This window comes from Lepidochelys olivacea (genome assembly GCF_965140295.1).
Source record: "Lepidochelys olivacea isolate rLepOli2 genome assembly, chromosome: 5".
Classification (NCBI taxonomy): domain Eukaryota; kingdom Metazoa; phylum Chordata; order Testudines; family Cheloniidae; genus Lepidochelys; species Lepidochelys olivacea.
In genome coordinates, this window is record NC_140415.1 from 60583082 (window position 1) to 61695186 (window position 1112105).

General features: G+C 40.5%; 4 protein-coding genes across 20 annotated transcripts in view; 1 reads left to right on the plus strand and 3 right to left on the minus strand.

Moving 5' to 3' along the window:
- Nucleotides 1–81965, minus strand: part of ARB2A (ARB2 cotranscriptional regulator A) — a 386066-nt gene extending 304101 nt beyond the window's left edge. For 4 of the 5 annotated variants that reach the window (XM_084629685.1, XM_084629683.1, XM_084629687.1 and 1 more), the window contains exons 1-6: nt 81841–81965; nt 52270–52393; nt 48080–48181; nt 44020–44120; nt 22309–22374; nt 4341–4532 (exon numbers count right to left, since the gene is read on the minus strand). In XM_084629685.1, the coding sequence (XP_084485811.1) occupies nt 4341–4532; nt 22309–22374; nt 44020–44120; nt 48080–48181; nt 52270–52375 (567 nt within the window). In that variant the 5' untranslated portion in view covers nt 52376–52393; nt 81841–81965. Of the gene's footprint in view, nt 1–4340; nt 4533–22308; nt 22375–44019; nt 44121–48079; nt 48182–52269; nt 52394–70148; nt 70202–81840 lie in introns of all 5 variants that reach the window. The other variant, XM_084629684.1, reaches the window with a different exon arrangement.
- An 18997-nt stretch (nt 81966–100962) lies between these two features.
- On the minus strand, nt 100963–518893 carry KIAA0825. 12 transcript variants are annotated; one of them, XM_084628503.1, is made up of 22 exons: nt 518806–518843; nt 508988–509053; nt 480587–480666; nt 435939–436078; nt 407962–408130; nt 404705–405380; nt 364150–364320; nt 350752–350846; nt 348792–349019; nt 347527–347792; nt 345601–345751; nt 339494–339684; nt 335463–335645; nt 318885–318998; nt 310089–310228; nt 306324–306512; nt 303094–303327; nt 301064–301472; nt 295116–295275; nt 286870–287025; nt 280281–280375; nt 100963–103418 (listed from the first exon to the last, which is right to left on the minus strand). In XM_084628503.1, the coding sequence occupies exons 4-22, from the start codon at nt 436067–436069 to the stop codon at nt 103295–103297; spliced, it is 3882 nt and encodes a 1293-aa protein (XP_084484629.1). In that variant the 5' UTR covers nt 436070–436078; nt 480587–480666; nt 508988–509053; nt 518806–518843; the 3' UTR covers nt 100963–103294. The 12 variants fall into 12 exon arrangements, with proteins under 12 accessions (XP_084484629.1, XP_084484634.1, XP_084484624.1 ...); XM_084628508.1 differs by lacking the exon at nt 508988–509053 and having other exon boundaries at nt 436057–436078; nt 518806–518893; XM_084628498.1 differs by lacking the exon at nt 508988–509053 and having other exon boundaries at nt 518806–518893.
- An 87-nt stretch (nt 518894–518980) lies between these two features.
- Nucleotides 518981–595771, plus strand: SLF1 (SMC5-SMC6 complex localization factor 1). Of its 2 annotated transcripts, XM_084628514.1 has the most exons (19): nt 518981–519115; nt 519918–520031; nt 520230–520305; nt 532637–532880; nt 537152–537314; nt 543103–543237; nt 544937–544990; nt 546084–546242; nt 547431–547597; nt 550874–551011; nt 551785–551950; nt 565398–565545; nt 575770–575915; nt 582308–582471; nt 583075–583208; nt 585220–585312; nt 585729–585911; nt 587466–587483; nt 589164–595771. In XM_084628514.1, exons 2-19 carry the CDS (start codon nt 519918–519920, stop codon nt 589664–589666), a joined length of 2805 nt encoding a protein of 934 aa, XP_084484640.1. In that variant the 5' UTR covers nt 518981–519115; the 3' UTR covers nt 589667–595771. The 2 variants fall into 2 exon arrangements, with proteins under 2 accessions (XP_084484640.1, XP_084484641.1); XM_084628515.1 differs by lacking the exon at nt 587466–587483 and having other exon boundaries at nt 519045–519169.
- Nucleotides 595772–606739: 10968 nt separating this feature from the next.
- MCTP1 (multiple C2 and transmembrane domain containing 1) lies at nt 606740–1055732 on the minus strand (the record flags this gene model as incomplete). Its single annotated transcript, XM_084628516.1, has 21 exons — nt 606740–609929; nt 611030–611127; nt 620858–620967; nt 625204–625313; nt 675035–675088; nt 685478–685597; nt 746220–746339; nt 748395–748469; nt 748826–748927; nt 749257–749359; nt 751394–751496; nt 764433–764526; nt 769511–769697; nt 795482–795612; nt 810234–810404; nt 817440–817478; nt 828558–828666; nt 829712–829791; nt 833068–833210; nt 871271–871385; nt 1055130–1055732. 21 exons carry the CDS (start codon nt 1055730–1055732, stop codon nt 609858–609860), a joined length of 2739 nt encoding a protein of 912 aa, XP_084484642.1. The 3' UTR covers nt 606740–609857.
- Nucleotides 1055733–1112105: the final 56373 nt, after the last annotated feature.

Genomic DNA, 1112105 nt, shown 5'->3' on the forward strand with positions numbered 1-1112105 from the left:
GCTCTTTTATCCCCAGAGCAAATGAGTCAGTGGTATGATGAGTACTCCAAGTTTTTGTTCAATGTCCAGACTTTGGCAGGCTGAGCTCTCTTTCCCCATGGAGCAAACTTCCTATTCTATTAAACCAACTTTAATTTCTCCTTGCCACCCACTCTGTAGACCTTAGGCACCTTAAAGTGCTTATCTGACCAGCATAGAAGGACCACGTCTCCACGAAGCAACAATCAATTTCAGCTTCCTCCCATACTTTTTCAGATATCTTTGTAGCATCATTTGACAGTATCACCATCTGCATGGCTGATATATCCCCTAACTCAGTGTTCAGGGGCGCATTGATCAGCGTTCAAGTCATACTCCCAGTCAGCACCCAGCCCGAGCCGGGGAAGCTGAAGATCCAACCAGCGAACCAAATTCTGTGATTAATCCTGGTCACATGCCACCTGAGGCATATTGCGCATAGACTGAGACTCAATGTTCAGACTGCCTGCCATGCAACTTAATCAATAACCTTTACTGCCAACACTGTGCTACCTTCTCTCTGATATGTATTTGTACGTGTGTCCTTAAGTCACTACCATATGAATTATCTTAACTGCTATGAAAACTCATAAAGCTTATCTCCTGGATCTCTGACCTAGCTACAGTGAGAAAGTAAGAAATGCTGTAGAGTCCTGAAATATAGCTGTACCCATGACACTACAATGGTGTTAGGATGCCATCTGGGCTAAAAAAATAATTACCCATCACCTACTAGCCCAAGGAATAAGCCTAATTACTTAGGTGAAAGATATTGGTGTTGCCTATGCCTCCCAAGATTATGCCCCTCAATTTGAATGAACAACACAGCTGTGGACTGTTTATTCTGTACTGTAATGGTAACACATTGTCAATCAACTTTCCACTTAATGGATTTACTGTAATCTTAACTAAGTCCCTCTTGCTTTTGCTTAAACTTTTTTCTATCCTCAGTGTACTCCACAAGGCCAACTCACTTTTGCTTTCCTAACGTCGATCTTGGGTGTATTTTTCCTATGCTGTCTTTAAAACCTCTATTTTTTTTCTCCTTCTCCCACCATCTACACACTTTTTCCTCTGTTTCCCCACAGTTAGTTCTCTAGCTCATCACCTGTATTTTCTGTTTTCCTCTTCCATATCTCCCTCCAAAATGTTTTTTTTCCGATACCACTCTTCTCGGTTCTAATTAATCTTCCTCTCTCATATAGATGGGGCTTGGAAATTTTCCCTGACACCTCATATCCAAAGGATTAAACCTATTAACCAAAGACTGAAAAAAATAGAGGCAACACTCAGATGAGAAGAAAACCACCTCCCTGTCTGCTGGGATTCCTATCAGAGTGTTCTCCCAAGGCTCTGGTTGAGGTTTCCATCTTCTGTGTCAGTCCCCAGCCATTATGGGCTTGATATGGCCTTCCCTTCACCCCCTTTACCCCAGTCTGCTGGAATGGAGAAGGCACGTCTTTACCTGTTTCCTCCATCTTGTGCCAGAGCCTCCTGTTGTGTTCCCTCAGCTTTCTGGCTGTGAAGTCAGCATTTCTATTTACTCAGCGCCTCCCCCAGCCTCTGTGTTTGAGTCCTCCTCTCCTCTACTGTTCCTCAGAGCTTTCTCAAATACAGTGAAACTTATCTGATCCTAGCATGTTGTCCACAGGGTGCTGAATAGCAAAACCAAAAACTGACGTCTCTGTTCGGTTTTCACTTAAACTGGAATTGGGACATCTGTAAGGAGCAGCAGAGATTGAGGTTGAGGTAGAGAGGCCAGCATGAGTTTATGCTCCGCTAACATTTAAAATATCATTTTCACAAGCACAAGGCCTGGAAATTTTTATTATTTTAAAAGGAAAACCTAGGTTCTGCAGAAGCTGTTGGAAGTCATCCACACTAGTTTCCTACTCCCCATAAATGAGTGGAATTTTCAAGCCTTGGATACTATTATCCTCAGTAGATTCATTTAGTATGTTGATGTGAAAGATACTAAGCTTCAGAGAATACATATCTCCTTCTAAAGCACTGTAAATTTCCCCTATAAAGGAAACATTTTCTGCATGTTTCATTAAAGATGAGACCTCTCCTTTGTTGGAAGAGTTAACAGAATACCAAGGCCAAAACAACAGCCTCGAGTGGAAACGTAGCATCTGAAGCAATCACTATCAAAAGTTTCATTTGGGCCTTTTAATCTGAAAAGCAGTTACTATCATTTTCTGGGAGTTGGAAGTACTTAAATCAGACACCATCTTGGCCCTCAAATTACTGAAGACCCAGTTCAGCAAATGGTGTGTTCTCTAATTTATATAGTTTTTAACAGAAACAAGCCTTGACTGGATGCACCATACTAACTGGTTTTAGGTGAATTTTATAGGCTTTATGGTACCTAATTTCAACATGCTTTCTTAGGGCTGAGGTGGAATATCTTTGTATTGTGTTGACAGGAGCAATGTTTTTCATAATATACAATCCACCTGAACTGGATCATCATATCAGACTAAGGAAATTCCCAAACATTGTTCTTTTTTATCATATATTTTGTTCCACAGATTTCAAAATGGAGGTCTTGTGCCTAAAAATGCATGGTTGGCTGTACTGGGAAAGTTGATTAGAGAATCCGAGCATTCAGCAGACCTGATATGATCATATGACTATCTGTGTATTATTTTTCCTGGGGCACAACCTGAATGATTCCAAATACCTTCAGAGGAGCTGGATTTGAGAGGAGCTGGACTGGTGTAAAAGTTCTGGCCTAACTGGATGTGCCCCGTCCTCATTAAAAAGATTAAAGTATGCTAATATATCAAAAGATAATGCAATCTATTCGAATATTTTATATCAAGCAGTTTTATTTAAAAGGTATTTTATCTAAATATATGTTACCAACTTTTTCAGTAAAAGCAAATGTGTACATGCTATATTCTTTTTATGTTAGTAGCTATTACTATCACAGGTAAGAGGACTATACATTTAAAACTAAATAAAGAAAGAAAGATGACAAACTAAAAGCATAAAGCAATAGGTGTGTATCTTTAAATTCCTCTGTCCTTACATTGGCTATAAATATTATTTCATTAATTAAAATATTTTGCTCATTGCACTGTTTTGTGTTTTTCTTGAAAAACAGATAAAGAAAAAATGTTACATTTTCAACAGAATTCTCAACTCTTAGATCAAAACCTATTAAAAAGTTAGCTCCTTGACTGAAATAAACTTTTAGTTTGTGCTGAAAGAAGGGATGTACCAATACCACATTGTCAGAATCCTCCTTTTTATTTTTATTTCACGAAGTGCAACACTTCAGCAGTAAACTGGGCAACACAGAACAAAATTAATTGCAACTGATATACTACAAATGTTTTCCACAAGCCTATCTAACTGCTCTTGGTTTAATTACATCCAACATTTTTGCCACTACATCCCTTTACATTACCAAAAAATAAAAAAAAAAGAAAGAAAATTCACTCAATAAATAAATAAATAAAAAGTTTGGCCCACTGCAAAAATTACAGATGTAATTAGCAAAGCAGTAATAACCAAACGGGGATGAACAAGATAGACATTAATTTGCTGATGAGCAATAATACTACATTTAACTTAATGTAGAAATAACAGAAAAAAGTTGGGACCCTTATACATGATTTTCAGATGTTTATTGCAGAAAGTTTTAATTCAGCTAACAAAGTGCAAGTGAGAATTTTAACTTAGAAATGTTCCAAATATTGCACAAATTGCATACTGTTTTCCCATGCGTTACTACATGTATCCATACCATTTTGTGTGCCTGGGGTAGGGAAAGTCAATTAACATACTCCCCACAAAATGTAAATGTTTTATATTTTCAGGTATGAATGTGTGAAGCAGAACAAATCACTAGTCAGAGCTGTTGTCAGAATAAGACTTGTTTGATTGAAGAGAGAGGGGCACCTTCCCCTCAAAAAAACACACTTAGTAGAAGCTTAAGAAAGCTTGCTGTGGTTTATTTAAAATGATCACATTATCACGAGGTTTACAATAGACATTTGAATGAACACATAAATCTGATGAAATGTAAAAGAAATCCTAACTAATTTCTGGGTTGCTTTCTTTTATATTTCTTTTTCTTCCTTTAAGGGTTTTGTCACTCTAGCTGCCATATTAAACTACATTGCCACCACAAAAGTCTTACGCAAAACTAACACACAAGTTTCTGTCTTGTAGTGAAAGAATTAGACAAAAGTTTTGAAAATAAGGCAACAAAACATTCCAATACTGAATAAAATGAATTTATGGGAACACATTTAATATAACTTAACAAAAATGTCAGATTATTGACAGTTGTTCATACACACACTTACCTCAATAGCTCTCTTAATATACGGAATCTGTGTGCCACTGTCCAGATCTTCATTTATAATAAGTCTTCTAGCCCATTGACCTGCCCTGACAACACCACTACCATGAATTAAAACCATCAGTTTATCTGGATTTGTCAATGCATCCTCACTCATAAAGATAAAACTCTTTGGCTCACTCTCAGTAGCATCTACCTGAAATTTAAAAAAAAATAAATTTTACAATAAAAATACATTCTGGTGCATTAACAAACATATTAAGAAAACCTAACAGCTGCAATTATAAAGTAGCATTGGAATTTATACACGACATTACTACTATTTATTTGCATTATGTTGGCACCTAAAAGCCACAATGTGTTTGATGCTGTACAAAGGATAAAGACAAAACCTGCCCTAAAGACCTTGCGATCTAATTTGAAAAACAAAAAAGTACATTACAACTAAGAACACTTATACTGCTTCAGATAGAAGTAGGAAGTATGATTAAGCTTTAAAGTATGAAAGGTACAAAGAGTAAAACACACAGAATTTAGAAGTTCACATAAATTTACTGACAGAAAATAAAGCCCACAAAAGGTCTACCTGGGAGAAAAAAGAAAAAAAAAGTAATTTGTCACATCTTATTTGCCAGAAGCAGCAATAATAGATCATATAGAAAATATATAAAAGTGAAAAAGTCCTAGCATTCCATTTCAGTCCCCACAACATAAATAGCCAATAATCCAAATATGAAACAGCAGCATATATTTAGTCCATTATAAACCGTAAGAGAACAGGTATCTACACATAAAACACAAAAAATACAGGAATCCAATTTTGGACTAAAGAGTGGCTTTGAGTGAGGGCATTGTTGTGCTGCCTCAGGAACAGCCTGAGAAGTAGATTGTGATTCAAGGAGCCACAATCTGACATCCAATGTCCCCCTTTCTCTGGAGGCTGGGGAAGCAAACTGCACCAGTTATGTACCTGGTGCAAACTACTGAAGCACCAGCACAACTATGCTGACCTGAATGTTGAGGGGGCAGAGCCACAGGTCCCACCTATTGCTTGTTCCCTTCTGCCCACAATAATAAGCAGCAGGAGAGGAGTGAATTGAGTGAGCTACTCTCCCTCAACATGTGTAACTGATGCAGGCTTGTAAGGGGGGTGCCTTGCATCACCTTGCTTCCCTGTGTGACTGTGCAAGTCAGAACCATATGTTTGGGGGCAGGATACAGCAAATCAATGACTGTTGAAGAAACAGGGACCTCTGCTTCTCTAGAACAAAAATACGAAAGCTTCTGAACAATTAAGATACAGCTAGAAGTTTTGTATCGTCAGTTTGTCTTCTGTGCATGTGCCTTCTTTCATCCTTTCAAAATTCAAAGGGCATGATATTACAAAAACGTTTCTTAGTAAAAGTAGTCTTTACTCATACAAGCAGTCTTACTGAAGTTAATAAGATGGCCTGTGTACGTAAGGACCACTCAACTGAGTAAAGCTCAGAGTCACAACCAATTACAGCTCAAATAAATTGGTTAGTCTCTAAGGTGCCATAAGTACTCCTTTTCTTTTAGCTCCTACTTTGATACAAAACCTTACTCCTGTTGTGTTTCATACATTCTGCCTCCAAACAGCATACAATTTTGGGAAAAATGGAGCCGCAGTCCCCCCACTTTAAAATAGGGAATATACTTCCCTTCTTTGACTAGTCTAGTTAAACAATAGGAGACAATCCCTACTCAAAAGAGCTTGAAATATGTATGTACAGTACATAGCACAATGAGGTTCTAATCTTTGCTGGAGCATCTAGGCACTACCATCACAAAAACTGACAGTATTAACAACAATAACAATATAAACAAAGACTGCAGCCATGTTGGGAGTGGGAGAAGCAAAACTTTAGCTCTCAAATGATATCTAGTAAGGTGAACTTGAGTTTTGCAAACAATTTGAACATTTAAGAAAATAGAAATAGCCACAATTAAGATGAAAATGTAAACTGAAAAAAAGGATAATTTACTGTACACTTTAATACACTGCACTAATCACATGCACTAGAAGGCATAATATTAACTAGTACACACTTTTTAAATAGGTTAATGCTGAACAGAAGCGGGGGGGGGGGAACCTTATTCCCTTTGTCAACTTAATTACATTTGGAAACTTTTCTTCAAACCAATGTGCCTTCAAACAGCAATAATTCATTAAATGCTTTCACTAAGGAATGCACATAAAGGTCATTTTTGTGCACAACCTCACTTTATTGACAAATCAGCCTCCAATACCATTTAGTTCTAGTCAGAGTGAGACAACAAAGCAATTTGTATCTATTAACAATTCGCAGTTTTAGATGTGCTCATGAACTTTCAACTATGATCTTAACTCTGCTCTTTCCTTTAAACAAATTAAATAAACTCAGCAAAACTAAAAAAGTTTAGTTTAAAAATTAGAGTCAGTTCAGTAACTCCTCAGTTAAAGCTGTAGTTATATTCCTGAAAAATGTGACTTTAAGCAAAACGATGTTAAGCGAATCCAATTTCCCTATAAGAATTAATGTAAATGGGGGGGTTAGGTTCCAGGGAAATTTTTTTTGCCAGACAAAAAGCATTATATACATTTTAAACACTTTTAAACAAGCAATTTAATACAGGTATTAAACATGCTGGCAGCCCCCCATCAGCTCCCCTAGGCGACCCACCCCACCCAGCGGACCCTGCAGATCAGTGCCTTCCTCCTGCTCCCCCCGGCTGGGGGGAGGAGCGAGGATGCGGCACACAGCTTCCCCACTCCCTCCCTTGCCTCCTGAATGCCGCAAACTAGCTGATTGCCGTGGGCAGGAGACAGGAGAGAGGAGAGGCTTCCCCCCAGCGCCGTGTCCTTGCTCCTCCCCCGAGCATCCTGAATGCCGCAAGACAGCCGATTGCCATGCATGGGCAAGGGAGCAGGGTGAAGGCGCTGATCTGCGGGGTCCACTGGCATGTGGCAGGTGCTGGGGGATGGTGGGACATAGGGGAACTGATAGGGGGGCTGCCAGCATGTTTAATACCTGTATTAAACTGCTTGTTTAAAATTGTTTAAGACTTATATAATAATAAATATACACTTTTTCACCAGCAACAGAACAACACTTTGCACACATTTCATCAATAAATGGGGTTAAAGAGATTAAACTATTGAATAAACAGAGACAGTGCCGTATCAAAATATGCATAAAATCCTACCTATATCTAAACCTGGCAGCTATACATCATACTGCCTTGCATGACACACAAGTTCAATTTCAAGTCTTTGGATAGCCCCAGCATTGTGAGAACCTGGTATTTTTCCTGAATAATAAAACAAACCCTAAAAGGAAACGATGAGGCCACTAAAATTGCTTATTAAGAAACATTCCGAAAATCATAGATCTAGAAGCCCACAGAGAAAGAGGAATGGGTGGAATCACTTACGTGTTTGACTAGTGAGTGGAAACAACTGTTACTGGATGTGAAAGAGACACACTTGAACATCAGTGAGGGGGTACAGGTTTGCTAACTTCTAAAAACATCTGCAATGTGATCAAGGAGTCTGAACACATGGTTCTATATAAAGCTGCCTAGTCCATTTTATTTTTCAGTCCTCACAATATTGAACCACTAGGTTGTTGTTTTTCATTCTAACCAGGAAAATGTGAAAGCTACCAATGCTCATAACTCCACCCCCCTTCTTGCAGACAAGGTAATAAGCTACCAAAAAAGCAGCTTTCATAGATAGATGCAGTGAGGAGCAGGTAGCTGCCTGCTCAAAGGGTAGACCCTTCAACTTTGTTAGCACCACATTTAAGTCCCAGAGAGGAACAGGATGTATGACATTAAGATGTAACCTTTAGGAATCTGAGCCCTGGTCTACACTATAAGTTTGGGTCGAATTTAGCAGCGTTAGATCAATTTAACCCTGCACGCATCCACATGACAAAGCCACTTACTTCTACTTAAAGGGCTCTTAAAATCGATTTCTGAACTCCTCCCGCGACGAGGAGATTAGCACTGAAATCGACCTTGCCACGTTGAATTTGAGGTAGTGTGGTCGCAATTTGACGGTATTGGCCTCTGGGAGCTATCCCAGAGTGCTCCCTTGTGACCACTCTGGACAGCGCTCTCAACTCAGATGCACTGGCCAGGTAGACAGGAAAAGGCCTGCGAACTTTTGAATCTCATTTCCTGTTTGGCCAGCGTGGCAAGCTGCAGGTGAGTGCAGATCTCATCAGCAGAGGTGACCATGATGGAGTCCCAGAATTGCAAAAGAGCTCCGGCTTGGACTGAATGGGAGGTACTGGATCTGATCGCTGTATGGGGAGACGAATCCATGCTATCAGAACTCCGTTCCAAAAGATGAAATGCCCAAACATTTGAAAAAATCTCCAAGGGCATGAAGGACAGAGGCTATAACAGGGACCTGCAACAGTGCCGCGTGAAACTTAAGGAGCTCAGGCAAGCCTACCAAAAAACCAGAGGCAAACGGCCGCTCGGGGTCAGAGCCCCAGACATGCCGCTTCTATGATGAGCTGCGTGCCATTCTAGGGGGTGCAGCTACCACTACCCCACCCCTGTGCTTTGACTCCATCAATGGATTATCACGCAACAGGGACGTGCATTTTGGGGATGAGGAAGATGATGATGAGGAGGAGAAACTGTTTTCCCCGAGAGCCAGGAGCTGTTTCTCACCCTGGACCTGGAGCCAGTACCCCCCGAGCCTAACCAAGGCAGGTTCCCGGACACACCAGGTGGAGAAGGCACCTCTGGTGAATGTACGTTTGTAAATATAATACATGGTTTAAAAGCAAGCGTGTTTAATGATTAATTTGCAGCCAGTACAGCTACTGGAAAAGTCTGTTAACGTGTCTGGGGATGGAGCGGAAATCCTCCAGGGACATCTCCATAAAGCTCTCCTGGATGTACTCCCAAAGCCTTTGCAAAAGGTTTCTAGGGAGGGCAGCCTTATTCCATCCTCCATAGTAGGACACTTTAGAATGCCAGGCCAGTAGCACGTAGTCTGGAGTCATTGCATAACAAAGCATGGCAGCATATGGTCCCAGTGTTTGCTGGCATTCAAGCAACATCCGTTCTTTATCTCTCTGTGTTATCCTCAGGAGAGCGATATCATTCATGGTCACCTGGTTGCAATAGGGTAATTTTATTAAGGGGACATTCAGAGGTGGTCGTTCCTGCTGGGCTGTTTGCCTGTGGCTGAACAGAAATCTTCCCTGCTGTTAGCCATGCGGTGGGGGGAGAGGTGAAGTGATCATCACAGAGAATTGTGGGGGGTTAATTGGGTTTGTGCTGCACATTAACCCGAAAACCTCAGCCCCTCCTTTTAAATTGCCAACCCATTTTAAATGGCCAACCCAACGGCTGTTTGGTATAGGAAATGAGGGCGCTGCTGTTTGAAACCATTCCCACACGTTATGAAGGTTAAAGAAGCCAAAAAACTGTGGCTTACCATGGCTGCCTGCAAGCCGAATTCTGCTGCCCGCCAGCCCTACGTGTGTGATCTCTCACACCAAACCAGCAGACCCTCAATATAAGAGGCAAAATGCGACCTTGTACCGAATGCACATGTGCTATGTAATGTTAACAGCAAGGTTCACCCTGAAAGAGTCTACCCATTGTTCTCCAAAATGTGTCTTTTTAACTACTACTCTCCCCTTTTTTTCCTCCCGCTGCTGCAAATGTTTCTACGCTCCCCCTATCATCTCTGTCCCAGAGGCTAGCGAAGATTAGAAGGCAAAATAAAAAGCACTCGTGATGAAACGTTCTCTGAGCTCATGCAGTCCTCCCACACTGAAAAAGCCCAGCAGAATGCATGCAGGCAGACAATGTTAGAATCCAGGAAAGCACAATATGAACACGAGGATAGGTGGCGGGATGAAGATAATAAGTGACGGGTTGAAGATGATAGCTGGCATCAGCTTGCTGACAGAAGGCAGGAGTCAACTGGAGGATCAAACTGATATGCTCCGGCATATGGCTGAGGTGCAGGAAAGGCAGCATGAGCACAGACCCCCGCTACAGCCCTTGTGTAACCAACTGCCCTCCTCCCCAAGTTTCATAGCCTCCTCACCCCGAAGCCCAAGAATGCGGTGGGGGGCCTCCAGGCACCCAACAGTCCACCCCAGAGGACTGCCCAAGCAACAGAAAGCTAGCATTCAATAAACTTTAAAATGCAGTGTGGCCTTGTCCTTCCCTCCTCCCCCACACCTCACGGGCTACCTTGGCAGTTATCCCCCTATTTGTATGACAAATTATTAAAGAATGCATGAATTTGAAGCAACAATGATTTTATTGCCTCTGCAAGCAGTGATCGAAGGAGGGAGTAGAGGGTGGGTTAGCTTATAGGGAAGTAGAATGAACAAAGGGGCAGGGGTTTTCATCAAGGAGAAACAGAACTTTCACACCGTATCCTGGCCAATCATGAAACTGGTTTTCAAAGCTTCTCTGATGCACACCATGCTCTCTTGTACTCTTCTAACCGCCCTGGTGTCTGGCTGCACATAATCAGGGGCCAGGCGATTTGCCTCAACCTCCCACCCCACCATAAACATCTCCCCCTTACTCTCACAGATATTGTGGAGCGCACAGCAAGCAGTAATAACAATGGGAATATTGGTTTCGCTGAGGTCTAACCAAGTCAGTAAACTGTGCCAGCATGCTTTTAAACGTCCAAATGCACATTCTACCACCATTCTGCACTTGCTCAGCCAGTAGTTGAACAGCTCCTGACTACTGTCCAGGCTACCTGTGTACGGCTTCATGGGTCATGACATTAAGGAGTAGGCTGGGTCCCCAAGGATAACTATAGGCATTTCAACATCCCCAACGGTTATTTTCTGGTCTGGGAAGAAAGTCCCTTGCTGCAGCTGTTCAAACAGACCAGAGTTCCTGAAGATGCAAGCGTCATGTACCTTTCCCGGCCATCCCACGTTGATGTTGGAGAAACATCCCGTGATCCACTGAAAAGTACCCCTTTCGGTTTATGTACTCGCCGCCTTGGTGCTCCTGTCCCAAGATAGGGATATGCCTTCCATCTATCGACCCACCACAGTTAGGAATCCCATCGCAGCAAAGCCATCCACTATGACCTGCACATTTCCCAGAGTCACTACCCTTGGTAGCAGCAGCTCAGTGATTGCGTTGGCTACTTGCATCACAGCAGCCCCCACAGTAGATTTGCCCACTCCAAATTGATTCCCGACTGACCCGTAGCTGTCTGGCATTGCAAGCTTCCAGAGTGCTATCACCACTCGCTTGTGAACTGTGAGGGCTGCTCTCATCTTGGTATTCTGGTGCTTCAGGGCAGGGGACAGCAAGTCACAAAGTTCCATGAAAGTGCCCTTACGCATGCGAAAGTTCCGCAGCCATTGGGAATCGTCCCAGACCTGCAACACTATGAGGTCCCAACAGTCTGCGCAGAATCGGCGTTCCACAGCATGAACCTGCCCCATTACCACCATGATGTCCACACTGCCAGGGCCCGTACTTTGAGAGGAGTCTGTGTCCATGTCCTCATCACTCTCCTCACCGTGCTGCCGTCGCCTCCTCGCCTGCTTTTGCAGGTTCTGGTTCTGCATGTGCTGCTGGATAATGCGCGTGGTGTTTAGAACAGTCATAACTGCTGCAGTTATCTGAGCAGGCTCCATGCTTGCCATGGTATGGCATCTGCAGGAGAGCAGAGTGACAGCAGAAGTGGCGGGTGGATGACGATGCTGACAGCAATATGGTGCCCGCACGGAAAAAGGCACAAAACGATTGTCAGACGTTGCTTTCAAGGAGGGGGGAGCAAGGGATAAGCTGGCAGCAGACGGTGCAGTATGACTGCTAGCTGTCATCATCTCCTGGGTCCTCGCGGTGCTGTTGGCTGGGAGAGCAGCCTGAGGCAGAATGGCCCCCCTCAAGGATTGAACTCATAACCCTGGGTTTAGCAGGCCAATGCTCAAACCACTGAGCTATCCCTCTGCCAATATTTCAGGCAGGACTGAAACTCCATTAGACAAAACTTAAAGAAGAGCATGACCTGAGTCACTCCCATTTATGCCCAGGCGTCCTTTACAGACAGACCTCACCAAGATCTACCAGGAGCACCCTGTCTGCCCAGGCGCCCCGACAGACCTCACCAAGGCCAGCCAAGAGCACCCAGGAGACAACAAGGACAGCTACCAGTCGTAATGCACCATCTGCTGCCACAAGGCAATGAGCTGCTGCTGTGTAGCAATGCAGTCCCGCGTCTGCCAGCACCCAGGAGACGTACGGTGATGGTGAGCTGAGTGGGCTCCTTGCTTGCTGTGGTATGGCGTCTGCATGAGTAACCCAGGAAAAAAGGTGCAAAACGATTGTCTGTCGTTGCTTTCACGGGGGGCGGGGGGGGAGGTCTGACGACCTGTACCCAGAACCACCTGCGACAATGCTTTTTGCCCCATTAGGCATTGGGATATCAACCCAGAATTCCAATGGGCGGTGGAGACTGCAGGAACTGTGGGATAGGTACCCAATGTGCAACACTCAGGAAGTCGATGCTAGCCTTGGTACTGTGGACGCACTCTACCAACTTAATGGTCTTAAGTGGGGACACACAATCGACTATATAAAACAGATTTCTAAAAAATCTACTTCTATAAATTCGACCTAATTTCATAGTGTAGACATAGCCTGAGTGACAGAGAACTAGAAAATACAGAGCAGCCTGCAATTAAAAGGTGAAAAACAAATAGCTTCCATGTGAACTCTGACTGAACTAATCAGTAGTCCTTGTTGTTTCAGGTAGAACAATTTTAACAAGCCAGAACATGCTGGATAGAGGCATGACTGGCAAAACACTCTTCTGCTTTGACTATGAACAGAAATGTTTCCATTGTAAGCAGCCATCTCCTAGATATTTCTGCTATTCAGGAAGATGTTTAGCACATTTCCTGAACACTACCTCCTGAGGCATTAACCAAGGAGCATCCAGGCTGTCAGATGGGAAGCAGCCAAGTTGGGATGTAGCAGGCAACCATGGTCTTAGGAGATCAAGTCAAGTTCTGAAGGAAGTGTCAAAGGAGCCCTGGAAGTTAGACTCAGCAGACTAATTGGGGGGGCGGATAGCTCAGTGGTTTGAGTATTGGCCTGCTAAACCCAGGGTTGAGCCATACCAGTGTTATGAGGATTATGCAAGCATGAGCTTGCTTGAACTTGAGCAACACCTGGGAAGGAGTGGAGTGGGAGGGAAGGCATACAACAGTTTGTCTTTCCAAGAGAGCAGGAAAGCATCCAGAGGTCTTGCGCTGGAACAAAATTGGCATTTCTGTTGAGAGGAGTGGCAAACAGGTCTATGTGATGGATCCCCCAGGTCTGAAGCATGAATCTGACAAAATCCATTGTGAGAGACCACCATGATCTCAACTGAATGATCTGCTCAGTTGATCCCCCAAGCTGTTCTGAGCCCCAGGAAGATGGGAGATTTTGAGACCTATTGCACTTGTGATGCAAAACTCCCAAAGATGTATTGTCTATTGACAGAGATGACCTGATCTGGCTGCTCCCTGCCTATTCGCACAGAACATCACTCCAGTCTTGTCCATGAAGATGAAGATTCTGTCCCTATATACGAGGGAGAAATACTTAACAGATCAAATGAACAGCCCACAACTCCCACACATTTATGTGGAGATTGAACTCTTCTTGGGCCCACAGACCTTGAGTTTGTTAGTTTCTTGGTGATCTCCCCAGCCAACAGAAGAAGCATGAGGCATTGCTTCAATGAGAGTCAGTATGAGTAAGGCAGGGGCAAAGGGAACTCCCACACATACATTGGCTGAGTCCATCCATCAGTCCAAGGGGTTATCACTCCTGCAGCATGTCCAATTGTTGAAGAGCCAAAGATTACACTGACCTTAACCAGCCCTACAATTTCCTGAGACAAATTCTGGCATGCTGAACCACCAACATGCAGGAGCCCATGTGCCCCAACAGCCTGAGGCAATTTTTCACTGTTGTAATCAATGGGCTTTGAGATCTATGGAAATGCTTAATATTGTCTGGAATCTGGCTTAAGGTAGGAGCACCACAGCTACAGTAGAATTCAGAACCATTTCTGTAACTTATATTCTTTGGAGAAAATATTAGCTTGTCCTCACTTATGAACAGACCCAAAACACTGCAGAGGGATCATATTCTGAAGAGGCTGACTTCTACTAGGAGCTTGGATCAACCTCATACCAGCCATCCATCCAAGTAAGGAAATACTTACAACCCTGCTTTCCTTAGGAATGCAGCCACCATGCATTTTGTAAATATTTTTTCAGAAGCAGACAGGGCAAAGGGTAGGGCTGTAAACTGAAAATGGGGTCACTGACTAGAAATTTTAGGCATCTCTTGTTGCTTTGATGGAGAGAGACAAGAAAATACTCATCCTTCAAGTGGATGGCCACATACCAATTGCTGGGATCCAGAGAAAGAATGATGGAGGCCAGGGTAATTGCATGAAACTTTCTTTTCTTTACATATTTGTTCAGATTTTGCAGGTCTAAAATGGGTCTGAGACTTCCTTTTGTTTTTGGAATTAGGAATTAACGTGAATAGAACCCCTTCCCTTAGAGAAGAAAGGCAACCTCTCCTATAGCTGTCAAATGGATAAAGAGACTGGACCTCCTGAAGGAGGACAGCCTTGTAAGAAGGGTCCCTGAAAAAGGATGGGGCACAGTGGGGAAGGGGAAGGAGGAATGGAAATAAACTGCAGGGACTATCCCTGTTCCACAGTACTTAGGATTCTCGACTTGTGATAATAGGGGACCAAGAAGATAGAAAGTGGGAAAATCTGTTGGAAAAATAGGGAAAGGAGAAATTGGAACAACTGGATCTGGCACTCTGTACTTGACAAGGCAGGCAAACAGACTGCTTGGGATTGTCTGACTGTCTAGAGAAACCAGCTGAAGAAGAAAAGTGAGGAAGAGATGGTCTTCTCCTATGATTTTCCTTCATTTCCTAGACTGGTCAGGCTGTCTTAGTGGAAAAAAGGTCTGCAGAGACAGAGTAGAATTGCTTCCTTTTTAGGGAAAGGAGTGTAAATTCCCAACTATTTCAAAGCGGGCCTTCAATCTTTGAGACTGTGGAACATCTCATCTGTCTTCTGGGAGAACAGCATGAGACCCTCAAAGGGAAGATTCTGGATCATCTGCTAGACCTCTTGCAGTAGACCCGAAGACTGAAGCCACGAATATCTGTGCACACACATTGTAGATGCCATGGCTCTAGCTGAATCTGCCCTGTCAAAGGACATTTGTAGAAAGGTGAGAGCCACCAACTTGCTCTAACAGAGCCTGGAATTCCTGTCTGGCCTCCTCTGACAACTTTTCTGAGAACTTCAGCATATTATCTCAAAAGGAGAAGTTATATCTTGTCAGTAATGCTTGTTAGTTACCAGTGCACAATTGTAGACCTGATGTAGAATACATTTTCACCAGTTTAATTTATTTGCATCCTTGTTGTTTGAGGTGAAAACAGATGACCCTGATATGCTTTTTCATTTACGGCCAAAACAACCAAAGAACCTTGCAAGGTATGGGTATAAAAATGTTTGTAGCCTTGAGAAGGCATATGGTACCTTTTCTTGGTTCTTTTGGATGTCAGAGGAAGGAAGGGCGGTGTTTGCCACAAAAATTTTGTAGGCTCTACATGGCCTCATTGATAGGGAGAACCACTCTAAAAGGCCCTGCTGAACCCAGCATTTCCATGAGTCTCGACAAGAACTCTCCTGGTTCATCTCAGCAGGGATATCAAGATGGGTAGCTACTCTCTTTAAAAGGTGTGGGTAAGCCTTGTAGTCATCTTGGACTGGTGAGATATCCTGAGAAGCTGCAGTTTCATCTGGTAAGGATGAGGACAAATGCAAAGGAGGCTAAGGCTGATCCTAATGCAGCATACAGAGTGGATCTTGCAGGCTTTGCTCAGTATCAATGACAACTATCCTAAGGAAGTCCAGGAGGATAACATGTTGCCTAGTAGGAGACTGAAAAGGTTGAGGAGTTGGAGAGGATCTGCATGAGGGACACATGCCCCATTGGTTCCAAAAGGGTCATTGGTACAGCACAGTACCCCAGCCATGAGTACTCCAAGGTTCCATTTCTCTGAAATGTCTCTGTAGTTCCAGTGGGTAGCAGCAATAAAACTCTCACAGTGAAGGAGTAAGAGAGTGATGTCATCTGTCTTCGGAGTGAAGGACAAAAAAGCCTACCCACACTCCAAGGAGGACCAGAAGTCAGATGATCATGGTGGTGCGGTACAAGGAGATGACAAGGTCCAGGGATGGCATTCTGGAGATGTCAGTACCAGGGATACCCAGGGTAGGTTTACCCTCGACTGCACCTGTGGAGAAAATGCCAGAGGCCCTGATGTTTTATCTTCACACAGTCCTGAGTGCTGATCAGAAGCCTGAATTAAGTCCGTAACCAGGGCCTGAAGATGCGCCAGTACCGGGTGAGCTGTCTCCTATACCATCAGCACCAAAAGGCAAAGTCTTGTGCTCCTGCACATCCCACTGGCAGAACCAGTACCGAGAGACTTTCCTGTTGCTGATGTTGCTGTACAGCAATAGTCAGTACCATGGCAAGGGTCAGTCTCAGCCAGTGCTGAGGTCCATGACCCCTAGTGAAAAGAGGCCAGTACCAGAGAGCATCCCATGCCAGAGGACACTGTCCCCTGTCCTCCGAAGTGCTTATTGGTGGACGGCACCAGGGACCATGACCATCTAGCAGAACTAAGTCTCAGCTCCTTGGACAAATTTAACCTCTTGTGCTTATTCCTTGGCACCAGAGGTCCTGCCTCAGCAACAGTATCCAGTTGTGTACTCTGTACTGATGCCAAAACACTCAGTGCACACTCCAAGTGGGAAGGCTCACAAGGCAAATGCAGGGCAGCCTCCATAATATGGCACAGTCTCACCTGCCTTTCTTCATCCAGTGCTTAGTTTCTGCAAATTTGTCAGTGGTCCTTAACGTGACCTTTGCTGAGGCACTTTAGGCAGGTGGAAGAAGGCATACATTTTTTGCAGCTGGCACAAGGTTTAAATCCCAGAGACTGAGGTATACACCTATACCAGATGTCAGCACTCCGTAACAAGAGGGAACTAACACTCCATGAAAATAGTGAAGAAAACCAACAAATGAAGCATATACTAACCTAAGTAACTAATTATGCTAACAAACAGCATCAACTATTTACAGAAGAAAAAACAAAATCTCTGTAAGGGAAGAAAACTTGAAGCAGCAAGCTGACATGCTCCAATTATCCATCACAGGCAGTAGTAAGGAACTGAGAGTGTCTGGGGCCACTCCACCCTTTTTATCACACAGCAGCATAAGGCAGCAGAAGGTGCACGCAGAGCCTCAAAGGGTAACGCTAAAGGAAAAAAAAGTCTCCAACTCTGGTGCACTAGTCGCGCACACACACACACCCCTGAAGTGGAATGGACATGTGTAATCACTTGAAGAGGAAATGTTTTTTTGTTTTGCTTTCTGCTATTGATTCTACATCTGAATACAATACTGCTGCTGAAGATGTAATACAAAAATGTAAAGAATGAGTAACAGACAAAACTGTTATTTGACAACAAAAATAAAGATGAGAGAACTTCAAGTGCAGCCACCCTGAACTTCCAACACACGGATTTTCTACACACTATTGAAATCCTACTGAGAAAAAAAAAGTAACACAGTCCTAAAGTATGTTAGAGAAGTTTAAACATTCTTCCACAAACACCATCAGCCCTCCTAAGGTACTAGTACCCATGCAACATCCCCCATTCCCTTAGCTATATCATTCTCTCAGCTATATGGCCTATAGGAAAGACCCTACAGGGAGGAACCCCACCCAGAGACCGAACCCAACATAGGAGCTACAGAAAGCTGTTCAAGCAGGGACTGAAAGACAGTGATCATGCTAATCTCTGCTTTCTGCAGTTTTCACTCGGCTGATAGCTGTTGCTCTAAACCAGAGGTGGGCAAACTACAGCCCGCGGGACCCTCCTGCCTGGCCCCTGAGCTCCTGGCCTGGGAGGCTAGTCCCCACCCCTCCCCTGACATTCCCCCTCCCCCGCAGCCTCAGCGCACCATACCGCCGGCACAACGCTCTGGGCGGCCGGGCAGCGCCATTGCAGAGCCGCAGCCTGAGCCGGTGCTCTGGGCTGCGCAGCTGTAGCGCCACCAGCCACCGGTGCTCCTGGCAGCACGGTGAGGGAGCAGGGAGGTTGGATAGAGGGCAGGGGAGTTTTGGGGTGTGGTCAGAGGTTGGGGCGGTCAGACAGCAGGGAACAGGAGGGTTGGATGGGGCAGGGGTCGCGGGGGGGGGAGGGGGACAGACAGAGGTGAGGGGTCCAGGGGTGGTAGATAGGGCAGGAGTCCTGTGGGGGGCCTCAGGGAGCGAGAAGCTGGGGGGGTTACATAGGAGGCGGGGGCCAGGCCACGCCTGGCTGTTTGGGGAGAGACAGCCTCCCCTAACTGGCCCTCCATACAATTTTGGAAACCCGATGTGGCCCTCAGGCCAAAAAGTTTGCCCCGCCCCCGCTTTAAACCCTCCCATGCCCCCTCTCGTGATTTCCAACCCTACTCCCATCTTTTGTCTTCCCATCTAGCTCATCTACTGACATAATCCCTTTGAAATAATTTAAATGACAAAGAAAAAGCAGAACTAAAACGATGGTTTTCAGACATTGCATTGTTCACTCAGTTTGTATGTTATATCTTTTCCCCCTACCCTTTGTCTGCCTTCTCTGGTTAGCTACTGTATGCTCTTCAGGGCAGGGACTGTCTTATTGTGTGTTTATACTCGGTCTAGCACAATGGGCCCCATTCTTGGTTGGCCCACAGATGTTAACCATAAATAATAAGCAAATACATACATACAGTTAGAAATACCTCCCCCCCCCCCCCCCGCAAAAGACTTGATTTTCAAAAAGTCAGGTATACAAAAATGAATGTGTGTAATTGTACTACTTATTTGCACATACAACTATTGTCATCACATATTTGCTAAACTGGCTTTTTGAAAATAAGGTAGAGAATGCATTCCATATAACATATAGGATGTACAACATAGACATAGCTGTCTAAGGTGTGGCTGGAAACTTAACTTTTCTTCATGTCTTGACTTTTTATTAAGTTAGCAGAGCAGCCTTAGAATTGCACTAATACAGTTTTTCACTATACACTTGTATTTTACATATTTTAAAAATAATGTTAAAAGAATGTTATTTAGCTTGAAAAATCAAGTAATCAAAAGTTAAGCAACATCAGATCTATGATTGCCAGTGTAACTTTAACTCTGCCCTCTTGTGTGTCCAGCCTGTTCACTAAACGAGGCAGAAGTCCTATAGAAAAATTGCATGTTCTCCTGTAATTGTAGATTTTATCATAACGCAGACACTTGAGGGAACTGAATTGAGATTCCACAGGCAATTGTAAATTTGGAGTTTCCTAATTTTGGAGACCTTGACTTTGTAAAGTAAATATAATATTCTTTGTATGTAAGTTATTTATGTGCAATTTCTTAGGGTGGTTTGTTTTTTTTAATTAAAAAAGAAAAAGGAAAAAAAACTAACTCTAATATGGGCCATACTGTCAACCCACCGTCGTGTATTATCAGGACTTGAACCGTGAACATTCAGCTTCTAGCGGACTGCTCCTTCTAGAGGTCCAGAACTAACAACATAATCTGGCATTAAAAAATGTTATAATGTCGTGTCTGATACATAAGTTTGGAAAGAAAGGTTATATTTGTGCTGGTTTTGGCCTAGTTTGCTTGACATGAGTGTAATGTTGCCTTAATGACCTTGTTATTCAGTAAGTTTGTTTATAACTGCTGCAAAGGACAAAGAGGATATCTTGACCACTGTGCTTAAGTTGAAGGACAAGAGACACACAAAATGTGCTGCCAGTACACAATTAAGGAAAAGGCAAGTAAAAAAAAATAACCACCACAGGAAAGTCCCCAAAAGCTCCTATGCAGAACAAAGGGTCGACGTGACCTGGTCAATTATGTCTGGTTAGTGCATAATCAGTGGTAATAAACTAATTAGCAAAGAGAAAAACAATTTGAAGATGGCATAGATAGCAAAAGTCATGCCAATTGAAGCCTACGCATACGTATTGTATGAGTTGCACAAGGCATATAATACTTAATGGTGATTGGAAGAGAACAAATAAATATGTAATTTGGACATATAAAATTACGTAAAGTGTAAGGGGCAGTTGGAGCACTGTAAGAGCAATCCACGATGACAGGGATACACTCCAGAAGATAACTGGTCACTTTCTTTTTCTGTATTTCTGTCATTTCTTACTATAATAGTAATTGTAATTGCAAGGCATGCTTTTGGTTCAATAATGGTCATGGGGTGAGCCCTGCCCAGTCTGGCTCTCTCTCCCCTCCTTCCCCAGTACTGAAGGAGCTCCTGCTCCATGTGTTGCCCCCACAGGATGGACTGGCTGCTGGTGCCACATGCTGAGACTGGGGATGGTTGCGGGAAGTCTGGCCACTCTCTCAACCCTCCCCGCTTCCTTGTCTGGGAGTTGGGGAGACTACTAGAGTCAGATTCTCCAAGAGTAAGTGGGGTATATATAGAACACCAGTGCTGGGCCAGAAGGTGGTTGTGGGGAGTCTAGCGCACCTCCCTCTCTCTGCCTGGAAGTAGGGGGAGCACCTATTCAATGTGGTGCCCCGAGGTGGGCATGAGTAAAGGGACTATTTGTTCCAAGTGCTGCATCTGGGATCTGCATGGTGCGGGGAGCCCAGTCCAGCTCTCTCCCCAACTCTGACAGTTGTGTGGTGCTCCCAGTAAAGCGTCTTCTGCTCCTGCTGCTGTGTCAGCAGCAAGTCCTAGCCTTTGAATGTTCAGTGATTTTGGCAGGCTACCAACAATTTCCTGAAGCAGTAAGTGAGAGAAGGTAATGGTAATTTTTAACAAATATTTTATATTTCACCCAAATCTAAAGGGAGTCTCATGGGACAAAGAGAGTCACTTCTGTAGTCCAAAAGGATTCCCCATACCGAATATCAAGGGCCTGCTGCAAACAATGGGAATGTATGAAAACTTCTCAAAGCAAAGATCACAAGAACCCTTTATAATGGAAGATGTTAGGGTCACTACTCTATTCCCCTATAATGTGAAAATACATTGTGGTAGGGAGTGTATGTACAGCTATACATCTTTTAATTTGTGGATGGCTGCATTACTCCCAAAAGGTGATTAAACACTTATGTATTGCATACACACATTACTAAAAAAGCTATTATACGAGGGTCTTTAAATGAGTTTTAAAACATTTTATTGGGACTATTTTTTTCCATTCCTCTGCCTGTAAAGTCATAGACTCATAGGCTTTTAAGGCCAGAAAGGACCATCATGATGATCTAGTCTGATCTCCCGCACAAGCTACAGAACCTCACCCACCCACTCCTATAATAGGCCCATAATCTCTGGCTGAGTTACCTACATCCTCAAATCTTGATTTGAAAGCTTCAGGTTACAGAGAATAGACCATTGTTTCCCTGCCTTTAGTTCTCCGAGTCCAACTGCACAGGTCTCAGGGGAACCATAAACATTTTTCAAAATGGTGTAGTTTTGGGTTTGTTTGTTTGTTTTTTAAACCAAAAGTATCACAACTTTAAATTTCTGGTACCTCAGATCCTACCAGAACTAGAAATGTGTAGTAGATCCCAATGAAATATACTCACACCCAAACAAATTAGATATATTACAAAAACAGACAGATATTTTTCTACATATTTCTTTGTGTATGAATGAGCATGCTGCATGTGTATAGAGTGGTCAAGTCAACACCTTGACTGGGCCCTCAGCACAGTTTGTCATATCTGTATCTGACATCTAGATTCCAAACTCCTCAGGGGAGAGACTGTCTCTTTATTCATGCATTTTGTAGCGCCAAAAAATCATCATCATCTTTGAAAAATATTCAACTTACTGGGAGAGTTACTTTTTTCAAGTGGCATTCCTTTTCCAGTAGTTCATAGACATATTTAGTAATGATCTGCAAAAAAGAAAACAGAAGTTAAAGCACTTGTGGAAATTGTTCACCCATTCATAAAAGCCTTAACAAAAGTGGTCTAGTGAAACTGCTTCTCTTTTAAACAGAGCGTTTATCTGCTCTCTGTGTTCTTCCCTAAACAACTAATTACAGAATATACATCTTCATGAAAATGGGTCCTCCCTTCCCCTCAGAATGTGCTACTTTTCAGTACAAAGAAATCCTAACTATACCTGTGACTCTACCACCTGCTGCTGTGTGAATAATTATGTAGCTCAAAACTAAGGATTATGACCAATTAATATATACTCAGGGGTACAAGAAAGGCTCTCTTTTGCAAAGAAATACTTAAAAAGAATTTTTCCATGAGTTGGGTTCCTGAAACCCTCTCCCCTGCAGGTTCAGTTCATGAGATACATGGAGAGGAAATCCTTTAGTCATCCTGAGCACAAGTCGCCTTGCCATTTCTATTCACTGAGCAGGGGAGGGACAGGTCAAAGGTGTTCTAAATAGAGGAAGAGAACTGAACCACACTCCAGCATGGGAGGTGAGGGTGTGTGTGGGTCTGCATTCTCGAAGTAGAAATAAAGCTGAAATTTTAGGCCTGAAACAAAGGGAATAATTTCAAATATCTACCGCCCCCCGCAAAAAAATCCACCTAGTCACCCTAAATATTAAGAGTCTCTTCCTTGCTACCCCAAATTTAACAAAACATGTTCTACCTTCAAAAGCTTGCCTAATATCTAGGGAAAACTATTTTTCACCTTCATATAATAGGGAAATGGAGAACTTTCTATTATCAGTTTTTGAGTTAAATTTGGGGACAAACTAAAATGCTTTTGTACATATGGGACTGTAAAAATGGTTCTGAAATAAGTGCATGTATTTCATTGGCTAAAGAATCAGAGAAAAATGGCAAATTAAAAAGTGTATGGGGGGGAAGGTTCTCAATAGGCTCAAATGGGGCTCACCTCCCCCTTTAAGACTCAGGGAACTACACTTAAATTCTGCAGTTAAAATAAAGGATAAATCCCAAAACATTAACCTAAGAATATCTGGGTGCAAACCCACCTGGTGTTCCTTAGTCCAACCCCTCAAGGCCACAATTACAGCCATCCTAATCCAAAGCATATTAAAACACAACAGAAACATAGTTGTAACAAAGTTCCCAAGTGATGGCATCTTAACAACACACAATGAACTGAGCAGGCAGGAGCCAGGGCATAATAAATTTCCATTTTAATTTTCCAAATGCGCAATTACCAAATAAAGTTTTACTAAAGTCTGAAAGTTTTCATTACATACATGTGAGCAGATGTAGCACACAAACATTTAAAACGAATGTCAATGAATTAAATGTATTGATGAAAGCTAATTAAAAAAAAAACAAAAATGCCATAAAAAAGTCTTTACTAGGATTACATGGATTTTTTGCTACCCTGCTCAAATATATTTATTGATAGAAAAACACTCAAAAAGCTTTACGGTTTTAAAGAAAATCAGTCTCACTAAACATTACCATCTACAGGGAAACTGCATTTGGAGAGGGAACTTAGCTTTAAGCAAGGAGTTGATTTAAGACATGTTTATCCCTAAAGCAGTATGTTAAGAACATGCATACAGTGTAATTTTACCTCCAGGGCCAACCTGTTTATGGTTCACTGAAATCAACTTCAGTATTATGCCAACAGTAAAGCATTTAAGTTCCTACAGTCTCAGGTGCTGATGGCGTACAGACGTTAAAATGAATATAATGATGATATGACCTCAAACATAGGGATTTTATTTTTCACACTAAATCCTGTATCAACCTCCAATGGCTATAAGAACTAAATAATGTATCAAAAAAGCTCAAAGGACATTTTAAAAAACTGCTGTGAAGAAAAGAAAACATATATATGAGATAATATATGGAAAAAAATCTTTTTTCTTTGGCTATTAGTTTTTGTCTATTCTTGTTTGTCCGTCTTATCTGTTTAGACCATCAGCGCTTCAGGGGAGGAACTCTCTCTTATTATGTGTTTCTGGAGAGCCCAGCACAATGAGGCTCTGATTGTGATTGGGGTCTTTAGGACTTTTGTAATATAACAACACAAATCCTAAAAAGACAGGAACGTTAACATAAACCAACTGTATAGATAACAAAAAACATTTAAAGGAATGTATATGTTTAACCAGAAAAAACAGTAATCAAATATATCATGGGCAAGACTATCTGATGAAAGACCAGAAGGGAGGGTAGTACTCTGATCCTTGGTCTGCTCAGCACTGGGCAGGTGTCCCAACATGGATGAGAGCCGACTAATGTCTACTCTAAACTGTGCCAGCTTCCAACAGGCCCTCGGGATCATTTTAGCAACTAGAGATCACTGATAAGCAGTGACACCCCCCTCATGCTACCACAGGGGGTAGGAAGGGTAGAGGATACTTTAGGAGATGCTAGGCAACCTAATAATTCCCTAATAATTATTTAGGAGGAATATTACAATGAGCAGATTTGCTGGCTTTGCAGGTTTTTTGTCAGGAAATCAGCATACACTCCATATTCAGTGGAGAATATGGCTGAAAGTACCTATAATGCTGCTGATCTAACATTATACAGTAGCTGGAACTTTAACTTGGCATTTTTTGACTTCTTGTAATTTCAGGTAGCATGTAATTGTGCAACATAAAATTGACGAGATTTAAAAAAATTTAATTATTTTATTCTTTTCTTCCTTGAAGGTAAAAAGATGAAAAAAAGTCTGTGATTAATAATGTTAGATTTTAAATAGTCTCAATTAGACTTTAAAGGTCACAACTCCTTGTACCAGGAAAGACAAGACACCTGGGATGTGGTTAACTAGGCCACAACTTTGTTAAGGAACACATCAGGGAATTATCCAACAATAACTTATCCAGTGCAGATCATCCATCCTTTGTAATCATCCCACCTGGTGGAGGGCTATCAACCCCCCACGCCATTAACTGTTCCAGGACCACTGCAGAGACGCTGCCATCGTCCGCTCATCTGAGGGTTAAGGCGGGGAGGAGATTGTCTTCCCATTGCATTAGACATGAGCAATACCAACCCTATTTCCCACTTTCCTTCAGTAAAGGCCTTCTAATCCACTTCCATTTCTGGTTTATCAAGGAACTGAACCCCCCTCTTAAACAATTAACTGCACTGGGCACCTGCCAAATTACAAAAAAAAGTGAATGGTTAAACCTTTATATTAAAAGATGTTAAGAATGCAAAGTAGCATACCACTCAAAAGACAGGAATTCCAGAATTAAGAAAGCCCCATTTATGAGACCTTAATTCAGACTCGTGTAAATATATTAATGACATGATCATATACTATTTATGGTATATTACCCCTACTCATTAGGATGGACAGTGAGTGAGACAGACATTCTCTTGTGGATAAGGTGCTAGACTGGGACTCCAAAAAGCTGAATTCTATTCCTGATTTTGCCAGATTTCCTATGTAATGCTGAGCCAGGTATAATGTTTCATAGGCATAAGAGGGCCAGATTAAGGCAGCATGGGGAAATGTAACAAATTTTGGCATACACTAATTGCCGAGATCTTGATTTTGCATCCATAATGTTCTTTTAAGACAGTTACATGGATGTGTTTTCTAAAAGAGTGTTTTCAATTAATTTAAAACATTAAAAAGCTTCTATTAAAAGCATGTTTCATGAAAACTTTTCAGCCCATCGTACTGGAACCAAGTGAACAAAAGATAAATATCTGAACATGGCCAAATCGCACCTGGAGCTGCAGCTAGCAAGAGATGTCAAGAGTAACAAGAAGGGTTTCTTCAGGTATGTTGGCAACAAGAAGAAAGCCAAGGAAAGTGTGGGCCCCTTACTGAATGAGGGAGGCAACCTAGTGACAGAGGATGTGGAAAAAGCTAATGTACTCAATGCTTTTTTTGCCTCTGTCTTCACGAACAAGGTCAGCTCCCAGACTGCTGCGCTGGGCATCACAGCATGGAGAGTAGATGGCCAGCCCTCTGTGGAGAAAGAGGTGGTTAGGGACTATTTAGAAAAGCTGGACATGCACAAGTCCATGGGACCGGACGAGCTGCATCCAAGAATGCTAAAGGAATTGGTGGCTGTGATTGCAGATCCATTGGCCATTATCTTTGAAAACTCGTGGAGAACGGGGGAAGTCCCAGATGACTGGAAAAAGGCTAATGTAGTGCCAATCTTTAAAAAAGGAAGGAGGATCCTGGGAACTACAGGCCAGTCAGCCTCACCTCAGTCCCTGGAAAAATCATGGAGCAGATCCTCAAAGAATCAATCCTGAAGCACTTACATGAGAGGAAAGTGATCAGGAACAGTCAGCATGGATTCACCAAGGGAAGGTCATGCCTGACTAATCTAATCGCCTTCTATGATGAGATTACTGGTTCTGTGGATGAAGGGAAAGCAGTGGATGTATTGTTTCTTCACTTTAGCAAAGCTTTTGACACGGTCTCCCACAGTATTGTCAGCAAGTTAAAGTAGTATGGGCTGGATGAATGCACTATAAGGTGGGTAGAAAGTTGGCTAGATTGTCGGGCTCAACGGGTAGTGATCAATGGCTCCATGTCTAGTTGACAGCCGGTGTCAAGTGGAGTGCCCCAGGAGTCGGTCCTGGGGCCGGTTTTGTTCAATATCTTCATAAGTGATCTGGAGGATGGTGTGGATTGCACTCTCAGCTAATTTGCGGATGATACTAAACTAGGAGGAGTGGTAGATACGCTGGAGGGTAGGGATAGGATACAGAGGGACCTAGACAAATTGGAGAATTGGGCCAAAAGAAATCTGATGAGGTTCAATAAGGATAAGTGCAGGGTCCTGCACTTAGGACGGAAGAACCCAATGCACCGCTACAGACTAGGGACCGAATGGCTAGGCAGCAGTTCTGCGGAAAAGGACCTAGGGGTGACAGTGGATGATAAGCTGGATATGAGTCAACAGTGTGCCCTTTTTGCCAAGAAGGCCAATGGCATTTTGGGATGTATAAGTAGGGGCATAGCGAGCAGATCGAGGGACGTGATCGTCCCCCTCTATTCGACATTGGTGAGGCCTCATCTGGAGTACTGTGTCCAGTTTTGGGCCCCACACTACAAGAAGGATGTGGATAAATTGGAGAGAGTCCAGCGAAGGGCAACAAAAATGATTGGGGTCTGGAACACATGACTTATGAGGAGAGGCTGAAGGAACTGGGATTGTTTAGCCTGCAGAAGAGAAGAATGAGGGGGGATTTGATAGCTGCTTTCAACTACCTGAGAGGTGGTTCCAGAGAGGATGGTTCTAGACTATTCTCAGTGGTAGAAGAGGACAGGACAAGGAGTAATGGTCTCAAGTTGCAGTGGGGGAGGTTTAGGTTGGATATTAGGAAAAACTTTTTCACTAGGAGGGCGGTGAAACACTGGAATGCGTTACCTAGGGAGGTGGTAGAATCTCCTTCCTTAGAAGTTTTTAAGGTCAGGCTTGACAAAGCCCTGGCTGGGATGATTTAAATGGGGATTGGTCCTGCTTTGAGCAGGGGGTTGGACTAGATGACCTCCTGAGGTCCCTTCCAACCCTGATATTCTATGATTCTATGACTAAGGGCCAAATCAGAGAGGTATTTAAGCTTATGAGTAGTCCCACTGAAGTCAACAGAACTATTAACATGTTTAGACATGTCCTTAAGTATTGGAGCCACAATGTAAATTAGGAGAGCAGAAAAATACAAATTAGACTCCACAATATAGTGAAGGTACACTAAGGTTTGAAGAGCATTAAATAATAAAACAATCTGAAAAAAAATGGCAGCCAAAAGTGTGCCCACAAAGTAGAAAGAGCGCTCTGAAAATGGCTCATCTTAAAATAAAAACCCCCGAAATCCTAATTTTTTAAATAATTAAAGTAAATGAATTATCACATACCCAAAGAAAAATTTAACTGATCTGCTGGTGAACTCTTCCATAATACAGATGAGCAAGATACATCACACCTGAATGATTTGTTTTAGAACACCTACATGCTACTCCAGAGAAGCTGTTACAGTATATATACCATGTCAAAAATCCATGCCATGCAATGAAGAGCACTGAGCCTTAATAGCACATCCCCTTGCATTCTTTGACTTACATCCAGTACATTCTGAATTCTGTTCTCAGGTATATTCCCATTTTCAAAACCAACCTCAGCAAGTCTACCCACCAGAAAGTCCAAAAGTCCAGTGCATACGAAAGAAAAAAAATAGGCAAAAAGTAAATACATAAATTAAAAGGCCTGCCCAGCCTTGGGAACACGCCAATGTTTTGTTAAAGAAAATCCACTGCTAAAAATATAAAACATAGGTACTATATGGGGCTAAATGAGGGAAGTGGAAACAGGATACAGAGCCTTTCACCTCTATACCATTTGTTCAAACAATGGGCACAGGTCAGCATCGGAAATCATTACCAATTGATGACTATTCATAGGTCTACATGAAATAAGTTGGCCTTTGTCATGTTCCTTGTGGAAAAGTGTTTACATTACAAAAATAATCCATCATCACTCCATGTCAAGGATGAGGAGTATTGGCTGTTATACGCATTCAGTGGACAGAAGACTTCTGTTTCCAAGGATGTGTAAGGTTATGTTTGGGACTGAAAGGGACCTTGTCAGAACATTAGTTTTATTTTTAAATCAAGCATTCAAAATACATATTTGCAGGGTGGAGAACTCAGTCCGTCAGTCATAATTTTCCTTTAAATAATTTTATTCATGACCAGACTCTAGAGCAGTGGTGGGAAACCTGTGGTCCGTCAGGGTAATCCACTGGCAGGCCACGAGACAGTGTTTACATTGACCATCCGCAGGCATGGTAGCCTGCAGCTCCCAGTGGCCCGGTTCACCATACCCGGCCAATGGGAGTTGTGGGGAGCAGTGCGGGGTGCAGAGACATGATGGCCACCATGTCGTATGGCTCCCATTGGCCAGGAACGGCAAACCGCAGCCACTGGGAGCTGCGGGTGGCCATGCCTGCAGACGGTCAATGTAAACATGGTCTCGCAGCCTGCCAGAGGATTACCCTGATGGGCCGCAGGTTGCCCACCACTGCTCTAACGAGTTGGGCAAATAATAGATACATAAGATTAGAAAGAAAACCTAGCAAATCATTCATACCTATGGTATTTTCCAGATTGTTATTCTTACTTTACTTCTCTACATTTCCATATATAACTTGGGTAACAATACTTTACTTCTGCTAGGTTTGGCAGAAATTGATTTTTGTTTTTGTATATTTGACAAACAACATCAATATTTATTTTTAGGCTTTTTTTTTCAAATTCTATCAATTAAAATTTTCAGTTTGCAAAATTATGGGGGGAGTCATTAAATAAATACTTAATTACAATATATGTTGATATTAAAAAGTTAAAGATTTATAACTGTTAAAACAAAATTGTCAGCATCATATGACAAAATATACAACGCAAATATCCAAAAATCAAACTAATAAATTCTCAAGAAGCATTTTTCTTATTTTGCCTATCTGTACATTTCAATTATTATGGATAGAAATGTATTTATATCAGTTTGTATGTGTCTGGTGAAATCAACGTTTATCAACATTTAGCGATAAAAAATTAATCCTTCCAAGCCTACTTATGGCTCATAAACTGTAATGCAAATTTAATCTCCTAAACAAACATGCAGTGTTTAAAAAAAGGAGGGAAATTACAATTAAAATAAATGCTCAAGAAAGTACTGTTCAAAATATTGAATTGAATATTTCTATCTTTAAAATAATTAATTCAAACATGATTTACTATGCTTTGAGTTGAACTAGATGAAAATTTAAGATTTTTTTTCTGTTAGAGAAAGCATTCAAACTATTAAACTTGAATGATCAAATACACATTCTCATACTGTGAGACCATCACATAATAAAAAAATACTTGTACCTGCCCAACAATATTGTCTTGGCTGATAATTCCACATATATATGAAATCATTACCATTTACCTATAAGTGGACTTTTCTGATAGTAGCATATTCTGCTAGCTGACTCTGTACATGCACAGAAAGAGAATAGTTTTCACTCTCTCCAGGCTTCTCAAATGTTTCCAACTGTCAGTTCTGCCTTGACTTAGTAACTTATAGCTCTAGAGTAATTTAACTCTTAAGTAAATGGATCATTAATGGATCTATGAAGGACACTATTTTCGGGAATTCAAGTTCAACCTCAGGTTTAACTTTCACAACTACAGAGAATTCAAGGCAGAATACGCAGGTTAGGTGTTTTATCTCTAAAGTTTGAAAATAAACAAGTATAAAACCCACTAACAGAAAAACCCATCCAAGTTATGGATTTATTGTTTAACAAGATGTGCGTCCTAACTGAGGATAAGCACTTAAAATAAATAACTGAACAAACAGCTTTTTTAACATATAGAAATCAGCCCACAAATTTTCAATTTGCAGTATTAGGTCAACAACGTTCAGTGAAAAATGCACAATGAATTCCAACTGACTGCCCTGAGGCAAATCTCAAGTGGTAGGATTGACTCAGGGCTTGCTACTGTTGCTGCCATAGCTTTGGTTGAATGAGCTTTATTTTGACCCTTAAGTGACAAACCTGCCAATAAGTAACAATGAAAGATGCAAAGGAACATTCTGACATACTGCTCTTGGACACAGGCTTACCTCAGCACTGATGACAAAAAACAACACAACAAAAAAACCTAAAAGCTGAATGGTCTTTCTAAAGGCTCTGTTCACTGCAAGTTAAAAAAAAAATCAATAGCGTTTTTAAAATCCACAAAAGACCTCACTTGGATTATAGTGTGGCTGGACAATTCATTCGGATGGAATTGACATTACCTCTAAGGGATTTCTTGCTTTTTCTATTGAAAGTAATTCAATTCAAACAACTCATAGATGTGATATTCTAGATTCTGAGTTGACTGATCACAAATAGGATCTCAAGATCTTTTGAGAGAAATTTAAAAAACAAAACAGGGATTTGTAAGGAGTGCAGCATATGCTGTTAATGTGATTTGATCTGATATTTGTTCCATGGTCTTTGCTGACACCTGTTGGCTTAATTTTTGTTTGTGTTTTAAAATCATCTCCTCTTTTAGAGCTTGTTTTCACTACTTGTATAAGTTGACCTAAGTTACGCTACTCCAGTTACTTGAATAACATAGCTGGAGTCGACATAGCTTAGGTCGACTTACCCCGGTGTCTTCACTGAGCTGTGTCAACGGGAGATGCTCTCCTGTCGGCTTACCTTACTCTTCTTGGGGAGCTGGAGGACTCCTGAACTCAGGACACAGAACACGCCCTTTAGCCCCGTCCTCACTACACACTGTCATGGGTGTGAGGCCATGCCACCACCCGAGGCACACTCATATCCACACCCCTCAGGTCTACTAAAAATTCTTTCCCCAGACATGTCTTGAAACCTATGTTTCTGGGGTTTAGATATGGATGGCAAGTGGGTTCTGGCACAACCATATGCGTGGACCCACATCCAGAAACAAGGTAGGTGTAGCTTAAGAATATGTTGCACAAGTCTCTTTTTCCTAGTCTATACAAAGGTGAAAGTCTTGGACTACAATCTTTATCTTACTTTTACTGCACTTCGTATTTTCTTTGTTTTTCATCCTCTAAATCAGTGGTTCTCAAAGCCGGTCCGCCGCTTGTTCAGGGAAAGCCCCGGTGCACTGGACCGGATTGTTTACCTGCCACATCTGCAGGTTCGGCCGATCGCGGCTCTGACTGGCTGCGGTTCGCTGCACCAGGCAATGGGGGCTGCGGGAAGGGCGGCCAGCGCGGCTCTGACTGGCTGCGGTTCGCTGCACCAGGCAATGGGGGCTGCGGGAAGGGCGGCCAGCATGTCCCTTGGCCCATGCCCTTCCCGCAGCCCCCATTGCCTGGTGCAGCGAACCGCAGCCAGTCAGAGCCGCGATCGGCCGAACCTGCAGACATGGCAGGTAAACAAACCGGTCCAGTGCACCGGGGCTTTCCCTAAACAAGCGGTGGACCGGCTTTGAGAACCACTGCTCTAAACTGTTGCAACCAGAACTACACATAGCATTCAAAATGTTGTCATATCAAGGCTATGTAGTGCACCAGCATTACATATTATTAATCTCATATATGCATTCAGGTCAGCATCAACAAGCCCAGCATTTTCTTTGTTGACCTGTGAATTGATATTTAATTTTCTACCATTACAGCTACTTTTTTTTTTAAAATAGATTTGCTTCTACCAGATAGAGAAAAATATAAAATTGGGAGACAGCTAAGTACGCTACACATATATTAATATTAAATCTTATCTCCGTGTAGGAAGCCCACTCTAGTAACTTTTTAGAGTCATTCTGCAGTTTAGGTCAGTTCTCCCACGTGGTTGCTATGTAATTGGTGGCATTCGCCAATTGTGTTATGCTAAAATATTAAATACTATATTTTGGGTCCAAGAACTAATGTAAGTGGTACCCACTTAGAGGTTTTATACTAACCTTTTAGTTCTGTTCTCTGTTTCAGGAACAACATCCAGTCTTAGGTTTTTCTCTAACAACCATCATCATAGTATCAAACCACTGATCTATCCAGTATTCATTTACTCAGTTTCTGGACTTAAACCATCCGCCTTCCAATAACCCAAAGCCGTTGCAAAACAAAACCCATTGCAAAATTCCCTCCCTCAACCTATCCAATCAAACCCAGAGGCAAGATGAGGTCACAGGAGCTGGGAATGACAGGCTCAACATCTCCATTCTAAAAATGACAACAATGACAGAAGCTGTCTGGATAGACCGGGTCCCAGTGGGGGGGGGGGTAGGGGAGGCCTTCCTTCAGCAAGTGGGGGCTGGAATTAGGGGCTAATGTGAAAAGACATTACTGGCAAGAACTCCAGTTGGAAGGAGACTCCTTGAACTCAGCACTCTCACCTTTTCACATTCAAAATTTGCCCTCTTTGCTTTAGCCAGCAGTATTACAGTGGTGATATATAGGTCAATGACTGGGACACGAAGGGCATGTCTAGACAAGGAAAATACCAACTTTATAAATGTGTCTAGCTAACACATTTTAAGAAACTTCTTCCAACACTAGTGTAGAGAAGGTTTAACACTTTAAAAAACCTACAAGGTCTTTGTGACCAACCTTAGATTCCCTTGGTGTTGACTATGACCAGCTAACAAGTTTCTAGAAGTGTCAAACTTTGTCTCAGAAAGAAAAATATGTCACTGTTCTGGAATAAAAGAGTGAAGTGACTAGCCATATGTGCTGCTGTAAACCACAGTAGAAACTGAAGGGACTCCAAATTGAAATTCAGTCAATTTTCAAAAATAGAAGCTTAAAAGAAATATTAGGAATTATACCTTCCCTGAGTTTCTGTGCCAACTTTTCTGTTTTTACTATGACATTTACTTATTTTTAAAAATGTTTTCATTTCTTTGTTGATGTAAGACAGACCCACAATCAAACGTTACACCACTAACATAAAAGGTACCCTACCTACCAGACCTCCAGGTTGCTATGAGGAAAGCAAAAGTTCCCAAACCTCCCCATGGCTGATTCAGTGATGAGGGGAAAAATTCTTTCCCCAAAAGATTATTACAACACTCTTATTACCAACAGCATATCCAGAAACCCAGTTCTAACACTAAACTAAAAAGGAGAGGAGGGAACATTGGTGGAAACAACAACAACAACAGATCATATAGTAGCTTAAATGGATTTGCAGGAGCAATTGGCTTCTACAGCACTTTAACAACCAGCTGTGACGTCGGACTCCATATGCTTTATGCAAAAGGTCTCTTGTAAGGTATCATTACAAAGTTTATAATCTACTGAGTGTGTTCATCCTATTTGCATGTATTATTTCTACGTCTGAATTTAGGAGAATAAGATATAAACTTGTATTACTGATGTAAACATATTAAGTGGAAGCCATTAAGGGTGCTTCAGAATCAATGAACTATAAATGGCTCTGTTTACTTGCAAACCTTCCTGTGTATGTGTGGGCCAGTCCAGGAAGAATGGAGGCTGGGGTCTCACAGGATATGTGACCATGTCACTATACTGGAATCCATCTTAAATCTCATACTCTTCCATTTAGAAGGAGGGGTGGGGACTCAGAGACGCAAAAGATTCCCGCTTTGTACCAAAGCTATAAAAGGGGGTGGGGAACAGGACAAAGGCAACCAGTCATGAGAAAGCCCCTGCATACCACCTGAGATGTCTGCTGGAACTAACAAGGACTGTACCAGGGGAAAGGATTGGGCCCAGAAAGCGTCTAGTCTGTGACAGAAGCTTATTGGAACATCTCTAAGGGTGAGATATTTACCTGTAATCAGTTTCTTAATGTGTTAGGCTTAGACTTGAGTGTTTTTTGCTTTATTTTGCTTGGTGTCTTACTTTGTTCTGTCTGTTATTACTTGAAACCACTTAAATCCTACTTTTTATACTTAATAAAATCACTTTTGTTTATTAATTAACCCAGAGTAAGTGATTAATGCCTGGGGAGCAACAGCTGTGCATATCTCTCTATCAGTGTTATAGAGGGCGGACAATTTACGAGTTTACCCTGTATAAGCTTTATACAGAGTAAAACGGATTTATTTTGGGTTTGGATCCCATTGGGAACTGGGTGCTGGAGCGGTAACTTGCTAAGCTGTTTTTGTTTAAGGTCTGCAGCTTTGGGTGCGTGGCCCAGACTCTGAGCTGCAGCAGGCTAGCGTGCGTGGCTCAACAAGGCAGGGTTCTGGAGTCCCAAGCTGGCAAGGAAAACGGGCTCAGAGGTCATTTCAGCACTCCAGGCAACAGTCCCAAGGAGATCTCTGTGACCGAACCCGCCACACCAGCCAATCAGTCACCGCACAAGAGGAGAGGCACTCCCCTGCCCTCACCCCACACACACAGCTCACACAGATGAGGGGCACACAGCAAGGGAGGTGCTGCAGAAAAGTCCAAGGGATGTGTTTCCCCTAGCCAGCCCAGACTAAGCCCACCACTGCTGAAATGGCAGAGACAGAGAAATGGGAGGAAGCTGAAATTAGTGGTTTGAACTGCTTGAATTTCCTGAGCAGGAAGAGGTTAAAACATGGGGGAGTACAAAAATTAAGCTTCTGTCCCATTTTACAGCAGCCAGAGAACTCATTTTCTCAGGGCACATCTGCCCTTAAAATGCTGCATCAACGCAACTGCACCGATCCAGCTGCATGCTGCAGTGCTTTAATGAAGACATTCTATGCCAACAGTAGAGAGCTCTCCTGTCGGTGTAGTTAATCCACCTCCCCACGAGATGGTAGCTGTGTCGGCGGGAGATCTCCTGCTGACATAGCCCTGTCTACATGGTGCCAGGGGTGGGGGTGTTGGATCATATTAAAGAAGTTCTGTATTAAAATCACAAATGAGTTTGATTCCCCATAGTTTAAATTCCAGTGTATTACTAATTAAGAGGTCTCTTGGTTTTTGGTACTGTCTCTCTCCCTCTATGTGTGAAACTTGCAAGCTGCTAATTGTGTTAGTACATTCTAAGACAGAGTCTGTTCTCAAAGCAATTCTTTGTAACAACAACTACTCACACAGAGAGAGACTCAATGCAATACTCTGTAACAATAGAAACAGCACCCAGAGACTCCCCGCCCTTTTGTTCTATTCATCTTGCTTTGTTACCAATTGTGATTAAAATAGAAACAGAGGATATCTATGGATGGATGCTTGCTGTGGATAATAACTGAATGATCAGGGAGGTGCCAGTCTAAGAATCCAGTGTCCATCGGCTGAAGAAGGCGTCAAGTGGAAATAACCAGAGAACCCCCAGAGGGCAGACTGGAATCCACCCAACAGCCTCAAGAATGGGAGAACCAAAGAACAAGATAACATCTGGCAGCACAGAGCCGTCAGGAATGTGACATCTGCTGATTGATTCAGCAACAGCATGATGAAGCAATTCCCAGAGACTGACATAGGAAGAAATTCCCATAAAAATGGACTCTGGAAAGTAAGAACTTTGGGGTCTGATTCTGCAAACCAACTTCCAGGAGCACCAGATGTGCATCTGACGAGGCCCTGTTCCCTCCTCATGTCCAGGCCACCTGGCCAGTGGCTTGGCATGAGCAACTCTAAGGTTGGTAACCATGATAACAACCTTGCAGAACGTGTGTGTGTGTGTGTGTGTGTGTGTGAGAGAGAATAAATATGAGATTGAATAGAATGTTACAACTATAACTTAACTGCTTACTATGATTCTTTCTGTATTCACAATAAATGTGGTATTTCGTATTTTGCCTTTTCCCCTTTAATAAGATCCTGCTGGTTTTTATTTTATTGGTATAACAGGGGGAGAAGTAGGTCAGTATAACTACTCAGAGGTAGTAGAGGTCACTCAGAGGTGTAGACTTTTCACATCCCTGAACAATGTAGTTGTACTGATATAGGTCTGTAATAAAGACCAGACCTCAGCTTTTCTCCCTTCGAAAACTGCTGGAAGTTTTAAATCAGACCAGAGATAAAGATATAATCAAGACTTCCATAAACTGTGGCTGAACCTAAATACTGTTACAAAGGCCCTCGTTAGAAAGGCAGACTGGACATTCTATGGCAGCATCAGTTAACTAAATTAAATGTAAAAATCAATAATGTTATCAGCAGTTTCCACTGAATTTATCAAAATAAATAACACATTTTATTTTACCATGTGCCTGAGAAGTTCATACTGACAATGTGTAACTGCACTGCAGAAGTTGTCAGAGGAAAGCTGGAGGTTTTGGCAACTAGGTTAAAACAAGCTAAAGCTTTTGGCTTCTAGACAGGTAAGTTTGGAGTTTTGGCAAGCAGGAAGCAATTGATGCTTTTGGCCCAAGGGAAGAGAGGCTTTTCTACTTTCCCTCCCACTTATGGATGGGCAGTAAGGGAACTTAAAAAATCCTTTGGGTGGAGGTAGGAGGGCTTGAACTTTGTTTTCGACCTAACCAACCTGTGACAGTGTCCACCTCCTCCAGTTCCCCATATCCAACAACAGCAAGTACATTAACTGGGTATTTCTGCTTCAGTGACAGCACTGAAGTAGCTGATGTTTACATTTAATTGTCACTGAGTTTGTGTGTTAACACCCCACTGATATGAATGGAGCAGTTCCCACTTCTGAAAACTGCATCAGGCAGATTGCTGATTCAGGAACACAACAGTACAATGATTTACTTTTGGAAGATTATCTGCACAACAAAAAGGAATAGAATGGTCTCTCTTTTTAAATGAAAAGTTAAGATTCTGATGCATAATTCTAAATCAAGGAATGAATTCTACTGTAAATTCCTCAGCCGTGAACAAATTGTGAAATGCACAGGAATATGATCCACTGTACAAAGCAAGTTCCAGGTTCTTGATAATAAACTATAAACTCTGCTACTTAAACTCACCACCATTAACATTAAACAGTAAATTAGATTGCTAAAACAGAAAGGCAATCCTCCAGTGGGCAGATCAGCATATAGAACAACATGCCTGAACGAAGGAAGAGCTAATATCAAGATCCCCATAGGAAAGACTCTGCACAGCTGGTAGATCTTGTATAAAACAAAATTCCTATTCTGTTGTATCTGGAACATCAAAGGTTACTGTAAATCTCAAGATATTCCCAGAAAACTGAAAAAAGAAGTCTGCAGCTAAAGGTACTGCATTGGTTAATTTTATTGATTCTAGGAACCAGGAGAAAATCTAGTAAAGGAATTAAAAATGTAAACAACATTTCACTAATTTTCCCTGAGTTCTGCAACTCAACAAAGGAGGAGAATAATAAATATAAATGGATTTTAAAATATTTTATTGATGAAGGGGTTCTCCACATCTATCCTGTTTCTAGAAAACTCCAGGTAAAGTAATATGACATTTTTCTGCAGTGGGAGGTGTCCTCTACACAAAAACTTCTGATGATTCTTGATGGAAAAAGGAAACTAAACACACACACACAATCAAATGGAATCATTGAAATGGAACCATCTAGTGAAGATGAAATCAGTATGCTTTCACCACCACACTATGTTGATTTGTGTTCCGTTTAAGAACTGCTCTTTTAAAATTTTTCTACTTTCCATCTATCTAATAGAAAAGCAGCTTTTGTTCACCTTTTCTCCCACAAATAGTGGACAGACTTTATATCCTCACTTCTTTTTTCTCCTCTGTATTCACTGATGTTTCTGGTATTAGATGTTCTATTCATTGTAAGGCAATGTGAACAATGAATATGGCAAATAAAACTTTGCTGTGCAATTAATATCTGCTTTTTTATTAGAAGCAATAAAAAGCCGAGGTAAAACTATATTTAGATAGAAGTTATTTCAAAAGAGAAAAACCTAAAAAGAAAAAAAACTATGAAAGAAATTACATGGTACTCAAATCTATCATGACCATGCTATTAAACAGTTGAAGATTTCACACTTGATTTTTATCCTCAAGTCTTCCAACTGCATGAAAATGGTATGTGCAAAAGTCTGCTAAGTGCTGACATACTCAATGTCAGCCTAGGATGCAAGACTTAGGATGGCGAGAGTGGAACTGATTCTGATTGAGATAAAGTTTCTGAAGGTTTTATTTTAAGAAACTCATGACTAACCCATTGAAACACCCCCCCACACACACACACTCCTCCCCCCCGTTTTTTAACTGTAACTAACATTCTTCAAATCACAGCAACTTGCCAGTAGTTATATAAACAACCATCTGCCTTACTGTATCTTTTCTGTTTTTCACTGTTTTTCAATTTTAAAATGTAAAAACACATTTATCAACAATGTAACATACTCCCATCTGGGTTTTATGAGACTCTCATCACTTCTTTCAAGAAACGTGCTAACAATAATTATGAAACTCTCTCTGAACCCTGTGTACTGTCATGTCACTATGATGAACCTTCCGCCAATTGCTGCCTACAGACTAGAAGAATTCACTGATGCACGTCTGACATAATCTCTTCAAGTAAAAGTCTTTCCAAACATCAGATTTTCAGAAGTGGATTTAACATATGCAAATGAATACTGCACCCAGCTAAGACTTAAATTTAAACATAAATGCATCTTTTCTTTAGTGGTCTTCATTCTTTGAATAGCTATTAGACCAAAAATGACTAATTGTCTCTCCACCTTTTTTACTCACCAAAAAACAAAATTCATGGTAAACAAACTATTAAAAGTTAAACACCTGCTGATTATTTAGAGGGTTTTTCCCCCCTCTGCACCTCTCACTCCCTATCTATTATTAAAGCCATTTGTTTGAAAACAAGCCTTTTTATTTCAGGGGCAGAAAAGAGGGAGAAAAAAGGAATCCAATTGCAAAGAAATATATTATTGGGCTGGTGCAGGGAATAGAGCCTATAGTTAAGGTTGCCCTCCACTTTCCATTATAACACTCCATTTTCAGTTACTTATAATTTTGCCAAACTTTAGCCATTTGGGATGAAATTAGCCATGTTACGTGTCTGCCTTAGAATGAATTTACATTTCAACTAAAACAGTTCAGTCATATCTGAGAATGGAAAAAACACATTGTTGTGCACATGTTAAAAAAATTCAGAAAACTGTCTCATTGAGAAACTCTAGCACCACCATGTCTTTTGGCCGGGACTTGAAATTTGGCAAGGGATTGCTTTTGTGCCAGGGATGTGCTTTTACTGTCCCTGTGAAAATTCACCCAAATTTAGGTAAGTTTTGAGCCTCTGGGGGAAAAAAAAAAAATGTAGTTCAACATATACTAATTAGAGACTTGTTGGAGCTTGGCAACTTAATTCTTTGCACAGAACAATCTCCATCCCCTCACAAATTCTGCCAACTGACTTGCACATGCTCCATCCATAGAGCATGCTCATCCTGGGGCTCCAGGGGCTGAATAGGATTTTTCCTACAATAGTTTATTTGCTGAAAATCCATTTTTCAGTCCTACAAAACCAATCACGATTTTGACACAAACTCAGAGAGCAGAGTTCCCTCCCCCCCAGGACTGAGATTCCATTCACAAAATGGCCTGAGGAAGAGGAGGTGGGAATGGTGCCGGTTCCACTGCCCCCTCCTTATAACTGTCAGCCCAGTGGTTAGGGCACTCACCTGGAATGTGGGAGATGTGGTTTCAATTCCCCCATCTGCCGGATGTGCAGAAGGGATTTGAATATAGGTCTTCCACATAGCCAGAGAGTGTCCTAGCCACTGGGTTATGGGATATACTGAGGGGCTCACTCCAGAATCTTTCTTGTTGAAGCTGTTCCAAATTTTATAAATAAAACAGTCAGTGAAGTAGAGACTTCAACTTGGGTCTCCCCATCCTACGTGAGTGCATTAACTTCCAGGTTATATGCCATTCACATGCTCTTTCCCTAGACCAATGTCTATTCATAGTAATTTATGATGACAATGAACTGCCACTATGAAAGAAAATGAATAGTAATTGGGCCAGGGAAAAGAATGTGAATGATTCTGGCATTTCCTAAATTTTAAGTGCTTGACTTTGCAACCAATAGTGTTATTTTTAACAGATTTTTTTTAAATAACTTTTATTTAAGCATGTATAATCAGTGTGGTTGGCATTTTCTTGCAGTTCATGACTGATTGAAGAGCTCATGGCCCTCAGCTTTGCCTCATATCCTTAAGCCAACACAACTAAATAGAAACACAGTAGAAGCAGCAGCAGGTCTACTAGAATGCAAAATTAAAATCAAGACACAATTTAAAAGATATGGGATTGAATCATATGATTATGTAATACAAGGATGATTTTAACACTTCAAAGGATTGATTATGTTTTTCACTCAAGGCTATGCTATGCATAAGTGATGAACATTCTTCCATATCATGATGAAAAATTCTACATTCTTTGTAGATCCATGGCATATTCTTGACATATTAACTAAATTCAGAAAAATATTCCACCACTCTTGATTTACTTAATGCTGCTATCTCAGTAAAGGGAGGTGTTCCCACCATTTAAAAAAAAAAACACACCACAACAAACTAGGCACATAGGTGACAAAGGCATGGAAGCATCATTTTACCATGCTGAACAGTGCATATTTAGTTTGTTGTAATAAGGGCTACCTAGTCAGACTGCATCTGAAATGTTTAATGATAACAAATACATAACTGTAGTTGGAAAAGAATTTCTACTGCCCACATGCAGATTTTATTTGGAAGCTGATCCAGCAGCTTATTTACCCGAGTAAGGGTTGCTGGACTGGGCCACAAATGCCTTCAGGTGCACATGCAACCTATCATCAGAATTTGGTTAATTTAAGCTTCTGTCCTTCCAAATGCAAACTGCTTAATGCTCCCTTCCTCATTACAGGTCCTCAACCATTTGTCTACACTTTCATTTATACTACGTAAACAGCTCCATTCTCTTAGTAGTTCAAATAAATGATGCTCGTCTTTGCAACTATGGAGAAAATTAGTAGCAGGTAAAAGCTTATTTTTAATGCTGCTGAGACAAAGCTGTTCTTTAACTTAAAAGAGATCTGGAGAAAAAAATCCTATTTTAATTATGATTAATCATACTCATAATTCTAAATATTTGCATTTGCAAAAATATTAACCCTGTACCTGCACACTAAAGGTTCTAACAACTCTATAATAAATTGAACCTAAACTCTGCACATGACCCCTGACTTCTGTGGTGAGACAAAACTTTCTGTGGTAAGTGTAACAAAACTTTTAATACATATTATTTAGGTAATCTCATAGAAATGTTCTGATTTAGGTTTTCTATAATTTATATTTCTCTGCCATATAAATTATGTGTTTTTTCTTGCACGATGGTGCACTATTTATGTTTTATGTTACATAAAACAAATACTATGTATATTTTAGGTGCACGTGTGTGTGTGTGTATACATCTCCTTTTTAACTCCTGTATCCTCTTCCCCTTCCTCTCCATTCCTCAGTTTCTATAGGAAGGGCATCCTTCCTTTCTGCACAGTCCCTAGACTTGTCCCAACTGCTACACTAAGCAAGCTCTACTTTGACTGTATTTAGCTCCTCAGATCACACGCCATTCATTCTACCAGGGCTCAGTTAGAGGAAGTGGAGTATTGTCTATGCTATCCAATCAATCAGGTACAGGAGCAAACAATCACTTTTGTGACTTGTGCTCTCTACCCTTTGCTTGAGCCCATTTAGTCAATGTCTACAGAATTTCTCATAATATACAAAAATCCTGTTAGAACTAGAAAACACCCCATGATTATATGTATGTTCAGTCTTAATAAATGTACCCTTGGCATCATTACAAGCAGCAGAGAATTTTTAAAAAACTGATAAATTTAAGTACATTTCTCATTATGCAGTCACAGAAACCTGTTCAAGATAATTTATACTATTTATCTTGGCACAGTCGGTTTTGGGCTGTTGTGTTTAATATTTTAACGTGGTTACACTTGAACAGAAAGGAAATTTCAAAAAGACAAAATGTTTTCTAAACATGTTCACAATCAAATACATCCCTCGGAAATCTGAGTTAAGTTTACAGAAAGAGGAAATGGAGAGCAAAGCATTTCAAAAAATGGGCCTGATCCCACAGCCAGGCAAAACAGCCAATGAATGAGGAGCAGAGGCAAAGGATGATCACAGTTTTTTTTGTTGATAGTGCCATGGTCCCTCCCAAGAATGGACAACAAAAGACAGTCTCTGAGAAAACAGCACCAATTTGTGCATCAAAGAATTCCTCTTCAGGGAAAGCCACTGACTACAGCTGGACCAACATACTGACAGGTCACTGTGCTCAAACTGGTCTCTGCTATTGGGCAGAAACAATCGGGGCAGAGCAGTACAGACCCAGACATGCATGTTCTTACAGCCCCTGTGGCCAGAAGTATCCTTTCATGTCAACTCAATGCTACAGCTTCCCATGCTACAGCTTCCCATGCATAAGTAGCACGACACACAAACTGGAAGGCCACTTTCTCGCACAACTGAAAGAGGTATTAGACAGAGCAAATTCATCACATCTCTAAAGAATACTTCAGTAAGCAAAAGGAAAGAAAACAACATTGAAGCATCCTATTCCAAACTAACAAATCCTAACAAAGTAAAAGATGTGAAAAAACCATTTGCCAAAACAAAAATGGTCAAATCCAAACATTTATTTTAGCAAGCCTGATCGCTCTTTCCACCAGCTGAAGACAACAAGAGAAATCAGCAGATTCAGCTAGCACATCTCTTCCATATGGAAAATGGAGTCACAGAAGTTTAGTACCTGTGCTCTGGCTGGTGGAGAGGAAACTTCGAGAAATTATGTATCTTTTAAAAAATGCTATCATACAATATGAAAAATACTCTTTTCTGTTTGTTTGCAGTGTTATTGTAGCTGTGTTGGTCCCAGATATTAGAGACACAAGGTGGCTGACATATCTTTTATTGGGCCAACTTTCACCCACCTTGTCTCTTTTCTGTTTGTACGGTCCAAACTATATTCTACTTTAAACACAAAAGAGGGTCCAAGGATGTAGGCCAGGACTTAAACTGCAACATTATAAATTATACAGTAAATAATTTAAATTATTGTTAGAGCATTAAAATGCAGAACATTTTTTTTAAAAACAATTGGTAATTAAAATAATTTCATTTCTATCTATATTTTAGTACACAGAGGAAAACTACAGCACACAGTGTACACACACACACACACAGCATATACCTCTCCAAGAGCTTCGTAGCGCTTTTGGTTCCATCTATGCAAATCTTCACGGTAGTTAAAAACAAATGGCTCCCCAGTTTTTATATGCCTTAATTGCCCCTCTATAAAAGAAACAATAATATTAGCTTTAAATATACATTTTAATAGTTTTAAAAGCAGAGGTAACAATTCACAATGGAAAGCAAAAGACAATGTTCATCTGAAAGCAGAACCACTTTCATTCATATACCACATTATTCTTTCTCCCTCCCTTATTACAATGTAGGGCACTTAAACCAAATGGACCGCAGCAAGACCACCATCACATTCACTTCTAGCTCACATTCACCTCTGAATCAAGTGGAGCATAAAAGGTGACATACTGAGCTTCAGGCCCAAATTTCAGCCTGACAACTTGTTATACAACTAATATTTGAATCCCTAAAAGTATGCAGCAAAATGAAGAATTAGCAGCTGAATAGCAAACAATCTGATTTGTACCAACCAACCAGGTAACTATATACCAACTATTACTCATTTGTACTCAATTAAATTGCACGTGTAAAAAAATGTGAGTGGCACATTGCAATGCAAAAAGGAAAAGAGTTTTTGAAAATTAAGCTCTTAATCGCCAAAACATAGTTTCAGTTACAAGTCAAATGCTTCAGCACCCCAATGCAATCAAGAGGGGGACCTTAGTTCAGGACACGCCTTGGGACTCTTGCACCTTGAGCTAATAGAAGAAAAATGATGTAGCACGTCCAAGTAGTATGTGCACACCACAGCAATTTTTTTTGTAGAGCAACATTACAGTCTCTTAGCTTCATAGCTGAAGTAGCACATTCAGCTACAGATGAAGGAAGGGATTAGATGGAGATGACTGAGGAATAAAATGGCAGCCCACAAAGAAGTAGACTGGGGTAGGGAGAAGTATATCAGATATTTTACCAGTTATATTTCAACTTATTAGCCAAAACAAAAAACATAAAATTTTATGGCCACAAAGTTGCATTTAACAAGAGAAGTGATTAAAAGCAACAATATTTAAGCATATTATCGTAAAATGTTGAAATATCTGAATGACAGAAGCATGGTTTATTAGCAGAATTTTTCCTCCTCTGCAACATGAAGACAAAGACATTAACTCAGCTGATATCTCCTTGTGAATTCTAAGCTTTGATAAAGAATTCTGTGCGTGAAAATGTTATTTAAAAGGAGTAAGATTAGTTTTGAAAACTCCTGAAGCTGCAAACAAAACATATGAGAGCTTTCTGTTGTCTTCAGTGTACCTGCCTATAAACCTGCTCATTTAATAATAGAAGAGGTTTGACTCTCTCAGACCTGCCATTACCTCAGTTTCAGTATATTTTCCGATTACTAACCTCCAGGGAAATGTTCCTTCCCAAGTTCATATCCAATATCTCAGGTCCCAATATCCCACTCTTCATGGAATCACCATACTCTAAGACTTCTACATATTTTAAATTTCTAGGCTCAGTTGTTCCTTCTTAGCTAGTTACTACTCAGTATAGCTTGTTTTAAAGCAGGTTACTGATGAAGTTCCTCTCTCCCTAAGGAATCATAGCAAATATCTAGTAAGAACTGTAGTTTATTTTCAAATATTCCTAAAATGTTTGGAAACTCCCATCTTCTCAAATTCTACAAAGCAGAAAATAAAACAACTTACTTACTTCTTCATAAATAGAAACATACAGATTATGACATAAAAATTATAAATATCAGAGCAAAACATATCCCTCTCTGGCAATACCTTAACCAGAAGCATATGCTGTAGTGTTTGTTACTCCCTAAGGAAGTCACTCAGGCTATTACATTAGTGAAGGAACTTTTAATAATATAATTCTAAATCATCCCTCCCCACTCAGATTTCAGCCCCTCTCCTTTTAGAAACCACATGTGCACCATTAACTCTGAAGTCAGTAGAGCAGACAGACAATAGTAGAGGCTGTACGTATCTTAAAAAAAAAAACTGAAAAGTGACAGTGTTAACCCCTCCCATCAAAGAAAGAGCATCACTTTCATGACACTTTTAGTCTCTAAGTACCTTCCTTTGAAAGCCATCAGGATATTAAAAAGCTAAGTGTTGCATAAATTACTATCATTTAAAGGAAAGCTTTCCCCCCCACCCCTTTAAAAGTGGAAGGTGTAAAATCGACAGCATTAGAAACTAAAGTTCTCTATTCACAGAACAGGCACTGCATGGCAATAGGAGTGTAAACTTCCCAGTCTGCCCTACTACAGGTTTCAAACAATTTTGTAGGGACCCCTTCTGGGAATCTGATATTTCTTTAGCCTCCATTTCTCATCTGAGATTGATAATATGGGTACCAACTGTGATGATGGATTTTATAATGTAGATATTAGACAATTATAAAAGCCACCAACTTATTTAACATACATCACCAAACAGATGGTGGTAACTTGTGGTCTCTACTAACGTAGCCTAGATTCACACTTGTGACCTATAGTAAAAGACAGCGTCCCATTATTAATTCAGAGATTTATCCTGTTATCCCAGAGCATTCCCTTCTGAAGAACTATATTCCCATCAGCAGACATGGAATTTTCAAGTTTAACTCAAATGCATAAATTGCTATCTAAATTATTAATAATAATAGTTTTCTCCATCAACGAGTAAATTGAGTCTAAGTAAAATATTACTAGTGGCAAGGAAACTGATTTAATTTTAAACGTTAAAAATAAATACCTTTAGAAATAATTTTTAGAATTTTTACATCAAATATTTCATATTGAAAGAAAGGAAGTTGGAACAATCTACATAGGTATATCATGTACAAATCTAAATGATGGAACAACGTGTTGGACCAAGAAGTGTTTGACAAATCTACAAAATTTAAAATTACTTAGCTAGATTTCCAAAAGCATTATTGTGATGCTGGTAGGCCAGATGCCACCTCTTGCCCAATCTGCAGGCATTAGCTAAGAACTGACAACATCATAGCCAGAAACCAGATCAGGTCACCTGTATGTTGGTTTTGCTCAAAATAGGTATTAGTCTTATAAGACTGTATTTAGCCTATGAAATTCTTGTATGTTGCTGCATGCATTAATCTCACTTATAATATCTATATCCCATGTTATCAGGTAATATTTAAATGTATGGTCTGTAAATGTAGAAATGTTTGCTCTGAAATGGTAAACCCGGACAGTCAGGAGAGAAACATTACCAAGTGTGAAATACTAGTTTGCCACAGGAGGTGTTATCTCCTGCTCAACAGAATAAGGCCCATAGATACCAGAACCACCATTGTGGAAATTACTTTGTTTATTGCTCCCCCCACACCCATGAAGAGAGGACGTGCATGTGAACTTGTCCCATCATCTTGAGCTCTGGGGGAAAGAAATAAAAATCCCTGAACTCTGAATGGCCAGAGATTCTAAACTGAAGCCAAAGATCCCCGGGGTTGGCTCCTGAGTCTCCCCGAAAGATACTTTGATCAAACAACTATGTCACTCTTAGGATTTAGATAGTAACTCACTTGTGTGTATTTGTTTGCTTGCTTTAACCTGTAAATAACTGTGTGTCATTTCTTTTTCCTAGTTAATAAAATGTCACATAGTTTATTACAGGATTGGCTACACGTTGTGGCTTTGGTGCAAGATCTAGGGTACCAACTGATCTGGGATAAATGACTGGAAACAACCTGAATGTGGTGTGTTTTTTGGTGTAAGTGACTATTTATCACTAAGTCCAGTTTGTCTGAGTCCAGTTAGACTCTGTCTATCTGTGATTCCATGGTAAGACTGTTATAGTGATCGAGGAATTCATATTTGTTACTGTCTTGGTAAAATCTAATTATAGGACACACCACCAGTTTGAGGTGTTCGCCCTGTTTTTGACAGTCCGCTCCGAGGTAGGCACTCATGGTCATGAGCCACTCCAAACAGTGTAACAGTTATATTTAAGGATAAAATTATATTTTTTAACAAAAAACTATGAAATTCTAGCAAGGTTTTACAAGGTATAATCCATTTTCTAACAATCTATTAATATTATACAATTTCTAAGTAGAATCTCCACAAAGCACATTCTACTTACTTTCATTAAAGGCATACTCAAATCCTTCAAGAGTATCGGGAAACTCAAGTGGTGGCTCATCTTTTTTCATCAGTTCATCCAAGTCTATTCTGGACAATAAATCTAAAAAGGAAAACACAGCATAATATGCCTGGTTTATTTTAACAAGCATATCTGACAAAAATGTTTTATTTAATGCTTTGTTAGGATGGGTATAATTAACTATGTCTAGTCCTCTCTTTCTGAGAGATCCCACTCAGTAACGGTGGACAATTTTTTATCCACTCCCAAAGGACATCTTGTGGGGTTCCACAAGGTTCAATGCCTGTCTACCTAGATTGTAGTATCTGAGGTTTATCTTCACTACCGGGGTAAGTCAACTTAAGTTACACTACTCCAGCTACATGAATAACCAAGGTATCTTCACTGCACTGCATCAATGGGAGACGCTTGCCAGTTGACTTACCTTACTCTTCTCAGGGAGCTGGAGTACCAGAGAGCGCTCTGTCACCGATTTAGAGGGTCTTCACTAGACCTGCTAAATTGACACCTGCTGCATCATTTGCAACAGCGTCGATCTCCCTGGTAGTGAAAAAGAGCCCTGAGTAACTGTAAGACCACTAGAGAAGACTGGGAGATGTTTTGGGTAACAGCATGCCAACAACTCATCTCTATCTCTCTTCTATCCCAGATCTGGGTAATGCAGACTCAAGGGAGTTTATTTTAGCTCAGCTGAGGTGGAAGATTATATTGGTTAGTGAAGTAAAGTGTCTGAAAAATTTGGCATGAGTTCTTTCTGCTTCTTATACTGCGGAAAGGTTGGAGAGGAAGTAGAAGAGGTCCTTTGTCAAAAAAGGATGCTTTTAGTTTTGTTTTTTAAAAATCCTTCTCTGCTTTTACAGCACCAGGTTGCAGCAGTGTCCAAGAGAGCCAACTGTAGTTGGCTCGGAAGTAGGGCTGTCAAGCGATGAAAGAAATTAATCAGGATTAATCACACAATGAAAAAAAATTAATCACAATCACATGATTAACTGTGCTGTTAAATAATAGAATTTTTTTATATATTTTCTACATTTTCAAATATATTGATTTCAATTACAACTCAGAATACGACGTGTACAGTGCTCACTTTATATTTATTACAAATATTTGCACTGAAAAAAAACAAAATAGTATTTTTCAATTCACCTAATACAAGTACGATAGTGCAATCTCTTTATCCTGAAAGTTGAACTTACAAATGAAGAATTACGTACAAAAAATAACTGCATTCAAAAATAAAACAATATAAAACTTTAGAGCCTACACAGCCACTCAGTCCTACTTTAGCCAATCACTCAGACAAACAAGTTTGGTTACAATTGGCAGGAGATAATGCTGGCCACTTCCCAGCTCACCTGAAAGTGAGAAAAGACATTTGCATGACACTGTTGTAGCCAGCGTTGTAATATATTTACGTGTCAGATGCGCTAAAGATTCATATGTCCCTTCAGGCTTCAACCACCATTCCAAAGAACATGCATCCATGCTGATGGTGGGTTCTGCTCGATAATGATCCAAAGCTCAGTGGACTAACACATGTTCATTTTCATCATCTGAGTCAGATGCCACCAGCAGAGGGTTGATTTTCTTTTTAGGTGGTTCGGGTTCTATAGTTTCCATATCTGAGTGTTGCTCTTTTAAGACTTCTGAAACCATGCTTCACACCTCGTCCCTCTGAGATTTTGGACAACACTTTACTCTTAACCCTAGAGTTGAGTGCTGTAGCTATTTTTAGAAATCTCACATTGGTACCTTCTTTGAATTTTGTCAAATCTGCTATGAAAGTGTTCTTAAAAAAAGGATGTGCTGGATCATCGTCCGAGACTGCTGTAACATGAAATATATGGCAGAACGCAGGTAAAACAGAGCAGGAGACATAATTCTCTTCCTAAGGAGTTCAGTCACAAATTTAATTAACTTTTTTTTTTTAAAAAAAAACGAGCATCATCAGCATAGAAGCATGTCCTCTGGAATGGTGGCCAAAGCATGAAGGGGCATACGAATGTTTAAAATATCTGGCATGTAACTACCTTGCAACCTGGCTATAAAAGTGTCATGCAAATGCCTGTTCTCATGGACATTGTAAAAAGAAGCAGGCAGCACTATCTCCCACAATGTAAGCAAACTTGTTTGTCTTAGCGATTGGCTGAACAATAAGTAGGACTGAGTGGACTTGTAGGCTCTAAAGTTTTACATTGTTTTGTTTTTGAGGCAGTTATGTAACAAAAAAATCGACATTTGTAAGTTACAGTTTCACAATAAAGAGATTGCTCTACAGTACTTGTATGGTGTGAACTGAAAAATACTATTTATTTTGTTTATCATTTTTACAGTGCAAATATTTGTAATAAAATAATACTAAGTGAGCACTGTACACTTTGCATTCTGTGTTATAACAGAAATCAAGGTATTCAAAAATGTAGAAAAACATCCAAAAATATTTAAGTTCAATTGGTATTCTATTGTTTAACAGTGCGATAAATTGTGATTCATTTTTTTAATCGCGATTAAATTTTTTTTGAGTTAATCGTACTAGTTAACTTCCTACTAGGAAGTTGTGTCCATTTCTCTCAGAATTGATCTCCATGACAGTTCTCACACTTCTGTAATTTGCTCTACTTGGAGCTACCCTCCAAGTAGCCTACACAGATATTTCAGTAAGTGCAGAAAAGCACAGCACAGTTCTTAACAGTGTGGGCCACATGGAGCACATTACATTGTTCCATATTCAGGACTAGCTTCTTATTGGTGGCAAGTGCAACTCACAGTAGTAATCTACAAAACCCCACTTAGCCTGGGTTCTTGCTACCTAGATGATTACTCTCTTCCTAGATACCCTTGACATAGCTAAGATTAGCTGAGGTACTACTGTTAACTGTCCTTAGATGACAGCTTTTGGGAGCTCTGGTTAATCATTGTAGGCAGAGGACCTTGACTCTGGAACCATGTTGGTTCACTAGAGATTAAGTTTGATGACCAGCAGGAGATAGTCTAAGACTGAATATCTATTCACTAAACCATGCGAAGTATACAACTTTCTAACACTGATAACTTCATTATTTGGAATATTCCAAGACACATTTCTTTAATTAAGATTAAGTCAATGATAAGTTTGAAGACAAGCTTTAGTTTTCTGATTGGAGAAAATAATTACCTGTACATTTTTTAACTGTCAAAAATACTATCATCTCTGATAAATGACAAGATGGAATTTCACCAAACCTTTCCCCAAAAATGCACCTTTATACTGAGCAACAGCAAGAGAACTTAGTTATACTGAAAGATCTCAAAAGCTCAAGCTTATAACAGAAGTGTCTACTCTAGAATAATCATTTCATAAAAGGTAAATTTCTGCCAATGCATTTGTAGACATCCAATTTTAATATTGGTGTTTCAAAATGTACTTTTGTTTCCTTTGTAGAGGAGAATTTAGATAATAATGGTATAATGCAAGCACTTGCAATGTGAGATTACCCCCAGTGCAACAGAAATTATGTCAAATCTCCAGAAATCCATCCTTTTTGTCAAATGAGTTGTGGGACTAAACTACCCTAGATACCGCCAGACTTGAAAAATACTATCTAGAAGAGGACTACAGTTAATTAGCCCTGAACAAAAAGTATTTTATCCATTAAACCATTTAGATCCTATTCCTACTTCTATTTATTTTGTTGAAATACACACGAGTCTATAATTGTACAGCTGGTTCACTTGGATCAGTGCCTTATAAATATATTTCATAACACTGTGTACTGAAAGAGGTTTTTAATACTGTAAATAGCTATTCAGCAATAAAACATCAGTAGCATAAAGTTGACATAATATTCCTCCCCAATGGCTCCTGAAAAATAAGAACACTACATTACATGAATTGTCTTCTTGAAGGATAATTTCTGCAAACAAACTTATAAACAGGTTATTTCACTACTGACCACGAAGTTCAGTTTTCTTGTGCCTTCCTCTGAAACAACTGATACTGGACACTGTTAGAGACAGGATATTGGACCACCAGTCTAATCCATTTTGGTAAGTCGCAGGATCCTAAACCACAGCTACAACAAAGGAATCCTATTTCTATTTCCCTTTCCTTAATTTTAAATAAATGTCTCTGAAATAATTTATATCTATACATACATATAAATATAAAAAGAAACCAAAGAAGTTTATACCTTTTAGTGCAGTAGTTTTTTCTTTTTCATCTGGGCCTCCCTGCTGGAGTTGTGCCATTTTTATCCAAATTGTCAACAAAATTAAAGTGATGAAGGAAAAGGACATCAATCTTCAGAGGATGAGCTAAAAATCAATAATCAAAGTTAGGAACTAGCCAGTTCATTGATTTCTGCTTAACTAGATATCATGTTATTATGCATACCATTCAAATATAAACTGGTAAATTTATAAATATATAAATGACTTCAAAAATAAAAGTTTTCTGCTGGAAAGAAATTTAACACATTTGATATACTATTCAAAAGATAAAGTCAAAGTTGACTTTTAGCCTTGCCTTGAGATATCACCAATGCCATTATTAATCCACCAACAGAAACAGCATACTTAAAAATTTAACTACCTCATAAAAAATTAAGAAAAATAGTGTGGTGCCTATATAAGCCCCCTTGCGATGATTGGTGAAGAATTCCATTTCATAGTGGTAATGGTAAAGATTAGTTCATTAGAATCTAACTGATGTTCCGTTATAGCTATTCCAGTAGGAGGTTAGAAGTGTGAACCTGTTGCTCTTCCAAATTACATATGGTTTGTAATTGTTGGAGATCAATGTAAGAAATGGAAGATATAAACTAAAAGCATAAATGACAAACAGCAACCCCCAATCCAATTAGATTATTCCCACATTAAAACTGCAGTTACCATTTATTGTCCTTACTATACCTACATAGGATTAAGTTTTGCTACATTTACATACAGTGACTAGAGTTACATTACAGCAATCTAGTTTAAGACACAGCAACACTCAGAAAAATTAATCCAAATTAACTAAAAGTGTGAATTTAAAGTGGATTAGTTAAACCGCATTAAGCCCCGATGTAGATGCTCTTATAATTTAAATGGCCTGACTTCAGTGAATTCCAATGTGAACTAAGATAAACCAAATTAAGGCCATTTTAATTTGGAATAGACGTGTTCACATAGGAGTTTAATGTGGTTTAACTAATCCACTTGAATTCACACCCTTAGTTAAATCAGATTAATTTTTCTGAGTATCCCCATGAAGATTTAGAAAGCTGCTTAGTACATCACTCATCACAATGTAGTTGTAACCTAAGCAGTGACAACACAAACTGCTGTTACTCTTGGAACGGTCTATTGCTCTTACTCATTCTATTACATTTTTACCTCCAAGTTGTTTTCCTTGTTGTGGCACAGCTGGTATATCTAAATCAAGAATATTATAAATTCCCAATTTAGTTTTTCTAATAAAAACTCAGAATTATAAGTCTCCATGACCAAAGGTAAACACTATTAAAAAATGCAGCCAACAAGTAGTTCAATATATTTGATACATATTAGAACATAAGAATGGCCATACTGGGTCAGACCAAAAGGTCCATCTAGCCTAGTATCCTGTCTTCTGACAGTGGCCAATGCCAGGTGCCCCAGAGGAAATGAATAGAAGCAAGTGATCCAGCCCCTGTCATCCATTCCCAGCTTCTGGCAAACAGAGACTAGGAACACCATCCCTATTCATCCGGGCTAATAGCCGTTGACAGACCTATCCTCCATGAACTTATCTACGTCTTTTTTGAACCCTATTATAGTCTTGGCCTTTACAACATACTTCGGCCAGGAATTCCACAGGTTGACTGGGCGTTGTGTGAAAAAATACATTAATATGTGCACTTGACATGGTTTATTTGACATTAATTTTCTGATGGGAGTTAGGTTACAGAGAATAAAGTGGCAGAAGGTTTTTACTGATGTGAATTGGACATGTTTCATAGCTCTTGATAACCACAACTGTTTAAATAAGGATTTACAAGAAATGGTTAGAACTTAAAGTATATTCAAAACATCTCTTTCTGCAATTTTGTTCTGAGAACTACACAAATCAATCATCATAACTTCTTGCTTTCTACAATCCAGAGCATCCACTATGTATTAATAAAACTATAACCAACATGTCATGTGTAATCTTTATCAAGTCACCATTCCAAAACAAAGAACACAGGAATATTTCTTGTATGCCCTGTTTACACAGTATCAGGAATTTATAAAGAATAAGTGTACAGTCACACGTATTCCTAGATTTATTTAGCATGAGAGATCATTAGCAGCAAAAGATAATTGTATTTTTCCATTTTCAGCCGAGGACCTCAAACACTCGACTCTGACCTTTTTCCGTCCACATGAATGTGACATTAGGAAGAATACCAACATAGCAACTCAGCTTGATTTTTTTTAAATAAAGGACTGTGGGAGCATTGAACCCCTCCCTCCCTTCCCCTCTCCCCTTAAGCTTTTTGGATTCTTGGTTACAAATTTCCATCGCCATCCATTTGATTTATCCTTCTCCACAATACATCTTATCATGGCTGTGTTTGCATGAACCACATTTTTGTAGCAATTTGGAACAGTTTCCAATATAGGTTTGCTAATCTTCCCTCCAAAAACTAATGGGATCAAGCCTAATACAGTCCTGACTCCCTCAGACTTACATCTATAAGCAGGAACCCCAAGATAATTTCCTTTCAGTTTTGGTAGGTCACTGTGAAACTAACTAGTTAACAGGGATATTTAATAAGCAAACCAATGTTGGAAGGTTAAGAGGGTTAATTTTATTTAAATAGCATAAAAGCTGCCATATGTTCTGTTTTAGCAGATTTAGAGTACTATGGATAACATGCACTCATGGTCTTAGAGAAAAAAATAGTATCTAGGTAACATGTTTTGTTATATCTTCTGGTTTAAAGGGAAAAAATCACATGCAACAATTTCAAAGGCCGTTGTTTGTCAGCTAAAGAGTACATAAATTATAAAAACTGATATTAGGTCCAGTAATTCATTAAGCAAGTATGACCTGTGGGAGAACATTCTTATGTGTCAGAACAAAGAAAACTGCACAAACTCTACTACAGTGCAATGGGGGCACACACTTCCAGTGCCTCTAAACTTAAGGCTCCCCAAATTCACCTCATCTTTTATCCAGGACCCCAACTCAGATTCTGGACTTCTCCAATTCTGACACATTTCAACATGATTAATCTAAACAAGACTAACAAAATCTGCATGTTCAAGCAAACTTACATTTTTACTAGATAAAAATAATGCTGCACTCATAACAGAAGCTTAAATAATAATAAAACTAAGTAGAGAAATTTTTAAATTTCCTGGAACATATCTTACCCAACCAAGATAATGTAAAGGAGGAAATGTCTAAATCAACAATCAGAAATATCGGGCCTCATTGTTTTTCCAATGCTTGCAAAGAGACTACCAAGTGAGTTCATGGAATATAAATTCCTGTCATTCATTAATATGTGCATTTGTATGTGCAAAGCAATGGTGACACCACACTCTATGTAAATACCATTACGGCATTTGGAAAAAATCATTTTAATTAACATCTAAGAAATGTTAGAAACCAGAACACCTGATCAATGTGACAACACATTTCAAAGAAACAACATTAGACACTGCAGCTTGTGATGCCTAGTACTTTGTTCTCCCAGACCACACTTAAAACAACAATTTGTAACCATATTTTGACAAGTTAGTTTACACAATTACAGGTTGTGGACAAGTCCCTGAACAATTGTTACTAGTCAGAAAACAAATAAAATTTGTCATCTTTGAACATGGAGTGAATTTTTTAAATTTAAAAATAAGTCAGGTAAACCAATGTAAAACCAACACTAGGGTAATGCCATAAGCAAAAGTTAGGTGAAAGACAGAACTCTGGGTACTTTGCTCCTACAGGTTCAGACTGGGTTCATCTACTAGGTGATGAGCCTACCACTAAGGAAAGAATAGAAAACCCAGGTGATTACCTGCCAACCTAGAAGCACAAGAGAACTCTGCTTTGAATTCTGCTTTCAAAAAATTGTATATATAAATAAAATTTACCAATTCTTTTTGACAAAAGTTAAAAAAAAATGTAACAGCAACCACTGGAGGGAGGACTTGGTGTTAGAATGAGAATAAAACAAGCACACAGTATTTTATGTATTGTTTTGGCTGAAAACAGCATTTTGTTGAATACTTCATTGATATTTGTTTAAATGACAAATGCGGGAAATTAGAAGAGAGGGTTAGATTTCCTTTCTTTGAAAAGCAGATGTTGATTCAACTAGAATTTGTTGGTGCACAAATGAATAGTGGGGAAATTATAAAGCTGTCTGAATGGTTACTTATAGGAAAATGCAGGAATTGCAGTCTATTCTAGGTTTGAGTTTCAAGTCCCACTGATATCTAATAAGGCTGGACCATTCTTTAACTAGTTGGTTCCTTGAAGTATAAATTCACAAATTTCACTTTTTTTTTTGCATTAAATATTGAGTTAGATTTGAAACAAATCTGTTCTTACATAGATACATCGCTTAGATCTTCCTTTCTACAAATGCTTTACATGACCATTTTTGTCATGAAATGTAATAAGCACACCTCTGAAAAAACAACAAACAACTATTCCACCTGCAAAAATATTTAAAAATAAGGTAGCTATTTTACAAGCAGACTCGTATTTATACCTACATTGCTTTTCCATGCAGAACCAAAAAATATTCCCCCCAAAGGATCCAATGTGTACTCTACATCTCTTCATCCCCAATGCCTAGCAATATAGAATATAATTCAGCATGAAATATATTTTGGTTTCATTGCTGCTAATAAATGTTTTACTAGTTTATCCAATATAGAGAACTAAGAGGACAATGTTTTCACCAGACTTCCATTAATACACCAGCAGAACTGGGGGTGGGGGGCCGGGTTCCACAAAGAAATAGCTATTCGGATACAAAAATACAGATTTTGTAGAGAATATGCCTACATATTTAACGTTCACATTCATGGAGTGGCACTTGAAATTTGGGTCATAGGGCTTGCAGAGATGTACAGTAGTGCTAGATTTCAAACTAAACCAGACACCCCATTGTTTGACTCCAACTACAAGTAAATAAACGTTTTCATTCTAGTTTCAATTATTCTTGCCTGTATAAATTTAGTTAAAGTGGCTATTACAAAGTTTAGCAAGTAGCATATGATTTTGGTCTGCATTATACAGCAACTGAAATGAAGTAAATTCACTAATATTGTGTGAATATTCCTAATATAATTAATTACAGCCTTTTCAATTTTCTACAAGTGAAACATTTAAAAAGTCAAGTATTTTGAAACAGTATGATTCTATCCAATTTATCTGTACATACAAATTCAACATAACTCAGCAGAATTCCTCAAACACATAGCTTCATTAGAATGCAGCATAAGTACAGACCTGCTCTTTGCAAACTCACACACTGAATGAACTGTAGGAGACAACATATAGCAGGGCTGGCCAAATTTACTGACCTTCTGAGCTGCATACAAAAATCTTCAGAAGTTTGAGAGATGACGCATACCTGCCAGGGCTTGGGGCTTCAGTTGCACAGGACGCACCTGCGTGGCTCGCAGCTTCAGCCGTGCAGGAGGCACCTGCCAGGGCTCGGCCTTCCTTTTCCCCTCTCCTCCCCCCCATTCTTACTGTTTGTTTTAACAATTTGTTGGTTTTAAGAAGACTTTCTGGACACTGTACACCACTGGTTATAGACTCCCGAAGGGAAGAACCGCAGGTGCCTGTGCTACAGTGGGACCTGCAGGTTAAGAATGGTAGATACACAGGAAACTGTAGCCCAAGTCCCAGTCTAAGAGTGGGAGAGCTGCAAAATACCACGATAGGTAAAGGCATGAAGTTTAATTCCCAAGAGGATACACTCAGAGAGCCCAGAAAGAGGACACAGTGCAGCTAGCCTAGTAACTGACATATCTGCTCTCTCAAGACCATCACCAGATCACCCTTGAATTCTGAGGCATGCAAAGAACAGGATCCACTATAAAGTCTCCTATAGACAACACCTCACAGTTCAATCATACTGAAGCCGCACTTAGATATGACGATGATATGGAAATGTCTAAGACAGATATCAGAGTTTTGCTGCACTACAAAACATTATGCAATTTAAGTGATTTGTATTATTTAAATTATCCCAAACCAGGACTTATTTCAAACTTTGCCTTTCATATTTGTACATATTATATTTTTATTGCAAAATATGCAGCCTTTGGCCTATCAGAAGCTGCATCCAAAATACATTACCATAGGAGGTGAAAACAAAAACCCACAAAACAGTATGGTAAGGTAGAAACTTCATGATTATGGATGGAAAGAAAGATATTTGTGAGCTGTGCCAGTGTAGCCATAGTCTCAGAGAGACTGGGAGTCCATGGTTCAGTTTCTTATGTTGAAGAGAGGGGGCTGCCCAAGAAATCCATTTTGCTTTAGGCTTTGGCCTACTCACCGATGGAATATGCCTAATAAAAACAGTTAAAATTTTTCCAGGTTGAGAGCAGAGATTAAAAGAGACAGGCAAAAGATTAACTGTTTTCAGTGAGCATGCTCAAGTTAGATGCTAAGGCAAACGACGAGGTGGTGACTGCGTTTCTAGACAAAAACCTAGGTTTCTGCACTATGAGCTGTAGCTCACGAAAGCTTATGCTCTAATAAATTGGTTAGTCTCTAAGGTGCCACAAGTCCTCCTTTTCTTTTTGCACTAACAAAGGGATTGCTGCCTTAGAAGGTAACTTCTGCAGTAAAGAGCATGATCATAAGGAACAGTAATTTAAGGAGAAAGGCAAGCAATTTACTGTGTTATGATACTATAATATAGAGATTAGCCCTAAAAAGTTATGCAATCAAAATAGGGATAATTTGGGGTTCTATGGTTCTACCGATATCTACATATTTATTCTGCATCCATTACTGTAGCAGCTGGCTTCCTAAATCTACACATAATGATCATAAAAATAAATTTTACTCCGAATCTGTTTGTAAATTAGTATAAGAAAAATGTTGATAGGATGTGCGAAAAGTAGAGAAATATGATCTGTACTGGTACTTTGTGCAATGTAATACGAGATTAGTCAAAGGTGTGTATAATGTATTATGGTCAACACAAATTTCAGCATTTAGCAAACAGATTTCAATAAAATCTGTACGATATTGCAAGATTGGTACATAAGAAAATTTCTCTTATGTAAACAAGAATATGTATTTAAAAATTAAAAAAGAAAGCAACTTTGAGTACTATAAGACCGTTAGTGTCCACAGAGGTCAATTCTAATCCAAAAATCAACTCGGTCATCAATACCAAGAAAAACTAAATCACAACCAGAAATATGACAAGAATTTGAAGTACAAGCAACAGTGCATTCCAGCAGCTTAACATTCCTTTGTGCCCATCAACAGTTCTCAATTGAAAGAGAAAGCAATCGATAAGGAGGATTGAAAATTATCGAAGCAGAGTTCCTCTGTCCTTCTAGCCAACTGAGATCCTTTGTGCTTTGAGGAGGAGAGGAGACAAAACTTTGGACACACTAGATTTTCACACTTCTATTGCTCCTAGTACTTATTCTGTGGCAAAGAAGTTGAGAAGACTGTAGAAGGAGGGGGAAAGGACAGAGAAAGTAGATTTACAGAAGAAGAAAAAAAACATGCTGTCAAGGTTCCTCCCCCACTCTGAACTCTAGGGTACAGATGTGGGGACCTGCATGAAAATCTCCTAAGCTTACTTTTACCAGTTTAGGTTAAAACTTCCCCAAGGTACAAATTAATTTTATCCTTTGTCCTTGGAATATCCACTGCCACCACCAAACTCTAACTGGGTTTACTGGGAAACGTAGTTTGGACACGTCTTTCCCTCCAAAATCCTCCCAACCCTTGCACCCCTCTTCCTGGGAAAGGTTTGGTAAAAATCCTCACCAATTTGCATAGGTGACCACAGACCCAAACCCTTGGATCTGAGAACAATGAAAAAGCATTCAGTTTTCTTACAAGAAGACTTTTAATAGAAATAGAAGTAAATAGAAGTAAAGGAATCACCCCTATAAAATCAGGATGGTAGATACCTTACAGGGTAATTAGATTCAAAACATAGAGAATCCCTCTAGACAAAATCTTAAGTTACAAAAAAGAGACAGACAGAAATAGTCATTCTATTCAGCACAATTCTTTTCTCAGCCATTTAAAGAAATCATAATCTAACACATACCTAGCTAGATTACTTACTAAGACTCCATTCCTGGTCTATCCCCGGCAAAAGCAGCATACCGACAGACACAGACCCTTTGTTTCTCTTCCTCCTCCCAGCTTTTGAAAGTATCTTGTCTCCTCATTGGTCATTTTGGTCAGGTGCCAGCGAGGTTACCTTTAGCTTCTTAACTGTTTACAGGTGAGAGGATTTTTCCTCTGGCCAGGAGGGATTTTAAAGGGGTTTACCCTTCCCTTTACATTTAGGGCACATGCCCAAGGAATGCTTCCCATATCTACACTGCTATGTTTAACAGCATAGTGTCCCACTGCCTCCCAGCTTCCGGAGCCTTCCCCCATGACAGTGAAAGACAGGAAGGCAGTGAGTAAAGGCTTTCCCCTGCCAGAGCCTGCCCCCGCCCCCCCGCCGGCCACCACAATAAAAGGTTCCAGCAGTGAAAAGCTGCTGCCTTTCCCCTGCTGTCTTCCCCCTGCTGGAGCTTTTCAGTGCCACATGTAGCACACTGCAGCAAATGTGGACACAGCCTGCTTTTTACTGCAGCCTTTAGCTACTCACATGCTACATGTAGTGTAGACAAGATCTTAGGAATATGTAGGTTTGGTGATGGGAGGGTTGGGGAGAAGGAATTCCTATAATGCCTCTCACCCCCACATTGATGGGAGCAGATAAGTGTAAGGACCTAATAAATCTGCCACTTGACCTCAGTCATATCTCTCATTTCAAATGAAGAACAAGGAGTCCAGTGGCACCTTAAATACTAACATTTATTTGGGCATAAGCTTTCGTGGGTAAAAAAACCACTTCTTCAGATGCAACTGATACAGACTAACGTGGCTACCCCCTGATTCTTTCAAAATGAGAGGCACTCTAACTTTTCCTGCAACTTCACAACTTGCATCTCACAGGTGGTCCATGCTTGTAATGCAATCAGGATCCCTTCCTGCCTACAGAAAGGAATATTGCTGCTCAAGAACCTGATCCAAAGCCCAAACTCAATATAATGACCCCCACACCCTATTGATTCAATGATCTATAGATGAGACTCTATAGTTGCACAAGGTGCAAAGGGATACTGCAAGGTAAAGGATTGCTCAAACTGCCTCTTGAAAAGGGACTGGATGAGATTGGCTTCTCAGACAAAGATAAGGGAAAGTATCAGAGGGCCAAATAGATCAGGCAGTATGGAAGCTTAACCCAACAAAGCCTCAAAACTTTTTTAATGTCTGCACATCACTAGTTATCACTTTACTCTTATCCCTTTAATTAACAACATATGACAGAGTGAAATAACCAGAAAAAGGTTAAGGGCTACCCTTGTGATATGATTCAGCAGGGGACTGTATGTCCTCCTTCCAATACTGAGCCAGGGCAAGGGAACGGTCTCTGGGGACTGAAGCATGCTTTCGTTAATGGAATTATTGTTTTTGTTAGCTCCTGAGGTTTGTGTCTGACCAATAAATTATGTACCGAGGCAAGGACCCGAGACCAAACTCAGATGTGGCACTGATTCTTTTCTGGGCTGGTGAGACAACCAATCAACTTACACACTGAAACACGATTTTAATGAAACCCATGCTTCTTGGTCACAACCCAGTAAAAATATATTCTAAACTACACAAGTACAATTGTACTATACACAAAAAGGATGGCTCTGAAACTTTCCAGACTACTGTACACTTTTCAGGAGTCTGATTTGTCTTGCGTACCCCCAAGTTTCCCCTCAATTATAATCTACTTGCTTACAAAATCAGACCTAAAAATACAAAAAAGTGTCACAGCACATTACTACTGAAAAATTGCCTACTTTCTCATATTTACCATATAATTATAAAATAAATCAACTGGAATATAAATATTGTACATACATTTCAGTGTGTAGTATATAGAGCAGTATAAACAAGTCATTGTCTGTCTGAAATTTTAGTTTGTACTGATTTTGCTTGTGCTTTTTATGTAGCCTGTTATAAAACTACGTAAATATCTCGAGTTGATGTACCCCCTGGAAGACCTCTGTGTACCCTGAGGAGTGCACATACTCCTGACTGAAAACCACTGCACTAAACTGTAGATTAATATAAATGCATGTCATAAAAAAAGCTAAAAATGTCATTTTTATTTTAGACCTTCTAGAGAGAAGTTGCATCTCAAAATGCTGAAACTATTGTTGCCAAAAGATTGACTTGGTGATTGTGCTATAATTATTTTAATAGACATTAGTTATGGCACAAGTGAGTTGTGAAGGTATGGTTGCTAACCCTCCAGAATTGGCCTGCAGTCTCCCAGAATTGGCATCCATCTCCTAGTGACTATTGAAAGCAATCCGAGATATTTTAATATGCTATCTTAAGAAAATGACATTACATCATGTCGGGGGGGGGGGGGGAGGAGAAGAGAGGGGGGGAATCTCCCAGAATAGCTTCAGTCAGAGTTGGCAACCCTATGGAAAGGTGATCTTAAATGAGAGTTCATAAAATCTTTATATCATACTAAGCCCTCTATGAGATCCTTGTTACAGAAACTATATTTACTGAAAAAAGAAAAGGAGGACTTGTGGCACCTTAAAGTGAGCTGTAGCTCACAAAAGCTTATGCTCAAATAAATGTGTTAGTTTCTAAGGTGCCACAAGTCCTCCTTTTCTTTTTGCGGATACAGACTAACACGGCTGCTACTCTGAAACCTATCTTTATTGAGACTACTTTTTGTATTCCTGCATTTGGAAAACCAGGTACTTTAGTTGCTATAAACCCCATTGTACAGGCCGCAGAATGAGAGAGAAATTAAAATGGAAATGGAAAACACCTGAAAAAGTGACCTATAGTAAAGTGATTTTTCTATACGTAAGTGTCCCAAGCTTTAAAGCTCAGTATCTCAGAATTTTGTAGGGTTCAGTTTAGGAACTAGAAATTCCTCCTTTTGGATGGCATAAGGGTCCCGTTTCTGACTCTGCAGGTCAAAATATACACTGAATATTGTCTCAATCTGCTGTAAGTTTGAGGTGAGAACTCTACACCTTGGGAGAAAGCAACAAACATTTTCTATAGTAACTTTTTTTTTTTTTTTTTTAAATGTACTTGAAGCTGCTCAGAAGTTTAGGAGTCGTCCTGGATGGGTGAATTAGTGGGCAGTCAGTAAGCAAAAAGGTCAAAGGTGCAAAATAAATGAATCTATTATGGGATTCTGAAATTTATCACATCAAACACACAACACTTTTATACTGGTCACTTACTCTCAAGGTAGCATTATGAGACCAAGGTTCATAATAAGAGATGTGAAGTGCACAGAAGCATCAACAGTCAGTAGATAACCAGGAAGTAAAACTCATGCTCTCTGAGCTCGCAGTTTAATGCGCCTACAGGGCATCGCGGAAGGGAATCTCTCTCCCTCTCTCTAGGATTTTGCTTCCCTGGGACAACAAACAGAGCTTTTCATGTCATCATAAGATTTCCCACAGTCAGGACCAAAACCACCCCAAGAGAGTGAGAGAGTTAGCAACTGCCAGTAGAACCAATAATATCCAATCTTCATCTTAAGCATAGTGAATCTCCCACAAACTGATAGAAGCACTGTGTATATAGCAAACAAATTTTTAATAAGCATACCTTCTCGCTATATATCTGATAAGCACGGTCATATAAAGTGTGGTTCCTTCCCCACTTCCAGCCTCCTTCTCCTTGTCCAGGCCCAATCCCACTTTCCCTCCCCAGTTCCAGTCCAACCTGACCTTTCCACCCCTCAATCGGGCTTTTGTCCCCAGTGCATTCAAATCAGACAGCTTCCTCCTCCACACTGTCTCCATGGCAGCAGAGGGCATCATTGAGAGCGCATGAGACTGGCTTCCTGCTCTCAGTTCCAGTGTCTGGTCCCCACCTTGCCCCAGAGCAGTTGTCCTTGTCCTAGCAGCCATTACTAGGAAAGTCGAGCTTCAACCCTTAACTCTGGGCTGGAGGAGGCATACTCAGTTTCTCTGAGATAACGCATGTACAGTCTAGTCAGAACTAGGAGCTGCAAGAGGCTTGCGCATGCTCAGCAAGGACAGAATCTTTGGAGCTTTGAAATCCCTATTGATCATATGTGAACTGTGATTTTTCAAAGACTAATAAATTGGCCAAATTTAGGTAGTTTTTCTCAGGGATGGCAAAAGACACATGCCTAACACAAACACCACTGTCTTGAGGAATTTCAAGTCCACACTTTGGAACTGGGGCGTGCTAGAGCTTTTATATGTATGTTGCTAGAATTTAACATTGACAAAATATTTTTCCCTAACCTTATTCTCAGAAAGAGTTGAACTATTTTTACTGAAATTAAAAATAAAAATAATAATAATCACCATGAGGCAGAAACCTAGTATGGAAAATTTCAGCCTAAACATTTCATGTTTAGCAACTGAAAATAGGATCTTATAATAGGAAGTATCAGATGAGCTTAACATGTAGTTCTACCAGTTCCGCCTAGAATATGTACACACACTTTATTCTGTAAATAGTTTTTTAAACCAATTTTTTTTGAAGTTTAAGTTATTTCTTACTATCCAAAAATCTGTTCTCCAACCGATGCATGACATCCTTGAGAGATGGGAGAGAAGAGATAAATGGTATAAAACTCCTGTTACTAGGAATATGAGGGATTCATGATTCAAAGAACAAAACAGTCCCCCATTGTACGTGTAGCACACATTCCTGGATTTTTATATGCACTTTGTTTTTATAAAGTAAAGATATCAGGAAGACAGTATAATGATACCCATCCTTCACATGAAAAGATTTATCTGTACTACATACATATTTCCAGATAGTTCTATTCATTACAAATCAGAGAGAGGACGGTTTTATGATTAAAGCACTGGACTGGGTATCTGAGTTCAATTCTTTTTTTTGTTGTAATATCACAACTTTCATGTCTGTAACCGCGTGACCAGAGAGACTGAAGTGTTCTCCGACTGGTTTATGAATGTTATAATTCTTGACATCTGATTTGTGTCCATTTATTCTTTTACATAGAGACTGTCCAGTTTGACCAATGTACACGGCCACACTATCAGAGGCTCGTTCACCTGCACATCCACCAATGTGATATATGCCATCATGTGCCAGCAATGCCCCTCTGCCATGTACATTGGTCAAACTGGACAGTCTCTACATAAAAGAATAAATGGACACAAATCAGATGTCAAGAATTATAACATTCATAAACCAGTCGGAGAACACTTGAATCTCTCTGGTCACGCGATTACAGACATGAAAGTTGTGATATTACGACAAAAAACCTTCAAATCCAGACTCCAGTGAGAAACTGTTGAATTGGAATTCATTTGCAAATTTGATACAATTAACTTAGGCTTGAATAGAGACTGGGAGTGGCTAAGTCATTATGCAAGGTAACCTATTTCCCCTTGTTTTTTTCCTACCCTCTCTCCCCCCAGACGTTCTTGTTAAACCCTGGATTTGTGCTGGAAATGGCCCAACTTGATTATCGTACACATTGTAAGGAGAGTGATCACTTTAGATAAGCTATTAGCAGCAGGAGAGTGGGGTGGGAGTAGGTATTTTTTCATGCTGTGTGTGTATATAAAAAGATCTTCTACACTTTCCACAGTATGCATCCAATGAAGTGAGCTGTAGCTCGCGAAAGCTTATGCTCAAATAAATTGGTTAGTCTCTAAGGTGCCACAAGTACTCCTTTTCTTTTTGCGAATACAGACTAACACGGCTGTCACTCTGAAACCTGTTTTTAAACAAACTAACAAACAAAGATGAGAAATAACAGACCTCAACCCTTTTGTCCCTCTGCAAATTTGTATACACAGAGTCAATCCCTTACCTCTCTCTAAAAGTGCAAAGTTTCAAAAAGTTCAATGAACAGAAGATTGTTGGGGGCAGAACAGATCTGAACGAGGAGAAGAAGTCTGGAGATAAATGTGAGAAGGGAGGGACAGGCAGTAGAAACAAAAGTCAAACTGTATGAGCAGCATATTCCAGAAGTCTTGAGGTCTTTCTGAGTGCAGCCTTCATTGATCTGAGATCTATCATATCATTCTCTCACTAGAAGGGAAAAACTATAATGGCAGCAGGCCGTAAGAGAGACCCAGTGTGGGAATATTTTAATGAAATTTCTCTACCTGTGGGTAAGACAGGCATGCGTGCAAAATGCAAACAGTGCAACGAAGAAATGCAAGGCCTGGTTGCCCAAATGAAACAACATCATGAGAAGTGTTCCTTCTCAGGAGGAAGCTGCGTTGAAGATGATGAAAGGAACATGTCTGAACATGCAGAATCTTCAGGCTGGTAACTTTTTTATTTCATGCTTCTTTCTTAAGGACTGCCTGTCTTCCTTCTGGACTATTCTTGAATTCTCATGTTTGAGCAAAAAATATAGCTGTTGCTGTATGGTACTATCATTTTAGATGCAGTTGTGATAAAAAATAAATAGCTGAAATAGGCAGATCTTTTTACAATTTCACCTTTAAAGTAGTATTGAGTGTCAGTGAATACAAACTAAATACTAAATGAGCAGTAATGAGTAAATGAGTAATTAAATAACTGTATGGACTTATTTTGTTTAGGAGACTCCATCCTCAACATACAGGATTCTGAAGACTATCCACCTTCAAGATCACCATTTTCTATAGTTTCAGAGCTATCTGCCAATGATAGTGTTTCAGTCATATCCTATATGTCACATAGCCACAGTATATCACCAGCAGCAAAAGGGAAAAAAAAAGTATCGCCATCATCCAGTAACAACCATAGATAAGTTTGTGATAAGAACTAGCAGATTACAAAAATTGCCTAGTTTTTGTTTATGCAACAAACTCTCCTTTCCGTATGACTGAGAACCCACACTTCATTAACATAGTTCAGTCATTAAGACCAGGACACAGTCCACCCAACAGAGCAGATAAAGTATATGAAAGAGAAATTGGAAAGTGTGCGAAAGGTGTAGAGGGTGAAATTGTTAACCTGAGTTTTGATGGGTGTAGCAATATCCATACTGATCCTGTTGTATGTTCTTGTGTGACAACAGAAGAAGGGAATGTCTTCCTCACAGAAACAATGGATACATCAGGAAATGCACACACAGCAGAATATTTACAAGTAGCAGCAGTAAAAGCTATAACAAACCATGGGAAAAAAAAATTCAAATGTTAGTACACAGCTTGGTCACAGACAATGCTGCAAATGTATCCAAGATGAGAAGAAGTTATTTGAAGAGATTTCCAAGCTAACAGCATCACGGCTGCAGTGCTCATTTGATGCACCTCCTAGCCAAAGACTTCAGTGTTCTAGAAATAAAGGCTAATGTTGTTGAAATTGCAAAATACTTCCATAACAACCACTTTGCAGCTGCTCTGAAAAAAGTGGGAGGAACCAAGCTAATTCTCCCACAAGAGGTGTGATGGAACTCAGTAGGGGACTGTTTTTAGCACTATATCAAGAACTGGCCTAATCTGATGACAGTTTGTGACAAAATTGTGAAAATATAGATGGCACTGTCACAGCCAAAGTTCTCAACATTGGCTTAAGAGAAATGTTGAAACACATGCTGGGTACTCCAAGGCTACAGAAATAGGCTTTAAACAAAATGCAGGGAAATAGCTGTTTTATTGCTGATGCTGTTGAAATTTTGACGGTACCGAGCGAGATTTTAAAAAGAGAAATATGCAATGACAGAGTTAAATTACAAGCATTAAAAAAAACAAATGGGACAAGCATTATCTCCAGATCATTTTCTTGCAAATGTTCTCAATACTTGGTACCAGGGTCAAACCTTAACTGCTGAAGAAGAGGAGTTGCCTATGACATGGACATCTATCATCCCTCCATAATGCCAACTATAATAAACTTCAGAGCTAAGGGTGAACCATTCAAGAAATATATGCTTGCTGATGATGTTTTAAAGAACATCACACCAGTGAACTGGTGGAAGTCACTTAAGCACTTGGATTCAGAGACTGTTAAAGTGATAATGTCACTTAACAGCAGTAGCTTCTTCTGACGGTGTAGAAAGAATATTCTCTTCCTTTGGACTAATTCATTCTAAATTGAGAAATCGTTCGGGACCTGCAAAAGCAGGAAAGCTTGTTTTTCTTTTCCAGATTATGAACAAACCAGAAAATGAAGGTGAAGATGACTGAGGTAGCTGCAGAAGTCAATATTTTAAGTTTCTCATGTTGACCTGGCTGACGTAGTCCATATAATTTTTGGTTTTTTAAATATTTCATTTAATTATTTTAAACAATTTTAAGAAAAACAAACCTGCTCTTAAAAAACTTGAATGTTTAAATTCAAAAATTCATATGCTTGTTTTGTTAAAATATTATATGTTTGCTGCTGAAGAAAAAAATCCAGAATACCTAATGTTGTTGTTTTAGTTAAAACAAACAAATTTAAATGTCTGTCTGGTGATGTTCTCCTCCTAATACAGCCTGGCAAGAAAATCCAGCAGCCGTGTTAGTCTATATTCGCAAAAAAAAAAAAAAAAAAAACGAGTACTAATGGCACCTTAGCGACTAACCAAATTATTTGAGAATAAGCTTTCATGAGCTACAGCTCACTTCATCGGATGCTGTAGCTCACGAAAGCTTATGCTCAAATAAATTGGTTCGTCTCTAAGGTGCCACTAGTACTCCTTTTCTTTTTACTCTGTGCTAAAACATTCTGCTGTAAGTTACCTCATCTTCCACACCCACTTTTTCCCCCTCTTCATAGACAGGTCTTATGATTCAGACAATGTAAAATCTTTGAGGCAGGGACTGTCATTTAGTATATGTTTGCACAGTGCCCAGCAAAATAGGACCGTGACTTGGTTGATGCCTCTGAGCACTACTGAATCAAATATTTACTGATATTTAACAATACTACTAGCACAAAACTATAACCTCTTTCCAGTAGTGGTTTTTTAAAACCTGTTTCACATTGACCAACACCAGGTGATTCAGAGGAAGGTACACAAAACCCCAAAATAGGCAGATGCAATATAATCTGAACCCCACATTAGGTCTCCTTCTAATCCCTTACAGTTGGGAGACTGGTTTAAACCCTGAAGCATGAGGTTTAACATATCTTCCAAAATTTATGTAAGCAACAGTTTTAAAAACTCTGATTATCATCATCTACATAAAAGTTCAATCCTTTTTGAATTTTGCTAAGCTTTTGGCCTCAACAATATTGTGTGGCAATAAGTCCCACAGTTTCATTATGCATTTTGAAAGGGGGGTTGCGGGGGACCTCTTTTCAGTTTTGAATTTACCCCATTTATTTTTAATGTCCCTTTGTTCTTGCATTGAAACAATTCCTAATCTACCTTCTCCATATCATTCGTTATATTTTTATTATGACCCACCTCAAATTTGTCTTCTTTATAAGATAAACAATTGCAATCTTTTAAATCTCTCTTCATAGGTGAGTTTTTGCTTGCCCCAATCATTCTCTTCACTCTCGCCTGAACACCCTCTAATTTTACAATATCCTTTCTGAGATAGGATGACCAGCACTGCACACATGAACTCCAGATTAGGCAGTAGTCCTTAGAATAAATTCAAACAAGTATAGGACTGAGTCATTATCTGCTGAAAGCTGGTCAGTGGACATAAAATGACTCATTGGTCTCAATTATGTCCTGGAGGATAGCTGGTCACAACACAAAAATCAGAATCAAAACTGGCACCTTTGCTGGCAAACTTACCAGAAAAGTCAAGGAATAAATAGAGATTGAACTATCCTTTCACCCCTCAAGAAGGTTGTGTCATATTTGAACAGTGTAGAGAAGCTTGCACTGCCAATACGTACCTATTATGTGACAGGATATTTCGTTTCCATAGCTGTCAATCTGGCACCTTTCACTTTAAAATATATTAAGAAAAAATAATTAAATCTACATTCTAATAGTTACTAGATTAGCAAAAGTTTTTCATATTAGAAGTTAGTGAAAAAAGGGAACAATTTGAATACAAAATAACCACTTCTAATCCTTTTTTTTAAATGTACTTCTGGAATTCTGCTCTATTTAAATCAATGAAAGTGACTCACAGATTAAGTAAATACAATTTAAGGTTACATTAGTTTACACAGAAAGAAGTGTGTTTTTTCCATGGGACAAAGTACATTTCATAGGGCAACACATTTCAAAATCAAGTACTTTAATGGCTAGTATCAAACAACAACATGTCCCAGTATATGATTTAAAAAAAAGACACACACAGACACACACACTCCAAACTAGCAAAAAATCAGCACCTATTATATTCCCATTCACTTCTTGGTTTGTTGGTGCTTTACACTGAATAATAAGGATCAATGGATAACTTTTTAAAAGCTCTTCAGCAGCAATCACTAACAACTCATCACCCCAATACTCTACTTTGAATTTGGGGAATATTCTGTGAGGAGCCAGTCCAGGGAGTAAAGATCCTAGCCTTCATGGGATTGGCACAAGATACCTAAGAGAATGACTGTCTCTCTCTGACAATTTATTTTGATTTGTACAAAACAGAACAAGGTTCTTCAAACCAAGGTCTAGAAGCCCTTGACAAATATTTAAAATGCAACCCTTAACACAGAACCAGAAATTTTGCCTCAAGCTTAACAGTAGAAAGTAACCAAGAAAATAAGCACACTTAGTACCCATCTACCCTTGTGAGTTTTCTGTCTCCCCAAAGGTCTAAGAAAACAGATTTAGGGCTTGGCTACATTTGCAAGTTACAGTGCAATAAAGGAGCCCCAGGCGCCCTAGCTCACTCCCCGTCCACACTGACAAGGCACGTAGAGTGCTCTGTCTCCGTGGCTACAGCACTGCTGGTACTCCACCTAGGCGAGTGGAAGACTGCTGCGCCACCGCTGGAATGCTGCAGCGCCAGTGTGGACACCCTGGTCTGTTATTGCGCTGCGATCAGCCTCCAGAAGTATCCCACAATACCTGTTCTAGCCACTCTGGTCATTACTTTGAACTCTACTGCCCTGCACTCAGGTGACCAACCGTCAGACCCACCCTTTAAATTCTCCAGGAATTTTGAAAATCCCCTTCCTGTTTGCCCAGCCAGGCTTGGAGTGCTCTCAGTAAATCTTTCCAGGTGACCATGCCTCCACACACCAGGCGATCCCCAGTATGGAGCAATGGTGAGGTGCTGGACCTCATCAGTGTTTGGGGGGAGGAAGTTGTCCAGACCCAGCTGCACTCCAGCCATAGGAATTATGATATCTTTGGGCAGATATCAAGGGCCATGCTGGAAAGGCCATGACCGGGACGCACTGAAGTGCAGGGTTAAAGTGAAGGAGCTGCGGAATACCTACTGCAAAGCCCAAGAGGCAAACAGCCGCTCCGTTTTTACAAAGATCTGGACATGATACTTGGGGGCAACCCCACCTCCACTTCGAGTACCACCATGGACACTTCAGAGCCCAGTTCAACAAGGTAGGAGGAGCCGCAAAGCGGGTGCGGTGGTGCTCCAGCAGAGGAAGACACCCCGGAATCCCTAGATGCATGCAGCCAGGAGCTGTTATCAAGCCAGGAGGAAGCTAGCCAGTCGTGGCGGCCAGTGCTTGGGGAAGGACAAACACCAGAGGAGGTTCCTGGTAAGCGGCTTTTATTTTGGGAAGGAAGTTATTTGGTGCAGGCTCTTGGGGCGCGGAGGGTTAGGGCCGAATGCATGCCTAGATGTGGAATAGGGCGTTGACATGCTCTCTCATCACAGTAATCGGCCTCAGTGATCTCTTCAAAGGTCTCAGCCAGAACTTGGGCAATGCGCTTGTGCAGGTTTTTTCGGGAGAGCCACTCTTCTCCTCATCCCAGTAAGGCTGAATTGTCCGCGGCACTGTGTAACTTTTTGCGGGGTCTTCAAGGAGTACAATGAGCATTTCAACTTCCCTTACTGTGATTTTCTGGTCTGGGAAAAAAGTCCCGGTTTTGCAGCTTTCTTTTTTGTAACTTAAGGGTTTGCCTAGAGGGATTCTCTATGTTTTGAATCTGATTATCCTGTAAGGTATTTACCATCCTGATTTTACGGAGGTGATTCTTTTACTTCAATTAAAATTCTTCTTTTAAGAACCTGATTGTTTTTTCATTGTTCTTAAGATCCAAGGGTTTGGGTCTCTGTTCACCTATGCAAATTGGTGAGGATTTTTATCAAGCCTTCCCCAGGAAAGGGGGTGTAGGGTTTGGGGAGGATTTTTTGGGGGGAAGACGTTTCCAAGTGGGCTCTTTCCCTGTTATAACTGTTAGACGCTTGGTGGTGGCAGCAATAAAGTCCAAGGGCAAAAGGTAAAATAGTTTGTACCTTGGGGAATTTTTAACCTAAGCTGGTAAAAATAAGCTTAGGGGGTTTTCATGCACATCTGTACCCTAGAGTTCAGAGTGGGGAAGGAACCTTGACAATAGCCATCCTGAAGCGCAGCATGCATTGCGCAGCACTCCAGATAGGACATATGCAAATCTGTGATTGTACCCCTACCCCACCCCGTTGCCCTTTGTGTTTTCCAAGCAGTTGTGTTGTGTTGTGTTTCTTTTCAATAAATTGATTTTTTGGCTTTGAAAACATTTATTATTGCATAATGTAAAAGAAACCTTAGCCAGGAAAGCAACAGATGCTGCAAGTCAGCGTATCATACATAGCAAACACAGATTCCTACTGGACTTCGCTCCCATGCAGGGCACCACACTAGACATTACTGTTGGCTTTCAGCCTCAAATTGCTCCCTCAAGGCATCCCTAATCCTTGCAGCCCCACGCTGGGCCCCTCTAATAGCCCTGCTCTCTGGTTGTTCAAATTCAGTCTCCAGGTGTTGAACCTCTGAGTTTCATGCCTGAGTGAATCTTTCACCCTTCCCTTCACAAATGTTATGGAGAGTACAGCACGCAGATATAACCGTGGGGATGCTGTTATTGGCCAAGTCCAGCTTCCCATACAGAGAGTGCCAGCGACCCTTTAAACGGCCAAAAGTACACTCCACAGTCATTCTGCACCGGCTCAGCCTGTTGTTGAACTGCTCCTTGCTGCTGTCAAGGCTCCCTGTGTATGGTTTCATGAGCCACGCATCAAAGGCTAAGCGGGGTCTTCAAGGAGTACAATGAGCATTTCAACTTCCCTTACTGTGATTTTCTGGTCTGGGAAAAAAGTCCCGGTTTGCAGCTTCCTGAATAGGCCAGGGTTAAGAAAGATGCGTGCGTCATGCACCTTTCCGGGCCAGCCTACGTTAATGTCAATGAAACGCCCACGGTGATCCACAAGCGCCTGGAGAACCATAGAGAAATAGCCCTTCCGATTAACATACTGGGAGGCTAGGTGGGCTGGTGCCAGAATTGGAATATGTGTCCCATCTATCGCCCCTCCACAGTTAGGGAAACCCATTTGTGCGAAGCCAGCCACAATGTCATGCACATTATCCGAAGTCATGGTTCTTCTGAGCAGGATGCAATTAATGGCCCTGCAAACTTGCATCAATACAATTCAGACAGTCGACTTCCCCACTCTGATCAGTAGCTGTCTGGAGTTGCCAGCTTCCAGATTATTGCAGTAGTCACCCGCTTCTCCACTGTCAAGGTAGCTCTCAATCTCGTGTCCTTGCGCTGCAGGGTGGGGGTGAGCTCCTCACATAGTCCCATGAAGTGGCTTTTCTCATCCGAAAGTTCTGCAGCCACGCCTCATCATCCCAGACTTGCATGACGATGTGATTCCCACCACTCAGTGCTTGTTTCCCAAGCCCAAAAGTGGCGTTCCACAGTGGTGAGCATGTCTGTGAAAGCCACAAGCAAACTCATGTTGTTTGCGTTACTCGAGTTGATATAATCGGAGTCCTGACTGTCACTTTGGATCTTAAGGAATCCTTCGACTGCCAAACGTGATGCGCTGGCGAGACTCGTCAGCACATTCCTCAGCAGTTCGGGCTCCATCCCCGCAGACCAAAAGGGAAGAAGTGTGCAGTAAAAAAACCATTGAAAGATGGGGCCAAATGTGAACAGAAGCAAAGGGAATGCTGGGATGCGAACCGATGCATCACAGGGAGTTGGGACAGGACCCCGAATGCCCCGCACTCCCCACCCCCTTCCCACAAGCCACAGCACCAGAATAGGAAGAGGTGCTCTGTGGGATAGCTGCCCACAATGCACCGCTCCCAATGCCACTGCAAGTGCCCAAACATGGCCACACCAGTGCACTTGCAGTTGTCAGTGTGGACAAACTGCAGTGCTTTCCCTACTGTGCTCTACGAAGGTGAGTTTAACTCACAGCGCTCTACATCTGCAAGTGTAGCCATGCCCTTAAAGATCACCTTAAAGGGCTATTTTCAGGAGGGAGAACATTCCAAAGTCATGGAGACTGACAGAATGCTGACAATACTCTCTCCCTTTTAAACCAAGAGGGCTCCAGCATAAGCACCTCTGTTAGTCACATCTGCAACAGTATGGCATAGAGAGACACTCCCCCAAGTAGGTACTAATTAACACCAAGTACAGGAATGGGAGGGATGGGAAAGAATTCAGTAGCTGTTAGGAGAAAGGGGACCAGGTTCTGCCAAAGCTCCTGTCATCTACTCTCTGTTCATCTCAGCTGCTCTAAGAAATCTAGTCCACAGATTCAGGAGGAGAGAGCCCAAGAGCAAGTATCCTGGCTCCTGCCAAGGCCCCATGTTTCCTGCACTCAACAAGATGGATCAGTCATTTCAAATCCACAACTTGATAGTGTTTCTCTGTGCATACGTAAAAGGTGAAAAACTGACACAACATTTGTATTTCACAATTTTCAGAGATTTTAGGCTTTTCATGACAAGTCTATTTTGTGTTTTAAATTCTACCATTGAGGACCCATGGCAAAAACCCCATTAATTTTAAGTGATATCAATGAAAACTTTACTCCCTCCTAATATATAAGTTACACCATTTATTTAATTTGAATTCCAAATAATTAGGTTCATTTAGAAATTAAAAAGAAGAATAGCCAAGAGGGCAGACTCAAAGAAGTAGCGTTTAAGATTTTAATTTTTTAATTTGTTCACATCTCTCCATGTGTATTTTGCAGTTCTGAAAGAATGACAGATAAAAGTGCTTGGATCCTAATAATTATACATTTACATGGACAGATGTCTGTACTTGTTTCTTTTTCCAATATTCTGGGCCCTACATAGTCTCTTAGCTCCTAAAAAGCTTAACAAATAAAAAACAGCGACTGTCCATAAAGCCAAAATAAAATCATCTCAACAAATGATAAATTACGTCCATCAATGGAAGACTACACAGAAGCAAAGGTAGTGAAATACAAGGGGAGAGACAGGAAAACCAAAAAATTCACACAACAAATTCAGTAAAAGTAGTCATTGAATAAAATAACCAAAGCGAACAATAAAAAGCTGTTCAAAAGCAGACCATTGAAGGTCATTTCTTTAGCTACGAAGCTACCTTTTTGAAAAGAGAAACAAGGAGCTAAACAACTAGTCTAGAGATCATAGTAAAGGGCTCAGCAAGGAGCCTATGAATTTCAAATCTGCTAGACATTCAGCAGTGAAAAGCATACTCTGGTAAATAAAAAATTAAAGACACTACACTTCCCTGAAAATAGGTTTTGTTCCAAAAATATTAAAACCAATAGTAAAAAAAATGGTAAGAAGAACAACGTTCACAAGTACTTTGCCTTGGAAGAACAATGAAGTTGCTGTCTAAAAATCAAAAGCGAAAAGAAACCAACATGTAATCATCAAACCTCCAACAACTAAGTACAAGCGAACATTATCCTCAACCTTAGCTAACTGCTACATAAAGGCAACTTGTGGAAAAAAATATAATCAGAGTAGCAAGTGCAATGCCACATCCATTAATTACTTGTGATGTCACGTTCATGTATTAATGGATCCGAGATTAACATATTTATATCCAGGAATGACTACGGCAACCGAGAAGGCAGTCTGAAGAAAGAAGGGCAGCGATTAAACTACAGGTACTAGAATATTAGGGCTAGTCTACAGTGGCAACGCTAAAGCTCTTTAAAAAAAAACAAAAAAATAAAACACCTCCACAAGAGGTGCGGCCGCCAGCGCTAGTGCTCTGTCTACACCGGCACTTTACAGCCCTGAAACTTGCTGCACTCAAGGGGGTGTTTTTTCACACCCCTGAGCCAGAAAGTTGCAGCTCTGTAAACTGATAATGTAGACAAGCCCTCAGAGACTAACAGATTTAATTGGGCATAAGCTTTCATGGGTAAAAAACCCCATTTTTTCAGCTGCATGGAGTGAAAATTAAGGATGTAGGCATAAATATACTGACATATGAAGAGAAGGAAGTTACCTTACAAGTTGAGAACCAGTGTTGACAAGGCCATTTCAGTCAGGTTGGATGTGGTCCACTCCCAATAATCCCAAGAGTAGATGACAGGAGCTTTGGCTGAACCTAGTCCCCTTTCTCCTAACAGCTACTGAATTCCACTCCCAATAATTGATGGGGAGAAGTCAATACCAAGAGAGGGAAAATTGCTTTTGTAGTGAGCCAGCCACTCCTAGTCTCTATTCAAGTCCAAATTAATGGTGTTAAATTTGCAAATGAATTGTAGCTCTGCAGACACATCACACGATCCGTTGTCTACAGCCAAGCCCTAAAATACAATCGCATTTGTTCCAATCCCTCAAACAGAGACGAACATACACAAGATCTCTATCAAGCATTCTTAAAATTACAATACCCACCTGGGGAGTGAGGAAACAGATTGACAGGTACCCAGAAGTCACCTACTACAGGACAGGCCCAACAAGGAAAATAACAGAACACCACTAGCCATCACGTACAGCCCTCAGCTAAAACCTCTCCAGCACATCAGCAATGTACAACCTATCCTGGAAAACAATCCCTCACTCTCACAGACCTTGCAAGGCAGGCCAGTCCTCGCTTACAGACAGCCCCCCAACCTGAAGCAAATACTCACATGTAACTACACACCATATCACAGAAACACTAACCCAGGAATCAATCTCTGTAACAAACCGTGTTGCCTACTCTGCCCCCGTATCTACTCTAGCAACACCATTATAGGACCCAACCACATCAGCCACACCATCAGGGGCTCATTCACATGCACATCTACTAATGTAATATATGCCATCATGTGCCAGCAATGGTCCTCTGCCATGTACGTTGGCCAAACCAGACAGTTTCTTCGGAAAAGAATAAATAGACACAAATCAGACATCAGGAATGGTAACATAAAAAGCCAGTAGGAGAACACTTCCATCTCCCTGGACATTCAACAACAGATTTAGAAGTAACCATCCAACAACAAAAGCTTCAAAAACAGACTGCAAAGAGAAACTGCAAGAGCTACAATTCATTTGCAAATGTAACACCATTAATTTGGACTTGATTAGGAACTGGGAGTGGCAGGCTCACTACAAAAGCAATTTTCCCTCTCTTGGTACTGATACCAGCTCCTCAATTTTTGGGAGTGGACCACATCCACCCTGACTGAATTGGCCTTGTCAACACTGGTTCTCCACTTGTAAGGTAACTCCCTTCTTTTCATGTGTCAGTATATTTATGCCTGCATCTGTAATTTTCACTCCATGCATCTGAAGAAGTGGGTTTTTTTACCCACACGAAAGCTTATGCCCAAATAAATCTGTTAGTCTTTAAGATGCCACCAGTCTCCTCATTGTTTTTTGTGGATACAGACTAACATGGCTACCCCTCTGATACTTGGCAGAATATTAGAGAAAGTTTCCAGTAGTTAAAAGTAGAGTAAGGGAGTACTTTACCTACCTACATACTGTACTGCCAAAGCATCTATTACATGGTCATTTAAATTACCACACAAAAAATTAAGTAGCATAGTCTTAAGAGAAATGGCATTAAAACAGTAGTTAAAAAATACAGAAGGGGCTATATAGTATAACAGAAACTCCTCCTCAATCTTTACTACAGCATTACTACCCTCAGTGGAATCACAGCATCCATGTAAGTTGACGGTTTTGTTCATTATGTTCAGTCGTTATCCCTTTTCCAGAAACAGCAATGTAATATTTCTTTTGTTGGGAATTTAATAATAATCAAGGCTGACAGAATGACTTCGACAGAGATAAACTAAGGGCAGTGACCTGTAAGCTTCCCTATACTGATTCATCAACATACTGCTAACCTGAACTGGAGGGACCACCTCTAATGTGAAAAGGCAGATTGTTTTCAACATCCATTCAGTCAGTGGCTTCTCTGCTGAGACTGCCACCTTCAGTAGTTTTTCATGTGAGGCCATGTCAACTAGGAACTGGATTAGGTTGAAATTACTAGTCCATTTCAGATAGGCCAAAAAGATATCACAGTAAATTTTTGACTAGTCGAAGTGACCAGCAACCTAGAAAAGGATCAAGTCTTGCAAAACTGTATTTCCCAATAGCCAATTCTTGGTTAAGAGGGCCCCAGCAGCCATTTAGTGAAGCTGACATTATCCTTTAACTTTTCTGCAGATGGAGTGATCAGTTGTATCACCACTCCCGGTGTGGAACAGCTATGTGTTGCAGTATCAAAGCCATGCCTATCAGCATCAATTTGATACCTCTGTGGCTCCTGTACACACCTTACCAATAACAGAACAGCAGTCAGAACAACATCAGGCCACCGTATCATTGGCTGGGCTAGTTTAAACCAAAAGTATTGGTGTTATAGCTTCCGCATTGCTGTTGGCACCCCCAGCACAATTTCACAGTGCTCCTGCAATCCCTTTGTCAACCAGTGCACAATGTCAGGTGTCTCCTGTGCTTGTTTGATTACTTTCTTGTTTTGAGTTACCTCAGCTTGTGTGATTTTATGCCTATGAACTTTCTATTTTATAACAATACAACTGCCAAGTAATTTTACAAAATAAAAAATAACATGTACAATGAGAAATGTTACTTCATACTCTATATTTTGAGAAAAATAATGTATCATCTTTCAAGATAGGGCTAGCTAATTCTAAAAATCCCTGCTTCAGGGACCTGGGCTGAAAACTGCATAATGCACAATGCAGATATTGCAACAGTAATGGAACATTTGTGTAGACATTTTGAAATAAGATGGTTAGTGTGGTCTGAAAAAAGGTACAAGTGCAACCCTCTAGTACTGCAAGACTTTGGAGAGATACACTTAGTACCTCTTTCTGAAGTTAAAGAAAAAACTCAGAATTATTTATTTATTCCATCAATGTATAAAAGCATGTATTTACAAAACAAACTACAATACAAACCTACAATACTATAGGGGATGGAGTGAAGAAAGTAACATTCGCCATTAAAAACCTCTGCATGTGGAAGAGGTGTTGCCATTATTACTCCTTTGGGGGACAGGGAACAATAACCCCGAATACTGACAAGTATTACTCTGAAGGGAAAAAAGGACAATAGCTATTATTACTCACTGGGGGGGAAGGAGTAGCACTGGAGGAAGGCATAGGCCAATATTTACTGGTAGGGGGCAAAAGGGATGGGCAATCATTCAGAAATTATTATTACTGTCATCAGGGAGAGTAAAGAAGCAGCATCGACCCTATGATTCATATTACTCAATGGGGAGGAAGAAGAGAAGACAATAATCAGTATTACTCTCAAGGAGAGGCACTGCAATTGTGACTCGCTTGTGTTCTCTCCCTTCAAAGAGAGAGAGAGAGAGAGATGGGGAGACCCTGGCCATTGTGAGTCTCGCTTGCTGAGGGTGTAGGGGGGCAGAAAGAAGGGAAGAGAGGCTCTGACACTCTGCTTTCAGTTCTGTGGGTAAAAAAGGGAGTTAAGCTACAATTACTGCTCCATAGGTGGAGGGGAGGATCTGCACATCATCTCTACCCATGACTGGGGACTGACTTTTTTGACTCTGTCCAGATGGGAAAGAGCAGAGATGTCCAGTAATGTCTAACAACAGACCCCATGATAATAACCAACAGGTTCCACAGAATCAAAGACACTTTAAAAAAAAAAGTCTCTAGCCCTTATGGTTGTGAAGAAAATCTTCCAAATATGAACTAAGGATAAATCAATTGAAAACTGAAGCTGTGTCATCTTTCTGAGTCTGCAAACACACTAAACAGCTCCGTAAGTTGATAATTGTCTCCACTCACCTCAAATGAGTGTTAACTCTTAAGGCCTGGTCTACACATAGTTTTTGTACAGGTATGTCAGTTATGGTATGACAATACAGTTAAACCGGTACAACCCTTCAAGTGGATGCAGCTATAATGGTATAAATGTAACTTACACCAGTATAACTCATTATCCTTACTGTACAGGAACAAATATACCAGTACAGAGCACATTTACACTGGTATAACGATAACCATGCTGGGGAAAAAGAGTGGCTTTCAATACTCTGGTATAGTTAAAGCAATACAACTTTTGTTTGCAGACAAAGCCTAAGTCTAATAATAACACTTTGAGAACATCATTTTCCAAACTTTAACCACACAACTGTTTGATTTATATGGGCAATTATTGAAATTAGCATATAAGCGAGAGCAGAAAGAACCTGGGCTGTAGAACAACTTGTCATCAATTTTTCCTCACAGAGTGAAATTGCTTTAATACCTTGCTACCTGAACAAAAGGCTCAATCTTGCAAATGTTTAAGAATGTGAGGAGTTCCCCACAAACTAACAGTATTGCTCACGTGCTTAAGTATCTGCAGTGTCAGGCCCCTATGTATAGCTACCACATAAGCAGCATATTCTATCCTTAATCTCTGTACAAACTTGGATCATAAACTCTTCAGGGTAGGACCAACGAGGAGTCTGGTGGCACCTTAAAGACTAACAGATTTATTTGGGCATCAGCTTTCGTGGGTAAAAAAACTACTTCTTCAGAGCAGGGACTATTACATGTTTGTTACATGTTCGTGCAGTAACTAACACAACAGGTCCCTGGGCACTACCACAATGCAAGTAAGAAAAAATAAGCCTCCCACCAGCATCAGGGGAAGTCTGAGGGACACATACAACCCAAGAACCATATCATTCCAGGCGCCTGGGCCCTCTCCAGGGAATAAGTTTGACACTTAGACATTCGACTTCTCTGGGAAAGCTCTGGCTACTGTGACTTCCCCTATGGGGCTCGGGAAGCCTCCAGGGCGAGGGGCGGTGTGTAGGGAGGGAGATGGGAATTCGGAGCAGGGGGCTCTCTCTGGTGCGTACGGGGGAGGCTCTGGCCAATGTGACAATCTTGGAGAGGGAGCCGGGCTGGCTCTGTTGGGAGATGAAAGGAGACGACCCCCCCCCCCAGCGTGACACTATCAGCCGGGGGCGCCGGGTGCAGAGCGGCGGAGGGAACTGGAGCCCGACTCCCCAGGGCAGGCTACGCCAAGGCTCTCTCTGGTGAGGGGCGGCCCTGGCCACTGAACAATCTGGCACCGGGCTCGGCGCACCGGGTGCCCCGCGCGGGGGAGTCGCTGTCACTGACCGGGGGGCGGAGGGGGGGACTGTCGATCTGTGGTTCCAGCAGCAGCGCCGGGACGCGGCAGGAGCACATTCCCCTCGACCCCACGACGGAGCGCCACGTACCTGGTTCCCCTTGTCCCGGAAGGGCCGGGCCGGGCGGGGCGAGGCACCGTTACTGGGAGACGCGCCACCGCTCCCGTGTGTTTCCCCTCCGCGATTCACGGCGCCGCTGCCAATTTCGAGTTCCACTTCCGGGGTCGGTGGATATGACGTCATCGCGCACCGACGCATCAAGGAACCCGGAAGTGCAGCTTGTCGCCCCTGACGCTTCTGAGCCGCTGCCGCGGCCGTGGTCGGGGAGAGGCGGGGCTTCGTTAGGGACGCTGGGAGGGGTGGGGCCCCGTTTGCACGCGGCGGGTGAGGGGTGGGGCCGCCTGGTAGCAGCTCAGTCCGTTTGCGGCCACAGCTCTTGGCTCCTCCGCGCGAGAAGGTGCCATTGTAGGGGCCTGATCCAGGCAACCTAACGGAATCCCCAGAATCTCAATGAAACTGTTGCAGGGGCCAGTGAAACCAGAGGTTCAGCCTAAGTGTGCTGGGCGGGCGCAGGCGTGGTCGCCCCAGAGCCTGGCCCCTGAGGGGAATCAGAAAAGGAGGACTTGTGGCACGTTAGAGACTAACAAATTTATTTGAGCATAAGCCTTCGTGAGCTACACCCCACTTCATCAGATGCCTTCAGTGGAAAATACAGTGGGGAGATTTATATAGACACAGAACAGGAAACAATGGGTGTTACCATACACACTGTAAGGAGAGTGATCACTTAAGATGAGCTGATATTAGACTGCTAATATCTCTGAAGAGCACATCCTCACTGAGCATGCATAAGCCTCTCACATCTCCTAGTGTTGACCAGATTGCACATGCACCATCCCCACTGAGCAGCTGAGCATGCTTCCTGCAGCACAGGGCTAAAGGGGCAAAACTGGCTTTCCACTGTGACAGCTGCTCCAGGGAAAGGTGGATTGGGACACGGAAACTGAGTGCACTAGGGAGCTTTTTCCTGTGCATTAACAGAGTCTGCACCAACCAATATGCAAAACATTAGTGCACTTTAGAAATTACACTCCAGTAGTGTGCATTGCTACTATGTGTAGACAAGCCCTAAGACTAGCTCAGCTCGAGTGGTCTTAGCACACTGGGAATCCGAGAGTGAATGGTCTGCTGGCTGCTACCAGTATTCTAAACAACCGATGATTATACCTGGTTGGGAAAGGTTAGACAATTTCCATAATGCCTTTAACTCATGCTGTTATGCCTATGAGTTACTACTAACTTAGTTCTCTGTCCGGTTACTACAGAACAGCAGGTGGGCTTACCATGCGTATTGTAATGCCCAATCACAGTATGGTAAATTCTGATTATAATTTCCATGTGAAGTTTGTGTAGCCTGGCTTTTGACAGTTCAAAATCAACCATTTACCATTACTTTCTCTTCTAGGTGTGTGCATCTTCTGTAAGCCAAGGGTGAACGTACTGGGGAAAAAAGAGCAGTATAACTGCAGAATGCAAACATTATTCTACAGTTCCTATGGTTTCCCCATTATCTCTGTTTAGACTGTAGTGGGTTTCTATGGAAATGCTTTGGCATACTAGATTTTAGTTTGTTTTTATTGATTTTGTTTATACTGATCTCCCATTTTACAATCTGATTGTCAAAGCATCAAACAGTATGAAGAAGCTGAAATGTAAAGCAAGGTAGGTTCTACAATTAGTCAGGGTATTTGGTATGATAGAAGGCTCCTCTTTTTCTTTTCTTTTTTCCTTTTTTTTTTTTTTTAAGACTTCCCCCTTTACAATTAAAACTTTATCTCCTCCAGCTGACTCACAGGAGGTGGGCAACATGACCTTAGCAAGTAGGATGGCTATTAAAATCAAACAAGATTACTCTCACAAGCTGTAGTTAAATCCTCCAATCCTTCAGCAGTGGTAGAACACTATAATCCTTCCTTCAGAGGTATGTGCATTTGTGCTTTAGTGTGAGATCATCCTACGTACTAAGCACCCTCAGTTCCCAAACAAGATAATTGGCTGTTGAGAGCACCTCACATAGTGGTTAGGACTTTGCAGCAGCAGGCCCTTAGTCTCTAAGTATACCAATATCAAGCACTTTAAATTTAGTTTATTTTATATGGGCCTGATATTTATTTGCACCACAGTGCAAAGGGGCTTGAAAATGAGGGTAAGGAAATTGAACAGTTTAACAAACTTTTTGGACTCTTTGCACTTCTAGGGAAGTGCAAAGGGGCCTTACTCCAAACAAGAATCAGACCCATGAATTTATTAGATTTCTACACTGTGCCCTATCATATATCTCAGGTGATGAGTTGAGGAAGAATACACATTCCATTCCGTCAGATAAATTCAGGAACTGTTAACTCAGGTATTCCAGTGTCCTTGGTGTTCTGTGGACTATCATTTGCCACTGTTTTGCTTCCTCTTTGTTTTCCCTCAACAGCCTCCTTTCTTTTAGCTCCGTACAGTCAGGCAAGCTAACATCAAACAGGTCAATTGAGGTGGTGGTGCATATATTTATATAAAATACAGAAATCCTTATTCTCCACACCACAGAACAGGTGTAACTAATCTTAAAATGAAGTTTGACAAGTTTATGAATGGGAATATATGAGGGGGTTGCCTGCAATAGCAGGGAACTCCACTTGATGAGACCATTTCTAGTCCAGAGAGTAGTCTGTTTCCCCTTGCTGCCATCTCACGTGTCTCCACACAGACCAGGACACACCCACAGTGAATTGAGAGACTAGTTCAATTTCCTTTCAAGTCTCTCTCTGCTGAGAATGCCAGAATGGATGTTAATTAGTGCTATTTGTTGCAGTTGTATTTGTTACATGGAAATGATACTAGCACTAGAGTGAGACCACCAACTGATTTCATTAATAGCTCATTTGCAGAATAATGACTTTTGGTCACTACAGACTTATGTCAGAATCATCCTAGTAATGTAAAAGTGAAGTTTCATATCCACTATCAATCCTATGACCTATTTCGAGACCCACTTTTTAGATTTTTCTAAGCACAAAAAATATTTGAAACTAAGAAGTCTTGTTTTGCTTAAACAGTACTGTGGATTTCACACTGGGTCAGACCAAAGGTCCATTTAGCCCAGTATCCTGTCTTCTGACAGTGGCCAATGCCAGGTGCCCTAGAGGAAATGAACAGAATAGGCAATCAAGTGATCCATTCCCTGTTGCTCATTCCCAGCTTCTGGCAAACAGAGGCTAGTGACATCATCCCTGCCCAGCCTGGCCAATACACACTGATGGACCAATCATCCATGAATTTATCTAGTTCTTTTTTTTAACCCTTTTATAGTCTTGGCCTTCACAGCATCCTCTGGCAAAGAGTTCCACAGGTTGACTGTATGTTATGTGAAGAAATAAAAAAGTTTATTAACTACAAAAGGTAAATTTTAAGTGATTATAAGGGATAGCAAGCAGATCAAAACAGATTACTGAGCAAATAAAACACGCAAACTAAGTTTATTGCTCTAAATTAACTGGTTAATAGTAGCAAATTCTCATCCTCAATGTTGCTTTATGCAGGTTGCAGAGTTTTTTGAATGTAAACTGCACTGCTTGAAGCTTAAATCTCCAGGTATTCCTTTCACAGGTTAGACCTTTCACGCCTGGGCTCAGCCCCTGCCCCCTGTCCCCAGCTTAGTTCCTTTGTTTCTTCAGGTGCTTTCAGCAGTCTTCCTTCTTGGGCAGGGAGGCAGTGGACAAGAACCTAGAGTGACTCACTCCCCAGCCTTAAATAATTGATACATTGTCCATATTCCTAACTTCAGATACAGAAATGATACATGCATACAAACAGGATAATCACATTCAGTAAATCATAACCTTTCCAATGATACCTCATGACCCATGTTGCATAAAACATATCTTAGTTATGCCATATTCATATCATAACAATATTTCTATGAAGAATATGGAGCATAATGTCACAGTAACAAAATAAGTGAGCCATCATGATGTCTGTCCAAAGTTCATCAAATTGGGGTCTTGCCAAGTGCCAAAAAGAGCAAATTCCAAAGGCAAAAGCCTTTAACCATGAATGCCTTGCTGCCCAGGCTGAAGAAATACTATGTCTCCTCCCATCTTTGTCTACCTCATCTACATAGATTGTAAACTGTTTGGGGCAGGGACTCTCTCTTTTGTATGTTTTTATACAATGGCTAACACAATGGGAACCACGTTACAGTTAGGATCACTAGACACTAATACCACCACCAGTAATAATGATTTACCTCCTTTTTACTTTATTAATATTGAAAGTTTAGAAAGGTTTCAGAGTAACAGCCGGGTTAGTCTGTATTCGCAAAAAGAAAAGGAGTACTTGTGGCACCTTAGAGACTAACCACTTTATTTGAGCATAAGCTTTTGTGAGCTACAGCTCACTTCATCGGATGCATACTGTGGAAAGTGTAGAAGATCTTTTTATACACATAAAGCATGAAAAAATGGGTGTTTACCACTACAAAAGGTTTTCTCTCCCCCCACCCCACTCTCCTGCTGGTAATAGCTTATCTAAAGTGATTACTCCCCTTACAATGTGTATGATAATCAAGTTGGGCCATTTCCAGCACATTTCCAGTTGTGGCATATTACTTAATTGATATGTGTGTAAATAGATGGCTGAAAATTGGGAATATAGAGATGGAGAGGTTACTCACCTTCTGCATTAACTGGACATGGAATATGGCGTCTTGAGTACGACACCTTAAGTACAAATTTTGGATTGCCTGTAGTGACACATTCTCTCCGGTGGAATACCATAAATGGTGGAGATCTGCCATTAAGGCCCCAAATTCTTTCACCCTTCAGCTGAAGTGATTGCCACCAGGAAGGCTGTCTTTACTGATAAATCTAATAAAGAACACATAACTAGTGGCTCAAAGGGGTGTTTCATAAGGCAATTAAGTACTAGGTTCAAGTCTCAGTGCTCTGATCTGTGGGGAGATATTTGATAAATCTCTTAGGAATCTTGCTGTAGTTGGGTAAGCGAAGATTGGAAAAAAAAACCCTTATAGACATGTGAAAAGCCATTATAGCTGCTAAGTGAACCCTAACAGAATTCATAGAAACACTCAATGTTTTCAATTCCAATGGGTAATCCAATACTGTGGGAAGAGGAGAGTGAGTCAGTGAAATTTCATGACTGTTACACCAAAGATAATAATAATTCCATTTCTGGAGGTAAGTATTTCTTGTAGTCTTTTCTACTGTTTAATAAAATGTGTTGTACTTCTGATGAACAAGATCTCTCTATTCCTGAGAACTCTTCAGGGACCACATCTGGAGCCTCAGAACCTGCAGGTTGAAGTGAAGTGTTCAACTGGTATCCTGGGTCATTAGACAAGGACTGATCAGAAACCTCCAAGAAGGGCAAGAGATGAGTCTGATCAAATAGGGATACAAGGAATATGTCTCCTATGGATTGAGGATCAAGACTCCTTCTGGAGCAATACCTGATGCATTTTGCATTGATTGCTGCAGCAAACAGCTGTGGCAAACGTTGACCTCCTGGAACGTTCAGGCTAAGAATATCTTGGGGAGGACTCTGGAGTTCAGTTCCCATTCATAATTTAGGAAGAAATGTCTGCTGAGGTCTGCCAGGGTGGTCAGAATACTTGGGAGGTAAGAAGCTGAGATGACTTTGTGATTGGATATGCACCAACCAGGGTTTTGTCACTTCATCACAGAGAGATGCGGAATATGCATATCCCTGACAGTTGATATAATACCTGCATGCCACACAGTTTGTTATCTTTACTGACTTCAGTTTGATTAGCAGTAGAAAGCATAGGGAAGCATTTTTGACAGCTCTCCATTCCAAAAGATACCTTGCACCCCACCCCAGCCCAAAGTGAAGCATCTGATGTTATCACTATAACAGGGGGAATCTGCAAGAATGGAACACCAGTGCAGGTTTCAATCGGGTCCTTCCACCAGTTGAGTGATTGTAGAACCTACTAGGGAACAGATAGTAATCTACCTAGACTGTGTGTGTTTGGTTTGTAAAATGTTGAAAGCCATCCTCGTAGACCTTAGACGTGTGATCTGGCATGCTAAACTGGCAAGCTGATGTGTCCCAGTAGTTGAAAACAGTCTCTTAGTGTTACTTGTGGACTGCCCTGAATTTTTGAGATAAGATTCTCTAGTGCAAGAAATCTGCTGTCACTGCATCCAGGGAAGCTTCAATGAAATTTAGATGCTGTAGTGGAGTCAAAACAGATTTTGAGGTTGATTTGAGGCCCAGGCTGTGAAAAAGGGAATGTGATCTTTAGTGATGTCAATATTTCCAGATATGATCTGCCCCGATCAACTAATCATCAAATTCCAGGAAAACTATTATACCCAAACAGCATAGGTGAGTGGCAGCTACTGCCAGAATCTTTGAAAATACTGTATCCTCAGTGCTGAAGATAGGCCAAAAGGGAGCACCCTGTATTGGTAGCGCTCATTGTTTATTAGAAAATATGAAATCTCCTGTGAAGGGTGAACAATGACATGAAAATATGAGTCTTGTTGTTCAAGAGTTTTGAACCAATCTCCAGCTTCTAATGAAGAAATTATTGCTGCAAGGGTCACCATCCTGAATTTTTGTTTGTTTAGAGACTTGAGGTTTAAAATTAGCCTCCACCCTCCATTCTTTTTGAGAAATAGGAACTACTTTGAATAGAATCCCCTTCCCCTGTGTTTCACTGGAACTGGTTCTATTGCTCCTAAACATAGGAGAGAGGCCACCTCTTGCTCAAGCAATTGATCATGAGAGGGGTCCCTGCAGAGGGATGGGGAGAGGGAATGAGAAGGAGGTATAGATTTGAAATGAATAGTGTAACTAGATGTTATTGCTTCCAAAACCCATTTATCTGATGTTATATGCTCCCATGCAGCCTGAAAATGGGAGAGGCAGCATCCAAAATGAGGGAGAAGGAGTAAGATTTTGCAGCTATAAGACCCTGTTGATTGTATTGTTAAGACTTTCAACCAAGCTATCAAAACTCTCAGAGGACATGGATGGCTGAGAAATGTAGCTGTAGCAGAAGGAGGTTTCTTTTGAGTATCTTAGTCTCTTGGCGGGGATTCAGAGGATCTAGACTCTCTGATATGTTGAATATGGGGCTTTGTGCCATCTGAGACCTACTAAATCTCTATTTATTTACAAGAGTGTAAATCCCTAGGGGTCACAGCATGACTCAAGTCCTTTAAGGTGTGGATGCAGAAAAAGAGAAAAAGGAGGATCTGGAGGTAGATGTCAGTCAATTTAAGGATAGAGTGAAAGGAAACCCTAACCCTTACCCTAATAACGCGAGAGTTGTATGTGATGCTGTTTTCACCTTGCTTTTAGTTTTTAAATGGAATGCTGAAGAGACCTTTTGAAATCTCTAATGGGGTTCGGAGGAGGACTGCCCATGGGGCCGTCTGTCCCTCTTGGGCTCACGCCATGCGAACTTATTGATTTTGCAACAAGGTCAGATGCAAAGCAGTGCTAAGGAGATTGCTGCCTCAAATAAGGGACAGGTTGCAGCTGCATTTCGGTGCTGAGGAGACTGCTGCCTCACATAAGGAAAAGGTTGTGATAAATCCGGATGTAAGGAATTAATGTTATGGTTAAACGAGATGCATCCATGTATGGGGGAATGAATAAGACTGAGTGAATGAGTGAGGAGTGAATGCCGCTGACCAGGTCTAAAGACTTAAGCTGACTCCAGCCGCTCCCGGGACTACCCCATGCAGGAGTTCTGAAAGCAAGGGGAGTCAGCCAAACCTTCTGACCCAGCGGAAGATTTCCCTTGCCAAGTCTGCTGACCAGGTCTGGGACTCAAACTGCTGAATGGTGGAACCCCATGGCACAGTAGACCCTTTCCCCGGAGTGCGAGAGAGCAAAAGTCTTCCCTTACTTATTCGCTGACCAGGTCTGGGACTTTAGCTGACTTCAGCCATGCCAGGACTACCCCATGTGGGAGTTCTAAAAGCAAGGGGAGTCAGCCAAAACTCATGGCCTAGTGAGCTTTCCCTGAGTGCCTGAAAAATGGGTAGTGATCAGTATAAGAATATTTCCTCACCACCAAAAGGCACCCCTGCATACTACATGTACGTGCATTATGCTCCTAGCAGTTGTAAATATCTAAATAACTGGGATTTTTACACGCGTGATAATCCATCTAAACAGTTTCCGCTAGAAGGTACCTTCGATTTAGATAAGATCATACATCTCAGAGGAGCTCTTGAATCACCAAAAATCCCTGACATACAGTAGGAACAATTTGTCTACTGGTGGGAGGAAGCCACAAAGAGACTCCATGAATCTCGAGTGCAGAGTCTAAAGGACTCCCAGGAAAAGTTAAAAACCCAAGTGCAGGATTTAAAAACTAAATGCAAGGCATCTGGATGTCCCCCCTACCCAAACTACCTCATCAACCCCCTCAGCTCCTTTATATCCCCAATTAGTAAAGACTGAGAGCGAGGAGGAGACAGCCAAGGACATTGTGGATTTTTTCAACAGTGCTTCTTAGCGGGCTGTGCCTCTGGCAGGACACAAGCAGCGGCCACCACCGTCTTTCCCCCAGCACCTCGGGGCCACACAGACTGTGCCTTCTGAGGGCTTCCAAACAGTAGCACCATCATCACCACCACACGTATCAGCTACACAGGCCGTTCATTCCGGAGAGGAACCTCCCCCTCCGCCGTCCCACCCACATCAGCAGCCGAGGGCTGTTCCTGATCTATCCAACATCTCGCTGAGCTCTGATACTTGCAGCCCAGTCTCCAAACAGGCTAGGAGCTGACAAGATCAGTCAGTAGTGATCCAGGCCCCCTTAAGGCAATTACCTTGTGAAAGAGATCACTTGGTTACAGTACATGTCCCCTGGACACCAGGAGACCTTAGAAATTTAGTTAAGGAATTTCCTAATATTAGAGAGGAACCTGAAAAATTTAGAGAGGAACTCCAGACAGTGATTCAGTGTTACAATCCATCATGAGCAGACATTAACCAACTCTTGCGAGTAGTTCTACCATCCGAAGTTCAACAACAGCTATTTGCTCAGGCTCAATGGCCCAATGCTGACCCCAGAATTGGAGATGCCCTGGCTCAGGCTAGGAATAGCCTCATGATTGCCATTCCGGAAATTTGCCCTAGGAAAATAGATTGGACAAAGATCCACAACTGTAAACAGAACAAAGGCGAGTCCCCCGCCAATTATTTAGATAAACTGACAAAAGTGTTTGAACAATATTCGGGGATTGCCCAGCCAGTTAACAATGCCAGAGAGGCAGTGGGGGCTGCTTTTGTTCAAGGACTGTTGCCAAAGGCTCAACAGCAGTTAAAGTTGATCTGCCTCGGCTGGCAAACTAAGCCCCTTTTTGAATTGGTGACAGTTGCCAACCATTGTATAGCTTGCATAGAGAAGAAGAAAGATAGTTCTGAAACAAAACGACTGGCCTCGCAGTTGCAGACTTATCAAGATAGAGGCCGTGGGGTAACGTGGGGTGGGAGAGGATGAAGTTGAGGAATAGAGAGAGGCCCCCCGCACCCTGACTTGACAGGGAACAATATGTTTCATGTTACCATTACAACCAACCAAAACTTATAAGGTCAATCTCATTAATCTGGAAACAGAAATACAATGTCTAATGAAAATAGAGATTTAACAATATTAGTTGTGCTATAAGCACAGAAGGGGGGAATGTGGAAGCAGAAAAAGAGAAAAAGGAGGATCTGGGGTTAGATGTCTTAGTCAATTTAAGGATAGAGTGAAAGGAAACCCTAACCCTTACCCTAATAACGCGAGAGTTGTAAGAGATGCTGTTTTCTCCTTGCTTTTAGTTTTTAAAGATGGAATGCTGACTTAAGCAGAAATCTTGAGATAAGCATCTGGAGGGAATTTGCATAAACAAAGGATAACTGTTAGCTATTGATGTATGTAACAGGAAAGTATAAATACTTGTCTTACACTGCTTATAGGGGGAAGTTCTGCCTAAGGTCAAGGGATCCCCTGTCCGACCGCAGTCTTTCCTGGCAATTTTTCATAATAAACTGTCTCTGAATTGTTGCTAACAAACGCAGAGTGAGGACTTGTTTTCTTCCACAAAGGTGTGGAGAGATTCATCCATCGAGTCCACAAAGAGCTTGTGACCACCAAAGGGAGGTCTTGGACAGTATTCTGAGCATTTCCTGGAAAGCCTAACAGCTGCATCCAAGACGCTCTTCTCATGTTCAGTACTGTGAAAATAGACCATGCTGCATTATCTGCCGCATCCAAGGAGGCCTGGAGTGATCCCTTTGCCAAGAGCTGACCACCCTTGTATAATGGACTGAAGCTGGTCCTGATGTTCTTCTGGCAGATGCTCAATAAAAGAATTGAATTTGTTATAGTTTTAATTGTCATATTTGACCATGAGTGTCTGATGGTTTGCTATTTTGGACTGAACAACGAAAAAGATTGAGCCTTTTCTGGGTCCTTACTGTACAGGTAGACATTGAGCTATGTTGTCTGCTTTGTTCATTAATCGCCTCCCCTACTAGGAAATTTGGAGCTGGGTGAGAAAATAGGAATTCCAGTTCCCTAGCTGGAACATAATACTTTTTATCCACCCTCTTGCAGGTAGGCAGTGAGGTAGCTGGAGTTTGCCAAACTACCTTAGTGGGCTCCATAACAGCTTCATTGACCAGAGTGGCAATCTTCATAGAGGTCAAAGTGTGTAAAATATCTAGGAATTTATGGTGGGACTCGTGAACCTCCTCTAAGGAAACCTGCTATGATTACAACAAGGAAGCTAATCTGAACCCTCTCCAATTTATTAACAATTGTAGACACCAAAACTAGACACAGTATTCCCATAGCGGTCACTAACATAAGAGGTAATATAATCTCCCTACTCCTACTTGAGAGTCCCTTGTTTATACATCTAAGGATTGTATTAGCCCTCTTCACTCCAGCATTGTACTGGGAGTTCATGTTTGGCTGATTGCCCACCATGACCTGCTGCCCCGACCCACCTATTGAGTCTTTTTCCAGAGTCACTGGGTACATCTACACTGCAAAATCAAAGAGAACAAACCCTCCACCCAAAACAAAAAATGAAAAAAAACCCAACCACCCTGCGGCAACCAACTGACTTGGACTTGCAGGGCTCATGCTATAGGGCTAAAAATAGCAATGTAAACATTCCTGCTTGGGCTGGATCCTGGGCTCTGAGACCTTCCCTGGGTTTCAGAGACCAGGCTCCAGCCCAAGCAGGAATGTTTACATTGCTATTTTTAGCCCTGTAGCATAAGCCCAAGTCAGTTGACCAGAGCTCTGAGACTTGCTGCAGTGGGTTTATTTTGTTTTTCTGTTGGGTTTTTTTTTTCAGTGTAGACATACTCACTGCTTCCCAGGATAGAGTACCCCACCCTGTTAGTATGGCCTACATTCTTTGTTCTTAGACATATGACTTTACCTTTAGCTATATTAAAACACACATTGCTTGCACCAATTTTCCAACTAATCCAGATCGCTCTGTATCAGTGACCTGTCCTCTTCATTATTTACCACTTTCCCAATCTTTATATCATCCACAGACTTCATCAGTGATGATTTTATGTCTTCTTCCGGTGACTGATAAAAATGTTAAATGGTATACAGCTATAGGCGGGTGTGGCCCTCCCACACTGTAAGTCTAAGAGGGAGGCCATGTCCCTTTGTTGTCAGGCCCCGGGAACATTTTTCATATTTGTTCCTAATATACTTTAAAATGGCTTTTTAGTGTCCCATCTCTGTTAGCCATGGGGTTTGTCTTGTGTCATTTTGCTTCCCTTATCAATTTTGTACAATTCCTAGCTTCCAATTTGTATTCATTACTATCAACTTTAAAGAAGAACTCAAAGCAATTGTCAAATTTGAGGAAGATCTAACCATTCAATGAGTACTGTCCATCCTGAGCACTGATTGAAGCAGGTGTCTTGCAGAAAAAAAAGGAAAGCATGTAATTAAAAGTGGTATCATAACTCATACACATCAGGGGCGGAGAGTGAATAAAAATTGCATATATATATATATATGGTAGTATTTGTATTATGATGGCACTTAGGAACACCACTCATGGATCAGAAGCCCATTGGGCCAAGGACTACATAAATACTTATGATCTTCCCCCGGTACTCCTGCTGCTCTAGGCACAGAGTAATATATGCAGTCTGACACACTGGCACAATGTCATATCACTGGGCCGCCAGCTGAGGCAGGAGCAGATGCAGGCTGGAGCAGGGGCTGGCTAGCATGGAAACAGACACAGCTACTGCAAGAGGACAGGCAGTCTGTTAGAACTACTAGGCAATAGTATTATTCCTACCCAGGTGGTGACATTGAGCAGACTGGAGAGACCGCTTCTCTTATGAGCCTATATACCTTCCTTGGGATCACCTGGTGGGTCCTTGCCTGAGGATTGGCTGAACTGTGGTTGTATGGTGTGGGGCCTATCACAAGATTTGCAGGTAATTGCGTATGATGTCTCATCACACTCTCTCGTTTAGGGAAGACTCATCAGACTTAAGCAGGTTCAGAGGTAACTCAGGGATGACTCATCACACACAAAAACAATGAGGAGTCCAATGGCACCTTAAAGACTAACAGATTTATTTGGGCATAAGCTTTTGTGGGTAAAAAACCCACTTCTTCAGATGCATGGAGTTAAAATTACAGATATAGGCATAAATATATATTGGCACATGAAGAGAGGGGAGTTACCTTACAAGTGGAGAACCAAAGTAGAAGGCCAATTCAGTCGGGGTGGCTGTGGTCCACTCCCTATAATTGATGAGGAGGTGTCAATACCAAGAAAGGGAAAATTGCTTTTGTAGTGAGCCTGCCACTCCCAGTCCCTATTCAAGCCCAAACTGATGGTGCTAGGTTTTCAAAGAGAAACTGCAGAACTACAATTCATTTGCAGTCTGTTTTTGAAGTTTTTTTTGTTACTTTTAAATCTGTTATTGAGTGTCCAGGGAAATTGAAGTGTTCTCCTACTGGCTTTTGTATGTTACCATTCCCGATGTCTGATTTGTGTCCATTTATTCTTTTCCGTAGAGACTGTCCAGTTTGACCAATGTACATGGCAGAGGGGCATTGCTGGCACATGTTGGCATATATCACATTAGTAGATGCGCATGTGAATGAGCCCCTGATGGTGTTGCTGATGTGGCTGGGCCCTCTGATGGTGTCACTAGAATAGATTTGGGGATAGAGAAGGCGACGGGGTTTGTTTCAGGGATTGATTCCTGGGATAGTGTTTCTGTGGTGTGGTGTGTAGTTGCTGGTGAGTATTTGCTTCAGGTTGGGGGGCTGTCTGTAAGCAAGGATTGGCCTGCCTCCCAAGGCCTGTAAGAGTGGGGGATCATTTTCCAGGATAGATTGTAGATCATTGATGATGTGCTGGAGAGGTTTTAGCTGGGGGCTGTATGTGATGGCCAGTGATGTTCTGTTATTTTCCTTGTTGGGCCTGTCCTGTAGTAGGTGACTTCTGGGTACCTGTCAATCTGTTTCCTCACTCCCCAGGTGGGTATTGTAATTTTAAGAATGCTTGATAGAGATCTTATAGGTGTTTGTCTCTGTCTGAGAGATTGGAGCAAATGCGGTTGTATCTTAGGGCTTGGCTGTAGACAATGGATTGTGTGATGTGTCCTGGATGGAAGCTAGAGGCATGTAGGGAAGTATAGTGGTCAGTAGGTTTCCGGTATAGGGTGGTGTTTATGTGACCATCACTTATTTGCACTGTAGTGTCCAGAAAATGGATCTCTTGTGTGGACTAGTCCAGGCTGAGATTGATGGTGGGTTGGAAATTGTTGAAATCCAGGTGGAATTCTTCAACAGCCTCCTTCCCGTGGGTCCACATGATGAAGATGTCATCAATGTAGCATAAGTAGAGGAGGGGTGCTACGGAACGAGAGCTGAGGAAACGTTGTTCTAAATCAACCATAAAAATGTTGGCATACTGTGGGGCCATACGGGTACCCATAGCAGTGCCACTGCCTTGAAGGTATAAGTTGTCCCCAAATCTGAAATGGTTGTGGGTGAGGACAAAGTCACAAAGCTCAGTCACCAGGTGTGCCATGGCCTCATCAGGGATACTGTTCCTGACAGCTTGTAGTCCATCTTTGTAGTCCTTGCACCCGTTCCCAGGGGGCATAGGGATGGATATAAGGGGGCATAGGGATGGATATAAGGGGGCTCACAGTGCTACTGTACTGGCTGGAGCACAATCTAGCCCCATGTTCTTTATGTCTTCTTTACAATACAACCTTACTTTTACCATCAGGTTACTTTTTTCATCTGAAAGTTAATGGGTCTCTTCCCCAGTATTTCTACTATATCCTTGAAAGTAGGATCAGTGTCTTTCAGTAACATAAGTGAGCACATTTTGAGGAGTTCCATAAAAGAGTTTCTATCAGTTTATAATTAGCATGTTTTACTGAAGATAAGCTGTAATGGTATTTTGTTAAGGCCTCCTAGCGGAGAAGAGAATGGAATGTTTCCTCAAGAGGAAACTAATTAAAAGAAACCAGGTCCCATTCCTGGCTTGGGACTGCTGGGAGGGTGGAGAGATGGATTAAAGAACATCCACTTGCAACCAAAAATAGTTCTAGAACCAATAGCTTTGTTGCCTATGGTGCCTACAAAATGTCCTCTGTTGGAATAAGAGATGATCTATGGGAGGCTTTTTGAAAAATAGCAGTTGTTAAAAGACAGGTATATATCTTCCTTAACCTCTGATTTTTTCAAAACTCCATCTGTTTTAAATGTCGTGAGCTTTATTATTCCAGAGATTTTAGCACATTTCCCCTGTTTATTATTTGCATTCCAATAGCACTCAGATGCTCTAATCAGGATAGGGGCCCTACTGAACTAGGTCCATACAAACAGATAGTAAGAAAGAGTTCCTGCCATGAAGGTTACAGTCCAATTTAATGCAACATGAGTAGAGCTGTTTGAAACTCTTTCTGTTCTATACGAAATTCTGACAATTCAAAGAAGTTTGCATTCGGAATCAAAATAAAAACTAGAAATTTCAAAATTTCCCACAGAATGGAAATTCAGAACATTTTTAATTTCAGAAACATTTAAATATTTGCATTCAATTTTTCTGAAACAAAATGGAGGTGCCAGCTGCCCTGACTCTGGGCTCCCAGGGAATCCTCTGGAGTTGGGGGCAGTCTACTGATTTCCTGCAGTGGAGTAAGGAACACAAGCCAGGGTTCTCAGGGCTTCCCAGGCCCCTGTTGTGAAGCAGGGAGCCTAGCTTTGGAGAGTCCCTTTCTCCAGCTGGGGATCCCAGGGTTTCCAGGGTCCCAGTCTGGATCCAGGACCCTTGGAATTCTTGCAATCCCCAACTCTGAAGTAGTCTGTATGGCAGAGCTGACCCAGAACCACAGATCCTGGAGCCCAGACTCCTCCAGCCGACAGGAAACCAGGCTGGTTTCTGTTGTAACCCTACCCAAGCAGTCTGGGGCAGGTTTCTAATGGAACCTTGCCTGTGTTTCGATGGAGGTTTGTCAAAACCAAAATATTTCCAGGAAACATTTTGATGAATCATCATTTTCTGATAAATGTTTTATTGGAAAATTTCCAGCCAGCTTTAAACAAGAATGTTACAAACAAACTAAAGGAAAGGAGAAGAGACGATGAAGGTAACAGTGACAGAAATATGTGGTTACCTCTAGCCAGGTGCACCATTCGCTGGCTTTGAGTAATTCAACATTTTTGTTTAACGTTTTAAAATATAACAAACAGAAAATGTTAATGAGATCAGACTACCCTACTGGTCACCAGGTATTTAAGGCCTTGATTCTGCAAGGTACTTATGAATGTGTATAACCTGAAGACCAATGAGAATACACACATGCTTAATTTACACACATGCTTAAGTACCATCCTGAATTGGAGTTTAAATGAGTTTCTTGAAACCAGAAGAGCAGAACTTTTTAAAATACTAACGTATATTGTTACATAGATCATGCATACACTTTCCTTTTAAATTTCAATAGCTTTCATATTTCATGCAAGTAAAAATTATAATGGTTCAGACACAATGTGGCAAAACACATTGGGGTTTTCTTTTTCTTTTCATGACAATTAATGCTAAATTAAAATAAAAAGGTGCCTATACCCTTCCCAAGGACTAAAATAAACACATCTTATGGAAAATAAGGGGCAAGTCCTTGGATGTCACTGTGGGGCAGAAAGTACAGCTCAGGGTCTGTGTGCAAAAGTGGCTTAAAACTCACCTTTGCTTTCTTCTAATCCTGCTGATGCGTCAGGCAGGGGACTGGCCCTGTACATTATCAGCACTCCTGAGAGATGCATTGACATATCCCAGGCAACAAATGTTCCAAGGAGGTGAAAACACAGTTCAGAGTTCTTGGACTTCAAGAATGTCATGGATCCTTTCCCCTACTACACCAGCAGGAGAGAGAGTGAGAGAGAGGAGTGGTGTGAAAGCCCCTATAGCCCTGTCTTGATATGTACAAAGGGTGTGTTTTTCAATTATGTTAATTCAAATATGACAGAAAGCCTTCTTAGTGTTCACTAAGATGCAGGGTAATATATTTACAGCCATATCAGCTGGCTATGTTGTAGACTAGACTTCCTGTACTACACTCAAAGACAGCTTCAAATTAGTTAGCCTGCTTCTTAATGAGCGGTAAGAGGACTTTCCTATCATGTTAAGGTAACTCAGATGAGTTAGCCCATCAAGACAGGGCTATGTTAGTTGTACCCAACTGTCAAGGTTCCTTCCCCACTCTGAACTCTAGGGTACAGATGTGGGGACCTGCATGAAAACCCCTTAAGCTTATTTTTACCAGCTTAGGTTAAAACTTCCAAGGTACAAACTATTTTACCTTTTGCCCTTGGACTTTATTGCTGACACCACCAAGCATCTAACAAATATATAACAGAGAAAGAGCCCACTTGGAAACGTCTTCCCCCCCCCAAATCCTCCCCAAACCCTTCACCCCCTTTCTTGGGGAAGGGTTGATAAAAATCCTCACCAATTTGCATACGTGAACACAGACACAGACCCAAACCCTTGGATCTTAAGAACAATGAAGAAGCAATCATGTTCTTAAAAGAAGAATTTTAATTGAAGAAAAAATAAAAAGAATCACCTCTGTAAAATCAGGATGGTAAATACCTTACAGTGTAACCAGATTCAAAACATAGAGAATCCCTCTAGGCAAAACCTTAAGTTACAAAAAGACACAAAAACAGGAATCTACATTCCATTCAGCACTGCTTATTTTATCAGCCATTTAAACAAAACAGAATCTAACACATATCTAGCTAGATTACTTACTAAGTTCTAAGACTCCATTCCTTTTCTGTTCCTGGCAAAACAACACACAGACAGAGATACCTTTTGTTTCTCCCCTGCTCCAGCTTTGAAAGGATCTTGTCTCCTCATTGGTCATTTTGGTCAAGTGCCAGCGAGGTTATCCTAGCTTCTTAACCCTTTACAGGTGAAAGGGTTTTTCCTCTGGCCAGGAGGGATTTTTAAAGGTGTTTACCCTTCCCTTTATATTGAGCAGTCAGAGGACTTTCCTATCATGTTAAGGTAACTCTGATGAGTTAGCCCATCAAGACAGGGCTATGTTAGTTGTACCCAACAGAAGCCCCTTTGTCATAGGATCATCATGTCAGCGTGCACCCTCATACTGTGGCATGGTCCTCCAGGTGCCCCACCCTCATTTTTCCCTTCTCAGGTTCCTCAAGAGTACTTCTCCAACATTCTCTTAGGCTAATAACACCCAGGGGTAATTGATTAATATGGACAGCGCAAATCCTCAAATAAAGTTCAATAACATAATTTAAAAGGTTCAAGCTCCATTTCCTTCTGTGACTCCAGGGTCTTCATCAGTCTCAGTCATCCTTCAGACTGGTGGGCTCTCGGGCTTACCCCAAAGTTCCCTTCTAGAGTTGAAAAGCGCAAACAAAACAACAGTGCAAACAATATCCACCCACCCTGGGCTTAATCATAGTCTCACGTCCCTCCCACGTTTTTTCCAAGCTCCATGCCCCATGTACAGCACAGTGGCACTCCCCTGGGTCTTCCTCTTTTTCCAGAGTTTCCTCCTCCCACCATCCAGGCTTCTCCCTGTCTCCCTAGTCCCAGTGAGCCCGTGCAGAGCACTCTGCTCTCAGCAGCCTCTCTTTCAGGCAGCTAGAGCCCCATATTTGAGTGCTTTCTGTTATTTTCTCTCTTTCCCCCACACTCCTCACTAACTCTCATACTCGACTCATCCAATCTCCCTTCCTCTAGGGCCCAGGGTCAGCTGACCAGACACAGGTGCACTAGCCTCTTTACTCTTAGAGGACCAGTGCCACCTGTGACATCCTTACACTTGGTCTTTCCAGGAAAATTTGCATGGCTATGGGGTCAGATTACACCAGTGAAGCACCACCGGAGTGAATCTGGCCCTTAAACTCCTATATCTTTTACAATTATATCTTCCTTTTCTTGTGAATTCACTCTGCTAAAATCTCTATATTTCACCTCCTAGCCTTTCTCAACTAAGAATGAGTGTAAATATGTGAAAGCCAGTCTTGGATCAACAAGCATATGAGAAGAGCTAATATATAAATTAAGGGAGCAAATAGTTATAAGAGTATGAATATGTCACTTTTAAAAATGAAAGTAATTTCTGGAGATAACTGAACTTTAAATATAGTGTACAGACACTATTTTATGGGAGGAAGTTAAGGAAAGCAGGGTCCTGTTATACAAATATTCTTAATTTTAGATGGAGGTGAAACAGATGTAAAAATAAGCAGCCTCTTTTAAGTATTACTTCTTGCTCTCCTTCAAAATAAATAAATAAAATAAACAGTCTTTCTGACAAATCAATGGTATTCCATTTAGCAATCATAATTTTAAACTCCATTGCTCTTATTCAGACTTAATTCCACTCAAAAACAAACACAGAATGTTGCAAAAGTGTCTGCTCAGTACAAGTTATTTCCCCCATTACATCTTGAGAGCCAGTGAGAAGGAACACTTCATATGGACTATACCTGCATTCCTCACTAATGGTTTAGGGGAAACTTCAGCTTCAAATATGAATTAGTTTATACTCTTAGGTTTATGAAGACAGAGTAGATTTGCACAAGAAAAACATCTGAGTAAGATATTGTGAACATTTTCAGACTTTATTCAGAGTGCTGATTCCATCTCTTTAGCTTTACTTTGTAAAGATTAAAAATATATATATCCCTACTATGGAAGATGTAACTATCCCAGAGTTTTCCACTGGGTTGCTATTGAGTGAACTTTTGAAGGGAGGTATTGAGAATGGTATTTCTTAAGGCTTGCCCACACATTTATTTTGGATTAAGGGAGGGTGTCAATTTAAAGCATTATACCTATTCCAGAGTAACTCCCCAAGTGGAGTGCCTTTTTCCAGTTTACCTTAATCTACTTCCAAAGTTTTTCAGAAAAAGTCACTCTTATTCTGGAATAAGAGCATCACATGGGGTGCTATTGTGGATTAGCTATTTCAGTCAACTTCTCTGTGTAGACAAGCCCTTATTTTGTATGACTATACAATAACAAATTAATTAGCTATTCTACACAGTAAAATAACAGTTGACAGAATAGGACAGACTAATCCAAGTATGCTGATTGACCTCCAACCACTTGACATATTATTAATATGGCTAGGAGCATGTATGCCTCATTTGTCAGCATATTGCATCTACCATTTTAGGGAATCTCGCTATCCATGTTTCAAGCTTTAAAAGCTTAGTTGTGGTTTTAAAAGCGAAATCCAAAGCAGGGAGAAATTGTTTTTACCCTCCAGCACTTCTTTATGATGTATACTGACTGTCTCAAAGTGAAAAAAGGCTGCTTTTTCATTTCTATTTTTAACACTTTAGAAATATCAATGCCTCATTTCCCTCTTTGCTGGTGGACCCAGGCAAGATCTTTGGAAGACTATGAGATGCAGATATCATCTGAAATGGTCTAATGTCTGGTCTACATTAGAAATATGACCAGTCAGGGGAGATTGGATTAGATTAGAGTCTCATGCAGCATCACTATTTAGGTCTTAACGTGATCTTACCAAGGTCCTTTGGAAAAGAGAGGTCACACTGGTCCATCTTTCCATTTGTTTATATCATTGTAAATCAGGAGTAATTCTGTTCAACTCAATGGAGTTACACCAATAAAAAACTCCTCTGAGAGGAGATTCAGACCCATTGTGTGCTGATTGTAAGAACCAGCTCCTCCTGCCTAGGAAATGGAGCAGGGAGAGCTACAGCTCAGCTCACAGCCCTACTAAGCTCTTGTCAGTGTTCTCCAGCAAAGTAAGGGAAACGAGAACTCCATGCTTCCAAAGCAAAAAAGTAAGTATAAAAAAGTCTGGCTTTTTTTTACAATAGAGCAATGTTCATGAGCCCTTCCTTGCAGCCAACAACAGGGACATCTAAAAAGCTTTTAAAAACTGGTTTTCTTGAAGGAGATTTCAGATGAAAATACAAATTTTGACTATGACTGATATGAATATCAGATAACACAGCTGTAAAGGGTTTATCATTGAAAATGGACTTAACTATACTTACATTAGAAAGAAACAGTGGATGGAAAAATAGATTTTTCATTTCTCAGTTCACTGTTAAGATGGTTCTTGGAGCATTGTCTGCACTTGAACTGTTTTGTTTTCAATAAAAGCATGCATTTTAAAGCCTTTTAAACTTTAAAGCTGTTGTGAACAATGTGCTTTTAAGTCTGAGCCCCATGGCATGGTGGATGAGGAGATGTTCTACCTCAGTGGGAGTGGTATGCCTGAGGCAGCCACAATTTCTCCGAGGAAGCACCCACTAAAGCAGCCTCTGCTACAGTCACTCACAAGGGCGTATCCGCTGCACTCCACAAAGAAAGGTGGATGCTGAGGTGAGAGGTCAGGTCCATGGCACAGTCTTGGGAATCTTCCCCTTCTTTGGGGAGCCTGTCACCACTAACCTGAGCAGTCCTTCATAAGGGTGCATTTGGATGGAACTAGGGAAGAGGCTTCCTGAGCTCTGATCTCTAACCTCTGGCACACCCACATAGGGTTAGATACACTTGGATGCCCACAGGACATCTGTAATATACTGGCAAACTTAGGCTGGAAAATGTCCAAAGTAGTAGTATGTATAATGCTGTGGTTTTATGCTTTAAAAACAGTTCCTCATTTGGCCTTCAGCTTCTTGTTTCTGCTGCACCAAGGTATGTCCTACCGTGTAACACAGCATTTTCACATTATTCTTGGCTACCACACACACATAACAGTTGCTGTTTTAAGGGGGTGACTAGGCAATAATAGAGCAACATCCTTTAGTTTCTAACTGCTACTCGTCCAGATACAAGTTCCCCTGCTTTCTAGCCATTGAATGTATGCATAAGAGGGATTTTTTTCAGTTATCACTAAACAATTATTGTAATAATGTTTAATTCAGCAGAAAGTGCTACACAAACGCTTTTCAAGGTGACAGTTCTTCTTTATCTTCTGAGGCAAGAGGGGTCTGTATGAAATAAACTTTTTTTAGGTGTTCCACCATAGCTTTTTCGTCCTCTTCCAGAGCTCCCTCTTCTTTCATCTCCCATCTAAAAGAAAATATACTTTTGTTAGTTCCCCTGTATTTTTCAAATCAGTCATTAAACAAATTGATAAAAAAATTCAAAATAGACACCATCTGTTTATTGCCAAATGTATTGTGTTAACTGAAATTTCTGAACCACACTAGATATGAACAGAAAAAAAAATCACACCCTATGCAAGCCTTCTGGCATTTAAACTGCCAAATCTCTGACAAGCTTCCTCCTATGTCTATGCCCCAGCATTTTCCCTTTCAGTTTTGTATCACACCTTAATAGCAAATTGACCAGAAGCAGTGCAAAACTGACAGAGAGAGGTGGAGCAGCTAGCATGTGTTTTTGAGATGGAGGTTGGCAAATACTTCCCAGAGTTAATTACTTTAAAGTGAAAATCAGAAAGCACAGGATTCTCTATTCATGAACAGTGTGGCAGGTCATCATACTGTTAAAGGGTACAAATGAATTTAAAGAGCTTCCTTACAAAATGGCTTAGTTTTCTGAAAATGTCACATACACTGTCACCTCTAGAAGTGACACAAGCATCTTCCCTTTCTCTCATATGGATACCCACTCTAACCTACGATTAGCTACCCCTATTAAAATTAATCGCAAAAGTGTCATTGACTACAAAAGGGATTGGGATTGGATCCTAAGTGAACAACAGAGCACCCTAGATAGAAAATATATGTTTTAATTACAAGTATGGTCTCTTTTTACTGCATTCTCTGTGTATGTATGTTTTCACTATCAGTGATACATAGGCTTATTTTAAGAAATATTCTTCATATTTTATAATATTACCTTTCATATCATTATTAGGAACATCTGCAGGGAATGACTGTGCAGATAGTTATTTTTATTTAGCACCATTCATATTTCAACATCAGTTATTGTAAGACACAAGGAAGGACATTCAAACATATTTATTAGTTTATTAAGCAGAATTGAATTTGCTGATGATGGGGCAAAGTTTTACTAAAGTTCCACAAACCACTCCACAGAAACAGGGTTTTCTTTATACAATAACAGTGTAAGCACCATTTTACTCTCACTTCTAAAGAACAGCAATAAACATCTCCATTGTCAAGATCAAGAGTATTTGATCATTTCTAAAGACCTATTGAAAACCTTTCCAATAAATGTCATGACTATAACATTCATCTGCACTGGGAACCCCTCTTCCTCCAAAAATCTCCTGAAGGTCTACCTGTTCCACTAACATTATAGCATTACATCTCATTCTGAGCCTGATTCTGTTCTCATGTACACCAATTTTATACTGAATCCCACTGACATGAGGGTAGTTATTCCTGCTTTACGCTGATGTATGTAAGAATGGAATAAGGCCCTCTGTCTTGGGTCTATACTTTGTTGTAAACAAGTTTGGCTTTTAGAATATGTTGTTTGGACCAGGGACTCTCTTTAGTCTATTTTACTGTAGTGCCACATCCATTTGCAATGCCATATAAGTGATGATAGATTCAATTCCTAAATGTTTCTGGTATGATATCAGTAGCAAAATGGTGACCTCTCCAAGCACCCTCTTCCCCGCCCCCGCATTACTACTGAGGTGAATACAGGAAATTCAAACTTCTCCTTTTCAGTTTCTGTCTGATTGGCTGCAGTAATATAATGACTTAGCACTTACCAATACTTTTCATCCACAAACTATTATTTATTTTTATTATGACAGCACCTAGGAGCCCCCAATCATGGATCATGTGCTAGGGCACTGTACAAACAAATAACATTGTGACAAGATGGCTAATGTTCACATGGTGGGTCCTGCACTTTTCTTAGTCTGTGTGTGTAGAGGGGGAGGGTGCTACGATGCCACCCCTTACCCCTGCTCTTGGGCACTGAGGACCCTGGTAGCGGCCCGGGAGGTGACAGAGGAGGGAAGCAGGGGAGGGTTTGCTCCTCACTCTGAGTCCCAGCCACTCTCAACCCCTGGGGGTTTCCCTCATCCCCCTTAGGTGGGGTTACCCTCGGTCCTTAGATGCTGCGGGGAGGGAGTCTCCCTTACTTCAGTTCTCTGGTCATCACAACACACATTCCAATTCCAGTCCCAGTCCTCCTCTGACTGCCTGAAGCACGGGGTTTTATTAGGTTCCTGACAGGGCCTTAATTGACAACTGGTGCTCCAATTAACCTGCAGCAACCCTCCCTAGTCTACAGGGAACCACGCCTTAATTAGCCTTGAGCTTATATATTTCCCCTCTAACACTCTACCACTGCTCCCTGGCCCTCCTGTATCACAATATATTGACAGTCCCTGCACCAAAGAGCCTATAATGTAATCTCTAAACACTTGACAAAGGTGGGTAAATAATACGATCACCACTTTTTACACATGGGAAAACTGAGGTAGAGAGAATTTCAGTGCTGAAGGTCATGCAGAGAATCAAGGTCAGTACCAAGAAGAGAACTCAGACTTCCTAACTGCTAATAAATACTGTCTACACCGAGCCACTCTGTCCTCGGTAAAAAGATGGAATATTTATCTGAAAGTCCCACTGACTTCAGTGAGAGTTTCACGTGCATATATGAGGGCAGACTGATACAAAATGATAGCAGTATATTGATATGCATTGTGAAGATGTATCTTTACTGCCAGAGGGGATTAGAAATTTCGTTTTTTAAATAAAAATGTAAGGTCTAGCAAACATAGCAAAATCTAGAGAAACCGTGCAGGAGATCTTAGATCTCAGGATCTCATGGACAGCAGGAGTAGATGATCCTCAAACCCAGGGATCGGCAACCTTTGGCCTGCAGCCCGCCAGGGTAAGCCCCCTGACAGGCCGGGCCAGTTTGTTTACCTACCGCGTCTGCAGGTTCGGCCGATCACAGCTGCTACTGGCCGCGGTTCACCACTCCAGACCAATGGGAGCTGCGGGAAGCGGTGCGGGCCGAGGGATATGCTGGCTGCCACTTTCCACAGCCCCCTTTGGCCTGGAACGGCGAACCACAGGCAGTGAGAACTGCGATTGGCCAAACCTACAGACGTGGCTTAAACAAACCAGGTCGGCCCGCCAGGGGGCTTACGCTGGTGGGCCGCATGCCAAAGGTTGCCGATCCCTGCTCAAAGCAAATATCCTGATATCATGCAAAGTCATTAGTAAAAATGGGTAAACAATATGAATAACTGTTTCAAAACAAAGTTTTTCAAAGTGTTTCCTGAAGCATTAGTGGTTAAGACTTCCATAATTTGTAATCCAATACAACCAAATTTAACATATACCTTACAGAATTCTGTATAAAGAAGACAACCATTGCCAAATTATCCTTACCCTCGAAGGAAGGATAGTCTTGTGGCTAAGGTACATGATGGAGACGCAGGAGAGCTAGATAATATTCCCAGTATTACCACAGTCTCATTATGTAATCTTGATAAACCTTTTAATCGCTGTGTGCCTCCTTTTCCTCACCTATATAATAATATATTTCATCAGAAGGAGTTGTGATGTTTCATTCATTATTTATAAGATGCTGAAATACTGCTGTGATGAGGTCTATAGAAATGCCAATAAATAAAATATACGTTCTATTGATTACCACCACATACAAAGGCAAAACAAATTACAAAAACTATAAAATGCAGAAAAATTACCTTTGCATTTTACAGATTGTGATATGTTTTATTTATCAGTGTCAAAACAGATTCCAGCTGTTAATAAAACCATTAATTGATTCTTGATTAAGCAGGATATTGACTAATTTAACTGCCAAGGAAATAAGGCTAACTCTGTCTAAGAAAAAGCAAAACATAAAAAGCTGTCTGGTGTTTGTTCTTTTTTGCATATGTATGCAACCCACACACCTCCTGGGTGTGGTGTTCTGCCCATCTAGTGGCACTGAGAACAGTTAGAGAGAGAGAGAAAGAGATTGAGTCTGATCTACAGCCTCAGCTAATAGTCAATTAGCTTTTCGCTTATACAGTAGAGACTCGTGCACTAAGCTCCAGTCTGTCAGTGTTATATGCTTTATTGCAATTTAATACTTTATAAATACTCAGCAAAATTAGTATTGTATAAATAATGTTATAAGCTGGATGAAACCTTATTATTAATTGAGTTAAAACCTCATTCAAACTGATGTATGAACGCATCCTTCATTTAAGACAGCTAAGAGATAGTTAAGGTTCTCAACCTGTGGTCCATGGACCACTGGGGGTCCAACAGACTATCATAGAATCATAGAATATCAGGGTTGGAAGGGACCTCACGAGGTCATCTAGTCCAACCCCCTGCTCAAAGCAGGACCAATCCCCAACTAAATCATCCCAGCCAGCGTTTTGTCAAGCCTGACCTTAAAAACCTCTAAGGAAGGAGATTCCACCACCTCCCTAGGTAACCCATTCCAGTGCTTCACCATCCTCCTTGTGAAAAAGTTTTTCCTAATATCCAACCTAAACCTTCTCCACTGCAACTTGAGACCATTACTCCTAGTTCTGTCATCTGGTACCACTGAGAACAGTCTAGCTCCATCCTCTTTGGATCCCCCTTTCAGGTAGTTGAAAGTTGGATAGTATCAAATCCCACCTCATTCTTCTCTTCTGCAGACTAACAATCCCAGTTCCTTCAGCCTCTCCTCGTAAGTCATGTGTTCCAGTCCCCTAATCATTTTTGTTGCCCTCCGCTGGACTCTTTCCAATTTTTCCACATCCTTCTTGTAGTGTGGGGCCCAAAACTGGACACAATACTCCAGATGAGGCCTCACCAATGTCAAATAGAGGGGAACAATCACGTCCCTCGATCTGCTGGCAATGCCCCTACTTATACAGCCCAAAATGTCATTAGCCTTCTTGGCAACAGAGCAAACTGGTGGCTCACTGTTGACTCATAGTATTTGTTTTATTCCTAATTTGTAATTAGTGTTGCAACTTTTCAACCTGAGCAGCTAGTCAAACTTCAGAGACCTGTGAGGTTCCAATTGGAAGTAGAAATTGATAGAGTCTAGTATTTTCTTTGATGTAATTTTATTATATACAAGGAATACATTGTATGCCTAAAGTTTGGCCTGATTTTCAGCACTGCTGAGCACCTGCAGCTCCCATTAACTTTAATTATCAATTGTTTAGGTGCCTAAATGTGGATTTAGGAACCTCACTTTAGACATCAAATTTTGAAAATCTTGCCCATAATTCTGAAAGTCAGTTTGGGCCAAATCCTGAAAGGTGAGTAATACCCCTTTCTTCTTGAGTAAACGAACTCTGCTATGGCTTGATTAATTTTGATGATGGTCTAGCTAATGCAAATAGGGGGGGTTCGAAGCGTCGCTTCAGCTGCTCCATGACTGCAACCTATGAGCTGTGGAGGAAGATGAAAATCAATGGGAACCAATGACAGTCAGTGGGACTTAGGCTCCTAGGTGCCTAAATCAATTTTGAAAATGAGATTTAGATTCTTAAATCAGTTAGACAATGCCTAAATATCTTTAAAAATCTGGGTCAAAGCTCTTGGGAGCAGGTTTTGTATAGTGTCTTGAACAATAGTCTAAGTAACTCTGTCAAATTCAGTTAAGTTATACTGATGTAAAACCTATGTAAGCAAGAGGAGATTCAGGCTCCTGATACTTATCATTTGGAGGCAAGGGACATTTATCCATAGATAGAATGAACCAGTGTCTTTAAACCCTTTCCAATGTAACTGGGGTTGGAGGTAGTTCTTTTCTGAGATCTCTCAGTAACATATTTGTAGCTAGTATCACAACATTGCACAAATTTGTATAATAATTTAGCCTCGGCATAGGATCAAAGAGTCCCAAGAGAAATAGTTTTTATAATAAAGACAAGTCCAGGTAGGTAATCCATATTATAATTTCTTTGATCACAGGACAAATGGTCATGGCAACTCTAAATGAGAACAAGACCACTAGCACTAAAAGCATTATTACTAATGTAATAATAATAATAATAATATTAGTAATTAGTAATTATTACGAATATAATAATAGCCACATCTCAGAGGCTAGAGTAGTTTGTGTTGCTTATGTTTTACTAAAGATTTTGGGTCAGACTGTGGATCTGGATCTCAGTTACACTAGTGTAAATCTGAAATAATTTGATTTAAAGGGAGTTATTCTCATCAGTGCAAGTAAAATCAGAATTTAGCCCTCTGTGCTTAGATCAAACAGGTTAAATACAAGCTTCCCCTCCCTCCTGCAAATACTATAAAAACACTTTATATTATGTTGGGGGCTGGGCAATTACACCACTCCATTGAAACTCCTGGGTGGGGGAGCCACTTTCCATTCAAGCTACAAGAGGGCACAATGAAATGTTCCTTTGTTTAATAATAGCTGAAACAATGGAAAACTACTGCCCAATGACTTGACTGCATGTAAGTCTGGGCAGTGGCTGAGCCATGCGGTTTCTCAAGGGTCTGATAAACACAAGGGACTGATCTGGTTGCAGCTGTGTATCTGTGTGGGTGGGAAAGAAGCAGCAGAAATATCAGAGAAGGAAAGAAGCCATGATGGCTGGAAAAACACCAGTATCACCCCAAGAAAAACTAAGGCCATGTCTACATTTACAAGCATCCAACAGCACAGCTGTACCCACATAGCTGCATCACTGTAAAATCACTTGTGTAGCTGCAATATGCTGATGGAAGAGAGCTCCCTGTTGACATAATAAAATCAGCTCAACCAGTGGACGTAGCTATTTTGGCGGGAGAATGTCTCCCACTGACATAGTGCTGTGCACACAAGGGCTTATGCCGGCAAAACTTGCTGGCTCAGTGGGGTATTTTTTCACACCTCTGAGTGACAAAAGTTTTGCCAACATAAGTGGTAGTGTAGACATGGCTTAAGAGAGAACATTCTGGGTAAAGTGCTGGCTGGAAAAAGGCTTGGAATTCTGAGCAAATAACTTTCTCCTGTTGTTTGATTCCAGTGGTATTCAGGGAAACAGGATGTGGTTACATTTTTTGTAAATAATCAGGATCACAACAAAGAAATACTTGACTCCATCATCATTTTCTCCTCCTAACAGAAACAACTCACAACCCCCTAAAAACTGGCTAAGTGCTCAGATCAAAAAGGTGTTTTAATACTTTAAAAGTTATTTCAGGTCATAACCCATTTTTGCATTTATTCATAATCTGTTGGTCACCAGCGTGCATTTATCTTTTAATCACTGGGCATTCCTCTCTGTGACAGATCACTGAAAGGAACAACCAATATAACCATCAAGAAGATTAGGAGGCTTAATGTTTGTCTGAAACCATGGTGGTTGATATTCACACAATCAATGCCCCAGAAGGACAGAAGACTCTGGATATGGTTTAATCAGGCTGAAACTTTATTATTAGATATCTGGGACTAACAGGTAGATAACAGTGTAGAGTGCAGGTAACTCCATGATTATTTCAATATCTACCCAGGGGCTTCTGTCAGTCCTTACTTTTTCCACCAAGATTCCAGCCAACCCACTGCTGGGACCTTATCATCCCCCCCTTGAATGAGGGCTAAGGTGGGCTATAAGGGAGCGGGGAAGCTGGCTCACTGCTATGCCAGTCATAGGCACCCAGAGCCCCCGCTGTTCTGCTCCTTTACCAAACACCTCCTTTAAGTCCTTTACCAAGCCATTTATCTGGTCACTGTATCCCCTGCCTACAGAATACCTGCACTGGACATCTGCCCCACATACTGAGTTGCGACATCATAGCTTAACTCCCTTCCCTACTCACCCTAACAAAGCCCTCCGGATCCGGCTGTGAGGAAGGCGAAACCCCACCCCCACCCCTACTTGGCCAATCTGGTGAGGGAAAAGAAAGGAGCAGGTAGCATGATGCCCACAGCAGGTCCTAATCAAACCTGGTATTTTGTCACTTCCAAGGGTGGGTGCTTCTCTGCCCAGCCTGGGGAAAAGGAGGCTTCTCCCACCGGGCATGCCCTTTATCAACTCCCTGCCCTTCCGTTCCCTGCGGGATGAGTCAGCATCACCATGCTAACCTGCTTTGCTTTTGTAGCAGCGTCTGTGCCTCTCTCTTCCCCCTACCCTTAAAGGAGAGGCACACAGGCCACATCCGGCCTGCGGGACTGTCCTGCCCGGCCCCTGAGCTCTTGGCCGGGGAGGCTTGCCCCCAGCCCCTCCCCTGCTGTTCCCCCGCAGCCTCACCGCGCCATGCTGCTGGTGTAGTGTATTAAGCTGCTCTGCGTAGGAATGTGCTACACTGGTAGCAGTTACAGAGAGTAATTTACTGCAGTACACTGGCGGAACGCTCTGGGTGGTGCGGCTGTAATGTAACAGCCACCGGTGCTCTGTGCTGCGTGGTAAGGGGGTAGGGGGGTTCGATAGAGGGCAGGGGAGTTTGGGGTGGTGGTCAGGGGGCAGGGGTGTGGATGGGGTCTGGGCTGTCAGAGGGCGGGGAATGGAGGGGGTTGAATGGGGGAAGGAGTCTGGAGGGGGGAGTCAGGAAGGAAGCGGGGTTGGATGGGGCAGCGGGGAGCAGTCAGGGGACAGGGAGCGGGGGGTGGTGGTGGATGGGGCAGGGGTCCTGGGGGTCCCCGGTGCAGTCAGGGGACAGGGAGCACCCCCTGGTGGTGGATGGGGCAGCGGTCCTGGGGGGGCCATCAGGGAACAGGGGGTTGGATGGGGCAGGAGTCCCAGGGGAGTATCAGGGGGTGAGAAGCAAGAGGCGGGGCGGATAGGGGGCGGGGGCACAGCCTCCCCTAACCGGCCCTCCATACAATTTCCGAAACCCGATGTGGCCCTCAGGCCAAAAAGTTTGCTCGCCCCTGCTTTAAAGCAATATATCCCTTCCCCCAGCAAGCCAGACAAAGGTTGCCCCCGCTTAAATTGCAGTTTGGTCAAATCTCACACAGCACACAGTTCCTCAATTACTCAAGTAAGAAACACTTTACCAAAAGCAATGAAATATACTCTCAATAGACCTATATAAGGTGCATGTCCATGACCAAAGTTTTGCAATAATTAACATGTTATTATCCCATATAGATATGACTCTACTGCCACATTTCAGCACAATGAAGTATTAATATTAGCTACTGTGAATGACTATTATGATTGCCTGCTTCATCCTCAGATTTATGATATGATTATAACATCTGACTGGATAAGAAGTCTGTGCAGTTACTTGAGCAAGCTACCCAGATAAATGCTCTTAAACAGGGTGGCTGTCTTTTTCTTCTTCCCCTAATGCATCAAGGAGCCTCTTCAAACCCAGGAAGAAGTAGTGCAATCATTAACTTGAATTTATGGCCCTTAGAATCATTCTGAAACACCACTCAACTTGTCTGATTGATTCATTTTAATTAATATGATTTGTTATATATTTTTAAGTAGAAGAGTTGTCTGCTCAGAAAGAATGCAACTAAAAATGCTACCAGAAAACATTTAAAATAGTTCTGCGTGAGGCACAACACAAATGGAAGTATTGCAGTCTATGCCAACAGAAGCGTAACTTACCCAAAACAATAGATCAGGGGATTCTCTCTATAGGTATTGTCTTCGTACTTGTCAGTGCATTTCACTGAAGAATTTGTAAAGTCTTTAAACCAGTTCAAAGAAGTTAAAAATATCCTGTTTTCCATTCATTATGTGGTTAAATTTGCCATTACCTGACAGTGTTTATTAAATGAGTGTGAAAGACACCAGGTCTCTCTTTCACTTTCTCAAATAGTTGCATTAGTGTAAGCTCAAAGTGTTATTACAAAAACCCTAATGGACAACAGAAGTCAAGGCAAGAATCTATGTTTGTTTTTCCAAAAAGGATGAAAAAAATGCCTCTGTGTTCAAATGGAGGGAAGGATTCAACATTTTCAACTCCAGAATTGTCCAAAATAGAACATGTTTTTACTAGCATATCACAAATGCATGACAATTGTTTTGGCACTAATAGCTGGCACAAATTCAACCATGCAGTAGCCAGTTCAACTAATGTGAATGTGAATGAAATTACCATCATGAATTACTTTCAAAATACTGGCTCCATCAGCTGAACAGCCAACGTGCAACCTCTGTTATTTCAAATTAATAGCAATGTGGCTTTTAGAGAAGACTTTCAAATATATATTTGGCACATATTTTATTTTGGGTTGCCTTAGAATTTTGTAAGATTAAATTAAACCAACAGTCCAAAAGGTACTAGAGGTGTCTGAACCAATTTATGATACAATTATCCAATATTTTGTTTGCAGCTTACATTACCATAATAAGATGAGGGTTAATGTTCTGTAAGTGTAGTAAAGCCATTTTTATAGTCATTCTGTAATTTTTTAAAAAAATAATTAAATTTAAAGGAAAATATTATGAAGTACCAATGTTTTTTAAGGTTTATGACCAGACTTGGAAGAACAAATTGAGCAAAATGTCAAGCTCACTTGAGTCTAGCGGCTTTAAAATGGAACCAAATCCTTTGAAAAGTTCAATTAATATAAGTTTTTAAAAAAGATAAAGTGACAAAATGAGATGATTAATCAATGCCTATGCCACCAGAAAACCATCTAGGAGACTGCTATGATCACAGCTATGTACATAGGTTACTGCAGAAACCTCAGCGCACGATAAACAGAGATGGCAGCAAGGAGAAAAGTATCAAGTTTAGGACTGAAAATAAGCATAGAGGTCTGCCTGCAAAGATCTCCCTTGCAGGACTGGGGCCTTAGTGAATAAAATATATTCATTATACAGTATTCTAAATAATTTCCTGTTTTAAAATCTTTTCACATTAGCTTTGTGTAACATTAAAAGGTATAACTCCTGAGTGGCCTGTCCCTACTTAGGATTTTTCAAAAGCACTTGTGATTAACTTTAAGAAATGATAATTTAGTCTTACAGATCGGAAGACTTTGCACGGAACATATATTTTGTAAAAATATATTCATTGCTATAAAATATGTTTATGGCAAAGTAAAATTTTAAAATTAGAGATGATACTGATGTAAACTTACATGTCTACATTGCCCTGCAGTTCAAACTAAGGGAATAGTTTGGACTACATTAGTGCAAACTCAAGACCTGTAAGTTCACACCAGCAGCATCTACATGGGGGAACTACAGTGCAGCTCTTTAATGTGAATGGCTATTCACACACCCCATAGTCTGAACAGGGGGGCAGTGTCCACATGCCCTTAGATGACACATTACTGGGTGCACTTGAACAAAATAAAATATCTAACATTTCCTTCACATGCACTTCTCCTGTATGTTGGATATATAGTTAATGTAGTATAATCCTATCCACGTATTTTTCTGCTGAATACAACACAATGCTTCAGTGGCCAAATCAAATAATCATTGAACTCAGTGGGAGTCTTACCATCTGTGGCCTACCCAGATCGTCACCCAAGACACAGGGTGGGGAGTGGAGTGCAGGCTCCATGGACTGCTGTTTCCCCACATAGGCAAGTGAGCAGAGAGGGACTGTGATGGGGAATACTTATCCCACACTGGTTTAGCAGGGGTTAATCACACTCTGGAGGCCAAAAGGCCACACCCCCTCATTCCTGCTGGGCCGTGCTTCAGCTGGAACCAGGATATAAAAGGGAGCAACTTAGCTCAGTTTGGGTTGACTGCTGAAGGGAACAGAAGTGAGTTGCTGGCTCTTGGAGATGGACTGCCAGTGCTCCAGGATGCAGAGGCCAGCTGGGCTGCAGCTCCAACCAACCCCCCAATACCACAGATGGAGAAGAGACCACAGAACCCCTGAAACTACCAGCCATGGAAGAACGGATAGGAAGTAGCCCAGGAGGACTAAGCATTGATCTGGTTGAGGTAGCGAGCTTGACTCAGCATGTTTTGTAAGGATCTCTGCTGAGCTGGTGGTGGATACTGCTGCTGGAGACAGGGCCTTGGGCTTGGATCCAGTGGAGTAGGGAAGGCTTGGATACTCTGGCCACTGCCCACTCCTGGTGGATGGCCCACTGCACTCTGGCCACTAGACTGCACTACCCTGCCACAAAGGGTGGTCCCATTGACTCTGGTCACTAAGCCATGGACTCTCACCAAAGGGCTGCTGCACTGATCCCAACCATTAGGCAACACTGTTGGGAGCCAGGACTACTGTGGTGGCTGGGAAGTCTAGGCCATTTGGGCCATCCCAGTTCTACTTCAATTCCCATACAACCTGACCCCCGCTTGATGGTGGGGAGCTACCCCGCAACAGGGACAAAAACTTTTTCCAGACACTTAATGATTTGGCTAGTGGCTAATGGTCCTAATCTGAGTCACAGTTCCTTCCCAGGTTTCCTAGGGCAGTTCTCCAGGGTACTGACCCTTATGCAGGATAAATATCAATATTTCAACTTTATGTATACCTATACATGGCTAACACTCATAATATTTTCTCTCTCTCTGTTATACTGAATTATAAAAGCTAAAGGGACAGTAAATTGTTTTGCAATGACCCCAAAATAAATGTTTTACAATGTATTTTTAAAGTCCATGCATGGCAATTTAGTGTGCATACATTTAATACATGATGACATATTTGCTCTGTTGACTTTTGGTTGCAATATTGCGATGAAGAGATGTAAATTGCACCTATACTCCTATGCAGACACTTGAAACTATAATATGAACGATGTATTCTATTTAAGTGTTTGTTACAGATAACAAGGAAACATTTGCAATTAATACCAGAGTTGTAGCATATTATATCAAAATTCTCATAAACACATTCATAGTCAGATAAAATTGACTAAAGGTTAAAATAACACAGGTTTTACCTATCACAGATTTACATTCTTTATGTTAGAATGTATTAAGGAGATAATTTAAAGATAGATTATTTCATTAGTTAATTTGGGAACAGTTTCTGATTTTTGTTTTGTTGATGATTTTATACTCTTGGTCAAAATAAAGATAGATTAAAGGAAATATAAAATTATTTAAAGCAAATGTCATTTATGACAGAGTAAGAATGTATAGAATTGGCGTAAAATACAAGACAATACTCTTTAATCCAAATGCCTATAGAGCTATTAAACTCTAAAAGACAGAAGCCTTGATATCTTCCAAAGATTATAAAGAACAATATTAAAAAACAAAACTGACAAAGTCCTATGAAGATCTGCTTTCATGTAAGTATTTTATAGCTGTGGTTCTTGACTACTGTACCCCTTTCAGAAGTCTGATTTGTCTTGCATACCCAGGGGTGCTGGAACTTGGGGTAATGCTGCACCCCCTGGCTAGAAGTAGTTATAACAAACACCAAATCCATGGTTTCCATCACCAGTACCCCATTATAAAAATGTTCCAGCACCCGTGTGCATACCCCAAGTTTCACCTCACTTAAAAACTACTTGCTTACAAAATCAGACATAAAAATACAAAAGTGTCACAGCACACTATTACTGAAATGCTTACTTTCTCATTTTGTCAGTATGAAATGTTAGTTTGTACTGACTTCACTAGTGCTTTTTATGTAGTCTCTTGTAAAACTAGGCAAATATCTAGATGAGTTGATGTACCCCCGCCCTGGTTGAGAACCACTGTTTTATAGGATTTCAAATACTGCTATATATTTCCAATTTTGTGCACTTTGTTATAGAAACATTTTCACAGTGATGTATTAGATAAGGCCGTTTAGGCCTTTATGTAAATTGGTAAATTTTTGGATTTCCATTTTCTGAGGATGACCCTTTCTTATTCTCTCAAATTGCTGTAGAACAGTTTGCACCACTACTTAGTACTTTTAATTCATTCAATAAGCCTAACTCATATAATCTTGAGGGCAGGCTGTATATTGGTGTGTGCCACTTTTGATCAGTTTTTCTGTTTAGAATTTGGTATAATCTATGACAACAAAATGTAGGATAAAGATGTTGTTGTCTGTATTATCTGTCACACATTATTAAGCCAGCCCTTACACAGGAATCTAGTAATGGCATCTTATTGTGAAAGTACACTAAAGAATTAAATGGAAGTACAGTTGTTGCCACTGAAAATTTAACTTTTGCTTGGTTTCCAAGCAAGTACCGTAGGTATTTTACATTGTAAGTAGAGGGAAAATCTGGTCTCTCAGACCCCATTGTGTGGTAACCATTGGCAAATGATAACATTTTAATTGTACATCTGTACTTTGGACAGTATGGAATACATATTTCCAGTCCTCTACTTAGCTATTTTATCATTATTACTATTTGTCAAACAATATGCTTGATATTGGGCGAACAAAGTAGAAGACACAATTCTAAATCTAATCTCACCTAAACTCATCTAATCTAAATCATGCACAGACAGTGCCATTCAGACATCATAACACTGGATAAATATTAAAACTCCAAGCAGAGCAAGCTTTTAAGCTTATCTATTTTTAATTTGGTGAGTTATCACTGGAACGGTGTACAGAAGCACTATAGTTTTAAGAGGGATTTGGATGAAAACAGCAAGCACAAGCCAGTTCCAGCTAAGCCTAATGTAAGAAGCAAAGAAGACAAAGGGAGTGGGGAAGGATATGAAAGAGGTGTTTTGAATTCAACTTAAATTCCCATTAATCTTTGATTATATGTTTCAGGAAATGTGCTATGCAATTGAGCCACATGGTTTATGCTAATATGTCTTTAGTTCTAATTTTCTTAATTCAGTTGTTTTGCCATAATTTTCTAGTGTTTGTCTGAATGGTGCACTTTAATAATTGATAAATGGAATATGACAGTGGTAGGAGATAAACAACAAAAATATGCAATTTTTTGGCCATAAACTAAATCCATCACTGTAAAGATGTTTATAGAAGACTATATTTTTCATATGGGAGTGCTGAAGTTAAGGAGGTATTCCAGACAGGAAGTATGGATGAACTGGTTAGATCATATTTTATCAGTGCTTCTAATCATGGTAATACAAACTCTGAAGAGTTGAAGATTAACTTCTTTCTCAGATGAGTAGGCAGATGTTTGTGTTGTAGGAATATAAAAAGAGCCTCCACCCCCAAAAGATACCAAATCTGTCCCTGTGCTGGCACATAATTATGATAAAGGAGTTTTATTAGCCATTTGAAAAGTGAAGGTGGCACTTGTGAAGATGGGACTAGTGTTCTTTTAAAATAATCTGTACATTTTAATCATGGAAAATGGCAAATGAAGCCATTTCTCAATGTCTTTTTTCCCCAACTGATTCAAAATGAAGTTAAAATGAAGCAAAATTATGTTTTGCCAACCTCGGATCTTTGGGATTGATCCTGCAAACTCTCCACAGGCTTGTGTGGAACTCCCATTGAATTCAGTGAAAATTTCCTCAAGTTTGCAGGAACCATCCCATTATCCATAAATATTTGATATCCTTCTGTATCTGAAATAGAAATTGTGTGGAATCTGGTCTTTTTGATATGTCTAGTTTGAGACTTCTCTAAGTTAAAACAATATCTTTTGTATGTTAATTAATTAAAGAGCCATGGGGCTGAGGAAACAAGATCCTTATGCTGCATGAGCATATCATCCACATCCACATTTGAACTTATGCTCTTTCTCAACAACAGTAATGCCTTCTGTCATAACACCATCTCTCATAGTCCATCTTCATTAAAGAAAAAAAGAGAAGGCATCTTCTTCTTGTCCCCTTCTCAGATGGAATGTAGAAGAAATATTAAACTGTCCACAGGACAGTTTTACAGACATTTCATCTAGAATAAAAATAGCAGCCTAAATCTAATTTTATGAAACACTGCCAATATAGCCATTCATCCCTGTCAATGGTATTCTCTGCAACTAACTGCAATGTGTTCGTAGGGAAATCAGTGTGATGAGATGCCATTTTTCTATGTATTACCAGCTAATGAAGCATTTTTGGTGCATTATCTACTCCTTTTATAAAACCTATTTATGAATATGAGAATGGGTTTAGTATCTTCCAGTCACTTAATCAACAATGTTGTCAATGATTTGCACAGTATATTTAACTGTGAGCTGGGGAAAATCTCAACAGTCAGTGTCCAGTTTGTCATTTTTTTAGCAAAGTAATTCGAGTCCTACATATATCTCAAAGCATCACTCATGCCTCAGACAGTTCTGAAATAGTGTAGGGAATAGTAGGTTAGGAAAGGTATTTGCAAGTCTGCTGGAAAGCCATCTCAACCCAGTGCTTTATCTGATTTAAGTCTTCAATAGCTCTTTCAGTTTTCATATGGGAAAATGTTTTAGCCATGTGACCATTCTGCTCTAATGACAGTGAATTAAAGGAGATGTCTCCAATAGTTTGATCAAATTGTATTTGGTCAAAAGAATTTTCCAAAGCCTGGGAGAAATGTTTAAACTTCTTATTAAAATCTATAGGTTCATTTATAATACATTCTTCTTTCTTGAAAACTGTTTGTTTTTAATTCTTTTTGCCTGTAATTTTACTGCTTTAACTCTTTTTAATATTTCTCTTTAATCCTGTTGAGCATAAACACACTGTCCTGAAAGAAACAGAGTGGGAAAGCAGTCACATAACATACCAGTTGCACTATTCTTAGACCATTCCTGTGAGTCTGTGTCAAATGTATATGGGAGCTTTGGGTAGTGAGGGCTTTGCACCGGAATCTGATCTTTTGGGATGACACCTTAATGTCTCTCTCATATCTGGTTGTGTCTTAAGTATTCTTGTGGCAAAACAAAACTGTCCATCTATGGTGGACAAATTAGATAGACAAATCATAACTGCAACTTGCACCCAGTTGAGCTAAGAATGATCACTAACCTGCATCATGTAAAAGGCATCTCTTGGATATAGCTTTCCCACAATAAATTCTCTCTCACTCACACAGTGTCTACCCCCAAAGTCTTAACAAAATTAAACTAAATGTAAATCACTCAGTTCTTCCTAGAGGGTGAGAAGGAAAGGAGGAGGAGAGAGGCATTATTATTATTGTTTATATTTTTAAATCTTTGGAAAGATGCTACAGAGATGGATGCTACAATAAGCAGAACAAACGAGGAAGAGAGCTAAAACCACTGAAGGGCTTCCCCATCTCTGAAAAACAAACCAAAAGAAGATAGATCAGCATAAAGAAATCAGCAACAGAACACAGGCAACTTTTTAGGAAGTGTCACTAACAGACATAATGAAGCTTTGAGGCAGGGGCTGAACCTGTCGCAGCTGTAGAGTCAGAAGTTTAGAAAGATGTTTTAAAAGGAAATAGTAACTTCAGAGGAGTGTGAACAAAATTAGACTTTTTTTTTTTTAGGCCAAGAACATACCTTAAGAGAGTTGACAAGCAGACGGGGAGACAAACAGCGGAAGCTTCTATGAGCAGCTTCCAATCCCATCTGCAGAGAGAAAAGAACTCACAAAAGGCAGTAGATAGCCATAACTGTGAGCTACAATGAATCCAACCTTGTCACACACCAAAGCATGAGAAACCTAGTGGGACTCTAAAACAGGTACAATAATATCCTTGGGTCTTTTCCTCACCTTTCTTCTCTCTAACAAAGTACATAAAAGGATTCTAAGGATTAAATAGTTCAGTTGGCTCTCTTAAATGATTTAAATAAGCCCATTTCTTAAGTGCATAGTTTTGAAACACAAGCATTCCAAAGCATGAGGCATACTAATCCATCTTTGCCACATTTGTCTCACTACCTTATTACATGAACCAAATTCAGAGGCTACACACCTCTCTCTCAGCATCTGGCAGCATGTTACACCATTATCTAGATTTTAACCAGTTTTCCAGACACTCACTTCTGAATCTGGCCTTACATCTTCAACTATATCTAGGAAATTAATTTTTCATATAATAAAGAGCCTAGAATAGGAGTAATGGGATGAAATTAAGAACAAAAATTTAAGCCAATTACTTGCAGTAGAGGCTATGGAGTACTTCTGCTGTCTTTTTGTGTGTGTGTTTTGGGTGAAGTGTGGGGATTCTGTCCCATGCAGAGTATCCCTGCACAAAGCTTTTTCACTCAAGATTAGCATAGGGGACAGGATTTGGAGAGTCTGCAGAGTCTTTCCCATGAATTGAAATTAGAGGAGGATGGGAGGTGTTTAAATTTACAGGAACAACGAAGAGTCCGGTGGCACCTTAAAGACTAACAGATTTATTTGGGCATAAGCTTTTGTGGCTAAAAAACCATCCGAAGAAGTGGGTTTTTTACCTATGAAAGCTTATGCCCAAATAAATCTGTTAGTCTTTAAGGTGCCACCGGACTCCTCGTTGTTTTAGCCCTGGTCTACACTAGGACTTTAGGTCGAATTTAGCAACGTTAAATCGATTTAAACCTGCACCCGTCCACACAGTGAAGCCCTTTATTTCGACTTAAAGGGCTCTTAAAATCGATTTCCTTACTCCACCCCTGACAAGTGGATTAGCGCTTAAATCGACGTTCCCAGCTCGAATTTGGGGTACTGTGGACACAATTCGATGGTATTGGCCTCCGGGAGCTATCCCAGAGTGCTCCATTCTGACCGCTCTGGACAGCACTCTCAACTCAGATGCACTGGCCAGGTAGACAGGAAAAGAACCGCAAACTTTTGAATCTCATTTCCTGTTTGGCCAGCGTGGCAAGCTGCAGGTGACCATGATGGAGTCCCAGAATCGCAATAGAGCTCCAGCATGGACCGAACGGGAGGTACGGGATCTGATCGCTGTTTGGGGAGAGGAATCCGTGCTATCAGAACTCCGTTCCAGTTTTCGAAATGCCAAAACCTTTGTCAAAATCTCCCAGGGCATGAAGGACAGAGGCCATAACAGGGACCCGAAGCAGTGCCGCGTGAAACTGAAGGAGCTGAGGCAAGCCTACCAGAAAACCAGAGAGGCGAACAGCCGCTCTGGGTCAGAGCCCCAAACATGCCGCTTCTATGATGAGCTGCATGCCATTTTAGGGGGTTCAGCCACCACTACCCCAGCCGTGTTGTTTGACTCCTTCAATGGAGATGGAGGCAATACGGAAGCAGGTTTTGGGGACGAAGAAGATGATGATGAGGAGGAGGTTGTAGATAGCTCACAGCAAGCAAGCGGAGAAACCGGTTTTCCCGACAGCCAGGAACTGTTTCTCACCCTAGACCTGGAGCCAGTACCCCCCGAACCCACCCAAGGCTGCCTCCTGGACCCAGCAGGCGGAGAAGGGACCTCTGGTGAGTGTACCTTTTAAAATGCTATACATGGTTTAAAAGCAAGCATGTGAAAGGATTACTTTGCCCTGGCATTTGCGGTTCTCCTAGATGTAGTCCTAAAGCCTTTGCAAAAGGTTTCTGGGGAGGGCAGCCTTATTTCGTCCTTCATGGTAGGACACTTTATCACTCCAGGCCAGTAACACATACTCGGGAATCACTGTAGAACAAAGCATTGCAGTGTATGTTTGCTGGCATTCAACCAAAATCCGTTCTTTATCTCTCTGTGTTATCCTCAGGAGAGTGAGATATAATTCATGGTCACCTGGTTGAAATAGAGTGCTTTTCTTCAGGGACACTCAGTATAGCCCATTCCTGCTGTGCTGTTTGCCTGTGGCTGAACAGAAATGTTCGCCGCTGTTAGCCACAGGGAGGGGGGAAGGTTGAGGGGGTAGTCACGCGGTGGGAGGAGGCAAAATGCGACCTTGTAACGAAAGCACATGTGCTATGTATGTAATGTTAACAGCAAGGTTTACCCTGAAAGAGTGTAGCGACTGTTTTATAAAATGTGTCTTTTTAAATACCGCTGTCCCTTTTTTTTTCTCCACCAGCTGCATGTGTTTCAATGATCACAGGATCTTCTCCTTCCCAGAGGCTAGTGAAGCTTAGAAAGAAAAAAAAACGCACTCGCGATGAAATGTTCTCCGAGCTCATGCTGTCCTCCCACACTGACAGAGCACAGACAAATGCGTGGAGGCAAATAATGTCAGAGTGCAGGAAAGCACAAAATGACCGGGAGGAGAGGTGGCGGGCTGAAGAGAGTAAGTGGCGGGCTGAAGAGAGTAAGTGGCGGGCTGAAGACAGGGCTGAAGCTCAAATGTGGCGGCAGCGTGATGAGAGGAGGCAGGATTCAATGCTGAGGCTGCTGCAGGACCAAACCAGAATGCTCCAGTGTATGGTTGAGCTGCAGCAAAGGCAGCTGGAGCACAGACTGCCACTGCTGCCCCTCTGTAACCAACCGCCCTCCTCCCCAAGTTCCATAGCCTCCACACCCAGACGCCCAAGAACGCGGTGGGGGGGCCTCCGGCCAACCAGCCACTCCACCACAGAGGATTGCCCAAAAAAAAGAAGGCTGTCATTCAATAAATTTTAAAGTTGTAAACTTTTAAAGTGCTGTGCGGCATTTTCCTTCCCTCCTCCACCACCCCTCCTGGGATACCTTGGTAGTCATCTCCCTATTTGTGTGATGAATGAATAACGAATGCATGACTGTGAAGCAGCAATGACTTTATTGCCTCTGCAAGCGGTGATTAAAGGGAGGAGGGGAGGGTGGTTAGCTTACAGGGAAGTAGAGTGAACCAAGGGGCGGGGGGTTTCATCAAGGAGAAACAAACAGAACTTTCACAGCGTAGCCTGGCCAGTCATGAAACTGGTTTTCAAAGCTTCTCTGATGCGTACCGCGCCCTCCTGTGCTCTTCTAACCGCCCTGGTGTCTGGCTGCGCGTAACCAGCAGCTAGGCGATTTGCCTCAGCCTCCCACCCCGCCATAAACGTCTCCCCCTTACTCTCACAGATATTGTGGAGCACACAGCAAGCAGTAATAACAGTGGGAATATTGGTTTCGCTGAGGTCTAAGCGAGTCAGTAAACTGCGCCAGCGCGCCTTTAAACGTCCAAATGCACATTCTACCACCATTCTGCACTTGCTCAGCCTGTAGTTGAACAGCTCCTGACCACTGTCCAGGCTGCCTGTGTACGGCTTCATGAGCCATGGCATTAAGGGGTAGGCTGGGTCCCCAAGGATACATATAGGCATTTCAACATCCCCAACAGTTATTTTCTGGTCTGGGAATAAAGTCCCTTCCTGCAGCTTTTGAAACAGACCAGAGTTCCTGAAGATGCGAGCGTCATGCACCTTTCCCGGCCATCCCACGTTGATGTTGGTGAAACGTCCCTTGTGATCCACCAGTGCTTGCAGCACTATCGAAAAATACCCCTTGCGGTTTATGTACTCGGCGGCTTGGTGCTCCGGTGCCAAGATAGGGATATGGGTTCCGTCTATAGCCCCACCACAGTTAGGGAATCCCATTGCAGCAAAGCCATCCACTATGACCTGCACATTTCCCAGGGTCACTACCCTTGATATCAGCAGATCTTTGATTGCGTGAGCTACTTGCATCACAGCAGCCCCCACAGTAGATTTGCCCACTCCAAATTGATTCCCAACTGACCGGTAGCTGTCTGGCGTTGCAAGCTTCCACAGGGCTATCGCCACTCGCTTCTCAACTGTGAGGGCTGCTCTCATCCTGGTATTCATGCGCTTCAGGGCAGGGGAAAGCAAGTCACAAAGTTCCATGAAAGTGCCCTTACGCATGCGAAAGTTTCGCAGCCACTGGGAATCGTCCCAGACCTGCAACACTATGCGGTCCCACCAGTCTGTGCTTGTTTCCCGAGCCCAGAATCGGCGTTCCACAGCATGAACCTGCCCCATTAGCACCATGATGCATGCATTGGCAGGGCCCATGCTTTCAGAGAAATCTGTGTCCATGTCCTGATCACTCACGGGACCGCGCTGACGTCGCCTCCTCGCCCGGTATCGCGTTGCCATGTTCTGGTGCTGCATATACTGCTGGATAATGCGTGTGGTGGTTGATGTGCTCCTAATTGCCAAAATGAGCTCAGCGGCCTCCATGCTTGCCTTGGTATGGCGTCCGCACAGAAAAAAGGCGCGGAACGATTGTCTGCCGTTGCTCTGACGGAGGGAGGGGCGACTGACGACACGGCTTACAGGGTTGGCTTCAGGGAGCTAAAATCAACAAAGGGTGTGCCTGTACATCAAGGAGTATTTCAGGCAGGACTGCACGGAGGGTTCCAATAAGAAATGGTGCACCAAAGTTATCGTTGTTATTGGAACAAGGAGGTTAGCCTGGCCTCTGATTGATACATGGCTAGATTAACCTCGCTGCGCCTTCTCTGTGACTGACTGCAGTGTGATCTAGACAGGGGAGGAGGAAAATGAGTACAAAACAAATCTGGTCTATTTCTTGTTCTGACCCACTCCATCTATCCTTTACATCTTTGGCTGGCAGCAGACGGTGCAGAAGGACTGCATGCCATCCACATCTCATGGCTGCTTGGCAGAAGATGGTACAGTACGACTGCTAGCCATCTTCATCTCTTGCCTGCCTGGCATAAGATGGTACAATACAACTGCTAGCAATCCTCATCTCTTGCCTGCCTGGCAGAAGATGGTACAGTACGACTGCTAGCAGTCCGTATCGCCTGCCCGCTCACCATAAGACGGTTCAATAGGACTGCAGGACTAAAGAGAATGACCTGGTCAAGTCACTCCAAATTTAGTCCCTGCGCCCATGTCTGCCCAGGCGCTCCCAGCCGACGTGGCCAGGAGCACCTCGGACACGACGAGGACGACTACCAGTCGTATTGCACCGTCTGCTGCCAGAAGGCAATGGGTTGCTGCTACTGTGCAGCAAAGCCGTACCGCGTCTGCCAGCACCCAGGAGACATAGGGTGACGGTTACCTGAGCGGGCTCCATGCTTGCCGTGGTATGGCGTCTGCACAGGTAACTCAGGAAAAAAGGCGCGAAATGATTGTCTGCCCTTGCTTTCACGGGGGGAGGGAGGGTGGGAACGGGGTCCTGACGATATGTACCCAGAACCACCCGCGACAATGTTTTAACCCCATCAGGCATTGGGATATCAACCCAGAATTCCAATGGGCAGCGGAGACTGCGGGAACTGTGGGATAGCTACCCACAGTGCAACGCTCCGGAAGTCGACGCTTGCCTCGGTACTGTGGAAGCGCTCCGCCGAGTTAATGCACTTAATGCACTTAGAGCATTTTCTGTGGGGACACACACACTCGAATATATAAAACCGATTTCAAAAAAACCGACTTCTATAAATTCGACCTAATTTCGTAGTGTAGACATACCCTCAGTGGATACAGCCTAACATGGCTATCCCTCAGATACATTTAAAGGGAGGTTGGAAAATGGCTAAACTGGCAACACTCTTGGGGTGGGGGGGAGGGGACTCAGCTGTAACCAAAAATCTGAAACAAAGGGAGAAAATGGAACTAGTATGTCAGTAATTATTTTTGTAATCTGAGCTGAAGGGATGATTTAATCATTGGTGTTTAGACTCTTTAAAGCTTTTTTCTAGGTTCACTATGGATTCTTATCAAAATTTCTGGCTTAGCTGAAGTTTAATATTTTGTTGCTTGTACTGATGATCTTTGGGACTATAATTTACTAATTGCTGGGTTTTGATTCAGGCTCCAATGTTCATCTCCTTAGGGACTGGTCAGAGTAGCTGAGCCAGTGCAGGACATTGGAAGGGAGTTGGTTCAGGCCAGCTGTCAGTTAATACTGTCTAATGGCAAAGTGGAGAGGAGGAATTGTAGCTCAAAGGTGAGTCCGAGTCACAATGCCATCCAGGATTAATCCTAGGGTGGTACAGTATATGCAACATCCTTTCTTCCGGGCTGTTTTTAAAGTAACAATGTAGCCATATGCAAGAAGAGATTTCAATCTAAAACTCTTTAAAATTTCTAATATTAGTTAGAAATCAGCCCTTTACTTATTTCATACTTACATCTACAACCAAACCAGGCCCTATTTGAATTGCAAAACACTCTTCAGAATTTGCACAGAATTTAAAAGAGAAACAGTAAAAATCTAACAAAATTATGTGTTGAAGTGAATACTGTTGTTGTTTTTATAATATTGCTAATATAGTGTTTGGTAACAATCTTCAGGATTTTGTTTTATCTCCATGCAAGGTGGAAGTAATTAAATCATGTCAATTAATCATACTGTATTGTAAGTTTTTTTTAATTATGATTTTCATTATGGCAATTCTTGCAGTAATTAGGAGTCTGCTAAACCCCACAACTCAGACTGAGTCAATGAGGTTTTCATGAAACCAGCAGGTTCAGCTTACCCAAATTTGCACTTACAAGATTCACTTGGAATTTTGAGTTCTCACAAATCCTGAAGCACCAAATAAATCTAGAGACACATATATGAAAGTTAACTTTCTTCTCCCACACAAGCCTTCAATCTCACTACTAATTCCCTAATTTATTTTGGGACATCTGAAGTCCCAGAATACATTCTTTGGATTTCTTACCATAGTGATCCTGATCCTCCACTAGTGCACAGTGAATCATGTGGGATAAATGCCACCTGAACAGGGATTCTTTATTACAGAGCAGTACATTCTAGGATGAATTAGATCCCAGGACAACAAAAAGGACTTTTCTAAAAGTACATGTGAAGGAACACGGAACCTTTCAAGTCTTTCTGCTACTGACTGAAACATCAGAAGTTGTTGACTAACAAATCCTTTCCCTCAAGATGGCAATTTAAGATAAAAGGGTTTGTCACTGGACCCTCTATGGGGTTGTTCAGGAATTAGGGAATTGAGGAAAGGTCCCAGTCCCAATCTTCTCTGAAATTCACTCATCTGAATTGAAAGACAGCTACTGTGGATATCAAATTTTTTCACAATGGTAGTGATCAGGCTTAGTTATTTTAGCAGAAGAAAGATGAATGCTTACCAACTACCGGAACGCCCCCTCCTGCAACCCAAACCCCTCATCCCCCAGCCCCAACCCCCAGCCACAGTCCTTACCCCCTCCCTGCCACCCCAAGCCCCTGCCCCAACCTGGAGCCCTCTCCTGCACCCAGAACCCTTCATTTCTGGCTCCACCCAGAGCCCACGCCCCCAGCTGGAGTCCTAACCCCCCCTCCTTACACCCCAACCCCCTGCCCCAGCCGGGTGAAAGTGAGTGAGGATGGGGGAGAGCAAGCAATGGAGGGGGAGGGGGGATGGAGCAAGAGGGGTGGGACCTCAGAGAAGGGCAGGACAGGGGTGTTTGGTTTTGTGAAATTAGAAAGTTGGCAACCCTGTTTATTAAAAGGTGGTTATCAATACCATTAAGGATGGAAAAATTAAATTATAAAATAGATTCTAATAAAATGTCAGCAAAGTCACATTTTAAAAATAAGAGTGTTCTTAAGTTATTTCTTTGGCTAAGACTTGTCAGTGTTCCTCATCTCAGACATGCAGAAGTAGGAATGCTTCTAAAATGTTAGGGAAGTATTCTTTGGCTTAATACTTTATTTCTTATTTAGATAGTGATCTCTGTTTTATATTGGTGGATCCTGAACACATAGTATTCCTATTTTCCTTTTTATTTTAATTGTTTATATTGCTAGAGTGCCCAGTAGCCTCAGTCAGGATCTAGGCCCATTCTGCAACTCGTAAGCTTGCCAGGTATCTGGTTTTCAACTGAAACACCTGGTGAAAAAGGGACTGTGGCGGCTCTGGTCAGCACCACTGACCATGCCATTAAAAGTCTGGCAGGGCTGGCAGACTCCGTACCTGGCTCCACATGGCCCACGGAAGTAGGGACATGTCCCTCTGTCTCTGAGGCACAGGGGCGATTGGGGGCTCCACGTGCTGCCCCCGCCCCATGCGCCAGCTCCAATTGTCCGGTAACCTCAGCCAATGGGGTCTGCGGGGGGTGGAGCCTGCATGTGGAGGCCTCGCACACCACACAGAGCCACCTGGCTGCCCTTATCTCTAGGAGCCGAGGGATATGTCACCACTTTCAGGGAGCCCCGAGGTAAACACCATCCAGAGGCTGTACCCCAACTCCCTGCCCCAGCCTGGAGCCCCCTCCACACCCAAACTCCCTCCTGGAGCCCGCACCCCCCTCCCACAGCCCAACCCCCTGCCCCAACCCTAGGTCCCTCCTGCACACAAGCTCCCTCCCGGAGCACACACCCTGCCCCAGCCCAGAGTCCCCTCCCACACCCAGAATCCCACATTTCTAGCCCCACCACAGAACCCACACCCACAGCCTATACTCCCCCTCCTACACTCCAACCCCCAGCCTGGGGGGATCCAGTGGACATAGCGTACTTAGATTTCCAGAAAGCCTTTGACAAGGTCCCTCACCAAAGACTCTTACATAAATTAAGTTGTCATGTGATAAGAGGGAAGATCCTTTCATGGATTGAGAACTGGTTAAAAGACAGAGAACAAAGGGTAGGAATAAATGGTAAATTTTCAGACTGGAGAAGGGTAACTAGTGGTGGTCCCCAAGGGTCAGTCCTAGGACCAATCCTATTCAACTTATTCATAAATGATCTGGAGAAAGGGGTAAACAGTGAGGTGGCAAAGTTTGCAGACGATACTAAACTGCTCAAGATAGTTAAGACCAAAGCAGACTGTGAAGAACTTCAAAAAGATATCACAAAACTAAGTGATTAGGCAACAAAATGGTAAATGAAATTTAATGTGGATAAATGTAAAGTAATGCACATTGGAAAAAATAACCCCAACTATTCATACAATATGATGGGGGAAAATTTAGCTACAACTAATCAGGAGAAAGATCTTGGAGTCATCGTGGATAGTTCTCTGAAGATGTCTATGCAGTGTGCAGCAGCAGTCAAAAAAGCACACGGGATGTTAGGAATCATTAAAAAAGGGATAGAGAATAAGATTGAGAATATTTTATCTTATATAAATCCATGGTACACCCACATCTTGAATATTGCGTACAGATGTGGTCCCCTCATCTCAAAAAAGATATACTGGCATTAGAAAAGGTTCAGAAAAGGGCAACTAAAATGATTAAGGGTTTGGAATGGGTCCCATCTGAGCAGAGTTTAAAGAGGCTAGGACTTTTCAGCTTGGAAAAGAGGAGACTAAGGGGGGATATGATAGAGGCATATAAAATCATGAGTGGTGTGGAGAAAGTGAATAAGGAAAAGTTATTTACTTGTTCCCATAATATAAGAACTAGGGGCACCAAATGAAATTAATGGGTAGCAGGTTTAAAACAAATTAAAGGAATTTCTTCTTCACTCAGCGCACAGTCAACCTGTGGTACTCCTTGGCTGAGGAGGTTGTGAAGGCTAGGACTATAACAGGGTTTAAAAGAGAACTGGATAAATTCATGGAGGTTTAGTCCATTAATGGCTATTAGCCCAGATGGATAAGGAATGGTGTCCCTAGCCTCTGTTTGTCAGAGGGTGGAGATGGATGGCAGGAGAGAGATCACTTGATCATTACCTGTTAGGTTCACTCCCTCTGGGGCACTTGGCATTGGCCACCGTTGGCAGACAGGATACTGGGCTGGATGGACCTTTGGTCGACCCAGTATGGCCTTATGTTCTCAGCCTTGAGCCTCCTCACACACTCTGAAACCCTTGGCCCTGGCCCCACCCCAGAGCCCACACCCCAACCATCTGCCCCAGCCCAGAGCCCACTCCCACACCTTGAACCCCTCATTTCTGGCCCCACTCTAGAGCCTCCACCCCCAGCCAGAGCTCTCACTCCCTCCTGTACCCCCAACCCCGTGCTCCAGCCTGGTCAAAATAGTGAGTGAAAGTGGGGGAGAGCAAGTGACAGGACCTCAGAAAAGGGGCAGGATGACACAGGGCCTCAGAGAGGGGGCAGGAGTGGGCAAGGGTGTTTGGTTTTGTGCCATTAGAAAGTTGGCAACCCTATCTGCAAGGCACAGAACAAACACACATAAAGACATGTTCCCTGCCTCTAAGATCTTAGACTCTAAGGTCCCCAATTCAGCAAAGCATTAAGCATGTGCTTAACTTTGAGCAAATGCTGTAGACTTAAGCCTGCACTGAAAATACTTTGCTGAATTGGGGCCCAAAGGTGTGATCCTCTTCCTTTGTTTTTGTTTTTTTGTTTTTTTAATACCCTTCCTGAAAAATACTGACAGGTGTAAAGTTACTCACATGACTAGTAGTCCTAATGAAGTCAACTAGACTACTTATTGGCTTGATCATGCAAACACTTACATATGTAAGTTGGCAGTTTTCAATGGAGGACTGGAACCTAATATAGCAAAGCTGAGTCAAACTCTTGGAGTTAAATATTTAAAATATCTTATTTTTCTATAATTGAAAAACATAAATTAATAATCCTACTAACTGAGTTTAACTGTTTGGTCAATAAGAGTTAATCTTCGAGGAAATCTAGAGACACAACTTCACTATACAATCACAGTGTCCATTGCAGTAAACAGGTTTTACCTGCATAGAGATTTATTTCAGGATAGGGCCTAATATTGGAAAATGCCAACACTGAAGATATATTTTACTCTTCACATCTTATACCATCTTCAATTTAACAAGGGTGATACAGAATAACTATTGAAAACCCAAAGTAAATACTTTTAGAAAAGGCTTAAGTCTTCCAATTTGGTTACTGTGGCACATATGTACATTTCATAAATACAAACACAAATTATATTTGCTGAGAAATTACATTTAATAATTTGACAGCCTCCTGGTTTAACAGAATAAAAAATTCATACTTTGTCAACAATGAAATGCACTTCCTACATTTGAACAGAACAGGAAAAGTCTGTAAGTACTCATTACAATACCATAATGAAGATGAACGATTAAATATTTTGGATACAAATATTATAGGGAAGTGATACCAATCCCATTATTTAGGTAGCCATAACATTCCATTATAAAAATTACCCTGTTTTTAAGAGCTCTAAAACCTCCATGATTTGCAGTATGGCCTGTGGATGGTCATGGGGTCAGCTATCTTTGGTTGACCCCATGAATATAGATTCAGATTTGTTCAAATTATGAGCTGTTGAAAATTACTATATCCTATCTGTGTTTTGCTCAGTATAGCTTTTTTCTCACTTGCGGAAGAAAACCTTGACTGGAAAGCCTTAGGACTGGATATGCACTACTGCAGCATCTTGCTTCAGCATATCACACAGAATTGCTTCAGATGGGACACAACTAAAATTAGTATGTGATCATGTAATTAAAGAGTGTCCTAATACCAATGCACAAGGAGACAGACTTAAAATTGCTCAGACAAACTTAATTCTGGTATTTCTTAACTTTTGAGTGCTTGATTTTGCAGCTTTAATAACAATCTTTTCACTCTTTTTTAAAGTAACTATACAGATAGTACTATGAAGGTACATAATGTTTTACGGAAATGCTGGCAAATCCATAACACGATGTCACAACACAGTACTCAGCCAGCACTATAAATTCCAAACTATGAGATTTAATACCTTGTACAAATAAAATTGCCATTTTTGTATTAAAAAGGCAACTGTCTATATGCCAGTATAATCCAATCACCAGTGAGTTAAATACCATTCTAATCCCAATATACAAAATCATATACATTGTCAGGATGGTTCAGAGAATTGGTAATAAAATAGAGGGTTTTTTAATCATAATAAAAAATCCCTTATATTCAAAACCCCACGTTGTCTGCAGGAAGCTTGAACTACATTATGAACCAGACCAGTGTTTTCCACAGCACTACAATTCAGCCAACTGGAAAGTCTGTCACAGCTTCAAAAAAATTACAAAATTGTTTTTTTATTGAATTAAATATGAAAATAAACAAAACAATTACAGTATCCACTCTGTTATTTAATTTGATATTATATTCAATTTATTTTATACTAACCCTAAATATGTAGTTTTCAGTGAGCTGAAGAAAATTGTACTGAAAATACAAAAATATAGTGTAGAAGTTGACAGAGGAAAGCTAAAGGCTTTCACCACTAGGTCACTAGTTTAATTTCATCTCAGGCTGACAGTGATCAAAGTCATCTGGTGGCCATTCATTGACACTGTTGCTGAGTCTTGTGATATTTGGTGTTTTTCTTAAATCTCCAGTTCTTTGAGTCCAGTGATTATGTGAGAATCTTTCATTTTTAAAAAAAATAAGTAATTTTCTAGCACTAGCGGTTGTGGCGAAGGTTTGAAATTAAGTCTCAGAAAACAAATATAAAGAACCAAAAATATTTTTGAAATCTTATGATACTTTTGGGCCTGACTTATGATTTTTGAATACTCTTCAGTACTTTCCATTTGTCCATTTGAAATGAATGGATGGTCTTAGTCCAATAGTTTGCATCACAACAAACACTCCTGGCATAGGTGCTGGAACTAGGAGTGCTAGGGTGGCTGCCGCACACCCTGCCTTAAAGTAGTGATAACAACCCAAATAAAGGTTTCAAAGTAGCAGCCGTGTTAGTCTGTATTCGCAAAAAGAAAAGGAGTACTTGTGGCACCTTAGAGACTAACCAATTTATTTGAACATAAGCTTTAGTGAGCTACAGCTCACTTCATTGGATGCATAAAGTGGAAAATGCAGTGAGGATGTTTTATGCACACAGGTCATGAAAAAATGGGTGTTTATCACTTCAAAAGGTTTTCTCTCCCCCCACCCCACTCTCCTGCTGGTAATAGCTTATCTAAAGTGATCACTCTCTTTACAATGTGTATGATAATCACTATCCCCGATAATGTCACGGCAAAGCTGGTGGCTGAACTTTGTGACTTTGTCCTCATTCATAACTATTTCACATTTGAGGACAATGTATACCTTCAAATCAGTGGCACTGCTATGGGTACTCGCATGGCCCCACAGTATGCCAACATTTTTTATGGCTGACTTAGAACAACGCTTCCTCAGCTCTCGTCCCCTAATGCCTCTACTCGCGCTATATTGATGACATCTTCATCGTCCGGACCCATGGAAAAGAAGCCCTTGAGGAATTCCACCATGATTTCAACAATTTCCATTCCACCATCAACCTCAGCCTGGACCAGTCCACACAAGAGATCCACTTCCTGGACACTACGGTGCTAATAAGCGATGGTCACATAAACACCACCCTATACCTGAAACCTACTGACCGCTATTCCTACCTACATGCCTCCAGCTTTCATCCTGACCACACCACACGGTCCATTGTCTACAGCCAAGCTCTATGATACAACCACATTTGCTCCAACCCCTCAGCCAGAGACAAACACTTACAAGATCTCTATCAAGCGTTCTTACAACTACAGTACTCACCTGCTGAAGTGAAGAAACAGAGTGACAGAGCCAGAAGAGTACCCAGAAGTCACCTACTACAGGACAGGCCTAACAAAGAAAATAACAGAACACCACTAGCCGTCACCTTCAGCCCCCAACTAAAACCTCTGCAACGCATTATCAAGGATCTACAACCTATCCTGAAGGACGACCCATCACTCTCACAAATCTTGGGAGACAGGCCTGTCCTTGCCTACAGACAGCCCCCCAACCTGAAGCAAATACTCACCAGCAACTACATACCACACAACAGAACCACTAACCCAGGAACCTATCCTTGTAACAAAGCCCGTTGCCAACTGTGCCCACATATCTATTCAGGGGACACCATCACAGGGCCTAATAACATCAGCCACACTATCAGAGGCTCGTTCACCTGCACATCCACCAATGTGATATATGCCATCATGTGCCAGCAATGCCCCTCTGCCATGTACATTGGTCAAACTAGACAGTCTCTACGTAAAAGAATAAATGGACACAAATCAGATGTCAAGAATTATAACATTCATAAACTAGTCAAAGAACACTTCAAACTCTCTGGTCACGCGATTACAGACATGAAAGTTGCGATATTACAATAGAAAAACTTCAAAACCAGACTCCAGAGAGAGACTGCTGAATTGGAATTCATTTGCAAATTGGATACAATTAACTTAGCCACTCCCAGTCTCTATTGAAGCCTATTTCCCCTTTCAGAGTAACAGCTGTGTTAGTCTGTATTCGCAAAGAGAAAAGGAGGACTTGTGGCACCTTAGAGACTAACCAATTTACCGTATGCATCCGATGAAGTGAGCTGTAGCTCACGAAAGCTCATGCTCAAATAAAGTGGTTAGTCTCTAAGGTGCCACAAGTCCTCCTTTTCTTTTAACCCAAATAAATGGTTTCTGCCTTCGGTTTCACCCCCACTATAAAAACTGTTCTAGCACTACTGGCTCCCAGTGGCAGTCCACATACAGGCAAAACATTAATTGGTTATAGATTTATGACTGCATTATAATTGTAACTGTGCACTGGCCCTTAAGTATATGAATAGTCTGTGGCCCTTTTAGGGAAGGAGCATGCTCTGAGATGTAACCCCATAGGAGTTGTGAACAAAAGGGATCACGTCACCGTGCCAAGATCATATAAACAGTTGGCTTTCATAGCGGTCACATTTTGTTAAGCTCATTATGCATTAAGCTGATTTGCACATTTTGGGGGGTTGGGGGACTGTTGGAGTAGATGCATGGGTAAGTGTCAGAGGGAGTCAAGGGTGTATAGATGGGTGGGTCTGGGCAGTGCAAGATGTTCAAGGGTAGGTGGTTTGGAGAGACCTCAAAGGTGTCTGGGGCTCTGGGTAGATGGGTGGGTGCTGGATAAAGTTTGGATTCTGAAGTCTGGGGGTGCTGGATATTTGGAGATAGCTGGTAACTGGACTGAAGTGTTTGGGGGAAGCTGAAGGCTGTCTGGGGGATCCTAGTGGCTGAACAGCTGTCTGGGTGGGTAAACTGGGGGGCTTTCTGGAAGGGATGTCTGTGTGTAAACTGGGGATTGGGTGTGGAGGAGAAGCTAGGGATTGAAAGACTTTCTTGCAGGGGGTCTTGTCTGGGGGTGCGGAAGAAAACTTGAAGATGTGACCCAAGTATAATATAAAGGCTCAAAAAGCAGCTGGCAATTAAAAAACTCTTCTTTTTTTGTTTGTTTGTTTTTAAGTTGATTTTGGAACACTTGGGGGTTGGCATTACTGCATCCACCAGAGGGGAAAACTGTATCACCCCCCTGGAAAGACATGAGGGTTACAGTTATCATACTATGATTTATGATTATTAAAATTTTATTTTGGTGTGTATGGCATGAGCTCAAAAGGTAGTACCTCTGCATAATAGACAGCTGCACCCACAAAGGATGGCTGACTTGAATTTGTCCTGGAGACTCACTCAGCTCTCACTAGTGTTTCTAAGTAGCTAGATGTACCAGTACCACAGTACTCCTCCAGTACCACAGGCATGCTAAACCTAGTGAAACCTTTTTGGAGCCAGCAAAACAACTTCCATACAATGTCAGAAACAGTGCTGCACCAAGCTGGTCGATAGTTCACAGCAGTGTTGCAGATGGATTATCGTACACTGGTCAATTGCAAAGCCAAGGAGTCATGGTTAAATATTTGGTGAATATTGGACTGTAATGGGGTGGTCACCCGCTCCTGCCCTGAAGGGCTTGAAATCAGCCCTGGGAGAGGGCTGAGGCTGTGAGAGGGCAGCTGCTAGGGACAGCAGCAAGCCTTGGCTGATTGGGGAAACCGCAACACCTGTGGACACACCCCAAGCAGGGCCCAGCTGGCCTTTATAAGAGGTATAGGTAGTGTATTGCAAGATAAGAGAACTAAATGGGACATATGAGTTGAAGATGCTCACTGTGAAAGACCAGCATGGGCAAATAATTGAGGATGAACAAGCAATGAAAAGAATATTTTGAAGAATAGGACACAGTACATGGAATGGTCCCAGAGAAGCTCCACAGCTTAAACAAGGGAGAGCAGATGCCAGAATTCTTAGAAGTAGTAAGCAGAAGTAGTAAAGCTATCAATAGGCAGTTTGAAAAAGAAATAGGCCTGGGGAGTGATAACATAATCTCAGAGCTGCAGCAGGAAGGCAAGAAACACACAGAAAAGGTGATGCACAAACTCAATGAGATTTACAAACCAGAGCAAGTGCTGAGAGAATGTGGGGTGGTGATGATGATGATAATAATAAAGATCTATTTAAAAAAAAAAAAAAAAAAAAGGAGAGAAGAGCGAGTGCAAGAACTACAGCTAAGTGTTCTGGTAAAAGCATTCGCCAAGATGTTACAGAGCAGAATGAAGGAGTACATTGAAGCAATGCTTACAGAGGAACAGCCAGATTTAGACCTGGATGAAGTACAATAGATCAGCTATTTGTGATGCCTAGAGGCCCCAGACAAGATTAGGACTCCATCGTGCTAGGTCAGGGGTTGGCAAACTACAGCCTGTGGGCCGGATCTGGCCCCTCAGGGCTTTGGATCCGGCTAATGGGATTGCCACCCCTGTGGCACCGTGCCACTCCTGGAAGTGGCTGGCACCAAGGCCGTGCAGCCCCTGCAGGAAAGGGGCAGAGGGCTCCTCACGCTGCCTTCACCTGTGGGTTTGACACCCGAAGCTCCCATTGGCTGTGGTTCCCCATTCCTGCCCAATGGGAGCTTCGGGGGAGGTACCCACAGGCGAGGGCAGCATGCGGAGCCCTCTGTCTGCTAGGGTGACCAGATATCCTGATTTTATAGGGACAGTCCCGATTTTGGGGTCTTTTTCTTATATAGACTCCTATTACCCCTCCGCCCCCAACCCCCATCCTGATTTTTTTACATTTGCTGTCTGGTCACCCTACTGTCCGCCCCCTCCCCTAAGGGCCGCAGGGACGTGGTGCTGGCTGCTTTTGGGAGCAGTGCGGGGCCATGGCAGGCAGGGAGCCTTCCTTAGCAGTGCAGCGCTGCTGCCACCCCAGAGCCTCTCCAGCTAAGCGGTGCTAGGCCGGAGCCCATACCCCGTACCCCCACCCCCTGCCGCACCCCTCCTCCCTCCCCTGAGCCCCCTCCTGCACCCCCACCCCTTGCCCTGAGCCACCTGCTGCACCCTGCACCCCTCCTTCACCCCAACCCCCTGCCCTGAGTCCCCTCCCACGCTCCAAGCCTCTGCCCCCTTGTATGCCCCTGCCACAATGAGACTGCAGAACTCGGACAACCTCTTTATAGAGAGTTCCAATTCCTGCTAACAGAGCGGCTCAGCAGAAGACTGCCACTTGCCTTGCAAACCAAACCCCTTACTGCACATAGAAAGCTCATGATGCTGACATACCCACTGGCTGCTGCTTCCAGGTGCTGTAGTTAGGTAGTGTGCACTCATACTTTCCATTGGCCTGCTGGCTGCTACACGCTCCACCTCTAAACTAAGAGAAATTAGCCTGTTGGAGCTGTAAAATGAGCTGTTTACACATGCTTCACAGTAAAATGCTCAAAGACCAAATAATAGAGCTGAAGGATTGTACAGAATTAGCCTCAGCACCATACAGCAATCAGGAATAATAGGGATAGGAACTAAACACACAATAGTTTTATGAAACTAGTTTACAAAAAATTGAAGATTTTTAAATACTAGTTAAGCTTCACTCATGTCCAGTTGCTACTGAACATGACTCAGACTGTCCTTGTTCTGCTTCTGGACAGGCCTTCACTTTCCAGTGCTGCAAATTCGGTATATTTTCATGAGCCAAATTCTGCTCTAACTTGCACCCTGAGCAACTTCCCTTGGTTCAGCAGAGTTGCACTGGATCTAAGTGAGTTGAATTTGGGCCCAAGAGTACTAGATTCACTTTAAAATATAAACAAAATTGAAACAGATTTAAATTCAAAAGATGATTTGTTGTTAGAGAAATCTCCCCAGACTCTACACGGACTCACATGGCTAAGCTATTTAAAATTATGACTCTGTAATTAAAAATCTGTTGGCATGGAGAGTGAGCCACTAAAGGGTGCAGAAAGTTGACACAATAAGACGGCGCTTTAGTGTATTATCTGACACAGGGAATTCCTTTGGCCTGCCTATGCATACATCTTCAATACTCTCTCAGTTCAGACAGTAATACTTTCCGTTTTTGGGACCCTTTTCTTCAGACTGAGCATGGACCTCATCGAAATCCCAATGAAATTAATGAAAGACCCCCATTAACTTCATTAGACTTTAGATGTGGGGCCCCATAGGAAACATCCACTGACTTCCGCAGGAGTCAATCATATCATCCAATAGGAAATATTTTCTTGTTTACTCAGCCCTAAATTCAAATTCAAGTGAAAAGATTATTTTCCTAATTAAACTATTTGAAGAGCTCAACAGCTAGAATCAATTTTTGCAAATTAGACACCCAAAGATGTGTTGTGCTGTTTTATTTTCCTGTCTTTCAGTTGTAGTGTAAATGTGCCCCCTTCAAAAAAGCATAGAAAATAATCTGTGTCTATGTCATTCTATCAAAAATTATGGTTACTGTACTGAAATCTACCAGTAACGACAAAGAATGACTCAAGTGCTTTTTTTCTGCCTTAGTTCAGCACTACACCCTTAATAGTAAATCCACTGAAGCTGTGCATCAACACACTGACTTTTAATAGCCTATTGCTAAAATAGAGGAGAAATGAATTCCTATTTTAAGGGCAGAGACGGAGATAGAATATGCCAAAAAAGGAGAGAACAGAATAAATTGGTTGGCTTGTGCTTTTATATACAAAAACTAAGAATTCCACAAGCCCTGAAGCTTAACAGCTGCTGCTTATTTTATTTTCAAAACATAGTGACTGGTTGTATAACCATGTCAGACTCCCCCAGAGGATTACAGAGGCCAGCCTGAACATGGAACAACCAATTGATACTGAGATATCATCTCAAAGAAGAATAAAATAATCTAGTAGATAAAAATCTACATAACCCAACAAATCAACCACAGACAAGGGAACAGGTGAATAAACAAATGCTGGCAAGGAGATAAAAATACATAAACAGCATCTGTATGTCCACAGTGTGCTCTCACTGTTAACAGTTCAATGTCTCTTTCACTGGAGGACTATAGTCCTTTACAAACAGCTGGGCTCTTAGAGAAACAAATTTAAAAAGTTTTTTGTGTGTGTGACTGAAAATCAGGTTAAACTACCCACATAACCCAGTTCAATACTTACAAATACCCCAGAATATATATAACAAGATGCTACCCAAGTCCAACCAATATTTAAATCTGGAAATTAATGTTAATACAGTTTTAAACTGAACCAAGTGAATGTTCAGAACAGATCCTCTAACAAAACAAATCAAAACCATCATACCCTAATGAACCTGTCATCAAACTACTATGAGTTTGATTAACTGTGTAAATCCCGTGGTCTGAAACTAGAGAGTAAGGAGCTCTCTACTCCCATTTGTTGGAGAGCAAGCAGAAGTATGACTTCCGAATAAGCTTCATTTGAATGTATTTTCTACCCAGAATTCCTCCAGTGACTCACTGATAGTCCCTCCTACTCAGCCACTAAATTTAACTGAAATCACTACAGCCAGGTTAGGTCATGGAACTTCAAGACCAGGCAGCACTTCCCAAGAGATTGGAGACAAGGCTGCCCAAGTGCACCTCAGGACTTTGGGACTATGCTACCTATTGACTCCAAACTGTGAGTGGGGTTTAGTGGATGAGGAAGGAGAAACTGATATGGTACAGGTACATTTTTGGATGTTCATACCAGCAGGTGGGGAATTGAATTAATGGGTTATTGGCAAAGTTACAGAGGTAGAGTGTTTTATTTATCATTTGTATAAATATATTGTTGAAGCATTTTCCCAAGTTAATACTGTGTTCTCTTTTTCCCTTAACGTTTTATTTGTTTCATACACGGACTCAAGGCTGTGAGTGTGGAAGTATTAAGGACATCCTAAGAAGGTATTTAGCGATCCCAGAAATTCTGGGTCATAGCTGAAGATGGTGTTTCTTAGTATTAAGAGAGACCCCATAGCAACTTGAACCAGGCCCTTGTTGCTGTCAACAACACCTGGCAGAAGGGTTAAATGTATCAAAGAAATTAGAAGGTCTAAAGATCTAATAGCAAATTGTCAACTAGCCATATTTGGGGCCAAAAAAATACATTCATGTTGGAGGGAAAAACTGTTTACTCAAACAAGCCAATCAATCAATGAGTCTTTGCCTGAGCTGGATATGGGCTAGGGTTGATTCCAGAGGGAAAATACCATCTAGTCCATACCTAGGGTTTCCCTTTCCTCAGGAGGAACTGGACTGTTTCACTCACAAACAGTTCTTTTGAAGAAAACAAAAAGCAGTAAATAGGTCATCCCTAACTTCTTCTTCTTCCACAAAGAGTCCTGATCACTCTGTCCTAAGTATCATGTGATCAAACAATCTGTGGACTGAGCTCTCCCTTTCCCAGGAAAGATCGTTATCGCACTGGCTGGCTGTAGGTCATAAACCTGTGGGAGCCAGTTCCTTTCAGACTTAAAAGAGCAATCCTTCCTCTACCAAGGCAGCCAGCTATCATAAGACTGTTCTCTGCCCTTTTATGTTCTATTCCATTCTAATTGTTAGCTGTATCTAAAGGGTCATCTCTCTCCAGGCTTCATAATTCTGATATGTTTGGGTCAGGACTCTTTAATTCTCTGCCACCAACACAGCTGTTATTTCCCTGCCTGCCATCTTCCACATGTGTTTTGTACACCCGATCATAATCCTCTAGTCCATCTCTTTGCTAATGTAGGATTACTCCTTTCCATGTATTTCCTAAAGCTTTATCCAGTCTAGTTTTAAATATCTCCAGGGATGGGACTTCTGCTGTTATCTTGGGAAGAAATTCCCCACATTCTTATAGCCCTCATAAGGTCAGGAATTCTTCTCTTGTTATTTAGTCTAAAATTTTCTCTCTCTAACTTTATCCTGTTCTTTCTGGTTCTATCCCCTTGGATTGCAGCATGCTAAATAATTCCTCTTTCTCCTTGGTTTTCATACCATTCAAATTATTTGTACACAGTATCACGTCCCTACTCATTGCTTATTGGAGCTGTACATATTTAATTTTTATTTTTTTTCTTATAAATGTATCTGCTCTTTAAATCATCTTGCTCTTTTCAAGATGCCCTCCACTTTGTATATATCTACTTGCTAATGAGGTGCCCAGAATAGACTGAAGAATTTTTATATCTTAAAAGAACATCTTTTTTTAAGGCTACTGCAAATGAAATGTGGCCTACATAGTGCTACCATCAAAAATGTATCATAATTAACGTGCCACTTCTGAACTCCATTATAGAAAACTAATACCTGCCTAACCCCTCCTTCACTACCATCAGTATTGTTACCCCTTTTGGCCCAAGTTGTTAGCCAATATTCAGGGGTTTTTTAATTGTTTCTGTTAGGAGGAAAAACTGATGATGGAATCAGGTATTTCTTTGATGAAATTTTGTTTATTTATTTACATAAAGTCCTGTTGCCCTGAACACAGTAGCAGTCAAACAGCAGTGGGCAGTTCCAAGCTTTTTTCCAGCCAGTAATCTACTCTTCCCTGTATTTTCTTCTTAAGGTCACATTACAAAGAGGAGCTTCCTTGCTCCCTTCTGTGTGTGTGTTTCCCTTGCTCTCATGCACATACCTCACATACCTCCTTCAAACAATACCCAGTTCTCTTGCATTTGCATTCAGACTCCAGAGAAACCCCTCAGACTGCCTGATTCAACACCCATTCCAGCTTCTGCATGTGGGCTGTGTTTTGGGTGTTGGCTCCTATTGTTTCAGCTATATATTCTGAAATGGAACATAATTGCTTTTTACATTTATCCTGAGTGAAGAGCAGCTGTTATGCCCACTGGCTTCAATGAACTTTCACTCAACCCCCAGCATGGCTAAAATACTCTTGCATATAATATTGCTAACTGTTCAGAAAAAAAACCCTTAAATTCTGCCCCATGCCAATTCCTTAGTAATCACTTGGGTAATTTGCACTCAGGCTGAAGACTGTCTATGCAAATTTGTTACATCACAACCCAGTGGAATAAACCCTTGGCCACCCAAAACTTTAGCCCAAATATTGTGTTCTCTCATGAATGCTACTATTTTTTTTTTTAGGAGATCCATTTAAACCAGAGGTGGGCAAACTATGGCCCACAGGCCACATCCGACCCACGGGACCCTCCTGCCCAGCCCCTGAGCTCCTGGCCCGGGAGGCTAGTCCCCGGCCCCTCCCCCGCTGTTCTCCCTCTCCTGCAGCCTCAGCTCACTGCACTGCCGGCAAAATGCTCTGGGCAGCTGGGCAGCACAGTTGCAGAGCCATGGCCTGACCCGGTGCTCTGGGCAGTGCCGCCAGCCACCGGTGCTTCAGACAGCGCAGTAAGGGGGCAGGAGGGGTTGGATAGAGGGCAGGGGATCAGGGGTGTGGTCAGGGGGTGAGGGCAGTCAGAGAACAGGGGGGTTGAATGGGGCAGGGGTCCCAGGGAGGTGCAGTCAGGAATGGGGGGGAGGGGTTGGATGGGATGGCAGGGGGCAGTCAGGGGTGGGGAGTCCAGGGGTGGTGGATGGGCAGGAGTCCCGGGGGGGCCATCAGGGGACAGGGAACAGGGGGTGTTGGATAGGGCAGGAGTCCTGAGGGAGCAGTCAGGGGGCAAGAAGTAAGTGTGTGTGTGTGTGTGTGTGGAGGGTCAGTTAAGAGGCAGGGGCCAGGCCACACCTGGCTATTTGGGGAGACACATCCTCCCCTAACCGGCCCTCCATACAATTTTGGAAACCTGATGTGGCCATCAGTCCAAAAAGTTTGCCCGCCCCTGACTTAAACAATATTTGTTAATTCCTACTGTATTCTTTCTCTGATTTTATTTTCCAGAAGCTGAAGATTAATCACAGAATATGGATAGCAGAATCCAGGCTAATCCTCAAGAAAATCTGTCAAAGGACTACTGCTTTTCATAGCACATCTCTGCAGATGCAATGAAGAAATCACCTTTCTTGCTCTGATATCCATTTATACACCAACAAGGAGATGCCCTTGAATTCAATGTTGTTCTTAAGGATCAAAGATAGCAACTCTCTCAACAATATTTCTTTTGTACAGAGAATTTGTGGATATAGAGAATTTTTGATTCAGGGCAAAACATGTTACTTATCCTTGGTCATATACACCACAAGCAATCATCTGTAACCAAGGGAGGTTGTGGAATCGTGGTCTGTCATGAGTGCTGGCCCTTGAGGGCGTCAGGCATCCAGCATACCAAGCTCCACTAAAGAGATCCACTTTGTGGATAATTAATTCCCTAACTAGCTGGGCAGCAGTTAATTAGGTAAGGAGCACCTGGATATAATAAAAGCTTGAGAGCTCAGTCAAAAAAAGCCCCGGAGCAGAGGATGCTGCTGGTGAGAGACTCCTCAGGGCAGCAAGTAGTAAACTACTCCCAGTACTAGCTCCACAAAGAGCAGGCCCTGAGAAAAAGTGCTCCCAGATGGGATTGGAGCAGCCCAGGAGAACCTCATGGGGAACTACTAGGGATTGGTTCAAACAAAGAGTGATGCACTGTCAGCAATGAGAGCCTGCTTTCTTTTCCATAAAATTACTATATTTGGTGGTTAAATGGCTCTCTAATTCATGGTTTGTGGAATCTTGCTCCCCTTTTTTCCAATCTTTGTTTATTTGTGTTGATGTCCTTCGCCGCCTTCTTTCTGGAATCAGAAGGATTTGCTGGCTTAAAAAAGAAAAAGTATTTGAAGTTGGAAGAAGGGTCTTGAATTTTATTTGGAAGCAGCATTTTGCTTCACATTTTATGTCTGCTTTAACCTCTTACTGTGGTACCCACAGGCCACTGGGATCAGAGCTCATGAGGCGCTACTAGGGATTTGTTCAAGAAAAGAGTGATGCACTGTCAGGGGAAGACTGCCACCCATCCAAATGCCCAGCAGAGGCCCATCTCCAGGCAAGGAATCCAGCCTGAGAGTGCTCTGGGGCTAGTGGGAGAAACACAAGACTGATTAACCAAGGGGTGGAGAGTTTCTGGTGGAGTACCTGACTGAAGATTTGTTTGTTTTGGTGTTGCCCTTCTCAGCTAGATAAGTGAGACCGTCTGAAGAGGGCACTCTTTAACAGTAGAAAGGACTGCTTGGACTTGTTTATATGGGGGTCACTGCCATACCATTATACTATCGCTGGAGGTTTTTAAGAACCGGTTAGACAACACGTGTCAAAAATGGTCTAGGCTTACTTCATCCTGCTATAGTGCAGGGGGATGGACTAGATGGCCTCTTGAGGTCCCTTTCAACCCTACATTTCTGTGATTTTAAGTAATCTGAATTCTCTCAAATACTACACAGTTGGATTACTCTGGATTGCTTCATTCCATTAGCAGTTCTTTCAACTGATTGCTGTGATGAGTTTGATGTTCTTTCCGAAATAGCCTCTCTGATCTTTTCAATTGTCAGAGCTGTAGGCTAACGATGAACTGTTATCTACTAGTTGTGTAGTTGTGTGTGTTTTGGTCTCTGATGAAGATGTGTATATAGTGTTGTTGCAGCCATGTTGGTCCCAGGATATTAGAGAGACAAGGTATTTGAGGCAATATCTCTTATTGGACCAACAGATGTTGGTCCAATAAAATATATTCTCCCACTCTTCTCTCCGATGAAGGTCTTTCTGGTTACTTACAGCCAATAGACAGGGTTCACAGCCACAGCTATCTTAGTTACTTAAGGCTCATAGAGTAACTGATACTATTATTGGTAGGAATTATCAGCATCTCAGTAAGGAGAAGGTGTCTTCTATCCTTGAACATAAAGAAGTCTATTCTCTCTTCAAAAAGCTGTCTTTTGACACTGGTGTGCTTGCCAATTACTACCCTGTTTGAAACCTTCAAATTTTAGGTGATGTCTGTTCAATACAGGTGCCTACGGACACTAAAATACACTATCCTGGTATAACAGAGTAGCTTGCCTCTTAAGGCCTTGGGCCAGCCAACTCTAGTTACTCAGCAGGCACTCCTTAACAGGAATAAGTTGTTGCTGCTAGAAGGAGCAGCCAGCAGCTGCAGAGGGGTGGGGATGCCCAGGGAAAGAGACCAGAGTGAAGCTGGAGGGAGAGACTTCAGCAGAGGCCTGCTAAGAGAGGGAATGGCTGCTGGGAGTGAGTAGACTTCACCAGATAACCTTGAGGAAATTAGGGGAAATTGAGGAAGACTGTAGAGATTGTTTGGAATGAATAAGCACTAGGCAGAAAAGGCATGGAAGGCCCACTGGGAAGACTAAGAGCATGTACTTGATATGGACTTTATTTTGTGAATTTTTTCACTATTGTAATAAATCTAGCCCCAAGAAGGGGTGTTGCTTGACAGTTTTAGAATAGATGCTGATTAGTGGCCTGTAGTAAAAACAAATGTTGTACACTCAATGTTTTTAACAGCCCTCAGATTTAAGGTAGCTTCTTTCATTTCTCCATGTAACATTGCACTCCATATGTTTTTGGAAATATGCTTGTGAGTATGAATATGATGTAACTGGAATATGTTTTAGCCAAAAAGTCTCTTGTAAGGTATCATTACAAAGCTTATAATCTGAGTGTGTTCATCCTATTTGTATGCATGTATCATTCTTGTATCTGAAGCTAGAAATATGAAGTATAACTCTGAGGTCCTATTGTAATTATGCAAAGTGTGGGCCACTAATGATGGTTTAGAATCTTGATGGCTCCCATTGACTAGGACAATTAGTTGTAAATGGCTCTGTTTACCTGCAAACCTTCCTGGGTATGTGCTGGCCATCCCTGGAAGAATGGAGGCTGGGGTCTCACAGGACATGTGAACATGTCACCTGATACTGGAATCCATCTTAAACCTGGTGCTTTTCCATTTAGAAGGAGGGGTGGAGACCCAGAGACACACAAAAAATTCCCGCCTTGTGCCAAAGCTATAGAAGGGGGTGGAACAGAACAAACTGGGCGGCCAGTCATGAGAACACCCCTAGTTTCCACCTAAGATGTCTGCTGGAACTAACAAGGACTGTACCAGGGAAAAGGATTGGGCCCAGACTACGAAGGAGTCTAGTCTGAAAGAAGCTTACTGGATCATCTCTGAGGGTAAGATTTCTGTTTTACCTATAAACAGTTTATTAATGTATTAAGCTTAGACTTGTGTGTTTTTTGCTTTATTTTGCTTGGTGACTTACTTTGTTCTGTCTTAGGGTGACCAGATGTCCTAATTTTATAGGGAAAGTCCCAATATTGGGGGCTTTGTCTTATATAGGTGCCTATTACCCCTCTCCCCCCCTGTCCCAATTTTTCACCCTTGCTATCTGGTGACCCTATTCTGTCTGTTATTACTTGAAACCACTTAAATCCTACTTTTTATACTTAACAAAATCACTTTTGTTAATTAACCCAGAGTAAGTGATTAATACCTGGTGGAGCAAACAGCTGTGCATATCTCTCTATTAGTTATAGGGGGCAGACAATTTACAAATTTACCCTGTATAAGCATCCCATTGGGAACTGGGTGCTGGAGATAGGTGACCTGCTGAGCAGTTTTTGGTTAAAGTCTGCAGTTTTGGGGACTGGACCAGACCTGGGTCTGTGTTGCTGCAGGCTAGAGTGACTGGCTCAACAAGGCAGGGTTCTGGAAGTCCCAAGCCGTCAGGGGAAAATGGGCTCGAAACACACTTGATAAACTACTCACATTTAAATAACATGGCCAATATTTTCAAAAATGGTGCTAAATTTAAGCTCACATCTATATTTAGTACCCCTTTTTGAAAATTTTGGCCTGAGTTGTAGAGATGTCTGAGTGTACTGTATTACTTCTACCGTCTACGTGTGCATTAAGGAGTTGATAATGGTGATGTTGCTAATGTGTTAACTTGCATCAGAAACCCCTCCCCTCTATGACGTTACTTTTAACCTCTTTTGAACTGTAGTTTGTCTTTTATCTTTGTGAAAGATGTAAGATGTTATTAGAGTCTTGGTGAACTCAAGCAGGATATCTACCATAGGTCTATAGGTCTATTTCCATCTGCATAGTGCTATTGGGTAATGATTTCACTGCACACATCATAAGTTCCATTAATTTCAAAGTCACATACTAGTCAGTTGATATAATACTAAGATTTTCAGTTTTCCTGCACATAAAGATGTGATGCATGGAAGGTCCCAAGATTTTGGACTTTGCCGTGTTGTTAGCAAGTGCAGTGTGTGTGCAACTGAAAAGCTGGAAATCATCTGTATCCATTGGAATTTCTTATTATTTTTACAGGGCTTAAAAGCATGCTAGTCACTTTCCAGAACAAACAAAGACCTACTCCCTGCCATAAAAATCTTACCATCTAATATAGACATGATGTGGTGAATCTGACTAACAAACAGCAGGAAGGGGATGGGAAAAAGAAAGGACATGCATTACAACAACATTGTGCAAGTCATGCAAACTTTGGTGAAAGGTTTGTTGGTGCTATCATTTTAACTTATAGCTAATGACTCACTTAATGTGGGAACTGGAGACTTTTTTGGATGACTTGCATAGTTCATTTTTGACTGTGCCATTCATGAATAATTGGGCCATACCAAACTCATGCTGATTAAAATTTTTATACCACTCTACGCTATCATCTACCTATAATTCTACCATGTGTGTATCCTCTGTCCGACAGAGTGATTCAGGTAGACTCTGCTGTAACTGTCAAAATGCTTGCCAAGTAGTGCCATCTGTAGTTGTCTGTGAAACACGTACTTGGCCCCAAGAACTGGACTGGAATCACAAACACATTTCATACAGGACACACATGTAATAATGTCTTGACTGACTGAAATAGATTTGGACTGGTGCCAAAGCTGAAAGTTTTCATATTCCTTTACAAACTATGCGGCTCCCAGTTCTGCACTTTTTTTCTAATTTGTAAAAATAAAAACAAAGAACACAAAGCTGCTGGAAAAAGAAACCATGAGTGAGTAGCTGCAGATAATAAATGGATGGATTTTTATTTTTTTAATGAAAATTTCTAATGTACAACAAGTCTTTCCACATTTTTCTCAAATCAAACAATCCTCTCTTGGCCTGTTTGTGGATCATCATGTGAACTTAATTCTAGTATAAAATACTGACAGAAGAAGATATTGAAACAACTTTAACTTCTCATGCCTTTTTAATAAGGAATGATAGATTTAGAAATAAAAAGCCCTAGGATCATAAAACTGGCACTTGAAATTTCAACATCAGCTCAAGACTTAACTGCTTCTGAAGTATCCACACCTCTGGTTGAAACCATTCCCAGAAGAGAGAAAGGGGAATGTGTAAAAATATTCTTTATATATCATCTTATAGCATATTTTAAACTATGCCACAGATACTTCAAAGGCAGAGTAAAATGCTTGTTTCAGCCTACATTAAAAGTTTTAGGAGCCTAGGCACCACTGATGGGTCATGCTCAAAAGGATTGGAGGTTTGGTTCATCTTTATCTTACGCTTCTCCAAATCTTAACTAACCCTATTAATGTCTCATCTATTGCATTTGCTTTACATGACAATCCATCATCAATCTTTCAATATCCCCCAACCATTTCCAAAAACTTGCTGACTGGCATACCAGTATCTGGGATCCAAGCACACCACCAGTCCCAGAATAGCCCCACGTTCTCATGCCAGAAACCTCTCTGATCTGCATGGAAGATGAACTGCAGGAATTCACAGTATTGGTGCCTCATTTTGAATCTTCTACCACACTCTTTGAAGCACTTTAAATTCCAATGTAATGAAATGTAAGAGGCCCTGAGATCCAGATATCATGGAAGAAGTTGCTCAGGAGAGATTTGTAGGAGAACTGGGGTAATGGCCTCATGTTACAGCTTAGTGAATGCATTTTATGTAAAACGGGCAGTGTAGAAAAAATGTGGAGGTTTGTGTAACACACTGATAACTGGTTGTACAAGGTTGTCCGTCCCTGAAAAGCAGAGAGAGAATGGTGGTGGATGTAGAAAGAGATAAAAAGGGGATAAGTAGGGAAGGACGGGATTGTGACAAGCTCTAGCGGTCAGGGCAAGAAGAATATTTCCCAAGCGCATGCACAGAAGGGCAGCCTTTTTTGATTAATCAATCTAACCTGAGTAGGAAAAACATGCTACCACTGCTGAAATTATTGTTAAGAGCTTGTAGGTATTACAAACAGAGGTCCTATGAGTACAGTCCCTGCAGGACTGGGCTCACCATGTTCTTGCTCATTCTGCTTAAAATAGCCTGTTCTTCAGATTCATTAAAGTATGTGTAGAAAAATAATTTATAATCTGAAGCAAGTAGGGCAAACCCCACATATCACAATTTAGATGTAAAAAGAACAGGAGGACTTGTGGCACCTTAGAGACTAACCAATTTATTTGAGCATAGTAGCTCACGAAAGCTTATGCTCAAATAAATTTGTTAGTCTCTAAGGTGCCACAAGTCCTCCTGTTCTTTTTGCGGATACAGACTAACACAGCTGCTACTCTGAAACATGTCAATTTTAGATGTAGGCCTTTTGCTAAAGAGTTGATTTCACAAAGTCAGAGAACATGGAAGAATGTCACACTCTGCCAATGCTGTCCTGCTTGGCTTCAAACCAAGTTTCATCAGGAAACAAACTACCACACAGGGTATCATAAGTTACATTTTGCTTGGGGATTATGTGTAAAGTTCATATGTGTCTGTGCCCAAGAAAATTACCAGGACTTCCAAATATTGTAATAGTCACTAGGAGTGAAGAGAATGAGTTTGTCTAAAATAGGAACTAATCCAAAATTTCACTTAAAATATTGTACCAAAATAAAGTAGTTTGGGTTTTTTTTGAGATTTAATAAAGTATTATGAACTATTTTTCATTTTTGCTTGCTTCTGTGCTTCCTTGTTTGTTGACCATGTTATTAGAAATTAAACCAACAAACAGAAATACTGGAAATCTTACCAGAATATTCTCACAAGAGCTCATGCCTGATTTCTAGACCAAAGAAGTTCTGCTTAACATCCAGTCTTTTTGTATGAATCTCATATTGTTACACCCATTACCAACCAGGAATTGTGTTCTGAAGATAGTGGCACATACCTCCACAATATACATGCATATTTATGCTTGCTAGCACACTTCCTTTGTGGACTCATTTTATATTGTGAGTTTAAAATGTTATGAAAGTGCAAGAGTAGAATCCTACCAATGAACATAGGTATGATGATCAAGTCACCTTTAATTAACATGTATAAAATGCATTAATTTAAAATCTCCAAAATAAAAGATACTTGCTTGCACTATGCATAGCATAACATTCACAGAAATTCTTCATAGGAATCCTTTTCCCTTTCAGCATCATGAAATCCAAAGAAGCAATCCCACATGCATGTCCTTAGTTGAAATCTTTACTATTCTCCTCAAAATTAATTTGCCATTGGTGGAACAATGCTTTCTCATCATTTTAAGAGTCCTTATAGTTCACAACCATCAAGACAATTTAGCAACTAAAATGAGAGACTAAAGGATTTCCATTTATTTATATACTATATAATATCAAAAACATTTTAGTGTTTTCATTCACCTAAATATGCCTAAGCATCATGCACATTGCCTACATTTTTTGTCTGAAAAATAGAAATGTACACAATAATAGAGTAACCCATTCTCCAGCCATTTTTCTGAGGTTTAGAAATTGTCATGTTCAAAAATTGTCATAAGGGCAGACATCCAAATTGGTTTGAAAATGCCATAAAATTAATTTGCTGTTTAAAGATGGTTTTTAAAGGCATTTAAGTTCTCATTTTCATTCCTCTTTTCTTTTTATTTTAAAAATACCCATCTCTGATGCACAAAGTTTTGTAATTTAGTTCTAATTCTATTGAACCAATGGTAAATTTACTATCTAGGTTGAAATTCTAATCCAGAGTGTGACTTTATCCAACTCTGAGCCTTGCTTGATTCAGATAGTAAAGAATGATGGAAATGCTAAGGTATCATGCTTTGCCAGCTATCTATCTTTATGCCGGAATATTAATCATATTTGAAAATTAACTGTTTACTAATGGTTTCTAAACTGTTCATAGACACTATACTGATTCTGGAGTCTGACTAAAAAGAACACATTAGCAATATTGCTTAACCCAGGGGTTCTCAAACTTCATTGCATCCCGACCCCCTTCTGACAACAAAAATTACTACATGACCCAAGGAGGGGGACCAAAGCCTGGGCCTGTAACCTGAGCCCCGCCACCCAGGGCTGAAGCCCTCTGGCTTCGACTTTGGCCTGAGCAGAGGGGCTCGGGCTTCAGCTTTGGCCCTGGGACTGGTACTCAGGCTTCGGCTCCAGGCCGCAGCAAATCTAAGCCAGCGCTGGTGACTCCATTAAAACAGGGTCATGACCCACTTTTAAGACCCACAGTTTAAGAACTGCTGGTTTAACCCATACTTTGGGGGCACAACGGATATAATCTGTTGCAGGCATAGACTGCTGGATAAATGTTTTCACCCATAATATTGTCGTCCTCCTTCCTATCAAGCTAAGCACTGCTCATGGAAGAAAAAGAGTTGCAATCAGCTTTATGCTGGCCCTCCGCACATGGGTGAATATCATACCCAGAAAATAAATTCTATGTTGTTACTCCAATAGCACTGCTAATGAGAAGTGCAGCTGTGGTGGAGGGACTCATGCTTTTTTTATTGTTTTTTGTTTTAAGATAAGTTTAGAAAACTTCCCAGACTATACCTCTAAAACTCAAATGTATATTCTTAAAATAAGGCTGGCCAGGATGGTATGCAGAAAAGTTAAGTGTAGTTGAAGAGGACAGATTTGTTTATCTTTCAGATATCATTGCTGGGTTATCCCTCTAAAAGTGTGGCTGCTGGCTAGCAATGAAAAGCTGGAAAATGTGTACTAGGGATGCAGAAACTAATGTATACCACTACTCATCGATCAATTTGATAATCTACAACACGTGGGTAATTTGAGATCACACAGGTTGGGGGTGAGAAGACTCCACTGTTCATAAAAAAGAGCCTATTCTCTGCCCCCCCCCTTAAATGCTATTTCTGTAAACTTACTTCTCAAGTTTGCTGAGAATCTTTTTCTTTCTGTTGTGGCAGTGAAGCAGATTGCTGATAACACAATACCTAGTGCAATGTACCCTATGCAGTAATTTTTCAGGTAATTTCCTCAGACACAAAAGGCCCAACCCACATTTTTTTTGTACAATGCTAGTCTGTAATTTACTTCTGGATAACAAATTAACAATTTAGTCTCTTCGCTAACAAAAACAAAATAATTTTCCTATTTTTGATTGATTTAACTGTACTGTTACAATTTTATCCAATACTACTAATATCATGCATATTTAATTTTATTTCAGAGATAAAACATTTTCTGGAAGGAGGGGGAGGGTAGGCTGACACAAATGAAACAATTCTTCATGTTAAAAATAACCTACATGAAAACACAGTTGCGAGAAAGGTAAATTATAAAGTATGCATTTATCCAATCATTTTAAATACCATAATTACACAGACTGCTCATCAAAAGACTTTTAAGACTCATTAAAATTATAAAACATTTCTAATTAAATCCATATTTAAATGAAGTTTCTATAACTAATCTACGTGGTACTTTAAATCAAACAAAAAAAGTTCTGTGAAAAATCCAATTAATGGAAGTTTCTGTAAGAATTAAAGCCTAATTATGGAGCAGTGGCAGATACTCCATACTTAAGGTTGAAGCTAGCTCTCCATTACCAGCTTTATTTCCAGCACAAATGTCTCTATAAAGAAGCCAATCTTACTGAGATTTTACATACCAAATCATATCGAAGGGTACAGTTTTTCTGGAAAGGATAGCAAAACTTAGACAAGGAGTCAAAGTTATGGGTTGAGATTTTCAAAGCTACTGAAGGCATTTGGTTGCCCATTTCTCATTAATTTTAAAAGGAGTCTGGGTGCCCAAATAGTGTAGGTGGCTTTGAAAATCTCTACTATAGTTCTTCTGAGAATGTACATTAAAAATTATGTAATGCTTTTTGTGACTCAACATACCTCTAGACAGGCCTAGAAACGCCAAATTTTTTTGGAGGTACTGCTGAGGAGAAGTGCTTTTAGTATTGTGAGGAAAAGAGAAGGCTAGACACAGATAGAGGTTTTTTTAAAGTCTACAAAAGGCAATGTTCATAATATAAGATTTTGCTATGTAATGGGCTTTTAATTTCAGTGGGACTATTTGTGGGGGAAGGTATTGCTAAACGTGAGTAAAGGTAGCAGAACTGGGTATTAAACAAAGATTGAAGTAACAAATTAAGACTGAATTTGGAAGCAAAATTCTGTGCCATTCATGGACTACTGAGTCCACTGCAACAAGCTTGCTTCACCTTTACTCCCTTGAACAGGGACAGCTAGAAAGAGGACTCAGCCTCACTGCTATGTGAGATAGGGACTGAGGTTATTTCTGGTACGTCTAGTTTCATGTGTATTTCTACCATCATCCCTTAAACCTGACCACCTCTACCTTGGGTTTCAAGTCCAGAATTACATCCTCTTGGTCTCACTTTATATTTATAGAAGCTATGTTCTAGGGTCTGCGTGGGCAATATGGGCTGATCAGCCTTGGTGTCAACACTGATTAGAAGACCTTTTGCCATGACCAGGAAACATCCTGAACCCTAACCTAATGTAGCTAAGCACTTCTTTGTAGCTGCTTATGATGTCTCAAATATAGCAGCGTTGCTGAAGTGACTATGAGAATGACTGCTGGCAATAGTTCTGGGTTACCTCAGAAACAAAACATGTAAATGATCTGCCTTTTGAAAGGCAGAACTTGATAGTGAAACAGCATCAAGAAAAAAGAAAAACTGCACAGTGGCACAAATTTACACCAAGTAACTGCACAACTTTTCACTGACTATTATAGACAATTAGAGTACAATCAAAATGGGGGGGGAAACAGCTGACAAAAAACAGAGGAAAGAAGTTACATGGGTTCTGACTACATGATCTGAGCAAGGGAAAGAAGTGAGTGGCAGGACAGGGCTTCAATTCCTTATAACACCTTCAGTCGAGCTTTCTGTACAATAATGGAGCTAGTATATGTCCCACCTCCCAACCACCAAAGTTTTTTGAGAGGGTACTGGCAAAAGGAACACCCACATGCACCTAAGACTATGGATCTGATCTGTGTAGGCAACATAAAACCATTAGTTTAAAAATATCAATTTCAGCTGCTTATAATTTTTCCCCTTCCAGACATGCATAATATTAGGCAATATTCCCTGGGAATATCTAGAGGGCTTGTCTACACTTACCGGGGCATCGGTAGTTGATTTAGCATGTCTAGTGAAGACCCACTAAATCGACAGCAGATTGCTCTCCCGTCAACTGCTTACTCCACCTGAATGAGAAGTGCAAAGGGAGTAGACGGGAGAGCGTCTCCTGTTGACATAGCGTAGTGTGGACCCTGTGGTAAGTAGATCTAAGCTATGTCAATTTGAGTTATGCTATTCATGTAGCTGAAGTTGTGCAACTTAGCTCGATCTTCCCTGTAGTGTAGACAAGGCCTCAGTCATCCATTTTATGCCAGCGCCCCTTTTCTTTCTCCCCTTCAACTATCACATTAATGACCATTATCAGTTCTTAACAAATTGAAAACAATTACTTTAGCATGCTTTATTAAGCAAGCCATGATTAATACGTTAATTGGGCCATTCTTCCCAGCTTGACTTCCAAACCCACGACAGTGAAACGTTATTTAGATAAAGAATATGAAATTACTTATAAAAAAGATAAGTAGACTTAAAAATTGGCCATGCTGGACCTATTTACCAAGGTCTTATACGTAAAATCAAGTTCTGTACAATCTGAAACTTTCAAGCTTATCTTATTTGGAGATATTCATTGGATGAAATTTTGGTGTGGTGCCATCCATGGTTTCTCACGTCTGGAATAAAAAAAGGCCAATATTGCAGAGATTATAGCTTCTAAGGAGGTTGGCAAATGGTTCTTAGGCAAGGTGAAGACTACATCCTCTCCTGGAGATGAATAAATCTCCATATTGTTGAGATTTGAAAACACCAAGGAAGGGAGCTTTCTGATGTCTCTTCTACATCACTTAAATGTGCTGCTGCACCACTAAGACAGCTTTCAGATACTTATTCTTTAAAATATATCTGGCATGTAAATGAGCTGCAAATAGTTGCATAACTATGGACAGGAAAATGATTTTATTATCTATAATTGATACTTGAGTGAAAATACAGTATAAAAGAAATATTACATTTTTAAACAAATTATTATTGGGCTATTTTACATTCAGGGATTTCCAAACACAAAAGAATTCAGCAGCAAAAATGGTACTGTAGTCATGAAAACCTACTCAGATACTTGCTGTATTGCCTGCTATGATTTATTATATACACATTATATGTACAGGATTTTTCACTTAAAATGCAAGACCAAAGCTAGCATACTACACAATGTAGGAAGCTGTAATTTAGGAGAGACTACAACAGGGAAAGAGAAAGAGAATCTGTTCTGAGCATGTTTAGCCCCTATCTCCACTCATTAAGAGTGATATACTGAGCCTCATTCTGGAGCCAAAGCTATAGGGCTCATCAAAGCATGTGCAGATCCAGGGTTCTTAGCAGTAGTCAATGCTGTGAAAAGCTCCCTACTGCACCTCTGTTGAGACAGGATAAAGAAAGAGATATTGAGCAGAGGCAGTAATATCCCAGCAGGGGACTCCCTTGAGATGCCTTCCCCAACCCCCAAATTACATTGCCACAGTGAGTAGGGGGAGCTTTTTTGGACTACTCTACCATGGATGATGGTGTCCCAGAATGAAGACTTTCTCCCTATTCCTGCTGATGGTGGTGTGCAACAAAGGCTTCCCCTACAGATGACCATGCTTCAGTGGATGGGCAGTGGAGTGGAGAAGGGATATTGCTTTCTCAGAACTTTCCTCCAATGTCCCAGCACATTAAAAGGAGGGGGGTGTCTTTCTTTCAGCTTTCCCAAACCTTGATGGTGCTTATGCTCCAACAGGAGAGAGAGAGCTTTCCCTGGCCTTACACTACAGGGGTGACCATGGATGTAGTTTACAGTTGCGGGAGGTATTCCCCCGCAAACTGCAAGCCTCTGGCAGGCGTGGCATTTGCTCCCCCCACACAGCCCCATTAGCCTGACTAGAGCTGCCCCCCAAATATAGAAGTCAATGGGGGTGACCCACTCTAGTGGGTCAGCCAAGGCCCAAAAATGTGCTTTGATCGGTCTTGTTAAAATAAGCTCAGGTTTTCCAATATGGACAGAAACTGGTTTCCCAACTAAATCAAAATAAAGTTCAACTTGTGCTATCAAGGAAGCCATACTGAATACGGTTTCTGTTGAGTGCATTTTCCCTGAAGTTATTCTTTCATCCCCACTCAGAGTGTGAATTTAGCCCCTAAATATTCCCCATTTCCTTTTCTTCTCCCTTTCTTCCCACCATTCCCTTCCTGGATGGTATATGGACAAACTGACAATATGCCGGATAAGTCTCTCCACAGCTTTGTATGTGTGTTTGCACACAATGACAAGAGTTTATGTGTCACAGTTCAGGGTAACTGCAGCTGTTTTTCCTCTCTGTGGTCCAACAGGGGCACCCATTCTAGACTCCTGGGTTCTCAGCCATCACCTCTTTTGGGGCAGAGACCCATGTCTCTCTTCTTTCTGACCAGGGCATTTACAAGCTGCATAGTCCTCTGACTATACTGTAACATCCCCAGCAAAAGAAGGCTAGAAAGCTTGCTTTGCTTCTCTTCTCTGACATGGTAGACAGTATAATTGTCAACAGTTATAAGTTACCAGAATTCTTTCTAAGTAACCATTTTTATTATTAAGGTGAAAGCATTATAGAGAAAACATATTAAAAACAATAAAAGACTCTACATGCATGCTAATAAGATCACTAGAGATCACCTCCTCACTCCAACAAGGGCTTTGGTTGATGATTAGACCTTCACACCTCACAAAGAGGTTTTTCCTGTGGTCATAAGTTCATCACAGCTTCTGCTCAGAACAAGCCATCCAAGTCTTGTTGGGACCTCTGCGGGTAAAAGATCTTCCAAGACCTCCCAAAGGATTTGGGCCCTTTTGTCCAGAAGTCCTGTCTATTTGCTGGATCATAGAAGTCCCTGAGTCAGTTTTTACTCAGGAAATTTACCCCAAAACGCTTTCTTTGTCTGTTGATCCCTGGTAGGGTTGCCAACTGTCTAATCACACAAACCCAAACACCCTTGTTCCACATCCTACCCCACTCCTTCCCTGAGGCCCTGCCCTGCTCACTCCATTCCCCCTCCCCCCGTTGCTTACTTTCCCCCACCCTCACTCACTTTCACTGGGCTGGGGAAGGGGTTTGGGATGTGGGAGGGGGTGTGGGCTCTGGGCTGGGGGTAAGAGGTTCGGAGCGTGGAAGGGAGCTCCGGGCTGAGCCTGGCGCAGGGGGTTGGGATACAGGAGGGGCTGCAGGGTGCAAAGTCTGGGAGGGAGTTTGGGTGCTGGAGGGGGCTCAGGGCTGGGGTGTAGGAAGGGGTGCGGGCTCTGGGAGGGAGTTTGGGTGAAGGAGGAGGTTCCGGGCTGGGGTTGGGGTTCCACAGAGGATGCAGGATGTAAGCTTCGGCCAGGAGGCGCTTACCTCAGGCAGCTCCAAGTCGGTGATACAGCAGGGCTAAGGTAGGCTCCCTGCCTGCCTTGGCCCCACGCCGGTCTCAGAAGTGGCTGGCACATCCTTGCAGCCCCTAGGCCAATGGGTGCTGCGGAGTCAGCACTTAGGATGGGGGCAACACACGGAGCTGCCGGGGCCCTCCCACCCAGGGTCTGCAGGGACATGCCAGCCAGGAGCGGTGTGGGGCCCGGGCAGGAAAGGAGCCTGCCTTAGCCCAGCTGCGCCGCCAGACTTTCAGAGCCTAAAATCTCCTGGTTTGGCGTCAGTAGCCTCCGGGAGATAGCGCATGATTCCGGGAAACTCCCGGCAAAACCAAGAGGGTTGGCAACCCTAGACTCTTGGAGAATTCAGTTTGAACCAGTGTATGCAAGCCTCTCTCCAGGTGATGGTAGTCCTCAGGTGTTACAACCTGAATGAATTTTCCTAACCACCCCCAATTGTTCTTAGTTCCTAGAGGGCTCTGGTCCCCCTTCCAATTGGAGATATATGCAATACCTCAATGGTATATAAAAATTTGCATTTTTTTAAAATGTATTCCTAAAATACTTAACTTTAGTTCAACAAGATTTGTCCAGATATTGCAGGATATTGTTACATCTGTCACAGTTTACACACAAGAGTTATCACTGTACAGTATCTCAAAGAAACAAAATGTTAGCTGCAGTTTTAGCGATGAACACTTGTAGTAGACTTCATAAATTCTTCTGTACACAGAAATAACTAGACCTTCTTGAACCCTCCTAGTGATTAATTAGAAAGCCTGTCTTACAGATTTTTCTCTCAGGTGTAGTAACCTTGTAGACCTTCCCATTAAGAACTAATAAATAAATGCTTGGTTAAGCACAAAGGGGTTGATAGGCAGTGAAAAAGAGTGATGATCTTGGTTTTTATGCAAGATGTTTTTACCTTGTCATTTTACCTTAGAGGACAAAATAATCCCAAACAAAAATAAAGTTTTGAAATGCCAAGTATAATGAATTATTTAGAAAGATTCAATCATTATTTTTCCAATATGAATATAATACCTGAAGGAAAACAGTGCACAAAAGATATAGACTTGCAACCAGGCTGCAGTACTTTCATAATATGCTTCTACTAGATGTGCTTTAAAAAAAAAATCAAGGAAAAACATACCTACTAAAATAGATATTAAACAGAATGCATGAACCACCAGTACTTGTGTCATAATATGTCTGCACATGGAAAGATAATCCTATAACACATTTAACCTCTTAAAACATTGTACTTTTCAACTGTTTCCACAATGCAGGAGATGTCCCTTTAATGGAAATTTGACAGTCTTAAAAAATATAATGAAATGATTGCCTATTCTCACAGATTACTTGGGATATTAAATGTAATAAACATGCCTCTGTATTGTATGCATTATGATAATAACCTATGTTGGCTGCTAACTCTTCTCTTCTCTTTTTTTACATAAATCTTGTGAAGAAATATAACAAACAAGGAACTTTCAAGATCAGCTGAAACAGCATGATACTCTTAGCACTTTCAACCTCTAATACAAGTTTTCTTAAAGTACAATAATCATTTTAAAAAGACTGGGGAGAAATAAATCCATGATTCATAAACCTTATACAGATATGCGTATTCACTAATCTAAGAATTAAATAGCTAAGCTAGTTTAAATCATATGATTTTCATATTAATAGATATAAGATTCCTAGACTCAATTCTCTTATGAGACAACAAGAATATTGATTTGTTAGATGATACCGTGCAAACATTTTTTTAGTATAGCACACTCCAACTTTAATTTCACCATATTATGCATAGGCTTTAATTATACAAGCACAAATGATTTTTCCCAGGTTGGGGGCCATCAGAGTTTTAACCCAGTACCTTCAGCTCTACAGCACAGAACTCTTCCACTTGAGTAAAAGAAACAACCTGTAGCAGAAGGAGGCTTTTATATTCTGTGGAGAACAGCCCTTACAGGGGAACATGACACACATGTGGGAATGTGTGACAGGGCTGTGAGATGAAAAACACATGCCATGGCTGTGTAAAGTTAATACCTGTTTTGCCAGTCATCAGAAAGCCAGTGACTCAATGTAATAAAAACACTGTGATTATACTGTCACAGCTCTTATTCCAAATACACTGTATATTTAATGGCTTTAGAAACTTTGATACATTTTGGAGTTGTTATATGCATCGAAGACTTTAAAAAGAAAAAAGACAGATTCTCCGCTTTACCAAGGTGAGTGATGATTGGTGTGTGTACGTGTGCGCAGGGAGGTGAACGGGAATGGGAAGGAGGAATGCTGCCAAGGAGTCAATTTAGGCTCCCTAATTCTCCAGGTACTCTAACTCACGCAAGCTAGGAAAGAGCCCTAAAGTACAATACATCTGCTGAGCATAACAAATCTGGTTGTATCTCTTTGGCAAGAGGCCAGAGTACAAAAGAGAATCTGGCCCTAAATATAGACAACAGTTTTCTCTTAGAAGAAAATCACACATATAAAGAAAATGCCTATTAAACAGTGAGGTCCAAACCTCAGTATGCCTGTGAAATCTCTTCTACAAAAAAGTAGAGTTCAGCCAAAAAGCTGGGCAAGTTTGTAATATTCTGCAAAATAAAATAACTGTCGGTATTCTGAAACAGCATGAGATGTCAGATGCTAAGCACATCACTGGAAAAATAAATTTAAATAAGATGAAGTGTGCTGTGCAGCGGTAAGAAGCACATAAATTTAATTTGACCTGTCAGCTGATAGTTGAAGGGGGTGTGCCCAAGTTTAAATAAATCTTCATGCTGCTTTTACTAATTAACATTTGTAAAAATCTTAGGGTATTTTCAGCAGAGGTAATTCTTCACTTTGCCAGTTTAAAGTTCATCATTTTTCTTCCAAGACCCTTACTGAACCTGGAATTGTGTGATAGTAATTAAATTCTTGAATTTATGACAAAATTGCCACATTTTAACCCTTCTTGTGTTTCCTAATTTTGAATTCTGCATTTTGACAGCTCAACCGTGTTGATTAATGCCTTCTAGGAACCCCTATATGGTTTGCCTGTTAGCGATCTAATTTTGTGCAGGAATGCTTGGGCTGGTATGTTGAACTGATTCACCACCCAGGTGGCTACATTTGGACTAAATGAGCTGTGAAGGGTTTCATCTCTGCCCATCACAATCTTCCTTCATGGAGCCCCACAGTATGCAGCCACTGCTCCGACATGATTTGTCGCAACCCATCAATAGAAAATAAATGATTGCCATTCTCACTTGTCAATGGGCTTGTCTTCACTTCAGCTGACCTAATGATTGGAAGCTCAAAGGGAACATTTCCAGTCTTTGTGGAGCATGATTATGACTGAGCACACTACTCCCTTATGCATCTTGGCCAGTAAAAACATGTAGGGAAAGCAAATTAATTGGATGTTTTGCGCCAATGATTAGAGCATTATACATGAATACTATAGAAGCTTATATTAGGCAGTCAAGACTGGTTCATTCCTGACATTTATTTGCTTAGTGTAACATTATTAGTAACTGCTTCATTCAAGGTTACAGCATTTATTTCTGCAGAAGGAAACAATTATAATATAAAGATGCAAAAATGCAAGTAACAAAATGACCTTGATATGATCAGAAATCTTTTTATGATGAAGGTAAATTAAAAGTAAAAGAGATCTCAATTGGCTTTAGAGTCATACCTTTGTCAGATATTTTAACAAGTATTTTCTTTGATTACCAGAGATAGAGATTTGCAGAATATATAAATGTTAAATTCAGTAGACAAAGAATAAGAAAAATCAATAAGAAGTTGTAGCTGACATCTTTGAACTAACAGCAGAAAAATGCAATAGCTTTTCAGGCCACAGAAAAGAAAATGAGACAGAGAAACAGATGTGGCATGGTGTTAATTCAGATTAAATAACTACATTTTGAGATACAGTAGATTACAGGGAAACTGTATTAAAATAGGTTTCAGAGTAGCAGCCGTGTTAGTCTGTATCCGCAAAAAGAAAAGGAGTACTTGTGGCACCTTAGAGACTACCAAATTTATTTGAGCATAAGTTTTCGTGAGCTACAGCTCACTTCATCGGATGCATGCAGTGGAAAATACATTGCGGAGATTTTATGTCCTGTGACAAAGTTCCTACTCTACCTTGGTGGGTCTTGCGCTTATTGGCGGATTTGCTCACCTTGGAGCTTCACGGCAGCCCTCAGCTTGGCCGTTTTTCTGAACCCACAGTCCAGGTCGACTCCTCCTGTGTCTGACCAGGAGTTGGGGGGATTTGGGGGAACCCGGGCCCGCCCTCTACTACGGGTTCCAGCGCAGGGCCCTGTGGAATGCAGCTATCTAGAGTGCCTCCTGGAACAGCTGTGTGACAGCTACAACTCCCGGGGCTACTTCCCATGGCCTCCTCCCAACACCTTCTTTATCCTCACCATAGGACCTTCCTCCTGGTGTCTGATAATGCTTGTACACCTCAGTCCTCCAACAGTCTGCGTTCTCACTCTCAGCTCCTCTTGCTCCCAGCTCCTCACACACACACCACAAACTGAAGTGAGCTCCTTTTTAAAACCCAGGTGCCCTGATTAGCCTGCCTTAATTGATTCTAGCAGCTTCTTGATTGGCTGCAGGTGTTCTAATCAGCCTGTCTTAATTGTCTCCAGAAGGTTCCTGATTGTTCTGGAACCTTCCTTGTTACCTTACCCAGGGAAAAGGGACCTACTGAGCCTGGGGCTAATATATCTGCCTTCTATTACTCTCCTATAGATACATGCATCTCACCTCCTTTCTGCAGGGGTAATTTTCCTTGTGTATCTTAAACTAATAACATTACTCTCCTATAGCAATCTGGTCCGACCCTGTCACAATACACAGAAAACATGAAACAATGGGTGTTACCATACACACTGTAACAAGAGTGATCAGGTAAGGTGAGCTATTACAGCAGGAGAGCGGAGGTGGGGGTGGAGGAACTTTTGTAGTGATAATCAAGGTGGGCCATTTCCAGCAGTTGACAAGAACATGTGAGGAACAGTAGGTGGGGGGGGGATAGTTTTACTTTGTGTAATGACCCATCCACTTCCAGTCTCTATTCAAGCCTAAGTTAATTGTATCCAGTTTGCAAATTAATTCCAATTCAACAGTCTCTCGTTGGAGTCTGTTTTTGAAGTTTTTTTGTTGGAGGATGGCAACTTTTAGGTCTGTAATCGAGTGACCAAAGAGATTGAAGTGTTCTCCAACTGGTTTTTGAATGTTATAATTCTTGACGTCTGATTTGTGTCCATTTATTCTTTTAGGTAGAGACTGTCCAGTTTGACCAATGTACATGACAGAGGGGCATTGCTGGCACATGATGGCATATATCACTTTGATAGATGTGCAGGTGAATGAACCTCTGATAGTATGGCTGATGTGATTAGGCCCTATGATGGTGTCCCCTAAATAGACATGTGGACACAGTTGACAACAGGCTTTGTTGCAAGGATAGGTTCCTGGGTTAGTGGTTCTGTTGTGTGGTGTGTGGTTGCTGGTGAGTATTTGCTACAGGTTGGGGGGCTGTCTGTAAGCAAGGACTGCCCTGTCTCCCAAGATCTGTGAGAGTGATGGGTCGTCCTTCAGAATAGGTTGTAGATCCTTGATGATGCGTTGGAGAGGTTTTAGTTGGGGGCTGAACGTGATGGCTAGTGGCATTCTGTTATTTTCTGTGTTGGGCCTGTCCTCTAGTAGGTGACTTCTGGGTACTCTTCTGGCTCTGTCAATCTGTTTCTTCACTTCAGCAGGTGGGTATTGTAGTTGTAAGAATGCTTGATAGAGATCTTGTAAGTGTTTGTCTCTGGCTGAGGGGTTGGAGCAAATGCGGTTGTATTGTAGAGCTTGGCTGTAGACAATAGATCGTGTGGTGTGGTCTGGATGAAAGCTGGAGGCATGTAGGTAGGAATAGCGGTCAGTAGGATTCCGGTATAGGGTGGTGTTTATGTGACCATCGCTTATTAGCACCGTAGTGTCCAGGAAGTGGGTCTGTTGTGTGGACTGGTCCATGCTGAGGTTGATGGTGGGATGGAAATTGTTGAAATCATGGTGGAATTCCTCAAGGGCTTCTTTTCCATGGGTCCAGATGATGAAGATGTCATCAATGTAGCGCAAGTAGAGTAGGGGTATTAGGGGACGAGAGCTGAGGAAACGTTGTTCTAAGTCAGCCATAAAAATGTTGGCATACTGTGGGGCCATGCGGGTACCCATAGCATTGCCACTGATTTGAAGGTATACATTGTCCCCAAATGTGAAATAGTTATGGGTGAGGACAAAGTCACAAATTTCAGCCAGCAGGTTTGCTGTGACATTATCGGGGATACTGTTCCTGATGGCTTGTAGTCCATCTTTGTGTGGCATGTTGGTGTAGAGGGCTTCTACATCCATAGTGGCTAGGATGGTGTGTGGATTGGAGGCTCTTTCCTTGATAGCTCTGTCTGGATTACATTGGCAAAAGGCTCTTGCAATTAGAATACGTGTTTTATTTGCTGTGGATAAATGGCAAATTGTCAACGTGTGCCAAGCATCTTTTAACAGTGTTAAAACAACAGGATGTATAAAGAGATTTTATTAAAATATTAGTTTTATATGTTCAAATATGGCCAACTAAAACACACTTTAAAAATATCAGAATATTCAAAACCTGCATTTACATACACAAATTAGGCTACCGCAATAAGGGTGCCAAGTTTTGCAAACTGGGCCCTGAGAATTCAAAGAAGGAAATCATCTGTGTAAATGACGTATTTGAACAATTTCTGACATTTCTCTCACAAAATACTGTATTCTTTAAAAAAAAAAAGCAGCAATGCTGCCAAATCTTGGCATTTTATCGTGTACCTCATGATATACGATGTTTTAGTTAAATGATCAGCCCCTGAAGTCATGTGATTATGTTAGTGTCTCAGATTTTATTTTTTTAAAAGGTTTCTAGCCCTTATGGTTGAAGAAAACTTTGAAAATGTGAACCCTAATGACTCAGAAACCAGAAGACAAATAAAAAAAAAAAACCCAAACTTATTTTTCTTAAAATCTCATGGGTTTTTTCAAGCAATTCTTATTATTTTGAGGGACAGAGCCATGATTTTTTAGCAACTGGCAATACTGACATTGCAAACATCTATAATATATAAGGCAGCAATATATCAGGCCCGATCCTATAAATGACTCTGTGCAGGTGCAGGGATGCGCCTACACAGGTCAATTGCAGAATTGGTGCCTTATGCTGGATTAGAAATGCTTTTAGCAGAGACAGACAGATTACATGGGTAGACATTTAAATACTGAAAAATGATCACATTAACTTGTAATTCATGGATGTTGAAAATATAGAGGGGATACAGTGGAAAAAAGGGATCAGAGGAAGATTGTGAAGTAAATGTTAAATTAAAAAGCATTTTGAATCCTCTTCTGTTTTCCAAGCACTTTTTTGACACTATGTCCAAAATATCCCTTATCCTGACACCTGGCTGCAATACTGTTTACCCATGGCTGACTCATTCTAAAAGTTTTTTCAGTTTATCTTTTCAGAAATGAAAAAAAAAATAAATCTAACAAAAGTGCCACATAAACAAAATATCTACTGTGCAGACTGTGAATATGCCATTTAATTCCAATTGTTATTGAAGATCTTTTATATCACAACCAGAAATTCATCACCAACTAATCAAAATAACTGAATTCTCTAATAGCCACCAACATGTGAATACATAAATATTAAATTATGTACACCCACTTCTTTATATTAAATATAAAATACTATATAGTATAATACTATGTTATACATAATATCACACACACAAACTAGGTTAAAACATTATTAAGGTTGCAAAGTCAAGCACTCAAAAGTTAGGAAATGTCAGAATTACGGTTGCCGGGTTCAACCTTAATTTGATCCCCTTATGATACAGTCTTTAATAATATGATCACATTTTTTTCCACAAGAATCTGCCTCAATCAGTGCACCGAATGAATGGTGTCAGTTAATGAGCTGCTATTCAGTATTTCATTTTCTTCTTGTTGTTCAATGTGTGGTCCCATTCCTTATTTATTGCTCACTATTTAAAAGCCTGTTCTGAAGATAGAATTATTCATTTCCTCATGGGCTTTCAGATGGTGTTCATCACTATAGTATCTAAGTGCTTCACAAACATTAATGAATTTATTTGCAAACACCGCTGTGAGAGGACTCATAGAATCATTGAAATGTAAGGCTGGAAAGGACTGCAAAGATGTAATTTAGTCCATCCCCCTACACTGAGGCAGGAATAAATAAATCTAGACCATCCCTGACAGGTGTTTGTCTAACCTGTTCTGAAAAAGCTCCAATGATGAGGATTCCACAACTTCCCTAGGTTACCTGTTCTAGTGCTTAACTATCCTTATAGACAAAGTTTTTCCTAAGGTCAGCTTAAATCTATCTTGCTGCTGCAAACTAAGCCAATTCCTTTTTATTGTTCACGCATGGACATGGAGAAAAGTGATCACCATCCCCTTTGTAACAACCTTTTACATATTTGAAGACTGATATCATGTCTTTCTCCCTCCCACCGCCTCTTTTCCCCAAGCTTCTCTTCTCATAAACATGTCCCTGTTCTTTAAACTTTCCTCATAGGTCATGTTCTCTAAAACTCTATCATTTTTGTTGTTCTCCTCTGGACTTCCTCTAATTTCTTTCTTAAAGTGTGTTGCCCAAAACTGGACACAGTTCTCCAGCTGAATCCCAGATGGGTAACTGAGGGAGACAGATATTAAGGTCAACAGTGTCCACTAATTTCAGGAGTCCAATTTAAGACATCAAGGACCTGATTTTTCAGAGAACGTAGCATTAAATAGCACTTTATTTGTTCAAACAACAGCTCCCATTGACTTGAGCTGTAGATCTGAGTGCTCAGCATTTCTGCAAATCAGACCCCTGGGTCTCAAGTCAGGCAACCACACAATTAGTGGCCACCTGTGAAATGTTTGGTTTAAGTAATTCGATTAGTGTCACTTGGGAATTCTGTGGCAGAGGCAGGGATAGAATCCAGTTCTTCATGCATTCAACTGCCTTAACTATGAGACCACCCTTTCCCTTCCTGCAGTCTCCTGTGTCATTCGCTACACACCTTCCAGCTTCTGTAACAAGTGAGGCAAAGATGCTACAGGCAACAGCCTCCTTCACTATACAACCCTGATTCACAGCCCAGCACAACTCCATTCTGTGCACTGAATGAAGGAGAAGAAAAAAGTACTTGTTCATGTAATTAAAGACTATCATACAGCTGTAACACATCTGGTCCAGTCCCCTCTCTCGACAATCATCAGTCTGAGCTCCATGTGCTTGTAAGCTCCTCCCCTACAGCAAATCCAAGTTTGATCTCACTCCTTCTGTGAATCCTGGGTTTGATAAGTGTCCTTAGGGTAGGCAGCCCTTCCTGCCTTCACTTTCCTAAGATTGCTTTTCTTGCATGTGATAGTGGCCTGGTCCCTTTGCTCAGAGATACATCACCTTTCTAAAAGAAGTCTCTGTACCCTTTTTTGCCCATGTGTTTCAGCTAGGGGAATTCCAGGTTCCAGCCCCACACCCTCCCTCAACAGAGTTGTATAGTCATTCAAAGTCAGTGGCCTACCAGTAGAAAACCCATTGCTTCTATGAGGGAGATTAATTCAATGTTGATGGCTGTCTCATTGTTAGCCCTCTGAGATGTTCCACATCACAGCAGGACAGTGGTTAGCACAGGCTGACCATGTCAAGATAAAGCTCGTTCTCAACACAATCTGGATGTCTTAATCCAAGATGGAGGGTACAATACCTCCATCTTGGATCAGTTGGTTTAAACCTCATTGGGTGGAATGGGTGGAACAACGGGGATAAATGTGAGAAAGAGTTAAGCTACTGTGTGGAATCAGGTAGCTGAAAAAATAGCAGCCTCCACCCAAAACACAGGCACCTTTCACCACACAAAATAAAGGCACACGTGGGCAGGTTTTCCCTAGGTATTGTTTTGTGAAGGTTTGGGTGTCTGGGACAGAGAGGCAGCAAGACCAGAAAAGCAGAGATAGCTTGGCCCTGAAAAAAGTCTAAGACATTTTAGGCTCAGTGCTGTCTAGAAAGGGGCTTGGAGCTGTGAACAAAGAAACTTGCTCCTGCTGTTTGATTCCTGCTATCTTCAGGCAAACAGGACTTAGTACATTCTTTGTAAATAAAACAGGACTGAATCAAAGAAACACTTGACTGCACCCTATGTTTCTCCTACTAATGGGAACAATCCATAGGATCCCAAATGAAGGGGGAAAACAAACTATTGTGCATAGATCATCTTCTTTTTATTAAACAGGTGCAGTGGAATTTCAGTCACTGCTAATCATATTTAAATATTCCATTTTCCCATTCACGTTTTATAAAGACATATTAGCAATTAAATTAATTTTGAAATGAATTAGTTTCTCTTTCACAATTTTTAAAATTTTATTTCTAAAGAAAAAGAGTAAACAGATTCATTTTGGAAACGTTAAAGGCCTAGGATGATCTTTTGTTTACACTTTTGACCTAGAGACTGATTCTTGTCTTGTCCATTTTAGTTTCATTTTATATCCTTGTAATTCCTTTGAATACAGTGGGGTTACTCTTGATTTGTAGGGTTAAATGAGAATTATGTCCCTAAAGTGTCCAGATAACATGTCTACATGATAATATTTGTATATGCCACTTAATAAGGAAAGTTAGTTTGTTGATCATGGCAAGTTGAGTAAACTGAACATGACTTGCCCCTATACCTATTCAGTTGAAGAGTTGCTAGAGAAGGAAATTCATAATTGTCAGCAAGTGAAATTCAATTGCCTAAATTTTCAAAAGTGACTGCTGAATTTAGATGCTCAAATTGTAGCAACTTGATTGTCAGAGGAGAATTGCTCAGCTCTTTCTGAAAACCAAAAGTGTCTTGGAAGTGTCTGAAATTGGACACCTAAAAACTGAGACAATCAAAATCCCTAGTTACGTTTGAAAATGACACGAATTTCATCACAACCTGCAAGGACAGTGTGCAACAGATGATGGGAGAGAAATCCACCACTGTACTAATATAACATATAATTGACTTACTAATGCAATTAATGTCAGATGTTATGCTCATAAGAAGACAGGAGTTGTTATATTAAATCAGATATCTGAACTGTCTAATTTTGGTATCTTGCCTTCAGCAGTAGCTTGCTTGCTTCATAGGAAGGTAGCAAATAAAAATTCAAACAACCATTAATGCAACTAGGGTACAATTTTCAAAAGTACCTAAGGAGAATACAGTGTGCAATTCTGGTGTCCCATGTTTAAGAAAGATTAAATCAAACTGAAACAGCTGCAGAGAAAGGCTACTAGGATGATCTGAGGAATGGAAAACCTACCTTACGACACCAGACTCAAAGAGCTTGACTTTTTTAGCCTAACCAAAAGAAAGTTGAAGGGAGATATGATTGCTCTCTATAAATACATCAGATGGATGAATACCAGGGAGGTAGAGGAGTTATTTAAGTTAAGTGCCAATGTGAACACAAGAACAAATGGATATAAACAACAAGTTTATCAACAACTTTAGGCTCAAAATTAGGCAAAGGTTTCTAACCATCAGAGGAGTGAAGTTCTGGAACAGCCTTCCAAGGGAAGCATTCGGGGGCTGGGGGGGGGGAACCTAACTGGCTTCAAGACTGAGCTTGATATATTGATGGAGGGGATGGTATAACGGGACTGCCTATGATGCCATGTAGCAAAAAGCCCCAATGGCCAGAGACAGGACATTAGATGGGGAGGGCTCTGAGTTTCTACAGAGAATTCTTTCCCAGGTATCTGCTTGCTGGGTCTTGCCCACATGCTCAGATTGTAGCTGGTTGACACATTTGGGGTCAGGAAGGAATTCCCCCATGTCAGATTGGCAGAGACCATGGAAGGTTTTCACCTTCCTCTGCAGCATGGGGCATGGGTCACTTGCATGTTTAAACTAGTGTCAACAGTGAGTTGTCTGTAACTTGACGTCTTTAAAAGTACTTCAGTAACTCAGCCAGAGGTTGGGGTCTATTTCAGGAGTGGGTGGGTGAGGTTCTGTGGCCTGAAATGTGTAGGAGGTCAGACTACATGATCAAAATGGTCCCTTCTGACCTTAAAGTTTACGAGTCTATGAGACTTATGTACCTAAATCCCATTTTCAAAAGGACCATATTAAACCCTGGGTATAGGGCTCCAGGCAGAAGAAATCTGCCTGCAGGGGGCATCCACAGAAGTGGATCATACCTATGATGTATCAGATCTATCCAAAGCTCGCATTGCTGACACACATTTGGCAGTCTTATCACGCCTATCTGCAATTTAGGTATAATCATTACACAAGAGAGTGAGAGAGGTTAGGGTATTCCATCCCTCACCACCTCCCAATTAAACCCCCTTTGACGTAGGCCATAGGTTCTGGTCTAACTTTGTATAATGATTGACGTTAATATTTCTGTGCTGTTCACCACCCCTGTACTGATCAAAGTCTCATACACCAGTCCTAGTGACATGCAACTATTAATCCCTTTTATAATACAATAACAGAGGCTGCTCAAGGTCAGTTTAGGCAGGGCTGGGAATAGAATTCAGGTATCTAATATGACAGATCCAAGGCTCATAAATTCATCACACTGCTTTTAAAAATAAATATGCCAAAGCTATATTCTTTCCTATGCTGCCTGTAACTGCTGTTTTAAGCTGAGACTCACTATCCCACTGCTCTCCCTGAAACAGTTGTGTAACTGACTGGCAAAGTGTATGTAATGTCCTCCCCTAGGATACTTGACTTTGCCAATCAATGGTTTTTAACATTTTTTTTTTTAATTTATACTGGTGGCCTACAGCGGTGTAAGGCCTATATTGCTTTATATTGGTGGCCTACAGCGGTGAAATGTTCTGTAGCTTTGTGTGCGTGTGTATATGGGGCAGCTATATATATATATACACACACACACTCCCTCTCTAAAGTCAGCAATTTCAACAGGAAATGGATGTTTGCTGCCCCCTATATGAGATGGATTGGTGGGTCTCGGTTTTAGCTGCCCCATTGTAAAATCACCACTATGTGGATGGTGCTGGCTGGGGAGGAATTACAGTCAGAGACACACTCCACTTGTGAGGTTCTGAGCACACATTAAAGCTGTTCTCCCTTGTTGTAAACCTCAAGGAAGGGCCATGGTATACCTTCTCTCAGTGCTCCCAAAGCACATATGGTCCTGCTGACTTGAGGAGCTGCAATTCGGTAAAGGGAGTACAGTGAAAGTGAGTCCAACAGTGCTCAGCCTCAAACTGCAGGAATAAGCAAGCATTTGCTGTTTGTGGGCTCATAGATCTATGCATACCCACTGGCCCAGCTACCTTCCTGCAGAAAAAAACAGCATGAAGTTCTGCTCTGCAGCGCATGACAATGGTGGAGTACTTCTGTATGGCCGCTCTGTAGCATACTCTCCATGCAGTGCAAATGCAATAGTTCTGCTGCATTTGGGGCCTTAAAGAGGATTTGCATTTGGCCCTATATACACAGCATTCACTTTACTCAACACTAAAATTCATCTGCTTATAGAATGGTACACAGACGCCATACAATAGCACACTGTAACTAGTTGGAATTGAAGAAGAAATTTAGCTAGGTAACATGAAATTACATAATCTGGAATTAGATCAGAACACCGGTGTTATTATGGCTCTACTCTTGCAAAAAGTGCCATGGAACCTTTAATGAGTATAAGTGTTCAGGGGAACTTTGATTTTGTATCTGGACTTCCAGCACTGCAATACACCCTAACACAATATTGGGGCACTACTATGGTGCTGACTGCCTGTTACTACATTTTGTTATAGGTGAGAGGGCACTGCCAGCAGGGTGCTTTCTGCGAGGGCATTTGACTCTGGAACATTCTTCCCTCGTTGATCAAACAGAGCCTGGGTTTGTTAACCTTCTAGTTTTGCTGCAAAGCTCACCTTCCTCTTATTTCACTTTTCTTTTAGCATTCAAGGAAGGAATGAGATGAGAGTAAAATGGGTTATTTATTATCATCAGGTAATTACATTTTGGGGCTGAACTGTGTTATGCTTGTGGAGGCACTGGGAAATGATTATCTCATTTTAATGTTTTGATTTTTAAAAAATTACTGTCTCTGTGAATTTTAAGTTTTGTAATGTGCTCTCCGAATTTGGGTCAGTCGCTTCTAGAATTTAAAACAAAAAAAATCTAAAAAAGAAAGGAAAACCAAACTACCAATATTGCTTCCTGCAGTACACATCGTGATGTTTTCAAAAAACCATGCATCCTTGAGAAATAATATGTAACCTCAGAATTTCGGCTATATTATAATTTTTCAGGGTGGGATTTTCAAAGGAGACTAGGGAGTTAAGCATCCAAATCCCTTTGAAATTCAAAAAGATGTGGGCACTTGACTTCCTTAAGCTCCTTTGAAAATTCCAGATAACAGTATTACTGATCTGTGTATTGTAGTATTGTGTGTGTGTGTGTGAGCGCGCAAACACGCACACACACAATAAAACACATTAATCTTTAAAATAACATTAGGTTTAGGCAAACACTTAAATCAGCATTTGCACAATGTGAAATGGTGCCCTTAGTCTTCTCAGTAGTTGTTCTGAACAAGGGCTCAGCTACTAAGAGAGGAGTTAATGACAATTCTCTTTTAAAGAATAAAACTGCCTTTGTTAATTATTAGACTGAAGATTTGTAATTCAGCAACATAGGCCCACTAATAATTCAGCCTAGAAGAAATTTGCATGCTTTAAATTGGAGACATTTTAAAACACCATAGTTAAATCCTGATTCAAAGAAAAGTTCTTTTTTGGATTAATTTCAGCTTCTACCAGGTGGCATTATTTTTCCAATAGTCTCTTACTCTACACTTCGCATTTGAAACAGCTTATGTCCAACCTATAATTATTTTCTTCTAATTAGAGTAATTCATAGTTAATTATTCAAAATGATTCCCCTTCAAAATCAAACCCATTTCTTGCCATGACACTTTTTAAATGTAATATACAAATAAAATATTCCCAGAATGCAAATTTTTGTAACAAGAGAATGCATACTTTCCTTTCTTAAAAAGCATTAAAATCTTTCTATAGCAATAAAGGTTCTGGTAAAAGCTACATTACAGGCAAAATTCTCTGCTGTTGAAAAATGGTGTAAGAGAGAGTTTGGCCCCATGTTTAGCCAGAAAAGGTAAGCTGAACAGATTTCTTTGTTTATGAAAATAGGTAAGATGGCTTGATATAGAATACATTAAAACACAGAGACAGTAACGTAATATAAAATTAGAGACAGCCCAAAACGTTTTAACCTGACTAGACCAAGCTGAGTGAGATATGGAGCCTGAAATAAGCTGGTCCAACTTCCATGGACGTATCTGGGCCAAATCCAGAAATGATGTAAACAGTGGTGTAAACTAGTCAGAAAACAGCTGTAATTGTCAACATAGTGTAATTTGCACTGATGCAATGTGTGTACATAATGGCAAAGGATATGTAAATATAATTTACATGCCAAGGGATGGTATGAAAAATAATTATCTAGAGGGCTCAACCAGGCCATCTCCATCTTACTTTGTTATAGGGCATTATCTCAGCTCCTGGGGCTAAATTTAAACCTTATAAGTGTATAATAATCACTGGCTTCCAAAGAGTCACACTCACTTTTGCCAGGAGCTGAATTTGGTCCTTGAAACAGTGCATATTGCACATTTTTACTGACTCATTTAATACAAATTAGTGCAAGTTACTGTCTTGCCTCTTTCGCTCAAAAAGTAACTTACGCCACCAAGGCTGAATTCAACCCAAATAGTGAAAAAAGAGCAATAGTATAAACTAAGCAAGCAGTTTAACCTGTAAGAATACATTGTATTTTCTGCTAGATCATTTTTGACTGTTTACTGACAAACTTTGGGTATTATATGACAGCAGTTACATGATTCAAGAGCAGGTCACAATACTGAAGTGTTCCTCATACTGGGTCCGTATGCCTTTTAATATAACCTGGTTTATGTTTCATTTCACCTCTGCCTTACACACTGTAAGTTAGATTAAAGACAAAAAAATAGAGCTTCCGATCTCAGTTATATGTATGAAAAACCAGAATAACATGTAACATGAGTAGAACTCTAGAGTTACTTCATTAGCATCAATGGAAAACAGAGAGTAAAATCTGCAGTGTAATATAGTTTTCTAAATCGATTCCTATTTTTTATTTTCCTTCTAAAAGTTCAATGCCATGTAACACCTGATAGTATTAACTGACCTACCTTGATAGCTCCATCCTTTGGGCACTGAAATTAGAAATGGCCTTGAACAGCTATGTTTTGATTTTGTCAGCTTCAAATCAGTGTCGTGTTCAAAAATCATGCGTCACGCTCACCAAGAATCATGGGATTGGCTTTAAAATCATGAGATTCTGTACAAATAATAGACTTGGTGTTCTGTTTATTTGCTTTTTTAGCCTTTAAGATGCACCAGGGTCACATTTTGAAGCTTTCTCCACAGCCATGAGGGCTAGAAACTTACTTTTTCTTTAATAATAAAGGCTGAAGTCATCACATATCTACTCGACTCCAGGAGCTGGGGCTTAAAGGAAAGCAATAATTATGATGAGACTCATGACAAAATTATGAGAGTTGGAAACTCTGTTGCAAAGAGAAAACAAATATCTCACAGAGGAGCTTGCAGCAAACCATAGCACAGCATTGTCAAAATTAATGTAGGCCCACGCAGAAAAACAGACAATATCACTGTCAAAATTTAGGATCATGTAGTAAGCCAGCCCCAGCGTTGCCAAAGTGCATCTAGGAATATACAATGAATCAGGATAATAAAATAGTCCTCAGCACTGCCAAGATCAGTGATATGCTAAGAAGCACAGTCAAGATCTTTACACAACAAGTTGAAGAAAAACTATTTCATAATGTTTTTGCTACGACAGTCTGTTTTTCTTGTGTTTTCCTCTACTTTCTGAGCACACATAACATTTATTAAGGGCCTGTTTACAGTTGAAATGCTACAGCTTCGCTGCTATAGCATTTCAGTGAAGACACTACCTATATTCCCTCCCATCGGCGTAGGTAATCCATTTCTTGGAGAGGCAGTAATAAAAGCCTGGTCTACACTAGAAAATTAGGTCAGTTTAACTACGTTGGTCGGGGTGTGGAAAATCAACACCCCTGAGCGGTGTTGTTAAGCCAATTCAAGTCCCATCTAGATAGCTACGTCGATGGAGGAATGCTTCCATTGACCTAGATACTGCCTATCAGGGAGGTAGATTACCTACGCCAACAGGAGAATCCCTCCCAAGGGGGCAGGTAGTGTTAGTGGAGCAGCTGTGCCCCTGTAGCATTTTAAGTGTAGACAAGCCCTAGGTTGATGGAAGAATTCTTCCATCAACCTAGCGCTGTCCACACTGGGGGTTACACTGTATTCTTCATACCCTGAATGATGTTGTTAAGCCGACTTAATCTTCTAGTGTAGACAAGGCCTAAGACACATACAAGTGGAGCACACTGGAAACCAGAATCCAGCATTAGTAAAGATGCTGGTGTAATGCCGACAGACCCTGGTCAGTGGGAGGGATTGAACCTGGGACCTCTGGAGCTTAGTGCATGAGCCTCTACCACATGAGCTAAAAGCCAACTGGCTGTTAGCTAAGGCTGTAGAGCAGTCTCATTTTATCTCTCTCTCTAAGTGTTCTTGGTGCTACTGGATGGGACAGAACACCACACCCAGAAAGTGTGTGGGTTATACTTGCTTGCTTTGTTGGAGCAAGTTTCCTACATATTCCGATGGCAGAAATCCACATTATAGCATCCAGGAAACTGGCCACATTATAGCAACACTGTTTGAAATAGATTTTCTTCAACGTGATGTTGTAAAGATCCGGAGTGTGCTTATTGCCCCATTCCAGAAGCTGTGTAATTCAAATCACAGCAGAAGAAACAATAGCTTTTCAGCAGCTAGTATGGGAGCACTAGCACGAGTAATATTTTAAGCTTCCACACAATTCTAGAAGCACACACACAAGCCAGAGTTTATATGTACAAATCCAAACTTAGAAGCACGGCTCCACAAGTGATGCACAGAAATTTATGCCTTTAGAAGTCTGGCCCTAATTGTAAACTCTACAAAATGCCAATAAATCTGATAGTCACTTAATTTTATTGGAAGCTTTATAATACCTAGCCTATATCGCCAAGACAGACATGGTTTAAAACTTTGTAAAATTCTCTCATCTAATTATCTTCTACCTATCCCTGTGAGCTGCAGAGCCCCACTGCCTTCCTCAGGCTATTGTCTGAATTATAAGAGGATCAGGGAACAGAAACAATGCTGTATGACCTCTCAAAACAAAACAACAAATTTCCTAGAATTTCAAATATCAGCAATGGAATACTCACATAAATAGGGTTGCCAAACTTTCAATTTCTTAAACCCGGAAACTACAGCACCCCCCTACCCTGCTCCCCCAATCCCCAGGAGTCACCTGCCACCTGCAGAGCTAGGCTGGGAGCTGAATTGGAGCCTGTCTACGAGATGCAGGTATGAGTCAGCCCTGACTGAGAAGGGGCTGGCGAGGGTTAATGACCTGGCACCCGCAGTCCCCACACCCTGGGCTAGGTGGTGGTATTTGCAGGCAGTGATCGTGGGGAGGGGGAAGGAGGGAAGAGAGGTGTTGTCAGTCTGTCTGCCTGATCAAATGGGAACAGGCTGGGGAAATGCCTTCTCTCCCCACACTGTGTCATAGCCCTGGGAGTGGCTTCCCACGAAGATGGGGTGTTTCTGCAGCGGGTGGGGAATGTGTGCAGAGCCGGGGAACAGAGAGGAGGATGGAAAATATGACATGATCCAAACACAATCCCACAGCATGGATTGGCACCTACCTGCCTCACAGCCATGCTGTCCCCAGCTCTCTGCAAGTGCCTCGCTGCAGTCACACAAGCTGTGGTGGGCGCTGACTGGGCCCCCCGTTCTGGTGCCCCTGCGGGCAGTAACCAGACATTTGGTGTCTGGTCAGTACTTCTGACTGGACATTGTACAGGTCCCCTTTTGACTGAAATTTCAGGTAAAAACCCAGACACCTGGCAACCCTACATATAAACCGTCTACAGTTGCTCCATGAAGTGAAACAATAAATAAATAAATTAAATAAAATACATGACTTGCAAAACACTGATTAAATTCAAATAACGAATAACACTGAGAAAATTATCTGCTCAAATAATGTCCACCCCCACCCACGCACACACTAATTTCACTGAGTACTTTATTTGCAGTGAATTACTCATCTCTAAGGTTATGATTATTCCATTGACCTCTGTGACATTTTTTGCCCTCGGGTTGGAACTCCCAGCCAGTGTCCCTCTCTCTTCCTCCCCGCAGCTCCCAACCCCCATACTGGTGGGGGTACCCTGCAGCTCTCCAGCCAGGGGCGCCGGGGAATCCCCACAGTTGCCCAGTTGTGGCAGGCAACTAGCAGATCCTGCAGCTGCCCAACCGTGGTGGGTGGACTCCTTGCAACTGCCCTGCCGCACCTAAGAACCCCCCCGAAGCTGCCCAGACAGTGGGAACTCCCCGCAGCTCCTAGCCCTGGCGGGCGGCAGGGGACCCCCATGAGCACCCAGCTCCGCAGGCAGGAGGACCCTGCAGCTCCCACACCCCACAGCAGTGGGGGACCCAGGAGCCCCAGCAGCAGTGGGTGCTGAACCCACCTCCCCATTTTGTCAGGGATATTTTTAGTGAAAGTCAGGGACAAGTCCCAGGCTTCCATTAATATTTTTTTTATTGCCTGTGATCTGTCCATGACTTTTTCTAAAAATATCCGTGACAAAAACTTTGCCTTACTCATCTCTACATATTAATTCTTCCTTTCTTTCGATTGATCATTTGGCTACTTCCACCCATATCTTGCCACTGAACAAATTAAATTGCAAGGGTATGGAGGATTCTTCTATTTGGCTCTCCCAGGTTTTGGAAAAGTCTGCTTGTTTGTTGGGTTGGGGTTTTTTTGTTTTTTTTTGGTGACCAAGAGAGCATGTTTGTATTGAATTTTTTTGTACAAGTAAACTGCAGTTATTTAAATGGCTGGGTGGACATATCCAGAATTCAGAAAAATGAAATTCTAATTTCAGAGGACATAGCTGAATTTCAGATAATCAGGGTTTGGTTAATCAGAATTTACCTCTATTAGACTTTGGTGGGGAAGCTTTTGGCAAATGGTTGGCTGAGCAAATAGGCCTCGCACTATAATTTAATCTCTTCTTGTAGCTTGTTACACAGCTAAGCATCCTATACCATGAACACCTCACGTCTGGTTTCCACTGTTTTTGTTCTAGGGTTGGCAGCTGCACTGAGTGCATGTCTCAGTTGGTCATAGATGGAGCAGTGGTGTCTGTGTCCTTATCCATTAATGGCCTTGTAGATTTAGGCAAAAGCCTTGAATTGGCACTGGAAGTCAAATGGGAGCCAATGGAGGGTGCAAAATTCTGCAGTGATGAATCCAAACTGGCTGTCCCACTAGGGAGATGGACTGCCGCTTTTGAAGCACCTGAAGTCTTTCATGCTTCCCTCTTCTGTTTTAGTTACAGTTTACCAGTCTGGATGTGACAGAATATCTGGATCACTGTGGCTATCAAATACTCTTTTTTTGCTTAATACAACACAGATAATAAACCCAAGTTAGCAAGTAGAAGATTCTGAGGGAAATAAAGAACTCCATATAAACATGAACAAAATGGTCCTTCACTTCTCACTGGATAGTTCTTATCTTTGTTAAACTGTTAAAAATCCATTGTGGTCATCGAAACATTAATTCAACTTCCTTACTCTTTCACATGTTAACATCAGTGAAGAATGCTGTATACATTTTCTGCAGACTTTATTATATTACTGAAAATAGGTTTTTTCTAAGCTTGTTGGTTAACTCATTCTGATCTTAGTGAGCACCACTTAGTGAGCACATTTTTGTTTTGTGTTAACAAACCTTTGTTCTGAATTACTTAATACTGATCATTTCATTTCTTCTGCTTTAATTAACCTGCATATTCCAGTCTATGATTCCATTTGGGGGCTGTGGGAGAGGAGGGAATCACCATCATTAATCAAATGTTTAGATTATGTTCTGAGATAATTGGACTTGCTCCTTTAAAAAGAAATTACTACACAACTAAAAAATCATTAGCAGTTTGTAAAACATATAAAAAGAGAATAAGTAATGTATTCTCTAATTTGAACCTTTAGGCTACCAATATATTTGGTCACAAAAGCTGCCTGCACTTCAGAGCACAGTAGCTAGAATGTTTTGCTCTTTGTCTGGCTATACCAAAACAAGGACAAGAGACACTTGACATGGATTTAATCAGATCGCAACTTTATTATTACTAGATGTCTGGGACTATCTGGTGGATAAAACTGTACAGTGCAGGTAACTCCATGTTCATTCAATATCTACGTGGAGAGCTTCCGCCAGGCCTGGTCTTTTTCCATCCAGGTCCCCCAGAAAACTAGTAACCAGACATTTGGTGTCTGGTCAGTACTTCTGACTGGACATTGTACAGGTCCTCTTTTGACTGAAATTTCAGGTAAAAACCCATTGCGAGTCCCATATTGCTGGGACCTTACCATTTCCCTCCTCCCCCCAAATGAGGGTTAAGGTGAGCTATAAAGAAGCGGGGTTGGCTCCTTGCCGGGTCAGTCATAGGAGCCCCAAATCCCTTCACCCAGTGCTGCTCTTTTAACAAGCACCTACTTTTAAAGTCCTTTACACAGCCATTTATCTGGTCTCTGCATCCCTTCCCTATGGAGTACCTGCACTGGACAGCCACCCCCCACTTACATAATGAGTTGTGACATCATAGCCTACTCCTTTCCCTACTCATCATAACATAGCTCCCCCCACCACTGTGGAGAAGGCAAAAGAAAAAAATAACCCGCTCCACCTAAGCCAATCTGGTGGTGAGGGAAAAATTATTTCCCAACCCCCTAGAAAGGAGCGACTAGCATGATGCCCACAGCAGGTCCAGACCAAACCTGGTATTTTGCCATCTCCAAGGGGAGGAATGGTGGGTGCTTCTCTGGGAAAAGAGGCTTCTCCTGCCAGGCTTCCCCTTTTTCAACTCCCCAGCCCTTCAAGTCCCTGGGGATGAGTCAGTGTCGCCACACTGACCCACTCCCCGTTTTACAGCAGCCTCTGAGCATCTCTCCCTCCCTCCCCCACAACCTGTAAAGTGCTATTTCCTCTCCCCCCGCAAGCCAGACCATGCTCCCCTCTCCCCTTCTTAAAGGTGCAGTCATTTATAACAAAAAATATATTGAACAGTTGTTCATTTCAAGCAGAAAATGCATATTTGATAGAATTCCTGTACTGTTCATTGCTGTTTTAACCCAGCGGTAACAGATTAGACAGTCAATTTGTCTGCCTACATTTTCTCTGTAAGTAACCCTTAATGTTTAGGTGGATCTATAGCCACCACTATTAAATAAAGTTTATAGTTAACAAAATAATTAAAGTACCAACAGACTAGATAGTAAATGACTTACTTCTTTAATCATTAAGAAATATTATGCTTCTGTTGTTCTTGAGGTTTGCACTTATACATATTAGTGAAGTATCCGATTACCTACACAGTACTATGCTTTTCATAGTCCCAAATCTCAATTTTCTATTGATTTATTCTCTTTGTACATATATGTTATAGTATTTAGTATTTTGGTTTGGAGAAAAACGAAAGGAAGCAGGAAAGATCTACTTATATACAAGAATAATATTAATGTAGACAACTGCTACATTCCCTAAAACCACTGAATCAATAAAGTGTATGTCTTAAGAAAAAGGAAATTGCTTAAATTGTCCTTTTATATTTACAATTATTTAATTACTTTACTTTGCCACAAATAAAGGTCATTAAAATCATCATGAAGCTTAATTTAAATTTCCAAACTAACCTGCAAGTTGTACAATCTTTAACTATATTCCATTTAACACATTTAATAGATGTAAAAGCTCACAAGTGATGATATAAAGGATAATTTACGCTTGCAATGCATTTTTGTCCAATTAATAGATTGCCTGTGTGTTGCATATTTTGCATGACAAAAGAGCAGAATATTAAACTGCCATTCATAATGAAAATGCACTTTGCAAATTAAAAGTGCCGAAACAGAAATTTTTCACCCTGTTTAGGAAATAAACAGTCCTTAACCAATTAAACTGCATTGTAATAATTCTATGATTTATTGCAAGTTGTTTAACTTTCAAAACTCGGCTAACCCATATTAAGGTCACAATCCATCATGTCTTGCTTGGAAAGCTAGCAAATAATGGCTGTTGTATTAGCTGCTTTTGATGATAGTATGAAAGAAGTATTAGCACTTGTCAACAAAACTGCTTACAACATAACATTAGCATGCATGGGCTGCTGTACCTATTTATTATTCTGGCAGCTTCACACATATTGTTACAAGCTTATAAAACATTTTGTCGGGTGGAAACCGAATGTACACTGTTTGGTTTTCTGATAGACTGGCAGCATAAATGTCTGGGCTGACTTAGTTTAGTTTAAGTGTAAATAGAGACACAAATTCTTCAACCTGTTCTCTTATTGATACTGAAAAGTGCTGAATTATTCAGCATCCAACTCTTCTGTTTGTGTCTATCACAGTTATCAATTACCCATCAGTCTTCCTGTCAAAACAGAATGGATTAATCTGGCTGAAAACAAGACAAATAAATGGATACTATAACAGGGGTGCAGGGTTGCCAAACTGTCAAAGGGAAATCCAGGCAATGACATTTGCCGTGAAGAGTGGGATATCTGGCTTAAGTGAACAAATTATTCCCCTTTAGGAGCCAAGAATGCACTTAGCTTACCATAAGTAAATTAATCTGCCTACTTTGCCTACTAATGCATTATCAACAGTGATAATAGTCACTGAAAATTTTTTGTTGTATTGCTGAAATGTGTTCATGCTCTAATGCTTTTTGTGTAAAAAAATGACTGTTTTAAATAAAATATGTGTATACATACATAATATTATTTTATATTAATAAATTAAAAGAGAAATAGTTGATGAATGAATGAACCCCATTTTAATACAGTCACTTGTGACAGGCTTGGGCCATTTTATAGATCTCAGCTGATGAGCTATCAAGTAACTCCTTGAACAGATGGCTAGTGGAATCCATCCAACTTGTGTAAGGTTTTTGCCCCTAACATTTAACTCAGAAATCTCACTTGGCAACCTCTTTCAGACCATCCATTACTGTTCAAAAAGTTCACATATTCATGCCATTTCATTTGGCCTCTTGAGATAAGAAGCTAGTAATCTGACTCTTAATTTGACATAGATATCAGTGGCACTGATTGAGTCATGTCTTGGGTTCCTATCAGAAATTTTTTACAAGAATTTTATCAGAGATTACTCTATTCTAGACCTGTTTTAAGTAATCAACATTCATGCCTACGGCCCTGAGATCATGACAAGGTCAAAAGCCAATAGACCTTGCAAACCAACAGTTTGGCTTTAGTCAAAAGTTTTCTCTTGGTTATTATTATTATTCAGCAAAGTCAGTGCTATTGTACTATATATATTTCACATATTTCATTGGAAACTCAGCTACTGAACTATTTACAGTCACGGATTGCAGATAAACAGAATTTTTTTTAAGTATCACCTTCTAAATGAAAATATGCTACACAAAGAAATTCCAAGTAAATATAAGTTTACCTTATGTAATAAACAGAAACATCATGCTTTTCATCACTATTAAGCACAGATAAGTCTACCATTTCAGCACAGAAATTTTTAGTATATTTCACAGAAAAGATGCGGAGTTAAAAAGCAATGAGTCATGGAAAATCACCAAATTATGTAGATTATGCTACACCAACATACACAAGAGAATAGTGAGGCTACTGAAGAGAGAGTTCACCCCATACTCACTCCACAGGGGTGGCTTCTGTCCCCTGGGGCTGGGGCTGGCTTCCCACTCTGAGCATTGTTACCTGGTGCACAGGGTTGTAACACCACTCAGGTTTGGTGGGCCTGATGATGGGCCAAACCTGAGTTGCAACCCCGTGTATCAGATTGTAACACATTTGATTTGAGGGCCTAACGCTATGTTTTTACAGCTGTTTCCAAGATTTCAGTGACCAAAGGCACAAAATCATAGCCCTAAGCACAAACAAAACACAGTGGGCTTGCATAACCACTTGAAATCAGGCACCACGATTTATTAAGATGCTTTTAACTGTCAACAGTGGAGTCTACTAGTTAAAAAAGTTATTCAAACTGTATGATTCAGCTCTGCAAGATGTCTGATTAATTTTTCTACCTTTAACAACTCTCACACTGTCCTGTCAGGCTTAATAAAGTCTGCACATAAGCTGCCAAAACTTCCTGTTCTCTTTTCTTAAATATGCTCCACATAATCAGTAAAAGCATCATAAAAACTTGGCCAAATCCCTGATGTAACTCTGTTGCCTGTTTCTAAGTAGACCAGTGTAGGGATGGTCCCCAGAAATATTTCAAATTTAGTTCCTATAAGAGAGACCTCACCAAGCTGGTTTTCAAGTAACTGGTTGGCTTAGCAAAAGCCTATTTATAGGTTATAGGGACTAACAGGAGCCACAGCTGTTACAGAAGTTACCAAATTACCAAGTGGAAGAAGTGGGGACTTTCAGATAAAAGATTTTAAAATCTAATGTCATCCACCAAAAACTGTAGTGGAAGTACATCTGCAATGAATGCAATTCCTCCTCCACTTTAGATGTGTCTGTGCATTCATTTTTTTGAGTCAATAAAGGATTCTTTGAATTTATTCCAAGATCAGAGTATTTGTTTGTTTAGCAGTTATTAACTTTGATCACTGCAGTGATCTGAATGAACGCTTGAAATGCTACCCATTTTTCCTTTCCCTTTCCATATTCAGTTCAGGAAGAAAACACAAATGTTTTGCTATTTCCCTTCCCGCCTCTGTCTGTTTGGGAAGCTGGGAGGAGAAAAATTCTAGCATCATCAATCTGTCAAATTAGCAATCAAGATTTTCCTTTATTTTTTAGTCTCCAAACTAAACACTTTCCAACTTTGATTTACTTTTTTCCAAAGCAAATTTCTGATGTAGATATGATGACTCATCTGCTATTTTAATACTTGATCAAAACAAAGAACCCTATCTCTGGAAAGCTATCCGGAACTGCGCATTACATAGTAAAACAATAGGATCTGCTTTGATTTTTATGCTGTGGTTCAGAACCATGAGAATAATCATCTGCAATCAAACATAGCTAATTTAGTATCTTTACACTAGTATAGTCCAACCTAAGACTGTCAGACTTTCTAACCAGCTATCACAAATTCACATTATTTTGATATTTTAGTCATCATGTGCAAAGATATTGAGTGGTCTTTGCATTGTTTACCATAATGTTGCAAAGTTATCTTTGAAAGACGAATCAAAACAGAAAATTGAGGCAATCACCAAGTTCTATGCTGATGTGGCTGTGAGAGGTATACCGCAAGAAATACATTTGAACTAATTTGATAAAAAATTGCCAAGCAATCTATTGTTTTATCTTTAATGACTACTAAGTCAGTATAATTTGTCACAAATGCACCCATTATGTTACTGTATTCATTTTTAGACAAGTGTCTTTTTACTGCATCAAGTCCTCCAACACAACTACCTTAACAATATTTACACAAGGTTGTTGTTAAGTTTAACTAATCTTTGTCAAATCCTTTCAGTTCCTGGATTGAAAGGTGTAACGGTATATAAGTATTAATATTATTATAAACCTACCAGCCTGACAAAGTGTTGAATCTGGTCTCAACTTCCCAGAAAAATTGGTGGCTCTTGGTATTAACCTTTATGTTTGTATATTGTGGAACCAGTCTCATTTACAGGCTACCCATTGAGAAGAGTTAATGGATCTACTAGTTAGATGTGTGAAAATATTTATATAACTGCAAGGCTAGGAAATGTTTATAAAGTAGTTCTTATTGTACATGCTGTTACTTTCAAATTAATAGTACAATTTCTCATTTAGACATATATACTTGGTTAATTTAATATTGAAATTGCACAATTAAGTATTGACAATCATGAAATGCCAATGTTAAGGTTGAATAGGCACCCTTCATTCTAACAAAGTCACTTACTATTTAGCAGTTAATTTTTTTCTAGCGCTTTAGATAGGTCCACACAAGGGAATCTCTTTCTTCCTCATCTTGTAAATCTGCAAGAGAACATTCTTCCTCCAAGGACTGTTACAGGCTCCAGTATTGTGGAGTTACTATATTATGCTTCAACAAAGTTCTCCCCTTCCGTAGAGTTCCTTAAGTGAATAATGGCCAAACAATAAGTTCTTACTTTGTCTATAGGAGCCCTTCATCAGGCCTTTTGTTTCTTGTAAGGACACCTTCTATGGAGCACTTGCTTCAGTCCCTACATACCTTTGAGCCCAAACTAGACCTTTTTACAGTTTGTATGGTCTGCAGAATCTGAGGAAAGGCTCTGCATCTTTCAAAGTCTGCTATAACTTCCTCAGATCCTTTGTACCTTACCAGCAATAAAAGCAAGACCATAATGAAGAAAAGCACACTGACAATCACATTTACACTGGAATAAGCCCTGAAAGTTTCATTCATTGAAGTAAAATAAGTAAGTTTATATTTACAAAAATGAAATGAGTCACCAGTTTTGCTCTGAGACACAAATAGTTTTTGAGAGAAAATGGTGGATAAATACTTCTGTCTCTCTCCATCCAGCAAAAATCTATGTTAAAGGACACTCCCTCCCCTACATGTTTTATCTCTCTCTCTTTTTTATTACTATCTTCTTCTTTGACAATAATGTGAACTATATGAGGTCAGAGATGCAAAACCCTGGCAGCATGCCTGAATTAAACTAATTTTCAAGGGCTACATTCAGTACTCAGGACTTTCACTTTTAATTCTTTATTGTCAGATTTTCACTGGCTAGGGGGAGAGACAAATATCAATCTTTACAGCTAGCACCAATATCTCTTGATTCTCTAAACTGACTGCTAGTGTACACAGACCCAATGTTTCACCTGATGCATTCTTTATGAGTGACTTAGAGGTTTACCTCTAGACCACATTTGCATGTACTCAGTGCTACAAGATTTGGTTGGTTTTTGTTGACTCTGTAGTGATCAGCATCCCGGATACACAAACACATTTAGTAACCAGTCTCACAATTACCTCAAAAAGTTCACAAACGCATAGCAACTGAGAAAACTTTCATTGAAATTAATAGCAATTACATATGGCATTAGCCTGTCATAACTGTAAAACACTATAACTAATCAGCATCTAATGCATGAGTAGAGTGGGTCAGTAATTTCCGAATAAAATAAAATAAATGTAGTTTTTGGCCAATTCAGATTTTCCATAGGAAAATTTCTATTTTGACAACATTTGGGAAAATTAAAATGAAATATTTCTATTCAGGTCATGCTGACTTGAATTTAAATATTTCAGTTTGCCAAAACAAATTGAAAGGTTTCATTTCAGGTCAGTTTGACAATAATCTGTGTTCCCTGAGCTGCTGCAGTACCTCACAAGAGTTATGATTCGGATGCTTAATGCCCCCATTCTGTTCAATGGACCTGACTACCTGGCTGGACTACATCTCCAATGATATACTGTGGCTCTCCCTCTGGTTGACCCACCACACTGCATGATGGGATTACCATGACCATGATGCACCATGGAGAATGTAGTCCAGTCTGGGAGTCCAGCCTATAAGGGACAATGGGGCATGAGACGCCAAAACTACAATGTCCATAAATCACTCACTGTGGCAGCTCAGCCAGTTACAGTATGATGGCAAACTGAGCCAAAAAAACATTTTGACATTTCTGAATTATTTTTTTTTTTTTTACAAAACTGTCTGTTCCGTGAAAAATTTTGCTAGTTCCAGTTTCCTGTCTAGAAACTCATACAGATCCCCACTGGAATCTGTTCAGTTGATTCTAGCCCTGGAACCACCTGAGACCTGAAACCTTAAAATCATTATATTTTTATGAAAGCAAAGGATATTCTACATAAATATTATAGATTTTTACAGTTCCCATGTAGCCCACATAGTTGGACTCCAAGTTTACCTGTGGAGTTAATATAAACATCAGACCTAATACATTATTTCAAATTCTCTAAAATGCTACTAAAATGTATTTGTCTAAATTTATAAGGTTATAGTTTACTAGTACAAAGCCTTATGTGGGAAAAGGGTGGTAGTAGGGGTAGGAAGGACATTGGATGAATTAGATGGTGGTGGGGACACTGGTCAGGAAAGATAGGCAGTATGCAGAGTTTTTCTAAGGTCTATAGGAATGTTAGAAATTAGATCTTTTCAAAAGTGCACAGGAGTTGAGTTGAGTTTTCCTGCAGATCATAGGATGCCCACAGGAGAGAAACTAGATCCTTCAGAGGGAGGTGCATGAAACCCAGCTTTAGGCTGTTGTGGGATAACCTGCACCTTCTTTCCATGAAAGTCTCATTCTAACCCTTGATAGATAGAGATTGGCTTAAACCCTGGTGCATGAGGTTTGATATCCCTCTAAGATCTTATCTAGTGTTGTCATAAAAATAAAGGGAAGGGTAACCACCTTTCTGTATACAGTGCTATAAAATCCCTCCTGGCCAGAGGCAAAACCCTTTCACCTGTAAAGGGTTAAGAAGCTAAGATAACCTCGCTGGCACCTGACCAAAATGACCAATGAGGAGACAAGATACTTTCAAATCGGGGCGGCACGGGGGACAAAGGGTCTGACTGTCTGGGTGATGCTTTTGCTGGGAACAGATCAGGAATGCAGCTTTACAGCTCCTGTTAAGTTAGTAAGTAATCTAGCTAGAAATGCGTTAGATTTCCTTTTGTTTAATGTCTGGTAAAATACGCTGAGCTGAATGGAATGTATATTCCTGTTTTTGTGTCTTTCTGTAACTTAAGGTTTTGCCTAGAGGGATTCTCTATGTTTTGTATCTGTAAGGTATTTACCATCCTGATTTTACAGAGGTGATTCTCTTACCTTTTCTTTAATTAAAATTCTTCTTTTAAGAACCTGATTGATTTTTCATTGTTCTTAAGATCCAAGGGTTTGGGTCTGTGTTCAAATTGGTGAGGATTTTTATCAAGCCTTCCCCAGGAAAGGGGGTGTAGGGCTTGGGGGGATATTTTGGGGGAAGACATCTCCAAGTGGGCTCTTTCCCTGTTCTTTGTTTCACACGCTTGGTGGTGGCAGCATAGGGTTCAAGGACAAGGCAAAGTTTGTACCTTGGGGAAGTTTTCAACCTAAGCTGGTAAGAATAAGTTTAGGGGGTCTTTCATGCAGGTCCCCACATCTGTACCCTAGAGTTCAGAGTGGGGAAGGAACCTTGACAAGTGTTAACTTAGAAATTTGTGTCAATGAACTTCGATCTAATGGGCTTTGTCTAAAAATCTATTTATTTTTATCAGTTTTGAATTTGCCAGCTTTCAGTTTTATTGCTAGGGCAAACGGAAGCTCCCAATTTACCTTCTCTATATTATTCATTAGTTTATGTATATTCATCATGTCCCCTTTTATTTGTCTTCTTTCTAAGGTGCAATATTAATCGTTTCAATCTCTCTTAATATAATTTTTTCCATGCCCCTAATCATTCTCATCACCTTTTTCTGAGCCCCCTCTTTAACTCTGTAATATGCTTTTGAGATGGGGTGACCAGTACTGCAAAAAATATTCCAGATGATGGGGAACCACTGCTTTATGTAATGGCATTATAATATTACTTGTACTATTCTCCATCCCATTCTTTATGCATCCTAAAAATGTTTTTGTCTTTGAGCAGAAGTCTTCAATTAGCTGTGCACGATAATCCCCAAGTCCTTTCCCTAAATTATTAATTTAAACCCAGTAAAGTGTATGAGTAGTTCATATTTTTCTCTCAAGTATTCTGCATTTATCAACACTGTATTTCATCCTGCATTGACTTTCCCATTCACCTATCTTGGTTAGGTCCCTTGACGTTCTTCACAGTCTTTTCTGGAGTTGAGTAACATAAAAAGGTTAGATTCACATACACACCCACCCACACATCACCAGACCATTAAAATGTCATTTTAAAATGATTATAGTCAACACACTAATCAACAGATTTATTTGAAAATTTCAGAAAATAATTCTGAACTCAAGAAATGCTGTTAGTTTGGTGAGGATACACTATAAATACTATTCACAGTTAAGAAAGAGGTCTAATCCCTGTTTTAGATGCAAATTTCAATGTGGCCTTAACTACGGAGTCACTATGCTCAAGGGAGCGTGCATGCACGCGCACGCTCAGACACAGTGTGCAGTGACACCATTACAGTCTTCCAAATACGGGAACTGATCCTGCTCCGACCCTAAATGAGAAGGAACGTATCATTGTCAGTGAAGACCACCATCCAGAATCATGAGGATGACTGAACAAATTCTAAATTACAATTAAAACAATGATGCTTTGGTTTTCCTGTTCCCTAAATCCCTCCCTCAACCCATATTCTTTACCTAATATAGGATATCAAAGCCAGAAACTTCAATCAACTGAGATTAACAAAGTGAGCTATGTGTTTAGAAATTAGAATATATTTCAAAAGCAACAGGCTTTAGCCCTCAGCCTTTTTAATCAGTTGTACACTGGCATTAGATAGCTTTAAAAACTTTAATTTAAAATAACGAGCAAGCACATAGTAATACAGGCAGCAAATATCTTGCAAAAGTACAATTCAAAGATATAATATCATAATATTCCCCACTGGACTAGAATGAACAATACTGTAGAGTCTGATTCATCTCAGTTTTTTCTCTTTAACAGTTATAATGTATAATTGTTAAAACCAATGATGAAAGTTTTATTAGAGAACAGAACGTAGAGTAGTAATCTTCTATAACTGTGCTCTATAACATTATGCACATTAGCTTTAACTAATTAAATAATACAAAATCAAAGTAAACATATAATGACTCAAAAACCAAGAAACCTGCTCTCTCATTACCACTACAAAGATGGTTTTGTTTAATTGTGAATTAATTTGCAGCACATGTTTATATATATATATATAAATAATCACTCTCCATTTTGAAAGTTAGTAAGAATAAAATCATTTAAAATATTTTGCTTTCAGTCCTTTCACACTGTTACATTCTGAGAGCTTCATAACTGAATGTCTTTTTTGTATTCTAACTTTGTGTTCATGACTTCAGATGTCCATGTTACAGCTAGGAATGAACAAAACAAATGATAAGCATTTACTTAGTAAATCTAGCTACAGAATGAGATATGCAATGCAAGCTAAAGAGGAGAGCATTTGCAATTTAAAATATAATTCATCATAATGAAAATGTAAAGCAGTAGTTCTGTTTTATTTGGCATGGCAGGTTAGGAATCCCTGTGAAGCTACATTGAAGCAAAGAGTAGATTAATAATTTAATTTGGTTCAGAACTGTGCAAGTGGGGCAATACAAGCTTTTATTCTGTAACCAGCTGCTGACCCTAATACGGATCAACCAATTAGACATCTCTATTTAATTGTTGGGTGACCCATCTAAAACTCACTAGGAATTTTCATTATAAACAACACTCAACGGCCTAAAAGAATCCTAGTTATCCCCCTGGTGGAGATAGTCGGTTTGATAGAAGCACACAAAGGAGTTCAGCAAACGGAAAAACTGCAAGATCATTTTAGGCTGTGTTCTGTAAAAGAACATCTTAATATAATGAGCCTTTTTTCGATCTCCCTTGGCAGAGCATCAGCCCTCTCAGATAACCCCACACAAAGCAAATACCATTCGTCTGAAGTTACATTTGCTCCTTGTTATCACAACTTATGCCACTTAATTCATTATTCAACGAATTCACTTTCTTGTTTATTAGATGCAAGGTAGCCGCACATCCCTAAAGGCCATGTATGCAAAAGACTGCTTGTAATCCTGTCACTTCAAACCTCTCTAGGCTTTTACATTGCTTCAGGAATTAGGAAGAAAGAAGCAAACAATTTAGATTTATTCATGCTGATATTAAATCTGTATATGATAAAGGAAATAAGAGAAATGTTACAAACCAAACTTAAAATCCATTCGTATCCATTAGTGGAGTATGTTACTCCCTGTATTTGTGAAAGTTAGCACATTCATTTCTGTTCTGTAACAAATACACTTGACTATATCTTTTTTTTTAAAAGATCCGATAAAAAGAATTTTGTTTCTCATAATGGTTGCTTCCACTGAAAGATATCTCAATCCTTCTCAAGTGCATTTGATATATTCAGTCTACCATCAGTAGCAGAACAATCTGCTCAGGTACTGAAAGCTTGTACGGAGCAAATTTCAGATTTGAAATCTATGGCATTTGAATGATAATTCTGCAACTTTTCTAAAAGCTTTGGCATATATTGAATCTAAAAACATACTGCTGCTGATTTTGAAAACCTTAATTTATCCTGTGTACTATACTATTTTTCTATCTTTATGAACAGACTATATTAAACATTTGGAATAGTATGAAACAATATAAGTATCTCAACTCTACACATTATGTGATAATCATAGAGATGTTTCATGTTTTATTCTGTAACCTTATGCTGTTAGGATCATTAAAATGCAAATGGATTACTGAATTAAACACAGTTCCAGTATACTCTTAGCACAATTAATATTGTATAAAATTATCTGCATAATTATACACAGTATGTTACATAAAACACTGTAAAAAGCTATCAAGCAGAGACTGCGTGCAAAAATGGCAAGCACTGTACTGTCTCCTATAGAATTATAATTGCTGGTTTATTAGTAGTACTTTTCTTGACTGCAAATAGACTTTTATATTTAATGCTTTACTTATTAGAATGGTAAATAACTCCTTGCTTATTTTTCTTAATGGTAGTATATATATATATATTTCTTAGTTATAGCATCACACAGCTTTATTCACAAAAGTTAGTATCAATATTTCCTTGTTATTAACTTAAAATATAAATGAACAATTAGTGATTCAATGTTATTTAATCAACAAAAGCCACAAAAAGAACAGTGAAAAGCTCCAAAGCAAAGGCAGTTATACTAAAGGACAATAGACTGAACACTTCCAGATATTAAGAGCGTTTTAAAGACAGCCGTTTTATGGCTTAAGTTGTTACTAATAAAATAGTTGCATAGAAACTATTTTAAACTGTTCTAAAGGTGGCTTAAAGAAAACCCTTGCTTTAGAAACATACATTAGAAACATTATATGTATTATAGTAATTGTGCCATTTTACATTGCACACTCACTATGAATATTATGATGAATGAACTGATTTACCTAAATAATTAACCTTTGTATTGTAAATACATTCAGATAGCTGATGAATGTCTGCTATTCAGTTTAAGAAAAAGCTATTAGAAAAAGCTGACATTAAATATAATACAAAAATCCACTGTTTTCTGCCACTCAGAAATTAATATCACCAATCAGGCAGTGCAGGGCTATAGTAAACCTACATTCAATTGTCTGAATTTTTTGAAAATAATGAAGAAATTAATAGTGAATACTAATGAAATAAATAACTTTCTGTTGATATCTGAGTTTCATAACTTTATTATTTATTTTACAACTCTTGAATTTTTGCACGTGGGAGATTTTAAAAGTCACCCAGTGATTTTTATAGTGCAACCGTATGCTAGATAAAGATATTTAAGCTGTCAGTATAAACTGCTTCTGTTTTCATTTTGCATTTAATTTCAGTGCCAGACTCAAGGCATAAATTTTTCATCACCTGCAATGCTATGAATAAAAGATTAAAAAAAGAACTGAGAAGAAATTCTAACACATGCGGTGCATGCAGCACATTGTGCAGACACAGTGTGCATAACTAGATGTTTAATTTCCATCATTCTTTCTACGTCAGGAATGCTATTATTTAGGTTAATACATCATGCAGCTAATTTCCAGTATTTCAACTGCGCAGCATTCAAGTTTACCTAGTATCCATTCAACCCTCTTGAAATCTGTAGTAGAGACACATACTGAAAGAGCCACATAATATTCTGTTAGCATAAAATAGAGGCTGTCTCTTGCCATTGCATTGTACTATTAAAATATTTCAACAACACATATTCTTCTTTTATTTCATGAACTAGCAGATGAAATAAGCTCCTCCAAAGTTCAAGCAACTAAGAATTACTAAAAAATTTCAAGCTAATTTCAATTCCTCATTAAGACTCACTTCATGTTTTAAGCCGAAGGATGTGACCAAATCCCAAGAGGTGAAGTTATGAGCTCACTCTTAAGGCATTTTTTATTTAGCACTTTAGCATCTTCAGTTTTACTTTATTAACACTCAGAGGGCCATGGATGAAATTCTCTTACTTCTCTGCAACAGTCCCAGCTGCAGCAGGAAATGTGCTCTGGCATACACCTTTTTCAGCAGTAATGGCTAGCCTTTTATTTATCAGAAAATAGTTGAGATTCACAGTTTGACTTTCACATGGCAACAAACTCCCAACTACACTGGAAAATTCAGTCCAGTCAAGGATAACAATATTTATATATTGATTTTTGCGTATTTGGAAATAAACTCATATCTTTATACTACAGTAGTTCATAATTAGGGATTTTGTACATCTAACCAAACTGATGACACTGTATGAGATTGTATTTTATATAACAATCTTTTAGTCTGAAACAATAGAAAATAACTTATAACAATAATAGGTGATGTTTTGGCATCAAGTAGTGTTGGCAGACAAGAACACAGCATTATGGCACTACTCAGGACTCCAGCCTTTGTATGGATGATGGCTGTAGGAACATGAATTACGGCTCAGAGGATTGGTAATGGGACATGAAGATTTTACCTCAAGGTCACTTATTTGAATCTGTTTGAAACTGGTGAAACATAATTTGAGAGCTTTCTGGTGAACTTTGTGAAATGAGTTGTTGGTCTTATGGCATTTTCTAAAGCACAGGCTTTAATAAACACTAACTGGCACCTTTGTTGACAGCCCCAGCACATGAACAAAGGATAGAATGGATATGAATATTAAACTATCCTCTCACCCCTGGGGTGGTACAACTAGGGTAGGGCTGAAGCATATTGGTGGGGCTATGTGGGGAAAGTTGCACAGCTGGTGACCATGATGTACTTTTTCTTTAAACGTAGAACTTTAGCTGTTTCATGCTGTCAATCTGGCACCACTCACAAACAGTGTTGTTATTTATTGTCTGGCTATACTGAAAGAAGGAAAGGAGACATTTGATATGCGTTTAATCAGGCCTCAACTTTATTATTAGATATTTGGGACTACCCAGCAGATAAAAGTGTACAGTGCAGGTAACCCCACAGTCACTCCATAATTACCTGGTGGGCTTCTGCCAGCTCCCCCTTTTCCCATCCAGGTCCCTGCCAGCCAATCCACTACTGGGACCTTACCATCTACTCCCCCTCATAAGAGGGTTATGGTGGGCTATAAGAAAGGGGGTTGGCTCCCCACCATACCAATCATAGGAGTCCCCATCCCCTACTCCCATTCTGTTCCTTTACCAAACACCTCCTCGATGTGTTGATGACAGTAATGTGATCATTAAAAATTTATTTAACACTTTATGGCATCAATCCTACAAGGTGCTGGGCACTTTAGCCTTGATCCAGCAAAGCACTTAACATGTTTAACTTTAACCAAAAGTTTAAGTGTGTTGCAGTGTCAGGGCCAGAATACTCAGCACCATGCAGAATTGAGCCTTCTGCCAATGAAATCTTGCCTTCTCTGACTTAACCTTTGCGTGCTACAAGATGTACAGTTATGGTGCAATCCATCAGAAGCTATTTTTATGGCTTTACAGATGTGTATTGGTAATCATGGCACAAAAACTATTACATAAAGTCACATACACACAAATAGTAGAATACAAAACTGTGAGAATTCATCTATAAATGTACTCCCTGAGGAGTGCAGCATTCAAGGAGTTAAATTAAAAGTTACTAATGGAAGCCAGTATAAGAAAATGGGAAGATGTACATGATATATTATAGAAAATAATAACATCTCTTTTTCTGTATCCACTATTTTAAATCAATACCAGTTTCAAAATACACAGACAACTGCAAGGGCAGCATATTTTTTCCATATCATGTCCTTGGGGAAATATAATTTTAACATGTTCTCAGGATAATTGGCTCTATCCTGAATCCACAAAAAAGTTTGTAATTCAAGAGGCTGGGCGACAGGTATTGGTGAAGAACTGTAAAAGGTTTACGATGGTGGTGGTAGTACAGGTGGGGGTTATGAACAAAACTGAAACCATTGGACCCAAGCTGCCTTTGTTTCTTATAATTTATCCATTAACTTAATTTTCTCCAAAAGGAAAGAGTGTGGCATGATTTTACAGTTGTATCTATGGATGAAGTCACCATAGTAATACTATACATGCATTTGACCACTTGCAAGTTGAACCCCTGGCCAATAGAGTTGTTGAAGAAATATGTTCCAATCCTGTAAGGTATAGTAGTGGTGGCATCCTGCTGAACTGATTGGATGGTATCCACAGTCAGTGATGGGAGACCAGACTGTGACTGCAACTGTTTTGAAAGTTCTATTTTATTTTATGGAATGCACAAGGAGTTTGTTATTATAGGTGGTCATTCTTCCAATCTGGAATACAGGTGTTATAGGTGCTAGTAACCAATTATGCTTTTCTACTACATGCTATTGTTTCCAGGCATGTGATGGACTATTATAGAATTTCACCTATTGCTGTTAAACGAGTTACACAAAAGTTTATTTTATCATGGCAGTTGTCCTTCGGGGAGTAATTTGCAGTTTCATTACATGCCTAACTCACATTCGGTCATGGAGATATGAAAATTTGCTAAAGCTAAATTACGAGAAACCAGAACTTTTGGCGATGGCATCTTATGAATGGCAATTCATCCTTTGCAGTTCCTTTTTGATAGGAACACTATGCAGCTGCCTATTGGAGTAATCTTTGTTTTCAAACTCACTATACTTTATCACTTTATATCATGAACATCTAATTTTATCATCTCCCATAGTACAGCCATGAACAATCCAGTTGTAGCAAGACTACAATTAATAGTCACACCTTTGTTACATCTTGACTAGATCACTGTAATGCATTATTCAGAGGCCTTCACTCTATACCCATTACATGGTGCTATTCTATGAGTTAAATTCCATGGTATAATACTACAGCAAGAGTATTCAAATTCATAAGCAAATTCATGTGCGATCCACACAATCATATTACACCAGCGATATTTCCCTGTTGCCTTCCAGGGAAATGTTGTTGACATTTCAGGTTGATTTCAGAATTCTTCTCATTTACAATTTGGCACTTGTGGCCTTCCCCGCCCAGCTACAGTGGATTATAGAAAATTTCATATACTTCTAGCCACTCATTTGTGAACTAGCTCTGTAGGTTCTCATTAAAGTTCCTAGGCTAAAAAGGATGGATTTAGAAGCTAGATTATTTTCTCATTGTGTATCAAGAGTCAGGAACTCTTTGGCTGAAGAGATCAGAAGCATAGAAAACCAGGTGTTCTGAAATGAAGTCTAAAGACTTGTGTGTTCAGTGCCCATACATTTTCAGTGGTTTTAACTTAACCTTAGTTTAAACTGCAATCTTTTAGGGCCCCTAACAACAATAATAATTAATAATTTTATTTACAAAGTTGTCTGGGTGCTGAGTAGTACTTGAAGAACACTACTCAACTACATGCTAGAATACATTATAATATATAGATACTACTAATTTATTTAAATGAAAAACACAAAAGTGCAACAGAAAGTGTTAGGAAGTTGATAAAAATCACTTTTCAGTGTTGCATGTATGCTTGCATACCTACAACTCAAAGATTTTCTTTCTTTCATAATACACTATAATATGGTTACAAGTGCATTGAAATTCATCTTGTTAGAATGGTAGTAATATATCCCACCAGGACTTCTGTTCCTAGTAGCAATTTAAAATAATTATTGTGAGACTTGATGCTAGACATCAGGTTTGCAATAGAATTACAATGAGGGAAGTGTATTAGAGACAAAACATTGCTGGAAGAAAACTTCATAATGGCGCAATTTGGAACTAAGCCTCAATTTTACAGTAATAGATTCTCTTTATGATGGCACAAAGGAGTAAATGCACTTAGCAAATTTAAATCTATTATTAGTCATACTTTGTGGATTGCAGTGCAGGAAGGAGAAAAGAAATTAGCTTTTTAAGTATGTTTCTTATATAAAACAGGTTCTACTAAGAAGAGCATTATACAAAAAAAATCTTCTTGTTACAGTTCAGAAATACAGTAAGTCTTCATAGCTGTAGGGAGTTATACAGGTTCAAAAATCTTTCTAAAATAGTTTTGTATGTATTCATTTTCTAATTAGAAGTTTCTCAAATCAGGATCCTCTACATCATCAAAACACTTTTGATTCTAGAAATACATCCAGCAAGAAAGACAGTTAATTTGGTACTCATCTATGCTGCTTACTATAATCAGAGTCCTTGAATGGAGAGATATTTGTAGTTCATGTTAGTACTATACTGGTTTTAACTATATTACAGTTATAGTGAAGTGAAATCTGCAGATTTAAGTCTATGTGGTCTGGTTCATATATTTAAAAGCAGTCAAGGGTTTTCCTCAAGTTCTTTTTTAAAGGGAAAACAATAGAAAGGATCCCAACACCGATTTTAGCAAGGTTTTATACAGCACTAGAAAATGATAAAAACCTGCCTTGTGCAAGTTAAGTGAAAAAACTATTTTTTAACCTACATTACATTTTTACTCCCAACTCCAAAAAGAACATACACATTTGCTGCATTTTTTATTTTGTGAATCACATTATTGAATAAAAACTGATGTGTAAATATCATTAAAATGACTGGAATGGTTCTTTTGATGTCATTGTATCTCTTGAGTAAATACAAATCTTGTCACACATTTCAGATATCAACAAAAAACTCAGGTGAGCCACATAAAGATATGATACAGGCATCGATCAAAACAGCCACATTAGAAAGATAGTAGCCATTAATTAGAAGCAATTTGTACTCTATATTAAGGCTGATACATTGACATATAGAAGTTCTGCAATAGGACTGGGAACCAAGCTATCCTTTCTTTCTATGCTTTCTTTAATTTTATCATTTAAATGGCCAAACCTTTTTTAAAGTAATATATGGGTAGGTACCTGTGTTAGCCTTAGCTACCTCAGTTTCACCCTTGCTCAATTGCTACTGTACTCTGAAAAGACACTCAGACACTCTCTTTTGTCTGACTATGCTGGAAAAAGGACAGGAGACACTGAATATGGTTTAATTACACCACAACTTTATCCTTAAATGTCTGAGAGTACCTGGCACATAAAACTGTACAGTGCAGGTACTATCTATCCGGGAGCTTCCATCAGCCCTCCCCCTTACCCAACCTTGTCCCCAGCTAACCTGCTGCTGGGACCTCATCCCCATAAATGAGAGTTAAGGGGGGGGATCTATAAAGGAGAATGGGTTGGCCCCCTGCTGTACCAGTCATAGGAGCCCCAAACACTGCATTACTGCTTCGATAAAGAATACCTCCTTTAAATCCTCGACCAATCCATTTTATCTGATCATTGCATCCCTTCCTTACCTAGTACCTGCACTGGACATCCGCCCCATGTTTACACAGTGAATTGCAACATCACAGCCTAACTCCCATTTCTCGTTTGCCCCAACTAAGCACCGACAAACCCACTGTGGGGAAGGCAAAACCCCACCATTTTGCCTTGGCCAATCTGGCGGTGAGGGAAAAATTCCTTCCCAGCCCCTTGAGAAAGGAGCGGATAGCACAATGCCCTCAATGGATCCTGACAATACCCAGTATTCCACCACTTCTGTGGGTAGGAGGATGGGTGCTGCTCCATCTGGTCCAGGTAAAAGAGGGTTTTTCCTGCACCAGCATGGACTTATATAGTCCCTCCCGCTTCTCTTCTGGTCATGGGTGGAGGAGGGGACGATAGGTCTGTGTCCACCCCTGGTGTGCAGCTGCAGCAGTAAGTTGCTCCCTGGCTCTCAAGCCCTTAAAGGGGCACACACATCTTCCAACAAGCTGTACAATGGCTCCTACCACTTAATGTGCAATGAGGTCATTTTTTATACAAAATGGGGATAGACACTGCATTGTCAGTAGCTTACTGCAACCACTGCCTCCTCACTAGCTTTCCCAATAATGCCATATAAAAACTGAACAAAAGGGAGACAATAATGTAGAACTATGTGGAGCCCACGAGAAAACCAGAAAACCTTAGAAGGCAGAAAAACAATTACTCAAAACTACCTTCTACTTGCAAAAAGATAAAGTGACAGCAAGGAACTTAATGTGCTCTCACTTGGATGCACAAATGAGTCAATGTCACCTCATGAAAGTTGATGATATAGTTATGTCATCAGCTTGGACATCTAATCTTTACACATCAGCAAGAGGAGATCATTGACCAGCATCATTAGTGCCATCTCTAATGTTGCCAACTCTCACACTTTTATCTCAAGATTTGTAATATTTGGTGTTTTTCTTAAAGCCCTGTTTGAATCAAGAGGTTGCAAGAGAATCTCAGCTTTCAGTTAGAAAGAGAATGGTTCCAGCCCTCATGGTTGTAGAGCAAACCATGAAAACCTGATCTGAGTGCAACGTAAAAGACTCAGAAACTAGAAAACAAACAGAAAGTAAAATGTATTTTTCTGTAAATGTCATGATTTTAAGCTAATCTCATGATTCTGTGGGACTTGACTCATGATTTTTGAACACTTGGAATTGGCAATACTGCTTCTCGGAGCCATAACCATGTTTGAAGCCAGATTGCAAGGTCAAGGATATTTGAGGCTTCTAGATATTTGGACAGTTTTTTTTCTACAACCTTCTCCTTCTTAGCCAGAATATCAATGCCAAGTGATTATTTCTTGAGTAAAGGTTACAAAACTGCTCAGCACTGTGTTCCTTAAAGAAAGCCTTGACAGTCTCTTAAACACTGAGAAACAGTTGGAAACAGAAACACTCCTACCTCTGACCTAAAATGGTGAGATGGTATCTGTCAGATAAAATTAGCTGAGAAAGATACTTAGGGCTCAGTCCACTAAAGACCTTAAGTGACAACAAAAAATGGCTATATGTTGCCTTTAAACAACATGTATTATTCTCATTGACACCAATCAGAGTGTTGTCATGGACAAAGGGAAGACTATGGACCCAAGATCTTTAATTCATTCCACACACTAATAGGCAGCTAACAAAGAGCAGCATTGCTCAGCGGCTGCCAGTAACAGATCAGTCACTTATATAGCCCAGTATACTATGAATTAGGATAATCCTACTGACATATTACAAAGACATGCATCATGGTTATAAGGTCAGAGTATAAGAAGGTTGGTGGTCTAGCAATAGCCATGAAATGATTTAAGATCCAGCCCAAAACACCCAGCTCTGACCACAGCAGGCATGTGATGTTCTAATCTAAAGTCAGACTGCAGTCAAGGATTACACCCATACTGAGTGTGACACTGACTTCCTAGAGCATCGCGTCAAAGACCAGCATTTGTCTACAACTCCAATTCTCTTAATATTTTCAGCATAATTTCAGTTTTTCAAGAGTTTAATCTCATGCTATTTCTTGACATCCAATCATTGATTTCAATAATACTTTAAGTGCTGTATATCTCCTTTTGAGTTGAGAGACATAAAGAAATATATGGCCAAGTGTCATATTAAATGCAGTGGTACCACAAAACCATACCTCTCCAAGGTCTCTCTGAAGACAGTATATTCACACTGAAAAACATGTGAACCACACAGAACCTTGGTGTAGAGCACAAGTGATGCCAGTTCAGGACAAAGAGAATTTTTCCACCATACATCAACTAAGACCACCAACTAACTACATTTCCTGCTATACTCATGCTAGTGCAGGGGTGGGGCAAACTTTTTGGCCCAAAGGCCACATCTGGCCTACAATAGAAATTGTATGGCAAGCCATGAATGCTCAAAAAATTGGGGTTGGGGTGTGGGAGGAGGTGAGGACTCTGGTTGGGGGTGCAGGCTCTGGGGTTCAGGGTGTAGGAGTTCAGGGTGTAGGAGGGGGTGCCAGGCAGGGGCAGGGGGTGAGGTGCAGAGGGGGGTGAGGGCTCCAGCTGGGCGTGCAGGCTCTGGGGTGAGGCTGGGGATGAGGAGTTTGGGGTGTAGGAGGGTGCTCCAGGCTTGGATGGAGAGCAGGAGAGGGATCAGAGCTGGGGCAGGGGGTTGAGGTGCTGGAAGGGTTGCAGGCTCCGGCTGGGGGTACGGGCTCTGGGGTGGGGCTGGGGATGAAGGGTTTTGGGTGCAGGAGGATGCTCTGGGCTTGGACTGAGGGGTTTGGAGGGTGGGGGAGGATCAGTGCTGGGGCAGGGGGTTGGGATGTGGGAGGGTGAGGGCTCCGCCTGGAGGTGCAGGCTCTGGGGTGGGGCTGGGGGGTGCAGGAGAGTGCTCCGGGCTGGGATTGAGGGATTTGGAGGGTGGGAGGGGGATCAGGGCTGGGGCAGGGGTTTGGGGTGCGGCGGGAGGCTCAGGGGTGCAGGCTCTGGGCAGCGTTTACCTCAAGCAGTTCCCGGAAGCAGCGGCATGTCTCTTCTCTAGCTCCTATGTGGAGGCGCGGCCATGGTTCCTGGCTAATGGAAGCTGCGGGGGTGGCACTTGGGCCGGGGGTAGTATGCAGAGCAGAGCCCCCTGGCTGTCCCGTCGCATAGGAGCAGGGCCATGCCACTGCTTCCAGGAGCCACGTTGGGCAGCCCCGGACACTGATCTCCAGCTGGAGTGCCAGAGCGGGGCTAGCCCCAGACCCCACTCCCCAGCAGGAGCTTGAGGGCCAGATTAAAACAGCTGGCAGGCAGAATCCAGCCCATAGGCCATAGTTTGCCCATCCCTGTGCTAGTATCTAGGTAGTTCAACAGATTCGGATGGCATGCTGTGTCAAAAACTGTAGATTTATCAAATACCATCAACCAAGATAATCCTGTTCTATCCAGTGTGGCTTGGGGGTGGGGAGCTAGATCCTCATTCCTATGAAGATTTCCAGGTACGGAAAATGTCATTAAAATTATGCTTATTACTGTATATTATCTTCTATGGATTCACCAAAGACAGTTCAATTAGACCATTTTTGGATGATTAAAAATATAGGGATTCATTTGATATTTAGCAAATAAATTATACAAAGAATGTATTTTGAAATAATAAACATTACTTCAAACAAAATACAGTATGTGACAACAGAGAGTAAGAGCAAAATCTAATCTAAATATTTACCTGAATGGAAAACAGAGCACATAAAAATACATATAAACAAATGGTGGTAATATAAAAGTTTGGATCACGATCAGGGACATAGTTGGGAGAAATTTCGGAGTACTCCCACTAGAGTTACCTATGTACAATACTTGCTACAGGGAAAACTATACCCTATTAGTTTCTCAAGTTATGAAATAAAATAACATGATACAAAATAAAAGGAAAAATACATATTGTAGCAACTATCTTCAGGACAGATGTAAATGTGTTTGAAAGTATGTTACTCTAAAGCCGCTATCACATAACCTGAATAATATGGCAGAGAGAAGTTGCCAACAACGGAAACAATCACTTGACAGAAAAGTATATGAAGACAGGACCATCTCTCTAGAAAACCATCCTATATAAATTCAGGATTACCAATATAATTATATACCTTCTGAAAGCCTCCTTAAGCCTTCTGAAAGTCTCCTTACACGTTTCTGAGAGTTTATTATCCTGATAGCATACAAATTTGGATAATCCTACAGCTCTTCATATGTATGTTTATCATTCCATGAAAAGGGTGCTTTCTTGTGACCATCTTGTCTGGCTATGCCAAAAGAAGAACAGGAGACATTTGACATAGGTTTAATCAGGCTGCAACTTTATTACTAGATGTCTGGGACTACCTGACAGATAACAGTGTTCAGTGCAGGTAAGTTCACGTTCATTCTGTAATTACTCACGGGGGCTTCCACCAGCTCCCCATTTTTCCCTCCAGGTCCCTCCAACAAATCCATTGCCAGGACCTTACCATCCACCTCCCCCTTGTAGGAAAGTTAAGGTGGGCAATAAGAATGGAGGTTTGGCTTCCTGCTGTACCAATCATAGGAGTCCCCAACCGCCCCCTGTTTGTTCCTTTAACGAACACTTCTTTTTAACTCCTTTTCTATGCCATTTATCCAGTCACTGTATGCCTTTCCTATGGAGTACCTGCACTGCACATCCACCACAAGGAAGCGCCAGCAATTACAGACATCTCCTTATGCCATCTTTTATACCAGTTAAAAACATGATAGCACCTAATTTGGACAGGTGAACCCCATGCTCCCGAAACAACTCTGCTGCCCCATATATTATGCCAGGATGTGAAATTATTGTCTCTCCTATGGTCCCAAGGAATTTGGCCACCTCCCTGTTCACATACCTTCTTGCCTTGTCCATCATGGCTCCCCGCCAGACCCTGCACTGAAGCATGTCTGACCAAAATAATGTTAACTTCTGGAAAAAGTTCAAGGATCAGCCCCCAGTCCCTCCTTGCTCTGAGCATTAGTTCCACCCCTTCAAGCATTACCAAATCATTTTCCCCAAGTTGCACCCCAATTATATCTGGTGGCCACTGACAGGCCTGCACAGCATATGGCAGCAGTATGAGTTGATTCCATAACATGCCCCTCTTCGCATGCCAACTGGGTACTGCTTCACCATCAAAACCCAGCTGCAAACCCTCGGGCAACCTGGACATGTGTCTGTGCACCCCAAAAACAATACTGTGCCTACAGATCCACATCACCATCTGCATGGCCAACATCTGTAATGAGATTACAACAAATTAATGCTGCCCTGATTCTGAATGAGTGGGACAAATTCATGGGCTGGCCACCCCCAACCTCATCAGCCCCGTCTCAACATGGTAACAAATTGATATGCTGTGAGGGGACTCCCATCACCGTACATAAAAAGGGGGCCTTCCCCCCTCGGCCATATCACCCTGTAGGCCTTCAAAGCCTGAACGGGGCAGACTCCAGGCTCATCATCTTCCCAGAGGATAACAGATTCATCCGGGCCAACTTGATCCGTCTTTGATCTTCACAAGTATAATATCACTGAATGCTCATGCCATTATACATCACACAGTTCCAGAGCCCTTCCCATAGAGTCCCTAATGGACTCAGGTACGAGCTCACTGATCCTAAAAGCACCAAAAAATGCTATTAAGAATGCTGTCCTGAAAAAGGCCACCTCCTGTCCACTATGACATAGTGGCGCCAAGGATCTGCATGAGATCCTTGAGCATGTAAGTTGTGATGGGATGACAGGGATCTACCCTGGGGCCACCGGTATGCAACCACCCAGCCAAAAACCTTTGAACTAAAAAAACACTGCAAGGATCAGGATAACCATTTAGCCTACTGACAAATGTAATGGCAGAAAGGCGATTTGAAACTGTGGAGGACGCCAGTTGATGGGCTGCCAACGCTTAAAGGTGCAGGGCGGTCATTCTCAGGACTTGACCATCAACAATGGGGAAAGCAAAAGGTACAAGTTAGAGTTAGTAAAAAAGAGGATGAAGCATATGTATGTTGGTCTAGAAATTTCCAACATCAGTTCAATGACAGCACAAATTTCTGTTCCATAATTAAATAATCTTGGTGCAGGTCCCAATTATTGGAAGCAGAGAACCCCACAGAACGATTTCTGCTGCAAATGTCAGAGATATTAGACTCTATCTGACACAGAAAAGGGGATATAATACACTCTGATTATCAATTTCTAATTTGACTAAGAACAGATTTATCATGTTATCATCCTTTCCCAATTTGCAATGTAAAAATGTATCTCCTACAGTATTATGAACAAGGGTTTAACAGAGAACAAGAGTCTTTTTTAGCATAAGTAATGCTCACATATTATATGTGAAACCTGAATGTATCTAAACAACACAAATTAGTTTGGCTTTCTGGTGAAATAGAGTTTACTTTAGTTTATGAAGCTCCATATCTAGGACCTTCAGGATCTACTAGTCTGATGTGACCTGAGCCTAGATTTAGAACTCCTCAGGCCTGCCTGGAGTCTATAAATATGTCATTATATTTATCATGCTCATAATACCAATGGCACCTATTTATATCTTCTCTACTTTTACACACAGTTTAAAAATACATGTTACCTGTTACTTTGGTCAGATAAGAGAAAAATGTAATCTCCCCTTTCTCTCATTATTAAGATAAAATTTCTTGCATTTAAATGGTGGGCTTTGTAAATGCATTTTTGCTACTTTTCCATCACGCATCAACCTCAATGCTAAACTGCTGCTGACAATGGTTTTCTTTGAGAGGATATAAATTACTGTGTAATTACAACTTCTGCATCTCCTTTAAATAGACTTGCAACATGCTTCTTTCAGTAAATTAAATTCAAAGAGTATTTAAAACATCACATTAAACACTATATTTACCTGAAAACCTTGTCTGTTTATATAGTCTTTTTTCTTTTCAACTCCAGAAAAAGAACACCTTGCACCCTTCAGGTGGCTCCAAGAGGCACATCAATAGCATCATTTACACAGCATGAATCACGTGCAGTGATACTCAACTTGGCATCTGCCATGCTTTCAGCCTTTCTGTTTAAAACAAAGTGCAGCTTTTCCCACATAGCATCCTGATTAAACAAATTAACTATGGCGCTGACTGCAAATGTACACACTAGAGTGCAGGAAATGAACAGATACAATGGCCAAGTCTGTATTTAATTTTAATTAAATTTCATTCTGTAGCTCAATTAATCCACATCTCCAAATGTCAGCAGGACTTAGGCAAATGGAATGACATCTGCTGCACTGCACACTGACTATAAAATGTTCACTACATGCTACAGCTCTGGAAGTGTACCAGGAAAAATGAAATAACTTTATTAAGTGCACAGCAATGTATAGAATTTTAACTGCAAGCCTAATAAAAGTAACATAAACAATGAAAGAAAATTAGACTGAGGATACTTTCTCTCACCAATCTCATTAATATTGGTGCCTAGGTGAAGGGAAATAGGTAGGTTGGTAAGTAAACAATGAGCCATGTTATTTTCAAAGAGCTAGTGAGATTTTTAAAAAGTCATCTTCCCTAAGATTTCTTTGGAAGGTGCACTGCTATTATATATAGTTGCATGTAAATTATTCAGGAATTTCATGATGACTTATGAGGAGAGGCTGAGGGAGCTGGGATTGTTTAGCCTGCAGAAGAGAAGAATGAGGGGGGATTTGATAGCTGCTTTCAACAACCTGAAAGGGGGTTCCAAAGAGGATGGCTCTAGACTGTTCTCAATGGTAGCAGATGACAGAACGAGGAGTAATGGTCTCAAGTTGCAGTGGGGGAGGTTTAGATTGGATATTAGGAAAAACTTTTTCACTAAGAGGGTGGTGAAACACTGGAATGCGTTACCTAGGGAGGTGGTAGAATCTCCTTCCTTAGAGGTTTTTAAGGTCAGGCTTGACAAAGCCCTGGCTGGGATGATTTAACTGGGAATTGGTCCTGCTTCAAGCAGGGGGTTGGACTAGATGACCTTCTGGGGTCCCTTCCAACCCTGATATTCTATGATTCTATGATTCAGGAGATTAACATCCAGTATCATTGTCATTAATTATAACTACTTATTATTTGCATTGTAGTACTATCCAAAGGCTCCAGTAAAGTTCAGGACCCCATTATGCTACATGCTACACAAATGCACGTGAAGGTGGGACTCCTTCCCCAAAAAGCTTACTGTATATGACAAGTGTGTGTGAGAATTAGTATGAGGTAAATGGAAAAGAACAAAAGGTGATAGTTAGTCTGTATAACCATGTGAACTTATGTACACACTCGATGGCTCTGAATCATATAATCATGCTGTGCTTTGTGTTATGTTTTCATTTTTGTTGTTGTTCAGGTTTCTTTTGTTTGTTTTTTATGCCTTTGACCTAGCCATCTAGCCATCATTAGTTGGTTGATTTTTATTGAGCATGACAAAAAATGTAAACACTAAGGAGGGAGATAAGGGAGTGTAGAGGACCTCCAAGCTAGCTTGGAGAGGTGTTTCTATGCATAGACAGTGGCATGGATGAAAGTTGGGTAATAGTTGGATAAACAGAAAAATACAGATACAAACATTTCTATCCTGACTAATGGAGATTATTTAGAATCCAAAACCAAGGCCACTACAAAAATGTAATAACACTTGTACAAATCTATAAGAATATAAAGGTTCTTTTTGTGGAAAGATCTGGAGAATATGCACAAAAATGTCTGTAGTTTCCAAATATTGTTATTTAACAGTTCCTTTCTACAGTTATAAAATATGATATTCTGTGTGATGATAGTTGCTCTACAACTAAGATCTCAGTCCTGCAAACACTGCAAATCCATTATTCAACTGGATACTCCAGTGTGTAAAATTATTGACATGTGTAAGTGTTTGCAAGACGGGGGCCTTGTCTCATTCTTTTAATAACTGTAGGCTTGTTTAAGTTGGTTCATGTGTGACTCAATTAATGATGAAGGTGAAATGAAATGCTCTTAAATCAGCCAAAACCTAAATTTTAGGTTCTGTGTTTCTCCTACAACAGTTAATATTATCACTAGCACTTACTGAAGTGCAGAGAGTCACATATTATGCAATTTCTGTACTACTTTATGTGGTAGAGCCATTATCAATTGTTTCAAGGGAAACACAAGGAAGCAACCTTAACTCTGCCCCTTTAAGTATATGAATTACGATAAAGTCATATCACTGGGGAAGTCTATGGCTGAGCCAGAAATAACACCCAGTTTTCCTGGTTACAGTGTAGTGCCTTAACCACAAGAGAATATCCTTACTCTTCTTACAACCCTCTGCCTCATTCGCTGTCCACCCTGTGTACTGAATGAAGCAGGAGTCATGTAGAACAAATATTATGTGATCATATAATACTGGATCATAGTGCATACATAAAAAAGATCCAAATTAAGGTTGCACAGACAACCTTATTTCTGGCATTTCCTAATTTTTGAATACTTGATTTGCAAAATTAGCATTCTTTAAATGTAGTTGTATATGTAATTTTCTAAAGATGTTAAAAAAGAAAACTAACCCCTCCCCCCACACAGAAATTCCATCATGGGGAGCCATATTCACCCCCTAAATCAGCAGGATATGAAACCACAGATTCACAGTACAAACCTATTCACTTGAGCCTACAGAATAACTAACAGATTTTTACTCCTCTGTGTTACACGTCATAGGAATGGACACAGGAGTGTTTTACACAACTATTTGCTAGATAGTGGTGACATGTTGGGAATCAGATTCCTGGATAATATTGATGACTCTGGACAGGGTGTGGTTACAAACAGCATAGCCAAACACATAGATTTTGCATATCAATTTTGAAAGAAAATGGCTAAATGGATGACCCTTGGTCTCCTCCTGGTTCACAGTCTAGCACTCCTTCCCACAGACCAGAGGAGTGGCTGTTACTGCTGCATCCTAAATGGACTTCATGCTGTGTGGGGCCTAGAGCATGCACAATGCAGATGGAAAGTGATTGGAGCCAGAGAACATAATCAGATGCAAACAGAATGTTTGGAGATTTTAGCAAAAGTCTTTAAAAAGCTCTACTGAGCATGTGACAAATGGTGATTTTTAAAGGATTTATAATAATCCAAATAGGGTAGCTTTTCATGAGTCAAATACTCGACAATTCTCTGATTCCAGAATTATTCCCTCTGCTGAATTTCAAGTTTCTGCTCTAAAGCATGGAGGCAGTAAACTCATCAAAGAAATGATTGTGAAAAAGCTAACATTAGCAAAACTACCTATTTTCCTCCAACTTTGTTTTCAGAAATTTCAGAACCGTTTTAGCTGAAACAAAACAAAACAAACTAAAAGTCTGAAGCAAATATGGAAAATTCCAGTCTAAATGATTGAAGTTTGAGAAAGTTATAAGCAACAGAAAAGAGTGGCTTATAATGGAAAGCATTAATCACCCTTAACTACAGACATCACTATCAGATTCACTCATAGTAATAATAAATGTTGCTTGTTTTGAGGCAGATCTCTTTATTGAACTACAGATATTTAAAAAAAAACATATAAAATATGAGCTATGGGACACAAGTTTAACTAAAAAGAACAAGGAGTCTGGTGGCACCTTAAAGATCACCAGACTCCTTGTTGTTTTTGTGGATACAGGGTACCCCTCCAAAGGTTAAGTAAGATAAGCATACACTTAGGGCACCATTAATTGGTATTTAATAAGTTAAGAATAAGTGTTCCATGCTTTCAGCCATGCCATGGCTGTAAATTACCAGCACAAAGTGGTTGTAAACCTGACAGAACTCACCCCTGGCCCTGAGGATCCCCTCTGCACAGAGAGATGTTCTGGTGGCATAGAGATGCCATCATGGCTCCTACACTATCACCATCTCTAAGCTTCCAGCATAAGGGGTGAAGTCAGAAAAAACAGGGGCATGGTCAGGGCATCCTTATGTCTTGGCAATCCCTGGTGATTTGAACAGCCCTTCAGGCAGCCAGTATGAAGTAGAGCTCTCTACACTGGCTTCTCATAGAATTTCAAATCAAGTGCAAGGTCTCTGTCCTCATCTTCAAAGTGCTCCATAGCCTGGTCAAAATCAGGGACAACGACTGTGGTGACAACTCCATTCCTCTGGCACAATGGAACTCTCAACAATAAGAGTAAAGCTCAACAGTGCTGAAGACAGAACCTTCTGTGTGAACGGTCTGAGACTGAGGAATGAAGTTTCCCAGAAACTAAGGATCATCACAAACCTCACCACTTTCTGCTCAAAGTGAAAGACACATTTTTTTGACATTGCCTTCTCTAATATAAACAAGTATATTTATAAGAAATAAAGAAATAAAACAAACCCCTACCAAAACAAGATACACACACTTCTCCCTCTGGGGAGAGGATGAGAGAACAAACAACATGGGACACTTGTGTAGTCATACTGCTCAAAGCTCTATTGGAAGGTGCTCAGCAACTACAGTAACTATATAAAAACATATATAGAATAGAATAGAATCCCTGAGGCTGTTGTATCTTATACTCAGAACTGGACCAGCAGCCAGCCAGACTTAAAAACAAGCAGACGTAAAGGTTTCTTAAAGATAGCTTTGCCCTCCCACTCCCTCTTGAGATGCACCAAGAAGAACTCAGATGCGGTCCAGGATCGGGCCTCAGTATCCTTATTTTCAAATGACTTCTCACTGTGGTTGGGTGTATACTTCAATAAAACTAACCTGAGATTTATTTTGTATGTCTTGAAAGGATTTGGCCAAATCTATACTTTTTGCATGTCTTCCCTGGGTGTGTGAATTTTGTACTCAGGAAAGGTTCTGTACTGACAGTCCTAAAGACTGAAGGTTTCTATTTATCCACACAACAGGCACAACATAGGCAGCAGCAGTGTAAATTTCCCCACACTGTCCCAGTAATATGCCTTAATATTAGTTTTATGAGACAATGCCTATGGGTAAGGGATCATCAGGACTGGCTCTAGGCACTAGCAAAGGAAGCACATGCTTGGGGCAGCACGTTTCCAGGGGCGGTGTTCCAGCCAGCCTTTTTTTTTTTTTTTTTTTTGGAAAAATCCACCAATGTATGGGAAAAAAAAAATACATGAAGATCAAAAAAATCTCCGCTAGCGCGATAGGAGCATAACGTGAAAAATATTGTGTCACGTCGTGACATAGTCACTCATAATGTGAACATGCATAAATGTGTAAACTTTAACGGTGATTGATTAATTAAATCCGGAATCACGATTACTTGTGTGTACTGTGCCGCCCTATCGGCGCCATTCACGCCAGTTTCCTATAGGGCTAAAATGCTGGGACAAAAATGAAAATGACTTTTTTGGTGCTACCTACCAGCAACAAAGAGAGAAATGGCAAAAAGAATTAGAAAAACTATCTCATACTTCAAATAAGTATTTTTAAAAAGTCAACAATCAAGGAGAAAACTCTAAGCAATGCACTGAAAGTGATTATTCATCAACTGATGAAAACCAGTCGAACCAAAGATTATCTTTATCAACTGATAAAGATGAACAACAATCCGACCAAAGATTATCTTCGCTAACTGATAAAGATTGATGTTTCTATGGTATTTTGGATGTAGCTATAACTTCCATTGAAGAAAGGTTTTATCAGTTGCATGGTCATTGTGAAACTTTTGAATTTTATACGATATTGGAAATATTAAAAATAAGTTTTCCAAAGAAGACCTCATGAAGCACTGCCAAGACCTACATTTAGCGCTCAGTACTGATAATGCTGCTGACATTGACGGAGTAGAATTGTATGATGAATTAATAGCTTTATCTGAACTAATAAGTCCTAAAACTTCTCCTCTAAAAGTATTAGAATTTATAGCAAGAAATGATTTTTTCACTCAAACACTGCTATAGCATTACACATTCTTTTAACATTACCAGTATCAGTGGCTTCTGGTGAGCGCAGTTTATCAAAACTGAAATTACTAAAAAATTATTTGAGGTCCACCATGTCTCAAAATCATTTGTCAGGACTAGCATTAATTTCAATTGAAAGTACCATTGCAAAAAATTTAGATTTCACTGAATTATTAAAAGACTACACAAGTATAAAAACCAGAAAAATTCAGTTCATATGAATTCTTTTAACTTATGAGAAGCTGGGTGCACCGGAAGACGCTAACGTTTTTCATTACAGTGTATAGTTGAACCCAAATTGTTTGTAATTGTGATTTTGTAAAAATTAAATGAGTACACTAGTAGGAAATTGTTTTATTTCACTAACTACAAATTCTCTGTTTTCCTTTTTTTAAATTTTAAACAGTCAAAACAAAACAAAACACAAAAAACATTGCAAAGTGCAAATGTGTAAAAGCTAAAAACAAGGGGGGGGGAGCCAAAATTTTTTTTGCTTGAGGTGGCAAAAAACCTAGAGCTGGCCCTGGAGATCATTTACATCTCCAGGTCCATTCAGTCCCTAAACTCCCTGCTGAGACTGCCAGCAAGGTTGCTAAGTAATGGTGTACACCTGATGTGGATTTCAGATATGTCCTGAGGGCTTCTCTCTCCTTTGCTTTTGTAAGAAACAGCAAGCCAGAACATTTACTGAACACTCTGCATGATATTGAACACCATAGGAGCAGCCATCAGCATGTAGAAAACAGGAACTAGCTGATTTCATATTAAAAAGTGCAAGAGCTGCCTTCGCAAAATCTATTCACGCTAGTACTTCCAATGCTTCTCCTTTTGATGTCCAAAAAGCTGTTGCACCATATTCCCTGCTGTTGGTGCCACCGTAAAATTTCAGGTAATGAGGTAAGCGGGTTCTTTACATGCCAAGATGAGGAAAATTAATTTTAATGCTAAAAAATGAGAGTACTGGTGCAGACGGTCACTAAATACTACCAGCTGCTCTATGGTACTGGAATCTGCCTGTTAAAGAAAAAACAAGTAAGGAGCAAGTTCTTGTAGTCCATTACTACCTTGGGATAAAGAAAAGTCGTACAGAAGAACTCAAACATAAATGAAAAGAAAGATTTTTGTTATGATCACTACAATAAATATGACTGCAAGGGAAAAAAAGATGTAAGAAGGCATCCCTTGAAGGAAAGCATGTACATTTCTAATGCATTGGTGAAACTGTTCATCTTTGTGACAATATACAGCACTAACCAGGTCAGTGTCTGAATAAGTTATCTAACACGCACTGTATATTTCAATCTTATAAGTTAAAGCTGATAAGGGAAGATTTAATTTGCATAACAACATTTTTATTTGCCCTAGTTTGTTTAGTCATTAATTAATTCTTGCTTATTTGTGACAATGTTGCTGTCTTCAAAGAGGAGTTGAATATGGACCCATTGCTGTACTGCTTTTTTGTTGTTGTGGTGTTTGCTTGTTTTATACTAACTCATTCTCTAAGATGACAATCAAAAGGGGAAATACAGTAACTAGCTATCAGTGACCTGTGTATAGGAGAGTAAGAAGTTCACTTTATACTTAAAATTTTGTGGACATTTCTAAGACAGAGGTTCCCAAACATTTCTTACTGCGTACCCTCTTCCAGATCCACCTGTGTACTCTACCCTTCTCGTCACTGATACTTTGTGTGTTCCTCTTAACACTACCTGTCTTTAGCCATCTGTCCATATCTCACTGTTACGTACAGATACAGCGTGATGTATGCAATCAAAAACAATCCCCTAAGTTCTGAGCTCAGTTAGACTGGAGAGTTGCTAGGCAATTGAACCCATGCTGCACAGTGATTGGAGGTGAGGGCTCAGCAGCATCTCTGTGTATCTAGAGTTGGCAGGGGTCCAGTTTTCAACTGGAATGCCCAGTCGAAAAGGGACCCTGGCGGCTCTGGTCAGCACCACTATTAAAAGTTCGTTCGGCAGCACAGCAGGGCTAAGACACGCTCCCTGCCTGCCCTGGCTCTGCACAGATCCCAGAAGCAGCCACCATGTCCCTGCGGCCCTTAGGTGCAGGGGTGGCCAGGGAAGCTCTGGCTCTGCAGCTCTCATTGGCCAGGAACCATCTTCCCCCAAAATACGTCCCCAAGCCCTACACACCCCCTTTCCTGGGGAAGCTTGAGAATAATATCTTAACCAATTTGTTAGAAAATCATCAAAGACCCAAACTCCTGGATCTTGGAACAATGGAAAAATCAGTCAGGTTCTTAAAAGAAGGATTTTATTTAAAAAAAAGAAAGGTAAAAATCATCTCTGTAAAATCAGGATGGAAAATACTTTACAGGGTATTCAGATTCAAAACACAGAGGATCCCCCTCTGGGCAAAACCTTAAAGTTACAGAAGACAGGAATAAACCTCCCTCTTAACACAGGAAAATTCACATAAAACAAAAGATAAACTAATCCGCCTTGCCTGGTTTACCTATACTGGTTGCAATATTGGAGACTTGGATTAGGATGGGTTGGAGAAGATGGATTTCTGTCTGGCCTCTCTCTGTCCCAAGAGAGAACAACCCTGTAAACAAAGAGCACAAACAAAAACCTTCCCCCGCCCCCAAGATTTGAAAGTATCTTGTCCCCTTATTGGTTCTTTGGGTCAGGTGCCAGCCAGGTTAGCTGAGCTTCTTAACCCTTTACAGTTAACAGGATGTTGCCTCTGGCCAGGAGGGATTTTATAGCACTGTATACAGAAAGGTGGTTACCCTTCCCTTTATATTTATGACAGGGGTAGACTTATATAACACTTCAGACATTTTTTAAATCCCTGACTACAAATTAAAATGACATTTTAAAGATACACTGGCTCCCTTTTCTTCTCTAAGTTAAATAAGTAAAGTACTGCCCTAATTTGATGACTTTCATATTTGTAGCCTACATGCATAATACTGGATGAAAGTGGGCCTGTGGTCCATTTCTGGAAGATGGAGGTCTCTGATGCACACTGTGAAGCTGAATAGAGAAGGAATAGTAGGATTTTCATTCTGCATATAGAGGATGACAGGGATAAATTGGGTTTTCTGTCTAATAGTGGAATAGTTTTGTTTCTGGATTGTATATAAAGAATAAGATGTGATATGTTTTGGTCTCTTTACCATACAGGGAAGTTAAGATGTGAAGAAGGGGCATTCAGTCACTCATCTTCAGTCACTGTATTGGATTTAAGAGACAAGATGTTGGTGTGTCTGGCTAACGGTGAGTTGGAATTGATAACTACAGATGGCTTGTGGTTTTGTCTGTGAGTCATATGTGGTGGATGATGGTTTGACACCTATACTGAAAATACAAATTTTATAGGTGCTGTAGGTATAGAAAGGTTTATGGTCTATAGGATGAGTCAGGGTGGGGAGTTATGAAGGCAAGAACTCATGAATCCATACTGCTCCCTTTTGCTTCTGTGAACGCTAATGTGTAATAGTTATGTTGTTTTAGGAATGGATTTAAAACAATAAAATAAACAAGAGCATCTAAAGTTCTCTATTTCAAAAACATAAATTATACTCCTTTTGCATCAAATAATATTTTTGAGGATCTCAGACACAAATACCACAAATATATTTTTGGGATGTCAGAACACCAGTAGATCCTTATCTGAGCATGAATAATGCTTGGAGCTGAGCCCAAACACAAATCTTTGTTTTACTGAGCTCCACGTGGTGCAACTACAGAGAGATTTTGGCGATTACATTCCAAGTTCTATTGACCACCTTCCATTAGCAATCCACAACAGTGTAATTTTCAGGGTTTAAAGTTTAATGTAACTAAGGAGATTACTGAGGACAAGATTCTGGGTACTAAGACTGTAGTGATTTACCCTTTTGTGTCCTGATTCAGAAAAGTATCCCTATTTAAACAGCACTTAAGCATGTCCTTAAGCCCCATTTTCAAAGTTAAAATTAAAATTAAGCACATTTAAGTGCTTTCATTTGTCTGATGCCAGCATTGGAGAATGAACATTAGGGTTCCAGGGGCTTATTCACTCTCATTTGTTGTCCTTCCTTGATAGTTATTCCTTATATACTACTGGTACTTTTTCAGCAATAAAGACCTGTCTAAGGGTATTTTAAACACAGCATTGTTTTATTAATGAACTTAGTAAAAAAACTTGTTTCTTTTGGGGCTATGGCTTAACATTATTTCTAGCTCTACCACATTATTATTTTTATTCATAGAGTGGACTCCTTTGCTTCTAGCTACTAGAACTCTCTTATGATTTGAAAAATACTGCAGTCCTTAAAAAACTGCAGAAGAACTGTGATACATACAGAGCATCATGTTACTACTAAAGCTTTAAAATAAAACAACAAAACTAAATATCTCTTTACAACTTCCCCACTAAATTTTTTGTGACATTGTGAGATATATATTGAAAGCAAGGTTTTTATAAAATATCTCAAAGCACATGTGAAGCATTACCATATAAGAAATAACCTCACTACAGAAGGACTTGCATAAATATCTTGGTTATATATTTTACCAATTTCCACCCATACTCATTGGAATTACTAAAATTAATGTTTGGGAACTGGCTAAAAGTGAATAGTCACTCTTATTTAGATGAAGGATCTAAAAAGATATATATAAGCTCATATCCCTTATCATGTTTTATTTCAATATTATTATAAATTATTATTGGTATTATGGTACATCCAGGATTCCATACGATGGCTTATTGCTAGGCATTATACAAACATACAAGAAGACAGTCCCATCCTTGAAGAATTTGCAATCTAATTTAAAACTAAATGCAACAAAAGGGTGCAATTGGAGGGATGGAGGGAAACAGGATAAACGAGAGAAAGGAACATGTGGTTTAACGTATACAACTTAGGGTTACAAGTCATCTACATTTTGTATGTTTCAAGAACAAGAGAAATAAAAGAGAAAGATCAGTTACAGGCAATCGACCTAGCCCCAACAAACACAACACACATAGATTTAACTCTGATTAAATTTCCTCTTTTTTCCAAATATTTTGGCCACATTTTTTGATACAGGTAAGGGCTTTAGGATTTGAATTTCTGCATTATGTTCTAAATCAATGAGCTGTGACAGGCAATAGCACCACTACCTATCTGCCTGCCGCTGACTGTTAAACTAGTGCCACTCTTCAGTGTGAAACTCATGAAGAGCATCACAGACTGATGTGCAGATAGGGACAAAGAACAATTTTCAGCTTCAAACTACAAACTAGGTCTGCATTTTTTCCAACAGATTTTCAATACAAAATATATCTGTTTGAACCAAAAGTGGAATTGGTTAGAACATACCATACACAGAATGATTCATAATGCTCACAATAGATCAAGCCATGTGTATTTCTCATTCTGACTGCATGAATCACCAACTCTTTGGATCCCAGTACTGCTTCATACAAATAGATCCATGAAAAGGCAAGAAAAACAGAAGTGAAAACTAATGTAGTATTAATGTTTTAAACATTTGTTTTATCTTCAGTTCATAGCAACTCAGCATAGACCAACAATTATTCTACAAACCAACTGTCACAAAAAAAGGGCTCAACCATAACTTAGAAAATGCAATGGAAAAACTCTGTAGGTCAGAAATGGTGGCCTATGATATGCAGAGGCCTATGATAGGCATAGGATCACCTAGCGGGCTGTTCACCAAAGGGCTCTAAACATATATACACACAAAATTCATGAGACACAGGACAACAGGTCCTGTTAAAGGTGTGAAGGGAGCTGGACAGAGTGTAGCATGCTTTACATCACATAGGACTCTACAAAATCTAAACTTAGCCCTGTTAAGCAGACATTTAAAAAGAATGAACATTTTGTCAAGGATATATGATTGTAATGAAATAAATATTGATAATATTTATATATAAAGATTTTATTAGCATAAGTCTGGAACTACAACATTACTCACAAGTGCAAAGCCATGAGTGAATTACTTGGGTTATTTCTAAATGAGTGCTATGAAATCCATACTCTGCCACCCCAAGATCACTTTGTTTATGTCACATTTTAGAGAAAAGTTGATTCAGAAATTTGTTTTAAAATGCTCGTACTTTTGTTGTTGTTTTTATATACCTCTGACTCCTTAGACAGCCCATGAGAAATTATCTTCCTTGACTAGTGGCACATGGAAGCTTCTCAAAGGTCTTCAATTCTGCAGTCTCAGAGGCTAATTGCTATCCCTAGACAGAAATATCATTTCCATTTGCCCACCAAAGACAAAATGCTTATTTAGTACCTGATCCTGAATTCATTCCTGCTTGCCTGTTGAGGGCAGATCCCGCACACATTGGACTCTCATTGAGTCCAATGGGATAGATGCATTCATAACATTTACAGTATTGGGTATCAGGTGCTCCATACTATCCCTCTTCCCCAAGCATAGTCTCACTTTGCTTAGGAGAATGGATTTGTGAAAAGAATGTCAGGCTTCTAATGTAGTAAAACAGCAGAATCATTTTAAGAAGATAAAGCTGAAATGCACCATACTCTTTGTTGGATAATAAAGTTAACTCTATTCGAAGATATGGACAATGCAAGCCTTTTAAGCCATAAATTGTCTTTACTTCTTGGATACTTATGAGCTATGAAAAATGAGCTATACAAAAGTAATAAGAGGGTCCATGTACAATTTTGTTTTGAAGAAAATAATGTGAAATTAATTATCATAATATTACTATTTACAGTTAATATAGCTGTACCAAAAACACAAAGATGGATTCGCTGTCCAGAACTCATAACGTAAAATAATAAGGAGAATACTACAACACAATGTAAAGGTAAGGGACAGATGAGGAGAGTACAATATGATTACCTGGTCACTCTGGAATGTAGTAGCTTGATAGGTACCATACATGTATTTCCTTCATTTTATTAATGCTATCATTTATTTTTCAAATTTAAAACTGCTACTGGCACAGATCTAGCATCTGCAGACCCCAAATCCAACTGTAACACAAAGAATTGTGATGTTTTCCATATAGAGGAAAATGTAATATGAATTATGCAAATAACCCATTGTATTTGTTCTAAGAGTTGCCTTTCGGATCTCTCTGTGGCCCCGATTCTGAAGTTGGCTCTGCCCAGGCAGGCCCTTGTGCTTATTAGAGTTCTGTGGAGATCTACCAGACTACATGGCTGTCCATGTGAATCTGGTTGCAGAATCAGAGCCTATCATGTTACAGTAATATGGTTCACAGGGAGTCAAATTTAATTCCTCCCCTCTCTACTGAATAACTGTTCCTTAATGAAAGAGGGAAAATGATAATCAAATCTGTTCTTAAATCTAACATAAACACTATGGGCTACATCTGTACAAGAAGCACAAAGCTTTATAAAATGAGAGTTAAACTCCTATGCACACACAATAAAACAAAGAAACATTTTGTATGCACAAGAAAAACAATTCTAAAGTAGTTTATAGTATGAAAATGACCACCTGACCTTATCTAAACTTATTTCTATAAGAAGTCTTACAAATAGCCCCTCAGAAAAATTCAGTTCACCCAGGAGACAGTCTCTTTGGAAATTCTCCGAATAAACATCCCTTTAATCTGTACGGAAAGAGACGATTACTTGAAGACTATATCCTTGGATCAATATGCCCCCAATTTTCTCACACTCTCATCACCATGTCAGAGAACCACTGCAGCTACCCACTCTTCTATTGTGGCTTCCCAGAATTTGGGAAGCATTCAAAATATCACTCACCTGCATCAACCAGTGGGGGAACTTCATGGGGCCAGTGGTGAAAGTGGGACAGTACCAGCAGTAAGGGAGGGAGACCCTCACCAAGGGACAACAGATAGTTTCACCTCCTCAGAGTCTCTGGTACCCACTGGCCAGCTGGGGGATAGGGGTGCTGATTGGCCAGCATTCCCCAGCTCCCAGTGTGGGGGCCACGTGGAGCCACTTTCAGCTCTGTTCCAGCCTTGTAACCCCTGCACTAGACCCAATTACACGCCTAGTACAGGAAAGTATGGGTGATGGATAGGTAGCTCCCCTGTGTTAAAGTGTAATAAAAACTGCAGCCAGCAGCATAATTCCATGCAGGTGGCAATCCTCATTTTGCTGCTGTGTCCACATCGAAAGGTCTGCAGCATGCATCCCTCAGTTGCCTTGAAGATGCCATGTGGCATCCCCAAGTTCTAATGTACCTAGCAAAGCACTTGGTGGAACTCTTATCAGAGCTACCAAAGGCTTTAATTAATAAATTTAATGAGCATAAATTTAACTATTCTACATTGTTTATGTGCCAAACATATTACTCTATAACAAAAACTTCAACATGGAATGAATGAAGTTTAACTTCCTTAAAAGTATATGTTTATGCCAACTTAAAATAAAATATGAAAAATTATGGCCTGATCCTGCAAACACTTATACATGAGAATATTTGCAGGGTTAGGCTCTTAGAATCCAATAATTGAAACAAAATAAACAAACAAAACCTCTAAATTTTGTTTAACTGAATGTAGTTTCTATTGAAAAAAATCCAGGAACATTAATCAGAAGAAATTAATTTACAAACACTCCAAAGGAGGCAATTAAATTTTCAAGTGTCTGCACAATTATTATAATTCCAACCTATGAAGATAAACTCTACAATTAAATGAATAAATATACATGAAAAAAAATGGTATCAAAGCACTCATTGTAAGATTAATCAACTCGATACTTTTTAAAGAAAATTCTGTTTTGTTATAATAATTTTAGAATTCCATAACAATATGTGGATGCATGTTTACGCAACAATGCATAAAAAACTAGCTCTGTAGATTTTTGAAAAAATAACTAAGTAAAATTAAGTCACTTTGCCTTTGTTATTAATGGCATCTTGAAATTTATAACTTTGAAAATTATATTTTACAAAACCCTTTGAAAGTGTAAGGTATAAAAGGTGATTACTCATTTATACCTTATTAGATGCTTCCCTTTTTCCTATAACACTATTCATCTGGCCTATACTTCATACTCGAGTCATGCAGATTGGAGTTGACTCTCAATTACGCCAAGTCTTTCTCCAAAAATGACAGTCCAAATACAGTAGAGATAAAATACATCAAGGTTTAAAATAGGTCTGTTCAGCCCCAGTGCTGCTTCATCATGAAATGATATAATTCACTGATGCCTCTGCCTAGCCTAACATATGTTCTATTCACAGCCCGCGTCACTCTTCATTTGTAATTATTTCCTTTTTTTTTTTTTTACCCATCTTGTAATACTTTGCTTGGTTGAAGACAAATACTGAGAGGCAAAAAGAATATTATCATATGATGACCTGTTCCACGGTGTTAAATCCCTGTCAAGGTTTGATTTTAACATGGGGTATTGATGACAGTACATCAATTCAGGCATCATGTCCTGAATTAGACTATATTAATTATCACTTGAGTGCAGTATGCATGAAAGTGCTGTTTCATTGACTAAAAAGATTTGACTGAATATAAATCTATTTCTTATCTGGTTGCTTATGGATAAAGACATTTTTGTCTTTGCCTTGCATTGTTCTTTTTAAAATATGATATTTATAAGATTGTCTGAATAAATCGTCTCACTCAACAACAGATCTGGGTATTTTTAAACAAAGAAAATTATATAGGCTGTCTACTGTTGGCAACTGTTTAACAATGTATCGGAGTTAATAGTTTAGTCAAATACTACATAACACAATGTAAATAAATAACTAAATTGAGTGTATAAACTCCTTACAAAAATTATTTAAATTGAAATGGAATATGAAAAATGTAACTTTTAATATTACATGAAGGAGAATACAAGCAACACAATTTGTTTTTTCATTAATTAAAAGTGAATTTCAATGTACAAGGAACTGCAGTATTGATTTTAATTTATTAAAAAGAAAATGGCACTATAATAAGAGTTTAGGATTCTTCAATGAAGTTTAAGTTACCCAAAAACTACTATTCTACAGGTACTTATTTTTCATAGTAAGGACTCTATTAGCCAGAAGCTGAATAACTGAAAAGAGGCAAGACTCTGGATATTCAAGACTAAGTGTTATCAGAAGTAGTTAACATAGCACATTAAAATACACTTACCCGTGAAAAGGGGAATTTACTTCACTCTTTATGTAACTGAAAATAATTTTTTAAATCTGTCACTTTCACTGATTCTCAGGGCCATTGCAAGTTATTAAATTCTTACTGCATGTAAGAGATACCCCATCCAAAGAGTAGATTTTGCTGGCCAAAAGAATTGTCCCAGCCATAAATCTTTTATGTCTGTTTACAAAAAAGAAGCACTCAACACAAATTTAACAAGAGTTGACAAGAGCTAACTAGATTACAATGATATTATGTAAGATTTTATTTAATAAAATGCTCCCAATATACATTAATTGTCCTTATTCAATATAATTTATTATTATTTTGATGCCTTGAAACGGAAACTGCTAAATGGGCTGAAAGACTGCATTGTTTTGCAGAAGCTTCTTCACCTCTATCCACACATACTGTAATTCCCTCAAATGAATCTTCCATTTGTTTGCTTGCCTGGGTTGAGACATCCAGGGCCACTCACCCAGGCCCCAGCCTTGCAAGTGAATGTGGGTGACCTGGTGCACTCCACCACGTGCGCACAGCAAGCTTTGCCTGTCAACTTCATCTTCCTTAGAGCACTGCTGTGCTGAACTGTCATATAAAACACCACCTCCAGCCATGTGCAGGATATCATCTTAGTGCTTAATTTTCATATGGTGCTGACTGTTTAATAATCTTCCTTTTATGGACTTTTGTTGTGGATCTTCTTGCACACCCTACACCACCAACAGCAACTGCTCTTCCTGTCCTCAAAAGGACCATCCAAACTCCTCCATCAGGCCACAGAAGCAGTTCCAGGCTCCCCTTGTCTACTCATCTCTTCTCTAATGCTTCAGGACTAGTTCCTTCCTCCCCATAGCCCTCTCTGTTAAGCCCACAAGAATGGCTCCTCCTGGCTTTCTTGCCCCATCTCCTCATCATCATCCATGGGTTTCAGTGGTCCATACCTCCACAAGTGCCTTTCACAAATGTGGTTGCTGCTTGGAGAGTATGTCTGTGTGGGAAGACTTGAAGTGAGAGTCAAAGGCACTTAACATAACTTAAAAATAACTGAAGCTAGAAACATCAAACCTAGCTTCTTTAAAGATTCTCAGTGAAGAAGGAAAAAAAAACCCCAAACAATATAAGTTTGGAGAAAACTGGCTTGGTATTTTTCAAGATACTGTGTCTTTATTTAAATATTATTTAAATATCTGCATAGATGTCAGAACAATTTCTACTTTTGTTGTTGTTGTTTGGAATGTCCTAAAATTATTTAGAATTTTAGAATGCTGAATACTTACTGAAACTCTTCAATTTTGAAACACCAAAGAAAGTTTTGTGTTGTAAGCAATTAAGGAGTTGGTTTTCAGAGATATTGAACATCCACAGTTCTTGTTAAACTTCACTTGAAATGTTGTTGAAAAATCAGGCCTGACTTAAGCAACCTTTAGGCAGTTCAGCTCTTAAGGCCTTAGTGCTAAGGGCCTCTCCGCTCTTAAAGCTGCATTAAGCACTGATCTGTCTTAATGTGGTTGAGTGCCTTAAACTCTAAGTGCACCCTTCAAGCCATTTTAAGGGTATAGAATTAAAAGCAGCCTTAGGACTGATCTGCCTTTGAAGGAGATGGGGAGAATGGGATGCTGAAGAGCACTAACAACACAAAGGTGATGACAGGTTGGACACAGTGTGGGAAGGGAGTGTGTGTGGAATGGGAAGAGAGAGTAAGCAGTTAAATGAAAGAAGGGAGAAGAAACAAGAGTCAGGGTTGGCTGTCACTAGAGAGGGGTGTGATGAAATGGCAAATGAAATGGCAGAAGAATAAAATTATACTGCGCCGTCCTGTCCCCTTTTGATGCCTCTCTGTGAAAAACTGATTGCCGTTTGTTGATGGACTTGTAATAAAAGAGGTAAATCAAGGAGTCATTGCCTTTCCCCTCTTCCTCCCACTCCTTAATTAGTCTGCATACCAAATTCATTTTGATTAAAATGCCTTAAGATTCTTAAAACTTTTATTCACTAAAAGCCAACTGTTTGAGCCTTACATTTTGATGCTATCTACATAAAAATGTGAACTGAATGAATGATATCGCTCATTCAAATGAGAAGAGAATTGGATGTACTGTACATATAACCAGTTTGATAGATAACAGAACATTGTATAGGTTATATAATTACAGTAAGAAAATGAATGAAAGCAAATTGGATGAATGAGTCACCTCCAGTGTTGAAAACCCACACCCAGCAATGAGATGCTTGTAACTCTTGAAAACAAACCAGGACTAAAAAAAATAGGTAAAACATAATTATACCAGTTCTATAATTGAATAAAATCTTACAAAATATACACTTCATATACAGTTTTTATATATCACTTAAAATAATAAAAACATTATTTTGCATATGATTTTCTTTTAAAAATATTTTCTGGATAAAACTCTGATGAGATGTGTCAGCTCTCTAAAACATAATCACAGGAAAATTGTCAGTAAAGCTATATGCAAATCTGAATGTTCCAATGACAAAAATAAACCACTATAGCTTTGATCTTGTGGTTATCGTGATGTAACCTAGAAACTCTTGATCTGTGTGTAATGCCTTATAACTTATAGTTACCTGTGCAGAAATCATTCTGTCTCTTGTACACACTCACTGTATTTATACTTGTCTTTAGTAGGTATAATAAAAATCTCACTGTTAGCTGGTAAAAAGTGAGCCATATTTCATGCCTATAGTCACAAGGCTTTATTTCATACCTCCTAGAATGTACAATGGCAATGACATGTGGAATTTTTAAAATATAAAAAAATATGAAAAACCACAACCAGCTTTTATAACCTTTTATCCAATAGGATTCCAGTACATAAAACGAACTGGTCAACAGTATAATGATCAGGCAAACCACTTCTGATGTCACAATCCTCCCTACAACAGTGAACAGTCTTGAAATAAACTAAGTATAAAAAACTGAAATCATATTTGTCCTGTGACAGGATCTCTCTGATAAACAATTACACAACAAAATGTAGATTTTTAAAAATGTTATAATTTCAAAAAAAGTTCTCCTGTAAAATTTTTATTCAACGTTAGATTACAAACAACATTAGCAAAAAGAAAAGGAGTACTTGTGGTACTGAATTTAGCCATATGGAGTGGAAATCTATATTAGTCTCTAAGGTGCCACAAGTACTCCTTTTCTTTTTGTGAATACAGACTAACACAGCTGCTACTCTGAAACAACATTAGCTTTGTTTTGATGGTTATCCGGTTACTTCCACAGAAAGCATTACTGTATACAGATGCAGGATACTACAAAGTTAAATGTGGACGATAAGTCTATATAGACATCAAAAGATTCTAATATCATAGTAACCACAAAAGCAAAATTTTACATTTTAAAACATTCTTCTATTGTTTTTTAGCTATTAAAAGAAATATGACTGCAAAAAATCATAATTTAAATATTACTAAGGCTAAATGTTCCCCTGAGAGGATTATCTAAAGTTGTGAAGTTACCTAAGCCCACTCAAGCAAACAATACGTCCCATAATATTTAGCATTTGTTACCACTAGGAGGAGACTGCTTATGTTCCTCCAAATAGAAATATGTGTCTGTAGCATCCAAGTGAGAAGGAAATATTCCATGAGCACTTATGAAGTTAAACTCTAAAACTCTTTCTTGGGCATCATAATTGCAACTTCTCAGGACTACAAACATAACTGCCAAAAATTCTACATCAGTTATAGTATAGCATTGTGGCAGCTGAGAAAAATATTACATACTACTAGGTTCCACAAAAGGCCATATCTCTACCACTGAACAAAGTGATAAAAGAAAATCAAACATTGTAGAGAAACCTACAGAAATGGCATGTGTTGAAAATGAACACACTGAGTATTGTATTGCTTGTTGATGCATCCAGTTGAGTTTTCAGATTATATAAATCTGCATACATTTGAATAAATCTACATTTATTTGAATGACTATTTGAAAATTTCAATTTTCCCTCTATGCAACTATCAAAGAGATGCTCCCACGGGGATTTTCACAGGAACCCAACATAGTTTCATGCCCAGTTCTCATTAAATTTCAATGGAATATGGCCATCTAACTCCCTTATGAGCTTGAAAATTCCACTTTTTGCCCCCTAGACCTTGTACAATCTTGGATCTGACTTCCTCCTTCTAGGAAAAGAAGTAAATGCAAGTCAGGAATGACTGGAACATTATGGTATATATGGCAGTTGGGGTCCTCTTGGAGGGAAGGCAAGAAGAAAAAGAAGAGAGGTTCTTTCAATAATTAAAGCTTGGAAAAGAGTTCAGGTTTTTGGCAGAAGATAGGGATGGGGCAGGGGAGTGGGGGAAGCATGGTCTGGTCCCAAAGCCCTTATGGTCTATGGCTTTTGAAACAAATGATATAAAATACAGAGAAAGGTGGTGTGCAAACAACAAAGTCCCAGTTTTTCAATGAGCTTGCAATTTGTGGGCCTGAAAAACCTCACATTTCCACTTATAAATTGGAATATAGTTACTGGATTTGAACACTCATTAAATGTGTATGCACCTCTATGCAAACAAAAAAATTAAAGCCCTGGTGAAAACATAGACCTGTATATTAAATAAAAGCATTTTAATAAGGGCATTAACACACAGAAATTATGAAGCAAAAGGAAGGGAAAACATGGTTTAAGATAAGAACTAAAAAGAACCACTACACAAAATTGTGAAACTAGGTTTGGGGGAAAGCATATTGTGATTTTCCTTCTAAGGATCTCATCTTGGGCCCATTAGAGTTAATGAGCCTTACAAAGTAGGCTCAGTGGGAGAAAAATCAGATCCTAAATATATAAGATATCTAAACTCTCATTTCTATCCAAGCTTGCATTAGAGAAGGTTTAAACTCAAAATCTAAAAACACCTGAAATTTGGAGACATATGTAATCTCGCTCAAGGTCCAAATGTCATAGTTTGGGTCCATCATTTGTTTGCATGTGAATGTGAAAAGTTTACAAGCAAAACAATGGGAATCCAGCCTGGCAGATGCTGTGTGTCTAGTCAACCATCTGTTTAGGGGTCAGGAAGGTTTTTTTTTCTCCCATAGGGTGAACTGGCAGAGGCCTACGGACTTTCTTCACCTTCCTTGCAATGGATTAAGTAGGAATGTGATTGGTACCTAATTGAAGAACTTGGCTGAGTTGTTAATTCACTATAATTTGTGGCAAAATACAAAATGTGTAAGTATTTTGGAGGATATATGTATGGGATGCTTTTACAGTATTTAACTCTATTGGCAAATTTCCTGCATCATGCCAAGACTGTAGCTATTTAAGATTTTTGGTTTCTGTTGAGGCTGCTTGAACACTTGATCATGGTAAAAAATCTAGTAAAGACGATTTCTTCAAACTGTGTGCATCCCGCGCATGTCTCCTCCAAAATATTGTACACATTTTGTATTTTGCCACAAGTTACAGTGAATTAACAACTCAGCCAAGTTCTTCAGTTAAGTTGGGGTGGGCAAACTTTTTGGCCTAAGGGCCGCATCGGGTTTCCGAAATTGTATGGAGGGTTGGTTAGGGGAGGCTATGCCTCCCCAAACAGCCAGGTGTGGCATGGCCTCCGCCTCCTAACCCCTGCTTCTCACCCCTGATGGCCCCCCGGGGACCCCTGCCAAATCCACTCCCCCACTCTCTGTCCCCTGACCGTCCCTGCACCTCCCACCCCTAACTGTCCCTGCTGCCCCATCCAAACTCCCCTCTCCTTCCTGACTGCCCCCCCCCGGACCCCTGCCCCATCCAACCACCCCTTTTCCCTGTCCCCTGACCACCCCCAGATCCCCCACCCCTGACTGCTTCCCGCTGCCTCATCCAATCCCTCCTCTCCTTCCTGACTGCCCCCTGGGGACCCTGCCCCAATTCAACCCCCCAGTTCCCCGCCCTCTAACTGCCCCGACCCCTATCCACCCCCCATCCCCTGACCACCCCCTGAACTCCCCTGCCCTCTATCCAACCTCCCCTGCTCCCTGCCCCCTTACCGCGCTGCCTGGATCACTGGTGGCTGGCGGCGCTACAGCTGCGCTGCCCAGCTGGAGCCAGCCAAGCACTGCGCAGCACAGAGCACTGGATCAGGCTGGGCTCTGCAACCCCGCTGCCCAGAGCATTGCACTGGTGGCACAGTGAGCTGAGGCTGTGGGGGAGGGGGACAGCAGGGGAGGGACCAGGAGCGAGCCTCCCGGGCCAGGAGCTCAGGGGCCGGGCAGGAGGGTCCCGCTGGCTGGATGTGGCCTGCGGGCCATAGTTTGCCCACCTCTGAGTTAGGTACTAATCACATTCCTACTTAATCACAATCCCAGGTAAATAAAGATGGGTAAATGGGTGTCTGTTTCTGCCACTGCTGATAAGATGGATATAGACTCAGGACTAAACAAACTGGAGTAAGCAATTTAATAAATCTGGGACCCACAGCACAAAAGGTTGGATAGTATTAATTTCTTTGCCTTAATTACTGAAAAAAAGATAATTCTTGTAAAACTACAGGGTGGATTTGTAGCATTGTAGATATAGAAGAACATCCTTTCTGGATATGATGTATTTGCATCTGTAAAACACAGTGGAAATATGAATGAATATAAAGCCAGGATTAGGAATTCTGCAAATTTGAGAGCCAACTAAATCTGGGGATTCATAGTTTTTTACCACATGGTTAACCAAAGTATTCATTCTCTGTGTTACATGGAATCTTACTCTTCTTAAAATCATCTGTAAGATCCTCTGAATCTATTTTTTCCTGAATAAAATGTGTTATTTCACTGTTCCACAACAAACTTTTGTATTTATCTGAGTAAAAGTAGAATTCACTGGTTCTGAGATCAATATATGCAGTGATTATATTCCAGCTCTTTTAAAAAGAAGATGCAGCTTTGCACTAAACAATGATTAAGAACACTGGGACTGAGAAGAGCTGCAATCTATTATATATATCCAACAAAGCCTTCCCTTGGAATACGGTAGTAAATCCTTCTTGGTTTGGATCCCTGAGGAGTCTTCTATATTTGCAATGAGCAAATAATCTGACTTCCAGGACTTCTCAAAGCAGAAAAGAATGAGACTGCAACAGAAATGGTGCAGAGTGTGCCAATTTATGAGTGATCAAGAAGAATTTATACTCCTGGGGACTGTTGAAGGGTGTGCCTGCCTTGTAGCTCCTCCTGCTGGCTGAGCAAAGTCCCTCAGCTTCTTCTTGTGGGGCGGGCTCAGAAATAAACCACTCACCTCCAGAGTCTTACACAATATTGCCCTTCTTCTGGAGTTCAGTTTATACAGCTGTCCTCAAAGAAGTCCCCTTTAGGGTCAGGGGTCTGAACAACCCTTCCGTCTTGGGGCTGAGAGGATTTTAGACCTGGCCCTTATATTCTGCCCTTAGTTCAAAGGGGCCATACCAGGGGCCCCAGGACTAACTCTGATCTCACACTGATGTAATTCAGGATGAACTCTGATGAATCAATGAAGTTACATAAGTATAAAACTATTGTAAGCAAGATCAGAATTAAGTGGTTTTATTACTTGCTGGAATATAAATTAAAAGACAAAGATTTAGGATTGTCTTACCTCGTCAATTTTTATTTGTAATATTTAAATAATTCCTATTAATGCTTTGAACAATAATGGACCAAAAGAGCAGCTATACTGCTTGCCTCTCTCAAAGTGTCTCAAATCTGTTGTGTCTAGTCTAAGTGCTCCCTAACACATTATCATCATTTGTGTTAAAAGTTTCAATCAAAATCACATTTTTCCTCCAGCCAGGAAAGAAGCATAGTCCATAGAGCTGTTACATCTGTATCTGCCGTGATATAGGTAAGGGTAACCTTATTTAACATACTGAGCCAAAGTCAAGCCTTGTGGAGAGGGAGGAAGCAGTAGATGTGGTATATCTTGGCTTTAGATACTATTTTGCATTACCTCATAAACGAACTAGGGGAATACAGCCTAGATGGAGCTACTATAAGATGCATAACTGGCTGGAAAACTGTTCCCAGAGAGTAGTTATTAGTGGTTCACAGTCAAGCTGGAAGGGCATATCAAGTGGGGTCCCACAGGGAGCAGTTCTGGGTCCAGTTCTGTTCATTATCTGCATCAATGATTTACATAAATGGCATAGGGACTACACTTATAAAGTTTGCAGATGATACCAAGCTGGAAGGGGTTGCAAGTGCTTTGGAGAATAGGATTAAAATTCAAAATGATCTCGACAAACTTGAAAAATGGTCTGAAGTAAATAGAAATTCAATAAGGACAAATGCAAAGTCCTCCACTCAGGAAAGAACAATCAGTTGCACACATACAAAATGGGAAATGACTGCCAAGGAAGGAGTACTACAGAAAGTGATCTGGGGGTCATAGTGAATCACAAGCTAAATATGAGTGAACAGTGTAATGCCCTTGCAAAAAAACACTGTTGCAGATGACACTAAACTAGGAGGAGTGGTAGATACGCTAGAGGGTAGGGATAGGATACAGAGGGACCTAGACAAATTAGAGGATTGGGTCAAAAGAAATCTGATGAGGTTCAACAAGGACAGTGCAGAGTCCTGCACTTAGGATGGAAGAATCCCATGCACCGCTACAGACTAGGGACCGCGTGGCTAGGCAGCAGTTCTGCAGAAAAGGACCTAGGGGTTACAGTGGACGAGAAGCTGGATATGAGTCAACAGTGTGCCCTTGTTGCCAAGAAGGCTAACGGCATTTGGGGCTGTATAAGTAGGAGCATTGCCAGCAGATTGAGGGACGTGATCGTTCCCCTCTATTCAGCATTGGTGAGGCCTCATCTGGAGTACTGTATCCAGTTTTGGGCCCCACACTACAAGAAGGATGTGGAAAAATTGGAAAGAGTCCAGCCGAGGGCAACAAAAATGATTAGGGGGCTGGAGCACATGACTTATGAAGAAAGGCTGAGGAAACTGGGATTATTTAGTCTGCAGAAGAAAAGAATGAGGGGGAATTTGATAGCTGCTTTCAACTACCTGAAAGGGGGTTCCAAAGAGGATGGAGCTAGACTGTTCTCAGTGGTACCAGATGACAGAACAAGGAGTAATGGTCTCAAGTTGCAGTGGAGAAGGTTTAGGTTGGATATTAGGAAAAAAATTTTCACTAGGAGGGTGGTGAAGCACAGGAATGTGTTACCTAGGGAGGTGGTAGAATCTCCTTCCTTCGAGGTTTTTAAGGTCAGGCTTGATAAAGCCCTGTCTGGGATGATTTAGTTGGGGATTGGTTCTGCTTTGAGCAGGTGGTTGGACTAGATAACCTCCTGAGGTCCTTCCAACCTTCTATGATTCTAAAACATCATTCTGGGATGTACTAGCAGAAGTGTTATAAAGAAGACACAAAAAGTAATTCTTCTGCTCTATTCCACGCTGAATAGGCCTCAACTGGAGTATTGTGTCTAGTTTGGGGTGCCACATTTCAGGAAAGATGTGGACAAAATGGAGAAAGTCCAGAGATAAGTAACAAAAATGACTGAAGGTCTAGAAAAACCTGACCAACGAAGAAAGATAGAAAAAACTGGGTTTGTTAGTCTGGAGAAGATGGAGGAGGGTGAGTGTGGGGGGCATGATAACAGTTTTCAAGTACATAAAGGTTTGTTATAGGGAGGAGGGAGAAAAACTGTTCTTCTTAACCGCTGAGGACAGCACAAGAAGTAATCGGCTTAAATTGCAGCAAGGGCAGTTTAGGTTGGATGTTAGGAAAAACTTCCTGTCAGGGTGGTTAAGCACTGGAATAAATTGCCTAGGGAGGTTCTGGAATCTCCATCATTGGAGATTTTTAAGAGCAGGTCAGACAAACACCTGCCTAGTATGGTCTATACAACAGTACTGCCTTGTGTTCAGGGGAATGGACTAGAAGGCCTCTTGAGGTTCCTTCCAGGTCTACAATACTATGATTCTATTCAACTGAGTTTCATCAATTTATACCAGCAGATAAAGTGGTGAATAATATTTAGATGAACTTTTGCTTTTGAGGCAAATGGGAGCTGATGTATCTTCCTCACTCAAATGCCATAAGCAATGAATCCTTAACACAACCTTTTCGGACATTGAGAGGGACTCACACATTGGCACTTATGTTCCATTAAGCCATTAACTTTTCAACAAGACAGGTGATGGTTGTGAAACACTCCAGCCTGGAAGATTTCACCACTCATATTGACAAGGCTAAAGGTGGAAAAGCTCAAAAACTCATTCCCTCACTCACCTCCCTAGGACTTCTAGTCCAATCCACACAGCCAGTCATCCCCTGGACTTAATCCTCCCACTCGCAGTCAACAAGAAAGACCAACAATCCTGATTCAACCACAAAGACTGATAGACTCCCACTAATTCCAAGGCCTGCCAATAGACAACAGCACTCCATGCACAGGATGAGGAGTAGAGGACCTGTTGAACCACTGTCATTTTACACTAGCCTCAACCATCAACATGCTGGCCCTCAAAAGGCCAACTTTTCCCCATCACCCACGTACATTTCCTTGGTTTTTTGAAGCCCTATGCCAGAAGAAGACGATGTGGTGGAAATTCGAGCACCATTGGTGGAAAGCAAAGGCTGATACATACGTGATCTAACATGAATTCCTCAAAGCGTATGCCGAGGCCATATTAGAGACCAAGAGAATTTTACTATCAGCCACTTCTGAAGCTGTCAAATCCCACCTGAAGTAGCTATACAGGGTGTTTATCCACTTAATTAATCCTGCGTACGTATAGCCTGCCTCAGAGCTGAGCACCACGTGCTGAGAAGAACGATCATCCTACTTCACTGGAAAGGTCAATCACATTCAGGAAGGCTTCTCAAACAGCAGTTCCACCTACACCCACCAATCAACAGCACACTTGCATTCCCAGAGTTCAGTACATTCACTCATCAAACATTTTCAAACACCCTAAAGGATTCTTGACCCAAAACTTGTGAATCTGACCTGCAACAGAGCCAGTCTTCTGGCAATCCAATAAGTACAGCTGGCCCTGATAGAAGCTGTCTATCAGGAATCAGGAGTCAGCAGGCTGATACTTATGCTCAGTAGTAGCAGTCCAGTGGGGCTGCTCAATGCATTTCTAGCCTCCAGCTGCATTTGGTCCTCTTCCTGCCTCCACTGTCTCTAGCCTTGCTCCTGTTCCTGGCTCCTAGCCCCAGCCTACACCTGCTCCAGCTCCTGGATGAGATCAGCACATACATGAAGAACAGCTGGCTGAAACTAAACATGAGCAAGACAGAAGTGATGGTCGTTGGCTAGATTGTCGGGCTCAATGGGTAGTGATCAATGGCTCCATGTCTAGCTGGCAGCCGGTATCAAGTGGAGTGCCCCAAGGGTCGGTCCTCAGGATGGTTTTGTTCAATATCTTCTTAAATGATCTGGAGGATGGCGTGATTGCACTCTCAGCAAGTTTGCAAATGACACTAAACTGGGAGGAGAGGTAGATACGCTGGAGGGGAGGGATAGGATACAGAGGGACCTAGACAAATTAGAGGATTGGGCCAAAAGAACTCTGATGAGGTTCAACAAGGACAAGTGCAGAGTCCTGCACTTAGGATGGAAGAATCCCATGCACCGCTACAGACTAGGGACCGAATGGCTCGGCAGCAGTTCTGCAGAAAAGGACCTAGGGGTTACAGTGGACGAGAAGCTGGATATGAGTCAACAGTGTGCCTTTGTTGCCAAGAAGGCCAATGACATTTTGGGATGTATACGTAGGGGCATTGCCAGCAGATTGAGGGACGTGATCGTTCCCCTCTATTCGACATTGGTGAGGCCTCATCTGGAGTATTGTGTCCAGTTTTGGGCCCCACACTACAAGAAGGATGTGGAAAAATTGGAAAGAGTCCAGCCGAGGGCAACAAAAATGATTAGGGGACTGGAACACATGACTTATGAGGAGAGGCTGAGGGAACTGGGATTGTTTAGTCTGCAGAAGAGAAGAATGAGGGGGGGATTTGATAGTTGCTTTCAACTACCTGAAAGGGGGGTTCCAAAGAGGATGGAGCTAGATTGTTCTCAGTGGTACCAGATGACAGAACAAGGAGTAATGGTCTCAAGTTGCAGTGGGGGAGGTTTATGTTGGATATGAGGAAAAACTTTTTCACTAGGAGGGTGGTGAAACACTGGAATACGTTACCTAGGGAGGTGGTGGAATCTTCTTCCTTAGAAGTTTTTAAGGTCAGGCTTGACAAAGCCCTGGCGGGGATGATTTAGTTGGGGATTGTCCTGCTTTGAGCAGGGGGTTGGACTAGATGACCTCCTGAGGTCCCTTCCAACCCTGATATTCTATGATTCTATGAAAGCATTTTGAAGCATTCACAGCTATGGCACAGTCTCCTTTGTTTGAAGGCTCACACCCACAATTGGTCAGTTCAGTCCATAGCTTAGGAATTCGCTTGGATGACTTGCTGTCACATAGCAGCATATGCATCTAATGCTTTCTATCACTGGCTGGATCTAAGACAACATCCCATCCTGGCAGATGATTACCTGGCCTCAGTTTTCCACGGCTTCAGCACCTCTTGGCTAGATTACAGCAATGCAATTTACCTGGACGTGAAGCCTTGAGCACTTAAGAAACTTCAACTAGTAAAGAACTCTGCAGTGCAACTCTTGCATCACAGGTTACTGCAAGCACATCAAACCTCTCTTCCACTCTCTACACTGGCTTCCTACAGAATTTCAAATGGAGTTAAAGGTCTCAGTACTTATCTTCAAGGCAGTCCATGAATTGAGCCCAGGATATCTAAAAGTCTGTCTAAAAATCTGGGAAGACGACAATGGCAACTACAGTCCTCTGGCACACGATACTCTCTTTTTCCACTGAATGCATCAGATGAAGTGAGCTATAGCTCACGAAAGCTTATGCTCAAATAAATTTGTTAGTCTCTAAGGTGCCACAAATACTCCTTTTCTTTCTATAATAAGAGTAAAGCTCATGTGTTCTGGGGACAGAACTTTCTCCGGGGCTGGTCCAAGACTGTGGAATGAACTCCCTCAGGAACTAAGGACTATCACCAACCTCACCACCTTCCGCTCCAAGTGGAAGATACATTTCTTTGACCTAACTTTAATATTAAACAGATAGTAATATGTATATTTAAAAACAAAACAAAGACTCTACCAAAAGAAGATATTCCACTGCACACACATCTCCCCCGGGGAAGCAGATGACAGAACAAACAATATATGACAGATGTGAGTGAAGTTGGCTACTGGAAGGTGTTCAGATATGGCGATGACCATAGTACAAGAACCATATATATTTTAAGTATTTATTTCTAAATAAAAACCTACATTACACTGGAAATAAGGTTGAGTGTTCACATCAGTGATGTAAGAGTTAGAAACATTACAGAAATGTTGTAATTATCTAAAACAACTATTACAAACTCAAGAAATTCAGAGTTAAGATGTCAAGGCATGGAAATGTACCCCAAAACTTTGACTCTACCAGGCAGTGGTGTCATTGGGGAAGGAGGGAGAAATTTTAAAAAAAAATCAGTTCCTTGTAAATCAGACCACAAACACTAAAATGCTTTAATCATAATTGTATGATTATTCTTTAGTGTCACTACAGGACAGAGTTAAGGTTGCTTTGGAGCAACCTTACTTCAGCATGTTTGGATTTCTTTTTTTAGTTTAACCTTAATTCTAAATTTTCTGGGTTTGTAATTCTTGTTTTGGGGATAATTACACCAGTCTTGTAAGGATTTTCTATTCGAAGTTACTGATACATACTCATCCTTACCACAATCTTAATACAAATTTTACATGTAATATACTGTATTCTTCATATATAATAAACAGGTTGAATCCCTTCAAAACCCAGCTCAACCTTAACTAAGAAGCATGACCAGTGCATATATAATTTCAGTAAAGTTATTGATTTAATACCTTACCTCTTTTGCTACAATCCATTTAATTAATTGATGTAAATTACTTCTCCTAACAGCCCTCTGATTATGTTGGATAGCAGTGTCCCTGCTTTGGTATTAATACAGAATACATGTGTGCACTTGTGTGTGTGCATACACACTGTTCAAACTAACCTGCTTTGTGGGGTTTGCCTTTATTTTTAACTTAAACAACAACAAAGCATAAAAAGTAAACTTTCTACTGTTCCAGTCTGCATCTATACTCCAACATTTATACTTCTGCGTTAGAATGAACCTTGTCACTGAGGAAATCTCTCTCTGAAATTGTTGGCAACTGCCACTGGAAATGGCTTGAATATTTGTCAAGCATCCTGTATTTTAGTATAAGGGGAGGATTCAGGCTGACAGAACCTCAAGTGTTTGATGCTGTTGATGGCTTTGCATCTTAAGGATGACATATACCCTAAAAGAGACACTTCCATCCTTTTTTATCCTGCAAATTTTCATTTTCTTTAATTGTTACATTAAGCAAGAATTGATAAAATGGAGGCTTGCTCCTCTAGCCTCTGCGCACAAACAACTCCCATTGAAAGGTTCGACAATAAGGCCTCAAATCATATTAGTAAGGAGTACAAATTATAAGACTTTTTATGACAGGTTTCAGAGTAACAGCCGTGTTAGTCTGTATTCGCAAAAAGAAAAGGAGTACTTGTGGCACCTTAGAAACTAACCAATTTATTTGAGCATAAGCTTTCGTGAGCTACAGCATCCGATGAAGTGAGCTGTAGCTCACGAAAGCTTATGCTCAAATAAATTGGTTAGTCTCTAAGGTGCCACAAGTACTCCTTTTCTTTTTGCGAAGACTTTTTATGGTGCTTTCCTACTTTTTCAACAAACTACATAGCTAAATTGGTTTACATATTTTTGAATGTTCTGGGTATACGTCTTATCCCTCCACTTAAAATATATGGAGACTTTGAGCCTTAAGAGGATAATGCATCCAGATAATATTAAAAGTTATTTTTACTAATTATGCATATCTTTTTTATCCTGTGAGAGAGGATAAAGTTTGACTGTATGATCTGAATGCAATTAGCTCGCATAGCAGATTTATGTGTATTACAGTATTTTTTTTAGCATGACTGTGATCTTGATGGATACATAATTGTTAATAAAATTAAAGTTTTTTTTTAAATGTGTATTTTGGGTTTACTACAACTTGACCATTCTCACATACCTTTGGAAATATAATGTAACTTCATCTCTAAAATAAATTATTCTTTGCTGTTTATTTCTTAAAGGCAAAGAAAAACAATCCATTCTCACTGGGGTTAATACGCTTTCATTAATTCCTTGAAAGATGGAAGTGAAATCTGAATGTTCTCACTGGGCCAATGGTTGACTCTGGTGGGGAAACTGAAGTCTGGGCTGCTTTGACTGACAGGTCTGAAACCTTCCAGTCTCCTGTTGGCTTGCTCATCCCTGTCTCAGGAGTATTACAAATTGCCTTGGTTATGGGGAGTGGGGCATGAGTGCATTTCTGATTCTCAGACAGTGACAAACTCTCCTCTCCATATGGCCTCTCTTTGATGTTCTTCTTGGTTGAGGGTTAGCGGCAAATGCATCTTTTATAATTAATCATAATTTGATCATAGTAGCATCAATAGGCCCCAATCAGGTCTCACTGCACTAAGTGCTGTGTATACATGATGCTAAATCTATTTTGTTGGCACAACCATAATGTAAGTATTCTGTAACAGCACATAGCTGTAAGTGAACACCACATGTGTGCTTAGGAAGAAGTTCTACCTCACTGAACACTGGTTGAATTTCATAGCATGTTTGTCTTTCTGTTTTTTGTGTATTGTATATAAATATAAAGCACTTCTCATCTGAGCTTAGTTTTGTGTAAAGAAAGAGCTGATCTGGACATTCTAGTATGTGGGCCAAATCCTATTTGCATGAGGATTAGTGAGGTACCAAATATGGAATGTCGTAAAGTAGAATGGAATATGACCAAGTTTATTGCTGGATGATAGATGGGGCAATGTTTTTTCTTAGTTAGTTCAAATTGTTCGATTAGGCCCCCATCCAGCAATGAGGACTGTGCAGGTATAGATATCTGCCCATACAGATCCCATTCACTTTGGTGGAACTCCATAGAGGCATATGGGTAATTTTGCGATCAGGGTCTAAATATTATCATCACATAAACCATAGCCCTCATGGTGGCAGTACTGTTAAGAACAACACAACTTTAATAACAAAACACTATTTGTGTTTGATAGGGAACATATTCTGATATAAAAACAATTCAGTTTCAAGCTTCCAATGGATAATTATCAATGAGTTTTTAAAACCTTAGAAAGTATGAAAAATAATGTAACAGAATCCCTTAAAGTATACTTTACAAATGGAATAATTAATATGACTGTACTTTGTAAATACACATTAGAAGACAATAGGTAACTGAGAGAAACCCTTATGGTATCTGTACTAATAATCACAAGTTGTAATTGTGCTTTGAGCTATGCATTTGTAATTATGGTCTTGGGGCATCATGGTCTAGACTCTAGAGCACTGGCATCCAACCTTTTCAGAAAGAGGGTCAAACATATTATTTAGAAAGGTCATGAGGCCACAATCAATAATCTGGGGAATATTCCCTGGCCTACTCTGCACCATTTTGCCTCCCAAGCAGAACCACCTGCAATTCCCCTGCTGAGGATTCTCCTAGCATGGAGGAATCACCAGAAAATGTAAGACCAGTGTATTCACTTTTTACACCTTCTTCCCCACAGCCTCTGGTGCATGTGGAAAGCATATATGTCGAGTGGTACAATGAGGGTGGAGGAAAGTCTGGATGGTGGGTGCTGAATCCTGGTTAACTACTGCAACTAGGAAGTCCATAGGGTACTGCTCCAACCTGTGTTGGTTCAGAGAAACTGGGAGAGTTTACTGTATATTAATTTAGAGTGTAAGATCTATTTAGATTGTAAACTGTTTGGGAAAGAGACCATCTTTTTCATTGGGACTCCTAGGCTCTGCCACAATACAAACAAATAATTGGTTGTTCAGTCTCAATTTCTCCTCTTTTTCCCCCCTCTCCTGAATTGCCAAGGTAAAGATTGAAAACCTCTGTCCTAATATTTTCATTTTTCAATTCTCTCATGATTTTAGATGAGCTCATCCTAAGACCATGCCATACAGGCTTTCCCAAGATCTTACTGCTCTGGTCTTGATTATGCAAAGTTCTCCTGGTTAATGAAGTGCAAAACTCACAGGTCATTTACCATAAACAATTAAAAGTCAGTATTACTATACAGTTTTAGACCATAAGAATAATATCAAGAGACAATGGAGTAAATTGCTGAGCAAACCATTTAAATATGCATAAATATCATATCTAATATACCCTTATACCCTAATCATCACTACAGCTGAACACCTCTATACTTCATATGCTATAGAATAAAATTTAGCTGATTTCTTCATAAAGAAAGCAATGTATCATAAGATAGAAATACACAATGCTGCTGAAACTCTCCACAAGAAATGCAATAGACAACCAAAGTCTCTATTTTGATTCCAAAAAGCTTCATGTTATTTGTACCAGTCATTTGAGAATCAGACTGCAGTTAGATTTTTACAAACGGCTTTCCCCATACTGTATTATGGTTAGCTAAATATGGAATTTGCATAGCCCTAAATATGGACTTGAGTTTTTGCTAAAAATATTATAGAAAGCCACCTTGTGTATATTAAAATATACAATGGCTGCATTTTCTGCAAAAATGTAAAAAACTTGTAAGTAGCAAGGGTGACCTCCAGTGTGCAATAGGTTTATGCCACTGCATCTTAAATGTAGTATCTTCTGATTTGTTGTCCCACTATAAATTAAGAGCACGTCACTAGATCAAGTATAAACTTAGTTTCTTGTATAAATAGGACTAACAATGACATTTACCTTTCACTTTTCATTGTGATTTTCAGGTAGAAGCATTTACAGCCTGAAAGTATTATACTGAACAGTAAAAGAAAAGGGAATTGTATAAACAGTAAAAGTGAGAAAAATGTGTTTTTTTGCAAATGTTCAAATGCAGATTATGGTGATCTGAATTTTTTTTGTGAAGACAAGTAAAATAAAACATAACATTTATAATATTCTAAAAATGAGGAGGTTTTTAAAGAAATGCAGCAAACATTGCACATTGTGCACAATATTTGAAATTACGCAACTGCTCTCTATGGAAGGATTTAACTATTAGACTATAATACATTTACATAACACTCTATGTGAACTTGAAAAAGAATTCAGGGAGCCAAAATAGTCATGTATTTCACTAATACTAAAGAGTTTTACCTATGAAAATATAATAGCTTACTGTAACATGTAATATAATCCATATTAGTCTCTTATTCTGAATAGTAGCTCAGTACAAAAAAACTAAAGTCTATCATTCCAAAAGGTAAATTCATTATGCAGACCTCTCCATTTCAGAAAGATGAGTCAACTGGATATCTTTGAATGAAACTTCAGACAATCAGATTTCTTTTAATGAAATCATAATAAATACCATCATAATAAATTCAAATAGTAAGAACATTTTCTTGCAAATTCCTTTTTCATTGCCTTCATTAGTACACAACTTACCTTTTGGTAGTTCATTTTGAATTTTTTTATAATACTTTGGAACTTAAAAAAACTTTTTTTTAAAAAAAAGTTCACTGCAAACACACAAAAGATCTACTTATGGGTGCCTACTGGTACTACTGCCTGTAAATGTAAATTTTTTCAGGGTCTATTAGTGTTTTCATTATACATCCCTACTTCCAGAAGGTTATAATGTGAACATTAAAATTTTGCTTCTGTTTGATTTTTGGCTTACTGTACAAGATATCAGGTTAAAATAATTTTTTAAAATAAATCCAGTAACAGTCAGTTGCCACATTTTTAAGCTATACCAGCAGAAGAAAAAGAAGAGTGCTTATAGTTTTTTATGGATCGATAATTTAAAAACAGCTTATTGTTTTAAAAAGCCCAAATGTTTCGTACTTGTAATCCTAATGTAGAAAGTGACCACCAATATGGGCCAAATCAATCTGCCTTACTCACTCAAGCACTCATAACAAAGACAATGAACCCATTTTCATGACTAAGGTTAGAGGGATTTGGCCTTGTGGTAGGTAGGCTTTGAAATATAAGATATAATTCTCTTTCTTTGGACTTATATATTCTAAGTTGCTTATTTATCTTGTCAAGTATTTGTGCACTGCTTACTAAGGACTGCATAATTAGATGTTGTTATGTAATACCTCTGGAACTGTTATGGTTTATTGTGTGTTGATAGTTTTGAAAGGAGGATCTTTGGAAACATCTCAAACTATACCTTAATGATGATTCAGCATAGTGTGTCAATATGCAGTTCCAGTCATGCTGGAAGAAAGACAAGATGCAATGGATGTGGTTTACAGGGCAGCAACTTTATTCACTTACCACATTCTGGGAATACTCGGCAATAAATCATACAATGCAGCTTGTCATTCTTTCCTAAATTGTTTCCACCTATTTGGGAAGGCTGCTATCTGCCCAGGGCCGGCCCACAACATTTTGGCACCTCAGGTGGGGAGCTCAAATGATGCCCTTATGTCCCCTCGCTTGGGCCAAAACTTTGAAAAGTCTCAATTCTGCCCTCTTCCTGTTCTACTCCTCTCATGATACTGCTCTGTTACCTACCCCAATAAAGGAGAAATAACAACTTAAAATGCCTTGTTCAAAAATTTTAAGTAACACTTAACTTTCAAATGCCTGAACAGCAAATGTCACTTTTCTTGTCTGCATAGTAAACACTGGTATTTTTATCTGTTTGAATAATCAAAGTGGTGCTTTCCGTACCTTCTTGGTTGCAAAGATTTAAACTGCTTCCTGCTGAAGGTCTACAGTCTGGGCCAACTCATGCTCTACTGAGATGGTTACAAGGCCGACCAGCCTCTCCTGTGTCATTGTGGAGCGTAGCTGTGTTTTTATTAACTTCAGCTTGGAGAAGCTGTATTCTCCACTGGCAACTGTTACAGGAAGTGTTAGAAATATGTGCTGAGCAACAAAAGTATTTGGAAAGAGCGTGGTCATCTTATTTGTGCACATATATTCCAGAACAGCCTTTGGAGTTGATCCTGCTGAAATGTATCTTGAAAGGGCTTTCAGTTCATCACCTAAATCACTCGCATCAATATCGCGCACGTCATCATGTGTCAACACTGTCTCTAGTGCCCTGCATTGCTGGTGTAGGTCTTCTTCAGGTATAGTGAGGAGTTTTGGAATATCATACAACATCCCAAATATACTGCTGTGTTCCTTGAGCTGCATGAAACGTTCTTCAACTGACCGTATTGCACAATCTAGCACCTGGTTAAAGAATTCAACTTTGAATTGTTGTTTGGGGTCTCTTATGGGATTATTCCATGCTTCGTAATCAAAATGTCTTCTTCAGTGACTCTTGTATTCTTGAATGGGTGGGAAAATAGCTTCAGTGTGAAGTTCCTCTGCCAAATTCTGTGCACTCTTCAGAACATTTTGAAATCGCTCATCTGACCGATAAGACTGTAGGTATGACTTTGCTTTGTCCAGTCGTTTCATTGCTCCAGATATATCAAGGGTCAACACCTTGGAGTCTCTTGCTTACAACATTTATTTCAAACAGTATGTCATGCCACAACACTAAGACACACAAAAATGTGAAGTTATGTATGTTTCTGGTGATTCCATTTCCCTCAGCCACTGTTGTCCCATGAACAGTTCCTGTCATAGCATTATCCTTCATAATGGCAACTATGGCATCATCTATCTTCCCAATTTGGTGTTTGATAGACTTTATCGCCTCCTCTCGACTTTCCCATTGTGTGGCACTCAGTGGTTTCAGTGTCAGAGAAGATATTTTCAGATGTTGCTTCAAAATTTGCCATCGATGAGTTGATGCAGAGAAAAATACATAGATGCTCACCGTTAACATTTGTGTTTATGTATCTCAGGAGAACTCCTTCCTGCTTAGATAGAAAAGCTTCCTTTGCTTTCTTTCTTTTTCTGAATGCTGCCCCAGAGGAGTGTTTTGTTCTTTCACTCATGACTGCTGTTCTGTGCCAGCTATAGTGGCTCTCAACACTCAGTTGAAGGGGACAAATAAGCAGGCTGGTAACAGGGCCTGAGTGAGGGAAGATATAGTGTCTTAAGGACCTAACTGGCTCCTACTATGTCAGTTGACTGCCTATTCTTCTCAAGTGGGTTCAGGGAAGCAGCAGGGAAGCAGCAGGAAACAGAAAGCTCCCTGAGAAGCTGGTATTAATCAGTCCAGGCTCCTGGGGGAGCTAGAGAGGTACATAAGAGGCTCCTCCTCCTCTCTCTCCCTGCAGCTCCTGCTGCTTTCTGTTATTCCCTCTCACCTTTTCTCCTGCCTGCCTGTTATGTCTCTTGTGCCCTCCTTCCTCCAGCACAGCACTCCACCATCTCTGTACATCTAGAGCAGAGAGAATACATATGCACCAGCAGCAGACACAATTTTCTACACTCTGGGTCCTAGTGGTGCCCCCCCTCCCACCAGGTCTGGCATCTGAGGCAGCCAACTCAGCTCACCTCACAGTAAGGCCAGCCCTGTATCTGCCCTCCCCCTTCCCAGTCTGGTCCCAGCCCACTGCTGGGATCCCAGTGCCTTCCCCCATATAAGAATTAAAGGGATCTGGAGAAAGGGGTGAGATGGGGAGTCTCCCTGCACTAAACTCCCATGGCTCCATTCAGGCAGGTTTCCCCTTCCGATCCTCCTTCTTTCATAACCCAATGCAAAGTAGAAGAAATCCCTTTTTCTCTTGGTCCACTGGACAAAGACCCACCACATGCAGTTACAGTGAGCACATCTTTTAAAGATAGGTGAATTTTGTCAGCAACCTACAATATTAGATTACATTATTATATTAGGTTTCAGAGTAACAGCCGTGTTAGTCTGTATTCGCAAAAAGAAAAGGAGTACTTGTGGCACCTTAGAGACTAACCAATTTATTAGAGCATAAGCTTTCGTGAGCTACAGCTCACTTCCTCAGATGCATATCGTGGAAACTGCAGCAGGCTTTATATATACACAGAGAATATGAAACAATACCTCCTCCTACCCCACTGTCCTGCTGGTAATAGCTTATCTAAAGTGATCATCAGGTGGGCCATTTCCAGCACAAATCCAGGTTTTCTCACCCTCCACCCCCCCACACAAATTCACTCTCCTGCTGGTGATAGCCCATCCAAAGTGACAACTCTTTACACAATGTGCATGACAATCAAGTTGGGCTATTTCCTGCACAAATCCAGGTTTTCTCACATCCCCCCACCCCCATACACACACAAACTCACTCTCCTTCCGGATAATAGCTCATCCAAACTGACCACTCTTCAAGTTTAAATCCAAGTTAAACCAGAACATCTGGGGGGGGGGGGTAGGAAAAAACAAGAGGAAACAGGCTACCTTGCATAATGACTTAGCCACTCCCAGTCTCTATTTAAGCCTAAATTAATAGTATCCAATTTGCAAATGAATTCCAATTCAGCAGTTTCTCGCTGGAGTCTGGATTTGAAGTTTTGTATTGTTTCATATTCTCTGTGTATATATAAAGCCTGCTGCAGTTTCCACGATATGCATCTGAGGAAGTGAGCTGTAGCTCACGAAAGCTTATGCTCTAATAAATTGGTTAGTCTCTAAGGTGCCACAAGTACTCCTTTTCTTATTATTATATTAAACATCAGATTTTTTGTTTTGTTTTGAAAATGTGATTTTGTTTGAGCACAGCTTAAAATAAAGTTTTAAAACTACCAACATATATTAACTTTGTCTCCAAATAGTGGGCTGCATTACCTAAAAGTATGAAAAAGTCTTAGATTTTCATCTCCTCGTATATTTGCATAGCCCTTTATGCAATTAGGCCTCAATCTTGATAGGGGGCCTCGGAGAACTGTGGTAATTTATATTTTAAATAATAATAATAGTAAGCATAAGTAATAGATTATATTAAGGACAACATTTCAGCATTAAACTTGAATGTCTTTGATTGTGTGTGAATAATACAAAATCAGACTTTTTCAATCCCTTAACATAGTAGATGTTTTTGTCTGTCTATTTCTCTGGAATTACTTCACTTCAAATAAACTATAAATCAGAGACTTAAGTCTAAGTAAAATTGACTTTATGAATTCAGGATGCATTTTTTGCCTGTTTCCATAATTTGATCTCATGTGACCAAACTGATATGAGACCCAGTCCTTCTCACTCAGACACAACTCCTGTTGAACTCACGGGGTCAAAAGCAGCAATCAAGATCAAGGCCCAATTCAACTCAATAGGAATTGTAACAGAATAATGGGTGCAGGATTAGAATCATTGCACTGAATTATATATCCTACATTTCTTATTTCTCCTTAATTGATGATACATATATATATATATACACACACACACACAAGATATAAAGGCAAATGAAAATTATGAGTGTGCTCAGATACCAAATTAAAGCATGAATGAAAGTATATCCTGTCAACCAACTGAAATTAGCATAAATATCTTACTTACATGTTGTTTTAATTGTACATCATATGGATTAGTTACGTAAAAATGGATATAGTGTTCTTTTTGTTTATCAATTTGTCAAGTGTCAGTTTTTCAGCAGTGTCAGACATTCCTAGATTTTTGAGTGAGGAGGGATTTTTTGTGTTGTTTTGTTTTTCTGTGTTCTTCTAAGGCAGTGTTTTGGCAAAGTCTGCAAGTTTCCTAAATTAAGATTTTTTTTTCTCTTCTATGTATCTGGAGACCATTTTAATTCACTCACCAGCTAAATTCTCAAAGGTACTGGTGTATATGGCAACACAGGAGCCAATATCCCAGCTATCAGTTTTCATACAGCCAGACTGGACCTTTACATTACCACTGCCCCACATTTATTGTTCCTTCATTGTAACTGTCAGCATTTCCTGACAGGACATTATGGAGCACATGGCTGCAAAGTCGGTATCAATCAGTCCACGATCATGCAGATATAAGTAGCAGACTATTGATAATGGACCTTAAATCAGATCATCATGGCTTAGGCATAAAATTCTTAAAAGGCAGTAACCCTGTGGGATCTCCATGTTGCTTGCACCTGTTACAAAGCACACAAGCTAAGCTTCTACTACCAGTCAACTACAACTTTCTAGGACAGCAAAAAATTAATCAATTTTTTAAAAAACACCATTGCACTATGTACTATATTCTGAAAGCAGAGGTAGCAATTAATACAACTTTTCACTATACCTCCTTTAAACTACATGTAGTAGAAATATTACACAATACCTGCCATTACACTAATGTTCTTTTTTCCCCATTGATAACAGCAGTTTTGTTGTGCTTTGAAAATGTCTTACTTCAAAAGCACTTCAACTTGATATGGCCATTTAATAAGAAAAGTGAGAGAATGTGTGTAGTTTAGAGGAGCTCTTCACCAAACTGAAAGCACCATGTTAAAAACAAAAGGATCTAATTTGTCCCAGACATAAATAATAAAACAAAACAAGAGTTGCATGCAAATTTAGTAACATAAAATTTAAGGTTATAAACAGAATGGAGCCTGGCTTCTTGTTTAGTATTCCTTAGTTATCACCATAATTGCTGCATGTCTGTCATCACTAGGAAAAGAAAAAAGTGTCTCTCTCTCAGCTGCTCCCCTGCTTGTTTTGTTCACTGTATTCTTGTAAAGTGGGAGAAAATAAGTGTCATTTAATGAATAGTGCTATTCTTTGTCTGACAGCTTCATATCTGTTAGGTGTAGGAGGCCTAGTACTTTCCTTTTCTGATAATGTTTTTGACAGTGTGCTAAATTCCTCCCCCAAAAGGCCGGCGTATATATTCTGCTAAAAGGGGCTTCATCTATCCTGAATGAGTGCCCTCTTTTAACCCCCTTCAGCTTCTGTTCTTACATTAATTGAGCTGATCAGATTGAGCATATGAATTTGTCTTTGATGTATTCGTATGTTTAGTTGACGCTGCTCGCGCGCTCATTGGCAGCGGACAGAGCTCTCAGACAAATAGGACTGTTGCCATGGTAACAAGCAATAGCTAGGGATCTCTTGAAAAATATTTTTATTTCAAAATTCAAACTGGAAAATTCTCACTGGATATGGTTCTCGGTACTAAACGTGTCATGTCTAATGATGAATGCAATTAGGAATCCCACCAGTGTTTTAAATAATAAATTAGGATAATTTTCTAGGCCTGGCATGATGACATACAAATAGTAAAAAGGAATCTTCTCTTTTTTCTCCATGACAAAAGGCTTATTAATGACTTTTGTTCTTAGGATTTCAAAATTAATAGAACGGTAGACTAATGATACAGCCTTCTTTATGTGCTGAAAACCAGAGGCCTAGAGATAAACTTTTTTAAAAAATACTTCCAGCTGCTCTGATATTTGGTTATTCCATACAAAAGCAGGTGAAGAAATCCTTCTACAAATGTTGAAAGCTACAGCAGTTGGTAAATCTCAGAGGATAAAAAATGCCCATAGCCATTTTTAATTACTGAGCATGAAAAAAGGATGGATGTTGAACATAAGTTTTGTAGGCCCCTACAACCTTAGAATGCCAGAATTTTAATTCTTAAGATCTCATTTGAAACACAAAGAAACAATGAAAAGAAAAAGACCTAACTGTAGAAAAGGACTGATGATTAAACTATGATGATTAGTAATTAAAATACATATTTTGTATTATTCTAGCTGCTATTATTTCCCCTAGAAATTAGCTTCCTAACTTCAGCTCTTAAGATACTGCCTGTCAATGTACAGTAATAGAGTTTCAGGGTTCTGCCTCAACATGTAATTATACTACAATGAAACTCATTGATATTATCATCTTCTATGCTACTTCCAATTAGACTTGTTCAGTCTTCAAGGGTCAATCCCCTATGTCTTAGTATTGAGTTAAATGTTAAAACTCACAACGTCCAGGATTTGATGTCATTTACAAGAGAAGTGAGGTTATATAATAGTGATTCCATTTAAATCTATTTGGTATATCTGTGAATTTGATAAGGTGTACATGGTCTTACTAAAGTCGATAAGTCATAATCATTCAGAACTGAGGTCATGGTGAAAAGAAACTGAAAGAAATACCAGTGAGAACATCTGCTGCTCTGGTAAGTGTGCAAGTCTTAAGTATGGATTCCTTACTCTCAAGGTGCTAGAAGGGCAAAAAAGTAACTATATAAAACATTATATAAGTAGAAGAAAAATTAGTTCCAATCTTCCATCTTTTGTTTGTCTTAGAAGAAAAGCGTTTTACACATTACAGTGATATGTAAACTAAAGAGAGGATTTGCAAAATAATTTATAATGTAATTACCAACATGCTGTAGACATAAGTTTCTGCAAGGTAATCCAACATCATGTTATACCCACTGAAGTCAATGGGGGTTTTGTCATTGACTTTAATAAAGCCACGATTTGAACCCCAAATGTTTATTCCATTAAACCAAATGAAAGCATAACCCCAGGGTCATCTGGTGAGTAGATTTAAGAGTCCTTTGCTCTACAGGTTAGTTGTCTGCCCCAGTGACAGATTAGCAAAGTTGTAGATTTGACTGCTGACATGATAAAGAAATAGCAATTCTTAAGACACGAGAGACAGGGTTAATAGGAACCTATTTTATGATTTTATAAAGGGACAGAATTATTGTTTATAATTCAACATCGTTTTAGTTAAGTATGTATCAAAATGTTTGTTCTTTCACAATTCCTATTGTTCTTTCAACCATGGTTCATTTTCTCTTTTTTATTTCTATATAGTTATACATAGTCCCTCAGTAGTATTAAACTCCAGACATTTTATATTTTAATCTCTTTCACTTACATGGCAGAGACTGCTTTTATCTGCACAAACACAAGTATTATACAAAACACGAGGCTGGGGAAAGTAGAATTTAACATGGCACCTTTCGAAACCATCAAGTGTTATAGAGTTATTCAGTAAGACAACCCATTGTTGTGGTAAATGTAAACATTAATAGCAATACCAGGGGAAAGGTGAAAACCTAACTTATTTCATCTTCACAAAATTGCATTGTATAGCCATTTGACTGGACAGTGATCAGAGGTCATCACAGTTCTTAAAAATCTGTTTTTGAAAATCAGATTCATTTCTCTAGTCACAGGCATAGACAGTACCAGACACTAAAGTAACTTCATCGGTACATAAAAGAAAGGTAAATTTAGGGCCTGAAAATACTCTCATGGCATATTAAACTTTGTCTGGCCTGATAGGAGAAGGGAGTTGCCCCTTTAAGGCCCCCTGCATAGGAGGGTACCGGATTCCTGGAAGAGGCAGAAAGCAGTTCAGCTGGACCAGGAAAGCATGAGGACTTGCCCTCTGCCACACAAGTGATCGGAAGAGCAGGGGTTATTTATGCACTGGGTTGTACTGGCAAAGCCCTCTTTATGTCCTGTGCAAGTGTTCCATAGGAAATGGATACAGTAATCAGATAAAACAGATTGGTAAAGGACTTAAAGGAGGCACTCTTTAAAAGAGTGGAGAAAGGGGGTTCAGGGCTCCCACAACTGGTGTGGCAAGGAGTCAACCCCTTGACTTTTATAGCCCCCCTTAGTCCTCATATGAGGGGGAGAAGGGCAGGATCCCAGCAGGAGGTTGGCTGGGACCTGAAAGGGAAAGGGGAAAGGCTGATGAAGACTCTGAGTATATGGAAATGATTATGGAATTACTTGCACTGTATAATTTTATCTGCCAGGTACTCCCAGATATTTAAGACTAAAGTTGTGGCCTAATCAAAACCACATCTCAGGGCTTCCTGTCCTCCTTCCAGCATAGCCAGACAATGAACATGAGGTCATATTTCAGGAACAAGAAAAGTACATGCTGGCTCTTTTTGTAAATCTTTATCATAAATTCCTCCTTTCACACTGTATCCTTGAATATCCTACTTCTCCAGAGCTTAATCTGAGAGTTTCAACAGGGGAAGACCTGGCAGCAGCTAAAGGGCCCTCAAAAACTACATCATGCTCAAAATTAACAATATCTAACAGTTCATCATTCTTAAAATATTTTAAGGGGATAGAATTTAGATAATTGATTCTGTATCAGTAGAAATCAATGTATATCTAAAGGGACATGTGAACACTTTATTAATTCATATTATTTTAACTTTTTTTTTAGAAAAAAGAATGTGAATTTTTAAAATTTAGTAAATACTGAATAAAATATTTAAATCATGTTATAGATCTGAGGAAAATAAGCATTTATAGAGTTAAACTTAGGATATTATGAAAGAAAATATAAACCATTCTATAGTCAGTGTGTGTCAGAGAGATAACTTGATCTTAGATTTTGGACAAATAAAATAAGATTGTTAATGTTATTTCAATATAATTTTTCAGTTTAGATATACAGATAGTGGAAAATTATATTATGCCTACTGATTGACAATTCTGGTTTCCTGAGTGACTGTGTAATTAAGGTGGTTTGGATTTTGTTTTGAATCTATTCCATCTTAAAACTTTCAAACCAAAGTTCATCCCTACTAAAAATAGGACAAGACATTACTATAGTATGAACTCTGAACTGTTGCATCCTGAAATGCAGCTCTATAATTAAGAGAGACAAGTATTGTGATTTGCCAATTGATTTTGAAAAGATTGAAACGTGGAAGATTTTGTGACTGTTGCCTTGTACGAGATCTTGTACTATAGCAATACAGCTGTCTTCTTATTGCCCATATCCACAAGATCATACGGTACCTGATCCAAAGCCCATTGAACTTAGACCCATGGTAGCAGGATGTGTTCGCAATAGAATAAAATATATTGTCTCTAATAAAATAAATCCCATTCAATATTCAATAATCAAGACAGATGGAATGACTTTGTCTTCTAAGGTATGATCAATGGAAAAATTAAATCCATACCTGAATTAATTCCACCTAAACAACCTTTGAAAATTCAAATACCAAGAAGATAATGAAAAAAAACACAGCATACAGACCAGAGAATTTCAAGAGTTATCATCCCCATATAATCTACAAAAAACAGCCTTACAAATATTAATATAGTGGAATGGCAGTTTCTAAAGACTTACTGTCTGATAAAAATTTCAAAAAATTTTTTTTTTATTTTTTTCCCCGTTTTGGGACTGGGACATTGTTGACCAACATTGACCCAGCAACTTAGATTACACAACAACTGAGGAAGAAGGCAGTCAACAGGGGTAAAAAAAAAAAAAATTCTTACAATTTCCAAATATTTTCCATGTACTACACAATAGACTCAGTATTATCATGTCTCCGCACTTTAATATTTTAAGGATGAAACCCACTCCTGTGCATACATCAGTCCCACTTAAAGCCCTAAAATAAAACTGAAAGCCCCCAGTCAGCAAAGCTCATTAGCACTTGCTTAACTGTAAACACATGCTTATGTCCCATTGAAGTCAAATGCTGAAGGCCCCAGTAAACCAAAGCAGCTAACTTGACTTCAATGGGACTTACCTGCTTTGCTGAATCAGGGCCTAACTGATGCATAGGCTTTACACTAGCCCCTTGCACAGGAATGAATTTCACTCTTTATCACTATTATTTACGTTCTATTTATTTTATATTGCAAAAATAGCATAAACTTAAATTTAACAATTTTGTGTCCGATTAGAAAATGCACTAATAAAACATCTGTATAACAATTTTTCAATGTGCTGTATATGAAATATTATATAAGTAATGTAGAAATGACTCAAATCTTTATTATCATGAAGTATTTAAAACCAGTGTAAATTTTCTATTTGGTAGACTATTCAACAATCTTTGTAGTCTATACTATACTATATTACAGCTGTAACAATAAAATGACTGAAACTATAATTCTCTTAATATTTAAATAATATATTAAAATTTAATTTTCAGCACCTGGAAGAATTTGTTTGTGTGCCAGCAAATGAGGTAGCTGGGCCTGGAGCTCCTATACATATGGGACTCAAAAACAACCTATCACAAATAATTACTAAAGCTAGAGCAGCTGTACTCAACACACTAGTCATTTGAAAACCATGTCAAAGTTGCATGAATTTTTTCCATTTTCAAAGGTGTCTGCATGTAAATTCTGTAGTATTTATCTTTTTGTTTTTCCATATGATTTTAAAATTATTTATTTTTACTGATAATAATTGTAATGGGCCCATTAACAATTTTAGCATTCTAAACATTTCAAGAGAGATTAAACACATCTATTTTTATGATAGATTATAAAAATATGGAATTATTCTGAAAATACATATATTTGTTGAATCCATTAACAAGATTATTTTTACAGGGTTGTTGTGTGTGTTTGTTTTTTTAATAAGCACATAAGCAGGGACTATAACTTGTAAGTTATACATTACAGATATATCATACATGCACAGTGCTACTATGTACCTCAATGATACCATATACTATTTTTTAACAAAATACGTCACCCAGTTCATGTACAAAAGAAAGATTATTCTAATAGGTTTTCATCTATTTTATGTTAGTAGTTTTCAAATGGAAAGTGAATATTTCTTTTAAAAGCATTTTCCAAATTATGTGCTTTCAGACACACTTTGTTTTTTCAAGTGTCAGCTCCTTTCAAGAAGTTGCTTTCTAGAAACCATTACCAACTTTATGATCGTTTGTGAAGAGTTGACGATGTGCCATCTTTCTCTTATCTTACCTCTTTTCAGAATTTTGGTTAGAATATATTTAGAAGAGTATAGTCCATTGTGAGCACATTATTTTTCACCATTTTTGTGGGATTCACATTTGTTTGCTGAGAACCAGCTAATATGAAAATAAAACTGAAATCTATATTTAAAAAAAAATAAAGCAAGGAGGATAAACCACATTCTCGTACATAAAAAATAAAAAGGCCTATAATGAAAAATATATATTTTATACTGGTGTACACAAAAAGCAAACTTTTGTGGAAATGTACGTGCATTTATATGCTATTACCTTCAATCATTTTAATGCAAGTCATTCATACCACCACCATGCTAACAAGGCCTCCAATTTACTAAACAATGAATATTGAAAACACGTTGAAAAGGTACAAATGACTGTCCAAAGAATGACACTGAAAAATATGAAGTAACAGCTCTACCTCAAGATAAGCCTCACAATTAAAGAGTTTTAATGAAGAGAGCCTTCAAAGGCTAAATCAGGAGGCATTGATTAGATTGCCTCTAACTTTGTGTTTTGACACCTTCGTCTTTCGTGGCATTATATTGTCTCTGTGCATCTTACAAAGGAAGCATTTTACTAAGCCCACACATGAACAGGAGACAGCAGTGCTTATAAAAGAGACTGTCAAGGGTGTGAGCCAAAATGGGTCTCATTTGGATTTCAAGTGAAGAAAACTCCTAATGCATTTCATTACAATGTATGCGAACCTCTGAAAAGAAGGATGGATTGGGATTCTCATCCCTATTAATTTATTGAAATGGATTCAGTTTTTTCTTGTATATCAGGAGAGACCATGTGTTTCAAGCAAGGTAACAATATTATAGTCCCAAATAACCAAATATGCTATGATGCAGTATGCCATTCTGTGAGATTAAGAGGATGCAATTTTCTTGATAACTGGGATTTGAGTTTAAAAATAAATCCTACAATAGCTTGGCAACAAATAAATATTCTTTGTTACTATCAGTTTTAAAGATATGATCAAAGAGCTATGCAACACAGGGACTGATTCAATCTTTGTTACCACAGCAGGCTTTTTACTATTTGAAATTACGTTCCCCCCAACCCCCCCAACTACTGTCATTCATATACTGCTTGTTATTTCATTGAGGAATTGTGTATATGATGTACTTAGGATAACACCAGTAAAAGTTATATTTTATGAAAAGATAGCAGAAAGGGAAGGAAATAAAGTAAGAACATTTCAAACACTGTAATATATTACAGATTTACTTAACTCCAACAGGATGCCACAGTTACTAAATCACCAATTATGTTATTCACAGTAGAAAAAAGTTTATATAAATACTTATATTTGCCTTTCCCCCCTATAATATTGATAATAAAACTTACAATATGCTGTTCAAAAATCTGTAAAATCCAACATAACAAAAAGGCACGATACAAATCCCTTATTTATGCTAAATAATGTTACAAATATACAGTATTAAAAATATAAGACATATGCTCTCATTGTTTTTAACACCATTAACATTTAGAAATGATTGATCATGCTATACCAATAACATTCAGTGAGTTCAAATCTCATCTATTTTTTATGTAAATCTTACAACCTGCTAGTTAAATTAAAGGTTAAATATACATAAAGTCTTAGAACAAATTTCAGAGAAGGTGTTCCATAGGTAAATAGTTCATATGTACAGTACACAAACACACAGAAACATAGTACTACATATATACACATAGCTCCACTTATGAAAGCTGAAAATTAAAAATATACCAAGCCTTTGCCTATAAGGTTAATGAATATAATACATAGAATATTAAGTAACTATGTATTGCCTATTTAGTTAACTGTAATTATGTCATACACGATAAAAGAAATGCCAATGAAATAACAGTTAGAAACAAATGTAGTGCTTCCTTCCATGCTTCAGCTGTCAAGCATTTTATTTCAAATTGGAGAATAGTACAGGCTCTAGTTAATTTAATGTAACCTATTTATGTGGGTGTGTATACATGTATATAATTTACTTGCATATGTACAGAATGGGTGAGAGTGAGCACATATATTTTATACATATGCATACAGTACATGTATATACATATGCATACAGTACAACTCCAATTATCTTAAATGTTTGGAGACATCAACATTTGGATAAACGAAGTTGTGCATAATGGGGGAATTAATGGGTAAGGATTCATGCCTGGAGGTATAACCTAGATTTGACATGAGGAATTTTGGATTAAAGGGGTTTATATAAACAAGTTTTAATAGTATATAGATATATAGGGTTATATATTATTCACCCAAAACAAATACAAATAACAGCAAATCACAAATATTTTTAATTTCCAATTTTTTAATGATAAAGTTTGCAAATTTCCATGTTCAGTACATAAGAGCACACAAATTGATTTTATATTTTTTATTTTTGAAGAATCATAATTGAATTAGAATGATGCATGTTCCATATTTTATCTTGACAGCTCCTGTATACTCAAGCAGAGCCCATTAAACACAAACATACAGCAGGTTACTTGTTGAATAATGTATTTCAAGTACTTAAAATTACTAGGGATTTGACTAAGATCTGCACATGAATACATATTTTGGACTTAATTTTTGGTATTGGCATTTCTTCAGCTGAATATACTTTGAATTCTACAATAAATTCAGTTAACATTAGGCTTTTTCAGGACATCACAAAGGTAATAACACTGCCTTTACAATATAAACTTTATGACATTCTGAATAAAACTGACAAGTGTAAAATTTGATCCATAAACTAAGTGATATACTTATGTTAATTCACCTTTTAAAAGATATTATGTGTTGCTCCGTTTTTTTGACAGGGCTCCCATTCATACTGTAGACATGTTGAAAAACAGTATATTTTCTCTCAATAAGGAAAATCACTTTATCCACTATCATTCTCATTCTGTCTCAATAAAAAATCAATCATCAAATGCTTGTTTCCAAGTTCTACTTGTTAAACTGCCAATTTATGCATACTGTTCAACTCAGTTGAAATTCATTCAACAGTACTTCTCTCATTTACACACACACGCGCGTGCACTTTGGGGAGGGAATAGGGAAAACAAAACTTTTTATGTGCATAATTCAACATTTAATTCAACAACTGGAGGTTTGTGATCAGATGAAGTTCAGAACCATCATTTTTAAAGGAAAAGCAAAACACATTTTTATGCAGTTTCCAAGTACTAACGTTCTGACTGATCCCACTGACTAAGGCAATTTCATCGGTTGTCTAAGTGGTAGTAATGTCAATGTCAGATATGTGGTTATCTTTTCATCTTGGACTATTCTCGAATGTAAAAATCAAATGTTTGAAGGACATTTCGCTGACCTGTTATGGCCTCTGCAACTCTCTAACACAATACTAGTATTCCTTATATAAGTGCCATATTTTGGATAAAAAACATTTAATCAATGATGGCTTTGCGACATCTGGCGGTGCCTATGATATATAAAAATTAGTTTTGTTTTTTTACAAACCTATCAGTACTTGAAATTCCAGTCCAAAAGGCTTTGATACCCCCTAGCGGGGGCACAAAAGCAATCTGGTCTGTAAAAATACAACGTGGACTACCATGAATCCATACACTGCAAAAGGTCACAAATCCTGAGATGTAGTGACATCATGACAATAAGACACTTTCTAGGCAGAAGCTGACTCATTTTGAATATAAAAAGAACCCTGATCAAATGCTCCCACACATTTAAAACTGGAGAGAAAAGGAAGTATGCAAAGCACTCAATGCAGATGCTTAACTCTGGAATTGAAGCATACGTTCAGTTTTTACAATTAAAGGACACTACCGAGATGCTCAACAAGTCTATTCCAAATTATCTAAAAGCCCCATTTTTATGTTACTAGTAGATGCTGAGCAAATGTTAATAAGGAAAAAGAAAGTAGCTGATTCACAGGGTGTATACTTCTATGCACTCACCAGCTCTTTTTTAAATGATTAATTCTGCTGTCCTGGAGCTTGTCCTACATGCTGCAGTCTTATTATTTATGATTTTAGTAAACCATGGAACTTGAACAATATTTTATGCAGATGGAAAATGGTCTGTATCTTTGCCTTTTTGTTCCTTTTCTAGAGTCATTTCACAATCCAGAAGGAAAAACTCATTTCCATCCTTTCATAACATTAGCCACAGGGATATTTGGTGTTGACATTGAGGAAACCATGACTTTGCTAATTCTTATCCTACCAGGAGAAAATAGCATGCAGTATAAAGTTGGTTTTCCATTTATTCTATAAAATTCTGAAGAAGTAGATGACATAAGGGCAATAAGTTCAAACCTAAAATGGACTCTTGCTGATTTAATGTTTTCACACTGCTTTTTAAATTTTCAATACAATATTTACTTTGGATGAAAACAAAGCAATTTAGAAAATGTTCCCCTGTGGATGAAATATCATTTTTTGATTCTGGCTGTAATGTTCAATGTTCAGCACTTTATATCTTTATTATTCAGAAACTGATAATATATAGTTCCTGGAATGGCTGTTTGTCTTTCTGTATTGCAACAGGACTGAAGTAGATGTAACAAATTCAAGAACAATTTTAGTAACTCAGAACTGAAACAATTTGACAAAATCCACAAATACCATATCAAAATTGCCACTGAAAATAATAACATCTAATATATGTTCATTTTAAAACATAATATTTATGAGTTTTAAAACAAGCTTCCAGAAGCTCAAGTCTGAGAATGATTATGATAGTGGTAAAAGGTTGCTTAGTATTTTGATAGGTTGAAGATCTTAGCAAGTTATGTTTCATACCTTTAAAATCTGATAATATAAAAAACATTTTAATGTACTAAGTACTGCACAGTATATACTAAAAAGACATTCTAAACTACAGACGCCAGTGAAGTTTCATACCATGATGATAACTCCTAAGTCAATTAGTCAGCAATAAATTTTGCATTCTCAGAAAAAAACTTGCATTATCATAATTCTTATAAGGATTTCTTCTCAGGCCCTAATCCTGTAAACACTATGTGCATGTTTAACATTACATATCCAAAACATTCCATTGAAGTCAATGGGACTACTCATATACATTACATTAAATATGTGAGCAAGCATCTGCAGGATCAGGGGCTTAGTCTGAAGTAAAAAAATTAATCACTCAGTATTAATTGTACTAGTATACAAAATTTCTGCATGCCATAGCAGGTAACAGTATACAAGGAGAGTACCAAATTAGAGAAAATTCAACAGTGAAATCAAGACATAATAGAAGTAATGTCAAAAAAGCTTCTAGAGAAGGGATGGACTCCACCTTAATGAAAGTGAACAAGATGATGGCACATAAAATTAATAAGGTTTCTGGGAGTGTTTAAAGCTTATGCTGGGGGAAAAGATAGGTGCTAAAGAGCACGCAAATCGGACAGAGACGGCTGTTAAAAATGTCTGTAGTAGAAAGATATCTTTGTATCCTTTAAAGCATAGGACACAAAATACAACTAAAATGGACCAGTGACAGGTAAAGATCAGAGAGGAAATTTCTGTGAAATCAGCAATGTGGGATTAGGGAGTTAAATAAAAACAAGCACCTAGTCAAAAACAAAAAAAAAATCAATGTCCATATAGGAATGTGAAAAGCTTAAAAGCCTAAAGAGATTAACTAGAGTGACTAGTAATGGTAAAGGACCTTGATATATAAGGCATTACAGAAACACAATGGAATGACAACAGTTGAATGGATACTGTAACACTTGGCCATAAACTATACAGGCAGGACAAGTTATGCCAAAGAGATGTAGTCCTATATTTAACAGATTTCATGGAATCCAGTGAGATAAAAATTCTCAGTGGAGAGGATCACACAGTTGATTCTGTATGGATACACATTCCATGCTGTAAGAACACAAATATGCTAGTAGGGCTAAACTACTGGCCTTCAGATCAAGAAGATGATTTTAATTGCACAAGTGAGATCAGAGAGACAGAAAAGTTTAACAAAATGATAATTAGGGAGGATTTCATGGCACAATGGGAAAAAGTTTAAAGAAGCAGTTTCTCAACACCGTAAATTACTGCTTCTTGAAACAGTTAATTTTAGAGAACACAAGAGGAGAGGCTAATACAGTGGTTCCCAAACTTGATTCGTGGGTCGTTCAGGGTAAGCCCCTGGCAGGCCACGAGACACTTTGTTTCCCTGAGCGTCTGCAGGTACAGCCGCTCGCAGCTCCCATTGGCCGGAAATGGCAAACTGCGCCCTCTGGGAGCTGTAAGAGGCCATACCTGCTCTAGGTAAACAAAGCATCTCACTGCCCGCCGGGGGCTTACCCTGAACGAGCCATGAACCAAGTCTGGGAACTACTGGGATAATATCAACTCACACTTAAGTAGGAGTTGGTTTAAGAAATAATATTAGCTGAGACGCTAAGTAACAGGGACCACAATATATTTTGGATAGATTCATCGACTCATAGACTTTAAGGGCAGAAGGGACCATCATGATCAATTAGTCTGACCTCCTGCACATTTCAGGCCACAGAACTTCACCCACCCATTTCTGTAATAGGCCCATAACCTACTGAGTTAATGAAGAAAGAAAAGGAGTACTTGTGGCACCTTAGAGAAAATTGTTTAGTCTCTAAGGTGCCACAAGTACTCCTTTTCTTTTTACGAATACAGACTAACATGGCTGTTACTCTGAAACCTGAGTTAATGAAGTCCTCAAATCTTGATTTAAAGACTTAAAGTTACAGAGAATCCATGACTTACTCTAGTTGAAACCAGCAAGTGATCCATTTTCCACGCTGCAGAGGAAGGCGAAAACCCTCAGGCTCTCCCAAACCAAAAATTGGTGATCAGTTACACTATGAGAACATGGGCAAGACCTATCAGCCAGACACTTGGGAAAGAATTCTCTAATAGCAGTTGTGGGTGGGCCATTGCAGGCAATCTCATCATACCATCTCCTCCATAAATTTATCAAGCTCAATCTTGAAATAAGTTAGATTTTTTTATCCCCACTCCTCCCTTTGGAAGGCTATTCCAGAAATACACTCTTCTGATGGTTAGAAATCTTAATCTAATTTCAAACCTACATTTATTGATGACCAGTCCCGTCCCTTCCATACTTCTGTCTGCGTGACTGCATCTCCTGTCTGGGCCGGAGGACAGGGCTGGAGGGCAGGGCTTGGGGTGGTACAGCTGTGCCAGAGGAGCTGCCGGCACAGGGCACTGGCTCCTGGGAGCGGTGGTCCCACATTCTGCTCCTTTGGCCACCACAGTTCCCAGGAGAGCTCTGCGGTTCAGCAGATACAGATTTCTATCCGCGGATATAAATTTGTATCTGCGCAGGGCTCTACTCAACAGTGCCTTGTACAATGGTAACAATAATCTTTACTGGAAATACCTTGCCTGATGCATCCTAGGATTGCATTAGCTTTTTCACAACCACAACCATTTGTAGTTTATAGTTACGACCCTACCAAAATCATGGTCCACTTTGGTCAATTTCATGGAAAAAGGATTTTAAAAATTGCAAGTTTCTTTATTTCAGCTATTTAAATCTGAAATTTCGCAGTGTTATAATTGTAGGGATCTTGACCCAAGAAGGAGTTGTGGGGTAGTCGCATGGTTATTGTGGGGTGGGGGTTGCGGTACTGCTATCCTTACTTCTGCACTGCTGCTGGTGGTGACTATGTCCTCAGAGCTGGGCAGATAGTGGCAACTGGCTGGAAGCCAGCTCTGAAGGTAGAGCCGCTACCAGGATCAGCACAGAGGTAGGATGGCATGGTGTGGTATTGCCACCCTTACTTCTGCACTGCTGCCTGCAGAGCTGAGCCCTCAGTCAGCAGCCACTACTCTCCAGCCATCCAGCTCTGAAGGCAGCGCAGAAGTAAGGGTGGCAATACTGCAACCCTCCCTAAAATAACCTGGCAACAAAATTCTTGTTGTTAATCCCTAAGTGCATGATCCAGTTTTCCAGACTGTACAAATCTTCTTGTATGATATTCTGGTTCTCCACCATATTGGCAATACCTCCCAACTTTTTGTCATTCACAAACTTTATTACCACACTCCCACTTCTTGTGCCACGGTTAATAGTGAAAATGTTAAATAAGACTGGTCCCAAGATGGATCCTTGAGGAATTCTACGAGTAACCTCCCTCTAACCTGGCAACTCACATTTCAGCATGATGTGTTGTAGTCTCCTTACACATCTTTCAATTCTCATATTAATTCTCATCTTCTCCAATTTAACTAATTATTTCCCATGTGGAACTGTATTAAATGCTTTACTGAAATCCAGGTAGATTAGTTCAACTTCATTTCTTATAAAATCAATTATCTTTTATCAGAAAGCGATCGGACTGGTCTGGCACAATCTACCTTTTGTAAAACCATGTTGTATTTTATCGCAATTACCATTTATTTCTGTGTCTTTAACTATTCTCTCCCTCAAAATTTGTTCTAAGGACTTGCAAACAATTGAGATCAAACAAACAGGACTGTAGTTTCCCAGATCACTCTTTCCCCCCTTTCTTAAAGATACTATATTTGCAATTCTTCAGTCATAGGGCACAATGAGTTTACGGATTCATTAAAAATCCTTCCTATAGGGCTTGCAATTTCATGCGCCACTTCCTTGAATATTCTTGGATGGAGATTATCTGGGCCCTCTGATTTGGTCGCAGTAAGCTGTTTAAGTTGGGCTTCCACCTTGGATGTGGTAATTTCTTCTTGTGTATCCTTGTTGCCATTAGCCACCCTGCCACTGCCCCCAAGCTCCACATTATCCTTATTAAAAACATTCAACATTCTATGGAAGGAAAAGTACCAAAAACTAGCACAGTGACATTAAAACTAAGACAAGGAGATTTCAGTAAAATGAGGCAGTTGGTCAAAAAGTCCCTCAAGTCAAAAATAAGAAAAATAAAATGATCAGAATTGGCATGAATGCTATTTAAGGAAACAATAACAAAGTCTCAAAAGAAATGCACAAAGTTTAAAAAAGGGGGGGGCTGGGATACCAGGCAGTTAAGAAATAAACAATTATGGCTAAATGACAAGAGTCAGGACTTTATTTGAGCCAAAAAGAGATCACTGAAAATTTGAAAATCTAACCCTATATCTAAAACCATGAGAAGGAAGGAAGGTTGTGGAAAAATATGTGGATCTGCTGGATCATGAGGGTTAAAAGAGAGCAGCTTGCAGAAAATAAGCCATTGCTGAGAAGCTATGTAATTTCTTTGCTTTAGTCATCACCACATTGGACCATGGGGAGATATCTACCCTGGACCTGTTCTTTTCTGGTACAGGGAAGGAAAACCAGAATGAATAGAGACATGAAAGAAACTCTCATTTGAAAAGAGATTGAAAAGATTGGGATTGTTTACATTAGAAAGGAGACGAATGAGAGGGGACACAATAAAAGTATACAAAATAATAAAGAGAACAGAGATGAAAGATAGCTTCCTTTCTTCCTGTCTTGTAATAAAAGAACAAGGGGACATTAAATGAAATTTAAAGGCGGCAAATTAAAATATGATAAAAGGAAATACTTTTACACACAGTTCTCAATTAGACTGGAGTTCACTACCACAGACTGATAATAGTTAATGCTTAAAAAAATAACAGAGAGAGTTTTGGACAGGATACTAAACCTTAAGTTTCAGGGTGTAAGCAAATCTCTGACAATTGTGGTTTAGCACTAGACTTTAATGAGGAGGGTGGGGGTTATTCCATATCTTCTGCTAAGGGATTTCTTGCAACTTCATCTGAAGCATCTGGTCCTGGCCATTGTTATAGATGGGATATTCGGAGCTTGGACTGGATCTCAACTCTGATCCAGTATGGCAATTCCTATATTTTCTATGGAAAAGTCTGACTGAATCTCTCTCTCCAGAAGAAGGAAATATAGGACTATAATGTACCCTCTATTACGCTGCACAATTCTCATGAATATCAATGGAAGAGTTGCAATTGTGGATTTCAAGGGCAAGTATCTAAAACTAAATATCTCACCCAACAATGCTTATTACAAGTATTACAGCAGTCATTCTAGCTGTACCACTTTTAACTGCTTAGGAGCAGAGCTCTCAGATGTATAGGCCAACCACTTAATGATGATAGTAAGCTAGTTAGTTCCTGATGTCTCCAACAACTCTTCTATTTGCCAGATGACTTTGAGTCAAATCTCTTAAAAGGACAGAAGTAGCAGAGTTAATTTATGCTCTTATCTAGATATGTTTCCAGATAGCTATAAGAAAGAATCCTGTTCCACCAACATATCGCTCCCTGGATGGTTTGGTAGGGTATTGTTTGTCCTCCATCATAGACTGAGATGCCCTTAAGTGCCCTCATCACAGGCTTTGTTTTCACAGGTCACCCTGGTTTATGGATTATTGGTTCCAAAAAATGCAAGAAGGAAAATTGCTAGAGTGCCAGTGGCAAAATCTCATTCTGAGACTGATTGGTTATAGCATAAAGTTTTATTAAACTCTTATGTTGTAGCTGTGCGGAATGCAAAAAAAAGTTATCTTCCTCTACCATAGCATTCAGAAAATCTTGGACAGCAGACTTGTTTTGGGTGGTAAATAGTCCACTAAATCCAGATGGTCTCAGCTTTGTAGCTGAGTTGGGTCCCTCCCATTGTGAAGAAATTGCTTGTTGTTTTATGAACAAGATTGATAAGATTAAGGATGGGCTGTCTGCTTACCTCTAGGGTCTTGAACCTCATCTTCTCTGCTAGATTTTCAGCCACTGAGGTAATCGAGGTGTTGTCAGAAGTTCATCTCACAACCTGCGCTTTGTAACCATGATCTTTCTGGCTGCTGTAGCCAGTGGTGAAACACAGGATACTTTGCCTGTGGAGATTGTTGACGCCTCTCAGAGAGGATAGGCTGCCTATTGCTTTGAAGGACATAGTGTAGGCTTTGCTCAGGAAGTCATTATTTGACACTGACCATATAGCTAATTATCAACCAGCATCACATCTTCCCTTCTTGGGCAAGATTGTGGAGAAAGTTGTAATGAGACAACTCTAAAAGTTGCCTTTGATTTCCCTGACTGTTATGAATCTGGGTAGAGATGCCTTTGATTTCCCTGACTGTAATGAATCTGGGTATAGATCTGGCTTTAGCACAGATGATGTGGGTCAATGATCCCCTCCTGATGAAGATCATGTGTCCATACAGGTATATTATTAGCTCTATCAGCTATGTTCGAGACCATTGATCAGAAGTGTTATTGACTTGTCTGTGGATCTTGGTGGAAGTGCTATATCTTAAAACCATTCTGCTGGTGCAGAATGCAGCACCTCAGTTACTGAGCAGGGCATCTCTCTGTGAGCACATGACACATGCTCCAGGATCTGCACTGGCTCTCTATTGGACTTTAAGGTATTGGTAAAATGGAGATCATAATACTTCCCTGCATCAGGGGGTGTTGTGAGGATAAATACATTAAAGATTTTGAGATTATGGTAATGGGAGTCTCAAGCGCAACTGTGACTGCCACCTGCTACAACGACTATCTATTTATTAGTTTTAATGAGGCCATTAAGTCTTTTTCACATCAGACTGTCATGTCTTCCTTAGGATGTACCCAATATCTTAGGTTAATATTTTTGCATTATCTAGGTATAATTTGTTAAGGCTGGAGTTTTAACTCTGTTTACTTTACTTTACTGGGTATTAGTTAATCACTGAAGTAGTACATTTATGGCAGACTACACAGGGATTTACACATGAGTCCTATTAACATACATGGCAGCTGAGTGGTTAAATCCTCATGTGAAACTCTAAAAATTTACCTCCCAATGTATTTGACTGTGTTTTTGTGGTTTAATATTTTATTTTTTATTAGTCAAAGAAACAAGAAGAAAATGCATATTATGAAAATATACAAAGTTTGGTATGATATTCCACAATGTCCTTCTAACTTCCTATATGGTCTATCTTGTGAATATGTAAGATACATGCCTGGTGTATATATTTTCAAATGTTTATTTACCTAAAGTGTTGTAATATGTCCTTCAAAATAATATACTCCTTTATTATATTAATCCCAGAGTTTTATTTTTAAAACCACAAAAGCATCTAAAAATTATTTTACCTGATACACTTTTTGGAGACCAAGGAGTGTGTGGTATAAACACATATTTAGGGATACTGAATACTGTACTGTATTTTGGATGTTTGTGCATAACTTGCATTAGCCTTAAGGGTGCTAATGAGGGATGAGGGATAATAGGAATTATGTTTTGAGGGAAGAACAAAGCCCTGGGAGAAATTTTTAAAAAATATTATTTATTTGACGGACAGTAATACCTCCTTAAGAACCACAAAGCCCTATTGGGTAAATCTCCATCTAGATTGCTACCTTTCTTCAACGGCTCTTCTGTGGATCTTAGACACATTTCTCTCTCTCTCTCTCTCTGAGGTAAATTGTTTAATAGTATGAAAAATTAGACAGACAGATCCCCTTATTTTCAATAACAATTGTGTATATTGGTTTTACAATCTACCTGTTCCAGTCTGGGGTAAACTTTTATGGCCAAATTACAAACTCTTGTAAATATGGACTCATAACAATATACTTTCAGGGGAGGATTACTAAAAAAATACCACAACAATCTCTGAACAGCTCACACAGATCACTTAAGTGCAATCATTCATAAAAGCCAGAGAAGTTTTGCAAGAAAGAAAACCTTTAAAATCTTATTTATTAGGTCACTTTCCAATGTTACTGATCCTGATCAGATTTAATGGCCTATTTAAACACAGCATTCTTAAATATCCTTAAGTCTCCAACCAACAAGCACATGACTTTTTTAGGCTTCTCTAAGCAACATTATGCAGGCTGACCTTGACATTAAAATTAAATAACCAACATCTCTCTGCTGCCAGTTTGATGTATAATCTCAAGGTACGTTCTTATACTTCAACAGGTGCTGAAGCTCAGTCACTATATAAAAGCTACATTAAAATAACTTTGCTCTCAAATGATTATGGTTAGCACAGCAAAATCATATATTTTTAATATTCACAGTTCACTGTTGTTAAATCTTATCTGCTGTTAATGTAGCTGTGAAGCTCATAGCCTAGGAACTGGAAGATGCCAAAAAAAAACCCAGTTCCTCTGAATGATTAGGTTACTAAAACTATTTATGTGTTCCTGTTTATAATGAAAGATAATACATTATTACTCCACATTATGTGGAAAAATTCATGGTAGCTCCAATTAACTGATTTTAAATCACTCTAGGAAGCAGGTGGGCCTGTACTCTCCTTACTTGTAGTGCCAAATGTAAACATTAAAATGCGTCTGGATGGAGTTGAATTGTATTGAACTGCAGGGAAAAAAAAAAAGCTGTTCCAAGAAATTCTGTCTTCTAGTCTATTTGCAATTGCAGAATAGAAAATACAGGATAAAGTCTAACATGTGCAGATTAAGTATACTAAGAGCATAGTCCTCAGGTCTTTATTCAGGGAAAATTCCACTGAATTGGGCCCTACATGTGAAGTAATGACTAACTTGAAAAAGGAAGCCACATGGCAACTGAGTTTGTCCCTCTTTTTTTCTGTTATTTTTTGGAACACTATTAACAGTAATTCAGTTTGTCAGAATCCTTCCTCTTCTCCCATTATGAGAAAGATTCCAGACAATCAATCAGAGTCAGAACACAAACCATCAAGAAGGAAGCAAAAACTAATGAAAGACAGAATCAGATTCCACACATTCCATGCCAAGTTTTAAAGCTTTCAACTCCCAAAACAATTGGGAAACTTCATAATACAATTGTAGGTTCAGGGATGCAGAATGGCAGATGAAGATGGACTCTGAAAAACTGATTTACTGGTGACTAATTTTCCCTTGTGGTCTGACCCACTTCCCTCCATCCTGTGGAAGATTCCAGACAAACTGCAGATGTAGAATGTAGACCCACAAAAGCAGGTAGACTTATTGAAGAGATGGCTTCAAAAAAATTTGGAGCTAAATTTGCCTTGGTTATCTATACCCACCTAGTATAGGGTAATGAAAGTGTAAGACAAGGTTCCACTAGCCCACTTGGAGAGATGAAAATAAGCCATGTGTGAAGTTCCCCTTCATTGGCAGGGATGGAGTCTTACCTATCTGTTTGTAAGTATGAGAATGTTTTACAGACTTGGGAGCACAGAAGACTGGTCCTATTAAGGGTTAAAGATTGGAGCCCAAAGTCTATCAGACCCACCAGAAGGCTGAAACAGCTGAAACCTGAACTCAGAGAATTTCAAGCCATTGTTGAATGTGATTTTTTTAAAAAATGTTTTGCAGGGACAAGTTAGTAGAAAAGTCCATCCAGATCTTCATTGATACCAATCATCTGGTTCTCCACACAAATGCAAATTCCCTTAGTTCACTTCCAAACTCTACCACATACCTCACATGTGATCCTGTGAGACTCTCCAAATCTTCTGGGGAATAAAGACATATTGCTCAGCTCAGAGACTCACCAAACAAATCCACCCAACATTCTCACTGCAAAAACTCCATGCTAAGAATGGCCAGCAACCCCGCCATTACATTTCAAGATGTTCTGGCTAGGAAGCTAGTACAGATATAAGTTCTCTGTCAATGAAATGATTTTATATCTTCCTTGCAGGATCAGAACCTTATGATCATATTCTCCCTGACAAGCTGCCAATGAAAAAGGAAGCCCAAATGTAAGTGTGACAAGGGAGTGTGTTCTTTCTGAGGATGGGCAGCAGGCAGTTGGCAGGCACTGAAAGGGCATTTGAGAGGGAGTTAAGGGGACCACAGATGTCTCCACAGTACTCCAGTAATAGAAAGCAAATGGACAATTTAACAGTACCTTAAGATGCACCAGGGAACTTTTAATTTGTACCAGCAGGGTCTACATGAACCAGGTAGTGCGCAACACATTAGTGTTCTTTAGAAATCTCACCCCTGAAGTACACATTGCTGCTCTGTGTAGGCAAGCCCTACAAGAAGATCACTGTGGCAGTCAAGGAGAGAGTGAAAGAGAAAAGGATATGAAAGAAAACCTGAACATCTAACTCAGGGAAGCAGAAAAGGGAGAGTTTTGCCTCTCTAACTATACTTATATAGTTAAAGTGGCAACACTTCCAATGCCACTAAATGTAGCCTCAGTTACCCCAGTATAAAAATGTTTATACCAGTAGAACATATTCTGGTTCAGGAAGGAATAAGCTATACTGGTCTAAGTCACCTTACACTGGTACAACTGTGTCCACACTAGGCATTTGCTGGTATAACAATTTCAGTAAAAAAAACAACCCCAACCCAATATCACTAACTGAAGTGGTTACACTGGTAAAACTTTTAAGTGAGGACCAGGCCTGTAAAATGTATGGAACTGTTGTGGTGGTTGGGATAGAACACGGCAAAGAACAGCCCTTGTTATGGATCGATATAAAGGCACATGCAACAGACTGGCTTGATTTCTGCATCTAGGGGTCACAGCTCTTGGTCACTGGGGCACTGAGGCCTTTTTTATGCTGAAATTCTAAAAACCTAGTATGAAAATTTCTTACACAACTGCCATTTTATCTACTATAATAAATTTCACGTTGGTTGTCTTTAAATTTCTTACCTTAAGACTAGCAAATACATGAAATGCTATTTTTAAGGAATGAAGAGACAATAAAACCATACGAAACAACAAGTGGTGTAATGTTTAAAACAGCTATTTATAAAAGAGGGAGTAATGAAAGAGAAAATTTATTTTTAAGCAGTGTCACTATTTAACATTTTGAAAGATTTCTTTTGTACTGGGAGAAACAATAAGAAAGTCTTTGATTTTTATGTACCACTTACAGAGGTTTGACTGTATATCATACAAATGCTTTAAATTTTATCCAAATCTACAGTTAAATTACTAATGTAATTTTTACTCATGTAATTTTTATCCAAAACTACAGTTAAATTACTCATGTAATGAATTCAGGAGAAATCATACCTTTTTATTGTTAATTTAATTAACACGTTTGTGGTAAGAGTTTGGCTGTATTTAAATGCAGTTCTCAAAGTCTTCACTACTACAATTAAAGGGATCATTTCCATATTATCCTAGAGGGTAGTTTTTTGAGGGATTTATAATTTCTGAATTAAAGCAATAACAAAAGTAATAACCAAAATATGGGCAAAAATGGCTATCAAACTTATTTCAAGGTATACTTCTCTGTGATCCCAATGGCAAAATATATTAATAAAATATATCGCTATTAACATAAAAATAAATCAATTGCATGCTCTTTCTGAAAAAGTGATATGATGTGACAGCTGTATATCCCTTAAAAATCATTGTCAATAGGACACAGTTGCATTGGGGTGAGTAATATAAGGGTGCTAGAGCTGGAGTGGAACATAGCCTCACAAACAAGTATATTCAAATTTCTGATTTAGGAGCTTTGTAAAGTCACAGTAGATAACACTGATGATATGATAGATTGCTAACTATTATACTAAGCAGTACATCAGTAAATACAGCAACATTACTTCCCCATCTTGTATGTATAGTTAGATTAGTACAGTGGGGCTGATTCACCATTGTGTTACTCCAATTTTACACCAATATTTCTCTATTGATTTAAATTGAGTTATAGTGTCAGAGATTGGTGATTCAGGCCCAGTAGGTGGGGAATTTGGGAAATAAATTAAATGATTTCTGGATGCTGAAGTTCAAAACTCAAGGATATGGAGGAAAGAGGGAGATCATACCTTTCTATGCAAAGAAATCCTACTTCCTGCAGAAAACAGGGATGAGGGGAGGGAGGCTCAACCCACTGCTGGGGCACTGCCTTCCCTTACCTTGGAGTATAAAGAGACCTTTTTGCTGGCTTGGAAATCCATATGGGGAAGGGCATGAGAATTAGGGAGACTGAGGAAAAAGTGGGTGGAGTGGTATGAAGCAGATGTACATCCTCTTTCTTAGGCGTCTCTCCCAGAGCCCAATTAAATTTACGGAAAGAAGATAATTCAGCCCAAGGAGGGGTTGCAAAAGGCCAGAGCTACTGGAGAGGCATAAGGCCTAGCCTTCCACTTATCCCAAAAGATCAAACCACACCCCCTAATGGTATGATGTAGGAAAATCTCAGAGTTTTCCTTCCTCTGAGCTACATCTGACAGGTTTTAGGAGAGGGTGAACCAGCCCCATATTTGGTCAAATAAGTAATCTCAGTTTATTGGTCTAATCTTAGATCCTGGTCCTCTCAATCTAATTTTATGGCATTCTGTTCACGCTGCAGCACTGCAACAAACCTGGAAGCCTCCTCTCCAGAGCAATTCAGTACCAGAACAGCAAGAGTTATGAAAGTTAGAAAAAAGGTATATTTCCCTTACTGTTTACATGAGAGAAAACTCTGCACTTCTGTTTTCACTCTAATCAGTATTTTCACTCTCATTTTATATATACTAAAAATTAAATAAATATAAGGTTAAGTAAACAAATAAATATAAGGTTAAAAAATGTATACAACTAACAACTAACTATCTAGGTTTCAGAGTAACAACCGTGTTAGTCTGTATTCGCAAAAAGAAAAGGAGTACTTGTGGCACCTTAGAGACTAACCAATTTATTTGAGCATGAGCTTTCGTGAGCTACAGCTCACTTCATCGGATGCATATTGTGGAAACTGCAGAAGACATTATATACACAGAGACCATGAAACAATACCTCCTCCCACCCCACTCTCCTGCTGGTAATAGCTTATCTAAAGTGATCATCAAATTGGGCCATTTCCAGCACAAATCCAGGTTTTCTCACCCTCCGCCCCCCCCCCCCACAAACTCACTCTCCTGCTGGTAATAGCCCATCCAAAGTGACCACTCTCTTTAAAATGTGTATGATAATCAAGGTGGGCCATTCCCAGCACAAATCCAGGTTTTCTCACCCCCCCACCTCCCTCCAAAAACCACACACACAAACTCACTCTCCTGCTGGTAATAGCTTATCCAAAGTGACCACTCTCCTCACAATGTGTATGAAAATCAAGGTGGGCCATTTCCAGCACAAATACAGGTTTTCTCACCTCCCCCACCCTTTTTTTTTCTCAAAAGAACACACACACACAAAAACTCACTCTCCAGCAGGAAAAAAAAAGGGGGGGGGGGTGGAGGGGGTGAGAAAACCTGGATTTGTGCTGGAAATGGCCCACCTTGATTTTCATACACATTGTGAGGAGAGTGGTCACTTTGGATAAGCTATTACCAGCAGGAGAGTGAGTTTGTGTGTGTGGTTTTTGGAGGGGGGTGGGGTGGGGGGTGAGAAAACCTGGATTTGTGCTGGAAATGGCCCACCTTGATTATCATACACATTTTAAAGAGAGTGGTCACTTTGGATGGGCTATTACCAGCAGGAGAGTGAGTTTGTGGGGGAGGGGCGGAGGGTGAGAAAACCTGGATTTGTGCTGGAAATGGCCCAATTTGATGATCACTTTAGATAAGCTATTACCAGCAGGAGAGTGGGGTGGGAGGAGGTATTGTTTCATGGTCTCTGTGTATATAATGTCTTCTGCAGTTTCCACAGTATGCATCCGATGAAGTGAGCTGTAGCTCACGAAAGCTCATGCTCAAATAAATTGGTTAGTCTCTAAGGTGCCACAAGTACTCCTTTTCTTTTAACTAACTATCTAGTTGTTATTGCAATAACTACTGAGGAAAGTCCAAAAGGAAAACCATTTTAAATATCCTTTTTGCTTTCTATAACTGCTATTCTTTAGAAATCATGAATGCAACATACATTCATTATAAATAGCACTACAAGATTGTGTTTTTGAGCTAAAACTGAAAGAAAAAGTTCAAGAATGTTTGTAGATGTATCTAGTTTGACAGTTTAGTGTGCTGGATGTGACTTTCACAGTCTGTTAGCAGATTGTAGGAAAGCCATCACACCTGTGACTTGCTCATTGATTAATGAGTCTTTCAAGTCATTGCTACCATCTGAAGAAGGGCCATGGCCTTTCCAAACTTCACTGGTTTATTCGTCTTCAACTGCAGTCCTACCAAGGTATCTTCCATCAAGAAAATCATACCTGGTTAAAGCTAATGAAAACCTCAATATGTCATTTTCTAGACAAGTCAAAAAGCATGTAAAACTAGACAAAAGATGTATTCAAGCAACATGAATGCAGTTTTGTCATAACCTGTCAGTCTAGAGACTAACATTAAAAAAGCTTTCCACAATGACATTTTTCATGGTGGCAATTCTGAATTCTCTCTTTACTATACAATACAGGACACACAACAGTTTCCTGCCCTATGCACAGACCAAGTTTGTTGTTTGATCCAGAAAGGAATTTGGCTTAGTCAAATTGGCGTTTTTGAGAACTTGCTGGTAATAGTGTGGGTTATCCATGGCAGGTTCAAAGGCCACCCAAATCAGTAGATCACAGCACCTGTTGACACAGTCTACCAACATGGGAATGGCATCCTTCTGTCCCTCAATCCTGCAGCATCTTACTTTCAAGTGTACAATGGTCTCAATCTTAGCCCCACTTAGCCCCAGTGTTAAATGATATGCCTATATGGAAATGATCATGTAAACTTTTCACTTAGTGAAATAGATCATGTAAGCTTTGCCACAGTAAGAAAGGTGAAAGATAGTTTTTTAGCTAAAGCACTGGACTGGAGTCAGAAGATCTAAGTTCTATTCTTGGCTCTGCCACAGACTCTCTCTTCAACTCTGGAAACAGCGCTTCAAGCTCTCTATGTCTCAAATTCTCTATTAATCTAGGATAATACTACTTCCCTTGCTACCTCTCAGGGGTGTTGAAAGTCTTAACTCATTAAAGTTTGAAAAAGAGTTTTGAGATCTTTGGGTGGAACATGCTATTAGTGCAATGAATTATTATGTATTATTAATTGCACATTGCTAAAACCCCTAAAAGCTCAAGAGGCAGAAGGAAGGAACAGTTTGGTGGGCAAGACTAAACTTCTAACTTGCTACTATGCCTGCCTCAGCTCTTTCTCCTTTCCCTCACAGACGCAGAATCATAAACCCCACAGTGCAGGTGGGTGGATAAGCAGCGGGTGGTAGTTGGAACAAGGACACAGTCAGTACCCTGCCTGCATTAGCACAAGCGCAGAGCTCTAATACATCCAACTCTACATCCAGGGAGTAGGGAAAATAGAATTTGCATTTTCAGCAACAAGAAAGATAAATGTGACCCTTTTCACTACAGAAGCAACATTGAGTAACAGGAGGGCCAGAGTTGAAAGAAAAGAGGATTATTGGTAGAGGAAAGACTGCATCTGTTAATAAGGAGATGAGACAACCCTCCAGGATTGACCTGGACTCTCCCAGAATTGGCACTGATCTCTTGGTGACTATTGAAAGCAATCCGGGAGATCTTAAGAGGATATTTTAAGAAAAAGACATTACGTCATGTTGCAGGAGGCCGGGGAGGGTGGGGGGGAATCTTCCAGAATAGCTTCAGTCAGAGTTGGCAACCCTAGACAGCCAAGTACTAGATGCAGGGTGTATTATGTAGTGGCATGAGGTGCTGAGTACAAAATTGAGTCAAAAGGCATATCAAGCAATCTCAACGTGGTTTCAATATGGAAAAAAGCAGGCCCTGCCATGAAGAAATGATAAGGGTAGCTATGCAAATTGTCAAGGAAACAGATGAGATGTAAAGCCTTACAATAGATACATAAATACATACATAATTAATATCAATACTAGTAATTCAAACTGATCTAGCATTTTTTCATTCAAAGATGTCAAAGCACCCAATTTATAAATGGGAAAAGTGAGGCAGAGTGAGCCAATGACAGAAGAAAGGACTCAACTCCTAGGCCTATACTCTAGCCACTAGACAAGGCAGTCTCCCCCTTCATGCTCTTCTTAAAGTAAGGTAGGTACAGCCAATACCTTTTTTTTTATTTTCCCATGAGCAGGTTTTATGCACTAGTGCTAGATGCAAATCAGAAAAAAAGCTTAATTCCAGGCGCTCTTCCTTTGATAGTAACAGTTACAATAGAACATATCCCAAGTATGCAAAGGCCCCATCATAAAAGACTTTTGACATTCTTCTTTCTAACAGAGTTGGACCAATATTAGAAGGTTAGATATGGGAAATCGTATTAGCTATAGCCAATCAGGGTCTGATAGCTTCCTCTTTTTCCAGTCTTCTTAAGGGGAAAATTGTTTTACATACCAATGAAGGGTTCTGCATGTCCTGCAATAATCAGAAAAATGCATGAACATTTACACAGAAGTAGAGCAGAGTTATGGACTGAGTTGTGCCATAACTGTGGGCCTGTTACAGGGCTACAGATGATGGTACTAGTAGGGCACAAGCTTGTGACTTAGTTCCATTTCCATGAATATTCAACATGACAGTCTTAGGCACATGTAGAATTGATGAACTGAGTGGGCATGGGGTAAATCTCAGCTAAATGAGAGAGTTTTTAAGAAGAGATGCTGGGCATCAGACAGTATAACACATATACATTTAGAGCACGGTCAGCCATATCCACAACCATAATGGGCTTTCATATAAAGACCATTCACCAAGAGATTACCAGATATTTCATCCATATGTTATAGCCCAGGTCAAGAAACTTTATTACTGACAATTCATGCTGTTTAACTATTTAGTTCCACTCATATTGCTCTATGAAGGAGCTCACTGAGAAGTAGATAAATCTACTCCATTGGGCAAATAAGTTAGCAGGGCTCACAACTGACTGGACACACTGTGATTCATACGGCAAAGGAGCAAGAACACACAGTGATAATAGATAACACTGTTAGCTGGCAAATGGCATTTTGCCTATTTTGTCATCAAAATTGTTCATCTAAGGAAAAAGATCCAATATTTCTCAACCAAATAGGATTAATTAAAAAGGTTAAAATGGGGAATAGATAGAAATCTGCTTTTTTTCCTAGTGAGTACCAGATCTGTTTCCCAGGGTGTAGTTCTGAGAGCTCTAGTGTGGTGGACAAGTCCTGCATCATATTAGGGGATTAGGAATTTCTGTGGTTCTCAGGGGAAAACATGCACTACAATGTACAATTGTTCAGGCATATTGTATCTGTGTTGTAAATATGTGGAGATGGACATTCTCAACCTGCATTTCAAGTTCTTCTCAACAAATTTCCTTTTATACAGGAAAGGACTATTGGGATGCAATTAAGTAGTGATTGCTCACTATGCCAGGTAGATCTTATTTAGTTAAGGGAATTATATATCGTAAACTATGAATCTTGTACGGTGTTGGAGTCCTGAAGACTTGACACAAGCTATTTGATATCAGGGCTCACCCATTCACAGATGCATGGTGGAATGCCACAGAAAAGTCCAATTACTGGGGCCAAGGGATCCCAGTGATCAAGATGTAGGGATTCAGATAACTGCAGGACAAAGCGCTTATTCCATAACTGTTTTGCACATGGTTAATAATTTTCTAGCTAGCTGCCTTTTACATCCTCTATGTCTTCTTTGTGGTATGCCAGCTGCAACTGGAATTTTTTTTTGAGGGGGAGTACTATGTTCGGTGTTATACAGTAGGGCGCATTAGAGGACCACAATGGTCCTTTCTGGCCTTGGAATCTATGAACTCCTTCTCCACTAGAGTTTCTTCTACAAAACCAAACTGTCAGGGACATGCCACTTTTTTTCCTGAGCTTGACATCTGTCACTTTTTCAGATTCAAACATCTTTAGAGACATATCACATCTTGATGTGGACAAAAAAGTGCATTTAACAGCACAGCTCACCTCGCTGACCCACCTTTCAATTTCAGTACTAAATGAATATTTCAGCATGTTGGTAAATTGGATTTTAAAAGAGCATTTTCTGGATATATAGATGATCATCAACACAATAAACATTATTAATGAAAACATTTTCCACAAATAGTTCACCATATGGGTACCATTCACAACAGATGGTATCTGTGTATCCACTAGAATCTATGCAATTTTGCTCTGTAATAATTCAAAATTCTCGACTAGAAAAAACAATGATTTTATTCGAGTTACAGTGGACTTTAATAAATAGTTAAACATTTAATCAGATCACCTAACTCTTGATTGGGAAATAAATACTGCAACTTTTTCCAGCATCAGCTAGTATAAACAGAATAGGCATGTGGACAGTCCTTACCAAACCCAATCAAAATGTTTTCCCACTGGCCAAAGCCCTTAGGCTCTACTGTAGACTATCTCAGATTAGAATGCTCTCCCTGACCCCAGCATAGCAGTACACTATCTGGTATAGGCCCTAGGTACCCATAGGACAGTGTCACTGTGTGATAAGCCACTGACATGTCTTATTAGGTAACATTCAATCTTGATTTGGCTATGGCTCATTCTGGTATCCTAACTGGACCAGAGTTTGTGCAGGTTTTGCAGCAGATACCACTGCAACTATATTATTTGCCACAGGATATAATGAGCCCCTTTGACTTACTACGTAAACACACACACACGCACCTCTGCTCTACTTTCAAGAAGCCTACCAAGCAGTTGAAGATACCTATATAGAGAGGTCTGAACTCACATATGAGAGGTGGAACTGAGCACGGTGAAACATCCAATGTCCTCCTGTGACAGTTACTTCCCGTCATGAGTCCTGCTTTTCTCATGACCATCTTGTTTTGTTAAGCATGGTCAGGTTGTTGACTCCCCTCCAAATTCATCTGAGTAGCACGATAGATCATACTAACATGAGACCTTCTGTGGTTGCTGCCTGCTGGCTAGCTACTGGTCAAACAAAATCTGAATGGAGATTACTTTTTATGAGTGCTTTAAAAAAGCAAATCCTTTCAATGGGGCCATGTTCTCAAGTACATAAAAGGTGGTTACAGGGAGGAGGGAGAAAAAATGTTCTTCTTAACCACTGAGGATAGGACAAGAAGCAATGGGCTTAAATTGCATCAAGGGCAGTTTTGGTTGGACATTAGGAAAACTTCCTGTCAGAGTGGTTTAGCACTGGAATAAATTGCCTAGGGAGGTTGTGGAATCTCCATCATTGGAGATTTTTAAGAGCAGGTTGGACAAATACCTGTCAGGGATGGTCTAGATAATACATAGTCCTGGAATTAGCGTAGGGGACTGGACTAGATGACCTCTTGAGGTCCCTTCCAGTCCAACAATTCTATATCACTATGTGTGCAAATGTACAGGATATACAGGCAAGTGTTCAAAAAGACAGTGGATTTATACATTATAAATCAACATACCTAATCGCTTAGCAATATAGCAGTAGATATTTTTGCTGTATGAAATTTGTAATTGTTCACAAGTTGAGAAATATATCAATATTAAATTATGATTAAAGGCTGTAGTTCTTCTAGTTTGAATATATATTTTGTGTAGTAAAGCCAGGGGATTCACTTTTGGAAAAGCAAACCTCTAAGAGCATATAAAAAAGTGTTGCATATTTATGTCATGTGAAAGGCAAAAAAAAAAAAAGGCAGTGGACATGTAGGATTTTTCTTATGCATGTGAAAATCATAGACATGTATTATAAATTAGTTTAATATTGTAAATCATTAATGAGAATACTTATTCAAACATAACACTTCAAATGTAACTGAAAACCATATTTTACCTCCCATTTCAACTACTCTCACAGCTAGAACTATGTAAAAATATACACATTGCATCTGAAATCAGCCATGGAAAGAACTGCTGTTTAACCACCTTTCCCCCCTATTGTTAAGAAAACTAGGTCAAAGTTTCTGGAAGGTCTGATCTGTTAATGGGTTAAACACAGATCTCTGCCCTTCTTACTTTAGTAGGTTGGTCTCTATGACCTTTTACATTATATGACCTTGAGTTAATGTAAAGCACTAACCAAGATATTTCTTTTAAACATTTTCTAAATATACTTTTATTTCAGGATTTACAGGACTAGGAGAGGCAGGATTCAAACACATAGGTGGAGCCAGCACTGAGTAGTTTGCGAAGATTCATGCCCCTTTTATACTGGAAGCCTTTTACCCTCCTCTAACTGCCAAATAATTAATGTGCCTACTACTTGCAGGCTCAGGGACAAAACTTGTCCCAATCTCACTCAGTCAGTAACTAGGTTGGGGAGGCATTTCCCTGGTAAATGAGTCCCATAAGCACTTTTTGCTTAGTTTTTCTACTGTAGGAGAATCAGCAGAGCGTACTTAGTAAACATAGTGTCAAATAGACAGCATTTAAGCTTAAAAAGGGAACTAGAACTAGACACACTGTGGACAGCTTGATGAAAACATGTATCCTCATTGTACAGCAGCAGCCAATAAGGGGAGAAAGATGTTAGAACATGTTAAATAAACTGATAGAAAATAATGCTGAAAATATTATAGGGGCTGTTTTATAAATTGATGGTATGGCCTCATTTTAAATAATGTGCTCAGTTTTGTTCACCTCATCTCGATAAGGATACAACAAAAACTGAATGAATCCAAAGAAGGACAATTAATGGAGAGACTTCCAAAATAGGAGAAACGATCAAGATTATGACAATTCAATTTAAAAAGGAGACAAACAATAGATGACATGACAGAGGTATATAAAATAATAGGTAGTGTAGAGAAGGTAAACCAGGTACTCCTCTTTATACTCATCACACAAATTACAAGTCAACAGGGGAGTTGTTGTGGCCTGAGAGAGCAGCTTCCATCTGTACGTCACACCAACCCTTCTCCACTGCCTTTGGCTCATGCTGATGACATCAGCAAACAGGGCAGTATAAGAGCCAGCCTCAGAGCTTAAGTTCCTGTTGTGGGTTGGAGTCATACCTTTTGTTTATAGACACACTGAGTAATTTGTATTTGTTTTAGAAAGAAAATACAAATTCCTTCATTTTAACTGAGGGCAGTTGTAAGCAGTAAGTAGGGAATGACATAGTGTGCATTCTTTGCTATTATAACATCTTTGTCAATTAATTTTGGTTTAACTAAAAAATTAATGTTTTGAAAATATTGGATCAAAGTGAGGGTCTCTAAATCAGTTCAGCTTCCTTTATATCAAAATCCTGTTATTTGTCTGCTGGGTCTCTTGAACCCAGTCTGTACCAATATACACATTTCCGCCCAATGGGTGGTACTTCTTTGGAGTTGCTTACCTGTGCCAGGATTTGCATTAATTGTCTCCCACTGATTTTAGTTCCCTGTGGAAGCTCAGTAACTCTCCCTGATGGAATGAGTATACTATCCCTAGCTCACAAATATACATATAACATTTATAGATGCACACGTTTATGAACAATCCCTTTGCCCATAGCATCTGGCACATCTCAATAAAATAATCTTTTCAAGTTTCAGAGCTTTCACATCCATCAACTACCAACATGTAACAAATCAATATGTTGCAGACAACAATTACTGAACAAATCACAGTTTCTGCAGAGCCTGGTCTAGAACTCTGGTCCCCTCACCTCCAAAAGTCACGGATGACCATCATTTCAGCTAAAGAATATCTCACTGGATGTCAGTAGTAGCAGGACCCTTTATCCTGTCCATAGGCTAGTAAATAAAGGGTAACTTCACACATACAAAATTAGTACATTACAGGAGAAACCCTATACATATTAGGAAGGAGCATTCATTGCTCCAAAGATATCAGCTTCCTTTCATACAAATAGAGGTCATAGGCACCTTAGAAATACCTTAAATATATAAGTAAGATGATTTACCATGCATACTTAAATTTGTCCTATACCAAGGACAAAATTACTATTTTTGTTATATCTGATATGGTAAGACACAAATACAGCATACAAATACTACCTGCAAAGGACGTACAGTATTTTACATGCATACCTATCAACAGTCTGTGAGCTGTAAGAATATCATTTGTTTTGCATTAAATATCCTTGCTGTTCATTAAGCACTGCAATTTTAAAAGACAAAAATGTCATTTTAAAGAGGAACTGTTAGTATCGTTAAGTAAAATTTGTGTTGCATTATTTTTAAACAATTTAAATTAATGTTTCTGTGCTATAGCTATTGTTTGCCATGACATCACTGAATTTAGGCCTTCATCGCTTATTTTAACAAGCATTCCCCCTGAGTTCTGTGCTACACAGCTGAAATTTATATGAGTATTATGGATTTGGAAAAGCAAAAATTTGCTCTTATTACTGTGTAAAGTACTGCTTGTGGACAAAGGCAAACAAATTCTGGAATCTTAATCACAAAAAACACAAGCTTTTACCTCTTGAGATAAAAATTATAAATTGTAAATTATACATTTATCACTAGACTTTCTCATCGCATTCCAAATACAGAAAAACTATCCTTTCAAACAATTGACATTTTAAAATTCTGTAGTTTAAAAATATATTTCCCAATTATTTTACAATTGGTGTCAAAATTAACTTTAATGTATAGTCCATTATAAAGTAAGACCAAAAATTGGAAAGTACAGACATTCTATATAAGAATCATATTACCTGTGTGCCAGCAGTGCCCTGAAGGTCATCTGATTCAGTCCCAAATAACTTGGCAGCAAGATTGACCAATCCCAGTTCCATTCAGTAATGGCTGACTGTTGAGGTATGGGAAGAAGCTATTGTTAGTTATTAATCAGAGTTAACATGATCAGTAAATTAAAGCTCCAGCTGTGATAGACTAACTAAGAAGGAGGGGGGTCTAGAACAAGGACTTAGACAGATGACATCAATCATGTCCATAGAAGAAGGTTTTTATTCCAATAAGACAGCAATTAATTTATAAATCCATTTGGGGATGTAGCCATTATTTATAAAAAGATAAATCAATTTTTTGAGTCGTTATTCTTCCAACTGTTAATGGCATTTTGCCCAGTCACTTTCTCTGAGAGCTTGACTCTATTTGAAAAGCAAAATAATTGGCAACTTTTTATGTATTGTAGCAATTTACATTTTCTACTGTCAGCAAAAAGTTTATCAAGAGAAAGAACTTGGTGTAGCTGGAATTCATGCTGTATCTTAATTAGTGCAAGATATTTTACTTGTCTATTGTTGTGTAAGGCAACACCAGATGGTTATTATAAATACCTATAAATATAAACATTATGAACTCAGGTAAATACCCTGTTGCTTATTTAATTAATAAAATCTACCCTACAATAACTGTATGCAGACAAATGATGTCATACAAGAATATCATGCTTACAAAGCAATACTTGTAGCTGTATAACATTAACATTATAAACTATAGTTCAGCCAATAAGGAATAGTGACCATAATACAATTAAGTTCAATATACTTGCGGGAGGGATCGCTCCCAAAATTAGTATGGTGAAAGTAAATTTGGCTAGGAGTTCAAAAAAAAAAAAAAAGATGAGGAAGCCAGTCAAAAATGGGGAAATTAAAATCCTTATGACTCTGAATGTAGGCTACTTTCCCATACAATAATAAATAGTAACAGGAATTATGTAAACCCCTAAACAGAAAAAGAAGAGGGAAGGTAAATACCCATATATATGTATATTAATATATATGGCTAAATGGCAAGGTTCAAGAGATTATTTAAGCCAAACAAGTCTCCTGTAGAAAATGGAAATCCAGCCCAAATGAAGCCAATAGGAAGTAATGTAACATAAACTGAAGCAAGGAGAGTTTCCAACAAGATTTTCAGGGTTCCCTAGTCCCGCAGAACCTCTGGTGCTACTGGAGACAGTTGAATATACTCCAGGGTTCTCTTCAACCTAGATGCTTTAGTTCCCTCACTGTCTCTCCGCTTTTCTTTTACCCCCCTCCATCCTTCCTTCATGCACTCACACACAATAAAAGTCAGGGAGAGGGAAGGATAGAGAAAGGAAGAGCGGGAGAGAGGGGCAGGGAAAGTAAAAGAGAATAAGTGAGTAAATGGGGAAGAAAGTGGATGGTGGAAGTGAATGTCTGATTAAGAATGAATGAGGAGGAAAAAGTCTATCAAGAATGAGATGAGAGATGGAAGGAGTTAATGAAGAGGGAGGAAAGAGAGTTAAAGAGGGAGGGGATGGAAACAGGAAAGACAGTGCTCCAATGTTCTAACTGTAAACTCAAGTAGTCATTCATTCTACACACAGAATAAGAAAAAGAACATCGAAGATAAGTGAAATTAGAAGGGCTAAAAAGAGGGGATTTGACGAGCAAACAGAAAGAAAAAAAAACCAACCAAGAAACTTTGTAAATGTAATAGAAGGAGGAAGCCTGGGAGAGAACTGGTCAGTCTGGTTGTAAAGTAAAGGAGTAGTGAAGGAAGGTAAAATCACCTGAGATAAGCTAAATGATTTCTTTGAAGCAGCCTTCACAACAGATCCATTGAGGAGCTGCATGACCTGAGCCTTACTCTTATTAGGTAGCAAAAAAGAGGCACTGTTAGAGATTGAGATGTCAGGACAAAGTGATAAAATTCAGAGTAACAAGTTGCTACAACTAGATGGTAAACATCAGGAGTTCTGAAGAAATGTAAAAATAAAGTGGATGAATTGTGAACAGTAATTATGTGCTCTCTCTCAAATTAGCTACTAAACCAAAGGGCTGGAAGATAACAAATCCACATAATATTTAATTAAATTGCAATGGTTGATCCTGGGGTGTACAGAGCAGCGAACTTTATTTCAGGACCAGGTAAACTGGCTGAAATTATAATTAAAAAGAATTATTAAGCCTCTTGATGAACATGATATGATGGGGACAATGTAGCACGGCTTCAGAAAAGGAAAATCATGCTTTCTAATCTACCATAATTCTTTGCATATGTCAACAAGATAGCAAATAAGAGACAACCTGTTGATTTAGTTTATTAGTTCTTGTTATGGACTTTTTTGAAGGCAGTTTAAAAGACCATTAAACAGGCTTTGAAAAAATCCATAACAAGAACTTATATTAAGGAAACCAAGTAGTCGTGGGGTGAGAAGAAAAGTATTGTCTTGTATTAGAAACTGGCTATAACACAGAAAACAAAGAGTAAAAACAAACGATAAAATTTCATAATGGCAAAAAGATAACAGGGCGTGGCTCCAAAGTCTGCCCTAAACCACTGTTGTTCAGTGATGTGGTAAAATAGGTGAATAGAGAGTGAGTGGCAAAGCTTACAAATGACACAAAATCAGTTGGGTTACTCAAGACTAGAGAAGCTGCCAGGAAAAACCCAAGGTGGCAGATGAAATTCAGTGTTGACAAATGTAAAGTAATGCACATTGTAAGGAATAATTTGAACTATTCATACATATTTCTGTGTTCTATTTTAACTGTAGCCCCGAAGGAAAAAGACCTGGCAGTCATTGTGGGCGGCTCAATGTAGTCCTCTGCTCAATGTAGAAACAGAAGGGGTACAGAAATCGATGTTGAAAATGTTAAGAGGTTAAAAAAAAAAAACCAACAAGAATTGTACATGAAGGGAGACTGAAAAGTTTGGAACTGCTTTGTTTAGAGAAAACAAAAAAAAGAGGGGACATGACATAGGTATATAAAATAATGAATGGTAAAAATAGGGCCCCTACGTGTTTTGTGATTCCACAGCCATAGAACCTGCTGCAAAATCTATCCTTTTTTGAAGATGCTGCAGAATTCAGCATTTTTGCATGAGAATCCCATATTGTTGCAGGCAGGTACCAGACATTTTGTTTTCTGTCTCCTTGCCCTATCATTTCCACCCTGCAGCTACCTCTTGCTTTCTAGAGAGAATTAATTGGGGAACGGAGGCTTATGGGGCTGGAGTGTGGAGTCCATTCACCTGAAGAACACAGTGAAAATATTAATTGACACATTTTTCATTTATATTTATTTTTAATATGGGCCCTAGTCAAAAGTACTGATAGAAAACAAATTTGTCAATAAATATTTTTGTAAAGGATTATTTTCTATGATATTTTTCCCCCATTATATTCCTTAGGTAGCCTAGCTTCATGGATATTGGCTATCTTGTTGTTCAAGAGACCTGTCTCCAAACCTCTCTCTGCTGAGTGCCAGGAAGTGGGAGCCTGTAACCAGCTTAAGAGGCTTATCCCTGGCAACACTCTCCAGGCAGGCCAGCATACTCTTCTGGTTCACCCACTTCCTGGCTTATTTAGGCTAATCCAAACCCAGTGGTAATGGGCTGTGTGGGAGGGAAGGGATTGTTAATGAAGAGGATTTTACGGGAACAGAGTAAGTTAACAGTGCTGCAGAATTCAGCTGCTCTTGTTCCTGAATTTAGTGCCACTGTGCCATGGAATACACAGAATCCTGAATAAACACAAAGTTGGCACTCCTATTTATGCTCTCATAATAGAAGAACTAAGGCACAGTCTTTGGAATTGAAAGGCAACCAGTATAAAACTGATAGAAGGAAATACTCTTACACAATGCATAATTGGCTCACTGACAAAAAGATATTGTGAAGGCCAGAGGCTTAGTGGGATTCAAACAAGGATTCATCATTTATGTGGGTAATGAAAACATATATATACTTAAATTATATATGGTAAAAATAAAGAAACAGATCAGAGATTTTATAAACTCTCATGCTTCAGGAGAGAGGACAACCACTGACTGATGGGGATAAGAAGAAATTTAGGCAGAATAATTGTCCATTATGAGTTTTCTTGTACTGTCCTCTGAAGAATCTAGTAGTAGCTACTGGCAGAGACCAGATAATGGACTAGACTGACCATCGGTCTATTCCAGTATGGCAGTTCCTATATTCATATGTTAAAAGTATATTTTTAAGGAAATAAAATAAGGTAACTTCTTTAATAGTAAAATTAATTTCAGGAAGCAAGTTGATTTACTGACTAATAGGTTTGACACATGATACTTTAAGGTCTATAGTCCATTAATTATTTTTATTTAAATGCTTGGACAGTTTTCCAAGTTCTGAAAAACAGATTTTATGCTAAAATTTCTGGAATCCAACACAATCCAATATGAACTATCTCTTGTCACCTGCTGATTAATGGAGCACTGCAACTCTGTCATATAGCAAAAGAATTCTGCCCTGAGTTGTCAGTATTTGAAGGTCTTATTCTACTCACTATTAATGAATGTAGGCAAGAACTATAACAGGCATGATAAAAATATTATCTGCGTTCCATATTTGGACACTATTTAATTTTTTTCCCAGTTGTCTAAGACAAGTAATTCCTCCCTTGAGTCCTCTTCATTTAGGATATTTACAAAGGGACTTGTGGAACAAGAAAGAGCAACACAGGCTTAAAACTAGTTCAACAGGGGTCAAGAGTCTCAAATTAGTATTCATCTCCATCATTCACACCATTAACACTTTCATTGAAATACATCACATGGATTAAATATCTATTAACAATATTTAGAAAATGGCATATACAGTGAAACTTGTCTTTAGCCATCACTAAAGAGAGCAGAGGTGATATCTTTACCGAAATACCAAACAAATTTGTACTGAAAAAAGATAAAGGGTTGTCTAGAGGAAGAAGTTTTTAGTGCGTACTTCAGTGTAACAGTTTAAAAGATCAGCATTTATATTACCATTTGAAATTGTGGGGGTGCCTAAAGGGATTAAGAAGATTGGCAAAGTCTCTGAATAAATTTTTCAAAAGTGCCTACGTGATCTAGGCACATAAATCCCATTTTAAAAGTGACTTTTGAGATTTGTACCCTAAGTGCCGTTCTCAGACTTAGGGAGTTTTGATGATTTTACCTTAGATCTAATTTAAAAAAAACAAAAAACAAAAAAAACCTGCTGACCTGGCAAGGTACTAGTTTCTGGAATTGGATACCTTAACATTTTACCTGATTAGCCTAATATGAACATCGGAAATACATACTTTTCTCTTTTTTTTCTATTTAATCTGTATCTATCTATATATTTCCAATGCAACCATTACTATAGTGTCTCGTATTTTTGACAATGGCTGTCATCAGGTACTGTATTTTATGGATGTTTTTTCATCATTTCTCCCAAATATGCACTTCAAGCTTTGTCACTGTCTTCAACAGAGAGACCCAGTCCATTGCATCAAGATAATGAAAAATCATCCATAAAAATGTGCTTCCTGTGTTCATACTGAAGTAATGTAGTTATAGGTAAAAGAATACAAATTCCTCAAGTACATGAGATCCACACCACAGCAACAATACAGATAAAAGAACGGGGGGAGGGGGGCGGAAATGTGTCAATGACAACCCCCTTGCATAATACAAATGGGTTAGAATTGTCAGCACTTTAGAGGCAGCAAGCACCCAAGCAATTTTATGAAGGTTGTGCCTATGCCAATTAGTTCATTATCATGATTTCAACACCTACCATCACTGTCATCATAGTTTCATAGAGTTTAAGGCCAGAAGTGACCATTAGATCATCTAGTCTGACCTCCCGTATATCACAGGCTACTAAATTTCACCCAGTTACCCCTGTATTAAGGACAATAACTTGTGTTTGGCTGAAGAAAATTTTTCAGAAAGATATTCAGTCTTGATCTGAAGCCTTCAAGAAATGGAGAATCCACCACTTCCTGGGATAGCTTGTTTCAACAGTTGATCACCCCCATTGTTAAAAATGTTTGCCTTTTTTTTCCATTTTGAATTTGTCTGGCTTCATCTTCCAGCCATAGGTTGTTGTTAGGCCTTCCTCCACTAGATTAAACAGCCCTTTAGTATCTGTTATTCTCTCCTTGTAAAGTTACGTGTATGCTGTAATCAAGTCAACTCTTGATCTTCTTTTTGAATAGGTAAACAGATTGAAAGGCATTTTTTCCACCCTTCAAATAATTTTTGTCTTTCTTTTTTGCACCCTTTCCAATTTTTCAACATCCTTTTAAAAATGTGAACACCAGAACTGCACACACTATTCCAGTGTCGATTTCAGCAATGCCACATCCGGAAGTAAAATAATCTCCCTAACCCTATTCACTATTCCGTTGTTTATACAGACAAGGATCACATTAGCTCTTTTTGCCACAGCGTTACAGTTGAGAAATCATGTTGAAAATTATTTTCAGAGTCACTGCTTTCCAGGACTGCCTCATTGTGTAGGTATGACCTGCATTCCTTATATCAGAATATGTGATATTTTCATTGATAGGACTTGAAAATTTCAAAAACTTTCACTTACCTGATCAAACACATTTGCACAATATTGGCGGTGCACCTGGAAAGGATTGAAAACAGGCTGCTCTTGTGCGCTCCTCAGTGTCAAATGTGAATGTTCAATGGGCATTACATCCTCTTCAGAAGAATTCCCACAAGACAGCAGCTCTTTCAAATATTCCTTTTAAGAAGAAATACAAGTTAATGAGTACCACCTATCCTTGATAGCAATAGTCTGGTTAAATTCCACATATAAATTTAGCTAGTCTCTTTGCCCAGCCAGATTATTATCAGATCTCTCCTTCCTCTCCGCACTTTCTTCTTCCTGCCCCACTGGGCTCCAGCCAGGCCCAGAGCATCTGACAGCAGCATTGCATGTAAATGAGGATTTAGTACAGGAAAAAGGAACTCCAGAGGGTAGGAGTATGGACCCCAAACAAAAAGAGTAATAATACTGATGGGAGGAATAGTCAGGTAGATGATACGAATAGTGAAAGGATTATATTTAATCTGTCTAGGAAATATTCTGAAGTCAGATGAGATATTTGTACACTAATGCAAGAAGCCTGGGCAACAAAATACTGGAACTAGTATTACTGGTGCAGGATGCAAAACCAAATGGTATAAAGATAACAGAAATATGGTAGAATTGCAGTTGTGACCGGAATAGAGGTATTGATGAATATGTGCTTCTCAAGAGAGAAAAAAATAAAGGTAAATGTGGTGGGGTACCACTGTACACCAATGATGTGGTACAGTAAGGAAATCAGAAGCATTGTACCTCAATGATGTGGCAGACACAAGAAATAAGAAGTGATAACATTAGCATGGATAAAACAGAATCAGTTTGTCTCAAAATCACTTTGGGGAAAGATTGTATAAGAGATTCTATTAAGGTAGTGTTAGGGGTCTGCTCTAGATCCCTCCCCCCCAGGGTGGAATCTGGAAATGGACAGAGATCTCTTTAATGTTATGAGAGAGATAAATACTAACAAAAATTGTGTCGTTATGGAAGACTAACTTCCTAGATATAGACTGGAGAACAAATATTACTAATAATGGTATGACCCAGTTATTCCTGGATGCCAGCAGACACGTCTTCAAATAGTAATGAACCAATAAGAGGTGATGCTTTTTTAGATTTGGCTTGGATAAGTAACGAAGACATTATAGACATTCTATTTGTAAAAATAACTTTGAATTCAATGATCAAGAGTTGATTCTATTGAAATTAAATGGAAGGATAGTCAAAAAAACTGGTTGGTAACTAAAGTGTTTAATTTCAAAAGGGCAAATGTTGAGAAATTAAGGGAACCACTTTGTGAAGTAAACTAGACTGATGATCTCAAGGCCTTAAACATGCAGGAGGCTTGAAATTTATTTAAGTTAAAGGTGCAGAAACTATCTGGAATTTGCATCCGAAGCATGTACGGATGGACTCCGGCATTTACTAAATGAATAACCACTTCAAAAAGGATATTAGGAATAAGCAAAATCCTAAAAAGAAAGGGACTGATCAGCAAAGAAAGCTATACCTTGGAGGTCAGAAAGTGTAGGGATAAAATAAGAATTGCCAAAAGTCAAGCTGAGTTATACCTTGCAACAGAAATTAAAACAAATAGTAAAAAACTCTTTAGCCATATAAATAAAAAGAAGTGGGCAGCCACTATGCAGTGAGGATGGGTGAGAAATTAAGGATAATCTAGTTATAATATGGATAATAAGACTGCAAAACTAAATGAATACTTTGCCTCAGTTTTCAATAAGGATGCTAATGTTGAACATGGGGGAAAAGGCAAGATGGTTAATGGGAATGAGTATATAGAAATTACCACATTCAAGATGGAAGCAAAACTCAAAAATAATTTAATGTACTCAGATTGGGAGGGGTAGCAGGGGAGCGGATAAACTGCATCCCAGAATACTGAAAGAACTGTCACATAAAATTGCAATTCTGATACCAAAGATTTTCATTTTTTCTGTTAAACTGGAGGTGGTATGGTATGACTGGAGAATAGAAAATATAGTACCTATATTTAAGAAAGAAGGAAAAAATAAGCCAGTCAACTATGCACCTGCTAGTCTGACCTCAATAGTATGCAAGGTTTTAGAACACATTTTAAAGAAAAGAATAACTAAAGACATGAAGGAAAATGGGATAAAATGCAACATATGTTTGCCAGCAGTAGATCATGCCAGTCTAAGCTGATATCCTTCTTTGTAAGATAACTAATGTTTTAAGACCAGCTAAATATGGTACATCTAATCTATCTGGACTTCAGTAAAGCATTTGATATGGTATCACACAGGAAATCATTAGTCAAACTGGAGAAGCTGGGGATTAGTACAGGAATTGTAAGGAACTAGTTAATGGGGAAGCAACTATAGGTTGTGCTAAAAGGAAAACTATTGGTCAGGAGGGAGGTTACTAGTGGAGTTCCTCATGGATCGATTTTCAGGCAAATCTTATTTTTACTTAATGACCTTGACACAAAAGGTAGGAGAGTCCTAATGAAATGTTCTGATGAAACAATGTTGGGAGGCATCATCAATACAGAGGAGGATCGAATATTCTACTAGAAGAATTGGATGACCTTGAGGACTGGAATAATACAAATGGGATGAAATTTAATAGTCCAAAGTGAAAGATTGTGTACTTACAGACTATAAGACTTTTTTGCTATAAACTGTGGACTCATCAGTTGGAAATGACAGAGGAGGGAAAAGACCTGGGTATATTAGTGAAAATATCAATTTGTGATACAGGTTAGAACATTTGGAGACTCAAACTGGCTTTATAGCCTGGCAATTAGGTGTTGTGTGGCATGCAAATTTCATAACTATTCAAAGCTGTAAAAAATCCTGCCTCCTCTTTCTTCATTTCCCTCTTTCCAACAATCAGTGCAGTCACAGAACCAGTCCCTACTTCCCTCATTAGTTTACAACAGTTAGACTTACATATATTAATGTGTTAAAGTTAATAGTGCTTGTTTTTGACAATTTTTAAATCAATTCTTGTTAGTCCAAACTGTGGGGGACTTTTGTTGCCTGGCATAATGGGTGAAGTCAAGAAGACAGGCATCAAAAAATACACCTCTTGCTCTAATAAGATGTTAATCTTGGAAGAGTGTGTGTATAAACTCTTGGAGAGCAGTAGTGGAGTCATTACCAATGAAAGAACAGTTTCTCGTAAGTAACTTTCTTTTCTTCACCACCCAAATGTGAAGAATATCTGGATATTGATTTTGTAGACAGTGTCTGTCCATGGAATTGATGTAAACATTGATGACTATTCTATTTACATACATAAGGACACACTGCACTTCCATCTGGTCAATGAGTAAACTCTATACACATTTCTATTGAACCTGTTTAGTTCCAGATATAGGAATGGGCTTCTTCAAGAAGCAAGGAAACTTTTACATTGTGACCCAGATTCTCAAGTACACTTTACCTCTGCTCAACACCGCTGAGTGAGGGGAAAGGGGATGCACAGGCAACTCTTTAATTCATTTTGCAAGTTCCCTACCCCCAGGTTGGCTATGGGCCAATTTAAGCCCCATCACAAATTGGAGCAGTCTGAAGGCTGTTCTAATGCACTTCTTATGCCTGAGCTGTTGGGAAGTGTTGTTACACTGGCTCTATGCCAGCCAGAGATTCTCCCATGCTCAGGGAATCCTTAGTTGAAACCTTCTGGCCCTTTTGGGTATTTCCACACTGCATCTTGGAGCAAGCCTCCCAGATCAGGTCCACAGACTTGCGTTTGTGGGGCTCGTGCTAGCATGCTAAAAACAGCTGTGTAAATGTTGCTTTGACATTGCCCATCACACTTGAGTCCCTGAGCTCCAGCCACAATTCTACAAAGCTATTTTTACAGCAGAAACTCAAGTCTGTGAACCGAGACTGGAAGGCTCCTGTCCAGATGCAGTGAAGACATACCCTTTGTGTCATCAGAGCAAAGCATACAGGCTTCAGTGGGGGCTAGAATCTGTCACATTGACTTTAGAATAGCCTAAAATTCTGTTTCCCATGGAAATGAGTTACTTGGCATAGATGAAAAGAATGGTCTTTGACATTATTGGGAAATCATTATGAGGGAAGGACATCTCAGATTGTTTCCTGCAAGATTAAGGATTCTCTTTTGGGGACAAAGGATGCTAATACTTTTTGAAGTCTCTAAATACGATACAATCGGAAGTGAAAACTGGTATTAACTTGGAACTTTTGGCTCCAGTAAATCACCCATTTATTCCCAACTTCCAAAATGTTTTTTACTTATTACCTGATGTCATAAAATGACCAAGATACGGTGAAAGGCTATGACCATTATTTATGGGTTATTTGTATAAATTTAACTAGGCCTTTTGCATATGTTATACAATACCCTCAAGTAAGCAGTATTACAATCAGAGCTTTCAACTGTGGGATCCCTTGATTTCTCAATGGAGGGCACTCAACTTTGGAACTTGCTTTCCCTGTGGTGAGCATCAGAACATGATGTAAGACCTATCTTTTTACAAAGGCATTTTCTTGTGTTGGGAAGAATGGTGGAGATATATTTTGAGGTAGAAACTTCATCAACAATGGTAAATTTGTTATTTTAAGTATTGTTTTATTACTGCATTTCAGCTAAGAGACCAGGAAATAAGCATGTTTCATAAATGTAAAAATAAATACAAATAAAACTAAATTTGCAAGTACATAATGTATGTTCTCTCCAACTGTGACTGGGTGTGAAACAATAATGTGAACAGAACATTCTTGACTCATATGCAGTGTTGTTGTAGCAGTGTCGATTGCAGGATATTAGTGAGACAAGGTGGGTGAGGTAATATCTTGTATTGGAGTAACTTCTGCTAGTGTGAGAGACAAATTTTTGAGCCTACACAGAGCTCTTCTTCTTAAGAGCTCTGTGTAAGTTTGAAAGCTTGTCTCTCTCTCACCAACAGAAGTTGGTCCAATACAAGATATTACCTCACCCACCTTGTCTCTCTATTGTTGACTCAGTCTATGAGAGGCTGTCTTCTTTGGAAGCCACCAGATGACAATTTCTATTTATTTATTTATATTATTTTGTTGAATACATAACTTCAGTACCATAGCTCCACAAAACCTATTATAAATTTCCATAACTTTGTGGTGCTGATTTCACAAAGTAAAGCTACTAAAAATCACCATCCCATTTTCTCCATTCTTTGGAATGACAGGTTTCAGAGTAGCAGCCGTGTTAGTCTGTATTCACAAAAAGAAAAGGAGTACTTGTGGCACCTTAGAGACTAACCAATTTATTTGAGCATAAGCTTTTGTGAGCTATAGCTCACTTCATCGGATGCATCACGAAAGCTTATGCTCAAATAAATTGGTTTTCTCTAAGGTGCCACAAGTACTTCTATTCTTTGGAATGATTACTCTGAGCAGCCACTTACTGATTTGTCATGTAAGCTTTTGTTCACATCACAAATTTTAAACTAGTTATGGAAAATAGTGTTTAAAAGTGCTTAACGTGATTTTGTGCCAAAAACTATACATTTTTAGTGGTTTCACAGCCATGTTGAAGAAATCTGTTTGAGCCTTGCCAGGGTCTTGAGTATGGCCCCATTGAAAATGTTTTCACTTAAAGATGTCATATAGATGTACTCTTCACTTTCTTGTTTAAACTGTTGAGTAGTGTTGAGAGATGCTACTAAACAGATACTGTGTTCTACTCCAAATAAGGCAAAATTTCAGTGATTTCTGTATATATGCGTACTTTTATATAGACATACATCATAGCTAAGATTTACAAAAACAGATGCACATAGTTGGGCTCCAAAGTCCACACTTAGGCAACTAAACAACTGACTTGATTTTCTGAAGTGATGAGTGACCAATTGCTCCGATTGACATAACATGGACTTAAGTGCCTAATTATGGATTTAGGAGCCTGACGTTAGGCAGTCAATTTTGAAAATCGTGGCTGTCATAAATATAAAGGAAAGGGTAAACCCCTTTGAAATCCCTCCTGGCCAGAGGAAAAATCCTCTCACCTGTAAAGGGTTAAGAAGCTAAAGATAACCTCGCTGGCACCTGACCAAAATGACCAATGAGGAGACAGGATACTTTCAAAAGCTGGGAGGAGGGAGAGAAACAAAGGGTCTCGGTCTGTCTATATGCTGCTTTTGTCAGGGATAGACGAGGAATGGAGTCTTAGAACTTTTAGTAAGTAATCTAGCTAGGTATGTGTTAGATTATGATTTCTTTAAATGGCTGAGAAAAGAATTGTGCTGAATAGAATAACTATTTCTGTCTGTGTATCCTTTTTGTAACTTAAGGTTTTGCCTAGAGGGGTTCTCTATGTTTTGAATCTAATTACCCTGTAAGATATCTACCATCCTGATTTTACAGGGGGGATTTCTTTATTTCTATTTACTTCTATTTTTATTAAAAGTCTTCTTGTAAGAAAACTGAATGCTTTTTCATTGTTCTCAGATCCAAGGGTTTGGGTCTGTGGTCACCTATGCAAATTGGTGAGGCTTTTTATCCAACATTTCCCAGGAAAGGGGGGGGTTCAAGTGTTGGGAGGATTGTTCATTGTTCTTAAGATCCAAGGGTCTGGGTCTGTAGTCACCTAGGCAAATTGGTGAGGCTTTTTACCAAACCTTGTCCAGAAAGTGGGGTACAAGGTTTTGGGAAGTATTTTGTGGGGAAAGACGTGTCCAAACAGCTCTTCCCCAGTAACCAGTATTTGTTTGGTGGTGGTAGCGGCCAATCCAAGGACAAAGGGTAGAATATTTTGTACCTTGGGGAAGTTTTGACCTAAGCTGGTAAAGAGAAGCTTAGGAGGTTTTTCATGCAGGTCCCCACATCTGTACCCTAGCGTTCAGAGTGGGGGAGGAACCTTGACAGTGGCCTATCCCTAAATTTGCAGTATCATGCATTCTGTTATATGCACTTGGTTATACTTTAACTACAAATATATATAAGTAATGCTTTTTAAAAAATTACATAAATTCAGGTATGTACATCTGTAGTATCACTAGGGTTGCCAGCCCTCCTGGTTTTGCCAGAAGTCTCCCGGCATCAGGCTCTATATCCTGGAGTCTACTGAAACCAAACCAGGAGATTTTAGTTGCTAAAAGTCCGGCGGCACAGCAAGGCTAAGGCAGGCTCCCTGCCTTCCCTAGTTCTGCACAGCTTCTGGAAGCAGCTGGCATGTCATTGTGGCCCCTGGGAGGAGCAGGGGGTCTCCGTGCGTTGCTCCTGCCCTGAGCGCCGACTCTGCAGCTCCCATTGGCTGGGAACTGCGGCCAATAGGAGCTGTGGGTCAGTGCCTGCAGGCAAGGATAGCACACAAAGAACCCCTGGCCCCTCCGCCTAGGAGCTGCTGCCAGAGGGATGTGCTGGTCGCTTTCGGGAGCCACCCGAAGTAAGCTCCGCCTGGCCGGAAACCACCCCACACCTCCCACACCCAAACTCCCTGCCAGATCCCGTACCCTTTCCCACACCCAAACTCCCTCCCAGAGGCCACATCCTCTCCTGCACACAATCTCCCTCCTGGAGCCTGCACCCCGCACCTCCTCCTGCATCCAAACCCCCTGCCCCAACCTGGTGAAAGTGAGTGAGGCTGAGGGAGAGCGAGCGATGGAGGGAGGGGGGATGGCAGGGTCTTCTTTTTGGGAACTTGAAAAATGGTAACCCGAAATATCAGAAATGATGAGAGACTCCTTTCTTGTCTAGATTCCATGGGATGCAATAAACAATTGAATTTGTTTCCAAATGGTTAGCATAGATGCTCTTCTATTAATATAAAAAGTGATTTAACTACACAGAGTTATACAGATTTATCAGTCTTTTATCTGAATGAATTTACTTCACCCCAACAGCTGTAGGGTATGTTTGTTGTTTTGTTTTTTTTAAAATCAGCAGAATTGACTTACAATGTTTAATTCTACTTCCTGTAGGAGTCAGATTTTCAATAGCATGATGATTTTCTTACTATGTTCTAACTCCTAAAATAGATCTGTGGTCTACACAATATAAATCTGAAGCAAGTTTATGAGCCATGCTATTGTTAAAGTACCTAAATAAAATCTATATTGTTTCCTGTAAAGTAATCTTTACTATACAAATGCAGAAAAGCCTGAACTGAATAGGTTCTATTACAATGCAATATTGAGTTTGGTATTGACTTTAAGAAGCATTATCACCTCCTTGACTAACCCTTAGCTGCCAGCAGACGCTGCCTCAGGCCAGTACACACCTAATTGCTCGGTAAAAAGGCCGTTTCCCTACCTCATTGAGCCGGATGATGTGATAAATTTGCCTCAGGTACTCGCTGCCACCTGGTTTGTGGCAGATATCCAGGACCATCATGTTTATTTTCTGCTCAGTCAATTCAAATGCAATACCTCCCTTCTCTAACCCTGCACCTTCTTCTACTGAAATAAAGGCACTAAAATAAGGAAAGCATACAAATATTACTATTGTAAAGTAATAAACATTGTTAAACCACAATATCTTAATACAAAGTGTTAATGTAAGTCCATATATAATATAATTTGTAAAGATTTGGGTTGCACACAAAATGTTGCTGTTTAGATACATCTCTGAAGTTTTTATAAAATTATAATAAAAACACTATGTTAAGCAGTTGAAAGACTATTAAAACTATAAGCATTTTTGTTGCCTCTATATTCTTATCTATAAAGTATTTTCGCATTAGTGCAATTGTTGAAATTGCTGTAATCAGAAGGATGAAAACATAAAACTTTTTAAAGAACATGTAAGAATTCTTTTTCTATTTTCTCTTAGCATTAAAAAAGTATTTTTGCTACTAAAAACAGCATTAGCATTCAATCTTTTGCACATTTTTCTTTGCCTGTGATTGATTATATTAAAGAATAATTAAATGTCAGACAGATAGCCATTACACTGAGTATAAGTTAGAAAATTAGGCTGTTTTCCACTGGTTATTCATAGGAAGCCTTTTGCCACTTGTTGGCTTTATCTATTTATTTTTAACCTAGTACTTTCCTCCTGTTCTTCTCTGCCATATGATCCCCAAAACTACTAACTATGATTATTTGACTACTTTCCCTCTTACTTTCCCTCTGTAAGAAACATAAACTAATAATTATGTGCTCACTAGGTATCTAGTGAGAAACTGTTGAAATGCATCTTTATCAACTGTAAGAACCATCTATCTCAGAAGACCTTAAATACTGGGGTTTGCAGCACAAATATAACTTGACAAGCAGCTATCACAGTGATGGACACATTAGACCTTTACTGACCACATCATGCTTGCTACATTCATTATTGTATTCGTACTAAGATCCACAACATAAGCATTCTGTTTTCAAATTTTATTCAGACTCATAAACAATGTTGTGGTGCATATAGCTATAAACTGCAGTTTACTGTTGAAAATATGCCATGATTACAAAATAAGTTCTGCTGAAAGTTGCTGTTGACCTGAAGGCTCACTTAAATGCTACACAGCTGCTGGACATTAATGCTGATATTGCTTCCACGTTCAGCTTCAGAACTTCTTACAGAGTAAATAGTTTGAAAATATAAACTATAATTTTGTTCTTTGCTGAATAGAAGTAAATGATACTATGTTATCATGGCATATTTTATAGAAAAGCTTAAAAAGAAATTGATCTTTAGAATTAAAGCATATTTTACAGCTGGTCTTTTGATGCTGTGTATAGACACAAACTGAACTTCTTGTCAAGCTTCTTAGAGGTTGACATTGAAAAAGTTGAGGCCCTCTGACAAAGGAGCGTATCAGTGTCAGCACCCAAATTGTATCCTTTCCTGTCCATCACTGTGCAGGTGAAGCAGATGATTGGATTCAGTCAGTGCTATGATTAATGAGTTCCTCTCTGGATTTGGGACTGCCTATCAATCATGTCATTAGGGAGAATGTGCCCTGAAAGAGGCAGACCTCAGCCAAGGAATAACTGCATTCATCTTAATCTGTATATGCACCCAGTCAGCCAAGTCAGGGTCACCATGATGAAAAACAATAATCTTCAACTCGACAAATTACTTTGCAAAGACAGACATTTCTTTACTTTTGGGGCTGTTCTCCAGAATGCAACTTGACTGTTTACAGCTCGGGTGTTAGTACAAAGTGAATGTTGTTTTAATGAATAGTAATGATTTCAGGCAATATACAAGACAGGTAATGCATACATTTTTCCACTTTTTCCACTGTAGTTTTTTTTTTTAATTCCATAAAAGCAAAGTTAAATGTATGTTCAACAACTGAAAAAATAACTAATTTTGCATACAATCAAAACAATAATCTTATTTAACATAAAAAACACTGTATGCTTTTGCTTACAAAAATATTATGCACTTCTGGTACATGTCCTGTGTGGTTCAGGTACACAGAAACTAGAGATATGGTGTGGGTGTGTGTATGTTATAATTGTAGATAGGTAGATAGATGTTATAATTGTGAACATATATATAGATGTACCCAGTGGTGAGCTGGAGCCGGTTCGCGCGAACCGGTTGTTAAATTTTGAAGCACTTTTAGAACCGGTTGTTAACCCGCTTCCCTGCAGGGGGTGCTGAGGCTTTGATGGGCTCTGGCCGAGAAGTGATGTAATTCCTCCTCCGGCTGATGGGGGCGCTGCGCTACGGGAGCCATGTGTACTGCCGCCTGGCCCTGGGCATGAGCCCTGTTGCGGCTGCTGCTCCCCTGGCTCTGGGGCTCCGCTGCTGCCTTGTGGGTTCCCAGCTGCTCTGCTGGGCCTGGGCTGCGTCCTGCTGCTCTCCCCGTGAGTACCCACCACCCTGCCGCACGCCCTTCCCTGCCTCCAGCCACCCCCGCACCCCCTGCCTGCAGCCAGCCCCCGTCTCCAGCCACCCCCTGCCTGCAGCCAGCCCCTGCCGCACCCCCTGCCTGCAGCCAGCCCCTGTCTCCAGCCACCCCCGCACCCCCTGCCCTGCCTGCAGCCAGCCCGTCTCCAGTCACCCCCGCACCCCCTGCCTGCAGCAGCCCCTGCCGCACCCCCTGCCTGCAGCCAGCCCCTGTCTCCAGCCACCCCGCTACCCCCTGCCCGCAGCCAGCCCCTGCCGCACCCCCTGCCTGCAGCCAGCCCCCGTCTCCAGCCACCCCCTGCCCGCAGCCAGCCCCTGCCGCACCCCCTGCCTGCAGCCAGCCCCTGTCTCCAGCCACCCCCGCACCCCCTGCCCTGCCTGCAGCCAGCCCGTCTCCAGTCACCCCCGCACCCCCTGCCTGCAGCAGCCCCTGCCGCACCCCCTGCCTGCAGCCAGCCCCTGTCTCCAGCCACCCCGCTACCCCCTGCCCGCAGCCAGCCCCTGCCGCACCCCCTGCCTGCAGCCAGCCCCTGTCTCCAGCCACCCCCGCACCCCCTGCCCTGCCTGCAGCCAGCCCCTGCCGCACCCCCTGCCCTGCCCGCAGCCAGCCCCTGCCGTACCCCCTGCCCTGCCCGCAGCCAGCCCCTGTCTCCAGCGAGCCCTGCACCCCCAGCCCTGCCTGCAGCCAGCCCCTACCTCCAGTCAGCTCCTGCCCTGTCTCCAGCCAGCCCCACACCCCCTTGCCGCAAGCCAACCCCGCACCCTCTTGTCTCCAGCCAGCTCCGCACCCCCTGCCCTGCCCACAGCCAGCCCCGCATCCCCTTGCCTCCAGCCAACCCCACACCCTCCTGTCTCCCGCCAGCTCTGCATCCCCTGCCCGCCCGCAGCCAGCCCTGCACCCTCTGCCTTCAGCTAGCCCTGCCTCACGTCCCTGTCTGCAGCTGGCCCCACGTCCACTGGCACCCTGCAGTTCCCAGGGCAGTAACCCTGCACACCTGCTTCAATGAGGGGGGCAGGGAGCAGCTGGGACCCACACATGTGCACACCCTAGGGTGACTAGACAGCAAGTGTGAAAAATCAGGACAGGGAGTGGGGGGGTAATAGGAGCCTATATAAGAAAAAGACCCCAAAATCAGGACTGCCCCTATAAAATCGGTACATCTGGTCACCCTCACACACCCCCAGGGAGTGGCGGGGACCCACACATGTGAAACGGAGCTCATTTCTAGTTCAGGTCCATCTTTTTTAAAAAATAACTTTAGGCATGGTTAACATACATCCGTATTTTCCCGGACAGGTCAGGCTTTTTGGTTCTTAAATCGCCGTCCGGGAGGAATTTTTGAATTTTAAAAATTCCTCCCGGGAAAATAAGGACGTATGATAACACTGTTGGTACAAAAAATACAAACTGGGGCACATCTTTAAATCAGAACTTTTTATTGGGAACCGGTTGTTAAGATTTTGGCAACTCATCACTGTATGTACATATATACATACATACATCATCTGAATCATAGGATGGGCTCCACAGTGTTTTACTGTAGATTTTTATAGGTAACTTATCTCAACAGAATCAGTTTGAGATCAGAATCCTTCTTGAAAGATCTTTTTTTAGTTTAGAAAACTAAACAATTCTACATGAACCATTTCCTTACCTCTGCTAATACTCTGAATTTCCTACTTCACTGGATCTATTTTATAAATTCTTTTAATAAATAACCTTTGGTTCTGCACTGAATCTCTCAGCTACTTACTTAAGTCACTAGAGCAATGCTGACTTTCCCTTTCAGGCAGAGTAGCCTGGCACAAATTTAGATGCTGCTCCTGCAATGAGCTTCATGTTGGCAGATCCCATGCTTCAGTGGGGAGTTCCACTCTGTACAGAGACCCTCCCATGGAGAGCTCACCACATGACTGGAGACTTAGAGAGTAAATAATGGCATTATTCAATTCCTTACACTCAAAATGAGTAAAAATATTCTTTTGACTAGTTGTTCAGCATCTTAATGAAAGAGAGAGTCATTGCCCAAAGTCAGATACCTGGTGTGACAGCTATTAAATATTTTTTAAAATATTAGGAAAATTAGTACAATACTCTACCTATTTGACTTTATTATTAATTTTTCAAATTAAGCAGACATAAACAAAAAGTTAAACGGCACTTCTGAGAGTTATTAGGAGCTATCACTTAGACACTACTCTTAAATTGGATTTCCTTTGGTTTAAAAAGGAGTCTATAATCTGAGTAAATTATAAATTGAATTATGACACTATTCTGGTCGATATCAGTCTACAAATTTAAAAACATATTTTACCTTATGACTACTCACATGGATGGCATCTGCCTTTAATCTTTTAATCATTGGATTAAAGCCTGTAAATTAGTATTAAATGCAAATATAAAGATTATGAAGGTCAATGTCAATGAGCATTTGTGTGATACTATTACTGCTTATTGCTATTCTTGCCAACTGATTGCCCCTAGAAGAAAAATGCCTCAGTGTGCTGCACAAAAGCTTTTCATTTAGATTGCTGACACAAATGTGAATTTCTATATTGTTTATATGGATTATTACTGGCAGGAAATTAATGACACTGACCTTGTAGAATATGTATGAAATGACAAACCATTTTACTTTCAGTAGTCAACAAATTTATTTTGTGTAACTCCTATAAATTAATATCAGAAAGCTGATAGGTAATATTTTTAAATAGTAATACATGTCATGAAAATTAGATAATTTTCTTCCATAAAACTAATTTTTGATAAGAGAAAGCCATAAACATATTTAGATCCATTCAACCCCTCCAGAAACCTTAGCAAGGTTTCAAAACATTTGGACCTTGATGTCAAATCTGCAAGAAGGTTGGTATTTGCCTCATAAAGAAACAGTTGGGTGGCTTCCCTGACCTGTTTTGATATGCCCGACTTGCCATAAAGGTTTGTTGCTACAAAGTGAAATATGCTTATTTTTTTAATCACAGAAAAAATATAGAAAGCTGTTTAAAGACATTAAGTCCTCTTTAATTTAATCATCATAGCAAAATCCATTTACAAACATACTATACTGCCCTGCAGTTAGTGTACCTGTTCACATAAAGAAAGATTAGAAACTAAATTGTCCTTGTTTTATGATCACTGTGATAATCAGAAATCTCTTTGTGAGTAGACTGTTCCAATGAAACAACTGTGGTTTACATTTTTACTATGCAATTGATTTTCACAAATCCTTTACTATCAAATTTTCACCCTATTAAGAACTACTCTAAATTAGAGAATATAAAATCAGTGTTCACCTGCATTTTGTTCACCTGTACATATTTATTTGATGCTATTATGAACTTTTGCAAATAGCCCAGTGAAAGAAAAATATCATCTGAAAATATTAAATTCTTCTTACCAGTCAGTGCTCAATTTTCTTGCTTTCAGCAACTGGCTTTCAATCCAGTTTGGTCTTTGTTGTTCTATACTCTGTATAACCTTCTGTGCTACTTGTTTAGGACTACTTTTCTGTTTTCCCACAATACTTTCCAAACACACACGAACTAAACTGAGTTTCTCTTTGCTCCATCTGTCAAGCGTTGCACCTGTTAAAAGTTCTGCGGTGTTTCCATCCTCAAAAATCCGACATATAATTACAATCAAGTTCCAGACAAGCAGACCAGCTTTCTTTGATTCAACAAAGTTTTTTGACATTTTCCTCTCAGACAGGAAAAAGAAGTATTTAATTGGGGGAGGCAAACATGCAATCACTGTAGGTAACTTGCTGATTACAATAGATACAGCCTGAGCTGCAAGCCTTGTGAAGCCTTAAAAAAAAGAAAAAAAGAAAGAAAAGAAGGTATGATTAACATTAATATTCTGGTTCGATCACAGTACAGTTATGAGTGTTGTATGATGATGTCTAATTTTTGTAGTGAAAATGGCTGAAAAGATTAAGTGCTCAAAAATATAGCTAGACCTCGACTGTGCTTTACTGTATATTAATCTCCAAAAATCTATTGAAATGAGATCCTGTAATGACCTGAAAATAGAAAACCAAGATAATTTAGAATTAAGATTGCTATTCCATATGTATCTAGTCCTGTTTTGCCCAGCTATTACAGCACATTTAATAGAGATAAAGATCACTCATTATTCTGAGTGATTTGGAATAAGATGGGACAATAGCTTGACTTTAAAATTGCTTTATGTTGTTGTTTTTTATGATTAATGTGCAGTGTAGAGTAATGTGCTAAATCTCTCAGAGTCTTGAAGTGTATTTGTAATGTTTACTTTCTTTTTCTCCCTTTCCCTTTTTAGGCCCATAAATGTCCTCACATCAGTCACGATTATTGGCTTCTGCAATATACGCAGGATGTATGCTGGTACAGCACCTACTACTGAATCGTTCTGGAAATTGGAAGGTAACTACCGAAGAGACACAGGTTGAAAAAAGGAAGAGAAGGGCACAATTAAAAAGAAAAAGGGGACCAAGTATACAGCATGAAAGAAATAAAAAGTGGGAAGGAAAAAGGATATGAAGAAGAATGGGGTAGATGCTCTAGCAGTGTAAAGGGGTCTTACAAAGTAGACTTAAAAATAACTTACTCCCACTTTATGGCCTCTTTTCATTGCCAGAATATTGTGAAGGGATGTCAGTGTAACTGAGAATCAGGTCATGATTTTGGCGCCAATTATTTTATTATTTTTTTTATCCTTGCAAAAATTAAAATTATGGTTGTTTAGCCACGGGTGATCAACAAAAATACTTGAAATAATCTTTACTCCCGATCCATTTTTAAAATGTTTTCTATTATCTATGTTTACCAGATTACTTTACTTATTTTAATAATGGTTTAGAGAAAAAATATCTGCAGTTGCACATTGTATACTAATTTCAATGCTATAGAAATATAAATCGTTGTGTTATAAATCACCGATAAATGAGGTTGTAATGTTTCAACCCCAATAACATATCTTAATTAAAACTGTGATGACTATCAGATATTTACAACCAACAAAATCTAAAAGGTTCACAGTAGTTTACACTGGTTGGGAAACAAAATGAACTAAAATGATTTCCTGGTTTTGATCACCATAGATCATCCTAGGATATCTTGAAGCCTATTCTACTATTCTCTAGTGCTGTGAGATTTGTGAAAAGACTTAAAATAACTATATAGACTTTAAAAACACCACAGATGTGTGCAAGGATGTAAATCCCAAGTTATTGCAGTTCTAACTTAATGAAGAAGAAACGTACTGACATAACAATTTCACTAGTACTTTTTTGAAAGAAATCAGGAAATTTGCTTGCGAATTACAATAATGTTTGTTGTCAAATCATATCACATATCAATTCTAATTCTTCAACTTTGATATGTTCTCATTAAATGGGAACAAGCTCTTATGACAGGTTTATATAAGAACACTTTAAGTGTCACCTACATTTTCCAGCATCTTTTCTCTTCATTTCTCTAGGTGTATAATTCCATTCCTTTGGAACTGTCTTCAGCAAACTTTCAGGAACTATTTGCTTGTGTTGATAGGTTCCATAGTTCTCTGTTGCCTCCCATGAATGCATCAAAGAAATTATTTGCTTCACTATACCCTTGACTGAATTAATCAAAGTCAGCTTCAAACATCTGATAACCTCTGGCTCTGAGTCACCACAACTAGAAACTTCAGACAAAAAAAAAGCATTAAACAGTCAATATGCAAACAGCCATTTGTGCACATTTGTTTACTATTAGAATTTCAAAATGAGGTATTATAAAATCCTTGTGAAAAGAAGAGCAACAAAATTATGATTCAGAACAACTTCATAGTTACAATCCTCTAACAAATTAAAGAAATATTACAAAATTAAAATAATATGGCTTGTATGGTTTAATATTATAGGACCATGTATTTTATAGTTTAATTTCTTTTTTCTTTTGTTTTTCCCTTTAATTTGAAGCTAAAAATTACATGTTTCCAATTGATACTGTCCTTTTCCATGCTGCATATGTTTTTAGTTTGTTTGTTTTAATGGAGCCAGCTGATATGACCATTTTTGTTTACTTCTTTACCTCCTTAGCTGGATCATCAATTACATTAGCACAGAACTGAGAATAGTATTTGATAGTTAACCAGACTGTTTGGTACTGCTTAATTAGAAAGCAAGCAGAAGGAAAAATGAAGAGACATTCCAGTGACAAAATGATGGAATTAAAAAAAACCCTATCATCTAGCACAGAGTGCCATCATATTACTATAGGTAACATTCCACAAGTTGGTTATCTACAATACAGTTTATATTGTGAGTAGCAGGTATTAAGATGATATAGGAGCATTCTTTCCCTTATTCTTAATATCTTAGAGAATTTACCATTCTCTCCAGAAAAGGGGCGCTGCAGCCCCCAAGTCATGTAGCATGTAGTTCCTCCAGGAAGTTCTACCAGATGCTGGAGTGGCAATTTTGAAGGGTATGTGTGGAAGCAGATTGCCACAAAACCTCAAAATATGGGGGTTTGACCAGTGATGAGCTGCCAGAAGCTCAAGAACCAGTTCCTTCACTTGCTCCAGGTCTTTGGTGGCACTTCAGCGGCACGTCCTTCAGTCCCTCTGGGTCTTCGGTGGCACTGAAGGACCCACCGCCGAAATGCCACTGAAGACCTACCGAAGTGCCACCGAAGGCTCGGAGTGCCACCGGGTCAGTAAAAATTCACATGGGATCCTCCCCAGCCAAGAGCTCAGGCGGGATGGACAGGATGGTCCCACGGGCCACATCCTGTCCGTCCCGCCTGAGCTTCCCCACCCCTTTAACAACTGGTTCTAAACCAGCTTCAAAATTTAACAACCGGTTCACGCGAATTGGCTCCAGCTTTGACTGAGTAGAGGCCACCACTACTTTACTACTATGCCAAACTAAAATGAAAAGTGATTTGTGGATGGGTGATGAAGAAAGTAGAATGAGGAAAAGAAAGGTGAGAATGAGGCAGATTGAAGGACCACACTCCAATCAACAAATGAACTGGGCTGCAGGACAGCTAACAGTAGACCCCAAAAAGTAACTCAGCAGAATTGTCCCTCAGAAAATTTGAGAATTTTCAGTTAAACCTGAATGGAGAAAGGAGAGAGAAAGTAGTAGGGAAGATGTCGCCATTGTAGTTTCAGGCCGGGGAGAGAACTGGGGGTGCTGTAGCAGGAAAACTGAGCCACAGTGATTGGAAATGTAGCTCAACATTCTTGGAAGCAGTTGCTGCAGACGCGGTGGTGAGACAAGTGGGAGGGAATGCAAGGTGGGGATGCTGGAGCAGTAATTTTATGAAGTGTAGGAGCTATAGAGTTGTCTATTAAAATATATGGGAGCTGAACGTTGGTTCCTTTGGTCATTTAGCTGTCATATCTTAGGTCAGGGAAATTTGAATAGGCTCTTCTTAAGGCAGCATATTCTGTCTGATTGATAAAGGATGGTGTGACTGACAGCCTGGAGGTCTTCCTTCTCTGTTATCTATCCTCTCCTCTTATTTCCCTCCTCCCTTTTTTTCTTTTCTTTTGTGCTATATCACCTCTCTCCTCTGTCATTTTTCTATTTTACTCCCTTTTCCACTGTTTTTTGGGGGAATGGAGATTTCCACACAACCTAACTCTCTTCACCTGTTCTGGGGTCAGATAGGGTCAACTTTATCCAAACTTATTTCACCTGTCCAGGGGGACACATGTCTGCTTCCATCCCCCTCTCAGTCTCATCCCCTCCCCCAGGACTCTTCTGTAAGTTTCTATAGATCCCCACCTCTCATCCCTCTTTGAAACCCAACAGCCTCTGTGCCTTTCTTCTTCTCCCCTCTTTCTGTGCTTCAGGCCACCAGGTCTCCCCTGCAGTTCACTCACTCTTGGGGAGCACCTCCATCCCCTTGATGGTCACTACCCTCTTTGTTCTCTCTCTTGCTTTCACTCAGACCCCCTCCCCCCAACTTTCTTTTCCTCAGGGCCTCACCACTCCCCCTTTTTGGGTACCAGAGAGCTATCTACTCTCATCCCTTTCTTCTCTTTGGGTCCTACATCCTAACACTTTAAAAATCAGCAGTAGCCTCCAACTCCTATCCCAGATAGGGCATCTCTCCCTGTCCACTCACAACTGGGAGCCCCTCTCCCTTTGCATCACCAAGTAGCGGGGCTTCTAATCCATCCCAAAGCAGCATCCCCACTGCACCTCATGTGGCAATCCCCCCATTTCTTTACTCCCCTTTATCCCTCTTCAAAAGTTAGGGGTGAAGGTGTGGTGCTGGTGCCTTTGTTAGATAGGCAGGAACAGAGAAACTAAGCAGTCAGCAGTTATAGGAGGTGTTTGCTGCTTGCTGCCTGGGCCCTCTGAGATTTGGAACAGCCCTCACCCACACGGTCAGAGGCAGACACTTTTGAAAATTGGGCTCCCACTGTAGCACATTTTTCTACAACCACGAATACTGTATCCATGCCGTTTTCCACTGTTTCTATAATCCCTTGATGAGGTATTAGACTGCAAACATTCATAATATGATTCTTCAAAACACTTCAATTCTAATATTATTTTAAGTAACCTTCCATAATTTGGACCAACTTATTAAAACAAAAACTAGTATCAGTATATATCTGAAAATGAACAAGATTAAACATGGGCTTTAAAATGTTTGTATCACTAATTGTTTTCATACCTGATATATTGTAAAAGCAATCCCATAGTTGCTCTTTTTTCATGTAGCTCTCAAGAGCACTACTAAGTGATTTGGGTGATAAAGTGCAATAGGATAGTACTGTAAAGATTGCTTCAGTCAAAGTAGGTTCTTTGCTATTTATCTGTTTTATGCAGGAACTTTGTTCATCACATTTTGATACTTCAATTTCTTGAAAATGAATAAAATAATGGTTAGTAGAATTTCCAATTAATTCTAGTTATGGAAATAAAAAGTGTCAAAGCAAACTGAAAACTGTATTTGAACTACATTTTAAAACACAATACCACTGAAATCTTTCACATAATAACATTTGATTCATTATGCCTGCTTAAGTTATATCCAGTCATTAAAAAAATATCAGAAGTACTTTAAAAAAAATACAGTATATGCCTACTTTAATTCAAAATACATTCAAAACATAATTAGAATTTTATTATTCACTATGCATAAACTAAAACAGCAGTGATCAATACAGTGCTATTTCTGTAATAGTTAGGATTACCATCAATAAACTTTACTCATCACTTGGGTAATTTCATTATTAATAAAAAGAAATAATATAAATCAATTGGTTAATATGCAAATCAAATGACACGACAGTTGCAGACCTCTCGCAAACACAAAAAAGTTTTGTTTTTTAATTTTTTGTGATAATGAAAAATAATAATTCTTCAAAACAAAGTAAGACACCCAGGCCAATATTTTCAAAAGTGACTAGTGATTCTGACACCTTAAAAGGGTTTGTTTGTTTTATAGGCGTAGTGCTCAGCATTGTCTGAAAACGGGAATCTCTTCATTAACTCAAGCTGGGCACCAAAAATCTCTATCTACTTGTAAAAATCTTGGTTTCAGAGTTCGGGGTTTATTTTGATCAGACACACACAAGTGAATGTCGTACTGTCTCCTCACTCTCCAGAATAGTCAGTATATTAATCTGTCTGTGCAAAAAGGACAGCACTGTAGCTGGGCCTTAAACTAGTATCCTTATAGTCTACAAGTAGCAACTCTATCAATTGATCTAAAAGGAGCACACAGATTCCTTGTCCAGTAGGAATTTTGCCAAGTTTAGCTCCATATACATCTTATCTGTATCACTGTGATTCACGTAAGTGAATGTGGATTATTTTTTCTACAAAATGGAGGAAGGTAAAGTCTCAAAGGAGGAGTTGGGAAATCCTGCCTTACTCCTCAATCCAGTTGCGGTGTAGAGTATCTGAATTCTCCTATGAAATATGAGACATTTCTGAAATTCAGTTCCCTCTCACTTTGCTCCAATTACTTTTCTTTGAATATTAACTGCTCAGTCACCTAAAGTGGCTGAAAAATCACAAGATTTAAAAAAATAATAAATGTTGCATCTGTTTATTTGCTTTCTGGGTTTTGAATCCTTAGGGTTCATATTTTGAAGCTTTTTTCCACATCCGTGAGAGTTAGAAACTTACTTTTTAAAAATGAAAACTTAGATTTCTATGTATTCACATGATTCCATCATCAAATATTAAGAGAGACTCATAATAAAATAATGAGAGTTGGCAACAGTGCAGCCACAGCTCCATCCACTCCCCGCCTTCTCCCATTTTGGAGAATTGCTCTTGGGCACTGCTGATATTTTGGATGGTTCTTACATAGGCCACACAAAGACAGGAAAAGCTTCCTTGTCCTTCCATTCATAACTAGGAATTATTTTGGGGAACTTCTATGGCCTGTATTATAGAGCAGGTCAGACTAGATAATCTCAATAGTTCCTTCTGGCCTGGGATCTATGAATCTATGAAAACTACACAGCCACATAAGGAGAGTGGGGACTACAACCTAGCCCTATGTGTTTGTGCAATGCCTCACAAAATGAGTGCAATGGCACTATGATGATATAAACAATCATCGACACCCACTAAATACATCTGAAACATATAAGTACTTATTTAAATGTAATTTATGCTGACATATTTTTGCTTTTTGAGGATAAGAGAAGGAAAAAGTTGAGAAATTTTGTACTTTTTTTTTCCTTAGAAATTCTGCATGACTCATGCTGTGAAGTTAAATTTTAGGTAGTTTGTGGTCAGTTATGTAAATTACTCCAAAATTCAAAATTACATAATGCTTGTCTTTTAACTGCTTAAACATATCACTCTGAATTCAGACATTAATACTACTTCTCATAAAATATGTATTCATGTATTAGTGTAAGACTTTGGTCTGCATGAAGAAAAAACAAAATCTACTGACTTTGCTATGACCAAGAAAATAGCTCTTGATAATTTTAGATTACTTTATACAGAAAGCTAGATCAATCACACTTCCACAAATACGTAACGTTATCAAGACTGTATCAGTTTTCCCAGAGAGTTTTAGGTGTAAAAAGTGCACTGTTTGAAATGGTATTTCAGAAATGTGTTTTGGTGATCCATACAGTATACTATTTTATAACACTTAATGTTTCTTTCCTATAAAAAATCAAATTTGTAATGTAAAGAATGTGGTCAGTTTTACCAGCACATATTTAATCAAACAGAAATTACTCTAGAAGAAAAAAGACTATTACCAGTTTCAATGTTATGTAAAACAACAGTTTATCAATGTTATTGTAGTTAATATAGCTCTACAGCATATACAAACAACATAATTTCTAACTCTAAGTAGCATATATTCCCCTGAAGCTCAAAGGGCTGGTCAGTCAATAGATTAATAAATTCTGTCACTTCATCCTTGTGATAATTGAAGCAGCTAGTAAAATTCAATAGCGGATAACACCAGGGTAAGAATATTATCCTGATCAAACATTTGTCAGTCTTTGTAAAAGATGACAGGTATTTGAATAGGTAAGTGAATGCAGTTTAGCACTCAATAAGAAGCATGACAGAAGTTGAAGCAATGTTGTGCTTCTGACAAATGTAAGACCACTTTAAAATGACAGAAGTAAATTATGTCAGGTTTAATGGTATGTGGACCTAATATTTTCTGTTTGATAAGTAATGAGAAATTCCTTTGCAAAAGAATGATAAAAACTGATTTTTAACAACAGAATATAGTTCAACATTACGGCAAACATTATGCCAAATCAGTAACTACACCATAAACTATTCATCAATTTGATTCCTTTATTTGAAAACTACTAAAGTGTTAGATGTGATAATAATGTTTATTGTTTTCAAACACAGTAATAGCACAATAAAAGATGAAAGCCTGTGTAGAACCATTCTTCCACTCGCTTTCCTATTTCTCTCATAATTACATATTTCTAACTATTCAAATATGAGGAAGAATACAACTGCAGTTTACAGTAACAAACATATACAATTTATTAAGCAAAATCTCTGAGAAGCTTTCCAATGTTGAAAGCAAGTGATCCTTCAGAGTCCTAACTCAGACTACTTTTTTCAAGGAAAAGCTATTTAAAGCAGTTTTGATATCAAAACTCTGATAAGTTCAAATTCATCCATTTCTTCTTAAAAGCTTCAAAGTTGTGACAGTGGTCTATGTTATCAAAATGCTATCTGCCTTCAAAATATGTTCAGAATAGTTCAGATAGACTGCAACTTTCAGTAAAAAGTGATAAAGGATTCTTCCTACCTCCACACCTCCCCCAGTTCAATATTTGTCTCACTGATAACTGGATAACTACTGATATCCACAACTGGCTGGCATCCTTCCATCAATAGTCAAGTAGTGAAAAATGTAGCAAAACTAAAAAATTTGTGTGTGTTTTCTTGCTGCCATTCTTACAAACAAAGCACAAATACTTACTTGAGCTTTCCAATAAAATTTTCACTAAGAGACAATCCTGATGTAGCAGTGTTTCCAAAAGCAAGTTCCAATTACAATACGGTTGGGATAAGAGCAGTTTCAGTTGACCCTGGGCTGCTATTTCTCCGGTTGATGGAATCCTTTCAAAATGTAAGATAAAGACAGAATAATGTAGTTAATTTATCTATGAAATTAATAGCCTTAAAGTGCAGATGTAATGCTAACTCCTTTAAATGTCAATTCCTCCCAGATTACTCAGAAAATGCTTTCATGCTTGCTTACTTTAAGGCTGCTCAGGGAAGGAATTACATTTAATCTCAACTAGCTAAAAGCAAATTAACATTTGGTAGTCTGCCAAATTTATAACTGATACAAAGTAACCTCACTTGTCTCTTTCATGGAACCATGTATGTTCTTGTTCCATGAGGCAAAAATGAATTTTCTTGTGCTTGAATAAATTTGAGGTTATTATATTTTAGTACAGTGTTACATTAATTGTTTAGCAGGAGGCTATAAAATTTATGAAATCAAGTATAAGAAGTGGATAAATAACAAAACCAATGAAAATGCTAAAAGAAGTATGTAACGGGGTGCCACAGAAGCTCTGCTTTCAGTGTAAAGGATATTTTTCCAAGTCCTGCAAAATCCACATGCAAAATGAGATGGCTCTAATAATTGGTATGCCAGCAAAGGGCCCTGGGTAGAGACAGTGGTTCTAAACTGAGTTAATTCTGGTCACAGATTTCCTGAAATACAATCCTTTAAAATTACCTGTTTTAAAATTTTGTTTTTTTCCCCCCACAAAGCTGGGGAAAATACTATGGTCAGGATCCAAACGAATTTACATCTCAGGATTTAACTTGAGCTCAGCTAATGAACACCACCAACAGTCAGCTTCAAAAATTAAGAAGTTAATTGATTTTGAGTCTGGTTCTACAATGTAATGCACCTGGCTGCTGCAAGCAACCTTTCCCCCTCTCCCTGCCCCATCTGACCCCAAAAATGGACCCAGAGCTCCTTGCTCAGTAGGGTTGGGTGAGGGATGACCCTCAAAACCCGGCCACTCCCTCTCCCTGCAGGGCAGCTGCTTGGTTCCCGCTCACGCTCTGGTCCCTCTGACCTCCCTGGGGCTGTGTGTGCTGGTGCGCTCGGGCAGCATGCACTGTCAGGGCAGTGAGTGGGAGCCAGCCCCAAAACTTCCCTCTAGTGAGGGGGAGCCAAAGCCGCCACTGAAGGAGGCTTTGGGGAAGTTTTGGGGGCTGGCTCCCACTTCCTGTCCTGACTGTGCACACAGTCCAGGTGCCCCTGCACACACAGTGCCAGGGAGGACACGGGAGGCTTGGGAGGAAGGACGAGAAAGCAGCGGAGGGGGAGCGGCAGGGCTCCCAGCTCTGCACAGCCAGAGGAGGGGTGATTCCTAACATCTGAGTAACTGGGAGCTGCCTCCCACCTGTCAGCTTTGCTCCCTGCTCCAGGCAAGCTCCGCATAGCAGCAAGGAGGAGCTGGAGCAGGAATGGCGAGACTGCTCAGCCAGGCAGTATTGGTGCTTTCAGCTACTGCACTGGCTGCTGGCAGTGCTGCTCCTCCGCTGCCATGAACTCTGGGATACATCTGAAGGACTTCTGGGACTTGAGTCAAGTGCAGGACAGAAAAGCAGTAGGGCTTGGATCTTCCATCTCTGCATGACCCTAGGACCATAAGTTAGCACAACTGGTGTGTGGACACAAGGGGGGGTTAGGCTTCAGTCCAGGTTCAAACCTGGACTTACATTTTTGTGTAGACATACCCTTAGTCTGACCTCAGTGGTACGCAAGGCTTTAGAACAAATTCTGAAGGAAAGAATAATTAAATCAATAGAGATAAATGGTAAAGGAGATGAAATGCAAAACTGGTTTACCAAAAGTAGATCATACCAGACTAACCTGATTTCCTTTTTTCAGAAAATAACTGATTTTTTAGATAAGGGAAGTGCAATGGATTTAATATACTTGGGCTTCCACAAAGCTTTTGAGATGGTGCCAGCTGGGAAATTATGAATTAAACTAGGAAGATGGGGATCAATACAAGCATTGTAAAGAAGATAAGGAACTGGCTAAAGATAAAAACGTAATGGGTTGTGCTGAAATGTGAATTATTAGCTCAGAGGGAGATTACTAGTGGAGTTCCTCAAGGATCCATTTTGGAACGAATCTTATTCAATATTTTTATGAATGACTGTAGCACAAAAAGTAGGAGTATGGCAATGAAATTTGAGGATGACAAAAAGTTGGGAGGCATTTTCAATAAAAAGGAGGATCAGAATATTATACAGGAAGACCTGGATGACTTTGAAGACTGGAGTGATGGAAATGGGATGAAATTCAATAGTGCAAAATGCACGGCCATGCACATAGGGTTTAATAATAAGAATTTCCAGCATGAGCTGGAGGCTCTTCAGTTGGAAGCAACAGGGGAGGAGAAAGAGCAGATGTGTGGGTTGATCATAGGATGACTATGAGCCACCAATGTGATCCAGCTGTGAAAAAGGCAAATGTGATTCTAGCATGTATTAGGTGTGGCATTTCCAGTGGAGATAGAGAAATATTAATGCCATTGTACAAGGCACTGGTAAGATCTCATTTGAGGATAAATTCTGGCAACCCATCTTCCTGAAAGATGAATTCAACTGGAGCAGGTGCAGAGAAGAGCTGCTAGGATGATCAGAGGACTGCAGGGCCTATCTGTTGAGAGGAGACTGGAAGAGCTTGGCTTCTCTAGTCAGCAAAAAGATGGCTGTGAGGGGATATGATTGCTCTCTATAAATACATTTGGAGGCTAAATGCCAGGAAGGTTAAAGAGCTATTTTAGCTAAAGGACAATGCTGGCACAAGGACAAATGGGTATAAACTGCCCATGAACAAATTCAGGCTGGAAATCAGAAGAAGGTTTCTAAATATCAGAGTGATGAGGTTCTGGAACAGACTCCCAATAAGTGTGGTGGGGCCAAACAACTTAATTAGTTTTAAGGAGAACTGGACATATTTATGAGTGCAATTGGGTGACAGGGTTGCTTGTGATGGTGGGCTGCAGGGTTCAACAGCTCTGGACCACACTTCCCATTTATGTCTTATGTTCCTAAAAGCTCATGTTTCAAGGTTTCCAGCTGGCCATCTGCAGGAGTCAAGAATGGATTCTCTCCCCCTGCTACCCTCCAACATATTCTGGGATTTTTTAAAATCTCCTTCCTCTGAAGCATCAGAGCTGATCATGGCTGGAGACAGGGTGGACCAGAGCTCTAAAGTGACACTGAGCATTCTCTCTCTCAATTGCTTGGCTGTCTGATATTGCCCACGTGCTCAGGGTCAAATTGATTGCTATATGTGGAGCCAGGAAGGAATAGGTCAGACTGGCAGTGAGTGAGAGTTTTTTCGCCTTCCTCTGCAACATGTGGATGCAGGTCACTTGGTAGGAATATCTGGCGATATCTCACTTAATTATTTCCCTGCTGTTGTGGGGGCCTCAGGCACTGGTGAACCTCGGTCTCTCCTATTCTCTGCCTGCAGCATCCAATAGTCTAGTCTCCTGTGAGCTGTAATACTTACCTAATTTTAGTTGTTGGGTTTGTTGTGAGAGTGCTGGGTGGTGCTGGTGGCTTGTGATATACAGGACGTAGGGTTGCCAATTTTCTAATTGCACAAAACCAAAGACCCTTGCCCCGCACCTGCCTTGCCCCTTCTCTGAGACCCAGTTCCTGGCCAATGGGAGCTGTGGAGCTGGCACTTGCGGGGGTGGGGGGCAGTGTGTGGAGCCCCCCTGGCCACCCCTATTGCCTAGGAGCCAGAGAGACATGCCAGCTGCTTCCCGGGAGCTGTGCAGAGCTGAGTAGTGAGCCTGCCAGCCCTGCACCCACACACTTTTAACAGCCCGGTCAGTGGTGCTGACTGGAACCGCCAGGGTCCATTTTTGACCCGGTGTTCTAGTCAAAAACCAGACACCTGATCACCCTAACAGGAGGTCAGGCTAGATGATCTGATGATCCCTTCTGGCGTTAAACTCTATGACACAAATTAGGCCTAATTTCTGACACACCAATTTGGATACACTGATTTTTGGTTTCACACAGTCTTGCATACCAAGCATGAGGCAACACAGTCATTGAATTATATCAGTAGGCCTTTTTGTTTGGACTAATTCAGTCTCTCTCACTTTTGCACCTTTTTCCATTAACATTTATTATTATAGCTTATTGTGACTTCTTATGAACTTTCACTACAATTAGGGTAAATTTGTTGGGCCAATTATTACAACCTTCTCCTTTTCTGTCAGAGTTGTTTAGCTCTGACAAAGGTGTTGTCCTTTTGACAATGATCGCTTAATCGACACAGGGATCATTGATATACTTCATTTTAGAAAACCCAGTTCTTCTGTAAATGTGGACCTGTTCATGTGAATGTTCACAAATAGCAATTTAAAAAGGCACAAATATGACTGAATCACACAGCTATTTAGAATCCAAATGAATGATCACAAATGTTCTTTCTTCAGTAATTGACTGGTTCTATCATTAATATTTTATTACATTATGGAGGCTCTTAGTATTGACTCCATAGTTAAGATAGATTTCTAAAATGGGCTTAGAATGAACATAAAATCTTGCTTTTCTCTAAAGTAAATGTCTTCTTGATATATAATTCCACAAAGTGTTAGTTTTTATGTCCTTTGAATGCTCTGTTTAGATTTTATTTTATTTCTCAGCATAAGTTTTTAGAAGGAAGTCTTTGAAATTGGGTTCTGGACAAAATTTGTCCTTGGTAGTCTTCCCTTTCATTGTTGATTGACATCTAACAAAGAACAAAAAAAAACCCCATATTTTCCTACATAAAATGTGCTTTTGAAAAAAACCAATTTTGCATCATTTTTAGCCATTACACTTACTCATCTGAGCTGAAACCATATGCTCCAGTGGTTGATGATTGAGAAAGTTTATTCACTATGCACGTAAACTTTATAAACATAAACGTGACATGCACCAGCCCATTAACTACTTATGCACCAGTGCAAAAACTATACATGCATAAATTCTGTGTGCTAGTGCACACACAAAACCTTCTCTATCAGATAAAATCTTCTTACCAGGAACTACACTTTTCTGTCTGATTGTATCCTGCAATGTTGAAGGATTTATAAGCAGCTGACCATAAATATTATGTGCCATTTATGGCAGCAGCTCGCACATAACCTAGAAGACTTGCTGATGGAAAAAAATCTTTGTCAGTTGCTGCACTTCTACCTCCATGAGTCTGCCACTGCCCATCCTTCATTCTCCTGCCTCATCATTCAACTCTACACCTTCATTTGAGCATTAAAACTCCTTAGAAATGAATACACCAAAACCTCTGTTGTTCAGTCAGGGTTACTACATACATGGTATACCAGTCACAAAGCCACAAAAAGCATGGACATGAAAAGTTCTATTCTATTCTACACAGGCTTTTATACTGTACTCATCACCGTAATATCTTAAGCCACATAACAGTACACTCCCTCTACTCCTTAACCCGCAAGCACACACCTTACCGTTACCACAAAAACCTATTTGCCTCAGATCATGTACAGTAAGTCTGCCTCCCATAACCCCCTTTACCAAACTCCCCCACAGCCCAAAACCCCATTATGCCAAACATCTGCAAGGAACAGTATTGTGAGTGGGTAGTTTGGTAAAGGGGTATTGTGAGTGGACAATGTTATGATTGCACTCTCTGCGGTGTATGGTAATTGTGGGGATGGTATGTGGCTGTGGATGGAGAAATATTATTAGGTGGCTTCCCTGTCATTTTCATGCTTTTGTGAGTTTGTGTCAAGTATGTTGTGTATGTAGAAACCCCAACCGCTTGACAATTATGTTCACTGTATATTAATAAATATGTATGTATAGACTTGTAATTTATATATAACTAATATGTATACACACATATTCAAATCTTAATACAATTTACAGCAAATAGAAAACCTTGAATTTTTTTACATCTATTAAAATAAATTTTCAGGATTAATCCTTTCCATTTTTAATAACTATTCTTAAAATACATTATATATTATATATACACAACAGGTCTTTAAGACATGCATACAAGCAACAAAGCAGGAATTATGTTACAAGAAAGGTAAACATTAAAAAAACCAATAATATTAATGACATTTAGCATTCTGGCTTATGGGTAAACTCTACATTTTTATAAATTCAGTAAAATTACAGTGGCCAGCCTCATTTGTGTTTACCTTTATGGCTGGCTTTCATATATTTGTACAGCACCCGTTCCACCACTGCTTTTCATTGCCCCCCAAATATGAGACTGTTAGGTGTTTGGTCAGTTGGTAGATGAATATTAATATTTAAAATTACTTATAATAAATTAAAAGCCATTTTTAGAATATCTGGGTAGAAATAAAGCTTTGTCTGTCATTGACCAGATGGGAAGTTATCATGTTGCAATATATTATATACACCAGTTCTTGGCTCTTTAAGCCTCTTGCAAATTGAAATGTACAGTGGTGTGACTCACTCAGAGGAAAAATAAAATGTTGCAGACATTCCCTACAGCCACTGAGCTAGCACCAATAAATGCACTGAGAAGTTTTTGTATTGGACATATGGAGACGCATATGTTCTCTCATCCTCCTAGCTCATGTAGCTGTGAATATAACATTAGCCTCATAAAAAAAGAGACAAAAGGTAAACTATATATAAATATCAGACATTTAAATTTTCAGTTTTGTAATCATGGAAGAAAAGGGAAGAGTGATGATTTGCCAATAGTAGAGTTATAGGTCCATAAAAAAGCAATTTCTGAACCATCAAACCAAATAACTAAAAGAACATAAATATTCATTAAAACGAGTCACTAAATAGTTAGATAAACAAATGTGTTATTTTTGTTGGAATCTAACATGAAAAATAAATGTGCAAACTTCAAACTTTTTTATTAGACAAACAGAAATTAATAATGTTTATTTAAAAAAAACAAAAAATGTAAAAAGTCAAAGAAACATTGTATAAATCAATGTGTACATGTATCTAGAATTTTTAAAATATCAAGCTTTCCTCCACCCATGGGTTACTTCTAAAAACAAGAAGATGTTTGAGTACATTACTATCAGATTAACACAATTTCTTACTTTTTCATATCTAACTCCAGTATAGATCTGATTCACCATAAGCAACACAGCATACTATCATACTGAACATCACTTCTGAAATTAATAAACATTTCAGTTGTATGGACTCTGCATTTTCATGGAAGCACCACCAGCTTAGACAGGGCAAAATAATAATAATAATAATAATAAGTATTAATATTTGTTTTGAGGTAGCATCTAGGGAATTTTCTGAATAGGTGAAAATGCTGTTGCCAAAGACAAGTACTAAGTGTTTTTGGAGTCTGGTCATATGGATTGTCTCTGTGTGGACACACTGGTCATGTTGCTTGTGGTGGATTTGCCCTCTTCTTATCTCCCTCCTATTTTCCTGTGCTGGCCTACCTCGGAATTCATTTCCTCAGTGTATAGAGTGGCGCATAGACTCCCATCATTTATATTCTTATTATTTTTGTCCCACACAGTGGCAATATGTAAGTCCTTAGTAGTGTCAGAGCAGCTTTAAGCCACTTCCTCAGAGTAAAGCTGCCCTAAAGACCATGTGTGAAATCCTGACTTCCTTGCAGTTAGTGGGAATTTTGCTGCTGACTGAAATGGGGCTTCCTTGCATAGGAAGAATCCTTGGGTAGAGTAAGAGACAATAATAGCTGCTACACTACACTGCCCTTCTCCCTGTAAGCAGTACAAGGTGTGTAAAGGGCATCTTTTTACCCTGGTGATCCATGGCATAAGTTACATTGTGGAAACTGGCCCAGAATCAGGAGATCACAAAAATGGCTCAAAGCTCAGGATCTTGTCTGTGGTCTTCACTGCAGCAGGCCCTTCCATTTTAGCATAAATTATTTTAAGAATGGAGCCAGATTCCTTTGTCTTTTCTTTATTGTTTTTAAATATGAAAATATATGTTCTCAGAATAAATATAAACATCTAAATTATGAAAAATTAAGGGGAAGGTCCCTTAGAAAATGCTAGAAGTCAAAAATAACTTGGGAGGGGGGTATGGGGAAGAAGCAAGGACTGGGAGAGGATCGACAATGGGTGTGTGAGTACGTTGGGACCAAAATTAGAAAGGGAATGACAGAACAGCTTGCAACATATGCCTTGTGATACTTGTTATTATATGCAGTGAAACAGAAAGAGAAATTATTCATTTGCTTTTAAACATGTAGCAAGTTCCCTAAAAATCAAATATAACCAAGCAATGGAAAATACTGGCATATTTTTCAATTGGTTATTTAAATATCACACCTACTTTTTTGAGCTAGCTCTTTTAATTTCCTCCTAAATTAAAATGCTATGAAAATTGTACCTGTGCTGAATTACATGATTGTCAACTATTGTATATTTATATTTTTATGAAACATAAACATGAAATACTGAAAATAATTCAGATATCTAACATAACATAAATACACTGCTAAAGAGCTACATAATACACTGCCTTTCTCATGACCTTTTTTATAGATCATGGAAGTTTAAACAGAACACTTTACATCAGATAAAACTTGTAATAAATTCAAAAAAATGCTTATATTATTGTTTCAACTGAATTTTAACTACAATATTTATCGAGGAACACTATCAACACAAAATCACAGCAATATCTAACTAGTATTAACTACCTGTTTTTTTTCTTATTTATATCAACTAGAGATACTCACATAAGTAAAGGAGGACAAAATGGTGTTAGGCAAAATAGCCAGTGTAATGGGTGACTGATATTTGATTTGGAGAAATCTGATGGAAGTAGCTCACCAAAACCATTCTGAAATGTCCTGGAAAAATAAATAGTTTTGAGTTAAAAAGACAAAAAATCTCTTTAAGAACAAATATGAAACACGAGAATTAAAAAAGTTTATTTATAACTTATTTGTTTACTCCCATTTGATCAGATGTGAAATTTTAAAAAAAAACATGTTATTTCTTAGATATTGGTAAATTTTTTGAAGCTGAGTTTTATACATAACTGGCACTGTAACATAGATAGTTAAACACACTGGTTTCATTATACAGTTATTTTTAAATAGTCTCTTTTCAACATAAGATTATGGACTGAAAGTAGGCTATGTAACCAAACTAAGTTACTTTTTTGTCATTAGTTTCTATTACCCTTCTCTTTATAGATAATCAGTAGGGCATGTTGTCAACATTGAGTACACGCTGCAGGATCATTACCTTTTGAGGTGATGATGACATATCTCCTACTAGACATGCTACTTTGGATTAAATCAGGCAAATTTGGGGTCAGAATCTTTGGCCATGCTTTACTGGCTCAAAACAGATGGAAAGCTAGCTTAGACAAACAGCTAGGATTTCCAATACAAGGAGAATCTCTGATTGGTGTAAAGCTGGCATAGATGGCTAAGTGTCATCCATTCATGGCCTTCCCAACATAGGGGGACATTCTAGAGAGAAAGCAAGGTGTTGCCAGATTGCACTGGGGGTCCCACTAGTGCTGGCACATATTAGAGCAGCCCTATGGCTGCTCTAATACATTCCTTGGGACTATGCCCCTTTGCCTCCCCTCACCCATCTCTCATGAATGACAGGGCAGCTCTAGCACACTTGAGAGGATATAGTTCCTTTTCTTCATCCCATTGCTCATGTGGAATTTTCATTTCAAACTTTCACTTACAAATTTTTAATATTTCTTTTTCACGTACACTCTTGTGCATCTTAAACTGTTTCTCTCTGGTCTTTGCTGTTCTATAAGAAATGGGTGGGTTTTCTAAAATGACTTAAGGGCATCAGATGCCTTTGAAAATCCTATTCTATATAATCAGTACTATCTTGCAAAATCAGTCATGATAGGTTCATTTTCTCTCTGATATAAAACCATTAAGCCAGATCCTTGTTGCTAAGTGCCCTTTGCACTGTTCCAGCAGCAAAAAGGCATTTAAAGCCACCTTCAGTAAATAAGGGTGGATTCTTGTGGGACAGATGAATCTTTGGTTGGCATAAAACTAGCTTTACACCACCTGCTCCTGTAACTTGGCACATGGGACAGAAGGGGGCATGCCACAGTCAGGAGGGGCTGAACCCTGGGAGACTAATATAACTGCTACAGCTGGCATAACACAGAGCAGCCTGGAGTCTGCTTTAAATTACACCAAGGCAGTTTCTCTTTCCTCAGCTGCACCAAGTGTGAGCTTAGTGCTGTTCAGGATCTTGGGAACTGACTTCAATGTAGTTAGGCCAGGGGTGAATTTGGCCCAACGTATCTAAGGAGAAATTACACACCAATTTCCTTCTTCCTTCTACTTTGCTTCAAGTGCTACCAAAATTTCCATAATGTCTTTCTGATTTGAATAATTAATAACTGAAATTATAAATACTGCCACATCATTACTGTGTGTATATTTTTTTAAAAAGCCTAGGAAATTTAAATAAAAGGAGTGAGGGCAGCCAGCACTTGGTTTCTGTTTAACATTTTCAAGTTTCTTTCAGAATAAAAATCTGAGCTTTAGTTGGGGCAATGTCTAGAGTAAACAATATAACTATTTTAATAGTCTCATTTAGTTCAGAAATTTTCTTCTACACCATAATAGGAGCTCTCCTGGGATGCTCCAAATTCAGGGGTAATATAATATTCTGTAACTCTCTAAGCTGAACTGTGCTGGTTGTTATGGGTAACATTTACTATTTGTATTGCGTTAGCATGTAGGAAATCCGGTTATGGACCACCGCTCCTATTACTTAATTATACATATCTAGACTTGGCCTCCTAATCTAGAAAGAAGGATCAGCCCTTCCCTCTAGGGCAGTGGCTCTCAACCTTTCCAGACTACTGTATCCCTTTCATCTTGAATTTCTTAGGAAGAAGTAGCAATTAGAGCCTAATCTTACTAAAAAAAAATCAATGGGAGTTTTGCCACTGACTATAACGTGAGCATGATCAAGTAGCTTTGAGTGGAAAGGGTGGCATGTACCGAGGGTACACTATGAAAGAGTAAGGAATCATTGCTACAGTAACATTTAAACTTCCTCAGTAACACACATGAAGTCTTCTGAAGGCTAAGCATAAAGATAAGATTGTAAAGTAGTTAAAGGAAAATAAACCGGAAACCGTAGAAGTTTTAAAATGCTGGCAATGTCCAGGACAAATTCTTACGCTCTGTAGCTGTGTATAGAAATAATCCTGCCCCCCACCCCATTTAGCCAAGTAGGCTGCTACACCTCTTGAAGAATCTGCAGTAATAGGAAATAGCAATTATTTACTTTGATGAAAACAGGATTCCTTAATAGAAATCATGATTGATAAAGCCTGAGTAGTAATAAGCAGCCACGTTTTCTCTGCTGATAGTATATGAACTGTTGGAGAGATTTTTGGAATACAGCAGTTTGTTAAATACAGTCCTTCAGAGCTCTCTTAATGTCAAGCAGGTGGTAGAGACTTTTGGATTCTGAGTTATGAGGTTTGGGACAGCAAACTTCCAGGCAGATGTCAAAATTGATGTGGAAACCTGTAATCGCTTTAAGGAAGCACATTGTCTAAATGTAACATCATCTTTAAATATTATAAAGAATGAAGTGCCTGCTAATAATGCAATAATCCTTTGGTGCCAGCAGTTCTCAGTGTCCACTGCTGGCAATGTAATTCTTGCCAGAAAGAAAATGTAACTCTGTGCCAGACAGTTTAATTCAACTGCTCTTCTGACAGAAGTTTAGTAATAGCTAGTAGAAAAGTTGTTTTGACTATACGATATATTAAGGCAGCTGCCTATAGTCTCAAAACGGTGGATAGCATCTGTGAGAGTATTTCATACCACAGCAAGATCCCAAGTTACGGTAGTTTTATTCTCCCTTAGAGTATGACAAGGTGAGAATTGATCTTGCAAGCCTCAATGCAGGTGTGAAATGATGAAATGCCTACAAGATACTAATGGTGTTTCCTTATAGATTTTGAAGAACCTGATAATCTAAACAATTTAGAATTATGGATAATATGCAGCTGCATGAGTAGTAACTTGTTTTTCTTAAAAAATAGAGAGGTACTTCCAACTGTTAAAAGAAAAGAAAAAGGAAAAGAAAAAAGTTGGAATCTCTAAATACTCCTCTCAGCAGTCATGCTATCCTCCTGAATTTTTAATCTGTAATAGCATCTCCTGATGTCTAATACATAATCATCTGAAGGAGGGCAATTAGATCTTTTTCATCATTTTCAGCAACAGAGGGAACTGGTAACTTCTTGTCAGCATGAGACAACTGAAAACCACTCTGCTCTGCTTTGAGCTACCCTAAGTATAGAGGGCAGTCTCTATTTTGAGGGATTAAGTGGGACTTTAATTGTGTATAGACCTTGTGCTGGCCTTCTGAATAGGAGAGAATTTTACTCTGTAAGCATAGGAGGGAATTAAGGGTACAATTAAATCCAGGTATTCACTGCCTTATCAAGATATACGTGCTGCCAAGTTTCGCTAAAAGCAAATTCTTGTCATGTGTGAAAAACGTGAAGGGAATTCTACATATCTGAGGGTTTCAAAACATCATGAGAATGTTTAGCTGAATATACCATTTCCCTGATGTGGTTTATTGATTTAAGTGCACATCTCAGCTCTCCCAGGAAATACAAATGGTTATTACTATCACTTTGGTATGGGATGTTAGATACATCATTTTGTCAAACTGTTCATGTTAAATTGCTGTGATGGGACTTGGTCACTTTGTAACATGGTGGACACACTGCAATCAAGTTTAGAGGCAGACAGGTTGCATTGTATTTCGGTTTGTTTACATTTTAAGAGGATAATCCATGAAGAATTATCCCATGTGTCTGGAAGCGGTTTTAGTGTTGCAATTGTTGGAGGTTCAGAAGAAAGAGAAGAAAAATGTTTCTCCCTCTGATGCTAGATTGACTGAATTGTTGTTTAACCAGATCATTTTGAACTGCAACTAATGAACTGGAAAAGAGGTTGATAAAGTTCTTTTAAATTAAATTCCTACTCTATTAGGGAAATATAATTTACAAATTTTGCATTTTATGGTAATCTGTAGAATGATAAAGGTAGAGGTAATCTGTAGAATGGTAAAGTTCTTTAAATTATGTCGAGGATACAAACTGTCTTTGGGTTCAATCCTGTAAATTGTCGAGAGCCTCCTGAGACGTGCTGAATATCCGAAACAACTTTTGAAGACTGAAAGGTTTACCCATAAAGGACAAAATTCTGTGGTGCATGGTTTGAGACCCATAACTCCCTATCTGGATTATTTTCGATTAATTTGATTGTCTACCATTTGACAGATTTTGTACTTTTTAAAAACAATTGCCAATATGTCTCCAGAAATCCAGTCTGTATTTATGGTATTTACTATGTTTTTTTTTAAAAACAGACTGAATACACAAATTCCATCATCTGGCATCATATTGATACTCAGAGGGCTCATCAGCAGGGTTGGAACCTTTAGAATCACTGCACAGACCTCTGATACTTAAACTAATGGAGTATCTGACAGCAACAAAAGCCATCCTCTATAGTTGGACCTGCAACAGAAGTCAATGAGACACACCATTTGCAAGCAGATTTCACAGATATTTGCAGACAGCAGAGGAATGGTGAAATTCAGGAATCCTGAGTTCCATTCCAGACTCTAGAGGGGAGTGTACTCCAGTGGGCAAAGATTCTTCTCCCAGTTTTCCTAAAGCCTGACCTCTTCTGCCCTGTCCCCCATCCAACCTGTTCCTGTTACAAGCTTTTAGTCCCAGTCTCCACCCCCTCAGGCATCTCATCCTAATCCCAGTTTCCTTGACCAGTCAATCCTAGTGTCCTCCACTGGGCTCTTTTCCAAGTCCCAGTTTTCCCAGAACCTCCATTTTCTCCCTCTCCCCAAATTCAGCCCCAGTCTCCTTTCTCAGCCAGTCACAGATCTTCCTACCAGTTCCTTTGTCTATCTGTCTCTCTCCTCCCCCACCACTCGAACTGGCTCCCAGTCTCCCTCTTCAGGTTTCTGATGCAGTATCAGTCTCTTCCCCAGTTCCATAGCCAGTCCCCACAAGTTCCTTGTCAGATCTCTCTCTCCTCCCCGCATGTCCCCATTCTCCTCCCTTTAGTTCCTAGTCCCAGTCTCCAAGGCTGGATTTACACCTTAGGTACCCCTAGGCATCTTCAGTGCCCTCCCCCGCCAAGCTGACCTTCTTGTTTTCCATAAAAAATGAAACTTTTAACCCATTTTTAACTTTAGGTGATCCTAGAATGCCAGCGCCCCTATGCACATGCCTACTGTGCCTAATTGGAAATCCAGCCCTGCCAGACTCTTCCTCTCCAACTTGCTCATTATCTGATTTCAGCATTCTATCCTCCAGCCAACCGGATCCCAATCCCCCTCGATTTACCTCACTGATTCCCATCCCCCATCTCCTATACCCATGGTTCCCAGTCTCAGTGTTCTAGCTCAACCAGTTCCAGAAGACCTCTCTCCATCTCCCAGTCTCCTTGCCCAGCCAATCCTAGTGTCCCCCAGCTCCCAGTCTTCCCTCTACAGTTCCCACTTACATTTACTCCCCCAACTCCATTCTCACCAGACTCCATGTTCCAGTCTACTCCTTTCCGTCTCCCTGGTCTGGCATTTGTGCCCTCTGCATTCAAATCAGACTCCTTCCTCCTCCATGCTGCCTGGGTGCCAACAAGGGGACCATTGAGAGCACAGGAAAGACCGGTTCCCTGTTCTTAGTTCTGGTGCTCAGACCAGCCCCACCCCACTCTCTTGGAGCATCTAGGCACAGCAATTACAGGGAAAGTCCCTCTGGGAATGTCTACACAGCAAATAGACACCCGCAGCTGACCTGTTCTAGCTGACTCAGGCTCGTGGGGCATGGGCTGTAGGTCTGTATCATTGCAGTATAGACTTCTGAGAGTAGGCTGGAGCCTGGGCTCTAGGACCCTGAGGGAAGGTTTTTCTTTGCTATGTAGAGACACCCTCTGAGCCCTGGTATCCTTGTGCTGGAGGCTTGTGTTCTGTGGTAATGGTGCATATGTAATCTGGTCATGTGTAAGAGTGTTAGGGTGTGGAACATGCTCAGTGAAGATGGAATCTTTGGAGACTTCAGCTGTTAAAAATCAAAGAAATCTCTATTGAATATGTGCAAACTATGATTTTCAAAAGCATAACTTGGGCATATATATTTGAGCAGATTTTCACAGAAAAGGCAAAGGACATATCCCCGCCCCCCAAAAAAACAACACTCTCTGCCAAATTTCAAGTCCTTCTTCCAAAGCATATGGGTGCTAGAGCATTCAAATAAATGGTTTGAAGACTTTAATATGAGCAAAAGAATGTATATTCCCTTAGCCTTGTTCTCGGAAATGGCTGAATCATTTTGGCTTATATTTCCCAGAACAATTCAAGCCGAGACAGACATCTGGCATACAAAATTTCAGGACAAACAGCTAAAGCTCTGCAACGTTACAAGCAGCAGAATAAAAGATCTTATCCTGGGAAGTGTTGAGCAACTTTAATAATAGGTGGTGCTATCAGCTCTGCTTATAATGCTTTTAGTCTCTATACTTTGTATTGAATGCATGAATAATGTCTCACAGAATTTACTGTACTACTGCCTTAATGTAGACAATATGCAATATTTATTAACATTTAATAATTAGTTAAGTAGTCACCAAATTTCCAAGCTTGGGTTACATCTGATATTCAGGAACTCTATGTTATCTTCTTTGCAATCAGTAAAAAAGTACATGTCCACATTGTCTCTATCACCAGTCATACTGATGTTTATGTCGACTACATATAACGATGTGATAAAAGGTGTACCTTTTCCAGTCATATTCCAACATAATTTGTGAACCTGAGCAAATAAATTATTAAAAACAGGGTACTCCCATACATAAGGATATAATATGGCCCTAGGTACAATAAGACATGTACAGCAGTTTTGTTGGCATCTTTGACAATCTTACCAGTGATTGTAAAAGTGAAATATAATCTGTGAGCAATAAAGTATTATACTTGGTTATATGATGGATATAACCAAGCAAGGATTTATGTAATGTATACTTAGCCTTTGTCAGGTGATCTTGAATCACTATATCCAAATCTTTGTTCCATGCTTCTGGAGACACTTAATATTTTCATCTAATAAACTTCCAAAGGATCATGTTAAATTCTGACATGAAATTTTTTTTGTGTGAACATTAAATTTTTTTCTGTAGTGGCCAGTTAGAGATAAAAAGAGAATCTAGTAAGTAATGCTTTAATAATTCAGTGCCAATTTTTCTTTTGAGAGGTTTGTCAAATCGCCAGCAGAGACTTCCTCTGGAATGGGGAAACTCAATGTTGGCATAAATGTACTGAGTCTGGGACCTGTGCCTGCCACCCCACCTCTCTTGGCATAGGGAGTGTGCCAGAAGTATGTAATGGCCATAGCAGAGTTCTTCTCTGTTCCACCTATCCTCCACTTGTGTAGGATCTATTAAAGACCTTAAACCAGAGGTTAGATCTGCCTGCCACAGTTTTAAGTGGTGTTGGAGTTGGATCTGGACCCAACAATCAGAGAGCAATAGTACAGGAGAGAATCTGCCCTAAACTCACTCTTCGGAAGATATATACAGGATTATTTTCTTTCTCAACCATGTATTTTTGTTATACTTGACCAACCTAAGACACAACCTTAAGTAGCTTTAATTCCTGAAAATGACATTTCTTAGGATGCTATTTCCAGTGACAGCTTGGAATTCATCCAACCCAACTATTGGACAACTGGCTCAAAGACAATGTTCTGCCTTCAATAATACCCTGATTAAACTAACCTTCCATGTGTGGAAAGGTGAGAGAGGTATCAGGCTTAGATTAAGTCTGGCAACAGCATATAGTCGTGCTTAGTACAAGAGAATAGGATGCTTAATTAAATAATAATTTTATGTTACAAACTGGGGCCTTGGTAATTGTGAAAGTCATAATGTTGCCATTCTTGTATTGTCCTTAAATGTACCACCTTCAGTAAAGGAGAGCTACACCTCCTCTCTCTCAAGTTTGTTTAAGAAAATTGAACAAACTTTTGTGATGTTTTTGAAAAGAGTGATTTGTGTTGGTTTTTTTTAGGATTTTTTGTAAGAGACTAAAAATGGGTAATATTTCAAATGGATTAATAGTTGTAGAAAATAACCATTGTAATGTGATGGATATGATCTCAAAGTTTAAAAAGGAGACAATACCATTTGACTAAATGTGTTCATATTTTCTGTAGTGGTGTGGTATATTTCATTCGAAAATAAAACTTAATATTTACTAAAAGTAAACGTATTTAAAATCAGGTGGTGTCCACTCTAACTAGAAATCTCTTTTTTAGTTTTCTGGTTTTTTGTTTGTTTGGGGTTTTTTTTGTTTTTGTTTTTTAAATAACAGCTGTGGGGGCACTGATTCACACACATTGTTTTGGATCTAAACACTGCCTTTATTTTTTCTGTAGCTCGCCTGAGAAATGTGTGGTTTTCTGAGGATTGCTCAGATAAATCACCAGGTCATCTGCAAAAAGAGCTTCCTTTTTGAATTCCCAGTATATTTTTGTTATCTGATGTCTATAACTAGATTTTCAATTATAGTGTCATATAAAAGTGATTACTTTTCATTTGGTGGAATGGGAACCAGGTTAGTGTATGGGATAATCATTCTCCCTCAATTTCCCAACAATTCAACACCAATACTTTACAGATTTATTGTGTATTTCTTTGTTACTGGATTCCAATTAATTTAAAATGAAAAGCTTTATTAATTGTCCTTTTAAAATCAATATTAACATTGATTTCTGAAGGCTGTAAACTATGTCTGCAACAAGCTGATGTTCTAGTTGCCTGTGGGACAAGATGGAGGATTTAGAAGTAGGGAACCACAGCTGGAACTAAGAATTCAAAAGGTTTATATATTGTCAGAGGGTGGAATTAATATGTCTGGTCTTAGCAATTAATATTTTAGAGCACATTGGATGTTGGATATGTACTTTGTTTTCATCTTCTTTGCACAAAAACCTTGGACAAGTATTAGACCAATTGAAATGTTTCCTTCCTTAGCAAATAGGTTACAAGTGATAAGCATTTTGCAAACTACCGCAGACCATATTTCATGTCACAACAGACATTTCCCAAAAGAGCAATGCAGAGGCATTTTCTCAGAGATTTTCTGATAGAAACACAGAAGTAGTCATTTCTGAGATCCACTGTGTGTCCTGCTCTTATGAGAGTTCGATGATGTAGTCACAAAAATCCATTTAGGTTTGCAAAAATTAGTCATGTCTGTTTTTTCTATCTATTGCTTCACTTACAATTAATTTTATCCAAGTTTTTTGGAGAATGAATTAGAAACTACCTAACATATGGACATTTTCATTATACAGCCATGACAATAAGGAAAATTGATGTGAGATCAATATTCTTTTATTTCAAATTATGCATAATCTCTAATTTTGTTAATGGGAAAACTTTTTTTTTTCATCTTGTAAAATATGTACACTTCATTGACAAACACACTCAGGGAATTTAATAAACAAACTCAGCATGTTTACTTTTTATGTAATCTTGACTGTAATTAGTGGGTTAGGTTTATTGAGAGTACACTAGCTGTAGTGCAACACAATATAGAAAACTATCCAGATCTGAGATCTCATCTAGTTTTACGAATAAAGATCTAAGAATGCATGGTTCAGCAAATCACCTTCCTTAGCCTTCACAAAAATATAATTGTTTATGATCATTTGCTACATATATAATTTCAGTTTTAACATTTTTCTATAAATCTGTGACAACCAATGAAATTTGATATTTTCAACATGGCCAACACATGAAATCTGTGAGCTTTGTGATTTGCAAAGGGCCTCATTTTCATATTAGGTGACCCATCTGTGATGAAGTGAGAGTTCTATCTGTACTACTTCTGAATTTTGGATGATTTTATGAAATTGTATCATGAAATGATTGTGTCATTGAAAATGTATAAATATGTGGATCCATCACAAATTAGCAGGGTTGTGTCATGACCTGGGAGAGACAATGGTGCGTGATTGGCACTCAATGATTGTGTATTCAAAGTAAAACACCTTAGGACAATAGGTATGCTCTACCTGAGAGAAGACACTTCCTCCTTTTGTCTGAAGGGGGGGTGGGGTTTGGAAGTAATGGAAAATCACCAAAAAGGCAGAACAAAAGAAGCAGGTGACCCTAGCAGGAGTCCATAAATGGACTCACATTGGCGGGGGGAATGGATAAGGGGGGAGCCATTTTGCATGAGATTAAGACAGGGACAGGAAGTGTGGGGCAGGAAAAAGCAAGGTCCCAGATGCTAGATAAGGGCCCCACGAGGGAGAGAGACTAACTAGCATGCATCAGCCTTCATGAGGAGGGGATATATACCTTGCCTGCCTTCCTGGACCCAGATGGTCCCCCAAGGACTCACGGGGAAGGGTGAGCTAGAAAGTGAGGGACGTTGTGTTTAGGATGTTTTATATAATCTGTATTCTCTTATGCTTTATTTGTTAAGAGCATAACATTGTTATATTGTACAAAGTGTGTGTCCTTTGGGAGGAGTTCTGGGAGTGGGGAGTCTAAAGGATCAGCACTGCAATCAGAGGGGCTAAGTGTCTGGTGGCTAAGGTTCCTGCACTCAGAGTGCAGGGGTGCCAGATAGAAGGTCTGCACCCTGACAGCATGCCTAGGGACCCCAAGATTGGGGAACTTCATTCAGTCTCAAAGGGCTTGAAATACCCTGGGGATATCCCACACAGTAGTCCTTGTGACTGGCCAGGAAGGATCTGTGACACCTTTATCTCTAAACATGGAGAGTTTTTTATCTAAAGCAAATCAGTTTACTACACTGAGATTTATTACATGCCTAAAACATTGGACTTCTTTGTGATTTTGAAACACAGTATGTAAAATTCGAAATACAAGCTAGTCCTTCCCATTCCCTCTTTATTGCTCCTTTCTGTTAGACTTCTCTGATCTTTCAGATTAGTAAATCACTCTTTGTAACTCAGGATGCAAGGGAGATCTGTAAACAATAGGGATTAGCACAACGGCATACAGCAGCTAAAAGGGACAGACTACATTCTGCTTTTGAGGACACAACACTTAGAGTATGTCTACACTATGAAATTAGGTCGATACTATAGTAAGTCAATTTTTAGAAATCGATTTTATACAGTCGATTGCGTATGTCCACACTAAGCGCATTAAGTTGGCGGAGTGTGTCCTCACTACCGTAGCTAGCATCAACTTATGGAGCTTATGGACTGTGGACTTACGGACAGCTATCCCACAGTTCCCGCAGTCTCCGCCACCCATTGGAATTCTGGGTTAAGCTCCCAACGCACGATGAGCAAAAACATTGTTGCGGGTGGTTTTGGGTACATGTTGTCAGTCACCCCTCCCTCCGTGAAAACAATGGCAGACAATCATTTTGCACCTTTTTTCCATGCGGACAACATACTGCTTTCAGCAGACGGTGCAGTAGGACTGCTAACCTTTGCCATCCACCGCTTCTGCTGCAACTCTGCTCTGCTGCTAATGTCTCAATAGCGAATTTCTCCATGTTGTCTGTCATGGGCTCCCGGGTACGTGTGTTCTTCCTGGGGAAATGTGCGCGACGCTAATCGTCGTCCTCCACTGCTTCCGCTGCAACTCTGCTCGCCGGCTCTCATGAATCCACCTCCCAGTCCTCTTGTCATTCTCTATAAATATCTATTCTCGTGGCATCCATCGTCAGCCACCGCTTCCGCTGTAACTCTGCACTCCTGCACAACCTGCTCAGATCACCGTGGCAGTTATGAGCATTGTAAACAGCTCACGCATTGTCCTGAAGTATGTGCAGAACCAGAACCTGCAAGAGCAGGTGAGGAGGCAATGGCAGCACGGTTATGAGAGTGATGAGGACATGGACACAGACTTCTCTCAAAATACGGGCCCTGGCAATTTGGACATTCTGGTGGCAATGGGGCAGGCTCATGCCATGGAACACCGATTGTGGGACCAGGAAACAAGCACAGACTGGTGGGACCGCACAGTGTTGCAGGTCTGGGATGATTCCCAGTGGCTGTGAAACTTTCGCATGCATAAGGGCACTTTCATGGAACTCTGTGACTTGCTTTCCCCTGCCCTGAAGCACAAGAAGAGAGCAGCCCTCACAGTTCACGAGTGAGTGGTGATAGCCTCTGGAAGCTTGCAATGCCAGACAGCTACCAGTCAGTCGGGAATCAATTTGGAGTGGGCAAATCTATTGTGGGAGCTGCTGTGATCCAAGTAGCCAACACAAACACTGAGCTGCTGCTATCAAGGGTAGTTACTCTGGGAAATGTGCAGGTCAGAGTGGATTGCTTTGCTGCAATGGGATCCCCTAACTGTGGTGGGGCGATAGACGGAACGCATATCCCTATCTTGGAACCGGACCACCTTGGCAGCCAGTATGTAAACCGCAAGGGGTACTTTTCAATGGTGCTGCAAGAACTGGTGGATCACAAGGGACGTTTCACCGACATCAACGTGGGATGGCCGGAAAAGGTACATGACGCTTGCATCTTCAGGAACTCTGGTCTGTTTGAACAGCTGCAGGAAGGGACTTACTTCCCAGACCAGAAAATAACCGTTGGGGATGTTGAAATGCCTATAGTTTTCCTTGGGGATCCAGCCTACCCATTAATACCATGGCTCATGAAGCCATACACAGGCACCCTGGACAGTAGTCAAGAGCTGTTCAACTATAGGCTGAGCAAGTGCAGAATGGTGGTAGAATGTGCATTTGTACATTTAGAAGCACGCTGGCACAGTTTACTGACTCCGTTAGACCTCAGCGAAACCAATATTCCCATTGTTATCGCTGCTGGCTGTGTGCTCCACAATATCTGTGAGAGTAAGGGGGAAGACATTTATGGCAAGGTGGGAGGCAAATTGCCTGGCCGCTGATTATGTGCAGCCAGACACCAGGGCTGTTAGAAGAGCATAGCAGGGCGTGCTGCACACCAGAGAAGCTTTGAAAACCAGTTTCATGGCTGACAAGGCTACGGTGTGACAGGTCTGTTTGTTTCTTCTTGATGAAAACCTGCCCCCTTGGTTCACTCTACTTCCCTGTAAGCCAACTGCCCTCCCCCCTTCGATCACCACTTGCAGAGGCAATAAAGTCATTGTTGTTTCAAATTCATGCATTCTTTATTAATTCATCACACAAATAGGGGGATAACTGCCAAGGTAGCCCGGGAGGGATGGGGGAGGAAGGAAGCACCGGGTGGGGTGGTGGATGAGGGGAGGAGGGAAGGGCAAGGGCACACTGCACTTTAAAACTTATTGAATGCTGTCCCTCTTGTCCTCGCATTCATTTTCTGCTTTCCTGGACTCTGCCATTGTTTGCCTCCACGCATTCTGCTGAGCTCTTTCAGTGCAGGAGGACTGCATGAACTCAGAGAACATTTCATCGTGAGTGCGTTTTTTTCACCTTCTTATCTGCACTAGCCTCTGGGACGGAGATGGTTGGGGGGAGTGTTGAAACATTTGCAGCTGCAAGAGGAAGTATTTAAAAAGACACATTTTAGAGGACAATGGGTAGACTCCTTCATGGTGAACCAAACTGTTAACATTACATAGCACATGTGCTTTCGGTACAAGGTCGTATTTTGCCTCTTATATTGAGGCCCTGCCAGTGTGGCACATGCAGGGCCGGGCAACAGAATTTGGCTTGCGGGCAACCATGGTAAGCCACAGTCTCTCGGCTTCTTCAACCTTCATAACATGTGGGAATGGTTTCAAACAGCAGCACCCTCCTTTCCCATACCAAGCACCCGTTGGGTTGGCCATTTCAAAGGAGGGGCTGCGGTTTTTGGGTTAATGTGCAGCACAATCCCAAATAACCCCCCCCCCAATTCTCTGGGATGATCACTTCACCCTCCCCACCCACCGCATGACTAGTATCAGGGAAAATCCCTGCCAGCCAAACATGAACAGCTCAACATAAATCCCCTCCCCCGCCAACGCCTGGCTAAAAGCAGGGATGATTTCTTTTCAGCCACAGGCAAACAGCCCAGCAGGAATGGCCACCTCTGAATGTCCCCTTAATAATGTCCCTGGAGGATTTCCGCTCCACCCCCAGACACGTTAACAGACTTTTCCAGTAGCTGTACTGGCCGCAAATGCATCCCAAGTCTTCAGGGCAAATTAATCATTAAACATGCTTGCTTTTAAACCATGTATTATATTTACAAAGGTACACTCACCAGAGGTGCCTTCTCCGACTTCATGGTCCGGGAGCTGCCTTGGGAGGGCTGGGAGGATATTGGCTCCAGGGTGATAAACAGTTCCTGGCTGTTGGGGAGAATGGTTTCTCCGCTTGCCTGTTGTGCGCTATCCTCCTCCTCCTCTTCCTCATCCCCAAAATCCTGATCCCTGTTGTGTGAGACTCCCCCCTTGCAGGTGTTGACGGACAGGGGTGGCGTAGTGGTAGGGGCACCCTGTAGAACTGCATGCAGCTTATCATAGAAGCAGCATGTCTGGGGCTCTGACCTGGAGCGGCCGTTTGCCTCTCTGCTTCTTTGGTAGGCTTGCCTGAGCTCCTTAATTTTCAAGTGGCACTGCTGCGGGTCCCTGTTATAGCCTCTGTTCATCATGCCCTTGGAGATTTTTTCAAATATATTGGTATTTTGTCTTTTGGAAAGGAGTTCTGATAGCATGGATTCGTCTCCCCATACAGTGATCAGATCCAGTACCTCCCGTTCAGTCCATGCTGGAACTCTTTTGCGATTCTGGGACTGCATGGTCACCTGTGCTGAAGAGCTCTGCATGGTCACCTGTGCTGAAGAGCTTGCCATGCTAGCCAAACAGGAAATGAAATTCAAAAGTTCCCGGGGCTTTTCCTGTCTACCTGGCCAGTGCATCTGAGTTGAAGGTGCTCTCCAGAGCGATCACAATGGATCACTCTGGGATAGCTCCTGGAGGCCAATACCGTCGAATTGTGTCCACACTACCCCAAATTCGACCCAGCGATGTTGATTTCAGCACTAATCCTCTCGTTGGGGAGGAGTACAGAAATTGATTTTGAGAGCCCTTTAAGTCGACAAAAATGGTTTCGTCGTGTGGACGGGTGCAGGGTTAAATTGATCTAACTCTGCTAAATTCGACCTAAACTCGTAGTGTAGACCAGGGCTAAGATGTTACAACAACCTCACAAGTGATAAAAGAACCACTCTAGTTAGAAGACCCGACATACACAGACAGAGATCAGGACTCCCTCCTCCTATTTTTTCCCATAGTTGTCTCCTGATGTAATAAAATGAAGACAGGTCTCACAGGCTTTCAGCTATTTTTTTTCTTCATAATTTGGGGTCTCACTTTAATATCTGGCTCTTACACAAAACAATCTGGATGAAATCCTGGCCCCACTGAAGGCAATGGGATAACTCACATGTAACATCAGTGTAGGCCAAGTCCTGTTTTGGTTGCAATTGTGACTTCTAAAAAATATATTCTCCTGAGATTAAGCTTTGCATACACTAGTTCTTTACAAATATATTTGAGACTTACTGAAGCACACCAAGAAAAGGAGTACTTGTGGCACCTTAGAGACTAACCAATTTATTTGAGCATGAGCTTTCGTGAGCTACAGCTCACTTCATCGGCTTCCTATGTGTCAAGTAATCAGAGAATTAGTTCAGTGAATTATTTCAAGAAGTCCAGTAATTCCAGAAGTATGGGGAAAATATTTCTAAGAGTGGAGGACTCTTAGCAGACAAAGACTTGAGAAGATACAATGGCTGGAAGCTGAAGTTAGAAAAATTCTGTTTGGAAATAAGGTGCAAGTTTGTAACAGTGAGAGTGACTAACTTGCAAGGAATACAGTGGATTCTTCATCACTGAAGCCTTTAAATCAAGAAAAGATATGTTTTTAAAAAGATATTCTCTAGCTCAACAAGAAATTTGCACTTAATGCAGGAATCACTGAGTCACATTCTGTTGTCAAACTGGACAATACGTTCTAGCTTTTATGAATCTATGGAAAAGAATGATGTCCAGGGGCTTGATTCAAATCCCGTTGATGGAAAGAAATCTCATTGACTTCAATGGTCTTAGAATAAGGCCTATACAGACCTAATTCAAGACACCAATCAAGGATCTAGAGCAGTGGTTCTCAAACTGTGTCCGGAGTTTGGGTTCCATTTACATTTTAACCAATAAATTGTCTCATTGACCATCTACCCTTCTAGTTGCAAGTTAAATAAGTGATATGGTTAATTTTACCTTGTATTAAAACATTGCCCTCATACTTACTCATACAGATTCTTCAAAGGTGCGGTTAAAATGGCAAGTGCAGAGAATAGATTGTTGCAGTGGTTGTGTATTTTATAGATCTTGGCATCTTTGTCTTTATGTGGATTCAAAAGTTCCTGCACTGAGCAGCAAGCTGACCACAGCATATTTTCAGTAGATATTAAAATCGCTGTGATATCAATTCTGTTGGGAAGAAAGGGTGAAAATGTCAGCCATGGAAGTAGTCTGATGGTGAAATCTCATCTGAGTTATCAATGCACTTTCCTACAATACAGAAAATACAAACTCCTTATTTGAAATGGCTGGAATTGTTAAATGACCTACAAGCTCTCTGTAAGTAATACACACTACAAACTAATACATAATCAATCAATTTCTGGTCAGAAAAAAACATTTTATTCGGTTCTCTTAATAAACAATAGTTGACACAGCATGTGAAGATAGAGCCATATCTCTGGCTCTTCAGTCCTTGCTCCTGCTACCCCCCAGCATCTTCCCTATTAACATCCAGCCCTCTGCCCCCTACCCCAGAACCCCCTTCTCACTGCCAGAGTCACCAGTTACCTGCTACTCCTCCCTTGTCACTTTCTAGCCCCCTAAACTCCTCACTGTCACTTTCCAGTCTCTTTCTGACACTGCCCCGCCCTCTCTCCCCAGTATAAACACCCTATTACCAATTTCTTTACATTGTACAGGAAGCAGATATTCTGCAGGTCTGATATGACCAACCTCTGCCACCAGATGCTATATAATAACTGCAAAACAATTTCTGTCACAAGTAAGACAATGCTGCTGCAGGAGACATGTAGCAAAGGAAGGAGGTAGACAAGTGTGGGAAGCAAGGCCTGTAGGGAATTCAAAGAAGCAGAACCTTGTGTACCTTCCCCACCAACCTACAGGGAATAGGAGGAAAGGTGTGGGACTCAGTAGTTTCCCAGCCCTAATTTCCTTTCTCATATGGGTGGGCACTGTACTAACTCTGACTCCAGCAGGCAGAGAAAATGCAGCTCGGCCACAGAACTGGTGGTAATAGAACAGCACACAGTCACACACACTAGCCAGCAGGAGACTGTCAAATCATGGCTCTTCCCTCCTGCTTGTGTGAATTGTAAAAGGGAAAAACGTTGGGTTTAAATTTTACTGGAGAATAGCAACTTAGTTTAAATAATATTACAAGATGGAATTGCAGTGCACGCACTGCATTCAAGTCCAACTGGAAAGACTGACTAGCAGACGGTGAACTGATTTTCAGTCTGTGAACCTTTATAGGTTCCCAACTGACTGAGGCAAGGTGATAGGACAGAGAACAGTTTTCAACTAGGAACCAGCTAGACAATGCCTGGCACAAGGCCACAGAACCTTGACCTAATTAAAAAAAATAAAATTCAATATAAAATAATAGATATGCTGAAGTAAGAATGTAGTCAAACAAATGCATAACACAAAGGGCAAGATTTTCAAAGATACTAAGGCACCTAGGGATGCAGAAAGGCACCTAGTGGAATTTCCATAAAGCCTAACTCCCAGTCCTACTAAGTTCCTATCTGAATCTTTAGGCATCTAAATACCTTTGAAAATCTGGCCCAAAGTTCACAAAAAACTCTCTATCTTAGTCTCATGGGTTTATAATGTCGCTAGAAGTTCCCAGTTAAAATACAGCCTTATAAAGCACACTTATGCAATACGTCATAGTATGAATATATAGAATCATAAACTTTAAGGTCAAAAGGGACCATTATGATCGTCTAGTCTGACCTCCTGCACAACGCAGGCCACAGAATCTCACCCACCCTCTCCTGTAACAAGCCCCTGACCTACGTCTGAGCTACTGAAGTCCTCAAATCATGGTTTAAAGACTTCAAGGTGCAGAGAATCCTCCAGCAGGTAACGAACTATATTCAAAGAAAAATATGTTTTTTATTGTATGACTGGATAATTCACTTAGAGACAAAGCCAAGAATTACCATTTTAATGAATGGAATAGAAGTTTATAAATGGAATGCCCTGTTTATTAAAGTAAACAAAAAGTTTCTTCTTGTCCAGTAACTTAAATCAGCTTCATGCAAAGCTGAAAAATACCAGATGCATCAGGCACTGTAGCAGGACTTTTATATCCTGCAAATTATAGGAAATTTTGCAAGAAAATTATCAGGAAAAGTGTTTTCATGTCAGGAGATACAGTAACTATCGTATTCTGTGTTGGCTAAACCCACAAGATGTAGTACCTGATATTAGGGGCTTCTTTTTTGCCCTTCCTCCCCCTACGCCACCCACAGTTCTTGTCATGCAGACAGAAAGCAGAAGACCGAAAGTCAGAAGTGCAGGCAATGCAATGTTTATTGGGGTTAGTTTCCAGCAAGTATATTTCAAGCAAATATATCCATAGCTCTGATGCCGCAGAGCCTTTACCCGTGTCCCCGTTTCCTATTCCCACCTCTTCCTTCTTACCAGGCCCAAATATACCTGTAGTGAACGCCCCTGATCCGACGCTTTACAATTTATGGTCATGTTCCATTTTGGAGGGTCATGAGTCTGGGGTCTGGATGCCACCTCTTTTGTATCCCATGGAAAGGGTAAGGAATGTGTTCTGGCCAAGGCCAGGCCTTTCTTTGACCTTTTGTGTTTCTTATGACCCCCACTCCCACAATCCCATTGCCCCTCCTAAATGGTTGCTTGACCTTGGCTTGAGAGAGGAGCCAGGCAGCCTTCCAGTATATGCTTATATGTTAAACTCCCATAATACCCAGTAACACATTTAACTTTATCCCTTATCTTTTCTCATTATACTAACAAAACCCATCTGGCTGGGCAGAAGCAACACACAGTGTCTTTGTTCTTTGTTCACACATATTAAAAAGGATATAAGAGTATCAAAAAGCAAACCTAAAATTCTATCTCAAGCTAACAAACAGGCCTATATACTAACACTTGAGCATGCAGAAATACTGTCTAGGAGTATATGCTAATTATATTTAAGAATATAAAGTGACCTTATCACAGAGAATTTAGTACAGGATTAAAGCATAAACAAGAGCTAGGAAATCTGTGGTTTATTCCCAGCTCTTACATAGACTGTGAAACCTTGAACAAGTCACTTCGCCCCTCTGTGCCTCAGTCTCCCCATCTGTAATGTGGGTTTACAATACTTCTCTAACTCACATGGATGTTGTAAGACTTAATTCACTGATGTTTGCAAAGTACTTTATGAAATTCCTGGATGACAGACACTTTAGAAATCTTCAGTATCATGAGCAAATTTTACATCTCAATCTCTGTTGCACATCTACATTTACAGCCTTCAGCAGGAGTTATGTGAGTATATTGTCCCAGGTGGATTCAATGTCCATGCAGATGATTGATTCTCTTGAGATTAATTTAAATCTCATGGCCACCATGATCACCATGGACCCTGACATGTTTCAGTAAAGGACAGGGCAAGAGAAGCAGTTCACTTTACTGATTGCTGTAACCAAACAGGAGAAGGGAAAGGAAGGAATAAGGTATTAGGACAAGTTTGCCGCAAGAGCTGCCTGCCCTTTTATTGCTTCTTGACAAAGCCCTTGCTCCAGCAAAGTTTAGGAACCTCATAGGACAGTCTTCAGCTGGAGCACTTGCCTGTCCTGGAGCTGCCAGAAGAGCAGGGCTTTTAATTCATGGTTCAATCCCTTGACCCTCACCCAAAGCTACTCCTGCTGTCTGCATTTCTTTTTGTCTGCTCAGCCACTGCTTGGACCCTTTTACATCAAGCCTCATGCACTCTGGCCATTTATGTGGCAGTTTTACAAAAGAGGGAGTTATGCAATCCCAATCATATACTGCATGATCACATTACATGGAGCCTAGCATATACTTAAATATCCCAGATGCATTTTATTAAAATAATCCTCATAGGAATTATATAAATTTATGAATTTATTTTTATATTCACGTATTTTTAAATTCAGGTGAATTACAACAAAACAACACATCATATCCTGAAAACACATGCATTTTATTCACAAAAAAACACCTGTTAATCAAAAATGCATTACCTTATCTGTGGAGTTCTCTTGTAACTGGGATGGGCCTGAGAATATCTGCAGGCTAGCACAGCCAAAGATTTCTCCAGCACTTCTTTTAGAATCTCCTGGGCTAACTTGGGGGGTAGAATAGTCCACAGATCATGTTGGAGAGCACAGCAGAAATAATGCCACATCTGGACAGAGAATGAGCATCTTTCCCCCTGGCAAAACCACAACACATTAAACAATAGAAACACATCTTCCAAAATGTCAGCTTGGTTCCTGTGAATCTAATTAGTTCAGGCTGAGAGGAAATAGCTGAAGAGTTTGAGACAGTAAATGACCAAAAAAGATTCTTGACAAGATGTAAAACATCTTTATTGACAAAGAAACACATGTTTCATTTCAGTTACTAAACCAATACTCTACCACAAAGCCAAACCACAAACATTTGACCTACTATATCCTTAATTAGCCTACTTCTGACCTATTGTTTTAATTTTACTTTAAAACTACATACAGTATTTTGCAATCACTAAACTAACCAGATTAGTTTAATATATTGGCTACCTGTTCTTAAACAAGAACCAAAGTATTTAAATTACTTAAGTATGTCTATTTCCATAGATATCCATAATAACCACTGTCAGATTTTTTATGTCATTTCCTGGTTTTCTTACATAAAATAAACTTCAACTATTATGCATTGAGTATACTGAAAAAAAATCATAAAAGAGTAGAACTTTACCCATGGAGATCTTTGCGTAGAATGCTTCCTAGACAAGTACTAGCTCAAATTGTTCATACATTGTTTATAACTGTGTGTTTTGATACCTTATGGTCTCCTAATTATGAGATTCACTATTGTATATTTCTTCCAGGAGAAGGTGATCAAATGTGCAAATATTTCTACACAGTGGACCACAAGCTAAATATGAGTCAACAGGGTAACACTGTTGCAAAAAAAGCGAACATCATTCTGGGATGTATTAGCAGGAGTGTTGTAAGCAAGACACATGAAGTAACTCTTCCACTCTACTCCACGCTGATTATGCCTCAACTGGAGTATTGTGTCCAGTTCTGAGTACCACATTTCAGGAAAGGTGTGGACAAACTGGAGAAAGTCCAGAGAAGAGCAACAAAAATTAATAAAGGTCTAGAAAACATGACCTATGGGGGAAGATTGAAAAAACTGTGTTTGTTTTGTCTGGAAAAGAGAAGACTGAGAGGGGACATGATAACAGCTTTTAAGTACATAATAGGTTGTTACAAGGAAGAGGAAGAAAAATTGTTCTTCTTAACCTCTAAGGATAGGACAAGAAGCAATGGTCTTAAATTTCAGCATGGGAGGTTTAGGTTGGACATTAGGAAAAAATTCCTAACTGTCAGGGTGGTTAAGTACTGGAATAAATTGCCTTGGAAGGTTGTGGAATCTCCATCATAGGAGATTTTTAAGAGCAGGTTAGACAAACACCTGTCAGGGATGGTCTAGATAATACCTAGTCCTGCCATGAGTGCAGGGGACTGAACTAGATGACCTCTTGAGGTCCCTTCCAGTTTCTATGAAATATTCTCTTTATTTCTACAACTATAACTCTTGCATTCACAGAATAAGCACATTAAGCACAATAATTAGCTTCCATTCCTAATGGAGACTAATACCTTTTTGATAAGTTTTTAGGTCTTCTAGCATCAAATTAAAATCAGTCTCACAATAAGAAATAAGACTTTCTAAATGAATTTTCTATGTGGTACAGCATTTATAATGTTTTATTAAGTATTTGAATGCCTGAGAGTCTTGTTAATTCTCTGGGAGCCTACAAACTCTTATCTGAACATAAGTTTATACTATTATACCTACTATTATATAACATTGTTGTTCACTATATAGAATCTTAAAGTGCTAAATTTAATAATGTATCTTTTCTAACATTGTGCCTCTAAAACAGAAGTAATAGTGTTTTGATTAAAGATTTATATGAGATCCATTCCCTTTTGCTGACCTGTTTTTCTGTTTGTTGTCATTTCTAAAGTATTCTACTGGTAAACATCTGCTATTTTTGAAGACTTTGTACAATGTAAACAGATGTGAGCTTTTATTTAGATTATATATCAGGAAACAAGCAGCTGGGTTTTATTACATAAGCCACTCAATATTATCTTTGAACAGACAATTCTTTATTCTTTGACTATTAGAAAACATAAGTTCCTAAAATTGCAGCAGATGTCTGCTACACTAAAAGCTTGATTCTAAAATGTAATGTGGAGAGCTGGCCTGGTGATACAGCGGGTTTTCAATGTACTCCGTCAGTAAGATGCTGCACCCTAAGAGGTTCACACCCTGACATTTTAGAATGTAAATGCTTTATGGTAAAAATGTACTTAGGGTTCCATTCAGATCTCACATACATAGGCACATATTGATCCATACCTTGTAAAATTATTACTGAACTTTTACAAGCTATATGTCCATATGAATAGAATAGAGCTCTTAGCCTACAGTTAAGATGGGACTGTCTGCTTTTCTTTTGATCATACCCGCCACTGTTTTAAAAATCAGTTGAATTAGCAGAGAGGTATAAGGAGAGTGTGTGAAGAGAGAATGAAGTTAGGTGTCCCGATGCAAAAACATTTGTAAATTGAGCTATTTTTACCTTCACTGCATAGAAAAGCAATATCACTTTATTTTAAAGAGTATAAATAGCCACGGACTCCCAAGTTTAGTTGGGGTCTGTCATAAATATAAAGGGAAGGGTAAACCCCTTTGAAATCCCTCCTGGCCAGGGGAAAGCTCCTCTCACCTGTAAAGGGTTAAGAAGCTAAAGGTAACCTCGCTGGCACCTGACCAAAATGACCAATGAGGAGACAAGATACTTTCAAAAGCTGGGAGGAGGGAGAGAAACAAAGGGTCTGGGTCTGTCTGTAGTCGTCTTGGCCGGGGACAGAACAGGAATGGAGTCTTAGAACTTTTAGTAAGTAATCTAGCTAGGTATGTGTTAGATTATGATTTCTTTAAATGGCTGAGAAAAGAATTGTGCTGAATAGAATAACTATTTCTGTCTGTGTATCTTTTTTGTAACTTAAGGTTTTGCCTAGAGGGGTTCTCTATGTTTTTGAATCTAATTACCCTGTAAGATATCTACCATCCTGATTTTACAGGGGGGATTTCTTTATTTCTATTTACTTCTATTTTTTATTAAAAGTCTTCTTGTAAAACACTGAATGCTTTTTCATTGTTTTCAGATCCAAGGGTTTGGGTCTGTGGTCACCTATGCAAATTGGTGAGGCTTTTTACCAAACCTTGTCCAGGAAGTGGGGTGCAAGGTTTTGGGAAGTATTTTGGGGGGAAGGACGCGTCCAAACAGCTCTTCCCCAGTAACCAGTATTAGTTTGGTGGTGGTAGCGGCCAGTCCAAGGATAACGGGGGTAATATTTTGTACCTTGGGGAAGTTTTGACCTAAGCTGGTAAAGATAAGCTTAGGAGGTTTTTCATGCAGGTCCCCACATCTGTACCCTAGAGTTCAGAGTTGGGGAGGAACCGTGACAGGGTCTTTGGAGGTTACCATTGTAAAAATAATAATAAGTCTATAGAAAATGTCACTCCATGTAATCACAGTGCGCCACATTCTGACGACGTTACTCATGTTGAGAATGCCTTTATCTGCATATAGTCCCATTTTCTTTTGTGGTGTGCAGTTTATTATTTTGAAAAAGAGGAGCCAGCCAGTTCTGCTTGTCAGCACGTGGTGGGTGGGGTCGGCAGTGGGAAAAGAGGCGGGGCAAAGCCTCACTCCTCCTGCCACAATTTGAATGACATGCATCCCTTAGAATAGGAAGGGAATAGCCCCTGGGATATCCAATGTGTTCTACCTGGCCCTTACACAGGCTGCATAACAGTGGGGAGGGGGAAGGTTCCTTCCTTATACACTCCCCTTCTGATGCATACAGGGCTGGCTCTAGGCACCAGCAAAACAAGGAGGTGCCAGCCATGGCACCCCTAGAAATGTGCCCCCACCACCCCAGCTCACCTTTGCTCTGCCTCTGCCTGCTCACCTGAGTGCGTCACCACCGTTCTGCTTCTCCCCATCCCTCCCAGGCTTGCCGCGCCTGGGCGGGAGGCAGGGAGGAGAAGCCAAGCAGCAGCACACTCAGGGGAGGTGGCAGTGGTGGAGCAGAAGTGAGCTGGGGCGGGGATCGGTTCCTCTACCCCCTCCCCGCTCTTACTTCCTGCGCTCCACCCCCACCCTCGCTCATCTCCGCTCCGCCTGCGCCCCTGAACGCGCTGCCTCTCCCTCGCCTGAGAAGGAGGGGGGAAAAGCAGAGCAGCAGCATATTCAGGGGAGCAGGCGGAGCGGAGGTGAGCTAGGGCAGGGGGGTTGTTGGGGGGGGGGGGGAGCCGCAGGAAGCAATGGGGGAGGGAAATGTAGCACGCCCAGGGGAGGAGGTGGGGCTGGGGATTTGGGGAAGGGGTTGGGAAAGGGCGGAGTTGGGGCAGAGCTGGGGGGAGGGCACAAAAAAAAAGCGAGGGCGGCCAAAAAATTTTTTGCTTTGGGTGGCAAAAATCCTAGAGCCAGCCCTGGATGCATACATCCATAAAGCAGAGATACACTCTGTCCCTTAGTTTGGTGGGAGAGAGTGGTTCTGCTCTTTGTGAATTTTAACTGAGGACTTACAAAGAGTGCCAGATAAATTGTCCTGAAGATTGAAGCAATACAAGCTTCCTTCAACTACCTTCCTATGTGCCTCAATCCTGACCAGAGGAGCGAGGATTATTCAGTCAGTCCTTGCTGTCTTTGCTGAGACTGCTAACAATTTTTGTCAATTATGATGGTAGTTTTTATGAAGTGGACAACTGTTTCCTAGTTGCTGGAATGAGGCCACCAAAAACTGGTCACAGTCATGTGATAAGTTGAGACTGTTACCAGTGCAGACCAGATCCCAATCAGTGACCAAGAAGTACTGGGCTCCATACTACTGCCAACTTCCTGAACCATCCAGACCATATTTAAGAAAAATAAAATCGGTTTCTTTATTACTTCTGCTCTGAGATACAGAGACCCTTTAATAGCACCAGCCACGGAAAGTAACATTTAATCAGTTGGACTCTCCAGATCCTCACCATCGAAAGAGAAGGTATAACACAATGGCTCTTCCTAACAGTTTCCAGAATGTAAGTATCAGATACAAAGGAGATTCTGCTCCATTGCAGGAGGCCTGGGAGACAGTAGAGTCATACGCAGAAGCCTAGTTCTCATATATGGCAATTGTAACAAGCAAGGACAGGACCATGGTTACTGTAGATCCCAATTATTATTGATAATGAAATTACAAATGTTTTACATGACCCAGAAATCACATTCAAGGGATTTTAAGCAATATGTAGTCTATAATCAATGGAATAGTTCACTGGAAGTGGGAAAGAATCAATATATTCAACTGTATGTTTTATTAATTGGCCCCTAATTTTCTTGCACTGAAATAATTAAACTAGAGTTTAAGAGTAGACTTGGGATTCCAAAATTCAGACAATATCACAAATGCAGGTTAGAAACATATGGCTGGATTCTGTGGACAGGGATACTGGTCACTTGTGCTATCTGAGCCACTTACCAAACCCACAGTAGGGGAGCAAAATGAGAAAGAATGACAAAGGAGAAATATATTAAATAAGAAAAATACTTATCATATGCACATGTATTGGCAGGGAAAGAAAAAAAATCAATTCTTACAATCATCATAGGGAGTATTTCTGTGAGAAAAGATTTACATTATTCTGGTATAGTTATTTCTTTGAGTCTTATACTGTATAGGCGTCAATATATTAATCTTCTCTCCTTTCCCCATACAGGTAAACTATCTATTTTCAGCCAATCCTAAGGAACAGTATTTTACTAGGCAAATGGCATGAGAACCCTTATTTAATTAACTGACTGATTAATCTTCAGTCTTTTAACTATATTTTACTAGATCATTGCTAAGAAGATATTTACATACAGTAACAGAGCTATTTTAAAAACATATCCCAACAGCCTCTGTGCACAAGTAGAACAGATCTTATGTTTCTAATTAGTCAGAGAGCAGATAAGCAGTAAAACACATTTATGTAAAAGGAGGGGATAGTAAACTTAACCTCACACCTCATAAAAAGCTTTGTAGTCATCCCAGTGGTGGCTCTCAGCATCCTGTAAAATACTTGTAGCACAAACTCTGACGCAGTAGTTGGTAACTTGAAACTGGAGAACGTTGATGAATTCCTGATATCCCTGGACAGGCACTAGGAACAGGGGCCTGTTCAGAGGGAATGATCAAAGAGGCAAAGATTTAAGGCCTGTGCAGTAGGAGGTAACAATCCACAGTACTACAAATGGTTTGGATTATTACTTATCAATCATTCATTTCCTCTTGGGCCTGAAGTCAGAGCCCACGTTCACTTTCAAAAAATCTGGTCTTTGTTTTGCAAACTCTTTGAAAATGTACATCTGCTGTTCTACAAATACGTATTTCTGCTTCAGACAAACTGCATTATCAATACATCATTCAGAAGTGAAAGTATTCTTCCCTATTATTACAAATCAGAATATTATTTTGTCATTCAATTGTCAATGTTGTTGGAAGACACTATGCACTTTTCAGCAGTAACTTTTATAAAGCTAGCATATAAACATGAGTCCCCTAGACTTACTCTTTTTAGTAAAATAAAAAGTGTAACTCCGCAGATGTGAATGATCATAAACAGTTTTGAAATGCACACAAATAGAATGATTTGGGCAATATTTGGGAGTAGATTCTGTCATGCACCAAGATACACTCATTGCAAGAGAGGGGAAAGCGTTAGGGATCCCATAATGGTTCTCTGATTCTGATGCTGCCCTGGCCCCAACCCTAAACTGCACTAAGTTACAACAACTGAGTATGGTCCCGCAGTGCTCTGCTTACACCTGCCCGAGGGGAGCTCAGTGCCATGCTCAACATGCTCCCATGGAAGGATGTGTGGAGGGGAGACTGGCCTGGGAACCAGTTCCACCGTTCTACACCAGTACATCAATTCTCTTTTTCACCACAGGAATCCTCAACTGGTCAGTAGCTCCAGCTTATATCCCCTTTGCCCCATTCAGGCAGAGCAACAGGGAGATAATAGGAGCTGAGAATCGAGGCTCTGTTTTTAAATTCAGATGTGAATCATAGCATACAAGATATTTTTAATTAGAAATCAAAATCATAATATTTTACTAGAGATGGTCAAAACTGGAACCTTAAATCCAAACCCCTTTAAGTTTCTGCTTGGGTATGCATTCAGATTTGAACTAGCACCTTATTTTGACTCTAGGTCATACTCAAATCCACAAGGAGCTCAGTTCCAATTCAGACATGACCAGAATCACACAGGATGAGCAGATCAAGAGATTCCTACTGTTCTGAGCCAAAATCTCCTAAGAACCACATACATAGTTTCAGGGCCATCAGGTCCAAGCATTAGCTCTGATTCAACCTCTAACCTGAACCCTTACCCAATCCTACTCTGGATCCCAACACCCCTTCTTTGACCTATCTCTAATTTTATTTAGCATCCATCTAAGACTTATTAATAATTACCCTCTTGTAAAAGTTTATTGGATACATATGCTCATGGTGCTTAACACAATCTTCATGACACCAACGTGCAAGAGGAACATATCTTCATGTTGTCAAACATTAAATTTTTTAACATTGTTTTTATGAAAATTAAGCTGTTGCTGCAGACAAAAATGAAATGGAAGTCCTCCATTCATCCATACCATAATATAGTGTAGACTGTATAGGAGTATTTGCTCAAGGTTAAGAAGTAAAGAATTTGCATTGCCTTGCCAATTCAGACCTTGAAGGTAAAAATCCATGTTTGTAATAACTATTTCAAGTTCTCAATATGTCTGATCTTTCCTAAAAAACAGTGCAAATAGTACTTTAAGTATAGGAAATATTTTGGGTATATTTACAAGTATTATAGATGATACATTATACCACTAAAATGGAATCAAAGTTCCATATCATCTATATTTGAATTAAAACATATTTAAAGGACTCACTTCTTGCTGGTCTCTCTCATTAAATTATCATACATCATAAAATGCTGAAAGACATGTACTGCTGTGGAGAGAACAGCATACAAGTTTTGCAGTGGAGCCTTGAAGGGAACTTCTTTGCTTCTCTCCTCCAACCTTTCCAGGACAGCTGTTGCTACTTTGCAGCAGGCCTCTACAAAGTTTGCTCTAATTTCCTGAAGAGAATCATCTCTGCATGCCAGAGCCAGTGGAAGCACTGTGTCAAGTTCTTCCATGATGTCAGAACAAAACTAGGGAGAAATAAATGTGGCATCAAGTTATTTGTACTCTGACAGCTCAGTAATTTATGTATGCCAGGGCCAAATTCTTGAATAATGAAATTGGCACAACACAAATATATTGAATCAGCCTTATAAAAATGTCAGTCTCTGGTACAGAAGGCAAATTTTTGTGCTGTATACCAGCACAGTACATGCTAAGGATTTAACCTTATATGAGAAAATGCCCTAATTTTGCTCATGCCCTCCCATCATATATATTTAATGGTGTTCAGAAGATAAGACTAATTCCTTCCAAACAGAGATAATTCTCTAAACTATTATATCATTTTCAAAAGCTATGTTTTAATCAATTTCTTGCTGCTAGTTATAGGGGGGACATTGTCATCTTCTGGCAAGTGTATGTATTGTTCTCAATAAAGCCATCTTACTAAAAGCCTGGACGCTCCTTTAACTAAACATTTAATAATTCTGCTTAGCATCAATTGCTTTCCATCCTAAATTGGTAAAACACTTGCAAAAATTACAACATTAAAAAGCTTTCACATATTATATATTCTTAGACTAACCATTTAATTTATCAACATATCTGACCTTTTAGCCAAATCAAAGAACTCCAATTTGGCCATAATATTCGTTATGCTGATTAATTAAATGGCATGCCTAAGGAAATAAATACAGGAAATCCTTTTATAGCAATGCTTCAAATTTTGAAAGCATATCATCATCAAATTGGGATGTAGCACTACAGACACTAATCAGAATGGTTTTGAATCCTTTTGATGCAAAAAATAAAAGGGTAAAGTTAAAAAGTTCATTTTGTTTAGTACAGACTATGTGTTAAAATATAACACAATATTTGGCATTGTATTTTAATGCCTTTCACTTTCTTTTTAACTCCATTTATATACAACTTGGAATATTAATGGCACTGTAAGCATGTCAAAGCTTGGACAGCAAACAACCTTGGCATTCTGTCTCCCGGCAAACTTCAGATCTTTGGATACCTGCCTTTGCAATTCGTTTTGGTTGTTCCTCCTCGTGGACTGTTTCCCAGGACTCCCTCATTTGCTGGATGTTTACTAGGCTCATTGTATAGACTGCAGCTGAAGACTCTTCTTTCTGCTCAAGCTGAAGAATTTTAGTTGAAAAATCTTCAATTGCTATTGTTATACAGTGTGCCACAGAAGAAGACAGGTCTTTAAATGCATTTCTCCAGCTAAAATCCAGTAAAGTAGTCTGAAATATAAATGTATATCACATCAATCCAAACTCAGCAATGAACATTACTGTTGTTACGGTTCCAATCTTATATGACTACCAGTATACAAGTTATCTAGAGATATTCTGTCATACTGTGAAAGCCATTCACATAAGTTGGAAAATACAACTCACAAACAATGAACTAACAATAAAAAGCATATGTATTTTTAACACAGATTAATACATATAGTAATGTTTCATTCAAATTGTTATTGGATTTAATAAAAATATCAAAATGTCATTTCTAAAAATCTATTTCAATAAAACTATCTTTATTTAAGCAGCAGGCTGCACTTTACTTACCACATAAAGAAACCTTTAAATTCAATATATTTAATAAAGTCAATTAAATTTTATAGCCATTTTTATAGTTTGCAACATCAGACACCATGTAATATTCTCTCTTACTTCCCTAGTATGCTTTTAACTCAAAACCAGCAAACCAATACTGTGAATGGTAAACGGTTTAGAGAAACCAGATTTGGCATACCAATGCTAGAATTCGTTTCTTTAGTGCTGCATTTGGCCACAGTTTAAACTAGTCTAGGTCACAGGTGTTCACAAACCTGGCCAAAAAAAATAGAGACCTCTGAGGTGGATCTGAGGAATATCATGGACCACCCCCTCGCTCACACTAATTCTGTTTTGCACTGCTTTGATTGTGTAAAGCCATCTTAGAGCTTAAAGACAATAGTGGCCAACCGATAATGTCTCTAGTTTAAGGGGAATATTTCATGGCCTAACCTAACCAATTTCTGACATAAGTGGTATGGTAAGAGAGGGGAGGAGACAGGACTTTAACAACCCTAGAGGCTGCAATAGCCCATTGTGCGTATACACTAAGTTAGGCATTATAACCAGCCTGAAATTGGAAAAGCGCTTACATTGCTCTAACTTGTGCCAGGGACATAATTGATCCCACAGCCACCCCACAATCTGGGGAGTACAAAGACAGCACATATCTCCCCATTGTCTTCAGGTTCTGTGCTAGGTATAGCTCATCTGGATCAAAATACTTTTAATAAAGCTAACATTCAAACATAAGTCCCACAGAAAGATCCAAAGTGTATTTAAACAAGCTGTTTGAGTCCTAAAATTTGGTACTGATTAATGAAATTCCACTACTGGGCAATGACTGACCTGGCAAGTCTTTTAGACTTAAATCCCCTAAACTCAATTCCAACATTTCATTGGTAAATGGAGGACAGACCAAGCCACAATCCTGCATGTGCTTTCTGCAAGGATTATGGCACTAAATGACTAGTAAAGGAACTAACACAAACCTTAGCAGTAAGCATCTGCATGATCAGCTACTAAGATTTCAGTACATTTTGTCAGCCTATCATATATTCAAGAACACATGGAATATTAAAGAAAGACCTTTATGTTTGTGCATGGTTTTGGTTTTCCTCTTTGTAACTGTGGCATTTTGTTCTTCTGATGTTAACTTTGTTACAGTATAACGTGTACCAAAAAAATAAAAATAAAAAAGATAATCCCCTTTGTCTCTTTACATACACATTTTGTATAGGATTTTTTCATCCTGAGCTGAGATTCTGCAGTCTAAAATTAATTGTAATATTCAAACAATTAACTTCTGGAAACAGGCATTTATAATGAGTATGCCAACAGAATCTATATTGATGACAAAGAGAAAAAGAAAAAGAAACAAAATCCTTATAAAGTGTAAGACTCTTTTCAAACTCACCTCTTTTACCTGAAGTAACTGTTCAGGATGCACACTGGTTTCATTTGCTCTAGTTTCCCCTATTAAAAGCTCCCCACTAGCTTTCTTCAGAACTCCTGCACGGTATGATAAGGGAATCAAAGAAAAGATTAATTCTGTAGAAAAATCTGCAGCCTACAACACCTTCTGATATATCAATATGTAGTATAAAAAAATTCAACAAGATGTAGTAGAATACTAATGTTGCGATAAAGTCAAATTCAGGTTATACACAACTCCTTTTATATAACCTGATGAAATCCACATCCCATTGTATTCATATTTTACACATATGCATAGATAACATATAAAATATAGTTCCTTTTGTCATTAATTCATTTTTATACTGATTGTGCAGTCACCTGTTTCTAGCAAGAATAGATAACTTTAGAGCAGCCGTGTAAAAATTAATTTCTGTTCTTTGTTCAATAAATTAAATATATTATGTGGCACTATATATTTTAAACATTTAAGCGATTTTAAAATTCTGACACAAAAAGAATCAAATGGCAGCTAATTAAGTGCAATTATTATATCCAAAATAATGATCAGAGCAAGTACAGACTTCTTTAGAACTAATACCTCATTAGCAAGCCCAATATATATGGCCCAGTCAGATACCATTGATCTCAATGGGAATTTTGCCACTGATTTGATCTGGAGTAAACCAATCACTGGGACAGAGGCCACCAATTGAGGGCCCAGTCCTGCAAACACTTACACATATGAATTGCCCCATGCAGTTATTTGCACGTGTAAGTGTTTGTACAATCTGCCCTTAGATTTACAGGACAGAGTACATGTCTGTCCTATGTTCTGAGCAGCACTAAACATACCACCAGTGCTCAACAAGTAAATAGAAGCAACGTAATTAATAATTTAAACATCCTTCCCTTTCTTAATATAGTTTACATACAATTCTGGTGCAGGTATTACTAATTTACTATGTCTTATGTGAAATTAAAGACAAGAAACAAGGAGCACTAAATGATAGAATGCTATCAAGCATAGCTAAAGAGTATTGTTAAGAGCATATATTAAAAGGTCTTCTGCCGCTTGAAGGCATTGGCAATACGTATGCTCAAAGTTTGGGGAAAGCTTTTCTGTTGAAGAAAACATCTACTTCTTTGAGATCCTTAGGATCTCATTTGTCTAAAATGGATTTTCCCTTTTTCTTAGATACTGCATCCTTTGAAGGAAGGCATCTTGCTTATGCTCTTAAACAGTGTTCCATGGCTTGGAATGACTTCCTCAAGTCCAGTCTTAAGTTACGTTAATGAAACTAGTTCCAGGGAAAAAAAAATTTTATTTTTAGAAATATGAAAAATAAAATGGCAGAATATAAAGATGGACAACACTAATCAGGTCACCCACTTCGCCTTCCAACTGCAAGTAGTTATGGGCTATACATTTAATTCTGCCTATTTTTAAATTCACTGTGTGCTGGAGCTTCCAATACTTCCTTTGAGAGATTGTTCCAGATTTTTAAGAGTTTACTCTCAGAAAGTTTCTCCTGATATCCAATCTACCTGGGAATAATGAGCAGACACTGAGAAAGAAAATTTGTACTTTCTCTTACTATGTTAGATATTCATCTGCTGTAGTGTCCACACCCTTTCAATGTCAGAAGACTTACATTCTCTTATTGTCACTACTCAAGTAAGCAATATATAATTCACTCTTTTAATCTTTTATCAAAAAGTCAAACTGACTAGCCTCCATTTACACTGTCCTTCTGAGAACACCCTCCACTTTATTAACTTTTTCATTGAACTGACCAGAAGCGAACACATCATTTTGAAATAGATCCTCAACAAGTATAAATTGTCATAGGAGCCATGATAATTTACACTAGTTAAGGATCTGCCCCGTTAGTCTACAGCAGACCTGTGAAGAGATGACCAGTTGTTTGTAATTTGATATGTTTGCATAAATATTCCAGAACTGCTGACACATCTCATTACAAACTCCTGTGCAAATTACACACCACTATCAAACTTAAGTCCTTTTGGGTTTCTTACAAACCCCAGACAATTTCTGTGTTCTCCCTTGTCTAGGTCATTACTGAAGACTGGACCTAACACAGATCCTTTCAACATCCTCAAAAATAATTGTTAGCAAGGTAAATAATACTACAACCAAAACTACCTGCAGGTTGGATTGCCCATCTATCTGATATGGACTCAGCCAGGATTTTTATTTTAACTCCACTAGAGATAATAGATTCTGAAGAAAATGAAGAATATCAACAGAAACATCATTAATAAAAAGAAAAAAACAAAAATATTTTCGTAATGATAGATTTGAAGTCCTCCTAGATTCTGTGCTCCATCATTTGTTCTAGCATACCAAACAGAGGAAATATACATCTCAAAGTAAAACTCATATGTCTTTCTAAGTGTAAATTCCATCTTCCAGTCAGTTTGCTCCTTTGGAAAAAAATATTTACTACAGAAGCTATAGCTGCATCTACCTTTGGGACCAAAGCAAAGATCATATTTGTCTTGCTGAAGTCTGTACAACTTCAAACGCTGTCTATTAAGATGATGCACCTTGTAAATTTGATCCTATTTTCCTTTTATTATGCTTTCTAGAAAAGGATGTAAAGTAAAAGATTTCTTCTTTTTAAACTGTGAAAGGAAGACCTTTGCAAATCTTTTTGGTCCCCTGAGGCAAAGCTTGTAAACCTAAGGGCTTGACAATGTTGCCCAGGGTGTTTCAAAGCGCTCCACTGGAAAAGCTTTTCTTGGAACTCATTATCAGATCTGTCCAAAGTTCACCTTTCTCAGTGGAATGGAAAAAAGGTGAGAGAAAGATGAAAGTGTGTTAGATGTTTTTGATTTTTAAAAGTCTCAACAAGAGGCTTCTGAAAAGCCAGAAGAAAGAGAGAAAACGCATCTTAAAGATGGAAGGAAAATGCAATTTGTCAGTGTATTCTTCATTCTAAATAAGGATCTCACACTTAACCCTGACTGCTACTGAATGTTCCAGGTTCCTTCAAATAGAACACACCTCCTGTGATGCTGAATGTACTAGGTATGTCTGAACATTCCAGTGATTTCAATTGAATGTAAATAGATGAGAGCAGGTGTGGTGAAAGACCAGCAAGGAAAGGGTTAATTATATCCACCTCCTACTAGAGAGCCCTGATGGCCAAACCTACCTTTTTCTGAAACCATAATGACATTGCTGGAAGTAAGCGCAGATACTTGGGGCAGGGAATATATATTCAGCATCTGCTAGGAAAAAATGCTGCTTCTTTTCTCAAAAAGATAAGAAATATTGACTTGCTCTGTTGACACTACAATTTGATGGTCAAAGCGCTTTCATATTCTATTTTTAGTGGTTTATGACTTTTCCCCAAAAAATGCTTTTTGGTAGAAATTCCTCTTGCTTATTCACCTCTAAGAAGTATATTGTTTTAGCAAGTCTAAAAGCAAAATCTATATATTGTTGAGTTGTTGGTGCACAAATCAAGTACTTATATCAGTTAAATCATTTTTCAGATTCCTTATCTGTGATTGGATAATTGAAGTATATTTTGAATTTAAGCTTAAAACATGGTATGTATGTAGTCCTCAGTGAGGAATACCTGCCTTTGCAATGTTTGTAAATAAAGTAGTCAAGAAATAAACCTATGAAGAATTTAAAAAGCATACTGAAAATAAATTATAATAGAGAATGCAATACATAGATCATTTTTGTTCATCTGCGTGAAACAATTTGGGGAATTTAACCTATTGAATACAGTCCAGAGGATTCCAGACACAGAACTCTCAAACTGAAGTCACAGAATTGTCCAGATCACCTCAGTACAATTTCTACAGCCATCTCCCTACAGAGTTCACTTTGGTTCAATGTGCCCCTTGGTGCTATTGTCTGCCATGGGGTTATCATCAGAGAGTACTGGTGGGCAGTACTTCCCTGTAACATCTATTTTCAATCGCCTAAATTGATCTTCTAAGCTTTCCATTGTTCACTCTGCAAAGAAACTTGTCTTGTTGGCAGCTAGAAGTGTGAACCACATGTCTTTCTTTTCTTCACTGTTCTTTTTTTGGTTCACAAGCAACCTCCTACCAAAAGCAGAATCTGTGGAAGAGACTACATCCAAGCAATAATGCTATGAAAAAGTATGAAGAGAAGCCCAGGTGGCCACCTTGCAAATTTCCAATGTGGAAGCCTTCGACCTCTCCGCCCAAGAAGCAGCTATAGTACTAGTGTAATGAGCTTTACAAACCCTGGGAGCCTCTTTACCCTTAACTACATACGCCTCCCTAATACAATCCCTTAACCATCTAGCTAAGGAACTCTTAGAAGCCATTTGACCCCTCTTAAGACCCCCTAAGAGTACAAACAATCTGTCAGAAGATCTGAAATCTTTGATTCTTCTGAGATAAACCCTAAGTGTTCTTACATTCAATTTATGCAGCCATTGCTCTTTGTCATCGCTGGGTCTAGGGAAAAATGAGGGCCAAGAATCCTCCTGGTTTAGATAAAACTCAGATACCACCTTGGGGGGGGGGGGGGGGGTGAAATGAGAAACTGTCCAAAGAACTACTTTATTTCTGATGGAACTTTACAAATGTTCTAAATATCAAGTCTGAAGTCCCCAGATGATATTCTGAACAAAGAACAACTAAACTTGTTATTACAACAGCCAAAAAATGTTCAGTTACTTCCTGGTATGACTTAAATACAAGGTTAATAAGGGCCTCTACAGATACTCAATATAGCCAAGAGGAAAAAGAAACAAATGTAGGGCCTCACTCTATTTGATGTCTGGGAAAACATCACATCAGTGCAATATTTGCTTTTTTATTTATTGCACAAATCCCCAAATTACCTACAGTGCTACTGCAAACTCTCAGTGAGCTAACACGTAAATTATTTTCTAAGCCCTCTAATAGGAAAGAAGATACTTCCAAAAAAGTACACAAAATGGCTGTTACCTTTCCCAGTCCTATACCACAAGCATGACATCTGCCAGCCTAAAATAAAGTATACTTGTTAGGTGTATTTAAGCCGTCCTTCTAATCAAGGCTTTATTAGTGAGACAGTGACCAAGATTAATCAGGATAATATAGGGCATTGACAGAGAAGATCTTGTTTCCCTTCTGGATTCTTGACAGAAAGCTGGAACAACTGTAAACATAGTTCTCATTCTCCCATATCAAATTATCTTTCAGGTAGCCACTACAACTGAGATTTCTGGCAATATGAACTGAAGATAATGCCAACTTTTACTTCTCAAACACTGTTTTCTTATTTCTCTGGCCATGCCTGCACTTCATATTTCTTCTTAGTACTCCAGATCACCTTAATCAGAACAGCAAGCCTGAAAATGAAGGTGTCAGCTAGTCACACTGCCCTAATCTGTATTAAATGTATCATCACATTTTTTTAATTGTTGATCAAAATTTTGTACTTCCTTTGGAACCAGGGGAGCCTTCCATCCCAGAATGCTGCCACTTCAGCTGATCTAATGACACTCACCTGCTCAGATATGGAAGCTAGAAACACCACTTAGGAGACAATATGAGTATAGAGACAGTCATTATAAATGAGTGGAAAAATTCAGGAAAAGGAAAGCTCAAACCATTCTGCATCAACAGTTTTATGTAAAGTTAAGGTTAGGTGTAAGTGTCTGCAGGGTCAGGACCTACATATACCTTATGGAAAACAGAACATTTCCTTCTTAACATTCCTTCTTTCAAAATATATATTGCTCTAAATAACTAGATAAAAGATGTTTCTGTACAAAATATATTTTGTTAAACACAATCGTGTTGTTTTCCTGTGTTCAGAGTTTCTTAGAGTAATTACACTTGTATCCAAGAGAACAGAAACAATACTACTCACAATTAATGTAGTTAAGTAAGGCATACCATTTCCTGCTAACAGGGAGAAAGTATGAAAGATTAAGGGTATGTGTACACTACAAAATTAGGTCGAATTTATAGAAGTCAAATTTTTAGAAAGCGATTTTATACAGTCGATTGTGCGTGTCCCCACTTAAAACCATTAAGTCGGCGGAGTGCGTCCACAGTACCGAGGCCAGCATCGATTTCCAGAGCATTGCACTGTGGGTAGCTATCCCACAGTTCCTGCAGTCTCCGCCACCCATTGGAATTCTGGGTTGAGATCCCAATGCCTGATGGGGCAAAAAACAATGTCGCGGATGGTTCAGGGTACATGTCGTCAGGCCCCCCTCCCTCCCTGATAGCAACGGCAGACAATTTTTTCGAGCCTTTTTTCCTGGGTTACCCGTGCAGACGCCATACCACTGCAAGCATGGAGCCCGCTCAGCTCACTGTCACCATCCATCTCCTGGGTGCTGGCAGACGTGGGATTGCATTGCTACACAGCAGCAGCTCATTGCCTTGTGGCAGCAGATAGTGCAGTATGATTAGTAGCCATCCTCGTCATCTCCTGGGTGCTCTTGGCCGGCCTCGGTGAGGTCGGTTGGGGCGCCTGGGCAGACATGGGTGCTTCTGGCAGACATCGGTAAGGTCTGTCGGGGTGTCTGGGTAGACATGGGTGCTTCTGGCAGACCTCGGTAAGGTCTGTCAGGGATTCCTGCGCATAAATGGGAGTGGCTCAGGTCATTCTCTTCTTTAAGTTTTGTCTAATGGAGATTCAGTCCTGCCTGGAATATTGGCAGAGGGATAGCTCAGTGGTTTGAGCATGGGCCTGCTAAACCCAGGGTTGTGAGTTCAATCCTTGACGGGGCCATTCTGCATTAGGCTGCTCTCCCAGCCAGCAGCACCATCTGCTGCCAGCCTACCCCTTGCTCCCTCCGTGAAAGCAACAGCTGACAATCGTTTCACGCCTTTTTCTGTGCGGGCGCCATATTGCTGTCCATATTGTCATCCACCCGCTGCTTCCGCTGCCACTCTGCTCTCCTGCTCACGCCATATGACAGAAAGCATGGAGCCCACTCAGATCGCTGCGGCAGTTCTAACTGCTTTAAACACCATGAGCATTATCATGCAGTATATGCAGATCCAGAACCTGCAAAATAGGCAAGGAGGCAACGGCAGCGCGGTGAAGAGAGTGATGAGGACATGGACACAGACTTCTCTCAAAGTACAGGCCCTGGCAATTTGGACATCCTGGTGGCAATGGGGCAGGCTCATGCCATGGAATGCCAATTCTGGGGCCGGGAAACAAGCAAAGACTGGTGGGACCGCATAGTGTTGCAGGTCTGGGACGATTCCCAATGGCTGTGAAACTTCCATATGCGTAAGGGCACTTTCATGGAACTTTGTGACTTGCTTTCCCCTGCCCTGAAGCACAAGAAAACCAAGATGAGAGCAGCCCTCACAGTTCACAAGTGAGTGGTGATAGCTCTCTGGAAGCTTGCAATGCCTGACAGCTACGGTCAGTCGGGAATCAATTTGGAGTGGGCAAATCTACTGTGGGGGCTGCTGTGACGCAAGTAGCCCACGCAATCAAAGATCTGCTGCTATCAAGAGTAGTGACTCTGGGAAATGTGCAGGTCATAGTGGATGGCTTTGCTGCAATGGGATTCCCTAACTGTGGTGGGGCAATAGACGGAACGCATATCCCTATCTTGGGACCGGAGCACCAAGGCAGCCAGTACATAAACCGCAAGGGGTACTTTTCAGTGGTGCTGCAAGCACTGGTGGTTCACAAGGGGCGTTTCACCAACATCAACATGGGATGGTCAGGAAAGGTACATGATGCTTGCATCTTCAGGAACTCTGGTCTGTTTGAACAGCTGCAGGAAGGAACTTACTTTCCAGACCAGAAAATAACCGTTGGGGATGTTGAAATGCCTATAGTTATCCTTGGGGACCCAGCCTACCCCTTAATGGCATGGCTCATGAAGCCATACACAGGCATCCTGGACAGTAGTAAGGAGCTGTTCAACTATAGGCTGAGCAAGTGCAGAATGGAGGCAGAATGTGCATTTGGATGTTTAAAAGCACGCTGGCACAGTTTACTGACTCCGTTAGACCTCAGCGAAACCAATATTCCCATTGTTATTACTGCTTGCTGTGTGTTCCACAATATCTGTGAGAGTAAGGGGGAGATGTTTACAGCAGGGTGGGAGGTTGAGGCAAATCGTCTGGCTACTGATTACGCGCAGCCAGACACCAGTTAGAAGAGCGGTTAGAAGAGCACGGCAGGGTGCGCTGCGCATGAGAAAAGCTTTGAAAACCAGTTTCATGGCTGACAAGTATACGGTGTGACAATTCTGTTTGTTTCCTGATAGAAACCCACCCCCCTTGGTTCACTCTACTTCCCTGTAAGCCAACCGACCTCCCCTCCCCCATTTGATCACCGCTTGCAGAGGCAATAAAGTCACTGTTGTTTCAAATTCATGCATTCTTTTTTAATTTGTCACACAAATAGGGGGATAACTGCCAAGGTAACCTGGGAGGGGCGGGAGAAGGAGGGAAGGACAAGGCCAAACTGCACTTCAAAACTTATTGGATGCCAGCTTTCTGTTGCTTGGGCAGTCCTCTGGGGTGGAGTGGTTGGGTGCCCGGAGGCCCCCACACCGCGTTCTTGGGCATCTGGGTGAAGAGGCTATGGAACTTGGGGAGGAGGGCAGTTGGTTACACAGGGGCTGCAGTGGCAGTCTGTGCTCCTGCTGCCTTTCCTGCATCTCTACTGTACACTGGAGCATATCAGTTTGATCCCCCAGTAGCGTCAGCATTGCATCCTGCCTCCTCTCATCATGTTGACGCCACCTCTCCTCTTGCTCATCCCTCCTGTCCTTGCATTCATTTTGTGCTTTCCTGGACTCTGACATTGTCTCCCTCAATGCATTGAGCTGGACTCTTTCAGCGTGGGAGGCCTGCATGAGCTCAGAGAACATTTCATTGCGAGTGCATTTTTTTGGCTTCTAATCTTTGATAGCCTCTGGGACAGAGATGATACGTGGAGCGAAGAAACATTTGTAGCTGCGGGAGGGGAAAAAGGGAGATTAGTCTTTAAAAAGAGAAATTTTTGAGAACAATGGGTAGACTCTTTCACAGTGAACCAAGCTGTTAACATTACGTAGCATGTGTGCTTTCTTTACAAGGTCGCATTTTGCCTCTTATATCAAGGGCCTGCCGGTATGGTGCGATCACACACGCAGGGCCAGCGGGCAACAGAATTTGGCTTGCAGATAGACATGGTAAGCCACAGTCTTTTGGCTTCTTTAACCTTCCTAACATGTGAAAATGGTTTCAAACAGCAGCACCCTCATTTCACATACGAAGCACCCGTTGGGTTGGCCCTTTAAAATGGGTTGACCCTTTAAAAGGAGGGGCTGCGGTTTTCAGGTTAACGTGCAGCACAAACCTAACTGATCCCCCCAACACACACACTCAATTCTCTGGGATGATTGCTTCACCCCTCCCGCCACTGCGGGGATGATTTCTGTTCAGTCACAGGCAAACAGCCCAACAGGAACGGACACCTCTTAATGTCCCTGTCATAAACATAAAGGGAAGGGTAACCATCTTTCTGTATACAGAACTATAAAATCCCTCCTGGCCAGAGGCAAAACCCTTTCACCTGTAAAGGGTTAAGAAGCTAAGATAACCTGGCTGGCACCTGACTAAAATGACCAATGAGGAGACAAGATACTTTAAAAGCGGGGTGGGGGGGAGAGGAGGGAAACAAAGGGTCTGTCTGTCTGTGTGATGCTTTTGCTGGGACCAGGTCAGGAATGCTCTTCAGAACTTCTGTTAAGTTAGTAAGTAATCTAGCTAGAAATGCGTTAGATTTCCTTTTGTTAAATGGCTGGTAAAGTAGGTTGTGCTGAATGGAATGTATATTCCTGTTTTGTGTCTTTTTGTAACTTAAGGTTTTGCCTAGAGCAATTCTCTGTGTTTTGAATCTGATTACCCTGTAAGGTATTTACCATCCTGATTTTACAGAGGTGATTCTTTTACTTTTTCTTGAATTAAAATTCTTCTTTTAAGAATCTGATTGCTTTTTCATTGTTCTTAAGATCCAAGGGTTTGGGTCTGTGTTCACCTATGCAAATTGGTGAGGATTTTTATCGAGCCTTCCCCAGGGCTCTTTCCCTGTTCTTTGTTTAACATGCTTGGTGGTGGCAGCATAGGGTTCAAGGACAAGGCAAAGTTTGTAACTTGAGGAAGTTTTTAACCTAAGCTGGTAAGGATAAGCTTAGGGGATCTTTCATGCAGGTCCCCACATCTGTACCCTAGAGTTCAGAGTGGGGAAGGAACCTTGACAGTCCTCTTAATAAAATTTCCCTGTTTCAACCAGGTGACCATGAATGATATCACTCTCCTGAGGATAACACAGAGAGATAAAGAACGGATGTTGCTTGAATGCCAGCAAACACCAGGACCATATGCTGCCATGCTTTGTTATGCAATGATTCCAGACTACATGCTGCTGGCCTGCCGTGATAAAATGTCCTACCATGCAAGACGGAATAAGGCTGCCCTCCCCAGAAACCTTTTGCAAAGGCTTTGGGAGTACATCCAGGAGACCTTCACTGAGACGTCCCTGGAGGATTTCCGCTCCATCCCCAGACATGTTAACAGACTTTTCCAGTAGCTGTACTGGCCCCAAATGCATCCCAAGTCTTCAGGGCAAATTAATCATTAAACACGCTTGCTTTAAACTGTGTACTATATTTACAAAGGTACACTCACCAGAGGTCCCTTCTCTGCCTTCTAGGTCCAGGAGCCTGCGTTTGGTGGGTTGGGAGGGTACTAGGTCCAGGGTGAGAAACAGTTTCTGGCTGTTGGGGAAAACGGTTTCTCCACTTGCTTGCTGTGCTTCAACCTCCTCCTCCTCCTCCTCATCCCCAAAATCCACATCCCTGTTGCATGAGAGTCCACTGACAGAGTCCATGCACAGGGCTGGGGTAGTTGTAGGGGGACCCCCTAGAATGGCATGCAGCTCATCATAGAAGCGGCATGTCTGGGGCTCTGACCCGGAGCAGCCGTTTGCCTCTCTGCTTCTTTGGTAGGCTTGCCTGAGCTCCTTAAGTTTCACATGGTCCCTGTTATAGCCTCTGTCCTTCATGCCCTTGGAGTTTTTTTCAAATATTTTGGCATTTCATGTTTTCGAATGGATTCATCTCCCCATACAGCGATTTCCTGCCGCAGCTACAAATGTTTCTACGATCCCCCTATCATCTCCGTCCCAGAGGCTAGCACAGATTAGAAAGCGAAAAAAATGCACTCGTGATGACATGTTCTCAGAGCTCATGCAGTCTTTCCAGACTGAAAGAGCTCAGCAGAACGTGTGGAAGCAAACAATGGCAAAGTCCAGGAAAGCATTAAATGAACGCAACGAGAAGGAGGAGGAGCATGGTGAGAGGAGGCAGGATGCAATGTTGAGGCTAACGGATGAGCAAACTGACATGCTTAGGCATCTGGAGGAGCTGCAGGAAAGGCAGCAGGAGCACAGACCACCACTGCAGCCCCTGTATAACTGCCTGTCCTCCTCCCCAAGTTCCATATCCTCCTCACCCAGATGCCCAAGAATGCGGGGGGGGGGAGGGGGGAGGAAGGCTACGGGCACTCAGCCACTCCATCCCAGATGATTGCGCAAGCAAGAGAAGGATATCATTCAATAAGTTTTGAACTGTAGTGTGGCCTTGTCCTCCCCTCCTCCACCACCCCACCCGGTGCTTCCCTCCTCACCCACCCCTCCAGGCTACCTTGTGAGTTTTCCCCCTATTTGTGTGATGAAGAATGCATGACTTTGAAATAATAATGACTTTATTGCCTCTAAAAGCGGTGATTGAAGGTGGGAGGTTGGTTGGCTTACAGGGAAGTAGAGTCAACTAAGGGAGCGGGTTTTCATCAAGAAGAAACAAACAGAACTACCACACCGTAGCCTGGACAGTCATGAAACTAGTTTTCAAAGCTTCTCTGATGCGCAGGGTGCCCAGCTGTGCTCTTGTAATCACCCTGGTGTCTGGCTGCACGTAATCGGCTGGTAATACGAACCTCATAGACTCAACCTGCCCCATTACCACCATGATGTCCAAATTGCTGGGTCCCATGCTTTGAGAGAAATCTGCGTCCATGTCCTCATCACTATCGTAATCACACTGTCATCGCCTCCTCACCTGCTTTTGCAGGTTCTGCTCATACTGCAGGATAAAGCGTGAGGTGTTTACAATGCTCACAACAGCAGCAGTGAGCTGAGCGGGCTCCATGCTTGCCATAGTATGCAGGAGAGCAGAGTGGCAGTGGAAGCAGTGGATGATGACAGTTAGCAGTCCAACTGCACTGTCTGCTGACAGAAGTATGGCATCTGCACGGAAAAAAGGCATGAAACGATTGTCTGCCGTTACTTTCACGGAGAGAGGGACAACTGACGACATGTACCCAAAACCACCTGCAACAATGTTTTTTCCCCATCAGACATTGGGAAGTCAACCCAGAATTCTAATGGGCAGCGGAGACTGCTGAAACTGTGGGATAGCTACCCACAGTGCAACACTCCGAAAGTCGATGCTAGCCACAGTACTGTGGATGCACTTCGCCGACTTAATGCGCTTAGTGGGGACACACACAATCGACTGTATAAAATTGCTTCCTAAAAATCGACTTCTTAAATTTGACCTAATTTCGTAGTGTAGACATACCCTAATAAGTGCATGAGGTAAAGAAGCTGGGAAGGGGAACATATTATAGGCACACCATTTTCTCAGCTGGTGGATTTTCTTCATCTCATTTGCCATTTTGCAGGGTTACACATTTTCTTCATCTGATATTTCTGGAGATAGTCCAGCAATAAAATAAAGAAAGGGAAATAAAGACCTGATTCTGCAAATATTTACTTCTGGGCAAAGTGCTTATTGCTATGAGATGTCCCACTGAAGTCAATGGAACAACTCAGTAGTGTTTGCAGGATCAAGCTATAAATTAAAACAACTACATTTACATGAAAACTATTTTAAATGCACATTACATTGACCTAAAATTAATGTTCAAAGTTCAGTGCTTTTCCTCACTGAAATTGCAGCCTCCATGGAACAAGCTCAGGAATATTCACAGCAGTGGAAACTGCCATATATTTTGTTTTTATATATATACATATAAAATGTTTGTTAGGCAACACCAGCGTATTTCACTCCATTATCAGAAATAATTATAATATAATCACATCTTTTACATCAATTCAAGTATCAATTCTTTCCCACAAAATCTACAATTTAAATGTACATCTACATTATTTTAAATACATATTTAATGAGATGTTGCAAGATATTTGTTTATATGGTGGGAGATTGGAGGAAAAATGCAAACATACAGCAATTTATTTTCATAATCCTGCAAATTTAATTTAATTTGGAATTCATACAAAGTGATTCTTTTCTACAAACTGAAAAGAAAACAGTATGTGAGGAAAATTACACATTACCTTGAACATTTTTGTTCTTCTCAGTGAAACAAGGCAATAACAGAATTTCTGCAGAGAGTTCTTCAACTCTTTCTTCCATAAACAAAAAGAGTTTTATAAGCTGAGAAAGACGTTTGAGTTGATACAATGTTAAACAGAAGTTCCTTCCTTTTCTGAGGCATTCTTGGGTAGCTGTCCAAACAAAAAATCATAAAATTTATTTTATTTCTTAGATATTATGTAAAATATGCTTATGATAAAATTAAATTATATGAAAATACACTGTATAAAGTCAGTCTTATTATTTGTCATGACACAAGATAACCTAATATCATAGTCTGAACTGTGTAACTTCCCTTTTTAAAGGATCAGATCCTTGAATCCAGTGGAGATGCGCTCAGTGCACAAAGGAAATGGGGGAGAAAGGTGTGTAAAACTACTTTTCTGATCCTCCAGTCCTGGAGTAGGCTGGGAGTTGAAACAAACAAAGGACAAACCTAAAGGCTACCCTAAATTACAACAGTCAGAGAAGTCTCCTTGCAGGATCAGTTTGCCAGGCAAGGATCACCAAAGCAAGTTGCATTTCTGCTCCACCCATCTCCTGTCCCATTTCCAAAACATACATCTGAAGGGATGGGAGAGAAAGAAAAGGAGCAAGTGACATAAAACCAGCCACATCTGAGAAATCTCCTATTTCCATCTTTGGACAGTTTTCTTCAATTGCCTCAAAACTTGATTCCTCCATCAACCAAAATTTCATTGTATTCTACTCTTTGATCTTGATTATGACCCTTTAAAATTATTACAAATACAACATAATAAATCTCCTGTATCAATCAGATTATGGTAGATACCATAATCAAAGAACCATCAACACTGAGCTGATCATAACCCACAATAAGATTGTTACTCAGTAAACATCTTTGCAGATTGTAGTGGTTGCTTTTTTCTTTTTGTCCTTTCTGGTTTGATTCCAAACTAAAATAAAATTCACTAAGATGCACACATTCTGTAAATTAATGTTTTTATAAATAAAATTATATATGATGCATGCAACCCAACCAATGTTTGCAAACATAAAAATTATTTTTGTAATTTCTTATCTTACATACAATAATATATTTTAAACTTTTCTTGTTTTCTCCACAGTAAATGCTGCCTCTTATTGGCAATGCTATTTAGATGAAGTGAGCTGTAGCTCACGAAAGCTTATGCTCAAATAAATTGGTTAGTCTCTAAGGTGCCACAAGTACTCCTTTTCTTTTTGTGAAAACACACAAGAAGGCCTTAAGATATATGCCAATTTTGCTTTATAACATATATTTATTTTACATAGTAATATCATCCAGAAGGTATAATGTTTTAGTGCTGACAATATTGTCTAAAACTAAAAACCAGGAAGTTCAGTCCCTATATTAATGTGATCACACAAAAAATCAGCTTTTGTTAATAGAGTTCATATTCCTTTGGTGTATCTCATTTACAAACGTCATATTACAAAGTAACTATGGAACTCCACATTTCACTATCCATTAGCTAATGCAGGTGGGGAACATTCCAGCTAAAAGTTTTAATTCAGAAAACATTCGTAGCAGTATTTTGCACACAAAAACATTGTGTTCCAAAAAATTGACTGAGCAAATAAAAAAAAAACCCTTTTACCATATATTAATAGTTTGGGACATCACATCAAAACACTGTCACTTGGCAAGTCACCTTTTCAATTTAACACTCTGCTTGCACAATACAGTTAATGAATATGACATCTGACGGAAAAGAGACATCAATCTAACTCTCCACAACCCTAAATATATGGGGTTTGAAAACAAGTGAAGCTGTCAGTGAACTAATATCAGCAAGCATTACACTCATACAACAGTTATTTTTTCTAGAAATTGAACATTTTATTTTCAATGGTTACAGCTTGAAACATATAATCACATCACATCAACCAGGGAACCCTGCTTGAGCATGGAGCCAGACTGTAGAAGGCTGTGTGATGGTTTTTATTTTGTTTTACTCAATCACACCGTTTTTAAAAAGTATTATTTAATATTTTTATTTTATAACTTTTGGAATGTAACATTTCAAAAAATGATAAAACTGTGCATGATGGGGTGTACCAGGTCCTTTGAGCCCCCATGGTCCTACCACACCTTGGCCCAGGAAAGGAGCAGTGAAAGTGGAACCTCCAGACCTAGAAAGGCTGCAGGGAAGCAACCAATCAGAGCACAGCAGGCTCAGTTAAAAGGAGTAGCAGATTCCTTTGAAGCAGAGATGGTTCTTAGCCATGGAGTTCAGCTGAGAATCCAAATGTGCCAAAGTTGGGGAGTGTTTGGATTTGGTGGCCCAATTTTGGACCCTTATATAGCAATAGAACAGAGCTATGAATTTTATATCCAGATCTGAACTCCCCCTAAATTCAGAATAAATGTTTTGGCATTAACAGTCACCCCTATACTTTTAAGAGTTGGATGAAAGGAAATATCATATTTGTATTTCAATTGCTAGTAGTGCTGCTGCTTCCTCCTCACGCCCTCCTCCCCACCAAAACAACAGATGATAATATTTGCATCACTGCATTGCCATTCTTAGGGGTCTGTGCTTCCAGCAGAACACATGCCGAAACCCTAATTTATTTCATCCTTGCTTGAAAATGTATAACTAAGTATAACTGAGTATAACGAATGTGATGATGTCTGAGTCTGCAGACAGCCAGAAACAACAGCTCTCAGAAGTGAGAACTGTACCATGCATCTCAATGGGATATTAAGTCCAAGACATATTGCTCTGGGGGAGCTTCATACTGCTGCCCCGTCTATAGAGGAGGGGAGAGGTCTCCACATCATTGCCACTGCAGGGGCCAGAGCCACAGATTGGGGACAGAGCTATAGAGGGCCCCATGTCACAACGTTTTTATAGCCCTGGGTTACCTTAATCCAGACCTGCCAATACCTCAGGTGCCTGATATCACATCACCCTCAGCTCTTCAATGAGCAGGAAGTAACAAATTCCTAAAAGCCAACACAATTACAAAACATTCCATACAATTATGTTATTCCAAAATATCTTCCCAAACTCTCAGAAGAGAACTCTGAACATTTTTTTCAATCTCAATGAGCATTTAAAATATATTTTAACTGGACCTTGAAGACAGAGTTCAAAGTTCTTGCAAACCATTAAAAAGGTGGAAGAAAACCTTAAAAAAATAAGCTAAGCTGTAGTGTATATGCAAAGTGATATTATATACTTTTTCAGATCACAGCATATTGTACTGTAAAACCAGCATTTTTTCTTTAGAGTTTAGAGGTTAAATATGTTCTACAGGCACTCCGACTCTGCTACGGTATTTAACAAAACCGTAACTGTAGAAAGAAGATGTTTGTAAATTTCCTAATCACTAATATAACTATTTCAAGGTGGCAGAAGGGGCTTAAATTAATTGGGACACTTCAGTATTATCAGAAAACAGAGAGGAAAAGATAGTATTCCTGTACCTGAAGGAAAATGTTATTTACACAAACTAAGAATGTAGCTCCTGCTCCATATTATAGAAGCAGGCATTATGATAGGGACATGAAACCAGAGACTAAGAATATGATACAGCTAACAGACAAAGAAGGTATAAAAGGATCCAATGTCTGGAAGTTGAAACTAAGCAAATTCAGACTGGAAATAAAGTGAAAATGTTTAACGGTGAGCGTAATCAATCATTAGAGCAACTTGCCACAGATTTGTTTTAAAGTTATGCTCTAGTTCAAAGAGGAATTAATTCAAGGACTTCCTCAGACCTGTTATACAGCTGGTCAGCCTAGATAATAACTGTGGTCCCCTCTGGCTTTATAATCTATGAATGGAGAAGAATGCTGTGGATTAGGGAACCAGAAACAATGGTTATTCACCCTATAGTAAGTGTGGTTCTTCAAGATGTTTTGCCCACATCTCTGGTGGAATGGGTCCTCATCTGCCCAAGTGAATCCAAATGGTCTACTGTATAACATGTTTAATAGTCCAAGATCTATTTCAGCATCTTTAGGGTGAATATTGGTTGACCTTTCATCCTGTCAACAAATACAGAAACAGTCTCGGAGAACTCTTGAATGGCTTTGTTCTGTCCAGAAAGTAGGAAAGATCTGAAAACACTGAAGGTGGGAAGTTTTGCTTCCCCACCAAGTAATATCAGATTTGAGGAAGGAAACTGATAGATGGATCATCTGGTTGAGAAGAAAATCAGAGACCACTTTAGGTAAGAAATTAGGGTGAGGACTAAGCCTATGTCTATACTTGGAGCTGGGGTGTGTGAGATTCTCATTCAAGTAGACATATTTGTGCTAGCTCTCATAGAGCTAGTGCCTAAAAATAAGAGTGTATCTGTGGTAACACAGGTAATGGTGAGCAGCAGCATGAGCTATCCACCCCAAATAAATATCCACGGGGTCCAGGCAAGTTTGTTCTCAGGGCGACTAGCCTGTGCCACTGCTTACCACTGCCCATTCTACCAAAGTTACACTTTATTTTTAGCAGTCTAGCTCAGTGAGAGCTAGCATGGGTATCTCTAACTGAACAGTAAACGTAGCCTTAGAGTCACTGTGTCTTTATGGAACACTGTATCGGATTATCCCACCATAAAGGCTTAGATGTCGCCTCTCCATCTGGCTGAGGTTATAGCCAATAAGAAGGCAGTCTTAATGGACATACGTTGCCAAAGGTTTAAAGGGAAGTCCCAACAATCCTATTAAAAAATGTTGAGGTCCCAAGAAGATGGAGTGTCTAACAGGTGGGAAGTCATGAAAGAATCCTTTGAGAAACTTAGCCACTGTTGGGCCAGGGAAGACAGCACTGCCTTCATCTAGATGTGATGAGCAGAGTTAGCTGCCAGATGTATGACTATGCAGCTGTTGGAGAGAGTTGAATGCTTTAGGGCTAGCAGGTAATCCAAGATGGCATCAGCCAAACAGAGAGCCTCTTCCATTAGCTGCATAAGTCATTCTGATGGAGTCTTTTATACTGCAAACTAAAATGTGAACTACTAAAGTCTGCAAATGATGTGTCTGAGGATGTCAGCAACCTAGCTTCCAGGCCATGAGATGGAGCAATGCTGGGTGTGAGTGCAGGACTTGGCTTTCTGTTTTCATAATCACATCCGAGTGCATTTGAAATTCTGCTGACAGGCTCTTTCACAGGATCCTCATTATCAAAAAGATTGAGTCCTGGTGACCATGGGATCAGGAAGGCATCCTACAGGGAGCTGGGGCTGGCTCCCCCTCTGGAGCAGAATCTACAACACTTATTGTTGTGGGCTGATGCAAAGAGGTCTATTTTTAAGTATCCTAAGGTGTTTTGTAGACCTGGGAGGTGTGGAGCCATATGTGCAACTTGGTGACTGATACACCAATCCCCAAAGCAGATTGCTTCCAAGCAGAATGGCCCCTCCTTGCTTGCGGATATAATATCCTGCTGTGATGTTGTCTGTCAGCTCCTGTATTATGGTACGCAGGGGTACTAGAAGGAAAGCAGTGCCTGCTAGTTAAACAGCTTTCAGCTCCAGTGTGTTTATGTGAAGATTTGTTTCCTAGAGGCTCTGAGTCCTAAGGCGGCATAGATGAAACCTCATCCTACTCGATGCAACTGTCACCAGCATCTTGTTGGGAAGAGAGAGAGCATGGCGCTCCACTGCACAATTGTATATAGTCCTTCTAACTAACTAGGAGAGGACTTCCTGAGGAATCATGACCAACATGTCTTTGTGGTATCTGCCATGTAGATACATTGATCTCAATCACCCTTACATGGCGCACAGGTGAAGCCTGGTAAACTGCACCACATAGGTGTAGGAGATCTTGTGCCTCATAATCCTGAGACAAGTCCTGGTCGAGATCTTTGGGTAGATCTGAAGCTGATCAGTGAGGCATGGAATGGTGAGGAATATGTCCTGTGGGAAGTGGGCCTTTGCCCTTGTGGAAGCTAGTATGGCCCCTATCAACTACAATCTGAGTAGGGATGAGAATGTACTTCCTTCTGTTGACTCTGAGGTGTAGAACAGCAAACGGATCCAAGGTTACTTGCACGGAGTTGTTCACCTGTTGAGGTTGCTGACCACAAATCAGCCAGTCATCAAGGTAGATTTGAATCCCTTGCCTTCTCAGATGTACCTCCATGACTGTTAGGTACTTGGTGAAAACCCTCAGAGCCATGGAGCAGCCAAAGGGAAACACTCTGTATTGGTAATGAGGACTTTCCCACTAGGAACCTGAAACATTTCTTGTGGATGGATGAATTGCAGCATGGAAACTGGCATCTTTCAAGTCAAGAGCCATAAATCAGTCTTGAGGATCTCAGGTAGATGCTAAAGTCACCATCCTGAACTTGAAGTGACAGATAAATTTGAGTTGTCAGAGGTCCAGGTGAGGGCAGCAATCCTTTTTTGCATTTTGGACTAGGAAATAATGAGAATAAACCCCAGTGCCCCTGAATTCCACAGCTCTGAGTTGCAGAAGGAAGTCCACTTCCTTTCTGAGCAAAATCTCATTAAAAATGTCCTTGAAGAGAGACAGAAAAGGGAAGAAAGAATGAATGGGTAGGGAAGGATCGCAACCCCTTATTTACTGTTTCCAGGACTAACTGATCTGAGATTATTTAATTCCATGCCTCTCAGTAAGAAAACGGTTTCCTAATGGGGAAGAAGTTAAACTCAGATATTCTGAGCAACAATCAATTGCACCATCAAATCTGCTGGCAAAAGGTTGATGCAGGGTCTATGGTGGAAGAGGAAGTAGCAGAGGGTCTGACACATTGCCCACAGCAGTGTGAAAACAATGGTCTCTGCCTCAGCTAGTTCTGAGGTTTATACAGTCTCCTCCTAGGAGGTGCAGTGTAAATGCCCAGGGATCATGAGGGAGTTTATAAATCCTTTAATATGTGAAGGGCCTCATCAGTGTTCTTGTTGGAGATTACAGCTCTCGAAGGGGAAGGCCACTGTACCCAAGGCATCAAGGGTACTTTTAACTAGTCTGTGTGACCAGCTGACCCTCCAGGACTGGGGATTTGAGCTCTTCTCTGTGCTCCTGAGGGAGTGATACTTAGTCCCAATTCAAGAAGACACATTTAGCCAAGAGCAGTAGTACTTTGAAATGAGCATCTCTAAGCAGGCCAAGGAACACGTCTTACAACCAGGCATGCCCAGTATTTTTTTATCCTTGTCCCTAGAGTTATGTGGCTCCAGGCATCAGTGTTTATGAAAATAATTTAATGTAGTAATTTGTGTATTTGAAAATCATTTGCTTATCATTTTTTAAAGGTTAACTTTGTGGGATGGATTTAGTAATGGGAAAGGCATTGGCTTGTTTAACAATCCTAGTGAATAAGGTTGTCTGTTTTTCTAAAAGTCAGCGGCAGGGTAAGCTTTGTATACACACACTCACCCCACCCTGATCTTGGAATTCCTCTAGTGACAAGGTGATAGTGAGACCCTGAGTCTGAGGGGCTGTGAGAGCCTGGGGTCATTGAGTGTTCGGTGCATAAGAGAGTTTTTCATATTTTTCCCATCTGCCTCCGAATCCCCCAACACTCACTCATCCTTTTTTAGCTCTGTACTCTCTTCTGTCCCTTTTCAGAGAAAACAGTTACTCATCTTCTCATAACTGTTGTTCTTCGAGATGTGTTGTTCATATCCATTCCAATCAGGTGTGCAGCCGGAAGATTTTTCCCCTAGCAGTATCTGTAGGGTCAGCCTGGGCACCCCCTGGAGTCATGCCCTTATGGTGCTCAATATAGTGTCCTGCCGACCCGACCCCTTCTCAGTTCCTTCTTGCCAGCTACTCTGACAGTGGGGCAGGAGGATGGGTATTGGAATGAACATGAATAACACATCTCAAGAACAGCAGTTACCAGAAGGTGAGTAACCATTTTACTTCTTCGAGTGCTTGTTCAAGTCAATTCCAATCAGGTGACTCCCAAGCCTGAACTACGGAGGCAGGGTCGGAGTTGTCCACTGATTGGAGCACCACTCTACCAAAGACTGCATCATCTCTGGCCTGCTGGGTGATCACATAATGTGTGGTGAAAGTATGTATGGAGGACCATGTCGCCACTCTGCATATTCCCTGGGTGGGAACCTGCACCAGGAACGCTGTTGAAGAAGCTTGCGCCCTGGTTGAGTGCATAGTGAGTGGAAGGGCAGGCACCTCTGCCAGTTTGTAACACTCTCAGATGCAGCACGTGATCTATGATGAAATTTGTTGAGAAGAGACTGAAAGACCTTTCATTCGGTCTGCCAGAGCTACAAAAAGTTGCACAGACTTTCGGAATGGCCTTGTTCTCTTGATGTAAAAGGCTAACTCTCTGTGGACAACCAACAAGTGAAGCCTCTGCTCCCTGCCGCTTGAGTGCGGCTTAGGATAGAAATGGGAGACAACCTTTGGGAGGAAAGCCAGGTGGGGCCTGAGCTGAACCTGGTCCTTATAGAACACCAGGTAAGGAGGCTCTGGTGTTAGGGCCTTTTGCTCAGAAACCCTCCTGGCTGCGGTTATCGCTACCAGAAACATGACCTTGTACAAGAGGTAGAGCAGGAAGCATGTTGCTAGGGTTCGAAGGGTGACCACGCCAGTCTGGAAAGGACCAGGTTGAGGTCCCAGGCCGGGACCAGCTGTCGAATTTGTGGATATAGCCTGTCAAGACTTTTGACGAAACGGCTGACCATAGGGTTGGCGAAGACTGACCGGCCCTCTGTGCCTGGATGGAAGGCAGAGATGGCAGCCAAGTGAAGCCTTATTGATGACATGGACAGTCCTTGCTGCTCGAGATGGAGAAGATAGTCCAATATGAGTGGAATAGAGGCGAATGTCGGGGATGAACGATGCTGTGCCAACCAGATTAAAAATCTCTTCCACTTAGCAAGGTAGGTAGTTCTGGTGGAGGGTTTCCTACTGCCAGGGATAACTTATCTAACCTGGTCCGAACAGGAAAGCTCTACCGGGTTTAGCCATGGAGCTTCCACGCCATGAGTGCAACGACTCAAGCTTTGGGTTCTGGAGATGGCCGTGATCCTTGCCCACAGAGTGGATTGGGCCAGGAATCGGTGCTGGCAACTCTCCTGCCTTGGATGGAGGGTGGCGCTGTCAGAGCCCAGAGGTCTGATGCTGCCTCAAATGCTTCCGGTATGGAGGGAAGCTGTAGGTCCTTGTAGCGGCGGACTAGTGAGCGGTGCGGGTCCGGACTCAACTGGATTCCTGCTAGGGCAGAAGTTGACAGAGGCCCGATGGGGGCTTGCAGGCCACCTGGTCTTTAGACCTGGTCGAGGAGTGCCCTCTGTCGCCCTTCTTTCTTTTATGAGGCACCGGGGAGCGAGTTTGGTGCTTGACTGATGCCTGGGACCTGTGCGCGGAGCCGTGGCGGTGTCAAGGGTCCTTAGAGGAATCCTTCCTCTGCACTGGCTCACACATTGATGGTGCTGGAGCACTGCGCACTGAGGAGACAGCGCTTGGGGCCAGGTCCACCGTGCTGGGGTCTGACTGAGGCTGAAGTGCTGCCTCCATAAGCAGAACTCGGAGGCGCTGTTATCTGTCCTTGAGGGTCCATGGGCAAAACTCTCTACAGATTTTACAACAGTCCCTGAAGTGACTCTCCCCAAGACACTTCAAGCATGAAGTGTGCGGGCCACTTCTTGGCATAAACCCGCCTCAGTCCGAGCACGGCTTAAAGCCCAGGGACCAAGGCATAACCTGGAGCCGGGGAAAACGTGTGTGTGTGTGGGGGGGGAAATCCCCAAAGGAAACATATGAGAGAAACCTGTCTACACTAACTAAACTACTATATACATATGATCCTGCAAAGCACGCACTTGCTGAGGCAAGAGCAAAGGGGAGTTCCAGCTAGCCGTCACAGGTGGTAATAAGGAACTGAGGTGGGGTCAGGCCAGCACGGCACTATATTGAGCGCCATGAAGGCATGACTCCAGGGGCCGACCAGGGGCCGACCCCATGGATACTGTTAGGAGAAAAATCTTCCAGTTGTCGCGCACGCGGCGCGCGCACACACCTGATTGGAATTGACATGAACAAGCACTTGAAGCAGAACCCGCCCTCTTCTCAGATCCCCCTTTTTAGAACTGCCCTTCAGATCCTTCTCAGACTGTTCTTCAGTTCCACCCTACTCAATCCTGCATTCTCAGATCTCCACTTGTCCCCCCCTCCCACTTGCCACTGACACCATCATTGCTGTCTCCATTCTGGAACTTATGTTCAGGCCTCCAACTGCCAGCAGGAGGATGGCAGTTGCTGCACATGATTTACTTGGATAAGCAAGATCCTGGATGAAATGCAGGTAGATGTGACAGAGCCTCCACATGCATGACATTTGACAGCTCATAATATATATGTGAGCAAAGGGAACCAAGTTAAGGTTTCATGGGCAACCTTAACTCTAGCATGTCTTAACTTCTACATGCTTGACTCTGTAACCTTATCATTCTTTTAATGTAGTAATTTTGTACGTATATTTCTACGTATTTCTGGATAACCAAACACACAATATTAGATGTCATTTTAGCAAATGAAGTTATATTAACTTTTTAAAAAACACTTTATTATTAAGCCTTAAGCGCAGCAGCTCCCTCCATTCATTTTTTGTTCTGAAAAGACATTCCAGCAGGCACTGGGATGATGATACAATCTGAGGGCATGTACATTATTTGAACTTGATGGCTCTGAAATTCTTGAGAGTCAGTGAAAGAGAAGCTCTTTCATTACAAATTCAGTACATCTATCCCTAAATCCAATTGCTGAAAAATCCACGTCTTTAGATCTCCAATAAAGAGTGTCAACAAAATAGCGAAGACAGTTTTTTTTAAAACCTTAGAAAAATCAAGAATTTCAATTCTTTCTTACCTATTTTTTCTGGAGATCTTAGGGAATCCAAGGATGTGGATTTTGAGGTTTTTCAGGCCCTAAACGAAGTAGTGTGTTGAATATTTAACAAAGAACTTGTCTTTCAACTGTTTCTAAGATGTTTCAACCAAGATCCTCTTCCAGGGTATCTGTGATGTTACAAAACTACTAGTTCACCAGCTGTACATATAAAGGCTTCCAGGAAAAACAGGGTAAACACGAATTTCTAATGTAAAAAACAAGCATAATGTGTGTGTTGAAGGACTATTTCTGTATGTTTTAAAACATTTCAGGTCCTCTACTGTTATCATTTAAGCAGGAAAAAAAAAAAGAAACCATTTCCCCCCTTTACAGGTCACTTTTAAATAAGCTATGAAAGTTCAGTGACTCCCACCTCCTCCATAAAAGAAACAGAAAAGCGAACCCTTGTCATATTATATCTATTCCCTTTTCTTTGTGTGAGAAACCACTAACTCTAATTATCTAAGCTTCTGTTTCCTCCTTGCCTGTCATGAAGCCCAAATTTTAACTTGGTAGCTCTCAAAATTCTCAGTGACCATGGTTCAATTTCTTACCATCATATCCATCTGAGGTTTGCATTCCTTAGGAAACAAACATATTTAAACATAATTTTTAACAACTAGGTTAAGGTGACAATAATGACCATAACTGATTAGCCTGTGTAGAAAAGGATAAGCCATGTTCTTCATTGTGTAAATGAGGTTCTACAGTAGTCATGTACAAAAATCCCCAAAAGTCAAAGGGCAAGGGTGTTTTGTGTAAACACTAAAGAATGGAATTCTTGTGTCCTCTGAAATATGTGATAAAAGTACTGCCATAAATGTATTCTTCATTCCTATGTGACAAGTTTTAGAGTGAAGACATTTTTGAGTTAATTGACTGAACCCCCTCCCCCCCAAAATAAGAACACACACACACACAATAAGAAAACAACTCATGACTCAAGAATGTCTTCGAACATGAAAAATATTTTATCCTAAACTCTCATACGACAAAAATGGCCAACATAAACTTTACTGGGCTTTCCAAATAAATATAATTTTGGCTTAAAAATAAATATAATCAATTTCAGTAGAAACTATATATAATTAGGAAAGTTGTAAGCACCAAAAAATAGAGGCTTAGAAAGAAACCACCTTTCCAACCTTAAATAAAGAACAGAAATACTATGATTCAAGTTTGAAAGAGGGTATTGTTTATCACAGCAGTTTTCATACTGTAGTCCTAGGGACCACTGGTGGTCCACAAAACACTTGCTTGTGGCATACTGAGAGATTTGTACCATTGCACTAGCTCTGCTGTTGCCAGATGCTAGACTCCATTAAAAGAGGCTAAAAAAAATGCATTATGTTTGTAGTATTATTGTTCCACATATATAACTGTTGTAGATGTTTTACAATTGTGAAAGGAAGTGGTCTTTCAATTCTCATTTAGGGTTAATGCAAACACATTTGATTAAAGTGTAGTCCAAACTAGGAGAATGACTAGTAAACAACAAACTAATAAAATTAAGCTAATGTATATAAAAATATAGTTATTTCAATTTATATATATTTTAAAGCAACATCTGCAGAAACTTTACTTTTATATACAATAAATCAATTAAATATGCAAGAGCAATATAGTAGGAAAGAGACACAAAGTGATTAAAACTGAGACCAAGATTTGTGACATCGGTGGGGACATTAAATAACCCTCCCTCCCCCGAATAATTTAAACTGAATACAGTGTAGAGACTCATCTTATTCCATGTAAATCCTAATGTAGGAATTAAAAAAGAGTTATTGATGTAGAGAGAAAAAATGCAGGTCTGTCCTTACCCAAAGAAATTATAGAGGAAACTAAAGACCCATATCAAGAAAAGGAGTACTTGTGGCACCTTAGAGACTAACAAATTTATTTGAGCATAAGCTTTCGTGAGCTACAGCTCACTTCATCGGATGCATACAGTGGAAAATGCAGTATCCTCCTTATAATAGTCAACATATGCCATCCACACTTCAAGGTTAGTATCCAGCATTTCCTACAACATCTTCCAAATTATGAATCTCAGTTTTTAATCCTCTTATTTCTTTTGCATGTCAAGGTGGAAATGTCTTGAAGAACAATGTTCAAGATCAAGTCAGAGCTCTCTCATTAGAAATAAGAAAAAATTATGAAATTAAAAATCCTATTGCACCACAGATGAAGTTTAGAAATGCCTTTATTAATTCTAAAACAGCATATGTATTATAGATACCTCAGTAAGTCAAGTTTCAAAGGAGTACAAAGCAAAATACAGAAATCCTATTCTCTAACTAGGTACCTGTCTATTACCATTATCACCATAATATCTGAGCACCTCCCAAATATTTAAAAATATCAAGATTTTTGCATTTATTTTACTACTTACCAAGATTAGCCCTTACTGTCTCAAGAGTCAGAGATATGAGAAATAATGATTTATTAGATCTGAATTAACAGTTTACACCTGCTAATTGGTGTTCCATTTGTTCTGCCTATCCCGTAGAGGAGAAGACGGAGCACTGATCAGAGGTGTGCTCATGTTCTGCCTAATACTAGTATATTAAGTAGATCATGAAATAAAGTACCTAGGAATATGTATAGAAGGTTATGCAAAATGAATTACCACCTATTCTTTCTTCCTTGCCACATCTGAGTCAGGTGACATGAGGATGAATGAATTTTCAGGACTGTTCTATACTGGAGAGGAGACAGTGAAGCTTTCTGTACTTCTCTTTGCAGATGAAAGAGAAGTTCTCTCTTCACAGCAGCCACACATGGGGTTGGGTGGGAAGGAGGGGAGAGGGTGTAGTGTGGGGTTTTCCCCTTGCAAATGTGCTAGACTTCTGTTACGAGCACTGCTTCTAGATCCATTGACAGTAGGCTTCCAACTTCAGTATCAGCCTTGTTGAGTAGGTTTCTGGGATTTACTTTTAAGCTGTCCCTCATTTTTCAGCAAAGTGACATGCAAGGTAAGTAAAACCTTGGATTGTTTAAAAGAATGTAAAATTTTGGGTTCTCTAACTTTTCTTGTATCTGAGCAGCGAAAGGGAAGAAAGTTTCATACAAGATCATAAGAGAGAGGGCCTAACACAGTACCTGGTGACATACAAAACCTGCCTGAGGACAACAGATAGATGTGTGTGGAGGGGAGATGTCACCAAAAAGGATAATCAATACAATACTGGGCAGAAAAAGATAAGCAGTGGCTTCCTAATAAAGTAAAATATGTTTTCATTCATGAAGGTTGATTCCACATTCGATGGCCCTTGATGACAATTGTTCTTCAAGGGGACCATAAAAGGGCTAAAGTAGGGGGGAGGGGAAGGATCTCACAAGGTAGAGGAAGAGGAAGAACATTAAAAACAGTAAAAGAGCTAAAATATAACTTCAGCCTAAAAACAAATAATCAAGCAATTTCATAAACGGAACTAATGTTTTGCCAAAAACTGAAATGAAGTAGCTTAATAAAGCAAGAGAACCTCAACTTATTGGTAGCAATTTTAAGGGGTAAATTTTAAAAGAAGTGCACAGGAAGATACATGTATAAATCACATTAACAATGTGTTCCTCTGCTCTCAGTGATATTAACTTTTAAGTGATGCTATAACTATTATAACAATCTAGCATTTATGACAGTATTCATCGGCACACTCTCCTAAACCCAACTAGTATATAAACTGTATTATTCTTTCACTTGCATTTAGTAATGATATATTCAGTTTCATAGATCCTAGTCTCTTCTTATGTTGCACTGTGGTGTATAATTTTTTTTTAATAACTGTAGGTTTTAAAAAATAGTGTTGCTGGATATAATCACTAATTTCATAAAACTGCAAAAAGGCAACTTAATATTTCTTCACAGCAGCTGTAATGCACAATATTACATAGAACTAAATTATTACAAACAGTGCAGGCAGTTTTCTATACACGGTACTTAAGATAATTATAAAAACCATCTTCATTACTGCATACTAGCATTTTTTTTAACAGTTTAATTTGGATAGGTTACAAGATACATTCAAATTACACAGATATAATTACTGCAAACCCAAGAAGCAATAAAATGTTCCCAACTAAATCCCTTTGACCCTGTTAATGTCTGTTCCTTGTTTATCTAAGGCAAGCATTGTTTGTAGTGTGCATTTGTTATGGAATATGAAAAAAAGAAAGGAAATCCCTTAACAGTTGTTATTGATTCCAGCATTTACAGACTGAGAGTTAAGTGCTGTTTACAAAACAGAACAGATGCAGATGCTGACAAAAAGGTAAACAATTGTTGCATGGCTTACTGCCACAGTCTGAGATGATATATTAAACTCCAAGTGAAGCACATTTCCCTTATGGATTACACTTATTGCCACTTCATTTCCTGTGTGCTCTGTCTCTTTGCTGCTCTGCCTGGCACTAAGCTATTTCTAGTTCTTCAGTGACCCCTGAGGCCTAGTGCTACCTCGCACAGCCATTAGTGAAGGGAATTGCATGTGTCTGACATGGCCTGAAACCAATTATTTGATATTTTCTTCAGAATGATGCTCAACTCTGTTGGGAATGAGCAATCATGAAATAATTTACCTCCTGATTTAATTTTTTCCTGCACAAATTAGTTGTAGTCTGACCTGGCTATACACAGCTGCCTGTGATATATCTCTGTCTTATCAAGATTATATTTGAAATGATAAAGGGTGGAGGGTGCTGAATAGAATAGGTTGGGGAATCCTGCTTTAAAAAGCCATTGACAAGTTTATCAGATATACTGATCACAGGTACTCTCTGCTGATTGAAACTGACAGAACCATAAAGAACTATCAGCGCAACAGAGGAAACCACATGGACGCAAATAGTTATCAGAGTGTTTACGTTTTTTTAAAAACACCTGGCCACTTTTCAGTTCTCTTTAGTTCCACTGAAATCTTGGGATGCCAGCAAAATCTCATAAAAAGAAACACACTCACGCCCCCGCACCAATTTCTGACTGTAAAGAATACACTATGCTTATTTTTTATCCTTATGTCATTTCTTTTAAAAATGGCCACACATCTGAAGAAAGCATATATTTGCTTATTACTCATCAGCCTAGATGTGTGACTTTTATAATTCCTTGTTCCGTACATCCTTACTGTGTATAAGTCACAAGATCCTAGTGAAGTGAGGATTTCAACTTATCTACAAACATGGAAAGTATATATACATTTGCATATGTTTAATTAGAAGAGCATGTCTGACACAGAAAGAGAGAAGTCACTGCCAACTATAAACAACATCAGTAAAGACTACACAAATCTCTTGAAAGATATTTGCTAAACACGAAGCTTTAATCAACTCTACTCCATAATGTCTTCTCAATAAAATGAAATAAGATTTTCTTTTCATTCATGAAAGCTAATTCCACATTAGATATTGAATGTTTAGGAGTCCTTTGTTGGCATTCAGTGTAGAAATCTATCAAGATAAAATGTTCATAAAAACTGAAGTATAGTCCAGTGCTATATATACACCGGACTAGGAACAAGGAGTGCTAATCATGGCTCTGATACTAACTTTGTATATCAATTTTATTTATAAAATGAAGATAATACTACCTATCTCATAGGCCTGTTAAAAGGATTAGAAAACATTTATAAAGTACTAGGAAAGTGAAAAGTGCTCAATAATTATTATTAATAATAATTATTATGGAGTTTATACATCACAGAAAAATGACAGCTGTGTTGTTAAGATTGAATTGAGCGTGCACTGATTGTGGGAATTCAAATCTCTTTGCTATATGTCCAAAATTCACAGCACTTATTCTTGGAGCACAGAATGAATTTTTCTGAGAATTTACAAGTAAATCAATGAATTGGTTTATTAATTAAAATAATGGGTCTTTCACAAAATTAGCACCCAGTGTGAGATCATTTTTGTTCTTAACGATCTTACTAATGGAATAACACTGATTCTTCTAATTATCCATATATTTAAAGTATGAGTGGTAATATTTTGCAGCTGTTTTTCATAATTAAAAGTGTTTCCTTCAGCAGCAGCTAAAAAAAATGTTCTGCTTCAGAAAATTCCATAAAGAACTGCCCTGTATCAAAATGTTGCCATTTTCAATTGTTCTCAGTGTGACTAAGCCAACATGGTGCCCTTAGCAAACGCAGCCATTGCCTCCATTCACCTGTTCTTAAACATTCTTTTCTCTGCCTTTTGGGATTATAGGAAGCCACCATCCTCCCTGAAGGCAGTTAGATTTTGCTCACATTGAGACTATTAGAAGAGGCCATTTTGAAAGAAGGCATCTTAACTGAGGAAAGTATATGGCCTCATTTTCACTGAGAACAATAGATGGCAGCTAATCTGTCTCTGCTGAAGGAAAAACTCAGTGCCACCAGGTTTGGCACACTTTATGATTTCATCGATATCATGTCATCTAAAACTGGTGGATTTTGGCCATTTTGGCTTATAAATCATTCCAAAAATTAGGCTGATGATCGTGAACTGTAATTTGAATAGAAGTCACAATCAAAAGTAGTTAATACCCTTACTTTAAAATATGCACATTTAAAACAAATCTGCCAATATCTTCTCAATCCTCTGTTAAATTCATTCAAAATGGAATAGTCCAGCATGACAGCTGTTGCATTACAGAGGCAACCTATATTAAAATTAGATTGTTTGGAACTTTCAGCCAACCAAGAGATTCAATAGGGTGCTTATCATTCCTTTGTGTTGTTTATATATGATATTATGTATTCCCTAAATAATAGATGAAAGTGATCCTATCACTGTTTTCTTTTTGGAAATTCCAAGAGGTAACAAAAGCAAACAATAATAGCTTTTATTATAAAGAAGTAGAAATGCAACTCAAAAAGGAGGATACTTACTCCACCCTGGCAAGTAATTTTCAATTTTCTTCCTCTTGTTATTTCATAACCTTACTTTGGCAGAACCACCACAGTTCTTATGGATATTTTTGGAAAGAATATATACAAATTAGAAATGAATGTAGGCATTCATAATGTGGGCAGACATTCAATTTTAAGATTTGATGGAACAACAGGATTGCTCACCAGAAATCTATAAAGTCCTTACAATGTTGAATATAAAGAGTTAGATTATATCCTTATCTTTATATGTGGTGGATTTATATGCATAAGAGCAGTTTCACATGTATACACATTGAGATGAGAGTATAGTCTTAAAACCCATCTCTATACATGAACTAAAAATCCTTCCTGTAGTCTCATTATGGAAGAAGTTGGACTTTCCCAGTAGCCTGTATGACAAAAGGATAGTTTACCTGCAGCTGTCTGAAATTTACAAGGTGTTAATTGACTGATGCAATTGTCACACAGTCAAAGATATTGGGAGCAGAAAAGACCTGCAAGGATTATATATTGCGACTCCCAGCATCTTGCAGGAGTACCACCCTCATGCCTGTTCTAGAGCATCTAAATTGATGGTGACTCTCTGACCCACTCTATCTCATCACACTTTCTGTAGAAGTACACAAGTTATTTATGTAACCCACTGGTCATCATGTCCTCCTCTATACTGGAACCACAGATGTCAGCCTGTTACTGCTCTCAGATAGAGAGACTAGTAAATTGCATGCTTCTAGACAGATGAAGCTCTTCCTGAGCATCTGAGGACCACAACTCAAATCCCAGACAAGTCCACAATTGTGTGATTGGACACCATTTTTGAGAATACTGGGGATTGAACCATGCACCTCCAGAATTAAGAGCATGAACTGATACATTTTGAGCTAAAAAACCATGCTCTGTAGGTAGGGCTGTAACAGACTTATATCCTCTGTAGGTCAGACACAGAAGGAACATTGGAACTATGCTCCTGACACCCGTAGTTAGATCAGCAAGTAATATAAAAAAGGATTTAAAATAAACTTAAAACTTTATTTAAAAAAATAAATTTACTGTGTATTAAAAGCACTTGATTAAAGACAACATATTTTTGCATTTGCACACTTTGGTCAATGTGAGAAACAGAAGCATATACTAACTGAACATATGACATCCTTTTTGTTGATGTCAAGCCCCCCCAATTTTAAATAAATGTGATTTTTTTCAAGACAGCAGTACTTTGTGATTAAAATAAATTGAATTTATGTTTTAAAAATGACATATTTGCTATGTTTGTGTGGTCAGTAATAGAGAGGATAAACAAATGTTCCAAATCTTAACAGTATCTCAGCAAGGAATACCTAATTCAGTTGTGCTCAGGAGATGGTAGACATACCTGTTGAAAAGAGTCATGTAATAATTTTCTTTTCAAGTATACCATAGGAGCCTCTTTAGGGGAACTTTTTTAAAGTCTGTCTTCTCTTATCTTTCATAGTTCAACATGGTTTCCTTCTTATAACTATATATTCCCAAAGAAAGAGAGCCTAATTTAATAATCCTATCTCAACTTCTTTGTCTCTCTCTCTCTCTCTCTCTCACACACACACACACTTATTATTAAAGAGTATTACAGTATATAAATCTCAAACTGACCTCTGATCACTCAAGCAAAATTCAGACTGAAGAGTAAATCACTTTAATCTTTTATACTTGGGAGGAGAATGCAATAATTAGGGGGCATGGTGAGTTAAATCTTCTTTTCACCCTTAGGAAAAACACCCAGGTGTGCTGAGGAAGATAATTAGTTTCCTAACTGTAGATATTTTAAAGCAAAAAAAATATATACCCAAATTGAAATTATATCTCTTTCAACATCTGTAGAATTCAGAAAACTGATTCAGGGGCTTGAAAGACAGACATAAAATTTAGTATCTTCATCATTACATAAAAGGATAGCATACATCATACAAAATAAAATTGGATCGCTAATTACACAGTGCAAATAATTTTGAGTTCAAATTAGCTATATCCCCTATAATTTTTTCAAGTAAATCAAAACAAATATAACAGTAATAAGAACAATAACATAGATATCTTTTTGTTATGGCAAGGGGTCAGTAATGAGATTCCACTGTCAGTCTTCACATTATGTGCTTAATAAGTGATTTGAAGCAACAGCTCCAAAAAGCAGGAAGGAATTCAGGCATGCTACTAGCTTTGAAATTCTGCCAGTTCTACTGAGATTTCAGTAATTTAACTACTGTTATTTTACCCCCTACTACAAGCTTAAAAAGTAACAAGATTAATGCTTTTGTAATCTTTAAGGAAATGTTGCACTCCCACTAGAAACACACTTGTGGTTCAAGGGTATTATGTTCATGTGGCCTTTAAGAGAATATTTATTTTTTTGTTTATAAACTTCAACTCTGTATATTAAAACAGATGGTTTTATTTTCCTCTCAGAATGACACATTATTTTCATTTCAGATAACTGTGTGGTAAAAATCAAATACACTACTTCCAAGGATAAGAATAAAAAGTTCTCAATTGGGATTCGGGATCCCTCAGGGGGTCACGAGGTTATTACATGAGGGGTCACGAGCGGTCAGCCTCCACCCCAAACCCCACTTTGCTTCCAGCATTTATAATGGTGTTAAATATATATAAAAAAGTGTTTTTAATTTATAAGGCGGGGGTTACACTCAGAGGCTTGCTATGTGAAAGGGGTCACCAGTACAAAAGTTTGAGAACCACTGGAATAAATAATATGTGACAAAGAGCCCAAAAACACATTATTTCCTGCATTAAATGCAAAGACAATTAGTCACTATTTTGTTCTCCCTAGGTAATGGGATTTGTTTTCTGCTGTCAAAATCCTATACATTTTCCAAGGAACAAAGACAGATGCAGAAATCAGCATCAGACTTTGTGCACCTATTGTTTTCCTATTACATCAATCAACCAATGCTTTGTGCCCCATTCATTAAATGGATGCTAAATATCACCTGTTGAAGAGTCTGAATCTGAATGTTAATTCACCTACCAGTACAAAAATTAAGATACATGAATAAAGGAAACTAAGCATCCGATTTACTGATGCAATGGAAAATTACCATTTTACTGCTATGTATTTAACATTTTCTTTGTTATTGCATGAAATTGATTGCTTTATCTAAAAGTCACTTGTTTAGCTCAGTCCAGTTCAGAAGCGTTGAATCTCATTGAAGTGAGTGGAACTGCTCATATGCTTAAAGTTGTGTATATGTTCAAGTGCTTTGGAACACTGATTGGTTTAAAGTATTAATGGTTGAATTTGAAAAATAAATTAATAAACACATTTTCTGATATTTAAAAACCCAGAAGTTTATAATCAAGCTATAGTACCACACAACTTAATCCTCACTAATGCCCTGTATGCTTCCCCATACAGGTTAACCACCCACAGGAAAACAGAAATAGCAAGAGTTTTAATTCAAAGCTTTTTTCTTCCTAATTTTTCCCTTTTGGAAAAGATAGGATTTGCCCATGCCTCCTATATAAGTCATTGGGGATCCAGCTTCATCCACTCATGGACCACCACACACTATATGGATGTTTGGAGGTCCTTAAGATGCAAAGGCCCTTTGCACATATGCCCTATTCATTCCAACAATCCTACTGGTTTTGTGTAGCCTCCTGTAGCCCTGCTCCTACAGATGCTGCTAGGTGCCCTACAAACAATCACTCTAGTTAGGTTGTGTTCTTCTCCCCATACCTCAAAGAAAGGTTTGCTGAAAATATGCTATACATGGTAAAACCCAAACTTTTGAAATTAATTTATATGCTTATGTCTATGCTGCTTAGTGTGGAGACATATTTAGACAATATTAAAGTTTCTACACTTCTGCATGAAACAGAATTTGTTAGCTTATTTTTTTGTGGTCTTGGTAATAAACTACAGCAGCTGAGATCAAAACAGTCCCTGACAAAAAACAAACAAACAAACAAACAAGACAATCTGTATATATAGAGGTGCCCAAAAGCCTCTGACACCAAAACTTAGCGGTGCTAGTGTGACACAAGAACTGGTGAAGAAAAGGAGATTCTATACAAGACCCATAATTTGAGACAGTACCATTCTTGTCAGGATGATTTTTTTTTTAAAGTCTTCAGCTTTCTTACAAAATTTGAGGGGGGAGGAGGAAACCCCCACAAACAATACCACACACTTTCATTTTGAGTTACAAAAATTCAAAACTCCCCAAATGTAGCTTGATTATGACAACTTTTGGTGCCAAAGAACTACAGAACTGTTTAACAAACGAGACACACCATACACAAAATTTTCAAATGCAGTAGGTGCCTAAGGCTTAGGTAACCACATCCATATTTAGACACCTAAATAAAAGTGGCTTATCCCACAGATCGCTTTGACTTCAATTAAAGACTTTGGTGTTCAGCATCTCTAGAAATCAGAAAATTTTTAAGTGCTAACTTTAGGCATCCAAGTTTGACATTTTATCTGTATTAAATACTAATTACTTTGCCTATTTTCAAAACAAATGGAGATAGCGGAGAAGAATAATGGGCTGAGCAAGCAAACTTTGTCATTTTCACTGGGTGTCAGAGACCACTGATCTCAAGAATGCTTCTGGAGATTAAACCGATTGCAACACCATTGTAAATTTATGTGAATTACAACTGTTATCATTTTAGAGAGTCACACACAGCGATGTGGAATGTTTGTTCAGTGTATATCAAGTTACATCTGTATGTCTAATTAAAAAAACATATTTCATCTACATTTGTAACATATTAGTTGAACAGCAAATCACATTGCTCATTGTTAAATGAAAGAACTTTCATAATATATGAAACAGGATAGATTTCCTGGTATTTGAGCATTTAAAATCTCAAAACAATATAACAGCCTTTCACTGAGTTTTTCCAGTCAAAGAGAGTTCTAAGGGTATGTCTACACTACGAAATTAGGTCGAATTTATATAAGTAGGTTTTTTAGAAATCGTTTTTATATATTCGAGTGTGTGTGTCCCCACAGAAAATGCTCTAAGTGCATTAAGTGCATTAACTCGGCGGAGTGCTTCCACAGTACTGAGGCAAGTGTTGACTTCCAGAGTGTTGCACTGTGGGTAGCTATCCCACAGTTCCTGCAGTCTCTGCTGCCCATTGGAATTCTGGGTTGAGATCCCAATGCCTGATGGGGCTAAAACATTGTCGCGGGTGGTTCTGGGTACATATCATCAGGCCCCCGTTCCCTCCCTCCCTCTGTGAAAGCAGCAGCAGACAATCGTTTCGCACCTTTTTTCTTGAGTTACCTGTGCAGACGCCATACCACGGCAAGCCTGGAGCCTGCTCAGGTAACCGTCACCGTATGTCTCCTGGGTGCTGACAGATGTGGTACTGCATTGCTACACAGCAGCAACCGCTTGCCTTGTGGCAGCAGATGGTGCAGTAGGACTGGTAGCCGTCATCATCATGTCCAAGGTGCTCCTGGCCACGTCGTCCAGGAGCGCCTGGGCAGACATGGGTGCAGGGACTACATTAGAAGTGACCTGACCAGGTCATTCTCTTTAGTCCTGCAGTCAGTCCTATTGAACCATCTTATGGTGAGCAGGCAGGCGACACGGATTGCTAGCAGTCCTACTGTACCATCTTCTGCCAGGCAGGCAAGAGATGAGGATGGCTAGCAGTCCTACTGCACCATCTTCTGCCGAGCAGCCAAGAGATGTGGATGGCTTGCAGTCCTTCTACACCATCTGCTGCCAGCCAAAGATGTAAAAGACAGATGGAGTGGATCAAAACAAGAAATAGACCAGATTTGTTTTGTACTCATTTACTTCCCCCCCCTCCCCCGTCTAGGGGACTCATTCCTCTAGGTCACACTGCAGTCACTCACAGAGAAGGTGCAGCGAGGTAAATCTAGCCATGTATCAATCAGAGGCCAGACCAACCTGCTTGTTCCAATAAGAACAATTACTTAGGTGCACAATTTCTTATTGGAACCCTCCGTGAAGTCCTGCCTGAAATACTCCTTGATGTAAAGCCACCCCCTTTGTTGATTTTAATTCCCTGTAAATCAACCCTGTAAGCCATGTCGTCAGTCGCCCCTCCCTCCGTCAGAGCAACGGCAGACAATTGTTCCGCACCTTTCAAGCATGGAGGCCGCTCAGCTCACTTTGGCAATTAGGAGCACATTAAACACCACACACATTATCCAGCAGTATATGCAGCACCAGAACCTGGCAGAGCGATACCGGGTGAGGAGGCGACGTCAGCGCGGTCACGTGAGTGATCAGGACATGGACACAGATTTCTCTCAAAGCATGGGCCCTGCCAATGCATGTATCGTGGTGCTAATGGGGCAGGTTCATGCTGTGGAACGCCGATTCTGGGCTCGGGAAACAAGCACAGACTGGTGGGACCGCATAGTGTTGCAGGTCTGGGATGATTCCCAGTGGCTGCGAAACTTTTGCATGTGTAAGGGCACTTTCATGGAACTTTGTGACTTGCTTTCCCCTGCCCTGAAGCGCATGAATACCAAGATGAGAGCAGCCCTCACAGTTGAGAAGCGAGTGGCGAAAGCCCTGTGGAAGCTTGCAACGCCAGACAGCTACCGGTCAGTAGGGAATCAATTTGGAGTGGGCAAATCTACCGTGGGGGCTGCTGTGATGCAAGTAGCCCACGCAATCAAAGATCTGCTGATATCAAGGGTAGTGACCCTGGGAAATGTGCAGGTCATAGTGGATGGCTTTGCTGCAATGGGATTCCCTAACTGTGGTGGGGCCATAGACGGAACCCGTATCCCTATCTTGGCACCGGAGCACCAAGCCGGAGAGAACATAAACCGCAAGGGGTACTTTTCAATAGTGCTGCAAGCACTGGTGGATCACAAGGGACGTTTCACCAACATCAACGTGGGATGGCCAGGAAAGGTACATGACGCTCGCATCTTCAGGAACTCTGGTCTGTTTGAAAAGCTGCAGGAAGGGACTTTATTCCCAGACCAGAAAATAACTGTTGGGGATGTTGAAATGCCTATAGTTATCCTTGGGGACCCAGCCTACCCCTTAATGGCATGGCTCATGAAGCCATACACAGGCAGCCTGGACAGTAGTCAGGAGCTGTTCAACTACAGGCTGAGCAAGTGCAGAATGGTGGTAGAATGTGCATTTGGACGTTTAAAGGCGTGCTGGCGCAGTTTACTGACTCGCTTAGACCTCAGCGAAACCAATATTCCCACTGTTATTACTGCTTGCTGTGTGCTCCACAATATCTGTGAGAATAAGGGGGAGACATTTATGGCGGGGTGGGAGGTTGAGGCAAATCGCCTGGCTGCTGGTTACGCGCAGCCAGACACCAGGGTGGTTAGAAGAGCACAGGAGGGCGCGGTACGCATCACAGAAGCTTTGAAAACCAGTTTCATGACTGGACAGGCTACGGTGTGAAAGTTCTGTTTGTTTCTCCTTGATGAAACCCCCCGCCCCTTGGTTCACTCTATTTCCCTGTAAGCTAACCACCCACCCCTCCTCCCTTCGATCACCGCTTGCAGAGGCAATAAAGTCATTGTTGCTTCACATTCATGCATTCTTTATTCATTCATCACACAAATAGGGGGATGACTACCAAAGGTAGCCCAGGAGGGGTGGTGGAGGAGGGAAGGAAAATGCCACACAGCACTTTAAAAGTTTACAACTTTAAAATTTATTGAATTCCAGCCTTCTGTTTTTTGGGCAATCCTCTGTGGTGGAGTGGCTGGGTGGCCGGAGGCTATGGAACTTGGGGAGGAGGGCGGTTGGTTACACAGGGGCTGTAGTGGCAGTCTGTGCTCCAGCTGCCTTTGCTGCAGCTCAACCATACACTGGAGCATACTGGTTTGATCCTCCAGCAGCCTCAGCATTGAATCCTGCCTTCTCTCATCACGCTGCCACCACATTTGAGCTTCAGCCCTGTCTTCAGCCCGCCACTTACTCTCTTCAGCCCGCCACCTCTCCTCCCGGTCATTTTGTGCTTTCCTGCACTCTGACATTATTTGCCTCCATGCATTCGTCTGTGCTCTGTCAGTGTGGGAGGACAGCATGAGCTCAGAGAACATTTCATCACGAGTGCGTTTTTTTTTCTTTCTAATCTTCACTAGCCTCTGGGAAGGAGAAGATCCTGTGATCATTGAAACACATGCAGCTGGTGGAGAAAAAAAAAGGGACAGCGGTATTTAAAAAGACACATTTTATAAAACAGTGGCTACACTCTTTCAGGGTAAACCTTACTGTTAACATTACATACATAGCACATGTGCTTTCGTTACAAGGTTGCATTTTGCCTCCCCCCACCGCGTGGCTACCCCCTCAACCCTCCCCCCTCCCCGTGACTAACAGCGGGGAACATTTCTGTTCAGCCACAGGCGAGCAGCCCAGCAGGAACGGGCACCTCTGAGTGTCCCCTGAAGAAAAGCACCCTATTTCAACCAGGTGACCATGAATGATATCTCACTCTCCTGAGGATAACACAGAGAGAGAAAGAACGGATGTTGTTTGAATGCCAGCAAACATACACTGCAATGCTTTGTTGTACAATGATTCCCGAGTACGTATTACTGGCCTGGAGTGGTAAAGTGTCCTACCATGGAGGACGAAATAAGGCTGCCCTCCCCAGAAACCTTTTGCAAAGGTTTTGAGAGTACATCCAGGAGAGCCGTGAATACCAGGGCAAATTAATCCTTTCACATGCTTGCTTTTAAACCATGTATAGTATTGTAAAAGGTACACTCACCGGAGGTCCCTTCTCTGCCTGCCGGCTCCAGGAGGCAGGCTTGGGTGGGTTCGGGGGGTACTGGCTCCAGGTCCAGGGTGAGAAACGGTTCCTGGCTGTCGGGAAAACCGGTTTTTCCGCTTGCTTGCTGTGAGCTATCTACAACGTCATCATCATCATCTTCTTCGTCCCCAAAACCTGCTTCCGTATTGCCTCCATCTCCATTGAAGGAGTCAAACAACACGGCTGGGGTAGTGGTGGCTGAACCCCCTAAAATGGCATGCAGCTCATCATAGAAGCGGCATGTTTGGGGCTCTGACCCAGAGCGGCCGTTCGCCTCTCTGGTTTTCTGGTAGGTTTGCCTCAGCTCCTTAAGTTTCACGCGGCACTGCTTCGCGTCCCTGTTATGGCCTCTGTCCTTCATGCCCTAGGAGATTTTGACAAAGGTTTTGGCATTTCGAAAACTGGAACGGAGTTCTGAGAGCATGGATTCCTCTCCCCATACAGCGATCAGATCCCGTACCTCCCGTTCAGTCCATGCTGGAGCTCTTTTGCGATTTTGGGACTTCATCATGGTCACCTCTGCTGATGAGTTCTGCATGGTCACCTGCAGCTTGCCACGCTGGCCAAACAGGAAATGAGATTCAAAAGTTCGTGGTTCTTTTCCTGTCTACCTGGCCAGTGCATCTGAGTTGAGAGTGCTGTCCAGAGCGGTTACAATGGAGCACTCTGGGATAGCTCCTGGAGGCCAATACCGTCGAATAGTGTCCACAGTAACCCAAATTCGACCCGGCAAGGCCGATTTAAGCGCTAATCCACTTGTCAGGGGTGGAGTAAGGAAATCGATTTTAAGAGCCCTTTAAGTAAAAAAAAAGGGCTTCATCGTGTGGATGGGTGCAGGTTTACATCAATTTAAAGCTGCTAAATTCGACCTAAAGACCTAGTGTAGACCAGAGCTAAGAATATAAGAAGTTCCATGCTCCTAAAATTGACAATTGGGAATAGTGGCCAGGAGATAGAATAGAGGCAAGAGAATGAGAGCCAAGTAGCCAGGGGAAGAATGGAGATGCATAATAGTAGCTTCCTCATGAAGATTGTGTTAAGATCTTAAAACAGAATTACAATATCTACATTTCATACTTAAACATTTAGTCTCCAAATTTAACATGCTACTCTTCACAGGTCAATCAACTGAATCTGCCCTAGAATATTCTCAGTCTGAGATTTCCTGAGATTTTAATGACTGTTTGGGTTTTTGAGGTTCCCACAGATAGACAATCATACTCACCACAAATTCTGAACTTCACACACAGACACACTCTCATAAATGCTCAGGGACAGAAAACTTAAAATATTATTTTCCAAATTTATCATACCCTAATTCATTGCTGGAAAGGTCAGGAACTATCCAGTTTGGCCAGCTACTTATGCTTTCCAACACTGCCCACTGTCCCTCCCGATCTCCCAGATCAACTCCTCACATACAGCCCCATCTCTGGAGACCCATTTAAGCAGGTTGGACAGCAGAAAGTATGGGGGTAAACTGAAGAGGACCTAGACGTGAGCAAGACTTTGGGAAGGTAAAAAGAGTTTCCTCAGGAAACTGCAGTGCTGAAGAGTTAAGCAGGCAGTAAGGTAGGGGCTCAGAGTGTAAATGGAAGTGGTACAGGGCAGAGTATTTGGGATGAGCACAATATTGATATTTCTGTGTCAGACATTAGCGCATTCAAATTTGGCTCACCATGATGATGATCTTGCAAACAGGAACAACATGGGAGAACTGAAGGACTGAGCAAGGGCTGTAGGGATCAGGGGTGTAAGTGGCCATGATGGTTACAGTCAGGAAATGAATAGAGTAATGAAGTTGCATTAGGGTTTGAGTAGGGCTATGGGGGACCAGAAAGAAAAGCAGACTCTGTGAAAGGAGAATCTGCAGTGTCTGGGGAAGCAGAGCTGGGTGAGGTATCTTGTGTGGTGGTACGGAGTTGAGGGTATGCACCAAGGCACTGGCTCATAGAGACTTGGCCACCTATGGCACTGCTGCCTCAGCATCTCCACTACACCAAATATGGGCACCATGGGGAGCCTCTGGAGCATGGAGGCAATGGTATACAGAAATTCAGTTCTCCTCAACTGGAGGCCCTTGGCCCAAATCACCCTCGCTGCAAGCCCCTCCATAAAGTCCACTTCTTTTTCAGCTCTCAGTGCCAATGCAGACACTCAATTACTCTGTCACACTCAGATGCAAACCTTAACTCCAACTTCATATTTAAAAAACACAATAAATGCTTTACAAGTACATGCATATGTAGAGAGAACATATCAAACTAGCTGAGATCAGATATCAAGTTTGCATTTGAATGTGATTTAGAGGAAATGAACATGTGAACTGAAGTTGGTTATATGTTGAAAGTGAAAGAAAGTTTGTTGGAAGGGAGGACTTTACAGATACCTTTGGGTTAAAGTATATGAATTAATGTTACTTCATGAGAGTGTTGACAGAAAATGCACATGAGAAACCTTAATAGTTTTTTTCTGTGGTTCCACTCTGCAATCAGATCTTTAATATGTAGTCAGCCACTGTGTGATGGGGTCTAACAGACCTTCTCCACCTCCTGCTGAGGGCATCAGCACCCTGATGCTCCCCAACCAAGGAAAAGCCACTCAGACCGGGCAACCAAGACAACAGTCCTCCAGAAGCCAAGAAGGCCAGGAGGAAATACTGACCAACCAAGAACCAGCAGGCTAGTGAAGAAGCTTGCCTGCAGTTGCTCAGGGCAGAGTTAGGTGAGAATGGGACAGAGAAGGAACTCCTCAGAGCTAACCCAGAACCCAGGCCAGGACCTTGCTTTAACTTTTGGAACTTACTAGCTTGCATTTTGAAGGTTTTTTTCTCTCCCTCTTTGTTTAAAAGCACAGACAGCTATTTTGTTACTTGATTGTTTAGAAACTGATGCCAAGTTATGACAGAGAATGCCCTGCCCCAAGCAAGCAGCCAAACCTTTCAGAGTATGGTGGGGAGCACCTGCAGTACCACTTGTGGAGCAGCCCTGCCTCTTACATACTGGATTTGATCCACATATTATCACTAGCTCACATTTAATGAAGTAAATACTAATTAAGAATTTAAAAGATATTCATTATCTAAGCATTCAAAATATGACTTGTAAGTATGGTAAAAGTGACTAAATCAGTGTTTCTGTAGAGTTTGATGTTCTTTTGGCAAGCCTATTGTTAAATGAAGAATAAAAAAAGAGTAGGAACTTCAGACACTTTAAAATGGTGTATATTAGAAAAAGAACAAATACAACTACAAATGTTAAATTTTAGCATCAGAATAATAGTGAGCAGACTACTGAAGTAGAAAATAAAACAGCTTGTATATAAGCAAACCAAAGAAATTACACACTTTTAGGAAAACAAACCTGTAATATGTCATATTTTTGTTTAATTTACTATTTTTGAACTTTCTTTGATTAAAAGCAAATAATTTATAGGAGTAGCTATTTTTTCATCCAAAGGATATGAAGGACTGGGATGGATTGGTAAAGCCTGATTAAACTAGCTTAACATTTTTTGTAAACAAAGGAATTGGAGAACAGATTAAAAAGGTAAAAAGTATGATCCACATTTAATAGACTTATTGCAATTATTTTTGAAAAGTATCATATGTGACAAAGTTCCTCCTCTACCTTGGTGAGTCCTGTGCTTATTGGCGGATTTTCTTGCCTCAGAGGTTCACGGCAGCCCTCAGTTTGGCCACTCAAATCTGCCGTTCACTTAGTTAGCCTCATCACTGGCCAGCACGGGGACAGGAAGAACAATCCCCGCAGTCTCTGCTGATCAGGAACAGGCCAGAGACCTTCCCCTCTGGTGGAACCCACAGTCCAGTTCAACTCCTCCGATACCAAGTAGGGAGTTGGGGGGATGGAGGAATGGGGGGAACCGGGGCCCGCCTTCTACTCCAGGTTCCAGCTCAGGGCCCTGTGGATTGCAACTGCCTACAGTGGCTCCTGTAACAGCTGCGTGACAGCTACAACTCCCTGGGCTACTTCCCCATGGCCTCCTCCCAACACCTTCTTTATTCTCACTGCAGGACCTCCCTCCTGATGTCTGATAATGCTTGTACTTCTCAGTCTTCCAGTAGTACGCCTCTCACTCTCAGCTTCCTGTGCCTCTTGCTCCCAGCTCCTCGCACACACACCACAAACTGAAGTGAGCTCCTTTTTAAACCCAGGTGCCCTGATTAGCCTGCCTTAATTGATTCTAGCAGCTTCTTGATTGGCTGCAGGTGTTCTAATCAGCCTGTTTGCCTTAATTGTTCCCAGAAAGTTCCTCATTGTTCTAGAACCTTCCCTGTTACCTTACCCAGGGAAAAGGGCCTACTGGGGCTAATATATCTGCCTTCGATCACTCTCCTGTATGACCCTTTGACCACACTCCTGTCCCTGTAATTTCATTAGTTGTCCCCTGTACTCATTTGGTGTCCAGGTCCTGTGGATCCCCCTCTTAGGCTGGGGAGGGATCCTTTAGCAGTGGGTGGGCTTCGCCCGTCCACTTCCTGGATCCCAATAGGATCACTTTCCTTTAGCCATCTGGCCCGACCCTATCACACATATTAGAAATCTAGGGGAAGGGTTGGGGGGAAAGGGCAGGAAAAGTGGGGAACAGAACTGAGTAAGAAGCCACGATGATCTGGGATAAACAACACTTCCTTGCATTAGATACTAAAATATACTAGGAAACATAATATCTGGTTTTAATATTTTTTGAAATATTTTAATTTTGACAACATTTTAAGGAGCATATTTTTAATGCGGAAAGATTGAAGCAACATTGTTATAAAACTCAAATATAATGAATGACTTTATTATTGATGCTTTTGTTAGCTCACCTTTCTGAAGTTTCTTTGATTAAACAATAATTCATATTTTAAAAAAAGCTATTTATTAAGCATTTTCAAACTAATATTTCTAAAAGCAGGCTGAAGTTTCTTTAGGGATTTTTTATAGTTTAACATACGGGAGACAGGAACACTGTATCAGGATACCCAAGGAAATGTTGTCTGAAAAACTCACAAATTTGAATACAGCCCGAGCAGTAAAGGCTTGATCCTGAATCATTCAAGTCAATGGGAATTTTGCCAGTTGCTTCAATGGGAGCAGGATCAAGCCACAATACAGCTGCACCTACCTTCCCTAGAGATGGTGAACAAAGACTCCAACCCCCAAAAGAATGTTTCATTTCAATTCCCATTCCTCCAGCATTTCTCTCAAACCACACTCACCCACTTCATGGATAATAGGGGAAAAGAAGTCCATTACAATATTTTGCAATACATTCAGATAATCAGTGCAACAGTGTATGAAAGCAAAATTGATAAACCATTATTTCACAAATAAATCATTATATATGAAGTATCTGAAAGTTTTATAAATCTTTTAAAGCTTGTTATAGCTTGCCTTTATTTTCCAGACAAAAAAGTAGTCCATCTATATTAAATTTTGCAAGGTTCTAATGCAGTTTCATTATTTTCATTATTTTCATTATTTCATTATTTTCATTATTTTCTGTTTTCTTTTCTTTTTTTCACTTCAATTACTATAGTTCCTATCAAAATCACATTTCACTCAGGGTGCACTTAGTAAATAAAAACAAGAGTCCCAATCGAATATCCTAGATTAAATTATCCTGGTGGTTTGAAATATGCTGGTTTGGGGTTCCCAGAGGGCAGAGGCAGCTTGCATCAAAAACATAGGAAACACATTGGCAGAACTGCTACTCAGCTGAGAAAGCAGTGAATTTTCTCTCTCCGCTCTCTCGCCCTGCCTCCCTCCATGCTTAGTGACTGAGGTCTTTCCATGTCAAAATGAAGGTCATTGCCAAGGCAACCTGGTACAGCTGTACATTACCTGACATATGGATAAATGAGGAATTTTACTCCCAGTGTCAGTAGTGACGGAGTGATGTCCTGGGCCCTAATTAAGATTTAAATATGAGCTCTCATTAGTAAAGTCCACTTAGAAACTAAGGGCTTGTCTACGCTTTTTGGTAATTTACCAAAAAAGCTGTTCGAGAAAAAGAGGGTCTACACAGAGGTTTGGCATGAATAGAGGCACATGTTCTGCAACCATCTATCGTCTTTCTCACAGTTTTTGGCAGCCAGGGAGCCACTGCCTTATATGATTATTGTTCACCTGAATTTGAAAATGATTTGGGAGTTTGTAAGTGGGTTTCAGAGTAACAGCCGTGTTAGTCTGTATTCGCAAAAAGAAAAGGAGTACTTGTGGCACCTTAGAGACTAACCAATTTATTTGAGCATAAGCTTTCGTGAGCTACAGCTCACTGCATCCGATGAAGTGAGCTGTAGCTCACGAAAGCTTATGCTCAAATAAATTGGTTAGTCTCTAAGGTGCCACAAGTACTCCTTTTCTTTTTGTAAGTGGGTTGATGATCATCAGGGAAAAGACGGATTTGGGGCAGATCCAGGAGCTTTTCTCAGGGGTGATTATAAATTGTTCTGAAATACTGCAACAGAGGATGTGGCAGGGAACCACCAGGGCTACATGGGTTGACAATGAGAGAAGGCACATGAATCAGGAGATGCCTAAATTTGTACGTGAACAAATTATCCATCCAAAATCAACCATCAGAAAATATTGCATAGGGTACCCAGGTCATTTATGGACAATGGGATAAATTGGGATAAACCTAACGAAGCATGGGACAGACAAATTTTTGGCTGAAGTTCATGAGCGAATTTTTAACTTTCTGGGAACACAACTTGGAATGGAGGGAATGGAGCCAGGCCAGTTGCTGGTGTCTTGTGGCAGGTGTCCAGTGAAGGTACTCATTCCATAAAGGGGTACAGTTTCCTGATAAACAAGCGTTAGAAGTGAACTTAGGGGAAGATACCCCCTAAGGAAGCTGAAGAAGTGGGGCTGGGACACCTGTGTTTGGTACACCAGGGAGACAACCCCCTTTCCAGAGCTTCCTTCCCACTCCACTTCCTCCCCTTGTATGAGGGCTAAGGGGTGCTGTCCACTCCAAACACATACAAACAATTAAGGAAATAATGGATCTACACCCTCTGATTTATTGCCAGGTATTTCACAGATGACTTAATAAAGCCATAGCCAAATGAAGCCATATCCCTGGTATGGCCAGGACAACAAAAAATCCATTATACCTATTCTAGTAACTTTTCAGGAGTAGACAAGTCCTAAGACCCATTTAAATTGATTGGATCAACTCTTAAAACACAGTGGACAATGAAATCCCCCTTCAACAAGAAAAAAAATCCTCGTAATTTTGCCTTCACATCAGGTGTTTTACTCTGGACTGCTGACTGCGAATACAGAGTATCATTCTTATTTCCAGTGTCCAACTGATAAACTCAGACTGCTAAGAAATTACAATAGAGCTGAGAGGGCACAGTGAGTGGGTTCCTACAGGGATCTGTCCTGGGTCTGGTTCTATTTAGTATCTTCATAAATTATTTGGACAATGGCATAGAGAGTACACTCAAAGTCTGCGGATGATACCAAGCTGGGAGGCATTACAAGCAATTTGGAGGACAGGATTAGAATTCAAAATGATCTTGGCAAACTGGAGAAATGGTCTGAAATAAATAGGATGAAATTCAGTAAGGACAAATGCAAAATACTACTTAGGAAGAAATAATCAATTGCACAAATATAAAATGGGAAATGACTGCCGAGGAAATAACGCAGAAAAGGATCTGGAGGTTATAGTAGATCACAAACTAAATGAGAGTCAACAATGTAATTCTGTTGCCAAAAAAAGAGAACAACATTCTGGGATGTATTAGCAGGAGTGTTGTAAGCAGGACACAAGAAGTAATTCTTCCACTCTACTCAGCACTGAAAAGAGTTCAACTAGAGTATTGTGTTCAGTTTTGGACATCACACTTTGGGAAAAATGTGGACAAATTGGAGGAAGTCCAGAGGAGAGCAACAAAAAAGATTGACGGTCTAGAAAATATGGCCTATGAGGGAAGACTAAAAAATTGTGCTTTTTTAGTCTGGAGAAGAGAAGATTGAGGGGGACACGTTAACAGTCTTCAACTACATAAAAGAGGAGAGTGATAAATTGTTCTCCTTAACCACTGAGGTGGTCTTAAATGGTCTTAAATTGCAGCAAGGAGACTTAGGTTAGACATTTGGAAAAACTTCCTAACTGTAAGGGTAGTTAAGCACTGGGACAAATTACCTAGGGAGGTTGTGCAATCTCCGTCATTGGTGGTTTTTAAGAATTGGCTAGACAACCACCTGTCAGGGATGGTCTAGATAATACTTAATCCTGACTCAGTACAGGAGGCTGGATTAGATAACCTATTGAGGTTCATTCCAGTCCTATATTTCTATGATTCTACGTTCTAGACCAGTGGTCACCAGCCAGTTGATTGGAATCAACTGATCGATCCTGGAGCCCCTGCCAGTTGATTGTGATCTCGGACTGCGCAGCGGGGCTAAGGCAGACTGCCTGCCTGTCCTGGCCCCACGCTGCTCCCGGAAGCGGCTGGCGTGTCTCTGCACATCTACCAATGTGATATATGCCATCATGTGCAAGCAATGCCCCTTTGCCATGTACATTGGTCAAACTGGACAGTCTTTACGTAAAAGAATAAAATGGACACAAATCAGATGTCAAAAATGATAACATTCACAAACCAGTCGGAGAACACTTCAATCTCTCTGGTCACGCGATTACAGAGATGAAAGTTGCGATATTACAACAGAAAAACTTCAAAACCAGAGTCCAGTGAGAAACTGCTGAATTGGAATTCATTTGCAAATTGGATACAATTAACTTAGGCTTGAATAGAGACTGGGAGTGGCTAAGTCATTATGCAAGGTAACCTATTTCCCCTTGTTTTTTCCTACCCCCTTGCCCTCCTCCCCCGTTCCTCAGACATTCTTGTTAAACCTTGGATTTGCGCTGGAAATGGCCCACCTTGATTATCATACACATTGTAAGGAGAATGATCACTTTGGATAAGCTATTGCCAGCAGGAGAGTGGGGTGGGGGGAGAAAACCTTTTGAAGCGATAAGCACCCATTTTTTCATGGTCTGTGTGTATAAAAACATCCTCACTGCATTTTCCACTTTTATGCATCCGATGAAGTGAGCTGTAGCTCACGAAAGCTTATGCTCAAATAAATTGGTTAGTCTCTAAGGTGCCACAAGTACTCCTTTTCTTTTTGTGAATACAGACTAACACGGCTGCTACTCTGAAACCTGTCATTATGCAAGGCACTGCATTTAACCGTATGGAGTGGAAATCCATCAACTGCATGAAAAAAACTTGTACAGATACAGACAGACATCATCTTCCTCTCCAAATGCAAACAGATGGACATCGTACCAAAAGGACTGAAGGTAAAAAATCCATTACAATCTACATACCACACAGACTATGCTGACAGCTTGTGCCACACGCTCTCAAAGAAACTGTGGAACCACCTGATCAATATCCTCTACAGCAAACAGGGAAAGATTAAGAATGAGCTCTCAAAACTAGATACTCTCATAAAAAACCAACCTTCTGCACAAACTTCCTTGTGGCTGGACTTTACTAAAACTAGACAAGCCCTTTACAACACACACTTTGCTTCTCTACAAAAGAAAAAGGACACTAAACTTTCTAAACTACTACATGCCACAAGGGGCCACAGCAATGGTTCCCTCAACCCACCCAGCAATATTGTTAATCTATCCAACTATACTCTTAGCCCAGCAGAAGAAGCTGTCCTATCTCGGGGCCTCTCCTTCTGCCCCTCCACCCCCACAAACATGATATAGTTCTGTGGTGACCTAGAATCCTATTTTCGACGTCTCCGACTCAAGGAATATTTCCAACACTCCTCTGAACAACATACTAATCCACAGAGACCTTCCTACCAACACTACAAAAAGAAGGTCATCTAGGTGGACTCCTCCTGAAGGCCGAGACAGCAGACTGGACTTCTACATAGAGTGCTTCCGCTGACGTGCACGGGCTGAAATTATGGAAAAGCAGCATCACTTGCCCCACAACCTCAGCCGTGCAGAACACAATGCCATCCACAGCCTCAGAAACAACTCTAACATCATAATCAAAAAGGCTGACAAAGGAGGTGCTGCTGTCATCATGAATAGGCCGGAATATGAACAAGAGGCTACTCGGCAGCTCTCCAACACCACTTTCTACAAGCCATTACCCTCTGATCCCACTGAGGGTTACCAAAAGAAACTACAGAATTTACTCAAGAAACTCCCTGAAAAAGCACAAGATCAAATCCTCACAGACACACCCCTGGAACCCCGACCTGGGATATTCTATCTACTACCCAAGATCCATAAACCTGGAAATCCTGGGCGCCCCATCATCTCAGGTATTGGCACCCTGACAGCAGGATTGTCTGGCTATGTAGACTCCCTCCTCAGGCCCTACGCTTCCAGCGCTCCCAGCTATCTTCAAGACACCACTGACTTCTTAAGGAAACTACAGTCCATTGGTGATCTTCCTGAAAATACCATCCTGGCCACTATGGACGTAGAAGCCCTCTACACCAACATTCCACACAAAGATGGACTACAAGCCATCAGGAACACTGTCCCCGACAATGTCACAGCAAACCTGGTGGCTGAACTTTGTGACTTTGTCCTCACCCATAACTATTTCACATTTGGAGACAATGTATACCTTCAGATCAGCGGCACTGCTATGGGTACCCGCATGGCCCCACAGTATGCCAACATTTTTATGGATGACTTAGAACAACGCTTCCTCAGCTCTCATCCCCTAATACCCCTACTCTACTTGCACTATATTGATGACATCTTCATCATCTGGACCCATGGAAAAGAAGCCCTTGAGGAATTCCACCAGGATTTCAACAATTTCCATCCCACCATCAACCTCAGCATGGACCAGTCCACACAACAGATCCACTTCCTGGACACTATGGTGCTAATAAGTGATGGTCACATAAACACCACCCTATACCGGAAACCTACTGACCGCTATTCCTACCTACATGCCTCCAGCTTTCACCCAGACCACACCACACGGTCCATTGTCTACAGCCAAGCTCTACGATACAACCGCATTTGCTCCAACCCCTCAGACAGAGACAAACAACTACAAGATCTCTATCAAGCATTCTTACAACTACAATACCCACCTGCTGAAGTGAAGAAACAGATTGACAGAGCCAGAAGAGTACCCAGAAGTCACCTACTACAAGACAGGCCCAACAAAGAAAGTAACAGAATGCCACTAGCCGTCACCTACAGCACCCAACTAAAACCTCTCCAACGCATTATCAAGGATCTACAACCTATCCTGAAGGACGATCCCTCACTCTCACAGACCTTGGAAGACAGGCCAGTCCTGCTTACAACAGCCCCCCAACCTTTAGCAACTACTCACCATCAACTAAACACCACACAACAAAAACACCAACCCAGGAACCAAACCCTGCTACAAACCCCGGTGCCAACTCTGTCCACATAACTATTCAAAGGACACAATCATAGGACCTAACCACATCAGCCACATCATCAAGGGCTCGTTCACCTGCACATCTACCAATGTGATATATGCCATCATGTGCCAGCAATGCCCGCCTGCCATGTACATTGGCCAAACGGGACAGTGTCTACGCAAAAGAATAAATGGACACAAATCTGACATCAGGAATCATAACATTCAAAAACCAGTAGGAGAACACTTCATTATCGCTGGTCACTCAATAACATACCTAAAAGTGGCAACTCTTCAACAAAAAAACTTCAAAAACAGACTCCAATGTGAAACTGCAGAGCTGGAATTAATTTGCAAACTGGATACCAACAGATAAGGTCTGAACAGAGACTGGGAGTGGTTGGGTCATTACAAAACCTAAACTCAATTTTCCCAATACTAATTTCTCCCTACTGTTACTCGCACCTTCTCGTCAACTGTCTGTAATGGGCCACTCTTACCACTTCAAAAGTTATTTTTCCTCCCTTGGTATCCTGCTGTTAATTGATTTATCTTGTTAGACTGACCTCACACTTGGTAAAGCAACCCCTGTCCTTTCATGTATTTATACCTGCTTTTGTATTTTCACTCCATGCATCTGGTGAAGTGGGTTCTAACCCATGAAAGTTTATGCCCAAATAAATTTGTTAGTCTCTAAGGTGCCACAAGGACTCCTCATTATTTTTATAATATCTAAGGGAACCTTTCACAGCAAACAAAATGAATTTAAAATAGAGCAAATAAAAAATGTAAGCAGAACAGAAAGGATATTACCTCTATTCACTACAGCATTCATTTTTACAGATTAATGCAATTTGGGCTATTTTAATCTCGCTCTGCCTCAGTTTCCTCAAATACAAAAAGGTGTTTGAGATCTATGGATTAAAAACTGAGTTACACAAGTGCTAGGTATATATATTCACTGTCTACAAAATGCTGCAGAGCTAGGGTCATCATACTTGCTTGTTGTTCTTATCGTGTAACCCAGAGGTTCTCAAACTGGGGGTCGGGACCCCTCAGGGGGTCGCAAGGTTCTTACATGGGGAGTCGCGAGCTGTCAGCCTATCCCCCAAACCCTGCTTTGCCTCCAGCATTTATAATAGTGTTAATATATAAAAACTTTTTTTAATTTATAAGGGGGAGGGGAGTCGCACTCAGAGGCTTGCTGTGTGAAAAGGGTCACCAGTACAAAAGTTTGAGAACCACTGGTATACCTCTTTGAATCTCTGCACTGGCTTACCTTCTGCTAAGTGCTCCAAATTCAAACTTCCTGTCACCGCTTTCAGAGCTCTATATTACTTTGCCCCTTTTACTGTTTCCCATTGCCCCTCCACTCCAGGAGTAATGTCAGTTTATCACATGACTGTCTGCATGCTTTCTTCCGTACTGCCTCCTACTCCATGTTCAAGCCTTCCTTTGTTCACCCACAAAGTCCCTATCTTCTCCATATTTCTCCTCTCTTGAAGAGGCTCTTCTGTCTTTCTACCAATGGAGTTTCTATTTGATTTATACTGACATGAAGATTGAATAAAAAAAATAAATGAACATAACCTTATTTTGTTGAGACCTGGTAACCCACCACTTGGAACATAGTACTTTGTGTTAAATCTCTTCCCCCAAGCTCCATCTGTTTGTTTATGTCTATCGTAAGACTGTGAGCTCCCCATTCATTCTTGTCTCTCTAGAAAATACTTTGCCTACCGTGGATGTTATTATAAACAAATACATAATAATTACTACATACAATACCACTCTAAAACAGTGCATGGCATGCCTGTACACAACTCCACTACCAAGTACATAATAAGAGTTTTCATTTTATATAACTGAATTTTTTAAACCTTCAGTTCTCCCTTTGAGAATAAGGTTATCAGATTCACCAATAGCTAAACAAGTATATAAAGTATCTAATGTTAACAGTGGGATCCTCTTTACTGTTGTACGTTTCTTTTGAAAAACATGAAACCAGTTATCAGTACAGTAATTTATATCAATTTAAAAAGCATTGGAAATGTATTTTAAAAAAAACAAATAAGATGTTTTTAGAGACAGTCTGCATACTAAACCTTTCAGACCAGTTATGTGGGATTTAGTGTCAACTATTTTATATTTAAATGCATTGAGACTGTGTTGCTGCAGTCTAATTTTTAAATTTTCAATTTCAGTCCATTCAAAGTAACTCCGGGTAATAGAGAGGGTTTTTTCCCTGTCCAGAGTCAATAATTTGTAATCCCATACCTACTAACACAATCAATGGAAGTTTTAATTTTAGTTTTTTTAATATTCCAACAGAACAATATTACTCAATGGCAATATATTGCAGTTTTGTATATATGTCTATAAAAATGTTCTATTTTAAAATTTTGGGGTCACACTTCTGATATCTTTAATAATTCAGCTACATGAATACTGTTAAAAGCATCAAACTAGAATTGGTAATTTCATGCCTCTCTGTCTTCATGGGAAATAATCAACCAAAAGAGAGAAAACTGTAGCATAAACAAGATATATAAAAGTCTAACTAAAATGAACATAAAAATGCCACTAACCCAAAGCATGAACTGTTCCTCTATTCTTCTTTGAAATCTTGCTTGTCTTAATTATATGTAGAGCATTTTCTTTGAACTGCAGTTCACAAAGTCTTTCAAGAAGAACTGTTATTTCTTCTGTGACGGTACCCAGATAAGTTTCATTAATAAATGTCAGTGTTGAGGAAGGATCTATAGTACCACTTAGTATATACAAATCCTCTTTTATCATTGTGCATAGTGTAGGTATTGAACTTTGGTAACCATGAACCACCTTATCAAAGTTTGTTTCACCACAGCTAGATAGAACACAGTTCTGCAGAAGCTCAGAAACTAATTTATTCTGCAAGTTTTGGTACTTGGTTAGAACTTCTGATTCTGGATATAGAAACAAAAGTTGTTGTATGCATTGAGTTTTAAATTGCATTTGCTGTTTTAAAGTATCAGTATTTGTTTCATGAGGTCTCTGAAGTCTATTTACTAAAAAACGTCGAAGGTGTAATCTCACATCATCCCAAACAGACTTGATATTCATAGATGAATCATCCTCAATGGCATGAAGAGAAGCTCTGGATGTTATCTCAAAAGATGTCTCACTTGGAGTACATGGAAATGCGACCCCACACTGACTGGAGAGATCCAGAAGAAAGCGTAGTATCATTTCTTCTTGATTTTGTTCATTCCTCAGCAAGCTTTGCTAATAATGGTAAATTATATAGTATTTAGAGATGTCGCATGAATAACTCTATTTACAAAATTAACTTTGTGTTAAAAGATGCACATTATTTTTAAGTGCAAACTACAAAATGATAATATCTTAGCATTTAACTTGATTTCTCCAAATCCCCTCATGTTAGCCCAGGCACAGACTATAAATTCTCTTATAAATAAAGAGAAATGGGAAAAAAAGCAGTTTTTCTGATGTCACTTTTTTTATAAAATGGGTGTCTGGTGACTTTGTTCAGTTAAAGATTCCCTAAGCAATGACAACCATAAATAACTAAAACACACACAGGAAAACTTTCAGAAACTCAAACTCAATTTCATCAATACAATAAGGTATTGTCTGGGCTGGCATACAAGGATTTGGAGTAACCAAACCAACAGGTAAGAACATGCATCAGCATTCCCTCTATGCCTTTCCAGATAGTATTCATTCTAAAAACATAGGATAGATACTTAGAAAAACAAAGACTTCTGAATCATACTACATAGGAACCACCTACCATTGGCAGAGACTGTAATATAAAATCTGTAATGACATGATCATGTAAAAACATCCATCGTGTTGCTGGTAAAAAATTTTTCGTTGAAATATTTTTTCATGATAAAATGACTGCACCGAAAATGTTGACAGAAATTTTCAAAGAAAAAAGTTCTGTTGTCTTTTTTAACTAGTAAACAAATGTTTTTCACTTAAAATTTTCATTTTTGAGTTAATGTTTGGTAAAAATATTCAGTTCTCAGTTTTTGAAAACCAAATAGAAATTTGTAGGTTTTTGTTTCAGATTTTCACTGGAAAAAACCCAGGATATTTAAAATATATATATTTAAAATTTCCTGTGAAAAATAACTCGTATTTTTCTATCAGCTCTACCTCGCAGTTCTAAAGGGAAAGCACCAACTCTCATAGATACCAGTTAAGCCTTGGCAGAAGATGGAGCCTTTTTACTCTGGTTAGCATACCCATCCTGGAAGGCAAATGAGAATCAAGTCAAAATAATTAATTTGAGACTCGGCTGGGGGGGGGGGGGAATGATAGCTATTGCTCATGACAAACTTGGTAGGAATTCATAAAATAGAAACCTTGTGCTTTCCCTGTTCTTCTGGCTCAGCACTAACCATCATAAAGGCAGTTCTAAGGATAAATAAATCTTCCCAATACCATCTTGAAGGACTCAAAGAGAGGATCTGATAAGAGATCTGATAAGATCAAAGAGAGGATCTGATAAGGGATTTAGCATCAGATCCTACAGGACAAGGTGGGGGGCATCATGTACTTGTCCTGGTTAGATGAGAACTGATACATTAACAGGTGCCAGGCTGAAATTACATTTCAGCTATATCAGTAAGGGAGAAAGAAAGGAAGCAAGTATGGAGCTGACAAAGTAATAGGACTGCATGTATTGTTTTACTTCAACTGAAAAGGCCTCTAATGACCAGTAGGATCAAAGTTCTGGTCTCATAGCTATTTATGATACAATGGGACATATTGCAACCAGAGGGCTCTGTTCTCCCAGAATAAGCTCTTCTAATTGCACGTAGCCAGACCTTGGTTTGTCCAACTTTCTCTAGAGTAAAGCTGGTTGAGAATATTGAGAGTAGCGAACCATTATTTTTTGTCAGAAAATGCTGATTTGTCAAAACCAAAAGTTTTTGTGAAAAAGGTCAGTTTTGATGAATTTCCCATTTTGAAAACATAGTTTTGAAGTTGTTAAAAGTTCTGTTTTGACATTTTCTAAATGAAAAAAAAAATCAATTCTGGGGGTCAAAATGACATTTTGCTTCAAAGGTAAGTTAATTTATAGTAAAAAAACCTAAAAGGAAGGTCAATATAAAAACAAGACATTTTGATTGACCTGATCAAATTTATTTGAGGGATTTTCAGTTCAAAGACATTTCTGAGATGTTGATGGGACTGGCTGGGACATTACTCATATTGAATCTATTTCCCCAGCTTAAGTATCCTTACACCTTCTTGTCAACTGTCTAAATGGGCCATCTTGATTATCACTACAAACTTTTTCCCCCCCTCCTGCTGATAATAGCTCATCTTAATTAATTAGCCTCTTACAGTTGGTATGGCTACTTCTACCTTTTCATGTTCTATGTATGTGTGTAAGGTATATATCTATCTTCTTACTATATATTCCATTCTATGCATCCGATGAAGTGGGCTGTAGCCCACAAAAGTTTATGCTCAAATAAATTTGTTAGTCTCTAAGGTGCCACAAGTACTCCTGTTCTTTTTGCAGATACAGACTAACACGGCTGCTATTCTGAGACTTGAATCTGAGTCTCTCACATCCCAAACAAGTATCCTAACCACTGGGCTATATAGTCTCTCTGGTTATTATTTATACCAAAAAAAGACAGATACTCATTTATACCAAAATGAGAAAGAAAGATACCAACTCTTTTATTCTAATTCTGTTCCATATTCACTCTTGTGAAACTATAAAAGTAAAAAAAGAATACATTAATAGCAGAAAAATAAAAAAAATGTATAAGTATTTTTTCCCAAATATATATAAACTGTAGAAGTTTTTTTTTTTTACCAGGGTTTTAAGAAATTCAATCAACTCTCCATGAGGTGTAGAAGAAGGTTTGAGGGAACTGAAACTGCAGTTATTCAACCAGTGAAGGCAGTTAGTTGTGTTTTGTAACAGCTCATCAGTACAAGTCTCATTTACTTCTGATTGTAGCTCTTTAAGGCATTGTTCCACACTAAAAACAAAATAAAAAAAACAAGCATTCAAACTTTTTTCCATTATTTAAAGATGAACTTTTTTATATAGCATATCTTTTCAAGAAAGGAAAATACTTTAAATGTATATAACATTATAACATATGTGATACAATGCTTCAGAATATCAAGTCTGAATCTCCAGGACTAACATTTCTAAATGGAGTGGGACTAGATCTATAGTACATTTTCTTAGGACCAGAGTCCACCAGCCTTATTCAAATTAAGTAGTACTTTGATCCTCACATATTCCCATATTTTTCAGTAAGACTACTTGCAAAGTAAGGCTTTACTCAACATAAGACCGACTGGATTTGGCCATTATGATTAGGTGGATAAAGAAAGTAAGCAGAATGAACGACTGCATTCACAGCTAAATGTGACATTCTGCTTCTGCAGCAATCAGCAGTTGTTTTATAACATATCATATACTATAGCAGTTACTTACAGATGACACCTCACTGAAAAACTTGAAAATAATTTTAGAGACATTTCTGCTGGTAAAGCAAATATTTTCTTTCCCTTTTCCTCACTAGAATATTTGAATGAAAAATAAAATATTTGTTTCTTAGGAGTTGATCTACTACTGTTCCTTACTCTTACCTAAAATCATAACTTTGTTTGTGACATCACAAGCGCTTGGTATGAAAATCATCAGGGTTTCAGGTTGGGAGAAACTAGAATAATCTTCTACTCCTTAGAAACAAAGATTCTGTTTCCATGAAAATGTCTTCAGAACCAGAAAAAGGAGGAAAAGGAAGAAAAATGTCCCTTAGAGATAGCCCCATTTCTATATCATTTCCTAAATCAAATATTTTTCAATGTTTCTCTTGAGCATCTAATACTCTTAAATAAGAAAATATTAAATATCAGTTAGATTTTGGTCTTACAAAAATCAGAACCAGCAGTGGCGTGGATCAATGGTGGTTTAAAAAAAATGGGAAAACTAACCTTGTGGGTGTTCCAGACCACACAGTGGCCATATTTCCCAAATGAGAAGTGGGTACACCCATGTTTACCCTGGACTACTTTACTGGTTTGGATCCAAAATCTGTTTTATCAAAATCAGGGATGATTTTGATTATATACATGTTTTCAGTCTGGATTATCTTTTTTCTGATTCTGTTTATTTATTGCAAGTGAAAAGTTCATGGTACCACACACACATATGCCTTAACAGCTATGTTACTGGTCCCTATTCCACTTCTGTATTGAGTACCTATGGTTATGGGGCATATAACAGGGGTTAGAGCAGCAAAGTGCATATGCAAGCAGATGGAGAGTTCAATCCCACATATCTGAAAACTCTTTTTTGTAAGATTTATTAATATTTAAAGTTAGTCATCAGCTGCTAATGGTTTTTGGAGAGACAGCAAAAACCAGAGTATGTGCATGTTCTCCCACATATGCAGGTGTGTATCAGGAGGTGCCCCCAAGTGTGAGAAGCAATTCAGAGGTAAGTGGGGACAAAGTCAGTAGTCATCAGGTAGCCAATTTAAGGGAAAAAACGGTTTCTAAATATTGTAACCAGAAATAAGGTGCATTCATAACAGGACTATGAAGTTGCACTGACAGCAATTATCATTAAACTATTGTGTTAATAAACATATATTACACACAAAACCTGGCCATCCAAATGCAACCACTACAATTATATTCCTAACTCTTCAATCTAACCATCTAACCCCCATTTTGTACACTTTCATTCCACTTCAAGACCCTACATACATATCCCTAGCCTATGCTACTGACTTTATCTCTTACCTCCATTCTCCAAGGGCTTTCTCACTCTTTCAATGATTTCAAGGTTCGTGGTTTGTCCATTTTCTACTCCAACATCCAAATTTGGAAAAGTGTTATAGTGTAAGAGAAAAAGAATGAATCTCTGTAATATTTCAAAACTTCCGCAACTTAAAAAAGTTACTGTGATTTGGCAGCTCTGTAACTTTTTAAAAGTTGAGGAATTTTTTTAAATGTTGCAGAGTTTCATATTTTCCTTTTGCCACTTGGTAACCAAAAGTTCAGCAAGTTTTAAATAAAAGCTAGAGAGCAGGAAAAGAAAAGAAAGGGAAAAAGGAAAAAAACAAACATAAAACCTAGGTATCATTTACTTTATTGCAGCAGTTTTCAACTTTTTTTCATTTGTGGACCCCTAAAAAATTTTGAATGGTGCAGACCCCTTTGGAAATCTTAGAGATAGTCTGCAGACCCCAGGGCTCCGCAGACCACAGTTGAAAACCACTGTTCTATGTTAACGACAACCCTCTGTGGATGGCTTGTGACATCACACTGCATATTCATCATAGTAATATTGTTATGGCATAATTATGATGCATTTTGTACAAGATGGGTCATGTAAGGTGTCATTTGAAAAATTATTATTTTCTGGATATGACTATCCTATTTATATGCATATACCAATTTTGTATCTGAAGTTATGAATATTGATTATGGATCTGTATTTCAAATAGGCTTACTCTGGAAAACACCCACAGACAGCCTTTCAGGTACAACAATGAAGAAGCCAAACAGTGTTAATGGCTCATCAACAAAGACAATGGGCTGTGGAATAGCTTACCCTTCCTGTGGATGTTTCGGCCAGCCTGTAAGTAATAGCTGCTATGACTCTGCAAGGGCATGTGACTAGACCAGGTCTCTGGACTCCATTCTGGGTGCCTGTGTTTCTCCACAAACTAAGGCAGGGAGTGACATCATTTGTTGTTCTTCACTCCCCCACAACTCAACACTTGAGAGAAGCTCCGAAAGAAAGGGGAGGGGAGGTGTTAGGGGAAAAGGGAATCCCAAGCTGCAAAACAAGTGCAGCTTGTGCCTTGAGAATCTGCAAGCCTACTTGTATCATCAGGCTGGGTGAGAAATTGTTAATTCAAATCCTATCCTTATGTTAAACTTAGTTAATAAACTTGTTTTATATTTTAACCTAAACCAGTGTGCCTTTAAGTGAAGTGTCTGGGGAAAATCTCAGCTTAATTACCACAAGTGTGCATATTCCTCTACACATTGAGGGACAGGCGAACCGAGTAATAAATTCATACTGGTCAGGGTTTTGACCAGGGTAGGACAGTATAGCTCTGGGGTCCTAGGCTTTGAAGCTGGGGGTAATCTTGGCTGTAGCCTTTCTATTGTTGGTTCATGCAGTGGCTGGTCAAAGCCTGCATATAACCACAGCTGGCTGTGTCCCTGCCTGTGTAAATGCTGGTGGAAGTGTAAGACCAGGAGCAGTCTAGAGATTATCACAGCAGCAGTGTGAGGGGAAACCCAGGCTGGTCAGTCAGAGGACTCAATGGCACCCCAGTTCCAGGTGGCACCCCTGGGGGAAACCGGTCACACCTCTACTACATGGTCTGCAGACCCACAAGGGTCTGTGGACAACAGGTTGAAAACCACTACTGTACTACATTGAGTAACAAAAATGGAAAAAATCAAAAATGTATATAATCAGTTTTCAAAAACCAAAGTGACACAGCTTTTTTGCTTAATTTAAATGATTGATTTCTTTTTGTTGAAAACAATCTATGAAAAATGTAATTTTCCAAGTGTCATAAATATAAAGGGAAGGGTAAACCCCTTTGAAATCCCTCCTGGCCAGGGGAAAGCTCCTCTCACCTGTAAAGGGTTAAGAAGCTAAAGGTAACCTCGCTGGCACCTGACCAAAATGACCAATGAGGAGACAAGATACTTTCAAAAGCTGGGAGGAGGGAGAGAAACAAAGGGTCTGTGTGTCTGTCTATATGCTGTTTTCTGCCGGGGATAGACCAGGAATGGAGTCTTAGAACTTTTAGTAAGTAATCTAGCTAGGCATGTCATAGAATCATAGAATATCAGGGTTGGAAGGGACCCCAGAAGGTCATCTAGTCCAACCCCCTGCTCAAAGCAGGACCAATTCCCAGTTAAATCATCCCAGCCAGGGCTTTGTCAAGCCTGACCTTAAAAACCTCTAAGGAAGGAGATTCTACCACCTCCCTAGGTAACGCATTCCAGTGTTTCACCACCCTCTTAGTGAAAAAGTTTTTCCTAATATCCAATCTAAACCTCCCCCACTGCAACTTGAGACCATTACTCCTCGTTCTGTCATCTGCTACCATTGAGAACAGTCTAGAGCCATCCTCTTTGGAACCCCCTTTCAGGTAGTTGAAAGCAGCTATCAAATCCCCCCTCATTCTTCTCTTCTGCAGGCTAAACAATCCCAGCTCCCTCAGCCTCTTCTCATAACTCATGTGTTCCAGTCCCCTAATAATTTTTGTTGCCCTTCGCTGGACTCTCTCCAATTTATCCACATCCTTCTTGAAGTGTGGGGCCCAAAACTGGACACAGTACTCCAGATGAGGCCTCACCAATGTCGAATAGAGGGGAACAATCACGTCCCTCGATCTGCTCGCTATGCCCCTACTTATACATCCCAAAATGCCATTGGCCTTCTTGGCAATTAGATTATGATTTCTTTAAATGGCTGAGAAAAGAATTGTGCTAAATAGAATAACTAATTCTGTCTGTGTATCTTTTTTGTAACTTAAGGTTTTGCCTAGAGGGGTTCTCTATGTTTTTGAATCTAATTACCCTGTAAGATTATCTACCATCCTGATTTTACATTTCTTTATTTCTATTTACTTCTATTTTTATTAAAAGTCTTCTTGTAAGAAAACTGAATGCTTTTTCATTGTTCTCAGATCCAAGGGTTTGGGTCTGTGGTCACCTATGCAAATTGATGAGGCTTTTTATCCAACATTTCCCAGGAAAGGGGGGGTGCAAGTGTTGGGAGGATTGTTCATTGTTCTTAAGATCCAAGGGTCTGGGTCTGTAGTCACCTAGGCAAATTGGTGAGGCCTTTTACCAAACCTTGTCCAGGAAGTGGGGTGCAAGGTTTTGGGAAGTATTTTGGGGGGAAAGACGCGTCCAAACAGCTCTTCTCCAGTAACCAGTATTAGTTTGGTGGTGGTAGCGGCCAATCCAAGGACAACGGGTGGAATATTTTGTACCTTGGGGAAGTTTTGACCTAAGCTGGTAAAGATAAGCTTAGGAGGTTTTTCATGCAGGTCCCCACATCTGTACCCTAGAGTTCAGAGTGGGGGAGGAACCTTGACACCATGAAAGCAAGAAAACTTAGTCAAAAATTTTCAGTTTGCTCTAAAAAGACAGCTATTAAGTGGCAAAAAACTTCAGACAGTACTAACTCAGGCTGAGTTAGTAGTGAACCAGAAATCAGACATGAAAGGTCATTGCTATAACCCACCCAGTGATCATATATTTATCTTTAAATTTTGGTTGCAATAACCTCTTAAAAGCATTACTTTTCTAATGTACTTTTTCATCTTACATTTAGCAAACATTTAAAATTTACCTTTTTCATTTATTGTGCATCATAACCAACCTTCCTTTATCTCATTTATTGCCTTATTCTGATCAGCAACAGTGATCTCACCAATATCATCTCATAGCTCTGGGAACTGGGTTTGTTAATGCGTATATATTTTTTCATTGGATTTTGTGGTGGGAAGGGAAATTATAAATGAACTGGTAAAAACAATGATGGATAAACAGTAACTAATAATTTGTTGTTGTTGTTTTCCTTTACAAAAATAATAGCAATTTATTTCCTCAAAAAGATTTCTGGAATCCAAATGATGCATACTATCAATATATCTTCAACAGTGGGTTAAATTTGGAGCCTATTCTATTTGTCCCTTTAAAATAATTGAAAATAAATAATTATAGCAGGCTGAATAAAAAAGAAGCCCACTGCAAACTTGGAGTGTGAAAGATATTCATAACTGCATTAACTCTTAAGATCCCTTCAAAATTTGAAGGGAAGATCAAAAATAAAAATATGTTCATATGTTTCTGAAATAACCACTAGTAGGTCACTTAAAAGTCACATAATTTCAAATGTGTCCTTTTACAACAGTTTACTCTTACATACTTTATCAGTAGAAGCTTTGTATTAAGGACTGTGAGAAAGTGTATTGTAATATATTTAAAAATATATGAAGTGAACAGTTCAGAAAGCATCTACTCTATTATATGAAGATGCCAAATTTTATAACTGCATCATCCTCAGAAACCAAACTCACTGACAACAACCAATTCAAAATTATATGAAAACTTCTTTTAAATTAATCATGTGTGGGTGGTCTATAAAACACACTATATAAAAAGGTTAAGTAAAGATCTTTTCAAGACAACTCTAAGTCTGAGCAAGTTTAAAATTAAGTGCACTGAAACAAATATCTCCTGAGTATCAAAGGGTCTTTTCATGAGTGCAAAGGACTTCCATGAAAAATAATACCTCTCTGACTGTGGCCCACTCAATTTCCTGATGGGATAACTCCATCCATGAATACCAGTTCTGAACACAATAAAAGATAGGCATGTATCTTTTTATCTTGTGTAAACTGTTCTCACGACTGTGAAATCCAATGCCCTGTTCATACACCTTAGCTCCCGGGACACTATATTTTATTTATGAGCCTGTGGTGTCTCATTCAATGAAACCTAACAGATTACAGCATTGTGAATTGTAAAGACTCAGGTGTCGTTAGTCTACCTAAATCAGTTTCAATTAGCTTAAATCAGCTTTTATACTAATCTCTGACATCTGAATCAGGGCACTAACCAATGATCTACAAACCATTAATAGGCTAAAGCCTTTACAGGACCAGATATTTTAGCAATTTGTCCTAACACTGATAAAGGGATTAGGCAGACAAATTTCAATGGACCTCCCTGTAGGTACAAATAATGATCGTTCTATTCACTTTATTTGATCTTTTTATCCCAATAAACTAAACATCAATTTTTTGTCTAAAACTGTACTTTTTGCATTGGATAAAACCTTTTTCATATTCTTTAGTTCATATCATATGGTAGTGAAGCAGAATCTCAGTATTACTTTCCCTCCTGTTCTTTACAAGGTTTTGTAAGACACTTTATACTATTAGTATTTGTTCAATTCCAGTTTTCTATTCCACTGTATGAATTACATCAGTCAATAACATATTTAAGAATCAGGCCACTGAATAAACAACTTAAAATATTCAATGTGCATTTTCAGAGCATAGAAAGAAATAAACTTAAATATGTAATGCTTCTTTCAAAGGGCCTGTAGCTGTGCCTGTCCTGTCACTGGGCAGCCAATGGACACAGCTGACCCAACAGAACCCCACTGCTTGGCTGAGGCAGTCAGGTGGCTTGCTCTTAATCCCAGCAGCTGCAGAATATCAGTAGCTGCTCACTGTACATGCCTGTGGATTCTCTGTCTTCCTTTAGTTGCTTCATTCCAAATCCTTCTCCAGCCCAGACCTTCCTCTGTACTCACCCTTGCTCCAGCCTAGACCCAGCCCTGTTCCTGCCTTCCCTGTTCCAAGTAATACAGTTCTAACCCTCTGCTCTAATTTCTGGCTCTGACATTTGGACTCTGATTATGGTTCTAACCCTCAATCCAGTTCTGATTCCCTATTGACTCTGGCATTTGGCTTTTGACCCTCAGCTCTGATCACTGGCTCTGACTCTGCCTAGACCCTGGGCTCTGGCACTTGGAGGCTAACCCTTGTTTCGCCCATTAAGCCTGACTCCTGTTCTGACCACTAGACAAGACGGCCTGCAACTCAGTCTCCTGACATCTCACTTCAGTCTAGAAGAAAAATAGCTTTCTGATTTCCAGTGTCTTAATAAGGGGGTATAGGTCTCAATTTGGTAAAGATATAAAATCTTTAAACAAAACCTGTATTTAACCATGATGCAAAAATCTCATTTAATAAGTTAATAGTTGTATATTTAAAAATAAGTCATATAATATGAATTTTAAAAGGAAACTTTATATTAATCATTTAATTGTTTTTCCACTAAGAACAAAATTATAACTGTAATTAACTGATTAATGTAGAATGTTTTAGTGGAGTGTATTAATTATATTACATAAAAATGAAATGATACCTTACACACACCTACGCCCCAGTCCTTCAAAGACTTTGGCACACATTTAACTCTATGAGCAGTCCTGTGATTCTATTAGTTGTTCCACTGATAGGTGTCTAAGGGCTGGATCCTGTAAACCTTTAATCAGGCGAGTAGTCCTCGCTCCTGTGGGTAATCTCACTGCCTCCAGTACAAGACTAAGGATTATTCACAATCTGAAAGGTCACAAGTGTGGTCCTTTATGTTAAGATTAGGGCCCTACCAAATTCATGGCCATGAAAAACACATCACGGACTGTGAAATCTGGTCTCCCCGCAGTGAATTCTTGTCTTGTGTGTGCTTTTACTCTATACTACACAGACTTTTCGCCAAATGCTGGGAATGGGCAACAGGGGATGGACCACTTGATGAGTAACTGTTCTGTTCATTCCCTCTAGGACACCTGGCATTGGCCACAGTCGGAAGACAGGATACTGGGCTAGATGGACCTTTGGTCTCACCCAGTATGGGCGTTCTTAAGTTCTTATAACTTCATGGGGAAGACAAACGTTTCTCAAATTGGGGGTCCTGATCCAAAATGGAGTTGCAGGGGGGTTGCATGGTTATTTTGGGGGGGGGTTGTGGTATTGCCACCATTACTTCTGCACTGCCTTCAGAGCTGGGTGGCCAGAGAGCAGTGGCTGCTGACCAAGGGCTCAGCTCTGAAGGCAGCAGCGCAGAAGTAAGGGTGGCAATACCATACCATGCTATCCTTACTTCTGCGCTACTTCTGGCAGGGGCTCTGCCTTCAGAATGGGGCTCCTGGCCAGCAGCCAATATTCTCTGGCCATCCAGCTCTGAAGGCAGCACCACCGCCAGCAGCAGCGGTACCGGAACCCCTCTTACAATAACCTTGCGACACCTCCCCCATAACTCCCTTTTGGGTCAGGACCCTACAATTACAACACCATGAAATTTCAGATTTAAATATCTGAAATTATTAAATTTATTATTTTTAAAATCCAATGATCATGACATTGACCAAAATGGACCGTGAATTTGGTAGAGCCCTAGTTATGATTCTATTACTGCTGATGAAACAAAACAGAAACATGCAACAAACCCTGAGAGTAAAACTTTCAAATGCACCTAAATGATTTAGGCCCCTAAATCCCATTACCTTTTAACAGGATTTAGGTACCTAAGTCACTTAGATGCTGTTGAAAACGTTACCCCAAGCCTGTTCAAGCGCAAATAGAAAACAATAGCTGAATTACCAAATAATTAAAGAATGGACTGGAATATGAATCTAAAGAGAAATTAAAACTTTTCTTTAGCAAAGTAATCTGAAATTTCAACTGACAAGAACGCTTTTATAGTGAAAAAATGAAATTTATTTGAAAATCATATTTCTTACGTTTCTTATTCTGAAACTAGTGCTAGCATCATAGAAGATTGGGGTTGGAAGAGACTTCAGGAGGTCATCTAGTCCAACCCCCTGCTCAAAGCAGGACTAATCCCAACTGATTCCCAAAGCAGGACTAATCCCATCCTAGCCAGGACTTTGTCAAGCCGGGCCTTAAAACCCTCTAAGGATGGAGACTCCACCACCTCCCTATGTAACCCATTCTGGTGCTTCACCACCCTCCTAGTGAAATCGTTTTTCCTAATATCCAACCTCCACTGCAATTTGAGACCATTACTGTTCACTCATATCAGTTTCTCATCCACTGTAATCCCCAGGTCCTTTTCTGCAGAACTGCCTCTCAGCAAGTCAGTCCCCAGCCTGTAGCAGCGTATGGGATTCTTCCATCCTAACTGCAGGACTCTTCACTTATCCTTGTTGAACCTCAACAGTTTTCTTTTGGCACAATCCTCTAATTTGTCTAGGTCACTCTGGAACCTCTCTCTACCCTCCAGTGTATCTACCTGGAGTCCCCACCTTAGTATCATCCGCAAACTTGCTGAGGGTGCAATCCATCCCATCATTCAGCTCATTAATGAAACGTTGAACAAAACTGGCCCGAAGGCCAAACGCTGGGGCACTCTGCTTGATACCAGCTGCCAACTAGACATTGAGCTGTTGATCACTACCTGCTGAGCCCGATGATCTAGCCAGCTTTCTATCCACCTTATAGTCCATTCATCCAATCCATAACTTTTTTAACTTGCTGGCAAGAATACTGTGGGAGACCATATCAAAAGCTTTGCTAAAGTCAAGATATATCATGTCCTCTGCTTTCCCCATATCCACAGAGCCAGTTATCTCATCATAGAAGGCAGTCAGGTTGGTCAGGCATAACATGTTGCTGGTGAATCCATGTTGACTTTCCTGATCACATTCCTCTCCTCCAAGTGCTTCAAAATAGATTCCTTGAGGACCTGCTCCATGATTTTTCCAGGGACTGAGGTAAAGCTTACCGGTCTGTAGTTCCCCAGATTCTCCTGCTTCTCTTTTTTAAAAATGGGCACTATATTTGCCTTTCAAAGATAATGGCCAATGTGATTGCAGACCCGTCAGCCAACTCGCTCAGCACCCTGGGATGCACTGCATCTGGCTCCATGGACTTGTGCATGCCCAGCTTTTCCAAATAGTCCTTAACCTATTCTATCACCACTGAGGGCTGCTCACCTCCTCCCCATACTATGCTGCCCAGTGCAGCAATCTGGGAGCTGACCTTGTCTGTGAAGACTGAGGCAAAAAAAGCATTGAGTACTTCAGCTTTATTCACATCATCTGTCACTAGGTAGCCTCCCCCAATAGGTAAGGGTCCCATGCTTTCCCTGACCACCTTCTTGTTGCTAACATACCTGTAGAAACCCTTCTTGTTACCCTTCACATCCCTTGCTACCTGCAACTCCATCATCTTGACATTTCTGACCATGCAGAATGGAGGATAGAGAGTAACTTAATGGCAAAAAGAGAATGCAAGAATTGAAAATCTTTATGGCTAGCAACTTTGCCACCATCGTTTTCTGGTCCAGGAGTTCTAGCGCCTGCAGGTGTGCCTTAATCTGAAAACTCAGTCTGGGACTTCCTAAGTCACTCAATGTTAAATCAACACATTCACTGGGATAACTTAACCTTATTGAAGGGTAATTTTTAAAGTGAATGTGTCACTTCTTGACAGGAGTGGAGACTTATGTCCTGTTTAGCTGCAAAATCAGTAACATGAAGGAACTGGCGAGGCAAGCTTCGCCATACTGATATGCAGGCCCTCTCAGATGTCCAGGCTACTTCCAGCTTTTGAGATCCCTAGCCATAATCAAAATAAAAAACGATGACACATGAAAACAAAATAGGCACCAAAAAAAGAGTGAGACATACTTTTAATTTTGTTTATTTAACAAATGCTTTTCTAGCCTTTTTCTGTGCAAATCAATCCACTAATTATTGAGAAAAATCTAGCTTTCATTCAATGTCACAGCTGATATTAAACTTGGCGAGCCCATTCAAACGCTCTTGTCCCATAGTTGAATGAGGATAGTTCTTTACCTGCTTCAACACGTTGACAGTGCGTTCACCTGAAGCCGTTGATGCAGGCAAGCTGACAAAAATACACAATGCAATTGAGATATTAGGAAACACCCCAGAGAGTCCAAGTTTGAGTATTTCTTGAAGCAATTCCTTTGGCTTGCAATCCAATTTAAAGTTCATGGAATATATTCATTTGAAGAAGAGGACCTCATCACTGAGATCTTTTGAGATTTTTGTTGTATTGTTGCTGCAGTTGTTCAGCTGCAGAAAGTAGATCTGCATTACTCAGTCTGTTGAACTACCAAGGAAACCCCAAAAGGGTACAAATTATCCGCAGTGACTCAAATTGACATGTAAGATTTGATTGAATCGAGTAAATGATGACAAGGAAGACATTGACACTATAATGCTGCTCGGCATCAGATTCAGTAGGTAAGTTGCGATTGGTGGAAAACTCAGATGAAATGCTAATATTCTGTGCTACTAATTTGGACACAGTCAGGATCGCATCCCATTGTTCATGAATCTGTTGAATGTCACTGATAAGACTTTCAGTGTTATCCCTCTCAACATCAAGTGTAGCTGCTTCAATTGCCAGATTAGTTTGGTAGATCATTGTAAATAGCTTCATCCACAAAGATGGCATCAGAATGCATTCAAATTTGGACATATTCTTCTGAATAGACTGAAGTTCAGTTCAAGCCTGTGCAGTGAGTTTGAGAGATTCAAGCTCATTTAAAGCCATTTGAATTTAAATCACTGAAATCAAATGCTTCAATGAAATCAAGTGCAACTGGTTGAACACCATCAATCCGTGCAGACCATCTGGTTTTGGACATCCCATGCAGTGAAACAGGAAGATATTGCTTCAGAATTTCCCATCTTTGTGGACCACTACTGAAGAGATTGTACATTTGCTGAACAGTTCCAAAGTAAGTAATTGCCTCCTTGCATGATTCAGCACAGTCAACACTTACAGGGTTTAGTGTGTGGTTTCCACAGCTGGAGAAAATACAGTTTGAATTACGCTCCGGCAGAACTGCTTGTACACCTTTGTACTTCCAAGCCATATTAGATCCACTGTCATAGGCTTGACCAATGCAGACTTGAAAATCTAACTTAAAACCTTCTAGAATTGCTAGTACTCAAGCAGTAATTTCTTTTCCAGTGTTTCTCGTGAAATTATCAAACAAAATAAACCTTTCTTCAATTGAAAATTTTGAGCTCTCTACAATCTTACCAGATCGAATAACCATAGTAGTCTGTTCCTTGTGAGAACAATCTGGAGTGGCATCAATGATGATTGAAAAATACTTGGCATTTTGAATCTCATCAAGAATTTCTGTTTGTATGAATGACCCACATATCTCAAACTCGTTTTGTGTGCGTGTGGAGAGATAATGGACTTGCATACACTTTTGACTCTCTTGCAATTCTCAAACATGTTTAACATGCTCTGATAAAAGTGGGTCATATTTGCTGAGGAGCTCGACTATGCCTAGAAAGTTTCCATTTGCATGATCACCAGTACATTGACTGGAACAAAAGAAAACCAATCTCCTCTCAGAAAGAAAAAGGATGACATTCAGGATGCGCTCAAGAAGTTTTTTCCAGTTATTAGTTTCTGTAGAGAGTTCAGTCAAGAGTAAATTCTGAACTGAACTTTCAGCTGATGCTGCCCTACTGGCTGATTTCCATGCAACATAGTTTTTCTTTGTGTGATGCTGAACTCTCATGTGATGGTATTCGGTCTTTCAACTTCCTCCAACCTCTGTTGATGCTCCATCCTGATTGACCAGAGAGAACTGATGCATTTGCAGCACTTTTGTTCGAAATGAAGCAGGGTCCACAGTACAGAGATTGTTTTTCCATACTCCAGCATAACCAGTCTCTTGTGCAGGTCTCACCATTTGGAAGTGTTTTTGTCAGCAGATGAGTAGGGAAAGCGTGATTATCAGCATCTCGTGGAATGTTACTTGGAATTTCAAAACAACTAATTTGAAGAAAAGGCTGCATTTGGGCAGCATTGCTCTTGTCAATAATTCTAATGTCAGCCACAGTCAAACCTGTAGTACTCATGAATTGCTCTTTCTGAGTTAAGATCTACATCTTCCTGTTGAGTTTCTTGATCATACACAGGATCTTCTGCTGCATCTGTTACTGTTGGCACATCTCCTTCTTGACTACTGTCCTTATGTTCAGATATTGGCATTGAAATATCACCTGTTGCAGTTGCAGAGTTTTCATTATCTGTAGCATTGTTTGTTGGGTAAGGTGTGTTTTCCAGTGGTTTGAGAAATGAAGTTATTGGCTTTGAGCTCTTAGCTGCTGCTTCACTCAGTTGTTTTTGCCATCTCTTGCTTGCACCACTTTCAAATCTCCTCTTCACAGTTATCTAGTTGGTCAATATGTAGCCTATCCACACTTGTAATATTCTGTTGTAAATAAGTAGCTTATCTACACTTGAAATCTTCTACTGTAAATGTACACAAATGCTGAATGGTACACGAATGCTTAAAAGACTTAAAACAAAGAAATACTAATCAAGAACATAAAATGAAACAGTCAGACAGGTTATTATCCTGATCACTGAATCAAAACTCAAACACGCAAGGTATAATACAACAGGCTGAGCTGAAGACAAAGGGATGACATATATATACAGTAAACACAGACAAGGATACAGACAGAGGGAAAATGTCCAAAAATTCCAAACGTGTGTCCTCACGAAACTCACTGCACAAGATGGTCCTCACAAATTTTCACCTTGAATCTGGGTCTATAGACTATGAAAGCCTATGATGATGATGGCCAAGCTACCAAGCTAGGGCTCAACCAACCAATCAGTCACCTCTTTTAGCTACCACACGAAGATAATAATGATTAATTCTCACACATAAATAATTCCTTAGTCAACTAGTCGTAAAACTATAAAGACACTAAAATGTAACAATTCTCTACCTTTCAACACGCACTTCATCTAGCACCAGCCACGAGTAGTGGTTTGTTTATATAATCAGCTGACCTGAGAGGACTTGTTCATCATGGTCTAATCTTGCGACATCAAAACAGATATATTTTTATTAATACTTCTGAACATTTTTAACTCTTTAAATATGACAAAACTTGTATCAGTTAACAAAAAAATTATGTCTTTTATCAAATCACATCTCTAATTTGCTTAAATTTGCAGCTCTAAGATGAGTGTGTACATTTTGGTCTGATAGGGATGTGCATAAAAACAAGTTGTGAAACTTATCAAATACCAAAAAATTAACAAGTGTTAATTGGCCAATTGGCCCTGCTGATAGTCTCATCCTGATCTGGAGAAATCACTCTTAAAAGTAAGAATGGTTCAGTTTCTCTATCCCATGCCCTATTTGCTTTGACTACCAAATAATAATTTTAAGGCTGGATTTTGTGATGTGGATGCCTGACCACTACACTCTGAACTCATTTTACAGCCATAATACAGCAGTGAGATTTCTATTTTTAGTGCACTAGCTAGACGAGAACTAGTATAGGTATGTCTCCTCCAGCTGGCAATCACACCCCAGCTCCAAGTGTATACATACCCTAAAGGTGCCACAAGTGCCTAAGATCCTTTAGACCATTCAAATTTGAATCTAAGGATCTTACATTTGTATTATTTGATCTGAATCTAAGGATGTTACATTTGTATTATTTGATATTTGTAGTAACCATGAAAGGATGCTAGAATTTTTAGAAAAACAATTAAGTAGATAATGTTTCTACAATGTTTTGAAGACAAAAAGCATTATGTGCGCTTATTATTATTAATTATTTTAGTGCATTATGTGTTAAAAAACCTACCTGTTAAGAAAGAAACTCAGCAGGATTTGTTAATGGAAAACTCATCCGATCATTTGTAATGGATCAGAAGACTTGCTCTTCATGGTGGTGGGAAAATATTTAACAATAATTATTGCAATGACTTTCCTTACAAAAACTTTTTTTTAGGAACTGCAAAGGGTCTGGGAGAGGAGTGCAGCCAGTAAGTTCCTGTTCATCTTACAACAGAGGCCTGCCATGCAGCCAAAATTAAGAACATGTGCCATGATTACAGGCAACTATAGAGGAGGATGTTGATGCTTCAGTACTATCGTGTGTATCTTCTTATTATATGTTCCATTCTATGCAACCGATGAAGTGGCCTGTAGCCCACAAAAGCTTATGCTCTAATAAATTTGTTAGTCTCTAAGTTGCCAAAAGTAGTCCCATTCTTTTTTTAATAAGCACCAGGTTATCCATAATGATAAATCATTTATTTCCTAGGAGATACAATTAATTCAACTTATGGATAAGATATAAGTGAAAAATCATGGAGATTCATAAACTTATGACCTTTAACTGGGCCTGATGCAGAAAAATTTGTATAGGATATGATTTTTCCCATTATCTTTTTTATTAAAATAGTGTGTGCCCTCACTGGTTTTGATAACTTGCTGTTATTCTTGCTGTGTAACTTGTTTTACACTTTCCAAGGAACTGACAGATTAGATTAATATAGCTTCACATTTGTAATGCTTATTCTGTTCAGTTCTAGGCCACGTCTACACTACCCACCAGATCGGCGGGTAGTGATCGATCCCTGATCGCTCTGCTGTCGACTCTGGAACTCCACCAGGGTGAGAGGCGGACGCGGAGTTGACGGGGAAGCGGCGGTCGTCGATCCCACTCTACGAGGACGCAAAGTAAGTGATTCTAAGTTGATCTAAGATTCATCGACTTCAGCTATGCTATTCTCGTAGCTGAATTTGCGTATCTTAGATCGATCCCCAGCCCCCCAGTGTAGACCAGGCCCTAGTCTATTTAATTAACAGCTTACTCTGTGGAGAATGATTGATATGTTTTCTTTTGCTCCCCGCTCCCTATAAAAGCAAAACACCTTTTCCTTTGGAATATTATGGACATTTAACAGTGATGACCTCCCCTCAGAGGGAAGGTCTGAGATTTATTATCTGTATATTGGAAAGTATAGCTTCCATTAATACTGAGTTTGGAGTTATATTAACTCAACAGATCTGCAAACATCAGGTACTTATTTTATTGTTCTATAATCTTACTGGTATTTTTATTTATCCAAATTTTAGTCAAAAGAAAAGCCACAATAAAAAAGTAAAAAAAAAATTGGATGTCTTGATTTTATTTCTAAAACTAGGAATTCTTCCAAATTTGAATCTGAAAGTGTTACTCTTGTTATAAAAAACTGGCAGCTTCAGCACAGCCACTATTCCAGAATCTTTTTTTTTTTTTTTTTTGAGCATCATCAGTAAACTTCTAACTTTAGAAGCAAAGTAGAAGCAGGGTCTTTGAATTAAAGACTTTGCAACCCAGTCCACATCTCCACCTCAACCACTTATAGAATACATCCCTAGATATCATCAATTCTAAACCAGGCCTGCTTATTTGAGTGTTCAGATTAGTTACCTCTATTTTTTAACAATGATAACTCAGATTTAAGACCCGAAAGGACCTCTATGATCATCTTATCTGATCTCCTACATAATACAGGACAGAGAATTTCACCAAGTAATTCCTTTTTCAAGGCAACAACTTCTGGATGAACTACAGCACATATTTTAGAAAGGCAATCTTGATTTAAAGTGACTGAGAATCCATCACATCAGAATCCCTAGGCAAACTGTTCCAATTATTAATTGCCCGTACTGCTAAAAGCATGAACCTCATTTCCAGTTTGAATTGGTCTAACTTCACCTTTCAGTTACTGGATCTTGATGTGCCTTTGTTAAACTAAATTCCTAAATGGAGAGAAGATTCATGAAAGCAGAGGATATTCTAAAGACCATGATCAAGCTACCTCATTGTGAGGCTTTCGGGGTCAGACCAATAAGGGGTTGTACCTGCAACTCTGGGTGCCTTAAATGCTATAGCAGCAACTCCAGCAGTCAGTATACAAGCATGCAAGTCACCCTCTGACTTCCACCACCCAGTTACTTTTTTCAGGGTGACCCTTCCCAGCTCTGAATTTCCTCCAAACCTCTGTAGTTTACATTCCTCTTGCAGAACACTTTCAGAAGTTAAGTTCACTGCCCCTTTTAAAAAAACAGTATCCCGTAGCTTACTACCTTGACACTCATTTTAAATCAACACACTAAACTGGTTTAGGTAAAAGTAAAATAAGTTTATTAAACTAAAAGTCATAGGTTTAAGTGATACCAAATGCAAGGTATAAAGAAAGGATTCTCACCAAGTCTCTTTTCCAGCATGGCTGACCAGACACTTTGGCCAGGACCCTTCACAGATCTCAAAGTGCTCAGTTCCTTTTTCTCCTCAGATGAAGGATGCCAAAATGGCTTTTTTTCTCTCCTTATATCTTCCCAAAGTTCATTGGCCTTGCTTTGAGAAACAAGGCGGCTTCCTGGGTGTACAGTCCCCCATTCCCAACTGAGATTAAGTGGCTGTCTTGCCTCACTTACTCTCTTAATGGCTTTGTTTATCTTGTATGTATATGTACTTTTCTTTTCTTTAGTCACACCTTGCTTAATTTACATAGGAGACATTCCTTTGGCTGGAACAGGTGTGGCATAGGGATTGCCTGCCAAATACATTTTAAAAACGTATTTCCAGCACATACCTATAAAGTCCTTTGTGAATTTATTGTACACACATCACATAATATTAATGATCAGTGAGTTATTAGTTTACCAGTGATATATTACTTGCCATCTTTTAGATATATAGCATGTCAAGAGTGCATCAACTAGCACTGGGGTGCTCTTAGGGTCACACATGTATCATTCTCTTTGCTAAACTAAATGGATTGACTCAGCTTCTTAAATATCCCACTGTGCAGCAGAGTTTCCAAACCTTATACTAATCTTGTGGCATTTTTCTGGAACTATCCAATTTTTCAACATCCCTTTTAAAGTATGCATGCTAGAACCGCACACAGTATTCCAATAATAGTCTTATCACTAACTTGTTTAGAATGTAGCTCCAACATGCTCTCCTTCATTCTTACGGTAACTAAAAAGTAGGAGGAAAATCTTATGCTCCAAATAAAGGATTAGATTCTCAGAGGATTGGTAGAAAATGGAGTCTTTCCCTTTGAAATTACTGATCTGGATATAACCCAGGTGAATAATAGCTAAAAATCATTGCTAGATGTTACAGAGAGAGACAAAATGGGTGAATCTGTTCTACCTTGCATTTTGCTGTGAGACTGGGAGTACCCTTCGTAGACCTGAAGAAGACCTCTGTGTCGGCTCAAAAGCTTGTTTCTGTCACCAAAAGAAGTTGAACCAATAAAAAATATTATCTCCTCCATTTTGCCTCTCTAATATCCTGGGACTGACCTGGCTATTTGCTAGCCGTTGACTGTTTGGTGGCCACTGTGAATGAGTTGGTGGTCTTACGCAAGTTCATAAGAAATCAGTGCCCACATCCCAAAGAACGTCTTTCTTTGCAGACGGAATAAAGACTGAATGGGAATAAAACTCTACTATCCTTTCAGCTCAGTGATGATCCTTGCTTATGAACTACAAGCACATTAATGAAGGCTGGCAGGTAAGGGATACTCCCATTTTTTGTTAAATAGAGGATGTTAGTACTATCATTCTAGTATCTTTCAAAAGCACAAACATCACAAAAAGTATACTACAGGAATAAATGCTGACAGTACAGTAAATGACCACCTATATAACAGAAAATCTATGCACTATTTTTAGAGATGAATTCTCTCTTCAGACCAAGTTACCAATATCAAAATATTACTGCCTTTCCCACTCATTCAGTGCATCAGGACTAGAGGATGTGCCTTTGACTTGACCAAGAAGAAAAGTACCTCCATTTAGCTTGGTAACATCTTCTAATAGAATCCTTCTAGCTATTACAAAGGATATCTTGCACAGCTGTGGAACATGAATATTCTAAGGATGATGCCCATCCAAATACCAATCCTGAGGTGAAGTGTACATGGGTCAAGGTGCTTGATCTTGCCATTCCACTGGGTCAGGATCTTGGAAAACATTGGGAGGATGATTGGTACTTGGTATGACATCCGTAGGAGGTTGAGAAACCAAAACTATTTGGGCAAGTAGAGGGCGATCAGGATAACTTATGGCCTGTCTTGCCGGATTTTCATAGAACTCATGGGACCTGAGTGATTAGGGACCCAATGCAGTAGGGGATTCTGGATACAGGACAGTGAAAATGTCCAGTGGAGTGGCAATGGATTCAGTGCTCCCAGGTGTAAGAGTCTGCAGAAGCCAGAGGAGATTGTGTAACTGCCAAGGAAGACAGTGCTGTGGATAGGCAAAGTTAGCAATGATCGGTCATCATTGGTGCTGGCGGATCCTGGGGTTTGGGAGGTGCTAAGGTTGATGGTATCAATGGATTGTGGTCTGGTACCAATGTAGCCCAATACTTTTGGGCTTTCTTGTTGTGCCTCTGGGACTTAGGACATACTAAGTCCTCACAGGTCAAGTTGATGGGCTTCTTAAGAGCTGAATTTGACTTCTTCGAAAGTGGATTTAGAGAAAGACGTAGTCTCATGCTTATGAGAGTGCTTTCTGAACTTCTGACAAGATACCCTTCCACCGGGGGAGGGTGGTCTGTAGAAGCAGACTATCCCACACCAGAGTTGGACTTTGCAGCAGTAGGCACACTCCTTGCTGAATCAGGCTGATATATAGGGCAGTTTTCCAGCCTGGATCCGATTGAGGCCTCATGGTCTTCTTCATGGGGTATTTCTGGAGATGAAGTCCCCACCTTTCTCAGGTATGGCTGGGGAATGATTGGCAGATACTGCACCTCGCTGCAATGTGGGCTTCCCCAAGGCAGTACAGGCAGCACTGGTAGTCATCACTGACCAAGAAAGATCGTAGGCAAGAAGTGCAAAGTTTGAAGCCAGGAGTTCTGGGCATAATCCAGTACCCATACAAGTGGGTGGGGGATTCCCCCCAAAAGGAGACTAAGTTTAACACTAAGAGATCTACAAAACACTAAAAACTGTACACGCTGTTAAAACTATTTACAAAGCTAAAGCTAAATCTTATCTTGTAGGAAGAAGCTGAAGCTACCGGAGGTTCTGACTCGGAACATGTGGTGGTGAGAAGGAACTAGAGAGATGGTCTGTCTGCCTTACCCTTTACCCCCTCAGTCAGAGGCACGAAGTGAGCCAAAGCACATGTGCGGACTAATGAAAGCTACTTTCAAATTCTCTGGCTCTGGGAGCATGGTGCACATGCATGAACCCATTGTAGAATACAATAGGGACTTGAAGAAGAGGGGCTACATTAAGTCTGTGTAGGAGGAAATTTTGTTTTTATTGTTACTTTACACGTGGGTATGTTAAGATGGCATGTCCCTAAGCACCTTCACAAGGTTTTCAAGAAGTTTAATAAGTTTGCTTAAGTACAGTTTAAACTTATTTGTGTCCACACTGTGTTCTAACATAGTTAGTCCAGCCTGTGTGGACCAGGCAAAAGGATATTACAAACAAATTAAAAATAGGGCTGTCAATTAATCGCAGTTAACACACACTATTAACTCAAAAAAATTAATCACGATTAAAAAAATTAAGCACGATTAATCACAGTGTTAAGCAATAGAATACCAATTGAAATTTATTAAATGTTTCTCTACATTTTCAAATATATTGATTTCAACTACAATTCAGAATACAAAGTGTACACCACTTACTTTATATTATTATTTTTATTACAAATATTTGCACTGTAAAAATGATCAACAAAAACAGTATTTTTCAGTTCACCTCATATAAGTACTGTAGTGCAATCTCTTTACTGTGAAAGTGCAACTTACAAATTTAGGATTTTTTTGTTACATAACTGCACTCTAAAACAAAACAATGCAAAACTTTAGAGTCTACAAGTCCACTCAGTCCTACTTCTCATTCAATCAATTGCTAAGACAAATAAGTTTGTTTATATTTACAGGAGATAATGCTGCCCACTTCTTACTTACAATATCACCAGAAAGTGAGAATAGGCATGTAAATATCTTGTGATGCTGGCTACAAAGTACCATGTGAATGCCTTTTCTCACTTTTCGCTGACATTGTGAACAAGAAGCTGGCAGCATTATCTCCTGCAAATGTAAACTAACTTGTTTGTCTGAGCGATTGGCTGAACAAGAAATAGGACTGAGTGGACTTGTAGGCTCTAGTTTTACATTGCTTTATTTTTAATGTAATTTTTTGGTACATAATTCTACATTTGTAAGTTCAATTTTCATGACAAAGAGATTGCATTACAGTACTTCTATTAGATGAATTGAAAAATACTATTTCTTTTGTTTTTTACAGTGCAAATATTTGTAATAAAAATAAATATAAAGTAAGCACTGTACACTTTGTATTCTGTGTTATAACTGAAATAAATATATTTGAAAATGTAGAAAACATCCAAAAATATACAAATAAATGGTATTCTATTATTGTTTAACAGTTCAATTAATCATGATTAATTTTTTTAATTGCTTGACATATGTAGTTAAAAAACATTCTCTCAACTACAGTATTATGTAGAAACTTCAGAGCGTGCTTTGACTACAATGTGTAACTGGGTCCACCACTTTCTTCCCAGAAAACAAATGGTTAAAAGCTTACGCTTAAATTGGTGGCTAATGGATTTGCCATAAAATTGATCCTGGAATAGGAGGAGACTCCTGGAAGAAGGCTAGGCTCTGAACCCATAGCTATAGATCTAGGATAAAACCCTGAGCTTTCACACAGGTGAATAACTTTTCATTTTTGTTATACTTCTGATGTTTTGTTAACTGGTTTTTTTTGGGTATATGTTTATAGCCACCTAGATGTATATATTCCTTCCACTCCCAACAAAAGGGGCATAACTAGCTTACCCTATTGGTTTGGGATTTTTTAAGCAGAGTTGATTTGCCATCATATGCATTCTTTTTAAATCCAGTTTTAATGCAGTCCACTCTGGTCAACCAAGCCTTGTTAGTTATGCAGTTATAAGTATGTCTGGTGATTTTTAGAAAACAGTAACAGATATCTGTCCTGAGGAGCTGAAAAAATTAAATTAAACATAACACAGTAAGGTGGGGCAAAGAAACACAGGTAAACAGGACTTACAACAGAGAAAGATAATGCAAGATGCCTATTCTTACTTTCAAATCTTGTTTGTTTTATCATTATTAACATGTTAAAATCTCGGATGGAGGTCAGCAGTAAAAGGCTAACTGAAATGAATGAATACCCAGTTCAGTCACCACTGAACTTAAACTTAACTTAAACCACGCTTTATGTCAAGTTCTTCTCTGAAAAGAGACTCTACAAATGGAGTTGCAGGGATCCATGTTTGCCATTTCCACATCAACTGTGTTCAGTTTACATGTGAAATATTTTTTTTAAAACTGTCACCACAGCAAACGCAACCTGGAATCTGAGAGTCAATCCTTCTCCTTTGTGCATAAGTTCTGCAGACCAAATTGGGCCCTTAGTGACACTTGTCCAAAACCATAGTCTTCAATGAGGTTGCAGAGATGTAACTGAATCTTAGTAAATAATTCTGTTGTGTATGCAGAAGAAGGAACGAAATCTACCTCACTCTTATAGAGTTGTGCTAGCTCTGCAAAGCTATCAGGAGTAAAAAGCAGTTTAAAAATGTATCCACTTAAAGTAAGCAGACTTGACTGAATACACAAAGATCTGCTAAGCATTTAATTTTGCCATATTTACACAGTCACTTTTGAGAAGAGCTGCATCATAAGCATGATTTCAAGCCCTATACAGTTATTTCCTGGTGTTCCACTAATTACAACAACAAAAAAGCTAATCATACAATGTCAGCTGAACTTTTAATTCCTGTAGAGTATTTGTACATCAGCTGTATTAAGAATTCTGAAACCTCCATATTAGACAATTAAAATAGTTACCCATTTATAATAAAGTTCAAATGTGTGTAGGGAGAAAGGAGATGAAGAGAGAGAAATGGCAGCCTACAATGAAAAAGTGAAACATGACTTCACCTTAGAATAACCCAAGGCTTAGTTTGGCACACAAACCTGGCCAGCACTGAAACTGGTCAAATTGGCTGCCTTCATAAACTGCTATAAAAATAAAGTTAAAATTCAAGTGTAATGAAAGTTCTCTTACATACGTGTTAACCATCTTTTCTCTTAAAACTTAGGGAAAAAAACATATTGCACAGATGTTCCTTTTTTCCCCCTGTTTATATCACAAGGAGAAAAATAGAACAATTACAGTACAAAAATACTGGAGGTAATTCAACTGCTGTTGGTGAGCGGAACATAACTTATTTGTCATGTCATACAATTTTGTAAAAGTTGGTCTGTTGGAAGGCCATGAATCAGTGTACAAGTGATTACACACTTCTGGATCATAATTTTCATATACTGTTTAATTTTTTTATATATACATGCTGTATACTATTATTTTTATTCTCTTTAGTATAATAAAAACATAAATCTATCCGATGAAAAATAGACCAATAGGTCCAATTGCATCAACATACCGCACAGAGTAGCTTCCTTATCATACTACTTGCAAAGATCAATGGTAACTGAAAAATTATTTCATTTCCTATAATATATTAGCAATACAATACTCTTTTTAATTAAAAAGTCACCTCAGATGTTGTTCATCTTTTGTTAAGCGCCTCTCCATTCCTGAAATCGACATTTTACAGATGCAAAATAACATCTGGTAAAGCTCAGGGTCTTCTTGATTGAGCTGCTATTGTTGAAAAACAAGACTGTAGAAATTCAGAATTCTACAGCAAGAGCATCAGTGGCTTGTACTGCTATCATACCACAGTCTGCTATCAATCCAGAAGACAAAATCCTTGCCTCTCTTCTTTGGGCCATCCAAAGTTCATAGCTGCAGGTCCTTCTAATTTGTGGAACTAGAATTGCTAAAGACAATCTCAACTATTTGGGGGGAAGGGAGGAATGGGGGGGAGGGAGAAAGAGACTTGAGAATGTAAATTGATATGGGAATGGATATAAAGTGATAGTGAAAGCAACAAACAGCTGGGATTTACTTCTGCCGTCAAAAAATGGCCCAACCCCTCACAAACTACACACCTTTTAGGCAGAAGAGGTAACAAAAGATTGTCATACACACCTGCCAAAATGCTGATGGTGGCCTTCCTGGATGTGTAACATTTCATGCAGAGCAACTTAAAACTTCAGATACTTCTGACACTGTAAGGACATCAACTGGACTTTTCTGAGTATGCCCCACATTTCCACTGATGTCAACAGATTGGGGAATAGGACTATGAAGGGGACTGCAATTCTATAGTTGCTAGATTTTCATTATTATCCCTATTGTAGGATTATCACTATCATTGACTCTTGTAAAGATTAAATAAATTTTTAATAAACCTGTAAGAAATGTATTACCTTTTGTTAAAAACAGCAATACACTGATGTCATAAAAATTCAGTTTTCAGCTAGATTAACTTAAGCAAAAAAGAAAGAACTGTAAAGTATAGCTTCTGTGGGTGCATATTATAGAGGACTGCTTCCTGAATAAGGTGGATAGTTTTGTGAGCAGTGGACAAAGTCCTCCTACCCAGGAGGGCCTCCTCATTAAGCTATACAATCCTAAATCACACTTCATCAAAGATAGCCTCTGAAGTCTCAGAAATGCTTTGGCTGCATACTTCAGATGTTTATGGAATAACAACACAATCATTACTGTTAAAAAGCCAGTATTTACCCAGAGTGGTATCTAAAATTCCAGTTTCTTCCTCAAAACAAGAAATTACTGTCGTATTAGTGGGCAAATATTATCTTTTTAAACAGTGACCAGTATACTTTCCGCACTCAGCATCTTTCATTCAAGGATCTCCATGTATTTTACAAATATTAATGTATTTAGCCACACAACATCTATGAGGAAGATATTCTTATTTTACAGAAATAGAAACTGAGATACAGAACTATTAAGTGACCTGCCCACAGGAAAGTCCAAGGCAGAGCAAAGATTAATCCCTCTGAATAATTATTCAGAGATTTCACACAGCTGAATTTTGTGTATCTTTTCTGAGTAAGAGAATATAACAGATTTACCCATTCATCATAATGAAATATTTTACCACAAGTAATGCTTTAAAGTGTACTCCAAAACATATGCAAGTTAGAAAGTCCTCTGCTATTATTCCAATAAGAAAATGGGCTTTAGAATAAGCAAAAGAATGGCTTATTTATATGGATTAATTGCGCAATTAAAAAAACTAACAGCGATTAATAGCACTGTTAAACTATAATAGAATACCATTTATTTAAATATTTTTGGATGTTTTCTACATTTTCAAATACATTGATTTCAATTACAATACAGAATACAAAGTGTACGGTGCTCACTTTATATTTATTTTTGATTACAAGTATTTGCACTGTAAAAAAACAAAAGAAATAGTATTTTTCAATTCACCTAATACAAGTACTGTAGTGCAATCTCTTTATCATGAAAGTTGAACTTAAAAATGTAGAATTATGTAAAAAAAACCCTGCATTCAAATATAAAACAATGTAAAATTTTAGAGTCTGCAAGTCCACTCAGTCCTACTTTTTGTTCAGCCAATTGCTCACACAAACAAGTGTATTTACATTTGCAGGAGATAATGCTGCCCGTTTCTTGTTTACAATGTCGCCGGAAAGTGAGAACAGGCATTCTCATGGCACTGTTGTAGCTAGCATCGCAAAATACTTACGTGCAAGAAGCACTGAAGATTCATATGTCCCTTCATGCTTCAATCACCATTCCAGGGGACATGGGTCCATGCTGATGATGAGTTCTGCTCGATAACTATCCAAAGCAGTGTGGACCAATGCATGTTCATTTTCATTCTCTGAGTCAGATGCCACCAGCAGAAGGTTGATTTTCTTTTTTGGTGGTTCAGGTTCTGTAGTTTCCGCATTGGACTGTTGCTCTTTTAAGACTTCTGAAAGCATTCTCCACACCTCAGCCCTCTCAGACTTTGGAAGGCACTAAAGATTTTTAAACCTTGGGTCGAATGCTGTAGCTATTTTTAGAAATCTCATATTGGTACCTTCTTTGCATTTTCTGAAAACTGCAGTGAAAGTATTCTTAAAATGAACAACATGCTGGGTCATCATCCAAGACTGCTATAACATGAAATGTATGACAGAATGTGGGTAAAACAGAGCAGGGGACATACAGTTCTCCCTCAAGGAGTTCAGTCACAAATTTAATTAATACATTATTTTTTTTACGAGTGTAATCAGTATGGAAACATGTCCTCTGGAACGGTGGACGAAGCATGAAGGGGCATACAAATGTTTAGCATATCTGGCACGTAAATACCTTGCAATGCCAGTTACAAAAGTGTCATGGAAATGCCTGTTCACACTTTCTGGGGACATTGTAAATAAGAAGAGGGCAGCATTATCTCCTGTAAACTTAAATAAACTTGTTTGTTTTAGTGGTTGGACGAACAAGAAGTAGGACTCCGTGGACTTGTAGGCTCTGAAGTTTTACATTGTTTTGTTTTTGAGTGCAGTTATGTAACAAGAAAAATCTACATTTGTAAATTGCACTTTCAGGACACAGAGTTTGCACTACAGTACTTGTATGAGGTGAACTGAAAAATACTATTTCTTTTGTTTATCATTTTTAAAGTGCAAATATTTAACACAGAATACAATATATAAGAAAACGTAGAAAAACATCCAAAATATTTAATAAATTTCTACTGGTATTCTATTGTTTAGCAGTGCGATTAAAACTGCGATTAATCGCAATTAAATTTTTAATCATGATTAATTGTTTTAAGTTAATCACATGAGTTAACTACGATTAATCGACAGCTCTACTTATTTATAATGAACATCGATAGAGTCACTTGCTTTCTTCACTTTAGGAATAAATATTTAGAAGTAGCATTATGGATTCAAAACATACATTTTCTTAAAATCATTATATTATGTTAGAGATTACAATATATAAAGAATATAAGGGTATCAAATTTCATAGCTCTTTTACCAAGAAATAAAATAAAAGCAAACCTCACCCTCAACCTCAGCACCATGTCTGAGGTTTGAGAACACTGAAAACATATGTTCTCTCCATTTCTGTATCAAAGCAAATTCACTGTTTTCGAAGTCTGTGACGATTCAAGCTATTAATATTAGCTATGCAGAGAGAAACAAATAAAAAGGTAGCTAATATCTTCTAAGGCATGAAACCTCCTCCCCCTTCCCCCGGGGCAAAAAAACCCCAAACCACAGGTGTTGGCTGAATTAAGGCAAAACTGGTAGTGAAATAAACTTTAAATATTTTATGTTAGCATTACAAAAAGAGGAAAGGAAACAAATCTTTTAGAAATGTAAATGGCTTACTGATACACTGGACAAAAAAGGAAACATTTAAAACATGTTACCTAGCAGAATTTTTCTTTATTTTCTCATCAATGTCACTGAGGATCTGTTGAAACTCCAGGTCCCCAGGAAGAATGTTTAACAAACAATCTAAGTTGGAAGAATCAAGAGAATATTCACCTCCCCACTCCATTTCCAGCACCTGAAATAAATGGAAAAGAAATAGCAAATGTAAAAAAAATGGGATTAAATAATAAAAAAAATGTAGCTTTTATTTTAAATACTAAAGTTCATATGATATTTGGTTTTCTGAAGTTATGCTTAGATTAACAAGGTATAAATATTTATAATGGGAACATTAAACCAGTGAAAATATACATCTTTGCATGCTATTGCATGAAGTACTGTAGAGGAGCAACTTGCAGTATATCTTAAAACTAAATTAAATAGAGTAGTTTATTAGTAACCCACAGTTTAGTCATAAACAAAATCAGCTAATATTTTCCTAATAGTAACAGAATTACTCGCTATAAAACAACTTTATGATACAGAAGGAAGTTTGTCACTATTATGCTTGACAGAACTCGGTGTTACAACTAAAAAGTGACATCAGAAAATTCTAAGAGCAAAATTATGAACTTTAGTGTGTATAGGTAAATGAATGGGCCCTGCCCCTTCCACCTGCTTAAAAAGTAGTGAGGTAGTGAGTAAAGTAGTGAAAGTAGTGAGGCGAGATGGGAAAAACTGGGATACCTTACTACCCTTCCTATTGTTTGTGATAAGGGAAGTACTCCAGCCATCCACTGGTTTTTCCCCATTTGAGTTGCTGTCTGGTCACCACTCCAGTGCCATATTGGACATTGCCACCAGGGCTAGGAAGAACAGCCTAACCAGAGAATGAATGTCAGTGAACATGTGATGAAGATGTGGGACAGAATAGCCCAAGTCACTCGCATAGCGCAGGAACACCTGGAAAAAGCACAAGAGGCCCAACAGACGTATTACAATCATCAAGCGAAGGTCCAGAGATTCCAGCCTTGGGATTGGATAATGGTGCTGGTACCTTCAGCAGAAAGCAAGCTCTTAGCCAAATGGCAGGGGCCACACAAAGTAAAAAAAGCTGTTGGGGAGGGTGACTATACGATTTGACAATCTGATCACCAGAAGCAAATCTACCACCTCAATCTATTGAAGCCCTAGCAGGACTGTGGAGCTTATATGGTCACCCTAGATAAACCCCCCAAGGCAATAAACCTTGGGGACAAATAAAAATATCTCCTGAATTGACCCTTAACAATGAATAGAGGTAGTCAAAATGATGATGACTGGAACCATGATGTGTTCCCAGAGAAGCCAGACAGAATCATAGAAGCTCATCACCACGTCATCACAGATCCCAGCGTAAAGGTGAAGGTTAAACCATTTCAGATCCCAGAGACTAAAAGAAAAGAGATCAGTGAGGAAGTTAAGAGGATGTTGGAGCTGAGGGTCATTCAGGAATCCCATAGTCAGTGGTTCAGACTTTGAAAAGTTCATAGTACAAATGGATGCCTCCAAGGTAGGGTTGGGGGGCGTACTTTCTCAAATGATAGGAGAGGAAGCATACCCCATCTAGTTCCTCAGCAGAAAACTCCTTCCCAGAGAATAAAGGTACACTGTATTGGAAAAGGAATGCCTTGCAGTAAAATGGGCCATAGGAACCCTCTGGTATTACCTGCTTGGACAGAGGTTTACCTTCATTACAGACCATGCCCCCCCCCTTCCCCAAGTGGATGCACTGGAAAAAAGAGAAAAATGCAAGAGTAATAAGATAAGGTTCCTACTACTACAACCCTTCCATTTCAGAGTGCAATACAGGGCAGGAATCAGGCCTGGTAATGCTGATGGTCTGTCAAGGGTACAATGTTTCTCGACCCAAGTAGCCCAATCCCATTGTGTTGAGCAGGAAGTTTGTTTTTTTTTACTTTTGCTTAAGAGAACTTCTTGGGCCTATCGTGAGAACCAGCATGTAAATAAGGAAAAATAAAACCAGAGTGAAGTCAGTCTGATTTACTCCAGACCCCGAACTAACCAAGGAAGAAACACTGAGGCCAACGAGGTGAAGGAGGTACCCTACCACAATATGCACCCTTGTGAATCTATCCTCTAACACTGCTGAAATCTTCTAGACAAGCAGTCCACAAGTGACTCCTCACTGAATGTTCATATCCAAGATTATCCATGGAATGCAACGGACCCTTAGACACAGTGTATATATAGACATACCATTTCTTTTAAACTAATTCTCAAAAGCTGCAAACAGTCTAAGAGACTTCCTAAGTGCTATAATCCTCTCCAAATAAGAATTCAAAGCCCTTCTGACATCTCACAATACTCTGAGATTTAGCTGGAACTCAGATACCACTTTTGGTAAAAAAAACCTGAGATGCAGAATAGGTCAACATCTTACCTGTGGAATACAATGAAGTGAGGATCAGTATTAAAACTTATGACTCAGAAACTCTTCTTACTGATGTTACCGCAATTAAAAATGCAGTCTTTAAATGGGAGGTGAAATAAAGAACACTCTCCCAAAAGCTTGAGTTGTGCCTCCATTAATGCTGATAGCAGCACCAAGATGAGTTCCCATATCAAGGCAAGCTTCCTGAACAGTGGGAGGACATTTATCATTCTTTTAAGGAATCTTGAGATAGTGAGATCACTGAAAACTCTGCCCATTGGTACATGGTGCAGTGAAGCGTCAGAGGCAAAGCTGTAGTTCAAAATAGTTCATATGGGGGCAGAATGTAGTGGCGTGTTATCTGCTACCAATAGGGAAAACTTTCCATTTCTAGAAATAACTGCCACGAAGCTGAACTTGGCAGAATGTCCCCTGCAGGAGCTATATGGGGAGCACAAGTCCAACTGACCCCACCCCTGCTGTCAGTGCAAGTGTGTCCGTCAAGAAGCTCCAGCACTAAAACGTCTGGCTGAGGCCTACTGTTTCTTCCCGTCAGTGTCCCAGCTGAAAAACAAAACTGTTCACAGTCAGCAAATGAAGTTAAATAAAAGCATAAAGGAAAAGGAAGAAAACCTACAGGCAGCGTCAGTCAGGATATTGGCCTCTCTTACTTCAGAGGGCTTTGGCAGCATCAGTTACCCCAGAGTCTGCTAGGACTCCAGTATAAGTCTCAGTTTCTTTCCCCTTCTTAGCCCAGGGGATTCATGTTCTCCTTTCTGAAAGGATGGAGAGTTGGTTGCCTGTCAGACCTCTCTCTGGGAATTAAGTAGCTCAAACAGACTGTTCCTTTCCCAGGGTTGCCCCATCTGAGTGGAGTCCCCTCCTTTTAATGCTTCCTCCAGTTCTGGCATGATTTGTATTTGTGCGGGGGGGCAGGGCCACTCTTGCCCAAAGCAGCTCCTTAATCCCTTCCATGCTGGTCAATCCCATCACAGTAACATTTCAATATAAATGGTTTCCTGGGCTGCATTAAAGTATTCAGTACTTCAGAGCGAGCTGAGTCGGACTGCCAATGTCCCATGACTCAAGCAGCAAAGATGAAACAATTCCAGAATGACAATGTCTTCCTGAGTCAAAGTCTGGCAACATTAGTAGATATTATGGAAGCTCCTGGATCAAGCCAAAGCCATCAGAACAGTCAGAATAAATTTTGTTAGGCACTGTTGTATCTTTCACTACAGTCATTGGGGTGAGGGAGTAATCACACTGCAGTTTCTATTCCAGTCAAAAAGAAACAAGTTTTGTTACTAAGTTACTGTCCTTCCCTGCTCTGGAACAAAACTGAGGGTAACTTTGCTTTATTGCTTTTTGCAGAGAAATTTGCTGATAGATAACTACAGATCAATAGACCATAGCAGAGTCCACTCATTTTGGGTCTGTAATCTGAGATGTAAATTGTCTGTAAGTACATTCTTTTTGCCAGCTACGTGGCGGACAGCACTAAGAGTTAGATGGCAATACAAAGGGCTATATGGTCAAAGTGGTTGGGAGTGAAAAATTCCCTGCTTGCTCACAAAAAGCACTGCTGTCATGTATAAGTCAGCATTGGTACATTAGATATTTTAAGGCCAGAAGGGACCATTAAATCATCTATTGTGACCTCCTGTATAACACAAGCCATAGAATTTAATACAGTTACTCCTATACTTAGTCTGATTACTAGGGTTTCACTAAAGCATATCTTCCAGAAAGGCACTTAAGTCTTGATTTGAGATGACATGAGATGCAGAATCTACCAATTCCTCTGATAGTTTGTTCCAGAGTTTAATCACTCTCACTGTTTAAAAACTAATATCTTATCTCTAATCATCTGGCTTTAATTACGAGCTATTCATTTTTGTTGTGCCTTTCTACACAAGGCTGAAGAGCCTTGTAGTACCTAGTACTGTCTTCCAGTAAAGGTACTCAACAATTAAGTCACCTCTCCATCTTTTTGATAAACTAAACAGATTGAGCTTCTTATGTGTCTGACTGTAAGTCATGTTAAGAACACAAGAATGGCCATACTGGGTCAGACCAAAGGCTCATCCAGCCCAGTATCCTGTCTACCGACAGTGGCCAATGCCAGGTGCCCCAGAGGGAGTGAACCTAACAGATAATGATCAAGTGATCTCTCTCCTGCCATCCATCTCCACCCTCTGACAAACAGAGGCAAAGGACACCATTCCTTACCCATCCTGGCTAATAGCCATTTATGGATTTAATCTCCATGAATTTATCCAGTTCTCTTTTAAACCCTGTTATAGTCCTAGCCTTCACAACCTCTCCAGGCAAGGAGTACCACAGGTTGACTGTGCACTGAGTGAAGAAGAACTTTCTTTAATTTGTTTTAAACCTGCTGCCCATTAATTTCATTTGGTGGCCCCTAGTTCTTATATTATGGGAACAAGTAAATAACAACTTTTCCTTATTCACTTTCTCCACACCACTCATGATTTTATATACCTCTATCATATCTCCCCTTAGTCTCTTCTTTTCCAAGCTAAACAGTCCTAGCCTCTTTAATCTCTCCTCATATGGGACTCGTTCCATCTATGCAGTTACCTTTATCAACCAAACTTGTAATCTAATCAAAATTGAAATCAGGTTTGCTTGACAACATCTATTTTTCATCACTTATATTCCCATCCTTTAAATTACGTATTGATTGAATCCTGTATCAACATTTTCCATTATTTTGCCTGGAATTGATGTTAGGTTAATTGGCCTATAACTACCCAGGTCATTGTGCTTGCCCTTTTTGAATATAGACACACTAGCACTCTCCCAGTCTTCTGGAATTTCTTGTATATTTCAAGATTTATTAAAAGTTAATATCTGTGAGCCAGAGATATCCTCAGTCAACTCTTTCAGGACTCTTGGGTTTAATTTCTCCAGGCCTGCAGATTTTACAATGTTTATCTTTAGTAGATACTTTTTAACATTCTCCTTAGTTATTAACTGATTGGTACTACATATCCCTTGATTAAAAGCAAAAAGAACTTTCAAGGTCCACATTTTTGGCTGAACATTTTGGCTTTGTACATGTTCCACTTTGACTGATAACTGTCAGATTTAAGAAGTGAGCCCTCCAAATTCACATTGGATACATCAGTGATGACTGATACTAATAGTGATTAAGAACTGACTCCTATCAGAGAAGAGACTTGAAGGTTTTCCAGGGTGATAAAACAGAAGTAAACTGTCTACATCTAGAATTTAATTCACTGCCAACCAAGGTTGCATAGGTTTCTTCAGGGGCTGGATATAAGGTGTCATAAATAGGACAAATCAGTCTTAGGGGAAAAAAAAACAAAAACTTACCACGGGCAAGAGTATGGCTTGGCAAACATTCACCAATCTTTTGTCTGGATTGTATGGAACCCAGGACAATTTGGAGGAAAGGTATTTTCTTCCTAGTCATGGAGATTTATCATCAGACTTGGTGACTGAAATCAAATGCATTTTCTTTCTAGGATTCTTCCAAAATTTATATGAGTGTGGACCTGAATCAGTTAGTGCAACCTCCACATGAATCAAACCTACCTTTTGTGTTCAACCAATCCAGTTGGTTTGTTCAACTCTTCTTATAGATCAGTTACCCATGTAGTAATTCTTGCATATTAGATATACACAATATTTCAATGTTGTAGTGTGTCTTGGCATACAAACTTTTAAATAATTCAAAATTCTTAATAAAGTAGCTCTTCAATCAAGCAAAATGTATGCACATTCTTCAGTTCTTCTTACATGATTACCAAACATGCAGACACCATTGAATTCTACAGCTCATTTATTGTTCAACACATTCCTCATGTGAAAAAAAAAGTCATTTTGTAAACATGACAGCTTAGTTTTCATTTATGCATTCCTGTAAGACTACTATGTCATATTTGTTCTGTTTACTTGTCAAAACAATGTATTTGCTCCTCTCAGTCTTGCATGATCTACTTGGCTTATAGGGAAAAAAGCAACCTCTGATTGTTCCATTTTCATACATCATTGTTTAAAATCACCAGAACTAATAACTCCAAACAGAATTCTAAATAGTTCTCTGTTACCTGACTAAGAAGAATTTTTCAGAGAACAAACATATATTGGTCAAACCCTAAAAAAAAAAAAAAAAAAAAGTAAATCACCTAATCAAGGATTTTATTAAAAGTGTGTTTTCAGATAAACACAAACACCAAACAAACCCAAGATGTCTTGCAAACCAGGCTATTTCCAAATTTTCACCAAAATCATTATACTTAATGCTATCATGCAGGTACTATTCTGAAACTTCACATTCTTCAGATTTGTTCTACATAATAGTAACTTTCATCTTCTCTATGTTGGAGTTAATTTGACTGTTGTCCAGTAGATATGTTATTGTCCTCCATCATACTTCGTTATTACAATGAAATAATATAAAAAAATATAACTAATTATACAAGGATGTATGAGGCAACCTTTCTTACACAACTTGTCTTCAGACATCACTCTCTAAATCTCCTGTAATGCAGTAACTATACTTCTTTCTAAAATGGGTAAGACGACAACCCACCACCACTAAAAAAGTGAATTTGTCAGTCCACTCAGTGATTGCTGACAGATTTTTACTATGTATAAATTAGGAAAAATCATTTTCAGTTCTATATTTCCACTAGTAGGTAGTGCTAGTAATTCCTATATTTGCTATAATAAACACTCATTTTTACACACATGGTTTTGTATCAAATCTATTATAGTAGATTTTTGTGAGTACTTTCATTTTAACATACGTAGCTGCTATTACTTCTTAAGTAACAATATTCAGACATAAGATTATATTCTCACTGTGGTGTATATGATGATGCAATTAACTCCCTGTTAAAAGTAGAGGTTAAAGTGTTAGAGTACATATATTTTCAGGGTCACAGCAGAATTTTAGCATGAAGTTTAAAAAGAAAAGAAAGGAAACTTAAGGTTAGTCAACATTCTTCAGGAAACTCTGAGAAGTCTTTGGGAAAGTATTGTTTAATGTAGTCTGGAGGCAGCCTTTGGATTCTCAAATGTTCTGTGTATACTTATGGAAAAGTTTGTTGCCTGAGATTTATAAAAATAGTGCCATTTTGGCACAATGCAGAATCACGTTTCTTTCTTTCTTAGAATTGTCCATTGTCTATATCCATTAATGGTAAAGCCTCTAATTGATCGACTAACACTCACTAGCATGTCTGCAGAAAAGGAAAAAAATATATAAATAATATCCCACACCTAATTGTTTTAATGGAATTCAAAGATACATTTTAATAAATTACAAACATGAACTTAACACAGGATCTTCATAATTTCAAAAAAAGTTTGCCAGATTTTTAATGGAATCAGCAATATATGGACTGTCAAAGTAAATGAGCGGAGAGAAATGTACCTAGGAAAGGGGGCTAAATTCTCAATATTTTCAATATGCCAAAGCCTAAAACATAGGACACTAAGATCTCTCTAAAATAAGAACCTGAAGATTAACAAATAATGAATATACTTTAATAAAAGAACCCCAAATAATTGTAACATACCTTTTTGTACTGAGCTCTGAGAAGATGATGGAGCTCCTGGTACTGGACCAGTATATGAGGGGGCTACCACCAGGCCTCCGGGCTTGGGTTCGCCAGAATGACCCCTCCACCTATGATGAGTTGGTCTCCCTCACGGAAAGACAGCTGGCAGCCCGCGAACTCTTCCAGACCCCAGGGGGTAAGACATGGCAAACCAGGAAGCCAGTCCCAAACCCAAGGCCCAGGACTGTCGAGAACTTCAGGAGAACCATAACTGGGAAGAAAGACAACGAGGAATGGCCTGAGGCCAAGAAGGGACCTGGGGGTTTGGGAAGAGAGGACAGAGGGCGGCAATCAGAATAAGGGGGCGGTGTTACGAGTGTGGGGAATTGGGGCATATAGCAGCCCAATGCCCCAACAGGGAAGAGCCTATGCAATGTAATCTGCGGGATCACGGGGAGCAATGTGGCCTAATCGGCCTGGTAGGGGTCGCAATGACTTCACATGGGTATACAAGATCAGTAAAAATCAATGGTATTGAGACCATAGCATTAATAGATTCTGGGAGTGCTGTCACGCTGGTCTCGGGGAAGTTGGTGGGGCAAGACCAACTAACCTGGGCCAAAAACACAGGGGTAACGTGCGTTCATGGCACTGTAAATTTCTACCCCACAATCCTGGTACGGATTGAGATCCAGGGGACTACTACATGGGTGACTGCAGGGATGGTCCGCAGGCTCCCCTCCCCTGTTTAAATTGGTAGGGACTTCCCCGGGTTTGAGAGCTTACTCCCCCGAGCAGAGCCAGGGGAGGGTAGCAATCCCCGGGTTGAGACGGAGGCACCTACAGATAGCCTCACCCCAATGTTTGCCGAATTTGCCCGGAGTTATTCTCATCCCCCGGAAAACCCCGAAAGTCTAAGCGGGAAAGGAGGGCAGATAAAAGATTATGGACCAGGATTCTAGCAGAGAACGAGAAAACCTCCCTTGTTGGTAGGCGAACCCATTCAGGAGGCCAGGAGATAATTCAGGCCAGTGAGGACTCAGAGGCGGTTCCTTGCCCAAGTAGGGGCAACCCAGGGGATGGAGTAGAAACAGGCCCCCGGAATTAGGTCAGATTGGTACTGCATGTGAGAATTTTGGGCAGGACCAAGCCAATGACCCGCTATATGCAAATGTAAGGGAGGAGGTAGTGGAAGTAAATGGCGTACCTATGGAAGGAAAGACCAAAGGCCCAAGGCCATATTATGTGCTCAAACGTGATCTGTTGTACAGGATAGCGCAAATACGAGGGGAAGAAGTAGAGCAACTCTTAGTCCCACGGAAACACACAAGGGCAGTACTAGAGTTAGCTCACAGTCATCTATTTGGGGGACATCTAGGAGTAGACAAGACACTGGATAGAGTCCTAAGAAGGTTTTGTTGGCCAGGAATACATACAGAGATTCAGCGCTATTGTGTCTCCTGTCCTGAGTGCCAGTTGCATAGCCCCCTACCTCACTTGCTGCTCCTATTAGAACCTTTGCCTATTATTGAAGTCCCTTTCTAGAGGATAGCGATGGACATAGTGGGCCCACAGGAAAGATCGGCACGGGGCCACCGAAACGTACTAGTCATCTTTGACTACGCCACGCGGTATCCAGAAGCCATTCCTTTAAGAAACCCCACATCCAAGGCAATAGCAAAAGAACTACTCCAGGTTTTTGCCAGTGGGCATCCCAAAGGAGATCCTGACAGACCAAGGAACCCCTTTCATGTCAAAATTAATGAAAGACTTATGTACCCTACTCCGCATCCAGGCCATAAGGACCTCAGTCTACCATCCACAAACAGATGGACTGGTTGAGCGGTTTAACCGTACCCTTAAAAGTATGATCCGGAAGGTGGTAGCTCAGGATGGAAAATACTGGGATACCCTTCTACTGTATCTAATGTTTGTTATAAGGGAAGTCCCCCAGGCGTCCTGGTTTCTCTTCCTTTGAACTACTGTAGGGATGTCACCCACGAGGAATATTAGATATTGCCAAGGAAGATGGCAACAACCAAACCCAAGAAAAAATGTCATTGAGCACAAGACACAGACGAGAGCATGAATAACTCGAGTAACCACTATAACATGAGAACATTTGGAAAAAGCACAAGAGGCCCAGTGGACATATTACAACCATTGGGCTAAAGTACGGAGATTTCAGCCAGGGGAATGGGTGATGGTGCTAGTGCCAACAGCAGAAAGCAAACTCCTAGCCAGCTGGCATGGACCATATGAGATAGGAAACCATTAGGGAGGTGGACTATAAAGTCAGACAACCAGACTGCCGAAGGCCAGAGCAAATCTACCACATCAACTTACTGAAGCCCTGGTGTGACCGAGAGACGTGCCTGGTCATTCAGGGAGCTCCACCCCAGACAGATGACCCACAGGGGCAGGTGAAGATATCTCCTGAGTTAACTCCAGAACAATGAACAGAGGTCATTGATATGATCCAATGGAACCAGGATGTGTTCTGTACCCAACTGGGCCATACGACACTGGTCCAACACCATATTGTCACCAGGCCCGGAGTAAGGGTGATGATAAGACTGTACCGGATACCGGAAGCTAAAAGGGAAGCAATTAGGACAGAAATGAAGAAGATGCTGGAACTCGGGGTTATTAAAGAATCCCACAGCCAGTGGTCCAGCCTTATCATCCTAGTCCCCAAGCCTGACGGCACCCTGAGGTTTTGCAACGACTTCCGGAAGTTGAACGAAGTATCCCAATTCGATGCCTATCCAATACAACGCATTGACGAGCTAGTTGATCAGTTAGGCAAGGCCCGATACCTAACCACTCTGGACCTGACCAAAGGATATTGGCAAATTCCCCTGGCCGAGAATGCCAAGGAAAAGACTGCCTTCTCTACACCCGGTGGCCTGTCCCAATACACTGTCCTCCCTTTCGGACTCCATGGGGCCCCTGCAACATTCCAATGAATTATGGACAAATTGCTGCGACTCCATGCCAAGTATGCTGCCGCCTATCTAGACAACATAGTCATTCATAGCCCTGACTGGGAAACGCACCTAGGAAAAGTAGAAGCAGTGCTAGACGCCCTGCGGAAGGCTGGCCTCACTGCCAACCTTCTCAAGTGTGTGATAGGACTAGCTGAGGCCAGATTCCTCGGATATGTAGTAGGAAGAGGTTTGGTGAAACCCCAATGGAATAAAGTGGAGGCAATACAAGGTTGGCCTTGACCAGTCCGCAAAAAGCAGGTCAGAGCGTTTCTAGGGATAGTAGGATACTATCGGAAATTCATCCCTCATTTCGCCACAAGAGCAGGGCCATTGACGGATTTGATAAAGGCTCAGGGCCCCGAGATAGTAAAGTGGACTGATGCGGCAGAAGGAGCATTTGCAGATTTAAGGACAGCCCTTTGCTGCCATCCAGTACTCATAGCCCCAGACTTCGAGAAGGAATTCATCCTACAACCAGATGCCTCAGAGGTAGGGCTAGGAGCTGTCCTTTCGCAGATGGTAAAGGAGGAAGAACATCTGATCTTATACCTCTGCCGGAAACTCCTCCCCAGGGAACAAAAGTACGCCGTCGTTGAAAAGGAATGTCTGGTGGTAAAATGGGCTATGGAGACTCTCTGCTACTACCTACTGGGGTGGTGGTTTACCCTCATGACAGACCACGCCCCACTCCAGTGGATGCACAGAAACAAGAAGAAGAACGCAAGAGTGACTAGGTGGTTCCTATCCCTACAGCCCTTCCATTTCGGGGTACAGCATAGGGCTGGAAGCCAACACGGCAACGCTGATGGCCTATCACGACAGCACTGCCTCTCATCCCAAGTAGCCCAACCCCATGGTGTTGAGTGGGGGGAAGGGGGAATATGTGATACAGCATGGCCAGAGGGCAGCAGGAGAGTCTTAGAAGGGAGTCTTATTCCCTGTAGAGGGAAGAAAGTTTGCTATAAATTAATTAAAGCACCTGAAGCCAGTCACATGATAAAAAACCCCTCCTTCAATCGGACAAGGGGAGGAGTTGAAGCAGAGTGGATTGGTGTTGGAGTAGAGAGCAGTTTGGAGAAATGCTGCAGCGGGGTAAGAAGACCCTAGGTAAAGGGACACCTGGTTTGTGCAGAGGGAGGGCAGGAAGCCCCACAAGCTGAAGGGCAGGAGAGGAAAGTAGCCCAGGGGAAGGAACCGCTAGTTCTAGTGGTTTACCGCTATCGCTAGGGCCCCTGGGCTAGGACCCATAGTAGAGGGCGGACCCGGGTCCCTCCCTCTCCACTTCCCTCCTCTAGGACACTAGTGGGGCAGTTAATACCCCAGGTTCAGGGGCAAGAAACAGTGCTCTGAACCCCCGCCCAAGAGGAGAAAGCAAGAGACCTACCATAGTAGTGTCGGCAATTTGCCACAACTGGTATAAAAGACCCATGGCACAGCTATGGCTTGCCTGGGTCAGCTGATGAGAGCACATGGGACTTGGGTTGCAGGGTTAAAAATTGCTGTGTAGATGTTCGGGCTCAGGCTGGAACCCTACTTCTAGGACCCTCCCCACTCACAGGGTCCCAAGAGCTCAGGTTCCAGCCTGAGCCTGAGCTTCTACATAGCTATTTTACAGTAAGGCAAACCAAGCCCCGTGAGCCCAATCAGCTTATGCAGGCCAGCCACAGGTGTTTAATTGCTATGTAGACATACCCAGAGTGGCTTCCTAAGGCTGGCTGGATTCAAAGAGAACATGCTCAGGATTAAAAGAGGCACTCCCAACATAGTACAACCTGAGGCAAGTAATCAAATTTAAGTTAGCAGAGGTTTAACTAATTAAAGTTTGGCAAAATCAGCTGTCCTGAATGATTTCCCCACAAACCTTTTGCACATGGACCCTCTCCATTCCTTATGAAGCCAAAATACCCATCTGAGATCCCCTCCCACTCCCCAGCTACCAAAAATTAAAACGCAAAACCTTGTACCCCCATTAAGAACTCTCCCTCCCCACTCCTCCAGACTGTTAAACACTGATGTATTCAAATTTCCCCAATAGCCTAATGTGGAGTTCTGCCCTTCCATCTTGCTAGTAACGGAAAACTAGATTACTATTTGCATTAGCAGCTGGAACAGACTTCAACCTTCTCCTTAGCTGCACTTATTTAAATTAAAATGTTTGATCAGAAGCCTGTCCAATGGATGCCTACAAGTTTTAGTTAAGTAATTCCTTATAGATAGATATTACGGGATGTCACATGAAGCCACCAAGAAACTTGAGGAAGATGGGGGAGTAAGGATGCCATGCTATCTACATGTGGCCCTAAGGAAACAAGAATTCCTGTTTTTAGAGTTTTAGGGTTACAAAATTTAAATTAGGCAACTAAAGAAATACAGAGGAAAGGATGGATGCCGGATCCAAAACAGGATGACCCTCAAAGGAGTTCCACACCACCACAGATGTTTCAATCAGGATTATGAAGGCACAGCAAGTAAATGATAAAAGTTTTTCAATGCTGAAGAAGCCCTATGGACTTTTTGGAGTGTAGACAAGTGCCTTCTCTCAACAGACCATGAAGCAAATAGACACTATGGTATATCAAAGAGCCTCTGCAGAAACCGATGAGACAAAGTAGGAACTCCCTCCCCCCTACTGGTTTTGTTTACACTTTTTCCTTTGTATTTAAGTTTTCTTCAGACAATGGCTACAAAAATGCAGATTCCTGTATTTTTTCTATAAAGTTTAATCTTATTTAAAATTCAAGGTGAAAATGCCATGGTTTCCACCTTTCAAAAATTAGGTGGAAATGTGAATTGCCACCATGTTGTTTGCAAGCAGTGCAAAACTCCCACAGCTTTATTATTTTTTCTATTAAATACTTTAAGTCAAAAATATTTTAAAATGCCATTTTCAAGTGTATAATTCATAATTTATGAGACTTGTTGATTGATATTCTACCAGAACTGCAAATCCTTTGGACCTATTATAATAATGGGATTTTTACAATGCACACATTACTACAAAAAAACCCTTAAAAGCAGTGGAATCCTGCATAGTACTATCCATGCTTAAAATATATTTTATAGTGTACAGAACTCTGAAGTGCTGAAAAAAACTGGATAAAAAGTTATGAAAAAGCAACTATGCACATTAACAACTTTTCAGTCTTTGAATAAATAATGTTATCAGTATCTGAAACTGAAGGTTTGCAGTAGGCAGTATGTCTTACCCAACTTCTCTCTGCTATTGATTTGGTGTTAGTTGAAACCAGCGGAAGAAAAAGAAGAAACAGGTGGAGCATCTGAACACCTTTTTTCTTTCCCCCAAACTGAAGTATTGATATCATTTAAGAAAAACAATGTTTGTTTTATGTTATTTTTTAAAAAGCTAACATTACAATAATAATAATAATGTGTCTGCAAAATTTAGTTCCTTTTAAAAAAAATCAAGCTCCTCCCCACACACACAGGCCCATGAAAAATGGTGACTAAGTATTTTAAAAAAAAAAATATTTTAAAATGGTCCAACAGTAATTACGGGTACAGCTGGGCAGGAAACCATTTTCCTGTTGGGCAAGAAATTGAGATTCTGAAATGTTTCCCATCCTGAAACAGGACAAAAAGACAAAATCTCAAAAATGTTCACAAACCAACAATCTGATAAAATTTCAGATCTCATCAACCGAAATGTTTGTTTTGATCATTTTGAAATGCTGCGTTTAGTTTTTGACCTTTTACAATTTTTAACCTTGTTTTCAGTATAAATTAACTAAAATTTCTAAACAAACCTTTTAAAAAAAAATTAAACTTTTCCAAAATACATTGAAATGAAACTAAACTTTTTGCAAAACTGTTTGGATTGAGAGATTTTTTTTTGTAACAACCCAATTCCTCTCTGCTTCCCTCCTATCTCTCTTTAAAACAATATATAAACTATATTAAGCTCATTTATAAGCTAAGGTCTTCTGTAATCAAGGTCCTCTGTAAAGTCACATATTTGGGGTCTGAGACATACATCCATAATCCATACATCCAGAAGAGGAACTTCATATTTAGTGAAACTGGAGGAATATTCACCGGGTAGGAGGCTGCATTACAAAGCATGCACAACAGAAATACAGTAATATAACAAAAGTGTATTTCATTTCTGTGTGCGTGTGTGCTACACCTTGCCTGTCTTTTGTATTTAAGTTGTGCAAACTATTAAAACTTGAGAAAGCACGTTCCTGACCCTAACGTATTTAATTTCCATATAAAAAACCCAATACAGATTATATATTTACGCATACATATTGATATACAGATGATAATACTTTAAAATTATTTCTCTTTCTGATTTTGAGGTAATAACTGTATCATGATACAATAACCTTTGAGATTAAGGGTATGTCTACACTACGAAATTAGGTTGAATTTATAGAAGTCTTTTTTTAGAAATCGTTTTTATGTCGTCGATTGTGTGCGTCCCCACACAAAATGCTCTAAGTGCATTAACTCGTTGGAGTGCTTCCACAGTACCAAGGCTAGCGTTGACTTCCGGAGTGTTGCACTGTGGGTAGCTATCCCACAGTTCCCACAGTCTCCGCTGCCCATTGGAATTCTGGGTTGAGATCCCAATGCCTGATGGGGCAAAAAACATTGACACGGGTGGCTCTGGGTACATGTCATCAGGCCTTCCCTCTGTGAAAGCAACGGCAGACAATCGTTTCACGCCTTTTTTCCTGAGTTACATGTGCAGACACCATACTACGGCAAGCATGGAGCCTGCTTAGCTCACTATCACTGTATGTCTCCAGGGTGCTGGCAGATATGGTACTGCATTACTACACAGCAGCAGCAACCCATTGCCTTGTGGCAGCAGATGGTGCAATAGTCCTGAAAACCATCCTCATCATGTCCGAGGTGCTCCTGGCCGCCTCGGTAAGGTCGGTCAGGAGCGCCTGGGCAGACATGGGTGCAGGGACTAAATTAGGAGTGACTCGACCAGGTCATTCTCTTTAGTCCTGCAGGCAGACATATTGTACCATCTTATGGTGAGCAGGCAGGAGATGAGGATGGCTTGCAGTCCTACTGCACAGTCTGCTGCCAGCCAAAGATGTAAAAGATAGATGGAGTGGATCAAACCAAGAAATAGACAAGATTTTTTTTGTATTCATTTGCTCCTCCCTCGCTCCCTCCCTCCGTGAAATCAACAGTTGACAATCATCTTGGTGAGGTCTGTCAGGGGCACCTTGAAAACCTTAATGGAGATTCAGTCCTGCCTGAAATACCAGAGGGCGGGATAGCTTAGTGGGTTGAGCATTGGCCTGCTAAACCCAGGGTTTTGAGTTCAATCCTTGAGGGGGCTATTCTGTGTGACAGTTGTTTTTGTTTCTCCTTGATGTAAAGCCACCCCCTTTGTTGATTTTAATTCCCTGAAAGCCATGTCGTCAGTCGCCCCTCCCTCTGTCAGAGCAACGGCAGACAATTCTTTCGCGCCTTTTTTCTGTGCTGACGCCATACCACATCAAGCATGGAGCCCGCTCAGATCACTTTGGCAGTTAGGAGCACATTAAACACCACGTGCATTATCCAGCAGTATATGCAGCACCAGAACCTGGCAAAGCGAAACCGGGTGAGGAGGCGACGTCAGTGCGGTGACGAGAGTGAAGAGGACATGGACACAGACTTCTCTCAAAGCACGGGCCCTGGCAATGCAGGCATCATGGTGCTAATGGGGCAGGTTCATGCGGTGGAACGCCGATTCTGGGCTCGGGAAACAAGCACAGACTGGTGGGACCGCATAATGTTGCAGGTCTGGGACGATTCCCAGTGGCTGCGAAACTTTCGCATGCGTAAGGGAACTTTCATGGAACTTTGTGACTTGCTTTTCCCTGCCCTGAAGCGCATGAATACCAAGATGAGAACAACCCTCACAGTTGAGAAGCGAGTGGCAATAGCCCTGTGGAAGCTTGCAACGCCAGACAGCTACCGGACAATCGGGAATCAATTTGGAGTGGGCAAATCTACTGTGGGGGCTGCTGTGATCTAAGTAGCCAACGCAATTAAAGATCTGCTGATATCAAGGGTAGTGACTCTGGGAAATGTGCAGGTCAGAGTGGATCGCTTTGCTGCAATGGGATTCCCTAACTGTGGTGGGGCCATAGACGGAACCCGTATCCCTATCTTGGCACCGGAGCACCAAGCCAGCAAGTACATAAACCGCAAGGGGTACTTTTCAATAGTGCTGCAAGCACTGGTGGATCACAAGGGACGTTTCACCAACATCAACGTGGGATGGCCAGGAAAGGTACATGACACTCGCATCTTCAGGAACTCTGGTCTGTTTCAAAAGCTGCAGGAAGGGACTTTATTCCCATAACAGAAAATAACCGTTGGGGATGTTGAAATGCCTATAGTTATCCTTGGGGACCCAGCCTACCCCTTAATGCCATGGCTCATGAAGCCATACACAGGCAGCCTGGACAGTAGTCAGGAGCTGTTCAACTACAGGCTGAGCAAGTGCAGAATGGTGGTAGAATGTGCATTTGGATGTTTAAAAGTGCACTGGCGCAGTTTACTGATTCGGTTAGACCTCAGCGAAACCAATATTCCCACTGTTATTACTGCTTGCTGTGTGCTCCACAATATCTGTGAGAGTAAGGGGGAGACATTTATGGCAGGGTGGGAGGTTGAGGCAAATCGCCTGGCTGCTGGTTATGCACAGCCAAACACCAGGGAGGTGAGAAGAGCACAGGAGGGTGCGGTGCGCATCAGAGAAGCTTTGAAAACCAGTTTCATGATTGGCCAGGCTACGGTGTGAAAGTTCTGTTTGTTTCTCCTTGTTGAAACCCCCCGCCCCTTAGTTCACTCTGCTTCCCTGTAAGCTAACCAACCTCCCCTCCTCCCTTTGATCACCGCTTGCAGAGGCAATAAAGTCATTGTTGCTTCACATTCATGCATGCTTTATTAATTCATCACACAAATAGGGGGATAACTGCCAAGGTAGCCCGGGGTGGTGGTGGTGGAGGAGAGAAGCACTGGGAGAGGTGGTGGAGGAGGGAAGGAGAAGGCAACACAGCACTTTAGAAACTTTAAAACATATTGAATGCCAGCCTTCTGTTGCTTGGGCAATCCTCTGTGGTGGAGTGGCTGGAGGCCCCCCCACCGCATTCTTGGGCGTCTGGGGGAGGAGGCTATGGAACTTGGGGAGGAGGGCGGATGGTTATACAGGGGCAGTAGCGGCAGTCTGTGCTCCAGCTGCCTTTCCTGCAGCTCAACCATATGCTGGAGCATATTAGTTTGATCCTCCAGCAGCCTCAGCATTGAATCCTGCCTCCTCTCATCACACTGCTGCCACCTTTCAGCTTCAGCCCTCTCTTCAGCCCGCCACTTGCTCTCCTCAGCCCGCCACCTCTCCTCCCCGCCATTTTGTGCTTTCCTGCACTCTGACATTGTTTGCCTCCATGCATTCATCTGTGCTCTGTCAGTGTGGGAGGACAGCATGAGCTCAGAGACCATTTCATCGCGAGTGCCTTTTTTTCCACCTTCTAATCTTCACTAGCCTCTGGGAAGGAGAAGATCCTGTGATTCTTGAAACACATACAGCTAGTGGAGGAAAAAAAAGGGACAGTGGTATTTAAAAAGACACATTTTATAGAACAATGGGTACACTCTTTCACGGTAAACCTTGCTGTTAACATTACATACATAGCACATGTGCTTTCGTTACAAGGTCGCATTTTGCCTCCCCCCACCGCGTGGCTAGCCCCTCCCCTCTCCCTGTGGCTAACAGCGGTGAACATTTCTGTTCAGCCACAGGCAAACAGCCCAGCAGGAACGGGCACCTCTGAATGTCCCCTTAAGAAAAGCACCTTATTTCAACCAGGTGACCATGAATGATATCACTCTCCTGAGGATAACACAGAGAGAGAAAGAACGGATGTTGTTTGAATGCCAGCAAACATACACTGCAATGCTTTGTTCTACAATGATTCCCGAGTATGTGCTACTGGCCTAGAGTGGTAAAGTGTCCTACCTTGGTGGATGGAATAAGGCTGCGCTTCACAGAAACCTTTTGCAAAGGCTTTGTAAGTACATCCAGGAAAGCCGCAAATGCCAGGGCAAATTAATCATTAAACATGCTTGCTTTTAAACCATGCATGCTATTTTAAAAAGGTACCACTCACCAGAGGTCCCTTCTCCGCCTGGCGGGTCCGGGAGGCAGCCTTGGTTGTGGGTTTGGGGGATATTGGCTCCAGGTCCAGGGTAAGAAACAGTTCCTGGCTGTTGGGAAAACTGGTTTCTCTGCTTGCAGTGAGCTATCTTCCTCATTCCCAAAACCTGCTTCCATGATGCCTCCATCTCCATTGAAGGATTAAACAACACGGCTGGGGTAGTGGTAGGTGAACCCCCTAAAATGGCATGCAGCTCATCATAGAAGTGGCATGTTTGGGGCTCGGACCCGGAGCAGCCGTTTGCCTCTCTGGTTTTCTGGTAGGCTTGCCTCAGCTCCTTAAGTTTCACGAGGCACTGTTTCGGGTCCCTGTTATGGCCTCTGTCCTTCATGCCCTGGGAGATTTTGACAAATGTTTTGGCATTTCGAAAACTGGAACGGAGTTCTGATAGCACGGATTCCTCTCCCCATACAGCGATCAGATCCCGTACCTCCCGTTCGGTCCATGCTGGAGCTCTTTTGTGAAACTGGGACTCCATCACGGTCACCTCTGCTGATGAGCTCTGCACTCACCTGCAGCTTGCCATGCTGGCCAAACAGGAAATTGAAATTCAAAAATTCGCAGGCCTTTTCCTGTGTACCTGGCCAGCGCATCTGAGTTGAGAGTGCTGTCCAGAGCGGTCACAATGGAGCACTCTGGGATAGCTCCTGGAGGCCAATACCGTCTAATGGCGCCCACAGTACCCCAAATTCGACCTGGCAAAGCCGATATCAGTGCTAATCCCCTTGTTGGAGGTGGAGTAAGGAAATCATTTTAAGAACCCGTTAAGTTGAAAAAAAGGGCTTTGTCGTGTGGACGGGTTAAATCGATTTAACGCTGCTAAATTCGCCCTCAACTCCTAGTGTAGACCAGGGCTAATGTTTTTAAACTCCAAGTCCTTTGGCCTCAGAGTTTACTAGACCACATACTTATTACGGTATTACCAGAAAATACATTCCAATTATTTTTACATATTCATATGTTGAATTTAAAAGAAACTACAAAAGTGTGCTGTTAAACAGCTACATATAGAATAATAGCCTGCTACCAGTTATTCAATTAATTCAAGCGGTAGAGGCACCCCACTATGGTTCTGTGTGTCCCAAACCTGGTAATGAACCCTCTTTGGGTATATATGGTTATGCATGCTGGAATTTTTTTTTTTCCAGATTTTTTTTAAATTTAGGAATTTACATAGAAAAAGACAACATTAAAAGAACATTGAAGTTGCAAGGTCAAGTGCTCAAAAGTTAGGAAATGACAATTACCAATGCAACCTTTACAATTACCAATTCAGTCTGCTTGTGCATGTGCATTCATATAGTCTTTCATTACAAGATAACATACTATTTTTTCCACAGGACTTCTAAATCATCCAACTGATCATGATGAAGGAATAAATCAGGGCTGTGCAGTAAAAGATGCTGTTATCTGTAGGATCTCTACTTCACAGAATCATAGAAATCTAGGCCTAAAATGGTCCTGAAGAGGTCATCTAGTGAAGTCCATCCCCCCATGCTGAGGCAGGAGTAAGTGTACCTGACCACCCGACAGGTGTTTTTCATACATAGTATTATATATAATTTATTAAACATGTTAGAACATTTTCTATTACTATATTACGATGAGATTTAGATAAGGGTATAGAGAGTGCACTTATAAAATATGCAGACAATACCAAGCTGGGAGAGGTTGCAAGTGCTTTGGAGATAAGATTAAAATTTAAAATGATCTGGACAAACTGGAGAAATGGTCTGAAGTAAATAGGATGAAATTTAATAAGGACAAATGCAAAGTAGTCCTCTTAGGAAGGTGCAATCAAGTGCACACATACAAAATGGGAAATGACAGCCCTAAAAGGATTACTATGGAAAGGGTCATAGTGGCTTACAAGTGAAATATGAGACAACAGAGTAACACTGTTGCAAAAAAAGCAAACATTATTCTGGGATGTATTAGCAGAAGTGTTGTAAGCAAGACACAAGAAGTAATTCTTCTGCTATACTCCGTGCTGATATGGCCTCAACTGGAGTATTGTGTCTAGTTCTGGGCACCACATTTCAGGAAAGATGTGGACAAACTGGAGGAAGTCCAGAGAAGAGCAACAAAAAATTATTAAAAGTCTAGAAAACATGACCTATAAGGGAACATTGAAAAAATTGGTTTTGCTTAGTCTGGAGAAGAGAAGACTGAGGACATGATAACAGTTTTCAAGTTCATAAAAGAGTTGTTACAAGGAGGAGGTAAATTGTTCTCGTTAACCTCTGAGGATAGGACAAGAAGCAATGGGCTTAAATTGCAGCATGGCCAGTATAACTTGGATGTTAGGAAAAACTTCCTAACTCTCAGGGTGGTTAAACACTGGAATAAATTGTCTAGGGAGGTTGTGGAATCTTTGTCATTGGAGATTTTTAAGTGCAGTTTAGACAAACACCTGTCAGGGATGGTCTAGATCAATGGTCACCAATCAGTCAATCGCGATCAACTGGTCGATCTTAGAGGAACTCCCAGTTGATCACGATCTCTGGTCGTTTAGTGGGGCTGCCGCTGAGGCATTCTCCCTGCCTGTCCCAGTCCCACGCCGTTCCCGAAAGTGGTCAGCACAGCCCCGGGGGCAGGGGTCTCCCTCTGTATGCTGCTCCTGTCTGCAAGCACCGTCCCCACAGCTCCCATTTTGCCAGGAACAGGGAGCTGTGGCCAATGGGAACTATGGGGCAGTACTTGCAGAGAGGGGCAGCGCGTGGAGCTACATGCTCCCCACCTCTCCCGGGAGCCTCAGGGGCACATTGGCCTTCCCAGGAGCCTCTTGGAGCCAGCACCCCAACCCCTAGCCCTGACCCCCCTGCACCCCCACACTCTGCCCCAGGCCTGACCCCCCGGCCCAGAGCCAGCACCCTGTACCCGCCTGCACACCAACACTCTGCCCCAGCCTGGACCCCTTCTCCTGCACCCAAACTCTCTACCAGAGCTTGCACCCCTCACCCCCTCCTGCACCCCAACCCCCAGCCTCAGGCTCAGCCCAGAGTTCCCTCCGACACTGCGAACCCCTCGGCCCCAGCCCAGAGACCGCAACCCTTCCCGAATCCCAACCCCTATCCCAGCCCGGTGAAAGTGAGTGAGGGTGGGGGAGAGCTAGCGACAGAGAGAGGGGAGAATGGGGGGGGGGAATGGGCAGGGCTTTGGGGAAAGGACGGGGTAGATCCTGGGTTGCCCTTAAATTCAAAAAGTGATCTTGGGCATAAAAAGGTTGGAGACCACTGGTCTAGATAATACTTAGTCCTGCCATGAGTACAGGAGACTGGACTAGATGACCTCTCGAGGTCCTTTCCTGTCCTATGATTCTATAGGTTCTAAAACAAAAACACAAGAGAAATGCTTGCACTCTATAGCATTTATTAGTCTCATTGATGAAACAAAAATCAAGCATCTATCAAAATTGTGCAGTGTTGTTTAACTCTGTCTCTGTTTTATTTTTAATTCAATAGCCAAGTCTGAATTTGAGTGGTAACAGTCTTCAAAAACCTATGTTCAAGAATCTGAAATGTAGTGAGATGTAAGGCACCATAACTGTAGGGTCAGACTGTAAAAGGTCTAATCCAGACATATACTGAGAGAGCTGGTGAAGTTAACTTCTCACTTTCTGGTAATGGTCTTAAAGGTTGACAGAAATATTTCTTAATTATTAAAAAAAAATGTGACTACTACTGACTAGAAAGTTGAAAGTATTTTTTTAAAAACCAGAATTACTGATTAAAACAAGAAAAAATGCCAAAGCCATTATAACATCACTGCTTGCTTTTCGTTAGTTACGTGGAAAATTAATTTCAGTCATCTCCTTTTGTCATGGAACGCTAATGTTACACTTCTTCTTTTGATTTTCTCCCATTGGTTTAATTTCCCGAATGGCCAAGGGTTTTGTACTTAACTTGTGTTTCATATAATGTACTATTTCCTCTTAAATTTGAACTATACATTTTTTACCCTTACTCTTGTGTAATTTCTTAAACCCATTTTCGTTATTTTTGTTTTAAAATATTTACTTAAAGCATAGCTCATTTTCTTCCCTCCTGCACTAAGAATTCAAACTGTTACAATCTGTAATTTTTTTTTTTACCTTTTTTAATGTTTTACACATCAAATTATTTTTAACTTCCAGAAATTGTTCTATCAAGGAGGAACACTTGATCATTAGAACTAATTCACCTTTCAGAGACACTTTAAATTTTCAAGGTCAAAAGATCAGATTAAACTTTTTTATGGCTCCATAGTGGAGGTTCTGGTAAGATATGCACTTAAAGCAGGAATAAAACCTTTTCATTTCACATTTTAAAGATTTAGTCTCCAAATTTCACACAATACCTCTTGGGAGGATAAGTGAATTTTCCATTATAATTTTTGCTAAAAGATTTACTAACTTTGACAGAGGAATCATTTTAAAATTATCTCTCTCTTAAATTTTTTCCTTTGAGTCTAATTTTTTCCCCAGTCCCTCTAACTAAAGAGCTGTAGTCACCAAACTCCACACACGTTTTCATGAAATGTGGCTGATTGGACAATTTTGCCCTTAAACCATATTTAATCATAACCTAAATTAGCTATGTTGATAGATATGACAGTTACTTCTGTTCTCTCATAATGTTAAGTCTGCCTACATGTCTCACTAGCTATGTTCTTCATGTGCAATCATAACACTTCTGAATATGTCCTTTTGTTGTGTTTGTTTCTAACGCTAGATCTCCCAATTTGTTCTGGGTTTTGACCAGCACCCTTTTTAAAGGCCTAAGAAGAACTTTTCCCACATTGCAAAATAGCACCTAGCAGTGTAGGGTTTTGTCTGTCTTTCTCAGAACACCTAAGAGATTTGTCTAGGGAGCAGATATTACATTATTGATATTTGTCATAACCAGACACTGGCCGGCTGGCATCTAGCTGGATCTTTGCTGTACATTGCATGGTGAGAGAAGTGCTCCAATGTCCCGTGTAGAAAGAGGGATCCTTCATTTAAAGTAGGGCTGTCAAGCGACTAAAAAATTAATCACGATTAATCGCACTGTTAAACAAGAATAGAATACCATTTATTTAAATATTCTGATGTTTTCTACATTTTCAAATATACTGATTTCAATTACAACACAGAATAAAAAAGTGTACAGTGCTCACTTTATATTTATTTTTGATTACAAGTATTTTCACAGTAAAAAAACAAAAGAAATACTATTTTTCAATTCACCTAATACAAGTACTGTAGTGCAATCTCTTTATCATGAAAGTTGAACTTAAAAATGTAGAATTATGTAAAAAAACCAACTGCATTCAAAAACAAAACAATGTAAAATTTTAGAGCCTACAAGTCCACTCAGTCCTACTTTTTGTTCAGCCAATTGCTCAGACAAACAAGAGTATTTACATGTGCAGGAGATAATGCTGCCCGTTTCTTGTTTACAATGTCACCGGAAAGTGAGAACAGGCATTCTCATGGCATTGTTGTAGTTGGCATCGCAAAATATTTACGTGCCAGATGTTCCTTCATGCTTCAACCACCACTCCAGGGGACATGTGTCCATGCTGATGACGACTTCTGCTCCAAAGCAGCATGGACCAATGCATGTTCATTTTCATTCTCTGAGTCAGATGCCACCAGCAGAAGGTTGATTTTCTTTTTTGGTGGTTCGGGTTCTGCAGTTTCCGCATTGGAGTGTTGCTCTTTTAAGACTTCTGAAAGCATTCTCCACACCTCAGCCCTCTCAGATTTTGGAAGGCACTTCAGATTCTTAAACCTTGGGTCGAATGCTGTAGCTATCTTTAGAAATTTCATATTGATACCTTCTTTGCATTTTGTGAAATTTGCAGTGAAAGTGTTCTTAAAATGAACAACATGTGCTGGGCCATCATCCGAGACTGCTATAACATGAAACGTATGACAGAATGCGGGTAAAACAGAGCAGGAGACATACAGTTCTCCCTCAAGGAGTTCCGTCACAAATGTAATTTATGCATATTTTTTAACGAGCGTCATCAGCATGGAAGCATGTCCTCTGGAATGGTGGCCGAAGCATGACGGGGCATACATATGTTTAGCATATCTGGCACATAAATACCTTGCAATGCCGGCTACAGAAGTGCCATTAAAATGCCTGTGCTCACTTTCTGGTGACACAGTAAATAAGAAGGTAGCATTATCTCCTGTAAATGTAAACAAACTTGTTTGTCTTCGCGATTGGCTGAACAAGATATAGGACTGAGTGGATTTGTAGGCTCTGAATTTTTACATTGTTTTGTTTTTGAGAGCAATTATGTAACTAAAAACCCCTACATTTGTAAGTTGCACTTTCATGACAGAGGTTGCACTACAGTATTTGTATGAGGTGAACTGAAAAATACTGTGTTTTTTTTTTTTATCTTTTACAGTGCACGTATTTGTAATCAAGAATAGTATATACTTGGATTTCAATTACAACACACAATACAATATATATGAAAATGTAGAAAAACATTCAAAATATTTCATAAATTTCAACTGGTAGTCTATTGTTTAACAGTGTGATTAAAACTGTGATTAATTATTTTTAGTTAATTGCGTGAGTTAACTGTGATTAATCAACAGCCCTAATTTAAACCCATTCCTTTCATGAAGAAAGATGTGGGGGAAATCTGGGGCCTTCCTGGTCCTGATCCCAGGATAAAAACTGATCTGTCTGTGTCTGTGTTTTGTAAGCTACACATGACTTATCTTGCTGAATAGTTTGTTTGGGGAGGAACCACATGTGCTATTCATGCACTAGTTGTGTTATGCTGTATTTATGGCTTTTGCTCGAACCCCATTGGTTGTCAGTTTGAAGAATGACCAGACACAGTACATTCATTTGAAAAATGGATTTCCGATGCCCTTCAACAGATGACCTTTCATAGATTTACTACAAAAGATGTTCCAAGAAACACTCTGAGCCAAATCCTAATTCCATTGATATAAGTGGGAGTTTTGCCATTAACTTAAAAAAGGTATTTGGCATTATATAGAACAAACTTCCAAAAGAACTGGTAAAAGCCTTATGACACTGAAAACAAGACTGAGCAAAGCACTAGAAGCACACCACAAGGAACAATCCTGAGTTGGCACGAGAAGGGATTAAGTATCCTAAAAAACATCTTTCCCTTCTCTATTTTCTATTATTCTACAATTTCTGGAAGAGAATAAAGTAAATGGTAAATTAATTTTTAAAGTTTCTGACTTCAGAGACAAGGACTAGGTTATTAATGCTACACACAATATCCTGAAGATGAATACAAGGGCAGATTACAATGATGTGAAACGTCATTCCAATAGTGCACGGAAAACACTGGGATTTCCTGATTCTCCGAAAAATCGTCATCATTGTGGGGGCAGTGGCCTCAATATTGTACAAAGCTAAATTAAAAGAATGGCAACAAGGAAAACTAGGATCTTTGTTTAAATAAAGGGGTCGGGGGGGGGGAACAAGAATCAAATTAGGAGGACACTTAAAAACTAATGCAGTACTTTGCAAGTCCCAGGAATCTTTGTACTGTTTCTCCTTGGTTGGAGAGGATGAAGCTTTTAAGGTCTGAACCTTGTTGACAAGTAGCCAGACGAGTAGCCAGACCATGGTAAGACTGGTACAGTGATCCAGAAGTTCACATGTATTACTGGCTTGGTGAAATTTAATTATAGAACACACTACCAGCCTGGAGTATCTGCCCTGTTCTATGACAGTCTTCCCTGACGTAGGAACAGTTGTGAGCCACTCCAGACAGCGTGACAATGATGTACTTGTTCAGACCTCAGAAGTCAAATATAGTCTCAGATCTCCTTTGGACTTGGGGATCAGAAAATAACATGAATTGAACTTCTTTCCCCAATGTTAAAGGGGAACTACTTCTGTGGCCCCTGAAGTGTGTAGAGTCTGAAGCTCTTGAAAAAGCAGTGATTCACAAGATGGGTCCCAGAAAAGGTATGTGGTCAGAGGAGGGGATGGTTAGGAACTGGACAGAGTATCCTAGTCCCACAGTGCTTAAGACCCATTTGTCTTCCCAATCATTGTAGAAGTGGGACAGCCTGTCGTCCCCCCCCCCCAAAGGGGGAGAGGGGGAAGACAAGGAAATATAACTGAAAGATTGCTGATAACTGGAATGCTGACCTCAAGATATGAGTCAGATTGGCTTTTTGCTCAAAGCTGTTTGGTGATAAGCTGGCTAGTTACAGGTGAAACCGGAGGATCTGCTCTTCTGTGGTTTATGCTTCCTATTTAAAGTCTTGCTGCCTAGAAGGATAAACTGATTGTCGGAAATACTGCTGGGAGTACTCACATCTCCTGTAATGTTGTCTCTTGATGACTAGAGTATAAGCTCCCAATGAAAGTAACATAGCTCAAGAATCTTAAACAGAATGTAGGGTTTCGTTGTTCTTTTAAAAAAACAGGAACCACCCATCAAAAGGGAGGTCTTCTGTATTCTGTTGGACATTGGGAGTTATACCAGAGTTCTGTAGCCAAGCAGCTCTTCTCATTGTTACAGCTGGGGCCATCATCCTAGATGAAACATCTGCTACACTGAGCACTGACTGCAGTAATGTCTTAACGAGGAATACCTTAAACTCTTCCTTGGCATCTCTGATAACTCCTTGGTAAATTTGGACATTTATCTAAGTAAGATTTTGTAAGATGCCTCCTAATTAGTTATGCACTTTTGTAGTGATGAGATAGATTTAATCTTTCTCCCCCATAAAATCCAGTCTCTTTTTCTTTGGGAGTTGACTTGTAGTTCCCCTGTCACAAACTCTCATTTGCAGCATTACAACAAGAGGGGCTAGATGGAAGTAGAAACATTCTTGCATAGCTACATAGTACTACTTGCCCATATGCTTTGGTTTGGGAGGCAAGGAAGCTGGAATGTGCCACAAGGACATTACAGGGTTCAGGGGAGATTTGTTTATAAAGAGGGCTGAGACCTGAAGAATGTCCACCAATTTATGGGTATTCTCTTGGACAAACTCAGCCTGGATGCCCAAGGCTGTAGCCATTCTCCTTAGGAGGTCTTAATGAGACTTAACGTTTTCAGAAATAGGATAAGATGAATCCAGGATAGTGGAATCATTTGGTGAGGATGATGACAGAGGAAATGGAACACGTGGACCCTTCTGAGGGCAAGGATTGTTCCTGTGCTAGTAAGTTGCTCTGCTACATTAGTGATTCTGTAGGAGCTATATCAGTTTGTATCTCCAAATTAGATGTGTCAGAAGGTGGGACAATGGAAGGATTAGGTGACCTTGCTCTGGAATGATTGGGATCTTGAAGAGCGGGAGGCACCCCAAGCATTCCCAGGGGATGACTGAAGAAATGAATAGTGTATAAGAGACCAGAATGTGCTATAAGTCCCATGCCTGATGTAGGAACAGTGTCAGTCTTGGTGTTGATGCTGCTCCTCCAGAGGCAGTCTAGAAAACTTCCATGATCAATACCTGGAAAGGGATGGAGAGGAGAAGAATATTCCAGACCTGACTGTGAGGAAGCCTGCAAATAATCCATAGGCAGTGGAGAAGCCAGACCTGTAGGGGCCACCAATCATCCCGGTCTGCCTGAAGTCCAGTAAGAAGACAGTATTGGTACCAAAATCAGTACAGTAATAGATGCCAAAGATGCCACTCAGGATGTTGAGACCACACTAAAAGCCATTACCGAAAAGGCCATCAGTACTGTTGCAGAGGTCAGCGCCCTGTTCAAAAAAATGGCTCAGTACTGAACACTGAGACTGATGCTACAATTGGAGCTGAAGACAGTATCAGTACTAAAGAAGGGTGTCTCAATGCTGATGATGGAACTGGAGTCACCTCTTTACTGGGCTACGTAATCAGTACTGAGGAAGACAGCAGTAACACAGCACAGTCCAGGGCAATCAACTTGGACAGGCACGGGACTGCAGAGGGTACTTCCACAACTGAGGACTCCTATATTAGAGGAGAACCCAGAATGAAAAGCAGAGTAAATCAGCTGCTGCCTCATGTGACTGTGGGGTCAATTGGGACCAAAACTGATGCTGTTGGTACTGGACTCAATCTATGTCCTGTTGATGGTACTGGAGTCAACAATATGGTACTCACCTGGTGTTCTCACCTCAGTACTGGGAAGAGGGTAGATGGCCCTGCTCTGTCTTGGACACTTGAGAAGTTTCTGCACTCCTCTTAGAAGAAAAGGAAGAATCTTTCTGAGACCTAGAATAGCTCAAAACAAGTTTGTGAGTTCTCTTCCACAGAGGTCCAGGGGTAGGAGAGCAGTCCCTTCTTCTTTTCAGATAAGAATGTGAGTCTAACAGGAACCAGTCCCAGTTCTGAAGTAGTTTAAGGGGCTGGATGATCTGTGAAAATATCCCAGAGCTGAAGTGGGCCTCATGGCTTGTTCCATGAAGTATTTCTTGAGGATTAGGTCTCTGGCAACTTGCATTCTCTTTTTGAACAACCAGCAGATACTGCACTTTTCTTTAATGTGTCCCTCTCCTAGGCAAAAGCAGAGTGTGGGGGTCACTATTCAGGGTAGCCACCCAAAGTATAGTGCTTAAAGCCTGGTGATGTCATATCACCAGGTTTACTAAACTAAAAAACCATTAAACAAACTACTAAACCGAAATAATTTTAACTAACTAACTAAAGGGTACTACTAAGCTAATACTAACTATTTACAAAGCACACAAAGAAATCTTGCTGTAATGCAGTAACAGTGAGGAAAAACTACACGGGGTGTTCTGTCTCAGGCTCTGGGTGGTGATATGGAACTGGGGGGGTGGGGGGGCGGAAGGAATCAGGGCAATGGGAAATCAGCAGGGGAAATGAGAAGACATGGATTACATGCACTGTTCTGATAGGTTCCACTACACAAAGTTCTCCAGCTTCGGCATGCTGGGCACGCACACATCTGAATGGAATATATATCTGCCAGCACTCAAGAACATCATTCTATTTACCTTAGTTATATATTCCAAAAGGTTTTCTTTTTGACACTTAACTACAATCAATTATAAAACTTTAAATTGTATGTGGAAAATTTCATAACCATACAATCAGAGACCATGGACCCCAATATAATATCAAACATAAAAGACATTTAATTCATGTTATTTCAGCATCCTAAAGGACAGGAAGCTCCGTGTTTAGAGAAATTAACACTTTTGAGGGGGCGAGAAGGGGGTTGAGACAATACCTTCCACTGATAACATTAAATGTTTTACTGAATCTAGAATGAAATGCAAATGTAAGATGCATATGATATTCAGTAGTATTTGCCTGAAAATTACACTCAGTGCAAAAAAATGCTTCCAATTTGCCTTAACACTGAGTATCTCACCCTCATAATATGAAAAAAAGTTATGCTTCTAGCAATTTTATGCTATGCAGAGGCTATATAGTTAACATAATACAACTATGTACACCATTTAGCACAGTGTTGCTCAACTGATGGAGTATGTCTAAAACAGGGATCAAGGGGGAGAGAGGGCTGCAACATCACTAGGACCCAGCAGAAGCTTGGGCATGAGAGAAGGAGCAGCCTGCTTCCTTTCCCTCTCTCTCCACTCTGCTATTGCCATTCCCCACAAATGTGCCCATCCCTTCCTGTCCACCACCCAATCCCAGAGCACCTCTTCACACCCACAAAACTCTAAAGCTCCAGTTCATGGGAAGGAGTGTCACCTCCATCAGTAATTTTTTCCTCACCACTAGCACTACACCCAAATTGTAATGAGCTGTGACCTGAACACAACATATTCACACATTCTCACTGCAGCTTTGCCAGTGACTTGTGGCCTTGAGCAAGTCACGTAACAGCTGTCTCAGGTTTCATACTGTATAATAGTGATAATAGCAAATACTAACTCAAAGGCTTGTTTAAGGGTATTCACGATTGTACAATACTTGGAAAATGTAAATCACTACACAAGTACTGTATTATTATAAATGTTGAGATACTTGGGATTCAACAGTTAAATGTTTTGCAGGTGGTACTATGGATAAGACACTGAATTGGGACTCAAGAAATCTGGGTTCAATTGTTAGCTCTGCCACAGATTTCCTGTGTGACCTTTGGGAAGTCAACTGATTTCTGTGTGTTAAAGTTTCCCATCTGTAAAATGGGGATGATACTATTCCTTTCTCGCATCTTTTGTCCGCTCAGTACTTATTCAGTAATCTCTTCAGGGTAGGGACTGTCTGTTAGCATATTTAGTGCCTAGCACAAATGGAACCTGGCCTCAGATGCGGCCTCTACATGCTATTGCCATAGAAATAATAAACTACAATTAATGCTCAATTTGATGCATATTTTGACTAAAAATATACTGTGCATGTAAGGATGCTGGTTGTACCCATCTGGTGTTCTACAATAAGAGATACACCATATTTCTTTTGTATTGATTTATTTATTGTATATATATTGAATACTTACTGTATATCAAATAGATTACACAAATGAATTTGACTAAATGATACATAATATATGATTAGACACCTAAACATACATACAATGTGCACTTAATATGTTTTCAATAATTAAAATTTAGCTGTATGCATAACAGCAATAATTTGAGTTTTTAAATAGTATCTAAAAGTGGCAGAAAAAGATTGTTATTTAAAAACAACATGAGGCCAGTCATGGAAAATTAACCTGTAACAGACAACCTTTAACATTAGAGCTCATTTTATGCAAAAATATTTATGCTAGAAATTTCTTACCAAAATTTAAGTCAATAAAAAAATCTTATGACCCGTTCCTTCAATTCCTAATCCCCAGTATTATTCCCTTTGAAGTATACTTGCCAGCTCTATGAACTCAAAAGAAGGATAACGTGTTGTTGGTTAAGTCTTTTCACGGGAAGAACTGACATTCTCCCTTAACTTTCCCCCTACCACTCCCAAAGTGAAAATAAACAACTGGCTCTTTCAGTGTTGTCAGAAAATCCATTACTATAACTGCATTTTACCATATTTGCCACTTAACATATAACAGTGAATCTCACATTTAGAATCCATCATATCAACATAGTCATCATGATCCAAGCTGCAAATAATAGAGAGTGTCAGTGTCAATTTTGCTTTCTCACACTTGCTTCCCTTCACTTCATCTGATTTTAATAATCCCTGTCAAACCACAAACAGTCCAAATTACCTTCTTGACACAGAAGCTTTCAAGGAGGAGACAGAATCTCAACTTTCATTTAGTATCTACAAAAGAAAGCTGTCCAGCTGGACAAACATTATTTCCACTCTTGACAATCTCTACAGTAAAGCATATGTTTTAATTTTAACTGAAGCTGCCAAGAGTTTGATATGAGCTTCTTGTTTAGTATAGATTGACTCTCAGGATTAGCAAGCCAACAACTGTAGTTGTGTTAAAAGAACCCAGCAGGTTCTACTAAAAGATCATTCATAAACTGCACCTAACAGATTGAAGGAACATGCAAGAGATGGCAAATGCACATTGTGAATTACCCATCCCCACACACTTAATTAGGAAAAAAGAAGAACATAAAAGAAGTGGTTGCGGAAGATGATATTTCTGATAATTTCATATTTCTAAAATTCACTAACTAAATCATGCAAAAACTCGCAGACAACCAATGATGTAATCAAACTTCTAAGGAACATACAAGTTATATTTTCACCCTCTTGAACAATAGCCTAAGAAAGCTGACCATTTGACTTCTGAAAACGTGTTCCAGACAAATAAGCTTCCACAAAGTCATCTGATCTGCAAGCTTTTTCCCCTGGCTGACTTGTCTTCAAAGTAAACTTGGTAGCATAACTCACTGTTTCACATGGATCAAGTTTAAAAGTAACTGATTTCTCTGATGAACCACTGAACTGTATAATCAGCATTCTATTTAGAGCTTATGTTAGTCAATTAAAGCATAGTATGAAAATTTACATAAGGAAAAAAAGTAAATTAAGATACTAAGAATCAATAGGCTTCTGGATACAGCAGGTCAGGAATTTCCTAACAAAATGTTTTTTCATCAGAAAACACCAATTTATCAAAACCAAAACTATTCATAGATTCATAGATTCCAGGGCCAGAGGGAACCATTGAATCTAGTCTGACCTCCTGTATAACACAGGCCATAGAACTTTTTCCTCCTGTCTGCAGGAAAAGGTTAGTTTTGTCAAATTTCCTGTTTTGAAAAAATGTTGAATTAAGTTTGAAAATGGTCAATAAGTCCCATTGTTTCAAAATGAAAAAGTTCCATTTTTGGGTTGAAACAGCTTTTCATTTTGAAATTAAAGGTAATTTATAGTTAAAAAAAAGATCAGAATCATAACACAATTTTTCAGTTGAACCAATTCAATTTTTTTTAATGAATTTTTTTGAGATTTTCACTTTTCATCCTGATTTGGGGAATGGGAAAAAATGTTGAAATCTCCTAAATTCTCACACGACAACACAATAGTTTCCTGCCTAGCTCTACTTCTGGTCAGTTAGAGAGGCTAGGTTCCCTGACTAAAAACCCCACACACATTTTGTATAACGCAGTATCAGACTTCGAAGTGTTATTAGCCATTAGGAAGCAATATAAACTAACTAAAGATCTTTCTACTGAAAATCTCAAGTTGTAAAATATTTTTGAAATACAGTACATGACATTTGTCTGTTCCATGCTGCTTGACTTAGCCCCATACACAGGACAAAGTAACTTTGATTAATTTTAAATGATTCTACTTTAAGTAGCCATAATAATCCAAGACAATAAAAGCCTACCATGAAACAGCCTCAAAATAAATGACAAAGTCGGCAAATAGGTGTCTAAATGGGACATTTTTATACTTAATTGCAAACAGGTTTTAGAGTTCCATACCGAGAAAACAGTTGCATTCAACTTTCTCTTTATTAATTAGAATATAGGACTGATATAAGGGCTCTCATTTAATTTTTGGCTAGTAAATGATCTCCTCCATCATACTATTCTTCCCTGCCTTCTTTCATTTGTTCTCCATCCCAAGCAACCTCAGTGACAAAGGAACACGATCATGCCCTATTACTGTGTTGTTCTCTCATAGTAGAGCTTTCCTAGCGACATGGTAACACCTGGTGCACATATTTTTGATCTTGAAATTCTACACCATATTGATTTCTATTATAATATCTCAGTATTTGATTTAAGCCTCACTCAGCATTTTAACTTTTATCCCCAATATCACATTACATGTAAAATATACCAAACCTTATTTTTCCTGACAGATACTAAGATGGCGACCAATAATGTTCATAGGGATAAGCAGGCCAACCAAAAGGTACTGCAGGAGTAAAAATCAGTTTGGTAGTAGTAACTGAGATAATACTTCATGGATGACTGTCCACATTACAAAACCATTCACCACTCAATCCACCATGATTATCAATCTATTCTCCGACACAGCCAGGACTAGTTTAAGAGCGGTAAAGCAGGTCATAACTGAGATGCCTTTAAAGAGCTGCCGGAGGGGAAAATAGAAAGGACTAGGTTACATAGCATCTGTCTACATAAGTATAAATATCATTCTTAGTTTTAATGAAAATAGGGGAATGGATTTAGGACATTCTGTGAAGAAGAGTAAATTTCACTTCTATGGGTTTGGATATAAATTTAGGATGATACATCACTCTGAATCCCCAGCAGAACTCCTACCTGATGTCAATTACACCTCTGCAAAAAAAACACCAAAAAGTTGATTATGTTCTTTATGTAGTAATTAAACTTTTAACATTTATTATTTGCTCAGTATCTTATTGCGATGTTCAGCATTATTCAAAAGAAAATACTTTCACATTTAGGACAACTGCTGTGTGATGGGGCATCCATCCCATGCAAGGCTTAAGGGTTAAGGTGGCCAGATAGGCCAGTTAATTCCCCAGGCTTCATCTGGAGGAGGATTGATGAAATGAGGATCAGCTGGACAGGAACAGGAGGTACCTGTATAAAACCCAGAGGCTGAGAAGAGAAACAAGAAGGTAGGCTGCAGCTACTCTCTGAGAGGAGGAAGTTGGGAGACTGGTGAGCCCAGAGAGTGGGAAACCCAGGAAGGTAGAAAAGGCTCTGGGGAAAGTAGTAAGACAGGACAGTGCAGGCCTTGGCTGCTGACTGGAGGGCCTTGGTTCCCCTATTGGCCACTGGGGACGTGGCACTAACGAGGCAGAGGACAGCCTGATTTGTTACATACCCCCCAGAAGTGGGAAGCATGGAGTGACCTGTGCAGAGGTCAAGTCACAAAGAGGAGGCTGCAGTTCCCTGAGCAAGAGGGGTCCGCAGGATGAGAGAACAATAGGAGAGACACCTCTAGAGGAGGGCGCAATGCCTGGCCAGAGCTAATCCCCAGGATGAGGTGCCACTAGCCGTGAGTGAACCCTGTCACATGCTGGTATTTCTGCCCTTTGTTTCTTTTCACCACCCTTTCAATGTTTCTCTCCTTCTTCACTGTCTCTCTTCTTCCTTTATCTCCTTACAGCAGCTTCACAATTCTTCACAGTCTTCACTCCCAGCTCTTTTCCAATTCTAGCTGTTGAAATGATCAATCACAAAATAGCTAATGCTAACATTTGCCGTGTCATCAGTAGGCTTACAGTTGATCCCAAAAGATGGATGGAAGCAGCGGAGTTCACACCTCCCAGAGTTACTGTTTCAAGCTGTCTGTAGACGCAGGCATACGTCATTGCGTTTTTATATTTCGTTCATATTTCCAAAGTGATATTTACAACCATGAATACCAGAAATTTACTGTTTTGTTTTTTAAATGAAAGCTTGCAGTCTGTAGAACTTGAATATGCCATATTAGCTACATCAAATGGCCAGGATCTACTCCTGTGCTCACCCAGGAGTTTAATAAGGATGCTCCTATTCACACCACTGGGCCAAGTTCTGCTGAAAATACACATTCCTTACTCAGGAAAAACTTCCATTTAAGTCAATGACCCACTCAATATATGTGTTTAGTTTTAGCTGTTAGGGAAGCACATCAACTGCAATATATTCAATTCCACACTCCCTTGACAGTTCACTCCACTAATTATATAGCTAACTCTTCTTAGTCTGCCTGTAAGATAGTTTGCAGCCACTTTAGGAGTCCTTAAATATTCCAGGATAACGTTCTCTGCTGTTTTGCCAATTATTTGATATGATTTCATGGATTAAATCTATTCATCCCCATTTTATATCATGTCACCAACTACCATTCATTATGTGCACATATGCATTTTTTCCCCAAGGAGTGAGGTCACAGTCTTTTTTGTTGCATTTGATTATCCCTTAAAACAATATTTGACATATAACTTTGCTACTTTAAAATTTATCATATTTTATCCAATTTATCTTTGCTCTGTATTCTTGGAATGGAACATGTATACACATCACTTCTCCTATCCAGTCTACCTGACCTCTTCCCCAGTGCTGCTTTTACTGATGTTGGAGTCAAAATTTCTTGTACATTAAGGAAGCCAGAGATTTTTTTTCCCTGGTAACAAATACCTTCACTCCCAAACACAAAGCCAGTATTGTACGTTAGCGGACAAAGCAACCATCTCCAGAGTATGGTTATTCAAGCACAAATATGCTTATTGATATGTATGTGCATTTATACAAAATACAAGCTCCTCTACAAAATTAGCGTGAACAAAAATAGCTGCCCAAATGATCATGGAACAGGAAACAAAAACTGGTGCAAGTTTTGACTTGACCATTATTGTAATTCCGATGTCACATATATTTATGAATTATTTTTCCAACTATTTGCCCTGCAGAAGTCTTCATCTTTATGTTCCCTCAGCATTTCTCAGCTTGTAATCTCATCCTATTAGTCTTGTAAATAAATGCTTACAATATAAGTTAAGAGTCCTTTATTTGTGGATGGCACTCTTTACTTATATAGTACCACAGATGTTTTGTAATGTATAATAAAATGAAAGAATCTCTTTTAAAAATAAATTATTCATGACTTCTTATGGCACTACATTTATACATGTATTGAAGGAGCTTTAGAGGAAATGAAAGAACAGTTGTCATGGCAGGAGCTACTTCTTCATTCCCAAGGCTCTTCTTAATTGTGCTTATCCTCTTCTTAGGAGGATTTTATGGAAACAGACATCTCAAATTCCAGATGAAAGGATAGCATTTACTGAAATTTACAGGAAGTTCCTGGTCATGAGGCAATGAAGAGTATTGCAGCTGGCAAACATTTCAACCTCAACATCTAAAGGAGAATTTATACTTTCTACTGAGGGATTGTTTCAGAAAAAGGTGGCAAAAGTGGTGATTAATCACTTAAGTTGCACCAACTCCTTACAAATTTTGCTAATTGTGACAGACCTTGTGATAACAAAACACAGTGAAATGCCATAGGAAAAGGCAGGGAAATCAGAATTTAAAATCCATTTCAAGCTTCCATTCTCCATATCAGCAGATGAAGGAAGTATCGTGGAGATAATTTCCCTCAACTTCAGAGTGGAATGCTTCATGTAGTAATATGACAGCAGTATCTCCTGGGTGATTTGAGTATGAAGCAAGGGTATTAATGAGGGACCTCACTGCATGACATCAAGGTGTCAAGGACCTCATTACAGGGAGGAACAGAGCCACAGGTATTAAAAGATGAAGAAGGAAATGGTACCAAAGATATGTTGTCAAAGTCTCCTATAATTTATAGCCCAGACTATGACTTCCTACTTTCTCTCCTTTGTATGGTAAATCCCTTTTGGGTGTCAATCAGCAATTGTGATGCTGAAAGATGTCCCTCCTCCCCGCTGTAATAAAAAACTACAGTAAGGATATTATATGAAATTCTGTAATGCTGAAGGCACATAGCTTTTTGTTTCATGCCTAAAAGTGTGTGTGTTCATAAATATCGTACAACTGAACATCATCATGTCCTGTGTTATTCCTTACATAATTACAAGCCTCAAGTGCATCGTGTAATCACACAAGTGCAACAGTGTAAACAATGCATGCTATTTGTCTTATTAATATCTTAAAAAATCTTTTGCATCTAACCAATTTTGTATTGTAAATTTAAGATTCTTCTCAAAAAAGGCAGAATATATTTCATAATAGAATGGGAGGAAAAACTGATAGAGGAAAGATAAAAAGGTAGTAAAAGATTTCCCTGCACATTCCCATTAATGAGTTCACAAATTTATTTTTTCTTGAATTAATTTTACTGCATTCTTACAACTTTTATATAAAGCAAAAAATTACAAGGCTTAAGAAATAGGATGATGAGGTAGCTAGGAACTTATATTCAAGATTTTAAAAGCTTAATCCATTTTGTTTTTGTAATTTAACCACTTAAAATTGAGTGCAGTGACAGCTATGTTGGATGAGTTCCGACTAAACCTATTTTTAGTTCAAATGTTCCATTACAGTATGCTTCCCTTAAATCAGCTACTCCATCCCATCTGAAAGTGCAACCGCATTTTGTCCGGGGACCAAATCCCCGGAGTCTGGAGGACGGCGATATGCACCTCTCTAGCCGAGGTCCGAGGCGTCCAACACGAACTCGATGGGAGTGGGGAGGGTTGTCGAACGGAACCCCTTCCAAGACTGTTCTGTGGTCGGTCCACCACTGCAGCGAGGCAAGTATCAATCTTTGGTAACAATCTTTTCCAGGGGATCTCAGAACTGGGAATAGACCGTCACCAGCCATTGTTGCAGGGGCCACATCTGGAGCCTGGCATGGCAGACCACTTAACTGCATGCTACCATGTGGCCCAGCAGGCGCAGGCAGACCCTGGCAGTAGTCAGAGGGAATGCGGAGACTTCTGCAATGAGGTTTGTCAACGTGTGGAACGTTTCCAGCAGCAGGAATGGCCAGGCGCAGGTCGAGTCAAGGACCGCTCCGATGAACTCTGTCCTCTGCCCTGGCACTAATATCGACTTTTTGTCCTTCACCAGCAGGCCCAGAGTGCAGCACGTAGCGTGAAGCACCGTGACATCCCTTTGAACTTGAGACCTGGAGCTGCCTTTGACAAGCCAGTCATCGAGGTATGGGTAGATCTGGATACCCCTGCACCTGAGGTAAGCCGCTACCACTGACATGCATTTGGTAAACACTCTTGGTGCTGTCACCAGGCCGAATGAGAGGACCGTAAACTGGTAGTGGTGGGGCCCCGCCATAAACTGGAGGAAGCATCTGTGATCTTGAAAGATCGCTATGTGGAAGTATGCATCCTTCAAGTTGAGGGCAGTATACCAGGCTCCCCGATCCAGGGAGGGGAGCAAGGGGAAGGGTAGAAAGGAACGGTAGGGTATAACCCTGTTCCACTGTGCTGAGGACCTAACGGTCTGAGGTTATAGCTGACCAGGCAGGGAGAAAGAGGGAAAGGAGAACACTCAGAAAGACGGATCCGGGGAATGGTCTGGAAGTTCACCCTCGGGTGCACCCTCAAAACACCACTTACCCCCCGGCTTATTCCAGGTAGAGTCCGACTGGGCAGAGGGTAGACGCAGGTGGCTGGGATGGGACTTGTAGCCCTTGACTTGTTTATGGGGCTGGTCCTGCCAAGGCTGGCTCCCCTGACCCTGTGGCTGCTGTCATTTGAACCGCTTATGCGCCAGGGCTGGGACATAGAGACTGATGGTCTTCAGGGTGGTGCGGGAGTCTTTAAGGTCATGCCATTTGTTTTCTTTTTGCTCCACAAATAGGGCCCAGCTGTTGAAGGGCAGGTCCTGCATAGACTGCTGGGCCGCGGTGGACAACCCAGAGAGGAGCAGCCAAGACTCTCGCCACCTGGAGATAGCGGAAGCCACGATGCAGGCAACAGCATCATCAGCGTTTGACACCACTTGGAGGGCCGCCCTGGCTGCGGTCATGCCCTCATCAAGGATCGCTCAGAACTTTTGGAAGCCTTCGGGAGCGCCCCTTCAAACTTGGCCATGGCTTATCATAGAATCATAGAATATCAGGGTTGGAAGGGACCTCAGGAGGTCATCTAGTCCAACCCCCTGCTCAAAAGCAGGACCAATCCCCAATTAAATCATCCCAGCCAGGGCTTTGTCAAGCCTGACCTTAAAAACCTCTAAGGAAGGAGATTCCACCACCTCCCTAGGCAACGCATTCCAGTGTTTCACCACCCTCCTAGTGAAAAAGTTTTTTCTAATATCCAACCTAAACCTCCCCCACTGCAACTTGAGACCATTACTCCTTGTCCTGTCATCTTCTACCACTGAGAATAGTCTAGAACCATCCTCTCTGGAACCACCTCTCAGGTAGTTGAAAGCAGCTATCAAATCCCCCCTCATTCTTCTCTTCTGCAGACTAAACAATCCCAGTTCCCTCAGCCTCTCCTCATAACTCATGTGTTCCAGACCCCTAATCATTTTTGTTGCCCTTCGCTGGACTCTTTCCAATTTATCCACATCCTTCTTGTAGTGTGGGGCCCAAAACTGGACACAGTACTCCAGATGAGGCCTCACCAATGTCGAATAGAAGGGGACGATCACGTCCCTCGATTTGCTCGCTATGCCCCTACTTATACATCCCAAAATGCCATTGGCCTTCTTGGCAACAAGGGCACACTGCTGACTCATATCCAGCTTCTCATCCACTGTCACCCCTAGGTCCTTTTCCACAGAACTGCTGCCTAGCCATTCGGTCCCTAGTCTGTAGCTGTGCATTGGGTTCTTCCGTCCTAAGTGCAGGACCCTGCACTTATCCTTATTGAACCTCATCAGATTTCTTTTGGCCTAATCCTCCAATTTGTCTAGGTCCCTCTGTATCCTATCCCTGCCCTCCAGCGTAGCTACCACTCCTCCCAGTTTAATATCATCCGCAAATTTGCTGAGAGTGCAATCCACACCATCCTCCAGATCATTTATGAAGATATTGAACAAAACCGGCCCCAGGACTGACCCCTGGGGCACTCCACTTGACACCGGCTGCCAAATAGACGTGGAGCCATTGATCACTACCCGTTGAGCCCGACAATCTAGCCAGCTTTCTACCCACCTTATAGTGCATTCATCCAGCCCATACTTCTTTAACTTGCTGACAAGAATACTGTGGGAGACCGTGTCAAAAGCTTTGCTAAAGTCAAGAAACAATACATCCACTGCTTTCCCTTCATCCACAGAACCAGTAATCTCATCATAGAAGGCGATTAGATTAGTCAGGCATGACCTTCCCTTGGTGAATCCATGCTGGCTGTTCCTGATCACTTTCCTCTCATGCAAGTGCTTCAGGATTGATTCTTTGAGGACCTGCTCCATGATTTTTCCGGGGACTGAAGTGAGGCTGACTGGCCTGTAGGTCCCAGGATACTCCTTCTTCCCTTTTTTAAAGATGGGCACTACATTAGCCTTTTTCCAGTCATCCGGGACTTCCCCCGTTCGCAACAAGTTTTCAAAAATAATGGCCAATGGCTCTGCAATCACAGCCACCAGTTCCTTTAGCACTCTCGGATGCAACTCGTCCGGCCCCATGGACTTGTGCACGTCCAGCTTTTCTAAATAGTCCCTAACCACCTCTTTCTCCACAGAGGGCTGGCCATCTATTCCCCATGTTGTGATGCCCAGCGCAGCAGTCTGGGAGCTGACCTTGTTCGTGAAAACAGAGGCAAAAAAAGCATTGAGTACATTAGCTTTTTCCACATCCTCTGTCACTAGCTTGCCTCCCTCATTCATTAAGGGGCCCACACTCTCCTTGGCTTTCTTCTTGTTGCCAACATACCTGAAGAAACACTTCTTGTTACTCTTAACATCTCTTGCTAGCTGCAGCTCCAGATGCTATTTGGCCCTCCTGATTTCATTCCTACATGCCCGAGCAATATTTTTATACTCTTCCCTGGTCATATGTCCAACCTTCCACTTCTTGTAAGCTTCTTTTTTATGTTTAAGATCCGCTAGGATTTCACCGTTAAGCCAAGCTGGTCACCTGCCATATTTACTATTCTTTCGACACATCGGGATGGTTTGTCCCTGTAACCTCAACAGGGATTCCTTGACATACAGCCAGCTCTCCTGGACTCCTTTCCCCTTCATGTTAGTCCCCCAGGGGATCCTACCCATCCGTTTTCTGAGGGAGTCGAAGTCTGCTTTCCTGAAGTCCAGGGTCCGTATTCTGCTGCTTACCTTTCTTCCCTGTGTCAGGATCCTGAACTCAACCAACTCATGGTCACTGCCTCCCAGATTCCCATCCACTTTTGCTTCCCCTACTAATTCTTCCCAGTTTGTGAGCAGCAGGTCAAGAAAAGCTCCCCGCGAGTTGGCTCCTCTAGCACTTGCACCAGGAAATTGTCCCCTACGCTTTCCAAAAACTTCCTGGATTGTCTATGTACCGCTGTATTGCTCTCCCAGCAGATATCAGGATAATTAAAGTCACCCATGAGAACCAGGGCGTGCGATCTAGTAGCTTCTGCGAGCTGCCAGAAGAAAGCCTCATCCACCTCATCCCCCTGGTCCGGTGGTCTATAGCAGACTCCCACCACTACATCACTCTTGTTACTCACACTTCTTAATCCAGAGACACTCGGGTTTTTCTGCAGTTTTGTACCGGAGCTCTGAGCAGTCATACTGCTCCATTACATACAGTGCTACTCCCCCACCTTTTCTGCCACCTGTCCTTCTTAAACAGTTTATAACCATCCATGACAGTACTCCAGTCATGTGAGTTATCCCACATATTGAAGTCATATCGGCCAAGGAGGGCTTGGTGGTTGGCTACTCTCAGCTGAAGGCTGGAAGACGAATAAACCTTACGTCCAAAAAGATCCAGCCTCCTGGAGTCTTTATTTCTGGGGGTGGCCCCTGGTTGTCTCTGCCTCTTCTTGTGCTTTACCACCTCGACCACAAGGGAATTGGGGCCTGGGTGGGAGTACAAGTACTCATGCCCCTTGGTTGGCACAAAATACTTGCATTCGGCCCTTTTCCCATGGGGCCAGGGAAAAGGGGGTCTGCCACAGGGCATTAGGGATCTTGAAAACACCTTCATGAAGGGGTAGAGCCCCCCGTGGCAGGAGCCAAGGAGTATAGGATGTCAAACAGGGAGTCTGAGGATTCTTCCAGAGGGCTCTTCCAATTCCTCTGCCTGAAGTTAGAAGTGACCCTCTTCAAAAGTCCGTGGTGAGCTTTGGTGTCATCCTCAGGAACCGGGTGAGGGGGCCCCATTATAGATTTGTCTAGTGACGATAAGGATGATGCCGGTGCTATGGGATCCTCCACGTCCATTGGTGGTCCAGCAGCTTGCTCCTCTGGGTCCTCATGGACCTGTGGGGTCTTACCCTCCGAAGTCTCAAGCACCTGAGAGGGATGGGATACCGAGGCTACTGGCCCAACACTGATTGGGCAGCCTGGGAAGTTGGGTGAACCCCTCAAGGGTTCCCCAGGTACCATGACGCTGGCCACTGAGCTTGGGGCATAGGACAGGTTTCGGTGCTAATAATGTAGTTGGCACCACCGATACCGGGGCTTGTCCCGCAGTCAGGGCCCCACCATCTCCAGGGAAAGCAGAGAAAAATTTGAATAGGGCCCTGACAGCGCTGCCTTCTGATTAGGCTATAGAATGAGCACATGACACTCGATTGTTCCCTAACTGGAGGGACAGGGTGTAGTGGAGACACATTAGGCTGCCTGGGGGAGGGTGGTGGAGACATCCTCCCCCAAACATCACCACTCCCCCGCTCCCACCCCCTGCATCCCTGTGATGCTGCTTGTGGGGCTGTGGCTGCACAAGCAGCTGCCCAGGGACACACTGCGCTGCACAGCACAGTCCAACCACTTGCCCCATGCTGGGAGGCCCTACACTGGGAAGTGGGCATGGCTCCACAGGGCTGCAGCCCTGGCTCAGCTTCAGCCCGAGCAGTCCATTGAAAAGCCTCTGGCAGTCCAGATTTGGCCCAAGGTCTGCTTATTGACTACTTCTCACGTAAAATAACCTTTAATATACCCTTTGGTTAAATAACTAAGCATTTAACAACTCATATAAACAATCTGCAAACTAGCATCAAAATAATTGTTATGTCCTATGACCACGTATCATATGATATATAATATAAAATACTGTTATATATAAACTACTACATTGCTCTGACCTGTTCACATATTACAACACAATCATCTAAAGTATATTCAGAGCCCAAATCCACCTATTTCTCTACGATTATGCCAAGTACATCTGGTCCACAGAGAAGTTATGAATTTCTGTAGTGGCTCACCCTGAGCAAGATCACTTTTAACTTTTCTTTTAACTTAAAAAAAATAAAAAAGCTGAAATTCAAAGTCAGCAGCTGTTACATGGTTCTCCAAACAAGTGTCTAAAGAATAAAATCTCACATAGTCTTGATTAGAAACATCTGACCTATATGTCAAAGAATTTTTAAAATGTAAACCTATCTTTCATCCTTTGCTTCTGGTCAGTGGGAGGAAAATTGTGTTTTGAATGCACATGTATGACAGCTATGACAATTTTCACACTAGAATTTCATAAACATATATAATTTATAACAGGGCAATCTTGAAAAATATTCTGCCAGGTACATCTGTACTAAGTACAGACTGTACTCTACAGTACCTTCACTAAACAGATTTTCTTTGTAACATCACCTTGTGATCTTCAGCTTTAACAGTTTTCTTAAGGGATCATGTTGAGTTCACATAGCACTAGCAGAAGTTTTTCAATAGCCCTATGTAAAAAACAAACAAACAGGTAATAAGATTACTGACTGGTAGCATTTTAGGAATAAAAAAATTCAAAAGTAAGTCTTAAAGATGTTTTAATGCTACATAAAAATATGTTTCAATAAAAAGAGAAAATTCTTAATTCCCATTGATAAATTGTTAACTTATGCTATTGGACAGATTTTTTTTTTTTTAATTTAAGTGCTGGTTTTAACTTTGAGTTTCTTCATTTCAGCTGGTGCATGCCTCAAATTTGTGTGTGTGTGTAAATCTTCTGACCAATAACTTTGTCTGAGTCAGATTTAACTTGGAGGGATCCACATGGGTGAAAAAGGGCTACTGCTGCTTGCTATAGAAGTACAGTATATCCCATCCATCAACTGAATATTCTGTAATACAACTTTGTGAAAAGAGGGTTCTTGACTCTTTCAAGTCAAGTAATTATTAAAAATGACTGAGAATTGTGAAGAGTTTTAAAAACTCATAATTTTGTATAAAGGAATGGAAATTCCTTCGAGAGTCCTCTCCAGAATGGATCAGCTGTGGCAATGGGAAGAACTCTCAGTCAAGTAGCTAGGATGTATGTTGGGAAACACTAATACCACCACTAGTCCACAATTAAAAATTAAACTCCTGCCTAAATATGCTTTTAACAAATAGACCAAAACTACTGAAGAATCCATTTCTGTCTTCTGGGTACAAAAACACAGAGTGTTTTTTTAAAGAAATAAGTAGTAAAGGAAATGCAAAAACCTATATGAAAAATGACATTAAGGTTGTGACACCAGAGAACAAAAGCCAAGAAATTTAAAGTTAAGCTGACACTCAGTCCTTAAATCATGCTATTGTGCTTCTTTTTAAAAAGCAACAATGTGAGTTAATGACAAGTTGTCAGCTTTAACTTTGAATTGCCTGAAGTTTGTCATTTGGTGTTTGTGTCACAACCTTAATGTTATTTAAATGTAGTTTTTAATATCTATTATTTAAAAAGGTCTACTTTAAGACAGCAAAGAGCTTTGATGGAGTAAACCTCAAAGTATACTGCATTGCCGGTATGCCACTTCATTAGAAGTAGTGCATAAAACATATGCTGTTGACAAATCTAATTCATTAAAGTTGAGATAGATGCACTTTAAAACAACTGGCTGGCATCATTATCTACAGTTCCTTTTATAAATTATTCCTCTTTTTCCTTTTGACTGAACTTGTCACTGTTCCCTTTTCAGAATATGAATGTTATGCCTTAAAATTCAATACTTTCAACGTGTTTAGACAAGTCAGAAGTTAAATAAAGTAGCTTATTTGCTAAAAATAAGTGTGTAAGCAAAAAAACTTACACCGATTATTTCAGTGATTTTAACTGAAGACAAGTAAAATTAGTTAATGTATAGCAGTTTCAGCTTGATCAAACACATAAAATAAAAATGTATTGAATAGGAATAGGGAATTAAAAAGTAGAAGAGAGAGTAGATTCTGGCAGCCTTGTTGCATTGCCATGCAGATGATTTGAATTTAGAATGGAATTGTGCTCTGCAAGAGAGAGGAGATCAGGCACATCACAATGTGACAGCTGACACATACTTTTAAAGGGAAATTGCTAACTGTATTACTCTTAGAAACCAAAACACAGTGCAGCATTATGTTGACTGTTTGGAGGAAGCTATGAGCTGGCAAAGTACACTTAATCAGAGAAGAAAATTTCTCACATATTAGCTACTTTCTTTTCTATGAATTAGATGTTCAATTAAAAGGTCATCCTTCCTTGACAGTATGTGAGGGTAACTACAAAGTTCATCTATAAGCTTCTTCAGTGCAAGAATTTAACTTTTAGTTTCTTTCAAAAACTACATAATGCTACACACAACTGGAAAACTGTTATTGAATTAGTTACATAAAATGCACCTCAGTATCTGCATATGCTGTAACAAATCATTTTTAAAGGCTGGTGGGAGCAGTGGACATGTAATTCAGAGAAAGTTAAATTAGGAATTTTTTCTTGCTCTGTCCTATACACCTACCAGTTCTTCACTAAATATTAGGTGTCCCAACTAATTCCATAGTCTCTTACGTTTTGGATGAGGACAAAAGGATAAAGAACATTTTTTTTTAGGATTTATTAAACCTCAAGTTCATTTAAGGGTAAACTCCGAAAATGTATCAGGAAAAAAAATTTCCTGATGAAAAATGAAGTTCAACTGACCGAACTTCAGGAATCCAGGAGAGCTGGCTGTATTTTAAAGAATCCTTATCGAGGTTGCAGGAACAAATCATCCCGATGTGTAGAAAGAATAGTAAATATGGCAGGTGACTAGCTTGGCTTAACAGTGAAATACTTGCTGATCTTAAACACAAAAAAGAAGCTTACAAGAAGTGGAAGCTTGGACAAATGACCAGGCAGGAGTATAAAAATATTGTTCAGGCATGCAGGAGTGAAATCAGGAAGGCCAAGCTGCAACTGTCATGGGATGTTAAGAACAACAAGAGGGGTTTCTACAGGTATGTTAGCAACAACAAGGTGGTCAGGGAAAGCGTGGGCCCCGTACTGATCAGGGGAGGCAACCTAGTGACAGAGGATGTGGAAAAAGCTAATGTGCTCAATGCTTTTTTTGCCTCTGTCTTCACGAACAAGGTCAGCTCCCAGACTACTGCACTGGGCAGCACAGTATGGGGAGGAGGTGACCAGCTCTCTGTGGACAAAGAAGTGGTTCAGGACTATTGAGAAAACCTGAATGAGCACCAGTCCATGGGGCCAGATGCACTGCATCCAAGGGTGCTAAAGGAGCTGGCGGATGTGATTGCAGAGCCATGGGCCATTATCTTTGAAAACTCATGGCCATCGGGGGAGGTCCCGGGTGACTGGAAAAAGGCTAATGTAGTGCCCATCTTTTAAAAAGGAACGAGGAGGATCCGGGGAACTACAGGCCAGTCAGCCTCACCTCAGTCCCTGGGAAAATCATGGGGCAGGTCCTCAAGGAATCAATTCTGAAGCACTTCGAGGAGAGGAAAGTGATCAGGAACACTCAACATGGATTCACCAAGGGAAGGTCATGCCTGACTAACCTAATTGCCTTCTATGATGAGATAACTGGCTCTGTGGATGAGGGGAAAGCAGTAGACGTGTTATTCCTTGACTTTAGCAAAACTTTTGATATGGCCTCCCACAGTATTCTTGCCAGCAAGTTAAGAAGTATGGACTGGATGAATGGACGATAAGGTGGTTAGAAATCTGGTTAGAACATCGGGCTCAACAGGTAGTGATCAATAGCTCCACGTCTAGTTGGCAGGGGAGCTATTTGCCCAATTTTGCTACCCGAAGCAGTCGCCACCGAATTGCTGCCGCCATGATACCAGCAGAGCTGCCGCCGAATTACCGCCACATCCAGAAAAGCAGCAGAGCTGCTGCCCAAAAGCCGCCGCGGCGGGAAGAGCGGCAGAGCTGCCGCCGAATTGCCACCACGGGACACAGACTGCCACCCCATTCTGAATGCCGCTGCTAGCACCTGCTTGGAAAATTAGTGCCTGGAGCCGGCCCTGTTAGTTGGCAGCCGGCATCAAGCCGAGTGCCCCAAGGGTCGGTCCTGGGGCCAGTTTTGTTCAATATCTTTATTAATGATCTGGCGGATGGCGTGGATTGCACCCTCAGCAAGTTTGCAGATGACACTAAACTAGGAGGAGTGGTAGAGAAGATGGAGGGTAGGGATAGGATACAGAGGGACCTAGACAAATTAGAGGATTGGGCCAAAAGAAATCTGATGAGGTTCAACAAGGACAAGTACACTTAGGACAGAAGAATCCCATGCACTGCTACAGTCTAGGGACCAAGTAGATAGGAAGCAGTTCTGCAGAAAAGGACCTAGGGGTTACAGTGGACAAGAAACTGGAGTCAACAGTGTGCCCTTGTTGCCAAAAAGGCTAATGACATTTGAGGCTGTATAAGTAGGAGCACTGCCAGCAGATCGAGGGATGTAATCATTCCTCTCTATTTGGCATTGGTGAGACCTCATCTGGAGTACTGTGTCCAGTTTTGGGCCCCACACTACAAGAAGGATGTGGAAAAATTGGAAAGAGTCCAGTGGAAGGCAACAAAAATGATTAGGGAGCTGGAGCACATGATTTATGAGGAGAGGCTGAGGGAACTGGGATTATTTAGTCTGCAGAAGAGAAGAATGAGGGGGGATTTGATAACTGCTTTTAACTACCTGAAAGGGGGTTCCAAAGAGGATGGATCTAGGCTGTTCTCAATGGTAGCAGATGACAGAACAAGGAGTATTGGTCTCAAGTTGCAGTGGGGGAGGTTTAGGTTGGATATTAGGAAAAACTTTTTCACTAGGAGGATGGTGAAGCACTGGAATGGGTTACCCTAGGGAGGTGGTGGAATCTCCTTCCTTAGAAGTTTTTAAGGTCAGGCTTGACAAAGCCCTGGCTGGGATGATTTAGTTGGGGAGTGGTCCTGCTTTGAGCAGGGGGTTGGACTAGATGACCTCCTGAGGTCCCTTCCAAACCTGATATTCTATGATTCTATAACTCTTTGCACCAGACACTGTGGGAACACAAGACAAGACACCAGGAACATGGTTTAACTAGGCCACAACTTTATTAACACATTTAGAAACTATCCAGCAACAATTCATCCAGTGCAGGTCACCCTTCCTTTGTAATCCATGCCACCTGGTGGAGGGCTGCCATCAGCCTCCCCAACTCCTCAGTTAACCTGGTCCCAGCATCATTATTGGAACCTATTGTCTTTTCCTCATATGAGAGTTACTGAGGGGTTGTTTCCTCAGCGTATTGGACATTAAGAGCCCCAACCCCAGTTCCCAACTTCTTTAGAAAATGCCTTCTCCTAATCCATTTCCATTTCCAGTTTATCAGTGAACTAGACCCCATACTGAACCATTACCTGCACTGGGCACCTGCCACCAGGAGGCACCAGAAATTTGCTTGGCTTCCTCCCCACCATACCTGCTGGATTCCCAGATTGTTAACACTTCATTCTAATGGCCGCCAGATTAACCTCCATTGCCCCGGAGAGATGTACAACCTCTTCTTTGAATAACTCAAGTATTGAATATGCATTTTCATGATGGGTAATCATCAATTTTTCCTGCTCACATAATTTAGCCACCAGTCAATTTAATTCTCACCTGGCCTTGCCCACCCACTCCCCACAACAGATCCTCCACTGCAGCAGCTCAGGTCAGTTCACAATTACCCCCAGGAAAAGGACTTAGTTCCACTCCTAATACCTTTGTCCTAATCCTTATCTGTACTCCTTTACTAAATCCCCAAATAGTTTCCTACAAGGTACACAATGATCCATTCACATGGCCCCTTCCTGGCCAATGAATGTAAGAGTGGAAGCTGCTGATCCCAGAGTCTGCCCCTCCAGCTAGACCAATTTAGAGCTGCCTCATCACTGAGGCCCAGCTTTGAATTTCCAGAGAGAACTGGCCACCCACCTGTGGGGACCAAGTGCACAATACTTCACCTCCACAACCAGATACCTATTCTGTGACCTATTATCTTGATCTTGAAGGAAGAGATAAAAAGGAAGAGTATAGCACATTTAGACCACTGAATAATCATCCCAGAAGGGGACTTCCATACACTTGTACGCATTTGGATGCCCCCACTAATACCTGAAATAAGTGTGTTCCTATTTCATACTGTGCTGTGGATGTAGCCGCTCCAGTCCTAAATTAATGGGCTCCCAATTCATCAGGGAAACCTCAACGACACATGCTCTTCAGCATCTCCATGACTGGAGATGTCCTTTTCTGAGGTAACTCTCTTCCCTGTGAAGAAACAGTAGCCTGACAGCAGCAGGCCTCTATACTAGGCAAGTCCGTATGACTTTAGGTAGACCAATCCCAGCCTACCCACACTCTTGTAGCATTATTTCACAGGATTCCACATCAGCTACCCAGTAAGCAGTGCTGCCTAGCCTGTTTTTGTGGTTCCTCAGTCACAAACACACCCAGGCTGTTTCCCTTTTATCAGATGTACATTTCTTCTTCAGTTTTTAAGCAAAACAGAACATGACATGACATAGGTATTCAGCAGAAGACTTCCACACACAGCCTTCTCTCCTGTGCCAACTCACTCACTGAGCTCCCCTGCTTCCTGTTCCTCCCAGTTATATATCCTTGCAATTACTGAGCCAATTGTCTCATTAGCCCAGAAATTACCACCCAGTAATCTCCCAACAGAAACTGGTTAATTGCTTCCAGTTAAGCCTGTAGCCTCCTCTGTGCTGCATCAATCTCAGTGACCAGACTAACACCCTGTCTTAACTATATCTTACCTTGACATCCCTTAATTGGTTTTCTGACAGTGTCAGATCTCTCCCTCTCATTGCAGCTCCTTAAACCCCAAATCCCTATTCAAATCCACCTTTGCTGACCCCTTAATAATCCTTACTGAGACCAACCCCCCATAGCCTAACTAAAACCCACTACCAAGGTTCTGGTAACCCAGTATCTTAACACAAAGCGTGTTGCTCAAGCAATCCAAAATGCAATATGCCAACCTACAGTGTACCCATGATATCATCAATTGTACTACCCAACATAAAAATAGGTCAGATTTTCTGAGAGCTCTCTCCTGTCCTCAAATGGAGTTGAATAAGTTCCTCAAGAATCCCAACATACACCTGAATGTTCTAGTTGCTTTGCAATGAACCAAGGTTTTAGAGACCTAGCTGCACATGAATGAAAAATAAGAGTTAAGACATCATTCTAGGTCTTTCCAATCACTTATTAACTTCCTCATATTAAGGCAGTGGCTCAAGTGATAGTCCTCAGGTTCTTTTGGGGCACCTGCTTCAAAAGAGAAGTTCACAAATCTGCTATTGTAAAAGACCCTGCAACTATTTTTTCCCTACATAAATCTCATCTCTTACTATGCAATATAAACCCTCCAAGGACTTTGAAGTCTGGAATCATTCTAAAACATCTATCTCTATACAGGTTTCAGAGTAGCAGCCGTGTTAGTCTGTATTCGCAAAAAGAAAAGGAGTACTTGTGGCACCTTAGAGACTAACAAATTTATTTGAGCATAAGTTTAATTCACGAAAGCTTATGCTCAAATAAATTTGTTAGTCTCTAAGGTGACACAAGTACTCCTTTTCTTTTTATCTCTATACAGTAAATGCTATATTTAGTCATGCTGAACATCGTTTCCTCACTATGCTCTCTCGTCATGGTAATCCCACAGGAGTGCCCAGAGCATCTTGAGCTCAACGACAGATTAAGCCATTTCTCTGCTCCTGTTCCTGTCCCTAGATGGAGAGCATCTGACAGACTCCCACTAATGGAGTGTAACCTCCCCTGGGGGACTGGACCAAACATGCTCCTCCAGTGCCAAAATGTTGTATTTTATTTTTAACCTCCATGTTTGTATTTGCATGAATTCCACCAACATTTGCCCACAGTGAAGGTTGTCTAGTTGGGAACAAAGGATGACATTTAAATAGCCAAAGTCATCCATTATAATTATATTTAAAGATAACACACAGATACACAGACCCTGCATTATAAATAACTTTAAGGTTGCCAAGTCAAGCACTTAAAAGTTAGGAAATGGCAGAATTAAGGTTGCCTGAGCCCCTTGTGTGTGTTCAATATGATTAGTCTTTAATTACATGAACACAATTTTTTTTTTCAAACATTCAGTGCACAGGATGGACTTGTTCTCAGGAATGAATTGGGATTGAGTAGTGAAGGAGTGGGTTTGTTTAGGACCGCTGCTTCATTCGTTGCAGATGACGAATGGTGTGTAGCAAATGAGGCTAGAGATTGCAGAAAGGAAAAGAATGGTCTCATGGTTAAGAAAAATGAATACGACTCTGGTGAATTGGATTCTATCCCTGCCTCTGCCACAGAGTGCCTGTGTGATGCTAGGTAAATCACTTAAACTAAACCTTTCATGGGTGGTCACTAATTGTGTACTCCTCATTTTCTGGGTTCCCCTCTCCATACCCTGGAGTCTGATTTGCAGAGGGCCTTAGCACTCATAGCTATAACTGAAGTCAATGGGAGCTGTGGTTTGAACATATAAAGTGCTATGTAATCTTAGGTATTCTGAAAAATACCTGAATATATAAAGTACTACGTAATCAGGTATTCTGAAAAAAATCAGGTCCTAAGTGTCTCTGATTGGACACTCAAAATTAGTAGATATTTTTTCCCTTAATCTCTCTGTGACTCAGTTCTTCCACTGTAACATGGGGATAATAAAACCCATTCATCTTACGTGTTATGAAAATAAATTCATTATTGTTTGTAAAGCAGACACTATAATATCCATAGAAAACCCTATGAAGAAATTAATAATTCTGTCTTCAGAGCAGGATCTGAATAGTGTGTAGTAAATAAGGACCACACAATGAACAATTAGAAAACAAAATACTGAATAGCTCATTAAGTGAGCATCATCCATCCTGTTTACTAAACGAAGCAGGAGCATGTAGCTAAAGATTGTATCATAATACAGATGCACAACAGGGCTAAATCAAGGTTAAAAAGACATATTTAATTCTGTCATTTCCTAACTTTTGAGTGCTTGACTTTGCAATCTTAATAGTATTGTTTTAACATAGTTTGTGTGTGTGTAATTTCTTAGATTAATAAAAAAAACTGAAAAACCAAAAATTTCATTAAGCGATATCGTATTGATGATACCTACATGGTTCATCAGCAGGGTTGGAACCTTTAGCTCCACTGTAACAGGTAGCAGTTGTATGTTGTCATCTCCTGTGGACCAGTACTGTGGGGGGCAGGAGGGGAGGGAATGAGACACTTTGCTGTCAACAAATATTTGTGGAACGTCCTGGCAGAGAAACAGTGAGATTCAGGAATCTTGAGTTCCATTCCAAGCTCTGAAGTCGAAAGTGCTCTGGTGGCAACAGTCTCTTCTGCTAGTTAGTCACAGCCCTGACCCATTCAGCCCACCCCCTCCAACCTGTTCCAGTCCTGCCTCTTGGCAAAATGAAAGCAACTGAAAACAGTTCATAATGGGAAGTGCTGGGTAACTTTAATAATAGGCAGTGATACCAGCCCCATCTATAGTCAGCCTGGTCGCATTTAATTCCCTTACACACTGGAACGATCAATCCAATTTCCTCCATGCCAGAGCCCTAACTGTACTGTGGACCCAACAGACTAATCTGTTATATTCTGACATTGCTGAGTCTTCGTCCGAATCTCTGTCCAACAGCATGCTTGCACATCTTCAGTGGGAAGCATGCCCACTTTCCCAGATCCAAATTAGTCTATTAGCTTCCACACCTTCCTTTTCTACCTCTGCCCCTAAATTCCTTTCAAAATAATTAGATTTTTTATATATATATTATATCCCTTTAAATATCATCTCTATTGGCTTAGAGAAAGTACACTATAATAGAAGCAGATACTCCTATTTAAGCCTGCTTCACTGAAAGTCCCTGGGAAAACCATGGAGCAGGTCCTCAAGGAATCAATTCTGAAGCACTTAGAGGAGAAGAAAGTGATCAGGAACAGTCAGCATAGATTCACCAAGGGCAAGTCATGCGTGACTAACCTAATTGCCTTCTATGACAAGATAACTGGCTCTGTGGATGAGGGGAAAGCAGTGGACGTGTTGTTCCTTGACTTTAGCAAAGCTTTTGACACGGTTTCCCACAGTATTCTTGCCAGTAAGTTAAGGAAGTATGGGCTGGATGAATGGACGATAAGGTGGATAGAAAGCTGGCTAGATTGTAGGGCTCAACGGGTAGTGATCAATGGCTCCATGTCTAGTTGGCAGCCGGTATCAAGTGGAGTACCCCAAGGATCAGTCCTCAGGACGGTTTTGTTCAATATCTTCATTAATGATCTGGAGGATGGTGTGGATTGCAGCCTCAGTAAGTTTGCAGATGACACTAAACTGGGAGGAGAGGTAGATACGCTGGAGGGCAGGGATAGGATACAGAGGGACCTAGACAAATTAGAGGATTGGGCCAAAAGAAATCTGATGAGGTTCAACAAGGACAAGTGCAGAGTCCTGCACTAGGATGGAAGAATCCCATGCACTGCTACACACCAGGGACCGAATGGCTAGGCAGCAGTTCTGCAGAAAAGGACCAAGGGGTTACAGTGGATGAGAAGCTGGATATGAGTCAACAGTGTGCCCTTGTTGCCAAGAAGGCCAATGGCATTTTGGGATGTATACGTAGGAGCATTGCCAGCAGATCGAGGGATGCGATTGTTCCCCTCTATTCTACATTGGTGAGGCCTCATCTGGAGTACTGTGTCCAGTTTTGGGCCCCACACTACAAGAAGGATGTGGAAAAATTGAAAAACATCCAGTGGAGGGCAACAAAAATGATTCGGGGACTGGAACACATGACTTATGAGGAGAGGCTGGGGGAACTGGGATTGTTTAGTCTGCGGAAGAGAAGAATGAGGGGGGATTTGATAGCTGCTTTCAAGTACCTGAAAGGGGGTTCCAAAGAGGATGGCTCTAGACTGTTCTCAATGGTAGCAGATGACAGAACGAGGAGTAATGGTCTCAAGTTGCAGTGGGGGAGGTTTAGATTGGATATTAGGAAAAACTTTTTCACTAAGAGGGTGGTGAAACACTGGAATGCGTTACCTAGGGAGGTGGTAGAATCTTCATCCTTAGAGGTTTTTAAGGTCAGGCTTGACAAAGCCCTGGCTGGGATGATTTAGTTGGGGAGTGGTCCTGCTTTGAGCAGGGGGTTGGACTAGATGATCTCCTGAGGTCCCTTCCAACCCTGATATTCTATGAAAGACTGGGACTGTTAATTGGAGTGGCTTCCACCACACTATATGCCTCCCACTCACTCTCAATGCAGTGGAAGCCGTTTGAGTGGCCTTGAGTTAGATTTAAAGGTGTTTGATCTGTAACATTCTGCCTGCGGGAAGGACCAACGCTCCATTGGCTGCTGCCACTACTCCAATCTTGAACCTATGCAAGTCATGAATTGGTGCAAGGCCCAGATTTTATGACAGCGGGTTACTTTGCCTACCCTTAATGTTTGGGCACTAGGATTCAGGAAATCCACAAATCCATTTTAGCAATGCAGCTGTCAGCAGAATATGGAGCCTGTGCTACAGGGTGGTGCTAACTGCTAAACAATCCGGGGGAAAGAAAACTGCTTCAACATCTGATCTTTGTATCGTGGAGATCTTGAACCCCTGTCAAAGGGAAACTTCCAAGTTCCTTCTCTTCTCCCCCATCAGTGATTTCAGCCCCTAGGGAACATCCTGCCATTCCCCCCACTTTTCCTTCCTGCCATAGTCCTGTGGGGGCAAGAGCTCAGCCAACATATCAACCATGCTGCCCCTTCAGGACCCACTCATCCATCCCGGGATCAACAAGAAACATCCCAAACTTCCATCCTTCTCTATCACCCCCACAGGGTAAAAGCTGTGGCTCCTATTGCGTGCAAACGGCCCGGCCACTACTTTGGCATGACTGCTGCCACACATTCTTTCTGCTGCTGCAATCCTGAGGGTGATTTCCACCCAGTCCTTGCTGGGACCCAGGGACTCTTGCTGCCAACTAACAGAGGGTTTCACGGGGATCTCCTGGGTCAGATATATGCATAATAGTTCACCAGAGGGGCACGTGAGGTCTCTAGCAAGAGCCAGTATCCTACTGATCATAATAATTATGATAAGGCATTTGGGGAATCATAGAATATTAGGGTTAGAAGAGACCTCAGGAGGTCATCTAGTCCAACCCCTGGCTCAAAGCAGGACTAATCCCCAACTAAATCATCCCAGCCAGGGCTTTGTCAAGCCTGACCTTAAAAACCTCTAAGGATGGAGATTCTACCACCTCCCTAGGTAACCCATTCCAGTGCTTCACCATCGTCCTAGTGAAATAGTGTTTCCTAATATGCAACCTAGACCTCCCTCACTGCATCTTGAGACCATTGCTCCTTGTTGGTCATCTGTCACCACTGAGAACAGCCGAGCTCCATTCTCTTTGGAACCTCCCCATCAGGCAGTTGAAGGCTGCTATGAAATCTCCCCTCACTCTTCTCTTCTGTAGACTAAATATCCGCAGTTCCTTCAGCCTCTCCTCCTAAGTCATGTGCCCAGGCCCCTAATAATTTTCGTTGCCCTCCGCTGGACTCTCTCCAATTTGTCCACATCCCTTCTATAGTGTGGGGACCAAAACTGGATGCAGTACTCCAGGTGTGGCTTCACCAGCGCCGAGTAGAGGGGACTAATCACTTCCCTTGATCTGCTTGCAACGATCCTACTAATTCAGCCCAATATGCTGCTGCTGACTCACATCCAGCTTCTTGTCCACTGTAATCCCCAGGTCCTTTTCTGTAGAACTGCTGCTTAGCCAGTCGGTCCCCAGACTTCCTAATTGCAGGACTCTGTATTTGTCCTTGTTGAACTTCATCAGATTTCTTTTGGCCCAATCCTCCAATTTGTCTAGGTCACTCTGGACCCTCCAGCATATCTACCTCTCCCCGCAGCTTGGTGTCATCTGCAAACTTGCTCAGGGTGCAATTAATCCCATCATCCAGATCATCAATAAAGATGTTGAACAAAACCAGCCCCAGTACTGACCCATCCCTGCGGCACACCAGTCGGTCCAAAACAGGTGAAGTAAAACTTGTAACCTGAGTCGAGACAAGCCTCAGGGCTAACTCAATCAGCACATAGAACCATGAACACCTGCCTAGTTTCTAGGCCAGGTGCGGGCCTGAGGATTTACGAAGACAAGGAACTCCAAGATAAGCCTCTGAAGATGGGAGCTCCTGGGATAAGAGACAACGGTCTGTAACAGCAACAACAACAAAAAAGAGAGGGGACAAGATTTTATCTTCCACCAAAGAGGCAAGCTGACAGTAGGACTTGTCTCATGAATGATGGATGACAGCAAAACCTGGACAGGGGCTGGACACTCCAGGAGGTTGGAGTGTGCCTACTGCTAACCTGTAGAGAAACAGTGGAGCCTGCATAGGCCTAAAGAGGAATGCTTTTGTTGCCAGTGGCAGTGGAGTATGGGAGCTGACCCCCATCAGGGACAGACAAAGCTTCTTCATGCTAAGGGCAGGTAGTAGTGAGTTGTTTCACAACCTTTGATACCTCCAGGAAGCATTACAGATCCCACTTCTGACTCTGAGGCTCATGGGGACCCTCCACCTTGCAGTGCACAGTGGGGTGCCTTGGCCGTAAACAACCACAGCAGGTTTTTATGCTGCCTGCCACCTTACAGCAACTCTACCTCCATCACCAGGTGCAGAAGGAATGAAAGGCTCCTGTGCAGAAGGAAAGGCTTATATGCTCTCCCCTTGGGTGCGAGGCAGCCAACAGGCTTACGTTTCACTCTTCTATCCAACCAATCAGCCACAGTATCACCTTTTGACCGCCTCAAAGTGAGGGGGGGGGTAATCCTTAAAGAGGCCATGGTTCTTCTTTCCCTGCTGCCCCAGATAAAGCCTTTCCCTGACCTCTGAGGCTAGGGGCGGGGGATTGGAAGGAGTGCAGCATTGTTCCAAAACGAGTATAGCTGCTCAGGGACCTAATTTTCAGCTGTGCTGTGCACTCACAGTTCTTACTGAAGTCAATGGGAGTTATGGCTTTCAGCAACTCTGATAATCAGATTTATGCTAACCCCTCCCCCACACAACCTTGAAATTATCTTTTGCAAGAAACACTCTTCATTTGTTGTTATCCATAACAACACTAAAATGGCCCGTTCTCTGCTTTGGAAACATTACTCTTTCCAAAGTCAATAAGACATTGTCTTTTTGGCAAATACTCCTTGCTTCATCTGCTTGCTGGCCAAGTCTTCCCAACTGACTTTGATAAATAAGATACATACACATGCTAAATATATTTTAGAATGTAGAGTTGCTACTATTACAAGAGTTTTTGTGAGAAGTTTCAGGGAGTTGATAGCCCAATAGGACAGGTTGGTATTGGCAGTGACTCAGAACTCTTATGGCAAAGATAAATGAAAGCATGAAGATACAATATAAATCTGTAAGATCTGTCGGTGACAGGAAATATCCTTCAAATTGATGTGAGGACAGACAAACATCTCCATGATAAATCTCTTCTAGCATCTTACAAACAGCACTTGAAAAAAAAATTACCCACTATACACTAACCTCAGGACTAAAACGTACTATCCATGTAAAAAAAAAAATTAAGTATCTAGTACAATTCTGGGCACTAATACCACATTTCCCGGACGTCCCAGTAACATAAATGAATAAAACAATTGTGTATAATTATAACATACTGTTAGTGGTTATTTTACTTTTAAAAAAATATAACATGGTAATACTCCTGCCTTTGTTATACTTTCTTTACCTTCCTGATTTTACTTTCACACACCTTCCTCTTTTTTTCCTTTTTCATCACAGTACATGGTATATATTTTCCTGCATTTGCTTTCAGTGTATTTTCTTTTCTCTTTCCTTCCGTAACATTATACTGCTTCATCTTTCTTTCTTTCATCCAAGGCAACCACAGACATAATGAACAGTAGGAAAGGGGGAAGAGATGGCCAGTCCTCTGTGGAGATAGAGGTGGTTAGGGACTATTTAGAAAAGCTGGACGTGCACAAGTCCATGGGGCCGGACGAGTTGCATCCGAGAGTGCTGAAGGAATTGGCGGCTGTGATTGCAGAGCCATTGGCCATTATCTTTGAAAACTCGTGGCGAACCGGGGAAGTCCCGGATGACTGGAAAAAGGCTAATGTAGTGCCCATCTTTAAAAAAGGGAAGAAAGAGGATCCTGGGAACTACAGGCCAGTCAGCCTCACCTCAGTCCCTGGAAAAATCATGGAGCAGGTCCTCAAAGAATCAATCCTGAAGCACTTGCATGAGAGGAAAGTGATCAGGAACAGCCAGCATGGATTCACCAAGGGAAGGTCATGCCTGACTAATCTAATTGCCTTTTATGATGAGATTACTGGTTCTGTGGATGAAGGGAAAGCAGTGGATGTATTGTTTCTTGACTTTAGCAAAGCTTTTGACACGGTCTCCCACAGTATTCTTGTCAGCAAGTTAAGGAAGTATGGGCTGGATGAATGCACTATAAGGTGGGTAGAAAGCTGGCTAGATTGTCGGGCTCAACGGGTAGTGATCAATGGCTCCATGTCTAGTTGGCAGCCGGTATCAAGTGGAGTGCCCCAAGGGTCGGTCCTGGGGCCGGTTTTGTTCAATATCTTCATAAATGATCTGGAGGATGGTGTGGATTGCACTCTCAGCAAATTTGCGGATGATACTAAACTGGGAGGAGTGGTAGATATGCTGGAGGGCAGGGATAGGATACAGAGGGACCTAGACAAATTAGAGGATTGGGCCAAAAGAAATCTGATGAGGTTCAATAAGGATAAGTGCAGGGTCCTGCACTTAGGACGGAAGAACCCAATGCACAGCTACAGACTAGGGACCGAATGGCTAGGCAGCAGTTCTGCGGAAAAGGACCTAGGGGTGACAGTGGATGAGAAGCTGGATATGAGTCAGCAGTGTGCCCTTGTTGCCAAGAAGGCCAATGGCATTTTGGGATGTATAAGTAGGGGCATAGCGAGCAGATCGAGGGACGTGATCGTTCCCCTCTATTCGACATTGGTGAGGCCTCATCTGGAGTACTGTGTCCAGTTTTGGGCCCCACACTACAAGAAGGATGTGGATAAATTGGAGAGAGTCCAGCGAAGGGCAACAAAAATGATTAGGGGACTGGAACACATGAGTTATGAGGAGAGGCTGAGGGAGCTGGGATTGTTTAGCCTGCAGAAGAGAAGAATGAGGGGGGATTTGATAGCTGCTTTCAACTACCTGAAAGGGGGTTCCAAAGAGGATGGCTCTAGACTGTTCTCAATGGTAGCAGATGACAGAACGAGGAGTAATGGTCTCAAGTTGCAGTGGGGGAGGTTTAGATTGGATATTAGGAAAAACTTTTTCACTAAGAGGGTGGTGAAACACTGGAATGTGTTACCTAGGGAGGTGGTTGAATCTCCTTCCTTAGAGGTTTTTAAGGTCAGGCTTGACAAAGCCCTGGCTGGGATGATTTAACTGGGAATTGGTCCTGCTTCGAGCAGGGGGTTGGACTAGATGACCTTCTGGGGTCCCTTCCAACCCTGATATTCTATGATTCTAAGGCAAGAAGTAGATGGGGAAACACATTGCCTCAGTGGTTGCATCAAATCTGAAATTACTTTCTAAATTCTGTGGGATAGGGTTCACATTTATCTATCATGTGGCATCAAACAGGGTGTTAGGGACTGTTTAATAAAAATATAGCTTTCTGCACTGTAATGTTTGTCCTTTGTGAAGAAAAACAAACAGTGAAAGGATAACTGCTTGATTGGAAGTTAAAATAAAAATATACATTTGTTTTAATATGTGGTCACAATTATAGAACTATCACTATGCACATGCACCAATACACTTGCAAGTGCTGAGAGAAGGCTAGTGCATAACAGAAATAAAGAATTTAAATAAATAAAATGAATGGATATATTAGGTGAAAAATGCCCTGTGGCTATATCAGGAAAGGATGGGAAGAATAATTTGAACAAGGAAAGAGGTTGCTGACCAGCTCATGAAGGACATTCTACATAGGAGAGAAAACATTAGAAGGCTGTGAGGGAAGCAGAACAATTAAGCATTCCAAGCTGGTATCACTGGTTTAGCAGAGGGAGAGAAAGGGAACATGATAAGAAAGTTGAGTCAGACAGACAGGGAGGGGCAGGGTAATGCACAGTCCTGAAGGCAAGGACAAGAAGCTTGAACTTGATACAGTGGTGAAAAGGGACCTAGTGGAGGGATTCAAAATCTTTGTCTATGCTAAAAAAATAAATAAAAATAAAATATTATCACCAGCTGACAATGGGTGTTAGTAACAGGTGCACTACATCTGAACTACATTTGAAAATGGTTAATCTAAAAGGATATTTAGAACCAAACTGTGCTCAGCACTATTTCAAAAACCCTGGTTGAGCAAGGTACTGAACTCTTTTGTCTTGTATACATTTGTAGATAAACCACTTTTTATTATAGTGATAGACTCAAGGAGCTCAACTCAAGGTTATACCAACATGGGGAACAGCTATTTAATGATAGCAGAGAAACATATAACACGATCCAGTGGCTGGACACTGAAACTAAACAAATTCAGACTGGAGATAATGTATAAATTTTTAACAACAAGAGTAATTAAGCACTGAACCAATTTGCCAAGGATCATGGCTAGGGCCCTACTAAATTCACAACCATGTCACAGACCATGAAATCTCATCTCCCCCCCTGTGAAATCTCTATAAATATAGCATAAAAGTACACAAAAGACCAGATTTCATGGGGGAGACCAGCATTTCTCAAATTGGGGGTCCTGACCTGAAAGGGAGTTGCAGGGGGGTTGCAAGGTTATTTTAGGGTGGTCGCGGTATTGCTACCCTCACTTCTGTGCTGCATTTAGAGCTGGGCAGCTAGAGAGTGGCAACTGCTGACTGAGGACCCAGTCTGCATACCACGCCATCCTTACTTCTGCACTGCTGCTGGCAGCAGCTCTGCCTTCAGAGCTGGGCTCCTGGCCAGCAATCGCTGCTCTCCAGCTGCCCAGCTCTGGAGGCAGTGCCATTACCAGCAGCAGTGCAGAAGTAAGGGTAGCAGTACCACAACCCCCCCTTACAATAATCTTGTGACTCCCCCCCTCCCCCCCCCGCCACTGCTTTTTGGATCAGGACCCCTACAATTACAACACCATTAAATTTCTGATTTAAATAGCCAAAATAATGAAATTTATTATTTTTAAAATCCTATGACTGTGAAACTGACCAAAATGGAATTTGGTAGGGCCCTAATCATGGCAGATTCTTCATCACTGACAATTTATTAATCAAAATTAGATGTTCTCCCAAAAGATATGCTGTAGGAATTATTTTGGGCAAGTTCTATGGCTTGTGTTATATGGCGGCGGGGAGGGGTCCAGACTAGATTATCACAGTGGTCCTTTCTGGCTTTAGAATCTATGAACCTATGAGCATTGATTCAGCAGCACCAAATGACAGCACATGTTGTCTGCAGTGGGTTTGTTGTGGACAGCAGACAACCTAATGAGGTCAGATTGATGTAAAAGGATGATTTTAGAAGGGTACTTTATAAGAACTGACAGGAGACCAGGTGAGTGCGGAGACCAGAGAAGAGGAGATTTCAGAAGTTTTAGTTGTGTGAGATAAAAGCAAAGGAAGCATCTTTGAAATACTATGGAGAAAGAAGCTTCAGGCTGTTAATACAAAGTTGTAATTAAGAATTAAAATCAACAAGGTTCAGAAAATAGTATTAAGTGTTGTGAGAACTATTCTACCACATTGCATACGTGCATCAAAGCATGAAACATACTGCTACACAGAGCAATACAAATGTCTACATTTGTGGAAAATGAATTACTTGTTAGGTGAACTATAACTTTTCCATGTACTGATTTCTGTGCATTTAACTTTTTAGCTATAACATTTCTATTTTCTCTTTTGGCCCTATAAGTTAACATGCCACCATAGTGAAGGATGCCACATGTTATATGCACTGTGTATTTTGGGGAAGTGCTGGTTTCATAGTTAAGGAAACCTTATGAAATGGCCTTAAAATGAGACATAAACTTATGTTTTTCCTGTACATGCAGGTGGTCTTTCTGTGTGAAATTTTATACAATGTTAGATAAATCAAAGTGTACAAACTATGAAGCTTCTGACTGATTTCCTTTTATAAATTTTTAACAGGAAGTGTTTGGACATTGGGCTATGACTGAAATTTGTCTGTGGCAGTCCAACATGTATTTAGTTGAATTATATGTTAAAAAAAAAATTGCTCATCTACAAAAACACTGGTAGAAAGGGTAATCGTCAGTAGATCTTGTGCACCAGATAAGGCTTTTTAACATAAATATATGTAGAATAAAATATTTCCCCATCATATGCATAAACTATTCTCCATTGGATAATTTTTTTTCCTTTCAGTAATTACACTTTTCTGTGAGATTATATTTTACAAGACAGAATGTTTTATGCATGTACTGTACCACTATCACGACTATCATACACCCCTTATTCATTATAGGCAGAGCTGCTAGCACCTCTAGTTAAGGTCGCTGCACACTTCACCTTATAAAATCATGTTTTCAGTTGCTTATGACTGCTAAAGTTTTAACTGCTTGAGCTGAAATGTAAATGCCACATGTTTGATTCACTCTAAATTTTTTGGGGGGAAACGTCACTTAAAACGGTTCAGTTGTTTCTGATAAACAGTTAGGAAAAATACACTTTCCCTTTTGGGGGGTTATTTTTGTTTTGTTTTGTTTTTTACAGCTGTTCTGTTGACAATCTAGTTTCTCCATGCAATGGAGCAGGCACTTGAAATCTGGCTGGCCAGGGGGTGAAGAAATTTGCCCAAATATTTGTCTAAGTTATAAGCCTCCAAAAAAATTCAGTTCACACCTGCTTACTAATTAGAGTTTGGCAGCTAAATTATATATAAATTCTGACTGCAGTGAGCTCCATCCCCTCGGAGCTTCTACACGACTACCAGAGTCCACATGGCTAACATGTATAGCAACTGAACATACTCCATCCTGGGACTGCATAGACGGAGCAGGATTTTTCCTGAAATTGCTCCTCCCCATAGCAGGGGGGACCCTGTGGTGCTGAGCATAGGAATTGAGAACAGGGATTGTCTATCCTGAGCACTTAGTGCTCCCACTGCTAGCACCAAGGAAGCATGGAGAAGGAAGAGGAGGAGAAGGAGGAATCAGCCATACTGGAATACAGAGGGGTGAGACACGGTGAGGGGGACTGACAATTGTAGAAGCCAGGGAGGGGCAGGAACAGCAGGGAGGGGGCAAGAGCCAGGGAATGCGGTGGTGGTGGATGGGAGCAGAGGGTGACAGATGCTGGGGGAACATGTGTAGGATCAAATGGAAAGGGGGGGAGGAGACAGGAGGAGTCAGATAGGAGCCCAGGGGGATTGAGACAAGCTAGGTGCACTGGGGCAGAAGAGTCTATAACTATTTGAGTACAGTACCTTACAGAACTTGGAACCGAACCCAGCATTTTTGAGTTAAAATTCCTTGGCTTTCAACAAATATCTGTGAAACCCAATGCCGAAGTGGGTCTCTCATTCCCACTGTAGAGACTTGTGCACCCAGAGAATAACAGTAGACTATTGTTATCAAGTGAAAGAGGTCTCCTCTGTGGACTTAAAGGTTCCATCCCTACAGATGACCCAAGTTGGGGGTCAACATGGTTCCACATTAATTTGGTTTTTTTTCAATTTGTTTAAAAAAATCATAAATTACATAAAACACATTAAAATAACGTTAAGATGGCACAGTCAAGTACTCAAGAGTTAGAAATGCTGTTAAGGCTCCTTTCTGCATATGCATTCTCACAATCTTGAATCACATGCTGTTTTTTCCACAGAACACTTGCTTCATTCTGTGAATGGGGGCAGTTACTTAATATTTCCTTTTATATTCCACATTCAACGTGTCCCCCCAGACTTTCAGTATTGCATCCCACCCAAAACCTGCACTGAATACAAAATTATTTATTTTCTCATGGGCATTTCAATGATGTTTTCACCACAGTACCCATGTGCTTCAAAAACAATGAATTTATCTTCACAATACCTGTGGAAGATTATTATCCCCATTTGATAGCTGGAGAACTGAGAGAAGGAGAGGCACTGTCAAGACTCCACTAATTTTGGGTGCTGTCATAAATATCCTCTCACCTGTAAAGGGTTAAGAAGCTAAAGGTAACCTCGCTGGCACCTGACCAAGATGACCAATGAGGAGACAAGATACTTTAAAAAGCTGGGAGGAGGGAGAGAAAAAGGGTCTGGGTCTATCTACATGCTGCTTTTGCCAGGGATAGACCAGGAATGGAGTCTTAGAACTTTTAGTAAGTAATCTAGCTAGGTATGTGTTAGATTATGATTTCTTTAAATGGCTGAGAAAAGAATTGTGCTGAATACAATGACTATTTCTGTCTGTGTGTCTTTTTTGTAACTTAAGGTTCTGCCTAGAGGGATTCTCTATGTTTTGAATCTAATTACCCTATAAGGTATCTACCATCCTGATTTTACAGAGGTGATTCCTTTACCTCTATTTACTTCTATTTCTATTAAAAGTCTTCTTGTAAGAAAACTGAATGCTTTTTCATTGTTCTCAGATCCAAGGGTTTGGGTCTGTGGTCACCTATACAAATTGGTGAGGATTTTTACCAATCCTTTCCCAGGAAGTGGGGTGCAAGGGTTGGGAGGATTTGTGGGGGAAAGATGTGTCCAAACTATGTTTCCCAGTAAACCCAGTTAGAGTTTGGTGGTGGCAGTGGATATTCCAAGGACAAAGGATAAAATTAATTTGTACCTTGGGGAAGTTTTAACCTAAGCTGGTAAAAGTAAGCTTAGGAGGTTTTCATGCAGGTCCCCACATCTGTACCCTAGAGTTCAGAGTGGGGGAGGAACCTTGACAGGTGCCCAACTTGGGACACCTCAGGCCTGATTTTTCAGAATATTTAGCATTTTATACTTTCAAAGCACTGATCCACTTGACTTAAGCCGCAGCTGTGAGTGCTCAGCACTTCTACAAATCTGGCCCCAGATAGCTCACATTGGGCACGCAGAAAATAAGGAATAATTAGTGGCCAGTGGTTAACAGTTTGATTGAAAGTGACTTATGCAGCATCACATAGGAACTTTATGAGAGGAAGGGATAGGATCCAATTTCCCAAGGTGGCATTCAACTTTAACCAGGAGACCATTCTTTAGTCTTCCTGCAGTCCCATATGCTTCATTCATTACACACCTTCCAACTTCCGCAACAAATGAAGTAGGAGTCCTCCAGACAACAGCCTCATTCACTACACAACCCTCGTTCATCCCCAGAGCACAATCCATCATGTACACTGAATAAGGCAGGGGTCTTATATTATGCGATCATGTAATTAAAGACTGTATCATAATGCATGCACAAAAGGAAGCCACATTAAAGTTCTATAGGCAACCTCAATTCTGCTGTTTCCTAACTTTTAGAGTTCTTGACATTTCAACCTTATCTTATAAAAGGTTTTTAAAATATAATTTTATATAGGTTATACACCATTATCATAGCTGCACAAATGCGCTGATAGATAACTGATGATTATTTGGGATACCATTAGGGTTTTTCAACAAATTAGCTTTAGACTAACAAACCACTGAGATTTTTAAAGTATATCAAACTCTGTACTATAAGTATGGCCATTAATATTGTTACTCTGAATACACCATTCCCCTTGAAGAACAGTAAACTGATGTGTTATTTTAACAAATCTATGTGAAGTTTCAATAATGTTACAAAATCAGTATTTTAAAGTTAAGAGCTATCTTAGTCACCTACTTTTTAATCATGGGATTGGAAAAGTAAGTAGGTTAAAAGAGGCAAAAGAGATTACGGTTATATAGGTCTTGTCCTCTGATAAAGTAACAAGAATTTTGAGATTGTATTGAAATATTAGTTGAATTTAAGGGGGAAAAAAGTCTTCCTTCTCCTGTGGACTCTTGCACAGGTAGAAAATGAAAATTGTCTACTGAGTGCTGACATATTTTATGTAAACTAGGGATTTTTTTTTAAATTGCCATATTTCATTAAACAGGGTAATATACTGTATGTATTTGAGGCATCTATTGTACTATTTAAATAGAGATTGGTCATGGAAATTTTTTTTATGTATAAAAATAATCAAGTGGCTAAAACTAAGATTTTTGGCTGAAAGTTGATTGGGTGTAAATTAGATTGGTATGTAAAGGGAACAATGAACATGACGGAAGAACAAATACATTTTTCAATAGTGAAAATGAGGCAATAAATATCTGGTTTAAAAACAGCACGTAAATCATAGAGAAGTTATTTCAAAATTTAAAAGGTGCAAACAGTAAACACCTACGGTTGGTAATATGAAGTGTACTAAATAAAATGGAAAAAAAATTTATGTTGTACGTGTTTCAGGAGTCAAAGAAAATTATTCTGAATGCTCTTCCACAGTCTACAAAAAGTAACTGAAGATTGATATAATTGTCTATTTTCTGTAATGCTGAAATTTCTAACTTCTGCAGTAAAGATATTTGCTGGTAGAAATAGTAACTAGAGAAGAATGAGTAGGACTCTGCCAGAATTCATAACTAAGCATTGTCATAAATATAAAGGGAAGGGTAAACCCCTTTAAAATCCCTCCTGGCCAGAGGAAAAATCCTCTCACCTGTAAAGGGTTAAGAAGCTAAAGATAACCTCGCTGGCACCTGACCAAAATGACCAATGAGGAGACAAGATACTTTCAAAAGCTGGGAGGAGGGAGAGAAACAAAGGGTCTCGGTCTGTCTATATGCTGCTTTTGTCGGGGATAGACCAGGAATGGAGTCTTAGAACTTTTAGTAAGTAATCTAGCTAGGTATGTGTTAGATTATGATTTCTTTAAATGGCTGAGAAAAGAATTGTGCTGAATAGAATAACTATTTCTGTCTGTGTATCTTTTTTTGTAACTTAAGGTTTTGCCTAGAGGGATTCTCTGTCTTGAATCTAATTACCCTGTATCTACCATCCTGATTTTACAGAGGGGATTCCTTTACTTCTATTTACTCCTATTTCTATTAAAAGTCTTCTTGTAAGAAAACTGAATGCTTTTTCATTGTTCTCAGATCCAAGGGTTTGGGTCTGTGGTCACCTATGCAAATTGGTGAGGCTTTTTACCAAACCTTGTCCAGGAAGTGGGGTGCAAGGTTTTGGGAAGTATTTGGGGGGAAAGACGTTTCCAAACAGCTCTTCCCCAGTAACCAGTATTTGTTTGGTGGTGGCAGCGGCCAATCCAAGGACAAAGGGTGGAATATTTTGTACCTTGGGGAAGTTTTGACCTAAGCTGGTACAGAGAAGCTTAGGAGGTTTTCATGCAGGTCCCCACATCTGTACCCTAGCGTTCAGAGTGGGGGAGGAACCTTGACATGATCATCATCATCCTCTTGACAGGCCAATACTAATACTTAGACTTGATTTACTTATTTTTTTAAATAAAAAATGCAAGCTATAGAAAGATATTCACACTGCTGAAGAATTTACAGTATTTTTGGAAATCTAGATTTCCCAAAATTTCCCATGTCACTGAAATATCTAATCCACAGATTAGAAGACACCTTGAAAGATACAGAATACTTAACTTAAAATCATAATATTTTATGAATTCTGAAGTTATTTTATTTTTCTATATGTATTTTGCTCCAAGCTTTCAAGTTAAGTGAGAATGGGTACACATGTTGTGATCCAACCTTGAATACTGTATTGATTTAGTATATGCAAGTGACACTATTGCATTCCATGAACTTCCAGAAACCAAGCCCAGGTGCCCCAATATTCAAAACCACAAGAACTATCACTCCTTTTATGATTGTCAACCTAATGAAGCACAATGCAACCTTTTTGATTTTTTTCTCCGAAGAACTTGTTTTTACTACCAGAAGTGGATGGTAGGCTTCACTCTCCAAGCAGACACAGTCTACAAAAAAGCATTTACAGCCAGCCATAGAAGACTGGAGAACTCTGCGCTGCCAAGACGGAATAAATAATTTTACATTGTTGCTATCATAAATATAAAGGGAAGGGTAACCACCATTCTGTATACAGTGCTGTAAAATCCCTACTGGCCAGAGGCAACATCATGTTACCTGTAAAGGTTAAGAAGCTCAGCTAACCTGGCTGGCACCTGACCCAAAGAACCAATAAGGGGACAAGATACTTTCAAATCTTGGGGGGTGGGGGGAGGGGGAGGAAGAAGGCTTTTTGTTTCATGCTCTTTGTTTATGTGGTTGTTCTCTCTTGGGACTGAGAGAGGCCAGACAGAAATCCATCTTCTCCAATCCATCCTAATTCAAGTCTCCAATATGGCAACCAGTATACGTAAGCCAGGCAAGGCAGATTAGTTTATCTTTTGTTTTATGTGAATTTTCCCTGTGTTAAGAGGGAGGTTTATTCCTGTCTTCTGTAAACTTTAAGGTTCTGTCCAGAGGGGGATCCTCTGTGTTTTGAATCTGAATACCCTGTGAAGTATTTTCCATTCTCATTTTACAGAGATGATTTTCTCCTTCCCACCCCCCTTTTTTTTCTAAATAAAATCCTTCTTTTAAGAACCTGACTGATTTTTCCATTGTTCCAAGATCCAGGGGTTTGAGCCTTTGATGATTTTGTAACATGGTTAGGATATTATTCTCAAGCCTCCCTGTGAAAAGGGGCGTCTAGGGCTTGCGGGGAAGATGTCTCCAAGTGGTCTCTTTCCATGTTCTTTGTTTAAAACGCTTGGTGGTGGCAGCATACTGTTCAAGGACAAGGCATAGTTTGTACCTTGGCGAAGTTTTTAACCTAAGCTGGTAAGAATAAGCTTAGGGGGTCTTTCATGTGGTCCCCACATCTGTACCCTAGAGTTCAGAGTGGGGAAGGAACCCTGACAATTCCTGACAAAGTTTCACATCACTGGACAGAAAACTTGTGATGGTGTTAGATTTTTGAGGGGAGAAAAATGCTAGTTCCCTGAATAGAAACTTTTCTTTTAAAGTCCCTCTGTCAAACTAAGTAAACAATTGCTGAGCCAACCAATTCTGCTAGAATGTTAGAAGTTATTGTAGAAGACATTTATAAGCAGCCTATCCAATAATATAACCAGATTTGAAAATAGTAGGATTTAAATCCATCAACACACTAAACAGGGAACAAGAGAAGAACAACTAGCATTTTATACTTTCTAGATTTTTATAAAAGCTAATTTTTCATAGAGTTGAATATGATGATGCTGCAAGTTACAAAATCAAGTTTAAGACATGACATAGGTAAGGAAACAGAAAGAAGCCCTGGAAAGAAATTTGGACCACCAATGAGATTGGTCTCATTTGTCTACAAAGATTAAGGTGAATTATTTTATGCAAGAAGTACAATATATTACAAGATAAGAAATATGTAGCTACTATCATCGGAACTCAGGCAGGATGAATATGGAGTGGGGAAAAAAATTCAGGATTCTAATGAAAAAGACATGCGAAAGCATGTCTTTAGTACAAAGTCATTTGAAATTGTTAGACTGAATGCAATGCAAGTACAAACTTCATGATCCTTCAAAATTTCATTTAAAGAGTAATTAATTTATACCATTACACCACAGTGTGGTCACTATAGTAATTTAGGACCATCATGCAAGGAATGTTTTGATGACAAATCTGTTGTCCTGATCCCATGAATTTTGTGTGTCAAAGTAAGAATAATACAATTCCCGTATAAAACCAGAGCCTATATATATGCCAAACTTTTGTGAGCAGTTTTTCAGCTCCTTACAAGCCATGTATTTGAATTCACATTTTTTGAGGTTAGATGTCAAATATTTGTATGCAGTTGAAAATAGGTGAATTACTGGAAGACCAGTTCTGAAGCTGAAATAACTGGCATTGGCTTTAGTGTATTTTGTAGGTTGTGTTACCTGTGGTATTGTTTTTTGTGAATAACCCAGGCTATGGGTTATCACCTTAAGAACTGGTTTCAGAGTAACAACCGTGTTAGTCTGTATTCGCAAAAAGAAAAGGAGTACTTGTGGCACCTTAGAGACTAACAAATTTATTTGAGCATGAGCTTTCATGAGCTATAGCAACTGTAGCTCATATAACTAGTAAGCATTCAACATTTCAAAAATATCACAAGTGAACAAATGCCCAAAGGTGAATAATTCAGTCATCACCACACGATAATTAATTGCCTTGTTTAACTTCAGAATCAATCTGACCTGACCTCCAACCTTCCCCAGAAAATCAATCTACCACAAAAGTTACCCAATCTTCCTCCTTGCTGACTAACACAACTGTAACCCACTTACCTCTTACCACCCTTTGCCAGAAACCACAGTGACTGTACAAAGGGAGACTGACAGATTTAACATAATTCATAGTGAAATGGAAACACATGAAACCATGGAAGAAGCAGAAAATTATGCTTTATATGATTTTCATGCCAACATAACTGATGTCCTAATTACAGTTAATGAATAGTTTTCATGGTATTCAATGGTATTTTTTTTTTTATTTTATGTAGTTTAAGGGAAGGTGTTTAACTGGGAGTGTGTTACTGGGGTGAGTATACTCTAGTTTGGGAAATTAAGTGCCCTTGTAGGGACCTTTTGTAAATGAAATAAAAACATTAAAATGTACCTGAATTATCGTTTTAAGTGAACCTATCTTTTACAAAAGTTAAAAAGCTCCAGAAATATTGCCACAATTTTGTTTTCTACATTCCAGTGGAGATAGTTATGTTAAAAAATGTACTCAATGCTACTGAATGCAGTGACTCTTTTTTCTGGGTAGCAGGAAAAAGAGAATGGGGCTCCCTACTACATTTGGGTTTCGATGGAGGAGAAAAGAGAACAGACTTACCTGACCGAAACCAAGGAGAGAACAGGAAGGGACTTGGCCAGATGGAGGCACTGACCTACCATGCACACTAGGCTAAGGGGAGGGTATTTATACCCTATGCATTCCAGAAGAAATTCTGCCTCCCATAGTCACTGATCAGCAGTGTCTACCCTCAGGATCAGGGCAGGACCAGATTTATGATTTGCTGTGGGTTTGTGCTTAGTCACCTCTTTCTTGGGGGGAGGAGGGGGGGCGGGGCGAGTGTGGGAGGGAAAAGAGGTTGAAGTAATTTTTCTTTCACCACCAGATTGGCAGAGACAGGGTAGATTTTTGAACCTTCCCGATAGCAGGACACTAAATTCAGAAAAAATACTTAAAAATAAACATTGACATTATCCATCAAAATTACAAAAAAAAATAAAAATTGAATTCTGCCAAGCCTAATTATGATATAATCTTTCATTAAATGATCATATACTAGTTTTTCCACAGAACCCCTGCTTCACTCAGTGCACAGGATGGACAGCACTCACTGAATGGATAACTAATCAATATTTCTTTTTATCTGCATCAGTGTGTAACGACATCTTATTTACTGCACAAAATCCAAACTTTACACTGAACAAAAAAATAATAATTTCCTCATGGGCTTTTTAATTACACTCATCACCATAGCATCTGAATGCTTCACAAATATTAATTATCCTCCCAACACTTATCTAAGTAGAGATAATTTTACTGTCTCCATTTAATATATGGGGAACTGAGGCACAGGAAAATTAAAGGTCAAAATCATCCACTAACTTTAGGTGTCAAATCTGAGGTGTCTACAGTCTGATTTTTCAGAGTACCTAGCATTTTATAGTACTTTATACATTCAGAGAAAAGCTTCCACTGACTTCAGTTGCAGTTGTGAATACTCAGAAGTTCTGCAAATCTGGCCCCAGATGTCTCAAATTAGGCACCTACAAAATGAGGAAGACAAAATTAGTGGCCACCTGGGAAAAGTTTGGTTAAAAGTGACTTGTTCAGAATCACACAGGAACTCTGTGAGAGGGGCAGGAATAGAATCCAGTTCTTCAGGGTGTAATTCAACTTAATCACAAGATCATCTTTTATCTTCCTGCAGTCCCATGCCCTATTTGCTAGATACCTTCCATCTTCTCCAGCAAATGAAGCAGGGGTTCTACAGTCAACAGTCTCATTCACTATATTATACTAACTGATTTCCTGCACATCCTGTCCAGTGAGACTCAGGGATCCTCTGGAAAGACCAGAATGTGATTGTGTAATGAAAAACTGGATTATAATGCTTATGCACAAAAGATCTGAATTAAGGTTAAACAGGCAACCTTAATTTTGGCACTTCCTAATTGTTGAGGGCTTGACCTACAACTGTAACATTAGGGGGGCTTAGTTTGCTTCTGGGTGGATAAAAATCAATGATTTTAAAATGATTTTTATTTAAATTGGATTTTTTTTGATAAAATACTTTTTGAGGGAAAAAAACCTTTTTAATTAAGATATCTTTGAGCTATGAAGTATCTCATCATGGAATAGGGATTATAAATTCTAATTCTATAGTATGACACAATATATTCATGTAATGTTTAAGAAAAGTTTTGTAAATGAGTTCCAATAGTTCATGGATTAGGGACCGACTCTTATGGGGTTCCAGGGGCTTCTGTACATATTATTTAGATTAATCTTTCTATCTACCCAATGGGACTCAGTGCTCAGTCCAGAAGATACCATCAGAGATGCTCAGTTTTGCAGTTCTCAAACTGTGGATTCGTGCATCAAGAGATAACATGCTTGTTAACAGCAAAAAATGTTTTAAAATAAATAAATAATATACAGAGGTGAGAAATACCAGACCTTAACCCTACTGTCCCTCTGCAAATTTGTACACAGAGTCAATCCCTTACCTCTCTCTAAAAGTGCAAAGTTTCAAAAAGTTCAATGAATAGAAGATTGTCCATATCTATTCCACCCACAATAATGAGAAGAAGTCTGGAGACAAATGTAAGAAGGGAGGGACAGACAGTAGAAACAAAAGTCAAACTGTATGAGCAGCATATTCCAGAAATCTTGAGGTCTTTCTGAGTGAAGCCTTCATTGATCTAAGATCTACCATACTATTCTCTCACTAGAAGGGAAAACCTACAATGGCAGCAGGCCGTAAGAGAGACCCAGTTTGGGAATATTTTAATGAAGTTCCTCTATCTGTGGGTAAGACAGGCATGCGTGCAAAATGCAAACAGTGCAACAAAGAAATGCAAGGCCTGGTTGCCCCAATGAAACAACATCATGAGAAGTGTTCCTTCTCAGGAGGAAGCTGCGTTGAAGATGATAAAAGGAACATGTCTGAACATGCAGGATCTTCAGGTTGGTAACTTTTTTGTTACATGCTTCTTTCTTAAGGACTGCTCGTCTTCCTTCTGGACTATTCTTGAATTCTCATGTTTGAGCAAAAAATATAGTTGTTGCTGTATGGTACTATCATTTTAGATGCAGTTGTGATAAAAAATAAATAGTTGAAATAGGCAGATATTCCTTTTACAATTTCACCTTTAAAGTAATACTGAGTGTTAGTGAATGCAGTGAGTAATAATAAATGAGCAGCATGGTAATAATGATTAAATAACTGCATGGACTTATTTTGTTTAGGAGAATCCATCCTCAACATACAGGATTCTGAAGACTATCCACCTTCAAGATCACCATCATTTTCTATAGCTTCAGAATTATCTGCCAATGATAGTGTTTCAGTCACATCATGTATATCCCATAGCCATAGTATATCACCTGTAGATAAGTTTGTGATAAGAACCAGCAGATTACAATAAGAGGTAACTGATGAAAAAATTGCCTAGTTTGTTTATCCAACAAACTATCCTTTCCGTATGATTGAGAACCCACACTTCATTAACATGGTTCAGTCATTAAGACCAGGACACAGTCCACCCAACAGAGCATACGTCGCAGACAAATTGCTGGATAAAGTGTATGAAAGAGAAATTGGAAGTGTGCAAAAGATCTAGAGCGTGAAATTGTTAACCTGAGTCTTGATGGGTGGAGCAATGTCCACAATGATCCTGTTGTAAGTGCTTGTGTGACAACAGAAGAAGGGAATGTCTTCCTTACAGAACCAATTGATACATCAGGAAATGCACACACAGCAGAATACTTACAAGTAGCAGCAGTAAAAGCTATGACAAAACTGTGAAAAAAAATTCAAATGTTTAGTACGCAGCTTGGTCACAGACAAAGCTGCAAATGTATCCAAGATAAGAAGAAATTATTTAGAAGAGAGTCCCAAGCTAATAACATACAGTTGCAGTGTTCATCTGATGCACCTCCTAGCCAAAGTGTTCCAGAAATAAGGGCTAATGTTGTTGAAATTGCAAAATACTTCCATAACAACCACTCTGCAGCAGCTGCTCTGAAAAAAGGGGGAGGAAACAAGCTAACTCTCCCACAAGACGTGCGACGGAACTCAGGAGTGGACTGTTTTGAGCAGTGTATCAAGAACTGGCCTAATCTGATGACAGTTTGTGAACAAAATCGTGAAAAAATAGATGGCATGGTCACAGCCAAAGTTCTCAACATTGGGCTTAAGAGAAATGTTGAACACATGGTAAGTACCCTGAAGCCTATTTCTGTAGCCTTGAACAATATGCAGGGAAACAGCTGTTTTATTGCTGACGCTGTTGAAATTTAGAAGGAACCGAGTGAGATTTTTAAAAGAGAAATATTCAATGACAGAGTTACATTACAAGCATTAAAAAAAACAAATGGGACAAGCACTATCTCCAGCTCATTTTCTTGCAAATATTCTCAATACTTGGTACCAGGGTCAAACCAGAAGAAGAGGAGTTGGCTATGACATGGACATTTAGTAATCATCCCTCCATAATAAACTTCCGAGCTATGGGTGAACCATTCGAGAAACATAGGTTTGCTGATGAGGTTTTAAGAAAGTCACACAAGTGAATTGGTGGAAGTCATTTAAGCACTTGGATTCAGAGACCATTGAAGTGATGATCTCTTCTTCTGCTGGTGTAGAAAGAATATTTTCTTCCTTTGGACTAATTCATTCCAAATTGAGAAATCATTTGGGACCTGAAAAAGCAGGAAAGTTTGTTTTTCTTTTCCAGATTACGAACAAACAGGAAAATGAAGGTGAAAATGACCGAGTTAGCTGCAGAAGCCAATATTTTAAATTTCTCATGTTGACCTGGCTGATGTAGTAGATTTAATTTTGTTTGTTTTGAAATATTTCATTTAACTATTTTAATTAAAAATAATTTTAACAAAAACAAACCTGATTTTAAAAAATGTGAATGTTTAAATTCAAAAATGCATATGCTTATTTTGTTAAAATATTATATGTTTGCTGCTGAAGAAAAAAATCCAGAATACATAACGTTGTTGTTTTAGTTAACTAAAACAATTTAAATGTCTGACTGGTAATGTTCTCTTCCTAATACAGCATGGCAAGAAAATCCTCCAAATATTAATGATTAACCTGTTGAAGTGGAGATAGTTCACCTCCCAATGACTTCATAAATATCTGCTTCAATTACCTTTGGTAAATGAAATAACCAAACAATCATTCATTTTCTGATATAGCTGTAAAACTAATCTGAAAAGTTTTGAAAATAAATCACTTTAAAAATGTATAGTATGTACCTTCTAAAAATGAAACCTACATCTATCTCTGAGGTGTGAAGAATATGTATTAAAGTTATAACAACCAACAAGAATGCACTTTTATGTAGAAAATTCATGATTAAATTGAGTCTTCCTGACTAGCGGTTTAAATCAATTTGATTTAAATCAAATCCACCCTGGTTTGCTTTTTTAAAACTAAGGATATTCCATCATGTAGAATTATACTGGTCCTCATATGGGTCATCAGTAGGGCTGGAACTAATACCAGATATTTTTGAGCTCTTCTATTCTGTTTCATAAACACAGCACTAAAAGCATCACCTTGCCACCATTAGCTGAAAATGGGGGAAGAATTAAAATAAGATTAACTAAATTGGCAGGAAATGGAGTGGTAACAGAAGACCATAATATTAAGATAGGGTACATACTGTATGTATCCAATTGTCAGTTTAAGGATGAGGTAATTGTTTACAGTTTGGTGTATGTGGAATGTTGGCATGCATCCAAGTAAAAGTGGAGCATGCTCAGCACAGAGGTAGACTTAAGGTCACCTAAGTAGGTCAGTCAAGCATGGCTCAGTGTAAATAGAGGAAAAAGGTTACAGACCATAATAGTTGGCAGATGATATTATTTAGCTACAGACCATAGTAGCCAATACAGACTATAATATCAAACTTTTATATAAGAATGACTCAAACAATTATTATGGGATAATAAGGGAAGGATTGTAAAAGAACCAATAGAGAGATTGGAATGCAAGCATGCTCAGAAAGGGTCTTCTGGCTGGCAAAACTGTATAAAAGATAGATAGTCAGTAGGCAGTGCTTATTTAGTTAGAAGGAGAAGGTGAAGGTGTTGGTGAAGTTGTTCAGAGAGGGAGGAGAAGATCAGGGTCAGAACTCTGGAGTGGTTTTTGCAGCGGAAGAAAAAACCGCTACAAGCAGTGCCAGAACCTGCATCAACTAGCAGACCCTGACAGAACAGAGGGAAAGAAACCTATGGAGAGTAGGCATGCTTGTTATAGGATAAATATAGAACTGAAATCATATTAATGAGTATGTTTGGAGCAATAAAGATGTGTATTTCTGTTTGATCAGTGGCTCTCAACCTTTCCAGACTACTGTACCCCATTCAGCAGTCTGATTTGTCTTGAGTATCCCCAAGTTACACCTCACATAAAAACTACTTGCTTACAAAATCAGACACAAAAAGTGTCACAGCACACTATTACTTAAAAATTGCTTACTTTCTCATTTTACCATATTATAAATGAATTGGAATATATATATTGTACTTACATTTGAGTATATAGAGCAGTATAACCAACTCACTCTCTGTATGAAATTTTAGTTTGTACTGACTTCACTAGTGCTTTCTATGTAGCCTGTTATAAAACGAGCCAAATATCCAGATGAGCTGAGAGACACTTGCACACCCCTGGTTGAGAACCACTGTGTTAGAGCTTAAACTTTATACATATAAAACAATGTAAAATTTCTGTCAGCGACTGCACATGGCTAATCACCATATGTAGGGTGCAACACTTAGTACTGTTCTAATTGTACGACATTGCAGTTCAGATATTTTTAAATCTGTAGGAATTGTGTTGATGAGATTACATTGTAGCCAGGAAACATCAGTGTGCTACTGTAATAGAAGATACTTTGTTTTGGAAAAGTACTGCCTGTGTGTCGATCAACTATATCAGAAGACCGTATCTGTGTCCTCCCAAAGGTAACTGATCTAGGATACTCTGGGGAGTTTTTCTGAAAAGGGAACCTCTAGTAAACCCAGGGAATTTCTCTAAGGTGAGCCCCCTTTCACCATTCAGAAACATATTAATAGGTTAGTAGGCTACCTTGAAGGGAACTTCTGGTAAACCCAGGAGGGGGCAACAGATAAGCTATTCTGGGGGTACCCTGGGTCTGATTTTGGGGTAACAGAACCTTTAATGCATTGTACAGACCTCTGCCACATCAGCTAACATAGTAACGAATAGCAGGAACAGGTTGTCATCCAGTATGTAGATCAGCCTCTAGAGCAGGGATTCTCAAACTTCATTGCACTGCAACCCACTTCCGACAACAAAAATTACTACACGATCTCAGTGTCCAGTATTACTCTAAATTATAGAGTCTAGAACATAGAGTCTAGAATCAGGGCTTGTGTTAGGGGGTGGTAAGCAGGGAAATCACCCGTGGCCCCATTCCACAGGGGGCAAGTGAAACTAAGTGGCTCATGTGTTGGCTTCAGCCCTAAGCAGTGGGGCTTGGGCTTTAGCTTCCGCCCCCCGCGGCAGGGTGTCTAATACCAGTACTGGCGACCCCATTAAAAGAAACTTGTGGCCCACTTTGGGGTCGTGACCCACAGTTTGAGAACTGCTGCTCTAGGAGATGAGACACACTTTGCCAGTCGGTTTCACTGATATTTACTGGCAACAGAGGTATGTTCAGGCGCAGGAATACTGGGATCTATTGCAAGTTCCTCGAGGTCGTGTCATCCAGCGGATACAGAAGCCGCAGACACTGTCCTTCCTTCCCAAGCCTGAGCCATTCTGCTTAGTTCCCTAGCACTGTGCTTCTGTACCCCACCAGACTGACTTGGTCCCCCTCTAGCTCTTCTCTTTGTTAGGCACCAGCAGCTCAATCTATTTAACTTATTTCTATAAGTAGGTTTGGCAGAATTAAAAAAAAATTTTTTTTATAATTTTGACAGATATCAATGTATATTTTAAAGCATTTTTCTCATTTTTATCTATTTAAAGTTCCAAAACTGTGAAAAATTAAGTATTTTTCATCCATTTTTATCTATAATCTTTCACAGTTGTGGGAAATTATGGGGGGCAGACAACAACAGGTATCAGATAATTATTTAATGACAGCAATGTTGAAATTCAAAAAGTTAAAGCTTTATAATCATTAAAACACAAATTGTCAGTATCACATGTATATTTTGATATATGAAGTAAATATCCCCAAATCAAACTGTAATGAGTTCTCAAGCAGTATTTTTCTTTATTTATCTATCTGTAAATTTCAATTATGTTTTATGGAAATTTTTTTTTTGTTGAGTTTTTGTGTGTATGGTAAAACTGAAACCAAGCTAATCCTTCCAAGCCTAACTATAAGGCACATTTCCTAATCTTTTAATAATTCTCGTGGTTCTTCTCTGAACCCTCTCCAATTTATCAACATCCTTCTTGGATTGTGGACACCAGGACTGGATGCAATATTCCAGGAACTGTCACACCAGTACCAAATACAGGGGTAAAATAACCTCTCAGCTCCTGCTTGAGATTCCCCTATTTATGCACCCCCGGACTCCATTAGCCCTTTTGGTCACAGCATCACACCGGCAGCTCATGTTCGGCTTATTATCCCCCATGACCCCAAATCATTTTCAAAGTCACTGCTTGCCAGGAAAGAGGTCCCCAAGTATGGCCTACATTCTTTGTTCCTACTTGCATATATTTACATTTAGCCATCTGAAAACACATATTATTTGCTTGTGCCCAGATTACCAAGCAATCCAGATTGCTCTGTATCAGTGACCTATTCTCTTCATTATTTATCACTCCCCCAATTTTTCTGTCATCTGCAAACTTTATCACTGATGACTTTGTGTCTTCTTCCAGGTCATTGATAAAAAGGTCAAATAGCATAGAGCAAAGAACTGATCCCCATAGGACCCCCACTAGGAACACAGCTGTTTAATGATTATTCCCTACTTAGAATTCTATTTTGAGACCTATCAATTTATCATCTTTTAATCCATTTAACGTGTGCCATCTTCATTTTATATTGTTCCAGTTTTACAAAGTGTTGTGCGGTACCAAGTCAAATGCCATACAGAAATATAAGCACATTACATCAACACCATTCTCTTCATCCACCAAACTTAAGAATCTCATAAAAAATTACATAAAATTAGTTTGAGGGGATCTATTTTCCATAAAACCAAGTTGACTGGCATTAATTATGACAGGTTTCAGAGTAGCAGCCGTGTTAGTCTGTATTCGCAAAAAGAAAAGGAGTACTAGTGACACCTTAGAGACTAACCAATTTATAATGAGCTTATCTTAAGTGATCACTCTCCTTACAGTGTGTATAACACCCATTTTTTCATGTTCTGTGTGTATATAAATCTCCTCACTGTATTTTCCACTGAATGCATCTGATGAAGTGAGCTGTAGCTCACAAAAGCTTATGCTCAAATAAATTGGTTAGTCTCTAAGGTGCCACTAGTATTCCTTTTCTTTTGGCATTAATTATGTTATCCTCCTTTAATTCTTTATTTATGCAGTTCCATATCAAGCACTCCATCTTCTTGCCGAGGACTGATGGCAAACTAAGAGGCTTATAGTTACCCAGGTCATCCTGCTTACCCTTTTAAAATATTGGCATAACATTAATTTTCTTCAGTGTTCTGGAACTTCCCCTGGATTCCAAGACTTATTGAAAATCAACATTAATGGTCCAATGAGCACCTGAAGCAGCACTTCTAAAACTCTTGGGTGCAAGTTATCTGGACCTGCTGATTTCAAAGTGTTTAATCTTAATAGTTACTATTTAACATTCTCCTGAGTACACCAGTGGAATGGAAAGAGTGTTACTATCATGACTACATCATCTGTTTTTCCCCTACAAATACAAAACAGAAATATTTATTTAACACTTCTGCTTTTTCTCCACAATTCTACCATTTCCATCTAGTAACAGACTAACCTCTAAGGTGTCACAAGTACTCCTTTTCTTTTTGAGACTAAAACCAATTGACCTAGATAATACTAACCAGGGATACCTAGCATTTGTAGAAGACTTGAATTTTCAAACTTGCCATTAATCAAACTTCACAACATCTATTTTGAAATAGGTGGCTAAGACTTATTTGCCTAGTGGGGAAACTGAGGCAAAGGTGGTCTATGTTAGCCCTTCGTCAACAAAAAATAATGCGATATATGCCATCATGTGCCAGCAATGCCCCTCTGCCATGTACATTGGCCAAACCGGATAGTCTCTACATAAAAGAATAAATGGACACAAATCAGATATCAGGAATGGTAACATACAAAAGCCAGTAGGAGAACACTTCAGTCTCCCCGGACATTCAATAACAGATTTAAAAGTAGCCATCCTTTAACAAAAAACTTCAAAAACAGACTTCAAAGAGAAACTGCAGAGCTACAATTCATTTGCAAACTTAACACCATCAATTTGGGCTTGAATAGGGACGGAAAGTGGCTTGCTCACACAAAAGCAATTTTCCCTCTCTTGGAATTGATACCTCCTCATCAGTTATTGGGGGAGGACCACATCCACCCTGAGTGAATTGGCCTTGTTAACACTGGTTCTCCTCTTGTAAGATAACTCTCTTCAGGTGCCAATATATATTTATGCCTGTAATTTTCACTCCATGCATCTGAAGAAGTGGGTTTTTTTAGCCACAAAAGCTTATGCCCAAATAAATGTGTTAGTCTTTAAGGTGCCACCGGCCTCCTCTTTGTTTTTATGATTTGTGCAAGGTCACAAAAGAAGTCAGCGCAGGACCAGAAACAGACCCTCCCCATCCCAGTGTCCCGACTAGTTCCAGACCAAACGTGCCGTCTTTAATTTATAGCACCACCACCACCACTTGGCAAAAGAAATAAATTGTGGGGGGGGGGGGGCAGCCTGGGGTCGTCACCATCTGCTCACCCCGCGACAGACGGTGGCACACGGCATGTGACCCGGCCCTGGCGAGCGCAGCCGGAGCGCCACACGCTGTCAGGCAGCCAAGTCAGTTATTCACAGGCACGAGAGAGAGAGAGTGTGTGTGGGGGGGGGGGGGACGACTAACGGTCAGTCACAAGGAGCGTCCTGTTGGGGGGGCTGCAGGGGAGCCGGGCCCGGGGGCAGGAGAGGGGCTAGTGGGGAGCAGGGCGCCTGCCGGGGCGGTTCCAGTGGGGCCCCGCTCCCCAGGAGGTGCGTGTTGGGACACAGCGGCCCGGGGATGTCTCGGACCCTGCTCCCCACAGTCTCTCCGCCCCGCCAGGCTCACTTACCGGCCGGGCCCCGCTCGGCTCCGCGCTCACAGCCCCAGAGACCAGGGAGCGTCAGTGACAACGTCCCGGAACGGCTGGGGCCCACATCCGGGGGCGGGGCTGGCGGGAAGGAGGCTGCAGGGGCTGGTATGGCAGCGCGCCCGCCGTCTCTTACAGCAGCTCCGGGAAAGGCGGGGTCGGGTCTTCTACAGCCGCTGCTGCGCTGCCCTCTCCCCACAGCAGCGCTTGGGCAGCTAATGCCAGCAGGCACGAGAGGGGCTGTTTGATCCGCCTCGGCTCTGTGAGCGCGACCGTCCCCGGGCAGGGAAAGGTGAGCGCCCTGGGGTGACCGAGTGTGGCCTCCCCCTGCTCCCAGGCCCCCATGGTAGGTGTGGGCGGGGGAGAGCTGGGTACCCCACCATGATGCACGCCCTAGGCCTAGCAATGCCATGCAAACTGTGCACTAATATCCATGTAGAATTGACTGGTGGTGCCCCATGAAGTCCAGCTGCTGGTTCAGGTTTGAAAATGCAGTTATTGGCGCCACCTCCATTCAACATCCTGTCTCCTCCCCTTCTGTTCTACTCCTCCTATTAAAAAGAAAAGGAGTACTTGTGGCACCTTAGACTAACAAATTTATTTCCCTGCGGCCCTTTCTGCTACAACCTACCTTGCCTAGGACAGCTGGTTTCACTTTGCTTATTATGGACCTCCCCCCTCAGTGGCTGGTCTGAGTCCCTCTGTATGTGGCCAGGGGTTTGGTTAGGGAACAGTCACAGCAAATCTTGCTGGCAGGTCTAACTCTCTTCCTTGAGGTGGGTAGGCTGGCACACAAAGGTGCAGAGCTGGGAGCATCATGTAGGTGCTCAGCATTGTCTGGAACCTCTGCTTTAGGCTATTATCTTTAGTGTACATTAATGCTACTTAGTAACAATTTTAAAATGGTCATTTTTGTAGTATCTCAAAGTAGCATTACTCTAATAGAATCATTTGCTTATAGAGCTATATTAAGTCTTTAATTTTATCCAAAAATGTGGAAGGAATAGAAAGTTCGAATACAAATTGTACAAACAATTTATGCATATATTTTCCTCCCCCTCCCCCGCCCAAAAAAACCCCACAACATTTTACAGATGGCGACTGCTGTCCAGAAACGGAGAATCCAACTAACTGGATTTAAGAAACAAGAAAAGGAGGCTATAGTTGAATTACTGCTTACACTGGACTGTGTTTTTATTGATACTGAGGTAAGCATCTACCTTCGTTGTTTCTTTCATTAAATTCACAGAAGGAGCAAAAGGAAGCAGCAGATAAGATGGAAGTCTACAGATAAATAGGCTGGATGATGGTCTGTGCTATAAGCTAAAACTATAAGTCTGTGCTAGTAGTTAAAAAACTAAACAACCATTTTCAATTACACTTTTTTGTTTGTTTGTTTTTGTTAGCAATACAGAAATTGCACACATCTTATAGCAAAACAGCTTTCCAAGAGTGAAAAGTTCTTAGCAGCTTGTGCAGCAGGTGAGTAACAAATTGTGGTATCCTCTTTAACTGTATCAGTTAATGAACAAATAATATTATTAACCTTGTTTCATAATTGTTCTTATCTTTGCTGATAAACAAGACTTTTGCTCAAGCTTGGATTTGCTTCCTCTCAGCTTATCTCTTCCCTTTGTTTGACTAAAATCAGTAAGTCTGTTATCCCACAAAAAGATAATTGTTGGTTAAGGTAACAGTTAAGATTGAGAAGTCACAAGTTATTTATTAGAGAGAATAAAAAGTATTGGAATACTTGCTATTGGTAGCATACAATTCTGACGCTAAACTTCACACTAACATTCGCTCACAGACTGCAAACTTCTGCCTGCACAGCAACCCCTTATGGCCAAAAGAAAAACCCTTACCTCTGCCTTTTTTATTGGCTCTAGACCCCAATTTTAGTCCTTTGGGGTTTTTTTCATACTTATGGCCTGAATCTGAAAACCGTTACTCAAATATTTAAAGGTTTTCAAGATGAGACCTCTATATTGTAAGATGTTTTTGATGTAGGGCTTTCTGGAAGGGCTTTATGGTGTTTACAGGCTGTTGTTATGGACATAAGTTTTGCAATGGCAATATATTGGTATGGTAACCATTTTGAGTATTATCATCTTTTCTTTTAATCATACTTGTGTCATATATATGCTGAAGCATATGTATTACTAATAATTATTTGTATTACCACAGTGTTTAGGGGCCCTACTCTAAACATTATACTAGGTACTGTACGAACACACAACAAAAAGATGGTCTGTACCCCAAGGGGCTTATGATCTAAGCATAGATAAGACAAACAGATGGGAGAGTTCAAGTAAACAATGAGAGGTACAGGTCAGCATGGTAGGCAGTGGACTTTGCACATTAGCAGCCTAACTTAAATTTTTCATAGGCCTCACTGCAACGGAGAATTTTGGGGAAAGATTTTAAGGTAAATAATGAGGTAGGTTTGCGAATATTTAAAGAGGGCAGCTCCCAATTATATGGGGCAGCATGGGAGAAAACATGAACAAACAGGCAGTGGAACCTGGCATCATGGAATGATTGGAGGTGAGAGTTAACATGTCAACAGTGAATGAGAGAAAATAGGGTGGGGAAAGGCCATGAGGGGCCGTTAAAGAGAATACAGGCAGCTTATGTTTGATTCAATAGAGAAGGGAAGCCAGTGAAGGGATTCAAAGAGAGGAACGACGTGGGTGAAGTGATGGGCTAGGAAAATCTTAGTATCCGCATTTTAAATGGATATGAGCAGGACATGATTGCATTTGTTCAGGCTAGAGAGTAGGGTGTTCCAGTAACTGAGACATGAGTGATAAGAGCTTGAAGGAGAGTTTTGACTGTGTGGATAGATGGGCCATATAGAAATACTATGCATAACAAATTGGTAAGATTTAGATGTAACCTGGATATGAAACCTAGAGAAAGGTTGGAGTCGAAGATGACACCCATGTTACAGGCCTGAATGACAGGAAGGGTGGTAGTGTTATCTACAATGATTGAGAAAGAAAGTAGGGGGAAAGGGAGATTAGAAGCTTTATTTTAGCCATGTTTAGCTTGAGCGGGCAGCTAGATATCCACAAGATCATCTCCAGGAGGCAGGTCATGGTTTTAGTTTGGACAGAATGGGACAGGTCTGGAGTTGAGAGGCAGATTTGTGAGTTTTCAGCATAAAGATAGTGGTTGAATTTGTGTTTTGTGAATGAGATTACCCAGAGATAAAGTGCAGATGGAGAACAGAACAGAACCAAGGATGGAGCCCCCACATAAAGTTACAGGGTGGATGAGGATCCTCCCGAGGACATGCTGAAGGAGCGATTAGAGAACCAGGAGAGAAGAGAGTCACAGAAGCCAAGCAAGGACAAGATTTCAAGACTGTGTCAAAGGTAGCTGACAAGTCAAGGAGGACGAGGATGGAGTACTGGTTCTGAACTTTAGCTAGAAAGAGGGCATTAGAGATTTGGTAAGAACCATTTCAGTGAAATATAAGGGGCAGAAGCCAGATTGGAAAAGGTCTAGGACAGAACTGGAGGAAAGGCACTCCAGAAGGCAATTGTAGATAAGAGCATTCAATGAGTTTATAGATAGATGGGGAAGTAGTTATAGGCAAGTGGAGTTAAGGATATTGTGTTTGGAGTTTTTTTTGAGATGGGAGAGACTAAAGCATGCATGTATGCTGGAGTCATAGTTCAAGGCAACTACACTCATGTTTCTCTTCAGTGGTCCAGCAAGGACACCGTTCTCAGGCTGCCAGTTCCCCGGTCTGTCACCTTTCTTGGGTGGAGACCTCCCATCTCTCTCCCTTCTGACAAGGGTATCTCCAAGCTACACAGTTCCCTGCCTTCACTGTGTTGTTCCAGCACAGACAGGTTGTCCAAGGAATACCTATTTGTTTCTCTTCAGAGATGGTTAACGTGTAATTGCTACAGTTGTAAGTACCCCAGAGTTCTTTCTATGCAAGCCTACTTTAGAATAAAGGTAAAAAACTTTACAGATAGTGTTCTGAAAACAAACAAGAAAAACCTTACATGTATGCTAATAAGCTTACCAGACATCTCAATCCTAACATGGATTCTGGCAGGAGCAATCCTTCAACTGCCTTCACTACCTAAAGGGATTCCTTGTGGTTACTAGTTCATCACAGCTGCAGCTCAGAACAAGTTCTTAGTCCAGTGGTTCTCAACCTGTGGTCTAATCAGCTCACATCTGTGGCCCAGGTGACATCCTCAGGGCCATACATGTAGTATATATATTTTGTGTGGATACGGCCCACATCAACACAGAGCTGCATATACTGCCCACGATGGTAAATAGGTTGAGACCCACTGCCTTAGTCTTATGAGACCTCAGTAGTCCCAGTGCTTCCAACCCTACCTTAAGGACTGGGGCCCTCCATGGACCAGGGTTCTTGTCCATTTGGTGGTTCAAGAAGGCCCCTAGCCAGATTAAAACCAGGCTATTTATCCAAAAATCCTCTTTTTCTGTTGGTCCCTGGAGAATCCTGTCAGAATTAGTACATACACATAGCTCTGCAAGGGGGTGGCTTCAAAGAGATGATAATAGAAGGAAGCACATCCCCCCCGCCCTCACTAGAGAAGGTACATACAATGCCACAATAACACATGCACAGTTGTTTTTTAATACAGTGTACCTCAAAGGTATTAACCTTAATTTGATCAGATTTAATTCATATAAAGTTAATCTTAATTCTGTAAGGTTTGTTTAGAATATTACAGGATATTGTCAGTCTGGCACAGCTTGAATTTGAAGACTGGTATAAGGCTAACAGGCTTATATACACAGATATGCTAAATCAGTATTTACTGATGATTGTAAAATTGCTCAGTTGTATTGGCATTTAAATGCCAGTGATAGACACCTTTGAAAATTCTAGCATCTAATGACAATTGGCTATATGTGGATAGACTCTGGTACCCCATGCAGAGCCTTATTGAAGTCAGGGCTATAGAATTTAGGTCCTGATCCTGCAGCAAGTTCCATGTCTGCAGAAGCAGACAAGGTTCTATTTGTGCTGGAATCCCTTGCAGGATTCTTGTTCCCTTGCACTCTTCTTGTTCTTCACTGATGACAGACTGCATCTGCTGGGATCATCTCTCTCCTCGTTTGTGACAAAATCAAATCAGTGGATGTTAAGAATATGCTGTAACTTTTAATATTGAAAACTGTTTAGTTTCCTCTCCTCAGCTGTTCAACGGCCATGTTTCTGCTCCGTATAACAGGGTTGTAATCACCACCACATTAAACAATAAATATCCTGCCACCTAAACAGAGGCCGTTGAAGACACTGAATACCATTGACAAGACCGATTCAACATGTGACTACTTCAGTTATAGAACATCTTGCCGTCAACCAATTACCCAGATAGAGAACTCTTCACGCATTAGGCGTCATTACCATCTACCTGCAGTATCAGCTGGTCATTTGTTTCCATTTTATAGGTACTTCTATTTATCACCAATGATCTTAAGTCCCATAGTTTCTGCATTAGCTGTAGTTGGTCAGTAGCGTCTTCAAATAAGGCAATATCATCTACATATTCAAGATCCTCAAATTTCACCCCTTCTACTCGGCCTCCATCAGCTTCGTTATCAGTTTATTAAAATACTAGATAATATGGGGGAGAGCGAGAGAACACGCATTCCTGGAATACTCCTGATTCTACTGAAAACCATTCTAATACAATCACTGACCCTCACACAACTAAATGTACCATGGTAGAGTTCCTCCAATAAGCATGCTACGTTGTCAGACATCCTATACTGACATAGCAGTACCCAGGGTGCATCATCTGATCGATGTACTGATTCAAAAAGTGGCTGCAAAAATCTCTGTAAACACAATGTTAACTTTCTTTTGCTGCTCCAGTCATTTTTCAGTGACATTCCACAAGGCAAATATAGCATGGATTTATTCCTTGGGGCATTCCGCACCAAAAATTAAAAATTCTGTGCACAGTATTTTAAAATTCTGCAAAATTTTGCACTTTTTATTTGTCAAAATAACTCTACATAGTCACGCCAGTTTCAATTATTTTAGTAATTTATTTCAAAATACCTGTCAGCAAGTATGCCTGTAACAATACAGACACCCCCACAAATTCCCTGAGGAGTAGAGAGTTAAAGAAAACCCTATGACAAGCCAGTTCCTGTTTCTCTGCCCCGCCCCCGCCCCCTCCCCCACCCCCAACCCAGGGATCCAGAGTGAGAAAGATACTGATGCTCAGTCCCAGGCTTGCACAGAATTTCCTGCCTGCTGTCCTCTTCTTCCCTCAGGGCATGCTGGGAACTGCAGCTGCCAGGAACCCTCTAGCTCTCTCTCCTTCCTCCCAGCAGTTTTTTCTGTGTGAGCTGGGCTCTGCTGGGTCCAGTGGCCCCTAGTGGCAGCTAGCAGCACAGCAGCCCATTTCTGGGGAGGGCAGAAATTCTGCACGCACATGTTAATTTCTGCAAAATTCTGCATTGTGCTGTGGCACAGAATTCCCCCAGGAGTAATGGATTGTAGATTAACCCGTACAGAGGCCATATTGGTTGTTTGTCATATTAGAGTTGAAACAATATTTCAATCTGTTCAGTAGTATGATCATAAACATCTTCCCTGGGACAGACAGCAGGGTTATTCCCCTATAATTTGCTCAAGTTTGAGCCTCTCCCTTTTTAAAGTAAGGGATGATGCAGCCCCTTTTCCAGTCTTCTGGAATGTTACCAGTTTCCCTAACTTTTAAAGAGATTATGAAGCCAGTGAACTGAATCCAAACCTCCACTCTTTTTTAGCAGTTCTCCGGAAATTTTGTTGAGGTCAGATGCTTTAATTTCATAATTGTGTGACTGCAAATATCACTTCCTTTAATGTCACAGCCTGTTTTTTGCAAGGTTCATTTCTGGATTAAGTTTTAGTGTACATCTTGGAGGGGAGCTGTTGATTATTTAACAAAAATGTCCTCACCAACTGTTATATTGTGCATCAATATCCTGGCAATATTTTCAATTTTTGTCCTTAATTCGCAGAAGTCACGGGAATGGACGGCCAGTTAGGACATTCAGAATCTCAAAGATGCGTTCCTGGTCATGTCTTGAAGGGTCTCTCAGTGCTCTGCATTATATTTTTCCACCATTGATTAGGGTCAGTCCAACAGGCCCTTCTAACTGCTCATTCAAGTTATTTCTTTTCTTCTGTTGTGCATTTCCTCTTCTCTTACATAAGAATGGCCATATTGGGTCAGACCAAAGGTCTCTTCGCTAACTCTCTTCTGATCTTCCAGTACATCCATTCTACACTGCATCTTTTTTTTTTTCTTTCCCATAATTTGGTATCATCTGTAATCCAACACTGCTTTTTAATGCTCCTTAGTCCTAGTCATTCTCTAGCAGTCTCTGAAATAAAATCCCAAAATGAGGTCCACTATTCCTCTGTAGTAGACCACTAGTCATCCAATATAGAATATTTATTGGAAGTTGCTACTGCATAATTCTTATCAATCGTTTTGTCAGGAAGCTTATCAGCACTGAAGCATTTTGATGCAGTAGGTACCAGTCTCTGAAACTTGGTTCAGTGGAACATCATTGTTACTATTAGTAGTCAATCAGATTCTGGAGCTAGATCAGCACTTCTAAATATACTTACATCCAGGATGAGTTTAATTGGGTTTCTGAACTAGAACATGATCTAAGGTTGCATTGTTGCCAGACAGATATCAAAATGTACATTTATGGCAATTCCTGTGGCAGAACCAGGTAGCATTAAAAATAGTCCATGTGTTGAAGCAAATTCTAATGGACACGCACTATTATCTGATTTCTCTTACAATAAGGTGTGTGGCCCCAGTACCAATTCAAATCTAGTTGTCTAATGACCAGTTCTTGTGTTTGTATTTCCTAAAATACAATATGATGTTGAAATGAAGTGCTTGATAAGTCTTCTAGCGTGGCATAAGAAGCATCTTTTACATCAGGCTTTACAGCAGTGGCTTTCATTCTGAAGACCAGTGATAATCTGAAACATTTGCTGTTCTAGAGAGAGTTGGCTGTCATGTAATGCTAGTTCCTCACTTCTACCTGACGTAAAATAAATGTTTTCCTAATATGCAACTATTGTAGATGCCATGGCATTTTTATGTTGTTGTGAAGAGGAGAGAAGTGGTCCATAAGACAACCTTTCTATTAAAATAGGGTTTATGCTAGGAAAAAGTTTTACCACACTTCATAGGAATCCTGGCAGTATTTTCCATTTTTGACCTTAATTGACAGAAGTCATGGGAATGAATGTTCCGCTAGGACATTCAAAGTCTCAAAGATGCAATGCTGATCAAGTCTTTGAGGTTTCCTGAGGGATTTCTAACCAATTATTCCCTATCCCCAAATATTTTTCTCATGGATGCCAGGAAAATTACTATAAATGAGCTACGCAGTGGGGAAAGTGCAGTTTTCCCATGCTTGAGGGGTGGCCCAGACACATCAGCAGTCCTGTGTTGCTGTGCGACAGCATGAGAGCGTCTAGCTGATGCTGTCTGAGAACTTGGACAATATGAGAAGAGCTCTGAGCAGCCGTTCCGATAGGGAAATGGATACAAACAGGACAGGTAAAACTGGGGAGAAAAGGGTCTTTTCTACAGCTGCCCCTGAGCTTTACCTTATTTAAAATATCCTCCTCTCATTGCCTTTAATAGGGCTAAAGCCAAGTTTCCTTCAGTAAAGGTGGTTGTGATTTCCCTACACTTTTTTTCATGTGGAAGTGTGGTTGCCCTGAGTAAAGAAGGCTGCCAACTCATTGTTTGTGGTGCGACTGAAACTAGGCTGCCCTCAATTCAGGGGCGGCCATCTTTCCTAGTTAGGATAAGGTAGTGTGGAGATCAGGAAGAGGCTAAGAGAGTGCGGAGGAAGCAGAGAGTGAAAATAGTAAGGGTGGATCTTGTAAAGGACAAGGAGGGAAATAACGGGGGCAACGAGGGGGTAGACACTGTGGAATATGAAGTGGGGAGGAAAAACTGGGTTGTGTAAGGAGAGAGATGTAGAAAGCAAAGAAGCAGGATAGTGCTCCTGGTGGAATTCTGCACCAAAAAATTAAAAATTCTGCACACAATATTTTAAAATTCTGCAAATTTTATTTGTTAAAATAATGCAGTATAATCCTGCTGGTTTCAATAATTCTGGTAATTTGTTTAAACTACAATACAATGGATGAAGAATGGGAGTGGGGAGCATTGGAGGAAATCCCCAACCCCCTTCTGTCTAATAGTAATGGAGCTAGTATTGACCCTTTAGTCAACAAATATATGCAGCCATACGCTCAGTGTTACATCATAGGCAACTGAAGTACAAGTGAGGGCTGGGGACTCAAACTTGCAATTTATATTGGCTACTAACAATCTCCAGAAAGGTCAGTAGCAAACAGTTCATGGAGCACATTTTGATTAAAAAAAAATTCAGTCCAAAAATGTAAACCAGTTCTAATCAGTAAAGCACCATAAGCATTTATACAGCCACACTGTCCTTTACGATCAAGATCCTTTACACCACTCTGGCAATGTAAAGGAGCCTTAAAATTTTAACACTTTTTTATACTCCTTGGGAATTCACTAAGAACACTGGGAACAATTAACTAAGAAGGCAGGCTGTTACATTCTGCTCTGCCTGAGGGGACAGAGGCTGCCTCACGCCTACTTCCCCAGAAACACCCCAAAGCCCTGCCCGTCCATGCTGAGGGCGCCACAATAGCAAGCAAGAGGGACAGAGTATCTGTCTCTCTCTCACACATGACTTCCCAGCCTTCAGAAGTCATTTTTCTGCGGGGAAGCAAAGAAATCTGCGGGGGTCATGAATTCTGCGCATGCGCAGTGACACAGAATTTCCCTCCCGAGTAATGATAGCAATAAAGTATGGGGATGGACAGGGAAAGGATGGCAGCTGCTCCACTCTAGGGCTTAGGAATGTTTTTTAAGTTCTCTCTCAGAAGCTAGCAGGGATACTCACATTTCACATGTGCTTGTCACATTAGATTTTGAGCATGAAAATAATCAGACTTAGGGTACAGGTGGCTTCCATCTAAAGATTAAAAAACTTGATGGGAAATGAGAACAAATCCCAGATTTTAATTCATCTTTCTTGACATGTGACTCATGATTTTAGACTATTGGGGATTGGCTGTAGTGCATCCATGCAGATGGCTCCCTCTCTGTGAGCACAGGGTCTTGATAAGTCTCTTAATGCTGGAAATCCTCATCCTTTCCCATCTCCTCACCCTGGTTAAAATACATTGAAAACAGGGTGAGCAGCTCTCACCAACCAATTGAGCAGGAGCAGCTGCAAGGAAGTGCTCCTTGCATAAGCCAGGGAATGGAGAAGGAGCTTTCCCTGCTTTTAGCAGAAGAGGGGGAGCCACTCCCTCTCTTTAATCTCTGTGTGGCTCCCCTCAGATTCTTCCCCCTGAGGTAATAGTGTAAAGCAGGGGTGGGCAAAACACGGCCCATGCGCTGGATCTGGCCTGTCTAACATTTCTGTCCGGCCTGCCATGACTAACATTTCCATCTGGCCTCTTCTGCCCCCTTGCGATCTCTGATTCCGGGCTGCTAAAAGTCCCACGGTGCAGCCTGCACCTTGCACCCCCTCCCACACCCCAACCCCCTGCCCCAGGTCAGAACCCCCTCCTGCACCAAAACTCCCTCCCAGAGCCCACACCCCTCACCCTCTCCTGCACGCCAACACTCTGCACCAGCCTGGAGCACCTCCTCCATTAATATAGTAGAAATATGCAGCCCATGACAACTTATCAAAATACGTGGAGTGGCCCCCCTGCGAAAATTATTGTCCACCCCAGCATAAAGGGAACTCTGTCAGGGATATTTCAGGAAGATCTCTTGCACATCATACCTCTCCATGAGGCTTCTGTAGGTAAGGACACCCCCCCCCCCCCAAAAGGACAACTAAACCACCAAAACGGCAGGAAGAGACAAGGTGAAAATATCAGAAGGGTAGCTATATTAGTCTGTATCCACAAAAACAGTGAGGCGTCCAGTGGCACCTTTAGAGACTAACAGGTTTATTTGGGCATAAGCTTTCATGGGTAAAAAAAATCCACTACTTCAGATGCATGGAGTGACCATTACAGATGCAGGCATAAATATAGTGGCACATGAAGAGAAGGGAGTTACCTTACAAGTGGAGAACCAGTGTTGACAAGGCCAATTCAGTCAGGGTGGATGTCCACTCCCAATAATTCATCAGGAGGTGTCAATACCAAGAGAGGGAAAATTGCTTTTGTAGTGAGCCTGCCACTCCCAGTCCCTATTCAAGTCAAATTAATGGTGTTAAGTTTGCAAATGAATTGTAGCATTGCAGTTTCTCTTTGAAGTCTGTTTTTGAAGTTTTTTGTTAAAGGATGGCTACTTTTAAATCTGTTATTGAATGTTCGGGGAGATTGAAGGGTTCTCCTACTGGCTTTTGTATGTTACCATTCCTGATGTCTGATTTGTGTCCATTTATTCTTTTATGTAGAGACTGTCTGGTTTGGCCAATGTACATGGCAGAGGGGCATTGCTGGTACATGATGGCATATATCACATTATTAGATGTGCAGGTGAATGAGCCCCTAATAGTGTGGCTGATGTGGTTGGGTCTCCTGATGGTGTCCCAAGAGTAGATGTGGGAACAGGGTAGGCAACAGGGTTTGTTACAGGGATTGGTTCCTGGGTAGTGTTTCTGTGGTGAATATTTGCTTCAGGTTTGGGGGCTGTCTGTAATCGAGGACTGGACTGCCTCCCAACGTCTGAGAGAGTGAGGGATCGTTTTCCAGGATAGGTTGAAGATCGCTGATGTGCTGGAGAGGTTTTTAGTTGGGGGCTGTACGTGATGGCCAGTGGTGTTCTGTTATTTTCCTTGTTGGGCCTGTCCTGTAGTAGGTGATGTCTGGGTATCCGTCACACTCTGTCAGTCTGTTTCCTCACTTCCCCCGGTGGGTATTGTAGTTAATAATTCTTGATAAAGATCTTGTAGATCTTTGCCTCTGTCCGAGGGATTGGAGCAAATGCGGTTGTATCTTAGGGCTTGGCTGTAGACAATGGATCATGTGATTGTCCTGGATGGAAGCTAAGGCAACACAGAAGTAAAGGTGGCATGGTATAATATTGCCATCCTTGCTTCTGCTGGTGGGGCACTGCCTTCAGAACTGAGCACCGGGCCAAAAGCTCTGCTCTCTGGCCACCCAACTCTGAAGGCAGCGCAGAAGGGTGGCAATACCACAACCCCCCTAAAATAACCTTGCAGCCCCCTGCAACTCTCTTTTGGGTCAGGACCCCCAATTTGAGAAAAGCTGGTCTCCCCCATTAAATCCCTATTGTATAGGGTAAAAGCACACAAAAGACCAGATTTCATGGTGGGACACTAGATTTCACGGTCCGTGATGTGTTTTTCATGGCTGTGAATTTGGTAGGGCCCTATCCATAAAGGATAAAGTGATGCAAAACTGCATTTTGGTCTTGTTACCACCACTAGTTCACATTGACACAATATATCTTCCAAAGAACACTAAGTATGATTCCCACCTTTTTAGTTTTACCCATAATCATTCCCTAGTAATGTCCAATATTGCTGAATATTGCCCTTAGGCACAGTTTTGGGGTTTTTTTGGTGTTGCGGGCGGGGAGGGAGACATGCATGTCCACCACCTTTTCTTGGTAAAACTGTAGTGAGAGTGTGGTTAGATTCAGTAGATTCTAATCCCCTTCAGTATTTGTCCTCACCCTGAGAGTTCCAGCAAGCATACCAATGTGGATGGATTTTTAATTACGTGGAACCTATTGAGTAGGAATTGGTGACAAAGGGTTTATTAAGCTATAGGTTATGTACAGAGCACCTTTGTGTCTTTCTATTAGATGTCCACAACCAGTGCTATCTCCTTTAGAAGTACCATCTGTGCTCTTGCACTGATGCATTTTACCAGTAACCCTGCTGTTCTGAGAAATTGATTAGGATCACACAGTTTCACTTAATGTATGCAGTAAGCAGTGTTTCAATACAAGAGGACCACAACTCCTGATCTGAACCTGAAAAGACAGACATTTAGAAAAGAGGGAGGATCTTTACATACAGAAAGAGGAGGTGAGGCCAACGGAGGGGAAAAGGATGTGGAAAGGAGTACTAGTCTAAAATTGTTTCCCCCTAATATTGGTATCCACTAAACTTACACAATTAGAAATGTCTAGACTTTCAGAGTTTAGGGATGAACTATGCTGTGCTTTTAGTATGCTAAAAATTTAGACAGTTTTGTTAGCTGGTGGTACCAGTATTTATGGCTTCAAATAAGAAACTAGCATGGGATGCCTTTATTTGTACATCCAAACAGATTATTCATAAAGGTGATTTGACAGAGTTGTTGCATTTTCTCTGAGTTCACAGAATGTTCACAGTCAGGAAATCTATTTTTACAGTGTATTGTAAAACATCATATACGAATACTAAGGCTAAGTTGATACTGAGACAAAAGACACAGGAGCAAAATCTAGAGAGGCAAATTAATATCATGATTGTTCTTTTGTCTGGGATTATTTTATTCTGGAAGAGCTTGAGGATACTATGTCATTAGAAGAAAGCAAAACTACCATGTCCAGTGACTTTGCGCAATTCTGATGTTAAAATATTAGGAAAGGAGAACTTTGGAGTAGAAAGAAAAATTGTTCGAAATGTTACTTAAAGATGTACTGTGGTATTTGAATGAGAGAGCTTGAAGTTAATTTTATATTTGATCTTCATTTGCCATTTGTCTGTACAAAAAAAATCTTTTGAGGCTAACAGTTAATTTGCTTTCTAGGAAAGTGGATACTAACTAAGGACTACATAATTAATAGTGTTGAAAGTGGCAGATGGCTTGATGAAACAACTTACGAATGGGGATATAAAATTGAAAAAGGCTCCCATTATTCACCTCAAATGCAATCTGCACCTAAAAGATGGCGCGAAGAACTAACATGCTCTGGTGCTTTAGGGGCCTTCCACAGATGGAAAGTTATCCTCCTTGTGAAAGAAGGTGATAAACGAAGGGATTCTATCACAAGGTAGGATGATACTACTTAAAGTTGAAATAATGAATGATAAAGTAGTTGATATAGCTGAATTACATTGTTGTTCTCCCTCTCCCATCCCAATTAATTTGGTCCGCAACAACTCCCAGTGCTTTAGTCTGCATGGCATACTGTTCCACATATTTATAATAGTTGGAACAGTAAAAATTGCTGGTTTTTCTCTTCTAGTTTAGTTTCTTTTTACTTAGTACTATTACCACATTGTTAACTATAGCACTTATGGTTTTATGCATATTTTAAATTAATAGCCTAGGAAGACTTCCTCTGCCCCTGACCCTGATTTGTTCTTAGCTCATATGCTCAGAGTTCATGCATTCTTTTATTTTTCTGTGGTACTGAAATGAAATGTCCAGAATCATATTTCATTTGTGTAATGAAGCTTTCTTTGAGTTGTATGTTACAGTCTACTATGTATCTAGCATTTTGTTAACTTTGATAAATGTTTAGATATGAAAATACCATTAAACTGTTCCATTACTAACTGTTCCATTATTATTATTTTTAAAATAAGGGCATCTTGGTCTAGTTCCACGTTTTTCCCCTCACTATTTTTGGACCCCTCCTCCCCCAAAACTGTAATGCCTAAATGCTCATGTTGAACTTGGAGAGGCAGGATGTGTGATAAAAGGGCAAGGAATACAGTTAGATCTGTGGTGATCTTAGTCTATTGTGAAACTACCCCCTTTTCTCTGGGATGGCAACTTGTCTTTTATTATATGAGAGTGGCAATCCTAGAGGAAAACAAGACTGTCTCATAGGTAAGAGTGAAATAATATGGTAAGTATGGTTCGACATATTGTAAAGCCACATTCTGACTGACTTGGGCCTTTTTTGTGTCACAGTCATGCAGCAGCTCCCTAGTGGTACACTGCTGCAGCCTCAGAACTGAAAAAACACAAAAACTTACTTGCATCATGGTAAATAGGGAAGATTCAAAAGGAAGGGGACAGAGATGATAAAGGAGTGGATGGGAGGAGAAGGGACTGAAGGAAAAAATGAGTTTAAAAGTGCTCCGTTGGCCTTTTGGGATCTCTAGCCACTTCTATCCCACTTTCTGTTTTAAAACAAACCTGGTCTTCTTTAATATTTTAAGACCTAGTTCTGAGATGCTGTCATAAATATAAAGGAAAGAGTAGCATAAAATCCCTCCTTGGCAGGTGTACTGAAGTGCCTTACCTGGAAGGGGTTAAATAGTTCAATAACCTAGTTGGCACCTGACCGGAAGGACCAATGAGAAAAGCAGATACTTTCAAATCTGTGGGTGGGGAGGATTTGTTTTTTGTTCTCTTTGTTGTTCCCTCTCTGGATGGAGGGAGAGACCAAGCAGGTACAACATCTTCTGAAAACATACTTGGAATGATCCATCTAAAATTACAGAAATTGTAAGGAAGGCAAGGAAATGCATTGGGTTATCTTTTGTTTTGGCTTGTGAGTTTTCCTATGCTACAAAGGTAGTTTTATTCCTGTTTTTGTCACTGTGAAGCTGAGTCCAGAGGGGAGTCCTCTGTGTTTTAAATCTTTTTATTACTCAGTAAAGTTACCTTCCATCCTGATTTTGCAGGTGTGATTCTTTTACTTTATAATAAAGTTCTTCTTTTAAGAACCTGATTGATTTTCAGTGTTCTAAAGACAAGGGTCTGGTCTGTGCTCACATTGCTAACCAATTAGTTGGTATATATTATTCTCAAACCTCCCCAGGAAAGGGGGTAGAGGGGCTTGAGGAGATATTTTGGGGGGGAAATAGGGATTCCAAGTGACCCTTCCCTGAATTTTTGTGTAAAACACTTGGTGGTGGCAGCAATACCGTCCAGGGACAAGGAAAGCAATTTGTGCCTTGGGGAAGTTTTAACCTAAGCCTGTAGAATATAAGCTATGGGGGTCTTTCATGCGGGTCCCCACATCTGTACACCAGAGTTCAGAGTGGGGGGGAATCAGGAGTGCATCAGGTGATTATTGTTGCACTACTTGGGTGGTTGAAGGAATTCTGCCTTCAGCCTCATGCCCCACAACTAATGATATATGTTAAAAGCTTTATGATCTGTACCTTCTTGTGACTTATTGCTATGTTATCAGGGTCTGCTAAAGACTCTCCGTTCCTTACACCAAGCAAGTTTGAGCTCAAGCATCTATTAGGTAGTCAACAAAGGCTCTGAGATTAAAGCCCCATTACACTAGGCCTAGGTGTAGACATGGTCCTGGCTTGAAAAGCTTATATTCTAAAAAGACAGACAATATAAAAGGGTTGTGGAGGAGATGCTATACAATATTATATGCACATATACCTGTCATATTTGATTTTTTTTTTTTTCTCCAGGCTTAGGAGTAAGGAAGCAGGAAGAAATTAAGAGTAGGTCAGTACTCTTGTTGCAATTACAACACTTGGGCAGGCAGGGGGAAAGCAAATATGACTCGTATATGAGCATATAGAAAGAATCCTTGTAGGGATTTAAAGGAAGATAGGGTAATAGTCTGACATATCAGTTTGGAGAGTGATCACGGCTGCAGCTTTCATCCAAGTCATTTTCTAAAGCAGATTGAAATCCAACTTAATTTTATATTTGTAATCCATTGTCATTTAACAGCAGGTTCCTCTGTCAGATTAATCTCTATAGATCAAACAGTAGAGATCTGAAAATCCCAACTCCTGCTCATATGAGACCAATGTAATTCCCCTGAAGACAAAACCAAATTTTTTCATTCTTATATGGCCTAAGCTCCTTACAGGTCTCATGTAGCTCTCTAAAACTACCTCAAGACAGGCTGTAATAACCACTAGTATTTTCTCCTCGAGGTCTTTTGATCCTCATATCAACATTAACCTAGGTTACTGCTAGACTGAAACTTCCTTTTCTTTTTCCTTGTAAGTAGGTAGTCAGCCTGCATCCAGAAATTGTGGGCTATGACCTCATTCCAAAAGAGAGAGAACCATTAACATCTAGTTTATTAAGTTGTATATGGTTTCTCCTTTCTTGGCAGGGGGAAACTGAGCTGTCCTGTGCCCTTCTCAAGCAAAATATGTTAAGTATTGCTTTAATGGCAGAGGATATAAACAAGCCAATTTCCTTCTTGTCAGGGAAAGTAAACAACCACTATTCCTGACCTGTGGCTTTACCATTCCACTACAAGTTATCATTGTTCCACTTCCTCTTTCTTTGTTGCTGTCCCAGCGAGATACAGCTGACTACCTCTCCTTTTAGCTTGCCAACTAAGGTGCTCTTTACAAAATGAGACAAGTTTTCTTCCCTCGTCCTCAGTGTCTGGGTACATACATCCTGCAGCATTTCTGAAAGACATTCTGTTCTCTCGCTGGAATCTTAACCTGGTTCTGCAAATCCCTATTTGTTAAGAATGAAAATAACCTTTAATAGCAACTACATCAGCAAGACAAATGAACTGGGAGTTGTGTGCATCGGGGAATCTGTATTTTTTCCCAAGACATTACCATACAACAATCTGGGCATCCCTTTACTTATGCATAAAAGCACTGCAAGGCAGATATTTTGCTTTCTGAAAACATAGCTTTCAGTCAAGTGTCCTACAGGTGCCAGTAACTTTTAAAAAGGATTGATTTTTCTCTCTCTATCAGCTGTACATAACACTACTATTTGTTTGTTTTGTTCTCTTCTGCTTTTCTTCAATTATGACTAACTTAGCTTGTGTGCGAGAGAGAGCGAGATAAAAGTAGGTGATCTTTTCTTAGAAGTATAAATTGCAGCAGTATACCTTTTGAAGTTGTGTATGGGGAAACAATTACAGGTAGCAGGCCAGAAACATTAACTGAGCTGTCTGGGTATTACATTAGGTGTGACTAACTGTACTGCTGTGGAGTCATTCCTGCAGTGTAGGTATATCTTATGAAAGTTCCAATTTACAGGTAAGGAAAACAATTCCCCATTTTCAGTAAATCCCTCTTTATTTAGATAAAGATACACTAATTCTCTTGAGCTGTATTGCAATAAACCATAGTTACTGTAATACTAACTTTGATCTTTATAAAAATGCACTTGTAGAAGCTTCCTAAAAGATGAAGAAAATTAGTATTCTCTTCTAAACTGAGAATATAGTTCTATCTAGTTGGGTTACGTACTTATCTCAGGGCTCTGAAGTGCTCAGTTAGCCTGCTAAGGAAGGAAGTGTGACTTCATACCTGCCCATTTTCTGTTAATTTTGGGTGCATTGTAGCTTGTGAGCATTAAAAAATACTTTTAAAACAAATTTAAACTATTATTATTTATTTATTTAAGAGTTCTAGAAGCTGGAAAGGCAATTATATATCCACCACAAAAGGAAGTGAGAGCTGTTACTCATGTATTCACTGATAATAAAAGTGTCAGCATAGAGAGAGAGAAACATCTCTTTGAGGCTCCATATTATCCTGTGCAATACATAGGGGATTATCTTTTTGAGGTAAGTAAAATAAATATTTTTAACTGAAATTAATGCTTCATTAATAGTGGATTGTCAAAGTTGCAGTATGTTCTAATCAATAAACAAAAGTGAAAGGGATGCTGTCAACTTTTTTTAAAATGCACTAGTGTGTTTTTGTTTTTGATCACCTTTTAAATAGCATGTGCTAACTTTTGGGGGTTTTTTTAAGTGTCCTTGAGAAGATTGTGTATAGCCAGGTTTTCTGTTCTGCTTTTGGTTGGGTCTGATAGCAGCACCACCAAGCACCCTCTTTCTCTGTGCACACACCTGCCTACTATCTCTTCAGTTGCTGCTTATTCACTGCTGTTACTTGTAAACATACTGTTAGAGCTACAGGTATACACTTTGAGCAGTTCATGAAAGCGATGCAACTGACAAAACAGTGAAACTAGCTATTCATAAAATGCCAAATGAAAACTATTTTTTCCCCTGTAATTGTTTTTCTAGTATCTAAGTACAAAAATATCAAATGGAAGTGGATTTTTTTCAAGTCTGACAATGTCTACTTAACTGCATTAAAACTGTACCTTCACGCTTCAAACATCAGTTTAGTAATTTACCTTCCCCACCCCCATGCATGAACTCATACTTACCCTGCATTTTCGTCCAGATCATATAACATTTTAGCATAATTTGTAAAGATTCAGAAACTTATTAAAGCAAAGGCAGCTTGCCAGTGTTAATTTGGACCAGTGCCTAGTAATATTGTAGCAGTTATGAAACTGAAAAGGGACTCAAAATTTGTAGTTTCACAACTTCGTGTCTTGCTTTTCACTCAGCACTTTGCAAAGCTAAGTCTTTAGTACAGTTTTAGGAAAAAAAAAGTGATGAATGTTCTACAATACTATGTGAAAGACCTGGGGCCGTGTCTGCACTACAGGAACTATATAATATGTTGGTATAACATGGTAGCGTAGACACAGCCTACAGCAAAAGAAAAAGGATTTTTCCATTATTGTAGGAGTATCACCTCCTTGAACAACAGTACTTAGGCTGGCAGAAGCATTTGGGGGTTAAGTTAGTATGGCTACAGTGCTTAGGGGTATGGATTTTTCACACCTCTGAGTACCACAGCTCTTTTGACATACATTTTAATTATAGAGTAGGCCTTAGTCTGCTCTCAGTTTCTGCTCTGTAACCTTGGCCTAGGAATGTTTTCTAGAAAAGAAGTGAACATGGTACATTTGAATCTTGCTCCCATTGAGGCCAATGGTAGAACTCCCCTTTAATTTTGTTGTAGCTGGATACAGCCTGGACTCCTGCAGGGAGTGTTCCATGCTGACTTGGATTGATTCTGTAGTCCAATTAGGATCTGCCTTATTTGTCCCAAGGAGGAGTTAGTTATCCAGTCCTTTTAGGCCAGGGAAAATTGTGGCCGCAGCATGAGGCTTAGAGGAAGATGATATGTAAGGAAGAAAGGATGCAGAATATTTCCATGCTAGGAATCTAATGTGGTATTTATATGCAACCTTACAATGATAAACCAGCATGCTACAGAGAGAGATTTTATTAAGAGAACTTTCAAGTATCTAAGTGGTTATAAACTGTGACATATTTAGACTTTTGGCACCTTAGAGACTAACAAGGTGCCACAAGTCTTCCTTTTCTTTTTGCAGATACAGACTAACACGACTGCTACTCTGAAACCTATACTTAGATTTTGTCTGTTAGATCACAAATAAATAGAGGACTGGTGTAGGGAACAGACTCAGTTTAAAGGCCTTGTAAAGGAGAATTCTTTTTTAGTAGCCTATTCATATTCACTCTTTCAGAATAGCAGTGCCTGTTGGAGCACCCTTGCCCCCCTCCGGCATCTCCCCTCTCTGTCGCTGAACATTTTGATGGCAAGGCTATAAAAGGGGGTGCTGTACTTCAGGGGCTTCTGTTACTTCTAACTGTGACAGCAGATTGATCAGGAAACTCACTGGATCTTTCGGACCTGGCTTCATTGGAACGGGTTGGTCTCAGTACCACCTTAGCTATCTAGTTATCCAATCAGTCTAGTTAAGTTAGATCAACCAGTTAGATCACCTGGAACTGGCGTTCTTTGAGAATACTGCTGCATATTTACATTTTCCACCCTCCTTCCACAAATGAAGTGAAGACTCGGAGGAAGAGGGGATGTGAGGAGGTCATAGAAGGAACGGAGATTGCTGGAGCACAGCACTCCCTTCTATAGCCTCAGCCTTAGAACATTCAGGAACAGTGAGTGGTGAGGGAAGGGCATAAGAGCTACTAAAAGGTTCTGTGCATCCTAGGAGTGTGCATGTGAAGAAGTCACATTAAAGAACTCCACTTACAGGCAAGTGACCTTCATTTTATCATCTTGTTTTTGGCTGAATCTTATCCTTCTTAAAACAGTGTATCACTAAAATTACTTGGTTTCATTTTGACATTGTAATGCCATCTCCACACACTTGAACTGAAATCATTTGGCTTGAACTTGACATTGTGACAGCTGTACACTTACACTAATCTTATTTTGCACTGTGGTCTGAAGTCATACTATGGTTTTCAGAATTTTGCATTAAAGCTTCCTATGGGATGGTCATTATGAACTCAGTTTCCTCTATTGCTTGGCACTGTGGCAAATCAGCAAAGTTCATAAACACGAGCTTGATGAAGAGCACATAAGCCAATAAGACTTCTCTCATGCTTAAAGTTAAGCACACATTTGAGTGCTTTGCTGAAGTAGCGGGGATGGTATCTCCAGAACACCCCTTCATGGCAGGGCATGGCCCTGTAGGCACCCCACCTTCAATGTCCAGTAACTTTCCACCACCAGAAGTATCTAAAACAAGAATCCCCTTCTGGAGTCTAACATATTAACTCTTTCCACATAGTTTCCAGTGACCCTGCAGACCCAAACCCTTCCCTTTTGGCTAAGGGAATATACAACTTTCCTTCCAGGGCTTGTGTTGTGCTTCTCCCTCTCTCTTTAAATTGCTCTGCACTGGTTCCACCTCAGGTGGCAACAGTCTTTCAAGAAACAGAACTAAAAACAAAACCTTCATAATAGTTCTTCCTCCATGCATCTCTGCTGGGGTTCAGTCTTCCTGCCTCCCTCCACAGCGTGGAGGCCAGGTCACACCACTGTAGTCCTTTCTCACCATGTGTCTCACAGACTCCTGCAGGAACCTTCTTGCTCTCTGAATCTCTTTCTCTGATGAGGGAAGACACCTTATTTACTACTTTCTTTCCCCAGACGTTGTCCTGGTTGGCTGAAAGGAAGGGGAGCCTTGCCCCACCCAAACCACGAGGTCCCAGTCTCTTAAAGATACAGTTACCTGGGTTTCCCTAGGCTCTTAACTATTCGCCCAAGACCACTTACTCTTCCTCAGCATCTGCTCCAGAGCTCCTGTAACAGAATTTGGCTGGCCACAGTCCCCAGTACCTCTTAAACAGGGCAGACCACTTTGTTACAGCAGGATTGGTGCTGGAGTGCTCAGCACCTTGCAGGACTGAGCCCTAGTTTATTACTCCTTCAGAGCTAATGTCAAATTCAAATAGTGATCAAATAACAAGGAATGTGGCCAGATCTACAGAATAGGGGATTCTATCTTGAAAAGCAGTGACTCTGAAAAGAATGTAGGGGTCATAATAGACATGCAACTCAGCATGAACTTCCAGTGTGATATTGTGACAAAAAGGGCTAATATGGATGTATAAGTAGGGGAGGTGATTTTTACCTCTTGATGTGGCATTGGTGACACCTATACTGTAAAATTGCCTCCAGTTCTCACATCCCTGTTTTTAAAAAATGATATTGATAGTTTGGAAAGGGAACAAAAGAATATCACAAAAACTTTTGAGGGCTGGGAAAAATTCCTGACAGTGAGAGACTTAAAGATCTTAGTCTGTTCAGTTTATCCAAAAAAAAAAGAGATGATTTGATTATAGTGTATAAGTACCTTCATAGGGAGAAAATATTGGGTCTAAAAGTCTCTAATTTAGTGGAGAAACGCATAAAAGAACCTATGACTGGAAACTAGAATTTGTCTGGCTTCAATCAGAAATTGGGCATAAATTTTGAACAGTAAGGGTGATTGGATTAATGATTAAACGATTGGTTAAAATTAATAATTAACATTTGGTTAAAATCATGCACTGAATCTTTATGAAATGTATTTTCCCTATATTATACAGTATCTAATTAATTAAATTTGTAATTATTTTATAACAACAATGGACTAAATTGTAGCTTTGCCAAAAGACCTGTGTATGGAACAGTGTGTAGTTAGACTGTGATTCTACTAAGAGAAGAGTTTAAGACCTAGAAGTACTGGCTGACTTGGAGTACCGGTTAATAAGATATGGAACCTATGTTACACTAATAAAAATGATACCAACAGGATCTTGAAAGAGGGACAAGGCAAAATGCCACGTTTATTGTAAATACAACAAAACATTACTATATGCAATTTCTATATAGATCCATTCACACACACACAGACATTCACACCGGTTCTGCAAAGAGGTTGTTATGGTTACCAGCCTAGACGTTGCTCGTGCCAAGTCATTGGCCAGGTGGCATGGACACGAGAGTGGAGCTGAGTCTTTGTCAGATGCGCATCCGATGCTCCTGGAGGGTGGTTGCAGAACCAGACTCAAAGAACACAGTCCCTGGGTCCAATTTTTATAGGTCTCTGGTTCAATACAAGTCTATGGAAGTTGCTTCATCATGCCGAATTTACAATTGAGATGACCATCAATCAGCAGATAGTACATCCATGACAGCTAGGTGTTATCTTCTTGTTCTTCCTTGATGCATTTTGGGTGGATTCCGGTTTGCCCTCTGGGAGTCATCTGGTTATCTCCACCCTGCATATTCTTCGGCCCATCAATACCAAGGTTGTAATTCTTAGGATTAGGCTGGCACCATTTACTAACCAATTATTTCCCTGCTTCAGGCTTTCAATTCCATGCACTCATCATTCATTCTTTTACTTAACAATACAGTCTCATGACTCTTTTGGTTTTAACAAGTTTCATCCCACTATTTTTCCTTCTTTGGATACAAAGATTTACATAGGCATGACAAGGGGCCCCATGGGGGAAGAGGGTCAGGGTGTTGCTTCAAAGAACAGCATTGGTTTCTCAAAGTTCTTATCATTTTCCAGCACAGACTCTTTGTGCTGTACCGGCCATTCTTATTATCTCCTTGCATAGTTTATTGGCTCACTCCTTGTACCAGCCTGAAATAATTAGCACTTTGGCCTTGCATTTGTTACAGAATGAAATTCAACAGCGTGGAACTGATGTTCATAACTTTTTGCAATACCTATACCTTTTATCTATCTTTATTTCTACTACTACATAATTATAATTCTATCATACTTAACTTTGAGGGTGACCCAACACCTTTAAACTGTAGGTTGCCAGTTGAGCTTCGTCACTGGTAGTCAGCCACTGGAAGGGATTGACATCTGATCATATTTTGTTGCCCTTTATGAAATTGGGGCTTTTCTAGACAAGGAGTTATTCCAGAATAACAATTCCTGATTAACTCCCTGTGTGAACACTCTTATTTTGGAATAAGAGTTCCTTAACCCCTGGATTAAGCGAATTCAAAATAAGAGCTTCCACAGAGAATTAATCAGGAATAATTATCTTTTAATTTTACCCCCTATTTTAGTCCAAAATAATTTTATAAACTTTATAAAAAATATATGCAAAAATATCTATAGAGGAGAAAAAAGGTGTAAGTAGAGTTGTTCTAGACAGCTGTCTCTGTATAAACAAGTTTTAAATCTTTTGACCTTCACAGAATGAAATACAAAATATTACTGAAGATAACCAGATGAACCATCTTTTAGCTGAACAAGAAGCCAGAGATACAATGTCTGACATGCAACTTGTTGAAATGAAAAATGCATTAATAAAGCATATATATTTTGCTCAGGTAAGGAAAAAACCAGGACTGTACAAACTTTTAATTATAAAAATGTAATAAAATTCTCACTAGGTATATTTGCCCTTCAAACACAAATGTAACAAAGATAACATTAGATTTCTTAACATCTGCATAAATTGTAACAATATATTGTAATTTGTAAAGTTTACAAATTCTATACTGTATTTAGTACAATACTATCTTTTTATTACCAAACTAAGGTCCATTCTATTATTAGGTGATTGTTTTATATGTGTTTAGTGAAAAAAATGATGGACTAAATGAAATATCAGTGGTAATACCATAGATAGCTAATTGGTCATTTTATTGCATTTTGGTTTTTAACTGTCTCACAAAACAGTGGACTGGCTTTTAGTCTTTCAGTGTCTGAACTTTAAATAGCTATATTTATATGTTCTTCTCAAAACCAAAGATATCCCTAAACGAGCAACGTTTTGCTGAGCATTATGAAACATTCCACACAGCAATAAGAATTCATGTTAGGGAGAATAGAACTTAATGCATTCTACCATTTTAATAATATCACAGATTTAATCATGAAGTGCATTAGGAAGTGAGGGCATTATTTCATATTTAGAAAAATGAATAACTAATTGTCTTGAATCAGTACAGAATATATTACCAGCATAATATACTGATTGTTATTTAGTAGTTCTTATGTGAGCCCTAATACAGCAAACACGTTTGTAAACTTAGACTTATGAATATATGGGTCTTCAGGAGCAGGTCCATGATATTTATTAATACTTGTTGTATTATTATGCAGTGAGGTATGTTGTCAATTTAGGGTTGCCACACTCACAAAAGCAAGGAATAAAAATTTAACCCTCTAACAGTAAATATCCAATGCTCTTCTACCCACAGGCACGTGATTTATTAACTACCATACATCACAGACCATTCACTGCAACCGTACCGCTGCCCCCATCTTTTCCTTCCTCGTACACACCTCTTTACCCGACTATTTTTTCCCTCCAGTGCTAGTAGTTGTGGATGTTTGGTGGATACCTGGTTATGATAGGAGAGGATAGTTTACTAAAGGGTTATGCACAATGATGAGTGTGTGCCCAAGAGGATTATTGAAGGCTGGCATTCCCAGGGGGGCATGCTTTTTTTTTTAAAGGTGCAGTTTTTTGTAATGTATCTTAATAGGACCATAGTGGTGACCCCTACCTGGATGTAAAAATGATTTTACATTTATATTTAGTTCCTTTTGTTTCATAGGCTCCCAAAGCACTTTATGTCATAAACACCAGTGTATATACAACATCTCACCATTGGAAAAACAGAAAAGAAAATAAAGAGTATGCTTAAGTGCAAATTAGGTATCTTAAACTGACCCTGTCTTCACATAGCAACAGTTTAAAACAAAAAGTGAAGAATAATGCATTAATTCTAGTTGCAGGACAATTTAAATTTGAAGAATGAAATTGCCCAGATTATTGTTGACGCAGGGCATCTCTTGTAGAAGCCTACTCTTGTTAAAAGTTTCATAAGTAGTATACCTTCGGTTTCTATAAAATGAGAACTAATTAGATCTCCATGTTAAATTTGCCTTTATTTTTTAACCACTGGTTAAATATGTTTTAACATTGATGTATGTTTTGCTGGTCATTAAATGTAGTATTTTGTCAGTATCCAACCGAAGGGTTTTCATGAATGCCCTTGATTTACTTCTATTTTACAGACTGTGAAACAGAAGTCTACTCAAATAGACCAACTGAGTGGATGTGGTACAGAAGTAAGTACCTGTAATTCTTGATTTCTGAAGGTGTAACATATAGTTCAGCACTTATCCAATCATCTTCCCTGAATTGAGGGATCTGTTTTTTGGAGCAGGTTTTTCAGTTGATAATTTTTCACCTCTCCCAGAAAGGAACTTGACAGTTGCAGGCATTGGAAATCACTGTGGTTTCCATTGTGGGTGTGATTATGTGAGGCACCCCATGGCTTTAGAAATTTTATTCTGTGGAAGTTTTCTACCAAGCTCTCAGAAGGCACACCCGAAAGAGTGACGACTTCCTACAATATATACCCTTAGGCTATGTCTACATTTACAGTGGCATGTACAGTATGTTCTGTATAACCCCAGCACAGGTATAAATAAAGTGTAGACAGTGAGACGCTGCTTAGGCGAGTAAAGACACACCAGAACCTGAGGGTATATACCCTACATGACTTCCTACATGCCCTACAGTTTTTAGCAGTGTAGCATCCTGCTGCTGGAGCAGTTCTTTGTGGTGGGTGAAGGTTCTGGCTGCTACCCACTGCTTTCCCCCCATCAGAGCCTTTCACTGCCATGTGTGGCTACACACTGCAGTGTAGACACTGCCTGCGCTTCACTGCAGCATGTAACTATGCATACCCTACGTGCCAGTGTAGATGAGACCTCAGAGTAAGTACAGTAAATTGCTGGGGCTTAAATAATAATATACTATGACTCAATCGCCTGAGATGATAAGCATATCCTGCAAGGTACTGAGTGCTTTTAGTGGGAGTTCAAATAGTAGCGGTTAGGAGCAGTGAGGTCCTTGCAGAAGACATTCAGCATATCAGTGGATTGCACTATAAATTAGTAGTTACTTTAAATTAGAACTGTTGTTTTCTATATCTTAAAACAATTTCTTACCTTGTTATATGATGAACAAAAGTATATACATACTTTTTGGCCAAAGAAATTTTGTATAAAGATTCATAAATGTTTCCCTTTTGTATCTAAAGGGACTAAACTTTTAGTTGGTTCTCATTTTTCTTTTAAGAAAGAACTATGTTTATAAATCTTTTATTTAGCCATTCCTTCTATGCAGTTATTCACAAATATTTGCCATTCCTAGGTTAAAACTATTGACCTCTCCAGAGGTATATTGTGTATACTTGAAGGACTAGTAGAAGGACATTTCTTTACTGATGTAATCACAGAACTTGCTGCTACTCAAAAATACTCCATCCCTCCTGTGCAACTTCTTCATTCTCTTCTAGAGCATATGCTACAGGTGAGAACTAAAGGCTTGGTCTTTCGCAGTATTAAATCAGGGGAGGGAATGTAAAAAACATGGTCTTAATCAGATACCAACAATATATTTTAAAAAAAGAGTGTCTTCATCCATGATTTCTTTAACCAATGTTCCCTTAACCACTACTTCATCAGAATATACTGTGAATATATTGTTGAAAGAGTCAGATCCCAGCATACCATGCAAGACAGAAAATTATTCATTCAGATTGAGCAAATAAATATAGTCTTTTTCATACTGTCAACATTACCTCCTTTAGGACTATACTATCTACATTTATGCAGGTAACAAATTATATAGTAAGTTACATGTTTGTATCAACTGAGACTATAGTGTATATAAGGATAACCACTCTAAGACCATGGGGAATGTCCATGGATAAAAGTGAAATACTTGTGCATGTACTCGCACTCTCTCAACTTTTTCTCCAGTATAATTTATTTAAATAATTGAAAACAATCAGAAACCAAATAGTATTTTTCATAAGCCCTATTAATGTAGTACCCATCTTATTGTTAAATGCTGTCCTTATATGTAAATATAAAAACAGTTACAGAAAGGAAGGGTAAGCAGTGAGGTTGAGGCTTTCCAATACTTTGGTTGGCAGCAATAGAAATCTTGGTCTCTCTGAATAGCATAAAGATAATTTGGAAATAGGAAACAGGTCGGAACTGAAAAGAATTGAAAATTCAGGATTAATCAAATAGTGTAACTTGCACTGTTTTGGTATTGTGATTCTGCAAAATGAGCGTGACTTGCACATACACAGGTCTGAATTGGTATTTGCAGGCAAGGCAATGAGCAGGAGGGTGTGTATATATAAAGCAATTGCATACACACTTACACTGCATCATTCCCAACTCTGTAAGAGATAAAATTCACTGGTATAAATGAGTTAATATCAGAGCTGAATACCATTTTTGGTTCAAGTTACGCTTATTTTTTTAAAATAAATTTAAATTTACTTTTCTATGCAAATTACAATATTTTGCCTCTTATATTCCTCTCTCTCCCTTTCCCACATGATATTAAGCTAACATTTGTCATCTGTGAATTTGAATTTTGGATGAGTTTGAATTTAGGAGGAGTATGACTAACACAAAAGTTCTTTACTATTAAGTCTTTGGCCAGTACAGAACCAATATTTATTTCTTATTTTTAAAACAGGGAAATACAGACACAGTATTCTCTGCTAAATTTTTTCACATCTTGTATATTCTTCTTCAACTTGATCCTCCTTGGAAGTCTCCCTCGATGTTAAGATATTATCTGGAATTTCTTCAGTGTCCTATTTGCATGAGAGGAACATGGTCTCTGGTAGAGATGCTTGTGAGGTAAGAAGCAGTTGAAAAGGGTTTTTGTATGTTCTCTTGTTTGGGGGCTTCTCTCTCTCTAAAAGCTTAGCTAAGTGGAAACAATTAATATCACACTTTTTCAGAAAAAGGTCTCCTTAGTTAAAAATTATAGAATTTACATATAAAGCCCTATTATACGAAAGTCACTTTTTCAATGTACTGTAATTAGATCATTGTAAGTGAAAGTTTTCTATAACTAGAATAGCATTTGTACATTTCAGAACTTTATTATAAATTTCAATTAATCTGAACTCCCTGAAAATGGCTGTCACTTTAGAGAAAAATTATACACTTCTTGTTTCTCCTGTTCTTTGCATTTCTATATTAAATGTTTCAGGATAATTATTTGTATGTTGTGTGGCTTTTGACAATCTAGATCAATGTATATTACTACTGTGCTTTTCGTGAAAAGAAAAGGAGTACTTGTGGCACCTTAGAGACTAACCAATTTATTTGAGCGTAAACTTTCGTGAGCTACAGCTCACTTCACATGAAAGCTTATGGTCAAATAAATTGGTTAGTCTCTAAGGTGCCACAAGTACTCCTTTTCTTTTTGTGAAAACAGACTAACACGGCTGCTACTCTGAAACCTGTGCTTTTTATATCTATTTTGCTGCAAATAAAACAGTATAAATCTTATCTTGTCAAATATGCAGTTTCATGTTATATTTTCATTTTCAGCATGAAATTTGCAAACTTGTGTATTGGTCTTAATACACTATACAAACACAAGACTCAGGACAGCAGCCTTTTGGGTGCTTCCACCTGATAAAAGGAGAATTTCAGGTTTCTATGACTTTTGTGAACAGAAACTGATTAATTTCATCTCTGGAAAGAGTGACTGCACCTCAGTTCATCACTGTGATATCTTCTCTAGTTTAACATTTAAGTACTCTAATATGGCAATGTTGACCAGTATAGAAATGCATATAGGATTTTTTTGTTTAAATATATCATTCCATATTCTGAAACCATTGTAAGTATAAACTGTTGTTACACTCGCATACAAACTCCATTCACTTACAAGGAAGTCACTAAAATGCACATTCCTCCATTATTAAAGCTCAATGAAATCACAAGTCCAAGGGAGACTTTATCATTTGTTTTAATAGCCAGTCATCATACTATGCAAATGCACACTGACTCCTTCTCTCCCCAGCAAACTCCCTGGTACTTCCTAACATATAGCCAGCCATAATGCACATACCCAGTTCCTCTACATCACAATCAAACGCATAACCCATCCACCATGGCTACAACTGGGTAGTGTGGAAATCTCTTCCAGAGGTTTGCAGGGAAGACATGAATATTGTGTATTCATAGCCTTCTACCTTCCTAGTGCACTGTGTGGGGAGCTACCAGGAGGATGAATAGCAGTTTGGGGGACAGAGGTAAGGTGGGATTGTACTTCAGACTTGAGTTGGAAAGGTTATGCGTAGGTAGACAGGGACTCTGCAGCAGGCCTGGGGTGGGGAGCTAAGTCACTGTGGCAATCCATAAGAGCTTGAGCTGCCAGGTGCTGGTGCCTTAGCTTTGTAGCACACCAAGGCACTGGCTCTGTAGGGAGTCCTTGATGTGTTCATGTTTTCCTACCTCTCAGTCAAATAATTTAATACTAGCATTTCAAAGCTGATACACCATACTTTCAACTACAGACCGAGAAGACAGTTGAAAACTAAAATGATTATCCTGATGATGGGTAGAAAAGAGATTGGTGTGTGCTTTCTTTTTCTGTGGGTGGTTGAAAAAGAGGAGGCAACTCCCTCAATTTAAAAGCCATATGTTATGTACAGGGCTTGAAAAAGCCACTCACTCATGGCCAGTAGTAACCTTTCCAGGGTGAGTGAAAAAGAAAAAGTTGAATCTGTGTAATTTTGACAACTATCAATTTTGTATAGGAATGCTTTGCAAAGCACTGTTCTCAGGTGGTTTATTATCAAACCATCCTGAACAGAGAAGGAAGGCACTCAAACTCAGAATGACATGAACAGACATGGGACATTGGGCTAATAGGTGGCTTATACAATTCAATGTAGGAAACTTATGCTAATGAGGTTTTAATTCAAAAAGAAACCAGAAATAAACCCATCAATGTTCAGATGCTAAAAAATATCTGAGATTTGGGGATATAATTGTTGATAGAGCTCTTCAAATCTTTGGCAGAAGACTTAATTGGAGAAAAACACAAAACGAATCAGTGCTGGATATATCAAGGGTAGTTACTCTGCCAATGTCAAATTCCTCCAAAAATGTAAACTAGAAAAGATGTTCTGCTCTTGTCTTAAAACAGTTCATCATGTTGTTAAATTATGAAGTTTCATCAAGGCGTGGGTAAAATGATATGCAAATAAGATCTAATCATGGAAACTCTTACTCATGTGAGTAAAGGTTTACAGGATCCTGCTGTAGTTTCCAAAGTGCTAGGAAATCTTTTGGAATTAAAGCCTTTTTATAAATATTCTATTAAATACAAGAACTCTGCCCCTCCACAAGGAATTCCCTTCCTTCTCCAGTGCACAAGGAAATGTGCTAAATGCAACAATAATTTATCTCACACTATAACATGCACCTTTCATTAAAACTTTTTTTCCACAAAATAACACATGAGATCAAACACCTAATCAGTGACCATGCCAGCACAGAATATATATTTTAAAAATTGCTGAAAATCTGGCCTTAAGTCATCAATGGTATTGGTATGTAAATATACATTTAGTTACAATATATTAGAAACACAAATTAATGTCCTTTAAGTAAAAATTAATTTAGGTAGGACTCACTCTGTGCACTGTGCCAGCACAAGGCCTGTGCATTACTTAAATTCTACTAAAGGCTTCAAAATAGAACTGACATGAGTATACCTTGCGTTGGCCCTCCGTACACTGATGAAGTTAAACTTTTGTGCACAAATAACTAACTTTCTTAATTTATATTTTTAATCTGGACATAGAGAAATTCCCTCCTAAATTGATATTGTATATGGCAAGTTTCATCCTGAGCAAAGTTTTGACCAAGTTTAAAGAATCCTTCAGTTATTCTCACTTTCATGTTCAAGTGTGACACCTGTAATAGGGTCACTATGTTTTGTCATTTTATTAATTATGATTATTTCTGAACTGCTGATTTGATTGCATTTACAAAACCTCACAACTATGTTACTGCAATTTTGGAACTAAAATGTCAGAATTGCATCGTGCATTGATTAGTCAGTAGATCATTTCAAACTTAAAGATTGTCTGGTGCTTTATTTTTCAGATCTTGCCTTTACTGCAAAGGTTTTTGTCATGCAGTCTCTGTTTCAGAAAAAATAAGTGAACAGAGGGTGGTTCACAAAGCATTACTCAAGTTTTTCTTTAATTTAGTGAATGCTGAAGTACAGGCTTTAACAAGAAGGTAAGTTTTATAGGAGAATACTTTACTTTACTGCTGCTGCTGCTGAAAAATTCAAACCCATTTCTCAATCCACAACGGAATTGTACTCTGTCTTTACTATGCTCGCTGTCTCTGAAATGGGATACAGTCCTCATAGAGGTTTGCAAGTGGTATTTGGTCATGCACTTGCTAAATGTTTCCTTTGAAATCTCTCATTTCTTTGCCTGTTTATAACTAGATTTCATTATGTTAAAAGAATATTCTGCCTGGATATTTGTATGGAGACTTCTGACTAATTTTTTTACATATTATTTTCCCACTATGTTACGTGTGTGGATAGGTGTTTAATTTTGTTTCATAAGGGTGAGGTTTTTAGCTTTGCAGTTCTTAGATTTTTTTTTTTTTATTGCCCAGCAAATTCTTAATTGAAAGACCTTGAACATACAGCATACATGTTGTCTTTTTTAATCTGTAAGCACTTGTATTATCTCATCCTCCCTATTTAATGTAAATGAATAGATGTATGTATGATTGCCTTATAAAGTAAAAATTTTCCTTTTGTTCCAACTGTAATTATATTTATATAATATTAACACAACATTTGAGTTCCTTCACTTTGGCTGTCATCATTTTACATATATTATTCATCAAAAATTGTGTATGATCTTTCTGTGCTTAAAAATTTCCAAACCTTTGTATGTTTTGACAGGAGACGTGTTATCTGTCTAGTAACTATAGTAATCAAATTGGCATAAAGCTTTAGGTTTTGTTCACTTTTTCTTTTTCTTCTATAGATTATGTGAAGGGGCTAATTCACAGCTTCTGCAAGTTATGCCACAGACAGTTCTTCTGAAGACCTTTTGGTTGGGAAGTGAAACCTCTCTGTTTTTTACCAAACAGATAAATATTCTGGTAGATTGGGTCATACATTCCTATAGAGAAAAGTTCAAAACAAATGATGTGAGTGTGATTCATTTTCTATAAAAAAAAAAAAAAAAGTAATGAAGGTCAATGTATTTTTTTTAAAAAGCATTTATTTCTTCACTCCTTTCTGAGAAACTACATTCAGGTATCAAAGCTGCTTGTTACATCTACCTTTTGTTGTGAAGCATGCTGACTTTTGCTCCGCAAAAGGAAATGAACTGCTCTATAAGGTTCTCATATATTGATCTGTAAAGAAGAAATGTAATGGAGTCATGAGTGGTTTTCTGTTTGCACTCAGATGTTCATATGCTTTTACCAGCAGGTGTTATTGCAGTCATTAGGGACATAAGGTTACGATGCCTTATCAAATAAACTGTAACCAATGAGGTAATTATCTTATTTTACAATGAAAAGTACTTTTTAGAAAAAAAATTATTCAGTAAAAATTGTCTGAGGATAGAACTAGTGAAACAAGTGGGGTTTTGTTGTTTTATATACCTTTTTTAACCTGAAGCTTTTTCTGTGAACTCACCAGTTTTCTTCCCAATCCCTTGAGTTTCCTTTGGTGCCTCATTCATCCAAACAGAATGGAAGACAACATAACTGCTGTTCCATAGCATGCTGGCTAGCAGGACAATGACCTGAACTGAAACTGGTCTATATACCACCCCTCCCTTGCTAAAGCCTTTCTAAAGTGTCTTTGACTATTCAGTTCCCATACAAAAGTACAAACTCGTCACCATTCTTTGAAAATTATTGTGAAAGTATAGAATACGAAGGCAACACACATCTTTTCAGCACTATCACAAGACAACTACAGAAAATGAAGTATTGTAGAAAGAAAAACATTTCCAATGTACTATCTGATTGTTCTGCATAGTGTGAAGAAGGCAGAGAGGTTTAAACACACTGAAAGCTTTTCTCAGGTTACTTTAATTATAACCAGTCCACCTACTGTTTTTGAGAGAGGGTGAAACAACCCATGCAGAAATAAAGTATTGTCCTTTATCCATGGTCAAGATATATACATATACATACATATATTTCAGGTGCCTAAATTTAGGCTTCCAAATCCATATTAGCAGCTTAATCAAGTGTCATGATTTTTTTTTTCCCAAAGATATTGAACACCAAGAAAGCAAATGTCCCGTTGACTTTCAGTGGGAATTTCAATACCGCTTGAAAATCAAGCCATTCTTTTAGGTTCCTAAGTGTAAATTCTGGAGCTTAAATGTAGGCACCCACTTTCTTTTTTAATCTTGCCCTTTCTTCTGTTCAAAAGTTTCAACTTTTTAAACCATACAGTGTTACAAGTTGTATTGTTTCTTCAGTAAGTACAATATTAACTTGTAGACAAGTAGACTACAGTATAAGGTGTATTGATTAAAAAGAAACAAACAACTTTTGATAAGACTAAACTGTAGAATCAAACATACACAGAAGTCTGTAATAGACTTAAACCTAAAGTATCAGTTGTCCTTTTCCACAAAAACAAGGTTCCCATTGCTGTTCAACTTTCATTTTATACTCTACATTGTATAACATCCCAGCAGATGTGAAATCTGGCCTTACAATGCAGCTATATTATATTGTTCCCTGACAAGCTACTGTGTTGTGGTGTTTTGCTTTGTTTTTTTAAATAGCCCTCATTCCTTAGCTGTGCATTTAATTTCTTTGCCTCATATTTTAAACAAAAATAAGATTGATAAAAATGTTTTGTTAGTAATCTTGTATGAATAACTTGCTCCCTGATATGTGCAAAGCTCAATTATTATCCCTTTCTATGTTTTCAGTTTTGAGCTATTGTCTGCAAAACATGGGTACCAAACTTTGTCTAGATAGTCAGTTTTAAATCCCTTAATGTAGATGAAAAGATCAGTTCAAAAGAAACACTCACAGGAGCAAATCCTCCCCATTGCTACATAGCTAGCTTTGCCTCTCTTTTCAATTTCTTTGTGTTAGAGGTGCAGAAGGAAAATTTGGAGTGTTTCTGTAGCATTGAGCTTAGCAAATAGGGAGCAGAATTCCCCTTCTCTCCATAAGCTTGGGCGGGAGGAGGATTGGTGAGAACCGTCTGTTTGTTATGTGAAGTAAGCAATCTTAAGTAAACCCTACGAAATCAAAGAAAATATTTAAGTGAGTTTATTTAGAAAAAGCCATTTTTCTGTCTTAAGATAGTCCAATAATTGGAATATTAAGAATCTTAAATCCAGTTAAGTCCCACTATTTTTCTGTTACCAATGTTTAGGTCTGCCTCTCCTCTCCAGGAACATATGCCAACCTTTTGGAGGTTAACTGGATAAACTTGGTATTTTAGTTTACAACAATATTTGCATATCCCAACAAATTATTACAAGAGTTTTAAATTTTAATCATTTGGCTGTGTCCTAGGGCATATCTATACTGCAATGTGAGCCCAGGGCTCGTGGGACTTGAGTCAGCTGATCCCTGATTAGAGAACCCAGGGCTTGAGTATCTACACTGATTGTTAACCCTATATGAAGAATTTTCTAACCTGGGCTGGAACATGGCGCTCTGGCATCCACACTGCAGAATGCAGACCCGTGTCAAACCAACCATATCCCAGACTCCCAAGCACCCTCCTGAAATGTGGCTGCTCTAGCCCTTTGACCATGGTGCACTGTGGGAAAACTTGACTGTCTGCCCTGCATGTTACAGGAAGTTTGAATGACCCATCAATACATCCTGTCGAGCACTCATTTTGTCTGTGCATCCCCACCTGCTGGAGCCAGCAACATGGAAGAGATGCCTTTTGCTTGTGCTTTCACTCCTGTGTCAGAAAATAGGGAGAGCATCCGTGAAATGCTGGGAGCATTTTGATGGCGTTTTCTGACCCACCAAAGGCACCCAACATAGTTTATGATGGAGAAGGAGGAGGGCACAGACATGGAAGGCTCGAACTGGCTGATGCTGTTCATGACACTCAGTACAGCCACTGGTGCCCCCTACATAGACCAGTGCTTCTGGAGTAAGGCCACAAGCATAGCCTGGTGGAATTACATCATCATGCAGACCTAGGATGATCAGCAGTGGTTCCAGAACTTTAACATGAGGAAAGTTACATTTTTAGAGCTTTGCAAGAAGTTTGCCCCGACTTTCCCAGTGTAAAGACACATGCATGAGAGTGGCCTAGCCAATCCAGAAGTGGATTGCTGTAATCATCTGGAAGCTGGCTACTACGGATTGCTACAGGCCCTCTGCCAACCAGTTTGGTGTTGGAAAGTTTGACTGTAGATAGAGTGGTGGCGGAGGTTTCTGAGGCAATCAGTCAAGTGGTTTACCCCAAGGAGGTCAGTATAAAAGATATTCCTGAATTAACTGCTGGCTTTGAGAGAATGGAGTTTTCATATTGTGCGTGGCCATTGATTGCACTCATGTGCCCACAGTTTATGCTCCTTTAGGAGGACAGAGAGTACATAAACTATCATTGTGCAGGCCCTCGTGGACTACAGAGGTCAATTTTTGTGAATGTCAATGTGGGTTGCACTGGAAAAGTTCACATTGCCAGGGGTTTTTTTTTTTGTTTTTGTTTTGCCAATCAGGAGTCTACATTCATGGACAGGCTGGGATGCTATTCCCACCAAATGACATTGTCATAAGCAGAATTACTGTCCCCACCATTATTCTGGGGGACTCCTTGTACCTCCATTTGCTTTGGCTTATGAAACCATACGCTGATTTCAGAGGCCCTGGCAGAAGATGGTTTAATTACACTCTCAGCCAGTAAGAATGGTTGTTGAATCCGCTTTTGGTAGATTGAAATCCCATTGGTGATGTCTACAGAATCATTTGGATTCCAGTGTAAGCAGTGCTGTCCACATTACAGTGGCTTGCTGTGCTCATCACAACATTTGTGAAGCCAGAGGTGAGCTTTTTCCTCCTGAATGGACCCATGACAGTGAGGGGCTGCTGAATCAGGATACTCAGCCAGAAAGTAAACCTACCACAACTGGAACTGGATGCACCCAGGCCCCAGAAGTCAGACATGCTTTGTGTGCCCACATTATGGACTTGGATGGCCCAATGGAACTGGGGGGACAGTACCTCTATGAATGTGTTTGTGGGTGAGGGGATGGGGCTCATTGATTGTATGGGTGTATGTGGCTTCAGTGCTTGTGGAGGGGTAGGGAGTTGATTGCCATGCAGTGTACTCATGAATGACATGACTACTTATCAAATGGGGTGGAGGGGTTCACAGTATGGATTGATGTAAGGAAGTGATTGAAATACGGATTGATGTAGATAACCGTATTGAGGAATTGAGGACAGAAGCAACTTTGTCTGTACAAAGTGCAAGCTGGTCTCCATATTGGAAGAGAAGATTGAAGGTCTGGAGCAACAGATAACGACCCTGCGTTGCATATGAGAATCTGAGGATTTTTCTGGACAAAAGTCAAGATATGCTTCTACGAGCACAAAGCTCTAAAGATTTAGAGCAGGTTGCACAGCGGAGCCAAGAGGCCAGTGAAGAAGCTTGGCAACATGTGACCTCCAGAAGAAGGGGGAATTTCCGGGTTCCAGCAACGCAGACACGGGTAACTAACCGCTTTCATGTTCTGTCCACAGGTACCATTGCAGAGAGTGGACCAGATGATACGCCTGGGAGGAGAAAGCAGAAGGAGACTCTGCTGGTTGGGAGGCAGGAGATGCACTGTCCTGAGATTGGGGCTTCCACGGCCACCACTCCCAAGAGAAAGAGGCAGGTGGTGGTGGTGGTCGGGGACTCTCTCCTCCAGGGGACTGAGTCATCTATCTGCCGCCCTGACCGGGAAAACCGAGAAGTCTGCTGCTTGCCAGGGGCTAAGATTCGCGATGTGACAGAGAGACTGCCGAGACTCATCAAGCCCTTGGATCGCTACCCCTTCCTGCTTCTCCACGTGGGCACCAATGATACTGCCAAGAATGACCTTGAGCGGATCACTGCAGACTACGTGGCTCTGGGAAGAAGGATAAAGGAGTTTGAGGCGCAAGTGGTGGTCTCGTCCATCCTCCCCGTGGAAGGAAAAGGCCAGGGTAGGGACTGTCGAATTGTGGAAGTCAACGAATGGCTACGCAGGTGGTGTCGGAGAGAAGGCTTTGGATTCTTTGACCATGGGATGGTGTTCCATGAAGGAGGAGTGCTAGGCAGAGACGGGCTCCATCTTACGAAGAGAGGGAAGAGCATCTTTGCGAGCAGGCTGGCTAACCTAGTGAGGAGGGCTTTAAACTAGGTTCACCGGGGGAAGGAGACCAAAGCCCTGAGGTAAGTGGGAAAGCCGGATACCGGGAGGAAGCACAGGCAGGAACGTCTGTGAGGGGAGGGCTCCTGCCTCATACTGAGAATGAGGGGCGATCAGCAGGTTATCTCAAGTGCTTATATACGGATGCACAAAGCCTTGGAAACAAGCAGGGAGAACTGGAGGTCCTGGTGATGTCAAGGAATTATGACGTGATTGGAATAACAGAGACTTGGTGGGATAACTCACATGACTGGAGTACTGTCATGGATGGTTATAAACTGTTCAGGAAGGACAGGCAGGGCAGAAAAGGTGGGGGAGTAGCACTGTATGTAAGGGAGCAGTATGACTGCTCAGAGCTCCGGTACGAAACTGCAGAAAAACCTGAGTGTCTCTGGATTAAGTTTAGAAGTGTGAGCAACAAGAGTGATGTAGTGGTGGGAGTCTGCTATAGACCACCGGACCAGGGGGATGAGGTGAATGAGGCTTTCTTCCGGCAACTCGCAGAAGCTACTAGATCGCACACTCTGGTTCTCATGGGTGACTTTAATTATCCTGATATCTGCTGGGAGAGCAATACAGCGGTGCATAGACAATCCAGGAAGTTTTTGGAAAGCGTAGGGGACAATTTCCTGGTGCAAGTGCTAGAGGAGCCAACTAGGGGGCGAGCTTTTCTTGACCTGCTGTTCACAAACCGGAAAGAATTAGTGGGGGAAGCAAAAGTGGATGGGAATCTGGGAGGCAGTGACCATGAGTTGGTTGAGTTCAGGATCCTGACACAGGGAAGAAAGGTAAGCAGCAGAATACGGACCCTGGACTTCAGGAAAGCAGACTTCGACTCCCTCAGAAAACGGATGGGTAGGATCCCCTGGGGGACTAACATGAAGGGGAAAGGAGTCCAGGAGAGCTGGCTGTATTTCAAGGAATCCCTGTTGAGGTTACAGGGACAAACCATCCCGATGTGTCGAAAGAATAGTAAATATGGCAGGCGACCAGCTTGGCTTAACGGTGAAATCCTGGCGGATCTTAAACATAAAAAAGAAGCTTACAAGAAGTGGAAGGTTGGACATATGACCAGGGAAGAGTATAAAAAAATTGCTTGTGCATGTAGGAATGAAATCAGGAGTGCCAAATAGCACCTGGAGCTGCAGCTAGCAAGAGATGTCAAGAGTAACAAGAAGGGTTTCTTCAGGTATGTTGGCAACAAGAAGAAAGCCAAGGAAAGTGTGGGCCCCTTAATGAATGAGGGAGGCAACCTAGTGACGGAGGATGTGGAAAAAGCTAATGTACTCAATGCTTTTTTTTTGCCTCTGTCTTCACGAACAAGGTCAGCTCCCAGACTGCTGCGTTGGGCATCACAACATGGGGAATAGATGGCCAGCCCTCTGTGGAGAAAGAGGTGGTTAGGGACTATTTAGAAAAGCTGGACGTGCACAAGTCCATGGGGCCGGACGAGTTGCATCCAAGAGTGCGAAAAGAATTGGCGGCTGTGATTGCAGAGCCATTGGCCATTATCTTTGAAAACTCGTGGCGGATGGGGGAAGTCCCAGATGACTGGAAAAAGGCTAATGTAGTGCCAATCTTTTAAAAAAGGGAAGGAGGAGGATCCTGGGAACTACAGGTCAGTCAGCCTCACCTCAGTCCCTGGAAATATCATGGAGCAGGTCCTCAAAGAATCAATCCTAAAGCACTTACATGAGAGGAAAGTGATCAGGAACAGTCAGCATGGATTCACCAAGGGAAGGTCATGCCTGACTAATCTAGTCGCCTTCTATGATGAGATTACTGGTTCTGTGGATGAAGGGAAAGCAGTGGATGTATTGTTTCTTGACTTTAGCAAAGCTTTTGACACAGTCTCCCACAGTATTCTTGTCAGCAAGTTAAAGAAGTATGGGCTGGATGAATGCACTATAAGGTGGGTAGCAAGTTGGCTAGATTGTCGGGCTCAACGGGTAGTGATCAATGGCTCCATGTCTAGTTGGCAGCCGGTGTCAAGTGGAGTGCCCCGGGGTCTGTCCTGGGGCCGGTTTTGTTCAATATCTTCATAAATGATCTGGAGGATGGTGTGGATTGCACTCTCAGCAAATTTGCGGATGATACTAAACTAGGAGGAGTGGTAGATACGCTGGAGGGCAGGGATAGAATACAGAGGGACCTAGACAAATTGGAGGATTGGGTCAAAAGAAATCTGATGAGGTTCAATAAGGATAAGTGCAGGGTCCTGCACTTAGGACGGACGAACCCAATGCACCACTACAAACTAGGGACCGAATGGCTAGGCAGCAGTTCTGCAGAAAAGGACCTGGGGTAACAGTGGACGAGAAGCTGGATATGAGTCAGCAGTGTGCCCTTGTTGCCAAGAAGGCCAATGGCATTTTGGGATGTATAAGTAGGGGCATAGCGAGCAGATCGAGGGATGTGATCGTTCCCCTCTATTCGACATTGGTGAGGCCTCATCTGGAGTACTGTGTCCAGTTTTGGGCCCCACACTACAAGAAGGATGTGGGTAAATTGGAGAGAGTCCAGCGAAGGGCAACAAAAATGATTAGGGGTCTGGAACACATGACTTATGAGGAGAGGCTGAGGGAACTGGGATTGTTTAGTCTGCAGAAGAGAAGAATGAGGGGGGATTTGATAGCTGCTTTCAACTACCTGAGAAGTGGTTCCAGAGAGGATGGTTCTAGACTTATTCTCAGTGGTAGAAGAGGACAGAACAAAGAGTAATGGTCTCAAGTTGCAATGGGGGAGGTTTAGGTTGGATATTAGGAAAAACTTTTTCACTAGGAGGGTGGTGAAACACTGGAATGCGTTACCTAGGGAGGTGGTAGAATCTCCTTCCTTAGAAGTTTTTAAGGTCAGGCTTGACAAAGTCCTGGCTGGGATGATTTAATTGGGGATTGGTCCTGCTTTGAGCAGGGGTTGGACTAGATGACCTCCTGAGGTCCCTTCCAACCCTGATATTCTGTGATTCTATGAATAGTGTTGGCAAACTAATTCCTAATTGTCCAAGATTGTGTTTACCTTTATACATTGTGTGTGTGATGTGATGTAGTGATAGCAATAAACTTTCTTGATAAAATAAAAAGCTGTATTTATAAACATGTATTAGAAAAGTACATTAACCTATTCCGAAGCACCCATAACAACAAAACCTTAAAAAAAAAAAAAAAAAGTGTATGAACAAGCGCAAAGATAGAATCATGTACAAGACAGAAACCCCTTACTGTTGCATGTGCTCTGGCCCCTGTTTAACTTTCCCCTTTCTCACCCATTTGCTGTGCAGTTCGTGCTGGGGAATGTGGGTGGAGGTATGCCTGGGGAGGGAATTAATATGGAAGATTGCAAGGGGCAAAGTTGCCTTGCCGAGCTACTCCTGGGAGGCCCGATTTGCATCAGCCACCCAGCCATAGAGTTTTCCAAGCTGTTGCTGGACTGCATCAGAGCAATACCCTGTAGGGGACTCAGGCCATGGTGTGGGTGATGCAGCAGGAGCCGGTACTCTTGTAGCCATTAGTGATAGCAGCAGCTCAAACAATTCTTTCTGCTGAGCTCTATCCTCCTCTCTTAGCTGCAGCTCTTGTTCCAGGAACTCCAAAGCAAGTGCCTGCTCCCACGCTGAAACCCTGTCCTCAAGCTATGCAGCCAGGCTGAGGTTTTCCTCTTGCCTCTCGCCATGCCTTCCTTCTAGCCATATGGCCCTCTCTTTTTTTGGTACTGGACCTACTTATTGGCCCGGTCCATAATGTCAACCATAAGTTCATCATGGAAATGCTTCCTCTTGGAATGGCCCAGGCGTCTGCTACAATGTGAGTGAGCTGTCGACATACTGCAGCCAGTAGAAGTAGAAGAGGAGCCTGGAATAGGACAAGACACTGAGGGTTATTGTCTGGTATATCTCAGTGCAGTGAAGGCCACTCTTCAGCACCAAAGACGAGCTCGACGGCCTCCAGGCACTGATCGCACTCGCTGGTGCTGCATAAGAAGCAAAGAAGAGCCGAGGGATGCGAGTTGCCAAAAGTAAGAGCAGTGGAGCTTGATGGTGCCCACCGAGTGTGTCCCGTGCTGGGACATTTGGCTCCTGCTCAGGCAAAACGGTCACCGTTGACTCTGGCCGCACAGGTGAACCCATTGAGTCTGGTCCTGTTGGACTCTCCAGAATGGGACAGCCAAATGGGATAGTTGGAACTGCCATCCACCCCAGACACGTTCGAGGCCACGCTAGAGATGGCTGCCCTGCAGTCTCCAACAATGACAGCACCGGCACCGCACGGAGGGGCTGTGCTCTCCAAGGGCAAACTGGCCATGCTCCAGCACTGGTCATCCTCACCTTGGCACCACTCTCCGGCACTGTCCTGCACGGCACTGCTGTGGTCTCAGAGGTCAGACTTGTCTTCGGGGTCGGAGCCGGAATCATATGTCTTAAGACGGAGCCGGCACCGCTCTCAGTGTTTGAGGCGTGAAGGACATCAAGTCTCCATGATGCCCTGGCCACTGTAATGGTAGGCGCACACGTAGTGGACTTGCTGGACCCTATGGGCATAACATCAAACACCAGAGCTCCAGGTCCCTGTCAATTACCTTGGACAGGTGAGGCCCCCCCGTCTTCCTCAATGATGAGGGAACCTCCGCGGGGATCGGAGCCCAGAGCCCAGTTTCTTCATTTCCTCAGTATCTTTATGGGTTGTCCTTAGGAGCATCTTCTTTTTATGAATATGTAGTTTAATTATATATGTATTGGGGTTGTAATTCTTTCTTGACAGTTATATTTCCTTTGTCTTTGACAGGAGATTCTTAGAACATCTTTAAATGTAGTGTTTTAGTTCTGTTCAATCCATTTTCTGAGAGTGTTTTCAGTTTCATTAGGGTCTAACAGGAAATAAAATTCTGCCTCCAAAAAGTCCAAGCACTCCTATGCTTTTATATAAACATTTTTTAGTTTGCAAAAGTTTTTTAATATTAAATAATTCTTAGAGAGGATTTACCTTAAATAGTTATTAAGTTGCTTCTTCAAAAAATTTTTTGGCAAGATGATGATTCTTGTCTTCCTGAGTTGGTTGGGGGAACTGCTTGAGCACTGTGTAATTATTTTCCCATTAATATAAATATTCTATACTCAGATAGCTTCTTGTATTGGTAATCAGTTTAATTCAGGTTAGTACAAAAGTGTTTTATCATTTACAAAACAGTGATAGTCGGAATACTAGGAGCTTTGCTTTTAGCTAATATTTGCAGGTATGCATTTCACAAAGGTGTTTGTCATTTCAACATTTGAGACACACTCAGATTTACAAAGCCATTGTTAATTTTTAAATACCAAAATCATTGATAAAAGGTCTCTTCATCATGTATAAGATTCTTGCCTTCAATTATATGCTAAAACTACTCATCAAAATATTACACTAAATTGCAGAAGGACTATGTAAAAATGCAAGGGTTAAAATATTTAGGAAGCAGAGTAGAATTGTACAATAGCACTATAGATTATTTTAATACTTTGGTTTGAAGTTTTCTATTATGGTTAATAAATAGGAGCTATATAGTTGCATAGTGATTGTTGCCATGCATGATAGTAATTTCCATATTTAATGTAGAAGTTAACTGAGACTTTTTTATACACATACTTTTTCATTAAAGTATATATCACTACTATTTTTGGCAATTTTCATTTAAAATAATTTCATGCATTTTCATAGGCATTAGTTTTAGTGGGTTAGGATACCATTTTCTTTATATGTAGCATTGAAGCATTCTCTTCAAATCATTAACTAAACAGAAGTGCTTAGTTTATGCAAATGTTGTTTTATCACGTCAGCCAACTGAACGTATGCCAGTCCTGCCAGCTGACATCATAGCAGTAAATTTCATTATCAAGAATCTGAGAATACAGTAGGCTTTCCTTGGCAGTGCACAGAGGTGAGATACTTAATTGTGGAGGAGTTGTAGCTCCAATTTGTGCATCTGCTAAATTGCTCTGCAGCTCTTTGATATCTGTTTTGTAGAACACCATTAACATATGCTCTATAAGCAGGTTTCTGGAACAGTGCCAAAAGTGGCTCCATGTGGTCTCTGCTCTAGATTAAATCTCTGGAGTGGTGAGAGAGCTGGCCAATCAGCACCCTTCCCCCACCCCAACTGGTTAGTGGGTGCTAGAGACTCCAAGGGGAGGTGGGAGAAGCTACCTGGTGTCCCTCATCAGCGAGTGTCTCCCTCCCTCCCTCACTGCTGGGACTGTCCCCTTTCATTGCTGGCCCCATCCGTTGCATTTTGCTCTATAAGCAGCTGTTATCCCTCTTATACTTCAAGATACCTACAACCTTTGCCAGAAAGAAAAATCAGGGAACAAGTAGGATGGAGAGGTGGCTGAGGAACAGGAGAAGGAAACAGAATATCTGGCTCTCTTCCTAGATATACCCCAGACTACTTACGTGACCTTGGGCAAATCACTTAATCTCTCTGCAGTAATTCTGCTTATCTCAGTGGTCCACAAACTGCGGGGCGCATCCCCCTAGGGGTCTGGGCCCCTCAGGAGGAATGTTGAGAAGGAGGGGGGGATGCACGGCAGGGCCTGGACCAGCCCCCACAGATGGGCAGGGAGGGAGCAGCATGCAGACAGATTCCATTAATGATAAGAGGGGGTGTGACTGGAAAAGTTTGCGCACCGCTGGCTCTTAAAAGTGCATTATAACAAAACAAATTTAAGTTCTGTTAATCTCTTCTGCTTTCTATTCCTGACTCTTAGGAATGTTTAAAAATACGTATATCAAGCAGGGAAAAAGTGTGCCACTCTTTTTTACCCTTCCCCTGCCCAACTAATCTCCTCAATTCTACCTTCCTCACTTTTTTTTTTTAAATAAAATTTCTCACTCCATCTTAAGTAAAGTATTAGTTTTTCTTCATTTTACTGAGTTCTAAGTGGAGACTGTCCTTGTGTATTAGATATATGGACTGTGTGTGTGTATTCCAGAATTGGTTTAGAGATACCTTAAGTCTGATTTGTCCCATAGTCTCTATTATTCTTTCATAAATCTCCGTCTGATTTATGAAACTTGTACTTTCTCAGTCATTGGTGCTTTCTAATTCTGCTAAGAGAATCGTTTCTAATAAAAATTTGATCCTCAACCAGACTTTGGTCTCAGAGAAATATCAGACGTAACTGGTAATTAGACGTAACTTGGTGTAATTGATATACTAACATAAAAAATGGTCCCAGTTCATAATTTTGTTGCACAAAATGACCATCATTTTTTCAGGTTGAAAACATGAGAGAGAACTTCTTAAAGGAGATGAAACTGTGCTATTTTGTTCAGTACAGTTTCTTGCACCAGATCTCACATGTAGTATGATGCAAGATTTAATATACAATATGTGGGCTGGAGCTTCAGTCAAAGAGCTAAACTTTGTTTTTCACTGCTAAGGATTGATGAGGGAGAGGTGGAACCTTGGGTACCTTAACATTAGTGAATAGGTAATAAGACCTCACAAGTCACAATGCCTCCTGAGCACTACATTCAAGATTTGTAAAAATATTGGGTACACGTTTTTAAAAAGCTGAAGCTTATTCTTTTTCCCATGCCTAGTCCTCTATAGCAGGTATGGAGGGAAGGGATAAGGCTTGTATCTCCATCTCCATTCCTCCCAAACATGCCCCTATTGGGCTGGGTAGAATTATTGACAGTACTAAGAAAGTTCCCCATTCCAAAATGCTAGGAGACAGAGTTTGCCTGTCTCCTGCACTTGTGTTCTGCGGCGCAAAGGACCTCTACATCTTCACCTGCCTCTAGCAAATCCATGTCTCGTCATAATTTAGCTTTAAACTTATATTTGATGATATCTTTGGAAAAAATAATTTTAATGAGCAACAAGGGAGGAAGATTTCTGTAAAAGTAAATAAACAGCTTAATTGAAGTAAATGCACAACTTGAAATCATTTATTTAAACCCAGATTTAACTAAGTCTCTCTTGTGTGTGACTTTAAGTATTGATCTCATTTTGCATGTGTTTGTTTTTAAATACTGTAAAGCACTTTCTTCTGAGTGTTCAATTGACTTGTAATTAATGGCATGTTAATCATATAAACCTACCTGCAAGAGTTAGCCCTGGAGCTGGAGAAAGTAGTCTTTGAGAAAGTTAATTGTCAGCAGAGTGGATCTTTGTTGTTGCTGCTTTTACCAAACCATTATCGTTTTGTTTTGGGGTTTTTGGTATTTCATAAGGCTATTCTACAAATACTACGTATTCTGTTTTAGGTCTTCAAAGATGAAGTAACTATGCTGCTAACTGGAATTCTTGGAACTGTAGTAGAATATTGGATTCTTTCAGGCTTCATGATGGACAGAAACGTGTTGCATCAAGTGGCAGATGACCTGGCAAATTACATTGCCATTTCATGTGATGGTGAGTGTCTGGGATACATTTTATACTCTCTTTTCAATGTTAGTCTCAGATATTAAAATCCTAATTTAAGTTTCCTGTTTAAACTATTTTGCCTTTCATTATGCCTGTGCAACCTCATTTTATAGATATTTTAAAATATAAAAGGGGTAATGTTTGATTCTTCAGTCTATTAACTGATGCAAGGGCCAAAATTTAATAGGCTTTCCTGGCAGATTTGTGCCGGACAGGTTTTTTCATCAGGCTCCAACTCTTGTTAAAATCCCTCTTGAATTGCAGAATGGGAGCTGTGCTACAAATGCTGTTAGCCCAGGAAGAGGCTCAGAACCTGGAAGGTTTACTGGGATCTCATCATCCCCCATATCTGCTGGGACTCCACTAGGGACACCTCTGTTAGGTCAGATTATTCCTTCAGCTCTTGAGACTCGGCAAACTGGACCCTCCTCACTGACCAAAGACTTTTTTTCAACAAATTTGAAAATCACTTTGAATTCTCATGTCCAGTGCTCCTTGATATTATATTATAGCACATCATAAATGTGATCAAGTCATGATCACTTGTACATAAGCTACCATAAATTTTTAGTTCTGTGATCAGTTCCTATTTATTTATTAAGAAAAGGTCTAATACAGAATTCTCTCATGTTGTCTGCAACACTTTTTGGGTTAGGAAATTGTCATCTATAATGTTTAAAAATTGCAAGGTTGTCTTAGTACTGGCAGCGTGAGAACTCCAGTTTCCAAACTGAAAACCCCCATGATCATGCATTATAAATAGTTGCATAAGGAAGTGGTCATCCTGTTTTCTAGTGTGATTTGGTGGTCTGTAGCAGACACCAGCTAATACCTTATCTTATGCTTTATCTGTTAGCACATTGCTCCATAAGCATTCAGGATCATTTTCTTCTAGTTATCAGTAAGGCTGTGATTCTGTCATGGAGGTCACAGAAGTCACGGATTCCATGATTTTCCGTGACCTCCATGACTTTCACAGCTGCAATGGCTGATGCGGCTGATCTCTGGGCTGTGAGAGCAGCTGGCCCTGGGGAGCACCCAAGCAGGGATGGCTGGGAGCAGTCAGCCCCTGTTGCCAACTCAGGGGCTAGCTGTTGGCCCCCGCACCACCACAGCAGCAGTGTCCTGGGGGCCCCCAGAGCAGCAGTATCTGGGACCCCAGGAGCTGCTAAGTTTTAGTCAGAGGTATTTATTAGTAAAAGTCATGGACGGGTCCCGGGCCATGAATTTTTGTTTATTGCCCATTACCTGTCCAGTGTTAGGATATAGATATTCAGGCCTGTGTGTAAAGGCCTATACCCTAAGAATTTAGGTGTATTCTTATCACTTGGCTAGTTATAGAGGTATAAAAGAATCAAAATCACTGTCTGCCAGTGTAAGGTCCTTCTCTTACTGTGACAGTCTGAGGCCCTGTTCTTAGGTTAAGGCCTTTGGCTAAGCAGCAGAGGCAGCCATAAGCTGGGAAGCGACCGGTCACCTCCTCGCATTCCAAACTAGTCACATTGAATGAAGGTGCTATTGGGTTGTTAGGAATACAGTCCTGTCCTGATAATGCCTATTGCCTCCAGAGAAAGGGAAGTGCCTAGAAGATGTAAAAGGAAACTTAGTTTGATAGCATCCTGTCTGGCAAGAACTCACTTATCAATAGCTGGGATGTGAAATCCTCATTTCTGTGTTTGTTCTATCACTGTAGTCCCCATTTCCCCATTGTTTGTCTGTATAATCTCTGTCTGGTTCTGTGATTGTTTCTGTCTGCTGTATAATCAATTTTGCTGGGTGTAAACTAATTAAGGTGGTGGGATATAATTGGTTACATAATCATGTTACAATATGTTAGGATTGGTTAGTTAAATTTCAGTAAAATGATTGGTTAAGGTATAGCTAAGCAGAACTCAAGTTTTACTATATAGTCAGCAGTCAATCAGGAAGTGATTGGGTGGGTGTGTGGGGGAGAAATGGGAATGGGGGTGGGGAAATTGGAATCATGTTTTGCTAAAGGGGGAAATGAGAACAGGGATACAGGAGTAAGGCTCTGTGGTGTCAGAGCTGGGAAGGGGGACACTAAGGAAGGAAACTGGAATTATGCTTGCTGGAAGTTCACCCCAATAAACATCAAATTGTTTGCACCTTTGGACTTTGGGTATTGTTGCTCTCTGTTCATGTGAGAAGGACCAGGGGAAGTAAGTGGGTGAAGGAGTAAGCCCCCTAACATCCATGACTTTTACTAAAAATACCCCTGACTAAATCTTAGCCTTAGTTATCAGTGACTCAGAAATGGGTAATGCCATTTTTGACGTAGAGTGCTACTCTCCTTCCCCTTTTGCCCACTCATCATCATCATCATCACTCCCATAACCGCATTGGTCGTTGGGGCACCATCACTGATGAGCAATCAACCAATTGTCTCCACCCCTGATGATTGTGTGTCAATGCTTGAGTATCCGCAAAGTCCATTCCTGTCCACTCTTCTATGTTATCAGTCCATCTCTTCTTCTGTCTACCTCTTCTTCTCTTCCCCTGTACTGTCCCTTGGAGGATGATCTTGGATAGGCCAGATGATCTTGTTACATGGCCTTACTACTTCAGCTTGTGCTTCTTCACGGTCGTCAGGAGGTCTTCTTATGACCCAGCGCATTGGGTGATGATGTTGTGGACCTCTTCATTAGTGACGTGGTCGAAGTAGGAAATGCCCAGGATTTTACCGAAGTATCTCATCTCTACTACCTGTATTTTCTGTTCAAGTTCTGCCATAAGGGTCCGTGGCTCGCACGCATACTGAAAGATGGAGATGACCAATGTGTGCATCAGTTTCAGTTTGGATTCCAGGGAGATATTCTTATTCCTCCAAATTGGCTTTAGCTTTGCCGCTGCTGCTGCTGTTTGCACAGTTCTTGCACGAATTTCTGCCTTGGATCCTTTATCAGTGATGATTGCCCCCAAATACTTGAACTGTTTCACTGGCTCCCGCTCGTGTCCACTGACAGTGATATGTGAGCTGATCCCATCATGTTTGTTTGTCATCAGGTTGGTTTTCTCTGTACTGATTTCCATACCGTATTTTGCGGAGGTTTCATCCAATCATTTCACAAGGTTGGCAAGTTCATCTTCACTGCCTGCCATGCCATCAATGTCATCAGCGAACTGAAGATTTGAGATTGTTCACCCCCAAATGCTGACTGCATATGTGATCTAGGGCATCAGTCATTATGCGCTCCGAGTAGATGTTGAACAGTGTGGGCGAAAGAAGGGAGCCTTGCCAGACTCCAACAGTGGTGCAAAACCACTCTCCTATTGTGCCATTGACAAGAACTGCACTGCTGGCCTTGGCGTACAGTTGTTTAATGGTAAAAATAAGCTTACGACCAACATTGTACTTCTTCATGGTTCCCCAGAGAGTTTTGTGCCATACTCTGTCAAGTGCCTTTTTGAAGTCAACAAAGATATGGTGGATGTCCTGCTGATGTTATAAGTACTTCTCACCTAGAACACGAAGGTTGAAAATCAGTTCTGTGGTGGTACTTCCAGTAGGAAAGCCAGCCTGTTGTTCAGCAATGATATTGTCTTCTTGTGGCTTCAATCTGTTCACTATGACTTTCAACATTTTGACACAATTGCAGGTTGCCTTTCTTTGGCAGAGTAATGATTAGTGACTGTGTCCATGTGGAGGGCCACTTATCTGTCTGCCAGATCTTGTTGCAGATCTTGGTGAGTACATCTATTACTATTTCTCCTCCGAATTTCATCAATTTGGCTGGGATGTTGTCAATACCTGTAGCCTTTCCATTCTTGAGTGATTTCACAGCTGTCTCCCCTTCTTTGCGTAGTATTAGAAAGTCCTACTCCTCCTCTATTGAATCTGGGCTGTCTAAGACACTAGAATTTCCATTTGTCTGGTGGTTATATAGATCAGAGCAGTAGTTTGTCCACTATTGATGTCCCTTTCTTCTGTAAGACTATTCCCTTCTTTGTCTTAGATTACGTTAGCTTTGATCCATCTCTCCTTTGTCAGATCTTGTACAACCTGGGAGGCTCGTTTGCTATTTTTATTATTGATACACTCTCTAATTTTAGAACATTGCTTTTCAATCCATATCTCCTTGGCCATTTTCATTCCTTTCTTGATCTTTCTGCCAATCACTCTGTATTTATCAGCTCCCTCAGTGCTGTTCTTGTCTCTCTCTTAAGTTCTCTTCTAATGTCGCACATTTCTAGTATTTCATTTGTGACCCATGGTTTTTGTCTTCTTACGATGTTTTCCCAAGGATGTCCGTTGCTGCCTCATTCATTACAGCATTGAAATTGTTGGTCATTGTTTCTACGTCTTCCTCTAAAGCAAGCAGCGCGGGGCAAATTTTCCACCGATCATCACTTGAAATGACTCTCCAGTGTTTTGGTCTCGGAGTCTTTCTAAATCAAACTTGTTTCTGGTGAATTTTGGCCTGACTATTTTCCTTAGCCACAGGCATAAATTTAGCATCACAAGGTCATGCTCACTTCCAATATCCGCACCGGGGAAACTCCTTGTTTTAGCTCTGTTAATCCCAAAATGAAATCAGTTTTGCATGATGATGTAGTCTATCTGGCTGTGATGTAGACTATAAAGTTTGTGCCATGTTGATTGTCTAGATGCTTAATGTGTTTGCAAGAACCAGATTGTTATAGCTGGCAAACTCCAAACGTCTCAATCCTCTCTCATTCATTACCGCATTACAGAAAGGGCCACAATAATCTCGCCAATCTGCCTGTACAGTATCCACTTTAGCATTCCAACCTCCTTGTACAATCAGGATATCTTTCTTGTGTACCTTATCGATAGTGTCTTGGAGCTGATTGTCATAGTCTGTTGTAGGGACTTAGACTCGTTACCACTGTGATATTAAACAGTACTGCCTTTAGACGGATGTAAATAAGCCTGCTGGACATTGGGCGGCATCCTAATACTGAATTCTTGATATCTTTATGCACAAGAAATTCTACACCATTGACATATTTGTCCTCTCCACTGTATTAGAGTACATGGCCACCTTCTGTTAGTACCTCTCCAAAGTTCTTCCATCTGACCTCAGAGATTCCTAGGAGGTGCCAGGTGTATTGTTCCATTTCGTATGTGAGTTGTTTCAACCTCCCTATTTGTCTCCATGTCCTTACATTCCACGTGGCTATGGTGATGTTATCTCTTCCATGGATCCTCTTTGTTGGGGTAACATCAGAAGTATACTTGTCCCATCTGCCCCGGTGGGAGACAGATGGTACGGTCATTATTAGCCCGGGCTGCGATCAATCCGGTATGGACATCGTTGACTTGCTCATCATATGGTGTGTCTTGGGCAAATTTCTAACTTGGCTAAGCCCATCCCTCTCCCCCTTTTAGTCGCCTCTTATGACATGCAGGAGGAGCAGTGGGCCTATTCTGTCCCCGGACCCACAGGGGAACTTTTGCACACTCAATCCTTCCTAAATAGGCTATAACCATTGATTTTTAACATCCCAGTCATGGTTAATCATCCCATTGGTTTTAGTTATATCAACTAGATCACATTTATGCTCATAAGAGGAATTCAGATTGCTCATTTGTTTGTTATCCAGACTCCTAGTATTGGTGTATAGGCAATTCAAAAAATTTCTTCTCTTCATGTGCTTTGGTTCCTTGATTAATTTTGTTCTCAACATCTCAATATTGTGCTAAGTGCTCTTATCATCCCTCTTTTTACCCTTCCCTTTTGCTATTTGCTTAATGCCCTCCTGAATACTCTAGCTAGCTTTTCCCAAAAGAGACTGGTCCCCCTTCTACTGAGATGGAAGCCACCAAGCTATACAGCCCCTTCTCCCCATAAAGAGTGGACCAGTGTTCCACAAACCCAAAACCCTCCACCCCTTACCTAGCCAGTAGTTCCGTTATGCATATCAATATTTCTGACCCTACTGGGCCCTGTGTGGAATACACCACACCAGAAGACCAGTGTCATCTTCCTAATCCTGGGCTAGATTCCTTTTTCCACCTCCCAAGGGGGCTTTACCACCAGCTCAATACGTTCCTCTGCCAGCTCTAAACAGATTATTATTCAAGTGCTTGTTCATGTCCATTGCAATGTAGGTGTGTGCTCGCCCCAAGTGCCAGAAAGTTTAAGTTCTTTTAGGGAGCAGAAAGCCATCCACTAGAGCTACGTACCTGGAAAAGTGGGAAAGATTCTTGATCTGGTTGGCGCAGAAAGGTGTCTCATCCACATGGTCATCAGTGCCTTTCATTCTGGACTACTTGCTACACCTGAATCCGCAAGGGCTATCGGTGTCATTGATTAGAGTCCACCTGTATGCAGTTTTGGTGTGTCACCTGTGGGTGAAGGGCCAATCTGTCTTTGAAAACCAATCTGCAGTTTGTTTCTCAAGGGTTTAACAGAATATGCCTCCAGGTATGTCAATCACTCCCACCCTGGGATCTCAACCTGGTATTGTCGAGACTCATGGGTTCCCCATTCGAGCCATTGGCAACGTGTCTTCTGCTCTACTTGTCCTGGAACGTGGCCTTCCTGGTGGACACAACTTCAGTTAGAAGGGTCTCGTAGATTAGGGTCCTTACATCGGAACCTCCGTACATGGGATTCTTCAAGGACAAGGTCCAGCTGCATCCTCAACCAGCCTTCCTCCTGAAGATGGTTTCACAGTTCCATAGTAACCAGGACATATATTCCTTCTGGTCTTCTATCCAAAACTGCATGCCAAAAACAGGAGTAGGAACTTTACTCACTAGATGTCAGATACACACTGGCCTTCTACACAGGACTAAATCGTTTTGGAAAACTACTCAACTTTTTGTGAATGTTGCAGACTGGATGAAGGGTCTCCCAGTCTCAGCCCAGAGAATCTCATCGTGGATCACTTCCTGTATCCACATATGCTACAGCCTGGCGAAGGTCCCTGCTCCAGTTCTGACCACACGTACTACAAGGGCACAAGCATCTTTAGTTGCATTTGTGGTATATGTCCCTATCAAGGACAACTGTAGATCGGCAACATGGTCTTCGGTCCACACTTTTGCGTCTCACTATGCCATCACTCAGGAGGTTAGAGATGAGGCTGAGTTTGGCAGAGCAGTGCTACAGTCTGCTTGTCAATGAACTCCAGACCTTTCCCCTACATCTGCTTGGAAGTCACCTACATTAGAATTAACATGAGCAAGCACTCAAAGAAAAAGGGTCACTAATCTTCCATAACTGTTCTTCGAGATGTGTTGCTCATGTCTATTCCAAACCCCCTCTTCCTGCCCCTCTGTTAAAGTTAGCTGGCAAGAAGGAACTGAGGAAGTGGCGGATTGGTAGGGCCCTTTATACCATCATTATGAAAGCGTGACTTCAGGGAGCACCAGAGGTGACCTGACTGGTACCACTGAGGGAATACTTTCTGGCAGCAGTGCTCGGAGCAAGCACATACCTACATTGGAATGGACATGAGCAACACATCTCAAAGAACAACAGTTAAGGAAGGTTAGTAACCATTTTATCATGGCTCTGATGAAGAATTTTCAAGCAGAGAACCATCCTGCCCCAGCTCACATATCGTTTTCATCCTCAGATAAAGCTGTAGTTTCCAAGACATCTAAAAGACATGACTACAAGATATTCCAGGACATGTTACATATAATGACTGCCACATTGGAGATTACCGTGGACATAGTCCAGGGGAAAAAAATCACTCAAGCTCTGGAATATCATCCACACTCTGATTCCTGGAAGTCTTGCAATACTCATCATAAGGGACTTTTAGAGCTGTCTAAATTGCTCTGCCAGATGCCTGCCTCCCTGTCATCAACTTTGAAGAGAGGAGACCGGCACTTGAGGTTCCTTCCTAGGTTTTTGAGCAATTTTATACATACTCCATAGTGGGATCATTAATTGTCACTGTGGCTAATGAGAGGTCGAGACGAAGCCAATGAAAGGTGACACCAGAAGAGAAAACTCCCAAAAATTAAATTTGGACAAAAAAATTATTTCACAACAGTCCTCTAAATGAGAATTGCCAACTACCAATACCTGTTGGCAAATTATGATTATGTGAATTGGGTTCTATGGTTAAATTCTCATTTCAGGACAACAAAGAACTTATTCTCTTATTGCTGAAGATCAGCTTCTAGCATGCACATCCCTCCAAGCAGCCCTTGATGCTGTGGATACAGCCTCTAGATCTCTGGTGACTTCAGTTGCTGTGACGAGATCCTTGTGGCTCCACTCTTCAGGAATCCCTAAAGAAGTTCAAGTAAGAATTGAACATCTCCCACCTGAGGAATATGAACTCTTATACTTTCTGAAGGACTCGCATGCCACAACGTGATCTTTAGGGATCTATACTCCTGTACACAGTGAAAGAACTTTGCCTCTGCTGTGATGGAAGCTTGATCTTTTTCGTGTTGTTTTTTTCCAGACCCTCCACCCAACCCATCCTCATCATTTTTCAAGGACTCCTCTAACAACGATGTGTTACATCAGGATGTGCAGTCACTTCTAAACTTTGGAGCAGTGGAAGAAGTTCCTTAAGAATACCAGGAAAGTGGTTTTACTCATTTTTTTTATTCCCAAAAAGAATAGGTGTCAAAAGTTCTGCTCCAGAGGGGACAAAGTTAGGGATCCAATAAATTTATAGTCACATGATCCCTAGACCTGATGTAAGATGACTCTCCAATTCCATTAATCCTGAGAGTTCTCAGGCAGGACTCTGTTAGAATAATCCTGGAAGCTCCAGCATGACTGAGACAGTTCTGGTACTCAGAGCTAAAGAATCTATCCTCCAATACAGTTACTTCCCCAGCCAGAGGCAAAATCACAGAAGCATGATCAAATGGTTCATCTGAATCCATGGTCCCTGCATCCTGAAGTATAGATGCTGGCTGGCTGACAGTGGAAAGATCCTGGATCCGGCCCATAGTGTTTCCACTTTGGATGTACAGCTTTGGATGTAATCCTCTAGAGACGCTGCAGAAAGAGTATGGCAAAATCCTGGAGCTTCACAGACAAGTCTGAGCTGCCTGCAGGCTTCCCAAAAATCTCATAACTGGGAAAAGGCCATTTCCAGAAAGGAAGTAATCCAGGAAAGGCATTTCTGTTCTAAATCTACTTGCCTTCTTCTAATGAAGATCCCTTACACAAAAACTGAGGATACGTTTACATTGCAATAAAAGACCTGTAGCAGCTGGTCCAGGTCGGCCGACTTGGGCTCATGAGGCTTAGGCTGTGGGTTATAAAATTGTAGTGTAGACATTCGAGTTTGGGCTGGAGCTCAGGATCTCAGACCCCATGAAGTCAGAGGGTCTCAGAACCCAGGCTCCAGCCCAAGTCTGAGCGTCTACAGGGCAATTTTATAGCCCTGCAACCCAAGCTTCATGAACCCGAGTCAGCTGACCTGGGCTCTGAGAGTCGGTCCTGGGTTTTTTTTTTAAAATCACCGTGTAGACATACCCTCAAAATACTGAACTTAACAGAAAACCTTGTTACTTTAACCAAATACACATTGTATTCAAATGTAGCATTTAATTTATTAATTTGGGGGAGGAGGGAAAGTGTTCTAAATGCCTTCATATGGAATATGAAATTTGTAAAAACAGGTGATAAAAGATTTGGTTATAAACAATGTTGAGCATGTTTGGGGGAGGGGAGTCAGCCTCCATCTCCACCTTTTGTTACAATCATTGGACGTTCTTGATATTGAATACCATTAACATATGTGTCAGCATCATGACAGCATAGCATTCATCCAGGATTTGCTACTGCACCATGTTGCTTTTGTTATATGCCTTCTTGGCTAATGTTTCATACTCTTTTTTTTTTTTTTAATATGGATGGTATTATATTGTCCCATCTGAAATTTTGAAGATTATCACTAGTGTAACTTCCTTGAATAAATACTTTCCTTTTCAAAAATCTTAGCATAACAGTTATGCAGATTGTATCAGAGATAGTCTTTTATTTAAAAATGATTGATTTAATATTTTAAGCAGATTCACTTTTTAAAACCTGATGAGCGGTGTCACAAAAACTATGCTTGTTAGCTACTGGATTATATGTTGTTTGTAAATTGGCAGTTTTAATCATTTAATTTATGAATTAGCAGTAGTAAGGAAAGAAATCCAGCAGGGGCATGAACTATGATTTCGCCGCCTTTGATATGGCTCATGTATCTATCTTTTATTTATTTGTCTGTCTGTTTAATTTTTCCCCAACCTAGACTTTTCAACACAGGAATTAAAAATGTTCATTTGTTCCATACCATCTCTCTGGCTTCAAATGTTTGTTGCAGAGGCAGTCTTTAAAAATTTATGTTTACGGAGGAACATTACTATTTCTGCCAAACCTCTTTCTCTTCACAAAATAGTAAGTAGCATTTGTACTGTTTGATACTGAACTACATTTTGGAATTTAATATGACTAACCGACTAATGAGATGGAATTCTGGAAACCAATAATTTTTACTTATTTGCCTTCTCCTTGTCCTACACCACAGTTAGAGATGATATGCATTGCCTGTGTCGCATTCCGTCCTTGGAGAATCCAAAGCGTTTAAATGAAAAATAATATTAGGTTTGGGTTTATCCTGGCACAGATATGAGATCATAGTTCAAATATGGATATGATTTTCTTTCTTACGAAGCAATTCTTAGTGACAACTGTCTTGTTAAGGTGGCAGCCTACACCAACAGATAAAGTGAAAAACATTAAAAATAATCCTTTTTCATTGCAATATTAAATTCCAGGTGTAGGAATATGCCCAATTTTGTGTGATAAAGTAAATACTGAAAAAAGGCAATTCTATCCACTATATTATTCCCAAACACAACTTTGTTTCATGATTCGGAACAGCAGTCGTACTGTACCATCTTCTGCCAGGGAGGCAAGAGATGAGGATTGCTAGCAGTCGTATTGTACCATCTTATGCCAGGCAGGCAAGAGATGAAGATGGCTAGCAGTCGTACTGTACCATCTTCTGCCGAGCAGCCATGAGATGTGGATGGCATGCAGTCCTTCTGCACCGTCTGCTGCCAGCCAAAGATGTAAAAGATAGATGGAGTGGGTCAGAACAAGAAATAGACCAGATTTGTTTTGTACTCATTTGCCTCCTCCCCTGTCTAGATCACACTGCAGTCACTCACAGAGAAGGTGCAGCGAGGTAAATCTAGCCATGTATCAATCAGAGGCCAGGCTAACCTCCTTGTTCCAATAACAACGATAACTTAGGTGCACCATTTCTTATTGGAACCCTCCGTGCAGTCCTGCCTGAAATACTCCTTGATGTACAGGCACACCCTTTGTTGATTTTAGCTCCCTGAAGCCAACCCTGTAAGCCGTGTCGTCAGTCGCCCCTCCCTCCGTCAGAACAACGGCAGACAATCATTCCGCGCCTTTTTTCTGTGCGGACGCCATACCAAGGCAAGCATGGAGGCCGCTGAGCTCATTTTGGCAATTAGGAGCACATTAACCACCACACGCGTTATCCAGCAGTATATGCAGCACCAGAACATGGCAACGCGATACCGGGCGAGGAGGCGACGTCAGCGCGGTCACGTGAGTGATCAGGACATGGACACAGATTTCTCTGAAAGCATGGGCCATGACAATGCATGCATCATGGTGCTAATGGGGCAGGTTCATGCTGTGGAACGCCGGTTCTGGGCTCGGGAAACAAGCACAGACTGGTGGGACCGCATAGTGTTGCAGGTCTGGGACGATTCCCAGTGGCTGCGAAACTTTCGCATGCGTAGGGGCACTTTCATGGAACTTTGTGACTTGCTTTCCCCTGCCCTGAAGCGCATGAATACCAAGATGAGAGCAGCCCTCACAGTTGAGAAGCGAGTGGCGATAGCCCTGTGGAAGCTTGCAACGCCAGACAGCTACCGGTCAGTTGGGAATCAATTTGGAGTGGGCAAGTCTACTGTGGGGGCTGCTGTGATGCAAGTAGCCCACGCAATCAAAGATCTGCTGATATCAAGGGTAGTGACCCTGGGAAATGTGCAGGTCATAGTGGATGGCTTTGCTGCAATGGGATTCCCTAACTGTGGTGGGGCTATAGACGGAACCCATATCCCTATCTTGGCACCGGAGCACCAAGCCGCCGAGTACATAAACCACAAGGGGTACTTTTCGATAGTGCTGCAAGCTCTGGTGGATCACAAGGGACGTTTCACCAACATCAACGTGGGATGGCCGGGAAAGGTGCATGATGCTCGCTCGCATCTTCAGGAACTCTGGTCTGTTTCAAAAGCTGCAGGAAGGGACTTTCTTCCCAGACCAGAAAATAACTGTTGGGGATGTTGAAATGCCTATATGTATCCTTGGGGACCCAGCCTACCCCTTAATGCCATGGCTCATGAAGCCATACACAGGCAGCCTGGACAGTAGTCAGGAGCTGTTCAACTACAGGCTGAGCAAGTGCAGAATGGTGGTAGAATGTGCATTTGGACGTTTAAAGGCGCGCTGGCGCAGTTTACTGACTCGCTTAGACCTCAGCGAAACCAATATTCCCACTGTTATTACTGCTTGCTGTGTGCTCCACAATATCTGTGAGACTAAGGGGGAGACGTTTATGGCGGGGTGGGAGGTTGAGGCAAATCGCCTAGCTGCTGGTTACGCGCAGCCAGACACCAGGGCGGTTAGAGGAGCACAGGAGGGCGCGGTACGCATCAGAGAAGCTTTGAAAACCAGTTTCATGACTGGCCAGGCTACGGTGTGAAAGTTTCTCCTTCTCCTTGATGAAACCCCCCGCCCCTTGGTTCACTCTACTTCCCTGTAAGCTAACCACCCTCCCCTCCTCCCTTTAGTCATTGCTTGCAGAGGCAATAAAGTCATTGCTGCTTCACAGTCATGCATTCGTTATTCATTCATCACACAGATAGGGAGATGACTACCAAGGTATCCCAGGAGGGGTGGTGGAGGAGGGAAGGAAAATGCCACACAGCACTTTAAGCACAGCACTTTAAAAGTTTACAACTTTAAAATTTATTGAATGACAGCCTTCTTTTTTTTGGGCAATCCTCTGTGGTGGAGTGGCTGGTTGGCCGGAGGCCCCCCCACTGCGTTCTTGGGCGTCTGGGTGTGGAGGCTATGGAACTTGGGGAGGAGGGCGGTTGGTTACAGAGGGGCAGCAGTGGCAGTCTGTGCTCCAGCTGCCTTTGCTGCAGCTCAACCATACACTGGAGCATACTGGTTTGGTCCTGCAGCAGCCTCAGCATTGAATCCTGCCTCCTCTCATCACGCTGCCACCACATTTGAGCTTCAGCCCTCTCTTCAGCCCGCCACTTACTCTCTTCAGCCCGCCACTTACTCTCTTCAGCCCTCCACCTCTCCTCCCGGTCATTTTGTGCTTTCCTGCACTCTGACATTATTTGCCTCCACGCATTCGTCTGTGCTCTGTCAGTGTGGGAGGACAGCATGAGCTCGGAGAACATTTCATCGCGAGTGCGTTTTTTTTTCTTTCTAAGCTTCACTAGCCTCTGGGAAGGAGAAGATCCTGTGATCATTGAAACACATGCAGCTGGTGGAGAAAAAAAAAGGGACAGCGGTATTTAAAAAGACACATTTTATAAAACAGTCGCTACACTCTTTCAGGGTAAACCTTGCTGTTAACATTACATACATAACACATGTGCTTTCGTTACAAGGTCGCATTTTGCCTCCTCCCACCGCGTGACTACCCCCTCAACCTTCCCCCCTCCCTGTGGCTAACAGCGGGGAACATTTCTGTTTAGCCACAGGCAAACAGCCCAGCAGGAATGGGCTCCTCTGAGTGTCCCCTGAAGAAAAGCACTCTATTTCAACCAGGTGACCATGAATTATATCTCACTCTCCTGAGGATAACACAGAGAGATAAAGAACGGATTTTGGTTGAATGCCAGTAAACATACACTGCAATGCTTTGTTCTACAGTGATTCCCGAGTACGTGTTAATGGCCTGGAGTGGTAAAGTGTCCTACCATGAAGGACGAAATAAGGCTGCCCTCCCCAGAAACCTTTTGCAAAGGCTTTAGGACTACATCTAGGAGAACCACAAATGCCAGGGCAAAGTAATCCTTTCACATGCTTGCTTTTAAACCATGTATAGCATTTTAAAAGGTACACTCACCAGAGGTCCCTTCTCCGCCTGCTGGGTCCAGGAGGCAGCCTTGGTTGTGGGTTCGGGGGGTACTGGCTCCAGGTCTAGGGTGAGAAACAGTTCCTGGCTGTCGGGAAAACCGGTTTCTCCGCTTGCTTGCTGTGAGCTATCTACAACCTCCTCCTCCTCATCATCTTCTTCGTCCCCAAAACCTACTTCCGTATTGCCTCCATCTCCATTGAAGGAGTCAAACAACACGGCTGGGGTAGTGGTGGCTGAACCCCCTAAAATGGCATGCAGCTCATCATAGAAGCGGCATGTTTGGGGCTCTGACCCAGAGCGGCTGTTCGCCCCTCTGGTTTTCTGGTAGGCTTGCCTCAGCTCCTTCAGTTTCACGCGGCACTGCTTCGGGTCCCTGTTATGGCCTCTGTCCTTCATGCCCTGAGAGATTTTGACAAAGGTTTTGGCATTTCGAAAACTGGAACAGAGTTCTGATAGCATGGATTCCTCTCCCCAAACAGCGATCAGATCCCGTACCTCCCGTTCGGTCCATGCTGGAGCTCTTTTGCGATTCTGGGACTCCATCATGGTCACCTGTGCTGATGAGCTCTGCATGGTCACCTGCAGCTTGCCACGCTGGCCAAACAGGAAATGAGATTCAAAAGTTCGCGGTTCTTTTCCTGTCTACCTGGCCAGTGCATCTGAGTTGAGTGTGCTGTCCAGAGCGGTCAGAATGGAGCACTCTGGGATAGCTCCCGGAGGCCAATACCATCGAATTGTGTCCACAGTACCCCAAATTCGAGCCGGCAACGTCGATTTAAGCGCTAATCCACTTGTCAGGGGTGGAGTAAGGAAATCGATTTTAAGAGCCCTTTAAGTCAAAATAAAGGGCTTCATTGTGTGGACGGGTGCAGGTTTAAATCGATTTAACGCTGCTAAATTCGACCTAAAGTCCTAGTGTAGACCAGGGCTTAATATCCAATCTAAACCTCCCCCACTGCAACTTGACACTATTACTCCTTGTTCTATCATCTGGTACCACTGAGAACAGTCTAGATCCATCCTCTTTGGAACCCCCTTTCAGGTAATTGAAAGCAGTTATCAAATCCCCCCTCATTCTTCTCTTCTGCAGACTAAATAATCCCAGTTCCCTCAGTCTCTCTTCATAAATCATGTGCTCCAGCCCCCATTTTTGTTGCCCTCCGCTGGACGTTTTCCAATTTTTCCATATCCTTCTTGTAGCGTGGGGCCCAAAACTGGACACAGTACTCCAGATGAGGCCTCACCAATGCCAAATAGAGGGGAACGATCACGTTCCTCAATCTGCTGGCAATGCTCCTACTTATACAGCCCCAAATGCCGTTAGCCTTCTTGGCAACAAGGGCACACTGACTCATATCCAGTTTCTTGTGCACTGGAACCCCTAGATCCTTTTCTGCAGAACTGCTGCCTAGCCACTCAGTCCCTAGTGTGTAGCAGTGCATGGGATTCTTCCGTCCTAAGTGCAGGTCTCTGCACTTGTCCTTGCCGAACCTCATCAGATTTCTTTTGACCCAATCCTCTAATTTGTCTAGGTCCCTCCCCCCCCCGCTCTCCTGTTGGTAATAGCTCATCTTAAGCGATCACTCTCCTTACAGTGTGTATAACACCCATTTTTTCATGTTCTGTGTATATATAAATCTCCACACTGTATTTTCCACTGAATGCACCCGATGAAGTGAGCTGTAGCTCACGAAAGCTTATGCTCAAATAAATTGGTTAGTCTCTAAGGTGCCACTAGTACTTTTTCTTTTTGCGAATACAGACTAACACGGCTGCTACTCTGAAACCTACCCTCCAGTGTATCTACCACTCCTCCCAGTTTAGTATCATCTGCAAACTTGCTGAGGGTGCAATCCACGCCATCCTCCAGATCATTAATGAAGATATTGAACAAAACCAGCCCCGGGACCAATCCTTGGAGCACTCCGCTTGATACCGGCTGCCAACTAGACATGGAGCCATTGATCACTGCCCATTGAGCCCGACAATCTAGCCCGCTTTCTGTCCATCTTCTATACAGAACAGTTGCCTTCAGATATAGAAGAATTCAAGATAGATGGGAACTTTTTTATGCATTGTTCACCGTAAATAGTCTTTAAACAGAGCACTGGGGAAAGACATATGTAAGCTGACAAAACAAGCTAAGAAATGAACACACAAGCTAGCTTTACCATGTGTAATCAACACATACACAAAGAAAACTCTACTAATGTTTATATAACATAGTCAGCATTATTAAGTCTTCATATGACAATTGCACAGTAAAGTAAATGGAAACATTTTTTCAGTGAATAAGGCAAATTCTCATTCCTTTTGCAAATTTTTCTTGGTCTCATGGAGATTTCCCCCTCTTCCACAGGGTGGTATTAATTTCTGGCCTAATTTTGCCACCTGAACTCCTGTTGAGTAGTATCTTGTTACCTAAGTAGTCCCACCTTAGCAGTATAAACATTCTTAAACTTTTTTAAAGTAATGGGTGTAGTGATGTGATTGTGGTTGGAGACGGTCTTAAGTAGAGTAAATGCAGCAAAAGATGGAGGGAAAATGAATTGTAATTTCTAATGACCAGTTAAGCAGTACTTCTTTTTCCCTAAACACAGTCATAAAAATTGTAACAAACATATTATTTTTGCAATAGGTTTGTTCCTATTTGCCTGCTTTAGGAGAAGTAGGTATGCATGAGACTGGGAAAGTGCAGAAAGTGAAGAAAATAGGGCAGTGGCCTTGCCCTGAGTCTCAAAGGGCATTACTGATGCTAAATGGTGATAAGCAGAACCAAGCCAAACTGCTGCCTGATCTACCGTAAGTAATACCTATAACATCACCAGTTTTATTCTGCTTTGGGGGACAGCTTCTGACCTGACACATTTCTTGAACTTTATGTGACCTGTGTTGTTGTCTGCAAATTACTGTGACTGGCAGAAAGCTCCATTTTAAACTTGTAACACATCTGGGTAGGTTTTTTTCCCTCTCTCGGTTTATATGTATATTGATGCACGTTCATTTCCCTAGGGAAGCATTTTACATTAATAATGGAAATATGTAAGTATTCACAGAATTATTTTTTTTAAGTCTGATCCCCATATAATTACTGCTTTAAACAAGTATGTACTTTTCCAAATGTTTTTAAAATGCAATTAAGATTAAGTATCAGAGGGGTAGCCGTGTTAGTCTGTATCCACGAAAGCTTATGCCCAAATAAATCTGTTAGTCTTTAAGGTGCCGCCGGACTCTTCGTTGTTTTTAATTAAGATTAAATTTCAGACTCTCTAACTTGGAAACACACATTATATGTATGGAGTATATACATGCTGTAATAACATTAAATATGTACATATGTTTAATAATTTTCCAAACAGATTAGTTTAATAAAAATATACTTGTCATTGCTTGATTTCCTTTTAGTGAACTGATCTTCAATAAATTCCCTCCATTATCAAAGAAGTTAAGGATGAAAGCAGAAGTTGAGGTGTCAAACACCAAAGAGAATCGCCACCCTTTGGATGAAGAGATGCACTTTTATAAGACTAATATTAAAGGTATTCTGTATATCTAATTTATGCTAAAAATTTCATATGGTTACAGTCAGTACTTCCAGGTTTGATATACTTGCCCTGATGAATGCTGAGCTAAAGTGATGTCCCAAGCCCAAGAAATACTTCCTTGTGTATCATATTTGTTGTTTTCAACATTTTGAGAGAGAAATCATTTTATACATGGTGAAATAAAGCTGCTTACTCTATTCCCCTCCGCCCTCCCCCCCCCCCCCCAAAAAAAAAAAATTAGAGTGTATAGCTTGTGTGAGCTCATTCCAGTCTTGCCCGTCTTACTTTGCTAATCCACCTCAACCTGTACTTGGTAGGATCAACGTCTTCTGATTTGAAAGTATAATTCAGTCTTCATCTCTTTCAGTCCTAGACATTTTGTGAACAAAGACTGAGAAGTATGCTATGTTGCATAGCTGTGTTAAGCATATGGACGGTTTTCTTCCAGGCATTGAGCCCAGACTATGAAATGCATTTGGCTTTTAGTCTTAACTATACTGGAACCCAAGTACCTTAGAAGGAAATAGCCCTGCAGTAATTCACTCAGGCCTCACTTACTATACAAATTTAATAAAATGCACTTTACACAAGTCTATACCTGGCCAGAATCACTTGCTGGAACTGGGTGGGTTTTTTTTTTTTGTTTTTTTTTTTGTTTTTTAATCTGAGCCTTACCAATAGTGTTTCTAATACAAATATATCTATCATGTAGACACTCAAGGGAGAACTGAAGTAAAATTGGCAGGAAAAAAAAAGCCCTCATCATTTAAGATTTTATATTCAGTAGTGTATGTCTCAAACAATGGACAAAAAATTCACCCCATTTTGGGGTTTAAAAAAAAAAAATTTCCTCAGTAACAGAGCCAGGCCATGCATTTTAAAAATTGGTGCCCTTTCCCTTTACTGCTTCTGTAAGTAAAATTAATGTGAATGATTGCATGCGGTCTTTATAAAGGCAAAATGAACTAGAAGAATAGGGCAGAAAATGGTCAACCCTTCATCTTCTCCATCTCTCTACCAAAATCTCAAGTAGCATCTCAATAAAAATAAAAATTCTACTGAAAAGAACTAGTAGGGAACTGACAGTTGTACTTTAATGTGTGCATTAAATATTGTAAAAATACACTGTTTTGGCACTATTGTATAGATTGAGAAAATTAGTCTGATATATATTTCATTTCTAACCTGTTTGCTGTTGCATCTTCAGTCAGCTTGCATCAAGATTTTGATCTGGCTTTTTGTTCAGATATAATCACTTATTGAAAACAAATTTATACATACAGTAGGCCTGAAGTTCTTACCATGTATTCATTAACTGTGTCTTTACTTATACATAGCAGTTCAGTCTCTTGCTATTCAGTTTGTCACCTTTGTTTCAGCTTTAAATGGTACCTTGCCTCTGTGGACGATTTTTTTTTCCCTTGTGGTTTTTTTTTTTTTTTTTAAATGACTCTCTCTCTCTTTCTGCGCTATGGTAGCCAAGTCAGACAGCCTATTGAGAAACAGCAAACCATCTGTTAAAGGATTTGAAATTCTGAATTATACTTGAATGTGTAGAGGCACTCGTGCTTAGCCAGAAACATTCATTTGAATTAAGCTATAAATGCTGTGTAAAAAGAATCATACATTTAACGTAGGTTCATGAATAAATTTAAGGGACGGCAACTGCACGCTAAACTTTTATTGCTTGAAAACCCAGTATTTTTGGTGTTCTGTGATCATTCAGTGCTTTTATAGTGTGATTGAAGCTTTAAACCTTGAATTGGGGGGGTGATAATTCCACTGTTAAACCTTTTGCAGTACAATTTCATTGCTGGATCTGTGACGGAACAGAAGCTCTGTGAGTTTAAAAAAAATTTTTTTTTTTTTAAAGATGTTTAAACAGGACAAAGGAAAATCTTACTCATTATTGAATTTTCTGGCATGCAGCCAGATCTCCTAGTTGATTATTTCTTTAGTTGCTATCTTGCCTAGTGTAGTATAATCTATTATTTTTTTATGGTAGGAGAGACAGCCCTGCATATAGCTTGCATAAGAAACAAAGTGGAGAGACTGATTCAGCTTCTCCCTTTTCCTGGAACAGACATTAATGTTAAAGGTAAGCATGTTGATTTTCTGTACTGAACCAACATATTAAACCAACCAAATAATTTTAGTATTTTCATTTTGAAATACAAAGTTCACCTTTTAGAAATACTTAAAGAAAATCCTAATTGTTTTAATAATATGGAGTCATGACTTAAAGCACAGGTTTTATGAACAGCTAGCCTGTAACTAAAGTCCAACCATGTTTTATATTAAGTCATAGGTGAAGTCTTAAAAATTTTCTATGTGTTTTTGAATGAATTTCTTTTTATTATTTTAAAATGGGATTAATCTTCAAACGTTAAAAGGTAAGTGTGGTGCTAGTTAGCAGAAAGAAAGTAGTGCTGTTTAATGAATCAGAATTATAATATTATGAACAGTTTACTACTACTTTTGCTCTTTTAAAACTTCCCTTGATTTATAATTCAGACTATGCTGGCTGGACGCCTTTGCATGAAGCCTGTAACCATGGTAGCACAGTGTGTGTCCGTGAAATTTTGCAGCGTTGTCCAGAGGTAGACCTGCTCAGTCAAGTGGACGGGGTGACTCCTTTGCATGATGCACTGTCAAACGGACATGTAGAAATTGGCAAACTGCTACTTCAGCATGGGGGTGAGTGCATTTATGCTAAACTGGTTTTAAGAAAGTGTCCAGTGTTAAATGAGTCCATATGAAGTTCATAGCATCCTTCTTTGCTGATGGTTAAAATGCAATACTATTTTAAAAGAAATGTTTAAAATAAACTTTAAAAGCTGGTTTGGTCACTATAGATAAAATCCTTATGATTTTTTCACTTATTCAGATTCTCATAAATATGTGAAATATAATATATCCTTGACTTGTAAATTCTTTTCAGGGTTTGAGTGGTTTGATTTTTTTTCTTTGTTTAAAATGTTTTATACTCCCATGATGAGTTAGAGAGTTATATTCTGAAAGATTTTAGAGAGTGAACATAAAGATTACCCAGTTACCAAGCAAATCTACAGAATTTTTTTATTGTTTTAATCAATATTGCAAGGATTTCTATAGAGATTTGCTAGTCTAGTTTTCTAGGTCGTGTTTATAAATTTTAAATGAAAACTTGCTCAGTATTTATGAAAATGGTTATCTTTAAAAAATACGGTTTGCTGACAAACTAGCTGAAGAAAGGGCATTTTGTAGTTGTCATAACTGCTGTTTGGGGAGAGGGGTACCAATAGGAGGGAGACCATAGTTTAACATGCATACATTGCTCCCAATACAATTTACAATGCATGCTTTTAATAATTTTTTTCTTTAGTGACAGGATTCTTAGATCATGTCTTGATAAATGCTATACCAGCTGAATTAACTTACTGTGTTCATGAACAAAGCTCATGTAAAAAATTGACTGTTTAAAAAAGACAGTTAATGTCTCATCTGCTAAAACAAAGATTTATGTTGCTTGTACTGTTCACACCTACTTTGTGTCAATCTAATCTCTATGTATTATATCCCATGTCCAAATCTTTGTGATAGTGATCATTCTGCACATAACCACATAAGGCAAAAGAATGCACTGTATTTAGATGACTTATAACTTAATTCAGCTAGAGACAAAATTATGTTTGGTTTTTGGAATTATAAGACTTCTGTATTTACAGTCTTCTCCTGCCCCCTAAAGGCTACTTCTGTGTCTGTTGGGCAGACATCATCTCTTAATCAATACATTCTTCTGCTGTTCTACCTCGGTATGTTTGATGAGCTTCAATGCTGTGGCTCCCAGGTGTTTTATTTGTCTACTCACCCATGTATCTGACATGCCAAGCCAATACCTGGCCTCCCTTCAACTGGTCTAAGTGATACAAGAGCCAATATTATAGTAAGCCCAACTCTTCAATAGAAAATGGCATTGCACTGACAGATGTGCATTTTTCCTGAGCCTTTGTGAAGAATAGGCAGTGGATGATCCTCTTGTCCTCGGGGAGATCTACTTGCACTTGCATTCATCAAGGTTTTCTGGCAACTGTACAGACTGCATGCAGCCTTATCTTTGCCTTTGTCAGATTCTAGGTTTTGGCCTGTCAACCAGTTTGACACCATGGTTGTGGGAACTGCATTACACATTCATCTTAGATTCACTAAGGCTTGGTAGCTGTAATTTGGAGCATTTCTGCATTAACTTTCATTTTCTCTTTCTCTCTCTAGTATTCAGATTTTTACAAGGTATTCTCTTTTTCTTCAAAAAGGCTTCACTTTGCAAAAGTTATTGTAGCTACTTTACATAATCAGTGTTAGGTTAAAACAGTATTATAGTTAAAGCAGCATTAAGTAATTTAAAATACTCTAGCTATTGTTGCTAGATTTAGTGTTATGTACATGGTACAATAACCTTCTATTAGAGTTTAAACTGCAATTTACCTTATCGAAAGATGGCTAATAGACACATTATGTTAAAGAAACGATGCCATTTTATAGCAACCCAAATTTGCAACTTAAATAAGCAGTCTTGAAAACACCATGTGTTGTGCATTAACATATTTCTGGTGTGACCATTTAATTTACTTGTGATCAATACATTTGTAAAGTGTTACAAATTTGACAAACTATTTTAGTAATACATTTAGGGATTATTAAAAGGAAGAATCTGACACAGTCTGAAGAGCTAACATGTTGCCTGTTGAAAGTTAATTGAACACAGTTTAATACAATACCTAGCCTCTGTATTGCAGAGATTGCTAAAAACAGGTATTGTAACTTAGTATTTAGTAGCTGAGAGGGACCTGGATTCTCATCTTGCCAGCTGACTTGGTGCATGACCTGGGGAAAAGTTACTTGACCAGCTTGTGCTTTAGCCAGCCCAGCAATAACATAAGGTAAAATCTGGACTTTGCTAATTAATGCTGTATTTGGGCCCAGCTTCTGCAAGAGTATATCAAATAACTGATCACTAGAAATTCTTAATGAAACTGACCACACTGCACCTTAAATCAGCGGAGTGCGGGGAAGGGACATTGTCTGGCTTGCTGGGGAAAGGGGTATATCAATTTAAGGATTGGGACGAGAGAGGCACAGACACTGCTGCAAAGGCAGGGTGGGGTCAGCATTGTGACACTGACTCATCCCTCAGGAACCAGGGGAGTTGATAAGGGCAAGTCTGGTGGGAGAAGCTCCTTGGTAAAAAACTTAAAGGAGGTGTTTGTTAAAGGAGCTGAACAGGGTGGGGTTCGGGGCACCAATGACTGGCATGGCAGGGAGCCAACCCCCAATTCCTTGATAGCCCACCTTAACCCTCATTCCAGGTGGGGGGATGGTAATGTCCCAGCAATGGGTTGTCTGGGACCAGGATGGAAAAGGAGAAGTGGGGGCTGGCAGAAGTCCCCAGGTGGACATCGAATGAACATGGAGTTAGCTGCACTGTACACTTATCTGCTGGGTAGTCCCAGACATCAAATAATAAAGTTGCGTCCTGATTAAACCATATACATGTGCTCCTTTCCTTCTTCCAGTGTAGCCGGACAATTAACATTTGCAACACTTCCAATATAATGCATGTTAGTTTGTATGTTTGCAGTATATTATCACTTAAATTTAAAATAATTAAGATGATTGTGATTTTTTTCCTTTTCCAAATAATAATTTGCTTTTCATATAATATATCAGGTGGTAAACCAAGGCGCTTATAATTCTGTACAAAACTAGGCAGTTGACTTGAAATTGCTTACTAATGTGTCTTGACTAGGCAGTCAGTATGTAATTAGTTAATTTGTGCCAACATAATTTAGTACTAAAAGAGGTTATAAACAGAACCCCTAGGTGCTGCTCCCTTCCCCAAAAAATAGCAGCACTGCTCAGCTGCTATCTTAAAAATGCTGTTACTATTAATGCTTTATATTTTTCTTGCAGGACCACTGCTCCTACAGCAGAGGGACTTTTATGGGAAATTGCCACTGGATTATGTGGAGTCCCTAGCAGTAAAACAAGAACTTTTGGATATTGTCCACCCAGAAGAGACTGTCAAGGACTTCTATGAACGTGTGGAAAAAGATTTCCACAGCCAGCAAAGAGAACTTTGGTTAATTTTATTTAATAAGTTGTTGCTAAATTTTTGTTCAGTTTATAACTTATCTTCACCCTCTCCTTTACCTTTTAAAGAAGTAGCCCACTTAAATTCACTTCCATTAGTAGCTATTAATGGCTGTAAATTGAAAAGTGGGTCTCTTACTGATTGGTTAGTAGATCTTTATGTTGGAGAGCTACAGACTTTCCAGAAACTTCCAGGGTTTATTCAGGAAATATCTGAGAACCTAAAAAAATCTTTTGGAGAACAGGTACATCCCTTACTGGCAACACTAGAAACTATGGCAATGGCAACTCAGCCATCTACTTTTCATCTTTCTAACCATTAAGATCAGTTCCATTGGTTCAATTGTGATAGTTTATCATGGACACTGGCGAGATTCATTCTTGTGGATACAGGAGTACACATGGTACATCCTACGCTGGCCTAGTGCTACCTAAGAAATATTCCTTTTGATCCCTTCTGGCATTTTAAAGCGCTGAGCCAAGGCTTCCATAGTCCCACTGAAGGAAGCTGCAGTGTGGAAATACTGAATAAATGCACCTCCTGGCCACTACCCCTCTGTGGCCAATGCCATCAACTTTTCAGGCTGAACTGAATGCCTGTGGCTCTCTCAGCAGAGCAGAGTTCACTTGCACCATATCAACCCCTCTTTTTTCCCCTTCTAGCACATTTTCTGTCATGAGGAACTTTGTGCCAGAATTCTTGCTGGTTTCAAGGACGTTGACCCTAAAATTTGTCTGATTTCACTATAGTTGGTTACTTTTTTCCAGGGTGTACAGTTATGCCTGCAGTTCTCATGTGACTAACTTTTTGAATAGTTGTCAAATAAATAAAAAAAAAATGGAAAAACTACTACTACAATTATCCATTTTTCTTATCATCATCCTGGAAAATGCATATCTTTAAAATACATTTAAAAATTTAGCTCAAAAGTTAGTTTTTAAAATTTTGTGTATTTACAGTACCAGTTTACAGTACTTCCCATATTGTCCTTACTGATTTTGTATCAAAGGATATTGACAACGTTTTTCATGCAAATGAGCCATTAAACTTTCTACTAGCTTTCTGTAGTATTGTGGTGCTCACTCATTCATACCTGTATAATGATCAGCTTGACTCAGAACCTCAGCTACATTAGAACTGTGGTTGTCAGAGCTGAATCAGGAAGGGTTAAAAGGAACCAAGCTTCCTTTATGCTTTCCAGATTCCTAAGGCTGCTGTGGCCCAGTTTGGCCTCCAACATAAGTTACACAACCTTGGGGCTTCTCCAACCTATGCTGGCTTGTAATAGCCCTATGTAAGTCTGTATCACTGGCAGGGATTGCCAAAGCATGAAATGCTGTGATGACATCCTCAAGCCTGTGGTGGTACTTGTACAGAACTGACATTTTAGTAGCTGGGGGTCTCACCCTGTCAAGATACGGCAGTTTTAAGATAGCTCCATGCTGCTTATTTGAAGTTGGGGTGCCAGCCTCCTTAAAAATTGCAGCCCCATTAATATTAGGATTTTGTCCGCAGTACTAAGAATATATGAATACTAGACAAGATAAATCCTCTAAACTGATAAACTAATCCTCTATCCTAATTTAGGATTGTGTGCTTATAAAGTATTATATTGGCTGTGTTTAGTAATTAATTATACAGAAGGGGCAAATCCTGCCCCCTCCTCCAAATGTACAAAGACTGGTGATTCTGATTCATAAGAGGAAGGGTTGAAGGAGGACAGAATCTGGGGAATCCATACTGTGCTGCCCTGCACAAAGGAATTGAGAATGGGATGGCAATGGGGGATCTGCCAAGATATGGATACTCTTCACGCCCAACTCGATTTAGGCTGAGGTCTGGGGAAAGAATTTGCCCCATAAAGGAAAATGCAAAGAAATGCTGCTTTATAATAAGGATACCTACTGAAATAGTAGGACAAATTATAATTCATTAAAAGATTAAGAATAATCTAAAGTCTTAACTGTCAGAAGGAATGGGCTGATTAGTAATGTTTCAATTTGCAGTTCTTTTCTAATAGCAACGTATAGTGTTAAAGAAACTAAAAGAAAAGGGGATAATAGCCATTTCTGGAATTGGTGTTGCTTGACTAGAGGGAATAAGTTACATTGATACAGCTGGCTGAGGCACATTAAAACTTCCATTTAGCTTTCATGCAATGGAGACGTGAACTCAGCAATAAATCCACTGATGATGCTCAGGCTGGTTTGGTCTTGGAACCAGATATTTATTACAAATGTTCAGTGGTTATTAATGACTGATTATTTTTATTAGGCATGTATATTGAGCAAACTGTTCTAGTGAGGATAAGGAGTCCTCTTAGGTTAGATTTGTTTGTTTTGAGCATTTTGACTTTTCTACACTCTGATACTTTACAATAAAATAACTTTGTTGTAGATGAAATGTGATAGCAATTGTAATTTCAGTGTATGCTGTAGTAAACAGACATAGTGAAAGTGTTCTTATGTACAGATGTTGCAAAGAATGCAAAATATGCCCTTAATTGGTCACATTAGATTTTTTTTTTTTAAATCATGAATTTGAGACTCAGTTACATCATCATGCCATAGCAAGCCACAGCAAAAGGATAGTGGTAATACTCGTAAGGTGTTGGTTCAGACTTCAGAATAAAAAAAATCTTAGATACAGAGATGAAAGCCTTCATGGCTTTTCCTTGACCTGATGGAGATAATTTCTTACTTGCGTCCTTAAACTTACATTTAGTCCAATATATTTCCTACCACAGCTACTTGCTATTTTGTCATTTAGTCAGGGCAACAAAGAATAGTACAACTACCAATTCTAAGACCTGTTTATATATAAAATTTATTTGTGTGTCTGTATAGCATATCTGTAGAACTACCATGATTGGTGCTTTCCTGCAAAGCTAAACATGGATAGGAGAGTCTGGGCTGTGCCTGTAAGACAGTGGGTCTTATGGTGGCTTTAAGCCATCTTTGCACCACCTGGACCTTGAGCTGCTCCGCTGCACTCTGCATAATTTAGACAGCCCTGGTGGCCCTGTCAGAATTATGGCAGCCTGTCCTTAGCTGCCTAAGGGCACAGCACAGCCCTGCCTGAATTCTCTGTAATGCTACAAAGTGCAGCCCCTCGTGCAGCATGCCAAGACTGGTCCTCTGAAAGCAACCTTATGACACTTTTCTCCAGTTCTTGCACCACAGGAATCTTCTCCCAGCCAGAGTTTGGAGATAAGAATGATTCCATACCCCAGTGGCTGGGCACTAACCTGAACATAAGAACGGCCATACTAGGTGAGACCAATGGTCCACATAGCCCAGTATCCTGTCTTCTGACAGTGGGCAGTGCCAGATGCTTCAAAGAGAATGAAAAGAATACGGAAATTATCAAGTGATCCATCCTCTGTTGTCCACTCCCAGCGTCTGGCAGTCAGATGTTTAGGCACACCCAGAGCATGAGATTGCATCCCTGATCATCTTGGCTAATAGCCGTTGATGGACATATCCTCCATGACTTCATCTAAATCTTTTCTGAACCCGGTTATACTTTTGGCCTTCAACATCCTGTGGCAACAAGCTCCACAAGTTGACTGTACGTTGTGTGAAAAAGTATTTCCTCATGTTTGTTTTAAACCTGCTGCCTATTAATTTCATTGGGTGACTCTGGTTCTTGTGTTATGTAAAGAGGCAAATTACACTTCTCTGTTTACTTTCTCCGCACCATTCATAATTGTATAGACCCTTAGACATCTTCCCCCCCCCCCCCCAAATGAACAGTCCCAGTCTTTTTAATCTCTCCATTTGGAAGCTGTTCCATGCCCCAACCACTTTTGTTGCCCTTCTCTGTACCCCTTCCAATTCTAATATGTTGTTTTTGGGATGGGGTGACCAAAACTGCACACTCAAGGTGTGGGTGTACCATGGATTTCTATAGTGGCATTATGATATTTTCTATTTTATTATTGGTTCCTAGCATTCTTTTAGCTTTTTTTGTCGCTGCATGTTGAGCAGATGTTTCCAGAGAACTGTTTACAATGTCTGCAAGATCTTTCTTGAGTGGCAAGATCTAATTCAGGCTCCATTATTTTGTATGGATAGTTGGGATTATGTTTTCCAATGTGCATTACTTTGCATTTATCAACATTCAATTTCATCTGTTATTTTGTTGCCTAGTTTTTGTGAGAGCCCTTTGTAACTCTGGCTTAAAGTCCTTGGTCCAATGATTATTCAATTAGTTATACAAAGTGAAACAGCCTCATCAGGGGAAACTGCAAGAATCCAATCCACCAGCTATTGCTATCCAGTAGCCTAGCTAGCAGTCAGGGCACTCATCAGAGAGTGCCCCAGAGTGAGAACCTGGATCTCTCACATCCCACTACTACTACTACTACTACTACTATATTTCTAGTAAATTAATAGGAAAATCTACATTTTTGTCTGAAAGCAAAACTTTTACGTGAATTAATAATTGCAGTAAAATGAGACCTAAGTTGATGAAAAGTAAATTTGTTTGATTTTTTCATCTCCAGTACTGAGGAGATTCTTCATTTCCTCCTGAAGTTTTGAAGAAGCTGTTTCCTTGCAGACCCTTCTTTCTCCACTGGAAAAGTACCCCTTGTCATGATACCTTGGTAGGCTGCCCTGTTGTCCCGTTTCTAGGTCTCCCTGAGTACACCCCACATAGGTATCAGAAATCATCTCTTTACCTTTTCTGGGATGGAATTCCACAATTCACCCACTCTCAGACCAGGTTCTGGGTTACAGCCCCCTGGATATCAAGTGTGACAAATTGAGCAGATTTAACTGGGGTTGGACCCTGCAACGGTTCTCTCTTTCAGAGTCTGTGACAGCATGCATTTGCAGTGAGATAGAAACAGCTTCTTCAAAACAAAGCCTGATTTATTTTGCCCAAGAGGTACTCGGCACTTAGAGAAGTGGATTTAAAATAACAGTGACCTTATCTAAGTGTAACCTCTCTATCCATAGCTCAGGCCAGTCTGTCTTATTCTCCCTTGTAAATTGGGAGAAACCGCCTACTTTCTTGTAATCTTCTCCCTCTGTTTCTGAAGGCTGTCATCCCCAGGGTACCAGTCAGTGAGTTTAATATTTAATACCAGTTAATTGTTTGTTTGTTTTTGTAAAGTGCTGTGCAAACCCATCATGCTGTTTAAAGAATATATTTTGTTGGAAATTTACAATTCCTTGTCTTCAATATTGAAAATTGCTGTGTCAAAAATTGAATTTGAACTTTAGGCCTTTGCTGACCTAAATGCTTGCTTTTAAGGTTTCTCTTGAACTTGATGTTATTGAATGTACTGGAACATAATGGCATATAATATTTAACATAATATTTAAGTTGGGATGATATAGTGTTGTAATATTTCTGCTTAATATCATGGTGTTTTGAAAACAGGCTCAATAAATAGGCTAACTTGAACACAAAGTCTAAATCTAAATAGCTTTGATTCAAACCATCTGAGGACACTTAAATGTAGGTCTGTCCTACAAAGGAAGCATGTCATTTATTTATCTTTCTGATGTACTAATGGGGGGAAATAAAACAAATACTTATGAGAATTACTAGCTTGATGTCTGCATTTGCAGCTAAGTCTTAAATACAAATATCCGTGTCAGAAATTAAGGAAATCCCATTTAGTAAATTGTGAGAAAATGTTCATAAACTGGAATGAGGGCTGGTCTCACCACCAGATGTGAAACACTTACACACCTTGAAACCACTTGTACAAGTCCCAGTTATTCAGATGAAGTCGATAAATACAATCTTGATGTGTGGGTGGGTGTGTCTTTAAAATGAGGCCTTAAAAAAATTTCCCGCCTGCTTTGCATGGATGTTAAAGATCATGTGGTGCTTTTAGGTTTTCCTTTATGTCACTGGCAAAAACATTTCCCTTTCCCCTACTGTTTCCCCCAGTGTGCTGTGGTCAGTTGGCTGCCTCCTTACTCACTCATCTTGATTTCAGTGATGCTGTATATATTTAATGTGTAAAGAGTGTTTGGCTCCTTTTCAATGAAAGAAAAGTATAAATTGTTTTATTACTATGATTATATTGTATCTACATATTAAGTCTTTAGTATTGGTTTAATTTTAGACTTGACTACATTTATCATCTTAACTCATTAATACACAAGTGCTTATATTTCCCCGGGTAAACCAATGTGGTTCAGGGTGAGTTATCGTAAATGGTGTTATCACTAGGTATCACTATTAGCATATGTGTGCAGTCCTGAAAACTTAAAATGGCACCTCTTCTTAAGCAAAATTCCCTTTATTTTTAGAGGAATTCCCATATTATTCAAGGGAATTCACACAGTAGGGGAGGAAATCCCTTGTAGAACATGTGAAAACTTTAAGGCTCCAAGACTGTAGTAATGTTACACTGAAATATTTGAGTATCTGTAAGCAACTATGATTTAAATGACTGATTAAATTACTCCAAAAATACTTATAGAAACTAGTATTGAGATCTTTTTGTGCATCCCTATCTGTTTAAACTTGATACTAGTTAAGAAGGGAAAAAAATCGAATATACTTCTTTCCTTCATCAATAATGCTAGTAGGAATTACTGTTGTAGACTACTACAGTGGAAGAGATTACTGGTTGGGAAAGAAAAGGGAAAAGATGTCAGTATTTAATGCTTTTCTGTTTCTATACTACATTAAGACAAGCATATCTGAATCTGGGATCCTGCATTTAAATTTCGCCCATTCAAACACTCCACCAATCTTTCAGATGGGTTGTTGCTGTATTGGCCTCTGAAAATTGTGATTCATCTTGATTGCAAAAGAATTAAAAACAAAAGAAGGATTGAGTAGTCAGTCTATAAAGATGGTTAATTCAGGAATGCTGACGCACACAAAGAATTTTATCTGTCATCACAGTCCCTTGTATATAGCTAAAGGTTAGAGTAATGAACAGTAATTCTTCTCACTCATAACTAAACTTCTTTTATGCATTTCTTAATTTTCATAGATATTCAAATTGGTAATTCTTGAGGAGGGTCTCACATTTTTCTCTTACCTGGTACATTTAATTCAACCAACATTGCTGTTGTTTTTACAAATAGGGTATGTTTTAGTCAGACTACTAATCTGCAATAAGACAACTATTATTCAGTTATCCTGTCTTTTTTTCAGAGAAGCAACATCTATTTTATTGAAAAGACATTGAAGATAGAGAAGGTAGGATGTAATGATTTGTTTGTGAAGCTCTTTTTAGAATATAAAAGCTATTATATAATCAGATTGCAGTAAAACATTATTTCACATTTTAATTGTTTATTTTTCTAATCGTGTCTGTGCACTAGTTGTCCATTTATTCTTAATTTGGTATTTTCTACTTCACACTTAAGGATTTTTTTAATGAGGTCTTATCGTGTTACATAGATGGGTATTTTGGAGACATTAAGGTATGTGCTGAAATTTTCCTCTGAGAATGTTTCTGATCTGTCAGTTTGAGGTGGTCTACCAATCATTAATTTAAGCCTTCTCAAAGCAGACCTTTTCTGTGTGAGGGACATGCTATCTATAATGGCTCTTAAACTGCTAAAGATTGAACTTTTTCATATGGATACCATGTGGCTTGATGATAACATATCTTCTCTATCAAGCCCTTATGATTTTAGGAGTGTTCATGGAACATGAAGAATTACTTGTTCCCTGATGGGTCTTTTCAAACTCAACACAAAAAAGCAGGGAGGGAACTGATAAGATTAAATGATGGGGACACTTATCAAAGGCTCTACCATAGATGTATTTATAGGGAGTTCACTACTGTTATTAGATTATGGTTCTTTTTTCTTGTCAAATCCAGAAAAATGCTTTCAAATGCATATTGTATGACAGCAGCATCAGGTTTAAGAGACAATGCTTTGAAATGGTATTATCTAGTTTGCCTACAGTGAGTCCTTGCTACCAGTCAAATTGCCGGCTTACTGTTCTGTCAAAGGGTGCGATCTCATACCTGCACAGTGGAAAGAAGGAAAGCAACTTCTGCAGAAGAAACTTTAAACAGGTGAACTGTCTAATTTTCAAACTTTTCATTTTATATCTGCTTACAATATTTTTTTGTAAACAGTCAAAGTAGTCTGAGTTAAAACCACCCAACTGACAGCAAAAGCTAGGGACAGACTGATCAACTGGAAACACAAGTAGATTGTATAACTAGCTGGTTGGTAAACTACCCACACTATAACTACGGTATAAGTAAGTGGTATACACCTTCAGTTTCTCAGCAAACTTTGTTTCCTTTCAGAGTAACAGCCGTGTTGGTCTGTATTCGCAAAAAGAAAAGGAGTACTTGTGGCACTTTAGAGACTAACCAATTTATTTGAGCATGAGCTTTCGTGAGCTACAGCTCACTTCATCCCTGCTATGCCTTCCCATTTCCTCTGGCATAGCAGGGATGAATCTGGTCCATTCTCTTATGGCTTATACACATTTGTTTTTGTTCTTTAATTATGGGGTTACTTTGTCCTAAATGATAAGTGTTTTATCTAGTTTAGCATTCCACACTAACCATTTAATTGCTTGTCTTTGGTAGCAGGGTCTGTAAATCATGGTATAGCTGAAGTTAAAAGGTGAGGGGTTTGGTTTGAAAGGTTGGCAAATTTACCAGTCAAGACCAGTTATGAGAAGTTCCTGAGTGACTTTGGTGCCTAAGTCTCATTGAAAGTCCATGGAACTTTGGTGCTTTTAAAATTTTTTCCCCATCGTCTCTTTACTTTTGGTAAATGATATGTCCCAAATAGATTTCATTAGGATGTACGTAAATGAGAATGTCTGTGGATTTGAGATTGTGAAATCAATGTTTTAAAAACATCAAATAACATTTGATTTCTAGAATTCATTTGTAGATGCGGTTTAACACTGAGATGAGATAAGTATAAACTAGTAGCTTTTGTATTTACTACTTCTGCACATACTGAGTTCAGACACTAGATCAATAGCTTTTTTGGCGTTACAAGGATTTAAAATGTAGGGTAAAAGGTTGCTGTTAAATGATAGTGCTGGATGTTCTCTCTGTAGGGGTCTGCGGACATGAACTAAAATACAAGATCAGTATAGCAACAGCACAGACCTTGTCAAACAGCTGCAGTAATGTATGTCATATTTCATCAACTGTATGTTAAAGGCAAAGAAGAATTTAACTTTCAGGGCTGAGAGTCAGACAAAACCCAGAAAACTCAAAGGTAAGGCTGACAGTTCATCCTTATCTGTTGTCATTTTCCTTTTTAAATTGGTCACATTTAATTTAGTGCTAATGAAAAGTGAGAGATTAATGCACCAGGTTGAGCCAGGAGCAGCATGGGCAGATACTATGCAAGCCTCCACACACAGGTATGACAGTGCACATAAAGCCTCATTTGCATTAACCCTTCTCTTCTAATCTTGTTTAGTTTTACTTGTGCCAGATTATGAGGTGGGTCTATGATTTAAGGACTAGCAGACACCAAAATTCTTGAATATCTTTATCCTCAATGAGATTTGAAACCCAGTTCTCCAGCGGGGCTGCTGGTATGAACACTTAAGCTGCACCACTGAGACTCTTTTTTCCTCTCTTTGATTTTACCTCTGGTTGAATTAAAATCTAAATAACGTTCCTAAATTTGAATATCCTCACATTTGACTGTGCATCAATTAAAAAATTTTAAACATTTAAAATTCTATTTTATTTGTAAATGTCATTGTTTTAAAGAGAGTAGGGTCAAAACACAACCTCTGTGTTGCCCTCTAGAAGAAGTTGCCCTCTATGTTGCCAAACTGCAAAAATCAAATCACTGTGTATAATTATAAAAACAACTGGACTTAGCAAAAGAACAGGAAAATTGCAGTGTGAAAATTAGTTTTCGGCTTTGCATAATTCATTAGAATAACCTCTTCTATCCATCCCCAAATGTCCTTGCTTTGACATGAGTGCTTACTGGAAACACAACACTCTTTACAAACCACTGCTTTTCTGTTTTTGTTGTTGTGGCCTTGTCCTTAAACATTTCCAAAATAAAATGCAAAGATAGGATTTGATTCTAGTCATTCAGAAGCACAATTTCCTCCCCTTTCACTGGAGTGCAGCCAGATTCTGTAAATTAGTGTACTTTAGCCCCAAATTACCTAGCCCATAGTTTAATGCTTACACACTACAGTAACACCTACACAACCTCCTGCCAAAGATAGTTGCTTCCCTTTACTCCCGAATGCTACTGGTAGATTTTGTGTTCTAGTATTTTTCATTTCTGTTATTACCTTTCATGTGGTAGAATCCCAAAATGCTTCAGAGTCTGTGTCCACCGCTTAAATACAACTACCTTAAGCAGTGAAAGTGAGCAACTAAGTACCTAACCAGCACGGAAGGAAAAATGTCTGCCAAGGACTGGGGGGATGTTATGTAAAAGACCATAGCACCCAGTATCCCTAACCACCAGCAGAGCCCCATAGTGCTAAATGATGTAATAACAAGAGATCAGTCTTTCTCTAAAGAGTTTATAACCTAATATTCAGAGCAGGCATAACAAATGGGCATAGTAAATATTTAGAAGAAATGGGGGAAGGCAGATGAGAGTAACCATACTATGAAAGTATGTTTACACAGGATAGCTAGATTGTCTTGTGTTAGGAAGCCCAGAGAAGAGGTTTCTGTAGGTCAGGATGGTAGATGAGGGCCTGAACTAGAATTTCAGTGCTGTGCACAAGAAGAAGAGGCCAAATCTTAAAGATACTATGGAGGACGAAGTTGAAGATTTCTATTAGATTGAGATGTGCAGGATCTAGAAAGAAGATGGGGTCCAGGATGCAGGCATGATTGAGAGGGAGGATGGCAATGGTAAATGAAAGAAAACAGTAAGTGCGGGAGGGCTTGAAGGGAAGACAAGGAGCTCTGTTTAAGTTGAGGGTGAGACGCATGGAAAAGATGTAGGTCTGGACTGGAGACAGCTCCAAGAGTTAGGGTAAAACTGACGTATTGGTTTAAAGATAGTAGTTGAATCTGTGTGAAGAGAGGATTGCCAAGAGATTAGGAGAAGGTGAAGGATAGAGAGGAGAGGAAGTGGACTCACTGAAAATGATGCTGAAGGAATGACAAGAGAAGTTGGAGAAGTGGCAGCTGAGAAAGGGCAAGATTTTAAAAAAGGTTATCAACTGTGTAGAAGCAGTCAAAAGGTCAAGGAGGAGGATGGAGCAGAAACCTTGGAACTGGATACTTAAAGCCCTTGGTGAGAACAGTCTCTAACAGTGGAGGGGATCCAGGAGAGGAACTCAAGTCAACAGTTATAAGTGATTTGTTCAGTGAGTTAAGAGGTGAAAAGAAATTGGATGGTAGGTGGAGAGGGAGGTAGGGACAAGACTTCTGTTTTGTTTTGTTTACAGGATCGGGGAGAAGAAAATATGCTTGTGTCATGAAGGGAAAGAAAAAATAGGACACTGATCCATGTGACTGCTGTCCTAATGAGCCAGTAGGGGGTATGACTTGTGGAGTGTCAGTTCTTGTGCTCTGCACTTCAAAATATAAAGAGAAGTGACTTCTTTAGTGTGTGCTCCATCCTTTTTTCAGTAAATCATGAGGGTTCTTTCTAAAATTCTGTTACTGCCACTATAAATCTTCTCTAGTTTTGTTTTCTTGTAAACAACATTCACTTTCAGGAGCATATTGAAGTTAAGATTCTTGTCCTTTAAACAAAGGATTAGTGCTTTATTACTAATCAGTGACATCACAGTTCTGTTTTTAATAAAATTGTATGTGGCAATTAACATTTTTACCTAGAAGCGCTGTGAAAAATGTATTTTTTACCTTTTAACAATACCAAAGGGTATGTGGTCAGTTTCTCAGTTAGAGGTGGAGCAGATCTTGTTTAAATATACATCCTAACAATCCTTAAAGGATTACTGTGTGTGTGCTTGTGAGCACTTTCCTCAGTTCAGCTTCACAATAAAAATGCCCCAGCTGACCTATTTTCAGAGATGGGGCAGCGGGGGAAAGAAGGCCCCGAGACTCCTTTAAGGATTTCCATCTTCCTCTTGGGCTTGAGGAGCAGGAAATTAACTGGGGCAGGGGAACTTCCTAGTTGATTAAGGGGACTGAAGGATGCAGTGGAAGACCATTGGTTCCTGTGCAGCCAAGGGGAGGATTAATTGGCACCCTAAGGAAAGGGTCTTTGTTTTGGAGGAGGGGTTGAAGCTCAGAAGGAATTTTTCCCTCACTGACCAATTGGCTTGGGCAGTGTGGGATTTTGTTGGCTTCCCCTTAGAAGCCCAGCCCTGTTGAGAATGTTAGGTTGAAAAGATCTTGTTTTTGTTGCATCTTGACAGGTGCTCAGTACCAGTCATCATTCACTAGGGGGTCTGGTTCCATGACAAACTACAGGTGGAAGCAAGATTAGAAGAAAGCATCTTTGAAGAGGTTGCACGGGACGGGATTGAGGCTCCTAATATGTGGTACAGCAAGGATGCAATCCCTATTCCTCGTATCTCTTTAAACATCTTAGGAACAAAAGGCAGTGGGGTCACAGTAATAGTACTGAGATCAAGTTAAAGGTGTGGAAAAGGGGGCTGCAAGTAGCTTCCTCTGGTAATACAGATTACAGAAAAAAAATGACCTGCACCTAACAAGTTATTGCCAGCTAGTTTCCCAAATGTGTTTATTAAAGTTGCATCATAATTAAACCAAAATCCTGATGTTTTCTGTGTTCCCGCAGTGTCCAGAACAATCTGTTACAATATAATGTATGTAACACAATTGTTTGAGACATTTCATTTCTTTTCTAAATTGAGAGAATTGTGAAGCTTAATCATGCTGATATTCAAGGTTCCCCTTTATTTAATAAGACTTCCAGCTGACTGTCCCTCCTTTGCCACAGGTCAATGCACATCATTGTACCCAAATGAAACCACAAAGTTACATGTACTGGAAGTAATGTTGTTTGCCTATTTGTTTTTAGTGATTTTTTTTGCTCCAAAAAGTTTCTTTATCAACTTTCAGCCTAAAAGCATTTTTTAAGAGCAAAGTCTATAAAATTATGAAAAGCTACTTGATAGCGATACAACTGTACTGTTGCCTTAACTTTAACATTGAATCATCCCAGCAGGATAAAGAGGGTAAGCAAATGTCAGCTCATCTGAATGCTCTTTAATCAGCTTGATATCAATAAGCAAATAATTTTGTGGACTTTCTGTGAATAACCTGTTCTAATTTATTTGGAATTTGACTGAGAAAGAGCAGTTTTGTCTTGTGTTTCTGTTAATCTTTTATGTTAAAAGTAACATTTGTGTTTACTTATTGCTACACCAGTAAGGGCTAAACTATTCAGGCTTTTCTACTAAATAATCTGACAAATATAAAAAAGCAGTTTTGACATAATTGGATTTTTGTTGTTGTATTACAATTGATTTGGGAAATAATGTTTATATTTACTTACCATCTTACTGGAGCTCAGTTTGTCTTTTTAGGATTTTTATATTAAATATCCAGATTTAACTGATTTAAAAATATGGCTATGGCTTAATTCGTTAAGTGATAAATTCTTACACGCCAAAATGAAATTCTGTAGAAGTATGACACACACACTCTCTCTCTCTCTCTAATAGATACTTATTGCTCAGAGATTAGCGTACTACTTTGGATATTAACACCGTAACAGTTCATGAAATGTGCGTGTCCGTTTTTAAATGAATATTTTATTGATCTAAAAATCTTAATTTATAAGTAAAACTTAAATTCCCTGGATTTATTACTGTAATGTAAGGGATATATTGCATTTACAGTGAATCGTGCTGCAAAAATAATCTACCCTGCCTGACGTTCTGACCTTGTCCTTTTCAAATCCCTTAGGACTACTAGCAACAGTGTTACACGCTCCTTAATTTTTTAATTTTTTTTTTTTTTGCCTTGAAGGGCCTACATGCTCTAGTTTCTGCCTCTCTCTACTTCCCCATCATCACTCCTTTTGCTCTACCCCCGGCCACTTGACTAGCTGCTTCATGCTCTCAAACTTGGTCATCTTCCACATAGTTCTCTAAGTGCTCTTGAAAAGATAATAGTGGCTTTTTGTAAAGATACCATGTTTACATCAATCCTGTTGATAAGCTAAGTATCTCACAGCTCTTTCTGAGAGCAAAGTTCCCTAGTAAAGGATTTGAAGATTGGTTTCCTTTATGCTTTAGTTGTTTTAAGATGAAGTTAATATAAAATGTTCCAACTGTCTCTAGTGCCCAATACCTGTAATTGCAGTCTTGCTCTCCAAAGCCTCTGGAAAAGGAAGGTTTCAGATCAGAGGAGTTAATCTGTGGTAGAAGAATGGGAGAGAAGGCCTCTTCCTGGACCCTAACAATCACCGTTTTAAAAAGGGAGTGGCCTCTACTTCAACCAGCTGTTTCTTGCAAAGCAATCTGGAAATCACCCCACCAAGACTGTGGCATGCTGGAAAATGAGACAAAATCTGTGTCCCCTGTAAACATAGCCCCTCATAGCAGAATAGATTAAGGAGAAATAGGAGGCTGGTGTACCTGTTTAGAGCCAGTGAGCATATTGCTGCTTGGGAAAGAGCTCTAAAGGTTTATATGGGTTATCTTAGCTTTCTGTGATTTGTTAAATGTAGAAAGGGTAAAGTAGTGTGGTGGCTGTTTTCGTTGGGGTGTCTCTTCTCCCTCCCTTATTAGAAGAAATGTGATTTTCTATTATCTTCATATTGGATAGCTATTGGTAGTTTTAACTCTTTCCCCCTTCCTCCTCAAAGTATTGCATGCCATAGTCTTACTGCCTAATAGCATAGTAAAAAAAATTGTTATAACATGCAGCCTTCTTAATTACTGTGCTTATTCCACTAATATTTTAACTCTTACCTATTCTACAGTAAGTAATACTACAACATTTTGAATAAGACTTTAATAAGTACAGGGTAGCACTTTTCAGTTAAGCTTCTCACTATTGTGAGAACTACTTAAGCTGATAGTACCAGTCTCACAGAGCTGAGAATAAAGTCCTCGTGACTGCTCGTCCCTTGCCACATGTGATCCTAGGACACACTCCACCCTACATACTTATTTTGTGAAAACCCTTCTATTTGACCTAAGTTGTAATGCAGCATCCCTTTCTGAGAAAAGGTACTAAATGATTGATTAAACTTTTTTTCCCCTCCCTTGTGGCAGAAATGAGAGGGTATAGACCAACCCTGGTGGGGGGTTTCTGTGAATGGATACATTACTACTTTTATAAAAGTTAATTTCTTGGTAAAATATTGCTGTACAAAAAAATCATGTCTCAGAAATGCCATGAGATAATTTCACTTTAAATGTCTACATAGCTGTAGAAATAACCTCTAGAATTAATCTACTAACAAGAGGCACAAGTCAAGACTAGTTTCAGAGTAGCAGCCATGTTAGTCTGTATTCGCAAAAAGAAAAGGAGGACTTGTGGCACCTTAAAGACTAACACATTTATTTGAGCATAAGCTTTCGTGAGCTACAGCTCACTTCATCGGACGCATTCAGTGGAAAATTCAGTGGGGAGATTTATATACATAGAGAACATGAAACAACGGGTGTTACCATACACACTGTGACGAGAGTGATCACTTAAGGTGAGCTATTACCAGCAGGAGAGTGGGGGGGTGGGGAGAACCTTTTGTAGTGATAATCAAGGTGGGCCATTTCCAGCAGTTGAAAAGAACAAACGGTTGGGGGGGGGCGGAAAGGGGAATAAACAAGGGAGAAATAGTTTTACCTTGTGTAATGACACATCCACTCCCAGTCTCTCTCCAAGCATAAATTAATTGTATCCAGTTTGCAAATTAATTCCAATTCAGCAGTCTCTCGTTGGAGTCTGTTTCTGAAGTTTTTTTTCTTGAAGAATTGCAACTTTTAGGTCTGTAATCGAGTGACCGAGGAGATAGAAGTGTTCTCCAAATGGTTTTTGAATGTTATAATTCTTGACGTCTGATTTGTGTCCATTTATTCTTTTACGCAGAGACTGTCCAGTTTGACCAACGTACACAGCAGAGGGGCATTGCTGGCACATGATGGCATATATCACATCGGTGGATGTGCAGGTGAACGAGCCTCTGATAGTGTGGCTGATGTGATTAGGCCCTATGATGGTGTCCCCTGAATAGATATGTGGACACAGTTGTCAACGGGCTTTGTTGCAAGGATAGGTTCCTGGGTTAGTGATTCTGTTGTGTGGTGTGTGGTTGCTGGTGAGTATTTGCTTCAGGTTGGGGGGCTGTCTGTAAGCAAGGACTGGCCTGTCTCCCAAGATCTGTGAGAGCGATGGGTCGTCCTTCAGGATAGGATGTAGATCCTTGATGATGCGTTGGAGAGGTTTTAGTTGGGGGCTGAAGGTGATGGCTAGTGGTGTTCTGTTATTTTCTTTGTTGGTCCTGTCCTGTAGTAGGTGACTTCTGGGTACTCTTCTGGCTCTGTCAATCTGTTTCTTCACTTCAGCAGGTGGGTATTGTAGTTGTAAGAATGCTTGATGGACATCTTGTAGGTGTTTGTCTCTGTCTGAGGGGTTGGAGCAAATGCGGTTGTATCATAGAGCTTGGCTGTAGACAATGGATCGTGTGGTGTGTCCTGGATGGAAGCTGGAGGCATGTAGGTAGGAATAGCGGTCAGTAGGTTTCCTCAGGAAGTCAGTGGTGTCTCGAAGGTAGCTGGGAGTGCTGCTAGCGTAGGGCCTGAGGAGGGAGTCTACATAGCCAGTCAATCCTGCTGTAAGAAGGCCAATGCCTGAGATGATGGGGTGCCCAGGATTTCCAGGATTATGGATGTTGGGTAGCAGATAGAATACTCCTCTACCCATGGCAATGCCCCTCTGCCATGTACGTTGGTCAAACTGGACAGTCTCTGCATAAAAGAATAAATGGACATAAATCAGACATCAAGAATTATAACATTCAAAAACCATTTGGAGAACACTTCAATCTCTTTGGTCACTCGATTACAGACCTAAAAGTTGCAATTCTTCAAGAAAAATACTTCAGAAACAGACTCCAACGAGAGACTGCTGAATTGGAATTAATTTGCAAACTGGATACAGTTAATTTAAGCTTGAATAGAGACTGGGAGTGGATGGGTCATTACCCAAAGTAAAACTATTTCCCCTTGTTTATTCCCCCCCCCCCCCACTGTTCCTAAGACATTCTTGTCAACTGCTGGAAATGGCCTACCTTGATTATGACAACAAAAGGTTTCCCACCCCCTCCCACCCTCCCCCGCTGTCCTGCTGGTAATAGCTCACCTTAAGTGATCACTCTCGTTACAGTGTGTATGGTAACACCCATTGTTTCATGTTCTCTATGTATATAAATCTCCCCACTGTATTTTCCACTGAATGCATCCAATGAAGTGAGCTGTAGCTCACGGAAGCTTATGCTCAAATAAATTTGTTAGGCTCTCTAAGGTGCCACAAGTACTCCTTTTCTTTAAGTCAAGACAAGTCTCCATCGTGGCATCCTATATATCAGATGACCCTCAAAGAGCAAGATTGGAGCCTTAGACAAATCAGTGAGAAACCATGGCGGAGCACTGGCTTTGGCTGCTGCAGGCTTATCCTATATAATGAGGTTGCATTTTTAACCAGTGTTGCTTATGTAAATTTCATTTGCACAATGAGATACTATCTTTAATGCTTCACTCACTTACAGTGTAAGTGGTAACTCTCTACTTTTGATTTTGATCTTGAACAATTTACTACTGTATACTGAAAAATGAAGTTTTCAGTCGGTTCAGCCCATGCTTCTTCCAGCATATAATTCAGAAGAAAACAAGAGTACAGGTTACCAAAGATTGAACCTACTGATCTACTTAATACTGACAGCTTCTTGTTGAATGATCTCACTATACATTAAGCAGTGGAGGCTGTTGTCTCACGTGTATGCCCTTTAAGGGCTAATAAGCCAGGGAGTGACTTTCTGCTACAGACTAGGTCAGGCAGAGGAGGCTGACCTATTCCTCCCTACCCCCGCTGACCAGAAGAGAGGGGAGGGACTATATAAGTCCATGCCAGTGTAGCAAGAGCCCTCTTTTGGGTGAACCAGCACTCACCCTCCCACCAATGGAAGTGGTGAAATACCAGGTATTGGCAGAATATGCTGTGGGCATTGCGGTAGTTGCTTCTGTCTCCCTCCCTGCCCATCAGATTGGCTAAAGTAAAGTGCAGGGGCGGGGGGCTTGTCACTTCCCCACAGCATGTTCAGGGGACAAACATGGAAACAGGAGTTAGGCTAGGATGTCACAACTGCTTATGTAAATGTGGGGCAGCTGTCCAGTGTGGATACTCCATAGCGAAGGGCCAGAGTGATCAGATTAAAGAATACCTCCTTTAAATCCTTTACCAATCCCTTTTAAGGAGCAGAAACAGGTTGTTTAGAGCACCTATGACTTGTACAGGCCGGAACTAATATTGTCCGTAGTCATTGTATGCCCCCCTCCACCCCCCTTTAACCCACGTTTGAGAGGAGGAGGGTGACAGAAGCCCCCTCCCTATAAATTTATGGAATTTCTGCACTTTCATCTGCAAGATACTCCCAGATATTTAAGAATGAAGGTGGCAGCACATTCAACCACGGCATATCTCCTGTCCACCTTCCAGTAGTGTAAATGTTCATAAGGTAGACATTAAATATTAAAAATTCAGTATAGGAAAGTGCACAACAACTGATGGATAAGATAGAGTACAAGGCTTTCAGTACAGCAGAGAAAGTCTGGACACATCAATGGGGGACAAATTTTTATACTTTTGTTTTAATAACTTAATAAAGTCCCATCAATAATGATGCTTTAGTAAGGTTGAGTTGTTTATTAATGGTGTATAGTTCTTAGCAACCAACAGTGACAGGATAGGTATGGGTGCATTTTAAATAGATCACTGTAACATAATGATCTAACTGGAGCACATTTAGGCCAAAGGCTTTTCACAGAAAGGTAATAGGAGTGGCTTTCTTTCAGGCATGTTATACAAACAGAAAGGATCAAAATAGCTCTATTATAAGAAACAGTAATTAGCAACATATCTTTACAACAAAAATAAGTTTCCAAATTAGCTCTCATGAGCAATGCAGTTAATTTAGACACATATATACATTTCCCTGCACACACTATTTCTAAATATCCTTTTCAAATACATATTCCTACAGTAGTGCAATACAACTTTCCCAGCAATCACAACACAAGCCAGCTGCCCCACAAGGTAGGGCACAGAGAATTTCTCATGGCCACAATCCTGCAGTTTCTACTCAAGCAAAATTCCCTGTAACTTTACTAGGAGTGTTGACTAAGAGTCAAACAATTAGGCCCTTAGTTAGTGGATAGTACACTCCTCTGTGGGGAGTTACTTTAGGTGTAGAACTCTCCAGGCAGAGATATGAGAATATATCCCTAAGTATTATTTATACAATGGCTATTAAAATAGTTGAAATGTAAATCATTTTTGTGTGCGTGCTATTTAATTTACAAAATGGACTTTCAGGCAGAGGGGCACGTCTGTATCCGGAGGACTGATTACTTTATTAAATAAAGAAATAAAACTGGTACGTCACTTTTACCATTGCATTTTTCCCTTACACTGTATGTCACACCAGTAACAGGTAATATTATATACCATAAAGCATTTTAATATGACCTTGTAATTAGAAAGCAAAAACATTTTGTGTAACAGTTTAGTATTAAAATTCTTTATATGCACAAATGGTGTTCATAACCTGACACCTGAAGCAATATGGATTTAGTTTGATAGTTCAGTTGTAAAGAAAATACTATGTACTTCATTCACTAAAGTAGTCAGTACAAATTAATATTAGTGGTACATATAAAAAGAGATGCAGTCAGTTATAAACCTGGCAGTATTTTTAGATATATGTATGTATTTTAAAGTCTCTTGATGGAATGATAAAAAAAGGCAGGAATCTCTTCAATTAATGGAGCTCCAGTATGAGATTTGCACTCTGTGTATTTCTCATTAGCTTACAAGCAGCCCAAGTCAGTCTGAATACACTACACCAGAAGTTAACAAGTGTCTAAAGCTTTGATAAAACTTAAATGCAGTAGGTTCCATTACGTTGTATTTCTGTTTAAATATATAAAACATAAAAAACTGTAATGGAAATTGATTGGATAAAAATATTAACATTCAAATAAAACTGCACTTTTTCAAATCAGATTTAAATTTATATTTTTGCAGATTTTATCAGCATGACTTGAATATTTAATTTAATTTTATGTGCCTTCTATCATCAAAGATATTACATATCTACCACTTATTTTACATTAGGTATTTTTATTGTATTATGTTATCAATCACAGGCTTTCCCCACAGCATAACCCATCTTTGAAGCCTTCATCAAATTTGTCTGTACAATGCTAAATATATTTTCAATGATAAATGCCTTTGTACAATATTTACAAATTCTCTCCATTGTGATAAAAAGACAAAATAAATAAAAAGCTTAGAGAAAGGAAATGCTGCCTAGGCTTTGGGCTTTTTCTTTTATCTTCCCCCAGCAGATGCTAGACTCCTCAGGAGATGAAGTTGGCTAGCCGGGATTGTTTCTCTTTCTCTTATTTGGGCTGTGACTGGGATCTTGTTTCAGTTCTTGGTAGTGCACCTGTTTAAACACAACGTTCAGAAAGAAACTGGTCAGGTGGCCACTCATGAGCAGAAAAAAGAGCACTAAAGGAATGAGATTTTTTTTCCTTGGGGGAGAAAAGTGCTATCCTGCTTCAAACCGTATGGGCGCTGCAGCTGGGCTGCAAAAACAACAGAATAATAGATCTGGAGTAAGAAGAAAAATCAGAAATAGGAAGATCCTGCCAGGAAATACAATAAGGTATTGATTTAGTGAAGTCTTTTTGTTTTCCTCACAAAATATTACTATTTATTTACTATTTATTACAATAAAATAATATTGAAAATAAAACAGTATCAAGTTGAAAGAGATCAATAAAAATTCCTTACAATCTGTTATTTAATACATTCTCCAGTAATGCAAAGCCCATAGCATGCAGAGGGGGAGATTCAGACATAATGTATGCAAGTGCAACACCAAGTATAAATTTAACCCAGCATCTGAAAATGTCGAAAGCCTATCCTCTTGATCTACCTAGTGAGTTATGAGAACATGCTGTAACACTTAACAGTTCTTGGAAGATCCCACACCACCATATAAGTGCACTAACTTCATAACACATTTTTTAAAAGGGCAACCTCATCCCCTGTAGTAAATGAAACAGTTTTCACCTTAGAAAAACAGGTGGCAACAACAACCCAAATTCACAATGCTACCACACAATACTGGGCAAAACAGCCTGCCGTTGACTGCACTGTTGAATTTGCTTTTATTACCGGATATCCCTAGTTCTTCTCTTCAGGGGCTGATGGCTTCAGACAGCAGCAATTCCTACAACAAACCCCAGCAATATTTACAAGTCCCTGGTGGTTGCTTAATAGCAACTCCATCACCCACTACCATTTCCTAAATTTTTATAGATTGCCTCTAAAGAGACAACCAAGGCAAAAACTAATTCCCTAACTGGAAGAAGTACAGAAGACTCATCAGCCTGTTTGAGTTTCAGATTCTATGGGCCAGAGAATATAAACTCAAAACAAAATAAAACAGTTTTTAAAATTATAAAAAACAAAGCCATAGAATTATTAAACTAATGTTAAATTGACAACCATATGAGAATTAAAATAATGTATACACACCACTTGTACATCTGAGGGAACTCTGGAAAGGAAGTCAAGTAGCTCATTGTTATCAATTGCATATGGACTGCGAAGTTTCTTTGTAAATTTATTGATGCCTGGAAAAGTGATAGTTCAAACGTTATTAAAATCTCTGGAGTTTTTATATCACCAGTTATTAAAAACACATTTCTGGAAAACTTCTGACAAAGATTTTAAGATACATTTTTAGTATTAACTTAGTGCACTATATACTCAGGCCTGGTCTATATTACAAAGTTAGGGCACCATAGGTTGATTTGCATCGACCTAGTTGTGGCATGTGTCTACACCAAAATGTGTCTCCTGCCAGCATATGCACACCATTACAGTGACGCAATGACACCATCTCCCCAAGTGACACAGTTGACCTACTTAGGGTGAGAGTGCGAGTATAAACACTGCATTTCCTATGTCAACTCTAACTGCTCTCCAGTAGCTGTTCCACAGTGTCCCTACTCCTGCAACAGTGGCCACTCTGGTCACAAACTCCACAGCCAAGAGGTCATAGAGACCCAAAGCTGCCCACCACCTCCTCACCCCTCCTTTAAAATCTGTATGCTTTTGAAATTCCTTTTCCTAACTGCCTCCCTCTTGAGAAACACCTACCAGCTCACTTTTGTTGTGTGCATCAGACCTGGCCAGCTTCAGAGGCACTAGAAGCACTCCTGCTGAGAGCAGGCAAGAAGTTCTGGATCTACTTGTGTGGGGAGAAGAGGCTGTGCAGCACAGCTATGGAACAGCCACAGAAATATTGACAGCTATGTGCAGATTGCACAGGGGATGCTGAAACAGGGCAAGAGAGGGATGAACAGTAGTGGCACCTGACAACAAAGGAACTTTGCCTGGGATACCAGAAGGCAAGGGAGGGCAACAATAAATCTGGTAAAAAGAACAGGAGTACTTGTGGCATCTTAGAGACTAACAAATTTATTTAATTAAATTAGTCTCATAAATTTGTTAGTCTCCAAGGTGCCACAAGTACTCTCTTTTTCTTTTTGAGGATACAGACTAACACGGCTGCTACTCTGAAAATAAATCTGGTGTTGCTCCCAGACCTGCCGTTTAACAACAAACCATGCCATACTCGCTGGTGACCCACCAACACTCTACAGAGCACTGTGAATGCTTTGCTGGAGCTTGAAGACGAGACCCCCCCCTGCTGTGAACAGTGATGAGAGGGCAGATGTGGACTGGAAAGGGGTCATTTTAAATTGTTGGACACAAAGTAATTTTATTTTAAAAATTACTAAAATGATTTAGCTGAGAGAAACAGGAAGCGGTAGGCCAACTCTTACTAATTATTTCTCTGGCTGCCAACACACGGGTATAGCTCCCACTATTTAGTCATGGGGGGTCTTTTACATACTTTAGGGGACACCATGATTAAGGCAAAGAAAAATAATCACAATTATTAATCATTTTATTATTAAAGGAAAAGAAAACAACAAGTAAATCACTGGTGACATCCATTACAATCTCTTGTCTCTCTCTCTCTCTCTCTCTTTGGAGAGCTTTAAAAGAGATTACACCCTGGAGAGTGAACCAGTCCAGGGGCTGCTTTTCTCTTAGTAAGTTAAGACCAAAGTATATTGTTTCCCAGAATTATTGTGAATGCACTTTAGCATCGTATTAGATACTTCAACCAATTATTGTTGCCTCTACATAAACAGCTTAAGGCCAAGTGGATTTTGTTGGTTATTAATAAATAACCAAAAACAGTTTATAATTGGAGAAAGTAAGCAATCTGAATTAATCCTATGAAATCGAAGAAAATATTTAAATTAGTTACCTAGTAGAAGCCATTTCAGGCCAATTAACCAATATTAAGAATCCTAAATCCAATTAAAATCCACTATTTCTCTGTTTGCCAATGTTTAGCCTATCTCCTCTCCAGGAAGTCATGATTTAACCATCTGATGATTAACAGGAGAAAGTTAATATTTTAAGTTACAACAGCATTATAACATACCAATAAAATCATTACAAGGGTCTTGGCAGTATCTTAGTTAACTTTCTCTCACCAAACTAGGTTGATGTTTTGGGGAGGTTTCCTTGGTTTCTTCTCAAATCTTCTGTGTTTTTCCTATCTGTCTGTGTCAGCTTGCGGGATGGATAGGATGGGTTGTGAGGTGCTTGCTGTCTAAGCAGAGTAGCGAGGGTCAGGGTCAGGGGGCTTTATGCATGTGTGAGGTGCTCACTTCAGAGGTTTTACACCCTTCTCCTTCCTATTTTCAAGAAATTATAGGAAACCTTTTGAGGTTTTTAGATTTAAAGTTGATTGCTGTCACCCTTTCAGGGTTGGCTTAGGTGATACTTTCAGCTCTTGAATATGCAGTCTGTTTAATGAGTATGCAGCATTTCTTTAACTGCCTTTGTTCTTGGGGATGGAAAGGTTCAGATATCTTTTAAAATTAAAATTTTCTTTTTGTTCAGTCCATTTTCTAAGATATTAAAAGATAAAACTGAAAATATATTTTTCCAATTGTCCAAAACATTCCTGGTTTTATACAAAAGTTCTGTTCTTAAAACAATTTTTTAAAATTAAATAATTCAAATAGTCTTGAGCTTAAATAATTAAGTGTTGATGACTTTGGAGATTTGATAATTCTATTCCGGAGTAGGTTGAGGGTTTGCTTGTGCACTGCCAGAAATTAATTTCCCATTAATATGAATATCCTATACTTAAATGGCTTCTCACACTAGTTGAGCAAGGGCATTAGATTCCATGTTGGTACATAAACCATTTACACAGCAATGACATCAGGAGCTACATTAGGAAGTTTTCATTTAGTTAACATATTTGGAAGTCTACATTTCACAGACGTGTTTGTCATTTCAACATTTAAGAAATAAACAAAAGTTTAAAACATCTCCAACTAAACATGTTTTTCTCTAAAGTGTTTAAGAACACAAGCAGATTTTCTTGCAAGGAGTATGGGGGTTGGTAGAGCCCACTTTAACTCAACTTATTGCTCTGATAACACACCCTTACATTCCTTTCACAATCATGGTTCTTCCTAAAACATCAAAGTTTACATAGTTTATTTCTTGATGTTTGTTTGTCCGTGGGAAATAAAAACAGAAACCTGGAATTTCTTTGATTAGCTTTAACATTTTGTAACATAACTAGCCAAACATATGTATTTCCAAACATCCTGACTATAACCTTCTTAAAGCTATATCTTAATATTTAGTAAAGGTGCAAACAAGTTTGTAATGACTTAAGAAATTAAGTTGAAATAAATTTATTAATGTAATTTTTGCATCAATATTGAAGTCTTTCTTCCACAAGAAATGGGGTGGGGAGGAGATGTGGCAGGGACCATACTGTGAGGAAGGATCTGTTTGAAACTCTCCTGGAGTCAAGCCAATCCCAGGTGAGTGCAGATGTGCTGATGAAGGGGAAGGGAGCTCAGGTAAGGTAGTATGGTACTCCAGTTACACAATTTACATTAGACCAGTTCCTGTACTCAGGTCTGCTTTTCAATTCTTTCACTTGTTGAGGCAGGCAGGAGGGGGCCATGCAGAATAAATTGTTTATCGGAATAGGGATGTGTCTTCTACCCTCATGAGAGATGTTAATGAAATTTTCATGGAGATATTCTACAATCCTCTTCTGAAAATTCCTACGGAGCACATCCTTGTTTCTTCCCCCACAATAGGAGACCCTTCCCACACCACTCTGCAATAAGTTTGGCTGGCACTGCTGCAGTAAATAGGCTAGCAGCATACAGGACACGGTGGCTTTGGGACGTCAATTGCAGCTGGGTTCTCTGTGCCTTTTTCATCCTCAGCAGTGAGATATCAGCCAAAAAAGGTCACCACTGTCTGTGAAAATAGTGCCATATATTCACTGCACTTTCCTTATACCCGTATCCAGAGAGGGGTGCCAAATAATCAAAGCTTCAGTGCAACAGAACACTCACCATGGTTTGAGCTGCTGAGTGGTGCTGTAGTGAGGTGCTCCAAAGCTAAAGTGACAATGAACATTTCACATTAAAGGTATGTAGGGGGATAATGTAAGATAGTTTTGAGACTTATCTTTCCCTTTCCATTGTGACTGTATATCGGTGCTGTTTCTGTCTGTTTTAATCAGCAAACCCTGGCAAGGTGGTCTGGAAAGGTGCCTGAATGTCTGACCCTGATCAGGAGGCGAAAGAATAGGATTCAGAAGGACATGCTCTCTGACACCCTCCCATCCTCTACTGCCTCAGTTTGTGAACATAGGGCTTGGGAGGAGCCGTATGACCATGAAAGACCGAGAATGGAGAGAGCAGTTGCTGCACAAGAAGGAAAAAGACAGAGGTGCATCGAGAAGCGCACCAGGACATCACGAGTTTGCTCAGGCAACAAAATCAGATGTTGCAAGCAGTATTGACCTACATGCCCAAGATCCTGGACTCAGCAGCCTTTCCAGTCATTGGAGAACTCCATAGTTGCAGCTCCCTACATCCCCCAACATACCAGGTGGCAGCCTAGTCTACATCCTTATCCCTACCACTGCACATGGGCAGGACAAGATGGATCATAGCGACACGTATACAGGCCTGTGAAAACCACACGGTGCATGTGTGGCCACAACCTACTATACCGCAGTAGGTTTTACATACATGAATATTAACCATCACTTTTTACTTTGTATTTTCAAGTATGGTTCACCCTTTTACAATGTTGGTAGAAGGCTTAACTTTGTGTGTTTGTTGGCTCTTTAATTTTGTTGTCTGTTTCTTTGCAAACAAAGTTCTATTTTTGGAGACTCAGTATCTTTATTACTTTACATTACAAAATTCATAGCAGGAAGCAAACACCCACTGATATTTAATCTTCATACACATGACAATCACTTTCATAAAACCATCAGACAACATGATTGTGGTTGACTGTTAAAAGAGAATCTTTTTTTAAGGCCTCCTTTAGCCATATATCTCCAGTTGACTATCAGCCCATGTGTCTGGCTGTTCAAATTCAGCAGACACCCAGTCCAGCCTGACAGTAGCTTTTTCCCCTTCATCCTCACAGATATTATGCAGTACACAAACAGCTATAACGACGGAGATGTTGGCCTTGCTGAGATCCTAGCTAGTGAGTAAACAGCACCAGCATTCCTTCTATCTATCAAAAGCACATTCAGGGGTCTTTACCTGCTGAGTTAGAAGCTGAATCTTTTTTTGGTGCTGTTCAGGTAGCCAGTGTACAGCTTCAAAAGCCAGGGAGCAATGGGTGGGCCAGGTCCCCCAGAATCACTATTAGAATTTCAGCATCACCAGTGGTAATCCAGTGGTCAGGGAAGTACGTTCCTGTTTGTAGCTTTTTGAGAAGTCGTCTGTTCTTAGAGATGAGAGTATCATATTGCTATCAGTTAAGTGTCCCTGGTGATGCACTAGCACTTGCAGAACCATGGAAGAGTATCCCTTTCTGTTGATGTACACAGTGACAAGGTGGATTAATGCCAGAATAGAGAAATGCATGTTGTGTATCACCCCAGTATAGTCTGACAACCTGATTGCTGCAAATCCATCCACTATTTCCTGTACATTACCCAGCATCACAGTCCTGCGTAGCAGGAGTTGCTTAGTGGCCTTACACACTTGATGACAACTGCCTCCACTGTGGATTTTCCAACTCCAAACTGATTGCCAGCTGATGGACAGCAATCTGGCATTGCAAGTTTCCACATCATGATTGCCACTTGCTACTCCTGTTAGAATAGCTCATTTTGATGTCCCTGTACTGGAGGTTTGGGGCAAGCTCAGCACACAGATACTGGAGTGTAGCCTGTTATATCCAAGAGTTCTGAAGCCACTGCTAATCATCCCAAACCTGCATTACAATGAGATCCTATTAATCGGCCCTCATTTCGCAGGCCCATAAGCAGTGATCCACCATCTAGAACGGCTCTGCAAACACCAGCAGCAACCTGGCATTTTTTTTCATCATCCCCATCAGTATCTGGTTATTGTGCTTGAACATCTCTTCATCTTCATCTCTCATCACAATCTTGGTTGTAGTAGTCCTGGTTCAAGTTCTGCAAATACAGGAGAATTGTGCATCCTGTATTAGCAACTCTCATGAGAATGGTGCTGTGCAGGATCCATGCTTCTGCCACAGAGATGGCAGAGACAAAAATGCAGTGCATGAGGCTGTGGGAATTTTTTTAAATGGTGTGAAAATTATAGGATGTCGAAATTATTTCAGGATGGAGAAAGCGACAGGGTGGTAACTTGCCCTCTCGCTCCCAGAAATCCCTAGGCAAATCATTGGTATCTCACAAAGCACCACAAAAATGTCCCAAAAGACACTGGGCTGGGCAGCGGCACAGGGCACACTGGGATACCTATCATAGTGTGCCAGATTTTACATTGATGCAACACTCATGCTGGGTATGTGTAGCACCAACAAAAGAACCCAAGTGCCCAAGCAATATACAAAAGTCAGCAACTATTTCCAGATGCAATTTGCTTTGACGAAACTTTGTAGTGTAGACATGGTATCAGTCTCTAAATGTGCTCATGGAGTATTTTTTTTTCCCCACTAGCCCCTCCTTTAATTTTCATCTTGGCAGTAACACCTAAAGGTGATTGGAAGTTTTCGGATGGAACATTTTTCTGTTAGAAAATGCCAATTTGTCAAAAGCAAAACATTGCGTGGTAACATGTAGATTTTGACACGGGTTCCGATGGAACCCTACCTTGCTAGTCATGTTTCAAAACCTGCCTGCTAGGCACGTTTCAGTGAAAAACCTGCTTGGTTTCCTGCCAGCTTGCCTGCCCAACTCCCCAGCAGCTGGCCCAAAGAATTGCCCCAGGGCTTCCGGGGTCAACAGATCCAGGGAAGCTCTGCCATAATATCAGACTCTTGGGCCAGCTGGCTGCCCAGCCTCTAGAGTCTGGGAAGCAAGCTGCCCAGAGAGCTGGGGAGTCCTGACATCCCACAATATTTCATCCCAGAAACACTCAAACATGATGTTTCTAAAATATGCAATATGTTGATGGGGCTGGCAGGCTCTCTGGCTCCATGGCAGCCTCAACTCTGAACATTCAGGGACTGTCATGGAGCTGGGGATCTTGGAAGCCCCAAAAGCCCTAGCAGCTTCTGATTAAAAAACTGCATGTCAGTTTCAGTCAGCAACCACCAAGGGTCTTGGGGAGCGTATTTCACTCCAGAAATATGTTTTGGTATTTCTGAAATTAAATATTACAGAACTTCATTTCCATGAAAAATTTGGACTCTTTGGCCCGATTGGAACGAATTTTCTGAAAACTCTGACATTACTGCAGAATGGAAATCTGATTTCCTGGTCAGCTCTAGTGTCAACTGTTTTTTTTGTTTGTTTGTTTGTTTTAACCGTTTGGCACTTTACAGTAAATTGAGGTAATGATCTTTACTCCTCTGCTTCAGAACTCTCAGGCTATACTGTCAGATTCAAGCTCCTGTCAGTTTTGTTTAGGGTTTTTTAATACATATTTTGACTTGGGAATATTTTTAGAATGGAAGGTCTGATAGTTCACTTTTCCACACACAAAAAAGCTGTATTGGGTTATTCAAATCAGCAACCAAAGTTCAAAGGCACCACGCCCATCTTCCAAGACTAAGCTAAAACAGCATTTCTAAATTACAATTGCTATTGCATCATTAGACACTGGGTCTGAATCACTCCGGTGGGCTCACTGGGTACTAGCCTGGCAAGACCTAGTTTGTTGGCTGTGGAAACAAAATATGTCCAAAGCAGGGCCCACAGTGGCACAAGCCTCCCAAAATCCCACATCACCCAGAGCAAACTGGGACAGCTCTCAAAATGAACTGAGCCTGCTCTATGGGATTTGGGACCAAGCTAGCTGGGAGATAAGATGATTCAGTTTCTCATTCAGGCAGCCTTTGCTGGTAGATCATCTATGGAACTGTAGCTGGGTTATAAAGCTTCATGCCCTTGGCAGAATGTTTGTAACAGAGCAGCAGTGGTAACGCCACTGGCCTTCCACAGAGTGAATCCACAATCCTACACAACTGCCCTGCAATGCAGGGTGTGAGGAGAGAAGAAAGTTGCACCCTGTGGGGGTGAATTTTTTGGTGTACGTTTTGAAATTCTAGCCCTTACTAAAATTGGTGAATGGGGAATCTTTGAGACCCAGCCACATCCATTTGAGAGGACCCAATTCAGCATGGAGGCACTGAGAAATCAAGTGTCTATCCCAGACCTTCTGAAACTGATCTGTGGACCACCTGTTGGTAAGGAAGAGCTGGCAGACCACATGGAATCAGCTGCTTCTTGGTAGCACGAGAAGAGTCTGGATATCTGTAAAATAGCTATACATAAGGAGGAACAAACCTAGGATCCTCCTGTTAGCTTTATCATATGAAAGGACTAAGAGACAAGCCACCATGACTGGAGACTGCAGCCAGACAAGAGCCACCATTGGAAGAGAAGTGTTCAGGAAGAAGGGAACCAGGCACCATGTGAAAAGGAGTGGGTGAAGCAGAGGATGTACAGCAGTGAGACAGAGAAGAGAAGAAAAGCAAAATGGATGGGAGGGGAGCTGAATGGAGAGCAAGAGGAAATGATGTGATTAAGCCTTTTCAAAACATTTAAGATGAAGCATTTTGATAAGAGCTAAAAATATATCAATACTTTCCTAACATTATTTTTCCATATAAGCAGCTGTGTTAGCCACAGGGATGCTGCACAATTTTGAACAGAATTGGATTGCAGGTGCTCCAGAAGAGACACTGGACAAGTTTGAGAATTGTTAGTTTATGCAGAGGAAAGAGCAAAGAATCCTTTGGAATGAAGAGTCTTGGAGAAAAAGCCTTCTGTGGGTGCAAAAGAGGAAAATGTAGCAATGCAGATGCTATCTGACATTGCATGGAGGAAATTTCTTTAGGAGAAGAGTCACTAAACAGCAGAATGGCCGTATGAATTTGCAAAGCAGCTCAGAAACTACTTTCCTAGAAGTGACCACCTGTCTTTCACTAAAACCAAATAAAAATAAGCATTTGCTTTTCAATGCAGAAAAAATTAATGAGAAGAGGAGTTGAATATACACCAATGAGGGTAGAAACTCCAAATAAAGTGAAAATGTGTGCGAGTTTGCAGGGTTCCATTTCAAGAGCAGTTTTTAAATGAGACCATTTTCTCTGTGCAGGGTGTGTACTTACAGAATGCAGGTACAGCTGCTACAGAGGTGGGTTTGTGTTCAAAATATATGATCGAAAACGCTGAACAATCTTTATAACTGGTATACTGTACAGTAGCTTTTCTAAATCAGTATAAAGAAAATACACAAGCCTATGTGAGAGGTTAAGCTGTCTCCTAAAATACCAAACAAACCAAAACCCCCAACCCACTTTTGTTCATTATCCACCAGTAAAATATCATATGTTTTTGTTCGTCTAAAGGTGACCTTTTAAGCAGGTGTCTAAGCACTGTGTTTACATACACTTTCACAAGATAAAGTGCCGCAGCAAAAACATTGTCCTAAATGCACTATATAGATTGAAATGCTCTGTTTGTGTATAAGTGGTGAAAATAAATCAGAGTAATATCTAGACAAAGCTACACTTTGATATATGAAGAATCCTCCTGGCTACATGTTTATAGTATGATGAAGTTTAGAATGCCAGACAAGAAAAATGCATTTTGCAGGTGGGCCTAAATCTTTACCCAGTTGTGATTTTTAACTAACCTGTCTGTTTCCATCATGGAATAGCTTCATGACCATAAATACTGAAAACTACTGACACTATAACTCATCCCTTAAAAAACAGTTTGTTCTAAGTGGCTCAGACAGTTAAAAAAAAGGCTTTACTTACCCCAGACAAGGACAATGTATCTCAGTGGAATGAAATACAGGATGACTGTGAACACACACAGGGCAACAATTGCCAGCCAGCTTAAGAATGGGACAGTCCAGTTGAATGTACTGAATGAAAAATTAACATAAGTCAGAAGTCTAATCACTTCACAGAACTAATAAGAGACCAAATAACGGGCAGGCAGATTACAACTCTGTAAATGGAACAGGTTTCAGAGTAACAGCCGTGTTAGTCTGTATTCGCAAAAAGAAAAGGAGTACTTGTGGCACCTTAGAGACTAACCAATTTATTTGAGCATGAGCTTTCGTGAGCCTCAGCTCACTTCATCGGATGCATGCCGTGGAAACTGCAGCAGACTTTATTTATACACAGAGAATATGAAAAAATACCTCCTCCCACCCCACTGTCCTGCTGGTAATAGCTTATCTAAAGTGATCCCCCCCCCCCCAGATGCTCTGGTTTAACTTGGATTTAAATTTGGAGAGTGGTCAGTTTGGATGAGCTATTACCAGCAGGAGAGTGAGTTTGTGTGTGTATGGGGGTGGGGGGGATGTGAGAAAACCTGGATTTGTGCAGGGAATAGCTCACCTTAATTATGCACATTGTAGGGAGAATGGTCACTTTGGATGAGCTATTAGCAGCAGGAGAGTGAGTTTGTGTGTGTGGTTTTTGGGAGGGGGGTGAGGGGGTGAGAGAACCTGGATTTGTGCAGGAAATGGCCCAACTTTATTATCATGCACATTGTGTAAAGAGTTGTCACTTTGGATGGGCTATCACCAGCAGGAGAGTGAATTTGTGTGGGGGGGTGGAGGGTGAGAAAACCTGGATTTGTGCTGGAAATGGCCCACCTGATGATCACTTTAGATAAGCTATTACCAGCAGGACAGTGGGGTGGGAGGAGGTATTTTTTCATATTCTCTGTGTATAAATAAAGTCTGCTGCAGTTTCCACGGCATGCATCCGATGAAGTGAGCTGTAGCTCACGAAAGCTCATGCTCAAATAAATTGGTTAGTCTCTAAGGTGCCACAAGTACTCCTTTTCTTTTTGTAAATGGAACAGTCAGTCTTCAGCAGTGAGAGGACTGAAACTGCAAATGAATGCATGGATGCTAAATATGTTGGAGATCTGGGGTTTGATCCCACCCCCTGAGAAGATGAAACTCAGGCTTAGACTCTCTATCCACTCAGGATGGCACCTATCAGCACCTGCATGCAAGCTGAAAACCAATGCTTATGGCCTTAAGAGTTCCAATACTTTCCTCTATTCTAGCCCCAGATCCCTGTCCTCTGTTCACTTGCTCAAACAGAGTACAAGGCATCCCTCCACGCTTAACTGGAATCAGAGTATTATACAGTGCTGCTTGGGTCATCTGATTCTCCCCTGTGCTCTATCTGAAATACATGGTCAGAGAAAGAAATTAAAAGTTGATCAGAGGGCACATCTTTCTCTGTTTAACATATGGCGGCACTCCCTGTCTGATAGTTCAATCACAGTGGGGGAGGACTGAGTGAAAAGCCTGTCTGTGTGCAAGGTAGGCAACCCTTTCACACTACTATTAGTGGGTTAGGGGAAAGGCAGGTATGATGGTTAGTTTTGCTGAAGGTGAGGGACAACATCGGGAGGAAAGGGAAGGAAAAAAGACAGAAGCAGGGCAGCAAAGGAAAGGGAAAAGGGGGTGGGGAGAACAAAAGAAGGGAGTGGTTAAAGAGAAATGAAATTACAATAAGGAAACAAGCTATACCAATCTCAAAAAAATGAGAAGGGCATTATTTGTTCAAAGACAAAGGGAAAACAGAGGGATTGGGCTCCAACAGAAGTTTCAGGGAAATGGGTTGTCACATCAAACCTTCAGATTAAAAAACCCCTAAGTGTGTGCCCCAGATCTCACAGTGTAATACAGATCTGCTGAGCAGCCAGTTTTGTAGAGCCTGAGATGGGGGGAGGAGGGGAGAGAGAGAGAGAGAGAGAGAAGAGAAGGAAATGCCAGCCAACAAGTCTGGAAGCAGCTACTGTGGGTCTCCCACCCCTGAAGTGCAGTGAAGAGATGAAGGCCAGATAGCCAATTTTAAAAAATCCCAAGGGAACTTTTATTAAATGGAGTTTGGTTAAAAGGGATTGTTATATAAAAGTCACCACCACTCCAAGGATGCTCCCTGGCATTTGTCTTCCTATAAGAAAAGTATGCTTTTGGCTCTAAAAAGGTTGACAGTATTCCCTTTAAATTATTATTAATAGACATGTACCCAGATCATTTTGGCTAAATGATTCTGGCTTCTGTGGTTAAATAATTACTGTTGTCTGAATTGCTAGCTATAATTTTTCATAATGATCTCTGGCTTCTTTTGGTTGTGTTTGTCTTTTTCCTCCCCAGCAATTTTGACCTGTCTCCAGAGTGAACATTATGTAAGTGTCAATTGCTGTAGGATCACTCCCTAAATCCTGGGGACACCTGCTCTTTTCCCTTCTTCTGCGTGTATTTGGGGTGAACAGAAGGTTGAGGGTCTGCTCGCATTCTTGTGACTTGTGTTGGGTGCTACGGATCACAGACACCCCATGTGTGGGAACACTGGCTCCTCACTTAGCAAACCTCCTTATGTGCTGTGTTAGCACTGTATTCAGTACAATTTTCCTTTCCTTCCAATGTTCTTTACATTTTTAGGAACAAATTACAAAGATTTATAGGAAGTGTCATTAATCTCACTTATTTAGCAAGTTATGCTGCTTTCTTATACAATGGAGCAAAAAATATCTAATTCCAAAATGCACCATTTAACAAAATAATCAAGATGACTTCCCTGTGCAGCCTTTTAATGAAAAGTTTCTTTCAAAAGGGGGCTTCTTTTTAGAGCTTGCACAATATAAAGTGTCTGTGCCTACCTCTGTGGTGTGCATCTGGCCTGGTTTAAAGTTGCATAATGCACTATTTTACACACATACTCCCACTGGAAGAGCTCTCAGGTTTTCCTTTTAAAGCCTTTGTTCTGAAATTCATAGACTACAACTTTCTGTAACACCATTCTCAGAGTCACAGAATTTAAGGCCAGAAGGGACCATCAGATCACCTAGTATGACCTCCTGTTTATCACAGGTCACCAACACCACCCAAAACCCACACTGTAAACCCAGAACATCTTGATTCTAAAACACTTTCTACTAGCCTATTAAGAGATGACGGAAAGCAGCATTTGAGAGCATGAGAAGCCTCATATGTCCTGTGAACTGGCCACTTGCCAATATGGCATTTCTTCTGATTCACTTCCACTGGGAGTATTTATTTTGTGACTATATCACTGTGCACATATTGCAATCTCATCAACATGCATTATAAATGATCACCTAGGCCAGATTCACCAAATCTAGTACAGAGATGTGTGAAGCCTGGACCCTGGACAGTATTCAAAATGAGGCAGGAAAACAATGCTTTCACTGTCACTCTTCAATTTAGAGTCCATTGAGTGTATCGCAGGAGCCTCGCTGATCGAGACTGTTGAGGGGATGCTCGGAATCAGTGCAGCTCCCTATCTTTTTGGCTGTGCTGCCATAGCAGAAAGGAGGTTGTGAATGCTTTGCACCAAACATTCCATCTTAGGGGGACGTGTACCTGACTTTATGTTGGCAGAAGTCCAGGATGAATTTAGTCCTGTCTTTTAGTTAAGAGAATCTTTATGGAATGTTTCTGGTCTCAAATAATAAACATTAAATTACTCATTCGTTTAACATTTCAAACACATACCAAATTTCCTGAAATGGGCCAGCATCAATCAAAGGCAAACACTGAATAATTTTGTTTTCAAAAACAATCTATACATATGCTGTATAGTTTTAAACACTGCTTATTTTTTAAGATTTAAGTATGTTAGTAAATCATATATTTTATGTACAAAGATTATAAATTACAAATAAAATAGGATGAGAAATTGGTAACCTGATCTAAATAAAACCTTCCTAGTAATAGAATACATGTGTATCTTCAAAATCTCTGAACTCCTTATTTAGGTCTGCTTATTTCTTTTATCATGACTTTGTATTGATTTTTTTAAAATGTCTGGGTTAAAAAGAATGTTATGTCTCTCATCTGAAAGACAGTCTTATTTCTTACTTCAAAGCCACAGTTCTGATTCTTTTCCAATTCATATATTTCTAAATTCCAGAATTAAAATGACAGGACTTTCATGCATCCAAGGGCCAGCATAAAGCAAAGTAAATAATGATGAGATTTAGCAATATATCATCCAAAACTGTCGGCCCCTGCCAAAAGAATATAACATTTTGCAGCTTGGTTGGAGGGAAAAAATGTGAGCACCATCAGAGAGCAATCCAGCACCAACGTGTCAGCACTCACTTCTTTATCCTTTCTCCAAAGGAAGCCACTTCATCAAGGACATTCTGGACACTGACACACACCTCCTGGATGGCATAGAGTTTATTCATAAATCCCTTTTTTTCACTATCCTAAAAAAATAAAAAGGAAGTTGCAGCAATAATTGTGTGAAAACTTTTTTGACCATACTCATTGTCCTATATATTTCTGAAGTAAAATTCAAAATCATACATATTGCAGACATACACAACACTCATCAGTAAAAAGTCAGTATTTAGAAACTCTTACCACATGACAGTATCTTAGAGACCACAATTCTTCCCCTCTACTTTGAATAGAGTGTACAGACAGTGTATAAACTGGGTACATAATGGAGCGAAGTTTCATTTGTCACTAACAGTTTTCTAAATACATATTTCAAAAGTCCAGTTCTCTGGTCAGTGATAAGAGTCAGGCAGCTATATTACAGCTCAGATTTCTGAACTGAACTTTCTTCAGTTGATGCGGGTATCCACATTTCAAGATGATAAAAGCTCCTTTGACCGTACAGGGAGTAAGAAACCAGACACACTTCAGGTCCTAAAGACAGGCTGCTGACCTTAGAAAATGACTTGTCAAGTTTCTGTATATGATTTTTCTCCCCCTCCTCTCATTGTTGGGCAGTGATTACTTTGAATTGGACTGAGACCGTATTGGGAAATGCCAAATGAATTAAATTGAATGTGATAGTAAGGTTTGGAGCTCCTCCCTTCAGCTCTGAATATTACAGAAATACAAAAAGAAACCCTTGCATTGCTGGTCCTCTGCTGCATCCACTATGCTGCTATCATCTTTTAACATTCCAATTAAATGTATAGCCTGCTAGGACGTCCTGGTACATCCACAGCACAGCAGGTGCAGTCTCCCCAGACAAACCTGTATGCACTATTTAGCAGCAGACAGATGTGTGTTTAAATTGTCAGACATACCAGTGACCTCAACACTCATTCCACTGAATTTAGCCAATGAGCATACACCATCTTCCTGTTTCCCCTCTTAATATTCCAAGTGCCAGTGTCAATGCAGTGTATGTAAGTGTACAACTTCCTTACAAAATATTTTGCATAGTTAGCTGTTTTAGAGGCTTGTAATGCGTCAGCCCTAAAAGGAATGAACAATTCCAGGAGAGGTGGCATTCTGTATGATAGTTTGGTGACTTCCTTAGCCAGGTTTCCAAGCTGTATTGGATTTTGATTCATAGAGCCATTACTTTACTTTATCTACATAATAAGATTCCAAGATTGTCACTTTGTGTTGTTCCTCTTTGAAGCCTAGAACATCCGTGTTGTTGTAGCCACGTTGGTCCCGGGATGTTAGAGAGACAAGGTGGGTGAGGTAATGTCTTTTATTGAACCAATTTCTGCTGGTGAGAGAAACAAACTTTCAAGATCACACAGAGCTCTTTCTTCAGGTCTCGGAGAAGAGCAGCTCCGTGTAAACTCGAAAGCTTCTGTCACCAACAGAAGTTGGTCCAATAAAAGGTATTACCTGACCCACCTTCTCTCTGTACAGTCAGTGTGAAGCAATGGAAACAGCTACACGCATGGTTGAGAGTTCTTGTTTTGTTCAGACTATCATCAGGTTCAATAATCACGGACTTGCAGTCTGTGGCCATCCAATTTTTAAGTTCTGAGCCATTTTTCGTCTTTTTTTACACTTTATGAATTATACCCATGTAACAGCATGCACCTAGTGTTAATGTAAAGGTCTAAGTAAGTATACATCCAATTTCATTATCTTTTTCAACTTTTAAGATTCTTTGATCAATTTTTTGTGTGTGTGTGAAATGACCAAAACAGGGTGATCATTTGCCTATGAAAACTAGGAATCATCCCTTACAAGTCCTTTTCATGCTAATGGTTTTACTAACAGCAACATTTTGCCGGTTTTTTTGCCTCCTGAAGGAACTGTCAGTTAGCGGAACAGATGAAACTGACAAGAAGTAGGCTAAGCAGATATGCACCTGAAGGACCACTCCTCACAAGGCATGCCCCATGTTGATACTCTGTTCTCTTCCCCTAGCAGACCTCGCCAAGAATCCTCACCCAGTAGCCACATAGCATCAGATCCATATGTAGTCAGCTTCTACCACTGAGAAATGCTGCATGTAACGACTCTACCACTGCAGCAGCTAAAAGTAATTTTCTCCTGGCCTTTCTCAGAACACACGTGATTCGGAGGTCTGACAAATAAGCCAAAAATTTACTAATGGATTGATTCATTGTCATCCTGCCTATAATGTATTTTCTTTAAAGTGTTTTATTTAAAAAGATGCTTTTCAAGGTTAGCAAAGTTTTGAAAAGCAAAATGTATGGATAGAAATTTTTTTCTTTAAAATTTCTTCCATTACAAACTACGAACTAACGTGGTCCCCTATGAATGAAGTAATTACTCTTTATATATTGTATCTGACCCAAAACCGAAGTAGGTCATGGAATTGCTCTGTGTTGCATTCTAACATTTCTTACTTTTTCCACTAATGTTCAATAGTTTATGAGTAGAAAATACAATGGTATATTTCTTGTAGTGTCATTTTTGCTTTTTTCCTTATAAATCAGCTTGGATGAGGGAAATATCATCTAGCGTTTAAACATACAAAGGTTCTCTAGTGACATTGGTTCAAAAACTGCAGTGTCAAGATTTCTTCTGAAGATGTCAAAAGAACTGAAGCACAAAAGATGGGTTGGCTTTAATGCAGCAATCATAGGAGGAATATATATGGCAAAACTATTTCTAATGATTCAGTATACTTTAAAAGCTGTAAATACCAGGGAATGTAAAACATGCAAGTCTTTTTGAACTCACTTATAAGAGTCAGATTGTATCCTCAATTCATTTGTGAGGTTAATAACGAATTGCTGTTAGTTCAAATAATGCATTGATAAAGCAACAATGAAACAGTGGTACCCTTAACCCACCCAACAATACTGAAGTCTTTTTGAAGATTTTTTTGTTGAAGTATGGCTACTTTTAACTCTGTTATAGAATGTCCAGGGAGATTGAAGTGCTCTCCTACTGGCTTTTGTATGTTATCATTCCTGATGTCTGATTTGTGTCCATTTATTCTTTTACGTAGAGACTGTCCGGTTTGGCCAATGTACATGGCCAAACCCTGTTGCCTACTCTGTCCCAATATATACTCTAGCAACACCATCAGAGGACCCAAGCACATCAGCCACACCATCAGGGGCTCATTCACCTGCACATCTACTAATGTGATATGTGCCATCATGTGCCAGCAATGCCCCTCTGCCATGTACATTGGCCAAACTGGACAATCCCTACAGAAAAGAATAAATGGACACAAATCAGACATCAGGAATGGTAACATACAAAAGCCAGTAGGAGAACACTTCAGTCTCCCTGGACATTCTATAACAGATGCCATCCTTTAACAAAAAAATTTCAAAAACAGACTTCGAAGAGAAACTGCAGAACTGAAATTCATTTGCAAATTTAACACCATTCATTTGGGCTTGAATAGGGACTGGGAGTGGCTGGTTCAATACAAAAACAGCTTTGCCTCTCTTGGTATTGATACCGCCTCATCAATTATTGGGAGTGGACCACATCCAACCTGATTGAATTGGCCCCGTCAACACTGGTTTCCACTTGTAAGGTAACTCCCGTCTCTTCATTTGTCAGTATAATAATGCCTGCATCTGTAATTTTCACTCCATGCATCTGAAGAAGTGGGTTTTTTACCCATGAGAGCTTATGCCCAAATAAATTTGTTAGTCTTTAAGGTGCCACCGGACTCCTCGTTGTTTTTGTGGATACAGACTAACATGGCTACCCCTCTGATACATGAAAAAAAAATCTATTTTTTAATATAATAGGAAACAAACAAACCACACTTCAGCCACAGCTGCTTTTTGCTCTTTATACTATATGTAGTTTTGCTTATTCAGTTTACATTCTGAGATGCTGCTTTCGTTATAAATGTATCTTGATTTATAATCAAATTGTGTGAGAAAAGAATTATAGCAATGTAATAAAAACAATGGCCTTTGTGACATCTCCAAAACTCAGCAGGGATTACTTTAGGAGATCCTGAGCCTATTTTTCTTTACAAATATTTTACAAGACAAACTTGTACCATTTTTGAAAGCACGTCTGTTCTAAATTATTCCCTTAAAAAAAGAGAGAGAGAGCGAGAATCACCATTCCTTCCCCCCACCTTCCGAGTTTAGAGGAAATTTGTTGACATATTCTGAGGCAGGCATAGACAAAACAGCACAGGAAAGACAAGGCGGTCAGAAGGATCAAGGTTCAGCTTTGCTTAAACTAATTCCACATGCCCCTGCTCCAAAGATTTGTAGGGAAAATAATCTGGGATAGGGAAAAGCTGCACTTATTTTTTTTTTCCAGTAAGATGCTGTGTTAGCAAACAGAACATACGAGCCACCTTCAGAGAACCAAGGTCCTTAATAATCCATTTTTCACACACTACTGGCATTTCCTTTCCAGACAAAGATGGACTGTGACGGGAATCAATTTGATCGTTTGTGTGGCTACAATTGCCAAGTTTCTGGAAATAATTGCCATTTAAATACTGGATAAAATTTATTATATGAAGCCAACAACAGTTTTATCACTATTTAATTTCTATGATTAGTTTATTTGCAGTAGGCTTACGGTAACTCAAAAAGCAAGATGTTTGGCGAGGGACGGGTTTAAGAATAAACTACAAAAAATGTCAAATTAATGTTGGTCTGACTTGAATTCGCAAAAGGAAGGGAATTCAGAGTAAGGATCGAGACCGTCTTCTCATAAATTGTGGTTTACAGTGGATATACTGCCTGACAAATAACACCACTTAGCACTGATACAGTGATTTTCAACCATCTCTCTATTTTAGATATAGTGAGTCTGAGGAAGAAAGTTTAATGATTTCTCCCAGATCACATTGCTGATCCATATGAGAGACAGACAGACTATAACCCAGCTCACCTGTGTCCCATGCCCTACCACTGGACCATACTTCCAATGGCATGCCGCAATGCGGTGAATTAAGAAAAGAATAACAGCTCCAGCACCAATTTTTTTTTAAGTTAAAGGGCAACCCTGAAGCATGTATTTTAAAAAAGGTAAAGGGGCAAAAATCAAAAGGACAGATTCTTCACTCAGGTTGCTGTAAATCAGGGGTAACTCTACTGAAGTTAATTGACTCAAATATGTGAAGAACTGGTTTTAAGTGAGAGAACATTTTAAAGGTAGAAATCAAAGCTCTAAATAGGTTACAGTGGATAAATGCCCCAGGCACAGACATAACTTGACTAACTGGAAGGAGTGGGGCAGTTTTGGAAACAAGACAGAGATAGGTGAAGTCAGGGCTAGGGGGGAAGAATCACAAGTGGAAGTAGGTAGTTTCTAAGTTTTTAGGCGGTGCCATGGCGAGCAGCAGGAAGACAGAGCATCCCTCATTTCCTGAGCCTTTCTTCCCACCTGCTCCCTCAGGATAAGGAGCAGCAAGGCATGTGTTGGGTGGTTATTTGTACAAAGGCTGAAGATGACTGGCCTGTAATAAATAAAGCAGGAGAAGAGGAAACTAAGCTATCAATGGTAGAAGACCAGATAGGAATCTCCTCATTGTGCCATAGGGAGTTTTTTTCTGAACCTATCCCAGGGTTGTGGTAAAGACAAACATTTAATTCTTTACCTCTGTCCCAGTGAATTCCCAGTTACTGCACAAACACTGCAGCCATCAGTAGGGACTCAACTTGTGACCTTCAGCACTAAAACCAAAGTTCTCAATAACTTGAGATGAGGAAGAACTACTTTAGCAGTAGGAATACCATCTGTAAAATCCTATCCAGCAGCCCCATTCCAAGTCATGGGTCTCCCCATTCATATACGCTGCCTTTACAAGGTTTCAGAGTTGACTGTTTCTCATCTTTTCTGCAAATAAGATGGTTAGATTTGGGTCAGTCTCAGTAGCAGAGTAGCTGCAACATCAAACCAGAAGGAATCACATGCACTGCCTCCCCTGACTGAGATTCTACCAGTCTCACAGTTGAAATGTGCTGGGAAATGTCCATTCACCCACCTGAAAATTAGACCCATGTCGGTTGAGAATGCCTTAGACCTTTATTGGCAGGAATTGTTAATGCCTCCCTTAGGGAAGTCAAACTGGCAGCTATTGTTAAACACTATGCTATGGCCTGGCTCTGGCTCATAAAAATTGTCACTAGGGATTAACAACCTCACCAATTACCTGTAACCCCTGATTTCTGGGGAAGATCACTGAGAAGGGGATAGTAGGCCAACCCCAATAGTATTTGATTTTCTCCAGTTTTTCTAAACCAGTATCAGTTTGGCTTCAGACCTGGGCATGGCACACAGATGATTCATTTGTGTATCATTTCCTCGGGGAAATGAGAAGAAGTCAGACATCCACAATGATACTACTAGATCTAAGCAGGCTTTGATGCTGTGGGTGCTGCTGATTTGTCCCTGGGACCCGAGGGGGCTCATAAATGATCTGGAACTGGTTTCATTCATTATTTTTGTAGTGATCTCAGAAGCTTAGGATGTTTTAATTACTCTTCTTCCTTACACTTGTCACCTGTGGAGTACCATAATGATTCAATTTTGTCATCCCTTTTATTTAACAAGTATGTGAAGAGATTGTGAGATTCTTTTAATGGCAGTTGAGGGTGTTTAAGAATCCAGTCCTTAATCTCCTAGCTAGTGATATCCCAGGTCCTTTTTCACAGCAGCTGGTTGGATTCTGAAGAGAGATGGGGTACCAGTATGTGCTCTCCATTTTGAGCAAATCTTGCCTTTTCCTAATCATGTAAAAGGAATGCAGATATTATGGGGTTGGGGGAGAATTTACTATACTGTAATTTATTTTACGTACTACATAATACATTACAGTCATTCTGAGAGAGACTTATATCCTGAAGCAACATTCTGGACTTCCCAAGCCAGCCCTTTGGAGTCTACTGTTATGTGAAAGGCCAAGGTCTACTGATGTTATGGAATAGGAAGGTCCTGAATCATAGGTTGTCTAACTCAGCCAAGAAATATGAAACAGCAGAACCTTACAATAGTCATACCTATCATGAAAATGAACAATTGAGGCAAACTTTACATTAGACAATCAGAGCTTGATTTTCAGATTCTGGCCTCCACTTTAGCATTACAACTTTTCACAATCACATCAATGACTGCACTTTTGGTGTACTGACACCTGTATGCAAAAATGCCAAATGTTTCACCTGCAAATTCCATTTCCTAACATCATTCTGTATATGCCAATTCAACCACCTGCATCTACAGATATTAGTGCACAGATAGTATGTGCATGCATAGTTGCATGTGCACAGATTGTGGCCTTACTGAAAGTCAAAACCGGGGGTCAAAAGGCCAAATGACTATTAACACTTTATGGAGAAAAGGATATTTGTGGTTATCAGTTATTAAAGTAAAACAAGGTTACTAACTAATAACTGTTCAATATTTAAAACTGCAGAAACTAGGCAAGAAACAATGTAAACATACAGATAAAACACTGTAGAGTCTCTATTTATGAAGACACCATGACTGTGAGCATGGACATTATCACAATCATGCAGAGCTGATAATCATTTTGAATCTTTTGTTGTGTGAGACTTTTTGGCATTTCTATCCATGTTACATATTTGACTTTTTATGTGTGAACTGCTGCTATGATAAAATATAAATTTAACCAAATTAAGTCAAGAACTACACTGATAATTTAAGAAAACACAGGCAACATTAAAATCTATATGTTTTTTAAAAAAAGGAACATTGTAAAGACAATTTTCACTTATCTTAAATATAAAGATTTTCTTTTCAATTTCTTTATTTTCTCTCTGCCCCTTCCCCCCCCCCCCGTAACCAAATACAATTTAAATATTTTTCTTCGTGATCTTACTTTCATTGTATGCTTTAATTCAAAAGAGATACCACTCCAGGTACAATACAAAAGCTTTAAAGCAGTAGTGGCAATTAATAGTCTGACATGCCATTTTACTGAAAAGCCATCTAGTGGGGAAAAAATAATGCACTTAAATTTTGACCAAATAATGGAAACATTGGCTGATTTTGGCGAACATGACATATTTACGAACTACTGTTTTCAAAAATATTCTAAAACAAAATGAAGCTTCAAGAGGACAGCAGGTTTATCTGTTGCTTGCATAAATATCTAGTTCCTTATGTTTCTAGCAGTTTATTGTGGGGTAGATCATTGGGAGAAAGGGAATCTATTAGGCATGCCTGCTAAAAGTGCAAGATTGAAAATCCTGAGCTCTTCCTTTTGGCTGACCTTTTCCTTTTTAAATGGGAAAAATAAAATCCTTTATTTTAAGTGAAACTGAATGATGCTGGAATTCAAAAACTATTTGCTTTGTGGCCTGCCTGTATAGTATTCTTTTCTTTTTAGTCTAGTCAACATCACTTTCACAAAGGAGAAAGTCCCACATAGACTAAGACTCAGGTCAAAGGCCTAAGGTTAGGCAGGTATGCTGTCAGGTCAGTTATTGGCCTTTTAAAATTTTAAAATTAAATTAAATTTAAAATTAACATTTTAAAAGTTTCAAAAACAGATTTGTTGTCCATGGGAATACGGGGTATATGTAGATCTCACTATATTCGAGAATATTATTGTCACCAAGTTGGAGGACAATCTTTTTTGTATCTTAAATGCTTGTCAGGCAGTAAAATTATTGGGATTAAATAACAAAGATATAGAATCATTTGATTCTGGTTATTGTTTGGACTGTGTGTTTTTGTGACCATAGAACAACAATTAGCCACAAATGGGAAAATCTAAAGCACGAGCAGGATATTCCATCAGCCCTGCAAAGAGGTGCACCCAGTCATCTACCGTAAGACAATTTAAACTTGTACCCATCCTATCTAGGTATTTGCCCCAGGACTGTAGTATCTGAGTGTCTCAACTCCCCTGTGAGGCAGTGAAGTATAATCCCCATGTAACTGATGGGAAACTGTGGCAAAGAGACAAAGTAAATTTCTCAAGGTCACCTAGAGAGTCTAGAAATTGAACCCAGATCTCTTGAATCCCAGGTTTAGTCTTTAATCAGAAGCCTATCCTTCCATCCCAGGTTCAAATAGTTCCGCCTTTCCTTTACTACCTTTGGTAGTGGATCCTCTCTATGCTGGTGTCAGCTCTGGGCATTCTTCCATAGCACCCTGAAGAAGCCTCAAACCCTGGCATTCTGGGGTATCACTAATGGGTTGTCTTCAGTACTTATTTACATTGAGTTAGAACCCAGCAGTGAGGAGCTGTATTACTGAATGTGATTTGTCCCTATCTACACTGATGGCTAAGTTTCAGTTAACATTGTGTCAGTTAACATAACTCCTCAAGGTTTTGTTCTAGTGGGCTGAAAATTTTTAACAAAGACAAACTGTAAAAGTAAAACCACAAAGGAGTCACAATTTAAAACAGGCAACAGATCTTGCCAATGTTATTGGAAAGACATCTACTTCCTCTGGGAAGGGCCCTTGATGTTGGACAGGCTGGAAGGAATGTAGGGAGAAGAAAAGGCACAGAAAGTCCCCCTGAAAATTTCTTATGAAGATAAGAGGATTGGAAGAGCATTGAGGAGCCAGAAAGGGAAACTCAAAAAGGATCGGGGGTTAGATAAGCATATGAACTTTTCGATGCTTATCCAAACCAGACCTCCAAGACTTCTGAGATTCAACCTTCATTAACAAGAATATTCAATAATGAACTGTTTTGACATTGAACGTTTAAAATAATGTTCAATAACTTGTTTATTCATAAGAGTCATCTTTCAATGTACATCTCTACAGCTCTCCACTCTATGAAGAGGGCTGATTATGTAGTTCTGCTGGAATTATGTTAATTTATGTTAATCATAATTATGAAGTACATTGGCCCAAATATAGCAGATATACAAGTTAGACCGATGTTTCAGTTTAGACCATGGAACGTAATTTTCATTTTCTCTTTGAAAACTTTAGGATAAACAAGTTCACAGACTATAGAACCTAAATAGTCAAGATTATCATCATACAGATTTATGACATTTTAACTCAGTGTCAGCCTACGCTTTGAAGATTTACTTTGTTTTTAAAGTCCTTGTTAATAAGATATTATGATTTCATAACTCTCTCTTGAGTCATTCAACTAAACAACAGAGATGAAGATTTTAGGCTAAATTATGGCTGGACCTGCACACCCAAGAGAGGGGCGTCTAACAGAGAGCTGCTGTAAAAGTTGCTGCTGTCTCAGAGACCTGCAGCTCCAGGAAGGGTGCACCAGAGAGAGGATCGCTTAAAAGATACTACCACTGCTGTAACAGCTGTCACCCAGATAGAGACTCACTTACTTAGATAGAGACTTACTTGCTCAACAACTGATACCAGACAGAGGAGCCTACAAATCCTGGCTCCTTTCTAATAAGTATCTAGACCCTATTGCTCCAAGTGCCTCACTGCTATGGTTGTTTACCAGCTGTTATTTCCACCCACCCACGCTGCCTTTTTTATTGGATCAGGGGTTTCCAAGTCAATGATGTTTTGATCCTTAGCTGCTGAAATTTTTAGCTTGGACCTTTTGGTTTCTAAAAATACTAAGTGACAGGGAATTTCTCCCCCTAGATTTTAATTTTAAGTTACCTGGACGTGGTCACAGAGAGCACACTGTAGTCGAGGGCTCTAAACACATCTCCCCTGCAGAGACCAGGTTATCTATTGTATATATCTGGGGGAAAAGAACATAGGCTGTACAGAAGACAGGGGATTCTATCGTGGGAAGCAGTGATTCTGAAAAAGATTTGGGATCATGGTGGATATCAGCCGAACATAAGCTTCCAGTGTGACACTGTGGCCAAAAGAGCCAGTGTGATCCTGGGATGCATAAACAGGGGAATCTTGGCTAGGAGTACTTGGGCACTGATGCAACCATAGCTGGAATACTGATGCAAGTTCTCGTGCCCACAATTTAAGAAGGCTGTTGATAAATTAGAGAGGGCTCAAAGAAGAGCCACGAGAATTATTAAAAGATTAGAAAACCTGTTTTACAATGGTAGACTCAAACAGTTCAATATGTTTAGCTTAAAGAGAAGGTTAAGGGTGTAAGTATCTAAATGGGGAACAAACGTTTAATAATGGGCTTTTTAGTCTAGCAGACAAAGGTATAACATGATCCAATGGCTGGAAGTTGAAGTTAGACAAATTCAGACTGGAAATAAGGTGTAAATTTGTAACTGTGAGAGTAATTAACCACTGGAACATTTTACCAAGGGTAGTGGTAGATTCTCCTTCAATGACCATTTTAAATCTAGATCGGCTGTTTTTCTAAAAGATCTGCTCTAGGAATTATTTTGGGGACATTCTGTAGTCTGTGTTATACAGGAGGTCAGACTAGATTATTACAATGGTCCCTTCTGGCCCTGAAAGATATGAATCTATTCCTCCCAAACAAGAATCTTTTGTGGCTGACCAACCAAAACATTTTGACCACCTTTTCAGTTTATTGATTTAATTTAATGGTGACTTATCGTGAAAAACTGGAGGGGGGAAAAAAAAAAGACTACATTCCTGGGAGAATTCTATTGATCAACAGTTCAGGGACCTTTAACACTATAGACCAGACCCCCCCCAGCTGATACGTATCAGTGTAGCTGCACTGAAGCCAAGACTGCTAAGCAGATTTACTATGATGAAGATCGAGCCCTAAAATTTTAAACTGAAAAGATCAGTCTCAAGTACTCGCTGCTAAAGCAGATTCTTTGCATATAGTATTAAATACAGGGATTAAAGATATTGGCTTGATTCTTAGCTGGGTGCTAATCGGCATAGATTCATTGAAACTATTCATTCTAAATAGGATTTCATAAAAACAGTATTAAAAGTAGTAACTTGGGAGTTCTGGGCTTCCTGGCTCATAATGAAAGTTCTAATGTTGGCAAAAACATCTTGGGAGAAGTTTTGAGACTGAATTTCAAAGCAGCAAATTGATCTTTACAGAGCCTACAACATTTTTACTAGAAGTTCAAGAGATTATGGTAAATAAAGAGGTGAGCTCAGACCCCGAAGTGCAAGATGTACTACTATGATCATCTCTTCAGTTACCACCTCACAGAGATCTTATTTCTAGAGCAAAGAAGATTAAGAAGCGACCTTTGAGTGTACTGAATATATTTATTTCAAGGGATAGTTAAATTATTCAAGCACACTGCTGAAGATTAATGTAATTGAAGAAGGAATTTCAGAAAAAGCACTACTGCTTCTATGAGTTCTTCAGAGAAGGTTTAAGTTTGGCTAAAATACATTTTTATCCCCAGTTACAACAAGGGGAAGGGAGAATGAGTTCTGAGACATTGGAGGGTGGAGTAAAGAAATCCACCTGTCTGTCCAGTGTTAGCAGCATCTATCTCAGTGATACTCAGACTGAGGCTTTCAAGCCATAGAGACTCTTTAATGGGTCTCCTACAGCTCTTTGCAGCACATGTCAAAACACTGTGTGACTGAATATATAATACTACAATAAATGAAACCACAGAATCACACTATTACTGTGGCTCTTTTGGGTAAAGTTGATCTCTAATCTGGCTCCTGAACCACTGAGGTCTGAGTATCACTGATCTATCAACACCCTTGGGGCACTTTCAGCAAGGAGCTGGATGCCTGGACCAGAGATCCCAGGTAAAATTCCATGATGTTCTGGGAGGAAGTGTCCCAGAGAGGAGCCTTAAGGGGCACACTGCCTGCTTATTATCCACTATACCAGCTGACTGAGGGGCCAGTTAAGAAGCGGGTTGAAGCTACTTGAGTGAAAGGATGCTGTAAGGGTTATCTTCTTGAGGCATTTCCTCTTCTGCTTACTGGCCTGTTTGTGCTAGCCTAGGGGCATTGAAGAGTTACTGCCTGATCCCACTGAAGGCTGCAGGACTTCAAAGGTTTGACAGGCTAGAGCTTCTACAGTGTTGAGACTCCATCCTAGAGCTGCCTGCCTATCCACAAGGGAGTCAGAAAGGCTACTTGCTTTCTCAATGTGACCCACTGATGCTCCATACTGGTCTGCCTGGTTATTCTATAGGAAACTCCTCCAGGTCAGAGAGGCCCCTTGGGATAATCTTTCTTGGGAACAAAGCAAGCAGTCCTCTTCTACAAAGGAGGTCCTGCACTTGCAACAGGATACATACTCCTTTTGTTCCTTCTGCTTCATGCTGCTGAGTTTGTCTACTTTAAGGTCCTGGGGACAGGTAAGGCTAATCTGCCATGAGGAAGGAATCAGGGAACAGAAGGAGACAGCAGACATGGAAAGGAGTAAGTTTAAGGCAGATGGGAATGTTCGGAAGATAAAGCTGAGCCCTTCCCCTGTAGTAAGTGACTGACACAATCTCACAATTCACGTGAAGGTGAAGGATCCACAAAGAGCTGGCAGAAAAATGGGGTGAATTTTCATGAAAAAATCATCCCCTTTGTTTAGTTGGAAAACTTTGAAATTTGACATTTTTGAACTGTTTCAACCATCAGTTTAGAACTATCAGGACCACTGAATCTACAACCTTGCAGTGCAGGCTATCCTGTCACAACATGCTGTTAATGTGTAACTATTTTCAGGGTATTTTCTGTATACATTATATCCTTCTCATGCTTCGTCAGAAAAATATACACCTATTTTTCCATCTTCATACAGGGCCCCAATGAATTAAAGTCTGAGTAAAAACTAGTAAGGTCTTTAGGATTTGGAGTACAAGAAGTTACATTAAAATTTTAAAAAAAGCTGCTTACAAGCAAATATTTACACAAACATCTATTTGCTTCTTCAAATAAACAAACATTAAGCCATTATGACTTGCCAAAGCTTTGAGTGTGTGTACACTTATTACATTACAATACAAAACCTTGTAGAAAAACGTGCTAGGTTGTTTTCAGTCACCTTAGTGAATTTGCTTTTGAGAGATGTATAATGAAACTCTCTCAGTTGAAGGGATAATGAATGTGAATGTTTCAGATGGCAGCACAAAAACTACTGCTAGAATTAAATGCAAACTCCACGTGATTAGTGCAGTATTAAGAAAGATAACTGAAAAACACAAATGGCAAAAAGCACATGAAAAGTTAGGTTACTCTTGATAATGTTAACTTGCTACTTATGCATCATTTTGGATCACTGATGATGCTATAATATACTAAAGCAGGGGTTCTCAACCTTTTTCTTTCTGAGGCCCCCCAACATGCTAAATTCCATGGCCCATCTGTACCACAACAACTGTTTTTCTGCATATAAAAGCCAGGGCTGGCATTAGGGGGTAGCAAGAAGGGCAATTGCCTGAGGCCCCATGCCACAGGGCCCACCACCAAGCTACATTGCTCAGGCTTCACCTTCAGCACCAGGTGACAGGGCTCATGGCCCCGGACTTCAGTCCCATGTGGTGGGGCTTCAGCTTTCTGCCCTGGGCCCCAGCGAGTCTAACGCTGACCATGCTTGGAGGACTCCCTGAAACTTGCTCGTGGTCCCCCAGTGATTGAGAACCATGTACTAAAGCAACATTCAGCAACATAAGCAGAAATCCAGTATACTGGAACAGAGTTGGGGGTGTTTATATTTTATTTTCCCAGATTCCAAAAGAAAATACAAAATACTCTGGTGCCCCATCACCTCTAGCTGCCCACTCTCCTGACCTCTATGACAAGTCCACCATCCCCTTCCCAGAATGCTCCCTGATTACATACTGTAATTTGAACATGGAGATATGGATGTTTGGAGGGTTTCTGAAAGTTGTGAGGACTGATGGGCCTGACAGCAGCAGAAGGAAGGGAAACCAGAGGATTCCTACAGGTTAGGGGTTTGAGTTTATCACACCGGGGACAATTCTGGATTGTTTGGCAGATAAACTGCAAGCATGAGTGAAACACTGGAAGAAGGGGTGAATTAAAATAATTTGGAAGTTGATGAAAGATCTCACATTATACATCCAGTGGGCCTGCAGGCCTTTGCATGCAGTGTCACTTTCAAGGGTGGAAGAAGACCAGTAGAAAGATCTCCAGACCGCTATATGTAATGATGTAATCTAAAAAGTTAAATCCAAATCTTCTCTTTTATTTCTAGAAGTGCCTGTACAATCATACTTTTGCCCAGGATTCCACACGGGAGGAGGGGGGGAGAGATCTGCTCTGAAGGCCTGGGTGGGGATTTGTGGTGTTTCTCAATTATCCTTGACCTTGGCAACTGCCTCTCCCCCTCCACTTCTGCAAGGTTGCCTTCCCTGTGCAACTGAGGGAATAAAGCAGTACACAAACTGTAACAAGATGCAGTATTTCTGCAAAGCTTTCTTTATTAAAATCCCCATGGATTTTGCCAGTGGAGGGGAGGATTGGGCCCCATTTTTTCCAAAACAGAAAAACCCTGGCTTATTTTAGTGAGACTAAAAGAAAACATCATCAGCCACAGTATGAATTCAATGACAGCTCTCATCTTCAACATTTGGCAGGCAGTTTTTGTATTATTTATTGTCTAGTAAATAAAGTTTAAATGTTTTTCAGCCTTGGTTGCAAACTATCTACCCGTTTGCAGTCCAACAACAGCAGGGAATAAAAGCTGTCATCATCTAATGTCTTTTTTCTCCTCGGTGTGCCTCTTTTCCATAGATTTCATTATTACTACTGGATCTGCACACGTTGTCATATCTAGGGCACAGCAGTACTAAGTAAACAGGGAGGAGAGATGTGAAATTTTTATCATCATTGAAACAACTGGTTGGGAGGATATACTGTATTCAACCTTTCCCAAAGAAAACAAAATCAGGAAGAGAGCAGGTGCTGTTCCTCCAGAATATGATCTGCACTTCCCTAGTCTGACAGTTTGAGATTAAATGCACAAACACCTCTGAGATGTTTATACTTCACTGCAAAATGATTAGGAACAGACTGCTGAAAGCAACCCGATCAGGATTAAAATAGCTTTTTTAAAGGGCCAGATTTATGTTTGTTTTGTTTGTTAATTAGATGTTTATTTTATAATATATAGAACAGTTCTAAATTGATTGCTGTTGAAAATGTGTTGATTATTCCTTGTTGTAACAGGATGACTTGTCCCTTTAAGCACTCGAGGCCTGGGGTAAGCCAACCTTAGTAACTAAGTAGGCACATATGAATGGGATCAGGTTTTTCCCTTATAAGAGCAGTAGAAAGCTTCAGCCAGTGAGGAATGGGGGGTGAGGGGGGTGCTTTGGGAGAGAACCAGAAGAAGCTGTGGTAGAAACTTCGGAAGAGCTACAGTGAGTAGGGAACTCTAAATTGGGGGTAAGGTATGGGCCTGGAAATCAGAGAGCTAGTGATGGCTGAGGGCCAGGGAGAGTGGACTCCACATGAGTAGAAAAAGATCCCAGTCAGGAAGCACTGTGAGCCTGCCAAAGCAGGGAAGAGCTGCAAAGAGCAGACTTGGAGGGAAGAAGAGAAGCCCCAGGACTTTGGTGTTTTATGCCAATAAATTAGATCCTTGGGAAAGGAGCATTATTGATCAAAAAAGCCTGTGTATGGTTTATTTAAGGAAGTCCATTATGGGGGCAACTGAGGGAAGGCTGCTGCAGAGCAGCCCCGGGACACAAGGGGGTACTGGGGAGATGGCCTGCCCTACAACACTCATTCAGTATGTTGGGGGCACAATTGTGAGCCAGGAGGTGGTGCTGGAAGATTTGATGGTTAGAAATATTGATAGCTGGGTATCTGATGAGTGAGAATCTTTTGGTGGTTTGCTATGCAAAGAACGTGCAAGACAAGCAAGTGCTAATGAGAAACCTGCAGTTGTAGCATACAACTTGACCAGTAACAGGGCAGTGTAGGACAGAGTTCCTGTGTCTGAGAGTCATTCTGGCCAATTTCAGCCAATGGGACTTTTCCCATTGACTTCAATGGAGCCAGGATTTCATTCTACATTTAGATTAACAGAAAAGGGCTTAAATCCAGTACCTCTATGGTTACATCTACACAGAAAACAATAACAACAACAAGACAGCAAGTCTCAGAGCCAAGGCAACTGACTCAGGCTTGTGGGGCTCTTGGTATGGGGCTAAAAATAGCAGTATAAACTTTCCTGCTCAGGGTGGACCCCAGGCTCCGAAACCCGGGGATGGTTGCAGAGCCTAGGCTCCCACCTTTTTCAGGAATGTCTACGCTGCTATTTTGAGCCCTGTATAGCACAAGCCCAACTCAGTTGAGCCAAGGCTCTGAGACTTGCTGTCATGGGCTTTTTTGTTTGGGGTTTTTTTGGTTTTTTTTTTTTTGTTTGTTTTTTTTTTGCAGTATAGATGTACCCTGTGGAAGCTCTCTTTGAAATGCTTCTATGTGTAGGGCTATTAGGCAGTCTCAATGTATGGAGGACAAGATGGTGCAAAGAAAAGAGGGTTAAATTCATTAGGACATGGGGAAACTTTTTCCTTACTAAAATCAGTTAGTATATCAAAGGATGGAAGGTAGCAAAAGTACCTAGTCTTTAAAAAAAAAATCAATTAAGTGGTCCTTGGAATTACAGCTCAATAAACATTACATCAAAACCTGGTAAACTAGATGAAACAATTAAATACAGAATTATAAAAAACCTTGATGGGCATGATAGATTAGGGACAAATAGTATGATTTTAAAGGAAAACTGATGGTCAAATTTACTGCAGTGCTTACAGTGTAAAGAAAAGAATGGAGAAAGGAAAAACAATCGACAATTTATTTGGCCTTTTAAAAAGCCTTTCATATAGTCCCTGACAAACGGGTATTAAAGTAACTAAGGAGTCAGGAGTGAGAAGTAAAATACTTACTTGTATTGGAAACTGGCTAAGATACAAAAAGAGAGTAGGAATATGTGGTCAATTTCTAACATTTCATAAGGTTAACAATAGAGTGCCACAAGATTCTCTATAACTAATTGTTATTAATACATTTATTAATATGCTGGAAAAGAAATGAAGATTGAGGTAGCAAAATTTGCAGATGACAGAATTATTTAAGCTAGTCAATACCAGAGAACACTCTGAGGGACCTAACAAATCTAAACGAATGGGCAGCACAGTGGCAGATTAATTTCATTGTTGACAAAACAAATTATAATCAGGTATTACTATAATATTAGATAAATCAATTATATGCCCTCATCTGGAATACTGTGTTCAAGTTCATCTTTAAAAAGGGCAGAAACAGAAAGGGTGCAGACACAGGCAATGGAAATGATTAAAAAGCATGGAGGAGAGACGGAAAAAAGACAGTTACCTTTTCCGTAACTGGTGTTCTTCTGGATGTGTTGCTCATGTCCATTCCATATTAGGTGTGTGTGCTCGCCACATGCGCGGGTGCCAGAAGTTTTTCCCTCAGCAGTATCCATAGGGTACTAGCTCTAGCATTCCCTGGAGTGGCGCTGCCAGCTCCCCGAACTCTGTTCCTTCTTGCTGGAAATGCTGACAATGGGGGAGGAGGACAGATCATGGAATGGACTTAAGCAACACATCTCAAAGAACAGCAGTTATGAAAAAAGTAATGGTCTTTTCTTCTTCGAGTGCTTTCTCATGTCCATTCCGTATTCGGTGACTCCAAAGCAGTACCCCTGGAGGTGAGTAGGAGTTCACAAACGTGTAGATTGCAACACGGCTTTGCAGAACCCAGTGTCGTCCCTGGCCTGCTGAATGATGTCATAATGAGTAGTAAACGTGTTTACAGAGGACCACGTTGTGGCTCTACAGATGTCCTGGATAGGAACGTGCGCCAGTAAGGCCGCTGAAGACACCTGAGCTCTCATTGAGAGGGTTCTGACAATCGGCGACAACAGAACCTCCACTACGTCATAACAGGTTCTTACGCACGAGGTAATCCAATTGGAAATCCTCTGCGAGGACACCGGGTGACCCTTCATCCTATCCGCTGTAGCGATGAAGAGTTGAGTTGATTTACAGAAAGGCTTGGTAAGTTCTAAGTAAAAAGCCAAGGCCCTCTGGACGTCCAGGGCACGAAGACGCCTCTCTTTACTGGTCTTGTGTGGTTTGGGACAGAACTCAGAGAGGAAGATGTCCTGGTTCATATGGAAGGTGGAGACCACCTTTGGCAGGAAGGCTGGGTGGGGCTGCAACTGAATCTTATCTTTGTAGAAGACTCTGTACAATGGTTCTGAGGTCAAGGCTTTAATTTCTGAGACCAATCTCACTGACATCACTGCCACCAGGAACGTGACGTTCCATTACAAATGGGAAAGGGAGCAGGACCCCAGCGGTTCAAAGGGTGGGCCAGTGACCCTAGAGAGGACCAAGTTAAGATCCCACTATCCCATCTTGCAGCCATCTCCGCTTTTCACCTGCCGATCCAAATACAGACAGTGTTCTCACATGACATGACGGTCAGATTCTTGAGAGGGCTGGGGAGACTCTTCCCACAGGTGTCGGCTCCCGTCCCTGGGGAGAAGAGTCTACCCAGCCCTCTCAAGAATCTGACCGTCATGTCATATGAGAACACTGTCTGTATTTGGATCGGCAGGTGAAAAGCGGAGATGGCTGCAAGATGCATTATAATGGAAAAGTGTGCCAGGCCCTGGTTCCTCAAATGGATCAGGCAGTCGAGGACAGCCCGTATGGAGGAACGCAAGGGAGAGATGCCTCATTCAGATGCCCAGTGGGAAAACCTTGTCCACTTGGCCAGGTAAGTCAGTCTAGTTGAGGGCTTCTACTTTCCAGGAGGACCTGTTGGACTCCTGAACAGATCCATGCTGAGAGGTGGAAGGACCCAAAGTTTGGGGTGTAAGAGCCGACCATGGTCCTGTGATAGCAGGTCCAGTCGGTTGGACAGGGGCCAGGGATGGGCCAACAGGCTCATGAGAGTGCTGAACCAGTGCTAGCGAGGCCACGTCGGGGGCAGAGGGGATCATGATAACCTGTGCCTGGTCTCTCTTGATCTTTGCCAGGGCCCTGCTGCTGAGTGGAATCAAAGGGAAAGCATACATCAGGCTCCCTGAACTCGACAGGAGGAAGGCATTGGAAAGGGAGTCCTTGCTCAGACCCTGTCGAGAATAAAACCTGTGGCATTTCCTGTTCTGTCTGGTAGCAGGTTAACTTGGGAGTTCCCCACCTTTGGAAGATCATGCAGGCTATCTCTGGATGGAGCGACCACATGTGATGAGAGGGGAAGTCCCTGCTGAGCTGGTCTGCCAGTGTATTCCTGATGCCGGGAAGGTGACAAGCTTCCAGGTGGATTTCGTGGCTGACGGAGGAGTCCCATAGACGGAGCACCTCCTGACAGAGAACCGATGAGCATGCCCCCCCCTTGCCAGTTGATGTAGAATGTCGAGGCTGTGTTGTCCATCAGGACTTGTACTACCTTGCCCAACAGGTGGGGCAAGATGACTCCACATGCCAGCCAGACTGCTTGGAACTCCTTGACGTTTATATGCAACCATGCTTTGTCCCGGGACCACATGCCCTGAGTCTGGAGGATGCCGATATGCACCCCCCAGCTGAGGTCCAAGGCGTCCAACACCAACTCAATGGAGGGGGCAGGGTTGTTGAACGGAACTCCTTCAAGGACTATTCTGCGGTTGGTCCACCACTGCAGCGAGGCAAGTATCGATCTTTGATAACTATCTTTTCCAGGGGGTCTCAGAACTGGGAATAGACTGCCGCCATCCACTGTTGCAGAGGCTGCATCCAGAGCCTGGCATGGCAGACCACCTAAGTGCACGCTGCCATGTGGCCCAGCAGGTGCAGGCAGACCCTGGCAGTAGTCAGAGGAAATGCGGAGACTTCCGTGATGAGTTTCGTCAACGTGTGGAACATTTCCAGTGGCAGGAATGCCCTGGTGCAGGTCGAATTGAGGACCACTCCGATGAATCTGTCCTCTACACTGGCACGAACATTGATTTTGTCATTTACCAAGAGGCCCAGAGTGCAGCACGTAGCTTGAAGCATCACAACATCCCTTTGAACTTTAGACCTGGAGCTGCCCTTGATGAGCCAGTCGTCGAGTATGGGTAGATCTGGATACCTCAGCACCTCAGGTAAGCCGCTACCACTGACATGCACTTGGTACACACTCTCAGTACTGTCACCAGGCCAAATGGGAGGACCATAAACTGGTAGTGGTGGGGCCCCACTGTAAACCAGAGCAAGTGTCAGTGTCCTTGAAAGATCACTATGTGGAAGTATGCATCCTTCAAGTTGAGGGCAGCATACCAGTCTCCCGGATCCAGGGAGGGGATAATAGAAGCCAGAGAGATCATGCGGAACTTTAGCTTCTTTAGGTACTTGTTGAGGTCTTGCAGGTCCAGGATGGGCTGTAGACCACCTTTGGCCTTTAGATTTAAAAAGTACCGGAAATAGAACCCCTTGTTCCTGTACTCGAGAGGAACTTCTTCCTCCACCCCCTAGCTGTAGTAATCGCTTTACCTCCTGCACGAGGAGACTCTCATGAGAAGGATCTCTGAAGGGGGATGGGGAAGGCAGGTGGGAAGTGGTGGGGGAGTAGAAAGGAACTGGAGGGTACTGAGGACCCAGCAGTCTGAAGTTATAGCGGTTCACACCAGGAGAAAAGGGGAAAGGCAGTTGGATAAGAAAGATGTATCCAGGGAACAGTCTGATAGGTCACCCTCTGGTGCACCCTCATACATCCGTTTGGCCCCCGCTTATTACAGATCGAGCCTGACTGGGCCGAGAGTGGAGGTGGATGGCTTGAGACGGGGGAAAAGGGGCTGGGGGAGGCAACTGGGCGGGAATGGAGGTGGGTGGCTCGCGGGGGTGGGGAATAAAAAGGGGCAAGGGGTGGGGGCAAAAGGGGCAATGATGTTAAAGCACTGTGGCAGCGCTTTAACATAGTTGCCCCTTTTGCCTCCCCACTTGGTGGCCCTGCCGACAGGGTCCCTACCAGCAGGGCCGCCAACAGGGGAGGCAAAAGGGGCAGCGATGTGAAAGTGCTGCCGTGGCAGCGCTTTAACGTGGGCTGTATAGGGGCCAGTACTGGTTTCTTACTGGTACGCAGTACCGGCCCGTACTGGCCCACTTTCACACCTGTGGAGAGACCCAGGGTTTTCAGGGTGGTGCGGGAGTCCTTGAGTCCATGCAGCTTGCTGTCTTTTTGGTCTGCAAATAGGGCCCTGCCATTGAAGGGCAGGTCCAGCAATGACTGCTGGGCCTCGGTGGATAAACCAGAGAGGAGCAGCCAAGCGGCTCACTGCATGGAGATAGTGGAAGCCATGGTGTGGGCAGCAGCTTCCGCAGCATCCAACACCACCTGGAGGGCTGCCCTGGCTGCAGTCATGCCCTCATCAAAGATTGCTCGGAACTCCTTCTTGAAGCCTTGGGGAGCAACCCTTCAATGTTGGCCATAACTTGCCACATATTAAAGTCATATTGGCCAAGGAGGACTTGGTTGGTGGTTGCCCACTCTCAGCTGAAGCCTAAAAGGCAAATAAACCTTATGTCCAAAGATATCCAGCCACCTCGAATCTTTATTTTTGGGGGTGGCCCCGGCTTGTCCTTGCTTCTCCTTGTGGTTAACTGCCTCAGCCACAAGGGAATTAGGGGCTGGGTGGGAGTATAAATACTTGTGCCCTTTGGTCGGCACGAAGTACTTGCTCTTCCAATTCCTCTGCCTGAAGCCCCTGGCTAGAAGCGACCCTCTTCAAAAGTTCCTGGTGCCCTTCGGCGTCATCCAGAGGAACTGGGCGAGGGGGCCCCATTATATCCTTGTCCAGCGACAATGAGGATGATGTTGGCACCGTGGGAACTTCCACGTCCATTGGTGGTCCAGCAGCTTGCTCCCCTGGGTCCTCCTGGACCTGTGGGGTCTTACTGCCCTGAAGCCTCGAGCACTGGAGGGGGACGGCATACCGAGGCTGCTGGCCTCTCTGAGGCTCCTGACACCAATTGGGCAGCCTGGGAAGGTTTGGTGAACCCCCAAGGTTTCCATGGATACCATGGCACCGGCCACTGCACTAGGGGCCATGGGACATGTTTCGGTGCGGATAACGTAGTCGGCACCACCGGTACTGGGGCTTGTCCCACACGCAGGAAACCTCATTCTGAGCCAGAGCTACCAGCAGAGCAGTCGGTACTAGGCGACCAGGATTGGGCTGAGCGGTGGCTCTTGTCCACCTGGTGCCGGACGCTGCATCCCGAAGTTAACCTGTCCGAGCGAGACTGTCTTGGTCGGGCTCTTGGAGACTGATGGCATTCAGCGGATCTACGTCGGATTCCCAGCGATCTACACCTCACGCTTCTCGACCGATACCGGGATGTCGAACAGGACCAGGAGCTACTATGGGCCAGTTGCTGGGAGGATCATCCTGAGTAGGGTGACCTCCTTCTTGGAGACAGGTGATGATGGCCCAGCGATCGGCAGTCTCTGGTGTCCAATCGGTCCTGGGATCAGTACTGGGCCCTTGGAGACGGGAGGGGCCGGTCCTGGAGTTCTTGCCAGGTGGCATGTGCCTCAGAGGGTCTGTGCCAATCTACCGGCGAGGTACACCTCCAGTCCCTCAATTGGTGCCCCCAGTGTGGGGATCAAAGAGGGCTCCATTAAGTCTACCTGTCCAGGCCCGAGGAGGGACAGCTTTGAACAGGCGAACACTGGTGGGACATCCCTCTCGACAGGGATCAGTACCGCTGAGGTTGGGACACACCCATAAGTCCCTACGTGGATTTTCCCTGAGACTGGGTTCCGGCAGGAGCCGGTGCGAGGAGCACTAGGAGCATCAGGATCTCTTGAGCTGCTGGAAGAGCTTTGGGCATTGACAGCACCTGAAGCTGGCTAGAGCTTCTACCGCTATCTGGGGTCACATGCAAAGCGTGAGATGGGCTGCACCACTCGACTTGAGCCCGACTTCCTGAAGGGGGTCTTGAGCTGCCCAGCCCTCTCCTGTTCCTTACAGGAGGTAGGAGATCTTCCCCTCACAGTCTTTTTCGGCTTCTTCCCCAGAGACATGGAGGCGGACTGTTGCTGGCTTGTGGACGTGCACGGAGGCCAAAGTGCTCAGTGCAGTTGGACCGCTGCTCTCATGCCGGAATGAGTGCCAACGCCATTAGGAGCACTTTCAGATGGATATCACACTCCTCCTTTGTCCTAGGTTTAAAGGACTTGCAGATACGGCACTTGTCACTTATGTGCCCTTCACCTAAGCACCTTAGGCAGCTGGTATGTGGATTGCTGAAGGGCATAAGCCATTTGCAGCAATCACAGGGTTTAAAGCCAGGGGAGGCATGCCCCATCCCCCCGCTGAGTCCCGTTTGGGACTAACTAAGAGTTTGAGTACTACTACTAAGGGTAACTAAGAAACTACTAACTATATACAACTATATTACAGGTTTTCAAAGTTCACAGGAACAGAAAATGAAACAATGCTAGCCAAAGCAGCAGATGTTCCAGCACCATCACTGGCAGCAAGAAGGAACTTGGGGGATGGCAGCTGGCAGCGCCCCTTATACCGCGCCATGTGGGCGCCACTCCACGGGGTGCCAGAGCGGTCCCCTACGGATACTGCTGAGGGAAAAACTTCTGGCACCAGTGCATGAGGCATTTTAGTTTAGAGAAGTGATGAATAAAGGACACAATCAAGAAATACAAAATAATGAATGGTTTAGTGAAAGTAAACTGGGCACTCCTAATTACTCGGAAAATACAGTAAAAAAACTCTCAATGAAACTGAAAGCTGATAAAAGACATTTTTCCACACAATGCGTAATTAACCAGTGGAACTCACTGTTAAGGTAGCTGAGGCCAAGAACTTAGTAAGATTCAAAAAATTATTAGATATTTATATTAGTAAATGAGAACATTCACTGCTGAATTAGATATTCTTTTTACCAGAATGGTTACAAACCCATATGCTTCCTAAAATAAACACTGACTGACAGAAGTTGGCAAAATATACTCACTTTTGGAAGGTTATTCCCTGACTGTCTGAGTACAGCTTTTCTCTAGAGAAGGTTAAAGTATCTAATACTGACCACGGACATAGACAGGATACTGGACTAGACAGACCACTAATCTTGTCCAGCATGACAATTCCTATGCTTTTAAGTGCGAAGCATGTTGTTCTTCTGAAATGGCAGAAAACTTTATGACCAAATTTGCAAGTATTTTTTCCTCCATGGTAGAAATTGTTTCTGCTTATTTACTTATTTACTTTAAGGAACTTTTTCACAGTCTAAATTATATTTTCTCAAATTCACATCTTGACATATCCATGTGAACTGTGCGTTCTCGTTCCCTGTCATGATTAGGGCCACAAAAAGGTTTCGGATGATTAAAAAAAATTACTGCAAAGTAATGATCCAAGAACTTGAATTTTTGGAGCACGTGCTGCATTGAGAGCTTAATCCAGCTACCTGTTCTACTGCCACGAAGGTGGACAATATGCGACAAAATGCCATCTGAATAGCTTGTAGCTTCAGAGAAGTTCATTGGGCTGCGGAGATATTAGACCTCAGCTGACAACCAATTATATTTCTGTGCACTTTACAGACCAAATTTCTGATCAAAGCATCATACCCCAGCCATAGAAATCAGTCCAGGAGTAGCTCTCCTATTTTATAAATAAATTAAAAGAGAAGTTGCATGTCACTTTAGGCAGAGTTGGGAACAGAAGCCAGTCTCTAATATAGGAGACCTAAGCTTAAGCCTTCATCCCTTGACCACACAGCCTTTCAGACTGCCTGAGTTAAATCTAGGTGCTTTGGTTAGGGCTATATCTAACCACAACTATAGCCACACTCCCCTTCCAAAGACAGGAATACAACCCAGGATTCCTGATTGTTAATATGTTACTACAATCTAGCAAACAGATGTTTAGCCAATGTCCAAAATGTGTGTCAAGTCCCCCCTCCAGTGACTAGTCCATAGCGAGGACAACGATGACTCCTGTAGCCCAAGTAGTAGAGCCCTTGTGATGGAATGTGAAAGTCCAGAGTATTCATATCCTGCTGATGACCTCTGTGGGAGAAGCTCGTGGATGCATGTGACAGAACATGTTTTTTTCCAGTTTCCTTCTTAAAATGGTTTAATTCACACAGTGAAAAACCATCTTTTAAAGCAGATTTTATAGTTTTAAAACATTTATTAATGTCCATTATGGTGAAACATGCAACCAAATTCAGGTGTTGCACATTATGTGACAAATTTTGATTGCTAGTGCCAGATGGACAGGATTGAAGTTTCACAGATCAGATAATGAAATCGGAACTTTATTAAGACACATTATGTTTATTAATATACGTGTACACATGCACAATACTCTATTCTATGTATAAGTATTCTCTTTCTAGCTAGTTAAAATTTCCACATTTTTGAAGTCTGACCACTGTGTGCGTGCGTGTGTGTGTACGAGTCAGCGTTTTTCAATGAGATTTCAGAAAGTGGCATTTTATCTTTTTTTCCCCTTTTTTTTTCTTGAGTTCACTCTTCTATAATGTATACATCTCTTATATGCATGATGATTTACATGGTTAATTCATTACAATTTCTCAGCATATGTATAGCACTACTCTCTTTAGCCTCTTTCTGTTACAGCTATCAATAGGATACCACATTTATTTTCTTTTCAAAACACTATATAAATTGTTATTGTTTATTAAATTAGGTTTCTCAGTCTTTCAGGAAGGGAAAGTTAATTGAAATGCTGTATGAATTTATCCTATTCCTTGTAACTGATTACTTTTGAGGGTTTTTCTTTCATTTCCTACGGTTTTTCTTTTCTCATTAAAATGTTTCATCTAACATTCAGAAATACAAATGAAAAGAGTCAGATTCTGAAATTCCACTCTCTCACTGCTTCCTGAGTGAACCACAAACAAAGTCAAAATTTCCTCTTCAAATTACAAACTATGCTTTTACAAAAGCATAAAACCATTTCCTTAAACCAGCTATGAAGAACCATGTCTTACTTCCTGCAGGAATCTACCCAAAGGTTCCTGCAGATGACTGCACTCTGATTGACAAAAATTCTGTAGCTCCAATTTCCTTTCTTCTATTCCAATTGTAAATTCCAGCTTAGATAAGTTACAGAAACTTTCTGCTTGACACAATACTGGCAATACAAGGGTGATCTTGAGAAGCAAGTAAGTGCCACCGGGTCACCAAACCTGATCAAATTATTATTTATTTAAACAAAACAACATATACATGCCCTGACTGCTTCACTACAGAAATACACAATACAAAAGATAATTTTAAAAGCATTAATGTAGGTATTACGGGACACACTCTGTCCCGTCCCCTAATGTCCCAGAAACCTTACAGACTCTGTCCAACAAGTGGTAATTTCATGTGAGTGTATTTATATCCCCATCACCAGTAGTCTCATGCCACAAAGTATTTCCAGTGTTTCTTGCCCTTTAGCCATTTCCCTTTGGCCAGGGAGGAATAGATATCTCCCTTTCTTGAGCTCTCAGAGCATACAAGGCACAGCTAGCCCAAGTCCTCCCACATTGTTTCTTTTATACACCTCTTATTGTGTTTTACCCTCAGCTGATGGCTAACTGGTTCATCAGCCCTCCCAGTCGGATCAGCCAATTCGCTGTATATTGCCCAATCAGCCGTCTCCAGGGGAACTGATTGGTGCCTAAGTGATCAGAGTGCTGGCTCACCTGCTAGCTTCTAGCACTTTGTCACAGTGGGTTCTACTGAGAATGATTGGATTATGAACACATTTCCCCATGTTTGGGGGGGGGGGGAAACGAAAAACCAAAACACACTATGCATCATGAATGAGATAATATTTTCCCCTTTTTGTTTTGCAGCCAGAAGAGGGATATGTTATTCATCAGGGGGCCGATCCAATTCCTGCTGACTTTAGTGGGAGCTAGATCAGGCCCCAAGAAAACACAATGTTATTAGCAATTACCATGCCAATTATATTTACATTTACAACCAACTGTGCTTTCCTTTCACTGGAAATAAGGGAGAAACTGCATTTTAGCTTTCTTTTACAACTTCTCTTCATCATCGACTATAGCTACTAAACAAACCATGGGAAAGATGCTTTCCACTGCTTGGAGCCCTTCCATGCCACCTGAGAGGTGCGGAGGGGCTGAATCCATAACACAGCAGCATAGCTGAGAGGTCCTCCAGGAGAATTCTTAGCTGATGTAAAGCAGGCACAGCAGTCTCTTCTACCTCTCACCTCTGACACAGACTTATTTTGACTTAAGGATACGGAGGGGGTGAATTTCATTCTAAATGAATAAGCCTCACAACTCCTCTGTGAGACAGAGTCAGAGTTTAAGGCTAGAGGGGACCACCAGATCTATCTACCATATATAGATAGATATGGCAAGCATTATTTCTTTTTACAGATAGGAAACTGGGGATAAGAGATTTAATGACTTGCCCAAAGTCACTGACACAGCCAGGAGCAGTACCCAAGATTCCTGACTCTTAGGCCTGGTCTACACTGGGAGGCGAGGGGGATTGATCTAAGTTATGCAACTTCAGCTATGTGAATAACGTAGCTTAAGCCGAAGTACTTAGATCTACTTACCGCAGTGTCTTCACCGCCTGCGCCTCTCACTCCGGTGGAGTACCAGAGTCAACAGGAGAGCGCTCGGCGGTCTGTTTATCACGTCTTCACTAGACGTGATAAATCAACCCCTGCTGGATCAGTCGCTCCGGGGGGTAAGTGTAGACATGCCCTTAGCCCCATCTCCTAACCATTAGGCCATATTCCCCCACCCCCACTCCTACCCCTTTGAAATTTGCCACTTCCTGCTTTGAAACAGATTACACTTTATTAAGATTCATTAAGAACAAAAACAATTTAAAAGACAAATTCCTCCAATTCATGACAAGAAGAATACAATCAGAGCATCCTCACTCCATTTCTATGTTAAAATTCCCCCCCACCCCCGACACAATAATCTCCATGTTACATGGATGAATGTGAACACCTGGCCAGAGTAACAGCCAAATATTAAAAGCACCTGAAGAATTTTTTTTTTTTTTTTAAGGTGCAAGGATTTCCTTGGTGGTTTGTTTTTTATTTTGTTTTGAGATTTGTGAGTTTGTTTTGTTTTTTCTGATGAGGGAGCTTCAAAAAAATTAGTGCAAAGGCCAGTGTTCCTGCTTCAAAGTGAAATGAGGATGGCAAAAATTGCTCCTTCCCATTCAGAAATAACGAGCTTCACCTTCACAAGGCATCAAAGCTTATGGGGAACTTCATGGTGCTCTTGAGCTTGTATCTTCTGCACAGTATCCCATTATACTGCCACAGCCAAATCACTGAATCAGCCCAGCAATTTTATTGTTGCATATTGATGTTAATGGTTTTGATTCCTGTGCGAAAGAAAATATTACTATATGTCTGTGGGGGGAATTCAATAGCAAGGCTTATTCAAAACACTGGAGCAAAGACTACAGAAGTATCAAGTGTGCAGAGCATTTCTCCCAAGTACCTGTAAGCAACTGGGAAATACCCCCATTGTATTATGCTAATGTAAGGTGAATCTAAGAAAGTTCCCTTGGCAACCAGAGATGGCAAGTCCTGATTGGATGCAGTTCAAGTGTTTTGTTTGAAATCGCTCCTCACTGCAGGGAGGAGGATTATTATTATTATTAAGAGGTGTTTGTTCTGAGAGAGAGAGAGAGAGAGAGAGACTGACTCTGGGATTTTTCTCTCTCTCCTGACTATGCCAGGAATGGGATTCTGGGTAGACCTAGGTAGCCCCAGAGGCTTAGCCTAGCTTGAGTACTGAATCAGGGGACGGGAAAGAAAAACAGCTAGCTAGATCAAAGAAGGTGGGTGAAGGAAGTGAAAGGATGTCAGAGATTAAGTTAGCAAGTATCTTTAAACAGGCTAACTGATGATTAGGAGGAGCCATTAGCTGAAGAATTAGAGTTACAGGGGTAACTGTGCCCACCACAAAGCCAAAGTGATGCAAGAAGCTGAATTTATTGCTGACTGGTGGTCATTATTAATACTTTCTTTGTATACATAGCCTTTATGCCTCTCACCAAGTTATTACTAATATTTATAATTTGTATTAAAGCAATGGCTCGAGGCCCCTTTCAGGATTCAACTACCATTATGCTAAGCACTCTACATGCAGACTAACAAGATAGTTCCCGCTCCAAAGGATTTAAAATCTACACAATCTAACCCTAGTGGCTATTATTCAGCAAGCTTTTCTGTATGTGTTCATGTCTTTCCAAGTTCATATTTTCCACCTATGCACCATAAAATTATATGACCAAATCCACCCTGGGTTATCATTCCAAAGTTGTTTGTTTGTTTTTGACTCTCACACAAGTTATGGAAAGAAACAAAAGAATGGAGCTATGGAATTTTAATATAAAAACAGAATGATTTGTTTGGAATTATTTTTAGGAAGCAGTATATTTTACTTTATTTACACATTTAGTTTGCCTTATTGCTACTATGAACATTTTTTAAAAAGGTAAATCATTTCTAAGCCATGATTTAATGGTTTAAAGAGAAAGAAATTTAAATCTATGAAATGACAGTGATGACTTATTATTGCAAATTATAGTTTTTAGTACAGGTAATTTAGCATATCAAATCACAATTCTAATTTCCTTCGACAGAGCAAAAGCAAGAAAGATTGTACTTGAGAGAAGAAGGGGGCAGAAGGAAACCAAAAGACCCATACACATATAAGTAGGACTTCTGATTTTAGGTTTTAACTGATACACTGATAAAACACCCCCAACACAGAAAAAAAATGGCTACTTGTATCTAAGGGTTTATCGACACAGAGTAATGTGGACTACAGGACTGTAATTTCTAAAGTGCATTAACATTTTGTACATTAAGTAGTCCTCGTAGACCCTGCTGGTGTGTACTAACGGTTCCCTAATGCGCTTCACTGTAGTGCTGGTCCAAACAGTATGTTAAAGCACACTAAAGCACATTACAAAGAGATTACTCTAATACAAACTAAATAAGTAATGCATATATTATAGTACATAGAAAGGGAAAGCAACAAACGCTCCAATTTTTAGACAACTACATAAACCTCAAAAATTGTTAAAAATTATTATTTTCATTTTGGGGAGTAAACACTGAAAAATAGAAGCCATACTTAAGTCCTTGAAAGTACTAATAAAAAGTAACCTGCCTACTATAGCCTGTACTTTATAAACATGTGGGGTCTACAGGTATTATCCTCTGAAGCACAGTTGTCTTTCTGGGCTTTTGTTAGGATATAATTCTGGATAACATCAACCTACGAACATAGTGCCTAGAAGAAATATATAAAGTATCCATGGTATTGGCATCTCTAAAAGGAAAGAATGAGACTAAGAATGTCAAGGTAGAGGAAGTGAGTTTGAATGGCATGTGTCCTTGAGTATGCTCAACAATGAATGAGGAAAAGAGGGCAAAGAAGGATATTACAAGAATATAATTGTAACAATCTTTCCCCCTGTTTAGTTTCATCCTTGAGAAAATACACTACCTTTGATTCCCTGGCAACCATTACAAACCTCTTTCTTGTAAATGGCCTCTTGACATTTATCCAAACCTCATCTAAGGCAGGACCTATAATTTAGGCACACATGATGGAAGAGACAGATGTTAGAAGTACATGAGGACTTTGATTTTCAGCAGACTAAAGTACTGAAGATGGTAAGCTTTTATATTTCAAGATTCTCTTTTGAAAGTGATTACATTACATTCTCTAGGTATTTTTCAGCTAGGAATCATGAAGACTCATCTCTTCAACCTTCTTTCACCTTGCTGTGAAATTGACAAGAAGTATGGAAACACAGTGTCTTTGGAATGGGGAGATGGATAAAAAAGAAAAAAAATACGAGAATCTGTCAAATTTCCAATCACTGACACTGATTTTTGGAGTGCATTTTGATTTAAAAATAATGGCCAATTGCTCTCAAATGGAAGCCTATGTGGATTGTAAATTGGACTAGTTGATGGACTCATGAGATCATTTTAATGTATGGTAAATCTAATTTCTAGTGAGCATTTTGTAGGCTTTTAAACAAAATAGATGCATTTTATGTCAGAGTCTACACACAGACATTTTAAATAATATGTGCCATATCATGATCTGTGCCCCTTGAGTATCCAGAATCTGGAGGTTCCTCAATATTTCATTCCTTCTAACTCTAAACCTATAGAAGCCTCTTTATGGAGCTGTGTGCGGTCCTGGATCTGAACATGGAGAGAAATAGGGTCAAAAGGATTGTCCTGTGGTTGGCCCTAGATATTTAGCCATTTTTTCCTCTGAAAATTTGTTCAATTTTTTTACTAAGAACAAAAGACAAACTTTAATTACGAGGAAGATTCCCCTTTCACTTTTGAAAACTGGTACTATAATTTGTTTTTCTCCAATCATTCAATACCTTCTCAGTTATCCATGACTTTCCAAAAGAAAATGTCAGTAGTACAGTAAGATTCTTAGATAATGCCATTAATAACCCAAAAGGTATGTCATTCCTAATCATCTTATTTACATATTTGTCCAAATTTTCCCTTACCTAATCTTTAATAACAAATCTTCCTTTCTTTTTGCTTACAATTCCATATGGTTTGCATTAAAACCTTTTTTTAAAAGGGTGGCATGACAGGTTGGACCTGCCTTCTCAGATCCCACCTGATGTACCTGGATTTCACTGAGCCTACCTGCTCCACTAGCCTCAGCTCCCTCTCCCTGTTTTGCTGAATGAGGCTCTCCAGCCTCTGGCAACACACACACACACACGTGCAGCTCCCCTCTGAAAAGTAAATCCAAAATAATATTGTCTTGCGCTGCAGTGAAATCTATACAAAGTAAGCTCATAAATTCACCTCCTTCCTCAATGTGGAGGAAGATATGCACAACTTCTTGCCCCCTCCCCCACTTAGAAATTGCACAAAACTGAGTTTAATTAAAAAAAAAGTTAACAACTATAAAAGGCAGATTAAGTGATTATAAGGGATAACAAAAAGAACAAGGCAGATTATTAAGCAAATAAAACAAAACATGCATACTAAGCTTAAGATCTTAAAGAGACTGGTTTCAAGAATCAGAGGGTAGCCGTGTTAGTCTGTATTGTTAGGATATAGATATTCAGGCCTGTCGGTAAAGGCCTGTACTTTAAGGTGTATTCTTATCACTTGGCTAGTTAGAGGTATAAAAGAAAGAATCAAAATCACTGTCTGCCAGTGTAAGGTCCTTCTCTTACAGTGACAGTCTGAGGCCCTGTGTTCTTAGATTAAGGCCTTTGGCTAAGCAACAGAGGCCATAAGCTGGGAAGTGACCGGTCACATCCTCACATTCCAAACTAGTCACACTGAAATCAGGTGCTATTGGGCTGTTAGGAATACAATCCTGTCCTGATAATGCCTATCACCTCCAGAGAAAGGGAAGTGCCTAGAAGATGTAAAAGGAAACTTAGTTTGATAGCATCCTGTGTGGCAAGAACTCACTTATCAATACTGGGATGTGAAATCCTCACTTCTGTATTGTTTTGTCATTATAGTTCCCACTTTGCTATTGATTGTCTGTATAATCTCTGTCTGGTTCTGTGATTGTTCCTGTCTGCTGTATAAATAATTTTTCTGGGTGTAAACTAATTAAGGTGGTGGGATATAATTGGTTACATAATCATGTTACAATATGTTAGGATTGGTTAGTTAAATTTCAGGAAAATGATTGGTTAAGGTATAGCTAAGCCGAACTCAAGTTTTACTATATAGTCTGCAGTCAATCAGGAAGTGAGGGGGTGGGTGTGTGGGTGGGGGAGATGGGAACAGGGAATGGGGAAATTGGAATCATGTTTTGCTAAAGGGGGAAATGGGAACAGGGAATGGGGGTAAGGAAATTGGAATCATGTTTGGCTAAGGGCAGGAATGGGAACAGGGACACAGGTGTAAGGCTGTGGTGTCAGAGCTGGGAAGGAGGATACTAAGGAAGGAAACTGGAATCATGCTTGCTGGAAGTTCACCCCAATAAACATCGAATTGTTTGCACCTTTGGACTTCGGGTATTGTTGCTCTCTGTTCATGCGAGAAGGACCAGGGAAGTAAGTGGGTGAAGGAATAAACCCCCTAACATGTATCCACAAAAACAAAGACTAACAGATTTATTTGGGCATAAGCTTTCACAGATAAAAAACCCACTTCTTCAGATGCATGGAGTGAAAATTACAGATGCAGGCATAAATATATTGGCACACGAAGAGAAGGGAGTTACATTATAAGTGGAGAACCAGTTATATAAGCCTATGTGGATTGTAAATTGTTATATAAGGCCAGTTCAGTCAGGGTGGATGTGGTCCACTCCCAATAACTGAGGAGGTGTCAATACCAATTGCTTTTGTAATGAGCCAGCCACTCCCTGTCCCTATTCAAGCCCAAATTAATGGTGTTAAGTTTGCAAATGAATTGTAGCTCTGCAGTCTCTCTTTGAAATCTGTTTTTGAAGTTTTTTTGTTGAAGGATGGCTACTTTTGAATCTGTTATTAAATGTCCAGGGAGATTGAAGTGTTCTCCTACTGGCTTTTGTATGTTACCATTCCTGATGTCTGATTTGTGTCCATTTATTCTTTTACGTAGAGACTGTCCGGTTTGGCCAACGTACATTGCAGAGGGGCATTGCTCGCACATGATGGCATATATTACATTAGTAGATGTGCATGTGAATGAGCCCCTGATGGTGTGGCTGATGTGGTTGGGTCCTATGATGGTGTTGCTAGAATAGATATGGGGACAGAGTAGGCAACGGGGTTTGTTACAGGGATTGGTTCCTGGGTTAGTGTTTCTGTGGTATGGTGTGTAGCTGCTTGTGAGTATTTGCTTCAGACTGGGGGGCTGTCTGTAAGTGAGGACTGGCCTGCCTCTCAAGGTCTGTGAGAGTGAGGGATTGTTTTCCAGGATAGGTTGTACATTGCTGATGTGCTGGAGAGGTTTTAGCTGAGGGCTGTACGTGATGGCTAGTGGTGTTCTGTTATTTTCCTTGTTGGGCCTGTCCCGTAGTAGGTGACTTCTGGGTACCCGTCTCACTCTGTCAATCTGTTTCCTCACTTCCCCAGGTGGGTATTGTAGTTTTAAGAATGCTTGATAAAGATCTTGTAGATCTTTGTCTCTGTCTGAGGGATTGGAGCAAATGCAGTTGTATCTTAGAGCTTGGCTGTAGACAACAGATTGTGTGATGTGTCCTCGATGGAAGCCGGAGACATGTAGGTAAGTACAACAGTCAGTAGGCTTCTGGTATGGGGTGGTGTTTATGTGACCATCACTTATTTGCACTGTAGTGTCCAGGAAGTCCAGGAAGTAAAGAAGGGGTGCTAGGAGATGAGAGCTGAGGAAGCGTTGTTCTAAGTCAGCCATAAAAATGTTAGCATACTGTGGGACCATGCAGGTACCCATAGCAATTCCACTGACTTGAAGGTATAAGTTGTCCCCAAATATGAAATGGTTGTGGGTGGGGACAAAGTCACAAAGCTCAGCCACTAGGCATGTTGTGGCCTCACCAGGAATATTGTTCCTGACAGCTTGTAATCCATCTTTGTGTGGAATATTGGTGTAAAGAGCTTCTATATCCATGGTGGCCAGGATGGTGTTTTCAGGAAGATCATCAATGTGTTGTCGTTTCCTCAGGAAGTCGGCGGTGTCTCAAAGATAGCTAGGACTGCTGGTAGCGAAGGGTCTGAGGAGAAAGTCCAAATAGCCAGATAATCCTGCTGTAAGAGTCCCAATGCCTGAGATGATTGGGCGTCCAGGATTTCCAGGTTTATGGATCGTGGGTAGCAGACAGAATACCCCTGGTCGGGGCTCTAGGTTTCAAGAAGTAATTTCTCACCCTAAATGTTGTTTTAGGCAAGTTGCAGAGTTTCTGTAGCTTAGAGTTCCAGTTATTTCTCTTTACAGACTAGACTCCTGTCTTAGTCTGGACTCAGTCCTTGCCTTTCCCACTGCTCAGTTCCTTTGTCTCTTCAGGTACTTTCAGTAGTCTTTCTTCTTGGGCAGGAAGGCAAAGGAGAAGAGTCCTGTTTGCCTTACTCCCCAGCCTTAAAGAAGATTTACATATGTAGGAATCTTTTGTTTCCCAGTCTTGACCTCCCCCTCCTTTTAGTGAAAAATTACTAGAAGTCCAAGATGATGTTTAGTACCAGGTGACAGGACCACCTGACCTAGCAGTGTCACAGCTAGGGGACGCCTTTCAGGAAGGAGAGAGATTAGTATCTTCACGGTCTTGTTGTTTCCTCCTAATGACCCATCAAAGCTGATGGCCTGTTGTCTGGTGGGTGTCTCCCAAAATACACACCCAGTTGTAATTGTTACATAGTCAATATTCCTAACTTCAAATACAGAAATGATGCATGCATACAAATTGAATAATCATATTCAGTAAATCATATTCTTTCCGATGATACCTTACAAGACCCACCTTGCATAAAATATATCTCAGTTATGCTATATCCATATCATAAGCATATTTCCATAAAGAATATGGGGTATAACATCACAGGTGCTCAGTACCAGCTATTTTAAAATAATTAATTTTATGCCTCTCCTCATGTATTACTGGACCTAATTTCTCCTTAGCACTTCCCTTTTCTCTGTTTACTTGTTAGAGCCCTTCTTATTCCCCTTAATCCCTTTGGCTAACAAACTCATTCTACTTCTTCGCTACCCTTATCTTTGCCCTAAAAGCCTTAAATGACTGAATAATCTTATTTGGTCAAATTCTTTTCCATTTCAGGTTTGTTTTTACCTCAGTTATTTGTGCAGTCTCTTATGAAGTTACACTGACTGACTCTTATTTTTCACATTCTTTGTTTTCCAGAGGAATTGTGAACTGCTGTACCTCACTTTGCTTTCCTGAAATCTAATATCCTTCATCTGCCGCATTCTGTAAATTTCTTAATTTATTGGACTCAGACAGCTAATTCCACGTTTTTTCATTTTTCTCTCATTCTGAATCAGTTCTCTCAATAAGTAGATCTGGGATGGCTTATTTTCTGATAAAAGTCTCCACATTCTGGTTCATTGTCTCCTACATATCTTAATAATCTCTGAGTTTACATTTTCTCCTGTAGTTGTTGTCCAACTTATATCTGGACAGTTGAAATTCCCTACAAGTACACCATCTTGCAGATTATAGAATTTTGAGAGCTGGTCTGGGAATTGTTCATTCTCTCTATATACCTCTCCAGGTGAACTATAGTAAATAACTACATTCATTTTCTTACATTCTTTGTTTTCTTACTTTCCTAAACAATTTCTTCACCATACTACTTTTCAAATGGTCATTTCCAAGAGCTATTAATACTTTTGGCATATGACACCACTCCTTGTCTTTTTATTTATTACGGACTGGAATTATGCCTACCCTCTATATGGGGTGGAGGAGAAGGGGAAGAAAGGGGGAAGAATGAGAGGGGAAATGGCCCCTTCCGCTCTCAACCTTGTGCATCCACATACTGGCTTGGCACAGTTTGGTCCTATTCTTCCTGTATTCATGTACAGGCTTTTGAAAGTTATTATAATGAGAACAAAACATATTAGTAATGTTTAATGTTAAAATGAGAACAAAGGGGAAAAAGTCCAAAGGGTGGGAACCTTCAGAATACATATACACACATACCACCACCTCAAGTAATGTTTCATATAGGCTTAGAAGGACAGTATTAAAGTTTCACTGATACTCCTCGAAATTCAAAGGAAGCATTATTACTATTCTAGTCAAAGTATCTGAAGAGTAAACATCACATCCTGCATTCTTTACCGAGCAAAAATCTTATTGAATTCAATAGGAGTTTTGCTAGGAGGAGGACTGCAGGATTTGGCCCTCAGTGCCTGTAGAGGCAGAAGGGGAGAGAGAGAGAGAGAGAGAACAAGAAACTATGCTTATTTCAGTCTTCTGAAGTAGTAAACATGTATTGGATGGGAGGGGGAAAAAAATCAGAATTCAGTGTAGAAACCTCCAGGGTTCAAAAACTACTGTTTCATGCTTAAGAAGAGTTACAATGATCTGATGTGGTTACACAGAACATACATCAGACTTTGTTCCAAAGTCTAAGGAAAGTCCTAGACAATCAGGTCAATCTAATTACCATTTTTACTGTCCCCTACATTTTAATCATGGCATGATTTTAGTAACCAAAATTTCATAAATCACTAATGTTAGAGATTAAGGGCTAGATCCTTGGCTATAGCCAAGATACACTCAAGTCAGCTAAAGCTGGCCAGATAGAAGGAGGTCTGGCCATAGTTTGAGTTACTGACTGAGGTCAAGAAGAAATTGATTGGACAGTTCTAAAGGTTGTCCTTAAGCTCAGAGGATGATAGGACAACTGCTCCAACATGTCATCCTGGCCTTTAGGAGCCAAAGATTTTAAGAGCTTGGGGTTTCTGCTGGTCTCAGTTAGGGAGGCGAGACACAGAATCCTGCAAGATGAGGTCTTCTGAAAAATGGATTTACAAATAATTAAATTTACCCATTTTAGTTCTGAAGATATAAAAAATTAAGAATTAGTAGTAGTAGTATTTGCCTGAGACTGTGCATGTCCATAATGGTCTATTGAGTAAATTCCTAATTAGGGCCTTTCAAAAAGCACTTTAAACCTTCTTGAAAATGATAGTTTTTACTGAGGTATTGCAGTACCTCTCCTTAGTTCACAGATTATTGATCAGCAAGTCCATCAGGGTCTATCATCTCAATGCAGCTGCCACTCGTACAATCTGAGTCTATGTTCTAAAAATCCTTATGAAATGTCATTGGGGGAAAAGCCTCACTTCAGAACAGTTATAGGAAATAATTCCATATTTATGGACTAAACCTGCAAAATTCAGAACAATATAAAAGTTTTCAAGATAGGAGAACATACTTTGTTCTAAAACAAATACATTTCTTTTCTTCCCCTCCTCCTTCTTCTATAAATTAAAAAAAACAGTGGAACAAGTATTTTCAAAATTTTATTTAAAGGAACTTAATTTTTGGGCTAAGATCCTATGTGCTATATTTCAGTTCAGGCAAATTTTCATAGCTGAGTTATTAGACTTAGAAAACTCTTGTTTATACTGGAAGTGAAAACCCAATAAAGCTATTACTATGCAAACCACACCACTATCAAAATGCATGGGTGTATGTTAAACTTGGGAAAATAACTGACTGAGCTATTTCCCTATCTCTTCATATGCTGTATGTTGATCTAAAGTATACCAATGTGATTTGTTTACCAAGAAGGGACAGCACAACAGTGCTGGAACTCCACAGAATCAACTCCACGACATTTTTATGTCAATATATATGTTAGACTATCCCAAAAATTTAAATACAGCCACAAACCAGAAGAGGAAGTGTCCCCTGGGACTGCCATCTCTCTTCTCATACGGTTACCATTATTTAAAGTTTTAATCAAGAAATATTTCAAGGTCAACAAAGAACATGCCTGCACTTAATTTCGAGTGACAGCTAATATGGTGCACTAAAGGTGTAACAGAATACATGTGGTAGTCACATATAGCAAAGTTAAAAGGGTTAGAACATTCATAAGACATCCTAAGTCTAAAACACTTAAAAAGCATATTTGCTGAACAGCTCGTGTTAAATTATTTTAATTGGTTGCAAGAAGGCTTCAATATTCTGATGCAGTTTTGACTTTTTCAGATTATTAGAGAAAAAAATGAATCATTTTTAGATAGAGTAATATCAGCTTCCAAGTAGACTTTTTCTCATAACTTCATGTTATTTAGAGGCCATGAAATAGCTGTTAAGAGTTACTTTTATATAAACAGATTATGTAAATTGTTTTTTCAAACTCATTAGCCTTTAGAACAATAGTTCACTAATGTAAAATATTCCTCCCCCAATCCCAGACTTTATTACCTAATGACTTGAACAACCTAAAAAAAAAAAGGGGGGAAATAAATATTTAAGCTTTGTTTCTTTAACAACCATTTCACTGATGTTGTTTTTGAAAAATATGAAAATAATCCAGTTGCATTCTTTAGCTTGATTACTTACAAATAACTTATCTGTAAATCAAATAAATCTGTCAGTTGTGTAAGTTCAATTTTCCATGTGCTATCTAGAGATAAGCAGGTCTGTAATATTAGATTTCCACTGACATAATTGTGCATGAATTCTGATCTGATTTGGTATTACATGGTGCAAAAGGTGACACATTTTCTCTAATATAGCCCATTCAAAAAGGAAAGAAATTGCCAATGTATGAAATCTGAGGCATCTGATTCAAAGACTGGGGGACTTTGAGGTCAACTCAATGCAAAAGTAACTTGTTCGACTACCCCAGGCACTAAAAGCTGTGACAAGCAAACCTAATACCTCTGGTAGTTACTCAGTTAGACAATCAATAAAAACATTACATTATCAGACTGCCACAGCTGTATGTTAGCCTATCATATTACCTTGTCTGTTCCCAAAATGCTCAAACATGCATTTACTGATCGTTCAGATAACAGATACCACCCCAATGCCTGTGTTGCACCCAGTATTTAATAAGAGAGTGCTGTAAGGAAATTAGTGAGCATTTATATGTTCTTCCATATACTGTAACATGATGAATTCTAATGTTAAAGTTATATAAATGTAGGTGTATATATAGGTAGATCAGGGAAATGGATATCTGTTGTGCACAACTATGGCACCATTATTCTTTAAAGAATTTAGCCTTCAGTTTCATTGGTTTTGACTGTGAATACTGGGAAACTAGGATGTTAAAAATGTTTTGTGTGTATCAGATGTTAAATGGCACCAAAATGACAAACAGAAAATCCATAAAAAATTAGCAATTGAGAACCATACCATCCCCTTTGCCACTGGAGACTGGGCTCCATGGAGTAGGAGAGGGATGGGCCTGGAATTTGGCTGTTCTTGGCAGCACTGTACCCCCTGCAACTCTGTGCTTTAACATGCTTCTCCCCTCCCTTATGTGGAATATACACACCTGGGGGTGAAAGCTGGTTATGTGGGGCAGTGGCTATTGAAACCAACCCTGGAAACATGGCTTCTGAAGAAGGCACAAGGTCTCCAGAATCACAAGTGATGGGTCTGTAGAGGCTGTAGCTTCTGGTGAGGTGGCTGCAGCAAACCACACCTCCTCCTTTGTGAGGAAAACTATAAATGCAGTCTCATTCAGTTTCCTAGGCACTGCACTCTGAAGGGGATGGTAGGGCTCTTACAGATACATCTTGCAATGAAAAGGAAGTACTCTAGAGCTGATTATATGTACTATTTATTTAGGAACTCCATTCACGACAAATTTGCCTCTCTGCCTGCTAACCCATGAAGCTCAGCAGCTCCTGAGGCTGCTCTCTATTGCAGGGAGTTCTGTCCTCATGGAGACAACTGTACAATGCTAAATTTGTCTTTCCAAACCACATTAGTCTCTAGGTCATTTTTCACTTATGTTATTTTGTTTTATTTTGTCAGAATTGTATCTTGTTTAACTGATCTCTCCAACTATTTCTTTGCATATAAAACAGCTAGTAACAGCTATTAGCATTATGTAAAAAATAAATAAATTTATCCTGATACTGCAGAGTCCAAACAGCATATAAAACATATACAAATTGTTAGCACAAAATACAATTTGCACAATATTTGTTCACGTTCTCATATATCTTATTAATGGTTGTTGCTTAAAACACAGCAACATTTGATCAGCTATGCTACCAAGTTTTGTAGTTAGGATTGCAGCTTTTTGTTACATGCCTCTCAGTGAAAGAAAAGCACATCACAGATTCACAAGCTAGATTTTAACTTATGATATGCCATAACCCTTACTGGCATGCCTCACCTGAAAAACTGGAGCGTGACATGCCTTCCATTTCACAGAGAATCATGCTGCTGGGATATGCCAGAATCTGCTCCACTCCATGTGAATTGCAGGTTTCTCTCCCACTTATCTTAATACTGTGTCCATAAAGCACTCACCCCTAGGCTAGCATGTCTCACCCCTAGTTAGAAAGTTCAAAAGGACCCGTGGTGGGTTGCACTAATTTCTTTGAGTGCCTCCTGGTATCTGGGCATGGTGCTACCATTTTCTTCACTCCGTGGGTCTTCTGTGGCTTGGCCCTGTGGCTGAGTCACACAGGCCAAACCCCTTCCCAGGTACAACAAACTCAATTAGAAAACGTTCCATTCCCTTCAGGATCAATTATAACTAAAATGGTCTGGGCTTAATTTCCTTTCCACAATTAACTCAATAGGGGTCTTCCTGACTGCCCTTGGTTGTGGCCAGAAACAGGGCCTGGCTTGGTTCCTTTGTCTCATCCTTCCTTATGCCATTGGCTCCAGCCAGGAACTCTCTTGCTAAGCAGCAAGCAGCTCCTTTTATTTCGGTCTGCTGGGCCTTGATTGGCTGTTCCTGGTTCCCAGCCCTTCTACCTGCTTTAGGACCAGATCTCAATGGTTTCCAAAATGTCTGTTCCCAGAATGCCTATCTAGACAAGCCTGGAGCTCTAATACTCACTGCTCTTTTCTTCTCAGTGAAATATTTCTTGGGGCTGGGTGCAGCAGGTCAGTGGGCCTCCCGCCCCAAAGATCTGGTACCCATCATAGTCTCCCAAAGTTGTGCCTCAGTTTTATAATGTCTCTGATTTGTCATAGAATTAGATAAAAGGTTATTTTATGCTCTGGACCTGTATTTGAAAATCACTTTTTTCTGGGTGCTCAGCTCAGAAGATTCCATCCAAGTTGGATATATCAGGCTGAATCCACCACTGTGCCCAATAAGCTCTGGAAAAGGCTAAGGTGGAGAACCATAAAAGAGCTTAAGTAGAGATTTAGATGTCTGTCTAACTTTATGTCAAAAATGTTCAAACTTTGGTGTTTGTGTGACTTGCCTGCAGCTACACAGGTGGTATGCGGCAGAATCTGGAATAGAACCCAGATCTCCAGGCTCTTATTCCTGTGCTTCAACCTGTACACAGTCTCAGAAGTTTCTATGAGAGTCAGAAATGGCTCTTCCCATTGGTTTCTAAAATGCCATAATGAATGAATGCCCTCTTTATAATTTAGGAGTCAAACAATTATTAGGCCTACATTCACATTAAGGTCCCCAGGACAAGGCAAATAAATATTTCCCTTTTCTTGAGTCACAAAAGGGGTACCAGAGACATATCATTTATACCCCTTTCCCTGAGTAGTTAGTTAAAAAATAAATCCTTCCCTAGACAAAAAGGAATTTAAATCTGCTTAGTTACCATCGGAAATAATATTAAAAAATAAAAAATTTGCAGGGGTAAAATTATGTCACATTTTGTAACAGCTAACAATTTAGAGATGGTCTTCATTTGATGTAATAGCTTATTGAATTATACTTGGATTACTTAATAGATGAAGAATATTACCCATATTGTATTAGTCACAGGTGAAAAAAACTACATATATGGATGAGTGTAATATTCAATATTCAATTCAATAGTTTATTTACCCAAAGTCCCCCAGAGACTATCACACATGCACATGATATCTCTGAATGTTAAACTTTGCATATGGATCCGAGTTATCCATACGTAGTCTGCGGGCCACCTTCTGATCCCAATTCTACTGGTGTAACTCCAGAGTCACCCCAATGACTTCAACAGAGTTACTCCAGAATTATACCGGTATAACTGAGATCAGAATTTGGCTCCCTAGTGACTGACTATCTGAGGAGGCTTTTCTCAGTTGTTGTTCCCACAACGAATATATTGTGTTCGTGAAATATGTCCCAGATTCACTAATACCGGAGGGGGCACCAATACCAGACAGCAGCATGGGTGAGATTTGCCTTTTTGGGAGGTGCTCATGCAAAGCTCCACATGCCTTGCGGTAGTTCTGGGGACCAGGGAGAGAAAGGACCCATGGATTGGGGTGCCAGGGAGGCAAGCTCCAGGATTGTGGTTCAGTGTGGATGCAGTGGCCACAAAACCCCTGCATAGGGGCCGGGGAAGGACATCAGCGGCTATTTCAGCCCATAGGCTGAAGCAGCAGAGGCAAAGGGACCCTGTTTTTGCCATCAGCCCTTCCCCTATGTAGGCAAAACTATATAAAGCCCATTTACTTGCCCAATTTATGGTGATTTTTTAAATATCACCCTAAATGAATAATTGGCATACAGTGAGAAAAAGTTTCACTTTTATTCTAGCCACATACTTATTTCAGATTATTCGATCACATATATTAAATAAGTGTATGTGTCCTAACTAACTTTTCAGAGGACAGCAATAGCCTATACAGCTACAATTTTGATTAAAGGCTCAAATGCATATATTGTTTCTTGTTTAGGTGGTATACATGTACAGAATCCAAGATCAGAATGAAACCATAAGTGTGTCTGAAGATTTTTCCATTCAATTTTTTTTTAAATCCCCTTTCCATCTCCTCCCCCTTTTTTTAACCTGTTTTCCTACAGAACATTTATTTTATAGAAAGTAACTGCCATTTTGACAATTAGAATCTTTTTCTTTTATATCATATCACAGTAATCTCGCCCCGATCTACTCAGGATGCACACATATGCTTCTGAGGCAGGTTACAAAAATATTTGGGCTTGAAAACAAAGTTGGTATCTCCAGGCAGCTATGTTTAAAAGCTTAAAAATATATTTTAACCCAACTATGTTTCATTATAATAGCATGAAGTTATCTTCATACATGATAACATTGACTTAGAACTACAGAGATTTTTCCAAACGAAGTACAAATGGTTAGAGAAAGAAGCTGAAGGTGCAAATGACCTGATTTTAATAAAGCCTTTTAACTAATATAGTTAAAATCCAGAGTTCACATGTTTTTTCCTCTTATAAATCTGAACTATTACTGCTATTTGGGGGTGTGAGCTGCAAAGTGCTCAGCGCCTCCTGCAAAATGCTGAGCTAGATGCACATCACCTCAGCCATTAGTCCCTGTGACTGCCTGGACCTTGTTGAAAGCATAAGAAGCTATATGAAAAGCATGCCTAAAAACTTCTTAAGGCACAGAAAGAAATCTTAACTTCATTACTTAGATGACTAGATTATGCATGTTAACCACTATATTATTACTACATAACACTGTAAGAAGCCATTTTATGGTTTGTTGATAACTTGACTCCAAGTAATTTAACTAACCCTTATTTGCTAAGATACTGTATTAACCACCGAGTCAGAGTTTGAAACAGGGTAAAAAAAAATCAAATCAAACTGTAAATTTGTGGTTGGCACAGGTTTATTGAAAAGTACAGAACATATGGAACGCAGAATGTAGTGTTATCTTTTTGAAACATGAGTATTAAATTTATGACAAACGTCTGAACCAAACAGCAAACTGCAACAGCATTTCAGTTCTTAAAAGCATATTAGTAAGTGATACTATTAAGAAAGCAGTGTCCCACTGTTGAACAGTAGATTGTAACTGATATAACGGTAAGCATACTTGCCATTTTTAAGTATTAATCATATTTCAATTGAAAAGAAATGTTAATGTCATCCAGTTAAAAGAGTGTTAGGCATCACATGACCTTAAATTTTTAATCTTGCCTGTCTGATTATTTGCACTGCAAGGTGAAATAAAAATGTAAAATGGTAAATCTGGAAAAAGACCAAAATAAGGTTTGAGGAAACAAGCAACAACCTAATTACAACTCTACCTTTGCCAACCTTAAATAAAATCCACACAGGTACTAAAGGTCATTATTAATAAAAAGATTTTACAAACTATTATTTTAGCTAATTATAAACATTTGGATAGTTATCAGTCTCAATTTATCACTTGTGTGATTCTGCAATTTATATAGGGATGTCAAAAATAGCACTCCACCACACATCCAATAACCTATTTTAGTGTGTGCCCACACGGACCTCATCAAGTAGCCAATGAGTTGCCCTTTCATTGTGAGTAAGTGACTAATATCTATACTGGCTCTAAAGAAAGACACTTTTCATAATCGCACAACAATCTGCTAAATGAAAACATATGGATAGGCTTAGGCAAAGCCTGCCAGGGGTCTTTATTGAATGGAAAACAGGTGCTTTATTTTTGTGCCATGTAATACCCCATTTACCCCCAAGTTCAAAGGTTACAGGACTAATAGCTGCCTTGTGGTAATCAGGGAAAGCAAAGACAGTGGCCATGGTTAAACATCTGGGACATATTTTACATACTTGCAACATATGCTTCAGGTTCAATTAAAGTGAGGCTTTGGCACATTTATTAATCTTTTTACTTTTATCCTATAAGAGGACCCATTGACCTGACTTTACTATTATACCATATGAGAAAACAGAAGTAATGACAGCTGGAGGTCAATACCTGCCAGTACTGCAAAATGTGCATTTGTTTTCTCACCAAATTTCATTATACACAAAAAACTTTAAGATTAGGAATCTATGAATTTAAAAAAGGAGTATAACACTGTGCTCCTTCAATTCAGACACACCAATATTAAAAATCTTCATCATCATCTTCATCTGCAAACAGTACATGATACAACTTAAAGGAGGAAACTGGCACAAAAAAGAAGCTTTGTTATCTGTTTTATAGTTTAGTGTCTGAAATAAAATGTCCATTCTAAGAATAACTGTGTACACTGTACAGTACAAGCATTTTTTAAAATAAAAAATGTGTCATTTTCTTTTCCGTTCAAGATGTGATTTTCATGATAGCATATTGAATTACAAGAGCTCAAATAAAACTTACATATTAATGAAACAAGACTTTGAATTTATAGAAATCAACCCACATGCCTTTCATATAAGAAACACACTGCTTGTAGGTATTAAATAAAGACTACCACTGAATTCACACAGTAATTTAAGCACTCACCTTCAGTCAACGTTGGTAACTATATCTTTAAGTGTGTTAGAACTCTGGTGTCAGTTTCAGACAGCTAAAACACTAGATTACAATTGATACAGCTCCACAGATTTTGTGTTATTTCTAACCTGTTTGGCATCTACTTTAGCTAGACTGCAAAAGGCTTTTTAAAAAGGGCTACTGCTTGTTTAATAACTCAACCGCCCCTCCCTGCCCCTCAACTAAATGGTAAATAGACTAAGTACAATTATTAAATTACTGTACTTTGTGAACCGATCAGAGTTATTAACATTGCCAGGAATATGTATACTGTACTACTGAGATGAAGCTCTTATAGTTGCTTTAATAAGCAAGCAACAAGCAGGGGGAAATGGCCATAAATGGATGGCAGATCAGTGTTTATCAGAAGAGAAGTGGTGATTCAGAGCTTGCATGTTGAGTTAAAATACAAGCTCTCTACACCTACATGATTGACCTTTGCAATAAATCATGTATTTTATTGCCAGAAGTGTATGCTCATATCATTTAGTGCTAAAAACTAGCACATACATGTTTTGTAAAAAGGAGATTGTTATTACAATGTTTGATTATTCCAAAATGATGTAGCTAATGATTTAAATGATGTACAGAAGAATTTCACATATCTTTCTGTCAATTCTAAAATGTTTGAACTAGCAATAGAATGAGGGAAACACTCTTTTTTATCCTCTCTCAAATCTTGGGTTAGCTAACAGAAAAATAATCATTCAGGGGATTAACTAATCACAGTGAATTTTCTGACATTTCAAATACTTGCTGCCAGCATATGAATTCTTACAGTGGTATATAACTGTACATCTCTACTAGAAACAAAGGTCAAGAACATAAATTAAGATACACTGTTTTTCTCCTCTCTTCAAAAAAAAAAAAAAAAAAAAAAAGAATTCATTGCTTTACTACAACAGAACTAGGGAGAACATTTATGAAGGTCAAAATTGCCTGTATTTAATTCAAAACTGTTTTAAAATAATCTGTATTTTTTCTCTTTCATGTCTGTGGGATTTGCATACCAAAAAATGAGACAACAACAAGGCTGTTTTCACTGCACTTGTCTCTCCATCAAAGCTGTCCTGCCAACACTAGCCATGGCTTCAGTGGTGCAAGGTCATTCTAATTTCCTCCCTCTGGTTTTTCCGCCTCCCCAGGGGACAACCAATCCAAGCAATCCCATAGCTTGGCTCAATAAGATGTGGAAACAAGCTGTTATTTACTGTGGTTGCAATCCTCAACCCAACCAGCAGCCAGAAATTGAACCACATATTCTCAAAAGCTGAAAGATCCACAAAAGTCTCCTAGCTTGCTGGGCCACAATGCCAGCTCCAAATCAAGTAGACGTCTATGAGAATTGTGATTATTTAAATGTCATACAGAGTGCAGAACATATCAGCCATTCTTCTACCAAGTAATTCACTGAAAATTATAGGTGGCAATATCCCATTTTCAACCTGTGTGGAGTTACTATTTTTACACCATTTTTTCCCCTAAAGTACAGCCCTATTTGTAATACCCAAGACAGGACAAATGTTTGTCCTTCAGAAACAGTTGTCACTGCAGTTATCTTCACAAGAGCTATCAAGTTCCAGACAAGCTGAATTATTTTTGTTTCTGGCAGAAAAATATTTGACCCAGCTCTGGACAAAAAAAAAAATAAAATAAAAAAAAAAAGAGGATTTATAGTCCTCTATCCCTTCCTACAACATACAGTAGCATTGTTAGGATGATAAACAGCTCTGTCCAATTTTCTGGACTAAAACACTTCAACTCCTTTTTTAACTGTCTGTAAAAACAGTTTTCAGAGTAGCAGCCGTGTTAGTCTGTATTCGCAAAAAGAAAAGGAGGACTTGTGGCACCTTAGAGACTAACCAATTTATTAGAGCATAAGCTTTCGTGAGCTACAGCTCACTTCCTCAGATGCATATCGTGGAAACTGCAGCAGGCTTTATATATACACAGAGAATATGAAACAATACCTATTCCCACCCCACTGTCCTGCTGGTAATAGCTTATCTAAAGTGATTTCCAGCACAAATCCAGGTTTTCTCACCCTCCACCCCCCCACACAAATTCACTCTCCTGCTGGTGATAGCCCATCCAAAGTGACAACTCTTTACACAATGTGCATGACAATCAAGCTGGGCTATTTCCTGCATAAATCCAGGTTCTCACATCCCCCCCACCCCCATACACACACAAACTCACTCTCCTGCTGGTAATAGCTCATCCAAACTGACCACTCTTCAAGTTAAAATCCAAGTTAAACCAGAACATCTGGGGGGGGGGGGGGTAGGAAAAAACAAGAGGAAACAGGCTACCTTGCATAATGACTTAGCCACTCCAAGTCTCTATTTAAGCCTAAATTAATAGTATCCAATTTGCAAATGAATTCCAATTCATTTTGTTTTGTTAAAACAAAAAAACTTCAAATCCAGACTCCAGCGAGAAACTGCTGAATTGGAATTCATTTGCAAATTGGATACTATTAATTTAGGCTTAAATAGAGACTTGGAGTGGCTAAGTCATTATGCAAGGTAGCCTGTTTCCTCTTGTTTTTTCCTACCCCCCCCCCCCCAGATGTTCTGGTTTAACTTGGATTTTAACTTGAAGAGTGGTCAGTTTGGATGAGCTATTACCAGCAGGAGAGTGAGTTTGTGTGTGTATGGGGGTGGGGGGGATGTGAGAACCTGGATTTATGCAGGAAATAGCCCAGCTTGATTGTCATGCACATTGTGTAAAGAGTTGTCACTTTGGATGGGCTATCACCAGCAGGAGAGTGAATTTGTGTGGGGGGGTGGAGGGTGAGAAAACCTGGATTTGTGCTGGAAATCACTTTAGATAAGCTATTACCAGCAGGACAGTGGGGTGGGAATAGGTATTGTTTCATATTCTCTGTGTATATATAAAGCCTGCTGCAGTTTCCACGATATGCATCTGAGGAAGTGAGCTGTAGCTCACGAAAGCTTATGCTCTAATAAATTGGTTAGTCTCTAAGGTGCCACAAGTCCTCCTTTTCTTTTTGTAAAAACAGTGTCATGTCTAAATTCTCCCATCCCAAGGTACCCAAGTGCTAGGAAAGATAATTACCTTGTCATCTCTGTCATCCTCTTCTTCCTCGTCCTCTAGCATGTCCTCCACTACCTACAGACAGAAACAGTAGTAGTTGTCATGATTTAAAAAGGAAGAGTTTTGTTCTGTCAATAGTAAACCTTTTGTAGATGAAAACTTTATTAACATTTGAAATAAATGCACAGCAGGAAAATGTACAACTAGAAAAACATTGGATCTAGAGATTCCAATTTAAGAAAGTGTTGTAACTTTAATTGACCTACATCAGGGAATAAGACACTGAAAACCTCTACCTTTATAAAATGCTGTCTTGACAATTTAAGTATTTAAAAGGTAATTCAAAATTCACTCCAGTATATTTTTAACTAAGGAATCCTTTTTATCAGCTCTAGTGGTGGCTTTGAAATACGGTACAAGTGCTTACTTTGGATTTACAGCTAACCTGAGAAACATACAGCATTTTGAACTTAATTTAAATTGTTCATCAGGAGGGTTAGGAAGCTTTCAACCCCAAGAATAAATTCATGCTAGCTTGCTCCTTTATGGCAATAGCCCACAGCAGTGACCCAGGGTGCATGCCATATCATCATCAGCACAGCGTTTCCTAATAATGATTTTGTACTATTAGTATATCTAATATACTGCACATGCATCTCTTTCATTATGTGTAACTGTACCACGTGTCAATTTAAATAGATAGTAGACAGGTAGATTGATATGTGAGAGAAAGAGGGAATACCTACCACTTAAGGTTTTATGTGTGCAAGGCACTGTACTCACATTAATTATTAATCTTCATTGTATGGTTGTGAGATAAGTAATTATTATACCCATTTTACACACCAAAAGAGGGAGTGACTTTCCCGAGGCACTTGGAAAGTTAATGGCAGAACCAGACTTAGAACTCAAATTCCTGCCTAATAACCCCATGATCAAGCATTCAAACTATGGGCCAAATTATCTGCTGATGTAAATGGAAATAGAGTTGAACCCCTTTATACCAAAAGATAATTTATCTCTATAGTTGTACATATACAAAAGTCAAGACAGAGCTGTAGATTCAAAAGGGGAAAATTCTTGTCTATTTTACAGTGAGTTATAAATTAAAATCATAGCATACATCATTACAGAAGACAAAGTTAAACCATAATTCTATATTACAAAGTATAAATGACAAAAGAGGATGTCACATTAGAAACTTACTTAAGGAACATATTCGTTGCTATACAGGAGGACACAGAGACTCCCATCAACCCTAAAGGAAACTACATAGATGATCATAATGGTCCCTTCTGGCCTAAATATCTATGAATCTATGAATATGTTCGCTCACCAGAATTTCAGTTGCTACAGTATATTGAAGTAAGATTGCAATTTCGGCCTGTGGTACTGCAGAGGCGCAAAGCAGCCTCTAACACAGACTAAAAGCTAGCCCTTAATTTGTATGTCAAGTATATAAAGCATATTAAAACCAGGAAGTGATGTAAACTGTTGTCCAAGATATGAAATTTACAAGAGGATTCTATATTTTTTGTCAATAAATTACCACTAAAAATAATAATTTAGAGACAAATAAGTAAGTTCCTGCCCTAAGAATTTAATAATGTAAAGACCAGATTGTGACCATATCCTGCGTGGGTATAGAAGGTGAAGAGAAGGGACAAGAAGTCTTCTACCCTTTCAGCTCCCCATGCAGGGGAAGAACAAAACTGAAATCTCACACATCTGCACACACCTCTAGCAGTGAGTAAGCTGGCCATGAAAGGGAACACACTCTGCATGGGTGTAGCAGTGCGTGAGCTTCCCCTTTATATCAAGGATCTCTGATAGCAAGCATGCCCAAAGGAGGCATAGTGCCTATTGGAGATTCCAACTGCAGCCATACATAGCCACCCCACCCCCCATTCAATGCCTTAAAGCACAAGAACGCTCTGAATTTGTCACACGTGCCATTTTAAATAATATGTTTAGACTATTTCTTTTTGATTCTTAGTCCAAAGAGCCAACAATAATTGAGTGGATAAGCTATTTATGGCTTATTGTGAACAGTGATCCTGCATTAGTGCAGGGGGATGTGCTAGACGACCTACGCACTTCTTTCTTTTCCAGTTGTCTACAATATAAATACTAATGTATCTGCAAGATATCCTATACAGAGACCTAAAAGTACATTAGTCCGAGTTCTGAGACAGGCTATATTAAGTCCTTGACCAGTACCAAAACAAACACTACTAATCCAAAGGATAAGTGATTGATCCAGTGACTGATATCTTATGAACTGCCAGAGTAGAAATGAATGTTGTATGACACTGGATGGCTGAGATCCACAGCCTCCCCATGATATGCGGTATTCATTTTTAGATATTGTAGATAACAAAAAAATGGACCATTGACGCATATCATTCTGGCCTGATCTGAGTGACCTCTATCTTGTGAAGCTCTGGACCTAGAAACAATGTTTTATGCCACTAGAAGCAGTAGGGAATCCAAGTTTTCAGATGATATAAAGTATTAAATTAACTCTAGTGGTTTGTGAGATATTACTACAAAACAATAAATAAACTCACACAGTGCTTTCTAGCCATAGATCTCAAATCACTTAACAAAGGAAGGTAAGTATCATTATCCTGATAGGGAAACTGAGGTATAAAGAGGTCAAACAACTTACCCTAGGTCATACTACAAGTCCAGGTAGCTAGAGTATCAGGCCAGAAATGAAAGCGTGGGCACCGAGGGATTGCATTTATATAAATATAAATATAATATGTATGAAAATTTCATTTAAAATGTAAAGTTGAGATACAAGCTAACAAAAGTAAGGAAATTAACTTGCATTGTTGGGGAAAAGCCATCAAAAGCCCTACCCTGGGGGGAAGAAAAAACAAACAAACAAAAAAGCCGCTAAGGACAAAGTGTCAGCCTCAACTCTGAATTGTTAGCTATTTACTGGTTCTTACTGTAACTTTAAACATTATTTAATATATGGAGGGATTTTTGTGGGGCTGGAGAGGTCCGCACTGTAACAGATAGATCTTTCAGCATTATCTCAAGTTACAGCCGCCTCCGTAGAGTTGCTCTATGGGCTACAGTCTTGCATACTGTGGCCCTGCTCCTGGCACAACCCATACACCAGGGCTTGATAGAAAGTGTGCAAGAGGCAGTCTTTCTTCAGAATCCTCCTCTGGGCAGTTATGGGGCTTTCAGGGCCCCTTTACACTGTGGCTCTTTGACACAGCACAAAGGAGGTTGAGCTGGGGGTGAGAATCTCACTTTTCCTTTTTCAGTCATTGGTCTCGTAAGTTTAGCTTCTGTGGCTCGCTATGCAGGCACTGACCACAGTGGCCCCGAACAGGCAGGTGTGAAGAACAGTCCCTTAGGAATGATGTGTGACCATTTCAGTTGCATCCCCCTATCCTCCCACATCCCCACCATGGGGCTTGGTGTGGAGGGCCTTGCCTGGGATCTCTACACGTAGGTGAATTTCACCCCTAAGAGCTAAATTCTGAAAAATGGAGCTAAGCCACTCCCCTGTTACACTTACTTTTTCCCTTAGGGATTAGCTACCTGCAAAGCTCCACCGGTGTAACTAAAAATAGGATATATATATTCAGTTTAATTAAACCAGGACCCAGGGTTGCATGGAGACATTTATTTGAACTGTAAACCTCTACAAATCAGGGTTTACAATGGAAATGCTGACACCACCTTAGCTGTCTCATTGCAAATAATGACACTCTGTTTAGATCACAAACAGTCTTATTCTAAATAAACAGGATAATATTTCACACCTGTATTGTGATTTTCATCCAAGGATCTAAAAGAGCATTACAAACATTAATAAACTAAGCCTCACAACACTGCTATGACCTATAGAGTATTATTATTATTTTAATAGTTGAGAAGTTTGACTTGTCCAAAGTCATACAAGAAGTCTGTGACAGCCAAAAATCAAACCCAGATCTCCAGTTCCCAACTCCTGTTGTTTAGCCAGAAGATTATTTCCTCTCCCCCCCGCCATGGTATTCCATCCTATTTTCTCGTTCTGTGTTAGTCACATCATCAATTAAACTAAGCTTTAGGAGTGTCAGATTGTCTGGAAATGAAAAATGATTTAACTCAGTTATTGTATCAAAATAAAATGTAATAGAAGTACGGTACTTCCATCTCTGGCCAGCATATATTATTCTTTATGGCATATGAAACATTGACCCATGTTTTCACTCATCATGAAACTTTGAAAGAAGAGTTAGAAAAAAAAAGTGCAGAGTGAAAGCACATCACTAGAATGATACAGTGAATCAGAAGAAATTCAGATCCTCAGGTTTAAGACTGGTTGCTACCCAAAATTGAAACAATGAAAACAGAATCCTTATAACCACGTGATATATAAAAAATCTGCAAGCTGAAGTCTTTTTTTAAAATAAACTTCAGAAAAACCTATTTACACAGACATGTAAAGCCAGGATTTATAAGATCATTACAGCAAATGCAAATTCAACAGATTCCAGCTTTTGAGTTTAACGCCTACCTAGGATCAAACCAAGAGTAAGAAAAAGGATTTTTTTTCTTTGACTCTAGCTTGCTGCTTTTCAAATAAACCTTATATGTGCTACTTTGGTCTTCAGCAACACAATACAGTAATCCAGACATCTAACACAATATCATGCTTTTTCAATGAGAAAAATTATTAAAGGGAAAAATTATATTAAGGGGAAAAACATATCAGTTATTTTACAAAAAGTTTTAAGAAAAAAATCTTAGATCAGCCCTAGAATACTCACTCTAAATTATGCTTTCCGATACCTTGCTTGAAATCAAGGTAGTATTAATCAAACAAAGGAAGGGCACTGGGGAAATCAGAAAGATCTAATGCAAGCAGTTAAAAGTGACATGACCTTCTGTAATGTCACTTGTCACAGCCTTATATGCCACACACTGGTAGAAGGTCTTGAAAGAACCTGATTCTTGGTACTGTTCCTCGAATGTAAGGCTAAGACAGATGACATTTTAAAAAACACACGTAGACAGCCTCAAATATGGAATATTTGGCCAATATTATGGCCAAACAGTAAGCAGATGATATTAAAATGTTGCAAAACAAGCCCTTCCTGTACTAAATAGTTTTGAAAAGTAAATATTGTACAGAAAAAGCACCCAATAATTTGTATATGATAGGGGATCACTCTTGCCTCATTTCCCCATTCCCAATGTAACAGAATTCTGTCTGCAAATGCTGCATAATTCACACTGTGTTGCTGTAGCACTTCTAACAGAAGCCACTTTATCCAGTAAGTTATCTTAGTTACATTCAGAAATATGTAGAAAAACCTTCACTACCCTCTTCATGCTTTGCAAGAGAAGAAAATTGGACTAGCATATACTCTTAGAATTTAGTTTGCAATTAATTACTTTTTAGTTACTCCTCTTCTAGAGTTTAAAAAAATCTAACTCTTTATTAATAATTCATTAAAAGATGGGATTTGGGAGTAGTGGGGACTGTTCAATGTAACATCTAATAGCAACATCAATAAAATAGTAGTACAGTCAGATTCTTGTTATTTACAACCATCTTAGGCCAGGATAAGAGTGAAGAATAACTCAATCCCAAAGATCCTTAAAAATATCTACTGAAATTAAAAATTTCCACACAAAGGAAGTATATTAACTGTGTATATAATGTTAGCAAAATTGTCTCTTACTTTAGAACACTGCTGCAGTTTCTAGAAGAAAAGTTACTACATAATCACAGCAAAGGCACAGTAATTAAGTACATTCATCTACTACCAACTTTTCTATAGCTATTCCAATGGAAACAACTGTGTGGTTAAAGGGGTATTTTGATACATTTCCAAGTGAGTAATACCACAGTACTCTTTTTCTCTAATACGCAATGTAAGAGAATTCAAAATGAAGAAGAACCATAGTCATCCAGATGTGTTTAATGACTGAAATCTTACTATAATTTAAAGGCCAAATCCTGTGAAGTGCTCAGCAATTCCTAAAAAAGAGTAGGGAGGTGCCATGAACTGGTAGTTCAAGTGTTCAGCACTTCTCCTGCGTTGCTCAGCACCTCAATGGATTGGGCTTTAAAACAATAAATTGTTTCAAATGAAAAACATGTTATATTCTATTTTATTTTGTTAAAATGTCCAAATGTCTGCAGACACTAAGATTTTGATATAACCTATCACAAATCAGGAGCCTGCTCCTGCTTCCATTGAACTAAAAGAAAATAGGATTGGGTCCCAAATGAACATTTCCGCCCTAGAGTTGGTTAGCTGTATTCTTCAGCACAGTCTGGAGTTCATTTAGATCATTTTGTCTCCATGTAAACTAACTACAACATGTGTTGGTGTGTCAGTGGATTTACAACACTTCTGTGTAAATGTAATATAAAATTATTGAATGTGTATGGATTGAGAAGGATTCCCAAAACTGCTCAGGCTATTTCAAGCATCTTCAAAGAACCTGAGGTCAAACTGAAAACTTTCATAGTCAATAAGCTTGTTATTACTGTGTTTATGTGGTCTTAGTCACAAAAGGACATCTGCTTTTCTCACAGGGCTGTTGAGGAGGAACTTTTCAAAAGACCTAGCTTAATTAAAATATCCATCTATTTTACATCATATTTATAAAGACAGTAAAACTCACTAACAGATTTTAATTTAACAATGTAGTGTATCTGAAATACAACTGAACTTATGGTAGGTAGCTCCTGAGCTTGATTCACACAATTAAAGATTTGACCTTGAAGTGTTTCATCTGCAGGAGTCATCAAGATAACTGAACTACTAGATGTAATAATAATTAGTGTGATAAGCTTGCCAGTGAGGCTGAATATATTGCAGTACAAAAGAGGAGACTAAAAAGAAAAGCATTAGTATTTTACTGCTAAAAGATTTCCTGATTTATACAGATACAATTATTTATTCTTACAGAATACATTTCCTTGGCTCATTCTGGGAAGTGCTCATGATGTAATTTAGTCTGATTCTTAATAGGAAATGTGACTTTAATGTGGCTATCAGATGCCTTTTGAAGCATGCCACAGATTACGTACAATCCTTTAACATCAACAAAAGAATTTTTATTTGCAGTATAATAAGTTACTCTGTAATATACTTTATTACACAATAACATGTAACTTTTTGCTTGATGTTAGCTTAATATGTACCCAATATTTACTTGTTAATGTGTTAAGACTAAACAATTTTCATATAAAATATGGCATCAGTAGAAGAGTTTTTCAATGCATTTCTTTAAATATTTGGATCTCAATGCTTTCAGGAATTCTAGCTGATATTTACACAAAGCACTGTGAACAGAATACTAGGTTTTTGTTTGAAGTATGTCTCCATCTAAAGGCTTCAGAATGTACTATATTTTCTTGTAGACAAAATCTGATCTGTCTGGCTTTATGACATTTTTTAAACCAGTGAAGCAGAAAAAAATATTCTAATTTGGCTAAATATAAATTGTTATATTGTTGTATAAATTATTTATTGGGTTACTACACAAACTTTTAAACAATAACATTTTAAAATATTTTGTCACCGAGGTGTTTAAATAAAACATTGACAATAAAGTAGTTTATTATATTTCTTGTCAACAGAATTAAAATGTAATTGTTTGTCTTAAATTTGATCATTAACTTTTCAGTTAGCGCTAGGATTCTAGGAGGACAAAACACCACTCAGCTACATATACATATATACATACACCACAACATATATATTTGTTTAAACAACATTAAGTTTGTGAGTGGTGCCAAAAGTTGGGATACTTAAAGTTGGGGCAGCATTTTTGTCTGGTTACATATATGGAATTGTATATCCGTATTATACATATGCCACTGTAACATTAGCCCAGCTGATTATGACAACTCTTTTTAGGTAATTATATATTTGGAGAAACATGCTAATTTTGGAAAACAACTTGAAAATTACTGAGATCTAGTCTGAATTAACATCCATATGTTTAAAAATAACCTCATAAATGTGATTTTTTACTCCAACACTAAATTGTTCTTAGTTTAAAGAATATTGACCAAGACATTTTGGAGCTGCTACAGTATTATGTCAATCCAGTAGTTACAGAAGTCTGGACAAAAATGGAAAAAAATCATTAAGAATTTTTGCATAAAAAATGCCTATGCATTTTCCATACAATAGTGTAAGGCTTAAGCGGGGAAAGGGTTTGCAAAATTTCACTTTAAAAATTACTGTTTTGAGGGAAAAAGTGTAAAAATCTTTCCAAAATGAACATTTTTGGGATTTGTTTCCCTTTCTGTAAGCAAAAGCAACTGAAAGTAAGCTAGGGTTGGAGAAGATTTTTTTAAAAGTGCGACTGGGCTGAGACCTTGTATGCCCTGTTAGTGAGTTTCTATGGCAGAGATACAATATAAAACCCTGAAGGCAGAGAATTATAATGGAAGCTTAGACAGCCTCCTTAACTATAGTGGCGTGAATAGCCAACTTTAATAATGCATTCCTTTTCATTGTAAAAGAGAAATGCGGCATAGCCAACCTAATGTTTTCTTTACGTAGGGTACTGTGTGATTGCTAAATTAGTGCATAATGTATTTGTAATATTTATAGTACCAACATTTAGTTAAATAACGTTTATGTAAGATTTATGTTGATTTTTTCATTTCTCATTTAATGGCAGATTATGAAGAGTCTGTTTCATAAAGATAATTCTCCATTTAAATTCATCAGGCCATTAAATATTAAAATTATGTTTCTGATGCAATCTAGAACAAATTTGTCCAGCTTCAGTGATTATTTGCATTCATAAAAATTAGGCTTGATTAATAAAATTTAAATGCTTGATTAAGCTGACATTTTCATGTTTCAGTTGTGATTTATTAAAAGGAGCCCCTGTTCTCTGGTCTGGTAAGATAGTTTACTTTTCTTCTTTACTATAGATGTAGTATTTAAGGAATAAACACTTAACTCCATAAAAAGAGGAATGGTTCTCAGCAGATTGCTGCCTTTGGTCTCTATGTTCTGACAGAGCCCAAAGTGAGTATATAGTTTATGACCAATCTATAAAGGCTTTTTTTAGCCAATCACTGTGAAGTTGAGAGCATAAGATAAGAACAGGTTGTATTTTTGTAGAAGTCAGCAACCAAGGAGAAGTTATAGAAGACTAATTTTGTGAGGTAATCTTTGTGCACTTTCCTGCACTGCTGAAAGAGTTTTGAATGCCATGTGTCTCAAGCAGAACCAATGTCAGGATTAGAGTTGAAGCCCATTTTACTGTATACAGGAGAACTAGAGCATCTTATAGTGAGATAGCAAGCTATTGTTTGGTGAATATGCTACACAACTGTTGCTGTGCAATCCTAAACAGTATTGTACAGTGAAAGCAATTGTGTATTTCCCTTACCTTTATGGGATCACAAAACAAAAGTAGTTCATATGTATGTATTTATATGTGAACCTGAGGATTTTTATTCTTTGGCTACCACTACCATTTATGCTTTTTTAAATAAAAGGCAGCTTTTCCTAATGAACTAATGAAATCTCAAGTGCTAATCCCAGAACTATCAGCAACTCTCTCTGATACCTGGGGCAAACAACATAACTCCAGTGTTTCTCCATCTATTAATAGGGACAATACTATTTATCATCTTCATAGGTTTGTTGTCAGAATTAAATTAGGTAATGTTTGTAACGCACAATGAAGATGAAAAACACTAGATATCTTGCCGGTTTGCCAATGCAGTAAAAATATCAGGTCTTTCCCTCTCTCTTTATTCTCCAAGTCATTGCGAGAGCCAGAAATAGAACCCAGATCTTCTGATTTCCAGGACATTCTCTATCCAATAAACCACATTGCTTCACTAATCAGTTATTTTTTTCATTGTGTAGTAATTTAGAAGACAGAAATATTCTTGATACTTTGTGAAATTTCCATAGGATACCTGTTAGTGAACTCAGCTAAGACCATCATGTAAAGATTTGTGATGGACCTTGATAGCCATCTGACAAGTCTGCAGTTCTTAGTGAAAGAGAAGAATTTTGGCGGAGTCAGCACTGCTTTTAATTTCAGTAACTAAAAAAATGTTAGACTATAGTTTTTATAAGCTTTCAACAGGGCTACACACACACACACACACACACACAGAGAAAGAGTTTTCAAAAGATTTGTTTGTCATTTCCTAACCAGTAAAATTACCAAACATACACACCAGCTTTGAGGACAGAGCATGCTCTAATGCATTTTTAAAATTAGTTTCAACAAAAAGTAGAAATATTTATTGAACAGCTGGAAAAAAAGTTCAATCATGGCTAGGAAGAACTGTCCATCAAGCATCATAAACTGAAATATTTTTGAAAGGACGTTGTATTTAAGTAGAGAAATTCAGTTTCTGAAACAAACTCAGTTTTAAAATCTTGTCTTAGTATATGTTAAAAAAACAAGTTCAAGTATGTGCTTAAAAAAGTAAGTACTTACTGTATCATGTTGCGTGTTATCTTTCCCTGATAGTACCAAGAAATAGTTCCATGCCAAGAGTAACAACAAAGCAAGCGGAATCATGTAGAGCTCAAAGTTCCAAACCACAAAAAGAAAAAGCTAAAAGAAAGAGAGATAAATGATTAAACTCTGAATTTATTCAAAGTAAGGAGTAGTACATTACACAAATCTAAACAAAACACCACCCTCTCTCTGAGCAGAGACCAGGAATGATTGGTTAATGTGGCTGAATGAGCAACTGAAACCGCAAGTTTGAAAGCTGCTACACCTCTGAAAATCAGCAGTGACATGACAAACTTGATATAAACACCAAACTAAATATATACAAAAGAAAATATAAATCATTCCAAAAATGTGAAATCATTTGAACAAACAGCAATAACAATGTTTTATGCATCAGAAATACTTTAATAAAGATTTTAACTTAAAAAAAAAAAAAACCAATCCCAGGGTTTATTAAGAGAGAGTCTTCTTGGGGCACAGCTTTCAGCTAAAAATACTAAAGAAAAGGTGAACAAGATGACACTTGTACATACATTTGTTAAGATTTTTCTCTTCTCGTAATAGACTTCCAGCTCTCACAACTAACATTTTAAAAACTCTAGAATTAAACAATTTAAAATTACTTGCTTGGTTTTCCTCTCATGTGACAAAAATGATAGCTGAAAATACTATGGTAAATGATACTTTTGCTGAACTTGCTCCCAGTCTTCAGCATCATGTATTGGTAACACTACATGCTTTTCTTCCAAATACTATATTCAAGCCTTACACTTCCTAACATTTCTTCTGCTTTCTGAAATTAATCAAGTGCAGTGTTCCAGAACTATGGCAAACCCAAACCAAAACATAGCTACTAGAGCAGAGGTTCTAAAACGTCATTGCACCGTGACCCCCTTTCAACAACAACAATTACTACATGACCCCAGGAGGGGGAACCGAAGCTTGAGCCTGCTCGAGCCCCACCCCTCAGGAGGGAGGAGAAGGGAAGACAAAGCCCCACCTGAGGCTGCCCAAGTCCCCCTGCCCCTTGCAAGTGGGCCAAAGTTGAAACCCAAGGGCTTCACCCTCAGGCAGGAGGCCTGTAACTTGATTCCCACCACCCAGGGCTGAAGCCCTCTGGCTTCAGCTTTGGTCCCAGGCAGTGGGGCTTGGGCTTCAGCCCTGGACCCCTGCAAATCTAATGCCAGCCCTGGTGACCCCCATTAAAATCAAGTCACGAACCACTTTGGGGTCCTGACCCACAGTTTGAGAACTGCTGTACTATAGTCAAACTAAAAAATGGCTCCTTTTGCTCATTCCTATACTTTCGGTACATTTTGGTTTGATCGAAAACTAAAAAGGGATTTTAATAATCCCTTAAAATTGAGGATTATGTTTAATAGAGCCAAAACATAACATCGGATCATAAAAGACTAATGCAAATACCAGTGTAAAAACCTACATTTTAAGAAATCCACAGTACCAGATCAACTAACTTGCCTTCTTCCTTCCTACGGCCACCAAATGGGCTGTATATGAATGTCTTGGGAGATTGCAGAACAAGCTTGATAGCTATTGAAATTTTTGCAACAGAAAGGTGTTATGTGATATCAGACAATTAAGGGGGTACTGGCACTTCTGATACTCATTACTGCATTTGGGAAATCTATATGTTGTTCAGGTTATTTAGTTTAAAAGGAAACCCATTAGCAGTAGTGTTGAGTAAGAAACAAGTTTTAAGAGAATTCCAGAGATCTGTAAGAATTACTTATGAGAGAATTCTTCTAAGGGTTTACTAATATACATTTTGAGAGGAATATTTACAGGAATATGATTTAGCAAGATCAACTCAAGTCAGCTTAAAACAGTAATCTCCAGCTCAGAAAAGAAACTCACCTCTATTCGCTCAGAAAAAGGCTTGAGTGAATAGGTAAGAATATAAGAGCGGCCATACTGGGTCAGACCAAAGGTCCATCTAGCCCAGTATTCTGTCTTCCAACAGTGGCCAATGCCAGATGCCCCAGAGGGAATGAACAGAACAGGTAATCATCAAGTGATCCATCCCATTGCCCATTCGCATTTTCTGGCAAACAGAGGCTAGGGACACCATCCCTTCCCATCCTGGATACTAGCCATTGATCAACCTATCCTCCATGAACTTATCTAGTTCTTCTTTGACCCCTGTTATAGCCTTGGCCTTCACAACATCCTTGGCAAGGAGTTCCACAGGTTGACTGTGCATTGTGTGAAAAAATACTTCCTTTGGTTTGTTTTAAACCTGCTGCTTATTAATTTCATTTGGTGACATCCAATTCTTGTGTTATGAGGAGTACACAACACTTCCTTATTTACTTTCTCCACACCAGTCATGATTTTATAGACCTCTATCATACCCCCCTTAGTCCTCTCTTTTCCAAATTGAAAAGTCCCAGTCTTATTAATCTCTCCTCATATGGAAGCCATTCCATAGCTCTAATCATTTTTGTAGACTTCGATGGGAGCTCTGGAAGTAAACTCTGCCAGACCAGGGAAAACAAATTCCAGAGACTGACTGTTGTGAACTGCCCCTGCCTGCAGATCTCCCTAGCCTTAATTTTAAATCTGGTGTTCAGTAAATGGAGAGAAGTAATTTCTAAAGAAAGACCCAACCACATATGGCTTTGTAGAAAAACACCCTGAAACAATTTGGTGACCAGTGCCGTCTATGGAATACAGGCATAACGTGCTCCTGGTCTTCAAGGGTAGTCCCAAGTAGAGTTCACTGTAATAATGCACTCTGGTCAGAAGACAGAAATAGTTAACTATGGCAAAGCCCACATCCGGAGAGAAAGGGTGTAAGCTCCTAATTTGATGCAAATGAAAGAAAGCATTACTGGTTACTGCTGCAAGCTCTGAACTGAAGCATAAAAACAAAGGACTCTTAGGCTGGAAACCTTTAACAATATGCAGACATTTCCAATGAATACAAAGAGTAGATATACACTGCCATCTTGTTTAGATGATTTTCCTGACCCACCAGCATTATTTCCATCTTGTCTGGGATGAGCTTCAACCATTTTCTCATTAAAACACCTGTCTCAGTCAGGCACTAGTAAAGCAAGGACACCACATTTGCTATGAAAATGAAATGAATAGCTATGGGAAAACAGCATAGTGATAGGACTGCTGCTCAAACCACTTCACTAGCTCCAACCCCATCCCCCCATTAGAAAAATGCACAATAAACAAGACATGTAACAAACTAGAAACTCCCAATGTTAGAAAGAGACTTTAACATACATGATCAACCCCCAAAACTACCTGCGGCATAATGAAGAAAAAAAATCTAGGGGGATTTTTCAGTTCCCACAGACAAAGCATCTTACAACTATTTTAAAAAGAAAAAGTTATGTGTGAGAATCTGTTCCTTTAATTTCATTTCACCCATGAAAGGGAAGGGAAACTACATATTCCTCCATTAAACAAGTATAGATAATATAAGAAAAGAAACAAGTGGCAAAGAAAAGGAAGAAGGATGAAAGGTCGCTGGGCCCTACCCATACCCGTAAAACATCAAATTGAACATGGACTATATCTGCTATGATCTCTTTTAAAGAAATAATGGGTCCTCTCAAGCTTAAAAGAAAAAGAAAAAAAAGGATCTTCATTACTAACGAAACAAGCTAACTATTTTAAGGGAGGAGTGGGTGTCCCAAAGGTTACAGTTTAATATAGCTGCCATTTCCTACATAGGAGACTACACAGAAGGACTTTTTCCTTCCTTTCTCCCTGGAGACAAGGATTTCAAGAGTCTCCGGCATGAACCAGTCATTTACAACATCACATCAGTTGATACCCTTAGTGAGATATATATATATGCATAAAATGATTATTCAGTGCGACACGTGATACTACCCTGGTGTACCACACTTCAAAAAATAATTTAAGTTGGAATATTGAATATCCTATTCTTTTGAAAACTATAGTATTTTAAAAAGAAATCTCATCCAAAATGATTAACACTTCCTACTGTTCAGGAAAAAAAAAGCCTGCCATTTCAGGCTAGCAGCTGTGGATCATTAGCTTTCCAGTGATGAGATGTGTTTGATGAGTATTTTTCTTTCTAATTAAGAGATGAGATTCTCTATTTGACTCTCTCTTCAGACAGAAGTGAAGAGAATGCTCTCTGCCTATGTGGAAAGACCATATCCTACAGAACAATTATTTCAGATGTCTTCATGTACTCCCTTCTAATTTCATTTCTTTTTTTAACTGAACCCACATTTGCACCTAAGCCTTCACAGCATTTATCTATTTGTCACCTAAGCTTGCCCCTACTATATTATCCCTATTTTTTTCTATAATTAACATGTTTCAGACATTTAACCACTAGGAAAGGAAACTATGAGAAATAGTCAAGTCCTATGGCCCATATATCTTCAGCTACAGCTGAAGGTGCAGGGAGGGAGGGTGCAAGTGTTTGTATTCCCCAAGCCTGGGTTGGCTGTGCTAGGCTAGTCCTCCAGTATAAATTACATTAGAAAACTGAGGTTAAGGCATGATCATGCCATCTTCATTAATACATGTAATTTTTACTCCAATGAAAAATTTCATTGATTAAAGTGGTATTTCTCTCGTAAGTAAGGGTTGCATTATTGGGCCCTTAAGGACTTACCTCAAACTTTATATACAGTCTTTGCCACAGCCAGGAACAGAGCCTATGTTTGTGACTCTGAGTCCTGTGCTTTAATCATAGCATCATCCTTTCCCCCTTTAAGCTTAAAAGTGTTTTTGTGGGTATTCTTCTTTTCTAATATTTTTGGACTCTTGGATGTTTTCTCAAAAAAATGAAAAGAAAACCTGCATAATATATTGTTTGGATCTCCTATCTACGTGCTGTAGGTTTCAAGGCTTCAATCAAATAATGTATGTTCTCTGCACTGTAAAACACTGAAAGAATTGTTTCAGTTGAATTTGGCCTGTAGTCTATTGCCTGTTCCATTAAAAAAAAAGAAAAAAGAAACACACCACCACACACACAAAGAATGAAAGTACTGCGTTTGGTGGTCAATTCCCATCTCACCCTCGGTAATATTTTTATTTTTAAAAAAGCATTTTCTTCCACTTCATTAGATCCCACGCATCCTGAAAGTGTAAATGTAAACATTATATTTGTGTCAGAGCATGCACATTCAGATGGACGTGGAGAAAACGAGCTTTGTAAGCAAATATTAAAATACTCTTAAGTTTTTCAGGCTCATTACCTGATCACGAGGTCTAGGTCAAATTCAAAAGGTCTCAATCTTAGCCAAGCTATCTACATCTACAGTATGCAAAAGTAGTCTGGAAAAAAGTGAAAGCATGGTGTGATAGTTAAAGAAAAGTATCAGTAGCCATCCCACGCAAATTTGCAATGTGACCTTGGATAAGTCACTTCACCTTTTACCTCAGTTTCCCCCATTTAAAAATGCCTCATTGGGGCCCTGAGAGTGTTCTAAATCCTTTGAGGAGCTATAACTACAATAAGCATTAACATGTACAGGAACAAACTATTGTGAGATTTCCTCTATTTTCACTTTCCAGTGCTGTGGAAATGTACTGAACACTTCATTCCACTGCGATCTGGGTTTTTTCCCCTTTCATCCTGCCTAGAACCAGGAAATGCAGAGGCTTCCAAGATGAAAAATAATTTTAAAAAAATGTTAAGTAACTTTTATTTTAACCTAAAGAAGTGTTAAGTTGAGGTTCAGTTCAAGCTTTAAGTGAAGTTTCAGGTCAATTCTTATTTTAATCACAGCCCTGATGAGCCCTTTGGCATATTAAAAATTATGTTGCCTCTCTAGTTAGAATACTTTGGGGCAGTATAAAGAAAAACAGTTGATATCAAAGTTCCCATTTTTTAACAGTTCTGGTCTTGGTTTTTGCATGTTGATAGCTGGTATTATAAGTCAATAGTTATATTACATCTAAATTCTTTCATATAAGCGTGGTTTGACTCCAGTTATTAAAGAAGCAAGTATGAGAATTAGATACGACTCATTTGACGTGTTTCAACCCACCCAATTTTCTTTTGAAACCTCTCTATAGCTAAATGGACTTATTTCACCTGAACAACCTCAAAGATGATGCTATCATCCAATCATAACATAATGTAGGTTACCTGTGTCTTGACAAGTTTGTCAGCACCAATAAAACCTGCCAGCTAGAGGCTTGAAAGATTTTTATTTAAATTTTAGATTCCTCCCCCCCACTTACAACTTGTACTGACATTTCACATCATTTTATAGAAGTCAAAGATGAAAGTGCGATGACTTTGCTTTGAGGATACTGACAATTCCAAAAAAGTGAGTCCCAGAGCCTGTGAATACAAGCATCACATTAACAGCACGTGAATTACAGATATAAAATTCATACCACTTATGATTTTCATATAGCAAAAGTTAGGTGGAAATAAAAATGACATTTACAAAGGAATCTGAAAATATTCACGAAATGTCGACTCTCTCTTGGGTCACTCTCTCTTTCACTTAAGAATTTCTGAGCTGTATTAGTGTTAGTAGCCAGATATAAAATCTAAAGCTTGGTTCACTGAAAAGATCGGCGCATGCAGGTTCTACTTGACTGAAGTTCAATACATATTTGTTTCTTGACTGAAGTGCAATACATATTTGTTCTCTCAGATTTACAAAACACACAATTAAGAGAAATCGGTATTACTCTGCCTGTGACAAATATACTGGTATCAAGTAACGACTGCCCTACAAAGATACATTAGTGACTAGATCAAAGAAACGCCTCAGAATAAGGCTATTAGGTTAATCAAAGCTTGTCCCTTTTTAGTACTCCATTTCCCCAACAGTCTCAATTTTTTTTCTTGAATGACCCATGTCTTTGTCTCTGCAACATTACCTAGCAAATCATTCTATACATTAATTATTTTTAAGTGAAAAAGTGCTTTTAATGCCTCTCCTCAATTTGTTTTTGTTTTACTTTTCCACATGCATCTTAAGCAGAGTTACTGTTTTCAGTGCAGCACTGATGAGGAGGTAATCACTGTCCAAAAAGATTCAAGGCATTATATAACTCAGTTATATTCCTATTAAGTGTCTGATTTTTCTCTAGGCTATACAAAATACAGCTTCCCTCATTGCTCATGCCTTCTAGGTTTGAGATCAATCTAATTCTTATTGCCTCTTAAACTTCCTCAATGATTGTTTAACACAATTACAGAACTGAACATACTATTTCATTTCAAAGTGCATTGATACAAAAGGTATCATTTCTGTGCAGTACACTTTACATTTTAGACACATTTTCCAAACAAACCTATTTCACAACATTGGCTCTATATTTTTACATAGGAATTTACTGCTTTGCAATTTCAGCAGATGCTACTGTAGTTTTCACACTGTTAGGAGGAGGTATTGAATGTGGAAATGACTAAATGTGTATGACTTTACTACACCTGAAAAATTAAAGTTTCTTTTTCCCTTAATAACCCAGGTGAAAATCCTTTTGAATTATTTACCCCTCACTATGTGCTCACTGCAATAATCAAATATACATGATCAGCAAATATAACCAATTTAGAACTTAGCTGCACACAAAAGTTGCATACCTTTGTGCTGATTTAACTCTACTGACATAGCTAAACTCCCCTCCAACCAGGCATGGAAAGGGAATAAACCATATCAGTGCAAGGCACCTTTATATGAGTATAACTGTGATCACACTAGGGGTTGTATCTGTTAATTATTATACAATCACACGCCTAACCAACACTATTACGCTGGTACATCATCTGTATGTAGTCCAGGCCTGGGTTTGTCTCATCTAACTGTTGTAACTACTTAGGCCTGGTCTACACTTAATATACCTATGTTAGGAAAAGCACTAGTATAGATACAGTTATACCAATATGAAAAGGAGTACTTGTGGCACCTTAGAGACCAACCAATTTATTTGAGCATGAGCTTTCGTGAGCTACAGCTCACTTCATCGGATGCATACCGTGGAAACTGTTATACCAATATGACGTTCTTATACCAATATAACTGCATTCACACCAGAGGGGTTTGCTGGGTCAACTATACTGGTATATATAGCAAAACCCTTCTAGTGTAGACAAGGTTTGACATAATAATGTTGGGTGAAATTCACCCTTTTCTCACAAGGCTTTTGTAATTGTGTGGAAACTCTATGGGGGCTGACTTAAAACTTTGGGCAAGCTGTAGAAATGCAATATTACCCTTCTGTGGCCATTATTCCAGCAATATAGATTAGAGGAATCTTGGTGAGTTCCTTCTTCAGGCGGTTGACGAAAAGATTTTTTTAAACTCAACCACAGTCCCAACTAGAAGAGGGTCTGTAGCTTCTCACCCATGCTAGCTACTCCATTCCTTCTGCCTGGTCAGTTTCTATCTGCCTCTTCATTTTCACTGGCTTTTCCTCCAAGCCCCTAATTGTATCCTACTATAGAATTCCTCCTGGTCCCCACTCATTTGCCCAGTGGGCCTTTATCCTGAAACCCATCACTAAGGACACAGCAAAACTATATGGCATTTCAAGACAGGAAATGAAGAAACTGTACAATTATGGAAACTTCCACTTTGACTCTTGAGGGATACTGCTCAGCTTCTCTATCTGTATCTGAAATAGCCAGTGACTATCCAAATATGGAAAAATAAATGAATTATCTGCAGATATTTTTCCTTTTTCCCTGAAGAAAACTGATATTTTCTTCTTCTTCTAAAAGTTACAATCTGCATACATTTAAATGTATTAAACACCTTTATTATTACTAGAAAAGGCACATGTTCTAACAAAGAATCTCCATTCAAATGGACAGAGCATCAGGATATGCAAGGTAAATCTAACTGCTGTACAAGCAAATTTTGTGGTTGCATTTGGTGAACAGGTAAATGTATACTTTGCCTGCTGTACAGTCAATGTTGACATTTAAGCAGTAGTAATTAGGATTCAAAGTCACCTGGCTAAGAGGAAAGTGGGCAGTCTAACCCTTTCTTCGTAGTCTTGCTTCAGTCTGTCTGTACACTAAGATTCTATACTCTCTTCTTAGAAAGTAAGTTATGCAATATGTCCTAAAATCCAAATTTCACAGATCAGATTTCATTTGCCCTAAACAGAGCTCTTCTTGGAGATACTCAAGGCCAAATTTTCAGATTAGACTTAACCTACACTTTTGCTCCCACAAATATTTGTTGGTGGCGTCAGGTCAGTTGGACATGTAAGTACCTGGTTGCATCTACAAACTGGTTACTTTGATCTCCAGAGGACTTTAATTGTTATTACAAAGTACTGCTTTTCCAAATCTGGCCATTCATTCAGACCCAAAACTTTGTATCATTACCTTCCTCCTCCCCCAAAGAGAAGTCCAGTAGGAAACCAAAATTTTTAAAACACACAAGAGTTTCTCTTTATTCAAATTTTACTATATGTGGATTCGTTTAAATTTGCCTGTGATTTTTTTTTTTTTAATTTTCAATATTAGGCTCGTCCTGCTAGGTGCTGATTGCCATTAACTCTCATTTGGCTTAAAGTCATTTGGAATAATGTGGATTTATTTTTATTTTTTAAGATCACCATCCTGCCTTAGTGAGCTTTCCATGATGATTTTCATCAGGCTCCTAACTGATTACCTGCTCTCTTTTACTGTTATGGGATGCCTAGAACATTGGCTAGGAGTAACTGCTAAATAAATGAACAGTGCTAAAGATTTGTTGATTTTCCATTCTCCCCAAATACTTAATATCTGTGTCTCAACTGGAAAGTCATTCAGCTGATGTTAGCTTTTTTTTCTTTAAACTATACTCCACTGTAAATACATTTTAGGGAATAATAATATATTTCAGATATCTTGCCACCCTTTGTAACTTCATCTCCCAGTCTGTCTTGTAATTTTCTAATTTTCTCCTTCACTGATTTCAAGTCTTTTTTCCTCAATTCTGGAAAAAACTTCAAGAGTTATGTTTAGCATCTCTAGCAATGTCTGCATGTTTCTCTTTGCAATTCAAATATTAGTCTTAGGCTGATTTAAGAGACTTCTCTTCTCAATATTTTACTCTTGATATATGATGCCTAAGGGGAAAAAGGATTTTTTTTTCTTGATTGATCTGTTAGTTATTTAATTCTGGAGAGCTCTATATGTTTGTATATAAGTATATATTTCTCTTCTATATTTACCAAACCTCTAAACACTCTTGTATCGAAAAGGCTACAGTAATAGGAAGACAACAGAGAATACTGGTTTCGGCAGCAAAGCAAGTCAAGCTCTAACTGTTCAAACAGCCTGAATTCTGTAGTAAAAAGAAAGGCCCTAGGCCAATACCACTGAGATAGGCAGGTATTTTTAGATCACTTGTAAGATGACTAATACAATTCTACAATATTTTCTTTAAACAAAATGCAACAAAACATAATTCTTTAAGCTCTGTCTAAGCTGGGTTTTCTTTAAGAAAATATGCAGATTTTTGAGGAAGCTAAAGTACATTCAGGTAGAAGTAAAAACACTGGTGCTATAAACAAAATACAGATATCTGTTATTAACATAAATGGTGGAAACAATGTCCTTTTCATTCAACATATTTACCACTCACTGCACAGTGTCCCAGAAAAGGGATGGAAAACAAAGAATTTTGCTGATATTTATTTTCCCTTCCAGAGGTACGGAGGAGCACATTCTTCAACTTGCCCAGTGAAACAAAAAATTACAAAAACAACAAAGATATTAGGTATTAACTATGAGTTAATTTTATTTCCATGTGCTTTCACTAGACTCAGTCCCCTTTGCACAGATCCAGCAGTAGAAGGGGACTTAAAATTGCCCTATGCAGTGGGAGAACCCACAGCTTGTGTAGCCTATATGCCCCACTTCGAAGGTAGGGTATGTGTTCAGAGCCAAGAAAGGAAGGGCCAGAGCACAGTTCACTCCAGTGATCTGGAACTCTTCCTACTGGTATAGTAACAGGGTCAGCTGCCTCCTGTCCATCCCCTCAGATTCTAGGATCACACTATATGCAGCCTGCCTCTATTTTCTCCCTCTTCAGGCCCCTTAAGAACTCGCTCAGTTCAAAGGTAGTTCAAACGATCCCCTTTGGGGGTTAAATTTTTTGAGTCCTCCAATATATACTGGTCCTCTGGACTCCAATCGTAGTTCAGTGTTTCTCTCCTGGCAGGCCAAAATAACAAAGACATACTCACACTTCTTGTGACTAGAGAGAGAGTCAAATTCTGAACTGATGAGGATTAGCAAGCGATGGAGAACTGGGCCTTGTATACATAAGGATGGGGACTATTCCAGTTACATACATTTGATGATGGCTGTGACACATTTATCTCTTGTGAAAAGGCTGCATCAGTGCCCACATAACTGGTGCACATACCAATTTAGCTTACTCGGAAAGCTGGAGATGAGAAGCACTTGGACTTCTGAAATGACATATGTCCATCAGATAACGGAAATGTCAGGTGCAGACAAAATAGAAGGGGTTTGCTTAGCAAAACCAAGTAGAAGGCAACAAAGTGTCTGCTTTTGGCTTATAACTAAAGGAAGAACATGAAATTCTGGGGAGAGTTAAGAAATGATCACAAGAAGTGGACGCTATAAAAGTTTATGCCGGGTAGCATAAAGTAAAGATGGAGAACAACCATGAGTGAACAAAATAGGCAGAAAGCTCTCTGGAGTCAGGTGAACTGGGTAGGAGAGAATTTGGAAGAAAACAGCACAGCATGAAGTAAAAATATAGTTGTATTATAATCACGCTGACTAACTGTTAATTTTGGCATGAGATTTTACATATTTTCATTTCAGTTAGTTAATGTTCGCTCTCGTCAGCTTATCTATAGTCCTACCCATTGTACTGAGAAATAAATTCTCTCTCCATTCATGCCACAAACACAGCAGGAAAACTCTGAAAGAGATCAGCAATAGTTTATTGGTAAACGCTGGTCAGTGAGACTGACTCTTTGTTTTGTTGGGTTTGTTTCCCCAGTATATTACACCAAGGAAGCAGAAATGAAAACTGATGATCACAGCAGGAAGAGTGAAATAAAGCTGAAAACTGCTTCCCACTGTTTTTGTTCAAGCACTTAAGGTATTGCCGAAAAATCCTATATCTTTGTACAATTACAAAATAATAATCTTGCCATTCCAATTGTTTCTTCATAATGAAACTTATCAATGTGTTTTTACATGAACTAAATTAAAGCAAGTATAGAAAAGACAGGTGTGCGCTGGCAGATTTCACATTGTTTTTATAGTCATTTTTCCAGCCATCAAGTGCTGCAATCTAAGCTGGCTTCCTCTTTACAGTTAGCTTTCTCTGTACATTAGCTCACACGGAGACAGGTGTGGCTTTGTGCTCTAAGTATATGACACTTTGCAGAATCCAGCTTACCTTTCAATAGTTCACTGTTTCAGCTACATTACACTTCATTTATTTATACTTTTGCATTCCTGACATGTTTAGCCATACTTGGGCATTGAAATGTTCAAAGACTCCTTACTCTAATTATTATATATGCATTTACTAAACCAGCTACACCATCAATAACATTTACTAATCCAATAAAGACAAATATTGCATTTTAGATCTTCTCATTTTAAAGCAAATCTTAGAAAGGTGGGGAATAGAATGCACAGTATGGTATTGTAAGGAGATGCCTACAAAATATAATGCACCCTTTCTTGCTTCTCACTGACTTTGTAGAGTACAAGATTTTCCAACTTCAAAACAAGGACAGCACCTTTCTAACATATTATACGTAGTCAAATAGGGAAAGAAGATTGTTATCCTTAGAAGTTGTCTCAGGAAGTTGGACATCTCAGGAGGTTAAGCAAGCAGAGCCTAAAATTGGAGGTTTTGTTTTGCTTATATACAAGAATTGTTCATTCAATATCAAGATTATTTCAGCCAAACCGGGACATCTGGATAAGGTATAAGGGGCACTGATAGTGCCCCTTATATGCAGGTTGCCTAACATTTGCCATTATAAAAGATTCTTGCAATTTTTTTTCAGAAACTTTAAAGCCTTCCCTGTTTGAAGCAGGCTTTTGAAATTCGGCGGAAAGAAAAGCGTAAAGCCAGAGAAGTACTTTTTCTTTTTCCCATTAAATTCCAGTCAGATTTAGTTGAGTTTAATATCACCACTCCCATTCTCGCAAGATGCTTTGATTCATGCCAAAATAATAGTTGAATGTTAACATGCTAGTCTAAGCCTGAATTCAGACCACTATCAAAGCAGCAGCAGCAGCAGAAGACAATGCACTGGAAACCCATAGAGCAGATAGATAGTGTGACGATCCTGTGGAAAAAATTAGTATGAGATCATATAATTGAAGACTGCATCATAATGCATATGTACACAGGGGCTGAATTAAGGTTGCACAGGCAACCTTCATTCTAGCATGTCCTAAATTCTGAGTGCTTGACTTTGCCACCTTAATGTTCTCTTATCATAGGTTTGTTTGTTTTTGTTTTCTGATATCATTTCCTAACATATTAAAAATCAAACTAAAAAAAACTGAAATTCCATAACATTGAAGCAGACTGATGGGTCATGAGCAGGTTTGGAATCTTTAGCTCCATAGCACCATCCTCTACCACTTGAACTAATGGAGTACCTCATCACAATTGTAGACTGTTATCTTTTTTCAGAGTAGCAGCCGTGTTAGTCTGTATTCGCAAAAAGAAAAGGAGTACTAGTGGTGCCACTAGTACTCCTTTTCTTTTTGTTATCTTCTTGTAGACCTGCCACTAGAGGGCAATGAGATACACTTTGCCCGTGTGTTTCACAGCTATTTGCTAGACAGCACAGAAATGTTGAGACTCAACAATTCAATTTCTGGTTCTGCTGAAGAGCGTTCTCTAGCGGTTACAGACTCTTCTGCCACATCCCTCCATCCTTTCTCTGTCCTGTTTTACTCCTATCCTCCCTCCCCGGTTCTCGACCCTGTAATCCCCTGCTGCTCTCCTTCCAGCTTCTGCCTGTCCTGCCCCTTCTTAGCTCCTGACCCTGTACTTCATCCCTGCTCATATTCTCCTCCTTCTCCACTCTCTGCTCCTATCTTTCCCCACTCTCTGACTCTCATCCTTGTTTGTGCTCTTTGTTCCTCCCCTTGGTCCCTCTCCCCACATCTCCTTTCCTTCCTCACTTCCTTTCTTCTGCTCCTGTCCCCAGCTGTTGCCTATGATCTTCCCCCCATACTGCTATCCCTTTCCCCTGCTACTGTTCCTTTCCTCACTCTTCCCCGTGTGCCTCTGCTCCTTGTCCCCCACAGCCTGCATCACTTCTCCCTCTCTCCCCCTCACCTCCACATTCAAGTCAGGGTGCTTCCTTCTTCCCCTCAGTGTTGTGGGGCACCAGCAGGTGAAACACAGAACACAGAAAAGACAGCTCCCTGCTCTCAGTTGCTGTGGCCGGAGCCATGGCAGTCCCCAGGAACTGGGAGGAGCAACTGCAGGGAAAGTCTTGCTCAGTGCTTGGAGCCCCATGCTGGGGACCTGGCCAGTGAACATGGAATCTTTTGGGAATATAGTGCTCTAACTAGTTCTCTAACTAGTCTGTACTGAGCATAGGCTTATGTTTAATTTTTTTAAGAGGCTCATAAGTTGGCCAACTCTGCAAATTTTCATGCTTCTGGCAAAAGGCACATCCTTCACACCAGGATGAACCCCCTGCCAACTTTAAGGTTCCTACTCCAAAGGTGGGAGGTGCTAGAGCTTCTCAGTGAAATGGTTGTAAGTATTTTAACATGGGCAACACATGTATTTTCCCTAATCTTGTTTTCTGAAACAACTAAATTGTTTTAGCTGAATGTCCCAAAAACGTTGGACACTCAGTATGGAATATTTCAGAGCAAACAGTTAAAATTTGTCAAAAGTTATAAGCAAATAAAAAGAGGGTCTTATAATGAAAAGTGTTAAGCAACCTTAACCACAGGCAGCACTACCTTCACCATCTGTAATAAATATTAGACCAAAATAATGATTTGAGATTTGAAGGGTTGGAAAATAAGTTCACAGGAGGTCCACATTAATCAAAGATACTTTTCTCTAGTTTCCAGTTTTTATAGATCTCCTATTCTATCAAAATAATACAAACCATCAATGTCCCTTTCCATAGTCCCTTCATATATCTTCAGTGTTCGAACTCCAAAAACAAACAAACATGTCAAGCTAATTTCTCCAGAGCTCACAACCTTCTGGTCATCAAACCTGTTTCCTGCTCCCCTTCCAAGGTTTTAGTCTAACAAAGCTCAGCGGCATCTCATTGTCTGAACTCTGGCTCCACAAAGCCTCCTCTTAGGAGCACTACTGAGTTGGAGTGCATCCGGGATGCAAGAGAGCAGCCAGGGACACCAACCACACATATACCCCATCAGAGTGAGCAGTGAATGAGTCTTAAGGAATACATATAAATAAGTCATCTTTCCTGCCTCTCTTTCTCTAGAATAGAAATAATACACAAATACAGTTATATTTTCCTATCTCTATTATGCATCTTTGACACAAATATTATGGGTTAAATATTGTTCTCAGTTTCACCTGTCTAGGACTGAATCTCCATTGCTTTGCACCTTGTGTAATCATTTACAGTTGTGAAAAGTGATTGCAAAGTGCCACAAATCAGAAAGTCTCTCACACCCATGGCACACTCCCTCTAGACAGGTATAAATGACTACACAAAGTGCAAGGCAGTGAAAAAGTCTGGCCCAGATCCTCGTGTACAGCTCAGAAGAGCACATATTGTAGCTCAGGAGTGAAGGGTAAAGAGGACTTTTGCAAGTCTCTATCCCTCAGCACATGAGCTTTGTTGACTGTTAATGACCCCATCGAGCCAACATGGCAACTTTGGATGGATGGGGTGTACACAAGCCTCAGCTACATACCTTTTCATTTGCCATGACCTCTACATCCTCAGAGGGAAAAAAGGATGCTGCACGAACCACTAGACTGGCTCTGCACCAGTAGGGCATCCCCTATGCAGGGGTGATCTTCCCATAGCCATCTATGTTGCTTTAGGGCCACTCTGTACTGAGTAAGCAGTGCAATGTGGCTGCACTGCAGAAGAGAACCTGTGAATCATTCCCTTAGAACCATCTGTAATGCAACATAAGGACAGAGTGGAACAGCTGTGTTATATGGGTTAACCACTGATGTGATATAAGGTTTCTGGGCAGTTAACTCTGGCCCCTGAGTTACCTGTAAATTTTCTTTGGAGGCTGTACTTTGACCCAAAGTCTGACACTTATCCCAGCGCTTTCTGCTTAACTCACACCATTATTTATGTCACATCATTGTATGGCTCCAGACAGCCGTGTCTTCAATAGAGCCAACTGTATTTTATAACATTTCATTAATCTGTTTTTCCTTACTACCTTCCTCACACGCAGAGGGATTATGTTAAAGAATAAATGAACAGAATCAGGAACTGGCAGGCAGTTAAAAGCCTGCCCAAAATATCAGTTGAGAACAGTGGGAAATATCGGAGTTGAAAAAGCATAAGGCTTTCGTTTGAGGATATTTTAGAGCAACTTTACAAGACATCTTTCTGTAATCTCCTTCTTCAATTTTAAAGAAAGGTTTACGTTAAAAAAAAATCATACCGCTTTATTAGAAGGGCCTTTGTCCTCTAGAAGCCTCTAAATAGATTTATATGTCTTTTCTAATGATGGATGGTTTCATAGTGAAAAAAAATCTATTAAAAAAGCCAAGATTTTTAATTTTTGTTGTTATGGCTTCATTCCCAGTTAATCAATTTGTGGTTACTTTTGGAACCTAATATAAACATTTCAGGAAAATACCCCAAAGAAATGTGTAAACACAGATGAAATTCTAAGTTTAATGACAAAAAAATTCAGTGTTTCACCTTCTTCTCTGCACTATAAGGGTTTTGTCAGGCTACAAGCAAACAATCTTGTTGAAAACTTGGTTGAGCAATTTTTTTCCAGTGCCATGAGTATGTAAAACTCTCTGTGTGGGGGGGTGTGTGTGTGTGGGGGGGGTGTACTACCTCAATGTCATATATTAAGGCAATCATCTCATTTTACTAGCCAGTAAGATAGCTAACAACCGTTCAATGGTATTTGGGAATATCCTTAAGGTTTTGCATAAATCACTCAGTATACCTTACATCAACCCCTGTACAGCATACTTACTATAATTAAGTGATACGAACCAAATGTTTTTTGAGATTTCTGTGCAGAGGGGAAGTAAAGTGTTCAGAATTATATCAGGACTACATATCACTCGACCACCAATAAGGCTTCCGGTAGTGCATACAGTCTATATGCATTTAACAACAAATTTAAATTAGTGTGAAGGATTTAGTTATACCTACATATTAAAGATGTTATACAAAAATATATTGTCAGGTGACATATTGGCTAAGATATGCTGCAGGTTTTTTTTTGTTTTTTAATATATCACCAATAATTAAAGGAGGCTGAAATTAGGAGAATACTCTTCACATACAATAAAGCATATATTCTTTTGGCACAAGTGTCTCCAGATTTGCCATATTTGCACTCTTCAAGAGAATACAGTGAAAGGAAATGGAGAACTACAAAAGGGAAATAAAAAGCAAGAAAAAATCTGTTTCATAATTATGCTACAGAGTATCTTATTAGTGAGTCCCATCCTAACCAGCTCCCTCACAGAGGCATATGACATGCTCTTCTAATGGATGAACAGGTATTTGATTTTTGACTTAATGGCACCATCTGAAAAATGTGACAACTCCCTGAGGTAAAATTTAAGATACAGGTTTTCTGCTGAAGCAGGTGAACCTTAATTGCAGATACAGATTTCAGTGTCTCATTCTATTCAGGTTTTTATACTGTGCCCATCACCATGGAATCTCAGAGCCTTCCAAAAGTGGGAAATGTCTGTCAAATGTATTTACTCTCCCATAAACATTCTGGAAAGTATAAAACATTTGTGTGAAAAGCTTCTTTGAGCATTGTTAGCTGGGGAACAGGCAGACGGCTTAAGGCATTTCAGGTAGACTATTCAAAGCACTAGAAAAGATTTTATAGGGATCAACACTGCACCAGCAGAGGGTCCGATGGACAAAATGACCTAATAGGCCTTTTCTCATCTCTAGCATCTATGATTCAAACAAACAACTCAAACTTTTAATTTATCAAATATGAACACTGCCACCATAGTCAATTCCCCATGGGAGAGGTGGGAGACCTCATAGCCACTTCACAAATGTTCAAAGTTTTTTTCTGTTTGATGAAGCTCTTTTGAGCAGACACAATACCTACAGAGCTTTTTCAAACACAATAAACCATTTCAGTTTTCCTCTTTACTCATTTTCTGCAGGAAAGGCATGTAGCTGTGATATGTTAGTGCTTAATCTATTATCCACCGTTTTCATTCTGTCCCTCTCACAGCCCTCATCCAGCCACTTCTCCAGTCCTCACAGGCATCATCACCAGCAAAAGAAATAGCTAGTAAAATTTTCAAAGGTGCTGATGTGACTTAAGCCTAAGTACCATTTTCAAAAATACTATGTCCCAGGTCCTCAATGGGAGTTAGGGAGTACCTAACTCCCATTGAATCCAAATGCCATCAGTGGGAGTTAGGTGCCTAAATACCTTTGAGGATCTGGGACTTAGGATCTTAACTCACTTAGATTCTTTTGAAAAACATACACAGCAGTTTAGGTATGAGTTTGACAAGGTTACCATATATTTTTGCTGCTTAGTTGGCTCTTCTATTTGTAATATTTGAATTTACTTTGGTACTGATGTATTTTTGGACGTCTTCATTATGATCAGTCTACCTAGAGGATCTGCTGGCACATGAATGCTCTTTTCCTACAGAAGTTCCTCAAAATAGAATAAAACAGCAGTATAAGATGCAAAGAGCCTCTCTTTTTTTTGCTATAGTTTGTTAGTAGGGTAAAAGTTCATTATAACACAAGAAATATGAGCAATAAATACCAATTTTATATTTATACACCTCCTTTCATCTCAACCTATATATAATTCAGTGCCACTGAAATGCAGCTGACCCTTGGGTTGAAGGTGTCAGGCAACCAAGCTGCACAACAGTGCAGGAATGTGAAATATTTTAAGAAAACTAAGCTTGCAGACCAGTCATGGGATTTTTAATGTCCACATAGACCTTGTTTACATTAGATTTTTCTCCTTAATATGTCCCAGTGCAGATTTGCCAGTGATAACAATGGTGGAAGCTTTAAGTAGGTAAGCCATTGTACCATGTCTAGACAACATGATAGTTAAAACACTGGCAGCCAGTTTATACCAGTGTTCCCATCATTGCTAGTATCAGAGGATCTAGATCTTTTCCCAGAGGATGACTGTCAACTGGTCTGAAATGATGAAGTGGGTGATACAATGGGAAGCCACCTGGCCACTACAAGTGGACAAAGCCCATCCCATAAAACCCATCAGATTTGATACCTGAGTTACTCAAAGATGATAGTGTACATCTCACTGTTTGGGGAACAGATATATTTTTAGCTGACATTATGGAGGGAATTGTTAAGTATCTGGAAACCTGGGTGAATCTGAGTGGAGGAGACAACCCAGCTAATTGCTGGTGCCTCCTTGTGGAAGGTGCCCAGTGCAGGTACTCATTCCATAAGGTACATAAGATCCCTGATGAATTGGAAGTGGATTTAGGGGAAGGCATCCCCTAACAGAGGTGGGGAAAAGGGTTGGGTTTCTAATTTCTGGTACAACAGGGAGAAACCCCCCACACACACTTTCTCCTACCCCTTAATCCTCCTATAGGGGGAGGGTGGTGGGGTCTCATCAACAAGCTGAGATCAGCTGTGGAGGAGTGGAAAGCTGATGGCAGCCATCCACCAGGTGGAAACAATTAAGGAAAGAATTAAGGCATTCCTTTTATGAATTACAGTGGATAGTCCTCAGATGCATTAAATTCATATAAAGTTGCATCCTAATTAGAACACATCCCTTGCATCATGTCTTTTTTCCCATGTGTCCAGGACAAAATGCAACCCCCTGCCACCTCAAGGTAGTGGGTGGGGCAGGGGTATATCTGGACTGGCAGGAATAAAGGGTAGAAGAACGCCTCTTCAGATGTCCCCTCTTCCCTCAAAAGTGAGATGGCCACATGGACAAGAAGGCATTCCTGAGCTCTTGGGGCTCAGGTAACCCACTGACCATGTGCACTGGGGGGAGGGTACATAAACATCACTCCTCCAGCCTGAACCCCTTCTCAGCCCTGAATTAACCACTGCCACACTCAAAATCAGAGTAGGATCAGCTTTTTCAATCTGTTGTGGACATTGCACTAATTGCTGGTTTGGGGACTGGGCACTAATTTTCCCCTCACCACTAAATTGGCCAGGGTAGGGTGGGTTTTTTCAATTTTCCCACTGCAGCTCAGAGACCCAGTTGGGTAGGTCAGGAGGTAAGGTTCAAGTTGTTGCAATTTAGCAGGTATCCAGAGCAGGTACTCATTTAATAAAGATCTAGTTCTTTGATCAATCAGAATTGGAAGCAGACTTATGGGGAAGGTGTCCCCTAAAAAAAGCTAGGTATCCTAATGTTAACCCCTTTCCCCATCCCTTTATAGAAAGAGAAGGTTGTAGGGTCCCAACAGCAGGCTGGGGATCAGCTGTGGAGGTGTGGGGGACTGATGACAGCCCTCCCCCAGGTCAAAACCAGGGTGGATTAATTTAAATCAAAGTGATACAAGTCAAGGATAGTGTTTTGCATTTGCACTTTTTAGTTATTTTACTAAAGAAGGGTTGATTCTCATTGGTTGGTAACCATTAAAACATGTTAATTTGCAACCAAATACAGCCCTTGCCCTAAATGTGGTACTACGTTTGCTAACCAGGAGGATAAGTTATACCCATATACATTTTATGTTAGAAAATGGTGAATGACATTTCTTATTTACCAGATGATGGTTAATTATTTACTTGTGATTTGTGTCAAGCTGTATTTGGACAGAAATTGGCGCTCAATCAAAATGGACAAAAACAACATTTTAAAATTATGTTGATTAGATATATAAAAGCGCCTTAAGTGTGCTGGATACATAATGGGGGAAAAGTAAGTTTATCAAACTATGTGCTGCATTTAACCTAACTGATTTTCTAAACAAAGGAAGTATCTGTAGTTAGTGAATTGAACTGATTGTTTCTGGTCCCCATGCATTCAAGATTTTAGAACTAATAGATATCATCATCTCAGAACTTGTTTTTATTCATACACTGGAAGAGGAAAACAAGCTCACCGGCTTTTTCAACTTTCAACTGGTTTCTCAACTTTAAATGAATTAGTAATTGAATTGAACTAATTGAATAAATTGAAATGAAGAAAATATTCTCTCTGCACTAGAGTAACCAGATAGCAAGTATGTAAAATCGGGATGGGGGTCAGGAGTAATATGCACCTATATAAGAAAAAGCCCCGAATACTGGGACATCTGGTCACCCTACTGTGAACCGTATAAGAGGCCACTGTTGTTAAAAGTTGTTTTAGCACTTTAACCTACTCTGGTACCATGTGTCTAGCAATGAGGTCCAGCAGTTCAGTGGTTTGACTTCCTTTAAAATTTGGCGGCAAAGATTTATTATTTGAAAATATTTTATTTCATTGATATTTTAATAGATTATCCTAAATTTAAGCCTCAACATAGGTACTAAATTTCAAATTTGATTTTCAATTGATTTATTTAAAAATGTATTATTTAAAAAATCAGATTTAAAATTAAAAATGTTTGATTTTTTTTTAAATATTGATTTGTGTCCACCCCAGTGGAAATGATTAAGGAATGAATAGTGATCTGCACTATATAAATTATTGCTGAATAGTTCCCAGATGAGTCAAGTTAATAAAGTTGCAGCCTAATTAAACCCAAAAGTCTTGCAGCTCATCTTTTTGTTTGTTGAGGACAAAGGTGGAAGCTTTAAGTAGACAAGACATTGGAGCATGTCTAGACAACATGATAGTTAAAAAGTGGTGGCCAGTTTACACGTGTGTTCCCATCATTGCTAGTATCAGTATCATGTAAGTGACTGTGTAAGTGAAAGCCATCAGGACTATGTAAGTGAAAGCAATTATAGGAATTTTAAAGAAAAGAATCTAGTGTAAACGCAAACACAGAACAGCTCAGACAATATTCTTAAAGGCCATATCCAAAACACAAATACACAATAAGCAGTACAGCCCCTTATTTATCTGCCTCAGAAGGATGAAGGACTACACTGAAGAACTACACTGACTATAAAGCAGGGTGTGTGGTGATGTGACAACATTAAGTGAGTTGGTCACCTTACTTCCACACTCCAAGATACTTAGTTATCTCAGTATGACTGCACACGGGGAGGGTTATAAACAGCTTTCAGAAAAGGTGAAGAAAGAAGTCAAAGAAATACAACCAAAGAAAACAGAACAACAGAATAATGAACAAATCAAAAAAGAAGAAAAATCAATTGGTGTAAAAATGTATTGAAATACCAGAATTTTTGAAGTCTCTTTAAAATATTTTTATTTTAATCATATGTAAATGTATCCTTATGTTATGATGCTAATCAACCCATGCAGTTATAATAAAATAAGGGCAATGGCAAAACCTCATAATCTAATCACATCACTTCTTTCATCCACGACATTTTAGTAAGATATTATTCACCACCAGACTACTGGAGTTTTATTTGTGTAAATACCTCGTATTCTAAAATTGACTAGGTATAATAAATTATGTCTAACATGCCCCAATTATGAAACACTTTCTTTAATTAAATTATTTGTATAATTTTAATGCAAGCAGTGTGGGGAGATGGAGTCAAATTTATATTTTAAACAATTAAAAGGAAGAATTAGCTGTTAAATTATCTGCATAATATGTTATTTCTGAATGCTGTTTATTAGTTTTGTAAAAAAACTTTCTCTATGGAGCTCTGATAGCAGTCTTAGACTACTGTAACAAATGGGTTTTCTTCTTTTCAGCAGTACAATTCTATTCTAATCTTAAGACTCGAAACAAAATAGATTAAGTTCCACCCACAGTAAAAAGTAAAAATATGGGGGGGGGGTAGCAATGGGGATTCTTCAAGCTGCATACTGCAAAAGTAGAATAAATTGGGGAAAGTTAAAGGGGGAAAAACATTTATTAAAACACAAATATAGCATACAAATTGACCAAAAATGTGGAGCAAACTTTTCTAATTCAAATTAATCAAGAACCAATATTTATCACTTCCATTCCCTCTTTCATGAACCCCTCACACATAATTGTATCATCTGCAAGACCTGTATTGTTTCCATGTTTAACTCCTTTTTTTAAGACCCACTTCTGCTGTGCTGCCTAACTTTAGACACGAGTAGCTCCTCATCTTCCTTCCCCATTAAAGCCCTTCCTGCTACCTCCTTTCTCGATCACAGTGGACAGACAACATTACCATCTTGCCTATTACTCAGGACCATAACCTGGTCAAAGATGATGCCTTGGACCTTCTTCTCAGTCCTCACATCCAGGCTGTATCTAGATATGGAGGTTACTTACCTGTAACTGGAGGTTCTTTAAGGTGTGTGGTCCCTATGTGTATTGCATATATAGATACACATGCGCACCATGCACTTGAAACTGGAGAATCTTGTGAGTAGAGTCCATTGGTCCATGGCTCTGCCCTGGAGCTTCTTGTGCTCAATATCAAGGGTATAAGGTGTGGTGCAGACTAACCACCTCTCCATTTCCTTCCCCACCATGAATCCAGACAAACTGAAGCACCGGGCTAGGAGGGTGACTAGTGGAATATAGATAGGGACCACACATCTCAAAGAACCTCCAGTTACAGGGAAGTAACCTCCATTTCTTCTTTGGGACATGCAGGACTGTGGTGGTCAGAGAAAGAGGCGACATTCCCTAGCTCCAGGGCTGTGGCTGCTGGGAAGAGATGGCCCTCCTTCCCAGCCTAAGCTCTGTGGCTGCTGTGGCGGGGGAGACCCTCCTTCCTTCCTAGCCTCAGCTCAGGAGCTGCTGCAGTGTGGGAGAGAGGGCACATCCATCGCATTAAAGCTACTGATATTAAAATATGAGTTGTGTGCTTTTATTTGTTGAACAAAAATGTTAATATTATTAAGGGTATTTTTTATATAGCGCTTTTATCCAAAGCACTTTACAATAGTTAGCTAACAGTACAAACAACATTTGGAAAGATCATTAAGTGGTCCACCGAGACCCTTAGCAATTTTCAAGTGGTCCAAGAAAAAAAAAGTTTGAGAACCACTGAATTAGAGAGTATCTGAGCAGATATTGCTTGACCCCATGTCCATTCTGCTATAGCAACAAGTAGATTAAGCTTTTTCCTAATTGGTTTAATTCTTTGCAGGTAGAACGCCAAAGTTAATCTGACATCAAGAGAGTGAAAACTCAACTCCACATTGGAGGCATGAGGTTTCAGGAAAAATATTGGTAGTGAATTTATTTATATTTATATAGAATAGAATATATATATTTATATAGAAAATCAGAAATTACGTAGTGAGACCCTTCAGGAATATAATTATTATTGGGTAAGTAGAAACAGAGTAGCCCTCTACAAGAGGGTGGAAGGCACTAACTGGGGATAGATGGACCAGTAGCAAGCCAACAGATAGGCCAAATGTCTTGAGAGAGAGGAGGTAGTCTAGAATAGCAGGAATATCCAATGTCTCTGTGGACAACTGGTTTTGTTCTGCTCTGCCAGAGATATGCCCCATTTAGCTAGATAACATTTTCTGGTAGTTTTTTCTACTGTGATTGAGAATAGTTTGACCTGCCTCTGAACATGAATGCTGTAGGTCTGACACCCATCCAAATGCCAGGTCATGAGGTGAAGAGAATCCAGGTTGTGATGTCTGATCCTGCCATTCTCCTGAGTTAGCAGATTTGGAGAGGCTTAGATACTGATGGGAGGGTGGGTTGACATTCACAAGAGGTTCGGAAGACAGAATTGCCTGAGACAAACTTCCTTGAGGCAAATCTTTTGCAGACCTTGTGGTAACAGTGGAATAGGAGGAAAGGAGTACCACAGGTGGTCTGACCAGGATAGCATAAGGGCTTCACCCTGGCAGTCCCAACCTCATGCTGCTCTGAAGCTATATATATTGAACTTCTTGTTCATCAGATCTCGGGCGCCAGTTCCCCACTGAGTGAAGATTTTGTTGAGCACTGAATTATGTACCTCCACTTGTGTTTGGTGGAGAAATGCCTGCTGAGATTGTCTGCCAGAGAGTTTTGCACACCTGGGAGGTACGTCACAGAGAGTCTGATGTGGTTCTGGATACACGGTTCCATAAGCATATTGCTTCTATGCACTCAGGAAGCGGTTTCAGTCCTCCTTGTTTGTTTATATGGAAAATGGTCATCATGTTCTCTGACATTATCTGGGCATGTGGGGGCTGTATAAGTGGGAGGAATGATTACAAGTCAGCTGAACTGCTCTTGACTCCAGAAGATTGATATGCAGCATCCTGGCCTCCCAGGGTATCTACCTATTTGTGTCATATGACCAACCATGTGATCTCCCCAACCTATGAGGGATGTGTCTGTGATAATGGTCACATTGTGTGTGGAATGAGAATCCAGCATGCACTTGTCTGGCAAACACAGAACAAGGGAACTTCCCAGCTACAGTTGCCTGTTAGGAGCCAATCATCCAGGGACAGTATAGCCATTTCATCTCATCTATGCAGGCTGTCAGGGTTCCCTCCCCACTCTGAACTCTAGGATACAGACGTGGGGACCTGCATGAAAGACCCCCTAAGCTTATTTCTACCAGCTTAGGTTAAAAACTCCCCAGGCACAAATTCTCCCTTGTACCTTGGGTTTAAGTAACGCTGCCACCACCAAGTGATTTAACAAAGAACCAGGGAAAAAGACCACTTGGAGTTCCTCTTCCCCCCAGCAATCCCCTCAAGTCCTTATACCCCCTTTCCTGGGAGGCTTGAGAATAATGTCCTAACAAATTGGTACAAAACGATCAAAGACCCAAACCCCTGGGTCTTGGAACAATGGAAAAACCAGTCAGATTCTTAAAAGAAAGATTTTATTTAAAGGAAAGGTAAAAGAATCACCTCTGTAAAATAAGGATGGTAAATACTTTACAGGGTATTCAGATTCAAAACACAGAGGATTCCCCTCTGGGCAAAACCTTAAAGTTACAGAAAATAGGAATAAATCTCCCTCTTAGCACATGGAAAATTCACAAGCAAAACAACAGATAAACTAATCCGCCTTGCCTGGTTTACCTATACTGGTTGCAATATTGGAGACTTGGATTAGGCTGGGTTGGAGAAGATGGATTTCTGTCTGGCCCTTTAAGCTTCTTAACCCCTTATAGGTAAGGAGGAATTGTAGGCTGCCCTTAGCTGTATGTTTATGACACAGGTTCACCTGAAACTCTGGGCATTGTTCTTCTCCTGAGAGGGGAAAATGGGAAGGGTCCCAAGGCTGGGAAAATTAATCTAAGCTAGCTATAAAGACAACACTAAAAATATATATTCAATACAATGTACAGATCAGGATGAAAGTGCAAAGATAGCTTCAGATTAAGGAGGAGCTGAAGAGGCAGTTGGACTACACCTCTCCTCATGCCTCATTGCTGAACCAGGGCACAGATGCAGATCAACAGATACTTCTTGCAAGATTTTCCGGTCCCAGGCATGTGGTGTACATACGTACCCATGTGCGGAATACACATAGGGACCGGCACTTGAAGAACTTTGCTGATTCTTTCTGCATAACACCTCTAACATATGTCTTTTCCTAGCCATCCACACTGCTAAAAGTCTCATCCAGGCTCTCATCATCTCACATCTCAATTACTGCAATATGCTTCTCTCTGGCCTTAACAAATGCAATCTTTACCTGCTCACATCCACTCAGAATGCTGCTACAAAGATCATTCGCCTAGCCTTTTGCTTTGACCATATCATCCCTCACTTTCAATCCCTCCACTGCCCCCCCGCCATCTCATCAAAACACACTTAATAATCCTTCAGTACTGAAATGTCAATTCTCACCTCCAAATCAATCAATACCAAGCTGGGCGGGGTTGCGAGTGCTTTGGAGGATAGGATTAAAATTCAAAATGATCTGGACAAACTGGAGAAATGGTCTGAAGAAAACAGGATGAAATTCTAAAAGGACAAATGCAAAGTACTCCTTTTAGGAAGGAACAATCAGTTGCACACATACAAAATGGGAAATGACTGCCTCAGAAGGAGTACTGCAGAAATGGATCCAGGAGTCAGAATGGATCACAAGCTAAATATGAGTCAACAGTGTAACTCTGTTGAAAAAAAAAAAGTGAACATCATTCTGGGATGTATTAGCAGGAGTGTTGTAAGCAACACAGGAAGTAATTCCTCTGCTCTACTCCATGCTGATTAGGCCTCAAATGGAGTATTGTGTCCAGCTCTGGGCACCACGTTTCAGGACAGACATGGACAAATTGGAGAAAGTCCAGAGAAGAGCAACAAAAATGACTGACTGTCTAGAAAACATGACCTATGAGGGAAGACTGAACAAGTTGTATTTGTTTAGTCTGGAAAAGAGAAGACTGAGAGGGGACATGATAACAGTTTTCAAGTACATAAAAGGTTGTTACAAGGAGGAGGGAGAAAAATTGTTCTTCTTAACCTCTGAGGATAGGACAAGAAGCAATGGGCTTAAATTGCAGCAAAGAAGGTTTAGCTTGGACATTAGAAAAAGCTTCCTACCATTTGGGGTAGTTAGGCACTGGAATAAATTGCCTAGAGAGATTGTGGAATATCCCTCATTGAAGATTTTTAAGAGCAGTTTAGACAAACACCTGTCAGGGATGGTCTAGATAATACTTAGTCCTGCCATGAGTGCAGGGACTGGACTAGATGACCTCTCAAGGTCCCTTCCAGTCCTATGATTCTATGAATAATGCCAGCCTCCCACCCAGTTAAATGTTCACTCAATAATTGCATGCTTTCTGCCATGTGCTGCCACTTGTGTCTGGGAGAAGCTCCGTGTAAGCATCCGCAAAGCTACCTCGTTATTCACCTTCAAATCCCACCCTCAAAACTCTCCTTTGCTGTGATGCCTACAGAAAACTTGGCTGTGATTAGGCAGCTGGTATGCTCATCAATACTGCATCTGTTTCTTTGCACTACCCGCATCTATGTGTATCCATCAGTCTCAAGTTATACTTATACTGTATGATCCTTGGGGAAGAGGCCACCTTTTTGTTCTGTGTTTCTACAGCACCTAGCACAGTAGGGTCCCCTGGTCCATGACTAGGGCTCCTAGGTCCTATGGTAACATTAACAAATAATAAGGTCAGAATCTTGGCCAGAGGGAGGCTGAGAAACAGTCATGTTTCCCGCCTGCAACTTGGAGAGAGGATTTAAATCTTTCCAACCACTACGTTGTTCCCTTCACAAAAACAGTTTATTGGGAGGAGGGTAAAGGAGGGGAAGGAGAGCTGTGGTTGCTCAGGGTCTCTGACAGTCAGGCCACTTTTTATTTAGATGCCTAATTTTAAGCATCCAAATAAAAACATGTTGGTATCAGTTTTTACGATTCAGGAAGAATTAATTTAGCAGCTCTTCTGCTACTTCCTACCCTTCCAAAAACTGCATCATCTGTGAGTGTTCATTTCAGTCACAAGTTTTGGGTCAGTCATTAAGAATGTGACATACGTGGAGAAAACTCTATTTGCAATTGTTGGAATATTATTTGCTCTCACTGTGCCTGCTTCAAACATTTTTTTTTTAAAAAAAAGCTAACTTTCTATGCTGTTGCTTCTCACTACCTTATGAAGGCAAGAAACCCCCATATGTTGTAGAATTATTTTCAATGTCAATTTCTTGTTTATCACTTTTTCCACCCTATCTATCTTTTAGTAACTGATAAGTTTCCCCGGGATCTAGATACAACTCTGATAAAGAGCTGCTTGACTGTTGCATTCTTGACACACACATTCTTTTATGCATTTTATCTCTATATAAATGTATGTAAACAAAACTATAAAAATACATTTGTATGTATATATGTTCCTGATAGTATAGACAAACACACACACAAAACAAATGCATATGTGCACTCATATACATACAGTAATTCAATGGGATTCCCATAGGGAAATGGGGAAGTTATTGTTAAAATGTCTGTCATTCATGTAAAGGAAACAGCAATGAGCTGGGCATAAAATTTGCATACAGCCCCAAGCACAGAGGTTCCTGTATATGTAGTGTTCTACTGTTCTCGATGATGGGCATATCTGGCAGGAAGATTCTGTCAGGATTAGCTCAGGAAAAAACACCCCCAAGGAGATAATTTGAAGACATACTGAGAATTTGCCTCAATACATGAAAATAAACATGAAATCGTCAGGAAACTATGCACACTAAAAGTTACCACAAACACTAAGCCACACACCAGGGGATAATCTATTTCAGCTAATTAAGACACAGCCATACACAACATTGTTAGAAGTGGTTGCCACTTAGGACTGATTTAGGTCTCATATTGCTTAAATAAACTTGGGAAGAAAAGGTTCTTTACAAATGTGAAGGGAATGGGGAAAAAACAAAAAGTAAAATAGCTGAGAAATAAACAGGTTGAGATTCTTTGGATGTCTTATTTACTTTTCCAGAAGGTATCAGCTCAGTGTTATAACACTATTATGATGTAAACTAACTAAATAAAAATTAACAGTACCTTCCTTAATTTTAACACTGCTTTCTGTGAAGTCAAAACAAATACATAGCGCCCTAGACCTGTAGCTTCAAAAGTATAAAAAAATAGTTTATAACTCTACTCTTTGTAAACATTTTGTAACAAGAACTACTCATGTATTTTGTACACCGAAATGGTAACGACCTCTTTTAGGATCTATATACTACATATCTTCTTTTAAACAAATCTTACCAACAATACATTTAAAAACAAAAATTACTAACAGTTCCCAGGATTCAAAGGGAGAATACACCAGCCTCTTTGCTGGGAGTGAGAGAACATGCCAGATGCAATTTCATAATATCAGACCACAAATATCTAACTGAGAGGAATAATAGAACACCACAGAACTAAAGAACATGAAAATATGTTTACAAAAACTCATAGGTACATGTCACATGTAAATACCTGTACTTCTTGTAAACAGACATGGTAATGATTTCAAGTATCTTTAGTGTTTTATTTACCAGACTAATTAATTTAGCTGTAGTTATTTAGCTGTATATTATGCACATCTTATGGAAATTGCTGATGAATACAGAATAAGAGAGACTAAAGACACATTCCATTGAAGACTGCTGATTTACAAGAAAAAAAGCTCAAAGTGAGTGTGTAAACTAAAGTTCATATTAACCCAGGAAGTTTATTCTCAGAGATCAAGGGATCTTTTCAGAAACATCTGAACAAATTTAAGTGTTTAGGAGACTAGCAGAAGCAAGGATACAGTATGAGAATGAGAAATGGATCTAACAGAACAATACATACCCATAGGTTTAAAAAAAAAAAAAAAAAAAGGTTAAACAGCACAAAACACAGGAGTCTAACACCAGAATTGCAAGCTATTGGCATATATCCAGCATGACAAATTATGGTCAATTTTCCAAGTCCAGTAAAGTGAAACATTAAAACTTTCCACCAGGAATATAAATTTATTGAAGAGGTTAGGCAAGGGCGAGTAGATCAGTAGAAGAATTTTCCCCATCTCTCTCATTAACCCTAGCGGTAAGAGAAAGATGGCGTTATTTAGAAATAAATTGGCACCATAAGATTTGATTAATGATTGGAAGGGGAAACAGAATATTTTAGCTATCAGGGAAACTAAAATAGATTCTTATGTGCCAGAGTCAGGGGAAAATATGTTATCCTCTATTAGTTTAGAGGGTGCAGGCCTCATTCCCCCATTCCTTTCTAAATGAAAAAGAACAGATTCATTTTGTATGCAGGGCAACCTCAGACATAATACATGCAGTCTACTGAGCAATTTGATAAAAAATGTTACCACTGTGGGCTTTTGGCCATAAAGCATTGCTATGTCCTTTCAGGTTTTGGTGTAGGCCATATGATCACTGGGAGTAAAATTTTCTGTGTCTAAGTGACTTAAGCACTTAATCACAGGATTTTTGTGCAAAGTATGTTGAAGAATGAGAAACTTAAGGAGTAGCTTGTGGGGTTGTATTAGAAACAGAATAAAAAGAGAATGGCAAGAGAGAGAATGAGCTAAGGACAAAGAAAGATATGGGGAGACACGAGGAGAAGGTGGAAGATGTGAATTCTCGGAGGCAGAGACCCTCGGGAAAGATAAGAATAAAGGAATCAAAAATAGCTTTGCTAATGTAACAATGAAGTAGCAAAAGGAAAATGAGAGAGAGAAACAGAAGGGAGTGAGGGGGGAAGAAGGAGAAACTCCCCACATCCTCTTGAAATATTGCCAGTATGGGAGCACACTGATTAGCAATGCTACAAAAGATATAAGAGCGAAGTAATAATCACCAAGAAAATAGTGATACAGACAGGACACCATCAGAAGAAAAAAAAAAGAGAGCCTATGGACTGCAGTGGGCAAGGCCACTAGTTTAAGGTTAACAGATAATGGAGTTTGTGGGTGCAGGGATGATGTTGGCGAGAGTATGTTTGTCTCCTGTTGCACTATCTACCAAAACTACCATCATCATAATTGAGCATTTCAAATAATATTATTTTTCTCATAAAATTTCTGTATTGTCCCTGTTTAGGGATGGAAAATTGACACACACAGAGATTAAGTGACTTGCCCAAGGTTACAGAGACAGTCTGTGGTAGATCCAGGAACTGAACCCAGATCTCCTGAGCCCCAGTGCAGTGCCAAAACCATGAGACAATTCCATCATTCTGTCTCTCAGTTGTACTCACTCTCTCACTTGTGCAGGCTCTAACTTGTATTGAGCTTAATAAAGATCTGGTGAACACTGCCCTTGCGCAGGCTTTACATGTTTTCCCAAAATGTCTCCTCTGATGTCTAGGCATTGTCTTTTCCCCTTTCCTTCTGGTAGAAAACTCTCCCCCACCCCCCACCCCCGTTTTCCGCAAACATAGAAAGTGGGACGGGGAGAGAGAATGAGATATGAGAAGAATGAGAATACACGGCGGGCAGTATATGACTCTTAACACTGGTAATGGGAAGTGCAGGTGACAATGGTGGGGCAACAGGGGGTCTGTTAGGGGTAAAGAAAAGGAAGAGGGGGAAGAAGAGGGAAAGCAGTCTCATCTCTAGTGAAAGAGGGAAAACTGAAGCAAAGGTAGAATGGGAGGCTTAAACAGGGCAGAGGTAAAATAAGAGGGGGGTGTCTCATCATCTAAAATGAAAAGGGAAACAAGATTTGGAACAGAGGAAAGGAGAAATATACAAATGAAAAGAGAAATGTAATAATATATATGGACAGTAAAGTTCTCATGTGCCCTAGGTAAAGCAGTATTGTCAATATGGCTGCTCCAGTTCACTAACCTTAAAGCAAGAAAAGCCTGAAGCTGGTGGTTTCTGCAGAGCTAGAAGCACACATTTTAATAAGGCAGGAGAAGAGTATGAGTGATAGCAGAAATTAATATGGCCCCATCTCAATGCAACAGTCATGCTGGTCCAGATGCAGGGGGTATAATAGTTACAACGTGGTAGGAATTTTGTTTGCTTTCTCTTTTGAACTGATGTCTCTGATGTCAGAAATAGCCCCAAGAAGGTTAATGGCAATAGATTTTCAAAATGGAAATAATTTATATGTATGAAGAACCCATTCCGAGAAAAAAGGGAAAGAACTGTTTGAGGATTTGTTTTGTTGGAATTATGATTTTTGGGGGTTGATTCTAACTTTTGAGCATAAATACAAGGAGTGTTGGAATGAGGAGTCCTTTTAAGTGGAGAGTGGGAATGAGTATTTGTTTAGATAAAAATAAGAGTTTTGACTGAGTTGTGTGTATTCATTTATGGGAAATCTTGGGGTGGTATTGAACACCAATTTGTTTTTTAGGTGATTGAATGCCTTTTATCAGGGGACTGTCACCAGACCTTTTATGAACTGGTGGTTGTGAAATTAAGTCAAACTCTTTTTTCTGGGGTCAGGTAAGAAGGCCCTGAAAAAGCTCTGGCTAGTTCAGAATGCTGTAGCCCACCTGCTCAGAAACATATCACCCAGATACACTACTCTGCACTGACTCTCCACTGAGTCCAGGTATTCAGTTCAAGGATTGTGAACATTTTGTATGGAATTGGTTTAAGCCACCTGATAGTGTGTCTCAATGTGATTATTACATCACAAAAAAGCTTCATGCTACTGGAAAATTAAACTTAACCAACAGAGAGAGGCTCATAACCTTAGCAAGGTCTTTACAAGAGCAGGATCAAGACTACAGAACTTACTGATAGATTAAATAAGAATAATCGCTGACCTCACCAAATTCAGAGATAAATACAAAACCCATATCTCCAACTAAAATCTTTCCTGCAATAGTACCACAGAATCAAAGACTATCAGGAGGTCATCTAGTCCAACCCCCATGCTCAAAGCAGGACCAATCCCCAACTAAATCATCCCAGCCAGGGCTTTGTCAAGCCTGACCTTAAAAACCTCGAAGGAAGGAGAATCCACCACCTCCCTAGGTAACTCATTCCAGTGCTTCACCACCCTCCTAGCGAAAAAGTTTTTTCCAAATATCCAACCTAAACCTCTCCCACTGCAACTTGAGACCATTACTCCTTGTTCTGTCATCTGCTACCACTGAGAACAGTCTAGATCCATCCTCTTTGGAACCCCCTTTCAGGTAGTTGAAAGCAGCTATCAAATCCCACCTCATTCTTCTCTTCTGCAGACTAAACAATCCAAGTTCCCTCAGCCTCTCCTCATAAAGTCATGTGTTCCAGTCCCCTAATCATTTTTGTTGCCCTCTGCTGGACTCTTTCCAATTTTTCCACATCCTTCTTGTAGTGTGAGGCCCAAAACTGGACACAGTACTCCAGATGAGGCCTCACCAATGCTGAATAGAGGGGAATGATCACATCCCTCGATCTGCTGGCAATGCTCCTACTTATACATCCCAAAATGCCTCTAGCCTTCTTGGCAACAAGGGCACACTGTTGACTCATATCCAGCTTCTTGTCCACTGTAACCCCTTGGTCCTTTTCTGCAGAACTGCTGCCTAGCCCTTCGGTCCCTGGTGTGTAGCAGTGCATGGGATTCTTCCGTCCTAAGTGCAGGACTCTGTACTTGTCCTTGTTGAACCTCATCAGATTTCTTTTGGCCCAATCCTCTAATTTGTCTAGGTCCCTCTGTATCCTATCCCTACCCTCCAGCGTATCTACCACTCCTCCCAGTTTAGTGTCATCTGCAAACTTGCTGAGGGTGCAACCCACGCCATCCTCCAGATCATTAATGAAGATATTGAACAAAACCAGCCCCAGGACTGACCCTTGGGGCACTCTGCTTGATACCGGCTGCCAACCAGACATGGAGCCATTGATCACTACCCGTTGAGCCCGATGATCTACCCAGCATTCTGTCCACCTGATCGTCCATTCATCCAGCCCATACTTTTTTAACTTGCTGGCAAGAATACTGTGGGAGACCGTGTCAAAAGCTTTGCTAAAGTCAAGGAATAACACATCCACTGCTTTCCTCCACAGAGCTAGTTATCTCGTCATAGAAGGCAATTAGGTTAGTCAGGCATGACTTGCCCTTGGTGAATCCATGCTGACTGTTACTGATCACTTTCCTCTCCTCTAAGTGCTTCAAAATATATTCCTTGAGGACCTGCTCCATGATTTTTCCAGGGACTGAGGTAAGGCTGACTGGCCTGGAGTTCCCCAGATCCTCCTCCTCCCATTTTTTAAAGCTGGGCACTACATTAGCCATTATCATCATCCGCAACAACACTCACACTCCTATATTCAATTAAAACAAAACAACACAAAATACCTTGACCCCTAAGCCTGTCTCTTGCTCACAGGAGAGGAAGAGAGATATTGTTGTCATTCATATTGTTGGGAAGTGCCAAGATATGAGAGATGCCAATGTAAAAGTCTAGAGAGAGAGAGAGAAAAAGACACACAGATAGAGGCTCTAATTCAGCCTCTGTCCTTATAGATGAAGCCTGGATGAAGCTTCATTCTAAGTCCAATTTGGACTAGCTCTAAAATGGATAGTGGGGTCACTTTTGAGCAAAACTAATGTCTCCTCTCCCAACATGCTTACGCCCAGGTTTTTAAAGTCATTTAGGTCAGCCAATGGGATTTAGACTGCTAGATGCCTACCTCCCTTTTGAAAATGAGATTTAGTCTCCTAAATCAGTTATACATTGCAACTCTGACCACAGCAACACCTAAATACCATTAAAAAGCTGAACCTAGGTGCATTGCTTTCACAGTACCTCCCAGGCCACAGGCCTTAGCAATAAGATATCTGGGGCCTATTCTGATCTTAAAAATGGTGTGAAGTCTAGAGTAACTTCAATAAAGTTAAACCCCAGTGTAAAACTGGTCTAAACAAGAACAGAATCAGATTTCCACGTTATACTGCAAAGCACCAACACTAAACCTTTAAGGCAGTGAATACTCTGCATTAATAATGTTTATTCATGTCATAGTTCAGACAGAAAAATACATTAAGAGGAAGGCCACGATTCCCAGTGTCAGTTTTCATTCTTGAAAGCTTATGATTGCATTCCAGTTTTTCCTTTGAAAATTTGATCTTGTAGCTTGACAGTGACAAAGCACTGGTTCTTTTGCTCAGTGGACCTTCCTGATAAAAGATATTCCTCTATGAGTGAGGGAATATTTCAGGTAAACCCACTCATATGGGCTGAGCCTGCCCTTTACTGAAAAAGAGTTTGATCTAATTGCCTGAATGACATCAAAGGAAAGAAACTCTCTAAATGGATTACCATGTAAATTTTAAATGGCTGAGAACACTTGAAAAACAACTTGAAAAAGTTTTATATATTGTAACTGCTCACTCATGGTAAGGGCCATCGACTATTAATATACTGACTAATCCTTGAATATAATTAGTTCCTTTCAAAATTTATTTTGCTGAGGAAGAAAACAGGGTTTAAAAATAAAATTGCTCTGTACCAGTTTTATCCTAAAGTTTCCATCAGACATTATTTTGCCAGTTTCCTTTCTTACAACTTCTTCTAACCTTACAGCCCATCATGATACCAGTATTAGCACATGATGTCATTGCCACCACCAATTTAACAGCTGGGAAACTTCATTGGATCTGCAAGGAGCCAGACAGCTTTAGAATAAAAGGGGGAACGTATACATTAATAGGTCCTCCTCTCCCTGGGTGATATGCTACCTGTTGGTCAGCCAGAGAGAAGCAAGCCAATTATCTGTTGCTTCCCACAATCATTTATTTAAACCATGCCCTGGGTTTCTCAGGCCTCTTGCCCCATTTTTAGCATTTTACCTGGGTCAGTCCTCATTCACGTGCATGTCCTGGTCAATTCACTGCATGCTCTCTGCCATGGAGTTTTCCGATCATTATAACTGCAACTAGGAAAACTAGCAAAAGATCACTCAAAAAGTCTCTTTAGGTACCTGTTTTCCCATAGCCACCCTCCTTCAACACAAACAGCAAAACAATTCTACAAAGCAGATCTAGCTTGTTACATTTAGAGTTGCCTTATTTTAGCCAGCACTTGCAACAAGCAGAAATGTTCTTGAAGAGAATATATATAAGAAAAAAAATAACAAGTCATCTCTGTACTTGTTTAGCCATTTGTCATTATGCAAATTAAGTTCTATGTATGACTTGCATGTAAAACAGGAGACACAAAAAAAGAAATATGCATTATTGTGATGGCATGAATAGGGGAGCTTTTGAAAAGAAAAGCAAGTGCCACTAAAAAAACAGATTTCATGATCTATAGATATAAAAGCTTCCTTTCCACACACTAAATTTATTTCCCTCTACTCTCCACCAGTTTGTGTTTCTGTTGACAGAGCTCAGTCATTAAGAATCCCTCTTTTGAGGCTTCTTTCTTCCCCTGGGGACCACCATGTTGGAAAATGACTCCCTTGTCTAACTAGTCAAGATAGGAACATTTGCTGTGAACACTAGCTGCAGTTCTAACTTGGCTACTGAGACTGCAAATTGAAGCAGGGTCCAGTAAGCTCTTCTTGTTAGCCTTACTGCATTCACACAGGAACAAGATTTAATCAAAAAAGCATTCTTCTCAGTTTCTTTTGTGGCTGGATTCCCTTTACAATTTAGAAAATTAGAAGGTTCGCGTTTTATAAAAATCCATGCACACAGTGGTGCAGTGTGCGTGGAGAGGCTATCTGTGCGTCTTTCCTTCGTGATAAAGATAGTCTATTCTAGTGAGACAATGAAAGGCTGAAAACTCCCATGCTGATAGTCTTAAATATTTTTGCTGCTACAGCGAGTCAAAGGTTAGCGCCCTCCCACCTGCATCTGACTTTGCCTGTTCTAGTGTACGCACAAATGGGCAGACAATAGGATTAGAAAGCAGCTTGTTCATACAAGGCTCTCTCAAACGTGCAGTGTTCCCCTCTCAACTATCCCACGGTGCAGCACACTGACAAAGGAACACTAAAACTTCTCTAAGGTGCCACAAGTACGCCTTTTCTTCTTCCCACCTAAATCAATGTCTCTACAAAGACTGATTGTTTTGTGGTGCAAGGGTGCTACCTACAGGCATGAGTGGAGAATGACATTCAACTGAGATATGAAATCACGAAGAACCTACAAACAAGTGCAGCATTTACTTTATCTACACACAAAATAAAAGATTAGTTATCTGTAAGATAAGCAATATACATTATATAGAAAAAAATATATATTAAAATTCTTGTTGAGATTTTCACAGTTAACCAGTTTTTGAGACTATCTAATTCCTACAATGATGCCAATATTTTTTCCTATCTATATGGAATTGTTTTCTATGGTTAACTTTTTCTGCTACCATAAAAGTAAATAACAGCTAAATCCTTTTGCTATATTTCAGAAATTGAACTATGTTAAATTATTTTGACAGTCATAACTATTGAAAGGTCACAGTTGTGGTTTTGGTCTCCCAAACCACTAACAAGCATCTAGACAAGAAATATATGTAAATATTAAATATTTCTTGAAACTATACCACCAGTATAAAATAAATGATAAGATAGGTCCCTTTACTTCAGTAGGGCATCATCATATGGGAAATTATTTATAAAAAGCTTAAATGTTCATCTTTTCCCAACAGCTTTGTTTAAGGTTATTAAAAAATATTTGGGAATTGTAATTTATTTTAAATATATATTTTAATTTCTATGTCTTGTACCGTTTGTATGCTGCTAGCTGGTCTTATGAAGACCTGATCCTGCAAACATTTACACATGTGAGTAGCTTTATTTATGGAAAAAAATCACATTAATTTTAACAGAACGAAGTGTATTTGCAGGATCAGGCTCTCATATTACGAACTCTTCAGGACAAGAACCACATCTTTCTACGTGTGTGTGCTTAACACACTGTGGACACTACAAGAATAAAAAAACAATACATAGTATTTTTTCATTAAATTAATTAATATTCAGACAAGCCAGGGATTTTAATACAAGAATGTTGTGACTTTTTCAAAAGGCAAAATGACTGTGATATTGGACTCCCCATTCCCTTTTTACCAAAGTAGTATAAAATGGACAAAAGATAGAGACCACTAAATGATTTTTATGTCGCACAGTAATGACTGAATTTGTTTTTCCTTCTAAATATAGAATTCAGTACTTTTGTATTTAAGGATACATTTTTATATCTACAATTACTAGAGCACATCGACTTGTCACAAGTACAATTAAATACATTTTAATATAATTACAAGTGTCATAATTAGGATTATCTGAAAATAAGTAACATTTTGTTTCTCCAAACTATTGTATAACTGTTTAGGTACAAATATTAAGACACATCTTTGCTTATATATATTAATTTCAAACTTCATAACTATTTGCCCAGTAGAGAACAACCAAACCCTTTACTTGAAATTTCCTGTAAGCACACTGGTTAAACTGAATTTCTGAAATTAAGTCAGGATGAATTATTATTTATACTAACATTAATTATAAGCTGTATTAATTTGAACAAAATAAGAAATGTGTTAATCAGAGAAAAAGGTCAGTACTAATGAAAGCTAAAGTATTAAAAGGAAATGCATAACTTTATTGCTTTAATTTTGGATGACTGAAGATTAATTCTATTGATATTACTGAATATTGTAACTGATTTTAAAATGAAATACTGAAACAACAGCAGTTTGACAAAATTAAATCCTGAACTAGTCACAATTTTCTGATGAAAATTTGAACAATAATCTGTTCACTATCTGAAAATTATCAAATAACTATTCTTTTCCCCTTTTTAAAACTGAAAAACAGCAATTGTTGATTTTTTATGAGATTTAACTGTATATAATAATATAATTGCATCACAATTAAATGAGCTGAATTCAATTTTAATTAAGGAGATAATCATGAATCATTTTTATTAGAAATGCCTCACTATAATTAAACTGTTCAGAGAACATTTTAATAGATGTTGAAGAGAGAATCATATAAACTGTGAAAGTATTTTCATAACAAATTTGCCCCAAAATTAATATTTAATTTCTTTAAAAATACCTTATACTTCCTATATAGCAGTCTGTAAATTATTTTAAGTTACCTTTCCCACTGATTGAACTTTTTCATATTTTATTAATTTAACCAAATCTGTAATGGTATCACAGTTAGTGCTTACGTTCTTGGGTTATAGAGAAACCTTAATAAGGAAAAAAGTTATTACCTGTCTGATTAGGCAAATTAAGTTTTAAATCATATGTCCAAGTTTTATCAATTACTTGTGTGGAGCCAACAAACATACAAATATTGAGCCTTATTTTAGCACATAAAATAATTCTGAGGTATTGAGATATTTTTTCCTGATCAGATTTTAGCAGCAAGACTGGATTTCCCTAAAAGGGTGGGTTGGGGGGGCACACCTGTGTATCACAGGTATGGGGGAAAAAATGACACATGGTCATATCACCCAAAATTGGCTAAAATAATGCTTCCAGTAAGAAAAAAATAAAAATAGCAAAACTAGTTTTATATGTAAGTACTTATTCCTAATTCAGTGAAACATACGTAGAAAATTTATGAATTTTAAAGATAAAACAGTATTTCTCTAAATCTGCTATTGCTTTTTTTTTTAAATATATATATATAAATATACATATATATATATATAAATATACATATATATATATATATATATAAATAAACATATATATAGTCGGATTCTACTTATGCTTCTCCATCGTCCTGGCACTCGACGTGCACTGTGACTAAAAATTCTTTCCTGTTTTGTACTGTTATAACATTATCTCCCACACATAGTTTCTGTCTTGCAGGAACAATAGTATCATTCTTTCTTTTGTTACATTTTCTGGAACATTCACAGAGTTTTTTAGAAAACCAATGTAAAATAAATAAATAAATAAAAGCATTTTCTTTATGAAAGCTCTATGACCTTTGGCATTATTCACTATTTAAAATCCCATAAAAGAATAGATAACAAATATATGACTCACAAATTATCAATTGTGAAAAATAATCTGGTGCAGAATTGCTGCACTAATGCAAAAAGATGGATTACTTGTCATAAACCAATAAAGCTTTTGTTTGTGAATTCAATATCTCATTTCTACTATTCGGGCTGGGTAACTTAAAATGATTTTTAAACCACATTATCTTTAAAAAATGCAACTGTTATAAAGGTGAACACTGAACTCCCTCCCCCCAACCCCCAACATAATCTGTCATTCTTGAAACAATTTATAGTTTGTATTCAGCCATTAGCTCTAAAAAACAGAGATTAAGTCACCAGGGGCTAGATGCACCATGAACAACCATACAGTACCGTACTTTAGAGATGGGTGAGGGTGTTAGTTCAACCATACAGGACTTAAAATGGTCTCAAAGATGTGCCAAGTCTGCCATTGCCAGACAACAGAATTTCATTAGTTCATAACTAATTTTAGAACTCAGACAGCTTGTTTAAAGGCATTTCTGATCCTTCCTTTCAGTTGGACAGAATATTTTTTCTTTTTCTTTCTTTCTTTTTTTAATTCTAGAAAGTAGAAGTGGAATGGATGTCTGGGTAAAATGGTATGAATGCCAACCAGAGAGCTGTGCAGCATAGTGTCACCAGCCTGCTCAGAGGATATCTGGGAAAGGACCTGACATAATGCTCCCAACAAAGAGACTGTCATAACCCTCCCCAACTGGCAAATGACAGTACCGCCAAAGTAATGAGTTAAAAAAAATCATCAGAAGATAAACCAAAACAAATGTATAGGATTTATTTTCACTCTGAAATGCACAGATATCCCTCATCCATTTCATGTACCCTTTTAGCCATGTATGTGCATTGTAGTTCCACTTCTTGTAGCATCATGATGTGAAAAGAATGTATATAGGAAAGTTATAGGAACACACCCTGGATGTATGAAGAGCTGATACTGCACTTACTGTTAGTTGAATTTGGGATTGCTATTTCAGAAACAACCCTCTATCACTTCCCCCTTTACCCAACTCAGAGCTTGCTACTGATTCCGTTTGAATCTATGATCTTGAATGACCCACATTACCTTAAGCCTTGGTCCCATCAAGTTTAGATATCTGATTTTAAATTAGTATTTTCACGTATAATCTTTAACTCTCTTTCATTGTGAGGGACAGTCCCACATTTTCAAAACAAATTCCATCTGTCTTACAATTGGGGGATACATGAAAATATATTGGATATTTTGAATAAAGCAACAGAAGGGCAGCTCAGTTATCTAGATATAGTGAGACACATTAACTAAGCAACAGATTCAGGTTCAAATCCTGGGGTCAGATTCTCACTCCCTGATCTCAACTGGGATTGGGAGCATGCCTGTAGGTGACATGTTCTGCACTTAAGAGTGGAAAGAGGGACAGGGGATTAACCACATTGTCACTCAATAATGACAGTTGCTGGCTGATCAGGAACCACATTAACTAAGCTCTTAACTTTAAACTTTGCAAATTACTTAGGTCAAACTTGTGAAATGGCTTGAACAAGTGAACATGGCCTCTGGATTTCTTATTATCTAATCAGAATTAAAGGCACTGATCAACTACACAATCAAAAAATAAGTTGTGCTGTGATAAAACACTGTTGATTGAAGTTGACCAGCTTGTACAATTACTCAGGCACTGTTTTGCAAGTGTTGTACTTTTCCAATAATAAAACAAAACAAAGCTTATGGACAACTAATGTTATTATTTCATATCAAATGGTTAACCAGAGCCAACCAATAAATGGGAAACTTACTTAAGCAATTTAACCATTTATTTATTCTGCAAAAGCGTAGACTATACGAACAACCCATGAACTTTATCCATTTATTGGGGAAAAGAAAAAAAAAAGTAACTAAGGTCTGTATCTAAGCTTAGCCTCATGAAGAATTACTTTACTATGGTCTTTATTGTAATTCTTGACTGGCTAAGCTCTAAGTCAAAGACAACCTGCATATTTACTTTCAGGAAACTTGTAAGTTCACCACGTGCACAATTTAGACAAAAACCTTCCTTCTTCAATCTACTTTTAAGTTAAATTCAAAACAGGTGTTTAATGCTAAAGCTGTAACCAAAATATTTCCCCTTATAACCTATGACTCTGATAAGGCCTCCTTCGGAAATATAATGGTTACACATCCCTTTTATGGCTTTAACAAACCCCTATTTTCTCTCTTCTATCCATACAATGTAGAGTCTATTTGCACCCATTCAGTACTAAATTACAGATAAAGTTACAGCAAATTTGTTTTCTCAAAAAAGCAGTGAGGCCTAATATCCCTTGAGTAATAACAGACTTGTCATTCATTCAGAAGTAGAACTGGCATAATTTTCTCTCAGAAACAAACTCTACTTCCTGTGACAATGGAACTGTTCTTAAAACTCTGAATGGGATACAGCTCAATTTGCAGGTGTTCAGGTAGAAAGGCAAGAAGGCATTTGACCCGCAGTGGGTAATTGTTGCTGTGGTAGGTACCTTCATTCTGTTCAGTTATAGCATTCTATTAGACGGGGCTGTCAGGGTTTTCAGCTCTGAATTAGTGAGGTATGTTCAAGTGAATCCGTAATTTATACAGATATATCTCATTCATTCTGGTGATATAAAGATACATACCAGCTAGGCGCAGCTTTGGAATAAAGCAAGAGATGTTGTAAGAGAGCAAAATAAACCATCCCTCTGTGTGAGCAGAACAATTATGTAATAATTACCTAATAGATTCTTAATTTCATTTTCCAACTTCTCTAATAGAGTGTGATAACAAATAGATTTTCTGTGTTTTACTGAAGTTGCTTTATGCAATGTTAATATCTATTTCACATGAAGTAGGTACACAAGTGAAACACTAAAAATAGGATACGTATTTAAAAATGTGGTCACCCTTTTTAGCATACTCAGAGGAGGGCTCCCCAGCCAGCAAGCCAGAACCTTTAGCCAGTTTTTTTTAAATATTAATCCAATTCTAAATAGGTAATAAGTAATGTACAATATGTTAAATGTTTTATTGTAACTTTAATATATTTTTAAAGGGCACTATTCAGATTGATTTAACCTTATAATTCTATTACACATAGAAACACAATAGAAAACATTTAAAATATAAAATTTAGAAATCGAAAAAGGTTACATTAATTAGCTGTATTTTAAAAAACTAAATTCTCTAAAATATTTAAAATTTCTGGTGTAAAAGTACTTTCTAAAAGATGAAAATCAAAGGCATTTAGGGACTGAATGCTAAGAATGCTGTTGGTATGGCCTTATGCTGTTAATCATTATCTTGGGGAAATTATAATCTGTTTCATATACTATCACATTTTTATTAACTCATAATCCCTTTGCTAACAGTGCTGCATTAAGCAAGTAATAATTAAGAGGGCAGCAAATATTAAAAATGCCTACTTTTAATCCTTCAGTCCTCTTAAAGGGATACAGTGTCTTCTAGCATTAGAGCTTCTTTAAGGACAAACAGATAAACTTAATATTATATCTCAAGCAGATACTGATAATATATACATTACCAAGGAGGCTTAAATAATAATTACTAGTATGCATTATACCATCCTTTACATCTGTTAAGGGAATTGCTTATTTTAAATTACAATAAATGTGCCTTCCCTGGCGATTTAAAGGTTTGTAGTTCTTGGAAATAGGGTTCAAAATGGGCCTGAGTAAGCCTCTGTCTTCTGGTTTGCGACTGATGCTCATGCTGTTTTATACTGTTGACAGAAACATTCCATTTGGTGTTCACTCCACCGGGTCTTAGGCACAGCAAATGGAGGAGCACAAACAATAAGGCTTCAGAAGTGGACTTAATGATGAGAGATGGTGGAATGGGAGCTGCTCAACTTCCTTAGCAGAGAGGGAGAAAATGAGGTTTATAGAATGCTGCTACCTAAGCTATCCTGTAAGCTATCCTGTAAGTTGTTAGAGGTAAGAAGGAAAGAACCACTGAACAACCTTACAGAAAGTGAAAGAGTGAGAAAGAGGAGATTCTCCCTCCCTTATAAAGGTCAGTACACATGAAAGAGCCCCCAAGAGAGAGAAGACAGAAATGTTAACACAAGCTGATATTAAGAGGAGACTAAAACTGAAGTGAGAATCTCATAGCAGAAGAAGGGTAGAAGATATACTTCATAAGAATATAAATGTGTGGCATGACAAGAGCTATTAAGAAAGAATCCCAGGTTCATTCAATGCTACTGTTGTTACACTACAGATCTGTCTTCAGCTTTACACTTTTACCTATGAAGTTATGATGAGCCTTCAAAAGAAGTTTATTGCATGTGGAGGATCACAGTGGTATATGTTAACTGTGACTCAAATGCATTTCCTCAACATGCTATATCATTTATTGTAGTGACAGATGCAAAGATATATGCAGTGTAACCACATATAATTGGTTTCATTTCTTTTGAATTTTTTCTTTGCTAGTTTTTTTTAAATGGAGTAAGGAAGTGTCTCTGTCTGCCATTAATGAACAGTGTCTAGTTAAAGAGGCTAGTCAATTAGAATCAGAGTACAGGCATGCCTAATCATGACTGCTATACGGTTATGGAGAGAAAATAATGTCTACTATACAGTCAGTGCTCTGTACTAATTACCCAAGAAGTTCCAAGTGCATAATACCAGTTAACACCACTCAATTTTGCAGAGATGATGATAGATATTGGGGGGATGGGGTGTTTATCTTATATAAACAAGACTAAATTTTTGCTTTTGCAGAATAGTTAATAAACTTTCATGTGCCTATTTCTAGGAAAGCAGTTCACATCCTGTAACTTTAGCATTGCTGTAATTCTGATGTTATTCATGGAAATATACAAATTTTTAAAGATTTGTAAAGCAACAGAAAAATCTAGTAAGAAGAAAATCCATTCTGTATCACATGCAGTAACTTGCTTTACACTTATTAATCCTTCTTTGGGATGCAGGGATGCAACCCCATTGCTCAGAGTGTCTCTAACCTTTGAGTGTCAGAAGCTGGGACGGGACAACAGGAGATGGGATCACTTGATAAATTGTCCTAGTCTGTTCATTCCCTCTGAAGCATCTGTCAGAAGACAGGATACTGGCTAAATGGACCATTGGTCTGACTCAGTAAGGCCATTCTCATGATCGTTAGCTAAGATCCTGTTACTGATCACTAAACTGAGTTATCACCACTGCTCCACTCCATAGTTATTCCAGAACTATGTTAGTCAAAATAAGTAAAATCTAAAACTGGGCTAGAAATAAAACGTACATTCCTAGTTCCAAACAGAAACTGTAGTACCATATCAGAGACAGACTTCAAAATAGTTCTCAATGTAACATGGTTTTCATTTTAATTTAAAATCTAAAAGGGTTAAATAAACTAATGAAATGATTTCTTGTATGACTTGTAACCACTTGCCAAATATAGCCATTTCACTTCAAGGTCAGTTGCAATTTTTTGCTCTTATGGAAGGTGAATCACTTAAGCTTGACACTCAGCACATACTCAACACACCTGTAGCTGTCTAACAAAACTAGTTCCATGTATTGAAAAACTGTATAGATGATATTATTTGCTCTAATCCTACTAAACAAAAAGGCACTCTTTATTGCTCTTTACAATGCTGTAACCAGTATAAGATATTAGTCTATAAGACTGGCACAGCATGTACTCAGCCTTCACCACTGACTACAGACAGAGAACACAAAGTTCATGTTAGCACTCTCCTGTATGACTTTGCCAGACCACCAGTTTGGCTTGTAATTAAGGAATTTAAGTAAATACCCTGCCTCGCCTACAATCTGTTTAATGAAGCCTTGTCAATAAGAATTGCAGCTGCTGTCTGGGGTCCACAAAAGGCAGCCCTTGAAGATCTGAAAAGAAAAGGGGGGCGGGAGGAAACAATGTGGATGGATAGCTCAAAGAAGCATCAAGGTAACCCTTTTCCTCATGAAAGAGGCATAATACTAGTCCTTTAAATATGGAAAACAGCCTGCTCTTGAAAATAACAAAAAATCCCATTTTAACATTACTAAAATATATAATAAGTATTATAGTTAGTAATGTGCCAGCAAAAGTCTACTTACATTTTAAAAACGAAATGAAACTGATGTACATAAACTTTAATCTAGCAGAAACAGGTATAACAAGATTCAATGGTTGGAAACTTTGAATCTAGATAAATTCAGTCTAGAAATAATGAGCACATTTTTAACAGTGAGGGTAATTAAGTATTGGAGCAATTTACCAGGGTTGTGGTAGATTCTTTATTGCTGGTAATTTTTTAAATCAAGATTGGATGCTTTTCTCAAAGATATTATAGTTAAAACAACAAAATATAGTTCAGGTGTTATAGTTCAAACAGGAATTAATTCAGGGAAGTCCCCTGGCCTGTGTTATACAGGTCAGAATAGATGATCACAGTGGTCCCTTCGGGCTTTATGATCTATACATTTCTCAGGTGTTCCCTAGCTTTACTATACATATTATTATCTAGTCCGTATGATACTAAAACAGAGTCTTTGTAATACTCTTATCACATCAATATTACATTTATCTATCTTGTACTAATCAAAGGAACTCTTCCTATATTAGTGTTTTCCTTTTATGAGAAAGTCCCTCTGATTAAAATAAACAAATGGAGCAATATTTTTCTATCTGTAGTCAAACCTGGCATGCTGATACATAAAATTTTCTTAAACTGCATGAAGCAATTTTATTTTGAGCTTATTCCAACTGAAATAAAAATTAGACTTTTAATGATAGAAGGTGCATCTTATGCAGAAGAAAGCAAAGTTGTCAAGAGATAAGGGAAAGCTTGTCAATCAGAGGGAACCAGCCATCTCTAGGGTAGAACAAGCCACCCACGGCCGACCATCTAACTGCACACTTAATAATCTGCAGGTTCCAAAGCAGATGGGGAGGGGGGGAGATGAGAAGAGGGATGGATGGGTTGCATCTGCCTTCACTCCAATATCCTGCTGTCTTTAGAGGTACAGAGAATGGACCATACCTTCTCCATGACAGTTCTGCTATTTTTTTAAAAGAAAGGCCACAAATAGCTATCACATTCGTCATCCTCTTGCTGTCTCCAAAGTGAGAAGTGAGTTGTCAAGCTGTCTATCTGCCCCAATCACGCCACCTTTGGAAAGGGAGCATATACTTGGCCTCTCCCCAAACACACCTGGTGCATGTGCCAAATCATGCAGACTGTAACATTGGTTACCTAAGATATTCATTGAGGCTTTATTTATCAACATAAATAAAAGCAAATGAACACTAGTACAGTTAGGCATACTGTATGTGCTGAAATAATGATGTTATGGATTAGTAGGGAAAAAGTGACCATGAGAAAACATGTTTAATTATTATGTAAAATACATTCTAATATAAAATGTTTTAAAACCATCAAATCTTAGTATATTCAGAATGAAACCAGCTTTTCTGTTCTTAATTCTTCCCATTATGTTCAGGTATTGTAGCTAATAATATCACCCACTATTCTTCAGCCCCTGATAAAAGCTGACTACGTAGACATAAGCTTATATATACCTAGATTCAATGAGGTGCATTAGAAATAGAATTGTAACCTTAATTCTGAACATTCTATTTTTATGATTTTCTGGTATATCAAAAGTTTAAAAGCTTCTAAATCCTGTTTTCATTAGTTCGCATTTTCTGACTAGCATACAATACAACTGGTTTTGTAATGACTGTACACAAATTAAAGGGGGGAGGCGATATTAATAAATAAAAAGATAATAATTAAAGCCAACAGGCCTAAGCTTACAAGTACTGTTCTAGTTTGGTTTGTATTACAGCCATGCACAAGCCCAATGGGCCAAAGGCTAGGACACAACACAGAGCCTGAGTGGATAGTCTGTGATCTAGATAGTCTAGAGATCAGAGTGGATTGGAGTGAAGGAATCCTCCCCTCTGCCAAGGAATGGCAGCAGAAACATTCCACAGTTGCACTTGAAGACTTAGGGTTACAACAGCTACTCCTGCTGCTATGCTTCATTTCTGTAGATGAGAATGGCTGATGGATTGTCAGGCACGATCTACCAGCCCTGTAAGCTCCTCTCCCCGAAACCTAGAGTGGTGCACCGACAAGTTCTCCAAACTCGACCCGGTCCAGGAGTCTGGAAGTCACCATCCCAGGGCAGTTCACATGGCAGGGCTTCCCAGGAGCCACAGCCTCTGGGAGCTTTGGCAAGTGCTGAATGAAACTGACCTTCAACATGCCACAGCAGCAGTTAAACAGATATGAATGTCCATTTCATATAGCACTTCCTGGTCCAGGGCAGCACATTTCATTTTGGAAATACCATGTGATGGAATTTATAGTTTAAGATAAATTAGGAAACCAGTGGTTTTGATTGATTCAAAACTAAACCAAACTTTGAAAAGTCAAAACTTCTCTGAAACTGAAAGTCACAACTTTCAGCCAGCTGTGGTGCAAGCACCTCAAATCCTGCCTAAAATTTTGCAGGACAACATAAATTTTGGTGAGTCTTCTGAAGCCATGAACAGGATTTAGACAACCGTGGGTTCTATCTGCTTTTAAAAAGGAAGAAGCTGATTCTTGTGATTTCCTTCCCTTTCCTTATGATAAGGCTGAAGCTGGCAGAGCTGAGAGACTGTTGGACATGCATGTGCATGCTGTCATAAATGAATCCATCACCTAAGTTTGTCACCACTGTATCATTCTGCTTTTGCAGAATTCTCTTTTGAAAGCTGATAGTCTTGTCATCAACAGGAACATTTTTTTTTTAAGTTATTTTCAGGCGACAGTAGGTTGCATTATCAACCACCTTGACAGTGCCCCTTCCCATCAGTTTTTGGACAGGAGGCTTGCAAGAGGGAATCTGTTGTTTTGGGGTGGCAGATGGGAGTGAGGAGCCAATCTCTAAATCAAAGTGTGTCGAAATAAATATTTTTCTACAAATAATTTCCTTCCAATTTTGCAGACTTCTATATACAGATTTAGCCAATGCGATTTGAAGTTATATAATAGGCCCTCAGAAATTGGATTGATAATGGAAACATCCACTGACCATTAAATACAGCCACAAGTTTTTATTATGTATTTGCAAAGCCAAAACAAGAGAGAAATAGTTAAGATAATGCGCACACGTGCATGTGAGCACTTCTGTTGATATATCAACCATCTCTCTTCCCAAATATAAAACTCCTTTTACAAAAGCAACCATTGAAAATGCTGGGCATTTTGGGGGGTGGGGAAACAAAATGTGTCATGTCATTTAAAATAACATAGTACAGTTATTTCTAATTTCTTATTCCTTATTCTAAAGCCTATCTCCTTTTTCTGTCTTCTTTTCTATTAAATAGCGTTATAACATTGCTACTTCATTGACTAAGTCTGAGAGGACTAACACTTCATGAAGGGCCTGCTCCTCTCAGGAAGTTATTATGCCATTTACATACACCAATTGTGTGATGTTGGAAGAAAAAGAAAAGGTGAAATAGATCTGAACAATGACCTAACTTGAAGGTAACATTTAATCAGAGTTTAAAAGTTCAAGAAAGAACAATTCCCCTTGTCTGACATATACAAAGGTATGGGGAGTCAGCATAGGAAGAAGAGGATAAGTGCATAGAAAACCTTCCTGTGCACTGGAAAGTGGAGGTGATCATGGAATCATAGAAATGTAGAACTAGAAGGGACCTTGAGAGACTGAGGCAGGACTAAGTATACCTTAGACCATCCCTGACAGGTGTTTGTCTAACCTGCTCTTAAAAACCCTCCAATGACAAGGATTCCACAACTTCCCTTGGAAGCCTGTTCCAGTGCTTAACTATCCTTATAGTTAGAAAAAACTTTATAATATCTAACCTAATCTCCCTTGCTGCAGATCAAGCCCATTACTTCTGGTCCTATTTTCAGTGGCCATGCAGAACTTTATAAGAGCCCTTAACGTATCTGAAGACTTATCAGGTCTCACACTTTGTCTTCTTTTCTCAAGACTAATCATGCTCAGGGGTTTTTTTTAAACCTTTCCTCATATGTCAGTTTTTCTAAACCTTTTATCATTTCTGTTGCCTCTCCTCTGGACTCTCCAGATTTGTCCACATCTTTCTTAGGGTGATGGTGGCTCTAGACTTCCAAATGAGAAAGGAAACAAGTTCATTTTATGAGTAAGAGTAAAACATTCAAACTGGCAATTAAAGTGCTTTATTCAGGCCATTTTGGGACACCAAATACTTAGAGGATCAGATATTCCATAATATTTCATGTTCAATGTTCCTCTAAGTATAATATGTGGTTCCCTTTAGTTATTCTGTTATGAATTTTACTTTAAAGGCAAGGGGACATTTTTGATAATGTACATCTTAAACTTTTCATTAAACTACCAAATTTAAATTCTACCTTTTTGTGCACTCTGACATTTTTGTCTGGCATTTTCATTAATTTTGCGACATACATAAATGTAGCTGAAATGTTAACTGATCAATACTTTGTCTCTCTCATGTAGCACTAGAGCTCAGTTCCCGAAGGACCACGTAGCAGTACAGAAATTAAATGTGTAAAATATCAAATGTTAATGTTAAACACAGCAGCACTTACTGCATAACGACTGAAAAGGCTAAAACAATTCAAAATGGACAGATGGTAGCACAAATTATCTACAATCACATTTAAAGATTAAAGTTTGTCCTGTAAAATAATTCATTGACTCATACTGAAGTGTGTCCTTTTACTGATAGCTCAGTTGTCCAATTATTTTTGTGCTCATTACAGTGAGAAATGACAGTACTGAAACGAGACTGTGTACACTCCCTCCCCCCACATATGGCACCCACTGACATCCACAAGAACACAAATGTCTGGTCAAGAGGCTGATGGAAATTAGACCCAATTTAGTAGACATTTCATTGCCTACAGTAGATTACTCCAAAGAGAAACCTTGCCACTTTTGCATAGCATATGACTGTAGTACAATTCTTATGCATAAAACATTACGTATTAATTACTGAACTTAAGAAATGTGTTGAAATAATGTTAAAGGTCTCTCTTAAATATAGAAAACCTAAGAAATTTAAAGTCAAGGCTTCTACTCTGTATTTTGCTCATTTCCTTTTCGCCTGGGTGTTAGAGAAGAACAAGTACAGAAAGAGATCATATATTCTAGGTCCAATACCTATGCAAAACAGGGCCATTTTAGAACTGTAACATTAATTTGACACTATTTTTGTGTTTTGTCTTTAACAGTTGGAAAGAACATACATTGGTAGGAGAGAGGGAGAACTTTGTCAATTTCAAATCTGCTGATATTTCAGATCCAAAGGCATATCATTGTAACCAGGCAAAAAACGGTTACTAACCTTCTGTGACTGCTGTTCTTCAAGTTGTGTTGCTCATGTCCATTCCATGTTAGGTGACTCACAAGCAGTATGCCAGGGTATGGGCTCAGAGTTCATGGACATACTCACTGCAACACTGCTCTTCCGAACCCGGTCTCATCTCAAACCCATTGAGCGATGGCATACTGGGAAGCAAAAGTACGCACCAATGACCAAGTTGCTGCCCTGCAGATGTCTTGGACTGGGACTTGTGTGAGGACTGCCACTGAAGAGGCCTGAGTTCTCATGGAGTAAGCAGTTAGGATGGTCAGAGGTTTGAAATTCGCCTGCTCATACCAAGCTCGAATACAGGTGGTTAGGTGAAGGGAGGTGAGATTCAGGTGGATCAGCCTGCCATGGTCTTCCGAGATCAGATCCGGACAGAGTGGGAGCGAAAGAAGGGGTGCTACTGAAAGGTCCAGCAGCTTGCCGAACCAGTGTTGCCGCGGCCATGCCAGGGCTATAAGAATAACTCTCGCCTTGTCCCGCTTGATATTCAGGAGGACCTTGTGAACCAGAGAGACTGGGGAAGCCTGGACTGTTCCCGTGTAGCGAGCAAAACTGATGGCAGTTCTGCTTCTGCTTGGTCGGAAACAGGTCTACATGGGGAGACCCCCACCTTTGGGAGATGAACCTGGCTATCTCCAAGTAAAGAGACCACTTGTGGTGAGAGGAAAAGGAACTGCTAAGGTAATCCACCAGTGTGTTCAGGGCTCCTGGAAAATGTGACACCTCCAGCTGGATAGAGTGCTCCACATAGAATTCCTAAAAGGAGGATGGCCTTCTGAGACAGAGCCGAGGATAAAGCATCTCCCTGTTTGTTAATATAGAACATGGCTGGGTATTGTCTGTCAGAACTTGCACCTCCTTGCCTGAGACCTAGGGGAGGAACGCTTGGCAAGGTACACCCTGAGTTCCCTGACGTTTATGTGCAGGGAGAGTTCTTCTTGGGACCACAGGCTCTGAAGCAGTTGAGATGGGCTCCCCAACCTAGGTCTGACGCATCTGAAACTAGGGACACTGACAGTTAAGGGGCAACAAAGGGCACCTCCCATTGTTACCAATCTCAGGTCCATCCACGAGTCCATGGAAGTGAAGACCAGGGGAGGAAGAGTGAACACAGAGTCTAAGTGGTGTCTGTTTGTGGTGTAAATTGACGCCAGCCACATCTGCAGGGACCTGAGATTCAGCCTTGCATGCTGGACCACGAAAGTACATGCAGTCACATGCCCCAGTAGCTTGAGGCAAACTTGGGCAGTTGTAATTGGGTGTACCATGACCTTGGATATCAGGTCTAACAGTCTGAAATTGGGTCTCCGGAAGGAAGGCTCTAGTCTGGATTGAGTCAACCATTGCCCTCAATAAATTATATTCTGTGAACTGGGACAAGAGTCGAATTTTGCATGTTTATCAGCGGACTCAGTGCTTAGAAGGTGACTTTGACCATGCTAATCTGGCCCACACATGAGTCTCTGACTGACCTTTAATCAGCCAGTCATCACCATCTGAGGAAGGCCTCTACTCCTGCCACACATTTTGTGAAAATCTGTGGGGCTGCTGACAGGCTAAAGGGGAGAGCAGTGAATTGCTAGTGGCATTGGTTCACAATAAATCTGAGAAATCTTCTGTGGCCCCTGAAGATAAATGTGAAAGCATGCATCCTTTAAGTAGAAGGCAGCATACCAGTCCCCTGCATCCAGGGAGGGAATGATGGAGGTCCGGGAGACCCCATGGAACCTCAGTTTCTTAGATATCTGTTGAGGCAACCCAGATCCAGAATGGGCCAGAGACCACATCTGGCCTTTGGGATTAGGAAGTATTGGGAGTAAAACCCTTTCCCTCTCAAGTCTTGTGGAACCTCCTCCACAGCCCTCATTCATAGGAGGGATTGCACCTCCTGGATGAGGAATTGCAAATGAGAAGGGTCCGTGAAGAGGGGTGGGGTGGATAAAAACTGAAGTGTATAGCCAACTGTCACCGTACTGAGCACCCAACTGTCTGATGTTATGCAGACCATGCTAGGCTGAAATGGGACAGATGGTCCAAAAAGAAGGGAAAGTCAGATCTGAAGTACTGACTGGTATAGTGCCCTCGGGCGCACCTTCAAAAGGCCCACTTTGGGCCTCCAGAGTATCTCTGGGAGGTTGAGGTGGACGGGAGTGGATGGCACCACCACTAACCTCTCCCTTTTCTTTTATGGGAATCCTCTCTCGGAGGCACCAAGCAACGAGGAGGCTGTTGGGGCCTGAAGTGCTTCCTGGAAGCCGACAGAGCATAAAGGCCCAAGGATCAGAGGAGGGCCTTTGAGTCCTTTAGACCATGAAGTCTTGTGTCCACCTGCTCCAAGAATAAAGAGGAGCCTTTGAAGGAGAGGTTTTGGATGGATTGTTGGACCTTGCGAAGAAGTCTAGAGGACTGAAGCCAAGAACAATGCCTCATGGTGACTGTGAAGGCCATTGTCCTGGCTGCCAAGTCAGCTGCATCCAGAGCTGCCTGGAGAGTGGTCCTGGCCACATTCTTATCCTCCTCCTACAGGGCAACAAATTCTGCCTTGAATCTTGGGGCAGAGATTTAGTTACAAATTATAGTCTTATCTCCCCAGCAAAGCTTGCTGGTTAGAGATACGTAGTTGAAGGCTATCTGTCGAATAAACCTTTCTTCCAAAAAGGTGCAGTTTCTTGGCATCTCTGTTTGGGGGCTAGCTCTCAACTGGACCTGCATGTCCCTCTCGTTACTGCTGCCACAACCAGGGATACTGTAGGGGCGTGTGAGTATAGGTATTTGAATCCGCTCACTGGCACATAATACTTCTTTTCTGCCCTCTTTGAGGTGGGGGGAAAGTGAAGAAGGAATTTGCCACAGGGCCTTGACCAGACATATCACAGCCTCATTGATGGGTAAAGCCACCTTGAAGGAAACTGCTGCAGCCAGAATATCAATAAGGCTGTGTGATTTCTTTAAGCACCAGGTTTACTGCTACCCATTTGAGGAGGTCCTGATGGGCCATGAAGTTATTCTGCAGAAGCAGGCTACTGGGTCCTGCTATAGCCTCATCTGGGGAGGAGGAGGAGGAGAAAGAGGCTTACACCAGAGGAGGGGCTCATTCCTCTTCCTCAAAATGTCCACAGGAGCCATATCCTTAATGTTGGTACTGGGGTCAGTCCCAGAGTCAGGGTCCGGTGCAGAGCAGGAAGGAGCAGTAGCCCGCTTCTCGGAAACCCCTGAGTAAGAGCAATGGGAGGAAGATCTGGTACTGGGAGAAACCCCATGGGTTCCAATAAAGCTACTATACTGGCCAGTGACCTGCTGGCCAGTGCTGGTGGTGGGACTGGCACCAAAATCCTGTGGCGCATAAGATGGGCACTGGTGGTGACCCTTAGGTTGCACATAGGATTCCCCTTCAGACTCAGAAGAGGAGTCCTCTCTTGGAGACCACAGACTCAGAAGAGGAGTCCTCTCTTGGAGACCACAGAGGAGCGATACCCAGATCTGCTTCTATGTGGTGCCAGTGGTCTGGGGACTGGCGGCAGACTGGAGATGGTCAGGATGACGTGATCAGGGCCTGCTTGCCTCTCAAAGGTACCAGGAAGGAGCTTGAAGCTCCTTTGTTCTTCCTGTTTCTGGTCATCAGAGCTGGCACTGGAGTTGGGGTGTATCAGGAGAGAGAGTAAATTCCTGGATGCTGAAAAGACTCTGGGGTCAATGGGATAGTCAGACTGCTGACGCCATGGTGACTTCCAGATGTCAGGGAAGATACCGCACTGAACTCAACGCTCTAGGTGGAATCAACGGTGCCATTCGTGGGGCCGGGAGTGGAAAAGTGGCTCAGCATGGGTCTCACTGCATTGCTTTCCCCCAGCTTGTCCTTTTGGTGCACCAGCGAGCACCCTTTGTTGGTACACTGCTTTTTGTGTTTCTTCCTCAGCACCAGAGATGGTGAACAGTTTCCAGAAGAGCATGGTGCCGGAGGAGCACTTCACACCGATGCCAAAGTGCTCGGTGCTGAATCGGAGCAGCTCGGCTGAGGTGGGCCTGATGGTGGCTTCCATAAGGACAGCCTTCAACCTGATGTCTCAGTCTTTTTTTAGTGTGGGGGTCTAAAGTCCAAACAGATCTGGCACTTGTCCCTCATGTGAACACTTCTAGCAGCTAGAGTGTGTGTTGCTTGTAGGCACAGGTTTGCCAGAGGAGGCATGAAGTTTGAAGCCCAGAGACCAAGGCATGTTCTCCCCCCTGGGGTGAAGATGTCCCTCGACGATAGAGATCTATTTACACTAAATATGTACACAAACACTAATTACAACAACAATATAGACTATACTATGATAAACTAAGAGAGTCCAAAAATCACTGGGAAGAAGCCTTGCTGAAGCAAGAAGGGTCTTCCAGCAACCATCACAGGCGGTAAGAAGGAACTGAGAGGGTGCATGGTTGGCAGCGCCCCTTATGCCAGCGCATAAGCATGTGACTCCAGAGGGAGCTAGAGCTGGCCCAACGGATACCACTAAGAGAAAAATCTCTGGCAACAGTGCACTTGGCACACACACACACACACCCCTAACGAGGAATGGACTTGAGGAAGCACTCAAAGAAGAAATTTATTTTTTTATGAGTTACTTATACATAAATGGGATATCCAGAGGCACTGCCTTATTAATTTAAAAGCTACGTTTTTGGAATAAGAGCTTGTATATTATTTACTGTTCAAAAATAAAGTGTCCCTCCAATACTGTTATATTTATTGTGACATATTGAGGCACGGCTAAAAAAAGAAAGTGAGCTAAATCCCTGAACTCCCATTGAAAATAATGGTACTCAAAAGTGCAACAGAGACCTGGAAAATATTTAGTATAGGTGATGCATGAGCCAGAATTCCTCAAGCTTGACTTTCAGATCCCAGACTGAATTTGTAAAACTGGGAGTTAGATAAAATGTATTCTTACTTACAAACTGAGCAAATGTTATTGGAAATTCTTGAGAAAAAAAATAAACATGGAATTCCATGATGACACTTTTACAAAGTCTTTTTCATAGTATCATTACATTCTAAAGTTCATCAAGCAATTCAGTTCTGGCGCATAAGGAATCAGAAAGCATCCACTGAAAACTTCTGAATTCTCTGAGATGAGCATTCTGGCTGACAAAATTTTAAGTGTTTACTATTAAACCTACTGACTTTGAAAAGTGCCCCAGTGAACACTTCAATGTGCAAAAAGCCCAGAGTGAATACCTGTAGCTTATTATAGCATCATAATATTAATTAAGGGTCTGCATGTCTTTCCATTCTAAAGTCTATTTCTCAGTGGTGTACCTTTAACTTCATAGTTAAAGTTCTGACTCCATCTCTAAATTTAAGTTAAATGAAAGTTAAGCTAGTCCCTCTGCAAGTGAGAGAGAGAGAGAGAGAGAGTGTGTTTTTGGGGGGAAGAGGAGGAGGAGGTGGAAAGAATGGGTATTTGTGATTTTTTTTAAACTTTTGTTTATTCAGATGAGATGTTTGTGAATTATGATGTGAAAAATCATACCTAAAGTATTTCACTTTTGTAAAATTATTCTGAATCTTTATTTTAACACTATTAAATACAGCTTGGTCCAGAAACTCCATGTTGGGTTTTGCTGTTGTCTTCTAAAAGGACTGGTGTTGGTTTTTTGGGAATGCTGAATGTTAATTTTAAACTTTTATTGTAAAACATTATTTTCTTTTCTGCACATGGAGCTGGGAACCTGGAAAACCCTATTTTTAATCCCTGTTACTGATTTACTGACACTGATACTGATTTATTCTATGGTCTTTGGAAGTCCTCTAAGGGCTATGGTTTGTAAAGGACTTTGAAGCTGAAAAGTGATATATATGAGGTAAGAATTATTATAAAATTGATTTCCAAAGGGAGTGTTGAATAATGGTACAACCTTAGCACAAGACAACACAATACCACCAACTGAAATAAGTCACACTTTCACAAGGCTGTGCAAGATTTTGCCGGGACCCAAGGAAGCTATGAAAATCCCAGCCACCATCTTGAAATGAAAACTCCACAGCCCTGCAATCCCTTTTTGAAGTTCTTATAGCTTTGGTTTAAGTAACAAATGTCTATTTTATGATAGGCAACATTACAAATGCTTTTTGAAGCCGAGGGAGAATGGTTCACAAACACCCATAGGGACTTGCTCCTCAGAAAGAGAGATTCCAAAATAGCAGCCATAGCTGACACCCGCTTCTGCAGGGCAGGACCACAACACATTTAAAGTCACAACACTGAAATTGGTACTGCTTATCAACATCTGTTCCTAAAGTCAACCTAATTATGAACCAATTCTCTTCTGTGCAGAAGAAAGAATTGTGTTGGTGAATAGAAAAGAAAGTATATTGTTATATAACCAGAAATATGTTTTTACTGCAATGTACAATAGCTAGTGTTAAAAAGTATGTATATTATGGCACTAAAATAAAAGATCTGTATTTATCTATTCTCAGCTGCTTGTTATGATTGCTTCTGGTCATACAGAATTTGTTCTGTTAAGATTTAATGGTGACCCAGCTTTCTTGATGGTGATAGCAGTGCACCATGAGAAAGACTGGCAAGTGAAGTAGACTCTACCAATGACACACAAAGCAGGATATCACTCCTCTTTCCTGTCTTCTACTGATATTAAAGTGGAGTTCCAAGTCAAAAGGAAAACTGAACAGATGTGTATGTATTAATCCTAATAGCAATACAACTAGTACAAAATGCTGCAGCACGTCACCTCTGCAACACAAGCTACTGTGAGCATATCAAACCCGTCCTCCACTCTCTACACTGGTTTTCCATAGAATTGCGAATCAAGTTCAAGGTCTTGGTCCTTATCTTCAAAGCACTCCATTTCCTGTGCCGAGAGTACCTAAGAGACTGTCTAAAGGACAAAGACAGTAGTCAACAACTTCGCTTCTGTAGCACAATGGAACTCTCAACAGTAGGAGTAAAGCTTGTCTGTGTAGGAGACAGAACCTCAGACCAGAGGTGGTCCGAGACTGTGTAATGAACAACCCCAGGAACTAAGGATCATCACAAAGCCACTTTTGCTCCAAGTGCAAGGCACATTTCTTTTACATCTCTAATGTAAACACACAGCAACAGGTATACTTATTTAATAAATAAATGAATGAATAATAACAACAACAAAAACTTTTATCAAAACAAGACATTCCTCTGCACACACCTCTCCCTTTGAAAAGAGGATGAGAGAGCAACCAACACATGGCAGATGTGGTCATGATACTTAATGCATTACTGGAGAGGGCTCAGGTACTGTGACAACAAGTGTGGTATAAGAACTTATATAGGATAGGATAGAGCCTTATGGAGAAATGTGCATTATCCTAAAAGTTTTATCATTCTGAATTCAAACAATGAAGTACTAAAAAGGATATTTAAATTATTTTAGATAGCAGGATAAGTCAAAAACAGCCAAGGAGTTCAAATACACACTGACCATTTGTGCTACAATCATATCTTGGGGCACAGCGGAAGCCCCCTCCACCTCTGCTGGAAACTGCAACCAAGAAAAAATTCACCTTCTAGGGGTAGTGGTACTCCTGCTGTCCTCTGCCAGGAAATAACTTTAAATTTTAGCCATTGTATGAAAGGAGCCCTGCTAGCAGATGCTCCCTGGAAGATACATTAATTCAGTGCAGCTCCAAGATGCCAGAGGCAGCTCTTCCCACTTTGTGAGTTGCAACACATGGCTCCAAGGCCCTCAAAAAAGTGTGTGTTGCACACACGACTATTGCTACAGCTGGTCTTCTCACCAGCCGAACCCAATTAGTGAATCTGGCCACCTATTGGTAGCTCATGTACTGTAAAATGAAAACAAACAAGAAAGGCACATACATTGTGTCCCCTTAGTAAATGTTGAGTTTTAACTTAGTATTTTCCAGTTTTGACAAGCATGAGTAAGTTCCATGGGATCACTAGATGCAGAACTGTGGCCAGAATTTGGTATCTGGTGATTTTTAAAAATTGCAATTTAACTGGCAGATTACATTTTATCTAAATAGGTGCTATTGGTATTTAGGGATGCTCACTTTTTTTAAAAACAATTTTAGAAGTATAATTTTTTGTTAAAAGATGAAGGAGCTGATCCCAATGTAATGTACATTTATTATTGATGATGTGTACTAAAAATTCTTATGAAAGCTCTGCCACCTCACTGTTTTCATCCATTTTTATTTCAAAGTATCAAAAGCATTAAAAACAATTTCTAGACTAATTGTGCCATATTCAGCAAATTGATCAAACTGAAGTCAATGGGGCTATTTGTGAGGGTAAGAAGACTAGGGTCCGGTCCACAGTTTACCAAACTGTGTTTTTCTTACATCACAAACTAGTTTTATTTAAAAAAAGAAAAGGAGGACTAGTGCCACCTTAGAGACTAACCAATTCAAATAAATTGGTTAGTCTCTAAGGTGCCACTAGTCCTCCTTTTCTTTTTGCGAAGACTAACACGGCTGCTACTCTGAAACCTAGTTTTATTTAGATAAGTACAAATTTGAGTATAAACTAGTAAGCTTTTCCTTCTTTGCACCCATGCAGTTTTAAAATTAATTGTTTTTGAAATGAAAATTTAAAAATATGTTCTCTGACAGACACCTGGGTACAGCAGGTCCAATTTCAGCCAGGATTAAACGCGTACAGCCATTCTGAGGACTGGAGTTTATCATGGCATCTTTGGCATTAACTTTAACTGCAGCTACACAAACACACAACTATGATTACAGAAGGTAATTAATAATTATATGAAGTATTACAAGATGATCATACCACAAAAGCAGCCAGACTCCTTTGGGGTGAATCCCAGTCAAAGCAACTGTTAACATAGTAGGCAGCATTTATGAGCACCATGACACATCGCTTCATGCGGATAAAGTTCCTTAATAGCAGCTGTGGGAAAGATGAAAAGATGAAAATATATTCAGAAAAAACAAGACTTCAAACTATCAAGAGAGCTTACAACATCTTCAAGCTCATTCTCATTAAAGCAAGTTAGTAAAGTTGAAAGAATATGTCAAGTTGTTTAGTTTACAGATCTAGAATAATATCAGTATTTACTGAAGAATGGGAAGGGGAAGCAAACCTAGACAGTTATACAAGTCAGTTTATCACCTGTTGAACTTAATTCTAATGTTTATAATTTTGAATGACATACAAATGTCTGTTTCTCCCAAACATTTCAAGATATTGTGTTTAAAAATATAATAAAAAAGAACATGAAACATAATTTGCAAAAATTCAAGCATTATTTGGTCAGTGAAATTTGGGAGTTTTATTAAATATGTTGACAATTTTTTTCAAAATTGGGTACCTAATATTAGGTTTTTCAGACTACATTTAGGCACTCAAGTAAGTGGCTTGATTTTTCAAAAGTGCTGAGCTCTTGAACTCCCATGAGTTCAATGTTTTGAAAATCTTGGCCTTTGTTTTAAAAATTTGTGTTATGGACCATTGTGCACAAACTGTGCAAAATTATAGCTCTAATCGAACAGATCACCTATATTCAGTGCATCCAATTTTTTCCCCTTTGCTTTAGATTATCTTGCTATAGTTGCTTTTGCAGTCATCACTATTTTATAGCATTTATCCCTGTAATCTTGACCATAAGAGGTCTTATTCTTATCTGCACAAAACTGCGTCATACGGAGATACAGGTTTCAATTCAAGGAGAAAACTCTTTAAATTACCTAAAATGATAATGAGCCCTAATTTATAAGAGAGCTGAATGTAGTAATGCATCATTTAATTTAAGTTAACACATTAAATTCATCTGTGAAAGTAAAATCCCACTGATCATCAGGAAATGTAGACATTTTAAAATGCTACTGTATCTACCGTTAATTCAAGATCTCCCTTTGTAATTTTTGAATAGCCCTCTTCTTTTATATGATGTATTATATTATAAGCTAATATCCGAAAACTAAGAGAGGGTATTTAAAGTTTATTGCCAACTTGAAGCAAGTACAATAACCATCATTTTCTGTTATGAAAGTGGGGAGAACAGCGAATCTTGAATAAAAGGCCTTCTTGTTTGTTTGCTGTAATAATGAGGAAAAAATGCAGCTCTAGAAACTGCTTTCCTTACAATAGTGAAGACAGACGGTATTTTGCCCTTTACAATCTCGTCAGTGAAATACAATGGACAATGCATATATAATTCATGTGGCAGATATTGCAAATCATATTAATGTTTATGAAGGCTCATTAGTATTTGAATAGCCTAGGGTCTGATAAAATAAAATTGTTTAAAACCTCTCCCTTTCCCACCACAAACAACAACAAAAAACTCTACTCCTCACAGCCCAACTAAATACCCAACTCTACATAACTAAAATACAGTACTATTGAAAGTGAAAAAAAGTTATATCAAATATAATTGAGGACAAAAATGGAAGATGTGCCTTTAAAATAATTATTACCAGAAAATATCGTAACCATATGAGGCAAAAATATTTGAAAAGGAAAAGGGGACACAGTTTTCCCAATTGGATGGCCCTGAAAAGTTATAGATTATTTGATTTTGGTAGTCTCATTTGAGATTCTAATAGAGCACAACACTTAAAACCTAGCTAAGAGAATGTTAATACTCTCCTTTTCCCCACAAACAAAATGGAGTGCTTTCAGATCAAGGTTAACGGCATAAATTTATGCTAGTCTTAGCTTAGATCCACCTGTGCTATAACCTGATATGTGTGGACACACTGATGATTTCAATTGTTTTCTCAGGCACACATTTCATGGAAATCAAATTGCAATTGACGATGAACTGACATAATAAAAATTATATATTTGTTTTTCTCTCTTCTTGTATCTCATAATTTAGTTTTGTAAACAGATCATGGACATGTAATTCTTTTCCCCCACTGAAGTTTGACACGAGGTGTCTAGAAGCTTACGGCTGATGTTAAGTCTTTGCAAAAGGATTAGTCTTTTCTTCTGCTTTACCTGTTTAGACAGTCTGTTTTCCTCTTCGATGTACTTCTGTTCTTTGGGCATTAATGTTCGTATGCTGGCTTTCACCTATACATCAAAATATGTGTCAATGTTATGGGCTTACGTAACACTCACTAACAATACAGACATCAATTTGCAATAACTATTAAGTTTCAAAGTCATAGCTGCCAAGCCCATAAAATATAAATGTACACACAGGCACGAGTTTCCGTTTCTTACATTAGCAGCCATAGCAGCAGCAGCAGCAGCAGCACAGGAACAAAAAGAGTGGGTGTGCCAGCCAGTGGCAGAAGAGTATTCTGTAGTATACATCAAGGTTTAGAGAAAATGAGGAATGACAGAAATTCTCTACAAATCAGGAACAAAAGCTTTCATGAAACTGAACTCTTTAGCAGTACAAAAAAGCCAAAGTTAAGACTTACAGCATTAAAAATCACATCTATTTCAAGATAGATGACCCCCTTTGTTGGCCCTGTCAGCTGCTTGTTTTTCAAGACGTAGGCTCTCTGTTCACCATTTTGAATCTGCGGGAAAAGGACATGACAGCCGTCTGTCTCGCGGTCTCCACTGAATACACTTCCTCAGTAACCTTTGACCCCCAGCTGCTGAAACTGACAGAGAACCCAAAACAACTGTGGCAATTCTGACAAGTACCTGTTCATTACCAGGACCAAGCCTGTCAGGAAAAATTAACTATCATGGGATTCAACATGGCCGTGAATTGAGTATGTTAAAAATTTTAGTGTTCTTATTACAGACCTTGGTTGAGAAATGACAGACAGAGCTGAGATTTTTTTATGTTTTCCTTGAGCAAAAGAAATACAGAGCAATATGTCAGGTGAATGAAACTTACAGACAGCAACGGTATCGCAACTTTGCCCAGAAAGTCAGCACTCCGATCTCTATCTTCGTCATAAACTGTCACTTCAAGAACTGAGTGGATATCTTTAATATTGCTATTCAGGAAAAAATACACGCCGGGGGGGGGGGGGAGGAGAGGGGGAAATGTCAGTGACATCAATAGTTACCAAGGACAAAAACATAATAAAGTTAGCAAAATGCAAGTAATACGTATATTTTTAAAAGCATCCAGGGAACAAAATTTAGGTAAATGAAAAGCCCCTGAATGCAAGAAAACCACAGTTTTGGTCACTTCATAGGCAGCATGGCAGTTCTGCTATTTGCACGACCTTACACCATAGACCTGATTCTTTAAATCTTCTATCCTGTGTGGGCACTGCAAGAGTTACAATGAAAGGCAGTGCTGAGTAGCACTAAGGGATTTACAGATGCAGACAGCAGATCTGATACCCATAAAAGACTATCCCTTAAAATGTTACTGTCCTTGAGATAATTTCAAATGGCAACCTCTTTGATAGCTGTAACTCTCTAAATGAAAATAAATAATAATGAACTAGCTGAGCAGATCTTTGGGCTCAAAATGAGCCCTCTACTTCCAAAATTCCAGTTTAATCCAAATTATTCAATAGACACACTAAAAAGAAATTTGGAAAGATGTATACAAAGCATATAACATTATTCAGCATTTTATAGTATTTCAGCTACTAGATATTAAATAGTCCATTACCATGCATAGCAGATGGCACTGTATGCAGTAAAATCTTATGCAGTTACTCAGATTTTTGGTTTGGAAAAAAAACCAAAAGTTGTTTGACAGCACTTGTTCTTAGATCAAATTGCTTACCCAGAAAACATGAATTAAAGGAAAATAACTGAACTTGAGTAAAACACACACACGTAGGAAATTTTTTTTAAAGGCAAAAATCAATCAGCAAATTTGAGAATATCCCAAACAATTGATACAATTATACGTATTACAGAAGTTCCTGGGAAGATCCTCCTTGACGATTGTATGAGTTTTTCTAGTTTCTGACCAGTCTTTTGTCCTTTACAAAAATGTCTGATTCCTCATTCAGAGAACACAGTCAGGTAGTGGAGGTTGATTAGTTACTGATTCTCTTAGCATTAATTAAAAAAATTAATGAAGAATTTAGCGTGTTTTTACAGATTCATAAATGAGAACTTGTGAGGAAGCTACTGAGAAGTACAATTGCTGTGGGATTTTTCTTTTGATCTGCATTCATTACTAAGGCCCCATCACAGAGGAAGGGGAGCAACGATCTATAGATCCTGTAGCATAGGTTGTAAAGAGATGACTGACAAATTTTAAGAACAATGGGGAAATTAAATTAGAGGTTGTTTTGGGATCAAGAGCAATACTTGATATTCTCATTTATGCCAAACACACAAAAAGCTGAAGTTTCTACTGGGTTTTAGAGTGGATTGTTTGCAGATTTCATTTTTCTGATCAGTTTTCTCCTCATTGGTGTGGTGATATGCTCAGGGAGAAACAAAGTATTAAAAAAAGAAAGAAACAAGGTGACACTTCATTCTTGGAAGAAAAATTGTGCTTTGAATTTGTCAAAACTTTTTATTGTTTTCAAAACCATAGAGAAATAAAGACAACGTGCACCACTTCCTCCACAAAATGAATGTTTCAGATATATATTATCCAATAGCAGCACTGCATGAGTGTAATATAGGATACTATTGTGTCATAGTCATTTGACAAAATGAGAGGAAAATAATCAATAAGATCTGACAGAAAAATAAGTGTGTTTTACATTTCTTCCCACAGTTAACTAGTGTTTTATAATTACATTTTATAAAGTTCATAAGCATCAATACATTTCCTCATTTTCAAACTCTAGGCCCTAGTCCTGTGACATCAACTGTCACTAAAACTAGTGGGAATTTAGAATGCTCAGCACTTCACACTTAGCATCTCATCGTAATGGGACTTCTTTTCTTACAATCGAAGTGATCTAGTCTTCATTTCTTTGAAAACATTTTTTTTGTTATCCTCAACTGAATTCCTTTTCAATGAATTATTTGGTTTAAAAAAATAACAGTGTTCTAACTCTATCTTCCTAGTTCAGCAGTAGGTAGCTCTGATTTTAAAAACTTACAATGTGAAGACTTTGTTCCATTCAGGGTTGAGATTCTTGTAGACTGTATGTGTCAGCAGTCTGTCATTGTTCAACTCAACTACGCAAAATGGGTCACTTTTACCTAGAGAGAGAGAGAGAGAGAGAGAGAGAGAGAGAACATGGAACAAAATCCATGAATATTCTGCACCTAAAACTCACAGAACCTCCTCTCAACTTGGATTAAAAAAAAAAAGCATGGAATGTAAAGATAAATTCATATGTACTGCTTTTCTGATCACAAACTGCATGATCCTTCAATGTGCTGAGCACAACCAGGAGGCTTTGAAGTGTCTCAGCACCCTGCATGATCAACCATATAGTTAGCTATACTGATCAGATAATTAAATCATCCTGACACACAGGAAATTAAGAAAGAGGCATAATGTGATGCAAATTATTCAGCAGATACTTCAAGTTAGATATTTTCCCTCAAATAATAATAAAAACTCAAACTAATTCACGGGTGGAAGAGAGTGTGTGTCCGGCTCTAGGTCTATTTTTATTTACATAACAATTACTTGAAGAAGACAACCACTTCACTTTGTTGCATCATTCCCCCTCTCCCATCTGATTAATTAATAAAATGAAGTAGCATTTGCTCAACAAGAACATTACACGTAAATTCCAACATGGCCTGATGCTGATGGCTTAAAGCCAAATTCTATGCTTATTTATATGCATGAGCATCCTATTTAAGTCAATATGTTTAGCAAAAGGTGCACATGTGTACAGAAGTTGCATGTTGGGCTGTGAATCATTATTAAGGGTACCAATACATTAGTGCCAAATCCCAAAATAACTCATACTCCCATAAGTTGAGGGAAGTATGTTTCCCTCACGCAAATTAACATCAACAACTAAACCGCGTATTACAGAGTGGATCATCCTTGTCTCTGGTCTGTCCATAGAGAACTAAGTGTTGGAAAGTTATTGAGTGTTGGCATTAGCTCTTCACAATCAAATCTAGCATACTAAGCAACTATATTTCACGTCTTCAATATTCCTGTAATGCGATGTCATGTATTATAAGAACACATATATTCAGTGGCGCTACATTAATGATACTAGTAAGGCATGTAATTTGTTCATACCTTTTACAAATGACAATGAAATCAATATTTAGACAAAGATCTCCAGAGGTCACATCTTCCAAACTGCAATATTGATTCAGATTACAACAGAGTTTAATGTGGATATTATTAACTTTAATGATAAAGAATAATTGTTTTAAATACAATGTGAATTACAATCACAGTGAACATTTACATTCTATAGAAAGCTGAATATCACTGAATCTTTTAAACTTGAAAAAAGAGATGGATACAATATTGCATCTCAGAACGTTTACCTGCCACTTCCCAACTCTAAAAGGAAATTAGAAACTGATTTCTCACATTTCTGAGGTTTTCTGTTTCAATATTTCAAAAGAAAAGAGATAGTCACAATTACAAAGCAGAACAAATGTACTAGCTGAGCAGAGTAAACTGTTATTGTATCATCTTCTTTGTTCACTTATATTTGCATATGATTGTAGAACATGATTACTTTGAATTCATTGTACACAGAAACAGGAATATGGTTAAAAAGTTTCCTTTCACTGAAGTGTCTAAATGCCCTTTACTATAAATAAAGACAAAGTATCTGATACAATAAGTTAATTATGAAAATGAAATTATGATAACACTTCTTTTGTTTACTGCATACTTTGATGTATCACTTTTTTCCATAACTTTCTTCTTACAAAGGTATATTAATACCAGTCCAGTCAAGAAGGCCAAATAATAGGTGACATGAATCATGGTGGACATTTGATCACATGCTCCTGCTCCTCTAGATTGAATCTAATTTCGCCATCATTATTGGAAAGAAAACAACCCGTCTGCATGCATAAGTTCAACTTTTTTCAATTCGCCTAAACAAATGAAGGAATAATATTGACCTAGCTTTAGGACATAAGGGAATATCATGACACTTTACATGAGGTGTCCCATATACTCTTTACTACACCAACAGAAGTTTTGTCACCATTGCCATCTCCATCAAGGAATAACATCTTATTCTAAAAGGAGGAAAGGGATCTCACATGGGAAGACAAATCTTTATCCATGAGCATATTTTTCCATAGACTAAAGCCCTCATATCTGAGTTAAACAGCTGTATGACAAAGCACCTTGTCACAAGGTGAACTGGCCCTTTAAGGGGCTTTGGGCTATACCTGTGCCAGTGTTAGCTTGCCCCATGTAGAAGAAATAAGTGACAAAAGATCAAGTGGCTAAGAGTAGGCCTGTGGTGAGAAGAAGAGCAGCCTGTGGTTCAGTGAGGGAGGGGTGGGAGTGGGGATAGAGGCTCAAAGAGAGAGGAACTCCAAGGAGAGGAGACCTGGGAATTGATTCTTTATAAAGAGACAGAGAGCAGCCAGGAGGTCTGGGAATACAGGAAGAGACACCAGGAAGATGACAAGGCAGTTTTGGACTATAGAAGGCAAAGAACCTCATTGTTCCAAGCCTGGTAACCCACAGTAGAGGCTGGACATGGACTCCCCATATCCTGCCACCTGGTAAGGAGGAGCAGTGACCCCCTGGAAACAAGGTGTGGATGGATGACTAGCGCCCAAAAGAGATAGAAGCTGAGCTCAGAAGAAGGGCAGCACTGGAAGATTTGTGTTTGTTTTGAGCTACAGGGCTAGATCACTGGAGTCACCTGATGACACTGGGAATCAGGAATTCTAGGAACTAGTGAATGATTGAAACTGAAGCAAAACTGAAGCAGAGGCAGGATCTGGTACTAGGCTCAGAGGGGCCTTGCTACTCTCCTCCATATTAGCATTTCTCCTTGAAGCATCCAAAATTGAAGCTCATACATCGTCTTCCATTGTGTGCTCTCTGGAGGTATAGGCACGAGCAAACCTTACTCCGAGCTGGAAATCAATATTTCTTATCTTGAATAAGTGGACATTATCCACAAAGACAAATCCAGAGAAATCTTACAATTGCTTGGTGGGGCTCATGTATACCCTTCATCTCACTGGTTCTAGACACCTGACAAAATAACTTTATGCTGTTAGTCCCTTTCCCAGAGCTAACATTTCCCATATGTCTGTGTAAGCAGTATCAGGATGAACTCCACCCTGACATCTGGTGGTGAGGTGTGGCAAGTTGTGGAAAAGAACTTCAGGGGCTGATCTCATTTGCATAGGCACACCCACCCCGCCTAGAATGAGACCATAGCTGCCCAAATGGTCACTTTGGCTGCTGTGGAATCCCCAGTGTCTCTGTTATTGGGGCAGAAAGAATAAATTGTTATTACCCTGATTATGGGAACTTGCTTGGAACTGTAGGTGGCCTTTTGTTATGATGGAGGGATTCACCATCAACTAAGTAGCATTCGCTAGGCAAGGGTCATGGGTTCCAAAACTCTGTGAATGGAGAGAGGCTGGGGACAAGTATTAATACTTGATGGCATGGGCCCCGTGGTGAGGGCCTTACATGCTAATTGCACTTCCTCCTCTATCCACTGTGGAATATCAGAGCTAATTTTGATTTCATTAAAAGTCTAGTTATAGGCTGCTGAGCTCACTTTGTGCTAACAGTGCACCAGCACTGGGGCTCCCCTACAACAAGTTGAATTCACCTAAGAGCTGAAATCACTGAGTGTTGTGTTAAGTAGTGGGGGAGCCTGAAGATATATTGTGGAGCAGTTTGCGGGACGGCTGGAATGCCTTGTGGACAGGCTGGTGAAGCAGTTTGACGCGGAGCAGTTCGTGGATGGCAGGAGCTGCTTGTGGGCCGCGGAGTGGAGCGGAGCTGAGCGAAGGAGTTCGTGGGGCGACTGGCGGAGCGGAGCGCAGCTATGGAGCTATGGGGCGGTCAGCTTCAGATCATATAAGGTGCCTCTTACCCCCGTCCCATCTCCACCCAGGTTGGGAGGTAAAGCTCCGCAGATAAACTTTCGAACTCTGGAGCTGCCCTGACCAGGGACAGAGACTTTTGGGTCATTGGACTTTTGGGACTTTGGGTGATTTGGGGTTGCTGGACTCAAGAACCAAAGGGAAAGGGGCATGCCCCAATTTGCTTGGGGTGGATTTTTTTTTGCTCATGGGTTGTGTTATGAATCCTGTTGGTGGTGTTTCCCCAACATAATGCCACATTGTTTCTCTCTGTTATTAAAAGGCTTTTGCTACACTCAGACTTTGTGCTTGCGAGAGGGGAAGTATTGCCTCTTGGAGGCGCCCAGCGGGGGTGGTATATATTTGTCCCAGGTCACTGGGTGGGGGCTCGAGCCGGTTTGCATTGTGTTATTGGAATGGATCCCCTAGATATTGAACCCGGCCCTTGTTGCTGCCAACTCTGACGGGCAGAAGGGTTACATCTGTTTAAGTATTTAGCACAAAGGGGACTGGACCAGGTTAAGGCCTCTAGGCTGCCCCAAAATAATAATAAATATCAGTAACCCTATCAGGAGGAAGGGGCACTTAGAAGTCTAGGCTTGTAAACTCCACTCAGCACCATCACAATGAAATGAATGAAAAAAAAACTAAGAACTTTACTTGCTTCTGTGATTACTTTTGTGACATTCCATCTTCCGTTTGAACCTAGGATGCTTCCCCTTTTTACTTCCACTTTTGCAACAGCTGCCTGCCTCCCTTTCCAAATGAATCTCCTTGAATAATTTATAACCCCTTGTTGTACTGTCTCCCCTGAATCAGACCATGAAAAGAGAAAACTGCTAATCCAGAGGACACTGTTCCAAATCAGATTTTTCCAGAGGTATTTTTAATAATTCCTGTTAACACATTTTTCTTCCTCTGATTCTGTAGTATGAAGGTAGAAGAGCCTAACCGACACATTAACTCATCTGGTTTCCTTCCTGGACATCATCTATTTTTTCTTCCTTGTCTTCAAGACACAGGCACATTAATTGGTGGTTCCTTCATGGCATCTAAATGCCTTATATAAAGCAACATCAAATTAATGTTAGCTGCAGCAGTAGAACTCAACTCCCTCAGCTCCTTGTTCTCCTGAGCAAGTCAAGAGGGCGTGGCCCTAACCTATCCCTTCCACCAAAGCTCCAAACCTGTAGGGTGCAGAAGCCAGAGGAAGCCTCTTTTATTCTTAGCACCTCTTCCTCCAAGTGAAAATTCTTTATTTCAGGGCAAATTTCCTTTTATTTCAGGTAATTCTTCAAGCAATGTAGTTGCATTTTTGTACTCTCTTTCCCACTCTGCCAAGTCACTAAGACACTGCACAGACAGTTAAAATATAATAAGAATAAACTATAAGAATGACACTATTGGGTTTAGTGTGAAGGTGCTGAAGGGTGTTGATGGTCTGAGGCGTACGGAAGGACCAATTAGGTGATCAGGTGTTCCCTTCTGGCCTTAAACTCTATGACTCTAGAAAGCCAAACATGGGTAATCATTTTTCAAGACATGCTTCCCCATACTAATGTCTTTTCATCTACTCATTTTAAATATCAGCAGGAAATAGCCACCATACCATTCAGTAAACTTTGCCTCCCTATATGGTATCTGAATAAACAACAACAAGACCATTGGTGACACTTTTCCAAAGTCTCTAAGCCTCTTATCTCATCCCCTTTTTATCCTCTCATTATATTAGGGCCTAATTCAAAACCAATTGAAGTCAATTGCAGTCTCTCTCACTGACTTCAGTGGGCTTTGGAAAACGTCCATAATCCTCCCACTGAATCTTACATGACAACTTGGGATCTACTAACCTACCTATTTTGACTACCTCAAATCACTCAAATCCTTCTTTAAAATGCACTTCTTCCACAAAACTGTCCAATAATAATACCTCCAAAGAAGAAAAAGATACATAATAGAAAACTATATTTTAAAGAATCACACAATTTTAGATTTCATCTCCATTTTCTCTTCTGGTGCACTGTACGTTTGGCGTTTTCTGTTTAACTTCATGGGGCAATGATGAAAAAGGCATTTGAGAGGATAGAATGGATTTATCTACTGTATTTCAATGCTCGATTCCCCTTCTCTTTAGTCCCGACCACTTTAACAATGCAAAGTAATAAATGGGAGTTTTCCCTGAATAAAGGCCATCAAATTTGGCCCTTGATTTAAATTTCTTACTGGCTATATTTTACATAGATTAAATGCAAAAGTATTTTCATTATAAAGTGGTATTAATTATAAGCAACATGAAAATATTAATGTACAGAACTCTGCTGCATAATATTATTGGGTTAAGTAGGTTAGATATTTTAAAAAGTGAGGCTTCAAATGCGTAAGACTAGCATTTGCAGATGCTTTCATTTGGATTAAAATGACAGTCACCAATATTCATATTACAGGAAATAAGATGACTTCCAACTAGGATCAGGCAGAATGTTTCCTTTATAGAATTATGTCATCATGTTTTTTGTATTTGTTTTTTTCATACCTTCCCTTAAAAATCCATTAATAACTGTTAGAGAGAGCAGAGCACAACTGACTTAAAGGACAGGTGGTCTCTCCAAAAGGGTAATTTGTACATTCTTAATTAGAGCTGCCATTGATCTATTCTCTCCCTAAAACTGCTAAACTTCACAGGGCTAGATTCATTTCAGCAGGCACAAGACGATGTACAATGCACCTCCACCTCCCCCAAAAAGCCCACTGTGCCCAGTTAAGATTCACTTGCAGTGCCCCGCCAGCTCCACTAAGCTACACAGATGGCTACAGTGAGGATACACTAAATCAACATGTGGTCCTGGCCATGTCTCTTTCCAAGACCATGGTTACATTGTATCTTTGGCATATATATATATATATATTTTACTAAGAAGGATCATGTGCCAGCATAAACCAGGAATGAATGTAGCTTAGAACCTAAATTTCTGTGGGCTCCAATAGACCATAAAGCTATGTACAACTATGATAGTTTATATTACTGAAGCAAATTCTAGTATAGAGTTTGCTAGGTTGTAATTAGGCTAGAACTTGAATATCAATTCTGTGCCCAAGATAAACATAATCTGAATTATTTTTTGCACTATTCATATTATACTAACAGTCATTCCCTTCCCGCCTCCTCCTAGCCCTGAGCAGACCTTTCCTCTGAGACCTGCAACAGTGACTACTTTATGTGAAGACTTAGAAATGTCAGAAGTCATTTCAGTTGCACTTATCAAAAATAAGTTCACAGGCCTTGTCCTCAGAAAGATATTTACATAAATGTAATTCAGTTGCGAGAACTGAACGTTTGTCATTTATTGTTTGAAATCATCATGCAATTGCCCATGCAATCATCACAAATCATCATGCAATTGCCCATGGCTGGCCATTGCGATCTATGAAACCCATTGCCAAAAATTTGTTCATTTTTGGAAAAACTGCAAGACAGTTCATGACCGTGCCATTGGGGCAGGCTCTAAAGTCACAAAGGTTGCTGCAAGCTCCCTAGCAGCCAGCTGCCTGCAACTGAGCAGCTAGCATGCCCTCTGGCCACAAGGAACAATAGCTCAACAGCGTCTTTATGGTCTGTGTTATACCGGATGTCAGACTAAATAATCACAATGGTCCCTTCTGGGCCTAAAATGTGTGAATCTATCTTTCTATGAGAGGCTGCCTTATCTAATGGATTAAGTACAGGACCAAAACCAAGAGACTCCAGCGTTCTAATGGCAGCTTTGACAATGACTCAGTCTGTGGCCTTAGTTGAGTCACTTAACCTTTCTTAGTTTTCCACCTGTAAAACAGAAATGATGATAATATCTAGCTCACAGTGATGTTATTGATTAATTATGTGTCTGAGTGTCATGAATATTCAGGATATCTGACAAGGACATTCAGTTCAACAACCACATTTAAACAAATTTTGCAGAATATTTGAATAAAGCAAATTTCAAGTTAGTAATCAAGTATTTGCACCAAAAATCTGATTCTGTGAGCTCTGCTCATCCAATCAAGGAACAGAAAATAAACATCTGATATAGTTTTGTTACTCGGTTTTTCCTTTAATAATTAAAGCCTTTGAGTACATAAAATATTAGGGTCAGTTTGAGTTTTTATTTATCTTATAATATTGCCTATTTTGCATGATCGGTAGTTACTTTCATAAAGACTGATTTAAAAAAACTTATATAGATGCTGGATATGCTGCTACTAGATAGTGCAAATTACATTTGGAGCCATGATTTCAAAGGGTTACTAAATTTGCTCCAGCAATTTTTTTGTGTAGAGCCTTCCATATCTGTACTCAAAATTAACATTTGTACACATAAATTTGACATTTGATTTGCAAAATTTTGCAAACATTTCAGGAACAAATTCAAATGATGTTTTTTGAAAACATAGCCTTAAAAAACTTACAGTTAAAAAAAGTCCATCTGCACTCCACAATCTTGAAATTTTATCATCTTGATTCTGATCCTACTTTCAATTAATTCAATCAAAATTTTAATATTAAATTTATTGGGAATAGGATTGAGTGTCTTATATAAAACTTTGAAAAAATATAAAAAATGGTTCACTCAAACTGCAGTTTCTTTCTGTTCTCTGAAGAATCTCACAGCTATCTATGATAGTAAATCCAACTATTGTAAAGCCTTTTATAAAATATACCTTTTATACCAAACTCTATCTAGAAATCTCAGAACCTAAAACACAGTAACAATCAACTGATAATGAGGTCAGAAATACAAGTAAATTTACTTCTAATGAAGTCAGGAGACACAGTAATCAAAGTGTTAAAAATTCATTTCATGCATATCTCATTTGCCTCTTAGCTGATATTTATCACATAATACTGTGAGAAAGTAGAGGTCTAAGATGCTCCAGATAAATGGCTCAATTAATTGTACAGAGGTAGCCCTCTTTGAGCTGAACCAGAGCTGTGAGCTCTTTATTAAAAGCACTATTCTGTAGCCCATAACCTTGTTCCTTGACTCCTCTCTAGTTTCCAATTTAAACAAGTCCCCATGCGGCCTGCTCTAAAGGGCTTTGTCTCCCTGTCATTGTTAAGAGAGCCGAGGCATCCTGGAAGTGTGAAATCAGACCTCATGAGCTGAACGGTTCCCCAGGGAACGCTGGACTGAGCAGAAGGTCAAAGTCATGGGCTGGACCATCTGAAAGCGTCTGATCACCAGTCTGTGTCACAGCAAGTGGGGTGGGGGAGCTAGGAGACTGGAATTGAACACATCTTAATTAAAGCCCACAGACAGCAAAACAAACTGTTTTCTAGGCAGGCTGTCAAATGGAGCTTAGATTTAGCATTACTAATGAATCTGAGTTGCTAACTCTTATTTCTTAAGATAATAAGAGTCTTAGAGAATTTGATAAAAATGGGGGCTTATCTTTTTCCTCTGTTTTCTTCCTTAAATAATCTGCCATCAATAATAAGGCAGCTTTCTTCAAAAGAAAAGCACGAACATGTCTACCTTAATAAAGGAGTAGCAAAAACCATCTTATTAAACCAGAAGGTTTTTCACTCCAGAGGGCTAAGCCTTCTATATACGTAACCTTGTTGCAGAAAGCAGAATACATTTTACCTGGCTATTGCTTTAACTGATATTGTATTTCATTTTAAAAAGTGCCTATTGCTTTCTGAAATATATTTGGGTTAGGTACACATAAAATATATTAATTTGAGATATCAACTTACATGATGATTCCATTATGTATTACCTTTCACTATATTGCCAGTATACACCTTCATTTAAAAGGGCTTAATTGTATATACCACAAGGGGCTTGCCTCTCTGAGAAGACTTTGATCACTTTCTGGGGAATCACAAGTTAGCTGAAGGTAAAGTGGGGGAAAGGGATGAGAACTTTCTTTTTTGTTGAGGACTTGGGGGAGAAAAACCAACTGCAACCCTGCAACAACCCACCCCCAAAAATGAATAAGTAATATTCAGTAGGGCATTTAAATTAAAATGTCTAAGGCAGAAAAGAAAAACCAAACTGAGTATTTTGTTCCATTCCATTTGGTCAAATTAGAAATCCAAAAATATATTTTCTAATATTTTTCCGGTGAATGCCCTTTGCTCCACCACATTTCCCAACTTAAAAAAAGTTGACATTGGTGAAGGCCCTAATATTTTTGGCCTGAAGCAGGAATTCCATGACCACATTTGAGATACACTGCTCTGTATTTTTGTCTGGTGCAAGGAAAGTATATTCTTACAGTAGGTCAGCTCCTTTAGAGACCAATCCTACAACATGCTCAGCACTCTCCATTCCTATTGAAATCAAGCTGGAGTGCTAAGCACTCAACACCTCAGAGGATTATGCTCCTTTCGTGTGTTCCTGGAAATGGGTTCACCGAATAGTACTTTTCAATACATCTCAAGCCTAGTTATAGCACACTTAACAGTGACCAATTTTCAAAACTGTAGCACCCAGTTTCTCAGGCTGTGAAAGCCTGCCCACAACTTGACTGAAATTTCAATCCGCTCTCGTGTCTTGTTCAATGCATGTGTATGTGTGGGCGTTGTAAACGGAGGCCTTAACCACCCAGTTAATCTCTTTTTTTAATCTGTATTAACCTTAATGATTTGAAGTGCACTGTCCAACACTAGGCTATTGAGCCTAAAGAAAAAACTACCCTCTACTATCAACAGTTTATTAGGGGCTTAACTGAAGTGACCTACTGTAGTCTGAACAAGGCTATGGGCTTTTTGTGGAAAGGAAAAGAATTGAGGGTTTCATTAAAAAGTAATTTGTGCTTTTTACTCCCTCATTCAATGGGACTCTCAATTGCTCTTTATTCACACAGAGTTAATACAGTATTACAGTGCTTCTCAATGAATGTATAGTAACAAAAGAAAAATTTTACATTTTGAAAGGAAAAAATTCTTTTTTACTGTAGTAAGATTGATGACTACTTAAAAGATTACAGAAATCTTCCCCACTCTGTGCTTATGCTTAATGATGGAATATTACGATTTTTTTTAACTATTCAGCCTAAACGAATGAATTTTGACTTATTACTTTATATTAAAAAAGGCCTGAAAGTGAAATGGGATATTTTCAGCCTACAGAAAGGGAGTAAATCACACAGGTACTGTACAGGAGTGTCTGTGTGTTCCTGCTGAGACTCAGGAGAAAAATCCATAAGATTAAATCAGAAAAAAGGATGTATTATTATTTGGATTATTATAGAAAAAAATGCAGATTAGCATCCTGATCCCCATTCATATGAGCAATTCTTAATCACACATGTAGCATTGTTGATGTCAGCTGGTCTACTCACATCAGTAAGGATTACTCACTTAAGTAAGAGTTGGAGGATGAGGTCCTAAATGTTATTTACAAGATACTTAATTGGAGGTGTATGTGGGATGAACATATAATGAATAATTAAAGACCAAACAATCAGCAAATAAATCATCAGTTATTTCTAAACATACATTATTCAAATTCAAAATTTAATCTGAAGGTAGATCAGTCACATAATTCTAAAGGCCAGTACATAAAACAGGTGTAAATTACAGCATTTTTTAAAAAACCTATCGGTTGCCTTTCAAACTGATGGCAATTTTTTCCTCAAAAAAGTGCAATAATTTGTATAAACTTTGAAATACATAGCCCTTTAAAAACACCTATATTATATAAATAATTGTTCTGGCTATTCATGGTGGACAAAATATTTAGGACACATAGGAATGGGGAGGATATCAAATATTCCTTCCACTTGCTAACCAACAGTCATTCTGAATGTGCAGAGTCTGAAAATAGTTTTTGGTAGTTATGTACATCTCTAATTGAATCAAATGTATTTCCAAAAACTTCAGCAACTGGCACAGATGACATGTTGATCAGGAAAAGTCCAAGACTGAACAAGGTCAAAGACTGAATTATCCCATTCCCCCTGAATAACAATCTCTCTCTCTGTTCAGACCACATTGGATTATAAGGTCAAAGCAGAGTGAGGAACCTTTAGAAGTGTTTCACCAATCTCTGCCAAAGAAAGAATCTGTTATTTTGTGTTCCACCAACAGGATGACCTGTTTCAGCAATAAATTTTTTGTCCTGTTAGATCATCTAAGATAATAAACTATTGATATTCATGTTAATTTACACAGAAGTATTAGGAAAGGAATTTTCTACCATATATCTATATTTATACCTGTGACAGAACTTGTACTTCAGGTTCCCAAGTGGCAGCTAAGCCAACTAGGTTAATATAGTCAGCATATTCATGAATTCTTACAGCTGCAATGGCTACTTTCTGAAAGAGGACAATCTCATCTTGTTCCATTCAGCATGTGCAGTGTGCAGGTGGGTGTACTTTTAAGAGATAACATATTTCTGAAGAAAAATGGTGACTATGACTGCAATGATTATTCTTAAATAATTTCCAAAAGCAGAAGACAAAATTATCCAATCAGCTAATTATTAGTACAAGGACAAAACAAGAAGATTTAAAAACAGAATAATTTCAAAACTGTATTTTCTTGTGATTATTTTGGAAGCGGTTATTCAAGGTCCAGTCTTTTACCTATAATGAATGGGTCATTTACATTTGTAGCACTGATTGCGGGAAACTATTTCTTTGGAAGATTTTTTTTTTTAATTTTAAACCACATACAGTGTGGCAAGCTCTTTAGCAAGTACCAAAAGATTATTTTGATGACTGCTTTAGAGCAGTATTTGACTTTCATATTTTGAACTGTTAACTCATTGCAGTTTTGATTCTGAGAATTTTGTGTATTTGTATCCATTAAAGAATAAAGTCCTGCATTTGTAGCTCATGAAATGTCTTTGCAGGACCTCTGATGGAGAAAAAGGTGTATTTCTCCTTTCCCATAGATACTCTATATAAGATTCTAGTCCCTGGTATTATAAGGCCTCATAGCCCAGCATATAAAAAGTTTTGGTTGGGGATTTTTTGGGGATAGAAGGTGGGATTGTTTGCAAACTGGGCAATGAAATTCTGACACACTTATCTTCCTTAAACTTCACACCTTGTGGAAACTGATAGATTCTTTAAAAATGACCAAATCCAAGACTCTCTAATTATACTATCTACTATCATAGAAACTGAATCAGTCCTTGCCTGTGACATCAGCTGCCATCAATGCTTCTGCTCTGATGACCTTCACCTGTAGAAATCCTACATCCTTCATGTTGTGAAACATCCTCATTGTGCTCTAAACAATAATAATAAAAAGTTATTACAGGCTGTGTGGAAAGGAAAGAGGTTAATGGTTTTCCCTCCCCAATCCAAAATTCATTAAATACAATGCTGTTTCAAATGATTGACTTCTTCACTTTTTAATTTCAATAGGAACTTACTGTTATCAGTCTCTGTTTCAACACACTCCATTACCCAATCATTATAAGATAAAAATGGAAGAGTATGTCAGGATAAAATATATTAATAAGAAATTAATGCTACTGTATTACTCCCCTAATATTAGATACTTGAGCTATTAACTACAAAGTTTTAAATTTTGATATCCTATTAAGAATAACAAAATATTTTTTAAAAAATGATCAAATATACAATAGTCCCTCTTGCACATGAGAATCATACTTATGTTTTCCTTGTTATAGCTTGAGCAAGACAGGTTCATGTGTGATTAAGGGCCAATTCTTTTTTCCCCTTGAGGAAAATATGCAACTACCACTGTGCTTAACAAGAGTGACACATGCAAAGAGAGAAGAAGAGACTGAAAGATGGCTCTCAGTACATTACAAGGAACTCTCATAATAAATCTCTTTTCCCCACCACCAAGGATTATGTATAATTTAGACACATTTTATAAAAAGAAGAAAAAAATGGAATAGAGTACAAGCCCTCATTCATAATAAGCAATATTTTTAGAATTCTCTGTTACAACTATTTAGAAACAGTATTTTGTTGTGATTTTAAATAACAAAGTAACAAAATGGTATTACAGTAACTGAGTGCAATAGGCCAGAAACATTTTTTATAAAGCTTGAATGCAGTGGCCAGTTCCACAGATGCAGTTTTAACCCCACAATTAATTGAGAGGACCACTGCTAACATTTATATATTATGCATCTAAATCAGTATCTTCAAAACTGGGAAATTAAAATTAGGCTTCTAAGTCCAGATTTAGACACCTCGGGATGTGGTCTGATTTTCAAAAGTGTTTGAAAATCTTGGCCGTAAAGGTTATCATTTGCGTACAAAGTCACTCATCAACAAAACACTTGTACCCATTTTTTAAGGCCCAATAGGTTTTATGCCCATGGTCTTATTCTATTATTGTGACACAGACAAAGCATGTGAAACCTCTTACTTATGTCTGAATATTTATAATAATATTTTGGTTTGTAGGTCATGTAAGCATCAACAGAGACACTGAGTCAAGGATTTTGAATTATATTACATGGGGGTAAAACTGACTATTATGGAAAATTAGAGTTTGATGTGAGCAAACTAGGATTACTATTCTACTTGTTAAAGATGGTATTTGAATAGAATCTTAAATGTTAGGCTGCTTGAAAAATATATAATATTTATGCATACCAAACATAGCCATTAAAATGTTAGGAGTATAAAATGCAGCCTTGTCTTTTATTAATAAGAAAATGTTGACAGTCAAATCATACTCTGACATTAATTTTATAAGTCCCATCTGACTGTTTATTGTTTACAGTGAAGGTTTGACCTTGGTATACTGAGCTGAGGAAATGCAGTTATGTGTAATCTCATATGGTTTACTTTTTTCATATATGAAAAGTGTTTATCACAAGGATTATGTTTTAATCTTTTTAAACATTTGTTTATCTTCAGAAATCTGTTTAAAATAGACAGATGACAAAGTTTAATCAAAATATACTTCACCCTCTCTTTATGTGCTTGCAAATTGAGGGTGGTGGAGGTGGTGTTACAGATAGTGATGTTATAATTCAAATATTTGTTGGCACAGTCTGTCATTTATTGCAATAATGATCAAGTTTTGGAAGCTTCTTATCAGGGCTGGTACCATAACAGAAATAAGTTCCCTCTTCTAATGCAGTGTGGAAGAGATTTACAAAAAAGTTTCTGCACCATGTTTTTTGAAGCTACTTAACCCAAGTTTCATGGTGGCTAGAAACAAACAAAAAAACAATAAACCCTTGCAACCCCCCAAAACCACATATAACATTGGTAAGCTCATCCTGTAAAAAAGGCAGCATTGCTATATTTCACTTTCAATATCTGATACCCATCTTCAGACTCTGCAGGATAATTATTGTTTGAATTTTTAGTTTCAGCAAGTCAGCTGATTTAGAGTCATTTATTGCATATTCTGACATTCTGGGCCCCTGACACATGGTACAATATTATTGTAGGGACTCTATGAAATATGAATTATTTTAATATATTACTTTAATACGTAACTAAGTAATGATTTATCAAAATATATTCTGTCTTCTTATTTATGATTATTGTTGAAGGCCTCAAAACCTGGATGGTTTCTGAAGCCTGAAATTTCCATAGCAGAGGAATCTATGATTTGCTGTGAATCCTTTCAGCCCTCAATAGATGGGGAAAGATTGAAATGCTCTGGAGATGAGTCCTCTTTATTTTTTTAATGAAAGGCTGTATAATATATTTTCTGTATGGCTGCAGCAGCTGTCAGGGAGAGCATCTCAGTTCAGCTCTATTATGGGAGAAGCAATACCCCATCCTATGGCATCGAGATACACTGAGGGGCCAGTACTGATTGACAGCTTGTCACCATGACGTCTTATTCCATCTCTGTTATGGAGAAAATTAATGTCACACCACCAGCCTTATGACTCGCTGTCATCTTAGAACCACTCACCTTTTATCAATGCTCTAAATAACATTTCAAGCCCATCGTCTCACGGTGGACAATCCGGTCAAGGGACATTAAATCGGATGACTGTGAAATGTCATAATAAAAATGGAATGCTAACAACTTCTTCTCTAAACTAGCTCCTCTGGTTTTTAAACTGTGACAAGGGGGACCAGGGGTTCAGCACACCCATTCTGAAAAGGTCATACAATCTCTCTTGGTCTGTACCCATTACTGCGCTCCTCCCCCGAACCCAAAAGGAATTAATCTTCTCAGACAATTGTGGTAAAATAACGGTTCAAACAGTAATGTCTGTTTAATTTGTAGGGCTCTAATGTTCAGCTACAAATGGTTAAATGACAGTAATAGAGTAATTTTCCAAGGCTACTTGATCTGATGCCAGGGTCAGCTGATGGACTGCTTTTGGCCACAAGAATGGGTGCAAAATACATTTCAGATGGCAACTAGATTCTTTAAGAAAGCAAAAAATAAAAAGCCCTAAAATAAAGACACCAAATGATATAGTGTACCTCACTAATTGCATAATACTGGTTTATTGCATCTCTGTCCTTTAAGGCAGACACAAACACCGAAGATAAGCAGAAAGCTAAAGGAAAGAAAATTTGAATTTTGTAAATACTGTATTGTAAGTCTTTGCCCTCTATTTCTGCTGCTATTTATGGATCAGTTTAGTGAACAAAATATTGCAATTTCTCAGCAGGCATTTCCAATGTTAAAATCTGGAATACATGTAATTGCAAACCTTATTTTTCTACCACATATCAAATTAAATACATCCTTCAAACAATGCTTATTTGTGCATATTGAAAACATATTTAAATTTTGAAAAATGATGTTTTGTATATAAGAACATGTCAGAATATGAAATTATTTGATCATTCTTCTTCCACATAAATAATGCTATGTGTTTAATTTATGAAGCAAAAAGGGAATTTAAGAAAGCTATGTAAAAATATGGAGCAATAATATTTTTCTATACTGCTGCTAAACTATGAAAACTATCAATACCACTTAACTTGTATCATCCTACCACAATAATCCACAAAAATATGGTATTTTTACACTTATATCAAAATGTATGTAACTATATAATTAATCTATCGGAATGTGTTATATTTATAAAGATCTATTCTGACAACAGACTCTGTATTGGTGGATACCAAAATCTGAACTAATTCTCATAATTGTAATTATTTTTCAAAGATGGTGCACAATACCTTAGCTCTCAGCTGGGTTAGAAAATATAATATTTAGCCTTGCTAAGTCACCTCTATTAAACTGTGTTTATGATAACACTATTGGTGTATGAGTTGTACAAGCATTAGCAGACAGCTGATTCAGTGGAGATAGCCAGAATAAATTTGCTGAAGCGCACATCCTGCTAATCTGTTTGAAGAATATTGTACAGCATTAGTACTAGCACTTCATGTTATCTGCACAGCCTGATAAGGTACATCTTTATTAAATTCAGTTATTGAAAGGATGTCAGTCAGGGAATAGGAATATTTTAAAATCTAAAAAAAAAAAATATTAAGCGGCTCTTTGTTAGTCAGAGCTTGGTTTAATGGCTGAGTGTCTAGAGAAGCCTTCTAAACACCTGGCAGCATTGTACAATAAAAGCTTTGTAATTTTAAGTGGAAATAGCTTTTTTTTTTTTAAATTCTCCATATGTAGAAAGACAGTTACTTTTAGTGATTTACGTATTAATAAAAGCTGGAGTAAGAGCTCCCCTCTCTGTTGCTTTGATAAAACTACACAGATTCTGCACCATGTGAGGATGCTGGGAAATAAAATAATTTGTTTCAGAATATTCTGAAATGGAAAGATGGTTTAATACAATTATTTTAATGAGACAAACCACTGCTCCAAACTCTAACACTTAGTCAAAAAATAAGAAGTCATCTTGCTTTCTACTATGCTGTATAACTACTGCAAAACCTTTGAAAAAGATATGGGTGCTTTACACAAGCTGAAATGAATAGTTGCTATTGTAAAGATTCTCTGAAATATTGTAAAATTGCTAAAAAAACATCTTAAATTATACTGCACTTGGAAAACAAAAATAATCAAAATTACATAAAGTAGTTAAATTAACTACTTAATGACACAGTGAAATACAGTAGCTGAATATTCATGTACACAACATTTATATAAAGGTAAATTGTAGGGCTCTGATGATGTTATCTAGATATTTAAGTCAATTACTACTAGTATTAATTATTAGCTTAAATCAGCACCACTGATTACATAGTAGATATATTCAGAATTTTTTTCTCATAGTAGTTAATTATTTGCAACATTATGTTAAGAAGGATAAGCAATAGGTGCTACATACATATCTCTTTAGTATTTCCTCTCGCTCTTTCTGGTCCTCCAAGGAGTTGACAGAGAGGTCAGAGATACTGACTGCAGCTGATGCTGTCAGGGTGACCAGCAGTACCAACCATCCTTCTCCTTCCTCCAGCTGCAACTCCAGCTTGTGAGTTTGTTCTCTACTCAGGGCCGACAGGTCAACCTGACACCTACAAACAAACGTTTTGAATCAGTGAGTGGCTTTCTTCACAAGATCAAACAAGAGCCATATGGGCTGACCTGCACTCCATTATGCAAAAAATAAATAAATGGAAATTCCTTCCCAGTCTGTGGAAGGATTTATCTTCAGTTTCAGCCATATCTCTTGCCTATTTTTAGCTTCAGCTCATTATATTGCTGAGGCATTGTACATTTATTTTAAATATATACACAAAGAAAATCTATGACCAAAGTAGGGTGCTAGAAATCCAGATTCAGATCCAAATTGTGAAGCTTTAGTCAGTCTCGTATGTACACATAAAATAAAAGAATTAAGTGTGCCTTTTTAAATCTTTGAACACTAAAACTAATACCAGTCATGCTTTTTTTTAAAAAAATCTTCATTAAGGGATTGACTATGACAGTAGATAACATGGCTGGACATGGGAGTAAGGGGAAGGAGGCATCCCTCCAATGTCTGCATTAAACCTCTTATGGTGGTTCTGGCTACAAGAGGCAGAGCAGGCGCTGCACACACTATACTTCCCACTGTGAGCAAGTGGACAGGAGTAGCCTCTACATGAGCCAGCCAACAATGTCTGGGCACAGCTGAAATATGCCTCATCCTTAAAAGCCAGAGAGAAGCAGGGAAGAAGTTGTGTACCACTACTCACACAGGGCCGTGCCTAAATGCTTAATCAAGCCTTAAAGGAGAATACAGTCCATACATATTCTACATATATATTCTAGGTCTCTTGTAATTAAAACTGTCTGGTATTTTTAATATATTAGTCTATTTTCATGTATTTAATCTTTCCTAGAATGTAGCTGTGAATTTCATATTATGGTCATTCTGAAAACTCGTAGAACTGCCACATTACACTGAACAGGAATTATTAAAAGTATTACTTGAACTATTTATATCCATAACTTTTTCTCTTAAAGTTATGGCAATAAATTAACAATCCATGAAAACAAAATCCAGATGAAGTAAATGGATACATTCTACTTATAGTTTTGCCATTTTATAATGTAGTTTTAACAGCAGTTATATAATCTGACAGGTCCATGTTCTATCTGCCACTCTGACTAAGCTAAATATCTCACAAATTCTTTTAATAAAAATGTGAACTGATTTTGAAAAGAAAGATAATGTGGTGACCAAAGGGCCAATAAATGTGGCCCTATAAAATGGGCACTCTGCTATCATGGACAGGTTAAATTTGTTACAAGAATATTTCCCCTGCCCTCTCATTTACTGTATATTGTTTAGCGTTTATCTTTCATTTTGGATTTTTGTATGAAGACTAGCAAGCAGTGGAAGGAAGTGAGAGGAATAGGAAAAACATTAAAACTACCCTGGTCAGTATAAATGCTATACCTCTACCTGTGCTATAAACTTACAATTTAAACTGCAATAAAGAACAGTTTCTTCTTTACTATAATGAGTATTGGTAATTAAGTACTCAGAGATTTAATATAGTGTCAAATGATCATTCCTTTACAATTAAAGGTTAAAGGTTTATTGTGATTTGGATTGCTTCTAGTATTCAAATCTGGTATTATATATTCCAGTGTAGTTATTTTGCACCCCCAACCCCTCCTCATCCAAAACAGGCACCATACACCCTAAAGTATCCTTAAAAACGTCTCCATGACAACACTGCTGTGTTGATCACTGGACAGTATTACTATAAACATGGTCTTTAATTTGAATAGTTTAAATTCTGCCAACATAGTCAGTAAGAGAGAGTGACTAGGACTTAATAATATCAGTAATCCAACTGAAATCAAAAATAGATTAGTCATTTTAGAGTCTTAGCCAGAAAAAAAAAGGAAAAATTGATGAGTCTTGGAATACACACACATACAGATCTATTCATCCACTAGTCTGTTTGTGTTATAAGTGCAAACAAAGAACGTTTGTGGAATGTTAAAGTTGAAATATCAGTTCCAAAAGTTATATTCTTCTCCTCCAACATTTATAAAGCGAGCTGTAGCTCACGAAAGCTTATGCTCAGATAAATTGGTTAGTCTCTAAGGTGCCACAAGTACTCCTTTTCTTTTTGAGAATACAGACTAACACGGCTGCTACTCTGAAACACTCCACATATCAATTGCTATTTTTGGTGTATGTTAAAAGGGACACCATCAACCTGAACATCAAAACCCTATTCAAAATGGCTGTATTCACAATTCTACAGTTACACACAACATCTAATATTACTGTAACTAAGAGAAATCTACTGGAAAACATTTCTCTACTTCAACTGGTTTATTCTACACATTCAATACAATGCATGAACAGTCAATGTTTTGTTGATAGTCAGTCGCACTTGATGTGTCCTGGATTATCATCACCACTCTGGGCAAAATTTATATGCACACTCCTTGCCAGGACCTGTAAGGGGGTGCTTTCCAGTAACATAGCAGCAGAGCTACTGCTCTTTCTGAGTATGTCTCTCCTTTTGAAGCTCCTAGGACTCCTGGCATAGAGCAACAGCAGCAAGGAGTGTACATCAGAAAAATCCTCTTTCCTCTCAGGAATCACACAAAGGGCTAGGGAGTGTTTATTACCTGGGGGCAGGAGTGCAGAGGTGATCCACAGGAGCTTTTTCTATCTTTCTACCACCGCTCAGAAATTGGGGGCTTTTTCTGTGGAAAATTTCAATTTTGGGGGCAAAAAAATGAAAACTTAAATATAGTAGGCAAAAATGAAATATTTTGTTTTGAAAATGCCATCAAGGTGCCTTTTGGGAGTTATAGTTTGGGGGCCTCATTCTCCCATTCTTTTCTATTGGTAACTTTCACTAGTCAAACTACATTTCTCATCATGCACCATGGTCTCTCCTGTTTCGGAGGGAAGGCAGTACCTTATGGGAGATGTAGTCTGGCTGGAAAGCCCAGCCTATATAGGAGAATAGGGACATGAGGAAAGCAAACTACAACTCCTATGAGGCACTGTAGTGCCATATTCTATTGAAATATTTTGGATTTTGGCTGAAATATTTCAGTTTACAGGCACCAGTTTTTTCAATGAAAAAAAAATAATTTGTCACAGAAATTAGGCACTTACATAAAACTCTGTTTAGTCACAAATCACATTTTACATTAATGAAAATTTTCAACCATGCTACTTCTTTCCCTCACCACTTGCATGGGAGCAGGGATGAACAAAAGCCTGACAGAGGGTAGGAAGAGGTGGGGTTCTTCATTCCTTAGGATGCCACTGCTGGTTCCAGTGAGAAGTTTAGAAGCTGGAAGGTCTTAAGTGCTAATGCTATTGCTGAAATATCCTTTATAAACATCAGTAGGGAGCTATAAAAACCTTTATACATTTTTAAGGAATTTAATAAAAACAAATTAATGACATGCTATTTAATCTACCCCAAAGAGTTCAAGTTAACAGCACCCTTTAATAAATAATACTACCTTAAAATTCTTATTTAAAAGGAAAACAAACATAGAAAATACTATACATATAGAATCATAGAAATGTAGGGCTAAAAGGGATTTCGAGAAGCCACTGAGTCCAGCTCCCTGTGCTGAGGCAGGATCAAGTAAACCTAGACCATCCCTGACAGATGTTTGTCCAACCTGTTCTTAAACCTCCAGTGCTAGGGATTCCACAACTTCCCCTGGAAACCTAGTCCAGAGTTTAACTATCCTTATATTTAGGGAAATGTTCTCATATCTCTAAATCTCCCTTCTTGCAGATTAAGCCTATTATTCTTATCCACCTTCAGTGGACAATGAGAACAATTGATCACAGTTCTCTAAACTTATCTGAAGACCTATTAATGTTTTGTGATGAAAGTCCCAATCTATGGCAAATTGCCTAAAATCTGCACTGGAAAATTGCAGCCTATTATCGCTAAAGACTTCATCTGGAATTCCATGTCTGGAGAAGATTCCCTTCCTGCCAGCTATCACTGATATTTCAGCTATATCAGCTATCACTGATATTTCAGCTATCACTGATATTCGTACTGTGCAGTGTGCTAATTTCTGGACACAGAGAATAATAATCTGTGACTATTAAATAAACCTTTGATTGCCAGGTAAATAAGTCAATGCCTACCCTCTCATAAGGCCTTAATGGAACTGGATGAGGTCTCAGTGGCTCTGCTTGTTGGCATGGCTTGTATTTCAAGCAGGAAAAGCAGTTTCCTACCACATTAGTGATGTTGTGATTGATCCGTGGTCAACATAGCACCTCTCATGCTCATTGTTTGCACTTCTCAATTCCTAAATGAACCCTGTGGATCTTCTGTAGCATTCCTTTTCAGAGGCTCATTGGAATTACAACGTACTGCCCTTGAAAATCACCCCATCTATCACAGTAAATTCATGTCTGCAGTCCAATACTCTCTTATACTTGGATAGCAACTGTTTATTTCTTCAGGCCAGCCTTTAATTATCACTTCTTTAAGGATTCCTAATGATTCATCTTTCTTCATTTCCTCTCTTATTTGTTGCAATTTCCTGTTAGCTATAGGAATTGACTTTACAATCAGACCTACATAGGCTTGCATCTCTATGTCTAAAGTGTTGTCTAGTTTTGTGGGAGCCACTTCTCTGGAAAGTGCATCTGCTGTAAACATGCAATTTATCAGGCATGTAGGTCACAAGCAAATCCTACTTTTGCAGCTTTATCATTTGTTAAATAACACTATTAGGAGCTTGTGGGACATTTCAACTTCCACTGTCTGTCCATAAATATACTGAATGAATCTCTCACAGGCAAACAATATTCCTAAAAACTCCTTTTCAATCTGCATACATCTAGCTTATGCCTCAGTCAGTGATTTGGCTGTATCATGCATATGCCACTGGTTACCAACAACCCTCATGCTTCTGTAAAATCACGGCACCTATCCCAGACTGTGAAGCATCTGCTGAGATTTTAACAGGCCTTCCTGAGGCATAAAACTTCAACACTGGTTCTTGTATCAGTTGTTGTTTTAAACCTTCCCATGATTGCTCCTGTTCTTCATCCCAATATCATTCATTTTTATTCTCTAGGAGTTTTCTCAAAGTTGCTGCTTTGGTAGATAGATTAGGTATGAATTTTATAAAGTAATTAACCATTCCCAGGAATCATTGGACATCTTTCTTTGATTGGGGATGTGGCATCATTTCAATGGCTGAAATCTTCCTTTTATCAGGTTTTACACCTTTATTGGAAATAATGTCCCCAACAAAAGTCAGTCCTAAAACATGTCTCCCTATTTAGTTTGAGGTTTGCAGCTCTAAGTGCCTCCAGGACTTCCTGAAGTCTAAAACCATGCTCCTCTTTCATTGAGCCCTACATAATGACGTCATCCATTCAGGTATCAACACCATTAATATGTTCATACATCATTCATATGTATGGCTTTGTGGTACCCTTCTGGTGCTGAAGCTATGCCAAAGAAGCGTAAGAATCTATCTTCCAAATGGGGTATTAAATGTGCATAGCTTTGAGCTTTCTTCAGTTAATTTTAGCTGCCAAAAACCTGAGGTTGAATCCAATTTACTGAAATATTGAGCGTTTGCAAATTGAGCCATAACCTGTTCTCTGGATGGTAGTTTGAAATGTTCTCTTTTTATAGCCTTGTTGAAGTCTCTGGGATCTAAGCGTATGCATAGCTGGCCATTATTTTTCTCCACAATGACTAGGGAGCTCACCCATTCTGTTGGTTCCTCAATTTTTTGTATTAATTGCATTGCTTCCATCCTTGCAAGCTCAGCCTTGAATTTATCACAGAGTGAAAATGGCACCTTTCTACATGGATGGATAACTGGAGGGACCTGCTTGTTTATCTGGATGGTCACCCTTCAAGCAACCCAACCCTGGAAACAAGTCATGATATTCCTGAAAGAGTGCTTCATAGCCAGGTTCAGCACGATCTTGTAGTGGGAGCATCAATTTTACCAGATTGAACTTCTCATGTGCAGCCGAGCCAGTATATGATGCTTTTACGGTTGATGCTAGCAATCCACCTCACCTTCACTGGGATATTTGTTCCAGAAGAACCAGTTACTTTTATTTCTGTTGGTCCCAGTTTTGGTCTTATTTTTTGTCTCTAATGTGGTTCAGACAGAATATTAACCTGAGTTCCTGGAATAATTGCTCCATTCACTGTCATAGGCAGTATCCAGTCCCTCTCATCAGGCTTGCCAAATTGCACTACACCTATGAAAAACTCCTCAATCAGATTTGTCTTTAACTGAATACACTTGACTTTTCTGCATTTGAGATCTGCAGAATTTTGCAAAATGATTATTTTCCCCACATTTATGACAGTTTCCCAAACTGTCCAGGGCCAAGCTGTAATTCACACCTTCCACATGACTGTCTGTATGCTGTCTTTTCCCTAGTAGTGGTTTTCATAGCGAGCAGTTCCACTCTTTGATTTGACCTATTCTGGCTGAATTATTTTGTACTTAGTACACAGATAACTCCTTCAGGTGAATTCAGCTCTTTGATTTGTGCTTTCACAGTTGCATATTTGGAGAACTTTTTCTAAAGTTAAGTTTCCTTCATGGAGCATTTTCTCTCTTAACACATTTTCATTAAGAATCATTTGTGGCATATCTCGGACCAGAGACTCTATCAGCTCACCAAAGTCACAGGTTTTACTGAGTTTCCTTAATTCTGAAACACATTGCTCTACAGTGTCATGAGTTCTTTGCATGCAAGTAAAACATTTATCCCTCTCAAATGTTTCTTTCCTTTTTGTCATGCAATATGCCTTAAATTTAGTCAGTATTTTACTTAACTCACCTTCTTCAAACTAAATGTTGTTATGCTTCCTCCCCAACAATTGGCAAAAATATTGATGATTTCACTTTATCATTTTTCACCTCTACCCCATGGCTGCTAAATACAATTCAAATCTGTCAATTTTTCCAGTTCTCTGCAACATTGCCTGACAATTACAGATGGGATGGAGGTTGCAATGCATCCATTTTCGTTTTTTTTCCCCTTCTTAAGCTAGTCAAGCTACTATTGTGCTCACCAAATATATACAAAAGCCTGTGTCTGGTGCCCCACTTGCTTCTTCGGTGCCTCCCTTTGTCTCTGCTTTCAATTGCAAACTCAGAAGTTAACTTCAAAATGACTGCAGTTGTCTTCTCATTCAGCACTTCTGACACCATGTAATGATCTTGGGGTTGATTAAATAACAAACCAGTGAATGAGAAAGTAATTAAACTTTTAATAAAACAAACTGGAGAGCTTCTGTAGTGAGCTGCTGCACACAGCCAAGTGGTGTTCCCAACCCCTGCCTCCAGAGCACATCTCCAAATTCCCACACTCAGAACACTGTCCCTTATAAGGGAGCATCTCCAAATCACAAATCTTTCATAAACATCTCTCTACAATGCCCAGGTTTTTTTTTAAAAAAAAATCTCCATCATAGGCTAGGTTTTCTAAACCTTTTATCATTTTGTTGCTCTCCTCTGTATTCTCTCCAATTTGTCCACAGCTTTTCTAATGTCTGGTGCCCAGAACTGGACACACTACTCTAGCTGAGCCTTCACCAGTGCTGAATAAAGTGGGGAAATGACCTCACTTGTCGTATATATGGCACTCCCGTTAATACAGCCAAGAATGATATTAGCTTTTTTATAATTGCATCACATTGTTGATTCGTATTCAGTTTGTGATGTAGATCCTTTTCAGCAGTACTACCACCTAGTCAGTTATTCGCCATTTTGTAGTTGTGCATTTGGTTTTTCCTTACTAAATGAAATACTTTGCACTTATTTTTATTGCATTTCATCTTGCTGAATTGGGACCAATTCTCCAATTTGTCCAGGTCATTTGAATTGTAATCCTCTCCTCTAAAGTACTTGCAACTCCTTTCACCTTGGTGTCAACTGCAAAATTTTATAACCATACTCTCCACTCCATTATCCAAATCTTTAATAAAAATATTGAACAGACCCTTGCAGGACCCCACTAGATATGTCCTCTCTGTCTGACAGTGAACCATTGATATCTACTCTTTGAGTATGGTCTGTCGACTAGTTGTGTCCCCACCCTATAGTAACATCATCTAGACTGCATTTCCCTCATTTGCTTATGATGTCAAGTGGGATTGGGTCAAAAGTCTTACTAAAAATCAAGATACATCACATTTGCTGCTTCCCGCCTCCTTCCCCCCATCCACAAGACCTGTAATCCCGTCGAAGAAGGAAATTAGGTTGGTTTGGTAAGATATGTTTTTGATATCAAGGATGAGAGCTGGCTATTCCTTATAACCCTACTATCCCTCTAGGTGCTGACAAATTGATTGTTAATAATGTGTTCCAGTAACTTTCCTGGCATCTAAGTTAGGCTGACTGGTCTATAATTCCTTGAGTCTCTTTGTTCCCCTTTTTAAAGACAAATACTATGTGTGCCATTCTCCAATCCTCTCGGACCTTACCTGTCCTCCGTGACTTACCCAGGGAAAAGGGACCTACTTAACCTGGGCCTAATATATCTTCCTTCTATTACTCTCCTGTAGCCATCCGGCCTGACCCTGTCACATAATTTAAAGATCCTCTTTTTTATTGCCTTTTATATCCCTTGCTAGTTATAACTCATTTTGTGCCTTGGCCTTCTGATTTTTTCCCTACATGCTCGTGCTATTCTTTTATACTCATCCCTAGCAATTTGTCCATGTTTCCAGTTTTTACAGGATTTCTTTTTGATTTTCAAGTAATTAAAGGGCTCCTGATGGAGCCATATTAGCCTCTTACTATTATTCCTAGATTTCCTTTGCATCTAGATAGTTTGTACTAGTGCCTTTAATATTGTCTCCTTGAGAAACTGCCAGTTCTCCTGAACTCCTTTTTCCCTTAGATTTTTTTCCCCTAGGACCTTGACTATTAACTCTCTGAGTTTGTTAAAGTCTGCCTCTTTTTAAGTGCATTGTCCTTATTCTGTTGCTCTCACTCCTTCCCTTCCTTAGGACCATGTAAACTATCCTTTTATGATCACTTTCACCCAAATTGCCTTCAACCTTCAGATTTGCTACCAACTCCTCCTTCTTGGTCAGAATCAAGTCTAAAATTGCTGTCTTCCTGGTTACTTCCTGCACTTCGTAAACCAAAACATTCCCCCAATAAATTCCAATAACTGCCTGGAAATTTTGTGTTTTGCCATACAACTAGGTAGTTAAAGTTCCCCATTATTACCAGGTCTTGTATTCTGAATATTTCTGTTGTTTGTTCTAGAAATGCCTCATTCTCCTTCTCTTCATACAGTCTACTTTACACCACCAGAACAGGCAGTATGGCAGAGTTAGTGATAGGGAATAATATGGAATTTCCTGGCTTTTGAGTGCCTAGTATTTCAATCTTTAAAAATGCATTAATGTTGGCTTTTTCATTTAATATCCCAAATCTTTTAAAGAATAAAATATATTTTAAAATTCAGAGCTGGTGGGGTTGGGTAACTCACAAGCACTTCTGTCTGTGACAGGGGCCCTTGTTTGCTCCCTGAATTTGAACAATTTCTGTGGTTGAGGTCTGGGCTTGAAGGAGGGCTGCTGTCTCAGCAGCTCATTTTCTCTATGATGAAGAGACATAGATCTCATGACTGTGTCACTCTACTGTTCTTAAAAGTGTGGAGTGCTTTGACTGTAATACTGGTGCATATGGTAGTCCCTTCAAATGGGAGGTTCTCTATAGTAGTTTGGACCTCCCACAGGATCCTAGATACCTAGAGGCAGGAAGCACATCTCAGGGCAATAGTGGACGGTCCTCTGTATCAGAGGCGGCAAGGGTGGCTTACAAGGAAGTCCTGGTGGTCCGGTGTTCCTCCACCATCAGAGTCTTCAGATGCTCCTGTTGCTTCTGTGGTAATTTGTGATGCTGGAGAATCTCCAAAAGTAGAAAATCACACTTGGAAAGCAAAGCTTGATAATCTTCCACCCTCATTTGGAGGCTGGTGGAGAAACAGACCTTGAAAGAGACCAGTCTTTTTGTATCCTTGTTATGAGGACTGCTTCTAGAGTTTCCCTGCTGTTTGGATTTACACTAAGCTGCTTGGACCACTAGAAAGCCAGAGATAGGGTGCCAGAAAAAAAGTACTCATATCACTTCTCAGGGAATTGTTGCTTTCTGTCTGCTCTTTGAGGTGGGTAAAATGGAAGTGGAAATATGCCAGATCACCTTGGCAGACTTGAGAAAATTTTCATTAATGGGCATAGTTATTCTGCCCCATGTTACTGTGTGGAGATGTCCAACTGTGGATGGTGTTTCTACTGTATGATTAAAGGAGGAATGTCAAGGATGTCTGTGATCCTCTTCAAGAGGTCTTGGAAGGTTTTTAACTTGTCTTGAGAGATCAAAGAAGGTGGATTAGCCACCATATTAGGTGACAAAAAGGAAGCCCCATAAGAGGCCAGAGGCTCCTGATCTGGGGAGGTGGTAGTCTCCTCTATTGAAGTACTCCTCACCCTCTACAAATTGGGGTTGAGGAATTTGGGTAGTTGGAGGAGGCTGCAATTGCTTCCTCAGTGAAGGAAATCCTGGAAGAGACACAATAGAGGTGGGTCTCCTGCAATAGGGATTCATGCACCAGGGAGACCAGTATGGTCACAGTTGGTAGGCAAACTGTGATGGTGGACATTTGGGAGGGTACCACGAAGGATGCTCTCTGGAGACTACCAGTCTCCTCCTCTGTTGCTCAGTTTAATGCTCTCTGGACCCCCTACTGGACTCCCAATGGGTCACCCAGGGTGTAGACTGAGGTCAGGAGGGTGAGGTGTTCTGGTGCGGACAACAAGGAGGAGTAAGTCTCCTCTAGGAGTCTTATTTGGAGTACTGGGTCTGCATGGTATGAGATAAAGTGAAGCAAGGCAGATGGTTGCTTCAAGATGGCATCTTACATGAGGTCCAGGACAGGAGACTCTGGTACTGGACTGATAGATAAGTTGGCTGATACCTTGAAAAACCCTGGCACCAGGACCTCCAGTGCCAAGAAATCCAGGACCAGAGTGAGGGTTAATGCCAAGTAGTTGATACACAGTACTGCAGGCAAAATTGGTAGTAACCAGAGGTCTCATTGCCAGGATTGGTGCCAGAGCGCATGGTGCCGGTGTGGTACTGGAGGCAGCCCAGTTCTTTTGGGATGAAGGAGCCATCAATGGCAGGTTTCTCTTTGGTGCCAGGGCACCATGGAAAGACACTGAATTTTGGGTTTTAGTGGAGGAAATCCAAGGAAAATTTTAGGTCTCTTACTCAGAGTTGGAGAGGGTGATCTGTGCTTGGACTCACAACTAAGCAGTGCTCCTTCCTCCCTTTCTCCAGAGATACAGACACAGTTTCTGAGTGTAATCTGTGGGAGGAGCCCATTTGGGAGGTAAAAGCAGCACCGGCTGACTGTGATTCTGAGGTGGGGGGCAATTCATGGGTTGTAGGAGCCAGAGATTACATGGATCTCTCAAGAAAAAATAACTTCAGCTTGCCTCCCTATTCTTTAAGGTCCTCTTGGACAAAGAGTGGCATATAGAACAATTCTCTGGTATATGCTCATCTCCAAGACAGATGATGAGACATCTGAAGTTCCTCCCATAAATGGGTATGGTGGAGTCACACAATGGAGGGGTCTTGAAGCCAGGAGACGTTCGATCCACAATTATGTGGAATTACTCCTTTGTATGGGAGTGGGTGGGCAGAAGAATTCTGATACCTCTTTAACAATTTTTTAATTAGCCAACAGGTGAAAATAAAAACTAAACTAATATTAAGCAAAACTATAACAAGTCCATGAAAAGAAACAAGAGGAATAGCTATGTCACATGAGGATGTGGACACTGCTGGTGTTCCAAAAAAGAACAAAAAAGAAGCTTACAAGAAGTTGAAGATTGGACAAATGACGGGGGGGGGGGGGGGCGGGAGTATAAAAATATTGGTCAGGCATGCAGGAGTGAAATCAGGAAGGCTAAATCACACTTGGAGTTGCAGCTAGCAAGGGATGTTAATAGTAACAAGAAGGGTTTCTTCAGGTATGTTTGCAACTAAAAGGTCAAGGAAAGTGTTGGCCCCTTACTGAATGGAGGAGGCAAACTAGTGACAGAGGATGTGGAAAAAGCTAATTACTCAGTGCCTTTTTTGCCTCTGTCTTCACAAACAAGGTCAGCTTCCAGACTACTGCACTGGGCAGCACAGCATGGGGAGGAGGTGACCAGCCCTCTGTGGACAAAGAAGTGGTTCAGGACTATTTAGAAAAGCTGGACAAGCACAAGTCCATGGGGTCGGAAGTGCTGCATCCGAGGGTGCTAAAGGAGTTGGCAGATGTGATTGCAGAGCCATTGGCCATTATCTCCATTATCTTTGAAAACTTGTGGCGATCGGGGGAGGTCCCAGATGACTGGAAAAAGGCTAATGTAGTGCCAATCTTTAAGAAAGGGAAGGAGGATGATCTGGGAAACTACAGGCCAGTCAGCCTCACTTCAGTCCCTAGAAAAACCACGGAGTAGGTCCTCAAGGAATCCATTTTGAAGCACTTGGAGGAGAGGAAAGTGATCAGGAACAGTCAGCATGGATTCACCAAGAGCAAATCATGCCTGACTAACCTAATTGCCTTCTATGGTGAGATAACTGGCTCTGTGGATGAGGGAAAAGCAGTGGACTCGTTATTCCTTGACTTTAGCAAAGCTTTTAATACAGTCTCCCACAGTATTCTTGCCAGCAAGTTAAAGAAGTATGGGCTGGATGAATGGATGATAAGGTGGATAGAAAGCTGGCTAGGTCATTGGGCTCAACGGGTAGTGATCAATGGCTCCTTGTCTAGTTGGCAGCCGGTATCAAGTGGAGTGCCCCAAGGGTCGGTCCTGGGGCTGGTTTTGTTCAATATCTTCATTAATGATCTGGAGGATGGTGTGGATTGCACCCTCAGCAAGTTTGCAGAGGACACTAAACTGGGAGGAGTGGTAGATACGCTGGAGGGTAGGGATAGGATACAGAGGGCCCTAGGCAAACTAGAGGATTGGGCCAAAAGAAATCTGATGAGGTTCAGCAAGGACAAGTACAGAGTCCTGCACTTAGGACGGAAGAATCCCATGCACTTCTACACACTAGGGACTGAGTGGCTAGGCAGCAGTTCTGCAGAAAAGGACCTAGGGGTTACAGTGGATGAGAAGCTGGATATGAGTCAACAGTGTGCCCTTGTTGCCAAGAAGGCTAATGACATTTTGGGCTATATAAGTAAGAGCATTGCCAGCAGATTGAGGGATATGATCATTCTCCTCTATTCGGCATTGATGAGGCCTCATCTGTAGTACTGTGTCCAGTTTTGGGCTCCACACTACAAGAAGGATGTGGAAAAATTGGAGAGTCCAGCGGAGGGCAACAAAAATGATTAGGGGACTGGAACACATGAGTTATGAGGAGAGGCTGAGGGAACTTGGATTGTTTAGTCTGCAGAAGAGAAGAATGAGGTGGGATTTGATAGCTGCTTTCAACTACCTGAAAGAGGGTTCCAAAGAGGATGGATCTAGACTGTTCTCAATGGTGACCAGATGACAGAACAAGGAATAATGGTCTCAAGTTGCAGTGGGGGAGGTTCAGGTTGGATGTTAGGAAAAACTTTTTCACTAGGAGGGTGGAGAAGCACTGGAATGGGTTACCTAGGGAGGTGATGGATTCTTTTTCCTTAGAAGTTTTTAAGGTCAGGCTTGACAAAGCCCTCGCTGGGATGATTTAGTTGGGGATTGGTCCTGCTTTGAGCAGGGGGTTGGACTAGATGACCTTCTGAGGTCCCTTCCAACTCTGATATTCTATGATTCTGTTATTCTAAGATGCAGTTCTCAAAATGGCTACCATTTCTAGTTGTTCTCAGTCTGACTATGGCCAAATGTTACCCTAAGCAAAGATTCCCACCGCCATTTACCTGCTCCTCTCTGCTTCCTGACAACATAAGGGTTCACTTTGTGGCTTGTCTTCACTCCTGTTGGAGACAATGAAAGTTGGTGGACATTTTGAAAGAGGGCTTCTTAACTGACGACACTCTGTGGTCTCACTCCTATTCAGAACTATAGGAGATGGCAACCTTTTTGAAAGAGGGCAGTTCTTAACAAAATTTCCTTTAAAGAGGAAAATTTTATGTGCCGGCATCTGCTGACATATAAACTTCTTTGATCGATTGTCCTCACCTAGTCCATTCTTGGTGTGTATGCACTCCATGTGCACGAGATGAGATTCTTTTGAATAGCAGTATCTGTGGCTATGCCTCCGCCCCTCATCTCCCACACCTACCGGAGTCAAAGTTCTTTCCTACCATCTGTGGTGTGAGGTGGAATCATAGAATACCAGGATTGGAAGGGACCTCAGGAGGTCATCTAGTCCAACCCCCGGCTCAAAGACTCCACCACCTCCCTAGGTAACCCATTCCAGTGCTTCACCACCCTCCTAGTGAAAAATCCAACCTAAACCTCCCCCACTGCAACTTGAGACCATTGCTCCTTGTTCTGTCATCTGCTACCACTGAGAACAGCATAGCTCCAGCCTCTTTGAAACCCCCTTTCAGGTAGTTGAAAGCAGCTATCTTAATGGAGCACTGCTTCTGACCTTTAATGCCTCTGGGAACAGGAGATGGGAGCCATCTCAGATAAGGGCTGTTCTTTATGGAAATACTCTGGAGAAGAAAAAATTCAGTTATGAAGAATGATGACAAAAATTACAATTAATCCGAACATATGTACATATTCAAATGTAGCCTACACAAGATTTTAGTGCGTTTTAACTATATGGGTAGTTTGAAGAGTCCTATTCTATTATTGAGATAATTCAAGAACAAAAAGGTCCAACACAAGGTGCTAATTTGTTAAATGAACAATTTTTTAACTTAATTTGAACTCATAAATCAATTAATTGATATACTTTGAGTTTTCTGAGAATTCAATTCTGTGCTCAAAGACTAAGTGCTATAATTTGGGGGAGGGGATATCTTTTCCCTACACAGATATTTAAAGATTCATAGATTTTAAAGCCAGAAGGGATCATCAGATCATCTAGTTTGATTTCCAGTATGACACAGGCCATAGAATTTCATCCAGCTACTCCTCTAGCCAGTCCAATAAATTTGTGTTGAATTAAGGCATATCCTCCACAAAGGCATCCAGTTTTGATCTGAAGATTTTAAGAGATGGAGAATCTACCACATCCCCCGATAATTTTTTCCAATGGTTGATCATCCTCATGCCTAACAATCTGCATCCTACTTTATTCCTAACTGGAATTTGTCTGGCTTTAATTTCCGGTTATTAGTTCCTATTGTGACAGGTTGTCAAACCCAGGGTGCAGTCTGTGAGCTGTGGAACCGCTGTGCTCCTCTAACCACCCAACTGGGGTGGCCCTTCCCACACTGCTTTGCTGATGATTCAGCCTCTCTAGGCCCTGTTATCACCCAGCACGACAGCAGACAGCACCACACACCCAAACTGAGCTACCTGAGTACAGTACCTAAGCCACTCAAAGATAGGCAGGAGACAACAGCCAATTTCTCAGTTCCTCCACCTTGCATGCTTGTTGGAGTATAAACCCAGAATTATACAGTCTTACACTGCACAGGGATCTGTACAAGGTAAGCTCATTAATAAAGTTCACCTTCCCCTCGATGTGGGAAGGATAGGAAACAAGCCTGTGTTAACCAAACTCAGATTTTTCCCCAGACGTTTCAAAGGCACACTGATTTAGATAAAGCAAAAACAAGTTTATTAACTACGAAAGATGGATTTTAAGTGGGGCATCACTGATGCTCTGTGGGGGTGGACTGGGACCGCTGCTAGTGCTGGGGGAGTGGGACAGGCAGCGGTGCATAGCCTGGAACCCCCACTGCTGTGGCGGGGGGGAGGGTTGGCGGGGCTGGTAGGCTCCCTACCTGGCACTGCACATCTCCCGGAACAAGTGATATGTCCCTCCCTTGGCTTCTAGGGGGAGGCGCAGCCAGGCAGCTCTGTGTGCTACCTCTGCCCTGAGTGCTGGCTCCACAGCTCCCATTGGCCAGGAACCACAGCCAATTGGAGCTGCGGAGGCAGTGCCTGTGGGCAGAGGCAGCATGCAGAGCCATCTGGCTGTGCCTCTGGCTAAGAGATGAGAGAGGGACAAGTCGCCGCTTCTGGGGAGCCCCACACAGGTAAGTGCCATCCATAGCCCTCAGCCCCTCCCACACCCCAACCCGCAGCCCTGAGCCCCATCCCACACCCAAACTCCTGCTGCTGCTGGGGGGAGGAGGGTGCAGTGGCCCGAGACTGCCCCAGCAGCAGCCAGTATGGCTGGTACTGGGACTGCCTGAGCTACTCTGGCAGCCCTGGGGCCAGCCGCACCAGCCTCTGCAGAAGTCACAGAGGTCCTGGAAAGTCACGGAACCTGTGACTTCCGAGACCTCCTTGACAAATTCACAGCCTTAATTATAAGTGATAGTAAAAAGATCAAAGCAGATTACCTAGCAAATAAACAAAATGCAAACTAAGCCTAACATACTAGATAAATTGACAATACATATCTAATCTCTCACCCTGGCTGATGATACAAGCAGGTTACCAGGTTTCCTTGCACTGGCTAGAAATCCCTTTAGCCTGGGACCAGCACTTCCCCAAGTTCAATCTTTGCTCCTCAGGTGTTTCCAGGAGTTTCCTTGTGTGGGGAGTGAGGCCATTAGATGTCACACCCTACCTTGTATAGCTTTACCATATGGCAGGAACCCTTTGTTCCAAACTCTGTTCCCATCCCAGTTTGTACCATACTGAAGTTCTGTATCATGTGGTCTGGTCACATGCCCTTGCTGAGTCATAGCAGCCATTACTTACAAGCTGGCTAAAATGTTTACAGCAAGGCGAAGCTCTTCTACAGACCACTGATGATGGTCCATCAGCAAAGACAATGTTTAGCTTCTTCATTATTGTACCTGAAAGGCTAGCTGTGGGTGTTCCCAGAGTAAGCACATTTGAAATACAGATACCTAGTAAATATTCATAACTTCAGATACAAAAATGATACAGGTATACCACATGTATATTCAGCAAATCATAACTTTTCCATAGACACCTGACACGATGTATCTTGTACAAAATGTGCCATAATTATATCATATTCATACAACTGTGAAGAACATGGGCTGCAGTGTTACACCCTATGTCTTTCTCTGATAGGTTAAAAAGCCCTTTAGTACCCAAGCATTGTCTTCCCATGAAGGTGTTTGTATACCACAATCAAGTCACATCTACATTTACTTTTTGATAGGGTAAATAGAGTGATATCCTTCAGTCTCTCACTGTAAGACATTTTCTCCAGCCTCAAAATCATTTCTGCAGTTCCTTACTGCACCTCTCCATTTTTTTCCTTACAGCTCTTAAGTGCTGATTGGACTACACATGAACCATTGCCACAAAGTGATTGAGAATGCCCTATTTTGAGGCTGCAGAGGCTGAACAGGACTGTCCCCGTAGTTACTGCTCCAGGCTGCTGTGGTATCAGACACAAGAACTAAGAGCAGGGAGATTGTCCCTCCTATGCTCCCCTTACTGTGAACCAAACAGCAAGAAGTAAGTAGCCTGATTTAGAATGCAGATGGGTGAGAAGGAGAAGGGGAGGTGGGACAGTAACTGGATGGGGATGTGGCGTGGCGAGAAGTAGTGAGAGACAGAAACTGGGAGGGTGGCAGCATATGGGGAGGGATACAAGGGCCAGAGGCAGGCAGGGTTGGCTATCAGCAGAGGGATGTGCAAATCCTGGAGGGTATATTGATGCAGTTGAGGAGGGGAGCATAAGGGGAAAGGGGCAGGAGCCTGGAGGTGGGGGAGGAAAAGGAGAGAGGAGGTTACAGAAGGCTTGAGGAAGGACAGGGAGCAGAAGAGCATAAAACCAATAGAGCTGTGCTCATGGTTATAGTGCTGCCTGCACATCTGTCCTCATTCTGCTCTCTGAATGTGCCCCCTCAGCTGTTAGGCCTCCCCTTACCTGTTAGGGGTTGAATTTTGCAATTCTCCCACTCTTAGACCAGGATCTGGGTCCAGCGCCCCAACTATGCCAAATTCTTGTCACAGTGCAGGCCCAACTGGACACCTGCATCTCTTTCCTTGGGGAGCCTATGACTAGCACCATACAGTGACAAACATCCTTCTTAAAACAAGCAGGTTCCAAACATTAGAGAAAATGATTTTACAATTTACCGGCATTACTATACTGGTATAAATCCCGGTGTAGACACTCATTCGTAGTACCAGTGTCCCTTTTTTTGGTTTAGCTTATGTCAATATAGGAAAGCTGGTAAATTCCCATGTAGACAAGCCCTTGGATGGGCTTCCCTCTTGAGTTACAGAAAAGGAACTGACCCCACTTACATTCTTTTAGCAAGCCCAGGAACTCTTGGGACCCAGCCTGGACTCAGTTTGCTTTCCAAAGAATGCGTGTCCCAGTCTGCCGCCCCCTGGTTCTCAAAATCCATCTTCTCTGTGTGAGCCTGAGCCTAATTTCCTCAAAAAGGAACCTCATCTTCACATAACTCTTTATAATCTTCTTCCACCTAATACCTCTGCTCTCATTTCCCCCACTCGCTGTTGTGTTCCTGACACCTATGCCAGTCTTTTCATTTTTACTCCCCTATTTCCCACTCTTAGCTTAACGCAGTTGAGTAATTTTGACCCCATCCACCCAAAAAAAAGTTCGTAGAGAAAGAGACAAAAGAAGCTGGCTGTACAAATGTAATGAACAGCTACTGTTGCAGATTTGTGAGCCAAAATACAATCTAGTTCATTATTTTTTGTCTTAGTGGCTCTTTAGCTTTCACAATAGTAACTATGTACATGGATATGGTTTGGAATATCTTGAAAGCCAAATCTTGAGAGTTGCTGAGTACATGAAATCAATGGGAGATGTAGGTGCATCTTAGAGAACTGATGCAAGGATTAGTAGCACCATTCAATTAAAAAAAAAGAAAACTGTGAGATATAAATGTTTTATATACAAAATCCCACCTCTTCAGTTTAGAACTTCCTGACAAGTATACCACTGTGCTTTCAGATTAATAATGCAACACTACAGTTCTCATTCTGCTTTTATTTATGTGCTTGCTAACAGAACCTCTATAGCTTACTTACTGTGAAAAAAATTATATAAACAAACCATAATGAACTGGGTGTCAAAAGTTGAAAATTAAATAACTAATTTTCAATGTTTTTAAACTTATGTTTTCATGACATTCATTTTAGCAAGAAGCGAAGTCAAAGAAATTTGCAGAATACACACACAAAATTTTAATGATATTCAGAGACAAAAATATGAAAAAGGAAACTTCTCCCAACAAATATAAACAATATGTAGTGTAATGAATATACAACACAAGGTGTTCCACTCACAGCTTGCATCAATTTTGGAAGGTAGTGAAGACTCACAGATGCTGATGAAAACACACACACACACACACAATTAACTAGACAGATAAATAGAAGTCAAGAGTAAATGTATAAAAATGTGAGCAAAAATCAATGTCATTTTGAAGATAAACATGCATTTCCCCACTAATAAATAATATTATAAGTCCTGCTGTATTGGATTGCAAATAGCTTCAGCTGAATAAAATTGCATGACATGGGATTTAGTTATCCTGCACGTTCACAGAAACAACTTGTTCTCTGACAGCACTCATTCTTGGCAATTTATGGCAGCTGTCAGCAGCCAATTTGTTCCGATTACTGCTATGCATAAAGGTATAACAATCATAAGGATTTATTAGCTGATTATTGTAAAGGTGACAGAGCCAGGATCGCCTTCAAAAATGCAGGAGAAAAGAAAGCCAAATAATTACATGGAGATTAAAATCATTTCACCTTCATTTGATTTTTTTATCTTAATAGTAGCTGCTTAATATTAGCTGCCTAAACTTTCTACAGTATACGGGTTTTATCAAACTAGTCTATTTTCTGACTCAACAAGGAAATAGAAAACATTTACTTCCAGTTATGGTAAATCTGTGACTATTAATTTACTCGTCAACTGCATGATCTGGACATTCAAATTATGTTTTTCAATATTGTTGATGTAAAAGTTATAATAAAAATATTTGGTGAAAGGATATACTCATTAGAAGTGATGACTGATCCTCCAAAACCTTTGGGAGGTTCAGAAAACCATCCCAATTTTCAAGTTTATCTGAACCTATAAAGGCTGCCTGTAAGCCTCCAGGTACTGTTGCTCTCCAGAAAAATCCCTCCATAAGGTACCCAATGTACCTAGGGCAACCTCCTATTCCCGAGACCTGAGCACCCTTAACCTTTTGTATTATCTTTAGAAGATCGAATGTGCTCTCTTTCCACCCTCCAATAGCAGGTCCTAGCTTCTGTTGTTTACGAAGCTAGGTGGCTCTTTCTAGTGATAGGACCCAGTGTTCCCTCACCTGAGCCTGCATGTCTCTTTCTATTATTCAAGAGTGTCTGGTGTGCTTTTGAAATCCTAAAATATATATATTTAAATGGTTCTAGGTTTATATATTTTAACAATACTCTGAGATACACACTCTAGTAAAGCTCCAGCTTACCTAGAATGGATAACAATTTGCCCTTGTTCTTGTTTTACCTGAATAATTTCACCAGTTAATAAATAGGAGTATGTATAGGAGAATGCATTCAAGTACTGTACAGTGCAAACTCAACTGAACTTCATGGGTACGGAATGCTAGAAGGTACATACAACATTTTGTTTTCCAAATATTTCACTGCATTAAGGGACACACAGTTAATATTATGGTCTATTTTAATTATACAAAAAGGGCCAGACTGGTTTTCCCTGTGTAAAAGGTTGAAGAAATTTGGCTTCAATTCCCAATTATTTTATTTCATGGGAGTCCTACCAAGCAGGGTACCTCACCCAGGTATAAGCTGGAACCAGAATATTGACCCTTTGTGAAGGGGTTCTGATCCAATTTTGTTTTACCAGAAAGAAAATGAGAGTGACGTGGGGGTTCAATGATTAAATCAGAGGGGAAAATTTTAGAATAAAGCTGGGGGTGGGGGGGGTTAAGGGGGAAATCTTATGTGTGAACTGTGATATTTTCGGAATATGTTTGTACAATTTATAAACTCTGTGGAAGATTATATATAGATAGATAGATATGTATTTTACACACACACACACACACACACTCGACTATCTATAACTCTGTGTGTCTGAATAAAATCTGTACCTGACATGTTACTCAGGTAACCAGGAGAGTCTGTACACATACACACAACTTCCTCACTCTCCTGGTTAGCTGAGTAGCATGCCAGACAGAGATTTTCTTTGGATAATCAAGAGGGCAGTGCACTGCCACACCTGCTATTTCAATTATTGCAGGCACAAGGTACAGTGATATAAGCTAAACTGGTACAACTTGTGCAGACAAGACTCTTGCACCGCCAGGAGACAGCAATCCTGGCAGGGCAGAGTAGAATGCTGGCCAGGGATTGGGTGTCATCAGCCTTGTGACAGCACAGGACCCATCTGCAGTTCCACTGTCAGCACCCTGCTCACTCACTCCTGTGACAGCAGGGCTGCCAAGGTCTCCCTGTGCTGCCACGCAGGAGCCTTCAGCAGCAGAGTGGCCTCCCCTGTGGCCCAGGGATCTCTGCTCTATTATCTAAACCCCGTCCTTGTCCCATGCTGGGGGACAAGGACAGGATTCAGATAATGTTGAGGTCTGGAGAACAGGGTTTCAGAAAATCAAGGAGAGAGAGAGAGAGAGAGAGAGAGAGAGTGTGTGTGTGTCATACATACAGAGAGAAACACCCCAAGCTCCAGTCTTCATTTTGAGCATGCTTTTTGGTAGCCCGATCTGTTATCCTTTGCCTCCATGCTGGGCTGTAGTCCCAGGATGTAAAGATACAGTGCTGACAATGGAGGATAGTTGACTAAGTACCCAGTCCCTGGAAAGCTATTCTCTCTGGACAAAGGACTGGTCCCTGCTCAGAACAACTGGTTTAGCAGGCGGGAGCTTGCCTTGTCAGCAAAGTCACCTGGCAGGAGGCCTCTGACCCAGCAAGAGACTGAACAAGGAATTTGAAAGTTTTAAAAGAGAAGTTATTCTGCCCAGGGGACATTTTCTACAGTTATGAGGGAGAAAAGACCCAGCATATGTAACAGTCAGTGACAGGGAAGGGAACCTGTTTGCCTTCCTGGACACACATGGTTCCCACAAGGACTCACAGGGGAAGGGTGAGCTAACGAGGGACATTGTAAGATGTTTATTGTTTTGTATGATTTGTACTCATTCGTGCTTTATACCAGTAAGCAGAAGAGCAGTACAGGGCTAGACTCTGAACAGTGTTTCTGCATGTTAAATGCTGTACAGCTGTTGCATGTCTCAAGAGAGAGTTAAATTGTAAACCAGCAGCTTCACAACTTTGGAACGGGATTCTGGGACAGGGTGTGTAGGCAACTGGGGCATCAAGGCAGTTGGGGATGGGGGGGGGGGTCAGCATTGGTCCTGGGAGTCTAAGGAGCTCCATTTCCATTTCCATTTCATAGCAGACAGAGTCAGTGCTCAGGACATGTGCCAGAGAGGCCTAGGGAGAAAATAGTGTGGGCAGCCTGCTGAGACACAGGGAAGCTTAAATAACGGGATCTACAGGGTTGGGTTCCCCTCTCAGCAGTGGACAGGAGCCACCAGCTGAATTTGTGACACTAAAATACACTGTTTAAAGGCAAATATCTTTTCTGAGATCCACAAAGCAACATTTTTTTTTTTGGCATATTCTGCATTTATTCCTCTCAATTTCTCCTGACATTCATGAGTGCTCTGCAAGCAGAATGAATGCAAAATGTGCAACAGAAAACTGCACTATGGATCAAAGATGAGACTTTGTTCTCTAAATAATGAATACTTTTTTTTTCTCTATTTCTCTCCTCAATTTGTTCCATTAGTGGAAACTCTCTCTTCATCATAAAACATGGTTTCTTCCTCACCAAACTTTAGTCACATATGGCCATCATTCAGGATGGAGTCTTAGATTTGCATTATATAAAAAATTACCTCTAGGAGAGAATTGCTAGTGCTTGAAAAATATTCAAGGTGGGAAGAGGTCCTTATTTATTTTATTTAAGATAAAAGGAAAGATGCCTGATCGCTCAGCTAATCAGGAAGAATACTTTTCAATTTCCCATCTAGATCCTAAGCATATCACTTCTTCTGATACTGGAAGCACAAGATCTCATGTCACTCTTATTAATTATTATTATTATTATTTGTATTACCATAGTGCCTAGGAGCCCCAGTCATGGACCAAAGATGGAGCTTTGTGGAACCCCACAGAAAATTGGAGAGGGGACAAAGAGGACCCTCCAGAGAACACACTAAAAAGTGATTAGAGAGGTAAGAGGAGAATCAGGAGAGGATGGAGTCATGGAAGCCAAGGGAAGACAAAAATTCAGGAGTAACAGAATGGTCTAAGACTTTAAAGCCAGAAGGGACAATTATGCTCGTCTAGGCTGATCTCCTGCACATTGCAATCCACAGAACCTCACCCACCCACTCCTGTAATAGACCCATAACCTCTGGCTGAGTTAGTGAAGTCCTCAAATCATAGCTGAAAGACTTCAGGTTACGAAGAATCCACCATTTACACTAGGTTAAACCTGCAAGTGACCTATGCAGAGGTCGAAAACTGCAGCGGAAGGCAAAAACTCGCAGGGTCTCTGCCAATCTGACCAGGGGAAAAAATTTTTCCTGACCCCAAATACTGCAGTCAATTAGACCCTGAGCATGTGGGCAAGACCTACCAACCAAATACCTGGAAAATAATTCTCTGTAGGAACTCAGAGACCTCCCCATCTAGTGGATATTTGCTACTAGCAGTCACAGATTGGCTACATGCAATTGTTGGCAGTCTCATCATATCATACCATACCTCCATAAACGTATCAAGCTCAGTCTTGAAGCCAGTTAGGTTGCCCCCCACCCCTATTCTCCTTGGTCAACTTGTTAAAGGTGGCTGATAGGTCAAGAAGGATGAGGATAGATTATTGGTTCTGAGATATGCCTAGAAAGAGGTCTGTCTGTCTATTTCAGTATTTACATAATGTGAATCACTTTCATATCTTGAGGCAGACCACCAAAACCATTCAAATTATTCCCCATTTTAAAATAGCAATGGTTACAAGCAGTCTTTTTAGAGAAAGGTATTCTCTTGGTATTATCCATCAGGTGTCTTCATGAAACAAACAGAAATCACTATTTTCATGATGCCCACAAGTTGCTTTTTTTTTTTTTTAAGACAAAAAACTCTTTTAGATGTGTGCATAATTATCTACACAACCTCATGTTCCTGTGGTTACAGACCTCTCTTCCTGCTGTGTAACTATTTTATTTTTACACTTTTATGCTTTACTTTATTTAGACTGCAAACTCTATGCAGCAGGGATTAGATCTTCATCTGTAAAATACTTTTGTGGTAATAATATTACTTGTTAATAATAATAATAAAAAAATCAAAAGCTGCCTTGAATACAAAGAGTCTTGCAAAGTCAATTGTTGGAATTTTAAATCTCGTCTTTTGAGAAAAAACTCTGTAGTAGATGAACACAGAATAGAAGCTATTTTCCGAGGCATAACAGGTACTTGCATGGGACTGACCCATTCAGCTACTCTGCCAAACTAAAGTTATTATTATATCCACTCACTGCAGATACGACAAGCACAAAACGTATAAATATATTAATCCCAGATAATAGGTTATCACTGTATGAAATACAATTCCAATGAATATGTGTTTTTTTAAAAAAGCTGATGGACATTAAGGCCCTTATACACCAAAAAATTTAAATCTTTTCTGATTCTTTACATTCTATAAAAGGATGTCTCCAAGAGAAAGTAAAATGTAATATTATGACCAGTCTGCCCCATCATCTAGTATGGTAAACAAAGGCGCTACTCCAAACACAAGCATAGAGAGGAAAAGATTAACACATTGACATAGAAAATATATAGCTCAGTTCATAGGAATTCCATTCATGAATATGTACTTTCAACAATGACTAATTCTACTGATTACAAAGCAACAATGTACTAGTCATAGCATCTACAAGTTTTTAATATTCTACTCTAACAGACAACTACCCAGAAGAGATAGGATTAATACAATTTATCAGAATGTGCTGTAACTTCATGTGATGTAACTGAACATTTGAACTTCCCAATAAGGCTAAATTTTCACAGTAGCTACACACATTTAATAGTTTTGAGACTTTTTTCCTATTACGAGCTGATACAAATGGGCTGTATTTATCATGACCTACCATAGTAAAACAGTTTGAGCTTGGTGATTCAGATTTATATAATTTCCTGAACTCTGAGAAAGATCCCAAAGATTGAATCCCTTGAGAATTAATTACATCCATGATCATATTTTATTGCAAAAAAGGTTATGTGCAGTGCTTTAAGAAGATTCTCATTTCACCCAGCTGTAGATTAAAAATGAGGATTTGTTTTAGTCTTACAAGCATTTTGTAATTCATGATATTTCTTTCACCTCTAACCCCAACCCTGAAATCGCTGCTGCATGGAACCTCCTGCAACTTGATTATACTTAATACCATATGTCCACATTTGAAAATCTATGTCTATGAATAGGTAAAATCTGCCACCTACTGGTCAAGCAAATAATTATTTTGTCAGCATTACATGAGGATGGTCATAAAGGCAGGAAAATGTACTTATACTTTGTAAAAGCTCAGTATTTTCTTTACAAGGACAAATGGTTATAAGAAATAGTTTTAACAACAAGACTCATTGTAATCATCTGCTCACAGCTCCAGAGTACTAGTAGATTGTAATTACACACACCTGCCAATAAAATCATCTCTTTTGCCAGCATCTTTGTCCCACACAGTAATATCAATAATTCCACCTCGCTCTTCATAGAGATGAAAGTCAAATTGCTCCCTCCACTGAGGATTTAAATTTTTTGGCACAATCTGAAAGGAGAGTAAAGAAAGTCATTATTGCATTGTGCAGCCATGTTCTTCCTGAATAGTGAAATTAATTTTTAGATGCTGCCCAGAAAGTCTTATTCACACAATTAATGGCTTTAGTGATGATTTTTTTAACGGAAAAAAAATAAGGCTACTGAACAACCCCATTCCCCTGTTGGACACAGTACCAACCTCCAGAATCTCACAGTTCATCACCACTGAAAGTCTGTAAAACAATGAATTTGCCCTGGGAACTGAACCATTTTTCTCTAGAGTAATGATTCCTCATCTTGAGTGACAGGAAAGTGACAAAGTTGTCTTTCTAAAACAAAACCAAAAAAAAAATTTAAAAGAAGGCCACCTGAAAATGACAAATAGACTGAAATTGAAAGCACTTAACCAGCAACTTCAGTTAACCAGCTTTGCATGATTTCCTCCTCTTCTTCTTGCCATTATAATGTTTGAGGTTGTAGGGGTGGGGATAATGAATTTGCCAAGCTAATTTTTTGTTTATTCTTAATTACAGAACCAGATGCAAATACTTATTTAAATATGAAGTCTTCCTTTATTGTTGAATTCAGGTTGAAGTAGACAGCTTCAGTAGTAGACAGCAACACTAGTTCAGGGGTTCTCAAACTGGGGGTCAGGACCCTTCAGGGGTCGCGAGCTGTCAGCCTCCATCCCAAACCCTGCTTTGCCGCCAGCATTTATAATGGTGTTTAAAATATATTTTAAAGTGTTTTTAATTTATAAGGGGGATCGCACTCAGAGACTCGCTACGTGAAAGAGGTCACCAGTACAAAAGTTTGAGAACCACAGCTCTAGTTATCTTTGAGAAGAAGAGGTTATTCACCTTGTGCAGTAACTGCAGTTCTTCAAGATGTGTCCCCCTAGGGGTGTTCAACTTCAAGTATGCATGTGCCCCATGAACCTTTGATCAGAGATTTTAATTAGCCGTGCTTGTTCGGCCCACACGTGCTCCAGACATCCTTATGCCTCGCACTCAGGATACATAGAGTGGCACAGGCAAACTACCCTCAGTTCCTTCTCTGCCATGAATTTCCTTGAGACAACTCTGAAGCATAGGAAAGGAGGGCAGGTAGTGGAGCATCCATAGGGACACAGATCTTGAAAAATCCAGTTACTGCACAAGATTGAGTAAACTCTCCTTCTTCAAGTCATGTTCCTATGAGTGCTCCACTTCAGATGGCTCCCAAGCAGTATCACTGGAAGATGGAGGGAGCTTCAGAGTTGAGTCCAACACTGAAGATAGCACTGAATTAGCAAGCACAGCATATGATCTGGCATCGTGAACCATGGCATAGTGTTTGGAGAAAGTATATATTGAAGACCAGACGGCCTCTCTCAAGAGTGCCATGGAAGCAGACTGGAATCTTGTACAATGGGCTAACACCCTACAGAGAAGTTGAATGTTGGCAGCCTTGTAACAAGAGATAATACATCCAGAAATCCACTTAGAGAGTCTCTGAGTGGAGACTGTGGAGACTCTGGATTTGTCTGTAAATTAAACAAAACATGGAGACTTTCGAAAAGACTTGGTTCTGTCCAGATAGATGGCTAATGCCCTTCTGACATCCAAAGTATGGAGGACAACTTCCTCTGTGGTCTGGTGTGGTTTTGGAAAAAAGACTGGAATATAAACAACCTGGTTGATGTGGAATTCAGAAGATACCTTTGGTAGAAACTTTGGATGCGGTTGTAACAAAATTTTCTCCCTGAAGAATACTGAAAAAGAGATGCAAAAAGAAAAGGAGTACTTGTGGCACCTTAGAGACTAACCAATTTATTTGAGCATGAGCTTTCGTGAGCTACAGCTCACTTCATCGGATCCGATGAAGTGAGCTGTAGCTCACGAAAGCTCATGCTCAAATAAATTGGTTAGTCTCTAAGGTGCCACAAGTACTCCTTTTCTTTTTGCGAATACAGACTAATATGGCTGTTACTCTGAAACCTGAAAAAGAGATGGTCTTCCATTAAACCACCCATTTCCCCAACTCTTCGGGCAGGGCTGATGGCCATGAAAAAAGCCATTTTCATGGACAGGTGAAGAAGGAAACAGGTTGTCATAGGCTCAAAGGGGGTTTTCATGAGATAATTAAGGACCAAATTTAAATCCTATATAGCAGTGTACTCTCTAATCTGTGGGGAAAGGTCCATCAACTCCTTGATGAATCTTGCTGTTGTGGGGTGAGCAAACACAGAGAATCCCTCAACAAAAGGAACGAAAAGCAGCTGCAGCTGTTAAGTGAATCTTGATGGAAATCATGTAGGGACTTGACTTTATCAGTTCCAACAGATAGTCAAGAACAGTGTAGAATGAAGGAGGAACAGGTGAAAAGTGTCATCGGGTACACAAGTGGTGAAATCTTTTCCATTTCTGAAGGTACGGGTTTCACGTAGATATCTTCCTGCTGTTTAACAGTACCTGTTGTACTTCTGCAGAACAGAAAGTCTCAGACCCTGAAAACCATTAAGTAAACAAGCTCTAAAATGAAGTATTCCCAGGTTCTGATGAAGAGGTGACAGAAGTCCTAAGAAAACAGGTGAGAAATGGATGGCAGTTTTGATGCCAGATGAGACGATTCATATAAGGGTACCAGAATGGTCTCATACAAGGTAGAACAACTAAAATGGTCCCAGCTTTGTTGTTTGATCTCATTCAACACAGTCAAGACAAATGGTGTTATAGGATATACACATATAAGGCTCTTCATCCAAGCAATAAGGAAGGCATCCCCCAGGGACTGAGGATCCAGTCCTCCCGTAGAACAAAATTTTATGCACTTCCTGTTGGTGGTGTTGGAAAGAGGTCTACTTCTGGGAACCACCAGGTCATAAAAATGTGTCTGAGAACCCACAAGTCCAGTTCCCACTCATAACCTTGAGAGAAATGCCTGTTGAGATTGTTGGCCATGATCCTTTTTACTCCTAGGAGGCTGAGATGAAGATATGATTGGCTATTCACCAGTTCCATAGCTTTCTTGATTTGGCACAAAGACATGGGGATCTTGCCCCACTCCTTGAGTAATGATGTAGAACACTCAGGCCATGTTATATGTCACAATCTTGATGGATGTGCCCCTGATTAATGGAAGGAAGTGGATACAGGTGTTTCTGAGAGCTCTAAGATCGAGGAGAAGAGACGCCTGGGGTGTCAGCAGTTGGGTGCAATTTCTTGCCAGGAGGATCATTTGAGTCTTGTTAAAGTCATAAACCTGTCCATAGGAAGGTAAGATCTGGCTGTTGTAGCAACCAGAGAAGCCCCTCTGAAGTGTATTTATTGTACTGAGGTCAAAGGGGACTTTTCAATATTGAGTTGAAATCCTAGTCTGAAGTACGGGGACATTATTGTCTGTACTGCAAAGAAAACCAGCCCTTGAGCAGCCAATCATTGGGGTAAGGGAAACAGATGATTGCCAGTTGACATTAATGAGTAGTCTTTGGGAATACCCTTGGGGCAGAGGAGAGGCCAAAGGGAAGCACTTGATATTAGAAGTGATCTTGTCCGACTGTAAAAGAGAAATCTCTTGTGAGAGGCATGAATAGCAACATGAAAATATGCTGAAAGTCGAGGGTTGCAAACCAATCCCTGGAATCTAATGATGGAATTGTAGCTGCAAGACACACCATCCTGAAATTCTGTGATTTCACAAAGGCAGACAGGATCCTAAGATCTAATATTAGTCTCCATTTCCCATACTTTTTTTGGAACCAAAAATAACTTGGAATAGAAGCCCTTCCCCTTGTGCTGGATTGGAACTGGTTCTATGGCTACTACGAGTAGGAGAGAGATGACTTCCTGTCTCAACAACAGTTTGTGAGATGGGCCCCTGAAAAGGGTTGGAGATAAGATGGTTGGAGTAACCCATTGTTATAACCTCCAAAACCCATTTGTTGGAAATAATCTGTTCCCAGGCAGGTTGGAAATGGGAAAACTGATGGCTAAAGGAGTGTTTATTCTCAAAATACCCAGCCCCTCAACCAGACCATCATCATGGCTGAGGACGACAGTTCGGTAGTGGTAACAGTTCTGTTAGGGTGTCTCTTTTTTGATATCTTGATCTCTTTCTTGGTGGCTCTACAGATCCATGATACTTTGAAAACTAGATCATTTGGGATCTCTGTGTGGTTTGAAATCTACTATATTTTCTTTTTTTGCAGGCAAATATATTTAGAGAAACATGAGTGTGCTCTGAGTCTTTTAAGGTATGTTAGGATTTATTTGTGGACTCTGAAAAGAGCACGAGTCCATCAAAAGGCAGGCCCTTCCACAGTCTTGGACCTCCTTCGGAAAACCAGATAATTGTAATCAGGATGCTCAATACATAATGACAGTGGTGGAGATGGGAAGAGCCATAGTTGACTGCATCTAAGAAGGCTTGCGATGACGTCTTTGCTAAGAACTGACCTTCTGCTATGATGGCTCTGAATTCAGGTGTTCTCAGGTGTTCCTCTCAGGGAGATGTTCAATAAAGCTGTTGAATTTACCATAAATGATGTGGTGATATTTTGCCATCATAGCTTGGTAATTTGTGATCCTGAATTAGAGAGTCACTGCAGAGTAGTAGTTGTGACCAAATAGATTAAGTCATTTTTGGTCTTTGTTGTAAGGCTCATTTTTTGCATGGCCCTGTCTGCCACATTCATTGATTAAAGAATTTGTTGGTAGGTGCGAGAATAAAAACCTCAGAATTTTTGGCTGGCATGGAATATTTTTGTCTGCCCATTTATAGACAGGCCATGCCATGACAGGGGTCTGTCAGATGGTTTTAGCAGATTCCATAAGAGCCTTATTGACTGGTAATGCAATTTGGCCAGAGACTGTCGAATGTACAATGTCCAAAAGTTTATGTTCTGACTCTTGGATCTCCTCTAAGGAAACTGAAGTGAGTCAGCAACATGTTTAATCACCAAAGGAGGTGGTTGAGGCATTACAGCTTCTTCTGGTGATGACAAAGATATTTGTATTGGGGTGGGGGTGTCCCCTTTTTGTCACCTCTAGCCTCTTCCTCCTTGAAAGTTTCCTCTTGAGGATGAGGAGGAAGATATGGTCCAGGAGAATCTATTTTTATATGTTCCCCATGGGAGTAGCTAGGAGCTTTCAAAAACTGCTGGAGATAGAGAGCCCAGAGGTCCCAATATGGCTACTGAGGGGGACCATAAGGTAGAGGAGAGGACATCCAGTGTTTGTCATAGTAATGAAAAGGGCCATAAGGTTATTTCTGCTTATACACTTTCCTCTCATGGTGGGTGGCCCAAGAAATGTCCTCTCCATGGTATATTGGAGACACCTAGACAGAGATCTGGGCATAAGAGAAATCATTCATAATATAGTCCAACAGTGAGGTAGAACTAAAGATAAAACCATGTCTGCCATGTGCAGCAGGTATTGGAGAAGTCAGAGTCACCAGGAAAAGATAAGATCTCCATGACCCAGAAGATCTTGATACTGACAAGCTAAGTTTCCTCTAACCTGTGCAGCTGCATAGCTGCCTATTAAGCTCCATGCAGGGGCTCAGGGCTGTGGCTGAGAGAGGCGCCTCTCCCTGCTGGCCCCAACACAGACCTGCCACAGCAGAGAGAGGCTCCTCTCCCTGCTGGCCCCGACACAGACCTGCCCTGGACTTGTGTGACCTGGGGAGAGGCGCCCCTCTCCTGGCCCCAACCCAGCCCTGACACAGACCTGCCACTGCTGGGAGAGAGATGTCTCTCTCCCCGGCTCCTGAGCCTAGGTGCTGCTGCGGGGAGAGAGAGCTGGAGGGAGTCCTCTCTCCCTGCCATAGCCTCCGGGCAGCCTGCACCCCAAACCTTTCATCCCCGGCCCCACCCCAGAGCCCACATCACCAACCGGAGCCCTCACCCCTCCTGCACTTCAACCCTCTACCCCAGCCCTGAGCCCCCCTCCCACACTCCAAACCCCTCAGCCCCACCCGAACTACATGAATTTTGTTATGTGCACCAATACGGAGGTGATGTTTTACACATCACCTCCGTATTGGTGCACATAACAGAATTCATTCCTCACATGCATGGGAAAAATTAGAGGGAACACTGCTAACAAGTGCTTGGTACCCATTAGCAATGGGGACTCCAGTTCTTCAGAAACAAAAAGACCATTGGAGAATCTGAATTCTTGCGGTGCTGAATGTATCTGAGCTGAGATTAAGTGAGGCTCCACAACATCCAGGGTCAATACTAATGTTGTTGATTGCTTTGCCATTGTCTGTCTCAATCTGAGGGTGCTGATTGTTTTGGAGGTGCACGTCTAACAGACAGTGCCAATACCAAATATTCTGATGTTGTCTGGTGCATTGGTGTAGCAGACTGGGATCTCAGTTTGGGTATGAAGGTGGATGTTATCAGCCTTCTAGAGTCAGAATGCTTGGGGTCTGCAGATGGTACTGGTTTCTAAGAAGCAGATTTCTTGGGCTTTCTGCTCAGATCACGTTTCACTGGTACTGAAGCATGCTTGGTACCATGGTTGTCAGAGGAACTCAAAGCCTTGATGAGCTCCTGGTACCAGAACTACTAGGAGCCTCAATAGTACCTATTCCAGGACCTTAGGTCTTCTGGTGTGACTGAGATTTCTTCAAAGAAGGATCTCTGGTGGGAGACTCAGAACTTCTCTTTCTTGGAGCCTTGTCAGAACCTTCACCCTTATACTGTGAAGGTCTCTGTCACCTTGACACAGAGGTTGATGGGGTACTAAGTGCACTTGAAGGCTGATGTACAAGAGGGTGCTCCAAACCCAGGTCCGAAGCTGGTATCAGGGCTTCCTCTTTCATAAGATGCCAAAATTCAGTATCTCTGTTTTAATTTCCAGATCTGCTATTAATAGTAGTACAGATCTTACACTTGGATAGTACATAGGTGTCCCCTAAACAGTACAGGCATAGCAAACCACCTTTGCTAACTGGGGTGGACCCCCTGCCGGAAAGGTAGTGCTTGAAGCCTGGGGACCTTGGTATAACAAGTGATAACGACCCCTGATAGCTGCCCCTCAAAGTCCTGGTCTACACTATGAGTTTAGGTCAAAGTTAGCAGCGTTAGATCGATTTAACCCTGCACCCATCCACACAACAAAGCCATTTTTGTTGACTTAATGGGCTCTTAAAATCGATTTCTGTACTCCTCCCCAACGAGGGGATTAGCGCTGAAATCGACATCACCGGGTCGAATTTGGGTTAGTGTGGACGCAATTCGACAGTATTGGCCTCCGGGAGCTATCCCACAGTGCTCCATTGTGACTGCTCTGGACAGCACTCTCAACTCGGATGTAATGGCCAGGTAGACAGGAAAAGCCCCGACAACTTTTGAATTTGATTTCCTGTTTGGCCAGTGTGGTGAGCTCATCAGCAGAGGTAACCATGGAGTCCCAGAATCATAAAAGAGCTCCAGCATGGACCAAACGGGAGGTACTGGATCTGATCGCTGTATGGGGAGACAAATCTGTGCTATCAGAACTCCATTCCAAAAGACGAAATGCCAAAATATTTGAAAAAGTCTCCAAGGGCATGAAGGACAGAGGCTATCACAGGGACCCGCAGCAGTGCTGCACGAAACTTAAGGAGCTTAGGCAAGCCTACCAAAAAACCCAAGAGGCAAACACCCACTCAGGGTCAGAGCCCCAGACATGCAGCTTCTATGATGAGCTGCATGCAATTCTAGGGGGTGCCCCTACCACTGCTCCACCCCTGTACGTGGACTCCTGCAAGATGGGGAGTCTCACGCAACAGGGATGAGGATTTTGGGGACGAGGAAGATGATGAGGAGGGGGAGGGTGAAGATAGCACACACCAGGCAAGTAGATAAACCGTTCTCCCCAACAGTCAGGAACCAATACCCTCCCAACCTGGGCTCCCAGACCTTGAAGGCGGAGAAGGCAGCTCTGGTCAGTGTACCTTTGTAAATACTTGTAAAGACTTGGCATGCATTCGTGGCCAGTACAGCTACTGGAAAAGTCTGTTAACGTGTCTGGGGATGGAGCGGAAATCCTCCAGGGACATCTCAATGAAGCTGTCCTGGAGGTACTCCCAAAGCCTTTACAAAAGTTTTCTGGGGAGGGCAGCCTTACTGCGTCCTCCATGGTAGGACGCTTTACCACGGCAGGCCAGTAGCACATAGTCTGGAATCACTGCATAACAAAGCATGGCAGCCCGTGGTCCTGGTGTTTGCTGGCATTCAAGCAACATCCGTTCTTTATCTCTGTGTTATCCTCAGGAGAGTGATATCATTCATGGTCACCTGGTTGAAATAGCGGAATTTTATTAAGGGGACATTCAGAGGTGCCCGTTCCTGCTGGGCTGTTTGTCTGTGGCTGAAAAGAAATCACCCCGGCTGTTATCCATGCAGTGTGGGGAGGGGTGAAGCGATTATCCCAGAGAATTGGGTGTGGGGGCGGTTTAATTGGGTTTGCGCTGCACATTAACCCAAAAACATCAGCCCCTCCTTTTAAATGGCCAATGTGTCTTTTTCAGTTTTAATCTTCCTTTTTTAGCTCCCGCAGCTGCAAATGTTTCAACACTGCGACTAGCATCTCCGTTCCAGGGGCAAGCGCAGATAAGAAGGCGAAAAAAACGCACTCGCGATGAAATGTTCCCTGAGCTCATGCAGTCCACCAAAATTGAAAGAGCCCAGCAGAATGCATGGAGACAGACAATCGCAGAGTCCAGGAAAGCACAAAATGAACGCGACGACAGGAGGGACGCGCAAGAGGATAGATGGCTGGAGCAACAGGAGAGGTGGCAGCAGCATGATGAAAGGAGGCAGGATGCAATGCGGAGGCTACTGGAAGATCAAACTGATATGCTCCGGCATATGGTTGAGGTGCAGGAAAGGCACAGACTGCCACTCCAGCCACTGTGTAACCAACAGCCCTCCTCCCCAAGTTCCATAGCCTCCTCACCCAGATGGCCAAGAATGCTGGGGTGGGGGGGCAGCTCTGGGCACCGAACCACTCCACCCCAGAGGACTGCCCAAGCAACAGAAGGCTGGCCTTTAATAAGTTTTGAAGTGCAGTGTGGCCTTCTCCTTCCCTCCTCCTCTCATCCACCACCCCACCTGGTGCTTCCCTCCTCCCGCACCCCTCCTGGGCTACCTTGGCAGTTATCCTTCTATTTGTGTGACGAATTAATAAGGAATGCATGAATTTGAAACAACAATGACTTTATTGCGTCTGAAAGCAATGATCGAAGAGGGGAGGGAAAGGCGGTTGGCTTACAGGGAAGTAGAGTGAACCAAGGGGGCGGGTTTTCATCAAGGAGAAACAAATAGAACTGTCACACCATAGCATGGTCAGCCATGAAACTGGTTTTCAAAACTTCTCTGATGCACAGCGCACCCTGCTCTGCTCTTCTAACCGCCCTGGTGTCTGGCTGCACGTAATCAGCGGCCAGGCAATTTGCCTCAACTTCCCACCCCACCATAAATGTCTCCCCCTTACTCTCACAGATATTGTGGAGCACACAGCAAGCAGTAATAACAATGGGAATATTGGTTTCGCTGAAGTCTAACCAAGTCAGTAAACTGCGCCAGTGTGCTTCTAAACATCCAAATGCACATTCTACCACCATTCTGCACTTGCTCAGCGTATAGTTGAACAGCTCCTTGACTACTGTCTAGGCTGCCTGTGTATGGCCTCATGAGCCATGGCATTAAGGGGTAGGCTGGGTCCCCAAGGATAACTATAGGCATTTCAACATCCCCAATGGTTATTTTCTGGTTTGGAAAGTAAGTCCCTTGCTGTAGCTGTTCATACAGACCACAGTTCCTGAAGATGCGAGTGTCATGTACCTTTCCCTGCCATCCCACGGTGATGTTGGTGAAACGTCCCTTGTGATCCACCAGTGCTTGCAGCACCATTGAAAAGTACCCCTTTCTGTTTATATACTGGCTGCCTTGGTGGTCCGGTCCCAAGATAGGGATATGAGTTCCATCTATTGTCCCACCACAGTTAGGGAATCCCACTGCAGCAAAGCCATCCACTCTGACCTGATCATTTCCCAGAGTCACTACCCTTGATAGCAGCAGCTCAGTGATTGCGTTGGCTACTTGGATCACAGCAGCCCCCACAGTAGATTTGCCCACTCCAAATTGACTCCCGACTCACCGGTAGCTGTCTGGCATTGCAAGCTTCCACAGGGCTATTGCCACTCACTTGTGAACTGTGAGGGCTGCTCTCATCTTGGTATTCTGGTGCTTCAGGACAGGGGAAAGCAAGTCACAAAGTTCCATGAGTTCCAAAGTCCTTATGCACGCAAAAGTTTCGCAGCCACTGGAAGTCATCCCAGACCTGCAACAATATGTGGTCCCACCAGTCTGTGTTTGTTTCCCGGGCCAGAATAGGTGTTCCACAGCATGAGCCACCAGGATGTCCAAATTGCCGGGGCCTGTTCTTTGAGAGAAGTCTGTGTCCATGTCCTCATCACTCTCGTCACTGCGCTGCCATCGCCTCCTCACCTGCTTTTGCAGGTTCTGGTTCTGCATATACTGCATGATAATGTGTGAGGCATTTACAATGCTCATAACAGCCGTGGTGATCTGAGAGGGCTCCATGCTTGCCGTGGTATGGCGTCTGCAGGAGAGAAGGGTTGCAGGGGAAGCGGTGGTTGGATGACCAATTTTGCAGTCCTACTGCACCATCTGCTGTCAGGACACAACAGCTGAGCGGGCTGCACGCTTGCCATGGTATGGTGAGACAAGAGCAGCCGAGCAGAGTTGCAGCAGAAGCGGCCCTGTGAGACCACCAGGAGAGCAGAGTGGCAGCGGAAGCAGTGGATGACAATGACGACGGTTAACAGTCCTACTGCACTGTCTGCTGAAAGCAGTATGGGGGCCGCATGGAAAAAAGGCGCAAAATAATTGTCTGCCGTTGCTTTCATGGAGGGAGGGTGACTGACAACATGTACCCAAAACCACCCGAAACAATGTTTTTGCCCCATCAGGCATTGGGAGCTTAACCCAGACTTCCAATGGGCGGCGGAGACTGCAGGAACTGTGGGATAGCTACCCACAGTGCAACACTCTGAAAGTCGACGCTAGCCTCGGTACTGTGGAAGCACTCCACCGACTTAATGCGCTTAGTGCATTAGTGTGGGGACACACACAATTGACTGTATAAAATCGCCTTCTAAAAAAATCAACTTCTATAAATTCGACCTAATTTCGTAGGGTAGACATACCCAAAAAAAGAGGGGGAAGAAGGTGTGAGATGAAAAAAAACAGACAAATAGAAAGGGTGCTTATGCAACTAATAATGACAACTAACTTACTAGACTAGACTAAACTAAACTATACTAAGTTACAGTAAAGGTGAACTCCAGGAAAAAATTGGGACCAGGTAAAATAAAGTTTCAGTCTCAGGTCATCAGGCAGTTGAGAAGGAACGGAGAGCGGTCTGTCTGTGAAGCTCACACATCCACTCTAGACATCCTCAGTCCAAGGTACGAGGAGGTCTAAAGTGGATGTGTGAACTGAATGGGCTCTGTTACTGAAAATCTCAGATCAAAAGCATATGTTCACTGGGCCCAGAGGAATGCTATTCAAAGAAGAAACATATAATCTATAAACCGAGCCCTCTCTAGAGAAAAAGAAGCAATCCCCTCCATCATAGCTTAATCGTAGTGGTTAACTCCTGTACTGAGCAGGAGTAGATATTGGCCCAATGTCTTCTGTATGGGGCAACTACTAACTTCAACAAAGGCCACAAATTCCACTGGATTTATCACTAGGAGTCTTACAGACCTTTGAAAGAACTAAAAAGTACATTCTTTAATCATTTTTAGTAGAATTAAATATCCAAAAGTTAACATTAAAGTATGGGTGAAAATTTGGTTTCAGCGTTTTGGTTTGTACATATAAAAATGTGTCAGCTTAGAGATGCCAACAATTAAAAATAAGTAATATTCAACAACTCTGTATAAAACAGGTGGCAATTAACTTTGTTAATTCTAGCTTCTATGTGGGAATGGATGGATTGGTGAGTTGTGGGAGATGCAAGAGGATGCAGGAAAGCTGATTTCACCCTACTGATTCTACGATGAACAGACCTTCAGACATCTGAAAAGCTTTATGGTATCCAATAAGGAGTTCATGACAACACAATGCATAGGTATTATAATTTCAAAATTTCTTATAATTTAAAAGTTAATCATAGAGTCAGGGAGTGAAAAGGTCAAAATAAGACAAGAGTCCATCATCCATATAGTAATTATGGTTCAAGCCCAAACACTAGCATAGTAAAAATAAGGAACATTCATTCCAACTGTATTTACAGAATGAAGACACTAAGTCAGAAAAAATATGGAAATATGTGAACTGTGGAACAATTGAAGACAATTGGCAGTTTATAAAACTATACAGCATAATCATATTGTCCCTTCCCATCAGTATTGCGTCATTCACTTAGGAACTACAAAAGTGAAGGCTGTTTGTTTCAAGCAAAAAACCCAGGGTATGGAAAAATGGTACTTGAAAAAAGTATCTAGATAAAAAAAAAACAAAAAAACCCAGGAAAAATATTCCCCGTGGGGGTTTTCTAAAGGAAAAAAAAAGTGGTTTTGGCTGCTCTATTAGGTCTTTATGTCATCCTTTGTTTTGCCCAGGCTGGTCAAAGCAAACATTGCATTAAAAGATTACTTTTTAGACATGTAACACAGAAAAGTAATTTGTTTTACTCTTCAAGCTGAAAATATGTTGCACGTTACTTTATCTGAAATGTTTGAAAAGAAATTATTTCATTAGTTTCTTTGGAACCATGTTCAACACAATGTTCTTTCCAAAAAAATATGTGGTGTCTTCTGACCTCTGTTGGTCCAAACAATGACAATGTAGCTATTAAGCTATATCGGATTATATAATTCTAAACTGTCTAGTCCCCCACAGTCTGAGTTTGTGAGAAAAACAGTTTGAAAAGATAAAGAGAAACATTTTTTTGTGGGGCAGGGGGAAGCAACACAGAGCTCATATGGACTATCCTGACAACTAAACAAAATACAGTGCTCATGGCCATGCCTTCCCACTCCCCCATGCCTTGCTCCATTAACCTCATCCAGCCCCTTGCTATGCGGACCAACGCCTTTCACCCCCCCGGGCCGTGCCCCAATACCCCCAGCCAGCCCCTCACTTTGGAGGTCGACTCCCCCATCCCTCCAGCGCCATGCCCCATTGCCACAGTCCAACGCGCCCCCCCACCATGCCCCATTGCGCCCGGCTGGCCCATCACTCCAGGGAGGTACTCAGAAAACAGGGGCCTGACGAGCTCAGCTTCCTACACCACCCTCTCCTCCACTGCTGCATGCCAAATCCCTGAGGTAAAATCCACCCTTGGAAACAAGGGCTCGCTCAGCTGAAGGGAGCACACCTAGCTCAGTAGAAGGAGGTGAGTCCAGTACCAGAAACCACCTTTCCAGAAGCAGCAAGCAACCTTCCCTCACCTTCCTCCTGCACAAGTTATTGCTTGCTCCTCTCCCGGCTTCCTCCAAACACTGAATGTAGATTTCTAAGATGTAACTGTCTTCCTCTTTGGACAGGAGGCAGGCAGGCAAGCCCCAAAATCCAAACCAATAGGAGCAGCATCAAGAATTCACCCTTTTCCTGCACAACTCACACCCCTCCCATCTCCAGAATACTGACTTTCTGAGATAAAAAATCTTACCTCTTCAATAAGCCAAGACAGCTCCTCTAAAGGAGGAGTAAGAAGTAGGACTGAGTGGACTTGTAGGAGCTAAAGTTTTACATTGTTTTATTTTTGAGTGCAGTTACGTAAAGATAATAATTCTACATTTGTAAGTTCAACTTTCATGATGAAGAGATTGCACTACAGTATTTGTATGAGGTGAACTGAAATACTACATATTTCTTTTATCTTTTTTACAAGGCAAATATTTGTAATAAAAATAATATAAAGTAAGCATTGTATACTTTGTATTGTGTTGTAATTGAAATCAGTATCTTTGAAAAGGTAGAAAACATCCAAAATATTTAAATAAATGGTATTTTATTATTTTATAGTGCTATTAAAACTTCAATTAATAATGATTAATTTTTAATCACTTAACAGCCCTAGTTTTAATCCTTCCTCACAGCAGCCTGGAAATCTGAGCAATTAATTAGGACAATAAAAAAGGAAAGGAAAAATAAATTAAAAAACCCAAAACTGTGCTGTTACTTGCAGTCAGTGTCCTGTAAGGATAGATGTCGTAAGTGGGTGATCAGTTCCTAGGGTACACCCAAACACACAAACCAGATTGGTTTGATCTGCAGGTGCTTAAGTCCTATGCAGATGGAAATCACTTTCACAGGCATCAACAACCCCTGCAATGGGCCATAAGAGAGCCTGGCACTGGCGTAATCCCTAGATGAGAGTTTGGGGAGTAAATGTAAACTCCTGGGCATGTTACCATAATATTGCTGTATTTGGCATATTGAAAAATAAAATAAAAATTACTTCTTTTTCCAATGCTTAATTTTCTTCATCCACATATTTACCTCAATTTTAGTAATAATAAATGACAACTATACAAAGGTTCTAGGTGCTGTAAAACCTAAGCAGTAATACAACAAAATTCCAGAAATTAAGTACGAACACAGTTAAAAGAAGTTACCTTACTCTTGTACTTCTGATGGCCCAGCCGGAACTTCACATAGGGATCACTCAATCCATTTGCATCCATGGCCTTCAGTTCACATCCCTCTATCAAAGTGATACTGACTATTCCTCTCCAGAGCTGAGATTTTCTGTGCATGTCTGACAGGCGTAAACTCTGGGGCTGAAACTTCAGGTTAAAGAAAAAACAGATTCAGTTAAAATATGCAAACATTTCTTTTGTAATTTATTCTTCCAGCATTTATTGAAACATAAGGGAAACAAACTTTTCAAACTATTGGAAGATTTTTGGGGTTTTTTTATAAATCAAATACAGGGCCAAATACACAAGTAAAATAACCTCTCTACCCCTACTCAAGATCCCCCTCTTTATTCATCAAAGGATCGCATTAGCTCTTTTGGCCACAGCATCACATCAGGAACTTGTGTTCAACTGATTATCCACCACTACCCACAAATCTTTTTTTGGAGTCACTGCTTTCCAGGATATAATCTCCTCCCCCGGCTATAATTATGCTGCAATTAAATAAATATTTTAAGATCTGATGAAGAGGCATTATATGAACGAGTGAACTGAAAAAGGAATGCCAAAAATATTATGGGAGATGAAACCTTGATTAAAATAGTGCAAAGCACTATGTGAAGCAGGAAGGGGCAGAAAAAAAAGAGGACTACAGAAGAGGAGGGAAATAAAGTTCAGAATGGCTGTGTAAATGACAACAATCTGCAGTCCCTAAAATGATTCTTATACCCACAAACACTTGACTATTATGCAAAAACACCGGGGTGGGGGGGGCAATCTTACAGAGGCACCATTTTATATTCTCAGCAGACATCCCTTTGTTGATGTCTATGTAGGTCACTTCCTAATTTGACCATTACTTGATATTTAGAAACAAAACAAAAACTTAAAAGCTTAATTAAACTTTTAAGTACAACTACTAGTGGATCTACTAGCCACATGTGCCAAAAGGGAATTTAGAGAACAGCCTCACTGGGTGTGCAAAAATCCTTGTATCCTTTTTAAAACATAGCTCCTGATTACAAAATGTTCTCTCAAATTTGTTCTTGATATCTTGTTTTCTCTCAGAAATTCTGACACAGACGAAGAGTCCTTATTTGCAGTAGTTTGATATGATTGGCTATCCATAATTTAACCTGACATTTCAAGATTCAGTAAAAGAAGCATGCCAAAGTGTACATGCATCAAAGGAAATATTTCCACTGTCAGAATTCCCTCCTGCCTACTTGTAGTATTATATAATTCTGAAGACTTCTCTGCCATCTTAATGATAATTCCCATTCTGATTTACAAAGCACATCACCACATCAAGTAGTTCTAGAATTAGGGTCAACAATAAAGGACAGTCATTATATAGTCTTTGTCTTCTATCCAGTACAATACAACAGTATAGTGTAAATGTCAGAGAGAAATTAGCTGTGTTTGAATATTTCAGTTAGTGATAAGAAAAGGAGTACTTGTGGCACCTTAGAGACTAACTAATTTATTTGAGCATGAGCTTTCATGAGCTACAGCTCACTAGCTCACGAAAGCTCATGCTCAAATAAATTGGTTAGTCTCTAAGGTGCCACAAGTACTCCTTTTCTTTTTGCGAATACAGACTAACACGGCTGTTACTCTGAAACCTGTCAGTGATGTAACTGCTCTTTTCACACGTGTTACAAATATTGCAGAAAGTTAGTATGTTTTCACCAAAGTGAGTCTATTGACTAAGTTTAGTGCATGTTCAATCTCTGCAAAGAGAAAATGGAATTAAACTTCAACATATATTTGTGCGTTTTGGTAACATCAATTGTGCTCTTCCATTCAAGAATTCCAGGACTGGACTAAAGTGATTATCAAAACCATGTGGACACTTGTACTTAAACCCATCTGAACTTGTGAAACAGAGAGTGAACACTGAAAACGTTAACATTTACACAGAAATATTACTTACCTGTTTTGATAATTAACCAGATAGGCTCTCTTCTTCCACTCACATTTAACACAAATATAAGCCCTACTGAATTTCTTGTTGTCTTTTTAAATATTAGTGTGGTAGCCACTATTCTCAAGCGTTTTGCTCTGCTATTGATTCTTACCTGCTATCATCCCAGTAATTTTTCTGTAAACATCATTTATTGCTGACAAATTGACATCTAGATGTGGATATTTTATGAAAGTGAAAATTCTCATACTTTACAGATTAAAGTACTTTTAAAAATTATCATTCCCCTCCCACTTCCAAATTATACTAAATTATTATTGCAACATATTAATCATTTTCTGAATTAAGAAATATCACACAAATCAGTGTTTTTGTTTGCTTCCATAATCTTAAAAATATAATGTGCTATTTCCCATTTTTATTCTCAGCTCATGAAGCCTCATGCAACACTGGAAGCTGTGCCTTCATTCTAATAAGGGAAACCATTTGACAATGCTGCCAACATTGGGAAAAAGTAATCAGTGACTACACACTTAAACATCTTGAATCAGGCATAAAATCATCACCTCATCCAGCCACCAGTTTCAGCCTTTCACTTTGTACAAACTTAGACTTGTTCCGGAAGTGCACGCAACATTTTAAAAAAATCAATAAGATGGGCAAAGCAAATGTTGCATTGTTACTGCAAATACTTTTTATAAATTATAATACATGAAAATGTATATTTTAGACAACATACACAATCCTGTCACTAAGTTCTGACAAAAACTGTGGCTGTAATGCAAGTTGAAATTAAGTGCATAATTTAATGTTGTAAATGGAAAGGAAAATAAATATTTAGGAACAACATTCATAAATATTCATCCTTCTTTTGGCAATAAATGTCATAACTATTTTACCACAATTTGTAGGTCTGTTGAATCAAAAGTAATTTCCAAACACACACTGCAGCCAAAATATTTTTACTGGGATGCTGCTAATTAAAATAAAAACTTGCTATAATTCAAAATATTTCTAGCTGAAGTGATGGAGAATGGACTTCAGTCTCTTTTTTATTATACCAGCTTTGTATACTGTAGTACTAACATGATAGATAATATTCTTAATGGACCACTACCAGAGCTCAAAACAACTCTTCCTTGGCAACTGAAGGTGAAGGAGGGAAGATTTTTTTGAACCCATAAAGTTTGCTACTTCAAACTACAGACTGGAACTAAAAAATTATACTGACTACAGACCTAATTAAGAGCAAAGGCCTTATTTTAGAAGACAATTTCCTATCTTCACATTTTCCCCTAAATTTTACCAGTACACCATGACATGACAGAGAAGAGCTGATAATTGTTAAATAACTACTTTTTTCCATTATGTTTGACTAAACGTGCAAGATAATCTGTTACTGCACCTTTCCTTAAATTAAGGCACTTAGAGGGTTTTACTGATGTGTTTTAATGTGTCATTAATGTATCAAATTTAACTATGCCCTCCAGATTTAAGGCCCAATCCTGCTTCAGTTGACGTCAATGGGAATTCTGCTGTTGATTTCAATGGGAGAAGAGCAGGCCATTACTGAGATGAAAATAATTTTCAGGTTAAATGAACAATATTCCCTTCCAGGGCCTTATTTTGGCAAGCTTTTGCTATAAGGTATTGTCTTGCATTAAAATTCCTCTGCCAAACTGATGATGATAAGAGTCTTACATAAAAAAGCATCAGCAGCTGGATTCTTTTCTTGGCATGCAAACTGTGCTTAATTGCACTTAGCATGTTAATTAGACACTCATGAGAGTGCAAAGTGCAAGTGGTATGTATAGATGTAAAATAAAGCTGTTTATGGAAAGACAGAATGATGTCACTGATCACAGCAAGCATTGGTTGGTTTTCCATCAGAAATGCTGATTCAATGAAATCAAAACATTCCATGGGAATGTGCTTTATCCTTACACTGGTCCAATCATTTTGGGTCTGTAACCTGCATGTGAGGTAGGGTCCCCTGCTGGTCATGCCAGAGGCAGAAAGAATAAAATATATTTTAACAGTCATATGTGGGCCCAGCCTGGAGGTCCCTTTCAGAGAGTTTTCAAAGCATTCTATGACTAGTAAATTGGTGAACTTCAGCAAGAATAAACGGAATAGCTTTATGTCAGATATCTTCTCAGTTGAGAAGCTAATTGGATATATTTGGATTTACTTTACAATATTGTAAATCCAACTGTAGAAAACGTATTCATATACAAAGAAATAAGGAGGGACAGTTCCCTGGACATGCCTTTCTCAGAGAAGAGAAATCGACAGATCAGTCAACATTTTCCATTCTCTATTGAGTTGGTGTGCCCAATGACTAAATTATTTGGTGCAGCCAGTAGTAAAAATACAAGAGAGGAGAACAGTAAATGAATACTAACAGACAAAAAAAGAGACTATATTGTCAGGATTAAGGTGGAACCATGGCTTGGAGTATCATATTCCTGAAAAATTCTGTGTAGGGCAGCTTGTATGGTCAGCTTTCATGTTTGGATGTTGCCCCATGTTGCCACTTTGCATACTATCTTTCCTGGACATGCTGGCCTTCTCTACTAAGAATGTGGCCATCCATCTAGGACTGGGCTTTGGGTCCCTAAAGTGGGATTAAATCCCTGATTTTGTAAATTGAATTCACTCAATTTTATATCTGGTAGAAATGACCTTTTGACCTCTGTCAAAGATGAAAGTAGAGAAAAATCAGTTTTGACTTCTTGAATCCTGTTTAAGGACAAAATGGCAAGAATAAAATATTGTGAAATGGAAAATTCCCTTATAAATTGACTCCTCTGTGTCAGCAATGCCATGAAAAATGCAGCAGTAAGTTTCCAGCTAGATTGCTCCCAGCTCTGAGACTGTGTGTGGACATAACTGCTGCTGGGACATCTAGCATAATAGTAAGAAAATAAAGTGACATCGTACATAGCCTGGACTAGATCCTCAATGGGTGTAAATGATTAGTGGGCCTGTGAATGCCTGCGGTATAGCACTGAGTTTCCTGGGTGGATTCACCTATTCTGCAGTTTAAGGAATTTGAATATTTGAAGCTGAGTGATGAGGGACTACTCCCCTGGAGTACAAAAGTTTGATACAAGAAGATATATGTCCCATGAGGGTACTGACTAACACCAAGAGAGAACTTCTTGTAGGAAAAGGTGGAGCACTATCTTGTGGTCCACATTTTTTCCAGAACATCAGTAAATTCAAAAGTTCTATGTATTGCTCAGGTATCCTGGCCCCACTGAAGTCAGTGAGAAAGGATTTTACCCCAAAAGCACATTCATCACTTACTTTGATAGAAAGGGAATTGGTAACATGCATAAAATAGCACAGAAGGCCACTAAAGATAGCGCATTCATTACTGCTTTTTAGTCTGTCTCTCAGTAAAAGAATAGTGATATCTTGCAATTTGATGATATTGCTGAAAAATCTATATTCAGATGTTGGAACCTTAAAGCAATCTCTTGAAAAACTGCCTGGTTCAGAGATCATCCCACTGAAAGATGTTTTCCAACTGAGTCGATCTACTTTTATGTTTAGGGGGGCCCTTTATGTGAGTGGTGCTCAGGAACACAAAGTGTAAATCTATCTACTGAAAAAGCGACACAGGCTTCCAGTCTGTCCCCATCTCCACATCAGACCCTTCCTCACTCTCTGCCCTGTCCTTAAGAAATTGTCCTACTCTCCAAAGATCGTTTTTATACTTTTTCTCACTTCTGATTCTCCCAACCAATGTGTTTCACCAGCCCCACAACAACATTTCATTAGCACTTCAGAAGAACTCCAATCCGAGTTCCCTGAGTATTATGGAAATTGCTGAAAATGCTTAAATTAATAATCATATTTCCATAGCATCTTCCATCTAAGAAGCTCAATGTTTTGTATAAACATCAATGAATTATTGTTCATCACACTACTGTGAGATAATTACCTATCATCTTCATTTTACAGATTTGGAAAAGAAAAAAGAGAGGATAAGTGGCCTGCTTAAGCTTACATAGGAAGTTTATGTGAGCGCCAGGAACAGAACCCAGAAACTCGCAAACCTAGTTCTGTACTTTAAATATGATTAAATGATAAAAATATTGATTTAAGCATTTTCCATTGAGTATGTAATATACAATTGCCCTCTGCAATGACACAATAGTTAAGTTTTTTTTATATACTAGAAAAGTAAACCACGTTTTTTTAAAAAAATAAGACTCACCCTTGAATGGCTAATATGTTTTAAGGAATTTAGAGGATAAATAGCTAATCTCAAAATCAGATTTTGCAGTCAATTTCAAATCTTGGAGCTGTTTTCCTACTTTTTTTAAAGTTACATAAATAAAGAGGAATACAACTCAAAAGCAGTACCTATACTATACACAGCATATGCTTAATCAGAAAGCATACTGTACTTCTGTGGTATCAGTTCCTAAAAAAAAGCAACAAAAACTTTTTAAAGTGTGCACTAACTTTACAGAAACATGCACAGAAAACACGTAAAACTTAAACTTTGTTTGGTGTTGGTGATCTCAGTCAAAGTCTTAGTAGCCAGATGTGTACATTGCATACACAACCTTAACTGGCTTACACTATGGTGGAGAGTGTTAGCAGAAAAGCCAACATCTGAACTGGCTTTGAGATAGGCCTATTCAGCTACCATTTGTTACTCCCTGACCTGGTCCCTCAAAATAGCAGTTGAGGCTCATTGTTGGAGTGGGGGTACAGTAGGAAAACTTGACTACTCTTGCTTATCCTGTGTCTGTCCTGTGGTTAGAGGATTTAATTCCTTAGAACTATCGAGATAGAAACATTATGCTTGCAAATTTCAGTCAATTTAACTATTTTTTTCTAATTTGATTTTAGGTGATATTGGGACACAGAGACCCTCACATATCTTTCAGCTTAGCGCATGAACTTTTATCTTTAGGCCCTGGTGTGTACAAAAGAAAATTTACCATACCTGATAGGTTACCAGTGTTAGGGAAAACATTGTCATGGTTGCCAGCTACATAAATAACTGGAAATGTTTGGATGGATTTGAGACAAGTTAAAAGGTTATAAAAACACACTTGAGTTGTTTCATTATTATTGAAAAGGCTCACACAGTTGTCCCCAAAATTATATAAAAATATAACTTCAATAGAGAATAAATCCTGTGCCATGGTATGCAATACTAAGAGAAATATTTAGTATGACATATCAATCTTCTAAAAAATAATGCTAAATGACCACATGCTAAGAATTACCTTACTTGATCTTTTCCAACTCTTCCTCATTAGCATGGTCTGTAAATGAAATAAAGCATTTTAATTACCTTTCACTCTGACAGACATAGAAAAAAGGAGGCTAACTGTCTTCTAAAGGGACAATCCACATTTAATCACAGCTACTGTAGTGACAGATGTTTTCCAGTGACAACTACGCAGGACTGAAATCAAGGCAACTCTTCAGATGGATTTGGTTCTCCTAATATTTTTGGAGAAATTAAGGTAATGAATGCAAAGAATGTCTAAAATTAAAAAAAGTAGGGAAGTGGATAAAGCAATGAAAAACAATCAATTATTTTAAAAGCAATTTTTAATTTTTGACTGATCACTTGAGTAATAAGCTTTGAATTTTAGGAACACATGCTCCAATATTTTAGAGAACTCTAGCTCCTTTGCACAGCAGATACAGCCACAGGTGGATACCTCCTGCATAATGGCATCCTTGTGTGGTGTGCAGCCACTATAGAATCTTTAATACTACCCTCCTATTAGCAAAGTGGTCAGGGAAAAGGTGTGTGACTAGGGCTCCCACGTGTCTGGCTAATCCCTGGCCACTAGTAGCAGATGGCATAAGATACAGCAGCCGTTAGTTTGATCTTCAATGCTCCAGGCTAGTGCCTGTTGATCCTAGGATAAGGTGAACACAAAGGCTGCTTAAAGACGTTGTTCTCTGCCCATCTCCAGACTTGCACCAAGCACTCCTTGACTGCTCAAGAGACTTTGGTCAATTGAAATTTTTTCTGATTTTATTTTCTGCTGATAAGAAATTAGAGCATTCTCAAAATTTTGTTGCTGTGCTATGAAGCACTGATCACTTTCTGCCTTTTTTATAGTTAAATTTTATACACAGCACTGAGAAGCAAGATGTTTTATAAGGTGTCAAGTGTCTAGCCAGGATGTTGTATACTAAAACTGCTAAAGAATTGAAGGTCTCCAAAAACTTTTTATTATTGGCACACTACACTTTCTGGCATTCATCTTACAAAATGATGATATTTGTTCTGACTCCTTTTTAAAAGGAGCAGCCCACATGAGATTACCTGAATAATTTGTCAAAATTTAGCATTCCCAGGAATCATTCACTGTCATTTCTGAGGGAGGAACGAGCATGGACACAAATTCTTAATCACTGAACAGAATAGATTCTACTGGTCAGGATGCAGGGGGACAATTTAGCTGAGTTCCAACTGCCACATCAAGCATTTCACTTGAGCAATTAAGTTGTGTATTCATAAAAAGGTTAATGTTATTTTAGCAATGTAAGTTTTCATTTAGTGTGAACAAATAAAATGGCATTAAGTTCCACTGAAACTTTCTTTGTCCCTTGCAAAATAAGCAAATTGTGCACTATGCTTAATTTTAGTCACTTTCTTTTTCAGGTGGTCTGAAAAGAGATTTAAAATATGAGATTTCACAGTCAGGAAATAAAAATACTGCATGGAGGAAAAAAATGTGGAGGGGGAGAAAGATGTATGTTACTGATAATCTTAAAATAAATCATGAGACTTTTCCATACCCAAAATAAAACTTTAACTGGAAAATTGGAAAAAAATGGTTAACCCATGTGTATTTATTTAAGCTGCAAAGCATAGTTTAAACCTAAAGGGCCAAATTTTGTCCTCAATAAATAATATTCAAATCTTAGCAAGTACTTTTCATCCACAGATGTCAAAGGGCTTTACAATGTTAGGTAAGCATCATTACCTTTATTTTTACAAATAGGAAAATTGGGGCATACAGAAATTAAGTAACTTGACTAAGGTCACACTCTGAGTCAACCGCAAAGCCAAGTCGAGAGCGCAGATTTCCTGAGTCCTATTTACTGTACCACACTGCCACACACTGAATACAGTGTGTTTTGGATAACAGCCTACGTGAGGAGACAATTGGCCCCCACGGCTAAATCAGATAGAAATCTAATACTATTTAATCTCTGAGAACTTTATTTTGTATTCTAGCTACAGAAATGCATGATTGTATGTTTGAGCTTATCAATATTAACACAGGCTGTTGCAGTATAAGTTTAAAGTTGTAGCAATAACAATCTAATCAACTTTGCTTAGTAGTCAATGAAATAAATGCATAAAACACAAAAGCACAAAACAGAAGCACAAAACAGACTGATAGATGAACTGCAGGAAATGGTATCATTTGAAAACATTCCATGACCTGAATCCATTCCATTCTTTCATTCTCTTTTTCTGTGATATTATTAACCTTTAGGCAGATACATAAATACATAATAGAATTCAAGGGGACAAACAAATCAACTACATTTTAACAATGGGTATATTTTTTCTAAAATCAAACTAAGATTATGCATAATCATTTGGGATAAACCACTTCAGAAACAAATCAGTACCACAGGTTTTATTTGCATTCATCAGTAACATCCTTGTAACATTTGTATATTTGAGGATTTTTAGCTTTTATTTTATTTTTAATCTTCTAACATTAGCCAAGCAGTTTATAGTTCTAGAAAATATAATGGAACATGCAGTTACTTTGTAAATTCTCCAGTGATGAAATCTGTGCATTGAACTTTGCTAGAGAAAGAGCTAGAAAAATTTCATGCATGCACAATAGCACAAATGACCATGATACAGGAAACAAGTTTACAAGAGGCACACCAATATGCTTTTTAAATCAGTATGCATGCAGTTGTAAATTATATATATGCCATGCTTTACATTACACTTAAAAAACAACTATTTATCATAAACTAATGCAGTGAGTTAAAAAACCAAACAAGCTTTATTTAAACATGACAGATAATTTTAAAGCTAATTTTAGGCCTCATTTTTTCTAATTAGATTTTTATATGTAGCAATTAATAGTGTAAAATCATTCATACACTACTGCTTAATTTTTTGTAATTAGAAATACCATTTTTCTAGTGCTTCTCATATTTTATTTTTCTCAACTCTTCTTTTGCTTGCATTGATTATCCAAAACTGCCAGTCTACACAACAAATGATTCAAACTGCATTATTCATGTAAGCAAAGGACTGTGTTAGCATCACATAGCAAATACACAAGATTTTTTGATTTAGAATTGTTGGAACTAGTGCAACTAATACATAATTAGGATCCATTTCTGGAAAGCATCTCAAGAAAAATAGTTTTTATAGTTAAAATTGCCCTAAAATGATAGAACTACAATTTTTATTCATGATATTTTAATATTTTAATAATGCATTGTGAATGTGCTTATACCAATATTGTACTGAATCTCCTTTAAGCTAAGGTCTCTTCTTTCACTAGAAGAAATATTGGAAATGTAGAATATTTAGCATAACTTTACACAATTTATATCATCTCACTTTTCCCAGTACCTAATATGCTTTCACGGATTTTCTGTATTTTAGAAAGTGACATGTTTTTATGTGAGGAAACTGGATACATCAGCTGCAGATCTGAAGGAAGATCCTCTCACCAGTCAGTATTTTGAACATTGTATCCCGTCAGAGCTTCTCTCAAGCAGATAAACCAGAGAGAGTGCTCGATAGCATTGGAGAGGTGAGCGAGTGTGTGCAAGACTGGGTGTGGCTCACCTCTCTTTTGGATATTTCTAAGTGACAAAGGCTGGGCACCTTTGTAGTCAAATGCCTACTATTCTTGAATCAATACTGTTTGATGTTTTCAGTGTTCCACATTTGGTATCACACATCTGTTAGCACAGATAAGAATATACAACATGACTAAACATATTTTCATCATCTGAGGGACTAACTCCAAACCTCCAAAACAGTCTTTCCCTACAACACAGAACCAAAACACCTCAACATTTCACAAATGGGAGAAAAGGATGTGGCTCCCTCCAATACTCAGTCACATTACTCTTGATAGACCATCAAAAGTTAACACTTGAAGCCTTACCTTCTTTCGACACACTATAGTTAAATATTTAACTGCCATGATACTCCAAATCCTTTTGGTTTGGGGACCAAAAGATCATATCAGACTTTGTAATCTGCATCACAAATGCATCAAACAATATTATAGTTCACAGGTTCATAATTACTGGTAATGTTTGTTCAGGAAGGGCTGAAGAGAGGAACAGAATCCTTGCAGGAAGTATGAGTACCAGGACTAATCCCCACAGCTGAATGATGGTGTAAAAGTTGCAGAGCTCCTAGTGCACTATCCTCAGGTCAGTAGCATAGGGATACCCTACCCTTTGAACCTAAGGATGTTTCTGAACTTATGACATCCTAAAAAACAGTACACCTCTACCCTGATATAACGCTGTCCTCGGGAGCCAAAAAATCTTACCACATTATAGGTGAAACCATGTTATATCAAACTTGCTTTGATCCACCAGAGCACGCAGTCCTGCCCCACCGGAGCGCTGCTTTTCCGTGTTATATCCGAATTCGTGTTATATAGGGTTGCGCTATATCAGGGTAGAGGTGTACTTCTAACTCCAGTATTTATAACTATTAAACCATGTTTGGCGATGCTCCAAAAATTTCAGTCCTATTCCAAAGTACACCTTAATTAAGAAAAAAGAAAAGGAGGACTTGTGGCACCTTAGAGACTAACCAATTTATTAGAGCATAAGCTTTCGTGAGCTACAGCTCACTTCCTCAGATGCATATCGTGGAAACTGCAGCAGGCTTTATATATACACAGAGAATATGAAACAATACCTATTCCCACCCCACTGTCCTGCTGGTAATAGCTTATCTAAAGTGATTTCCAGCACAAATCCAGGTTTTCTCACCCTCCACCCCCCCACACAAATTCACTCTCCTGCTGGTGATAGCCCATCCAAAGTGACAACTCTTTACACAATGTGCATGACAATCAAGCTGGGCTATTTCCTGCATAAATCCAGGTTCTCACATCCCCCCACCCCCATACACACAGAAACTCACTCTCCTGCTGGTAATAGCTCATCCAAACTGACCACTCTTCAAGTTAAAATCCAAGTTAAACCAGAACATCTGGGGGGGGGGGGGGTAGGAAAAAACAAGAGGAAACAGGCTACCTTGCATAATGACTTAGCCACTCCAAGTCTCTATTTAAGCCTAAATTAATAGTATCCAATTTGCAAATGAATTCCAATTCAGCAGTTTCTCGCTGGAGTCTGGATTTGAAGTTTTTTTGTTTTAAGATAGCGACCTTCATGTCTGTGATCGCGTGACCAGAGAGATTGAAGTGTTCTCCGACTGGTTTATGAATGTTACAATTCTTGACATCTGATTTGTGTCCATTTATTCTTTTACGTAGAGACTGTCCAGTTTGACCAATGTACATGGCAGAGGGGCATTGCTGGCACATGATGGCATATATCACATTGGTGGATGTGCAGGTGAACGAGCCTCTGATAGTGTGGCTGATGTTATTAGGCCCTGTGATGGTGTCCCCTGAATAGATATGTGGGCACAGTTGGCAACGGGCTTTGTTGCAAGGATAAGTTCCTGGGTTAGCTGTAGCTCACGAAAGCTTATGCTCTAATAAATTGGTTAGTCTCTAAGGTGCCACAAGTCCTCCTTTTCTTTTTGCGAATACAGACTAACACGGCTGCTACTCTGAAACCTTAATTAAGAAGTATACTGTACCAATACAGATGGCAGAGTAAAAAGGAAAATTATTTACTCAAACACTACAGACCATCCACTCTCATTACTTACTCTTGGAGTGTTATTTGAATAATTATTTTATAAGGACCACATCTTGCCTATGAAGTTGCATAGGAATAACTAAGGGAAAGGTTTTGCCTTATATCTCTAATATAATTAACTGTCTCTTGAATCTCATCTACATTAAATTCCCTGAAAACTACTCTCACTATTACAAGACCTTTTAAAAGAATGCCCTAGCATGATAGTTTAATTGGAATGAAATACGATTTTTTAAAAATCTCTATGGATAAATAAAATAAATAAGTAAATAATGTGGAAGCAGAACACAAGATATATTGCATCTTGAATCTTTAAATAATTGACTCATTCTTATGAACCAACTCAGTGTTAAGTTGGTAGGTCTTCTTTCCTTCACAATGACACAAACTCTTTTAATGTAACTTTGCTAGAACTTTACTCCAATATGCATAGCCTGGCATGCTATTTTTTAATAAGAAATTCCATCCTCAAATTACAAAGTAGAATAATGAAGGTCTCAGACCCTCTTCAAAATGGGACGTCTCAGGCGATCACAGTTTGAATGGAAGAATAAAATTGTTCCTTTTGCTAAAATGATATATAGAAAGTAAATGGAGTTGAAGATCTAACATAACAGCATGTCTTCCTGTTGCTACCATCATAATCCATGGAATCTGGAAGAGGCTGCAAGCCAGCCAACCTGTGCACTCCTGTCCTTTCTCACATTCAATTTCTATCCCATATGTTAAAGATCCTGTTGAGGGGCAGGAATGAAGAAGACATGCTGTTGTTATGAGGTAATTATCAGTATATTTAGATTTCACTGTGTAATGGATGGTCATTCTTCCTGAATAGTGACTAGCACAATATATCATAGAATCAGAATATCAGGGTTGGAAGGGACCCCAGAAGGTCATCTAGTCCAACCCCCTGCTCAAAGCAGGACCAATTCCCAGTTAAATCATCCCAGCCAGAGCTTTGTCAAGCCTGACCTTAAAAACCTCTAAGGAAGGAGATTCTACCACCTCCCTAGGTAACGCATTCCAGTGTTTCACCACCCTCTTAGTGAAAAAGTTTTTCCTAATATCCAATCTAAACCTCCCGCACTGCAACTTGAGACCATTACTCCTCGTTCTGTCATCTGCTACCATTGAGAACAGTCTAGAGCCATCCTCTTTGGAACCCCCTTTCAGGTAGTTGAAAGCAGCTATCAAATCCCCCCTCATTCTTCTCTTCTGCAGGCTAAACAATCCCAGCTCCCTCAGCCTCTCCTCATAACTCATGTGTTCCAGTCCCCTAATCATTTTTGTTGCCCTTCGCTGGACTCTCTCCAATTTATCCACATCCTTCTTGAAGTGTGGGGCCCAAAACTGGACACAGTACTCCAGATGAGGCCTCACCAATGTCGAATAGAGGGGAACGATCACATCCCTCGATCTGCTCGCTATGCCCCTACTTATACATCCCAAAATGCCATTGGCCTTCTTGGCAACAAGGGCACACTGCTGACTCATATCCAGCTTCTCGTCCACTGTAACCCCTAGGTCCTTTTCCGGAGAACTGCTGCCTAGCCATTCAGTCCCTAGTCTGTAGCTGTGCATTGGGTTCTTCCGTCCTAAGTGCAGGACCCTGCACTTATCCTTATTGAACCTCATCAGATTTCTTTTGGCCCAATCCTCCGATTTGTCTAGGTCTTTCTGTATTCTATCCCTCCCCTCCAGCGTATCTACCACTCCTCCCAGTTTAGTATCATCCGCAAATTTGCTGAGAGTGCAATCCACACCATCCTCCAGATCATTTATGAAGATATTGAACAAAACTGGCCCCAGGACCGACCCTTGGGGTACTCCACTGATACCGGCTGCCAACTAGATATGGAGCCATTGATCACTACCCGTTGAGCCCGACAATCTAGCCAGCTTTCTACCCACCTTGTAGTGCATTCATCCAGCCCATACTTCCTTAACTTGCTGACAAGAATACTGTGGGAGACCGTGTCAAAAGCTTTGCTAAAGTCAAGAAACAATACATCCACTGCTTTCCCTTCATCCACAGAACCAGTAATCTCATCATAAAAGGCGATTAGATTAGTCAGGCATGACCTTCCCTTGGTGAATCCATGCTGGCTGTTCCTGATCACTTTCCTCTCATGCAAGTGCTTCAGGATTGATTCTTTGAGGACCTGCTCCATGATTATTCCAGGGACTGAAGTGAGGCTGACTGGCCTGTAGTTCCCAGGATCCTCCTTCTTCCCTTTTTTAAAGATTGGCACTACATTAGCCTTTTTCCAGTCATCTGGGACTTCCCTGGTTCGCCACGAGTTTTCAAAGATAATGGCCAATGGCTCTGCAATCACAGCCGCCAATTCCTTCAGCACTCTCGGATGCAACTCGTCCGGCCCCATGAACTTGTGCACGTCCAGCTTTTCTAAATAGTCCCTAACCACCTCTATCTCCACAGAGGGCTGGCCATCTCTTCCCCATTTTGTGATGCCCAGCGCAGCAGTCTGGGAGCTGACCTTGTTAGTGAAAACAGAGGCAAAAAAAGCATTGAGTACATTAGCTTTTTCCACATCCTCTGTCACTAGGTTGCCTCCCTCATTCAGTAAGGGGCCCACACATTCTTTGGCTTTCTTCTTGTTGCCAACATACCTGAAGAAACCCTTCTTGTTACTCTTGACACCTCTGGCTAGCTGCAGCTCCAGGTGCGATTTGGCCCTCCTGATAACATTCCTACATGCCCGAGCAATATTTTTATACTCTTCCCTGGTCATATGTCCAACCTTCCACTTCTTGTAAGCTTCTTTTTTATGTTTAAGATCCGCTAGGATTTCACCATTAAGCCAAGCTGGTCGCCTGCCATATTTACTATTCTTTCGACTCATTGGGATGGTTTGTCCCTGTAACCTCAACAGGGATATGTCTGTGTTTGAGTATGTGTGTTAAAAAAAAATCTGTAGAATGTTACTTTCTACATCAGAAGTTTTCCTTACAAAAAAGTAATATTCTTCTGACTGTTAAACCAATGTTAAAGTAGAATAATTCCAATTTCACAAGTTAGGTCACTTTGAGCAACAGGTTTTTTGCCAAATAGCTCAGTAATGCCTGCTTTAATGACCAAATTTAATCTCGGATATGTTTTACAATTTATTATCAGAAATACTTGTCATGATGCAAATGTGTAGGATATTGTGCTGAGCAAAATGGATGAAGCTGTTGTTTAAAAGAGACATTGCACTTCCATTTTTTGAATATACGCATAATAGGTTTGTCTTTTTTTCAAGCAACTCTTACAGAATGTCATGAGGGGACTTACTGGTGGGAGAATTGTTTTCAGAACTCTAACTCTACAGCATTCCAAGTACCAGTCATACACATTCATGTACTGGTGGTTTAATTATAGCTGGAGGAAAAATGAAAAACAATGTTTCAGTCCTCCCCAGCCTTCCCTAAGTACATAGTAGTTGTATGACACTCCAACAAGACTATGTACTACGTACTACAGTCCTGTTTTATACAGGGTAAAATACAGTCTGCGAAAGACCATGGAGACAAACTTTTTTTCTGTTCTACCTACTGTTAAACCACTTAGCTTGGTTTACTTGACCTTTGATGCTTGGTTCAGGTAGTAAGACTTATGTTTGATCATTGGTTGTGGTGGGCGGATTTTACATTCCCTATTGAACACCCAGAAGATTAAAAGGATTTTTTTCAATTTTGGTGTTTAGGAGTGAGTACTAAATATTTCTTGAAATCTATTTCACATAAAATCTATTTATAATTCAGAGCAATAAAAGACAAATATGTCAACCCAAATTCCATGAACCATTGGGCATGTTCTTACGTGGTCCCACTGAGAGGGGGAATGGAAAAGGCAGTGGGGAGGATTTCCCATCATACAGTGGGTCTTAAAACTCATCTCACTATATAACTTGTCAAGAGGTTGATGCTGCTTTCCAGAAGGGATTCTCTCTACTTCCTTTGTGAAATTCTAGGGGTAGAATCAGGTTTCCCATTAATTTGAATAGAGGAGTTCTTCATGAGATTACAACAATTTTCTGCCCGTGTGGGACCAAAAACGTGAGTTGTAGGAAAGAGAATCCATGTTGATTTACAGGCACTGTTCAAACTGTAGTTAATTTCTAAATTTCTGATTTAGTTCAATTTCTAATGTAAATTGGCCAGAGCGGTTGCAACTCAAAAGTCAACAGGAAAAAGGATCCAAGCTAAATGCTGAATTTACATTAACAGGGCATTTGGAAAAACAAAAGGATAACATTTTCAAAATCACCTAAGTGTCTTAGACTCAAAACTCAATAAGACATACACTTTCAGAAATTTTACACAAAAGATCAAATGTAATGACATAGGTAATAATAAATAGGTCCACTAAAATATGAAATTGGCAAATCCTGTAGGAAAGCTCAAGTTTTCTGCATCTAATGGCCCAAATGCCCACATAATGTCAACATTTTCCAGTGTTTTAAAGTGCCCATTTTGAGGTTACTGCTGTATCCTATGATTCTATGAAATGTCATCCTTTGAATGAAAAGTGATAGCTTTGCAGTCAGCATAAATAAATAATAGCAAATATGCTCAGGAATAAAATTTGACACAATATAAATATTAATTCTTCATTACTTAACTTTCTCATATTTTTAAAAGCTACAGTTGCATCCATGTTCTGTATTGTAAACTAAATAAAATTGTCTCTCTTTATAGATTTTAACTGAAAATGAGAGAGAACTAGTTTATGAAGCTGTGAATCAGGTTTAATATGTTGCAGATTTCACAGATTCTTTCTTGAAGCAAATAGTTACCTGGTAAAAGCTTGACTTAATGAAAATCCATCCTGACCAAAAAAATGTTTAAGTTATTTAATGCATTTATTTTTGTTCTTCTCCCAATCTCTGAAACCTTGTTCTTGACCATCATCTTTATGCCATGCCCTTGTCTTTTTTATGGCATGATGGAGAAGTAAATTACAGTAAGTGCAGAAAAGAAATGGTCATTTCATTTATGGCACTTTACTAAGACATCAAAAAATATCCAGTGTTTCCACAACTAAATGCCAAGAAGCAGAAATTCTAATTATTACAAGTTTCCCTCTTCATTCCAACACTGGAATATGGTTGAAATGTTGACACTGCAGCACTAGGTCCAAAATTCTTTAACAAGAAAATGGTTCATCAGTGCACTTCCATATTAATTACTAATATTCACTTGGAATTTTGTTTGAGACTGTTGTACATTTATTTTCCACCCGTATCCCTCACTATTTTCACAAGAGGATCTGATCTGAAGTAGGACATTTTCGCTCAAATGCATCATAAACAGTGATCAATAGTGTTTACTTATAACAAATTTGTTTCAAGATTGTAGTCTCCTCTTCTTATGCTACCAATCATCTGACCATGGAAGGATCACATTATCTGTGTTCTGTAAGTGAAAACATGTTAACACTTACTTTTTGAAACTTTTAAACTTACCACTTCCCTCTGTTCTTCTTTGGGAGCCAGTAGAACTGATAATAATATAGTTCCCAGATCATGGTCAGGGTAGTGAGGATCCTTCAGAGTCAAGTTGATATCTGTTGGTCTAGCAGACCAAAAGACAAACATTTATTCTGCATTTTGAGCACCAGTTTAATGACGTTTCTGAAACACCAGGCTCAACAGAATCCACATTTTACATGAAACAACTTAGAAAATCATTTTAAAAATCAATTACTTTAATGAATTTTAGTTTATATCTATTCTTAAGGACAAACCTCTAAATACAATTGTGTAAGAGCCAACCAACATGTCTCAAACCTGGATTTATAGAGCTGTCAGGCAGTGAACATCTCCATGCTGCAACCCAGAAGCAGCTATAACCAGCTCATGCCCCACTACCCATGACTTGCTGTGGACACAGACCATGGGAAGTCCTGCCTCAAGAGGTCTGCAAGGCAGCAACCTCACAGCTACTGATTAGCTCCCTGCTGTATATAAACTGAAGGGGTGTTCCAGGAAGCGTCTGGCAACAGCACGCATCTCCTGTAGCTGCCACAATCATTCCATTCATGCTCTTGAAGTCCTGGCTTCAACCTCAGCTTAATTTGAACCTTTCCTCCTGACCCAGCCACTGAAACCTGACTCAGACTCTGATCCTCGTTATCAACCCCAGCCTGGAACTTGACTATGAATTCCTCTGCTACTCTCAGCCTCAGGTTTGACCTTGGTCCCAACTGCCCTTGTCAGGATCCTGACAGTTTCACATTTCATGCTTTCTAAGCAGCTGGTACATACTGAAGTAATTCAATCTAAACTATAAAATTTATTTCAATTAAAACAGAAGAAAGCTAAATTTTAGAACAACAATAAAAATCATGGGAACAAAAATAAAATGACTGCATCCTAAGCCACCTGTAGGTACTACAGCAAGTGTTATGTACAATGACTCAACACAGTATTATTAGTAACATTAATGTTACAGCAATGCTCTAAGGCTACATGTCCTTTGACTGTTAGCTGAAGTGGCAGAGGCTTGTTATTTTTAAGCGTCTTGAAAATTCTATTTGTAATGCCACAAGTATGAGATTAGTTGACACCTCAAGGACTGTGCATGTATGACTCCATGGACTTTCACACCAGCATTGTACCTGTTTAATTCTAGTGACGTGAGATCCAAAAAAGCTGATCCAATAAAGTCATCCTGAAGTCCAAAATCATAATCAAAGACCTAAGACATACAAGAGAAGAAAGTATTTCAAGTATTAGAAAACCTTTTTTGAAAGTTCCTTAATTAATAAATGTTTCTTAAGTGTCCATTTCTCAGGATGGATTTTCATCCTGTTAAAGCAGGATTACCAAGGGTTCATGCCTATCTGAGGCAAGTAAATTAAAATTTAAAGCTGGTCATTTAAAGTTCAGTGTGCCTACTTATGGAAATGTCCAAGGAACTATTAGATCTGGACTGCATAAAATGAATAATATCAAACTTCTATTGACAGAACAAGTCATTTTATAACAAATCCATTGAGACTGAAGAGGAAAAACAGATGTAAGAGATTTTAAAAAAAAATCATGGATTCAGCATCCAGGTTATGAATTATACCTAAATTGTTGCACTGAGTAATTCTACAAAGCACAGGCTGGATGGCTGAGATATAGTTGTCAGAAGTAAATGGACTGTGGTGGAAGTATTAGTACTGATAATAGACTGCTAGCAATATAATTTTGCAAGGTGCTTTATAGAATTTTCTTTAAAAAGGAATTACAATCTAAATTAAACAATTAGGAGATTTACGTAAGGGGATTTTTATCACTGAAAAAAATAATAAATCAGTATGTGGTAGCTGTTAGCTGACTTGTCTACCATGAGAGGGTGGAAGATCTCATGAAGCATCTAAACCAGAGGTGGCCAAACTGTGGCTCATGAGCCATATGTGGCTCTTTTACAATTAAAGTGCATCTTGCAGACCCCCCTCCCCATTCTCCACCTACCAGACTCTGTGTGTGTGGGGTGATGTTATCTGATTAAAGTATGACCATGCAAACCATTGTTGCTACCGCGGTCATATAATTCCAACAAATCTTATACAAAGTGTAACACATGGCCAGAAATGGTTAAGCAGTGCAGGCTAAATGACCCAAAGCCAACCATTAGAGAAATGTTATAAGAGTACGTAAACGGTAATTAGGGCCATTCCATGGTAGATAGACTAGAATTTTGAAATGCAAACCTATATTGTTAGAAATTAGAGGCGATACTAATTGTACGTGTGTACTCATATCTTGTTAAATGTTAGCCATGTAAACAGACAGTTCCTGTCTGTCACTATGGCTGTTGATTCAAATATCAAAAGGGAATATTAACAGCTAGATGAATCTTCGGTGAAATAATGTCATTGTCTATATGTCTCTTTAAAGTTTGTCATAGACTGCCTAATGGATAAACTGCCTTGTGTTAATTTGGGTAACTAATTACCAATGATGCTTAGGAAATAGGTCTTCAACAAAGTATCCATGATTGCCTATTGTTTGCCTAAGGACTCCGAACTGCATAAAGATGCCTTGGGTCCCAATCCTTTTTATCTCAGATCTACTTAATGCTTCAGGAGAAGGTTAAGCCCAAGATTGAGATCTCCAGTCCTAAACTGGAACACCCTGAATATAAACATTGAACTATAACCTATGAACCAATTCTGAAAGAACTCTTTGCAACTACAAAGCTCACCATCTCTGCTATGAATCTGAATCTCAGGAATTATACTCATGTCTGTATGTACACTGATCTTTTAACTAATACTCTCTCTCTTTTTTTTTTAATAAATTTTAGTTTAGTTAATAAGAATTGGTGGTAAGCGTATATTTGGGTAAGATCTGGAATATTCATTAACCTGGAAGTTAATGTGTCCGATCCTTTGGGATTGGTAGAACTTTTTTATATGATGAATAAGATTTTCAGTGATCCTCATCATATATGACTTGGGTGTCTCGGTTGAGGCCCAAGGCTGGGTTGTTTTAAGGGAACTGTGTTGTTGGCTTCTGGGTAACCAGTGAGGTATTATAGAAGCTGTTATGTACTGGCTCTGTAAATCTAAGTATTGGAATATCCACCAGCTTTCGGGATTGCCTGCCCCATTCTTTGCAGTTCACTCTAATTGAGTGACCTTAGCTGATCTCCCCCCGGTCCCAGGGGGAGATCAGGTCACAGGCAGAGATCAGGACTTCTGCCTTGCAGCGAGGTGGTGAGGTAGGGGCTTCTGCCCAGTGAGAAGGGGGACCTTGGGGCTTCAGCCTTGCAAGGCACACCTGCTGGGACACAGAGCTTCAGCAGAGCAAGGCTGAAGCCCCGAACCCTGTCAGGCGCCTCCCGCGTGGATGAAGCCCTGAGCCCCAGCAGGCGTGCCCCATCTCTCGAACTTCTGAAAGTTGTCATATGTGACTCGGAGAATGAGTAAGTTTGGCCACTCCTGACCTAAACAAACCTCTTATAGAAACCTGGGGAGAAGTCTGTGGCCATTGTACACATTAGTGCCAATGGTGCAGGGATAATTATCCCCTCTCACGTTAAAAGCCGGGGAAACAGACCTTGTTGAGGAAATGAATAAAAAAAAGGAAAGAAAACACAAAGAAAACACAACTGTTACAAGTTACAAAAACAAAAATCTAGAAAAGTAAGGGCCCAGTGATGCCACCTTTACTCATGTTAACTCCAATAGAACTGCTACTGAAGATGGCATAAATCAGGCTTTGAAATATCACAACACTAACATTATATCAGATAATATAGAACAGTGTAAAGGACATGCAACAAACTGCATGATCTCTGTCTGATTCACTAACTAATCATTGCCCGAATAGTAAAAGAGAAAGTTATTTTTAATCAGATACATTTAAATTAAATCTCACAGTTAAGTAAATATGAAAAAGCTATCAATCAGCACTTGGTAGGATCAGGCTCAAATTACCCTTCAGCAAAGAACAATTTTTCAATATGCCAGAAATGTGTTTTATGTAAAAATTATCCTATGTATAATGGTGTTCCTATAAATACAAATTAAAAACATTATATATAAAAAACTCAATTTTTTTCCTTTTCTTTACTAATAACAATAGACTATTAAAAACTGAAGAGTTTTGGAAGCCTAATTTACATTTTTTATTTCTTAATTTTGCATTTCACTTGGATACAAAAGACAGACATCTTCTTTTTAATCAGTTTCACTTTCTGGCTTTCACAGACTAGCACACCATTGTCTGAAATGATCACATGAAAAAGATGTATTTACATTTTTTTAATTGATTTCCCCGATTTTATAAAAATATAATGAAAATCATTACCACTGTTTTGCTAAAAAAAAAAAAAAAAAAAACTTTACAGGATAAAAATTTGCTGATCGTGTCCCTTTATGAAATGTAGCATTCTATGATAATTTTTTCAGAGATAAAGAACAATATCTAGAATTGTTTAGTAAAACTTCTAGAGAAGTAAAATAAATGAATGGTTCACCTTTATATACAGTGGTTCCCGAGGGTGATCAATAAGAATGCAAGTTTTTTCCTCCCACACAGGATTGAGATTCTTGTGTATAGTTTTACTTCTGAACACTTCTTTTCCTCCAATTTTAAACTTGACGTATGGATCGCTGGTCCCTGTTAGAGAGAGGAACACATTGATGCAATTTAATTACATAACTTCTGTGTACATTGGGAATTTAAATCACCATAAAATGAATTAAATATAATTTCACTGACTATATGAACTTTGGAGAGAAGAAAATAGAATTGATAGAGGGAAAAATAACTTTGCTTTGTTACTTTAGGATTTTATTTTATACACTTGTAAGCTATGTTATTAGGACAATGAGAAAATATGAAGGGTGAAATCCTCCTCCTATTGAAGTCACTAGCAGAACTCCAGTTGATTTTATTGTGTCCAGGATTTTACCTTAAATTGGGGAAGCTTTTCTTCCACTACCATGAATAAACAAATTCCCCACCCCAGTCTCAACACCACACACTCACATCCACACAGGTTTAGTGTTTAAATTCAACCGCTTCCTGCAGTCATCCCCACTGCCCATCTAAGAGAGGTTCCAACCCTTGTTAACTGTAATTAAATCATTCTGGCACCAGCTCTTGTGCAGTTTCTTCCAAAGTTGTACTCTATACACTGTCAAAGAGGGACTTCAATGCCTACACTAAGAAAGCATTAGGAATGGCAATTTTCAAAGGTTTTCATATCATAAATACAGTTTAGGGTATGACCTACATTTCTGTTTAGTTGCAATTGTGCTGTTCTAAGTTCCTGCTTTGATGGCGCCCTGACAGAATCAAACTGGTCAAGTGCAGAAAGACCACAGCTCTTTCCCTGAACTTTTTAAATATCAAATTTAATTTTACAATTTTGTAAAAATCTTGGAAACATTAAAATTGGGTAAACACTCCCAAGACACCAATCAATTTTTAACCTACTTTTGTAAAATTGAATTTAAATTTCATAAAAGGTGCTGAATTTATTGCAAGTTTGCTGATTCTCTACCAGTTAACTGTCTGCAACGACACTTCTGTTTAGCTCCATTTCATCCAAGACTATTTTAAAATAAATGCAATACCTTTAGTGTCACCACAATTACAAGAGGTGCAAGAAGTGACCGCTAACACAGAATGTAGAACTTTTCAAAATTTTCTTATTTATATTTTTGTAGACTGTAAAAAGTTTATGATCATATCCACAAAAAATTAATAAATGAATTTTGTGAAAGTACTTTATACCTCTAAACAAAAGTAAAACTTTTTACAGGTTTCAGAGTAACAGCCGTGTTAGTCTGTATTTGCAAAAAGAAAAGGAGTACTTGTGGCACCTTAGAGACTAACCAATTTATTTGAGCATAAGCTTTCGTGAGCTACAGCTCACTTCATTGGATGCATCCGATGAAGTGAGCTGTAGCTCACGAAAGCTTATGCTCAAATAAATTGGTTAGTCTCTAAGGTGCCACAAGTACTCCTTTTCTTTTTGCGAAAACTTTTTACAGTGCTCTTTGCAATATTTTATTGAGCCACTAGATGGCACTGTTATTTACCTAAAAACTATACACTCCATTCTAAACCATAGCTGTGGATACATTTCAAGCAGGTTTCTAGCTCATTTATTATAATAGGATCTTAGTTTCATTGGCAACACAATGTATTGTCCAATTGTAAGAAATAGTGAGTCAACCAATTCTTTCACTCTTCTGTTGATGATGAAGCTCTTCAGGTTAAAGGTCATGGCTTTTTACATTTGTTCTATAAAGCATCGAGAAAATTTTGGGTGTAGTAACAAAATAAACAATAGTGATAATAGCTAAAAGAGTTTGGCCTCATGCTCAAACACAAAGTTTCTCCTCCCCTTCACTGTTAAGTGTACCAGCTGTCTGCCTACCTGATGCCTTTCATGCCGCATTTCAGGATACATCTACACTAGTGACTGTACATGTGTCAATGCATCCATTTAAACTCCAGACACTCGTGTCTGAAGGTGAGTAAGCTAGCACTCCTCAGGGACATGGGTAAGTACATGTCTTTGGTTGTAGCACAGCCTTGTACCTATGCCAGTTTGCAGTGTGGACAGGAAAAAGAGGTGTGTTCCAGATCATGCCTTTCAATAGTCCTCCACCCCCAAGTCCTACAGTGCACTGTACCCTTTTTTGCCTGACCCTTACCCAGTCTATAAGGGTCCCTGTCCCACCCCCCGCCCCTTCCGTTTTCATTGGCAGTAGTGAGTTGATCACATCAGAATACCTTTCTACTTTACTTTTTACAGATCAATACAGGTAAACATCGAGCCTGCTCAGAGAGCAGACGCCTAGTCTACCGACCACACCATGTGCTGATCAATATACGGTCAGAGTACACCATCATCCACCTGGAGTGACAGGACTATTCATCTGTACCTGGAAATTTCACAAAGGCTGGAACAGGTGGGCAACTCAGCTGATTCTGGCCAGTGGTGAGCTGGAGCCAGTTCGCGCGAACCAGTTGTTAAATTTTGAAGCAGTTTAGGAACTGGTTGTTAACCCGCTTCCTTGCAGGGGGCGCTGAGGCTTTGATGGGCTCCGGCCGGGAAGTGATGTAATTCCTCCTCCGGCTGACGGGAGCGCTGCGCTGTGGGAGCCATGTGTGCTGCCACCTGGCCCCGGGGCAGGAGCCCTGGTGCTGCTGCTGCTCCCCCGACCCCCCAGCCCTGGGGCTCCCGATGCTGCCTGGTGTTGTCCCCAGCTGCTCTGCTGGGCCTGGGCTGCATCCTGCTGCTCAGGCTACTCCGAGCCGCTCTCCCCATGAGCACCCACCGCCCTGCCTGCACCAGCCCCTGTCTCCAGGCACCCCCGCACCCTCTGCCCGTCTCCAGCCACTCCCGCATTCCCTGCCCGCAGCCAGCCCCTGCCGCACCCCCTGCCCTGCCCGCAGCAGCCCCTGCCTGCAGCCAGCCCCTGCCACACCCCTGCCCTACCTCCAGCCACCTTTGCACCCCCTGCCACACCCCTGCCCTGGCTCCAGCCACCCCTGCACCCCCTGCCCACAGCCAGCCCATCTCCAGCCACCCCCGCACCCCCTGCCTGCAACCAGCCCCCGCCACACCCCTGCCCTGCCTCCAGCCACCCCCGCACCCCTTGCCTGCAGCCAGCCCCCACCACACCCCTGCCCTGCCTCCAGCCACCCTGCACCCCCTGCCCGCAGCCAGCTCGTCTCCAGCCACCCCCGCACCCCATGCCCGCAACCAGCCTCTGCCACATCCCTGCCCTGCCTCCAGCCACCCCCAAACCCCCTGCCCGCAGCCAGCCCCTGCCCGCCTCCAGCCACCACCGCACCCCCTGCCCGCAGCCAGCCCCTGCCGCATGCACCCCCTGCCCTGCCTGCAGCCAGCCCCTACCTCCAGCCAGCCCCACACCCCCTTGCCTCCAGCCAACCACGCACCCTCCTGTCTCCAGCCAGCTCCGCACCAGCCCCTGCCGTACCCCCTGCCCTGCCCGCAGCCAGCCCGTCTCCAGCCACTCCCGCACCCCCTGCCCGCACCAGCCCCTGCCGCACCTCCAGCCCTGCCCGCACCAGCCCCTGTCTCCAGCCACCCTCTCACCCCCTGCCTGCAGCCAGCCCCTGGCGCACCCCTGGTCTACCCGCACCAGCCCCACACCCTCTGCCCTGCCTGCACCAGCCCCTGTCTCCAGCCACCCCCGCACCCCCTGCCCACACCAGCCCCTGTCTCCAGCCACCCCTGCATCCCCTGCCCTGCCCACAGCCAGCCCCTGTCTCCAGCCACCCTCTCACCCCCTGCCTGCAGCCAGCCCCTGGCGCACCCCCCGGTCTACCCGCACCAGCCCCACACCCTCTGCCCTGCCCGCACCAGCCCCTGTCTCCAGCCACCCCGCACCCCCTGCCCGCACCAGCCCGTCTCCAGCCACCCCGCACCTCCTGCCTGCAGCCAGCCCCTGACGCACCCCCGTCTTGCCCACAGCTAGCTCCTGTCTCCAGCCACCCCCTCACCCCCTGCCCTGCCCGCAGCGAGCCCTGCACCCCCTGCCTCCAGCTAGCCCTGCCCCACGCCCCTGTCTGCAGCTGGCCCCAAGTCCACTGGTGCCCTGCAGGTCCCAGGGCAGTAACCCTGCACACCTGCTTCAATGAGGGGGACAGGGAGCAGCTGGGACCCACACATGTGCACACCCTAGGGTGACCAGACAGCAAGTGTGAAAAATCAGGACAGGGGGTGGGGGGGGGTAATAGGAGCCTATATAAGAAAAATACCCCAAAATCGGGATTGTCCCTATAAAATCAGGACATCTGGTCACCCTAGCACACCCCCAGGGAGTGGCGGGGACCCACACATGTGAATCGGAGCTCATTTCTAGTTCAGGCCCATCTTTTTTAAAAAGAACTTTAGGCAGGGTTAACATACATCCGTATTTTCCCGGACAGGTCTGGCTTTTTGGTTCTTAAATCGCCATCTGGGAGAAATTTTTAAATTTTAAAAATTCCTCCCGGGAAAATACGGATGTATGGTAACCCTGTTGGTACAAAAAATACATATTAGGGCACATCCCTTAAATCAGAACTTTTTCTAGGGAACCGATTGTTAAGATTTTGGCAGCTCATCACTGATTCTGGCCCAATGCCAGGACCCTGGGACTCCTTTACAGGAGGGCAAATAGTCACTTTGGAGGGATCACCTTAGATGCCCCCTTTTACAATAAGCTTAACTGGTTGCAGTCAAGGGCTCCCAATACAGACCCTGAAGTGGCTCATAACTGCTTCCTCAACCCTGCTGGCCTCATTGTCCAACGGGATGCTGATGAGGGCCAGAGTGAGGAAGCAAAAGGGAGCACAGAGGATACCCTGGAAGATGAGGATCATGTGATTCTGCACCTCTAGCTAGAGGAGCTGGCAGAGGAACCCCCCATATATGAACAGAGGAGGAACCACAAGCGACAGCAAGAACCAGACCCCAAAGCAGGGAAGTTACAATGGACCCACACCAATATCTCCCCTCGTTCCAGTGCTGTACTCCTGATTTTAAGCCCAAACCCTGCTCTGTTTCAACCCTTATATGGTCCCCAAACAAGAAATGACTATAAATCAATGATTGTATTGATTTCCCCATGAACCATTATTATGCATTTGCCTGAAACTATAAAACGGGTTGTTTGATAATAATCATTGTGCCAGTGTGTCTGTGCATTTCTCGGCCAAGCCTCAGGCAGCGAAGGCCAGGGGGCCACACTGATGACCACAGGAAAGGAGAGGCTAGAAATGTATAGTTGGTTGTCTAAAGTTCGTAACAGCCATCTTTGTTCCTTGGGAGATTACAGTGTTTCATGCTTCTTCCTCCCACCCATATCTTACCATTTCCCTTACAAACACACTGAGCCATGCCGAACAAGCTGGGAGAAATGGGGGTAGGACAAGGAATCAGTGTGGCAGTTGGCAAATACAGTGTGGTGTCACTTCACTATAGAGAGGTGAGGTAGTTGTGGTGTTGATCTGAAACTTTGGGGAACAAAATGAAGTTGTGGTGTCTCTCTTTCCCTGTCCATGTTACCATTGTTAGGTGGGCACAGGGGCAGGATTTTCTAGTGAAACCGAGAGGGAGTAGCTCGTGTTCATGGTTAGCTTTGCTTGTGCCATGGAAACTCCATATGCTAGCTCAGAATATAGTCAATTTCCAGCCATGCTGCATCCCAGTCCTGTAAGCATATGTAGCCAATTAGTTCATTTTATCATCCATTTATCATTGTATTATGTGATGTTATGGTCAACTCATATGCTATTTCATATATAATCCATGTATGCTAAATAGATTTAAATTGTAGGATTATTGAAATATAGGATCGATAAGTATTTAAGAATGATGAGGGCGAATTAGGTATTAGTATAGCATGGCTGAAACACAAAGTTGACAGGCAGAGACATGTAAGGTTTTAGCTTAGCCAGGCTAGGCCAGAGGCTTAAGAATGCTTGACATGAGTGAGGGACCAAGGAATAACCCTATCACTTTAGATAAGCTATTACCAGCAGGAGAGAAAACCTTTTGTAGTGATAAACACCCATTTTTTCATGGTTTATGTGTATAAAAACATCTTGTGTATTTTCCACAGTATGCATACGATGAAGTGAGCTGTAGCTCACGAAAGTTTATGCTCAAATAAATTGGTTAGTCTCTAAGGTTCCACAAGTACTCCTTTCCCTATGCCAACAAGGTCACAAGGTTACTGCATAAGATGTGCCAGTAGGTGAGGTTATGGAAAAATGGATTGCAATAGACTGCAATGTATTTTCCAAGACCACAAAACACCTGACTGCAACATCTTTGAATGTCTGTTTGACCCTGCCGGTAGATGGCATGAATAAATGCTAATGAGAATAAGAGAAACTATGAACAACCTATGAAAAACGGGGCAGTTCAGTATTCATGGGGTGCGAAAGTACAGATAAGGAAAAGAAGGTTGACATCTTCATGCACATGATTAAAGTGTTAGGTGTACTCAGAATTACACTGTAAAAGAGGGTTGGTCCCAGAGGTGACAGTAAGCTGGTACGGGCTGGTACAGCATACTGGCAAGAGCCGGTGCACTGGACCAGACCAGCTTCCCCAGACCTGCGATGTAAAGAGCCCGGGGCTCCACTGTGGTAGCGGTGGCTGGGAGCCCCTGGCCCTTTAAATCGCTGCCTGAGCCTTGCTGCTGCTACCCCAGGGCTCCAGCAGCGGGGCTCAGGCTGCGATTTAACAGGCCCGGGGCTCTAGTCGCCGATACCGCCCTAGGCCCATTAAATCACCGCCTGAGCTCCACTTCCGGAGCCCCTGGGGTAGTGGCGGCAGCCGGGGTCTCTGGCAGTGATTTAAAGGGCCCAGAGCTCCTAGCTGCTGCTACGGCAGTGGAGCCCCAGGCTCTTTAAATCTCTGTCAGAGGCCAGAGGTAACAGCAACAGCTGGGAGCCCCTGGCCCTTTAAATCACTGCCGGAGCCCCACCACCGCTAACCCAAGGTTCCGGCAGCGGGGCTCAGGAGGCAATTTAATGGGCCCGGGGCTCTGGCCGCCACTACCGCCCCGGGCCCTTTAAATCACTGCTGGAGCTCTGCTGGCGGAGCCCCTGGGTAGCGGTGGCAGCCGGGGGCTCCAGCAGCAATTTATAGGGGCTCCACTGCAGAAGCGGCAGCCGGAGCCCCAGGCCCTTTAAATTGCCTCCTGAGCCCCGCTGCCGGAACCTTGGGTTAGCGGTGGTGGGGCTCCGGCAGTGATTTAAAGGGCCAGGGGCTCCCAGCCACCACTACTGTAGCGGAGCCCTCTGCCCCTTAAATCTTCCCCAAGCCCCACTGCCAGAGTCCTGGGGTAGCGGTGGCAGCCGGGGGCTCCAGCAGTGATTTAAAGGGTCTGGGGCTCCGCTGCAGTAGCAGCGGCCAGAGCCCTGGGGTTCCCAGCTGCCTCTGCAGCTGGTAGCTCCGGCTGTGAGTTAAAGGGCCTGGGGCTTCCAGACACTGCTACCGCAGCTCCAGGCCCTTTAAATCTTGATTTAAAGGGCCCTGGGATTTTAAAGGCCAGCCTCTTCCGGTTGAGGCCCTGCCCCTGCTCAGGACTCCGGCATATCGGTAAGTCCTTTAAGTTACTTTCACCCCTGGTTGGTCCCCTGATTGGGTATAAGTGGGAAGACCCAAGGGATGACCCAACAGGAACTATCCCTCTACTGACGATAATCTATTGAGAGGTCCACCAGACCCTAGAATATCTTTGAGGAGGTAAGTGTGACCACAGATATAATTATTGCATAGTTTTTTGTAGGATTTCTATATTCATGGGTAATTGTAACTTTATTTATTGCTTTAATAGAACTTGTAGTACAGATAAGACTTTGTACTTTGATTGTGTCTGTGGTTATTATCCTTGGTCTTCGTGTGTTCCTAGAGCCTCCAAATTTGAGAAAAGCACCAGAGGCAATCTCACTGTATTGAGCCTGAAACTGTAGCAACCAGAGCCAAACCCATGGTGATATAATAAAACATCACTAAATTTGCTTTAAATAAAATAAAAGGCCACACATTTCAGCAAATTTCTGGTACAGCAAAAACTCTAGCTGGGTCTTCAGGTTCAACTGCACTACAAATTTCCTTGGCTCACTTTCAGAGCTGACCAAACCCCTTCATTCAGCAAAATGTACAGGGGTGACCATTAGCAGTAATTTAATAGTGGAAAGTGCAAGGTCATGCATTTAGGGATTAATAACAAGAACTTCTGTTATAAACTGGGGATGCATTATTTGGAAGTAACAGAGGAGGAGAAGGACCTTGGAGTACTGGTCGATCACAGGATGACTATGAGCTGCCAATGTGGTATGGCCATCAAAAAAGCTAATGCGGTCTTGGGATGCATCAGGCGAGGTATTTCCAGTACAGATAAGGAGGTGTTAGTACCGCTATACAAGGCACTGGTGAGACCTCATCTGGAATAGTGTGCGCAGTTCTGGTCTCCCATGTTTAAGAAGGATGAATTCAAACTTGAACAGGTACAGAGAAGGGCTACTAGGATGATCCAAGGAATGGAAAACCTGTCTTATGAAAGGAGACTCAAGGAGCTTGGCTTGTTTAGCCTAACCAAAAGAAGGTTAAGGGGGAGGTATGATTGCTCTCTATAAATATATCAGAGGGATAAATACCGGAGAGGGAGAGGAATTATTTAAGTTCAGTACCAATGTGGACAAAAGAACAAATGGATATAAACTGGCCATCAGGAAGTTTAGACTTGAAATTAGACGAAGCTTTCTAATCAGCAGAGGAGTCAAGTTCTGGAATAGACTTCCAAGGGAAGCAGTGGGGGCAAAAGACCTATCTGGCTTCAAGATTAAACTCGGTAAGTTTATGGAGGAGATGGTACGATGAGATAATATGATTTTGACAATTAATTGATCTTTAACTATGCATGGTAAATAGGCCCAATGGCCTGTGATGGGATCGGATCTGAGTTACTACAGAGAATTCTTTCCTGGCTGGTGAGTCTTGCCAACATGCTCAGGGTTTAGCTGATCGTCATATTTGGGGTTGGGAAGGAATTTTCCTCCAGGGCAGATTGCCAGAGGCCCTGGGGGGTTTTCACCTTCCTCTGCAGCGTGGGGCACGGGTCACTTGCTGGAGGATTTGCTGCACCTTGAAGTCTTTAAACCAGAATTTGAAGACTTCAATAGCTCAGACATAAGTTAGGGGTTTGTTACAGGAGTTGGTGGGTGAAATTCCATGGCCTGCGTTGTGCAGGAGGTCAGACTAGCCTATTATAATGGTCCCTTCTGACCCTAAAGTCTATGATTCTCTGGCATAGATGAAAACAGCTATGTTTTCCAAATGTTCAGCTTTTAAAGAAGAAATTGCAAACTGGTAACACAGTAACTGCATCTCCCACCCCTCACTCATCCTCCTGAGAAAATATAAACAAATATTTTTTGAAAACGTTTGTACATTTATCTTACCATTATTAGCTTCTGCTCCTTCCCCAGGGGCTGTTAAAATTGTTTGAGAACCAAGGACAGGCTAACAGTTGCATTCCTGGTATACTGAAAAATATCAATATTGTGGCCTCCCACAGCAAAATCATGTAATATGGGGGGATTTCTCGACTTCATCAAAGGGAAAAAATAATAATGTTATCCTCATCTTTTGAATTGGCAGGACTTGTGGTTCCTGAGTGGGAAACCATTCCACTGGGGATGGGGCAGGTGAAGCACACCAGACAGACAAAAGATCTTGCAGTTGCTTATTGGCATGGACAGGAGGAATCAGGGCATTCTGAGTTCCTCAGGGTATGAGAGAAACAGGCTCTTCAGCAGGAAGAGACACTGATGAACTGGCTCTTGTTTCGGCATGGCACAGGGAATGGAAGATGCCCTAATGGAGAGGCTCATAGAACTGGTGGCTGAATTAATTTGGGGTCTGTCTGCTACCATGGCCATTATGCCTCTCGGGGAACGGGAAACACCTCCTCTTTCTTGTCCTCCTCCGGCTGTCACCCAGAGTGCTGTGGTAGCAGAAGACCCAATTCCATGAAGTGATCCGGAGGAGCCTACAAACCTCTCACCACGGATCCCCTGAGCGTGGAGCTCACCAAGTGCTGTTGTGTTTTGTGCCATTGTGTTTTGTTGATTTACTTCTCTTTTGACAAAAAGTTTCCTTTACACATTGGATATATTAATTTTAACAAATGTCAGTTTCCTTGATTTATGTATGGACCCTCATTCTTGAGTATGAAGAATGTGAAATGTTTTCAGATTTGGGGGCCCTACAATTCACAGCACATGAACTGAAATAGTGTAACTGTCTGGTACCATCACACTGCAAACAGTTTTCTGTCCATCCCACACCCATTAACTCCCCTTCCCCCCTCACCCCGCCCCCAGGTCAAGAAATATCTGAAGTCCCAAGGATACATGAGCGGGATGGGTACATTGTTATTGTTATGTGCTTACAAAAGTACATTGTTATGTGCTTACAAAGCATTGATAGTTTTAAAAACAGCAGAACTCAACACAGAAAATGTTCTTTGTGGCTTAGTTTGCATGCAGAACAATGAAACACAATTAGAGTAAAAATACAGGTATCTGCCACTACCCACTGTTTAAACAGCTCATACTTCCCACTCCGCCCCTCCGCCTCCCGCAACCCCAAAACCTTCACCAATTTCAATCTTTGAGTTAGTGCTCCAGACTTCACATAGCTACCACTCTGAGACTTGCTCCAGAAAGGCTGTTAAGTGTGCTTAGCACTGCTGACAATGAATGGAGGAGGAGAGAGTGAAATCCTCCATCCCCCAAACCAAACGTTCATAAGGTCATTAAGACAAATTGAGTGCTCCCAAGAACAGAGGTTTATAAACAAGTGTGAACATTTAAGACAAAAGTGCTGCACAATGACCACATTACAACTCAGCCACCACCCTCCACAGCACAAATGTAAGGTGTTAACTCAGTTAATACATCTTGTTATAATAGTCTATAATAGACCAATTATCAGAGGAACAAATGGCTAATGACTATGACAGGGGAACAAAACCCCCACAGTTATCTCGCCCTACAAGTAAATGCCAACGTTCCCCCCTGCATTTCCAGCAGGTGCACAGGGCATGAAGGTGTCCCTTGGCGCCAGCACCTTCTGCCTCCTTGTTGTTCCAAAATGTGTGCATATATGGCATCCCGGATTTCCCTTGTCCCCGGAAACCAGGACCACTGTGCATGTGGCTGGGATCCAGCTGTCTTACAGAGTTTGTAAACCAGACCTGTTCTGTGCCCACTCCAATTTACTCTTGCAACGTTATGTGATTCACAGCAGGTGATGGTGATGTGATGTGAACGGCATTTGCCACACTGGCACCCAGATAGATGCACAGGCAGCACCAACAAGTTTTCATCTTACCAAACACACACTACACAACCATTCTGCAGCTACTGAATTTTTATCTGAATTCCCTTTGTTCAGAGTCATTGATGTTAGTGTATGGTTTCACGAGCCAAGCTAGGAGCAGGTATGTGGGGTCCCCCAAAATAACCATTGGCACAGACATACCATAAAGAATCACATCATTTCTGGGGAATAAAGTCCCTTCTTCTCTCCACGTACAATCCCGATCTCCTCAACACCCTGGTTTCATGGACCTTTCCAGTGTTTCCCAATCATAAATCTGTCTCTGTGGTGCAACAAACCTTGCAGAATGAATGAATGAATGAATAGTAACGTTTTCAGTTCACATACTCACTCACCCCTTTTGGTGAGCAAAATATTGGGACATGGGTGCCATCGATGCCCTTGCACAGTTCAGAAACCCCAACCTCAAACACATCCATTATTTCTGGAACTTTTCTTATGGCAACCACATGTGGGTAGATTGCAGCGTTAACTGCCTCGCAAACCTGCACAAGCAAAATGCTGACAGTGGTCTGCAACTTATCGTTAGTGATCTGTTGTCGCCAACTAATACAGGGCAATAGACACCCATTTCTGCACCAGTATGGCTTTCCTGAATTGAGTGTCCTGGTGATGGAGATGTATGGTAAGCTCATCACAGAGCTCCATGAAAGTCTGTTTCATCATTTGGAAGTTCTGAAGCCACTTCTGGTCATTCCAGATTTCCAAAATGATGTAAATCCACCACATGGTGCTGGATCTCCTGTATGAGAAGCAACAATCCATCCGGGGTATCCTGTGGCATTACTGGCATTTACCATATCTGTTCCATGAGACCAGAAAGGATTGTCATTCATCCACATGGTCAATTATCTTTGGCATGTCAGAAAGTCTGCCCAGGTTCCATCCTGCATCTTGACGATCATCTACTCCACTACATAAACATCTGTCCCTCAATAAGGAGCGGGAGAAGAACCAGATCATCATCCATTTACTCCATGTCTCCCATCCAGTTTGGGAGGAGGGAGTCGTGAGCAGGAAATGCCATCAACAAATATGTGAAGGTGGGAGATAGTACCAACAACACACAGCAAAGCAGCTCCTAGAGTGTCTCCTGTGATGCACAGAACTCTGGATACCGCCCCTGAAAGGGCAGAGCTAATGTTCCACAAAACAGAGGCAGTGCGTACGTAGGTATATGTTTGTATATGCTATATGCACTTTCAGCAGAGCATCTCTGGACACTTGGCACAGATGTGGGGAACAAGCACGTACATGGTCAGTTAACTGAGTTTGCATACCAGTGCAGATACAGCCTGACTGACACTTTACTGAGAGGTTTGTGAGGCATTTAGGGATCCTTTAGAATGAAGGTATTATATGAATCAAAAATATTTTGTTGTGGAGAAGACACATTTGGATTTTGGAGGATGTTGGAAAATCAAAACATCATATGGATAGTTTTTGTGGGCGGTGCAACGGGGGGGTTGGAATTCCCTCCCAAAATTAAGCTGAAATTTATTAGTAGTTTAGGACAAATATTAGTCCCACTTAAATTAGTGACAAAACTTCCATTAACTGCAATAGGATCAGAATTTGGCCCTTTAAACTATAAATACAGGATTTAAGGATTCTTTCAAAATCTGATTTAGAATCTTTAGATAAAAGCACTATATAAAAGTGCTAACGTATTGATTTTCGTGTATTAATGAACCACATTCAATAAAAGACTGCACACAAAGGAAACACTACATTTGGAAGCTCATTTATCTCACTTTTAATAAAGTGGAAAATTCAGTCAATACAAATCATTTATTAAAACAATATTCAAAAGCTATTATTTTAACTGTAAGCTCCTCCTATTATCTTCACCCCTGCACAGGAAACCCTGAAAGTTTTGGCATACTCTTCTTTTTGGTTGCACATACTTTCTATCACCACCAAAACTCTCCCTCCGGCACAACACACTTCTCTGCTGTTGATTTTTAGTCCAACTTACATTCACAAGCTCCTCCAAGCAGAAATCTTGTTTTTTATTTTTCTTGGAAATAATTACAATTACCAAAAAAAGAAGGCCGCTTAGAGTTGTGTCAAATGAATACCTCAGGTAAGAAAGACATCCATCAGTTTTTATACTTTCATACATTCCTACAAAACCTAAATTTAATTTCCCCAATACTAATTTCTCCCTACTGTTACTCACACCTTCTTGTAAACTATCTGTAATGGGCCACTCTGTTATCACTTCAAAAGTTATTTCTCCTCCCTTGATATCCTGCTATTAATTGATTTATCTTGTTAGACTGACTTCACACTTGGTAAAGCAACCCACTTCCTCTCATGTATTTATACCTGCTCCTGTATCTTTTACTTCATACATCTGATGAAGTGGGTTCTAGCCCACAAAAGCTTACACCCAAATAAACTGGTTAGTCTCTAAGGTGCCACAAGGACTCCTCAGTGTTTTTTTTTTGCTGACACAGACTAACATGGCTACCACTGAAACCACAGCCAAAGGGGAAGACAGCATGGTTGGTCTGCCCAGGAGTCCTAACCCTACTGTTTCTTCCCACTCAAGCTACAGGAACTTTGTTCAACAATTACATCTTATTTTTTCTTTTTATAACATATAACACACACAAATTGGAACCTACCATTAGTTGAATCTCCAGCTCTTTGTTTTGCTTAAAAACTGCCAAGCACCAATGTGTCTTCAGACACTTCCCACAACCTACACAACTATAGCAGCTAGTCCACACAGTCCACTCCTACCCTTGCAGAACAAACCTACACTAGCATCGCTAAAAACAGCAATTGTAGATACAGGGAGAAGGGCTTCAATGCAGGCTATACAAGCACACCAAGCAAGCCTAGGTACATACACGCATTGTCGGCCTGCACTGAAGTCCATGTTGCCACAACAACAGAGTTATTTTTAGCCATCCTAGTGGAAGTAAAGCTAACATGGGTATGTCTACCCAGACTGCAATCACACCTGGGATTGCCACATGAATTGATTGATTGATTAGTGATCAATGGCTCCCTGTTTAGTTGGCAGCCGGTATCAAGTGGAGTGCCCCAAGGGTCGGTCCTCGGGCTGGTTTTGTTCAATATCTTCATTAATGATCTGGAGGATGGTGTGGATTGCACCCTCAGCAAGTTTGCAGATGACACTAAACTGGGAGGGGAGGTAGATATGCTGGAGGGTAGGGATAGGATACTGAGGGACCTAGACAAATTAGAGGATTGGGCCAAAAGAAATCTGATGAGGTTCAACAAGGACAAGTGCAGAGTCCTGCACTTAGCACGGAAGAATTCCATGCACCGCTACAGACTAGGGACCAAATGGCTAGGCAGCAGTTCTGCAGAAAAGGACCTAGGGGTTACAGTGGACAAGAAGCTGGATATGAGTCAACAGTGTGCCCTTGTTGCCAAGAAGGCCAATGGCATTTTGGGATGTATAAGTAGGGGCATTGCCAACAGATGGAGGGACGTGATCATTCCCCTCTATTCAACATTGGTGAGGCCTCATCCAGAGTATTGTGTCCAGTTTTGGGCCCCACACTACAAGGAGGATGTGGAAAAATTGGAAAACATCCAGCGAAGGGAAACAAAAATGATTAGGGGACTGGAACACATGACTTATGAGGAGAGGCTGAGGGAACTGGGATTGTTTAGTCTGCGGAAGAGAAGAATGAGGGGGGATTTGATAGCTGCTTACAACTACCTAAAAGGGGGTTCCAAAGAGGATAGATCTAGACTGTTCTCAGTGGTAGCAGATGACAGAACAAGGAGTAATGGTCTCAAGTTGCAGTGGGGGAGGTTTAGGTTGGATATTAGGAAAAACTTTTTCACTAGGAGGGTGGTGGAACACTGGAATGGGTTACCTAGGGAGGTGGTGGAATCTTCTTCCTTAGAAGTTTTTAAGGTCAGGCTTGACAAAGCCCCGGATGGGATGATTTAGTTGGGGATTGGTCCTGCTTTGAGCAGGGGGTTGGACAAGATGACCTCCTGAGGTCCCTTCCAATACTAATATTCTATGATTCTATGATTGATTTTCCTTAATTTTCCTCAGTGTTCCTTTGTAGACATACCTTAAATCAAGAGAAGCAACAGTAGAATGAGTGCTAATTGAAAACAATAGAGGGGGAGTTAGGTGCTAAATGGATGTAGGGCAGGAAATGCAAAATACTTTGTCCATTTGAAGCTGCAGATTGAATTTAGGTAGACAACATGTAATTATCTGTACTGCAGGTTGATTAGGATATTTGAGATAGCAGTCCTAGTGTTTCTTATCTAGATATTGATCCAGCATTGTCCTGTTAGTCAGGTCAGCTTTCCCACAGAGCTAAAACAGTCGGTTTTTGGCTGTTGTGCCACAAGTGCCTATGGAAAGCATATAATTTTCCATCATAACTACAGAACCAAAAATCTTAGAACTAGTGTGTTGGTCCTTATTTGCTTTATACACTTTTTTATACCTTTTTTCCGTAGTCTAATGGGGAACATTCAACATCTGATGTCATTTCAAAAATAATTTAGGTCATCTAATCTGAAAATTTTTAATGACCTTGAAGGTTTCTAGGAAGATAAAGTATTTTCTTACTGTTTAGAAATACTGACTCATCACCATACTAATATTTGCCTTTCTCTATTCAGGGAAAGGAGGCCCTCCTAATACAAATCAAATGGAAAAGAGAGGAGATATTTAATCTTGATGAGAGGAGGTTGTGATACACAGGTAAAATTTCAATTGTGTTTATATCTGAAAAAGATCTGTTAAGGTGATCAATGTTCTCATTAGGGATGGTCAAAATTTTTCCTTTCACTTTTCTCATGGAAAAAATGACTTTTTAACTTAAGCTTTTTAAATTTTTAATTCATTTTTTTTCCTACAGCAAATAAATCATTTTTACTGGAAAAGTGAAAACAGAAATGTATTTGTTTTTGGCAATTTTCAGCTGAAATTTCTCAGTTTTTGCTTACCCCAAATTCCTCAGTCTCTTTCTTTCTTTCTTTTTTGACAAAAGTAGACATTTACAGAAAAAACCCTATCTTCTGACCACACTAGTTATGATGTTTAGTTGAAGGGAGACTAGTGACAGGATGGAGAACAGATTCTAACTAACTTCAATTTCCAAGGTACAGTGAACATCCAGGGCATGAAAGCTGCACACACACTCCTCTCAAAACAGTTGGAGACTCAGGGAGGCCCATAAAAACCTGGAGTCCCCAGCTTCAGCTCCTCTGTTGCAAACAGATGGCTCAACACAGTTCAGACATAAAGATTCTTACTAAGGGCTAGTCTACATTGGCACCAGGGGAAGGCAGCTTTAATCTCTCTTTCAGAGGAACCCTGACAATGATGGCAGCAGCAGGGATACGCTGAGTTAGTGCATCCCCTCAACATCTATGCCATGCTCTCTCATGCGAGTGTTGCCCACTTTTCAACCTGAGTAAGTCTGGCCCATTGTCTTCTACTATATCTTAGTGGAACTTCATGTAACCCTGCCCTTCTCCCTTCATTTCTCACCCGTCTGCATTCCAATCAGGCTGCCTTAATGCCTGCAACAGACACATTCAGAGTAGGGTTGCCAACTTTCTAATCGCATAAAACCAAACACCCCTGTCCTGCCCCTTCCCGAAGGCCCCACCCCTACTCAGCCCCTTCTCAGAGGCCCCACCCTTCACTCACTCCATCCCCCCCTTCCACCGTTGCACACTCTCCCTCACTCACTTTCACTGTGCTGGGGCAGGAAGTTGGGGTGCAGGAGGGGGTGAGGGCTCCGTCTGGGGTTGCAAGCTCTGGAGCCGGGTAGGGGATGAGGGGCTTGGGGTGCAGGAGGGGGCTCCAGGCTAGGGCAGGGGTGCGGGAGGGGATATAGGGGCAGGCTCCAGGAGGGGGCTCAGGGCTGGGGCAGGGATGTTGGCTCTGGAAGGGAGTTAGGGTGCGGGATTGGGACATGGACTCCAGGTGGGCAGCACTTACCTCAGGCAGCTCCCGTTCGGCAGTGCAACGAGGCTAAGGCTCCCTGCCTGCCCTGGCTCCGCGCAGCTCCTGGGAACAGCCAGCATGTCCCTAGGTAGAGGGGCCAGGGGGCTCTGCATGCTGCCCACACCCACAAGTGCCACCCTCACAGCTCCCATTGGCTGCGGTTCCTGGCTAATGGGAACTGCAGAGCTGGTGCTGCGGGCGGGGGCAGCGCACAGAGCTTCCCTGACCTCCCCTCTGCCTGGGGCTGTAGGGACATGCCGGCCGCTTCTGGGAGCTGAGCGGAGCCAGCCTTAGCCCTGCTGTGCCACCAAACAGACTTTTAACAGCCCGGTCAGCGGTGCTGACCGGAGCCACCAGGATCCCTTTTCGACTGGGTGTCCTGGTCAAAAAACAGACGCCTGGCAACCCTAATTGAGAGCACAGCAGAGACCATCTCTCTATTCTCAGTTCCTTCTGTCACCACAGCAGCCCTAAGCAGATGGAAAGAACAATTGCAGGAAACGTACTGTTCAGCCCCTATGTCCCTGGGCTGCAGTATACTTAGTGAATACCCAAAGAATTTGGCTAGTAAACTTTAACAAGTCTCTGCTAAGCATGTGTGAATTGAGATTTTTTCCAGAGATTTATAACCTGACTATATTTGGGTAAATTTTCAGAAGGATTGTGAAAGACATGTCCCTGACATAGGGCACCCCCTTGCCAAATCTTAAGCCTTTGTTCCAAAGAATGGAGACTAGAGCTTCACAACAAAATGGTTGTACGATTATTTTTAAACACTGGCAAAACAATATATTTTGACTGAAACTTTCCAAAAAAAGTTGAGCCTGATGCAGACACCTAGCATGGGAAATTTTAATCTAAAGAGTTAAAATCTGGCAAAACTATTAAAGCAACTGAAAGCAGGGTCTTGTAATGGAAAGTGTGGGGCAACCTTAACTATGGGCAGTGCTACCAGTTCTGCCTACAATGAGATCTATAAAACAGTTATAAGATCATTAGTGGCTTCATGATAAGTTTAATCTCCTGTACAATTTCCATTCTGCCTCGTGGCTTGCTTTAATACTAACACATCAGTACCTATTCTGCCATCTACAACTTTCAACAAACACAAGCACAAAAAATAAAAAGTGGTACAACACCACCACAACTCTAGTAATTATTCGTGTTCCCTGGTCCCCCCACTCACCTCACCTAAACACAAATTAAATGAAAATTTCTTAGTATGGAAAATCATTAATCTTAAATCTTAAAAACAAACATTTTCCGCAACTCCATCCTCCCCCAACAAAACACCACACTCAAATGTGCTGTCTAATGACAATACCAAAGGCAGTACTAACATCCAGATGATTAAGTAATGTTTTGAGCAGAAAACTGTATAAGCAATGCATGATCTATATTTATCTGTTTGTCAAACCAAATGAGAAATCAATACTACATCTGTGGATGTACACACTTCACATTTATTGCATTTGATTTTCTCATTTTAAATTCTATCACTGGACCATTGGAATACTAAAATGTAAAAAGACCTTAATTCACTATGAGTGATTTTCAAAAATAAATGATACGAAGGGGATATCAACAGCCCTTAGAACATACTTTGTCAAGAAGATCTGTATAAATGTTAATCTTTCCCTATTTGGGAGAAAAAACCCTACCTGTCTTACAAACTTAAAAATCTGCAGAATATTGCTATAGTCTTTGTCCACCCTTCCCCACCCTAATTCCCCCAATCTTTTATGACATCTATTACAACACCTTGTCTTAACTTTCACTGTAAACTCTTCATCAGGGAGAGTGGATGAAATCCGGAACCCAGTGAAGTCAACAGGAGTTTTGTCATTGCGTGCAGTAAGGCTAGAATTTCATCCCATTATCTTTTATCTGTCTGTGAAGTGCCATGCATGTTTTTGGTGCTACATAAATAATAGTAATCAAATATCAAGCATTATTTTTTTCATCAAAATCAGCAGCCTGGAGCTCCCAAAGTGACAGACCAGAACCAAAGACCAAAAACCTGATTCTCATGCACAATCTATGTTGGGCTGAGCATCGAGGACATCCATACAGACTGCAGAAGAGGAACTCTCCAACCACTGAAGACACAGAGCCACTTTATAAATTAAATAAAGACTAGCACCACCTCATTTTCAACCAGGGAATCTAAAGTATAGCAGTGTGACCAACACACTGCCCTAATACCCACTTTAAACCTATATTGTAACACCCTCCCTACACACACAAGATAGACACCCTTAAACGAATCCAGTGGGACACATCCTATATTCGATAACAAATTCAACTAGGATAGTTCCTCCAAAATAAACTAAATGCTCTTGCTGAACTGAATACTTGCCTGGAGACAACCAGGTCCTAGTAAAATTCAGCTGCCTCGTTCTTGATCTAGTCATGGACAGTGATAGACTTCCTAAGCACTGAACTTGCTTTAAACATGAACCATAAAGAGAGGGTCCTGGTCAGCAGATGCCTTTAGCTCTTGAAGTAAGTCCTAAACATGGCAGTATTTTATATTCAGAGGAGTGCATGACACAAAGCCCCAACAGATACAAATTTCAGTAAGTTAGAAAGATCTATACAGTGTACAACTATAGCCAGGGCTGGATTTCCTATTACGCACAGTAGGCATGTGCCAAGGGGTGCCTTACCACTCAAACTGTGTGCAACACAAAGGTCAGCTGTAGGTGGTGTGTGTGTGTGTGTGCGTGCGCTGAAGATGCCATGTCTAGGAGCACGTGAGATGTAAATCTGGCCCTGGCTATAGCCAGACCCATTTACACCTATATCCAAGGATTCACATGAATTTTTTATCCTCTGAATGACTAATATTTGTATATAAAAGCTGGGCAACAGAAACTTCTGAAACGGAGTAAATTATTAGCCTCTGTGCATCACGCTAATATGTAAATAATTTTTGTAGTATAGTCATGATTACGTTAAGCTCCACAGAAAATGCACATCTTGAGAAAGAAAAAGTTAATTTTAACCAGATAATCCATCCTACATTAAAATGTGAATTAAAGTAGATAATGTACATTTTTTTCTGCAAGACTTGCAGAGTGAGCAGAGTGGTAATGAGACTGATAGAAATGGAATTTTGCTTGACTCTCATTATTTAATAAATGTGGTTACTGAATGATTCATTCTCTAGTGCATTCACAATGACAAAGGAAAACAGGAAATATGTTTTCTTCTCAACACGGTTAATCTAAAGATGGACTTTCACAAATCATAATGAAAACTGAAGATAAAAATTAGGATCATAAGAAGGCCTTTGGTGTTATTATCAGAATCTTTTGCTATTTAAAAGAAACTCATTATCTTTATTCAAAGACTAGAAACTAAAAACATCAACCTTCTGGTCTGATGCAAAAAGTCACACTCCAAGTAGATTGAGTTTTCCCTTGTGGAAATCTAACCACCATTGATAATTCAACGCCATCAACACTTTGAATAAGGTTCATAATTGTCATTGGTCAATGTGATTTACAATCGAACTACTGTGTGTGTATAATCCAAGTACATACCCAGGGTCCACGGCAGGTTTGAACTGGGGTAGCGAGTCTGTGCTTAATCCTGTGCCACCACATGTTCATTACTATTGTTACTGGAGTTACCTAGATTAAGCTAGCACAGTGCTAGCTAAGAATCACAGTTTAATTTGTAGTGTAGACATAACCTAAGTGGAGCTGGGAGGTATGATTTCTAGCTTGGGTAGACACATGTGTACTTGCTTTGCTTGAGCTAAATCTGTAAGGACAGCTGCCTGAGTATGCACCTGGGAACTCAGACAGGGTTGCACTTGCCACTGTCCATGACGATACAGCCATGCTGCTATTTTTAGTGCGCTAGCTCTAGAAGAGCTAACATGTATTGTCTATCTGAGCTGGGAATCAGCTGCTGTGTAGACATAGCCTAAAAGGTCTCTGAGGCACAATGCCTTCTGGTGCCCTACTGCGCCATTGAGGGTCTGCACGGTCTCCAACACAAGTCTGTGTCTAAAAGCCACAGAAAATCCCCACTATATCCTCTCTATATGGCCAAATCGAGTTTCCTTTACATCTGTGACAGCAGTCTCCAAATATAACAAATTGAAAACTGAGTTCTCAACTAGAAATGGAGTAATTTATAGCTAGCTACCTTTAAAATAATATTGAACAGATGCAGATGTTTTCCAAAGTGACAATGGGCCAAACTGATCACTGACTCACACTATGTAATCCCATTGGGCCCAATTCTTGTCTCATTGACACCAGTGTAAAACCAATTTCTCTTGAATTAATTCAGTGGAATTACTTTTGATTTACACTAGTGATATCAGAATTGGGCCCAATTACTTTAATTGGCCCATTCATTTTCTAGTTATTGCAGGCCGGCAATATCATCTCATTGTTTTCTTGAATGCCTTTCTGATTATATCCATCTTTTCTCTCATACTTACATTGTAAGCATTTTGGGTCAGGGACCATCTTTTTGTTTGGTGTTTATGCAGTCCCTAGTATAAAGGGACTGTTGCCCCCTTACTAACAGTCAGTGGGGGTGTTTTGGTTGGCTAGCTCCCAGTACTAAAAGGGGAAGGGTCTATGGGAAATCAGGACCCCGAGACTGACAGTCCCCAGGAACAATGGGGCGAGGCCAATGTTCCAGGTCAGCCTGAATGACAGGGTGGGCAGGCTAATCAGGGAGTCAGGAGGCCAGGGAGGTCCCGTCCTCCGTGTGAGCTGGATTTGCCTACTTCAGACAGAGTGGGGCCAAGCTAAGGAGAAAGCTGGGGCCCAAGCTAAGCTGGGGAACAGAGGTGTGCCAGATCCAGAGGGACCAGAAAAGCAGCCCACAAAGAGCAGATCCTGTCCTGGGAGCAGAGCTGCAGCCCCAAAGCCAGAGGCACAGCCCAGAGAGAGCAGACTTGTCCTTGGAGCAGAGCTGCAGCAACCAGATCCAGAGGGACCAGAAAAGCAGCCCACGAAGCAGGTCAGTGCTGGGAGCAGAGTCACAGAAGCAGCCAGCAGAGCAGAGCTGTCGTGGGAGCAGAGCTGCAGCAACCAGAGGCAGACGGGCCAGAGAAGCAGCCGAGGGAGCTGGAGGCAGAGCAGCAGCAGTGCAGAGACAGAGTGGTGGAGCTGGGGCTGGAGCAGTCCGGAGCTGAGTGCGGTGAGCAGCTGGGGAGAGCGAGGGGGACCCTGGGCAGCGGGCCCAGCACAGGGAGACGCCTCAGCCAAGAGGCTCTGCAGGCCTGGCATGGATTATAACCCCGACAGGGCGGGGCGATACTGGGAAGAAGGGTCCTAGCACTTAGAGCCTGAGAGCCTGTGGCCATCACCAGAGCAAGTGTCCACAGCATCCCTGCAGCACAGCCCGGGCCTGAGAAGAAGGCCTGGGACTTACAAGGAACAGACTGTGAACTGCCCTGACATTCCAGAGACACGGTTTGTGATGTTCCCTGCTACAGAGCAGGTTGATGCGTTTCCTTTAACCTTTCCCATTTTTTCTTATTCTTTTTAAGATTAATTGTTGATTAAATAACTTGCATTTGCTTTAACTTGTGTGTAATGGTCAGTGGGTCAGAGAAGTGCCCAGTGCAGAGAGAGTACCCCGGAGTGGGGACGCCCTAGCCCCTGTCCTAGGTGACCACAGCAGGGTTGGAGGTCGAGCCCCCCAGGAATCCTGGGCCCAACCTTGTTGGGCTTACGAGGACTCTGCCAGACAGGAGAGTGGAAGGGGAGTCCTCAAGGGCAGGGAGGCCACTGGGTAAAGGAAGTGGGAGCAAGGACTCAGATCCTTTCGCTAGCCCACTTCACCGGGGTAGTGCAGAAGCCAGGGAAGTTTCCCATGAGAGCGGGACTATTCCCCCGCTTACACTAGCACATTGGGGTCCTGTTTCACGATGAAGTCTCCTAGGCTCTTTGGGAATATAAATAAATAAATAAAAATAAATGCCTGCTGGTACATTAGCTTCAGTTACACAGAGCATCATTGTCCAGTCTACACAAGTAGTAATCTGTTTTTCATATCGGTTAGTAAGGTGGATAGTAAGATTAAAAAAAGATCAAATTCCAAAAGTACTATTGAGATTTAAGATCTAGAGAAGGAGAGTATTGTGGGTAAAGTGAATGCCTAAAATTGGAATGATCAAAAAAAAGTGGTTCATTTTTAAAATAAATTCAAGACAGACTGTGTGATGGTGTGAAACTTCCTGTAAAGTCTTGCTTTGCAGAATGAACTATAGACATAAAAGGTTTGAGTTTGAGTAAAGGATTCACATTCATTGAGAACAGTTTTGGATTTGTTTTTAACCTGTGTGAAGTCAAACTCTAGGAACAGCAGCCATTTGAGGGTAGATGGCCAATGACTGACTCTGAATTTGTGGGTAGAGGATTTCTGAAGACTGGGTGTGACAAGGCAAGGCAGGGGTGGAAGCAGCAGTAGAACTGACGCACTCCCTTTCTTCCCTATATGGGATCCCACTGTATCTTAGTGACCAAGGCAATTGTGCTGCTCTTAACTAGTGGGTGTGAACCACTGGATGTTTCCTCACATACCCTCTTTTGGGTGATGCAATAACCACAGCAGTTCTCAGCTAGTAAGCATTTTTGGATGTGTGTTAGTGACAATCAAAAATTATATGGTATTACATGCACTCATAAAAGGAATATTTACAATAGATTGACATTAACTCATCCTGTCACCAAAAGGATCCCATCACAATTATTATTGTGACAGCTACATCAGTGGATACAGCAGACAGATACACCAGTAAAAGGGCCTCACTGGTAATTACTATAGCAAGCCAACAGAGCAGTGAGGAGATAACAGCATATGCTACTCTGGCTGAGATTAAATTTATGACTGTTAGAATTCCATCTCACAGGAAGAACCACCAACACACAAAGGCAAACATGAGAAAAAAGAATTTATTATAAAAACAACAAAAATCCCCCACACATTTTGCTTGTCATTTTTCATGTTTTCTTTTCTAATCCTTTTCCTTTTCCTAATCATTTCCTTTTCTGACACCAGTACACAGCCTGAGCAACCAGGCTGAACAATCTGCACGGATTTAGGAGAGGGGTAAAAAGTGTTTTTCCTCAATTGAAAATTTCTCTGTGAAGTCAAGTCTAGAAGGAACATTTTTAATAAGTACACTGCTAAAATTTTCTTAAGCTATTTTACAATCTTAAAATCCTAATTTAGCAAGTCAGATCCTCTGAATTCTAAGGTTAGAATTCCACTGCCTTGCACCTTGTGTTGTCATTTACAAGGCTGCAGAGAATCAGGAGCAACATAGCTGACAAGTATGCTTTTAACTTTTGCATTATATCCAATCAAATGCTGCAATGATTTTCTAAATAATAGCACGGATTAAAAGAATATATACCCACCTCTTCACAACAAAGCTATACACTGTTCCCAACCCATGCTAACACGGCTGTTACTCTGAAACCCATGCTTGTAACTCCAACTGGCATTGATGAGACTGTTTGCCATACTGAGACAGACTGACAATATCCTGAACAAACCTCGTGGAATTAAGATAAACTTAACTAAATAAAGTGAAACCCTATCAAATCACGGTTAATGTCTTTGGGGTACACTGTATTAAAATACAATTGTATAGGTGTTACTGCATCATTGTATGTGCCCTCTCTAGTAGGAGAGGGATGCTACTGTACTTCCTCTGTTATCAACCCGTTGAAGATATGCTCCTGGAGAGGTTCATATCTATATTTTAACTCACACTAGATTCTCCAGGGACCAACAGACAAATAAAGGATTTGGGGACAAATAGCCTGTTTTTTAAACTGGCTCAGAGCCTTCTCCATGACCCAGCAAATGGGCAGGACTTCTGGTCCATGGATGGTCCTAATCCTGAGGGAAGGATTGGAAGGATTTGACCTATTGAGACTCATTAGAATGGGTGCTTGTTCTGAGCTGAAGCTCTGATGAACTTGTCACCACAAAAGAAACCCTGTGCATAAGGTGTTAAAGGACTGCTCCTGCCAGACCTCATGTTAGAGTTGAGATGGTGCCTGATAAACTTATTAGCATGCATATAGGTTATTATTAATACGTTTTTTTCTGTAGTACTTCTACCTTAAGAATAAAATAGGCTTACATAGATAGAACTGTGTGATAACTTATAACTGTAGCAAGTACACCAGTTAGCCATCTCTAAAGAGAAAGCAAGCAGGTGTGCAGGAGCAGCTTCTCTCTGCTGGGAATAATATAGTGAATGCAGGGAACCGTGCAGCCTGGAAATATCGTGGTCAGAAAGGAGTGAGATGCAAGTTTCCACCCAAAAAGGCACTGGCTGGAAGCATGAGAGGGTGCCCTGGTTGGACCACTGAAAGGAAATACAGGCACAATCACCCTGAATTGTGACACACACACTTGCATCAGGTTATGGCACTCAGACTAATTTCACTGAGAGATTCAGATGATGTCATGAACTACACATGGGAAACTTTACTGATGTATCCATAACACAGAATACCAAATAGAATTACAGACTACTTTTTTGTAGATACATTATATGCCGGTGTTGTCTGCCACAGTTTGCCTCAGATCCTTCTTGCTCATATTACGAATCTCCATTTACCTCCTTTCCCGAGTCCTTCATTCTCCTTCTTATTCAGCTCAACTCCACAAGATTACCCTTTGAATATTTCTTTCAAATGCATGCATTGTGAAGCTTAATGAATATTTGTAAACTATTTTCAGATCCTGAGATAAAAGGCACTATGAAAAGGGAAAAAATTTTCTATTCCATAAATTATATATTGTACATTATGTACTTTCCTAACTATTATTAATATTATGTATGTATGTTTTGGAAGCATTCAAGAGTCCCAATGAGGATCAAAGTTCTGTGCTAGACACACTACAAACATAGAAGTAGACATGGTCACTTTCTTATTCTGGAATTAAGTACTGAACAATACTAACTATGCAAATGCTTATTAAACCTGTTAGAGAATTCCATGTACTTTTATATAAAGACAGAAATCTTGTTAACTGTAGTTATTTTGATTTTGACAATTTTCCAAGTCTCAAGACAGCCCCAACACTTAGCATCAAATAGTAAAACGTGGTCTTTGAAATAACTCCAGTAAAGATTAGCACCCACAAAAAGGGGTCTTTCCTTAAATGAATGCTGACACCAATTAAAGTTTAATACAAAAAAGAAAAAAGTTAGACAACCACAGTGAAATGAACAATAAAACTTAAGTATCTTTTTTAAGAGACAAAAAGGCTATCAGAGAGCTATAAAATCTTGAATTTGGAATGTGTCCACCCTCTACCTGGGCCAATATTTTAAAAAATTGGTACCTAAAATAAAGCTCCAAAATCCTTGTTTAGGCACCTAAAAGGTGTCCTGATTTTCAAAGGTGCTGAGCACCAGCATCTCCCATCCTTAATGAAAAGCATTTTCTACAGAGGCCCAAGGGGAGAAAAGAATTTTGTTTTATTAACTATTCCAGGTATCCACAACTTTCATAGACTGGCCAGACCCACACAATGTACTATACCAAGAAGAGATAACATCTAATATCCTAAAGATGTATTTTTTCTCTTATGCAGAATTTTTAAGGTACTCTCTCATTTTTATCCATGTTCTGAGATAATCCAAAAGGAGTACGGGTGGAGGAGTTCGGAGCGCAGGTGGTGTTCTCTTCGATCCTTCTGGCCAAGGGTAGGGGCCCAAGCAGAGAGAGATGCATCCTGGAGGTGAATGCCTGGCTGCGAAGATGGTGTTGCCAGGAGGGCTTTGGCTTCCTTGACCATGGGATGCTGTTCCAGGAAGAAGCACTGCTAAGCAGAGATGGGGGTCCACCTATTGAGGAAGGGGAAGAACATATATGGATACAGACTGGCGAACCTAGTGCAGAGGACTTTAAACTAGGTTCGAAGGGAGTAGGTAAGCAAAGCCCACAGGTAAGTCAAGAACATGGCGACCTGGGAGAAAGTTTGGAATTTGGGGGGAGCATGGGCTGTTATAGCCGGGGTATAGAAGAGACAAGACAGAACTCGGGAAGGGGCAGGAATCAAATCAGTATCTTAGATGTCTGTATACTAATGCGAGAAGTATGGGGGATAAGCAGGAAGAACTCAAAATGCTAATGAACAAACACAACTAAGACATAGTTGACATCACAGAGACCTGGTGGAATAATACACGACTGGAATATTGGTATAGAAGGGTACAGCTTGCTCAGGAAGGACGGGCAAGGAAAAAAGGGAGATGGTGTTGCCTTCTATATTAAAAATACACACACTTGGGCCAAGATTGTCTCCTATTTCCATCTCAAACTTGTTGAAAGTCTCTGGGTAAGGATAAAAGGGGGTAAAAAACAGGGTGATGTTGTGGTAGGGGTCTAATACAGACCACCTAACCAGGAAGAAGAGGTGGATGAGGCTTTTCTTAAACAGCTAAAAAATCATCCAAAGCACAGGACTTGGTGCTGATGGGGGCCTTTAACCACGCAGACATCCATTGGGAAAATAACATAGCCGAGCACAGGTTATCCAATACTTTCTTGGAATGTATTTCAGAAAGTGGAGACAGCTACCAGGGGAGAGGCTGTTCTAGATTTGATTTTGACAAATAGGAAGGAACTGGTTGAGAATTTGAAAGTGGAAGGCAGCTTGGGTGAAAGTGAGCATGAAATGATAGAGTTCATGATTATAAGGAATGGTAGGAGGGAGAACAGCAAAATAAAGACAATGGATTTCAAGAAGGCAGACTTTAGCAAACTCAGGGAGTTGGTAGGTAAGATCCCACGAGAAGCAAGTCTAAGGGGAAAACCAACAGACGACAGTTGGCAGTTTTTCCAGAGAGACATTATTAAAGGCACAAGAGGAAACTATCCCACTGTGTAGGAAAGATAGGAAGTATGGCAAGAGACCACCCTGGCTTACCCAGGAGGAGATCTTCAATTATCTTAAAAAGAGTCCTACAAAAAGTGGAAAATAGGTAAAATTACAAAGGATGAATATAAACAAATTATCCAAGTATGTCAATTTGAAAGGCCAAGGCACAAAACAAGATCAAACTAGCTAGAGACAAAGGATAACAAGAAAACATTCTAAATTAGAAGCAATAGGAAGACCAAGGACAGGGTAGGCTCGTTATTCAATGAGGTGGGGGAAATAATAACAGAAAATGTGGAAATGGCAGAGGTGCTTAATGACTTCTTTGTTTCGTCTTTCATCAAAAAAGGTTGGTGGTGACTGGACGTCTAACATAGTGAATGCCAGTGAAAATGAAGTAGGATCAGAAGAGGCTAATATAGGGAAAGAACAAGTTCAAAATTACTTGGACAAATTAGATGTCTTTAAGTCACCAGGGCCTGATTACATGAATCCTAGAATACTCAAGGAGCTGACTGAGGAGATATCTGAGCCATTTTCTTTGCAGTTATCTTTGAAAAGTCATGGAAGATGGGAGAGATTCCAGAAGCCTGGAAAAGGGCAAATATAGTTCCCACCTATAAAAAGAGAAATAAAGGCAACACAGGAAATTACAGACCAGTCCGCATAAACTTCTGTACCCAAAAATAATAATGGAGAAAATAATTAAGCAATGAATTTTCAAACATCTAGGAGATAATAAGGTGATAAGTAATAGTCAGCATGATTTGTCAAAAACAAATTGTGTCAAACTAACCTGATAGCTTTGTTTGACAGGGTAACAAGCTTTGTGGAAAGAGGGGGAAGCGGTAGACATGGTATATCCTGACTTTAGTAAAACTTTTGATACTGTCTTGCATGACCTCAAACAAACTAGGGAAATGCAATCTAAATGGAGCTATTATAAGGTGGGTGCAAAACTGGTTGGAAAACCGTTCCCAAAGAGTAGTTATAAGTGGTTCACCATCATGCTGGAAGGGCATAATAAGTGGGGTCCTGTAGGGATCAGTTCTGTTCAATATCTTCATCAGTGATTTAGATAATGGCATAGAGAGTACACTTATAAAGTTTGTAGACGATACCAAGCTGGGAGGCGTTGCAAATGCTTTGGAGGATAGGATTAAAATTCAAAATGATCTAGACAAACTGGAGAAATGGTCCCAAGTAAATAGGATGAAATTCACTAAGGACAAATGCAAGTACTCCATTTAGGAAGGAACAAATCAGTTGCACACATACAAAATGGGAAATGACTGCCGAGGAAGGAGTACTGCAGAAAGGGGTCTGGGCGTCATAGTGGACCACAAGCTAAATATGTGTCAACAGTGTAATGCTGTTGCAAAAAAAAGCAAACCATCATTCTGGGCTGTATTAGCAGGAGTTGTAAGCAAGACACGAGAAGTAATTCTTCTGCTCTACTCTGATTAGGCCTCAACTGGAGTATTGTGTCCAGTTCTGGGCACCACATTTCAGGAAGGATGATGTGGACAAATTGGAGGCAGTCCAGAGGAGAGCAACAAAAATTATTAAAGGTCTAGAAAACATGACCTATGAGGGAAGCTTGAAAAAAAATGGGTTTGTTTAGTCTGGAAAAGAGAAGCCTGAGAGGGAATATAACAGTTTTCAAGTATGTAAAAGGATGTTACAAGGAGGAGGAAGAAAAATTGTTTTTCTTAACCTCTGAGGATAGGATAAGAAGCAATGGGCTTAAATTATAGCAAGGGCAGTTTAGGTTGGAGATTAGGAAAAACTTCCTAACTGTCAGGGTGGTTAAGCACTGGAATAAATTGCCTAGGGAGGTTTTGGAATCCATCATTGGAGATTATAAAGAGCAGGTTAGACAAACACCTGTCAGGAATGGCCAGATAATTAGTCTTGGCATGAGTGCAGGGGACTGAACTAGGTGACCTCTCGAGGTCCCTTCCAGTTCTGTGATTATGTTTAGCTCCCATTAAAGCTATTTCTTCCACCTTTACTTTCTCCTCTATCCCAGCATATGAGCGCATATCCTATTCCCATCTGTTTCTGGTTTGCTCACCCAGACTACTCCTCTGCCCGCACAACAATTTTTGTTTTAAAAACTATTGTTGCCCATTGGTCCAACCAGCTAACCAACATTCCATTCCTTGCTGGGTGATTGCCATTACAAGAAAAAACTGATGAAGTCAGTTATTTCTTTGATGCAATCCTATTTCTTTAAAAAAAATTTTACATGGGTTCTGTTTCCCTGAACACAGTAGGAACAACAGGTTTCCTTGTTTGTAAATCCAAGTCTGTTTTCCAGCTAGTGCTGTGCTCCACGGAGTTTCATCTCTGCTCCTTCTCATGGCTATGCTACCAGCTGATTTAGCTGGCTTTATTATAGATTTCTGAATGCTTTCTTCTGACACACACAGCTGAACCACATTGAGCCACTCACTCCATTCACCCCTCCTCCCTCACTAGCTCCTTTTCACTGGGCTGGGGTGTAGGCTCTGGGGTGGGGCCAGGGATGAGGGGTTAAGGGTATGGGAAGGGGCTCTGGACTGGGGCAGAGAGTTAGGGTGCAGCTGCGGGCTCTGGGAGGGAATTGGGTGCCAGAGGGCGTTCCAAGCTGGGGCAAGGGGTTGGAGTACCAGAGGGGGTGTGGGGTCTAGGAGAGAGAGTTTGGTTGCAGGATGGGGCTCAGGGCTGGGGCAGGGGCTTGCCCCACTGACCAGACTTAACAACCTGGTCAGCAGTGCTGACCAGAGCCGCTAGGGTCCCTTTCCGACTGGACATTCCGTTTGAAAACCGAACACCTGGCAACCTTATTCTTCACTTGCAATCAGTCCCAGGAAAACCCTTTTTTATTCTTCCTTACTTAGATGTTGCTCAGGCCTTCCAGTGCCTTCAGAGGTGGCTTCTGTTATTTCAGCTATCACTAAACCAAGGGGCATTTAATTGTTCTTTCATTGGGCCTGAATGAAAGATAGCTAGCATGCTCAATAGCTTCAGTTAGGGCTGTGATTGCCCAGAGATCAAAGTGACACTTGCTGGCAGCCACTAATACTATCTAGCATAACTAACTAAAAATTGCCCTGAATTCAGTTCTCCATTTTCCCTCTCATGTAACCATATGTGCTGTTAGAAAACTCTTCTGGAGGCTAACATAGTTCCTATTTTTAAGAAAGGGGAAAAAAAAGTGATCCGGGTAACTACAGGCTTGTTAGTTTGACATGTGTAGTATGCAAGGTCTTGAAAAAAAATTTTGAAGGAGAAAGTAGTTAAGGACATTGAGGACAATAGTAATTGGGACAAAATACAACATGGTTTTACAAAAGGTAGAGCGTGCCAAACCAACCTGATCTCCTTTTTTGAGAAAGTAACAGATTTTTTTAGACAAAGGAAACACAGTGGATCTAATTTACCTAGATTTCAGTAAGGCGTTTGATACAGTGCCACATGGGGAATTGTTAGTTAAATTGGAAAAGATGGGGATCAATATGAAAATTGAAAGGTGGATCAGAAATTGGTTAAAAGGGAGACTATAGCGGGTCATACTGAAAGGTGAATTGTCAGGCTGAAGGGAGGTTACCAGTGGAGTTCCTCAGGGATCGGTTTTGGGACCAATCTTATTTAATCTTTTTATTACTGACCTTGGCACAAAAAGCTGGGAGGTATTGCCAATTTAGAGAAGGACCGGGATATCATACAGGAGGATCTGGATGACCTTGTAAACTGGAGTAATAATAATAGGATGAAATTTAATAGTGAGAAGTGTAAGGTCATGCATTTAGGGATTAATAACAAGAATTTTTGTTATAAGCTGGGGATGCATCAATTAGAAGTAATGGAAGAGGAGAAGGACCTTGGAGTATTGGTTGACCACAGGATGACTATGAGCCGCCAATGTGATATGGCCATCAAAAAAAGCTAATGCGGTCTTGGGATGCATCAGGAGAGGTATTTCCAGTAGAGATAAGGAGGTGTTAGTACCGTTATACAAGGCACTGGTGAGACCACATCTAGAATACTGTGTGCAGTTCTGGTCTCCCATGTTCAAGAAAGATGAATTCAAACTTGAACAGGTACAGAGAAGGGCTACTAGGATGATCCGAGGAATGGAAAACCTGTCTTATGAAAGGAGACTCAAGGAGCTTGGCTTGTTTAGCCCAACCAAAAGAAGGTTGAGGGTACATATGATTGCTCTCTATAAATATATCAGAGGGATAAATACCGGAGAGGGAGAGGAATTATTTAAGCTCAGTACCAATGTGGACACAAGAACAAATGGATATAAACTGGCCATCAGGAAGTTTAGACTTGAAATTAGATGAAGGTTTCTAACCAGCAGAGGAGTCAAGTTCTGGAATAGACTTCCAAGGGAAGCAGCGGGGGCAAAAGATCTATCTGGCTTCAAAATTAAACTTGATAAGCTTATGGAGGAGATGGTATGATGGGATAACATGATTTTGGCAATTAATTGATCTTTAACTATTCATGGTAAATAGGTCCAATGGCCTGTGATGGGATGTTAGATGGGGTAGGATCAGAGAATTCTTTCCTGGGTATCTGGCTGGTGAATCTTGCTCGTGAATCTTGCTCACATGCTCGGGGTTTAGCTGATTGCCCTGGAGGAAAATTCCTTCCTGACTCCAAATATGGCAGATTGGAAGAGGCCCTGGGGGTTTTTCGCCTTCCTCTGTAGCATGGGACACAGGTCACTTGCTGGAGGATTCTCTGCACCTTGAAGTCTTTAAAACAATGATTTGAGGATTTCAATAGCTCAGACATAGGTGAGAGGTTGATTGCAGGAGTGGGTGGGTGAGATTCTGTGGCCTGCGTTGTGCAGGAAGTCAGACTAGATTATCATAATGGTCCCTTCTGACCTTAATATCTATGAGTCTATGAGGCAGCACTTCCTGTTAATGATTAAAGAAGATAAAGGGGGATTCACCAACTAAGTGGCAGCAGCAGCAACCTCATATTAATGTTTAAAAATATTTGAATAGGAATGGATTACATCACTCATTTACTCTCTCTGCTGCCATTACACAAGATCAATTTAATTCCGCCAACAACTCCAATGGGAAAATACAAAAATAACTGAATCACATTATTGGAGGAAATGTTTTCAGAGGGCCAGACTCTTACTCTGACTCACATCAAGTAATAATGCATTACGTGTAAGCACATACTGCACTGAGAATAGCGGAGCTACTTGAGAATAACAGAGCTTCTTGTACAGTAATATAGTATTCAATGTAATTATGAGTGGTAGAAGTTGACAAAATTTTTTTACTGATGCTCCATGCTAGGAAACATTGTTCCATATTATATCAAGATTACGTTAGAATTTCTTCAAAATTTGTATCTCGTTTGTTTTTAAATTGGGAGGTGTCTTTTGAAAACTACAAACAGGGTCCCCTAAGAGGCTATACTTTGTTGTGTCTAAGTGGTTACTGGACAGTGAATTTAAAACAAGACTATTTCCTGTTTTAATTGAAGACCAAAAAGCAGTTTCCGTGTGAAATGAAATCCATACCACATTATTAATTCAATTATCCAGATGATGATGGAAATCTATGCTCATTATACATCACCATCTGTTTCAACTGGTTTTTTAAAAAATTTAATAGCAAAACTCACACAAAGATCCTTCAGTGACAATCTTCCTACCAATTAGTAAAGGAGAATTGTACTGTTTTATTCATATTACAATTTTTTTTTATAGAAAGTTATACATTTGATAGCTACAGCTGTAAGGGGTGAAATTCTGGCCCCAATGAAGTCAATGTAATTTTACCATTGACTTCAATGGAGCCCAGATTTCACCCAAGATTTATAACAAAAAAGTAGCTCGGTGGAATAAATGCAACACCTACCATGAAACTGACATACTCATGAAAAAAATAGAAAAGCCTTCTACCTTTTATTCTATAAACAGTTCATAAGCATTTAATATGGCAAATAATTTTCAGATTTGTAATTATCCTGTTTTAGCGTATTGTGAATTTATCGCATTCAGATATAGAGGTCACTAAGTACCTAAACATATTGTGGGCTGAAATCAGGCAGTAAATCTAATCAGGCACGCAAATAACATTTTTTAAAAGGATTAAAAAGCATTTAATTGTATGTTTCAATACTGTGTTCATTGGAAAAAATATTTTTTCCGTATCTATCCAGCCATATATCCATTCATCTAGATGAAAACTGGCCTTTTCCTCTATTCTTATCACCAGAAGTCAAGATTTTTTTCTTTGAGTAGATGAAGGCCTGAGGCAGGAAGGATCAAAAATTTCCTGTGGACAAAGGCCAAAATTTTCTAACTTGAGTGCCTAAGATTAGGCACTAATTACAATAAATAGGTTGATATTTTAGAGGTAGTGAGCATGAGCACTGAATACTCTGCAGCTCCAAAAAATCAGGCCATTGATCTGGATATCTAAATACCATATGGATTCTCCCCTAAGATGTGTTACAGGAATGTAGCAAATCCACAGGACCAGATTTTGTTCTAGAACCGTTTAATTGAATAAATCACTATGAAAAGGCAGATTTCCATCCAATTCTGAGCAGGGATAGTGAGCAACAGAAGCCATCTACAAACACTGAAAAGCATGCCAGCTTTACACTGTGCATCACAGAGGTATGTTACAGTTTAAGTAATTATAAAATGTTAAATAGGATAAAATTCCCACATTTGTTCTACTACTTTCTCTTACTAATGCAATATTTTCATTGCAGTAGGTTATATCATTGCAATAAGTTACATTGGGACAAAAATGTATACTTTAAAAAGTCTTAAATATAGGTGCCAGTCCTTTGTCAAAATCTGGGAACACAGAACCCTGCACCCATGCAAAAATCTCAAGGAAGTCAATAGGACTACGAACAGGTTGGGGGGAGTGGGCTCCTAGTTAGCAGATCTCAATGCAAGGTGCCAACATTATAAAAAGCAACAAGACAACCAACCAGTGGGCAGCCCTGTAAGGAGACTCAGGAAACAAATGAGCTCCTGGCTCGACTAGTGGCCAAAAGCAAATATTATTCCTCTGCTGAGATGGACTACAAGTCCAATCATTTTGGTCAGACACCCTCCTGATCCTGCCAGGATGCCGGACCCTGCCCCGAATCCCACCTAGAAATTCAGACTTCTTATCTTGAAATGAGTCAGACAAGCAACATGAGAAAGACCCTAGAACAACAGTAATTTGAAAGGATAGCGATTGCTCATTTGGTGTTAAGAGCTTCTTACTTACTATTTTCCTCCCACAACTGATGCAGCTACCTACTATGCTCATCACTGATATGATTAGAAGGAGATGAAAAGAGAAGTAAATCTAACCCTGTTTTCTCCTGAGAATGCTAAGGAAAAGACCCACCTCCTTATCTAGAAGACTTAAACATGACTGCACCCAAGTCTAAGTGTCCCCGTGGGACGAGAGAGTAATCTGATACTGCAGACAGGGCACCGATTTAGGACTTGGGAGTCCTTTGCTCTACCACAAAACTGCTGTGTGGCTTTAGGCAAGTCAATTCATCTCTCTGTACCTCAGTTTCCCTTCCCATACTTGTGCATGTTGACTATTTAGACGGTAATCTTTTTAGGGAGGGGTTGTCTCTTAGCTGAACACCATGGAGTTCAATCTTGAATGGAACTTCCAGGCACTATCGTAATATAAATAATTAATAAAAATAATAATAGGGTATTTCAAACAGGAATTGGGCAAAACATTGTTTGCCCCATCCAAATAGTCTGCTGCTGGATTCCTCTCAGCACTGCAACACAACCTTGATCTTCTCTGTACCCTGGTGTTTTGTTTCTTGTTTTTTTGTTTTTGAGTGTTTTGTTTCCTGGTTTTGAGTTAGTTAAGTGGGCAGCCAATTGGATGAGGAGGCAAATTACAACAGCAGCTCCACTCTAACAGGATGGCTGCTATATGACATGGATTACTCATCTACTAAAAGTAAAGTTTATCAGATATGACTTTTTCCTCTGATGTAAGTGTAAAGAATTTTCTATCTAGTTTAACTGAGAGAGTGTGGTTCCTGACATATATTGTATATTTATGTATCATTTTCATTGTGTATCTGTGCCATAGATCATTGTAACTGTGAATAATATTGCTGATTTCCCGGTTCTTAGTTTTTATTAAACTTAATCAGGAGGTTACCTCACTAAGCTGTGATGGACTCCCTGTTGAGGTGGGAAGCCAGACTCTTTTTAAAATTATCTTGGGGGATAATACTTTCAGATCATTATTTCTAGGTGAAAAGAAAAGGAGTACTTGTGGCACCTTAGAGACTAACCAATTTATTAGAGCATAAGCTTTCATGAGCTACAGCTCACTTCCTCAGATGTGGATCTGAGGAAGTGAGCTGTAGCTCACGAAAGCTTATGCTCTAATAAATTGGTTAGTCTCTAAGCTGCCACAAGTACTCCTTTTCTTTTTGTGAATACAGACTAACACGGCTGTTACTCTGAAACCTGTCATATTTCTAGATGAGGAACTCTTGGAGAGGAAGGATGGATGATTGAAAGAAGGATGCACTGAAAAGGAAGAACTAACTTTAGACATCCTGATTTTTGAGAAGCGCCCCCTCGGAATACTAATTACCTTCAGGAGCAAAACTGGCTCAAAGAATCTGTTTTCTCACTGGGATAAGTTTCCTCCCCAAAAGATCTGGAGAAGGAAATCTCACCCTCCACCAAGCAAGAAGGTTCTTTGACCTGATTTCTTTTCAAGGTGTTTTACATTTTCTTCCTCTTGTGAAGGAAGTACTATAAAATGGCACAAGGGCCACAATAGGTCAAATGAAACAGTATATCTTTAGCGCCTTCCTGAATGGAGGGGGAAGAAAGAGGTAGGAAGACTGCAAGTAGGGGGACCGACTCATTCCATTGGCCATACAAAGGGAGTTTGCTGTTGCTTCTGAGGTTGCCAGTGGGGTCTGAGGTAGTGGCAGGGAATGGGGACTTCCTTCAGGTATCTGAGTATTGCTGGGCTATGGCAGAAACAGGAAAGCACCATCAGGAAAGAAATACTTCTCAGAGGCTTGAGCTGACAGGTCTGTTTGCTGGAATGGAGCAGAACAACTTTTGAGTTGGAAGTGCCTTAAGCCAATGAGTTTCATCTGAGAACAGAGGCTATGAAAGATGCATGAGTGCCACCTCAAGCCAGTAGGACTCAAAGGGGCAGGGCTGAGCCTGCCTGTTTGAGAGTCTTCCATTGGATGTTATTAGATATCTTGGTGGTTCCCAGCAGTGGCTCCTTTACAGATACCAGCTAAGCAGGACAAAGCCACTGGTCCTACACTCATGTATGAGAATGAGGAAGTGGGGGGGGGAGACTATTCTTCACCTTCTACATGTTCTCTCTCCTCATTTTCTAGCTATCGCCACCCAGGCATCCTTAATTGCTGACCACCTCACCCTAATGGTTCCTCTTCTCCCCCACACCTATCAATGCTTGGACCATCTCTGGTCCAAAGCGTCTTCAGGATGAGAGCCATTGCTGTTGTGCTCCTACATGGCACTTCAGATCTGGCCTTTCAATAAGGAGCAAAGATCACTTCTGGTCCCCACTGCTGCTGAGAGGCAGGTGGCTCAGCCCAGCAGTGCTGCTACATAGACAGATGACAGAAGCTGGGCGAGAAGAAGGGGCAGATAGGGGCTAACTTTTTAGCATACATGCAAATATTTTTCTCATTTTCATTTTAAATTAAACTGCATGAGCCATATCTTTATCAAATATTCCTGAAAATATTAATGCTATCCTAAAAATGCAACCTTCTACTTGCAGAAAGAAGGTGAATGATGATTACCTTCTGCTTGAAGCATAGATCTCTTTACTGTCTACCAAAAACATAACTTACACGACACATACAAAACCACATTTATCAGCATATTCTTACCTCCACGATCCCGCGCTGCTAAATTTTGACCCCTTTTTAATGTAATGTCCAACTGGTACATTCCGGGATCACCCAAGGGAAAATCTGCATTACTAGTTCCAGTTGTATTGGTTCTCTGAAAGGCAAAAAACCCCAAAAAATAACTATATAATACATATGGCAGAATAAAGAACAAAAAAATACATCCTATAACTAAGGTTGAAATCCTGCAGAACCCCAAGCCCACAAAGAATCCCTCTGAATTCAGTGGAACTCCTCAAAGGAGCACCAATATCCACTCACATGGAGTCAATTACAGGTTTGTGGTCTAATGGAGTGGAGCCAGGCAGATACATTCCTGAAGAGAGCTCTGAACTTCCCCCCAAATCCGGACTGGTGCAGAACAGGTGATGTATGTCACAGTAGTGATGACTTCAGCAGCAGACAAAATGCTTGACCTAATCATTGTTAGTGAAAGCCCAGCTGGCTAATTCCTAACACATTATTATTATTATTATTAGCAAACTCTTAGCCTATGTCTACACTACTAGCCAGGGGTGAAATTCCCATCTTGCATACACATACTCACACTATCTCTCATTGAACTAATGCGAATATAAGCAGCAGTGTAGCCACAGTAGCACAGGCAGTGGTGGCCCAGCTTAATCAACACCACCAAAACCAGTGGAAACATCCTTGGCATGTCTCCTATCACTGCCGGTGCTACCATGGCTATGCACCAGAGTTGTTTGCCAAAGTAAGAAAGGGGGATCTGAAGGGAATAAGAGGACAGGAAAGGAATGGAAGCATTCATACACAAAGTATTGAAGGAACACTCTGACCAAACTTTTAGTATTACTCATATAACACCATTGATGTCCATGGCATTTCAACAAATAGACTCTAGAAATATCAGTATAGGAACTACAGATGTTCTCCATGCCATTCCATCTTCACCTTGTCTGAATTCCAACAAGTTCTCTCTAATTACACCATCCAGGGGACAGCTTCCCAGAAAATATACAATCATTCTGAAAGCAGAGACCCTGGCTATATTTTCATAGCATTTGCAAATTTTATTTTATTTACAGCTAAAAGTGATACGTTGTATCGGTTATAAAATAAAATTCATGGAACACAATTCTAATTTCACTTTCCTTGGTGTAAATCAGAAATAACTCCACTGAAGCCTATGGTGTTACATAGGTATGGGATCAGAAGTTGGTCTATAGAAGAATTATCTTAACAGTTAAAAATTGCTAACCCCTCAAAAAAAATTTTTGGCGGATAAATGGATTCCAATTTCACATTAGAATATTCCCACTTACACTGGGTTTCTGCTACTTAGAGAACAAACCAAACCGAACAGAAACCAATGTTAAGTTCCTCAGACACCAACATCTGCTCCTTATAACAGAAGCTTCCACACCTGAGAAAACTAAAATCCTCAAGGATGGCTTACCATGGTCCCCTCTCTATCACCAGCCAGCCAGGGAGAGCAAGATTATAGCCCACCTCATTTCATTTGGGATGATTAATGCTGCAATGATTGTCACTGGCAGCAGTCTAGCCCTCTGTGTAATCAGCCTTTGAAATAAATAATATTTTTCCTTCTTTTCCCATTTTTACTCTAAACTTTATTTTATTCTGTCCATTTTTTCATAATTTGTTTTGTTCCGATAGATATGGGAAAGACTATTTTTCTTTTGTTATTCAGGTGAATAGCTACAGCTCAGTTCCTGGAAGTTCCTGATTATTTCAAGAACTAGTAAATTCCCACATATATTAAAGCCTTAATCTTGACCTTTTATATTTTATGGATCCAATGAAGTAGTTAATGGATAAAAATGTTGTTGTTTCTGCAGAACTCTTGTGGCTGGTAGCTGAAGGTTAAGTAGGTAGAGAGAAAACTAATTCCTAGTTTAAGATTTTAGCATTAAAACTCTGCTATAAGTTCTTACGGGATTTTTTTACACCAAAGTTAAAAAATGTTATACTACTTTGATAATTTGCCAGTAAAAGTCTTGACATTGATCAGAAATTCAAATGAATAAACCAAATTAAAATTACGTTTTACCTAATGACATAGTCCAGTAAACACTATAAATTTGAAAAGCAAAACAAAGTGAAACTCATGTGTAACCATTTGATTCTGAAATAACTCTTCCTTTCCATATGCATATGGAGCCACTGACGGTATTAAGACGACAGAGCTGGGTGTCATCAACATGCTGAAAGCACCACAGCTCCCATCTCCTCACGAGCACTTGATCCAGCCAAGACAGTCAATTGCCTTGCCCAGTATGTGGATACAAATGGGACATGGATAAGAATTAACGGACAGACTCAATATAGAGAAGATTGTGGTGATGTTAGTTGATTAGGGGAAACAAATGGAAGGGCTGGTGAAGATAGTACCAACTTTTCTGGTCGGGGAGGGTGTAAGCCATTGAGTCATAAAGCTCCCAGCAGCAGAATTCCAGTGCCTTTCTTCAGGAATAGGATTATTTTCCAAAACTAAAACAATCCAGTATGAAAGCCCCTCCCACTGCCAAAAAGGGGGTGTGAGGCATAACTGCTACACTATGAGGTCTAATAGGACGTGGGGGTGAGATACTCTACCATAGACTTGAGTAACCTAGCCAAGACCATAGAGACTAGCAATGTTTCGCCTGGCAATGGAGAGAGCCTGTGCGAGAACAAACAAAATCAGGAGCATCCCAGGTTAAATAGGAGACACAGGACATCTAGAAACCAAAGCTGGTGCAGAATTTGGCAACTCATTTGTTCAGGTCTCACCTGAAGAAGAGCTCTCTGTGAGCTCAAAAGCTTCTCTTTCACCCACAGAAGTTAGTCCAGTAAAATATATTACTTCATCCACCTTGTGTCTCTAATACCCTGGGACCAACATGGTTACAACAACACTGCAAACAGTAAGTAGTAGAATGTCAAGCCACTATCTCTGCATTAGGAGTGGTGCTTATTCAACTAAATGATTAAAAATGGAGACAAACTATAGATATGACTATCAAATGAATCACCTTTCCAATTATCTTTAACAAAAAATAGCACTCAGAAAATGACTATTAGTACATAAAGATCACTGAAAGGCTGCTGTCTTTGGAAAAAACGTTAAGACAAACTTTATGACCAACAGATTACCAAACACTTCATAGCATAAGCGTTCCAGACAAAAGTGGAAATACTACCCAGGGATTAAAACTTGCTGTTGATGTGGTTTACAGGGATTTTACAAAAAGAAAAGGAGTACTTGTGGCACCTTAGAGACTAACCAATTTATTAGAGCATAAGCTTTCGTGAGCTACAGCTCACTTCCTCAGATGCATATTGTGGAAACTGCAGCAGGCTTTATATATACACAGAGAATATGAAACAATACCTCCACCCACCCCACTGTCCTGCTGGTAATAGCTTATCCAAAGTGATCATCAGGTGGGCCATTTCCAGCACAAATCCAGGTTCTCTCACCCTCCACCCCCCACCCCCCACAAATTCACTCTCCTGCTGGTGATAGCCCATCCAAAGTGACAACTCTTTACACAATGTGCATGACAATCAAGTTGAGCTATTTCCTGCACAAATCCAGGTTCTCTCACATCCCCCCCCCCCCACCCCCATACACACACAAACTCACTCTCCTGCTGGTAATAGCTCATCCAAACTGACCACTCTTCAAGTTTAAATCCAAGTTTAAATTTAAACTTGAAGAGTGGTCAGTTTGGATGAGCTATTACCAGCAGGAGAGTGAGTTTGTGTGTGTATGGGGGTGGGGGGGATGTGAGAAAACCTGGATTTGTGCAGGAAATAGCTCAACTTGATTGTCATGCACATTGTGTAAAGAGTTGTCACTTTGGATGGGCTATCACCAGCAGGAGAGTGAATTTATGTGGGGGGGGTGGAGGGTGAGAAAACCTGGATTTGTGCTGGAAATGGCCCACCTGATGATCACTTTAGATAAGCTATTACCAGCAGGACAGTGGGGTGGGAGGAGGTATTGTTTCATATTCTCTGTGTATATATAAAGCCTGCTGCAGTTTCCACGATATGCATCTGAGGAAGTGAGCTGTAGCTCACGAAAGCTTATGCTCTAATAAATTGGTTAGTCTCTAAGGTGCCACAAGTACTCCTTTTCTTTTTGCGAATACAGACTAACACGGCTGTTACTCTGAAACCAGGGATTTTACACTTACATTTAGGGATTTGTTTTAGTCCACTATTTTATATCTTGCATCTTACTAAAATTTATATCCAAATAAGTTGCTCCCTCTGTATTCAGGACCATCATAGTCTATAACACTAGCCAAAATTAAAGTCAGCATTTAATGGTTGAAAGGCAGCTTTCAGACCTCATGCCATCTATTGCATACATAAAAAACACAAATCAGGCAGTGTCAATTTACACCAAGAAACCTGGGAAGTGTCCTTCAGAGACTAAAAGCTTCTCTGAATGTACTGGTTAATAGCTTCAAAAATAATTTCTTAAAACTCACACACTCCACCTTGTCTCCTGAAGTGGGAAATATTTTCTTCCACACAAGTATCCAGAATAGATACCCCAGAACCAGATCTATATCTTTATTGTGACATCTGCCATTCCTTTAAGTTAGTACTGGAAGATAAAGCCAAGACATCTGAAGCAGAGACTCTGAAGGAAAATTTTGTCTTCTTCTCTAACATCCTAGAATGTAGTGACAGTCCTGAAATACAATATTATCTTCACTATGAAGTCAAATAAAAACATTGGAATGACAGATAGCAGAAGGCCTTTACACATTCTATGAAACAGAAGATATTAATCATTAAGTGTTTAAGCTCTATAACTAGAAATCCTCTAAGGGAAACAATGCTTGAACAACTACTTTTCAGCTGTATACTTTACTTTGAAATTACTTTGTTAGGCTGGTAGTTTGTCTCATTCTATTTGGGAATAATCTTGTTAGCTAAATGATATTACAGTTCTTGGATCCAACTTAATTCACAATGAAAATGTGGATGAATTTTTGTCTCAAAAGAAAACAGTTTATTTAGCTAATACAACCACCATTGCCACAGAACTCTGAAATACTATTAAAGTTGTAGCTTATAGAAACATGAGCATGATGAAAAGAAGATGTCTGATTAAAAAATCAGGGGAGAGATATCAATGATAACAGCATTTTATGGTTAGTAGACATTGCATTAAACTCCACTGATCAGTGCTTTCATCAAATCAGTGAGAGTGCTGCTTTCATTTTCAGTTAAAGGTCTAAACCGGCAGTACCTTTTTCAGTAGTCTAAATTTAAAATAAATGGATCTTCAGTTATAACTTGTTACTGACTTGTGACATTTTTAAATGGATTTTCTTACATGTTCTAAAAGCGCATAATTTCACTGTTTCGTCTAAATTCACAAGCAAAAAAGCTTAGTTAGCATTAGTTAAGGTTGCTGTGATCAATAAACTAGCCATAAAAAATGGGAAATACAAAGTTAAGGATTAAAAAGTATTAAAAGGTTTCAAACCTATCACTGAGAGAAAACTCTGCTAAAAAGGAACTTGGAGATCACAAGTAGATGCAACTTCTCCAAGTTAAATCTGTAGTCTGAAAGTGAGAAAAATTTTGGATTAATGCTAAAAGATTGGAGATTGTGATTTATCATCAACAAAAGAGCATCATCTGTCTATAGCATCAAATTATATGCCAATGGACCATTGTTAATACTCTGAATATTTGGGTAGGATGTATGATGATCTCTGCAGACATTACAGCCAGACTGCATACAAAAGAGGTGCCTCTGGGGAGGTTAAATGAGTCTGAAATGATGCCATTGGCTAAGAGACAAGACATAGGGCCCTTATATAGAAGTTAACCCATTCACTAAAACTGAGCCCCAAACCAAAACTCTGGACTGTATATAATGTATTCACAGTTTACTATCTTTTCTACATCTAAGGCTAAAAGCCACTATTATAACTACTAACAGCCATAAGTTATCCAAGTCATGCAGCCTATAGCCAATCCCAACCTGATCTGGATATATATTGGTGTGACACATGACCAGAAAGGGTTAAGTATCCTGCAGGACAAATGACTCAAATTCAACCCTTAAAAACATACGGGTAGTGTGACAGGGTCAGGCCAGACAACTATAAGAGTTATTTTTTTTAAATGTAAAACATTTAATTTAAAAATGTTGACACTCCAATATATAAAATACCTATTATAAATGAACATAGTGTATAGCTGCCAGGTTTACTGTAAGTTACACTTTGGTTAAGACTTGTAGTTTCACCCTCTGAAAGTCCACATTCTATCAGTGATGTATGGTCAGAGTCAACAGCCCCAATTGTTAAACACTTGGATCAAGCCATAACCAGTTTTATTGCAAAAGGACCCTGTACACATTTATATCAATTCTAGTACCTTACAATTTTAGCTACCCAACAAGTCATTAACATATAATAACATGCATGAGAAGCAAGACAGATCACACATCCCTTCTGCACATTAGCAACTTGTCATTCTTGCGAAACAAGGCTCACATCACTGAGGTTTGTGAACAGTCACTTTTAGCATTCATCCTGAATGAAAGATGGTCAAAGGCAGGTATATTAGCCCCAGGATAAGCAGGTCTCTTTTCCCCTGGTAATTAAACAGGGGTTACTCCAGGTTAATTAGGACACCTGGGCCCAGTCAAGGGCCTGCCATAACCTGTTAAAGGCCTCTCCTCCAGTCAGATAGGTGCATGTAATAGAAGCTGTAGGGGAGACACCAGGAGAGAGACCTCACAGGTACAGAGGTGAAGAGCAGGGGAAACAGGGTATACAGCCCTTCTGGGCCCCAGAGGTTTGAGGGAAGAGACCCCGCCGGAGGGGAGAGACTGAACTGGGTGTCTGGCCTGCCTCCACTATGTCTGAAGGAGCTACCAGAGACTAAGAAGCTCTCCTCCCCATCCCCTGTGAGGGAGGCTGGGAGGAACCCCATCTCAGACAAGGTGGGGACAGTAAACCCAGGGACTTGAGGAAATTCCTAGAGAAAGAGGAATCCCCCAGTCCATGCTAAGAGGAAAGCTGGAACCTACTAAGGTGGAGAAGGAGCTCTGCCACCACAGATAATGTTTGTGTTTTTGTGTATTTACATATATATATATTGGTAGAGGTCAACTATGTAATCAAACAGTCAATATGCCAATATGTAATCAAACAGTCCCTGTCTATCCTGTATTCTGTTAATTCAGAGATCAAAAGGACAATATTTAAATGAACTGTTAAGATAGGATATCACTGCATTCATCTCTTTGAAATGTATAGCAAATCATCTGTGAACGGTAGAAAAACAGGCAATTGCCTTATGTTAATCTGTGTGAATAATAACCAGCAATACTTAGAAAATGAGCGTCTATTGTTCGCCGAGGAACTCCAACCTGTCAAAGGCAGCCTGAAACTGTATAAAAAATGGCTTGGGTCCTAATCCAGTCACCTTAGATCTACTTGAGGTTTCATGCAGGGGAAGCCTAAGTCATAAGGACTGAATCCTGCCCTGAAGCTAAACATTGGACTATAACCTGTGAACTATTTCTGAAAGAACTCTTTGTGTCTACAAAGCTCTCCATCTCTGCTATGAATCTGAAGCTCAAGATTTGTGGCAGGAGCCTTCCTTAATTTCATGGACTTCGGGCACTGGCAAGCTTGGATGATGCAAATGAGGCATCCAAATTCTCCAGCTGAACCTCAGAGTTGGGGGACTTGTATTTTAGCAAAGAAAACGTCCAGGGCTTTCTGTGAAGGGGCAGAATCAGAATTGCATGGACTTTTATAAAAATTAAAGAACTGTTTATTATGCTCATTTCAGATTGCTGAAACAATTCCTCTAGCTGCCATTTGTGTACAACCTGCCTTCTCCCTCAACTCCAAGAAGTCTTGTCTTAATCGAAAAAAAAGCACAAAGCATCTTATTGAGCACATACCTTTTTCTGGTCAGTCTGCATAAGAATTCTGGGGAAGGATTTTGAGCATACTCCTTTCTTTAGCCACAGCAAAAATAACAATTCTGCCTCTAAGAAAGACTTTTAAAGTTTCCCATCGAAGCTTGCTATAGGGAACTGAGGGCTCATTGGTCTCTAGGGAGAGATCAGTTTCCTTCTTTATAAGCAACTTGAAATGGGGGTCTAAGATTACTAAAATAGTAAACTTCCATTTATTTTGTTTCTTGCCCAGTGTGTAGGGGGTAAATTGTAGAATAATGGGTGCATGTCAGAGATCACCATTGTATTGTGGAGTAACTGAACACAGATTGGACTACCTGCCCTGAGATTAGATAGAAATCAGTAGGTGAATATGTATGATGGACAGGGAAGAATAGTGTATGATCTTTCTGTTGGATGCGTGAGATTTATATATGCACCATGTGAGCCAAGACTTGGTGCTTTTTAAATTTATCAATTTTTTCCAGCACCTCTTCTTTTGGCGCCTCAATCCCCAATAATGCCTTGTTATTATCATCAGATAATAGCAGGTTTGGGGTATGTATTTCCAGCATTCTCTGTGGTAGACACTGATGCAAAGAAATCTTGTAGCGTCTCAGATTAGAAGACCACAGTGATTTTCTCTCAGGCTTCCCATTTCTGATAAATGTAAAGAATTTATTTGTTTTTGTACTTTTAGCTACTTACTCTTCAAATTCCATTTTAGCCCTCCTAATTTACCTTACATATTGTCTGGTCTAGTTTATGCTCTTTTAATTTCCATTTTCTGAAAGTCAAAGTCACATGCATGGTTGCAGGATGTGGCTCTAAAAATTATATCTATATCTATATTTTTAAAGAAGATGTGCTGGGGAAGTCAATGTCATTTTGAACTGATGAAGACTGACTGACTTTTTTTACTCTGGTTAGTTACATAACTTTTAGTAGATGTGGGGTGAAAAATCAGATCACAATGGTCTGGCCATACTGAAAGAAAAACAGATGGCAATGCATGTGGTTTAGTGAAGTTGCAACATTATTCTCTTAAAATACTGGGTGTACCTGGCAATAAATTGCACAGTACAGGTCACCAACATTTTCTTAATCACCTCCACATAATTCCCCCTTCCTCAGCTCCCTTAATGGGCAGCTCAAAAAGAAGAGGGGGCGCGGGGGAGGGTCACGTCCCTACTGCCCCAGATGTAGGTGCCCCAACCCCACTTCCTCAGCTCCTTTAAGAGATTATTTCTTTCAAATGCTTTTAAATCCATTTTCTTTCGTAACCGTACCCCTTCCATAATGAGTACCTGCACTGGACATCTGCCATGAGTTTTACATATTAAATTGTGACATTAGAACCTAACCCCCATGCACTACCTCACTGGGTCCCAGAAGGCAGGGGAGAGACCCTCTTCAGCCAATCTGTCAGCAAGGGAAAAATTCCTTCCCAGCCCCTCAGGAAAAAGGGCTACTAGTGTGTTGCCCTCAGCAAGTCATGAGGAATCCCAATCCTTATTTAGATTTCATGGGTAGGTGTGTGCTTCCACCAGCTTTATCCATGTCAATGAGGGATTTCTTCAGGGCTATATGGAATACAAATACTTCCCTCTTCTGGTGAGCAGGAAGGGCTGTGCACTTCCTATCCCCTCCACCCGACCTGGTTCAGCTGCTTCCTGCTCTTCCCTTTGCCATCCCTATAAACCTTCCCCCTCCTACTCCTGCTCTGCCTTCATTGTAGGGGAACCCCTTAAAAGGGGCAATAAATCCCTTTTCTTCCAGCCAGCCAGACAAAACACCCACAGCATCAAGCTTCTGGGACCAGTGAGCACACTTCCTGACCTCTAATCTTGCTAAAACTGGCATGAATATAAAGAAACAAAGCAAATGCAATTACCAGAGATATTGAAGTGGCAAATTTGAATTTTAACAGGAATTTAAAGCCATACTGACGAAATGTAAACTGTAGCCTTCCCTTATGGACAATTTTTTTTTTTTTAATATTTTTAGTCAATTTATCTCAAGAGCAAGGGAATAATTTTAATGGACTGACCTGATTTTCAATACGTGTTTTGCTTAAATCACCTCTAAATCATGACCCTACAGTTCCATTATTACAGACAAAACAAGAAATAGATTTGCTACCCAAGTTTCTTATAATGAATCAATGCACTTTCAGTCTGTCAGTGTTTGCAATTTTGCACTTTTAATTAAAACCTAAAATGAAGATATTGGCTACAGTTTTACTATCCATTACACTTTTTCCAAATAGTTCTTTGTGATGCAGGGTTAGCTTTGGAGAGTAGGGAAGAGCATGGAGGGACACCTACCAAGTTTAAAATGGGAAAAAAAAAAAGCCACCAAATTTTAATCACAAAATCTTTACATTTTTGAACTGGCTGGATAGTTAAAGATAAAAGTATAACTTAAACTGGGGTCCTGATTCTGTGAATGTTTATGCATGTCAACATGACCAACTGTTGGAAGATAAACTAATCCTGCAAAAGCTTGCAGTCAGAGTATCAGATATTTTAATTTTCCTAAAATATTAACATTTACAACTGCTGCTTTACAACATTAGCATAAGGAAGGAAGGAAGGAAGTTTTACTCCCAAATATGGTGGCAACTTTCAAAATCAATGAGAACTACATGAATAATATACCCCATCTATCTCTAAATTCAATTTCTAAATTCTTTTTCCTCCTGACTCAACAAAATTCAAATGTTTATTATAAAAGAATGTAATCTAATTTCATTCTTCTAGGCTGCAGACAGTTATTTCAGCTGTTTACACTCACAAAGGTAGTTTTCCTTTTGCACAGGCACCTCATATAACAAAAGCCTGATTTGGAAGTTGAAGGAGCAAAGGGGAGCATGAGCAGGCCCCAAAACTCTATTATAGCTAGCTTTTAAAACCAAACACTTCTTGAGACAGGCATAGATGGCCTGTGGCTGAGACTGGAGCTCTGCTGAAGTGCAGACAGTTTAATAAATAAATAGATTTCTTCACTACCCATAAACAGCCCATTATAACTACTTATATGCTGTTCCACAGAGACCAACAAGTGGATAATTACAGAGGTCAACAGCTGTCACATTAAGTAATTTTATTAACCCAACAGAAAATTGTAAAATATCAGGATTTTTTCTCTTTGGGTAATTTTTCTTCCACTGTTTTGACAGAAAGATCTTCAATGTCGAAAATTGTTGAGATTACTGGGAGACCTTCAAGATTCAGAAATTAATGTTTCCCTAGCCATATTCAGGTCACTTCTACACTCAGCTATACAGAACATTTACTTTCTCAACTCCAGGCATGTGCAATGTCTCTTATATAAGAGATTTCAACCTTCATTATTCTTTTTAATATAGCTTCCTTTTGTGTTATCTTTAGACCTCCTATGGGTCTATCATCAGAAGGGCAGCTTTCCACTTTCAGCAATTAAGCTATATCTGTTTGGATGAGTTCTACAAACTAGTGAGATTCATATTTAAATATTCTATCTGCTTATCAACCTTAATCATTTGGGATAACAACAATGTAATAAAAAAATGTTAGCTCTGCATCACACCTATCTTGTCTTGAACAGAAAGTAAATTACTGTTCTTTCAACACTCTATAGCAAATTAAGTTTAGCTATTTATTTCAAGAGGGTAGTCCAAAGTTCACATATCTTTATCTGCTGGCCCTGACATGTATTGGAACAGCCTGTTCTACATCCATATTTCAAGTAGGCGCTTTACATCTTTATTTTCTTTGCTATTCCTGACAACCTAAGGAATGTTTTTCTTTTACATTCCAATATCTCTATTTAAATGCACCATATTTCATCTCTATGTCATGATAAAATTATGCATAATTTTGACAGGCATTTTTTTCAAAGCCTCGCTGCAATTTACATATCTATTTCTCTTTACACAGGCTTTCCCTTTATACTACATTATTTTTCATCTATTACAATTTACACAAGCTTACATAAAGATTGCAAATTGTGGTCATGATCCTGCAAATGTAATAATCATCCCCTTGGTCATCACAAGAAATTGAACCTGAAGCCTCAGGGTTCAGAGCATAAGCTTCTATAGTTCAAAGTCGCTTACTATGTGGATCAGGCACATAGGAGCTCATGTCATATAGACTTAATGATGGGCTTCACAGTTATACATGTGCTTAAACTGACATATGTGGGTAACCCAACTGAAGCTAGTGAAGCTACTCACATGCATGTAATTAAGCATGTGCATGTTTGCAGGATGCCTAAGCGACTAATGAGAACAAACCTGCTAATTACATTACTCAGCAAGACCCAAAAGTGTGTCTGAATTGTGATTCTGGCACATCCAGGCATGAGGATGAAGGCAAAGTTCTAAAACTTGTGAAGATGCAACAAAACTTTAGTACATAAAACATTGTATTGTAATAGGTGAGCCCTGTTAAATATTATTCCAGGACAAAGGGAGAAAAAAAAAAAAAGTTAACCTACTTTAGTATTTTCCTATTCTCTTCATTGACTCCATACTCACCTGGAGTGAAGCTTGCTCCATTGTATTTCCATCACCATTGTCACAGATAATTTTGCTTTTTGAATTCTGTACTAGGTGTGATTCTACATTTTGTTCAAATCAATGGATTTATACAAGTGTAAAACTGGGGTAGAAAAATTGCCAGTCAGGCCTGGCCCAACAAGTTTTCATTGTGTATCACTCCTGATGTTGCAGTCTTGTTGGGCAGCACACAGAGCATTTGAACGCAACCTGGGCAAAGTGTGGTGCAGAGCCATGTCCCAGTGGTAGTTTCAAAACTGCTATAATCTTTATTCTCGCATCTGATGCGAGTCTCTCAGCCGTGCCAAAAAGAGGCACTTCTGTATGGAACATGGGCCACCTCCCGCTCTCAGATCCCAGCAACACAAGTGCATCAAGAGAAAAATAGAACTTCTGAATAAGCAATATAAAATTATAATTGATAATCATTCCTTTAAATTATTAAAAATATGAAATGACATTAAGAATTTGTGTTTTATGGACACCAGTTAGTGGAAGCATAATGATATTTGTTGTGATCCTGTTTGGCAAATAAAAATTATCTAGATCTGTGGTGGTTTTCCCAGATAGCTCCACCACAATTATTGACCCATCAGACAACACGATTCTTCAATGTTATTTTACATCTGCATTGACATAGAGGCACAAATTTTGTATCTAACTGTTAAGATTGTGATGAGTTTTACTACTAGAAAACAATTCCCACCATCTAAAATTAAATATAAAAATGAGTATCCTAGAAATCTGTCATATCAGGTGATTCTATAGATTTAGTGTAGCTAAAGACATTTTTCATGCACCAAAATTTAAAATCCTGTCATGCTGAGTACCCTTTCCTCTACTGTACCTCTTGCTGTAAGCCTTAAAACTATTGTTTTCCATTGTTTTCTAGCAAGTTATTTTGTTAATAGCCCTACACAGAACAGTGACCATTTATACCAAAGTAATATAATCATTTTTGTTAGGAAGCTGCTATGGCTCCAGTTATCTGTTTCCTCACTGATCTTGAGGGACTTAAGCAAGACATACTTGTCCTGAGCTTCTACGCATGGCTGATTTCTAAACTGACGAAGTGCATAACATCAGACTCAAATTGACCAGTGAGGCCACCAACTCTGTGCTAATTATCAGGACTGTTACCACTTCTGTGGTGGATAGAGTTAGGATGGGAGACATCCATCAAGATTAAAAAACCACATGTACCTTGCATGAAATTAGCATCCCGCTAGCTGCCAGAAGATGGTGGTAAGTGAAAGAGAAAAGTGAAATTTCTTAAGAGGCCTCATGAAATATTGTGTCCAAGTTAAAATGCCTGAGCAGGATACTAGCATGCATAATAGTCGCAGAACGACATGAGCTTCAGAAGAGCAGTTGACAGAATTATTGTCTCCTTTCCTTAGAGATGCATACATTATACAGCCCGGAATCAATCACCACTCCAAAATATCGGATCTCTGGAAAAGTTTCTTATAATGCCATAGTCCTCCCCAACCCCAAGTGCTCCCCTCCCCACCCAGGTCCCTTCTCACAGGGGTCAAGGGCTCGTGCTTGCATTCTCCACCATGTGTAAGGGAACTCAGCCGGGGCTCGTCCCTTGGCAGGGTGGTAGGACACCACACTGCCTCACTACACTCTCTGCTGGGTTGGGGAATACTCAGTCTATGGCCCAGACCTTCAGGCTGGGTCCCGCAAGTGATTCGATATAAGCCCAGGCCCTGGTTCAGGGCGGGTCAGCAAAGAAACAGTCAGGGGCTCAGGCCCTCAGACAGGGGCCGAGCAAATAGTTCAGTATAAAAGCCCAGGCCCTAGTTTTAGCAACCAGGGGGAGGGGGAGACTGCCACCAGCAAGGTGGGTGGCAGGGGGGAGGCAGGCCCATCCACTCCACTGCATCCCAGCCCGGGGCCCTAGCAGCAATCGAAGACCCTCTGCTGTGTCGAGGGGGGGAGGGAAGGCTCTGCGCAGCACTTACCTCATGTGGCTCCCAGAAGTTTCTGGCATGTCCCTCTGGCTCCTAGGTGCAGGAGTGGTCAGGGGGCTCCGTGCGCTGCCCTTATCCACAGGCACCGCTCCCACACCTCCCACTGACCACGGTTCCTCGCCAATGGGAGCTACGGAGCTGGCGCTCGGGACAGTGCCTGTGTGGAGCACCCCTGGCCGTCTCTGCACCTAGCAGCCAGAGGCACAGGCTGGCTGCATCTGGGAGCTGCGTAGAGCTGGCTGCTGTGGCCTACCAGACTTTTAGCAGCCCGGTCAGCACAGCTGCCAGGGTCCCTTTTCGACTGGGCCTTCCTAATGAGCGGATCATCTCTCTGCTCTTTGCCCAGAGTTACCTCATTTCTCACAGCAGCATGGTTTTCATAAAAGCTTCCTCACATGGGTTAAACCCCTTTAAAAAGGAAACGGTTAATGCAGAATGGGAATAGCAGCAACCAGGTCATTATTAAATCCTATTGGTATTTTCCTGCTAGTCTGCCAGAGGTTGCTGGGTCCATGTCTCTGCAGTTTAATTCCCCATCTACCCTGTCGTGTCCATTTAACAGGAGAAAGCTGAGCAAATGTTCATAAGACACCTTTTAGTGGGGTCAGAGAGAAGAAAGGAGCATGCCAATTAGGCCCCCATGCTCCCCCCTCAAACAAATTTGGGGAAACTACTATTGGTTTTCTGATAGTTTTATCCATTCTAAAACTAAAATTAGAAAGAGTGGCCCCACCCTTTATTAGCAAATGAACAAACATTCTGCAAAACATTCCTGAGGCAATATTTTGTATCAGATTATTCAGCTCGTTGTAAAAGTTATTAGGCTTATTCATCCCATATGCGTGTTGTGCAGAGGGCTGGCATTATGGTCCTTTCTGTTAATCTAAATACCCACTGGCTACTTATAAATTAAACAACTTTTTTTAAAAGTAATACAGAAGTTCATAAGTTATCACAAGAAATAGAGTAAATATTCAACATGGTAGCCATCATAAATATAAAGGGAAGGGTAAACACCTTTAAAATCCCTCCTGGCCAGAGGAAAAACCCTTTCACCTGTAAAGGTTTAAGAAGCTAGGATAACCTTGCTGGCACCTGACCAAAATGACCAATGAGGAGACAAGATACTTTCAAAGCTGGAGGTGGGGGAGACACAAAGGTTCTCTCTGTCTGTGTGATGCTTTTGCCAGGAACAGAAAAGGAATGGAGTCTTAGAACTTAGTAAGTAAACTAGCTAGATATGCGCTAGATTTGGTTTTGTTTCAATGGCTGATAAAATAAGCTGTGCTGAATGGAATGTATATTCCTGTTTTTGTGTCTTTTTGTAACTTAGAATCATAGAATATCAGGGTTGGAAGGGACCCCAAAAGGTCATCTAGTCCAACCCCCTGCTCGAAGCAGGACCAATTCCCAGTTAAATCATCCCAGCCAGGGCTTTGTCAAGCCTGACCTTAAAAACCTCTAAGGAAGGAGATTCTACCACCTCCCTAGGTAACGCATTCCAGTGTTTCACCACCCTCTTAGTGAAAAAGTTTTTCCTAATATCCAATCTAAACCTCCCCCACTGCAACTTGAGACCATTACTCCTCGTTCTGTCATCTGCTACCATTGAGAACAGTCTAGAGCCATCCTCTTTGGAACCCCCTTTCAGGTAGTTGAAAGCAGCTATCAAATCCCCCCTCATTCTTCTCTTCTGCAGGCTAAACAATCCCAGCTCCCTCAGCCTCTCCTCATAACTCGTGTTCCAGTCCCCTAATCATTTTTGTTGCCCTTCGCTGGACTCTCTCCAATTTATCCACATCCTTCTTGAAGTGTGGGGCCCAAAACTGAACACAGTACTCCAGATGAGGCCTCACCAATGTAGAATAGAGGAGAACGATCACATCCCTCGATCTGCTCGCTATGCCCCTACTTATACATCCCAAAATGCCATTGGCCTTCTTGGCAACAAGGGCACACTGCTGACTCATATCCAGCTTCTCGTCCACTGTCACCCCAGGTCCTTTTCCGCAGAACTGCTGCCTAGCCATTCGGTCCCTAGTCTGTAGCTGTGCATTGGGTTCTTCCGTCCTAAGTGCAGGACCCTGCACTTATCCTTGTTGAACCTCATCAGATTTCTTTTGGCCCAATCCTCCAATTTGTCTAGGTCCTTCTGTATCCTATCCCTCCCCTCCAGCGTATCTACCACTCCTCCCAGTTTAGTATCATCCGCAAATTTGCTGAGAGTGCAATCCACACCATCCTCCAGATCATTTATGAAGATATTGAACAAAACCGGCCCCAGGACCGACCCTTGGGGCACTCCACTTGATACCGGCTGCCAACTAGACATGGAGCCATTGATCACTACCCGTTGAGCCCGACAATCTAGCCAGCTTTCTACCCACCTTATAGTGCATTCATCCAGCCCATACTTTCTTAACTTGCTGACAAGAATACTATGGGAGACCGTGTCAAAAGCTTTGCTAAAGTCAAGAAACAATACATCCACTGCTTTCCCTTCATCCACAGAACCAGTAATCTCATCATAAAAGGCGATTAGATTAGTCAGGCATGACCTTCCCTTGGTGAATCCATGCTGGCTGTTCCTGATCACTTTCCTCTCATGCAAGTGCTTCAGGATTGATTCTTTGAGGACCTGCTCCATGATTTTTCCAGGGACTGAGGTGAGGCTGACTGGCCTGTAGTTCCCAGGATCCTCCTTCTTCCCTTTTTTAAAGATTGGCACTACATTAGCCTTTTTCCAGTCATCCGGGACTTCCCCGGTTCGCCACGAGTTTTCAAAGATAATGGCCAATGGCTCTGCAATCACAGCCACCAATTCCTTCAGCACTCTCGGATGCAACTCGTCCGGCCCCATGGACTTGTGCACGTCCAGCTTTTCTAAATAGTCCCTAACCGCCTCTATCTCCACAGAGGGCTGGCCATCTCTTCCCCATTTTGTGATGCCCAGCGCAGCAGTCTGGGAGCGGACCTTGTTAGTGAAAACAGAGGCAAAAAAAGCATTGAGTACATTAGCTTTTTCCACATCCTCTATCACTAGGTTGCCTCCCTCATTCAGTAAGGGGCCCACACATTCCTTGGCTTTCTTCTTGTTGCCAACATACCTGAAGAAACCCTTCTTGTTACTCTTGACATCTCTGGCTAGCTGCAGCTCCAGGTGCTATTTGGCCCTCCTGATATCATTCCTACATGCCCGAGCAATATTTTTATACTCTTCCCTGGTCATATGTCCAACCTTCCACTTCTTGTAAGCTTGTAAAAACTTAAGGTTTTGCCTAGAGGGATTCTCTATGTTTTGAATCTGATTACCCTGTAAGGTATTTACCATCCTGATTTTACAGAGGTAATTCTTTTACTTTTTTTCTTCAATTAAAATTCTTTTAAGAACCTGATTGCTTTTTTCATTGTTCTTAAGATCCAAGGGTTTGGGTCTGTGTTCACCTATGCAAATTGGTGAGGATTTTTATCAAGCCTTCCCCAGGAAAGGGGGTGTAGGGTTTGGGGGGATTCTGGGGGAAAAGAAGTTTCCAAGCAGGCTCTTTCCCGGTTATATATTTGTGAGATGCTTGGTGGTGGCAGCAATAAAGTCCAAGGGCAAAAGGTAAAATAGTTTGTATCTTGGGGAAGTTTTAACCTAAGCTAGTAAAAATAAGCTTAGGGGGTTTTCATGCAGGTCCCCACATCTGTACCCTAGAGTTCAGAGTGGGGAAGGAACTTGACAGTAGCAAATCATGAGAAACCTCTTGGAGGCTAACAATTTAAAATATATTACAGATCATTTCTCTTATATTTATCTTACAGTGCCATGCAGAGTACAGACACTGAACACACAGCTAGCACTGGTACAAGTAGCAGTGTACTGAGTCAGTGCTCACATGAGTAGAGTAGGGCATAGGATTCAGGACAGGACAACACTCAAGTAGTGCCTCCCATGTTTACAAAGTTATTTTTAGCAGTGTAGTGGCCTGCTGCCAGAGCCTTTCCCCACCACAGTGAAAGATGCCAGCAGCAGGAGGCAGAAGGGAAAGTCCCTGCTTCCCCCTAATCCCTGCTGGAGCCCTTCACTGATGCCTGTAGCTACACACCACAGTGAGTACGGACACAGTTTGCCTTTCACTGCAGCACCTAACTGCATGTTTCCTACAGTCTGACACAAGCGTAGACAAGGAGAGGTCATACAGCGGTTTTCTTTTGAAGCTCAGAATAAACAATAACTTTATTATAAAAGCTAGCATATGGTTAAATCTGTTCTCTTGTCGCCAGTTTGCTAGTTCTGGCTGGATCTGGTAGAACACTATTGCAACTAATGATTCAAAAGTAGTTTATTGTCTGCATTTTTTTTCCTGTATAAAAATATAGTGTGCTCAAGATATGCATAAATGCTGAACATTTTTGAACAAGCTAGAGAAAGCATATATTGTAGTGTCCGTGCATGCTGTTAATTTAACCCTCCTCCCCTCGCCCCGATGTTGCCAGTGTTCACCAGTGCCCAAGGCCACTCTTTCTGAAGGCAGACACATTCTTTTCAGTGGTATAGCAAGACATATTTCATATGTTTATATACCCATTTAATATGCTTTCTTGATAGATGTACAATATGTCACATGTGTTCAGGCAAAAAGCAAGTAGTTAAACAGCCAAGAGCTTTAGTTTTTAGCAAAATCAACAGAATGATCACTGTCTGTTTCAACACTGCTGATTTCATCAATAAAATAACCACTGTGGGAATATTTGTTTCTACCAAGCATTTTCAACAAAACAAATCAGGACTCATTTGAGCCATAGTACTTCCAATAAGTTCACAGAATACAAGAGAGAAAATACATCTGAACATAGAACATGATCAGTGTTCACATTTCACTTACCTCAGAAAAAGACTAGTATGGTTTTAATGTACATCATACACTATGAAAGCCTAGTTGCAGACTTTTTCATACACAGTATCACATATAACTCGTAAATCCAAGAGATGGTGTCTTCAAAACAAGTCTCAAGGTGAAATTCAACACTCAAGAAACAATTTTTTTTCTGTGGAATTGTTAGGTGACAGATTTTCTGGGGTCACATGAGGCCAAATACATGTTTTAGCCAAACACAGCCCCGTTTTGGCTAAAAAGATTATTGGGAAGTTATAGGTATGTGTGAGGGGCAGATGGACTGCAAGGAACTAGCTAACAGATTTTATAGATTTCCAAGCCAAGAGCTGCAGTATAAAACAAATATCTAAAGGCTTATATAAACCAAATATCTAAGGGCTTCAAAATCCATGGAAAAGCATATGAATTTTTTTTAAAATACACTTTTCCCCAAAATGAAGTTTGGGATCCTAGAATCACCTTCATGTGCCAGTTAAATACAAAACTCGTATGTGCATTTCCTCATCACTGTTCAGTAACCTGAATACCATAGCCCCAGACACATTTAGTGCTAATCAATTTCTGTGGTAACTAGATTTCTAAACAAATTAGAACAAACTTAAAACACAGAAGGCCTCTGATTTGCCTGAAGAGTGCAGGATTACATTGCTAGTTGTATCATAAGCACTGCACACAAAGCATAACTCGATCAGTATCTACAGACAGATGTCATGTTTATGCCTGTGAAAAGTCCAAAACCGAGGAACTTCCTCCATTTCAAAGGTGACAAAAATTATATATATATATATATATATATATATATATATATATATATATATATATATATATATATACACACACACACACACACACACACAATAGTAAATGTAGCACATCATTTTCTCAAGTTCACCTTCAATAGCCATAGTTTAGAAAAAAGTCATAGTTTGAATAGCTGAATCTCCATACTACAAAATAAAATTAAGACATCTAATCTTAATTGAGATTACCCATAATTATGTACTACTTTTAAATTTAGATTCTAATGATATATCAGAGAATAATATTTTAGCACTGCTTCTTTAAAATGGAAGCTATAAATATATTTAAAGTCTTCTGTTAAGTCAGGTACTCTACTACAGTACAATCAAATCAACTCAGTAAATATATGGCTGATGTTTACGGCTACTGAAAAAAATCTAAAGAAGAGTGGCTATTCTAGAAGCATTTTCCTTACAAAATCAATATAGTACTCAGCAGTATGCAAGTATAGTCAACAGCACCTGAGGAAGTGAGCTAATGATCTTAACTATATTTTAAAAATAAATAACTCAATTGGTAAGTCGATAAACAAGAGTTCCTGTTAATATGGAGATCTTAATATGAGCATATCAAGGGTGGAATTTCATCACTGTTTTATTTTCTGACTAGATCTCTAACTGCATGATGACAAACACACTGTAGGATGACAAAAAAAACCTCAGTTTCATAGTTCCTAATCTATAAACATACATGATGCTTGAAAGGGAGAAACAATACATGTTAAAATGATGTATTTGTTAATATAGATGAGTGCTATTCCTTCCCACCTTCAGCATTCTGAACTTGAGAAATACATTCATTTTTCTGACTCAACAACATGCGCATATTTAAGGGAATGTATAGTTTTCACAAAAAAAAAAATCTATTTAACCATTTTCCATAAAAAAAGAAGTATCTTTAAAACTACTTGGATTTCAAAATAACAGATGAGAGAGCCTTTGCTATTTGTGTAAGAAAAAGAACATAGTATTACTTGGTATACAATATTATACAGAATTGATTTAAAAACAAGATGTGATCTAGTGCAAGTCACTAGAGCATGGTACACTTCACAAAGATCAGCCAAAAACATTCTTACCTTATTGTACTCAAATGGCAAAGTTTCTCCAGTTTTCAGCTTGCAACTATCTAGCATAGTGGAACAGGAGAGACCAGAACATCTTTTGCTTTACAAAAGGTACCTGCACATCCACAACTAGCCCTTTTGAGATGAAACAGCTAAGCAATACTGTTCACCTCCAGCTGGCAGCAACAGCCTCTTTGCAAATACCACTTGCTTGCTGCTATGAACTGCAGCTACTCAGAATGAAAGTGAGGGGAAAACGTGATGTGTGAATACTGTTGCTTCATAGTTAGCTTCAAAGGATATGACTCATCTCCCCACCTCAAGACACTAAGAACTGCCTTCTCCTCCAACTCTAAATGCTGAACACAGAGAGTACCTAAAATGGGTAGGGCATATGGGTTTTAAAACAAACAAAAATAAACAGGATCCAAACATTTACCTGTTAAAACATTCATTTTACTATTTAGCATGTTTCCCATACAGAATTCATGTGTGAGATCACACATACCATAGAAATGATCTCACACAGCAAAAGGATTGGTAGAAAAAAAAAGATACGTTCTGTAATGCTGACCAGATATGTGGTTACAAGCTTGCCAATGTGAATAGTTCCAGTCCGGTATAAAAAGGTAGAAGTCAAACATGCTAAAACTGTTAATGAAAACTAACAAAGTTCTTTTAAAAGTGCCTTTTTTAAAAAAAAAACCCAGACTGTAAACATATTTTGCCTTAATATATCCTGAAATGCATTGTCATCATCTCGTGACAGTAAAAACAGTTGTCTCCTCTGAGTCAGAGCTATTTATTTTTTCAACTTTGTCAACATTTCTTCTCTTGTTATATGCAGCGCTGTTGTAGATGTGTTGGTCTTAGGATATAAGAGAGAAAGTGGTGAGGTCCAGTAAAAGATATCACCTCACCCACATTGCCTCTCTAATTATCTACATTAAAGTAATTTCAGAGCTAAAACATTAACACAGAAAATAAATTCAAATACCATCAAGAAGATTAACAAATTAAATCTTTCTACCAAGGGAAAAAAAAAAAGACGGATTTTATGCTGATTATGGGGGCATATGAAAGTGGAAAAGAGGGGGTTGGGGAAAAATCCTGAAGGAAAAGAAAGCAAGCAAACAAACATGGATGTTTGGCCGAATATGATGCCATATAGTCATATTAACACAAGCATTCCACTGCTGGATATCATTATCTGCACGTCCCTAGAGCTTGTCCAGTTTTTTGTACTCTTGGTAGGATATTTCATTGATTTCTTTAATCTTCACTCTGGAAAGAATGTACTTTTGTTTTGCAAAAAGAAAAAGGAGTACTTGTAGCACCTGAGGGACTAACACATTTAGTTGAGCATAAGCTTTCGTGAGCTACAGCTCACTTCATCGGATGCATGCAGTAGAAAATACAGTGGGGAGATTTGATATACACAGAGAACATGAAACAATGGGTGTTACCATACACACTGTAACAAAGTGATCAGGTAAGGTGAGCTATTACCAGCTGGGGCGGGAATCTTTTGCAGTGATAATCAAGGTGGGCCATTTCCAGCAGTTGTCAAGAACGGGTGAGAAACAGTGGGGGTGAGAAGGGGGAAATAAACATGGGGAAATAGTTTTACTTTGTGTAATGACCCATCCGCTCCCAGTCTTTATTCAAGCCTAAGTTAATTGTATCCAGTTTGAACATTAATTCCAATTCAGCAGTCTCTCGTTGGGGTCTGTTTCTGAAGTTTTTTTTGTTGAAGAATTGCCACTTTTAGGTCTGTAATCGACTGAGCAAAGAGATTGAAGTGTTCTCCAACTGGTTTTTGAATGTTATAATTCTTGACGTCTGATTTGTGTCCATTTATTCTTTTACTTAGAGACTGTCCGGTTTGGCCAATGTACATGGCAGAGGGGCATTGCTGGCACATGATGGCATATTTCACATTGGTAGATGTGCAGGTGGACGAGCTCTGATAGCATGGCTGATGTGATTAGACCCTATGATGGTGTCCCCTGAATAGATATGTGGACACAGTTGGCAACGGGCTTTGTTGCAAGGATAGGTTCCTGGGTTAGTGGTTCTGTTGTGTGGTGGCTGGTGAGTATTTGCTTCAGGTTGGGGGGCTGTCTGTAGGCAAGGACCGGCCTGTCTCCCAAGATCTGTCAGAGTGATGGGTCGTCCTTCAGGATAGGTTGTAGATCCTTGATGATACGTTGGAGAGGTTTTAGTTGGGGGCTGAAGGTGATGTCCAGTGGCGTTCTGTTATTTTCTTTGTTGGGCCTGTCCTGTAGTAGGTAACTTCTGGGTACTCTTCTGGCTCTGTCAATCTGTTTCTTCACTTCAGCAGGTGGGTATTGTAGTTGTAAGAATGCTTGATAGAGATCTTGTAGGTGTTTGTCTCTATCTGAGGGGTTGGAGCAAATGCAGTTGTATCGTAGAGCTTGGCTGCAGACAATGGATCACGTGATGTGGTCTGGATGAAAGCTGGAGGCATGTAGGTAAGCATAGTGGTCAGTAGGTTTCCAGTATAGGGTGGTGTTTATGTGACCATCATTTATTAGCACCGTAGTGTCCAGGAAGTGGATCTGTTGTGGGGACTGGTCCAGGCCGAGGTTGATGGGGGATGGAAATTGTTGAAATCATGGTGGAATTCCTCAAGGGCTTCTTTTCCATGGGTCTAGATGATGAAGATGTCATCAATGTAGCGCAAGTAGAGCAGATGCATTAGGGGACAAGAGCTGAGGAAGCGCTGTTCTAAATCAGCCATAAAAATGTTGGCATACTGTGGGGCCATGCGGGTACCCATAGCAATGCCGCTGACTTGAAGGTATACATTGTCCCCAAATGTGAAATAGTTATGAATGAGGACAAAGTCACAAAGTTCAGCCACCAGCTTTGCCGTGACATTATTGGGGATACTGTTCCTGATGGCTTGTAGTCCATCTTCGTGTGCAATGTTAGAGTAGAGGGCTTCTACATAGTGGCTAGGATGGTATTTTCAGGAAGATCACCAATGGATTGTAGGAAACTAAATAAATGTGTTAGTCTCTATGGTGCCACAAGTACTCCTTTTCTTTTTGCGGATACAGACTAACATGGCTGCTACTCTGAAACTTCAGAAACAGACTCCAACGAGAGACTGCTGAATTGGAATTAATTTGCAAACTGGACACAATTAACTTAGGCTTGAATAAAGACTGGGAGTGGATGTGTCATTACACAAAGTAAAACTATTTCCCCACGTTTATTTCCGCCCCCCCAGCTGTTCCTCACCCGATCTTGACAACTGCTGGAAATGGCCCACCTCTATCACTGCAAAAGATTCCCGCCCCTTGCTGGTAATAGCTCACCTTACCTGATCACTCTTGTTACAGTGTGTATGGTAACACCCATTGTTTCATGTTCTCTGTGTATATTAAATCTCCCCACTGCATTTTCTACTGCATGCATCCGATGAAGTGGACTGTAGATAAGCTCACAAAAGCTTATGCTCAAATAAATTTGTTAGTCTCCAAGGTGCCACAAGTACTCCTTTTCTTTTTGCGGATACAGACCAACATGGCTGCTACTCTGAAACCTGACTTTTGTTTCAGTTTAGTTTGGTGGGCGAGGGAGTGTTTTGTTTTTGTTTTATTAAACAGGTCATTTATGATTTATCATTTGGTTTACATTTATCTTTTAAACAAAATGCAAATTGTGTGTTTGTATCTTAGTGTACTGTCTAGAGAGAACACTGTATCAAATACTTCAGACTCTTAAAATTTATTGCTATCCTTATTTTGCTGAGGGGAAACTGTAGCACATAAAAAAAACACTGTGAAACTTGCCGTATGAGTGTGACCATACTTGCATGCAGAGGAAGTGGAGGAAAGAGAGATGCCTTTTACTTTAAAGTATTTCCATTATGTATATTACCCCCTTACTGATAAAGGGCCTGATTCTTCACTTACTTACACTTGTCTAAATGAGGAGTGACGCTGTTGAAATTGATTAATCTGAACTGATGTAAAAAGTGCAAGGAGAATCAGGCTCAATAAATGTCAAATCCTTGCTTTTTTACCTGCTTGGCATAATTCTTGAATGATCTCATACAAGATATTTGGATCTGAGAGCCCAAGAACCACAGGTTAAATGTAAAATATTATCTCTTCTGCAATATGGGTACGCAGAAAATGTGTAAAGTTTATTTTAGACTCTGGCCAAAAATAAAAACACCATTCTGGCTCTGGAATCCCTCAGCACATCTTTTGTCCCAATCTCAACCATGAAAGAAATGCCACACTAGTTTCTCGATTAAGCATATAATAAGTGACATTCAGAAATGAGTTTATTTCTGAAATTGCATCTTCTATTCCTCGTCACAAGCAGCACAAAAAACAGAACTACTTTAAACTTTTAATTTTGAATTGAGTTTTCCTGCTCTCTAAAGTTCATCTCCCTGAAAACTCATAGTCAAGGGTCATCTAAGATAATTGTAAATAGACAGTCTAACAAAACACCCACATTTCTCTTCTGCTCCTCCACTACAGCTGGCACAAGATCAGTGGAATAGCCAGCTGCCTAAGGCAAAAGAATATTTGGTATCAAACCCTAAAGGATTGAACTTCTGCAATTATGAAAAGTTTTTCCACCACACAGATCACTCCATCTTTTTCTCACTTTATTTTGTCTTATCACTTCAGAAAAAAATGAAAGAATAAAATATCCCTCCAGCATTAACTTCATCTCAAGGTGGATTTTAAACTTGGTGTTCCAGTTATGACTATGAGGCACACACATTTTCCAATTTGCCTAAGGGAGCAAAAATTCTAAAGACATTCCTATATCTGAGACTGCTTTAGGGCACAAGTCGGTCATCATCTTGGCAGATAAAAGTGCGAGTTTCCCTTCCACCAACTATACTACAATGTTACTTCCTCAGAAGCACCTTGTACTGACCATTGCTGGAGATAAGATACCAGACTAAATGTAGCAGCCTGATGGCAATTAATTCCTACCATGTGTTCCTAGGAACTTTAAAAATGAATAAACACACCAAACAACAAGGGAAAGATGCTACATTACTGTTGATCTGGAATGCAAGAATTCCTCTTGCAGGTAAAAATTCATTTTTCTAAACCCGTCAAATATTTCACTAACAGAATCTGTATAACAATTCCTAACAATACAAACAGCCCTACAATCTTACATTGAATTTCACATCTGCCAAAACAAGTCTAGTAACTCTAATAGCCAAACAAAATGTAATTTTTAAGTCTCACCACGGCCTCACTATTTTCCACCCAATAAGAAGACAAGGCTGACTAGCCCCCACCCCCCACCCCGGCAACTCCCACTCCCCTGGACATTAGTCCTCTCTACCTCAAGGGCTTTTGAGATACATTGTCTGATACAGCTGACAAAGATAGTCATGGACCAATAAAAGATTTTTTAGGACCTACCTAAATAACTAGTCAAACAGATGGAGCACTTGAGTCTTTGACAGATAGAACTAAAAGGAAGCACCCAAAGACACAATGAACATCCAACAAGAACTGTCTTCTTCTGGGTTAGAATAGACACATTTGGTAAGAAGAGAACTTTATTGCTGTCTCCCTTCGCAAACTGTCCCATTAGAGTAATGTATGGAGTTTTGGGTAGTTGAAGGGCCCTCAGCTAAAAATATGGAAACACTGGAAGTAGGAGGAAGTCATCGAAACCAAATTTCAATAACCCAGATCAACCTGTACATTGCAAGCTTAGACTCAGGTTCTCCTAGGCTCATCAAGGTGCCAGTACCAGGTGACCCAGTAACACCAGAGTTGTCCCTTGACGTGGTTGTACATAGTTTCCGTATGCAGCGTAGATAAGGTCTTAGCCAGGTTTCCTCACCAGGCTAAAGCCTTAGACATGTCCCCAGAGGAACCCAATGAAAGTTCTGTAACCAAGTCAGAAGACAGTTGGATCATAACCAGGTCCCCTGACTCAGTCATACCATAAATGGGGGTCTCTGCTCTCCAGAAAAAAAACTGTGAGGAGAAAGAGCATATGCACTGCACTTCTCCAGAAAACAAGATGGTGCTTAGAGCTCTCTTGCATGCCTGGATCAGCTGAAGTAGACTGAACTCTTCATGCAGAAAGTTGAGGGAAACATTTCCTTTTGGGCAGGCCCTTTTGTCTACTAGCATATAAAAGCAATTTAGACTCATTCACTAACTGGCATGAAATAGGACATTTGCCCTCCCTGGCAGGAGATTTCTCTCCCCATTGACAGAAACTGCAGGAATGATTCCACAGATGCAGGAGAGGACTGGGACTCAGGAGCTCTGGGTTCAATTCCTCTGTGTGATTCTGGGCATGCCACTTAATCCCTCTGTGCCTCAGGTATCCATCTATAAATGGAGAATAACAATACTCCTCTACCTCATAAGGATGCCAGGACCATAAATTCATTTTTTGTGATGCACGCAGATACTACTGTGATGGGACCAACATAAGTATCTACACAGACAGCATTTACTTTTGGCCCCTCTATTTACATAAGATACAGCCAAAATGTTGCCAAACATGACTAGAGCTCACAGGTGCGATCAGTTCATCTTAAGTACTAAAACACTCCTCTTACTATTCTCACCTCAAAGCCTCAAAGAATTTTACAAAGAATCTTTCTATACTTGAGAGTAGAAAAACGAGCACCAGATGAAAGCCACAATATAGAGGGAGGAAAGCTGTCTGAAGATATAAAAAATTGGAGCAATACCATTTATTACTGTAGCCTGCCACTCAAAACCTTAAGACAGGAAAACCCATCTCTTCCAGTTTTGCTAGACACTAAGAGACAGATCCCCAGCTATGTCCAAAGTGCACACAGCACAATTCTGGGTAATATAATGTTCAAAGGTGGCTTAAAGAGTAGCTTTAGAGCCTCTAAACCACTAGAGGGTGATCATAGTAGCTCTATGCCACCAAAGGATTGCTCTTGCACTGAAGTGATACTCCTTGAGTCAGCTAACATCAGTTTTAGGGCCAGTTTACACTGACAGTGTGGCACAAAATGATCGTGCTACACTGAAAAATATGGTCCAAACAGCTCAGAAAATTGTTTAACAAAGCTTAATAACTTTTCCTGGTAAATTTAATAACAATAGCACTGAAGTTTAGGGTCTAATTTAGTAAATTGTATCTTAGAAACAGTATGAATTTTAAAATGAGAAATTACTATAGATTGGTATTGCAGATTTGATGAGAGCATCTCTTCAGTGCACTGAACTTTCATATTAAATTAAAGCAATCATTTTTAGCAACATGATGTGGCACAATATTTGCAAAACTTAATATTTTTAAAACATGTAACAAAAAAAGTATTTTGACCCATGGAGAGCAGACTGTAGAGACATGAATGAAAAATTGTTTAGTTTTTTCTTTAGTCACCACAACCACATTATTCAACTTTTCCTCTGTGACTCCCTCTCATTTTAATGGGGCAGTATTCAAACAGAATAGTATGGGAAGTCATATTATGTTCCATATATTTCTCACTTTTAGAATGTGCCTATCTTCTTGGTATCTAAAGACAGATGTAGTTACTTTATGTTTTTGTATTTAAAGCTTTTTCCAATATTTATTTTAAATCCTATATATGGTGTATGAAAGATTTGAAATCTTACTTATTCTGCAAGCTAAATCAGGCCCCTAGCATGTTAAAAAAGTAATAACTCCTGTGAGACAGCAAACAGATAAAGGATATAATATAGCAAGTTGTTTTTTAAATGTACAGTCTTCACTACATGTACATATTGAGATACAGGAGGGCCAAGGAGCAGTGGTAGAGGGGAAATATATAAACCCTATGCTAATTAAGGTGTGGTTCCCTGTAGACTAGGGAGGGTTGCTACAGGTTAATTGGAGCACCTGAAGTCAATTAAGCCCTGTCAGGAACCTAATAAACCCCCCTGCTTCAGGCCGTCAGGGGAGGAGAAGGAAGGAGAGAGTTTTGGAGCTTGAAGGTGCATTGTAAGATTTGAAAGACCAGAGAACCAAAGTACGGTATACCCTGCCCAGCAGGGGAGGGAGACTTCCTCCCACAGCATCTAAGGACCAAAGGTTCCCCACCCAATGGGGAAGAGGGTAAGAACCTGCAGGGGTTGAGAGGAGCTGGGGCTCAGAGTGAGGAGCAAATCCAGACCCCTCCCCTGCTTCCCTCCTCTACCACCTTCCCAGGCCACTAGTGGGGAACTCAGCGGCCCAATAGCAGGGGCAAGGGGTGGCATCTTAGCCCCCCTGCCAAGAAATGTGCAGGACCCACCATACTAACGTTGGCCATCTTGCCACAATATTTAGACCAAAACAGATTGTGTGCTAAAATATGTATCTGTATATTTCAGATTATTTTGCTTTTGAAATCAGAATATTCAGTCAGAGTTAAAGGCATAAATAAGTAATCAACTTTGCTTCATTCAAGCAAATAGATTAGAAAATTTAGTAAATCACTGTAGTAACAGGGTTATTAACAACCAGAAATAGTGGAACAACTTCCTTGAGCTAAGCAGGTAGAGGAGCATGGTTCTGTTTGCCTTGAGAAAAGTTTACAGCTTCCTTTGAGAGTCAGTTTTTCAAGGACTTACTGTGTCATTCAAAAGAGAACCTATGTGGTCTCCAGGACTGTTGTAATCTCACATCTCAATTTCCCCATAATGAACCACTGTCACAAGCAAATTGTGAGGCAGCTGCTGCTAGTCCAGGTATGTACAGAATAACATTTCTCAGACCAAGGAAAGGAAAAGAGGGAGTAACCAAAACACTTTAAAACCCACATCAATGTACAGTTGACAGTGAATGTGTGTAATGCAATAAGAATCAAACTAAATGGATAGTCTGTCATTTTAAACTCGAAAAGGAGTTACCCTTTTTGTGCTTCCTTCCCTCAATTTGTTCAAACTTATTTTCCTTCAGTTGATAATACTTGTATCTGAAAACACACTTATACAGGCATACAACTGAAGACTCATTTCTTTATATCAAAAATATGGGGATTACAGAGTTGGTCTCCTGGTAGCAGAAGAATAATTGTAAGTTATAGGTCTAATCTTTCAGAGGTGCTGAGTACTAACAACCCCAGTTAATTAATGGGAAATGCAGGTGAACAGCACTATTGAAATTCAGACCCTGTTTGTTCAGGCTCCATAAACACGATCTCTTGGAACAAACTGAGTGAATGCTGATGGAGTAAATGATTACTTCTACAACCAAACAAAATTCTCTTCAGTGAGTTGAGTCTAAACAAAATTTGCCTCAACCTAGTCTCCCCTTCATTTCCTCCTTCACTCGCCCTCAGATCACTAGTAACCACAGACATTTTCAATGCTTTATGACTGAACTATAGCTCAGGTAACTATAACCACTAAGGATCTATGCCTAAACTGCTAAATGACAAGATAGTTTTATTATTTTATAATGCTAAAAAAACATTGAGACTATGCCCCATATTCTTCATAGAGATATTATAGGATATGATTATGGCATAACTATGATGCATTTTATGCAAAATAGGTCATATGAGATTATATTGCAAAGGTGATGATCTACTGAATATGCTTGTTTTTTTGCATGTATCATTTTGGTATCTGAAGTTAGGAATGTCGTCTATGCATCTATTACAAATGTGTTTGCACTTGGGGAACGCCCACTAGGCAGAATCCAATCCATCTTGATGGCTTGCTGGGAAGGGCCACTAGAGAAAACAGGCCTTAGAAGAAGTTTATCTCCCACCGGGGAACCTTCCTGAGGATGCTACAAACAACCTCCGAGTCATGGCTGCTGTGACCCTACAGGGACATGTGATCAAGTTACCTGGTACTAGACACCATCTTGGAATACGTGTTTTTCCACTGAGCAGGTGTGGGAACCAAGCTTGGAGACAAAGGGCTCCTTTCCTAAGGAAGGGTAGTGACATCATAGTTCGTCACTGACTCCCCACCCAAAGACAACTCTTAAACACCTGAGGAAGAAGGACTGAACTGGGGGAGAAGGGCTGGACCCATGCTAGAGGGATTTTTAGCCTGTGAAAGGAATACCTGGGGTTTTAAGTTGCAAGCAAGGGTAGCTGGCCCCTTAAGAATCTCTGCAACCAGCTTAAATCATCGTTTACGGTGGGACATTGCTACTCATATCCAATTTCTTTAGTATATTAAGCTTAGATTGTGTTTGTTTGCTAGGTAATAATCTTTTTGCTATCCCTTATAATCACTTAAAATCTATCTTTTGTGGTTAATAAACTTATTTTTGCTTTATCTAAAACCAGTGCATGGGAGTCATAACTTGAGGCAGAAAGCAGTGTATATGCCTCTCCAGATTGAGGGAGGGGGCGAATTTCATGAGCTTACACCATACAGTTCTCTGGGCAGCGCAAGATGGTATAATTTTAGGTTTACCCTCCAGAGTTGGGTGTGCACTTGAGTAACTGGGCCGTTCCAGAGTTCATCTCAGTATCTGTATGTTGCTGCAGCTGGGTGTGTCCCTACCTGTATGTGTGCTGGAGGGGGCTTGAGGGTTGTCACAGCAGTACAGTGTAAATGGAGCCCAGGTTGGTGGGTCAGGTGGGCTTAGTGGTACCCCAGTTCCAGGTGGCACCCTGGGGGGAACCCGTCACAAACATATTAGCCAAACTGCTACAATAAAGTTCATAACGGCACTCAGTATTTCTTTTTACCTAGCATGGGGACAGTGCATACTTTATCTACATTGCTCCATACACACGCCTATTCCTAATCTACAGGAGCCATTTTTATAGATACTAAATACACCCTCTATACTCATTTAACATAAAGCTCAAGAAGTTAAACTTCCAATAAAAAGGTCACTTGTAATAGTATTTTTTGGTGATGTAGATACTTTCATGAAGACTCTGAGGCTACCAAAACACATTCCAAGTAGATCCTGGGCAGCCATTAAAAGTAAGTAATGTTCAATCACTACCAACATGGGGAAAATTGAAACTGGTAATTTACTGTATGTGTGAAAGGCTTTCTATCCTATGATCAATCTTTCTTGCCATCCAGTCTCCTGTAAACATACTTCTCACATCAGGCATTAGAACATTAGAAAAGTCCTTTTAAAGATTCAAAGGATGAGAGTCTCTCCCCTAGATAGCATAGAAGGGCCAGAAACAGCATCGATGAGCTACACCAGCCCTGGATTTGGCTGGAGAATTCTGCTGGCATGGGAACTGAGGAAGACAATCACAGGCTGCATTCCAAGAAGCTCCCTGTAAGCCTGATGCCTGAGGACATGCTGGGTTGTGGCTAGGGATCAGAGGAGAATGTCAATGGCAGGGCTGCAGCATGTAGTGCTGAGAAGGTGCTAGGGAGTACTGTAAGCCCATAGGGCAATCCACAGAGGCTCCCATAACTTAAGCACTCCTGCCATCCACACCATCCCTCACATTATTTAAATTACGCCCGTGGCCACTCCAGCCTCCTGATCAGGAAGGAACAAGGGTGGCTTCAAGTTACCTTAGCTCTCTGCCCCGGCCCATAAATTCTTTGTGTGTCTCAAAGAGGTGCAGCACAGAAACTCACCCAATTTTTTTGGCCTTCCTGAAAGAATTTTAGAAGGACGTATGTTTAGAGTTAAATTAGAAATTAACCCACTCTGCTCGAATATATGGAACAAGGTGCGCCATACAGCAGACCATTAAAGTGGAGAGCATTAAGTGGAGATTGTGGATAGATTAGCTTCTGCATCACTTGTATATGAGGAATCACTTTCAAATATGTCAGCTGAAGGACAGTGTTGGGGCAGGCCATAGGAGCGACTACTAAATCCATGGACATGTAGAGGAAAGCAGTTCAGTAACAACTCTAACCAAGGGGCTAGAACACTTGCTGCAGAAGGGCTCTAAAACTGTCCTTCCTCTGCCAGTATGCTTGCGGTGGAGCCTATCCTTCTCCAACTCTTCCATCAGCCCACTTATCTATAAGAAATAAGCCTATGAAACGGTTAACTTGACTATAATTCCTGTGAAGCTGAGCTGAATCTTTTAAATATTTACAGTATACCTCCACTGTCAATTACTGTACTATATAATAAATCTGTATATACAGGAAACTCTTCAAAAGGTATGGCTGTTCTATTTACAGTGCTAACACCAAATAAGATTTATCCTAAGTACCTAATTCTCTGTGAAACATTCCCCTGCTTTGTTATTTTGGAAAATATATAGTTCTATATATTCATACTAGTTCTGGTCACCTACTACACTCCTAGAGCAAAAGCCTGTTACAAAATTGAATCCACTTGCACTTTGCTAATTTGAGGATATACTTTCACATCCTAGACACAGGGAACACCAAAGTTGAAATGGTACTGATGTCATATTCTAGGGCTCCTGTGTGCTATGATAATACAAATAAATGAAACAAAACACGAGAATACATTTTGAAAACCGAAGAAAAGAGTATTTTTCTATAATAAAAGTAAAAAGAACGGTTTTCCATACTGGTAGTTACACTGGAAATACCAAATCCTTCCCCATGAGTAACTTTTATTTCAAGAGTCTAAAAAAGAAAAACAAATGCAGGCTGTTTATACTAAGGAGGTCTACTAAGACCTTTTGCTTCTACAGCATCTCTCTCTCTCTCGCACGCACACACACACACCCCATTTAAAGTATACACTTTTTGGTTCAACTCCATGCAGATGACTAGCATCTGATACGAGAACATAAAAAGAGTGTCATCTGTTTATTCTACACCCTACCACCTGGTAAATGCTCCTAGGTTAAGAAGATGCATATTTTGCTGTTGTTAAAAACACCCACTTCCTGTTAATGATTTGCTTTTCACAACAAGATAAATTCAGGAAGTACAGGCAGCTTGAAATGGGAAAAGTGAAGCTTTAGTACAACCTCTGATTACAGAGGCTTTCAAAATGTGGAGTCGCTTAAAATGCAGTTGACCTGCACCTGTAATTTTTGGAGAAAAATATCCAAGCACACAGGTTCATTACTGAAATAATCTAATCAGAAAAGTTATTTTCACTTCTCCTCTCCCTTAAATATTATAAATTCAGGTTTTTTAAGTATTTGCAATTACGTCAGTTTCCAAATTATCTGTATTTAAAATTACAACAGCAAGGCCTTTATACTTCATTTTAACTGAAAAGGTTTAAAAAACCAAAAAGACAGCTCTACTTTGTGATCCTATTATTGGAAACTCATCCTCTTCAGTCACTGCAATGTACTGGGTTCTTTTTCTAAAATAGATTCTAAGCATTCCCATAAGGTATGGATGAATAACTTTAGGAATTTTTCTATAAGGTTATTTTTCAGAAATATAATACAGTCTATGGAAAATATACATTAAGTGAAGAAATGTCAATAGATGTTCCCTGTTAATTATGTGATTATAAATGATCTGTGTCTTAAAATTTTATCTTCTCTCCCTTGGAACCAGCAGGAGAGCCAAAAACAAAAAACCCCATACACAACGCAAATTGTGTTAAACATAAACTAAAAAAAATAAAGGGAAAGCAGCATTTTTCTTCTGCATAGTATAGTTTCAAAGCTGTATTAAGTCAATGTTCAGTTGTAAACTTTTGAAAGAACCACCATGTTTTGTTCAGAGTTATGAACATTTTAGAGTTACAAACAACCTCCATTCCTGAGGTATTTGTAACTCTGAGATTCTACTGTAATAACTACAATAAAGATGGTATTGAGAGATGGAACAGGGAACATTCTCTCATGGGTTTAGAGAAAAAAGTTTCATGAGCTGAATAAGAATTTAGTTGTGGGTTCTCTAACCAAAGAGTAGATGTTCATTAACTCTTTCAAGAATTTTTTACTATATTAGGGCTAAAATAGTGTTTTGCTTGACTAAGGTGGGATGAACTGAAATGGCTATAAGTGATACGGAGAGTCCCAAGGATTGCAAATGAAGTAAATTCTCCAGGAGGGATTGAAAGGGAGCTGAAGCTGGGTTTAGGGTATTGTTGCCCACGAACAGAACCTTTTCCATTTATGATTTTAACACAGACTATTTGACTGCTTCCTGCAGTTTAACAGAATGTCCTTTACTTTTTTTGAACAGTACAGTTCTAAATCTGTCAAAATCCTATGGCCCATGCTGTCAAAGTGGAGAGAGTGAAAGTATGGTTGGTAAATCCAACCTCACTACTGGGTCAGTAGATCCTGCTCTGGTATTTGTAGTTGTGTCTTGTTGCAAATAGGTCAATTTCCAGATACCTCACCAGGAGAATGTGTCATTCGCTACAGAGTTATTGAGAGCTCATTCATGATTATGTACAACTTTGCTAAACTGATCTGCCAATATCTACCTTGCCTTCAAGGTAGAGAGCTATAGAGTAAATCTGGCATACAATACACCAATCCTACAGAGCTAAATCCGCTTTACACAACTGGCTGGAATACACTCCTCCCCCACCCCCCCGCACGTTAACATAAAACATCACTGTAGTGTTGCCAATAACCACTTGATCCACTCAGCCATATAAATGAGGGAAATAGGGCTTAAAAGCCCACCATATCACTCTTCCGGAATGTTGCTATGCACTTTTTCCTCTGAGGAATTCCAGCAACTGTGAATTGTTAAATTCTTGCAATGAATTCCCTAGCCCAGACTGTAGGGATTGAAGGTGACTGGCCAATAGAATGGAGTTGGGGGGGGGGGTGAATAAGGGGGATAAGGAACACATCCATGAGTAGTATCAATTTCATAAACATAGCTGTATTTGTGACATTGGTTCATCTGGGCATCCTCATGGGAGGGCCTAGCCAAAACCTATCATTTAAAGGTAGACATGGATACCCTAAAATCTCAGATTCACTGAAAGGAACTTTGTGAATACTCAAGGTGCAGAAGATGGGCTAAATGGATTGTTTATAACAGTAATGATCCCCCTTCCACAAAAGCCATAGGTATTTTCAATGCCAAGGTCTAACAATAGGCATCCTGCCAATTCAGAGCCCCAGACTTTTGGTTTTCTATAGATAGAAAGAGGGGATAATGGAGACTATGGTAACTGTGCTGAGTTAGAACTTTATGGTGAAAGAGTTGAGCTTCTCAAGATTTAGAATGGGTCAGTGATGGGATCAGAAAGCACCTAGAATAAAATCCTTTCCCCTGAAATTCCTTGGGAACTCTCTCTGTGCCATCCAACTCTAATAGCGAATAAACTTCTGAACTTGTCTGCTACTGTTGGAATTGTTTGGTTTGAAAAGAATACAATGTAGATGCCAATGGTATGGCTTTTTGTAAGGTATCGAGAAATCCCCAGAAGCCTTGCAGGAGACCTGGTGTCTTTCAGTTTCTCTAGAACATTATCTGTTGTAGAGCTAAACAGCCCTTCACCATCAAATGGGAGGTCTTCTATCAAGGTTCATGTTTCCAGAGAAAGTCCAGACAAACATAGCCATGAGTAGTGCCTCAAAGGAATGACAGATGCTACAGCTCTAGAAGCCACATAGGAGGTATTGAAGGACATGCTCAGGAAGTGCTTAGTAACTAAGTGAAAGGCAATGTGGCTCATTGGATAAAGCAATGGACTGGGACAGAAGACCTGGATTCTATTCCCAGTTCTGTGACTGGCCCACTGGGTGACCTTGGCCAAGTCACTGTCTCAGTTTCCCCTTCTTGAAAATAGGGATAACAATATTGTCTTCCTTTGTAAAGTGCTTTGAGCTCTACCAATGAAAGCACTATTATAAGATCTAAGTCTTTATTATTATTTATTATTAACAACTGTCATTTGGTAATTAAGATTTTGACCAGTTCTCTCTGAACTTCTAGCACAGACTGGGCAAAGAGTACAATTTTATTTTATAAGTCATATTGGCATCTGAACATTACCGACTGGTAGTTTGCCACTCGCAGACTCACCTAATGTCAGACAGGAGTATATCTTTCTACCTAGAGCATCTAGTTTCTGACCCTCTCTATCTGAAGGGCTACAGTAGACTTGACACCTTTTAGCGCTTTGAATGGCAGCTACCACCAACAATGGATAAGTCTGCAGGAACAAGAAACCCTCAGGATGCAGGTGGTATAACAGGTCTGCTTTCTCAGAAATTGCCAGTCCAGAGACTGGGTTTAACCAGGTATATAAGCAGGCTAGAATAAACTGTTAAAAACCAGGCAGAGGCTATTCACAGAAGTATTATCCCTAATTTAAAGACAAGGAAATGGGGAACTGAGGCACAGGGAATGAGCAGGTTTCCCAAATTCCCACACAAAGTCTATGGCAGAATCAATAATCAAACTGAAGTCAAACCAATAAATCAAACCCTTTGAGGCATTCCCTCCTGCTTCCACTCCTCTCTCTGCACAAGGTTTCACTGATTTCTTCCAAGAGACAATTGACAAAAATACGACAAAATTCCTCCTTCCCTCAGCTTGCCTCCCCTTCCCCTCCAATAAATATCACTGCCTTCTTCTGTCAGAGACAGAAGTTTCTCATATGCTCTCCTCCTCTAACGCCTCCAATTGCCTCAGAGACCAAATCCCATTCCAATTCCCAGCCTCCCTAGGACCCACTCTCATCTCCTACCTTACTCTTCTCCTGACCCTCTTGCTCTTTTCCCTTCACAATACAAGTATCATCTAGTCTCTCCCACCTTAAAAAAAAACCCCATCTTTGACACCATGTCTCTCCAACTACTGACCCATCTCACTTTCACCTCTAAGCTCATTGAACTTGCTGTTTACAATGGCTGTCTGGAACTTCTCTCCCCCAGTTCCATCCTACACCCTCTCCAGTCCTGCTTCTGCTCCTTGCACTCCATTGAACCACTCTTGCTAAGATCTTTAATGACCTCTTCCTAGCTAAAGCTCAGAACCAGTACTCCATCCTCATCCTTCTTGACCTGCTGACCATTATCATATCACTGTTTCCTTGTACTCCCCATCTACGATCTTAGATTTAGACTAATCTCCTTGGGGCAGAGTGGTCTTTTGTTTGGTGTTTGTACAGCACCCAAACAGGATAGGGTCCTAGTCCCTAACAATGCTTCTATGCAGTACAGTAATTATAAATAATAAATAAATCACACGCCAGTGCCTTGTTCTGGTAAATAAAAGGAAAGATGAACTTGTAATTAAGGCACTGGTCTGGGGCTTAACATAGGATATAGGAACAGGATTGGTAGAATGTGTTTCCTAAAATCTATACAAATGAAGTATTATGGATGGTCATTTATTATATATATATATATTATATTTATGAATACTCCCATGGGTAACATGAGATGCCATTCTTGTTTAACATATAACAGTTATTCAATAATACTTCAGACTTGGGCTAGGATCATTTAATTTAAAATAGGATACTAAACCTATTCAATTATCTAGAAGTAGCCTTGAACAGAAAAATGTAAGATCTCATTTGGTTCCTATTTCAGTCCCTCTGTCTAGAAACCACTCCTTTTAGTAGTACACATTTATCCATATCATGAATGCTTATTGTATCCTTACAAACTGATAGTTCTATATGTTCTAGTGTCCTTGAAAAAGTCTATCAATATTGTAAAATTACAGATGGCCAAATTACAAGAGGCCAAGAGGATCGTTTGCATCTGACACACTGGTCTTTGTTTCATTAGCAGTAGGCATACAGTTCCATATTTTCAATCTTGTGTGAACTAAATGCTCTGCACTTTTGCGAGCTTCTAACTTGCACATGCATAACGTCCAGTGCATACATGTTTAAGATTTGTACACACTACATACCCCTAGTTGGGTGCAACCTCAAATTCAGGCATTAGCAATGCAAGTCAGGATATAAAGAAAGTGCCCGGGCACTACTGAAATTGTGAGTCAGTTGCTCAGTTCTATACAAAAAAGTGTTTACGTACTTTGAAACTTTACTGAAATATACCATATTCTCTCTAGTACACAAAATCACTTCTTAGAATTTTGTTTTCCCATTAGTCCCTTGAAAGAATATGCATCTCTGCCAGAACTTCTCTGGACAGCCTCCATATTTGGTACTATATTTGTAAAAAGAAGCTTTAAATAGCTATTCAAGGCAACTCTCATGGTAGGGGGAAAACTCAAGTCACAAGATAAAGAATAAGAGTAGCTTAACACTAGTACGTATCTGACATCATAGAATCATAGAATATCAGGGTTGGAAGGGACCCCTGAAGGTCATCTAGTCCAACCCCCTGCTCGAAGCAGGACCAATTCCCAGTTAAATCATGTTATCCCTCATGCTTAGGGTTACTATATTTCAAGTTCCTAAATAGAGGACACTGCTGAGGGAAGAGGAAATTGGGGGGCAGTACAGCAGCCGCCACTCTCCAACCGCCCAGCTCCAAAGGCAGTGCCGCTGCAAGCAGCGCAGAAATAAGGGTGGCAATACCGTACCATCCCACCTTTACTTCTGCACTTTGGCTGGCGGCAGCGCTGCCTTCAGAACTCAGCACCTGGCCAGCCATCGCTGCTCTCCGGCTGCCCAGCTCTGAAGGAAGCACAGAAGGGTGGCAATATCACGGACATGAGTTCACATTTAAAAAATCTGCCCAGATGGAGATCAGAGGACCAAAGAAAAGAAAACATGTCTGGGAAAATCCAGACGAATAGTAACCCTACTCATGCTATGGAGCAAGAGAATCCTGCACAGGAAGAGCCCCCAATTAACTTTCTCTAAAAAAAGATTCCCCACTGAAACATCTACTGAAGAGGTCATGGAGGAAGAGGGAGAAAACCTTTAAAATGTCTCACATTTTACACAGCTTCAAAAAAGCATCTTTAAAATTAGAGGAAAGAGTTTTGAAGTGAATACATGCAGAAGGAAAATGACAGATTCTTTATTTGTAAAAATGTAATTATGTATTAAGGGAGACATTATCTCCCCAAATGCTAATGGAACCTGACACTTCACTCTACCAAGAACAAAGAAAATCTTTGTATAAAAATCTATAAGACTCAGAAAAAGTAAAACAGACTCTGGGAGTTCACTGAACATACCTACAAAATATGAGCTATTGAGTGACACAGAGGAGCTGGGAATGGCTAATAAATGGCCTTTGTTGTCGGGTCTGATAGAAAAAGTGTGCACCAATACTTGATGTGGACACAGTGGCAAAATGAGGACAGACACATTCATGGAATTAAGCAGTAGGCTGCTATTTTTATTGAACTTTAACACAAGGAGGGGGTTACCCTCACTACGGGGGGTCTTCTTCCCCCCTCCACTCTCCTGCTGGTAATAGCTCATCTTAAGTGATCACTCTCCTTACAGTGTGCATGATAAACACCCATTTTTTCATGTTCTGTGTGTGTATAAATCTCCTCACTGTATTTTCCACTGAATGCATCCGATGAAGTGAGCTGTAGCTCACGAAAGCTTATGCTCTAATAAATTGGTTAGTCTCTAAGGTGCCACAAGTCCTCCTTTTCTTTTTGCGAATACAGACTAACACGGCTGCTACTCTGAAACCTCTCCTATACCAAGCATTTAATTGGTTCCAGAGCAGGGCTTATAGGCCTCTTACCATATAACTAGGGGCCTGCCAAATTCACGGCAGTGAAGAACATGCCACGGACCATGAAATCAGACTTCCCCTGTGAAAGCTAGCTATTGGAAGGAAAGGGCAGGGCAGGGCACTCCTATCATGCTCCAGATTCCCCTGCATGGCTGCTCTCGGAGGGAGATCAGACCCACCCTCTAGGTACCACCCCTGGCTACAGGAAGCTCCCTGGCTGCACTGCCTTCAGAGGACACGGTCCTCCTAGCTGCTAGTCCTGGCCAGGCTGGGGAGGGAGGGAACTTTTCTCCCCTCACACAGTTGGTCTAGGCAGGGAGATCAGACCCGCCTCTGGATACCACCACCTTTGCCCCACAGCTGCAGGAAGCTCCACGGTTGCTGCCTTCAGTTCTGCACTGCATTCAGACAGCTGCAGAGATGCAGCTGGGGAGGTACCCGGAAGGTGGGTCTGATTCTCCTCACCCCAAGAGCAGACATGCAGGGGAAGAGGAAGTCCCATCCCTCCCCAACCCTGTCAGGACTGGCAGCTAGGAGCCCCTGGCTGAGGCTCTCCCAGCAGCACGGGGGAGATCAGACCCATCTCCAGGAAGCTCCAGGACTGTTGCCCAGTCCCAGAGCTTCCTGCAACCGTGGGAGGTACCCAGAGGTGGGTCTGAGCTCCCTGCAAGAGCCGCCATGCAGGGGAAGAGCAAGTCCAGTCCCTCCACAGCCTGGCTGGGACTAACAGCTAAGAGCCCCTAACTGAGGCACTCCCAGCAGCACAGGGGAGATCAGACCCACCTCCACCTCTGGGAAGCTCTGCAGCTGCTGCCTTCAGAGCTCAGCCTAAGCTCAGCTCAGCTCTGAAGGCAACACCAAGATTAGGGTGACAGTCCCACGACCCCCTTACAACAGCTTTGTGACACACCACAACCCCGTTTTGGGTCGGGACCCCCACGGTTACAACTCCATGAAATTTCAGATCTAAACATCTGAAAATGTGAAATTGACTAATTTAAAAACCCCCATGACCATGAAATTGACCAAAATGGCCCATGAATTTGGTAGAGCCCTACATATAACCCATAATTCAGAGTGGCTCTCCTCAACCTACCCATCCCCCTGGGGGGGAGAGGGAACAGAGGGTGGAGCAGGGTGGGGACCTTGGCCCATGAGGGCAACAAGATCACACCCTACCACATGAGCCCAAGGCCCATCACCAAAACCCCAGGTCTTTTACCTCTGGGAACAGTTCATTTTAATTTTCTTAAGCACATTGGAAACTGGCTATAAGTTGTGACAAATAAAGAACTCCCCCCAGTACCTCAGCTGGTTTACCTTAACCCACAATTTCCCCCACCCACTGATGCAGGTGGGTGGCATTTTTAACCATTGCAATCATATTACTTGCAATAGCACAGTTTTTGTAGCCTTCTACTAAACAAAAATTAACAAATGTTCCTTTGTTTTTATGGGGTTCTTTTCTAGTTCTCAAAGAGCAGTATTTTTAAAATACCACTGTAAGTTAGAGTTGACTGTTAACAATGGGGTGTTATCCTAGATATGAGAGAATCCCAAAAGAGGTGAAAACAAAAAGGTCCAACTAGTCCAGTGGTCTCCAGATCACGGAGGCTTCTGCCATAGGAGTACCTCATACAATGTCTGGGGTTAGTGCTAGCAAACAGCAAACACTCATGACAGGTTTACCACAGCTATCACTGGCAGTCTTCTCAAGAAAGGTTTAAAACTGGAATATCATGGGTAAATTGTGAAAAGGAAGTCAGGTGAGTTGTAAGACCTCTGTAGGAGGGCTTATATACACTTACTCATCTTAGTCCTAGCTACTAATTAGTATTTTTAAACAAACTAATGAAATTAGCCAAAAATAATTTTAAAAGTTTAAAAGCATTAAGGTTTTTCAATGCAAAATTTAATTTTAATTGAATTAGATTGAGTACGGAATAGGATTTTAAATTATTTCAATGGTGATTTTAAATACACTGGACATACGTTTTATTTCTTTTCCATTTGTAGTTGAAATGATGACACCGCAGTCACAACTATCATATCCATCTTTGTTCTGTGGTACATCTGATTGGTGGAGGTCAGGGCAGGAGAGAATGAGATTTTTGAAGTCTCTAAAGCCAGCTAGCGACAAAACTGAGTGTCTAGAACTCCTGCTGTTATTCCATTATGTGAATGAACACAGAAAGTTAAATGTTGCCAATTCCACAGGAGCATCACAGAATTCTTTTAGCCTAGCCATACAAGATGGTCTTGAATTGCCACAGCATTCAAACAGTCCTGTCAATGAGTGGAGAACCCTGAGATTTTCATTTGCTTCCCTTTGTGCTTCAGTTTCGATCGTCCTTGATGACCAAGAGCTATGAAATGTAAGAATTAATGGCCCAATCCTCCATCTCTTCCACACCCAAATCTTTTGGCCCTAGATTGCAGGATTGGACTCAATCATTTGATTAAGGTGAGTGCTACTGTTTGTCAATAAAGAAAGGTAAGGAAAACAATTAGACAATTTGAAAATACCATGTCAAGAAGACAACAAATCTTGTCAAGTAAATGTTCCCACTTCCAGAACAAAAAATATAGAGGAGACCAATTTTGATTAGCCACAATGCAGTCACATAGGGCAGTCAGGGGAAGTAAGGATCTCCCACCCTTCTGCATGGAGCAGAGGGACAGAGTGGGCAGAACCACCGTTGTGCCTCTCTTCTGTGTCAGCCAGGAGAGCTAACAGAGTGAAAAGGAGGGAAACCAAGCTGCACACTAAAAAGGGGTGAAATAACTTCTGTGCTCCAGAGCAGTAGAGGAGCATGAAAGAAATTATGACCCTTTGAGAAATTCACAATTCATTCACAAAGCTCATTCTGAGGCAGGGCTGATATGTGCTGTCCTGTACTCATGATTGATCCGAAAGACTCAATCTAGCCCAGGATGGTTAGATTACAAATGATTTTGGATAGCTTTACAGATAATATTCTGTTCACTCCATTTTGCATACTGCTGAAAAAATAAAAAGCCCACTACAGGGAGAGTTAAACATACACTCCAGGGAAAACAAGTTTCTCAGAAATATAGGACCCCCATCTGCTGTCCTGTTTTTCCATCTACGTTCTATTTTTTTTTTTGTCTTCTTCAGTACATCAAAGACATCACTTCAGTGAGACTGTTATAGCTAACCTTCAAGACTTTCCTTTCATTATATCTATAGTAAAAGAGGATGAAAGCCAGGATCTTGGCATTACACAGGATCAGCATCTAAAAGCTTTAAAATAACTAATTTAAAATTCAGAGAGACAGATGTTTCAAATCAATTTTACATCAAATTTTAAACTTCCCAATTGAAGGATCTTCTTCCCCATATCTAGCTTTGCCCAAGCTAAGCTAATATGGACAGTACTTATCATATGATAATGTCTTTGAGAAGCCCCTATGCAACGAGGGCCAACTACCTCATTTCTGGTAAAGAATTCATATTCAGCTCAAATTTGAAGGATGAGACAGTAATATGACTAGTTCTCAGGGGAATAGGCTTTCTCTAGGACTTACTTTTGCCCAATGCAACAATAACTAGAGATATGGACAACTTCAGAATTAAATGTAAGGCATGCCTCTTTATTATGCTGGCTTTCACCAAGTTTTGCAGACCCAAGAAGTTTGGGTAGTTCAGGTAAAGTTCAGATAAATTCCGAAACTTTTAGACACTGATCTAGATGGAACCCTCTAAAGTTCAGCAATGGTTATGGGACTGTTTAGATGTGCCATACAGGCAGCAAATTGTAAAAAGACAGAGTGTTGGTCTACACTACACAGTTGTCATAAGGCAGCTTATGTCGACCTAATTATGTCATTGTCTACACTACAGCCTTCCTTCTGCCGATGTAAGTGCCCTACTACACAACATAATAACTCCACCTCCACGAGAGGTGCAGGGCTTATACTGGTATAGTTAGGGCAATGCAGTGTCTGTGTAGACACTGTCCCTTACGTCGGCTGTTGGCTATCTTGTCAAGTTCAAGGCAGGAGCTGTGAAAGTGACATGAAAGCCAGGAAGCTACAGCCCAGCTGCCCCGCTCTCTCGGAGAGCTGGGGTGAGAAGCCCCAGTAGCCCCCTGGTAAGCCATGAAATTGACAACTTTGTTGATGTTTTGGAGGCCAGTCCTGCATTCCTTGCACCCAAAACTGACCCTGAAGTCAAGGAGACTTTAGGTTGTGCACGAATACCAGTTCAGACTTCTGCCAGTACTACCCAGGAGAACACTGTTGGGAAGGAGCAGGAGCTCACACAGCATCATTGCTAGCTTGACACAGTTCTGTCAATGGGTGAGGCAAAATAAAGGACTGACTCATGAAAGATGCCCTCAATTCCCACTGAAGCCAGTGGTTGTTGACAGCTCACCACATAGGGGGTAACACCACCTTGCAAGAGAAAGCTCAAGAGGGATTACATGGGATTAATTTAAGACCAACTGTTGCAACACAGCATGATTCAACAGTTAGAAAAGGCTCTTGAAAATGATCTTGTCTGGGAAAAAATAACTAACAAAATTATCTAGCTTCTGAAAAGTCCCTTATGTATTCTTCTTTTGCTAATGTTTATCTTGTATTATTGACAAGTTTGGACTGGTACTTACCAGCAGCCCAAGCTATATTCTTACAGAAGCTCAGAAAAAATTTCTGAGGGGAAAAGAAAGCCCTTGCAGGAGCGCGTGGACTTTGTTACCCATGTTCCTTGCGAAAATACAAGTCATTTGGGGCAATCTTGTGTGTTAAAAATATATCTGAACAAAAAACAATTTATCAACCTGTCTGGGACAATTTAGCAGTACCAAGGGAGGAACATAAAATCTACCAACAGCAGAGAAATCACTCCAAACATCACCTGCCTCATCTACCTAATATATAATTTTGGCATGTTCATGCTCAGATTGAGGCAGTTGTACAGGGGAACTACAGTTACTGGCCCAGGACAGGCAATGCCCAACTACTACTACTAAAGAAATTCTCTGTGGACCTAAACTGTTGGGGTATTTATTATATGATAAATACTAACAGTGACTTTTGATGCACCAAACTCATTCTAACACCCCTGACATGTCACAAAGGACAGTCTCTATTATCTCTTTTATCAGCATTAACAAAATAAATAGTACTAATAATGATTAATGCTGTGCAATAGGATAAAACTAAGTACTACATAATAAAATATCACCCTCTTAAAATACTGAGCAACGAGAATTATATTGAGGGAAGAACACTCCATGACTCCCTTAAAAGCATAAGATGAGAGGTATTAACATTACAGCTATATACTTCTAGTAACCAGCAGCCAGGTGATTTGCCTCAACCTCCCACCCTGCCATAAACGTCTCCCCCTTACTCTCACAGATATTGTGGAGCACACAGCAAGCAGTAATAACAGTGGGAATATTGGTTTCACTGAGGTCTAACCGAGTCAGTAAACTGCACCAGCGCGCTTTTAAACGTCCAAATGCACATTCTACCACCATTCTGCACTTGCTCAGCCTGTCGCTGAACATCTCCTGACTACTGTCCAGGCTGCCTGTGTATGGCTTCATGAGCCATGGCATTAAGGGGTAGGCTGGGTCCCCAAAGATAACTATAGGCATTTCAACATCCCCAACGGTTATTTTCTGGTCTGGGAATAAAGTCCCTTCCTGCAGCTTTTGAAACAGACCAGAGTTCCTGAAGGTGCAAGCGTCATGTTCCTTTCCCGGCCATCCTACGTTGATGTTGGTGAAACGTCCCTTGTGATCCACCAGTGCTTGCAGCACTATTGAAAAGTACCCCTTGCGGTTTATGTACTCGCCGGCATGGTGCTCCGGTGCCAAGATAGGGATATGCATTCAGTCTATGGCCCCACCACAGTTAGGGAATCCCATTGCAGCAAAGCCATCCACTATGACCGGCACATTTCCCAGGGTCACTACCCTTGATATCAGCAGATCTTTGATTGCGTGGGCTACTTGCATCACAACAGCCCCGACAGTAGATTTGCCCACTCCAAATTGATTCCTGACTGACCGGTAGCTGTCTGGCACTGCAAGCTTCCACGGGGCTATTGCCACTCACTTCTCAACCGTGAGGGCTGCTCTCATCTTGGTATTATTGCACCTCAGGGCAGGGGAAAGCAAGTCACAAAGTTCCATGAAAGTGCCCTTACGCATGCAAAAGTTTCACAACTACTGGGAATCATCCCAGACCTGCCCTATGCGGTCCCACCAGTCTGTGCTTGTTTCCCAAGCCCAGAATCGGCGTTCCATCACATGAACCTGGCCCATTAGCACCATGATGCCCACATTGCCAGGGCCCGTGCTTTGAGAGAAGTCTGTGTCCATGTCCTCATCACTCTCGTCACCACACTGATGTCACCTACTCGCCCGGTTTCACTTTGCCAAGTTCCGGTGCTGCATATACTGCTGGATAATGCGTGTGGTGTTTAATGTGCTCCTAATTGCCAAAGTGATATGAGCGGGCTCCATGCTTGCTGTGGTATGGCGTCCACACAGAGAAAAAGCACGGAACGATTGTCTGCCATTGCCCTGATGGAGGGAGGGGCGACTGACGACATGGCTTACAGGGTTGGCTTACAGGGAATTAAAATCAACAAAGGGGGTGGCTTTGCGAGAAACTGAATGGCCCCCTCAAGGACAGAACTCAAAACCTCAAGGGTAGAACACAAAACTGGGTTTAGCAGGCCATTGATTTCACAGAGGGAGGGAGGAGAAAATGAATATAAAACAAATCTGGTCTTGTTATAAGCCACTTCATCTATCTTTATACATCTTGCTGGCAGCAGACTGTGCAGTACGACCACTAGCCATAGTCATCTCCTGGGTGCTCAGCAGAAGACGGTGTAGTATGACTGCTGGCCATCATCTTCTTCACTGCTGGTAGGACTCAATCGCCATGAGATGAAACTTAAAAGGGAAAATGACCTGGCTGAGTCACTCCCATGTTTGCCCAGGTGCCCCTGACCTCATAGAGGTCAGTTAAAAGAGCACCCAGGACTACGTCGACGACTGCTACCAGTCATACTGCACTGTCTGCTGCCAAAAGGCAGTAAACTGTTGCTGTGTAGCAATGCTGTACCGCGTCTGCCAGCACCCAGGAGGCATATGGTGACAGTTAGCTGAGCGGGCTCCATGCTTGCCGTGGTATGGCGTCTGCACAGATAACTCAAGAAAAAAGGAGCAAAACGATTATCTGCCCTTCCCTTCCTCCTTCCGTGAAAGTAAGAGGGGCCTGACGATATTTACCCAGAACCATCTGCGACAATGTTTTAGCCCCATCAGGCACTGGGATTTCTACCCAGAATTCAAATGGGCGGCGGAGACTGCGGAAACTGTGGGATAGCTACCAACAGTGCAACGCTCCGGAAGTCGATGGTTGCCTCGGTACTGTGGACACACTCCGCCGACTACATGCACTTAGAGCATTTGTGTGGGGACACACACAATTGACTGTATAAAAACGCTTTTTACAAAACCAACTTCTATAAATTCGATCTAATTTCGTAGTGTAGACAGAATCATAGAATATTAGGGTTGAAAGGGACCTCAGGAGGTCATCTAGTCCAACCCACTGCTCAAAGCAGGACCAGTCCCCAACTAAATCATCCCCGCCAGGGCTTTGTCAAGCCTGACCTTAAAAACTTCTAAGGAAGGAGATTCCACCACCTCTCTAGGTAACCTATTCCAGTGTTTCACCACCCTCCCAGTGAAAAAGTTTTTCCTAATATCCAACCTAAACCTCCCCCACTGCAACTTGAGACCATTACTCCTCGTTCTGTCATCTGCGACCACTGAGAACAGTCTAGATCCATCCTCTTTGGAACCCCCTTTCAGGTAGTTGAAAGCAGCTATCAAATCCCCCCTCATTCTTCTCTTCTGCAGACTAAACGATCCCAGTTCCCTCAGCCTCGCCTCATAAATCATGTGTTCTGTCCCCTAATCATTTTTGTTGCCTTCCGCTGGACTCTTTCCAATTTTTCCACATCCTTCTTGTAGTGTGGGGCTCAAAACTGGACACAGTACTCTGGATGAGGCCTCACCAATGTCGAATAGAGGGGAACGATCACGTCCCTCCATCTGCTGGCAATGCCTCTACATATACATCCCAAAATGCCACTCAGTCCCTAGTCTGTAGCGGTGCATGGGATTCTTCCGTCCTAAGTGCAGGACTCTGCACTTGTCCTTATTGAACCTCATCAGATTTCTTTTGGCCCAATCCTCTAATTTGTCTAGGTCCCTCTGTATCCTATCCCTACCCTCCATTGTATCTACCGCTCCTCCCAGTTTTGTCTCATCTGCAAACTTCCTGAGGGTGCAATCCACACCATCCTCCAGATCATTAATGAAGATATTGAACAAAACCAGCCTGAGGACCAACCCTTGGGGCACTCCACTTTGCACCGGCTGCCATCTAGACATGGAGCCATTGATCACTACCCGTTGAGCCCGACAATCTAGCCAGCTTTCTATCCACCTTATCGTCCGTTCATCCAGCCCATACTTCTTTATCTTACTGGCAAGAATACTGTGGGATACCATGTCAAAAGCTCTGCTAAAGTCAAGGAACAATACATCCACTGCTTTCCCCTCATCCACAGAGCCAGTTGTTCTCCCAGGGGATCCTGCCCATCAGTTCTCTGAGGGAGTCAAAGTCTGGTTTTCTGAAGTCCAGGTTCCATATTTTGCTGCTTTCCTTTCTTCCTTGTGTCAGGATCCTGAACTCGACCATCTCATGGTCACTGACTCCCAGGTTCCCATCCACTTTTGCTTCCCCTACTAATTCTTCCTGGTTTGTGAGCAGCAGGTCAAGAAGAGCTCTGCCCCTAGTTGGTTCCTCTAGCATTTGCACCAGGAAATTGTCCCCTACACTTTCCAAAAACTTCCTGGATTTTCTGTGCACCGCTGTATTGCTCTCCCAGTGGGTATCAGGGTGATTAAAGTCTCCCATGAGAACCAGAGCCTGCGATCTAGTAACTTCCGTTAGTTGCCAGAAGAAAGCCTCACCCATCTCATCCCCCTGATCCGGTGGTCTATAGCAGACTCCCACCATGACATCACCCTTGTTGCTCATGCTTCTAATCCAGAGACACTCAGGTTTTTCTGCAGTTTCATACTGGAGCTCTGAGCAGTCCTACTGCTCTCTTACCTACAATGCAACTCCCCCACCTTTTCTGCCCTACCTGTCCTTCCTGAACAGTTTATATCCATCCATGACAGTACTCCAGTCATGTGAGTTATCCCACCAAGTCTCTCTCTGTTATTCCAATCACATCATAATTCCTTGACTGTGCCAGGACTTCCAGTTCTCCCTGCTTATTTCCCAGGCTTCTTGCATTTGTGTAAAGGCATTTGAGATAACTTGCTGTTTGTCCTGCTTTCTTAGTATGAGGCAGGAGCCCTCCCCTTTCACAGTTTCCTGCTTATGCTTCCTCCAGGTATCCCACGTCCCCACTTACCTCAGGGCTTTGGTCTCCTTCCCCCGGTGAACCTAGTTTAAAGCCCTCCTCACTAGGTTAGCCAGCCTTCTTCCGAAGATGCTCTTCCCTCTCTTCGTTAGGTGAAGCCCGTCTCTGCCTAGCACTCCTCCTATTGGAGCACCATCCCATGGTCAAAAAATCCAAAGCCTTCTCTCCAACACCACCTGCGTAGCCATTCGTTGACTTCATTATCCCCATTTTATAGATAGGGGAAAGAGGGGCAAGCAGGGTTGCAACTCACCCATGATCACCTACCAGTCCATGGGCACACCCAAGAATATAACCCAGATCCCCGGAGGCCCAGTCCACTGCTCTGTGCATTAGGCCACATTGCTTCTAGAAGGGGGACTCTCACACAACTATGAAAATTCTGAGCTGCTCCAGACAGAGGGTAGCCCTCAAAAGGCTGTTGTAAATTAGAGTTGCTCCAAGTTGCTCTAATTTACATTGGGAGCACCCCGGAATTCAGAGGACAAAAAGGTGACTTAAAGCCACTTTTGCCCCATCTCCCTTCGGTGACGCACTTTCAGGACTCAACTCTCTCTCTCATCCTGCAATGGGATCTGTAATGCTAGACTGGTACACCTGTGCAGACTCATGCTGAAATCACTAGAACTGCCTGCGCTTATTCTTTTGCAGAATCCGAAAAATAGCCATTAAATTGGAATGTTAGTTTTTTCTTTTACAATAATATTGAATTTTTACCCATCATCTGAACCTGGTTGGAAATCTTCATCTATGTGAGTATTCAGAGATTTCTAAAGTAATTTTGAAATATAGCGATTACATAGATATTTTATTAAATCCATTTTATCTACTTCTATAAAAACATTGAGTGAAACATTTAAAAACTACTATTCATTATGAAGTAACTTTACAAGTGTGGACATAAATGGAACTTTCTGATCAGCTAATGATGTCATATCCATATCAATAATCTCTTGTTAATACACAGTCATGATCTTTCTATTTTGATGTACTGGGAGTATTAAATAGGTATGTGTTTGTATGTACACACCCATGTATACTACTGGCAAATGGCAATACTGAAATTGTACCTCCTTCTGCCTACAGAAGTGACAACTCCAGTCATTCAAAAGAGATTTTACAAAACAACAAGTTATGGATTCTTTTTATTTGCCTTCTAGTTTTTGAGCCTTTAAGGTTCATATTTGCAAGCTATTCTCTGAAACCTTGAGGGCTAAAAATTGAGCTTTCCGTAAGAAACAAAAAGTGAGATTTTCACAAGTTCACCTGACTTCAAGAACAGAGGCTTTTCAAAAGATGCCAGATATTGAGAGACTTGGCATAAAATTTGAGAGTTAGCTCTGCATACTGAATGGGGGCAATTTACATGGATAGAAAAATTTACTTGCCAAATTTACATTAAAAGTCAACTGGTCACATGGTGCTCTCTCCTCCTCCTCCTCGTTCCCAACCTCTAAATTACTTTAAAGAACAGCTAACAACATTAAATACTTAATATCAATTTCCCATGTAAGTACTTGCTATAGTGCCAGAGGGATATTAGACAGGTGACCGTATTTTCACAAATGCAAAATTAGGATGCTTTAATAGTGACTTTTTAGGGTTGTGAAATAGTCATACAAAAGAAAACAGCTACTACCAGCTTCTAACTCAGTGACGGGAATATTCCTCAGTGTGGGAGATTTCCCCCTCCCCCCCGGTAACTTAGTGTTCTGAATTAGTTTATCATGAAAGACTGTCATTAACATTCACTTTAGGCAAAAGAACAGCTTTGATAGTATCTACACTCATTTAACTTTTCTGTGCACTCCAGACACTGTTCATCACACTGAACACTCATTCCACTGGGAGTGCTTATCCTGATAAGCAAAGAACAACTTTTACTCTGTAAAGCAATGAGTATTGAACAATTATATTGTAGTTATATGTATAAGAAAGAAACTGACATTTCAGGTTATCACAGGTCTTCTTGAGTTCCTTGAAGGACACTTACCATAGTGGTATGAGAGGATCAAACTGAATGCATGGCTTCCATCACATATAGGGTTTACAGTTTTGTTCAATATCTTTCAAGACCCTCCACTCTAAGGCTTTGTCTACACTGCACTTTCGTCGTTAAAACTTTTGTTGCTCAGGGGTGTGAAAAACACCCCTGAACTACAAAAGTTTTAATGACTGAAAGCACTGGAGTGGACAGTGCTTCAGTGGCAGGAGCCACACTCCAGTTGACGAAGCTATTGCCCCTCACTGGAGGTGATCTTATTTGTCAATGGGAGACTCTCTCCTGGTGACAAAGAGCGGCTACACTGCTTTCCTTACAATGGCATGGCTGCAGCAACACAGCCTCACTGTTGTAAGCTGCACAGTGTAGACATAGCCTTAAAGCATCCCTACATGCACACCAGGTGAAGACCTCGAGTCCAAAATCCTCTGGGCAGTGGACCCCACTGTCTAATTGCCTAGGCTCTGAAACTAGTTGATCTCTCTCACAGTTCTTGTACATTCCCAAAAATCACACCACAAGTATGAGCCTTCTGAGTTTACCTCTACCAGGATGCACAATAATGAAAGCCAACAGACTTTGCACAGGATTCTAAACACAGTTTACTTTTTATGCTGCACCATGAGAGTCACACAGAGCTATACAAAATAATAAACATACCTGCCTTAGTTTCCTCACCACTCTGCAAAGTCCAGGATCTTTCATTTCCCCCCTGCCCATGGCTTCTCATCTCTTCTTTTCCCCACCCCCCAAAATGGCTGCTGAGATATCCTCTTTTATGATCTCCAGCTCCCTTTTTCAGGTGACTCCCTGGTCAACCTCATCAGGTGCTCAAAATCCCCTACCAAGTGATTTGTTGCTTAATTGCCAGCCCACCTGGGCAAACAGACTCTTCTGGGTAAGAGCAGACCTATTGTCTCAATGACAGCACGCTTAACTTAACCCTTTATTGTTAGCTGAGCTACTACCTCTTGGAATGCCAATCCAACAGGGAAGTAAAAGGACAACAGGGAAGGCAAACAAACTCCACACTCAAAAGGGGGTATGCAGCCTGACACAGGTATATGTCAGAGTCACCAATATCATACAGAATTCATAAGCTGTACATAGAAAGATTCCCCAAATCACCACATAGGTATCCCAAAAGAAATTTCCAGGACACAGACATAAAACGGGAAAGAAGGTGGTGCACATAGACTGGTGACATTTACCCCTGTCCAGAGGATCCATCCAGAGGTAAATTTCAGCCATACCTGAAGGGAAAATGAGGAAACGCCACAACTCATGGTAGGATAAGTTGCCACAGTTGGAGCAAAAAGTGCCTGAAGTCTTGAAGAGGCTGGTTCTTACACCAATTACAATCTAGTTGGTCACTGGATTTAATTTGCTTCCATTTAAGATTCTAACAGACTGAGCACTGGTCCAGAAGCCAGAAGCTGTTCAATTCTAGTCATTACTCTGACACTGATTAATATTGGGTAGCCTTGGGCAAACCTTAACATTCCTGTCTCCATTTTCCCTTCTGTGAAATGGGAACAATAATACAACATCAAGAATCGCATCTCTATAAGATGGAAGTATGCTTCTTTCACACACAACTTCCTTCATAACCACTTTACACAGGAATGCAGGACACATTAGAACTTACCCAAAACTGCATAACACATTACCTGACATCAGTCTATTCTGTTGCCTTTTTATCATATTTTAATGCTTATTTATAAATTCACATTTGCAAAAATAAAACTATATCTTATGTTTAGAAATCTTGAGGAAAAGGGAAAATATTTGATGTTTCCCACTAAAAAGACAGCTATTTACTTTTTTAAAAAGTCATTTAAAATACAACAGCTGTTGCACTTTGCAGTTTGGAGAGCATGTAGGTAAATGTGGTAGCCAGTAAGTCCTCTGCAGCAGATCACAGAGCCTGGATAATTAAAAACCCATTTTGCTCAGTAAAAGAACACCAGCTATGAGATTTAAGTTATTGCTTACTCATTTAGGTTAGTGCCACAGGAACTTAATCTTCCATTTAAAACACCCATCATAAGCAAGCCAAAAGGATGCCAGTTTAATACCTCATTAAAAAAAAGACATCTCTAACCACAGCACCCCAATTCTCTGTTCAAATGCATTTGCATAGTTGCACATCCTCTGGCCTGTCCCCAAAACAGCTCTCCAAACAAAAGCAAATTGAGCCCCCAGGGCAGAGCTACTCGACTCCTAGGAGACACAAACACCCTGTGTCGGCTCATAACAACTTGGGCACCCATCTCGCAAAATAGAGTCATACTGGTTCTGCTGCTTATCGGGCCTTATACCCCATAGAAAAGTTTGGGGCAGGACTTACCTCTTGGTTTTAGAGAATATCTAGGTTCAGAGGCAGTGCATATAAAATTACTGTATTCTTTAATTTTAATATGCTATACATGTATACGATGCATTTTGTAAAAGATATTCAGGTAGCTATAAACCTACTAAAATTTTAAAACAGGTCTATCAATTTAAACTTCAGTTAACTAAACTTGTGTGTAAATACATATTTTGAGAAAGCCCTCTAGCTTGCAATATTCCTATCCCATCAGGAAGGAGTGATGCCACACCAGAGTCTGTCTCAGGGTACAATTTGTTGGTTAAGCATAAAATTTAGGAATACCACCACAATTAACAAGTTCCTCTGCATGACATGGGATATAGTTCCCAAAGGCTTTCCCCACTCCTCTGTCAGCCTTTCCAGATCCTTACTCTGATCCAAGGTCTCCTCCTACAAGAGCCTTTCTACTCCCTGCAGTTCTCTCCCCAAGCCATCTGCCTGGGAGTCATATCATAAAGTGCAGAGAGTCCTGCACTTAGGATGGAAGAATCCCATGCACTGCTATAGGCTGGGGACTGACTGGCTAACCCACAGTTCTGCAGAAAAGGACCTGGGGATTACAGTAGATGAGAAGCTGGATATGAGTCAGCGTGCCCTTGTTGCCAAGAAGGTTAACAGCATATTGGGCTGCATTAGCAGGAGCATTGCCAGCAGATCAAGGGAAGTGATTATTCCCCTCTATTCAGTACTGGTGAGGCCAAACCTGGAGTATTGTGTCCAGTTTTGGTCCCCTGACTACAGAAGGGATGTGGACAAATTGGAGAGAGTCCAGCGGAGGGCAACGAAAATTATTAGGAGGCTGGGGCACATGACATGGTTGATGGTGGGATGGAAATGGTTGAAATCATGGTGGAATTCCTCACGGGCTTCTTTTCCATGGGTCCAGATGATGAAGATGTCATCAATGTAGCGCAAGTAGAGTAGGGGCATTACGGGATGAGAGCTGAGGAAGTGTTGTTCTAAGTCAGCCATAAAAATGTTGGCATACTGTGGGGCCATGCGGGTACCCATAGCAGTGCCGCTGATTTGAAGGTATATATTGTCCCCAAATGTGAAATAGTTATGGGTGAGGACAAAGTTCAGCCACCAGGTTTGCCATGATATTATCGAGGATACTGTTCCTGACGGCTTGTAGTTCATCTTTGTATGGAATGTTGGTATAGAGGGCTTCTACATTCATAGTAGCTAGGATGGTGTTTTCAGGAAGATCACCGATGGATTGAAGTTTCCTCAGGAAGTCAGTGATATCTCGAAGATAGCTGGGAGTGCTGGTAGCCATCAACCTCAGCCTGGACCAGTCCACACAAGAGATCCACTTCCTGGACAATACGGTGCTAATAAGCGATGGTCACAAACACCACCCTATACCAGAAACCTACTGACCGCTATGCCTACCTACATGCCTCCAGCTTTCATCCAGACCACATCACACCATCCATCGTCTACAGCCAAGCTCTACGATACAACCGCATTTGCTCCAACCCCTCAGACAGAGACAAACAACTACAAGATCTCTATCAAGCATTCTTACAACTACAATACCCACCTGCTGAAGTGAAGAAACAGATTGACAGAGCCAGAAGAGTACCCAGAAGTTACCTACTACAGGACAGGCCCAACAAAGAAAATAACAGAACACCACTAGCCATCACCTTCAGCCCCCAACTAAAACTTCTCCAATGCATCATCAAGGATCTACAACCTATCCTGAAGGATGACCCATCACTCTGACAGATCTTGGGAGACATGCCAATCCTTGCTTACAGACAGCCCCCCAGTCTGAAGCAAATACTCACCAGCAACTACACACCACACAACAGAACCACTAACCCAGGAACCTATCCTTGCAACAAAGCCAGTTGCCAACTGTGTCCACATATCTATTCAGGGGACACCATCATAGGGCCTAATCACATCAGCCACACTATCAGAGGCTCGTTCACCTGCACATCTATCAATGTGATATATGCCATCATGTGCCAGCAATGCCCCTCTGCCAGGTACATTGGCCAAACTGGACAGTCTCTACATAAAAGAATAAATGGACACAAATCAGACGTCAAGAATTATAACATTCAAAAACCAGTCGGAGAACACTTTAATCTACTCGATTACAGACCTAAAGTGGCAATTCTTCAACAAAAAAACTTCAGAAACAGACTCCAACGAGAGACTGAATTGGAATTAATTTGCAAACTGGATACAATTAACTTAGGCTTGAATAAAGACTGAGAGTAGATGGGTCATTACACAAAGTAAAGCTATTTCCCCATGTTTATCTCCCCCCCTCCTGCCCCCGCTGTTCCTCAGGCGTTCTTGTCAACTGCTGGAAATGGCCCACCTTGATTATCACTACAAAAGGTTTCCCCCCTCCCCTCCGCTCTCCTGCTGGTCATAGCTCACCTTACCTGATCACTCTCCTTACAGCGTGTATGGTAACACCCATTGTTTCATGTTCTCTCTGTATATAGATCTCCTCACTGTATTTTCCACTGAATTCATCTGATGAAGTGAGCTGTAGCTCACGAAAGCTTATGCTCAAATAAATGTGTTAGTCTCTAAGGTGCCACAAGTCCTCCTTTTCTTTTTGTAGCTTTATTCAAAATTACCTTAATCCACTCTGTTAGGGACTGGAAGAATTGTTATAGTGTCATGAACACGAGTATCCTAGTAGCTGATGTATAGTACATGGCAGATAGTTGTTATGCTGGTAGCTCTGTGTGTTACTAATTCCAGTATTTGTATCTTGGTTCCATTTTGCTGACCAAGCTTTATCTATCAGCTCTATTTTACCTCATGGAATTTGAAATGAAAAATCAAAACATGATTTACTTAAAAAAAATAACTGAACAGTATTCTGCATAATGTAGTAAAAAGTAATTACTGATCAGTAATTACCGATATACAATACATAACTGAGGATTTGAAGAGGTGGTATTTATTGAATGTTGACTAATCACAAGGAAAGTGATTTCAACTCAGCAATTCAGTGGTACAGTTCTGGTGTTAGGAATGCATGTACCTGTCTCTATACCTGTTTCCCCACATTGAAGATTGTATAAATCTTCATATAAGTGAAGAAAGGAAAGTTACCCCTATTGAACATTATAAATGTTAACTTTTATGTGATTTGGCTCAGATAAAGTTGTCATGTCTTGTCAAACAATCTTCTACCTAGAGAATGGAACAATATATTTCTAACATATTATTTTGAAATCCAGAGTCTCTCTCAAATAGTGCTGCACTGAAAATTTATCTGATGTCCAGTGGTAATTCCACTTGACTTAATGTGTTATTTAATGGAGGCTTAATGGTCTTGCCTTCCAGTCATAAAGGGTATGTCTACATTGCAATTAGATACCTACAGCTGGCCTGTGCCAGCTGACTCACGCTTGCAGGACTCAGGCTAAGGGGCTGTTTAATTGCTGTGTAGACATTCGGGCTCAGCCACTAGGACCCTGTGAGGTGGGAGGATCCCAGAGCTTGGGCTGAAGCCTGAGCCTGAACATCTACTCTGCAATTAAACAGCCCCTTAGCCTGAGCCCTCCGAGCCCAAGTCATCTGGCACTAGCCAGCTGCAGGTTTCTAAATGCAGTGTAGACATAACATCTGTTAGGCATCTTGGGTAACACTGGTGCTACTACTATTGAGCAGTTGGAGTGGAGGGGTTACTGCTGTTGCATTTGGGTCTCCTTAATTCAGATATGAGCAGAAGTAGGCTCTGCACAGACTAAAAAGGAACTTATAAGTAAAGTGTCTGATTTGTGGCTGATATGTGCACCATTAATGTTTCACGAAGGGAACTGCTAAGGTTTTCCAAATAAGTCATTTAATTACTACATGGCTTTGTACAAGAACTGGACTTTCTTGGAATTTTAGATTATAGTCCCTTTTTGCAGCTTGATGAATTCAGTTAGGCACTACTCAGATTGCTTCAGAAGAGCCTATGAAGCACTGTTTCTCTTTGAGAACTATTTTCGTCTGCGAGTAATATGAGCCTGTTGAGTGACTATCAGTGGGAAGTTAAATAGTACTTGAACTATACTGTTGAGACTTTTCAGGGAAAGACACTTTGCCTTGCCTAGGCATTTACTGTGTGATCTGAATTTACCAGCTTGTATTGCTGGTAGGCGGGGGTTGTCATCTGTGCTCTGAATAAAGAATTCAGCTATATCAGAGAATCACTCATCTTTCTCTCATGCGGAGGTGAACAAAAAATTCTCTAATATACCTGGGTATATGCAGTCAAAGTGACTAGAAGGTCACACAGCTAATGCCAATATTTGCACAAACTGTTTCTTCTGTACAGTAATATAGAGTTAAATGTTTGGTAAACAGCTTGAAAAATAGAACCTGTCTGTGCCTTGAAAAAAATTAATATCCAGTGTGGTGATAATAGAAGTCTATAAAACAGATTATCAATTTAATTATTCCCAGATCAGTCTCAAATTTTTTCAGACGTATCAGAGGATTTCTTTAAACAATCTGATGTTGATAAATTTCTCGGAATCAATACTTTATCATAGTACAAAATAAATACTGGCACAGGAAATATCAGAAATAATCAATACTTAAAACTATGTGGGATTAAATGGCTTCTCAAATTGTCATATGTAGTTTTGTAATGGCTCTAAAATAAATAAGTTATTAAAATGTATTAATAGTTTAGTCATGCCCAAATACGGTCAGTGACCTTAACAATAACACACCTTCACTATTAATTTTTTTCTAAAGGTATCTGCATTTAAGTAAGGAAAATATGCAACTGTCTGCAAATCCTGTTTATTTAGGTACATCTGAAAGTCCTTTTGAACTGTAACACCTCAAGATCATTGTGTGTACATTTACATAGCTATGATCAACAAGAATTTAAGGGATCTGTAGATTGGTTTGCTAATTCTATAATATTTGGGGACGTGTACAACTCAAAAGTAGGATTCAGATGTTTGGACTGTTTTTAAAAACACCATGTTTTTAAGTGTACCCCAAAATCTGTGAAGAAAGTAAAAAGGATAATGTTGAGACTAAATCGATTATATGAATTATCAATTTCCATTAGTACATTTAGGTTAATTGCATTTTTCATTAGAGATGTGTACAGGCCAGTTAAAACTGATCATGATTAAAAATTTTAGAAAGCATAAAGGAAAGGATATACTGCAAGATGCTGAGCACCCGGCCCCAAGCTAGCAAAGCACTAAGTACATCTTATTTTTGAGAAGCATTGACATCAGTGGGACTACTCATATTTAAAGTTAACCATGTGCTAAGTTGGATTAGGGCCAGAGCATTTAGCATCTTGTTAGACCAAGCTTCATATTTGCCTACTGAACCTTGGACTATGGAAGGCTGATGGAAGGCTAGCCATAAAGCTGAGTGAACTGAGTCCATATAGCCCTGTTCTGGAAAAGATACAATCTGGGTAAAAATGAATTGCAAGGTTTTTACATGTAACTTCTTGGCCTATGTTGGTATGTCTACATTTGTAGACTAAATCCAGGCTCTGCTTCAGGTTTCAGCTCAAGCCCCCCATCCATCCACACAAATATCAGTCTGACTCAGGTAAGCAAGGACTCAGGTTGCAGTCCTAGGACCCTACTAGAGGGGTAGGTCAGAGCCCGAGCCCTGCTGAGACTCAGTGCCAAGCCCTGTCATTTTATAGTGGCCCTTGTGGTAATTTGAGTTTGAGATCCCTGATCTAGACCTTAAAAAATTAGGATCGTCTGAAGTCACCAACTACCTCATAGTAACTTTGAGTGTGTTAGAATTGTCTGGTTCGGGATCTAATACATCAAAATTGCTGAAGGATTTTTTCTCTCTTCAATGTTTCATTGAGTCTATATAGCAAAATGGTTTTAATTAAAACTTTATATCACAGTTTGGAACAGACTTCTGCAACAGAATAGTTTGTCAGAGTTTCAGAAATTATAGCAATGGAAAAAAGAGAATTAAACAAAGCAGACATAAGAGCAATCTTTCCAAATGTAAGTGAGGAAACTTCACCGCTGTTTAAATGCATTCAATTAATGTCAATAGCTCTGTTCTTATATAGTTGTACTTATGTGTAAAAGGACATTATGCGCTTTGGATTGAACATCTAATACATAGGTGTTGTTTTTATTAGATATTTATTATAAAGCACCACTATGTTCAGTTCTGTAGGAGATGCTAATATGGAGATATTTCCTAGCTTTAAAGAGTTTGTAATATAAAAAAAAGCAAGCACAGGGAAAACAAGATGTACTCTGAAAATCAGAGGCAGGAGGCAGGTTTGTGTTGTTGTGCTTTTTTAAATAATTACTCTGATATTGGGATGGGAAAGCCATATAAGGAGGACTGGTATGTATGAGAACAGTTTGTGACCAGACTGATCTCAGTTACAGTGACGGAAATCAGAATCTGGCTCATTGTTCTTGTTTCTTTTTTAAATTCATTTTTTAAAAACATTAAGCATCCTTTGGCAATTTCTACTTACAGGAGAACTGAAAAAGTTTTGCTAAAATTTTTTTTAAAAACTACAGGTAAGATCCCAATAGATGAAACTACATATAGTTGTTTAAAAATGTAATGAGCTCTGTATTTTACCCCACCTCTGCATAAAACCTGAGCTGACTTTTTGGTTTCATCACAAATACTATGACAAAGAAAAAAGAAAAAAAAAAAAAAATGAAAACAGAATTTAGGGCCCACTTCTGATCCTACTTAAGTCAATGGGAGATTTGATATTGATTTTAACTGGAAAAGGACCAAGTCCTTAGAATGGAATGGTTCTTTCCAAAGTTTTATTTATTGTACTTGTGCTATCAATCATTTGACCTGGTAAGAAAGAGGAAATTTGTAACTGAGGAAGGAGGCATTTTAATTGTGTTAAAATGTACTATTAATTATATTTTTAAATCATTTCTATATATTTTCTCCCTTTTTAGCCACTATGCAAAGGAGTTTTAAGAATTAAAAAAAAAAATGCAGTTCCCCTTTCAGACAGCCGCACCATGTACAGCAAAGGTGATGGTAATTCTCTAATTTCTTGGTAATACTCCTATATTTATTTTTCTTGCTGTTACCTAAAAAATGAAGATGTATAATAACAGTGTTGATATTTCTAAACTCCAATAGTTCCTACCCTATTACAGTATTTCCTGCTTTGTTCTTGACAGAAATGATTCCTTGACTCTTCTTCTATAAAAACACTTAAAGGTCAAGAGGATGTAGTCTTAAACAAAAAACACTCCCTTGATACCAGCCATGAAGGGAAAGAAGGAATATCATATCATATCATAAGGGAAAGGATATAAACATTTCAGATATTAATCTTGTGTTAATTCTTTAACTAGGTTTGTTTCCTTTATTTAGCTGTACAGTCTAATCCAGGGATCTCAAACTCAAATCACCATGAAGGCCCCATGAGGACTAGTACATTGGCCCAAGGGCCGCATCACTGAAACCTTTTCATACATTGATACAAAAGTATAGCCAAAAATGAAAAAAAATGAAGAGTAATGTAGTATGCTATTAAAAGTCAATGTATTAACTTTTAAAAACTAATGCAAAGCGCTGCCAGCTAAGTTGCCAAAAATTAAATGACTGTCAAAATTAGCACTGACATTTTGCATCAACCAGAGCATCATCATTAGGTTTGATATCCTGTGAGGAAACCAATCTCAGTGTTGCTTGCAAATGTTCATCAGTGAGCCTTGACCTTAACACAGATTTGTTAATCTTCATGGAAGAGAAAAACTGTTCACAGACATGTACTTCCAAACATTGCCATTACCCTTGCGGAAGCAGAGAACATGGGAAATCTTTCTTTGAAAAAAAAAAAAAAACCAGTAGAATTCTGGAATTCCAACATCTGTATACTTCTGCTTCAAAATGGTATCACACTGAAGCTCCACTAACTCCATCTGCATTTCCTCTGCAACACTCAATTTCCACAGCAAATGGTGTAGAAAAAAAGTTGAAAATGTGGTTCAAGTGCCTTGAAATCGTTAAACCATACAAACTGTTTGTGTAAGTTAGAAATGATATCTGCATATTCTTTCAAAGATTTGGGTTCAATTTTTCCTAAGGAATTCAGAGTCAAGAAATGAACCAAATTGCCAGCAGTCAGCTGTTTCCCCCACAAAGTAGTCTGGACTTTGAATGACTTAACACTGTCATACATCTGTGTTATCACCTGTTTTCTACCCTGAAGCTTCAAGTTCAGTGAATTCAGGTGATCACTTACATCTGTTAGAAAAGCAAGGTTGCAGATAAAAGTGGAATCAGCAAGCTGTGGAACCTCCTTGTTTTTCATTTTCATGAAGGAATCAATCTCCACTCTTAATGGGAAAAAAAAATTGCTTCAAAACATTGCCACGACTCAGCCATCTAACTTGAGTGTGATATAGAAGTTCCCCATATTCGCTGTCCATACTTACTAGAAAAGTAGTGAGCTGTCTGTGATTCAGCCCTCATACATGTATAAAATTAATGGTTTTAACAACTACATCCATAACTTCCTTCATTTGTAGACTTTTACTACACAGTGCTTCTTGGTGCAAAATGCAATGTATACTGGTGAAGCTAATTCCTGGTATACTGAGGCTGTTCAGTTTGGTCTTCAATAATCTAACCACACCAATGTTTTCAGAGAACATAGATGGCGCACTGTCCATAACCAAAGATACGAGTTTGGCGCAGCTTTTTCAATGCAATGCACTCTTCCATTCCTTGAAATATGTCACGTCCCATTGTGGTACCCTTCAGTGGCATTAAGTCAGCAATTCTTCAGTTATATTCAAATTGCAATCCACACCTCTAATAAACACTGCACACTGTGCGGTATCTGCTACATTTGTACCATCATCAAGAGCAATTGAAAATGCTTCAAAGTCTTTTGCCATTTGAATCAAGTGTTTTTGCACATTATCTGCCAAATCTGTTATCCTGCAGGCAACTGTATTGGCAGACAAGCTTATGCCTTCAAAGACTTTCTTCCTATCAGGACATAAAATTTCACTGGCCTTCACAAGACATTCTTTTACGAATAGGCCTTCTGTAAAAGGTTACAATGATTTAGCTATCATTTTGCTTATCGCAAAACTTGCTCTTACTGAATTTTTGCTAGATTTGTTAATCTTGGAAAAGAAATTTCTTTGCTTGGCAAATGCTGCTTTAAGTTGCCAAACTTTTTCCTCTAGGATTTTTCCGGTGAACGCATCATATTTTTCACAATGCATTGTGTCATGGCACCAACGCACATTATACTTCTTAGGAACAGCAATTGTTTGCTGACAAATAAAGCGTTGAATTTTATCTTTTACCTCTGTGAAAAAATATAAATTATCCCATTTATCTTGGAAAAAACTTTTCTTCCATGAGTGTTTTTTTTTTTTATGCCAAACTCATTTCTAAGGGGTTTTAATAAAAATATAACCACTCAGTAATGCACTTCACTCAAAGGACAAAACACGCACTTACTTTTAGAATTACTTCAGTTAACCCCCACCTCCGGCCCCGCCAGCACTCCATCCTTCCCATGAGGCTCCACCCCCTCCCTGCCCCTATTCCAACCCCTTCCCCAAATCCCCACCCTGGTCCTGCCTCTTCTTGGCCTCCTCCCCTGAGTGCCCCACGTCCCCGCTCCTCCTCCATCCCTCCTGGAAAGTCCTAAGCACTGCCAAACAGCTTTTTGGCAGCGGGAAGCATTGGGAGGTAGGAGGAGGAGCAGGGATGCAGCGCGCTCGGGGCAGGAGCGGGAAGAGAGAAGGGGTGGGGGAGCTTAGTGGGCTGCAGGAAATAACAGTGTGCCCTTGTTGCCAAGAAGGCTAATGGCATTTTGGGCTGTATAATTAGGAGCATTGGCACCAGATTGAGGGACATGATCATTCCCCTCTATTCTAAAGATCTAAAGGTGGAGGAGGCCTGAAATCACTTCAAGTCAAAGTTGCAGAAACTGTCAGAAGCCTGCATCCCAAGAAAGGGGAAAAAATTCATAGGTAGACCAAGCATCTCAGAGAGGTGATTAAGAAAAAGCAGAAAGTTTACAAGGAGTGAAGATGTAGGGACAAAGTGAGAAAGGCCAAAAGCCATGTAGAGTTGGACCTTGCAAAGGGAATTAAAACCAATACTAAAAAGGTTCTATAGCCATACAAATAAGAAACCAAAGAAAGAAGAAGTGGGACCGCTAAACACTGAGGGTGGAGTGGAGGTTAAGGATAATCTAGGCATGGCCCAATATCTAAACAAATACTTTGCTTCAGTCTTTAATGAGGGGCTTAGGGATAATGGTAGGACAACAAATGGGAATGAGGATATGGAGGTAGAAATTACCACCTGAGGTAGAAGCCAAACTTGAACAGCTTAATAGGACTGAATTGGGGGGGCCCAGATAATCTTCATCCAAGAATATTAAAGGAACTGGCACGTGAAATTGCAAGCCCATTAGCAAAAAAATTTAATGAATCTGTAAACTCAGGAGTTGTACCTTACGACTGAAGAATTGCTAACATAGTTCCTATTTTTAAGGAAGGGGGGAAAAAAGTGATCCAGGTAACTACAGGCTTGTTAGTTTGACATCTGTAGTATGCAAGGTCTTGGAAAAAATTTTGAAGTAGTTAAGGACATTGAGGTCAATGGTAATTGGGACAAAATACAACATGGTTTTACAAAAGGTAGATCATGTCAAAACAACCTGATCTCCTCCTTTGAGGAGGTAACAGATTTTTTTAGACAAAGGATACGCAATGGATTTAATTTACCTCTATTTCAATAAGGTATTTGATATGGTTCCACATTGGGAATTAGCTAAATTGGAAAAGATTAGCATCAATATTAAAACTGAAAGGTGGATAAGGAACTGGTTAAAGGGGAGACTGCAAAGGGTCACACTGAAAGGTGAACTGTCAGGCTGGAAAGAGTTTACGAGTGGAGTTCCTCAGGGATTGGTTTTGGGACCAATCTTACTTAATCTTTTTATTAAAGACCTTGGCAGAAAAAGCGGAAATGTGTTAATAAAGTTTGCAGGTGACACAAAGCTGGGAGGTATTGCCAATACAGAGAAGGACTGGGATATCATACAGGAAGATCTGGATGACCTTGTCAACTGGAGTAATAGTAATAGGATGAAATTTAATAGTGAAAAGTGCAAGGTCATGCATTTAGGGATTAACAACAAGAATGTGTGTTATAAACTGGGGACGCATCACTTGGAAGTAACAAAGGAGGAGAAGGACCTCAGAGTATTGGTTGATCATAGGATGACTATGAGCCACCAATGTGATATGGCCATCAAAAAAGCTAATGCAGTCTTGGGATGCATCAGGCGAGGTATTTCCAGTAGAGATAAGGAGGTGTTAGTACCGTTATACAAGGCACTCAATGAGCTTGGCTTGTTTAGCCTAACCAAAAGAAGGCTGAGAGGAGATACGATTGCTCTCTACAAATATATCAGAGGGATAAATACCGGAGAGGGAGAGGAATTATTTAAGCTCAGTACCAATGTGGACACAAGAACAAATGGATATAAACTGGCCATCAGGAAGTTTAGACTTGAAATTAGACGAAGATTTCTAACCATCCGAGGAGTAAAGTTCTGGACCAGCCTTTCAAGGGAAGCAGTGGGGGCAAAAGACGTATCTGGCTTCAAGACTAAGCTTGATAAATTTATGGAAGGGATGATATGATGGGATAGCCTAATTTTGGCAATTAATTGATCTTCAACTATTAGCAGTAGATATGCCCAATGGCCTGTGATGGGATGGGATCTGAGTTACTACAGATAATTCTTTCTTGGGTGTCTGGCTGGTGAGTCTTGCCCACATGCTCAGGGTTTAGCGGATCACAATATTTGGGCTCTTGAAGGAATTTTCCTCCAGGGCAGATTGTCAGAGGCCCTGGGGGTTTTTCACCTTCCTCTGCTGTATGGGGCACAGGTCACTTGCTGGAGGATTCTCTGCACCTTAAAGTCTTTGAACCACGATTTGAGGACTTCAATAGCTCAGACATAGGTTGGGATTTCTTACAGAAGTGGGCCTGTGTTGTGCAGGAGGTCTGACTACCTGATCATAATGGTCCCTTCTGACCTTAAAGTCTAGGATTCTATTCGGCATTGGTGAGGCCTCATCTGGAGTCCTGTGTCCAGTTTTGAGCCCCACACTACAAGAAGGATGTGGAAAAATTGGAAAACATCCAGCGGAGGGCAAGAAAAATGATTAGGGGACTGGAACACATGACTTATGAGAGAGGCTGAGGGAACTGGGATTGTTTAGTCTGCAGAAGAGAAGAATGAGGGGGATTTGATAGCTGCTTTCAACTACCTGAAAGGGGGTTCCAAAGAGGATGGAGCTAGACTGTTCTCAGTGGTCGCAGATGACAGAACAAGGAGTAATGGTCTCAAGTTGCAGTGGGGGAGTATTAGGTTGGATATTAGGAAAAACTTTTTCACTAGAAGCATGGTGAAGCACTGGAATGGGTTACCTAGGGAGGTGGTGGAATCTCCTTCCTTAGGAGTTTTTAAGGTCAGGCTTGACAAAGCCCTAGCTGGGATGATTTAATTGGGGACTGGTCCTGCTTTGAGCAGGGGGTTGGACTAGATGACCTCCTGAGGTCCCTTCTAACCCTGATATTCTATGATTCTATGCAGCCCATGGGCCACATGTTTGAGACCCCTGGGCTAATCTTGCACGTGCACACACACCCCCCAAATTAAAAAATATTATTCCAGAGAATCCCCATATAGGATGTTACACTGTGTCAAATTATCTAAAATAGTCTTGTTTTAGGGCTTGTCTACACTTGAAAGTTAACTAAGCTAGAAAAATTCTGTCTGGAAATAAGGTACAAATGTTTAACAGTGAGTGTAATTAACCACTGGAACAATTTACCAAGGGTTGTGGTTGATTCTCCATCACTGATAATTTTTGAATCAAGATTGGATGTTTTCTTAAAAGATCTGCTCTAGGAATTATTTTGAGGAAGCTCTATGGACTGTGTTATATGGGAAGTCAGACTAGATGATCATGATGCTCCCACAGACCTTGGAATCTATGAATTTGGATTAAGGTAGGATGAATTTAAATCAAAATAGCTTTTCCAGAAAAACTGCATGTGTGGGCACACTTATTCCAGAATAATAGTTCCTTGTTCCTGTTTAGACTAGTCCACTTTCCAAGTAAAGTAAACAGAAATGGAACACGGCCCTTATTACTCCACAATAAGAGTGTATACACATGATGTTAATCAGGAATACAGGGATATTTCCTTGTATATTACTTATTCATTTTAAATATACCGGTTTCTGATTCCATATTCTTTTTTCAATCACAGAAAATGTTTCATGGATTAACCTAAATTCACTCCACACAGCCTTTAGCAATCTGCGTGACTGTGACAACGTAGAATAAATATAATCATATATACTTGCAAATTACATTCCATCATTTCTTACAGTCAAAAAAATTGAGTCGGGGGAGGAAAACAAAGCTGTTGAAATGATTTCTGATATAAGCAGTAATGGCTTGTTGGTTAGGAACCGTGAAGCCGTTTAGAACAGGTATTAATTTATTTGCTAAAAATAAGCAGAGTAGAATCATGAATTTTACCAAGTCTTAAGAAATATTTGCTTTTAAGAATATATGAACAATGTATATGTATATTAGATAGTTGTATAAAACTGCAAATAAATTGTAAATTTTGATTAAATTACTTAGAATTTGTTAATACATGTTACCAATATTTTAAGTAATAAACAGTTGACATTTTTTATCTAAGGATCTCAAAGAACCATAAAGAACTAGCTGCTATTGTCCCAATTTTACAGATGGGAACACTGATGTAGAAGATTATATGGCTGGTCAAAAGAGATACTGAGTCAGTATGTGGTAGTCAGGAACAGTTCTCCTGGCCTCAAGCTCCTGGCTCCAAAAACCATTATAAAATGCTGTCTACTATAAGGTTAGAGTTGGTATGAATTTTCTAGTCAAGTGGTAAGGTCTGATTCTAGTAAATCTTTGTGATCTGGATCCTTGGCCCTATTCAGACTGACTTACACTGCTCCAGGGCACAAAGCAACCAAAAACTTGAGACCTTCCCAGCTAAGGATTCCCAAGCAGCATAGAGTCAGCTCTGCTACCCAAAAGAACCAGGGAACTTCATGAGTGGGAGAAAAGCTGGAATATAACTGTATTTTACGGATTCCCGGCTGTGAGAATGGCCTCTTCGGGCCAAGGACAGCCAAGCCTAAGGCTGTTCTATGTTGCAGCAAGAGCTGCCCTAGCCTGCCAATGATTAGCAACAGGATAAGGAAGCTGCAAAGCTGACATTAAGCTACCTTTGTCCCTGCTGCCCCCTCACCTTCCCCCCATCCCTCCTCCACCAGTCCTGTACTGAGTGCAGTTTGGTCAGACAAATGCATCCAGCCCAACACAGAATTGTTTATACTTCCAAAGGAACCTTAAATACACCTAGACAGTCCTTAAATTCTTCAATGCCAACTATCAGCAACACCAACTTCTAGCGTAGTGGCATTCAGCTTTTAAAAGCTGAACAGTCACGGTCTCCAAAGGCAGCATCAGCTTTGCCAAAAACCATTAATTATTGTTTAATCATCCAAGTACATGGGTAACAAAATTAAAACATAAAAACAGTAGAGCATAATTACCATACTACAAATCAAGGCTGAAATTTTCACTTTTCCTAATTAGATACCAATACAAATACAACATATGAAGAAGGGTTTCAACAACCACCATGAACTTACCGAAAATGTAATAGGAGGCCTTATTCAAACAGGAGACTAGAATCCAATGCAGAGCTTTCTTTCTTTTTTTTTTTTTCCCCCAAATGTAGTTCTAGTGATTCTGTACTTCAGTATTTCTGATATAACAGAATTTGTTATGGAAGCTAATGAAACTGTGGTTTAAACTTCCAACTTGCTTTTATCAAAAGTATTGAATTAGATCTTAAGTGTATGTACAATCAGTAAGAGCTTTGTGTTAGTCTGAATGTGGCATGTTGTCAGTATACATAGTAACCAGCATTGACGTTGAGCTGTGCTGTGGTCACTCACAGCTCTAAAGGGATACTCATGAGCTGTTCTTAATTTATTTTCCTACCCAGACTGCAATCTTTTACTGAACAAATGTTGCAGCACGCAGAAAATTTTGCTTCTGGAAAGAGTCAGCTGCGAACGAGCTGAGCAGCGAACAGCAGAGGCTAACAGAGGGAGTTTGCCTGGGATCTGTCTGAGAGGAGGTACGCTAAGGGCTGCATTAGGGAAGCTGTGTTGGTGAGTATCTCAGTGTCTGTTGTGGGGACAGTTTGACCGTGTGGTTGATTGGTTGTTTGAAAAGTATGAACTGGGAGTGCTTTGTTCCAGGTGAGCCTTGAGTGGACCTGACTATTAAAAAAAGCCAATCAGCTGTGAATCAGCTGAGTGGCAAACAGCAGAGAGGCTAACAGAGGGAGTTTGCCTGGGAGTTCGCCCGGGGAGAGCCCACCGAGGCTTACATCTTGCCAGCTTCTCTGAGTAGTTACTACGAGCTTCCTCAGGAGTTGTAGAAGGAAGATAATATGGATGGGGAGCGTTCAGCTGTTGTGACCTGCACTGGATGTGCCATGTTTGTCTTTCTTCCACAGGACAGAAGCGACTGTCTGTACAAAGTGCAAGCTGGTCTCCATATTGGAAGAGAAGGTTCAAGGTCTGGAAAAACAACTATCGACCCTGCGTTGCATAAGAGAAACTGAAGATTTCCTGAACACGTCACGATATGCTTCTACGGGCACAAGGTTCTGTAGATTCAGAGCAGGCTGCGCAGCGGGGACAGGAGGACAGTGAAGAAATTTGGCAGCATGTGACCTCCAGAAGAAGAAAGGGGAGCATCCATGTACCAGCAGCGCAGATACAGGTAAGCAACCGTTTTCATGTTCTCTCCACAGGTACTAATGCAGAGAGTGGACGAGAAGATACATCTGAGGGAAGGGAACAAAAGAAGACTCCACCGATTGGAAGGATGAGATGCACTGTCGTAGGGATGGGGGTTCCACGACCACCGCTCCGAAGAGGAGGAAGGGGGTTGGTGCTGGTCGGGGACTCTCTTCTCAGGGGGACTGAGTTATCTGCTGCCCCGACCGGGAAAACCAAAAAGTCTGCTGCTTGCCAGGAGCTAGGATTCACGATGTGACGAGAGACTGCCGAGACTCATCAAGCCCTCGGATCGCTACCCCTTCCTGCTTCTCCATGTGAGCACCAATGATACTGCCAAGAATGACCTTGAGCAGATCACTGCGGACTACGTGGCTCTGGGAAGAAAGATAAAGGAGTTTGAGGAGCAAGTGCAGTTTTCGGCCATCCTCCCTGTAGAAGGAAAAGGCCTGGGTAGAGACTGTCGAATCGTGGAAGTCAAAGAATGGCTACGCAGGTGGTGTCGGAGAGAAGGCTTTGGATTCTTTGACCATGGGATGGTGCTCCCAGAAGGAGGAGTGCTAGGCAGAGACGGGCTTCACCTAACGAAGAGAGGGAAGAGCATCTTCAGAAGCAGGCTGGCTAACCTAGTGAGGAGGGCTTTAAACTAGGTTCACCGGGGGAAGGAGACCAAAGCCCTGAGGTAAGTGGGGACGTGAGACACCGGGAGGAAGCACGAGCAGGTGAACGTGAAAGGGGAAGGCTTCTGCCTCATACTAAGAAAGCAGGACAAACAGCAAGTTATCTCAAATGCCTAAACACAAATGCAAGAAGCCTGGGAAACAAGCAGGGAGAACTGGAAGTCCTGGCACAGTCAAGGAATTATGATGTGAGTGGAATAACAGAGAGAGACTTGGTGGGATAACTCTCATGACTGGAGTACTGTCATGGATGGATATAAACTGTTCAGGAAGGACAGGTAGGGCAGAAAAGGTGGGGGAGTTGCATTGTAGGTAAGAGAGCAGTAGGACTGCTCAGAGCTCCAGTATGAAACTGCAGAAAAACCTGAGTGTCTCTGGATTAGAAGCATGAGCAACAAGGGTGATGTCATGGTGGGAGTCTGCTATAGACCACCGGATCAGGGGGATGAGATGGATGAGGCTTTCTTCTGGCAACTAACGGAAGTTACTAGATCGCAGGCCCTGGTTCTCATGGGAGACTTCAATCACCCTGATACCTGCTGGGAGAGCAATACAGCGGTGCACAGACAATCCAGGAAGTTTTTGGAAAGTGTAGGGGACAATTTCCTGGTGCAAATGCTAGAGGAACCAACTAGGGGCAGAGCTCTTCTTGACCTGCTGCTCACAAACCGGGAAGAATTAGTAGGGGAAGCAAAAGTGGATGGGAACCTGGGAGTCAGTGACCATGAGATGGTCGAGTTCAGGATCCTGACACAAGGAAGAAAGGAGAGCAGCAGAATATGGAACCTGGACTTCAGAAAACCAGACTTTGACTCCCTCAGAGAGCTGATGGGCAGGATCCCCTGGGAGAACAACATGAGCGGGAAAGGAGTCCAGGAGAGCTGGCTGTATTTTAAAGAATCCTTATTGAGGTTACAGGGACAAGCCATCCCGATGTGTAGAAAGAATAGTAAGTATGGCAGGCGACCAGCTTGACTTAACAGTGAAATCCTTGCTGATCTTAAACACAAAAAAGCAGCTCACAAGAAGTGGAAGATTGGACAAATGACCAGGGAAGAATACAAAAATATTGCTCGGGCATGCAGGAGTGAAATCAGAAAGGCCAAATCACACCTAGAGTTGCAGCTAGCAAGAGATGTTAAGAGTAACAAGAAGGGTTTCTTCAGGTATGTCAGCAACCAGAAGAAAGTCAAGGAAAGTGTGAGCCCCTTACTGAATGAGGGAGGCAACCTAGTGACAGAGGATGTGGAAAAAGCTAATGTACTCAATGCTTTTTTTGCCTGTGTCTTCACGAACAAGGTCAGCTCCCAGACTGCTGCACTGGGCAGCACAGCGTGGGGAGGAGGTGACCAGCCCTCTGTGAAGAAAGAAGTGGTTTGGACTATTTAGCAAAGCTGGACGAGCACAAGTCCATTGGGCCAGATGTGCTGCATCCGAGAGTGCTAAAGGCGTTGGCAGATGTGATTGCAGAGCCATTGGCTATTATCTTTGTAAACTCCTGGCGATCAGGGGAGGTCCCGGACAACTGGAAAAAGGCTAATGTAGTGCCTATCTTTAAAAAAGGGAAGAAGGAGGATCCTGGGAACTACAGGCCAGTCAGCCTCACCTCAGTCCCTGGAAAAATCATGGAGCAGGTCCTCAAGGAATCAATTCTGAAGCATTTAGAGGAGAGGAAAGTAATCAGGAACCATCAGCATGGATTCACCAAGGGCAAGTCATGCCTGACTAGTCTAATTGCCTTCTATGACAAGATAACTGGCTCTGTGGATGAGGGGAAAGCAGTGGATGTATTGTTCCTTGACTTTAGCAAAGCTTTTGACATGGTTTCCCACAGTATTCTTGCCAGTAAGTTAAAGTAGTATGGGCTGGATGAATAGACGATAAGGTGGATAGAAAGCTGGCTAGATTGTTGGGCTCAGTGGGTAGTGATCAATGGCTCCATGTCTAATTGGCAGCCGGTATCAAGTGGAGTGCCCCAAGGTTCGGTCCTTTGGCCAGGTTTGTTCAATATCTTCATTAATGATCTGGAGGATGGTGTGGATTGCACCCTCAGCAAGTTTGCAGACGACACAAAACCGGGAGGAGAGGTAGATACAATGGAGGGTAGGGATAGGATACAGAGGGACCTAGACAAAATTAGAGGATTGGGCCAAAAGAAATCTGATGAGGTTCAACAAGGACAAGTGCAGAGTCCTGCACTTAGGACAGAAGAATCCCATGCACTGCTACAGACTAGGGACAGAATGGCTCGGCAGCAGTTCTGCAGAAAAGGACCTAGGGGTTACAGTGGATGAGAAGCTGGATGAGAGTCAACAGTGTGCCATTGTTGCCAAGAAGGCCAATGGCATTTTGGGATGTATAAGTAGGGGCATTGCCAACAGATGGAGGGATGTGATCGTTTCCCCTCTATTCGGCATTGGTGAGGCCTCATCTGGAGTCCTGTGTCCAGTTTTGAGCCCCATATTACAAGAAGGATGTGGAAAAATTGGAAAGAGTCCAGCTGAGGGCAACAAAAATGATTAGGGGACTGGAACACATGACTTATGAGGAGAGGCTGAGGGAACTGGGATTGTTTAGTCTGCAGAAGAGAAGAATGAGGGGGGATTTGATAGCTGTTTTCAACTACCTGAAATGGGGTTCCAAAGAGGATGGAGCTAGACTGTTCTCAGTAGTAGCAGATGACAGAACGAGGAGTAATGGTCTCAAGTTGCAGTGGGGGAGGTTTAGGTTGGATATTAGGAAAAAGTTTTTCACTGGGAGGGTGGTGGAACACTGGAATGCGTTACCCAGGGAGGTGGTGGAATCTCCTTCCTTAGAAGTTTTTGAGGTCAGGCTTGACAAAGCCCTGGCAGGGATGATTTAGTTGGGGATTGGTCCTGCTTTGAGCAGGGGGTTGGATTAGATGGCCTCCTGAGGTCCCTTCCAACCCTGATATTCTATAAAAAGAAAAGGATTACTTGTGGCACCTTAGAGACTAACCAATTTATTTGAGCATAAGCTTCCGTGAGCTACAGCTCCCGATGAAGTGAGCTGTAGCTCACGAAAGCTTATGCTCAAATAAATTGGTTAGTCTCTAAGGTGCCACAAGTAATCCTTTTCTTTTTGCGAATGTAGACTAACACGGCTGCTACTCTGAAACCTATGATTCTATAGTTGGATAGAGGATGTTCAAAATCTTAAAACTAGCCTTGATGTTCAATTAGAGGTATTGATGGATGATTGAAATGGGTAATTCTGTAAAAATGCAAGAAACAGGTCCCTACTGCTCATGTCTTTTGGACTAAAGTCAACAATTAGTGAATCAACATTTAAACATATAAAACATATAAGCATGACCTTCGTAAGTATTAGAGGAGTTTTTTTTAAATACTTGCTGGGTTTGGTTAATTTTTCAGTTATATTTCAGTTAACTACTTAAGAATGCTTATTTTATCACACAGTAAAATAAACTGTCAATTTTATTAATTTTAAAAAGCCAAATGTGTTATTTTCTACAGTACTATCTGATCATCTCTTATGTTGCTCGCTAATAACCTCAAAAGCATAAACTGAAGTCATACAAAAAATTCACATTGGCAAGTAAAACTTAGGTTTTCCTCATTTCATTTATCGTGCACAGTAACATACTTTGTAAATTATGCTGTTAATCCAACAAATTCATACCAGTACAGACAGTATTTAGGGTTTTATATTTGCTAGGGATTAACATATAATACTGACAAGACAATTTGGCACTGTTTATACTTTCTGATCAGCAGTACAGGATGAAGCTAAAATAGAAAGTGAATCATAGCTAGAGAAGTGCAAATAGGTTGTGAAGAGCACTGGCAGTGAAACAACAGAACAGAAGGACACTCCTGTTGTACCAATATCATGCACCCAGTCCAGTATATCCTAGTACAGTTTACACAACCTAAGCTAGATTCAAGAGTATCTAGTTGTATTTAAGTTGTTCAATGGCAACATTATCAGAAATACCAGATTCTACTGTAGTAGCACTCAATGAGCACATGAGTTAAATCTCCTGTATTACTGGTACCTTCACAAGTATACATTATAAATAACACTTAAAAAAAAACAATGTGCCACAAAAGTTAAAGTTATTAATGTTCCAAGCCTGAAAAATTTGATCCATGTAGGTAGTCCCCTGTACACTCAGAGTCCCACAGAGTTCAAAGGGGCTCCATACCTGCATTGGGGCCTGCCTGGATCAGATTTCAAGAATGATGTCAGCATTAAAAGGGTTCAGTCACTAGCAACAGGGGAATAACATGGCAACGTCTAAAGTATTACTCACCAGACTGCAAATGGCAGCCCAAACCTTAAGTCCTTGCTCATGCAGAGCACTCACTGAGGTCAATATGAAAAATGAGTAGAGACTACAGACTGGACAAAAATAAGCTGGCCTTTAGTGTATTTTCCAATAAGTTTCCTGCTTGCTGCAGGACATGTAATGGGGCTGATTTGTGTCCTATTGTGGTTAGAAATAAAAGGTTTTTTTGGTTGGTCTTCTGATTTTTGAACTCTTGAATTTGGTATTACTCCCAATTGCCTAGCAGCGAGTGCCACATTAGAATCTGGTGCATTACAATTCTGGGTCCATCCCTGGGTAGGCTAACTCTATATCTCATTTGTATCAAGTTTCATCCTTGTTTCAGAACAATGGGACTACTTCTAAGAGTGTAAATTGATTTCCTTGTTTGAGAGTCAATTTAAAGGGATCTCTAGTTGTAATGATAATTTTGCTAATCCTTTAATGATCATGACTTTGATCTTACACATTTTTAGTGGCTGCTCAAACTTGCTCATCAGTTGTCCTCTAAAATGCATTTCTTTCATAAGCTTGATGTTACAAAGGTGCAAATTACCTCCTAATGGAAACTTCATGTGCAATGGGGACTACATAATTTTTTTTTTTTTTACACTTATCACAGTGTTGTTTTGCTCCTTTAGCTTCTAGTTTGTTCTCTCATTTTCTAATTTCTTATGTACTTTGCACAGAGTTTGAGGGGAAAGGATTAAAGGTGGTGTTTGGTAGATGTGTCTTTCAAAGTTGGAGTACAGTACTTCTCAATTCTTAAGGAGGAGTCTCACCATGGACTTTTTATAAATCTGTTAAAAATAAGAAGTCTACTTAAGAGCAATATGAAATTTCATTCTATTAACTTTTCATCATACATACCTACAGAACTTTAACTCATGTTAAAATGTTTGTTTTCTTCTAGGGGGAGACATTTCAACCTACCCTAGTTTAAACTGAAAGCAGAATTTGGGACAAAAGTATGGGTATCTCAAATAAAATAGATGAACACTAAAGAGCAAAAATACGAGTTCAGCAGTGCAGCATACTTAAAATGTATTAGGAATATATTAATACCACTTCATTTTATCTTACTGCATAAGGAAAGGCAGTCAGTTATAATAATTTAGCTTATAAAAGAATTGATTATTGAAATTTATTTAAAGTGTGTCTGTAACTATAACCCTGATTCTCACAAGTAATTTTCATACATACATACTGTGGCAAAGCTCCAACCTTGTCCCTGTGGATCCCGCGCTTCCAGGAGGTTTATGCTAGCCCCAGAAGCTCACTGCGACCCTCCACGTAGCCCTTCTCTCTCTAGGGCCAGGGTACAGTCTACTGAGCCCTGTTCATCATAAGCCAAAAGAGGTTGGTGAGAGAACTCCCCCAGTCTCCGTTGTCCCTACAGGCTTATTCCAGAACAGTTTAGCCTCCCGTCTTGACAGAGGCCTGCCTTCCCCTCCCAAGAAGTGTTTCTGTAACGGGGGATTGGGAGGAACCCAGGCCCACCCTCTACTCCGGGTTCCGACCTTTCACTGCCAGAGTTGCTACATTTCCCTGGGCCACTTCCCTACAGCTTCTCTCTCAACGCTTTCTTCACCCTTACCTTAGGGCTCCCTTTCCAATGGCTTGAGGGTGTCTTCATTACCCAGCCCATCAGCCACACTTCCGCTCCCCTGGCTCTCCTCAGCCTGACTGGAGTGAGCCCTTCTATAGTATCAGAGGGGCCTTAATTAGAGTCAGGTGTTCACATTAGCTTAACCACCTCATCTGACTCTTTGCAGATTAATTGGAGTCAGGTGTTCTCATTAGCCTGGAGCACCCCCTGCTCTGCTCAGTCAGGGAACAGAAAACTGCTTAACCAGTGGCCAGTATGTTGATCCCAATAGGACTATGTTGCTGTACCCAACTGGCCTGGATCTATCACAATACAGATGTAAGCAGTGTCAGGATGAGCTCCACCCTGACATCTGGTGGTGAGGTGTGGCAAGTTGTGGAAAAGAACTTCAGGGGCCGATCTCATTTGCATAGGCACACCCACCACGCCTAGAATGAGACCATAGCTGCCCAAATGGTCACTTTGGCTGCTGTGGGATCCCCAGTGTCTCTGTTATTGGGGCAGGAAGAATAAATTATTACCCTGATTATGGGAACTGTGCTTGGAACTGTACGTGGCCTTTTGTTATGATGGAGGGATTCACCATCAACTAAGTAGCACTTGCTAGGCAAGGGTCATGGGTTCCAAAACTGTGTGAATGGAGAGAGGTTGGGGACAAGTCGTAATACTTGGTGGCATGGGCCCCTTGGTGAGGGCCTTACATGCTAATTGCACTTCCTCCTCTCTCCCCTGTGGAATATCAGAGCTAATTTTGATTTCATTAGAAGTCTAGTTATAGGCTGCTGAGCTCACTTTGGGCTAATGGTGCACCAGCACTGGGGCTCCCCTACTACAAGCTGAATTCACCTAAGAGCTGAAATCATGGAGTGTTGTGTTAAGTAGTGGGGGAGCTTGAAGATATATTGTGGAGCAGTTTGCGGGACGGCTGGTGAAGCAGTTCGACGCGTAGCAGTGTGTGGATGGCAGGAGCTGCTTGTGGGCCATGGAGCTGAGTGAAGGAGTTCGTGGGGCGGCTGGCGGAGCGAAGCGCAGCTGAGCGAAGGAGTTCGTGGGGCGGCTGGCGGAGCGGAGCGCAGCTGAGTGAAGGAGTTTGTGGGGCGGCTGGCGGAGCGGAGCGCCGCTATGGGGCGGTCAGCTTCAGATCATGTAAGGTGCCTCTTACCCCCGTCCCATTTCCACCCAGGTTGGGAGGTAAAGCTCTGCAGATAAACTTTCGAACTCTGGGGCTGCCCTGACCCAGGACAGAGACTTTTGGGGCATTGGACTTTTGGGACTTTGGGTGATTTGGGGTTGCTGGACTCAAGAACCAAAGGGAAAAGGGCATGCCCCAATTTGCCTGGGGTGGGTTTTTTTTGCTCATGGGTTGTGTTATGAATCCTGTTGGTGGTGTTTCCCCAACATAATGCCACATTGTTTCTCTCTGTTATTAAAAGGCTTTTGCTACACTCAGACTATGTGCTTGCGAAAGGGGAAGTATTGCCTCTTGGAGGCGCCCAGCGAGGGTGGTATATATTTGTCCCAGGTCACTGGGTGGGGGCTTGAGCCGGTTTGCATTGTATTATTGGAATGGAACCCCTAGATATTGAACCCGGCCCTTGTTGCTGCCAACTCTGATGGGCAGAAGGGTTACACATACATGCAGTTCCATTAATTTAAACAGAACAACTCACAAAACACCAACATCACCTAGCTCTTATATAGCACTTTTCATCCATAGGTCTCAAAGCACTTTACAAAGGAAGTCAGTGACAATATGTCCAATTTACAGAGGGGGAACTGAGGTACATAAAGGGGAAGTGATTTGTCCAAGTCTCCCAAGTGCCAACCTGCCACATTGCCTACATGCGTAAGGGTTGTCAGGATCAGCTCCATTGCAAATTACTTTGGTATACTTCTAAGTACTTATAAAGCTCTGATCACATATAAACACCTCCACACATCCTAAGGCCCCAATCCTGCAATGAGCTCTGCACTGGCAGATCCTGAATCTTGAAGGAACTCCAACTGAAGTTAATGGAGATCCACCTATATGCTGCTCATTGCAGGACTGAGATAAAAAGACAAGTGGCAGATGAAGGCTAAGAAGAAGACGACAACTATCAAATATTTTTATTTTATATACAAATATATATTTTCAACTTTCTCCCTATTGTTAAACAGAATGAGTGCCAACTAGCCCATTCTGCCCCTCAACCTAGCCATCATAATTTGACTGACATCTTGCTGCAGCAGAGGTGGTCATTGCTTAATTAAGAGGGTTTTAAAGCACGTCTGTAGCATAACTGATACTTTGTGAGAATTCCAGAAAGGGCATACTATTCTTTGCATGATTCACCAATATAATGAATACAGCCAGCATGGATACTTTTGAGTGTACAAAGAAGCAATTTGTATGCTTTGGGTCTTAAAGATTTATTGGTCCTATACAGTAAAGATATTCTAGCATCACTACTCATTGTCAGGAATAGCTGAATGCTTCCCCCCGCCTCCTCGCCCGCCGTAGGCAACTCTAGTGCAATATGACAGAACACATCTAATTTTTCTATAGCATCCTTCCCATGAAATACAATAGCAATTTACTAATCCCTTCAAAATTCACAAACAGTGGTGGCTCCCCACTTTATTAAAAATCTAATAGCAATGGTCCTTGCATTACCAAACAAGACCATTACTTTTCCAAAGCAAAATATACAGCAATCACAGGGCCTGGTGAAGTCTTTTAGCTGCAGTAGCTATTGAGTGGCTCCACAACTGCTCCATAATCTGCAGGAAGAGGAAAACCCCATGCATCTCTCTAGAGCTTATCCCATTAATTCAGGTTGCATATTCACAATTTCTCACTTACTTCTTAAGTTACAAAGTATTGTAAACCACAATGGCTTTCCCAGCTACTTATGTGAATGAAAAAGAATCTACTATGTCACCAAATGCTTTAGAGAGAGACCAATTATTTCGGTTTAACCTACTGCAACTTATTTTGTCTTGTTCTTTCACTAGCAGCACTTCAGACAAAAGTGCAATGAGAACATTGACTATATTTCTTGATACTGAGGTCTTGATAGAGACCAATTTGTGAATGTCAACTCCTGTAGATATTGATCTGTTTTTCTTTCCTGTATATTTGGTTGGTATCAGTGCCCATTATCTCAGTTGCATCATTCAAAGTCTCCTACTCAAAGTCACATGAGGTGAAGTAGAGAAAATGCTGTCTCCACAGAAGCCCAGGTAGTTAGAATCCTCTCAAGAGACCGGTCAACCACAATAGGTTTAGTCTGTTGACAAGCGGTGATTGTGAAGGTCAAAACTTTAACAGACCAAGTGATCTGAAATAAAGATGAGCAAAAATATCAATTTCTTATCCATTGCCTTGCTGCAAAATATGAAATAGTCATTAAAATTTGGGCCACTGATTTTTTATGTTGTCAAGTATACTCAAGATGTTTGCTTACCACTTTTTTTCCCCAATGTTGTTTTTAAATTTTACAAAAATTCATAATTGTGGTACGGGCCAGATTTCGAATGGTTTTAAGGTATTGCTGTGCTCAGTATTGCAACGCCTAACTGATTTAGGAGCCTAAATCTCATTTTCAAACATTTAGGCACTTAGGAGCCAAAACCCCATTGACAGTCAATAGGATTAAGCCCCCTAAGCACTGAACTCCCTTTTTGAAAATGATATGTAGGCTCCTAAATCAGTTAGGCATTGCAACACAGAGCACAGCAACACCTAAATACCTTCAAAAATCATGGTCATTGTCTTCTGCAAGATTTTGAATTTATTCTCTGTTCTCACTTTCTCAAAGACATCTCTACCAGCAAAACAGCTTTTCACTATAGGAAAGATAGACCAAAATGGTGGTATTAGTAAGTAGAAAGGATTATTAGTATTAGTAAGTAGAAAGGTATTAGTAAGTAGAAAGGTCAGGATTTGGCCTGCAATATGCAGCCAAAAGGTTTGATAGTTTTCAGATTTTTTACCTGGTCAGTAATTCGATGGAAAAATTCCAGTGTTAACCTAGATGCTTCAGGAAGTGGTCCTCTTGAATGTCTCCATACTGATTTATCGTTTTCATAAAAAAAAATACCTAGTGAAATTAGTGGATTTACATTTCAAGACAGATTCAGCAATTGACTGACTGACTTTTGCTTTGAGATTGGGAACCATCAAATTCCAATATCAGTGTAAAAGTTGGGAGGTGAGTACTTGTGTGAATCTAAACAATAAAAAAAAGGTTGGCAAGCCACAGTGAAGTAAAACAGCTGAGTTTCACATGACTCTGATTTCCTTGGATCTGTACGACAAACACAATGTACGTAAGTGGTGTATCACTAGTTCTATACCCACACATTTATCAACAAGAATCCACCTCTCAGGAAGAAAACAGAAAGCAGGGTATGTGCAATATTCTGGACCGGGCAAAGTTATCAACATAAACCACCACCATATTGGCAAAGCAACCATAAAAATGACATAAAAGAGGAGGACCTTCGGTATTCTGAAAATAAATAAAATATCTTATGGGGAAGCACTATTCTTTTCTCAGGCCAGACATTCTTCTAATCGCCACTTTACTAGTATGAATCAAAAGTGGCAATATTTGCCTATCATACTGGTGACAGTGACAGATATATATTTCACTCTTCCTTCCACCTGATGTAACATATGAAAAAAACCCCACACATTTTAAATTAAACATTATGCGGATGAAGAATTCTGAATTCGCTTCCCAACTGAAATTTAAACTAAAGCTTCCTGCAGAAGGGAAAAGAGTCAGCAGAATTAAAACTGCTATCTAAGGATCCTAGAAAACCTTATTAACAGACTCTTGTAACAGCTACGATAGTCACAAAGAAACCATTAATCTTTTAATTTCACTTCAGAAGCAAGGACTACTCAAGGCAAAAGGACTACTCAAAGGGCACCCAACTAGAGCTGGATGAATAACTGATTTTTTGGTTCAGTGGCAGTTTAAAAAAAAATTTTTTTTGTTTGGGTCGAACCAAATGTGAAATTTTTTGGAATTTTCACTGGAATTGAAAAAGTCCATTTTGAGTCTGTTCCAGAGTAGAGATTTGAACCTAGTTCTCCCACATCCCTAACCTCTGGTCTAAAAGTTGCAAAGGGGAAAAGGGTAGAGAAGGGGCAACAGCATCACCAGCACCTACTTCTTCCTCCTCATCTGGCTATTTTGTGAATAACTGAAATTATTCATATCAAATTCACGAATAGCTTTGTGTCAGCCAAAACTGCATTTTTCATTACATAAACTATTAGAGTGGCACCAATCAAGGTCTCAAATCAAAGGGATATAGTACCCCATCCATGCTGCAACCTTTTTATTGCTGTCACTCCTGGCGTTCAGGAGACTCGGTCTCCTACTGCCACATCTTAGCTCCTCAACTCTAACTGCCTGATCTCAGAGGCAGCCTAGAGAGATTGTGATTTGGAGGCGCTCCCACACAAGGGACTGTGTTGTGAGTGTGGGAATTTGGAGATGTGCTCTGGAGGTGGAGGCTGGGAACACCACATAGCTGTGTGCTGCAATTCAGTAGGTATACTCTCCCGTTTGTTTTATTCCTTTCTAATGCACTGGTTTGTTATTTAATGAACCCTAAGATCATTACCAAGGCCTCCTGAGTTCCCTTTTCTATCCTGCCTCAACCCATATTCATCCAACCAGTCCCCTAGAAACACAAAAACACATTTACTTCCATCTTACTTTCCCGACAGCATCCAAGCTGTGTCTCCCATTTGACTCTTTCCCTTTCAGATATAAATCGGCATCTTTCCATCTCCAGACTGCCCCACTCTTCCCTACCCCATTCTCACTCACACCACCTACTTCCCACTACCCCTAGACCTTGCATATTTCAGTGCATAGAAAAATGAATTTCCAAGTAAGATCCATTTTCTGAAAATAGTCAGTAAAGAGGCAATTAACAGCTAGTCATCGTAACTTCATTTACTAACCTTAGGGAAGGCTGCTAATTTTCACAGCTTTCCTTTCTGATGTATTTGTGCAAATTTATTCAATAGCTGCAGATCCCTATTCCACATCAAATCTGCTAGGAAGCATCAATAAATTCTAGTTCACCAAATGAAAACATTAATTGTTCTACATAATAAATTATTTTTTTAAAAGAGAAACCCAACACTCTCACAAATCTTGGGAGACAGGCCAGTCCTTGCCTACAGACAGCCCCGCAACCTGAAGCAAATACTCACCAACAACCACATACCACACAACAGAACCACTAACCCAGGAACTTATCCTTGCAACAAAGCCCGTTGCCAATTGTGCCCACATATCTATTCAGGGGACACCATCACAGGGCCTAATAACATCAGCCACACTATCAGAGGCTCGTATACCTGCACATCCACCAATGTGATATATGCCATCATGTGCCAGCAATGCCCCTCTGCCATGTACATTGGTCAAACTGGACAGTCTCTACGTAAAAGAATAAATGGACACAAATCAGATGTCAAGAATTATAACATTCATAAACCAGTCGGAGAACACTTCAATCTCTCTGGTCACGCAATCACAGACATGAAGGTCGCTATCTTAAAACAAAAAATCTTCAAATCCAGACTCCAGCGAGAAACTGCTGAATTGGAATTCATTTGCAAATTGGATACTATTAATTTAGGCTTAAATAGAGACTGGGAGTGGCTAAGTCATTATGCAAGGTAGCCTATTTTCTCTTGGTTTTTCCTACCCCCCCCCCCCCAGATGTTCTGGTTTAACTTGGATTTAAACTTGGAGAGTGGTCAGTTTGGATGAGCTATTACCAGCAGGAGAGTGAGTTTGTGTGTGTATGGGGGTGGGGGGGATGTGAGAAAACCTGGATTTGTGCTGGAAATGACCCACCTTAATTATGCACATTGTAGGGAGAATGGTCACTTTGGATGAGCTATTACCAGCAGGATAGTGAGTTTGTGTGTGTGGTTTTTGGGAGGGGGGTGAGAGAACCTGGATTTGTGCAGGAAATGGCCCAACTTTATTATCATGCACATTGTGTAAAGAGTTGTCACTTTGGATGGGCTATCACCAGCAGGAGAGTGAATTTGTGTGGGGGGGTGGAGGGTGAGAAAACCTGGATTTGTGCTGGAAATGGCCCACCTGATGATCACTTTAGATAAGCTATTACCAGCAGGACAGTGGGGTGGGAGGAGGTATTTTTTCATATTCTCTGTGTATAAATAAAGTCTGCTGCAGTTTCCATGGCATGCATCCGATGAAGTGAGCTGTAGCTCACGAAAGCTCATGCTCAAATAAATTGGTTAGTCTCTAAGGTGCCACAAGTACTCCTTTTCTTTTTGCGAATACAGACTAACACGGCTGTTACTCTGAAACCTTTATCCTGCTAGACTCATTTCATTCATCAGTGCTGACTGAAAGCTTTGGTAAAGCCAATGACTTCTTGTATGAATGTACCACCTGGCATGATTTATTAGTGTCAAATTAATTTTCCTGTGATAAAGCTTGCTTTGAATAGTGTAGTACAAGACATGCACACAAAAAATGCACCTGGTTAATGTGAACATGGGTAATTTACTGCAAATCCAAACTGAATTCTTAGACTAATCTAATTCAAATCCAAAAGGTTTCCCCATCAGTTGCCCGTAGGGAGGAAGTGTGGTCTAAGTGTGGTAGGGCACTGAACTTGGATTCAGAAGACTTGAGTTTTCATTTACTAGCTCAGTCAAAGACATCCTGTGTGACCTTGAACTAGTCACTTAATATACCCTGTGACGCAGTTCCCCTCAGTAAAATGAGCATAACACTTCCCACCCCACAAGAGCGTTGAGAGGATAAAATGTATTTATGATTGTGAGGTGCTCAGATGCTACAGTGATGAGGACCATGTAAAACAGAAATGTCTGAAGTACTCTGGCAGAAATACTAGCCTCATGGGACACTGCAATGTAGGAAATGTATTCACTTCCAGTGACATTCTCAGAGCTGTCAGGACAAGGGCAAAAGAGGAAGCACCTCCCTTAGCTCCTGAAGGAGATGAGGAGGCAGCCCACTAAGCTCCAAAGGGAAACACTGATACACCTGGGTAGAAGTGAATTTGTATATAGCACATTTTGAGGAAATCCATGGATAAGTCATACATTTGATTAAAAAATTAATTTCCATCACCAAACTCTGATTAACAAAAGAAAACTCAATTAACTAAAACTACATTTAAATCTGATTTGTTTTTTGTAAAGAGTTATGTCATATCCACTTTGGTGTATGCAACCAACGTCTCCCTTTTCTTTACTTATGGCTCTATCCAACTCATATTTGCCTCTGTGACTGTTATATTGCAGATGATCCTTAAAGTTACACAGATGAAGTAGCTAAACCTTATGCAGATGTGTACTTCCTTTTCAGAAGCATCTGTATAAATGCCAGTTTTACCCTCCACACCTGCTTAAGGCTATTTTCCCAGGGTCGCAATCTGGGATTGAGTCTGCCCCTGACAGGGCAGTCTGGCTCAGTGGAATGACACTGAGGGACCGATGTGCAAAAAAAGTACTCATAATTTAGCTAGGAATACCTTCTCTAACGCAGACTTTTGGCAAGAACAAAGCCGAAGTCAGTAAGACTTTTGACCTTTTTGATGAAGTAAAAGAAATGGGATTATATTGTATAGAAGGAATATCCAAGCTCTATGCCACAGTAACACTCATTGTTTATGCATGGCATCCTGAAAAGCACTTTTACCAGAACATAGCAGTCAAGCATACAGACACGTCTTTTCTGTGTGCTACTGTTGTTTCCACAGAATATACAGAAAGGGCAGAAGATAGGATTTGGAACAAATGAAGGGAATTAAAATTTTTTTATCCTTTAGGGGAACGTAGAAAATGATGGAAGACCTGTAACTGGCAGATAAAGGATCACTGGCTTCAGGCAGCACAATGTCTCAGCATAAGAGAGGACCAGCTCATGGGACAGCAATGAGAAGACACACTAATCATTCTGCTGTCAACATGTAAAAAACACACACTTTAGTCATTACTGAAGTACTGAATCCTACTACTTGGATGAATATTTTGTTTTGGTAACCTGGTAACATAGCCTACCTTACGTTTTTCCAAAGACACCTATTGCTGTGATGTCTACACACCCTATAACAGTGTTCTCTCCTTACTGAGGAGCATGTTTGAGTGTTTTGTTTGTTTTACTTCTTTCTTCCTGCTTGCTTCCTTTGTATCTCCCCAAATGATAGGTTAGTCCTGGGAAGATGCCATTACTAGAAGAAGACCTTGTAAATGTTCTGCATTGTCAGGTTGGCTAGCAAGACTGCTGAGGTAGACTGTACCCTGGTGGAGTGGGACAATATACTGGCAGGCGCCTGTTTGGCCACTAGTTGGTAACAAGTCTTGATTTTTTGAGCGATCCAATTTGATATTCTGTGTAGACATGGTCTGCCCCTTGATTCTCTCCATGTAAGCCAGAAACAGCCTAGGAGACTTCCCAAAGGATTTTGTCATATCAAAGGTAGAACAACATGGCTCTGCATACATCCAGTGTATGCAACTTCTGCTATGCTCTCCCAGCATGAGGCTTTGTGAAGAAAGTAGGTGGGTGCATGTCCTCATTGATATGGAATTATACCACCACCTTAGGACCTGACTGGGGACAGCTGCTGGTTCTCCTGAGCATCAGCGGATCAGAGAGCACAGTGCTCCAGGAGCAGGGATGCTCAACTCATAGGGCTAGGAAGATTCTGACTGGGAGCTAGAAACATCGACACTGCCAGATCCAGGAATCTGGAAGGCATCAGGAGGCCAATGCAGCTCCAATAGCTGTGAAGGCACCAGTCTTGGTGAAGCAGCCCAGAGTGTGAGAGTCCCTACCAGTCAGTGCAGGAGCAACCATTCAGGTTACCAGTGCCAAAGGCAACAGGATGGCCGGTACAAAAGTCAGACTGCCACCAGGTACTGCATAAGCTGATGCTAGTTCCAACTGCCTTGGTACCAAGGACACCAGTACTGACATGATGCTCTCTCTCTCTGCCATATCCATTCAGCTGGTACTAGCGTCAATGCTTAGGGAACTTTTCCTGCATTTTGAGACATTCTTAATGTCTGACAGCCTTGTGGTCTTATGCACCCTCAAAGTTAGATCGGGGAAGGCGATATCCACCTCTTCTCCTTTGAAGACTTGGGCTCCAAATCAAATTTGTCTCTGTGCTTCCCAGATGAGGCAGTCATAGGCCTGAGTGACCTTCCAGCCAGTTACAGAGTCAATGCCGGGGCAGATTTTAACAACCTCCATCCCTCCAAAGGCTTAGACACCTGAAACCCAGGGTGGCCACATTACCTTCTCTGAAACAATCCTCAGGCATGCTTCTCTCAAGCACTTTGAGAGAGTAGGACCAGAAGATTTCACAGCTCTCCAGGGCATGCCCGTCACCAAGGCAGAACAAACACCTTGTGTTTCCATTGTTAAAAAGGCATAACCGCCTTGCAGGATGGGTAGTTCCTGAAGCCCAGGGACTTGCAATACTCAACCATGGCAACTGGTATCCTGGTGATCAGGGGAAGAGGAGCCCTTTTCCCTGTGGCGTCTCCTAAGCTGCCCTGACTAACTGCCACTGTTAACTAGGTATAAAATGCTGACGTGGACGTTAATCCAATGACAGTTGTTCCAAGATGTGTCACAGGTGGTAGAGAAGGAACTGGGGTGCAGTAGGACAGTGCTGCACTGTAGACCCTCAGCAGAATGCACAAGGACAGGAAGGGTTCTTGAGCTGCCCTGATGGATGCATGCAGACTAGAAAGTTCTCAGACATAGGTGCACTGGATGTGCACTCACCAGCTGTACAATGTGCATATAGACTAGCACTCAAAGAACTCCATATTTGAATCAGTAATTTGAAATAAATCACATTCAAAAATTAATGTCAAGAAAGTGTGAGGTTTTTTTTTAAAATAAAATAGAATATTGAACAAGTATTCTAACTTTTTCAGGTCCCAGTCCTGCAAACACATGCATGCTTACCTTTATGCACACAAGTAATCCAACTGGGACTATTCAAGTGCATTAAGGTAACAATATATGTAAGTATTTACTGGACCAAAAACTCAGTTTGTAATAATATAAACGCAATTTATCTACATTGCATTTGCTCCTCCTTACAGTATAATGTTTCCAATTACAAGTTATGCTACTTTAAAGCCTGTATTTATACACTGCAAACACTAATGTAGAGAAGTAGCTTTGCTCACATGAACAGTCCCATTGACTTCAATAACATGTAAAAATGTTTGCAGGATTAGTCTTAGTTTTTAATTGCACAGTTGTCTTACTTTACCCATTCATGAAAAATTCCTTATGAATGTGTAGTTATTCACGATCCCTATTTATTCCCATCATTCAATGTGTGGACCCAAATCTGTTTTACTAAACATCCAAATCTTGTGCTGAATATAGAATTATTAATCTCCTAATAGGCTTTGTTGGGGCACCTATCATCATAATAGCCAAGTTCTTCACAAATATTGATTGATTTTGTGACCGCGATCGGGGTGGGGGGGGAAGACGGGGGAGATACTGAAAAGATTGGAGCAGACAATCCCCAAAGCTGGTGGATATTCCAATACTTAGATTTACCAAGCCATCACAAAACAGCTTCTACAATACCTTACTAAAAAAAAAAGAAAAGGAGTACTTGTGGCACCTTAGAGACTAACAAATTTGTTTGAGCAGAAGCTTTCCTGAGCTACAGCTCACTTCATCAGATACATGCAGTGGAAAATACAGTGGGGAGATTTTATATAAACAGAGATTTTATATACACCCATGAAACAATGGGTGTTACCATACACACTGTAACGAGTGTTATCAGGTAAGGTGAGCTATTACCAGCAGGAGAGCGGCGAGTGGGGGGACGTTTTGTAGTGATAATCAAGGTGGGCCACCCATTGTTTCATGTTCTCTATGTATATAAAATCTCCCCACTGTATTTTCCACTGCATGCATCCAATGAAATGAGCTGTAGCTCACAAGCTTTTGTTTGAGCATAAGCTTTTGTGTCAGTCTCTAAGGTGCCACATTTTTCAGAGTAACAGCCGTGTTAGTCTGTATTCGCAAAAAGAAAAGGAGTACTTGTGGCACCTTAGAGACTAACCAATTTATTAGAGCATAAGCTTTCGTGAGCTACAGCTCACTTCATCAGATGCCACAAGTACTCCTTTTCTTTTGGCGGACACAGACTAACACGGCTGCTACTCTGAATACCTTACTAGTTGCATGGAAGCCAAAATGCAGTTCTCTTATAGCAACCCAGCCTTGGGCTTCCAGATCTTACCCAAATACAAGCTTAAATCCAATTCTTATTAACTAAATTAAAATTTATTAAAAAAAAAAGTATTGGTTAAAAGATCAGTATACATACAGACATGAATACAGTTCTGAGATCAGTTTCATAGTAGAGATGGTGAGCTTTGGAGTTGCAATGAGTTCTTAGAATTAGTCCATAGATTCAGTCCAATGTTCATATTGAGGGTGATCGAGATGAGACTGGAGATCTTAGTCTTACAACTTAAGCTTCCCCTGCATAAAGCATCAAGCAGACCAGGACCCAAGAGACTTTTATACAGTTCCAGGCCTTCTCTTGACAGCAGAGTCCTCAGGCAAACAATAGGCAATCATCAAGATTTGAAGTAGACCTATTTCTTAAGTATCACCAGTAATTAGCTACACGGATCAATATAAGGCAATTGCCTGTTTTCACAGGAGATTTGCTATATATTTCAATGAGAGATCAATACAGTGATATCACTATAATTAAAGTTCATTTAAATGTTAAGATCTCCTTTTGATCTCTGAATTAGCAGAATACAGGGTAGATGGAACCATTTGGTTACACTGTTAGCCTCTAATATATATAAAAACACACAAAAACACAAACATCATCTACCAATATGTCCCTAAAGGTTGAATTTTGGTCATTTATCCTGCAGGAGGCTTAACCCTTTCTGGCCACATGTCAGATTTAATTTTCACAATAAATCTCTGATATAGCGAGGCATCATTATCCCCATTTTATGGATGGGGAGCTAAAGCAGAGAGATAAAGGCCAAATTGCCGAAACTGTCCACTACTTTTGGTACTCAATTTGTTAGAATACTTTGGCTGTGTAACGTGTTGTAAAAATGCAAAGCCCAGCTCCAACTGACTTCAGAAATACTGAGTACTGACAGCTGCTACTGAAAATCAGAACCCAGGTATCTCTAGTTGGGCACCCAGAAAGTTAGGAATACAAATTTAGTGACCACCTGTGAAAAGACTGGATTTAGTGACTTGACTAGCATTACATAGGAACTCTGTGACAGAGGAAGGGAAAGAATCCAGTTTTCCAGGACAGGAGATAGGCACCTAACTATATTTAAGTCCTTAATGTCCCATGCATCTCAACCATGACTCTCTTGAATAGCAATAATAATGGATTCTGAAGAGAGTCATTTCAAGTCTCACAAGATAGAAAGATGATGGCCAGCATACATCAGTGGGAGAAGGTTTGAAGAGGGAAAAAATTAATCCTCCCCTCCCCAACCACCCTAATTGAGAAGAAAAAAAAAAAGTCAACAGCCACATACTGAAGAAAATTATACAGAGTGATCAGATGTCCTAGTTTGCAGAAATACCCTGATATCCAAGATGGATCATTCTAAAGTTAGGTTTTGTACCTGATTTGATATGAATTAGCTAGCTGTCCTTTCACCATACCATTCACACTTCAATTTAAGGTGCAGAGACAAACACCTGACAGGTACGATCTAAATGATACTTCATCTTGACTCAATGGAGGGAATTGGATTAGATGACCTACTGAGGTCCCTTCCTGTATTTCTAGGATTTTAGGTCAGCGGGGTAGGGTAAAGCAGGAAAGTGAGAAGGCCAAGTAACAGGTGGAGATGGGTGAGGAGTCTCAAGCATGGCTACTTGCCAAAACCCTTCCCACAATGTGATTGATACCTAAACATCACAATGCCAGCTTCCATAGCCACCACACATTTATCTCCCTTTCTAACAGCACTCAAAGTTAGCCAGCCTTTTCTTTTTTCCAAGTCTGGTAGGCATTAATTTGAGTGGTTTGAGTAATTTGACGTTTTAATAAAATGTATATTTATTTATTCTATTTCAATTATTCCATTCTGATGTGACCTTTCTGCTTGACTAAAGCAGCCATACAGCCAATAAGCAATTCATGAGGCAATAACTTTAACGGAATATAAAATAACTCCTCCACAAAACTGCAGTGCATAATAAAACAAACAAGAGCCTCAGAAATACCTTTTCGGCATCTCACAAAGCTGGAAGGCCAGACTGACAGTAAATTCACCCACACTTTTAAACTATTAAAACCATTCTTAAGTGTTGAAACAAAATGAACATCCTTACTACTTTTAAACAATGACTTGCAATACAATTTACATACTTTTTATTTGATATATTTCAATGTAAATACGGTATTGTTCTGGAGTTATACACTAATCTGCAAACACACAATGGCGAAGGCCACATCTTTGCTGCAGCAGCACAGCGCCGTAGGGTAGAAGCTTCCTACTTCCACAGAAGGGGATTGTGTGTCAATGCAGTGAATCTTCCTCTCAGAGGTAGTAGCTAGGTTCATGGAAGAATTTTTCTGTCAACCTAGTTGTGTCTACATCAGGGATTAGGTTTACCTAACTATGGTTCTCAGGGAACACATTTTTTCACAGCGCTGAGCAACATAGCTAGGTCCATCTAATTTTTAGATGGACCAGGCCTAAGATTGGTCTGTATTTGGATGCTCCAAGAAGTCTTTTCTGTCCCTAGTGTTATCTATGATTGAAATATAACAAGATCAGAATATTTATGTTCTTGTTTATTTTAAATTTAACATGTATAGATCAAAGGACTGCACATTTTTAAAATGCATCATTTTCTTTTGGTGACAAAGGCACATAAAAGACAGACAGAACTCTAACTGTAAATATGTTATGAGAATTTCCTGCCACAAAGACAGTATGGCCATAAAGTTGAGGAAAAATTACAACCCTACTGTACATGTAGTAACAGATGGCCTATTCATGAGCGGAAACTGCTAACAAGACAATACCACAAAGGAGCTATGCCAATGAAAAGATGACAGCAGTTCATTTTGAATCTACCCAAACCCCTGAAAGAGGTAAGCCTTCCTTCTTCAGTGAAGTTATGGAAAGACCTGGCTGTAAAAATCTCTGAATTGAGCATGCAGCACACATTGCTTCCACCCCTCAACTTTATAGCACTCATCATTGCTTGCCCTGTTCATCACTGCAAGCAAGCAACTAACAGCAGTCATCAGACAGAACAAAAAGAGGCAAAGAACGGTATCAAGAAGCAGCAATCTTCCAGCTCAGCACTGTTTCTTCATCTCAACCATGATGCTGAAGTTCGCCAAAGCACTACCAAGGAGTATGTCCTAATTGATGTCGGGGTTGTATGTGCTTCAGTTGGTAGCAGAGACGTATGCAGTCTGCAATCCATTTGGAGAGTCTCTGGGTAGAGATAGCTTTTCCCTGTGATCGCTGAGTGGTAGAGATGAAAAGATTGGGGTTTTTCCTGAATGGTTTTGTTCTATCCAGGTAAAAGAATCAAGAGTGTGCATTGCTATTTCAAAAGCATTAGCGTGGGGTTTTGGGGGAAATGTTGGTAGGTGTATTGGCTCATTGAGGTGAAAGGAAGAGTGCATCTTAGGCAGGAACTTCGGGTGTGTGCGGAGTGTGACCTTATCACGGAAGAATGTGGTATAGGGAGGTTCTGCCATGAGTGCTCCCATTTCTCCTACTGGTCTAGCAGACGTGATTGCTATCAGGAAGATGGTCTTCATGGATAGGTGGAGAAGGGAGCAGGTAGCCATTGGCTCAAAGGGTTTATCCATCAGGGCTTTGAGGACTAGGTGGAGGTCCCAGGGTGCAGCAGGTGGTTTTACGTCTTGATATAATGTTTGGATGCCTTTCAGGAACCTTTTGGTTACTGGATGGGCAAAGACCGTAGTGTTGTCAATCTTATGGTGAAATGTGGTGGACTTTGAGGGAACTTGCAGAGAGACCTGATGTTTTAAGGGCTAGCAGGTAATCCAGTATCAGTGGGAGTGGGGCAGAAACTGGGGAGGTCTGTTTGGCCACACACCAAGATGTGAACATCTTCCATTTATGTAATTATGCGCGTGGTGTGTGTCCTGCTGTGTAGTAGGACCGTCCACACTTGTTCAGAACATGCTAACTCCTCATTAGAGTAGCACTGATTAGCTAGGCCCTCAGGTGGAGTCTCTGTACATCAGGGTGAAATAGCTGGTCCCTGCACTGTGATAGGAGGTTGCTGGGCGGGGGGAAAATCAGTGGCTTGACTGACTTCCACATGAGGAAGGTATACCATGGTTGTCTGGGCCATGATGGAGCTATTAGAATGATGTTGGATCTGTCTGTTCTTATCTTCTGTATTAATCTGTTCAGAGATATTGGTGGAAATGCATACATGAGAGTGTCGGTCCATGGGAGCATGAAGGCGTCTCCTCGAGAGTGTTTCCCCAGGCCAGCTCTGGAGCAGAATGTCTGGCATTTTTTGTTTATTGCTGTGGCAAATAGATCTAGTTGGGGATAACCCCAGGTCTGGAAAATGGTGGCTAGGATGGCGTCGTTGAGTTCCCGCTTGTGCTGTATGGGGAAGGATTGACTGAACTTGTCTGTGGTGGTGTTCTGAGAACCAGGCAGGTATGAGGCGGAGATATGAATATTGTGTTGGAGGCACCAATTCCATAGTTTTACCGCCCTCTGTGCAGAGGGAGTGGGATCAGGCTCCCCCCGTCTGTTCACATAGAACATGCATATGATGTCTGTCATGATCCGAATTCTGCAGTTTTTGATAATAGGAAGGAAATGGAGGCAGACATTGTGTACGGCTCGGAGCTCTAGTAGATTTATATGAAGCTTGGTTTCTGTAGAGAACCAGAGGCCCCGAGTGGTGAAGTGACCCATGAGAGCTCCCCATCCTGTGAGGGATACATCTGTAGTGATGGTCAGGAAGGGGGTTCTTGTCAGAAGGGAATCACTGCACAGATGTTGATAGGAGAGGTCCACCAGAGGAGTGAGTCCTTGACTTTCAGAGGCATAGTTAGCAATTTGTTTAATTTGTGGATATTTGGTTTGTATCCCGTGGCTAGCCACCCCTGAAGGCATTGCATGTACAGGCGGGCAGTTGGGACCACGAATGTGGAAGCGGCCATGTGCCCTAACAGCTGCAGGGAATCTTGGACTGTAACCTGTGGGCTGGCACGTATCTGGGTGATTAGGGTACCCGTTGTGTGGAATCTGTCCTGGGGAAGAGAGGTAAGACCCGTGGTGGAGTTGAGGTGTGCCCCCATGAAGTTTATTTGTTAGGTCGTGTGGTAGATTTGTTTCTGTTTATTTGCAGACCCAGGGTGTGGAAGCAGTGCACAGTTGCAGAAGTCACTCTGATCACCTCCAAGTGAGCGGGGGACTTGAGGAGACAATCGTCCAGGTAAAGAAAAATGAGGACCCCTTTCTTTCTGAGATATGCTATTACTACAAAGCTAGCACTTTGGAGAAGACACGTGGGGCAGTAGAAAGGCCAAATGGCAGGACCCTGTATTGGTAGTGTTCCATTCCCACGGCAAATCTGAAAAAACGTCGATGGGCAGGGTGGACAGTGACATGGAAATATGCATCTTGGAGGTCGAGGGTTGAAAACCAGTCTCCCTGCTCCAGCGTCGGAATTATCATTGGTAGAGTAACCATGCAGAATTTCTGTTTCTTGAAGAACTTGTTTAGATGTTAAGGACGAGGATAGGGCGCCATCCGCCGTTTTTCTTTTCTGTCAAGAAGTAGTGGGAGTAAAACCCTTTCCCTCTGTGTTGAGTTGGTATCTGCTTTATCACTCCTAGTTGTATGAGGTGTTGTACATCTTGACAGAGCAACTGTTGGTCAGAGAGGTCCCTGAAGAGGGACAGGGTGGGAGAGTCGGTGGGGGGTACGGAAAGGAAGGGGATGGGATAACCTGATCTGATAATTTCCAGGACCCATCTGTCCATAGTGATAGCTTCCCAATTGGCAAGGAACGGGCGCAGACCGTGTCCAAAGAAATGGATGGTTGAAATTGACGCTGAAGAGGGCGGGAGGTTTTCTATACCCTCGACCAAGGCTTCAAATTTGTTTGTTTGAGGCAGGAGGGTGGGTCGCCATTGTTTGTGGAGGGCGACGTCATTGGGTTCTGGGTCTGTGGCATTGTTGTTGCTGCGTATCATATTGTCTGAAATGTTGATTTTGCACAAAAGCATGGTAGCGTGGCCATTGGTATTGCTGATATCTGTACTGCCTCTTTTTTTGTGGTAGGTGGCTGGATACCTAAAGATCTGAGTGTGGCATGTGATTCTTTTATGGAATGGAGGACCTCATTGGTTGTAGAGGTGAAGACCTTGTCTCCTTCGAAGGGAAGATCCTCGACAGTGCTCTGTATCTCCTTGGGAAAGGAGGAAGAAGTAAACCATGAGGCACGCCGCATGACAATGGCTGTAGCCATGGATCTGGTAGCTGCATTCGCAGCATTGAGCGCAGCCTGAAGAGCTGTGCGGGAGATCAACTGACCCTAGGACTCGACCGCTTTGAATGGTTGTCGTTTGTCTTCCAACACATCAATCAATAAATTGCATTACTTTAGCATAATTTGTGGTCATATTTTGCTAAGAGCACCGCGTGATTCACTACTCAAAATTGCAAAGTGGAAGATAAGGAGTACTTGTGGCACCTTAGAGACTAACAAATTTGTCTGAGCATAAGCTTTTGTGAGCTACAGCTCACTTCATCAGATGCATGCAGTGGAAAATACAGTGGGGAGATTTATATACATAGAGAACATGAAACAATGGGTGTTACCATACACACTGTAATGAGAGTGATCAGGTAAGGTGAGCTATTACCTGCAGGAGAGAAAACAAACTCTTTTATAGGGATAATCAATGTGGGCCATTTCCAGCAGTTGACAAGAATGTGTGAGGAACAGTAGGGGGGAAAAATAAACATGGGAAAATAGTTTTACTTTGTGTAATGACACATCCACTCTCAGTCTTTATTCAAGCCTAAGTTCATGGTGTCCAGTTTGCAAATTAATTCCAATTCAGCAGTCTCTCATTGGAGTCTGTTGAAGTTTTTTTTGTTGAAGAATTGCCACTTTTAGGTCTGTAATCGAGTGACCAAAGAGACTGAAGTATTCTCTGACTGGTTTTTGAATGTTATAATTCTAGACGTCTGATTTGTGTCCATTTATTCTTTTACGTAGAGACTGTCCGGTTTGGCCAATGTACATGGCAGAGTGGCATTGCTGGCACATGATGGCATATATCACATTGGTAGATGTGCAGGTGAACGAGCCTCTGATAGTGTGGCTGATGTGATTAGGCCCTATGATGGTGTCCCCTGAATATATATGTGGACACAGTTGGCAACAGGCTTTGTTGCAAGGATAGGTTCCTAGGTTAGTGGTTCTGTTGTGTGGTTGCTGGTGAGTATTTGCTTCAGGTTGAGGGGCTGTCTGTAAGCAAGGACTGGCCTGTCTCCCAAGATCTGTGAGAGTGATGGGTCATCCTTCAGGATAGGTTGTAGATCCTTGATGATGCGCTGGAGAGGTTTTAGTTGGGGGCTGAAGGTGATGGCTAGTGGCGTTCTGTTATTTTCTTTGTTGGGTCTGTCCTGTAGTAGGTAACTTCTGGGTACTCGTCTGGCTCTGTCAATCTGTTTCTTCACTTCAGCAGGTGGGTACTGTAGATGTAAGAACACTTGTTAGAGATCTTGTAGCTGTTTCTCTCTGTCTGAGGGGTTGGAGCAAATGAGGTTGTATCATAGAACTTGACTGTAGACAATAGATCATGTGGTGTGGTTTGGATGAAAGCTGGAGGCATGTAGGTAAGCATAGCGGTCAGTAGGTTTCCGGTATAGGGTGGTGGTTATGTGACCATCACTTATTAGCACTGTAGTGTCCAGGAAGTGGATCTCTTATGTGGACTGGTCCAGGCTGAGGTTGATGGTGGGATGAAAATTGTTGAAATCATGAGGAATTCCACAAGGGCTTCTTTTCCATGGGTCCAGATGATGAAGATGTCATCAATGTTGCGCAACCACTGTATGCATCCGATGAAGTGAGCTGTAGCTCACGAAAGCTTATGCTCAAATAAATTGGTTAGTCTCTAAGGTGCCACAAGTACTCCTTTTCTTTTTGCGTATACAGAATAACACGGCTGCTACTCTGAAAAGTGGAAGATGAATACACTTTGCACCCAAAGGAGTCCAATCTCTTGTTCTCCTTGTCAGACGGGGTAAATCGGAAAGGCTGGTGCTTGTTTTTCTGGTTGGCCACCTCGACCACTAGCGAATTGGGTGATGGATGAGTAAATAGAAACTCCAAACCCTTCAACGGGACAAAATATTGGTTGTCCAGTCTCTTGCTAGTGGAGGTTATTGTGGCCAGGGTCTGCCAGACAATTTTAGCTTGATGGCCCCATTAATTGGTAGGGCTATTTTGGATGAGGTAGTAGCTTGTAATATGTCAGTGAGTTTGTGGTGGGTTTCTGGTACGTCCTCCAGGGTAATCTTGAGTTCATCGGTTACCCTTTTAAATAATTCCTGAAAGCGAATGAGCTCATCAATAGTGGGGGCACCGTGGCCTCCTGTGGTGCTATTGCTGTAGGATGGGGAGCGATGTCCTGTGCAGGCGGAGCGGCTACTTCAGGTCTTATCTGCCTATCCATGTGAGAAAGCATAGGTGAGCGCCTGACAGCTTTTCTACGGGTGGCAGAGTGAACACTCGATTGTGCTGTGGTGTAGTTCCATGGACCCCAGTGTGGCCATTGCCCAGAAAAGTCCCATCCAGGGGTTGCCATACCAGTGTGGGTAGCCACTAGGATAGGACGAGTGTGATATAGTGCATCTCCCACTTGTAGGTAAGCAAACCTAGGAGGAATACTGTAAGGAAAACATATAGTCATTGTCCCCTTCCTCCTCCTCCTCTTCTCCACTTGAGAGGCTTGGAGCGGTAGGGGAGTTCTGCAGATAGGGTGCTGAAGGTCCCGGTGATAAATCGGTGCTGAGTAGTGGAGATTGAGGGGTATGTGACACTCTTAAATCCCCTGGATGTAAAAACTGAGGCGGTGCAGTGACTCCAGGTGCCAAATAATAAGGCAGGAGAGGAGTAAGGGTTAACTGAAGTGGAGCTGGTGCAGCTGCTATTGGTGCAGGCAGAATCTGCGGACCGAAGGTTGCACTGGGGGGTGCATACTGTGCCACAGGAGTAGGTGCCTCAGACATGGCCACTGGCGGGCAGGCAGCCAGGTGACATGAGGTGGCTCGGTGTCAGGAGCATCGGCTGCGGAGGGTGAGAAAGCAGCTCCACAAGATCAAACAGTGGTGCCGTGATCTCTGCTTGTGCTCTCTGCACCGTGACAGCGCTCGGCCCCGTGCTGTCAAAAGTTGCTGAGGGAGAGCTGTAGGAGGCGGGCAACTGAAAGCCCTGAGCCTCAGCACCAGGAAGCTGAGCAGCCAACTGACAGTCGGTGCCTGAGGTGCCTGCAGAGTTAGAAGTGCTGAGCCATGGAGCTGCGAGCACTGGTGAGGTGGAAGTCATTTGAGACTTTTTTGCTGAGGAGCGGCCCCTGGGCAGGGGAGGAAGCTGGCTGTTTCTTTGTTTTACTTTTCTCCCTTGAGGGTTTTAAAGAGCTTTGCTGGCCAGGGTCAGACGAGGGTCTGAGGGACTTTTCTAAGAGGAGCAGTTTCAGTCTGAGCTCCCTGCTCTTGCGAGTTCGCACTTTAAGCTTATTACAGTGGATGCAGTTTTGGGGTACATGAGACTCCTCCAAACAGCGTACACACTGTGAATGACCATCTGAGATAGGGATGTGAATGACCATCTGAGATAGGGATGGCCTCGTTGCAGGAGGCACATCTCTTGAAGCCAGGGGAGCCAGGCATGTCTGTAGCCGAGGTTTTTGTTTTGTTTTTTAAATAAACAACTCTAAAAACTAAACTATTTTTCTTAAATAGTAACTCTAAGACTAAACTATCTAACTTAAACTGAGAAACAGAACTATCTATGAGTAAATCTGAGAGGACTGCTGAACTCCATCTCCAGCTGGGAACGGTAGAGAAGGAACTGAGGAGTCCCGGCCGTGCATGCGCTATTCAAACACTGGTTTCAGAGTAGCAGCCGTGTTAGTCTGTATTCGCAAAAAGAAAAGGAGTACTTGTGGCACCTTAGAGGCTAACCAATTTATTTGAGCATTAAATAAATTGTTAGTCTCTAAGGTGCCACAAGTACTTCTTTTCTTTATTCAAACATTGACAGCTTGCGATGCAGGCAGAGCGCTTGCGCGGCCTGTAGGGGTACTGCTGTAGAAATCTCCGATCAAAGGCGCTGGGACGCACCGTGACCTGAGGTGGAGCACCCACAGGGATATCTCTCGAAGAAGAACTGTTGAACATTAAAGTGATTAGACTGTGTATTACTGAAGATGAACCATCAGCTAGCCTTGATAAATCCACTGTTTCTCAGTTTAACTGGGATTTAGGATTCCCAATAGTCATTAATTGCTTGTTTTAGGACCACTGCTTCAATAACTTCTTTTAAATAGCTGATTTTAAAAAAAACAACCTTTTCTGTTTCATAGAATTTAGTTAAGATTACTTTGCCCATTTGTAAACTGTCTAGGTTATCCATGATTTACCAAACAAGATTCACCAATCCTAAATGGTGATATGATACACTAAGACAAGACTCTCTGAGTTTTGGGAATAAGGTACTTTGGTTATCTTGATAGACCCTCTCTTCAATCTAGCAAAGAAAGATATAACATGATCCAACAGCAGGAAGTGAAAGCTAGAAAAATTCAGAATGGAATAAGATGTAAATTTTTAAGTGAGGGTAATTAACCCTTGGAATATTTTACCAAAGTGTGGTGGTGGATTCTCCATCATAGCAATTTATTACATATATTTTAGAAAAATATTCAATCTCTGTTGAACACTGCCTACAGAGATGTATACAGAAGAGGCTGTAACTGAAGTAAACATTGTTTGTGTTAAAGGAAAAAAAAATTAATCATACTAACTGTAACTAATTATTTTCCTTGTTTGTAAATCATAGCATTCCCTAAGGCAGGCAAAGAACCACTTGTGACTAAAATAGTGGGAGCCATAGCCCTGAAATGGCATGGAGAGAGAGTTATTAACATTTGGTCCACGCTTTGTTTCTCTAGTGTAATTTTTAGTAATTTTTTAAATAAAATTACTTGGCTCTCAACAACTTGAAACACCCCTTTCTGCCCAGCCCCTGCTCCTTGGTACAGAGCTAAGGCTCCCAGCCAGTATATTTTTTTGGAAATACCAACCCATTTCTGCTGTGAGAATGTTTTGATGTTTCTAAAACAAAATTATGGAATTTCAGTTCCAAGAAAAATTTTGTGGGATAAAAATAGAAAGGTTTTGGTTTTTATCCCAATTCAAGCTACTAAAGTTACTGATAAAAATTCTAAACTTTTCATGGAAATGAAATCTTGTTTCCCAGCCAGCTCTACTGATGACCTCTCTTCGCTAGATTTCAGAGTAGCAGCCGTATTAGTCTGTTGAAGTGAGCTGTAGCTCACAAAAGCTTATGCTCAAATAAATTTGTTAGTCTCTAAGGTGCCACAAGTCCTCCTTCTCTCTTTGCTGGTTGATCTCATGGTAGATAGGTACCGTGTCTCATGCACCTTATTGTATTTCTCACTTCTGCACATTTTTTAGCAGGCCAGTTCTCTATTGGCCTCCTGTTCTTAATTTTCATGACAAATCTGCTTCTGAAGCAAGCATATTAGTATAAAATCAATATTGCCAACTCAAAATATTCAAAAATCATGACTCATCCCAACCTGCAAATCACAAGACTGACTTTAAAAGAAAATCATGGAATTATAAATTGTGGGGCAGGACTGTTTGTTTGCCTTTTGGGTTTTGAGCACTTAGGTTATGTTTTCAGTCATCTCCACAAACATGAAGGCTAGAAACTTGCCTTTTCTTTCTAATTATAAAGCTGAGATTTTTACATAATCACAATTTAAATAGCTGAGGCATTAAGAAACAAACAACAATAAATTAATTAAATTGTGAGCTCGCAATACTGCAACACAGATGTCCAGGAGTTATGAAGAGTCCAGTAAGGGGATATTTTATTAATTGTTAACTAGAACAACAAAGTTAAGTCAAAGAGAGTCATACACTTCAAAGAACTCATCACACTGCGAAAAGCTAAACTAGCCATGCTTTTCTCAGTTCTTTATTATTTTTCATTAATGTAGAATAGGTTCTTTTTGTGGTCCTGACAACTTTTTATTTAATGTGTCAAGCACAATATCATTTGATACATTCAAAGAGAATGATCATAATTCATTTTTTCCTCTACCTAGGTTTCAGGTGGCTGTAGGAGTGAAATTAGTGAATTTTAATGGTTATGAGTAACCAGCTGACAGCTGTACAGAAAGCCAAACAATTCAAGAAACTGCTCTGAAAGCTTCTATGTACAGCTTTATCCAAAAGAAACCCCGAATCTGGACCTATAATGCACCTGCTATTACAGTTTTGGGCCTCCTGTAAAAATAAACTGTTTTGAGAAGTCAGCTAGACAATTCACCATTTTATTTATATGTTCATTTATTTTTAAATCAGAGCTCTATAATCAACTACTGTCAGTGCTGCTGCCTACTAGCTGGATTGCAACTACATAGTTTGCTCATCATCATTATTGGCTAATTTAATAAATAGAAATAAATAATAAATGATCTACGCCTGGATGTCCTCCTGTAATTAAAAAAAAAAAAGTTAACAAAGACTCCTCTTCCCACACAAAAAGATAATAAATACCCACTTGCCAACATTAGAACCATAAATCACCCACACACACACAATGAAATTCCCCTCCAAAAGGCACATAAACATTTCATACTAACCCCTCTAATTTAATCTCTTCTAAGCACTCCCCAAATGCCCTAGAGAAAAGATGGACTTTGAAGATAATTTTACATGAAAAAGTAACTAACACATTACAGACCATTGCACACGTCTGTCGGGGATAGATCTTAAAGTCTCAGTTAAATTTGAGGATTTGAGTGCAATTATGAGGAATTATGACATGTGTGCACCGTAGTTGGTTATATTTTGGATTTCAAATGGAGCTCTGTGTGGAGCTGAGTAGTCTGAATGTTTCTGGGTATTTAGATGTTAGGGTGGAGAAGTATGTAATATGAGGTTGGTCTGGATGCTAAGATCATATTAACTAGTGATTTCCTTGATTCCTAGTGATTGTATCAATAGTAAATGCATTTGAGCAACCTTATTTCTAAATAAAAGCTAATTTTTGAGAGAATTATGTTCATGTATTATTTTGTTAACAAAGAGCCCATCAATCATGTCCTTTCCCCATCTCTTTGCACTTCTATCCCAACACTAGCTATTCCTTACTTCACAAATCAATCTGTTGCCTTAAAGTTCTTGATTCTTTTAACAAAGAGTTGTCTAAGTACAATTTTTAACTTTACTGCATTCTTACTATCTTCTCTCTTGCACTGAAGCTTTGTTTTAGAAAAACAAAATTTAAAAAACTACCAAGCATTTCAGAACAAATCTGAGACAGGTTGGACCCCCCTTCTGGAATGCCACCTGATGTGCTGGGGTCCCACCCCTGCCAGCCTGGGTTTCCCTTGCACTGGGTTGCTGTGCCAGGCTCTCACACCCCTTTGCAGCACATACCCAGGCAAGACCACACCCAGCTGCAGACACAGACTGCAGTCAGATCTGTGTGAGAGGATTCACCCCGCACTCACATGCACACCCACTGTGGAGAGGTAAACCCCAGATAATATTGTCTTGCGCTGTATAGAAAGATCTGCACAGCGCAAGCTCATAAAAATTTGCTCCCTCCCTCAATGTGAAGAGAGATATGCACAGATTCTCCCCTCCCCCACAGATATGGATTGCACAAACTGGGTTATGTTATTAACAAGAAATGAGTTTAACAACTACGAGAGACAGATTTTACATGCTTATAAGGGATAGAAAACAGAACAAAGCAATTTACCAAGCAAATAAAACAAAACACGCATATGAAGCTTAAGATCTTAAAGAGACTGGTTTCAAGAAATAATTTCTCACCCTAAATGTTGTTTTAGGCAAGTTGCTGAGTTTCTGTGGCTTAGAGTTCCAGTTATGTCGTCTTACAGACTGGACCCCTGTCTCAGTCTGGACTCACTCATGTCTTTCCCCTCAGATTAGTTCCTTTCTCTCTTCAGGTATTTTCAGCAATCTTTCTTCTTGGGTAGGCAATGGAGGAGAGTCCTGTTTGCCTTACTCCACAGCCTTAAATAAGATTTACATAAGGTGAGAATCCTCCCACAACCTTCCAAAATCTTCCCTCCTCAAATGGCCTTGGTTCCTCATGATCTATGATCCATTCATCATTTCTTCAGCTGCATGATCTTTGGCAAATGATCAAGGAAACTCATCCTTTTGGTGGCAGCTCTTCTTCAGTAGCACAGCCTCCTCCTATATCCCTCTTTATTTACAGCAACTAGCCTGACTGCAAGGCCCTGCATTCTCTCAGTTGGCACCTGCTGCTCTACTTAACTACATTGCTATCCTGTTTCCCCCTTAGTGATGATGCCCCAGAATGCATGGCACATCTTGAAAGGGAGCTCCACACCACAAAAGATTTGATTTTTTTCCAAGGCTTCTGAATCACAGTGTGCACTTTATGGCCTGACTCAAAGAAAGCCCTAGAGTAGTAGGAGATTTAAAAGGGGCAGCATCTGGGCCCAACAGAGATTCTACAAGGCATGCTGAACCTTCTTCAGGTAAAGCACATGGCTGGGGAGTGAGCTAGGGGGTGTATATTGGAGGGATTAACTTCTGAACTAATCCATAGTTTAAAAAAACAATTCCAGTTCAATTCAGGTGATAAGCAATGGTTCATGTCTTACTTTGCCTGAACAGGGTAGTCCATCTCTAATATGCATCTTATTAAGTAATTCTCTTAAGCATTAAGTACATAGGATTTTGGTGAGATAACATAACTACTGAAAAGTTAGTGTCAATTGTGAAAATAATGGTTCAAAGTTTAAATCTTAATCATCTACTAGAAATTGTGCAATAAACTCCATAAAGTTCTGCTAAAAGCAAACAACATTCTGGGATGTATCAGCAGGAGTGTTGTAAGCAAGACACAAGAAGTAATTCTTCTGCTCTATTCTTCACTGATATGACCTCAACCGGAAAATTGTGTCCAGTTCTGGGTGCCACACTTCAGGAAAGATGTGGACAAATTGGAGAAAGTCCAGAACAACAAAAATGATTCAAGGTCTAGAAAACATGACTTCTGAGGGAAGATTGAAAAAAATGGGTTTGTTTAGTCTGGAAAAGAGAAAAATGAGAGGGGACATGATAACCATTTTCAAAGTATGTAAAAGGTTGTGACAAGAGGAGGGAGAAAAAATGTTGTTCTTAACCTCTGAGGATAGGACAAGAAGCAATGGGCTTAAACTGCAGAAGGGAGGTTTAGGTTGGAGATTAGGAAAAACTTCCTAACTATCAGGGTGTTTAAGCACTGAAATAAATTGCCTAGGGAGGTTGTGGAATTTCCATCACTGGAGATTTTTAAGAGCAGGTTAGACAAGCACCTGTCAGAAATGATCTAATATTACTTAGTTTTACCATGAGTGCAATCATAGGACTAGACAACCTCTCGAGGTCCATTCCAGTCCTATGATTCTATGCAACTCCTGTGATGGATTGAAGTTTCTCTGTCTCTAACTTGCATTAAAAAAGTCCCAAGGACTGCAGCATTCTGTTGCATGTAGGATGCGTTTTTGTGCTCTCCTACACAAAATACAATGGGAATATTTGAATGAGACCATGACAAATTAAGTTATACCATTAACTTGGATTAATTTGGCACAAAGGGGATGCCTGACAAACAGCATCTCTACTTGATAGAGAAATAGAACATTCTGAGAAGAATACATTCTGCAGGACAGAGCCTTTTGTGTAAAAGTAGAAATGTTTGAAAAATAGATCTAAAAAGGTTTGTTGTTCTTGGCTGGGGTGTTACTGAAATGTAACATTTCTTTGGGACATGACAGGTTTATTCCATAGCAATGGAACATTGGACACAAGGGGACATTACAGCCTGATTAGAAATAATTTGTAACCATCCAAATCTCAGTCTTTTAGCTGGACATCTGTCATGAACACCACTATTTTTCAAATTACTTATTTCAGACCCAAAACTCAAAAGCACAAAAAAAAAATCCAAATGGCATAGGTAATTTTTTTTAAAAAAAGCAAACACTATTAAAAGAGTAGCAGTCTCAGGGAGAGGCAAGTGGCCAATATACAGCCTTAGAGATCTACAATGCAGCTTGAGAGGTCTCTTAACTACAGATCCCAGCATGTGATACTCTATCTTGATGTATTCGCACATGCAAATACTATATATTTAAGCATTACATGGGTACGTCATAAATCAGATGGGCAGTGATGGTGTAGAGAGCAATGTGGTAAAGCTGCTGTAATTCTCCAGTTGGGGAAACTTATACGTCAACCAGCCCGGGAGGTTTTCATGCCTTTTAGGGGAGCAGATACAAAGAGCAAGTCACAGAGGCAGGGTGGCTAGTGTCCTGGGAGAAGTGGAGTATTGGAAGCAGTTGGAGGATGTTCATATTGGTATTCACCTTTTGGGGTCCTCAAAAAAGAGAGTTTGTAGGGAAAAACTGGCTACTGTGATATCTGCTGACTAAAAGGCAAGAGAAGGGGAAGAAGCCAACTTCACCATCATGTCTGCCACCTCCACTGTCTCCTGGGACCCTGAGGTCCAGTGTGATGCCACTGTGGCTTCTCTCAGGATTAGGAGATATCCTGACCAGACTGGGCCACAGAAAGAAGAACCCAGATGACATTGCCACCTCCAACCAAATCCCACACACAATCTGGGATGTGAGAATGTCTCTCCCTCCCCACCACACACACCTCAATGTATCTTTTCCTTCCCTACCTTATTTCTTCTCTTTCCTCTCTCTCCCGTTTTTCCTTTGGTCTAATAAGAGCTTGGCTAGGCTGACCAAGACTGCATATTTTGCAACACTGGTGTAAGCTTGTGTAATCAGAAAGGCAACTGAAGGCAGTGTCTTAAATAGCCCAATCCTGGTACAAGTTTGTGGGTTTTGTAGGGGCTTATAAAACAGTGTGCTGTACTTATGTTTTTCCAGCAGTGAGATTGCAAGCAGGGTGAAGAGGCGAATGGGGAGGCGAGCGGCAGACCAGCAGGTGGGCAAGGAGCCCCCTTGCCAGAACCTCCCCCAAGCACCTCCTGCCCACCAACAGGCCCTACTGTTCAGTGCCTCCCACTCCCTCTCAGTACCTACCATGGCTCAGATGTTTCACCTGTGGCGTCAGGAGGTGCTGGGGGGGGGGGGAGGTGCAAGGCACAGCATGCTTCGGGGAGGAAACGGAACTTGTTGTGGAAGAGGCTGGGAAGGAAGAAACAGGGCAGGGGTGGGGCCTTAGCGGAGCCAGGGAGAGCACCCCCCAGCAGATTAGAAACTCAGCACCTATGTCCCGGGCCCGGCACCCCCCTAGGGACGACCCTGCATGGAGGCAAGCAGACCAACAGAGAAGGCAAGACTGCACATTCAAAATGGAGTTGGCAGTCTGGCACAGATACATAGGGTTCACAGTCTCAGAGAATACATACATATCCCACAATTCGTCATACGTTGTATGTTCCAAACCATGATATAGGCCAGAAAGGTAATAACACATTACAACAAAGTACTATATTCTTTTTTATATACACAAAAAGAGAAGACAGAGCCATATAATGGGCCATACCAGAGCAATGGTCAGCTTAGCCCAGAGGGAAGTATGCACATGCAAAGGTGGCTTTATGCCCACCTCTGATTCTAATGGTATCCCATGCTGGGATTCCCCTGGGGCAAGGGGATCCTGAGGAGGCCAGTTAGACTGGTATCCCAGCCACTTTGCACCACAGGTACAAAAGGGATCATCACGGACTTCATTTCTTTCACTGGGCAGAAAGAAGAGTAAGGGTGAGCGCACAGAGGTAACAGTCATGCTGGAGACTTATCTGCAACTTTTAGATTACTACATTTAGTTGGTCTTTTTTAACCTGTAGGTACATTTCCTGACTTTCAAATATATGGCTAATAAATAATAATAATAATAATATAGTAGTGTAATATGATATTTTAAGTTGATATGTATCTATGTAAATCACACTGACTTAGAAAAATTTGGGGTCTTGTGGCCTGGTTCACCATTATGTTAAAGCAATTTTTTGCCAGTGAGACTCCTTTGGAGTTGCAGTGGTATAAAACTTAAGTAATGGAGAGAAGGATCAGGCCACTGAGCTCCAAGATCTATAATAAGCCAATATACTTTCTCCATAAACCTAAAAAGCTGTGGGTTGGGTGTTTCAAGATAAGGGTAGACATACTTCTTTGAAAGTCAAAAAGTGTAACCATCTTCAGTGTCAGTTTGGCGCATCTGAATGGTGTACTAGTAAAGGAACTGATTATTGCATTTTTCATCCAGAAAAGACTTTATCCCAAAAGACTTTACAAGTCAATATATAGGAACCACCTGAGACACTAATGAAATGCAGCCAGCTCTACAACAGCAGCACTGAACAAGATGAGAGCAAAGAATCTTATCCAAATGAAACTTTGGAGGGGAAATTATAGGTAAGGAATTACCTAAATGGACATTTGAATAGGGCACTGAGGCAAACATCCCTGCTCTTTCAAATAAATAAAATAAATATCAACACAAAAACTATTAGGAATGTGGTATTGGACATAAGCATCCAGAACTTACACAACACAACTAAAAGATGTCACCTCACCACCACAGCATCTTCCTCATTCTCATGCTAGTGTATTGGTTCATGTACTGACTCAAAAAGAAAGAGGGTGATTTAGAAGCTCAGACAAGTCCTTCTGCATCACCTATGGTCTCTTTAGAGATTTAGGGCTGAAATCTCTGCCAGTGTAACCTCATTGACATAGGCCAGAAGAGAATGATCCTCATCATCCAGGTTCTGATCAATCTTTTTTTCCCTAGTTTAATTTGTGAAATATGACAAAAATCAGTTTGAGGGGCTCTGGCTAAAGGTTCTAAGTCATTGTACACTAATATGGGGGGGAAAAACCTTTTAAAATATATTTTCCAAAAATGTCAAGCTTTAAAAGTGCTAAAGATAAACACAAGAAATAAATCTGTATTTTCAACTTACATTATACCAAAGTCCCAGAAAAATATACTGTGCTGTATATCCTTCATGGTTAAGAAATATCACAAGATTGGATTCAACAATGTTAACAGTGACAAATTTTTATTCCCTTTACAATTGCTACATTACTCAAATAATCACTATAAACTAACATCTGTATGAATATAATTTGGACAGTGATATACAATATAGCCTAAATAATTTTTCAAAACCAAATTTGATTACATAAATCCAGGCGACTGTTCACATACCAATGTATTCTACATTTTATTATAAATAACTATTACATTATTTATTAAAAGAGACTTGTTGAGAGACTATCATTCTCTGAGAATATTTGATAACTGACTACTATATAAATAGACGTCTTATGCCAATGACTTGGAAGTGAGCTGTTTAGCAGGTTAACCACTTAATAGCCAGCTCTCTCTTTTAGTATTCTTACTTTAGCTCTTTTAAGATGTATTTTTTCTAAATTGTATTTTTCTTTCCTTTATGTTATGCTTCTTTTCTAATAAAAACTCTTTCAGTGTACCCAGGCACATAACCACTCTCACTCGCTCCATTTTCCACTGTCAGAGGGTGAGAGGCCCCTTTATAGAGAAAAGGGCCAGTCTTGCCTACGCTATAATTAGCAGAGTGGGTGGGACTAAGGGGATCAAGGGATAGCCTAATGAACACCTGGACCTCATAAAAAGGGCTGAGAGAACTCTGAGACGAACTACAGGAATCAGGTTAGGCCCTTGTGGAAGGCCATATAATAAGGTCTGCAGGAAGCGGGGAATTGCAGTGAGTGGTAGCCTATATGAACTGGACTCCAAGCAAAGCAGTCTAGGAGTCAGCTCTCTCTAATGGAGCAGGAAAGACAAAGGTAGATCAGAAGAGGCTGAGAATTGAAACAGGAAGGCAGGCTGAAGAGGAGCAGGAGGGGCAGAAGAATCTTGTTTGCTTGGACTTTTGTTACCCTAGAAGGGGATAATGTGGGGATGAAGCTTAGCTAAAGAGCATTCTTTATACTGTTTTGATTTTTCCCAATAGAAAAATCAAAATATTTTGGCAAAGAAAAGTTAAAATTTTCCAGAAGATTTTGATTTTAGAGCAATTACATTTTCCAAAAAACACCTCAGTGGAAAGTTCCCATCCGTCTCTAATCACCAGGCTGAATCATCATCATCATCTTAGCTGAATACATTTTTTTACACTAAATAAAATCCTGGACCAGATGAGAATTATAAGGGGGGAAAAGTTTGGCACCTTCCCCTCCAATGATATACATGCAGGGAAGGAAAGTGGAGCCTTCAGTACCCTCTTCCCTCACTCCCCTCTCTCCTAAAAATATCCCTCATTCCCCACAGTCTCTCCCCATGTCTGCTCTACCAGGCCAAGGGAGAAGGCTCCAGTGCTCCATTCCCTCCACTGCTTCCTGATCAGGGGAATGAACCCCATATTGCGTGAGTGGGAAAGGTATACCAGGCTGAGCCCGCTTTCTCCCCCACCCACCTTTCTGCTGCGTCTAGAAAGAAAGGGGTGGTGAGAGCAATTCAGGAGAGCGTGGGGAAGAAATAAGGGGGTCAGATGTGCAGTGGGGCATGTAGGGAGAGCTTCAGCTCTGCCCATCCCCCAAACCTCCCCACATACATATGGCCCCATTTCTGTCCACCTGTTTCAAAACATGCCCCACAGTGTTCAGCTGGGATAAGGAGCTGAGGATGAATATGCTCAATGTATGCCACACAGGTTTGGAGGCCAGTCAACTGACCAGTCAAATAGCGTCAACTGATCAGTCAATTGACCACCTATTATTTGACCACAGTCAAATACTGGCAAATATTCTAGCAAGAATGCCCTGATGTAGGTGGTGGTCTATCTTTTTGATTGCATGATGGTGCCAACTATTAACAACCCTACTTAAATATCTTGAACACACACTTTACTACATGCTAATGCCACCTGTTGGTGGAAAGGTGAAATAATGGAAAACTGGGCATCTTGACTGGCTGGTATCTTTTAGAACAAACATTGTATGCATATCTTTTTTGTATACCAGGCATCAATGTACATGGCGGTTTCCAAAGCACATTAAATAAGGCTATGTCTACACTACCATCTATGTCAGCATAACTTATGTCACGCAGGGGTGTGAAAAAGCCACCCCTCAGAGCGACATAAGTTACACCAACATAAGGGCTCGTGTGCACAGCACTATGTTGGTGGGAGAGCTTCTCCTGCCAAAATAGCTTCTGTCGCTAGCAGAGGTGGTTTTATTATGCCAACAGGAGAGCGTTCTCCTGTCAGGATACAGCGTCTTCACCAGATGTGCTGCAACAGCACAGCTGCATTGGTACAGAGGCGCTGCTGCAGTGCTGTACATATAGACATGGCCTAAGTTAAAAGACAGTCCCTGCCCCAGTGAGTTTACAATCTAATTAGATGAACATACAGAAATTAACTCAGATGGGAGTGGGGGGAGTTACAGGAAGGTTAGTCATTAAACTTCCTCCCGCAACGCAAAAAAAAAAAAAAAAGATGTAATCATAGCCTCTCCCTTGAACTAAAGTTTCACAGCTATTATACCTCAACAAACAAACAACCCACATTATAGGACCATATAAATAAACCTCCTTACTTCTCCCCCTCTCAGCAACAGTCCCCTTAATCCTCCCCCTCATACACACCCCAGCCAAACCTTGTTGATCATGTGAAAAGTTCTATGCTAATGAGGAGTGTGTGACATCATAGGCCCCTCCTTTCGTACTCTGTTTCTCCTCCCACTGCTGCTTATGAATCTACTGTGTTTGCTGCAGGGAGAAGAGGCCACCTACTCCCCTCCCCCTATATGTGATCTAGGAGTCTGTAAGGGAGAGGGCAGCATGCCCAAAGACATTTTGAGTGGCTGGACAGCAGGTAGACATGCTATCCAATGGTCCTGGTTGATTGAAATACAAGAGACACTTTACAACCTAGAGAACATTCCAGACATAGTGTGACATTAACAAAGAAAAGGAGTACTTGTGGCACCTTAGAGACTAACAAATTTATTAGAGCATAAGCTTTCATGAGCTACAGCTCACTTCATCGGATGCATCCACAAGTACTCCTTTTCTTTTTACGGATACAGACTAACACGGCTGCTACTCTGAATAATGCATTATGCAGAGTCATGAAAAGCCAGAGTCAATTGTATTATAAAAAATGACTAGATATGAACATGGAAAAACTGTTCAAGCTAAGTGCAAGTTCTGTACTTCTAGGAATGGGACATAGACAGAATGGAGAAACTTGTCAAAGCTAAATTATAGCAGTCGAACACCAAGAAAAGGAAAACTGGTCTGCATCAAAATTTGTTTTCTTCTGTGCATTCTCCTTCTACTTAGTCTTCAGCATCATTGTCACGGAGCAAGGAGTTTTTTGATGAAGACAGTGATATGAGTGACAGCGAAAATAAACTAATTCCATTTTTTCATCTATTCCAGCTGCTCCTGCATCAAGAATCCTGACTCCCAGATAGTCTTCAGATGTTCATCAAATTGGTATTAAGAGCTTTTCTGACAGAATATCCCAGGACTAGAAAAAACAAACTTGATCGTACATTTACTAGAGGTATTTATGCCAGCAGTAAACCATTTCATATCGTTGAAAATCCTTAGATGCTACACTTTTTTCATAAATTGAGTGCAATTTACAAGTACCTGAATGGAAATGGCTTGCGGAAAGTCTTCTGAATGCCAAAGTGGATAATGTGAAAAAGATTAGGTGTTCTTGTTGTGCAAGCTCCTTACATCTCTAGTGTCTGATGGAAATTTTAACAGCTGTGTAGCGTAGCGACAACTCACTGGCGCGGCATCTCCTACTGGTCGTCTTGGGAATTAGCTCTCCAAAGTATGGAGCGCCTCCTTCTAGCCGGTGTCTTGCCTACCACTGGCCCGTGTCCCTCCCCGACCCCGGTGCCCCTTCACCTTGGGGTGCTGCCCCCTGGCAGTGCCCCCACACTCTGGGTCTCCCCTCCCAGGGGAGCCCCCAACCCTCTATCCCCACCTTGCCTCAGTGGCTACTGCCAGTCATCATCTACCCCCCGCTCACTGGGGCAGACTGCAGTCTGTAAACCATTCATCACCAGCAAGGTGGGTTTGGACCTACTGCCTTTCCCTACAGCCCAGTACCTCTCTTTAGGCCTTGCACAAGGCCTGCAGCCTAGGGAGTTGCCAGGCTGGAGCTCCCCAGCTCCTCTTGCCTTTCCCCAGCACTTCTCTACCTCTGGTACCCTAGCTCCCAGGCAGCTAAGTCCTTCTCTCTCCACCACTAAAGAGAGTGACTTAGCCCCTGGCTCACAGCCCTTGTATAGGGCCAGCTATGGCCTAATTGGGGCATGGCCCCAGCTGTGGCTGCTTCCCCAATTAGCCTAGCCTGTTCTCTCAGGAGCAGGGTAACTGCCCCGCTACAGGCTGTTACACATTTTAAGGACATACAAACAATTCTTACACAGGTAGCAAATTATAAAACAAGAACCAGCCAGTTCAGTCATAAAACAATGTGGAATGCAATCCCAGTAATTGAATCAAAACAGCTTACTCCATCAAGCTGGAAAGTGGGGTGTCCCCCTTGCACTCTAGTTACAGGGGCAGAAATTATATTAACGCTTCCATGTACTACTGCATGTGCAAACCAAAATTGGTCAGTTTGGGAAATCATCCACTCCAAAACCAAAAAATAGACTGAAGACCTCCACTGCTGGGGAGTGAGCTGATCACCATGTACCACAAAATAAGATTCGAGAAGAAAATGGCAGATGAAAAGTTGACTCAACATTCATCATATGAAGAGGAATGAGGAGATACTGATGAATTTGACAATGAAGACAAAGATATAGATAAAGCAATTGAAGCTGATAAAGAAGATAATAAAATGCAAGATGCTTGAAGAGCTGGCCTTCTGCTTACAGCGTAAGTGCATTTAACAATTACTTTTTTAAATAGTTGCTATGTATTTAAACAAAAATAAAAACAATTTCATTTCTCTTTAACTGTTTAGTCTTGAACAACATTCACATTTAAATGTGAACTTAATATTGCTAAAAATTGTATTTTTTTCTTTTTTAGAATTTCATTGTTTCATATTTTTCCCCGAGTTAAAATAATGCAGTTAAAATAACTTGTTTTTTGTAATTAGGCATAAGTACCTAAGGCTAAGCATATTGGAGATAATAAAGTCTTATTCCTTGTTCTAATAAATTAGTTCTTTAAAATATTTGACCATATTGCACAATATTTGACAAGTCAATTGACCAATTATTTTTGGACCGATCTAATGCTCAACCCTAAGTTGGCACAGGCACACAATGCAGACTCCGCAATGAGGAGCTGAGAACAGACATGTGTATATATATAAATTGAATGTTATCCATTTACTGATTTATTCATCTAAGCAGAGAATAAACCAGTCAAATGCCATGTCATGTTGTCAGTGAAAAGGGAGGTGCAGCTCTTCAAACTATCATTCCCATGTGTAGTTTCTTTTCAAACACATCAGCGACAGGGTAACTAAAACAAAAAAACAATCCATATAAACAAGTTAACATTTAAAAAGGCACATTAATACCTATTTAGGGCCCAGATTAGATACTTGCTATCAATGAAGAATGTCTAATTTTTAATTTAGAGTTGAATTTAACGAAATTAAAATCCAATTTAACCAAATGAAAAATAAAGCAAAACCCAACTGGCACCATGCTGTCACATACGATGAAAACAATGATGGTCTGAATAGCCAATTTAAAAAGAAAATACTCCAAAAGCTGTGCACATTTCTGCTAACCTCAGTTCATATATCCATAGGGTTTAAGGCCAGAAAAGACCACATATATTCTGACATCCTGTATATCACAGGCCATAACATTTCACCCAGTTACCCTTGTATTGAGCCCCCAAAATTGTGTTTGCTAAAGCAGGTCTTCCAGAAAGACATCTAGTCTTGATATGAAGAGTCCATCACTTCCCCTGGTAGTTTATTAAGTGCACGCACTATTAAAAATGCGTTCCTTATTTCCAATTTGAATTTGTCTGGCTTCAGCTTTTAGCCATTTGTTCTTATTAGACCTTTCTCCACTAAAGAGCCTTTTAATACCCACGGTATGGTTTGATTGCCTCTAGAGGGAGCATGGCATGCTGGGATGTGTAGTCTGTGGGGAGGGGCCTGTTGTCGCCGCAAGACAGAATAGAGGAGAGGAAGGGAACTCAGCCGGGGCTTGTCCCTTGGCAGGGTGGTGGGGCACCAAACAAATAGTCAGGGGCTCAGGCCCTCAGGCAGGGGCTGAGTAGAATAGTTCAATATAAGCCCAGGCTCCTAGCTTTAGCAACCAGGGGGAGGGGGAGACTGCCAACCACGAGGTGGGTGGCAGGGGGGACACAGGCCCACCCACTTGCATCCGAAGACCTGCTGCTGTGTCAGTGGGGATCCTGGCCACAACACACTGACATTGGCTCTGGCAGTGCTGCAGCCAGACTGGGGTAGGCTGCCCCCAGGCTACTTCTGGACTCCCCCTCATAGGGTACCTGGGTCAGGGTAGTGTCCTCAGAGGGTTCTAGCACCATGGGCTCCTCTGGGCAGCTGGAGAGGGGTAGGCTCGGCAGCTCCTCTGGGCGTTGATCAGCGTCAGGCATTGGCCGGTCTGGCCAGTCCTCGGGTTGGCCGCAGCTTGCTTGGGTCTCCCAAGCCAAAGCCAGGCCACGGGTGTCTGGCCTCTCCGGCTGCTGTCGCCCAACTGAGCTCTGGGGTTGGGCTTTTCTACTTCCTGTCCTGCGCCTTGACCTCTGTGGGGAGGGCGCAGGATCCACTGGCTCCGTCCACTTTAGTGTCTGGGGAGGTTCTTCCCTTGGCGGGGTGGTGGGACACCACACCGCCTCATTACAAGGAGGTTTAGCGAGACTGGCTGCTGGCCACTTTGCTGCATGTGAGGCCTTTTGCCTTTGGGTGTCTGAAACCAGACAGGTTAGTAGCAGCAAAACCTAGACCATCTGCCAGGCTGTGTGGTCTCCTCTAGGAAACAAGCGTGATGAGTCTCAGGCTTGTTCCTAGCAGTTGGCAGGCTCCAGGCACAAGGCTGGATTACTCTCTTCCCCAGGATTTAGGATGCAACGGTCAGGTTTCAGGCATGTTATCTGGGCTGTATGCAGCCTTGTGCTGTTGCTTTCTTTACAGTATCTGTCATAAACTTAGATGAATTGAGGACTTTAGCATGGCACCTCAGGAGCAATAAATGTGCTTACGTTTATTTAAAATTCACTTACATTATATTTTTATTATCAACAAAAGAAATCCAAAACACATTCACCTAGTAAACCCAGTAAATTTTGCAGAATTTTAAAATATTTTGTGCAGAACTTATTTTTTTGGTGCAGAATTCCCCAGGAGTAATATATAGAAAATGTCAAATGTATTTAAAAAAAAAATCATTATTGGCTTTCTAATAATAAAAATGTTAAGAGGCTTGTTAGAGGTGTAAGGGTGGGATCTGTCTGTATCCAATTATGAATTCCATGTTGTGTTGAACATGTAAACTGGACATACCCAAAGACAACCTACTTTTCTATGTTCAGACAGCTGCTCTACCTAGGAAAGGCTTTGACAGCCCATTGAAGGACCAACACAAAATTAACAGGGAATTAATAGCTTTAAGAACCACCATCAAGGGTTCTTCAAAGTCAATGGCTCCAAACTACTAGCCTACCCCACTATGGAACAATGATGGTTTTACACAAGGTGGGGGTAAGCTTGACTCAGGGAGGTGGCTGAAGATCCCAGTGAAGGATATGGCAAAGAGATAGAGGTTTACCTAAAGCAGAGTGCTGCTCTGGGTGGTGGGGCCAGGGGAAAGAGAGCAACATCATCACACACATTCAGACACACAACCAAAGGACTTGCAGGAGGACAAGAGCAAGAGTGACTCTACATAGCCTGCTGACAAACCTTGGACTCACAAGAAGGGGAGAGATCAGACCAGGAGAGGGTGCATCTCATGACTTGTTTTAGACATCTGTAACTTTCAAGTGTTTTAATAGTAAAGTTACTGTAATTAAGAAATTCCTTTGCTAAACCAGTATTCCCTGCTTTCCTGCCACACTGTCCCTGAAGAGATTAAACTAGAAGACAGGCATTCTCACAGCATAGCTGGAGTTCTGAGAGAGGATGTGTAAATGACTGGGGAGGTGGGAGGGACTCTGAGGTCTCAGGCACAGATTTCAGGGTCTAGGGAAGTGTGGTAATGCCCCATATCCCAAAGAAGGGTGTCTGACAAGAGGTCTGAGCCTGGAAGCATGCCCTGTAATCCCAGAGCCAGGAACAGTAACTAGACTCCACCCAGACCCAGTTGTCTTGGAAGCAACCAACTGGTAACCATACAGTGGGGTATGGAACCAGGTATTAATAGAGGGGAATCAGGAGAAGAAAGAGTTGACCAAAAGCCAAGGAGGCTCCATAACAGTCAAAGGTTAAGACACTCTGAGTCAACTCCTCTGCATTCACAAGCTTGTTGTATTTCTGTGTTGGATGAGTACAGTTTCCAGTGTATTTTTATAAACTTGTAGTTCTTATTTCTACACATATCAGTTTGTTCTGCCTTGGGTATGAATAATTTGAACCACACATACTTACCGGATTCTAAACACAGGAAAAAAAACTTGATCACCACTGAGTATAGTCCAAGGAAGGCTTCTGCTGAGTATATAGTAATGGTCACAACAGCAAAATCAATGTTGCTTAAGTGTAAGGTAGGTAAAACACTCAAGCATAAAGTTTATAGATAGTCAAACTCATGTTCCACTCCCCCAAATATTCCTAAACACACCATAAGAACATTTTCATACTAAGGTCATTTTTTATGTTGTTGCCTTGGCTGGACTGATACACAGAACCAACAGAGTGCTGTCTCCAGTTTCAGATCTTCAAGCGCACCCATGCAAGTGTCTAGAACTCTGAAATCCAAAGGAGTGTATACTCCAGGGTGGGGTAAATGGTGGCAGTGTAAATGCCAGTTAGATAAATTTCAGTTATTATTGTATACTATATTTGTTAATTGATTTTATTGAACTGCTCCCGTGGATTTAAATCAGTAGTGACATTTAATCTTAGTCTGTTATACCCTGTTTCTTTAAATTGTTAAATTAGAGTTAATGCATCTTTATTTAAGTATATTGGATGTATATTATTTATAATTGGTATTTTTGAGTTAAACCCATGCCACAGATGATTATTATTATTAGAATAGGTTTATTCCTAGAGGTTCCCAAGGCACACCACTGAGTGTGTAAAGGGGCCAGCCAGGTGGAGGCACTGGCAATTTTAAATTCCATTAGGAGTAAAGGGACTGCAGCAGAGGGGTGGATAGAGGATTCCCATCTATCCATCACCACCAGTGGGATATTCAGGATCTCCTTCAGTGTCAACAACATTAGGCGCCCAGGCACACAGCTGAGTGGCACCTGCTCCTGAGTAACCCAGGGAGGAAAGAGGGGTTACCAGGCCCGGTGCAAGGACCTTTCACACTCTAGGCGAAACTTCCACCTTGCACCCCCCTGCCCCCCAGGAATCCTGCGGTAGCTCCCCACTGCCCCCCTCCACCCTGAGGCACACCCCCTGCGGCAGCTCCCCTCCGCTACCCCCCTCCTTGGTCCGGGGAGCGCCCCCCCCTCCCCTCAGCCTAGGGAGCCACGTGCAGCAGCTCCCCGCCCCAGTTCACCTCTGCTCCACCGCCACTCCCAACCACTTGGCGCCCTGGGCGACCACCTAGTTCGCCTAGTAGTTGCGCCGGCCCTGGGGGTTACATATGTAAAATAAGGCAGCCTATTAATTAGGAGGAGTTTCTGATTGTGAATGTATAAGATCTATGTTGCATGATCTGCACTAGGAGCCGGATTATGAATGGAGCACAAAAAAGTGTTGCTTTTGATCTATAAAGCTGTGGCTTGGGACCTGCTTATTTGAGATACTGCTTCTCCTATACCACATTGCTCTGCTAGCAGCTTCTTTGCTTTTAAACCAATAGGGTTATAGCTCAGCCACATTCCGTGAGTGCAGATGTCGCATTCTCTATGAGGGACTTTGAATTTTGACATTCCCTCTCAGCCATACAATGGTCCTGAATAGTATATAGAGGAGTAGAGTTGCCAGATGTCCAGTTTTTGACTGGAATGCCTGGTCAAAAAGGGACCCTGGCAGCTCTGGTCGGCACCACCGACTGGGTTAAAAGTCTGGTTGGTGGTACAGCGGGAGCCTTAAGCTAAGGCAGGGGTTTTTTTGGGAGGGAGGAGGGGTATGCTTGTGCATCAGTATTCATCAAGTAAGGCTAAGAATTTTTAATTTTAAAAGACCTAAGAAAGAATGCATACAATAAAGAGAGGTGAGAAAAAGTGAGGCATGTTTGCAATCTGTTTTTAAATACATTTATAACATTTCTGTTCTCTTCTTTTATAGTTGGCTTTAAAATTTACAAGGAAAAGTTAATACCATTCAAAGAGTTTACCATTTTTATGGGTATGCTGTAGTATTTCCTTTTGGTTTTATAAGTGGAGTCGTTTCAAGATAATTGCTTGAAGTGTGTTCTCTAGGGCATACGATTCCTTGAACTCTATCATTCTCAGGTGGGTATGTGAAATAAAGATGTCACCCACTGTTATTTTTCGGCATTCATTATAAAGTAGATCATGTCTTTATTCTCTGCTTCTTCCAGAAAATCTAATAATACATAGGATTGTTTTGAAGAGCTGGGGGGGAGGGAGGAGAATCTATCGTTTTGTCCATTTTCAAACATTACATGGTGTTATTTCATTTCCTGTTGTCCCTGTGATACAGTCTTCAAGTTCTTGTACTCATTCTGCTTCAATTTTAATTATTGTGTCTGTACTTTCAATAGATTGTTTGAGTTCACATGCTCTGTGGTCCCCTGTTCATATATCTGTTTTTTGCTGCTCAGTCAACGTGCCCTCCAGTAGACAGGATAAAAGTCTGTAACTGGATTTCCCCCTTAGGATGTGGTGGTTTTGGTTGTCTGGTTGTTTTCGTTTTTGTTTTTAAAAAAAAAAAAAACCAGTTAAATTGTTTGCTTTATTCAGACTAAAATTTCTTTTGGATGGAAGTTGTTTTGGAACTTTTAACCAGAAGCCTCCACAGAAGCTTTTCAAAAAGTATCTGTATCTGTCCATCCTCATGACAGATCAGAAGACTATCACCACTCTTTCAGCCCCCCCCACAATCCATTTCCTTTACACATCCCATCCTCAAGACCTTACATGGTAGCCACCAATCACTGCCAGGACTCCACTGACGTTCATCAATGTTGCTCACCAAAATCTGGTTTAGACCAACATTTTTCAACAGTCTCCAACCATTGCACTACCACATCGTAACAATAGCGGGAGCACTAGTCTAGCAAAGCTTACACATTTTTGCCACTACTTGTTCCTCAATCTGTGTGGTGCTTACAGACAGCCCCCCAACCTGAAGCAAATACTCACCAGCAACCACACACCACACAACAAAAACACTAACCCAGGAACCTATCCTTGCAACAAAGCCCGTTGCCAACTGTGTCCACATATCTATTCAGGGGATATCACATCAGCCATGCTATCAGAGGCTTATTCACCTGCACATCTACCAATGTGATATATGCCATCATGTGCCAGCAATGCCCCTCTGCCATGTACATTGGCCAAACCGGACAGTCTCTACGTAAAAGAATAAATGGACACAAATCAGATGTCAAGAATTATAACATTCAAAACTAGTCTGAGAACACTTCAATCTCTCTGGTCACTCGATTACAGACCTAAAAGTCACAATATTACAACAAAAAAAACTTCAAAAACAGACTCCAATGAGAGACTGTTGAACTGGAATTAATTTGCAAACTGGACACCATGAACTTAGGCTTGAATATAGACTGGGAGCGGATGTGTCATTACACAAAGTAAAACTATTTCCCCATGTTTATTCCCCCCCCCCGCTACTGTTCCTCACACATTCTTGTCAACTTCTGGAAATAGCCCACATTGATTATCACTACAAAAGGGTTTTTTTTCTCTCCTGCAGGTAATAGCTCACCTTACCTGATCACTCTCGTTACAGTGTGTATGGTAACACCCATTGTTTCATGTTCTTTATGTATATAAATCTCCCCACTGTATTTTCCACTGCATGCATCCGATGAAGTGAGCTGTAGCTCACAAAAGTTTATGCTCAAACAAATTTGTTAGTCTCTAAGGTGCCACAAGTACTCTTACTTTTTGCGGATACAGACTAACACGGTTGCTACTCTGAAACTTTTCACAAAGTGCACGCTCTATATCGGACTTCTCAGTCCTCAAAGGAAACTCGCCCAAAACCTTCAAAAGATGAGCCTAGGAGCTTAAATTCATAAATTTGCTAGACACTACAAATCGTGGACTTAAATATACTGGATTTATGGCTTACTACAACAATCTAAAACCCACTATCCCCCCACTCCCAGTGACTGGACAGGTGTTAATGGGCCACTTTGCCTTGAATGGTCCCTTGAGATATCAGTTAAGTGTTTATGCTAAACAATTTGTTCCAATTTGTCTTTATCTGTACTGTGTACTCTGTGTCACATTTTTCAGACATGAAAAAGAGCTCTGTGTAAACTTGAAATGTTCTGTCTCACACCAAAAGAAATTGGTCCACTAAAAGCTTACCCATCTTGTGTCTCTAGTATCCAGGGACCAACATGGCTCCAACAACACTACATATATTTTATTGTTACTGACCATTACAGAGATAATTATTTTAAGCACCTGGATAACTGACAAGGGATAGAAAACTTTGATTCTCTTGACAACGGATTCCTTTTACATGGACAATATTCTGCATTACATCATGCAGGAATGTGAGGACTTTTGAGACCCATGACCTCCCGTGATCACCTTCCTAAAACAAACAAAAAAAAACCCTAAGTTTCGTCTTTCAGATACTGTTATGGATGCTCAACCTCATATTTGAATCTGTTTACAGAACACGATAACAAGTTGTAGTTTCTGTATGCATTTTAAAATTTAAAAATTAAAGATGCTTTGCAGATAAATTCCAATTACTACATTGATTTATTTTACTCTTTTTACACCGAGTCAGAATTTTAATTTCTGTGCTTCATCAAGATCCCATATTCAGAGTTAGCTTTGAGATTCTTATTTCCATCACTACCCTATGAACAAACTGAAATTTCTATAGAAATAGGTTTCCTAGCAAACCAGTATGAAAGGTTATTTTAAATAAAGTGTTCATGAAGGTTGCTAGAGAAATATTCCACACTGAAGTCTGATAACTCTCAATCTCCACAGGTAGCCAAATGTTAAGTTCTAACTGTGCTTTCGTGTCTGCACCCTTTTGAGTAAGACTTCAGGAAAGCTTGATAACAGCAAAAGGTAAGGTTTATTCCCCTCACTCTTTCACTGTGCTCGCATTCTTTGTTTCCCCTCTTCTCCTACCCAGTGCATCCCGCAAATTGTAATTCCTGGACTCAGAGCTACAGGAACCAGGTAGGAACAAACTTAGAAACACAAACTGGGGTAGTTATCAGCACCTAGCTAGATACAACATGTGGCATTAAAATTATTCACCACTTCCAGAGCAAAAAGGACTCTATTCTTAACATGGGAATAATTCACACAGCTGGAGAAAAAATGAGTTTCCACTCAGATTCCTACTCATTCTTATGTCAGGGATAGGGTGGAATTCACTTCATGTAAAATCTGGGTTTCTACTCCTTTCTCCTGCACTTGAGGTGATGCAAGAAACAATGAATATCATGTGAACATCCACTGCCATTGCTCTAGGACCTGACCTCACCAGTTCTCACTGACCTGGCTGAGGAAGAGCACAGTTTCTGTAGAAACCATGCTACCAGGCACTTTCAACTCCAGCTGCTTCATGGGATTCCATAGCACAAGTTAATATAGTCTCCTGCAAGCAGAGGAAGAGATAATCCAAAGGAACACAGCCCCCCCCCCCCCTAAATTCACAAAAGGACTTCTATGTGGTCCAGGGGAAAAGGGATATTCTGCCTAGAAAGAAAACTCACTCTCCATGGTTGCAGGCTGGGGAGCATGAATCCCTAAATCAAACCCATATTCATTCAATCTTAGTCTCTTTGCTCTCTGGTGGAGCAGACTGTCAACTGAAGAAGTGTTCAGCTAGATCATACAAGGTACAGTTTCCACAAGTGAATAAATCAAATTTCACTCAGTGGACATGTAGGTTTTCTACAGTCTAGACTCTAGCAGAACCTGGGACAATTTTTAGTCTGAATGGGTAAATGCAGATACCCAGTAAAACCATCTTTCTAGGTAATGTAAAAGGGATGGGAGCATACTTCCCACTGCTACCCTCTATTCCTTTTCAGTGATTCATTCTAACAGACTATCCTGCCTCCCGGTCCAACTTTTCTGTTGCTCCTATACACTTTTCCCTCCTGAAAGAACCTACATCACATAAGAAGAAAAGAGAAAACATGAACTCCCAGAACCCTGTGAACATCAACAGAAGACCAGAAATGATTAAAACCTAAAAATGCAAAAATGAAGCCAATTGGTTTCCAGGACAACTATTCACCAGAGACTAAACCAAAGCAGCAAACTCGTAGCTTAAAATTCAAGTTACACTTTGTCATAAATATAAAGGAAAGGGTAACCACCTTTCTGTATACAGTGCTATAAAATCCCTCCTGACCAGAGGCAAAACCCTTTCACCTGTAAAGGGTTAAGAAGCTAAGATAACCTCACTGGCACCTGACCCAAAATGACCAATGAGGGGACAAGATTCTTTCAAATCTGGATGGGGGGAGGGGGTGGAAGGCTTTTGTTTGTCTGTGTGATACCTTTGCCTGGAACAGATCAAGGATGCAAGCTCTCCAACTCCTGTAAAGTTAGTAAGTAATCTACCTAGAAAATGCGGTAGGTTTTCTTTGTGTTTTGGCTTGTAAAATTCTCTGTGCTAGAGGGAATATATATTCCTGTTTTTGTGTCTTTTCGTAACTTAAGATTTTGCCTAGAGAAATTCTTTATGTTTTGAATTGGATTACCCTGTAAAGTACTTACCATCCTGATTTTACAGAGGTGATTCTTTTACCTTTTCTTTAGTTAAAATTCTTCTTTTAAGAACCTGGTTGATTTTTCATTGTTCTTAAGATCCAAAGGTTTGGGTCTGTGTTCACCTGTACCAATTGGTGAGGATATTATTATCAAGCCTTCCCCAGGAAAATGGGTGTAGGGCTTGGGGGGATATTTTGCGGGAAGACGTCTCCAAATGGGCTCTTTCCCTGTTCTTTGTTTAAATTGCTTGGTGGTGGCAGCGTACCGTTCAAGGACAAGGCAAAGTTTGTGCCTTGGGGAAGTTTTTAACCTAAGCTGGTAAGAATAAGCTTAGGGGGTCTTTCATGCAGGTCCCCACATCTGTACCCTAGAGTTCAGAGTGGGGAAGGAACCTTGACACACTTTAAATGAAGCATCCTAGAAGACAGATACGTTCTGCATCCACTAAAATCCCAAAATATTTCTTAAGAGATTGTTTATTCTTACATAAAAATATGAAAGTATAATTAGTTTCAAAATCTGAAAATAAAGCTACATCAGCAATTAGTATTTGGATTCCTTATGCATTTCCTGTTAACTTCTGTTTAAGATTTCAAAAATGCAAATAATGTAAAATTGAGCTACTGCACATTATCCTCACACATTTAATCCTCCACTGATTCCCCCTTCTGTATAACATCACGTTCAACCTGTCTGTCATGTTAGTAAATATTAATTTTTTTCTATTAAACTTTCAATTTCTTAACCAGACGTCCCACAATCTTTTCTGTTTTGGCCAAAGGTGCTGACTAACCTCTAATGATAAAAAGAGTTTTGTTTTGAATAAATGTATGTCTTTGTCTTGATAGGTTTGTACTTTATTATCCAATCTGCTTTACTCTGAACTTTAGCTCACTCTGTAAGTTGAATTTTAGCTGGGACTTTAGCTTGTTATTTAATGATGGATTGTGTCTCCTTTTTATTCTAAGCTATTGACCCTTAGGGAAATATCCAGAAAGGGACCACTTGTAGCCTACATGCTGCAGGTGTTCTCTAATAAATAAGATAAGATAAAAGCATCCTTTGATGATTATTATCAGGAATTACTCTAAAATGATTTCTTTAATCATGATTGGGTTATAGATATCTTTTCTAATGGATAATAGTGGATAGTTGAACAGATGTCTTTACCTTATCAAATATGTAAGCCTGATACCATGAAAAGAAGTCCATGGTTAATGGTTCATTTCTTTGTCTCTGTTGTATGTTGTAACGGACAAAATGGTGCAATTGATAAGTAGAGCCCTACCAAATTCACGGCCATGAAAAAATGTGTCACGGACTGTGAAATCTGGTCTTTTATCCTATACCAGTGGTTCTCAACTGTGGGGTCCGTGGCGCCCTGAAACCCAGTGCCCCAAATGGGGCTGATGTGGGGAGTGGCATGGGGCTGAAGTCCTTGAGGCAGCTCCACCTCCTCCTCCTCTCCCCCAGCCTGGCCAGGTCTAGATGGGAAGCCGGAGCCAGGCAATGTGGGGCACCTGCTCCTCTGGCTGGTGGTGCCATGGAGTGGACATCCATGGCATTCCCTCATCTGCTGCTGGCGCTCAGGGTTGTGGCTGCCCCTCAGCTCCCAGTCCCCTTTTACTGCTCACACAGCCGGTCAGAGCTGCCCGGGGGGCTCCACTGTGCAGAGCCAGTCCTTCCCCACCACAAAATAGAAGTCAAACTATGGCCATGCCTGTCATAATTATAAAGGAAAGGGTAAACCCCTTTAAAATCCCTCCTGGCCAGAGGAAAAATCCTCTCACCTGTAAAGGGTTAAGAAGCTAGGATAACCTCGCTGGCACCTGACCAAAATGACCAATGAGGAGACAAGATACTTTCAAAAGCTGGGGGGGAGAGAAAAACAAAGGGTCTGAGTCTGTCTGTGTGATGCTTTTGCCGGGGACAGAACAGGAATGGAGTCTTAGAACTTAGTAAGTAATCTAGCTAGATATGCATTAGATTATGATTTCATTAAATGGCTGAGAAAATAAGCTGTGCTGAATAGAATGAATATTCCTGTCTGTGTGTCTTTTTTGTAACTTAAGGTGTCAAGGTTCCTCCCCCACTCTGAACTCTAGGGTACAGATGTGGGGACCTGCTTGAAAAACCTCCTAAGCTTATCTTTACCAGCTTAGGTCAAAACTTCCCCAAGGTACAAAATATTCCACCCGTTGTCCTTGGACTGGCCGCTACCACCACCAAACTAATACTGGTTACTGGGGAAGAGCTGTTTGGACGCGTCTTTCCCCCCAAAATACTTCCCAAAACCTTGCACCCCACTTCCTGGACAAGGTTTGGTAAAAAGCCTCACCAATTTGCCTAGGTGACTACAGACCCAGACCCTTGGATCTTAAGAACAATGAACAATCCTCCCAACACTTGCACCCCCCTTTTCCTGGGAAATGTTGGATAAAAAGCCTCACCAATTTGCATAGGTGACCACAGACCCAAACCCTTGGATCTGAGAACAATGAAAAAGCATTCAGTTTCTTACAAGAAGACTTTTAATAAAAATAGAAGTAAATAGAAATAAAGAAATCCCCCCTGTAAAATCAGGATGGTAGATATCTTACAGGGTAATTAGATTCAAAAACATAGAGAACCCCTCTAGGCAAAACCTTAAGTTACAAAAAAGATACACAGACAGAAATAGTTATTCTATTCAGCACAATTCTTTTCTCAGCCATTTAAAGAAATCATAATCTAACACATACCTAGCTAGATTACTTACTAAAAGTTCTAAGACTCCATTCCTGGTCTATCCCCGGTAAAGAAAACTACAGGCAGACACAGACCCTTTGTTTCTCTCCCTCCTCCCAGCTTTTGAAAGTATCTTGTCTCCTCATTGGTCATTTTGGTCAGGTGCCAGCGAGGTGACCTTTAGCTTCTTAACCCTTTACAGGTGAGAGGAGCTTTCCCCTGGCCAGGAGGGATTTCAAAGGGGTTTACCCTTCCCTTTATATTTATGACATAAAGTTTTGCCTAGAGGGATTCTCTGTGTTTTGAATCTAATTACCCTGTAAGGTATTTACCATCCTGATTTTACAGAGGTGATTCTTTTTACTGTTTCTTCTATTAAAATGTTTCTTTTCAAGAACTGAATGCTTTTTTCATTGTTCTAAGATCCAAGGGTTTGGGTCTGTGGTCACCTATACAAATTGGTGAGGATTTTTACCAAACCTTCCCCAGGAAGTGGGGTGCAAGGGTTGGGAGGATTTTTGGGGGGAAAGACGTTTCCAAACAACGTTTTCCCAGTAAACCCAGATAAACGTTTGGTGGTGGCGGTGGAAGTCCAAGGGCAAAGGGTAAAATAGTTTGTACCTTGGGGAAGTTTTAACCTAAGCTGGTAAAAGTAAGCTTGGGGGGTTTTCATGCAGGTCCCCACATCTGTACCCTACAGTCCGGAGTGGGGAAGGAACCTTGACAATGCCCAAGGGTTCCCCTGGCCCAGAGCTTTGAATCCCCCCTCCACCTGCTAGGCCCTGGAGCTTTGAGCATGTTGAGGGGAGCCTCAGAAAGAAAAAGGTTGAGAATCTCTGCCCTATACTACACAGATTTCATGAGGGAGACCAGCATTTCTCAAATTGGGGGTCCCAATCCAAAAGGGAGTTGCAGGAGGGTCACAAGGTTATTGTAGTGGGGTCCCGGTATTGCCACCCTTACTTCTGCACTGCCTTCAGAGCTGGGCAGCCAGAGAGCGGTAGCTGTTAGCTGGGAACACAATTCTGAAGGCAACGCCCCTCCAGCAGCAGCATAGAAGTAAGGGTGGCAATACTATACCATGCCATCCTTTCTTCTGCACTGCTGCTGATGGCAGCTCTGCCTTCAGAGCTGGGGTCCTGGCCAGCAGCCGCTGCTCTCCAGCTGCCCAGCTTTCAAGGCAGTGCCACAGCACAGAAGTAAGGATTGCAGTACCACAACTCCCCCTACAATAACCTTGGGACCCCACCCCAACTCCTTTTTGCTTCAGGACACCTAGGATTACTATACCATGAAATTTAAGATTTAAATAGCTGAAATTATGAAATTTACGATTTTTAAAATCCTATGACCATGCAATTGACCAAAATGGACTGTGAATTTGGTAGGATCCTATTGATAAGGGATATTCAGAAATGCTCTGTAATTGACAAACTTAGTAACTGACAAAATGGACAAGGTACATGTGGTATAGCAGGTATGCAAAAAAAAAAAAAAAAAAAAGCAATGCATCAGCAAAATATGAATGGATTAATGCCTAAATATTTAGAGCTAATAGTGGTCCAGAATTTATTCCAGTAATGATAAGTTAGTTACTAATATCATTGGCTTATTGATTCAAAATAAGAAAGCATTTTTCATTATTTTGAACAGTACATAAAAGGTGAGTTTTAGGGAGTTAGTCATAAGTGAACTCAGGTAGGCTGCCTCACTTCTACAGTCTCAGATTTGGTACGTATGTTCCCCTTTCTGTATAGTGCAATATTAAGTATTGCTTGATGGTCTTACTTAAATAAAACTTCAACTGAAGTAGTTATTTGACATCATGACTTATTAAATCTGAACATGCAACAGTCACTACCTTTAAGGCCTTACAAAAATTTGCCCCTTCTTACATAGTCTGTGTTCTAATTGTTCAGGCAGAAGGTCCAGAAATCTAAGATTTATACAAGTGTCATAATACCCTAATTTGCATCTCTCGTGGACAGGCACTGCTTCACCTATATAAAAGGCGGCAACTGTTTTGATTCCCAGAGAATAGGCCTGAAAAGTCAGCAGCATAGAACAAGCTTTAAGAACCTATTGATTGCCATACTAACTGAATCCAGTGGTTCACCTAGTCCAATATCCCATCTCTGACAGCAGACAGAACCAGATATTTCAAAAGAAGGTGCAAGAAACTCCACAGTGGATAATTATCAAATACTGGTACCTGTCTACCCGTAGGCAAAATATCTTCCTAATCCCTATCCGTTATTGGCTAGATTATGCTGTGAAGCAGGAGGATAAGGATAGTATATTAAAAGAAAAATATTCTTCTGCTGGCACTGCCCCAGGTTCACATGGACACTGCCACTACATCCCACCCACCCAAATGGACCACAGGGTACAAGATCAGGAGTTAAACCCCTAGAAGTCAGACAGGGATGTAGCTGCATCCCTAGGTTACATAGTGGGGCACATAGAGGTGAAAATTACTCTTGCTTCTGAGTCACCCTCCTGCCCTGATTGCACCTAAAAGCTTCTACAGCCACCTTCTTGTTGGTTCTCTCTCATAATTACATTTTTTTTTTTTTATTCTGGCAGGGCCTGCTGCTGACTTGTTGCTAATAATCCCAGCTGGCATATTGTCATCTCCGAGGTCTGGTGTCCCAGTAACTTGGGCTGCAGGCCTGAGTCGCTGGTCCTGGATTTGCCTTGTCCTAGAATTCTCTGCCGCAGTTGGGCTGCTAATTAATGCTGGCCTTGAACTGGGAGGGAGATTTGGCTGTTTCCTGACATCAACTGGGGGAAGCTTTAGCTGTACCGCTAGCCCCTAATTGGGAGCCTAGCTCTGGCTATTCTTTGCCCCTGACTTGGAGATCTTACTTCTGGCAGGTGCTCCCATACCTCTTATAGTTTCAAGGTAATTGCACCTGAATCCCATTCTCTCCACCCCCCCCCCCCCCAGGGTCCACTTCAGCAGTTCCCAATCAAGTCTCAGGTCTTTAACTGTCACTTGTCTCTAGGCATGGACCACTGTCCCACTCCCTTCTGATCCAAGGTTTTAAGGCAGTACAGCTCCCTGCCTTATACTGATATCACCAGGAAGCCAGTCTGCCTAAGGGCCAGTGCCTATGCTTTGCTTTCTCTAAGGGCCATGAACAGTATTGCCAGAAGTTACAAGTTACCAGACAGCTCTTTCTAAGCATGCAGCTTTATTTTTAAGTTAGAAGTGTTACAGAGAAAACATAAAAACAACAAACAAATTTAAAAACACACACGACATACCAGGAGTTAGCTATCAGGCCCAAGTAAGCCTATGTCTTTTCCACCCTTCCTCAAGAGCGGAGGTATTGGGCAGAAGGTCCTGCCCATTTGCTGGATCAGAAAGACGGCCACATGTCAGTACAAACTCATCCTTTTATACCAATAGCCCTTTCTTTGTTTTCTATGTGAACCTTCCCAGGGTGGTACCGCTCTGGAAATGTTTACAATGTGAGTGACTCACCTCAATCACCCCTACTGTTTTAGTTCCTGGCAGAGCTGTGGTAACCATCCCCACAAGTAGAACACAATCAGGCAACAATGCATAAACTTAATACCATATGTTCCCCCCCAAAAAAGTAGGAATATCCATCCCATCTCCCCCCAAAAGGAGGAAGTATGTATACCTAAGGCACCTGACTAGTATCCGAGGGGAATCCCCAACTTATTCCCTGGATGGTGTTTCTGCCATTACATTTCATAATTTCACATTTCAACTATTCATATAATAAACAAACATTCTACTAACAAGCCAGCACATATTCATAAATCCATACAGTGTCATTTGACAACCCCCCTCTGTAATTTCTCTCTTTAGAACCCCTGGGGCACATATGTAAGGGCAGCTCTCATAGCCCTTCGTACCCATCACCACAAAATCTTTGTGTGTGAACTTGAGACCTGATCCTCCTGCCTCCCAACTGGTTCCTAAGGAGTGTGCCTGGGCTATCCCTTTGTTCCTCAAGGCACCGTTTGTCCTCATCGTGGGTGGAGATTCCCCACTCCTCTGATATATTCCAGGGAGAAACTCTTTGGACAAAAGGAAAAAAAAGGCAGGGCTGACTCCCAGAGAAGCAGCTCTTAACCCCACACTGTTTTTAACAGCAAAGGAGTCAGGTAAGGGAGATTCTTCAGACCTCCATACAATCAAATTCCTTTCTCTGCCCCACCTCCTCAAAGGTCAGGGCCTGGGGACCCCTTTGGCCTGACCTCAGCTCCTCTGAGAAGAGGAGAGGAAAGATTATTCATCCCCCCACATCATTGGATTGACCCAAACACTGAGTAAGGTGAGCAGCAGCTCTTCCCCCACTAGGCTCAGGGCCCTTTACCTTTTTACAGATCACCAGGCAGTTACAGACGGGGGAGAAGTTCCCCTTTCGTCCAAGCTGTAGTTACCGCCATCATCTCCCATGCACCTGTTGTATACTTTACTTTGGTATTTCTCGCCATGGGTGTCATACATTTGGCAGAGCACAGCAGCTACTTCAGTGTCCCCACTTTTGGTTGGAGACGGTCATCACCAGGTTGTGTATTACCTCTGGTTCCTGTTAAAGGAAGGCAGAGAACTTATCTCCCTGGCCTCAAATCAGGATAACATCTTGCTCCCATGGGACAGGAGGCTGTCTCACCCCACCCCACCGCAACCTTCCCTCACCTTCAGGTATTTAAATGGTTGCATATCCTGGGAAGGTAACTTGTTCTGGACAATGTTTCCTCTCAGACACGGACCACACCCCTTGTGCCGCTATCCTGTTTGTATTTTGGCTAACGGTCCCTTGTAGGTTTGGAAGTAACTGAGTGGGCCTGATTTACCCCATCAGCTTTTAAAGCCATAAAATCATTCCCCAGCAACAAAAACACAGAATGTCTGCCAACACAGCTACAACCAATACTCCTGACCCTCCCTCGGGCAACGTAGCAATCTGTGCTGTAGGTAAGGTGAAGGCTTTTACACCAGGAACTTGAACCCAGATTTCACACCCTGTGAGCATTTGCTGGGGTTTCACAACAATCTTAGCGGTGAACAGTCTCTCTCCATACAAAGAATATCTCCCCATTAACACAAGCCACCTCTCTCCCACGGGGGAGGAGATGGATCTGCATCCAGGAAGATTCAAAATGACATGTGGGTGGTGGTTGGAGGCGTGAATGGTTTGGCATGAACATTATAGGTCATTGGCAGACTGGCTGTGAGACTCTCTCCCTTTGAAAATTCAGTCACACAGTTAACTCTCTGTGGTTGAGCTGCAGCTAGCCTTTCCAGCACTGCACTGGGCCTCAGTGAGCACAGAGGTCAATCCCAGGTAACTCAGATGTCCACAGATGACACTTTCCCCCTCCTGTTCCAGGGCTTCTCAGAAGTGGTTTCCTTCTTTCCCTGGGTGTGGGTCAGTTTGGTCCCAACCGGTCTTCTGATCCCTTTCCATCCCTATTAGGTTTTCTGTCAAGCACAGGCCAACAGTCCACAACATGAGCTGGGAAATAGACAAAGATCCTAGATGTAACCAAGTCTTCCAATTAACCACAAATTGGGGTGGCAGGGTTTGAAGAATTGTTCAAAAATCTTTAAATTGGGAGGCTTTATCAACCATGGTAACTCCCAAACCACTTGCCCATTTTTTTAATGTAACTCCTAATTTGGATTGACACCTAAGCATAGGCCATAGCCTCTTCTCTCAACTCTCTGAAACCTCCTCCTAGACACTTCAGGGGTCAATTTAAACTTTTGCAAGAAAGTTTTTGATAGAGCCCATAATCTGTATAGTTCTCTCTGTCCACATGGGTGAAAATGCCTGAGGATTTTGTCCCTGACAGTTATTGTTCCTAGGATGCCTTTGGCTGAGGCATTTGGCGTGGTGATGTTCATCTAGTAGTTGTGTGACATGAGCTGCTACTCCTTTGGTAGTAGGCCCAGGCTGCCCCTGTGGAACTTTGGATGTGTGTTATGCCCTATACCCACCCCCGACACTTGAGTCTGATAAACACAGTGTAGCTTTGCTGTATGCCAAATAAAGGAATCTGAGTGAGGAGTGTTTTGGATCACAGAGAACTGAATGAAGTGTTCTCCCAAAACTGGACAGGGGGTTTGGATAAGCTGACTGGAAAAGGTCTCGGAGGGAATCCCAACAGCAGGGCTGACCTGAAGCCACAGACCCTGGAAGACCTGTGGTCCACAGTCTCAAGCCAATCCACATGGTGGGGCTGCCCCATAGCTACCAACCCTGGAAGTCCAGGGTCCCCAGCAGTCAGTCAGGAGCCGAGGCAGGTTTCCAACTGAAACCTTCACGTGATTCAATGGAAGTTCAATGAACCCAAGATATTCTTGTGAAACACCTCAGGTTTGACGAATTGGCATTCGTTGGAAAATTCCCAGACAGCTCTACTCACAAGCTGTGGTATAGGGGTCATTGTGGAGGTGAGGCAAAATGAGACAAGGCAGGGCAAGGCAGATATTCCAGACAGCGTTGAAGCCTATAGGGCAGCCCCGGGAGGCTACTGTAATTTAGACAGGTCCCAAGGCTATTTAGCTATACCAGGTGGTCCAGGAGCCCAAGATTAGGAGGGTGCAAAAGGTGACTTAAAGACACCTTCAAGGCCATCCTTAGCCATAGGCAGAATAGGCAGCCAAGTAGAGCACTACACTGCCTAGGGCACCACTGTGCTGGGAATCCAGACAGATAGGAAGCAGTGGAGCATGTAAGAGCAGGGCTGTTGGGTCCTAGAGAGAGCTGAATGCAGCACAGTCTGAGGTAGGAGACTGACTGCTGGGGTGTCTGGGAAGGGGAGAGGGTAGGAGTAGGGGAAGGAGGAACTCGCCTGTGAGTGTGACTCTCTCCCCTGCATGAGGTGAGGCAGGCTTGGCAGCTGCAGCACCCCCCCTCCCCAACCACAGAGCACCCCTCTCTCCCCTCTCCCCACCCCCCGGCAGGGCTGGGTTGGGTGAGGGGAAGGGGGGGCTGACTAGCTGCGTGCTGAGGAATGAAAGTGAAAGTAACTTACTTCCTCGGCAGCCAGCCAGGATTGGAAGGGTCACACGCAGCTGACTGCGCCAGATAGCATGTGTGAAAAATCAGGATGGGGATTGGGGTAGGGTGACCAGATGTCCCACTTTTATAGGGACAGTCCCAATTTTGGGGTCTTTTTCTTATATAGGCTCCTATTACCCTCCACCCCCTGTCCTGATTTTTCACACTTACTGTTTGGTCACCCTAGGTGGGGGTAATTGGTGCCTATATAAGACAAAGCCCCAAATATCGGGACTGGCCCTATAAAATCAGGACATCTGGTCTCCCTAGCTGGGGAGTGTCTCTCCCCCCCAGGCTGGCAGCGATCCATCTCATCCGGCGGGGAGCTGTGCAGGGCAGGATGAGCTGCTGCGGCTCCGTGGGTGCCCCATCCCTGAGATCAGATGCTGTGCTAACTTCACCTTGGTCTGTTGGGCTGGCGGTGGTGCCTATTGGATTTACAGGATATCGGATCTGAGGATTTGCTGTTGCCACTCTGCACCCCAAGGAGGTGAATTTTGGGATACTGCAGTTTTCCATCTATCTCCTCCTCTACTGCAGCTGTTGGACCAGCAGGTTGGGCGGGGGGAGTGAGCCACGCATGAAAGCAGTACTGTGTTGCCATTTAGATTGTCATTTAACAAGTTTGCCAAAAATGCTTGCTACCAATCCTGAATCCAATTTCAGTTTTTTAAAATAAATTTATATCTATCTATCTTAGCCAAAATCAGAAAATTAAGTTGTTAATAATTATTTGTGACAAGTTTGGTTTGGGCAGGGAGTGGGCCAGTTTTCATCAGAGAAACAAAAAATGTTGACTGGCTTTCCAGTAGCCCTGTTACTGCTAACTAGAGCCCTCCAACAACTGTAATATGCTCATCTCCTTACTAATGTATAGAGTGACCATATGTTGTACTAAGATTCTCTTGCTTTTTGTTTCCAGTGAGTCAGTATAGCTTTTGCCAGCCCAGGGGTTGGGCAGCCAATGTCTTAACGTTTTCACAATGTTTTGTCCAACTTTCATAAAGTAAATACATGGTTAATATGAGTTAAAAAGGCCAAGGACACTTCCTTGTGAAGAATCTGTGCTAGAGTTGTGAAAATGTCAGTTTTTGATGGAACTTTAGAGGCAGTGATTTATCATGTATTTCTGGCAGTGCCCAAATTGCGCTGCTATTGTTACTGTTTTTCCAAACAAAAATAAGGCACAATAGGACTTCTGTAACATTTCCGTGCTACCTTAATCTAGAGGAGATGATTCTGTGCTGACTTCATTTTGGTCACTTTGTGCTTTACCTAGGAGTAAAACTAGGGTTATATTTTGCCACTGTTTGGAAACCCAGCTTATTAAACTGGATAATGCCATTGATCTAGTTACAATATAAGGTTGATATAGAGTTGTAACATTAAGACTGATGCCCACTATACATTTAAAACTAAGAAGTGGCTTTGTAAAAATGACATAGGTTTCCAACTCTACTGTGTCTCAGTCAGGGTGGAACGCCTTGTGAGGTGCCTTCACACCAACTCAAGGTCACAGACTCACGACTATCCTATATTAGTTATTTTAAATAATATTTCTGATCATTTAAAACACTTATTCCTTTTAAAAAACACGCTTATAAGTTATGTCGTATCGAAAACAACTTTCCAGGTCACAAAAAAGAAAAACTGAAAGATGAAATAGGATTAGCTGTACAAGCCCAAAAGGGTTCTATACTTTTGTATGTTATGAAAACAACAAAGTTGATCAAGAGCATCAAGTAACTGCCGAAGAAAATTTTTATGCAGACGAAGCTCAAGAAATGCAGCAACACACAGAACAATCATTTGAAACAGATGCAGACACAAAACAAGAAATCACAACAGTTCAAACTGTACTAGCATGGGATATAGATGACTTCGGCACATGGCCGCAATCTTTAAACAACTAATTCCGTGCCATCATACTTGAGAAAGGCCCTGGAGAATAAAAGGTCTTGAATATCCTAAAGATATTAGAGGTAGGAAATTCTTTTGTAGTAATTGTTTTCTGTAACTTTCTAATGGTGAAATTAACAGACGGTGGCTTGTGTACTCTAAATGCAAGGATGCTATATTTTGTTTCCCATGAAAGCTTTTCAATAGTTGCAATTTTAAGATAGCAACCATGGGTATTAATGATTGGAAAAATCTTAGTCACCTATTACCATAACATGAAAAGGCAAAACACCACATTGAAAGTATGCACAAACGGTGCGAGCTGAGTGTAAGGTTAAGAAAAATCAGACAACTCGTGATGCCCAAAAATCAAAGATTGCTGGAATCAGAGAAGCAGCATTGGTGTCGTGTTCTTGAACGTCTATTATCTATTGTTGAATATCTATCAAACAATCTTGCTTTTAGAGGAAGCATTGAGAAATTATTCCAGCCCAAAAATGGCAATTTTGGGGGCCTTGTACAACTGCTGGGAAACTTTGACACAGTGATGAGTGAACATCTCCGAAGAGTAACTGAAAATGAAATACAGGACCACTATTTGGGACCAAGAATTCAAAATGAACTGATCATGCTAATGAGTGATAAAGTGAGAGACAACACTGTTTCATTGGTTACTTTGGCAAAATATTTTGCCATAATTCTAGATTGCACTCCAGACATAAGTCATCAAGAACAGATGTCGTTAGTAGTGAGATTTGTCGACATAAGTGATTCAGCACAGATTAGTGTCAAGGAATCATTTATCACATTTTTAGAAGTAGAGGACGCTACAGGTTTTGGACTTCAAGCTCTCCTTGATGAACGAAAATGAATGGGATTGTCCGTAATGAACATTAGAGGACAAGGCTATGATAATGGTGCCAATATGAGAGAATGCATTTCTGGCATGCAAGCTAGATTGCTGTCAGAAAATCCACGAGCCTTTTTTGTTCCATGTGCATGCCACAGCCTTAATTAGATTGTGTGTGATATGGCCAAGTCTTCTGTAGAAACTATTTCTTTTTTTGGTTTGCTGCAATGTATTTACGTGCTCTTTTCAGCTTCCACTCAATGATAGCAAATATTCAAAGCACATGTCAATGGTATTACCATTAAGCCTCTATCAGACGCGCTGGGAAAGCAGAGTAGAAAGTGCAAAAACATTGAGATATCAATCTGAGGAAGTTTACGAAGCACTGGTTGCTATTTCAGAGGAAGCCAGAGATCCAAAAGCTAAAAGTGAAGCACAGTCATTGGCCTCTGAAATATCCAGCTTCAAGTTTCTAACATCTGTCATAATCTGGTATAACATTCTTGTTAAAATCTCAAGTGTAAGCAAAATAATGCAGAGTCCAACGATGCAGCTTGATTTAACACACAAGACTTTTTAGTGAAATACAGAGAAAATGGATTCAAAGAAGCACAGGTTACAGCAAGAGAGCTTGCACAGGTACTCGGTGAAGAACCAAAATTTCCATGTCCAAACGTGACACGAGTTTCAAGGAAAAAACGGCAAGCGGAATATGAAGGCGCAGATGAGCCCATAGATGATCCAGAAAAGAAATTTGAGGTTGAATTTTTTAATGTTGTGATGGATAAAGCAATATCTGCCGTTGATGAAAGGTTTAATACTTTACGAGCACACCATGAACAGTTTGGATTTTTGTAGGACAAAACTAAATTCAACAACATAGGGAAACAAGAGCAGCAAATGACAAAGTGCAAGAACCTAGAGAGCCTCCTGAAGCACGGTGATAGTTTTGATTTAAATGGACTTGAACTGTACAAAGAATTGAGTATATTGTCGTCAATGTTGCCACATGCAAAATCGGTGATGGACATTGTACAGTTTATTCATATCAGCAAACTTGTTGATATATATCCTAACGTGTACATTGCCACTCGTATTCTACTGACAATTCCTGTAACAGTAGCATCAGGAGAACAGAGTTTCCCAAAACTAAAGCTCATTAAAAACTATCTCCATTCTACAATGAGTCAGGAACGATTGACTGGTCTTGCTATTCTTGCAATGGAACAAGACATCACTTTGTCATACGATGACATTATTACTGATTTTGCAGCCAAAAAAGCCAGAAAGATCACTTTTAATTAAAAACAAATCCTTGTTTCAATACCTCTTCATAGAAATTTCCAATAAAATGTTGACAAATTTAAAAAATTATATTATTTTCATCATTCGGTCAATAAATCAGATTTTTTTCCTATAGCACTACTTCTTTAGTGCTAGTCCACCAGCATTACAGTGTGCTTAATTAAGTTAAACTGTTTTTGATGAAGTGCATGTGGCAAGTTTTCCAATACTGTAAGCTTATGTTTGTGTTGCTAAGAGCACATCAGGCATAGGGGCACCAGTTTAATAATCCCGCTTATGGCGCCATAAATCCTAAGGACGGCCCTGGCCACCTTAATGCTCCTCTTTCCCCAGGATGCAAGGTCTGTGCTACACACTTAGATGCACAGCCTCCGGAATGTCACCCTGTACAGGTTGTTGAGGGAACAGGGGAATTTAGGGAACTGCCAGTTCCTTATTGTAGATCAAGATGAGTTAGAAGTGAGTTTTAATGCATATAGCAAAACTTGGAGAGCTCAGTGGTTTTTAAATTTACATGGAAAAACAAAAACAAATACTATCTTTAATTTAGTTGTCACAGATCAGAGCCTGTTGTGCCTTGTGAATACACCCCTGCTTGTGCTAGGCCTTGGAGCCACACCCAGACTAGATATCTCGGCTTCAGGGCCCCTGTTTTTTTGCTACAGCTCTTTCCGCAGGGCCAGTTTGGCTTGGTTCCCTGCAGGAGTCTTCCCCTTTGGAAGCCTGGTAAACAAAGAAAAAAAAATGCATGCAGTGATATAGTTCTGTCCTTTCAAAACAAATTATTATTTTGTCTACAGAAACACAACAGTTAGAGATATGGGTTAAAACAACAAAGAAAGTCTACATGCATGATTCTTAGCTTCCCCTTGCATAGTTAAGCAGGCCCTGCTTCACCCAGACATCCTTGGATTTAGGAGACTGATCTGACATACCTATGGTCCCTCTCTCTCTCCCCCAGAGTCTGTCCTTCCTTCCCTGTATGCTAGAGAAAAAACATCCTAAACATTTGTGACTTGAAAGACATACTCAGTTCAGGACCTGCTGTTTGAAAAGAAGCCTTTGGAAGTGGCAAGGTAGTTATATCAATTTCAAATTATGTCACAGGCAAATTTCAATCAAATTTTGATGTAAAGCAATAATAGTTCACAAGGAAAACCTTTCAAAAGTAGTAAGATTCCTCACCTGGAATTTTCTCTGTGCTTCAAATGAATTTACAGTAGTTAGAACAACTTTATCAATCCTTCCTGTGTCTGTTAGGCAGAGCATCCCACCCAAAGGTGTTTTGACACCTCTCTAGGATTCTCATCTCTTGAACATGTGTTTCCTCAAACCAGTCCTTCTACAGCTGCTGAAAAAGAAACCTGACATTTGCTTAAAAATTCCCTTTGAATATCATGTATAAGAAATGACTTAACCAGATATAAATTAAGGGGGTGGGGGGGAGGGGGAAGAGGATAGCAGTTTTACACTGTTTTGTTTTTGTTACATGACTGCACTCAAAAAAAAAAAATCTACATTTGTAAGTTGTACTTTCATGATAAAGAGATTGCACTACAGTACTTGTATGAGGTGAATTGAAAAATACTAATTTATTTTTACAATGCAAATATTTGTAATAAAAATATAATGCAAGCACCGTAAACACTTTATATTGAATTCAACTACAACAGAATACATTTGAAATGGAGAAAAATATCCAAATATTTAATAAATTTCAATTGGGATTCTATTGTTTACAGTGCAATTAAAATGGTGATTAATCACAATTTTTTGAGTTAATCATGTGAGTTAACCGTGAATAAAATCGACAGCCCTTATATAAACTAATTGAGGGACTGTCCACAACTGGTAGCACTCAGCAGGCAAAAATAACTTAAGCAAATCCTTGAACATCTATTATAGCCAAGATATACCAGACTGGAAATTCTGGGGCAACTTCAGGTAAAATGGAAAAAGATTTTATTGAATAAAATAGACTGAATTAGTACAGGATTCTTTGTTATTTATTTTGAGGCAGTTTGTGATACACTGAGTAGCAACTAACTCTACATGTAGCCTTATCAATTTCAACGGAACACATGTGAGAAAGGGTGGCAGAATCTGGCCTTTTGTTTTTAAATTCAAAACACCCGGAGAACAAATTTCAAAAGGCATTATAACATATATTGTGCTCTACAGAATCAAAGAGCCAGTCAGGATACATAAACGCTCCCACTACAAAGCACTACAGAGCAAAGGTTATTGGGAATAGGGAATTGGGAATTACTTGAAAAGAAACAAAACCTTAGCTGGATTTTCAGATAAACAATTCAGCAGTTTTTACAACTCACACAATTCTATCTGGCTTTCACAGTCTCTAAAATCCCCAAGGTCTCAGCCACAGCCCTAATGATCTTGCTCATAAATGCACACACAGCTATCAGTTCATTTCTCTGGGCCAGTGCATATAGTGTGATACTATTAAACAGCAGCCAAGAATAGCTACAGGCCATGCCCATTCTCCAGCAAACCTCTTATGCCAGGAGCTGTGAAGGAGAGTGGCAAAGGGCTATTCCACCGGCTCTGCGCTACTTGGGGAAATCTTATGTTGAGGGTATCCTCTAGATCAGTGGTTCTCAACCGGGGTACGTGTACCCAAGGGTACATAGAGGTCTTCCAGGCAGTACATCAACTCATTTAGATATTTGCCTAGTTTACAGGAGGCTACATAAAAAGCAGTAGTGAAGTCAGTACAAACTAAAATTTCATAGGACTTGTATTTCACTGTGAAGTATATAGAATAGTATAAATGAGTACAATATTAATATTCCAATTGATTTATTTTATGATTATATGGTAAAAAATGAGAAAGTAAGCAATTTTTCAGTAATAGTGTGGTGTGACACTGTTTTTATGTCTGATTTTGTGAGAAAGTAGTTTAAGTGAGGTGTAACTTGCGGGTTCACAAGAGAAATCAGACTCCTGAAAGGGGTACAGTAGTCTGGAAAGGTTGAGAGGCACTGCCCTAGAGGTTGTTGCTGACCCCTTCATAGCAGCTGTGGTAGAACAGAGAATCAGCCTTGAAGTAAAATACCTTCTCTTTTTTCTCTTTGAAGGACTGTAATTTTCTATTCCCTCATTTGTCATCTGGCTTTTGAACTCCCTTGACTAAACCAGTGTGAGTGAGAGCAAGAGAGATGTGCATGCACAATTATAGGTTGAAAATTCAACCCTAGATGCGCTTTGTGCCCACATTTCTTCCTTCCCATTGCCCTCCCTAGAACTTGCTTCCCACAGATAGTGTGGAGGCTGCTGGAGCTCCTGAGGTCTCTTCCAACCCTGATATTCTATGATTCTAACAGCAGAAGCAAAGCGTAGACAGCCTCCAACAGGACCACAGACAAAAGAACTGAATTCTGACCGGGATATTTGCTGGCCAGTAAGGCCACCAAGAAAGGGGTGGCCTGAATGGAGTACCCATAGCTCTAGGTCTGAGGAGCCCCATGAGGTACAGTCACCTTTATATCTTTGGACTGACTGGACTGCCCATGGGATCTGTGTTAGGAACTCTTTAGTTGATCTTCATTGTAACTGTTAAAGTAATTGCCACTAAGATAACTGCATCTTTTATTTTCTGGCAGCCCAACTGTGAGCATTAATGGGAATCCACCAACCAGGAAGAGTCTGTAGGGCCTACTACCGGGAGCATATGTAGTTTTTGCCTCCAAACTCCTGGTACACAGAGCACACTACCAAACATCTAGAGGGGACTGGTGTACCACAACATTCAGAGCAGCACCTTGCAGTGGGAGTGGTTACAATATACATAATACACTGAAGGATCTGTAGCAGAGGTAGTTGTCTGTAGTACTGGCATAGTTAGCAAACTGTACGTTCTACAAATGAAACCTCTGAATACCTTACCTGGGGCAGGAGATTGACTATCTTTTCTCCTCTATTATTCATTCATTCATTTGCTGTATACACACATTTGGAAAGCAAAGAGCTGCTCCTGTTTGAAGATACCACAAACACTTCTGAAATACAAATATGATAAAAAGCCAAATTCTTTCTGAAGCTCTGAAAATTCCAGCTGTTTATTTGCTCCTCTCTTTGTTTATTACACAAGGAGATCAACTTATTCATTCTGGATTCTAAGGAATAAATAACTCCCATCTTTCTGTTGCTTCAGCTGATGAAACCTCCTCCATCAGAAAGTTATTTTTCTTAATCCAATTTCTCATTTAAAAGTGGGACTCCGTTTCTTCTGGAATGGGTTCTCTTTTCCATAGCAAGCAAAGCATGCATTTATGATTTCTCTCAATAGTTAGGAGTATCTCATTTTGACAACTTGCAATTCTGTAATGCTAGCTACTGTACTTTGTCTTATGTCATCCCTGTGCCCCAAAAGGAGCACAAAGTAGACTATACCAACTTTGTCCACTCTTTTGGAACACAGCGCAACAATCTAATTGAAAACTGTTTTAATTTAAGGCATTTCCACCAATTGTAACAAGAACAAATCCTTTCTGCTCTCCTCCACTATAACTTTTTACCCAGAACTGATGCAATCTAATTTTCCACTGGATGTGGGCAAGACAGTAAGTAGTTGGCATTAGACAAAGGATTTTTTTTTCAAAAGTACATAAGTGACTTAGGTGCCTAAGACTCATTTTCAAACATGATTTGTACACTTAGGAGCATAAGTTTCACTGTCAGGTTCCTAAATGCCTTAATTACTTTTTGAAAATGGATTAGACTCTTAAGTATCTTAGATTTGGGGCAAAAGTTTCAAGAGCACCTTTTGCCCCCTTCCCGCCCAAAAAATGTTCTTATCAAAAAAGAAAGGAGTATATGATAAACATGCTTATTCTCTGGCAAGCGAAACAATTTGCAAATGGGCAATTACATTTTTAAACACACCGAAAATTAATTTAACATGAGAGAGATAAAACAAGATAAAACCGATAAAAAACCTACTATTTTATTTAACATATCTAGAAGGAGTTATAATACTCATAAAATTCTTGACAGTATAATCCAAAATCAGTTAGGGGTTCTTGGTTATTTAAACTGCTCACTGTAGTTTATCTAATCTATCATTACAAATCCATCCTCTTTTAAACTCCTTTAGCAGTGGCAAAGTTAAAAGGCATGCATCTGATGTGGCTCTCCCTATACTTCTATTGGACTCTTCCTTGTGCACATAGGCCTGGATCCACAAAGAGATTTTTAAGCACCTAGAAAAATGACTGGAACAATGGGATCCACAAAACCTGAATCAGGTGTCTAGACTCCCTATAAAAATGAATGGAGAGAGGTAGGTGCCTAAGAATGTGATCCACAAAAGCCAACATACTAGATAGGGAGCAGCCTAAGTTAGCTAATAGGAGATATGACCAGAGGGGTCTGTCTTAAGTCCCATTCCCTCAGAGTTCAGTGCCTAGTCAGGAAGGGAGGCACCAATCTCTGCTTGCATTCCACAGCCAGGAACTCTCTCCTTGAGTCAGGTGGCTTAGGTTCCTATGCTGTATCTTGCAAGAATGAGCTGGACAAGCACCTAACTCCATACAAACTGGTAAGAGGTGGTGGTGGCAGCAGTAGCCTCCCTTATAGCCTTTAGGCCAGAACCAGGTTAGGGAGACTGGGTCGTGGGCAGCCAGGCCTAGTGGTTGGAGTAAGGGTCAGAATCAGAGTTGAGTCTGGATGACGGAGCCAAGGGCCAGGGCAGAGTCAGAGACAGGAATCACAGCCAAAGTTCTGTCTAAACTAAGTGGGAGTTTAATCCGACATGAAGCATGCAGAGACTATTCTTCCTCTCAGGCTGAAAGTCTCAGTGAAAAGCATGAGACTATGTCTACACTTAAAACATAGACACTCCCTAGAGCGACGAGAGGGATTCTCCCATCACTGTAATTAATCCACTACCCCAAGAAGGGGTCATAGGTTGATAGAAGAATTCTTCCCTCATCATTATCACTGCAGCTTAACCTGGAAGAATCTTTGGTCTAATAAGCCCTCTTACTTTTGCCTGGAGCTCCATAACAGAGCTCTTTTTCAAGCAAAATTCACTGCTGGGCACACATCAACTTAAAATTCTCCTGTATCTAACAGTCAGCTATGGAAGACCATATGGAACATACTGTATATTAGAACCTAGTTATAGGTAGGGGCCCCATAAGACATTTCTAGGGCAGGCACTCTGAAGGTAGTTTTCATGAGAATACAGCTCTCTGTTAGGAGATGCCACAAACCAACTGCTGTTCTTCCAAAACCAGACTTTGTCCAATAGACTTATATAATTATAAATCCTAGCAAAGTAGATGAATCAATGTCCAAAAAAACAAAAAAAAACAAAACCACAGGCGATAGGGCTGGAAGGGACCTCACTGTGGCAGGACCATATAAACCTAGACTGTCCTTGACAAGCATATATCTAACCTGTTCTTAAAAACATCCAGTGACAGGGATTCCACAAGCTCCTTTGGAAGCCTGTTCCAGAACTTAACTACCCTCATAATTAGGGGGAAAAAAGTCTAGTATCCAACCTAAATCTGTCTTGCTGCAGATTAAGTCAGCAATGTGATGGTTCTGGTTCTACCTTCAGTGGACATGGAGAAAAAATTGATCACAGTCCTCTTTATAAACAGCCCTTAACATACTTAAAGACTGCCCCCCCCCGACCTTTTTTCTCAAGACTAAACACGCCCAGTTTTGTTTGTTTTTTTGTAGTCTTTTCTCATATGGTCAGGTTTTCTAAACCTTTTATCATTTTTGTTGACCTCCTCTGAATTCTCTCCAATTTGTCCACATCCTTCCTGGCATATGGCAGCCAGAATGGTATACAGAGCTCCAGCTGAGGCCTCATCAGTGCTGAGTAGAGCAGAACAACTACTTTGTGCGCCTTATATGTGATGCTTCTGTTAACATAGCCCAGAATTATATTAGTCTTCTTTGCAACTGCATCACATTGCTGACATTCAATTTGTGAGCCTCTATAACCTCCAAATCTTTTCTGAGCACAACTACCATCTAGCCAATTATTCCCCTTTCGAAGCATTTGATTACTCCTTCCTAAGTGAAGCACTTTGCATTTGCCTTTTACTGATTTTCATCATGTTGATTTTGCAGTTCTCCATATCAATTCTCCAATTTGCAAAAGATCATTTTGAATTCTAATCCTGTCCTTCAAAGTGTTTGCAATACCTCCCAGCCTCTGATCAACTGCAAGTTTTATAAGCATACTCTCCATTCCATTATCCAATCAATCATTAATGAAAATATTGAATACTGGACCCATGAAACCCCAAAGTTTCCCAGTTTGACAGCAAACCATTGATAATTACTCTGAGTAATTTTTCAACCAGTTGTGCACACACGCCTTATAGTAATTTTGTCTAGACTGCCTTTCCTTAGTTTATGAGAATGTGGGACTGTCAAAAACCTTACTTAAATCAAGATGCATCAAGTCTACTGCTTCCTCCCTATCCACTAGGCCAGAACTCTGTCAAAGAAGGAAATTAGGCTGGTTTAGCACGGTTTGTTCTTGACAAATCTATGCTGGCTATTCCTTACAACCCTATTGTCCTCTGGGTGCTTACAAAGTGATTGACATTTTCCCTCTTACTGGAATATATTTTGTCTAAATACTTAAATTAAGATGAAAATCTCTCTCTCCACTTTCGCTGCCCGCACAAGGACTGAGAGGATATCCTTTGGGTCAAACCCCAAGATTGGTTGCAAAGCTGCTTTTCTACAGTCACTGAATTTTAGAGAATCTAACCTATCGTTATTATATAGTCTCTTTATTAAAAGGAATATACGTTATAGCCTACATTTTTTTAAATGGATGCTTAAATTAGATTCCTACATCTATATTTAAGCATGTGAATGAGTGGGCTGAGCTCCTAGTGATGTCAGTGAAAGTTGCTGGGTGCTGAGTACTTTTGAAAATCAGGCTTCTTTATTTAAGTGTCCTAATATGGATTTGAGACTAATCCGAGGCACCCACTTTTGAAAATGTTTGCATATCTATGCTATGATTACAAAGACAGTATTACTGTAAACATCAACAGCGTGCAACTTTATAATATTGAGAAAAGAACATGTTTTACAAGGTGGATAAAAATCAATGTTTTTAAAAAAAATATATTTAAATTGGATTTTTTGATAAAATGCTTTGAGGAAAAACCTATCTAAAGATAGTTTTAATTAAGATATCTTTGAGCTATAATGTATCTCATCATGAAATAGGGATTATAAATTCTAATCCTATAGTATGAGACAATATATTCATGTAATGTTTAAGAAAAAAAGTTTTGTAAATGAGTTCCAATAGTTCATGGATTAGGGACCCAACCTTATGGGGTTCAAAGGGCTTCTGTATAGAGTATTTAGGTTAATCTTTCTTTCTATCTACTGAATGGGACTCAGTGCTTAGTCTAGAAGATACTACCAGAGATGCTTCATTTTGCAGTTCTTAAACTCTGGATTTGTGTCTCCAGAGATAACATGCTTGTTAACAGCAAAAAAAGAAACAACAAAACAGACCTCAACCCTATTGTCCCTCTGCAAATTTGTGTACACAGAGTCAATTCCTTACCTCTCTCTAAAAGTGCAAAGTTTCAAAAAGTTTAATGAATAGAAATTGTTGGGGGTGGAATACAAATGGGACAAGCACTATCTCCAGCTCATTTTCTTGCAAATATTCTCAATACTCAATACCAGAGTCAAACCTTAACTGCTGAAGAAGAGGAGTTTGCTACGACATGGACATCCAGCAATCATCCCTCCATAATGCCAGCTATAATAAACTTCAGACCTAAGGGTGAACCATTCAAGAAATATGTTTGCAGATGATGTTTTAAAGAAAGATACCAGTGAACTGGTGGAAGTCACTTAAGCACTTGGATTCAGAGACTGTTGAAGTGATAATCTCACTTAAACAGCAGTAGCTTCTTCTGCCGGTGTAGAAAGAATATTTTCTTCCTTTGGATTAATTCATTCCAACTAGAGAAATCATTTTGGGACCTGAAAAAGCAGGAAAGCTTGTTTTTCCTTCTCCAGATTATGAACAAAGAGGAAAATGAAGGTGAAAACGACTGAGTTAGCTGCAGAAGCCAGTATTTTCAGCTTCTCATGTTGACTTTGCTGACAGTCGATTTAATTTTTGTTTTGTTCTTTAATATTTCAGTTAACTATTTTAGTTAACAATTTTAACAAAAACAAACCTGATATTAAAAAACTTAAATGTTTAACTAAATTCAAAAGTTCATATGCTTGTTTTGTTATAATATTATATGTTTGCTGTTGAAGAAAAAAATCCAGAATGCATAACGTTGTTTTAGTTAAATAAAACAATTTAAATGTCTGTCCGTCTGATGTTCTCCTCCTAATACAGCATGGCAAGCAAATCCTCCAAATATTAATGATTAACCTGTTGAATTGGAGATAGTTCACCTCCCAATGACTTCAGAAATATCTGCTTCAATTACCTTTGGTAGATGAAATAACCAATCATTCATTTTCTGATATAGCCATAAAACTAATCTGAAAAATTTCAAAATAAATCACTTTAAAAATGTATAGTGTGTATCTTCTAAAAATGAAACCTACATCTATCTCTGAGTTGTGAAGAATATGTATTAAGGTTACACCAACCAACAAGAATGCACTTTTATGTAGAAATCCATGATGAAATAGAGTCTTCCTGACTAGTGATTTAAATCAAATCCACCCTATCGTTTTATCTGGCATATTTTTAAAATCACCAAGTTCATATTCACTGACTGTCCACTGCCAGACAGTATGCTCACTCTGACTATGAAGGACACAAATAAAAACATTTAACAATTTACTATGTATTACATTATTGTGTGGTCTTTTGGCAGAACTAGAGAAAAAGATTCTGGGCTAGGGTACAAACAATTCTCATATATATGATCACTGGGGAGGGGCAGAAGGAGTGCAATTTGGAGTCGTGGATGGGAAGAATTTGAGAGCTCTTCCCTTAAAGAAAGAACATTTTTTTAAATTAAGATTCTCCTAGCATAGTGTTTTCTTCCTTCATTTTGATTTATACATTAATCATTGCAGTTATCTAGGGAAATGTAATACAATTTTAGAACAATGAATTTTGGATATTTATCCTTTAATATAGTGTGTGTATACTGAGAATGCTGCCATTTGTATCTTGTTCAGTTCAGGAAATCTGCAAAAAAAATTTTTTTTATTTATTTACATGGTGTCCTTGGCATTTGATTTCCTACCAGTGACACATAGCAAAGAAACTTCTCAGAATTGCAGTGTCATAAATAATAAGTTTCATTAAATAAAACAAAAAAAGCCATTTAAAATCAGAAAAAGAAAAATGTAGCAAAACCCACAACCTTCTTCACCTAACAGCAAGATCTAAAAAACTAATTTCATTTTTGTACTCTACAGTGTAAAATAAATTTAACATGGTCAGCATTTTATAATTCTACAATACACAGGACCCAGTTGCCGCTCTTTAAAGTTAAAATGAGTCATTAAATGGTATAATTTAGTTAGCCATTATATCTAGCCAATTTTTATCTTTGGCAGTATAAATTGCGAGTACAGTTAGCCACTTGTTTCTTCAAAATCACTGTTGTATGTAGAAATCAAGACAGATGAGCTGATATCTTTTATTGGAGGAACTTCTGTTGATGAGAGAGAAAAGTTTTCAAGCTTTAGAATGCCCAATGTGGACAGAATCTGGAGATTTTAGCTGTTTAAACTCTAGCAAATCTCAACTGAGACTATGTGAATTGCCTTTCTCCCCCCACAAGGCTTACAACTTCCTCAGATGTGGGCAGTTTTTCATGGGGATGGCAAAAGGCACAGCCTTGACAGAAGAGCCAGCCTCAGACAAATTTCAAGTCCCTTCTCCAAAGCATGAGTTGCTAGAGCTTTCCAAGGAAAAGTTTGGCAGAATTTTTTTTAAACACTGAAAAACATTTTTCTCTAACCCTCATTCTCAGAAGTTGTCCGAACTGTTTTTTGACCTCAATGAGATTATTCACGGTGCATAAAGTTAAGTGTACAAATTCTGCAGGATTAAGTTCACTGGAAGTATCTGCATGTAAATATATTCATCTCTGTAGGTGTTTGCAGGGTTATGGCCTAAATAAGCCTACTTAGCACTTTTAACAATAAACCAAACAAAAACAAACAATTTGGCTTAATCCTGTGCCTGTTTAAATCAATGGCAAAACTCCAATGACTTCAAAAAGCACTGTATGCAGTTTTCAGAGTAACAGCCGCGTTAGTCTGTATTCGCAAAAAGAAAAGGGGTACTTGTGGCACCTTAGAGACTAACCAATTTATTTGAGCATGAGCTTTCGTGAGCTACAGCTCACTTCATCCGTAGCTCACGAAAGCTCATGCTCAAATAAATTGGTTAGTCTCTAAGGTGCCACAAGTACTCCTTTTCTTTTTACTGTATGCAGTGTTGTAGACATGTTGGTCTCAACATATGAGAGAGGCAAGGTAGGATAGGGGAGGTAATGTCCTTTATTGGCCTAACTTCCGTTGGTGGGAGACAAGCTTTCGAGCTTACAGAGAGCTCTTCTTTAGGTCTGGGAAAGCTTGAAAGCCCTGGAGAACTGGATTCTATCTCTGCATCTGCCACAGAGATCCTGTGTGATGCTGGAAAGGTTATTTAAACCAACCTTTTCACAGGTGGTCTCTAATTGTGTGCGCTCCTCATTTTCTGGGTGCTTGGTTTGATACCCTGGGGTCTGATTTGCAGAAGTGCTCAAATGAAGTCAATGGGAGCTGTGCTCTGAACATACGAAGTGCTAAATAATGCCATGAACACTGAAAAATCAGGTCCTAGAGGTCTCATATTGGGCACCCAAAATGAATGGACACATTTTACCTTGCTCTCTATGCCTCAGTTCTCCACCTGTAAAATGGGGATAACAATCTCTCATGTCACAGGGATGTTGGGGAAATGCATTTGTGTGTTGGGAAAAACATTTGGATACTACAGTGATGAGTGCTATATAAAAAAGCCCATGAGGAAATTAATAAATCTGCTTTCAGAGCAGGGTTTGAATAGTGTGCAATTAAAAAGGCCTAGGGCCACCCCTTGTACAACAAGGAGAAAGAAAAAATGTTGAATAGTTGCTCATTAAATGAGTAGCATCCATTCAGTGCATTGAATGAGGCACAGGTCTTGAAGAAAATAGTATGTAATTATAGAATTAGACTGCATAATGCATACACAGAGGCAAACCATAATTCTGACATTTCCTAGCTTTTGAGTGTTTGACTTTGCAACCTTAATAATGTTTTAATACAGTTTTTATATGTAATGATTATACAAGGCAACTGAATATAGCATTCAGTGCTAGATACAAGATGTTTAACAATTTTTTGTACTTTAATATTACGATTCCTTATAAATCAGAGCTCTTTTTCCAGAGGATTTGTAATGAAAAAGTATATTCGCAGAGGAATTAAGTGAGGAAATTGACCTAACAAACAAGGATTTTGAATTTTTTTTGGGGGGGGGGGGGTGCGGAGATAGTTGAAGCATGCAACCCTCAGAACAGATCCCCACAGACCCCAAGATATGTAATGGACAGTCAGTCTATTCTATATATCTTATTTCTGAATGTCAGTGATTTCTACTTGTCCCTTTGACCATTTTTTCCTTTCAACATGAAAAACAAAAAGGTAAAAGTACCATAATTCAGTCACCTTCAGCACCAATCAAGAGTTAGGAAGCTTGCTACAGTAATTTGCCCAATCATTTAATTATAGCAAAACTTGTCTTAAAGTGTAATTCTGCTCTGATTGTGTAAAAGTGTCATAGTGGGACTGTTTGATTATTGTTCCTCAATGTCTTCTACACCAAATGTGCTCAGTTTTCAACTATAAAGATGGTATTTTTTTCCTAAATACCAGCTAAACAAACTCAACCTCATACTATATATATTTCAAGCTGGGTTCTGTCCTTCTTATACATTATCACCAGTGATAAAGGCTCTCAAATAGTGCACAGCAATTCTTTTCCCATTAAGATTTTTTTTTTTAAATTGATCAACTACATAAGGCCAATTTCTTCAGGTCAAATTCTGATTGCCATGTGTGCTGTTGTAATAATTGGACCTGCATTTTACCCTAATTGTGAGCTCAACTGTAAGAAGTGAGTGAAAGTTTATAAAGTGTCCAATAACCCATGACAAATGTTGAAAAGGTGCAAGAGCAAGACAGATTAAGTTAGACCAAAACAATAGAGGCCTACTTATATAACTCAAGGATTGTGTTAAGATCATGCCAGGTAAACAAAGTTTTGGACCAAAAATCAATGAATCAGGAGTGGTGTGTCAGATTTTAGGCTTAACTCATGGCCAAAATAATGAGATAGGCTGTTCTGCCATCACACCCCTTTTGGAGTCCCCAAAGAGACTTTGGGGGAACAGAAGACCACTGGCTATCTGAAAGGAGGAGAAGTGAGCTTCACCATGGCTGCCACCCCCATGGTCTCCTGGGTCCCCAGACCTCCTTCATCTTAATCCTGAGGGATATCCTGACATGACCTGGCCAGAGAGAAAGAGAGCGCCAGGGTTGCTGGAACTAGGCATACTGCGGAGTCCAGCAGCATCCCGCTTGAAGTGGTTTCCATTATAGCAAGGGTTTACAGTTTTGTTGAATGGCTTTCAGCACCCCCCACTCCCACCCACACTATAAAAAATTGTTCCAATGCTATTGGAGGGACCCAGATGACATCTTCACCTCCAGCAACTAATCCCAAATACCACCAGGGTATGAGCCTCTCTCCCCATCCCACGTGTTCTTTTCCTATCTCCTTTCTTCTTCTGTCCAATAAGAGTTTGAATTAGCCAACCAAGGCCTGGTCTACACTAGGGGGAGTGGGGGGCAAGCTAAGTCGGTTTAAGTTATGCAACTTCAGCTACAAAAATAGCGTAACTGAAGTTGACATACGTAGAGCTACTTACACTGCAGTAGGTCAACTGCTGACGCTCCCCCATCGACTCGACTCCGCCTACGCTTCTTGCTCCGGTGGAGTACCACGTCAACCGGAGAGCGCTCAGCAGTCGATTTATCGTGTCAGCAGTCGATTTATCGTGTCTTCGCTATCGTGTCTCACCCTCCACCCCCCCACACGATTATCATGCACATTGTGTAGAGAGTTGTCACTTTGGATGGGCTATCACCAGCAGGAGAGTGAATTTGTGGGGGGGGGGGGGTGGAGGGTGAGAAAACCTGGATTTGTGCTGGAAATGGCCCAACTTGATGATCACTTTAGATAAGCTATTACCAGCAGGACAGTGGGGTGGGAGGAGGTATTGTTTCATTTTCTGTGTGTATATAAAGTCTGCTGCAGTTTCCACAGTATGCATCCGATGAAGTGAGCTGTAGCTCACGAAAGCTCATGCTCAAATAAATTGGTTAGTCTCTAAGGTGCCACAAGTACTCCTTTTCTTTTTACTTATGCTAAAACAATCTTCCACCTTGTATTTAGCTTTGTCAGGGAATACCTTTCCCAGAGCTGAAGAAGAATTGTGTGTAAGCTCAAAAGTCTTTTTCACCCACAGAAGCTGGTCCAATAAAAGACATTGTGTCACCCACCTTGTTTACCTAAATATCCTGGGACCACCAAGACTACAGCACGACCACTGCCTAACTCTGGTGGCACCTAAAATGCCTTAGCATCTACATTTTTCATTGTAAAAGACCCCTGAGCTAGTTCGATCATTCAAATTGCTCACTAGGTATATATGATAGAAACATATGAAAGTCAGGCCAGATCCTCAGCTTGTGTAAACTGATTTAGCTTTCTTAACTTTAATGGAACTATGCATATTTAAGCCAGTTGAGGATCTACTAGTGAATTTAATTCTCAGTAATAGAAGCAGTTGATATCAACAGTAATAATTAATGTAATCAAGTCAGATGAGTTCCAGGGAGTTCTTTAACCTAGAGTGAATAGATGTTGTCACTTAAAATTCCAAAACAAAGAAAATTAGCTTTCATTCAACTGCCTCATAAAATGAAATTGCTCCATCTCATCTTTGCTCCTTCTCTGTCTGGGTCAACCATCTGAATGACTCACAGAGAATTCCAGAGAGACTGCCCTGTAATTCAAGTCTGCCCACAGAAGTGATAAGAATGGAAGTAGTTCATCCTGCAGTGAATCTCCAGTTTCAGAATGATACAGGGAGAAATTTTTTAAATAGGAGGTTGGTAATCTCCATATACCTTAAAAGCTGGTAGTATTACTGTTTGGAAGGCTATTTGAAGGCTGGAAATTTTGCTGTTCTTGCACTTTCTACTTGGTGATTCAGACTAATATCAAACATACATACTTGTCATTAAAAGTAATCAACCTAAAAAGAATTCACCATTTGTACATCTACAGAGCAAGCATTATTTTGAATAAAAGACAACATATTACAAAACATTTTCATGTTACTGTTTATCAAGTGATATTTCTGACAGTCCTTAACTTCAAGATGTGATGTGAAAGGCTGTCAGTGGAAACTCATTTCTGTTCCTTCTACTTAGGAGAAGTGATACTGGTGTCAAAGTCAGTCTCCTAGCTTTTCATACTATTTCAATAAACACTTCTACCATCTTTAAGGCAAGATCCCTCCCACCTATAAGGAAAACTGCAGCACACTTTAGACATCCATAGCACTATTAAGCTTTCTAAAAAGGGCTTGCTCTCTCAGAGCAGTGGCAGACCCATGGCCTGAGAGAACATGTATACCACATTAAGAAACTGGTAAGGCAGCTGATTTATCATTGCACTCCTTCACAAAACAAAAAAGCAAAAACAAAACAAAAACAAAAAAGTCACCCCCACACAATATATATAATCCTCATCCAACCCAATGTTTGGCTGGAAAAGTTATATGTGGCAATTTCTCCATAATTGCCTTCTAAAAGATTTGACTGTCTTAACTAATCAAGTACAATTGTTGCTTAGTCTTCATTCCACTGTTCATAACTATCTCACTGCTCTCATGCTTCCCAATCTATCAGATCCACTGTTGCCTCCCACCTGTAAATTTGGATGAACACCTTTGTGTTCTTGGTGTGTTCAGCCGTCTTTTTGTTGTGTACCGCACCTGGTAAATGGCATTTTAGCTTCCAGGTTCTGTCACAATAATCATATAATTGATTACTCCAGTTATCTCCTCCTTGGCACACTTCTGACAAAGCCTCCTTAAACCATCAGCTAACCTAGAAGTTAGCAAGAACAGGAAACTTGTTTGGTTATGTGAACTTTTTCTTTATTATTTAATTTTTTTATTTATTTTTTTTAAGTAAAACACACTATAAATCTGGCTATCCCTATTAAAATGGGGATATTATTACAATAAGGATCATCTGTATTTTGATGAGTTCAGAGATTCCTGACTGCAGCAGAATCTTGTATCTATAAGCCAAACCCATTTACTCTGAGTTGTTAATACATCATAACATTAAATGTGTTTCAGTTTTGAAGTTACTGCACTGGAAGGCTCCTCCATGGGCAGGGTTTAAGTCTAAATTTTTGCCTCCAGAGCTATATGGAGACAGAGGGAATGACTGAAAAATGCATTGTCAATATATGGCATCCTCTCTCCCTGAGCTTGTTGGGAAAGGTTCACATGATTAAATGTAATAGGCTTCCTATACTCCTTTATATTTTAAGCGTCTTACCTTATTTTAAAATAGCATCATTAAAGCCTCTCTGGGGGGCTTGACCTGGTCAATGCCCACAACTATCATTTAAAATCTACAGCTCCATGTAGGCAAAGGGGAGAGGAGATGTTAGATTCCCAGACATACAAATTACGCTTTTATCAAGTCACACATATCAAATTGTTCAGTTGCCACCCACGTGGGTATAAGTGTTAGCAAGCTAGAACCAAAGTATTAAAGCGTCTGATTCCCTCGCGGGTCTCCTCGACTCCTCTTTCTGTCCAGTGGAGAAAAAGTAAGGAGCCTATGGTGGTGGCTGTGTGAAGGGTCTGGGCTATCATAGCGAAGAGGTACCATCTTCGCCATCATGCAAAAGCACCTATCCAGACAAACCAGATTTTCAAATTGGAAACAAACGTAAAATTTGGAAGAACTGGCTGTATAGGGGCATCATACAGCTTTCCCAGTTAGTCAACAATGAGAGCTTTGTCCCTATTTTGGGCACTAAAGCAATGCTTTGGCCTGCAACCCAGAGTGGAATGGCAGTACTTGCATCTAAGACTCTTGCTAATGTATCAGTTTGGCCCAGATGCCCTAGGACTACTACTGGGAACTTTAGAAACTCTTCAAATTCCCCAAACTCATGTCAACTATAAGTGCTTTACTAATGAAGAGAACTTCATTAGTCTGGAGTTCTTTATGAAACGTGGGAAGGGGATTTATCACACCCCTCAGGAAAAATCCCAATGGCAGAGCATATTATGCAATATTAAAAATGTTGATCTCTGTTGATCTCAGATTACGCTTGTGTCATAAAAATAAAGGGAAGGGTAAACCCCTTTGAAATCCCTCCTGGCCAGGGGAAAGCTCCTCTCACCTGTAAAGGGTTAAGAAGCTAAAGGTCACCTCGCTGGCACCTGACCAAAATGACCAATGAGGAGACAAGATACTTTCAAAAGCTGGGAGGAGGGAGAGAAACAAAGGGTCTGTGTCTGTCTATATGCTGCTCTTGCCAGGGACAGAACAGGAATGGAGTCTTAGAACTTTTAGTAAGTAATCTAGCTAGGTATGTGTTAGATTATGATTTCTTTAAATGGCTGAGAAAGAATTGTGCTGAATAGAATATTTGTCTGTGTATCTTTTTTGTAACTTAAGGTTTTGCCTAGAGGGGTTCTCTATGTTTTTGAATCTAATTACCCTGTAAGATATCTACCATCCTGATTTTACAGGGGGGATTTCTTTATTTCTATTTACTTCTATTTTTTATTAAAAGTCTTCTTGTAAAAACAGAATGCTTTTTCATTGTTCTCAGATCCAAGGGTTTGGGTCTGTGGTCACCTATGCAAATTGGTGAGGCTTTTTATCCAACATTTCCCAGGAAAGGGGGGGTGCAAGTGTTGGGAGGATTGTTCATTGTTCTTAAGATCCAAGGGTCTGGGTCTGTAGTCACCTAGGCAAATTGGTGAGGCTTTTTACCAAACCTTGTCCAGGAAGTGGGGTGCAGGGTTTTGGGGGGAAAGACGCGTCCAAACAGCTCTTCCCCAGTAACCAGTATTAGTTTGGTGGTGGTAGCGGCCAGTCCAAGGACAACGGGTGGAATATTTTGTACCTTGGGGAAGTTTTGACCTAAGCTGGTAAAGATAAGCTTAGGAGGTTTTTTCATGCAGGTCCCCACATCTGTACCCTAGAGTTCAGAGTGGGGGAGGAACCTTGACAGCTTGATACATCAAAAAGATTTTATTCAATACGTATTGGGCACTACAGTGGTTTCACAGGATAAAGGCTTATCCTTTGACATTTGTTGGCGCTGCAATAAAGAAAAAGAAGCCCTGACTCGTACACTATGGGACTGTCCAATAATCAGGCAGTTGTGGAAAGAGGTGGTACAAGAGTTAAAATGGTGCTTGACTTCAAACAGCTGAACCTCTGCCAAAAATTGTATCCTAGGATCTTGGCCTCCTAAGCTGCACTGTAATACAAAGACTGGTTCTTGAGATCTGCAATGATCACCAAGCACATGATTTTACAAAAATGGAAGAGTAGGCTTATACCCACAGAGCAGTGGTATTCAGACCTGTGATTGAACAGCCAAAGAATAGGTGATCAACAGAGAGATTAGTTATGTGGATCTGACAAAATTTGGACCCCCATTTCTAGATACATTTGGATTAAAAAAAAAAAGGGGGCAGCTCAAATTATGCCACACCTTCATTCCACTAACATCTCCTTTTCTCTCCTCGTTCCCCTACTTCCCTTCTTTTCCCATTTATGTATGCTTTTCTAGTGTTATCACGGTTATCCCCACCTTAACATGTGGGGTCTATGTAATATTCTCCGGTTTTGTATTGCCTCGTCTTGCAGGTTTTACAAGTTATAAAATTGTATTAGTGATTCTGTGAAGTGTGCAATATTTGGAAATATATACAAACATAACTCAGAAGTACTACTGTAACTCTGAAAAGTTTGTAATGGAACAAAACATTATGTTCTTTCAAAAGTTTACAATTGAACATTGACTTAACTGCTTTGAAACCTTACTATGCAGAAGAAAAATGCTGCTTTTAACCATCTTAATTTAAAATGAAACAAGCACAGAAACAATTTCATTGTCTTTATATAAAAAAAAAGAGAGGAAAAAAAAAAAACTAACTCCCTCCTCTCCCCCCCCCCTTTTTTTTTTTCTTTTAAGTACTTTACATTTAACAATACTGTACTGGGGGTTTGGGGTTTTTTTTAATCTCTACTGCTGCCTGATTGGGTACTTCCAGCTCCGAATGAGGTGTGTGCTTGGTCAGTTCATAAGTCTTGTGTTCATAGCACTAAGGTTCTACTGTACAAGCCATACGTCATTCATTTTTTAGTATTTCATTGTTTTATAAAAATCAGTTTAAAAAACAAAACAATTGTCAGCGCAGCCAGCGTGTTTATTGCTAAAGTGAAGTCAATGGTCTTGAGCAGTGCAATTGTAATTTTACAATTAAGATAACTGGAATAGTTGCGTGGTCCTAGTGTCTATTACCAATACCAAAATCTAACTTCTTAAAAAATAAAGTGTATTTTTTGTGTAATACCATTGGAGAGGGTGCTCCTGAAATACCAGACCTCTAGCGGACTCCCCCAGACTACAGAAATAATGTGGCAGAATTTCTGGGGAGAAACAGGGTATACTGCCTAACAACCTCTGAAGGTTCTGTCCAATTATGGCCCATTCTCACTGCAGACCGATTACACCTGTTGCACATTCCAAGCAAATCCCACAGATGAACACATTTGCTAATATATTCTGAAGACACCATTACTAGGATACTGCACTTATTCCACTTTCTCCTCCCCAGAGCAGCTCTATCTCAAGTGATAACTGAATCACTAATTTCAATATGCATTTCAGAGCTATTTCCTGGACCCCTATTTTTTTCCCCCCACAGAAATGCAACACTGGGTACAGAAGTTCTTAGGATGGTCCCCTCTTCTTATAGGAATTGTGACGCTTGATCACTGTAATCTGTTCAGAATAAGTTTCTGTCAAAGGCCAATATTAGAATTATGTGGGATATCGTTCAGTCATGTTCCACTGAAACACCTCATCAATGGCTGAAAGATATATGATAAATGTTTGCATCAAATATAAGCTAGTCTTTATTTTCAAAACCTTTCATGACTTATTTCAAATGCTAGTGAGATGTCAACTCCTGCCTTCCATGAACCAATCAATCATGCAGCCTCCATGACCCACTTATTAAACTTTCAAACAAGTACCTTTGTGCTGTTTTCCATGCTGCCCCTCACACTTGGGAGGAGCTCCAAGTAAACATCCACAAAGCTACTACATTGCCTTCCTTAAAAAAAACTCTTTCTTCTGATGCCTACAAAAAAAAAAAGTTTGCAGTGGTTAGGCCGCTGGTGTGCTGAGACCGCTGCTTATGCTGCTGACCAATACTGTCTCATGGTTTCCTTGTACTCCTGTGACAGTGTTTCTGTATCTAACCATTGTCTTGTCTTAAGCAATATGCAATTTGAGGTAGGCACCATCATTTTGTTCTGTATTTGTACAGCATCTAGCACATTGGTGTCTTGGTTCCTGGGGCTCCTACAGTACATAAAGACAGGTTTCAGAGTAACAGCCATGTTAGTCTGTATTCGCAAAAAGAAAAGGAGTATTTGTGGCACCTTAGAGACTAACCAATTTATTTGAGCATGAGCTTTCGTGAGCTACAGCTCACTTCATCGGATGCATACCGTGGAAACTGCAGCAGACTTTATATACACACAGAGAATATGAAACAATACCTCCTCCCACCCGGGGTGGGAGGAGGTATTGTTTCATATTCTCTGTGTGTATATAAAGTCTGCTGCAGTTTCCACGGTATGCATCCGATGAAGTGAGCTGTAGCTCACGAAAGCTCATGCTCAAATAAATTGGTTAGTCTCTAAGGTGCCACAAGTACTCCTTTTCTTTTTACAGTACATAAATAAATCCACACACCATAAATAAAATACTAGTTTAGATATTGATGTAGGCAGAGACACTGCTTTATAAAGCTTTAAAAAAGTTCTTCTACCTTTTTTATTTTAAAAAAGAGAGAGAGAGAGACTCAACCATACCACTCTGTGTCCATGCAGGCCCCTCCCCTTTCTGCACCCAAACACACAATACTAGAATTTCTGGAACAAAACGTTTTTTTTAGTGTCAGATTGCGATGATAGGGAGGCACCTGATTGAGCAGGTACCAGGAGTGTCTGACATCAGCATCACCACTTGCCTCAATAAGTACTAAAAAAAAAAAAAAGTTTTGGCTCATGTGTGTGTAAAACTGGTGGCAATGCTTTGTATTCATCATTATGGGTGAAAAGTGAGGTGCAACAGTAACACCTAGGTACACCTTATATTGCTTTACCATATCAGTGGTTTATGAGAGCATGTGGCCGGTCCATTTCCCCAGGCAAATGCTGCACATTCAAGTGTACTAGCCAAAAGCTTTAAATAAATTCATTGTTACTGGATGATTCTGTAGCTAATAGTGGATTCTGGGAGTACAGAGCTGCAGACTGCATTATGTAGTCTATTACTACTAATAGGTCTGTAGTGTGGCAAAATCCTAATCCTAGTTAAAAAAAGTGTTACAAGTCATTGAAACCAGGATAAACATGATTAGAGGTCAAAGCCATATTACTTAAGCTATTTTTAGAGAATCAGGTCTGTACATTCAAGTGCAGATTTTGGCCTCTAATAATTTGAAACCATATAACCACCTTTTTAGGTAGATATTCCGGTGCACTTTTATGGGCCACCTTGAGGATTTTCATTTGTCCTCTGAAATACTTTTATATATTTTAATTATTTTAGTAAATAATTGTTGATAGTACACTTCAGTGACAGCATTTCTTATTGACAAGGTTCAGCATTTGTGGGCTTTTGGGAATGTCAGAGTTTTAAGGAGGAATTAGAAAGAGAGCAAGCATTTGCTATACCACAGTAAGGAGGTCATTCCAGGTATAGGGGGTGGCATGAAAGTAGTCAGAAGAGACATGTAAATATGGTTGCATTATGCCATTGCAAAATTATATGTATTCTATTGAAGCCATCACAGTTTCTACATGACACTTCATTTTCCAATCTTGATCAAATATTAACATTGCTGTCTGAGAGCAAGACCATACGTAAGCTCTTCTTTGGTCTTATGTGACTAACAGACACATTACATTAAAAAAAGAGAGCTCATGATAGCTGAAGTATATAGTAACTGTAGACTAAAATGATCTACTAAAGAATGAATTCTAAAATTTTCTGAATCCAGGGGACCCATATTGGAAGTTTTGAAAAGATAGCAGACCTTCCTGTCAAAGGCATTTACACCTGATGTGTTATCTGCAGTTCTGCATGGAGGGCTGATGCACTGCTAGCATGCCCCCCCCCCCATCTTCACACTCAGTGTGTCATCTGCACAAAAGAACTGTGTAGCCAACCACACCATATGTTTCCAGTCTACATGCCAGGCAAAACAAGCATTTAACACTGAAACAAATCACAATTTTGCATAGCTGTACAAATCTTACAAAGAAACTACAGGCATTCTGAGAACCCGCATCAGAACAATATTCTTGTGTCTAAACGTCTACATTATTAGAACATTCCTATTGTTATTCTGCATTAAGTAATCTCATGAAATTATACTACAGTACCTGAATCTTTAACATTAGTAGCCTTCTCTTGAAATTGTCACACTATCTGCTACCATACAGCTGGAACTTGATTTGTTAAACAAACCACACACACATATACCCATTAGACTTGGTGTCTTCATCAAGATGATAGTTCTGCAATAGCGTTTCCACAATTTTTAGTGAGTTTTGTATACTCTAGAAAGATGCAACATCATGCATATCCACTTCCCTATCCACATTCTCTTCACTTCTGCCAATTTCCATGGTGTACTAATGTTATTGTAATACTCAAGAAGCAGAGCTCACCCCATGACATCTTGAGACTCAAACAGTGTTTATTTTAATAACTGGTTACATAAAACGAGAAGCAAAACAAGAATCAAACATTCATAGCTCTTTACAATTTTAATAGAAGTAATTTTTAATTGTAATCACACATTTCTTGCAGAAGAAGTTCTCAGCCAAGCGAAGGAGGGAGAACAAACTCCACACTAGTACAGAAATAGCAGAAAGCACAAGGAAGAAGAGCCATTTCTTCCTCCTGCGGCCAGACTCTTAGGATCATCCTCTTTAATTTCCATAGGCTCTCCTGCTGTGGGCTCCCTTTCTACTGTGTTTGTCCGAGTATTGGTATTGATAAAGTCTACTTGACTAGCTTCCTTTCTTTCCCTGTCCGCTAAATTACTATATTGTTCTATTTTGTCTGGGGTATGGTCAGAAAAGTAGGAAGCCATGCTCTATTTTTTTCCAGTCTAGAAAGTAGTTTGTTTGGCCCTTGAGATTTAGAGCTGTGTCCCTGGTAGAATCAGGTAAAACTCCTTAGCCAGTGCTCAAATTACAACATGAGCAGAATTCTAAACTTCTCGGATAAAAAGCAATCTTGGAATCCCTTAAAAGGACTTGTACTACTGATTGATGCAGAAAATATTCCTGAGGGAATTCTGCACCAAAAAATTAAAAATTCAGCAAATTTTGTCAAAACACTATATAATCATGCCAGTTTCAATTATTTTGGTGATTTATTTCAAAATACCTGTCAGCAAGCATGTCTGTAACAATACAGACACACACACACGCACAAACATTCTCCCAGGAGTAGAGAGTTAAAGAAACCCCTACAACAGAGATTCTCAAACTGTGGTCCGCGGATCACCAGTGGTCTGCGATCTCCATTCAGGTGGTCCACGGATAGTTCCCTCTAAGGTGCACGCCTGGGTGGCTGCACACAAGAGAATGAAGCTCCTAATTAGTGAAGCTGCACACCTAGGTGACTGGACTCTGGAGAAGACACACATGTAAGGTGAGGTGATGGCCTTGGCGGGGGGGGAGGGGTGGGGGAAGCAGGGGAAAATAGGCCACCACCTCACCTTACATGTGGGAGGAATTTGGGACATGCAGGGCTGCGGTGGCCACAGAAAGGTGACTTTCCCCAGCTCCAGGGCTGTGGCTGCTGAGGAGAGACCATCTCTCCCACCCCCCGCCTCCTTCCCAGCCCCAGGTCAGGGGAGAGAGAGGGCATATCCATCTTTCATAGCTACTAAGGTCAGAAGGGACCATTATGATCATCTAGTCCGACCTCCTGCACAACGCAGGCCACAGAATCTCACCCACCCACTCCTGCAATAAACCTCTCACCTATATCTGAGCTATTGAAGTCCTCAAATCGTGGTTTAAAGACTTCAAGGAGCAGAGAATCCTCCAGCAAGTGACCCGTGCCCCATGCTACAGAGGAAGGCAAAAAACCTCCAGGGCCTCTTCCAATCTGCCCTGGAGGAAAATTCCTTCCTGACCCCAAATATGGTGATCAGCTAAACCTTGAGCATATGGGCAAGATTCACCAGCCAGATACCCAGGAAAGAATTTTCTGTGGTAACTCAGATCCCACCCCATCTAACATCCCATCACAGGCCATTGTGCCTATTTACCATGAATAGAAAGGTAAGACTACTTATATTAAAATATGAGTTGTGTGCTTTTATTTGTAGAACAAAAAAATTTTAATTGTTAAGGTGTTTTTTATATAGCGCTTTTATCCAAAGCGCTTTACAATAGTTAGCTAATGGTACAAACAACATTTGGAAAGATCAGTAAGTGGTCTGAGCCCCTCAGCAATTTTCAAGTGGTCCTTAAAATAAAAATAAATAAAAGATTTTTAAAAAGTTTGAGAACCACTGCCCTACAACAACCCATTTCCCATTTTTCTGCCCCCTCCCGAGCCCAGCTGGGTCTCCCCCTCATCGCAGACAGTCACTCACACCTCCTTCCCCCCAGAGCCCAGTTGCTTGTGTGAACATGACCAAGCCATACTAGAATCATGATTCAAACAGTTCATTTATGAAACACAGCTGGTGATTCATAGACATGCTCACAGAAGCTGGAGATAGCCAGAAATCCTGTGCTTTATGGCAGCAGTTCTCAAACTTCATTGCACCATGACCCCCTTCTGACAACAAAAATTACTAAACAACCCCAAGAGGGGGGACCAAAGCCTGAGCCCTCCCAAGCCCCACTGCCCTAGGCAAGGGGGAGCAAAGCCAGAGCCTCACCACCCCAGGTGGAAGGGGCAAAGCCGTAGCCCACGGGCTTCAGCCCCAGGTGGAGGGCCTATAACCTGAGCCCCACTGCCCAGGGCTTCCTTAGCAAGTCTAATACCAGCCCTAGTGACCCTATTAAAATGCAGTCATGACCCACTTTGGGGTTCCAACCCACAGTTTGAGAACTGCTGCCTTATGGCAATATTTTACTTTAAAAGTCTAAGGAAGACTATACTAGTCATAAGACATTCAACACAATTGGATACAGTGTTGTTGTAACCATGTTGGTCCAAGGATATTAGAGATACAAGCTGGGTGACCTGAAGAAAAGCTCTGTGGAGCCTGAAAGCTTGTCCCTCTCACCACCACACATTGGTCCAATAAGAGATATTAACTCATCCACCTTGTCCCTTTAGTTGGGCTATGAGTTTAAGCATGTACTTTTTTGTTAGGTTTCAGAGCAACAGCCGTGTTAGTCTGTATTCGCAAAAAGAAAAGGAGTACTTGTGGCACCTTAGAGACTAACCAATTTATTTGAGCATGAGCTTTCGTGAGCTACAGCTCACTTCATCGGATGCATACCGTGGAAACTGTAGAAGACATTATATACACAGAGACCATGAAACAATACCTCCTCCCGCCCCACTTTCCTGCTGGTAATAGCTTATCTAAAGCGATCATCAAGTTGGGCCATTTCCAGCACAAATCCAGGTTCTCTCACCCTCCGCCCCCCCATACACAAACTCACTCTCCTGCTGGTAATCCAGCAGTGACCATTCTCCTCACAATGTGTATGAAAATCAAGGTGGGCCATTTCCAGCAGAAATACAGGTTCTCTCACCTCCCCACCCCCATACACACACAAACTCACTCTCCTGCTGGCAATAGCTCATCCAAACTGACCACTCTCCTTACAATGTGCATGATAATCAAGGTGGGCCATTTCCAGCATAAATCCAAGTTTAACCAGAACATGGGGGGGGGGGGGGTAGAAAAAAACAAGGGGAAATAGGCTACCTTGCATAATGACTTAGCCACTCCCAGGCTCTATTTAAGCCTAAATTAATAGTATCCAATTTGCAAATGAATTCCAATTCAGCAGTTTCTCGCTGGAGTCTGGATTTGAAGTTTTTTTGTTGTAAGATAGCGACCTTCATGTCTGTGATTGCGTGACCAGAGAGATTGAAGTGTTCTCCGACTGGTTTATGAATGTTATAATTCTTGACATCTGATTTGTGTCCATTTTTTTTTGTTTTTTTTTTCTTTTTTGTTGTTTATTTAAGATTCCCAAACAAAACAATCTTTTTCTGAATCAAAAAAATCAAGCTGGTGGGGGGGAAAAAATCTAGCAGAATCTCTGACGAGTTATAGGTTGGTAAAATAACAAATTGATTATACTGATTATGGAGCAATCATAGGTGCTCTAGTGTTAAGGCTGAAGCCATCTTTGCATTATATGGCCAAATGTTCAACCCTCCTCCGAATTTCTCCAAGCAACAACCAATCCCCCAGAAATTGTACATGTCACATCTCATGTCTCATGTCTCATCCCAGGATCCTATTTTTTATTTTTGGGTTGGGGAGGAGGAGGAAGGGGAAGGAGTGGGGGGGAGACATCAAAAAGATGTCTCTTTTTAAAGTTCCAGGGTATCAAAAGCATCCCTGTTAAGTTGTATAAATATATCCTAATCATACTTAGCTCATTAAAGCAAACTCCAAATTCATTTTGTGGGCCTTGCTCAGGAAAATTTAGTCTTTTTCTCTTTTTTAACAGGGAGAAAGTTAATGGGAAAGTTACAAAGACACGAAGAATTGGTTTTACATGTACCTGGAGCAAAAAGTTTAGAACATTAACAATATAAGTGTTCATAAATAAGATGACCTACTGCTTCTGCTGCCTCCAGGCTTTGTTATAGCAGCTCCTAATCTGAGCCCTAGGTAGATGATGTAAGAAATGGGGAAGTATGGAGGGCCTGCACTCTAAAAGAGGGAGGGGTAGGGCATATAATGAGGACAGCAGAGGACCAGGAAGAACATTTACTGATGGGAAGGAAGAAGGTGAACGAAGTTGCACTCTCTGATCTCAGAATGGTAACCTGACATGGCGTGAAGATGGTGTGGGTGTTCGAGGAGCACAAAAGAAGAGTACAAAATGGGAAAGCATAAGAAGAGGCACCAAGCCGTTTCAGGGGAATGTGGTAGGAATGGCTGGGATGCAGGGGACTGGAGGGGCATGATGAACAAGGGTGTTCAGGGGACTAGGTTGGTCACAAAGTCGGGAAGAAGGGCATAGAAGTAGGATGCAAAGGCTGGAAAGAGGATGCAAAGGACTAGATAGGTAAAGAGCAGGAGAGGGGAAGTCACTCTTTCTGAGCTAACATTTTTTGTGAATCCATAGACATTCTTCCCTCTAAAAATACTCTCTCAATCTTATGTGTCACATTTAATACTGCTTCCAAGTGTAAGCAGAGTCAGGATGAGCTCCACCCTGACATCTGGTGGTGTGTTGTGGCAAGTTGTGGAAAAGAATTTCAGGGGCTGATCTCATTTGCATAGGCACACCCACCCCCACCTAGCATGAGCCCATAGCTGCCCAAATGGTCACTTTGGCTGCTGTGGGATCCCCAGTTTCTCTGTTATTGGGGCAAGAAGAATAACTTGTGATTATCCTGATTATGTGAATCAAGGACAGTGGAACTGTACTTGGCCTTTTGTTATGATGGAGGGACTCCCCATCACCTAAGTAGCACTCGCTAGGCAAGGGACCTGGGTTCCAAAACTCAGTGAATTGAGAGAGGCTGGGGACAGGTATTAATACCTAGTGGGATGGGCCCCGCATGCCAATTGCATTTCTTCCTCTCTCCACTGTGGAATATCAGAGCTAATTTTGATTCTAGGAGGAGTCTAGTTATAGACTACTCATCTCACAAACCATACTGCAGAACTAGAGGAGATTCAGAGAAGGCAGATGAAGGAAGATGGAAAAAACTGGGATTGTTTACTTTAGAAGGGAGATTAATAAAAGGTGAAATAATAAAAGTATATAAAATAATTAATGGTATGGAACAGGCAGACTGGGAACAGGGGTCGGTCCTGGGGCCGGTTTTGTTCAATATCTTCATAAATGATCTGGAGGATGGTGTGGATTGCACTCTCAGCAAATTTGCGGATGATACTAAACTGGGAGGAGTGGTAGATACGCTGGAGGGCAGGGATAGGATACAGAGGGACCTAGACAAATTGGAGGATTGGGCCAAAAGAAATCTGATGAGGTTCAATAAGGATAAGTGCAGGGTCCTGCACTTAGGACGGAAGAACCCAATGCACAGCTACAGACTAGGGACCAAATGGCTAGGCAGCAGTTCTGCGGAAAAGGACCTGGGGTGACAGTGGACGAGAAGCTGGATATGAGCCAGCAGTGTGCCCTTGTTGCCAAGAAGGCCAATGGCATTTTGGGATGTATAAGTAGGGGCATAGCGAGCAGATCGAGGGACGTGATCATCCCCCTCTATTCGACATTGGCGAGGCCTGATCTGGAGTACTGTGTCCAGTTTTGGGCCCCACACAACAAGAAGGATGTGGATAAATTGGAGAGAGTCCAGCGAAGGGCAACAAAAATTATTAGGGGTCTGGAACACATGACTTATGAGGAGAGGCTGAGGGAACTGGGATTGTTTAGTCTGCAGAAGAGAAGAATGAGGGGGGATTTGATAGCTGCTTTCAACTACCTGAGAGGTAGTTCCAGAGAGGATGGTTCTAGACTATTCTCAGTGGTGGAAGAGGACAGGACAAGGAGTAATGGTCTCAAGTTGCAGTGGGGGAGGTTTAGGTTGGATATTAGGAAAAAACTTTTTCACTAGGAGGGTGGTGAAACACTGGAATGCGTTGCCTAGGGAGGTGGTGGAATCTCCTTCCTTAGACGTTTTTAAGGTCAGGCTTGACAAAGCCCTGGCTGGGATGATTTAATTGGGGATGGGTCCTGCTTTTGAGGAGGGGGTTGGACTAGATGACCTCCTGAGGTCCCTTCCAACCCTGATATTCTATGATAATTTCCGTTTGCTCATTCTCATCAACACAAAAACAAGGGAACAGTCAATTAAATTAAAAGATAGCAAGTTCAAAACTGATAAGGGTAACATGTAACAACACGTAATTGGACTCACTGCCACAGATAGTTGTTGAGGCTAAGTAAAAATCAATAACTTTTGAGTGCCCTATGCAATAGATTCCAAATTTTCAGGGAATATGGTGGGCATCAATGGGAAGAATCCCATTAATTTTGGTGAAAATTGGAAAACCAGAAAAGGAAAATGGGGGACATGTGCAGCTTCTGGCTTTTAGTTAGCGGTCCCAGCAGCTTCAACTGTGCAAGAGTGTGCCTACACTGCAGCTGGGAGTGCGACTCCCAGCACAAGTAGACAGACTTGCACTAGTTCCACTTGAGCAAGCTTGCTCAAAATAGCAGTGTGGATGTTGCAGTGTGGGCAGCAGCTCAGGCAAGCCGCCACCACAGTCCAAGCTTAGTGACTACTTGGATCTCAACTGTGGTGGCTATCCCAAGCCACAACCCATGCCTAAAAACAGCACTGTGGATGTTAAGTGTTCTAGCTCAAGTCTATCTGCCTGGGCTGGGAAGCACACTCCAAGCTGCTGTGTAGACATACTCAAAATTATCTATAGATAAAAGAACTTGTTGGCGTAGCCCTTAACACCTTCCAACACAACATTATCCCCCATGTCATCTCAGTTTAACACACTGAATTCCTTATCTCCTAGGCAAAGAAAAGAAATAATGGCGGGAAAGCGGGAGGATGGGTCAATAGGAGAGCATTCAGAGTCCCTGAAACAGAGTGAAGGTGGTGCACACGGAGTTTGTGGGAGGAGAATGGAAGGGTTCAAGATGCCCCTGGTACAAGCGATGAGTTCAGCCTACAGAAGCAACAGAGCATGCAACCCCCTAGTCATAATTATAAAAATTTTGGAAGGGATGGTAAACAATGCTTCACTGTTTAAGCCAATCCCTAACTATCATCAAGAAGGATGATACCTAGTGTGTGTGTGTGTGTGTGTGCACACGCACGTGTGGGGGGGCGGGGGGAGAGTAGATTATCCCATATCTGCTTACTGCAGAGTTATTACACCTTCCTCTGAAGCATCGGGTACTAGCCACTGGGTCTGAGCCACCATAGCAATTCCTACATTCCTTTGTTGATGGCAGCTTTCGGAGAGCTCTATTTCTTAATACATGCACCTCTAATAGTTATAATGCAAAAGAGCAGCATAGAGCTACATCTCATTGGCTGGTATAAGAAACAGACTTTGCAAGGGACAGCTCATTGCTATGCTATGCTAAAAAGTAAGCAGTCACCGCCACTAGACACTCAGCTATTATACATGATAATCAATTTAGCAGATAAAGGCTTCCACTTCTGAGAAAGACAGGAACAGTGTGAAAAAACAAGACATCTTGGAATGTCCAGCAGCTATCAAATGAGAATACCATTTCCAGTATAAATCATGCTCAGCTTCAAAAGACATCAGAGCAAGAATTCAATTGTATTTCAAAAACAGTGGTTCTAAACACACTTAATTTAAAAGTATAAAGCACCAAATGACTGCCAGCCTGTCAGAGGGACAAGGTGGGTGAGGTAATATATTTTATTGGACCCACTTCTATTGGTGAAAGTGACAAGCTTTCAAGCTACACAGAGCTCTTCTTCAGATCTAGTCATCATTTCAACTGACTGGAAAATTCAGGACACTAGCTTCAGTAAAGGAGGAGAAGTAATGTTAATGCACCATTCATTCGCCGCTCTTTCTGGGAAAATTAATTTTAAAATGGTTTGGATTTAGTACTACTATAAAAAAACCACCAAAAATCATGTTATAATGGATATTCTGGGTACTCCCAAATCCACTTTGGTATTACAAAATGTCATTTATATGATAACATTAGTGTGGGTGAAGGCTTCTGATACAAACTGTTTTAAACGACATATATGCAAAGAACAATATTGGAGTACACTGAAATGAACAAAAGTCTGTATGTATTTTAAATTTAAGAAAGAAAATATCTGCAAAACTGATTTAAAAGAATCAGACCTGTTGGATGGGGTGCAGTACTGCCAATGCCAAAATTTTAAAAATCATAAAATCAGACTCCAAAAAGATTGTGAAATTGGCCCAAAAATCCTCAGATTTTAACAGACAGATTATATTGTGGGTTTTTTGGTTTGTCATTTGGTTTTTGAATCCCCCTTGTGACCATGTGTGTGTACAGGTAGGGGGAGGAAGGGGAGGGGGAGGCATCTGGGACACTTTTGGCCAGTCACAGGCACGCTCAAGGATTGCCTTAAGGTGTGGAGCTTCTAGCTTCTTCCCAAACCCAGAACTTCTAATCAATTAATTCTGGCCCCAGCCAGAGATCTGCCTATTTCCTAATCAATCACTTAACTATGCATTTCATTAAGCCCCTTTTCTCCCCGCCCCCTTAACCTTGCCTCCTTCCATCCCACATCTGTCCCTGCTCCTACAAGGATTCTTTGTTCTTTCTCCCAGGCCCAAGGGGCAGTTGCAGCAGCAGCATCCCCTTCTCAGGCTTGGAGGGGGACAGTTGCAGGGGCTCTACACCCTCTCCCTTCTCTGTCCCTGAAACACCAGGCCTGGGAAAGGAGAAGGAGTGAAAAGACTAGCCCATTATTCACAGGAGGGGAGTGGGTAAGGAGGGAGCAGAGATGCTGGGCTCTTTCTGCTCTCTCCTCCCCTCATGTCAGAATGGTATCAGCTGCTCTTTCTCCCCCACCCCTTACCCAAATACTCCTGCCAACTCCCATGAGAGAAAAATTGTGCCTGTCTTCTGCAGCAGATGGCTGCGCTTCCCAGGAGGTGTGGAAGTGGAGAGGGCATCTAAGCACAGGAGGCTTTCCCCTGTGATGGGCTGGAAACTGTGGGAGGTGGGAAAGCGGGAGGAGTTGGCTGGAGCTGCTCACCTGATAGGGAGACTGACTCCAAGCAGGGGCCAAAGTCATGAGAGCTGGTAACATTATGAATGGATTAAAGGATTGGAGAGGACCATAGAGCCTTTTGTGTCTAGCAAATCTGTTAAAAACTGGCTCAGATCAGCAGTAACCAAAATTATTTGGGGCAAGGAGATAGTTTCTCAGCTTATGCTGAAGGCACATTGGTAAGGTAGTCTGGGGAAGATTTCACTACTATTATATCATTCTGTGGATCAACAGGACACTTCATTCTCAGGTGCTATTAATGGGAGCCTTACATGAATGCTAAATATTCATTAAGTTGTTTTAGAAGAATCACATAACCAATGCTTCTCCCGAAAATTTCAAAATATTAGGAGGCAACTAATAATGAATTCTTGTTTTAAGGCATACACATAGATGATGATTGAGCAGTGAAAGCTGTAAGATGATTAAAAAAACCCTTCAAACTTCGTTGTGTACTCCTTTGAGCCAAGCATTTTTACTATTGTGATGAAAAGATAGCTATAGTATGTAGTATCATGGGATGTGTATAAATACATTGAAAATGCTTGTAAATAGTTTTTTTAAAAAACAAGCCTTACTATATTTTGCATTAAGCCATACTTTTTGCTTTGCTATGACAGGAAATACTGCAATTAACAAAAAGGTGTTTTTAACCAAAGATCTAAAAGGACACAATCCCCATCAGCAGACCTAAGTTACATCCTAACATGGCACTTAGCTAGTCTTAAGGGTGGACACTCTGGACATCTTTAGGCTCCTAACTTCTATTTTGGCTCTTAACTTCCATTGATTTCAATGGAAGTTACGAGCCTAAATTGCTCTATGGATCTACCCCTAGTTCTTACTTTAAGGAATTCACAAAATTGGATTTTTGAAGAATCACTCAACTGAATAAACAAACAGCGTGTGTGTCAAGGTTCCTTCCCCACTCTGAATTCTAGGGTACAGATGTGGGGACCTGCATAAAAGACCCCCTAAGCTTATTCTTACCAGCTTAGGTTAAAAACTTCCCCAAGGTACAAACTTTGCCTTGTCCTTGAACAGTATGCTGCCACCACCAAGAATTTTAAACAAAGGACAGGGAAAGAGACCACTTGGAGACGTCTTCCCAAGCCCTACAACCCTTTTTCTGGGGAAGGCTTGATAATAATCCTCACCAGTTAGTACAGGTGAACACAGACCCAAACCCTTGGATCTTAAGAACAATGAAAAAAAAAATCAATCTGGTTCTTAAAAGAAGAATTTTAATTAAAGAAAAGATAAAAAACACCTCTATAAAATCAGGATGGTAAATACCTTACAGGGTAATCAGATTCAAAATACAGAGAATCCCTGTAGGCAAAACCTTAAGTTACAAAAAGACACAAAAAACAGGAATATACATTCCCTCTAGCACAACTTATTTTACCAGCCATTAAACAAAAGAAAATCTAACGCATTTTCTAGCTAGATTACTAACTTGACAAGAGTTGGAAGGCTTGCATTTCTGATCTGTTCCCAGCAAAGTCATCACATAGACAGACAAAACCCCTTGTGTCGTCGTCCCCCTCCACACACACTCCAGATTTGAAAGTATCTTGTCCCCTCATTGGTCATTTTGGGTCAGGTGCCAGTGAGGTTACCTTAGCTTTTTAACCCTTTACAGGTGAAAGGGTTTTGCCTCTGGTCAGGAGGGATTTTATAGCACTGTATACATAAAGGTAGTTACCCTTCCCTTTATATTTATGACAGTATGCATACTCAATAACATGAGGTATATAATCTAGATATATAAATCTGCAGCCATACTACCTTTTGTTATTGGTTTGAGAGATTTGATGGGCTATGAGAAGCATGATGGTTAGGTACTTGGACGGTATTGGGAAACTTCTAATAAATACCTAGTTGCTACAGGAAGTGATGATTTAGTAGGTGACACTCTTCCCCTTGACTTTCCATACTGAAGTGTTTTAGTACTATTACAGGGTACTGTGTGGCTGGCAAATGCCAAATCAAATAATTGCAACTGGCCTGTCTAGAATTCACCCTAAATTTTAATTTGGGTATAGTATACTTCTAAAAATATGAGACTAATTCTTCTCTCCCAGCTATGTGAAATTAGTGCAACTTCAACTCCTGCAGTGTGCCCTTGTTGCCAAGAAGGCCAATGGCATTTTGGGATGTATAAGTAGGGGCATAGCGAGCAGATCGAGGGACGTGATCGTCCCCCTCTATTCGACATTGGTGAGGCCTGATCTGGAGTACTGTGTCCAGTTTTGGGCCCCACACTACAAGAAGGATGTGGATAAATTGGAGAGAGTCCAGCGAAGGGCAACAAAAATGATTAGGGGTCTGGAACACATGACTTATGAGGAGAGGCTGAGGGAACTGGGATTGTTTAGTCTGCAGAAGAGAAGAATGAGGGGGGATTTGATAGCTGCTTTCAACTACCTGAGAGGTGGTTCCAGAGAGGATGGTTCTAGACTATTCTCAGTGGTAGAAGAGGACAGGACAAGGAGTAATGGTCTCAAGTTGCAGTGGGGGAGGTTTAGGTTGGATATTAGGAAAAACTTTTTCACTAGGAGGGTGGTGAAACACTGGAATGCGTTGCCTAGGGAGGTGGTGGAATCTCCTTCCTTAGAAGTTTTTAAGGTCAGGCTTGACAAAGCCCTGGCTGGGATGATTTAATTGGGGATTGGTCCTGCTTTTGAGCAGGGGGTTGGACTAGATGACCTCCTGAGATCCCTTCCAACCCTGATATTCTATAATTCTATGATTCCTGTTTTACACTGATGAAAGAGAGAAAGGAAAATCAGGCCCCTGGCTGTGTTCCAACTCACAGCAGAATGCATTTCCGTGGCAGGTGAAGTGATCCTTTTATGTATTTCCCAAGGTGATGAGACTTTAATCAATTAACATTTGTAAAGTACTATAAGATTTCTGGATGAAAAGTAATAGTGGAATACAAATTAGACTATTACCCTTTCAGTATATTTTGCTATTTAACTTGCAGTCTGAGGTTAAAAACAGTACTCCAAAAAAAGTTTTTGCAATACATTTCTCTAGCAGCATTGTTACTGAATTTATACCACGATGCATAGTAAAGTATTTGCAAAGAGTTATGTAAGCCTCTGTCAGGCATCATTAGCCATTAAAAGGGCAGTTCAATACTGTCCAAGGGTTCTGTTTAAAACAAAGTGACTGGCTCAAACCACCTTCTAAAATCTTATCCTATCCACCCCAAGCTAGGCTTTAAGAATTTAAAGTTTTGACCCTCCGTGTACTTTCACAGGTGCTTCTGCTCCACTCAAGCACTCTTTGGGAATACAAACCACAATTACTCTTATCTGGGGAGAAACACCACATAAAAGATTAAATTTAAAAACCCAAGCAGTGTATGAGGTGTTTGCCAGACCCCTCAATCCTGAATATAATTGTCCGTTTTATTGAGGCCCAAAGTTCTTAGTCACAAAACTACACACACTGGTGCAGCGGTGATCAAGTAGAAAGCAGAAAATGGGTTTCCTCACTGTGAATTCTCCAGTTCTGAGAAGCCTTTACCACCAGGTCCCACTCCAGTTACTCTATAAAGGGTTCCAAATTGCTGGTCAGAAAACTCAGACAGGACCCTCCAATTCACTGGTTGAATTTGGGCTCCCGAACCAACCATATTCCACCAGGATGACTATCCACAGGCTATATCTTTCACAATTTCTATCCATTTCATAAACACATTTATATGCATCATTTAACACCCTTTTCTAAAAGAACTCCAATACAAAACACTATGCAGAAGTGAATGGGGGAATAATTATAAATTGTGTAAGTTAAGTCTCTCACAGCCAATAGGTAGTGGAACTATGGGTGCTAAGTTGTCACACCCCGGCTTGAAGTGATTTCCATTATATAAAGGGTTTACAGTTTGATTCAATAGCTCTCAGCACACACACCCTCTATAAAAATTGTTCCAGCATCCCTGGTTTAGATGTTTTCCTCTTTCTTTATAGAGAAAGCAAATAACTACTTTTATTTTTAAAGCTTATAACATTAGGGGGTTACTGTTATTTAATAGCCTAATTCACAACATTATATAATCACCAAGGTCTGGAATCAGTAACAAAATTAAAGACTGAAAGACAAATTCTGTCCTCAGACTGCACATAGAGGTCTCACTGAAGCCTTGTGGAGCTCCACAGAGATGCATCCCAGGGCAAAATCTAGCATTTGTTAGTATACTGTGCCATACCACAAAATAAAACAGTTCATAAGCTGAATTATTTTTAGTAAAAAAGGGAAGCACCAGAGAAGGGGGTCAGATTATGAACAGGTATAGAGAGGGAGAGATGGGACACAGCCCCTCCCCCCAACAGAGGGAGCAAGGAGAGGCAGCACAGCCAGCAGAGCAAGAAGGGAAGAGGCAGGGCCAGAGTCTCTCCGTTTCTGGCCACACTGCTCTCCCCCACACCTCTGAAGCAACTGCAACTCCAGGGCTGGCAGGCTGCAGCAGCCGTTTTGCTCAGCCCCGCCCTGCAGAGCAGGCTGCGGCCATCCTGCCTGGTTTGGCCTGCCTGAGCAGGTTGCGGCCACGCTGCCCAGCCTGGCTTGGCTGGAGCTGCTTCAACAGAGACATCCTCCCCTGGCCCTCCCCAGATAAGGTAGGAAAGGATGGGATGGGGAGAGTGTGGGGGTCCTGGGCTAGGGGTGGGGTCATGTGGGGGGGCGTGGGCACAGGGGTTACTCCCCTGGCCCCCAGCTTCTCCCCCCAAAAAAATTTCCCCACCAGTTGCTGTCCCAGCCCATCAGGGTAAGCAGCTGGCACGCAGGGACACTTTGTTTACTTCATTTTAGAGACTAACCAATTTATTTGAGCATAAGCTTTTGTGAGCTACAGAAGTGAGCTGTAGCTCACGAAAGCTTATTCTCAAATAAATTGGTTAGTCTCTAAAGTGCCACAAGTACTCCTTTTCTTTTTGCGAATACAGACTAACACGGCTGTTACTCTGAAACCTTTACTTCATTTGTTTACCTCGAGCGTCCGCAGACACGGAGGTAAACCTATCTCGACCCGCCAGTGGCTTATCCTGATGGCCCGGGAGCCAAAAAGTTTTGCTGACACCTGAATTATAGGATCGGCTTATGAATGGGTCATAAAAATTTTCCATTTTTACTTATCCATCTTGTGGGGCTCAGCTTATAAATGAACCGGCTTATGATAGAGTATATACGGTAATTTAGGAGTACTTAATGAAGCTTTATGATTCATAGATTCCATGGACAGAAGGGACCATTGTGATCACTAGTCTGACCTCCTGTACATAACACAGGCTACAGAATTTCCCCAAAATAATTCCTAGAGAAGATCTTTTAGAAAAGCCTCCAATCTTGACTTAATTGTCACTGAAGCAGAATCCACCATGACCCTTGATAATTTGTTCCACTGGTTGATTACTCTCACTGTTAAATATTTACACCTTATTTTCAGCCCAAATTTGTCTAGCTTCAGCTTCCAGCCAGTGGACCCTGTCACACCTTTCTCTGCTAGACTGAAGACCCCATCATTAAATATTTGTTCCCTATGTAGGTACTTATAGGCTAATCAACTCTCCCCTTAACCCTCTCTATGTTAAGCTAAATAGATTGAGCTCTTTGAATCTATCATGATAAGGCATGTTTTCTAATCTTTTAATCATTCTCTTGGCTCTTTTCTGAACCCTCTCCAATTTATCAACATCTTTCTTCAATTGTGGGCACCAGAACTGGACATAATATTCCAGCAGCACATTGAGGTGTGCAAAATACAGAGGTAAAATAACCTCTCTACTCCTACTCAAGAATCCTTTGTTTATGCATCCAAAGATTATATTAGATCTTTTGGCCAGCATCATATGGAGAACTCATATTCAGCTAATATCTGCTATGACCCCTAAATCTTTTTCAGAGTCACTTTTTTGCAGGATAGAATCTTCCATCTTGTAAGTATGGCCGGTATTATATGTTCCCAGATGTATTAAAATGCACAGTTTGCTTCCGCCCTACTTATCAAGTGATCCAGATCACTCTGTCAGTTGACTTGTCTTCCTGATTTACCATTCATTCCAATTATTGTGTCATCTGCAAACTTTATCAGTGATGATTTTATGTTTTCTTACAGGTCATTGATAAAAATGTTTGAAAGTATAGCCAAGAACCAATCCCTGCAGGACCCCACTAGACACAGTCAGTTTTAAAAACTGTGTGTGCTGATGCTTTTAAGTGCTAAAAAGCACTTTTTTTGCAATGAAATGATAGAACTCTAAATAGGAATTTTGCCTAACAACTTTTCTATATGCACTTCACCATACTGGCAGTGTAGGTTGCTGCCTTGTCTCACCCAGCCCAGGTAGGACTGACACCACAACCTGAGTCTGGAGGAGGCCCTTTTCATCAGGGCTTTTTTTTTTTTTTTTGCTGAAAAGTTCCATAGCTAAATCATTTCACTAGCACAGGTCTTCCTTGTCAGACCCTCCCTGCTCCTGGCAACTTTCCTCTGTCCTCCCACAGGCAATATACTGGGACACCTGCTATTCCAGGACTTATACATTCCAGGACTTATCCCAAAAGCCAACCTGCTTCCTGTAGCTCCCTTTTCCTCTTTCAGCCTTTATAGTAATCACCTAGACCCTTCCCAGTTAGGATTGATAATGCCCTCTACCAGTGCCAAACAGCTCTGGCCACAGACCCTTAAAGGGGCAGATGGCTCCATCATAGGCAAGATGAAGCACTGAAAAAAAATTCCTAAAATTCTATCATAGTAGCAAGTTGTTTTAGATTTTTCACTTTAAATTGTGGATCAAGCATGAACTTTCTCTTTTTAAAATGGTACCTAAAATGGAGCACACATGGAACAGTTCTACAGTAACAAACTTATTATTTTCCATTCCTTGGTGGTCAAAGGAGTTAGTCCCCTTGTTAAAAAATGTTTCCTTAAGAGATGCTACTATTATAGAAAATAAAAGATTCAGCAATGACCACTGAAGAATTTAGTTGCAAACTACCATGCTGTAACAATTGTGGTAAAACACTGTATAAGGCTTTTTTGTAAATACAATTGTATTCAATTCAACTTTCACAAGTACTACTGTACTTTTACCAAAAACAGGAAAAGTGAAAGATATGGGATTGCAATATCAAAACATAGAAGTAACCCGTTTACCCCACACTGTGTTCCAATCCTGACTTTCCAACGAGCCATTCATTCCCCCAAATGCAGTTTGGGGGGGGGCAGGAGGAGAGTAAATTACAACCCTATACCTGCAAAGATTTCAAGGAGGAAAAAATGAAAGTTCAAAATAAAAGAGTTGCTAGCTGGCTTTGAAATGTCTCTGCTCTGGTTACCCCACTCCAGAGGATGGGGAAGAAATTTAAATGCTAACCAGCCAATTTTGCAAGTGATCCACTTTGAAAACTCCAGGGACGAGCTTTAGTTAATTATAAGCACAAGTGAACTTCCACTTGATTAAATACGGTTGTACTGTACTGTCTTTTGATTTTAAGATTAACTATAAGTGCATACAGTTAAAGTATTGCGACGTAAGACATAAATCAAAGACACAGCCTAAAAGATGAGAAGCAGACAAATACAGCTCACACTGCTAAAGGAACATCTTCTGTCAGAACTGCATAACTGGAGGGAGTCTGGGGGAGATCCCAGAATCTAGACTCATCCACTGGTAACATTAAAGACCAGGGAAAGAGAGCCTTCAGAAATTCTTCAGAAAGCTGTTGCAGAGGAAATCTTTAGCAACAGCTCCTTTCCCCACTCCTTTATCTTACACTTTTCTATTAACTGATAGGAGGTTCTCTTGGCCCAAACTCCTGTACTCTGTTTTTTCTCTGGCATCCCAAAAAGTAAATTGTTTCCTGCTTCCATGCCATGCCTGTCCACAGGGAGGACAGTATAGGAACTCAGTTGGGTCCACCTGAATTTAGAAGAAAACACTACCGTAAAAGTTGGCTCTTCTTCCTCTAACAGCCATCCATGACAGCCCAGAAGAGGGGAAGGGGGGGGGGGAAACCAATGACCAGTTACAGCTCCCCAGTGGTTAAACAGGATTGAACTAGGAGGGGGATGATCACCACACTAGACAAGAGAACACTGGATAGAGAGCACTGCTTACCCAAGCCAGGGCAAGGAGGGAATGCTCCCTCCGCTTTTAGCGGAGAAGGAGGAGGTGTGCTCCCTCTATTTATTTTAACCTCCGCAGCTCACTATCTTACACCAGCTAGCTAGAAATAACTGGAACTTAGGTCAAGCAGAGGAAGTGCAACTGGGCAAAGAATAGGCATGAAGAAGTATTGACAGTGGCCTCTTGACCTTGTGAAATAATATCATATGTTCATTTCTTATGCTGACAGATTGGACACCACTTACCTAAGCCATGATCCTGCAAAGAGAGCTCAGCAGGTACACCCCCCTACATCAATACAGTTCTTTGTGCAGGATGAACTCCTCAGGTCATGGAATGCACCTTTATTCTCCTGGTGAGGTGTCATGCACACCAACAGCAGTGTAGACAGAGTAAATTAATAATAAATAGATTGTTTTTACTAATTAAAGATTAAATGTGCCCAAGACCACGTCCTTAATTCTTTTTCGAAGAGTCATATTTCTATATTCCTGGTTTTTACTGTGGAACCAGGGCCGGTACAACCAGTAGGCGAACTTGGCGGCCGCCTAGGGCGCCAAGTCTTTGGGGGCGGCCAAAAGCGCACTCCGGATAGGCGGTGGAGCAGAGGTGAGCTGAGGCAGGGGGGCGCGGGGAAGGCCACCTGCAGCAAGTAATGGGGGGAGGGGAACTGCTCCCCGCCCCAGCTCACCTCTGCTCTGCCTTCTCGCTCCGCTTCTCCCACCTCCCAGGCTCGTAGCGCCAAACAGCTGATTGGCACCACGAGCCTGGGAGGCAGGAGAACCGGTGTAGCAGTGGCATGCTCGGGGAGGAGGCAGAGCAGAGATGAGCTGGGGCGGGGAGCTGCTGCACGGCTCCCCAGGCCAAGGGGGAGTGGCTGCGGGGAGCTGCTGCGCGGGGCCGGGCGGGCGCAAGGTGGAAGTTTTGCCTAGGGCGCGAAACATCCTTGCACCGGCCCTGTGTGGAACTATGACAACTTCTACAAGTTAAGATACTGAACAAAGTTTGTCCTTAAACAGTATTTTAAAAAAATTACATGTACTTTTGTTTTTTCTTCCTAAATTATACATGGTTATATTCATTAATACATAAAGGGGAGAGGGTGGAAATCAGTCCTCAAGTTATTCCACACACAGAACTCTGATCAACTTCCATGGGACTCATATGCTCTGTATCAGACCCATTAATGAGAGACCATCCGATATAAATGGGTAGGCTTTCATTGACTGAGTTTATGGCTTGATTTTGTTTTATAGGTTGACTCTGATATTACTCACTCTGGTATAACTCCACTGAAGCCAGTGAAATTAAATTGCTGTATGTGACAGTAGGATTATGCCCTTAAGGTTTGCTTTTTTGGCTTTGCTATTTTAGAAACGTGAGAAATCTGCTATTTGAAATTCAGCTTCCATTGCTTTGAAAGGTTATCGTCTTGACTGAACGTCCTACAAAGTGCCCAACACACAATGTTTTTAGGGAGTTTTTATATATTCAGCTATCAAACTAAAAATTTATGAGTATAGCCACAGCTACTGTATTGATTTTTATTGCCACACACATTGGAAGTAAACAAACAAGCAATAATAAATTATGTCCTTGCAGTGCAAGCACAGCCTGAGTGAATCCTAGAAGCTAGAGAATGCGTCTAGGCCTATATTTCATTAATGAGACTGACGTTAGAAAGAAGTTGAGGGCGCCAGCAGTGGCTGATTTAGAGTAAGTGGGGCCCTGCATGCAGCTTCATTTTCAGGCCCTCCCCTCGGGATCCAGCCAAGAAAAAGAATGCTCTCTCCTCTCTCCCCCCCATTTTTCATTCTTTTTTTCTTCATCCTCCTCCTATACTATAAGTAATGGAAAGTTAATGAAAATAAAGTGAAGTACCTTGATTGGGGCAGGGGATTGGGGTACAGGAAGGGGTGCGGGCTCTGGGAGGAAGTTTGGATGCAGGCTCTGAGCTGGGGCAGGGGGTGGGGAGAGGTTCGGGCTCTGGGAGGAAGCTTGGAAGCGGGGTGCATGCTCTGGGATGGGGCGAGGGTTGGGGTGTGGGAGGGAGGCAGTGCTTACCTCGGGCAGCTCCCAGCACACACACACACACACCCGACCCACCCACCCACCCTCTGGCAGCGGCTCCTAGGCACGGGGGGGAGTAGGCGCAGGAAGGGGGTCTCCGCGCACCACTGCCTGCAGGCACATTCCCCGCAGCTTTCATTGGCCACAGTTCCCGGCCAATGGGAGCTGCAGTCTTGGTGTTCAGGGCAGGGGCAGCGTGCAGAGACACACACACACACAGGGGCCACAGGGACATGCCAGCTGCTTCTGGGAGTCAAGTGGCACGGAGGGAGGGAAGCAGAGCGGGCAGGGAGCCACCTTAGCCCTGCTGCTGGCACGTCTCTGGGCTGCCCTTGGAGGGAGGAGGCGAGTAGGTCTGGGTAGCGCGCGGAGCCGCCTCCTCCCCCCACAGGGGTGCACAGAGACGTGCCAGCAGCTGACCGCTTCCCGGAGCGGTCTGGGGCCACCGGCCACAGCATGCAGGCAACCTGCCTGCCTGAGCCCTGCTGTGCTGTAGCCTGGACTCAGGGGCAGGTTGTCAGATATTTGTCCTGCATTTTGGGGGCCCCCCCTCTATCGCTGGGGGCCCCGTGCCACCACATGGTTTGTTTCATAGTGAATCCACTCCTGAGCACCAGTCTACTTTGCTTACAAGTTACATGGCACTGTTCTACAAATGTTACGACCCAGCCCCTCTTAAAGTGAGGCTGTCCCTCTTGACAAAACTTAACATTGCAAAGCATATGAAATACATATATAGTTCCCTTGCCAAAACATCAAATTAAGCAGAACAATGTTGAGAAATGTTTTCATGTTTATCATGAGAATGTTTTTAAATTGCCAAATACAGTAGACTGTAAAAGGGTAAAATATACTCCAGCTATTGTAATTACATAACTCATGTAATCCAGAGCAGTGGAAGGACACCTAGAGCAGTGGAGGTTATATTGCATTTTATAGAACTTCCTTATGAAATTCGGGGGGTGGGAGGGTTGTTTTTTTAAAAACACAAGAACCACTCATTCATTATCTGCAATATTTTGTCCTGGTTTTGACCAGTCTAGGCATGATACCTATGTCTTCCTCCCTACATTTTCAAACTAAAAATATCACCCAGTTAAAGAAAATTTTCACTCATTCCAAAGTTAACATTTTTAAAGTTAGTCCTTGTAATGATCTTCAGTGATGAAAAATCGTTAAAGAGAAATATCCATTTTATAAACTCTTGCTTAAAAGTGATTTTGATTCTAAGATCAAGAAGCAAAAGTAATTTAACAATTTTCCTGATCTCTCTCAAAACACTGGGAAGCTATATAAAGGCCCGGATTCAGCAGAGCACTTATGGCTCAATGAAGTCAGTGGTTAAAGTTAAGCTTAGGCTTTGATTCTGCACAGATTTTTGCAATAATGAACTTTACATATGAGGAGTCCCATTGACTTCAATGGCATAAAGTTCAGAACACACACATCTTTACAGAATCAGGGGCAGAATTTGTTCAGTGCTGACTAACTCAAATATACATACACTTTATAGATTCTTCCTGACACTCAAAAACTGAAGTGCACCTTTTAATTCAGTTACTCATTTCTCCCATAGCTAAAGATCAAAGAAGATTGATATATTCTTGTACCATATTTTCAAATAATTATTTCTGCAAAAGTATTTGATTGCTTAGACATACACTAACTCTAGAGTGACTCACATATCCTGAACTTTTCTAGTAGAGAATCCATTGTAGGAGTCGACAGACCTATTAACAACAAGCATCATCACTTAACTTCAAGCTGACAGCCATAAGAGTGACAGCTTTGAACAACACCTTCCTCCAATAATGAAAAAAATGACTATTTCAGCCTGAAATTACTGCAGTGTGCGTGAAACATTTGCTAGTAGTGTCTGACAAATATTCTGCAAGTTCATATATATTTTAGAAATAACTTGTATTATCACAGATGCTATTTGTGCTGGTATTTGTACATAGGCACAAAACAGGTTCACTTTTCTATATTATGCGAGAAAAGAAGTTACCCAACCAGAGCAGTACCGATAAATTAAAGTAAATGGGGCACATCATCAGGCTGTAACAGATACAGGGCTTTCCTACATGGGAAAGTTACACAAGTATAAGATGGTGTGAATTTAAACCACTTGAGTTATACTAATATAACTCCCTGTGAATGCCCTTATGAGGGAATGAGAATGCCTTTTTCTGATTTAGTTTATGTCACTGTCTTTTTGTAGTGTACTTTAAACCACTTCCATTCTTATAAGAGCATCAACATGGTGGAGTTACACCCATATGATTATAGCAATTTAACTATACTGGTATAGTTTATCAGTGCAACTGGAAAAGTTTCTTGTGTAGACAAGCCCATAGCGAGGCATACAGAATTACTCTGGCAGTGTTAATGTCATGATGTGCCCTGATGTCACCAGTATGTTTGATTAACGGATTACTCCTGAAAAGTCCCAGATCGTACAACCACTTACAGATGTTTAACTTTTAATTACATATGCTCATAAAACTTTTAATTCAATGGAACTACTAAAATGCATGAAATTACACACAGTGCAGAGTCAACCTGTGGAACTCTTTGCCAGAGGACATTGTGAAGGCCAAGACCATAACAGGGCTCAAGAAGAACTAGATATGTGTATGAAGGATAGGTCCATCAATGGCTACTAGCCAGGATGGGCAGGGATGCAAAACCATGCTCTATTTGCCAGAATCTTGGAACAGGCAGCACAGGATGGATCACTTGTTGATTACCTGTTCTATTCATTCCCTCTGAAGCACCTGGCATTGGCTGCTGTCAGAAGACAGCATACTGGGCTAGATGGACCATTGGTCTGATCCAGTATGGCCATTTTTATGTTCTTATTAAGTGGTGGTAGGATCAGAGCCAGAGTTTTTCAGTGTTCCCTAGTCACAACTTTTCTAAGACTCCAAAAGTTGCAAACCAAACTATGAACATGGAACCCTATGCCTACAAATGTCATATGACAGGATCAAAGCCTAGAAGACATACTGTTAGCATTATGCAAAGCACAATCCCCAAATACTCACACAAAACTTCAATTTTTGTTAATGGCAATGTGGCCTGAATAAAAGACTTCAGATTTACACAGAGCAGAATGTGGCCCACAGTGGAACATGTGCACATTTTGTTTTTAAATTGTGTCCTTATATTTAGCCAGGAAATCAGAATGATATTGGAATCATTTGCACTGTGAAGAGAGAAGACCCTTCAGTGCACCAGATGGTGATGTTGATTACTTTTCCCTGGGCCTGATAGCCTTGACAATCGCCTCTACACTCACTTTCCCTCTTAAATACACGGTGCCCCCATACGTTCAGTTTAAACAGTGGTGCAAACACACGCTCCTCCCACAGCCTGAGGCTCTCCCTCCTGTGTGCACGTGCAAGACACACAGCTGGCAAGAGTGAAGCTTACACTTAGTCACACTCTTCTTTCCTAAGCAGGTTTCAAAGTAACAGCCGTGTTAGTCTGTATCCGCAAAAAGAAAAGGAGGACTTGTGGCACCTTAGAGGCTAAGAAATTTAGCTCAGGAAAGCTTATGCTCAAATAAATGTGTTGTGGCACCTTAGTGACTACGTCCTCCTTTTCTTTTTTCCTAAGCAGGTTTGCCTCCCTTTCTAGGGCGTTTGAAGGGAGCTGGGTTTACCTGCACCTCCCGTGGAGCCTGACTTTCCTCTGCCTTGCACCTGCTGTCCCATTAACACCTTTTCAGAGCGCGGGGAAGGGAATGCTACCGAACCAAGAGGCGCCTGTTTCCCGCCCACACTTTACCCAAGCGGCGTGGCGCCGCGGCGGAGACCACAGGGCTCTCCAAGCTCAGGGGAATAAGGACGCTCTCCCGCCCCCTCAGCCGGAGCTGTCAGTGGTACCGGGGGAGAGGGACTCACCGCGCTGCCCTCGGCTCCCTCGTCTTCGCTCCGCGCGGCTCTGGGCTCGTCCTGCAGCAGCTGCTCCAGGCAGGTGGTGCCGGGCAGAGAGGAGCTCTTCTGGTGGGTCAGGTGTGCTGCGGGGCGGCGTCCCTCCTCCCCTCCTGCCTTGTCCGCGCGGGCTGGGGCAGCGGGGGGCAGCGGGGAGGAGGAGAGCGAGGAGGAGACGGGAAAGCCGGCACGGCGGCCTGGCGGCTGCTGCCCCTTGCCCTGGTGGAGCAGGTGCTCGCGGAGGCGGCGCAGGGCGGAGGCGGGCTCGCCGCCCGGCTCCAGCGGCTCGGCCGAGGAGCAGCACAGGTTGGGCTGCGAGGAGGAGAAGACGCGGTCCAGCACCTGCTTCCGCCTCTTGAAGCCGCTCCACCTGGCGCCGGGCAGCGGGTCCCCCTTGCTGCTGCCCGCAGGAGGCGCGGCGGGGGGCTGGGGCTCCGCAGTGCGGCGCTCCGCGCCGGACCTGCAGCTCCTGGCTTTGCTGCCCAGCTGCAGGCTCTTCCAGAGCCAGGCCTGGAAGGAAGCCGCCGGCTCGGGCTCGCTGGGCTTGTCCCCAGCAGCAGCCCGCGGCTCCATCCTCTTCCTCCCGCCTTCACTCCCCCGCGGCTCCTGCTTTGGCGGAGGCTGCGGGAGCAAGAGCAGCAGAGTCCGCTGGCTCTCGGCCGCTTCAATCCAGCCCCGGGTGGGGAGGAAGCTGCGCCCGCCCTCGCAGCGGGATGCGCACGGGGGCCGCCGCCGCCTCCTGGTGCTGCAGCAGCCCCGGCTCTTTCCACCGGCCGGCTGCCAGCGGGCGCAGCAGCTCGATGGGCCAAACCGGCGGCACCAAAGTTTACCTGGCTCCCTTTCCCTAATTCCCTTCCTGTGGCTGCGGGCGGTTTTCACTGCCCGCGGGAGCCGGCTGCTGGCTAGGGCGGGGGGTTAACAAACACGTGCGCGATCATGGGGCAAACCCAAAACCGGGGGGAGGAATCATCGCTTCAGATCAGGATGGAAAGTTTGAAACGATAAATCCGCAGATAGTCCCCTGGCGGTTGCGGGCTGCTATGAACCCAGACAGCCCTGCTGCTGCGCAGATTGGGGCTGAGCTCCCAGGTGATTCTGCAAACGCTTTTATCACGGCGCCAACCGTGAAAGTTAGGAGTTTATGGAGGGACGCTGATTAATTGGCCCACAGTATAGTCACAGCTGCGGAGGGGATGATGAGTGAGTGGCTTGTCACCGTACGCATCCAAAGTTGTAATATAAGCGGGTTCTCCCTGCCTCCTGTTTTCCCTTCCACATCCGACTGCATGTGCGACCAGTCTCTATGAGAGAGAGAATATAACAATCAGCAGATACTGTCATTTAACCAGTAGGTATGGCAACTATAAAAATGACTGCAACCCTGTGATTCCTTGCAGGCTAGTTCCGGGAAGTGGTGGGGATTAAAGGCATAGCATCTATATGTAGACTAAAACAACGCTTGCGGGTTATGATTTCCATTTATAGCACGAATGTCTGCTACTTGCTCCCTATTTCCCACACCGCGATGCGTGCAGATAGGGCCGGACTGGATCTGAGGTCTCGGACTTGTTCCGCACGATTACCTTGAGCTGCTGTACCGCCAGAGGTTTTCCTTCCAGAGCTCTACAACTGTCCTACATTGGCCTCACGCGCGTGAGGGTTAGTTTGCTCACGATGGGAACTGGGCTTTTGCATATGGAGACTCAAGTTGAGGAAATTAATCTGAAATTATAGGCAAGCGATGTCTGGCAAATCTCCTTTCATGTATTTCAGAGTAGCAGCTGTGTTAGTCTGTATCCGCAAAAAGAAAAGGAGTACTTGTGGCACCTTAGAGACTAACAAATTTATTTGATAATAAGCTTATGCTCAAATAAATTTGTTAGTCTCCTAAAATGCCACAAGTCCTCCTTTCCTTTGATGGAAAGGCTGAAACAGCTGACTTTTCTGCCAGGCCCACTTGCTTGGGGATAAGCCTTTAATTCTCAGTGCCTCCAGCAGTATCTTAAGGTAACATTGTCTTCCTAATAGAAATTGTGAGGACCTTTCAACATAGATCATTATGAATACCTGACCTATTCTCCCAATAGTATTTTTCTCTAAAGCCATTCACAGAAGTGTCGCTGTTGAAAGTGATGCTATGGAAGTGATGCTGGAGCAATGATTGTTACTGCATCAGTCATTTTAAATAATCGCAGACATCACAGAAAACATTGACCTTAGTACACAATTTATCCAGAGGTACATGATAATAATGTACATGACATCTTCTGGTTTGTAGCTATATCCATATCAAGTCTTGCTTTTCTGAAGGTATGAGAAAAATCATCTAGTGGGTTCCAATTTTCTGTGCAGCTAGAAAGCTTGTCTCTCTCAACAACAGAAGTTGGTCCTATAAAAGATATTACCTCTCCCATCTTGTCTCTTATTACATTGAATTGTCTATTCCTATCACAACACACACAAAATGTAGGTAAACAATAGAACAACAATCAGGGATTAGCTCTCACAATACAATTTTGGATCTCTCTGAACCTTTGTTGTTTATTTATTTAAAAAGTTGAGGGATTCAAATGGTGCCTTTTAGAACTGCATTCCACCATCACCAGCAAGGCCAAAGTAAGGAAGTACACAAAAGGCCAGATCCTTACCTCATGTGCCTCAATGAAGCTTTATTGACATCACTAATGTACACTAGCTGAGAATCTGGCCCTGAGTATTAAGGACACTTGCTGAAATTCATGCTACTGTTTACATTAAACTGTAAGTCTAATGGGTATGTTGCTAATGTAGTACATTAGTACATAAGAAAGTTTTGTTGATGTAAATGGTGTTTATTGTGCTGAGCGAAATGATAAGAAGGGCAGAAACTCCACTTGTTGCATCCCAGAAAATGAGAAAGAGAAGATGTCCTGTCAGAATAAATAGAAGCAATTATGCACAAGGACAGTCATAGAGGACCAGGTTTTCAGTAATGTTTTGCCTACAGAATATACAGGTGCAAACAGCTGCACTTGCAAAATACATAATGACAAGGTGCAAAATTGCATATGCAAATACCTGTACATGTTTTGCACATGTAGCTTCCAGTTTGCATATGAAAACATATATTTTGCAAATCGCCTTCAGCGCCTCTGAAAATCTGGCCACTAAAGTCACTCTTGACATATGTCAAAATTCCCAAGAGGAGAAAACAAAAAAAGGACAGAGTTAATGCTAAAAAGCTAGCAACCAAGACAAACTTCATTATTTAACCACAAGAGCCAGAGTACAAAGCTGGGAATATTTAATATAAGGATTCAAACTAACATCCAAAAAGACAAATAGCAAGAAAAAAATTTATTTTTGCCCTTACTTTTCACTGTCTGAAATCTGGATGCCTGATAGGTAACTGGATGCTGAACTGCTACAATTCCCGGCCAGCCCTAAATTACAAGTAGATCATTCATTTTCCTAGAATGAATTCAATGTGGGCAGGCCCTTTGCTGTCTTTCCAAAACCATATTTACAGAACAGAAGTTGACCAGTGACTAAACTGGACTGCTCCCTAGTAATCTTGCTTTCTTTGAAACCATTGCCTAGTTTTCCATTAAATTCAATTGGAGCAGAGTTGACCCCCGGTTTGGCGTAATAATCATGCAAACTCATGGGGTAGGTCTTTACTGCAAAGTTAGCCTGGGAAATTGGCACCCAAGTCAGAGCACTGGTGCTAGGCTAACCCAGGTATGAGCATCCCTAAAGTTGGAGTCTGGGAATGCTTAGGTGAGGAAAATGGGACTGGGATGAGGAGTCAGAGATGGGGAAGGGACAGAACTTGGACAGAGACAGGTTGGATAGAACAAGGCAGAAGGGGACAAGCTTGGGAGGCAATTGGCGGAAGAGTCTGTGCCCGCTAAAGAAAACTTCTTTCCAGAGATTTGAGTGGAATCTAAGATTCCTGAATCTCATCATTCCCCTGCCATCCATAAATACCTTTGAAACCTGTGCCAAAGTCTCCCATGCCCCTCTAGAGCTGGTCTACATAGCAATAGTAGCTTGTCATTCTCTATCAGTTACTCCATTAGCCAAATGGCAGAGGTGTGTGCCATGAATCTAAAGCAGTGGTGGGCAACCTGCGGCTCATCAGAGTAATCCACTGGCAGGCCGCCAGACAGTTTGTTTACATTTGCATGGAAATCTGCCATGCAAATGCTCCCAATGGCTGCTGTTCGCCGTTCCCAGCGAATAGGAGCTGCGGGACACGGCACAGGCTGCAGGGACATGCTGGCTGTTATGTCCCGCAGCTCCCATTGGCTGGAAATGGCAAACCGCGGCCACTGGGCTGTGGGCGGCCATGCAAATGTAAACAAACTGTCTGGTGGCCTCCCAGTGGATTACCCTGATGGGCCACGTGCGGCCCGCGGGCTGACCACCACTGATCTAAAGGTTCCAACCCTGCTGATGAACCATGTAGGTGTGATTATGATGGATTCCACATGATGTAGTTTTTGCTTTTTCAATTTGCTTTTTTAACCTATGAAATTATACCCAAAAAATGTTAAAAGAACATTATTGCAAAGTCAAGCACTCAAAAGTTAGGAAATGCTAGAATTAAGGTTGCCTGGGCAACATAAATTTGCTGCCTATGCATTATAATACAGTTAATTGCATGATCACATATTACTTTTTCCTACAGGACCCCTGCCTTATTCAGTATACAGGATGGACCTGCTATGGGGATGAATCTGTGAAGGTTGTGCAGTGAAAAAGACTCTTGTCTGAAGGGCCTCATCTCATTTGTTGCAGAGGTTGAAAGGTGTGTAGTGAAAGGTCTTGTGAGTCAAGCTGTTCAATTACAGCAACTCACACCATCCTCGGGGTGAAACAGATCCAAGATTGGAAGGCAGTCTAATGATCCATGGCAAAATTGCAAGAAGTCATGATGGCATAATCTGGCATTAATCAGAAGCAACTCATCATAAACAGGTCCATAAGAAAGGGAGTTATTGTACATGTTGAATTCTCTGAGCTAAATTACCTTTTGAAACCTTATTGTAAATCTGGAAGGAGGATCATAGCAAGGAGGCTTATGCCATTGTAAAACCAGAAGTCACATTAATTTTGAAATTCCTAGTTTGAATGAGACAAGAGTGACAATGCAATGGCATATGGGACTTCACACCAAAAATAAATAATATTTTCACAATGTGGAAATAAGGTTTTATACAATGCAAATATATAATTTATATTTGGAAAAAAGTACTTGTCTGTGTTTTGTCATTAGTTGCTGTGCTGCTCTATGTTTATCTATGTTTCTATAGATTAAAACTGAGACAAATACAGAGTGACTCAATAACTCAAGCAAGAGGCAGAGAAAATACAGAGTAGATAACTACTTTTTCATTTTCACTGTTACTGTCAGAAAGGAAGAAAAATCTTGTGAGATAAAAGCAGTCTTCAGTACTCTATGAGGCATTTCCTAGTTCTTGCTGTAAGTCACACAAGGCTAACCCAAGCCTGTTTCAAGTTGAAAAATAAAAGTGACATTTTTATAGATTCATATATTCCAAGGCCACAAGAGACCATTGTGAACATCTAGTCTGACCTCCTGTACATAACACAGACCATAGAACTTCCCCCAAATAATTATTTTTTGAAAAAATCCAATCTTGATTTAAAAATTGTCAATGATGAAGAATCCACCACAACCCTTGGTAAATTGTTCCAATGGTTAATTACTTTCACTGTTAAAAATATATGCCTTATTTTGAGTCTGAATTTGTCTAGCTTCAGCTTCCAGCCAGTGGAACCTGTTTTACCTTGCTCTGCAAGACTGAAAAGCCTGTTATTAAATATTTGTTCACTATTTTAGATATTTACGGACTGTAGTCAAGTCACTCCTTCACCTTCTCTTTGTTAAGCTAAATGTATTGCGCTCTTTGAGTCTATCACTATAAGGCATATTTTCTAATCCTTTAACAATTCTTGTGGGTCTTCTCTGAACCCTCTCCAATATAACAATTCCTTCTTGAATTGTGGAGTCCAAAACTAGACACAACATTGCCAGAGTGGTCTCCCCAGTGCCAAATATAGAGGTAAAATAACCTCTCTACTCCTACTCAAGATTGCTCTTTTTATGCATCCCAGGATCATATTGGCTCTTTTGGCCACAGCGTCACACTGGGAGTTCATGTTCAGCTGATATCCTCCATGACCTCAAAATCTTTTTCAGAATCACTGCTTCCCATTCTGTAAATATGGCCTACATCTTTTTTCCTAAACATATACATTTACATTTAGCCATATTAAAATGCATATTGTTTGCTTATGCCCATTTTACCAAGCAACCCGGATAACTTTGTATCAGTTAATCTGTCCTCTTCCTTACTTCAGTGGTTCTCAAACTAGGGCCACCGCTTGTTCAGGGAAAGCCCTTGGAGGGCCAGGCCGGTTTGTTTACCTGCCGCGTCCACAGGTTCGGCCGATCACGGCTTCCACTGGCCGCTGTTCACCGCTCCAGGCCTATAGGGACTGCGAGCATTGGCCTGGAGCACCGAACCACGGCCAGTGGGAGCCACGATTGGCTGAACCTGCGGATGCAGCAGGTAAACAAACCGGTCCGGCCCACCAGGGGCTTTCCCTGAACAAGCGGCGGCCCGAGTTTGAGAACCACTGCCTTACTTACCACTCCCCTAATTTTTAAGTCATTTGCAAATTTGATCAATTATGACTTTATTTTTTCTTTTAGGTGATGGATAAAAATGTTAAATAATGTAGGGCCAAGAATCAATCCCTGTGGAACCTCACTGGAAACACACCTGCTCAATGGTGATTTCCCATTTACAGTTACATTTTGAGACCTATCATTTATCCATTTTAAATCCATTTAATGAATTCCACATTAATTTTATATCATTCTAGTGTTTTAATCAAAATTTTGTGCGGTAACCTAGTCAAACACCTTACTGTAGTCTCAATATATTATGTCAACACTATTACCTTTATCCACCAAACTAGTAATCTCATAAAAAAAAGATATTAAATTAATTTGACAGGATCTATTTTCCATAAATTAATTAATTACATTATCCTCTTTTAACTCTTTATTGAGTCCCATATCACCTGCTCCATTATCTTGGTCAGGATTGATGTCAGGCTGATAGGCCTATTATTACCTAGGTTATCCTGTTTACCCTTTTAATAAATTGGCATAACGTTAGCTTTCTTGCAGTCTTCTGGAACTTGCCCAGTGCTCCAGAAGTTGCTGAAAATCAACATTAGCAGTCCAATGAGCTCCTCAACCAGTTCTTTTAAAACTGTTGGATGCAAGTTATCTGGATCTGGACCTGATTTAAAAATGTCTAACTTTAGTACCTACTATTTAACATCCTCCTGAGATACTAGTGGAACTGAAAGAGTGTTATCATCACTATATGATGAAACTATATCATGTTTTCCCCCAAATACAGAACAGAAATATTTATTGAACACTTCTGTCTTTTCCGCATTATTATTGATAATTCTATCATTTCCATCTAGTAATGGAGCAATATCATTGTCATGATTCATTTTGTTCCTAATATATTTTTTAAAACCCTTCTTATTATCCTTAACTCTGCCGGCTATAGATTTCTCCTTGTGTCCCTTTGCATCCCTTATCAATTTTCTACAATTTCTATTTTCTGATTTATATTCATTACTATCAACTTCCCCTGTTTTCCATTTGTTATATATTATTTTTGTATTTTTATAGCAGCCTTCACTTTGCCTCTAAGTGAAGTCAGTTTTTTAACCAGTACTGCATTTTTCCTTCATAGTGGTGTTCTTAAATGGTTGTCAATTATCAGTCACATTTTTCTGATTAAGTTCTTCCTCTCAGTGAATTTAGCTCATAATTGTTTTCAGCTTTGTGAAATTAGCTTTATTAAAGCACCAAGTATATACATTAGTTGTCTGGGCTCTATTCTGTTTGGACATTTTAAATGTAATCCAGTCATGATCACTTGTACCTAAACTACCATTAATTTTTAGTTCTGAGATCAATTCCTCTTTATTGTTTAAGACAAGGTCCAAAAAAGAATTCCCCCATTTTGTGTGCAATACTTTTGGAGTTAGGAAATTGTCATGTAGAAATTCCAAGAATGTTTCGTACTGGCAGCATATCTCCAATATATGTCACACAAATTGAAGTTCCTAATAATAACACAGATTTTTTTTTCTACGCATTATAGATAGGTGCATAAAGAGGCAGTCATCCTGTTCCCTGGTGTGATTTGGTGGTCTGTAGGAGACACCAACTAGTATCCCATATTGTGCTTTACCTGTTAGGACACTGGTCCATAAGCATTCAAGACTCATAGACTTTAAGGTCACAAAAGACCATCATAATAATCTAGTCTGATCTCCTGCACATTGAAGGCCACAAGATAATTTTCTTCTGAGTTATCAGTGACTTGGAAACTAATGCTCTTTTTGACATGCTATGTACTATGCATTGCATACATTTATTTTCTAACACACTTAGGGGTTGATCCAAAGCCCACAGAAGTCAATAAGAATCTTTCCACTTCTATAAGATTTGAATCAATCCCTGCTATTTCTCCCTATTCTTAAGTTCATATAGATCTGAAATTTCTAATTCTGATACTTTCCCCCTAAGCCCCAAAATCCAGATACATTAGGAAAATTTTGAAATATACATAGATTAGTGTTGGGCTAAAAATATTTTACCATCTGGTTAGTTCAGGCTACATAATTTGGATATAGATTTGACCTTTCCCAAGTTAAAGGGTATTTCCCAAGATCTGGGATTTTTGTTTCAGGTACTGTAGCAATAGAAGCCAATAGCAAAGACTGGAACCACATTTTCCCAAAATTTGTAGGTGTTCAAAACTGGTGTTACAGTCTCATCCTCTTTCTACTCCCAATATTAGTTTGGTTTGGCATATCCTGAATTTGTTTCCCCCCCCACACACACACCTTTTTCCTGCTGGTGGGATATTCTTCTTTAAAAATGTCACAGTTCTTGAGGGTTTTTCTTACTTCCTCTCACTCTGTGCTACAGTTTGCTCTCGTCAGTTTTTGAAGATAATGCCTATGTCGTGGACTTCTTCTTTTCTCTGTTGATATTTATATAGATATCTTGAAAACAACATAAAATAAGAGAAGTTTGCTGTGAAGCTCTAGAATTCTTATTAGCTCTGCAAAATGCCTTAGCTTTCATATTATATAAATTATTTTAACCTATTACTGGGTTTACAGATGTATTGAGGAAAAATGTGTCTGAGCACTCAGACATTAATGTGTGACAGTGTGGCTTCAAAATCCATTCTTAATACAAAATAGCTCCCTTTTTAATGTTGACAAAGTAACATGGAAGATTTTAGGATAAATTGTAACAAGAACTTAGGTACATTTATTGGCAGTTAGTTACTCTCCTTTGAGTTAATATTTGTACATCTGATATTTTTGCAAAATTTCTAGCCTTCTTTTTAAACTATTTAGCTGTAGGTTTAGTCACTTATATTGATGCCTGTGATAGTTCCTCTAATAACTACAAATCCCAAGGCCTAGAACAGCATTTCTGCTGAATAGTTTGTGTAAAGGAGCAGAAAGCTCATGCAGGGAAAGTCCACAAGTCCAGTATATTGTGATATGACATCCACAGCAATTCTCCTCAGGGGGATTTTGAATGATGGGAAGTCCATCAAGACACCCACAAAAATGGGTGTGACCAGTGATTCTGTATGTTTAAAACACTTCTGCACTGGAGGAGTGCAATAGGTTGCATCTTCTTCTTCTACCCCTATCCACAGTGGCTAGCAACCAACCAGTTATGTCAGTTGCCTGGCCCTACATATATGATCCATTATCCACAATAGTAAATAGAAAGACTCTCATTGACATTAATAGGACTGTCTTTCCTTCAGCGCTCCTGCCTTGAATCCACAATTCCATGTGAACAAGCCCTCTTACTTGGTCTTTGCTCCCCTTTTCAGGATTGGACCTTGTATAAATAAATGCACCTTATTTATTATTATTAACTTTCTGGACCTTTTACAGCTTAAATTTGTATCCATGGTCTTTTATTTGACATCTGACATCTACTTAAATACATTTTTCTTCTGTTCTTCAGAATTCTTCGTACCTCAGTGGCTTCTCCACTTAATATATGAAAACATCAATGAAGAGGAACATGGTTACATTCCAATACACCACTTTGAAAATAAACCCTTTTACTGTCAGGTCATACTGCAAATCTTCACATTTAGAGTTCCTTCAGGGCTTCCTCACATGGCATTGCACAGAGTTCTTACTCATATGAGGTGATGACCCTTCTCACCTCCAGTTGAAGTTAAACATTGTTGTACAGCCATGCAGATTCTTCTATTTCCTCTCACATCCTAAAACTATCTGCCACCTTGAGAGGGGTGATCAAAATTAAAACGAGCCAAGGCCTACTGGTGCAAGGTTCTTATTGAGAGATGAAGAACTGGGAGTCATTTGAGGGATTGCATTTGGAAGTGAACTTTTTATTTGTTGAAGGTTTTATTTATTGATATTTCAGGTCATTTATGTGTTGGGATCCCCCTGCTCCCAGCCTCTTTGCTTCACATAAATAACTCAGAGATTCTCCCTTTTGTAGATACCATTTTATAGTTTATTTACAGTGTTTCACTCAACCACCTTTTACAAACTAGTGCAGTCTCAGTATTTACAATGCTATTCAGTTTTACTACCCCTTCCACAAAAAGGGGCAGAAAGGTGTCTCCTCCCAGAGAACTCCCTTTTGTGAGGCCCCACTAGACTTCTCCCATCCCACTCCTCCCCCCAACCTTCTCCTGTGCTCTTTAATTCAGTTTCCTTGTTAATGGGTAATTAGCTCATTATATTCCCAGCCCTAATCTGATCTGGTAATTAGGAACTCCTCTCCTTCATCAGGAAGGGGGAGGGGGAGCTAACTGATTAAAGTGCACAGAGTGTTGGTTTAGTGGCTAATTCCCAGTACTCTGTCACAGTTAACAATAAAACATTTCAACTACAGTGTTTTAGGGGAGGGATAGCTCAGTGGTTTGAGCACTAAACCCAGGGTTGTGAGCTCACTCCTTGAGGGGGCCATCTGGGGCAAAAATTGGGGATTGGTCCTGCTTTGAGCAGGGGGTTGGACTAGGTGACCTCCTGAGGTCCCTTCCAACCCTGAGATTCTATGACATAGAAGTACATACTTAGCTATATAATAAGATTTCAGGATTGTCACCTGTCTGTGTCATGCTGAAGCATAGAATCTCTGTTGAATCAGTGGGAAGTGATGGAAACAGCTACAAGCATGACTGAGAACTCTTTTTGCTCAGAATATCACCAGGTTCAATCATCAGTTGGTATTTGTTTGATATGTTACTGTCCAATTTTTAAGTTCTCAGACATTTTGACTTTGTGAATTACATGCATGCAGTGTACAACTATAGTAAGGCATGTTTCTATGCCACACCAAGAGTCCTAAATCATTGTGATGATAGAGGTAATTCAGCCATCCACTACCCTTACTCTACAGTTAATTTGCATGCTACAATTTCATTAGTTGTATGAAGGAGATTGCACAGATGATGGATTACTTGGCCCCGTTGTTAGGATAAAGGTATTCAGGCCTGTCTGCAAAGGCCTGTACTTTAAGAATTTAGGTGTATTCTTATCACTTGGCTAGTTCTAGAGGTATAAAAGAAGAATCAAGATCACTGTCTGCTGGTGTAAGGGCCTTCTCTTACTGTGACAGTCTGAGGCCCTGTTCTTAGGCTAAGGTCTTTGGCTAAGCAGCAGAGGCAGCCATAAGCTAGGAAGCAAACAGTCACATCCTCACATTCCAAACTAGTCATATTGAAATAAGGTGCTATTGGGCTGTTAGGCACTATCAGGACAGGATTGTATTCCTATCACCTCCAGAGAAAGGGAAGTGCCTAGAAAATGTAAAAGGAAACTTAGTTTGATAGCATCCTGTCTGGCAAGAACTCACTTATCAATAGCTGGGATGTGAAATCCTCACTTCTGTATTGTCTTGCCATGATAGTTCCCACTTTGCTATTGTTTGTCTGTATAATCTCTGTCTGGTTCTGTGATTGTTCCTGTCTGCTGTATAATTAATTTTGCTGGGTGTAAACTAATTAAGGTGGTGGGATATAATTGGTTACATAATCATGTTACAATATGTTAGGATTGGTTAGTTAAATTTCAGGAAAATGATTGGTTAAGGTATAGCTAAGCAGAGCTCAAGTTTTACTATATAATCTGTAGTCAATGAGGAAGTGGGTGGGTGGGGGAGATGGGAACAGGGGTAAGAAAATTGGAATCATGTTTTGCTAAAGGGGGAAATGGGAATGGGAGTAAGGAAGTTGGAATCATGTTTGGCTAAGGGTAGGAATGGGATCAGGGACACAGGTGTAAGGCTCTGTGGTGTCAGAGCTGGGAAGGAGGATACTAAGGAAGGAAACGGGAATCATGCTTGCTGGAAGTTCACCCCAAGAAACATCGAATTGTTTGCACCTTTGGACTTCGGGTATTGTTGCTCTCTGTTCATGCGAGAAGGACCAGGGAAGTAAGTGGGTGAAGGAATAAGCCCCGTAACACCCGTTACCACATCCGTGCGCCCAACTGCCACCTACACAAATCTCCCATCACAATACAATTCACACACAATATAACCAGCACTCACAATTAGCCCAAACACACATAGCCCCTCACCACAGCATGCACCCTACATTTGCCACTTGCAAAAAGTTTCCCAGAACAACCCCCCTAGTCACAAAACAGAACTATCACACACAATAATCCCAGACATCACTGTGAAGTGTAGACTGCCTATTGAGTTAGTGTGAAGTGATGGAAACAATGACACACATGACTGAGAGCTCTTTTTTTTTCACAATATCACCAGGTTCAGTCATCACTGGGATTCACAATCAGCTGCTGTCCAGTTTTGAAGTTCTTAGCATTGTTGGCTTTTTTTAAACACACAGACACATGATTATACAGATTAGACCTGTGAACTAGCATGGACTTTCAGCTACTAGATTTCTTTAAAAATCCCATTCAGTTCCTTGTCTCAAAAGGTTGCCAACAATGGTGCCAATTGTGGTATTAAATTTGTCAATATCAAATGTACCAGTACCATTGCCAAAAATTAATTTCACTTATGTCACCAAAGAGAAGGACTTTTGTCCATGGGACTTTCACCAGAACTGGTTTCAAGCCAGTAACCTAATGGTGGAAGACATCTTCCCATGAACCATTATTAATCCCAGTAGCCATCTAAAAAGAGATTGTTTTTTAAATCTGACCCTATGTTTTTCTGGTATTTAATATCTCTGTATGTTAAGCATGATTTCTATATTGATTATCCATTTAACATCCTATGCATTGTGAAGAACCAGTATCCTTTTGATAGTGAACGAATTTTTTTTCAGCAACATCCTCTACAAATTTTTGATCGGTGTGCGAATATCACACTTCACAGTACCAGTATATGCTGTTCTAACAACGATAAAATAAAGAGAACATAAAAGTCCTTAAAAACTGTAGCAATAACACAAATTATTTCCTCTGCTCACCACAAACAACTACATGTCTTAAACTGCAATTATGTTATTCCTCAAATTCGCATTAACCTCTTACTGAGATCAGGCAAGGCTCTGTTGGACTTTTTCCAACAGGCAGCCTTCTTCAGGAAACTCATTTGTGACATATTATGTTGTAAATGGTTTACAAGAGGTGCAAAAATTGTGTCATTAAATCCAAATTGCCAAAGGTGTACAATTTATACACATGTCTTCTGTGTTGAAGCCCCAGGTGTGTACCCAAGGTGTGTGCTGCTTTCCTGAAAAATGTACATTCTCATGTGATATTGTTTACCTTAAATGTTTTATGAAGTTTCACACACTGCTTTGGGGTGGTTATCTGCTGTCTCCATTCCCCACTGATAACTACTTGTAGTTCACAGCCATAAGATTACATTTTATTTACAAGTCTTCAGCACCCACTTTTCTTTACATCAAAAATAATTAAAACTTTAGTAGAGATTTTGAACCTTCTTATTGAATGTGAATCTGAAGAAATGGTAGGGAAGAGGTTCTCAAACTGATCTATGGAGTGCTTGTTGGTGGTTCACAGAAAGCTAATAGTCATAGTGTTGGTTCCTTGTCTCCACCAGTGTAATTCCAATAAAAAGATACAAATACTTTCCTTTACCCATAAGCAGCAGTATAGTTATTACAGGTATATTATATGTTTGCAAATGGGAGGGCAGGAACTCTGTGCAATTGTGAATGGGAATGGAGACTGTCTCTGCATTAGGATGTGGTTGGAGCTAAAAAATTTGGAGAACTTCTGTGTTAAAACAACTTTGCACATTATGGAATACCACAAAGCCTCAAACAGCAGTATCTATAGTTAAGGCTAAAGTTTTGTCACGACTATGATCAGTAAAAGTCAGGGACAAGTCACGGGAAATAAACAAAAATTCACGACAGCCCGTGACCCGTCCCTGACTTTCACTAAAAATATCCCTGACAACAGGAGTAGTAGGTTCAGCATCCACTGCTGCTGGGGCTCCCAGGTCCCCAACCAATGCAGTGTGTGGGAGCTCCAGGGTCCCCCTACCCCTGGGGCTGGGCTGCAGCGGGGTCCCCTCGCCCCGGGCAGCTGGTAGCTGCAGGGTCCCCCAGCCACTGGCTGCAGCAGCAGCTGGGCAGCTGCAGTTCTGCCAGCCCCACACCACATCAGTGGGAGACCTGGGAGCCCCAGCAGCAGTGGGTGCTGAACCCACCTACCCTTTTTGTCAGGAATATTTTTAGTGAAAGTCAGGGACAGGTCACAAGCTGCCATGAATTTTTGTTTATTTCCCGTGACCTGTCCATGGCTTTTACTAAAAATATCCATAACAAAAACTTACCTATGATTAATGTTTTCTGGCCACCTCACTTCTGCTTAAATCTCCACTATGAAGCACAACACAGCTGGATTCATGCTGCAGATACGTGGGCCCTGGTGCATAACAAGAGTTGCCCAACTGAAAATGTCACCTATATTTTAAAATAAAGAACTGACACTTTAAAGAGATAAAGTGCAAAGGAGACACCTTCTTTACTGTATGTTTTATTATGTACATGTGAAGGAGAGCTCAGGGAAGGGAAGGCTTCAGTTGTGTTTCCTCCTCTCTGTGTTGTGTTTTCAAACACAAAAATGTTATAGTGAGCTTAACTAAACAGGGGAACCACTAACCTGATGACTAGTTATGAAGGATCCATCCTGCAGTTGGAACTTGACAAGTTGAAAGCCAAGTAATCTTTTTCCCTGACTATGGCTACCCTTATCGTAGGAGATATTATGGGAGAGCTCTATATGTGTATATATGTAAATATCTAGTTAGTAGCAGCTGGTGCTCAAACATATACAGCACAGATCCTGTGTTTTGTTGGTCCAATGAGACGTGTGCACTGCAAATGGCTTCCCATGTGTCTCTGTACATCAGCTGTTAACAGGAGATGAGCTAAGGTTGTTTCACTTGGAAATTCATCTTTCCTTATCTTACAGTTTGTATCCAAGAAGTTTGGGCCTTCCAGAGACTAAACTGTTGCCTTCTCCTTCTGTCTTTTGTTGTATTGGAGGCTTGGTAATGGTATTATGATAGAATCAATTACAGGAATTTAGTTCTACTGATACCTGCCATGTGACCATATTATACCCATTTGTAACACTGATCCATGTCATGTGACTGAGGCCAGGAAATAGCAAGAACTCTCTTATTAGTATTCCTAAATATCATGCTCTTATGATAGCTGTGTCTTTGTTATTTTACTACATTATATTATACCTCTCTAACAATCCAAAATAATGACTGTTGGTTGGTAAGCCTGATGATATAGAAAGCAATGTGTATATTTTACTCACACCAAAATCTTACAGATAATTTCTCATCTGATGCAGCCACCTCCTCCAATTTACAGGTACTCTAACAGCTACCAGGTGAGTCTTCTCTTTTACTGGTTTTTTTTCAAGTTCATGTTCATATTTTGCTTTTCCCTTCTGCCTACATTAGCCCTAAATTATTTGGTCTCTGTCTCACTCTTCTTTTGACTTGTATACCCTCTTTTTTACTCTTGCTTAGAATTCTCCTTTGTCTTGCACTTTTCTTTCATTGTTTCACAGAGCTTCAGACCTCTAGAAACTAAGACTCAGTCTTGGTTATTTTCTCTTTGTTGCAATATAAATTTTAACCTTACCATCTTGAGTTGAACTAAGTTAAGGGTCTTTAAAATTTCACAATGCTTTAGGCAATATTATGAAGTAAAAAATAAATTAATAACCAAGCAATGTTAAACATTATTAAATGATCTATTGTTGCTTGACATACATGCGTATTTAAAGAAATTTTTTATGAAAGATATTTCAGTTGTTACTTGTGGTTGGATAGATTTGTTCCTAGCCACAATTAGTTAGCTATTTTCCAATCTTCCAAGTATCCATGAGCAAAATTTTGCATTGGTGGGAGTGGGGGAATTATTGTTATTAGTAATTTCTCTTTTGTAATGAATGTTACAGATTTTTTAAAAACAACAACACTGATCAAAAACTGGATAATTATTCATTGAACAAATTTACTGATATTTGCTTATTCAAAAATAATTTTGAATTTATTCACCAAATAAATCAACAAATTGCATAAGCTTAGGAGATACTAATATGCTACAATAAATCATTTTACATATAATGTATTCATCAAATACAAACAAAATTTTATGAGGAATGTGTTAGATTTATAATATTTGACCAGTGGTAACATATACACAATTTCAATATCATAGTGAATCATGCAACTATTGCAATATTTATTTTACTTAGATTTATAAGATCTTTGATAGATGCCCACACTATGCTCTGTGTACCCATTACATAAATTAAAATATACAATTTAAAATATCATGAAATGCAATATACTGTAATACAAAGGCCTGCTCATCTCACCTCGAAACATAAATATATCCACCAACAAATATAGTAAAAATACCTCCCCCCATAATAATCCCCTCCATTAATCTTTAACCCACTCCCTTCTTTGAAGTCTGCTTGAAAAGCTAAGAAATTTCAGCTATGGTGGACCAAAAAGGGATGAAGGGGAAATTAATTTCCAAAATCTTGCACTTCTCAGAAAGGTGCTAGTAGCCATTCCAAGTTAAAATAAGGAGACTCCACTTTAGTGCCTCCACTGATTTCAGCTGTGACCGTGTATCTAGGAAGGGAGGTGATCTCTGAGATAACCTATAAAGCCCTAAATAGTTAGGGCCCTGGTTTACACCTCCACCTTGAATTTCATCTGGAAGGCTATGGAATCCAGCGCAGATTCCAGAGTACTGGAATAAAGTGAAACTGCTTATTATTCTGCACTAGCTTCAGTTTTTAGCACAGTTGTTAGTGTGCAGCCTCCACACACCGTGCAGTACCTAAATCTGATCTTGAGGTGACAAAAGACATGGATAGTTGTTGAAAGGGCATCCTTGGAGGAATGAGGGGAAAGGTCTGTCTCAGGTCCAGATTAAGATAGACCAACTGTGGGCACATGCCTAGGTCCTCAGTCCTGAAGTTCTGTGATGCCCTCAAAATCTTGAAAGATATGTTTCTAGCTCTAATGGTTCTGAAGGAAACCTTGAAAACATGCCCTGAATGTACCCTGTACACTGACGACTAACTGTATCTGCAGACAGTCTGAATCCAACAGCTATGACAGGCCCCATTCATCTTATAGTGCTGTAAACACTGAAAAACATTGCCCGCCACCAAAAACATCCCAACAAGGGACCTGCATGGAGTGTTCTCTGCTGGGGTGCTATTGGTATCAACCTCTTGGCCTCTTTCCAATTGTGAGACAAACTCACTTACCATGTTGTTAAACTGGGTTGCAAACTCTTTGGGAGGTCTTCCAAAGTGTTTGTACCCCTCTTTTGGGTCCAACTCAGTACAAATAAATAAAATATGTTCTTACTGCATCTTTCCCTTCCCACAGGGCCTGAGGAGCCCAAGCCCTCATAAACATAACCTCCATGAACCTGGATTCTTTTTCAACCTTCTCAGCTTCCCTAAAGTGGTAACTGATGGGAAGTAGTTGCTGCAGTTGAATGCCCAAATAAGAACAGCCAGGGCAAGCTGCAAAGTCTACAAAGCTGCAAAGTCTGTCTTGACCAATGATCCTCCCACCCCCATATCAATCCCAAAATACTTCTGTCCAACCCTCCTCACACAACATAAAAATCAGTTTCTTTTGCCTAACAATTTCAAGTGTCCCATCCAACTCGCTATCCAAAAATATTTAATCCACCTATTCCAACCACTATCAGAAAAACTTTATGGTGCCATCTACATATTTTTAAACACGAAGGATAAACGTGCTGTAAAATTTCATGAATATCATTAAATGGATCAGATTTGGTTTCATGTAAAAAAAAAAAGAGTAGAGAAAATACAATTTCTGGATCACCTTCAAGAAGATGAGCACAAAATGGATTATAAAAAGCCCATATTCTGCACATTTATTCTAAAGGTTTGTAGTGAGTCTTTCCAGAATCTCAGTTGCATACAATCACTGCCTCTAATGGCTCGCTAGTGGTATGGATTTCCAATGGAAGCAACTGTATGGACTGCAGCCAATAAAAAGTGTCTATCTACCTTTTAACTTTGTTTAAATAATTCCAAAATATTTTAATAAATATTCAGATCTATTTCTAATTTGGTTTCAGCACCATATTCATCCTTCCACACCCAGATTTCTGTTTTGTTTTATCAAAATGTAAACTCACTGGGACATGGAACATGCCTTACTCTGTGATTTGCAAAGTGCCATTCATCTTTACATCACCACAGTAAACATTAATAATATGGGTATAATACTTAGTTCACAGGGGTGTTGGGAGGGTAAATTAATTAATCTTTGTAAAGTGTTTTGAGATTCTCAGATGGAAGGCACTATATAATTGCAAAACATTACCCACAATTAGAGTTGGTGCAAAACTTAAGTCTTTTCCTATCATTACAGCAAGAAGTGTTTTACAAGAAATCAGTACACTATATGAACGTACACTAGCTGCAAGAAGATACTGTTATGGATGCTGTACACATAGGCAGGGCCGGCTCCAGCGAACCCTGGAAGCGAACCCTGCAGGTGCTTGGGGCGGCAAATGTATGGGGGCGGCAGGACTTGGGGCTCTGGGGCGGCAATCTGCCCTCGGCGGCGGAGGGAATTTGGGGGCTGCTCGGCGGAAATTCGGAGGGCGAGGACGTGACTCTTCTTCAGTCCCCGCACCATCACTCCGCCTCTGTGTTTGGTGGCAAGGTTTGTTTTTTGTTTTTGTTTTTTTACCACTTGGGGCGGCAAAAACGCTGGAGACTGCCCTGCACATAAGACTCGGAAAGTCACTACCACATGCAGGCAAATAGCTCCCTTGCACCCCCCTCCCCTTTGCTGGCAAACCTTCTTGCCAGAGTGACAGTGATATGTACAGACTAGACCACAGGTTTGTAGTTATTTAATAAAAGCAGAATATCACATGCTGAGAGAGCCTGCTGTCTGCATCTTTCATTGCCACTATTTCCCATTTCATGTAATTAGAGTTTAAAAAAGACTATTCATGTGTTCTGCGTTTTTACAAGGATCTGACTAACTGCCATCCACACAGATTTCCAGGCTGCTCTGCCTGTTAGGATGCTGGGAATGGGGATGATGATGTCTGCTTGGATTAAGTCAAGGTGACATCTCTCTCAGTTCAGTTCAGGTCATTCTCCACTGCAGGGTTAATTGCCTTCAAACTAGACCCATGGAGGATAGTGAACTAGCAAAACTCTTGAGGCTTTCCAGTGACTTTTAGCATAACTGCTCGTTAGTAGCAACTAATGTAACCTAACGAGATATTTTCAAGCATTTGTCAGAATCAATAGTGTGGTATATGGCCTCTATCATTCAGTGTCCTCTTTCTTTCAATTAATCTATGCATCAGTGCCTGTTTTCTTGTTTACATAGGCAAGGATATGTTGTTCAATATCTATATAACTGTGAACCACAAGCTGATCCCCATGCTGGCCCAAACAGTGAAATGCAGTCATAAACTTGATGGCTCCAGTCTTCTGAGAATCCCCCCAATGTGAAGCATTCCTCAGGTGAGGGAGAGCTCCTAAAGCAGGCTGTTTGGATTCTTGGGGAGCCAAAAAACCAGAACTCCTGAATAGTGGCATGTCTGGGATGTGACAATGCCCAGTATTTCTTTTAAACAGCACTTCTCCATGTTTCTTATTTGGCTATTTATCTGTCGTCTTCATGGCTTTTGGCAGACAGTACAGAGAAAAGCAGCCCTGTGGCTGACCTGCTTAAACTTGGAACTGGTATGGCCACTAGCTACCCCAGGATTGAGTAGGTGAGGGGGTTGGGATAAAGGCAGTGTTAAGGCACCTTTGAGCCCCGCTATCCCATTGAGTTGTGCTTAACACAGCTCAGAGTATGAGCCAAAAAGTGGTTAACTATTTTTTTAAATCTTCCTGGCTGTTTTTTCTCTTTGTATAACTACACCTTTACACTTTTCTGGTTAGGAATGTAGGTTTCCTTACTCATGGTGTCTTGTGCTTGATATCTTTTCTGTTCACTTAGGGCCAGAGTCAAAGCCCACTGAAATCAATGGGATTCTTTCAACTGACTTCAATGTGCTTTGGATTGGACCCTCATGCTTTTGTTATCAGTTTTCAAAAGTGACATAAAATTCAATAGTATCACCTGGCTAGGTATGAACAGAAAGCTGAGTTTGGGATCATCGCTCTCGACAAATGGTGCAATTAACTCTCCCACATCTGCTGTTACTCGGAAGAGGACAACACTTGTTTTCAGTTTGGTTTCTTGAAGTTGTTGCCAAATCTCATTCAGCTACCTTAATTTAAATTGCACCCCTTGTGCACTGAAAATGTAGCTAATATTGGCAAAACTACAAAACTGTCTCATTAATACAGTTGTTTCTGATTTACTGCTTTCATCTTTCAGGTATTTTGCCACCACATACTTTGATATGGTATCTTGCACCACAACCAAAGGCTGGTTTCAGCAGAGGCTTCTGCAAGTAATCTATTCAGTTCAACATTTGAAAACTCAGTGAACATGGAAATGTTAACCAAAGTTACTGCTGAAAGATTGTCAGCAACATTAAGCAGGCAAAATGATAAGTGTTGGTATAACTAATGACCAAACAATAATTTGGATCTGAGTCTTGCTGAAACACTTGTTTGTTGAGCTTGGGCTTCCTCTTGTGGATATCTTGACAGGCTAAAAATAAGTCAAGGTCCTTAAGCTATTTCTATAATATGTTTAAGCAAGACCAGACTAAATTTGTTCTCACATCACAGACCTGGCTAACCACAGCACATCTATTACCTGAATGTGTTTAATAGGTTTGTAAATCGTAAATGTGTGTTCTAGTGGTGAGCTGATGTTAGTGCTGAATGACCTGGCTTTACATTAACTGATGATGTTCAAGCCCAGTAAAACAACATGAGTAATATATATCCCTGGGACAAAGTTGGTCTCTTTAATGCCAGTGCTTTCTGAAGTTGTGAGCAGAATCTGTCAGAAAACTCCCTTACATTGCTGTATGCATTGGAGATGAAGAGTTCTAGAGCATGGTTTAGTTGAGAGGCAGAAAAATAAAACGTGGAGGTGGATTTGTTCTGGAGAAGGTTGGCTTAGGAATGGTCTTTAACTCTGAATGAGCTCAAATGAACAGGAATTGGGACTCCGGTTATTCCATAGCTCAAGCAGAGCCCAACTGGAATGAAAGCAACCTGGAGAATGTGGTTTGAGAGTCTGAGGACTGACAATAGATAGAAGGTTCCATGTTACTGAAAATACAAATGTCTGCCAGTGCTGGAGAACTGAAGAGAGTTGTTCATTTCTCTACAGTGAGAACTGAGGGGGTTTGATTCTCTGTGACAACCATTTTCTGACCTAAGATTAGAAGAATTTCTGATTGTCGGTTCACTACAATATTCCAGGAGCAGTGTAGCTTTACAGTGGCATTCCTCTGGTTGGGCAACTGTATTTTCTGCAGTCTTTAACACTGAAATGGGATCAATTTATAGAACATTAGTCTCTCATCCATCAGGATACGGTAACTCCTCACTTAAAGTCGTCCCGGTTAACGTTGTTTCGTTGTTACATTGCTGATCAATTAGGGAACATGCTCATTTAAAATTGTCCAATGCTCCCTTATAATGTTGTTTGGCAGCCGCCTGCTTTGTCCACTGCTTGCAGGAAGAGCAGCCCATTGCAGCTAGCTGGTGGGGGCCTGGAACCAGGGTGGACCAGCAGCCCCCCATCAGCTCCCTGCTCCCCTAAGTTCCCTGTGCAGCACTTGCCCAGCAGGCTATCAATTGCGGGCAGTTCAGCCATCCCTCCCCCCACTGCCATGTGCTGCTCCTGCCCTCTGCCTTGGAGCTGCTCCCAGGAGCCTCCTGCTTGCTGTGTAGGGGAGGGGCTAATGTCAGGGTGCCCTCCTCCCCCCTATTCCTGCCCCCCACTTACCCCTTCTCCATATAGAGCAGGGTGGGGACAGGACAGGGCTTAGGATGGAGAGAGCTTGCTGGCCACAGCTGCTGTCTCAACTTCCTAATTTTTTTAAAGGCAATGTACTTAGAATGGGGTCAGCGTACTTAAAGGGGCAATGCGCATCTCTCTCTCTCCCATATATAATATAGTTTTTTGTCTGGTGAAAAAAATTTCCCTGGAACCTAACCCCCCCTTATTTACATTAATTCTTATGGGGAAATTGGATTCGCTTAACATAGTTTGGCTTAAAGTCGCATTTTTCAGGAACATAACTAGAACGTCAGGCAAAGGGAAAGAATGCTGGAAATGCAGTTAATCAACAGTCACTTTTGTAACAATCATCCAGTGAAGTGAGCAGTAGCTCATGAAAGCTTATGCTCAAATAAATTTGTTAGTCTCTAAGGTGCCACAAGTACTCCTTTTCTTTTTAATCATTTATGGAATTGTTACAATATAATAGAGTCTCTGCAATGGTGGGAACTGCCACTGGCTGCAGAAAGAATTATCTGTTTCTGATTCCACTTTTGCATTCTTTCTTACCCATAACATTTTTATTATCTGTTAGTATTGACTCTCTCTGTTCATCCATCTCAATCCATAGGTGAGATACCAGATACCAAAATGAATGATAAATATCAGGTAGGCTTTTTTAGAAATAAAATTGAGAAAACTAATTAATTTAGTCCTTTCTTCTGTTCAGAAATCAGCAGCAAATAGGCTGTTGTTTTTAGCAGACCTCTGTCACCTGAGGAATTTCCAGTACCAGGGAATCTTCATGGGGCTGTCTCTGCCACATTGATGGCTCCTTTATGCTACCAGAGTGGCAAAAAGCAGCTGGAGCTTAGAAGGGGATCTGGTCCAATATCTGTGGTTAAATGAATTCCCTTTTTCAGTTTGCCTTGTTGCCAAGTAGGGGAGTTCGAGCCTACACTACTCCATGCAGTGAGTGCCGATGCCTACAGGTGGTGTCCAAAATTTTGTGAAAGAAAATAGGACAGTAAAGGGTGACAGATTCAGAACAGATAAATTCAAGAGAATGACATTCATTCCAACAGACAGACTGCTCTACATTCCATGATATTCAGAGTGAAACCAACTATGATGAGATCTCCAGATCAGTAGACTCCCTTGGTCTTCTAGGACCAAGCATAAATTTTCTGTAATGTCATCATTTCACTGAAAAGTTGTTATAGTTTAGTTCCATTTTTTTTCTAAATAGATTAAATAGTCTAAATTTTAGGGGACATGTGTTGGTGAAATAGGCACTAACAAGAAAATGAGACTAACAAAAATCAGGAAGGATTAGTAACAATTACTCAAATTCAGTAACCTAGTTAAGTTATTTTTTGTACCTCTACCCAATCCAACCTTCATAAGCAGATAATATTTCATACTGCATATCTGAATTAAGTTACAAAATTGGTAACTATCATGATCTCCATTTTATAGAAACTGAGGCTCAAAAGGGTTACATATTTTACCCAAGGTCCCACAGAAATCAGTGTTAGAACCTAGGTGTTCTTATTGTGACACGGACGCCTAGTCCACTAGGCCATAGCCTTTCCCAGCTAAACCACATGACATTAAGCCCAATTTATTTTCAGATTTCCCCTCTGACAAATATACATATACACCAAAATACTTTTGGGAAGTTTGTAGATATTATCTGAGCAACAATGGATTTCCCCACCTGATTCTTTCTTGTATTACTACCTTGTGTATAGCTTTGGAAGAATGTCTCCACATTTTTTAAATATAGTGTTTCATTACCTTTCAATAAAAATCTATATTTAAAAAATGTGGAGACATTCTTCCAAAGCAATTTGGTTTCAAAGTAAACTGTTTAAATCAGCAAAACTCCACGTGATTGTCATACCCAATTTCTCTTCCAGATAACATTACATAATTCTTGATAAACTTCATAATGTTCAGCCAACAAATATAGCATAGAAGTTACACACTAGAACTATAAATAGAGTACAACAAAAAATCAATACTAATGCAGTTAGACATGTCTCCAAAAAGATTTAAACTCTCAGTTTCGATTTGGGGAAAAGGCTGCTAAAATGGCTGAATGGAGTTCTTTCTATTTTCAGTTCCACTGGCTATGTTTTGTTTCTGTCTCTTCTCGTGTGGAGCGGGGAAAGGTCTCAAAGGTTCTGCTTTCCTCAGCCTGCTTCCAGTGCACTGGCCAGAAGGCAAAAAGGGACTGCATGGCTCTCCTTGATCAGGACTTGCAGGCAATGAGGACAGACACAGGAATGGATTTAAGCAGCAGGTCACAACTTTATTAACTTAACACTAGGGAGGGCACTAGCCACCCCACCTCCCCTGACTTTCACATACCATTTAAGTGGGTCCAATGTGGGAGTTATGGGCAGTCCCACCATGTAACCCATAACTGGCTGGTCTCTCTTTTCAGCCTATCCTTAGGATGCAGCACACTTTTCTGAATCTTCTCTCCTTCCTCTCCATGAGGGGGACAGAGGGTACCAAAGGGGCACCTCAGGCTGCAAAGACTTGAGGTCTCCCCTTCTCATATAGTAGGCACAAGGTCCACCAGCAAAATCCCAGGTCCCTTGTGCTTCTAGGAGCTGGACCTTTTGGCATTTATTTCCCTGACAAGATAGCAAAGTGGAGCTCAGAGGCTCCCCTTTCCTCTGGCTGCTTCCACTGCCCTTTGGTGGTAGGGGGAGAAGGGAAGGGGAATGAGAGAGTTCCAGGGCCCCCTTCCCATCTCTTTTCATCCTTTTCTCTCTCTCTCTCTCTCTCCCTCCCTTTCTTTCCCTTCTCTATCACATTTCTTTCTGCCCCTCCTCTCTCCCTTTCACATACTCACAAAGCGAAAGGGAGGGACAGGAAGAGGGGGAGAGAAAGGGAGAGGATGAGTGAGGGAAAGGAGAAGATAATAAGCATGGGGTAGGCCCTGAATGAGAAGGGAGTGTGAGTTAGGAATGAGTGAATCAAAGAGTAGATGGAATAAGTGGGGGAATGAAGTGGGAGAGGCTGTGTTCACAAGTTCTAAATGTGAATGCCGCCAGCCTGTCATTCTGTGCACAGAAAATGTACAGGGATCATTTATAAACATAACTATATACTAAGAAATTGGAATGACATGGCAGTTAGTTAGAGTATGCCACTTCCAACACTAACACCTTTTTATACCTCCTTTGTGTTTACTGCTCAGTTCAGCTCCTTAGGGTGTGAGGCCCGGTCTACACTACGGGGTTAGGTCGAATTTAGCAGCATTAGGTCGATTTAAAAATCACTGCATCCACACAACCAACCTCGTTCCATCGACCTAAAGGGCTCTTAAAATTGACTTCTGTACTCCTCCCCGATGAAGGGAGTAGAGCTAAAATAGACCTTGCTGAGTGGAATTTGGGGTAGTGCGGATGCAAATTGATGGTATTGGCCTCCAGGAGTTATCCCAGAGTGCTCCATTGTGACCGCTCTGGACAACACTTTGAACTCCGATGCACTAACCAGGTACACAGGAAAAGCCCCAGGAACTTTTGAATTTCATTTCCTGTTTGGTCAGTGTGGTGAACTCAGTAGCACAGATGACCATGCAGTCCCCCCAGAATCATAGAGCGTAGAATGTTTCTACGCTCCCCCTACCATCTCCGTCCCTGAGATTATCGCAGATTAGAAGGCGAAAAAACGCACTCGCAATGACATGTTTTCTGAGCTCATGCAGTCCTCCCACACTGATAGGGCACAGCTTAATGCATGGAAGCATTCCGTGGCAGAGGCCAGGAAAGAATTAAGTGAGCGCGAAAAGCGGAGGCAGGACGCAATGCTGAGGCTAATGGGGGAGCAAACGGACATGACGAAACGTCTGTTGGAGCTGCAGGAAAGCCAACAAGAGCACAGACCCCCACTGCATCAACTGTATAACTGCCTACTCTCCTCCCCATGTTCCATAGCCTCCTCACTCAGACACCCAAGAATGCGGTGGGGGAGGCTCCGGGCACCCTGCCATTCCACTCCAGAGGATGGCCCAAGCAACAGAAGGCTGTCATTCAAACAGTTTGATTTTTAGTGTGGCTACAATAAGCAATGTGGCCTTGTTCTTCCCTCCTCCTCCACCCCACCTGGGCTATATTGACCGTTATCTCATTTTTTTTTTAATTAATAAAGAAAGAATGCATGGTTTCAAAACAATAGTAACTTTATTTCAAAGATGGGAGGGTGATTGGCTTACAGGGAATTAAAATCAACAAAGGGGGTGGGTTTGCATCAAGTAGAAACACACACAACTGTCACACTGAAGCCTGGCCAGTCATGAAACTGGTTTTCAAAGCCTCTCTGATGTGCAGTGCGCCTTGCTGTGCTCTTCTAATAGCCCTGGTGTCTGGCTGCTCAAAATCAGATACCAGGTGATTTGCCTCAACCTCCCACTCCACTATAAACATCTCCCCCTTACTCTCACAGATATTATGGAGCACACAGCAAGCAGCACTAACAGTGGGAATGTTGGTTGCGCTGAGGTCTGACCTAGTCAGCAAGCAGTGCCAGCGAACTTTTAAACGTTGAAAGGCACATTCTATCACCATTCTGCACTTGCTCAGCCTATAGTTGAACTGCTCCTTACTACTGTCCAGGCTTCATGAGCCATGGGAGAAAGGGATAGGCTGGGGTAAGTGCGACCGTGCGATACCGCCAGTTGGGAGAGCAGCCTGAGGCAGAAGCCTCCAGCTCACATGATATTCCAGGCAGGACTGAATCTCCATGAGATGAAACTTAAAGAAGAGAATGACTTGGAGTCTCTGGCTCCCATTCAGTGCTCTAAGAGGAGGATAGCCATGTCTGTCCAGGCGCCCCTGATCAACCTCACTGAGCTATCAGTCCTACTGCACCATCTGCTGCGAAGGCAAGGAGCTGCTGCTGTGTAGCAATGCAGTACCACATCAGCCAGCAGCACCCAGGAGACATATGGTGACGGTGAGCTGACCTGGTTCCATGCTTGCCATGGTATGGCGTCTGCAAGGGTAAACCAGGAAAAAAGGCGCGAAACGATTGTCTGCTGTTGCTTTCCCGGGGGCGGGGGGTGACGACATGTACCCAAAACCACCCATAACAATGTTTTTGCCCCATCAGGCATTGGGAGCTTAACCCAGAATTCCAATGGGCAGTGGAGACTGCGGGAACTGTGGGATAGCTACCAACAGTGCACCACCGCTCTGTAAGTCAATGCTAGCCACGGTAGTGAGGATGCACTCTGCCGACTTCATGTGCTTAGCGTGGACATATGCAATTGACTGTATAAAATCAGTTTCTAAAAATCGACTTCTATAAAATTGACCTAATTTCACAGTGTAGACAAGGCCTCTGAGTTACTTATACTGCCTTAAACTTACATGGCCAAACTCAGACATAAAGTACAAAATGGAGAGTGAGTTATACATTGGTAAATGGGTGTAGTCTAAGTCAGTAAGTCACAGTTTAAGTAAGCATGAGAGACCTAAAGTGGATGTAACAAACAAGACAAGGAGCCGGAAGAAGATATAAATTATACCAGCTTAAAGCAAATTCTTAAACTATCAAACCCTTTTCTGCATTTGATCCACTACCTTCATAATCGAAAGTGTGATGCATTGAGCTCCAGGCTACACAGCTTTCATTGAGCTTTATGGATATTTTGAAGTATTTCTCTGCAGAAATATATTGAAAAGTAAAAAGAAAATTAATTTAAAAAACCAAATATGAGGTGACAGAGTCTCACCAACAAAATCTGCTCTGTAGTTTATTCTCAGGTCTATTTGTTTACAAAACATAATTCAAATCAGACTTAATTAATTATGTTTTGCTTCTGGAAAAAATGAAAAGATCCTCAATTATAACAAGAGTGTTCTTATATTTTAGAAATCAATTTGAGTAAAATGGCATCTAACAACACAATTTTTGGTATATGGTGACAGTGATTAGATGTGTACATGCTAATTAAAATTTCAACCTAATGCTCTTATTGTAACAATAATGCTCTTATTGTATCTTATCATTAATTACTATTAGAACTCGACACTCAGTTGTCTTAGTCTGTGGGCCAAATCCCTCAGTTATTAGTATTGCAAAAATGGAAGTTTTATCAGAGGAAGGATGCATGTTTGGGGTCAGTAACACTACTAGATGCCTTGGAGACAATGAAGGGTGGTCTAGTGTTTATGGCACTGGCTTATGACTCAAAAAAAACTTGGGTTCAGTTCTGTGCTCTGAGACAGGACCACCTGTGTGACCTTGAGCAAGACATTCTGTCCTGCAGTTCCCCATCTGTAAAATGGGATAACAGTACTTCCCAAGGACATTGTGAAGATAAATACACTAAGGATTATAAGGTGCTCAGAAACTATAGTAATAGGAGCCTTATAAATACCTAAAATAGGTAGTATTTCCCTCGGTTCCAGTTTTGGTATGATATTGCTTAGAGTCTACATGGTTCCTTTTGATGCTATTCAAACATTTTGGTTTATTTTATCATGGTTTACATTTTCAGCTTTCAGTAACAAAATCACTTAGCCTCATTAAATGTGAATCAGTATGTGTGTCTCAAAACTTGGTATTTAGATGACTGAAATTTTAAAAAATCAAATTTTTTTTGGCCCCGAACATTTATCAAGCCCTTTTCCCCTTCTTTGTTCTGCCACCACCACTTAACAGCTGCAGTGTTACTTCAGTTTCATCAGTCAAAAGTCCTTGACAGAGTTCTGTGTGTAGGAACATATTAAATCTGTCTCCAAATGTTCTTTCCACCACATTAGGAACACTCCCAGAGTGTACTGCTCTCTCTCAAACTGACCTGAAGACTATTTCATACCTTTATTACTTCAAATTTAAACTACTGTAATTCTCTTTCTACCAGGCTATCAACAGAGTCCACTCATAGGTTACAATCTATATAGAATGTAGCTATGAAACTGTTTTTTTAAACACTATTCCAATAGATGAATAAATTAACCATGCTTTTATCAAATCTCTCAAACATCCCCTTTCTTTTGGGATACAAATACAAACAAAAACGGCAGCAGTATAAAACTTTGGGTGTGTCTACACTTGCAGATGGAGGTGTGATTACCAGCTCAAAGAAACATACTTGTACTAGCTCTCATCAAGCTAGTGTGCTAAACATAGAGTGTAGCAGCAACAGCAGTACCATGAGCAACGGAAGGGGCTAGCTGCCCTGAGTATGTACCAATCCGATACCCTAGAAATGTATTCAGGTCAGTTAGCCAATCCCAAGGCTTGCACCACTGCAGCTGTATTCTATTTTTAGCATGCTAATTCGATGACAGCTAGCACAGGTATGTCTCCTCCAGCTGGGAATCAAACCCCCAACTAGAAGTGTAGACATACCCTAAGAAAACATCCCAATACTGATCCCATAAGAACTGCACTTATTTGTAAACTATGTTACATAATCCTTACAAAATAAGCTAAAGTTATACTCGGCAGATATTGAAAGTAAACAACATAATAATATAATTAGTGTCAATGACATGTTAACAGAAAGATTATCTCTCAGACAACTCCCCTCCCACATGCAATCAGAAGACCATCTCTCCTTCCATGCACAATTATATATGTATATAAGAGAGAACATGGTGATTCCCAAACTGTGATCTGTGGACTGTTGGTGATCTGTAGATACTTACTGGTAGTCTGTGATGAACTGTCTGGTCACATGATGTTGACTCTGCTTGTCCGCAGCTCAGAGAATCAGAAAAGACGGGAAGCAGAGATAAATAATTAACTCTTTTCAAAAAGAACAAAATACTTATTGCACTGAAGTCAGCTAAGAATACATTTCCCATGTGTAAGCATCACAGGAATAACAAGTGATTGTGAATGGGTGGCCTGTGTATCAGATATGTGTCTTTTTCCATCCCCATGAAAATCTGGCCAAAGTTAGCCAAGCAATATGCCTTTGACAAATCATAGTTTGTATATGCTCAGTAGAGATTTATTTGATTTAGCTGCTAAAGTCTCTGAGAAATCCATCCTCACAAAGCATGTTCCAGACCCTTACAGCTGCTTTTGTGACCACATTGTGCATACACCTTCCCCACAGAGTGACTCAATATGCTCACTCCAGCCCAGGGCTACCAAGGGGCAAAGCCAGATTGTATTTGTAATGGCTGCTCCCAGCTGCTCTAAGACAGATGGAACTGGCCACTGAAACTGAAAGCAGGGATCCTGTCTCTCCTATGCACTCAGTGATGCCCATGCTGCTGGCCAGGCAGTGCCATGAAGATAAATTAGTTAATGTTTACAAAGCAATCAAATAATTTGCTGATGAATGTCATAGACAAGCCCATGAGGAAATTACTAATACTGTCTTTTTACTAATACTGCCTTAATTACTAATACTGTCTTAAAAAAGATGTGAACAGCATGCAGTAAGGCAGGCCGAGGACCATACACTGAACAATGAAGATAAAACAAAATGTCAAATAGCTGCTTACTAAGTGAGCACCCTCCATCCTGTGCACAGAAGGAGGCAGGGGTCAGATGTAAAAAAACAGTATGTGAATGTATAATTAAAGACTATTATACTGCATACTATCAAGGGGGCCAAATTAAGATTATGCAGGCAACCTTAATTTAGCATTTCCTAACTTCTGAGTGCTTGATTTTGTAACCTTAATAATGTTCTTTTAATGTAGTTTTTTTGTGTATAATATATTTACACACATGCATGCAGAAATAGATACATGGCATAAATATGTGCAACATCATTTATTACACAAACACAATAACAGATATGAAGTAGTGTATACTTTCTTGTATTGAAAAACAATCTGTTTAGCTCTATTAATTTGACAATGCTGTCAGTAACAGTGCATCTTTGTCCACAGTACATGCCTCATATTTTTGTGACTCACTCATGGTACATAAAGTACTTTTACTGACAGTATTAAGATTATTCTATTGTGAGGTCTATTGTGAGTATTGTACCATGCATATCTCCCCCTAATGCACACATATAATGTCAGTAATTGCAAAAAATGTTCTTCTCATCTTTTTAGGATTAACCTAGTTTGGAATTCATGTTCTTTGTGTTTCATCAACATTATGGCTACTAATAATAATCCTTTTCAAATGTGTTGTTTGAAACAATACACAAAACTGAAAAAGTGCACCCTGATTTCTATGAGGAAAGGGGAGACAGTGGTATGCAATGCCAAAGGGACCAAATGCATATAGTGCCTGCACTAAATAAAGTGAGAAAATAAGGCTTGTTAGGTAGAGATAAAATTGTGAATAAATTCCTTTCCATCTTGCAAAATAAAACCTTTTCCTAACCTCTTTTTTTTTTTTTGGCCCAGTGGCTCTTGGGATTTATTTCTGAGAGTACATAGTGCAAAATCTATTTTCCAGCCCATCTAGTCCCGACTCAATTATATAGCTCAGGGAGGGCATAAAAAGGTTAGTGATTTTGCTTATATACTATACCCACAACTAGACACATACTGCTAAATTAATTTTCCCTGTCTTCAGTTCATTCTCTATTATGGGCATGTCTACACTTACCTCCGGAGCGATCGATCCACTGGGGGTCGATTTATTGCGTCTAGTGAAGACGCGATAAATCAACCGCCGAGCACTCTTCCCATCGACTCCAGTACTTCACCAGAGCAAGAGGCGTAGGCAGAGTCGATGGGAGAGCGGCAGCAGTCGACCTACCGCAGTGAAGACACCGTAGTAAGTAGCTCTAAGTATGTCGACAACAGCTATGCTATTTTCGTAGCTGAAGTTGCGTAACTTAGACCGACTTAGCTTGGCCCCCACCCACAATGTAGACCAGGCCTATATGACTCAGCATTACGTATCTTAAAGTACATCCTATTGCTAGACTGAAAAGTAAAAAAAGATATAAAAACTGAGGTTTAAATGTAGATTAGTCTGCATCAACCATCAAATACTATTTTTTCTATTTCCTGCAAGTCTTATACACCTTTTCTTCCACTCTCATTCAATTCTAAAATAAACCTCACTCATATGCCTTATGACTTTGAGGAGAAAATTACATTAGATCATAGTGGCACAAAAGTTCTGCTCTAGTTCACAGAAGGTAAAGAGGTACACAGAAACACAGGGTGGAAGAAATCAGTAAGACATGCAGGAGACAGTAGTTCAGATTCAGTTGCCTGAACCGCATCCACTTGGCCACATTACATGATCTAATCATGGAAGAAATTTAACAATATTTCACTTAGCTTTGCTTTCTGAAAGTACAGTTTAATAATCAGAGGAGTACAATGTGCGCTCATGTATTTATTTAATAAACATTTATATGGTGCTGCTCATTGAAAAATATTAGTGCCATGTGCATGGCTAAGATTGTGGCAAAAAAAACCCATTTCTCATTTGTAGGGAACTACATCCAGGTGACCATAAAAATGAACTGGAATTGCTCTAATCATCTAACAAATTACTCAAAAATGTAAGCAGCATTGCACACCTTTGTACTTGACTGAGTACTCCCATGTATAGAAGTATCAGTGTTATGGTGCAATTTTTGCCACAAGGAGGAGTTAATATCAAGTGATTGGGATTTTAAGGGATCACTTTAATGTTCCGATAATTTTCATTAGTACAATATTTTATCTCCAGCTATCAGGTTCCTTGGTCACTACACAATAATCCCTACTTCCATTACAATGGACATATTCCTCAGCTCAGTTTGCTCATTAATCATTAGTACCAGACTGCACTGACATTAAGGTGCCTGACTTTTGTTTATTTGAATGTAAGAAAACCCAACAATTCTTCTATGATCATTACCGCTATCTCGAGGTTTTTTCTTTTTCAATCAATTTAAGAATGATCAGAAATGTTGTCTTTGAATTTCAAAAGTAGGTTTGCAAATAATGGGCCTACCCCTGCTCCAGTTTAAGGGATTTAAGTACAAGTGTTGCTCCAATTTAAGTATGAGTATTGATATTTATTTCAGCCAGAGCAGCCACAGGCCCAATGTGAATTCAGATATAGTTAGTCATGTATCATGAAAAAATAAATATCATAGGGGTGGAAAAATAAATATGGGTGGAAAAAATCTTAGGTGATTACAAATCATTTTAGTGATTCTCTTTGATCTTTCCTTTCTGTACTAAACTCTCTCTGGAAGCCTGATCCAAAGCCTATTGAAGCCAATTGGAATCTTTCCTCTACCTTCAGGGGGCTTTAGATCTGGACAGTCTTGACTCCTAGAGCTGTCTATAGCCCCAGAACTAGCCTTAACCATCTTTTTCTGCTCCAAGGCACAATCTCTTTCTTTGCTCTTGCATGCAGGGCACAGTTTCTGCTTACAACTGAACAACTTAAAAATAATCCAGCAAAACAGTATTTTCCCTTGTCATTCAGTAAGAAATAATTGAGATGTCTATGCTGTCCCACCCTCTCCCCCTCAGCTACTCACCCCTTCCACTCACCCATTATAACTAATTTCTCTTCTAATTTCCAAGACTTCATTTTCTCTTCTAGGCCCTTCTGTTCTAAGACATCCTTTTGTTTTTGTCACAACAAAACTCCATTTTAAACCTTTTTTTAAAAAAACCAGACATAATATATATGTTCTTTAAGTTACTGACAAAATCTTTCCTAAAATCTTCCCCTCCCCGCCTCGCTCTCATTCTCTCTTTCACATACAGGGTCCACTCCCAATCATGGCTTTCAAGTCTTTCAACTTAGCAGCCTGAAAATAATAAGGAATCATAGAATCATAGGATGGGATGGGACCTCAAGAGATCATCAAGTCCAGTCCCCTGCACTCATGTCAGGACAAAGTATTATGTAGACCATTCCTGACAGGTGTTTGTCTAACCTGCTCTTAAAAATCTCTAGTGATGGAGATTCCACAACCTCCCTGGGCAATTTATTCCAGTGCTTAACCACCCTGACAGTTAGAAAGCTTTTCCTAATGTCCAACATAAGCCTCCCTTCTGCAATTTAAGCCCATTGCTTCTTGTTCTATCCTCAGAAGTTAAGAACAATTTTTCTCCCTCCTCCTTGTAACAACCTTTTATGTACTTGAAAACGGTTATCATGTCCCCTCTCAGTCTTCTCTTCTTCAGACTAAACAAACCCAATTTTTTCAATCTTCCCTCATAGGGCATGTTTTCTAGACCTTTAATCATTTTTGTTGCTCTTCTCTGGACTTTCTCCAATTTGTCCACATCTTTCCTGAAACGTGGCACCCAGAACTGGGCACAATACTCCAGTTAAGGCCTAATCAGCACGGAGTAGAGTGGAGGAATTACTTCTCGTGTCTTACTTACAACACTCTTGCTAATACATCCCAGAATGATGTTTGCTTTTTTAGCAACAGTGTTACACTGTTGACGCATATTTAGCTTATGGTCCACTGTAACCGCCAGATGCCTTTCCACAGTACTCCTTCCTAGGCAGTCATTTCCCATTTTCTATGTGTGCAACTGATTATTCCTTCCTGAATGGAGTACTTCGCATTTGTTCTTATTGAATTTCATCCTATTTACTTCAGACCATTTCTCCAGTTTGTCCAGATCATTTTGAATTTTAATCCTATCCTCCAAAGCACTTGCAACTCCTCCCAGCTTCATCAGCAAGCTTTATAAGTGTACTCTCTATACCATTATCTAAATCACTGATGAAGATATTGAACAGAACTGGGCCCAGAACTGATCCCTGCAGGACCCCACTCATTATGCCCTTCCAGCATGACTGTGAACCACTGATAACTACTCTCTGGGAGTGGTTTTCCAACGAGTTTTTCACCCACCTTATAGTAGCTCCATCTAGGTTGCACTTTCCTACTTTATTTATGAGAAGGTCATGGGAGACAGGATCAAAAGCTTTACTGAAGTCAAGATAAACCACGTCTAACACTTCCCTACTATCCACGGAGCTTGTTACCCTGTCAAAGAAAGCTAGCAGGTTGGTCTGACACAGTTTGTTCTTAACAATTCCATGCTAACTGCTACTTATCACCTTATTATCTTCTAGATGTTTTCAAATTGATTGCTTACTTGTTTGCTCCATTATCTTTCCAGGTACAGAAGTTAAACTGACTGATCTATAATTCCCCAGGTTATCCTTATTTCCCTTTTTATAGATTGGCACTATATTTGCCTTTTTCCAGTCTTCTGGAATCTCTCCTGTTTTCCATCACTTTTCAAAGATAATTGCTAATGGCTCAGATATCTCCTCAGTCAGCTCCTTGAGTATTCTAGGATGCATTTCATCAGGTCTTAGATTGAAGACATCTAACTTGTCTAAGTAATTTTTAACTTGTTCTTTTCCCATTTTAGCCTCTGATCCCATCTCATTTTCTCTGACATTCACTATGTTGGATGTCCAATCATCACCAACCTTCTTGCTGAAAACCAAAAAGAAGTCATTAAGCACCTCTGCCATTTCCACATTTTCTGTTATTATTTTTCCCCCTCATTGAGTAATGGGCCTACCCTGTCCTTTGTCTTTCTCTTGCTTCTAATGTATTTGTAGAATGTTTTCTTGTTACCCTTTATGTCTCGAACTAGTTTGATCTTGTTTTGTGCCTCAGCCCTTCTAATTTTGTCCCTACATACTTGTGTTATTTGTTTATATTCATCCTTTGTAATTTGACCTAGTTTCCACTTTTTGTAGGACTCCTTTTTGATTTTTAGATCATTGAAGATCTCCTGGTTAAGCCAGGAGATGGTCTCTTGCCATACTTCCTATCTTTCCTATGCAGTGGGATAGTTTGCTCATGTGTTCTTAATAATGTCTCTTTGAAAAACTGCCAACTGTCTTCAATTGTTTTTCCCCTTAGACTTGCTTCCCATGGAATCTTACCTACCAACTCCCTGAATTTGCTAAAGTCTGCCTTCTTGAAATCCATTGTCTTTATTTTGCTGTTCTCCCTCCTACCATTCCTTATAATCATGAACTCTGTCATTTCATGCTCACTTTCACCCAAGCAGCCTTCCACTTTCAAATTCCCAACCAGTTCCTCCCTATTTGTCAAAATCAAATTTAGAAAAGCCTCTCCCCTAGTATCTTTCTCTACCTTCAGAAATAAAAAATGGTCTCCAATATATTCCAAGAACTTGTTAGATAATCTGTGTCTTGCTTGTTATTTTCCCAACAGATGTCCTGTGCTTTGGATGATTTTGTTAGTTTAAAAAACAGCCTCATCCACCTCTTCTTCTTGATTAGGTGATTAGCTGATTAGGAAGCTCACATCTGTTAACTACCCAAATAAATATAAAAAAGTGTATTTATACTTTTGGTTTACACTGGCTTTTTCAGTGACTGAGGGTCCATGGAGCCGTTTACAGGGCTAAAATAGCATGAAGCCTGAACTACTTATAACATTTCACTAATCATGAATTAATTACCTGAAGAAGTCCAAATGAATGGCTCTTGGAGGCATTAAAAAACTCATGAAAAGTTTAAATACACATGAATAGAGATACTAGAAACACAAATATATATACAGGACTGCACACACAAACACACACACACACACACTCTACTAGATGCTACTTACCCTGATGAAATAAGGCACAATGATATGTTGCCAGGAAAATGTCATGTGCCAAAAATGGACTATCACAGAAACATGAATCTGAGGGATGTAAGGATAGTCTACCACTCTGGTGAAACTATATTATTAATGAAAACCCTCAATGATAAAAAACAAACTACTTTTTCCCCAAGAGTATACCTAATCACCATTTAAACCATTCGGAGATGCATACATCATTTTAATATTGCGGGAATCTAGTGTACAGAAGCCCAATCTGAACAGTCCATCTGTTCATCCCCAGACTAAATATATCACACAGGAATCTAAAGTACAGTGCTCAAGAGGAACTTGTTCAAGAAACACATGGTTATTGCAAAGCTATGCCAAGCCCTAGAGAGTTTTCTGAGATACCGGAGATGTGGAGTCCATCTGTCTAAAAATATCTCTTGTCAAATGTACCATGCTTTATTTTATTGTCGTTTTTAAAAAGTGACTGTAGAGTTGTGAAAGGTCTTGGCTGGCAACCTGAGAGATGAAAGTCTCCGTCCACAAAATAGATAGGCATGGTCAGCGACAAGCCATGCTTCCCCACTCTTCCCTATGAATATACCTCACCCTGACCTAAAAAGACTACTTTAAAAGGTTAGCAGTCTGTACCCATTTAAGCTATCTTCTCTGTTATGATTCCCAACAAGAATTCTAACTGTGATAGTGGTATTTTGATATGAAATGGATTGGACTCTAGGAAATTGACAGACACCACCATCCTCATTCACACAGACCATTGAACAGCCATCAAATAGTAAAAACTTTTGATCCCTTTCAACCTGGATCAAATTTGAACTAACAGCCTAGAGTCCTGTTAACTGTCCAGTCACCCAATATCATTGTTATGGGCAAAAATATTAAATCAAGCAAACCGTCAGTTCAAACATAGAGGAAGTGGTGATCTGCTGGCAATTGAGAGAAACATAGGAAATCATAGGAAAACATAGGAAAGGGAGTTTCCAATGCACCCCTTGGGATTGCTCCTCAGAATCACTTCAGCCTTCCTAAGCATGTAGTTTTGTAAAAGCCAGAATGGGCCTCATTTTGTGGGAATTCAGAATCTTTGAAAAGCAAATGGCATCCCTAAATGCACACCTGCCTCAGAAACAGTGAGCCAATTGTTCTCAGTTACATTGGTGAACTAACTCCATTGGCTTTGCACTGAGGTAACTCTATTGAACCCAATAGATTTACTCCAAATTTACAAGTATAGCCCAGCATGTATATGGCCTCTTTTCTTCCTCCTTGCTTTTATAACGTATGAGTGGTGGGAGGAAGTGCTGCTGCTCTGAGATACAGAGAAAGGATGCAGTCTATAGTCCTATCCCAAGTTTAAGGGAAACTGGCAAATGTACGTTCTCTCAAGGTTAGTATGCCTTTTAGAATGTTAGTATATCTATTGCTTTTTATTTCTCCAAAACCACTGAAGATCTAATTTCTGAAATAGTTTTTATTTGCAGCTGAAAAACCTTATTAAATAATGATGGATATAAGCATCACAGAAACCAAAATATTCTAGTTATTTGTCTACTTTAGCAACCTTCATACTACCACTCATTGTTGTAGCATCTTTCAATTAAAATAGCTTAGCAAAAGCAAAGTCTCTACCAGACTTCTTGCAGTCTATGTCTTTTTGCCTTTTTAGGTTATAGAAAGTTTTGCTTAGGGTAGGTATTTCTGTGTGTTTGTTTTTAAAGGAGGATGATGTTGTAAATTGTTTTGATAATCTAGTTACAAATCCATTACAGTATTTTGGAGCTATGTTTATAAAGTACAATACCCATAAAGACTTTATCAGTAGCAGGGAGGCAGTAGTGCCAGTCCCAAACGTTCAAAAATAGTAAGTCTAGCCCCCCAAAGCCATGAGGGTTTTTTTAAAAAAAAAAAAAAAAAAAGATAAATGTTAATTTCTTTTTATTTGCCTTTCTGGTTTTTGAGCCTTTTGGTGAACTCACTTCACACTTAAGCTTTTCTCTGCAACCAAGAGGCCTAGAAACATACTCTTTTCAAAATGAAAGTTGAGATTCATGGGGTATCTCTACACTGCAAATAGACAACTGTGTTTGGCTCATGTCAGCTGACTCATGCTTGCAGGGCTGTTTAATTGCAGTGTAGATGTTTCGGCTCAGGCTGTAGCCTGAGCTCTGGGACCCTCCCATCTCATAGGGTCCAAGAACCCAGGCTCCAGCCCAAGTCCAAACGTCTACGCTGCAATTAAACAGGCCCTTTAGCCTAAGTCAGCTGGCACAGGCCAGCCAGAAGTTTTGAATTGCAGTGTAGACGTACCGATTAATTCCAAGGCCAGAAAGGACCACTGTGATCAGTTAATCTGGTGATTTTCAACCCATGTCCTGTGTGCTGTATGGCCGAATCAGCACACAGCTACAGTCCATGTGACATCCTCAGGGACATACAGGTAGTATATGTATTGTGTGGATGCGTTCCACATAACAAATAGAGAACTGCATATGTAGCCCACAATGGTAAACAGGTTGAGAACCGCTGATCTAGTCTGACCTCCTGTATAACACTGACCACAGGTTAGCAGTCTGTACCCATTTAAGCTATCTTCTCTGTTATGATTCCCAACAAGAATTCTAACTGTGATAGTGGTATTTTGATATGAAATGGACAGAGGACATGGATTGGACTCTAGGAAATTGACAGACACCACCATCCTCATTCACACAGACCATTGAACAGCCATCAAATAATAAAAACTTTTGATCCCTTTCAACCTGGATCAAATTTGAACTAACAGCCTAGAGTCCTGTTCCTCAAAATAATTTTGAACTTCCTCAAAATAATTCCTAGAGCAGATCTTTTAGAAAAGCATCTAATCTTGATCTTAAAATTGCCAGTGATGAAGAATCCACTATGATCCTAAGTAAATTGTTCCAATGATTAATTACCCTCACTGTCAAAAATATACGCTTTATCTCCAGTCTGAATTTGTCTCGCTTCCCCTTCCAGCCATTAGATTGTGTTATACCTTTCTCTGCTAGATTTAAGAGCCCATTCTTAAATATCTGCCCACTATGTAGATACTCATAGACTGTATCAAATCACTCCTTAATCTTCTCTTTGCTAAACTAAATGAATTGAGCTCTTTGAGTCTATCACTATAAGACATGTTTACTAATCCTTTAATAATTCTCATGCTCGTCTCTGAAGCCTCTCCAATTTATCAGCATCATTCTTGAATTGTGGGCCCCAGAACCGGACACAGTATTGCAGCAGCAGTCATACAAATGCCAAATATAGAGGTAAAATAACTCTCTTCTCCTACTCAACATTCCCCTGTTTACGAATTCAAGGATTGCCTTAGCTGCTGTCAGGGTTCCCTCCCCACTCTGAACTCGAGGGTACAGATGTGGGGACATGCATGAAAGACCCCCTAAGCTTATTTCTACCAGCTTAGGTTAAAAACTTCCCCAAGGCACAAATCCTTCCTTGTTCTTGGATGAGTACTGCTGCCACCACGAAGTGAGTTAGACGAAGATTTAGGAAAAGGACCATTTGGAGTTCCTGCTTCCCCCAAATATTCCTCCAAGCCCCTTCACCACATTTCCTGGGGAAGCTTGCAAATAAACTACCAACCAGATAGGTAAACAGGGTGAGCACAGACCAGACCCTTGGGTTTTTAGGACACTAAAAACCAGTCAAACTCTTAAAAAACAGAACTTTATTATAAAGAAAAAAGTAAAAGAAGCACCTCTGTAAAATCAGGCTGGAAGGTAATTTTACAGGGTAATAAGACTTAAAACACAGAGGATTCCCCCCTAGAAAAAACTTCAAAGTTACAAAAAATAGGGATAAACCTCCCTCTTAGCACAGGGGAAATTTACAAGTTAAAACAAAAGATAATTTAACGCATTCCTTGCTATTACTTACTATTTCTGTAATATTAGATGTATCATTTCAGTAGGAGCTGGATTACTTGCTTGGTCTCTCTCTTTGTCTCAGAGAGAACACACAGCACAAAAACAAAGCCTTCCCCCCCCCACCAGATTTGAAAGTATCTTCTTTCCCCATTGATCCTTCTGGTCAGGTGCCAACTAGGTTAATTGAACTGATTAACCCCTTACCGGTAAGGGGATTCTGTACCTCTGGCCAAGAGGGATTTTATATTACTGCATACTTAAAGGTTGTTACCCTTCCCTTTATATTTATGCCAGCTGCTTTGTCCACAGCATCACACTGATTATCCACTATGACCCCCCAAATCTTTTTCAGAGTCACTGCTTCTCAGGATAGAGTCCCCCATCCTGTAAGTGTGGCCTATAATCTTTGTTCCTAGATGTATACATTTACTTTTAGCCATATTAAAATGCATATTGTTTGCTTGCGCCCAGTTTACCAAGTGATCCAGATATCTCTGAATCAGTGTCCTCTCCTCTTCATTATTTACCACTCCCTCAATTTTTGTGTCATTTGCAAACTAACCAGTGATGATTTTATATTTTATTTACGACACTGATAAAAATGTAAAGCGTAGGATCAAGAACTAATCTCTGCAGGACCCCACTACCAACACACATGCTTGGTGATGATTTCTCATTTACAGTTTCATTTTGAGACCTATTATTATCCAGTTTTAAATCCATTTAATGTGTGCCATGTTAATTTTATATCATTCTAGTTTTTTCATCAAAATGTCATGTAAGTATATTGGTCAAACAACTTTTAGACATCTACATATATTACATCAGTACTATTACCTTTATCAACCAAGCTAGAAATCTCATAAAAAAAAATCAATTCTAATCCAACATCATGATTTCAGCAGCTGGAGCTAGCAGAATAAAACATTAAAAAATCACGAGACTTGCTAAATCATCAGACATGATAAAAACCAGAAGAGCAGTCATACCATTGTCTGAAGCTTTATGGTCCAATATGCAGGCAGCTTCAGTCCTTGTCTCCTACATCTTCTGTCTGGGAAAGGAATTTCTGCCACTTGCTTTGAGTGATAAAGATTTTTGATCTTGAAGGAAATCCAGTTCCTTAAATAAGATAATTTTTATTGCTAGAATGGCTCACTTTGCTCTTTCCTTGTATTCAGACCAATTTGGAATGCCCAATCAGCATTTCTCTTGTTAGATTGTTACAAATATTTTCCAAACCTGGCGGATGGACATAAGGATCTGTGTGAAGCCAGGACCACCTGCACAGAAGGCCTGTACCCTTGCAGTTCATAGTGTTCTTTCTTGCCACAAGATCAGAATATAATAACCTATGACAGCATTAGCTTCTAACGTAGTCAGTTTTCAATAAGGAGTTCTTTCAATTGGTCAAAAGGTTAGCCTTCCACTGGCTCTTAAATTGTCTTCATTGTTATTCACTGGGTTTTACTTACCATAGAACTGGGCAATTATATTCTTCAGTGCTCGGAATACATTCAGATTCTTTCCTTTAAAAAAAATATCTGTTTTACAAGCAGCTTTGCATAACTTACAACAGTGAAAGTGCCACATGGGCAGGGAGGGACAGACTCATGGACAGGCAGCATATGCATTCCCTACAGCATATGCATTCCCTTCCAGTAACAGGCAAAGAAAGAGAAGTTCAATCTGTATTTGTTCTCATAGCAATAAATTAAAAAAAACTTATGCTTTGATGCTTTATTTTTAGAGAGTTGCTCTAATGAAAGGCAATCATCATCAGTGGTTGACTCCTCCTCATGTCTTTGCCCATGTCCCCCAATGGTTGCATCTGTATAGGACGCAGCTGCAGCTAAAGGAGTTCAGTGGAAGTTTTTCCTGACTAAGGATTGCATGATTGGGACTTTCACCAGCTGTAAAAGTGCAAACAGAGTCCTGAATTCAAGTTTGGAGAAGTTAGGAAAAGAAGAAAATGTTTTATTTACTTTGTTTAAAATATTGCTTAACTCTAAAAATATATTATGTACATTTAAGAAAAAGAAAGACTTTCCTTTGTTTTGCCTTACGGGTTGATGAATGTAGTGTTCTATCATCTTTCTGTTTATAAATGTTCCCTGTAAGATTTGGGACTGAATGTGGGGATGAGTTACTGATCATACCTCACCCTCAATTTAGTTTATAGATTAAACAGTGCTTTATTGACACAATCAGGAAGAGCTGACTAATGTCTTTGCCTCCAAAATGTCCCCTTGCTACCAGCAGTTGATACTGAGTATTGGAGAGAGAAGTATCTGGGATGTCTCTTCAGTAAGTCATTATATTTCAAAATTATGGACATGAGATATCTGGAAATGAAACAGTATGGAGAGAAATCAAGCCCTAAATTATTGTGGTGTAGGCTGTATAGAGGACCTTTCACATCTTCTGGTGAGTTAGTTCTCCAGTTTACTGGGCTGCATCTACACTGAGAAAAAAATGGGACCAGTAACAGGCTATCAGAGTCTACCAGTGTAGCACCACTAAGAGTAGCAGTGATGGAAAATCTAGCATAAACAGACAGATGTCAGATGATATGGGGATAGAAAACATGCCTTACTCACACTACAGCTTTCACTGTTGTAGAACTGCACTAGCAGACTCTGGTAGTGAGTTACAGGTTCCATTTTTTCCAGCGCAGACAAGACCTTAGTGATCAACTAAGGACTACTGCTCTGGATTGAACCATCTGAACTAACAGATGATAACTAGAATCTCTACTCTATAATGGAAAGGAAGATAAACTTAGAGCAGTTATCCACATATAACAAGAAAACAATTTCTAGGTACAGCGATAAGGGAGGTTTGAAATTGCGGGGGGATGGTGGAATTTGCAAGAAATTAATGAATGCCCCTTGTAATTACTGTTTTTCATTATTGACTGAATACTTCCATGTTTGTTATGGTAAGGCCATTTGGCATAAACTGCTAGCACTATGCTATAGATTTTCCACTAAGGAAAAAAAAATGATGGGTATGGAGGACCCTGAATGGAATGCTGCAAAGAGGGACATTGCAAAACTGTTTAGGTTTTACTGCACAAGGCAATCAGGATACCAGGAAGGTTTACAGAAGGGCTATACCACATGCTAGTGGAGCACAGCGCCATAGCCGGAGTTATGGAGAAGTCTTTTGGGGAATGGCTGGAGAAAGAGTTGGGCTGGTGAAAGAATGGTTGTACTAACATTGCACAACATGCCCATGACCCTTAGTGATCTCTTTAGTCAAATGGGGTAATCTTTTTCTGTTCATTAGTAAAAAGGCCAACAGTTTAGCAGCAAATCTTTCATTGGCTTCAATAGAAGTAGGATCCAGCAGTAAAACATTATGTCTGATTATGTGTGGCACCAAGGGGCTGTTCTAGCAGACAGAAATAGTAAGAGCACAGATGTGTAGAGCCCTCAAATATGCTGACATATGCTTTATATCTGTGGATCTCTGCACCCACAGATGCAGATACAAATATCTGCGGACCATATTTGTGGATCAGGTGCGGAAACAAATTTTGTATCCACACAGAGCTCGACAGATGTGCCTCTGCCACAACATCCTTTCCCAGGCCATATGCTGGAAAGATGGTGCTATGTGGCCTCTATGCCATTCTCAGATTCTCCCTTATGCTAGGGGAGCCTCTGGGTAGTTGGCTAAGCTTGTTTTATGGCCCCTTTTGTGCAACTGAAGCAAAGGTTCTGGAGTAGACTTGAAAAATCAGGTCTCATGTGTCAAAGTTTGACTCAGACTCACAATTTATCAGACCACTCTGTTTTATTAGCAAAGCTGCTCTGCTAATACATTTAGAAGTGAGCCCCCTGAGTGGGGCTTGTGTCTCTTAATTTATACAGTTTTTTGGAGAACAAGTTACAGAGAAGTTACAGACAAAAGAAGAAAAAAAGATTTTAGTCACCACCCTTCGAGATCCCTGAGACCAGTCACGTATCTTCAATTACCTGCCACCCTTAACAATCTCCTTTAACAGCTTCCAGTTAACTTAACTAATTGCCTTCACACCTTCCATTCTGATGCCTGCTTCTTAGACGTGCTGGCTCTATCTTAATTGCTTCTCCATTCAAAAGCTAACTGTCCCTACGTGTGCTCCCTCAGATACTTTGTAACATGTTTTGGCATGCCCTCTCATATACAATGTATCCAGCATGTCCCCTTATACAACGTTATACTTATACAATGTTATACTTCCACACATGTATTCATTTTTGGTGCAATTTGGTTGTACTGGTGGGTTTGTCCAATTACCACTTGTATGATATATTATTTTTACAATGCCACAGAATGACTTACAGCTTTTTTAAACCATTCCATTTTTACCAAGATACAATATTGTTTATTATCACCCAGGGATGTTTCTTCTCATCTGCTATATTCCACAAGGGCTTTTTATTTTTATTATACATTCAGCTATTGCTTTTTGGTGTATGTTTGTAAAGATTCCATAGTCATTCTCCATTTACAGCAGCAACAAATAAAAAGCCAGAAAGTCATAATTGTCATTTTGCATTGCTTCTGCTCTAACAGATATTGTCAAGTCTATGAATATTACATAAGGCAAGCAAAACACCTACGGCCTCTGGATGAATTTACTGCTGTGGAGAGGCATAGTCAGTTTGGTTCTCTTATTTTATAACTATCTGTAAACAGACCTCTCAGAGTAGGGCTATTGTGTTATAATTTGAAATACATTCAAGGGTCACCCCATGCCAAAACCACCAACCAAGATTTAGTAATGGTCTGACACAGTGGTGGTATAGTTAAGGAGGAAAGACCTGTGGGGAGGGGGCACTGGGGATGTGTAGGAGGGGAAGAAATGTTGCACCATGATAAAAGGTTATTTAATGATAGCCAAGCTAATACAATGGGTTGTCAAAATAAATAACATAATGGGGATTTATTTAAACCAGAACAAACAGAACTGGATTCCACCTACCTACAAGAACATTAAATGGACAAAGAATATCTATAATAAAAATGTATAATCATTCAAATACACACACCACACACACACACACACACACACACTCTATAAAACTTTTTTCAGAGTAGCAGCCATGTTAGTCTGTATCCGCATAAAGAACAGGAGTACCTGAGGCACCTTAGAGACTAACAAATTTATTAGAGCATAAGCTTTCGTGGGCTACAGCCCACTTTATCGGATTCATAGAATGGAACATATAGATAGATAGATACATAGATATAGATATAGAGATAGCTAGATAAGTTGGAAGTTACCATACAAACTGTGAGAGGCTAATTAGTTAAGATGAGCTATTATCAGCAGGAGAAAAAAAACTTTTGTAGTGATAATCAAGATGGCCCATTTAGACAGTTGACAAGAAGGTGTGAGGACACTTAAGGAAATAGATTCAATATGTGTAATGACCCAGCCACTTCCAGTCTCTATTCAAACCCAAGTTAATGGTATCTAGTTTGCATATTAATTCAAGCTCAGCAGTTTCTTGTTGGAGTCTGTTTTTGAAGCTTTTCTGTTGCAAAATTGCCACCCTTAAATCTTTTACTGAGTGCCAGAGAGGTTGAAGTGTTCTCCTACCGGTTTTTGAATGTTATGATTCCTGATGTCAGATTTGTGTAGATGTGCAGATGAACGAGCCCCTGATGGCATGGCTAATGTGATTAGGTCCTATGATAGTGTCACTTGAATAAATATGTGGACAGATTTCAGAGTAACAGCCGTGTTAGTCTGTATTCGCAAAAAGAAAAGGAGTACTTGTGGCACCTTAGAGACTAACCAATTTATTTGAGCATGAGCTTTCGTGAGCTACAGCTCACTTCATCAGATGCATACCGTGGAAACTGCAGCAGACTTTATATATACACAGAGAATATGAAACAATACCTCCTCCCACCCCACTGTCCTGCTGGTAATAGCTTATCTAAAGTGATCATCAGGTGGGCCATTTCCAGCACAAATCCAGGTTTTCTCACCCTCCACCCCCCCACACAAATTCACTCTCCTGCTGGTGATAGCCCATCCAAAGTGACAACTCTTTACACAATGTGCATGATAATCAAGTTGGGCCATTTCCTGCACAAATCCAGGTTCTCTCACATCCCCCCCACCCCCATACACACACAAACTCACTCTCCTGCTGGTAATAGCTCATCCAAACTGACCACTCTCCAAGTTTAAATCCAAGTTAAACCAGAACATCTGGGGGGGGGGGTAGGAAAAAACAAGAGGAAACAGGCTACCTTGCATAATGACTTAGCCACTCCCAGTCTCTATTTAAGCCTAAATTAATAGTATCCAATTTGCAAATGAATTCCAATTCAGCAGTTTCTCGCTGGAGTCTGGATTTGAAGTTTTTTTGTTTTAAGATAGCGACCTTCATGTCTGTGATTGCATGACCAGAGAGATTGAAGTGTTCTCCGACTGGTTTATGAATGTTATAATTCTTGACATCTGATTTGTGTCCATTTATTCTTTTACATAGAGACTGTCCAGTTTGACCAATGTACATGGCAGAGGGGCACTGCTGGCACATGATGGCATATATCACATTGGTGGATGTGCAGGTGAACGAGCTGATAGTGTGGCTGATGTTATTAGGCCCTGTGATGGTGTCCCCTGAATAGATATGTGGGCACAATTGGCAACGGGCTTTGTTGCAAGGATAAGTTCCTGAGTTAGTGGTTCTGTTGTGTGGTATGTGGTTGTTGGTGAGTATTTGCTTCAGGTTGCGGGGCTGTCTGTAGGCAAGGACTGGCCTGTCTCCCAAGATTTGTGAGAGTGTTGGGTCATCCTTTAGGATAGGTTGTAGATCCTTAATAATGCGTTGGAGGGGTTTTAGTTGGGGGCTGAAGGTGACGGCTAGTGGCGTTCTGTTATTTTCTTTGTTAGGCCTGTCCTGTAGTAGGTAACTTCTGGGAACTCTTCTGGCTCTATCAATCTGTTTCTTTACTTCTGCAGGTGGGTATTGTAGTTGTAAGAAAGCTTGACAGAGATCTTGTAGGTGTTTGTCTCTGTCTGAGGGGTTGGAGCAAATGCGGTTGTATTGCAGAGCTTGGCTGTAGACGATGGAGCATGTGGTGTGGTCAGGGTGAAAGCTGGAGGCATGCAGGTAGGAATAGCGGTCAGTAGGTTTCCGGTATAGGGTGGTGTTTATGTGACCATCACTTAATTGCACTGTAGTGTCCAGGAAGTGGATCTCTTGTGTGGACTGGACCAGGCTGAGGTTGGTGGTGGGATGGAAATTGTTGAAATCATGGTGGAATTCCTCAAGGGCTTCTTTTCCATGGGTCCAGATGATGAAGATGTCATCAATATAGCGCAAGTAGAGTAGGGGCTTTAGGGGACGAGAGCTGAGGAAGCGTTGTTCTAAATCAGCCATAAAAATGTTGGCATACTGTGGGGCCATGCGGGTACCCATAGCAGTGCCGCTGATCTGAAGGTATACATTGTCCCCAAATGTGAAATAGTTATGGGTAAGGACAAAGTCACAAAGTTCAGCCACCAGGTTAGCCGTGACATTATCGGGGATAGTGTTCTTGATGGCTTGTAGTCCATCTTTGTGTGGAATGTTGGTGTAGAGGGCTTCTACATCCATAGTGGCCAGGATGGTGTTATCAGGAAGATCACCGATGGATTGAAGTTTCCTCAGGAAGTCAGTGGTGTCTCGAAGGTAGCTGGGAGTGCTGGTAGCGTAGGGCCTGAGGAGGGAGTCTACATAGCCAGACAATCCTGCTGTCAGGGTGCCAATGCCTGAGATGGGGCGCCCAGGATTTCCAGGTTTATGGATCTTGGGTAGTAGATAGAATATCCCAGGTCGGGGTTCCAGGGGTGTGTCTGTGCGGATTTGATCTTGTGCTTTTTCAGGAAGTTTCTTGAGCAAATGCTGTAGTTGCTTTTGGTAACTCTCAGTGGGATCATAGAGTTGGCATCGGGCTTTGTTGCAAGGATAGGTTCCTGGGTTAGTGTTTTTGTTGTGTGGTGTGTGTTTGCTAGTGAGTATTTGCTTCAGGTTGGGGGGTTGTCTGTAAGCGAGGGCTGGTCTGTCTCCCAAGATCTGTGAGACTGAGGGATCATTTTTCAGGATAGGTTGTAAAACTTTGATGATGTGCTGGAGAGGTTTTAGTTGGGGGCTGAAAGTGACAGCTAGTGGCATTCTGTTATTTTCTTTGTTGGGCCTGTCCTGTAGTAGGTGACTTCTGGGTACTCTTCTGGCTCTGTCAATCTGTTTCTTCACTTCAGCAGGTGGGTACTGTAGATGTAAGAATGCTTGATAGAGATCTTGTCGGTGTTTGTCTCTGTCTGAGGGGTTGGAGCAAATGCAGTTGTATCTTAGAGCTTGGCTGTAGACAGTGGATTGTGTGGTGTGTCCTGGATGGAAGCTGGAGGCATGTAGTTAAGTATAGCGGTCAGTAGGTTTCTGGTATAGGATGGTGTTTATGTGACCATCACTGTCACCTTCAGCCCCCAACTAAAACCTCTCCAGCTTATGCTCTAATAAATTTGTTAGTCTCTAAAGTGCCACAAGTACTCCTGTTCTTTTTACTCTATAACTTATTACTAAGTGTACTTAACTAAATATAACCCTCTGAATAAAGAAACATATCCATATCTATCTCTGTATGCACAAGCTATTATCTTATGGGTTATTATTCTTTTATTTTTATTTTTTAGTCCAAGGATCTCCTTTCCCCAAATATCTCACTGGGTTCTGTCTAATGCCCAAGTCAGTCTTTGAACCTCTAGCGACTTTCGTGACTTCCTGAGAAGACTGACTTGATTCCAGTGATGCTTGCTTGTGGGGGTGCACATTAGGACAGACCAATTCTGGGATCTCCAGGACCACATGGATCAATGATAAAAGACAACTGGAACCAATGATCAGAAACAAACAGGAACAGATGTTCAGGAACAAGCCATCAAACATGGACTGACCTAATCAGTTAGCTTTAAACTAAATGGGACCCTCTTCTGCATGTCTGTTTGTCCTGCTCAACCTTAGTCTCTTCACTTACTGGTTTCCCTCAATCCTTCTCTCTGCCTTTTCTCCTTCTTCCTTCGGCACTGCACTGCCTGCCTCTGTCCCTCCATCATCTCCCTCTTTTCCAAGTGTCACTTCCCCTCATTTGAGGGAAGGGGCCACCTCCTCTCACTTTCTCAGAGGGAGAAGCTACCTCCTCTCCAGCAAAAAGAGATTGCATTTACCCTGAACCCACCCTAAATCATATATCCCCATACAGGGTTGAGTCCCTTTACCATATTTACATGTACATTACTCATATCTAATAGCTGACTGGTCACACTGTCATCTCCCTCCAACACATGCTTACTTAGTGTTGTTTTCTAAGTACTGTCAGGCTGACAGCAGCCCTGCTAAATTATTGACTTCAGTCTGTTCTAGTTATAAACAAACTCAGTGAAATGAAGTACATTAAGTGAGATAGCACAGCTATCACAGATAGGCATCTGTGATTAATGAATAACTCAACTTGTCCATGGAGACTACAGAGAGAAGGCAATATTCTGGCTTTTGTTGTTGTTGTTTTATTTTGTTTGCCAGACACACACACATTGGAAGCAGGGTGGACAAAGCAGTAGTGTTCAGGCAGAGATGCCCCAAGCGCCATTCTCCCTGCGCAATGCAGATGCCCGCGAAGAGACTCTGTGGACCACAGGTAATTTATTTAGCAGAGCTCCTTACAGAAGGTCCTTCAGAAAGAAGCAGCATGCACCGCCCCTTGTGCCTGCCTCAGGACACAGCAGCTATGCCAAGTGTGGGGCAAATGGCTAGACAACTCTCCCACCCACCTGGAGCTCCCTCCTTAGGAATGAGGAGAGTCATGGATATTTTAGCCAAGGCCCTCTGTGAATGGGTGAGTACATCTTCTGGAAACCCTCTGGAAGGGATGTGGGGTCTGTTCAGGAACACCTCGTTGAGCCAGTCAAGGGATTGGGGGGTTATTGGTGTTGGAAGACAGCTGAGGGTTTTACTGCCAACTGGAAAATAAGTACGTGCAACTGACAGGTTTCAGAGTAGCAGCCGTGTTAGTCTGTATTCGCAAAAAGAAAAGGAGTACTTGTGGCACCTTAGAGACTAACCAATTTATTTGAGCATAAGCTTTCGTGAGCTACAGCTCACTTCATTGGGTGCATACTGTGGAAAGTGTAGAAGATCTTTTATACACACAAAGCATGAAAAAATACCTCCCCCCACCCCACTCTCCTGCTGGCAATAGCTTATCTAAAGTGATCACTCTCCTTACAATCATGGAATCATAGAATATCAGGGTTGGACGGGACCTCAGGAAGGGACCTCAGGATAGTCCAACCCCCTGCTCAAAGCAGGACCAATCCCCAATTAAATCATCCCAGCCAGGGCTTTGTCAAGCCTGACCTTAAAAACTTATAAGGAAGGAGATTCTACCACCTCCCTAGATAACGCATTCCAGTGTTTCACCACCCTCCTAGTGAAAAAGTTTTTCCTAATATCCAACCTAAACCTCCCCCACTGCAACTTGAGACCATTACTCCTTGTCCTGTCCTCTTCTACCACTGAGAATAGTCTAGAACCATCCTCTCTGGAACCACGTCTCAGGTAGTTGAAAGCAGCTATCAAATCCCCCCTCATTCTTCCCTTCTGCAGACTAAACAATCCCAGTTCCCTCAGCCTCTCCTCATAAGTCATGTGTTCCAGACCCCTAATCATTTTTGTTGCCCTTCGCTGGACTCTTTCCAATTTATCCACATCCTTCTTGTAGTGTGGGGCCCAAAACTGGACACAGTACTCCACATGAGGCCTCACCAATGTCGAATAGAGGGGAAATGATCACGTCCCTCAATCTGCTCGCTATGCCCCTACTTATAGATCCCAAAATGCCATTGGCCTTCTTGGCAACAAAGGCACACTGCTGACTCATATCCAGCTTCTCATCCACTGTCACCCCAGGTCCTTTTCCGCAGAACTGCTGCCTAGCCATTCGGTCCCTAGTCTGTAGCTGTGTATTGGGTTCTTCCGTCCTAAGTGCAGGACCCTGCACTTATCCTTATTGAACCTCATCAGATTTCTTTTGGCCCAATCCTCCAATTTGTCTAGGTCCCTCTGTATCCTATCCCTGCCCTCCAGCATATCTACCACTCCTCCCAGTTTAGTATCATCCGCAAATTTGCTGAGAGTGCAATCCACACCATCCTCCAGATCATTTATGAAGACATTGAACAAAACCGGCCCCAGGACCGACCCCTGGGGCACTCCACTTGACACCGGCTGCCAACTAGACATGGAGCCATTGATCACTACCCGTTGAGCCCGACAATCTAGCCAACTTTCTACCCACCTTATAGTGCATTCATCCAGCCCATACTTCCTTAACTTGCTGACAAGAATACTGTGGGAGACCGTGTCAAAAGCTTTGCTAAAGTCAAGAAACAATACATCCACTGCTTTCCCTTCATCCACAGAACCAGTAATCTCATCATAGAAGGCGATTAGATTAGTCAGGCATGACCTTCCCTTGGTGAACCCATGCTGGCTGTTCCTGATCACTTTCCTCTCATGCAAGTGCTTCAGAATTGATTCCTTGAGGACCTGCTCCATGATTTTTCCGGGGACTGAGGTGAGGCTGACTGGCCTGTAGTTCAATGTGTATGTGTATGTGTAGTACAATGTGTATGATAATCAAGTTGGGCCATTTCCAGCACAAATCCAGGTTTTCTCACCCCCCCCCCCCACAAACCCACTCTCCTGCTGGTAATAGCTTATCTAAAGTGACTACTCTCTTTACAATGTGTATGATCATCAAGGTGGGCCATTTCCAGCACAAATCCAGGGTTTAACAAGAACGTCTGGGGGGGGGGGGGGTTAGGAAAAAACAAGGGGAAATAGGCTTGAATAGGGACTGGGAGTGGCTAAGTCATTATGCAAGGTAACCTAAGTTAATTGTATCAAATTTGCAAATGAATTCCAATTCAAGTTTCTCGCTGGAGTCTGGATTTGAAGTTATTTTGTTGAAAAATTGCAACTTTCATGTCTGTGATTGCGTGACCAGAGAGATTGAAGTGTTCTCTGACTGGTTTATGAATGTTATAATTCTTGACATCTGATTTGTGTCCATTTATTCCTTTACGTAGACACTGTCCAGTTTGACCAATGTACATGGCAGAGGGGCATTGCTGGCACATGATGGCATATATCACATTGGTGGATGTGCAGGTGAACGAGCCTCTGATAGTGTGGCTGATGATATTAGGCCCTGCGATGGTGTCCCCTGAATAGATATGTGGGCACAGTTGGCAACGGGCTTTGTTGCAAGGATAAGTTCCTGGGTTAGTGGTTCTGTTGTGTGGTATGTGGTTGCTGGTGAGTATTTGCTTCAGGTTGGGGGCTGTTTGTAGGCAAGGACTGGCCTGTCTCCCAGGATTTGTGAGAATGTTGGGTCATCCTTCAGGCACTGGACTTCAAGCACTGGAGGGGATATAGCAGCTAAATTTTGTGCAGCTACATGTGTGACATTTAATGCAAATTATTTACTAATACGTAAATTCGCTTATTACATAATTTGCTAATTATTCAGCCATAAACTTCATTTTCAGGTCAATCGACCCTGCCCCAAGCATCAGTGGAGGGAAAACACAGAACTTCATGAAACTTGGCAGCATGCTATACCAGGGTGCCTGAGCATGGGCAGCTAGGTTTGTGGGGGTATCTGCACAGAAGATGGGCTTTCTGGGAGGTGGGGAGGAGTGTCTGATGAGGGGGGTAGCTGGTTGCAAGAAGGGAGCCTGGGGCCAGGACTGGGTCCTCTACATTGTCTGTCTCTGGCGCCTCTTGTCTGCTCCTCCCAGTTCTGCTTCCCTGCTCCCATCAGGGAGAGCAGTGAGACAGACATAGCTTCACAGCCTGCAGAGAAGGCATTGCAGTGGTCTCTGTCAGTCACAAGATGAAATTGCAGTCCAGTCCTGCAGGCACAGGGTTTGCATGAGTATCCACAAGGGGCAGCAGCCTGCATGCATGAGTGCCCTAGAAGATGTGTTATACTTGACAAGTCTGAGAGTGGAACTCTCATAGGAGAGATAGGTGTGGACTAGAAAGCTGGGCAGAGAGCACTGGGGAAAGAAAAGCTACCCTCAATGCTCTGTACTACTTCTTTTGTATTTTTGAGTTCACTGCTTATAAAGCTGCATGGAAAGAATAGAACTGGAGACTTTTTCCCAAACTGGTGTCAATTAGATTAACCTGGAACCCCTCCAATAAATCCCAACTGGGAGAGGGTGATTTGTGCATTCAGCTCAAGGAGGGTGCAACAGGGGAAGCCTCCTGATTCATACTGAGAAAGTAGGGCAATCGGTTAGTTATCTTAGGTTCCTGTATACAAACACAAGAAGCCAGGAAAACAAGCAGGAAGAATTGCAAGCCCTGGCACAGGGAAGGAACTCTAATGTGATTGGAATAACAGAGACTTTGTGAAGTAACTCACATGACTGGAGCCCTGTCATGGGTGGGTATAAACTGTTCAGAAAGGACAAGAGAGGGAGAAAAGGGGAAGGAGTTGCAGTGTATGTAAGAGAGTGGTATGATTGCTCAGAGCTCCAGTATGAAACTGGAGAAAAGCCTGTTGAGAGTCTTTGGGTTTAGTTTAGAGGTGAGAGGAACAAGTGTGATGTCATGGCTATAGCCCACCAGACCAGGAGGATGAGGTAAACAAGGCTTTCTTCAGACAACTAACAGAAGTTTCCAGATCACAGACCCTGGTTCTCATGCGGGGCTTCAATCTCCCTGACATCTGATGGGAAAGCAATACAGCAGTGCACAGAATCCAGGAAGTCTGAAAAGTGTTGGGGACAATTTTCTGGTGCAAGTGCTGGAGGAACCAATTAGGGGCTGTGCTCCTCTTGACCTACTGCTCATAAACAGGGAAGAATTGGTAAGGGAAGCAGAAGTGGGTGGCAACGTGGGCAGCAGTGACCATGAGACAATCGAGTTCAGGATCCTGACAGAAGGAAGAAAGGAGAGCAGCAGAATACAGACTCTGGACTTCAGAAAAACAGACTGACTCCCTCAGGGAACTGATGGGCAGGATCCCCTGGGAGGCTAATATGAGGGGGAAAGGAGTCCAGGAGAGCTGGCTATATTTTAAAGAAGCCTTATTGAGAGCACAGGAACAAACCATCCCAATGTGCAGAAAGAATAGCAAATATGGCAGGCACCAGCTTGGCTAAACAGAAAAATCTCTGGGGAGCTTAAATACAAAAAGGAAGCTTGGACAGATGACTAGGGAGAAGTATAAAAATATTGCTCGAGCATGAGGGGTGTAATCAGGAAGGCCAAACCACAGTTGGAGTTGCAGCTAGCAAGGGATGTGAAGGGTACAAAGAAGGGTTTCCACAGGTATGTTAGCAACAAGAAGGTGGTCAGGGAAAGTGTGGGACTCTTACTGAATGGGAGAGGCAATGTAGTGACAGAGGATGTGGAAAAAGTTGAAGTACTCAATGCTTTTTTTGCCTTGGTCTTCACAGACAAGGTCAGCTTCCAGACTGCTGCATTGGGCAGCACAGTATGGGGAGGAGGTGAGCAGCCCTCACTGGTGAAAGAACAGGTTAAGGACTGTTTAGAAAAGCTGGACATGCACAAGTCCATGGATATGGATCTAACGCATTGAAGGGTTCTGAGGGAGTTGGCTGATGTGATTGCAAATCCATTGGCTATTATCTTTGAAAACTTGTGGCAATTGTGGGAGGTCCTGGATGATTGGAAAAATGCAAATATAGTGCCCATCTTTAAAAAAGGGAAGAAGGAGAATCCAGGGAAACACAGTCTGGTCAGTCTCACCTCAGTCCCTGGAAAAATCATGGAACAGGCCCTCAAGGAATCCATTTTGAATCACTTCAGGAGAGGAAGGTGAACAGTCAACATGGATTCACCAAGGGCAAGTTATGTCTGACCAACCTGATTGCCTTCTATGATGAGACAACTGGCTCTGTGGATAAGGGGGAAGGGATGAACATGATATACCTTGACTTTAGCAAAGCTTTTGTTATTGTCTCCCACAGTATTCTTCACAGCAAGTTTAAAAAGTATGGATTGGATGAATGGACTATAAGATGGATAGAAAGCTGCTAGATCGTCGGTCTCAGCAGGTAGTGATCAATGGCTCGATATCTAGTTGGCAGCCAGTAGCAAGCAGAGTGCTCCAAGGGTTGTCCTGGGGCTGGTTTTGTTCAACATCTTCATTAATGATCTGGATGGTGGGATGGACTGCACCCTCAGCAAGTTCGTGGATGACACTGAACTGGGGGGATAGGTAGATATGCTGGAGGACAGGGATAGGGCCCGAGTGACCTGGACAAATTGGAGGATTGGGCCAAAAGAAATCTGATGAGGTTCAACAAGGACAAGTGCAGAGTTCTGCACTTACAAAGGAAGAATCCCATGCACTGCTACAGGCTGGGGACCAACTGGCTAACCAGCAGTTCTGCAGAAAAGGACCTAGGGATTACAGTGGATGAGAAGCTGAATATGAGTCAACAGTGTGCCCTTGTTGCCAAGAAGGCTAATGGCATATTGGGCTGCATTAGTCGGAGCACTGCTAGCAGATCGAGGGAAGTGATTATTCCCCTCTGTTCAGCACTGGTGAGGCCACCTCTGGAGTATTGAATCCAGTTTTGGGCCTCCCACTACAGAAAGGATGTGGATGAATTGGAGACAGTCCAGTGGAGGGCAAAGAAAATTATTAGGGGGCTGGGGCACATGACTTCTGAGGAGAGGCTGAGGGAACTGGTCTTATTTAGTCTGTAGAAGAGAAGAATGAGGGGGGATTTGATAGCAGCCTTTAACCCCTGAAGGGGGGTTCCAGAGAGGATGGAGCTAGGCTGCTCTCAGTGGTGGCAGATGACAGAACAAGAAGCAATGGTCTAAAGTTGC

Excerpts from the sequence above, each read along its gene's own strand:
- SLF1 (XM_084628514.1), top strand. The coding sequence starts at position 519,918 with ATGGCGACTGCTGTCCAGAAACGGAGAATCCAACTAACTGGATTTAAG. Across the intron at positions 520,306-532,636 it reads CTTAGCAGCTTGTGCAGCAG|GAAAGTGGATACTAACTAAG; the intron begins GTGAGTAACAAA and ends TTTGCTTTCTAG. Across the intron at positions 583,209-585,219 it reads TTATAAGACTAATATTAAAG|GAGAGACAGCCCTGCATATA; the intron begins GTATTCTGTATA and ends TTTTTATGGTAG.
- KIAA0825 (XM_084628498.1), bottom strand. The coding sequence starts at position 436,069 with ATGGAGTGGGGAGGTGAATATTCTCTTGATTCTTCCAACTTAGATTGT. Across the intron at positions 318,999-335,462 it reads CCTTTGAAGAATCTGTATGA|GACATTTCAGAATGGTTTTG; the intron begins GTAAGTATGAGG and ends TTATTTTTCCAG. Across the intron at positions 280,376-286,869 it reads GTGCAAATGTGTTTGATCAG|TCAGCCATTACTGAATGGAA; the intron begins GTAAGTGAAAGT and ends ATACCTCAACAG.